The sequence below is a fragment of the Antechinus flavipes genome, chromosome 1 (assembly GCF_016432865.1).
Source record: "Antechinus flavipes isolate AdamAnt ecotype Samford, QLD, Australia chromosome 1, AdamAnt_v2, whole genome shotgun sequence".
Lineage (NCBI taxonomy): Eukaryota > Metazoa > Chordata > Mammalia > Dasyuromorphia > Dasyuridae > Antechinus > Antechinus flavipes.
Window position 1 is genome coordinate 312584158 of NC_067398.1, and position 1153433 is coordinate 313737590.

General features: G+C 39.1%; 18 protein-coding genes, 4 long non-coding RNA genes and 1 pseudogene across 46 annotated transcripts; 16 read left to right on the forward strand and 7 right to left on the reverse strand.

Moving 5' to 3' along the window:
- Positions 1-7293: 7293 nt before the first annotated feature.
- Positions 7294-9133, forward strand: CCL19 (C-C motif chemokine ligand 19). Its single transcript, XM_051965604.1, has 4 exons — positions 7294-7445; positions 8121-8247; positions 8516-8603; positions 8805-9133. The coding sequence occupies exons 1-4, from the start codon at positions 7394-7396 to the stop codon at positions 8823-8825; spliced, it is 288 nt and encodes a 95-aa protein (XP_051821564.1). The 5' UTR covers positions 7294-7393; the 3' UTR covers positions 8826-9133.
- Positions 9134-24672: 15539 nt separating this feature from the next.
- On the reverse strand, positions 24673-34570 carry LOC127540821 (uncharacterized). 2 transcript variants are annotated; one of them, XR_007948291.1, is made up of 4 exons: positions 34472-34570; positions 29275-29332; positions 26972-27190; positions 24673-25031 (listed from the first exon to the last, which is right to left on the reverse strand). It is a non-coding gene; the product is annotated as an uncharacterized LOC127540821 (long non-coding RNA). The 2 variants fall into 2 exon arrangements; XR_007948293.1 differs by lacking the exon at positions 26972-27190.
- LOC127540798 (uncharacterized) lies at positions 34339-39903 on the forward strand. Of its 4 annotated transcripts, none has more exons than XM_051965685.1 (4): positions 34339-34722; positions 37865-37933; positions 38151-38210; positions 38472-39903. In XM_051965685.1, exons 2-4 carry the CDS (start codon positions 37887-37889, stop codon positions 38659-38661), a joined length of 297 nt encoding a protein of 98 aa, XP_051821645.1. In that variant the 5' UTR covers positions 34339-34722; positions 37865-37886; the 3' UTR covers positions 38662-39903. The 4 variants fall into 4 exon arrangements, with proteins under 4 accessions (XP_051821645.1, XP_051821630.1, XP_051821637.1 ...); XM_051965670.1 differs by lacking the exon at positions 34339-34722 and adding an exon at positions 34757-34864; XM_051965677.1 differs by lacking the exon at positions 34339-34722 and adding an exon at positions 34878-37772.
- A 1142-nt stretch (positions 39904-41045) lies between these two features.
- On the forward strand, positions 41046-42302 carry CCL27 (C-C motif chemokine ligand 27). The gene is made up of 3 exons (XM_051965652.1): positions 41046-41530; positions 41738-41870; positions 41973-42302. Exons 1-3 carry the CDS (start codon positions 41464-41466, stop codon positions 42067-42069), a joined length of 297 nt encoding a protein of 98 aa, XP_051821612.1. The 5' UTR covers positions 41046-41463; the 3' UTR covers positions 42070-42302.
- A 140-nt stretch (positions 42303-42442) lies between these two features.
- IL11RA (interleukin 11 receptor subunit alpha) lies at positions 42443-54630 on the reverse strand. Of its 4 annotated transcripts, none has more exons than XM_051965617.1 (13): positions 54512-54630; positions 51382-51481; positions 51104-51164; positions 50649-50827; positions 50427-50541; positions 50211-50243; positions 49909-50075; positions 45896-46059; positions 44735-44876; positions 44472-44615; positions 44243-44339; positions 43861-43943; positions 42443-43535 (listed from the first exon to the last, which is right to left on the reverse strand). In XM_051965617.1, the coding sequence occupies exons 2-13, from the start codon at positions 51479-51481 to the stop codon at positions 43396-43398; spliced, it is 1425 nt and encodes a 474-aa protein (XP_051821577.1). In that variant the 5' UTR covers positions 54512-54630; the 3' UTR covers positions 42443-43395. The 4 variants fall into 4 exon arrangements, with proteins under 4 accessions (XP_051821577.1, XP_051821592.1, XP_051821585.1 ...); XM_051965632.1 differs by having other exon boundaries at positions 42443-43023; positions 54512-54629; XM_051965625.1 differs by lacking the exon at positions 54512-54630 and adding an exon at positions 52709-52795.
- A 1813-nt stretch (positions 54631-56443) lies between these two features.
- GALT (galactose-1-phosphate uridylyltransferase) lies at positions 56444-90402 on the reverse strand. 4 transcript variants are annotated; one of them, XM_051965712.1, is made up of 12 exons: positions 61562-61802; positions 61265-61304; positions 61017-61186; positions 60503-60578; positions 60346-60394; positions 60029-60158; positions 59503-59559; positions 59047-59169; positions 58585-58717; positions 57741-57824; positions 56766-56920; positions 56444-56641 (listed from the first exon to the last, which is right to left on the reverse strand). In XM_051965712.1, exons 1-12 carry the CDS (start codon positions 61748-61750, stop codon positions 56576-56578), a joined length of 1272 nt encoding a protein of 423 aa, XP_051821672.1. In that variant the 5' UTR covers positions 61751-61802; the 3' UTR covers positions 56444-56575. The 4 variants fall into 4 exon arrangements, with proteins under 4 accessions (XP_051821672.1, XP_051821694.1, XP_051821680.1 ...); XM_051965734.1 differs by lacking the exons at positions 61265-61304; positions 61562-61802 and adding an exon at positions 90240-90402; XM_051965720.1 differs by lacking the exon at positions 61265-61304 and having other exon boundaries at positions 61562-61728.
- On the reverse strand, positions 70740-74767 carry LOC127540847 (HAUS augmin-like complex subunit 4; annotated as a pseudogene).
- On the forward strand, positions 90319-94852 carry SIGMAR1 (sigma non-opioid intracellular receptor 1). 2 transcript variants are annotated; one of them, XM_051965760.1, is made up of 4 exons: positions 90319-90676; positions 92181-92381; positions 92632-92724; positions 92927-94852. In XM_051965760.1, exons 1-4 carry the CDS (start codon positions 90526-90528, stop codon positions 93151-93153), a joined length of 672 nt encoding a protein of 223 aa, XP_051821720.1. In that variant the 5' UTR covers positions 90319-90525; the 3' UTR covers positions 93154-94852. The 2 variants fall into 2 exon arrangements, with proteins under 2 accessions (XP_051821720.1, XP_051821728.1); XM_051965768.1 differs by lacking the exon at positions 90319-90676 and having other exon boundaries at positions 92283-92334.
- A 12423-nt stretch (positions 94853-107275) lies between these two features.
- Positions 107276-117631, forward strand: ARID3C (AT-rich interaction domain 3C). The gene is made up of 8 exons (XM_051965780.1): positions 107276-107754; positions 108677-109084; positions 110568-110640; positions 112510-112693; positions 112851-113113; positions 114902-115093; positions 115406-115495; positions 116933-117631. The coding sequence occupies exons 1-8, from the start codon at positions 107716-107718 to the stop codon at positions 117055-117057; spliced, it is 1374 nt and encodes a 457-aa protein (XP_051821740.1). The 5' UTR covers positions 107276-107715; the 3' UTR covers positions 117058-117631.
- Positions 117632-127540: 9909 nt separating this feature from the next.
- Positions 127541-345186, forward strand: DCTN3 (dynactin subunit 3). 2 transcript variants are annotated; one of them, XM_051965823.1, is made up of 7 exons: positions 127541-127693; positions 131614-131698; positions 140878-140964; positions 143149-143232; positions 144986-145044; positions 145889-145948; positions 345124-345186. In XM_051965823.1, the coding sequence occupies exons 1-7, from the start codon at positions 127598-127600 to the stop codon at positions 345169-345171; spliced, it is 519 nt and encodes a 172-aa protein (XP_051821783.1). In that variant the 5' UTR covers positions 127541-127597; the 3' UTR covers positions 345172-345186. The 2 variants fall into 2 exon arrangements, with proteins under 2 accessions (XP_051821783.1, XP_051821772.1); XM_051965812.1 differs by lacking the exon at positions 345124-345186 and adding an exon at positions 146644-147250 and having other exon boundaries at positions 127560-127693.
- Positions 164036-167523, forward strand: RPP25L (ribonuclease P/MRP subunit p25 like). 2 transcript variants are annotated; one of them, XM_051965834.1, is made up of 2 exons: positions 164036-164315; positions 166593-167523. In XM_051965834.1, the coding sequence occupies exon 2, from the start codon at positions 166619-166621 to the stop codon at positions 167162-167164; it is 546 nt and encodes a 181-aa protein (XP_051821794.1). In that variant the 5' UTR covers positions 164036-164315; positions 166593-166618; the 3' UTR covers positions 167165-167523. The 2 variants fall into 2 exon arrangements, with proteins under 2 accessions (XP_051821794.1, XP_051821804.1); XM_051965844.1 differs by lacking the exon at positions 164036-164315 and adding an exon at positions 164923-165090.
- On the forward strand, positions 207416-303057 carry CNTFR (ciliary neurotrophic factor receptor). Of its 2 annotated transcripts, XM_051965792.1 has the most exons (10): positions 207416-207612; positions 222328-222451; positions 251480-251561; positions 268016-268246; positions 286665-286782; positions 287067-287233; positions 289542-289705; positions 300281-300461; positions 301281-301449; positions 301997-303057. In XM_051965792.1, coding segments are annotated over exons 3-10 (1113 nt in total). In that variant the 5' UTR covers positions 207416-207612; positions 222328-222451; the 3' UTR covers positions 301998-303057. The 2 variants fall into 2 exon arrangements, with proteins under 2 accessions (XP_051821752.1, XP_051821760.1); XM_051965800.1 differs by lacking the exon at positions 222328-222451 and having other exon boundaries at positions 207438-207612.
- Positions 345187-351436: 6250 nt separating the features above from the next.
- DNAI1 (dynein axonemal intermediate chain 1) lies at positions 351437-630479 on the reverse strand. The gene is made up of 20 exons (XM_051965884.1): positions 630101-630479; positions 578288-578326; positions 566232-566330; positions 553798-553878; positions 523907-524030; positions 523410-523558; positions 518980-519108; positions 517521-517580; positions 514191-514325; positions 504699-504783; positions 479547-479664; positions 476018-476061; positions 419779-420026; positions 394829-394918; positions 388756-388843; positions 378663-378742; positions 373881-374029; positions 373554-373653; positions 371370-371555; positions 351437-351778 (listed from the first exon to the last, which is right to left on the reverse strand). Exons 1-20 carry the CDS (start codon positions 630128-630130, stop codon positions 351686-351688), a joined length of 2127 nt encoding a protein of 708 aa, XP_051821844.1. The 5' UTR covers positions 630131-630479; the 3' UTR covers positions 351437-351685.
- Positions 435298-438342, forward strand: LOC127540996 (uncharacterized). The gene is made up of 2 exons (XR_007948334.1): positions 435298-436966; positions 437300-438342. It is a non-coding gene; the product is annotated as an uncharacterized LOC127540996 (long non-coding RNA).
- Positions 553294-556352, forward strand: LOC127541000 (uncharacterized). The gene is made up of 2 exons (XR_007948335.1): positions 553294-553405; positions 556077-556352. It is a non-coding gene; the product is annotated as an uncharacterized LOC127541000 (long non-coding RNA).
- A 269-nt stretch (positions 630480-630748) lies between the features above and the next one.
- On the forward strand, positions 630749-733277 carry FAM219A (family with sequence similarity 219 member A). 3 transcript variants are annotated; one of them, XM_051965986.1, is made up of 6 exons: positions 630749-631115; positions 714281-714380; positions 727225-727327; positions 727803-727883; positions 731571-731625; positions 732178-733277. In XM_051965986.1, exons 1-6 carry the CDS (start codon positions 631056-631058, stop codon positions 732331-732333), a joined length of 555 nt encoding a protein of 184 aa, XP_051821946.1. In that variant the 5' UTR covers positions 630749-631055; the 3' UTR covers positions 732334-733277. The 3 variants fall into 3 exon arrangements, with proteins under 3 accessions (XP_051821946.1, XP_051821953.1, XP_051821936.1); XM_051965993.1 differs by having other exon boundaries at positions 630749-631082; positions 732175-733277; XM_051965976.1 differs by having other exon boundaries at positions 630751-631115; positions 732175-733277.
- A 4745-nt stretch (positions 733278-738022) lies between these two features.
- C1H9orf24 (chromosome 1 C9orf24 homolog) lies at positions 738023-786634 on the forward strand. Of its 4 annotated transcripts, none has more exons than XM_051965959.1 (7): positions 738023-738302; positions 779605-779752; positions 781567-781679; positions 783473-783548; positions 783916-784115; positions 785872-785967; positions 786474-786634. In XM_051965959.1, the coding sequence occupies exons 1-6, from the start codon at positions 738168-738170 to the stop codon at positions 785950-785952; spliced, it is 753 nt and encodes a 250-aa protein (XP_051821919.1). In that variant the 5' UTR covers positions 738023-738167; the 3' UTR covers positions 785953-785967; positions 786474-786634. The 4 variants fall into 4 exon arrangements, with proteins under 4 accessions (XP_051821919.1, XP_051821928.1, XP_051821910.1 ...); XM_051965968.1 differs by having other exon boundaries at positions 781570-781679; XM_051965950.1 differs by having other exon boundaries at positions 781570-781679; positions 783916-783982.
- Positions 786635-790008: 3374 nt separating this feature from the next.
- On the forward strand, positions 790009-806781 carry MYORG (myogenesis regulating glycosidase (putative)). The gene is made up of 2 exons (XM_051965867.1): positions 790009-790104; positions 799296-806781. Exon 2 carries the CDS (start codon positions 799386-799388, stop codon positions 801519-801521), a length of 2136 nt encoding a protein of 711 aa, XP_051821827.1. The 5' UTR covers positions 790009-790104; positions 799296-799385; the 3' UTR covers positions 801522-806781.
- Positions 806782-822821: 16040 nt separating this feature from the next.
- LOC127540936 (uncharacterized) lies at positions 822822-838703 on the forward strand. The gene is made up of 5 exons (XM_051965927.1): positions 822822-823078; positions 827708-828166; positions 832723-832866; positions 836837-836927; positions 838211-838703. Exons 1-5 carry the CDS (start codon positions 823024-823026, stop codon positions 838419-838421), a joined length of 960 nt encoding a protein of 319 aa, XP_051821887.1. The 5' UTR covers positions 822822-823023; the 3' UTR covers positions 838422-838703.
- A 3401-nt stretch (positions 838704-842104) lies between these two features.
- Positions 842105-864761, reverse strand: NUDT2 (nudix hydrolase 2). Its single transcript, XM_051966007.1, has 3 exons — positions 864554-864761; positions 849046-849179; positions 842105-842678 (listed from the first exon to the last, which is right to left on the reverse strand). The coding sequence occupies exons 2-3, from the start codon at positions 849170-849172 to the stop codon at positions 842359-842361; spliced, it is 447 nt and encodes a 148-aa protein (XP_051821967.1). The 5' UTR covers positions 849173-849179; positions 864554-864761; the 3' UTR covers positions 842105-842358.
- Positions 864762-890274: 25513 nt separating this feature from the next.
- Positions 890275-943578, forward strand: KIF24 (kinesin family member 24). The gene is made up of 12 exons (XM_051965854.1): positions 890275-890884; positions 894259-894448; positions 899635-899732; positions 901686-901901; positions 905873-905960; positions 927677-927798; positions 929027-929132; positions 930086-930157; positions 931040-931149; positions 934063-936435; positions 939977-940070; positions 942672-943578. Exons 1-12 carry the CDS (start codon positions 890292-890294, stop codon positions 942810-942812), a joined length of 4203 nt encoding a protein of 1400 aa, XP_051821814.1. The 5' UTR covers positions 890275-890291; the 3' UTR covers positions 942813-943578.
- A 6965-nt stretch (positions 943579-950543) lies between these two features.
- Positions 950544-1055504, reverse strand: UBAP1 (ubiquitin associated protein 1). Of its 4 annotated transcripts, none has more exons than XM_051965904.1 (7): positions 1055424-1055504; positions 973045-973085; positions 966068-966192; positions 958214-959140; positions 953587-953784; positions 952603-952704; positions 950544-951869 (listed from the first exon to the last, which is right to left on the reverse strand). In XM_051965904.1, exons 2-7 carry the CDS (start codon positions 973076-973078, stop codon positions 951729-951731), a joined length of 1527 nt encoding a protein of 508 aa, XP_051821864.1. In that variant the 5' UTR covers positions 973079-973085; positions 1055424-1055504; the 3' UTR covers positions 950544-951728. The 4 variants fall into 4 exon arrangements, with proteins under 4 accessions (XP_051821864.1, XP_051821857.1, XP_051821874.1 ...); XM_051965897.1 differs by lacking the exon at positions 1055424-1055504 and adding an exon at positions 1004315-1004492; XM_051965914.1 differs by lacking the exons at positions 966068-966192; positions 1055424-1055504 and adding an exon at positions 1004315-1004567.
- LOC127540985 (uncharacterized) lies at positions 1031287-1079451 on the forward strand. 3 transcript variants are annotated; one of them, XR_007948332.1, is made up of 4 exons: positions 1031287-1031492; positions 1072698-1072867; positions 1077648-1078170; positions 1079209-1079451. It is a non-coding gene; the product is annotated as an uncharacterized LOC127540985 (long non-coding RNA). The 3 variants fall into 3 exon arrangements; XR_007948331.1 differs by lacking the exon at positions 1031287-1031492 and adding an exon at positions 1057114-1057222; XR_007948333.1 differs by lacking the exon at positions 1031287-1031492 and adding an exon at positions 1059977-1059995.
- Positions 1079452-1153433: the final 73982 nt, after the last annotated feature.

Consider the following 1153433-nt stretch of genomic DNA (forward strand, 5'->3'; position numbering starts at 1 on the left):
TACTATGAGGATTCTATGAGGAACATCATAGCTAAATTCTGAAACCCCCAGATCAAGGAGAAAATTCAAATTTGATGGGATCACAATTAGAATCACATAAACCCCAGATGTGGTTACATTAAAAAAAAACCAAAGACTGTACATCTGAGAATACTATAATGGAAGAGTAAAAGAACTAGAGTTGTGGCTGAAAATATTGTAACCAAAAAAGTTACCAGATAATCCAAATGAAAAACAAAAGAATAGTCAATGAATTGTCAGGCTTTCAGAATTTTATTGCAAAAAGGCATGAACTTATAAAAATTTGACATATAAAATCCAAGAGAAATATCAGGTAAGCATAAGGACTAAATTCAAGAGACTGAATAAGGAGACAAACTGTTTATGCTTTATATGTAGAAATGTCTAGATTTTCATTAGTAAGTGGGTAGCTCAAAAGAAAGAATGGGGCAGAGCTAAGTATGATTTGAATCTAAAAAGCAAAATCATGTAGGAAAAAGTAAAAATAGTAATTAGGTTATATGAATGAGGTATGAGAGCAAGAATTGACACAGAGGAATTAGATGGGAGAGGAGGCTGATAGCTCTGGGATCTTGTTCACATAAACATGAGTTAAAGAAGAAACAATACACACAGACACACATCTAGAGAGGAATAAAAGTCTTCTAAATTTATTTAGAGATAAGAGAAGGAGAGAATAGGATAAGGGAGGTTATAGAATGTGTGTAGATTAGTGGGAATTATTCAGAAGGAGGAAAAGGGTGGGAGGAAAGGGTGAGGGTAAGAGGATAAAGGAGGGATCCTTAGATGGGGGCGGTAGGTTAAATAATAGCAAGGGGAGATAGCAGGTAAAGTAAAATAAATGGAGGAATCATCAGGGATCGGAAACAAGAATACACACAAACAATAATAATGATCAGAAGTGAAATTTATTAGAAATAAACATAGGGGAGTAATCGTTGATGTCTGACAAAAGTAAAGTTATAATAGATTCAATCAAAAGAGAAAAATACTACACTATATGTCAGTCATATTGATAATGTTTTAGACTGTTTGAAACAACTAGATAATATAAGGTTGAAATATGGCTGTGTTGAGATAATGAGTTGGTAGATTTTGAAGAATATGGACCTAATAAAGATGTTATCCACCTTCAGAGAACATGACATAGTATAAACAAGCATCGTACAACCTTACATAGATACATATGAACGTATATGTGTATGTACAGCTATGATTATAGATATCTATGTATATGTACGTGTATATGCATATGTATATGTATATATATGTATGTATATAAACATATGTATGTGTATTCATAAATATATCTGTGCTTAACTTGTAGCCTGCTTGAAGGTGGTGGAAGGGTAGGGAAGGAAAGAGGAAAAAAATAAAGTAAAAAATACACAGCAGAGAATAAAAAACTTACAAGGAAGCAAAGAAAAGGTAAACAGTTCTGAGTATAATATGTAGCATTTATTGCTTTCTTGAAATGGAAATTTATTGTTTCATGTTTTGAATCATCTTGTGTTCTGCTGTGCACATGACAAATTTTTTCCATTTTGTTTTTAATTTTAAAAAATGCATTTCTTAAAAATAAAAATATTTTCACCAAAAAAAAAGAAAAGAAAGAAAATATGTCAGATCTATGCTTTAGAAAAATCACCTTGGCAGTTGAGCGGATGAGGATGGATTATAGAGAGGAGACACTTAAACTGAAACAGGGACTGCCAGGTAAGAGGTATGGAGGTCTTGAACCAGGGTGGTGGCATTATGAACAGAGAAAAGGGGACACAAAAGAAAAATGTTCAAAAAGCAGAATGGAAAAGATTTGTCTCTGAAGTGTACATCTTGTTTTACATAAGTACTTCTCTCCAGTGTCTTGGTATGGCCCCGATCTCCTGAAAGACAGAGGTAACAGGTGCAGTGAAAAGGAGGGAGTCAGAGAACCTGTTGCTTAATTCTAGTGTAACCTTAGCCAAATCACTTGTGCTCCAGGAACCGCCATATTTCCAACTAGACTATCAGAATGTTGGACTAAATGGCCCATAAGGCTCATTCCAGTTCCTAATGTATGGTCCCACTGATTATTCTCCCCGATTTCTCTTTTTTATCCCCTTTTAAAGCCTAAGTCCATGAACATGGCTCAGTTGTGCAACAGGATAATAAATGCTTTAGATCTTGCCTAGGGGTTCAAGTCTTAGCAAGGAAAAAGAGGGAAAGAGTTCTTGGGAGCATATATGAGCACATGGAGTAGTAGGAGTTGCTGTTGTTGTCATTTGGTAGTGGTGGTAGTAGAAATAGCAATCAGTCCTGGCAGTAGTAAGTAGCAACAAGTAATATTTGTTAATAGTTATAGTTACAAAGAAAGGAAAGGGACCTGTATGTGCCAAAATGTTTGTGGCAGCCCTGTTTGTAGTGGCTAGAAGCTGGAAAATGAAAGGATGTCCATCAATTGGAGAATGGTTGGGTAAATTGTGGTATATGAATGTTATGGAATATTATTGTTCTGTAAGAAATGACCAGCAGGATGAATACAGAGAGGACTGGCGAGACTTACATGAACTGATGCTGAGTGAAATGAGCAGAACCAGGAGATCATTATATACCTCAACAACGATACTGTTTGAGGATGTATTCTGATGGAAGTGGTTCTCTTCGATAAAGAGAGCCTTAATTGATCAAAGATGGACAGAAGCAGCTACATCCAGAGAAAGAACACTGGGAAATGAATATAAACTGCTTGCATTTTTGTTTTTCTTCCCGGGTTATTTATACCTTCTGAATTCAATTCTTTCTGTGCAACAAGAAAACTGTTCGGTTCTGCACACATATATTGTATCTAGGATATACTGCAACCCATTCAACATGTAAAGGACTGCTTGCCATCTGGGGAAAGGGGTGGAGGGAGGGAGGGGAAAAATCGGAACAGAAGTGAATGCAAGGGATAATGCTGTAAAAAATTTTAAAATTACCCTGGCCAAAAAAAAAAAAAATAGTTGTAGTTATGGTCGTAGAGGTAGTAATTGTTAGTAGTAGCAGTTAGTAGTAGTGGTATGGGTTGTGGTGGTCATCATCATAATAGTGTTAGTAGTTGTTAGTGGTAGTAATCATCGTCATTGTTGTTGTGATAAAAGTAATTAGCAGTGGTAATAGTAATTAGCAGTAGATAGTAGCAGTTGTAGTAGACATCATTTAGTAGATAGTATTCGTAGTAGTTAATAGTAGTAGCTGTGGTAATACTAGTAATTAGTAATAAAATTACTAATAAATTAGTAATAAAGTACTAAAAAATTAGTAATAAAAAATACTAGTGATAATAGTCATAATAGCTAGTGGTAGTAGAGGTAGTAATAGTTGTTCATAGCAGTTACTAGTTCGTAATAATGGTGGTTATGTTAGTCAACATCATAGTGGTTAATATCAGTGATAAAAATTAGTAATAGCCATAGCAATCATCCTTATAGTAGTTATTAGTGGTAGTAGTAGTTAGCTGTGGTTGTTGGTAGTGGTAGGTAGTATTAGTGATAGTAGAGCTTGTAGTTAGTAGTAATAATGGTTAGTAGTGGTGATGGTGACTGTGGTAGTCATCATTATACTAGTGGTAGTAGTGATGATGGTGGTGGTAATAGTAGTAGTAAGTAGTAGTAGTAGTTGTTAGTGGTAACAGCTAGCAGTAATGCTGATAGTGGTGGTTGTGATATAATCATGGTAGTAATAGTTGTGGTAATAGTAGTAGTAGTAATAATTAGTAGTGGTGGTAGTAGTAAAGTTGTAATAACTAGTAGCTAGTAGTAGTGATGGTGGTAGTAGTAATAGTAGTAAAATAACCATCATTGTAGTTGGTAGTAATGATAGTAGTAGTAGTAGTAGTAGTAGTAGTAGTAGTGTCAGGTGAGGAGGAGTGGTGGTAGTAGTAGTAATTGTTAGTGATAGTAATTAGTAGTCATAATAGTTGTTTTGTTGTTAGTAATAGTTGTGGCAGTCATTATTAGTATAGTAATTAGTGTTGGTAGTAATAGGTGGTGGTGATAGTAGTAGCAATTGTTAGTGGTAGTAGTTAGTAGTAGTATAGTGGTGGTCGTGATAGTCATGGTAGTAATAATAGTCATGGTGATAGTAGTAGTAAATAGTAATAATTAGTAGTGGTGGTAGTAGTAGTAGAGTTGTAATACCTAGTGATAGTGATGGTATGTTGCTTCTTGCAGCTTTGTCCTTTGCTTCTGCCTCTGCTTTCTTCAGCCTCCAAAGCCAGCACCAAGTTGAATCTGTCTTGCCTCTGAGAGAGGGCTTCTGGCTCTCAATCTCCCAGAGTGCTCCTCTCCAACCCCAGTCAATGTTCTGAAGTATAACTCCTCACTCGGAGAGGGCTTCTGGCTGAACTCACTTGACGCTCCGCTCTCAATCTAAATTCAGCTGAACTCTTGGCTAGTAGCTTCTTCTGACTTGACTCTCCCCTCTCCATGTAATTCAGCTGAATTCTCTTCACTGGGCCTCTGCTTTCTTCTTACATATCAGAGAGAAGGATTAGGGGTTTTCTCCCATAGTGCTCTCTGGTCCTAAGAGCTTCAAGGGAGGTGTGAATTCGGATATCTCATACTAAACCCTGAAATCTCCCAAATGTGTGAACTCCAATGAGTAAAGGTATGAACACAAGCATTGTATCAATTACATTGAGTTAACACTAGGATTCTAACAATGGTGGTAGTAGTAAGTAGTAGCAAAATCACCATCACTGTAGTAATGATAGTAGTAATAGTGTCAGGTGAGGAAGAGTAGTAGTAGGTAGTAGTAGTTGTTAGTGGTAGTAGTTAGTAGCCATAGTTTGTTGTTAGTAATAATTGTGATAGTTGTTATTGTAGTAATTAGTGTTGATAGTAATAGGCAGTGGTGCTAGTGATAGTAAGTAGTACTAGTTGTGGTAGTAGTTAGTAATAGTATAGTGGTGATTGTGATACTTATGGTAGTAGTAATAGTCATGATAGTGGTGGTGGTAAGAGTAGTAAATAGTAATAATTAGCAGTGGTAGTAGTAGTAGTAGAGTTGTAATGGCTAGTAGTAGTAGTAGTAGTGGTAGTGGTAGTAGTAGTAGTTGTAGTAGAGTTGTAATAGCTAGTAGTAGTAGTAGTGGTGGTGGTGGTAGTGGTAGTGGTAGTAGTAGTAGAGTTGTAATAGCTAGTAGTAGTAATAGTAGTGGTAGTGGTAGTAGTTGTAGTAGAGTTGTAATAGCTAGTAGTGGTAGTAGTAGTAGTGGTAGTGGTAGTAGTAGTAGAGTTGTAATAGCTAGTAGTAATGATAGGTTAGTATAAATAGTAAAATAACCATCATTGTAGTTGGAAGTAATGGTAATAGTAGTAGTGTCAATGAGGAGGAGTGGTAGTAGTTGTAGCAGCAGCAGCAGTAGCAGCTAGCATTTATACAATAGCTTAAGTTTAAAGCACCTTACATTTAAGCTTCAAGGAGTCCCATTAAGGTAGATATTATCATTGTCCCCATTTTACTGGCTTCCTTCAAATCCCATTTTAGCAGGGATCTCTTCTACAAGGATCCTTTCCTGATTCTTCCTTCATTTTTGTGCCTTCCCTCTGTTGATTATCTCCAATTTATCCTGAATGTAGTTTGTCTGTATCTAGTTGTTTGCATCCCCATTAGACTGTGAGCTCTCTGAGGGGAGGAACTATCTTTTGCCTTTGTCTTTCTAGCCTGGCACTTTATAATAGTTTATTAACTGACTAAGACTGGGAGAGGTTAAGTAACTTGCCTAGAGTTATAGGGCTTGAAGATATCTAAGGCCTTCCTCAGCCCAACTCCTATGCTCGCTCTAATGTGCCACCTAAGGTAGGTAGGAAAAAGGAAATAAAGGCACCTGTCATTGTAGGATTGGGGTCTTTTTTATCCCACTAGGAAAAAGAGGAGGGCTCCAGAAGTAGTTGGAAGGAGATGTTCCCTCTGTATCCCTATTGTATATAGATGAGAGAAGGAGTAAGGGTCTCCTCTTCCTGGGTTGGAGGAGAGAGATCTCTTACCAAGGCCTATCTCTCTCCCCTTTTAGGCTTCCTCAAATCTTTGTGATATCACACTTCTATAAAGCTGGCCAGACCCTCCACAACCAAAATTCCCCTCCTGATTCCCAGGATGGGGACTGAAGAAGGGGGGCTTCCGATCTGTATTTCTCCCCCTTTTCCCAAATGATGCTCCACTTGACCCAGTAGGCAATTGATAAGTCATGAGAGTGGGGAGTGGAGGAAGAGGTAAATTAAGAGAGTGGAATGGGGTCAGTGACAACTCTGGCCAAAATGATGTTCCTGAAACAATCTCCTTTTCCCCTATGAACGGCCAAATAAACACCATTCCAGAAAAGCCACAAATAGGCTAATTTACCCTAAAAATGTGGGAACAAAATGTGATGGGGTGTTAGAGGTTTTAAAAAAAAAGGATTGTATTGAGTTCTGCTTTATTCCAAAGGAGGGAACCTAATGATGGTAGAAGCAGCCTCCATGTAAGCCAGATCCAGGAGGATCTGTGCTTTTCCCTTCACTCCTCCCTTCCCTTTCCAGTTCAGTCATTAGGGAGTGAAAGAGATATGAAGAGCTGGCTAGGGGGTCCCCCTTACTCCCTCATATTCGCATGGGGCCTAGAACAATATAGCCAAAAGATAAATCGAATTTGAAAAGACAAACCAAATCCTTCAACACTTATTTCTATCAAGTAACCAGTGGTACTAACCCGATTCATTCAATCCTGATCCTCCCCAAAATGAATCCCTACCCTTCACTTCTCAAGTTGGGTTCCCAGCTTTGACCCTATAGCCCCTATCAGCATTACCTTCAGTCTTGACTCCTAAACCCTGCTCCTCTGATCCCTCAATTTTGCTCTCCAAAGCTGGTTCTTTCAAATGTGATTCCCCCACAATGGGGGGATCTTTCCAAACCTGGTCCTTACATGCCATCAGAAAGGATAGTACAAATGTCCCCCCCAACAGAACTGATAGAATTGTCACACTTCCATGGGGAATAATGAAAAAGAAAATGACTATGAAGACAGACTGCTCACCCCCAATGAAGGGGGGAGAAGACAAAGGAGGGAAATTATGCCGTTAGACAAAGTCCAGATTTCCTAAGAGTGGGAGCTCAGCCCAGTGGAGGGGCAATGCCAGAGGCACAAGTGGGGATGAGAGACCATGGGAAAGAGCAGGGGGGGGCACCACAAGGGAGATGGTGGGGGCGGGGATTTCTGGACACGAAAAAACGAAAGTCTACACTGGGACATAAATAGAAGAAGAGGTCTCAAAACTCACACTCACACTCAGGCTCACACACACGCTGCTGGCAGTCTCTTGGTGCTACTCTGTAATCCAATCGACTGCTGGGAAATCTGCTCAGAACAAACCATGAGACCCCTCCTGCTCCTCAGCCTGCTCCTTCTCTGCCTCACCGACCCAGGTAAGGGAGTAGAGTCTCTCTTTCTGTCAAACCTGAGAATAAATGGACAGAGACACCAGGGAATATATAGCTGTCTGTAAATCTGACCCTGCTTCTGATTGTGTCGGGTGAAGATTTCATTGTGTGGATGCGATTATGTCCATATGAGATATAGAATCATCGATTTGGAAGTGAAAAGAGCTTTAGGGATCCTTTAATCCATTCTTCTTATTTTACAGATAGAGAAAGTGAGGTATAGAGACTTAAAAAAAAAAAAAAGGAACGTATGCATGTCCTACTGTGGGCAGGAGTGTGTTTTTGTCTGTGGGGTCTGACTGTGTGACTGTACAGCTTTCCATGCGTCGGTAGGTGGGTCTCAGTGCTTAAGCCCATCTTTCCTTGCCTCTCTCGGAGTGTCAGTGGGCACAGTTGTTTTCGGATGTTCACCCCAAGTTTTCCTCGAAGTTTGGTCTATTGATTCTCAACAATTAGAGTGTCCTGGGACCGGGATGACGGCTCTTGCGGGAAATCGCAGGGGGGGAAAGAGCATTCGGGTTCCTAGCCTCCTCTTGGCTCCTCTCCGGAGCGGATTGCTCTGGGGTATTGGCTGAGTGGCTCTGCATCCTTGCGAGACAGAGATCAGAGCACCCCAGTCCTCCCCCTCTGACTCCCCGCCCCTCCGAATCCCTCCCGCAGCTTGGAGCGGTACCAATGATGCAGAAGACTGCTGTCTGTCTGTCACCAAACTCATCATCCCCCGCCACATCGTGTGTGCCTACCGCCGGCTCAGCCCAGAGAACGGCTGCCGATTATCCGCAGTAGTGTGAGTGAGGGGTAGCCGACTTCCTTCTCCCCCCCCCCCTCCATCCCCTTCTCTCCAGAGCCCCATTCGCTTCCACATCCGATGCCAAAAGAATTCCTTGCTCAAGACCAGCTCCCCTTCTTCCAGGAAGTCTTCACCCACTCCGACCTCTTGCAATTCCGACTTCTATCTCCGCTTTGGTTTCCGGCTTTGTCCCTACACCTAACCCTTGTCTTCAGACAGTCAACTAAAAGGGAATTCTCACTTTCCTCCAAACTCTGACTTCTAGGTTCACTACACAGAAAGGTCATCAGCTCTGTGCTCCCCCTGACCGGCCCTGGGTGAAACGGCTCATCAAGAAACTTGATAATCCCCAGGTAAGCACCTTCCCATCCAGCTCTCTATCCTAGTCCCACCTGTCCCCAAATTCAATCTTCGCCCTTCTTCCAATAGCCCTCAAGTTTCTTCCCTTCAGAAACGTCAAGTGATCCTCAGGGACCTCCACTGACCTCTGGTCACTCCTCCAGTGACTTTCAAAGACGCCCAGTAACTTCCGATCATTTTTCCTCTTCCTTTAGTACAACCCCAACTGCAGTTAGTTTAGGCACAGGAGGAGAAGAGGAAAGAGTCTGGACATCAGGATGGAAGTATTTGATCCAGCAGCCAGTTTGGGAAGAGCTCATGATGCCCCAGGACGGATGAGGAAAGAGAACCAGGAAATCTAGCCCTTGGCTCCAGCCTGGAATTGAGATGGGGTTGCTGGTGGGGTGGGGAGGGGGAGGCAGAGAATAATTTTTGAGGTGTGAGCTTGACTGTGAGTGTGAGTATAATACAGGCACTGGGGCAGTTAATATGAAGTCTGATGCTGGAAGTGGAACAATTTTAAATAAATCACTTTTGCCCTCCGTCTGTCTGTCAGTGTGTTTGTCCTGTAGGTTAAGGTGGAGTGCGAATAAATATTCATCAACCAGTTTTCTAGGAAAAGCTGGACACATTTTTATGTTTAATATACATTATTTATTACTCCATCGCTTTCTTAAATCTAGATGATCAACAGAACAATAAATCGAGGCCTGATTTGAATTTCTGATTTCTAAGATATAAATGCTCATACTGAAAATTTATGACTTTCCCAAGCCAGCATCAGTTGGCTGTAGCATACTCTTGGGTGGGGAAAGGCATAAGGTACAAGAAGAAAGAGGAACGTAAATAGATGTAGCTGAAGAGGAAAGTGAAGAGCCAGTTTAAAGAGAAAGAATCAGTGAAAAATTCTTATTTTTTCCTTTTACCCTGATATTCCTTATTTTGTAGTAAAATAATTTCTGGCACTACTGACACACTCAGCAAATGGGTCCAGTAAAGTATCACTTACCTGAGAACCAGGCAAATCTTTGAGGAGACAAACTTGGGGGGGTAGCCCTTAAAAATATCTATAGTTCAACCTCATCACCAGAGCAAAGTCTGGAAAACCAATCTAGAGTGATCTTATTTTCTCATTGACCAAGGCAGCTAAGAGATAGCTTTATTCTGAAGTGAGGATAGAATCAAGGGGATCAGGAAGCCAGATAGAAATGGATCTGGGAATAGACAGAGGTTTCCAGAACTAAGAAGTCTCTATGTGACACTTCTTTCCAAGTCAGCATGTCAATTAATCCATGTGCATTTTTACTAATTATATGTAAAAACAATTTTTAACATTGATTTTTTTTAAATTTTAAGTTCCAAATTCTCTACCCTTTTTCTTTGCATGTATTGCATTTATTTGCTTTACCTTGCACCAGACAAAGAAAAATTAAATAAGTCTTTAGAAAAATTAAATGTCTTTGCCTCAAAGAACTTATATTCTATAAGGCAATGGATTTTAACTTTTTTTGTGAACCATTAAACCCCTTTGGCAGTGTGGATGCCTTCTCAGGATACTGTGTTTAGAGACAAAATAAAATATGAAAGATTATAAGAGAAATCAAGACTAATTGAAATTAAGATATATTTTTTTTCTCATTTCTAAATTCCTGAATCTCCCAAAATGTAATTCTGAGGGATCTGGAAAGCCCCAGATTAAGAACTCCTGCTTTGAGGAAGATGACACATACACTTAAAACTTTTTGTTTTTCAGTCTTTTTCAGTTATGTCTGACTTTTTGTATCCTTTCCTAGGGTTTTCTTGGCAAAAATATTGGAGTGCTTTACCATTTCTTTCAAAAGATCATTTTATTAAAAAAAAAAAAAGATCATTTTACAGACAAGAAAATGAGGCAAACAGAGCTAAGTGACTTGTACTTGTTCGAGTGTCTAAGGATTGAACACTTAAGTGTCTGAGGTGTGTAGCCTGTATAAGGATTACACAGCTAGTAAATGTCTGAGGCTGGATCCTGACCTCAGGCCAAGAATTCTATCCACCACATATATGTGCCACTTAACTGCCCATACTTTAAAAAATAGCCATAAATACAAGGTAATTTTGGTGGAAGGGTTAGGAAAAACATCAAGTAGAGCAGTGGTGGGGGACATCCAGTCTGCTTATTATAAAAGGCTTGCAAAATCACTTGGTCTGGCCCTTCCAAGGCAACTACAAGTAATGATAAACTGAAAGTTAAGTACAATGACATAGTTTTTAAGTTGATGATTTTATATGGCCTGCAAATAATATAAATATCCAAATGGCCTTTGGCAGAAAAAAAAAAAAGTTCCCCACCCCTAATGCAGAGATTTGAAGAAGGAAATTAAAAACTCAGGAAGGAAACTAAAACTCAGAAAAGGTGGAGGTATAAATGTAATGCACTTCAGGTATGGGAGACAGCCCGTGCAGAAGTGTAGTGATGAGGGATGGAGTAGCATGCATGAGAGGAAAGGAAAGAAGGCCAGCTTGACTATAATGTGAAGTACCTGAAGGAAAGTCATACATAATCAGGCTGTTAAGGTAGATTGGAGCTATGTTGTTAAGGGTATCAAATGTCCAACAAGGGAATTTGTATTTATTCCTATAGGTAATAGAGAATCAGAGGAGTTTATTGAGTATGAAAGTGATATAATTGGACTTGTGCTTTAGGAAGAGAAACTCTATAACCATGTAGTATATCTGAAATTAGCTGTTTGCTATATCAGTTTTCCCTTTTACCCTGAGATTCCTTATTTTATCATCTCTTGCACTATCCTTATCAGCAACTGGGTTGAGTAAAACCCTTTAGTGGCTTTGTTTAGTGGGCAAAGCATCAAAAAACCTGAGTTTAAGTTTCAGCTCTAATATTGACTTGGAATCTGGCATATGAGCTTGGAAAAGTCATTTAAACTCTCTAAGCCTCAGTTTTCTTCATCTGCAAAATTAATGATTAATTAATTTTAATTAAATCAATGAACATTAGACTACCTAATTCTCAGCTTTGTTGGTTGGGTTTTGTTCCTTTGTTTTACAAAGAAATTATTGTAAAACACTATAGAAGTATGAGTCACTGGAGAAACTCACAATTAAAAGAGTTCAAATCCAGCCTCCAATGCTTATTATGTTACCCTAGTCAAATTGCTTAATAAAAAGATATTAAATCTCAGTTTCCTCATCTCTAAGACTAAGGTAACAATAGTACCTACTTCCCAAGCTTGTTATAATTCATTCTAATAGACATGTCTCTGACTGTTTATCTGATGTATAGCCCCAAACTTACAATTTTTAAGAAAATTGTTGTAGTCAAATAAAGTTAGATCTAAACAATTGATAGAATATCAGGTGCTTGTGGGTAGGCTGAGTTAATATGATAAAAATGATAATTCTACTTAATTAATCTACTTATTCAATGCCATACCAATCAAATTGTCAAGAAATTACTTTATAGAGTTAGAAAAAATAACAAATTCACCTGGAAGAACAAAAGGCCAAGAATTTCAAGGGAATTAGTGAAAAAAATTGCAAAGGAAAGTAGACTAGCTATACCAGACCTATAAACAAAGTGATGGTCATCAAAACCATCTGGTAGTGGCTAAGAAATAGAATGGAATAGGTTAGGTTCACAACACACAATATTCAATGATGATAATAATCTAGTGTTTGATAAACCCAAAACTCCAACTTCTGGGATAAGAATTCACTATCTGACAAAATTGCTGGGAAAACTAGAAAACATGGCAAAAACTAGGCATTGTCCAACATGTAATACCGTATACCAAGATAAGGTCAAAATGGGTTCATGATTTAGACAAAGAATAATATTGTAAGCAAATGAGGAAAAAAAGGGATAGTTTACCTCAGATCTGTGGAGTAGGAAGAAATTTATGGCCAAACAAGAGCTACAGAACATTATGAAATGCAAAACAGATAGTTTTGATTACATTAAATTAAAAAGGTTTTGTACAAACAAAACAAATGCAGCCAAGACTAGAAGAGAAGCAAAAAGCAGGGGAAAAAATTTTTATGTCCAGTGTTTCTGATAAAAGCCTCATTTTTTAAATGACTCAAATTCATAAGAATACAAGCCATTTTCCCCCAATTGATAAATGATCAAAGGATATGAACAATTTTCAGATGATAAAATTAAAATCATTGGAGAAATGCAAATTAAGACAACTCTGAGGTACCATTTCACATCTGTCCTATTGACTAATTTGAGACAGAAAAAATAATGATAAATTTTGGAGGGGATGTAGGAAAAATGGACTAATGCATTATTGGTGGAGTTATGAATTGATCCAACCATTCTGGAGAGCAATCTGGAATTATGCCCCAAAGGTTATCAAACTGTGCATATCCTTTGATTCAGCAGTGTCTCTACTAGATCTATATTCCAAAGAGATTATAAAAAAGGAATAGGACCCACATGTGCAAAAATATTTGTAGCAGCCCTTTTTGTAGTGGTTAAGGAACTGGAAATTTAGTGGATTGCAATCAGCTGAGGAATGGCTGAATAAGCTATGGTATATGAATTTGTGGAAGGTTATTGTTCTATAAGAAAGAAGATTGTTGTATCTCCTATTTTAAGAAGTGACCCAGCTTGCTTCTGAATTGAGTTAGCTCCTAATTCTTCAGACTCCTGCCAGGAGGGGAAGCAGGAGATAGAAGGCAGAGGCTAATCACTCTCCTCTTCTCAGAGAAAGTATTATCTAGAATTATATGTATATGTTTCCTTAAATGTTATTAGTTTAGGGGAGATGAGTTATCTCTCTAAGAAGTGAGGATGGCTGACATGGGCACTTCCTAAAATGGAAGTTCCAAAGATAGTTTTCTTTTATACTTCACAGAAAATGCAAAAAATACAAAGGACTCATAGGTGCCTGTGAACAAAAAACACAGACCTAGCATATTTGATTCCTCCCCACAAGATAAAAAACACTTTGTGGGACTGATGAACAAATTATTTTCATTTGCTTCTACATGAAAACTGGCCAACTCGCAATAATGATCTCACAGCAACAATAGGAATAGCAACAAGAATAATAATGAGATCCCTTTCCCATCCAGCTATATTGTTAGATTTTTAGTTGCATGGCAATCATTTGTAAAAGACATTCTTCTTTTTCCAAGAAGCGCAGTGCCAGGGAAATCTTCCTAAGGGGATGAGTTTGCTTTTATTGACCCTGAAAAAAAACAGGAAGTCAAATGTCTAAATTATGGAACTAGGGAGCTCTCCAGTTTTGGGACTGCCTGTGTGGTGCTGCTTAGGAAAGCTTCCTTTTCCAGTTATGAGACTAGATTCTGCTATTATTTAACCTATGAAATTCAGAATTCTCCCCACCCCAACACTTACTGTTGAGGCTTAGGAACATGTATAAGAAATGTCTACCTAAAAAAAAAGGGGGAAATGTGTATGTATACATGTGTGTATAGACATATACACATGTACATATATGCATTTGTATACAAATATGTCAGAGCATATGGTAGAATTGTGTATACATACACAACACATATCACAATACATTTATGTGTATATATATATATATATATATGTGTATGTGATGCAGTCACATATATGCACATATTTAACACTGCTATATGCTTCTATTGTATCACTACTGATTTTTCTAGAAGGGGAAAGAGGATGAAAAGAAGAGAGAAATCCCCTCTTTCCATATCTTTTGCTACATTCCAGAAGGCACAAGATAAAATGAAAAGAGGGAAGGCTATGGAGAGAGACAGAGAGTCAGAGACAGAGACAAGGAGAGAGACAGATATGGAGAGTGACAAAGAAACACACAGAGAGACAGAGAGATACAGAGAAGGAGAGTGAGAAAGACACAGATAAAAAGAGAGAGTGCCTGCCTATGGGGATGAGCTTGCTTTTATTGACCCTGAAAAAGAATAGACAATCATTACTTTTCTATATCACAATGGTCCAGACCTGGTAATCTCATCCAATGACTTGGGAAAATTGATCAGGGACTGCCCTCATCCACCACTTATATAGGTTAGATTTCAGAAGAAACTTCCTAAAAATTAGAAGTATCCAAAAATGAAATGGGCTGCCTTGGAAGATTGTGAGTTCTCCTTCACCAGAGGTTTTCAAGCAGAGTCAGCATGATTATTTCTCAGGTATATTAAATCACTGAGGATTCCAATTCCAGTATGAACTAGATGATATGACTACCAAGATTTCTTCCAATCCTAAAATTCTGTAAAATCACAGAGCTGGGAAGTACTCCAGTACTACAATTCCAGTATATTTTCCTCCAAACCATCTTTATAGACCACGGCCTCTCAAGAAACAGGATGACCCAATGGGAAGAGCAGAATGAAGGTGAATACTGGAAGGAAATCAATAAAATGAAGCATGTATACAGGAGGGAAAATCAGGCTAGCAAGGAGACCCAAAGTTAACAGAACTGTCAAAGATGTACTAAAATGGTTGAGCAATCACCTTTTAGAATAGACTTATTTTACTTGGCTCCAGGAGGCAGAATTAGGAATAATAAATTGAAGTTGCAGGGAGAGAGGTTTCAAGAAGGTGTAAAGAAAACCTTACAAACAGACAGTTGCCCTGGAAGTCTTCAGATGGAGTCTGGATGACACTATTTTTCAGGAATGTTATAGAAAAGATTTCTATTTGGTTAACGGTTCAAGTAAATGGCCTCTGAACTTTTAGCTCTGGCATCCTGTGAATTGGGCAGATTCCCATTAAAAGAGTTTGGACTTGTGATGGAGCCGTCTGCATCCAGAGAGAGGACTATGGGGACTAAATTTGAATCACAACATAGTATTTTCACCTTTTGGTCATTTGCTTGCTTTTTTTCCTTTCTCGTTTTTTCGTTTTTGATCTGATTTTTCTTGTACAGGACGATAAATGAGGAAAGAAGTATAGAAGAATTGTGCATGTTTAACATATATTGAATTACTTGCCATCTAGAGAAGGGAGTGGGAGAAAGGGAGGGAGAAAAAATTCAGAACACAAGATTTTTGCAAGGGTGAACATTGAAAACTATCTATGCATATATTTTGAAAATAAAAAGCTAAAAATGAGTTTGAACAGAAAGGGAAGAGAAGAGAAAATGAAAGTACAGGGGAAAAAAACAGGAAAACCAAAGACTTTACAAATACTATCTCATTCTATCCTCCCAACAACCTTCATTTTACAGATGTGGAAACTGAGGCAGATGGACATTAAGTGACTTGCTTAATATAAGTAATTGAAATAAGTTAATATCTGAGATAAGATTTGAACTCAGGGCAAACTAGGTCAGGAGTTAGCTGACCTCGGAGGAACATAAGAATGATATAAGGAAGAGTATAAAGGGAACTGGCCAGAAGGATTCTAAATATTTAGCTTAATCTCTTCATTTTGTAGTTGAGGAAATAAGTCCCAGAATGTAAGAAAAAACTTCCCCAGTGGTCAGATACTGAAATAGAAGCAAAGCTGGGACCAGAACCCAGAACCCCAAGTCCCACATCATTTTTTCTAATCTCTTCTTTCTTTAAAAGAGGAAATTGAGATCCCTTCTCCCCTCAAAAGTTGTGATTTTCCTAAATTCATTCAGAGCAAATTAGCAGCGGAAGTGGAAATAAGTTGCTCTCCTGAACCCTTATCTCTAGTTCTTTTCTTTACCATGTGTCATATTTCCTATACTAAATAGAAATACATCTCCCTGTAATTTCCCCACATTGAGTCTAGTGTCTACTCCTGAAAAATAATTCAAATCCTTTCCCATCCTGATAGCTCTCTTCTGGATGTTAACTAGTACTTGGTCAAGTGATTAGGCCAAGGGCCAATAATCTCACTGCCCTAGAGTATTGTGTTCAGTTCTGGACACCTTATTTTAAAAGGGTCATTGGCAAATTGGAATCCCTCCAGAAGGCAACCCCAATGTTATCTACTTTATAAGAACACAGTAAAGGCTGAAGGAGAAAAGAATTAGAAGAGAACTGATAGTTGTTTTCAAATAGCCAAAAGATTGTTTTGTTGAAATGAAGTGGATTTGGGCCCTAAGTGAAAAAAATTTCTTTTAATAATTAGAGTTGAGTTAGAACAAATGGAAATGGATTTGGTTTTAATTAAGTCAGATTCTAAGAAGACCTTTGGGGGTGGGTAGTATTGGAATCCTATCCCTGAATGACTCTACAATTCACTGAGCCAGAAATGGAAAGTCCCTGAACCCTGTTCCTCCACTGCTATCCCAAATCTCTGAAGCAGGTATGTGATGGGAGCTGGGAACCCCAAATGATCCATAAAGATCAAATATCACTAGTTGGGAGGTGGAAAAAGGAAGGGGAAGGGCCTGGCGTCAGAAACCTCTGGACTGTGACCAGAAAAACAAAAACTGATGTAAGGGAGGAGCCCCAGGTCCTGCTCTCATCTTCCAGATCCAAATGATTCTGACTGGCCACAACAGGCACTCAATCAATCATCCTGGATAAACACTTCTCTCTTATTTTACTCATTTCTGAGGAGAGCTCCACAGTCCTTCTGGTCACCCAAGTTCTCATGGTGTTTGGTATTGTCCTTAACTTTTCCCTCTCCCTAAGTCCATTAGTTCAATCAATTGCCAGATCTTGTCATTTAATACCCTCCTAATGGATATCCTTAATTCATCTCTCAGACAGCTTAAAAAAATGATTTTCCTAAAGCACAAGTCTGAGTGTATCCCTTCTTAATTCAACAAATATTAATTAATGACTCTCTATTTGTTACCTTTACAACATTCAGATAAAAGCTCCTTGATTTAGATTCTAAAGCCCTTCCCAGATGGCCTTGTCCCTAAGCCAGGAAGCCCCTTTCCCCTCCCTCTTGCATTGAGAGCCCCATTAGACTAAGGCCAAAAACTGTCTTTTCCTTTCTTTTCATTCCAATATTTAGTACAATGCCTTGAACACAGTGAGCACTTAATAAATGCTTGTGGACTTGGCTCCCACCATTTTAGAATCCCTTATTTCACTTAAAATTCAGCTTTTCTCTACAAAAATTGGAACATCTAGGTGACACCCTAGTGCCCAGAATATTGGTCCTGGAAAACTCATTTTCCTGAGTTCAAATATGACCTCAGGAACTTACTACCTGTGTGACTCTGGGCAAGTCACTTAACTCTGCTTCAGTTTCCTGTAAAATGGAGAACAAAATGGCAAACCACCCCAATATCTTTGCCAAGAAAACCTCAATAGGATCACAAAAAAAATTGGACAGAACTAAACCGCAAAAACTATTTTTATTTTGGATAGATAGGTGAATATCTTCCTTAAATTACATTTGTAAACTCCTTGAAGATGAGGATTGTTTCATTTTTACCTTTCAGCACCTAGTACACAATGGTTGGTGCATAGTAGGTATAAAATGCTTGTTTATTGGTCAAACACTACAACTACCACCACTATTAGAAATAACATCCAAAAGAGAGCCTTAATTGATCAAAGATGGACAGAAGCAGCTACACCCAGAGAAAGAACACTGGGAAAAGAATATAAACTGCTTGCATTTTTGTTTTTCTTCCCGGGTTATTTATACCTTCTGAATTCAATTCTCCCTGTGCAACAAGAAAACTGTTCGGTTCTGCACACATATATTGTATCTAGGATATACTGCAACCCATTCAACATGTAAAGGACTGCTTGCCATCTGGGGGAAGGGGTGGAGGGAGGGAGGGGAAAAATTGGAACAGAAGTGAATGCAAGGGATAATGCTGTAAAAAATTACCCTGGTATGGGTTCTATCAATAAAAAGTTATTTAAAAAAATAACATCCATCTTTTCCATCCAATCATTCAATTTTGCAACCTCAATATTATCCTCAACTCCTCAATTACTTGTTTACCATAGTTACATTCTGTTGGTGTCTTGACATTTCTACCTTTCAAATGTTACCTTCTCTTTATTCACAAAAGTATTGCCTTTATCCAGGTCCTTATCATCTTTTGACTACACTAGACTATTACAAAAGTAATCTTTTTTAAAAATTAGTATTTTATTTTAAATTCAGAATTCTCTCCTATCTCCTCCATCCATTGAGAAAGCAAGAAAAATAAAAGTCATTACAAATATGTATAGTCAAGTAAAATAAATTGCCTCATACATTGTTGTTTAGTAATCTTCAACCTTGTCCAACTTTTTATGATCCCATTTGAGTTTTTTTTGGCAAAGAAAGAGCTCTTTGCCATTTCCTTCTCCAGCACATCCCACGATCACACATGTAATAAGTATCTGAGGCCAGATTTGAATTCAGGAAGATGAGTCTTCTGGATTCCAGTCCCTGCACTCTATCCATTGCACTAAATCTCCTATTTCTCTCTCTCTTTCTCTCTCTCTCTCTCGCTCTTCTCTCTTTCACTCTCCTCTCTTGCTCTCTCTCTCTTTTTCTCTCTCTCTCTCCCCTCTCTCCCTCTCTCTCTCTTTCATTTCCCCCCCTTTCTCTCTTCTCCCTCTCTCTTTCTTACTTCTCTCTGTATATGTCTACATGCATATACACACACAAATATATATACATATATACATACACATATATTCTATCTACACTGAGTCTATTAGCTCTCTGTATGTAGGCCGATAGCATGTTTTAGTACGAGCTTTTGGAACTATGGTTGGTTCCATTGTGTGCCTGTGAAGATATCCTAAGTCTTTCAAAGTTGCTTGTCTTAATAGAATTGTTGCTAAGTAAATTATTTTCTTGGTTCTGCCCATTTCCTTTTGTTTCAGTCCATAAAAGTCTTCCCAAGACACAATAACCTCCTATCACATTCATATACCATAACTAGTTGGTTACAAAATGGGTACAAAAGCTTTCCAACTGGTGTCCTTCCCTCAAATGTCTCCCTACTCCAAAATTCATCCTCCTCATGTGGCTGTAAAGTGATTTTCCAAAATTTCAGATCATCCCATCCCCCTATACATACACACACTCATACACATTGTTCCCTATTACCTCCAAGATCAAATATAAAAATCCTTTATTTGGCATTTAAAACCTTTCATTACCTGGCTTGTTCTATCTTTCCAGTCTTCTTACACTTTTCTGTCTCCCATAAACTTTCCCATCCTTATCTATTTGCTGTACCTCACACAAGGCACTCCATTTCTGGAACCCAGTCCTTCACACTGGCTATCCCCCAGTCAGCCTCTGGGTCCAATGACAAGACACAGAACAGGACAACTGGAGATGGCCCTGGATGTGGCTTGACCTGGGACCTTTTGTTGGCCAGTCAATGAGAGCCAGAGTGCTTTGGGTTTAAGTCATGGTCTTCAAGAAAGAAATCTAGCCAAGATATCTTGGGAGATTTTAGCAATCAAAATGTACATTCCTTTGAGCAGAGCACCCACAGATAAAAGCATGATACTTTCCTTCCTTCTTGCTTTCAGTGATGGCAATAGGAGAGACAGGACAGAATTATTGAAAGTCACATTGACTCAGTGACCCCGTTTTGGGGAAAGCCACACTAAGCCTGCAGCTTCTTATACAGCTTGCTCTTTGTCTTTGTCACTACCTGCACTACCTGTGGGAGTAAGGGGTGTTCAGGGAGAACTAGCCCCTCCGGTGTGAGGGTTGGCTAATCGCTTCTCAGGATGCTCATCCACCTTTGGTGTCCACCTTCACCCAGCTCATATGGCTGGCTGGCTCTGAGAAGCTGTCGCACACCCAGTGGTCATACTCCAGTAAACCTTCTCCACAGACGAGCTAAACCAGGTTGAGTTATGATAACCAATGGGCTTCAAAACTTCAAACCTCATATCAACTGAGGGGAGTTCTGTCCAAGCACATGAGGTTTTCTGAGGCAGAAAGAGCGGATGAGAATAATTTGTTCCAACAGGCATGAAATTGGCAGCAGCAGGAGTTACTTAGAGCTTGGTCAGACATCAAAGGTTCCAAGGTCATTGCCAGTCATTTTTTCTTTAGCCTTGCCACTGGACCTTCTTGAGTTGGAAGAAAGAGTGAGATTGATAACTTTTTGCAAGTCTACCCACTTAAATCTAATTCATATACAAGTCAAGACATCATCCCATGATGTCACTGGTCCTCTTTGAAATGAAGAACAAACAACAACCCCTACCTGCAAATTGTCACGTACTTGCTATCTTTGGGAGGAACTGAGATGCAGGGGTCCAACCTCTTTTGCTGATAGTGACCTATCTGAATTGTATAACTCATTACAAAAGTTATCAATAAAAAGGTGGTCCCCACTTTTAAGCCATTGCTGATCTCCAGTGATGTACCAGTCAACTTGTTTTAATTCTCTTTGTCCTTTGTCTTTAATGCCCTTTGTCTCTTTGCCTCCTTAATCAGGGTAAAAAAAAAAAAAAAAACCTAAAAGAGTTTTCTTTTCAATAGCCAGTTTGGGGCCTTAGTCTAATGGAGTTACCCATGCAAGAGGAGAGGGGGAAAGGGCTTCCTGGTTTAGGGAACTACCCAAGCAGCAAGGCCATCTGGGAAGGGCTTTAGAATCCAAACCAAGGAGCTTATATTTGAATCTAAAGGTAACAAATGGAGAGCCATTAGAATTTGTTGAATTAAGAAGCGATATACTCAGACCTGTATTTTAGGAAAATCAATTTTTTAGCTATCTGAAAGTTGAATCAAGGATACCCATTAGGCGGGTATTAAATGACAATTTTCAATAGTCAGGAGACCCAGTTCTAGTCTCAGGAGAGGGAGACTGGATTTCTAAAGTCCCTTATTGCTCTAATTCCTGTAATTAGATAATCTCTGATGAGGACTGGAAGAACTGTGTAGAAATAATTACAGAATTATTAGTGGTAATAGAAGTAATAGTGTTGCTGATAAGGACTGGAAGGATTGCGGTACTCTTGTCAGAAATAAGTGTAGAAGTAGCAGTGAATTTCCACTCATATGAAAGGGTGTTCCAAATTATTATTGATCAGAGAAATGCAAATTAAGACAACTCTGAGATACCACTACATGCCTGTCAGATTTGCTAAGATGACAAGAAAAAATAGTGATGAATGTTGGAGGGGATGCGGGAAAATGGGACACTGATGCATTGTTGGTGGAGTTGTGAACGAATCCAACCATTCTGGAGAGCAATCTGGAATTATGCCCAAAAAGTTATCAAACTGTGCATACCCTTTGATCCAGCAGTGGGGCTTATACCCCAAAGAGATACTAAAGAAGAGAAAGAGACTGGTATGTGCCAAAATGTTTGTGGCAGCCCTCTTTGTAGTGGCTAGAAACTGGAAATTGAATGGATGTCCATTAACAGAGAATGGTTGGGTAAATTGTGGTATATGAATGTTATGGAATATTATTGTTCTGTAAGAAATGACCAGCAGGATGAATACAGAGAGGACTGGTGAGACTTACATGAACTGATGCTGAGTGAAATGAGCAGAACCAGGAGACCATTATATACCTCAACAACGATACTGTTTGAGGATGTATTCTGATGGAAGTGGATCTCTTTGATAAAGAGAGCTAATTCAGTTTCAATTGATCAAGGATGGACAGAAGCAGCTATAACCAAAGAAAGAACACTGGGAGATGAATGTAAACTTCATTTTTGTTTTCTTCCCGGGTTATTTTTACCTTCTGAATCCAATTCTTCCTATTCAACAAGAGAACTGTTTGGTTCTGCACACATATATTGTATCTAGGATATATTGTGACATATTTAACATGTATAGGACTGCTTGCCATCTCGGGGAGGGGGTGGAGGGAGGGAAGGGAAAAAATTGGAACAGAAGTGAGTGCAAGGAGTAATGTAAAAAATTACCGTGGCATGAGTTCTATCAATAAAAAGTTATAATAAAAAATTTTTTTTCAAAAAAAAACAAAAAAGAAGTAGCAATGATATGTTCAGGATGATTGTCCCTTCCATGTATTCATTCAACCTGTATGACCTAAATAAAATCACTTAGTCTTAGTATATCTGGTCATTATGTAAGATTATTAATTGCAGAGCAGGGTGAACATGAAAATCTCTTTATTTCCCACTATTTCTAAGTCCTTCTCTAAGCTGCAGAGGAATTGTCAGTATGCATTTATAATTCTCTTATGCTCAATCTTCTATCACCACATCAAAATATCTCCATTGTCTCTCTGTCTTAACTCCACAAAGAGTAGATCTGGAGCTAGTATAGAAATTCCATTCTCCTCCAAAGAACACAGGAGTTTTAAGAGACTTAGTTCAGGGGCCCCACTGGGAGATAAAAGGTGTGTGTGGAGAGAGATCAATGTCAGTGTTCAAATGCCGGGCATTGAGAAGGGAAGGAATGTGCTGAGAGAACTTCTTTCAAGACCAGGATCCATGTCTGTGTTAGTCAATTTGTGTGTGAAGTGGGAGGGAGGAGGGCAAAAAAAGCATGGTTTTTTCCTGCTTGACTGAACAGAATTCTTCTCCTCTTCCCCTCTGCCCCTCCCCAAACCCATCATCTGTCAGACACATGTCAAGACATTCCTGCCTTACACACCATTACTCCATCTAGCCTAGTTGGGGAGTTTCTGAAAGGAATATGTTAGGGAAGCCAAGATCTAGAAGGGGCAAGGTCTGAGTTAAAATTCAGTTGACATTGTGATGTAATTTAAGAATACTAGATTGGGACTCAGAAGACTTGGAGTCTTCTACCAGTCATTCCAAGTCATTTTCTTCTTCCATATCTGTTTCCTTAAGTGTATATAATCTATAAACAACAAATTATTGAAACTAGATTTCGTGAGAGGTGGGAGGAAAGATCTGAAAAATTATATTCATGCTCAGAAAGGTCTCAAAAATTATGTTCATGTTCCCCATGCAGGAGAATATCAGAATTTGACTCATATTGCTTCCACCTAGGTTTCCACTAGGAAAATCCAGATTTGGCACATGATCTAAGACCTTAGAAAATACCAGTTCCACAAAGACCATATGTAGCAAATAACAAATAAACCCACTCATCCAAGCCAACAGCAAACAGAAATCAGAAAAGGAATACAGATGAGCATATATACCAAACAATACAGAGAGTGAATGAGCTCTCTCCCTGGGAGTAAGAGAGTCCTAGATCTCATCCATCAGAAAATTCCCTAGTATCTGGGGATAGGGACATTATGAGGGTTTTGGCTCCTTTACATGTCAGTTTTTCTGAGTCTTTCTCTCTTCTCAGGGACCTCTAATATACGTGGAACTATGTGTCCTCTGTTTCAAAAATTAAAATCTAAAATATCTCTTTTTTCAGGCTCTCAACAAGTCTAACAAGTCTTCCTTTGTGCAGATTGGGTCATTGAATAATAAAATTCTAGTTATGAGAAAAGTGTGCTAATGGGCTTTGAGCAGAGAGTTACATTCATCCTATCATGTTTGGAACTCGGGGATAAAAGAGTCAAACTTCTTTTTCTCCCCTCATTCCCACCAGAACAGTCTGCATAATTTAGTTATCTTTTCCAAATCTCAGGAATTATAGGCATGACATTCCCTGAAATCTGGAAAATTCACATAAAAAAATGTTTGGCTGCCTTTTGTATCACAAAGGTCTAATTTTTTTTCCCCTTTATTTGGGGGATGTTACAGTACCTTTTTGCAAAATATGGATTGTTGTTATATAATACTATACATACATTTCTGAGGTTCTAAAGTTTTTCTGTCTCATCTATTGGTCTTTTCATGTCATCTGCAACTTCCAACTTCCTTAAAACACCATCAAAATTCCCATTTAATTTCTCTGTGATAGAGATATCAAAATCTTGATGGGTAAAGTCAAGATGTGGAAAAGATAACTGTATAAGATCAGTGAAGAGTTGGCTTCTCTATATGTAGCTATCATTTAGTCTAAGAATTCCTTACTAGATCCAGGAACTAGGAAATATCCAGAAACCTCTCTTTAGGAGACTTGATAAAGGAACTCTTCTATGTCCAAGAGGATCCATAGTCCCAGAATTTTTCTCTTTGTTCAGAAACTCCTCCATAACTTATAACTCCCTCCTCCACTATTGCTTTAGTTTGAATTCCTTAACTCTCTTGGTTTAGCCTGGGAATTTTTCATTCTCTTCTGAGTCCTCTATTTGCTATTGTCTCTTGACCTCCATACTCTCCTTTCTTAAGAGAGAAGGAGGCTGTCACATGATTTATTGATAACACTTTATTCTTTGAAAGAGATACTTGATCAACTAGAGGCTTCCAAGGAACTGGAGTCATCTCCAGTTTTCTTTTGTCAGTCATAATTTTCTCTAGGTCAGCTGTATTATTACCCATGACTCAATCAATAATCCTTAACTGTGTGCCATTGCTCCAATGGGCATCCAGGGCAAGGAGTTAACTTTGATTAAGAGCTAACCTTATCAAGAGAATTTCAGAGGAAGGTCTTGAGTGGGTCAAATTCAGTGATCTCCAAGGTCCCTTCCAGCTCCAGCTTCAATCTTTTCATATCTAAAGTGAGGGGTTGAAGCAATTGATCTTAAAGATTGTTTCTAGTTTTACCACCTAAAAAAAAGAAAACAAAACTTAGACATTTTATGGTTTTTGGAATCCTGGATTGCTTTACCTCTAAGGAGAAACTGAGTCCAGAGCAGAGTCTCACTAAGGCAGAGGAAAACATCCACATCGTTATTCCTGGCAAGTTCCACCCAGCCCCTTTTTCTGGCCTCCTCAAAAACATCTGGAAACCCCAAAAGCATTACAGAACTCTGGAAGTGATAGTGTAAGAAAAGAGTGGAACTTGCATAATGGGGGTTTTCCTATTTGGGATCTGTCTCTTTGTTTTACATCTGTCTCTGCTTCTACTTTCAGAGATAAAGGGGACTCTCTGGATAGAAGATTAAATAGTTTGTTATACCTAAAGAATAAGAGCTGGTGTTAGAATCATCATATTTCGTTTGTTTATCAATAATGCAAAAGATGGAGTGTGCAGAGAGACATCTCAAAGTCTGTAAGCAGAGGACATAAACTGTAGACAGCTCTCTCAAGGAAAAGACTTCAGAACTTTGCCCAGAAAAATGATCAGTCATGACTTCAGAAAGCTAGTGATGAAATATGTTTCCTGCCTCTCGGCAGAGAGGTTATGGATTGAACTAGAGGAGTAGAATGTGGCATACATCTTCAGACATGGTTCAAATGATTTGTTTTTCTTGACTATAATTTCTTTTAATTTGTTACAAGGGAAGATTTCTTTGGGAGGGCTTCAGGGGAAGGAATACATATTTTAAAAGAAAAGAACAGAACATCAGTAAAACCATACAAATGACAGAAGAAAAAAGTTTCAAAAGAAGACACAAACAAGAAGAGTAATAATTTTTTTTACTGCTCTATTCACTTTAATTTTAAAACCAGACTTATGTTACTAGTGTGTGGAGCTTTTTGTACTAATGTAAAATGATGTCTTCTCTCTAATTTAGTGTCTTAGAGAATTATCTTGAGTGCTGAGAGATTAAATGGCTTGCCCAGAGTCACATTGCTAATATCTGGCAAAGGAGGAACTTGCATACAAGACTTCCTAATCCTGACGGCAGCTCTCTATTCATTAAGTTGCAAAAAAATCAAACAATACATCTGTCTGAGATGCTTTTTTTTGCTCTTTGTATATTGAAATGTTAGTTTGTTTGTTTTTATTTAACATTTGCCCCGATTATATGAAAAATTTTTAACATTTTTTAAAATGTTGAACTTCCAAATTCTCTCTTCCCTTCCCCCTTCAAGAAATCATACAATTTGACAGTGATTGGTATATGTGCAGTCACAACAAAAACCATTTCCATGTTAGTCATGTTGTGAAAGAAAACAAGGATTCTCCCTCCAAAAAATATAAATTTTTTTTAAAGTATACTTCAAACTGCATTCAAACTTCATTAGTTCTTTCTCTGGATATAGATAACATTTTCATCATGAATCCTTTGGAATTGTCTTGGATCACTGTATTGCTGAAAACAGCTAAGTCATTTATAGTTGATCATCGTACAATGTTGCTGTTGCTATAATACAATGTTCTGGTTCTACTGTTTCACTTTGCATCAACCCATGTAAGTCTTTCCAGGTTTTTTCTTAAAGCATCCTGCTCATCATTTCTTATAACACAGTAATAATCCATTACAATCATACACCACAAGTTGTTCAGCCACTACCCAATTGATGGACATCTCTCAATTTCAAATTCTTTGCCCTCACTAAAAAAACTGCTATAAATATTTTTGTACACACGGGTCCTTTTTCCTTTTTGTTTTTTAGTGTTTGATGATGACTTAAATTCACGATAAAAAAAAAATTACACTCTCTTGAGGCTCAGCAAATAGAGAATCATTCCAAGGAAATTCTGCTCTGAAGAAATTTTTCCTAATTCTGAGATCATTAGGGGCAGATGGCAGATACCCTTAAATGTGTCTGTGAGTTGAGGAGCTGAGGGTCGCAGGGAAATAATTTAGTACTCTCACCTAAGAATGGAAGTTGTAAGCTCTCAGTAAAGGATGGGTCCTGGAAATTAACATGGGCTGTTCCTGGTGACTCAGGATGCTGTCAGAGTGCTGGAGGACCATCAAGAAGGCCTCTTACTCTGCTTTTCTGTGATTCTGTGATGATGGGCTCCTAGTCTTGGTTCCTCACTAACCATGGGCAAGTTCTTTTACAACTTCTTGGGGCCATAATTTCTTTATCTATAAAATGAGGAGGTTAAGAGAATTTACCAAAGTTTAGAGTTAGAAGAGACTCAACAGCCATTGGGTAGAATATGAGAGAAAAAGAATTCCCTTAATGACATATAATGACTAATAGTCATCCACACTTTTTTGAAGAGATTATTTCATTCTTTGTACTTATATCCTTAGCATATAGGACAAGACAGAACCTGAAACATTCTAAGTAACTAATAAATATGTGTTTATTGATTGGAGCACCTATTACCTCTAAAAGCAGCCCATCCCACTTTAGAATAGTTTTTTTTTTTTTTTAAGTTAACTGGAGGAGAGAAAAGGACAAATGTGCAAAAATGTTTGTTGCAGCTCTTTTTGTGGTAGCAAAGAATTAGAAAATAAGTAGATGCTCATCAGTTGGGGAATGGCTGAATAAGTTATGTTATATGAAAGCAATGAAATATTATTGTTCTATCAAAAATGATGAATAACAGCAATGAGATGAACCAAATCAGTTCCAATGGAGCAGTATTGAACTGAACCAGCTACACCCAGCTAAAGAACTCTGGGAGATGACTAAGAACCATTACATTGAATCCCCAATCTCTATATTTTTGCCCGCCTTCAATTTTTATTTCCTTCACAGGCTAATTGTACAATATTTCAGAGTCTGACTCTTTTTGTACAGCAAAATAATGGTTTGGACATGTATACTTATTTTGTATTTAATTTATACTTTAATATATTTAAGATGTATTGGTCATCCTGCCATCCAGGGGAGGGGTGGGTGGGGAGAGAGGGGAAAAATTGGAATAAAAGGTTTGGCAATTGTCAATGCTGTAAAATTATCCATGCATATAACTTGTAAATAAAAAGCTATTAACATTTTTTAAAGTGATGAATAAGCTGATTTTAGAAAGACCTGGAAAGTTACACAAATTGATGCTGATGAATCAAGCAGTACCAGGAATACATTGTACATAGTATCAGCAAGATTGTGCAATGATCAACTATGAAAGACTTGATTCTTCTCAGAGGTTCAGTGATCCAAGGCAATCCCAATAAACTTTGGATGGAAAATGCCATCTCAATCCAGAGAGAGAACTATGGAGACTGAATGTAAATCAACACATGCTGTGTTCATTTTTTTCTTTTTCTGTTTTTTCTCTTGTGGTTTTTCTTTTTTGTTCTGATTTTTCTCTCCCCACATAACTCATAAAGAAATGTGTATTTAAAAAATTAATGCATTTATATAACAGAAAAAAATAATATTTTTTTAAAAAGGTAATTGGGGTGGAGACAGCTAGATAGCATAGTGGATAGAGTACTGGCCTTGAAGTCAGGAGAACCCGAGTTCAAATCCAGAATCAGACACTTCATACTTCCTAGCTATGTGACCCTGGGGAAGTCACTTATCCCAATTGCCTCAGGAAAAAAAAAAAATAATAAAGGTAATCAGGATTAAATAACTTGCCCAGGGTCACATTCAAACTGAATTCAAGATATCCTGTCTCCAATACTGGTGCTCTATCCACTGTACTACCTAGCTGAATAGTTCTAATGGTTAGGGAGATTTTTTTCATATCAAACTTAAATTTTCCTATCTACAATGCTTTATGAGGCCAAACTAAATATATCTAGTCCATCTTTTAAGCAACAGCCCTCCAAATATTTAGAGATATAAATCATGTCCCTCCTGTATCTTCTCCAAGTTATATATCTCAGTTATTTCAACTAATTATTCACTCTTCATTCACTTAGCATTTATTAAAAGCTTGTTAAGCACAATGCAAGATCCTGATAATACAAGGACAAATATGAAATATTCTCTATTGTTAAACTTCTTATATTCTATTAAAGGAGAGGGGATGGGAGAGGGAGAGGATATGCCTGAACATGAGGCACTTCATTATGCTGGTTGGTTTAACTCGAAGCTCACCAGCTTTTCAATTTTCTTCCTAAAACATGGCACCAAGTTCTGAACATAATTATTTCATTTGTGGTCTGAGCAGTACAGGGGTTAACAGCACCTAAATCAACAAACAATAAAATGAGAATTGGTTCTGGAGTCCTCGAAGATGGGTTTTTTTCTTTACACTGTTACTTACCACCTACTTGACCTAATTGAACCAGTCACTCCATTTCTCTGGGCTTCAGTTTCTCCATCTGTAAAAGAGGCAGTCGGATTAGATGTGCCCTTTCAGCTCTAAATCTTATGATCTATAAACATCCTGTCTTTGTCATCCAGTTTGGGATCATCTATAAACTTAATAAAATCTCTACAAAATTAATAAAAATATAAAACAGCACCAAAATAAGTGCTGAGTGCTCTGCTGGAACCTTCCTTCATGCTGACATCAAACCTCTAAGAACAATCCTTTGGATATATCCATTAAATTAATTCTAAATCCATCCAATTGTGCTATAATCTAGTCCACCAACTCTCCATTTTTCTAGAAAAGTTGTTATCAGTGCTTCTCTAAAATTTAGATAAATTGTATCTATAGTTTTATTTTGATACACATGTAGCCTGAGTCCCAAAGCCCATTGATATGGGACTCTCCTCTCAGTGGGGAAGACCAAAGCCCCAATTCTGCTTGAGGGTCAGGGCAGAGTTAATGAGAATAGGAGGGAAGCTGCTCTTCTGAAGGGAAAATAAGATTCTAGGAATAAGCTGATATGAGAGAAGCTGGTAATCTCTATACTCTCCCTATCTTCAGAGTTTATTATGCTAGAGACTTTGGGATTTTCTTCTTAGGTGAAATCTGAGGTGTTCTCTTTTAATTGACTGGAGTTACCTTGCTCCTGATGGGAGAGCTTCTTTACTCTGAATTAACTAATATGTATTCTCCTATGTATATGTTTTCTGATTTCTGTTTTGCTATGGAATTTGATAAATGAGTTTTATTGCTAATTTCTATGTCTGTTTATTGTGGAATTGATATTTGGTAGAACAGAAATCAAATCTTAAATAGAAATCTTGGATTTCTGCTTCCCCCATTAATAAAATGGTGATTGGAAGTTAGCTTGAACCTGAAAATCATGTTCCCTAGACCAAAGCTTCTTAAACTTTGGGTTGTGATCCTATATATGATTATGTAACTGGATTGGGGGGGGTCACAAAATTATGTTTATTATCAGTAAATGTTTGATTTGTATATATATTTCATATACCTATATATGGTCTCTATATATCTGGTCTAGGGCAGAGATTCTTAAACTTTTTCTACTCATGATTGCTTTTCACCTGAGAAATGTTTACATGACTTAGATATGTAAATATATACAAATATACAAAATATATTTGAATACTAATATATAAATTAAACATTTACTGATAATAAATCATAATTTTGTGACCCCAGTTGAGTTATGAGATTCCATATGGGTTTGAGACCCACAGTTGAAAAAGTCAAGTCCATAGACTAAAATATACAAGGAGAATATAAATATAATTCTAGTCCAATATTCCCTCTTTCTGAAGAAAACAAAGTGACCAAGCCTTTTACCTCAATCACCTGCTTCCCCCCTCCTAGCAGGAATTCATTTTCTTTGGAGAAAAATGGAAGGAAAGGTTAGAGATGTCTATTCTACCTGCCTTCAAGCCACATACTCTTATCCTCATGTTATATGTGGGGAACATTTTTAGTACAATGAGGACAATTTTAGTAATCATGTCAAATAATAAGATTAGTTTGGCATGTTTTGTTTCATTTTTTGAGACAGTCAGGGTTAAGTAACTTACCAAAGGGTCCACACAAGTATCTGAGGTCAAATTTGAACTCAGATCCTTTTGATTCCAGGGCCCAAGCTCCATTAGCTGTGATGCATAGGTGCCCCTAGCATAATCTGTTCTTGATGAAATCATGCTGGCTATTTGTGATCACTACTTCTTCTAGTTAACCTGCAAAATCTTCTCTTTAACAATATTATTTTATATGTTTAGAAGAATTATGCATATTTAAACTATGCTGGAGTGCTTGCTGTCTTGGGGAGAAGGGAGAATGTTGAAAACTATCCTTGCATGTATTTGGAAAAATAAAATATTATTGATTAAAAAAAACAATATATTTTAGAATTTTATCATAAGTCTAAGACAAGTTTACTAGCTTATAGTTTGCTGATTCCACTTCCTTTTATGAGACTGGGACATTTCCCCTTCAACAGTCTTATAGTACCATTTCTCTTACAATTTTTCAAAAACCATTATATCAGCCATCACACATCCACTAAATGTTTCAGGATTCTAGCTGGTGATTTACTTGGGGCCAGATCACTTTAGTTCATCAAAGGGAGTGAGATGCTCCATTAACCGTTTTGCTGTCCTTAACTTTCTTCATCAACTCCAACTCATTCTGAGTTTTTGAACTGTGGACACTAGCCTTATATATCAAACTTTTATATTCATCATTTATTACTAGTCTTTGCTTCTAAGTTTCTGTCTTTGTAAAATCAAAGTTGACTAATCAGTTTCTTGTACATCTACATCAACCTATTTTGACAGCTCCCTTTCCCCCCCCTTCATCATTTGACATTTCTCTTGGCATCTTTAGAATTTCATTCTTGAAAGTTTTCCCAACTCCTTGGGCTAATTTCCTTTATTGGATTCTACCTATATTTCCTCTGAACCCTTTAAAAATCTACTCTCCTAAAATCTGATATTCATGTCACATTAAATTTGATTTCCTCTCTCCTTTTCAAGCACAAATTCTAAGATGAAATTGTTGCTTCTTCTGAAGATTCCCATCCTTTCCCTTCCAACAACTAGTTTCTTCCTGTTGATGGGAATCAGATGCAGAATAAAATTCCCCTTCTTGGTTCCTTTGTGTTCTGGAGAAAATTATAATTAAAGCAAGTCAACACCTCATCAGTTGTACTGCTCTGGGTAGAGATATGCTCTAGCAGATGTCTGAATGATTGCAATTCCCTTATCACTTCTATGTTATGCCTCTATGCCAGGCTTGTAATCTGTTTCTCAAAATCATTTTTTTTCTCAGGTTATTCGAGGATCCTGAGGTATACTATGAAGGTAATATTACTTTTATATTTGCTTCTATAGCGCTTCAGCCAAATGCTTGTTATTTTTCTTGTTGTTCCCAGATTTCCTCAAGTGATTGTTATCATCTTAATAATACTTCCCACACCCTCTCATTACCCATACTGGTTATTTTGAGTTTTTTGTCAGGCATATCATTCCAGAGCCATATTCCTGTCTGTGTCTCATTCCATCAAGCCTCGGTGATATTTAGGAGGCAAATTTGCCTCCTTGTATTAGAATCTTGCTTATTGCCTACAATTTTGCATTTTTAAACAAACATCTAAGACCATGATTTATGCAAGTGTCCTTTCTTAGATTTTGTCTTTTGTGAACATTGATTTCTCCTGCCATTCTTCTTCCTACATTATAGCTACTCTCTCTGACATTTAGTTTAGTAGATAAATATAGGCACTTTTTCTCCCCCTCTCTTCCTGTTCAGCTTAGAGACTTTTTGATTTGATTTGCAAGACACCAGGAAAATATTTTTAACATCCACTATTGGGTATTTTGGAGAGTAGGTTAGAATTAGACACTTCCAGAGGTCCCTTTCAACTCTGACATCCTGTGATCTATGACTCTATGAGATAAACACAGCCCACATCCCTTTTGGATACTGAGAATCTCAACCCAGAATTAACTCTTACTGAGACATATCCATAGTAAAGTCCTTAGAAGGGCAGACACAGGATACATTTTCACAAATGTGGGAGCTAACAAGATCAGAAACAATGACAGCATGCAGGGGATAGAGGGGAGGCTTAGGCTTTCCCCCTCGAATTCTGGACACTAGGTTTGCTTTTGAAGCTGAAAGAATGGAATTCAAGGTCCAATATCAGTCCAGTAGGAATAACTATTTCATATCCTTGGGATAGGAAGAGAAGAGAGGAGAGGAAAGGAAGAGAGGGGAGGCGAGAGAGAGAGAGAGAGAGAGAGAGAGAGAGAGAGAGAGAGAGAGAGAGAGAGAGAGAGAGGAAGGGAGAGAGGAAAAGAAAGGGGAAAGAGAAGTCTAAGGAGAGGAAGGGGAAACTGGATTGGAAACAAACAGAAGTGGATGATTTGGAGAAATGCAGGTATACAGGATCCCTGATGGATAAATCTGGGAAGAGTTAAGGTATACTCCTGCCCGATAAAGAAAAGCATCAGGAAGGGGAATTTCGCCCTCTCTCAAATTGTAACTAGTTCCATCTTAACTAGAATCTAATACTATATTTCAGGAAAGATCTGCTCACTAGGTGGGCAGCATGGAGACTATGAATTCTTTTCGTTTTCTCTGTCTATCTCATTCTCGATCCCTCTCCTCTTTTCTCATTTGTCTCCCTGTCTGCACCTTGTTCTGTCTGAGCTTGTTCTCTGTTTTTCTGGATTGAGGTAAGAGAGATTCCAGAATAACCAACAGCCCCTCCCTTAGCCTCCTATTTTAGAACAAGTACTTTCCGTTCCTCCAGTCTCTTCCATCTTCTTGCCCTGCTCCTGTCCAATGTTTTTCATTAACTCTAATCTTTCCAATGTCCTGCTTTAAGGAACCCAAAAGTCCCTCTGGCTTGGAGAGCCACTCTCTGAAATGTGCTTCTTTGGGGAATCTATCACTACTTCTTCTTGGCTAACAGCTGATGGGCAGTGCTTTTTGTGGGAAGAGAAGGGAAATCTGGTGGGGAATTTGAGGAGATTGAAAGTGGAAGTGGAGTGGAGATAGATGTCAGAGGGTAAAGGGAAAGGGGAAAACACCGAGGGGATGACTTCATCCCTTATAGAGATCTCTTGGAAGTACTATAAAGAGAAAGTGGAAGATTTGGACAGCTAGAGGTGTGATTAAAGAGGGACCACAGAAGGAAGAAGCAGCTTCACCCTTTCTTCAGTTCAAATACCCAAATGAGTCTAATCGATTTGGAAATGCCCTCCAAAGAAAAACTGTAACCCATCCATACCTACTTATCCTCTGTAACTTTTATCCACAACTATCCACAAACTAGAGTCCACCCAAAATGGATTTGGAATCACTCAAGAACTTAAAATATCCCTAAGTACCATGACAGCCGGGAAGGGGGAGGTGACTGAGGGAGGAGAAGCAGGGACAGGGAGATTACACGTGATGCTAGCAGAATTCCTGCGTGGGTCCTTTTCCCGACTCTGACAAAAAAAAAAAAAAAAAAAAAAAAAAAACCTTTCCCTCTCCCCCTTGCATTGGCTCTTTGGGTATCCTGCATCCTCCCTAAGGCTAAGGGCCTGAGCCTTCCTTACACTGCTGAGACCAAGAGAGGGAGTCTTACTTCTTGGCTCTAACTCTGCTTGATCCCCGGGGCATCTTGTCCCCTAATTGGGAGATTTCTGCTGCTTGGAACCACTGCTCCTCCATGCCTTCTGTCGAATAGCACCTCCTCCTTCTCCTCCTTCCCCACCTCCAGTGCCGGCAGGAAGTCGGAGTGACACACACGCCCGAGCACTCCTGTCCCTCCGAGACGCAGCGGGCACTGCTTTGGAAGCCCAGGCTCGCCCACGTGGGAACGGAGACCCACCCGGGGTGAGTGTCAGGCAGGCTCCGCCCTCTCCGCTAGCCAGCCAGCCCCTATGACGTTGCCGTCACCGTGTAACGGTCTCTAGGGCGAAACCAGGGAGGGAGGGAGCTCAGGCTGCTGCGCAGGTCCTCAGGCCCCTCCTCCCAGGTGACTCCCCACCTCCCCCATCCCTACCTTCACCCTCTAGCCCGAGCTTCACGTTCGTCACCCCTCTCATACCTCTCCCTCCTAATCCTCCGATCATCCCTATTCAATGTTTATCTCCCATTTTCCTTGTCACTGCTCATCCTCATTCCCATTCCTTCGCTGCTCATCTCCCATCATCCCTCTCGCTTCCCATCCTTCCGATCACCCCCATTCATCCACCGTCCCCCACTCACTACTCAAACTCCTCTCTCCCCTCGCTTGCATCCCGTCTTTCCCACACTTCATACCCCGTCACTCATTTTTAAAATTCTCCCTTTTCTTATCTTCCCCATCCCCTTCGCTTAGCTTTCCCCTTGATCTTCATCCCCCAACCCCCTAACATTCACATCATCCCATACTCCATTCTATTTTATTCCTTATTTTCTCATCGCCTTCTCATCATCATCCCCATTCCCCTCATTCCTAACCTTCCCCTTCTTCCTTCAATACCGAAATCCCCTCACTCAACATTCAAATTGTCCCATCCCCCACCCGCTTCACTTCTCATCTTCACTCCACTTCCTCATTCTTTCTCTCTTCATTTCTGTTTCTCACTTCTTATCCCCTTTATTCCTAATCCTCCCATCTCCTTTTATAACTCCCCATCTTCCATCAACCCCCTCATTCCTCATCCCCTATTTCCCCCCTGGTTTCTTCACTCTTTACCTCTCAATATCCCTCTTTATACTCCTTGTTCTTCATCTCTACTATCCCTCTCACTTATCCATTATTCACCTCATTTATTCTATCCCTCACTCATCCCCGACTCATTCTCCTTCATCCTCCAATCCTTATCTTTTCATTTCCCCTCCTAACCACCCATAACTCCCATTTCTTCAATCCCAATTTCTCACTCCAAACCATCTCATTATCACCTCTTCTTATCCCAATTCCCTCACTTCTCATTTATCACCTTCATTTCTTGTTCCTCAACTCCAACCGCTTTCATTTTTCATTCCCTACCACCCCACCCAGCTCAATCTCATTACTCCACTTTCTGTCTCTTCTCTCCCATCTTTTTCACTCCTCACATTCCCTTACCCTCATCTCCCAGCTGCACTCTCTTCTATCCCTTACTCCATTCCCTTACCCTTTTCAGTCCCTATCCTCTTCATTCACCCTATAGCCTAAACTTCTTCACTTTACTCTTTCATTAATTCACCCCTGTATTCATCTTTTTATTCCCCCTTCTCCCTCACCCTTCTTCATCCTTCCACCACAATCCTATTTTTTTTCATACTGGCTACTCCTTCAGTCCTCTTCCTTTTATTCTAAATTTCTTCCCTTTACTCTTTCATTCATTCACCCCTGTATTCATCTTTTTATTCCCCCTTCTCCCTCACCCTTCTTCATCCTTCCACCACAATCCTATTTTTTTCATACTGGCTACTCCCTCAGTCCTCTTCCTTTTATTCTAAATTTCTTCCCTTTACTCTTTCATTCATTCACCCCTGTATTCATCTTTTTTATTCCCCCTCTCCCTCACCCTTCTTCATCCTTCCACCATAATCCTATTTTTTTTTTCATACTGGCTACTCCCTCAGTCCTCTTCCTTTTATTCTAAATTTCTTCCCTTTACTCTTTCATTCATTCACCCCTGTATTCATCTTTTTTATTCCCCCTCTCCCTCACCCTTCTTCATCCTTCCACAACAATCCTATTTTTTTCATGCTGGCTACTCCCTCAGTCCTCTTCCTTTCATTGCCCTTTAGGACCCTTCTTATCCAACACTCACTCTTGCTCCATCCATCTTAATTGCTTACCATCCTCCTTATCCCCCCCATTTTTCCACTCTCCTCCCCCCCACTCCCCACTTCCTCATTCCATATCCTTTCACTTGGGTCCATCTCTTTCCATACCATTTAATTCCCTCCTATTCCATCATTCACCTCGTCCTTTCACAACCTTTTCTTTCATTCCCTGCTTTTCCCTTTATCTACTTCATCATATTCCCCGGTTCCTATTCCTCTCAGCATTTCTGTCTTCATCCCTCTCTATCTCTCCGTTCCAACCCTGTATACTATACCTCATCGTGATTTCTTTACTGCCCATCCTCCTCTCCTCATTGCTTTTTATCCCCAACCACTTTTTTCTTGGCTCCTGCCCTTTCATTGTCTCTCACTATTTGGATTTTCATTATCTTTCAGACTCCATCTTTTGGTTACCCTTAACTTTTCTTCACTTTCAGACCCTAACCTCTAGAAATCACTCATTCCATGGCCTCTTTGCCTCAATCCATTTTCCCTCACTGTTCTATCCGGGGTTATTCCTTCTCTAACCCTCCCTGACTAACCCCTCATATTAATTTCTCTTTTTCTCATTTGTCCCTTATCCCTAACTCCTTGTTCATCTGTTTAAGCCCTTCAATGTCCCTCAGCCTTCACATTCTGTCAACAGCCCTCATCCCTTTACCTGCCTTTCCCAATGCTCCTCATCTTCTCTCTCCCTCTCCATCAGACCCCATCCCCTGAATGTCTCCCAGCCTAATCCTTTCCCTGTCCATCAACCCCTCTCCTCACTACCTCACAGTCCTCTCTTCTCATAGGACGATGTTCCTGAGGGGGATTTGGGGTGCTGGTGGGAAGAGCGCAGTCCTGGCAAGGATCTCTCCTTGAGACTACAGTTACATACGCTCCTTCACCCAGGCTTAGCTCCTTGGAACCACCTATAACAGCTTCCTCTCGCCCTGGGCACCTCCTCTCTTCGGGGCCTCTCTGTTTTGCCTAATTGAGCTCCCGTCTGAGGAGGGAGGTGGGGAGGTGCCGGTGGGGCCCCGACAGAGGACCCTCCTCCTCTTCTACTTTCAGGAGAACTGCTGTTGGACCTTGGTGAAGTGTGGGACGCAGTAAGGGCCTGATTCACAGAAAAGGCAGGGGAGGGGAAGGGAAGAAGAAATGGGTGAGGGATGCTAGGGACCTTGAGACCTCCAAAGGCCCCATCCAACGATATCCACCTCCTTAGGATTACGGCTGGAGCCGAGGACATGCCGGGGTTGAAGAGATACGAAGTGGCGCTGGAGGCAGAAGAGGAGTGAGTTGGGGATACCGGGCAAACGGGCGGAGGCGGCGGGGAGGACTAAGAGTGGGGAGAGAGGGGCTTGGGAAATAAAAGAGGGGCAGGTGTGCGACCAAGTGATGAGAAATGGCAGGAGGCATGATGTGGACCCCTTCTCCGGCAGGGTCGAGAGGCTGGGCCTTCCCACCCCTCCCCCATCCCTTCCTCTCCCCACTTGGTTTCCCTTTTTTAGGATCTATTGGGGCTGTTTTTACTTCTTCCCTTGGTTGCGGATGTGGCGGAGGGAAAAGAGGTGAGGTGCAACTGGAAAGTCTGAAAAGAATCCGAGGGGGTGGGGGGCCCGGGGGTGGGGATTCCCCGGGTGGCAGGCCGGCTACACCTCTGGAGTGGCTGCGCTGCCTCACCTTCCCCCAAGATTCAGAGCCCGCTGGGGTGGGGACAGAGGGAGGAGGGCTGGCTGTGGCCTGCGCCCCGCCCCTCGCTCCCTCACTAGCCCGCCCCTAGTCCCCCTCCTGTCCAGGCCGCTGGAGCCTTGCCGGTGAACCCTCCACAGCGCAGCACCCCCCCAGAGGCAGAAGCTGGAGCCCCTTCCCCGCCTAGTGAGCTGCCTGTCCAGGGGCTTGGGCCCCCACCCCTCCAGGCGAAGCAGTCCCCGCCGTCCGGCAGTTCCGCCCCGGGGGAACCAGCAAGCATCAGTCTATCCGGCCGGGGCCCAGCCGCTCCCCAGCAGTGCCGTGGAGTAAAGGATTTAACCCGGATCCTGACTCTGCCAGCCAGTCTCTGCCGCTGCCGCTGTTGGGTGGGGGGAGGGAAGAGGAAGGGAACCACCATGAGTGCGGACTGGGTTTGGTGCTTACGTTTTCCGTACCCCAAGGGGAAAGCCGTGGGATTGGGAAGATCGTTACCCTTCTTTCTACACTCTTCTCCTCATTCGAGCTGCAGCAGTCCCCTCTTCCCCCCAAATCAATATCATTGACCTCATCAGGGACTTCTCATCAGTATCAGGAATTCCCCCTCTAAGGGGCTATCAATAAATATCACCGATCGCCCTCATCAGTGATCCCCAATTAGTACCAGCGGCCCTTCAGTGACACTCGTCAGGAACACCCCATCTATGAGCAAGCGTCAGGGACTTCTATTACCAAATAACCAATGTCATGGAATCCCTGAGGGAGGAAGTTTTTTTGGCCTCCGTTTCATCAATAAAACGAGGGGTTTAAAATAGACGGTCTTTATAAGGACCCTTCCAGTTCTAAATCCTATAATTCTATCAAGTGTGGGGGGGTGAAACACATCTACAACTGACCGGTGCCACACATTTCTATTCATTCTCTAGCCCCGGTTATTGGCAACTTGCAACTACTACCAGCAATGACCACAAGGAGCAAACCAACCTTTTTTCTACTCAGTTCCTGGAAAACTATTTTGGTTTAAAGTTTTTTTCGACCATTACTAAGAAGCTAAAGTAAAAACAGATGAACACAGTCGAAGTACACAAAACTTCCTTACAAAATACATGGTTCTTAATTGTTCAAATTTGAATCCAGACTACTTTGAAATCCAGGTTTCTGTGCTAAATGAAGATCTTAACCCACCCCAAGGTGCAGGTGCACTAGCCTACTTTAGTTACCTATTACCCCCATCCAATGCCCTACACAGCTAGTCTTTAAACTACCCAGACATAAACAGAATTGAAAGGAACCTTAGCTACCTTAACACATGAATTCATTCCTGACATTATCGTCTGTTTAATCAACGCAATAGATGGGAAATAACAGGAGGAAATATATTTCACTTACTTAAAAACTAATTGTTAGGGATTTATTGAGCTAAAATCTAACTTTAACTTTCATCCATTTGTCCTAGTTTTGCCTGCTGCTACAGGGTTTCTAATTCCACAGACCCTCAACCCCTTTTAAGCTCTTAAAATGTTTCCCTCACTTTTATCTTTTCCAAATTAAATATTGGCAAGTCTTTCAACCATTCCTCATTAGAAGTGGATGAGTTGTACTTGAGCTCCTGAGCCATAGATTTTTGTCGTCATGGAAGGTCGTGACTGGGGTCAGGTTGGGGATCCAAAGCCCTTTTAGGAACCTCTTATCTCCTCGTTCAAACGGACACATTCCGGAGACATGACAAGGAAAGAAACTGGGCATTTTCCTAAGGTGGGCGGTGCCTCTGAGACTAACCTAGTATCAATTTAACTTTTATCTCTTCTCACCCACCCACTTTGCTTCATCAAGAAATGAGGAATATTCTCCCCTTCCCACTCAGGTGTCCCCAGGATGTCAAGCCAAAAGCTCCAATGGCTTAGATCCCTGATGCCCTTGCCCTGATTCCAGAAAAGGGCCCAAATCAAATTCACTCAAAAATTATCTCAATCAAAATCATTATCATCCATCACCTCCCTTATATCTCACAGTCTTCCAAATTGGGGAATTTAGAGAGCAAGTTCAGTTAGCTTTCCACATTTTAAGGAAAAACAAGAGGGACACTCTATTGGAGTAGGGTTGGCGCTTTGGGATAAAGCAGGACTGTCCTATTCAATCCTCCAGAAAATCATCTTTGAGGCAGCATTCTATAGTCTGTTTCCTATTTCCATCATCTGTGGGAAAAGGAGGGAATTGGCTCAAATTTATGTTTGCAAATTACTATGATAAATCACTTTTTCCTGATAAGAGGAACAGGCTGGGACAAGAAATAAAGGGTGGGGGAAGAATCTGCCAGATCTTCTATCAACTTCAGTTTGCATTCACAAACATCAGCTGTTTCCCATACAGAGCCGCCTCTCATAAGGGCTCATGAATACAAGAGTATTTCAAGTGACTGGTACTTTATGTGACTAATGTGATTCTGAATGCATGGAGGGGTATCATAGTGTGATCATGAGTGTGTCACAGCTTATCATTATGGCTGTAAGAATTTCCATGTTTGCCCCCTTCTCACCATTGCATATCCTCCCATCGGAATAAAGAGAACAAGGGAAATTCAGCAATCTGGGAAGAAGCTGGAAGTAGTTTGGGGAGAGGGAGGGATTTTTGTCCAGAAAACTATTTAGCAACAGGCCCAGGACTAAGAGGCCTCTGGAGTTCTAGCCCTAGGCTTCAAGTACACAGAGGGACATGGAGATGGGGAACTCAAGGTAGAAATATAAACTACTGGAGGACCCATACTGTATAGAAACAGGACAGTGCTGTCCAAAAGTCGCTATCATCCAACGGCATTTACCTTGAACGAACCTGCTAACAGGCGACTAATCAGGCTGTTTGGCCACTGAACAATAAAGAACCTGAGACCCACTTGCCCTGATTCATCTGCTGCCCGAGGGCTCCATTCCCCACTCCATCACAGAAGGGGTGATAATTAGGGAAAGAAACAGAACTTCCACACAGACCCAAAGAGGGTGGAGCTTCCAAGAATGCCTTCATTCAGATCTCAGGTGGAGGGGAACTCCACCCCCCCAAACCTGCCCCAATTAAAAAGCGGGGCCCCAGAGAGCACATTTTCAGAGGTTCCACACACAGCCTAAACTCACTAGAAGCAACATGAAGGGAATGGAAATAACCCTAAGCCTAATCCTGTTGCTACTGCTCAACTTCAGCCCCAGGAGAGGTGAGATTCAAAAGGGGGATCTGAAACTATTGGGAGGGTAGCGGAACTCTTGGATGGGTGGTGGGGTGGTGTCTGTTAGGCTGCCAAGGCTGCTAGCTGGCGTCTCCTAGATTGTAGGAAGAGGCCCCTCAAACGCTTGGGGAGGGATGAGAGGACACAATCCTCTAAGATCACTCTGAGCGCCCGTTCTTCCTCTACTTCCCTTAGCACTACCCCTACCGCCCAGCATCTCATGCTGCACCCAAGTCTATCAAAAGAATCTTCCCATTAAACTCCTTCGGAATGTCAACCGGGTGGATCTACAAGAAGCCAATGGCGACTGTCATATAAAGGCTTATGTGTGAGTCCACTTGACCCCCAGCTTCCCTCTAAGACTCCTCACTCAGTTCCTCCCATGCCCTTCTCTTGCTCTCCCAACTAATCCCTTATCCTGTCCCCTCAGGCTGCACCGAAAACACGGATCACCTGTTTGTGTTCACCCAAAGAACCCGTCTCTAGCTCGGTGGTTGTCCCGAAACAGGATGCTACAGAAGTCATAAGCCCAGGCTCTGCCCAACTGCCTGACCCCCACCCCCCACCCTCCCGTTTCATCCAGTCTCCTGTAAGTCTGATACCTTGCAGTTCAGGTCTTTTTCCTCAAAAACCCAATCCCATATGTTGGCTGACCCACTGGGGGTGAGATGGCAGTCGTTTCCTTAGAGGTGGGGAGACAGCAAATGAACCTGGGGCTGAGCTCTGCACTGTCTTCCCCTAATAAAGATGAGTTAATAAAGATGAGCCTCTGGTAGCGCCAGACATTTAAGGAAACAGGGGTGAGCAGGAGAGGAAAAAAATCTAGGAAATAACTTCAGGGGGCAACGGCACCTTCGGGCTTTCTTTCCTTCTCTTTCAGAAGAGGTTATGCCCAGGGAATGACAAAGAACACCTAATTCCCTTTATTCACACAGATACATGGCAGCAAATATTCTCTCCTCCTCCAAGCTTCCTCTCCCACCAACATCCAGCGCTCACACACAGGAGGCTTACACAGGTCCATGTCCCAGCAACCACAGGTACACGTAGTCTTCAGAAAGCCCGTGTTAGCCACCTGGCTCCTCCCCAGAGTCCTACACACAGACACACAGACACACACGGGTATTTCCCACATGGGCCCAGAAACTTCACCACCCTCATGTGTGGGGTCCTGCATGGCCCCAGATGTTTAAGAGGGAAGTCTGTTCCTCTTGCAGAGCCCGCGGGGTAGAGTGTGAAAGGGGGGGTATTGCAAGAGCCCCATATGACTAAGGAGTTGTTCACCACCCACTGAATAGCAAGTATGAGGGATACAGGGAGTCCCACAAAAATGGACCCCAAACAAGAGCCCCTCAAGACGGTGAAGTTGGAGGGGAGTCAACAGTCCTTCCAGAAACTCCGGCTGCCCTTCCACACTGGTGCTGACTGTAAGATCCTACTAGGGATGAGATTCTCCAAAGCTCACTACTGGACCTAAGCCACTGTAAGGAAGCAGAAAAGGAAAGTAAATTGAGGGAGGGTCTCTGGAGGTACCCCTGCACTCCCTGGCCACATTCCCAGAGGAACCCATCTTAAAAGTTCCTGAGGAAGATTCCCCTTAGAAGAGACAGGGAGCCCCGTATTTTTCTTCTTCCACCTTTCACCTTCAGGTCCCCTAGGTCTCTCTTGCTCCTAGCCTTCCCTCTGCCCCCTGCACACTCTGCTTGAACTAGCCTCAGAACGGAGAATGCCTTTTTCTATTCATCCTCATTTACCCACCAATTCCCACTGACCTTCATTTCTCCAGCTTCTGACAACCTGAACCATGCACTGGCTCCTAATTACCCACAGTCCCGTCTTGTCCCCTGTGCAGTTCAGTCCCAAGGAGTTCCGGCCCCGGCGTTGGGGGAACCTGGGGCGGAACTCGTGCGCGGTCCGTGCGCGGAGGGGCCCCGGGCGGCGGCACAGAACTCCACCCGGGCTTGTCTGATCGCAGCAGCCTCGGGGCCCCTCTCTCCCCCGGAGAACAGCGAGAATGTGGAGCCTGATTAGAAGCTGAGGGGAAGGGGATGGGCCGGGGGGGGGGGGGGGCGGGAGGGGGGGACGGGACCGGAGCTCTGGCTGGGAAAGGGCCAGAGGGCAGGGATGGGCCCAGTGAGATTTCCCAGAAGGATTAGAACTCAGACCTCAGGGCCTAAATCTTCCCTTGATATGGTGATAAAGGTGTGATAAGGGAGGTGAGTCACGGCCCCCCGGAGAGCTGGGCGGTGACTCGCGGGGGCTGGCCGGGCGGGAGGGGGAGGCTCCCTCAGCTTTCCACCCTTCCCCGCGGCACTCACCAGGCATGGTCTTCACCGGCACCATGGGAGCCAAGAATCCAGGCTTGGGGGCAGCCCCTTTCCTGTGGCCTCTCAGCCTTAGCCTGTGGTGAGCACAGAGCGGACCAGCTTTCCCCTGAGCCCCCGAGGTGGCTGCGTCAGCGGGGGCCGGGGGTCTCGGCCGCCTCCCCCAGGACCCGAGGGGACCCTCTCCAGAGCCCATCACTTGATTACAGAGAGCCAAGAACCTGGGGTCCCTGTCCCCAGAGCCAGTGCTCTTCCACCTGCGGCATTAACCAAGGCCCTGGGAGGGGCGGGGGAGGGTCGCGGGGAGCCGGGGCAGAGAGGCCGTCTGCGGGGGTCCGGCGCAGGGGATGAGCGCTGACAGGCCCGGAGCACTCACCAGAGCAGGAGCGCCAGGGCGCCGGCAGCCAGGCCCACAAAAGAGAAGACTCCCAGAGACGTCACCACGGCCACCTGCTCCAGGGGGTCCCCGGGCTCTGCACGGGGAGGGAAGCTGCATGAGGGGCAGTTTGGCCCCCCTCCTCAGCGGCGGAGTCCCGGGGATGGGGCAGTCACCGAGCCGTCCGCTGCCTCTGTCCCCGGGGGGGGTTGCCGGCCGGGCCACTCACCCATGAGTGGCTGAGAGTTGGGCTGCAGAGAAGGCCTGGGGAGAGCATGTCTGCCTGGCTCCTTCTCAGTCTGCGCCTGCGCCTGCGTCGCGGTCTCCGAAGGCCTCTCGCTGGGTCTGGCGCTGGGGCCAAAGGCAGCCGGGGCTGAGAGAGCGGGAGCAGCTTATGAGGGGCAGGGTCGGCGAGCAGGGAGCCAGGCCCTACGCGGGGCTGCCCTCCAGGCCTCCTGGGGCAGGGCCGGGCCTTCCCACACTTCCCCTCACCAGGACTCGGGGTCCCCCAGGCCTCCTTGCTCCAGTCGCTCCAAGTGCCAGCGTCGAGGAAGTCTCGGGCACTGACGCGCACCACGTGGGGCAGCCCGGCCACGGCGTCCGTGATCACCTCCTCCAGCCCAGCTGGCTCCACCTGCGGGGTCACAGGGAGGGACCTGGGGGCATGGGGTTCTTTGGCAGGGGCATTCCGTGAGGGGGAGGAGACTGTGCCGCACTAAGGGCTGACTGACGGAGGGTCCCTGGAATGTCTACAAATTGCACTGAGACTGGATGAACGGGGATGGGGGATGTGGGACGTGGGTGCGGGATGGCCAAGCCTTCCCCGTGGATGCTTTCCCCTCCTCTCCTGCTTCCAGCATCACGGGGGAGTGAAAATCGGGGCAAAAGGCCCCCACACAGAATGGTAGGGAGCGAAGGCCCAGGGCTCTGGGATGGTCCCGAATAGTTCACCCAGGGCCCCAACATGGCTGGCTGAGCCGCCCGTGTCCAAACCTGAAAGTAACTCAGAAGCTGGACAGATCAGAAGTCACACATGTTAGTGCTGGGAGGACTGAAGACCATGTGTGTCAGAGGGTCCTCTGTGGAGTCTGCCCCCCCATTATACAGAAGGGGAAAGTGATTCCCAGAGATAAGCGATTGGTCCAAGAAAACAGGAGATTCCTGGCCAAGCTCAGATCCCACAAGGCAATCTTCTAGCTCTTAATCAACCTGCAAGCTCACTCCAGGAGTCATTCTAGGCTGGGCTGGAGGCGGATAGGATAGGTACTTGGTCTTGACTTGCCTAGCCAACTTTTTTTAAACTCAGTAGCAGGAGAAAGCCATAGTCTACTTGTTAATTCCAAAAGAGGGGAGCAACCACAGAGAACAGGGGGATGGAGACCAGATGAAGTGGGACGTCTATGGATGCTAGCATCCCCCCCCCCCTCCATCCTGGACAGGATGTCACCGCCCACCCAGGAACAGCCCAAGAGAAGAGGCTGAGCCCACAGGGACAGGAGGTTCGGATCTAAGGAAGAGGCCCTGAGCCACAGGGACTCCAGATCCGAGCGCGCTTATCTTGGGGAAAAGACCTGTGTCTCTGCCTGCACTCCATTCCATCCCCAGGCCCCTTACCACGGAACGGAGCAAATCCTTACCCACTTCTTCCCTTACCATGGACCAGGTCAGGTGGCCCACCGGGCGGTACTGCAGTCGGAACTTGAGCAGAAAGTGGGGTTGGAGGGGCCAGGAGTTTGGGTAGGTCCAGCTGACCAGCAGGCGTCGAGGAGCCCCAGGGATCGGTTCCACTCGAAGTCCCTGCGGGGGGTCTGGCCTTACTGTAAACGGGAAGGGGGAGTGGGTTCAGGGTCAGAAGGGAGGAAGAAGCTCCTGCTTGCTGCCCCTGAGTCTGGGTCAGAGACAGAGGAGAGGGGGGGAAGCTGGGGTTGAGGTAGCAGGTCATACCAAGGAGCATGCGGAGAGAGGGTGAGCTGCTGTAATCAGCGGTCGGGATGGAGAGCTCAGCTTGTGTGCAGAAGGGTCCGTAATTAGAGCCCTGCCACACGAAGTCGTTTAGGGAATAACTCTCTACTTTGCTGAGAACTATCCATAACAGGGGTCCATGTGTGTGTGTATAAAAGTGCGTACGTGTGTTACTGATGCCGTTTTGCTATGTATTTAATATTTCATGTCCTGAAGTGAGCAGACTGGATGTCCCCAGGGCTTTGTCCCCCCTCTCTTCTCCCTTTGGACTTCATTTGGGGAATCAGTTCCCATGAAGTCAGCCTCTAAGCTGATGATTCTTAGATCTTAGATAGACAGCTCTCCTGAGGTACAGGCTGACATCTCAAACCTGGTTTCATGTAAAACTCTACATGCCCCAAATCGAAGCCGCCTTTGCCTCCAAGCCCTCCCCTTTTGCCGACTTCTCTGTGATTGCCCAGGGTAACATTATGCCTAGGCTCACACCCAGGTGTCACCCTGACCCTCATTCTCTCACCTCCTCGCATCCCACCAGTTGTCGTCTCACAGAATCATCTCCACAGCCCCTTTCTCTCTTCCAAAGGCCTGGCTCAGGCCATCATCACCTCACACCTGCGTCACACTTCACACTAATGGCCTGCTGGTGAGTCCCTCTGCCTCAAGCCTCTCCCCACGATAGTCCGGCTTCCATTAGTTGTCAAAAGTGATCTTCCCTAAGTGCCGGTCTGACCATCTCACACACCCCATTTTTTGGATAAAACCAGCGGATTTCTTGTATTTTCAGAGTCAAATGACTTTTAAAGCCATTCAGAATTTGACCCTTTCCTTTCTTCTTCCCCTTTATCCCCCCATTCTGTAATCAGTGACATCTTGCTGTCTCTCACACATAATACACCATTTCCCTTCTGTAAAACCTTTCCCAGCCCTCCTTTATCTTAGTGCCTTCCCTTTGAGGGAAGTTTCCCTCAGTTCCCCAGTTTACCCTTAAATCTTGTTCTTACATAGTTACTTGTAAGTTTTCCTCATTCCTCATTAGACTGTGAGCTCCTTAAGAGCAAAGACTATTTTTTGCCTCTTTTTATAACCCAGTATTTAGCACAGTGCCTGGCACAAGTGTGTGCTTAATGAATTTTTGTTGACATGAAATGTGCTTCAAACTTTAATGGATCCACTATTTTCATTCGTACGAGCACTTCACGTACCAACAAAGATTTCAAACCCTCAAAATGCCTTAGGAGATGAGAAATCCCCCACTTGATCCTCATAAGTTGTGACAAAAAAAGTTACTTTGACTAACATTTGGTAATGAACTTGATAGAATTAGCAAGACTGGTCCTCCAGTAACAAATCCACAGAGGACCACTGCCCCATGCTTGAAGCCTCTCCTTCTTGGTAAGAGCTGCCAAAGTTCCAACTCCACCAACAGCCTTTGGGAATCTGGGTTCTCCTCGACAATGAAAAGTCTCAGAAAAGTACTTTAATGGAGGGAGTCACGTAATATAGGAATGTAATTAAGGGATTTGGGGAAGAATCTCACCTCCCTCCACTGGATCTGTATCTCAGGGAAAGGAAGAAAGAAATCCTGAGGGAGCTGATAGACTCCCTCACTCACTGGGTTCAGGAACTGGGCCAGTGGGAAGCATGAGTTTTGAGTCAGAACTGGATTCAAATTTTAGTTGTATTGTTTACTAGCTCTGTGGGCAAACTCCATAGTTCTCTGGGCCTGTTTCTTTTGTGGAAAACAGGAGAATGGGATTAGATAGACTATTTAGTGCCTTCTGGCTCTGTCCAGGATCCTCTGCTATTCACCATCAGTGTCCTGTAGATGAGTGAACTAGAAGCTAAAACAGTTTTGTGGGGGGTCCCAAAGCCAGCATGAGCTATGAAAGAGGAAGAGGCAGGAACAAAGATGCTTCCTCCTTGGAGGGAATGAGGGGGGGAGGAGAGGGGGAAGGGAGGGCGCTTCCATTTGCAAACACCATTTTTCTCACACTAAAATTAATTAAACTTGCATTTGTGTCCTGACTTTCCTGTCTCTAGGCCGCTCTGTATGGCTCTGGCCAACCACAGGTTAGAGGCCGGTTCTGGTCTGGTTGACAGAAATAATATTTGTGAAGCACTTAGCACAGTGCTTGGCACATGGCAGGCTCTTAAATGCTTTTTCTTTCCTTCTTTCTCCAGGAATAAGACAGGACCGAGCGTGATCAGGGAAGCTAGAGCAGAGGCAAAGCTGAGCTGGGAGCTGGGGGCAGGGGAGAAGAAGGCTCACCCAGAGGGTGGACTGGAGAGTAGCCTCTGGAGGGCTTTGGCAGCTACATGCAGTGGGGGAATGGGGCACGTGGGCTAACCCCAGACCTGGAGTTAGCAGGACCCTCAGGCTGGGCTCCCAGCTACAACTACGGTCACACACCCTCCTCCTCTGCAAAGTGACCTCTGTATTACAGGGCTGAGGAAGCCCCGTTTAAATGAGTTATTCTGTAACAGAGGATCACAACGCCCGGACCACGGCAGGCACTTAAATGCTTGTTTCTTTCCTTCCTTCTCCAGAAAAGATGGGAGGGCCTCCTCCCACCGGTGGTCAGGAATAACAGGATCAAACCCCGTCGTCCATAACTCAACCCGATGGGGTTAGATTTCAGTCACTTTCATTTCTTCCTTCCCCTTGAACCTTCCACCCTGAAAGGGCTCAAGAAGAGGAAGGATCTGACTACAGGACTTGGGGGCACAGACAGCGATCTAGTGAGTGTCCCAGTGTGGGCCCCTTGAGCAGGGAGAAGGGGGGGACCAAAATCAGCCAGTCACACCCAGAGCTAGGGAGCGGGTTCCCTCCAGGATCACTCCTGTGAAGGGCGGGAAGGTTCAGCATCCCTAAGGGGTCAGAATTTTGACATTATGTGCTGATGGAGTGAGTGGGAAAGGAATCAGTGACTAAGGGGTCATAGGGCTAATATGGAGGTCACTGGAGACGTAATCAAAAACATCCTGCGCTGGTAGGGTCAGTTTTTGCAAAGAGCAGTGCCAGGAATCCCTTATTAGTTTGCTTTGAGACAATCACGATTAAGTGACTCGGCTTAGGGTCACACGGCCAGTCAGTATCTGGGGCTGGATTTGGATTCCCATCCTGCTGATTCCAGGCCCCTGCACTACAGGACTGGGCTACCCAGCTCAGGGGTCCCTTGCGATGTGCTGATATAGTCTCCGTGGGGATGACCGAGTGAGTGTGGTGCAATGCTTGTCTTTTTATGGGGATGCTATTGAGGAGGTCATTCACAGACCCACTGGGTGGGGAGGGAAGGGGGATGTTCAGGGGGCTCCCAGTAGGAGCAAACGTAGAAGATCCTAGGGGATCACGGGCAGGGAGCTTTGGGGGATGATAGGGTGAGACAGCTAGATGTCACAGGGGATAGAATGCGAGTTTCGGAGTTAGGAAAACCTGAATCCAAAAGGCATCTGACCTCAGGAAGCCTCTCCGCTGTAACTCAATAGTTTCTCGGGCTTGGGTCTGCTTCGAATTTGTGACTCTGTAAGGCTCTGTTTTGGGGAGAGTCGCACGGGGTCACTCTGTGTCACAAGAGTCCCTAGGACTCGTGGCTGTGAGGGCAGCGGGTACAACATTACTGTCTCGGGGAGGGGCTGGGATTCACGAATGTTCCGGGCCCTGGGCCCCGGCCCAGCGGTTTGGTGTCCCGGCGGGGCTTACTCACAGATGCTCTGCATGCTCACATCCAGCAGGCGGGCACTGGCTCCCAGGGGGTTCACCTCTGTCACATTGATCCGGTACTGGCTCCAGAACTCGGAGCCGTGGACCACACACCGGGTGGCCCCAGGAAGTTCCAGAGAGCACGGCCGGGGATCGGCAGACAGCGCTGGCCTGGACGTGGGGGAGGGCACAGCGGGCGTCAGGACTGCCCCCCAAGCCTAGCACGGGCCCCACACAAGGACTGAGCTCAGCCTCTAACCACCCCATCCCCCTGCCCAGGGACAAGGCAGGATCGGGGCTCCTTACCTTCCTCTTTCTGTTCCAAGGATGATTTTCTTTCTGTGGCAGGAGGAAGGAGAGGGGAAGCCTGGGTTATAGCGCTGGGCTGCGGGGGAAGGCGAATTCCCCCCGCTGGCGTTCTCCTACCTAGAAACACTTCATAAAGAGGGCCCGGGGCAGTGTGTCCATCCCCAATTTCCCCTTCTCCCCACATCCCATGTGCCCCTCCTGCTCCTCACACACCTGTAGGAGGCAACGTATCGCGTGGGGAGCCCGGTGACCCGGCTGGGACTCCAAGAGCAGGAGAAATTCTCATAGTCGGAAGCCCGGCAGGAAACCATGGGACGAGCCGGGGGGTCTGTGGAGACGAGACAGGAGCTGGGGGCTGCCAGGAAGGGCAAGGCCCCAGGGCACTCCTGCATCCTCCGGAGCGTTCCCCCCCTCCGCCCCCCAAACGCCACTCACAGCCCAGCTGCAGCGTCACAGAGCCTCCGGCCCCCCCATCCTGGGCCTGGCAGATGTAGGTGCCCTCGTCTTTGTTCTCTGCCTGCTCCAGGACCAGTTCCTGCCGTCCCAGCCCTAACTCCGACCTCGCCGTCCCCAGGAGCGCGCGGCCATCGGCCCGATGCCAGGAAATCGGGGTCCTGAGGATGCAAGGGGCGGGTGGAGGGGGAGCGAAGACAAGCGGGACGAGGTTGGAAAAGGAGCAGGCAACAAAATGTACTATACTAAGTAAAATGTATCAAATGCCTACTGTGCACTGGGCTATTCTGAGTGCTGGGCAAAGGGTGAGAGTCAAGAGCAAAAGTCAGTTTTCCTTTCCCCTCACCCCAAGCCCTCAGCCTGACTCCCTATCCCCCTCCCAAATCCCCTGGAGATGAAAAGTCACGAAGGAGGTGGGGAACGAGGCGGGCACTTACCCGGGGCTCGCTCCTGGACACAAGAGCACAACGGTCTCTCCAAGCTGCCCGTAGTGGACACCTGGGGATGGGGTCGGTATGAGAAGAGAGCCCCCCCACGCTGGCTCCCGGCACTTCCCCCCATTCCCTCCCACATCAGGGCATGGTGGTGGTAGGCAGGGTCCCAGCCCTTACGTTAGAGGGGCCCACGGCTAAGGAACCCAGTGGGAGGGGAAGGGTCCAGACGCATCCTGAGTCATCAGGACTCGGGGGCTGCGGTCCGTGCCGGGCTTTCTCACCTGGGGGACCCCAAGCCTCAGGGCCAGCAGAAGAGACAGGCACTAGGGCTGCAGCCACAATCACCAGGACCCTGCCCAGGCCGGAGCAACTGCTGCTCATCTGGCAAAAGAGCAGAGTGCAAGGTCACCCCAAGGGAAGGAGCTCTCTGGACCCCAGACTTCTCTGAACACCCCCCTTGCAGGAGTACTATTTCCTCCTGGGCACCGTTTCTCCCTCCTTTCTCCTTCCCAGGGATCTTTATCCTTCCAGGAGGGAAATCAAGGCACGAAGTAGAAAACTTTCATTCTCTGGGGCAGGGGGCGGGTTTCCCCCAGGGACCAGCACACATACAATGACAGGAACCCAGACAATATATCCACAAAAATGCCCACACGCACACTTCCTACTCATACTCCCACCGCCGCTCACGCAGGGAGCCAGACCAGCACACACAGAGTCCCGCCCCTCCTGCCCCCACCCCAGCCCCCAGGAGCCCCACTTCTGGGCCGGGAGCCCAGGACAAAAGCTGGAGGCGTTGGGGTCCGTGCCAGACCCCCGCCTCCTCCTGACAACCCTTGGCACTGGGGCTAGCTCAGAATGCTGGCCCTGCGAAGGCAGCTCCCCCATCGCACTCGGGCTTGGCCCAGCTCCCCGTTAACCCCTTTCCTCTAGCCGTCTGACCCGGAAGATAGCCAGACTCATTTAGGAAGACGTGGATAAATGTGAACCCTCGAACCTAAGAGACGGCTCTCTCTGGGAAACAGTCTGGAGGCCCAACCATCCACCACCATCACCTCACCCCCAGTGCCTCCTGGGATGGCTCGGAGTATCGGGATGTGGCCGTATTTTGACCCCCCGTCCCACCCCCTCATCCTCTCCCCTCTGGGCCGAGAAGGCTGAGAGAGCCCGGCTCTAAGCAGTGGCTGGGCCACCCAGTCCCTCTCTCGGGACCTCACTCCTAGGAAGAGGCTCAGGGCGAGGGAGGGGAGACGTAGGGGAAGTCAAGGACTAATGAGATCCAGATGCCCAGCAGCTGCCGAGGCCCGAGACAAAAGGAGGTCGGGGACCCAGGAGGGGATGAAACACCTTAAGGAAGGAGGAGGGAAGCACGGGGCTGGGACATGCAGAAGGAAAGAGTGTGACAGAGAGGAGTGGGGAGGAGACGGAGCAGGAGGACTTCATGGAAAAGCCAGCCTCAGATCCGAGGCGCTGCGTGCAGGTATCTGGAGACACACGTCTGTGTGGTGATTTGACTGTATGTATGGGGACAAAGAAGTGAGTGGATGGAGTGAGTGATAGGACTTCCATCACTTGTGACCCTCACCCCTGTGCTTTGTTCTCCCCTACCTTAATTCCTGCAGTTCTCTGTCTCCATGATCCTTCCTCCTCCCTCCAGCCCGAAGCCAGCTCCAGCTCTGCTTGTGTTCTCTGCTCTGAGCTCTGAGCTCTGGGAGTTCAAGGCAGCCCCCCTCTCCCCACTTCCCCTTGCCTGGCTCCTCCAATTCCCACCCCCTTCTCCCCCCACCATTCCCTGGCAGAATGTGGCTGCCCCTCAGCCAGGCCCCCTTCCTCCCCCTTCCCCTACCCCCAGCCCTAGGGGTAAGGCCCGAGCTAAGGAATGGGCCTCTTCCACAGTCCCACAGATGGAAAGGAGGCCTCGGGTCTACCCATTTCCCTGTGTCCCACCACTCAAACAGGGGCCTGGGAGGAACCTAGTAGGGGATTATGGAAGTTTTGTGCATGCCCAGGTGGGCGGGTTCGTTTGTGTAACTGCATGCGTGTGCCCTGTGTGTGTGAGAGGCAGAAGGGGGGATGTAACACGTATCGCCCTTCCCCCCAAGAACCCAACCTTTAACTGGGATGCTGGGTGGTCACCCCTGAGTTTGGAGAGGGCAGAACAGAGACCTGCACAAATGAAACCCCGTAAGACTCACACTCACACAAATTCACAAAGCGCGCAAAGAAAGGCAGGTACAGACAAGACACCAATACAGATGTGGGTGCACAGAAACAGATGCAGACATTCATAGATACCCTGGCACTCACTGCAAACAACAGAGAAACAACTAGATAAGCGCGTTAGATAGATGTGCCCTTCCTCAGACACTGCATAGGCATAATCAACATTTTTATGCAGACAGAGAGACGAAAAGAAACAAACTCCCCCCCACACACTTTCTTCTCGCCATTTCTCCAGCTCCACCAGATGTTTCCCCACAACTGGGCAGGGCTTCTCCCCAGAGGGTGAGAGGGAAGGGGGAAGGTCTTGAGGCCGGGGATAGAGAATGGAGAGCTCTAGCATTTGGCTGATACATCTCCCCCTAAACCCTCCCCCAGGAAACTCTGGCAACTTGTAGTCCCGCCCTCCCTCCAAACCCCTCTTCAGGCCCCTCAAAACTCTGGCTCAAGCCCTTCTCCCTCCCCTCACACTTCTCTCCACCTTTCCAATCCCCAACTCCCTTCCTTCTCCCTCCCCAGTTTACTCTTCCCTAGTTTCTTGCCCCCCTACCTCTACCCCCGTCTCCTGGTGTCTGTCTCCCTTACTGTTCTCCATTTTTCTTTATTCTCTCTCGTCTCCCTTCCCCTCCCATTAGGTTTCCCTCATCCCCTCTCTCCCTACTCGCAGAAAGCAGAAGGGGTATGGGGGTGTGTGTGGAGTGAGGGGATCCAACTTCGGGAAATGTCCTTGGCACATCTGGACTCACGCACACCCACACAATTCCCCCCGCGCTGGCACACTCTCAAGCATCTACGCATAAGTTACTGAGCAGTCTCCGACAGTTCCCTCCACCCCAAACGCACACACACAAAGTTGGGGTACCAGGCTTCCCGCCTTCCCCAACACTAACAAAGTCCTCTCGCCTCCCCCCAAGTATCTCAAATTCGTAAACCCCTCTCGGAATCGGACACAAGAGAAAAGAGAGCGAGAAGAGACATCCGCATAAAGGGACCGAGCTCAAAGAGGGCCTGGGATTTAAGGGTGGCCGGGGAGACCGGCATGCATTGTAACTCCCAATCCAAGCTCGCCACCCTGGGCTGGGGAGACACACCCGGGTTCTGGCCCCGGAGAAGGAACAGCAGCACAGCTGAGCCTTGGGGACGGCTGCGTTCACACCGCCGCCCCCTCCCGCCCACCGGTCGGGTCCTCACCTTACGCGGCCGCCGCCGCCGCCTGCCCGCCCGCTCCCTCCTCCGCTACACAGCCTCCGGCCCCCCGCCCTCGAGGGCAGAGCGGGGCCGGCTCTTGCCCTCTGGTCCCGGCGGAGTTAGGGAATGGGGGTAAGGGGGTGGGTTCTGAGGCCCATTGGAGTCCTGCACTGCCAATCACCGGCCACCGCCCAGGCCCCCACCCCTGCCCGGACACTTCCTGTCCCGCCAGCGGGAGGGGCAGCAAGTTTAAGGGAGGGCGGGAGTCTAGGAAGGGGGCTGCCGAAGGAGTGCTCAGAATGTGAGTGAGGGTCACTTAGGGTTGGAAAACCAAGGTTTCAAACTGAGAAAACCTCAGCGATAATTGTAACTCCGGAGGTGCTGCCCTGCAAAGGTTCAGGGCTGGTTCTCCTGGATCTTCGCCAGAAGACATGTCCCCTAATTAGGGAATACGGGAAAGTCCCCATCCTTTCCCCGCACCCAGCTACCCCAATAAGATGCTAGATTAATCCACCTTTGAAAAATGCCGTAGACTGCTGATAAGATGAAACGGCAACGGGTAATTGATGGAAGGGTTTGGGGGAGAAGTTAAGCCCGTTACTTGCATTTAGATAACGAAGCATTGAAGGCCCTTCAAGTCTTAAGTAGGGTTAAAAGGGCAACTTGAATAAGGTTCCTTCCAATTTTACTGGCTCCAGAGGTCCAAACTCTTAAGGAAAGTGCTTAAGACCCTCCCCTCCAAAACCTTAACTTTTCATGACATTCCTGCCATTTCCCCTACTCTCTTCACTTTATGGTATAATATTCGGAATGGGGAACCTTCAAGAGAAGTGAGGCAAACTGGGGCAGGAGGGTAACGATCCTAAAATCCATCCTTGAATGGCAAGAGACGTTATGGACTCTAGATAGCAAATCTAGGATTTTCTGTGCTCTGGATCCCTTTGGCAATTTGGTGCTTTCGGATCTTTTTTTGTCTCCATTGAAGGAAATGCCAAATGTAACTTAAAGATTAGTGAAAATAAGTAAATTTCCCCTCTTCCAAGTTCAGACCCCCTGAAGTCTTTCCAGACCCCAGATTAAGAAGCCTTGATTTAGCACAAGGGATTCATTTTACACAAGGAAACCAAGAACTAGAGTGAAATTCCTTTCCCAAAGTTTTGAGTTCTTGAGTTGGCTACTGAAGCAGAGCCAGGACTCAAGACTTGGAATGGGTCCATAGTATAGTGGAAATAACGATGTACCAGAAATCACACTATTTACAGCTAAAACAGACCTTTAAAGATAATCTCTTCCTTGTCGCGGACTCCCCTCCCCACCCCCACTTTACATGAGCAGAAAACAGCCCTGGTCTTCCACTCCAGGTCACAGAGCTGCTAAGAAGTGGGGCTAGGATTCAGACCCAGCTCCCAAGCCAAGCCCCACCCTGCCCACAAATCAGGAGTATGGGCCTTGGACTGGACATTTGTGTAAACGAACACTAATATTTCCGGTTTTCCATTCCACATCAGGTTGTCTGTCCTAAAAATTCAGTGAAGTTAGTGTGAAAGCGGTCTGTAAAGTTCTTTACCCGTCTGGAATCCTTCCCCACACTGGCCCCCCACTCCCCCATTCCAGGAAGGCTGCTACAGACTCATAACTGATCACTGTATCAGTGTGCCTACAGCACGAGGGAGGGCGAAGGCGGGCCATGTGAACACCCTTGTGGAGTGTCTGCCAGCAGAGAGGCACCGCCGCCGGCTTGTCTGGGCCCCCTCCCTGAAGGGCTGATACAGGGCCAGACTTTGGCAGAACTTGGCTCCAGCCTGGCTAGGGTTTGACTACTATCCACAGGAGCCTCAGGGAGGCTGGCCCCCAAGACACAGGGCTCCCCTCAACTCCTTAGACCAGAGGCAAGGGGAAACAGTCTTCCTCCTCCCCTCTAAGCAGCTACTGAAGCCAGGAACAAAAGATTTATTTGCAATTCAAGACCCTCCTCCACCTATAAGGGGGTTGAAGTGAATTGGGGATGGGGATGTAGAGAGCAGCTTGGAACTTTCCTAACCCCGGCTTCCTTCACAGGGCTGCATGTCAAGACGAGTCTTTCTGTCGAAGCTTATAATGATCTTCTGGAAGTGCCCTCAATCGCTCGGCCGCCTGGGGAGAAGGAATAAAAACTGGAAGAAGGGGCAGAAGCTCTGAAGACCCTTTCCCGTACCCTTGACATCCCCGACCCTTGAGGTGATGAAAACCTATTAAACCTATTAAATACTGGGCTGACCTGCTCTGGAGTCAAATCCCTCTGAGCCTGGGCCAGCATTTCATAACCAACCATGAACTTGCGGATGGTGGCCGATCGAAGTAGTGGTGGATAGTAGTGGGCATGGAGCTGCCAGTGGTCACAGTCAGCCTCAGCGTTGGCCCCAGTAGGGGCACCTGGGAAGGGAGGGAAATAGAAGATTAGGGGCTCATTCTCTCCTGAACAGTTAACAGTACACTTTGTGTAGCACATAAGTAAATAGTGTCTACTCCCAGGACTTATGTGAACTAGTGCAGAATGAAGCAGACCCTGCAGAACAACATACACCGTACAAATAGAAAAAACAAAAAACAATTATGACTAAAGCTCAACACTAGAGAAGCAAAAAACTGTACCTTCTCTTTGAGAGGGGAAGGTCTATAGGTATGGAGTATAATATATAGTCCAACTCAGTTCATGTGTTGGTTTTTTACTAAATGAACCTTTCTCTTTCAAATTATTATATGAAACGACTTGTTGGGATATATTCTGAAATAAGGGTAATGTAAAAGAGAAAACCATAAGTATTTTAAAGTCATTTTTTGTTATTGTTTGTTTTTTTTAAACATGCTCTGCCTTCAACAGGTCTCCATGAAAAATAGTACTGTTTTCCAAAACATGTTTTAAAAAGTTAAGTTTCATCTCAGACTAAACTTCTGTTCTGTCCTACCCAGTAGGTAGACTGTAGGACAGCATTATGGGAAATGTAGTGAGATCATGCTATAAACGTCTTATCCAGAGACCTCAGCTCCCAGCATGTCCGGTTCCCAACAATTCAGCCGGGCCTAGGTGAGACCACAACTCCCAGAATGCTTTACATTATTAATAGGATAATTTAGCAAGGCTTGATGGGAAATGTGGTTTTTTCTTGGGCAAAACTAAAAAGACACATCAGGTCTGAGTTCTCTCTTGGATTCAGGTGCCCCAACTGCTCCTATAGTGGGGAATGAGCCTCACCATGCCAGCCCATGGAGTATGGGAAGGATGTCTCAAATAGGTTATCATATTTGATCAGGAGCTTCTTCATGATGCAGGCCAAATCTGGAAGAGAGCTGCTGTTATCATCTGAGAATTCAGTACCTAGATGTGCAGAGACTACAACTGCAATTTTAGAAACCAGGACATTTAAAATTCATGAGTTCACTCTTCCTGCTCTGCTCATCTTATCCTTGCCTAAAAGACAGGATCCCATCTCACAAAGCTAGAGTTCTATTATAATTTTTTTATTATCTTCGTGACTCTAATTTGGGATTTTCTTGTCAAAGATAATGGAATCGTTTGCCATTTCCTTCTTCAGATCATTTTATAGAGGGGGAAACTGAGGCACACATGTTAAGTGACTTGCCTAGAGTCCCACAGCTAGCAGATGCCCAAGACCTGAATTGAACTCAAAAGATAAAGTCTTAGTGACTCCAGGCCTGGCACTATCCACTGTGCATCTGGTTACCTAGCTACAATGCTACCACCTCCTTTTTGATGTTCAGTCATGTTTGACTAACTCCCTAGACCACACCGTCCATAGGGTTTTTCTTGACAAAGCTACTGGAGAAGAGTTCCATTTCCTTCTCCAGTGGATTAAGACAATTTAGATGAGAGTTACACAGCTAGTAAGTGTTTGAAGTCAAATTTAACTCAGGTCTTTCTGTCTCCAGGCCCAGATCTCTAGCTATTGAACCATCCAGCTGCCCTACCACCTCCCCCTATTCCCCTCCAAATAACCAAAGGGACTGGGAGAAAGTCCAGATAAACTGACAAGAGGGAATAATAGCAGGACCCATCTGAGGAAGGTAAGTCTTCTCACCATCCCGCTCCACAGAGTTCAACTCTGGGAGCCTCTTCACATGTCTCCGTGGCAGCAACAGTGTCTGGAAAGGCCAGACAGCCCAGAAGGGCACTAGCACCAGCCAATGTTCACTTTCTAGAACCACTCGCTCCTGGGGACAGGGAGAGAAGGAGATGGGATCCTTAGAAACTGGAAAAGAAAAGTTGGTGTCTTAGAATGCTAGGAATAGAGATTTAAGCGTTAAGGGATAGGAGCTTCTGGAAAACCTGGAATTGTCCCTTCCTCTTCGCATCCCTGCTCTCCCTTGCTTAGTCTTCCTGGCATCAGTGTCTTCTGGGAGAAATGAGATGGGAGGGGAGAGGAAATTACAGGAGATAATCCTAGCAGTTAGGCTTAATTTCTGATAGGGGGTGGAAGGTATGTCCTAAATGCTTGTGGGTAAGGGGTGCACTCAGATAATCTCAAGTACTCTAAGGTTACCTTTCTCTCTGCTTCCTGACGTCCATATTCCAAAAGCATAGGGCCTCCATGCTGCTTCCTATAGGTCCGTTGGCTTTGTTCCTCTCGACGGGCCACATCTGGCAAGAAGTTGCTAGCCCACACCTGAAAAGAACCCGCATCCAATTCCCATAGTCTATTACAACCATTCTCCCCCCATCCTTCCTCTCCAGAAAGCTATAGCCCAGAAATCCAGAAATCTCTGTATCCATGCCCTATCCTTATTATTGGAGAAGTAAAATAAAAAAAATTTTTAAATAGAGTTAAGAGTGTACTAAGAGATAAGCGGAGTGGATAAAACAAACCATCAAGTATTTAATAAGCAAATGCAATGTGCCAAGCACTTTGCCAGGGTCCGAGATACAAAAAACCAACAAAACCATCTCAACTTCAAGGAGCTTACATTCTAACTAAGGACAATGAATATAAGAAATTTACCTGACAGTGGGGATGAGGGTTGGAACAACCCATCATGGCTCCTTTGTTCTCAAAGATCTAGGGATGAAGTAAAAGTTTATCAGCCATTGGATCACAAAGACAGTAATTTGCACATCATTATTAGAAGGAACCTCAGAGACCATCTAGTTCAGAAAGTGGTCATCTAGCTACAGTGAAGACTCCCCAATTGGGGAGACTCTACTACTTCCCAAAGTAATCTAATCTACTTTTGAGCAACTTCTAATCGGGAGTTTTTCCATATATCAAACCTTAAGGTACTTTTCTGAAACATCTACATACTTCTACTTTTGAATTCTGCAATCTACTAAAACAAGTTCAAAATTACTTATTCTAAATTACAACCCTTCAAATAATTAGATGTAGTTTCCACGTTCTCCACAAGGACAGAAGTAGTCCCAACCCAATCCTAATCTGCAACGTAAGACATCCGTAATCTAATCTCCCAAGAATAGATCCCACCCTCCTTTCTCTTGGGGCTACGATAAGTAATGATGACCTTACTGACCTGGACCCAAGGGTACTGAGAACCCAACTCCTCCGTGACTGAGGCCCATGTATCAATGACAGCTCGAATCTCAGGGATAGACATGAGCGGCAGTGTGATATCAGACCAGGGATGGAAACACAGGACCTTACTAATAGGATGGAGGTAGATGACATAGGGCCTTACTTGGGAGAAGGAAGAGCCCACAATGTATAGGAAGAAGGGGAGACTCAGACTTAAGGGGCTTAAAAAAACCATCCTGGAGAAAAGGCTTCAGGACATCCTCCTCCCAAGCACATCCCAATACAGAAGATTTTAAGGACTGTCTAAATCATTACCAAACTCCTTGGGCAGCTTCAGCTCGGAACAGTGGGTGATCACTGGGTCCTGGTGAGGGTATAATAGTGGAAGGTATAAGTCTGAGAGGGAAAAATTACCTCTAGTCAAAATTTCCCCAATCCCCATTTTCCAGAGGAGGCAGAATCTCTTGTTTACCAGGAGCGGGCGCATCAGGCTGCAGGGCAGGGAAGTCATTATTGAACAGGAAGGTGCCCTTGTAGTTGGGGTTCACCTGCAGGGAAGAGAATAAGCATTTATCTAACACCTATAGTGTGCCAGGCACTGCAGTAAGTACTTAACAAATACTATCTCATTTGATCCTCACAACACCCCTGGGATGTAGGAGCTATTATTCTCCATTTTACAGATGGGAGAACTAAGGCAGACATTAAATGACTTGCCTAGGGTCACACTGTTAGTAAGTGTCTGAGTCTGGACTCCTGGCTCAGCTGCGCTAATTCACTAGGTGGGGGACGATCAGAGAGCTCTTATTCTCCCCAATCTCAAAGCTACCACGGGGGTTCTGAAAGAAGGGATCGAGCTGTGAAGGGGAGGAAGGAAGGGGCAGGAGAGAAGCAAGGACATTTAAGAAAGGGCCTAGGTAGGTATGGAGTAGAGATTAAAGGGAAGGAGGACAAGCCGCCCAAGGAGGAGGGAAGAGCCAGGTTACCTCGCCATTGGCTCGAACTGCCCCGGGGCAGAGGGGGTTCTTGGGGTCATGCCGAGGTATGGCATCGGTGGGGAGGGGGTCCACCTGCCCCTGCCAGGGGCGCTTCATTCGGTGAGCCGACACCAGCACCCACTCATCCTGCAGCGGGTTGTATCGGATGTGCTGATGCTCTGGGGCAGAGGAAAAAAATCAGTCAGAAACAACTCCTTCTCCAGGAAGCCCTCCCGGATTGACTTCCCCCATAGTACCCAACGTGTTGTCCTGGCCAGGGTCCACTTCAACGAGAGACTGGGGGAAGGGGGAGAGAGAGTGTGTTGCCGACCTCCCTCAGCTCGGGTGCACACTCCCCCTCCCCCCACGCCGCCCTCGTCCCCATCCCTGGGGGCGGGGCTCTGCTGGTTTCCCTTCAGGGCCCCATGGACTTGGAACTTGGAGAGCGCGAGAGGGGCCCGGGGGACTCCGGGCTGACGGAGGGCGGTGGCGGAACGCCAGCCTCCAGCAGCTTCTGCCCCGGGACCAGCCTCAGGCCGCAGCTCCGCCCCTACCGCTCGCCTGGAACGCCACCGCCTCCGGCTGCGGCTGCTGCTCCTCATGCTTCCCGCTCGGCCCCTCGTTCGCCGCCATTCTACCACACAGCCGCCGGACCTCAGCAGCCCATTCTGACTGGAGACCCCGAGAGCCGCACTCGTGCCTGCCTCCGGACCTCGGCCTGGCCCCGCCCCCTCTCGGCCCATTGGCCCCGCGCCAACACGTGACGGCTCCCCCAGACGCTCCCGATTGGACCTTGCCTAGACGCAGGCTCTCACTCACTCAATTAAATCCCATTTAGCCAATACAACTTTAAGGGCGCTGGGCTGGGATTTAGAGGGAAGACAGGTGTCCTGGAGAAAGCCGTGGTGCTCCTCTAGTCCTAGGCCTCTGTCTAAGAGGAGGCAGAGGCAAAGGAAGACGTCTCGTGTAGACAAAAAGATTTACCGGGCTACCCTTTGTAACCACAATGCACTCTTTTCTCCCCATCCCCCAGTGTTTCCTTTTCTTTTTTAGTTCAGAGTGTTTATTGCAAGACTTTAATGCAGGTTTTCCTGGAAGCACAGCCCTTGTGTGCAGTGACGTTTTCTTTGTAAAGGAAACACTTAGCACAAAGCCAGGCACATTATTGTGGTTGTTGACTGACTGGTTGGAGATTATGATCTAATAAAGCATTGTTATTCAGTTGATTTCGATCACATCGGACTCTTCCTGACCGTGTGGGGTTTTCTTTGCAAAGATAGGGGAGTGAGTTGCCATTTCCTTCTCCAGCTCCTTTTACAGATGGTAGATAGTCTGTAAAACTGGAAGTCAAGAAGCTATTCTAAGGTAATGGCTGACTCTGTACTTATAATTCTGTGTTAAAGGTGAGGTTCAGAACTCAGATTTTCCTCCCTCCAGGCCCAGCACTCAATCTTCTACACTCATTTTGGTGACACTAGTAAGAGTAAAGGTGGAAAGAAATGGATAGATTTGATAAGATAAACAAAAGTTTTCTGCTATGAGCAATAAACATAATGTCAGTATTCAAGGGGTCCCAGTGGATCAGTCACAAGCAGACACCCACTTACAGCAGATAATTAATATTGTCTCAGAAACACCAAAGGATTTTTTTTTTTTTTTCAAAAAGCAGCCCTTTTTGTATGTGTATAAAATTTTATCTAAGACATGTCCAGGCCCAAGGAAGAAAGGGATTTTACCTATACAATGCCTATATGTGAAAAACCTTATCAATTTTTCTGTTTTTCCCCAATTCTCCTGTTTTTCTTACTCTCCCATCTCTATATAAATCCTAGTTTCTGGTAGGTGACTTTTTCCCTTATGAAAGGTCCACTGAGTACATAAAATTCAAATAGGATAAATATTGTTACTTGATTTGGAGGTGATCTGAGCCTGAATTCTTTCAGAGACATCATTAAGACCTCCCTGAACCTCAACTGGTTCAATAGATTTTGCCAAGATAGCCTCAATTGGATTTGAAAACTGATTGGTGATTAATGGATTAATGGAAAGAGAAAAGTTAAATACAAAGCCTAAGTAACTCAATATTGTAGTACTACCAATAGAAATGGGCAGTTAAGTGCCATAGAACACTGAGCTTGGAAACAGGGAGTCTCATCTTTCAGAGTTCAAATCTAGCCTCAAACACTTGTCTAGGAGATAACCCTAGACAAGTCACTTAAAACTGTTTGACTCAGTTTCCTCATCTGTAAAAAGAACTGGAAAAGAAAATGGCAAACCCATTCCAGTATCTTTTCCAAGAAAACTTCAATTGAGCTCATGAAGATTTGAAGACAATTAAACAAATGAATAAAATAAAGGATTTAAGGAAAATGCAGGCTTCAAAAAGATGATAAACTCAAATTTGGACATTTTGAGTTATAGTTACTAGTGAGATAGCCAGGTAGACATATTCTTCGAGAAAAGGTCTGCAGGAAGTAGAAATAGAAATTTGGGAGTTGTCTATTAGGATTTTTAACTGAAACCATGGAATAATTGAGCTAAGGCAGAGATTATTTAAGAGAATACTGAAAAAGACCAAGAAGAGAACTTCTGGAAGTCAATGGAATTAGAGCATCTTTTCAATACAACAAAATTTAAGAATATTATAAAGAATATATGGCTACTAAACAGTATTACCTCCTAATGAGAGTTCTAGCTTGAGGGAGGTTGGGACATCCATGGAACAACTTTAATGTTCCAGCTCTACTCAGCCCACCTTATTTCTCTCCCTTTTCCTCAGAGAGAACCTTGGAATTTCTGCCTTAGGACATTCCTCAACCAGGGAATGACTAGAATGCAATCTTTTTTCTAGATCATTCAAGAACTTAGGGTTAAATATGGTCTCATTTGGTCAATAAGGAAAACTTATGCCACAGTTCTCTTTTATTGTCCTGACTCAGTTTTCCTAATTATCCTGACCCAGTCCTGCCTTGGTTTCCCTGCTTCTCAGTTCTGCAAAACCTCCCCTCCCTCTTTATCAGAATATTTGATAAGGATAAGAGATCTTTTGTTTTAGAACATCAGAATGCCTCTCCCCATCCCAAACTATCAAGATGTCTCTCCCCATCTCCAGAGTGCCTCCCCCCATTATGTCATCTTATCTCCAGTGGCTCACCCCACCCTGTCAGAGTCCTGTTCCCACTCTCAGCACTCTGACTCCGCCCCTGCCTCAGTCTACCCTCTGTGTCTGAGCCATGTGTATATATGTCATTGAGAGCTCATATTGTTGGCTGGATTCTTGGAGACGATAGTCTCATTTAACCTTGGGACCAAATCACGGATCCATTTGGTCCCAGTAAATCTCTCCATTTAATAAATTATTAAGTACTCTCTAATCTCTATCTTGCCTCAGTTTCTCCGGCATTACAACACAAGCCTCATTCCCCGAAAACTAAAGTAAAAGCTTCAGTTTAAAGTTAAAGAACTTCATAGACAAGAAAGTTGAGGCTTATAAAGGGAAACTCTCTTGCCTAGCCAAGGTCAAGTTATTAGTTCATCTCAGGTCCAGTCTCAAACTCAAGTCAGGATCTCTTCTTATACACCTTTGCAAAGGGGGTTAAAAAAATAAAAGACATGGAATCTTGGAGTCACAGGGAGAGAAAAGTGCATGAAACTTATCTGTTCTTCTCCCCTAACCTCATTCCAGCCCTACCCTTTCCAAACTGTCCACAATACAGAATTCAAGGTTATAACTGAACATATGTTTACTTGATCTTTGTCCACAACTCTCCCCACTGCGGAGGCCCTGGGGCCCAAGTTAGGATTGATAGGGGTCATCTGACGAGGAAGCCACTGACTGTTTTTAGGGGACTGCTAAATGGGGTATTCTCCCCATTGTTGATTTCTCACAACCATACTAGGCTCTAAGTCTCTAATCTCTAGGAGAGAGCATCTTGGAGTGGATAGGGTTTCAAGTAAGAAAACAGGACTCAAATCTCACAGTGGCCAATGACTAACTGTATGACCTTGGGGCACTTTAAAACTCAGTTTGCTTATCTCTAAAATGAGTGGGGGTTAGATTTGATGACTTTAAAAGTTCCTTCTATTCTGGGGACAGGAGAGAGGAAGAGGTAAAAGAAAGTCACTTACCAGCTATGTAATCTTGGATAAGTCGATTAACCCCTATTTGCCTCAATTTCCTTATCTGTGAAATAATTTATTGTAAAATATAGTATTTATATGGTACACTAAGTTTTACAAAGCACTTTGCAAATATGATCTTATTTGAACCTCCAGGAATCCTGGAAGATGGGTACTATTATCCCTATTTTATTGATGAGGAAATTGAGGCATTAAAATGGGGATAATAATAGCACTTGCCTCATAGGGATGTTGTGAAGACCCAATGTGAAGTCTTTTGTGTGAAACTAAGACAGTTAATGATTTTTACTAGCCACCTTGATTTGCTCAAGCCCCCTACTATCCAAAGCAGACCAGACTGACTTGGGAATCACAATCAGCCAGGCAGTGACAAACTGAGCATTCTTTGAGCTGGGCATATCAGAAATTCTTTGCAGTGTTGGATCACTAAACTCAGAATTCCTCTTGCTGTGCTACAAAACCAATGCAGACTGGTTCATGTCTACCCCCAGCTGATACAGAGCCACAATAGACCCGAAAAACAGTCCAGCCCAGGGATAACCTACATACCTGCCTTCTTAGGAGGAATAAACCCACAGAGAAGATCTAACTCTGTCTTTCTTAGATAGCACTCTGAAAAAAGTTGACATTTGCAAACCTAAAAGTACTACATAAATCTTATTTTCATAAGAACTGGAGACCTTTCTGTGAGGTTCTAATAAGTAAGCAAGGTCTTCAGATTTACCTGAGTAATTTTATGGTTGGTCAGTCAGGAATTCGATGAGAGAGAAGAGGGAAGGAGGGAGGGAGAAAGAAAGGAAGAGGGAGAGGGAGACAGAGAAAGAGAAGGAAGGGAGGGAGAGACAGAGAAACAGATGCAGAAAGACACACAGAGAGAGACAGAGAGGAAAGAAGGCAGGTGGAGAGAAAGAGAGACAAATAGATACACAAAGAAAGAGAGACAGAGAGGGAAGGAAGGAAGAAGAGAGACAGAGACAGAGGGTGGGAGGGAGAGAGGGAAAGAGGAAGAGAGAGACCCAGATCTCACCAAAAGGGGAAATTCCCTGAAGTCTCTAGTGCAGTAAACTGGGGATAGAGACATGGTAGTGACTGCCATCTCCTCTCATGTTGTCTTCTTTCTAGATTCCTTTTCTCCCTTCATTGACTTCAAGAAAGCATGCCATCGTGTATCTTCTCTCTTAAACCTGGAAGCCAGCAGAACACAAAGAGACTGAAGAGAGGGGATCTCTCTTCTTTTCCCCTCTCAACAACTCTGCCTGGGCCTTTAGGTTCAGATCAATAAATAGAAAGTCTCATACCAATGGCTTTTGGGGTTTAGATTACATATCATTAAAAGCAACATTCCCATGCTGAACTTGGACTGAATTATATTTTAATTAAATTGAATTAAAAGAATTTAGTTGTTTCTAGTTATTTCATGGTGATCAATAGTGATCAAATAGTCTAGCAAAGGGTTCAAGTGACACATTATTATATAGTCAATATAACATATTTTTATTATTATGTAATATATGGCTGGACATGGTAAGACTATTTGCTGTCCAGGAACCAGTCAAGCTAAGAAGTACGGAAAGGATCTTTACTAAAAAGACTAGCCTTTAGGTGATGAATTCTTTGGGTACCATATCAAAATAAGAAAAGAAAATGCAAAACGACTTTTGGTCCTATATCAGCCTCTTTCTCCAGTAGAAATGATGGCAAAATGGCATAAAGGAATATTACAAATTAAATTTAAAATTGCAGTTTTTAGAATGTCAGTAGAATTTTAAATTAATCATTTAAGTTTGGTGCTCTAAGCTCCTTGTGCAATGATCAATAAGTCGATATATTATTGGAAGAATTAAATCATACAAACCTTGATATTTTCACCATGAATAAAGAGAGAAAGCCTTATAAGGAAGTTATAACTACGGGTCAGGACACTTCACAGGTTCTTGTTGGAAAGGCAAATAAAGGAACCAGTTGGAGGGCCAAAAATATGGTTTAGAATCAAGAAACTACAAAGGATAAAGGCATGGAGAATCACAACTTAAGGAAGTAATCAATCAGGAAATCACTGAACAAGTTGAGTATACAAATCAGTATGATGGCATTACAGGCTACATCCTCTAGTTTGAAAGCAACTAATGGGCACCTTCTTATAGGATGTAAACATGCTTACTATAAGGTAAGTATCCTGAATATGAGGATAAAGTGAGGCTGGTGACTTTGCACACCTCACTCTTACTTAAACCAAAAACTCACTTAAACTCACTTGTGTATAATGGAATGACCTTTCTGATGTCATAGTCTCCTAGTGAAGGAAAGTCAAATCACAATCTCTTTGAGTAGAGTTGTCCCACTGGGACCCCAACAAAACTGGTCTGTTGGGTAACACAGTTTCTTCCTTCCTTCCTTCTTTCCTTCCTTCCTTCCTTCCTTCCTTCCTTCCTTCCTTCCTTCCTTCCTTCCTTCCTTCCTTCCTTCTTTTCTTTGTTTCTTTTTTATGGGCTACATTTACTATCAAGTCTTAAAGCTAAATCAAAAAAAAACAACAATAGCTAAAACAACAAGCCCCAATTAGTTATTATTTGGGTCCTGATTGCCTCAGAGTGAATATAAATAGCAATTATTTCTGCTTTGGGCAGAAACCCTAAGGATCTTTTCTTCCCAAATCAAATTTTTTCTGCCTCATTACTTAACTTAATCTTAATACTGATTTGGGCACTGCCTTGGTCAAACTAAGACCTGGTAAGGATTTTAGTTTAAAAAGGTCAAGGTTTCCCACTGCCTCCAGGGCCATCTCCAATCTTCTTGCCATCCAAATAGTTCCGGATGAAAAAGACTCTGGTGAATTTACATAAATCTCCCTCATTTAAATCCAATTTACTTACATGTCATGGCAACACCCCTCTGATGTGAGGATCTTCTAGAACAAAGACAAACAACAATCCTGAATATAAGTATATGCTTACCAGTGTCACACTGAATTTCAAAGACATCATCTGCCTCATGATGACTACTAGCTAAGAGAGGGATAACTTCCCTCTCTGTGGTTCCTCTCTAATTCTTGGACTTTCTTTCCATCTTTCCATCTTCAAAAGAGAGTCCAGAGCCCAACAGATCAGTTCCTTATTCCGAGGGGCAAGGATGGTGCTCAAAGCCAAGGCTCAGAGTAGCACAGGAAGCTTGGGACAGCACTCCTTTTATCCCAGGAGCAGAGTTCAACAATAAAAGTTACAAAAGAAGAAATACCAAAAAAAAAAAAAAAAAAGAAAGAAAGAAAGAAAGAAGAAAGAAAGAAAGAAAGAAGAAAGAAAGAAAGAAAGAAAGAAAGAAAGAAAGAAAGAAAGAAAGAAAGAAAAGAAAAGAAATAAAATGAGTAAGAAACAGAAAAGAACCTTAACCACAGAAGGCTACTATGGTGACAGGGAAGATCCAAAATACCAACTCAAACAAGGACAAAATGAATTGATCTCAAGACCAAAGCGACTTCTAGGAAGTGCTCATAAAAGGCTTTAAAAGGCAAATAAAAGAGGTAGAAGAAAAAATGAGGTATGCAAAAGAGAGTCAACAGATTAGAAAAGAAAGGCAATTCCTTAAAAAACACAATAGGCCAAATTTTGCAAAAAATCCACGTTGAAAAATAAAATTAATCAAATGGGAAAAGAGATACAAAAGCTAATTGAAGAAAATCATATTAAAAACTAGAATGGGGCAAATGGAAGCTAATGACTCTATTAAACATCAAGAATCAGTCATTCAAACTAAGAAGAATGAAAAAATGGAAGAAAATGTAAAATATTTTATTAGAAAAACAGCTGATCTGGAAAACAGATCAGGATAGACAGTTTTAAAATTATTGGTCTATCTGAAGGCTATGACCAAAAAAAAAAAAGAACCCAGAGAGCATTCATCAAGGAAAACTGCTCTGATATATTAGAACTAGAGCAGAAATAATCATTGAAAGAAACTTATTTATCACTTCTGGAAAGACATCCCACAAAGAAACCTCAAGGAACATTGTGGTAAAACTCCAAAACTATAATCTTAAAGAAAAAATGCTGCAATTTTCCAGACAAAACCAATTTAAGTATCAAGGAGCAATGGTCAGGATTATCCAGGATCTGACAGCATGTGTATTAAAGGATCAGAGGGCCTGGAATACCATATTCTGAAAGACAAAAGACCTGGGATTACAAGCAAAAATTAACTACCCAATGAGATAATATCCTTTTTCAGGGAAGGAAATGGATCGCCAATGAAGCAAGAGAATTTCAATCAAATGATCATGCTTTTTTTAATTGAAAAAACCAGAACTAAACAGAAAATTTTATCTTCAAACACAGAATTCAAGAGAAGCATAGAAAGGTAAAACAGGAGGAAAATATATATTATTTAAAGATTAAACTGTTTATATCCCTAGATGGGAAAAAGATATCTGTAACTCTTGATATCTTGTAATTTATTAGGGCATTTAAGGGGGCATCACAAGGACAGAGGGTGTGGTTACGAATGGATTTTGACATGAAGATATCTAAGAAAAAGACATTAAGAGGTAGAAAAAAGATTGTTTTGGGAGTAGAGGAAAGGGGAGGTATAATGGGACAAATCAGATCACATGAAGAAGCACAAAAGACCTATTACAATAGAGGGAAAGAAAGGAAGGGGATAAGCATTTTTTGAAGTTTAATTTCATCAGTTTTGGCTCAAAGAAGGAATAACTTAATTATTCATTAGATATAGAAATTTATCTTACCCTATAAAGAAGAAGGAGGAGAAAGGAGTAAGAAAAGGAGAGAGGATGAAAGAAGGTAGGGTAGTAGAAGGTGGAGTGGGCTAAAAACATAGCACTACTAAGGAGGGACAGGCTGAAAACAGAAAACAAAAGAAAATAGGATGAATGAAAATACAGAGCTGGTAATCATAACTGTGAATGTGAATGGGATGAACTCTCCTAGAAAATGGAAGCAAATAGCAGCATGGATTAGCAAATAGACTCCTACAATATGTTGTTTACAAGAAACATAATTGAAACAGAGATACACACAGAGTAAGGGTAAAAGGCTGGAGGAGAATTTATTATGTTTCAGCTGAAACAAAAAGAAATTATTAAATATTTACTCTGGGCAAAGCATTGTGCTAACTATTGAAGATGCAAATAAAAAAGTGAGACAGTCCCTGCTCTCAAGGAGCTCATATTCTTTTTGTTGTTGTTGTTTTAAACCATATCATCTTTTTGTTTAGGAAAAAATGGACAAAAAGATGTGCAAATTATTCCTAGAGAGGAAACAGAAAAGTGCAGGTTATTGTAAGCACAGGATATAAATTCTGATCTTAGATAAAGCAAAAGAAAAGCTAGTTCTAATTAAAAGAGATAAGGAAGAAAACTACTTCTTGTTAAAGGGTACCATAAACAACAAAGTAGTAATGATAGTAAATGTATATGCACCAAGTAGTAGAGCATACAAATTCCTAGAGAAGATAGTAAACCAATTATAGAAAGAAATAGACAGCAAAACTGTATTAATGGGGTGCTTCAACCTTCCCCTTCCAGCATTAGACAAATCTAACCAAAAAATAAACAAGAAAGAAAACTAGAGAGGTTATGAATCCTGAGGTGTTGGAATCTTTATGATTGATCTGATCTTATAAAATGTTTTGGGCCAGAACTTGAAACAGATATACATGGTATAAATAAATCCATCAATATGGGAGGCATTACACTTAATTTACATAAGCACATAGCAATATAATACCGACTACTAGTAATGTAACAAATAATATGAATCAACATGAAAATTTAAGTACTGCAATAGTTTCATCAGCAATTTTTCATCTCAAGGAATCCAATGATTCTTGCTGGTTTTTCAAGAACTAAAACAGTCTCATCTTATGTTAGGAAATCCAATGATTCCTGAAGATTTTTAAAAGTTCTTTTAACAGTCTCATTATCAGCCATGCTCTTTCAATGTCAGATGTTTCTTAAATCAAATTTAGTTCTCTATACTGAGGTATAAAGATGGGGACCTTGGACCCATGTACAGTTTTCTCTTCATCCCTAGGGACAATAGATAGCAATTTGCAGCAGAAGTATATGGCAGTCATAGATTTGTGCTCCAATTGGAACTGAGAAGGAAGTTCAAGGACATTATTCCTGGATCCCAGTCTCTAATATAAAGGTGATAGGAGGGAGGAAAAGGATTTTGAATTCCCAAATTAGTGAAATCTTGCAATTTGTCTTCTAGCCAGAGAAGGAAAATTTTCTGGGCAGTGTTACCTTAAGGATAGCTCCAAGTCTGAAAGTTCCTGAGTCCAGGTATCTACCAAGAAACCAAGAGAAGAACACCACATCTACAAAGAGAAAAGTATTTTCTGATAGGGGACAGTTAGGTAGTGAAGTAGATAGAGTATGAGGCTTATTGTCTTCTTGACTCATTTTCTTGAATTCAAATCTGGCCTTAGCCAATTACTAGCTGTATGACCCTGGACAAATCACTTAACCTTGTTTGACTCAGTTTCTCATCTGTAAAATGAGCTGGAGAAGGAAAGGAAACCCCAAATGATTTCAGGAAGTCAGACACAACTAAAAAAAGACTCAACAACTGACCCGTCCACCAGGTCATCAAAGTGTGGCTCCTGAGGTGGACATTTGTCTGTAAGGCTAGGCCTGAAAAGGGATGGGGTTAGAAATGAGGAGGGAGACAAGTTGGGGTGGAACAAAGTCTCAGTTTAATGAATGAAGAGGGTCTAGTTAAATACATTTCTGAATGGGGGGTAGCAATGTAAAGAATGTCACACCAGATGTGTGGCAGACATCCTGGAGCCTAATTGTTATCTTCTTCCTGGGCTGATAAAGCCAATTTCCTGGGACACACATCATCTTGTCTCAGGAGTTTAGGATGTATAGTTTGTTTATGATAAGGTTTTAGCTTCAGAATTTATGTGCAGGCAATTACATTCTTCTTTAGCTCTTTGATTCCAAGGACATGGTCTCTGGCAAACAACAACAAAATTAATTTTCTGATAGAATGAATGAAGCATTTATTAATATTTACTCTGTGCAAAGCATTGTACTAAACACTGAAGATGCAAATAAAAAAGTGAGACAGTCCCTGCTCTCAAGGAGCTCATATTCTTTTGTTGTTCTTTTAAACGATATTATCATTTTGTTTAGGAAAGTATTGGACAAAAAGATGAGCAAATCTGTTCCTAGGGAGGAATCAAAAGAAGTCAGGTTATTGTAAGCACAGGACCTAAAATAGGAAATTGTCCGATTCAGTAGAGATCTTACTATATAAGTGGTATCTCTGCATTCCTTGCTTTGAGGGAATGCTTGTTTAGGAGAAACAAGACAGAAAGAATATGTGGTGCTAAGGCAGAAGGATCCTGGTCCTTGGTTTCAGCAAAACTCGATGGTGAGACTTATCAAGCTCCTACAGAGTCCAGCACTTGTTCTAGCCTTACTAAGGCAATGAATTTCTACGTTTTCAGCTATGTAAGTATCTGACAAAAGCAGTAGTTCCTTCATTCTTAGCTTCAGAGTTATGGCACAACAATTGCTCTCCAAGTACTGAACATTAATCTGATCCAGCGGGTGTAATTAGCTAGTGTTTCTGAAAAAGTCTCCTGTAACAGTGTAAGTTAATGGAGGAGCAACCAAGAACAGGGGAAACTGTTTTTCAAGTCTCACTGTCTGTTCCTTCTGCTGCTTCTTGCTCCTCATTTGTCAGCACATTTGCCAGCTGCCATACATTTGCTGTTTTTGGTGTGTCACTATCAGAATCTGAACTGGATCATGATGACAGAGCAGAGGGAAACACTTCTTCTTAAGTTGTTGCTCAATTTTTGGCTGGAGATATCCCCTCATTCTCATAAAATCCTCTGAAGGGGGCATCAGTTTCAACAAGTCTGACTTCTCCAGGCCCAGCAAAGGTGTCATTGCTTTCTCTCAGCTTAGATCCAACTCAAGTCAGTTCAGTCACAAGTAACCTTTGTTACTTATTCTCTGGGGTCAGATCTGTGCAAAAAGCAGCATGGCTAGAATCAGAAATTCTGAACACTTGCATGGAAAATGCTTGTAGACTACTATGTAAAACATACAACATAGATCTGAGCAATGCCTCAATTTGCTTCTCTGCAAAGATGGTACTTAAATCATTCTCATGCATATATTGAGAAAAACAGCAGGAACTTCTAAATCACTATTGATTAGAGAAATGCCAGTTAAAACAATTCTGAGGTACCACTTCACACCTATTAGATTGGCTAAGATGAAAGAAAAGGAAAATGATAAATGTTGGAGGGGATGTGGGAAATTAGAATATTAATGCATTGTTGGTGGAGTTGTGAACTAATCTAACCATTCTAAAGAGCAATTTGGAATAATGCCTAAAAGACTGTCAAACTGCATACCTTTCGAATCCAGCAATACCACTACTAGGTCTATATCCCATAGAGATCATTAAAAAAAAAAAAAAAAGGGAAAAAAGGCCTCATATTTAAAAATGTGTATAAGCAGCTCTTTGTGGTGAGAAGGAATTGGAAATCAAGGGGACATTCATCAATTAGGGAATGGCTGAACAAATTGTGGTATATGAATGGAATGAAATACTATTGTTCTAAAAGAAATGATGAGCCAGTGAAGTTCAAAACAAATAAATAAATTAAAAAAAAACCTTGGAAAGACTTACATGAACTGATGCTGAGTGAAATGAGCAGAACCAAGAGAATAGTGTGCATAGTAACAGCAAGATTGTGAGATGCTCAACTTTGATAGATTTAGCTCTTCTCAGAAATACAATGATCTAAGACAATTACAAAAGACTTATAAAAGAAAATTCTATCTGCATTCAGAGAAAGAACTATTTTTTCTTGTGATTTCTCTCTTTTTTTCTGATTCTTCTTTTATAACATGGCTAATATGGAAATATATTTAGTATGATTGTACATGTATAATCTATATGACATTGCTTGACATCTATGGAGAGGGGAGGGGAGGGAGTGAGGAAGAAAAAATGGAAATCAAAATCTTATAAAATAAGTATTAAAACTATATTTGCTATATAATTAGAAAAAATAAAATGATATTAAGTGGGGGTAAACGACATTAGCTAAAGTATGGATTCTGCAAGAGATGTTCTTTAGTTAGATTATAGGGTAGCAGCTGTTTGCTGCATACTTGCCAGAATAATTCCATACCCTCTCCAAAAAGGGAGAACTCTCCTGAAGTTATCTCTTCCTTGAGACTTACACTTCTGAAGCAAAATCCTGTGGCCCTCCTTAAACAACAAATGGGCTTGGTTCTGGGTGAGTGACTCCCCCAAAACCTTCCTGAGTCTTCCCATGTCTATGCAGGACCAGAACTGTTCTTCTGGACCCTGAGGAGGCAAGGTAAGTCAGACAAGGGAAGGCCACTCCCACTGCCCTACCACAGAATGCCTATAGAACTTGAGAGCAGAAGCATGAGTCATCTATGCCCAAGGTGAGAAATCCCTAGGGACCCAACATATACAGAAGAGTTTAGCTGCAAGTAAGATAGAAAAACCCTCTTCTTTTTGTTATGGTAAAACAGATGATAACAAACTCTTCTTAAATATCATTATTTAACGCCACTCTTCCCAGGGTTTTTGGGTTTAGGATCTTGGGGTTTGACCGGCCTGACATTTGCGGACTCTTATTTCTCCTTCTAGGTGCTTTGATGCTTCATCTAAGCCGGCTTGTCCCCCATATAGGTGGCAGTTGGTTAGAAATTAATGGTAGCTGGTTAGCAGTTGCTGCTAGTGGAGATGAAGAAGATGGGTCCTTTCTCCATAGTGCTTTCTCACCTCAATGCTGGCTGCAGAGGCAGACGGGGAACACTACTCTTCTCAAGGCTCTTGGTTTCAGGATCTGGAGCTGTTTCCATCAGGGTCTGAGGGAAGATGGTGACCAAGGTGGTAGTGGTTTATTTAGAGAAAGAAGAGGAGAGTCCACATGTTTCCTATACAGTGCACCCCTTGAAAAAAGCAAAGGCAATAATTTTTTTTATCCAAATATATTTATTATTATTTTTTATAGCTTTTTATTTACAAGATATATGCATGGATAATTTTTCAGCATTGACAATTGCAAAACCTTTTGTTCCAATTTTTCCCCACCTTTCCCCACTCCCTTCCTCAGATGGCAGGTTGACCAATATATGTTAAAAATGTTATAAGTTAAATGCAATATATGTATACATATCCATATAGTTATTTTGTTGCACAAGAAGAATCGGACTTTGAAATCGTGTACAATTAGCCTGTGAAGGAAATCAAAAATGCAGGCGGACAAAAATAGAGGGACTGGGAATTCTATGTAGTGGTTCATAGTCATCTCCCATAATTCTTTCGCTGGGTGTAGCTGGTTCAATTCATTACTGCTCTATTGGAACTGATTTGTTTCATCTAATTGTTGAAGAGGGCCACGTCCATCAGAATTGATCATCATATAGTATTGTTATTGAAGTATATAATGATCTCCTGGTCCTGCTCATTTCACTCAGCATCAGTTCATGTAAGTCTCTCCAGGCCTTTCTGAAATCATCCTGCTGGTCATTTCTTACAGAACAAAAATATTCCATAACATTCATATACCACAATTTATTCAGCCATTCTCCAACTGATGGGTATCCACTCAGTTTCTAGTTTCTGGCCACTACAAAAAGGGCATACTTAAAGTGTCTCCTCCCTGCTATTCTCCTAAGGACATACTTAAAGTCTCCTCCTTGCCATCCTCCTAAGGACATACTTAAAGTCTCCTCCCTGCCATCCTCCTAAGGACATACTTAAAGTCTCCTCTCTGTTATCTCCCAAGGGCATACTTAAGCCCCCTTCTTGTTATCTTCCCTATTTCGACCAAATATGGGCAACTGTGTACTTATTGGTCAAGTTCAATTTCTTGGGGTCAGTGGTGGGAGGGGGAATTTGCGTTAGGGATTAAAAGCATAGACCCTGCCCCCTACAGTGCTTCCTCCCTTCGATTGTCTGCTTGATGGGTGGGACGCCCGATTCTTGGGAGAAGGTATAATAAATTTTGCTTTGCTTCTAGAGATCTATCCAGTCTTTTTTATTAATGGTTTCTGACCCACACATGCTGAATCCCAGGCTATGCTTATATCATGACTACTTTTTCCAAGGAAAGAAGTAAGAAACTCTAGAATAGTTGAATATTATTCACCAAAATTAAACTGACTTGATTTTCACAAATACAAATTGGCAACTGGGAGTCACCTGTCTGCATACATTCAGACCATCAACTTATTATATATAGGAAAGATCAGATTAAACACCAAATTAGAAAAAAAAAAAAAAAGACTAAGAATGAAAAGAAAATATGGAACACAGTTAAAATAATTCCAAGCCAACCTACTTAGAGAAAGTATTGATACTGAAAAATGTGAAGTAGATAAAGGAATAGACATAAAGGTGGACTATCACTATTTTCTATGGATATTTAACTAATATAAAACAAGAATCACACTATAAGACCAAAAGATTTTAGGAATCTACTTAGAGTAGAAATTAACCTTATTCTCAAACTCCACATTCTTCTTTTGCCATTTTCATAATCTTCACTGAATATTGAATGCCAAGGCAAGGCACAGAGTCTCCTGACTTTGTTGGCTGCTGAATCTGCTTGGTTGATTGGACACAGATGTCTAGGCCTAAAAATGGATGATAACAGTTAAGTGAGAAGAAGTCATGCCTTGCATATGGATGCTATAAAAAGACAGTGATTTGTGATATTTCATGCCATGTGTTAGGATATAGGGCAGAAAGAAAAAGAGGCATGAAGGAAAGATTCCTTCATAACATTCACTATTGGAGAAACTATGGAGAGGGGTGACTGAGGACAATTCCATTAGGCTATTTGGGGGATCTAGACTACACCACTGGCATATGGTTATTTGTAATGCTGAAGGAGATCAACTTTGGTGTGGAAAAAGCGGAGTTATGATAAGGGGATAGAGTGTAAATCGGAGGGTGCATTATGCAAGGAATTGTGTATTACTGTGCATGAGAAGACACAAAAGTAGCATGGCAATGTTATTTGCATTGGGTGTCCTTCAAATCATCAGAACTCCATATGGCCTATGTCATTGCAGGGACAAGTGGAAATGGCAACTTGGAGGTCAAATCTTGATTAGGATTGCTTATCTGAATCATACCTTGTTTCTTGTTCCCATCCCAAGGCCTGGTAATGACCAAGTCAGCAGAGGTCATTTGTGTAAGGATGGTGATCAGCAAAGCCTCTAATCAACTATCCCCACTACCTAGCAGTTACATCAATGAACCTATGAAGATAGCTTCATTTTTTTCTGTCATGTTAGATGGATTGGTACTTAGCCAGAGGGAGTAAATTTAGGTCTGGAAAGCTCTTCTCAGCTTCCTAGCATCCCTGGCTTCCTTCAGTCCTCAGCTAACATCTCATCTTCTGCAAAAAGCTTTTCCCAGTTCTTCTTAATTATAGTGCTTTCCCTTTTTTATATATACATAGTTGTTTGCATATTGTCTACCTGTTAGGGTATGAATCCTTTGAGAACAGGATCTGTTGTTTTTATGTTTTTAACCTTTCTTTATATCCCTAGTACTTAGTAATGCTAGTCCACTGACTGAGAATCACAATTCAACAAGATCTAGTACAGAAAAACCTACTTAGTATCAACTTACCTTTGGAGGAGCTTGTGATCATAAGAGTGATCATTTTCTGAGGACAATGGGAAACAATTTTTTGGGTACAAGACCAAATCAGTTTTTGATTTTTGTTGTTGTTGTTTAGCTATTTTCAATTGTATCAGACCCTTTGTGGGCTTTTCTTGGCAGAGTTACTGGAGTGGTTTGTAATTTCCTTCTCCATCTTCCAGATGAGGAAACTGAGGCAAATAGGATTAAATGGCTTGCCCATGGTTATACAGCTAAGTGTCTGAAGCCAAATTTGAACTCGGGAACAATGAAACTCAGGACTAATTCCAGGCCCATTGATTTATCCACTGCACTGTATAGCTAAGACATTAGGCTTGAACGGCTTCTCTTAGGAAACTGGGAGGGAATGCACTCAACAACCCACAGTCTTTATAGAAAGATAATGACAGGGGTGGGGGGAAGGAGGGGAAAAATTGGAACAAAAGGTTTGGCAATTGTCAATGCTGTAAAATTACCCATGCATATAACTTGTAAATAAAAAGCTATAATAAATTTAAAAAGAAAGAAAGAAAGAAAGATAATGACTATAGCTTGGAAGTAATATTGTAGCACAGGGAAAAACCTCCAGATATAGCATCAGATGAGACCAGGGTCTAAATCCTGACTCTGCCATTCACGACCTATGTGACTTTGAACAATTCATTTTTATTATCTAGACTCTGTTTTCCTCATCTGTAAAACAGGAAAGTTGAACTAGAAGATGCTCAAGTTTCCCTTCAATTCAAATCTAAATTTAAGTTCAAATCTAAATCTAAATAAAACAAATCTAAATGTGATGTTCCAAGGGAATAGTTAGCTCTTGTTTATATAGTGCTCTAAGATTTGCAAAATTCATTATATGCATTAACTGATTTAATCCTCACAACAATCCTGTGAGTCAGGTATTTTTATTTTTGCTCATTTTAAAAGATGAAGAAAAATCAGATAGATTTAATGATTCTCTTAAAAATCACTTAGCTAGCAGAATTTGAACCTCTGTTTTCTTGATTCAGCATTCAATCCTGTATTCACTACACCCTGTTGGCAGGGAACCATCAGTATTTTGAGGTAAAGTTCCATTTAATGTTTGGTTACCCACATTCAGTGTCTGGTTGCCCACATAGGGCGCGTTGAAACCACAGCTGCAGTTTCAGTGTTGGACAGGGAAAGAAATCCATGGTTCAGTACACAAATGAGTTTCGACAGCTAAGAGCCATTTGGGGGCAAAGAGAAGGCAGTCTTTATGGAGATGGTAAAGAAAGATTTGAGAAGTTCCAATAGACTTGTAATGGAGAGAGCCGTCTGCAACCAGGGAGATGACTATGGAGACTGAATATGGATTACAACATAGTTTTTTCACCTTTGTTGTTGTTGCTGTATGTTTGCTTGTTTTTTTTCTCTCATTTTTCCCCTTTTAATCTGAATTTTCTTGTGCAGCATGATAAATGTGCAAATATTTTTAGAAGAATAGAAAAATCTATATTGGATAACTTACTGTCTAGGAGAAAGAGGAAGGAGGGAGGAAGGGAAAAAAACTTGGAACACAAGGTTTTGCAAGGGTGGATGTTGAAAACTATCTTTGTATGTATTTTGAAAAATAAAAAGCTATTATTAAAAAAAAGAAAGAAAGAAAGGTTTGAGCTGGGATTTTCAAGATCATTTGACAGGGGACTTTGTTACTAGCCAGCCAGTCAGACTAATGGATTTGCTCAGCCAATTCAATGAAAGATCAGAATGCTAGGTCAGGAAATGAGCATGGGATAAAAAGGACTGGGGTGCTGATGAATACAAACCAAGCCATAAGCCCATAGCTGGAAGATGGCTGGTAAGAGCTGGCTTCTTAGGCTTGGTGATCTGAGACACATCACTCCTTAGATTGTGAGTCTGGAGCCATTTATCCTTTTAAGGGAAGCTTATGGGTAGTTCAGAAGTACAAAGCATGGGAAGCAACAGACATTAGAGGACTCAGTATAGCCACTAATGAAGAACAGAGACCTAGTTCTCTAGGAATAAATCGTGTTGGGACCACCCAAGTCCATGTTTCCATTGTAGAGGTCTTAGTCAAGGGCCCAGTGGTGCAAACACTACTACCCCCTGCTCAGTGAAGAGCTGAGCAATGTCCCTCCCCTCCCGGGATCTGTTTGTGATTCTGCTGAGTCAGACACTCCATACTGTTGAGGTTCAAAAGGAGACCCCAAGAGATTGGGGTCACAGACTGGTGTCATGAGGTGTATCAAAAGAATTTGCAGGCTTGAACCCATTTTCAAGTTAAGGGGCAAAATTTGTTGTAATTATAACATCAATTGAAGCAGGCAAAGTTCCAAAAGGATTTAGCAAAGAACCAGCTTCAAGAAGACAAATTTATAAGAAAGGACCAAGAGATTGGGTTCTTCACTGATTTGCTAATTTTATGACCCAGAAGTAGAACTGAGCAGTGATCTATTCACTATTATTTCCAGAACTTAGTTATGACTGACCAGCAGTTTATCTATCTCTTTGTAGGATTACTCTAAGGCCTGAAGACTTTAGAATCTTTGACAAACTGATTGTTAGATAATAATAGCACTCCAAGGTCAGGGTACCACAGTATCACTTCTATATTTCCGTAAAGTCTAGGGAAAGAAATATGTAACTATCATTGACAGATATTGTTAGAACAATAGCACTCTAAGGTCAGGAGAGGATCACTAAGGAGAGCCTTAGAAGCTGCATACCCCTTTCAATACCATCAAATGAGAGGAAGATCTGAAAATTATTAAAATGTGGCCTTGAAGATGGAAAAAAACTGCCCAGCATTCTTTCTAAATTGAACTTAATCTGTCCCTAAACTAAGTCTTTAACTTTTTAAAATTACTATTTACTACAAGATTGGATAAAAGTTTAATCCATCAACCAATCAATCAATCCACAAGTACTTGTTAAGCTCCTACTGTCATTGTGGGAATAAGAGGGACATCCCTTCTGCTAGGAGACTCAAGTCCAAATGAAAAAGAATTCATGAACCCTGAAATCTGTGGCAAAAAGGAAGTTTTATTTTTCTTTAAGAATAACAAATGGCCTTAGATTATCTCCTTGCCTCAAGCAGAGGTGCCCTGGTCAACACCTCTTGTTGTATGTACATTAACAACTCAAGGGAAGTCGAGCTTTGCACTGAGAGAATCTTAGAAAAGGTTGGCTGGATGCAAGACATTCATGAGAAACTCTTTACATCCTCTACCCCAGTCTTCCTCTGGGTAAGGTTCCTGGCTATAGTCTCAACTAACCCCTCTACTAACTCCACTCCTAATTATTATTTTTTTACTCATATTCGGCCCCTGCATTTTCAAACTGCTCATGAGATTTGTTTCCTCTAGGCTTCAAGCTGTGAATTTTCAACTGCTCCTTCAGCTTGGAGATCATGGGACTACTGACGGGTTCACACAATATCTCTTAGATGCCACTGCTGCTATCTTCAGAGCTTATAATTTCCCTCCTGGCAGGAACCCCCATCAACTTAGGGACATCTCTATGACCCTTGCCAGGTTGAAGCAGTTACAGAAGAGACCCTCATCCCTTTACCCCAAATGAATTTGAGGGAACTGCTTGAGGGGGAAAATGATGTAAATTGTGTCCTCCTTGGCTTTTTGGGGGAGCAATGGAAAAAAAAAAAAAACTCTGAGAAACTCTCCTGGGAGAGGCCTGCTTCAGGAAATCAAGATAAATGGTTTCATTTTGTTATTTTGGTGGGATTAGCTGCACTCTTTATTGAGCTGAAAATTAGTCCAGGACCACTCCTAGTAATGGGTGGCTTAAGAACCTTTCCCAAACTAAACTTATTATCTTTCTCTCCAAAATGCATCCATCTTCCAAAACTCACTATTTCTATTGGAGGTGCAACTATCATTCCATGTTCCCAGGCCTATAAAATCAGTATTATCCTCAAGTCCTCAGTTGCAGTAGCCAAATCTTGTTTCTGCCTCTGCAACGACTCTTGTGACAGATACTTTTCCTCTATTCATACAGCCTGGATCTGATAATCTGCTCAAATTGTCCCTAGCCCCTAGGCCAGGATTTGGCCATAAAACAGAGACCTGTTATCACACTCTTTACAAATCTCCTCATTAAGGAAGGATTTGTCTACTAAGAAAATTCTTTCTTAGTGAAAAATAAAACTTTTTATAAGAAAGTTTTTGCCACAGATATTGGGGCTTGAGAATTCTTTTGCATTTGGACCTGTGTTTCCGAGCAGAGGGGATCACTCCCCCTTATTCCCACACCTCAACACTACTATGTATTAGGCACTTTCAGAGACGCTAGAGATCCAAGAACAAAGAATGAAACAATCTCTACATTCAAGGCTAAATGGGAAACAAGAACATGTATATATATATACACACACATATATATATATGTATATATATAGAGAATAATATATAATAATAATAATAATGAGAAATACATAATATGAAGTTAATAAATATACCTATGTGCAAAACAGTTAATTATAAAATATTTACAAGTTTGAAGAGGATAATCATAATTGGGGGGGGTGGGATCCAGACAGTAGAACATGATGTTTGAGATGTGTCTCAAAGAAAGAAAGGACATTTTGAAGGTTAGGTAAGGAGTCAGTTCCTTCCAGGCATGTGAGCCAAACAGAGCAAAGGCATAGAGATGGGAAATTAATTGTAATGTGTGAGGAACAGAGAGAAGGCCAGTAGGTTGGGATTGAAGCATATGGGAGGAAAAGTAATGTCCAATAAAGTTAGAAAGATAAGTTGAGGCCAGGTTGGGAAGGGCCTTAAAAGCTAAACAGAGGAGTTTTTATTTTATCCTAAAGGCATTAAGAAACCACTGGAGTTAAGGAGTAGATAAGTGATACACCAGATTTTCAGGTATGGAAAATTGCTTTGGCAACACTATGTATGAAGGCATAAAATGAGAAGGGATTTGAGGCAGGAAGAGTAATTAGGCAGCTGTTGCAAGAATGTAAGAGAGAGGTGATGAGCTAAGGAGGTGGCTGTATGAATAGAGGAAAAATATCTGTCGCAAGAGTTGTTGCAGAGACAGAAACAAGATTTGGCTACTGCAACTGAGGACTTGAGGATAATACTGATTTTATAAGCCTGGGGACATGGAGTGATAGTTGCACCTCCAATAGAAATAGTGAGTTTTGGAAGATGGATGTTTTTTGGAGAAAAAGATAATAAGTTCAGTTTTGGAAAGGTTCTTAAGCCACCCATTTTGAAATATCCAAAAGGTAATTTGGCAATATAGGACTGAAACTTAGCCTAGAACCTAGACTGGATACACACACACACACACACACACACACACACGCATGCATACATAGCTATGTATGTGTTTATATAGAGTTGCTAGTTAAATCCATAGGAACTGATGAGGTTACCCAAAGACAGAATGGATAACAGGAGGACAGAGGATTGAGGAGCATTTCTGATGATACTCTGCTCTTCCCTCCCTCACTGAGTCTCAGGAGTTTGGATAGAGACAGACAGAAAGATGAATAAACAGTCAGAAAAGAGGCAAGATCTTTAGATGTGAGTACTAAATTGGATGCTTCTTTTTTTTTTTCTGTTTTGCCCTGGAAACATCTTCCTCTTCATTATGTAGTTTAGGAGCTGGCTTTATAGCTTGAGGACAGTTCTATAAGGGTTGCCACAAGTTAAGACTTCATCTGCTGGTAGCTGAGACACTTTGAAGCCAGTTCGGCAGAGATCCTGATCAGGCCCCAAGAACAAAGACTTAAGTGGCTGAGAGGACCAGCAGCTAGCTACTTTGACCCCTGTCTGGCTGCTGAGCTGGATACGGTCTGAGACCTCTGACTCCCACTCCAGCTATCCCCCCCACCACCACCACCCCCACACCTTCCTGAAGTACCCTAAATATCTAGAGGGTAAACAGGAGTATGGGAGATTGGAGACGATGGGGCTCTTAGGGGAGCTCAATAGTTTTCCCTAAATTTTGATCATGACAAATAAACCATGTGGCTATCATATGTTGATTGCCTATGCTCTGTGACAATGGAGATCATTAAAAGCAGACATTTTAGATGTGAGATGAATGTAGTTATTGATTTTCTATTTTTTGAAAAATGTTTTTAATCAGTATTTTGCTTCATCCCTTAGCCCAAATTCTCAATTCAGCCAAGGGTATATTTTAACTTGTCTAGCTGCTTAGGGCCCCCTGCTGTGGGAAGTTCTTTCTTGCACCAGGGAGATCTCTTCAGGACGGCCTGACTGGGGGCTTGCACATAGCATCACCTGGTGGGCAACGCAGAAATTGCACTCCATTGATGGATAACCTAGGATCAAGCCAGCATAAAAGCTGATTGGGGATATTTTTACATTGCTGTTGGCCTCCATGTTGTATCTGTTTCTGGGAAGAAAAGAGAACAGAAGCACTATTTACAAATGTTCACTTTGATCAGTTAGTTCCATTGCATGGATTACTTAAGATACTCACAAAATGCCTGCTTGGGACAGCTGTGAGATCAGATCCAGTTCAGGGCTTCTCTCTTATCTGAATCATAACCACTGAGGATTTTTCAGGCTGAATAGCCTACGTGTGGCAGTACTGGCCATTTGTAACTTGGAGAACCTCTCAGCATAAAATAAGTTCTCAGCCTTTCTAGTGCCTTTCTAAACTTGTTCTCAGTTTTTAAACTTTGGCTCTCCAACTCAGTTCTGACTTCTTGCCCAACCTTCTAGATGAATTCCATGTCTGAATTGCTCTCTTTGGTTGCCCACCAGCTTTTGGTGTAATTCTTTGAATCTCATTCTAGAGAATACTCTTTCTTAAGGGCCCTAGAAATTGCTGCTTACATCTGGCATTTTTGCCACAAATCACCTCCCACTCTAGGTGACACGGACTACTTGGGAATCAATATCAGATATCTGTTGCACCTTTAGATGAAGATGTTCAGTTTCTCTGGGCCCTAATTTCCTCATCTGTAAAATGGGGAGGGGGCGATGACTAGATGATTTCTAAGGTTCCTTCTGGCTCTACCTCTAAATTATCTTTCCTCCTTCTTCTGACACATTAATTGGACTCCTCACTGAAAAATTAGTAAAGTGTAATTCTACTCCTTGAGATCAAGGGCTAGCTCTATTTTGTATATATATCCCCAATGCCTAATACAGCACAGTCCTTTCAGTTGTGTCCAATTTCTCATGACCCCAGTTGGGGATCTTCTTGGCAAAAAATACTGGAGTGGTTTGCCATTTCCTTCTCCAGCTCATTTTACAGATGAAGAAACTGAGGCAAACAGAGTTAAATGATTTGTCCAAGGCCACACAGCTAGTAAGTATCTGAGGTCAGATTTGAATTCAGGGCTTCCTGACTCTGGGCTCACCATTCTATCCATTACACTATCTAGTTGCTACATACTGCAGTAGGTGCTTAATAAATGCTTATTGATTGATCTGAATCCTCTTTCTCAGTAATATGTGCTGCTTCTTAAGTGCAGAATCTATTTTGTTTTTGCCTTGTTTGTAGGGGTGTTCAGCCTTTGTTTGGGTTTGGTATACCCAGCACCTAATTTGATGCCTTTCATACAGTGGGGACTTAATTAGTGTTGAATTAAATTGGATTTCTATTCTTTCTTCTGCCAAACCTCCCTTCCCACAATCCAGATCACAAGGGTACATTTGGAAGAGGGGATGATGAACCTACAAAGGAAAGACTATACAAATTCAGAAATAGGATATAAACTAATTAGAAATACACAAAAATCTCAGTTTTTGTTTTTAATGACACCTAAACTTTGGACATTTTATTGAACTTTATCCAGTCTCTGGATCTAACTTTAGTCATTAGTCTGTCTATATCTCATATGGACTCCAAAGAAAATGGCCCCAAAGTATTTTCCACCAATTTAGGATTCACCTCCCTAAATGAATGGGAACCAGATCATTGTTCTGCTTGACAAGGTCAAGTTCTCTTCATTATCAAGGATAGTATTTTGATGCTTCAACCATTCAGGTTTAGCTAACTAATATTTTACCTACTTCCAAAAGAAGAGAGGGTACATAGAGTTCTATAAAAGAACCTATCATTCAAGTTTTCCCCATTACCTCAGAAAACAGAATTGCTCCTTCATATGTTTCAAGAGAACATAAGAACAAAACCAATCCCTCACAAATTATGAGAACTGTAATTAGGATGCGTCAACAGGATACCCAAATTAAAAGGAGCATGCTCCTCTTCTCTCTTCTTCTAGAGCTCTCCAGGGACCTTTATCCCCAACGTTGTTCTTACTGTATCCCAAGATCAAGAGAAATAACTGCTAATTTGCCTCTCCTTCATTTCTGTCCCCTGTATTATTCTCTACTTCCCATTTCACCTCCTCCTGAGAATCATTGTCTGTACTACTACTACTTGTCTTCAAAGCACAAATGAATTATAGACTCCCAAATTTTGAAAAGACCTTAAAATGATCTACTTCTCTCAATACCCAAATTGTAACTGAAAGGATAGTAATATTACTATCTTCACCATAAATAGGGAAGACTGGAGGTTTAGGGGCAAAGATAATGAATTTCATTTTGAAAATATTCAGTTTGCGTTGCCTACTGAATAATCAGAGAAATTATTTAACACGCATCTGATAATGAATGACTGAAATTCAGGAAAGAGGTTAGGGCTAGATAGATTTGGAAGTCATTTGCAAAAAGATAATTCTAGGACAAGCCTACTATATGAAAACTCCAAGAAAAAAAGAATAGAGGAAAAAAGAGAAGAAGACCCAGAGCAGAATCCCAGAGAATACTCCATGCTAGATCAGCAAAACATGAATGGATGTTGAGCCAAGAAGCTGAGGACTGGTCATAGAGGTAGGAGGAGAACACAGAGAGAACAATCATAGAAGCCAAAAGGAGGACAGTGTGTCCAGAAAAAGGGGATGAAGAATGGGAGGATGAGGGTAGATCAGCAGTATGGAAAAGTCCCTGAGCCTGAGAACTGAGAAAAGACGATTGGATTTAGCAGTTAAAGAATGATTAGTTACCTCAGAGTTTACCTGAGTCTCAATAGGCTGATGAAGTTGGAAAACAGATTAAGAGATTAGAAAGTAGAGACGGGAAACAAAGAATTCTTTCTAGGAATTCTGTAGTGAGAGGAAAGAGACACAGAATAAAAGTTTGAAGAAAGATGGCAAGAACAAATAAGAATTGTATTTTTTTAAAGGATAGATTAAATCTGCGAATGATTGTAGACAGTAGAGAAGGAACTAGTACAAAGGAAGAAATTGGAAAGAGAGAGAAATTCCTTTGAGAGAGAATGATGGCCAAAGAATAACTGAAGCCTAGAGAAGATGGAGAAATATTGCATCGAGGGCACAGAGATCAGAAATCAGAAATCAGAGGGGGTTGGCCTGAGCAAGAAGGAGGGTTTCCTTTTTTTGGAAACAGGCAAAAAGCAGGAATGAATAGGTGAAGATTTAGAGGGGTTTCCAGGTATGGGATAAAGGAAAAAAGGAGGCTCATAACAGATAGCTTCTATTTTCTCAGTAAAACAGGAGGTGAGAATATCTGTTGAGAGAGCAAAGAACAAATTTGGGGGAACTAAGGGAAAAAAAAGAGAAAAGTAACTTGGATTCTAAATGATTGTAATTCCATGTCATTCAGATTTAAATTGGATATTTGGGATAATCAGTTATGCAAATATCCCTAAATTTCCATTCAGGGAATTCTCTCTCAATAAATCTGGAACCAAACAGAATTCCAGGATCAAACAGGGACCAGTTGGTAATGAAAATAACAAGGAAAAATGTCCCTTTCTCTCTCAGATTCCCACTGACAATCAAGTTAAGAACTATTTATTAAGCATCTATTATGTGCCAGGTACTGTGCTACCTGCCAGCTGGGAAGGACACTTTTCCTGGATGACTCATATACTCAGGATTGAGACCCAGCTCTCTCCAATAGATTGTTAATGATTTTTGAATTTTTTGTTTGTTTGTTTGATTTGCCTTGTTATTGTTTCTACTATGCCTTCAGAACTACTTGCTGTTCCTTTGCCAAGCAGCTGTTGAAAGAAGTTCTCTGCTGAGAAGTTCTCTATAAATATCTTTTAATTTTTTTTTAAACTTTGTATTACTAGAAAATGTTTTACACTTGAGTGAAGTGAGCAGAACTAGGAGAATATTGTACACAGTAACAGCAAAATAATGTGATGATCAACTATGATAGACTCAGCTCTTTCAGCAAGTCAGTAATTCAAGTTGGAGTAGAAAATGCTATCTGCACCCAGAGAGAAAACTATGGGGATACTGAATATGGATCCAGTACAGTATTTTCATCTTTTTGTTTGTTTGTTTTTTCTTTCTCAAGTTTTTATTTTCCTTTTTGGTCTGATTTTTCTTATACAATATGACAATATGGAAATATGTTTAAAAGAATTATACATGTTTAACCTATATCAACTTGCTTGCTATCTTGGGGAGAGAGGAAATAAGGGAAGAAGGGAGAAAAATTGGAATAAAAATTTTTTACAAAAATGAATGTTGGAAACTATCTTCATCTGTATTTGGAAAAATTAAATGTATTGAAGAAAACAATTTTTTTAAAGCTTTATAAATACAATTATTTATTTGGCTGTGGCGTCTTCTTTAAAGAAACTGGACTTCTTCAAAGTTCTTGAAATTGCTTTGTGCAATAACTTTTGTGAATTACAATAGACTTGGAAGGAAACTGCCAATCATATCCAGAAAAAGAATTATGAAGATTAAATGTGGATCGAAGCATAGTATTTTCATCTTTTTGTTTCTTTCTCGTGATTTTTTTTCCCTTTTGGTCTGATTTTTCTTGTATAATATGACATATATGGTAATATATTTAAAAGGATGGCATATTTTTAACCTATTATCAGATTGGGTGCTGTCTTGAGAGGGAAGGTGAAGAAGGGAGAAAAATTTTGAACACAAAGTTTTACAAAAATAATGTTGAAAATTATTTTTACATGTATTTAGAGAAATAAAATACTATGGGGGGGGGGGAAACTTGTGAGACTACTTTATAAACAAACCCAGGGCTAACCCATCTTTAGCTATTACATTAGTTAAGTACTGCTATAGCCTTAAAAACTTATTTGGTTTTTTTCTTTTAAGACTAGTCTTTCTTTGTCCAAAAAGTTGTCTATTCCTTAGTTATGGCCCATCTATCTGCCTGGCATCTTTTCCTTGTCCTGAGCCTTCTTTGAAAACTTTCCTTCCTTTTGCTCCTCATTCTATAAACTGGAAACATCTACGCTTGGAACAATCTAAGCTTAGACCTCCATATTTTCTGTCCAAATTCTCCAAAATGGGAACCTTTTCACAATTTCCCATATATCTCTGACAGAATCCTTCATAACACCCAGGATATCTGGGAACTGCTCTGACTCCAGAATTTCCTTAGATGCCCCAAAACATTGTGAATCTCTTTTTACCACAGCCTGATAGCACATTTCTGGTTACTTTCCTTCCCTGGCCTGATTGGAAAGTTTGTCCTTACTGCATGCGGTGTGAAGGAAAATGTGCAAACCTGGTTGTGAGGTCTTGACTCCTGCTGAAAAGGTGGGTGCTAGGTCAATGAACTACCTTAATATCTTTCCCTTATTGACTGCCTCCTGTTCCCCTGAACGTCGCTAGTTAAGCCTCCTTCTTTTGGAAGTCTTCACCTAAACACATAAAAAATGAGGATTTAATGCTCTAAATACCGACTTGCTCATCTAATTCTATTGTAAAAGTCCTTTTTTGGTCCCATGAAGAAACTCTTACAGGTCTACAGTCACATGTACTAGCATATAAGAGGGTGCTACAATCAAGATTCCACCCCCCACCCCCCACCCCCACCCTCACCCCCAATTGCATTTATTCCCCTAGGCTCCCTTGATATTTAGTTTCTATTACCCGGTCAGCTAATACTATTGCCATAAAAACCACACTGAAACTTTCACAGACCTCAAGAGAGGTCATTAGCAGCATGAAAGGGTACAGTGTAGCTGATCTCCTTTGCCTTATCGCCCTGCTTGGAAGGGTGGAAACAAACGCTCACGGGAGCGAGATAAAGAATGATTCAAAGAATGAGTTTTGCTACGCACAAATGAATGTAGATAATAGGAATCAGTGACGTGGCGGGACTTCCTCCCGAACTTCAGTGGGAAGGCTGAGAATAGGGAAGCTTCAAGACTGCAGAGCGGAAGACTACTATAAAGCAGAATGGACAGGGGTTCAAGTATAGATTAGACTAGAAAAAACGGACGCCTACATTTTCTGTTTTGTCTCCGCCCCCGAGCGTCGTACACGCCCCTCACTCGAGGTTCCCAGCCATTTAGCTCCCCTTCCCTCCCCCGTCTCCAGAATGGGCCAATCCGAGGAGGCGGGGCCTTGAGGATCCGCCCTTGACCAATTGGTGGAAAGTGGACGTACCATAGCGTGAGACAACGGCAGTAGTGGGAGCGGGCTGACGTTGGCTGAGCTCCCGGGCAGGTGGAGGCGGTGCGCGCTGCGGTGACCCGGCGTGGTTGCTTTTCCAACCCTGCCCCCACCCCTTATCCCGAGGTCCCGCGGCTTCCCGCGTGCGCGCGCGCGTGCGCGGTATCTAGCCTATCCTAGCCCGGCCCCCGACTCGCGCTGCCCAAAGCCGCTTCCTCCCCTAGACGCCCCCCTCCTTCTCCCGGAGCTCTCTCCGTTCCCCCGTCCCGGAACCGCCGGGATGCAGTGGACGAGGAGTTCGCGTGCCCTGCGAGTGGCCGTGGTGCTGGCCGTCGCGGCGGTGCTGGTGCAGGGCATCCGCATCTGGCTGGACTCCAAGCGCTTCGTCTTCCAGCGCGAGGAGATCGCGCAGCTGGCGCGCCAGTACGCCGGTAAGTGCGGGCGGGGACGCGAGGCGGGGTGCCCCGGAGAGGGCACCCTGCACCCAGATTGGGGCGGGTGGGAAAGAGCCAGGAGAGTGCTTGCAAAGTGAGGGCACCACTCGGCCCCGCTGAGACTTCCCCTCCCAGGAACGCGAGTGTTAATGTGAGGATCAGAGAGGAGCAGCAGCCCCCTTGTGCACCTGGGGTGTGTGTACCGCTGGGGGAGGCTTGGGCTTGGAAAAGGGAGCCACGTGTGTCCTGCGAGGTCAGGCGTCCCTTCCCCATCCCCCACTTCACCCCACGGGGTGCCTCGTTTTGGGGGGAGGAGTTTGTGCCCCTTTGGCTTCTTGGTGTAAGTGTTGTGGGGAAGGTCGGGGCGCCAACATTTTAACAGGTCAGAGGATTCAGAGGTTGGAGAGGATCTAAGGGACCATTTAGTCCATACTTAGCCCTTCTTTTACAGATAGAGTAAACTGAGGCCTTGAGATGCAGTGATTTGCCCAAGGTCACCGAGGGATGCTAGAACTGATGTGGTAGCAGAAACCAGGTCTTTTGACAGCTAGATAACGCAGGACTGAGTGGAAGGAAGAGCTGAGTTCGAATCCTGCTTTGTGATCCAGGGCACTTCATTTAACTAATTTGTAAAATGAGAAAGTTGGAACCCATAGTTAAGTATTTTCTGACGTTATATCTGTGATACTACAGTGTCCTTCATCCCTAATTCCCTGTTGTGTTTCACTATACAAATCAACCAATACACATTGATTTGGCACCTGCAGTGTGCCAGACTCTAAGCTAATGAATGATGCTTATATGTCACTTCAAGTCCCTATGTGTAGGAAGAAACGGCTAACATCCATGATATACATGGTGGTCAGGTATTGGAAAGGTGGAAGCCCTCCTATGGGCCAGGCACTGTTATTTATATGTTGTCTCAGGGAGATAAGTGATATTTGTGCCTATTTACAAATGGGGAACCTGAGGCAGGCAGAAGTTGAATAATTTGTCTAGGATCATTTCGGCCCAATACTGACCTGAAGTGAGAGAGGAGGAAGATCAGCTGGATGTGCATTTTAAGTATCTGAGGCAAGATTTGAAATTTTCCTGATCTTAGTGCACACTCTTTATCTACTTTACCACTTAGCTTTTAGGGTTATATAAAGGATCCAGTAATAATGGGTTCTTAACACAGGGACCTTGAACTTGTTGTTTTTTTGTTTTTTTACATTTTATTAACTGGCTTTATATATAATTGGCTTTCTTTGTAGTCCCTGTTTTATTCTGTACATTTAAAAATATTTGGAGGAGTCTATAAGGGGTATGTGTGTGTGTGTAGGCGCACTAGAAGAAAAAGGGTATTTGAGTTGGATATAAGAGGTGACCGGGTCCCTTTCTGCCCTCCCTAGTCCCCCATCAGGACAAGTTAGATTCTGGGATGGGGGGATCTGAGTCTGACATTTGGGAGTGTGGGGCTAGCCAAACCCCTAACCTTTTAATCCCTAACCCACCGTAGGCCTTGACCATGAGCTGGCTTTCTCTCGCCTCATCGTGGAGCTCCGGCGGCTGCACCCAGGCCACATCCTGGCAGATGAGGACCTTCAGTGGGTGTTTGTGAATGCCGGCGGGTGGATGGGCTCCATGTGCCTCCTGCACGCCTCACTCTCCGAGTACGTGCTGCTCTTCGGCACAGCCATCGACACTGGGGGCCACTCTGGTCAGTTTGGACCTTGGATAGGGGAGGAGGGGGCTGGACACAGAGGGCTAGGGGAGGGAGGCCACAAGCTATCAGGAGTTGCTGCGATGGTTAACCTGGGAGGGCAGGAGGAATGGTGGATCCTGCCCTCTGCCCAGATCCGTTGTTTCCAGGGGGTGGGGGGCTATGTTACCCCACTCCTTCCCTTCCTCTCCTCCCTTCCCTGTGCCAGGCAAATGCACATCCAGCTGATCTTCTCCTCTCACTTCAGGTCGGTATTGGGCTGAAATCTCAGACACGGTCATCTCTGGAACCTTCCGCCAGTGGAGGGAAGGGACAACCAAGAGTGAAGTTTACTACCCAGGTGTGTGAGGGCCAGCGGGATCAGCTGTGATTGCTGGAGAAGGCAATCTGCTTTGGGTTGGAGATGATTAAGAGGAAAAGGCTCTGGAGGTTAGGATGGGAAGGTGGTGGGGAAGGTCAGTGGTTATGACTTCAGGGGAGCACTCTCTCCCACCTTTCTGTCTTCCCTCTCCCCTTCACTTTCCTGTGCTCTTCACCTCCAGGAGACACCATTGTTCACGGGCCCGGGGAGGCCACAGCGGTGCAGTGGGGGGCTGGCACGTGGATGGTGGAGTACGGCCGGGGCTTCATCCCTTCCACCTTGGGCTTTGCACTGGCCGACACATTCTTCAGCACCCAGGACTTCCTCACACTATTCTACACTCTGCGGGTCTATGCCCGGGCACTGTGTCTGGAGCTCACCACCTACCTCTCCAGCCAGGGACATTGACCTCCCCCCGCCCATTGACACCCCTTTCCCTGCCCACACTAATGAGGGTAGCCTGAGTCTGTGAGATTGAGAAGGTCAGACTCTCAGGAACACAGAGACAGGCCAGACTCAGCGGGGCTGTGCTCGGGCACACACCGAAACGCAGGGATATAGACGTAGCATAGGAAGTTCGGTCTGAGATGACCCTAAATCTATTCCCCGGGCAGCAGTTTGGGGGGATAGTGGAGGTGTCGTTCCCAAGTGTGCCCTAGCCCCCAGTGTGGAACTGTGATACCTCCCATACTCTCCCTCACCAGACGCCTTATATGTCTAGTTCCCTGTCCTGGCTATGCAAAGGGGACCAGTGGCCTGTTCTCTGCCCCACCCTACCAATCTTTCCCCTCCCCTAGTATCACATCTCCTACCCTCCGGGTAGGTGCTGCCAATCATATGTCTTTCCTCATATCCTACTCCAGACTCCCCCCAACCCCTTTTTCTTTTCAGAGCCCTTAAGGGGATGGGATCCCAAAGTGCTAACCCTTGAGACATTGATCTGTCTCCCAGGCTATTTGACTGACGGGGGAGGGGAAGGCAGAGATGGGGTTGAGCCTTCTCATCAAAGACTCCATTCCTATTGGATGCTTCACAGGGCAATCCTCACCTCCAGGGCTCTGTATTGGAGGCATATCAATCGGCAGGTCTCTACTAGATGCACTCTAATCTTTATGCCCAGCCCAGCATGGAGAAAGAAAGGAGCTCACAGGCAGGTTATGAAACTACAACTCACCAGGACAGTGAAGAACTGATTGATTGATTGCAAAATCTCAACTACAGGATGAATAAAAGTTCAGAGAACCCTAGAACTCTAAGGGACCTTGGAAATACAATTCCCATAATCTCTTTGTCCACAGGGAAACCAAAGGTTGAGAACTAGTTATTTGCCCATTTAAATATATATACCAAACTATAGTTACACATGTAGTCATGTGGTTCAGGCTTAAAACAGCATTAAAAAGGGTAATTCATTATGGACTTGGAAAACAGAGGTGGGGCTCCAGGAGCTGTTGGCCACCTCCCTCATCCCTTTCCTCCTGCAAAAAAAAAAGTTGGGAAGAATATGTTGTCCTGTATCCCTTTACAGATGGGAAAAGGAGTGGTGAAATCCAGTTCAAGTAGTATTAATGCCAAACCTTTATCCAGTGCTTAAAGACTTGCAAAATGCTTTCCTCTGTAGTCCAGTCAGGTAAGATTTTTGGGACACCTTGCACTATCTATTTTTCAGATGAAATGGGTTCAGATATGAAATGACTATCTTTGGGCACCCAGCTAATAAGTTTCCACCTCTTTACTGAGATCCCAATCCAGGTCTTCTGACTCAGAGTCTGGTGCTGTGTTTGAATCCCCCCCTTTTAGCTACGAGGCTTCTCTTTGGCTCTACCCACCCAATTCCTTTGAACAATTTGGCTTCTTCCTCCAATCATCAGGAAATAAGGAATCCTAGTTTCTCTTTGGACCTGGTCTCTCTGGGCCACCACCTGAGGATGGTAGAGTGCAGTCTTTTCCTTTAAGACTCCTAGGGATTCAAAGGTCCTTGGCTTCAGCTGTTACTTGAAGGAAGGTGGTCTCAGAGGCCCTCTCAGACCCTTTATGAAGTAGCTTCTTCCCAAAATCCCTCTCTGTTGCTGTCCATCTCTGTCTCAATAAATATTTCTTGAATATCTCTTTTTGTCTCTTTATCCTGGGGAAAGCAGTTATGGTGAGCTGGAGTAAGCAATGAGTTGACAGCCCTAAAACCTCTAGTCCTGCCTTCAGGCTGTTGGCCCAACTTTAGCAGTCCTTTCAACCCTAAGAGTTTTGACTGTTGTTGAATCTTTGTTTTTGAAAAAGACCAATACATCATGAGGATGATGTCTAGACTTGCACATGAATTAAACTTCAGTGAGGCAGAATTAAAAGTTGTCAGACTCATTCTTCCAGTTATTGAAGCAACCCCAAATTATATTCCTACAGACAGCAACCACATGTAAGGATACGGTGTCCCAGGTCAAGAGGCTTTAGTTGTGTATGGTTGCAAAGGAAGCAGAACACACATTTCTCACCCCTCCTTTTCCCTAGCCTTCTCCAAGAGACTTTGATACCTGCTAGGGAATTTTTTTCAGAGCTAGTTCTGAGAGCAAGCCCTCAGTTTGCTCAAAGAGAGGTGTGTCATTGCTCCCAAGGATACCTCCAATGTGAAAGTGCTTTGATTTCTCTCATCCCTCCCTCCCCTTTTTCATCCCTCCCCCCACTCTGGGCAAAGCCTGGATGGCATTTCCAACCATGGTCTGTAGCGACAATCTGGCCATGAGGTGGCAGTGTACACCTCTAAGAGGGTGGGCCTTTTGTCCCACTACCCATGCTGGTAAACTAATCACATTTCCCATTGACCATCTCTATTGCGGTTCTGACAAATGTTCTACATGAATACTTTCATCTCACCAAAAGTAATCTTATTTCATTTTCAGATAGGAGTTAAGCCTTAATGAGTAGAAATCTGGATCCCTGCAACTTTTTTTATTAGATTGTAAACTTTGTGCTTTCACTAGACACCTTAAAATCCTTAACAGATGTAATGTTCCACTCATACCCTTTCTTCTGATTCAACATCATCCTTTACAAAAATCTCCTTTGGTCATAATCGAGTTCATCATTATCTGGGTTACATTTAATGCAATGGGAAGAATAGTTGATGTGCATTCAGTAGCAGAGGGCTTTGAGTACCTGGTTGAGCTATGTGGTATTTATCTCATAATCAGTAGGGAGACGGGTTCTTGAGCAGAAAACAAACACAAAATAGAATTATATATTAGAACTATTAGTGACAGCTCAAACCATTTAGTCCACATACCTCATGTGAGATCGAGTGGAAGTTAACTAGTTTGTCTAATCTTAACAGCTAGCTGGTTGGTAGCAAGGCCAGTATTAGAACCCTGATCTCCTGACACTATAGGACAGTTAAGGTGCACAAAGAACAGTGCTAGGCCCAAAGTCAAGAAGACTCGTCTTGGTTTTGAATCTGGCCTCAAATACTTAACTAGTAGTGTGACCTAGGCAAGTCACTTCACCCTCTTTACCTCAGTTTCCTTATCTGTAAAATGAACTAGAGAAGAAAATGTTAAATCACTCCAATATCTTAACCAAGAAAACCCAGAGAGGGTCACCAAGAATCAGACATTAGTAAACTAAATGAATAACTGATTCTACTCTTTGTTTTGGGACTAACGTGTGGTTTTAGGAAGATCAGTCTGATAAGGACGTATAGGATGCACAGAAGTGAAGACCTTTTCAGAGCCTATATTGCAATAGCCCAAAACACATAATATTGGCTTAAACCTAGTGCTAATCCTGGAAGAATAGATTCTCTGAGGGTAGACTCTACAGAATTTGGTCAGCAACAAAAGAATCACACAGTGTCTGACACACTGAGTAATCAATACTTGTTGACTGTGGCACCTCATAGATCCAGAGACTGGGTGACTGGGAGAATGATGGTATCATTAACAAAAACTTTTATGTCAGAAGATAAAACTGGCTTTCAAGGTAGATGTTTGGATCCATTCCATTGAGGTTGGGCTGCTGGGTGAGAACTGAAGCTATGGGAGTGAGTTGACTTTCAGCATGTCCCCTTCTCAGTAGGTGAGTCACAGTGTCAAACAATGTCTGGGCACTAACTCAAGTGCACTAGCTAATCCTGGGATTTTGAACTAGATTATCTCTAAATACTTTTCAGCTCAGACGCATTATAGTTTGTGTTCCAAGGGCCCTCCCACCTCTGAGTTCTATCATCCTGTCACTTGAGAGACACAGTGGATGGGGGGGGATTGGATTTTGAGTTCAAAAAGCCTGTATTCAAATACTGATTCATACACTTCCTGCCTATGCAATCCTGAGCAAGACATTTAATTTCTATGTGTCTCAGTTTCTTCATGTCTAAAATGAGAAGGTTGGATCCTCAGGTCACTTTCAGCTGTATCTCCTGTAGGAGAATGTAGGAGAAGATGGAATAATGTGTAGCACTCACGTAGAGGTGACCCATGGCTCTAGACGGAGTAAGACCCTGCTGGAAAAGCCTGGGGAAACGGCTTTGGAGCTTTCTGGTTGTGTTCCTGTGTGTTCTCCTTTCACCCATAGCTTATCTCACAGAAGGCCATATAATTCCCTGAGTACAGTGCAAGCTGATTGCATGGGACTCCCACTCTTCCAATCCCTGCTCTAAACCTGAGACTGCCCAGTAGGGAGAGGGACCAGAACTTTCAGGCAGACTGGAGCCCTGGGCTCAGTGAAACTTGCAGGGCCTGATTTGAGCTCACCAACCAGTTTCATGGCTGGCCCATTCGATTTTTGAATATCAGAGAAATTAATTTATTCCAGATTCATTTTTCATTGGTTTCTCTCCCTTCTCCAAGGTGACTAAATACAAACACATTCACATACACACATATGAACTAAAAAGACTTTAGGATTTGTTTTATAACTGAGGAAAAGAAACAGTCTCAAATACTTGTAGTGACTTGTCCTAGATCCTATAAGCGCCTTCGTCTCACAGATGAGACTAAAAGCACAGATGAAGTCTCCTGACTCTCAGTTTAGTTTCCACTGACTGCACCCTGCAGTTCTAGCATCGGCTTAGACTCAGACCTGTATGACTGACTCTTGAACAGACTTGAGCCTAATTTTCCTCAAATAGGCCTAGAATGAGACTTGCCTTCCTAAGTCCAAATCTGACCTCAGACACTTACTAGCTGTGTGATCCTGGGTGAGTCACTTAATCCTGTTTGCCTCAGTTACTTCACCTATGAAATGACCTGTAGAAAGAAATGGCAAATCACTATAATATCTTTGCCAACAAAACTCCAAATGGGATCATGAAGAGTTGGACATGACTGAAACATAACTGTCCAACAACTGGGACCCCCTCGCTTTACCTAATATGGATTGTCCAAGAATGACTCTAAGCCAACATGAATACCATACCTGCTACCAATGTGGTGAGTGAAATGTGGATATGAAGTCTTCCACACCCCATATCCCAACTGAGTGGGACTGAGTGAGGAAAATGGCCTGGTTTGGTTTAAAGGTATTGGTTCAGTTGTCCAACACAGGGCACATAAATGTTTTGATTGCTTGCTTTATTGAATGAGGTAGGCTTCTTCAAGCTAATGAATAGCATAAAGACACAAGACAGAATAGAAAATCAGAGAAGAGAAAAAAATGGATAAAGACCTAAGGAGATTTTTCTTTCTTTTTTGAAATTTTTATTAAAGCTTTTTAACATCAACCCTTGCAAAACCTTGTGTTCAAAATTTTCCTTTCCTTCCCCACCTTTTGATGGTAGGTAATCCAATACATGTTAAATATGTTAAATCCATTATATATATATATATATATTTTTTTTTTTAATAACTTTTTATTGACAGAACCTATGCCAGGGTAATTTTTTACATTACCCCTTGCACTCACTTCTGTTCCAGTTTTTTCCCTTCCCTCCCTCCACCCCCTCCCCCAGATGGCAAGCAGTCCTATACATGTTAAATATGTCACAGTATATCCTAGATACAATATATGTGTACAGAACCGAACAGTTCTCTTGTTGCACAGGGAGAATTGGATTCAGAAGGCATAAATAACCTGGGAAGAAAAACAAAAATGCAAGCAATTTATATTCATTTCCCAGTGTTCTTTCTTTGGGTGTAGCTGCTTCTGTCCATCCTTGATCAATTGAAACTGAATTCTGCTGGTCATTCCTTACAGAACAATAATATTCCATAACATTCATATACCACAATTTACTCAACCATTCTCCAATTGATGGGCATCCATTAATTTTCCAGCTTCTAGCCACTACAAACAAGGCTGCCACAAACATTTTGGCACATACAGGTCCCTTTCCCTTCTTTAGTATCTCTTTGGGGTATAAGCCCAGTAGAAACACTGCTGGATCAAAGGGTATGCACAGTTTGATAACTTTTTGAGCATAGTTCCAAATCACTCTCCAGAATGGCTGGATGTGTTCACAATTCCACCAATGTTATCAGGGTCCCTGTTTTCCCACATCCCCTCCAATATTCCGCATTATCTTTCCCTGTCATTCTAGCCAATCTGACAGGTATGTAGTGGTATCTCAGAGTTGTCTTAATTTGCATTTCTCTGATTAATAATGATTTGGAGCATATTTTCATATGGCTATAAATAGTTTTAATTTCTTTGTCTGAGAATTGCCTGTTCATATCCTTTGGCCATTTATCAATTGGACAATGGCTTGATTTCTTATAAATTAGAGTCAATTCTCTATATATTTTGGAAATGAGGCCTTTATCAGAACCTTTGACTGTAAAAATGTTTTCCCAATTTATTGTTTCCCTTCTAATCTTGTCTGCATTAGTTTTGTTTGTACAAAAACTTTTCAATTTGATATAATCAAAATTTTCTATTTTGTGGTCAATAGTGATCTCTAGTTCTTCTTTGGTCATAAATTCCTTCCTCTTCCACAGGTCTGAGAGGTAAACTATCCTATGCTCTTCCAATTTATTTATAATCTCATTCTTTATGTCTAGTCATGAACCCATTTTGACCTTATCTTGGAACAGTGTTAAGTGTGAGTCAATGCCTAGTTTCTGCCATACTAATTTCCAATTTTCCCAGCAATTTTTGTCAAATAATTCATTCTTATCCCCAAAACTGGGGTCTTTGGGTTTGTTAAACACTAGATTATTAAAGTTATTGGCTGTTTTGTCCTTTGAACCTAACCTATTCCATTTATCGACTAGTCTTAAATCCATTATATGCATACATATTTATATAGTTATCTTGATGCACAAGAAAAATCAGACCAAAAAGGGAAAAAAACTGAGGAAAAAAAATGCATTTGCAGTTGCTTTGTTTTTACAGCAAACAACAACAAAAAGAGTGAGAATACTTATCTTGTGGTCCACACTCAGTTTCCATGGTCTTCTCTCTGGGTGTAGATGGCTCTCTTCATCACTGAACAGTTGGAACTGGTTTGAATCATCTCATTGCTGAAGAGAGCCACATCCATCAGAATTGATCCTCATATAATTTTGTTGCCGTGCATAATGATCTCCTAGTTCTGCTCCCTTCACTTAGCATCAGTTCATATAAGTCTCTCCAGGCCTCTCTGAAATCATCCTGCTGATCATTTATTATAGAATGATAATATTCCATAACATTCATATACTATCACTTATTCAGCCATTCTCCAACTGATGGGCATCCACTAAGTTTGCAGTTTCTTGCCACTACAAAAAGGACTGCCACAAACATTTTGCACATGTGGGTCCCTTTCCCCTTAAGGAGATTTTCTGAGAAAAATTCATGGGTTTTCAGTGTTATGGTAAGCAAGGCAAGGAACTCTGCGACCAGAGTATGATCCAGTCAGTACCATTCTACCAATAAGACTCCATGTGAGAAAAGAGCAAGAGGAGTAACCGAGCAGAAAGAAAGTCATTTTAGGTGGATAAAATAGTAAAGAAGGAAAGCAGGAAAAAAATGAGTAGGTGGACAAAAGACTGGATAATGTTGGGTCTAACTTATTAAGATGTCAAATCCTTCCCTTTAATAAATGGAAAATTAAAGTGTAAGATTCCATATGCTTTTCATAGTAATCAGTTAGATTGTTTTACCGAACTATTTTTTAAAGAATTGTACATTATAAGAAGGGGATCTAATTAGGGAGTTTGCTAAGGTCTTGTGATGTGCTAAAATCAAAATTTATTCATTTTTTTAAAAAAGGAAATGAATATACTATGTTCGGGGTAGAGGGAAAGAATTTTGGCTAAAATAGAAGGTTTGAGTTGGGGAGCAAGCAAGGTAAGAATGAAAAAGAAACTTGGGCTAGACCTTAGAGTCACAAGACTTCTTATTCAGAGTTCCATAGACACCCCTCCAAGAGGATTGTGGAAAGATTTCAGGGAGATCTATAAACTTGAATAGGGAAAAAAATTCATTTTTATTTTCACTAACAGCTAACTGAAATTTAGTAGTTCTCCAATTGTTTAAAAACTTTATTCTGAGATTGGGTTCATAAATTTTATCAAAATTCCAAAGGAGATCCATGATACACACTCCTGTTCTAGGAGTTTGGGGTTGGAGTAGAAAGCAATGAGAAAAACATTGAAGCTTTCATTACAATCCAATCTTTAATTTGGTATTTTGCACAAATTTATTGGAGCTAGATGCTGGGGGAGTTAACAAAGTTCAATGAGAAATGGTCCCAACTTTTAGAGAATATACAATCTTATAGCAGAATAAATCGAATGTGAATAAAATTGTGTAAATTAGGATTGGAAGATATCTTAGAAATTATCTAGATCAGGAATTTTAAACCTTTTTTGGATCATGGGCCCCTTTGGTAGTCTGCTAAAGTCTCATAAATTCCTTTCTCAAAAGAAGAATTTTCAAAAATTTATAAGGGCATACTAAGTTTCAGATAAGGAGTAGTAAAAATTAGGATGGAACGTTTTTTCTAATGCAAATTCATAGGTCCCTTGAAAACTATCCATGGATCCTAAAGCCCAGGTTAAGAATAGACTATAAGGATAGCTAGATAGTGAAGTGAATAGAGATTGGCCCTTGAGTCAGGAGGACCTGAGCTCAAATATGGCCTCAGATACTTAACACTTACTAGTTGTATGATTCTGGGCTAGTCACTTAATCCTAATTGCCTCTCAAAACAAAACAAAAAAAAGAACAGACAGCAAATCCCCACACACTTTCCAAATGTACAAGGTATATCCAGGAGAATCCTGGTAAGAGCCTCTAAATTTTTCTTTTATCCTTAAAGTGTGAAAGTTACCTTTGATAAGATTAATTTATTGTTTTCATTTATTAAAAATTTTTCAAGCATGTATTATCTCTCCTGCAGCTACAGCATCACACCCCCATTATGGAACATCTTTTCAAATGCTCAAATTAAGTATTGGCAATTTAGAAAAATAAATTCCCACATTAACTTTTTCCAAAGACACACTTCTCATTTTGAATTTTAAATCCACTTCTCTGGCAGAAGGTGAAAAGTGTGATTTGACTTATTTGACTTATGTTAATTCCTTATTAATAAGGTTAACATGGATGGTAATCCTTTGTTATCTCAGAAGGATCTCTCTCTGTCTCTCTGGCTCTCTCTTTGTCTCTTTCTCTCTGTCTCTGTCTGTCTTTCTGTGTCTGTCTCTTTCTCTCTCTCTTTCTGTCTCTCTCTGTCTCTGTCTCTCTCTCTGTCTCTCTCTGTCTCTGTCTCTCTCACTGTCTGTCTTGTCTCTGTTTCTGTCTCGCTCCTTTTCTCTTTCTCTCTCTGTCTCTCTCCTCTGTCTCTGTCTCTCTGTCTGTCTCTGTCTCTCTCCCTCTCCTTTTCTCTCTCCTTTTCTCTCTCTCTCTCTCTCTCTCCTCTCTCTCTCTCTCTCTCTCTCTTCTCTCTCTCTCTCTCTCTCTTCTCTCTCTCTCTCTGTCTCTCTCTGTCTCTCTCTCTCTGTCTCTCTCTCTCTCTCTCTCTCTCTCTCTCTCTCTCTCTCTCTCTCTCTCCCCCTTTCTGTTGCTGCTGACAAGATTCTTGCCAGAATCCTTCTTAATAGGCTGACCCTTCACCTGAAAGATGGTTATCTACCTAAGAGCTAGTGTGGCTTCAGAAAGGGCTGAGGAGTGATTGATATGATGTTTACTGCCTGACAACTCTAGGAGAAATGCCAGGAGCAATTTTTAGAGATCCATACACAATGCTTGTAGATCTGACCAAGGCTTTTGATACTATCAGTCTCAAGGGGTAATGGAAAATTATGTCAAAATTTGGTTGCCTGGAAAAGTTCATCAGTATTGTACATCAATTTCACAAAAGCATATTTGCCAGGATTCTGGATAATGGGCCATACTCTCATGCTTTGCCAGTCACCAATGGAGGGAAACAAGGCTGTGTGCTTATTCCCATGCTTTTTAGCACGTTTGATCCATGTTGTCAAATGTCTTTAATGAGAATAAACACAGCATCAAGGTCAGTTACCGCATGAATGGCAAATTCTTCAACTTGAAAAGGCTACAAGCCAAGACTAAAGTGGAGGGCATGTTGGTGCATGATTTTTTGCTTGCAGGTAAGTGCACTCAATGTAGCCTCTGAGTTGAGATGCAACAAAGTATGGATCAATTCTGCTGCTCATGCTAATTTTGATCTAACAATTAACACCAAGAAAACAAGTAAGATGCTCACATTGTCCATATGTGGAACCCATTGGTTAGAATAACTGGAGAAACTTTGAATGCTGTAGATAAATTCACTTACCTTGGTAATATACTTTCCAGGAACATATGTATTGATAATGAGATAGACACAAGCATTGCCAGAGCTAGCTTATTAATATTTGAAAGGCTCTGAAGCAAAGGTAGGAGAGAAGAGGTATTTGATTGACTGCCTAACTCAAGTTCTATAAAGCTATTGCGCCAATCTCATTGTTGTTTGTCTATGAAACCTGGGCAGTATACCAACACCTTTCCAGGAAACTGAATCACTTTTATTTGAATTGTCTAAGGAAGATCTGCAGATAACCTGGCAGGATAAGATATAATACCTTCCTCAAACTAAACTGCCAAGTATTGAAACTCTACTGCACCAACAGCACAACTCCGTTAGGCTGGCTCTGTTGTTTGAACGCCAAACATGCCCTTGCCAAAAAGACTATTTTAAGGAGAACTCACACAGGGCGAGCCCTCACATAGTAGTCAGAAAAAGTGATACAAGGACACTCTCAAGGAATCTTAATTTTGGAACTGATGGTGCAACATGGGAGACACTGGCACAGGACCATCCAGCACAATATGCCCTCATCAGAGAAGGTGCCATGCTCTATGAGCAAAGCAGCTAAAAAAAGACATGAGATGTGCAAATTTAAAGAATCCACCTCAGATGTTTACATGGACTATTTATGCCCAACCTAGAGTAGAGCATTCTGAGCTTGTATTGTCTGATCAGCCACAGTTGGACACACTAACTTGACTCAATCATAGTGATATCACTTTGGGCCTTTTAGAGAACAAAGGACAATGCCCAATGAAAACTTTGACAAGGGATGAAATGGTCTAGTCTTGGGTATCAATAAATAATATTTACCATGATGATGAGGTTTACTTAATATCTTACTACTATAGAAATTAAAATTTGAGATTTTCTAAAAATCTTGAAGGCATATAGTTCCTTGGTGGGACTTACTGGAGAGACTGGCTGCTTGATTTCCCATTGGTGAGGATAGCATCCAGTACTGTAAGTCCAGAGACAAATAATACAGAATCCCTGAGGGAGGAAGGACTCAACCTGAGTGAGAATAAGAACTACTTTTGCTCTCTATGGGCTTATTTGTGAGTGTTAGGTGGGATAAAACTTGTCATATTCAATATCCTTTTGCCTGCATATTTGATTTTTTTCTGTAGATGAGAACTAAGTTCCTGGGTGGAAACATGAAGCAAAAGAAAAAAAAAAAAAGGAAGCATTCCATAGAAGAATGAAGGGAGACTTTTTCGAGAAGATAACATTTGAACTGGGCTAAATTTAAAGCATTCAAAAATGAAAAGGGGGAAGGAAAACAATCTATGCACAGTGATGTCATGAACAAGCATGGAGAAGAGAGCAGAAAGAGAATAGTGTAGTTTTGATGAAGTTATAATATGAGATAAGAGGGTTATGCTAGTTTATGTAAGTCCTTGAGGCAGAGGACTTGGAAATTTTAATTGGTTGGCAGAAAGAGACTACTGAAGAATTTCAAACAAGGAATAACATGATCAAATGTGTATGTCTGTGTGTGTGTATATATATATATGGAAAATTAGCATGGCAGAAGTAGAAAGCATATATTGCTCTAGAAAGAGTAGAAATGGAAAGTTGGTTTTTGAAGAGGAGAATAAAATGATCAGTCATTTATTAGGAAGGCTAATTTGGTATAGAATAGTATGGGGGGGAAGAGACTGAAAGCTAGAAAGATCAGCTAGAAGGCTATTTCAATATTCTAAGTATGAAATGATGGGGACCTATGCTAATTGGATAGTGGACAATACAAACAAGTGAGGAATCAAACAATTACATAGGAAAAATGGAGAAGATTAGGAAATAACAGATATAAGGACCATTCCTAATTGATTAAGTCATCAAAGAATATGCATATGCAGTCCGAAGGTAAAAACCCAATTTTAAAAACAAATTTTTCTCATTTTTTTGGTCCTTTGCTTTTATATCACATTTCCTCTCAAATATATCCCAGCTCTCTTCCCTACCCAGTAAGTAATCTTTATAAAATAGAATTTTGAAAGAAATAGGAAATAAAAAGGATTTCCAAAAAAATCAATACATTCACCCTGTCTGACAAGTATACAATAGTCCTCTAATCCCTCAGTCCCCCAATTCTTGAGCCAAAGGAGTGGATGATTTTTCCTAACTCTTTCTTAGGGCCATGCTTAGTATAATAATCACACATCAAAAGAACACCCATGATTAATATTTTTTTTAGCATATTCAATCAAAAAAAATTAAATAAACTTCAAATTTTATCATTTTTCTTCTGGGAAAAAAGATATGATTCTGTATTTTGTTTTATAATGAGCTATGAGCAATATGAGTTAATGGCATGATATGGTGATTGAGGAACCTAATTAAATTGAAATATTTAGTTCCAAGTACTATATTTTAAGAAGGATGTCATTTTGGATCTCTAGCTGGAAAACTAAAAGAAAGTGACTATGAAGGCAAGGCCTTTGAATTCATGCCATATGAGAACTAATCAAAAACCTGGAGATGTTTAGTATGAAGAAGATTTAAAGGGAACATGATAGTCTTCAGATATTTGAATGCCTGTTATATGGAAAAAAAAATTAAGCTTGTTCTGGTTGGTCTCGGAGCAAGAAAGGGGTAGAAGGTTCAAAGAGGTAAATTTAGATTTTTATATAAGGGAAATCATTCTAACAAATGGAATGGACTACCTTCAGAGATAGTGTGTTCTCTTTCACCAGAAGTCTTCAAACAAATGATGTATGACTATATATTGGAATCCTTAGGAAGAATTAGCTTGGACTGAATGCTCCTGAATCTGTGGTTTTATATAATGCAGGGGTGGAATGGAGGAAAGATAGGGCATGGCAATGTCCTACAGGAGTCAGAAATGATTCCTAGGGTTAGCACTTGAGAGAAATGAGAGAATGGTGGTGCCATTGTCAAAAATAAGGGGAAAAATAGCCTGTTTGGGAGGAATATGATGAGGTGATCTGTGGACCTATTGAACTTGAATTGCCATTTCAATATGCAGGTAGAGATAAGTAACAGACAATTGGAAATGCCTATCTGGATCTTTAGGGAGAGGTTGGAGTTGAAAATTCAGATTCAGGAGTCACGTAGTCAGTAGATAAGTTTTCCACATGTGTTTCATAATTGTGGGAAATGGAGATTTTTACTTTTGTCTCAATACATTATGGTGTTTTCATCTATGCAGATAAAGGAAAATGGAAAGCTAATATCTGAGTAATTCATATCCAGACTAGCTGAGAGAAAACTGTTTTGGTTTGGTGGAAATCAGGATTAGAATGTCTGCATTTATATTGGGTTCCTTGGCTATCTCTGCCTCTGTCCTAGGTCTCTGTCCATCTTCATTCCAGTGTCAGGAGGAATGATTCCCAGCTTTGCGGCAGGACAGCTGCAGTGATCATGATCAAGGAGGGGGTATATGAATGTGTGTTTGTCTCTGTGTACCCTAGCGTATACCTGTGAATTGTGTGCTTGTGTTGAATTTGTGTCTGGATCTGTGTCCTGGTATAGAAATGTGTGAGTGTGTTGCTTTGAGAGAAGGTGGGGAAATATTCCTGGATTTAGGGGAAATATGCACATAGTTATTTTACTCAGTGGTACCCACGCATTATTGTTACAATGTCACACATCATTTTACTGGAACTCTCAAGGGGAACATATTTCCATTCTTATAATGTTACCTACATCTATAGTGTCACCTATCTCCGAGAGAATGTCTCCGTACCACTCCCACTCCCAACACACACACACACACACACACACACACACACAATCTGAAGGCATCCCACCAATACTACATACACATCTCTCCCGGTCTCTGCAGAGCGAATGGCCGCCCTAGGGACCTGCTGCCTGCGGACACTTGTTGCCAGAAAAGAGAGGAGGAAAAGCTGAGGGCAGAAAGGAGCCAGATATCGAAAGAGAGAGGGAGAACGGGAGAGAGAAGGCGAGAGAGCGAGAGCGCGACAGCCCGCACAGCATCCGCTCCGCCCTACCGCCCCAAGGGAGACCCGGACGCCTGGGTCCCGGGACAGCGCCACCCGCCCGCCCCTCCCTGCCGCTGTTGTTCCTCTGACCCGGCTCCGGTGGCCAAAGAGACAGAGAGAAAGGAGACGAAGAAAGGATAGGGACTGAGGCTAGAAAGAGGGAGGGAGGGAGCCGGACAGAGGGACCGGGGCAGAGAGGATCGGGACGGAGAACGTGAACCAGCGCCTGCAGACGGGAGCAGCAGGAGCCGGAGTGGGGAGCCGGGTGGCGAAAGCATGGTGGAGAACCTGGAGACAGCCGCCCGCAGCGCGCTGGTGAGTCCGGGGTTTGGGAAGATCAGGGTCCTGGGGCAGGAGGGCTAGTGGGAGATGCTCCAAGTCTGAGGTGGAGGGTAGAAGGACTGCAGGAACCAGTGTCCGAAGTATGCAACGTGACCAGTTTCAGAGGTGGTGATCAGTGGGAAAAGATCAGTGTCCAGAGTGACTAGAGTTTGGATGCTTGAGGTGTCCAATTTCTTGGATGACCAGTTACTACCGACCAGGAAATTTCCGTATCTATCATCTTCCGGTCTTCCCCAAAGCCTCCTGCGCTTTTCACTTTTTCTTTATGAGATTTTTCCAGCGGTCTCTGGACCTACCATTTTCCCCGTTTTTTTCTCTTGACTGTCTCTCTCCCTCATCCATCTCCCATTTCTATTTCTGACCCTATCTCTGTTTCTATCCCCATTTCTAAATCTCTGTCTCTTTCTATTCTTGTCTCTGTCTCTGTCCCTCTGATCTCTGTCCCTTTCTCTGTTTCCTCAGTTTCATAGCCTCTGAAGTGATTCTTTCAAGCTTCTTTCTCTCTTAATATTTCTATCTATTTATTTGTTGCTATTTTCTTTTCTTTTATTCTTTCCTTTTCCCATTGTCCCCTCAGACCCTGGGAATTGGAATACTAGGGGAAGGGGTTAGGATGTGTACATGTGTGTATGGGAGTTTAATCTGAGAGTGATTCTTTGACTGCTCTGTGAAAGAGGGTCTGGGGTTGACAGGGATAACCTGATGGGGGAGGGGGAGGCGATAAGGAGTCAAAGAGTTGAGGGTCAGGAAAATTGTCAAAGTTAGAGAAGAGGCTAAATTGGAAGACTCTTTGGAAAATTGGGAAGGGGGAAAGTCTGGCCTAGGGTAGGGTATCACTAAGAGCACCTATTGATTTTCCCAATCCCACAACACTCCTTCTGTTGTGCTCCTGCAGGCAGCCCTTTCCCCGATGCCCCGCCCTATTCCTGGAGCCCCCCCTGGGGGTGGGTTGCGGCTGGAAGCTGTGATGGAGACCCTACAGAGGCAGCAGGCAGCCAGATTAGCTCAAGGTGGGATTCGACCCCCATTTCCTCTTTCAATACCCCCATCCTTACCTCCCCAACGATCCCATCCAGTGGGTGTCAGGGCCCAGCAGTCTCCTGAAGAGGGGACTCTGGGGGGTACTGAAGAGGGTGAAAATGAAGAGGAAGATGAGGAAGAAGAAGAAGAGGAGGAAGAGGAGGCTAGGCCTCAAGGGCAACCTCCCCAGCCCAGCCCAGGACCAGGCCTATCTGTGTCCCCCCCCATCCAGTCTTCTGGCCCTCAGCATCACGAATGGACTTATGAGGAACAATTTAAACAGGTAGGAGGTCCGAGCCCAGAAATCTAGGTTCACACTTTCCCACTCCACCCCCATCTCCAATCTGTTCTACTTTCTTTCTAGTACAGGGACAGGTAGGTAGAATACCAGTTAAGAGAACTTGACCTTCAATTCCCATCTAACCCCACCTGACCCCTTTCTAGGCCTTATTACCCAATCCTCTCTTCCCTTCTGAAAGCTGATGTCCCAGGAAGAAGTAGCCGCTGGGGCCCCAATGCCCCTATCCCCCATACCCCACTCCCTGGGGCTCTGCAGAAGAGAAATAAAGAGAGTTAGAGACAGATAGAGTAAAACAAACATTCAGAGACAAGAGAAATGCAGAAGCAAGGGGTCCAAAGATCTTGAGAGAAATCTCTGGTGGACATGGGGGGAGGGTCCAGTATGCTATAGAAGATGCCAGATGAGATGGTGGGGGGAGGGTTCTCATTGTCCACTCTCCATCCTTTTCTCCTCCCAGCTTAGACTCTGAGCACTTCCCTCTCCCCCCACCATATGTCACGTCCCATTACCCCCTTACCTGACAGTGAGGGATGGGGGTTGGAGGATTGGGAATGGGATAGAGTGGCTCTAAGGATTCCTCTGGTTTATACTAGCGCGGAGAAACGGAAGGTAGATAGTTTATTAATGTGAAGGAAAGTGTTTGGGAGGGGGCTACTTTGGGATTACAGAGTTTTTATTATTATTTATATTAATCCGATTATTATTCAGAAGTTGTTATTTTCTGAATGTGAAACAAAGACTAAATTTTGAGTGTTACTCAGGGATTATTAATTCTGGTAATTACTCAGGGGCTTTTTTTTAATGTTCCCCTTTTAATGATCACTACTGTTCCCCTTTATTGCCCCTCTTCAGCAGGCATAATCTAAGTATGGCAGAACTATAGAGTCGAACCTTTGATAGCTAATGACATGGCCCAATCGGAGACTCACATGATGGGATGGGGTGGGGTGGGAGGCAGTTTTAAACCTGGCTGGCCAACTGGTATTTGACTGGCTGGAGTTCACAAGAGGATTGCTCCTTAACCAATCACCAAGAAGAGATCAGATTGAGGTTAAAGATAATGTATCGCAAGGATTGGGACCCAGGCTCTGACCTTATCCTCAATTGTCCTCTGCCGGGGAAGTACCCTTTCCTTCAGGACAGCTTCCCATTGATTGACCACGACTCTGTCCACTCCTTGTCTGTGTGGGAGCTCCCCGTGGCAGAAATGATTCCACGGTCCCAGCCAACCTCAAATTAGGACTGAAGAGGGTGAAAATGACATGTTTCACTAATCCATTTCGAATGCACTTCATATCGCAGAGACCCTTATTCTCGGCCCCGTTCTAAAAACATCATCCCTGTGGGCTGAAGTTTCTGCAGATGGGGCCTGGGGAAATTGTTCTGCCGTAGGGAAAGGGAGGGGGAGGGAGGGAAGGTGTTGATGGGGTTTAGGTGGTAAATACACCTTCTTCCCCACCCCCAGCTGTATGAGCTCGACGCAGACCCCAAGAGGAAAGAATTCCTGGATGACCTGTTCAGCTTCATGCAGAAGAGGGGTGAGGGGCGGTATGGGAAAAATGTAACGGGGGGCGGGGTCTGGGGGCCCAAAATACGCTGGTTGAGAAACAAACCCCTACTTCTCCCGCAAGTGTCCCAGACCCAAACCCTCATAGGTTAGTCCCTATCCTCAAGAGAGTGGCTTAGACCTGGAGGAGTTGTGAGATTCGGACCCTCCGGACAAATAGAGGAGGGGGGATGGGGATACCTCAATAATATCTTTAACCTCTGACCTACCACGATTAATTAGCCCCTCCCTTTCTCCCAAGGGAATTAATTAGCAACGGAGATGCTGGCAGGTTAATGAGTCTTCAATCGATGACGCTCACCCCGGGGAGGGGTCATTGGGGTGGGAGGAAACTTACTGGACCACAGTCTGGAGCTGGGGTTAGGACTCCTGGATCCTTTGCTCGGGGTTTCTTCGAATTCAGTCCCCTCATTGCCAAGAGAAGAGGTTCCTCCTTCCTCCCACCCCAGGGCAAACTTTGGATATGGATTGACACTGCAGACCTTTCCTGAAGTTAGATAACTGAAAGGACTTTCCTAGAGGTGAGGATGAGGCAGGGAGATTAGGAAAATGAAGAAAGCTAGGATATCCTTTCCCTGGGGATCTCAAAAGTCTAGAGCGAAGAGCTAGACTTGGCGAGGGGAACCCAGCTTGCTGAGCACGTTGGGTGGCCTGTCCATCATTTCCCCCCTTCACTCCCCAGATTCATGGGCCCAGAGTCTGAGTCATTATCTCTTTCTCCAAAGCTAATTAACTCCCTCCCCATCGCAACCTGATAAGGCCACTAATTAACTTGCCTCTGCCCCCCTCCTTTTGTGCCGCTCTAGTGCTCCCAGAAAGACCTACGGAGTTCCCGCCCCATCTGTTAGCCCCTGCCTCTCCCCAAAACTTCTGACCCCCACAAGCAGTTCCCATTTTGTCTCTAGCGGTTCCCCTCCCTTCCCCCACGGCCTTAGTCCCTGGATTTAAACTCCCTTCTCCAGTTTCCCCACCCCAGACCTTCTCCCCCATAGTTAGTTAGATATGGAAGAAGGGTAGAGAATGGGAGGATGCTCCTGCCCACCTCCTACCCCCACCCCCCAATCCAGAGATGCTAAGGAAAATGGGGAGCTGGGAGGAGGAGAAAAGAGAGGAGGGGGAGAATCCCAAGGGGCCGATAATTTCCCCCCATTAATCAGGCCTGCGGCTAATTGTTCGGGCACAAAGGGTCTGGCGGTGGGAATGGGATCGGTAAAAATCAGCGCAAATTAACTGGGGCCCATCGCTCAGCTTCGACAGAACCCTTTGTCACGGGCCAGGCGGGGGCGGGAGCGGGAGCGGGGGCGGCAGGATAGGATTCGAAAACCCCCAACCTCTGCAAGCTAGAGAAGAGAATGGCTAGAAGCCTCCTAGGCAGTTCCCCTCCTTTGCCCCAGCCCCTTATAGAGACCCCCGGGGAGATGTTCTTTTATGTTTTATGTTTCTTTTATATTCCCCCACCTCCCCGCCATTACTGGATAAGGGTAGACCTTAACTGTTGTCTCTCCTGGGTCTGACCTGCTGCAGAAATTCTTGTCCCTGTTGATGGCCTTTGTGAGGATCCCGGTGTCTGCCACCAATCCTTCCCCGTACCGGTTATGACCCACCCTATGCCATCCTGCCTCCTGTGTACCCTTCCTCCCCTGCACCCCCACTGTCCTGCCGACCCTCTGTTCCCCTGGAGACCGTCGTCTCCCCTAGTTCCCGAGGAGACCATGTCTTTGCTGCCATCCCAGAAACTCGGTGTCCTACACGTCCCAAGTGATCAGACTCCCGTGTCCTCTGTCCCGCCTTGCTGACCCTCGTTCTCCGCTCCCTATTATCCCGGTGTTCTCCTTCCTAGGCACCCCAGTGAACCGCATCCCGATCATGGCTAAGCAGGTTCTGGATCTCTACGTCCTGTACCGGCTGGTGACGGAGAAGGGGGGGCTGGTGGAGGTCATCAACCGGAAGGTGTGGCGGGAGGTGACTCGGGGCCTGAGCCTGCCCACGTCCATCACCTCGGCCGCCTTCACGCTGCGCACCCAGTGAGCTAGGGGAGGGAGGTGAAGGGCTATGCCCAAGGGAAAGGGAATGAGACAGGGCTTGGGGAGCATGGGGGACAGATCTCGGGGCACTCGGATTTGAGGGGGAGAGCTCAGATTTGAGGCATCCCAGGGGATGCAATCCACCCCTGCCCTACAGGTATATGAAGTATCTCTACCCCTACGAGTGTGAGACTCGGGCGCTCAGCTCTCCAGGGGAACTCCAGGCGGCCATCGACAGTAACAGGCGAGAGGGCCGGCGCCAGACTTACGGGACTACCCCGATCTTCAGCTTCCCCGCAGCGGGGCCGCCTCCTCCTCGGGGGACCCTAGCTACCACGTCAGCAGCTCCAGGTCTGCCGGCTCTCGCCTGCGCCCAACTTGGTCACAGCCACGGGCATGGCCACGCTCCCATTAAGAAAGGTGTGGGCAGGGGTGACTGGGGCTGTGGACGGGATGGGAAAGGGAGATGAGAGGGGACAAATGAAGAGGGCAGAGAGAGATCCGGCAAAGTTTGAAGCTACAGAGCAGGGGGCGGGGAAATGAATGTTGAGATAGGTGTTTGGCAGGAGCTAGTGCTCTAGGGAAGCCGCCCCTTATCGGAAAGGTGCAGAATCTTGAGATGTGACTCCTTTGTATGCTAATTTGTTGATATTAAAATAAGCTAAAATTCTGCAGTTCTCCACACTCGATCACTGGCCCATGCTGGATTCCAGATTGCTCAAAGCTCAGGAAAGCAAAGAACTACACTGAGAATAAGGACAGATCCCTGGGCCGCATTCCCCCCTTCCTCCTCCCCCCCCCCCCCCTTTTTAAACGAGAGGGCTGGACTAGATGATTCTTTCATCTTCCAGTTCTGGAACTGAATTCCCTTGACCCCAGATATCTTCGTTGACATCTCTATTCATTTCCCCACCTAACCTCATTCTTCAGATTAGACAAGCTTTAGAAGAGGCAAGGTAAAGAGAACTATGGAGGAGGGAAAGGGAAAGGGAAAAAATGGGATTTAGGAGTTTAGATACAGAGAACCACAGATCGAGATCGTTTAATCTACACCTCTCGTTTTTAAATTTTTAAATTTGTATTGATTGTCTTTTTATGTCCTCCCTTTCTTCTTTCCCTCCCCCACCCAATGAGCCATAACAAGGAGGAAAAAGCATCTCAGCAAAACTAACCAATATATTGACAATTTGGCAGTATTTACAGTGTTCTACCCATTGTCCATCTCCATTCACTTCAAAGAAAGGGGAGATAATGCACATTCACAAGAATAAAACTTTTTCAGGACTAGGATTGGTCATAATTTCATAACATTCAGTTTTTTTTGGTGGTTGTTGCTCTTTCCATTCACATCAGTCAAAATTATGTTTTCTTTTATTCTATTACTTTATACTTTATATCAGGTCATGTTACTTTTTGTGCTTCTTTCTGGTCTAGTCTACATAATAATTTCTTATAAAATAGTAATATCCCACATTTATGTGCCATAATTTATGCAATCATTTTCTAGTTGATGGGCATCTACTTTGTTTCTGGTTCTTTGTTATTACAAAAAAAAAGATTGCTCTAATTATGTGTGTATGGAGACTATTTTTGACTTCCTTAGCTTAAGTGCCTAACAGTGGAATCAAAGAGTATGGCTAACTCTTTCTTGTTAAAAAAAAAAAAAAGATTCAATTCAATTCAGTTAGCATTTATTAAGTATCTAAATACTGTAAGTACTGTATTTGGTATAGAGATGGTTGCTGCTCTCTAGATATTTATATTCTACAGACTGAAAAGAGAGAATAGATGACATTAATACAATGCTTTAAAATGTATGGATTTATATATTTTACATATTTCAAATATGTTATTTACATGTATACATATATAAGCTTTGATAAATTAAACTGCACTAAGGCTTTTGGAACATATATTTTACATACACACACATTATCTCATTTAATTCTTTTCAACTACCCTGTAATTTTGGTACTACAGATATTATGATTCCCATTTTACAAATTAGGAAACGGAGACTCTGAAAGATTAAATTATTTGCCCATGGATATACTGAGGCCCAGAGAGGCAAAATTATTTCACTAAAATTAAGCAAGTAGCAAATCTGATTGGAGTCATTTCCATAAATACTACTCTTCCCAGAAGGAACACTGGGTCCAATTTAAGAGGTCTGAGCCTCAATGTCAATGCTCCTTCTTGCCTATTCAGAGGAGGGCTCAGGGCCTGCCCCAGCAGTGGCTATACCACGAATTTCATTACCAATGGCCCTGGGTACTATGAGAGAAAAAATAGGTCCAGAGGAACCACCTGAGAAAAAGGCTGTGCTGATGGGACCTATGGATCCTCCCCGTCCAACCTTGCCTCCCAATATCCTTCCCAGAAGCAAGTCTTCTGTCAGAGGTAAGGGAGATATAGTGTCCCATGGTGAGATCTGAGAGATCTAAGGGATATGTGATCAATAGTGAGAGCAGTGGGGGCAATTTGGAAGATAAAGTGGTATATTAGGCTTGGGCTAATTAAGGGGATAGTGAGGTTACAGGATCCAAGAAGAAGTATTGGATAAGAGAATGGAATAAAGGGATGTGAGACCAGTTTAGAAGTTTAGAATATCTCCTCTGTATGGGATTTACTTATGGCTTACTTTTGGATCCAGTATCTTATACCTTCCCACCCTCCCACTAAATGTCTTTCCCTCTCTTCTTTTCTGGACAGAAGAGCCACTGGAGGTGCCCCTTAACATGGCAGGCAATGGCATCAGCAGCATCAACATGGCCCTAGAGATCAATGGCATTGTCTACACTGGTATGGAGGCCAGGATTTAGTTATACTGGCATGGGGGTTCAGAAATATGTAGTATAGAAGTCTGGAAACCTCACTCTTATGAAAATTGGAGTGTCTACAAATGAAATGGAAATCAGATAGCATTTACATTGGTAAATGGGTCATGGATTTGTGTTATACCAGACATCAACACTGGCAGACATTTGACAAAATCTCTCATGATGTCCTTTTGGATGAGATAGGGAAATATAGACTGGGAGATAGTAGAATTAGCTAGTTTAAAGATCAGATCCAAAGAGTATTGATTAATGGATCCATGTAAACCTAGAGGGAGGTCTCTTTCTTTAGTTCTATTCTGTTTCACATTTTTACCCATCACTTGGATGAAGACATAGAATGCCATGCTTGTGAAATCTGAACATCACATGGAGATATAGTAGGTACACTAATTGTCAGAATTTGGATAAAAAATATTCTGAACAAGTCAAGTCTAAAAAGATTACATTTAAAAGGAATATATGTAAATTGTGTAATTTTTTAAAAAATCAAATGCATAAGAACAGGATAGTACACATTCATGACAACTGTCTGGACAACAGTCCATATGGGAAAAAAAGGACCTAGTGAAGATTAGTTGAAAACAAATTTTTACTGAAAATCATCAGTGCATTGTGACAGTTATAAAAGCTAACATAATCTTGGTCTGAATGCTGTATATAATGCCCAGAGTCACAGTGACTAGAAAACTTTAGTACTCCAATGTTTTAGGCTACCCTTGAAGAAGTGTGTTCAGTTCTGGGAGTCATATTTTATAAGACATTGTTGATCTGTAGGGACATCCAGAGGAAAGCAGCCAGGATAATGAGGTTTGGGAATCATATCCTATGAGTGATAGTTGAGGAAGCTAAGATTCTGTGTGTCTATGGTATAACCAAGGACTTCTCTGGCATGAATTTTAAGGGATCTACATTTGTACAGGTTATTTACACTGGTATGAAGAATAGGGGGTACCAATTCTAGTATAAGGGATATTCCCATTGCTATGGATAGCCAGGGAGCATCTACACTATTTGGAGAAAGAGGAGGAAATTTGGGTGATAGCATGGCTCAGGTCATCAAAGGAATTCATCTGCTGCTGCAAGGCAGAGCATGTTTGTACTAGCACTAGATGCCAGGGGAGACATGAACCTCTATTTATATTGGTATAGAGTCATGGAACATTGATGTTGCCCAGGTCAGGTTGCCTAACACTGGCATCAGGAACTAAAGTTATCCCTAAAAGGATACCCTATATTGTTTTAATGTTTCTTATTATTCTATCAAAAATGAGGGATGAGGAGTCTGTACTAGGAAATGGAAGAAATCTAGAATTCCAGGAAAGCAGGGGTGGAGACATTTGGAGAAAGGTCACACTAACTCATTGCACTTCCTTTCTTCTCTCTATGTCAACAAATTTAGGAGTCCTCTTTGCCCGTCGACCACCTACACTGGGCTCATCCAACAACAACAACAGGAATTCTCAGGGTCCAACAAGTCCTGGACCTAATACCCCTCCTGGTCCCCTCTCCAGCACCTCACCTTGAGACTTCATACTCAAGAACTGGATCCCCCAGCTATGTCCTGATCATTGGAGGGGAGGGCAAACCCCTTTTATTGTCTTTCAATCCCCTCCCCAATGTGGGTACCCCCATGCATAGGGGAAAAGGAAAAAAAAAACCTCATTCTCCCATTTCCAGCTGAGGTCCCTTCTCTATTCCCTATACCAAATTACATTCCAACCCCCATTATGGACTTTGAAGCCAAATGTTTTGCTGCGATATAATGTCTACCTCATTATAATGGGGGTAATGCTCCTGACCCCTGTTCCATCTGCACCTATCTAGCCAAAGAATCGATCTTCCCCACTCCCCGGAGTTTCATGTATACCAAAGAGTCCAGATGTGTCTTTGAGCTTGATCTTAGATCTTGCCTCAGTTTCAGTCCTCCTATTGTCACCCTCTCCCATCCTTAGCAAGCCCCTACCAACTCTAATCACACATTTAGATTTTCCTATCCCATCTGAGCTCCTTTTCAGGCCCAGGCTTGTTTTGGAGGGTCAGAACCTAGGGAGGCTCAGGGGAGGATTCCATTTTAAGGTCAGCATGATCGGACAATAAATTTGCTGCCCTTGCTGCTCTAAGTATGAATTGTACTCTCCTCATTTCTGGCCCTTGGAATGAGAATTGCATAGAAATCCAACCAACATACAGAGACAGACATAGGGACGTGGAGATCATTGCACAGAAACTGATTCAAAGGCTCAGACTGCATTTAAGAGACAGCTTAAGGTGGATGAAACTGCTCCAATAGGAATTGGGTGAGGAGTCTGCTCTGATCTAATCTTGGTCCAGGCCACGAGAATATCCTCTGGATGGAAGCAGGAGAGAAAATAGGATAAAAGAAGAGTGCAGGGTAGTCCCAGGCTTGGAGGTAGAAAGAAAAGAAAAAGGGAGGGAATGTGTTCAGAGAACAGTGGGAAAGAAAGGAAGAGTAGTAAAGATTAGGGGCCAGAGAAGAGGGGGAGGGAAGGAGAACAGAAATTGAAGAGATTTGGATTAAGGCCAGACAGAGTGGAGGAGCTGATACATAGATGCCTTGATGATAGAGAGATCAATGGATCAGTGGATCAATGGATCCATGGATTACCAATAGGGAAAAGGCCAATGGGATGGACCTAGAGATCTAACACCTGCGACTGGGGGGGCATCTTTATCTGCTCCTGAGGTTTCCTTGTGGTAGGCTCTCTGGTCTTAAAATTCTTCTGTTCCTAAGGCTTGAAATTTCTGGTCTCAGAACTGACAGGGAAGGCCTTTGGGGTTCCCCACTTCTACCACATGGATGCCCAGTCTGGCTTTGTCAGGGGACTTCAAATATTTGTGTCTCTCTCACCCTCCAGCTTCTGTATGTTCCTCCCTCCTCCTAGCTCTCTAGATCTTTCTCCTGTTGTCCCCAAAGGAGTTCCAGTGCCTCCCTTCTTTCTCCCTCTAACCCATTTAGACTTGGTAATTGTGACTGGGACTGTGTTTGTTTCCAAGAAAAGTTGGGCAACCCCTTCCCACTCCCACCCTGCAGTCCACAAAACTCTCTTTTGTGAGGGATTGGCAATTGAGACTTTGCTCACTCCCTTTAGGAAACCACTTTCCCTACTTCCTTAATGTCCCCATCTCTCCCTAACTGTCCACATCTTCGAAAATCCATCCTGCAGCCTTGTCACCATTCTGTACCATAAGGGTTAGAGAATGGAGGGCTCCACTTAGAACTCATTCCTAATCTTCTCCTGTGTCTAGGTGTATACCACAGCGCAGAACGCCTGAATCTGCTAAATTGCCCTCCACCTTGGCCCCCCCACCCCCAGCCTCAGCTTTGAATTATCTCCAAAAACAGAGGAACAAAGCACTAGACTACTTTGCATGCAAAAGCCCTTCCTCCGCATATCCCACTCCTTAAGCCACTAGAGCCTTCATCCAGATTCTAGGCTTTCTCTTCGTAACTGCTAACACAGAGCTCCAAAACACATGACAATTCCAAACAACAAAAAAATCAGAATAGATAAACTTGGGTGTAGGAAAAGTCAGGAAACTTTCATCTCCACTGAGAAGGTCAGGCTTTGGCAGAAGCAGAAGGGATTAATTCTAGATGTAAGGAAAAATCAGCGGTGAGTGAATTGTTTTATTTTTGTTCTAGACTTTTTCAAAGTACATGGAACTCCAGGTAGGAAAACTCCCTTAATATGCAAATCAGCGGTTCCTTTGTCACTTAGTTCTCCTGGGGGCACTGAGAGACTTCGATGACTTGGTCAGGGACCAGTATGATTATAGAAGTAAAATATTAACCCAGAACTTCCTGACTTTCAGCTCGGCTATCTCAATGCCCTGCTGCACCTCAGAAATTTTAATTCATACATTGTTAGCGCCGCGAAAGACTTTAGAGAGCCAAACCCTTAATTTTACAAATTAGGAATCAGAGACACTGAGAAGTGAAGTGACCACTACCACATGTTTAGGCAATGAGATATCCAGAGCAATCGGCCTCTTTGCTCAGTCTTCCCTCTCTCCTTCTGGTCAAGGACCTCCCCCCCCTCCCCCGCTCCGTGTGCCGTTTTGCAGGAGGGGCTCTCTGGTCCCACGCCTTGCGTGGGAATGCAAGAGCATCTGGGCCGCCGGGACTTCCCATGGCAGCAGCATCTACAGTGCAAAACAGCATCGATCCCTTTAACCCCCCTCCCTCCACTCCCACAGCTGCACCAGCCGCGAAACCGCAGCTCTGGCCAAAAGCCAATTCTCATTAAGTCAGGCCGGGTGGCGTGAGGGCGGCAGCCGATCTCTGTCCCAGCCGCTAATCCTCGCTCAGAGCTTCCTCAATTCTTTCCCTCCATCATCTCCCCTCCACTTTTCCTCTCTTTCCACCTTTCTACTTTGTCTCTTGCTGCTCTCTGATTCACCCAAAGCTTACCGTAAACTCATTTCTCACAAAGTATTCCCATTCTTAATAATCTCCCTACCTCTAAGATCCCTAGTCAGCATCTCTGCCCTTCCCAGAGCTCAGTTCTATAATCCTGTCCATTTCTTATTCCTTGTGTCTGACTTCTCCATCAGAAGAAGGCCTCCTGAAGCCAGCTATTCTGTATTCCTCAGAAAATTTGCATTTTCTCTAGGTTGGGAGGTGTTTCCCCTTTCATCTCTCAGTTATATGGAGGAAGCTTAAAGTGGGGGAAATAATACAGAAGATACCTTGGATGTCTCCCTTCACAAAGCCATCTCTCCATCACTATAGGGCAGACACAGACACAGTGAGCTTTTCTACCATTTGCAACTGATATTATTTCCTTTTCTTAAAGCTTAGCATCCCTGAAACTTTCATTTATAAATTTCTCAAGGAATTTTGAAGTGACTCTCAGGAGACAAGGATGTGAATGAAGAAGTGATGTCTGGGAGATTATGATAAGGGGCTATCTGACATCAGTAAACAGCAACCAGGAAGTCTGATCTTTGGGACTTTCTGAGAATTTTCTTAAGACTAAAACTTCCTTGGGCTGCAGTCTCCATCTGTAGGCTACATTTCATACATATTGGCAGTCCCAGGGGAAGGGAAGAGAAAGAAGAGAAAGCAAACTGGGTTGTGGAGGCAAGGAAAACAAGGGGCTGTGTATTTGAGGAAAGGCAGCTGTACTTTCTCCTCCCATCTTTGTGTAGATCCAGGCTTGGGGGTTAAGAAGATGCAGAGAAAAGTAATCTAGGTGAAGATTACCTATAAACAGTAAATCATTGCCCTCAGGGAGTTGATAACTGGCACCAGCACCAGCAGGACAGGTTAGATTAGGAAATCTAAGAGAGTTTCCATTCTATCTTTACTCTAAACTCTATTCCTTCTACAATGTTCTCGAGAATCCTCTACTTAAACATCTTGAAAGGTAGGGTGAGTTCATTATGAAAGCAGCTCATTCCATTATTGAAAAAGTTTTAATTGTTAGGAATTTCATTATATTGAATTAGGAACTACCTCTTCGTAATTTCCACATACTATTTCTCTATTTCATTATTTTTATTTCTTATTACCACTATCATTACTAATACCACCACCACCACCACCACCACCACTACTACCACTACTCCTACTCCTACTACTCCTATTATTCCTCCTCCTCCTCCTTCATTATTCTACCCTTGGAGTACAAGCAAAATAAATAATTCTTCTTTCATACTTTCACATATTTAAAGATTAAAATTACTTGTCCATTAAATCTTCTCGAGAATAAAGTTTTTCAATCATTCTTGGTATAACTTGGTTTTGAGTCTCCTTACCATCTTCCATATGGATAGCTTGTCTATACCTTTCTTAAAATGCATCACTCAGAACAGAACACTATGATAATAATAATCAATATTTCTATAGTGCCTATTATTTGCTGGGTACTTTGTAAATATATCTCATTAGATCCTCACAATAACCTTGGCAGATAAGTGATATTTTTATCCTCATCTTACAGATAAGGAAACTAAGGTAAATAGAGGATAAATGATTTGCCGTGAGTCACCCAGCTAATAAGTGTCTAGGGCTGGATTTGAACTGAATCTTAAAGATCATCCAATCTAGCCCATACTACATAGGAACCACTGTATATCTTTGACAAGTGGTTATATAGGTTCTACTTTGAAGCCATCTAATGAAAGGAAAGCAATTGTCTCCCAAGGAAGCCTATTCTATTTAGGGACAGACCTAATTGTTAGTAAATTTTTCCTTATGCTGAAAATCAAATTGGCCTTCCTAAAAGGAGGTGCCTATAAATTAATACATTCCTGTAGCTGTGTTCTGGCCGGTAAAGAGTACAATTGGATTCAAAGCCAAGATATGCTGGATAATACAGTTGAAGACTGTTAGGTTTTGGGGGGAGCTGCCATTTGGAACACTTGTTCTGACACAAAAAAATCCTGATTCAAATCCTACCTTTGATGATTTAATCCTTTGTCATGTTTAATTAATTACTTAATCTCTCTGAGTTTATGTATCCTCTTTTGTAAAATGAGAAAGAGACCAAGACTAGAATCAGAAGCTGGCAAACCTTGGCCCAAGGGCCAAATCCAGCTCACTCATGTACAAAAGTAAATTAAAAATTAAAATAATTTTTAAAATGTAAAAACCTCTTTTAGCTTAACATTGTACCCAGACAGATAATGGGATGAATCTGGCCCTCAGGTTATAGTATTTAGTCCTCTTCATTTGATGGCCTTTGGGATTTTATTCGACTTCTAGCTATATGATCCCATGATACACTATTGACTCATATTCAGTTTGTAGGCTTCTAAAGCCCCAGAGCTTGATCACATGACCTGTTGAATCATACATACCTTCTCCTCTTTTATTTGTGCAGTTAATTTTTGTAGTTTTGTCTATTTATTCCTATTACATTACATCTAGGTCATTGTTTTAGACAGTCAAGACAATTATGGATACTGATCTAGGTCATTGTTTTAGACAGTCAAGACATTATGGATACTGATATTGTCATTCAATATATTTATTATAGGCTATCTCTCTTAGCTTCTTGTCTTGCACAAATTTGACAATGATACCATCTATGATTTCATCCCACATCATCTATTATTTCACTTGGTATTGGTTAAAAGGGCAGCTAGATGGTGCAGTGAAAAGAGTTCTGGGCTTAAAGCCAGTAAGACTCATCTTCCTAAATTCAAATCCAGCCTCAGATACTAGCTGTGTGATCTTAGGCAAGTCACTTAACCCTGTTTGCTTCAGTTTTCTCATTTATAAAATGAGCTGAAGAAGGAAATGGCAAACTATTTCAGTAACTTTACTTAAAAAAAAATGGGACAGGAAGAATTGGACTTGACTGAAAAATGACCAATTATCATCATCATTGATTAAAAGTATTTAATTGCACAAAACCCTTATAGTTTTTTGATGTACTCTACTAGAGAATAACTATTTTTTGGGTCAGGTCATTCAACCAGTCCAGATTCTTCCAAATTGTACTACCACCTACTCTGACCAAGCTAATGATACTGTAAAAAACAAAACAAACAAAACACCCAAATAGAACATGAATGCATGCTTGCACAACCACTTCTTGATGAAGTCTTTCTGGCTCTTAGTAATTACTGCTTCTTTTTTTAATTTCTCACAAATCACCCCTTTATAAGATGTTATAAGATTTTTTCCAGGAATTGCAATCAAGTTCAACTGTTTAAGGACTCCATCTATCCTCTTCTTTTTCTTCTTCTTTTTTTAAAAACTGGAACATTTGCTCATATCATACTTCATTTTCCACTTGCTCATTGCTTGGTTTCAACTCCACAAACATCCCTTCTCTCCCAAAGTAAGCTCATTACCTGACATCTTTTCATCTTGCAGATTGACTCAGTTTTGATACTTCTTTTTGTTACCCTCAATTGCCTCTCCTCTTTGATTGGAGGACTGAAGAGCAGATGTATAAACTCCTCCCAAAGCCTTCCTTTACCAAGGGCTCAGGATTTCTTCATTTTCCTTTATCTCTCTGCTTGGTTTTCATTCCAGGAATGGTCATGCTCTCTGTCTCAGGTTATCCTCTAAAACTTTTCTTTCCTTTCAGCTTCCCTTAGTGTGAAATCTTCCCTCATTAGTTTGTAAATTCCTTGAGAGCCAGATTTTTTCTTTTTTATCTCCAGTGCTTAATATTGTGCTTGACACTTAGTAGGATTTTAATAAATGTTTATTGATTACATCCAGGTTTTCAGCTCCTTCCCCATCCCAAGATCAGACATTGCAGACAATGGCTCCAATTCGTTCTCAACTCCCAATAAATTCATTATTAATGAATGAATGAAAAAAAGGTGCTATTCTGGGATGTAATTTCTCTGGGCCTAGTGATCACACTGATCCATGTCTAAACCGATAAGATCCCTAGGACGGGGTCTATAGTGGCTCATTTACAAACCCAGGAGCTGACCCATTCACAATTAGAGCTTTCCGCATTAAGTAGTACTAGGGGTGCAGAGGGGAGAGGTCTTTACCTTGCAATCCCGGTGGAGCTGGTGTTGATCCAGACTAGATGAGGGCGATCACTCAGCAGTGGGATTGTTTTATTATCAATCAAAAGCATTTGCTAACTGCGCCAGACATTGATATACAAGGGATGAAACAAGCCTTATTCTCAAGGATCTTACATTCTCATGAAGGACTTTGCAGGCAGCTCCCCCGGCGGACATGACAAAGCAATGATATGATGATGATTACAGGAAATGGCTCCCCAATTTTTTTTAGGGTCGACTCAGGTTGGAGTTTATTGGGAAAAGGTGTAGTTGAACCAAGGGATCGGGGCTGAGCTAGAGTGGGAAGGGCTGAGAGGAGAGTCAGGGCTGAGTCAAGGTCGGGGAGAGGTGTGAAAGGGGCTGAGTCTTGCAGGGTTCCGGGAAACTATTGGGGAAAAGCCCCCTCCCCCATGGTGGGTACTTCCAAAATTTGTAAGGATTGTCTTGGAGATTGTTAAGTGAGAAAGGATTAGCCAAGACTCTAGACTGACTAGGTGCAGAATGGAGACTTCAGAGATACTAATTTATTTTTATTTATTTTTTATTTTTTAGATCTTCAACACATTTATTCATTTAGTAAAAAAGCAAAAGAAAAAATAACAATAATTACAATTAATAACACCACCCAATTACCATATATTAAAGCAAATTCTGCAATAACAAATGCAACATAATTCATCCAAAAACCTAGGTGACATTCAATTTTGAGTTAGAGTTAACTTAAAACATAACTCAATTTCACTTTCTTTTTATTTATTTATTTAAATAATAGCTTTTTATTGACAAAACATATGCATGGGTAATTTTTCAACATTGACCCTTGCAAAAACTTCTGTTCCAACTTTTCCCCTCCTTCCTTCAACTCCATTCCCTATATGGCAGGTAGTCCCATACATGTTAAATATGTTAAAGTACATGTTACATACAATGTATGTATATATATTTATACAATTATCTTGCTACAAAAGAAAAATTGGATTTAGAAAGAAGGTAAAAAATAACCTGAGAAGAAAAACAAAAATGTAAGCAAACAATAATAGAGTGTAAATGCTATGTTGTGGTCCACAATTATTTCCCAGTGTTCTTTCACTGGGTGTAGCTGGTTCTGTTCATTACTGATCAATTGGAACTGATTTGGATCCTCTCATTGTTGAAGACAGACACTTCCATCAGAATACATCCTCATACAGTATCTTTGTTGAAGTGTATAATGATCTCCTGGTCCTGCTCATTTCACTTACCAGTTCATGTAAGTCTCGCCAAGCCTCTTTGTATTCATCCTGCTGGTCATTTCTTACAGAACAATAATATTCCATACACAACAATAATACAGAACTCAATCATTCTCCAATTGATGGGCATCCATTCAATTTCCAGTTTCCAACCACTACAAAAAGGGCTGCCACAAATATTTTTGTACATGTGGGTCCCTTTCCCTTCCTTAATATCTCTTTGGGGTATAAGCCCAGTAGTAACACTGTTGGATCAAAGGGTATGCACAATTTGACAACTTTTTGAGCATAGTTCCAAATTGCTCTCCAAAATGACTGGATCCCTTCACAATTCCACCAACAATGCATCACTGTCCCAGTTTCCTCACGTCCCCTCCAACATTCCTCATTATCTTTTCCTGTCATCTTAGCCAATCTGACAGGTGTGTAGTAGTACCTCAGAATTGTCTTAATTTGCATTTCTCTGATCAACAATGATTTGGAACACCTTTTCATATGGATAGAAATAGTTTCAATTTCGTCATCTGAAAATTATCTTTTCATATCCTTTGGCTATTTATCAATTGGAGAATGGCTTGATTTCTTATAAAATTGAGTCAATTCTCTCTATATTTTGGAAATGAAACCTTTATCAGAATCTTTAGCTGTAAAAATATTTTCCCAGTTTATTGCTTCTCTTCTAATCATTGTCTGCATTAGTTTTGTTTATACAAAAGCTTTTTAACGATATAATCAAAATTTTCTTTTTTGTGATCAATAATGATGTCTAGTTCTTCTTTGGTCACAAGTTCCTTTCTCCTCAACGTGTTTGAGAGGTAAACTATCCTATGTTCCTCTAATTTATTTTTAATCTCATTCTTTATGCCTAGATCATTTTGAACTTATCTTGGTGTACAGGTGTTAAGTGTGGGCCAATGCCTAGTTTCTATCATACTAATTTCCAATTTTCCCAGCAGTTTTTGTCAAACAGTGAATTCTTATCCCAAAAGTTGAGTCTTTGGGTTTGTCAAACATTAGATTGCTATAGTTATAGCTATATATAGTTATAGTTAATTTGTAATAAGTCTTTTATTTTCAAATACATACAAAGATAGTTTTCAACATTCACCCTGTGCACAATCTTGTATTCCAAATTTTTCTTCCTTCTTCCTCCTACCCCATTTCCCTAAATAGCAAATAATCTAAAACAGGTTAAACATTTGCACTTCTTCTGTACATATTTCCACATATATCATGCTGTACATGTGTACACACACACACACACACACACACACACCAGATCAAAAAGGAAAAAACGAGAAAAAAAGCAAATAAACAACCAAAAAAAAGGTAAAAATTCTATGTTGTGATTCACATTCAGTCCCTGTGGTCCTCTTTCTGGATGCAGATGGCTCTTTCCATCGCAAGTCTATTGGAACTGGCCTTGAAAAAACCAAATCCATCACAGTTAATTATCACATGATGTTGTTGCCACTGTGTACAATGTTCTCCTGGTTCTACTCATCTCACTTAGCATCAGTTCTTTTTAAGTCTCTCCAGGCCTCTCTGAAATCATCCTATGGATCATTTGTTACAGAATGTTATAGAATATTCCATAACATTCCTATACCATGACTTATTCAGCCGTTCTTCATCCCAGTTCCTTGCCACTAAAAAAGGGCTATTACAAACATTTATACACATGTGGGTACTTTCATGATCTTTTTTCACGATCTTTTTGGGATACAGGCCCAGTAGACACACTGGATCAAAGAACTTGCACAATTTGATAACCCTTTGGGCAGAGTTCCAAGTTGCTCTCCAGAATGGCTGGAGATCAGTTCACAACTCTGCAACAATGTATTAGTGTCTGTTTTCCCACATCCCCTCCAGCATTTATTTTTTATCTTTTCCTGTCATCTTAGCCGATATGAGAGAAGTGTAGTGGTAAGAGATACCCATTTTCTTTCTTTCTTTCTTTTTTTAATATTTTATTTTATTTTATTTTATTTAATAATAACTTTATATTGACAGAATCCATGCCAGGGTAATTTTTTTTACAGAGATACCCATTTTCAAGAAAAACAGTTAGCAAAAAGTGGACAGTTAATTGTAGCTACACCTAGACGAGGGCCGAAGTTGGTTGCCTAGGTAACTAGGCAGTCTGGCGCATTCACAAAGCCTCTCCCCGACCACTTCTGGTACAAGAGGCGGGACTAAAGTCGCAGCTGGTGAATTTCGTTTCGTCACTTCCTTCGCAAGTAGGCTCCTCGCACTTGGATTGGGTACTCCCTTCCAATCAGCCGGATGTCCCGCCTCCTGAGTGTATCCTGGTTCTGGCTGAAGCGATGGCGGCTCTGACAGAAGTGCAGCGGTTACAGGCCCGGTTAGAGGAGCTGGAACGCTGGGTGTACGGGGCGGGCGGGGCGCGCAATTCGCGGAAGGTGAGCAGGCCGAGAGTCGACGCTCCGGCCACAAATCCAGAATTCTCCTTTGCGTGGGTCTTTCTCAGGCTCATCTTCCCCGGGCTGTGACTAACCCCGTCCCTTTTCCACTCCATGACTCTCCCTCTCCCAGTGACTACCTGGTGATCACCCTGTCCGAATGTGTCCTCCCCCAAGTGACTCTTCCGTGATGTGACACCACCCCACAAGTACTGCCTGCTGACCTCCCCTCCCCCAGTGATTGTTGTGACACCCGCCGCCACCACCGGGTGACCACTAGCTGACCGCCCTTTCCCTTCCCCCTGTAGCTAGCCCGGAGGACCCTCGTGCCTTCTCCTTGACCCTCACTTCTGGCATCCCGTGAATTCCCACTGACCCCTTTGTCACCCTTAGTGACCACCCCGTGAAACTTTCATATTACACTGATCCCCTCGTGTTGTGACCGTCTGTGATTTCTCTTCGCTGCTTCCCTAATGACTTTCACCCAGAGTGACAGGCCTGGTCACCCCTCACTCTTCTCTGCCTTGGGGATTCTTAGACAGGATATTTCCACCACCTTAGACTTCTTATTGGTAACCCCCAGTAATACTCCCCACTATGAGGCTTCACTGATTTCCTGTTGTGTGATTTTCAGTGAATTTTCCCCAAAGATGTCTCTTCACTGATACCCCCATAGTGACTTAAGGTGACTTCCCTGTCTGACACTTGGCTGCCCCTCCATCTCAGGGATTTTCCACTGTATGACACCCTCTTTCCCCTCCCAAAAATGTAGGACTCTTTATTGATACTAGTTTTCTGACCTAACTTCTTAGTTCCACTGGAATTTACTTCCCCACTGTGGAAGCTTCACACAGTTTACCACCTCACCTCATTAAATAACATCCAATGATGGTCCCTCATTCTGTGATCCTGTGACCCTTACTCATTTTGACTCTCATTCACAACCCTTCCCCTATTTCACCCTTAGTGAGTCCTCCTAGTCCCTCTGGTGACTATTTCCTACTGACCCTTCCCTGAATATTCCCTTTCCTGAGTGACTAACCTGTGTGTGTTGTTCTCCTCGGATAAACTGCAGAATCATTTATTTTGTTAGCCTTCTCCAGCATCCCCTCCTGTCACGGAATATCTACTCCCAAACACACGACATCTACCTCCCATTTCTTTCTGCACCATAGTGTGAGTCTGTGATCACCTCTCTTCACTGTGTGTGAAACATTGACAGATCATCTCAATGTGGTTCATCAGCCCTTCTAGGAAAATGGTTGTTTTGCTGCAATGCCCAAGGCCATCAACCCTGATCTGACCCTCCTTCTTGGATAGTCTTGGTCCTATAGCTAATTAAGCAGCTTAGTTATGAACTGCCTTTTACTTTTAAGGACTTTTAAGTGGTTCAGTGAATAGAGCACTGAACTTGGAGTCAGGAAGACCTGAGCTCAAATGTGGCCTCAGACACTTAAAACTGTGCGAGCCTGGGCAACTCACTTAACTCTGTTTGCCTTAGTTTCACCATCTATGAAATGAAAAGAAAATGGCAAACCACAAGTGTCTTTGCCAGGAAAATCCCAAATGGGGTCAGAGTCAGACTTCCCTGAAAAACCAGTGAACAATCTCTAATCTCAGTTTTCCCCTGTGTTCTGTGTCTTCCCCGTTATCTCTTTGAGACAGGGATCTGGGTTGGATGATAGAATTAGATAGGATACCTCATTATACAGAACTGTATTCTCCATTTCCTGCTTGTTATATTCTTTGTAACCTCTGAGTCCTTAGCTATTTGAAATGATCTGAAACTGTAGCAGGAAGGATTTTCTTTATAAACAAACAAGGCTTCTCTTTAAACAGGGGATGAAACACCAAAATAAATGATGAACCTTGATTCTGTTTTTCCCTAATAAATCGGTGAGTTAGAATTCCCAGTTACTTTGGGCTAAATTAGGAACAAAAGTACCCTCCGACAAGGTGGCAATGTATGAAATAACCCTCTATAATTATTTTGGGGCATAGTTGACCATTTTCAGCCCAATCTCCTGATGGTGCCTTCCTCCTCTCCTGAGAAAGACCATGACTTAAAAACTAGCAAAATTCCAAAGGAGATCTTCAGCCAATGGACTTCTCAGATTTATCAGTTCTATTATTTATCATACAACTCAGATAAGAAATTGGGAATAAGGAGACTCTTCTAGATTAAAATGCTAATTTTTTTTGGTTTAAACACATTTCACATTCCAGATGCTGTGCTTGGCACTGGTAGCACAAAGATGTATGACACTATCTCAGTTTCTGAAGCTAATAGGCTGAATGGCAGACAAATTAGATTTTAGGCACATCTATGATCTTTCATACAGATTTCACATGTGTCGATTCATACTTTTTTATTCTGTTGTTATTCCAGATCTTTTTGTAAATCTCTAAAAGATCTACCCAATGTGCTGGATTTCCTCCTTTGGTTCTTTTAATTTCTTTAGGATTTTATCACAATATTTGAGTTATCTGGTATTTCTTATTTCAGTGTATGAATATGTCACTTCCTTTTCCTGTAATACATGGGGACTTACACAAAACATATGATGTTATATTGTAAAGATAAGAAAATGGAGGACTAAAGAATTAAACTGACTTGAATAAACTCACACAGATAGTAAGCAGCAGAAATTAGATTCATATGCAAGATGCTCTGATTCATCTAGTGCTCTTTCCTCTGCATCATAACTGGGAAGATTATTGGTATCAAAGAGATGAGCTTTTATGATGACCCAGGAAAAATTCAATAAAAATTCAGAATCATGATAGCAAAATGTGAGAAGGTGCTATATAACTGTCACATGAATTGTTTTGATAATGAATGTTCTCTCCAGGGAAGGAGAGTATCAACTTGGCTGGGATGTTTTGAGCTGGGTCTTGAAAAAATGAGTAAAATGTAAATCTTTAGACAGGAATAAAATGGGGGTGGAGAGAAATCATCATTTTAGTCAGATATAACTATATTATCTCTAGTTGTAGAGGTTATAATTGTAGAGGTTGTGAAGCTCACCTTCCTTTCCCAAGATGAATCCTCTTGATTTGGGTGTCATCTCTTAAGCAAGTGCCATTGTTTTCCCTGTATTTGGTGGTGGAACTGCAGGAGACAGACTAGACTATGGGGCTGCACTAGTTTTTATATGATTCTGCATACTTATCATGGAATCAGATTTCATCAACAGGCTTTTCTGTCTGTTCTGAACTAGTGGATAGGGAATAGAATTGTCTGACTAGTTTATGTTTTAACTTTCTACTTCAGCTTCTGTCTCTTCACCCACTTCTCATTCATTAGACTAAGATCTTTTAATTAAATTTCTAGGCAAAAGAGTATGAACTAACATACAATTTTTACAAATGCACTATAGTTTTAATTTGATTCCAGTAAAAGTTTCTAAAGCAATCAATTCCCATTCTCACATTATATTTCTCACCACTACCTACAAACTTTTTTCTCAGACAATTTATTTACACCAAGCACCAACTCTAGGCCCAGCACCAGGCTCAGTTACTCTGTAAGGGAGAAAAAGTTGCTCACATTCTGCTTTGAGAGACTAGCCCAACATTAGAGAAGCAATTAGAAAATAGTTACAAGACAGCATAAAATACAGGAAACTATAGAAGATTTAAAATTAGTATATAGCAATGGGGTGATCTTTTGATATAGTGGGTAGCCTATGCTAATGTTGAAGATTGAGTAGACCAAGTGATGCGTGAAGGATTTGAGGGTGTCATAGGGGAGGGACAGATTGATAGACAAGTTTAGGGATTTGGTAAAAATATCTTTTATATTATTATATTTATATTTATAGTCCTGGCTCTATTGATCAACTGCTTCTGTTAACCTATTTTTATTTTTCTCTCCCTCTCTCTCTTTCTCTCTCTCTTACTCTTCTTCCCTTCCCTAGGTAGCTGATGGCTTGGTTAAAGTACAGGTGGCTTTGGGGAACATTTCCAGCAAAAGAGAGAGGGTTAAAGTCCTGTTTAAAAAGAGTAAGTTCTTCTATAACTAGTGTTTTTGAACTGCTAGAGTTTCTGGAGGTGTAAAAGAGAGTGATTCCTGCTTCCTTACAAGACCAGGGTGGGTAGGCTAATCATTTTGGGGTAAGCTTTGACTTGTTCGGATGCTGTCCAGATATGATGATGTTTAACTATGAACATGCAATGGTTTGTTATTCCAACTGTAATTCATTAGTATATTGGTAAGAGGTAACCCACCTGAATTATCAGTGATCAGAACTGTAGTCAGATCCTCTCACCTTGGTGTGGTGATGAAGAGAGAGTGAGGGAGGGAGAGAGAGAAAAAGCTGGAAATGGAGAGGGAAATACTCCAATACTGGAAAGAGGACTTTGGGTTATTCTTCATGTAGAGTTGAAATAAAAGAAAAAAAAAAAAACTGGCTCTAAGGCATCCTATAAACTGTTCCATTCAAGCCAATCTGTGGGTAGACTAATTAAGTTAATTAAAATATGATTTATACTAATCCATTTTGATGGACTTTAATTTTCTCTTAAAATAAATATTGATATTTTTTTTGCTAGGGGTAATAGTTATCCCTAGTATCTTTTCTCTCTCCCAGACAGCCATTCCATATAACAAATAGTATTTTTAAGACAAAAAAGAAAAAGGAAGAAGAGGAAAAAAATATCATAACTGATTATTGAAAAAGTCTAAAAACATGAACAATATTAGAGGCAGCTAGGTAGCTCAGTGCCAGCCTCGGTTTTCTTATCTATAAAATGGGGATAATAATAGCATCTGTCTCCCAAGATTATTATGAGGATCAGTTGAGGAAGAAAGGAAAGGAGAGTGGCAGGAAAAGGACTGTGAGCCCATGCAGGGTAGAGGCCAACAAACAGTTCAAGGACACATTGAGGCCAGGGAGGTTTGGCCATAACATGACAGGGAAGGGGAAAAAGAGATAAACATGGGTTCAGACAGGAAAAAATGAAGAATATGAGGCCAACAAAAAAAAAAAAGGCATGGACAGACAGAAGACAGACATATGGGGGTCTAGCAGGTGGGCAGAGTGGGGCAAAGGTCTCCTTTCTTTATCTCTGAGATCTCTAGCCAAGCCTCCAGTCTGAAAGCAGTGTCTCTTCTGCTTTCACTTGGAGGTTTTTGTTTTTTTTGGTGAGGTAGTGAAGGAGGTGGGAGATGGAAAAGTGGTGAACCAAGGGGCAGAAGCAAAAGACACTGAACAGCAAAGTTAACATATATATATTAGAGTTTATAATATATATTAACATATAATATTTACTATATATAATATAAATTATATATTTAGATTTCTTTTAGAATTCTTTATATAACATATGTTAACATACCAGTCATTCTGATCTATATATCTTGTCACTGGATGCAGATGGCTGTGGAAGAGAGAGTGAGGCTGGTGACACAGCCCTCTCACTTAAATCACATTCACTTATATATCTTGGCATTACTTTCCTGTAGTCCTGGTCCTCTTCTAGAAGGAAGGGCAAAGACAAACTACAATATGTTTGCATATGTAAATCTAGTACTGTTTTTAAGTGCTTATTACCTCTCCCTCTCTCAATATTATAACATATGGACCTTCTATTTGCATGAAGCAATGGGCTGGGAGGTATCCTCTCATATCTCCTTTATTTAGTTATGATTTACCTTTATAATTTTGTTACATTCAATTTTGATTTGTGTATGTGTGTGGGGGGTTTCATTTACATTGTCATAGTTATTTTCTTGGCTCCATTTTACTCTGGATCAAATTCATGTAAATCTTCATCAAATATATAATTTTTTTTTTACACAACAATAGTATTCCATTATATTCATGTTTAGTCATTTCCTAAAAGATGTGTATTTGCTTTTTTTTCTCCTCCCAAAAGTGCTGCTGTAAATATTTTGTTATATATGGGGATTTTCTTCCTATTGATGGCTTCCTTGGAATATAGACTCCAATAATGGAGTCTCTGATTCAAAGGATATGTATATTTTAGTCACTTTATTTGCAGAATTTCAAATTGTTTTCTGAAATAATTATACCATTTTATAATTACATAGCAAATATTTGTGTTCCCATCATTCTGTAACCTCTCCAAAATTGACTGTTGTCTTTTTTGGGGTCATCTTTGCCAACTTGCAGAGTGTGAAATGAAACCTCAGTGGATGTTTTGATTCCCACTTGTCTTATTTGTAATTTGGAGCATTCTTTGATGTGGTTTTGAATTCTTTGCAATTTTTTCTTTTGAGAAGTAGTTGTTCATATCCTTTGACCATTCTTCTATTGGGGAATAGTATATTAGTCATATACATGTAAATATATGTACCTATTTATTAATATTTATATGTCTTAGATATTAAACCTATCTCAGAGAAATTTTATACAAAATTTTTTTTTCCCATTTGATCATTTCCTTTTTTATCTTGGGTGCACAAATTTTGTCTAGACAATAGCTTTGCAATTTTATGTAATCAAAGTTATCTTTTATCTTTTGTAATTGTCTCTATCTCTTGTTTGGTAAATAATACTTCTAATTTTAAAAATAATATCTTTAATATTATAATCATGTATCCATTTAGAATGCATTGTTGAATATGGTATGAGGTATCTAAGCCAAATTTCTGCCACAATGTTTTCCAGTTTTCCCAGTAATTTTTATTTAAAAAGGAGTTTTTTCCTCAGTAGTTTTTAATTTCCACTTTATCTAACACTTGGTTATTGAATTCCCTTGTTTCTGATTCCCCTTTGTCTTTTCCATTGATCTTTTGTTGTTTTTTTAAACCAATACCAGATAGATTTGATGATTGTAGTTATCTTAGTAAGTTCCTTTTGAAAAACTCTTAATTTTGTCTAGGTTCAACTAGGAAAAAGTGAGTTTTTCTACAGCCCAGAATTTAAAAAAGGCAACTGTGTGCCTATGAATTTGTCACGTGATAAAAGGTAATGAGCACCCAGATCAATTCCAGACACGAGGTAGAATTTACACAATTGGGATAAAATAAAGTGGGACTTTAGATGAGATAGGACTAAGACTAGCTGTCGACACTACAGCATCTTCCTGCCTTGACATCTCATCACAGTCAGTAATCTGCTTGTGGAATGAAGGAATTTAAGTCCCTGCTCCATGATGAGAATCAGGCAGTTTCCTGACGGACAGAAAGTGGCTAGATATATCTCTGAGTCTCTAAACTTCGGATGGCTCTTACAAGGAGGAACTGCATTAGACTTCATAATGAATTTTTTTGTTTTGTTTTCTGCACCCCATTTCATTATGGTATAGGTTAGAACTAAAGCAGACCAATTATGGATGCACATTAGAAATTTGTGGAGAAACTTATGATGTTTAGATTATGATTTTTAGCATTGGGAATTGTTTCTGGAAAAGCAGAACTGGCCTCTATTCTGAACGTTTCAACATATATATTTCAATAACATCCATTTCCAGGTTTCCCCTCATTCTCATTGGCCTGTGAAAATTGCATTCTTTCCACTAGCAGTTACTGTAAGGAACCTGGTTCTCCCTATATTCAGAGTATAGAAAACTTCATCACTATGAATCAAACACATGCTTCCTTAAAAATATAGAGTTTACCAAAAATCCAATGCTGTTGTGGAAAGATCATTTCAGTTCAACAAGTATTTATTGAGTTGTTCAAAATATAATTCCTAAAATGAGATCTCTTTGAAAGTAGAAAAACATAAGTATATAGTGTTTACTAATACTGATTATCAGTATCTCTCAGATTTTATACATTAAATTTTGGAAGAAAGTGCAAACTTTCTTCAAACTGATGTGTTAAAAAATTTCCATGTGCAACCCATTGTGCTAGGTTGATTCATTGATAGATATTAAAAATGCAAAGATGAAAGAAAATATAAATCCTTCCTATAAAGGAGTTTGTTATGTAGTATGGAAAAACAAGATATATACATATATTTCAGTACAAAACAAGAATGCGATCAATGTAGTGGAAGAGTACAGGCAAAATAATTATGAAAATTATAATATTCCAAGTGTTCCTGTCCTTCATGTGATAGCTACTCGATTGTGTGTTATCCTGACTATGACTCCTCTTTACTTGAATTTTTTTTTGGCTGCTTGAAATAATCTTCCTTTGACCTTGGAATTCTGGATTTTAGCTATACTGTATTTGGGATTCTTTCTTTTGGATTTTCAGGAAATGACCAGTGGATTCCTTCTATTTTGACTTTGCCTTTTGGTTCTAAGGCAATTTTTCCCTTTATAATTTCTTGAAATATGATATCCAGGAACTTTTTTTAAAAAATCCTGACTTTCAGGTAATATAGTGATCCTTAAATAAGCCTTTCTTTTCCTCATTGATTTCTGTATTTTACAACCTTATTATTTCTTAATGTTTTGTGGAATTATTAATGTCTAGTTATTCATTTGCTAAGCTTGTTCCAAGCTGTTGGAACATATCTTTTCATATGTTTCTTCATTTGATATCATTTTGCTTGCCTTCTCAGTGGGCAGGGAAGAGGTGAGAGAGAGAATTTAGAACTTAAAATTTAAAAAGAAAAGAATGCTATAAACAAATTATAAAATTTATTTAAACAAAGAAATTAGGGATTGGATTGGGTTTTGGAAAGAAGATGATTTCAGTTTTAAATTTGTTGAGTTTCAACTTTATTTGGTAGGTAGTTGGAAATATAGATCTGGAGCACGGGAAGATTTCAGGCTGGAAATACAGGTTAGGGAGTCATTTGCATAAGGGTAATAATTGATGTAATTCAAATGGATATGATTATCAAGGAAGGTAATACAGATAGGGTCAAGGATAGCATATTTGGGAATACCAGCATTTATGAAATAGGAGAAAGATGAATCTACAAAGAAGACATTAAAGAAACAGCAATCAGAGAGATAAAAGAATGGGAGTCCAGTGTTATAAAAGCTGAGGAGAGAGAATATAAGTCAAGTGCTACAGAGAGGTCAAAGAAGATAAAGATGGGGGATGAGGGAGTGGAAAGCCATTGAATTTGATTAGAAAAAACTGACAATGCTCAACTATTTTTGTTGGTGTCTAATATTAGAATTATTTCATCTAATTTCTTTAGGGTTCTAGTAGATGACTGAACTACTGAACTGTTCTCTTCAGGATGGTCCTTTGACTGGGGGCCATTTCTTTTTCCTTCAATGAGAAGTCTCCATTTTTTTTTTTTTTTAGCCCCTTAACTTTTAAAATTCTGAATTAACGAGTAAGAAAAAGAGATTCTTTTTAAAAATAAGCATTTCTTTATGCAAAGTGAAATACATATAGAAGATTATATATGAAGCCACAAGATTCTACTTGACAGTACTTAACTTTAAACAAAAATGTTTATAATAAATTTAGCCCATTAGTTTTGTATATCTTGTTTATCCTTTGAATTTTGTTTTGTATTCCTTTGTACATTGTTAGAAATGTTTCACTGGCCCTCCTCTTTCCCCTCCCCCCCTTATTTTGGCATCAGTACTGTTATATCCCACGTTCCCTACCTCCCCAATTAAGAACAGGAAAAAAAGATGATCCTTGTATCAAATAAAGAATAATAATTTTTTTAAAATCCATACAGTGGCCAAATCCAAAAACATATTGTTTCCTTCAGTATCTTGAATGCAGCATATTTTGTCATGGATCTTCTGAAGATGTGGTTGGTGAGCTTTTTGGGCAGATTTCTAAAATTTTTTTGCTTTTTTAAAAAAATAAATTTTATTGATATCTTTTGTTTATACATTGTCTAAATTCCCCCACCTCTATTCCACATAATTGTTCCCAAAAAAACCCATTTGCACCAGGGAATCCAATTAAAAAATATAGTAAACAATTACTTTCACCCCAGAACTGTACAAAATGTCAGCTTGCAACCAATAGACCGTAGGAAAAAGGGAGAAATGTTTATAGAGTATTTACCATATGCCAGGCATTGTGCTAAGCAGTTTGTCAGATATTACTTATTTTGTTCTTACAACAATCTTATGAAGTGGGTACTATTATTATCCTTGTTTTGCAGTTGAGAAAACTGACAAACAGGGTAAGTGACTTGAGGCTGGATTTGAACTCAGGACCTTCTAAATTTCTACCCAGTGCTTGGTCTACTGTGCCACCAGCTGCCTCAGAGAGGAGTCAGAAAAAGGAAGTCCTTGCAAGTTTTCATGTCCAGAGAAGCATCTGTAGAGAGCTTCTTTGAGAATGCCTCAGGGTAGTTAGCCCCAAAATAGACCAATGTAGATCAAAAACCAGCTACTCATTACTGTCACAGTTTTCAGACCAGGTCAAGGAATCTGAAGACTCTTGTATCTTGTCCTGGGATGCCAGAGAGTTTCCTGAAGAACTAGTCCTCTAAATCTCAAATGTCAGAGGAGACCCAACTCCTCTGGAGTGGAGTGGAGGTTAACACTAAAACTCAGAGAGAGATCAAACAGAGCCAACCATCTCATCCAAAAGTACAGCAAGGGGAGGAGCCTGGACCTGGCACAGTCCCAATTAAGAAACTAAAGTTGGAAAAATAAATAAAAGAGAAAGCATTGACCAATATCACAATTTATTGAAAATCTAGTGATTATCCAAAAGGAGAGAATAACTCCATAACAACTATTATAGTTGTTCTTAACAGCTACAAGGAGAAACTCAAAGGAAAAAAAAAGGATTTTGCAAAGTCAAGTGAGCAGAACCAGGATAGTTTTGTATACAGTAACCGCAATGTTATAAGAAGGATCCACTCTAAAAGACTTGACTACTCTGATCAAGACAGTGATTCAACACAGTTTTAGAGGACACATTATTAAAAATGTTATCCACCTCCAAAAAGTGAACTGATGAACTCTTAAGTGCAGATTGAAACAAATTTATTTTACTTGGTTTATTTTTCTTGTGTTTATTTTCTTTTGCAACATGGCTAATACGGAAATATGTTTTGCATGGCTTCATGTGTAATTATCACACTGCTTACCTTCTCAAGGTTTGGGGGAAGGGTGGAAGGGAGGAAGAGAATTTCAAACAAAAATATTTAAATGGTAAATTTTTTTACATTAAAAAATTTTTAATGGTACAATTTTAAAATATTTAATGAAATAAATTTTTTTTTCAAAAATACTAGAAAGCCTAGGAATAAATGAACTTTAAAAAAGACAAAAATGAGTTTTTCACAAAGACTATATTAATACTTAGAAGATATAAAAAGCTCTGGAGGAAGAGTTTGGATGATTATGTAGCTTAGAAGTGAAAGTGTTAAATGTTACCTAAGAAATGGATTTCTTGAAAACCAGAATAAACTAAACAGGAATCAGCTATTCCATGAAACAGAATCAGTAGAACAAAATCAAAAGATTGAAAAAATAGAAAACAGTGTAAGATAGCTACTATCAATGTATGTAAAGATATCTGGTTCACAATATGTCATAGCCAGAATCCAGAGCTCCCATGTTCTCCCACTCCCAAAATGATGCCAGCATTCAGGAAGAAAGAGTTCAAATATCTAGAAACCACAGTCAGAATCAGCAGAAGATTTTAGATTACAGTATTTGAAAGGCAGTCTTAAAACCAAAACTAATTTACCATGTAAAGTTAAGGAAAATTTTACAAGGATAACACATATACATATATGTATTTGATGGAATAAATGGCATATTTGATGTAAAGAGTTGAATTAAGTAGTAATTTTTGAAATACAAAAACAAGAATCCAGAAAATCCTGGAAAGGTAAATATATTTCATCAAGTTCAAGCAACTATATGATGACAGACTAACATTCTAATAAAAGGAAATGAAAAAAGGGTTCCTTCAGAACCTTAATGTTTTCATAGAGATATTTAAGGAGTTAAATGAGAAATTGTGGATTGTTTCTTTTCTGAGGATTAAAAGAGAAGGAAAAAGAAATATACTAGTATTAAAAAAAAGATGGTGAAACTTGCTCTTTCTCATAATTGAGGTGTATGAAAAGAGTACTAAATGTAGAGAAAAGAGTCCTGGAAGAGGACATCTGATGAACCTTACTCTTGATCCCAACTGGACAGAATTTGGTATAAAAATACATCAAATTCAACAAGATATAATAGGGATAGATGGGGATGAGGAAGGATAATACCAGAGAGAACAACCTTAATTCTGAAAGGGAAAGGGGGATAGAAAAAAAACAAAGAAATAGACTCTAAAGGAGTCCTCTGAAGACAGTTGGACAATAGTTAATTAGAGTGGCATTGAGTTATTAATTATTTAAGAAGTAAGCAGAACCAGGAAAATGATTTGCATAAGGATAGCAACACTAAAGAAAAAACTTAGAAAAACTTGAGAATTATTATTTAAAAATTATAGACCATATCTTCAAATAATCTATAATGAAGCATGTTAACCACCTGACTGACCTAGAACATCCTGTGCAGAAACTAGCATTTCTTGATATGACTATTGTGTAGGTTCCTTTTGTTTGATTACTCTTGTTTTACATTTTTTTTTCTTTTAGTTTTAAATTGGATTAAGAAAGAAAGTTAGTAATTGTGATGCTTTGAAAAGAAGATGACTGGTTTTTTATGCAAAGAAGGAAACAAATTCAGAAAAAAGTATAAACAAGCAGGATCATTTTTAAAGTATCATAGAATTTATTATATATTTTTTCTTTAAAAACAAGTGTGAAATGGAGACTAACAGTTTCATATGACATCTTTTTTTGTGTTCTGTGTATATGGAAATGCTTTTTGCTGTTTTGAGTCCAGCATAATTTTTTTTGAATCAAATGAATTTGTGGCTAGATTTTAGTTAAGCTTGTGTTAAAAGGCTATGGTCTTTTAAATTTTCTATATGTGATTTTTGGATGGATTTTGTTTTCAAATATATTTTATTAATAATTTTTTTAAAATTAAACACTTCAGCTTTATTTTAGCTGAAACTAAGATGAAAAGTGATTTTTCCCCCCCATCCATTTTGGTCAGTATAACCAGGGGAAGCAGTGTTTCAGTGGTCTTAATATGGTAGTAGTGATAATGTATATAACATTTATTAAGCCCCTGGATTTGGGACTGAGGACAGGACATTGGAAGCTAAGAAAAATAGAGATCTCATTTATCTTACAATAAGATTATAACCCCACAAATTAAATTGTTGCTCCCTCTTCTTAAATGACAACTTTATAACATTTCTTGAGTTGTTGATTTTTTTTCTTCTGTTCCCTTTTTTTCTTTTGATTACTTAGTTGAAGACCTGATAAAATACCTGGATCCTGAGTACATCGATCGTATTACTGTTCCTAATGCTGCCAAATTGCAATTCATCTTAGCAGGTAAACATGTAGTGAGCTTTCCCTATTAAGCATCACAAGTGAATTCTATATCCGTCTAATTGCTGGACCTGAAGAAACTGACTTAATTCATGGTTTAATTTCTTCTCAGCTAGCATTGAAAGGCCCAGTCCAATCTAGACCATCAGCCATTACCAAAATGATTTGGAATTCCCCTTGGCGTCCTCAGATTGAGAAGGGGCTACAAATTCTCCGGGGCAAAGAAGATAGGCCTAATCTATGAATTCTTGTCCTCATGGCAGCCATTGTAACTAGCAGGGTCAAATTCAAAGTCAGTCAGAAGACAGATCTGTTAAAGTTCTTATATGGGCTAATGAATGTCTTGAGATCAATCTTCTCTTTTGGGTGTGCTCATTCAGTAGCCCCTCAGGATTTTCACCCCAAAGTTATCCTTTGTTTGCTGGGCCTCACTCAAGTGAGGAAAGAGAGCCTGAGGGAAAGGCTTGACATGAAATTGAATTTGGAGGTGGAGTGATTTGAGAGAATTATTGGAAATTGTAAAGAGTCTCATTTTTAAGTTCTTTTATCTTACAGTAAAAGTAGAGGACCATGAACTTGATGATTGAAGTGAACCAATAAGAATTTATTTGAACACATACTGTGTATCTAGCTTTGTGTTTATTATATGAAATAATAGAGATGTGGTCCTTAATTTTCAAGAAGTGTAGTGCAGAACATAAGACATACATAAAATGAGTATGGCACTGTTCCTGATCCCCAAAGGATACTGAGTATGAGGGGTCAGGAAAAGGGGAGAAGTCAGTGTGGCCGGTAGTCTATAAACAATTTCAAAATTCTGTTGATGCTTCCACTGGAATATTCCACTGGAATATGCTTTCCTGCCTTCCCATTTCCAGTGCTAAAATCCTAGTCCAAGCTTAATCATCTCATGCTTTTGAATTACTGCATCTTCAGTCCCTTCTAGTCTCTCTCATATCTATTCCATATATTCTCCAGAATGAGCTTCCTAAAAATACTTCTGTCATACCACTGCATTGCTCAAAAACCTTTGTCTACTGATAAAGTAGAGGGCCACTGGGCCCTCTTATCACGGAGTCTCACCCTGCTAATCTGGAATTTCTTTGTCCTTTTTACCTATTTAAATCCTATATATGTTCTTTAGGGCACAACTCAAGACTTTCTTTCCTCTAGAAACCTTTCCTATCTTCTTCCTCAGAAGTTGTATAACACTTACATATCTATACCACACATTACTCCCTTGTATTGTTCATCAGATTTGCATGTGTCTTTGTCTCCTAAACTAGACTTGGTGTAGTAGATAGAGTGCTGGGCCTGGGGTCAGGAAAACCTGAGTTCAGAATCATCTTCAGAAATTTACTAGCTAGCTGTATGATCCTGGGCAAGTCATTTAACCACTGCTTCCTCAGTTTCCTCATTGGTAAAATGGAGAAATAACATCTCACATCCCAGGGTTATTGTGAGAGTCAAATGAGATAATAATTATAAAGCACTTTACAAGCCTTAAAGGACTATATAAATGTTAGTATTATTGTATGTCTTTATATTACTCCAATGCCTTGCATTATTATATGAGAAAACATTTGTTGCTTGAGTTGAATGCATGAAGGAAGAGATGGAACTGAACTGTATCTTGCAGAGTGGGTAAGATATGGATTGGTAGGGGGAGATAAGAGGGCATTTTCACTTAGGAGATTAGGGGAAAACAATGTGAATCACTGCTTTAGGTGGCAAGTTATGCATCATGAAAATGTGTATAACATTAGGGGCTAGGTAGAATCTGGAGCAAGAGTTGTTAATCTTTTTTGTGTGTGTGTGTGTCAAAGACCATTTTGGTAGCCTAGGAAAGCCTGTACACCCTCTCTCTGAATAATGTTTTTAAATAATTGAAGGAAATATTCTTTTTAGTGAAAGGTTACTGAAAATAAAGATTTGTCTATATTTCCCCATCCAAGTCCATGGACCCCCAAAATCTATCCCAGAATCCCTGATGTTGGAGCAGTAGAGATCCCACAAAACCAAGGTAGGAGGAAGTTACCAGAGTTAGCTCAGGTGGACCTTGTTATCTTTGAATGTCTTATTTTCTCACTCTACACACATATATTTGAAGATGGATTATAGGGGCAAGAGGTATCTATCATCTGAGGTCTTGATCTCTACTTCATTGTTTTGTTCCTTTCCTCTCAGAGGAGCAGTTTATTCTCTCCCAAGTGGCACTCCTGGAGCAGGTGGAGGCTCTGGCTCCCCTTCTGGACAGCTCTCACATCAAAGGTAACTCCAAGACCCCATCCCCTGGGAAAATCCATTGCAGCTCTTGCTTTCCTCCTTGGGAAGCTACAGAAATGGCTATACTGGCTAGATTATGGCATTCTGCCTTGTAATTCTCTGCAACTTTTGTCCAGGTTGGGAGTGGTAGAGTGATATAGACATGGGAAGGGCCTTGAATCTGACTCAGTCAGCATAGGTGACTCAACTTTTAGCACCTCCAGCCTCTACATTTGAGTTCCTATTATATAGAAACTGCCACTGCCTAGATCAATATCTAGATACACATGGAATATTCCCTCCTGGTTTGGGACTGTGATTGAAAATCTATATGTGCTTATGACCCCTTTTTGGGGTCCATCTCCAGCGGTTCTAGGATGAGGGCTTCCTATAAAACCACAGTTCTCTGCTCTGTCCCTTTTTTTCATTGAGCCACTTAGATTAATCCATATCTCTTTATTTGGATGTCATTTTCCCCATATACAGAAAGAAAATCAGAATTCCTGAAAGCTAGCATTGTCCAATTTCATGTTGTCCATTACCCTATTTTTAATGAGGAAAATAGATTCTATAATCTCTTTTATTGTAGGCCTTATTGTCATTGGTTGTAGAAAATTTTTTTCACATATAATTTGAGTTCCCCTATGTGGTGGGGGAAAAAAAAAGGCAGAATCTACCTGTAAGAAGAAGGGGGGTGGTTTACATGTGTGTAAAGTTATTTTTTTATTATCCTTAGCACTAGATGTTGGCTGACTCTGCAGTGGTATTGCTACATGTCACTAAAAGACACTGAAAGCTTGAGTTTATATCTCAGAGGAGCTGAATCTTCCTGCTTTCCATTCTAGTCCTTACTGCTTGGCTTTGGTGGGGCCAGTGCCCCAGGGATGGGGCAGCAATCAGAAGGTTCATCCCTGCCTCTGTTAGGTCTTAGACGCTCCTTTGAGGGAGGGAGAATTCCTTCTGCATACTGACAGCAGCCTCTGCCTCTGCAGAGTTGGGTGGAGGGAGCAGGGCGAATGACAGACCTAGGCTTTAATTGAATCCAGATATCTATCTTGTCCTTCTTTAGGAGTTTTCTCTATACCTCCTCAATGCTGGCTACTGGAAGTCCTTGTTTCTCTGCCATAAGCTGCTGCTGATGCTCAGAATGATGAATTTCTGGGAGGCTTGCTTAGGGACTTAGCACATATTAGTGGCTTGGTCCTGGGCTCAGGCAGTGAGCTGTTTGTCTGTAGGCAAACTGGACTCTGCCTGGGAAGGAAAGAAAGGGATAGATCATAGTAACATGCCAACATTTCTATAAAACCCTTTGTCCTTGCTCTGTACGCAGGCCATAGGGGTAATCAGCCTCTGGAAAGAATAGAAAAGCTGGCTTGGGACACTTCTGAATCTTTGCTTGGCTCCTTTGCTCATTCCTTCTGTTCTCCAGTACTCCATGATTCCATGATTGGAATCAGACCTAATCTCCTTTTTCCATGCTGCCCTTCCAGGGGTAAAAGAGAGGCAGAAAGTGGCCGGGCAGCTTTCTTGCCCTGGGAACCTTCAGCATCAGCCCCCCTGCCCCACACTCCCACAGAGCCCTTCCTCCATCCATAGTTGCCAGGCAATCAATAGAAACTATCGTTTGTTTAGTTTAGAGACTCAATACTTTAATCCCAGCCGAAGACCTAATAGACTATTGAGTATTCCCCAGAGTATTTAAAAAAAAAAAAAAAAGACAACACATCAAATAATAGGCTTGTGCTTGTGTGAATTTCAGCTGTTCCCAAGCATGCTGCCCGGCTGCAGGCCCTGTCACAGATCCACATCCAGCAGCAGGTAGGGGTATGGTGTCCGGATTTGGGGAGTGGGAGGCAGGGAGGGAGGAGAGAGCAGTGGTGGAAGGAAAAGGCAGTCCCCCTTCTCCTCTGCATTTATGTAAACCAAAGAAAGGTCAGGAATATGCATCTGTCCCTCAGTTCATCTTGTCCTGGCTTTTCTCTCTCCCTTTTTCCCAGAGATCCAAGGAGAAATCAACTTACAGAATTTTTCAGTTGAGGAAACATGCTTAGAGTGGTATGTGGCTTGCCTAAAGTCACAATAAGTAACAGAAATAAAACTAGAACTCCAGTCTTTTGACTCAATCAACCCTTCTTCACAGTGACTGTTGGGGAGGGGGTAAAATAATCCCAAATGAGAAAACTATTGCTCCTGCTCTGATCTCCTTGCCCTGAACTCTCTCCATTAGTGATCCAGTCCTGTCTGTCCTAATTTCTCCTAGTTCAGGCATTCCGTTGGGGAAACAAGAATGGGACATAAGTGGGTCCTAAGTATGTCCAACCTGTCTTCCTAATCTAGTTACTGCCAAACTAACCGAGGGCTCCAAGACATGCACCCAGCCTCTCTCATCTGTCTGCCAGGGACCTGATAGTTTCCAGTAACAAATCATTAGTCTCTTGACTTAAGCATTTGCACAACTTTTTCAGCCCCCTTTTAAATTGTCACCTCTATCTGCCCTACTGAGAGAACTTCTGGAGTTGAGCAGCAGTTCAGCACAATAGCAAGAGAGAAGAAACAAAGAGAGCTGGAGATACCAAAGTTGCTGTTATAACTTTGAACAGTGCTAGCTTAGGAAACTCCACCCCTGTCACCAGATAGCTTCTGCTTCATTCTCTTATTTCAGGATCAGTGTGAGGAAGTCACTGAAGCGACCAAGGCCCTCCTAGAAGAGTACAACAAGATGGTATCCTTTCACCTCAGTGTGGTTCCCCTGCTTCTCAGAATGGCCAAGTCTACTCCCTTGTCTTCTTGCTTCTCCTTCACTGGGTCCTCTCCCTCCCTTTCTCACCCTTCTACCCCCAAATCCTCTGTCTCCCTGGAGGAGGTTGGGAAGCTTTTCTTGAGTGTTACATATGTTTATAGAATGGGATGGCCAGAGATATTGAGAACATTTGAATTTACTGATGAATGAAATGTCAGAATTGAAAAGGATTTTCCAGTTTTAGAGAATGATGTAAATAAGAGTGGCAAATGAGAAAACTGAGGACATGTTCAAAGAGTAGTAAATAGTCCTACACAGTTGGAATGGAAGGCCCTCATAGATATAGGAGTAATGAGGTTGGAAAGTTTGATTGGGGTTAGAGCATAAAGAACTTAACTGATAAGCTGAATAGATTGGACTCAGTCCAAGGTACAGTGAAGAATCCCTGGAGTGGAGAATGACCTGATAAAGGTAGAATGTTCAGAAGGCTAACCCAAATAACCCTGGGCTCTTTGCTTGTACCTTCCTCTTGTCTGCCCATGTCGGCAGACAAGTTCGGTTTGTTGCTTATTCGGTTCGGTTTGGTTAAAATTCCCCTGCAAATAGATATGTGAAATGCCCATTGACCATATACCATGGGCACCATGGTTATTCTCATCCTTAACTCCACTTTCAAGACCATTCTCCTCTCCAAGCAATTTGTCCAATGGGATGAACTATTGTCCCAGCTGGAGGCAGCAAAACAAGTAAAACCAGCAACAGAGTGAGGGAAGGCATTTGTTGGATGACTCCCTTCCTAGAACATGTTCCCTACTCAGGGTCCTCTGTTTCCCTGTATTTAATGTTTCGGTCATTCATCCAGGTGGATGTGACCCACCTATCCTGTCTCTCCCCACCCCCTCCCACTTCCAGCTTTATATCTTCTCCTTCAGTGTGGATTGACCATGTTTTTATTAGAGTTTGGGAGAAGGAACTTAAGGGGTTACTATTCTTTAGTCAGCTCCAGTTTGAAAGTAGGAGAAGAATGTCTGGCAGTCCTTGTCTTTCACTTACTATAGCTGGAAGTTCTAGGAGGTGCGGGGGGAGGGAGGGAGGAGTAGGGGATCAGAAGTCAAGGTGACTTGCAGAGATACAGGCCTTGTCTCTGGAAAGCAGAGTTCCTTTTTTCTTCTGTATTGCTATTTTCCCCTACACTCAAGTTACCCCATAACTTATGTCACACAATAAAAATCCAAACTATTGTCCTTATTACTGTAATAATAAAGAACTAACACAGAAAACAAATTGTAAATGATTGTGATATCCTAATGGGGAGTGGGGGAGATGGGATTGGATGAGGGATGGATTGAGTTTCTGCTCCTTCCTATGATTCAGAGTTTTCTCTTGAAGTGCTTCGACATTCAATAAATATTTGTTAGGCACCTATTGTGTGCTGGCTCCAATAAACAACCCGTACTATGTTGCATAAGGGTACAGAAAGGTACAAAGCAAAGGGCTTCAGGAAATCCAAGGGAGTTTATTATTGACCAGGGAGATAAAGAAAGCCTCCTTAGATGAAGTAGCAGTTATTTGTCCTTCATTCTCCCTTCTTAAAAGAAATTTTAGTAACAGCTTTTTATTTTCTTTTTTTCTTTTTTCTTTTTTTAAATTTAATTTTATTTAATAATAACTTTGTATTGACAGAATCCATGCCAGGATAATTTTTACACAGCATTATCCCTTGCAATCACTTATGTTTCGTTTTTTTCCCTCCCTCCCTCCTTCCCCCCCCCCCCCCAAGATGGCAAGCAGTCCTATATATGTTAAATATGTTGCAGTATATCCTAGATACAATACACATTTGCAGAACCGAACAGTTCTCCCGCTGCACAGGGAGAATTGGATTCAGAAGGTAAAAATAACTCAGGAAGAAAATCAAAAAATCAAATAGTTCACATTCATTTCCCAGTATTCCTTCTTTGGGTGTAGCTGTTTCTGTCCATCATTTATCCAATGAAACTCAGTTAAGTCTCTTTGTCAGAGAAATCCACTTCCATCAGAATACATCCTCATACAATATCGTTGTCGAAGTGTATAATGATCTCCTGGTTCTGCTCATTTCACTTAGCATCAGTTCATGTAAGTCTCGCCAGTCCTCTCTGTATTCATCCTGCTGGTCATTTCTTACAGAACAATAATATTCCATAACATTCATATACCATAGTTTACCCAGCCATTCTCCAATTGATGGGCATCCATTCATTTTCCAGTTTCTAGCCACTACAAACAGGGCTGCTACAAACATTTTGGCACATACAGGTCCCTTTCCCTTTTTTAGTATCTCTTTGGGGTATAAGCCCAATAGAAACACTGCTGGATCAAAGGGTATGCACAGTTTGATAACTTTTTGGGCATAATTCCAGATTGCTCTCCAGAATGGCTGGATTCGTTCACAACTCCACCAACAATGCATTAGTGTCCCTGTTTTCCCGCATCCCCTCCAACATTCATCATTATTTTTTCCTGTCATCTTAGCCAATCTGACAGGTGTGTAGTGATATCTCAGAGTTGTCTTAATTTGCATTTCTCTGATCAATAGTGATTTGGAACACTCTTTCATGTGAGTGGTAATAGTTTCAATTTCTTCATCTGAAAATTGTTCATATCCTTTGACCATTTATCAATTGGAGAATGGCTTGCTTTTTTATAAATTTGAGTCAGTTCTCTATATATTTAACAGCTTTTTATTTTCAAAATACATGCAAAGATAGTTTTCAACGTTCACCCTTGCAAAATCTTATGTTCCACAGTTTTCTTCCGTGCCCCCCACTCCTCTCCCCTAGACAGAAAGTAATCCAATATTGGTTAAAGATGTGTAATTCTTACATACATATTTCCACATTTATCATGCTACACAAGAAAAAAATGAGAAAGAAGAAAAAAAGCAAACAACAAAAAAAGTGAAAATCCTATGTTGTGATCCATGCTCAGTCTTCAAAATCCTCTCTCTTGGTGCAGATGACTTTCTCCATCACAAGTCTGTTGGAATTGACCTGAATCACCTCATTGTTGAAGAGACCATCACAGGTTGTCCATCACAGGTGATCATCACATAATCTTGTTGCTGTATACCATGTTCTCTTGGTCCTGCTCACTTCACTTAGCATCAGTTCATATAAATCTCTCCAGGCCTCAAAGAAATCATCCTGCTGGTCGTTTCTTATAGAACAAAATATTCTATTATATTCATATACTATAACTCATTCAGACATTCCCCAAGTCTAGGCATCCACTCAGTTTCCAGTTCTTTGCCTCTATAAAAGAGATGCTACAAACATTTTTGTAGACATGGGTTCTTTTCCCTTTTTATGATCTCTTTGGGTTAAAGAACCAGTTTCATTCTCTTTAAAAGGACCATGACATCAGGGAAGTGATGTCTTGACATGAAAGTAAATTGGACATCATTGGAGGAAGGCTGCGCAGAGCTACCAGTCATCTTGGTCCAGTGGCAAGACATAGGTCAGGACAATTGGAAAAAGCCCTAGATTCAGTGGGAGACCTTGGTCTTTTTAAGCTAAGGTCTTTAACAGCTCTTAATTTGAGGCAACACTCAGTGATCAAGGTGAGGTAAGATTTGAGGAGAAAAATAGCCTCTTACCAGTTGTTTTCAGTCAATGGGAGTCAGAGTGATTTGGATTTAAGGCATGGTCCTTAAGAAAGCTGGTAAACCCCAAGATAGCTTAGGTTTCAGCAATCAAAAATATTTTTTTTTCACATTCCTCTGGGTAGAGCACCAGGAGGTAAGGGTATGATACCCTATGTAGAAAGGGAAAAAGAAAAGAAGAAAATAGAGAAGGAAGGAAAGAAAAAGGGAGGGAGGGAGAAAGAAAGAGAGAGAAAGAAGAAGGAAGGGAGAGAGAAATGTGTTGCCAATTGGTCATTGTTTGGCCCCTGATTGACTCAGTATGAATGTAAATAGCAATTGTTTCAATTTTGGCCAGAAACCTTGAGACCTTTCCTTACTGGAATGGATTTTGTTTTCTTGACTAGGTAAAAGAAGCAGGCCATTCTTTGCCTCTGATCTTACCCGTCCTTGATCATTGAATGGGTGTTGCTTCAGTCAAACTGAGATCTCTAAAAGACCAAGGTTTCCCACTGCATCTAGAGCCATCTCGTCATCCTAAACATTATCTTGCCACTGTTCCTATATGGCTCTGGAGGAGAAATGAGGCTGTGGCTGCACAGCCCATGCTCACTTATGTCCAACTTACTTGCATGTCACGGCATCAGCTCCCTAATGTTATGTCCTCTTCCAGAACTAAGAACAACCACTGTGAGTACTGCTGATGAGATCGTGTGTTACTAGGTGGGGTTGGCAGAGGCAACCTGGTACTGATAAGTACTCCCTGTGGAGTGGGCCTTATTATACTCAATCAGAAAGCCAAGTTATGAGGTTAAACTCCTGAGGTTGAATTTCCCCTATAAATCTACTTACTGCCTGCACATCTTTGAATCCTTTTTGGATTAGGGGACAGGACATTTTGTCTCATGCTGTCTCTACACCCCATACTTTCCCCTTGCCTCATGGTGATTTTCTCTCATAGCTAGCTCTTTTAGGGTCCTAAACTCCTATGGATTTGGCCTTTCAGTTAATGTCATACTCCCACCTCATGGTACATTCCCTTTCTTCTGGTTAATTGTGAGTTTCACTGAGGAACTTTCTTTTCCATTATTAATTGTTAAAACCTTTCCTTGTAAATAATATGCGCTCCTAATATTATTTCATATTGACCAGTCCTGATGTCTATTTTACCCCTTCATTCTGTCTATAATTAATTACCTTTAGGAAAAGGCTTTTATGAATTCTTCACATGTGAATTGCTGCTAAACACCACCATTTGGTGCCAATTGCTGTTCCCAACCTCATCACTGCTGCCGTACTAGGGACCCAGTTGGGCTGGTCAGTTGGTGTTGGCCAAAGGAATATTCAGTGGTACCTCGGTACTCATCAGTGACTGATTCCAGAAAGCACAATGGATGACATACAAGAATAAAATTTTCTCGTAAGGAGCACGCCTCCAGTCTTCAGTCTAGCCATCCCTCCGTGCCCAATTCCCAAAGAAACAAGTGGGGCTTCCAGCAGCAGAGAAGCAGGCCGGCCCAGCCAGGCTTTTTCCTTCTTAACTCAACTCACTTTCTGAGAGGAACTGCAGCTTTTACACTCTCACCTCACCCCACTCAAGCTTCCTTAGCAGGGAGGGGGCAGACGCAGAGACGAAACCATGTTCCCTCACTTCCCTCTGCTATCCCCAACTCTGGCTGCAGCCCAGGCTGCCAGCACCCCTGTGGCCTCTGCCTGCCCTCCCACTGCCGCTCCTGCTGGGCCCGGCAGCTGCTCTGTGCCCTTCCAATAGTCCTGCTTGGGGAGTGCGGAGACTATACACTGCAGCCACATGGTCCTGTAGGAACTGCCTCAATCTGCCTGCCTTATGCGCACAGCCTTAGTATCCGGGATTCCCACCTGACAGTCAGGTACTGGCTATACCCATGCCTTCACTGGGGATGCTGCCCGTGGCTAGGGACAGTAGCATCACATTGGGGGCTGGGCAACACATCTGGCCAGTCACATCTCTCCTACTCAACCAAGTGCACCAAGGTCTGACAATCATCAACCGCTGAAGCATTTTTTTCTTTGCTTCGAATACCAACTTTGTGGGGTTTTAAAGCAGACAATTACTGAGGTAACATTGTGTATGTGTGTATATATATATATACATACATACATTTTTTTTTTGGATTGCTGAAACCACCTAAGATATTTTGGGGTTGCCAATTATATTTCTTGCTTAAGGACCAAGTCATAACCCAAATCACTTTGGCTTTAACTGATTGGCTAACAATAAGTCCTAGATCAAGTCCCACTTGGTTATTATTTGGGCCCTGATTGGTTTACACTAAATGTAAATAACACCTGTGTCTGATTTAGCCAAAAGTCCAGTGGGTCTTACCCTGCCTGATAAAAGATATGTAGGGATTCAAAAGATATATAAATGGAAGTACAGTATTTCAGACTTAGGAAACAGTATGAGCAAAGACATTGAGATGAGAGAGTGAAGAGCCTGATATGTTAAGCTGGGGGAGAGGGTTGAGAGGCACTAGGCAGTTTGGAGCAGTCAAAGAGGAGAGAATTCTAAGTTAAAGCTAGAAAGGTAAGAAAGAAAGAAAAGGTATCACATTTTGAAGGGCCTCGAATGCATAATAAATTCAAACTGTACTTGATAGACAACTGAGGAGTCCTTGAAGATTCCTGAGCAGAAGAATAACAATAAATCTGTAAAATTATTCTGGCAGTGATATTAATGATCAGGATAGAAGTGATACTAGAGAGTACTATTAGATTATTGCCATATTCTAAGTAGATGGTAATAAGATCTTATATTATTGTAGTAGTCATAAGAGATATGGGCTTGGAGTTTTATAAGGATGGTGGTCCTTAAGGTCCATAAGGAATGGAAGGTGGTTAAATTGCTCTGGTGTCGTTAGGGAACTAATACCCCAGGTGGTAAGATGCTGCACTTCAGAATGAACCCTATCAAAACAGACAGATGAGATGTAGGAAGGAATTGTGAAGTGTTCTCGTGTAGGTGCCAGTAGTTGGAAATCCCCAGGGAAGAATAATTATTTGGTTTTTGCCCTTTGACCTGAATGCCAGAAAAGCAGCTGAATGATGTTTATTTAGGGGAAGAATAACCTCATTGAGAAGCATGTTCCTTCTGTTTTCCTTCCAACTTTTCTCTCTACCATTATCCAAAGTAATAATCAAACAATAATAATAACTAGTATTTACATAATACCCATTATGTGCTAGATATTGTACTAAGTACTTCACAAAAATTATCTCATTGGATCCTCACAACAACCTTGGAAGGTAGATCCTATAGTTATATCTGTTTTACAGGTTCAGAAACTTATGTAGACAAAGGTTAAATGACGACTTGTCCCGAGTCACACAGCTGGGAAGTGTCTAAAGATGGATTTGAACTAGGGTTTTTCTGACTTCTGGCCCAGCACTCTCTTCATTGCAAAACTTAGCTACAATCTAAAGCTGCCCTGTTACTGTTCAGTCAACAGCCCTACTTGTATTCTTTGAGATTTGGTCAGACTTTCCTTTTTCTGAACCTCAGTTTTTTTCCTTCTTTACAGGAAAAGCATATAGCCAACATACATTGAAGTCATCCCTTGTACCCAGTCCTACATATTATCTCAATGGATAACAAACAGCATTTACATTCATAGGGTTGTTGTGAGAATGTGGGAAAAGATGTATGTAAAACACCTTGCAAAGTTTGAGTGCTATATAAAAGCCAGCTATTATTTATTATTATCATTAGTAGTAATATTATATATTTTTCATATACCCATTTTACAAATGAGGAAACTATCAAAGAAGTGAAGTGACTTTGCAGAGTAAGTAGCAGAAGGGATTAGACCTCAGGTCTTATAATTCGAAGTCTAATACTTTTGCTATTACACACCTCTCTGACCAGGTCTTGAGCCTCTGACTCACCCAAGTACTGTGAGATCAGAAGAAGGAGAGAGACCCAGGATCCCCTAGTTTTTTTGGAGGTCAAGGGAGAAGAGGAACATATCTAGTCTTAAACATCTTATCTGTTTAGTCTCTCTAAAGGCCAGAAATGAGAAGAGAGGAGAAAACCTTATAAACCTTATTTACCTAATTGGAGTAGCAGTGTGTGTGTGTGTGTGTGTGTGTGTGTGTGTGTGTGTGTGTGTGTGTGTGTAGAAATAGGATAGATAGCTTTGGAGAACTTCTAGGCCATTCACATGTGCGATGGTAGAATAAAAAGGACAAAGGCAAATGAAAAAGAGAGGAAAGAACTCTAGCAGTGATTTTCTGCATCCCCTAGTGTCCCAGTCAGACAACATGACTTTATTGACATTGTGTCTTTATTGACAATGTGGCTTTATTGACACCATGACTGAGAAACAAAATGACTTCAACAATCCAACCACAAAAAGCGATTTTTTTTCTCCATAGCTTTATGCTGTGTGCCTAGCAAGGTGCTGGGGATTGGGGGGAGCGACAAGACAGGACAGAGCAAGACAAACTGCAGAGGAACATATACTGTTGGAAAACTCAGTCTGGTTAGAGATAAATGCTATTTGAGATAATTAGCTATACCTATCAGAATGTGTGTGTGTGTGTGTGTGTGTGTGTGTGTGTGTGTGGTGAAGCCAGAGGAGCTGACAGCTCCTACAGGAGCTCAGAATAGAGTTATTTAATCTATGACCTTGAATTCTCAAGTCAAAATTCATTTTCATTTATTTGAATTTAGGAGACATACAGTGACCAATGAAATCATCAGTCCAATCCATATTGACCATATTATCACTTTTGGTGGCAAGAAACATGAAAAATTAACCAGCCCTGCCCTCTCCTGCTAAACTGGCCTTCTAAAATTTCCTTGTTAATCAAGTCACCCTTACAGTCTATAACCTGCAGTGTTTTCTCACTGCCCACATGGTACACTTCAAAATCTTTGGGATGGCATTCAAGGCCCTCCAAACAATGGTTCCAGGCCCCCTTTCCAGCTTTCTCATTGTCCACTTCTGTTCTAGCCAAGCTTGATTACTAGCCATTTCCTGACTATATATTCTCCTGTCTCTTTCCCTTGATACATTGTCCCACCTCTTTTTATAAGCTTTTAGGTATATTTTAGACTTATGTTTTCTATCCTCATCTGCCTCTGCCCATTCAAACACTATCCATACTTCAAATGCTACCTACATTGTGGGGCCTCACCCGTCACTCAAGTCAGAATTAGTATCTCCTTCCACTGATGAAAATTTCCTGTTACGCACAGCACAGTGAGCATTTATACAATTGTCCTTTCTAAGAATAAGCTTCCCAAGATCTAGCCTTATATTGCCTCATATATCTTTGATCAGGAACAATCCTGGAGAATAAAGCCTCTATTAGCTGTTTCTATATGGGTCTGGATAGAGTACTGGGTCTTTAATCAGGCAGGCTCCTCTTCTTGAGTTCAAATCTAGCCTCAGACACTAGCTGTGTGACCCTGGGCAAGTCACTTAAGCCTACTGTCTTGGTTTCTTCATCTGTCAAAGGAACTAGAGATGGATATTGCAAAGCACGCTGGTGTTTTTACCAATAAAAACCCCAAATTGGGTCACAAAGAACTGAAATGACTAAATAACAACAAAACCAAATCATTATAGAATAACTGATTTGGTTCTTACCTCAGGAATCTCCCACTATTAAATGCTGGGAAAAATAAAGCTTGCCAGATCTTGAAGAAGAAAATAATTTTTGCCCTTAGGGAGCACCCAGGTTAATTGGGGGAAAGAAGAAAGACAAAATATAGTTTGAGAAAGACAAACAGAAATATTAAACTGAGTTTAATAATAGTAGCTAACATTTACTATGTTTATTATTTGCCATGCAGAGTGCTAAGAGCTTTACAATTATTATCTCATTTGAGCCTCATAACAATCTTGGTTGTTATAGGTTCTATTATTATCCCCATTTTACAGATGAGAAAACTGAGACAACAGATCATATATGACTTGTTTAGGGTCACACAGCAAGGGAGTATCTGAGGTTAGATTTGAACTCAGGTCTTCCTGGCTCCAAGCCTGGCAATATTATCTGATTTTATCTTTATGTATCTGGCATGGATAAGATTGTAATTAAATCAGATTAAGAAAGACAAGCCAAGAGACTTCTAGAATTAATGAAAAACTAGTGATCTGGGTCCCACAGGACTAAGTAGGCTGAGACTACAGTGGAAATCTGGACTATTTAATTTTTTAAAAGTAATTCTAACAAATTAGCAAATCTAGCAATTCTAACAATCAATCAAAATATAGAATAAATCATTTTCAATTCAGTTTTGTTTATTAAATACCTATAATGTTTCAGACACCGTGGAATATCTAGAGAACATAAAGAGACAAACAAAACAGGAACCCTCAAGGAAAATACATCCTATACGGGAATTGGGTGGATGGATGGTTGGAGACAGTACATGATATATACACAGATAAATAAACTTGAAATGCTTTAGAGAAGAGAAACAGGAAGACTTTCTGGGAAAGAACAGGTACTTTGAATTGAACCTTGAAGATAGCTAGGGATTTTAAGAAGCAGAGGTGAGAAAGGAGATGAAGGGGAAGAAGTAGTGGTAGAATTCTAAATATGTTTATTATCTGATAACTCTAGGAAAACCTCAAGAAGCAAAATGAAGATCTGCATATAACATTTGTAGATCTGACAAGACCTTTGATACTGTCAATCATGAGGGCTTTTGGAAAATTATGTCAAAATTTGGTCCACAGAAGTTCATCAGCATAGTACGTCATTTTCATGATAGCACACTTGCCCAGGTTCTGGACAATGGACAATGCTCCCGAGCTTTCCTGGTCACTGATGGAGTGAAACAAGGCCGTGTTCTTGCTCCCATGCTTTTTATTTTCAGCCTTGTTGTCAAACTTCAATAAGGACAAATATGGCATCAAAGTCAGCTATTGTATTGATGGTAAATTCTTCAGCTGGAAAAGGCTACAAGCCAAACTAAAGTGGAAGGAGTGTTGGTGCAGGATTTTTTGTTTGCAGATGATTGTGCACTCATTGCAGCCTCCGAACTGAGGCGCAACAAAGTATGGACCAATTCTCTGCACCTTGTGCTAATTTTGGCCTAACAACACCAAGAAAACACAGGTCCTCCATCACTACACATCCATATGTGCAACCATTGGTTACAACAACTGGAGAAGCCATGAAGCCTGTGAATAAGTCCTCTTACCTTGGCAGTAGATTTTGTAGGAATGTCCACATTGATAATGAGATTGATACACACATTGCCAAAGCCAGCTCAGTGTTTGGGAGGCTCTGAAGCAAAGTGTAGGAGAAGAATTAGACTGGCTACCAAAACTGAAAGTATATAGAGCTATTATGCCAACCTCATTGTTGTCTGCCTGTGAAATCTAGACAGTCTACACCGCATGCCAGGAAATTGAATTGCTTCATTGAATTGTCTTAGGAAGATTCTGAAGATCACCTGTCAGGATAAGGTACCAGACACTGAGGTCCTTCCAACTAAACTGCCAAATACCCAACTCTTCTGAAGAGAGCACAACTCCATTGGGCTGGCCACATTGTTCAAATGCCAAATGTACACTTGCCAAAAAATAGTATTTTATGGAGAACTCACACAGGGCAAGCATTCATCACAAAATTGTCAGAAAAAGCAATACAAGGACATTCTTAAGGTCTCTTTTAAGAACTTTAGAATTGATTATATGACACGGGAGACACTGGCACAGGACTGCCCATCATGGCACCCTCATCAGAGAAGATGCTGTACTCTGGGTGCAAAGCAGAACCAAATTAGCCAAAAGAAACACAAGATACACAAAATTTGAGAAGATACCCCTAAAGTTCATATGGACTATTTGTGTTCGACCTGTGGCAGAGCACTCTGATCTCTGAGGATCAGTTTGATTAGCCATAATCAAACGCACTGTAACTCAACTCTAAAAGTCATATCATTTTGGTTTTCTTCAAGAACAAAGGACAACAACCAACCAACCAACCAAATCTAGATACAGGTCAGCTTGTGCAAAGGCAAGGAGCTGAAGATAAAATGTTTTATATATACAGGGAGGACCAAGTTGGCAGATCTGGGAAGATTATGTAGACTGGATGTGGGGGAATGATATAAAATCTGTCTGGGAAAAATAGGTTGGAGTCAGATTGTAAAGGGGCTTTAAAGTCTAAAGTGAAGGACTCTGCTATCTTTCCAGTAACTTTCTTATATCTTTCTTTATTTTTTGATTACATAATTGGAATTAGGTGACTTTCCCAGGATCACACAGCTACTAAGTATGAAGTGTCTGAGGGTGTATTTGAACTCAGGTCATCCTAACTTCTGGATCAGTATGCTATCTACCGTGCCATCTATCTGCCTCTTCCTTATGTCTTTCTATATTTCTTTCATTCTTCATATTTTTTCAGTTTCAGTTTTCACAGGATTATAGTTTTCCATTATTTTAGAGACAGAGAGCCATGAAGCTTCTTGAGCAAGGCATATGACTTAAACTTTATTTTTTGATTTTTCCAGGTTACATGTTAAAAAAAAAAAACAACTTTTTTTTTTTGGTCATATGTGTACATTCTTTATGAATCATGTTGGGAGCGAAAAATCAGAATAAAAGGGAAAAGCTGAGAGAAAAAAAAAGCCAGAAGAAAAAAAATGATTATAGCATGTGTTGATTTATACTCTATGTCTGTAATTCTCTGGATGCAGATGGTGTTTTCCATCCAAAGTCTATTGTGATTACTTCGGATCACTGAACCATTGAGAAGAACCAAGTCTTTTATAGTTGATCATCAACCAATCTTACTGTTACTGTGTACAATATATTCCTGGTTCTGCTTGTTTCACTCAGCATCAGTTCATGTAAATCTTTCCAGGCCTTTCTAAAATCAGCTTGTTCATCATTTTTTATAGAACAATAATATTCCATTACTTTTATATACCGTAACTTATTCAGCCATTTCCTGGGCATATACTTATTTTCCAATTCTTTGACACCACCAAAAAAAACCCAAACCTGCTACAAACATTTTTGCACATATGGGTCCTTTTTCCTCTTTTATGATTTCTTTGAGATACAGACCCTGGAGTGGCACTGCTGTTATCAAAGAGTATACACAGTTTTATAGCCTTTTGGGCATAATTCCAAATTGCTCTCCAGAATGATTGGATAATTTCACAATTCCATCAACAATGCATTAGTATCCCAGTTTTCTCACATATCCTCCAACATTTATCATCATCTTTTCCTGTCATCTTAGCCAATCTGATAGGTGTGAAGTGGTCCCTCAGAGTTGTTTTAATTTGCATTTCTCTAATCAATAATGATTAGAGCATTTTTTCAAATGACCATAGATAATTTTAATTTCTTCATCTGAAAATTGTCTGTTCATATTCTTTGACTATTTATCAATTGGGGAATGACTTGTATTCTTATGAATTTGACCCAGTTCTTTATATATTTTAGAAATGAGGCCTTTATAGTGGTTCAGTGATCTGAAACAATTCCAATAGACTTTGAACAAAAAATTACATCCACATCCAGAAAAAGATCTAAGAAGACTGAATATGAATCAACACATACTATGTTCATGTCTTTTTTCTGTTTTTTAAAAATCTTTCCCATGGTTTTTCCCTTTGCTCTGATTTTTTTTCTCCCAACATGATTCATAAAGCAATGTGTATTAAAACTAAACTTACTACCCTCCCCCCCCCCAAAAAAAAAAAAAACAAAAAAACAAAGAAAAAGAAATGAGGCCTTTATCAGAAACATTGGCTGTACAAAATAACGGTTTGGTCATATATACTTATTATGTATCTAATTTATACTTTAATATACTTAACATTTACTGGTCATCCTGCCATCTAGGGGATGGGGTGGGGGGAAGGAGGAGAAAAATTGGAACAAAAGGTTTGGCAATCGTCAACGCTGTAAAATTACCCATACATATAACTTGTAAATAAAAAGCTATTAGAAAAAAACAAAAAAATAAAAATAAAAGACTGGGGCAGGAAAAAAAAAAAAAAAAAAAAAGAAACACTGGCTGTAAACATTTTCCCCCAGCTTTGTGCTTCCCTCCTAATCTTGGCTGCCTTGATTTTGTTTGTGCAAAAACTTTTTAATTTAATGTAATCAAAGTTGTCCAGTTTGCATTTCTTAATGTTCTCTAATTCTTCTTTGGCCACTAATTCTTCCCTTCTCCAAAGATTTGATAGGTAAACTATCCCTTGAGCAAGGCTAATGAAATAGTCAGCCCTATGCTTAAGGGTAAACAATTTGACCAGTTCGTGGAAGATGGCTTGGAAAAGGGAGACACTGGAAACTGGAAGGCTATTATAATGATATATATGATGGTGATGATAACTTAAAACTGAGTGGTGGTCATTTGAGTGGAGAGAAGGCAATGTATATGAGAGAAATGAGGGTAGAATCAAGAAGACCTGACCATCAAGTGGTATAAGGGAAATAGAGGGAGATAACTTTTGAGGTTGCAAACCTGGTTACTAGAAGGATAGTGATGGTACCACTAATGACAATAGGAGAGTCTGGAGGAGAATGGGTGTAGGGGGAAGATTACTTCCATTTTGGACATACTGAATTTTAAATATCTATGAAACAGGAATTTTTTTTGGGGGGGGGGAGTCTAGCACTTAGGAAAGAGTTAAGGGCTGAATTTTCAGACTTTGGAATGAATGTGTAGATTTTCTCCCACTGAAATGTGATATTTGAGTGCATGGGAGTAGAATGAATGAAAAGCATTTAATAATTACTTACTATTTGCTAACGGGTATGCTCCAAGAATGAGTATTGAATGAATGAATGGAAAACATTAAGGACTTACTATGTGCCAAGCACTGTGCTCCAAAAATGATTGATTGAATGAAAAGCATTTATCAAGTACTTGCTATTTGCTAAACACTATACGCCAAGAATGACTGAATGATTGAATGAAAAGCATACTCAAGTACTTGCTATTTGTTATACTCCAAGAATGATTGAATAATTGCTAAAATGAAAAGCATTTATTAAGTGCTTGCTATGTGCCAAGCACTGTGATAAGTGCTGATTCAAATGTAAAGGTAAGACAGTCCCTGCCTTATTCTAATGGGCAAGAATAATAGACAAGGAAGGAACTTAGAATGTGGGAAGTCCAATACACAGTGAGGGGAGCAATACAGTACATTAACACACTTCTCTCATAGTAACAGTAATTTGATTATGGTTCTCAGAGAAAGAAGTGGAAAAGGTAAGGAGAAGGAACTTCCGAATGCTTTAGTATCCAAAAGAAATGGCCAGGGTGAAGATGGAGTTTCTCCTAGGCCTTGCCTCTGATGATCTGATTTGGAGAGTAGAGAAATTGGAGCAGAGATGTTAAGAGAAAACTTGGGTGTGGGTGGAAAAAGAAAGAGAAGAAGGTTTAGGACAAAGACTTAGGGTGATAATCCAGCAACCAGGAGGAGAACCAGGAGGAAAACCAGGAGAGAGAGCTGTCCAGAGAACTCAGCACTGAGAGAGGATCCAGGAAGAAGATGCTGTCAAACAGTATAGAAAAATCATGAAGGCTAAGAATTGTGAAAAGACCCTTGGATTTAGCAATTAAAAGATGTTTGGGGACATTGGAAAGAACAGGTTCAGTTACATAATAGGCTTTGAAGTCATTGCAAGGGGATGAAAAGGAAATAGTGAGGAAGTGAAGACAATGAGTAGAGAGAGCTATTTAAAAAATTAAGTTTTAAAATTATTAAGTTTGGTTGTGAGCTGATTAGCTTGAGGAGATAGCAGATTCAGATAAAAAATTTTTGGTTTTTATGAATGGGGATTATATGAGCATGTTTGTAAACAACAGAGATAAAGCTACTAGAACAAAAAGATTAGAGATTACATGTCCCCAAAGTCTTAATGCAATCAAAAGTATAAATGCTATAAGCTTACAAAAACATTTGAAAGGCTAAATATTTAAAATTTTAAAATACTGATTTTTAAAAATAAATTGAACTTTTTATCAATTGCTGCTCACTGATTGAAAGGAATGCATTTGAAATCTACACCGAAAGATCATAGAAAGAACGAGATTTTGATGTAAATATGTCAATTGTGACATCATCCTCATTAGAAAAAATCCAATGGAGATAGATTTGATGATTGAATTAGGCAAGCATGAGGACCTCCCTCTGCTCCTGATCCAAGAGCCTAAGAATGTCATCTAGAAACTCTCACATGCAATGCATAATGACAAGATATCTGAATTTGTTAAAATGAAAATGAAAAAACATTATTCAAAATTCCCAAAACTAAAATCAAAAGAAATAAACTTTCAATTGATTTTTTTGTCACTTCTGAAGTTATTAAAACTTAAAAGTGCACTAAGACTTTGGGGACATCTTTTTAAATAAACTTAAAAATAATGATATTTTATTTGCTTTTGTGACTCTTTTCCACCTCTCACATGTCTACATATTTATCAAATGATACTTATATTTTTAAAAATAGTGTGTATATTGTATTAATTCTGCTATCCTTCTTTGCGTAACTTTTCACATTTTTTGCATTTTATTTCTATTACTTGAAAAGATTAGTTTTTCTTTTACTCCCAAATCCTTTGTGTTATACATTATTTCAAGGTTTTTAAATTATAAATTTTAAAAGAAACTATAAATATTTTTGTAGGCATATATATATACATATACATAATATAATGTAATATGTGGATAGGTAGGTTTTATAGATATATATATATATATATATATATATATGTTTCTCTTTTAATATCATCCGAGGATATAATGTTTGAGCTAGCTTTCTGGAGGACCTCAGGACCAACCTTAATCTTGCAAGAGGCAAGAGAGCCACCAAGAGAATGGTCAAAAATGGAATGTCCCATTTCCAGTCCTTCTCAGCCCTTAAAAACATCACTATACTAAGTCCTAAGTATATGTGTATTAAAGAACCATCATTTCATCAATTCCACTGAGTTGACACCTTTCTTGTTTCAAATATACTTCTGCAAAGTTCCAGCTCTCTACACAAGGATATAGTCCTGTCAGTGATCAACTGGATCAAAGGCAGGAAGAGTTCTCACAAATTCCTCTATGAAATTTTGTACCAATTCATACAAAACAACAAGCCTGTTTCCCCACTGATCCACTAACATTTACTTTGAATCTTTTTTATATTTGTATACTTTGATAGATGTGGATTAAATTGTTTTAATCTGGTTGAATCAGGGCACTGGAAAGAACACTATTTAAAAGTCAAGAAAGCTAGATACAAATCGTGGCTCCACTATTTGTTATCTCTGTAACAAATTAAATTTCTGGGCTTCAGTTTCCTCTTCTGTATAGTATAAGGATTGGACTAGGTGATTTATCCAGGTGTCAGTCTTTGATCTGTGAATGTTCTAGAATAGAAACAGCCCTTCCCAGTAACCTGGAATTAGGCACTCCTCTTTTACCCTCAATAGGTGAGCCTCACCCCCCTCCTCAGCTAGTGGGCCACAGGGTGGGCTCAAAGGCTACTGAAAGCTCCAGTGTCCATTCTCGGGGTGTCTTAATTCGTGTAGAACTTCCCAGCTTGAGCAGTGCTAACAAGGCATCATTTCAGAGAGGCAGGCATGGAGCTAAGAGCCCGAGAGACAGGGGACTGGTGGTTGCAATGGGTTATTGGGGAGCAGGGTAATGGGGGTGAGTCACCAGCTATCCTCTACCCATCTTCTCCCCTCCTCTCCTTAGTCAATCAGGCTCCAAACGAGCCTGGGAGACCAAGAGCTAGTGACCTCTCTTCTCTGGCCTTCAGTTCTCTTCAAGTAGAATAATTGTGGTGTAGACATAGGGACTCAACCTGGAATCTCTGGACTTTTTTCAATATGTTAATAATTGGATGTTTCCTTTGTAATCTTCCGTATTTTATACAATAAAAAACAATTTTCTCAGAAGTTGTTCATGGCTCTGCCAAAAGGCTCAATGAAGAAAAAAGGGTTAAAGAGATATAGAAATGGCCCTAGAGCCCTGAAGCCACAAGTTCAAGTCCTATCTCCTGGAAGCCCCAACCTCTCCGAGCTCCTCGGAACTGTAAGAAGGGGATGAACTGCATTGGTGGAGGGAGCTTCCTTCCCCGGGAGTTTCCTCCTTCTCCACACAAGTCAAAAACATTTATTAAGCGCCTAATATGTGCTCAGCACTAATAGCATTGAATGGTCCCATAAAAAAGGCCAGTGTGTCTTTCTCGGGGGCCTCTGAGGCCTTGGGTCAGGGTCAGGTCGAGGTTCGGTTTAGGGGGGACTGGCAGCTGGGAGTGCGCGCCCCTGTGAGTGCGATAGCTGATGTTTTGTCGCCACCTGGCGGCCACACAGAGGACTCTGCCGTTAACGCCGGGAGGAGAGAGGGCAGAAGGGCACAGGCCCTTTCCTCCTGGCCACAGAGCTCCTCCCCCGGCCTCACGCCACGCCTACGCTCGGGCCTCAGTTACATTCTCTCCTTGCAGGGAAGGATTTAGAGAGGATAAGGGGAAGACAAAGTTATCTCCACCCCAATCTCCGCAGCCTCTCCCCTTCCTTCAGCTGAGGCGGCGAGACCACACGCTTCCAGGGGCGTGCCCTCCATCGATGGGTATGGCGTCCGCGCGCCCGCCCCGCCCCTCCCCTCGCGCGTCGCCGTGCCGCTGTACGCGCGCCCGCTCCGTCGCTCAGCCATCTTGATTCCCCTGCGTGAGAGGTCCCTGACGGCAGGAGGAGGCGGAGGTGAGGGCTGGCCTAGGATTGGGGGGGTACGGGAGTGGGCGGGCAGCCTCAGAACCCCCGCGCGGACTGATTCTTGGAGATTCCGGCCCGAGAAAGGCACCTGAATAGGAACATTTAGCGATCCCAAGCCGGAAGAAAGTGGGCCTAGAGCCGAAGACGCTTAGAGATCCCGGGGGTGGTGGGGAGAAAGAGCGCTTGTTAAGAGCTCTCGAGGGGCCCGGCGGGAGGGTGGACCGGAGAGCTTGGCCGTACTCCTAGGACCGTTACGGATGGCCGGAGAGGAGTGCTGGGGTCGGAACGCGTAGGGGGGAGAGAGGAAGGAAGAGCGCGGATAATCCGCAGGTGGGCGCGGGGAGCAAGAGCGGGAGCATTTGGGGATCAGGTCCTCTCACCGAGCTTTGCACTTCAGACACGTGGAGGCTTCCGCCCGCGGGGCAGGGAGAGGGAGCTGTAAGCCAGGGTTTCCTTGTTGAGGCTTCTCGAAGTGAGGTGCCATTTGAGCCGGGCTTTGAACTATAGGACAGACTTAGAAAGTGGGAGTCGGGGGCAGAGGTAGAGTGGGGTGGGGGGAGAGGATCAAGAGGAAGGGCAGCTCTAGCAGTTAGGCGAGAACATCGTGAGCAAAGGCTTGGCTGAGAGTTGGGGATGCACTCAACTTTTCGGGAGCCTGAGATTAGCGCTGGCGAGGATCCCAGCCACATCTTCATTGGCCAGCACAGTGGTTAGAGCCCTGGTTCCAGAAACAGGAGGCTCTGTACTCTGTGACTCTGGTTAGGTAACTTTCCCTTTGTCTCTGTTTTCTCATCTGTAAAATGGGGATAATAATAGTACCCACCTCCCAGAGTGTTGTAAGGATGAAATCAGATAATAATTTGTAAAGCCCCTGGTACATGATGGGTCACTTTATAAGAGCTTATTTTCTTCATTTTGCAGATGAAGAAACCGAGGTTACATTAATTAAACTACTTTCTCTGGGGTCATAGAGATGACAGGTGGCAAGGTTGTGATTCAAACTTAAAGAGTCTCTGACTCTAGATTCAGTTTGTGTTGGGAGTGGAGTTAGAAAGTAGGTTTGGGATTGCAGCAGAGAGGGCCTCAATAACCAGGTTGAGAGATTTGGATAAATTTTTAGACATTTTAATCAGTGGGAAAACTTACCTTTTTTTTTTTAATAAGTAAATTGAAATACATACTATATAAAAAGTATTTTAGGAGCTTTATTCATTTAGAAATGATTCTTTTGGTAATAGTCCACATTTCTTTATTTTTTTCCACCTTTTGCGTTTATATTACCTACATTCACAGTATTTCCCCTCCCCTCAAAGAGACTTATCTCTTAGAACAGAGAATTTTAAAAAAGAACAGTTCTATAATCTACATGTTTAAAAAAAAAAAAAAAAGCTCTATATCCACATATTTAAGAAAAAAAAAAGAAAACTGACCATTGTATAAAGCGCTCTACTCTCATATTCCCCCTTCTCTGCAGAAAGGGGAAAGGTGCCTTATTTTATCTCTGTCTCTGAGCTTGGTCCTACTTCTTATATGGCTTTAAGATGCTCACTTCAACTCTGTGAGAGTGGTTGTGTAAATATGTTCCTATTTTGCAGATGAGAAAATTGAATCTCAAGCAGATTATGACTTCATCCATGGTCACAAAATCTACCTCACAAAATTTTTTGAAGTAAATTAGAGATATATTTTCCTGGTTTAAAAAAAAAGGGGAGGAGTTAACCTTACATTATTTTAAAATTCCTTTTTAAAAAGTGTTTTTCTTTGGTTTTGTTTAAATAATAGCATTTATATAGGGCTGTAAAGTTTTCAGGGTGTTATATTAATCATATGTTATCCTATTTGATTCTTACAATAGGATGAGGCAGGTGCTATTATCATCCTGCTTTACAGAGAGGAAACTAAAATCCAGATAGATTAAGTGACTTGCCCAGGGTCATACAACTAGTAAGTGTATAAGTTAGGATCGCCGGACTCCAAGTCCAGTATTCTATCATACCTGCTGCCTGTCTATCTAGAGAATTTTAAGCAGCCCCTACCTCTAACTTTACAAGTTCTATAGAAGGCAGTGACATCCTTTGTTAGCCTTTGGTTAAGTCAGTGGACTTCTTTAGAAAGATCCTGGACTAGAGGGAGACATTGTCTCTTTCTTCACAGATACCCAGTTCTTGTGGGGAGAGAGCCCTTGATTTGGGGATACTCTTTTCTGAAACTGGGGTGTGGTGGACTTGGCCCTTGAGTACTATGCACTCACCTCTCCCTCTTTAGGCACAGTGAAGGCCCCTGGACCAGCCATGGAGAATTACCAGAAGGCAAGCTCTGTAGAGAAACCCCTGGTCCCCCCAGTTCCAGGTCTGCCTCCAGATACCTTGGAAATGCGGGTCCGGGATGGCAGCAAGATCCGAAATCTCCTGGGCTTTGCATTGGGCCGGCTGGAAAGCGAATCCACCCGGCGAATAGTGTTCATTGGTGCAGGCCGTGCCACAGGCAAAGCTGTGACCTGTGCAGAGATCCTGAAGCGCCGCCTGCCTGGCCTGCACCAGCTCACCAAACTGCACTTCCAGCAGACAGAGGATGCCTGGGTCCCTCTAGTGCCTGAGGCTGGTCTGGACCCACTTACTGTACGCCGACATGTGCCAGCTGTCTGGCTTCTCCTCAGCAAGGACCCCTTGGACCCCAACGAGGGTGGCTACCAGCCTCCAGGTGCTCCTCCTGGTCTGGGACAGCCTTTACCCCGAACCCCCCCACATACTCCTCAGCCCAAGAGGCGACCTCGGGCCTCAGGGCACTGGCAGGGAGGTGGAGGTGGGGTGCGAGGAGAGACCCCCAGGAGGCCCTGACTTCATGAGGAAGTTGGAGTTGGGAGCAGATTCTGAGGTACTCCCCAGAATTGGTGGAACAATACTGAAGCCCCATCGCTGCTTTTTCTGTTTGATTCAGTGACTCTGGTCTCTGGTCACACTGAACACAAACTGTTCCCACAGGTGGAAATGAGCACAGGATGCAGAACAGACATGTTGATGGCTGCTCTGAGGTGCTCTGTGTTTGGTCAAAGAAATACTCTGCCCTTTCTCCCTCAAGAATGTTACCACCAGTTTTTCAGTCTCTTGCCACTATTAGATTCTTTGGATTGTAATGATAAGATTATTTTCCCCAGGAAAGGAAAGGAGGAGTTGGGAATAAAGTTCCATTTGCATTATTTATGAAACCCTTCTCTGTTCCCAGGGGTGTGTGTGTGTGTGTGTGTGTGTGTGTGTGTGTGTGTGTGGTATGTGTAAAAAACACAGGATACTGCCCCTATACCTATTCCCTTAAAAGAACCAAAATCACACAGGAAACTATGGTTGTATGATAAAAGAGTGTGTCTGGGACTACTTGAATATTGAGAGATCAGTGGTGCCAGGATTGGGTAGAACCAGTTTCAGGGGGACAGTGAAGTTTGAATTGGTTCTGGGAAGAGTAGGAGGACTTCAGCAGGCTCAGAGGGTTAAAAAGTGTGGGCCAAAGAGGAAGAGGTGAAAATCAGTGGAAGATCTAGCTACAAGTACTGAGCTCAGGCTGTTCAGATTAGAGGATACATATAGAACAAAAAATAAAGCCTGTGAGAAATAAGGTTAGAAAGGTGAGTTTGGGGCTTTTGCTACTGTGAAGGATTTTGAATGTCAAAAGAGTTTGAACTGTTCTGTAGGCAATGGGGATTCATTGGAAACTCATGGGCAGATTTGAGAAGATGAAAGCTGGGACCCAATTCTTTGAGCATTTTGTGGACCTGGGTTCTGAGATGGGGGGGAGGGAGTGGGTTCTGAAAGTAGAGCTGGACTGTATGTGGTATAGTACAAAATGATTGTTAGGATTTTCAAATCTCACTTCTAATGTTTATTATCTGTATGACCTTGGACTATCCAGCTTTCCTGGGCCTCTACTTCTCATCTGTAAAATAAATAGATTGGAATACATAGCCTCTTGAGGCTTCTTCCAGCTCAAAATCTGGTTCTATGATCAGAAATTGGCATTTCAAAATTTGAGCCAGGTGCAATGCAAACAGCATAATTATATCTCAATCCCAGGGCTGGAGCAGGCAAAGCCTGACTGGTTGTTCTGAATTTGGCCACATGGTGGCAGCTCTGTCTAGGTGTGGTGCAGTTTCCACTTAATTAATCCATCAGCTATTAAGCACTTGTCTGCTGTCCAGACCCCTGTACTAAAGAAATCCTGTGCGGTTGAACGGAGAAATGGGAAGACAACCTTCCTGTCCCCCGAGATGTTGGTTTAGGAATGCAAAATTTCTAGGACCAATGAGAAAATAAGGTCTAAATTGATCCTGGGAGAAGATGATGATGATGTGTATACATGTTCCAGGATGAGAATATATGCTACTGACCCAAGTGATAGGTGGGGGAGTGGAGAAGGCTGACATGGTCATTCTGGGCTACAGCACTCCTGGAAGACTACTTCAAGGGCAAGTAACTTGACCTGGGCAGTGAAAGAAATGAATCGATTAGACTAACTTCCTTTTCTACATGTGTAGTATTCCTGTAGTATTCTCTGGTGTAATCTCTTGCACTGTCCTGTCCCTGCCTCTTGGCTCTTCTCCCTCCCCTGGTTTGGGCTACCTTGAGGAGTGGGGCGGACTAGGCTCCCTGCCAACCCTTCCTATTGCTTTCCGTGGTGCTGAAATCCACAGCCCACTCCAGGGACTGTCTGTCCTCAAGCCTGGATCTTTTCCTTATTCTTGAGACAGGGAAATGGAATCTAAGTAAGTTAGTTTGCTGATAGAGACACACCTCCTATCAAGAAGGAGGGAAAGAAGGCTAGGACCTGGTCTGGAGGGGCTGGAAAGTGGTCATGAATTTCTTGCTACAGTGTCTGTGGGACATTTCTTAAGAAAATGTGACTGGGTCCCGGAAGTTATACAGATGCAAATATATGCAAAGCAAGTGCTGCCCACTTTGTTGCTATGGCAACAGGAGCAGCAAGCAGTTCTTACTACCACTCCCACCCCGGAGAAACTGACTTGGGCAAAGAGGGGCTGGAAACTCCCTAGAGTCTTGTTTACCTGTAAGACAGTTGGAATGGTGGTACTGAAAATAGATCTACCTGGTCATCTGGCCAGCAGACTTTGCTTGGGATGACAGTTGTGACTGAGGGGTTGGGTGTGAGGAGCATAAGGGATGTGTTCTTGGATTTGGCTGTCTAATGGGAAGGAGGAAGTCTCCTATCTGTCATTGCCTGCTGGGAAGCCCAACCTTCTCCACAGCTGCCCACATGTTCCAAATTTTTCCGCTCCCCACCCCCCTTTTACAATAATGTTTATCATCTTGCAGAATTCCCTTAGTGGACACCAAATTACTAAGGTACCCCACTTCCAAGCCTTGCCATGTATTCTGTCCCAGTGTTTCTAAGCTCTCTTTGGAGGAGGTTATTTTGCTAGCTGTCAGAGACATATTGAAGTATGAAGAGAGGAAACTATAACGGGACTTTTCTCTCTTTTCCTACAGATTTCATCCTGTTCTAGACCCTTAGGATATGCCTTCAGGGAAAGGTGTGGGTAAGGGAAAGTGTTGGTATTATTGGGATTGTAGGGGGACAGGATTTGAGTATGGATTGGAAATTGCAGGAATCTCCAGGAAATGGGCATATGAGCTACAAATGGCTCGTTTTAGAGAGAGGTGCCCCTTCCCAACATCCTTGAACAATGTCTTGTACCCATTTACTATTTGGTCTAATTCAAACTTCCCATCCAAGGCTCATGTATTCCTAGCATAATAATATATAGTACCTTGAGATTTGCAAATTGCTTTGCATATATCTTGATTTATACTCACAACCCTGGGAGGTAGGTGCTATATTATTTTTATTTTGCAGATAAGCAAACTGAAGTAGAAGTTAAAGACAGCTTTACCCAGCTGCTAAGTGTCTGAGGCAGGATTTGAACTCTTTTGTCTTCCTGACTCCAGGCCCAGATGCCGTCCACTCTGCCATCTAGTTACCTCATGAATCCTCACAACAACTCTTCTGAATTCCTTCTAAGCCACTCTAAGCACTTCTGAGTCATTTTAAAGGATTTTTTGGGAGTGAAATTTAATTGGATCTTTTCTCTCCCTTGTCCCATATGAAGATCTTATCCCTTTGCTTTTGAAGTCTCCCATGAAGAGAGAAGCCACAAGGCTGCCTTTCTCTCTTTTCATTGATAAGGAACTTTTTTCTTCTGTCTAGCCTTAGTCACTCCTCTTGTAAATTTTATCTGCTATTTTTGCCATGTAGAAAAAAGGTTGAAAGAACAGTCTGGTCTTCAAGGTGACAGTGTGTCTCCTTCCTATTCCCCTTGTGTTATTATAGCATCAGGACAGAAAGCTTTGTGTGAGAGAGAGAAAAGTTGTTTTAGCAAAATAAGGCAGCCATTCTCTTTCCTCAATCTGGAAATTCTAATCCCTGATTCCTCACTCAGTGATTTTTCTTGGCTAATCTCAGGACAAGAGATGGGACTATTTGGAACTGAGTTTTGCACAGAGTGGAGAGTAAAGGGGTAGAGGCACTTAATGGATCATCCCATAAACTTGCTTCCAGATTGTCTTAACTCCTCCCTTCCAGACTTTGGGAAGCCTAGACTGTGGAGGGTCTGGCCCAGTCCCAAGGAATGGAGGTGTTTGTAGCCAGTTAGGACAGGTCTCCCTCCCACCTTCTCCCTACTCCAACTCCCTCAGGAGAAAAAAGCTTGTTCCTGGGAACCGAGATGTTCCCATAGTAGATATATGTTATATGTCCTTTCACTGTTGGGAAGTACTTCCAATGTCTAGCCTTTCAATAATAACCTTTTCTAAGAGTCTTCTGCTTAACTAATTTGACTCCAGAGCCTCTGGGAACAAGAAAACTGTTCCTTACTGAAGTTCATTCACAGTAAAGTGGGGGATGACATGTGTCTTCCTTGCCTTCTCCCCTCTTTTCCTGTTCATTGTCCCCATTCCTATGATCCTTTCCCTTTCTCAAATTATTTGGTTACTGAACTGAAGATGCTTTACAAAGTCATTTGAGTCTTGTAACCTTGTGAGATAGATGCTATTATCTTTTTTTAAAAATATATTTTATTTTATTTTATAATAACTTTATATTGACAGAATCCATGCCAGGGTAATTTTTTTTTTTTTTACAACATTATCCCTTGCACTCGCTTCTGTTCCGATTTTTCTCCACCTTCCCTCCACCCCCTCCCCTAGATGGCAAGCAGTCCTATATATGTTAGATACATTGATGCTATTATCTTTATAGTGTGAAACAGGCAGAGTTTAAGTGACTTGTGTAGGATCACACAGCTAATAAGTATCTGAAGCTGGACTTCTTCCTGACTACAGGCCAGTGCTCTGTCCACTGTATTATCTAACTGCCTCTAATAGTCTATAATAGAATGCCTTGAATGCTAATAGGTGCCTAATAAATATTTGGCAAACTGTTACCTATTTCTTTCATCCACTTCCCTTTGTATTATCTATTTCCATGGGCACTGGCTCATAAGAATAACATTTTATAAGGCATATAAGAAGACACAAATTGAAAGATAATACTCCAGGATCATTAGAAATGTATATAAAGGAAGCCTATCTCAGACTAGGTGATACATTTCTTCCTAAATCATCCATTCTCTTTCTGTTTCTGCTATTGACTTTCACTTTTTCTCACCTTTAGGAATGTGTTCTTAAACTTCTGCCAGACTTATCCTCATATATATGTCTGATTATGCTACTCCTTTGCTCAGAAGTCTTTAGTGGCATCCTATTGAAAGTTAAGTGGATATAAAGCATGCTGCAAAACTTCAAATGCTACATAAGCATCAGTCACATTTTTTTGGAAGAAATCCCCAAGATCTGTTATTTTATAGGTCATTCTTAGTATGGAAATGCCCTACGAAGCAACGTTTCTATAAAGAGCCTTAGAAAGTTGCCTAGGGAACAGAGATTTGCTCATGATGACCCAGCCTTTGTGTATTAAAAGGCAGGACCTGAAAGTAAATCTTCCTGTCTCCAAGACCAGCCCTCTGGCAGTGATAACAGGTGTTATCTCATTAGGTGTAATTTCTGTGGGAAATGATGGTCAGAGATGCAAAGATGCAGCATCTTCTGTGTGGAACCAGATGTTAGCTATATAAAAGAAGTTAGAAAGAGGTGATTTTGTTAAGGATGTAATGGGAGATCCAGGAAACACAAGGACTGAGTAAAGATAGGACTGAGGTAGAAAAGCGTAGAGATCAGAAGGGTAACAATTGAGTTCAAGTGAGTCATCTCTTTGTTGCTAAAATGGCTCTCAAGTTTGAAGGCAGTATTAACTCACAGAATCTTAGAAGGCAGCTAGTCCAGCTCAGATCTGAGCATGGATCCCTTCTACCACATCCTCAAAAGTGACAATTCAGCTTTTGCTTGAAGACCCCATTACTTCCATAGACAGTCCATTCTACTTTGGACAGCTCTAATTATTAGGAAGATATTTTTGAGTAAATCTAAATTTGTTTCTGTTCACCTGGAACTTAATACTAATAGTTCTTAACTGAGGATCAAACATCCCTCATTCTCATCCCTCTTCTAAGAAAGGGGACTTTATTTACTTTATGTCAGTTATATCTCTCATCAGTCTTGTCCAGTCTAAGCATTAACAGTACCTTCAATCAGTATTCACTGTCTGCTTTGAGCCCTTTGCCATCATCTTTGTCCTCCCCTAAATACTCCTGCTTATCAATACCCTTTCTAAAAGATATTTCCACAATATTCCTCAAGTGGGGTATGACTAAGGCAGAGTACAGAAGGATTATGATCTTAGTCCTGGACAGTATGCTTCTGAATGCAAACTAAAATGGAATTAACTTTCTTGGCTGTTATATCAATGTTGACTCAGACAGCTTAACCCACTTTTGTCCTTTAATCCCGCCCCCCTCTCTTTTCCAAACTTTTTCAGACCAAATTATTTCTTTCTATACCTTCCTGTCTTGTGAAGTCAGTTTTTCTAAATCCAAGTGTAAGAGGCTGCATTTGTCCTGATTAAATTTCATCTTATTACATCCAGCCCAACATTCTAGCCCGTTGAGATATTTTTGGATCCTGACTCAGTACCCTGAAATGTAGTACATCTGGGTTTGGTGACTGGAGCTTATCAAGTGCAGCTAGGTTCTTTCTACTATCTCCCTAATTGTCTTGGATTTTGTCATGGAAAACAATTTAGAGTACAAGTTAATAAAAACAACAATAAAAACTCCAACTTAATGCTGCTCATAGTTGTGAGCCATGGCATGGAAAAGCATTGGCTGAGTACCTGGAAAGAAGGTCTTTGTGGAGCAAGTGGGCCTCTAAATGCAACTGTTTTCTCACTTGGATTTTTCACTCATTTCTCATGCCTGCTGTATACTTCTATGCACAGCAGGCAAAGAGTTATACTAGGCTCTCAAATGATTTGCCACTGGTCTTAGGAACAGTTTGTTTTTTAGAAGAGGGGACAGAGATTTCTTAATCTGCTGGTCTATAGTTGGCTTTGGGGTCCAAGACAGGGTGGACTTTGTTTGTCTTTGACAAGCCTTGCGCAATTGCTGGAGAAAGGGAAAATGAAAAAAGGAAAGGTTTTTTTTTTTTTTTTATATTATTATTGCCTTTTTAAATTGAAATGGAAACTTATTCTAAAATGGCCTTCACGTATATCAAGAAAGGGAATAGGTTTCCTCTTTTCTCTCTGAATTTCGGCTATGTATTGTATGTGTTAGCCATTTTATTCCTCCTCTCAAAGACTGTTTTTAGCAGAGAAAACAGAAGCAAAGTAAAAATTGAGTAGCTCTGCTTTGTCTCCATCACTGTTATCATCCCAGGTTTTTTTCAGAAGCAGTCCTGTCTGTTCTTTAATGCTCTTCTCTCCCACTCATCCCCCATATAATTTTTTAAAAATTGCTTTTCTTTTTACTCTCTTCACTCCCCTCTTCTCTTTCCCTCTTTCTCATTACTTCTCTCACCTCCTTTCCTACCCTTCCCATTTGTTTCCTTTCTTTGTCTTCCCTCCCCTTCCTTTTTCTTCCCTTTCTTTCTCTTGTCGTCTTATCCTGTCTCACTAGAAGTACAATAACCACTGATGGACTTAATTCCAATCCTGAGAATTACAGAAGTTTTAACGTGTTTTTTTTTTTTTTTTTTTTTTTTTTGTGTGTGATCGGGGCAATTGGCCCATCCATAGGCATTATCTGCTCCTAGAAGATCATCATTATTAGTACAAATACCCTTGAGGACATGGAAATTCAGATTATAATGATCAAGGTAGAGGTACTATGGTTTTTGAACCACTATGATGATACCAAGTAAAAGTGATTTCTCCCTCTTCAAACTCTTCTTAGCCCTTCCCCCTAAGTCTCTTATAGCACTTCTATGCATACTTATTTGCATATATATCCTTATCCTATTAAATTGCATGCTCTTTAAAAAAAGGGTCTATCATATTTATCTTTGCATCCATGGTACTTTTTAATCAAACAAGACACAGAAGCCCATTACACAAGATAAAATAGATAACTTTTAGTACTTGGAACTGTAAAACTTCTGCATGGACCAAACTAATGCATCTAGGATAAGAAGAGAAGTGGTCAAATGGGAGAAAATCTTTCTGTCAAATTTCTCCAATAGATAAATGGTTAAAGGATATTAACAACTAGTTCTCAAAAAAAAAAAAAAAAAAAAAAAAAGCAAAGAATTCACAGCCATATGAAAGAATGTTCCAAATCCAGAATTAGCCAGATAAAAGAAACACAAACCTTTAGGTTTCACCTCATACTCTACAAATTGGCAAAAATTATTTTAAAAAAAATTGTAACCATCAGTGTTGGAGATATGCATGCTAATGCATTGTTGGTGAGACTGTGAAGTGGTACAACTCTTTTTGGAAAGCAGTTTGGAATTATGCAAATAAACTGCCTTTTACCTTTTGAATCAGAGACTCTGTTAATGGACAACCCCATGGAAACCCTTTATAAGAAGACAGTTTCCTTGTATTCTGAAACATTTATGGCAGCATCTACAATGCCTTGTATATTGTAAGTATTTAATAATTGTTTAATGGAATTGAAAAGGAATCCTCTCCAAATTTCCAACTGAGTCTACTGAATCCAAGACTAGTCAGTTTAGTTATTCAAAGGGATTCCTCAAAGCTATCTTGAGCTATTCCTCAAAAGGCTCTGGGAATGTGTTCCATTTTCAGCCAGCCAATTCCAAGCTCTCCTAATTCAGTAAGACAATTCTCTTCTTCCACAAACTGTTCTTCCAATTTTCCTATTACTTTGCCATCTTTGCCAACACCCAGGTTCCCAACTTCAATGTCAACCTGAATCATCTTGTCATTTCTGCCTTTGTAATGTTTCTTACATATATCCTCTTTTCTCCATCTATATTATCACCATTCTACTTCAGTCTTCTATTGCCTCTTGTCTAGAATACTATAATTATTTTCTACCTTATCTCCCTTTCTCAAAGCCGTTATCCACTCTCCTCCAGCTTCCAATCAGCTGTCAAAGTTATTTCTCTAAAATGTCTGACTCTGCTAACTTCATCTCTCCCTACCTCCATGAATCCTAGTGGCTCCCTTTTACTTCCAAGATCAAATACAGAATCCTCTGGTTTTTAAAGTTCTTCATTACTTGCCTCCTTGCTACATTTCCTTTTTTGTTGTTTTTTTTTTTTTTGCTACATTTCCATTCTTCTAATACTTCTAATACATTCCTCTTCTGCATACATTCTAAAATTTCATTTCTATTAACTTTGAATACTACACTTCATCTTCCATTTCCACTGGCTGTCCTTTGCCGAATTTTTTTCAAAACTCGGATCAAATCCCAGCTTCAGAAGAAAGCCTGTTCCAGTCTCCCAGGCTGCTAATACCTTTCCCTTTCCTCTTCAGACTAACTTCATCTAATGCGCACTTTTTACATGTTGAATCCCTCACCAGAATATGGTTGCCTGGAGACATGGATGGATAGGGGGTTTTTTGGTTGACTTTTATAGTTAAATACTTCACTAACATATTACTATTTCCTTACCTCTAAAATCTGCCTTTTGCATTCTAAGATTCCACAAAGTAGGAGGGGTGAGCAAGTAATTTCTGGGGCTGAGACCAACTTCTCCCCTGCTTCCTCCCTCCCCATTCCCTCTTACTGAAGCTTAAATTCAGACTACGATTTAGAGCCAGACACAGTTTAAACCCAAGTTGCGACTTGGGCTCAGACCCAGCCACAAAGCCAGGCTTGTGTTCAGGGTTAAGCTCAGATCAAATCAGGTTTAGGCCTTGTCTCATACCTAGGCTCAGTCTCAGACATCACCTCAGACTCAGGTTGGGGATCCAGCTCAGTCTCAAACAAGTTTTGGCTCAATCTAGCTCCAGGTTGGATTCAGTGGAAAATTGAATTCCAAACTCAGGCTCAGGTTTAGATTAAGGGTGCAGGATCAGGTGTGTGAGCAGACCCAAACTCAGACTCCAACTTGATCTTGGCCTCCAACTCAGGCTGAGGTTCAGCCTTAAACTAGGAAAAGACCCAGTTGATGGTTAAAAGTGAAACTTGGCTTTGGTTTGAGGCCCAGGCTGAGCCTCAGGATTTTATCCAGTCCCAGATTTTGATTTATGCTTAGACTTGAATTTAGGCTCAGACTCTGAGCCAGGCACACACACGTACCCAGCACCTCCTGTGGCAGCCCATTCCATTTGGGAATAGCTTTAATTGTTTAAAAATGTTGTTTTGTTCTGAAATTAAACACCACTTAAGCAAAATGAATGTTTCATATACAAAATAGGACAGAAAAAAGAAGATTGTAGATGAAACTGTGAATCTCTGTTACATACAGCTAGCTTTTTCTTTTAAGTATATAATAAATTCAACATGTAACTGAAAGTTGTCTCTCTCCATCTGGCTTTCTTATGGTTCTCTGTACATTAAAAAAATGCTTCAATGACCTTTTCTTTTCATTTTTTTTTCTTATTTTGGCAACTCTATCATGTCTCTCGTTTATTCTTATCTTCCTTTCCCTGAAATGAGAAAAATAAATAAAAACAAAAGCCTTGTAACAACTATGCGTAGTCAACTAAAACAGTTCCCCAATTGGGTTGTGCCCACTCTATACTCCCCTACTACCTTTCTGTCAGGAGTTAGGTAGCATATTCTTTGCAAATCTGATTTGTCATTGCATTGATCAGAATTCTTAAATTTACAACTTTTTTTTTCCCTTGTGGTATTATTAAGTAAATTATTCTCTCAGTTCTGGTCATTTAATTCTGCATCAATTCATAAAATCTTCCCAGGTTTTTCTAAAATGGTCCTTTTTGTTATTTCTTAGGATTTTATAGTATTTCATTGCATTCATAAATAAAATCATAATTTGTTCAACCATTTCCTAGTTGATAAGCCTCCCTTTTAGTTTCCAGTACTTTGCCATAATAAAAAATTTATATAAATATTTTTGTACAAATGGATCTTTTCTTTTTTTTTTTCTTCAGGAGGAAGGGGATAATAGGCTTAGTAGTGATACTGAAGGATCAAAGGGAATGTATAGTTAAGTGTCTTTTTTTTTTTTTTTTGGATATAGTTCCAAAATGGCTGTACCAATTCATTACCTCCACCAACAGTTCATTAATGTGTCTGTCTTCTCACAATTGTCATTTTGTCACAATTGTCATTTTCACTAGTCTGATAGTTATGGGGTGGAACCTGATAGTTGATTTAATTTGCATTTATCTAATTATTAAAGATTTGAAAATTTTTTTCATTCAGTCATTGATACATAGCCCTAATTGTCAGTAAGCTTTTCCATGTGTCATATTTAAATTTTCTTCTTTGCAACTTATGCCCATTTTCTCATTTTGGAATCAGTGTCTAGATCTTAAAGAAACTTCCAAGAATGACATGAATCAGTAAATAGGAAAACAATAGATCTTTTTATTTGGCACACTTAAGGGAAGATTTTATTAGGCAAACAGGCAAGTCAGTACTTCTCTGTGACCCAGGCAATTCTCTTAAGACTAGAAATCCCCTTATAGGAGGTTCTTCATGTTGGTAAAATCATCAGTCCAATCCAAAGAGTAATGTGCTTGACCAATAGAACCCCATCTTCAGAGAATGTGCAGCAAGATCTTCCTACAGCTGGTCTGATACAGAAAGGTGTGATATAATTGAGAGGCACTGCCCCATTCTTTGGAACATGCACAAATATCCTGTGAGTAATTCTGGTCATGTAACCAAATGGGCAGTGGATGAACTTTTGATCTTCTCCTGACTGGGATGCTTTCAAAAGGTACTAAATGGACAGAGTGAGTTGCTTCCTCTTTGCTCTTGGCCATGTTCAATGATGAGTTAAGGACAGTTTCAAGCTCTAGCTGTGGGAAAGAGGCCTCAGGCCTTTGTCTACTTACCAGGCCATTGCCAAGTTGCTTCTGTTTCAATCATATATAATCTGTTTGCTTTTGAGTGAAGCAGTGTTGAAGGTTTCCACTACCTTGTGAGCTTCAAAAAGTTGGATTAGTGATGGACATGTCTGAGAGCTAGAGTCTACATCAGAATTGGAGGGAGGCTGAGTGCTGGTGAGGCAACTGCCAAAACCCAGAAGAGTGAATGGCTTTTTTGACCCATCACATCATGGTGGCAGGGGTGTGTACTCATTTATCCATGCCATATTTGAAAAATGAGCTTGATTAGATGTTTTGAAGAAAGTTTTATGTTTGAATCATTCTCCCCAGAGCAGGAGGTGGTACAGAGCACAACTTAAAACTGTGGGTCACAACCTCCTATGGGCGTGGTGGGGGGAGATATTTGGCAATAATAGAAGGTTTCTGAATTCAGTGACCAAAAATTAATTCAAAATCAAAGGTGTGATGAATCTAAGGTGTTTCTGGCAGTGCTTGCCTGTGTTGCATCATACTATTTCACTGCAGCTTTGGTTCTGACTACACAACATGCACACTTTGCACTATACTTGCATGAACACTGCCAGTAACTCCTCAGCTCAGAATTACATATTACAAAATTACAGTATAAAAATTTGGGGGGTGAAAAGGGGTTGAGAGTAGAAAAAGCTTAACAAGCCCTGATATAGAGGAGAGTGTTGGGGGGAAATGCTTTGTAACTTATTGTTATTTCTAGAGGGTAAATATCCTTTCTAAAAACTAATTGATGTCAATAAATTAAATAAAACTGGGGCACTAATAATTGGTGATTGATACTGGGCAAAACATTCTAGAATAGGGATTCCAGGGAATTAGAGAAAAATCATCCCCACCTTCTCAAGGCTCACCCTAGGACTCTGGGAGAATGCTATATCCTTACTCAGATCTATTTCATCATTGTGAGTTGGGATAAGGACAGTCAATTTATAAAGGCTACAAAAGGGGGAAAAAAGTGATAATTTGGCTTAATATGGAGAGAGAGGGGCAAGAGCAACAGAGGAAGAGAACTTGGGCAGTATACCTCCCTTTCACCTCCAACTGGTATCTAAACTGACATCTCCAGATAGGCTAGGGAAAGGCAGAGTTTATATAATGAAGAATGTTGTCAGGAAGCCTTGGGCTCCTTGGACTTCAGTCTTTGCCAGGAAGGAGCAATTCACTATGGTCTCTCAAAGGGCTGCTCCCCAGATTTGTCACCTCATTATTCCAAGTTTTCATGAATCCACCTTTGTTCTGTGTATTCAGGGAATATGAAGATAGTGTTTTGTAGTGGGGTAGTAGTAGTAGACCTTGCCCAGAAAGGTCTGATTTGTTTCTTTGCCTTTAATGTCATAGACCGGGAAATGCCAATTCCTTGGGAAACTGCATGTTTCTAACCTGGAAGGTTCTGGACAGAAAGAGTTTCTATAAGAGGTCTGTGTGTCTGTTGGGGGAGAATCCCAGAGAAGCTGAAAGACAGAAGGAAAGGAGTACAACACAGGAGGAAAAAGCATGGGGACATAGGTGTTTTGTAAGATAAAGACTAAGAGCCTCAAACCATGGAGTTTTTTTGCCGTGTCACTCATAGTTCTGCTCTCTAGGACCAGATAAAATTAGTTTATCCCATTATCCTATGTAACAGTCCATCAGATACTTGAATATTATCAAATATGTGAACACAATCCTTCAACCACTTTGAGAAGTTTGTCTTTTTCAAACTAAACATCTTCAGTGTCTCTGAATGAGCCTCATATAGCATAAATTCAAGGCCCTTCACCATCCTGATTGTCTTCCCCTGAACTCTCTTCTGCTTATCAGTGTTCTTCCTAAAATGTGACTCTCCAAAATTGAATGCAGTACTCTATATGTGTTCTGGCCAGGGCAGGGGACAGTGGGATGATGACCTCCCTAGCTCTGGATAATGGGGCCTCTCAGTGAGCATGAAGAAAGAATTAACTTGCTTTCTTGGCTGCCATATCATGCTGTTGATTCATAGTGAGCTTACAGCCCACTAAAACCCCCAGAGCCTTTTCAGACAAATGCCTGTCCAGCCACACCTTTCCCATTTTATAATTGTGAAACTGACTTTTTTTTAACTCAAGTGTAAGATTATATCGCTTACATCTCATCTTGTTAGATTCAGCCCAACATTCTGACAACTGCAATTTTAATAAGCATGTTATCTCTCCCTTTAGTCACTGTTAATGATGTTAAAAACAACTAAAGGTAGTCTGGCATGGTAGATAGAAAGCTAGTCTCAAGAGTCAGGAAGATCCAGGTTCAAGGTCTGACTCTAACACACATGTGTGACTCTGAGCAAGTCATTTTGGGAGTTCTGTGAGACGAGCATCAGAGAAAGGATGCTGATATCTGCACTGATACAGATACACTTTACTGGAGATCTCTTTCCAAACTCACATGGAATCATTAACGACTTTAGTTGGGGATGGGAAGTGGAATGTCCAGAGCATTCACCCATTTCTATTTCTACCTAACTGTGCCATTGCCCAGACCATTTCACTCCATCTTGTCTACATCAGTTGTTTGATAGATGTTATCAAACCATGTGGTACCTGGATAAATTGTTTTTTACAGCATTCCTCCATAATGCCTAAAACTGTGGTTTAGGAGTGGCAATCAAAAAAACAAATGAAGTTTTTCCGTTCCTTAAAAGGGGGGGGGGGGAAGATTTATTTTTTGTTTTTATAACACATTATATATCTGTTATTTCCAGATATACCCATCCCCCCAAATGAAGACTCCCTTGTGACAAAGAAAAATAATTAAGTTAAACTAGCTGCCAGAGGGATCACATTTGACAGCATATGCATTGCTTGCAACTATAATCACCTATTTCTCTCTTGAAAGGAGGCAGTTAGTTCCTCATCTCTTTCCAGCGTGAGGATTGGTTATCACATTTGTTTGGACTCATTTGAATAGTGTTTTTTTTTTTGTTTTTTTTTTTTTTAATATCATTGCCATAGCGCAGGGCTTCCCATGGTGCAGGCCTTCTATGGATTGGGTCTAATCTTGGGGGCTAATACCTAGAGGATCATTTTTTCTCTTTGGCTCATTATTTCCACAAGAAATTTCCCCCAAGGAAAAAAATCTCCTAATATAGTAGTTGTAAAACTTGTGTCTGGGTTCCCCATGTCTGGGTAAAAGGGGTCCCAAATTCCCATCTCAGTATTCAAAATATTGCATGCAAATTAAGTGTGGGACAGTCTCCTTGTCACCCTAGAGAAAATAGTCAATACTCATAAAACACATGGACTCACAGGAGAACAGAGCAGATATGGAGACACAAAACATCCAGACAGTCCACCAATTCCCTTCAGAAGCCCTGGGGTTGCTATTGGATATCCCAGCCACATTCTGGGAGGTCCCTTTCCCCTGGAGTTCTACAGAATCTTCCCAAGACACATAAAACTACACTGTGGTTTGTTGTTGTTTATTCTCTGTTCTTGAAGAGGATCATGATCTCAGGGAGTAATGCCATGACATGCAAGTTGGATTTAAATGAGGGAGGGCTGAGCAAGGTCACCTGCCTCACTTTCTCCTTTAGAGCTTTCTGGGTCCAGTGGCCAGATATAGAACAGGACAAATGGAAATGGTCCTGACCTTTTTAAACTGAAGTCTTTATCAGGTCTCAGTTTGACTAGGCTGTACCCATTCAGTGATTAAGACTAGGTAAGGAATGAAGCAGAGAATCTCCTCTTTCACCTAGTCAAAAAAAATCTAAATAAACGTTCTCCCTAGAAGACAAGTTTTGTTTGGAGGGGCTGCTGAACAAGAGATATCTCTCCATTTGTGGCTTACTGACTTTGTTCTGTTGCTTCTTTTTCCCCCAAAGAGTGTGCCCTGTCAGGAAATTTCTCTCTAGAAGGCCTAGTTCTCAGATTCTCAAATTTGAATGTGCCCAAATTTCGATTACCTATGAGGCATGGCCCTTCTTGGGCGAGAAGGCTAGATTCTGGGGTCATTGTGCCATATGGATTTGGGGTTCATGAACATTGTTCACAAACTCCCTCTTTGATATGGATGTCTGCATTTCTCATGTTTCTGCTGGGAAAGTCCCAGTCTATCTCTGACATGTGCTTCTGCTGAAAGTCACCTCAGCTGTTCCTGGAAGGCGAAGCTGTTGTGAGCACAGTCTCCCCAGTTCTTCCTTTGGCACAAGGTGTTATGCTCCACTCTGGTGTACCTTCTTTTTTTTTCCTGAGACATTTGGGGTTAAGTGACTTGTCCAGGATTACACAGTCTAAAGTACCTTCTTTAAGTGAAGGGTGAAAGAGAGAACTGGCCTGTGAGTCATTTTTTCTCCCAAAGAGGAGGTTTGGATGAGTGCCTCCCCTCATTTTAAAGATCAGAAAACCGGACCCAGCACAGGTGGTGAGTGTCAGAGCCAGCATCTGAACCCAGTTTCTCTAACCCCATAGTGGTGCTTCCACTCCCCCCCTCCTGCCCCCCATATCATACTGCTGCTCACGTTTAGACTCAGACTCAGACTCAGATTGTTGATAAGACTCAGGCTCCTGCTCATGCCCAGGCCCAGGCTCAAGCTCAGACCAGACTTGGGGTCTGGCTCGTGCCCAGAGATCGGGGGCCTCAGGAAAAGAACCTGTCCAGCTGGTTTGTCTCCTTGCCAGGTGGTCCCAGCAGAACAAACCTCATAACTGGGAGTGTATGTGTGTGGGAGGGGAAGAAGAAAAGGAGACCATGTTACCGAGCAGTCTGGCTGGGTCCCTTCACATTCTGCCACTAAGTTCTTCCTTATGCTTAACCTCCGTCCCTCCTCCTGTGGCAGTTCATTCTCCCCAATTCTTTGTCTAGTTTAAGTGAAAAATGCCTTCAAGAGGAGTCTCCAAACTTCCTATCTCAAGGGATGGAAATGGATTTAATGACTTACTAGATCAGTCCTGAAATTCCAAGATCTGTTTTCTTGCTGGGATGATGGTGAGAGTGAGAAAAGTGTTCCAGTGATTGATGGTATTGTTCAAGATCAGAAATTGTAGCATAAAGGACTGAAGGAGGGAGGAAGGATCTCCCAAGTTTTCTGAATTGTGCTGAGGGAATTTAGAGGACACTAGGGACAGGAGGTAGTTAGTTGATGGGTTTTCTGTCAGCCCAGTGGTTTTGAGGAGAAATGTCACTATGAGGTTCTAGATCTGACACCTCCTCCGTGAAGCCCACCGGTACTGGCAGCAGAGAATGACTAGAGAACAGGCCTGTTTGGACCTTGAAGTCTGGGGCCTACTATGATGTCACTTATATAGCACATTTCAGCTTTGCCTTTGTACAAGCTGTGCCCCATGTCTGGAGAGCTTGCTCGCTTCTTCAAAGCTCAGCCCTAGTGGCATCTCCTACCTCAGGTCTTTCTGATGTTTTCAGTTACCAATGACCTTCCCTCCCTCAAATTACTTTCTATTTTCTATTGACTTAGTCATATAAATGGCTCCCCACCTTGTTTATAACTCCCCATCCCTGGGTTTTGTCTTTGCATTCCTAATGTTTAACACTTCTTTTTAAAAATCTAGATTTATAATTTTATGGGTATAGGGAGGTCTCAGGTGAGAAGATACCCTTCTAGCAATACAAATCAGCAATTGTTTTAGTCTTAGAGGGTTTTATTTATAGTCTTAGAGGGTTACCTGGGACACCAAGAGATGATTTGTGTGTGTCAGAGTAATGATCTGAACCCACTGAAGTCACTTCTCCATGGCACACAGTAGGCACTTAATAAATGCTTGAAGAATTAATAGATAATATTTACTGGGGTAGGAGAGCAAAGGGAAGGCCTTCCAGGAGCAGAGAAGGCTGAGGGAGGATCTTTTCTTTCCTGCCCTTTCTTACCCCCTTCCCCTCCTCCCCTCCGCCTTCCCCCCTCCCCCCCTCCCCACACACACTGTGACAAGTCTGGGCTCTCACCAGGGACTCTATCCCCTCAATCCCAGGAGTCCCTATTATGTCCTTCTTTCCCCCAGTCACCAGTCCCCTTCTAGCCCTTCCTCTAGCCCCTCCCCCTCAATCCCAGCTGCCCCAGGAAGGGGCCATAGAAATGGAAATTCCTCCCTTCAGGATTGTGATTAATATACTCTCCCAGCCCCAGCCTTATCTCCTGCCTTTTGTGCTTTTGATTTTTAATTAAAAACTTCCCTGGACTCCAGAGAATGGATTCTTCTCCCTCCTGCTTTCCTCCCCCACTCTTCCCTACAGCTACAGTCAGGGACCCCTCCCATCCCCCAAACTTTGGCTCTGCCCCAGTGTCAGACTGAGCTGAGGGTCCCAGATTGAGATGGAAATAGACACAGGCACGAGGAAGACTAAAAGAAATCAAGACTGAAACAGAGGTGTCTTGGCTGGTGATAGGAGGAAAACTTGGGGCATCAAGGCATTCTTCTCTCCCAGGGACCTCGAGTACATCCCATTCATTCCCCTGTTCTGAAATAACCAGCTGTGTGTCTCTCTGTACATTCCATCCCCTCCCCCCCAACACACACAATCACACAAACACTATTGTATGCTTTGAGACCTAGGGGAAGGCAATTTCCTAGCCTCCATCACTATCCTAGATCTAGTGCCTTCTCTTGATCTTGTCAGGAAGACTTTCCTCCTTTCTAATCTTGAGGCCCAGCTCACAGTACAGCAGGAGGGACTGAGTTTAGATTTTAGGAACAAATTACCAACCATTAGTTTGGTGGGGAGTGGATGCTGCTGGTACAGAGAATTGGAAAAAAAAATTGGAAAGGTAGTTTGCTTTTCTGGGGATCTAAAGGCACAAGAGAGCTTTGGTGAGGGAGGAAAAGTTGGGGGTGCTGTTGGTTCTTAGTCCCTCCTGGGGAAAGAGAAAGAAAGGGGGTGTCTAAAGGGGCAAGCAACCTTGGACTGATGAAGGATTGGAGTGTGTGTGGGGGTAACAGAGCTGTCAGCAATAGGGAGGATGGGAGGGAGAGGAAAACCAGGAGCCAGTCCCTTGAGGACAGGGGGAGTGAGGGGGGCCGGCCAGGAGCCAAGGTTATGGTTTCTAATGTCTCAGTCCTGGTTTCAATTATTCCCCCCAAATCTCCCTCTGGATCCCCCCCATCTAGCTCCTCCCCCATCTCAGTCAGATGGAGGTTCTTTCTCTCTCCCGTGCTTTGAGATCTTCAAGAAGAGGAGGCTCCCTCATTCTCCTACACTTTTCCCTTCTCTTTTCTTTCTTCATGAAAGTATTTCCTATAGTCTAACCTTTATCTTTTCTATTATAGCATGTGGGGCAAAGGGGGGAATTGGAAGAAAGCAGAAAGGAGGAGGAGGAGGAAGAGAATGAAGGGGAAAAAAAGGGGATTGAGGAAAGGGTGGGAAGATGTGCAATGAAAGACTCATTTGGCTACTAATCTCTTATAGTTGACTTCACAGGGCGCTCTATGAGCCTTGTCAGCTGGAGGTAGGGGGAACAGAGTTCACTGGGAATCTGGGGAAATTTCAAGAATTATGGAAAGAATGGAGAAATTCTTCCAGAAAATGAATCCAGTGCATACTGACTGTTCTTGGCTCTACCCTGTTCCCTTTCTCCTTTCTCCAGATTTCTAGGCTACCAGAACATCATCACTTCTACCCTTCATCTCCCTGCCCCAAGGACCCATGGATATGAGTGTGCTGGGATTTCCAATAAGCCCATAGCCTGAACTCTTTTAGGAGAAAAGAACTGAAGAACTTCAGGGTTGGTCTCATTGATTTTTAGACATCCTCATTATAGATACTAGGAATAGAAATTAGGACATTACCTTCCTTTCTCTGGCTTGTGAGGGGGAAGTGGAAAAGAGACATTTAGTCCATGAGAAACCCCTGTCTATGAGAGGGTCCAATCTGCTTCTAGGATGTAGGGTTATAGATGTAGAGCTGGGAGGACCAAATGAAAGGCCCTGCAGATGAACCACAGATTAATGGAATGAACAGCATTGGAGAGAGGTTCAGTACCTTAAGATCAAGGTTGTTGAGAAGAGAAGTAGGAAATTGGGAAGATATTGTTATTAAATGTCAGCTCTCTGAAAATGAGTTCAGAACTGAGTAGTTGGGCCAAGATCTACCCAACATATCCTACTCTTAGATCAACAATTGATCAACAAGTATTTATTAATCACTTTCTGTATTCCAGGCACTGTGCTAGGTCATTCACAAACTGCAAGGGGTTTACTTTCTACAAGAAAAAATTACCTACAAAATAAATAAGGCTCTTGATACAGAGCATAGAGCACTGAGCCTGGAGTGAGGAAGACCTGAGTTCAAATTACATCTCAAAAACTTAATAGCTGTGTGATTCTGGGCATGTCACTCCATATCTCTCAGTCTCAGTTTTGTCATATGTAAAATAGGAATGATAATAGTGCCTGCTTCCCTGGATGCTTGAGAGGATAGAACAAGATGACATGCAAAGAACTTTGCAAAATCTTAAGGCATTACACAAATAACAGCTATTGTTATTAAGTACATGAAATGAAATTCACAATGAACAATTAAAATTATAATGGTTGGGCCCCAATGAAGGGATATGTGAATTCATCTCCCTACTCTTCTTTGTAAAGGGATGAAAATGCTAGACATGGTAAAACTTTTGAAAACTTTTTAGCTAACTTCATTTTCTATCATCAGCTTTGCTTGTTTTTGATTGCAGGGTACATCCTGCTCCCCAGTGCATCCTGACCTCCTCTTCAGCTCCCTGTTATGTGTTATTTTCCCCCATTGGGTTGTAAACTCCTTGAGGGCAGAGATTTTCAATCATTTTCTTATCTGTATTTCCAGTGCTTAGCACTGTGGTTGGCACATGGTAGTCATTTAATTAATGCTTATTGACTTGAATTGGTTTATGTATTGTTTAGTTTTGCTGAATTGGTTGCTTTTTTTTTCTCTTTTACAAGTAATGACTACTTGGCAGGGAGCAGGGGAGGGATATATTGAGAAATGAAAGTGCTTTAAAAATGAAAAAATGCCAATAACAAACTTAAAAATCAAAATGATTTAAGATAATTTTGGGAGAGAAGCACTAGGAGCTTGGAGGTATAGAAAAAAGCCTCTTGTAAAACATGTCGCAAGCTATGCTTTGAAGAAAAATAGGGTTTCTAAAAGGCAGAGGTGAGGAGACAGTAGAACCCAGGATGGGAGGTATTCTATACAAAGACATGGACAAGAGAGAGAAAGTTTTGTGTGTGAATAATAATAACATTAGCTGGGTTGCACCAAAGAGTTCATGGAAAGAAATAATGTATAAGGTTGAAAAGATAGGTTAGAACAAGGTCACAAAGAGATTGATATGGGAAACAGAAAAGTCTATATTGGATTCTGGATATTATAGGGAACCAGTGAAATTCTTTGTAAAGGGGAATGACTTGGTCAGAGCTGTGCTTTTGGCATATGTGCAGCTGTGTGAAAGAAGGAATGGAGAAGAAGACTGGAAGCAGAGAAACTAATTAGGAAGCTATTGCGACAATTCAGAATAGTCTAGGCAAGAGGTGAAGACATTCTGAACCAGGCCATGTGAAAAGAGAAAAAGTGACAGATGTGGGATGTTTTAGAGATAGAACTGACAACACTTGGCAACTGAATGTAAGGTAAGTGAGAGTGAGAATGAAACTGAAATTTGGAACTAGGGTGACCAGAAGGATTATTGTACCCTTAACAGATATAGGAAAGTTTGGAAAGGACCAGATTTTTGAAAGGAAAAAAATGAGTTCTTTGGACTTGTTGAGTCAGAGATGCTCCCAGAGCATATAGCTCAAAATATTCAACTGACAATTGGAATTTCCAGATCAAAACTTAGGAGAGAGACTAGCTATATAAGAACCAGGTACCATTTGTGTAAAGATGATGATTATATACATGTAAATTGATGACATCACTAAGACAGTGTAGAGAGAAAAGAAAGGAGATCCAGAACAGTGATATTCACAAGTAGGAACTAAAGTATGAATGAAGAGTCATCAAAAAACAGGACAGTAGCTGGCTCATAAAATGCATATAACAAATGCCTGTTAATTGAAGAGGACTAAGATAAAACCATTAGGCAGCTAAATGGTAGGTAGATAGAGTACTGGGCCTATAGTTGGGAAGAGGTGAGTTCAAATCTAGCCCCAAATACTAACCATGTAATCCTGGGCAAATCCTTTCTATTTGTCTCAGTTTCCTCAATTGTATAATGGAGATAACAACAGCAACTTCTTTGCAGGGTTGTTGTGATGTGAAATGAAATATTTATAAAGTGCTTAATTCAGTGTCTGGCATGTAGTAGGCATTATATAAATACTCAGTAACTTTTCCCTTACCCCTAGGAGGACAAGCAAGAGAATGGAAAGAATATCCAAGAAGAGAAAATGAGTCTCCAGTATCAAACGCTGCAGAGAGTTTAAGAGAGATGGGTATTGAGAAAATGCTATTGGATTTGGCAACTAAGAAATCATTGGTAACTTTGGAGAAAGTAGCTTCATCTGAGTACTAGAGGTAAAAGAGTTTCTAAAATGATCATAGGGTCATATGATTATAACTCTAGTGACAGAGGGGAACTCAGAGACTCTTTTGTCCTTTGCTCTCAAAGCAGAGAATGACAGGAAAGGGAGCAAAGGCAAGGAGACTGAACTTCTCTTTGGGCTTGACTGTGAAGAATGGCAGGGTTAAATGAAGATTTTTTTTTTAAGGGTAGGAATTTTTTGGACATGTTTTTAGGTATCAGGGAAGGAGTCACTAGGAATGAAAAATGAAAGGTTAGAGAAAGGAGAGAAATGATTTTGGGGACAATCTGCTGGAGGAAATTTGAAAAGAATAGGATCCAGGTTACATGTCGAAGATTGGGCTTGAGAAGGACCATTTCTTCATCAGATCCCTGATGAAATCAAAAGGGAATTGGGGAGGGGATGATATCAAAGGATTTGGGTAGATAGAGAAGGGGAGAAGAGGGAGTTTACAGCAAATAGCTTCTTTGTTTTCAGTAGAGCTCCTCTGCTGAGAGGGTGGAATGAGGTTTGGAATAGAACTATGGCTGTGAGGAATAAGAGAACCATTTAGGGAGGAATAAAAAGACTGCCTTGTTGAAATGAGGGCTATGTTAAGTTTAGAGAACACATTTATAGGGAACTTAGTATAGTTTTGATTATTTGACTTTTTTTTTTTTTTTAGCATAGTTCATTAAGACAGGGTAAAACAGAGATGGAAAGAGGTAAGAGGAACAAGAAGAAAAGGAAAAAAGGACGGGGGAAAGAGAAGGGATAGTATCTCTTTTGGAGCCTCCAAAACTCTCAAAATTTTTCACTTGCTGCCTTGTTTTCTCATTATTACTCATCCCTCAAACCTTTGCAATCTGTCACTAATGAAATTATCATCTAGGGTCACCAATGATGGCTTAATGACCAATGCCAGGTACTCAATCTTCATTCTCCTTTCACATTGACACTGTTATCCATCTTCTCCTTCTGGATACCATCTTTTCTTCCTCAGTTTCCATGACACCTACCTTACCTGCTTTTTTTCTTCCTCCTCATTCTAATCCATTCTCCACTTAGAAAGAAAATGATTTACCTAGAGCACTTGCTTAACTTTGTAACATCTCCCCACCACCACTGCAGTAAACTTTAATGGCTCCCTATTACATTCATAATCAAACAGAAAATCATCTGTTTGACATTTTAAACCTTCAGATCCTGGACTCTCTTTCCATTCCAGTTTTCTTAACACTTCATTCCCCTCCATGCACTTTGCAATTTATTTTTCTTCCTTTCTGTTCCTCACCCATGATACCCTATCTCCCTTGCCCTGTCTATTTCTCCTATTCTCCCTCCTCCTCTCCAAGTGCACATCTTATTGGCTTCCACTCAAGATTCAGTTCAGACCCCAGCCTCTGTAGATCTTTTCTAGTCCCCCTCTGCTCCCAGTGTCTTTCCACTGAGGGTACCTTCCATTTATACTTTTCAGATCTTGTATGCCTTCTCTTGGAAGACCCTATATTGGTCTTTCCTGATAATCTCTGCCATTCTACAGGGTAAAGTTTACACCTTCCTATCCCCACCCCCAGCTGGTTTTGCCCTATTTGAAAACATTCCGACTTAGACCAGTGGTTCAGAGCCTCATTACTTCTGCCCTGAACTATGACTTTATCCTCCTAATTGGAACTCCTGACTCCATAATGGAAGTCTCTCCTCCTACACACTGATACCAAGATGCTGAACATTTGGCACTGAGCTAGCATAGGGGCCTTGTTATCTTTTCTTTCATTGGAGTTTTGTCTCCTCAGCCAGATTGTGATCTGCCTGAGGGCAGGGACAGGGCTTGCTTCTCAGCCTCTCCCACTACTGGCCCACACAGGCCTTGGAACACTTAAGGAGGTCCAAAAAACCAAAACAAAACAACAAACAACGGAAAAAAAAAAAAAAAAAAAAAAAAACCTAGTTAAGAAAGTATAGAACAGTAGAAGGAATTGGCCTGGAGTCAGGAGGCATGGGGTCAATGCCTAATTCACTCATCCTCCCTGATCATCCTCATCCTCACCTAAGAAAATGACAGGAATTGGAGTTTCCTCCCAGTTCTCACATTCTATGCTTCTTGGGATGAGCCAGAAAAAAAGAAAAAGAACTGAAAGAGATGAAAAAATAAGATATTTATTGAGCTCTTATTATATGGGGAAGGTAGAGAACTTATTACAATGGGGTGTTAAGTAAAAGCACATTGGGTTTCTTTCTAGGCAGGAAGACCTGGATTTGAGCTTATGCTCTTGCCATTTGCATGAAGTTATATGTTTAAGGAAATGAGTTACTCATTCATCTAATATTTTATTTTTTTCAGTTTCATGTAAAACAATTTTTTAGCATTTGTTTTCAAAACTTTGAGTTCCAGATTCGCTTTTCTTTTTCTTCCTCCCTCCCATAAAGAAATCCCATGTGAAGTTATTGCATGAAGTTATAATCTCTCTGCCTTCAGTTTCTTAATCTGTAAAATTGGGGAGGGGGCTGGATTCTATGATCTAAAGTCCCTTCCAGGTCTGAAATTCTATCAATATGATTTTCGTTTTATGAGAGAAGTAATCTGCCCTTATCTGACAGGGGGCTACTCTTGGAGTCAGTAAGATCTGAGTTGCCTTTGACACATACTAGTGGTGTGATTGGGAAGGCAAGTCACTTAATCTCTCAAGATCCCTGGCAACTGGCTAAGGGTTCCAGTTATAAGGGAGCTTTTTGCCTTGGTGGAAGGCGTTCTCTATAATCATTATTCCTAATAGTGATGAAACTAGAGATCTAGATTCAATCAGTCAGTAAGCATTTATTAAGCCCCTACAGTGTGCTGAGGTGCTGTGCTAAATCCTAGAAATTAGAGGAAAAGAAGAAGACAAAAGACAGGTCCTGCTCTGAAGGACCTGGCAGTCCTAATGGGGGACTCTGAAAATAATTAAGTACAAACAAGTTGTGTATAAGCTGAATTTGAGATAACCCACAAAGGAAAGGTACTAGAATTAAGGAGGATGGGGAAAGATTTCTTGTAGAGATTGGAATTTTTAGTTGGATTAGATTTTTTTAAGTCTATATAAAAGATTAAATATCTATCTGTGTCTGGCTATCCCTCCCTTTCCTAGTCTTTCTCTGCTTCATTCAGCTGTAGTCCTTTTCCTTTCCTTCCTTCCCTCTTTCGTCTTTTTCCCTCTTTCCTTCTTCCCTCCCTCCTCTCCCCTCCCCCTTTCTTTTCTCCCCTTCCTCTCCTCTTCTTCCCTCTCTCTCCTTCCAAACCTCTTCTTTTTGGATGGGTGGGTGGTTCTGCCTGCCTGTTCTGTATTCCCCTCAGCCCCCTTCCCCCTTCCTGTCTCGGGAACGTTGACGAGGCTGTTCCCAGGAGAATCCGGGCTAGTCTATGGGGAAGGAGCGCTGGGCCAATTGTTCACGTGCTAATCTGCGCTTGGATCTCCAGCCAACCTCGGCTTCCTTTGTCCAGGCCGGCGGCCGGCTCCCGCTTTCCGACTTCCTCTCGCCGCCCTCCTCCCCATCACTGTACCCTTCTGCCTCCCTGGAGGAGGCGTCAGCACGAGGCTGGCTTGGGGAGCGCGGGAGCCGCTTCGGGTGAAGGGCGAGTGAAGGTCGCAGCTTCGCTTCCCGGGGAAGCTCGAGTGTCAGCTCTAAAGAGATGTGGTTTGGAACGGGGAGGGAGCGTCCTCCTCTCCTCCACCCTAGCTCTCTAGGCCTCAGTCCTGGAGACTGTTCTTTGCTGCAGATTCAAAGTCACAGAGGAACTTGGAGATTCATAATCAGGCCTCTATTCTTGCCAATGAGGAAACTCAGGCTCATAGGGTTGGTAAGTGCAAGGGATTTGCCCAAAGTCACAGAACTAACGTCAGAATCAGGTTTTTGGATCCCAGCTCTTCTGACTCCAGGCCTCTTTCATCGCATGGAAGCTCTTCCACTCTACTACTAATTGAACTGCTTCTTCTGAATCCTGGATCTTCTCTACCTACAGTAAAAATACAGAATCAGAGCCCTGGGGATTCAGGCCATTCTTGCTTTCTTCCCCTCATCAGGCCTCCCCCTACCAACACAAACATATTGTGCAAGGGAAACTTCCTGCCAACATCGAAGAGGAGGGGAGCATCCTTCTGGATGATTCCTGACCCAATCATCACCTATGTTTATTAGGATCCAAGAATGTCAAGTTGGGAGAAAGGAGAATCAAGATTATATAATTTAGACCCTTCATATACCAGGTGAGGAAATGGAGACTCCCACAGATAAAATGGTACCTACTTTCCATAGGAAATCTTTCTTGATCTTCCTCGTTAGTAACACTGTCTCCCTCCTGAAATTATCTTTACATATTTATTTCTTTGTATTTCCCTCCTCTAATAAAATGTAAATTCTCTGAGGGCAATAACTATTGTTCCTTTCTGACTTTGTGTTTCAGGTACCTAGCACAGTTTAGCTTTACCCATGTTAGGCCTTTAATAAACATGTATTACATTAAATTGAATTAAATTGACTACATTGTACAGATAGTGAGATCTCTATCCATGATTGGTCATTCATTCCTGCTTCAAATTCCATCCTAGCCATTTGTATGACTTTGACCTAGCCACTAAAGGATTCTCCTGTGCTTGGTTTCCTAGTCTCATGCTGTCTTTTAGAAATCCTTCACATTTATATAATTAAATATTTAGACATGATCCTGATCAAATATCACTTTTTTTTAAACAAGTGAAGAAATTGAATTTTAGAGTAGGAAAGTTATTTTTCCCAAGGTCACAAACTAGTAAGTTGAAAAGCTAAGACTGAACCTATGTTCTCTGATTCTTGTGCTCTTTGACCTCTGATTACTCCTAAGAAGAGCACCTAAAGATTAGGAGCAATCCAGATATTGAAAACAGAAGATGTCAAGCTGATCCAGTCCTCCTGTCCCCCTCCTTCTCTCTCCTCTTCTTTCTATCTCCTAAAGTTCTACAGTATGAAATTTGCTTCTGTGATTTTTGAGGCAAGCACTGGGGTCTTTGGGGATCCTGTTTGAAACCCTGGAAAACCATTTCCTTTATATCCTTTCCCCTTTGTGTTGAGGTCACCCTATGCTACAAAGGCAGCTAGGTAGTGCCTCAGATAGTCCTAGAGTCTGGAAGACTCGTTTCCCTAAATTCACATCTGGCCTAAGGCACTATCTGTGTGACCTTGGATAAGTCACTTAGCCCTCTCTACTTCAGTTTCCTCATCTGTGAAATGAGCTGCAGAAAGAAATGGCAATCCATTCCCCAAATGGGGTCACGAAAAGTAGGACCCAAATGAAATGACTGAATAACAACTCACTCTACAAAGGGAAGAGAACTGATATCTATCTACCTGGGATGTGAAAATGGGGATTATGTGTTCCACAATCCCCATTATTTTCCCCTCCCCCCACTTTTTTTGGAATGGTGAATGTGACAAACTTCAATGTTTCATGATGGAACAAATCAAATTCCAGTTTAGCTACTGAGTAATAACTGACATTAAAGTACCTTAAGGATGTCAATTACTTTGTATGTGTTTTCATTTGATCCCTTGTGATAATCTTGTGAGGCTGATGTTACCATTTTCAATCCATTTTGTAAATAAGGAAACAGAATCAGTAAGGTTTATTGACTTGGCCATGGTCACACAGTTTAGTAATAATCAGAGGTAGGGTTTGAATGTTCATTTTACTCATGTTAAGTTTGGTGCTCTAGGCATTGTACCACATTGTCTTGATTCTGGTGTGAATATAGACTTCAGTTGCAAACCAATCCAACCATTCTGCATTTATTAAATATCTATATGCAAAACTTAATTCTAGACACTGGTGATCAGAAAGAGAAAACAAAGAACTTTCTGTCTTCAAAGGACTTCCATTCTCTGAGAAAAATACAAAATCTCCCTAGTATATTTGTACATACAAGACTATTTGGGAAGGGAGAGAGTACTGTCACCTAAGAAGGTTTCCTGTAGGAGTTGGTCTATGAGTTGCACCTTGAAGGAAGCCAGGGATTTTCACAGGTTGAAATGTGGAAGAATGTGTTCTAGGCACAGGGGCAGCCTCTACAAAAACACAGAGATGGAAAATGAGTTGCCAAGTTCAGAGAAAAGCAAGCAGACTAGTTTGGCTGGAATACAGCTTGAGTTAAGGATGATGAAGTGAAGTAAACCTGGAAAGTTAGGCTGGAACCAGCTTGTAAAGGACTTTTGATGCCAATCTGAGCTCATTTCTTTCAGAGTTTGGTTTCCTCATCTGGAAAATGAAGAAGTTGGATTAAATGATCTCCAACGTCCATCCCTGTTGTCCAGGCCAGGAAATCCCTGACTGGTGCAGGCTCATTGTTCATTAAATTATTTTAATTATTTTAGTGTAAGTCCATAACTTGAGACCCCAAGGAAAAAGATTTCAGCACAGGGCTCTCATAGGCAATATTTGGATCTGAAGGGAAGGTTTCTTGAGCCATCAGGATAGAATCTGGAAGAGATATTGATGGTGTACATACACCCTTGTTTGAATAATGAATGATCACTGACTCTATTTAGTGATTAAGGTCTTGGTTCCTGGTAAAGAATCTGCAGTCATGTCCATTCCTTTTTTGAGGTGTTGTGAGACCTTGTGGTCAGCTCTCCCTGTACCCTCTCAAAATCCTTCTCCTTTGACTAGTCCAGCACTCACAGGGTTAACCATGCCTTTGCTGAGGGATCACAGGATACTGGATTTAAAATTGAAGAGCACCTTCAAGGTCACTTCATTCAACCTTCTTATTTTGCTGATGAAGAACTGAGGCTCAGAGAAATTCTAGTGTGGGTTCAGTTTTGCTACCTTTATGACTTTAGACAAGTTACCTAAATTCTCTGAACCTTGCTTTCCTCATATGTAAAAGGACAGAGCTGGAACATGATCACTAAGGCTCTTTATAGATCTATGATCTTAACTGTCACCAAAATCTTGCATGATCTCTGGCAAGTGACCTTTGCCCCTTGGAGCCTCAGTTGTCTCATCTGGAAAACTAAAGGATCAGATTAGCTGATCTCTCAGGTCCCTTCCAGCTCAGAGCTTGAGTTCCATGTCCCTGATCCTCAGCCCTAGGGTGGGGTCGGGGGAAGGGTGGGGAGAGAAGGTATGGGGGAGGGTCAAGCCTTGGCCAGAGAATGTGGAAAATGTGATTAATAATTAAAACAGCATCCAGGGGGAAAAATCAGGAAAACAACAACAAGGAGATGGGATCCTTGTCTGGAGAGGAGAGTATGTGCCCAGAGCCAGGGCTTCTCTGGCCCTTTCTGGGAATCGGCCACACTAAGTGGGTATTTTTAGCCAAAAGCAAAAAACAAAACAAAACAAAACAAAAAAGTTAAAAAAAAAAAAAAAACCTACCCCCCCCCAACCTCAAATAATCATTTATGGAAAAACAAAAAAAAAATATCCTCAATCATATTTATTTCCCCTGAGTGGAAGGGGAGGAGAACAGAGGGGAGGGTGTTCCATTAACTGTCCCCCCAACAATTCTTAGCCTGTAGAAGAGCTTGGAGAGTAGATGGGATGGGGTGGGGATAGGGAAGGATTAGGTTCAAATTGAAATGTTTTGTTCATTAAAAGAAAAAGCAAGGGAAAGAAATTTCCCTTCTCCCTGGCCCAGAAACAGCTTCAACCCAGAGCACTGAAGTTTGTTGTAAAAAATTGAGCTTCAGCTGGGATAATGAGGGTGAAGAGAGGAGGATGTGGAGACAGAGACTCAAGAAGCTAATTTCAAGAACCAAGGGAATGACATCTCCCAGAAGGGTCTTTCCTCTCTCACCTCTTACAAAGAGCCCAGGCTTTGAAATCAGGACTTCCTCACTATTACTACCTGTGTGACACTGGGAAAATCACAGTCTTTTTATTCTGATAAAATGGAATTAGATTAATAGTTTCTAATGTCACTTCCAAATCTAAATTAATGATCTTGTGTCTAAACTCCTAGTCAAAAGTCTTTTGATCCCTATTCTCCCACTCCCCACATAAGAACCACCCTGGACTGTTAATCAATTGATTTGGTAAGGGACCCAATGTCTGTCCTGTCATTCAATCCTAAAGGACCTAGTCTATGGTCAGATTGATGGCAGTATATCCCAGAGAATGACAATGATAGCGCCCAGCCCTTAGGGAAGAGAAGGGAAAATGCTCCAAGTAAATCCCCTTCCCCAGAACTTCTTGAACTGTATTGCCCATCCCTTCCCAAGAGACTCCATGGCTTTGAATGATTTGATTAGGGCAGAGGACTATGAAATGCCACCAGGATATAGTGGTTGTTATTGCTGTGTTATTATTATTGAGAATAATGTTATTATTATTATTAATCTTTGTACTTCCTCTAGCAGAGTGACCTGCACACAGTAGGCACTTACATATTTGCTGAATTGATTTTGCCATGGGGCATCAGTGAGTAGAGAGAGTAGAGTTGAGGCTGAATGGAGTGGAGGATGTTAGGTGGAAAATTATAAATATTGGGGGAGTCTTGATTGGAAAGTATTCTGGATAAAGGGACCAGAAATAGGAAGATATTCTGGTGTGGGTAAGGACTCCAGAGTTTTGGAGAAAGAGGGTGGAAAGCTGTAGAAAAAGTCCCAGTTGGAGTCTGGGGTCAAAGCTAGGGACAGGAGGACCCTGGACAGGGGAGAATCCCAAAGGGGTGGGACATCCACTTTTGGCTTGGGCTCTAGGGCTGAATCGGATCGAGTTTCTCGGCGCCTGGAGGCTCGAAGAGGCCATCCTGTTCCCTGATGGAGTCCAAGCTGCCCCAGGCCCTGGCACTGTAAGAGGCCGTTTATGTAACTAGCTGAGCTCCAGGCGCCTGCCCGCCGGCCTGGACCCTGCTGTGTATGTGTGTGACTGCTGGTGTGTGAATGTATGAATGTTTGTGGGTGAGATTGCTTGGGGGCTACAATGTATACCGAATTGTATCAGTGAATGTGAGAGTGGCTTTCTGGGGGGGGAGGAGGGAGGGGGAGTGGGAGCTTTGCTCCTATGCTTTTTTCACTTTTGCCACTTGTAAGGTTGTATGTGTTTGTATCTCTCTGTGTTAACTATGTTATTATGTTCATTGACTAGAGGTTTTTAACCTGTGAAATTATTTAGTATATATTTGTGTATCCTGTATATGTGTGCAACAGTGTTCACTATTGGACCATGAGAAATCAAGGTCAACTCTGATCAATTCCCAGCACCTGATGTCAACAGTTGAATTAAAGAACAAAAGAAATTGTGATTGGTACATCTACTTTTCCTCTTTCCCCTTCTATCAAAAGAGAAGACCGAACTGAAACGTTGACCTCTGAAAATTTCTGGGAAGACCCTGGGGATAAGGATTAGTTAGACCAACAAAGAACAGAAGAGGAGAAAAATAACTGACATATTAGCAGGAGAGACTGAGATTAAACTTCAAGACAGTGAGGGACAGAACAGGCCCAGAAAGGAAGGCTAGCAGGCCTTATAAAATATGACACTAAGGTACTTGAAAGGAACTTTAGAAACCATTTGATTCACTTCATCACTTTACAGCTAGGGAAACTGAGGCCTGGAATGCTGAAATGACCTGTACAAACCCACACTAAGTCATCAATAGAATCTGAGCCTAGAAAGTTTCCTTGGCACAGGGTAGTCAAATGTTTTTGTTTGCTTGCTTTATTTAGTATAGCCCTCTTTCCAGTATACAGTGCTGTTTGTCATCATCAGGGGATTCTCTGGAAAGTAAAGGGGCTCCTTTTATGGCCGGGGGAAGGGTCTATGTTACCTAAAGGCAGAGACCTGAATGTGATGTACTTTATAATATATATCTCTGTGGAGGGAAGGTCTTTGAATCACAAATTAGTGGAGCTTTTATCTTTTCCTTTCTCTTTCTATGAGTGCTTACAATAGCAATTTCAGGGAAATTTCTGTATTTTCATCCAAGAATATGCCCTGCCAGTCTTGATCTGGGAATTAGCCCCAGGCCTGCAGGGTAGGTGAAAGGGTAAGGATGGAATGAGTCCTGCTGCTGTCCTCTTCACCATTCTGCCCAGATGTTCTATGTTTGGTTCATTTGAACCATGGGAAAGGTTGCAATGGTGGCAGTGTGCTGAGGCAACCCCAGTGGCAGTTTCAGCCAGAGAATTCAAGGTTGTCTATTAATACCTCTCTCTGCACTCTTTAATTCATAAGGTTTAAAGCTCACACAGGGAAATTAAATGTAAAATAATTCCTTCTGAAACCTACAGGGCTTGTTTTCTCACATAAAGCTTGGCTGGTCCTCCTAAACACAGACACATATAACACACACACACACACACACACACACACACTCAGAGCTAAGTCACTCAGAGACTATTCTGACTTGGGCAAATGGGAGGAATCAGAGGAAACAGTGTCCTTTTCCCCGTCCTTGGGAAGATTGGAGAGGGAGACATAACCCATTCCTTGGGGAGTTCCAGTCTCATGGGGAAGAAAAAGCTCCAAGTCTGGGGAATCTTCTGTCTGAGGGAGGAGACAGAGCCTATTCTTTGGGCGGCCACCAGAACAAAAGCACAGAAAGAGGTGACTTGAGTACAGGGGTGCTTAAGTCCCGGTGTCTATTTCTGTCTGTGTCTGATTATTTGATTTCTAGGTCTGCCTAATTTTATCTCTTCTTCCGTAAGAGACACCCTTGCCCCATCTCCCCCGCCCCTCCAGACACATATGCGCGCGCGCGCACACACACACACACACACACACACACACACACACACACACACTCACTCTTCTTCAGTGAAGCTCCGGAGAAAGAACCCTTCAAAAGGGCCTCTCCTGTTCGGACTTCCACCCGCCCTTTCTCATCTCCCTCCCCCCAAACAGTCCTCCCCAACACCAGCTCTGTCCGGACGCTGTCCCAGCATAGGCCGGCAGGTGTCGCTGTGGCCCGGGGAATGCCCATCCAGGCTCCAGCTGGAGAAGAAGGGAAGGAATGGGGTCTCGTGGACTGGAGTTCTGGCTCCGCCCTCATGCTTGGGCTGAGCTGGGTCGGACCCGGGCCGGTCCAGGGGAGTAAGGATTTCTGCCCCCAACCATTTAGTCTAGATCATCCCGAAGCCTGGGATCGCGAAGAGGCTCTCCTAATGGCCCCAGGTTTACGGCTTCTGCCCTTCCCGCGGGGATTGGGGCTGGGGACCTGCCTGTGCATGTGTACGTATGAATGCGTGTGCGTGTGTGTGTGTGTGTGTGTGTGTGTGTGTGTGCATTTGTGAGGAGAGAGTCCCTGGGAGCCAGAAAAGCCGGGGCTGCCGAGAAGACTGGAGGCGATAATGAGAGGAGTTAGGGAAAGACAAGGGACTGATGGCAAGGGGACGTCAGACTCCCCCGGGTTAATTGGTCTCCATCCAGGTGGAGTATCCTCGGGGCCGTGAAAGACACGAGAGGAATTGGCACAGACGCTTCCTCCGCCTTCCATCCCCGCCCAAGGAATCACAGTAACAGACACAGGGACACTGGGACACTTCCAGTGGTACATTCAGACAGATACCGACCCCCATCTCCATCCCCACTATCCTATGTCAATCGATCCTATCACAGACACAAACGGACATAAAGACAGTTACGGACATACGTTCACAGACAGCAGCCCCTTCCCTTATAGGCTCACATGGACACACGGACAACACTGTACATTCTCCTGGTTCGGTCTCTATGGCAACTCCTTCCTCTGCCACACGCAGATTGGGGCTTAGCATCGTGTCCCTCCCCTCTCCTTCCTCCCCCCCCCCCCCATCACTGTAGATAAAGAGGATGGGCAAGCAGGGAGTAGGTGCTGGGAAAGACCGCGGGACATAAGGGGGCAGAGTCTTTCCAGGCGGCAGCCGCCAGCGTCTTTACTCTTAGTAGTGGGGAAAGAAGAGATATGATTGATTTTCCGGTAGGAAATTGGAGATGGAAATGGGGTTCTTTAACTCACCAAGTTCTTTCCAACCTTGTGAAAGTAAAGAGATTCCTAGGTCCCCTGACTAAAACCCATATCTGATGATTTCATAAGGTATAACCTACAAGACAGATAAACCACCCATGGGTACTGGAGAGTGGACTGCACCTGAAAGATACTTTGAACTCCACAGGAAAGAAAGGAAAAAAAGTGCGGACACTCACGGTTCACAGATAGAATCTTATCCATCCTGCTTTTCTGTCTTAGCCTCCTTCTAAGCTGTAAACTCTAAGAAGGCAGGAAACAATGTTTTCTGTAAACTTCTCTCTTCCAGTGCCTAGCATGGTGTTCTGCACACAGAAGGAGCTTAATAAATATTGCTTTGTTGACTTACACACAGTTTTCCATTCTGTGCATTTCTCTCTCACTTCCATAGGAATATTCATGGATATTCCTTCTGGCCTATAGTTATATACTGACCTATGCTTCCTGGAATGTTTTACAAATGAGTATGCTCCTAAATCCACAATCACAGCTCATTTATCCCTAAGGATGCCCTAAAGTTAACTCAGATATATGAACACATATGCTAATACATATGTATACATAGAATTATGTATACATATGTAGACATAGAAAGTTTGGGGGTATTGGCCTTGGTCTGTAGCTTGAGAAACCCTCAAGATTCCTTTGAGTTGTTGCTTCTTGACACAGACTGTGGATACGCCACATAACACTCAGACGCAATGCACTGAGATACACATGCACACAATCAGAGAAACACACACACACACACACACACACACACACACACACACAGCATACACACTCCTCCCTCCTTCGGAATCTCTCAGAAGCTGTGTGTGGGGCCAGCTCTAGTGCAAATTCCTGCCCCTCAGACCCTTTCATGTCCACCCACCCCCCTTCCTCCCACATTTCCTGTGCTGAGAAACCCTTCTCTGGAATGTCTGTGAGCAGCATCCCCCATACTCTCTCTTTTTACCTCCTTCCTCACCCCCATCCTTCTTTCCTTTTTACCCCCACCTTGTTCACTTCTTATCTTATAGTAAGGACACCTGGGTTTTTAATCTAGCTCTGCCAATGAAACTTTGGGTCATCTTAGCCAAGCCAGTGAAGCAACAGTACAGCATTTGCCAAGGTCCCTTAGGTTCTTTTGTTTCTACTTAAGATCTAGTTAAGGAGGCACAATTTCTACATAGGAGACAATTAAAGGGAAATTATGTGTTAAGCTGTATGTGGTAATAATAAGATGCTACCACTGTGATGAGTACTTTATGAGTATTATGTCATTTGATCCTTTTAACAACCCTGGAAGGTAGGTGCTATTATTCCTGTTTTACAGATGAAGAAACGGAGACAAAGAGGCAAGTCACTTGTTCTGGGTCACAAAGTTAGTAAGTGTCTAAGGCTAAATTTGCCAGTAGTTACTTTATAGAGCTGAAGTAGTCTGGGAAAGCTTCATGGAGGAGGCAGGATGAATTGGGGCTTGAAGGATGGATGAGGCCAAAAAAGAGGGACCTGTGGAAAGGATTAAGCTTGGAGCCTTCTGGATACATTTCAGAGCCTGCTCCATTGAAGGGTTTATGTTGAATGGCAGTGGTTAGATAAACTTTGAATATTCACAGAAAGTCTTTAATGCTCATTTAGGGAGTTTAGACATAAGTGAATATAAAGTTAAGTAATGATTGGAAATGTTTGACCATAGGATTTCTGAATTCATGGGAACCTTGGAAATTAGTCTATCCTTTTCAATTTACAGACAGATGATCTTGCCCAAAGTTACAATGCTAGCTATTAGAACAAATAGGACTACAACTCAGGTCTCTTGACTCCTAGGTCAGTTCTCTTTTTGTAGGACTATAGTGTTTTCCAACAAATTAGTGGGTTAGTTTAGTTTAATTAAACAGATATTAAGTATATATTGTACTCCACTGAGCACATTGAAACAGTTAAAATGGAAAGAATGAACCTTAGAGATTTTCATAGTCTTTCTGAATACCCAATTTCCTTATCTGCAGAAGAGAGACAATCGTTATTTCCACTTTCCCACCACTAAAATTACTGATGAAGAGGGGCTCAGGAGAATCAAGGGCTCATCCAAACTACTATGACATTTTTATGCTTGGTCTCCTTCCCCTTTCTCCCCCTCCCCCCCCCCCCCACTCCACATTCTTATATGACCCAGGTCTTTCCCAACATTTTGTCACTGGAGACCTGGAAGTAAATGGTGTTGGAAACTTTTTCATGAAGAGGATATAAATTAGCTATTGTCTAGAAAATCTGATTTCTGAGTATCATCTGTTAAATTACTGCTGATTTCTGGGCTTTATGTCTTGACCATCTCTACATATACTTGGGGGAATATCAAGAGAAAATAGATGTGAAATATCCATGAAAGTGTCTCCCTTCAGACTAGGGGCTTCCTAAGACAGCACCAAATCTGTTTCTTTTTTCCCCCTTCTTTCCTTCCTTCCTTCCTTCCTTCCTTCCTTCCTTCCTTCCTTCCTTCCTTCCTTCCTTCCTTCCTTCCTTCCTTCCTTCCTCCCCTCCCTCCCTCCCTCCCTTCCTTTCTTCTCTCTCCTTCACCTCTTCTCTTCTTCCTCCTCCCCCTCCTTCCCTTCCTCCCCTCCCTTCCTCCCTTCCCTTCCTCCTCTCCCCCTCTCTCTCTCTCTCCCTCCCTCTCTTCCCTCTCTCCTCTCCTCCTTTCCCCCCCTCTCTCCCTCCCCTCCTCCAGCTGACCTCTCCCATCAAAATCTAGGTTTCTAGTAAAGTAGAGGTTTGAGAAAAAACTATTATAAAGGAACCACTCACTTTATAGCTCCTGCAATAAGAGAAGGATTGGGGTAAAAAAAAATGCAAACTTCTTCCCCATCAATCCCAAATTTGGTCCTGTGGTATAATCTGACATCATTTTGCAATGTCTGTGTGGAGTCCTGGGGGTTGGAGAGTGAGGGGTAGGTTTCATCTACCCAGGATTTTTGGTAGAGATACTTAGATGGTTCTGTATTCACATCTAAGTGTTTGAATGGGCACTCCTACCCTTCATTCTGGAAAAGTTCACTAAAAACTCATTCGTACTTTCATCTAATGTGCACAACTCCTGCCCAAGTTTTCAAGGAAAAATTCTACCAGGTGCTCCATCTAATGTGTTGAGGGTTTTTCTCTAGATCTCTTGAAATTGTGAAGGTAACAATAGAACTCAGAGAATGCTTATTGGTTCATGTCCCAGTTTACCTCTTTTCCTGGTCATACATTTCTTTGCTAATATTCTATTTTAGACTATTTCCTTTGGTGCAATTCTTTGTTGATAAATATGCTATAACCTCACATACACTATGCATTTTCTTATTGCTCTCTGGATAACTCTGCCTAGAATACAGAAGGAGAAACTGAGGTCAGGAGCTGTGACAAAGCATTAGCTGAAGGTTCCTGCTTTCAGCAGGATGAGAATCAAGTCTGGCACATGGAACACAGAGAAAGTTAAAAACAGCCTCATGTCCTGGAAGTTTGTTCCCAGAAATACTGGTGAGGACATGAAGTCCCCATCCCTGCTCCAACTCCTTCCAAACCACTGGGGAAGGAGGAGGAGCAACTCTCTGGATGAGGGTGGGAAACCCTAAAGTCCTCTGAGGCTGCTTCTTTTTCATCTCTACTTGGCAGGTAAGAATATAATTGTGAGGAGGAAGAGGAAAGGGGGAGATTATAGATATAGAATGATGCAGGCATGGGTGTTCGAAGAGATGGAAGAGAGTATTAAGTGAAGAAAATGAAAAGATTTGAAAATGAGAATAGATGGGGAGATGGAGGAGTGGAGATTTGGAGGATGAGGCTTGTAAAGATGAGAATACGAAAGGAAATAGGGAGTAGATCCAAGACAGTAAAGATTTTTCTTCATTAAAACCCAGATCCCATGCTTCCATGTCCTCAAAGATTCAGCCAGCAGAATATAACCTCTGAATATACCCAAATGCTGCATTTATGAACTATGTGTCTATTATGTGCATATTAATCTAACTGAATCTGGAGATACTACTCACCAGGTTGCCCAAAAGGGAGTAAAATTTTCAGTCATAGCAAATTAAAGAGAAGAGCTAATCAGTTGTAGAAGGTTTGCCTTCTGCTTAAAGGTGGGAATTGTTATAGGTCCTGAAAATACTGAGGCAAAGTAATGTTTTAAACACTCACTCCGTGTTATTACCTATAGATGGGGATGAACCTTCTTTGGAATGCATGCAACTTGACTTATCAGGCAGGATTTTCTAGCATTAAAATTTGTACTTAAAAAAATTATGCTAAATGTGTCCCTCATTGCACCCTAGGAGACTGCCTACTTTGCCAGAGTTCTGGCACTGATGAAGATACATGAGATATGGAGGAAATTGAGACGAGGGAATGGTGGTGGAGGGGGCTGTGAAATGGAATAATGGAATGGGAGACATAGGGGGATGAGGGAGGGGATAGAGACGAGAGAGTTTGAAGTGATCCGAGGATACTAAGAAGGAGCAATGGGGTACAATCTTTTCCTTCGTAGGTTCTCTTGATAAAGGGGGGAGGGGAGAAGGAATGGAAGAGGAAGAAGAAAGGCAATAAGGAGGAGACCAAAGGAGGGGGTGGGAGCTTTAGTTTAGGCGTTCTCAGCTCACCCCTAGTCCCAAACTAGTCCAAAAAGGTGCTCCCCCTTGTCCTGGCATTGATATGCAAATACTTCGTTTCCAGCTAAGAGTCTAACGTTGGGCAGCCGCGTTTGAATAAGAAAGGAAGCTATCTGAAAGCTCTGTCTTGACTGGGGAGGGCTCTCGGCCCGGCCTAGCACACTGCACCCTTGGACTCCCCAGTCCACGTCCCAACCCAGGTCCATGAAGCCAGCCAATTCCTGCTCCGATCTCTTCTTCCCAGACAATCCTAGGAGCCGGTAGCAAACGGTGAGAAAACCTCATTTCCTTTTTCCAGGTTCTGTCCCCAAGCTCCAGCCCCACGGTCATCAGGGCGGGTCCAGGAATCCGGGAGAAGGAAAAGAAGCTTGAAGCACAGTGCGAGCACGTGGTCCAGGTGTCCCGACGCCGAGCCAGCCCGGTGCTTAGAGGGGGCACCTGGGAGCGCAGCAGAACGGAAGGGTTGAAAGGGCTCAAGGAGCCTTTGTGATCTTCTCCTTCAAGTATCTCGTTTTCCAGCGAAGGCAGCTTAAGGTCCGCGGCCGTTGGCGTCTGTGTATGTAACATGGACGTTCCTGTTTGAAAGGAACTTGTGACTGTGAGACCGTGTTTGTGTATGTGTAAGGGAGGGAGCTGTGTGTGCATAAGAAGGAGTCTCGTTTCAGATCCAGTATGAGCAAAGATTTTTCTGCACCCCATGCAAGGTTTGAAATTTGAATGACCTTTATGTTAGTCTCTCCCCCCATTCTCTTCACTGTACCAGATGTAACTTGACAAATTACTTTCCACGGAGAACGTTATTATTAAATGTTACCATTAAAATGTGCTTCCATTTGAAAAAAAAAATTCAAAATGACCACCTTTTCCATCTTTTGAGTGTTGTGCTCTAGGTATCTGTCTTAAGTTGCCTAATCCTCCTTTTCTGAGTGTATGCAGTGTGAGAGGCTCACACTGTGTGAGAGAAAGCCTGGAAGCCGGTACTTGCACATAGTAGGTGCTTAATACATATATTGAATGTGTGCTAAAGACATAGAGCATGAGTGCTGACAGTGAGAGAGAACAGGAGAGAGAGAGAGAGAGCCAGAGAGAGTGTGTGAGTGTGTGCGAGAGCCAGGGAGCCTGTGTGAGTGTATGAGAGAGCGCGCCAGGGAGAGCATGTGTGAGTGTGTGTCGGAGAGAGCCAGGGAGCGTGTGTGAGTGTGTGTGTATGTGTGTGTATGAGAGACAGCGCGAGAGCACTAGAAGGGGCCAGGGAGTGTATGTGTGCGTGTGTGTTAGGAAGAACAAGCAAACGGGACAGAGAAATCACGAGCTAGTCTGGGAGTGCGCGAGTGTGCGTGACCGTGTGTGCCCGCGCGTGGGTGCTCGGGTGCTCGGGGCCTGAGCCCCGGCACCTTCGGCTGCGGCGGCAGCGGCGACGGCGGTCCCGGAGCCGCATTTCTGGAAACACTTGCAGGGGGGGCCCGGCGCGCGGCCGGCTGAGCTAATAGCTGGCGCGCGGGCCCTGGCGGAGCGGGCGGGCGGGCGGCGAGCGCTCCCTGGTCACATGGGCGAGGGGAGGGAGGGGGGCCGGGCGGGGGGAGTTTAAAGAAGCTTAAAACCCGAGGAGCCGGTGCAGAGCGGGCGGGAGGGCGGCGGCGGTGCTGGCAGCAGCGGCAGCAGCCCCAGTGGCGGCGCGCGAGGAGCCGGGCTCCGGGGAACGGGATCCAGGGAGGAGCGCGCTCGGGAGCGGGCGGCGAGGGCAGCCCCAGTGCCCGGCTCTGGGGCGGAGAGCAGCCAAGGGAGGCGGCGGCTGCAGCGGCGGCGACGCAGAGGTTAGAGCGCGGTGAGTGTCGGACCGTGTGGCCCCCGCCCGGCCCGGGCCCCTGGCTTAGGGGTGGGTGGGATTCGCAGGCGGCCGGGCGGCTGGCGGCCAGACTGGCTGACGGCTGGCAACACTTCATCGCAGAGCTGGTTGGGTGCGGCCCGGGGCGCTGGGGGCTGTCGGGCACGCGTGGGGTTCCGGGCCCCCAGAAGGGGGGGATCTGAGCCCCTCAGCATGACAAGGGCGGGAGGGGCGAGGAAAGTTCAAGGGAAACTTTGCTCGAAAACTCCGACGGGGGGCCGAGTGAACGGATTGGGGGGGTTCAAGAGGAGAAACCCCTCCTGTGCCCCCCAAACCATGGCCCCCGGAGCGGGAGCGGGAGCGAGAGGGAGGGGGAAAGAGAGCGAGCTAGCGAGCTAGCCAGGGTGTGGTGGCCGGGCCGAGCAGCGCCGGACAATTGGCCTGGGGGTTTGGGGTAAGGGGGGACGGGGATGGGACGGGACCAGCAATCAGAGCTGTTCTCTCATCCTCCCTTCCCCCCTTCACTCCCTTCCCCCCCCATTTCAGGCGCTAGACTTGTAGGATACCCACGGGTACCTCCCCTCCCCTCCGCTTTCCCTCTCTCCCAACCCCGCGCCTTCTCTTCTCCCTCCGCTGCTCCCCACCCCTAACCCCCCTTTCAGTTAGCTGAGCCCTAGGATTTGGGAAAATCTCTGAGGATGGGGGAAAATGTATGCTGAGGGGGCCAAGAAGAGAAGCGGGCAGAGGGTCGCTGTGACCCCGGCCCTAGGCGGGGAGGGGGAGGGGCGAGTTAGTGGGCAGGGGGAGGGCTTCTTGCCCCTCGGGAAGATTTAAATCGGGACATCAAAGTCCTCGGGGGGTGAGAGTATGTTTTTGTGCTTGCCTATGTCGATATCTCCTTGTGTGTATTTGTGTGTGTGTGTGTGTGTGTGTGTGTGTGTGTGTGTGTGTGTGTGGCAGAGGGGAGGTCAGAGGACGGACAGCTCTCTCTGTGTCTCGCTCCTCTTAGCTCCCTCGGTCTCTCCCCCCAGTAGCTCCGGGCGGGCTGTTTCACGCCTTGTTGAAGATTCAGGATTTCTTTCTCTTTCTGTTTCCGTCTCTGTCTCGGTCTTTTTCTCTCCCATTTTATAAGAGAATGTTGTCTGTGTGAGGGGGATGGGGCTTAATATGCAATCGACCCCTCCCTCCCTGCAGATCCTATACTTTATTCTCGGGGAAGGCCAAGGTAGGGGATGAAAAATTCAGGAATCTTCTACTCTCTCCATCTAGAATTGGGTATGGGAAACGATTGCCCCATCTCAGCCCCCTACACCCCTACCCCCAACTTAGAGATCCTGGCAATGGTAGGAACTTCTTCCACCTACCATGAAATGGGGGGGGGGGGGAAGGCGGCTCACGCTTACATGACTGAACGATAGCATTCACACTTGGAAACACTCAGACATTAGAGCTTGGATGCTGGAGCTCACACTTGGATACCTTCATGTATTTGGTCACTAGAACTCACACTTACAGTTGGACACTTAAATACTCACTTTCTGCTGTTGAGATTCAGGGCCCAATTCCCTCCAGGGGAATGGTAGGATAGGAGTGGGAATAGGAATGTTTGAGAACCCCACCACCACTTTCCTTCTAGCTGGGTAATTCAGTTTTCAGCAACTTCCCATTTGGAATCTAATCTATGAGGGAGAACACAGAAGGATCTCTGACCTTTTTGATTTTTCCCTTTGGAGAAGTTTCTGGACTCTTGGGAAGCAAACACTCAGATTTATTTGTACATACATGTGTGGTTTTCCCCCCAGTTCTGATTCCCCTCTCATTTGAGGAGGGTGTCAGATTGAGAATGGGGAAATGGCAATATGGCCTGGGAAGTTTTAACACATTTGAGTCTTGGGAGGAGTGACCTCATATACAGCACTAACTTCTGTTACTCAGAGTTTCTTTTCCAAAAAACATTTCTCATGATGGAGGTGGGAAGCAGACTGGGATGGACCCGGGGAGAGGTGTTGGGGGGAATTGAAACCAGAGGATTTAAGCTTATTTGGGAAATACAATCAGATTTCCTACAAGCTTGTCAAGAGCAATTTGGTCTGTGGGCTGCTATACTCTTGACTAGAAGCCAGGATTCTTGGGTCCCAACTCTCTCAGGAGAGGAGATATTTAGGATATCTTTAACTCCAACTTTTCTTCTGCTTCTGGAAAGGGTTTTGGAAGGGAAGTATGTTCATCTTTCCTACTACCTTTCCAGGGAGAGACCTCTTTTCTTTATCTTTCTCTGGTTCTGGTCAGTGTGTCTGTCCCCATTGCACAGACTCTCCTCTTGAAGATAAGCCTCAATTTCTGCAAAGAAAAAATTTTGTCACTCACCAACACTGCATTTGTTCTGACTCCTATGAATCCTTAAAGAATACCTCTGTTCTCCAGTTGTGAGGACCCTTATATGTAGGTAGGTAACATGGTTTGGGTGGCAGAGGATGATGGGTTGTGAACATTGTGTCTAATTTTAATAGGGCTATTTTGTTATTCTCATTGTGATATTGCTGGCTTGTATGTGATAATTCTGTTATTGAATAGAGTAAACCACTGGTCTCCTGAAAATAACCAATATCTAGTGAATCCAGTGATAGCTGGCTGTAGGGTGAAATATGCTTTATTTATACATGGGATCTTTCTCACTGCCTCCACTTATCCACCCCTTTCTAGGAACAGGGTCTGGGGGCTGAGGAGGGGAAAGAAACTCAAGTTGCCCATCTCCCAGTCCATCTCTACTGTTATGTCGTCCCAGCTCCCAGGCCCCCCTCCCCATTGAGAGTTGAAGTGTAAATGAATCGGAAACATATGGATCATATTTTCTTTGAAATGCAGATGGGGCTGGGGGAGGATGGGGATGGACCATGTGTGCCTGGTTGGGGGGAATCCCGGAGAAGGGGGCTAATATTGCCCCCTCCAGCTGAAAGGCTTGCAGGGGGGAGGGGGAACTGAATGAATTTCACCTTTTCTAATTCTTAGGTTTCTTTACCTCTGACCTCTCCTGTTTCTATGTCTCGTGTGTGTATGTGTATGTGTGTGTGTGTGTGTGTGTGTGTGTGTGTGTGTGTGTGTGTTGGGTGACTGTTAGCTGTGTAAATATTATACTTAAAGCCCCAGTGCATACTCCTCAGCCCTTTAGCTTCTCACCTTCCAGTGGTAGGGGAGTTTTTAAGTGGGAGAATTTAAGAAGAGAGTGGATTAGAGACATGCAGAGGGGAAGGCAGGGCAGGTCAGTTCATTTGTTTAGGTACAGATGTCAGGAGTCAGGAGCCTTAGAACCCAGGGTTAGTTCTAGAGTGACCAAGACTTCAGAAAGGCTAGTTTTCAAGGGATGAGTTATTATTGAGGAGTAATATCAGAATGTAGGAAGGGAATGCTGAAGCCAGTCCAGTGATGATTCTGGCAGAAGGCGGGGAGACAGAGAATATTGTGTTTTTGTCTTGTCTAGTAAATTTGTGGGGCGAGGTTCCACTCCGACATGCCATCTCTTTGACCCCCCTGTTTTAGGGCCATCATACAGATTAAGGAGACAGTTTGAGATGGCTTTTCTTTTTCTCCTACGAAAAATATCTAGTATTGCTGAAGGAAGGTAAGGGGAAATCCTGGGGATATAAAATGAAATGGGACTCTGGAGTATGGAATATAGAGTTGAACTTTTAGGAAGAAAGAGTGTGTGTATGTGTGTGCGCACGTGTGCTTGTGCATGCACATCTATATGTATTGTATGTGTATAATTATGCATGTATATATGTATGTGATGCTGTAGAGGGGATCATACTTTGGGAGAAAAGTGGGTCATATTAAAGTTTTGAAGATAGAAGAGATATTATATTAGGTATCTTACTTGTGTTTCTGGAGGCGGGGAGGAAGAGATAAGGAATGGATAAGAAATGGATATTATATAATGATGTCAAACCCATGTGGGATAAAGAGAAAAAAAAATGTGACGATAAACAATGTCTGATCTGAGTTGAAATTTTCCCAAAGTGAAAAATAGGAAGAAAGGTCATAGCCCAGATGCCAGCAACTCTCCTAGCTCTCTCAGCTCTGCACTAGTAAGCTTGTTGGGACTTTAGGCTGCAGGTTTCGAATGCAGTTTTCTTTGCATAGTGTATATATGTGGGGCTGAATTTGAGGAGGATTGGAAGGGAGGAGCAAGTTTTCTTCTGTAAAGGCTCAGGTAACCTTCAAAGGGAAAAGATAGCTAGATCTGGCTAGAGATGCCAGGAAGCTAACTTGGGGTGCTGGTGTAGTGTGGTTTGAGAAGGTCTCTTTTATCTCAGGAATATCTTCCTGAAGTATCCTGGAAAAGCAGGGTGTTCTGGGGAAATAGTACTAGCTTTGGAGTCAGAAGCCCTGGATCTGTTTCCTGATTGTGCCATTTACTACCTATGTTTTGGGTTTTGTCACTTAGCTTGTTTGGGCCTCCATTTCCTCAGGTTTAAGAGGGTTGGCCTAGGTTCTTTCTTACTCTAAACCCTATGATCTCTAGACTATTTTTTAGATGGATTTACATTGTGAGGTAAGCAAAATGATGGAATCTTCTTGTGGTATAAAAGAACATGGAATTTGAGTTATAAAACCCGGATTGAATTTGAATTCTGCCACTTACTAGATAATGTGAGTTTTCAGATTTTTGGTTTCCTCTTCTGTAAAATAGGGATAATTGTTATATTAACTCTCTCACAAGGGCTGTTGTAAGAATCAAATGAAATATCAATTATTTGATAAAGTGCTATAGGATTGTAAATTGTTTTTTCTTATTATTTTAGAAAAATAATTCTCATCTTTTTGATGGAGTACAGATAAAAATGGCCTTGAGTCCCTGTCTTGCTATTATTCTCCTATATTTAATGTTTTGAAGACTAATGCATGTTGAATAAAATAGTTGCTTCTTTTAGCTAAATGAGCAGCTAAATGGGTACAGCCAATAGAATGCCTGGCCTGGAGTGAGGAATACTCATCTTCCTGAGTTCTAAACTGGCCTCAGACCCTTAGTAGCTGTGTGACCCTGCAGAAGTCATTTTAACCCTGTTTGCCTCAGTTTCCTTATTTGTGAAGTGAGGTGGAGAAGGAGCTCGCAAACTACTTTAGACACAACTGAAACGGGCAAACACAAAGAAATGTAACTAAGTAGAAGTATTGAGCTATAAATTTTTCTTCTGTCGGCTTACGCAAAGCATATTCAGGACAAGTTCAGATGAAAACTGGATTATAAGCATGATGTGTGCTTCATTTTCCACCCCCACCCTTCACCCAATGTCTTTGACTAGGTCTCTGCCATCATATTTGGAATGGGAACATCAAATAAAAACATTCTTAATTTTTTATGAGTTAATATCCTGTCTGGATATTTTTGGGGAAAAATGTTATTGTTATCCATCATGATCATGATCATTACTTGTACAGAATTAGGCGGTCAGGGGAAAGGACTCAGCTTCTGAATCTGTTCTGGCCTAGATGAGATAGAGATTGGGCTAGAGTTCTTAGTAACAAAGTGAAGGAAACAGGATAGGAGAAAGTAAAGAAGCCTAGTCTGGGCTTGTCCTCATTCATTCTGGAGGAGATTACTATGAGTCCTGGGCCCATTCCTCAGAAGCCATTCAAAGATCATAGATCACCTGTCCCATTTCTTCCACACTGTACTCCCCCCCCCCTTTTTTTTTTTTTTTCTGTTTCTGTGTCTCAGCACTTTAGTGAGACTTTCTTTTTGTCCTTGTGTCTCATCTCTGGGTATTTTTTGAGTGTGGTGGCTTTTCCCCATCTCTTTTTTCTTAGTATGTGTCTGTGTTTGTCTCTCTGTTCCTACAAGGCCATAAACTCCTCAAGGACAGGGATTGTTATATCTATATTTATAACTGTGTCCATTTCTTTGTCTTTGTTTTTCTATCTCTTTGTGGTTTTCCATCTATCAATTCTTGTTTCAGTGGGGGTGAGGGACAGAGAAAAAGGAATAAACATTTATATAGTACCTATTGTGTGCCACTCACTGTGCTAAAATCTTATTTGATAAAGAGAATTTTTTGTTGGTCTAGTATTTTGTGACTTTATCTCTAAGTAGGTCTCTATGTATATGTGTCTCTCTATGCCTGCGCATGTGACTTTCTCTGTATATCTGTAGATGTAACTATATCTATATCTATAACTGTAACTGTATCTATATCTGTATCTGTATCTATAACTGTATCTGTATCGATATCTATATCTGTATCTGTATCTATCTCTATCTCTATCTCTCTGCCTCCTTATCCATATCTGTATGTCTGTCTACACTTGTCTGTGTTTCTGTCTATATTTGTCTTTGCGTCTGTGTTTCTGTCTCTCTGCTCATTTGTCTCTGGGTCTGTGTACATTCCTGAAACTGTGTTAGTGTTTGTGACTCTATCAGCATCTGCCTGTGTCTCTCTCTCTATGTGTCTATCTTTGGTTTTGTCTCTTTGTTGCTTTCTGTTTGTGATCTTATCTTTGACTGTTTTCTGTTTTTCTCTGTATTGATGTCTATGTGTATCTCCATCTGACTGTGTCTAAGTATCCTTTTCTATCACTATCTTTGGGATATCTCTGTCTCTATATCTGTTTCATTGCCTATGTCTCTGTATGGATATGTCTTCATCTGACTCTGTCCCCTTGTCTATGTCTGGATTTCTGGGGCTGTCTGTCTTTCTCTGTGTCTGTCCTTATCTCTGTGTGACTGTGCATCTGCCTGATTCTGTCTATCAGTGTCTTGGTCTTTGTGTTTGTTCCTGTCTCTGTGTCTATGTCTGTGTCTGTGTCCCCCGAGGGCTTTGTCTGTGGGTCTCTCTGTCTCGATTTGTGTCTCTCAGTGTGTTTGTGTATAGAGCAGTGTCTGGTTCTGTCTGTAACTGTCTTTCTGGCTGTCTTCTTTCTATGTGTGTCTGTCTGTGTTTTGTCTGTGTGACTGTATCTGTCTGTGTCTTTAGCTGGTTCCGTCTGGGTGATAATGTGGCTATTTATATCTGTGAGTGGCTCAATCTCTGCCTTCTTTTCTGTAGGTCCTATGCCGTTTATATGTGTCTCTGTGTCTTTTCATTTGTCTGGGTCTCTATCTTTTCTGTGTTTTTGTTTCCTCTTTTCTGTCTGTCTGTCTATTCATATCTGACTGTAACTGCCTATGTCCCTGCTCCTGTTTCTCAGTGTGTCTGTCTTTCTCTGTGATTGTGTCTTTAAGTCTGTGTCTCCTTTTCTGTCTGTGTCTGTGTCTATCTGGCTCTTTTTCTGTCTAGGTGTTTATCTGTCTGTGTCTGTCCAGGTCTTCATTTTTTTTCTGTGCCTTTAACTTGGTATGTCTCTCTGTGTGTACCTCTGCACATACTCCTGGGTCTGGCTATATCTAGCTCTCTATGACCCGACTGTCTTTATCTGTGCTTGCCTGTGTCTGTGCCTATTTCTCTGTTTGTCTTTTTACTTTCTGTCTGTGTCTGTGTCGCTTTAGTTCTCTGTTTTATGTGTATTTCTATGCATTTCTATGTGGCTTTGGCTCTGGCACTATCTGTACTTTTGTGTTTGTCTATCTGGCTCTGTATGTCTATGTGTCTGTGTCCATGTCTGTTTTGTTTCCCATCGTCTCTTAGGAGCTCCCTATTGGTCTGTTGCTCTGCCTGTGTGTTGTGGTTATTAATATCTGACTGAGAAAGATGTTTTTTTTTAAATTCTAAAATACCCTGTTTGGCTTGGCTCCCTAGGGCCATGAGACTACCTGATTTCCCTGGCCCTAAAGTCCTGTTTGATAGAAAGAGAGGATATTCTCATAAGGATATCCATTTTGGATGGATGAAATATTTTCTAATCTCCTTCTATCCTGACCCCTCCAACCCCTTTTTCTTATATCCCATCTCTGTGTATAACTATACAATTGCTATCCAAGAACCCTTTTTCAGGTTCCCCTAGATATTCCCATTAGCATTCACATCCTTTTTGCCCACACCCTTCTCTATTTAGATTCCCTCATGATGCACCACTAGTTCCTGCCCCTTGTCTTTATGGGGGTAATACTTTCCATTTCCCTGTTTACCTCAGTCTTAGCAGATTACACATCTTTGCCTTGAGCTACATTTGAGATAAATTGCTTAGTGGGATGTATTTGTGCCCCTTTCCTTCCTCTCTGTCCTCGGATACTCTCTATCATTCTCTACCAACCTATGTCCCTCACCTCATACATGACTTGGCTTTGCTCTTCTCCCACTCTCAGACACCAAGAAATCTCTGCTTGACTCCAGTATAGCCTGGTCACTTAGATGCTAAGCCTCTCTTCAGAAACTTTGAGATTTTTTTTCTGGATTGTATTTTTTTGATCATCCCTGGGGATTGGGGAGGCTAAATGCTTTGAAAAATAACACCCACAACTCCACTTCCAATGGATTGAAGTGGTTAAGAGGCCACCCAGCCTGGAGGAAAGAGGTTGCATTGAAAAAAAAAAACTGAGGTCTCGATAGGCCCTGCAAATCATCTCTCTGTGACCTTGAGTGAATAATAATCGACAGTAATATTGACATCATATTTATATAATGCTTTAAATTTTGACAGGTACTTCTTGACAACAAAAACCTTGTGAGGTGTATGGATAGTGAAAATATTATCTTTGTACTACTACTGAAGAAACAGGCTTGAAGAGATTAAATGTCTTGTTCAGGCTCACATAGCTAGTTAGTATCAGCAGTCTAACTCGTACTTCCTGACTACAAGTTTAAGAAGAGTTTCCCTTATTTGAGCCCTGTCTATCTAATTGGTGAGGTAGGATATAGGAACAAGATAGGAAAGAGAAGGATGGGAGAGATAACCTAGATTAGACTAGAATTGACCTAGAGGACTGAGGAAAAAGTTGGGGCTGAGTATTGAGAATAGGGGGTTGGGATTGGGGAGGGATGTGGGGCCAGGAGTTTGGGAAAAGACTTACTGGCATTGCTCCCCAGGCTCTGACGTCAATGGTTTTCCAAATAATGGAATCAATATTGGGGAGGGGAGTTGGGGGGGGGCAAGCCGCCAGCCAGGCCACAGCGATTAGAAACAGATCAGGCTGCAGCCCCCACAGCTGATTCTGATAGATTCTCCGAGGACTGGGGAAGCAGTGGCAGTGGTTGAAGGGTAAGAGGGTTGGAGCCTTGGGGGGCTGTTGTGGGGGATGGAGGAATCCCACATTTTACTTAAAAAATGAGGAGGGGTGAGGGCAGATGGAGGGAGGTGGTATCCAGAGACAGAGGAGAAACCGTAGGAGTGGGGGGATATCTCTGGTTGAATCAGTTAGCCTTCTCTATGAGTTCCTGTCTATATGTGTTTATTTCTCTGCTTTTCAGTATGCTTTGAGTATTCTGGGGCTTGTAGTAGAAATAAAGAGATGGGGAGATGATTGGCTCATTGTTTAAGAGGGGACATGGCTTCCTCTCTTGGAGTTCTTTCATCTAGTAGAAAAAAAAAGACCAATACCCTTATTTGAGTAAGGGAGAGAGAGTCTTCTCTCTTAGGGAACTTTGAGATGGAGTGGGGAGTTACTTGAGGCACAGGGAGAGGGGGAGGAGAGAAAGGGTGTGTACAACATTGAACTTGTAGTAATAGGACCTGAGTTCAAATTTTAGTTCTGCACTTAGTAACCCATATGACTTGGGGCCAGTCATTGGACCTTCCTGGGTCTCAGTTTCTCCAACTGTCAATAGAAATAGTTCATTTTAAATTCATTCTATGATCTTAAGTGGATTCAGGGTAGAGAGAGCAATGAGGTCAGTAGAGGGAATCTTTCTGGAAAAGGGGTGTGATGCCTGAATTTCTCATATGGATTTTTCTTTTCAGGAGTTCTTTTTTCTTGTATCCCTGGCCCTGATATTGCTCTTAGGAATTCCTGAAGAACAGAACTGCATAGACTCCGGAATGGAAAGGAATAAGTCAATTGCTGACCTCCTCTGTGGATTAATTTAACTTTCTGTGCAATGGAGTTTATATACAGGAAATACAGGGAACTGGAAGCACTTCTTTGGGTTAGGGTGATGGGTTTCCAGAAATTATTGGGTGAAGATCTTTTTAAGGGCCTCAGGGCTGATAAAATCATCCACAACCCCAGGTGCAAGAGTTGGAGTGGGAATATGTGCTGTGTTGTAAGCAGGACCAAGATTCGATCCTCCTTCTGACACTTATCTGCTGTGTTACATTTTTCAAGTGGGACTTTTATCTCATGTTTCTTTTAAATGGGCAACTGAAAGTAGACAGCGGAAGCAACATCTCAACAGTCCTGGGAGTAGGCAACAGAGACATAGGGTGGAAAATGGGCCAGGGGAAGAGGGCTGGGGCCTGGCTCCAGTGGTCCTGGTTTCTCAGTTGCATAAAATAGACAGTCTTCTGTAGTTCTTCCTAAGGGAGCTTAGCCTTGTTAGCCAGAGATAAATGGCCAATGCGGTGTGAATTACTCCTCAGGCTCTCCAGGGAATCCCCTAGCCTCTCCATCTCCTTCCATTTAACAAGGAAAGGATGGTAGAGTAAGACAGTAGTATGGGCAGCTTGACTTCTAAAGGGCCTTTTCTTGTATTCCTTTGAGGAGTGTGCTTGAGAGGATACAACAGTGACCTCAGCTGTCCATCAAAAGAGGTACCATGTCTTTCCTTGGATTCAAGACCCTTGTTATCCCATCAGATCCTTGGCTCCTCCTCTCCTAACTCATTCTGTCCCCAGTGGTCAGTAACAGAGCTGCCTGTTAGTGGTTATAATTGATCCTGGGGTGTGATCTCTAGAGCATGATTTCAAAGTTTAGAGGATTGAAGATATAAAAATGTACAAAGACTACAATCTCACTCCCCCAACCCCCTCTCCACCTATTGCCAACATGTAGGACTCAATTTAGACAGAATGCAGTGGTTATGTCTCTCCCCTTAGGTTCTAGGGTTTTCCAAGGACAGAGTCTGTGCCTCCATTCCCTCAACGGAGGAAGTGGGCTGGGAAGTACTATCTTGAGAGCTTGGGATTCAGGGCCATATCTCTTCTCTAAAACACAGGGACTCACTGAATCCTAATGATTGTGAGTATTCGGAGAGAGGTTTCCGAAGGACATTTGGCAGAGGCTCATTTGGGAGGTTTGGGGCATCCAAGGGGGTATAGGGGGTATGGTTAGGCAGTGTCTGACAGCAAACAGGAAGGAGGGCTGTGGAAGCTGCCTGTAATTATGGAACATTTATTATTAATCAGATGAAATTGCTGGAAGCAGCTGGTGTAATGTGCATACTGATGGAGGCTCCTGTGGGCTCTAGGCCCTACTCCCCCTCCTCATACTCTTTCCCCTCCCCATCATCTTCTTCCTAATCCCCCCTCACCCTCCCAGGAACACTGTTGAGCCTCTCTTGTTCTTTTATCTCCTGCAAAGGATGGATCCAGGTCTGTGTACCTGATCATATATTTCTTCACTTCTGGGTTTCTCTTCAGGGCCATGTGCCCTTTTGAATGTGTCTTATTGCTTGTATGTCAGTGTTGACATACGAGTTTGTACTTTTCTCTGTCTCTGTTTTGCTTCTGAGTTTGTCTCTGGGTGCTGGTCTCTCTCTTAGTTTTCCCCTCGAGCTGACTGGCCCAGAGCTGAGCCAGGCACTCCTATCCCTTTCCTAGTTCTCAGGGTCACATCTGGATTTGAGTTGTAGCCAGGGCTCTGGCATCAGATTAGGTCTCAGACTGTGCTGGCATGAATCCAGGACAAATGGACCATGATGGACTGACTGACTGACTGACAAGAGAGACTGAAAGGGACACTTAATCTGATGAGGGGAGGGGGGCTAGAGACAGCCTTCCTCTTTTAATGGGAAAGGGGAGAGTTGGCTCTGGCCATCAGGGAGGTCCCAGGTTAATAAATGATATTCATCCTTTGCTCTGGGGGTGCCCCTGGTCTGAAGGAGGGGGTAAATGTGGCATGAGACATCAGACTCTGGAGAAAAATTGAGATAACTGCATCAGTGTTGACTCACGCTCAGTGTTCATGAAATCAATATGCCCAGACTGAGAGAACCTAAATTTACCCAATTGTCCGAATTCCTGAAAAGTATGTGTCCCTGGAATCTAGTGGTTGGTGGCTCATGGGAATTACTATTTAAAGGGGAGACTTCATTTAATGGGAGCCCACCTGCCCTCCCTCACCCCTCAGAGGAGTTAGTTTGCATTAGTCTACACAGGTTTTTCTTAGGATTGGAACACACATCATTCATTCACTCGGTCAATTAAAGTTTATTTTGAGAGCTACCAAGTACTCAGTGTGGGATGAACTGTGGGAAGAGAGAGACAGGAGAAGGTCTGCTTAGGAAAACAAATCCCACCTCTGTCCAGATAGTAGAAGCAAAAGAGGCAGTGGAGAGTCCCGAGTTGGGAAGTCAGGAACCTTACATTCCTGTTGTTATTATTAACTAGGCATGTTGCTTTACCTGTCTGAGCCTCAGTTGTCTCCTCTATAAAATGGGGATTCAAAAGACTAACTCTTCTTCACATTGTTGTTAAGATGGAATGAGGCTGCGGAGTTAAAAAAAGGCTTTCAGAGTTATAAAGCTCTACGAGAGTACAAGGAGAATATTGTAGTATGTAAAACACTCCAAGGCCTCATATGGTAAGTGCCTAGTGAGTGGATTCTATATCTGGAGGTGAAGATACCTTATAATAACACTGGATAAGACTAAACCCACTCCTGATTGGCCTAGAGCCACCGGGGAGGAGTGAGCTGTGGCCGGTACCAGAGGGGATGACCTTCTGTAAGCCAACCCCTGATTCTCATTCACTGGCTGCTGCTTCTCCCACCTCTGCAGGGAAGGGAGGGGAAAGAGTCCTTTTGTTAAATCTGCCAAACAATCACTTAGACCTAGAAATCAATCCAAGGGAGTGTAGCAGGACCTGGGAAGTGTGAATGAGCAGCTCTTGGCTAATCAGGGTAATGGAGGCCAGACTCCCCATCCCCCATCTCGTCCAAGTGGGGGGAATCAGCAAATAGCTCCAGGGGCTCCAAGCCCCTCCCCATCTACTTTCTTACCTCCCTACCCTCTCTGATGTTCTCTATCTCCTATTACATCTTGGTCTTTCCCATATAGCCTATCATTAGATACCAGGTATAGGGAACAATTTTCTCCCTTCCCTCATGCACAAATAATACCTCTCCTTCTCCCCTTCCATCCTAGGATGCAACTGCCCTGCTCCATACTCCATCCTTAGTGAATTTTTACAATCGAGAATTCACCTTCTGCCAGGCTAGATTTTGAAGGTGATTGGTGGCTGTTCTTTAAGACTAGAAGAACTTCCCAGAAAAGCCACATTCCTAATGGTCTTAGAAGGGGGAGATCCAGGGGCAAGGAATACAGTCATCAAGAGACAGAAGTAGTTTGAGGAGTTCCTTGGGCCTCCTTCCATTTCCAGTGCAGTAGGAGGAGAGAGCTTTGGTTGATGGTGATGGGGGAACAGTGACAGACAGCCCCCATAAGTCTGGTCCCATATTTCAGGCTCTGACACCTGCCACTGGGATAGATGAGATCTCCCTAGCACTCTAGTTCTGTCATTGTTCCCCATCACTTTGTAAATGAAAGAGAGGGGCTCTCTCTCTCTCTCTCCTTCCCTCTGTCCCTCCCTCCCTCCCTCTCTTTCCTTACTTCTCTCCCTTCTTCCCTCCCTCCCTCCCTCCCTCTCTTTCCTTACTTCTCTCCCTTCTTCCCTCCCTCCCTCCCTCTCTTTCCTTCCCTCCCTCCCTCCCTTTCTTTCCTTCCTTCCTCCCACCTCCTCCTCCTCCTCCTTCTCCTCCTCCTCCTCCTTCTCCTCCTTTTCCTCCTCCTCCTCCTCCTCCTTCTTTTCCTCTCTCTCTTTCTCTCTCTCTCTCTGTCTCTGTCTCTCCAGGAACCATTAAGAATGAGATTCTGGAGAGACAGATAAATGCAGAGTAACACAAACATAAATACTTGAAAGCTCTCAATAGTGGCAGATAGAAATTTCGTGTTTTTCTATGAAAGAAGTCAATTAGAGAACCATCTCTAACGCTTCTTTGTCTTGTCCTGATCCTCCTTATCCCCACCCTGGCTCCCAGTCTTGCTTCATGCCCTCCTCTTCCAGGCAGTCTTCCATAGTGATCCCTCCCACATCCTTATCCCAATTCCCACCCCCAGCATTGATGCATACAGTTTTCTCATTATTTCTATGGATATTTTGACTGTCAATGCAAACTGGGCGGGCAGTCTTCTAAGAGTTCTTCATATATGCATGTCTCATGTGTGATTTTGTGTGGGGAAGAGGTTAGATAGATTGACTTTTATCCATGCTGCACCTCTGTACAGCTGGGAGAAGCTATAGTATGAGCTCTAGAAATCCACATTGCAGTCCCTTTTCTGTCCCAGGCTTTACTTTATCTCCTTGCATCTTAAAAAAGTGTTGAGTCTCCTGAGCTGAATGAGTGAATGGAAAATGGTTCTTATCTCTTGATGAGGTGTTGCCTCCTGCTGATTGCCCCCTGGAGTAGAAGGTGTACCTAATTTAGAAAACTCAGACTGGGTTTTCATCCTAGCAGAGGTATGGATAAAATCCCTTGGACAAAATGACCAAGAACAAAATTCCTTTCATTCTCCAAACCTGTTTCCTCCTATTTAAGATGGGAATAGCACTATTTATATCACCTACTTTAAAGGACCACTGTGAGAAGAGTGCTCCACAGACTCTCACCTGTGCCCTCTGCACTTTCAGAATCCGTCACCGTTTATCCTCTGCCTTGAGGATCCTGGAGGTGGGAAGAGAGAAGCTTGGAGTCCAGAAGTGCAGGGATCCCCAGGAAGTTGATGATCCTCCGTGTATCAGCAGTGGCAGAGAGGTAGGGGGAGCAACTGATCTGGGGACTAAGGTGGGCACCCACAGGAGGGCAAGGATACCTATAATTAAGGAACAGAAAATCTTTTCTCAGGGACATAGCCCATTCCTTTGAGGAATGAACACAGTGAGGGGTGGCTGCTTGGCTGTCTGGACCCTGTGGGTGGGAGCTGACAGTTTCCAGTTTTGGTTTGCTTCCTGACAAAAGGAAGCAGAAAGACCTGCGATCAAGCCTTGGTTCCTCATTAGCTCTATTACCTTGGGTGAACCATTTAAATTCTGAGTTTCGCTTTCCTTATCAGTAAAATGAGAATGACAACAACTGTTCTATGTATCTTGAAAGAATATAATGATTAAATGGGGGGAAAAAGTATATATTTACTTTGTAACCTTAAAACACCATAGAAACGTCAGCTATTATTATCCTCTCAACAATCCTGGGAAATAGGTATCATTAATACCCCCCTTTAACAAATGGGGAAGCTGAAGCACACAGATACCTTTCCCAGAGCCACACAGCTTTTTGGTGTCTGAGACAGGATTTGAATTTAGTTCTTTTGACTTTTGTTCCAGAGCGCTAACTCCTGCGCCGCCTAGCCGTCGGGGCTGGTCATTGTTGGTTAAGTAACTTCCTTGTCCTATGACCACATACAGTTTTTTAGATAGCAGAGAGGAGGGGAGGTACAGACTCTGTCTATTTGGAATGTTTTGGGGTTGTTGGGGCCGAGACAGTAGCTGGCTGTCATGTTTTGGGTAAATGAATGACATAATATCTGACAATAAAATTTGGAAAGACTTCCTGGAGGAAGGGCAAAGCAGATAGATGTTTGGGTGTAGTTTGGACAGAAAGTGAACGTGTGTGTGTGTGTGTGTGTGTGTGTGTGTGTGTGTGTGTGTGTGTTTGGGGGGAAAAAGGCTGGGTTATAACATTTCCCTGCCCATGCTGTAATCATGTTTGACTTCCTGGAGGAGGGACACAATAGCTATCTCTGACAAATTACCCCCATCTCTTCATCACCCTCCCTCTCCCCTCACCCTCCAGTAAACACCTAGGAAGGGGTGGGGCTTGCTCTCTTGATTGACACATGCCCCCTCTCTGGTCCTGGGAGGCTGTGGGAGCTTGTCTTATTTCAGAGTCCTGAGCTGATGGAGCGGAACGGCCTATTGTCCAGGGAATCCAGTCTCCACTTGGTCTTTTTTTCTTGGCTCCCACAAAGGACCGGGGGCCAGGCCAGGGCGGGGGCCTGGGGGCCAGGCCAGGGGACAGGTCCAGTGCTTTTCATCTCAAATCCCAAACAGACTTGGCATTTTCTTTTGCTCAGGGGGTGGGGGTTGGATGGGGTGAGCTACAGGGTCTCCTACCCTTTAGTGGAGGGGTTAGCTGTCAGGGATGGGGGTAGAGGGGGGGAGTGATGGTAGTCCTCAATCTGTGAGGCCTGAGGACTGAAGGTTCCTGGGGGAATGAAAACAGTAAAGGCTCTGTGTGTGGAGGGGTGGGGAGTATTGAGTATGGACATAGAAAGATCTGAGGGGGAGGTACTTAGGGAATGCCTTAGGGATAAACTACTTGGGAGCCAGGTTCAGGGCTTATGGATGAAAATTTGTGGAACCTAAAGGGCTGAGAGGGACAATATAATTATCCAAAAATTTCTGAAAGATCTCTAGAGGTACCAGTAAGTCTTCTAACCCAAAAACAGATCTAAGGGGAGCTAACTGGCATTGTAGCAAGATGGACAGAGTTTAGGTAACCAATAGCCTAGGGTAAGATCTTCTCTGGAGAGCTTAGAATACAAGAATATATTTTTTAAAAATTGGTTGATAGCAGGGTGGGGACCAGCTGGTCGTAAGGGCTTGGGATGACTTCAGATTTCCCAGAGGGTCAGCAGGTGGTCCCTACTGTTCCCTAGGGACACCGTAGGCATAGGAAAAGACTAATACTATGGGCTAGCAGGATTTTTTTTTATTCTTTCTGAATTCTAATTAGGAAAATCTCTCCTCTCCTTTCCCCACCCCACCCCCCTTTCTATACCCATTGCTTCCTTTGTTCTCCTTCCTACTTTTGATAATGCTCAGTGCTCAAACTAGTTTGAAAAATGATGGGATAATAGATGATGTGTGTGGTTTTGCCATGTTGAATTTAGGAGGGCTTCCTGGTGTAGGATACTCCTGGGGATTTTTTGGTTTAAGTAAATTTACCAAGAACTGAGTCAGGAAACAGAATATGAGAATCCATTGTATACTTGTACAGAGGATCCTGGGATGGATGGAATGATTGGGGTAGAAAGCCACATTATAGACAGTTGGGAAAACCCTGGCTCTGACTATGCCTTTGGACCATGTCTTCTGAACTGGACCCTGCCTCAGGTCCTGGGGAGGGGGAGGGAATGGAAAGGGAGAGGAGTTCCAATCCCTTGTCTTCTTCAAATGCATTAGCTGAGAGAAAGAGGGATAGGTAGAAGAAGGCAGACAGACAGATGAAAGGGATATGGAAAGACATGGAGAGACACGGGAGGAAGATTTACAAGGAGGGAGTATAGTCATCATATTTTTCTTCTGCCTGGACACTTTAATGCCACAAAATATCATAAATGACAGGATATTGAGCTCAGGAGTGTGAGGGATGGAAGCCTAGAGTGACAGAAAGGGGAAGCTGGGGATAGAGCAGTCAGGATCTGATGAGGAGATAAGGGAAGGGGGAGGCAAGTTGGGGTTCTGGGTCTGAAGAGGGAGACAGGGCCTCTGCCCTGGGGGTGTTCTCACTGAGACAGACATGCTGATGGAAGGGGAGAGGACATATAAGACAGCTGAGGAATGACCCTAAAACAAATACATGGACATAAAAGAATAAATATTTACATTGACTAGGGGGGAGAGGGAAGTGCATTTGTGGGTTAGTGGGTGGGAGGGGTGAAGAATGGAAAAGGGGGAGTTAGAGGAGTTAACTGTTTAGGCTGGACAGTAAATCTTTGCCTTTTATTTTGAGTAATCCAGGAAGGCTAGATAGTAAATGTGAGTTAGATGACATGTGGACCTGGGCAGAAGAACTATGGGTGTGGGTGGGTTTGTGAAATGGCCAGGGCTTTGAAGTGGAAGGGAAGCTAACCTAGTAAAGAAGGAGGAAGCCTCTCTAAGGCTCGGATCCCCTTCCTCCACTCCTGGCACAATTCCCCATCCTCCCAGGGGTGAGGGACCTCTGTTGTCAGAAGAAAGCCAGGGGGACTGGGAGGTGGCCTAGAGAAGAGTGGAAAACTGAGGGGGCAGAAAACAGATTGGGCTTCACTATAGAAAAAGAGTAAAGAATAGAAGAAAGACTTTTCCCCTACAGATTTCAAAATGGGGGAGAGAGCCTGTATGTAGGGATGCCCAAAGGGAGGGACATGGGGGAGCTTGACTGACCTAAATTATACCCACTTCTTAGCGCCGCCCCCCTCCCACCCCCCCAGTCATGAACTTCAAACTAGATGGGAGAATGGGGGTGGGGAACTCTGGAGATTGTCAGTTCTAAAGAGCTAACAAATGAAGTAGCTTCTGTTCCTTCCTTCTGGGAGGGGGACGAGGGGACACGAGATCTGATCTCTCTTCTTAGTCTTGGCCATCTCTTGGCCATCCTGCCGAGAGGGAGTTGGGGGGGAGGGAAGCAGAGGAACCTCTGTCCTGGACCAAGAGACTTGGCTACAGCCCACTACCTCCCCCGCTTTTTTTTTTTTTAATCTTTTTAATTTAACAAAGTGGATGAAAAACTGTTTTTGGAAAAAAAAGATTTCTTGTCTCTGCTTCTGGCGTTCTAGCTGAACTTCTCTGTGCCTTTCCTTTGGTCTCTGTTCTGTCTCTCCCTTTCCCTGATTCTCCCCCCTCACTGTCAGCCCCTGTGTCTGTTGGTCTTTGTGTCTTTCCCTTTCCTGTCTCTCTGTCCTCTGTCTCTGTCTCCTTGCATCTCTTTGTCACTCTCCCAGTATCTCTGTTTCTCTTTCCCTTGCCTGTGTACTCCCCTAGTTACCCCCCCCCCCAAACTCCTGCACTAAATGGGTCTATTTAAAACGCCTGTCGTGGCTGCCAAGTCAGAAAAGCGTCTCCTGATAGAGAGCATTAAACCTTCAGCGGGAGCGGGAGCAGGATTGATCGGAGCCGCAAATGGGAGCGTCTTAACCCCATTAATCAGGCAGGGCTTAACTCCCCCCCCTACCTCCGCCAGCCCCTTCTCAGAACTAAAAGCCCCTGAAATATTTATCACCCCTCCCTCTCAGTCCTCTCCCCCCTCAGCTCCTTCCACAACAGCCCCTTCCCCTTCAACCCCCCTCACCCCCAGGATAGAGAAAAGGGGGAGGAGGCAGGATGGGGGAGAATGGCTGGGCCCCTATGCTACTCCACTGTTGGTCTTTGCCCATGTGTGTACCCTTGTGTGTTTGCACACATGTGTGAGTGCACATGTGTAAGTGTCTCTGACTTCCCACGCCCTCTGTGCCGGCCCACTTGGGCAGCGATGATAGAAACCAGGCCTGCCTCCTGTCCCCTTCTTACCCCCCCCCCCATTTCCCCTCCCCCCTGAAATCCCTGCTGCTCCAGACAGCTTGGAAAAAAAATTATGCAGAATAGAGTGGAAAGAACCTGGAACTGGAGCCAGGAGATGTGGGTTCTAGCCTTGGCTCAGACACAAATTGACTGTGACCTTGAACAAATTCACTTCCTCTCTTTAGGCCTCAGTTTCCTTTCCTGAAAAATGAGAAGTTGGACAGTTTTATCCTTAATACAATTGTCCTCTCCAGCTCTAATGTTCTTTGGTTCTGTGATTAGAAGAGATCACATGGGGTGTATAGAGGGGGGAAGATACTGCTGTTTTCTCCTACTCCCTCCCCTCCCCCAGCCCAGTCCCTAGCCCCCCACCACATCGTTGGAGATCTCACTGGTCACTAGTTCAGATGTGCCACATTGTCCCCTCACTTCCCCCCCATAACCCCTGTGGTGGGGGGTGGGGACCAAGGCAAGCAGAGATTCGGATCCTCTGTGTGGTGGCCTCCGGGGACAGCAATAGAAGAAGCAGGGGATGCACACAACCATCTTAGAAGGTCTTCCCTATCCCTGGATAAGATTCCTAGTTTGGGCCAGAGTTGTTGGATCTCGACTCTTTCCCCCCACTCCAGCTCTTCAGCAGCAGGATGGTAGGAGATCCATAGGGTCTCTCTAGGCTTCCTTCTCCTACCTCCCCCACCATCCTCTCTCCCCCTCCCCCCCAGCATCAAGTGCCACATCTCCTCCTGACTCAGACAATTAGATTCAAATGATGACCTCACTGCACAGCGTCTCTCCCCAGCCCGCTCCTCCGTCTCTCTCCTCCTCTCTGTCTCTCTCCTTCCCTATCTCTCTGTGCCTCTCCCTGTCTCTCCGTCTCCCTGTCCCTATCCCCTTCCCTTTCCCCCTTCCCCAAGTGTCAGAGGGGGCAGATACACTGGGGAGGCCAGGCCGACAGACGGGGGAATCTACTCAGGGACCCAGGTCAGTGGCTTAAGCAGGGGGATGAGGAATGGTGGTCTGGGGATGTGGGGATTGGGGGTGGGGTGGGGAAAGACCTCAGCCTCTGGGTCCCGAGTCTCTGCTTTTCTGATTCGGTGGGGGCTGCTTTGGAGCTACTGATCTAGGACCTGTCAGACCCACGTGTGTCTGTCGGGGCTCCCCCCAAGGGGCCCCCTCCATTCCATTCACCACCTCCCCTGCTACTTCTCCTCCCACTCCTCTCCACTCTCTTCCCAGCTATCAGACCGACTCCTTCGCCTTCATCTTCTTTCTGTTCTTTTCTCTGCCCACCTCCTTTCTAAGGTCCTTCTGCCCTTCCTGTTTCAAACTGTCTCTACCTCTGTCTCTCTGGGTGACTTTGAAGCTCTCTCCTCTTCTATTGTGCATTCCCAGCCTTATGTTGGGGGAACACCCTAGGATCTGATCATTCCCAGGGCCTATTGGTTCCCCATTGATGGGACATATTTATTTTCCTGAAGGGAGGGGGATTTCTCATTCTCTCTGTAAAGAAACAGAGAAGTTGGGGTGTGGGGGAGAGGCTAGGTCCTGAGAGGGTACAGTGTCTCAGAGAAGAGGGGATGTTCATATCTCTGAATGGCCATGTAGGCTGTTCTGCCCCTCTGATTGGGGTTGGTGGCTGTCTGCCCCTTTTTGAGGGGAAGGTCTTCCATTTCTTATGACAAGAAGGTATCTCTAATCTCTTGAAGGAAAGGGTGTGTCTTTGTGAATAGAAGGGGTTATATCTGTTTCTCTGTGTTTTTTGAGGCATAGAAGCTTGAGGCCTTTTTTTGGGAATGATGTCCAGGGGAAAGTCTTTGTTTGGAGGTGGATAGTGAAGTTTCAGGTAGAAAAAGTGATATCCTCAGAGCTGTTTCTGTCTAGGTTTGCCTTGGTTCTTGATACCCAGTTCTATTGGGTCCCACTTCCCAACTTCCCTTGGCCCCCGATTGCCTAGTTTCCTGTAGAACCCTGATAATTAGTTTCTTTTCAGTCCCCCATGCCCGGTTTTCACTGGCCAATGACAGCCAGGGTCAGCTTCCTTGGCAGGTAAATTGAGCATCAAGGAATTCTCACTTATAGCATTAACTTTGACTCCTGCAAAGAAAAAGTGATTCTGTGGGTGCTAACAGTGTGGCCAATTGTTCTTTGAGTTTTTGCAATGTTGCTCCTGTACCCCAAGCCAGGATTCTAATCCAGTTGAGATGGAGACACACGTCCCTAGATCCTGGGGAGGAATGCCTGACTGAAGATGATTAGGACTTGTATCTCTTACTGATGAGTCACTCCTGGAGGACTTCCTGGAGGAGCTGGCTCTGGGAAAGTCCTTCCAGGTGCTCTGGGGTTATCTTCTTTTCCCTCTCTTTCCACTCTACTCACTAATTCTTTATTAGCCAGCAAATTAATTAGGAGAAGCAGAAGTACTCTTCCTCCTCCCCACCACCTCCAGCTTGTCTCCAGGCTTCCCGCCCAAATGGGCTCTGCCCAGCAGCTCCTTGGGGCCCCTGAGGCTCAGGCTGACGTTGGTGGGAGCCTCTCCCCACATTGGCTTTTCTCTGACAGGCGATGACAATGCTTTGGCACCACATCAGCTCTTCCTTCCAGGAGCAGGGCAGGCTCTGAGGCTTGTCTTCCCCCTTCTTCCCTTCCTCCTCCCTTCCTCCTTCTTACCCTCTCCTTAATCTTTGACTACCTTTTCACTCTCATCCTTCTCTTCCTCTGTGCTCCTACTCCCTTCTGGCTCTTCTCTTTGCTCCTTCTTCTTTCCTTTCTTTCAAGATCCTCTACCCTTTCTCCTACTCTTTTCTTTTCTTCTTTCACTTCTTTCTTTTCTATTCTTTTCCTTCCTCCATCCTCTTTTACCCCCGCTCTTCTCACTGACTGCCCATTTTTCCTGGGCACTCTTCTGAAGACCATGGGCACAGAGAGTTTCGGCAGATATCCTGAGGTCACACAGCAGGCAGAGTTGGAAGCAGCTCACTGATCACCCTGTCGTCCCTGGGGTATTATGAATGATTTTTTTTGCAGGAAGAGGTATGGAAGACTCTAATCCTTCCAGTTCTGACTGTGGAGGGGGTGGGGAGGAGAGAGGGGGGGGGAGGGACCGAAAAAGAGAGAGACACACACAGAGAAAGAGAGAGAGAAACACACAGAGACAGAGAAAGGCAGAGAGGGGGGAGAGAAAGGGAGGGAGAAAGAGAGAAAGGGAGGGAGGAAGAGGCGGAAGGAGAGAGATGGGGGTGGGGTTGGTTGGAGAGAGTGTGGATGTGGTTAGTGAAGAAGAATAGGGGGAGATGATTTTGTCATTTCACAGCTCCTGCTGCTCTCAGATCCTAGAGCCTGGAGTAGTCAGCATCATCTCCTGGTTCCCCTCACAGCAAGAGTCCTTCCCTCCCCCCCCCCCCACCTCCATGTTCTCTGTGGTTCCCTCCTGTTATTGCTTGGATCTCAGTGACAAGCATCTCGGTGGGAGATACTCTCACCACAGACCAGCTGGGGAGGTCCTCTACCCCCCTTCTCTGCTGCAGAGACTGTGCATGGGGGTAGCTATCACAGCTCTGATTGGCAAATTGGATCTAGTTCTCTACTACAGTTCACAGTGGCAGACCCCCATGGCCAAAAGGCTGTCAAGCAGGGAGAAGGTAGAGGACTTGGGAGCTAAAGTAGGGACTATCTTGATTTTTGAGGATGGTTGTTATTTTTCAAACTGCATCTTCTCTATCTCTGCTCCACCCCCTAGTGACTCTGGTACCATGCTTCCTTCCCTGCCACACCCCCTTTTCCAGCCCCTGCCTGATGTGCCAGGACCAAGGGGCCCCCAGTGCTTCTCAGTGTTTTACCCCCTATATTCTCCGCCACCCCCTGTCTCCTGGTGTCATAAACCAGGAGCCTAAACACACACATGGGCACCCACTGGATGAACAGGCCCCCTTGCCAGGGGCATCTCCTTTCTCTCTCATTGATCCCTCCCAAGTCAGAAGCCTCATTTTGAGGCTCCCACCCCCTCTCGACTATGTCCATGTTCCCCACTGAGAACTCCCTGGCTTAAATTGAGCCATTTTTGTGGCAACAAAGATTCCTTCCAACCATTACTGTGGGGAGGCTTCCCTTTGGGTCTGGAGGCATTGCTGTGCATCTTTCCCCCACAGTGAAACAAGGACTAGATTTAGTCAGGGAATTCTAGTTCAAACAACAGCTCTATTAATTGCTAGCTGTGTGACCTTGGACAAATTGTAGAACTTTTCTGAGCCTCAGTTTATTCATCTGTGAAAGGGCTAGACTGGATGGCTTCTGGGTTCCTTTCAGATCTAAATTTGTGCTGTCTGACTTGACAGGAGGAGCAATTGAAGGTATCGGGGATGGCATCAGCATGGGCTTGATTAATAAGGCAGTGATAAGTTTCTTTCCATCTCCTCAATCCCTGAGGCACCAGGAAGAAACCAAGATGACCTGCATTTGTGAATGAAAGAGACCACCTGAGAGAGTATGAGATGGTATTTGAGAGACAGTGTATCTTTGTGGGACTGACTGTGTTTGTGTTTGTGTTACTGTATGTATGCCTGTGTGTCAGGCTATTACTTTGTAACTGTTCTGTGTGCACACTTGGGCCAGCTTGTGCATTTGTGTGAATGTAGTGTTTACCCAACAAGAACAGATTGCTCTATCTTCCCTGCTGTTTTTGGAGGAAGAATGAAGGAGAATAAGGGATGATTCTCTCTTCAGCCCAGCTCTAGTTTTTACTGGAAGCATGTGTATGTACAGGCTCTGAGAGTCATGCATGTATGTTGAGGAATGGGCATCAGGACAAGTGGTCATTCTGACCCGATCATTCCATCGCCTGGGCCTTCTAGTCTTGCCCCTCATTGCAGAAAGTTCTTCTTTGTGTCTAACTCTAGCCTTTTTCACTATAGATACAAGCACATTCCTCACAATCCCCCTCCCCACTTTCCTGAAGTTAGGTATTATAGATGCTATGGGGATGGGGAGGAAGCGTACCAATATCACTTTTACATGTGCTTGTGTTTCTTAGGGGTGATGTCAAGGGTTAATAGTACTGTAATCTAGGTACTCTGACCAGGGACTCCTCAAAAGGTACATGGAGACACATAACAGGAGAACCATCATACTGGGGCCATTGAATCACTCAAAATCCTAAAAGAGAATTAGAAAGAGCATCTAATCTGGTCCCGGTGGACCTTTTCTACTAACTACCATGTAGGAGTGGTGAGTTCTCTCTTGTACAGAAAGAGACCGCCTCCCCCACTTCTCCCCCACACCTACAAACACACATCCAACCTCCCCTCACTTTCTTGTTCCTGTTACCCTTTCCCATTTTCAAAAAAATCCTTCAAAAAACCTTCGGCCTCTTCCACTAAAGCATGATCACCATGTGCTTACATTGGACCTATTCCCTAAACCTTGCTTAACAATACTACAAATAAGCAGTATTGAGTATCAGATTAATTAGTTTGGGAAGGTTTTCAGGAGGAGGGGAGTTCTAGACTGGGTTCTGTAAAATGATGAGAAAGAGCCCTTTTAACACAGTGAGCAAGTTGCTTTTGTTCAGAGGAGCCAAGTGGGTGGATCAGGGCTCTGCTGGATTTTCTTGGGTTGGGGAAAAAAGGGGTATGCTGCCCTTGTGAGGAGAGAAGGTGGGAGCAGGGGCAGGGCTTGCTACACATGCTTTCTATTCCTTGGTACAGGAAGAATAGATGAGATATTGATGCCATCTACTTATCTGCAGGAAGCTTCCCTCCCTGAAAATATGTGAACTCAAACCAAAAGAACCCCACAAGGGGTGGGGGAAGCAGAGACAAGTCTGCTGCCTTATGAGTATATGGTTAGACATAATGTTCTAGGAAGCTTTGGGGATGAAGGCTTGAGGTGAAGAATCCAGGGTGCTGCTGAAAGAGGCTGAGGCATCAAGGCCCTAAGTGATCAGTGTGGACTAAGCAAAACGCTCGCTGCACTCGGGGTATGTATGGCATGTTATAGACCAGGACAGGGCATGTATACACATGTTAAAATATACATGTGATCATATTTATACAAGATGTACTTGCAAGCTTCAAGGAGCTGGGACAGCCAACACAGAAAATGGGAAATAAAATCTGTAAGGTAACTTTCATGCATACATAGGCACAGCAAGAGATAGACCCACACCCCTCCCTTATCTTCCATTTGCAGATAGTGTGTGTTTCACCATGTGCATACTAGTCCCCACATCTCTTTTCCTTCCATGCTGGTCATATGAGCCCCCCATACACATCTAGAGAACACGCCCGCCACACGTGCACTAGGGTATGCACACACTGATCTCATGCTCCCACAGTGCAGGAGACTGGGGTGGGGGGGAGCCGTTGAGCACTCAGAGCCCCAGCTACTGCCAAAATCTAGAGGAATCTTGTCTCTTCTCCCCCCCCCCCCCACCTCCTCCTCCTTCTTGCTCCAGCCGGAGGTCACAGCAGCAGGTGCTGATATCTCCCCCCACCGGCCTCTTTTTCCACAGCTTCATCCAAAGACCTTCGGCCTGGGACCTGCTCTTTCCCTTTCCTCCCTTTATCCCTTGTTCCTTAACCCAGGAACCCCATCTGTCCTGTTCTCTCACACTCTCTCCTCCTTTTCTTTCCCCTCTTTTCTCCTGTTCTGACTCCTTTTCTCTTCTGGGTTCTCTTCTCATTTCTCTCTCTCATTTAGCTCTAGGGGAAATGAAAGGCTGAGGAATGGGGGCCAGGAAGGAAAGGGGAAAGGAAGTAGACTTGACTTGGACCACTGGATGCTACCCTAGGGCCTGACCTGGGAGTTGGAGGAAAGTCTAATAAATTTATTTATCCTGAGGTGTGAGATGGAATAAAGAATCTTTTTGAGGTACCAGAAGAGCAATCCTCTACTCAAAAAGAAAAAAATTCTAATGCTAGAATTTCAGGGAGGCATTATAATAGCCTATTGGAAATGGTACTTCTGGGTGAGAGACCTTCTCTATGTTCTGTACCTTATACTAGATGTTCTGCTTGCCTTATTAAAGCATTTAGAGGGAGGCTGAAGGGAAGAAGAGAGGGTGAAAATACAGAAATACCCACCAGGAAACTGGCTTTTCAGGGTTCCAGAGATATGGAGAAAGACAGAGACCTAGGGGCTAAAGATAGGGACTGAGAGGCAGAAATGAAAAAAGGAAGTTATACAGAGACAGAAACATACACACACACACACACACACACACACACACACAGAGAGAGAGAGAGAGAGAGAGAGAGAGAGAGAGAGAGAGAGAGAGATCTACATTCACAGGGAAAAAGACAGAGACCTGGATAGGAATTGGACCACTGACCCGTGTCCGCCCCCCTCTCCCCTGTGGGGGGCCGGGCTGGGGCCAGCTGCCAGCCAGGCCAAGTCTCCTTCCCCTTTGCTGGACCCCTCCCCTCCACTACCCCCCCCCACTGACCTGCTTTGCTTCCCTCCCCCCACCGCCCACGCTGTCCAGAGCCAGTGGGCGGGATTTGGGGGGCCTCCCTGGGCCCCCCTCTCCCTCCTCCTGATCCCATCCTTGTCCTCCTGCTGCCTTCCCTCTCTACCGCCTCCACCACCTCCCTGCCTTCCTTCCTTCCTTCCTTCCAGCTGTCTCCACCTCTGTTTCTCTTTCTTACTTTTTCTATTTTTCAACTTCTATCTCAGGCTTTCTCTGTCTCCATCTTAGAGTGTTTGCTTTTTTTCTCTGTCTGTGTCCCTGTACTTCTACCTTTCTGGGTCCCAGTCTCTTTTGTCTCTTTGCTTCCTGTCATTCTTCTAGTCTAATTCTCTTGGTCCCTGTCCTTCTATTTTTCTGTCTTGCTTCAAGCCTGTGGACCTGTTGTCATGCCTGAGACAAACTGTGCTGTGCTCTCTGTCCTGTTGTCTCCTTATGTTTGTTTTGAATGTTACCTCCAAGGCCAGGGGCCAGGGGCCACCATCAGATGTGGGGGGTCATTTCTCTCAAACAAAGAGAGTCTTTCCTAGAAGCCCATCCTGGCCTCTTTTACCCTTTTCCAGCCCGAGAAAGGATTGAGGGAGGTGACAGGTCCTGGAAAGGTCATTTTATGTATCCTCTTGGCTCTGGAAGCAGATCTTCCTTCAATTAGTTCCTTGCACTTAATAATGGGTAAGAAGAATCCATGGTACCTTTGTTCTTCCCTCCCTCCCTTCCTTTCACCCCATCCACAGGCTATATATCTTTCATGTATCTTAACCATATATAATACGTGGGGTTGCTTTGTCTTTGGGATTGCTGAATAAACATGGACCTTTTCTCTCTTCAAAGCAGCTACAGTTCCTTCCTACAGAAAGTGGTCAGAGTAACTGAACCCAACTACCTGAAGCAGGGCAGGGGATCCCCTTTTCTTCAATAAGTTTGATCAGGAAATAGCTAGAGAAAGAAATACTTACTAAAAGTCCAGAATGGAGGTAGGAGGAGAGCAAGGGTAGATGGAGTTGCATATTGAGGGGAAAACCTTTGTAATTTTGACCTGTTTGTCCTGAAATCAAAAGGCATGATGCAGTCTTTGTGTTCCATAGGGAAGATTTGGAAACAATGTTTTCCTGTAATTTGTATGATTTAACTTGATCCTTAAACAACAACCAAAAGAATCTAAGAAAATTTATTAAGTACCTTTCTCGTGCAGGGCACAGTGCTAGGATTAAAGGAGATAGAAATTTTAAATAAAACTCATTCCTTCTCTTCATGAGGTACAGTCCAGTGATCTGGCAGGATGGGGAGAAGAGATAAATACAGATAACAACAGTGTATAACATTCATATACCACAATTTACCCAGCCATTCTCCAGTTGATGGGCATCCATTCAATTTCCAGTTTCTAGACACTACAAACAGGGCTGCCACAAACATTTTGGCACATACAGGTCCCTTTCCCTTCTTTAGTATCTCTTTGACGTATAACCCCAGGAGTACCACTGCTGGATCAAAGAGTATGCACAGTTTGATAACTTTTTGGGCATAATTCCAGATTGCTCTCCAGAATGGTTGGATTCGTTCACAACTCCACCAACAATGCATCAGTGTCCCAGTTTTCCCGCATCCCCTCCAACATTCATCATTATTTTTTCCTGTCATCTTAGCCAATCTGACAGGTGTGTAGTGGTATCTCAGAGTTGTCTTAATTTGCATTTCTCTGATCAATAGTGATTTGGAACACTCTTTCATATGAGTGGTAATAGTTTCAATTTCATCATCTGAAAATTGTCTGAACAACAGTGTATATTACTAATATGTGAAGTATGATGGATAAGTGTTTTGTGATAAGGGACGCAGGAAAAACTTTTTGGAGGAATAGGCACTTGAGATGGGTTTTAAAGAACAGGTAAGAATTTACCAGGATAAATGCTTTTTGGCATAAAGATTGGATTGAATGAAGGCACAGACTCTCAAGGTCGAAGGGTATATTAGGAATAGAATCAGAGTATAGACAAGATAAAGAAGAGGCTGCATGTTGTAATGGTTTTGAAGGAATGTAGCTTTGATCTCCCAACTCTAAATCTGTGATATGATTCTAAACAAGTCTCTACAAATCTTAGTTTCTTCATTTATAAAGTGATAGGATTATAGGCATCTTTCTAAATCAAAATTGTGCTCCCATATCTCCCATGTGCCATGAAAAGTGAAATTTTTTGGTATTAAAAAAAGAAAGTCCCTCAGTTGTTACTTTGAATACTGCACATTAGCTACATTGGTCTCAGCTCTATTTCTTTGCAGGGGGAAAGCCGACCACACAGAAAGTGAGGGGAAATGAGAATTCAAGAGTAGAAAGAATGGCAGAAAGATAGGTGATGAAGCAGGAGATTGATTGAAAGAGAGAAAGATGGGAAGGGAAATTTTGAGAGATTACTAAGGAGCAATAAGTCAGGAAGAGAGATTAGGAGAGAGGCAAAGACAGAAAGACCAGAAAGAAGCTGTGATTCTCAAAGTATGCCCTAGCCTTTTGTCCAGGTCAGAAAGAATATAGTTTCTAATGACACATAGAGGTAAACACTTACATTCGCATAAGAAAAACATACATATACATATACTTTCAGAAGCACACTTAGGCCCCCTTCCCTTTTTTCTAATCAAAGGAAGTAAAACTCCCTGCCTCTCTGTGTCAGTGGTCTCCCATCTTCAAATTGCTTCTCTGGGCAGAATGATTGCAGCCCCAGGCAAGGGACAGTGGGAGCCAAGAGACATTAGACACACTTACACCATCTGTCAAAGTTCTTGCCTCCTGTGAACAAGCCTGAAATGCTGGCAGCCAATAGCTTCATTGTAGTCTTTTAGAAAAGAGACAACTTTCTCTCTCTCTCTCTCTCTCTCTCTCTCTCTCTCTCTCTCTCTCTCTCTCTCTCTCTCTCTTCTCTCTCTCTCTCTCTCTCTCTCTCTCTCTCTCTCTCTCTCTCTCTCTCTCACACACACACACACTCACACACACACACACACACACACACACACACACACACACACACAGAATCTTCTCCCTCTAGGAAGCCTCTCCAGACTGACCCCTGTGCTTGTTCCTTGACCCTGAGCACCATAACACCATTGGCTTTTATTACTATGTCTATTGTGCTAGTCCCTCCATGTGTCCTGTTTCTCTTCTGAGAAACATAGTCCTGGCACCTAGGGGTTCTGTGTCACTTCCCAGCTTAGCCTGCTTATGGTTTCTTCTTCCTGGCCTCCTTTTTCCTTCTGCCTCTGGAGAGAGGAATAGGACCCACTCTGAGCAGTATCAACTCTTCTTGGCTGTGCTGAGGGCCAGGCAGTTACAGGGACATCTTGCTGTCCCTCTTTTCTTTGGTCTCTCTGCCCATTTGTCTTCCAGTTAGGCTGAAATTTGGGAGATATGTGTGTGAGAGAGAAAGAGACAGAGACAGAAAGAGAGAGAAAGAAGGGAGGGGGGAGACAGAGAAAAGGAGAGAATCAGTGACAGAGACAGAGACAAAGGGAGACACACACACAGAGAGGGACACACATACACGCACACACACAGTCAGTCACTTTGTGGTGTGCTGAGCTCCAGGGAGGTGAGGTTGGGAATTTACCCAGATCTTTGATCTTAACCTAAACTACTGGAATTAAGAAATCCTAATTATGAGTGTGTATGGGATAGTGTATACCCATGTATATTTATGTGAGTGTTCTGGCCACAATTTTATTTCTAATATTTCATACTAACAGACACTTCCAGTCTCTAATCATTTTCACCTTACTGGTACTCCTCTGGTCAGAAGTGGACACCCTCATTCCTGGGATGGCTAGAGAAGGAGGTAATATGATCTAATAAAAAGATCACTGTCAATGGAATAGGAGAGCAGGGATTCAAATCTTTTTCCTGCTACTTATAGCCTTTGTAACCATACGCTACTCACAACTTCTTTGGGTTTCCTCATCTTTAAAATGAGGGGGTGGGACCAGATGATCTCTCAGGTCTCTTTTAGCTTTAATTTCTATGGACTAAGCCACTCTCCTGGGGCTTGGGAAAGCTATGTGTTAGGGTCAGGCCCAGGGAAAAGAAATAGGTTCTCAATTCTTTGCTCCTGGGTGTGCCTTGCCTGGGTGGCCCAGCCCAGCCCTGCTTAGTGGAGAATCTTCTCCCCTTATCATAGAATGGGTGGGGTATGGGCTTGGAAAATTCCTGGAAAAAATACTTCAATGGTTAGCCTGTTGGTCAAATTGGAAAGATCCGTGGACTTGGCCAGAAGAAAGGGCAGGATATGGGTTCAGATTCTGTGTTCATAGAGAACCTGTGAGTTCAAAGACAAGTGGAATAAATAAGGTGGTCCTAGGTAGAGGGGGGCTCTGTAATGAAGATTTGACTGAAAGAGAACCAGGAAAGAAAATTCTTTTTTTCTTTCTTTCTTTCTTTTTTTTTTTTTTCTGCTGAGGCAGTTGGGGTTAAGTGACTTGCCCAGGGTCACACAGCTAGGACGTGTTAAGTGTCTGAGGTCAGATTTGAACTCAGGTCCTTCTGACTTCAGGATTGATGCTCTATCCACTGTGCCATCAAGCTGCCCCGGGAATTATTTCTAAGAGCAGGAGAGAACTGAAGATTTTGTCTTTCTGTCTCTTTCTCTCTACTCTCTCTTTCCTTTTTTCTCCTCTTTCCTCTTTTTCTTCTCCTTCCTTCCTCCCTTTCTCTCTCTCTTTCTCTGTATCTCTGTCTCTATCTCTTTCTCTGTCTCTGTCTCTCTTCATCTCTCTCTGTTTATCTCTGCCTGTTTGTCTTTGTCTCTGTCTCTCTGTCTCTATCTATCTCTGACTCTGTCTTCCTCTGTCTCTTTCTATCTCTGTCTCTCTTTCTTTCTGTCTCTTTCTTCTTCCCTCTCCCCCTCCCTCCCTCTCTCCTTTTTTCCAGTCTATCAAGCATTTCTTTAATGCCTACTATGAGCCAGGTATTATGCTAAACTGAAGCTATAAAAGGAATAGTGATAAAGATAAAAATTGTCATTTCATTGGTATGAAGACACTCTCTCTCTCTCCCAATTCAGGTTGGCACCTTCTCTTCAGGTTATTCTTAGAAGGTTGACCAGAGCATTCTGAAGCTAAATGACCTTCCCAGGATCACACAGCTTATATTTGTCATAGGTAGGACTTGAACCAGGTCTTCCTTGATTCACAGGCAACTAGGTTGCATAGTGGGCAGAGTGCTGGACTTGCACTCAGGAAGACCTAATTTAGTATTGTGCATGATCCTGGGCAAGTCACTTAACCTGTTTTATCATCTGCAAAATAGTGACAATAATAGCACTTTCCTCTCAGGGTTCTTGTGAGGATCAAATGAGAAAACTTATGTAAAGTACTTTGCAAACCTATATAAATGCTAGGCATCATTATTATTAATTATTATTGGCTCAGATGCTAGCTCTCTATCAACTAAGCCACAAAGTCAAGAGAAAGACAATCCCTGCCTGCAAGAACAAGCAGCCTATGTGTAGATCCTATAGGTATATGTAGATGTGTACAAAATAGACACCAAGTAATTTAGGTGGGGTGGGAGACATTAATAAACGGGGCCCTAGGAAAATCTTATTCAGAAGGTGACTCTTGAAGGAGAGCAGGGATTCCAAGCGGCCAAAGTGGGGAGGGGGAGCCTTTCAGCCATGTGATACCAGGCAGTTCTGTCGGGGAGGCTGGACCATGGGTAATAAAGCTGCAAAGGTAGGACAAGGCCAGCTTGGGAAGAACTGCAAATGTCAAGCAAAGGAGTTTATATTTAACCAGAGCCTCGCTTCTGCAGAGGAGAGGAGCCTAAAGGCTTTCTGCAGGATGAAGCTTGGCAAGAGTTTGGGGATTGTTTCTGGGTTCAGGAAGTTTCCTTGTGGTCAATGGCCACGGTAGAGCCCAGAGAGATAGGGGCAAGGGCTAGCAATGCCTTCTTTTTCCTGAAGTGCACTGAGATCCAAATGCTATCACCTTTCTCTTACAACTGTCTCTCCCGAAAACTCACTGGAGGGCTACCATGGGAGACCCCAAATGTGAGACTCTTTTGGAATATACAACTATTCTTACAAAAAACAAAACAAAAAAAAACAAAAAAAAAACAACTGTCTCTCCCCCTTGTTTCCCAACCCCCTCCCTTTAATGTCTGAGGAAATATGCCAGTTTTGCTGAGTGGATCTCTCCCCCTCCCCTCTAGGTCAGATGAAACTTTTCCTTTTATCCCACCCCAAATGGTAGGATTCTTGTCTCCTGTATAAGCAATCATGAACTTCTTCCTTGGCTGCCCTCTTGGATGGAGCAGTGTGGCCTTTTGTGAACCTCCTAGAATGTGGTACAACATGAAGTTCCCAGCCTCAGTTTCTCTGAGATTGCCACCATGCAACCCTTCCATTTTTAGTTACCCAAGTTCAGAAATAGCACCAAAGGAAGGGGAGTTTAACCTCGAGTGAGACTTAAAGGAAGGAAGAGGGAATTGACTGTTTAGTTCCAGTTCCCTTATGACTTCTGTCTGGTGTAACTGGAAAAACCTTGCGAGACCATTGGGCTCATCCTCCTGCCTCCTGGCATGATTGTACTCTGAGTATCCCATGGGAAGGAAAGCACAAATGGAGGAGCAGGGCCCCACAGAAGGTACCCTTCTCCCCTCCTTCTTCCCTCCCTCCTATTAGACCTGGCTCTAGGCTGGAGCAGCCATCGATATTCCCTCTGCTCCCTCCTGAGGAAGGAGGGGGTAGTCTGGGCTCCTGGAATATGACAGCTTCAGCCTGAGCCGGAGATGGATTGCATGGGGGAGGGAGCCAGGGCATTGCATCATTCCCCTCCTTTCCATGGGGCAGAGAGGGGGGTGGGTGGACAATGACATGGTAGTGGTAGTGATGTGCATTAAGGTTATCCTGGAAGCAGTGAGGACCTCTCCCCTCCGTGTTCCCCTGCCCCATCCCATACTGCCATATTCTGAACCAGGAATGGGGTCAGCTCCTTTTTGGATATGGGCAAATAAGAACTATTGTGGTCCTCACTGCACCAATCATCCTCTGCAATGTAGCCACATATGACTGTTTATAGAGAAGGAGTCCATGTATTCATTTGCAATTGTATTATGTCTCTGAATATATTTTTCTTCATGTGCATACATCTGTCCCTTCTCTGCTATACACTGACCAAAAAGGAGGAAGAAATGGAGGTGGGAAAGTTGATGCCCTTAGATTGTGCTGTAATTGTTTAGTTGTATCCGATTCTTCACGATCCCATTTGGCGTTTTCTTGGCAAATCTGGAAAGATTTGCCATTTCCTTCTCCAGATGAGGAAACTGAGGTAGACAGGGTTAGTTGATTTATCTAGGATCATATAAATATCTGAGTCTGGATTTGAACTCAGATCTTCCTGATTTTGGGCTGTAGGACAGATAGGGAATATAGAGAATAGAATACCAGGCATAGATCCAGAAACACTTCCCCCAAAATATTTAGGAAGATGAATCTTCCTGACTCTGTCTGGTATTCTATCTACTTCACCAACTAGCTGCCCTAGGGCCTGCAGTCACAGAGACCTGAGTTCAAATCTGGCCTCAGACATTTACTAGCTGTGTGACCCTGGGCAAGTCACAACTCTTTCTGACTCAGTTTTCTCATCTGTAAGATGGGAGAAGGAAATGGCAAATCTGTCCAGTATCTTTGCCAAGAAAACCCCAAAACGGGGTCTTGAAGAGTTGGATATGACTAAAACAGTTAAACAACAACAGAAAGTGTGACATCATCCTGGATGTTAATTTGTATCCAGTCTGATGTGGAGGTAGGTGATGTCCCTGCATCATTGATAGAAAGCTGAACGTGGAACCTGGGACTGATGAAGGGAGAAGGAGCTGAGTTGTCCCTCAGGACACAGCCACAGGGTTCTTTCTAATCTACAGACTCTTCTCCAGCATATCTAGTCCCAATTCTCCATTCTTGGGAATTATCCACATTCCCCCAGGAATCCCAGCAGTTTCCCCCCATCACCTTCTATGGTACCCATTGCCTTCCTGAAATCCCAACTGCAGCCAAAAAAGAATTAGTGAGGAGGAAGGGGAGGGAAGGAAGTGCTAAAACCCACCCTCAGAAATATTCTAGCTCCAGGGGAAAACTAAGGGGTTAGCACTGGAAGGGACCCTGTGTAAAGATCACAGAGGAGAAATCTGAGGGCCAGAGATAGAGAGTGACTGGTTCCAGACCAAGAAACCTGGATCCTCTGACACACAATTTGGAATTCTTTACACCCCATTCCACTTTATGGGAGGGTTTTGTCCTTAGCAGCTTTCTGAACTCAGCCTTGGAGAACATCTTCTTTTTTAGGACTTGGTAGTGGCTGTCAACTAGCTAAGCAATTTGTGTCAAGCACTAGTTTGAATTATCCCCCATTATTAATAACCAGACTGTTTTCCCAACCTTATAAATTACTCCCCTTCTCAAGTACTGGTCCAGCCTGACTGTCCTTAGTGGTATTCCTTACATGGGATATCCCTATGCCTCCTCCTGCACTCCTAGAAGATACTCTTTCTTCACCTGTGCCCCTGCCTTCATTTTCTTCAAGTCTCATCTTCAATTATACCTCCTCCATGAAGCTTTACCTGATTCTCCCCAGTTGCTAGATTATTCCTCCCTCATATTACTCTGTGTTTATTTTGTATAGTTTTCTTTGTGTAACTGTTGTTTCTCTTGTTAGAATTTAAATGCTTTTTGTTTTTATTTTTTAATCTCCAGGGTCTAACACAATGCCTGGTAAATAGTAGGCATTTAATAAATGCTTATTGATTGATTAATTACCCACCATGTTATCAACTCTTGAAGCATTTTTCTTTTTGGCATATCTGTTGTTGGGAGAGTTACTGGATTTTTGTCTTTGTAATTTTGTGTTATCTGTTGTTTTAAATCACTCCCATGTAGCCAATTGCATGCTAAACCTAGGCCGTCTGAAATTTTCTTCCTCTTGGGCTTGCACACTATTGGGCCTCTGTTTTGAGTTTCCTCTTCAGTCTGTAATGATTATCCAAGCCCATTGTGCTGCTCAAAGGGCTTGAAGTTCAAGGAGACTGGTAGGTCTCCACTGGTAGGTGGAATGGACTAAGAAACCAAATAGGAGGAGGTCTGGGAAGAATGGGCAAAGAGCAGAACTTGAAAGGAAGCACTGGAGTTGAGATTCACCTAAGTGGGATAGAGAGTATGGGAAGCAGATAGTGTCTAATTCTGAGGCTGAGGTCTACTGATAGAGATTAGATGGAGGAAGGGACCCAGCTCCTGAGAGAGAAAGGAGGATGCAAAGATACAGTCAAATTTGAGAGAGGCACAAAAGGAGAAGGCTAACCGACAGTGAAATGGAATTGTGTCAGAAGTGAAAGTGTCCTCTGTGTGTGTTCCCTCTTTAAAACATCTGAACATCTGAAGTAAGATATGATGGAGCAAGAAGGGGAGAGTGAGGAAACAGGTTTTAGGGAAGGAAATGGGGATGGAGTGTTGGGGTGCTGATCCATGTTCAGTAGCTGGGGAAGGGCAGCCTTTCCTGGTCTTTAGTCTTAACAGTAGGGAAGAGAGACAGCCTGACAGAGCAGCAGAAAGACTACTTCCTGGCCTGAGAAATCCCTTTCTGTAGAATATAGGGGATGGCCAGATAATTCTTAATAGTCTCTTCTGAATATGCCTTAAATCGGTCTTCCTACCAGGATTCCCTTTCCCAGTTCTCAAAAGAGACAAGAGATTTGGTTAGGAGATTTACAGAGCAGTTATGAGAGTGAGGACTGGCCTGAAATGTCTTTGAAGCTCTCACTCCACTCCAGCGGTAGGGAAGAAAGGTATCCGAGGTGAATAAGTTTTAAGTAGAGGCCAAACTTTGGTCCCTGTCTACCTACTCCAGCTTCCTTGTTCTGAGAGGCAGAAAATGAACCAGAAGACCAATCCACCCTATGAAGCAAGTGACTTGCTTTTGGCTTCCTTCTTTCCCCTCCTTCCCCTGTCTTCACCTCCATCTCTGTTTCTATATTCAATCTTTCTCTCTCCTATATAAATATATAATTTCCTTTTAGAACTTGTTTCATTTTCTTTTTCAGATTCCCTTTCTCCTCAGTATCTCTTTGTCTTTTTTCCCCCCCCTCTCCTCAGTCTCTATCTCTTTTTATTTCTGTTTGTGTGGCTATTTTAAAAATATATATATTTACTTATTTCTCTTAGTAGTTAGGCTCTGTTTCTCTTACCTTCCTCAGTATCTCTATCTCAGTTTCTCTTTTTCTGGTTATCTTTGTGTGTATCTGTCTGTCTCTCTCCCTCCTTTCCTCCTTTTTCCCCCTCTCTCTTTCTCTTCCTCCCTCCCCCTCCTTTTCCTCCTCCTTCTCTTCCTCTTCTTCCTCCATCTTCTCCTTCTCCTCTTCTTCCTCCATCTTCTCCTCCTCTTCCTCCTCCTCTTTCTCCTCTTCCTCCTTCTTCTTCATTTGTCTCTGTCTCTCTGTGTGTCTCTCTATGTCTTTATCTCTGTCTCCCCTCTTAAGCCTTTGGGCTGGTGATCCTCTGACCCATTAAAAATTAATGATCCCCTTCTGCACTCTCTCTTCTTTCCATTTCCCTGAGACTGGCAGTTCTCTTGGCTGTCTGACCCCTATCCCTTATGCTGTAAGCATCACTTCTTCTTTGCTTAGGCTTCTTAGATAGAGCTGTGTTGGCAAGGGACGACTAGGAAGCTTGTTATTACAGGTCCTCCATACCAGAATCTCAAAGTCTTTGGTCAGTCTCAGTGTGAAACCCTCACTTTCTTAACCTGCTGCACTGCACTGAGGCAGCAAGTGTGTATGTGTGTAAGTGTGTGAGTATATATTTTGTGTGTGTGTGTGTGTATATATATGTGTTATGAGAGTGATATGCAGAGGACTTCACTAACTTCATTGCCTGATTAGAGGAGTCTGAGTCTGGGGAGGTGTGAGATTGAGGTAGACAGAGATCCCATGTTGGCCACCTAGTCTCAGGCTTGGCAGAAGACTTCTGTTTTTGGAGGAGGGGGGAATTGTAGCTTCTGAAATGAATTGGGGGCAGGGGGGAGAGACAGTACTTCTGTGTCTCTATATTTGCCTATGTCTGTGGTCCCCCCCCCTCCCCAAGCTTGGGGGGGTGCTCTTATAGTAACTAATCAGGGTGATGGAAGCACCACCCTTCTCTAAAGCCCCCCTTAACTTGTGTGTGCGTGCGTGAATGCGTGCCAGGGCTACACTAATGGATGGTCTGACTGATCCTGATGGAGGGAGGGAGGGTGAAGGAGGGGATATTTCTCCCCTCCCTGAGGATTTTAATGGGGCTGTCAGAAAGAGACAAATACATGAAGAGGGAGAGAAAGGGAAGAAATGGGGGGGATGGGAAGAGAGACAGAGATGAAGAGACAGATACATAGAGAAGGAGAAGAAGCCGTATGGGCAGCAAGGGGGTGGGCAGGGGAGGCTTCCACATCCAGACAAGGCTTCCTTCCATTCTTCCTTTATCCTTCCCTCCCAGTGAAGATCAGCTCAGTTCCTGTAGATCTACCCTGAGGACATTATAGCTGCATTCCCCCCTCCCCATCCAGTGACCCCCACAGAGAATTTCAGACAGTGACGCTGTCCCCCTCAGCCTTCTCCTCCTCAGGCCCCACCACCCCAGCTCTGTGGCTACTCCCTCCCACCCTTTTGGGCTCTCTGCCAGGCTGGGGAACGTGCCAAGTGGCTGGCACTGGGACAGATCATCTCTCTGGCAATGGGAATGGCAGTGGAGGGGGGTGGGATGAAGGGGGAAGGGCCCAAAACTAAGTTCCCCTCCCAGAGACCACCTCTTCAGTCCTTTTGACCTTGTTGGAGTATCCATACCTCTGCATGGGCAGAACCTGGCTAGACTGGTTAGGGTGGGGGGGAGGTAGGAGTGAAGAAGTTGGAATGTATGTATCTTTGTGTACTTGTCTCCCTTCTCTCCCAGTCTTAGTATCTTTAGTCCTTCTTTTCCTGTGTATGGGCATTTCTCTCTTGATGAGTATGTTTTTTAAGGGATAATGGGAAATCAACTTATTCAGATTATTCTTTTCTCTCTCCTCACTAGGAATAATGGGGAGGTGGCTTTCGTATCACAGGCAAGAGTAGAACATTCTAATTGTGTCTGTGAGACCACCCTTTCCTCCCCTGGCAAAAAGCCAAGCCCATATGAAAACTTGAATAAATAGGGCTGAGCCACTGGGGGTGGGGGGAGGGGAGGTGCCATAGTCTTTCCAGACTTCATATCCTGAGCCCTTGATCACAGAGCATGTCTCCCTCTAAGAGTAGTTGCCAATGCATATCCAGTTTGAGGTGGGGTATGGTTTTACTTGTCTGCTCCAAGGAAAGTTGGGTTCTTGGCTCTGAGTTTCAATCCTACCTCCCCTCCTTCTTTTGGACTCTATTTCTTGGTCTGTGAAATGGGTGGGCAAGCCACAGATGTTGAGATTTTCCAAGTACCACATGCCCATATTCCTATCTTCCTCCCCCCTTTACTCCTCTCCTGTTCCTCTTGGACTCTATCTGGGAGCAACCCTATCACCTTTTTCCATTGCTGAAGTTTTCCTTCTTCTGAGTGAGCTCATGACTGGATATTTTTGAAAGTTCTTTTATATTGATCCTGTCCCATTCATTTTACTGCATGATTTGGGTTCTGTGAGCACTAAAATGGGGGGGAGGGAACAAGCATTCTATTAAAGTACCTACTGTGTATCAGGTACTAATTAGTAGAGCACTAAGTGCTCTTAACTGTGACCCTCTTAACAGTGTTGTGAAGTAAGTGTTATTAGTGTCCCCATTCCTCAGCTTGGGAGGCAGGCAATTCAGTGAAATGACTTGTTCAGGGACATATTCAGTGTCTGAGGGTGGATTTGAATTCAAATCTTCCTAACTTCGGCCCAGTGCTCTATCTCCTGAACCACCTAGTTTTCTGAAGGATTCAGCAGAGACCAGAGTAATTTGGGCTTGTTTTTATGAGTATGACTTTTTTTGAGTTACCTCAGTATGGGGCTCCCACAAAGACAAGAGCCTTTATCTTCTGAATGGACACTCTGAGATTGAGGAAGGAAATTTGGAGAGGTATAGACATGCTAATGGAAAAAACTGGAGGCAGGGGAATGCTGTCATGACCTGGTGGCCAAATATTCCTAGAAAGAGGGACAGGTTCCTGATATTTGCTCACATATTTTGGTGTCAGAACTAAGTTGCTATTCCTGCCTTCTTGCGCCAAGCTCAGTCAACAAGGACCCTCCCCCTTCTCCTTCCCCTCCAGCTCCCCATTCAATGCCATTAGCATGCAGACCCCACCTCAGCCCTATCATTCCTGGAACAGATGGCTTTGCTTGGCTGAGTGCCCTAGACTTGGGAGATGGCTCTGGGCTTGGGAGATGGTTGGGAGGGGGAGGTGATCTGTGCCCCCCATACAACTAGGGTGGGGGGAGGGATCAAAGGGATGATGGGGTGGAAGCAACACCAGATGGCCCTGGCCACAGGAACTCGGCTAGAGAAGACTCCCAGTTAGCCAAATTCATGGGGAAGTGTAGTGGTATGGATAATAAAAAATGGAATAATCCATTCAGGGACTATATCTTTTAAATAATATGTGCACCTTTACTGAGGCTGAGACTGAAATAAGGAGATGGTGTGGAGACATAGATTGATGACTGAAAGTAAAAGGAGATTCCCAAGGGGAACACTTAGAACAGAAGAGTAGCTGAGGGCCAAGGAATAGCAGAATCAGGAGGAGTAGTTGAAGGTGTTCGAGAAGAATAGCAAGACTTAGGGAAACAGCTTGTGTTGGGGTAGCTGAGGCCAGAGGAATAGCTAAGACGAGAGGAGCATCTGATCCTGTATTGCCTCCCTTGAGAGTTGGCATAATGGATTAGATTGGGATAAAGTGGAGAAAGGAGAGCATTGAGAAGCCTCTAAATGTAACTTTTCCGGAGGATCCTTCAAGGACAGAACTTGAGCTTGGAGAATGGCCAGAAGGGGAAAGATGGGGAAAAATACAGGGAGGAACATACGAGAGAAAAGCAGAAGGAGGATGGTGACCTGGAGAGGTCACAAAACTGAGAGTTAGAGTCTCGGTGTTCCAGTTCCAATAGTCAGAAACAAACTACGTGACCTTATGGAAAGTCATTTCCTTTCCTCAAGTCATGAGGCCCCTCATCTATAAAGTGTTGAGGTCGAAGTAGACTATCTTAACCCTTTTCTAAAGGCTCTTCCTCTGATGCTAATCCTTACTTCCACTTCTATGACTCATAGGGAAGGGGGAGAGAGAGAGAAAGAGAAAGAGATAGGGGGAAAGAAGGAGAGAGAGAAAGAAGGCAGGAAGAAAAGGAAGGGGAAAGGAGAGTGAAAGAAAGGGAGAATAGAAAGGAAAGGGAGAAGGGAGAAGGAAGAAAGAAATGAGAGGAGACCTAGAAATAGAAGGAAAAATGAAAATAAGAGGCTGAGATAGAGACACATCATTACATTGTGACCATAGCCTGTCTGCTATCATCTTACCCTACTTCCCTCCTCCCCAAATTCCCCCTTAGGGGTTGCTGTGATCAAGTTGACAGGGTGTTTAAAAGAGATTAAAGGAATTTTTCTTGACAGGTTAGAATGAGTGATTGGGAAGCGGGTGGTGGAGGGGTAACTAAGACTGAGAGGAAGGAAACTATGAAGGTAAGAAAGAATAGAGGAATCAGAATTAGTTTGCTTTCTTCTGTGTTGTTAGCTGCCTCATTACTTCTTCAAACCCTCTCTCCAAATCCTTCTCTTCCTCCCGGCCTTCTGACCTCCATCCACTCTGTACTCCTCTATCTTTCAGTTTCTGATATCTATAGCTCTCTTCTTTTGTCAATCAATGCCCTGTGCATTCAGCACCTCACTCTCAGGGATCCCTGAGCATGGGGCTATGCTTTCTTTACATTCAGCAGGATATTTTTCAAGGAGAAGACTTACCATGTTTCTTTCTTTCTCTTTGCTTACAGTGCCCACACATGGGCACATAGATGGAGTATTCAGAAAAGTGGATGTGGGTTTTGAATTGGTTGCTATAAGAGAGCAAGTAGAATTGGGGAAGTATAGTTAGAATGAAAATAGAAGCAAGCATAGAATACTACTGGCCCCTTAGCCTTTATTCCTCCTGCCCTACCCCAAACCCTAGGGGTGAGGTTTAAAAAAAAAATTATGGAGGTCGGTTGCTGCCCTTATCACTATTATTTAGAGAGAAGTTTGGGCCAGTCTGGAACTGGATCATAGCATTGTTATGAACTGCTTGGGGATCCTCCACCCCCCAGTTTAGAGGACATCCTTTCTTCAGCATCTTCGATTTTTGGAAACAGCCAGGGCCATTGCTGCTAAGAATAGCAACAGATTTGTCTAAACAAACACGGTCATCTCCAAGTGATATCATGGCTGGAGGAAGGCTCCCAGTCTGGTGATGGGGGGTGTTGGTCAGTTTGGCCAACAGTCCCCTCCACACCCCACACCCCCATTTTCCCCTAAGCTCTGTCTTCCTGATGAGATAGCAGGGTTGGGAAGAAGCCTGGCTGGATGGGAATCAGACAAGAGATAGATCTGGTCAGTGATGAGGGTGGGGTTATTTTTCCTTCCCTACATCCAGCCAGATCATCCCGCCCCACCATCTCCAGCCTAGCCCATGCAAGGTCTTTGTACCTCTGTGAAAGGAAAGCAAGATCTCACTGGATATGGGGTAGGAAGCTAGAGCCTGGGGAGGATAAATAGGAAATGTGAGTAAGGAAAGGTGAACCTGGGGAAAAATGGGACTGTACATATAAAGACCAAGATAGGGTACAAATGAGGCTGGGGAGAGTTAGAAGAGGTTTGAGGAACTGAGTAAGGCTGATCTCATGGAAGAATCTGGGAACCTTGGAAGTTTGGAAAGGGGGTTTATGTTTTTGGGGAGGCAGAAGAGTTTGGGGTTATGGAAGCCTCTGATAGCATAGAAGAGCTGGTGCAGAGTGTAAGGGGACTGCAGAAGCATTGAGGAGGGGAAAAGACTGACTTTGGGGGCTGTAGTTATCTGCTCAGGGCTAGGGCCAAGGCTAGCACATGGATCTCTTCAACTACAGCTTGTAAAAGTTTCCCTCGTAGGACACGGCACGCTTCAGCCAGGCAGAGTTGGGGCGTGGGGGGGACAGGAACTGTTTTGTTGGGGGGGCAGCACTAAATTGGGAGAGAAAGCAGCTCCACACCCTAGAGGTCATCCTACTAAAGAGAGCTGTGTGTGTGTGTGTGTGTGTGTATATGTGTGTGTGTGTGTATTTATGCTTAAGTCTTAATCTATCCATAAGCATGAATTGTGTCACGGGCTATGTCTGTCTGTATGTATCTATGTATATCTGGGGGGAATGCCAGGTTATGGCCATTTGCCAGGCTGGGTAGGAGGAGCCAGGATAGTGATTCAAGTGAGGTTTGTGGATGTCATGGGTCATGAGTTTGATGCAGAGAAAAGAAGTTAAATTTTATTCTAGAGAGGGGATGAAAATACCACATAGTTAAAAAAAGAACAGACAAGCATCCAGTGCAGCAGCCAAAGAAGAAGGGACAGGCAGAAAATGGGTGTTCTATAAATCAGCTGGGACCAATTCTTGGGCTTGAAATTGAGTAGGTCATCACTAGTGACACAACAAGGTTATGAGCACGGTTCCACAAACAGAGGCTAATTGCCTTCCATCCCAGTCTCATCTTGCATGTCCTGACTTTGGGTGATCAAGGTTTCTGCTGGTATGTGAAAAGACTCAAGTGTCCCCTCACAACTGCCTCAGATTTAGTAATCAGCTAGTTTTACTAGGCTGGCCTGAAAATGTATATTGTATATTTCCTTGTATTTTTGACTGGGGGAGTTATTGGTGGTGATGGGGTAAGTGTTGGAGATGATGGGGGGCTGGAGTAATTGTTGGGATGGATGATTTGGAATCAGTAAGGGGAGTATCATTGGGAATAGTTGGGTTGTGGGTAAGGGGGTCTTCTCATGAGTTCTCTGGGATTGATGTTCCCCCTTTCCTGGTCTCCCCTCCCTCTCCCCACTCTTCCCTGTCTCCTGCCAGATGGCCACTCCTGTTCTGTGGGCCTGCTTCGTGGTTCTTGCCGCAGGGGTCGTGGCGTATGCCCAGAGACACAGCCAGCAAGGTGAGTGACTCAGATTTCCAGAGCCCCACACCCGGTCACAAACTGATACGTATCGGCGTGCTACATTTACATCTTCAGGTGCACATTTTGATAGAAGGATACACTTCTAATACTGACACATAATCAAACATGAAGAACACATCTTGTCTCTTTCTTCCTGTACATCCCTGGTTTGGCTTTCCATGGATCTGTGTTGGGATAACTTGGCTTTGGCTCAGGAAGAATGAAGGATATCTCCTGAGCCTGAGCTGGGAGCCAGGACTCAGCTGGAGTGACTCAGGTTAGACTGTGAGGAGGACTTTGCCCCAGTTCCCCCAAGTCTGTGCTCTCAGGTAGGAAATGGAAGACAGAATCATTTCAAGAAAACCGATTTATAGTCCAGCCAACATTTTGCATAATCCAGACTCCTACTTTGACATCATCCAGCCAGGAATCATTGCCTAATTATGTGTCTAGCTCCATCCTAGGCACTCTTTAAAAGACATGCTCTCTGCCCTTAGAGACCTTGCTATGTGGAAAAGACATAGCCTTCAGCCTCTTTCACAGAATCTGTATTCTTAATTTTGGGAATAGCTGGTGTCTCGTTGCCATGGTGACACTGGCTTCACCTGTCATCATAGCGAATAGATAAACAAACAAATGTATAAATGCCATTTGATTCTGGTGTCCTTGAGGCTCCCTCCTCTTCTCAGTTCCCCAAACTCTCCCTCCCCTCCTGGCTCGGACCGAAGACATGCTTCCCCTCCCCTATACCTCATGTTCTCCTAACACCTGTTCCCAATTCCTCTTTGTGTTCTCCTTGGTTCTATGCTAATTGCTAATTCACAACGCTCCCCCCCCTTTAACTCCCTCCCTCCTTTTTACTCCTGCAGCTGCTTCTGAGGAAAGAAAGAGAAAAAGAAATCATTACAGCAGGAAGGAGTGAAGCTAGATTATAAAAAGGCTTGCTGATAGGAAGAATCGGGACAGGAGACATGTTTTCTCTCTATTATTGGGTATCTTTTTCCTTCAGCTAGTTTTCTCCTCATACTAGAAGACTAGAAAGGTGAGAAGGGAAGGCTAAGTTAGGAAGGGCTAAGTTAGGAAGGGCTTGGAACACAAAACAGAGAATTTTGCATTTGATCCTGGAAGTAATAAGGAGTAACTGGAATGTATTAAGTAAGTGCGGTAACGTGGTCTGGCCTGTGTTTTAGGAAGCTCCTTTTTGGGATTGAACAGAGGATGGATGATAGTGAGAAGAGACTTCTCCCCCACTACCTGGCTTCCCTTATGCTTGATGCCTAGTTTTCTTTCTCACAGAGAAACTCATTATCTTTTCCCCTAAACTGTTTCTGCCTCCTAACTTCCCTATACTATAGAGTACCACCATCCTCCTATTCCCCCAGGCTGGAAAATTAGGTGTTATCTTCCACACTGCACTTCCTGCCATATCCAAAGCCTATGGCTTTCACCTTTGCAACATCTCTCTAATACACCCCCCTTCTTTTCTCTGACACTGCCACCAGCTTGCTGCAGGCTCTTATCGCTCATGCTTGAACCACATGCTGGTGGATCCACTTGCTTCAAGTCTCTTCTCACTCTCATCCATCCTCCATACAATCCCAAGAGATTTTCCTAAAGCACAGGCCAGACCATGTTACCCCACTTACTTAATACATTCCAGTAGCTCCTTATCTAGGATCAAATGCAAAATTCTTTGGTATTCCAAGCCCTTCTTAATTTAGTCCTCCTTTCCCACCTTTCTAGTCTTATGTTTTATACCCTTCCATTCTTTTTGATTTAGTGACAATGGCATCCTTGCTCTGTCACACAAGATATCCCATCTCCTAACCCCCAGTAGAGAGAAGACTATTTGAGAATTCATCTTTAGAGGATCATAGGATCTTTGCTTCTCATCAAGTTATGGATAAGTTATGGGCAAGCTCAGCCTCTAAGATTAGATGTTCAACTGCTTCTTCAGGGGTCAGGGGAGCTCTGGGAAAGGTCCTAGAGTAGGAGGAGGGGCCAGGAATGTGCTGGCTTCAGGGAAAATACAGAGGCCTTCTGGCCCATGGAGTCTCCCTGGGAAAATTATCTCCTCAACTAGACCCAGCTAGAATTTTTTTTCCCCCTGTCTCTGTTCCTTTCATGACTTTTAGAGACTGAGTCTGAACATGATACACTATCCATTATATCATATACCATTTACCTGGGGGGCTGAGTTCTAAATCCCCGGTGGGGGAGGGAGGTTTTGTTAAAGAGAAAGGTGTATCAAAATCTGAGAGGACTTGGGCAGTGGAATTCCTGCTTCATCCTATATATAGGAAGTTAGTTCAACACCTCCCTCTTTGTTTTTCAGCTAAGGAAATTGAGGGTATTTATTACCAAACCTGGGACTCCAAATCAAGTCTACGTCTCCTGACTTCACTTTAATTCAGTTTTCTTTCTTCAATACCAAACTGTTTATACCACCTTCCACCTCCTTCCCCATTTAATAATGATCTTTTGAAGATGAGAAGACAAAGTCAATCACACTTTGGACCCATGGAAGAGGTGTTTCAAGGGTCTCTTGGTCCATGGGGGAGGTTCCTGCTGTAGTGGCTTCTATGGAGGGAATGAGAGTGTTAATTAGATTTTTCAGGCTGAGCAGCATTGACTTCATTTTCTGCTCAATAAACTTGTTCCTGGGATCACTCTGACTAGGGAGGTTTGGTGATTGAAGCTTGATCTGGCCATGGCTCCTTACATCCCACAAATTGCCCCTCTGGCAGAAAGCAGCCCTTTGGAATAACAGAAAGGAAAACTATCTCCCTAGAAAAAAAAGCAGAAATTTCAGGAGGACTTCAAATACTTGAAGAGCCCTTAAATGCCTTGTCATGTAAAATAGGCAAGGCAACAAGCATTTATTAAGTTCTTGCTATGTGCCAATCATAGTGCTACAGGGTGGAGATGTAAATACAAGCAAAAAAAAAGTGTCCTGCCCTCATAGGAACTTACAGTCAAAATGGGTGAAGGAAGACAGCCTATCAAAGGGAACTGAAGAGTTGGGGGTGGATCGTGGTAGCAGCACAGCTGAGATTAGAATGAAGCATGGCCAGCTTGAGCCCATTCCCAGGGAAGTTCCAGGGTGAGATGGCAGCTGAGTATCAGAGTTCAGAAAGTCAGAAACAGAGCCAGGAGGGGAATGAAGGTTGGCCAGCCTGGGCTTCTCACCAAGATGGAAGCCTTGGGAGAAACTCACCATTGGGAGAAAGGAGTCAACTTGGCAGAAGGATGTTCTGGGGAGAGGAAGCCCCAGGTGCCGAGGGAAGGAAGAGGGAATAGACTTGCTCTGCTTGGTCCTGGAGAGCAGAACTGGGGAAACAGGGGGATGTTCCTAGGATGCAAATTTGAACTCAGAATGTAGATCTCTCCTAACAAGTAGATTCTCCCAAAATAGTATAGCAGAAATATCAAGACAGTAGGAACTTCTCTACCCCATAGTCACACAACCATAGATTTAGGGCTGGAAAGACTCAGAGACCCTCTAGAGCAGGAGTCCTCAAACTATGGCCGCGGCCAGATGCGGCAGCTGAGGACGATTATCCCACTCACCCAGGGCTATGAAGTTTCTTTATTTAAAGGCCCACAAAACAAAGTTTTTGTTTTTACTATAGTCCGGCCCTCCAACAGTCTGAGGGACAGTGAACTGGCCCCCTATTTAAAAAGTTTGAGGACCCCTGCTCTAGAGCAACTCTCCTCTCCCACTTCTATCCCTCATTTTGCAGGTGAGAAACTTTCCAGGAAAGTTAAGCAGTTTACCAGGTGGTAAGTGATAGAGGTGATATTTGAACCTAGGTCCTCTAACTTTAGGAACCTAGGATCTAGGTCCTAGATACTATGCCTCTATCTCTGGGCATTTTCTCTGGCTCTCCCTCATGCCTGGAATGCTCCTTTCCTTATTTCTGCCTCCTGGATTTCCTCGCTGCCTTCAAGTCCCAACTAAAATCTCATCCCCTATTAGAAGTCTTTTCTAACTCTTTTAAAAAAAAATTTATTTAGCATTTTATTTTTCCAGTTACATGTAAAAACAAATTTTAACATTCATTTTTAAAACTTTGAGTTACAAATTCTCTCCCTTTCTTTCCATGGCTCAGAGGGCACCTCCATTCTTCTAGTTCCCCAGGCACCCAATCTGAGTGTCATCCTTGGTACCTCACTACCTCTCACCCCTCATATCCAATCTGTAGTCTATAAATTTCACCTTTGCAACATCTTTCCAATACATCCCCTCGTCTCTTCTGACACTGTTACCACCACGGTGCAGGACCTCACTGCTTCACAGCTTGGCTGCTGGTGGGCTACTGTCCTTAAATTGCTTCTCACTCCAATTCATCCTCATCAGGCATTTTTCCTAAAGTACAAGTCACCTTGAGCCTCCCCCCACTCCCACCCCTGCTCCATTCAATAAACTTCAGTGGCTTCTTATCACTTGCAGGATCAAACAGAAAAGCTTCTGGTGTTCAAAGGCCTTAATAACCTAGTTCCTACCCCTACTTTCACTTTTCTAGTCTTCTTACACCTTACTCCCTTCCACACATTCTTTGATCTAGTGCTACTGGCTTCCTTGCCATACCTCGATTGAGATACTATGCCTCTATCTCTGGGCATTTTCTCTGGCTCTCCCTCATGCCTGGAATGCTCCTTTCCTTATTTCTGCCTCCTGGATTTCCTCACTTCCTTCAAATCCCAACTAAGATCTCATCCCCTATTAGAAGTCTTTTCTAACTCTTTTTTAAAAAAATTTATTTAGCATTTTATTTTTCCAGTTACATGTAAAAACAAATTTTAACATTCATTTTTAAAACTTTGAGTTACAAATTCTCTCCCTTTCTTTCTCCCCACCCCACCCACATTTGAGAAAGCAAACAATTTGCTATATATTATACATGTGTAATCATGAAAAACATTTCCATATTACTTAGAAAAGTTGTAAAAGAAAACATAGAAAAAAGAAAAGTAAGAAAGCATGCTTCAAATATTTAGAAACAATCCATTCTTTCCCTGGAGATGGATCACATTTTTCATCATTAAGTCCTAAAGTGTTATCTTGGATCATTGTTTTAATTAGAAATAGCTAAGTTGTTCACAGCTGATTATATTTTGTACACAGTACATTTCACTTTGCATCAGCTCATGTAAGTCCTTCTAGATTTTTCTGAGAGGATCTTGCTCATCATTTCTTTTTTTTTTTATTATAATAACTTTTTATTGACAGAACCCATGCCAGGGTAATTTTTTACAACATTATCCTTTGCACTCACTTCTGTTTCGATTTTTCCCCTCCCTCCCTCCACCCCCTCCCCTAGATGGCAAGCAATCCTTTACATGTTAAATAGGTTACAGTATATCCTAGATACAATATATGTGTGCAGAACCTAACAGTTCTCTTGTTGCACAGGGAGAATTGGATTCAGAAGGTAAAAATAACCTGGGAAGAAAAAGAAAAACATAAACAGTTTACATTCATTTCCCAGTGTTCTTTCTTTGGGTGTAGTTGCTTCTGTCCATCATTTATCAATTGAAACTGAGTTAGATCTCTTTGTCAAAGAAATCCACTTCCATCAGAATACATCCTCATACAGTATCATTGTTGAAGTATATAGTGATCTCCTGGTTCTGCTCATTTCACTTAGCATCAGTTCATCTAAGTCTCTCCAAGCCTTTCTGTATTCATCCTGCTGGTCATTTCTTATAGAACAATAATATTTCATAACATTCATATACCACAATTTACCCAACCATTCTCCAATTGATGGGCATCCATTCATTTTCCAGTTTCTAGCCAATACAAACAGGGCCGCCATAAACATTTTGGCACATACAGGTCCTTTTTCCTTTTTTAGTATCTCTTTGGGGTATAAGCCCAGTAGTATCACTGCTGGATCAAAGGATATGCACAGTTTGATAACTTTTTGGGCATAATTCCAGATTGCTCTCCAGAATGGTTGGATTCGTTCACAACTCCACCAACAATGCATCACTGTCCCAGTTTTCCCGCATCCCCTCCAACATTCATCATTATTTTTTCCTGTCATCTTAGCCAATCTGACAGGTGTGTAGTGATATCTCAGAGTTGTCTTAATTTGCATTTCTCTGATCAATAGTGATTTGGAACACTCTTTCATATGAGTGGAAATAGTTTCAATTTCATCATCTGAAAATTGCCTGTTCATATCCTTTGACCATTAATCAATTGGAGAATGGCTTGATTTCTTATAAATTAGAGTCAATTCTCTATATATTTTGGAAATGAAGTCTTTATCAGAACCTTTAACTATGAAGATGTTTTCCCAGTTTGTTGCTTCCCTTCTAATCTTGTTTGCATTAGTTTTGTTCTAACTCTTCTTAATTCCAATGCCTTCCCTCCCTAATTTCCTATTTATCCTGTACATGGCATGTTTGCATATATTTTTTGGTTGCCTCCATTACTCTGTGATCTCCTTGAGGGCAGGGACTATCTGTTGCCTCTTTTTGTTTTCCCAGCGCTGAACCCAGTACCTGGCACATAGCAAGCCCTTAATAAGTGCTTCGTGACTGACTTATTCTTTCTACAGAATCAAAGGCTGAGAAGTACTTGATGGGGATGCATTAAAGCAGGAGTTCTGAACCCTTTATGTGTCCTGGACTCCTGAGCCTAAAAGTTCCTTCTCACAATAATTTCTTTAAATATACAAATAAACTACATGGCTTTACAAAGAGAATCAATTATATTCAAATATATATAAAATATTTATTTATTTAATAATATTAGTTTTTATTTTTCAAATTACACGCAAAGATAGTTTTCAATATCCACCCTCGAAAAATTTTATATTCCAATTTTTTCTCCCTCCCTTCCCATCTCCCCCTTCCCCTAGACAGCAAGTAATCCAGTATAGATAGGTCAAACATGTGCAGTTTATGTAAACATATTTCCACATTTATCATGCTGCACAAGAAAAATCAGATCAAAAAGGGGAAAACTTGAGAGAAAAAAACAAGCAAACAACAATAAAAGGTGAAAATCCTATGCTGTGATCCACGTTCAATCTCCATAATCTTCTCTCTGTATTTGGATGGCTCATTCCCTTACAAGTCTATTGGAATTGGCTCTTATCAAAATATGTTAACCCCAGATTGAGAGTGTAGGAAATTCATGGTTATTTTAAGGTATAGGTGGGGTGGCTAGCTAGCTGACATGATACACAGAACTCTGGATTTGAATCCTTCATCAAATGATTACTCCTATGTAACACTGTTGCTGAACTTGCCTGAAACTCAGTTCCTCTTTGATTAAATGCAGATAGCTGCACTTAATTATATAACTATATAGCATGGTAGCACTCAGCTCATAGGGTTGGTGTGAGACTCAGAAGAGATAATATATGCAAGTACTTTGCAAACCTTAAAGTGTTATATAAATGGTAGTTATTATGAAGTCTGATATTAGTGGAAAAAACTAAATTGTCTCCTAAAGTTCCTTCCAGGTGGAATTCTTTGGAGCTTTCCAAGATTGTGTGATTGTACAGTTGCAGCTTTAATGTAGAATTTAGGGAGGGAAGGAACCTTAGCCATCAGGTAGTCCAATCTTTCTCGCTTTATGGGTGACAAGCAAAGTGTAGATGGCAAAGCCAGAGTTCAAATTCAGGCTGTTGTTTTTGAAATTCAGGGCTCTTTTCATTGGGTCTTTCGACTCTGCTGTCTCTCATGAGTCTCTATCTGAGTAGAAAGGAGAGGGAACATAGCTGGGGAAGAAAGATGTAGGAATGGTTATAAATCCAGGTGCAGCTGAATGGAATTGTGGCCCCCTGCTCTAGAGGCCAGACCCAGAGAGGCATGTGAGTGTGATGTCAGACAGGGAGTTTTGAGTGAAGCAGTAGCCTGTGTGAAGCAGGTGGAAGGAGACAAGCATACTATTCCGTTTCCTGGAGCTTTTCCTTCAGTCACTTTTTACCTCCTGCCCTCCCCAGGGACCTAAGTGTGCCCTCATTCTGCCCTCTTTGCTTCCCATCCTGGATGCTCAACACTGATGACGTGAGTTACTGTCCCCAAGGTAATGATTTTTTCCCCCTCTAACTTCTGGTTCTGCTGCCCCAATGATGTCCTCAGGGATGCTCTTTGTACCAAAGCAGGTGCAGGGAGAAGTGGGAGAGAGACAGCTCTGAAAACAGAGAGTGGGACAAAGGAGGGACAGAGGGAGAGAGCTGGCTGTGGGTGATGGGAAAAAGCAGAAAGGAGGGAGACAAACATAATGGTATACCCGGAAAAAAAATCATTAAGTTTGGAGTGAATGATAACCTTAGCTTTTCATCTGTGAAGTGAAGGTTTTGGGTTACCTTTATTTATGTCTTAACACCTGAACTTCAGTTCTCACTTTGTATATGGCTATGTGTAACCTTGAATAAATCATTTAACTTTTCATAATGTCAAAAAAAGGAATTAGATAATTTTTGTAATTCCAATTCTTAGGCCTATGAGAGAAGGCAGAGATACAAAAGAGAACTTTCTGGAAAGGGAGAGAGCTAGGGAGGAGAGAGAAAGAAAAAAGAGACAGATTAAGAGGGAGATGGAGAGGTCTTTCTCTTCACCCTGTGCTAGTGGGGTAGAGGTCTGGTTTTCTCTTCCCCACTTCCTCCTTCTGGGCTCCAGCTGATTTACCAAAAATATCCTGTGCTTCTGGGCTGACTGGTAGCTATGTAAATGTATTTGTGACTGTGTTGGTCTATGCTATGACTGTGGGTGTAACTGTATGCATTTCTGAGGATAGGTGATGGGAGAGATTTCAAAGGAGGGAACTGGCAGGTAATTGTGTGTGCTACAGGGGTGTGTGTGAACCTGGATCTGCTATATTTTGTGTTTGTATTTCTTTGTATCTGAAGACCAAGATATTTTGTCTTTTAACTGGGGACTTTTTCAAGGCTGTCACTCCCTTCTTAACAGGGAGAGTGTATTTCCTGGGTTGTGACCAGCTAGCTCTTCCTTTCAGATCAGAATTTATCTCAGAGTTTGTATCTGAAAACCCTCTAGATTAGGAGGTTTTCTGAGCTATTGCCCCAACCCCTTTTTCCCATAGCATGGAACCCTGAGGAGGGGGTGGCAGGTGGTGCTGAGAGTCAGGTGAGATGGATGGGCTGTTGCTGAAAAGTGATGACGGCCAGTGGCTGGGGAGGCCCACAGAGGCCTCAATTCATTTCCGCAGGCAGCCCAGGGGATGGATCAGAAATCCAGATTGAACCCTGGGCCCCCTAACTTCTCTGCTCCTCCACTATGCTTTAAACTCCTTGGCCTGCCTGCCCAGCCTCCTCCCCCATACCTTGGGCCTTAGGCACCTAGGCTCTCCCTCTGATATCCCCTCCATAATCTCCCTAATCCCATCACAGTTTTCCTCACCCAATCCCAAGGGTTGGGCAATTATAGACAGAAGAGTTAGAACTAATAAGGACCAATCTCTTCATCTCTCCACTAGGCACAAAAGTCTTGGACATAGAACCTTAGTGCTGCAAAGTCATTTTCCTTTGACTTCTACCTTTCTTTAACAGATAACAGATAAGGAAACTGAGATATAAGGGGGTGAAGAGACTTGTGTAAGGGGGCAGTGAATCTTTGTAGAACCAGAACTGATACCCACATTTTTTTTTCGGAAAAAAGTGTGGAATAGGGTCAAAAGCAAATGGAGTTCTTTAGAATTCCATTCCCCTATAGCCAGACCCTTAAACTCAGAGTTGGGCTAAACTTCTTCTAGAATCTATAAGGATATCTCTTCCCTCTTCTCCCCATCATTGTAGGTGTAGCGTGTTCCCACCTGAATATTCTAAAGGATAGTTCAAGGGGTGGAAAAGTGGATAGGAATAGAGCTAGAAATGGGGCAGGCATTGTGTGTTTTTTGGATGATGAACTTGGATGAATTGGTGTTTTTAGTATTATCCTAGGAGGTGATGCTGAGTATCTACAGGATAGATCTCCTTAAGTTCTAGTCTAAAGAGCTCCAGAAGCCATACTTATTTACTCTATTTATTTAGTTATTTACACACTATTTGACCCCATAGAAGATGTTCTTCTTTGAAGAACAATGGGACCAAGTCACTACGATCTCTCCTTGAAGCATTCTCTTCCTCTGAAGTCCCCCTTCAGAGTGGCTACTCTGAGATGGGCCACATCTTCTCCCCCAAAGATTGGAAGTTCCTTGTAGATAAGGGTATTTTTTTTTCCCCTTTCAAAAGAAACATAAGACAAAGAGAAGGACTTCTTCTTGGACAGGAAAGTCAAGAGTGATCCCTCTTTTGGGTAGTAGGAGAATAGCTCTGCCTTTCTTTCTTCTTTCTTCCCATAGGTACATAGAGCCACATTGATTAGGAACCGAGTGTTCATTCCAGCTCAGCCGTTCCGGATATGTTCTCCCCTCCCTGATGGGTTGGAATGTGACTCTTTGTATTCCATATTCACAATCTGTATTCAAGTGTCATCTTGACTATTTGAGTCCATGTGTAATATAGTGATGTGTGAGCTGGTCTTCATGGTGAGACTCACTGTAGTTCTCTCTGTAGACTCTGGTGTAACTACGTGAATAGTATGACTATTAGTGTGATTCTGACCACAGCCATGGGAGGCTGTGTGTGTGACTGCATGTATAATTGTATGTGGCCACCGCTGTTTCCAGTGAAATTGTGTATGCTGTCCTCCAAATATCCCCTTCCTCTCCTTGTTCCCTTTGTTTTTATGACCTCATCTTCTCTGTCCCACTCACCCCCTCCCCATCTATCAATCTTTTCACAAATGATTCTTTTAAAGGCTTTGTCACAATGTCAAGGCCAAGAACTCTGTACCCTTTCTAATCCACTGTGCCCCTAGCCCTCATTGTCTCCCCACCGATGTCATTTTCACTGACACCCAATTCCCCAATACTCTTTCCCTTGCCTCACGTATCCCCCCCACGGCAATCCCATGGTTTCCTACTGTTACCACCCTCCTTATTTCCTTGCTGTGTCTCTACCTCAATGTCCCCAGTGACAATTTGACTCCTTTGCGAACATCCAACCTCTACCTCCAAATTCACTCCCCCATCTTTAACTTTGTAGTGTGTGTATGTGTGTGTGTGTGTGTGTGTGTGTGTGTGCACTGCATTGTGTGCCTTTTTCCATGTTGATTTAATTTCAAAAATGGAAAAAGAATTTGCAAAGAGATATGGGGAAAAGACAGGGTTGGGTGGAAATATTAAGGAACTGGATAAAGGATCTATCCTCCCAAATATAATTTTGATACTTTTTCTTTACTATTGTATCATTTTCATTCTGATGGTTAATGTGTAATCTCACTGCCATTGTGGTGTGAATATTTCTTGTTACAGTTACTCTTTTGCCTCTGTGTTACTGTGTCATCATTGTCATTGCTTCTATGTTTTTGTCTTGTTGGGTCATTGTTGGATTGTACTGTTTGAATGTTATGGCATTATTTCACTGTGATTTTCTTTTAATGACTTACTGACTCAGTGGTCTCACTAGACGGTCAGTTCTTACGTCTCCTTCTCATGCAGCTGGATGGACCGGAGATGCTGCCTGGGCCCCAAGAGGTCTCTGGGGGGGCAGGGAAGGGGGGTCCTTTGGAACGTTTCCTTAAAGTTCCAGATTCTGGAAATAGAATTCCAAGGAGCTGGAGTCGGGTCTCCTGCCCAGCCCTGATGGAGGGTGAGAATCCAAGGTGGGGCCAGCATTCTAAACTGGGGAGGGAGAAGCCGAGATCTAAGCCTCTCGTCATTGGATCTCTGAAGAGGAGAGGAGAGATGGTGGGGGCCAAGGAGAGTTTCACATCTGTGTTTCAGGCTGGCTTCCTGGGGCCTATTCCACCCCATCCATCCTGTCCCTGCCATTCATCTGTCTTGTCTACCTCCCAGGGAAAGGAGTCAGAGGGGGATGGGAGAAATAGAATGGTTGAACCTTGGGTGTAAAGACCAATAGGTAGGTGGGGGAAACTGCTCTTTCTTACTGGCCATATCTTGTCCCCCCCTCTCCAAACTTTTTCTTTCTTTAACTACAGACAGGAACTCAATCTCACAAAATCAGAGAATGTAGTGTTAGAAGGGATTTTAAAGGTACTATATAGCTCAACTCCTGATTTTTATATATGAGATGTGGAGGCTCAGAAATATAAAGTGTTTTTTTTTTTCTCTCAAGGTCACACAAGGATATATATCAGTGCTAGAATTTGAACAAGAGGTTCTTACTTTGAATTCTGTTGCTCTTTCCTATCCTACTTTCCAGGTAGTCAAATCAGTGTCTTATTAATCCAAAGACATGGGAAGAAGGGGAGAGGAACAAGCATTTATTAAGTGTTTGTTATGTGTCAGGCACTGTACCTAAGCCCTTTGCAAATATTATCTCATCATGGGGGAATGGAAGAGAGGGGAAAGTATTTATTAAATGCCTGCTATGTGCCAAGTATTGTGCTAAGTACTTCATACATTTTATCTCTTTTGATCCTCACAACAACTCTGGGAAGTAGATGCTATTACCCTACTTTACAATTGAGGGAACTGGGGTAAGGGTTGCTCAGAGTCACACAGCTATAAGTGCCTAAGTCCAAATTTGAATTCAGGTCTTTCTGACTCCAGGCCTAATGCTCTCTATCTACTTTGCTACTAGCTGTGTAGGTCTGATATCAAAAGTCAGATCTATCAACAACAGGGGGAAGCACAACCCACATCCCCATCTCCCCACATTGAGGTTCTGTGGACATTATAGGGGAATTTGTTGGAATTTAGCAAGCCAGAATTTCCCTAGAGGTTAGATGAAAGTATCTTTTTAAAGACCAAAGTATGGGAACCACGTTCCCACCCTACCCCATTCTTTTTGAGTTCTAAATGAGAGGAACTGAGGGGGAAGTGGGTAATAATTGGAGAGAGGATTCGTTAATATGATCAGAGTTTAGATACAAGGTCCTGTGACCTGACTGAAGGGATGGGGCTCCCATCCCTCCAATCCTCTGAAGGATGGGAGGCCCTTCATTAACAAGTGTAATTAAGACTCTTTGAGGATAGACTAGGCCTGGCCTTAATTGGCTTGTTAACAGGAATCCCCCCAGACTCAGCAGGTCTGCTCTCCTGACGGAGAAATAATTAGCAGGAATGTTAATAAGAAATCTTCAGAGGCTTAGGCTTTAGGTACAGCCACCTAATCACCCAACAGCTATTGATTGGGGTGATTTTGCTATTTATCCATCTGTCTCTGTGAGGGAAGTGTCCATCTGTCTTTTACTTCATTCTGTGTGAAGGTAGGATGATGTGTGTGTGTGTGTGTGTGTGTGTGTGTGTGTGCATACTCCGTTCATTCCCCCATCTATTTATCTGTGCAGCTTATTGGGCAGGATTTCTGCGTTCCTCTAGGAGTGGATGAAATTTTTGGTAGGGTAAGATTTTTGTTACTTTCTCTGGACAAATTGGTCTCTTGCCTTCTTTTCTATCCCCTATATTTACTCTTTCCTGCTGTGGCATAAATAACCCAAGGTGTAGGAAGGAGCAATTGGGAATTCAGTCTCTGGAGAGACTATTTCATTTTTTTCCCCAATAGTATTTTATTTTTCTAAATTCATGTAAAGATAGTTTTTAAGATACATTTTTAAAAAAAACTTCGGTTTCTAAATTCTTCTCCCTCTCTCCTCTCCTTGCTTCCCCCCTTTCCAAGACAGCAAGCAATCTGATACAGGTTAAATATGTGCAATGTGTTTTAAAACGTATTTCCTTATTTGTCATATTGTGCAAGAAAAATCAGACCAAAAGAGGAAAAAAAGCACAAGAAAGAAAAAACCAAACAAACAAAAAGATGAAAACACTATGCTTCAATCCACATTCATTTGGAGAGACTATGTCAAATACAAGTAGTAACAACCACCCCCATCTGTCCTGCTGTCCTCTCTGAGACCAGAAAAACTTTCTCAGTCTAACTTCCATCTTTCCTGCTGTGACCTGAGATTATTTCTTTGGGAAAGGGATACATATAGGCATCCTTGTGCAAGTGGCGGGAAGATGACTGCTCTTTGTGAAAGTTAATGCCACAGAACACACAAGTATGTGAGGAAGTGTGATACATGAATGTGAGGGGATGATTTATATTAAGAATTTCATTGAATGCTGGAAAGCACATTGAGCAGAGTTGCATGTAATGGGGTGCTTTGATACTACCTAGCAGGGGACTCAAAGGAGGGATGTTGGCTTGATCAACTAGTGCCTCTCTATCTACCTACCACCTACCCCCATTCCCTGGATTTATGGTAGGGTGATAGAGTTGTCTGGAGAGCCAAACAAACAGGCTTGTGTCTGTTATTACTCCTCCACCCTTTTCCTGACCCTTTCCAGTAGGTAAAGCACTGGTTTCTATGGGGAAGAAATAGTCTAACTTCTTCCCTTCCTCCCATTTATGAACCTTTGTTGCAGTGGAACAAGGCCCCTCACTATTCTGTCTCAGCTTTGCTGCTGCCTGTGGCTCTGCGTGTTCCATCCCCACCCTCCTCTGTGACAGTCCACCTCCCAGATGTCTGAAACCCACCTGTTCAACTGCTTACTGACCACTGACACAGACCACTCTAGTCTATGCTGATCACCCCCATTTCTGGTGCCCCTCCACTGGGAATCCTACCCACATACTCATCTTTGAGCACATATTGTTTTGGATCTCCATGAATCTCATCTTTCTAACCGGGTCTTGAACTTTCCAAAGGCACGACTCATGTTGATTTCTTCTCGGGCACCTATCCCCACAGTGCAGCCAGCATGGGGCAAGGCACACTTACCCCATAGTAACATACTTAGTAGACAGTGACTTTCATTCCATTCTCCTAATTTGGGGAGAGCCATTTGGAAGCTTGTGGTATGGGGACACTTTGGGCTGAGGGAATTTAGACTTGTTCACTTTACCAATTATCTATTATTGAAAAATAAGATCAGAGGAAGTATGAAGAAGTAGATAGAAGCTAGATTCTTAAAAAGAGGTTGTCATGCTTTGATCTTGGGCAGATGGCATGAGACCTCCCCTCCCCTATTCTCAATTGTGTCTCTCTCCCTTTTACCCTCTCCATGACATTCTTTCTCATTCTCTAATCTTTTCTGCTTTTTCTTTGTTTTCCTCCCACCTTTCTCTCTGCTCTGTCTCTCCACCTTTCTTTAGCACTCCCCAATTTCCCTTGTTAGTCTGTCTCTCTTCCTCCCACTGTCTCCCCCTTCTCTCTCTCTTCCCCTCCTCCCCTTGTTCTCTTCCCCTTCCCCCTCCTCCCTCTCTCTCTTCCCCCCTCCCTCCCTTCCTCTCTCTCTGACAGGTGCTCCCTCGTCCTTCAGCTCAGTCACGCCTTGGTTGCTCAGGGCTGGGGGAGGAGGAGGGTGTTGGTTTTGGCTCTGACAGGCCCCTCTCCTGGGGCAGGTGAGCTGACAGGCCTGAGTGCCTTCTCTCTTCTCTTCAACCCTGCCTGGCCAGGGTTCGATTCCCAATGCCAGGTGACAGCTGCACAATAATCCGTCTCTAGGCCCCAATTGTTCTGCCCATATTGTACTGCCTGCTGCTGCTGCTGTCTGGGCCTTTCTCCATGTTCAAGGTTGGGGAGGGGGTTAGAACATGGAAGAATAGTTTGCAGGCTGACAGAAAGGAGAATGGGCATGGCGATGAGTCTGCTGAGAGCACGGGGATATTGGGAACATGGAAGTTTTGAGGACACAGGTATGAAGATAACAGGGAATCATATACTGGAGACTGGGTCAGAACCAGAACTTATCTGGAGTCTCCTGTGTCCTGGAGAGGAGAATAACTGGGCTTCAGTTGTGTGTGTTTGTGTATGTGTATTTGTATCTGAGTCCGAGGATATACACTTAACTCTTTCTTCCTTATCAGGCTATGAATTTCTGGGACTTTCTTGTTGTTCTGTCCCTAGATGTCTTTCTGAAATAAACTCTATAAAGCAGGAGGCTGGAAAATAAAAGGCAGTTGTCACATTGATTTTGAAGTTGGGATCAGAGTTAGTCAATGTTAACAGCCTAGTAAGAGTCAATGACAAGTTTGGGGTAGGCTCAAGATAACATCTATCTGGGACTAGGGACAGCATCTGGGTTAATTGACTTCACTGTCTGGTTTGGGGTCATTATTAAGGTTAGGATCGATCAAAGGAGGAAAAATTCAGGTTTACATTTCTCGGATACTAGGTTCCCTGAGAACAAAGGAGGAGGTCCATTGGTAAAATCTTTTAAACCAAGAAATTGAATTATTGGCATATTAGTGATTGTTCCTGAGACCAAGGTACACAGTCAAAAGCCTTATATACACAACAAACATCTAGATTTTCACAGACATGGGGTAGGGCAAGGGAGATAACGAAAGATGGGAAGATTAAGAGAAAATAGGGCTCAGTTTGGGGAGGGGTGTTAAAACTGTCTTTCACAAGACTGAGATGTCTGGGATGACCTGTTACCTGTCTCTTTCCAGATACTCATGTGCTGTACGAACGCCTGGGTTCAGACGTGACCCTTCCTTGTGGAACAGCAGCCTGGGACACAGCAGTCACCTGGAGGGTCAACGGGACAGACCTGGAGGCTGCTCACTTGAATGGCTCCCAGTTGGTCCTTGAAGGCCTGGACCTTAGCCACAGTGGTCACTACGCCTGCTACCAGGGTTCTTCCTGGCACCTGCGCTATCAGGCCCTGCTACATGTCGGCAGTGAGTTCACGGCCCTTAATTCTGACCCTGATCTATGGTCAGCCATGATCCAAATGAATAGGATAAGGAGTAACTGAGACAGGCAATTTCCTCACTCCTTGAGTCCATTTTCTGGCTCGTGGAAGGGTGACAGTGCCTTTTGACTCTTAACTGTGTTGTACACGGGCAGTGACTAAGATCTTAAAATGAAAGAGTTGGAGTAGGTGATTTGAAATCCCTTCTAACTCTCTGCCAGAATCCAGTCATCTTTACCTCAACTCTGGTTGTTTCTTCATTGACTTCCTGATTTTCTCCTGTAAGAGAGGTCAGAGTGGAGAACAACCATAATACAAAAATATCTTTCCCTGGGATATTTTGGGAACAATCACCAATTCTCCCCTTGAGTCAATATGACAGCCACTCCCAAATAAGTGATCTCTGCCTTTAGATAATTGGGAGTTGACTCACTAATATGAAGGGGGCAGGAATTTCTCTAGATTTCTCATGGTAGTGGGGGCAATACAATCTTGTGTGAGAGTTTGAGGGAGATGGTGGAAGGAGTGTCAGAGATTTGAGAGAAAAATCCTGGCAGCAGCTTCTATAAACAGTAATTAAGATGAAACATAGGTAATCTGAGAAATATTCCCTGGGGTGAGAGTGTGGGAGTGGTGAGGTCCTTCTGTGTATATGTAGGAAAGGGGGATTGTATGCTCTTCTGTGTGACTATGCATGTCTTTGTGTGAATGTGATGTGATTATATAACTGTATGATTGTCTGAGTGTGATTGTGTGTGATCATGTCTGTGTGATGATTGTGTTTATGTCTTTGTGTGATTGTGAGCATGTAGGTTATATGCTTTTAAACCTAGGGAACTCTGGGGAGAGGCTTAAAGGTAGGAGACAGGACTTAGGAAGCCAGCAGGGCCATTGACCACACAGATACACTGATAAAGGCTGAGCTAATGGGACTGGGGTTGCTCAGGCCTAATCAGACAAGGGCATTGGAGCAGAAATAAATGTAATTGCCTGTAGTTTAATGTAATTCAGAGTCAAGCTTCCCCTTCACCCCCACCCACCGTTATAACTGGCTACAGCTTCCAGGGGAGAAACATGAGTCTATATCCCTTCCCTGCTGCCCCTTCCTACTCTCTTCAATTAGGGACTTTTCTCCCTGCAGATACTTGCTCAAGTCACTGACCCCAGTCTCAAGTCCTTGTCCTTTCCCTGTCTGAAAAACGGACACATTTCTCACCAGATTCTGGCATTAGAACAGCTGGAAGGGGTGGGCAATCAAGTGAGTTTTCTGAGAAGCTAGTGGAGTGTGGTGAAAACTGAGGAGAATTTTGAGATCAGGCGAATGCCTAATGTCTTAGGAACCATTGGATTGATAGAAAGAAGAGTGTTTGAATGAAGGAGAGTAGGAAAATTAGGGCTCTTGACTTTTGACTCTGTCTTTGTCTTTGCCTGTCTGACACACACACACAAACCCCAAGTGAAAAGATGGAATTTTTCTTCTGAAAAATGGAGTATATGTGTATGTATGAGTGAGAACTGGACAGTCAGCTAGTTCTGCCCGACCGCTGAGAGGTAGTATGGACTAGAGGATAAAGCTGGCACTAGAAAAATTATAGTTCACCTCTAATAAATATTGACTATAAAGCTGGATAAAATGCTTAAGTCCTTGCTTAGCATATTATCTGGTACATAGTAGTCACTTAATGTTTATTGACTAACATTTAAAGTCTATTGCCTTAGGCAATTTGATAAGATGGTAAGTTGCAGAAAATGTGTTGTTTTCCATTGAAAGAAAGTTGTTTTTGTTTTCTTTCTCTTTTTTTCCCTTCCTTCCTTTCTTTCTTAAACTGGGAGTTTTCTATACCATTCGATTGTGAATTCCTTGAGGGTAGGAACTGTCTTTTTTTCCCCCCCATCCTTAGCACTTAGCACTTAGCACAGTACCTGGCACATAATAGGCTAATAAATGTTTATTGATTGATGACACAAGTGAAATATATGACCAGTGCAAAACTAAAAAAAACAAAACAAAAAAAAAACTTTTTTGAAGAGCTTGTCCAAAGAAGAGAAAGTAAAGAAAGTTGCTATACTGACAGACACCTGGAGGCAGGGATATCAGTTTTCTTTTTCAAGTCATATCTACAGAGTGTGGGAGAGCCTGTAATTTCTTCCTGGAGGAACTCCCAGTATGGAAACTCTTCTCAGCTATAATTTGGCCACTCATCTTTCTAATCTTGAGTATTGCCTGGGGCTCATTATTGAGCATCTCCTCTCTGGAAGGCTTTGTGCTACATAGAATAAAGAGACAATAAACATAGTCCCTGCTTTTGTTGAGCTCATCATCTAGTTAGACATAAAATATACACAGAAAACAGAGAATGGCACTTGGTGATCAAAAGTCAGAGTGGGTGGCTTAAATTCTAGTTCTATAATGAATTAAAAAGGGGGAGAGGAGGTCAGTGTGAGCTGGAAGAGTTGGGGAGGACTTTTTGAAGAAGGTTGGACCTGCCCAGGAATGAGGGATGAGTAAGATTTAGACAAACTGGGAGGGGACCTTGTGTGTGTGGTTTTTGGTGGGGGAAATAGACTGAGGGAAGGCATAGATGAGAAATGTGCCCAGGATGAGGGCGGGGAGGAAAAGGAATCCAGGGCATCAAGTAATCCCATTTACCAGCAATGGGAGCTACAGCTGACAAGATAGGTTTGGGTCCATTTATGAAGCCCTTGAATACTAGGAGAAAGAGTTTGGCTTTTGTTCATTAGATGATAGGGAAGTACCTCATGTTTCTAAGCAGGGACCTTAAAGTGATCAAAGAACTATATGAGAAAGCATTAATCTGGCAGTGATAGTTGAGCAGGACCTCTGCCTTTATTGGAACAGAGAAATCTCAGCTGAGGAAATTAACTTTACCAATTCAGGTTGGCACTTTCTCTTCAACTTATAGCATTGGTACATTGCCTGAGGAATTAAGAAGTTAAGTGAGCTGTCCAAGGTCATACCAGCAGGATATTAGAGGCAGGGTTTGAACTCAGCTATTTCTGGCTCTAAGGCCATTTCTGGTCATTATGAAACAGCTGTCTCCACATTGGGTTAGAGAGAGAGAGAGAGAGCAATATCTGTAACTTGGATTTTTGCAAATCATTGTTTATTGACTTGCGCAGCACTGGAGTTCTCCAGGCAGAGGTTACATGAAGCTGTTGTTCCTGAGGATGTCACAGAGAAGATTCCTATTTAAGCTTGGGCTAAGTGACTTCCAGAGTTCCTTCCAATACTAAGATTCTGTGAGTCTACGACATCACTGAGGGAAGCAGTGATTCAGGACCTGAGAACCAAACCAAATGAAGGAAACCTTCATTTGGGAGCTTGATGAAGAAGAGGAGACTCTCAGAGAGGCTCCTAGAAGCCAAGGGAGGCAAAGATGTTTGTGTTAAAACTGGCTCCTCGGGATGCAATCACTTCAGGAGATGGAGCAGGCACAGGTAGGAAGAGAGCCAGGTGAGTTCAGAGTCAAGGTGAGGAAGGAACCAAGAGTCAGTAATGCTGTGATTGGGCCAAATAGACTGGTGAATTTGATGATTAGAAGGTCGCTAGGAGTGACTTTGGAAAAATCAGTCTCAGTAGAGAGGTGAGGACTGGAGCCAGACTGTAAGAGATTGGGGAGTGAAATATATAGATCTATGTGGAAAGTTAGAAGTAGGAGGATATTATTTTAAAGGAAGGTGCTTTAGATAGGCAAGATCCTGAGCATATATGTAGATGAGATTTTAATATACAGAGAGGGAGAGTTTGAATAGGTTGGGACAAGAATATAGAGATAAAAAAACAGTAGATTTGTTTAGTACTAAGCACTCATGGAACCATGTTGGGAATAGCTGAGTGGGGTCAATCAGTGAAGCTCTCTGGGAAGAGGTAAAGACCACATTTTGAAGGAGAGGGCATGGACATGGGGGATCCAAGGGGAAAAGGTGCGATATTCCAGGTTAAAGAGAAATGTGAACAAAAGTTGGAAGGCAAGTGGTGGGTGGAGAATTGAGGGAATCTGACTGGTTCAAGTGGATGGTGGATACTGGGAAACAGTGGCAGATAAGACTGCAGAGGTAGTTTGGGGCCAACTTATGGAAGTCCTGGAATGCCAGGCTGAGGATTTTGGCCTTTATCCCCAGGGCCAGGTCTTGGAGCCAGGGAGTGCAGAGAAGAAGCTTGTTTGGGGAAGTGGGGCCTTGATGGGGGGGGGGGGGAGCGTTGTGTTTAGCTGGCAGGGTTATTCTGCCTGGGGGCCAGGCTGGAAACAGTGGGTGTTTGGAGAGTTTTAGTGGCTGTGGGCTTTCCCTCACACGCCCCCCCCAACCCCTTCCCCGCTAGGACATTCGTGCTGTGGGCTCCCATCCCTGGCCTGCTGGCGAGATGAAAGGAAAAAACATGCGGTTTGGTGGGAAAGGACATGGAAAAACAACTGAATTAGGAGCAAAACAAACAAACCCCTCCAGGGAGCTACACACACACACTCACGAGTGCACACATGCACACACACATACATGTGGTCACAAGCAGACCTTGTTACTTGCTCATGGAAAGAATTCCACACTGACACAGGTATCAGCCCCGTACACGGGTTCTGGACACAGGCCTGGGCCCCCACACTTACACACAGACAGCAGGGCGTGTTAACGGCCCCATACAAGTACGCCTGAGTGTGAGCACGGACGCTCACACGCATACCCCCAGGCAGACAGACTCTTCATGTACTGACAGACATACCCCTGAACATATCTCTGGGGTCATACGCTGTCTCACAACTAGCCCACGCAGTCCTGCCTTTCTTGCACACATTTGCACTACTGCACACAAACCTTCCACACTGACACTCTCAAACTCTCACGCTTGCCTTCTTTCCCTCATCGCTCCCCCCTCTCTCGCCTGGGAGGGGGGCCTCTACTCCTCAGCTGGACTCCAGCTGCACAAGAGTGGCTCCTTTTCTTCCCTTTCTTTGTTTTTCTTTCCTCCTTTCCCTTGGAGAAACCTGGTCCCTGTCAGAGAGGAAACCCAAGCCCTGTTCCCAGCCCTGGGGCCCCAGGGCCAGACAGCTTGCCGGCCATCCCCTCCTCCCCGTGGCAGGCCCACCCTTTCTCCCCACTACCCTCCTCTGCTTGGCCACGGACACGTTGTCCCCAGCTTCAAGAAGCCCCATTTGAGAGGGAAGGTGTGAGCCCCCCAGCCCTGGATGTCTTGGGTCTTTCCTAGCTAAGTTGCACTGATTGGTGAATCTCCTCACCCCACGTAACATTGGCCTAGAGTCCTGGGTCAGCCTGGGTCACCAAGAACAGATTAATCTTGTTCTGCTTGACTCCACAGGGCAAAACTAAAGTAGAATAGGCAGAGGTTTCAGAGAAATAGAATTTAGCTCTATATAAAGAAAAACTTCTTAACAGAGCAGTCCCAAAGTAGAATGAGCTACCTTAGGGGATAAGTGAGGGGAGCCAGAAGACTTTAAGCAGAGGTGAAGGTAGAGAGGGTAGAAAGTGACCTCTGAAGTTGAGCAAAAAACAGCTGTTGCCTGCTGAGGACCCCCAGACCCTGACCAATACAAGAGGAAGGAAGAATATTGGTAGCTCTTCAGACTATCTGAGCTTCCCCGTGTTCCACTACCCCCAAGGTCTTAGAACCCAGCCCCTATTCCAAGCCCCCTTCTTTTTGAGAGATGGGGAGGGGATTCTGTGACTTGATGTTGGAGACCTAAAGATTAGGTTCCTTTGCTCCATTTCCCCTGACCTTAGACTAAATTTCAGTTGAACCTTGGTGGAGGCTGGTCCAAGGGAGTTGCTGGAGAGTGAGAACTGAAGAGAGAAAGAGTGTGTGTGTGTGTGTGTGTGTGTGTGTGTGTGTGTGTGTGTGTGTGTTTGGAATGGGGGGTCGTGCTTTTATGTAATACAAGAGGAGTGTTTGGAATCACCTCTGTTATCTGCTTTGTGAATTATGTTCCCGAGTATGTGGTGGGGAGGGGGGAGGGCAGAGAATAAAAAAAAGAGTTAAGGACTCCCTCAGGGTGTCTTTCCCTGGAACTTTACCCTCAGTCCAGATTGAACTTCCAGTTCCATAAGCATATGTTCTGAGGGTCTATTAGCAGCCTCACCTCAGACCTACCCTTCTGAGATTACAATCCCCTCAGAAAATTCTGTTCTTCCTCCCCTGTCCAGATAGTAATGATTTTGATCCTCCATGTTTTTTTTAAAAAAGTTTTTGTTTTGTTTTTGTTTTTTAATCCTTGATCATACTCTTATTTTTCTTTAAGTATAGACTAGAGAACTACTTCTCACTACCTGATGGCTGTCTAAGCTCCCCTTCCCACGCAGCTATTCAACAGGGTCTATCAGTATGTATGTGTATATATATATATATTTATATATACATTTCTAGGGATAAAAAGACTATTTTTAGATTTCAGAGCATCTATTGGTAAAGACTGACACAAATCTGGGAAGAAAAGTATGGAGTCTCAGTTGACTTAGCTGCTCCAAAACTGCCAGAGGAAGGATGGGGACTCTCCTGGGTCCTCTAGGATTTGAACAGTCCAATCTTTAGGAAGTTTCTGTCTGAGGTGGGAAGACAGTCCCATTCTGGGGTGTAGCAGCCCTATCTATGAGAGAAGCAGTATGGTAGAGTGGAGAGTGTATTTGATTTGGGTCCAGGAAGAGCTGTAATGGTGGATAGAACACTGGACCTGTGCTTTTCAAACTAGGTGGCTGTCATTTAATCCCTCTTAGTCTCAGTTTCCATACCCATAAAATATGGATAATAACACTGCTACCTGTCTCAGTGGGCTATTATCAGTTCTGAAATGAAGTGATGTGTGTAAAGCACTTTGGAGACTTTGAAAGACTAGACACATCAGTTATTATTATACGAGGTAAAATCACAGTCCTACCCTTGGAGAGCCATTGGCCCTAAGGGTAGACCATGGTCCCTCCCTTTTCTGACGGACTTTAAATGGAGATATTCCGACTCCTAGGTAGAGTTGGGGAGAGGCTGAAGGCCTCCCTGATCCTGCTCCCTCCATGTCCTTTTTTTATCCTCCTTGCTGTTGCTGTCTTGGAACCTCTTCGAAGCTTCTCCCCCTTCCCTTTCCGCCTCCCTCCCCAGCCCTGCCGGGATGTACAAAGCTAGGCTCCTCATCCCAACCTCCCCGGAAGGAATTTCCTTTCTGACTGGGGCCCTTGCCAGTGCTGGCCACTTTGTCCTCTTCCCCTAGGCCCTCACATGTGGAATCACTCCCTCTGCCCCACCCAAAGCTCTTATAACCATACTTCCTGTGTCCTCCCTCCCCCTCTTCCTCACCCCAGGTCTTCTTGACCCTATCCCTGTGTCCCCCCAAGTCTTCTTGAGATTCTTCATAATTTATTCTTTCCCCAAATCTTGTTCCAAATGGCGTCTGACTGCATGAAATCCAAATTCAGGAAGGAAAGAGCATGGAACTAGAAGCTTCCTAGTTTCCTCTGAAGTCTTTGAGGGCTTCCTGGAGGGGGTGAGAATTACAGTTGTATAGTCACTTTTTCTTGAGACTAATGGCAAAATGTTGAACTGTTTTGTGACTGAGTCATCTCAGTCTCATAGGATTGCAGTTTTAGAGCTGGAAGAAACCTGAGGGATCACTTATTCTATTCCCTCCATTTGACAGCAGAGGGAACTGAGTCTGAGGGATGAATGAGATTTGCCTCTAGCCACAGCTGGGTTTCAAACCTAGGACTTCCAGTTCTAGCCCAGAATTCTTTCCATCATCCAGGACACCTGAGGCTGGCCAGCAGAGCGTGTTTGGTTCTTGCTGAAGTTTTTCTTCCCCACTTCCTCTCTCCTGCTCTACTCTGTCTGTTTGTGCCACATTTCATTAGGTGTCCTGTGAAATGGGTGGGGAGCAAAAAGAAATAATACAGCCTCTATTAATTTCCCTCTCTCATATAAGGAACCCAGGTGAGCAAAGGGTGCCTAAGTCCACAGCCCATCTCATTTGGAGAGTTGGACTTATTACAGGGCGATTTCCTCTTTCTGGATTTCTTGTCCCAAGAAGATGGGACAAGGAGAAGTTGTCCCTGGAAGAAAATCTTGGATGTTTAGGTACTGTACAACGCAGTTCACTGTGAACTACTATCCCCTCCCCCCTCCACCAGTGCTTGGGTGTCCGGGACTCAGGCTGCCAACCCCCCCACCCCCCATCCTACCTCCGCCCCTTGCGTCCCTGCCATGGGTAACTTGACCCCTGGCACATGGCCTGGCATTCCTTCATCCACATGAAAGGGAAAACTCCCAGCCTCACCAACTCACTCCTCTCTGATGTGACACCCCTCCCCCTATGCCCTCAGGATCTCAGGGCCTGGAGTGACCTCCATGGGTCATCCTTTTCTGCCCACTGTCCTCGGTTACCCAGAGGGGTTCATTCTCCCACAGGTGATCCAGGACTCCAGATTTCATAGTTCCTGGGAAATCTTTATTGATTCCCGCTTTGTATTTTTCCTGCTGCAGGGTCAGACCTGAGGACCCTATATGCATGCACATATATATGTGAGTGTATGTATTATAAATGTGTATATATATATGTATATATATACACACATACATACATACTGACAGACCCATAGACCTCTGCATACACTCATGTGCACACAGACATTCACACCTACTTCCTAAGGACAGACACATGTTTAGACATCTGGATACATGCACAAGCACACAGATACACGCTTTGCCTTAGCTCAGAGTATTGCTTCCCCTCCCCAACTCCTGTTTATTAGGTAGGTAGTACCTCTGGAGATGTTCTGGGACTCAGACTGTTGGCTAGAAAGCCCTTAGAGATCAGTGGAGCCGCCTCCACCCAAGGCACCCAAATAGTCTGGTCTCTAGGAGCCCGTCTCCCCTGTCTGTGGGGGAGGCAAGGGCTCTGGGAAGATAAATCTGGAGGAGGCCCTGAGGGGAGATCTTGAGTGGACCAGCGTTAAGGAAGGGGGAACTAAGATTAGAAAGCAAGAAAGAATTCTTCAGAGATGTGTGGGGTCAGGGAGGGGGAGAATGGAGAGTGCAATTAGGGAGGCAAGGGTGTCCTTCTTTGGGACTCTCAAAGTCAGACTGGTAGGAGAGGGCTGGGGGAGCTGGCCAGAATTAACTCCATCTGTCAGCAATCATTCTCTGCCCCCCCTCCTCCCACTAATCCCTCAATTCTCTGATTCTCCAGTTCACACCCTCAGCTCCTAGGATATTTGTGAGGTACATCACCCTGCCAGGTCATCTGATATAGCCTCTTGCAACCATCTCTCTTCTTCCCTCTCTCCCTCCTCTCTCCCTCTCTCTCTACCTCCCTTCTTCCTTACCATATTCCTTTTCCCAAAGGGCTGGGGTCCCTGGGTCCCCTCATGTCCCCCTCCTCATTCCCTCAGTAGTACCTGGAAGCCTCTCTCCTAGCCCTATTTCCCAGGTTGGTTGTGAGATGCTTGCAAAGTGCTTTGCTGGATGCACTCACAGCATAACCAGAAAAGGAGAACTCATCCTATCTCTGTCAATAGCTGTCAATGGGCTTCAGAGGGGATTCTTCCACCTGACCATTTGTGATTCCTCAACCCCAAACAGTGAAACTTTAATAGAATTTCGGGCACCTCGACAGGTGGTTAAGGAGAAACATTTTTAGGTTGGGAGTAGATATTCCTAGCATTCTTCATGTCATATTTTGCAGGTAGCTACGTTTCCTGTTGTTATGTAGGACCGTGCTGCATAATGACTTGCACAGACAGAAACATGTGCTGCTCTACCTGTGCATGCTCATATGCACCTAGTCATGCCGTGCTATTAGTTGCACACACACATAGAAACATGCAGGTACATGCATGCAAAGGGCATCCCCAAAGTCTTAGATTGGTTCACTCCGTGTATATTACATTGGTACATTTGTGTGCACATAGAATAAGAGAAAGAGGAGGGAAATGAATGCATGTATTCGGTGTTCCATTATATACAGACACGACCATACACATGTAATGTTCAGATAATGCTCTTACACATGTGGACTCATGCAAATATACACAGCGTCTGTTACACGGGGCTCAGAGTACCCCGGAGCAACATCCCTGTGTGATGGAGGAGGAACAGACATAAATTTCCAGTCTGAGAGATTTCCTAGGGAATTTGGGGGATGATGGGAGGGTGTGGTCTGTCCTGTTTCCTTTTTTCTGAGTTTTTCCAAGAGTGATGATCCCCCTCTGGATCCCTCAACCATAAATCCCTACCAGACCTCCATTCTCCTACCAGAGCCCCAACATGTGGTGGGGTTGGGCAATGTTTGTGATGGAGCAGAGGAGAAGAGAGGAGAGGAGGGGCAGGGAGTCGTTTCTTCTCTTTCTGGAAGCCCTTCCTGACTGCTCCTACTCCCAATACCGCCATCTCATACTCTGTCCTGTAATCAGCTCCCCTTACTTACCACTTACCAACATGGATGGCACATGGACACTTGTTCTTACTGCTCTTAATCTGCCTTTACCCAAATCCCTCTCAGCTCACTCCTCTAAACGTGGATAGTAGGAACCATCTTTCACTTGTTATCACCTTTGTAGGTCTTCCCCCTATTTACTCATGTATTCCTAAAACACTTCTCCCAGGGTATATCCTTTCTCTCTTCCTGTCTCTAACCCTAGCCCCTTGATTGGGAAGTCCCTTTTGCCTTTCTATCCCTTTTGCAACTGAGTTAGTTTGATTAAAGAGAATGGATGAAAGACCTTTTAGGACAACCCCCCCCCTTCTCCACCCATTGTATTCCTTCCTTCTCTGACTCCCAGTGGGGAGAGGGAGCCTGGGCAGAGAGGGCTTTGCTTACAACCCTTTTCCATGCAGCCCTATCTTTCCTTTGCTCTGGAAAATGTGGCCGGGTTGCTGACAGACAGCACATGTGGCCGGACGTTTGTAACCGATTCCCGGCCCCAGGGACTTGGGTGGAGGAGGTGGGGAGCGATGGGGGCCAGGGACAGGGAAGGAGAATTGCCCCCTAAAGTTCACAGATTAGGGGCACATATACTTTCCCTTTTATTCACATTGTTATTTATTCCTGCTGTGGTGAAATTAGGAAGAAATAAGCATGAAGGTTTGAGGCTAGATATTAGGAAGAACTTAATTACGAGGTGTGTGTGTGGGGAGAAGGGTAATGGTGGTATCAAGAGTTTTTGGTGTCCCATCTCCTCTTCTCTATTTTTTAAAAGAGCTTTTTAGAATTACCATCAAGACCTTTGGAACTCTTACATCTAACAACCCCTCAAAATTGGCAGTTGACCATAGGGACAACTTTTGGTTGAAGAACCTAAAAGAAAAAACAAGAGAGTGAGAGAGAAATAATGAATATATATATATGTGTATATATGTGTGTAATTGGGATAGTAGAGACTGCCTTTTTCCCTGAAAATCTATAGTTCAGGTGCACAGCAGGTGTGTAATACATGTTTGCTGAATGAATGAGTGTACATGATTCAGGTAAACTTCATTTAGCACATTGGAGATATATCTACATATTATATTTGCAAGACATTTTTCACATGCCACATTATATATGTGTCTATATAGACATGCACATACAATAAAATGTTTATAGGCTGTAGGTTAAGAACCGCTGCACTTGAGAAAAATCAAAGGTTCCTTCCAGCTTTGACAGTCTGGGATTCTAAGAGGGGACTTTTTCCCTGTAGGTACAGAAGGAATAAGGGACAATAAACTGTAGTTGGAGTGGTTAGGAACCAATATTGCCTGTCTTGGTGCAGAAGGGTGGTGATCGTGGCAGTGATAGTGGAGTGGCAGAGGAAATGAGACCCCTTAAAGAGAGAGAGAAACAAGTTTCCCCCCAGAAACCCTCTACCTCTTTTTCCTCTTTAAGGCCCTCCTAGAGAAAAACTCTTTAGGCTGATATGCCTGGGTCCCTTTACCTGTTCCATTCTAGCTCACATTCCAACATCTTCACTGACCATCTCCATCTTCCTTTGAATCTCAGTGTCCCTGACTTGCATATGATTTCTCCTTCCAGGGACCAGATCCTATTCTTTTAGATTCCCTGGAATCTACTACTCTCTGCCCCTGTTTTCTATCTTCTCTCTCCCCTAGGGCTTAGCCATGGTGGGCCTCAGGCTTTGGGGGATTTGGGATAGACCATAAGTCCTATAGCTAGGCCAGATGTTTGTTCCCTGTCCAGGAATCAAAGGCCAGGGGTCACTGGTTCCCTGTGAGGTGGCTAATGAGGTAACAAGGGGGCCCGTGTTCCCAGGGGAGGCAGGAGTTAAGTTTATTAGCCCCTGGAATCCAATTAATCTTCAAGGGTATGAATCTTTTGGAAGGGGCGGAGTGGGAGAGAGGGGTGTGGCTGAGCTGGGTGCAGTAGGCTAGCAGATGTTTACAACTGGTCAGACCTACTGCTGTTCTGATTCAGACCCCTTGGTCTGGTCTAGTCACACTTAATCATCAGCTATAGGAGGGATGGTGGTTAGATTGTGAAAGTGTCCTTTGCAGGTAATAGAAGCCAACCTAAAAGAATGAATTAAGTTACAAGAAAGGGAAAGAGAACCTTTTTTATTATTGTTGTTCAGTCATATCTGATTTTTCATGAACCCATTTGGGGTTTTCTAGGCAGAGATACAGGACTGATTTGCCATTTCTTTCTCCTGCTCATTTGGCAGATGAGGAAACTGAGGCAATCATGATTAAATGACTTACCTGGGGTTATGTAGCTACTAAATATCTTTGGTCAGATTTGGACTCAGGAAGACCGGTCTTCCTGACTCTGGCTTGGAACCCGTATTCACTGTTCCACCTGACTGCCCCAAAGAGAACCTAAGGAGGGTAAATATGGGGTGGATAGACTGATCTCTGGTGGCTCCTGAGATAATGGATGAGATAGTTCCTAGGAATTGCCACTTCTGATGGTGTCATCATGACTAACACCAGTCTCATCCCAGTCTGTTAATCTAGGATGTTTAAAAAACCTACAGAATGAGGGGAAGGCAGGAATTCAGGGCCGAGAATTAGGGACTAAGTCTGGAAAGTCAGGGAGCCTGGGTGATAGGATTTTATCTCTCTCCTCTCTCTTTCTCCCCCTCTCCATCTTTTCCTCCTTCCCTTTCTTCCTCTCTCCTCCCCACTTTTCTCTCCCTCTCTCCCCTTCTCTCCCTATCACCCTCTATTCCTCTGTCTCCTTCCCTTTCTCCCTTCCTCTCTCTCCTTCCTTCCCTCTCTTCTTCTTCCTCCCTCTTTCTTTCTCTCCTCTTTTACCCTCCTCTCTCCCTGTCTCTTTTCCATTTCTGCCTCTTCTCTCTTCCTCTATAACTGACTTTGAGTCACCCCTCCTCCCACCCCACCCCCACATTCTTGGTTCTTTAATGTGTACAAATCTGTTTCTGCCTATTTATATCCTTTGGCCTGGGTCTCTCTTGATCACTCTCTCATTGCTTCTTTCTGCCTTGTTTCGTCCCTTGTGTTTTTTTTTTGTCTATTTGTAGCTCCAGTTTTTCTCTCCAAGTATCTGCTTATTTCTCTTCCTAGGTCCCTGTCATTTTCTGAGTCTTGGATGGGTATCTTTCTCACTGTTTACCTCTATTTCTCTGTTTTTTTCTCATGGGCTTTCCTTCCCCTAGGCAGGATCTGCCCAGGGAAAAGAAGACAACAGGATGATTCCTGTAGTCTTTTTCTATCATACAATTCTCCCTACCTTTCTTCTAGCCATCCCTTTTTCTAAATCTTTCTAAATCTTTGAGGTCCAGCTCAGATTCCAGCTCCTTCAGGAAGCCTTCCTCGACTGTTGGAGCCACATGGCTCTCTCCCTTCTCTGGCCTCCTCAGTTACTTAGCATCTGAGCCACACACTCTCTGTCCTTGATCACACACTGTCCTGTTTTATTCTCTAATGACTTCCTGCACCTGAATCTCCTCTTCAGACTGTGAGCTCCCCAGGGTTAGGGATGGAGGCTGCTTTTTCTTTTCCCTATGAGCAGAGCCCAACCCAAGGGCTTCAGTACAAATCCTTCAGTAGGAAACTGAGGCCCAGAATGGGGGGGGGGGGCGGGACTTGCCAGAAGTCATTCAAAACTGCTGAATTTTGTTCATGCAAAACTAGGCTGTAGATGGAATTTCTACATCACCCGGCAGCCAGGAGGAAGTGATGGTAGAGCTAGGGGCATTATATTGGGGTATCAGTCTAATAATTGGGGGTGGGGTGGAGGTAAGAGTAGGCTGGAACCCAGGGAACACGGAAAATAGCAAACAGAAAAAAAAAAATCAGAGCAATAGGGCTTGGCTTTTGCTTTTGCTCTTGATCTCTGTCTTTCTCTGTTTCTCTCTTTTCTTCTCCATCTCTCTTCTCTTCTCTTCTTTTCTCTTCTCTTCTCTTCTCTTCTCTTCTCTTCTCTTCTCTTCTCTTCTCTTCTCTTCTCTTCTCTTCTCTTCTCTTCTCTTCTCTTCTCTTCTCTTCTCTTCTCTCTGTGTGTGTGTGTGTGTGTCTGTCTGTCTCTCTGTCTGTCTCTGAGGCTCAGAAAATGTAAGACCTTTTCAGGAGACCAAGGCAGATTTAGAATCAACATTCTTGCCTGGACCTGCCTCCCCCAGGAAGCCCTCCTGGGTTGTTTCCAAGACTCTCCTCTGGCTTCAGGCCCCACTTCTAGCCCCTGATGATTGATTAACTGGTAGGAAGAGTAGAGGGGCCAGGGTATCCACCCCCACCCCCCAGGGACCCACCCCAACCCCTTAGCAGCTGCCGCAGTTGTTTCATTTAGCAGGTGAACAGAGAGGAGCTTCCCCTGTGCCGGGTTTGTTGTTTTTCTTTAATTAAACATCTGGAGTTTCTGGCCAGGCTCTGGGATGCTTCATGGACCCTTTGCTGACAGGTTCCCCCTCCCTCTGAACTCCCCTCCTATAGACAGGGTCTTCCTTTCCTCCCTTTCTGCCCTGGAGGAGCCCTTGGTCTGAGGAGGGAATATCTAACTCCTGCCCTTGGGGAGTCCCTATTTTGGGGAGTTGGGAAACTCAGGCCCCCACCTTCAAGTAGCCTGTGGTCTGGGGTGGAGAGGAAGACCGTTCCTTCTCTTAAAGAGCCCCAGATCTTGGGGTTGGGAGGCAGACACGGTTTTCTCCATGAAGGAGTTGTCTGAGGGAGCTACAGAGCCTTACCCTGGGGGAACCTTGGGTGTTAGGGGAGAGATCTGGTTTCCTCTCTCTTAAGGAGCCCTTAATTTGAGTGGGGAGGAGATCTGGGCTGGGTCGTAGTCAGGATGTGCATATAAATAATCTCCAGGCCTTCACGGGGTGAGTTGAGGGGGATGGAGATGGAGCTGCAGAGGCTCTGTAGAGGTCACCTTCTTCAGCATTTCCTGTGAGGGCTGTGTGGTACAGTGCCAATACCCCCAAGTATGGAATCAAAGGACCTATGTCCTAATCGCAGCTTGGCTGCTAACTACCTGTGTCACCTTGGCAAGTTTTTTCCTTGCTCTGAGCCTCAGTTTCCTACGGAGAAATTGTGCTGGATATTTCCAAAGGTTTCTTCCGCCTCAGAATCCTATAATCTTATGACTGAAGGTGAGGAGGAATGGGGGCAGGGAAGGGACTGCACTCTCGTCCCCATCCCTCCTTGGCTGTCTTCGCTTCCCTCTGTTTCTGTCCCTCCGTCTGTCTTTCTGGCGGTCTCTGTCACTGTCTCCTCCCCCACAGCTGGGGGCTTGGCTAAACTCCAGTAACCCCATTAAGGAGGCCTCTGCCCTATTCCCTCCCCCCTCTCCCCAATCGATACAGCCGGTTCCCTTTCCGGCTTTACCCATGCATAGTGGAGCTGTCTCTGGGGAGAGGGGGTGTGTATGGAACTAGAGGAAAGGCACAACCAATTGGCCTCAGGGTGGGCACCCCCCATGAGCCGAGTACCTGGTTCCTCCTGTAAGGAAAGTTCCCATTCCCCTTCCCAGCATGGAACAGTTATGCATCAAGAGAGCTGAACACTGAAAATAACTGTGCATCAGGATTAGCGTGGATCTCTATCTGTGTAGCTAGTGAGATAGCACTATGGGGTCATAAATTTAGAGTTGAGAGGAACCTAACCTAGTTAGAAGCTAACTTGTCCAGCCAATTTATTTTACAGATGTGCAGACCAAGGCTCAGGGGGGTTGATTTGTTCAGGATCACAAAGTTAGTAAGTTTCAGAGTCAGGATTTGAACCCATCTTTCTGAGTTCCTATCCAGTACTCTAGCTACCATATCCCATTGCATTATTATGACTAGATTTTAAGTATGTGTTGGAAATAGATGTGTATTGGGATAGGAATGTATGACCATGGAAATGTATCTTGATACAAGGACAATGAGCAGAGAAATAAGCCTTGTCAGGGATAGGTTTTAGAAAGGTTCTAGGATCTGCAAAGATCCATATGAGCTATTTATCCCACTACTTCTGAGCAGTGTGAAGGAGGTGACTTCTCCTCCCTTTTACAAATCAGCAGCTCACTTGTTGGTTCTCCCAGCGTTCACTTACGACCCATTTGAAGACCAGTGCCCGGTCTGAAGGGGTGCTTTCGAGACTCATTTTGGCTAGGGGTTTGGGGATGGCTCTTGGCTCGTCAGGGGCTGGAGGAGAGAAGCTCCTTTGGAGTTCCTGGCTTTTCTCTCTTTTCTGACCCTGAATCAGACATCGTCTCCAACCAGTGGATTGTCTCTCATGATTTGTCCAGTAGCTGTTGATTCAAAGGATAGATAGGAAGAAAGAAGGCGTCCTACCCCTCCCCACTCACCTTACTTCTACCTTTGCTCTGTGTCTCAGTTTCCCTCCCTCACTTTCATCTTTATAATGAGGATAGCTGACATTTATATAGTGCTCTTTACATAATTAGCTCATCTGATTCTCAACAGCCCTTTGAGATAGGTATTATAGTAGTTTTATTATCCCCATTTTACTAATGAGGAAAATGAGGCTTAGAGAAATTAAATTCCTTGCCTAGGGTGGTATAACTGGTAAGTATTAGATGATTCAAACTCAGGGCTCTCCATCCAACCTCTCTTTTTGATTCCTTTTTTTTCTTCTCTCTTCTCTTTTTGCTGAGGCAATTGGGGTTAAGTGACTTGCTCAAGGTCACACAGCTGGGAAGTGTTAAGTGTCTGAGATCAGATTTGAACTCAGGTCCTCCTGACTTTAGGCTGGGGCTGTATCCATTGCGCCACCGAGCTGCCCCTTCCCTCTATTTTTGATAGAAAGCATACTAATAAAGGATTAAGGAAATGAGAGGTAGACGACAGCATAGAAAAGAACTGGGGTTCTCAGTGGACTCCAAGCCTGTTGTGAGCCAACTCTATGGCCAAAAAAGCTCATTCAGTCTGAGAATGCAAAAATACCCTCATGATGTTTAGGATAAGGTCAGACACATTTGGTTCCATATTTTAGGAAGGACATTGGCAAATTGGAATGTTCCAATAGGGAAATTGAGGTCCTGAAAGGAATGTTTGAAGAAGTGAGGGTTCTTAGGAGGTACACTTGTGTGATGATCTTGGTTGTCTGCTGAGCCGAAGCTTCCTGGAACTCGGCTCCCTCGTCGGCGAAATCGGGGAAGCTGGACTCCACGTCCTCTGAGTTCCCCTTCAACAAAGTCTGGAAGCCAGAGGGTAACCCTGTGATTTGACGTGTAGCACAGTGCTTGGCACCCAAAGAGAGCTTTAAAAATGCCTTTTCATTCATTTATCATGACTACACGTTTTCAGGGGGGAGTTGGATGGCTGCTTGTCTGGGATTTTTTCAGAGAAGCTCCTGTTGGATGGAACAGTCTCTGTGACCACTTCTGACTGAACACCTGGGATTCTGAGCATTGGACCAGGAGTTAGGGGTTCTGGTGCTTGGTTCTGTCACTTAATAGCTGTGTGACTCATTGGGTCTCAGTTTCCTCCTCTGTAAAAGGGGGAGAATAACCACACCTGCCTTGTTTATCTTACGGGATGTTGTTAGGGTCAGAGGAGAATATGTGTTTGATGGTGCATTGAAAAGTCTAAAAAGTACAGTATGGATGCCCCAAAGGCGAGGCAAGATCATTGACAATGCACCGGGAAGCAGGGTGGCCACTGGGGATGCAGGCAAGCACTGAGGACGGGAGGAAGGAGTGCATGGAGGCTGCAGAGACCAAGGAGCCGTTTGAAATGGGGTCTCTTTGGGAATGCCGGTTCTTCCCTCCTCTCCTCCCCCCCACTTTATTGTGGGTCCGGACACTGCTGCCACCTTGTGGCCACTTGAGTGTGGTCACTATAGAGAAATGGGTGCTGGGTGCGGGGAGAGCTGTAAGCCTCCATAGAAGCAGGGGTGTGGCAACAAGTCCCAGCATCCTCGCAGGGAGGAGGATGAGCGGCTACCTCAGGTGGATGCTGAAGGTCCGTCCCCCTCCCCCCTTTCCTTCTCTTCCCCTCAGTGCCTCCCCGAGAGCCTGTTCTCACCTGCCGCTCCAACAACTACCCCAAGGGATTCTACTGCAGCTGGCACTTGCCCGCACCCACGTTTATACCCAACACCTTCAATGTGACAGTTCTGTAAGTCGCCGCGCCTCCCATTCCCGGGAGCCAGCCTGTGAGGATGAGGGTGGGAGTGGAGGGTCGGGAGCTGGGCTCGGGGGTTTGTCCGGGAAGGCTTCCTGGAGGAGAAAGCCGAGGGTTTCTGCCTGAGAAGAAGGGGGGAGGCGTGAGGGTCCCTGAGAAACAGAGAACCTTTGTCCCCGAGGGTTTCTGCCTGAGAAGAAGGGAGGGAGAGCCGTGAGGGTCCCTGAGGAACTTTTCCGCCTCCTCTTTTTCTCCTTCTCCCCCTTCTCCTTGGGTAGACACGGCTCCAAACTGTTAGGCTGCGAGAAGGACCCGGCCCCCAAGAACCGGTGTCACATCCGATACACACACCTCTTCTCCACGGTCAAATATAAAGTCACGCTGACGGTTACCAACGCCCTGGGCCACAACTCCACCGCCATCACCTTCGACGAGTTCACTATAGGTAAGGGGGAAGCTCGGGGACAAAGACTCATTCTGGAAATTAATCTGCTCCCAAGAGTTACTGGGAGCTCCTGTGCTTATAAGCAGTGGGATCGGTCAGAATCGAGTCTTTGCTGCAGGGGAGTCTTGAACTGGCTTCTGAGAGCGACAGACGCTCGACAGGATAGAGAAACGTGTTGGTTTGATTTGAGACATAAACGTCTGTCTTACCATGAGCTCACACGTGCCTTCTATACTTAGACTCCTTGGTGGGGAAGCTGGTGGCTTCTCTAGCTTTCCCCAGTTTGAGTTGCCTTAATTTCCCAAAGGCAGGTAATTAACTGCCCATTATCTCCTTTAGCTGGTGAAATCATTACTTCCATCATTAACAGCCTCCTGCTCCAACACACTCAATAAACACCAGTGCCCTCTGGAACAGCCACCCACCAGGTTTTTCTTGAGAATAGAGAGGACCACGATTGAGCTCCCTCTCTGAAAGCACCAGTTGAACAAAGCTTGGAAATGAGGCTATCTGGGTCCTGTCATAAAGTAATCCTCCTTCTGTTTGTGTCTCATCTATCATTAAAGGAGGGCTCCCACCGGGGGAACCTCCCAGGATGCACTTCAGGAAGTCCTCCTTGTGAGGAACCCAGCCTGACTGCCAAGATCCTCTCTGTGTTCCTTTAGGGATTCTCTAAACTTCAGAACCCTGGACCTGTCCTCATCCCAAGGAGCACCCAGATTACACTCCTTCATTGTCCCTATATTTGATTTGTCAGCTGGTTCCACCAGAGTTTTCTGGGGACTGTTCCCCATTCCCAGGGTTGAGGATCTCCACCGAAGGGCTATTCCACAGGTTTTCCCCCATACTCCCTGGCAAAGGAGAGATATGACTGGGGCGTGGGGGTGATGGACTGTGCCTTCATTTACCTGGTCTGGATTTCTCAGTAACCCAGTGAAAACTGGACTTGCAGCAGATGCCAGACACATCTCCTCTCAGACTGGGTGAGTGGGTATGCAGAAGGGCAGAAGCCACATCTCCCCTCAAATTGGGGGGATCCTTGGAGGTAAAAGCCATGTCTTCATTCAGATGACCCATTAAGGTTTTCGGGTGTGTTGCTGATGAACTGCCCTAGTAAAGATGACCAGTTCTCAAGCTCTCACTCCTACAGATGTTCAAAATTGTCTTATGCTCTCTCCTCTGCTGACCTCAAGGAGCTGCTGCTATATCCTTTCGAGAATCCTGAACCTGACTGTATTGGGGGTGGGAGGAAGAGTGGAGGTGCTGGATGAAGGCAGAGACCAGGGCTATTATGCAGAACAGCTGCAGCCCCCGCCCCCAACCCCAGCCCCTTCCACCCAACTTAATGGCTTCCTTAAGTTTCGGGTGATGAATGAGGTGTCAGAGCAAGAGACAGGGCTGGGATAGGCGCCTCTCCTACCCCTCCCTGGCCTCCTCACTCCAGACCTCCTCTGTCTCCCCTGGGCTCCCCTCCCCCATCCTGTCTTGTCCCTCCCAGATCCCCCTCCTTAGCCTCCTCCTATCCTGACCCTAATGCACCCCCACCCCTTCCGAACTGTCCCATTCCTTCCATAGGTCTTCCCTTTATCCCAGTCCCCTTTCTTCCGCACTCAGACCAGTCTCTTCCAGCCATCCTTCTGCCTTCTTCCCTGTGGATGCTAGGGCTTTCACTTTTCCCTCAGCCTCCTCCCGGTTTGTGTATCCCCACCCAGGGCTCTGTGAGGCTCCCTTCATCCATCCCTATCCTCTTACTACCTCTTGGTCTTCTGGCCTGTCCTCCCCTCTTCAGACCCTTTCTCTTTTCAACCTTCCTCACTCTTTGATCTTTTCTCTTTCCCAATCTGCTCTCGGCCTCATCCCATCCAATTACCTCGCGGACCAGAGATCCCTCTGATTTAGCCCCTGAACTCTCAAATCCTGGCATCAGGCCTAGAGTCAGAACCCATTTTAAGGCAAAATAGACCTCGGTCCTTGGCCACCTTGATGGTCCGAGGCCAGACGGACAGTCACCCTAGGGACTGTGGAAGGGATTAAAGACCACAGGTGATATTCTTTGGGTTATTTTACAAAGGCCTGATGGGGGTAAAATCCCCATTCCCTCCCCTCGCCAAGTCTGATGCCGACTTAGTAGTATATTCTTTAGAGTGGGAAGGTGTAGGTGCCGTCCTGCCTGGCCAATGGGTAAGACCTGTGAAGACTGGTGGGGCTGAGTAACTTCCCTGGAGTGGGAACTGGCGGTAACAGTGAGGATGGGGATGATGGACAAAGTTGATGATGATGTCAGCAGGAGTTTTTTTCCCCCAATCAGTGAAACCAGATCCTCCAGAGAACGTTGTGGCCCGGCCTGTACCGAGCAGCCCTCGGCGACTAGAGGTGACCTGGCAGACGCCCTCTTCCTGGCCCGATCCGGAATCATTCCCTCTCAAGTTCTTCCTCCGATACCGGCCGCTGATCCTTGACCAGTGGCAACATGTAAGTCTAGCTCTACCCTTGGGGGCAGCTCGGTGGCAGCTTGTGAAAGCACAGCTATTCCGGAGGAACACAGAGCTGCCTGCTTCCAGAAGACAAATCTTCACAGGGCCTGGAGGCTTCTATGGCTTCTTTTCAGGAACCCATATTGTTAAGGTCTTTCCAAGCCCATAACCCCTCATTGTAATTTTATTATGGTTTCTTTTTTCTCTCCTTCTATGGGAAAGACATGAAATGAGGAGAGGGAGAGACATTTCTTTGAAAGGAAGAGAAACTGAGGAAGGGAGGTCAAGCTCCTAGCGAGGCTAGAACTCAGATCCCTGTTGCCCATTATTTAACTCGTTTCTTGTTCCTTCCCAGACTGAGTAGTTTATGGGACAAAGGATGAGAACTAGGAACTGATTAACCTTCTTTCTCTTCAATCTTAACCTCACTCTCTTTAAAAAAAAGGGGGGGAGAAGAGGTATTAACTTGCTTCTTTCTTTTTGTTGCCATGGAAGGGAGAACAGCAGGGTTAGTGGGGACCACCCTAAGACTGGGATCCAGGACCCCAGGGTCCTAATCCTTGTCCCATCAGTAACTCTTTGTGTAATCTTCAATGATACATTTCCTTTTCCTGGGCCTCTGTTTCTTTATCTGTAAAATGAAGAGATTGAATTTAAGTGATCTCTTAGGTTCCTTCCAGCTCATACATTCAGTGACTCAAAAACAGTCAACAAATATTTGCAGAGCACTTCCTGTGTGCCTAGCCCTGGGCCTGGCTGGGCTGTGAAGGAGACAGGAGAAGGAATAGATACAGGCCTTTAGGAGGTCATTGTCTGGTTGGGGAGATGACTTACACACACGAGACAATTAGAAGTCAACTCAAGAAAGTATGTGATAACTAGAAACTGCAGCTTTGGCTGTAGGAAGGGCAATTGGTTGAGGTCAAGGAGGTGAGACAGGAGCTGAGACCTGAAAAGTTGGCAGAATTCTGATCGGAGGAAGAGAGATGAGGAAGATGGGGGTCCCAGGTAGGGGGAGCTGAGTGAGCAAAAACAAGAGTGATGTGTGTGTGTGTGTGTGTGTGTGTGTGTGTGTTGGGGGTAGATCTGGTTGGGGGGAGAGGGGCTGTTCAAATGTGTGGTGGGGGTGGGAAGTGGCCCAGGGTAGGGGGGGTCAGGGGGAAGCAGGACAGCTGTGCTCTGAATTTTCTGGCTACCACCCGGGCCGCTGGGACGTGCGCTCAGCCGTGCCTTGCTGTGTCCAGGCTGAATGCGCCGCCCTCCCTTTTCCCCAATCCAAGGAATATAGCCTGCAATTCACATCATTTCGGGGCAAATGCACATCTGTATTTCTTTTGACATCATATCCAGTCCTGAGGAAACAGAGAACAGAGAAAACACACACACACACATACACACTCACACACACACACACACACACACACGACACAAGAGAGAAGAAAGACGTTCTTCCCTAATCCCCTATTCCTGGGGAAAAAGGGAATCGTTTTTCCATATTTTTATCCTGGGAAGCACTCACTCAGATGGAAAGGAATTTAAGTGGGTTGGAGCAAAGGATCCATCACACCCTGAGATCCTGAGTGCAAATTTTACTCTAGACATTTCTAGGCTATTCAGCTTTCCCTTCCTAGCCCCCACTTTTATAGAATCCTCCATTTGAGGGAGAAATATCCTTTTATTTGAAGAATTCTTAATTCAAGGAAAAGACAAAATCTAGTCTTTGGAGAACCCCTGGTCTAAAGCCTATTCTTGGGTCAGATGCTCCTTATCTGGAGGAAGTGATAAGATTACAACCTTCTGGGAGTCTTTCCTTTCAGGGGAAGAATCAGTTCTCAACCTGGGAAGATCCTGTCCTGATATAGGAGAAATAACCCTGGCTCATGTTGTCCTGCCTTGCAAATCCTGGGTTTACATGTGGACTTATTGTTCAAAGCCCCCCAATTTGACAGGGAAGAAAGATATCTATGAACTAAGACTTAGAAATCCTTAGAAAATATGAATCGGACAAATTTATTTTTAGCTGCATTAGACTGTGTATAACAGGGTGACCCGAGGGGGCTCAGATGAATTTGGAGAGGGAGAAGGAAATTTCTATCTGTGGTTGGAGGGTGGTACTTTAATGGTGTAAGGAAGAGGGCAGGATGAACCTATGAGAACAGTCGGTGATAGGGATGAGAGGATTTCAAGGTGGTGGAGAGGAAGAAATAAATACTTTTGATTCCCCATATAAGCCTTTATATAGATAGATGACCTAGGAAAAATATTCCTCAGGAGAACAGTATAGGATTGGTAGAGTTGTTGGGAGGGTAGGGATGGGAAAAGGCTGCTAAAAGAAGTTGCCAAAGTTAGGGATTTGGGATCCCCATTGGTATGTTTAGAATACAAGTATGTATAGTGTCTCTGTGTGTGTGTGTGTAGGATCCATAGGACATGATCAAAGCATGGGGATAACACAAGTGGGGAGCATACATAGCAGGTATGGTTTATCTATGAGATGTACTCATGATATGAAAGATATATTAAGGGTATGTATAAAGAGGCTGTGATGGAGAGAGGCTGTGAACATGTCACAGGCTGTCTGCTAGAAGGGCCTTAAGTCATAGTAGGCTCTTATGAAGGGGACAAGATCATTCAAGACAATTTAACATTTATTTATTAAACAACTATTGTGTGTCAATATACTATGCTAGACTCTGGTAATATAAAACCCAAAGCCAAATGTTAGCCCACAAGGAGCATAAATTCTACTGGGTAAAAGCAACATGTACACAAATAAGTAAATACAAAATAAAAAATTAATTTTGGGGAGGATGGTGTATGTGTGTGTGTGTGTGTATGTAACTAGATATGGACTCTTCTAAGAGGTGGAAAATTGAGTTGAGCCTTTAAAGGGACTAGGCTTTCTAAGAGACTGAGCTAAGGAGGGAGAACGTTCCAAGAATGGGAAACAGCTTGTACAAAGATATGGAGAGCTTGAATGTCATGTACTGTGAAGTGAGAGTAGCTTGTCCAGAATGTGGATTTGGTGAGGGGCAATGGTGTGAAAACAGAGGCAGATTGGGAAGGGTTCCCAATGCTGGGCAGATGACTTTGTGTTTGTATCCTAGAGACCAGAGGGCATTGCTGAAATTCCTTGGGCAAGAGAGTGGCAAAGTTACACCTATGGCTTAGGCACATCCAACTGGCAGCTGTGTGGTGATGGAGAGAGAAAATAGTTAGGAGGCTGTGGCAGTCGTCTAGGTAACGAGGATAACTGTTGTGTGAGTGCATGAAAAAGTGCAGATAAATGGTCCTGACTTGTCAGTGGCAGGCCCTGGTTTCTGAACTGTATCCATCTGAGACACCCACATTTCTTTGTGATCCCCTTTGAGACTCATGGTAGAAGCTTATGTGACAACTGGGACGATCTATAGCTAGAATCCATGGTCAGGCTTGAGCAGGGGTGAGGGGCTGGGAGGAGCTGTCAGTCCCTAGCTAGGATTGATGATCTCTTTGTGGGCAGGTTTTGGACTCAGTCTGGAGCTGTGACTCGAGGACAGTCAGTCAGTGGCTAGGATTAGGGATTAGCCTATGCCTGGGATCAAGTGCTAGTCTGGGATCAGAGTTAGGGGACAGTCATCTTGAATGGGTCATTTATGCTCATGCAAAGTCCGGGCTAGGGCTTGAGTACAGGGATGCTTGCGTCCCATTGGAACCTTGCTATGATTTAATTTATTCCATTCTATCTCTGAGTCTCATCTAGTCCAACCTCTTTATTCTATAGATAAAGAAACCAAGGTTTGGTTGGTGCTGGAAGCATTTTAGTCATGGCAGACTGATAAAAGGGGGACAGGATCATTAAAATCAATTCAACATTTATTTATAAAGCACCTCCTTGGGCCAGACATTATGCTAGGTCTGAGGCTATAAAACCCCAAACCAGAATTCCTTGCCCTCAAAAGGCTTTTATTCTATTTACTATAAACATCATGTTCACAAATAATGCAAAGTAATTTGGGGTAGGGACTTGTTGGGGTTCACCCCCTACCTTTCCTCTTTTAATGGTTCCCAGCTCCCTGAAGCCCCCCAAAAGGCCCATCCTCTCAGGCTCCGTTCTCCCTGACGCCCCAGAACATGGGTGTTCAGACCTGGACCCCCATCCCAGCTGGGCCCTTCCTTTTCTTTCCCTTTGGCTGGGGGCCTGTGCTCTGTCTCCTCAACAGAGAGCACCGCCCGCCGGCTATCCCCTCGCTCCTCTGGCTTTTAAGTATGTAACTCGATCCTGGGGCCCTCCTCAGTCCCCCCACCCCCAGGTTTACGGCCAGTCTGGCTAACTCACTCAGATGTTCCCCTAATGGAGTCCTCGCCTGGCAGGCCGCCGTCCCCTAATGCATCGCTAATAATCTGGTTCTGGTTTCATGATCCCCCCCCCACCTCCCCACCCGTTAACGAGCTACAGACGGGCGGCCACCGAGTGCAGGCACACGGAATGGACACGCACACACTCAATGGTGTCCACATGCGCTGCACACATACAGGCAGAGGGGCTCTGGCTCGCATGTGTGCACACGCGCTGCACAGAGCTGGGATTGTGTCATGATGTCCGAGAGATACCCAGAGCAGCACACCGGGCTGGTGCACATGCATGCCCCGGTAGTAAGTCTGCATGGGAAATGTGAACTAGCTGCATAGCTGTGGACGTACACGGATAAGAACATGGGCTGGTCAGATTAATGCTTATATGCATGTGCCCGATTTATTTTACAGAAGGGTCTCTCCAAAGAGATGAGTGTTCCATTGTCCAGAATAGAGATGCCAGATCAGTTTTGTTCTACATGTGGTCCCTAAATGATCCCCATCCAGCTCCCCACCCCCAGACAAGATGGCACGTCTCCAAATAGAATTTCCACTGAGCCTAACCTTCAGTAACTCCTTTTCCCAAATTTGAGCTGTTTTGCTTTCTTTTCCTTTATTTCTCTTCAATCTATATAGCTCCTGACCCCCACAAACTCCACTGCAGCCTCTGGTTTTCTATCATATTGGGTTCTCTCCAGGATTGTTTTCATCCCTTTCTCCAATAATTAGGTCTTCTTCCATTCTTGCTTAGGACCTGGATGGAGAGAGATAAGAAAGAAGAGAAAAAGGAAGGAAGAAAGTCTTTATTAAGGGCTTACTATGCACCATAGTCTGTGCTGTGCTATATAAATATTTATATTTATTTAATTTTTTATTAATATTTATTATTTATATATATGATAATATTTATATATTTCATTTGAATAGGTGCTATTATTATTCTCATTTTACACTTGCAGATAGAGGTTAGATGATTTGTTTAAGATCATACAGTTATAAATGTCTGCAGCAGCATTTGAACTCAATTTCCCAACTCCATTGTATCACCTAGCTGCCTCTATAGGCAGGATACATTGTTCACATGCTCCCTTGCTTCTCTGGATGATCACTGGTCCATTTCTGATTGGCCTATGGGAAAGCATCAAGAAGTGAGTAAGGTGTAAAAAGGAAGGGTAGAGGAAGCAGAGGGACGCAAAGTCAGCAGGGATAGCCTCTGAACTGAAGGTAAAACTCAGCCCTGTTCTTGGGAAAGTCCCTTGGATTGTGGCAGGGAATGGGCACTGAACCAGAGCTCTCCCTTCCCATCTCCCGTCTCCATTCCTATGATCAGAGCTCTCCAGAGCAATCCTGCTCCACTTGCTACTCCAAAAGGGAGAGTGAGCTCATGTTGGTAACAGGTCTGAGACCCGGACACTTTCATCCCTGAGAGCCGGGAAAGATGAAGCTTTGAAGGGAGGGCACCTCTCAGAAGAGAGAGGCCTTTTAAAGATGGCAGGAGAGTGGAGGCTTCTGGTGGGTCTCAGCTTTCTATGCTAGCCCAGCACACTAATCTTTTTGGTCCTCAGTTATGTTCTTGGGCGAGGGAAGCTGTACATGAAGAGGAGGTTGGAGCCCCTTCTTTGGTTTTGCCATCCTCCTTTCTCTCTCCTTCTGCAAAGGGAACTGAATAACTGGCCACCTCACTAATAACTCTGATCCCTTTCCTATGATTGGGAATATATGTTTAGAGACCTCTCAGATGTGCAGGAGTTTCTGAGTTTGGAGAAGTACTCAGAGTCTCCCACTTAATCATAGGATTATAACGCCTGTTTTGAAAACTTAACCCTATTACAGGATCATAGAATCTTAGAGCTAAAAGACATTAGATAGTACTGATCTAATCCCCTCATTTTTCAGAGATCATGTAAATCTGCAGCCAGGGTGAAGGTCATCCATGGGGGTAAGTGATAGAGCTGGGATTCCACTCTGGGTTCTTATACATTTCAGGGTATGTTAGAGATAAAAGGGATTTCAGCCCTTTCTACAGTGAAATCTCCACAGCTCCTCCAGTGCATGGTAGAAATGATATTGGAGCGCCTAAAAAGATGTGCAGTTCTCATCAGATTTGGAGAGAAAGATGATGTGATTAGTTTGGGACACATTGAACTTGCTTAAGGGTCAGAGCCAGAAATCTAAAGTAGGAGTAATAGAAAGAGGAGAGGGAGACAAGTGCTCTACCTCTTGAGTCAATAAGGCACATTTCTCATACTAGAGATTGAGAGTCATCTTCTATAATGTGGATTTTGTAAAGCATATTGCAAAATGTTTTCCTGGAGGTTGGATGGGTGAATATTTTGAGAATAGTATATAATAAATTCCACCTAGATGGCCTCCATTTCCGAGTCCCCTTATGTTTCTGATAGTCTATGGTTCTGTGAGCTCAGGGGAAATCCCCAACTCAAAAATGAGAGCTTTTTTTTTTTCTCCCTTGTGTTACATTGTCTCAAGAGTGACTGATCTTTCTGAATTTGGGGTTAGGACTTTCTTCTGTGAACAGAGAAATATGGTGAGAGATATTCCTAAATTCTGGACAAAAAGTGGGAGAGATATCTTGCTATATCATCTGAATTCTTTGGGCCAGGCAATGACCCCACACAGGCACATATTAGAAATTCTCACACATTTAGTACAAATGAGATATATGTCTCGTGCATGCTTGAGTGCACAAGCACATCCTCATATCCACACATAGATACAAAAACACAGGTTCATCATCCAATTATGCTTAGACTCCAAATCATATTGTATGAGAAACAGTTGAGGAAACTAGAAGAAAGAAGATTTGGGGAGGGAAATAATAATTATGTTCAAATATTTGAAGGGCTGACCATACAAAAGTACAAATTCTCTTTTCTTTCTTTCTTTTTTTTTCTTTTCTTTTCTTCTTCTCCTTTTTTTTTTTTTTTTATTTTGCTTGGCCCTAGAGGACAAAATTATCAACTATGAATGAACATTACAGAGGCAAGTTTCAGCTCAATATAACAATCAGAGTGATTTTAAAAAAATGTCTGTGTGAAAGAGTAATCTCCCTGCCCTGCAGTGACTAAAGCAATTCATTTCAATTGTATAAGCACTGGGTGCTAGCCAGACAAAGATTAAAATGAAACAGCCCTTGCACTCAAGGAGTTTTTGTTCTCTTTAGGCAATTAGGTGGTACCAGAGTTGGAGTCATTAAGACCTGAATTCAATTCTAGCCTCAGACACAAACTTTATGATCCCAGGCAAGTCACCTAATCTCTGTTTGCCTCCATTTCCTCAACTGTAAATAGGGAAAAGAATTAGTTCCTATCTGCCAGAATTGTTGTGAAGATCAAGTGAATATTTGTAAACTGCCTGGCACAGAATAGACACCTTATAAATATGCTTATTCTCACTTTTCCCTGTGAGGAAGTGATAAAATGTGCATAGACCAGCCAAAACCAAAATAAATGAATAACAAAGTAATTTTAAGTTGAGGTGAGACAGAGTACAGCACTGACAAATGAGGAAATCAGGAAAAAGACCTAAGCTGAGCCTTGAAGGAAAACTAGAGTTCTGAGGGATAAAGGTGGGCAACGAGATCATTCCATCCCCAGGGACAGACTATGAAAAAGCATAGGGTGGGAGGAATGTATACTGAAGGACTTTCCTCCAGAAGAAGGAGCAGAAGTTGAATTAGATGGCTACCAAAGTTCCTTCTAACTCGGAGCCTTTGGTATTCTCTGTAGATCCTTACCATTCCTCAGACCATGTGATAAAAGATTGGGTCAGAGGAAGGGCCCAACGCTCCACACCCACCCTATGCTTTTTCATAGTCTGTCCCAGGGGATGGAATGATCTCATTGCCCACCTCTATCCCTCGGAACCTCTAGTTTTCTTTCAAGGCTCAGTTTAGGTATTTTTCCTGATTTCTAAGTCTTCCCCCACTACATTCCATGCTTTACCCAGCTGCCGGAGAGATTTCTCTAAAACAAAGATCTGGTGTCACATCACTCACACACACCCTGCCCCTCTCAGTTTGCCCCCAATTGCCTTGAGGATCAAATATATAAACCTCTTATTTGCACTTTAACACCCTTTACAATCTGGTACCTTCCTATCTTTATGGCTTTCTTACATTTTATACCCCTCCTTTTAATGTATGATCCGATGACACTAGCCATTGTCATCTCCTCCTCCTTCTCCTCCTCTTCCACGACAGACTATCTTTTGATTCCAGCTGTTTTCCCTGGCTGTCCCCTATGCCTAGCATGCTTTCCCTTGTCACCTCTTGATTCTCCTGATTTCCTCAAAATTCAGCTCCTATCCCAAAGGCATTTCCCACCTCCCACCACTGCTAGTGCTTCTGAGATTGCCTTCTGTTGATTCTATATGTATTGTGTATGTGCATAGATGTTTCTGTGTTGAATTCCCCATTAGATAGATAGTGAATGAACTTTTTTGAGGGCAGGGAGAGACTGTTCTCTGTGCTCCCACTGTTTAGCCCAGTATCTGGTACATATAGTAAGTACTTAAGAAATGCTTGTTGATGGTGATGATTATGATGAAAGACAGAGAAAGGTACCAGGAACGATAGGAAGCCACTCCTGAGCTCTGAACATCAACCTGTCCTACCAAGACAGGCTGATTCCTCTTGGGATCTGCCCCAAGTGATGTTTGATCAGAAAGTCAGTTAAGAAACATTATTTACTGTGTTAAGCGATGGAGGTGTGAAGGAAGGTTCATAGTCTTTCCCTTTCTGGTAGAATTCTAGCATGTACAGAGATCTAAACATTGGGTCAAGTGTGTGAGTTGAGGTAGGGCAGAGGAAGGAATCTCCTTATCTTCCTCCTTCCCTTTCCTGCCCTCCTAAACACTGCTGTAAACTTATTCTGAAGACTTCTTGGCAAATGTAGCCAGAGTCCTGAAGCAGGGCTACAGCCAGGGAAAGGGGAGGGAAGGCAGTGGCTGGCCAAGTGCAGGGACTTGGACCCAGCTTCCTCTGTCCCTTCTTGTTTATGAGCCTCTTTATAGCCATCCCTTCGGCAGGTTAATGAGGAAGTAAGTGGTGCTGAGATGAAGCAGAAAGGGACCTGGGATGGGTGGGGGCTGGGCAGGGGGATGGTTAGTGGGTGGTGGTAGTCCCACCCTTCCCCCACAAAGCAGCCAGATTCTGCTCCCGCCAAAGGTTCCCTTGTAAATGGCCCCCCTCGGTGGCGCTAATGGCTGTAAAGGTCTGTAATGAGAGACGATGGGGGCTTTGGGTGGCCAGAGAGGAAACTCTGGTAAGGGCCGGCGTCCGGCCGGGCACAGTAGGCCATAAAATTAACAGGCTGTAAAAAGGGAAAGGGCATGGAGATAGAGGGAGGCAGCTGGTGACAGGGAGGGGAGTGGACGGAGAGACGATGGAGGGGAACATCTGGGAGGTCCCATAAGAAGGTGACCCAGAGGAGCCAGTGAGTGCCTAGTTCAGATCCTTAGAGGGTGGTCTTGGAGGCCTCTCCAAGGATTCTGAGTTGTGTACTTTCAGTAGTGGGGATTCTCATTCATTCTCCTTTATGATTCAAAGCATTTGGGAGACTCAAGTGGGGTTTACAGTGGGGCATTGGGAGTCACGTTATTATTGGGATTAGGTGGAGGCATAGGGGGAGGGTTCCATTTCCTTTCCATAAAGCCAGGATAAAAAGATTGGGGGAAAGTCATAGGTTGGGATTGAGGGTTTGTTGTGGGGAAATGGAGAGGGGATCAGCTGGGTCCTCTGGTATAAAAGGAGACTGGGTGGGTGGGGTGGCTCTGGGAAGACTAAAGTATAAAGAATTGGAAAGTGTTGGGAAATGGAAAAGGATCTGTGGCAGGGACAGGAGTTTATATATATGAATATGTATAAAATCTAGAAAAGTCAAGATACAAGGGCAAATGGAATGTCACCAGATGTGCTGGATCTGGGCTCAGGAAGACTTGGGTTAGAGTCCCATGGCAGACATACACTAACTCTGAACCCAATTTCCACATCTGCAAAATAAAGTGACTGTGACTAGAGAACACTCCTGCCCTCAGAATACTCAAAATACCCCTCAGTTTACCTGATCTCTTAGACTTCCCTTTCCATATAGGTATTTGTTTTTTCTTCTTCTCCTTGAGAGCAGGGATTGTTTTATTCCTGAGTCTGTGGTCTCATGGCGCAGAATAGTACCTGGAACACAGTAGGGATGTCACGAACACTTCCCCTTGCTTTCCTCAGGTGGAGCTGTCGGATGGTACCACGCACACCATCACTGATGCATATGCTGGCAAGGAGTACATCATCCAGGTAGCTGCTAAGGACAATGAGATTGGGACATGGAGTGACTGGAGTGTGGCCGCCCACGCCACACCTTGGACTGAGGAGCCCAGATACCTTACGACGGAGGCTCAGGCTCCAGGTTAGAATCCTGGAGTTGTTCCCCACCCCTGTGCCATCCTCAGTCCCCACTGTACTCAGGCTGAGGCTTTCTCCCATCTCCAACTCTGTCCCATCCATTTTGGTCTGCCTTCCTCTTTCCTACTTAACAGCAAAATCTCCTTCCTTCTCTTCTCCTCCAAATACCCCCAGCTCCATCTATCTCAGTAAACACCTCATTCTTTCATTGTCCCCTTAGGCGCTCTTAGTATCTATTATTTCTTTGTCTCTGTCTGTCTATCCAGCCTTCTACCCGTCTTCAGGATCTATATACTGCTCTTGGAATCAGATTTCTTGGATTTGAGGTTCGATTCCACTAGTTACCATCTGGACCATTCTGGTCAAGTCATTGAACATCTCTAAATCCCAATGATCTTATCTGTGAAATGGGGAGGATTATATACCATTTACCTTCCTGTGCTTTTATTTTTGTAAAATTTGAAGCATCATATAAATGCAAGCTGTTACCACTTTCTGTTTTCTCTATCCCTATGTTCCTCTATACACATCACTGGTGTGAAAACTCAATTTTCTCCTGATAGTGCTTATCTCATTCAACACGCTTTGTCAGTAAACTGTCCTTACTACTCCCCATCCTGCCTTGTCTGTATCCGAGAGGGATCTGATCTCCAGGGTTTCTATATCAGGGTGTGGGGAGAATGAGGGAAAACGGCCTTTACTATAAAAACAGATAGACTTTTGTACTTCTTTTCTTACTCTAACTATTCTGAAGATTTTATGGGGATCTCTCCCCAGCCTCATATAGCCCCCAGACCCTCTGAGTTTTTTCCCTTCCCCCCAGAGACCACCACCACCACCACCACATCCTTCGTCCCCCCTCCCACCACGAAGATCTGTGATCCTGGAGAGGTTGGGGATGGTGTGGGATCCTCAACCAGTCTCCTGCTGACTGTGACCGTGACCGTGACTGTGACAGTGACCACCATAGCAGCCACTGGCCTCTTTATTTAGTGAGTCTGGATGGGTGAAGCACACAGGGGACTGGAGGGAAATGAGGGGCACCATGGTAATAGAGGAGAAGCAACCAGGCCTGGGGTGGGTGGGTGGGTACAGTAAGAGTTCTCCAGGGAAATATTAGCGGAGAGTGAAGTTGGGACCCTGAAGTGAGAGAAGCTAGGGGCCAGATCAGGTCACAGGGAATTAGAGGCTGTTTAGCTTATTTCCATGCTTTTCATAATAAAATATACTACACGAAGATCATATGCAAATAAACTTTACTCTTTTTAATGAACAGCTGGGGCCTTGTGCTGAGCACCCAAAGGAACAGTCCTGGGTAGGGGGAGGAAGCTGTAGAAAAGAGAGATGTACCCACCTTATGGAGAAGGGGACGCTGAGGATCTGAGCAGCCTGAAATGCTGGGCATAGACCCTGAAGCTCAGTGCCCTGAGGAAGGACCACAGGCCCTCGGGGCTAGGGCAAGGCAGGGCAGAGAGAAAGTTGGGATCTGCAAAGCTGGACTAAGCCCTGCTAACCACCTCCCTTCTTTTCTTTTCCCAGAGTCCCTCTGCATTCCTGTGGAAGAAAATGTTGAAAACAGAAATGAACAACAACAACAACAAAAGGCTCACACACACACACACAAAAAATCACACACACATACACACACACACACACACATGCACACACACACACACATACACACACACTCAAAACAAAAAACAAAAAAGGAAAAAAAAAACCAAAACGAACAAAAAAAAGATACCGTTGGGATTCTTGTTTTTCTATTTTGCACACGGTCAGGAGGACGTTTCACATTGTCTCCAGCTTCACTTTGTAGAGACAACCCTGGCCCCTGACTCCCCTCCTTCAGCCTCCTGTCCCCAGTCTTTACTCCCAGCTACCTGATACCTTTCTCCCCTCCTGCGGCCCTGCAGCCCTCTAGCTCTGGTTTTCTGCCTCCTCTCCAGCCCTCAGGTTGTGTCCCTGAGTTCCTGGTCACTCCCTGGCCTCCCAACCTTTCTCCCCAGCCTTCCCCCTTCCTCTGTGGGAGGCCCCCACATCTCTGAGAGGGGATAAACTACTTAAGAGGAGACCTCCCCTCCCTCCCCTGTAGGCAAGAGAGAGAACCATACAGCTAACCCACCCACCAAAGACATAGCCCTTCTCCCTCATCTGGGCCACCTCCTCCAGCCCCCTCCTCACCGGGGGCCCCAGAGGACTTGGGTAGGGGGTAAGGGGGCCTCAGTACCCCCTAATGCCAGCAACTTTCCCCATACCTCTGGCCCAAGTGCCCCCTCTTGCTCGGGTTTCTTCTACTGTCTCCTTCAGGGCATTTGCCCTGGTTGGATTAGAAGTTCCTAAGAACTCGTCCATTCTCCCTCCAGTTACAAATTCCCATACCACATGCTTTTTCAGTCTCCCCAGGCCCAGGGCTTCCCAACTCCTGTTTTGTATGGCCCTCCCTCACCTTGCCCCTTCCCAAAGTATTTAATGCCCCATTCATCCTAGTCAAACCCAGTGGTAACTTGCTGTATTTGAATTTTTTATAGATGTATATATACAGGGGAGGGGGGTGGGGAAGGGAAGAAGGGTTCTCATTAAACGTCACCATTTCATGAGTTACTGAGAGCAGACCAGTTATTGGGGAGTGGGGGAGGGTAGGGGGTTTTAATCAGAGAGTGCAGCTAGAATTTTTTTGTCACAGGGAAATGGGCATATGGACAAAAAAATAAGCGTAGGGATAATTTCTCAGTACCATTTCTCTGGAGAGGCAACTGTAAACAATGTTTCCTCTCAGGGACTGTGATGAGATTGGCCATATTTAACTTACTTATCAGCAACCTGAAGACAGAGGGGCTACAGATACAAATTCAATATGGATTAAGTCTCTGTGTGAAGCACTCTACTCGGTCCTGGGAATACAATGACAAAAATGATATAGTCTCTGCCCTCATAAAGCTTATAACATTCCACTGACGTGATATGTATACAGAGGAATATATTTCAAGGGAATCAGTGATGGAAGCAATGGAGAAATCCTACAAGTGCTGCAGGAATATTTGTTGGAGAAAATCCTTGAAGCTAGGGAGATGTATGTAGGCTTCCTAGAGGAGCTGACCCCTGAGCTGAGCCATGAAGCATTAAAATTCTTAATGGTAGAAACGAAAGAGGAACCTCTTCTAGACATAGCCAGTATGAATACACTGAGGAAAGAAAGACGGTTTTTAGAGGGAGTTTGGCTGAAATTGAGAGTGAACTGGAGTAAGGCTCCCCCTGTGACATGTGAAATAATGGTAGGTGGGAACTAGACTGTAAAGGACCTTTTTTGTCTCAGGGTCAATAGAGAGCCAGGGAAGCTTTTTGAGCAAAGGAGTGACTTGACAAGACTGGTATTTTGGGAAAATTAAAATTGTGTTTGTGAAGAATGGGTTAGAGGTGAACTTGGAGGCCAATTATTTTAACCATCAAGACCTGAGGTCGTAGAGGCTTGAATGAGACTGAGGGCAGTATAAGTGGAGGGATAAAATTTGATGGGAGAAATATGGACAGACCTTGGCAACTGAATGGATGGAGGAGGTGAGGGAGAAAGGAGTCAGAGATAATTCCAAATTTTTAAGCTGAATGACAAGATAGTGATATCCTCAACAAAAATAAGGAAGTTTGGTGAAAGGATAAATTTAGGGAAGATGATGAATGATTTTGGATATGTTAAAGTGCCTTTTGGATTGTTATCATATCTCCATTCTCAAAGAGGATAGTGAGGTCTTGATTTGGAAGTGAATTAGGTTTAAGTGAGCCAGAGCTGTGCAAAGCCTTCCTCTTCTCCAGTCGTTGAAGTACAGTGGCAAGATATAGGTCAGAATGACTGGCAATGGCCCAATCTTTGGGATATCAAGAGGGAGATAATTAGTGGTAGTTATTGGTGGTGGAGGACTAGATTTGTGTCGAGATATAAGGGTTTTATATATATCTATATATCTATAGTTTCATATATACATATACATATATGTTGGAGTCCTCTGTGGAGAGTGAATTGAACCCATTGAAGCTGATGAGATCATCAAGGGAGAGAATAGAGAAAAAAAGAGGACTTAGGATAGAGCCTTGGGAGATACATATGGTTAAGGGGGTAAGTGAGGGATTCAAGGTTGGGGGGGAAAAGTGCCTTGTTGATTTGTTTCACTTCAGAGGGAAGACTGAAGGAAGGAAAGTAGGGACAGACATCTCCATCTCGGTATATGGCATGAAGCTTTTTCAAGGAGAGAAATACCCAGGGACAGAGTAAACTGCAGGAAGAGCTGCTGCTAACACAAGGAGACAAATGGCAGATTTTGTCCGTCAATAAGGATTTATTAAGTACTTACAATGTGCCAGGCACTGTGCTAAGTGATGGGGATACAAAGTAAGGCAAAAATCAATGCACTCAAGTGTGGATAAAAATGAATACAAATTTCTCTTATAGAAGGATAGGCATTCAGTTATGTTCCAAGACTGAGGCTCAATAGAAGGAAGGGCTTCCTGATAATTAGCACTGTCCCCAAGTGAAATAGACAGATGGTATTGAGGAATGGATTCCAATTCCCTGGGATGGGATGACCAAAACTGGTCATGGATGATCAAACAATTGAGGGAGGAAATTATTGCCCAGGTACAAGATGGATGAGATCAGAGGTGTCTGACCAGTCACTCACAACACTCCTGAGTATGGCCTAAGCCAGATTAAAATGTGATTGGGGAATATTTAACAAAATAAATAAAAAATACAATAAAACATAGATAGCATTACATTTTAAAGCTTAGTCAATATGTAGCCTATAGGGATTCATTTGTACAGATAAGTAGCCTGTTTCTATTTTGAATTTAACATTATTGGCCTAGATGTCCATGAGGTCCCTTCCAACTCTGAGAGGCTCTGTAATCTAGGACAAGGCCTTGGATGGGTTGTGGGAGTGGGATGGGTTGGGGAGGGGCAGCATACATAGACTGTTCTCTGGAGAAATGGGCTCCATGAGTTGCTGTGGCCAGAATGCTAATAAAAATCCTGGATATTGCCATGAATCTATAAAAATGACTTACATTTATATAGTACTCTAAGATGTACAAAACCCTTCATAAATATTTCATTTGAATTTTAAAACAACCTCAAGAAGGAGATAGTAAAACCATTAAGATCTCAGAGGTTATGGGTTCAAATTTGACTGTTGATACTACCCATGTGGCTTTGGAAAAGGCTCTTAAACTTTAGTAAAATGAGAGAATTGGACACATGAAGTCCCCTTTTAACTCTCATTTTATGTTCCTGTGATCCACTTAACAGATAAGGAAGCCAAAACTCTAGAGAGAGAGAGAGTTATTTTTCTAAGGTCACAGAGCATAGCTAAATATAGTTGATCCTGGGCGTTTTCAGTCAATACCCTACATAGAGCAGTACCAATCACCTAGGTTATTTCCAGATATTCCTTTGGGCTTGTGTCCAGTCCTATGGCCGGCTGAACTTTATGGGATGTCAGGAAGAGAAGGAAAAGGCACCGACCAGCCTTGCTCTTGGAGAATTTATAGCCTAGTTCACATCACACACACACACACACACAGATGAAGGAAGCCCTAGGACAAAAGTGCAAGGCTAGTATTTTAAGGGCTGAAAGAGACCAGTGGATAGGAAAGTCAGGGGAAGTTTCCATTTTGGGACTTGAGATTTTGATGGGTCAGGATTTGGGGAATGGGTCAGAGTGCTAAGTTAAGGAACTGAGGCAAACATGTTCAAGTGGGAATGTAAAGTTTAGGCTTTATTTGGGAGGCAAGGAGGAGTCCAGTCTGAGGGTATGAGCAGATAAGTGGTGAAAGGTGGAACCAGATTGTTGAAAGTCTTGTCAATCTAAGGAATTGGACTTTAGTTTGTAGGCAGTGGGAGCCATGGAAGACTTTTGAGTAGAAGAAGAAGTGTGCTTTATGAAGATCAGCAGCCATTTACTGAAAGTAAAAGAGACTGGTTAGGAAGCTGTTCAGTAGTCCTGGCAGGAAGAAATGAGAGCCTACACTGGAGTGTGAGTAGTGAGAACAGAGAACAATAGAGGTAGATCTTGAGAGAAGACTTAGTACTTGATAAAATTGAGGGGTAAAGGAGAGGGAAAAGTCAAGGATGAGGGAAGAATTAAATATGATTCCAAGGTGTTGACTGACAGGTGTTACCATCAGTAAGAATAGGAAGTTGGGTACAGAGTTTGGGAGACTCAGGTGAGAACTTTATTTCAGATGTGCTATGTCTCTGTTTCTATTGAGTTTTTGCTGTTGCCTAAGGAGAATCTCCCTGATTATAGGAGAGGTCAGACCAGATGATAGTTTAGGGTACAAGGGTGAGTGGGGGAATTCAGAAAGGTTTGGACAGCTTAACTTCAGGCCTGGGAACCCCATAATGGACCAGGTCAGTGTTTCACAGCTCCTCTCTCACTGTTGACTTAAAAGAAAGGTAAGGAGCTTTGAGAAACTGGCAGCAAAAAGCACTGCCCAACAGCAAGGTGAATGGGGAACACTGGGGAAAAAAGATCTGATGAGCCCAAGGTAGTTAAATAGGGTGGAGGGAATACAGAAAATTCAATTTAGCAGATTATTTCCAACTACTCTTGGGTTTTCAAGTCAGTCCATAAACCTATGTGCTTCCGATTGTTTTTGAACAACTTTTTGATTGTTTTGAAGGCTTTTTACTTTGTTTTACTTAATTTACTTAGATGCTTTTTAAATTTGGAAGAAACACAGACACAGATGGGCCTATGGACACAGAATGAATGAATGGATGAGCAATTATTTAGTGCCTACCATATACTAATTATTATGCTAAGTGGGGGGATACAAAAATACAAAGCCACACACACCCTTCCTTCAAGGAGCTTTCATTCTGGTGGGAGAGGTAACACAAAATGAAAAGATGGCCAAGGAGGACATATTGGTGCAGAAAGCTACAGGAATGGTGAGTGGGGACATTGGGGATTTAGATCGACATACTCCATATAGGAACAGCGGCAAGATAGATTTGTTTAGAGATTAATGGTTCCAGAACTGGGGGTCCTTAAGAAAATGGTGTGTATGTTATACCAAGGCTGTTGGCAAGGCTATAAAGAAAATGATTGTAAAGTAGTGGGTGAAGTGAAAAGTAATGAAGGTAGTTTTCTGGGAAACATGGTCTGGGAAAGGCAGTCATCAATCAGAACAGCCTGGTGGCCCGAGGGCGGACACCTGCACTCACATATAGGCACATAAAGTTGTGCTCTGCTGAGCAGCAATGGACACAGTTACAAAATGGAGCTGGTTGGATCTACTACAAATTTAAGTCATGTGATCTCAACTGAACCCTCATATCTGTACCCCAAACATTTTCTATCCCAATGCCCACACTTTTCAAAAATTCAACTTTCTCTTCTTTTAGAAAATCAATAAGCATTTATTATATGCCTATTATATGCCAGGTACTGTATTAAATGCTATGGATATAAATACAAATTTAAAAAAAAAGTTAAGTTACTTTCACCAATTCCTCCCCAATCTCCATCAGTAAGATTTCATTTTATCCTTCATTAAAAACAAACTTGAACTCTCTATATCACTCTCAGATCTTCCCTCTTGCTCGAGTTTCAGAGGATAAGATAGTCTTTTTTGCCAATACCAACTGCTCTTTTTGAGCTCTTGACCTTCCTATCTCCTCTAATAGTTTGACCCTTCCTTCATCCCACTCTTCCTAAATTTTCCACCTTTTTATTTTCCACCAGCTTCTCTCCTTTTACCTACAAACATACCCAAATGTCCTCTATCTTTAAAAAGCTTCACTTTACCCTATCAATCTTTAACTGTCATCCTAAAACCGTTTCACTCCACAAAAAGCTGCCCTATACTCACTGTCTCCACTTACTGACTTCTGGTTTGTAATTTGGCTCTCTATCTCATCACTCAACTGAAAATGCTCTCTCAAAGTCACCTGGTGACTGCCTAATTGCCAGACCGATAGCCTTTCCTTCATCCCTATCCTCTCTGCACCTTTTGACATCCCCATCCATCCTCTTCTAAATGTTCCTTCTTCCCTGGGTTTTTGTAACACTAATCTCTTCTTGTTCCCCTCCTACCTGTCAGCCACTCTAGAGATGCCTTGATTGGATTATCACCGAGGTCAGCCCACAGGATTATGTCTCAGGCTCTCTTCTCTTCTTCCCAGACGATCTTATGGGCTCTCATGGGGTTCTGCTATCATGTTCATGCTGAAGATTCCCTCATCCATGTATCCTGTCTAGTCTGTCTCCTGAGCTTCTTCACCTGGATATTTCAAAAACAGAACTCTGCCATTCTACCTCTGTTCCCATCTCCCTTATTTCTGTTGAGGGAATAGGGACAGAATTCCCTCTGTCCCTTTTTTCTTCCCACTCACCCTGACTTGCAAACTAAAGTCATCTTTGCTTCTTTCCTCTCCCTCCCCTGATATACATCTGGTCAGTTTCCAAGTCTTGCCAACCCCATTTCCACCATATCTCACCTCTGTGTCCTCTCTACTCACATAGCCAACTTCCTCCTCCCTCCTCATTCAGCCTCTTATCACTTTTCACCTGGGCTAATTGGTCTCTCTGCCTCAATTTTCTTCCCTCTCTAATCCATCCTCCAACACAAATTGCCAAATTTATAGCCCTTAAGCACAGGTCCGACCATGTCATTCCCTTGTTCAGGAAGCTCTTGCGACTCCCATTTGCTCTTAGGATAAAATGCCAATTTCTCTGTTTGGCACCGATAACTCTTCTCAGTCTGGTTTCTGGCTTCCCAGGATCATTGCCCATTATTGTCCTTCACAATTAAATTGTGAGTCCTTGGAACAGGAACTAGGTCTTTGTTTTGCCTTTGAATCCTCAGCACTTAGTACAATACTCAGTATTTAGTAATCCTAAGTGCTCACTTACTAGACATTTAACAAATATTTGTTGATTGATCGTTATTATTTATGTTCCAGTTAAACTTACCTACTTCATAGTCTCTGTCTATTTAGACCACCAGTCAATAAACAGATACTTATTAATAATTAATAAATTTATTCATGATAAATAAATGAATAAATATTAAGCTCCTATTATGTTCCTGGCATTATGCTAACCTCTGAGAATATAAAGACGCACAAAAGACAAGTCCCAAGTTCCTGCCTTCAAAGAGCTCACAATCCAATGAAGGAGGTAACAGTAAACTATATACAAAAAAGATATGTACAAGATAAATAGGTCAGGTAGGTGGTGCAGTGGATGAAGTGTCAAACCTGGAATCAGGAAGACTCATTTTCCTGAATGTGGCTGTTACTTAGTGGGAAAGTCACTCAACCTTGCCTTAATTTCCTCATCTGTAAAATGAGCTGGAGAAGAAAATGGCAAACTGTTCCAGTATCTCTGCCAAGAAAATCTCAAATGGGGACACAGAGTGAGACATGACTGAAAAATGATCAAACAATAACAACAGAATAAATAGGAAATAACTAACAGTGGGCAGAAATAATCAACCACATACAACCAAAGATAGCATCCCATTTCTAACTGTTTTTACATAAGCTATCTCCCATGTCTGGGAGCACTTCTTCACTTCTGCTTGTAGAAGTCTTAGCTCCTTCTAGGTTCAGTTAGAGGGCCTCTTCTTTCAGGAAGTCTATCCTGATGCTCCTAGCTGTTCATGTTTTCCTTCTCTATGATCTCCCCCCACTACCTCACCTATAATCAAATTTAACTTTCCTTCTTTTCTACCTATTTGTTATTTTCCCAATAGAATACAACTCTTCAAAAACAAGGGCTATTTCATTTTCATTTTGGTCTATCCCCAGTCTCTCCTTAGGACAGTGCTGCTTCATAAATTTGTTTAATGAGTGAAAAGAAATATAAACATGAAAGTACATGCTGGCATCAACATGCAATCACAGACTAAGACATAAACACACACAAATGCATCTGAATACAAGACTTCGTATTCAGTCTTTTTTTCAGTGATGTATGACTCATCATGACCCTATTTAGAGTTTTCTTGGCAAAAATACTGGAGTGGTTTGATCTGTTTCCTTCTCTAGTTCATTTTACAAATAAGGAAACTGAGGCAAATAGGGTTGTGACTTGCTGAGGACGACATAGCTTAATGTCTAAGACTGGATTTGAACTCAAGTCTTCCTGGCTCAGTGTTCTCTTCACTACACCAATGAGTCGACATACAGAAGTCCACAAAGCTACAAATTCTAGCCCTAATACACAGATGCAGCACCTCAGTGCTTAGCTTAGTGCTTGGAATATAGTGGGTACTTAACAAATGTTTACTGACTGACTGACTGAGCCTTGCCTCCAGATGCCCCTCTAGGGAGGAAACATGATATAGTAGAGACAATATTGGATTTAAAGTAAAAAACACAACCACAACACAAAAAAGTCAATTCTAGTCCCAGCTCTGCCATTTGCTATCTGTGTGATTGGGAGGGGGAGGAAAGAGAAGTTTTTTTTTCCCCCATGAAACTGTTTATCCTTTGTTAAAATGAGAGTGTTGGTTCCTTTCAGCTCTAAATCTATGATCCTATGGGTCTAATCCTAATTAGAACTAATTAGGTTGAAAATAGACTAAACTAGAAGTAGTGAATTCCAAGCCATTATAGGTCAGATGATAACCTGTTAGGGATATAAAAGAGATTTTTGTTCAGCAACCATTTGGACTAGATCATCAAGGAGATGATTCCAATCATGAGCTTCTATGTGACTTGTCTAAGACCATACATACAGCTAATAAGTGGCAAAACTGAAAGTAGAAATCTGGGCTTTTAACTCTTAGTGTGGTGTTCTTTCTACCACAAGCAAGCCCAGTGGGGATCAGAATAGAGTCAAGAATTCATCTTCAAGTAGGAATAAAGGTAGCTGGTGAGGAGAGGTGAGCAATCAGCATTAGTTTATGAAAGTGTAGGCACTGGTACAAAGGAAATGAAATCTGAAGTCAGAGGACCATAAGTCAAATCTCACTTTGTCATCTTCACCTGACAATTTTTCTGGACCTCGGCTTTCTCCACTGCAAAATGAGGGGATGAAGTTGGACTGGATGGCTTCTTCCAATTCTAAATCTATTTCTGAACCATTAAGGTTTGAGAATGGGCTGGAAATTGGAGATAGAGTTTGGGTTTGACCTTGGATTAAGGGATAGGGATGGTAGACCTAAAAGGGCAACATATCAATCAAGCAATAAACATTTATTAAGTCCCCATAACATTCCAGGAACTATGGTAAACACCATGAATTTAATTAGTATACTCTAATGCAAGCATCTGGTTGTGTATATGGAGGGTATTCAAATGACCCCTTAGGAGTTAATGTTGCAGTAGTACCCAACACCTACTTAGCTCTTAGGTCCCTTAAACTCACATCAAGATCATTAGCCTCTACAATAATTATCAAGGGAGTTTAATATGTTCATTTGCCCATCAGATGGTGCTATGTTTGACACCAGGCCAGTGGTCCTACTACTATCTCTCTGACACATGTTCTCTAAATATATCTCTGCAAATTATCAGTCTAGCTAACCATACAATTTCAAAAATTGTACTTCAAAAAAAAGGAAGAAACTCTCATTGACTAGGTCCTGAATTCCAGTTCAGAAATGATACAAAATTATTTCTATGGATTATAAGAAAAGGCAACCTAGAGTTCCAGGGACCTCACATTCTTGCAAATGAGAAATCTTAATCCAACCCTATATATTGAGGCAGTCAACTTTCTGTAGCTACATGGTTTGTTAAATGGATTGTAGAGGTTAATCTTACATTGGTTCCCTTCTCTCCCTGGTTCAGGGTCTCATTCCTTCTTATCTAGACTGATTGGTCTTCCTCCCTCAATTCTCTCCTCTCCCTAATCTGTCCTCCCCATCCTGTTAAATTGACTTAAAGTATAGCTTTAACAAAATTGTGAAGAAAACCCTCAAGAGTTCCAAGTCACCATAGGTCAGATGATAACCTGTCAGGGATATAAATGGTCTCATTCCCTCTCACCTGAACTGATGGGTCTTCCTGCTTCAATTCTCTCCTTTCTCTAATCCATTCTCTACATGCTGCCAGATTGATAGACTCAAAGTAAAGGTTTAGCAAAATTGCACCTTAAGAACCTCATAATGTGATTCACCCAGTCTCTCAAGTTTCCTCCTATCAGACTCCCCAGTTGAGATGCTGGAGGCATGGTTACGAAGCATTTGCATCTTACCTGGTAATGCAGAAAATTAAGGGAGGAATATTTATGTAGGAGACACACTCAAAGCCAACTCTGTAAGTAAGGAGAAATTGAGACAGATCAAAGAGTTCTTGCCTGACCAGAAGGAATCACAGCAGCAGCCAGTCTCCTCCTGATCTTGTCTCGTAGCTGCTTGTGTTTCTGGTTTTGAGATTGGTTTGGTACCCCACTGCAGCACAGGCCTCTGGGTAACTTCTGTCATTGATGAGCTCTTCTGGAAGTTCTCAATCCCAAGGGCAAAATGGCGAATGGCACCATCTCTCCCAAGGGCAAAGAAATTGGATGCCCACATTTAGAACGCATCTCTCTCCTCTTAGAAAAAGGTTCCCTGCCCTAGAGCAAGCATATGCTCCCTGGCTCCCAGTGTGTATGTGGTTGGGACTGGGGAGGGAACATGGCAATCACTGTCAGAACTCTCTGCCAGTCCCTTTGCTCTCTGTCCTCAAATTATCATCACCCCAGGCCCTGAGGTAAAATAATAATTAAGAACAGATAAGGAGGGCACAGATGGGCACTAGTTACAAGGCATATCCTTAATTCTAGAAAATACCCTTCTCAAAGCCATATAGGTATTTATTTTATGATAAGTCAAGTCATGTGTTTTCCAGGGAAATCTCAGAACCTTGGGTGGGCCCTGATTTTTCCAACTTTGCTCATGATACACAAGCCAGGACCCAGCTCTGGTTCCATTTAAGGGTAGATTTAAGTTTAGGGTTACTGTTTAGGCTCAATTTTGGGGCCAGGCTAAGGCTGAACCCAACACTATCTATTCATGAATAAGCGCCTCAAACCTACTTCCTGCTACCTCTCTCCTTCCCTGGCTAAGTGTCCTGTTCACAGACAGCAGGCCCCTGACATTTATTAATGTTCCTTTACCATAGAGAACATCTGGCAATTAATTATGCACTAATTAGGGATTCAAAGTCCCTAACAGGAAAACTGATTTATGGGCCCAGGGACCAGGAGAGTGGGGGGTGGGAATAGAGTATTTCCAGGGAACTGCTAAGCCAGACGCACTTAACCTTTTCTGTGTTATGGACCCCTTAGGCAGTCTGGCAAAGCATTTGGACCCCTTCTCACAATAATACTTTTTAAGTGCATAAAATAAAATACATAAGATTAGAAAAGAAGCCAAAAGTAAGTGAAAATAAAGATTGAATTTTTTTCTCTTCTAAATTCATGGAACTCCAGGTTAGGAATACTTGTTTTAAAACAATGATCTCAAACATTTTAGTCTGCTTATTATATTGTTAAGGTATTAAGGGCTCACCAAAGAGCCTTCATGTGGGTTATATCTATTGATGTTTACCATATTTGGAATTTAAATGTCTTGGTATTATTGTAATCGTGTTATATATATATGTTATATATAATATATATTATATAATATGCATATAACAATATATTATATATAATATGGTATGTATATATTATGTATTATAATTATAAAAAAGTTTTAATCCCATACCTTCCAGGATTGTTATGAGAATCAAATAAGATAATCTTTATAAAGCACATAGTCCAGTGCCTGGCACAAAGTAGATGTTTAATAAATGCCTGGCATGTAACAAGTGCTTAATAAATGTTGATTCTCTTACTCCCCCATCAGTGTACAAGTGAAAAGGAACAGACAGATAATTACCATCTCTCAAAATGTTAGCATCTTTTTGGTCATTTTAAAACCAGAGAAGCCTCGAGTTAAAAGGCGTCTTCATAGTTGCTTAATTTTAGTGACCCCACCTGCCCTTTGCAGCAATGCTCCCTGAAAGTCAGTCATCCAACCTGTGCTTAAATACCCTTAATAACAAAAAACTTAGCGGCTGCTCATAAGGTAGCCCAATCCCTTGGATGGCTAGCAAGCCTTTTCTTACATCAAGCTAAAATCCATAAGACCTCCATTGTCTGGTCCTGGTTTATGCACCAGAGTTACACAAATCAAGGTAAACCCTCCCGTATATGGGGGAGACCACTTTTGCTTAGTGATCCTCTGGGATGCTGGGATGTGGTAGAAAATCCATTGAATATGAAGTGAGAGGGCTTGAATTGGCATCTCTTACTTCGATTCTTTCCAGGATAGTCATTTCTCCTTAGTTTCCTTGTGAAAATGGAGTGGCTGGGCTGGACAAATATATGATCTGAAATCTTCTCTTCTCAAAGTTTGAAAATCCACAGTTCCCTCAGCTATTCATCTTACAAGATAGATTCACCAATCCCTTTGCCTTCCCTGAGCTGCCTCATGCTTTGTTGGTGCCCTCAAAGACAGCACCCAATACTCCAGATGTGGTCCGAGCAGGAGAGAGGCCAGCCTTATTATCATCTCCCTCAGTCTGACCCCTCACTTGTATTAATGGAGTCCATAGCTTATTGTTTCCATCAGTTTAATTTTTTCCTTTTCTATCTTTTCTGATCTTTCCTCTTCTGGAAGATGGAGGGAGGGATGATTCCACTGGGTGAACAGTCTCTGGATCTCCCCTAAATACGAGTCTGTCCACTTGGTGTTCTGAAGTCCCTGGTCAGTCCCCCAGCCCACCCATAGTTCAGTGGTAATAGTAATCTGGCCTCAATTAGTGTGACATGGGAAAGCAATTAGGGTATCAGAGGCTTTAAGTAGGGAATGGGGAGCAGCGCCAATCTCTAATGAAGCATATTCGCTGAGCCATGATGAGCCAGCCAGCTATCCCAGAGAAGGGGGTCACAATAGGGAAACTGGACAACTGCCCCTAAGATTCCCTAAAACAAGGGATGGGGGGAGCCCAGATCATCAGATTTAGAGCTAGAAGTGAACTTGGAAACCATCAAGTTTGACCCCTGCATTTTATAGAGGAGGAAACTGAGGCACGGTGAGGTTATGTGAGTAGTTTGGGATCACACAGTTAACAGGTATGTAGGATTTGAACCGTGTTTCCAGGATTCTAAGTCCGGTGCCTTATCTGCTACCCCACACTGCCTCCTGGAGGGGGGAGTGGATAGAATTGGATCCAGGGCATGTACCCTGAACCCCAAATGAGACCACTAACCCTAAACATGCTTCTCACGTCCTGATGATCATCCTGGACAACCACGGCAGACAGAACATGTGTGTTTGTGTGTGTAGCAATCAGGATTACGAGACTTGCCTAAGTTCACACAACTAGTTAAGTGTCCAATAGCTGGATTTGAACTTTTGCCTGCAGGGCTTCTGCTTTATCCACTGCACCACCTAGCCGTCCCCGCAGAGAGAATATTAAAGACAAAAAGGACCTTGGAGCCCCATCTCAAAACCACTGAATATTCTGTGCAAGGCAGCTTGGCACAGTAGACTGATTGCTGGCTACAAGTCAGGGAGAGCTGGACTCAAATCCTGCTTCTGACAACTATTGAATGTGTGATCAATACTCAACTGCTCGGTGCCCCCAAGGCAGCTCGCTAAGACCAGAAGTTGCAAAACAGTTACTGATATCAATCTGGAAGGAGCTTACTCCAGACAGTTTCTTATACTAGTGGAATCATCCATAAGTCATGGGCTAAGCACTGTGTTAGATTGTGGGGGTGACTGCAAAGCGAGGATGATGTGGATTCTGCTCTCAAGGAGATTTTCATCTAACAGAAAGCGTATATGAGTAATCAAAAATCAATGATATGAAGGAAAGCTTGTGAGGTCAATGCCAAGAAGAAAGGAAAGAAACAAGCATTTATTAAATGCCCATGTTGTGCCAGGATCCAAGTTAAGCTTTTTACAAATATTATTTCATTTGATTTTCACAACAATCCTGTGAGGTAGCTGCTTATTATTATTATTCCCATTTCATAGATGAGAAAACTGAGGCAGACAGAAGTCAAATGACTTGCCCAGGTATATACTCTGTATTCCCCAGTCCTCAGCCTAGCTCCTGAAATACAGTAGGTGATTAATAAATGTCTGTTGACTGTATGATATAAGTTGAAACTGGATTTGAACTCAGGTTTTCCTGACCCAATGCTACCCACAGTTCTATCTAGCTTCTTCAGAGAGGAGTGTGTGTGTGTGTGTGTGTGTGTGTGTGTGTGTGTGTGTGTGTGTGTGAATGCTGGGAGAAAGATAGTTACAGAAGACTTTATGGAAGAAGCGACATTTCAGTATGACTATGTCGTATCTCAGAAAGGAAGGGCTTCAAGGGAAGAAGGTTTGGAAAGAAGAAAAGAGCACATACAGTGGCAGCCATATTAGACTGAGATATTGGTAAAGTACTTAGCATACTAACTGGCATAGAGTAGAGCTTATTAATAAATTCTAGGTTCTTTCCCTTTCCCCCTTTCAGCGTTTTTCCTTCACACTGCTTCTTTCTTTTAGATGAATGTTTGAATATGGACTCGCAAGGTTTGACCCTTATGCAGTGGTATGCTGGTAAATGTTTAACAACTGTCTCTCTGAAAAAATTTTTTTAAGGAGGATACATTTTAAATTCTATTCTCCATTATTAACAGTTTATCCATCATTTTTGTAAGTCTGGACAATCAAGAAAACACTAATTCAAGCCCTGATTTATAGCATTTGGCAATTTCTGAGGTGTACATACTCTTACTGAAAATTTAACAATCATCTCTAGAGAGCTGGTTAGAGCTGGTTCCAGCATACCTCTGCCCAAATATCCTCTAAATTATAACTCCTTCCCTTTTTCCAAAGATGATTGCACAAAATTATTAGAAAGATCCTTTTTGCCTCTGAGATTCTTTGATTTTATACCTTTTGAGCACAGTCAGGTATGGTGTTGGGGAAAGGGCTTCTTTTCCCCAGGATTCCTTTTTTTGCCTCTTGCCAAAGATAGATCACTATATCCAGCCCATGTCTGTATGGCTGATAGATGGAGCTAGAGATGTGGGGGGGAATGGCAGATGTGGAAGCTGGATACCCTAAATAACCATGAGTCAGGGCATGGGGAGAAGAGGAAAGAAAACAAGCATTTATAAAGCACTAACTGTATATCAGGCATTGTGCTAAGTACTTTACAAATATTCTTTCATTTGATAATGAGAATGGAAACTACAAGTGACCCCCAGCCTTTTCTGACTATTTGTATATTTGCTTTTTTGTCCACCTGATTGTCTCTCTCTCTCTGTCTTTCTGATTGTCTATATTGTTATTTGTCTCTGTCTATCCTCCCTCCTAACCCAACTTTTACCAAAAAAACAGGATGTGTGTGTGTGTGTGTGTGTGTGTGTGTGTGTATGTGTGTGTATGGGGGGGAGTATGGTGTGGGTCCATGATAATTAACATACTACGTAAACCCTGAACTGTCTACTTCATATGATAGCATATAATGCAAGATATAATGCAATGTCACTCTAATGAAACATGAACCATAATGAGCCAGCCAGCTATGCCAGAGAAGGAGGTCACAATAGGGAAACTGAGCAATTGCCTCCAAGGTCTCCTGAAATATTGAGGGACAATGGGGCCCAGAACCTCAGATTTAGAGCTAGAAGAGACCTTAGAGACCACCAAGTTCAATTCCTGCATTTTATAGAGGAGGAAAGTGAGGCATAGTGAGGTTATGTGAAAATTAAAATCCATTAACCTGGAGCCAGGAGGAGATGTGTGAGTGAATAGTTGGAAAGAGGAAGGAAAGAGAAGAAGGGAGGGAGAAAGATAAAGAGAAAAAGTAGAAGCCCCAAAGGTCTATTGCTAAAAATAATGTCCTCCTCCCTGTATATCATCATATAATACTAACATTTATGAAGACCTGACTGTGTGTGATCAACTGAGAGAAAATGCAAAATTTGAAGCAAACATGATTCCTGCCCTAATAGAATTTGCCATGGGACTGGTGAAAATTTTTTGGGGAAGGAGCATGTAATAAAACACTTACAGCTAATGCCTAGGGTATGGTAGAAAGTGCCCTGGCCCTGCAATCAGAAGACCCAGGTTCAAATTCCTCCTCTGCTGTTTACTACCTGTGTGTTTTTGGTCAACTCATTTGACTTCCTTATGCCTCAATTTCCTCATCTGTAAAATCAGGGAGTCAAATTAGTCTCTGAGATTCCTTCTAAATCTATGAATCTATGATACACATTAGTGCACAGTTAGCATAGGGGAGAAATACAGAACAATATGAGAGAGGACTGACAAGGAAGATCAAATCAGGGAAGGGTTCAATGAGGAGGTGGCATTTGAGTTGGGTCAAAAGATAGGAATTCAACCTGTTGTGGAAGGGGCAAAAAAGCTAATATGAATAATATACCCTGCAATTTAGGCTTAAGTCTTTCAGGAACAATTTTATGTAACTTAAGTGAAATTAGAATTTTTATTTATTTTCATTTCTTTACAAATTTAGTATTGGTTATTTATTAAATTATATCATTATTCTATATTCAAATCATTTCTACCTTGGAAAAAAAAGAGAAATGTCTAACCTTCTCTCATGTCCACCGATATGATCTTCTGCTCCAAGATGATTTTAAGTAATATTCACAGAAATCTCCAAGAAGAAAATCAGAAAATATTTAAAATATAGATTGAGTTAATATTTCAGAATTGTGGAATAACCATTCCATTCTTACTGAACCTCTCCTAGAGGAATCAATCTATTTCTTTTAGAGGGAGAGAAAATAGAGTTTGTGATTTGTGTCATAGAGACAGTGGTTTCAAGGATGGGAAAGGGAATAATCTTACTTGGACAAATGTTAAGGTTGGTCATCCCTGTGAATCCATTTCCCTAAGAAAGGTCTTAGTTTTTGTTCTATTTACTTTCATAAAGGGGGAAAGTCTAGAAAGGGTTTTAGACTGGGATGACATAATTTCTTAATATTTCCAAAAAAAAACCTCAAAGGAAGAGTTTAGTATGTTTTTGTACAGTGAAGGAGGTTATTTCAAGGCAGAGGGTATAGTCCAGATAAAAGAATGAAGATAGTGAAGGGAAAGTGCTATGTAAAGTCAGAGGGGAAAAGTCATTATTGATTTATGAAAATCAGGGGAAAGTTTCTGGAGAAGCTGGAATTTTAGTTGAGCTTGAAAGATGCTAGGAAGGACTTCAACAGGGAAAGAGAAGAGAAGGCATTCTAGGAATTAGAAACAGCCTGAGCCAAAGTATGGCAGCTGGGAAGTATGGCCATATACAGGATACAGAAAGGACTTTCTAGGTCAAGGTTTATATGAGTATCCAGGATCTCAGATTGCTGCGACTCACTAATCTCCCCACTTAACTGGAAAAGAACAGGATCTTTTTGGGCAAGATGAATGAAAGACCAGGTCTATGTGCTCATCCACCTGATGATAGGACAGGAGAGAATAGTCTTTCAGTGGGAAACAAGGAGGACAGCTAACTGGATAAAGCACAATTCCTGGAGTCAGGAAGAATTCAAATCTGACATCAGATGCTTATTAGATGTGTGACCCTCGGCAAGTCCTTTATTTTCAAAATGAGGAAATGTCCTTCTATTATTCTATTATAGAGAAAGAGTGGATTAAAAAAGAGAGATGGTTGGGCTGAGCCTGATCCCCTAAAATCCTCCTCTTCTCTCCAGTGCCCACTGTAGCGTCTCCCTTCCTTTTCTCCCTATCTATGGTCTTCCTCATCTCTTCCTGACTCACTCTGCTTACTGTAAGCCCCAATCTTTTCTCCTATGGATCTCTCCCCACTTTTCTCCTCCCAGAGTCCATCAATCACCAAACACTTCCTACAATCTGCTTGTTCCCAGCAGCTGCCTGAGAAATTGGGGTGAGTGGGTAGTAAAGAGGAAGCAGGGTAGGCAAAGATTGGGGAGGTTTAATAGCCTCTCTCTCCCTTCAAGCAATGAAGAGTAGAAAGAACCTAGGATTTCAGGATGCCTAACTAGAGCTACATAGGTATATCTCAATGGGAAGAGACCTGGATGTCCAATTGGAGGGGAAGGGGCAGGGGGGAAGGAGGTTAGAGGGAGGAATCAGCAGGGACACTTTTCAAGGAGATTCAATAGGATGGCTCATTGTAAAGAGAGGAATCATTTTCCCTTCTTCCCTCCTCTATTCTCCCCTCCCCCCTGGAATGATGGGAGCAAGAGCACAAGAAACTCCAGATGTAGGAAATTGGAGCTTGAGAGTAGGGTCTGGGGTCACAGCAAGATGATTATCCTTCTGGTGTCCCCAGCAGGTTAAGTCGCAGGATATGGTGTGCCCAGATTCAAACCTTTGCTAATTCTCCCACTTCTGGTAACAGGAAATTATAGGAACCTAAAGCATTGGAAAGAACCTTCAAATTTATCTGGTCCAAACCCTTCATTTTACAGATGAGAAAACTGAGGCACAGAAAGGTTAAACTACATGACCAGTCACACAAGGCTAGGAATTGAACCCATCACAGAAAAGTCCCTCCAGGGAGATCTCGGTTCTTAGTTTCGTTCTATGGGGAGCAGGCATTGTCTTGTATCTAGTGGCTCCACTTGAACTTATCCCTGCTTGGAAGTCTTTTGGGATGTGGGTTAGACTTAAGGAATCAGGGGATTGTTGAAGCAGTAGATAGGCTGGAAGTTAGGATTAAGTGCTAGAGTTAAGTGCCAAATTAAGAACTGGTGGGGAAGAGATTGGGAGACCTGCATAGACAGAACTAGGGATGACCATTACTAGTCTACCCATAGAAGATGGGGTGCAAGGAGCAGAGGATAGAGGGAGATCTGGAGAGAAGTAAGGTCCTCTCTTCTCTGGGCTTTGGTTTTCTCTTTGACAAGACGAGATGTTCAAATGACATAATCTCTGACACCCTTCTTAGCTCTAGTATTCTAAGATCTGATCCGGCAGTTAGAGGTAAGGAGCCCAAGATAGCAGAACAGACCCCCTTCTCCTATTTGGAATTCATCCTAATTGGCGACAAGGGATGAATAAATTAAAATTTAAGTCCACGGTCTGAAGCCTTTCTCAAGGACCTTTTCATTGGCCTTTTACTGTGGCATTCTGCCACCTTCTCCCACTTCTCAGCCTCATCTTGAGCCTTCCTTCCTATCAAGGCTGCTGGCCATGACTTACCCATATTATTGAAAGAATTAGCATGTGTGGGAGAGAAAGGGGAATCCCACTTGGTTACTGCTGTTGTTGCCCTTTCAGCAATAGAACACTTTCCTTGACCCTTGTGTTGCACACCATGATTTTGAAATGTTTGATCATTCACCTAGACCAATAGGTGGGGTAATGGAGTCTCTCTCAAGATTTGAATTTGAATTTTGCCTCACTTGATAGCTATGGGACCCCAGGCAAGTAACTTAACCTTTCTCAGCCTCAGTTTTCTCATCTGTGAAATGGAGGAACCACAGGGCTTTTCTGAGGATCAGATGAGATAGTGTATGTAAAACTGCAAATCTTAAAGAGCTACATAATTTCTAGTTGTTATTGTTATTAATTATTCACCATGTACTGACTTCAGATCGGGGGCTCCCTAATGGTGGGACTCTCCTGGGGCATGTTACATTCACCTTATCTTTAAACCCATGCCCAATCAGAGCTGGGTCTGAAGGTTGGGGACTTTTCCTTTTACTTCTAAGATGAAGCAGAGAGGGAAATCTCGACAGGACCCTTTGCAGTTGGACAGACTCCAGCTAAAGGACAGAAGGCAGCTCAAAACAATTAGCTCTTTCAGAAACTTCCCACCCCCAAACACACATACATACATACACACACACACACACACACACACCTGTTCCCTCCATCCCATCAACCTGTTCCCCCCCCCCCCAAATCTTTCCCCCATCATAAGAATATCTGCTATGACTTTCTTTCTCCAGTATCTCCCTGCCCCATTTTATTGAAGCATCCTGGACTGGGATAGGAAGAAGGAAGGATTTCCCCCTCCCCCTCTCTTCCTTTCCTCTCCCTTCCCCCCTGTCCCCTAGTTAATGAAGTCAGGGGAGCTTGGACAGAATTACAGACTATGATATATGGCCCCCTGGGGTAGGGGCCATGTGGAGAGAGGCTGTGCTCTGTCATATCACTAACACCTCTTAGCATATGCTGGGAGGGCCAGGGAGAGGAATCGAGTCAATGGATCCAGACTGATCTCGACTCCCCTTGTAGCCAAGCCTCTGCCAGGCTGGGCTCTCAGGGAGAGCGAAAAGCAACCTCATCCTTGCCCTAGAGTTCTCACACTGTGGTTGGGGAGACAGACCTGCAGAGCGCACCAACAGCTGGAGTCGTCCAGAGGAGCTCAGCAGCTGGGTGGGATCTTGGAGGCTGTCTGCTTCAATGTTTTCCACTTTACAGATGAGGAAACTGAGGCCCAGGGAAGCTAATTGGCTTGCCTAAGGTCCAACAGACATTAAGCATCAGAGGTGGTATTTCAGCTCTAGAATCAGCACTCTTCAGAGAAGTCAATAAGCATTTATTAATTCCTCACTGTGTGCCAAGCACTGTGTTACTCCTTCGGACTATAGAAACAAAGAATGAAAGGAAGACAGTATTTATCCTTAAAATTATATTTAAACTGGGAGGCGGGGAATTAGCCGAAAAGATAGAGAAGAAGAGGGAGTAAAAAGGGGATGAGGGTACCCAAGAGGGACTTGTACAAAGTTCAGCAAAATCAGGAATACAGCCTGAAGAGGAATTAAGACATAGCTGACCTGTGGGCACCCTTCTTAAAAATAGAGGTTCTGAGGAACGAGCCAATCAGAGGAAGAGTTCATAGGGAATGAGGGTAGTTACAACTTCAAAGTGGAGATTGGAGTGAGTTTGTGGGTGAAGAGGTTCTTGGAGGCCTCAGAGAGAAAGTCTGAGACTAATCAATCAATAAACCGTTATTAAGCATCAACTATGTGCCAGGCACTGATGTCAAATTCTAGAGATACAAAAAGAGTCAAAAAGTGGTCCCTGTCCTCAGGGACTTCACAATCTAACTTGGGAGACAACAAATAAACAATTTCCTAAAGAAAATGGGATTTTAGCTGGAACTTACAGGAAGTCAGGGAAGCCAAGAAGTAGAGATGAAGGGGTGCTATCTGGAGAAGAATGAATGACTATAGGCTAGAGTGGGGTCTCTTAAACTTTTCTCATTCATGACCCCTTTTTGGCGTGAAATTTTTACACAACCTTGGGTGTATAGATATAAAATAGATATGCAGATTATATACATTTATTGATAATAAATCATAAAGAAATTTATTTTAAAGTAATTCTTTGGTATACATATTTACCATTTATTTACCATTTATTAAAGATAAAAGTAAATTTGCATACTAAAGAATATATGTGCTTCTTTATTTTTACATAAAGAATTAAATCTTGGCAGAATGTTTGATACCTTTTACTGTTGACAAATTTTTGGCAACCCCCACTTTCAGTCATGGCCCCATATGAGATCTCAACTTACAATTTAAGACACTTTGGGGTAGAAAAGTAAAGGAAAGCTTGCTGGGAAGGGTAGGACCAGGGCTGGGCTCTCAGTGGCAGGTAGGATTTGGGTAGGCAAAGAATAGGGAAGAGGCCATTCAAACATTTGAAAGACTATCAAATTGAAGTGAGATTAGATTTATTCTCCCCGAGTCTAAAGAGAACTAAATTGGGTGGAAGTGATTGGGAGGCAGATTTCAGTTGAATGTAACAACCACAATAGCTTTGTGTTCTTGGGTTCAAATTCTGCTTAGAATTCTTACCAGTTGTGTATCCTTGGGCCAATGTGTTTCACTTTTTACATCTGTGAAATAGGGACAATAATAAAAGCACCAAACTTATAGCATTGCTGTGAGGATCATATGACATAATGTATATATTGCTTTGCAAATCAACCTTAAGTTCTATAGAAATTCTAGTTATTAAGATCATTAATAAAGAAACACTTTTTAACAATTAGAATTGAATAGGGAGATTTGAGGTAATGAGTTTTCTGTTCCTGGCAGTATACAAGCAAAGGTTGGATGCTATTGGTGAATAAGGTATTTCTGCATAAGCTAGGGGATAAATTAGACAGGGCCTTCAAAGTCACTTCTAATTCTGTGATTCATGCAAAGCAGAGTAAACAGCAGGAATAAACTTGGCAAGTGTGAAGGCAATAACTGAGGGTTAGATACCCAAAAGACTTATTAGGAGTTGGTCCAAAGACTCCCAAGGGTAGCAGATGAAGAACAGTTAGCTTGAATCTTTTTTATGGCTCAAGGACTCCCACGATAGGGGTATGAAAACCTGGTGACAAGACTAAGGGGTGACAGGTTTTGGAAGAGGGTACAGGCTTCTCCAAACATTTACAAAAGCTAAAATTTTAAAATAATAGCTTTTTATTTTCAAAACACATGCAGAGATGGTTTTCAACATTCATTTTTGCAAAACCTTGTGTTCCAAAATTTTCTCTCTCCCTTCTCCGCATTCCCCTCCCCTAGAGAGCAAGCAATTCAATGTAGGTCAAACATGTGCAATATTCTAAATATATTTCCACATTTATCATGCTATACAAGAACAATCAGGTCAAAAAGGAAAAAAGTGAGAAAGAAAAAAAAGCAAGCAAACAACAAAAAAATGAAAATGTTATGTTGTGATCTACATTCAGTCCCCATCTCTCTGGATCCATCACAAATCTATTAGAACTGCTTTGAATCACCTCATTGCTGAAAAGAGCTAAGCCCATCAGAGTTGATCATCACATAATCTTGTTGCCATTTACGATGTTCTCTGATTCTACTTACTTCACTTAGTATCAGTTCATATAACTCTCTTCAGACTTTAGAAATTATCCTGTTGATCTTTTATTATAGAACAACAATATTCATATTCATGTTATATTCGAATACCATAAAGATATATGAATGAAAAAAATTATTCAGCCTTTCTCCAACTCATAGGCATCCACTCATTTTCCAGTTTGTTGCCACTAGGGCTGCTACAAACATTTTTGCACATGTGGGCCCCTTTCCCCCTTTTTATTATCTCCACAAAGGCTAATATTAAAAGGAAAATGTCTCTGTGTAAAGACTATCCCCATTTTTCCTACAACACATTCACTAATGACTTATTAGGGGCTAAGAATGATTTAGTAATCACTTTATAAACATTCCTTGAATTTAGCCCAATGCTGGCAAACGACTTCTGGGGTTTGAGTATTTAGGTACCTGGGAGATATTTTTTTTAAAAGTTTAAGTTAGAAATGATCCTTTTCCTCAAGGAGCTAATCTTCTGGTAGGACTAGAATCATAAATATTTATACTGCACATCACTACAGAAATGTATTTAGAAAGTTACAAAATGAAATGTGATGTTAGACTCCAGAGGGGCAGGTTGCTGTTGAGGGCCTAAGAGATTAGGGAATCTTCCTGTAAGATGTCATTTTGGTTAGAATAAATAAATAGGAAAGAAAAAAGTCTAGCCCTCAAGCCCCAAAATACCCCCAGGGAAGTATCAATCTTTATATTCCTTTGGACAGAGGGCTCACATGTAAGGGTATGACCCCATGTGCAGAGGAAGGAGTTGTCATGACCCAGATCTTGCCACTGGACTCTAATGACTTTGGAGGAGAGAATGAGGTTGGTGACTTGATACAGCTCTACCCCACTTAAATCCAATTCCTATGCAAGTCAAAACACCCCTGCCCCCCATGTCATTGGTGCTCTTTAGAACGAACAATAATCATTTTGGTTAGTTGGGAATTTAAGAGACCAAGAAGGGAAGAGAAAACAATTTTGTAAAGCACTCACCAGTGATCCTGAGAGGACTAGAAGTATAGGGTGTATGGAAGGGGGGGTAGGTATGAGGGTTATAAGGTTGAGAATCTAAAAGGAGACCTCTAGATGCCTTATGTCATCCACTTTTTTCTCCACTCTTTCCACCTCACTTGAGCTCTTCAAGGCATTGTGTGTGTGTGTGTGTGTGTGTGTGTGTGTGTGTGTGTGTGTGTGACAGAGAGAGAGGGAAGGGAGTTGAGGGGGAGACCAAGGAAATGGGAGTCAACTCTTTTCATCTCATCCAATCCCCTTATCCCCATCAAGTCTGAAGGCCCTACTAAACTCTGTAAATTGAGGATTCTATTTATCTCCTACACTATGTTGATATTACTGCTATTACCTCAGCCCTCCACATCCCTTTCCAGCCTCCCTAGCCTCAGCTTTGAAAGGGACAAGAGCAAAGGGTAGAAGCCCAACAAGGCAAATTAATATAGCTTGATGTAAAGGAAAATGAAAAAAAATAACCTTCATTTTGTTGTTCAGTCATGTCCAACTTTTCGTGACCCCATTTGGACTTACTCTTGGCCAGAGTACTATAGTGGTTTGCTATTTCCTTCTCCAGCTCATTTTACAGATGATGAAACTGAGCAAACAGGGTTAAGAAACTTGCCTGGAGTTATACAGACAGTAAGATAAATCTTCCTGAATCTAGAATTGACACTCTATCCACTGCTCCACCTAGCTGCCTTCTTAATAATTGTTGTTCATCCTTCCTTCTTAAACAGGGCTACTAAAATCAGGAGGGCTTGCATATGAACTGGATTTAAATAAGGCAGGGCTGTATTAAGTCATCAGCCCCAATCTCTCCTGCAGAATCATTCAGAGTCCAGTGGAAAGACAGATCAGAACCACTGGTGATGGCCCCCTCTTAACTAATCGTTAATTGAGCTCTCCAAAAGTAAGATGAGATTCTTCTTTCTGGAGGTATTCAAATGGAGACTTGAGGACCACTTGTCAGATATAACATATAGGAGATACCTTTTCAGGAATGGAAATGATAAATTTTTTCTTGAGGCAATTGGGATTAAGTGACTTGCCCAGGGTCACATAAAATTTTTTTAGTAATTTTTTTCAGGAATAATAAATTACCTTGGAGGCCTCTTCTAATGCTAAGATTCTGTGATTCCTTCTTCCCTCCCCTGGAACCTTATACACTTAGCTTGAATTATAAATTTTTGAACTAGAAGGGATCTTTTGTTTTGGGTTTGTGTGTGTGTGTGTGTGTGTGTGTGTGTGTGTGTTGTGTGCGCGCACGTACATTTATGAGAGAGAGAGAGAGAGAGAAGAGAGAGAGAGATTTGGGGTTGAGACTTACTTACATAGATAGGAAAGTTTAAGTATCTGAGGTCACATTTGTACCCAGATCCTCCTAACTTCAGGGCCTATTCTGCCTATCTAGCTGCCCCTAGAAGGGATCTTAAGAGGGCACCTAGTCTAACCCTCTCATTTTATTAATGAAACTGAAGCATAGAAGCGTGGAATGACTTAGCTGTGGTCACCCCTGATCAATGGAATTAGTGTTAGAGCTGAGACTAGAACCCAGTTCTCTTGACTTCCAGAATAGTGTTCCACATTTTATCCCAGCAATGCTATAAGGAATTTGAGAGAGGGCGGGTGGGTGAGGGTTTGTATTCTGGTGCCTTAAAACTATAGAAAAAAGTGGGTTGAAATTTTGGGAAGAAGGCAGGGATCTCTAGGCTTTTATTTTTCTAACCTCTCAGAACTATGACTAATTTTTTCAACCCACTCCCAACTCTTTATCCCTAGGGAATTCCACTGGAGCAAATTTATCTTGACCCTGAATTATGATAGCTATCAAATATGAATAAAACAGAGAGTGGAGGGGCTTTAGTTAGATCATTAGTTAGGGGTGGTCTTGGTAAAACTAGGGAGGGCCCAATTAGAGTCTTTCCTCATGCCCAGGTCCATCTAGACTCACAGACTGAGAGAGACAGATAGACAGAGAGACAGAGATAGACAGAAACAGAGAGAAGAGAGATATACACTGAGAGACAGAGTCAAACAGATACACACAAACACACATAGGGACAAAAGGAGACAAAAGAAACAGAAAAACAGAGAAAGAGACAGAATGAGACAGAGAGAAACAGACAGAAAGATAGAGACAGAGAAACATGTATAGAGAAAGAGACAATGAGACAGAGAGAAACAGAGACAGAAATAGACAGAGACACAGAGAGAAAGAGAGATTCAGAAAGATTACAAAGTAGTTTTGTAGACAAGATTTCCATAGTCAGTATCATAAGACAGCTGGTAAAGAGGAACATTGTAGATCTTTATTAGAATCTGAGCCCTTCCCTGACTCTGAGGAGTCTGGTCCTGAACCAGATAATAGGTCCTTCCAAACAGATACAGAGACTCAGTTCCAGCCCATGTCCTTCCTGGGGCCTGGCTCGTGATTTCTACCAAGAACAATCCGTGGGGTAGACAAGATCCCCATAACTCTCAGTGGGCAGACCTGCAGAAAGCATAGAGGCTGGAGGAGAACAATCTGAGAGCTGGTAGGAAGAATAGGGAAAGAGATACTGGGACCGCAGGAAAAGGGATAGAAAAGAAAAGAGGGACAAAGGAAATTATAAAACCATAAGACTTATCCTAGAGGGATCTGGAGAATCTGTGGAGGGGTAGGAAAGGAACTGAGAACAACAGGTAAAGCGAATAGAGCTCTGAGTTGGGAATGGTGGGAAGAGAGATGATGCAGAAGACTCCGTTTCTTTGATCAGAGTTTAGAGGTCTCTGAGTTGAGTTGGGAGTAGCTAGAGTTCTGACCTGTTTTGTGGAGATCTGGTCTTCCTAGAGGACTCCAAAATGTGCATATTGGGCTGGGAAAAGTAGAGATTTCTGTGGGTTGGACAATGGGAGAAGAGGCAGAGAAAGAGCCTGTAGGGCTCTGGAATATGGGGATTAGATTTTTTTTTTTGGCTTGGATTTATTGGGGGAAGCCAGGATTAACAGGTGGAGATTATAAGGAGATTCTGAGAAGCTTCTAAAGAAGAACTTCCTAAAAATTAGAGTTGTCCAAAAGTGGGTGTAGTGAGTTCCCTGTCACTGCAGATATCCAAGAAGAGACAGACTGATCATCTGCTTGGAAGATTGCAGACAGAATTGGAAAACTGGTTGAAATGATATTTGATGTTCCTACTAATTTTTCAGGTTCGTCATGTTGTGGCTCTGAGGTTTTGGTCTTGGCAAGGATTTCAGAACAGTGGCCACCAGGGGGCAGGCCAGGCTTGTGGGAGATCCATGGGCCAGAATGGGCAGAGGGTGCAGAGGGCAGGTCAGTTCTGAGAGTGAGTGTGCGCTCCTTCGAGATTTTGTTTGCCTTTATGATTCTATTATGAGGTTAAATGACTTGTCCAAGGTCACACAGTCACAGTCATAGACACAAACCCACAGAGTCACCCATACATATTGCATAAATCCAAGGCATGGCTGTCCAGTTTTAGATTAATTTTATCATAAATCATATTTTTATAACTGTATTTGGGAAGGGGACATTACAAGGGAGGGAGAGAAGGCACAAGGATTTATATAGCTCCTACTCTGCACTAACTGCTTTATTATTTCATCTGATCCTTACAATAATCCTGTAAGGTAGGCTCTATTATTATCCCCATTTTTTTGTTTACAATTGAATAAACTGAGGCAGAGAGGTTAAATGACCTGCCCAAGTCTAAATCCAGACCTCACTCTATCCACTGTACCCATCAATAGGGAATGTTACATTCACTTTTAGATAACTTCACTATGTTACTACTTTACTTAATTGTTTTACTTTGTTGCTATGTTACTAAATTGTTTTACTTTGTTCTAAGAGATCTTTCACACTCTGGGGGTCTTCTTGTAACTGTTTACAATGTAAATACAAAATATGGAAGGCATATGCTGTGTTGTTGAGTCACAGTGCTTTGAGATCCTATTTGGGTTTTTTTTTTGGGGGGGGCATTTCTTTCTCCAGCTCATTTTATAGATGAGGGAACTGAGGTAAAGGGGTTAAGTGACTTGCTCAAGATAAGCATCTGAGGATGGATTTGAATTCAGGAAGATGACTTTCTGTCTCCAGGCTTGGCACTCTATCCACCTCAACCCCAAGCTTCTGACCATGTGACATTAACCATCAGATATATATATATACATTTTTTTTTAAGAGCTCTTTCATTTGAATCTAACTACAAGCAGGTAAGATACAAAGAGCCGGCTTTGTTATCACTGCTCTACAAGTAAGGGTATTGAGTTTTAGAATCCACCACACAGCTCAGAAGTAGCAATGTCAGCACTAGAACCCCTGATTTCTGACTTCTGGTTTGAGGTTCTTTTAAGATCATTTTGCCTCTGACTTGTGACTGTGTGGCTGTGTATGTGGATATCTCTTTCTTTATGTGTCTGTGTTATTTGTCTATGTCTATGTATATGTGTGTATCTGTGTGTGCATCTATGTATCTGTGTTTGTGTGAGACTGTCTTTGCATCTCTGTATATATAACTGCATTTGTCTGTATGTGTGCTTTCTCTGTGTCTATGTATATCTATGTCTATGTGTATCTCTGTGTCTGTGTCTGCATTTCTGTTTTCTGTGTCTATGTGTGTGTTTGTGTCTCTGTGTGTCTGTATATATGTCTCTGTGTGTATGTGTCTCTGCACATATTTCTGTGTCTATGTGCGTCTGCATTTATATGTATCTATGTCTGAATACGTGTGTGTCTGCATTTGTATATGTCTATGTGTGTGTATTTGTGTCCATATATCTCTCTGTATGCATCTGTGTCTATGTTTGTGTGTGTATGTGATTGCACATGTGTGATGTTGGGCATTTACTCTCTTAAGGCCTTAGGTTTCTCATATATAAAATGCTTGTTGGACAGGATGCTTCCAAAAGTCTGTTCCATCTTTAATGGTCTTTGAGCCATTGAACCCACAGTACTGTTTGTCACAGCAGAGGAATTGAACACACCAGTCTTTGGCCCTTGTGGATGTCACAGACTAATGGGGAGGATCTTTTAAGATCACCCTTATATAAGTGTAATGGGGCATGAAACCAGAGCAAAGGAGAGTTCCAAGTGCCCCAAGAAAATCCAAGGAGGGAAGGAGAGATTATATTAAGGCAGGAGATGTGGGGAAGGTTTCATGGAGAAGTGACATCTAAGCTGGGGTTTGAAGAAAAAGCATGTCAGCAGATGGAAATGTGGAGGGAGTACACATTCCAGGCATGGGGATAATTTTGGTAAAGGAACAAAGTAACCTCACTCGGGAGGAAGCAGAGTAGTATGAAGTGAGAGAGCGTGAAATAAATCTGGAATGGTTTTTAGAGTCAGATACTGGAGATTCTTCAAGTCTACACTCATAGCCAGAGGTAGTAGGGAGCCTTGGAAAGTTTTGGAGTATGGGAGTGACCTATAGATTAGGAAAGTTATTTTTGTGGTTAAGTGAAGGGTAGGTTAGAGAGCAGGATTGGAGAGACTGGAGGCAAAGGGACCAATTAGGAGTTTATTGCAAAAATAGTTTACAAAAAGCATCCTCTGCAGTTGAAGGTTAACAAGCTCAGCTCATTCTTGTACTGGCCCCAGGTGTGTAGTAGCTCGCGTTTCCCTCAGTTAGATTTGCTTTCACACTCATTAATTTTATTATTGATAACACTGGGGGATAAGGGCAGGAAGGGAATGACCTCTAGGATTTGCATTTTGTACAAAACCTTTCTCCAAGGGTAGCTATAATTGACTGGAAGGAGTAGCTGCAGGGTTCCTTTAATAAGAAGAAGCAAAGAGCCCGGTTCACTGTGGGGGGAGGAGGGAAGAGGGCAATCCTCCCGATCTCTGACCTCAGGGTCCCTTATTATTCAGCCCTCTTTGCTCTTCGGGCACTTCCTTGCAAAAGGCAGTTAGCCATACTGGCTGAAATTGGTGTCGGTCTCACATTGGTCTTCATTCCTTTGCCCTCCTCTCACTCTGGTCCTCTGGCTTTCTATGGAAGCTAAAGCCCCGTATAGAGGTCAGGAACAAGGTGTCATTGAGAGTTGCTTTTCTGATGACTTTAGCTCTGGGATCAGTCATCCTGATTTAAAGCTGACACAGGTTAAAAAGATCTAGCCTTGGGACTGGCTGATCTTGGTCAGCTTCCCAAGGGCACTGACTCTTACTTGGAACTGTTCCATGGGACCTTGCCCTTAGTTCCAGTACTTTCATCTTTCACTAATTTTAAACATTCCTCTCTCACTGAGCTTAATCTGATCCTCCTGACCTTAGTGATCTCACAGCTTGCTTGGCTCCCTGGGGTCAGAGATCTGCTGCCTTTGCTGCCTGTTGCCTTTTCCTTTCCCCTGCCTCTTCCCCAACCCCCAACTGGGATTAGAAACTCTGGTGATATCTGTTCCCTTTTTGCCTTCTTATCACTATCTACCACAAAATCCAGACCATAAGAGTTCATTTTTTCAGGCTTACTAACCAGTAATTGGAAGAAAATGTGAGCAAAACGTGCCCAGTTTCAGAAACTAAGCTTTCTGACCTAATACTAACTTAAGTTCCCAAGCCTAATTTAGCTGTCATGATCTCCTTTAGGCTGGGGTCCCACTCTGTAGCATCCAATTCTCACCCTGGATATCCTCAGGACAGGTACTATTAGACAATTCCTGTTTCAGTGTGGATTGGACTAAATGATTCCTTCCAGCACCGAGATTATATGATTGGGCCTGTGGAAGGGAATGTGGGGGTCTTAAGAAAATTTGGCAACGGTGAAAGGTATCGAATATCCCGCCAAGATTTAATTCTTTATATAAAAATAAATGAACACATTCATCCTATTAGTATGAAAATTTGTTTTCGTCTTTAATACACAGTAAAATTATATATATACCAAAGAATTTTTTAAAATAAATTTCTTTATGATTTATGATCAGTAAATGTTTGACTTGTACACTCATTTTGAATATCTATACATCTGAGGCCTGGTAAAAATTCCTCTGGTGAAAAGAGATTGTGAGAGGAAAAAGTTTGAGGCTCTGCCCTTGATCACCCCCAAATTTATTTAGGATTCAGAGCCTGGAGCACTGTGGTTTAGGTCATTTATCCATTCTGTAATCCCAGGCTTGCTTGCTGTCCACCAACTAGGAAGACTCCTCCTAGAGGTGGCAGTTAGGAGCTATTCCTACCACATTCCTGCCTAATCCCTGGTTTTGTGACTTCTTCTACCAATTAAGGGAGATATATTCCCAGCTCTTCAAAAATAAAATACAGCAGTAGCAGCAGCAGCAGTAGTAATAATAACAATAATAGCTAGCATTCATATAGTACTTTACATTTTACAAAGTAATTTACAAATATTATTGCACTTGATCCTTGATTACTTAATTAATGCTATTATTATTATTATCTCCTTTTACAGATGAGGAAACTGAGGCCCAGAGAGGTTAAATCACTTAACCAGAGTCATACGGTTAGTAAATATCTGAGGCAAGATTCAAACTCAGGTCTTCCTGATTCCTAGTGCTTATCTTTTGTGCCACCTAAGGGCTCATATCATACAAAATGATTCAAGCATAAGATTATCTATTACCATTCTCTTTCTTTTTCTTCATTCATTCAATATTTATTGAATATATATTATATACAGATAACTTCTGATGTTTATATAGCACTTTCTAGTTAACAGAGAGCTATAAATATTTATTTTATCTTAGCTATAACTATTAACCAATAACCAAGTATTTATTAAGTGACATGAGATGCTTGAGGGAAATGTTAATGGGAAGTGTCCAAAAGGCAGTTGGTGATGTAAGGCTGAATCTCAGGAGAGACACGTGGACTAGGTCCAAAGGTCTGGGAATCGATTTCATACAGATGATAATTGATCCCACGGGAGCTAATTGAGATCCTCAAATGAAACTGTGTAGAAGGGCAGGGGCTTAGAGCAGAGTCTTGAGGGACATCCATATTTATTGGGATGAATATCTAGCAAAGAAAATGGGAAAAGAAGGAGGAGATGAGAGAAAGAGAGAGCGAGAGCGAGAGAGAGAGAGAGAGAGAGAGAGAGAGAGAGAGAGAGAGAGAGAGAGAGAGAGAGAGAGAGAGAGAATGAGCAGTATCATAAAAACCCAGAGAGGAGAGAGTATCCAGGAGATGGTTAGTCAATAGTGCAAGAAGCAGCAGAGAAGCTGAAGAGAGACCATTATTCTTACCAGTACTGTGAAACACAGGAATTAATCAGCCCATTTGATAGATGATTACACTGAGGCTCTAAAAGGTTAAGTCCTTCAGAAGTTAACTTCATTTCCTTTTTTTTTGGGGGGGGGGAGATAGGGTAAATCAATTGATAGAGCAGAGGAATATAATAATAAAGATGACAACTAAAGTTAATATCGCACTTTAATATTTGTAATAAAGTATTATTTGTCCTTCATTTTTTGAAGAGGACCATGACATCATAGGGTGATGTCATGACTTGCTTATGAATTAGATTTAAGTGAGGCAGAGTTGAATTAAAGTCCAGCCCTACTCTTTCCTCCAAATGTGTGGAAGTTTAGTGGCAGGACAAAAGTTTGGATAACTGGTGATGACTCAGGATAAGCATCCTTGATATCTAACCAAGTTCTAAGCACTCCAGAGCCCCACTTCAGCTGCTTTCATGGCCATTGGAACAAATTGTTCTCAACCACCCATTCTGTTAGGGAAAGTCTTCACATGTCCCTAACTTACCAACAGATTTATGGTGCATTGATCACCCTCAACTTGGTTTAGTCCACCTGCCAAGATGACACATTAGGGTGTAGCTGTTGCACATACTCGTTTCTTGGAACTTCAGGTGAGAGCTGAGTGCCAGGTAGGCATCAAAGGTATTTGGACAGCCTTGAGAAGGGCTTGTCTTGCACCAGAGGTGCTAGTTTTCCTTGAACACTCATAAATATTCCTTCATTTGATCATCATCAGGATAATGTGAGCTAAGTACTACAGGTAGCATTGCCTACTCTTTGAGAGAAGAAAAGGAAGTCCAGAGAGCTCATGTACCCACAATCATTTAACTAGCAAATGTTAGAAGTAGAATTTGAACCCAGGTCCCACCTGTCTCCAATTTTAACACTCTTTCCAAATGCTACAAAGATAGCTTATTTATATTTCAGTCAATCATTTAACAGAGTCTCTAATGCTATCTTCATGAACAGTAAACTGTTAGTCAACTGGTCCTAAAGAGTGGAGATATTGACTTGGTGTCAGTTGGGTAGGCAGTCTCATAATATAATAGAGTTTCATCCATGACCCTCTGCTCCTTCACATTATGCTTATTAATTGTAGATGATGAAAGGATGGCTAACATGGTGGATTGCAGTTGGACCATACAAGAAGGTCCTGGCAGTCTTGAATAATGGAAAGATAGAATTTAGTTGAGAAAAATGTAAAGTCAATGGTCAACAATTGGCTTCTCAAGTATAAATTGGTAGAGGCATAGCTAATCAATAGTTGGTGTGGAAAAAGAGCTGCAAGTTTTAGTGGAGCAAAAGTTAACAGTTTGACACAGCAGCACAACCAGCTAATGTGGAATTGAGAGGCAGAGAAGGTACATCAAGAATGAGGGCAAAAATTAAAATATATAGAGAATTGACTCTAATTTATAAGAAATCAAGCCATTCTCCAATTGATAAATGGTCAAAGGATATGAACAGACAATTCTCAGATGAAGAAATTGAAACAATTATAGCCATATGAAAAGATGCTCCAAGTCATTATTGATCAGTGAAATGCAAATTAAGATAACTCTGAGATACCACTACATACCTGTCAGATTGGCTAGAATGACAGGGAAAGATAATGCGCAATGTTGGAGGGATGTGGGAAAACAGGGACACTGATACATTGTTGGTGGAATTGTGAACATATCCAGCCATTCTGGAGAGCAATTTGGAACTAGATTCAAAAAGTTATCAAAATGTGCATACCCTTTGATCCAGCATTGTTCCTACTGGGCTTATACCCCAAAGAGATACTAAAGAAGGGAAAGGGACCCACATGTGCAAGAATGTTTGTGGCAACCCTCTTTGTAGTGGCCAGAAACTGGGAACTGAGTGGATGCCCATCAATTGGAGAATGGCTGAATAAATTGTGGTATACGAATATTATGGAATATTATTGTTCTGTAAGAAATGACCAGAAGGATGATTTCAGAAAGGCCTGGAGAGACTTACATGAACTAATGCTAAGTGAAATGAGCAGGACCAGGAGATCATTACACACTTCAACAACAATACTATATGATGATCAATTCTGATGGACATGGCCATCTTCAGCAATGAGATGAAACAAATCAATTCCAATAGAACAATAATGAATTGAACCAGCTACACCCAGCGAAAGAGCTCAGGGAAATGAGTGTGAACCACTACATAGAATTCCCAATCCCTCTACCTTTGTCCTCCTCCTGCATTTTTGATTTCCTTCACAGGCTAATTGCACACTATTTCAAAGTCTGATTCTTTTTGTACAGCAAATAACTGTGTGGACATGTATACATATATTGTATATAACTTATACTTTAACATACTTAACAGGTATTGGTCAAGCTGCTATCTGGGAGAAGGGGTGGGAGGAAGGAGGGGAAAAGTTGGAACAAAAGGTTTTGCAATTGTCAATGCTGAAAAATTACCCATGCATATATCTTGTAAATAAAAAGCTATAATAATAATAAAAAAAGAATGAGCGCAGTGAGGGGGAGGTAGGTGGTATAGCTCTGAGGTCAGGAGGACCTAAATTCAAATCCAACTCAGATACTTACTAGTTGTGTGATCCCTGGCAGTCACTTAACCCTGATTGCCTCTTCCAAAACAAACAAAAAGAATAAGGGCAGTGAGAGTCTTGTTGTACTCTGCTCTGTGCTTCCAGTATTATGTCTATTTCCTGGGCACCACATTCTAGAAAGAAAAGTAACAGGTTCAAGACTGCTCAGAAGATGGTTTCTAGGACTGTGAGGGGACAAAAACTTTACAAGAAGAGGTCAAAGGAACTGGGAATGTTTAATATGGAAATGAGAAGAATGAGGGAGAATGCTGTGATATATATCTTCAATGATTTGAAAGGCTGTCATGTAGAACAGAAACAGGAGGCAGACTTAGGAGCCATGTGTGGAAGATGCAGAGGCAGATTTCAACTGAAAAGAAAGAAAAATTTCCTAATCGTTATAGCTGTCCAAAAAGAGAATGGAAGCAGAGGAGTTTCCCTTTTCTTGAAGTTTTAAAGAGAAATCCAGATGAGCACTTATCAAGGCTGATTCTTGACAAGTTATTTTTTTTTTCTTTTTCTTTTCGGAGGCAATTGGAGATAAGTTATTTGCCCAGGTCATACAGTTAGAAAGTATCTGAGGCTGGATTTGAATTTAGATCCTCCAGATTCCAGAGCTAGTGCTCTATTCACTGTGCTACCCAGCTGCCTCTCTGCTATCATTTCTATGTAGTTGACCTCAGATTTCTATATATCCATCTCCAATTTCTCTCCTGAACTCCAATCCCATATCATTGACTGCTTTTCCAACATTTCCCACATTTTCCACTGGATGTCTCTGAGGCATCTTAAACCCAGCATGCTTAAAACAGACCTCATCATCTATCAAACCATTCTGTCATTCAAATTTCTCTGTTTCTGTTAGGGGAACCAGTATCCTTCTAGTCACATCTAGGAGTCATTCTCAGTTTGTCTCTTTTACTCTCCTCTCCTTCTCCCCCACCCCTCATCTAATCAGTTGTCCAGTCTTGTAGAGTCTATGTCCTCAACTTCTCTCACCTATATTCCTTTCTTTTTACTCACAAGGCTCCAGACTAGTTCTTTAAGGCTAGTTTCTTTCAGAAAAGTTATCTTTTCTCACGTGAATTACTAAAACAACTTCTTTTAATCTCCTAGCTTTCAGCTCATCCTTCTCCACTCCATCCTCCCCACTTGCCAAATTGATGGTCCTAAAGCACAAATATTAGACACTCCAGAAACTTCAGTGGCTCCCTATTGCTTCCACTATAAACTTCTGGCATTTAAAATCCTCAATCCAGCCCACCATCCCCTACTTATTCTAATTTACCCTTCTTTGTGGTCTTAAAGTGTCCCCCTTTCCCACAATGCACTCCTTTCTCACCTTAAAGGAGAACAACTTCCTTTAAGGTTCTATTCAATTACTACTTCCTACATTCAATTGTCATCTCTATTGTTCTACTTTGTATATATTTCATTTTGGTCTTTGTGCTTGCTCTCTATAATAGAATCAACATTCCTTGAGAGCCAAGATGGTTTTGTTCTTTTCCTTGTGAACACAGTACCCAACACACTGGTATGTAGTAGGTGTTTAATGAATGCTTAGTGAATATTAAATATTGTAAAAGGAATTTTTGTTCAGGTAGAGATCAGATTACCAGACCTCTGTCAGTCCCTGATTTTCTGACTCTCCCTAGGTCACACAGGTAATGAGTGTCTGAACCATGAATCAAATTTAGAAATTTCAACTTTAAACCTACTCTACTTTTCTTTTATGCTGGTTTACTTGACTAATGTGCGATGGAAAAAAAAAAAAAAAGAAAACAGACTACCTGCCCATGGTCCACTTGCAGTCTAGGAGACGAGGTAATGTTCTCACTCAATCAGTCATGATACAAGACATGATGAGAGCTATGACAGAGAGAAAAGAAGTATTAAGAGAATTCAGAGGAAGGAGACAGCCCATTGAGGAGAGCATCAATGACATCATCATGCAGGAAATGAAATTTATTCTGCCTTGGAGGATGAAGGGAATTTCCAGAGATGGAGATGGAAGAGAAAGGCATGCTGGAGAGAAGGAACATTATGAGCAATCCTGGAGGGATGGGGAGATGTATGCCATGCTCTGGAAACAGTGAGTAAGACAGATGGGCTAAGACTCAGCATGTGAGAAGGAGGGTTGGACAGAAGAGTTAGTTGGGCTTAGGCCGCGGAGGGCTTCAAATGCTAGGCCAAGGAGATAAGCAACGGTAATAAACCACTGACTTTTTGAGTGAGGAAGTGATTAAGAACTGGGCTTTAGGAACATTCATCTGGAAGCAGTGTAGGGGATATATTAGAGAGGGGAGAGGCTGGAAGCAAAGAGACCAATTAGGAAGCTATTATAGTAGGACAGACAATAAACTCTGAACTTGGATTATTTCAGTGAAAGCAGAGATAAATTACTGAGGACAGGATTTGATAAGTGATTTGGAATTGGGGAATGAGAGGCAGGATGATGAGTCTGAAATTCAGGGCTGGGTTACATGGGAAATGGTGGGGACATTAACAGAGAGAGACTGGGGAAAGGATTGAGTCTTTTAGGAAGGATGCAAGTTCATTTTGGAGCATGCTAACTTTAAGGTGGGAGTGGTGGGAAATCCAGATGATGCCCATAAAAATTGGAAATTGGTCTAGAGCTTGGGGACATATAGATTTAGAGCCACAGATGACTCCAAAGAGAGATGAAAGTTGGAGCCATAGGAATATTACCTGGGAGAATATGGAGAGAGAATATGGAAGGATCAGAAAATAAGATACCAGTATAAGAGGCAAAGGGAGAGGATGTTCAGTCAGACTAGCAGGAACATATTCCCTAAAATCAATGTCACAGACCATAATGAAGGGAAAGAATTTCTAGTAGGGTTACAATTATCAAATGTTTTATAGCAAGGTAAAGAAAAAGAATGGACGGAGAAGAGGCATTTGGGTCAGTGGTAGCCTTAAAGATAGATCAGAGGTGGAAGGAAGCCAGATTCCAAGTGGCTAAGAGGAAAACAGGTGGTGAAAAAGCAGATATAGAGATTTTGTTCTTTTCCAGAAAGTTTGTCAGAGAAAGTGAGACAAGAAATAGAATGATAGCTTAAGGGGTTGTTGGTATCATTTGTCCTTTGTTCTGGAAGAGGACTATGACGTCAGGAAAGTGATACATGACTTGCAAATGAATTGGATTTTAAGTGAGGATGGGCTGTGCAAAGTCACCAGCTTCATTTTTTCCTTAAGAGCCATCTGGGTCCAGTAGATATAGATCAGGATGACTGGAGATGGCTTAAGGGGTAAGCAGAGCTGGGGAGGATTTTTTTTTTTTTTTTTAACTGAAGACAGGAAAGATTTGACTAAGGGTACAAACTACTTCCTCTCTTTCCCCCTCTGTTTCTTTGATTCTTTCTTTCCTTCCTGGCTCAGCACCCTACCCTACCCCCCCACCCCCAATTCTGCCCTGATTCTTTCTTTCTGTGGTCAGGGCTCTTTGTCCCTCACACAAAGCCCTTCTGTGTGGGCTCAAACAACAGGTCTGATCTCATGCTCCTCGGGTTTCCCCAGCCCTGGGCAAAGCTCCCTTAGCTTTGGACTGAGATAGAGCTGGGACTGGTTCCTAAGTCTTGGCTTGGCTGACAGACTGAGTACTTGAGGTTGAGCTCTTGAGAACAGTGTTAAGAGATGCCTTTATTTAAGGGGAAGGAGAAAGATGAGGCACCAGCAAAGGAGGCAGAGGAAAATGATTAGACAGGAGGGAGACAGCCTATTGGAGAGCACTGTCACTTTGAGAAAATGTTCCTGTTTCCCAGGAAGACTTTGATCTTAGTTTAGGTCTATTTGAGGCATATGCTGGAGACAGCTTCTATCAACTTGGAAGAGCCAATTGTCAAATTTTCATATTTATACTTCGGAAAACAGCAAAAGCTAAAAACTAGGGCTTGATTTCTTTTGTTGATTGTAATGGTTTCCTGATTAGAATAGTCTTCCTGGATATGGGAAAATGGGACACTAATGCATTGTTGGTGGAGTTGTGAATTGATCTAGCCACTCTCTCTAGAGAGCAATTTGGAGCTATGCCCAATGATCAACTGTTCAAACCTTTTGATCCAACAGTGTCACTACTGGGTCTGTATCCCAAAGCGATCATAGAAAAGGGGAAATGACCCACCTGTGCAAAAATGTTAACAGCCCTTTTTGTGGTGGCAAGAATTGGAAATTGAGTGGATGTTCATCAGCTGGGGAATGGCTAAATATGTTACAGTATATGAATGAATATTATTATTCTATAGGAAATATTCTATGGGAAATGAGCAGGCTGATTTCAGAAAAGCCGGGAAAGACTTAGATGAACCAATGCTGAGTGAAGTGAGCAGAACCACGAAAACAGAGTGCACAGTAACACAAGATTGTGTCATGATCAACTATGATAAGACTTAGTTCTCAGAAATACAGTGATCCAAGACAATTCCAATAAACTTGGGATGCAAAATGCCGTCTGCATCCAGAGAAAGAATTTTGGAGACTGAATGTGAATTGAAGCACACTATTTTTTGCCTTTTTTGTTTGTTTTTTTTCTTTCTTATAGATTTTCTTTTTTGTTCTGATTTATCCTTCTCAGCAAAACTAATATGGAGATGAAAATGATTGTATATGTATAATCTATATCAAATTGCTTGCTATAGGGGAGGGAAAAGAGAAAGGGAGAAAAAAATTTGGAACTTAGAATCTTACAAAAATAAATATTAAAATTATCTTTATATGTAATTGTAAATATAAAATACTATTAAGTAAAAAAAAAATTGTCTCCTGTTTTCTAGTCTCTTCCACTTCTAATATATTCTTATGGTGTCTCGACTATCAACTAAATTAATTTTCTTATAATATAGTTCTGATTACTGAGTAACTTTCAATTGTTCCCTCACAGAATCACAGAATATTAGGTCCGGAAGTAGCCTTGAAGATGATCTTATCATTTTATGTTTGAGGAAACTATAGTCCAAGTGCCTTGCTTTAGTGATAGAATCAAGATAATTGTTAAGCCTCTTGACTTTAAATCTAGCAAGTGTTCTACCTGTTACAGTATCAATACAAACTGTTTAGCCTGGTTTAATACCTTTCATGATCTGACTTCAATTTACATGTCCATGATTCCTCTCACATACCCTCTGCCCCAGTCACCTCTATCTCTTCATGCTCATTCCTACTTTGTTCACATTACATAATCACACAAACCCAGAGTCACTCATGCAAATTATCACAAATCCTTACTCAACCCCAACTCATTCAAATAAGTCCAAGTTCTACCTGTCTTCAAATTCCATTTCCCTTAAGTCTTGCCTTGAAGCCTTCCTTGTACCCCCTAGTTTTCAATTTGTTTCCTCTTTTTTGAATTCTAGTACAGTGTGGGGAACTCCCTATGTAGAAATGCTCTTCACTGATGAAGTTTAGAAACTTCTATTCACATTATAATCTTCAAGAGTTCCAGAAGGCACTAAGAAATTAAATGACTAATCTATGTAAATAGCCTGTATGTATCAGAAGGAAAACTTGAATTCTAGCACTTCTTCAGAGTCTTGCAGCACCCTTTGAATTAGCATAATTCAGAGTCTTGCAGTACCCTTTGAATTAGCATAAGTCACTTAATAAATATTTATTTACCAAATCCCAGAATAGGAGTGGAACTCGAAGATCATCTGATACAATCCATACACCAACAAGAACCTCCCTTAGAATAGATTTGAAAAATAATCCTCTAGTTTCTGCTTGAATGGGATGGGGAACTCAGAGCAAACTATTTCACTCAGTTCTGATTGTTAGGAAGCTTTTCCATCTCTGCCAATTCCACTTGCTGTCCCAAGTTTCACCTTCTGGGGCCAAAGAAAACAAGTTTAGTCTAGGGTCTATATGGGAGTACTGCTTTCATTGGTGTCTTTGGAATGTTGACCATGGCTAATGGAGGAATGAAAAGAAGGAACACAGCTGACTTGTCTATTTCTTCTAGTGTAATAGTGTACTAGTGCCTTGGGAAATAGTGAGTTCCATCCAAATGAAAGTCTGATTATATATTTACCATTCCCTACCACCCCAACCACAATATGGTCTAGTCAAATTGGCCAACTTCATCTTTCCTCTCTCATCTCTTTGCCTTTGTATGGACTGGCCCCATATCTAGAATAATCTTCCATCTTTCACCTACCTCTTGTAACCCTTATTCAGTTTCTTTCTTACTGTTAAATAATTAAGGATCATAGTAAATGATTGAGGCTGTATTTGGTCCTCATGATTCTAGGGCTGGGGATCTATGAATCTTGTCACCTAACTGCTCCTCTTACTCAGCTTCTTTCAAGGCTTATTCATCTCCTTTAAAGCACTTTTCCTAATTCTCCAAATTGTGAATGTCTACCTTTTGTTTGTTTATTGTGTTTGGTTATATCCTTTACAAGCATATTTTGTATGTATTTATTGTATTTGTTTATATCCTTCACAAGCATATGTTGTATGTTTTATTTATCTGTGAGCATGTAATTATATGTAAATTCCTTGAGAGCAAGTGATGTTTAATTTTTTGTGTTTTTATTCTCAGTGCTTAGCACAAAACCTTCTGAAGAATAAATGCAATCTTAATAAATGCTTCTTGGTTATCATCTTCCTTGTTCTGCACACTTGACTTTCTAAGATGACATCATCTGTCATCTGTTGATTCCTATTTCACTTTCATTTTGAAGAATCCCTGTTTTCCTTTGCCACAGTGTAGGTGCCACCTTCTGTTGGAGGATTTTATCAATCTTTCTTCAAATATTAGTGCTTGGTGCCCTTGAAATAACTTTTTTAAAATTCAATTTTTATTTTCAATTCTGAATTCTCTCCTCTCTCCCCCTCCCACTGAGGAATCAAGAAAAATAAAATCTCTTGCATACATAGTCTAGAAAAACAAATTCCTACATTGGTCATGTGAAAAAAGAGATTTTAATCTGCACTTTGAATCCATCAACTTTTTTCTGGAAGTAGATAAGATGTTTCATCATGAATCTTTTGAAATTGTGATTAAATATTATATGATATGATTGTAATGCCGGAGAAACTGAGGCAGGAGAGAGATTAGAGAGTTTTTAATATTTTATTGATAGGAGAGTAAGATTGACTGGACAGGACTCTCGTCTCAGATTATCCAGTCAGACAGAGATAAGTATACTGGGACCAAGGAATCCATATTGGTCCCAGGGCTGGAGGACCCAAAGAATCCATCGTCCAGCATACAGCTGCCAGACGCCATTCTCCAGCAATGAATGGAGGAACCCCAACTTCTTAAATACCTTTTTGGAGACAAAGAAGAGAAAGGGAGGGAAAGTTTTTATCAGGGAGGGGAAGCCATAAAACCCTAAAAAATCCGGAGACAAAGAAGTAAAGATATCGTGGGTTATCTTGGAATATTCTAAAGGAATATTGTAAATCCATAAAAGAGTCAGGAGATCTACTCTTTTATCTTGCTAATTTATAAGAGACTGAGACAGAACAGCTAAGGAAACTGAGACAGGGAAAGTCAGGACAGTTAAAGAGAATTGTGGCATAACATGATAAGAATTCTTAAATCCATCAAATGACTTTGTAGTTCCTTATACACACACACACACACACACACACAATCTCATAAACATTATATAAAAATATTGTATTTTTCACTCTTCCATTCCCTCTCTTACCTCCCCCAGTAAAACATAAGCTTCTTGAAATCAACGTGGTTTTATTTTTGTTTTTTGTAGCTTTGTAGCACTTAGCACAGTCTGGAATGCAGTAGGAGTTCAATAAATATTTGTCAAATTTATTTTAATTAAATGTTTTCTTATTGGCGTGGTCTTCCACTATATCTCCAGATCATTTTCACATAAATTGCTATTTAGCCAGGTCTCCCCTATATCCTGTACTTATCCAACTGATTTTTTTTTTTTTTTGCTTAAATATAGGACTTTACATTTATTTCAGTTAAATTTTATCTCATTAAATTTAGCAAATCATTTTTGTCTGTCAAGATGTTTTTGAATCCATTCTTTGTAATCCAAATTTTAACTATTCTCCTCAGGTACCATCTCTGCCTTAATTCAAATCTTAGCTGAGATGTAACTGTCTCAAGATCAAGCTCAAGAACAGATGCCTGGAGCCCTTCATTAGAGATCTTTCTCTCCAAGACACTGATCCATTAATCACTTCCTTGGGTCTTCCATCATTCAACCAGTACTGACTTTTATCTATCATCACCTAGCTCATCTCTATCTTCTCCACAAGTATATCTTGAAAGGTTTTTATTAAACACCTTGTTGAAATCTACATGAATCATTTTATGGCATTTCCTTAATTTACCAGTTCTAAAGAGGAAATGAAGTTAATTTGGTGTGATTTATTCCAGATAAACCCTTGCTGGTTCTAATGCTCACTGGCCCCCTTTTAAAGAATATAGGAATCACTCCTTTAATAATAAGCTTTAGAATTTTTTTTTACACCAGGAATTGAAGTCTAGCTCACTGGTTTGTATGTCATATAATCTATTTTTTAAAAATTAGGATATTTTTCTGTCTTCAGAACTATTGCATTTCTATTCTCCACAATTTTTCAAAGATTACTAAGAGTAGCTTAACAAAGCTAGTTATTTCATTCCCCACAAGGACCTTGCTCCTTGAACTCAGTGAGTGGGATGATGTACTCGATATCTAGGGTTTCAGTTCCCATTATTTTGTTCTATCTTTCCCTAGCCATGGACCAGATTTATTGCTATAGAACAAAGAAGTAAAATAAAAATTGAGTAATATTGTTTTCTCTTCATGTTCTGTTATTATTGTCCCATCTAGGTTTCAAGAAAAAAGACATAATAATGTATTATTGGTGAAGTTGTGAATTTGTCCAGCTGTTCTGAAAAATAATTTATAATTCTGTCCCCAAAGTCACTGAACTGGGACCCAGCAATACCATTACTAGAGCTATATCCCAAAAAGATCAAATAAAGAATAAAAAGAACCATATGTTCAAAATTACTTATGGTAACTATTTATGTAGTAGCAAAGAAATGAAACTAAAGGGGTGCTCATCAACTGGAAAATGGCTGTTTATGGTATATGTATATAGATATAAGTATATAGATATTAGCTAAATGTTATTGTACCATAAGAAATGATAAAAGAGCACAATTTAGAAGACTTGTATGAATTGATGCAAAGTAAAGTAACCAGAACCAGGATAACAATTTACATAACAACAATATTGTAAAGAAAAATAAAGATTTGAAAGATTTAAGAACCTTTAGCAATGCAATCACCACCCCACAATTCCAGCAGATCAGTGATGAAGCATGCAACTATCTCCCGACAATAACAAGAGAGATTTAAGATGCTGAATAAGATATAAGCTTTTGAACACAGTCAGTGTGGGAATTTGCTTTCCTTCACTGTGCATACCTGTCACAAAGTTTTGTTTTCATTTTTCTCTTTTTCAGCTGGATAGGAATAAAAAAGGTGAGCGTTGACAGATACAATAAACGGTGAAAGGTTCATTGAAGTATTTTTTTTTTTTTTAATAATTGGAAGAAAACAGAAAGTCAGAAGGGCAAGAAGGACAGCTTTGAAAGTAATGTTTTGAATTTATCATGTTATACACAATATTCTCAATTTCATGCACAATCCTCTTTTCTATTCTACTATGTGTATGGAAATACCCATTTTATTTGTTGATAAGTTCAGAATACAAAAAAATTAACAACAAAACAGTGGATAGAAAATGTTTTAAAAAGCAAAACAAAATTACCATTACCCTATCTCCCTCAAAGCAGCCTTCCTATTTCTTCTTCGATCCTCTTCTTAGCCCAAAATGGCAATAAATTAACCCCTTTTTGTTGCCTTAATATTTCTTGAGATTTAGGGTGACAAAATGAATAGAAATCTAGTGTCATAGCTAGAAAGAATAGGATTCAAGTTCTGCCTTTGGCATGGAATAGCTTTGTGACTCCAAAAAAATCACTTCTCTCAGGACATTAGTCAATTCTCTTAAGTAAACTTAAACTTGTTGCTGACTTAGTGGAAGAAGTAGCTTCTTCCCAATGAAACTATACTAATGAAACAAGTTCAGTTCCTGTCTTGACAACATCTGCTCACTCTGGACTTTTTGGTATTCCTGATTCTCACGACCATGTTCATCCTCAATTATTTGTTCTTTTCCATCTTCTATAAAATTGGTTGCTAAATTTAAGTCAGTCACTGAATTTCCAGTGAAGTTATATGAATTTTATTAGAAAATTCCCCTCTTTTAATAATTGGAATCATTTATGCCGTCATCATTTTTGTTCCTGAAAATTTCCCATTTTCCTCAGGCCATTTGCCTGCATAATCTTAAACCACTGGACTTTTACTTGCCCTTTCTTTGGACATTTAAAAATCCACTTCCTAGATTTAGAGTATGTCAGACTATGTTCTTTAGCTATCTTGAACTTTAACTTTCCCCCAAGGTTCTTGCCATTTCCCCCCTTCCCCCGACTGCTTCTTCCTTATTAAACCGAATTAATTTGTAATTGAACTCCCACAGCCTGGAGTGTACACTACACATTCTAGCTCTTGAATGTATTTCTCTTGTTTCTTTCTCCCCGAGTGGCAATTCCAAAAAGACTATGGTTCCCTGACCTCAGGGATTTTATCTCCTCTCTTCCCCAAAGGGGATTCGGCTCATGCTTGTTTCATGGAGTTGATTCCTCCTCCCGGTGGGAGGTTGGGACCCAGGAGGCAGAGGTCTGTAGGGAAACAGCAAAGTCGTGTCCCAGCCCATCCCCCAGACTTTTTTCAGCTGTGAGAGTGTGGGCCCAGAGCCCCTCCGATGCGAAGCAGAGCCTAGAATGAGCTTCCCGCAGGAGAAGGTACTTCCGAGCCCCTCCTGACTCCGCTCCATCATTCATCCCTCCCCCGCCCTCCCGAGCCTAGTCCCCAGCGCAGCGCTCCCGACCCCAGCCGAGGGGGGCGGGGCTCAGGTAGGGCGGGCGGGAGACGGGGGGCTTCGGGGGCGGCCTCCCGCCCCTGAGCTTGGCCAATGGGGATGGCCCCCTGTGCGGCCCAGCCAATGGCGAGGCTGCGGCGGCAGCGGCGGCGCGCGCGCGCGCGCGCGTGGGGGGCTGTTACCCGGCTCCAGCGCCCGGGCCGGGCCGGGCCAGGCAGCTGGGGGCGGGGCTGATTGCTGTTTTGCTGCCGCCGGAGCCGCAGCCGTGGCCGGAGCCCGAGCCTCAGCGGTCTCGCTCGCCGGCCCCGGGCTCCGGGCTCCGGGCGGCGCGGCGTGACGGAGGCTCCGCGGGAGGGAGTCCGGGTCGGAGCAGCCTCCCGCGAGGCGAGGCCCCGGAGCGTGCCGCGCCCGGACTCGCAACCGGAGGAGGACGAGCCGCCGCCCGGCGGGCCCCCGCGGCGGCCCCGGAGCAGCGCATCCCTGGAGCCCCGGCCCCTGCCGCATTCCGGACCCAGGTACCAGCCCCGCCCGCACGCTCCCCACGCTGACCCCTGCAAAGTTTCCTCGCGTGGGTCTGCGTGCGCCCCGCCGTGGGCCGCCCCTCCGGCCGTCACCCCCACTCCCCACGTCCGCCTCCTCCTGCCGGCCTGGGCAAAGGCTTAAGGGGGGCTGGAGTCCTAGGGAGGATGCGGAGGTAGGACCCGCCGGATGGGCATCTGGATGTTTTATTTCCCAACCGCGGGGGGAGGGAGCTCGATCCCGTAGCTATGTCACTGGGCCCGAGCCCCCCACCGCCATCCCCACCCGTGTCAGATGAAGGGTCCCTCGGGGTTGGGAGTGGACTAGGAGAAAAGGAAGTAGGAGGGGGTGGGGGGTGAAGGAGTGGGAGGGTACTTGGGAGCAGACCACCTTGGAGAAGCAAGTACCCATTTCTGCCCTTCCCTCCCCTGGGGCCCCCAGGCCATAGATTATATATAGCACCTGACCTCGATCTCTCTGAGGTCAGTGCTTTTCCCTCTTTTATTCCTGGGAGCTGCCCTCCTCTAGCCCCTTAAGTGCTTTGGCCTCTGCTTCCCTCCCTGTACTACCCAACCCTCCCCCCAAGTTCAGAGATGGCTATATGCCCGTACATAACCGTGCACAGGTATAAGGAGCCTACTCTTTGGGAAAGACTTTCTCTGCTTTCTTTTCCTACCTGTTTCCTCCTCCCAGTCTTCCTAAACTGAATTGAAGTAGGAGTGTTGGGAACTCTGGAGGAGAGGGTCCTGGAAGAGTGGGTGTAAATCTCTGACTTGTTCTCTCCTATAAATACATCTTAGATGTCCATGCAAGATGATTTTCTCATTTTCAGTCCAGTCTCTTTGATGTCTTACTCTACTCCCCCTGGAAGTCTAGGGAAGGAGACCCATCCCCTGGGAGAAGCTTGGCAGGAATACCACTCCTCTATCCCCATCCCCCAATTCAGTAGCCTGGATTACTAAAGCTGGGGGAAGGGAAAGAAAGGGAAACTGGTGGTAGCCCAGCAAGATAGAAAGGACCTCAGGATGGGAAAATTGATTATAGTCCTTTATCCCAGAAGTAGAATCACTTCTATTATCAGTTGCCCGCTTCTACGGCCTACTTGTAGCCTCAGCACCATGAGTGGGCTAAGATATGAGACAGATATAGGGGCCCAAGCTCTGGCTCTAGACTCTGTGGTCTGTCCCTGGTCTGATGCAGGAGCAACCTTTTTGCTTTCAGAGAACCCGTGGTCTAAGTTAGGGCTGGGTTCCCCATAACCCTTTAGATTGCTGCTGGATGCTGGAGAAGCAGCGATGAGGGTCAGATAACTCCTGTATCTCCACACTCAGTTGTGAATTATGAATTTACAAATTTGCTTCTCTATCAACTTTCCAAAACATTTTATGATAGAATTTTTAAGATTCATATCTAGAAATAACAGAGAGATCATCTGGTCCCACCTCACTTGATAAAGGATTAAATTGTGGTCCACATAGGAAAAATAACTTTGCACAAGATTACATAGTAACAGAACTGAAGACCTCTGTCCTGTACTTTGGAAACTTAGCTGAGAAAAGGGTCGCTCTCAGGCAAAAGTGTATCCTTCCATGTTGCTCTCCTCAGAGGGTATGTATACTTCCCCCACTGTGGCAGAAAGAAGGAAGGGGACTAATGAGTCTTACAGGGGAAACATTCCTCACCCCGATCCCAGTCCACGGGTCTCCTTGGCTAATAAGATTTCTATTTTGCCTCCAGACCCGAGCCGAGGTGAAAGCTTCTCAGCAGGGCAGGAGCAGTGAGTGGGACCTCCGCCGTGGGACGGCACTTCTCTGCTTCCTGGATACCTGGGTTCCCGTTGCCTTGGGCCCTCTTCTCAGTGTCTTTCCTTCCAAATCCCCCAGGGATGGGCTGGGGCCCAGGGGTTGAGCTGCCCATGGTGGCATGTGGGGGGTGAAGGGAAGCCCTGTCCTGCGATGGGGGCGGGACTCTCCACTGGGGCCATCATCGCCATCTCCTTCAACGGTGTTGCTGCCCTCTTGCTTCTGCTGCTCTGTACCATTGTGTGCCGGGCCTGCCGGGTGCACCCAGTGTGTGCTGGTGCTGAGAAGTTGCCCACACCCCAGCAGCCCCAGCAGCCCCAGCAGTCCCAGCAATCTCAGCAGTCTCAGCAGTCCCAACAACTTCAGCAGCCTCAGCCTAGGCACGAGGGCAGCCATCTACTGCAGCCCTGACATCTGACATCCTGGGATCACCTAACCGGCCCAGACTGCCAAGTCCCCATGGAAGAAGGATCCCATGGACCTAGAAGGACAAGGGGAGAGGAGGGACCTCCCTCTTCACTCACTCTGTCTCCCATGAGCCATGGACTGGCCTCTGGGAGACCAAGGACACCCTCTACTTCTCTTCTCCCATGTCTGTTCCCCTCATGGGGCTGATGCTTCCAGGGTTGGGGCCTGAGTGAGCCTGTCTTCTATGAAAGGTGGGAGAAATGGAGGGGACTGGGGTGAGGCCGTCTGCCCTCTGGAACAGGAGCTGGCCAGATCAGACAGAGCTGGCCCCTTGGGAATGGGTGGGACAGAAGCCAGGTTATTCCCTACTGGGGAGAATGGAAGCTCTTGAGAATTACTTCTGGGTTCTGAAGCTGGTGGGGCCTCTCCGAAGCTCCTGGCACTATGGTTCAAGGGGCAGGGGAATTGTGCCATCCTACCCCAGACCAGATCATGAGTGGGTGGGCAGACCAGCCTGGGCAAAGCCATTGCAATAACCCAGGCTGGTGCATCTGTGCCCTCTCCCAGGATTCCACTGCTGTTTTTACTGAATAATAAACTGCATTGTGGTTCAGCTGTCTCTTACACTGTTTTGTCTGGGAAGGGCAAAGAGCCCTGAAACTAGGTAGGTGAATTCTGAGACTTGTTTGTCTAGGAAGGTGTTGAGGGTCACCTTTTATATTTCTATATGGGAGGGGGTAATTACATCTGCAAGGATCTCTTGTTCCTTCAGTAAGAGAACGAGACCACTGACATTGAGAGCATGGTTGTGGAGTTGGGAAATGCAAGTCTTAATATTTGAGGAGACTAAAACATACTTAGGGGACAAAATTGAGATAATCTGGAGGTTAGGTCAGGAGATGGGGGTGCTGCTATCTGGGGACAGATTCGATCAGGTCTTCACTTCCTTTACGAGGTTCAACAGTTTGTCCAGTTTGGCAATCTCTACTGCTGGGCCTTTCTTCACCTCCTGTCCCTTCTTCTCCTGTAATAAATCACACAGAGGGGTGAAGAGGTGAGGGGATGGCTAAGAAAGGGGAAGTGATAAAAGACATCTGGATTCTCTATTTCCTCTTGCATCTCCATCTAAATTGAGCCCCCGAAACTGAGGCCACAAGGATGGCTTGAAACTGTCATTCATTCATTTTTTCTATCTGTACTGAGGTAGCCTACGTATGGGAAAGATGGGGCAGGAGTGACAGCCCTTAGGGACTTTATAGCTTATTTGGTTACAGCTTCTAAATGACTGAAAAAATAGTTTTTAAGAATGGAGGATTAGCATTTTGGGGATTTTGAGTACACAATTACTCTTCCTCTGACTGAAAAAATAAAACATCCCTTGGAAGCAGCCCAGGGAAGACAGAGAAGGGAAGTCTGAGTTACTTCTCCACCAAATAACTTCCTTAGGAAGAGGACATCACAGTCCACTGACGTGACCTGTCTCCTGGGAGGATAAAATCAGTATCCCACATTTCTATAAGTTTACAAAGCACTTTTCACATATCATCCTTGTGATTTTACATCTGAGAAAACTGGGACTTGAGTTGTGATTTGCTCAGCTTTACACAGTTTGGGTCAGAACCAGGATTTGAGTCCCATTCTTTTGACTGCAAGACTGAGAAGCTGAATGGCTCCTAAACAAGGCCTACAGGAAATAACACTGAGGGCATTTTGACAGCCCATTGAGACCCAACATGAAAGGACCACCAGGTGACTGCTGAGTTCTACTATTAAACCATGGAGGTTTATGGAAAAAGGTGTTAATAGCTAAAGAGCATTCCTGGCCCCTTGCCAGACACTAAATGGTCAGGGTATAGGAACCCAAGTGTGTCACTGGGAGGAAGAGGGTATTATTGAGACACGACTTGTTTCAGGGGCAGCCTGGGGAATAGACCTCATCCCTGGATTGTGAATAACTTGGAATTAAAGAGAATCCAAACATTTTGGGAAACAGTAAGAGGAGAGTCCTGTAAAAACATGCCTGATTAGATTCCTTCTAACCAGAGATCCCTTCAGCTGAATATGCTGTAGAGGGTCTCCCTGACTAGACTAGATGGTTTCTCACTTTTTTTTCTTCCCATGTGGAGACTCTGTGAGTTCCTTTTTTCCTCAGAAGAATCCCCAGGGATGAGTGGAGTCTGGACCGAATCCTTCTCGCATGAGAAAGGAACTCCTGTTATTGGCAGAGATAGGATGGCTAGAGATACTTTACTGCAAAGAGAGGAAGGCAAGACAAGTGGGACAGTGGAGATAGGCCAGCCTCCCATGCCATGGAGGTGGAGAGGTCAGAGTGGCTGGTTTGATGGATAAAACACTAAACATGGAGGCAGGAATGTATTAGAGTCTTAGCTCTGTGGTTTATTATTTTGTCCTTGGACTGATGCATGTATTCTTCTGAAGCTAGAGTCTTGAAGAAAACTAGGTGTTGTTGGGCAAGAGATGGTGGGTGGGGGAAGATGGGCTTCTTGGATCCTTCCTTAGAGAGAGCTAGATGCCTGACCAGGGATGGAGGGCCCAATGGGACCACATAATGATTCATTTTTACAATAGTATCAACAAGCATCTATTACGTGTAAGATATTATGGTAGGTGCCAGAGATAGAAAGATATACCTGTTTATAAATAAATAGGGCCATCCCAGGTAATGTGTGGCAGAGGGCCTGAAATATGGAGAATGCTGGAAATGATATGGCTATTATTGGCTATTTGTTGGCTATTGTTTAGTTGTGTCCAGCTCCTGGTGATGCCATCCAGGTTTCTTGGAAAAGATATTGTAGTAGTTTGCCATTTCCTTCTTCAGCTCATATTACAGATAGGGAAAACTGAAGTAATCGGGTTAGGTGACTTGCCCAGGGTCACAAAGCTAGGACGGGTCTGAGGCTTTCCTCTTAACTGCCCTTCTGGTCTATAATTCTATCCTTTAGAGGTTGAAGCCTTTGGATTAAGCATTGTTATATCCAAGTGTTAGAAGATGTTCTCATCTAGCTCCAGGGTAGAGGTCAAGATAATTCCTACCTTTCTCTGCTCGGGATACCTATCAAGTGGCATGAGATGTTTAGTCTGTAGAAAATGTAGACAATGTGATAGTTTCACATACTTGAAAAGGCTGTCATATGGAAAGGCAAAACTAGAATTAGCAGATGGAAGTCACAGGGAGGAAGATTTGGACTCAGTGTGAGGGAGAACCATTTAATAATTACAGCTATTTTCAGTGGAAGATTCATGAGGAATTTCCAATGAGAATGGAGATTTTAAGCAGAAGTTGGATGATTATCTGTCGAGGATTTTGTACCAATAATTTCGTAAGAAAAAATCATGTATCTTTTTTTTTGTTTGTTTGGTTTTGACCATAAAGCTGCCGACATTTTCCTATTTGTGGGAAAAAACAATCCTGAAATAGTCATTTATATGCTAACTTACATATCCCTTATAAATGCAAAGTCTTTTAGGATCATCAGTTCATTTATTCTTACAATGAGCTTGAGAAGTCAGTGGAGTCGTTGGCTTGGAGAGTGAAAATTTTATTATCCCTAGTTTACAAACTGTGGCTCGGAAAGTTAAGTGAGTTATCCAAGTAAGTAGCAGAGCTGGGAGTTGTGCTGAGCATCATACGGCTTCAGCATTGTAAGAGACCTCAGAGATCGATCGGGCTAGGCCCACCCCTCATTCGGCAGATGTTTTTACATTCCAGTACTGCTTTTCCCCCTCCTCCATTGGTTCTCATGGAAAGGATTCTTGTGTGTGGGGAGGTGCAGATTGGGTTACGGACTAAGGTCTTCTCCTAATTCTAAGATAATGTGATTTTTGCCATTCGATGTGGATGTTATGTTCCTTGCAAGAAGCTATATAATGAATTGTTTTTCTTGTTGCCATTCAGTCTTGGTGAACCTGTGGACCCTACTGTCCATGGTGGTTTCTTGGCAAAGATATTGGAATGGTTTGGCCTTTCCTTCTCCTGTGGATTAAGGCAGACAGAGGTTGAGGGACTTGCCCAGACTTACACAGCTAGTGAGCATCCAAGGCTGGATTTGACTCAGATATGTTCCTGAATCCAGGCCCAGTACACGATCCACTGAGCAATCTACCTGCCTCCAAGACAAATTCAGGCTAACTGACTTATCCAAGGTCATACTATTAGTAAGTGTCTGGGACTGGGTTTGCATTTATGTCTTTTTGACTTCTGGCCCATCACGCTATCCACTGCACTACCTAGCTGCCTCCATATAATGAATGAATACTTAAAAGATTTTAGTGCCTGGCTGGAGTCAGGAAAATCTGAGTTCAAATCCAGCTTCAGACACTTATTAGTGACCCTGGGCAAGACAAATTTATTTGCCTCACTTCCCTTAAGTGTAAAATAGGAAGAGTACTAGAAAAATTTTTGTGAAGATCAAATATGTTAATATTTATGAAGTGCTTAGCATAGAGTTTGGTACATAATCATGCTTAATAAATGCTTACTTTTGTCCTTCCCTAAGTTTAGAAGTTTCTAGGGATATACCACATAAAAGGCACATCCTATGACAGGACTACTGCTCTGTAGCTATTTTTATAGCAATTCTACAAGAGAGATATTTTGGAGAGTTCCTTTTAAAAGGTCTGGGAGACCTGGTAATTGTATTTGTAGTTTTTCTATCATAGAACAAAGTACTTTGATAACTGTCAACAAAGTGTCAAGTAGAGGAACTTTAAAGGCCAACTTTACTAGTCAGCTCTGGAGCAGCTCCTGTTGTATCTTAGAATACACTGCGGACGTAAGAGAGAATAAGAGAGGAATGTTGGTTGGTTGCTTTACTTAAAAATATTGACATATTTATTTTTGTGTCACTTATATTTCTCAGTATACTCCTTCTCCCCCTCCTGAAGAGCTATCCCTTATTACAAAGAATAAAAGAATGAAGGAAGGTGGAAGCCAGCTAGGCAAAACTAATCAATACATCAACCAAGTTTGACATTAAATGTAGTTTTCCATACCTGCACAACCCCCCCTTGCAGAAAAGAGAGACACATTCTCATAGCTCTTTTCTAAAGGCCAGGATTAGTCATTTTAATTTCATGCCATCCAGTTTCATTTGTTCTACTGTTGTTGTTTTCATTTACACTGTTGAAATATTTACTTTACTTTTCATCAGTTCATCTAAAGCTTTCCATGATTCTCTGTATTTTGGCATAGTCACTGTTCTTATCTCACAGTATTCTGTTACCTTCTATTACCTTCGTGCACACCTTTTTTTTTTTTTTTTTTTATTTTTTTTTAATTTTTTTTTAAACCCAGTTAATGCATATCTAATTTATTTCCAGTTCTTTACTACTATGGAACATGCTCTTATTGATATTTTGGCATACAGAGGATCTATCTTTTTAAAATTTAAATTATTGTCCTTCTTGGGATATATGTCTAACAGTGAAACCTTGTAGTCAAAGAATATAAAGATTTTGGTCATTTTCTTAGCAAAAATCCAAATTGATCTCCAAAATGGTCAAACCAAATCACAGCTTCACCAAAAATGTATGAGTATGCCTGTCTTTCCCCGAACCCTTCCAATACTGACTCCTCCCATCTTTGATAATTTGCTGGATAGGAAGTGAAATTGCATATTTAAATTTGTTTCTCTTATTAGTCATTAAGAATATTCTTTCACATGCTTGTTAGCAGTTTGGAATTAATCTTTTTGAGAACTGTATGTTCCTATGTTTTGACCATTTATCTTGGGTTTTTAGTCTTATTCATGTGTCAGTTCTCTAATCTTGACTGTCAGACCCTTATCAGAGATCATAGTTGATCAGAGATAATAAGAGTTGAAAAGGCTCTTAGGGGCCATTTTGTCCAACTCTCTCCCTTTTTACAGATGAGGAGACTGAGGCAAGGTAATACTGGTGAAGTAATTTGTTCAGAGTAACAAAGATATTAAGCTATTAAGGATTAGAGGTAGTATTTGAACCTCTGCTTCTGGAGCAAGTGCATCACCCTTTTCTTCATTTGGTTACTTTATTTCTTATCCTACTAGTGTTAATTTTGCGCACAAGTTCTTCAAGTAATAATAAGTATTTCAAAAATGCTTATTGATTGTTTGAGATGTTTCTGTGGGAGAAAGTTTCTTCACTCCTCTCCAAGTAGTCATCACTATCACCACCAACTCTAATACAAGACAACAACAAACATTTACTAAGATCTGATTGGTAGAAGGCTTCTGTGCACTTTTACTAGTTACAGAGAAATATTGTGAGAGAAGAAAACATATATTCAGCTTCCACAGAGAGCTTTTTTAAAAGAAGCCTCAGGAGGTATCAGATGTGGAAGGGCAAAGTGGTGAGCAATGAAAAACACTTTTTAACCTTCCTTTTAATACATACATTTTTAATCCCAAGAAATACCACTGCCTCTGGCACAGAATCAAACTTCAGTATTACGTATTCAGTATTATTTAGCTTCAGTAGAAAGAACACTGGATTTGGGATCAAGGGCAACACTGGAATGCTGAACCTCAAGACAGAGGACTTGAATTCAAATATCAGTTCTGCCAATTACCATTTGTGTGACCTCAATTAAGTCTCTTAATCTCACAGAGCCTCGGTTTCCTCACCTGTAAAATGAGAGGGTTGTTCTAGAGTAGGTCTTCTTAACCTTTTTCCACTTGTGATTCCTTTTCACCTGAGAAAATTTTATATAATCCTGGTATGTAGGTATGTAAAATAGGTATATAATTCAAACATTGATTGATAATAAATCATAGTTTTGCAATGCCCACAGTTTAAGAAGCTGGGCTCTACATGACTGCTATTTTTATATTTTCGTAATAATAAGAGTTGGACTAAATGATTTTGAATTCTTCAGAGTCTAAATCACAAAATAACCATATTTCTAAATTGGAACAGCCTTCAGTGCTTTTCTAGTTTTGTCCATATCTGAAAGATAGAGGTCACACAGTGGGGACCAGATCTCCCAACTACAAATTTAACATGGTTTCCATGCTTTTCTTTTATTTGAAAATGGATGTCACATTCCACTAAGTTTCTTCTTCATCTGAATCACCTTCAGTTCCTTCAACTGCTCTTCATGTGATAAGATTTCAAGATCTCTCAGTATGCCAGTCCCCTTCTTTTTAAATTCCAACTAAAGAGCCCCAAATTCTAGATCCTCAGTAACTTGTAATCATTCCTCATACCAGACTGTTTACTCAACAAAAAATGCAGTTTCTTTTTTGGAATATTGTATAGAGCTTAAGGGCCTATTCCAGATTCACAAGTGGTCATAGTGATGCTGATAAAGGGAACCCAAGAGGTGCTAAGAACTGAGCTGGTCATGGGTTCATGGAATTGGACATTTGTAACTTATGCCCCACCTCCAGATTCCTCTATTATTACTGTTAACATTTTATATTTACATGTTTTTTCTTAGTTTTCTTTTTTTTTTTTAAATAAAGCACTTTCTTCACAAATTTATGAGACAGGTAATACAAGCATTATTAAGCATGATTATTATTAAAATTAACTTGCAGATGTGGAAATTGATGCCCAGGGAGTTGCAATAATTCACGTTTAATAAATGTCAGAATTTCAAGTAGAAATCAGACCACCAACTTTTTTTTTCCCTGAGGCAATTGGGGTTAAGTGACTTGCCTAGGATCATACTGCTAGAAGTGTTAAGTGGCTTGACACCAGATTTAAACTCAAGTCCTCCTGACTTCAGGGCTGGTGCTCAATCTATTGCACCATCTAGCTGCTCCCAGACCACCAAATTTTTTATGCCACAGAATACAATATTTCCTTCCTCTTTTGCTACAGAATGCAAACCACTTGGCAAGTCACTCATTCAATCATTTTTTCATTCAGCAAATGTTCATCAAACATCTATTGTGTGTAGAACATTGAACTACAAAGTTTAGATAAGACCCCTTTCATTCATGAAACTCACACTCTAGAATCTACAGAATTTAGATTTAGTTCTGCAGGTCTAGAATCCAGATCCTTGGACTCTACAACTGATGAAGAGGTATCACCAAACACATAATTATAAGCCTAATATTACATGGTAAATGTCTGAGATATGTATATGAGAGAGATGTCTATGTGAGAGTTGAGGTAGAAGATTGGTATCTTTTGGGAAAGAGGTAGAAAAGCTTCCTGGAGGATGTGGTATTTGCATTAAGATTTTAAGAATTCAGAGCAGGAAGAAGGGTATCCAAGGCATAAGGAAAGAGATTAGTAGAATTATGGAATTAAGAAAGTTCAAGGCACAATTGGGAGATTACCAGGGAGGTAATAGATGCTTATCAGACTAGTTGGGGATCTTAGTTTCAGCTCTGACTTTAAGAAGATCATTGAGAAGCTGCAGAGTGCCCAGGGAAAAGTAATCAGGAGAATGAAGGCCTTTGAAATCCTGCCATGCTGGGCTGGTTGAAGGAACTGGGAATGTTCAACTTGGGGAGAAAAATTAGTGCAAATAGGTATATAATTATTTGAAGGGTTGTTACCTAGAAGAGGAAGCATAACTCAATTCTGTATAGTGCTGAAGTGTAGAACATAGAGCGACAAAAGAAATGGATTAAGCTTTGTATAAAGAAACACTTCCTAGTAATTTGAACTGTCCCCAAATGGAATGGGTCACCTTAGGGGTGAAGAGTTTTCCTATCTCTTGAGATGATCAAGCAAAGGTTGGCTGTCCACTTGTAGGATATGTTGAGGTGGGGAGGGAGAGAGAGGATCCTCATTTAACTGGGAGTTGGAAAAGATGCTCCCTTAAGTCTTTTCCCACTCTGAAATTCTGTGGATCTGGGCAGAGGGCTTGTCCAAATGATTGGAACACAAAATTTGTTGAGGAAAATAAAATGAGTCCCACATTTAGGGCTCCAGACCTTAGTGTAAATATGTTCTATTTGGAAAGAAAGGGGAGATTTGTAGAGTCACTGTGTTTCTTATCTTCATGGGAAGCCCCTTGGCTGTGGGAAAGGCAAAGAAGGAGCAGATGTTTATTCTCTTTTGGAGGAGATGTGATTCAGACATATGAGATGATGAGAAAACAGAACAGAGTGGAGAACTCATTTTGGTCTCAATAGTGGGCTACCTAGCCCCCTTGGTTCCCCTTGATGACAGAAGGCACAGGGAGGACAGGAGGCTGTACATGCTGCCTTGAGCTTTGGCTCAAGCTGTTTTCTACCTCCTCAACCTGGCAACTGAAAATCTACTTCCTTTTTTCTTCCCCTTCTGCCTTATAAAACAACATAGTACTGTGGGAAAATGTGCTAGATTGGAGGTAATGTATCTGAGTTTGAATCCTGAGTTTGTCACCTAAGATATGACCCAGGGGTAAGTGTTTAATGTCTCTGGTAGTTGGATGAAATGGCTCTCAAAGTTCCTTTTAGCTCTAAATCGATGTCCCCAAGTACTCCATCCTGGTCAGGGAAGGAGAGATTCAAGTCATTTAGATCACTAAATCATTGTAGGGGAAAGGGACAAGGTGGAGGAGAAGGAAGAAGGCGGAGGGCCTCTGAGGAGGAGTGGCTTTCAGTTGCTCCATTATGATGTATTTTGGAGCTTTTTTTTTGCCTGCATACAAGGTCTGTTAGACCAGCTTTGAACCTGCATGACCAGCTGTTTCTTTTCTCACCTGGAGAATCATTCTGTGTTTATTCATTTGTCTGTCTGTCCTTATAAAGCAGACACCTTGTTATCTGTGACCAAACCTGTCAAGCAGACCTCAGGCCCCACTCAGAGTCTATGGGAATGTTGGTCTGGCCCAACTACCCCCACATCCATGTGCCACCTGTACCCGCTGATTGCCCTGGCGCCTGCCCTGGCCCTGCATGCCACTGGCTTATTTCCTTGCCCCGTGCTGGGAATAACTGGCACCTCCCCAGCTCTACTGCCGTTACTTCCTTTCCCCAGATGCCACCTGGGGTGGCTGGGCCCTCTGCCCCACCTCCTGGCACAGCCTGTACTGACAGCCACCCCCGCCCTGACATAAACCTCCCCTTCCCCTGGCATCAATTCTTCCTGTGCCCATGTATGTCCTGGCATTAATTCCTCACCATCTGGGCTTGATACTATGGGGAGGTATAGTCAGTCCATGGGAGACCAGTGAGGGGCAGAGATTGTTAACTTGCCTTTTAGCTAATGTGACCCAGAGCCAAATGGAACTAGGCTGTATGCAGGATGGGTCCCTGGGGGCAAAAGTACATGTAACTAACTATGGAGCTCAGTTTGCCCTTAAATTTCAACTTATTGCCTGGGAAATCTTGTTGCATAGTGCTGATTCTGAGTTGATAGGTACTTGCACTGTATTTTTTTTTTTTTTTTGAACCAGAAATGGAAGTACATGGTCTGATAAAGGATATGACTTTTACAAGCCTCATTAACAGCAGTTTTCTTGAAATTGGAACTACTTTGGGAATAAAAAGGTCATGTTGCACCTATCAGTGAGAGGAAGTATGGTATAATGGTCACAGCGTGGACTTGTTCAGTTATTTAGTTGTGTTTGACTCCTTGTGACCCTTTTTGAGGTTTTCTTGACAGAAATGCTGGAGTCATTTGCCATTTCCTTTTCCAGTTCATTTTCTAGATGAAGAAACTGAGGAAAAATTAAATTACTTGCCCAGAGCCACACATCTGTAAGCATTGGAGGCCAGATTTGAACTCAGGAAGATGAATCTTCCTGACTCTAGAGCCAGCAGTCTTTTAGCTGTGCTATCTTGCTGCCCCTGACACAGTCAGAGGATCTTTATTCAAATCTAAGTTCTGCCGCTTAATGCTAGTCCAGATTTCTATAATGTACACAAATTCACAAAATACTTTCATTACAATAGTCTTGTGAAGTAAGTAGCATGACTTTATTATTTCGATTTTACAGATAAGGAAACAGGCTCAGTGATTTGATTCTGGATCATATAATAAGTTCCAGAACCAGAGTTTTGCAACCATGTCTCTCTTGAATGCAGATCTAACACTTTTTTCCTTTAAAAATATTTTTTCAATTTTATTTTCAACTTTTATTTTCTCTCTTGCTTCCCCCTCCATTTAAAAAAATTTAAAAAATAAAAATCTTCAAAACAAATTCATATTGGTTCTCTCAAAAAAGTTCCATTCTGCACCTCAGGTGTATCCCATCTCTGCTGGGGGTGGGTAGCATTTGAACAATTTTCACTATTCCACTTTGATGAACTTAATATATGCTTGACCATGGAAAACTCACCATTTCTTGGAATCTATTTTCTCAAGTCAGCTTCAAATCCTAACTCTGACACATGCTGTAACCATAGGCAAGTAACTTAATCTTTCCGTTCCCCAGGCAACTCTCTATGACTTATCAATTGTAGTACAGGCCCCAGTCTGTATTGGGAGAGAGAGTTCCTTATGCAAATTAATCATGGGTCTTCTCCAAAATGAAAGGAAAATCCAGATGATTTCCGAGCATCTATCTAGCTTAAAATCTTAGGATCCTAGGAAATGTGCTGAAAGCTGAGAAAGAGACAAGGCATGGGTAGCAGGGAACTTGACACAGGAAGGGGGACCTAGGATATTTATCCCTTTATCTGCCAGTGAGCCGAGAGCCAGAAGAAGCCAGTAACCAGGAAGCTCAGAGGGAAAAGAACCCAAACAGGAAGGTCAAGAAGAACCTGCTATTTTAAGATCAAAAAGGAGGTTGGTCACAAGCTGGCAAATGGCAGGAGAGAATGGCATGTGGCAGGGCCAAAAGCTAGGATGAGAATCGAGGAAGAGACAAAGTGCTGCTTGTCCACCTGAAAGCAAGGATGCCAGGGGGCAAAGCCTGGGTGTCTGGGCAAAGAGCAAAGCCTAGTGCCAAGCTGAAGTCGGGATTTGTTGGCCTAGGCCAAAGACAGAATGATCAGGGAAAGAAACCAGGCTGTGGTGTCAGGAGCTGCCTGGCTCCTTATTCTCCCTCTGCCAGCCAGGCATTTCCACTTGTCTTAACCTATGAAATGAGCCAACTCTATTCTGTGCCAAGCATATGGGCCAGCCAAAGCACCTCTGTCCAAACTTGTTTACACTGAAAGCAGCTCAGGCCTTGAGCATGGAGCCTATATGGTGGGCTCTTGGTTTGGGAATCTTCAGGTCAGAATCAGGTTCTACTCTTACCACTGGGCCTTTGAGCCTGTTACCCATAGATCTCCTTTCCAGATTCTGATTTTCCCTCTTCCCCAGATTTTCTGCTTTGAATCCCTGAGATTTGCTCCTCTATCTTGTGTTTGTGAGAGATTTCAAGTTGAAAGAGGACTTGGAGATCATTTAAGCCGACTGTTATTCCTGCTGTCTGACTTCCTAAACTCTGGAGCTGCCTGGATCTTCAGTAATTTTGGACTCTTTCTTCCCTTAGCAGATTAGTACAGATCAGCTCTCTACCATTTTGGCTCAAATATTTTCTTTTTTTCCCCCTTGAACAATAGCTTTTTATTTTCAAAATAAACATGCAAAGATATTTTATAACATGCAAAGATATTCTTCAACATTCACCTTCGCAAAACCTTGTGTTTCAAATTTTTCTCTCTCCCATCTCCTAATCCCCTTCCCCTAGACAGCAGGTAATGCAATAAAACTTGCAGTTTTTCTATACATATTTCCACATTTATCATGCTGCACAAGAAAAATCATCATACTTTCTAGTTTTCTCCATTCTGCTCCTCAAATGACTGTCCCACTAAGTCTATCTGAAATCTTAGTCCTACCCCTTTGCCATTCAGGACCTGGCATCATATTCTGGGATAGAATGAGCCAAACATATTCAGAGCTAAGCATCTGGGTCAACCAGAACATCTCTGGTCAGATTTCATTAGGGCCCAGAGAAACCTGAAACTTGGCCTTTATGGAAACTTCCTTTTTGTTCCTTGGGATATTTTTTGAAGGGGAAATGGCTTGTGTCTATTTTTTTAAGTCAAGTGCCTTTTTTATAGCTCAGTAGGTAGTCTTTGTGGCAAGTTTGGTTTTTGACCCGGGAAAAGGAAAGAAACAAGAAATGGAAGGATAAGAGGAAGAAAGAAAGAAGGAAGAAAGGAATAAGGGAGGAAAGAAGCAAGGAAGGGAGGGAGAGAGGAAGGGAAGAAGGGGAGAAGGAGGAAGGAAGGGAGAGATGAAGGGAAGAAGGAAAGGAAGCAAGGAAAGAAGAGAGAGAAGGAAGTAAAGGAAGCAAGGGAGGGAGGAAGGAAGCAAACAATTATTTACTAAGTGCCTGCTGACACATGCCAGCACTGTGCTAAGCACTTCATAAATATTAGCTCATTTAGTGGGGTTGAGAGTGGAGGCCATGGGTCATGATTTTCTGGCCTGTCAGAGTAAGAGAGAATGAGCTTTACCACTTCCACTCACCACAAGTGGCGGTAAGGTACAAATGGAAACAGCAAACTCAAATCTTAGAAATTAGAATATCAAGGTAGAATCTGAGCCGACACCCAGAGAAAGGATTCTAAACCCAAGTCCCACCCTCTGTGGGAGAAACTGAAACTAGGCAGGGAAACAAGGGCTCTGTATTAGTACTGGAAATTTAGGGGATGCTGAAAACACCGTCCCAAGCCAAAAAGCCCTTCCCTTTTTGCATGTCACATCCCCATGCAGGTACTTCCCCATCAAACCCCAACTCATTCCCAGCAGCTTAGAAATCTCACAGAGACCCAAGGACATTTGTTTTCCTCAGGGAAGTTGATCCCATTCCCCTCTTCCTGCTCCCAGTTGTCCAAGGTGTGGAACTTGGCTAGTTACTGATCTGTACCTCAGGAGTGGCTGGCACTGGCCTGCTGGCTGGCCCTGTTAAAGACTGAGAGCATGTTGGCTTTTGGCCACCATAGGATGATCTATTTACCCAAAATGTCCACTCTCAGCCACAGTGCCCCAGCCCAAGCCATGGGGCTTGTCTTAGAGCTTGAAGGCCACTTCCAATTCCTAGCTAGACCCTGACCTTGCAGTGAGATAACCTAACCAAGGCCATGCCATTTTGGGTGGGTAGTTTTAATTGAGCTCCTTTCTTCCCATCAGGCAGCTTTCTGGGCAGCTCCTCCTGGTTCTATAGCCAAACCATCTCTCTGGAGATACAGAGAACAAAGAATGCTTATTCCCTTTTCTCCCTTACTGGAGCTGTAGAGACAAGCCCAAGTTTCCTTAGCTTTCCTCCTCCTGCCAGCCTTGCATGGTGCTTTCTCCTTCACATTCCTTTTAAGCCTAAAGCTGACCAGTTCTTTTCTTTCCTGGTCTTTGCTCTAGTGCAGAAGATGGAAAATGGGATCTTTGCTCCTATTGCCTTTTTTTTTTTTTTTTTTTTTTTTTTAGGGAGGGAAGGTTCATCTCTAAGCCCACTTGAGCTCCTGCTCCTTCCCCCTATCCCAGGAGGTAGGGGTAATAAGGAGAAGGACCAATGGATAGTGTTTTAAAAGAATATGTAATAAAGGAAGCCTCCATACACCCAGCTCTCAGATATTCAGCTTCCTAGCTTCCCACCTACTCAGATACTCACATAGCCAATTCCCCACACTCTCAGAAAACTAGAGGTCCCCTCCCCCAGGGAAGACAGAAAGGAGCCAGGCTGGATCCGGGCCAGGATTGGCCTGGGATAAAATCTCTAATTCTTCTCTGCCTATAGTCAGACATAACCTGCCTTCTGCTTTCTCTCCCAGAAGTCAATGTGAATGGCCAAAGGGGGAACATTCAGTAACCACAAATAACAGGAATCTCTGGGATGACCCCTCCCATTTTTGTCCTTTCTTTTCCTCAGCCTAAACTAGAAATCAAGTTCCGAGCCGTGTGCAAAGTACATGCTCAGTAAATATTTGTGCAACTAAATGAATGGATACCAGCAGCAGCTCTCGGAGTACACATTTTCTCTGCTTTCTCCCCACTGCCTAATGCCCCCAGAAGATGTGTAGGTCTTCCTAGAGAAAGTCCTTCAGAAGCTAGCCCTCTAGTAGCCTCATTAGGATACATAGGCAGCATGATCTGGCCTTGGGTTAGGGAGCCAAGAAGAGAATGTTTCTGACTGTAATTTTTCTGAGACTCAGTGCTTTGGTCAAGGTTTTGACATCCCAAGCTGCTGGCTTTCACTGGCCTAGACAGCTCAACATTTTCCCTGAACGTTGTACTTGTAATCAGAGGAGGTGGGTGTGAATCCTGATTTGGACATTTACTACAACTATGTCTGTAGACAAAGTCATCTAAGTTCTTTGGGCTCCACTTTAAAATGAGAGGGGTTGGATTCAAAAGTCCCTAAGGTCCTTTCTAGGGCTTCTATCCTATGAAAATCCTTGGCCTCTGCCCTGTCCTCCCTCAGGTTTGAGGTACTGATGCAATGGAACCTTCTCTTTTTCTTATTCTGCTCTTTATAATCAATCACTTTAGTTTACTACACTGGCAGACAATGTGGTGTGTAGGGAGCCTGCTGGGTTTGGAGTTGGGAGACAAGGGTCTACATACTACTTAAACATCTGACCTGAAACAGGTTGTCTCACTGCAGCCTCCATTTTCTCATTGTTAAATGGGGTTGATCGTGTTGACACTCCCTATCTCATTGTGGGGGAAATGCTTTGTGAACCATCCCATGCCTTAGAATCAAGAACAACTTTTTGGGGGGTATCAAAAAATGGTGAAAAAAAGAAAGTCATTGGAGAAGGATTAAACAAATTGTGATACATTAATATAGCGGAATAGTATGCTGTGATAAAGAATATGAAAAATTCAGAAAAGCGGGGAGGAGTAATGAACTGATAAGATGTGATCTAAGAAAACAATATACACAATAATGATGCAAATGAAAGAACAAAAAACAATCTGAAGGCTTTGTAATTAAGTTATCTAAAGCTTAGTACTGGAGAAGGGTTGACAAAACATATTTTCCTCCTTCTTTACAGAAGTGGAGGGTTATGAGTGTAGAAATTTTTCTCTTGGATACTGTTGATATATTGGTTGTTTTTTGCCGAACTGCTTTTCCCCCCTCTTTTTTATTTGTTACAAGGGATGGCTCAGTGAGTAGGGGAGGAAAGAGAGCTATAATTGGAAATGAAAGTGATATAAAAATAAAAGTTATCTACAAAAATTTCAAAAAGAAAATGTGAGCTATTCTTAATCACCCCATAGAAGCTGAATGCCTAGATTTGCCATAGCAGACCCATCTAGATATTAGATAGCCATGTCCCCTGTTCTTGGTTGGGAAGAAAAAGGGAGGGGTTATCTAAAGAACTTTGGGGGTAAACTTGGTATTGTACTGAATAATTCTTTTTTTTTTTCTAGCTAGGGGAACAACTAATATCTTTTGAATTATTTTCTACTTCTCTTCACTTATGAGAAAGCAATTAGCTAATGATTTAAGGAAGTATGGAGGAGAGGCATCAAAATCCTAGTTATAATCATGACATTTCCTGATTGGCTGAAAGTCAGTCTGGAATTATGAACCACTGAGCCATTTTGGTTCAAAGAAACTAGGTATAGGAATCCTAAATCTTCAAATCTGTGGGAGTGATTCTGAGTTCAGGATAGTGGGCTCCACTCATGGGGAATCATGGGACCAAGCAAGGCCCAGAGAACTTTATGGAAAAATTTTATAAGTCTGGATAATGCCCAATCTGTACTGAAGAGGGCTTCTCTCTTCCTTCCACCCCATTTTCAACTGCCTGCAATTTCATTCTTGCTATTTATGTATGCTATTCTTCCTCTCTCATTCCAAAAAAAAAAAAAAAAAAAAAAAAAGTTTTGGCCTGGAATGTGTGGTGTCAAGAATAAGGAGAGGGAAAAAAAAGCGTGGGTACTAAGACCAGGTGCTAAGTTACAGTGGCGATGGTGGAAGAAGGGGGAGGCATATATAGTCAATGATTGGAATTCATAGGACTGAAGCCAGAGAACCAAGTCAGTTCTGAATGATAAAAAGGAAGCTGGCATCCTGAGCAAGGGAAAACATTCAGCAAAGACCGGAGCTTGGAAAATCCATAGGCCAAGGACAAGGGTCCTTTCTGAGAAGGTGCTGACCTTTCAGAAAGTTGTCGTGGTCAGCCACATTTTTGGCTGCTTTTTAACTGCTCAGGAGGAAACCCCTTCAGGAAGAAAAGGATCATTTCAGATATGGCAAAGCAAATTCTAGGAAATGGACCAATTGCTTTCCAAAAAGCCAACTTTCATTTCCTGAACTCTTTCTTTAGGGGTAAGGGTGACTCCTAAAGACCACCACTGACCACAAGGGTTCCTTTGTCCCTGACAAAGGCAGGTTGGAGAGCTCAGAAGGTATTGTCAAGGATTCAGCTGTCTTTGACCTTTATGACAATCACTTTTGCCCAACTCTTTTGTATAGGACTGGGGTTTAGGACTGCAGGTGGCTTTCAGCACCTCAAGCATGATACTTTCTTGGAGACCCATGGAATGCTTGGGAACACAAGGAACTAGGTTCCCTGGCACCATAATATCCTCATGTGTGGGGCTTTCTTGCTTTCCTCCCTTTTTACATATTTCCCTATAAAACTAAACCATGAACACCAGTTTAGAAACACCCTGGAGAGGCTGGGCTCTATCTTCTTATATAAGCTGCCCACAGGCAATCCCAAAAGAAAGGCTGATGTTGTCTTTAGGGTTAAGGTAGCCTCAGCTACCTCTCTGCTTTCACAGCTCAATGGCCTTGCTTTCCCAGTTCTGGTCATGTGAGCCAGTGCCTCTAGCTCAGATCTTTGGGACCTACTAATCATTTCCTTTCTTTGGGTATATTTGTAGGTCCATTTTGGGGGAAGGCATGCTGCTTCACTGTATTTGCCATTTTGCAATCTCCTCCTGGCTCAGCCAGATCCTTTCAAGTATATAAGGTTGGGAACTGTTCTCTGTTCACTTGATGGGAAGCCATTATTCCAGGCCTGGGCTCCAGGAGGTCTCTGGTCCCATTGATGGCTATGTCCCCTAGTTAGGGCTCCCCCCTTGCTTTAGCAAGACCAAATGCATTCCTTTCTGCATCCCCAGGAGAGTTAGCCCAGCCGCCAGGAACGCGCCCTCATTAAGCGGCAACGGAAACAGGATTTCTCAGGCAGACACATTTTCACAGCCTCCTAAAACTCAGTGCAAATTAATTAAGAACATATTTTATCAGCTACAAGATTCATCTCCAAGTACAACTAACTTCTGAAACAAGGCCCAGAGCTCAAAGCTGGGCTATATACACTGCTCCTGCTTACTATGGCACGTTTAGCCAATTAAACCCCCTCTCTTTCATGCCTCCTTTATTCTGTGGTATTTATAGCCACCCCAACGATGGCATTAGCAGTAATTACAGGCCAGGCGCTGATTCTCCATCTTGGGCCCATTGTCTCTACTTTGACCATTATTACTAAGTTGGCAAGAACAGCCATCCATGGAAACGTGCACCCCGTATTAATAAGTGTGAGTACCCAGGCAGCTGGGTACACTGGGAGGTAGGGTGAGGATATGAGATTGAGGGAGCAAGCATAGTAGGAGACCATCCTGCTCCCATTATTAATCCTATAATTTCTATTCCTGGTTAGATAGGACCCTCTTCCTGACTAGACCCCACTCATGGCACCAGCCCTAGTTTCTATTCTCTGGAAAGTCAGTTCACCTGTGAAGGGCCCCCCGAATGCTTGGGTGTCCTGGTAGTATGTGCTAGAAGAAAGAACAATGGATTTGGATTCTGAAGACCTGGGTTGGAGTCAGGGCCTTGTCACTAACTGGCTATGGGACCCTGCGCAGGTAATTTTTACAAAGTAATCTCAGCCATACAGGATCTGTGATTCTGGACTCCTGAGATCTTGGGAAGCCTAGTTGCAGGGCAGGTTATTGTGTCTTATGCAGTACATAGATAACAGTCCCTATTTGTAATCCCACAGCTCTGAAATTCTCTATGAAACTAGATTGAAAGAGAAAGGCCTTGGTATCAGCTCAGTGGCCCTGGACATTGCTTTGTGGGAGCACTGAATCAGCCAATCCTTTCCCTTGCCTGCCTCTCAGTCAGGCCCACCCAGCCCATAACTCAGCCCAAGCTCATCAGGAGCTCACCCTGGAAATGGAACACCCCTTTGAGCTGGGTTTACCTGGCCTGGGATGGACTCTGGATTCTGGGTTGGGCTGGGTTGCACACTTGGAACTGGTTCTGGGCTGGGATCTGCCCTGTGCACTATGACTGGGGTAGACTCTGGACTCTGGGCAAGTCCTAACCGTATTATAGCTAGTGACCTGAATAGAGGGAGAAGACTCAACAGAGCAGAGGAGGCATGCAGTGTTAGTGAGGGAAAGCCATTGTTCTCATGGCTGATTTTACTTCTCTTTCCACATCCTGCTTCCCAGTGCTGAGAAAAACCCCTATCCCACCTTGCCTCTGATCTCACCTTCCCAAAGCAAGCAAAAGATAATGGACCAATCCTTTCTGCCATGGAAATCTTATCCATTCCTCTACCTCTAGGTAGATATAACCAAATCTCCTCTAGCCTCCATGTCTTTCTAGAATCACAAATTAGAATCTCTATTAGGTATCTCCTACTGGATGTCCCATAAATCATCCAAAACCAAGATGTCACAAACCAAGGACACCATCTTCCTCTCAAACCTTCTACTTTCTCCTGATTCAGCCAAGGGCAGCTCAGTGTTCTTTCTCCTTCATCACCCTGGCCAGAGAGCATGTGGGTGATCTGTTTCTCAAAGTGTCCATGGTCAAATGGTGAGAAGCTATGGATCTCCATGGGTGAAAATTTGTGGCATAAAGAGTAGCCATAAGTCCAAGTGCAGGCTACCCCCCCATTGTTCTTCCCATTGCTAATCTCCTGTACTTCCTCTCCATGGTAGAGCAAAATTTGGCTATGCACCTCTTGGTCTTCATGAACTTCCTTGCTTAATTCCTATAATCCTCTTCCTGTCTCCCGAACTGTGCTAACTATGGGTGTTCCCTTGACAGCCCCTCAAAACTTCTTTTGGCTCCCAAACATATCACATTCCTCTGCCTCCTAATGTTTTTACTTTTGTTTCCAAAGTTATTTCTCCCTCTGGCCTCAGATAGGGAAAACTTTCTTTTGAAAGAAAGGAAGGAAGGAAAGAAGGAAGAACGTGCTATCTATACATGAACCATTCCCGCAAATGGTTGATTTTCAGATTTGTGATATGTATAAATTATAATGCACTCATTTTTTCATGTAGTATTAAATATGGGCTTTCTCCTTCTTCTTCCTTCCCTCTCTCCGCTCCCCCCCTCCCCGTCTCTCTGTCTCTTTCTTTCTCTGTCTCTTTACCTGACTTTGTCTCTCTGCTTCTGACTTTGTCTCTTTCTCTATCTGTATGTCTCTGTCTCTCTGCCTTTGACTTTGTCTTGTGCTTTCTGTCTCTCTCTGTCTCTGTCTCTCTCTCTGTCTCTACCTGCCTCTCTCTTTCTCTGGCCTTCTCACTATCTCTCCCCAGAGAACTCCCTTGAGGATCACTGTCTGGTTCCACTTGCCTAGGATGGTCTATGATTGACTGAAGTAAATATCCAGAGGCTGTTGAGACTAACTCAGTTCTCTCAGAATTTTCTCCAGAAACCCCTGCCTGTTTCCCAAATGTTTGGCATTTTCTGGAGTCCAACTGGCTTCTCTCCTGGTGAAGGAGTTTACAATCTAGGCCAATGTGCCTACCTTGGGCATCTTGCGCAGATTGGGTGAGAGTTTGAGGCATGTAATCTGACCACGATCATCCCCGACAATAATGATAGGGTGGATAGCATTGAATTGCACATGGGTAATTTTATTTTTCTTCTTTGCCACTACTGGCTGGTTGCAGATTGACTCATATTTGTTGATGACCAGGTCGAACACGTGGGCCTGGAAGGAGGAAACATTGAAAGATGTGTTTTTGATAATAAAAAACCAACAAACCAGATCAACCATCAGAATCATGAGGTAATAGTAACTGGTGTGTAAATAAAGGTATGGCTCAGGCAAAGGGATGCTTTGGGTGACAGGACCATGAACAGCAAGGATCTGTTTCATAGAACATTGTCAGGGGGCCTTAGAATTCATTTCGTCCAAGCCCCTCTTTTTTCTAAACTGTGGCCTAGACAAAATGATTTGTTTATGATCACACAGAAAATTAGTGCCCTATCCAGGATTAGAATTGGCCTCCATATAAATTCTCTTTTAAACCCAGAGTAATTCATTTGGACAAAGCCCTAATGGAGGGACTGCCCATCAGAGGCTTCTATTGCCATGTAGTAAACACTAAAAAGATCTAAATCCATTCGATTAGGGCTTCTTAGCTTGACATTCACAGGCATCTAAGAGGTCTCTGGATAGATTTCAGGGAGTCTTTGAACTTAGATGAGAAAAAAAATTAAAAATAAATCAACACAACACCTTTATTTGGTGCAATGGAAGGAGCATTTGCTCTGGAGTTAAGGATCCAGCCTCAATTCTTGCCTCTGATGTTTACTACCTGTGAGATCTTAGGCAAGTCACAGCTTCTTGGGGCCCCACTTTCCTCATCTTTAAAATAAGGGGGGGAGTGAAACAGATGTTCTCCCAAGTACTTTCCAGTTCTGGGTACCTCTGTGAGAAACATCCTTATGGATGTTCAGAAACATCCTTATAATCAGTATGCTCTGGTATCCAAAATCTCACCATGAAAACTTTATTTTCTTTGGATTAAGGAATCACTATGTTTAGACAATTCCCTCTGAATAGGGCTGAGTTGGGTTCAATCCAATGTGAGATATCTTCCTAAACACTTTGCTATCTAGGAGATCACTGGGTATCCCAGGACAAGTGGGAAGTCCCCCAGAGACAGGCTTTGACTTAAGAATGTTTCTGTGGGCCAGTTCCTCTCCCACTCTGGGCCTGGGAATGATTGCCAACCACCAGTTACTTGCTGCTCAACCTCTTGAGAGGCAGGAGGGTGTTGGGCTTTTGGATCTGCCCTTTTCTCTTGTCTGGGCTCTCCTGCAAGATGAGAGCTTTGGAATGGATGATCTCTAAGGTTCCTTTTACCCCTGAATCCTGTGAGGTATGAGATGCCACCTTCGGATGCTGCCCTGCCAAAGGAGGGGGGCTTTGGGCATTGAGCAGCACAGGAGAGGAGCCAAGAAGATCAAGGATGGAGCCGAGTATGGTCATTCAGAGCCCCTCAGCACAGGCCATTTAGTGCCCCTCCAGTCTCCTTCCTTGCACATACACTCACTTCGAGCTCACTACAGCTGCCAAATCTTAGCTTATGGTGTTCTTGGAATATTTCCTTTTTTCTCTCTCCATTCCCTTCCCCCCAACTTGGCTTGGCCAGATCTCCAAACTGCAGGTGTTTTTCCTACTCCAGACCTTAGGGACCATCAGGGCTCCTTTGACAGAACTCTTTGCCCTCCTCTCAGCTGGAATCAAGAGACTCCCAAGTTCGGCTATGGACTTAGATCAATCAAAACTAATGGGGTGAAGGATTGGGAGAGGTTACCCTGGAAGTGTTCAGGTTAAATCGTCTGCTTGGAGAGAGCTCACCATACATTCATGCATTCATTCATACATTAGTCATTAAGTGCTTATTTAATACTTGTAATGTGCTCCAGTGTACACTAAGTGTTGGGGATTCAAAGAAAGGCAAAAAATGGTCCCTGCCCTCAAGGAGCTTACTTTCTAATGAAGAAGATGACCTACAAAAAACTAGGTATCAGTATTCAACATAAATAGGAGGCAATTTCAGAAGCTTAATCAGGGCCAGAACGGACTCGTGCATTGCCAAATCCTTCCCTACCCTACTATCTGAAGCTCCAGACCTTGCCACCTGACCTCAGCCTGACAAAAGTTAACTTAGATGGGGTGTGGTGACAAGTCTCTTACCTTCCCATCAGTGGTGACTGCAGCAAAAACCGTAGAGGAATAGGGGGCCCAAGCCACATCACCCACAGCAGAATTCAAGTCATAGACGAACATGGGTTTCCTGGAACAATGGGACAATAAAGCAGAGGGAGAAATAAGTCAGAAAATAGCAACTGAATGCCTTTTTTGGTGGGGCTTGGGTCCCATCCCTGAGAAGATGATCCTTAAGCTGCTTCTTGGCCCCCCTCCAAGTCTTATTTGGTATTTGATTCTCAGGTTATTTCCCCTCTCCCATCTTCCCCCCTTCCCTCACTTGATAATATGGTCCCAGAATTCCTTTTCCCTCACTTGATGGTATGGTCCCAGATTTTCACTGTCCAGTCTGAGCTGCAGGATATAAAGACTTTGGAGTGGTATGGATTCCAGGTCACTGCGTCCACTGCCATATTGTGGGCCTCAAACATGTCAAGGAATTGGCTGGAGTAGGTTTTGGAGCACTATGGTGTAATCAGAGATCAGCAGTCACTCTTCTCTTCAAGGTAGAGGCAGCTAGGTAGGCTTGGAATCAGGACCCAAGCTTAATTAATCCTATCCTAAACACATACCAGCTGTGTGATCATGAGCAAGCCTTTTAACTTCTCTATGCCTCAATTTTCTCAATTGCAAAACGAGGGTAGTGGATTTGAGGGCCTCTAGATAAACTGATAGTGCTGTGACTGTGAAGGAGTTGGAACCTTATCTGATCTATCTTGTCATTTGCTAGGGCAGAGAGTCAGAATGTGATCTAGGGCATTCTCCTCCCAGGCTAATCTCCCTTTCACAGCTTCCCTGTATCTGTAAAAGCAAATGATGCTTCCTGGACAATAAATAAACAAATGAATGAGTAAAAAAAAAAAAAAAAAAAAAGAAATCTCTCTTGTGGAGGAGACAGAGATTAAGAATATTCCTGAAATTCAGACCAGAAAAAAATAGTTGAAGTCATTTGTTCCCTCTATCACTGTAGGAGAGGCAGAGTAAAGGCTCTTCAAGATCAGGGGCATATTAGGGCCCCTCCCAGCTGACAGGTAGAGGGAGAAACATAGATCCCATGGGAAAAGAGGAACAAAAGAGTGCTTAATTTGTTTCTCTGGAAAGGAGATCTCTAGTTAGTATGCCTAGGTTTGATCTGTCCTTGACCCTGTTAACAGAGTCTATTTAGCATTTCTACCCATCATTTAGATGAAAGCGGAATTGGTGGGCTTAGAGTGTCTGACAATTAGACAAAGCTGAGAAGAACTAACACATCTGATGGAGTCAGGATTCCCCTCCCCCCCCAAAAAAAAATCCTGAAAGGTTAGGATAGATTGGATCTCGTAAAATGAAATTTAATAGAGATCCACATAGAATCCTTTATTTTCCTTTAAAAAAGATTAACAAATCATCTGAACAAGCATGATAGGAGACATAGCTAAATTATAGTTCATGTTGAAAAGTTCTGGAAACTTAAGTAGAAAATAGGAACCATTAGTGTATAGTTCCCAGCATATCATAGATGCTTAATAAATGCTAGTTGACTGAATTGCTTACCATACTAGCCAACCAAATGTGATCTTTTCTTAAAATTGTTTTATTTTGTTTTCTGATCTATATTCTCTCCCTGTCCTTAAGGGTAGGGATTATCTTTTCTTTTTTTTTTTTTTTTTTTTTTAAAGATCTGTGTTTGTAGCCCTAGAACTTAGCACAGTGCCTGGCATATACTATGTCCCTTAATAAATGCTTGTTACCTGTCATTTAGAAGAGGATGACCAGAATGGTGAGAAGATTGGAGAATAAAGATCGATTAAAGAAATCAAAGTGGTTAGAGTGCTAATTCTGGAGTCGGGAGGACCTGAATGTGACCTCAGACATTTACTAGTTGTGTGACCCTGGACGAGTCATTTACTTTCAACTGCCTCCCCCTCAAAACAAGTAAAAAAGAAACTGAGGATGTCTAGTTCATAGAAGAGAAGGTTATTTGGAGAGAGGTATGATAATTGTCTTCCTGTATTTGATAGATTGTTATAAGAAAGAAGGGTTGGGCTTTCTTGTTTTGCTTGCAGAGGATAGAACTAGGAGGAAATGGTAGAAGTTATAGAAGCATATTTCCATTCTATATAAGGAAAAATTTTCAAATAATTTGTATTCTCCAAAGGTTCATCACTACAGTTTTTCTAACAGGGACTGAATTACTACTTGTCATTGATGTTGAAGACAGGCTTCCTTTCAGGCAAAGGTTGGACTAGATAACATCTGAGGTTCCTTTTAGCTCTGGAAAATTTTGTGATCTTGTCACTCCTCAGTGCCAGGGAGATGGGGCCTACTGTCTACCTTAAAATAACATGGAGAAAGAAGCCTACCCCCATCTGAGAAGCACACAAGATTAAGACAGATCAGAATGAAATCTTCAAACCCAGAAGCTTGCAAGGCCTTAGACTCCAATCATGGAGAAAACCAACAAAGTGCTAAGTTTTCCTGAAGCCAGGAACTGGATTAGAAGGATATTCTAACAATGCCAAGGGACGCATCCATAAGGTTAGGATAGGGCTATGAAGTGAGAACACTGACTTTGGAGCCCAGGCACAAATAACTTTTCCTTCCAGAGGCAGAATCTAAAGCCAAAGTACAAACCCTGGGGCCAAAGGAAAACAAGTGTTTGTTTTAGACCCAGATGAGGACTAATAAAAATAATTAATGATGTAATAACTTCTATTATTACATTTGTTATATTATTTATATATAATCTATACATATATATTACATTTATGTAGCATTCTCCATGTGCCAGGCGCTATGCTAATAATAAACACTTTATAATTATTATCTCATATGATCTTTACAACAGCCCTGGGAAGTGGGTGCTGTTGTTGTCCCTATTTCACAGATGAGGAAATTGAGGTAGCCAAAGATGAATTTACTTGCTCAGGGTCACACAGCTAGCTAGTGAGGCCAGATTTGAGCTTCCCAGATTCCCAGCAGGCTGCCATGTAAGATAAATCCATGACCACAAGTCAGCCTTGTGCTTCTAAAATACACATGGTTTGGGGGGCAGCATGGGGAGGGGGAAGGAAGGGAGTTTTCCCCGTGTACTCACCGGACTCGCTGATGATTGTTCACACTCTGTTAGAACCACAACCCAACTTCCCCTGGAGCCCAAGAAAGATGTGGTTGGGTGCTTCCATTTTCCTTTTGCCCCACATCTCCCAGGCAAAGATCACAAGGGTGGTCTCAGTGGCAAAGGGTCACAGTCAGACCAGGAAAGACTGGGAGAAACGAGCTATGAGTGGGGTAGCCCCATGGTCCACATATGAGGAGTTAGCAAAAGGTTCTTATCTTGGGTCTCAGACATTACCTACCCCTTCCTCGTCTTCTCCATCATCCCCCTCCCCAGTTCTTTGACAAGAGAAAATGGTCATTGGAAATAGAAGAAAGAGGGTTGGCAGCTGAGAATTCAAGCCTGTCAAGGTTAGACCCCTTTAATACCCAAATGTGCTTGGAAGATTCACTTTGGGCCTCAGTTTCCTTATCTGTAAAACAAGGGGAATTGAATGAAAGCTACTATTGTTGTTCTATGTAATGCTGTTTTCTGTCCATTCACATTAGAGTGTTAGTGATTAGTAATATTGTGAGTCCAGGAGGTTTTGCATCTCAGGTGCTGAGATTTCATGCACAGTAACAGGTTGGAGTGAGCGGTGGATGGGGCTAGCTTTCTGGTCCCACCAGCACATTAGCTTTCCTGGGCCTTCTCTCAAGCTTCGCTATAAGACTATTTGGTCCTCAGGGGCCAGGTCCTGGCAGCCCTGGCCAAGGCCGTCTTGTTCTGTTCCTCAGTCAGGGCCCTCCCCTCTTCCTGCCACCACACTTGCATACCAAGCAGATCCTTGATCCCTGGCAAAGGGGTGGCCTGGGCTTGCTGCTTCATAAGAATGCAGAGAGCCCTGTGGGTAATTAAGATAATGATTTAGTTGGCTTCAGAAATGCTAATAGCAGAGCACTCTTCTGTTTTCAGAAATTGTTCTGGGCTAAAAATTAGCGAGTTACCATGTTGCTGGGGCGGGGGAAGCAAGGGGGGAGCGGCTAGCGGAGTGGGAAGGGAAGGAGGAGGATGGTTGTTAATCTTTGGTCCAAATAAAATGTTTTCAGAAATATAATGAATTGGTAGAAAGCCGTAGAGGCCCTACGAGGCCCAGCTCTGATCCTTTTTCTTCTATGAAGTTGTTTTTCTGTTGTTTATATATTTATTTTGGGGGGAACTTGGTGAGGCCCTCCCTACCTCCACCTCCCACTCCAAAGTGAGCACCCCTCTCCCTGAACCTTTCCTGCACATAGGATCATGACACGATTGGTCACACACTGCTCAAGGTTTGTGAATCTTGTCCCCCAAACCTGACTAACAACTCCTTAGGGAATGAAGATACTTCTCTAGTTCCCTTCTAACCCCACCCTTCCCCACTCCCCTCAGCATTGGGCTGGGCACCCAATAGTTGTTCATACAGGCTCATTGTTGGACTGAAATCAGCTCCCAGAAGTTGGACCCTGGGTTCCTAATGGAAAAATGTTTAAGTCCTTCCACACTCTCCCTTCCATTTAAACAGGTCCTTTCAGGAAGGTGGGGACCGCCCCTCCCACCCACTCCTTGGGAAACCTGTGACAAACTGGATTTCATTAATGAAGGCATCTGTTTTATGTCAGCTCTTGGATCTGCCCATTTTTCTATCTATCTTGCCTGTCTCCCTAGGGCCTTTGGCTTCCTGAGGGTGGGCCTGGGGCTGTTTAACTTTGGCTAGGGGCTTAGAGAGGAGGGATCATAGGATTTGGAGCTGGAAGAGATCTCCAAGATCAGTGCAACCTCCTCATTTTACAGATGGGGGAAATGGAGACCCAACTAATTTGTCCAAGACCTCTGATCCCAAATACAGATCTGTTGTAGAGTAGGAAGAGGCCAGTGGAAGGGGGACAATAGGGACAGAGAAGGACAAAACGTGTCAGCCCCTCCCTCCTTTACTCCCTTCATCTCCAGAGCCTGAGACCCGAGGCTCTGAGCAGAGGGAACAAGGCCTAGAGGCTTGGCCCTGCACTGATGGTTGGGGTTTCGGATGGCCAGAGTTGTCTTACTTTGTAGATTTTACCCTCCTCAGTGCCCACGAGAAACAAGTAGTCAATCTGTTTGTGGAAATCAAAAGCGGTCCCACAGCCTAGAAGGGAAATGAGAGTGATTAACGCTTTGGGATCCTATCATCTGAGTCAGTTGTCAGTCTGAGCCAAGAGCTAATCAAGAACAGCCCTCTGCCCTCAGCCCCAGTGGCTCTGGCCTTCCATGGGTCCCTACTATGTTCAAAGAAAGCATGGAGAGTAGGCAGGTAGAAGGTGAACAAGGGAAAGCATGGGGAACGAGGGACAAGGCCCTGATGCTCTGCCCACAGTGATGGGCTCACCTAGCTGCCGGCTCTGGGATGGCCTCTCTAGGCAATTTCCCTCTCCACCAGGACCCGCAGGCTCCACGGGCACCCACCTCTTCTGCAGTACTGGGTTCTGCCAGGAGCACTGTGTTTTGCGAACAGGGCTCTGCAAACAATGGCTGTAATCACAAAATTCAGGATGGCTACTTCATGAGGAACACGAGTTCCATTAGTCTGTGTAACCATACATACCATATGCCTGCAGTGCCAAGGAGAGCAGATGTGGTAATTCCCATTCTGGTCCATCCTTTTGTCTTTTCAGTATAAACCCAACCTCTTCAGCTTAGTTTTTAAGACCATTTCCAATTCTTTCCTTTCCTGAATTCTTTCCCCAGTTCAGACAAAATCTCCTTGATCATGCATGTACCCCTGCCTGCCTCAGTAACAGAATATATAGAATCTCAAAACTGGCAGGGATATTAGAGATTATGAAGCCCAAACTTGAAAACTTTTTTTTGAGTCTCAAAAAGGCTCATCTAAGGCCATATAATTGGACGTGCCAGAGGACCTGGTTAGAGGCAGAACCAGGATGAAGTAGAATCCTTATCTCCTCATTCGCAAGTTGGTGTTCCCAGTATTTAAACTAGATTTTTGTCTACTTCCTCTCTTTTTTACTTATTTGGCATATAAATTAATGCCAATTTATTTATTTGGCTCTTTCCTATGATAGAATGTAAGCTTCTTGAGGGGAATGACTTTTATGATCAGAACAACTTACAAGCAAGCAGGAGTTGGAGCCAGGAAGGAAGGAATGTCCCATAATAGAAAAAGAAAAAAAAATTAGACTTCTTCTCTGGCATGAAGAGACAGCCAAGATTTTTCATGTGGATTTTCCAGATCACAGGGGCCTAAGCCCTGCAATGTGGAAAGGGTAACTGTATATCAAAAATGGATCTCATTGTCTTTGCTCCTAAAATTCGTCCTCCAAACTTACCTATTCCTATTGAGAGTACCACCATTCTCCTAGCCTGTCAGTCTTAAAATCCTGCAGTCACTGCTGATTCCTTCCTCTCCTTCACTCAATATCTAATCCAATCCAATTTGGCAAGTTTTGTGGTTCCTTCCTCCACAGTGTCATTCACATCTGTTGCCTTCTCCCCACTCTCCCAGCTGTCATCCTCATCTCCTCTTGTCCGGACTACCATAATAGCCTCTTCTAATTATTCTCTCCGATTCCAGTCACCACACTCTGCAATCTATCCTCCACACACCAGCCAGAATCATTTTCCTGAGACACAAGACTGACCATATCATTCCCTTGCTTAAAGATCTCCAGTGGTTCCTCATCGGTTCTAGGATAAAGCAAAAGCTCTTCAGCCTGCCACTTAAAGCTTGCCACCATCTGGCTCCCAATACCTTTCCAAATCTTAATTTTATGCTACTCCCCTTCATGGACTGGATGTTCCAGTCAAACCTGATGACTGGCTATTCATGAGCATCATCTTTTATAGCCAGGCAGTTGCACCAATCATGTCCTGTGGCTGGAAGGCACCATCTCGGACTCTTAGAATTCCCGTATTCCTTCCAGATTTAGTTCAGGCACCATGCCCTCCATGAAACTTTCCCCAAACCTGCCAGTTGTCAGTTTTTGCTCCCACCTCAATTTACCTTCTACCACATTTATTTAGGGGTGAGTCATATCTCTCCAAGAATAAAAAGGCTCCTTGAGGACAGGGACTGTCTTTGTATCCTCAGCACCGAGCACAGGGGGACTAGGGCCTCAGGATAGGACCTGGAAAGGGACTATATTAGTATTGCTGTTGTTCTCTCTGTGACTCCATTTAGGATCCTGGCAAAGAGGAGGGAGTGGTTTGCTATTTCTTTCTCTAGTTCATTAGATGGATGAGGAAATGGGGGTAAACAGGATTAAGTGGCTTGACCAGGATCACACTGTTAGGAAATATCTGAGGCTGTGTTTGAACCCAGGAAGAGGAATCTGCCTGACTCTAGGCCCAGCAGCACCTTATTGGCCTCTGTGTTATCTGTGAAACTCCCAATGAGTTAACTTATAACATTCTCATCAACAACTTATCTACCTACACCCTGTAATTTTAGAGAAACACCTAGAACCACACATTCAGTATGTGTCAGAGGCAGGACTTAAGCCAGGTGTTCCTGGCTTTGAGACCAGCTCTATATATACTTTGCCATACTGCCGGTGCTGTGTACATAGTAGGCACTTGATAAATGTGGAATTAAATTGGATATCCGTGGCTCTGGTGATATTATCTCCAAAGCCCAGAGGTTGCTGGGATCGAGAGATTATGGAAATCCTAATGAGGGACATATGGGAAGGGGAAGGAAATTAACTATGAACTTTATATAATCAAAGGGCCTCAATTTTGGAAGGGATCTCAAAGGACATTTAATATAATCCAGGCCTGAACAGGAATCAAGTGGGCCTATAGCCTTTTTCTTGAAAAATCCACTAATGATCAAGACATCTCACTTACTCTGGGAGAGCTCTAGTTAGGAAATTTTCCCTTATATTTGCAATTCAAAACTTGTCTCTCTTCAATTTCTACCAACAGCTCCTAATTTTGCTATTTGGAGCCAAACAAAATAAATCTAATTCTTCTTTGACATGAGAGTTTTTCCTAAGTCTTCTTTCTTTTCACTTGAAAGTGCTTTCTTTGACTCTTTTCTCATGTGAACATTATAACCATTCTATGAAGTTTTGGGGTTTGGGGCATTATCTCCATTTTACAATGGTTTGTAGTTAAGTGACTTGTCAATAGTCAAAAAGTTAGTAAATATAAGGATCAGAATTTGAACTCAGATCTTACAGGCTTCAAGTCTCTCATGCTAGCAACAAGGCACAATGCCTTTCCTAATTTTTGTATGGTATTGCCTTGAATGTCCTCACTGTCCTTATTATGTTTCCAATAAAACCACTACTCCATGGGAAAGGATTTACTTTCTGAAATCTGCTTCTGACTATTCTCAATTTTCAGGATATTTCTACATCAGTAGTTATCATATTTCTTGATAGCTCCTTCATAAATGGTGAAAGTTAGAAAGAATAGTTTTCGTTAACCTATCAGCAATGTGTCACTTTTCTAACATAGCATTACCAAAGTCAGTGTTTAAATTTAAATTGCATTTTTGATATCTGAATAATTTCTTTGAGAAAACTTTATAAATCTCTCTGCCTGGGCAATTTCCTCATATATATAGTGAGTGTGGACATCCCTGATCACACACTGTCCTATATTATTCTGTTTCATACCTCTGAATGCTGTCTTTCCAACCTATGAGCTCTTAGTGGATAGGATCTGGATTTTTTTCCTTTCCTTCCCTTCTTCCTTCCTTCCCTCTTTTTCCTTTTTTTCTTTTTCTCCTTCCTTCTTTCTTCCCTCTCTCCCTTTCTCCCTCCCTCCCTTCCTTCCTTCTTTCCTTCCTTCCTTCCTCTTCTTCCTTTTCTCTTCTTTCTTCCTTCTCTCCCTCCTTCCTTCCCTCCCCCTTTTCTTCCTTCCATTTTTTATCCCTCTCTCTTTTCTTCCTTCCTTTCTCTTCTCCCCCCAGTGCCAGACACTCAGAGACTGTGCTCAGTTATTGCATGTATTCTGTTCCCCTAAAATGAATTTTAATCTGAAGCCCTGTTCAAGGCAGACAATTCCCCAAACTGTAGGTACAGGTAAAAGACTAAAAACTAAAAGTAGACTATTCAGGCAAGAAGGTTCATTATCACAGCAACTAACAAGCAAGCAGGATCAGAGCCAGGAAGAAAGGAGTGCCCAACACCTGGAAGCACACGGCACAATGGGGTAGTATCAGGATGTGGGGGTTAAAAACAAACAAATGCGTTATAAATTTTGGCAACAGTTCTAGAAACCAGAGGTCCAAATAGGTTTGAGCTTATGTAGAGAGATTGGTGTCCAATTCTAATTTGCTCATTGTGATAACGATTCCTTTTGAATGTTGTTGACAGTTTCAGTCTAATTCTCTAGTTCCAATGTTCTCTAGTGCTTCTGAATGAGCTTCAGCTATGGACAGCTCTTGGCCACTTACAGGAAAACAGTTGAGTTTGTATGGGGTGGATAAGTGTAGGCTTGATAACTCAATGTTCAGCCTCCAAGATAAGATTAAAAGCTTGGCCCTTGGGAACTCACTAGAGGGACTCCTCCATCCTCTTCAAAAATGATGAACAATAATAACAGAGTGGAGAAATTCTAGATTGAGTATGGCAAGCTTTAGACTTGGTTGGAGTGTTGAACTCCTCAGGAAGGGAAGAAATAATACTCTTAACAACTAGAGTGAATTTTAATCTGAACAGTCTGATTTTACCTCCAAGTCAGTAATCCTGTGAAGCCCTTTAAGACATGGGACTGCACCAACGGAGGTTATTTCAAAATCCAAACACAAGGCTAGACAATCCTGATTCAAGCATTGCTACAAACCTAACCTTTGTTTTTATGGGGGAATTTTCAGTTTTAGTCTCTAAAGAGACACATCCCTAAGTACTTGGGTCTGTATAGCTCCCTTATGAGGGAGATTTCAAATCACATTTCAAGAACCAAGCCATGGTCACTGACATTGCAGATTGATCTAAGACTCCTAGCAAGAACCTGCAGGTGGAAGCTAGAGGACTGGAATTCCAGTATTGTCTCTGGAGTTTTGTGAACTTATAATGATCTCTTTGTGAAAAGAGGAACTCAGAAATTCTCAGAACTTGTGCTGAAAGTGATAAGGCAGGATACTGAGCCATTTGCTTTCAGGAACATTCAATTCCTTGTGCATTGGAGAAGATTAGAGCTCCAAGAGAAATTCATTCTGGGGAGAAACTAGGTCCATAGATTTTAGTTCTGTGCAGCTTAGGGAATGTCCCAATTTATCCTTGACTTGGACTTCCAGGACTTGTTTGAAGTTTTTCTCAGCTTTCACAATTTGTTAAACTCATCTCACAGAGAGGAACCAGATTCCAGAAGCCCAACCTTCATCTTCCAGAGTTACTGCAAATGCCCCTTGACACCATGCAGGAAAGCTTGGGGTGAGCTTTGTGTTTCTCTACCTGCCCCCCATTCCAACAAGTTATTGGGCTTACTCCCACTGATGCTACTACTAGTAGTACCACCTAAGGGATGTAATTCAGAAAGGCATACTAATCAAGGCATATTTTGAATTAAATGCTTAGCATGACCATAGGATTGAGAAAACTGACAATTCAGGTAGGACTAGAATAAAAAGCCTATATTTAGGTCTATATGTATAGACTGGTACATACCTGCTGCAAGAACCATGGATCCCACCTGGGTCTGAAACCTCATAGAAGTTTGGGAGTGATTTGCTCTATTAACTTTGGCCTAGTATATATTCTCCCTATGACAAAGGCATCTATCCAATTTAACCTCCTCTTCTAATTGATGCCATATGAAATCATTACTTTTAGGTACAAACTCCTTTCCCTTAATATTTATTTTTAGTAATGTATCTTCCCAGTGCCTATTTTTCACTTTTCATCTCTCCCATAGTACCCTCTGGAATACCTGTATTCCACTGTCAATACATTCCATTTGTTTCTTTATCTTATATTTCATATTTCCTCCTGAAAACTAGTTTTCCCCAGAATTTATGATGACTCCCCATACCTCTCATTCACCCTTTTTGTCCAGTTGGTCACCCAGCTCTCACCTATGGCTCCAAGAAGCTGTACATGCAGCAGCTATGCTGGGGTAAACCATTTCAGTGGATGGGCTGAATAAAATTGAGGGTAAACAACAGACCTCCTGCTCATTAGTGAGTTGGGTGGATGTCCACCTCGAGCATGTGGAGATTTCCCCTGGCAAAACACGCATATGAGAACAATGTTCTCCCTGCCACAAAAGTGTCTGAAAGCAGCATTGTGGACCACTGTGGAGTTTGGTCAGACATCTAAGATGCCGATTTATTCCACTGCATTTCCGGCCAATGCAGTCATCCTGACTTTTGTCTTGTCGCTGGACTTCAAATGACTCTAGATGAGGGAGTAAGGCTGATAACTGTGCAACTCTGCCTCATTTAAATCCAATTCACATGCAAGTCATTATCCCATAATGCCATTGGTTTTGGAAAATGAATAATAAACTGCCACCTGATATAAATATCTCTTCTCCACTCTGTATCAAATTAGTATAGTGTACTAATAATAGTACTAGTACTATTTAGTATACTGTACTAATAATATACTCTTAGTATATATTATCCAAGGGAAATAGTATCAAATGATTTGCAGTTCTTTTTATCTTTCTATGAGCTCTGAGCTCCCAAACAGAGACTCTCACCTTTTTGGGGAGGGGGATGTTACTCTCTCAGTTGCTTCTGTTATTCCCTCAGTTGTTTCTTCCAATTGTATTCCCCATAGTTAATACTCCACTAGCAACTGCTAGTCATTACCACTACTTATAAAAAGTACACATTTAAAACAAGACAAGTAAACTCCTATTTCACAGTCTCATATAATAAAGGTTGGAAAGGAGGTATAGGATTACAATCTTGGGGCATATAGTCTGTGGGGTTTCAGTGGCACGTGTTCTCCCTGGTTACCTTATGCTCAGTCAGCCCAAACTGTCTCATCCCACAGTCCTGGCCCCCTTTTTGTGGTAGCAGTCTTTGCCTATAATACTCTTTTTCAGATGGGTATGGCTTTTTACAGCTATTTCTCCAACATCATATTCATCTCATTGGAAGCTGAGTTTCTCTGCCTCTTCAACTCAGTGAACTGACTTCTCTGGGTCACCGAGTCGTGACCTATCATTCATCATCCTATCTCACTATTTCCTTTATGATTCATTCAGAGCTAATTTGTACCTCCCTGGCAGATCATGGTGTTATCATGCTTCTATCGGGTCCTGCACTTTCACAGAGCATATCTCCACACTTATATTGTTGTTACTGTGTGCTCTGTTTTTCTGGTGGTGGTTGTTGTTGTTGTTGTTGTTTTGGCTTACATTATTTTATAAATTTCTTTCTAAAATTTTTTTGTATTTCTCAATGTATTTCTCAAAAAAAATCATCTCAATTGCAATATAATATTCTATTACATGAATGTAGTAATTTATTTAACCATTCCCCCTGGACATTTGGGCTGCTTCTCTTTTTTATAATTACAATGAATGCTGCTTTGAAAATTTGGATAACTCTTTTACTTATTCTACTCTCTCATCTACTGGTTTGTATAACACTATTTTCTCTAGTTTTCTTCCTAATTTTTTTGACTCTCCTTTTCAATCTTCTTTGCTGGTTCCTCTTCTTCCTATCCCTCAAGACTCTGGTCTCAGTCATTTTCTCTTCTTCACATCCTCTCTTTATCTACTGTCATGACTTCAATTACTACCTCCACTTCAAATTTCTATTTCCAGTTCCACTCTTAAACCTTTCTACTATCTGTCTCCACTTGAATGTCCCACTGATATCCCAAACTCAATGTGGTCAAAACTGGACTCATTATCTTACTTCCCAAACTTGCATTCTCTCCAAACTTCCCTATTTCTGTTGAAATCCTCCCATTTACATGGGCTTGGAAACTCTTCTCACTTTAATGCCTTCCTTCTTCCTTGATCCTCTGATTCCACCAAATGTGTCTCTAAAAAATCTCTATTCTGTATACATTCCTTTATGTTTACACTAAGTTTAGCTCCCCATCAGCTCTCCGTCTGGCTATTATTATAATAGGCTTGTCTCCCTCATATTTTCCCCATTCTTCATACCAGTGGGATCAAACTCAAATAGAAAAGGGGACCACTAAAATCTTACAGAAGTATCCCTGTCACTCATATTGACTTAGAAAAACCTCACATTAACATTGTGTTCTATTGCATTTTATTTCTTAATTTGGTTAAATATTCCCCCCTTACATTTTAATCTAGTTCAGTCCCTACTTGTTGCTGGTCATAATGTGGCCATTTGATTACATTTGATACTCTACTGTATCCCACTTCCAAAATCATTTTCCTAATGCATATTATACTGTATTTATATTAATGTATAGTCTATAATGTGTATACTATGTATATACTATGTATATACTATAATGTATAGTAATGTATAATATATATTTATATATAATGTAGAGTATAAATTAATGTATTTATATTAATGTATGCTAACACACACACACACACACACACACACACACACCCAAAAACCCTTCAGGAGCTCCCTACTGGTCACTTAATAAAGTACAGACTCATAAGCCTGACATTTAAAACCTCTGTCATCTGGTTCCAGCTCCCTTCCATAGCCACATCTTCAGGACTCTGTGTATTTTATGCCCTGGCCAAACTGGATTATTCACTGTTCTGTGATTTTATCCTGCCCTCTCCTGCATAGAGTGGTTTCTTCTAAACTCCTACTGACAACTTTTTCTTCCCTCAGGGTCCAAATTTAGCACTACCTCCTGCACTCATAGAATTTCTTAATCCTCCTAGATGGAGATTATTCCTCCCTCCTTGAATTACTCAGGTCATCCAAGTCTGACTTACTTTGCCAGTTTAATCATTTTCTAACTTGTATTATAGTTATTCATGTCTAGGGCTCATCCCTCCCCAACTAGATTGTAAATTTCTTGAGATGATGGTTCAAAAAGTAACGTATGAGGAAGTTGGAAAGGTAGTTTGGGACTGAGTTGTAAAGGACTCTGAACGTGTGACTGGGTTTCTGCTACCTACAAATGAACCTCTGTAACCCATATTCTCTTCTATGAAGATCTATACCTGTTATCTATCATTGGCTTGTTACCAACTGCCCATCTGTCCACACCTCTGCTTCTGGCCTGCTTCTGGACCTTTCCTAATTATCTGCCCTATTTCTGATTAAGGGGCACTTCTAAAGAGTCTCCAGGTCCTGGGGGTCTGATTTATACCACCATTAGACCAAGCCATGGTTCATTTAATCATTTAACGAACATTAAGTGCTTTACCATGTTTATAGCCCTGAGGATACAAAAAACAATAATGAAACAGGAACCTGTCCTCAAGGAGTTTTCACTCTGGGAGACTCTTCCCCACAATGAGCAGTCCCAGCAGCCATGTACTCCTCCCAGGCCAATAGTAAGGATTGTCCCCCAGGCTCCATGTTTCTGTGGAGGGACAAACTTCACAAATCAGTCACAGGCCCAGGAGCTAGGTTCATCTTGGCCTGACCTTGGAACCAGACCATCTTTTACTGGCTTCATTCAGTTTGGCTGTCTTCCTCCATGACATTATTGCCTGACATGAGCAGAGGTTGTCCTGATTTTTCTAAGAAGTGTGTTTGTAATGAGTTTCTGCATAAAAAATCCATTTTTACCCATTTTTCCCAGTTAAAGGAAACTTTGGTTTAAAAGTTTCTTGCTTCCCCTGGCACTAAGCAGAGTACCTAGCACATAGTAGGTGCTTAATAAATCTTAGTTGAATGACTCACCTTGGCCAAGATCCTTGACCTCTCTAGGTCTTATTGTTTCCCAATCCTAGAGTTATTCATTCCCTCTGGCCCCAACCCCTGATACCCAATACCCCCTGGGGGGAGACAAACTACTAACATCTGCCTATGTTCCAGGTGCCCAGGGATATAGGATAGTTGGGAATGCAGGAAGAAGGAGTTGCTACAAGGACATAATGAAGGTTCAGGATCTCAGCCACAGAGGGAAGAGAGGCTCATTAGAGACTGCCCTGCTGCCTCATGGCCTTAGGCCTTATGGACAGAGGCCCTGCAGCTATAAACTGAGGGTGAGAGGAGTAAATAGTGCAGTTTGAGGCAAAGTCAATATGTCTGTGGCTGGTAAGGGCTCTTACCCACTGTGTACACATTCAGTTCCTCTGGACCTACAGTCGTTGTGCCCTCCACTTTTAGCTTGATGATGTCTGTGTGCATCAGCTCATTCTGTGGGCAGAAAAGATGGAGGTGTCATTACCTATTCTGGGCTCCAGTGGGTAGTGTTCCTATTATTATGATGGCTCAGGGAAGATGGACCTGGGGATCCTTGCTTCTAAAGAAGTAGGGAAGAGCTTGCTATTCTCAAGAACTTCAGTCTGAGAGCAATGATTCTCAAACTTGTTATTCTCAAGACTCCTTTATGCTTTAAAAATTATTAGGCATTTGTGTCTACCAATATTTACTGTATCAGAAAAATTTAAATGTCTTATATTATTATAAAAATAAGCTTTGACTTTGAAGACTCTCTGGAAAAGGTGCTTGGGAACCTTCAAATCCTGAGGATCTTGGAACGTAGTTTGAGAACCACTGGCTTTAAGAGAGGTGCCTCATGAACAATTTCAGTTTTTATGTAGGATAAATCTTGAATGGTGGAAGCCTGGCCTCTAGAATATATATGGTACACTAGGTAGTCAGAGCAAAGAAGAGCTTCCTTATCTCCCTCCTCCATTCTTTTCTTTCTAAGTCTCCCCCTTTCTTTTCTTTTCTTTTTCACTTTTTTTTTTCAAGATTATACACATACATTCATTTTTGACTGATTTCCATATGAATCATGTTGGGAGAGAAAAATTAAACAAAAGGAAAAAACCATGAGAAGGAAAAAAGAGTGAATACAATATGCTTCTCTTTGCATTCAATCTCTCTCTGGAAATGGATGGCATTTTCCACCCAAAGTTTATTAGGATTGCTTTGGATCACTGAAATGCCAAGAAGAGCTAAATCTATCACAGTTGCTCATCACATAATCTTGTTATTGCTACATACAATGTTTTCCTGGTTCTTCTCACTTCACTTAGCATCACTTTCTGTAAGTCTTTCCAGGCTTTTGTGAAGTCAGCCTGCTAATAATTTCTTATAAAACAATAGTATTCCATTACGTTAATATACCATTAACTTATTCAGCTGATGAGCATTCACTCAATTTCCAGTACTTGCCACTACAAAAAGTGCTACTATAAACATTTTTGCACATGTAGGTCCTTTTTTATTATCTATTTGGGATACAGACCTAGTAGAGACACAACTTGATTCAAAGAGTATGCATAGTTTGGGCATAGTTCCAAATTGCTGTACAGAATACTTGAATCAGTTCACAATACTACCAATAATGCATTGTGTTACAGTTTTCTCACATCCCCTTCAATATTTATCATCTTTTTCTGTCATCTTAGTCAATTTAATAGGTGTGAGAGGTACTTCAGAGTTGTTTTAATTTGTATCTCTAATCATTTAGAGCATTTTTTTTTATATAACTTTGGATGGCTTTAATTTGAAGCCTGGAAATTGTTTGTTCATCTCCTTTGGCCATCTATCAATTGGAGAATGGCTTGTATTCTCACAGATTTGATTCAGTTCTATATATATTTGAGAAATGAGGCCTTTTTCAGAAACATTGGCTGTAAAAATTATTTCTCAGCTTTTTGCTTCCTTTCTAATCTTGATTGCATTGGTTTTGACAAGGGGAGCCTAAAACTGAAGGGGGACCCCAAAACTCTCTGAAAACTCATTCAAGGAGAAAGTCTCCTTGAACCCTGCCTCTGTGAGACCCACCCCAAGGAACCAAGATAAAGTGATTTATCTTGATGGGACTAGCTGAAGTAATCTCATTTAGCTGGACATCTGGATTTCTATTGACCCCTATTTTTGGCTCAAAACTATTCCCAGTAAATGGTCTCATCTAGGCCCGGGGGCAGTGACAGCACTGAGAGAATCTCATTCTATTGAAACTTTTTTCTCAGATTTCCTTATAAAAATGCCAACTTTGGGTTCAGTCCTTGCAGAGGACTTAACATGCCATGCCATGCATAGCAGCAACCTCTGCCCACTGAGATGATATTCTCTTTCAGCATTACCCTCTCTTTATCTCACTCACCTATTTCCCTAACTAGACTTTATATCTCTCTGTCAGGATCTCTCTACTAGAAACTTTACTTCTCTGCTAGGATTTTGCCACTAAGGAATTCAGTCTTTCTATTCATGCATACCAAAAGCTGACTTCCAATACCAATAATAAACTTGTTTTTGCCAGTTTAGCTTTTCAGGTTCGTAAATTCATTTACAAAGGACCTCTGCGCCGCCAGAAGGGGGTTTCCAAAACTCCCTACCACTGCACTGGATCCAAAGGGAATTTAGGGGAGCCTAAACTTCTTCATTTGGTTCCCTGAACCCTGAACCTGATACTAACCTCATCATTTAACTCCCTGACCACCAGAAACTCTAATCTCATCATTTTGGTTCCCTGAATCTAATCTCCTCAGTTTTGTTTGTTCAAACTTTTTTAATGTAATCAAAACTATCCATTTTGCCTTTCATAACTATTTCTTGTTTGGTCATAAATTCTTCCCTTCTCCAAAGATCTGACAGGTAAACTGTCCCTTGTTCTCCTAATTTGTTTATGGTATCATTCCTTACGCCTAAATCATATATTCATTTTGACCCTATTGCATATGATATGAGAAATTTGGCCTATGCCTACTTTCTGACATACTCGTTTCCAGTTTTCCCTCCAACTTTTTGTCAAATAGGGAGTTCTTATCCCAGAAGCTAGGGTCTTTGAGTTTATCAAACAGTGGATTCCTATTGTCATTGACTATTGTGTTTTGTATACTAACTTATTTCACCAATTGACTGCTAAGGCCTTTGATGACTGCCTCTTTATAATGCAGTTTTATGTCTGGTCCTGCTAGGTCCCCTTTCTTTGTAGATTTTTTCCATCAATTCCCCTGATATTCTTATGAATCTCCCCTTTCTATAACCCCAGGGCTATTCTTGGCCTTCTGCTACACTAATAGGCCACCAGCAGTGAGCCAAGGACTCTATTTAACTGAGATGTGAAACTACTTCTCTAAGCCCCACTGGTCAGCAAGTTTAACTGGGAAATTTTACTAGGAAATTAATGTTAATTTGAGAATCAAAGAAGACAGGCGCATAGGTAAGATAATGTTCTGGTCTGGATGATCTATGGACACTCAGCTTTTGCCCTTACCTGATGTTGCCTGCATCACCTCTCTGGCAGCATCCTCTGCCCCTTTCCAAGAAATTGGTTTCCTGGTTCTGTTTGTGGGGGTGCTCCCCTCTGCCTCCAGACCAGGCAGTACTTCTCTCTTCAGTATCCTCCCACTTGAAGGAAAAGAGTTCCCCTGGGGAACATCCCCAGGATGCTTCTCTCACAGGCCCTTTAACCTCTCCTGGAGTTCTCTATGATGCTGACCCTAACCTATTTTTTCCTGTCCTTTTCCACCAGTCTGGTACATGCACCAGCTGGTTGCAAAGACCTGTTTTACCCTTTGATGGAGTTTTGCTTATTTATCTATTATTCAGAGATGACTAACACACCCTCCGCTCAGTGCCTGGGTAAAAACCATACAAGCTGACTTCTAGTTCTCACTTTCATAATGTCATTTAAGACACAGCTATGTCTTATTACCTTGGAGGCAGGCACTATAGGCCTCCCTTTTCTAGGGACAGAAACTGAGAACTGGAACAGTTACATAATTTGCCCAAAGTCATGTAACTGATATCAGAGGTGAGATTCTAACCTGGATCTTCCTTCCTGTTTCAGAGAATTGGCCATCTTGAATCCAATGTCCTTGTCTTATCATACTCTTTAACAGTATTTTAAATGCATTAAGAGTGACTGACTTTAACTAATTCCCAGCAAGGAAAAAGTTTGTCACCTGCTAAAAATAAGAACTTGGGCAAGTAAGCCTTTTAGATCTTAGTTCATTTATAAAATGAGAAGATTGGTTTGGATCTGAGATTCTTAATCTAAGAAAAGATTTTGGGAGGGGGGTTCTGAAAACATGAATGGTGTAAAAATTCCAATTTAATTTTTAAACTAAATTTTAAATGAAATCTAAGATTTTCTTCATAGTCTTAATTAGACTTCCAAAGAGTAAAAGAATACAAAAACAGGTTAACAAACCTTAATCTAGATAATTTCAAAGGCCTCTTTCAACTCTAAACTTAGATTGAGCAGAAATCTATCTCCTCCTACTTAGCTTTGACACAATAGTGTTCTTAATTATTCTGTGTGGGTCTTATCTCCCCAACCAGACAGTGACACACTTTTCTCCCACCCTGCCCCCCAATCTCCCTACTTCTGGGAGTCTACTTTGTCATAGACCATGGATGGTATACAGGACCTGGGTGACAGGGTAGTAGTGGAGCCTAGAGGGGTGCTCCTTGCTGGGGACAGGGCTGAAGTGATGAGGTAGGATCGGGCTTAGGGTTTGAAACCAGGGCTGAGGGCCAGTCCTGAGAAACTCTGGCTGGAGTAAGGGTACAATTGGTGAATCCCATCTCAAGTTCATGTCCCAAGACTGGGTATTTCTAATCAAACCCCACACATCCTTCAGGGTCTTGCTTATTCTCCCTTTCTAGGAAGCCTTTTCTGCTATCTCCAGGCCTTCTTTGCTTCCTGAACACATACTGTCTGTGTGTTCTGAGAATACATCCCATCGATGGGAACTCGATTCCATCACAGAATCACAGCATCTCAGATGGAAGGGACCTCAGAGGCCACGCAGTTAGACCTGTGTCTTTGCATTTTTTAGCACATACTGGAAAAAGTGGTCCTCCAGGCTCCAGTGATAGGGAACTCACTGCCTAATGAGTCAGCTTATGGTATTTTTGGAGAGCTCTAATGTTTAGGAAGTTCCTCCTAATGTTGATCTGTCTTCTCCTTAGCTCTGACCCTCTCTCAAGTTACTCCACATGAGTCTTATCTCCCCAGCCAGATTGGGCCGCCCCTCCCCTTCCCTCACCCCAGCTGCATTAGTCCCTTCTCCTTGTCTTTCTGCCTAGCATCACCCCAGCGCAGGGGCTCAAGAGAATGCTGGTTGCCCTAAACCGAGTTGACTCTCAGAGACACCCAGACTGTTCAGCGAAGGATTAGCCCTCTGATACTGTCTTTGCTGCACAGGAAGGCACCTGGATTTCCCTTGTTGTAATTCTTTAAAACTCAGTTCAAATGCTCCCTCCTCTGTGAACACTCTCTCTCTCTGTCTCTGTCTCTTTCTTTCTCTGTGTTTTTCACTCCCACGGTTTAAAACAATCTTTCCTTCATCAGTCCTTGAATAGCAGTTTGTTCTGGTAAAATGTACTTATTCTGTTCTATTTTGTACAGGGTTTTTTGTGTATAAATCCTATCTTTTCACTAGGTTATGAAGGTGATGGTAGGGGCTAGTCTTATTAAATATTTGGATCTTTTCTGCACATAGGAGGGATCTAAATGGTAGTTGTTGAATTTCATTGCATTGAATTATTTCTGGAAGAGAAAGCTCACTCATTAGCAACTATTGGAGTGGTTGACATTAGCCCACTGGCTCCCAGTGCTTGGGAAGGCAGAACTCCAAGGGACTGAACTAAGAAAATCAGGATTGATGTCTAAAGACTAGTTTGTAGTGAGAGCCCGTAGAAAGACTCCTTCTATATGTGATGTAACCAAGGTTTCTAAATGTTCTTGGGCAGACCTGGCCCATGGCAAGACAGAAAGAATATCCAGTTTGATCTCCACCATTCCCTAGCACTCTCTCATTCCTATAAAAACCTGGGGGGAAAGGTAAAGGAGAGGCAGGATGCAGGGAGAGGAGTAAAGAGGGCAGATAAGTGTTTCTTTTTGTTCTCTTCCAAGGAGGCTCAAGTTTTCAGGGGAAACTGAATTCTGTCCAGGCCCAGCTCAGTTCCTAGGATCACAGACTGAGAGCTGAAAGGAACCTTAAAGGATGAGTCCAGTTTCCTTGCTGGATGGGAGGAAACTGAGGCACAGAGAGATTATGTGATCTGCTCAAGAGGCATTGGAACCCAAAGTTTCCTGATTCTAAGTCTAGAGCTCCATCCAGCATGCTCGGAGCTGTCTCTCCCCACATTGGGGTTGGAGATGGATAAACAAAGGCAAGAGGCTGGAGTCCCCGGGGGCTGGGGGATAATTACCTTCACCAGAGTCCAGGATACAATCCTTCCATCAGATGACACTGAGAAGAAGTTCAGATTGTTGTCCATGTCGTCCTTCTGCCACCTGACCTGAAATAATACCAATTAATGTGCTAATGGGGACTTGAATGGATCGGTGAGCTGGGACTCTCGCATCCAGGAGCCCGCTAATCTTACCATGAAGTTAATTTCCTGTGATTAGACAGATTTGTACTTGGAGCAAGTACTACAAACCACAACCAGGGCAAGTGTTATGACAGGCATCCTTGTGCAAGGAGATAAGAGTTCTGGATCTAATGTCAGGAGGATCTGAGTTCAAATCTAGGCTCTGACATTTACTAGCTATGTTTCCTCATCTGTAAAATGAGCTGAAGAAAGAAATGGCTCCACTGCAGATGTAACTGAAATGACTGGACAACAAAGCCAGCGTGTAAAGGCTGAAATAGCCCAAGCTTCTGGACTGCTGTTTCTAAACTGCTAGAGGGCCTTTTGTGAACAGTTCAATTTAACAACTATTTTAAAAGAGCATATTATGTGTCAGGTACTGTGCTAGACCATCGGGACAAATGACAAATCCAAACCTTCCAATGAGAAAAAAAAGCTATCTGGGAGGCAGAGATCCTGGACATCCAAAGGCACCAGCTGCTCTGACTAAACATTCTCAGGAGCTGCGTGCTGAGCTTCATTGTTTCTATGATGCCAAAGAACTGCAAGAGAGCTCCAATTGCAGAGGCTTGAGGAAGAGCTTTCTGGGTCAGGTCTCACCCACAGCCTGGCCAGCTTTCTAACCTTGAGTCCTCCTGCTTTCCTGGTCTCCTCACTCTTCAGGCTCCCCACTTTCCCATCCTTGAAGATTCCCAGACTGTCTGTATAGAAGGCACTTTCCAGAAATGAGAGTCTGGGCACTGGTCTCCACCACAGAATGGGTGGGGATATACAGGCAATGAAATGTATTCATGAAAGGCATATGGGGTAGAGGAAGCTGGTTAGAGGGAACGTGGGGTCTTCTTTCATGGAGATTAGGAATAGCCTAAGCATGTGCTGCTGGTGGAAATAAGGAGTTTTTTTTTTTTTTAATTAGGTTTTCTGGCCTAACCCCTCTGAGGAAGTAAACAGAGAAAGGAAAGGAATGATCTTTTTGTTAACTGTGCTAAGTACTTTACAAATATATTGCATTTGATCCTGACAGATAGTTGCTAGGATCCCTATTTTAAAGTTGAAGATGTTGAGGCAGTCAGAAGTTAAGTGACTTCCCTAGGATGAAAACTAGTAGCAAATTTTATGGTAGTGAAGTAGCAGAAACAAAGTGGGAGGAATAGCTGGACAAATTGTACTTGGATATAATAAAATATGATTGTACCTCATAATGCAATGGAAAGACTTGGGATGATAGAACTGAATTCATATAATTCATGTGTATGGATATGTTTTTTAATATATACATAAATATATATATACATAAATATATATATACACACCTACATACATACACATTTATAAACACATATATTTGGTATAAATATATATATATGATATACAGCTATATATGGTACATTGCACAAATTTACATGCACGTACATACATGCACACAACTATAGTGTATTGTCCACATGCATACAAATGCACGTGTGTGCATATATAAATCCATGTGGCAGTCATATATGTGCATGTACACACATGTGCATAGCAATAGGCATAGCAATATACACGTGCAGGTGTGCATGCATTGCATGTGTATCTATACACAATGCATATGTACATATATGCATTGTGTATATATGTATCTGTACATGTGTGTATATTGCATATATCATGCATATGCATAGTGTGTGTGCTTATGTGTGTGTGTGTGTGTGTATATATATATATATGCATATATATATGTATGTATATCTTCTAATAGTGGGACTCTGGGCCAATATGAACATTTTAACTATTTAAAAAAAGCAAATTGCTTTCCAACATGGTTAAATCAACACACAACTCAAGCTACAGTGTATTAGTATGACTGCTGTTTCATAGCCCTTCCACCACTTACTATTTCCATCTTTTGTCATCTTTGTCAATATCCTTGATGTAAGGCAAAACCTCCAAATCATTTTCTATGTGTATTTATCATTAATGATTTGGAATTGTCTTTCATGTGGCTGTTAATTGTTTTCAGTTTTGAGAAATGAATGAATATCCTGTGACTACTTATCCATTGTATTTTCCCTTGACCTTACAAATTTTTGTTCATTCCCTATATAGTTTGGCTATTAGACTTTTATCAGGGTTTATAACAAAAACTTCCCTCTCCCTCAGTGTACTTGCTATTTATCATTTTTCAGTTATGTCTGAGTCTTTTGGGGTTTTCTTGGCAAAGATATTGGAGTTGTTTGCCATTTTCTTCACCCTCAATGTATACTTTTCTTCTAATTCTAGCTCTGATGATTTTGTTCATCCTAAAGTTTCTAAATTTTATGTAATCAAAATTGTCTATCTTTTGGGATCACTTTTTTTTTTGTTTGTTTTGAAACATTATCTAGATTGTGAAGCTTCCTTCCTTCCATTTTTCTCTAACTTCATATTTAAGTTAAGGATCCATTGGGAACTTTTTATAAGGTATGGTATAAGATCGTGGTCAAATTTTTAAAAACCAAATTGCAAACTGCTTCCACTTTTTCTAGCAGTTCCTTGTACCACTTCTGGGTATTTGTAATTTTGTGATTTTCAATTTTTCACTTATTGCATGTAAACTACCCTCTGGGACCAAGAAGAATTGAGTATAATTTCCCAAACACTTGAAGGACGGCTCCTCAAATATTTGTAAACAACTATCTTCTCTTCCTCATGTTTAAAATCTTCCCTTCATGCAAACTTTTCCTCAACTGGCCTGAAATCAAGGTTTTTCACTAACTGGGTTGTTCTCCTTTGGATGATCTCCAGCTTATTCATGTTTTTCCTAAAAATGTGGCTACTGGAACTGATCAAGATGCTCCATATGTGGTCTGAACAGGGGAGAGTTCAATGGGACTTATCACCTCCTAGTGCTAGACACTGTAACTGTCTTAACACAACCTAAAATTGTTATCAACCTCCTTCTTTCCTATTATACTGTGTTAACTCCTATTGAATCTGCAGTCCACTAAGATTCTCCAGATCTTTTTTATATGAATTGTCCCACCCTTTATTTTAGCTTGTGAAGTGAATTTTTAAAATCCACATGTAAGATGTTTTATTTGTCCCTTTGTTCTAAAGTACTTGTCAAGATCATAATGGTCCTGACTTTATGCTTCAAGGTGCTAGCTGTCCCTCCCAGATTTGTTATCTATACTTTTATCTAAATCATTGCAAAAATGTTAGCAGACACAAGGATAAGCACAGATTCGTGACATTCTCCACCAAAGACCTCCTTCTAAGTTGCCATTGAATCATTAAGAGGAAATGGAATAATCATTTATTAAATGCTTTAATTGCATTTTGGGTACTGTGTTAAGCATTTTTCAAATATTCTTTCATTTTATCTTCACAATAATCCTTCAAGATAGGTGCTGTTATCCTCTTTACAGAGGAGGAAACTGAGGCAAATAGGGTTAAGTGACTTGTTGCCAGGATCATACAGCTAGGAAGTGTCTGAAGCTGGATTTGAACTCAGATCTTCCCAATTCCAAGCCCAGCACTTTAGCCATTGTGCCAGCTGCCTCTATTAAGGAGTCTCCTTTGAGTCTAACCTAATCGTACTGTCCTCTAGGTTAACTATCTTCCTCTTTTCTACAAGAACACCAGGACTTTGTCAAATGCTTCCTGGAATAAAGGTAAGCTATACTAACAGAATTTCCTCCAGTTTGGTGGGGAGAGAGAGAGGGGGGCAGATACAGAGAAGGGGGGGAGGGAAAAAGGCAGGGACAAGGAGGGAAAGAGAGGGAAGGAAGAAGGAGGGAGGAGGAGGGAGAAAGAGAGAAAAAAAGAAAGAGGGAGGAAGGAAGGAAGAAAGAGAGGGAGGAAGGAAGGAAGGAAAAAAGAAAGAAAAAAATGAAAAAAGGAAAGAAGGGAAGGAGGGACAGAGGGAAGAAGGGAGGAAAATTAAGAAAGGAAGGAAGGAAGAAAGGGAGGAAGAAAGAAAGAAAGCAAGAAAGGAAGGAAGGAAAGAAGAGAGGGAGGGAAGGAGGAAAGAAGGAAGAAAGAAAGCAAGAAAGGAAGGAAGAGAAGAAGAGAGGGAGGGAAGGAAGGAGAAAGAAAGGAGGGAAGAAGAAGGAAAGAAGAAAGAAAACTGGCAGCATGGAAAATGGGATAGAGTGCTGGAATGCAGAGACTGGAAGACCTAAACCTTACCTCCGATGCCTATTAGCTGTGTAACCATAGACATATCATTTAACTCCTCTGAGCCTCAGTCTCCTCATCTGCAAAATGGGGGTATCACCTGTAGCATCATTCTGACAGTGCTACTGTGAATATCAAATGAGATTCTGCATGTCATGCACTTTGGGACCTTTAAAGCACTACATGAAGATCAGTAGCCAGATGATGAAGACTTGTTCTTGAGAAAACCAGGCTGGATCTTTGTGGCCGAGGCTTTATATGTTCACAATGCATCCCCTTACTAATGAAATCTAGAATTCTGCCAGGAATTGGAGTCAAGCTCAGCGACCTTGAGTCTACAGACTCCATTCACTTCCCTTCTTGGAAAATTGGGACCATATTTTCCCGTCTCCACTCCTTTGGTGCCTTTCCTATTTGTCCAACCTTTCAGGGATCACTAACAGCGGCTTAGGCAATCACAGCTGCCAGTTTCTAAAGCATGCCATTTATCTAGGCTTGGTGACTCGAGCTTCCCTCTGGGCAGCTAGCGCTTTTTTTTTTTTGTTACTATTGCCCTACTTGTATTGCTAGTCACTCCCTATTAGTCACTTGTTATATCCTGTACAGTTGCAAGGTCATTCTCCTTGGCAGAGAAAAAAAGTAAAATAAGAATTACGAAGCTCTTTCTTTTTTACATTGTTGATTATCATCATTCTATCCTTCCTCAATCTTTCTTTGATCTTCCTTCTCTTTTTCCCAAACTCAAACCATCCTTTCTGCTCTCCTTAGCTTCTGAATCAGCCTCTTGTTCTGAGTTTATCACCACTGACATTATTCCTAAAGGATCTTGCCACAATTTTGCATTCTTCTTTTACAGTCTTCCTTACTTCCATCTACTGCACTTATTTTTTAAAATATCTAAATTGATTAGTAAGTTCCCTGAGCATAGAAAGGAATGCTCTCCTGTCTCTATTCCAGCTACTGACCTGTTTGACTTTAAGTCCCAACTAAGTCAATACAAAGTTATTATTAAATAAAATAAAATTTAAATTAAAAAAAAGTCCCAACTAAATTCCACTTTCTACAGAAAGTTCTCCTAATCCTTCTTAATTCCAGTGACTCGCAACTCTTAGTTCTTATTTACCATACATTAAACTATTTTTTTTTTCCTGTAATTTCAGTCATGTCCAACTCTGTGTGACCTCATTTGGGATTTTCTTGGCAAAGATCCTGGAGGGGTTTGCCATTTTCTTCTCCAGCTTATTTTATAGATAAGGAAACTGAGGCAAACAGGGTTAAGTGACTTTCCCAGGGTCATACAGCCAGTAAATGTTTGAAGTCAGATTTGAACTCAGGAAGATGAGTCTCCCTGAATCCAGGTCCTATCAATAATGCCACCTATCTGCCCCTAAGCATATAACATATAGCTTTGTTTGTAAATTGTCTCTACTATAGACTGTAAGCTTTTGGAGGGCAGGAACTATCTTTTGCCTCTTTTTGTATCCCCAGTGCTTAGCACAAAGTCTGGCACTTAATAATGATTTCTCCTCTCTTCATGTCTTTGTACTCATTTTCCCTTCTTTTTAATCATTAACTTTCTGGAATTCTTTGTTTGCTTTAAGGTTCAACTCAAGTACCACCTATTTCCGGAACTGTTAGAGCCTCTCCCTTCTTCCTTGTTTTTGCATTATGCATGTCTTGTATATATTGTTTCCCCTATTAGAAAGTAAGCTCCTTGAGAACAGACACTGCTTGGTTTTTCTCTTTACATCCCTATTACTTAGCACTGGAATATAGCAGGTGCTTAATAATTTCTTGCTTACTGATTGACTGATTAAACAACTACCTCTTTTCTTGCTCTTTCTCTTTGGATTTACAGTATTCCATTCCATTCCTCTTAATCACTCTCTATTGGACTGAATTTCCCTCTAGAAGTTTTACTATGTGGCATTCTCCCTAGCCTTTGAATCCTGAAATATGCTCTCCCCAGATCTAGGGCATGTCAGACTTTGATCAACCTTCTCTTCCCTCGATCACAAATTCTAAGTTTGGGTGGTCACTTTTGCTCAGACTTTCATTTCCATTCCACCAGTTGATAGAAAGTAGATCTGGAATAGTATTTGCTTTGTTATTGCTTTTCTTTCTTTTGAAGGCTGAAATTATTATTAAGGCAAGTTAGGCAATTATCAGCTTTTGGAAGGGAGAAAGCACCATTGATACCTGGATAATTGAAGTATCTCCCCACAATGTGTAATGTTATATTCTAATGCTGAGCTTGTGATCTTTCTTACCACCTCCTCATCCATTTTGTCTTTTTGTCCCAGTGATCTATACCCTAATACGGTATTAGTTCTATTTCAGCCTTGATCTTTGCCCTAATATTCTTCACCATGCTCTATCCTGCTTACTCATCTTCCTGGATTTATTCACATTTAAAAAAATTTTTAAAATAATAATAGCTTTTTTTTCTTTTCAGTATGCATGCAAAGATAGTTTTCAATATTCACTCTTGCAAAACCTTGTGTTCCAAATTTTTCTTCTTCCTTCCCCACCTCTTACTTTCCCTAAATAGCAAGTAATCCAATATAGATTAAGTATGTGCAATTCTTCTAAATATCAAAGGGGAAAAAATGAGAAAGAAAAAACAAACAAGCAATAACAACAACAACAAAGATGAAAACTATGCTGTGATCCACATTCATTTCCCATAGTCCTCAACCTGGATGTGGCTGGCTTTCTCCATCACAAGTCTATTGGAATTGGCCTAAATCACTTTATTGTTGAAAAGAGCCACATCCATCACAGTTGATCATCACATAATCTTGTTGCTGTGTATGATGTTCTCTTGGTTCTACTCACTTCACTTAACATCAGTTCATGTAAATCTCTTCAGGCCTTTCTGAAATCATCCTGCTGGTCATTTCTTACAAAATGATAATATTCCATCATATTCATATACCACAATTTATTCAGCCATTCCCCAGTTGATGGGCATCCACTGTTTCCAGTTCCTCATCATTACAAAAAGGGCTGCCACATTTTTGCACATGACTTCACATTTTTAATATTCAACATTATTCCACTTTCTTCTACTATTTACCTATTCTGGTCCTTTTAAATTTTATCTCTCAGAGGAAGAATTGGGTTCAAATCCCACTTAATACCTGTGTGATCTCATACATATCGTTCAACCCCTTCGTGCTTTAGTTTACTCATCTATAAAATGAGATAATAATAGCTACATCTAAGGATTAGAATAAAGATCAAATGAAGTAACATTTGTAAAACACTTTGCAATCCTAAAAGCAATATATAAATGATACTGAGCAGCTACGTGGTGCAGTGGATTGAACATTGAGCCAAAAGTGTACAAATCCAGCCTCAGGTACTTACTAGCTATGTGACCCTGGGCAAAGCACCTAACCCTGTTTGCCTCAGTTCCTGCATCTGTAAAATGAGTTGGAGAAGAAAATGGCAAACCACGCTAGTATCTCTGCCAAGAAAAACCCAAATGGTGTGATGAAGAGTCAAGCACCACTGAAAACAAGTAAACATCAGGAATAAAATGGTAGCTATTCTTGCATTTGTTTTCTGTAAATACTTGGTTCTTTTTCCTGCTATTCCTCCTCCGTTGTAGCTTGGGCTTGGTGCATAGACATGGGTTATGTTCTCTAGGCTCCTCTAGTTGTCTCAAACAGACATGGTTTCTAGGCCTTTCACCTTCTAGCTATCCTCTACATGGAGAACTCCAGTTTGTTCATGTTCTAAAACCTGAACCTAATATTCCAAATACGCGCTGACTGAGGCACAGGACAAATGGCAGTTTGGGACACTGGGTGTTTGGTTAGTTTTAGACCATGGTTGCATTTTGGGGAGGGGCTGCCACATTAAGAGTTGACTTATATTGAGAATGTGTTCAGTTAAAATCCCCAGGCTGTTACACAAGCCTGCTCTGAGGAGCACCTTGTACCCACAAGACTGGTATGGTTGGCCTTGGACCTCCTGCCTGAGTCGCCCTCTCTCTAAGCCCACCAGGAAGGTTTGGGGAAGGTTAGCTTAAGGGCCAAGGAGGCCCAAGGAGGCTCAAGGAGGCCCAAGGAGGGCCAGATCTTTCTCAGATGAACAGCCCCATCAGCTTTGTTGTGGTGTTGCTCCCTTAGTTCCCTGCCCTAGGGGACATTGAGCCATATCTCCCAGGATACTGATGCTGCCTCATTGCTCTGTTCAACCTGGTCCAGTTATTCAACTCAGAGTTTTGTTTCTTATTTTATTGACAAAAGGCCCAATATAAGGAAATTATCCCAACTGACTAGGGATGAATACTCTCCCTAGGCTTCTCCTATTTCAACTTCCTAACTCTCTCCTTCCTCTCTTATTTCTTTCTTTCCTCTTTCTTCTCTCAAATCTTTTCCTCCCCTCCCTATTTTCTCTTCTTTTCTCTTATTCCCCCCTTCTCTTCTTCTTCCTTCCCTCTTTCTCTCCTTCCTCCTTCTTTGCCTTTCCTTTTTCCTTCTTTCTCCATTTATTCTCTCCCTCTTCCTTTCTGTTCCCCCTACCTTCTCCCCCTTTCCTCTCTGCTGACGCCTTCCTTTGTTGTTGTTTGCCCGTCTCACTCCTGTCACCCTTCCCTTTCATCTTGTGTCACTTTTGGGGTGTGACTGGATATTTTGGGCCTGAGTTCACGGAAACAGACTAATGAATGGGGAATTAGACAAACCACATTTAAAAGTGACAAAATGAATCTTCTGTCCAGCCTGCCTTTTTTCCTCTCTACCAAGACATTTCTTGGGTTCCCCCCCCCCTTTCAACATCTTTTTTGCTATGCAATCTTCCTAACTCCTGAACCCACAGGCAGCTAGCCTTCCTCCCCTCCTCTTTGTTTCATTCCCCATCAGAAGGTATGTCTAGGCCGAGATCCACTTGCTTTCAGAAGACAGGACCATTGGTTTAAATACAGGGTAAGCTAGTTGACATGCCAGCTGGACTGCCTAAATTCATGCAGGAAACTAGAGAAAGCAAAGTGTCTTTTATATTCTTGAGTCAATTAGGCTCTCATTGAAAATGCAAAGAGTTACTTCTTTATCATACCTTAAAGAGACCACTTCTCCTGATCCTTTAAAAATTTAGACCTGAAGAATGGCTGGAATATCTTCTCAAGGGGACTAATAAAAGGTCACAAACCTCCTTCTCTTTCATAAGAAATGCTTTTCTTCCCCAAGCATCTTGCAGGGTTGCACTGATTCAGGGACAACAAAGTATGAGCCACTTTTTCTCTAGAAAGACTAGGTCTAAGCCCTCTCCTGGGTAACTGGGAAATTTCCTAATCTACTAAATGAGGATAACAATACTTGCCCTGTTTTTATCACAGAGTTGTGAGGAGCAGAACAGATAATAGTTAAGAGAAGATTCTGAAATGTGCAAAGTACCATATAGATAAGGAGGAAGACATAATAAACATTCTTAATTATTAAGATGCTTCTTCTAAAACATGTCTGGACAGAAAGCATGATACAAGGAACGTTTTACATTATCTCTGTAGTGGAGATGGGTTGCCCTGAGCTTACAGCACTCTCTGGCCCAATTCCCCTTGTAGGTTTGGAGACATGGAGGATACAGTTATTTGTCCTGAGCTGATTGTCATATAATGGAAATTTGTAGCTGGGGCCTCCCTCAGTGCCTATCACAAACAGGAGATCCTTGAGGGTGGACCAAGAAAGAAGGACTAATGTATATATCTAAAATTTAGTGAAGAAGGAATTATTAAAGGTACCAATGACTCGTGCAAAGGAACAAGGCAAACCTAGTTTATTTCTCACATCTTTTGGAAGAATCTTGATTCTAAGAACTTACAGAATGGCAGTGGCCGAATCATCTTTAGAAAGAAGGGTAGATTAAGTGGGAGAGGGGAAAGGTTTGGAGAAGTTCAGCAAAAAGATGAAAGAAGGGAAAGGGAAATTAGAAGAAGAGAAGGGGAAGAGGAATGAGAGAAAGTTGAGAAAGCAGAGGTTGAAGAGTAGGAGACCAGATGTATAAAGCAAAAGGGAGAATAAATAATAGTAATGGCCAAGTAGAATTGTACTGTCTTTATTTCTGAATGTGCTATCTACCAGGTGTTAACATGCAACTACCCCAGCCTAGGAAATATAACCCAGAGACAGAGCATAGTGGAGTAGATAGGGCATACATCAGAAAGACTTGAATTCAAATTTTGCCTCTTGATACCTACCAGCTGTATGACCATGGGTAAGTCATTTAACTTTGCTTTAGTTTCTTCATCTGTAAAATGGAGAGTTTGGACCTGATAGATTTCTAAGTCCTTTCTGGCTCTGAGTCTATGATTCTATGACTGAATGATCTTTAAGGTCCCTTTCAATTCTAAATCCCATGAGAGTATTCACTTTGCAACACGACAACAACAAATTAAGACTATTCTTAGGTCAGCAGTCAGATAAGAAAAGGAAGTGGGGAAGATATTGTTGAAAGAAAAGCATTTTCCATTTGGATGGACACATTTCAAGACAGCTTTGACCCTAGTTTGTCTGCTCAGTAACACAGAGAATTGGGAAAAGGGAGTATTATACATTCAGAGAGTGTGAAGTTAAGACCTGGGGTGAAGAAACCACTTTATATCTCTATTTTAAAACCTTGCTGTGCTCTGTTTAAATGTATCTGCTTTTTCTTTTCTTTCTTTTTTTTTTTTAAAGAGTTATATTCTATGGAATGGGACACAGGCTCTTTAAAAGGGGACGGGCGGTGCCAGAGGCCAGGCTGTTAAGTTGCAGGGGAGCTACTAAGAGAAGTGTTTAATGAGCAAGCTTAAACACGGAATGGAAATTTTATTTCACAGAACACTTAGCAACTAGATACCTGATTTGGGGATGGGGAGTGAGCTCAGGGTGGGGAGGGAGCTTTAAGGAACTCAGAAGCTGGTTGGCAAGAAAATGGGTGGCTAGGGAAAGCAGTCAGTCAGAAGCATTAAGTTCAGGAGAGGCTCATGAAATTACTGGATTACAATGCTATGTGACTGCTCCTTTATCTCTTTGTTATGAGATGGCAATAAAAGGGATCACATAGCACAGGAATGAAACCAGGTTCCAGTTCTAGAAGGCCAAACAAAGCCACCCCTCTCCCTCTCCTTCTCCCTGTTCTTCCCTCCCTCTTTTCCTCCTTCTACCCCCTTCTCTTTTCTCCCTTCTTTTCCTCTCTCCCTCTCTCTCTCTCCCTCCTTCTTCCCCCTCCTTTCCCCTCCCTTCCTCCCTCCTCCTGTTATTAGCTTAACAGCTTAAGCAAAATGAATAGATTTTTGATTGTGAGAAAGGAAAATCAAAGGCTGGAAGGAAGCTCTTGGCAAAGGTTTCCCATTATAAACGGGCCAAAAGTACCAGAGCCATGGACAAGGCTCCATTTCCAGGGAATAACTCCTGGTTTAAAAAGGCTCAGGATGAAGCTGAAGGGTTCTTTCTTAATCTTGAAGGGAAAACCAGGGTTGGATTAAGCAGTAGTTAAAAATCACTGAAGATTAGTGAGGAAAGGACTGGATCTTGTGTCATCTATTGCAGTATAGGGATGAATAATTGAAGTTGTTATGGTTAGCCATTTTTAACAAAGTTGTATTTTTGTTCTTCAGAATTTAAAGAGGTAGAAGAGTGTGTCTCTGTCTCCTAGTTAAAAGCACTTTCCTGAAACCTAGCATATCTGGACCAAGAGACTAAAGCTTCAAAGCCTAGTCATAAATGTGGTCGCAGCTACCAGAATTAGAGGCTGAGAGTTTAGGAGGAAATTGAAACTGCAGGAGTCCTGGCCTTTCACACCTAAATTTGCTGTAGCCTGTGGTATCAAACTGAAGCTCTAGATTTATTCAAGGCAGCTTCAATATTGGGAGAATCTCTCACAGCCTCTGAATTTCTTTTTGTCTCTGTCTCTCAGTTTTTCCTCTCTTTGGTGGAGAAGGCTTATATCCCCATCCAGAATCTCTATAGCCCATTTTCTAGGTCTTTTTTTTAAAAAAGGGAAAAAATGTCCCTTAGTTCTCATGAAAGTACATAGTGTAACAATACAAGAAACACAAGATCATATAACCTAACAAAAATATATTAAAACTTGAAGCACTTGCATCCAGAGTCTATACATAGCCAAGACAACGTTCCTTCCATTTCTGATAGGTTTCTACTTTCCATGGATGCCTATAGAGTCCTCTAGACCCACAACACTATCCTGTGGTTGAGGGTTCCTTCTATAAAGAAAAAAAGTCCTTCCAGCCTTGAGACAGTCAGCCTAAAGAGGCTCTGATGAGCACCTTGTTCTTGGCATCTATACCATTGCCTCTAGACTCTCCAGACCTGGCTGATCCCTCCAAAAGGGGAATGAACTCAATATTGCTAGAGAGACAAGCAACATTTCCTAGGGAACTATCCAGACTTCATGACTGGGTTGCAACTCCCCTAAAGAGAAGAATGAATTCAGGGTTGATAAATTCATGCCTGGATGGTAAAAAGCAAAAGTTCAGGTTTGCTTGTCCATACTGTGATCTAGTCCCTTGGCTCCAGCTTCTGCTTTCTTCTGCAATGGTCCTGGGAGGCTTGGTCCAGGAACTCCTGCTCTGGAGGTTTCTCTGCCAGCAGCTCCTTCATTCTTGTCACCATTCCCATAACTTCCCAAGAGCTTATGGAGATAGGGCCCTGCCTGGGTATGCAGGCTTTCTCTTCCCTCTCAGGGATCTGACCCCAACCTCCACATGTAGTCCTTCTGTTCTGTGTGCTCTGGCTCTTTTTCCAATAGCACCCTGTCTCTGTTCTCTCCTTTAAAGGCCAAGTTCAAGGAATCAATCAATCATCCTGAAAAGTGCATTAATGAGGGTATTTGTACTTTGTGTACCAGGAAACGTTCTCAATATGGGAACAAAGACTTCACATCTAAGTGGCAGTGAGGATCCAGGATTGGGACTGCAGCCGCACTCCCTGCACTATAATATATGAGGAAAAACACATTTCAGATAATTCAGAGTTCATTCAGAGCCAATCCAACATTCTTGGAAACAGATGCCAGAAGCTTGTATGAAGGAGGAGCATGGAAAAAGAGAGAGGAGACAGTTTTGGGGGCCCTCCTTAGCAGAGGTTTCTTTTTCATCACTCTCCCACCAGTCTTGTCCCTTCACATTCTGAACCTACTAATAACATGAGGTGTTAAAGAAAGCTTCTTGCCTCTAGGCAGTTAGTCTTAGGTCCTGTCCCTCACTCATCCTAGAGAAAGAAGAGGAAGGTACCCTGGAGAGGAGAGGGGGAATCTGCTAAATCAAGGGTTAATATCTATGTCATATGACCTTACCCCTGAGAATACTAAGAATAGATTCCCACATCTTGTGGTATGATTTAGAAAGATAACAATTCAAATCTGACTCTCCCTGAAAGGTGGCCACTTTCAGTCTGTGATATGAAGTGAGGAGCACTTTTGTCTAAGAAAGTGCCTGAAAATCTACTGTTAGAACTTCATTTCTTTGGGTTATTCATTATACTTTTCTGTCTCTTCTTTTAGGATATAAATCCTACTAACATTTTGGGAAGGGAAAAATCAACCAGTTCTTAATACCTGTATATGAATTTATCAGTGAACAAATCAAATACTCGAAGAATATTTATTAAGCACTTCACGTGCCAGGTATTGGATTTATAAAGACAAAATTGATACAACCCTGTTGTATCTTAAGAAGCTTACATTCAAAAAGGGAAGACGATATGTAGATAAATAGGTATGTATAAAATATAACGTATATAAGACCAGATAAATTAATTTGGAAGGGAGAGGGGCTTAGCATTTGGGGGTTAGGAAATGCTTCGTGCACAAGGTGGTACTTCAGCTGAGTCTTGCAGCAAATAAGAACTTGAAGAGGCAGAATCAAGAGATAATACATTGAAGGCACCAGACACATCCAGAGCAAAGAGTGGGAGATGGAGCAGTATATGAGCTACATCTTCTTGCAAGAAGGTAATTTTGTAGAAAGGGGAGTGATACATAATAAGGGAAGGGAAGGTAGGAGCCAGTTTGTGAAGGGCTTGAGAAGTCAAACAGAAGATTTTATAGATGAATTTATGGGCTAGGAAAGTGCCATGGTCTTACTTTCTCTTCTATTTTCCCAAGAAGCTTTGTGGAAGACAAGTTAGAAAGAGAACAGACTTAAGACACAGATGCCAATTAGGAAGCCACTGCAGTTTTCCAGGCAGGTGGGTGATTGGGGCCTGAACTTAAGTGGTGTTTGTGTGAATAAGGAGATGTTATGGAAGTAGAAATGACAATATTTGGCAACTGATTGGTTCTGAGGGATGAGGGATAGTAGGGTTGAGGATAATTCTAAGATTTATAACCTGGATGAGTAGAGTGATGGTCCTCTCAACAGAAAGGAAGAAGTTCAGAAGGAGAGAGAATTGCTTGTTTCAAACGTTGAGAGCTTGAGATATCTTGAGAATATCTGTTTGAAATATCCAAAAGGCACCCATCCAAAAAATGGGTGACTGGAGCTCAGAAGAAAGACTAGGTCTGGATGTGTAGATCTGAGAGCATCAGCAAAGACATAATAATGAAACCCAGTGGGATCTGTCTAGGTCATCAGATGAAATAGTATATAGAGAAAAGAGAACAGTGGCCCTGAACATCCTGGGAAAGGAAGAGAGAGAACGGGGCACTCATTAATTAAGGGGACTGATAGCGATGATAAAACAGCAAAGATAACTATGTGGTCAGACAAGCAGGAAAAGATGTGAAGGTGACTACCTGTGCTGAAAGAAGAGATTCATTCACTCAGGAGCTTCCTCTCCTAATCAAGTCACAGATCCATCGAGAGGAGACATGATAGTTTGGCAGTATAGTAGGCAGGCTTAATGAAGGTTACTTGAGCAAGGAGGATGCTTTGATGTTCTTGAATATAGCAAAGAAGGAACAAATCACTAGACTGAAGGAGTACAGAAATGAGATTAGACATAATCTAATATTAGAGATATTAGATTATATAGGAATGGATGGAAAATCAGAAAAATGGGATGATTGTGGGAGTATTCTGCTGGGGAAGATAGAATGAGATCAAGGATACACGTAGAGGAGTTGGCTTGGTTGAAAAGGGCCACCTTTTCAACAAAAATTTGTGGTAAAGGTAGAGTGAATGGGGGATAATGTCAAGCTCACAAATGAATGGTCTGTATTTTCTCAGTAGAGTATGAAACCAGCAGATTTCTCCACTGAAAAAGTTGGAAAAGCTGGTACCATGGGAGATTTGAGGAGAGAAGGAAATGTTTGGAATGGGCTCTGAGAGGAGTGAAAGAAAAGCAATTTGGAAGGAATAAAAGGAGCATCTTGCATCTGAGGTCTCAGCTGAGGTCTTTCAAGGACTTTCCTGACATGAAGGAGGGGAACATTAAGAAAATTAAGGGCATTGTGGAGAGGAGAAGTAAGGCTATGAGGGGGGAAAATGTGGAGATGAAGGCATAAAGGAATTCCTAAGACCTATTTACTGATGGCATCAAAACCCACGTTAGACCTATTTTCCAAATTCTTGAACTAGAAATGATATGTGACTCTATTGGGTAGTAAACACAGCCTAAAAGTTCTTGAGGTGACCCAAACCTTCAATTCTTCTGCAGAAAAATATTCCAGTGACCAAGGTCTTTCAGAGTGGGGTGCTAGAGAGCTGACTTGAGGGCTTCCTCTCTCCTCTAGACCTTCTTTTGGCAAAAGATCAGTGTTCTACAGTGGACAAGGTCATCTATGCTTGGGACTCCTGACTATGCATTTTGAGAGCCAAATATATCGTGCCAAGTGAAGAAGGTTAGATACATGAATCCCAGGGATTCAAGTCAGTCCTGAGAATGAATCCATAGGAAGCACAGGATATCAAACTCTGAAAAATTAGCAACAATATGCTCTTGTCAAGGATCCTAGGGTTTGAATGGGAACCCTAATAAGTTTATGCCTTTGGGAGATGTTTTGAGAGAGAAAATGTCCTAAGCTGCAAAACAGATTCAGTTCTCTAAGTGACTAAGTGTGAATGACAAGGGTAGTATCAAATGACCTAAGGTCTCTACCAGTGGAACAAATAGGGATGCTCCCTAGACACGACTCAAAAGGTTGATGTGTGAAGAAGGCAAGGCCAGGACCCAAAGCTAAGACTTTAAACAAAGACTAAGTATGTTTTCTGGCTTCATTTTGGAGTCTAAATATAAATGGGTAGGGAGAAAAGGTCAGTGTGGGAAAATGGGAGAATTGCTCCATTCTGGCCAGAGGCAATGAGTGAATCTGGGCAATGTCATAATAATAAGAGAGAACATTTGTATAATAATTTAAGGTTTACAAAGCACTTGGAATATCTCATTTGTCCTCACTTAACCCTGTGAGGTAGGTCACTATTTTTCAGATGGGAAATTGAGACTGATAGAAGTTAAGGGACATAGCTCAAGTCACATAGCTAGTAAATGTGAAGCAGGATCTGGACCAGGATATTCTCAATTTCAAAGCCATTCATCTATCCACTTCACGATCTCACTGCTTTCGTAGGCCCAAACTCTTGGTAAGGTAACATGATTTACTTCTTTGGAGTAAACTGAGAAGCAGAATATATAGCTCTGTGTCACTGAAGAAATCGTGATCATGACACTTAGCTTCAGGGGGTTTGCTAAGAGCCCACCCAGTGTGATGGGTCGCTGGCAAGAAGGGGACACCCTGTTTCACTGTAGTGCCCTGTACATAGTAGGCCTTCATCACTGTTTGCTGATCCAACTGGAGTCTCCGATTCTTTTTCATCTTCCAGAGGCACCCCCTCCATTAAAAGGCAGAGGCCAAGGGGAAGGAGAACTTCATTTGCTATTATCAGCTATTAATCCCCTGGCAGGGATTAGTTTGACAGCCAGGTGAAAGGAGAGTCAGTACTGGAGGGTGGGACACAGATGCACGCGTGTGTTGGCGCCGGATGGGGGGGCACTCAGTGGGGATGGTCCGAGGCAGGATGCCAGAGACAACTCTGAAGGGGAGACAACAGGGCTCTTTAAATGCCACAATGCAGTTAGCCCTCTCCTCTGGGAGGGGTCTGTCTCCCTGGGAAAACAGGAGGAACTTTCTCTCTCCGGCACTTTCAGCCTGGACTAGCCCGCATCCTGGCCTGAGTCCTGGGGGAAAGCCAAGTAAACTTGTTATGTCTTCTCCATGTCGGATTTCTCCGCCTTGGTGATCTGTCATTCGATGCTCTCTACCAGATTTGGAAAACAAGAAGCTAATGGGATACACACAGACTGGAACCCAGGGAGGGATGATGGATGATCCCAGGCCTTCCCAGCCAGGCTGCCTCTGCTGTGATGTGACTGGCTCTGGCAGCAATGTTTCGTGGACTTGGGCTCTGGCCCTGTGACTCTGGAATGGTCATTGGGACCTTTGGGGCCCCACTGGGAAAGAGGAGGCTTGGATTCAGATTCCTTAGAGGTCCCTGAATCTTCCCCGCCCCCTGCCGCTGCCTAGAGATGCTGGCACTGTTCCCCCTCCCAAACCTCCCAGCCCTGAAGTCCCACATGGTAGGCCCTCTCCCATTCTCAGTCCCTCCTGCCTGTGCCTTTCTGGAGCAGAGCCAACAGGCTTGGGAAAGGGGCCTGCAATGTGGGCAATAAAGCCCTCTTACCTCGGGACCCATTTGTTCTGGAGTCTCCCCTGAGGCTTTAAGGCATTTTGTATCTCTTATCCCACTTTTGGGGAATCACCCTCCCAGTTAGGGAAAGGGTCCTCAGGGGCCCTGCTTGCATAATGGAGCCTCATGGGGTTTGTTCTCTATCTCCATAGTAGGGATAGAGAAGGTGGCGTATTGTTTTATGTGACTGGAAGGCAATTTGCTCCAGTTTCCATTAATTAAAAAGAGCACCTTGGTTCAATGCCTGTGCCAGACCCAGACCTCTCAATAGTTTTTAATTCTGGATATTGTTCAGGAGCCAAATGATCAGGCAGAAAGCTTCATGGAACTCGAGCCAGGATAGGGAGATGGATTGGGCCTCTGATTTCACTGGAAATTCCCTCTACTGATGCAGGTAGCTACCATTTCTGTCTACTAGTGGGTTTTAGGAGTTGGCTAGAACACTGAGAGGTTGACTTATTTAGAGTCACAGAGCCAGAATGAAGCAGAAGCAGGAACGATCCTGGTTCTTTCTGGCTTTGACAACAGTTTTCTCCCTATGAAGCTTAAGTGGTGAGCTCAAGCTAGAGCTGGGGTGAATTTGGGGTAAGAAGCTCAGAATCTCAGCATTTGAAGGGACCACAGTGGCTGTTCATGAAGTCCAACCCATACTCCAAAAGAATTGAAGTTTTACTTGAAGACTTTCACGGGGAAGAATTCTGTTGCCTGCAAAGGCTGCCCCCTCCACTTTTGGGCTGCTCTAGCTTTAAGGTAAGAAGGAAGTTTTCCCTGATATCAAGCCTAAATCTGCTTTATGGCATCTTCCATCCATTACCCCTGCAGGTAGTTCCTGGGGTTGAGGTGCTGGGGAGTTTGTGGGTGACATTCTATGAGGATTGTAGATCTCAGACTGAGTTGTAGCTTCTTAGTTGCTCTGGAAGCAGTGGGATCTAATGAAATAAATGTTGGCAGGGAATTAAGAGAAAAGTTTCCACCTCTGACACCCCTTAGCTTTGTGATACTGGGAAAGTTATAATAATTTGTCCTTAATTTCCTCATTTGTAAAATGGGTATAAGAATAGAACTTACCTCATCAAATTAAATAAAATGAGCTTTGCAAACTTTAAACACTAGAAATGTTGGATCTTCTTATTTATATTCAATCAAAGAATAGAGTTGAAAAGGACCTTACAAGTTTACTTCACCTTCCTATCCCATGCAGACAAGAATCACTACTTATAATATTCCCAGCAGATGCCATTGAGTCACTCCTTGAATCCTTCAAATGATGGTGAGCTTCTTACTTATATCATAATTCTCTCTCCCAGTCTCACTTTTCCTAACTGTAAAATGGATACACAGTCCCATTTCTCTGACCTACCTCACAGACTATTTTGACTACCAGGTGAAATCATGAAATCACTTTGAAAAGGAAATTCAGCCACCAGTGCTGTGAGATACTTGGGAGACACAACTTCCCAGTTCATCCCTCCAGCCCTTGATGTACCTGGAGATATCATACAATCTCTTTTCACCTCTGGGAAAGAGGAATGATTTCCCAATCAGGAAAATTCTTTCCCACTCTCCTCCTCGGCTTGCTTTGAGGCAAGCCCTTGCTTGAGTCTCATAAGCCTCAGGAAGGCTGACTATTATAGCCGACTCTGCCCTCTCTTCCCTCCAAACTCCAACAACGCTCCATGTTTGAGTCCCTCACTGGCAGCTGACAGACAGAATCTCACTGTTCTCTACTGCATATTGCCTTTTTTCTCTATTAAGACAATGAAGGCCTCCCTCAGCTTCTCCTTCGTCTTCCCCAAAGTCCTGCCCAGCACAGGGATCAATACACCAGGAGATTGAGGGAAGACTTAGAGAGTTAGATTTGAAGGGATGGTACCTTGGATTTCTCCTGCTTTTACTTTCTTAGTACCCAAAGAAGGTCAGAAACTGGAAATGATTTAGGGCAAAGTCTGAAGCTTTCTGTTTTGCCTTGTAAGCCTGAAATAGCAGAGATGCTCTCTACCCATAGAAAGCCCCTAGGAGTAGACTCTTCGTCTTCCATCAGCACAGAGATCCAGGGACAAAAAAGGCCAACAGGACACGACATTCCATTCTGTCAGACTGTTCTCAGCATGATTGAAAGCAGTAGCTTTGACTTTTAAGAGTCTGGATCCCTTTACTTCATAGGATGGCTGGTCATGGGAAGGAGAGAAAGAGAAAGAGATTGAGAGGGAAAAATAAAGGCATGAATGAAGGGTAGAAGTCAGGTCATTATTTTCCAATTTGTATAGGAATGAATGACTGTGGTCTAACTTCCTGTGGTCCACTCTGTGGGATAAGTGAGCAGAGAGCATGGAAGGAAGGCTCATTAATGCTATAGATCTGCCAGGAGGTCCCTTAGGATACAGTGGGAAAAGCGAAATGATGCTGTGTGGAGCCCCTGCATTAGCCACAGCTACCTTCGAGCCAATCTTGCTATATCAAAGGAACAGCCCCACATTCTAAACCAATTAAATGGTTTTAATGGTATAAATGATAAAATTCTGTATTACTGGGATGGACCTTAGAAAGGGTCTCCAGGACAAGAGCTCCCCAACCTAGCCGTGTATTCCAGTAATTACAACATTTTCACTCAACAAACCATCTCAGATCTGAGAGTGCTTCTGATTCTTCCAGAATTCTTGTGAGGACAATAGAACAGGTAGGAGCATAGGAGCACAGAATCTGAGAGTGGGAAACAGTACCAGAGGCCAAGGAATCTCTAGAAAAATCCCTCCTTGTACAGGAAGCCTTCTCCAGTTCCTCCTGAGGCAGTGTCTTCTCTATGCTAATTATTTCCTACATAAAGCTTGCTTTGTATTTATTTGTTTGCATGTTATCTCACCCATTAGATTATAGGCTCCTTCAGAGCAGGGGTTATATTTTGCTCTTTTTGTATCCCAGGTGCTTTATATAGGGCTTGGCACATGATAGGGACTTAATGAATACTTGCTAATTATTAATGCCAGGATCCTTTCTACAACATTTCTGGCAGATGGGCCATCTCCTGTGACAGGGAGCTCAGTAATTTACATGGCAGCTCTTTCCATTGTTGGGCAGCTCTAATTATTAGAGCGTCCTCCCTAAATCCAGCAAATTTAATCCATCTTCTACAGAAAAATCCTTTAGCTATTTGAAGAAGACGATCATATCCTTTCTATTTCTACCCTAACCAAATTCCTCCCCAACAAATTTTCTCTTTCAGGCTCAAATTTCTAATTCTATTAACCCAGCCTTATAGGATAGAGTTTGAAAATGCTTTTTAAAGGCCTAATAATATACAGCTAACATTTACATAGCACATTAAAGTTTGTAAAGCAATTTACATATATTATCTCATTTTATCCTTCACTGGCCTGGTCACTTTCCTCTGGACATGTTTTATGTAGTGGAAAAATTATATGCCTCTACAGTTAGGGACAGAAGGACCCAGGATGTAATCCTGAATCATTAGCTTTGTCACTTAATTTAGGCAAGTCACTTAACTTCTCATTTCCCAAATCTGTAAAATGGGAATAATACTATTTATACTATCTAACTCACAGAATTGCTGTGGGGAAAATGCTTTATAAAGCTTAACATTTAATAGCTAATAATAACAACTAACATTTACATGGTGCTTTAAGGAGTACAAAGAACATTATACACATTCTCTCATTTTAGCCTTATAGCAATTCTGAGAGGCAGGCACTATTATTATTATTCTCATTTTACAGATAAGGAAACTGAAGTACAAGAGGTAAAGTAACTTGCCTTGCCCAAGATCACAGTTAGCAAATGTCTTCTTGTGCTCTCTCTGCTACTATGCCACTTGGTTTAAAACGAATAAGGACTGCTCTTCAATACATAGGAGCTCCAATGAGTCTGTGTTCACACTGGAAAGCGTTAGAATGTGAAAATGTAAAGGCAAAATTGAACTGTTTTTGTAACAAGTTGAGAGCAGGTCTTTATTTGGTAAGAGATAGCTTGCTGTGGTCAGGAGACTTGAATTCTGCCTCAGCCAAGTAATGGCTAACTGATCATGGACAAGTTAGTGAACTTTATAGAGTCATTATTTCCTGATCTGTAAAGTTACATTTGCACTTTCTACCTCAGAGAATTATTGTGAGGAAAGTGCTTTATAATCCTTAATTTGTTTTGTTGACTAGTTGTGTCTAACTCTTCATGACCCCATTTGAGGTTTGTTTTTTTGTAATGATACTGCTGTGATTTGTCATATATCTGTATTTAAACTCCTAAAAAGAGATGGAGAATCTAGATACTGGAAAAGTAAAAAACAAAACAAAACAAAACAAAAACAACCATTAGGGAATGGGTAGAGGGGGGATAGGGTAGGGAGTCTTGATATTTCTACAATGGCCAAAAATAGTTAGATGAAATAAGCATTCATCAGAGAGAAAAAGGGCTGAACTTTGTAATCTGAGCTTCTTTAAAATCCCAGCACTCTTTTCTCCTCCTGCTTAGGTCATTCCTTTCACTGATTTCCCCATCTGTCTCAGACACACAGAGGTCATACTCAGATTCATTCCCTGATCCACTGCTTCATCCAGAGCTACTTGAAGACACACATAAGAAGAGGGGGAATAGTAGTATAATTGATATACCTTTGCTTTGACAGTCTACTGGTTCCCAAGTCCTTTGCTCACAGTTGGACCAGGAATCTTGGTCCAGTTCCTTTCTCTGGTACTTACCTGTAGCCTATTTTATTCTCTTCTTATAAGATATAGAACTATAAAGGACTGCAGAGACCTCTTGGTTCACACTTTTCATTTATGGATAAAGAAAATGAGGTTCAGAGAGGTGAGGATTTGTCCATAGTTGGCAGAGTTGGGATTTAAACTGGTCCTTGACCTCTGAATCTGGTGCTCCAGCTAAAGGAGTTCCTGGCAGGCTAAACTCCATTAAGTAAGCAAACCGTTTTAAAGGGATTATTTTATGAGAACTATCAAAAACATGGACTATGGGGGAAATTTGTAGCTTAGGATAAACATACAAATGACTCAAATAATGAAAATAACCTCAGTAGTAATCCTAAAAATCACACAAGTAGTAAACCACAGAGTCAATGTTCAAATCTACATCCCTTGATTACAAATTTAGTTGTTTTTTCCCAAACATCACTCTTGTTCCTTCCTTCCCTTCCCCTTCCATTCCATTTCCATGGTTTTTTGTCCAGCGAGGACAGTCCTTTGAAGGAGAGACCAGGTTTTTAAAACCTTATTTTACCTCCTTCTATCTCATAACAGGAATATCCACTGCCCTCTGCTTCTTTGGCAGCCCCTGAGAAAGCAAAGGCCCAGCTGGAGTACCTTAAGGGTCTGGACAAAATGAAGAAAAACTGCATCTGCTACTGGAAAGTATTCCTTATTATATGTCACTAGATAAGGTTAATTTAGCTAATGTTTCTCTAAAGGTTTTGCATGAGAGGTTATGTTAAGATATTAAATTCTTTTCAGTTTGATGACCGTGAGATGATGAAATATTACTCTATGAGATATGTGTAAGGGAGGAAGGATGTGATTTCTCTGACCCAACTCAGTTGATATAGTCACACAGATGAGGTAATGAGGTGTTAACACCTTTATGAGGTGCAAACACCTCTCTGGTTGAGGCTGAGAAGGAACAAAGAGATTGAGCAAACAAATTAGCCACTCCTTTGGGTGTTTTAAATAACTAAACCCTGAATAGTTCCAGGGAATTACAACCCAGAATGAATTTAGGGAATAAGACCTAGAAAAAGGGAAGATTTCTTTACTGCCTGCTCTACACCAGGTCTAGCACCTACTTGCTCAGAGAAAGACAGCTCATCCAGAATTTTTAAAGTTTATGGTTTGAGTTCAAGGAATGTTTAAGGGAGATGATGTACACACTCCTGACAAACACAGATAGAGAGAGGCAATCACTTAGAAGGAAGGATTAGATTTGAGGAATGGGACCCCTGGCAGCACAGAAGAGAGCTGATACATATTTAAGAGAGAAAGCTAGCCCTGGAAATTATGAGTTGAATTGTGGAGTACCTCCTGGGAATCCAGAAGAGCATTCATAGAGCAGAGACATCACATCCAATGGGAAAAGTGGGAGGATGCTATACAGAGAGAGATTTCTAGATCCTGAAGTACCAGAAGTTGAGAGCTGCCTTTGCTACATGTGTATCCTACCTCTATGGCTCAGTACTACTAAGCTCTACTTTAGATCTCACTTTTCACATAAACGCTGAATGTACATATGGGAGAGTCACTTCTGATCCGAGGGAGATGGTTTGCAGTGTTTCCCCCTGTTTTAATAAATCCTTTTGGTAAGAGCTAATCGTGTCTTCTTGAGTTATAGTTTTGGTAGTAGCCACATATAAAGCTACCCTTGCATCCAAAGTGGCAGTCACTCCCTGGGAACCCCACTCCCACATATGAGAATAAATAAATTAAGGGAATATCCCATCTGGGAGGTGCTATGTATACAACCCTTATTCTAGACCAGTTAGTTGAGGGATCCATGAATGAACCTGCTTTTCCACTTGTCATTTCTGACAAAAGAGCCCAGACCAGGTCAAAACAAAAACAGAGGTTACTAGGAATCTATGGGGCTTGCCTCTATGGACACAACTCAGGGGTCCCTCCATTAGGGTTCTGAAGAAACTGTCAAGAGAAAATCCACAAAGAATGCTGAGGTCATTAGCTCACACTGAAGACTTGGGAAATTGGTTCCTCTGGATAAAAGTCATTAAAACCAAATGGAGAGGAAGGAATACTTTGCACTGAATTTTATCAACAGGTCAGCTGCTGCACAGCCATTATGATCCAGATAAATCTCTCGAGTCTTTTCTCAATGGCTCACCTATGGGTGGGCAGTGGGAAAAAGTGAGAGATCTACAAAGACAGGATCTACAAAGACAGGTGCCCCAGCCTTCCCCTGCTCAAGCCTGCCCATTTGCCTGATCCTAGCTGGACTCCTAGTTTATGCTCCCTCCTCCAGCTACCCTTTCACTTAAGTCTCTAAAGCTTACCTGCCACACAGGCTCTGAGTGTTTTCCTAAGGTGGCTGAGCTCTTGTAGGACGGCTGTGAATGGGGCTTCTTGAGATTGTAGATGGCCACGTTGCCGTCATAGTAGCCCACGGCCACCAGATAAGGGTGCTCCACGTGCATGTCCAGGCACATGATACCACTCTCGCTGCTGAAGATATACTCTGGGAAGCTGGGGTTCTTCAGGGTGTACAGGAGCAACATGCCCCGGTTTTGCTTCATGAAGTCATCTAGGCCAAGAAAGCAGGATTTAGAAACTGATGGAAGGAAAGGGTTTCTCCAGAGGAAGGGAGAGATAGCAGGGCAGAGAGCCCTGAACTGGGGGTCAGGAGGCCTGAGGGCTAGTGCTGCTTTTGCCAAACCTCGAGCTGTGACCTTTTCCTGGGCCACAGTTTGACCAGCTGTTAAAAGGAGATGCAGTTGCCCCACCTATCTCCTAGGGCTTGAATAAGAGATTGGAAATGAAAATGCCCTGAGAGGCTAAAGAAGCCTACCCCCAGCTAGGTGGTACAAGGGATAGATTGCCAGGCCAGGAAGACTCATCTTCTTGAGTTCAAATCTGACCTCAGACACTTACTGGCTGCATGACTGGGCAAGTCATAAACTCTGTGGGCCTCAGTTTCCTCATCTGTAAAATGAGCTGGAGAAGGAAGTGGACAACCACTCCAGTTATCTCTGCCAAGATAACTCCAAATGGGATCATGAAGAGTCTGACACCCCTGAAATGACTAACTAATAACAATTACTACCTAGAAGAGGTAATTATTAGGGTGGTGGCAGGGATTAGGTATATTTGAGGGTCATCTTTAACCCTTCCCAAGTACTGCACAGAGACTGCCAGATACAGCACTCTGGATTTAGAGAAATTGTGAGGGTACCTCTGTGTTTATGTGTGTAGATTCTATTCTTATGCTTTTAGATAGTGAAAGGAGATTGTAGGATTTATACCCCTGGGGTTACACTGACTTTACTAACCCTACAGGCCCAGGAGCCTGTGGCTTTAAATTATTTTTGGGATACTAATATTTATTCCCATTTCTTTTACTTGTTTTTTTTTTTTTTTAAGATATTAGTAAATGCACTAAACAAGAAACAATATTTCTTTCAGACAAAGACTTAATCTGTAATTGTATTTCCTCTTCTTATAAGTCTTCAGTACTCTAAAGATATATCCAGCTGAGGAGAGCCACCAAGTCTGGGCCAGCTTAGAATCAAAAGCAGAAAGTCTTAACTCAAGTCGTCTTTTTGTCCTCAGCAGACACATGTGGCACCCGCCCAATTTTAGAGAGTTTCTAATCTAGTTGAGGGGAATGGACAAGTATACAAATAACCACAATACAAAGCAGAATGTAATAAGTGATACAAGAAAGGGATAAAGTGTTTCATGAGAACTGAAGCAGGAATAATGGCATTTGTTGAGGATAGGAAGTGGGGGAAGGGTAGAGCTAGAACCAAAGAAGACTCTACTGAGGTCTTTAATAATGGGTGGGATTAGGTGGGTGGATATGAATTCAGACAGCTGAGTAGTGTAGTAGAACATTGGATCTGGAGTCCCTGTGGAGTTCAAATACACTCTCAGATACTGTGTAACCCTAATCAAACCATTTAAACTCTGTTTACCTCAGTTTTCTCATCTGTAAAATAGTACCTACCTCCAAGGGTTTTTGTGAGAATGAGACTATATCTGTAAGGCACTCTAGAAAGCTTAAAGTGTTATGTAATTAATGTTATTATCTATTATTATTTTTACATATGGTGGAAAAAGCATTTCAGGTGAAGAGAACACAAATATAAATAAAGATGCAGGAAAGCATGGCATATATTTGGGGAACAGTGAGAAGTCCAACATAACTTGAGCTAAGCCACACCAAATCATTGTTCCAGAGCATGTTAGAGACATAACATTATGTCTTTAATTGTATTTGGAGAAAGTGTGTGTGTGTGTGTGTGTGTATTTGGGGAGGGGACAAATTACATGCTTATGCTATAAGAAAATGAAGCTCAGAATAGAATGAGTATGATTTTTGCATTTATAGGCTAGCCTTGGAACATTAAGAAAAGCAGTAGAATACAGCTAAAAATGACCTTCAATGACAAGCTACTTAGTTTGGATTTTATTCATTGGCAACAGGGCCTGCTGAAGGTTTGCTTGTTTGTTTTTAAATAGGGAGATGATAGAATCAAAACTTTGCTTTAAGAAGATTAATCTGGCAGCAGTGCATGGAATAGATTGAAAGGGGAGACACTGGGAAATGGCAAGATCAGTTTAGAGATTATTGCAATACTACAGGTAAAAGACAGAGAGAACCAGAACAAAGAACAAAATTAGAAATGGAGAAGAACAGATGAATTGAGTTATATAGTAGAATTGACTATTATAGAGGGTAACCTTCCCACTCACATGTTGAATTCTAGACACTCTTTTAGAATAGAAAAATCTACAAGCATTATTCTTCTGACACAAAATGATTCAGAAAGCTACCAATATTTCTTTCCAATACTCCTTTGAAATGATTTCTTTTTAAAAAATAAATTAGATTGATATCTTTTTTACATCCCCACAATTTTTATGACTAAAATTTCCCCATAATCCTTTTTTCTTCCTTCCAAGAAAGCTATCTCAATGACAATATTTTTAAAGAAAAAGAAAAAGAGAAAATCAGTATAACTGATCAATAAATTAAAAACCCTTGAAAACATATGTAATGCATCATATCCATGGACCTCCCAATCTACAAATGAATCTTCTCATATCTTTAACAAAGTATACTTTTATATCTTTTCTTGGAATCATGCTTGTTCTTTGAAATTTTGTAACATTAGCTATTATGGTCATTCCATTTACATTGTTGTAGTTATTGTATATAATAATTTCTCAGTTCTGCTTTGCATCAGATTGTGTAAATATTTCCATACTTTTCTATATTCCTCACATTTGTCATTTCTTACAGCACAGTAATATTCCATGACACCCACATTATGTTTAGCTATTCCCCAGTTGGGATCCACTTTATTACTAATTCTATTTCTTTATTTCTAATTTCTAATTGCCATATGACAAAAAGTGTTGCTACAGATATCTTGGTGTGTATAAAGACTTTCTTTTTATCATTGACCCCCTTCAGGCATAATCTTAATACTGGAATCTCTGGATCAAAGAGTAAAATAATCTTTTAATTCTTCTGCTAACTATGCAGTGAAAGCATTAGATAAGAATCCTGTCTTTAGCACCTGCTAATCGCCCTTTTAACAAGGAAAATATTCCCTCAACAGGGAACTCATCAGGATAATGGAAAAAGAAAAAGGGAGCTTGAGCAGCATCACAGAATAGAGGCAAACAGACACAGGAGGGTTGTCAGAGGGCATTCTGAGTACTAGAAATTTCAAATCTTGGATTCGTTAGTGGAGGATTACTGCCTTGAGTGTCTAAGTTCTCCAAGTAGGGCAAACCTGAGGCAGCAGGTGGCTCTGCAGCCATGCTAACAACCAGCAGGTGTGCAGACAGGTGGGGTGCGCTCAGATGGGGGTGTCACAAGGCTGGCAGTCCACCAAATGAAGCAGATATTTTAAAACAAAGTTCAACTTGGGACTTGCACAGTTTTGGGAAAGATAAAGCAGCGGCAAGGTTTGGGGAGAGTCAACATGGTGGACATCAGCAGTGGGCATTCTGAGGCAAGGGGGTGAAATCCGAGTCAGTTAACTGCAGATGATTAACAGACTGCTCCAAGAGGTCTCTTCTCTTTGAAGACCCTTGGACTGAGAAAGGCAAGGAACTGGGTGAAGGTACACTCCTTCTCAGGAGGAGTTTCAAGAGAGCCAGAAGCAAGGTTTTTACCCTAGATCTTAAAGATTTAAAAGTACCTTTTGGAAATACAATGTATGAATATTCCTGGTATGAAACCAGATACTCTTTTTAAGTGACTGTGGTGGGTCATAGATTAATAACTGCTGTAGTCATATTGGTCAAAGTATTGGCTATATTCCACTCCAGGGGTGCTATCTCTCTAGGCAAAAATCTGGTTTGTATAAAACCTGAGGGTGTCCTATAATTGGATGAGTGTGTGTGTGTATACACACGTGTTTTTTTTCCTTTCAAAGAGCTCTCTTTGTAAAAGTGCAAATTACATTCAGATAAATATAGTAATTACTCATATAATAATTGTAATAGTGAATTAAAATCTTTGTCACATTAATGAATTAATAAAGAATTTCTGTCTTATGTAACTGAAAGAGCATCATGGGATCCTAGAATGTTATAAATTATCCAAGTTTCTCATTTTGGTGCTGAATTTAATGAGGCCTTTGCAAAGAGCTGAAGGGACTTGTCCAAGATCATACAGGCAGAGGACAGCAGAACAAGGCTAGCTTATGATACTATTGAAACAAACAAGTAACTGTGGAAGGAAATTAAACTTCTAATTTTTTTTTTCTAAAGTGAGCCAGAATACTAGGTCCATATGAATATATCCTTTGTATTTGTTTAAAAGTTGTCTATGAAAAGCCTCAGATGTCAAGAAATAAAGGCTGAAGAATGCACCAATGGAGACATCCCCACCCAGTGAAGGCCCTTTCCAATTTGGGACAAAAGGAGTTGTGAGATAATTAAGGAAAAGCCACCATTGAGTTCAAGATTTGATCTCTCCAGCCCAGTCTGAGACCAATCAAAAGCTTGAAGTACCAGAAAAGACAAAAGTTTCAGAGGGGGTTGATTGCTGATGAATAATTGGGAGAACATTTCTAAGAGAAAACATGGAAACTTAAAGCAAAACCAGTCAGAATATTTAAAAATAATAATATTGGGTAGCAGTTATATAGCAAAACATTTTACCCATAAGATCTTATTTGATCCTCACAAGCGCCCAGGGAGATAGGTGCTATTATCATTCCCATTTTACAGATGAGGAAACTGAGGCAAACAAGTTACATGATTTCCCCAAGGTCAGCCTGATGATAAATGTCTGAGGTAGAATTGAACTCAGGGCTTCCTGATTTCAGACTCACTCACTGCAACTCTTAGCTGCTGTGTGTGTGGAGAAAAGGATTCCTGGAAATGAGGTTTTTGAAGGATTCTACCATAATTGCAACAGAAGCTCCTATGTGCTTTGCAATTCCTGTGTTTCCCTGCGGAGCAGAAGGGTTTGGCTTCCCCTGTGAGAGGCCACCCATCTGGTAACTCTGCACCGAGTACAGACGTATGAATGCGAGCACAATGACTTTGTGTGAGTGAGCGTGTGTGCACGCGCACGTGGTGGGGCCGGCCCTGAATGTGTGTAGGTGTACATTAAAACTGCTGGGAAGCCAAAGGCTCTCAGTAAATCTCTGTGAAAATTCTAGCTCCGCGTCTGTTGGTGATTTGTCCTAATCTCTCCCTCCTCAGCCCTGTCTCTTTAGTAGCAGGGTCCAACTTGGGGGCACTCTGATTCTACATGACCTAATGCCTGGCATCAGAAATGTACAATCAGAAGAGGGAGGCCTCCGTGAATTATACCTCTTGGCAGCCGTGGCAGATCGAGGCGAGGCGAGGCGAGCCAAGCCAAGCCAAGTCAACCAGGATGGGCCACCCCCAACTCACAAACAGGCCCTATTCCAAAAGCTAATTTGTAAATCCATTGCTTGGAACCTCGAATGTATTTTCCCATAGAAACAATGTTATAAACGATGCTTACATTTCCAAGCCATCTTAGAAAGGTCCATTTAACCCATAATGTAGCTGAATTATGGCATTAATTCCACTCAGAGCTTCAGCCAGAGTGGGAGAATGGTGCTTTGACAAAGAGTGCTGGGTTGCTAGGGGGAATATGCTTCTCCTCTCCCATCCAGATCGCGGCCCCTCCAGGCCTCGTATTCCTAGCCTGTCTCTGTGGTGAGGCTGCCTTCGATCCCTCAGCCACGGAGCTTTCCCCCAGTAGAGCTTTATAACATTTAAGCTATCCCCTCTACTTGTCTCAGTATTGCTGGCTAGGGCTCTGCTGACACTAGCCAGAATTAAGTCTTGGGGGTGGGGGGGAAGCTAATTGGAAAAGCCACTTTTCCTGGATGCAGAACTGACACATAAAAAAATTCAAATGGGGAATAGTCTGAGTATTTCCTTTATATTTGATCCTTTTCTGTATACTGTTTTTCTCCTACATCCTGCTACCTTTCCCCACAGGTAACCAGTGCCTTCAATGCTATCTCTATAAAACCAAACATTAAGCTCCTCACGACTTCTGTCATCCAATCAAATCTCCCATTCATTTTAGTAGCCTGTTAGAATGAAGGCAATACGATGGAACTGATTTACACTAAAGTGGGAAGAACCGACTGATAAGACCTAACTTATTAGAACTAGTTACATTTTTTCAAAGAGAAAACCTTGTTGAGCCAAATTATCTCCTAGCTTCTGGAATTTCAGGCAGTATTGCAAAATGAAATGGACAGTCCAGGGAGTAGAATGGACAACAAAAAAGGAAGCCATTCCTATCTTCCTCTCTCTCCAGCCTCATCTCTATCCCCACTGTCAGACTCTTTTAATTGTTCCTGTTTTTCAATTTCTTCCCTTTCTCTAGTTCTGAACATAAAAGTCCTCTGAAGTTCAAGGTTTTGTTTTTCTATCCTGACTCAAATGTCATGCTCTATCTGAAGCTTTCCCAGGCCCCTCTAGGCAGAAGTCAGTTCTCTTTTCTATGTTCTCCCCTGGAATCTACTTTGTAACACTCATCTGATACATATCACTTATTGCTTTGTACTATACTATTGAGTCTCTGTTGTTACCTTCTCTTCCCTTCCTTCCTCTTCCCCCTATTAAAGTGTAAGTTCTTTGAAGGCAGAAAAAAGGGCCGTAGTCATCTTTGTATCTCTTAGGGGCAGTGAGCTCAGTGTTTAATACATAGTAAGTACTCCTTGAATGGAATGCAGCAGCAGCATTAGGCATTCCGTATAGGGAGGGAAGGATGAGTGTGTTTAAAAGCCATTTGTAAGAGAAGTGTTTCTAAGTCTGAGCCCATGGATGTTGGCTGAATGCCTTCCGTGCTCCCAGCCCTTCGCTAGATTATGCGGGAGAAAGGAGGAGAAGGCAGGGTAGTCCCTACCCTTGAGGAATTAATTCTCTGGTTAAAGAAAGCATGTGGGAAGTCAGGAAAAGGAGGGATCAAAATGGTTGGGAATTGCTGGAGAATTGTCTAGAGGAGCTGGAGTAGATGAATTTCGTTCTGCTCGGGATCTATTATTAGACAAAGGTGCTGGTCTATAGGGGTGATCTGAATTTCCCCTAAGGCCAGAGTGCCCCAAGTGATGAAGACTGTCAACTGAGGTTTCCACCTGGATTAGTAATGAAGTTGGAGACAACTGTAACTAAGACCTCTGTCTTGAGATCGAGTCTACCTGCTCTGTTAGAGATACAAGCTACCTACTATGTGTCGTGATGGTAAGGTGCTCAGAACGCTCTGTGCCCCCAGATTTCTCCTGAATGGCCCAGCAGGGTTCTTAGATTCTGCCATTAGAGAAGAACTTGCCACAGTAGAAATGCAAATCCCCTGGGGAACCGTAATAAAGACATTTCTACTCCAGAGTAAATGAGTCTATTGGAGTCCCTTGAAAAGTGGATTTGGAAGGAGGGAAGGTAAAAGCCAAGGGGAGATGTTGGGGGAAGGGAAGAAGAGAAAGGGCAAAGGCAGGTCAAGTTGACAGTCAACAGGGCTCCCCGTGGGAGGCTGGAAGGTTAATTTAGAGCCGAAGCTCAGCTCCACTTAAGCAGCCCAGAGGCTGCACCAGGCAGTGCATAAAAGTACCATCCGCTTCTTCCCCTGGGGCCCAAAGCAATTTGAAGCCTCCCCTGACGGAAGCCTGCATTGCAAAGTCTGGGCCCTGGAGGGCCGGGAGCATTGATTGGCCACTTTGAAAAATAGAGCAGAGAAGTGCTTTATGGTTTCTCTTCCTCCCGTGGCCTGGGGCTGCCCTGCCTTTCACCCACCCAGCTCTAAAAGGCGAGGTATTATTAATCAGGAGCAGCTGGGAAGACCATTTCTGGGTCAGTTCCAGGAAGCCCTGGCCGGACTCCTCCCCGATGGAAAATACAGGATTCCATCACAGAAACAGACGTCCCCTTTGGGCGCAGGCCGAAGGAGAACTGCTCTGGGGCTCCAGGACCGTTGTTTGTGTTGAGGCTTCCTTGTGTGAACGTATGGGTGCCCGACAGAAAGGGACAGCAGTGGCAGGTCCTTAGCTGGAGACTGAGGGAAGGGGGGCCCCTGCCCTGCTCTATAGAGCTGGGGCTGCTTCCTCCCTCCGGCATCTAGACTGCGAACTGCTCTTGCCAAAAACCTTTCAGGGCCTAATGGCGCTGCCAGGAGGTCTTGGAGGCTACCAAGAGCTGATGCCTTTTGGCTTTCTGTACATCCAAGTGGGAGAGCTGCAGTCAGGGATGGATCCACTTGCTGCTCCTCTGTAGTGCTGAGGATGGTGACTGAGTGATTATCTCAGGGCTCATACCTCTCTGACAACTTCCGGGGGGAATCTCAGGGCAGCTCAGCACCCACCTACCTCAGCCCTCCAACGTCCGGCCTCCCCGGCAGCTTGCCAGGGACATCCGAGCCACTGTGTCCCGGCCCTTGTGCTGAGGTGGCAGCTTTTGCCAGACACTTTTCTCCCTCTTGAGGACTACTCCAGGGGGAATCTACTGGGTCTGACCACTTTTCTTGTCTATGGGCAAGGGACAGAGGGGGAGAGGGAAGGGAGACGGGACGGACCAAGAGGAAGGGGAAGGTCTGCTGAGAAAGGACCATCAGGGAATGGCTTCATGTTTAATTGACTCGATCCCCGAAAGAGCCCTTAAGGGGCAGGAAGGTCAGGAGATGGGAGGCAGGTGGGAAGCCTGGTTTCCTTCTTAGAATTTCAATTCTCTTATCTATAAAAGAAGATTGGCCATTTTTCTTTCCTAAGAGAAAGAGCCTCTAGTTCAACTAGAGGCTCTTTCTCTTAGGAAAGAAAAATAAAATCTATACTTTTTTAGACTCTTTTTCAATGATACTCTTCTTATCCTCACTACTCAGAGGAAGGGAGGAAGCTGTAGGAGAGGGTAGCATCAGTGCTAAACCAATAGATATCCTATATCTGAGTTCCGGTTCTAGCTCTCACACGGCTTTTTTCCCCTCACCCAGAAATCTCTGCCTTACTTTGCCAGTCTGTGGAAAAGCCATCTCCCTGCACCTGGGCCGCTTGCTGACCAAGGCAGCAGTTCCCACAAGGCATTCTGTCTTTGCTCAGTCTTTTCTTCAGCATTCTTGTCGTATGCTTCCTTGAAGATGGCTAGTACACTCCAGGGCATAGACTCATAAATTGTTACAATTGGAAGGAACCTTAGAAATAATTTTAATACATCTTCTCAGGAAACTGAGGCCCAAAGCTGACTCATGATAGTAGATCAGAAAAAGGCCTGCATTAGGAATGAGAAAACCTGGGTCTAAAATCTGGCTCACATGCCTGTATCAGCTGGGGCAAATCCCCGAACCTCTTTGAATTTCGATTTCCACATTTGTAAGATGACAAGGTTGAACTAGATGATCTCTAAGTTACTTTTTAGTTTTAAATCCTATGATCCTATATAAACAATACATGATCTGAGGATATGGCAAAGACATTCCTAGAAAAGGAGAAAGAAAACTGACCAGTAAGTATAGCATGAGATTCAGAGACTAGGGCCCTGAGAATTAGATATTTATTCCCTGAATTACTGCTTGTGAAGTGGGATTGAAATTCAGGGTCAGAAAGCAGCATATCAGAAAGCCCAGGTTTCCTAATTCTTCTTCATCACAATCCCCCCCCCCCAAAAAAAAAAAAAAAAAAACACCCTTTCTACACATGCTCTGTCCCAGCTGGCAAAGCAGACCCTGGCCGAGTGAGCTGGGAACTGGGGATGAGATGTCGTGTAAACATTGTGCAAGTGTTTGGTCACTGGGCGCCGTGGAGAGGGGAGAACTGCCAGAGCTTTAGAGAGGCCAGCACACGTGGCTTCCATGTCCTTAAATGTTACACAGTGCCTGTCCTCCTTATTCACCCTCGACACCCAGGGTCCCTCCTGGGAACTGAGGATCAAGCTCCCTTTTCTCCTCTCCCCTTGGGAACCCATGTGGCTCCTACATGGAGACAATATCAAGTCTGGGGTTAAGTCCTGGGACCCTCCCCAAATCCCTGGAGCTCGACCAAATACCAATCAAGAATGATTGATTCCAGATGACTGGTGCCAGACCCAGCCGGGCGGCCACTGGACTCACAGACAGGACAACAGATGGTCCCAACACCTCACTGCAAGGATCCCCAAGAACAGAGAGCATCCAACTCTTCCAACAGGGGTGGAGGGAGAGCAGGACCCAGACAGAATGGAATTAGGAAATGTGAACCTATGGTCACTTTGAGAAGGCAGAGGATAAAGTTGGATAAAGAGATAAAGAATGCCTGATACTCTAGGGGGCAGGAATGGGGGAAAGGAACACACTCTTTTGTAATCCAGCGCATTCCTGAAAATAGCTCCTAATACACAAGATACTGAGCTAATCTCCACCTACTCCAAGGTATTTGCCAGGAATTCCTTCCCTTGAACCACTTATGAGTGAGATCTCTGTGTATAATTAAGAATCAAAGCCACACAACAGAAAGGGAAATGAATTCAAGCCAGTGACAAGTCTGTAATGCTGCAGGAGTGGTTGTTATGGCTGTGTAATCTGTCAGAAAATCATTTTGTGGTGGGGTTGTTTTTGGCTGGAAATACCTTCTAATCTCCTGTGTTCCTGTCCCCGGCTGGGGAAAGGGAGCTGGCTGCCAAAGAAGGAAAACTTTCTTCGGCTTATGTATCACCGTGGAGCTCAGCTCAGCCCAGTTCAGCCGGGCCTTGCAGCTTCCCGTTCTCAGCCTGGAGGCCTGAGGGCCCTGTGGACTCTCTCTGGATGGAGTGGAGCTCTCAGCTGCAAAGGAGATCTGGCTGAGTAGCCAGAGAATGACATGAAACCCAGAATTCTATTTCCAGCTTATTCTGGGGGCCTGAGGGTCAATCAGTTACCATTTCAGGGTCCCAATTCCTCTAGCTGAAAGACAATACAATGCCTAGCTCTCTGTTTATTGGCTAAAGTTCCAAAGAGAGAGGGGGTCGCAGGCTGGCCAGATAACTTCATGAAGATACCGACAATGACCGCGGAATACACAAGAAGATCTTATCCTGTCAGAGCACCTTAAAGTTTGCAAAGAGCTTTCCTCATAAAGGCCCCAGAGCTGAGTAGAATAAGTAGTATTTTAATTCTGTTTTGTTTGTTTTTTTTTAAAGTGGGTAAATTGAAATTCAGCACTTGTGATCCCAAGGTCATAAAACATATCAGTGGAGGGGCAAGGTTAGATGTTCTTCTACATTCTTTCCATAAGAATTCTCCTCCCCACCAAGTAACAGAAATTCTATCCATTCCCAATGTTTTATACAGATTCTAGGACAGCCAAGATCAGAACCAAGGGAGAGAAGAGAGAATATGCATAATGGGAGGGATATCACTGTGGGGTTTCTCATGGTCATAAATCTCTTTCTATTCCATCTTACCTCTTCAAATCTCTCTCCCACCTCCTGTGGTGCCTGCCTAACTTGAAATCCTTACATTAGAGCCATTTCTACAGATTAGAGAACATCTTGAGAAAGGTATTTTCCAGAAAGCCCCTGTGAAAAATGTAGATTGTATGGGAGCACAAGTGACTCCTTAGCCCCTCCATGCGAATAGTGCAATGAGTCAATGGTAGAGGGGAGTCCTTTCTGAACCCCAATTTCTCCAAATTTAAAGCAGACATAAGACTAGTGGTACTGAATTCTTCAGAGGGTTGCTGTGAAGCACAGATGAAAATTTATGTATGGAGAGCATTGCCATCCATATTTGCACAGCAAATTGTGACTTTGCAAGACAGAGTCAGAGACTCATGGGATCATGGAAAGGACCTTTAAGGTCTTTTGGTCTGACCCTCTGTTATCCAGAGCTTAGGTGACTTGCCCAGAGTCCTACAGGCATGTGTCAGAAGCAGAAGAGACTCCAGGTCTGCCTAGCTTCCAGATCAGCACTATATCTACTACCCCATGGAGATGGATTTCAGATGGAAGGCAGAAGGAGGGGGTGGGAGTGACATGGGGAGGGGGAGCAACACAGAAGGCTAACCTATACAGGCTAAATTGAGGAGCTGTCATGGGGAACTCTAAGTAAGTTCAGAGTCAAGTAAACAAAGGTTCCTAGTGGTTTTGTTGAGCCCTAGGAATGGCATGGCAGGGCAAATGTTCTTCCCTTTTTATTTTTGCCTCCTCCCCCTTCCTATTACTCTTTTCTTTTCAATTCTGTCTAGCATTCAGCGTTCACATACCTTCTCCTACTCCCACCACTACAGCCCTCATACAAAGCTGATTATGAGAAAACGAACATTTGGGAGAGAGATTGTGGAACAGTAGACAAGACAGAGTAATAACCATAACCTATAGTGATAATCCCAATTTACATTGAGTACTAATTTACTTTAGTGCTTTACACAATCCTACACAAGTGGGATGCATTACTGTCTTGTTCTGAAGAAGCTCTTTCCAAAAGTATAATTTCTATAATCAAAGAAACAATGCTACCAGATGGACCCTACAGCAAGTACAAAATGGATACCACACCCAGGCTTGGCAATGAAAAGGTGGTAGAAAGAGCCCCGGAATCTGGAGTCAGGAGCGCTGAGTCAATTGGAGGCTTGATTGTGTGATCTTGGTTATGTCCCTTCTTCTCTGGGACTTGATCTATAAAATTGGGAGGTTGGACTAGATAATTTTTGGGATCCGCTCTTCACCTCTCTATACTTTATACTCTTTATATGCCAGGGGAGAAATAAAAGAGAAATTAACCAGATTATCATAATAGTCCAGAAGTGAAGTGATGAGGGCTTGTACCAGGGCAGAGGCTACATGAGTAGGAAGACGAGGCTATAATTGAGGAATGTCATGAAGGCAGAAGATGATAGCAGACTGGATAGAGAGTGCATGTGAAGAGTTGAGGACGACATTTATGTTGGAAACTTGAGAACCTGGAAAATGGCATGCTCTCTATGGTACAGTAATGGGAAATTTGGGATGAAAGTAAGGTTTTTGGGAGAAAATAATGAGTTCTGCTATAATCATGTTGAGGTTCAGGCACCAGTGAATGGTACATTCCTTTTTCCATTGCTGAAAACACAACTCAGAATTTCCAGAAATATAATGTACTTATTGATATATGTGCGTACATATATGTATATACATAGTTACATATTCTTATACAATCTACTTCACAAGTATTTGTGATTCTTGGGGAATTAGAGTATAGATTGCAATAACTGTTAACTATTCTGAATCAATGTTAATTTGCTACACATTTATTGTTGTTGTTAATGATAGCAGCTATAATTAATTATGATAACAGTTCCCATTTCAATTGGTCAATAAATCAAATAAACATTCATTAAGGACCTGCTAGGTAACAGTTGCTGTGCTAGGCACTAGAGAAATAAATATTTTTGTATATTTATGTTTATAAATATGTTATTTAGTGTAAAATATATTTGTATCATTTATTATACATATATTTTATAAATATTCACATTAATGTTTTACCTTCCATTGAAGTTCTATTTATTTCAGCGCCTCATCATTGTATGGGGGGGCAGGATACTGAATTCCCACAGGATCTGTTACTAATCAGTCAGATCTTACCAAGTTATAGTCTTTGAATATATTCTGGTAATCGAATGAAAGAACTAATGCAGCTTAGTTTGAGAAAGCACATCACCAGAAGGTTAGCCACAAGATGTTGAATTTCTTTTTCATTCATTCATTCCTTCTTTTGTGTGTGTGTGTCTGTCTATAGCAACTCATAAAAACAGATTACTAAGAGAATCTGTGTCAGTAGAGGATGGGTCAAATTGATGAAATCCTGAATTCTCAGGGTAAATGTATGTTTTGCAAAGCACTTTTCCAGAACTATCCTGTCAGGTAAATAATGCAAGTACTATTATCCCCAGTCAAAGATGAGGAAGGTGATGTCCAGGAAAGCTAAGTGATTTGTTTGCCTAGTCATATAACTCTTTAGTGGGACAGCTGAAAGTAGAATCCAAATCACCTGAACCCTAACCCAGTATCCTTTCCATCAACTGAGTGGTGTTTCCACCATTTGTAAATCAGAGTCTGTTGTCCAATGAGGCAATGAGTGAAGGAGTATGAATGGAGGACAGAACTCTGAATTCATGAGTCACAAAAATTCTGCGGACTTCACCTGCCACTTCAAACATCAGATCCTTCTTTGGCTCTTAAATATCTTAAGAGATCTCATCTGCAAACTCTTGCTGTGGCCTATGGGTAGGACTTAGTTAATGATGTTGGGATTGACAGGAGCTATTATGATTGAAAAAATGTTTCACTATTGTATTGAATCTTCTTTTCTTTCTGATGAACAGACAGTGGTCCTTTTCAGCTCCTGACTCATCTTCCAAGACCATTCAGCCCTCTAACTGCCCTAATAGGCATAGTTAATTCGCCGATTTCTTAGAGTATACAGTCTCAAAGCTGGGCTGGCAGTTCTACCTGCACTGAACAAAAACTAAGCTAGGGAAGAAGTTAAAGTTAATTTACTTTCAATTCTACCTAAACAACAACGCGCTTTCTACACTGCCACCAAGTGGGGAAGGTTTATCTTCAGCTTAAAGTCCTTGTCTGACCACTAAGCTCTGACCTGGCAAAGGGACTTACAAAATATAGCAACTGCCAGCCAATACACTGACATTAAAGTACTTATACCAGATAAACTCTCTAAATGTACCGTACGTGATGGCCTTTTAAAAACCAAGGCCTGCACTGAATTACTGTTATCTAGATTTCTAACATTCACAAACAGACCCTTCATAGTCCTCAAGCCAGAACAGATCTTAATCTCTCTAATAAGTAAAAGAAAGGGAGACATGTTTATTTTTTTAATCTGTAATTCAGGGGGAATATTTGGCAACCTTTTTTTTTCTTTCTTGCAATGCCATAGGCCTATTGAGCATATGAGACTAAAAGCAGAAATTATACTCTCAAATTGAGAGTAAGAAAGCAGAGAAATTTCACCCATTTTTGGTACTTTTCAACTCCAGTTTCACTGTAACTTGATCACCCTGACCTACAGATGGCACAGAAGTTGGGATCAATAACCAATAACCAATAACCAAATCTTTCAGTCAAAAACAGAAAAAAAATGAGATTTTAATGTTGTCTTTCCTAAGAACTAACAAAACATTCCATTAGAAAGACAGGGCACATTACTTCCTAATCTTTGGTTGAAAGAAATGTTGTTTCAGGGTTTTTTCCCTCATGTTTTGATCTCTGGAAGCTTTAACTATCTAGAGGATTAATCTATTATCTTCCAATGTGATGGAGCAGGATTTTTCCCTCAGCACAATTTTTAGTCAACTACAGAAGTTTTTCTCAAGGATAGTTTTGGGTCGAATTCTGCCCCAGTGTAATAAGGACAATGTAGTCTATATGCATGGCCAGGCTTCTAAGAAAGTAGAATAAGCAATCACCTTCAATGGTCCCAAATTTTGATTCTATAAAGCCCCAAAATATGTTGTGAACCTCCAGGGAAATTTAAAATATTATTCATAGTATTCTTCACAATTATTTACTACATAAGGCAGCATTAATTTTGTGTGTGTGTGCCTACTCCTTGGATCATTAATATAGATTAAATCAGTAAGTGGGAACTACTATTCAAATAGCCTTTCATAGCTACTCCAACCCATACCAACCTCTCTACTCATCTAAATACCTACTTAAGAGGATTCATTTTAATAATATTCTTTTAGGATTGGATCATTCACCATCCCAGACTTTTCGTAATAGACTTTTCTACTATGCTCCTATATAGTTCTTTGTCTTCTTTGTGTATCTGATTTAGTTAAATAAACATTAAGCACCTTTGATATGAAAAGCACAATTCGAAAGATAGGGAGAGGGGGAGGTTCTTAATAGACTTGTCTACCTAACAAGAATGTGAGCTTCTCATTCATGTCTCCTTTTTTCGTTTCCTCTAAATAGGGAGGCCCAGAACAGGGATTAGCACATGGGGAAGTTCAGTACAGATATAAATCTTATAAAAGCCACTAGTCCGTACAGAGGATATTTGGTCAGGCTAGAGGGGACAATAAAATGGGATTTAGTATGTTCTTATCAACAAGAATCATCCTCATCAAGCCTAACTGAAGATAATTGCTATTAAATAAGGGTCTGACCCAAATCCAAGATAGTACATGTGGTTCTTCCTAGGAGCCTGAGGTTCTCCCAACTTAAAGTCTCCAGGAAATGGAGAAGAAAGGAAATTGAGCATCTCTGGGACTTCTCGGACTTCTCCACCATGCTCATTATTGGGAGACTCTCATGAGCTAGAAAGATCTTATTAGCCCAGGTATTCCACCTCATCCTTACCCTTTTGTACCTCTGATTGGACATTTGAACCCCAAAATCTCCATTTAAGGAAAGAGCCCAGGTCAGGTCATTGTCTCATTTTTCACTTGATTATACTAGGTTGGGATTTCTCTGCTTTTTTTTTTTTTTTTAACCATGCCCCTATGTCTAATACCTGAACCCTTTTCAGCTTCCTTCTGTTTATTGTCTTCTCCCATTGAACTGCAAATTTCTCGAGGGCAAGAATTGTCTTTCTCTCCCCAGTCCCATATTTTTATTCCCAGTGGCTAGCACAGTCCCTGGCATATAGTAGGCATTTAATAAATATTCACGGACTGGCATAAAGATTCCTCCCATCCCCTTCCAGCAGTAGGGATTACCTTAAAATATGCTCTAGGGCTAGGGATAAACAGTCCTTCCATAGGAGAGCCTGACCAAGGGAGCTACAGTGGGAAAGTACTTCCAGGGACTAGTGGGTTGGGCTCTGGGAAACATAAGTATTCATCTGTTATACAGATACTTTCAGCTGCTTCTGACTCTTCCTGACCCCATTCGGGGTTTTCTTGGCAAAGATATTGGACTGATTTGCAGTTCCCTTTTCCAGCTCCTTTTACAGGCAGAAGAAACGAAGGCCGAGTTAAGTGACTGGTCCAGGGCCACACCGCCAGATTTGAACTCTCCCGACTGCGAGTCCAGCATTCTATGCACTCTGGTGCTGCCTCGTTTCATGTAAGTATTCAAAAGCTTAGTAACGGGACAACAGCAGCACATTGTAAAGACTAGTCAATTTCACAGCAATCGCTATAATCACCAGCCTCTTCCCACCTTTAACTATAAATCCTCTCCTTAACGATGTTCCTTTGGTCCTAACCAATGGAGAAAGTCAATAGAGTGGTTAATTAGATACACCCTCCAAGTCCCAAGTCTTTCAGTGGAAATAGTAACGGTTTTTTAAAGCCTAGCGCAGAAGCTACTGGACTTCTACAGGGTTTCCAACTTCTCTGATATAGTAACTATTTTTATGCATCTCATTTCTCCTACTAAACTGGAAATTTCTTGCAGGCAGGAATTCTATTTTATCCATTCTATGCTGTATACACCATCGAACCCAGCACATGACCTTGAGATCAGCAAATGCCTGCTTGCTGAATAAATAAAAAAGCTGCACCCAAGAAGATGGTAAAGTGGTGCCAGACACTAAAAACAAAGAACACAGCTCACCATGAGGATGCTCACAGCTAAGGCCAACTCCTGGGTTTCAGAGGGCTTATATCTTCTGGACCAGGATCTACTTCCAATTTTAATTCTCCGAATTTAGCCACTAACTTAGAGTGTATTGCAAAATCACTTCATTTTTGATTTTATGGACTTCAGTGTTTCATTCTGTATGATAAATAGGTTGGTAGGGCTGGATGACTTCCCAGGTCCCTGCTAGCTCTTATAATATGCTATGATCTTATCATCCTAAACTATGCTATTCATGCATTCTGTTTTTCTTAAAACAATGGAAGCTGACTGACAGTGTATGAAATTCTCAGATCCTCTGATCTTTCCATTTCTGTTCCACCTCCAACTTTCTGCTCTGTCTGAATCCTCACCAAGAAACCAAATCATCTTATGGAAAGAAGATCCATCCATCCTTTCTTTCCAGTTCCCAGTTTACTGGCCCATGCTGGGGCTTCTCAAGGCAACAGATGGTGGTGTTAACATTAATATCTGGGTGGCCTTTTAGGCTGTCAGTTAGTTACTAGAAGTGGAAAAGGCTTGGGATGTCCCATACACACTTTTTAACCAACGCCCCTGTCAGCATATAACCAGACTAGGAGAGAGAGCTTCCCCTTGTCTGGCTAGGGGAAGATACTAAGAAGGGAAGCTGTTCATTGCTACACAGCTGGATGCCCTGGGGGTGATGGAAATGGGGGGGTGGGGTTGGAATCTGTCATATTAGTGTTGCCTCAGCATAAGGCAGTGCCTGTACATTTGACTGCCCTGAAAGACGGGACAGGAGATTAGACAGAACGTGATATTTTTCCATCTGTGACTAATGTGTTTGCTGCTAGTTAATGCCAATTGCTTTACGATAAAGTCACATTTCTTGCTTAACATTTCCTGCTTTCTGGTACTTTTATTTACTAGCTCTTGTTTCTCAGTAAAAACTTCATACTTTTTATTTTTGCCAGTTCTCAATTGCCACATCAACACAAGCACCAAAAAACTGACTCCAAATACAAGGTTCTCAGAAGAGCCAATTTGCAGTTTTCTAGGGATTGAGTCTTGGAGCATTATGGGTATGAGGTGTGTGTGTGTGTGTGTGTGATGGGGGAGAAATGAATGCTTATTCATATACGGGGGAGTAGAATAAAGGGAAAATTAAAAAACCCAATCCATATTGCTAATTGTAACTTTGGCAGAGATTTCATGAAGAAAGTTGCAATCACTGACTAAATTATGGTTTTGGATTATTATCAGATTTCAATTTTTTATGACCTCTTGAACTAATTAAGAATTGTTTGAATTAAGTTTCTTTAGGGAATTAACTCCTCAAACTCTTAAATCTTATAGAATCTAGAATTCAAGGACTTTAGAAGTTATGTAGGTCATTTTCCTAGTATAAGAACCTTCTTCATAACAATTGCTGGGCAGCACAGTGGATAGTTCAAATCTAGCCTCAGATACCTACTAACTCTGTGACGTTGAACAAGTCACTTAACCTTTCTCATCCTTAGTTTCCTCATGTGTAAAATACGTGTAACAATAACACCCACCTCTCAGGATTGTTGTGAGGGTTAAATGAGATTATATTTGTAAAGTGCTTTGCAAATTTTAAAGTCCTATATAAAGGCTAGCTTTAAACATTCTTTCACATATGCTTAATAGAATTATACATGTTTAACCTATATTGGATTACTTGCTGTCTAGGGGAAGGGGTAGTGGAAGGGAGGGAGGAAAATTTGAAACACAAGGTTTTGTAAGGGTGAATGTTAAAAATTATGTTTGCATATATTTTGAAAATAAAAAGCTATTATTAAAATTTTTTTTACAGGTAGATGGTCATACAACTTGTGTTCAAATATTTCCAGAAAAGAAAATTCATTTCATTGTTGGACAGTTCTAATTAGTAGGAAGTTCTTCCTAATAGTGAACTATTATTTGCCTCAGTATCATCTTAGTTCTTTTCTCTGAATATATACACAGTCTATTTCCTCTACTTATGACAGTCTAAGATGTTTGAAAATAGCTTTAATGTTTCTTCTTAGTCTTCTTTTCTCTAAGCTAAACAAGCCTTGTTCCCCAGCAGTTATTCATAGAACTGTTTCCATATCCTGGTTGTTTTCTTCTGAATGCATTCTCATTTGTCTTAAATGATCTAAAGTGCAAGGCTTCCATAAGTTCTATAAAATAACCAATCAGTCCAGTCAACTTCAGTCCAACAGTACTTACAGAGTCCCACAAGGGTAACCAAGGATACACTACTATCATAGGAATCCCAGAAGAGAGCATAGATATTGGCCAGGGATGAGTTTAATTGTGGCAAAAAGAATAGAAAGGGAGAGAAAATACCCAAATCAAGGACCAGGAGATTCAGCTTAATGAGGAAGGAAAAAGAGATTAATCTGACAAAGCCAGATGGGCTAGTCTGAGGCATAAATAGAGGTGATCTGAGTCCAAGAATGCAATAGGATGAGACTAGGGCTATGATAAAGATAGCTAGTTAATTAAAACAGGAATATGCAAAGAGAGAAGCCAGGTAGCAAGTCAGAGGCCACATTAAGACATAAAAGCAATCTTTAGGTGGAAGCTTAGTTCCTTAGAGAATTGGGACCCCAGCCCATAAGGGGAGCTCAACCTGTGCTGGGAATAGGACTTGAGAGATTAAACAGGTGACTGTTTCTTGAGAGTCTGGGAAACCTTAGGGAAAGCATAGTCTGGATCGAGCAAGGGAGCGTGAAGAAAGAGATAATCCAGACTTCTTGGGGAAGTTGGGAGAAGAGGCTCAGGGCTAGGAACCATCCAGCTTTGGGAACTGGACAGCAGCCACCGGACACGAGGGGTCTCTGAACTGGACACAGCTGGATTTTGTCTCCTTCATAGTACCCTATGACATTCCTTGGATTGAGCCTGTGCCTTATCCATACCCATGCCAGAAAAATATTGTGTTGTATCAGGACACCTGGCTCAAAAGGGTGTGGTTGTCAGTGATTCATGTCAAGAAGGGAGATGGGAGAGAAGGGAGAATGGTTGTTTCTGGTTCAGAGACCCAAAGAAAAGGATGAAAATATTGTGTTTTTTAATACCATGAAAAGTAGAGTGCAATGTTAATCATCTGTGTTATGCTATATTAATCATTTGTAAGAGTTCCCTATATGACCTTATAGGGCCCCTGGATGTGTAATACTGCAGATTAGTTTGTGACAGCTGCTTCCTCTTCTCTGTTTTACTCCCTCTATTGATGGGTTAAGATTTGAGCTTCAAAACACTATAATTCAAATGACAATGTGCAGAAGGACTGGGGTGAGCCGATTTTTATACTCAGCAATGGAGCCAGGGGGGCCTCAACTGACCCAGGACCAGTAATTATTCACTAGAGTCTCTCACTGATACACACAGATTAATAGAGACCCAGAGAATTTTACTCTCCTCGTTACATGGAAGAAACCAGATGATCACTAAGGTCACTTCCATCTCTAAAACCATTATAATACAACATATACCTACTCTAGACCAGTGGCTTTAATCCTGCATACAGGGGATAGATACTGCAAACATGCAAGGGCCAACTACCAACCACTTCAAGGACAAGGTTCATCAGCAGGCTAGGTCCTATAATGCCATGGGTCATTTGCAACTCTCAACTTAAATTGAAGAAAACTTTCAGCTGAAAGTGATTTGATGTCACTTATAACCAGAAAATGGTAGGACTCCCTCACTGTGTCCTATAGACCATACAGTATGTAATAGCCTCTGTCTCTCACAACTAGCAATACTTATGATATTGGAGTGCTTTGTTAACTTGTCACACATCAAAACCCCTAGGGGCTCAGCCAAGTCAGCACTCTGGACAGCTGCCAGCCCACTGCTGCTCATGGTGTCTCTGGACATGTGAAAAAATAACTGGCTGGAGTACTTGGCTGAGTTGGGAAGGGGGGGGGTGCCAAAGTGATGTGAAACAGGTCTGTTCTGGCCTGGAAACAGCTACATGTTCTTTTAGCCTCAGTGAGTCGCATGATCCTAAACAGTCAATGCCTACTATAATAAATGCTTTATCTCATTAGAAACTAAGAGCATCACATCTAGCCACATGGCATATGGAAACATTCTTTCAAAATCGTGCAAAGACTTTCCAGTTTGTCCCTTATTGAAGCTTGGAAAATAGGTCCTAAATCCTAGGTTAGAAAAGAGGACAAGAAGCCTCATTTCACTTGAAAAGGAGAACCAATTTTAAGTTCTTGCCAGAGTATTTTTCCCACTCACTACCCCTTTCACCCGAGAAATTTTCATGTGACCTATGGTAAATAGATATATAAAATAGGTATACAAATCAAACACTTACTGATAATAAATCATAATTATGATTTATGTGACTTCCACATTCAGTTATGAGATCCCATATGCAGTTGTGCACAGTTTAAGAAGCTGAGGACTAGAGTATTTAGGATCTGCCTAAAAAATTTGAAATATGAGGGGTTAAATCCTAGCTTGGGCATTCATAAACTGGGATAATTATTTATTTTCTTAGACCCTCAATTTCTTTATTTGCAATATGTGGGTTTGGGCTAAATCAAGACTTCTTAATATGGAGTCTGTGAACTTAAAAAAAACTGTTACTGATTTTACTTTTATTTTATATCACATACTTTCCCCACTGTACCTCTTCCTCTCCATCCTGGAGTGTCATCTATCCTTCATAGCAAAGAATTGAAAAAAAGAGACAAAAAATTTCAGCAAAATTAATAATAACATTAAAAAATGGACATTATCTGCATTATTTCATACCTACCCATGAATTTTTTAAAAATTTTGACAACTGTTTCAGTATAACTGGCTTTCTTGGTAATCCTACATATTTTATGCATTTAAAAATATTATTCTGGAGTAGCTAGATGGTACAGTGGTTAGAGCACCAGTCCTGAAGTCAGGAGGACCTGTGTTCAAATGTGACCTCAGATACTTAATACTTCCTAGCTGTGTGGCCCTGGGCAAATCACTTAGAACTTAGGCAAATCTCAGGTAATTAGGTTCCTTCAACTAACAATTCACAATTATGATTAGAAATAGAAAGATTTCCGGATGTTTCCCTCTACTTATTTATGATTATACCGACTTGAACTTGTTCTTCTACTCCAAATATCTTTTCATTTTCTGTTTCTAGATGTGGTAGATATAGGGAAGTATGACTGAGGAGGATTGTGAATGCATGTTTGCTGGTCAGATCACAAGTCAACTGAGACCTCCAATCTCAGAGAAGAAGTAGCTCTTGGGTCAAAGGTCCTTTCCACTCATGCCTCTCCCAGATGCTCAATATTTCTTAATTAATTTTCCTAACTATTAAGCTTCTCATGAGACAAGTATTTCTCCTTCCTACAATAAGTGTTTTCACCAAGAATTTCATAGTTTATCAGTTTCCAAGTTTTATGTTTCCTGTATTCAAATTGGTAAGTAAATACAAATAAAATTCTTTGCACCTATCTACCTAAATATAATTAATATCCCTACCATTCTCCCTGTTGTCCTACTTTCTTCTGATTCGTGTCATTCCATACGTCCCTATCTCCATCTATCAATAGTTCCCAGTCAAAATCTTATATAACCATTAAAAATGTGTCTCCAACTAGCATATTACAAAATATTTTGTTTAGTAGCTGTTTAGTTCTCAGCAGAGGCTTTTCCCATAAACATTTCAGGAGTAATATTTTCTTCTTTCTTTCATTCTTTCCCTCCTTCCCTCTTTTTCTCTTTTCCTTGATTCTGTATAATCCTTAAGGCAGAGATTTTTACCTGGGGTCCATGAGCTTGTTTACAAATACAGATACACACAGTGTGAACACATATATGTATGTATGCATGTATATGTATGCATACATGTATACAAAGATAGATATTTTCATAATTGAATTTTAATGTCATCAGTTTACTTTTTAACCTTATGTATTTTATTTCTTGCATTTAAAATCACTAGTCTGAGGAGTCCATAGCAGACTGCCAAAGGTAGTGAATCTTGCCTTCAGTGACCTGAGGGAAGAGTCTTTGAGGACATTTCCAGAGGGGTATTGGGGCACTTGTCCTCTCTGGACCTCATTTGCATCATATAAATTGAGGAAGTTATCCTTATTGATCTCTAAGGTACCTTTTAACTATAAATTTAGGGTTCTGTGACAAGCAGGTATAAATGGAAGATCATTCCTAGAAAACAGAGAACTTCTCCTCCTCATTCATGAGAGCAATGGCAAATCATTTGTCATCCAGGGAGTCTGGACACTCAGCCCACTGATCATACTCAGGGCACTTGAAGATAATACAATATTTAGAGAGGCCATGGGGGAGAGATTGTATGGCAGAAAGCCCATGTTAGGAAAGGCTAACACTACAGTGTTTTTAGCTGAGCCTCTCTTCCTTTTTGATTTCCACCTCTCTCAATTCTAGGCTAGCCTGATGAAGCCATCAGCACCACCACCATACCCATCCCCCTCCAGGTACCCTGAGCTCCTCCCTACACAGACCAACGAATTTTGTTTTCACTCACCGTAATGAAGATGCAGTGTCATATGCTATAGTGAAAAGAACACCAGCTTTAAGCTAGGGTTTTTAAGCACTGCCAGAAAAAATGAAATATTACCCACATTCTCCAGAGAGGAAATGACAAGAAGCACAACACCCTGTGGATATTTAGGGGGCTAAATAAGATGGACCTTTAGAAACAAAGGACTTAGGTTTGGATTTCAGCTCTGCTGTTTGTGACATTCAACAAATCATGTAATTTATCAAAGTCTCTATTTCTTCTCTACAATGAAAGGATTGAACTTGATGACCCAAAGGTCCCTTCATTTAATTCAGAAGATATTTATTATGTTCAAGGCAATATTCTAAGATATATATATTCTAAGAGAGCTATATATATTTACTGTTAGATTCTACAGTCAAGAATCTTAGATTTTATTGGAAATGGGAGATGGGAGAAGGATACAATGCATACAGAGAGAGGTAATAATTTAAGGTAAGATTAGGGGTTATGGAGCCAACGAAGCACCATAAAGTGATTTAAGAAAACTTTATGGGGGAGAGAACAATTTCAGCTGGGAGACAAAGTTTTCATGGAGGTGGTGACAAATGAATTAAGTCTTAAAGGAAGAGAAGGATTCTGACAGGTGGGTTTAAAAGTGAGTGTGTATTCAAGTGAGTTTATACAAGTGAGAGATCACTTGTAAGGTGTGGAGGGAGATTCCACGTCAGATAGTTTGAGGAATATAAATAAGAGTGTACAAACAGGAAAATAGGCCATCCTCAAACAGGATGGTAAGTACCAATGCTTTCTGTCCTGAATGGAACAAGCATTAGGAAGCTGGCCAAAGCTTCATTAGTAGAAAGAAGATGAACAATGTAAGTCTGCAAGAAGTTCCAGCCATAATTCCTCCAGCTGGCTCATGGAGGTTCTTAAGGGCTTTTATTTGTACACTTGTCCTCCTTGGGCATTGCCAGCAAATGAAATATCACCCATCCATATTCTCCAGAGAGAAAAAGACAGAAGCAGCTTATTACCCAGTGGATATTTTGGGGGCTTAATAATGTATTTTCCCTTTGCCCTTTAGGTCATCTGAAATTGTGATTATTTTGAGGTTATGGTATTCCATGACTAACTGCCATATAACAACACAGAGAAAATAATAGTGTCAAACAGATGGGCTTTTAGCAGCCTGAAATCAGTAAAAGTGTTTTGCAATTCCCCCAAAGCAATCTAGCCCTATCTTCTCTTTTTATTCAATTGTTGGTCCAGCTGTTATCTGTCTGCAGCATTCATTCATTCACTTGAAAAACCTTTATTTAGTAGTTTCTATGTGTAAGGCACCATGCAAAGTATGGGAAGGATATTAGTAAGAACGTTTTGGTAGAAGAGACATCTACTAGATCCTTGCCACATAGGCTATACTAGTTTTCCCTTAAACTATTACTGAGACTTCCTTGATCCAGGAGAAGATTCATATCATTGATATGGCATCCTATTTGCCCAAGTATATGTCCTTAGTTATCGAGGGTTTTCCATGCTTCATGCTTTTCTGCTCAGGCACACCACCATGGCATATTCAGAGGAACTATGAAAAACTGAATCAGTGCTATATACTTAAATACCTTTTCCATACCATTAAGCAAATCTTTTAGTAAATGTCAAATAGTCTACAACAGGATTGCCAAATATGTGGCCCACAAAACTACTAATGCCTCCTAAACTAGATTACAATCTAGTTCTTATATAATTTTAATATATTGATACATTAATTTTATTTATTTTAATAATAGCATTTCATTTTTCAAAATATATACAAAGATAGTTTTCAATACTTTCCCTTGCAAAACCTTATATTCCAAATTTTTCTCCCTCCCTTCCCACTTCCCCACTTCCCCAGACAGCAAATAATCTAATAGATAAAACATGTGCAGTTTACCTAAACATATTTCCATATTTATCATGCTGCACAAGAAAAATCAGACCAAAATGGAAAAAATGAGAAAGAAAAAACCAACCAAGCAAACAACAAAAAGGGTGAAAATACTATATGGTACTTCATGTTCAGTCCGCATAATCCTCTCTGGATACAGATAGCTCTTTCTGATACATTAATTTAAAGAGAAATATTTAAATATATGTAGCTTTCTAAGTAATAGGCAAGACTATAGGAATGCTTATGTATGGCTTAGAATTCCCTATTTCTATTTGAGTTTGACACCATTGATATATATGTATCATTTCAATGAGTCACTGACACCAGAAAGGTCAGTTATGTCACATGCACATAAATAACAAAAATAGAGTATAGTATGACTGATAATTATAATAATATAATAAGTATGATAGTACAATGAAATGCTATGAGTTTGGATGATGTCTGGGATTATCAGAGATTTTATGGATCATACTAGTTCTCATGTGGGCTATGCCCCTATTTCTAATTTATTTAATATTTCAGAAACCCAAAGTTCAGGGAAAGAAATTTATAATTTTCCTGCTGCTTATCAGCATAACCTGATGATAGTCTTTACTTTACTAAGGCTTAATCCAGGGCCAGGGAGGGAGAGCTTCCCTGATGTTCAGTTGGACAAAATTTCCACCACATTGCCATCTTTCTATCTGGACTTCTTATTTTCTCTATCTGTGGCTGGTTTTCAAGAAGAGTGTCTCACTCCTTCAAACATTTGCTAAAGGATTACAAAGTTTTTATTCTTTTGCCTGACAAGAACAGCCAGCTCCATGGCTCTTACCAATCTTTTGGAGATTTTTTGAGAAGTAGCCCAGGGTAATTTACATAACACAGACCAGCTGCCTCTGACGAAGATGGCAGATGGAAAGGCAAATGAAGAGAAAGCAAGAGTGCATCTCCAATTACCAGGACTCAATGAGAAGTATTAATTGCAGAGGAAGAATACTTCTCAGGTACTGGGGAAAGAAGGAGGCAAATGGGACTGACTTACTATGCACAAAATGGAAAACAGATTTAAGTGGTCTAAGAAGGAGGCATTCCCCCAAGCACATGATAGAACATTTATTTAGGAAAGTAGTACAGTGTTGCCTGAATATACCACTGAATGTTTCAGATGCTAGGAAGGGGCAGAATTGCAGAAATCAGAAAAAAGATAACAAAAAGCAATGCTACATGCTAAATTTTGAGAGGCAGTGACTGCCTATAGCATTCTGAACTATTAATTCCAGTGCTATTAGGAACTGAGGTCCATGAAGCTGAGCATAGAGGACAGAAATAGGTCTATTAGGAACTAATGGAAGCAAGACAAAAGAAGAATTGTGGCTCTGTCCCTTGCTGAGGCAATGTCCAGAGTAGCATTTTCAATCATGAAGATTGTATACCTCTCTAGGAAGTGGTCCCACTTTGGTTTGCGGTAGAGGGCTGGAACTCTGAAAAGGTGTACTTGAATCCAGAATAGTAGAGCATTTAAGGATAAGTACCTATCCAATGTGAGATAATGGTTCTATAAACATATACTTAGATGATATGGTGATGTGATAGCTCTCCTCACAAATGTGGTGAAGTAATCATAGGGAAGGATTGGAGGGCCGAGGGAGAGAGTCAGTCTCTCTGTTGCAATGCGCTCAGCAGGAAAGACTTCAGGCTCCAGATTCCAGAGTCCAGGATCCATCTTAGACAAGCCACGTGGCCGCTTGCATGCCTCCTTCACTTCTCCCACTAAAGACCAAGGACTTTGACTGATCCTGACTCTGACTGATCCTGAGGCCCTCCAGAGAGCTAGTCCAGACTTTATAGTTTAAAGCTCTTGATTTTCTTGGGTAGATATTTTTAATCTATGTGTTCATGGATAGAATTTGGGATTGGGCAAACTCAGACAGGAAAAAGTCACACTTTCATTTAATATAATGATTTCATTTTAATTTGTATTTTATACATTTAAAATTTTAATTTGTATTTTATACATTTAAAAATATTGTTTTACAATGGGGCCCATAGTATTACCAGGCTGCCCAAAGAATCCACAATATAAAAGGGTTTAGAATCCCTGCTCTGAGAACTCAGATATGAGGCCTTTCTATATTTATTAAATTAAAAATAAAATGGTACGTTTTGAGATTTATGGCCTTGAATATAAAAGGAGCTGTTGGCTATCCTTGGGAAAGTGCCAAATATTTTCATTTCCATGTCCTACTAGATGAGAGCATGAACCAGAGAAGTAAGAGGATTCAAAAGTGCACCCAGGTACTTCATATTAGGAAGCAGTATCTGACACCAAGTTTAGAGATTTAACATTCAAGTATGGGAAGCAGCATGATATTATAGAAATAGTACTGGCCCTAAAGTCTGAGTACCTGGGATCAAACCTTGCCTCTGATGCTAACAATTTTACTACTGTCTGATCTTGAATTTAACTTCTGTAGGCCTCAGTTCCCTCATCTGTAAAATGAGAGGACTGACAGCCTCTTCACTTGTAGGTGACCTCTTGTCCCACTCAGAAGGGGCAAAAATCAACTCTGTTTTCACAAGGACTGACACATGTTTCTACCTTTACGTTTGTATTCTTAACAAGAGGGCCATCAGAGACAACTGACATTCCTTGACATTGTGTCTTGGCTGAACAGGGGTGGGGAGGACACTCAACCATTGCCCATGTGCAGACCATGTTCTGTGATAAACACTAACTCCTTTCCTGGCTGACTGTTCCCTGCTCAATAGGCCTGCAATGCTTAGGATTCTCTCCTCCTAAAGACTTTCAAATGCTATGGGAGTTCCTTGGTGGAGAGGTCTCTCAGAATGCTATGGTGTAAGGCAGGTGCCTCTATTACCTTTTTCTTTCTTGGGCCCCAGAGACTGGTCTACCTTATGCACATTTTGCTGCCAGCATTTGCTGTTTCTAAACAGTTTCTCTCTTTGGACCCCTGCAGGACATTAACCACCTTGCCCAGCTTCTCCTGTCATTTCTTCTCTCTCCTTTTCTCTCTGAATCAGCTGCAGCTTTGTGAGGTATTCTAAGGCTTTTCATGAAATCTGAGTTAGAATGCAATTCACAAGTCATCTAGTCCCTTTCTGCTAGCGACAATTGAAAACACATTAAAAATAACAAATAAGGGAATGATTGCAGAAATTCCAGAAGTCTTAAAAGTGTCAGTGGAAGGCCTCTTTCCTCCGTTAAAATGTAAACAGAGCCCAGCACTGGTTTTTATCGGATTTTTTTCTGGGTCCTTATGAATTCTACCCACCTCCATTAACTATACATCTCCTTCCAACGCTGGGATTCAGTTCCTCTGTCCTTTTCCTCTTCTTTCTCTTTTCCTTTCCTTTTTCCTCTCCTCTCTTCTCTTCTCTTCTCCTTTTCTCTCTTCTTTTCTCCTTCCTTTTCCTTTCCTTTCCTTCCTTTCTTTTTAAAGTGAAAGACAACATCCTATGCTCTGCTCCCTGCTCCATGTTTTTTTCCATGTTCCTTTGCAATAGGCTCTTTTGGAAAGGACAAAATCACAGACAGTTGAGATTTCAGAGTTTTTAGATATCCAAAGTACTGAAGATTTAATTGTACTTCAGAGGAAATACCAGATGTATTACATATTTTTCAGGCAGCTTTCTTCAAGAAAGCTTTCTTCTTATCCTAGAGGACCCTTATGACTTCTTCCTTTTGTCTTTTCTGTGAAATGACACTGCCCTATGGAGTGGCTGGTAATGAAACATGGGAGGGGGACCACATTACTCAGCCAATCTTACTATAGAGGATAGAATTGGTAATATGAACTGGTAGGCTTGTTCACTCATTTCACTCATAAATCAGTCATAAGTAACCTTGCCATAGTAGAAGGAGCAATGATCTGGGAGTCAGGGGATCTGGGCTCTATGGCTAACTCTTGTGATATTTAGCAAATCACTTAAATTCTTTGGGCCTTGGTTGCCTCATGTGATAAATGAGGGGGTCAGATTAAATTATATTTTAGGTCCTTCTCAGTTTTGCAATTCTAGGAGAATTTCTGCTGTGTGAATGAACTGAGAGCCAGAGGCATCACTCAAACTAGAAATGGAAGTTAGGAAGCAATTCTAAAGAGAATGTGCCATTTTCAAACAGAAAGAAAAGAAAGACTGCTTTTGGCTGATGAAAGAAGATAATGTCTACTAGTGAGACTGTAAGTAAAGATGGCATTCCCCATGGAAGTCACAGAGGCCCTTAGGAGGCCTTTGAGGAAAAGAGTTTCAATAATAGCTTGGGACAGTGATGTAGATGAGCACATCGACTCCTTTGGGTAAAGGTACTAGACTAATCAAAGGCAAGGAATATGGAATAATGCCGAGCACACAGGGCTACTGATTAAGGAAAGGAACCATTAACAAGTCCCCCACCTCTCAAATTGTCAGCCAAGTTAATCTCTGGCAAGACATAAGGTTGGATCAGATTACAGTCCTTTGCCAATTTTGTTGTCATGTAAGTGTTCTCTCAGTTTCTTAGACCATTTTATTAATGAAAAACTCTCACTGTAGACTGACTTTCACTAGATGATGCAGAAAGCTGATGGTATGCCAGAGAGTCTGGAAGTGACGATGAATTCACTGTGGGAGTTGGGTAATTGAAACTGAAGATGGTCGATCCCCTCTAATGTGGACAGATGGGATGGAGAAAAAACAAGCATGGTGTCAGTGTGCCCCTAGTGTTTGGGTGCGGTAATGGCACCAATCACGACAAGGTCAGGAGCCCAGGTACTGGTAACAGATGCTCTAGCCCTTTCCTCCTGGGACCTGTCATCACAATTCACCTCACTATAAACCCATCCTGCCAAACTCCATGACAGGAGGCTCTGGCTTCCTCCCTTCTGAGCTCCTGGGTGGAGGTGACTGTGGAGTGACTCTTAGAGTGGTGGGCTAAGGGTTATCAGTGCCCCCTACTATCTGTCAGCAGCCAATACCTTTGCCACCAGAAGGTAATTGGGAGGAAAGCTGGCTTTATTCAGGGAATGGGCAAGGCTTCTCTTTCTGGCTGTTCTTAGCAACTCATGGCCTCCTACCTTGGACATCTGTGTGGCACTTATTTTCTTTCTCACAGAATTTACATTTCCCAGTATTCTTGTCTCATACAAACAATAAAGAAAAACCAGAGTCCTCCAATCTAGAAGGCTTTTTTTCTGATACTGAATTGGCAGTTTCTGTTCCACCCAGGAAGATGGAGGGCATTGTAATAAAGATGAGACAGGGAATAAAGAAGGTGGAGGACCTCTTCTGGGGGTCACCTTGACTTTTGTCTTCTTCCTCCCATTTGTTATGCTCACTGTCACTAAGTCCTGTTGTAGGAGCCTGTTGAAATCTCTGATTTTCTCAAAAAGTGCTCAGAAAGTAGAACTCTGCTGCCTCCTCTGTTTCTAAATTTCCAGATCACTGCTAAGAAAGGAGCTGTTATATCTACAGCATTTTCACTGCATGAACACACACAGATGCAGACATATTCTCCTTTCCTTCCCTCTCTTTCTTCCTCCTTCCCCCGCCTTTCCCCATTGACACTGTGATTAGTCTGAAGAAGGCAGGTCACTGCAGACAACTGGATCCAGGCAATTGGTAAACTTATGAAACACTGGCTGTTAGTGGCTGGAAAGAACGTATCAGTTCTCCTTTCCCAGGAACATCTCCACAATAGGCCGTGGTGAGAAAGGGGAGTGAGTTTCTTATGGGAACCTCCTGCTGAGAACAAATAGTGTATTATTTGGTTTGCCAAAGTTGGCTTAAGAAGTGTGTGTTCAGCTACCATGCAATCATAGAGGAATTCATATCTGTTCTATATGGGCACTATACAAGAGAATTACAAGAATGTTGGCTAAGCACTCAGGAAATACGGATCAGACAAGGAAATGTTACACCTGTCCTTGCCAGAAGGGAAAGCCATGTACTGGGTGAATGCTGCCAAGTCAGCTTTGCTGTCCTGGGATTCCTGGCTGGATTCTGAATCTGCCTGGGTCCTGAGAAACTCCAGCAGCCTGAGGACAGCCTGGGGTAAGGTTTGGGAGGTGGTGAGAGAGCACATCAGGCCAACAAGCTACTCTGGGACCGGGCCTTGGCTTGGTGCTCCAAGAAGATGTTATCCTTGCTCTAGACACATGTATGTGTGTGGATATGTATATGAAACATTTCATTTTATTTTTTGCATAGGCTTGGTCCTGTTTTTATGAATATAGCTAGGCCAACTAGAAATCAGCAGCTGCAACCCTGAATGAATAGCATCTGTCCTTTGGCTAAAAGACTCCAGCCATGGGTCCCTCTGCTGCACCCTCCAAGGGATAGTGGTTTCTGTGGCTGCTGGGTAATGGTTTTCTCTTAACCATTGCTGCTCCAGTCTACCCCACCCATCTCCCTGAGGCCCAGAATGCAGTGGGAGAGTGGACTGCCCACTGGGGGGGGGCGGGAGTCAGTGAGCTTTCTTTCCTAAGCCCCAGGATTCTCAGATGTGGTTTGTGAGCTGGGCTTGGCTACTCTACTTGTCCACAGTGGAGCATTTTGTGGGCATGGGGTTAGAGTGAGGTAGGGAAGGCAAAGGAGAGCGGAGATGGAAGGCAGAGCTCTGAGAGTCTGACAGGTATGGAAAAGGAGGGTTTATTTTTTTTGTTTTTGTTTTTGTTTGTTTTTTTGTCTTTCCATCAATAGGATGAATGAGGAGATAAGAAAAAAACTCAACATGTTGAAGGCAGGAAGGTTAGAGAAGACCAGAGTATGCAAGGGAACCGACAAAGAGTAAGGTATGTAGGGTGGTAATATGTAGTTTAGGCCTCTCCTGCTCCAGAGACTTTCCAGGACAATTATTACCAAAAAGAACACCTGAATCCCTTGTGTCTGCCGGACTGCAATATAACTGTCTTTGTGACAGGTGGTCTGGACCTGAGGTGTCAAGTCAGAGGAGGTGACACAAAGCAGCTGAATCCACTACTTGAATTGGAGTCCTGGTGCTTAGGCCCGAAATCCTGTGTCCTCTTAATAACTGTAGGTGAAAGACATGTTTTTCCTTAGGAAAAATGGTCAGCTTAAAATCACAGGGGAAAGGAAGGGTGAGAAAGAATAATAAAATGTGTGGAAAGTCAGAGGATAGCTCCCCACATTGTTAGACATTCAGCCAGGCCTGGTCTTGTAAGTGGAGAAAGTAACCAACACATCCTTACTCTCTTTCCCAGCTGTCTAAAATCTGCTAACAGGGGGCAAAACTATTCATAATCAGAGATGAGCTCTAAAACAGCTCAGGAGAATATAACATTAGTGATTTGCATTTACTAAACTTCATGCCCTACCGATACATATATAAGACGTTGTTCTGGACTAAGAATTTGGATAGAGGGAGATTGAATGGTCCTTCTACCCCACTTCTAAATACCTGCTGTATGCAAAGAACCTGGTCCACTAAGATCCTCAACAGCCAAACCATTTTCTTAACAGCTCATCATGTTCTCCTGTGTTTAGAAATATAGTTTTCTTATAGATTAATGCCACCAGTCACAACGGTGAAGGTATCCAGCTGCTAACAATTTTAGGGAAGCTGAAAGTTGGATTGACTTCATTAGGCCAGGCAAAAGCCAAACAATTCAAGCACTATACAGTAAGTTGAATTGTGGGTCTTGGACCCTTATTAGCACACTGGTATCAAACTCAGAGTCCTAGTATCAGTTCTGCCTGACCTTTGAACCTTTTTTTTTCTCACTCCTTGGACCATCATCCTGGTACCAATTCCTAGTCATTGCTTTTTGCCTGTGACCCTTCAACTCAGTACTCTGTACTCACAGTTATGAATGTTAGTTATTTACTTGACCCACCCAGGGCTCCTACCAGAATGAATCTGTGCAAAAACCTGTGGCTTTTTTTAAACTTCCTATCCCACAGAGACTTTAAGAAGTATCATGGGGGGCTCTTAGCCTCAAACCAGAGCAAATCCCATTCCTCATCCTTGTGTAGAGGTAGGAGGAGAAACACACACCAAAAAAAAAAAAATTAAAATTGGAAGTCATTCCTGTGGCTTCTCATCCTTTAGTGGAAGCTGTGAGTGGCAAATCTCCTGTCTAACAGTATTATGAAGTGTTTACCACACACAAAATTTCACTATAATCCAGCCCATTGAAGTCAGGAAATTGAGATGATCTGAGAGAGGCTATTTCTTATTCATCTTTGTATTCCCTATGGTGCCAGCACAGAAGCTTACATATGTAGGTGTTCAAACATTTGTTTGTTGAATTTAACTAAATTAGTGTTTTGAAATTCACATCTGCTAACTGGGAGGTAACTGTCTGCTCATTAGTGTCTGGCTACCACAGAGGAGTTATAAGACAAGAACCTGGGAGGCTTGTGGTCCCAACTTCATTCTATCTGCTCAAACACAGCTTAACAGTGCTCCCCATCTTTCTTGTACCCTTTGTCCCACATCTGCATTAGGGACTTCAAATTTCTCTCCTTTTTATCCCTTCCCCCTTTCTCTGTCCCTGTTCATCATTGTCTTGGATTAGATTCAGAAGAAACAGGATGTGATTTTTATCATCAACTAGATAGGATCAACTAGAAGTCAGGAGCCATGGTACCACTTAGCAGCCCTGTAATCTTGGGAAAGTCATTTTACCCAAATATAAAAGGTCACATACAAAAATTGATCACAGAATGCAATACCTTTTAGACCTACATTTAAGGGGAGTATTGTTAACCAAGCAAGAGGCAGAAAAGATTAAAAAGATAAATCAGAAAGTTGTGATGACATAAACTTTTAAAGTGATTGCATGAGTGAAATTAAAAAAAAATTTGCACATCCTGATTCACAGCTGCCAATGTGATTTTCTTAAAGCACAGATGTGATCATGTCACATCTCTTTTTAACAAACTTCAGGGGCTCCCTAGTACATTTAGGATAAGACAGAAACTCTCTTGACATTTAAATCTCTTTACAATCTGGATTTTTCCTATCTTTTCAGTATTTTCACATATATGTTATTATTTTTTCAGTCATGTCTGACCCTTTGTGACTTCAATTTGGGTTTTCTTATCAAAGATCCTGCAGTGGTTTGCCATTTGCTTTTCCAGCTCATTTTATAGATGAGTTTAACTGAGGTAAACAGGGTTAAGTCACTTGATCAGGGTCAGACAACTGATAGTCTGAGGCCAGATTTGAACTCAGGAAGATGACTCTTGTTGTCTCAGGCCAGGTGCTCTGCCCACTGCAACACCAAACTTCTCTTTTCCCACATTATTCTTCCTTGCACTTTGTGATCCAGTTTTAGTGATCTTCATGGTTGATACTACATCTCTTGCCTTGTCGACTTCACGCAGGCTGTCTCACATGTCTGGAATGCATTTTTTTCTTGTCTCTGCTTCAAGGGATCTCTGAGTCCTTTCAAGTCATCTTTTACATGAAACCTTTTCTGATCCTTTCTGATACTGCTGCTCTCCTTCAACAAGCAAGATTGTTCATTTTGTCATATGTATATACTTATATACCTTCATATTGTCTCTCTCACTAGAATGTTAGCTCCTAAAGGCAGGGCCTGTTTCTTTTATATCTTTGTACCCCATGAATTTAGCAAAACTTATTGACAGATAAGGAATTGGTCCAACCATTCTGGAAAACAACTTGGAATCCCATTAAGAAAAATCCTTAAATTTCATATCACTTCACCTCATAATCTACTACTGAGTATAGACTCCAAAGGGATTAATGCTGTAAAGAAAGATCCTCTGCATAACAAAAAAATTCATAGCAGAACTCCTTATGGTAGCAAAATAACAACTATAAAACCCAGACTAACAACTAAAAAAGTAAACAACTAAAACAGCATCTATAAAATGAGCTGGAGAAGGAAATGGCAAACTACTCCAGTATCTTTGCCAAGAAAACCCCAGCTGGGTCATGAAGAGTTAGACACACTGAAACAACAACAGATACTCCCATCATTTTTAGAACCTTTTAACATTATTTTTATAGAAATAGAAAATGGAAATGAAATGGGGACCTATAAATGGGGGAATGGCTGGACAAACTGTGATGCATGCAGTAGTGTGCTGGTAAATGTTTTGGACAACTCTCCAAAAAGGGGAAAGCAATATTTACAACACATTTTTTAATTTAACCTGCACTGTTAACATTTTCTCCATCTCTTTCTTAGGTCTAGACAATCAGCTCTAATTTCATAGCATTTGCTGATTCTGCTTTCTGAGATGTCAAAGCACTGGGTATTTAAGATTAGGCCTAGATCCATAACACTTGTGGGTGTGGGAATATAATGGAATATTGTTGCATTGTAAGAAGTGACAACTATGAAGATTCAGAAAAATACAGGATGATTTCTATGAATGATTTGGAATTAAGAAAGGAGAGCTGAGAGCATAATATACATACAGACTACAATAACATAAATGAAACAGCATGAGCAAGTTGATGATAAAATAGCTCTGTCTACTCTCCATAGAGAAGTAAGGGACTACAGATGTAAAACAGACTTTGAGGCATAATCACTCTGTTCGTTGATTTTCTTTGACATAAGACAGGGCTCAATTGAGATGAGATGGCATAGCAGGGGAAAGGGTTAAAGGGAAATGACTGGTATAAAACCAAAAGGTATCAATAAAACAAATGCAAAAAATAACTACCTTCTGAGAGCTCAAATTTCTAATCTGTAAAGAGATGAAGAGGTTGGAAGGATTTAGACTAGCTTATCCTTAAATTTCCTTTTTGCTCAATTGTATACTTCGTTTCTCTTTAAAATTCATACAAAGCCTTTTCCCAGTAGCCTGTATCATATTCCAAAAGAACAGGAAAACAAAATAAATTTAAACCATTACAAAGTCAAAGGCCTATTTCTTTGACACATTTTACGATAGTTCATGATAAGCACTGCTTCCAAATATAGTTGCTCTCAAAAAAATATAGACATGCCCAACATTGTTCATTAATTCTCTGAATCATATTACTTGAAATTATGTTATAGGTGGCAGTTAATTCCAATGGAAGTATGTTACAGATGGCTAGTTAGCCAAATGGTAATTAAAATGGGCATTTGAAACGTAAGTTGGAATTGTATTCTAATCCATTTGCTGATTGAAGCAAAATTATGCAGGATATGCCTGTAGTCAAAGACTTAACTTCAAGAGCTCTTCAGCAATATACTGATTTTAAAAATATCATTTGAATAGTTTAATTTTTGTCATTCAATAAGTCATCCTGCATTCTTCCCTTCTGAACTTAATTCTGTTTTGAATATACCATCAGTATAATTTAACAAGATCCCTTTGAATTCTATTACTGAATTCTTTTCCTCTTTTTCTAAAATATAATCAATGACAGTTAAACAGTAACAAACATCCTCTCAATTCCCACTTCCATATCTCTAGTAAAAACATGCGCTGATCACAGTGTTGGCACTAGTTTCAGCAGGGCACCCTTCAAGACAGTTATCCATGTTGGATAATGAGACATGGAAAACAATCGTGTTTGACTTTCATACTAGCTGAACTCCTGTCTGATCCAAATCCAGGAGGGAAGGGTAAAAGAGGTTATTGAAATACTAAACTGAACACTTATTTACCTTTCATGCTAAACTTTGTATTTTCTCAAGTGTCCAACAGTGCTCCAATCACAGTAGACCTTTTACTAATGCTTTTAAAATGTTGTTAGCTCCTGTTTTCCTCCAAGGGACTGGAGAAAGCTTAATTGGTGACTTCTCTCTGGGATCTCATACTCCTAGAGGTGGTTGGGAATTGAGGTTAAATGATTCTTGACTGTTTCTTGACTGATTATGACTTAAGCTGACCATTCTGTAATTGGGTCCCTTGAGTCCACTATAACAGAAAACAAAACTTTCTTCATACACTTGGAAAACAATATATGGTGACCTCAAGGTCCTGGCTATGAATTCATCCACAGTAGAACCAGTTTCCTAAAAGTAGATGGGTACATTATTGGCTGGCTTAACATTGTATCTGTCAGAGATAACACTGGCCTAAGCAGACTAGGCTAGGAGTTTGGGACCAGAAGACTTAAGGTAAGGGTTAAGGAATGATAATAAGGAACCTACTGATAAGATGTTTCAATCTGAAAAATGCACAGAAACCAGAAATTTGGCCAAAACAATGGAAAATCCAGCAAGCAGACACGATGCCCTAGAGGCTAAGAGAACTTGAAAACAAGTCAGAACCTGCTTTAGACAAGAAACCTGTCATATTTTAGATGCAATTACAAAAGACTAGTTTTCCAAGGTGCAACTGGCTCAGGTCTTAGAGGGCAAGGTTTTCACGGTTGGCAACTCATCACACCTCAGAGCTGCTGACAGGGTAGTCACCATCAGTATAAAACTGACATCCTTGTCAGGCTCAGGTAGGAGATTCCTAGTTTTGGTTCTCCTTCAAGTGCTGGACTGGTCTTTTTAACCTAATAGTCATAAATGGCTAATCTGTGTTTTTGCAAGTCTATTAAATTAAGTCTCCTGCAACTTGGAATAAGTACCACTCCCACAGTTTAAGGGCCTAAAAGAAATCAGGTGACTACTTAAATGAACAAAAAGCCTAGACAGCATGTGCAAAATCAAGCTCAATGTGCCGTTTCCATTCTAGTCTATAAACTGGTTTCCTTGGGCCTCTGTGGAGGGAATAGGGGAGTCAGTATATGTCTGCCCTCGATTACCAGATCTGAATGAACTCTATCCCAGAGAACTGAAAGGATTGGCAGATGTGATTGCAGTACTGATGTCCATGACCTTCTAATGATCTCACAGAATGAGATAGGTGTTGTGGGACTGGAGAGGGGAAAATGTTCTGATTTTCCAGCAAGGGAATAGTTTGGAGTCTACAAAGTCTATGAAAGAAGATTTCACTCCAGTTCTCAGCAAAATCCCAGAATACATTATTAAGGGGGATGATGTGTGAGCATTTGGGGAAGCAGTAATCACTACAAGCCAGTTGAGCTTCATCAAGAATAGGTCATGCCAGACTAACCTCATTTCCCTTTTTGACAGGGCATGCTTGACAAATTTTTAGATGAGCTTGGAGGCATAGCTAATATATTACATGACAAAGTTGTGCTCCAAAAAAGAACTGGTTAAGTTAAAATAATGGGCCAAATTAAAGAGGATGAAAAATTTGATGATAATAATAGTGAACATTTATATAGTACTTTAAGGTTTGCAAAGTACTATATGAACTTTATCTCATTTTATCCTCATAACAACTCTTTTATTCCCATTTTCCAGATAAGGAAACTGAAGCTTAAAACAGCTAAGTGACTTGCTCCATTTTATAGAGCTAGCAAATGTTTTAATGGAGGATTTGAATTCAGATCTTTCCCAGTTCCAAATTCTGTACTCTATATACTGTCACCTGCCTACAGAAATAGTGTTTACACTGTCTCTAGTGAATAGTTTACACGATAGAATTACAGCGCTGTTATGAGTATTAAATAAAATAATACATGTAAAGTGCTTTACAGATCTACTATATATATATATATATGTATATAAATTTATACTATATAAATGCTAACTATTACTACTACTACTACTGTTTATCATCCTGTCTAATTTTGGCCTATCCATTTCTTTCTGGATAAAGATAAATGGAAAGTCAACTTCCTTAATTAAATGATGAGGGAGGTGAAAAGGAAATCAATTAGTTTTGATTACTTTGATTTATTTTTTGTTTGATCATAGGAGTAAACTCATTTCTTTAGGAAAAACTAGCTCTAACAGCTAAGCTAGAGTAATAACATAGTCTTGTCTAGTTTATTAATAGATTTAGTGAATAGATTTGTAGCTATATTTTATCATTTAGTAGTAATAATTTAGAAGAATAAAAAAACACAAGATTATAAGCTTTAAAAAAAAAGACTATTTTCATTTCTAACAGAAAGGGGGGAGGAGTTGACCAAAGGCTGTTCCCCTTTCTGATAGCTGGACAAAGGCTAGCCAGAGGTTAAACTCCTCTATCCAACCTGAGTGGATAAGCCTCCCTTTTTTTCTTCAGCTAGAGTCTAAGTTGATTAATGGAATTTTCTAAGGAAGATGCAATATGACTGCTAACTACAGACTACAAGGTCTTCTCTCCCAGTATGTTTTCTAAATACAAAAGGTATCCTACCACCTGGAAGGCAAAGACTTCTGGGGAAGGATAAGAAAGCCTAGGAGAAGCTAACTACTCAGGGGACCTGCCTGGTCAGATTGAATTATGTTTAAAATAGTTTCTGTCATATTTATTTTTAATTCCCCTTCTCTGTTATAAAAATCAGTTCTGTAAATCACCCTGGGTTTCTGATATCTAAAGAGTCAGGTGATTTGACTTGATATTGACTTGCTAGATTTGCAAATTAAATCACAGATAGCTCTGTTACTTTGTCCTCAGTTTTCTTTTTATTTCAGAAATTTAGCTTTAACAGAGATCTGACTAGACAACAGATGAGAAAGATTATTATGTCTTAGTGAACTGCAAGCAAGAGATAGAAAATGATCCTAGATTGTCTTGAGAGGCAATGAGGGGGATAATGGGTCAGCTGACATGCCTTGGTTAGGACATATCTGGAATGCTGCATTCAGTTCCAGGCACTGCATTTTAGAAAAGACATGGGCAAGATGGAGGACAACCAAAATGGCAGTAAGTCCCAAGATCCTGACACAGGGTGATCATTTAAAGGAATGGGGGAAACTGAAGAGAAGACTTAAAGAGGATAAAGAATATTGAACCAGAATTGAAAGTCACCATAAGAGGTCATTTAGTAAGTGATGTCAGAATTCAAATACAGGCCTTTAAGAAATTTAGTAAATGATGTCAGAATTCAAACACAGGCCTTTAAGTCACTGAGTAGAATTGTTTTCATTTTATCGATGATGAAAGTAAAACTTAAGAGATTTAAATAAGTGATTTACCCAAGATCACACAGTTAGTGACAGAACCAGGATTTGAACCCAGATGCTGTCTCCAAATCCAATGCTCCTTCCACTAGGACATGATGACTTTCTCTGTGTGGAACAGGAATTGTATTTGTTCTTACAGCTTAAGAATAGTGATTGGAAGCAGCAGTAAGGCAGATGTTGGCTTAGGGTGAAAGAAGGAATTCCTAATAGCTAGAACATCCAAAAAACATGATGGGCTGCCCCAGGAGCTAGTGAATGGATTTCTTATTGCTGGAAGCTGGATGACTGATCACCTGTTGGAGATGTGGTAGAAGGTGACCTTGGCCAGGTACAGGTTGGACTGGATGGCTGCACAACTTTCAGCTCTTAATGCCGTATTAATACTTTGCAGAGCACATTTCATATTTTTTAGGCTTGCCAAATGAGGAAGAGGGAAAGAAGCCTCAGAGGGAGATGCTGGGTAGTAGAAAGAGTACTGGATTCAACCAGGAGGCCTGGGTTCAAATCTTGACTCCACTATGTGATCTTGAATGTGATTATGTCTCAGTTTCCTCTTCTCCAAAAAGGGGTTATTATGTACACTGCCTAATTCACAGGAAGGCTGTGAAGAAAGTGCTCTGTGAACCTTAGAGTGCTGTGGGTAGGTGAAATTTTTTTGAATACTTCACCAACATGGTTGGAAAGTTGATTAAAGTTTTAGTTGGTCTGGGGTTAGCCAGGCAAGCATATACATACTGTGTGGATAAAAAATTATTTTGAAATGCTCTCAGAGGAATTCTTTCACTTAAAGAAATCCTTAGCTCACCACAAGGCCCACAAAAGCCACAGGGGGTAGCATGGGAGGTGGTCCCCTCAGCTGTCTGAGAGGAACTTGACAAACTACATGCAGCAACATCCATTTAGCTGTATTCAGTGGTCATAGCCTGAAGAGGGAAAGGTGCTCTTTGCAATTAGGGTAAATCCTTTTCCAGTGATTCACTAAAAGCTTTGGAACAAATCACAGCCAGGTAGATCAACAAGTGCAGTTAAGTGATGAAGTTTTACTTTGGCTGAGGCTTTCTTCACCTCCAGTCACATCAGACCATAGGAAAAAATTTCCAATTGTTAGGATTGAGAAACTGTGTAATAAATGTAAGTCTGGGAGACTCCTGAGCCTTCTTTCCCTGGGGCTGTTGTGCTGCCAGATGGGTTTGGAAGCAAACTTGTCTGAAGGCAAGCCCAGAGACAGTGACCCTGGGTTGGGAGAATTCTAGCTATCACTTCTTTAGCTATCCAAGCTCCTGGCCTTCAGTCACTGTAATAGAATTGCCCTCCACATTGACTTGAGTAGAATAGTGCCATGTTGCTTGAGACACAGTATTTGGCCTGGATTTCCACAACCCCTGGAAGCAGAGGGGATGGAATGGCGCCTTCCTGCTTGACATGTGGTGTCATGCCTGGACTTCCACAACCCCTAGAGGCAGGAGCTATGGAATGGAGCTATCTTGCTTAACGTGGGGTGTCAGACCTCGCTTCCACAGCCCCTGCAGGCAGAATCCCTCTCCCAGATTGCACAAGTTTTCTGTGCCACTGATCAGCCCTATTCCTAAGACTGGTGGTGAAAGGGCACTTCTGATTGGGAATAGTCTGCTGGCATTTGAGAAAGTCACTATAAAGTTGTCAGAGTACTAGGTCATGATACTTAGTTACTGCTGTGCTGCTGGGCCTGCATGTACCAATTCAATTAGGTGTCTGATTTTAAGTAATATTGGAAACAACAGCATGCCCCTTGGAGACAGAATACATATTTGTATGTATTTAATTTGATTTAGGGAAAATGAAGCAAACATTTGAGAACTTAAATGACTAAACAGTAATTAAACTAACAACTAGAATGAACCTGCCCTCCAATCAAGTTAGTACATTGCACTTTATGGACTGTATTTACTAATAGATCTGACAACATAATTAGTACTGTAAATTTTACACGGCCTGCAACTCAGTGAATGATATACTTTGCATAGGGAAGGCAGGATGCAATGAGGTGGATTAATTTTCATTTTCAGTAAATGTAATTAACATTACTTAATTAGTGAAGCTGACAAATCATTGGGAAAGATTTAAATCTTTCCAAATGCACAATTCTCCAGAGGAGGAGAAGATGGTGGACAATGCATGGTAGTAACCTCTGTGCTGTCTTATGAGTGTCTGCTCTGTTCTCACAGAAAGGAAACAGGCTGTGGTTATTAGAAGACTTTCCCAGTGACCTGGAGGGGTAAAACCTTTGATAAAGGGAAGTGGCACTTGGGCTTGGAGTTTGAGGGGGGTGAGCTTTTGCTTTTGGAAAGTCCATGGTCATTCAGGGATTATATGCTTAGCTCCCTAAGAGGTTTCACATTCAATCTTGCCAAAACAGTGGGAACTTGTGCCTTAAGATGCTAAACTCAATTGCATTGAGACTTCACCCATATAGAAGCTGCCCTTTTATACCCCTGCAATCTGATTCATATGCGACCTCCTTTTATACTATTATAGTAGAACCATGGGAATATCGGATCTGGAAGCATTCTAGGGAGCATTAGTTCAGTATTTTCCCACCCAAATTGTGTGGGAGACTGGTAAAGATCTTTAAATGCTCTACTATGGACTGCCCCATCTTGTATGATCTCAGCAGGGCAGCAATCAGGTTTGTCCAGGGACTTGGAGGTACAGGATACAGGAAAAATGGGAAGGAAGAACCAGGTATTTTTTTAAGTTTACAGGTTTTAATGGGTTAAAAATCATTGTCAGTAGAACTAAAAGGGGCTTCAGAGGCCATCTAATTCAACTTTCTCATTTGACAAATGAGAAAAATGAAGCCTAAAGAATAACTTGTCCAAGACCACCCAAGGAGGGTCAGAGATGAAATCTGAACCAAAAGCTTCTGACTTGGTGAGCTGCTGCCATTCCATTCATCAAGAAGAACCACCACTCTTCCCAGTGCACCACACAACCTATGTTGTAAAAGAATGGGGAAAATGTACTACAACTAGTAATTTGTAAATACTAATGTAATGCTTCCTTTTCCCCCTCTAATTTTACGTAGAAGGAAATTTCCATGAGGAGAGGGGAAGTGACTTGATTTAAGGTTCCCCTATCAGTAAATGGCAGAGCTCAGATTCTAACCCATGTTTCCCGATTTCTAATTTAGTCTGTTTGTACTTATATAGGTTCAGCTTGTCTCTTCCAACAGAATTCAACCTTCTTGAGAGTAGGGAATGACTCATTCATTTAGAGATTTGCATCTTCAGCACCTAGCACAGTGTCTGGCACAAAAGAGATACCATAAACATAAGGGCTTGTTGATGGATTGAGCCAAAGTGCCCAGAAGGCATGACGACCAGAAGCCTTCAGTACATAGAGAGCTTTCATTCTAATGGAACAAAGATGAACATAGTCCTCTTCCATGGAAATTCTTGTTTCATTTCTCCCTCTCCCAAGGCCCCCTTCTTCCACCAATAACGGGGCGGGGGGTGTGGTGGAGTGAGGGACTCGCCATGGCGATGCCAATGGGAACCCATGCTTTTGCAGAACTTGCCAAGAAGGTGTCAGCTCCCTGAGAAGTAGGCCCCTGGAACAGGGAGCCTTTAAGCTCTGGCTTATTCACTGAGCACTAAAACAACAATCAGAGGGATGATGGGGCCCAAAAATAGGCTGCTCGTTTTTCACATATTCAACTCACAGGCAAAACTCAAGTCAATCTGATTCTTCCTCTAGGACATCTTTAAGTCTGGTTGCTTTCTTAATGTCTTTTGGGAGAAAAATTTCATTCTTTCATTTTCTCTTTCTCACTATCTACCAAGCTAGGCTTTTCTTTTTTTCTTTTTTTCTTCCTTCCTTCCTTCCTTCCATCCTTCCTTCCTTCCTTCCTTCCTTCCTTCCTTCCTTCCTTCCTTCCTTCCTTCCTTCCTTCCTTCCTTCCTTCCTTCCTTCCTTCTTCCTTCCATCCATCCTTTCTTCCTTCCTTACTTCCTCCCTCTCTCCCCACACCCTCTCTTCTCTCTCTCTTCCTCCCCCACCTCTTTCTCTTTCACAGTGGGCTATGCTCCTCTTTTCTCATTCCCTTTTCCTCCCTATTCTATTCTTTCTGCCCTTTCCAAGTTTCTTCTATATTAGTCTTCTGGTTGCCATCCCCTTTCTCACTCAAGCTAGTGAAGAGTTTCCTTCATTGCTTACGACTGCTATGAAATTGAAACAAAGACAAAAAGAAAATGGAGATAGGCTACCCTCAATAGAGAGCCCCCAGTGTTAGGTAGAAAAATATCCAGAAATATAAAATATAAAAATGTTTAGAAGAAAGATGAGAAAGAAAAATGATGATGGAAACTTTGTGTTTCCAGAGTTCAAATTATAAGGAGGCAATTATCAAAATCATAGTGGAGGTGAGAGGGGAGACAGGAAGAGGAGAAGGAAGAAAGGGAAAAACAAGGGACAGAGAGACAGAAAGATAGGGAAAGACAGAAAGAAAGACACAGAGGGGAGGGGAAGGAAGAATTAGAATAAGGATTTCAGAATTTAGACTTAAAAGCAAAATGAACTTGTGTTGGACATGATCAAGATTATAGGATATCGGAGAAGGGATCATTATTCAATAAAATTTGTTGAAAAAATTGGATGGCAGTATGATTTTGAAAAATAGTTTTTTCTACACAATATTCCATGAGAAATAAGAGTAGGTTCAATCAAACAATAAACAAGCAATTAATATCTACTATGTGTCAGGCACTGTGTTAACAGTGGGAGTACAAAAATAAAAATCAAAGAGTTCTTGATCCTTAGGAGCTTACATTCTATTGAAGGAGGAGGAAAGAGACAAAGTCAAACATCTCAATAGTTTTAAAGCTAGAAAAAGTGGGAAGAAAAAAGACTATCTTCAATTAGGTGACATAATAGATATGGCACTGGGTTTAGAGTCAGGAAGACCTGAGTTCAAATACGACCTCTGACACTTACTAGCTGTATGTTTTTAGGCAAGTCATTAAATCTTTCTCAGCCTTGGTTGTTTCATCTGTAAAATAGGGATTATAATAACAGCATTGGCTCTCTCACAAAGATAAATTAAGATAACCTTTACAAGGCTACATGAATGTTGGGTATTATTATTGTTATTACTTCAGTTGTGGAGATAAAGATTTTATGTTATCAAATGATTATTTATTTGCAAAGGATTAAAGTTGAGATTCATCCAGAGAATAAAGTAGAAATATATACCTATGCATAGATCATCTGTAATATATGAACTGCTCATCAGAAGCAATGTAAGGTACTGGCAAAGTGTTATTTAAAAGAAATTATTATGTCATGGGCCAATCATCTAATGAGTTCAAGGGGTAGGGATAGAAGGGGGGGGTATGACATGACAGAGGCGGCAACCCATGAGGATCCACTGGGGCCCATAGAAGGTGAGAAGATATAGGAAATCATTTCCTCAACCCATGAGGAGACAACATATAACTTTGTGGAGGATGGATGGAAGGGACCGGATGATGTTCACAAGGGAAGAAAAGGAAAACTCTCAGGATCACCACATTTCAGAGTTGGAAGGGAGCTTGATGGCCACCTACTCTAACTCATGCTCTAAAAGAGTCCCCTCTATAACATCTCTGACAAATGATCATCCAACCTTTGCTGACTGACCTTCAAGGAGGGAGAAACCACTATTTTCTGAGGTTTCTTATTCCACATTCAGGTCAGTTTAAACATTAAGTTTTCCCCTGTACCTCAGGATTTAACAAATGCTTGCTGATTATCAGCCTAAATCTGTCTCTCTATAATGCTATAATTTTGCTCCTAATTACTAACTTTTAGGAACAAACAGAATAAACTTAATTGTTCTTCCATATAATAGGCAGCCCTTCAATACTTGAATCTAATTATCATGTTTCTCCCAAGTCTTTTTTTCTCCAGACTAAGCATTCCAGTTGCTTCAAAATATTCTCATATGGTATAAGCTTGAGGGCCTTCACCATCTTGACTGCCCTTCTTCCACTGGGTGTTTTGCAAATGGTCAATATCTTCCTAAAATGTGGCGCCTAGAACTAAACCCACTATCCCAAAGATCATTTGATAAGGTTTATAATATAGCAAGATTCTCATTTCAGATTTCTGAAAATTCTGACTCTCAGCACAGCCCAAGATCACATTGGGTACTCTGGCTGCCAATAGTACATTGATTAGTCATTTCTTGAGTGACCTGTATGCCAAAGCCCCTAGATCTTTTTCAGATGAATTTCTAACTATGCCTCTGCCAACATGTAATTGTGAAGTTGATTTTCTGGACCAAAGCATAGGATATTAATTGTCCCTATAAATTTCATCTTCAGCTCAACGGTATAGCTTCTCAGAATATATTTCGATCTTTACTATGTCATCTAATATTCTAGCTGTCCCTTTAGTTATGTGTCACCTGCAAATTTAATAAGGAAAAAGATAATTTGCCTTTAAGTAATTGATAAAAATGCTCCCTAGCATGGGACCAAGCACAGATCCCCTGGAGACCTTCTTCCAAATTGATGTCAAATTACAAATGGCTAGTTTTGGGGTTCAATCATCTAATCAGTTCTGCATCCATCTAATTATACTACCCATTTCCCCCCCACAAGAACAAAATAAACTATCAAATACTTTGCTAAAATCTAGGCCTACTTTATGTAAACTTTAGTTAAATCTTCTGGTTTATTAACCATGTCAAAAAAGGAAATGAGATTAACTTGCTATTTTTTCTGAAACTCCAATAATTCTTTGTGATCCATTCTCTGGATGTTCATTTAACCATGCCTTTTAAAAATATGTTTTAGAGTAGTTCTTAACTTTTTTGTGTTACTTGCCTTTTTGGCAGTTTGGTGAAGCCTATTTTCAGGATATAGGATATATATATCTATGTATGTATACATATATATATATACACACATACATACATATATTTATACATAAAATACACAGAATTATAAAGGAAACTAAAGTATACTGAAATAGGTTTTTGTTTTTTGTTTGTCTTTTTGCTGAGGCAATTGGGGTTAAGTGACTTGCTTGGGTCACACAAATAAAGACACGTTAAGTGACTGAAGTCGAATTTGTACTCGGGTCCTTCTGACTTCACGGCTGGTCCTCTATCCACTGCGCCACCTAGCTGCCCCCCGAAATAATTTTTAAAAGTATAAAAAGACAATCTTACAGGTCCCAAAGTTAAGAACCCCTATTATAAAATGCTTCCAAGAATCCAATAAAAGTTCCCTGACCTACAGTTTGAAGATTTTCTTTCTCTTTTCTATTTTGAAAATGGGGAAATAATTTGCCCTTCTCCAGAAAAAAAAAAGACCTCATTTGTCCTCCATCATCTTTCACATACCATTGATGATGGGTTAGAAGTTATCTCCATCTACTCTTTTAGGACCCAAATATATTATTGGCCAGGGCTGGGTGACCTGAATGGGCTAGGTGAGCTCTTACTCTGTTCTTTCTTGCCAAAAGTCATTCTCCTTAGCAGAGAAAATAGAAGCTAAATAGGAATTAATCAATTCTACCTTCTCTCTCATCAGCTGTCATTGTCCTATATACTCTGAGCAACTGCTTTAGTCCTATCTTGAATCTCTTCCCAAGACAAAAGGGTCAGCCATAGTCCACAGAGTATTGGCCTGGAGTCAGGAAGACCTTCCTTCTCATCCAGCATCATATACTTCCCAGCTGTATGAACTTGGGCAAGTCATTTAACCATTGTCTGCCTCAGTTTCTTCAAGTATAAAATGGGAATGATAATAACATCTGCCTCCCAGGATTGCTGTGAGGATCAAATAAAGCAATAGTTGTAAAACACTTAGCACAGTGTCTGGCACAAAGTAGATAGTTAATGCTTGTTCCCTTTCCCTTCTCAATGTAAATAAATAAATATTTTGCCATTTAAAATCTCAGCTCATTCTCAGCATATTGTACCACACTTCTGTATTCATCTTGTTACCTTTCCTTGCTTCTATCTTGTGTACATGTATTTTAAATATTTAAGTTACTTCCCCAATTCCTTGCGCAACCACATTGGTCTTTACAGATGATGCCCCTTTTCCATCATAAAAATTATTTCTCTTTGTATCTTCAGAATGGGTTCACATCTTACCGAGAACTGAAACTGTACATTACTTCCTGGATTTCACCACCTCCCTTCTAAACATGAGCCTATTTTCTGACCATATGCATTCTACTAGGACTTGGTCTTCTCTCCATAGTCCCCATCTCTGATGGATAATCTTTTGTCTCACTTTGCCAGGGCCTAGGTCTCCATACCACTTCTTATGCATCTCTTCTATCTTCTTACTTTCCAGTTGTGCCACTAACCCCCCACCATTTTATGTTGGTTTGACACAGTGCCTAGCATATAGTAAGCACTTAATGTCCTTCCTTTTTCTCTTTTTTCTTCCTTCCTTTCTTTTTCTCTTTCTTTGTCTGTCTATCTGTCTATCTATCTAACTCCTTAGTTGACTTTTAGTTCATGGGATCTGATTTATCCTTTCTTTGAACCCATCTGTAGGAGACCTTTCCTGATTCATCCAGTTATTAAGCCTTCTCTAAAATTGATTTCCATTTATTTTATCTGTATCTTGTATGTATCTATTTATATACATGTTGTCTTCTTTGACACTCCCATTAGACTGTAAGCTCTTTGAGGATAAGGATTGTTTTTGTTCTTTTTTGTACCCTCCCCCATATCTAACAATACCTGGCACATAGTTTCTAATAAATATTATTTGACTTACTACTCTCCTAAAATGTAGAATATATGTCAAACAACATCTAGCTTTCCTCTCTTTCATAACAAAAGGAGTAACCATTTTCCCTCTAAGTTCCCATAATTTTCACCCTTGAAGCCAATTGGTAAGCAAATAAAGGGGATGAACTCATAAGGCAAGACAATAATTATTAATTATTTTGTGTCTGGCAGAGAAAGTTTCAGCAGATGTCTGGATAAATGAAGAACCCTACTACTATCATATTATATCTTTGTGATATGATTCCTGAACTCATCCATTGTTTCTAAGTGACAATGACAAAAATCATTTCTCTTTTACTCCAATTCGTTCAAATGCTTTCCATTTTGCCTCTTCCCTTTTGGTTCCTAGATTTCCTCATAAAAGCTTATTTTCTTAAAATATAATGCAATCCCTACTCTTTGTGTGACCTACTTCTTTTGAACAGAATACATCTGCCAAGACCCAAGTCACTCCACTCACCAAACTCCAGCCATGTTGATGTCAAATTTCCCTCCTGGAATTAGGACCTTTAGTTCCTTCTGTTTATTATGCATTGGCATAAGAGATATTTATGGTTGTAGGTTTAACTACCACCTTCTTTTTCTTGAACTTTATCTCATTGAGCTTCATAGTGTTTCCAATGACACTATTTTTCCTACCTTGTACCTATCTTTCTGTAGTGTATAGCTTGTTGAATATATGTAGGAAGTTTTCTCCTTTCTTTCCATTCAGTTGAAAGTTCTTTTCATTACATTTATAAGACTCCAGGCAAATATTTTCTTACCAGCCTTTGTTAAATGCAAACCATTCCTGGCCAACAGTTTGTCATGTCTATATTTTAAGTTATGGCCCCAAAATCCAAATCCCATTCTCAGACACCATTTTCTTCACCAGCTGTTCCCTTCTGAAAAAATTTCTCTCTTGTATTCCTTACCCTCAGTGGATAACAGTGATGAAAACACCACTGTGTCCCTGTGGTCTTTAGTTTATTGCCCAAGGATATGTAATCTTTGGCAATGATTTCTAGGTTCCTTCTGGAAGTATCATCCACACTCATATGAATCACCAGAAGTGGGTAGTACTCAAAGTGTGGATGGGTTGCAATCTGCACCACTGGAATAAGTGGCATTTTAATGAGATCATGGGGTTATTCAAATATTGGATTGTTGAAGTATTAAATAAGTGAGAGAAAAATCATTGGGGACAAAATAGATGGGTTTGTTATATTAAAAGTTTACAAGATAAAATGTGGTGTTCCAAAAAGAAAATGAAAAAGACTGGAACAAATCTATCTAATGAATCTATAAGAATTGAAAGAAATTTACAAGGGTAATATTCATTATGGAGAGACAGGGTACAATAGAAAATGTCCTATACTTGGGATCAGGCCAAACATGGGTTCAAATTCCATCTCTACCATTTCCTAGGTGTGTGGTTGTGGACAAGGCCCAATATCTTCAGTCTCTTTTTTTCTTTCTCATTTGTAAACTGGAAATAACAGAACTTATCCCAACAGGTTATAATGAGAGTAAAAGTAGTAAACACTTCTCAGTTCTTTGAAATCTAGCTTCCAACCTCTTCCCGCAACTGAAACTGCTTCCTCCAAAGTTACCCATACTCTTTTAACTGCCCATTCTGATAATTTATTTGCTCAGTTCTCATTCTTCTTGCTTTGTTTGCTGTAACTGACACTGTTGCACCCTTTTCTCTGCATAGTCTCCCTGCTCTCAGTTTGTGATTCTTCTCTCTACTGGTTCTTTTTCTACTTGTCTGATCACTTCTCAGTCTTCTTTGCTGCTTTATCATCCATATCACACTCTTAAATGGTGGCTTTTCCCTAAGGCTCTGTCCTAGATCTTTTCCTGCTTATACTTTAATGGCAACTTCATGAGCTTCAATGAGTTTAGTTATCACTCTCTATTAAGGGACAGGTCAATTCTCCGAGAGCCTCCACAGTTCTGGATCATAGCATCTGAAGGAGTTGCAGGGCAGCCTTTGCTCACACAGGTGTTGCAGACTGGGAATGAGATAAATTGGAGGCAGAGGGAAAAAGAGAGAGGTCAGATAATGCAAAGGCCTCTCAGTCAGAGAGGTCAGAAAATAGCCCCTACTTCTCAGTCTCCTTGTATCATCCTCTCACAAGAGGAGATCCATTCTGCAGGTCTGGATTGGATCTCCAGCAGCCACTGTCAGGTGGTTCCTGTATGCCAACAACTCTTCCTCTCAAAATATCTTGTATTTAATTATTTTGTATTTATTCTCTTCTTTTAGAAAATGATTCGACTACTCATAACTACTATTATATTTATTCTGTAAAGACTTATATATGTACTTATGGTCTCCACAAGATTGTAAGTTCTAGGAGAGTAGAGATTATTTCATTCATCATATTTATATCCCTGCTGCACAATGCTTGGCACATAATAGGCACACAGTTAATGATTCTTGATTACTTCCCAAATCTTAAAGCATTACATGTAAATATAAATATACATATGTACATATATATGTGTGTATATACACATATATTACACACACATATATAATAAAGCATATATTGTTCTTTTTCAGATAATTGTTCATCTAAATTTCATCCATTACTTTTGTCTGGGCATTATCATTCAATAGATAAATGGTTAATGATATAAACAGATATGGAAAAAAGAAACACAATTTGCTAATTATCATTGAAAATTGTTCAGATGTCTAATGATCTTAGAAATATATATTAAGACAATGGTGAGATATAATCTCGTAGACAACAAATTGATATAATTAAAAATAACAAAACTCAGTGATGTTCAAATATCATGAAAACAGATATCTTATCACACAACTGAAACTGTGATGTATTAAAATCTTTTTAGGTAGCAGTTTGGCAATAAAAGTACAAGGTCAGGGAAGGTTGTAGATAAATTTGCTTAGATTTTAGCAAAGTTATTTGGGAAAGTATCTTATTTTATTCTTGTGGAAAAGATGGAAGAGCTATGGATTAGATGATAATACAATAACTGGATTCAGAATTGGTTGAATAGCTGGACTCAGAATAGTCATGAAGAGTTCAATGCCAGTTTGGAAGGAGGTATCTAGTAGAGTGCTTCAGGTTTTGTGCTATTTAACATTTTTATCAATGAGACAGATAAAGGCATGATGGCACACTTATCAAAACTGAAGATGCCTTAAAGCTGGAAACAATAAATAGCTCACTCACTCGATCATCGCTCAATGATACAGGATCTAAAAAGATCATGACAAGTAAGACTATTCCACTAGGTTTAATCAGATGAAATTCAAAAGGAATAAATGTAAAGTCTTATACTTGGGTTAAAATAATCATCTTCTCAAGTACAAGGTAGGGAGAACATGTTTAAATGACCGTTTATCTGAAAAAAGATTAGAGGGTTTTAGTATGTCGCAAGTTCAAAGAAGAAGCAGTAGTATGATGTGGCGAGTAAAAAGGCTAATGTGCTCTTGGGATGCATTAAAAGAGATGCAACTTTAAGGAATAAAGTGATGGTCCCTTCATACTCTATTCTTGTCAAATTGTATCTAGAGTATGGTACCAAAATTTAGGAAGTCATTGCTCATCTGGAGTGTCCAGATGACAGAAACCAGGATAGCAAGGAGCCTTAAATTCATATGACATGACAGTCAATTAAAGGCATTGGATATGTTTAGATCGGAGAAGAGAAGACTCAGAGGGTATGTGATAGTTCTGTTTGAGAACTTGAAGAGTTCTCAAGTGGAGAGTGGACTAAGACTTTTTTTCCATCTGGTCCCAGAGAGCAGAATTCCTAATAGGACTGTCTCCAGAGAGAACGGGCCACTTTAGCAACACATCTCTATACACTGGAGATATTCAGGCAGAGGGTAGATAACTATTTGTCATTTGACACTATATTAAAATAGAGATTCCTTTTAAAGAATGAATTTGAAAGAAATGGCTGAGGTCTATTCCAACTCTCTGTTGGGCAAATCTATGAAAACTTATATCCTTTAATCTGGGTGATCCCACCTTACTCTACTTAAATATATTATGATACAACTAAAGCTACAACACATATATTCACAACAGCTTTATGTGTAATAAGGAAAAAATGAAAATAGTATATCTGTCCAACAGTTGAAGAATTAGGGATGTGATAAATTATAATCTATCAATGTAATGGAATATTATTATATCATAAAAATGGCAAATATGAGGAAAACAAAGAAATGTAGGACAGCATACAAATGCTGAGAAAATAGAATCAGAATACCACACACACTGCATAAAAATAACCTAGCAAATAATATAAGTACATAGAAAAGTTCTTAGAAGTGTACACAAAATCAAATAAGATTATTTTGTAGAAGGCTTTGTATCTACATGTAATATTCCTCTTAACTAAGTGAAGGTAGCCTAGATTTTATGGCATTATGGGTGCTTCCATTTAGATTTTATTTCTTTTTTTGTTGGTTTTAAAGTTCACAATAAAATATGATTTTGTTTTTTTAAAAGAATAAAGGTTGTAGATAATAACTACATTGGACCATAATCACAGCAGTGATGCTAATAATGAGTATTATCTTCCTAATTTTCTTTGAGAAATGCACATGACTTTAGACTTTGCAGAGAATTATCACTAGAATTTGTCATTTGATCAAACTTGGACAATGTTTGAGTTAAAATACAGAACACAGAGTTAGATCCAACCTTAGATCAGCAAATACATTTCCTCCTCTTCAAAGATAATAGAAACTATATGATCTCAATAAGTATCAGGTTCTCATTGATGAGAAAAATAAAAACCAGACCTTAAACAGCTTGAAGCCCTAAGGGAATCTGAGCCAAACAGCACATTTCTGAGTCTTAGTGGTCACCATAGTACCCTATCTGCCCCTTTTATGAGAAAAAAAAGCCTTTTCTGTTCAAAGAATCTCGTACTCTATTCCAGAAAACAAAAGAAAACACACATTAACATTTTGGCACCAATGCTATCATACAGTGTGAATAATTCTTATACAGGAAGGGAGTACTTCATGTAGAAACCATTTCTCAATGAGATGACCAATGACATGAAATGGGAAGGAGATCTGAGCTAGTTGAGCTCAAAGGGGTGGAAGTTTGCCTTTATAGATGGAGAGAAGTGAGGAAAATGACTGAGCAGTGGCCTGAATCTCCAAAGACTTTGGCCTGGATGTAGGATTTTTTAGAAAAGATCCCTAAACTTAAAATCTTAGAGCTAGACAAGATTTTTTCTAGGACATATTTATCACCTAAGCAGTCATCTAGCTATTGCTTAAAGACTCTTCTCATCTCTCTTCTCATCCATACTCTCATCTACATCAAAACATATGCTTTTATTATAAAATGCAGTGATCAAAAGATGTTGCTGGGGCTCGCATAAAATCAAATACACACAGATTTAAGGAAGTCTGAGTAGAGAAAACTTCTGAGAGTAATATAGATAACATATTCCACTTATGGATGAATCTAATTGTTAGGAAGTTTCTCTTTATATGAAGCCTAAATCTGCGGGGCCAAACAGAATAAGACTAATTCCTCTTTCACTTGACAACTGTCATATCTATGTGAATATGACTACCATGTTCTCCCTAAACTCTTCTCCAAGTTCCTTCGTTTTTTTTTTTTGTTTTGTTTTGTTTTGTTTTGGTAATTGAGATTGCGTGATTTGCCTAGAGTCACATATCTATTAAGTGTCTGAAGTCAGATTTGAATTCGGTACTTCCTGACTCCAGGGATAGCATTTTATCCATTGAACCACTTAGATATGTTGCAGTATATCCTAGATACAATATATGTTTTCAGAACCGAACAGTTCTCTTGTTGCACAGGGAGAATTGGATTCAGAAGGTAAAAATAACCAGGGAAGAAAAACAAAGATGCAGATAGTTCACATTCGTTTCCCAGTGTTCTTTCTTTGGGTGTAGCTGCTTCTGTCCATCATTTATCAATTGAAACTCAGTTAGGTCTCTTTGTCAAAGAAGTCCACTTCCATCAGAATACATCCTCATATAATATCGTTGTCGAAGTGTATAATGATCTCCTGGTTCTGCTCATTTCAATTAGCATCAGTTCATGTAAGTCTCGCAAAGCCTCTCTGTATTCATCCTACTGGTCATTTCTTACAGAACAATAATATTCCATGACATTCATATACCACAATTCACCCAGCCATTCTCCAATTGATGGGCAGGTCATCAAACTTTTTAAATAGGGGGCCAGTTCACTGTCCCTCAGACTGTTGGAGGGCTGGACTATAGTAAAAACAAAAACTTTGTTTTGTGGGCCTTAAATAAAGAAACTTCATAGCCCTGGGTGAGGGGGATAAACTTCCTCAGTTGCTGCCTCTGGCCCGCCGTAGTTTGCCCCTGGCCTAGAGAATAGGTCTGTGCTAACCATTCAAAGGAGGCTGGGAATCTTAGGGTAGTTTAACTGGGGTGCTTTAAATGTAAAGATAAATTGTAACTTACAAGAGCCATGTCCCACTGCAAACAGATCCTTATATTTTGGATTCCTGTAAAAAGATGTAATACAAAAGAAAAAAAGTCAGATCCATTTAAAAAATTTAAAAAATTGAATCATATTCAGAACTTAGGTGATTAAATCCTGTTCCAAAGTAAAACTGATCCAAATTTATAAGGAAAATACTCAGGTTCTAGGGGGCAAGTAAAGAAAGGCTATTCACAAAAAAAGAAACCCAAAGAGTAAACATTTGAAAAATGTTCAGCTTTATTAATAATTTTTAAAAGTACATTCAAGTACCAGAACTTCACATCTCTTAATTAATTTAAACAATGTTGGTGGGGTTGTGGAGACTAGTTAGATCCATAAATGTGCTTGGGGACAGTGCTGGTAGAGTTGAAAGTCAGTGCTATCTTTATAGATTTGACTAATAAGTGTCATCAAACCATACAAACCCTTTGACACATTAACTCTATTACTGGAGAAAAATCTCAAGAAAAAAAGAAAAGGAAACTTATTTGCATATGTCTGTGCAACATTGTGAATTTATAGCAGTATTATATAGAAAAGCAAAAAAAACTAGAAACAATATAAAGGCTTAGTAGTTGGGGTATGACAAAGCATGCTATATTATATAAATCCCTGTAATATTATATTGTTACAAATAATGGAAACCACAAAAATGGAACTATTTATATTACATATAATTAAATTACATAAAGTAAAAATGTAGATAGTAATACTGTAGACATACTGACAAACCATATAAATTATGTATGCATGTAAATGTATGTAAAATATGGTCACAAAAATATAAGTGTTTTAGAATGATTGATAAGTTGCTATTGATACTATATGTGTGTTTAGATTTACATTTTGTCGCAAAATTGATTAAATATAAAATAAACAGGGGAAAATGCATCTAAGTGAATGTTGTCCAGTAATGGAATCAAATATTAAAACTAAGTCATTTTATTTTTCTGAACCTCAATGTCCTTATCTAAAAATGGGAACAACACTACATGGGGTTGTGGTGAGGAAATTAAACTTTAAAGCAGTATATAAATGTGAGCCAATAACTGACAGAGTGGTCTCTGGGTAGAAATAAAGTCAGTAGAAAACTGCCAAGTACTAACCATTTTCAATGAAAAATAAACTTTATTTACCCTTCAGGGCTTCCTTTTTTATTGGAATGGAACCTAGAAACCAGGGAGTCAACTTACCCTCTAGGTCAATAGTTATCTGAGAAAACACACTATGCAACACCAAGCTAGGTAGCAAATTGGGGTAGATTGAAGAGAGCACTTTCTAAATTCTTACAATCTGAGTGGGAATTGTTTCTCCTTTTTGAAGACTTTTTTTTTTTTCAAATAGCTTTTACTTCCCCTCCTTCGTGATGAATCTTAAGTGAGTCTCTAAATTTACATATTTCATGCTTCTTCCTAGTCTCTGAACTTACATCTTATGTTCAGAGTTTTGCCCTAAGTGAAATATTCAAATCTGGAGCTGAAAATAGCCAAGATGCTGCCACTTGAATCAGAAGGCATTAGGAGTCTAAAGACAGAACAGAATAAAATGTCTGATTCTCTCCCCATTCTATGGGTGAGTAAGCCCAAGTGTGAATGGACTTGTATACCACCCTCCCCAAACACGCCCAAACATTTGAAGACACTAACATATTCATAAGATTGTTAGAGGGCAGTAAGATAGGACTACTAATTTGACTCCTATTCTCATTTATTGAAGCCATAACTATAGTCCAAGTCCCTATCCCCAGCCCTGACTAATAGGGTCATCAGAGGATGAACTATCCCATAAAAGCTACCTCTCATCAGCTTGTTATATAGCTACCGAGGACATTCTCCTTCCTCACCCCATTGATGTCTAGTAAGAGTCCCACATCGGTTAAGAAGATATTGCCCTTTCACTGGATACCAATGTTGAAATTATTTTGGGGTATGTGTAATATTCTCTATCACAGAAAATCTGAGCCTGTTCTAATTAAGTAAAGGTACTGCTGACAACTAGAAAATTTCATCCAGAGGACCAAGCCTACTGAGCAGCCCCAAGTCTGTGAACATAAAAGCCCCCAGTCAGACTTCAGCTTCTGACAGTCAATTTTCTCCCAAAGAGCTATCCAAGGTACTAACAAGTTTCAGTCCATCTCATCTTTGACCCAAAGCTTCTGACTCTAGGTGCCCTAAATTAAAAGTTATTCTTCTTGATTTTTGGTGCCCTTGCTTGCCCTGGACCATGCTTAATTTGACTTCACTTATATTTTACCCTACCTTTGCCCCAAATCAGCTACTCAATACCCTGGTGTGTTTCCAAAATCATTAGGATATAACCACTCACTTGAATTCTTTTCCCTTCCCTGTGTTTCATTCTCTTGGAATTCTCTTCTCTTGGACCAACTGTGTCTCATTTCCTCTCCTCCCTATTTTCCAGGTAAATGATTGCAAATCATGTCCTTATCCTTTGCTGCAAAAATGCAAGGCACTTCAAATATTGCTACATGCCTGAGCCTGGTCCTTCTTCACTAATGATTAAAAATCTTTATGGCCCTCTGGAAACTGACTTTCTAGTTTATTTTATTCATAACATCAGTGCTTTCCTGTCTTAGAAAACCTTTCTAACTCTAGCTCTTGTGCATGGAATGGGTATCAAAAGCTAATAGGAGAGAGTGTATGCTGCTGCAGCAGAAAAAGGCCAGGATTGAAAGTTAGGAGACTATAGTTTTAGGGTCTACATGAAATACCCATATGATCTTGGGTAAGCTTACTCGATCTCTCTAGGTCTCAGTTACTTTTCCTCTATATGAGGTTATTATGCTGTTAGGTCCCTTCTAATTTGAATATTCTATGACAAAGAGTGGCCTGATGCTTCAGATGGCACAGTGGATACAGTAACAAGCCTGGTGTCTGGAAGATATCACTAAGATCAAATCTGACTTCAGTCATCTACTATCTGGGTGACCCTGAGCAAATCACTTTATTTCTGCCTGCCTCAGTTTCCTCAACTGTAAAATAAGATAATAAAAGCACTTTCCTTCAAAGATTTTTGTGAGGTTGAAATGAGATAATATTTGTAAGCCACTCAGAACACTACCTGGCACACAGTGGGTGCTTAATAAATGGTTGCTCCTTTCTCCTTCCCTCCTTCTGATCCTCATCCCATGACTGAGCCAACAATATTCATCAGTAACTGGCCATTAGAGACTGTCCTAAAAGACAGATCTTGCGGCTTCAACCTCTTATTAAGGTTTTAAAAGAATTAAATAAAAGGATATTACTCCAGGGAAGAAGTTAAAATAGGCTGCGAGTGAGATAATAACGACCCTCATTTGTTCTCCTTCATTTACATTATTTTTCTAGGTGGAAGGCTGCATTTGCACAAAGACAAGCGTCCAACACATACTTCCATGCCTGGACTGTTCTCTATGGTAACGTGGGATTGCCATTTCATACCTCCCCGGGCTTAAAGAAACAGGCGTTCTTGGAGCCCGGAACACTTTGGAGGTGCAACCCAAACACTTACCAGCAGAGGGCTGTCACGGCCAGGCGCTTTGCCTTATCATATGTGAACTTCCAGAGAGGGAGCAAAGTGCCCTCCTGGTCCCGATATTCATCAGCTGCATCTTCATAATACTTAAAATCTTAAAAAAATAAAAAAATAAATTTAAAGCCATAAGACTCATCTATTTTTCTAGGAAATACAACCATAGATAAATCACACAGACAAATGTAATAAAATGGCCATTTAGACCTGTAGAATCATTATGAAATAACTTGTTTTCAATGTTGTCTGACCCAAATCTATATTTCATACCTAGTTCATATCAGTTCCTATGAAATCTTAGACACTCTTTCTGTAGCTTTATGAGGGCATTGAGTATGTTTCAGAGATCAGACTGGAAAGGTTAGGAAGGCACCAAACTGTGAGGGTTCTTGTGAACACTAGGCAAAAGGATCTTTACTTCGAAGGCCATGGCAACCAATGACCACTTATGGGCAGAAAAATGGCATGACAATCTCTGTGCATGAGTATGCTAGCAGATGGTATGAAGGATGAACTTGGGGAAGGGAGAAAATAGATACAGGAAGATCCTTAGGAGATGGAGAAATTGACATGTGAGAACTAAGGAGTAAAAGGCCAGGTTTTAAAGGGAAAGTCATCTTGAAAAATCTGGGCAAGCTAAATGACCTTACACAAGTTACTTCCACTAAAGGAAGAGGTTGATCTAGACTATCATTCCCCAAATCAATTTGTCCCCAAACTATCTTTGATATTGAAACATCATGATAAAACCTATAAATGTTAATCTGGCAAAAAGAGTCTTGACAAATGAAATATTCCTTAGACAAAGAGGACTTGGAATATTTCAAAGATACTAAGTCTATTTTAAACCTCCAAAAATTGTCAAGCAAGTATCAAATGTATAATTTATATGCACAATTTCAAATTTAATATTTTAGCAAGAAGATATCATTAGCATGAACATTTTCTCATGGAACTCCTATTTAATTGCTTGGAACACCCTGGCAGGATACAGAACAACATAGTCTGGGAAATAGGCTGGATGATTTCAAAAGATACTTTAATTCTAAAATTTTATCATTCTATGATTGATATTTTAATAAAAAATTTCAGAATTTTGCTACATTATAGTTTTTTATTATACTTCAGAGCCATCTTTTTTTTAACTTATAGGAGAATCTGATTTTATAATGACAATTGGTAGTAAAGTAGTTTTCATTACACATAAATTTACTTTATGGGCAATTTTTTTCTACCACATCTACTCCTTAGATGATGTTCTATCTGTACTGATTTGGAAATCTACAAATGAAACCTGCAGTCATAGTTTTCAAGGAGATCCTTGTGATGGGGTATGAGGGTACAGAGGCACTGAACCCCCAAATATATTGAGGTTTCAGGATTTTCCCTGTATGGTCCACCAAATATATTGAGAAAGTACAAAATGTCACAAGATATCTCAAAAGAATTTGTAATCTAATATCATTTCCAAATCAAGAGGCAAAGATTTTATTATTATGCCATTGACTGGCTGGCTAAATTCTAAAAAGGAGTTAGCATTAACAAAGAGAAAGACTAGGGCTAAATTCCCTAGTGGAATTCATAATTAACTTGAGGGAAGATACCATAACAAGGAGGGAGATGCCATTAGGCATGGTAAATTCTTAATATGGTAGGAGGTTCCTAATAAACCCACAAAGGATTGGGGGATTACACCATTGACTCGTGGGCTATCCTTAAAAGGAATTAGTATCCTGAAAGGAGTTAGCTGGGGATTGAGGTACGGATAGATTCTTTTATAGAAGAGAAATAAACTTGGGGGTTGGCATCATAACTTGATTTTCTGATTGGATACAGTAACTGTGAGGTCATGATAATTGTAAGGAATAAATGCAAGGAATTTGACAAGAAATTCAACAGTCCCTCCATACTTGTCCTAGGGAATAGCTGTGGAAATTCAACTAGATAGGGTCCATTGCAACAAAGGCTCACTTAAATTCAGTAAAAGTCTTCTCCTGTCAATGCCCATCCCAATGACCCATCTGGGAAGCTAGCAGGGACATGGCTTTTTGTTGAATCTTATTCATCCTATCACTTGGAGAAATGAAATGGTTTTTATACCTGGGCTTCTAGGATGTGGTCATTATCACCCCATTTCTCTCAGGACTGGTTTTTTTGGGGATTTTTTACTGAACAAGAACTGCGAGGGCCCCACCAAAATGGCTAATAAGGTAGGACAAATCATCTAACTTCTTTCTCTTCCCAAATTCTCTCCCTGATAAAATCACTGGAATATATCTGGTTTGACCAGGGCCAAAATCAGAGAAGTACAAAATGAAAAATAAGCTATTATTTGTCTAAGACACAAGTGCTTAGAAGAAGACATGATTCCATTAAGGAAGATATGGGTACTCTGGAAAGAGGTCAGAAACTTCAGAATAGTGATGGTGGGAGTTGGAGAGGAATGTGCAAGAGCTTGGGACTTTTGAGAAAATTTATGAGATCAGAAAGAAATAATTATCCTAATTAAAATCATTTATATTTTATACATAGAAAAGTCTGTGTAATACAGTGCTGAGTGCTTTGCACATATTAACCTATTTGAGCTTCATAACAATCCTGGAAAGTAGGTGACATAAGTATTATTATCTCCATATTATAACTAAAGGAGCTAAAGCTCAGAGAAGGTAAAATATGTGGCCTGAGGCTACAGAGCCATGGATATGGGATTACAATTCTCAGGTCTTTTCTAAATTGGATTCTTTCTATAAATATCGAGTTGATAGGAACAGTGTAGAGTGAGAGGACACTGTAGTTCAGAGATTCATTGGGCAGAGTTCAAGAATGTTGGAAAAATAGGGCTCAAGGTGCTGTAAGTTTTACCATGAAACTGAAGGGTCATTTGCCACCCAGCTAGAAGGGAAGGAATCAAGCATCCATATGCCAGGTACTATGTTGAAGACTGGGTTTGCAAATACAAGCAAAGACAGTCCCTGCCCTCAAGGAGCTTACATTCTATGCAAGGGCCTTGTAGGCTGTATAATATAGTGGCACAAGGACTGGACTTACTTTCCCAGTAGCTTATTGAGTGATCTTGGGAAAATCATCTATCATATAAGGGCATCAGAGCAGATGATATCTAAGGGCCTCTACTATGATCTTAAGAAGGATCTTGAGAAGAAGGAAATAAAGATGACATAGCATAGGGACCAAGAGAACAGGTGACAGGTGGATGAGATGTAAGGGTGCTGAACCAACAAAATATATTGGGGTTCTAGGACTCCTATATGGGCCACCAAATGTTGAGGTTTGAAGTGCTAAACTCCAAAAGTATATTGGGGTCAGTGTTGCAAGGTGTCTCAAAAGAATTTATAGGCTTAGACCTTCTCCATATCAAGAGACAAATGATTCTACTAAGAATGGGCTAAACTCATAAGGGTTGGAAAGGAGTTTTGGCAATTAACAAGTTCCCTAGAGGAACTCAGAATTAACCAGGGGGAGAAGCCATTGAGGAGGACACCATTAGGGCTTGGCAAGCTCCTAATGAACCTTCCACTTTATAAGGATGGCTAACCATAAAAAGGATTTGGGGAATTAGCTATAACAAGGAGAAAAATGCTATAAAGTAGGATTATGCCATTGACTGACAGGCTAATCCTAAAAAGAAGGCAGGATCCTAATAGATGTTAGCCAGGAAATTACAGTGGACTAAGTCATTTTATAAGGGAAATATAATTTGGAGGAGGGGAGGAGAGTTGGCATCTATCTTGACTTTCTGATTGGATACAGTAACTATGGGGGTTATGATGATTTTGTCAATGCAAAGTATTCTGACAAGGAACAAAAAGCCTATTTAAGAACTAAAGACCCACTTAAACCCAGAAGATCCTATCTGTACTCCTTTCTGCTTGCCTCAGGGAGTAGCTAGGCTTTCAGATAGTTTACTGTAATCCAGGCTTTCTCCAGATGGCACTTCCAGCTATCTTGTTCTAATCAAAGATCTGGGGTTCCACCCTCATCAGCTACAAGAGTCGGCTGATATGGGGGAAAGGCTCAGAAGAGAGTTTAGCTATGTATTCAATTACAATCACTTAGCAAACATAAAACTTCTGTGTCCTAGAGCTGGCTAGGGGATTTGGAAAATTTAAATAAAACATGGTCTCTCCTCTCCTAGAGTTTTGCATACAGTACAAAATAATTAAAATATATGATACATAATAAATAAATTAGAAGGGGTATCAAAAAATGAAACATAATATCCAAGGTGGGGGGGGGGGGAGCTATTTTAATGGAGCACCAAGATGACAATATTTGAATCAGGCTCTTAAGGATAGGCAGAAATTCAAAAGGCAAAAAGAGGGAAGGAAGACATTGCAGAGATTGAGAACTCTACAAGCAAAGGCCTGGGATGGAAAGGCCTAAGGTGTTTAGGCGGCACAAATAAAAGTCCATTTTACCAGGGCATCAATATGTTTAGATCATCAGCCTAGCAAGGTTAGAGAGGCACCAGATTGTGAAAGTTCTTGTGAATACCAGACATAAGGGTGCAAATTTTATCCCAAGGCAATGGGAACCACTGACCATATCTGAGCCAGAGAAGCATGACAATTTCTATGCATGAGTGAGATTATGTTGGCAGGTGGTGTGAAGGATGGATTGGGGCAGGGGAGAAAATAGGTGCAAAATGACCTATCCAGAGACCAAATTACCTGAGGCTATGCCCCCTACAACTGATTTTATTTGTATTCATTCTGCCATCTCCCAAATTCCCCTCAAGCTGTAATAACAGTAACTGATAATTATGCCTTGCTTTAACAGCAGGAGCCAGGGAAAGAGCACCCCAAAACAGAGGCCTTAATTTCTATGTCAAAGTGTGTCTATCACTTCTCTTTCCCAATCCAAACACTAGGTCATAGCAGCAGAGAGTTACCCCAAACAACCCGGGAACTATCTGGGAATTTTGAGAGAATGACTCCTTACTATATGTCAAGAGGGGAGGAAAGATCCTGTAGAGTGGACAGGTATTAGGAAGCCAGGTGTTAGCAGTCAGGGATGCTGCTCTAATATTCATATATGTGTGTACATATGTATAAACACATATAAAGTGTCTATTATATACAAACATATGACATATGTGATGACATGTGTATATGTGTACACACACACATGATATATAATATGTAAATGTAACTCCAGCCAAGTTAGATTAGTTTAGTTTTCTCTAGTTTGTGATAACTCATTTTTTTTAATTGAAGCTTTTTATTTTCAAAATATATGCAAGGATAATTTTTCACCACTGACCCTTGGCAAAACCTTATGTTCCAATTCCCCCCCCTTCTTTCCACTCCCTCTCCTATTATAGCAAGTAATCCAATATATGTTAAACATGGTAAAACTATGTGTAAATCCAATATAGGCATAAATATTTATATAATTATGCTGTACAAGAATCAGATCAAAAAGGAAACAAAATGAGAAAGAAAAGAAAATTCAAGCAAACAACAAAAAGCGAGAAAATGCTATGTTGTGGTCCACATTCAGTTCCCACAGTCCTCTCTCTGGGTGTAGATGGTTCTTATCTTCACAAGGTCATTGGAATTGGCCTGAATTGTCTTATTGTTGAGAAGAGCTACATCCATCAGAATTGATCATCATATAATCTTATTGTTGCCACAATGATCTCTTGGTTCTGCTCATTTCACTTAGCATAAGTTCATGTAACTCTCTCCAGGCCTTTCTGTAATCATCCTACTGAATGTTTCTTATAGAACAATAATATTCCATAACATTCATATACCATAACATATTGTCATTCTTCAACTGATGAGCATCCACTCAGTTTCCAGTTTCTTGCCACTACAAAAAGGGTTGCCATAAACATTTTTGTATGTGTGAGTCCTTTTCCCTTCTTTAAGGTCTCTTTGGACTTAACATTTCCTATATGTATGACCCTGAGCAAAGCACTTAACCCCAATTGCCTCAGCAAAAAAAAAAAAAAAAAATCTATCTATATATCTGTATACACACACACACAATATATATATATATATATATACACACACACACACAATACACACACACACACACTATATATATATATATAGTGTGTGTGTGTGTATTGTGTGTGTGTGTGTTTTGTGTGTGTGTATATCCTTATATGAGGGATATAAGATCAGTAGTAACACTGCTGGATCAAAGATATGCAAGTTTGATAATTGTTTGAGCATAGTTCCAAACTGCTTTCTAAAATGGATGGATCCATTCCCAATTCCACCAACAATGTATTAGTGTCCCAGTTTTCTCACATCCCCTCCAACATTTGTCATTATCTTTTCCTGTCATCTTGGTCAATCTGAGAGCTATGTAGTGGTACCTCAGAGTTATCTTAATTTGAATTTCTCTGATTAATAATGATTTAGAGCAGGTGGTAACTCATTAGACATTACAATTTAACATCCTTTTTATCTTGCAGATAATCTGAACTCTTATTATTTGCTATCATTTGCATATAAATATTCTTGTCTCATAATCTGTCCCTCCAAAGTCTGATAAACTATATGTGTTCTCTCTCTCTCTCTCTCTCTCTCTCTCTCTCTCTCTCTCTCTGTGCCCATGATTTCTCAATGACCAATTTTAGTTTTGTGATTGTATTTGCAAGTCTTTTCATTATTCTGGGATAATAATAATAATTTCTCTAACTTTGGAGATCTGAACCCATTCAAAATAACTCCATGTTCTCTTTCTGCTCTTTTAAGCTTCAATATTCTTTTAACCAAATTTACTTAAATGATTTTTTTAGTCTACAGATCACTCTCTTTGACAGAGAAAACAGAAGCAAAATTGAACCTGAACAGTTATTATTCTTCTTGCTGTCATCTTTTTTAACATACCACCCTCCAAACAGGAACACTATTTCTCATTCACTGTTCTCTAGATATAACTAAAATATTTCCTTTTTTTGTCTTCTGCCTATTTTGAAACTTCCATTCATTCTGCACTTTATCCTTCCTGATATCATTGTTATAAATTCATGCTCCTTTTTAGTATTTATCCTTGGTTAGGTATTATTCTTGTTTCTTGTAGATATTCTTTTAAAATCTCAGCAAAGTTCTCTGTGCAATCATATTTCTCTCTCTTTCTTCCTTTTAAGTCATTTGGCCTAGTTTTTTCTCTGAATATTTAAAAATTGTTTTCCTAAAGTCAAGCATACACACATGTATAACTATGCCTAGCTTTATTATTATCACTTTCTTATAAGTTTCCTATAATTCCTACATCACCAACCAAATTTTTCCTGTTCATTAACAGCACCTCTCATTGTTTCTTCTATCTTCTATGCAATAAAACTAGCAAAAACATGTTAAGGACTTAATAGCCATTCTGCTTTAAGTAGAATGAGATTTTTAGCCTAATTAGTTGAAATCCCCCATCATTACTGTATTTTCCCTTTGTGTATTTTATAATGTATATTAGAAAAACATCATCCTGAAAAATGCTATCCGTTTCTAGAGTGAAACCTGTTGAACTGAATGAGTGTAAACTGAAGCATATTTTCTTTTACTTTTTTTTTTTTTTTTTTTTTTTTACTTTTCTTTCTGTCTTTTATAACATGGCTAATATAGAAAAGTTTTGCTTGACTTCATATGTATGATGGGTACCATATTTCTTGTCTTCTCAAGGAAGGGGGAAGAACAGGAGGAAGAGAAATTAGAACTGAAAACTTTTAAAAATTAAATATAAATAAAATTGAAAAATAATATTTTAATTTGTTGTTATTATATTTCTAAATAATAGTAAAGTCACTTCTAAATACTACCTTTATGATTTTAGTCCTTCCCATAAACTCAATTATTTTCAAGAAAACCTCTTTTACGTGTCCAAAAGTTATCTTAAATAATTATAATTAATTACATTAAATATAACAATATTAAAATAATTCAAGAAAAGCATAACTTTTATCCTCAGAATATATGGTCTGTTACATTCCTGTAAGTGTGTATGCATCCCATGTTTGACAACATTCTCCCTTCAAGAAGTCGACATGTTTAGTGCACAAAAGCTCAGCTTAAAAAGATATGCTATAGCATATATAGAATGTATTGAAATTGCCAATTAATTGTCAGTTTTTTGACTTGGCGCATATTCGGGGCCAGGGTCACTGGATTAATTCTTATTATTGGTTGATTCGGGCTCTTATGTCTTTATCTCATCTCTTTTCTGTCTCCTTTCCTCAAAAGTGATACATTTCTTCTCTGATACATATTCTGGCTTGATACCCACTATAATGCCCCACACTGATGGGGACTTCTTTACCAATTACTGTTCTTTCTTTGTCCATTACTGTTCTCTCACTCCCATCTGCTTGCTGCTCTGAACAATGTACACTTTGCTGTTCTAGCCCTATTATTGTTGTGATTGTTACTTCTCCAGGATCAATTCTCTTTCACTCTTTTTTATGTTTATGGGAATATTCTCCATTATGCTTCTGTCCCAAGGTTCAAGAATTTCCATAAACAGTCCTTTTTGACATAGAACACGGCTTCTCTACCATCAGTTAGGCTTTTTTGGAATAAGGCATGCCCTTTCCATTGACATGGTATACCCATGAGATGAAAGACAATGAGTCATATTGGAAAGAACACTGGAGTTCAAGTCAAGAGACCTGAGTCTTATATCATTTGTTAAACTATATTCTCTGCAGTGATACATAAGACAGCCAAGGTCATAAATATTTGCTGCTAACTTTCTCCCCTGTTAATGTCACTTGTGGATAACTGGGTATGTCCTCTTCAATGCTATTCCATATTATACATATTAATTTCCACACCATCTGGTTTTACTGGTTTATCTCCCCATTTTTCTGCCTTCTCGTTCATTCCCATTGAAAACCTTCTTAATTAGGCCCTACTAAATGTGTTCTTTCCAACTTTTATGAAACATACTCTGTTCCTTGCCAGCAGTTCATTGTCCTAGCATAAATCATGGTCCATAAAATTAGATCCTGTTCTTTTATGCCATCTTTATAACCATTTATTTCTCATATCTTCCTTTCTTTTCCAAAGTCAAGCAGTAAAAAAAGAGAGAGAACATACCACCTGTGCTCTCCATGTCTTAATTTCCAGGATTTAAAAGTCAACAGAGATTCCGTTTTCCTTCTAACTCTAACACTTGGCTACCTAAAATTTTTTTTAAATAGGTGTCCTATTAAATAATCCTAAGAGCTATATGTAGAAGCAAGTGTATGTTAGCAAATATGAAGTGAGGAAATGCCTTATCTTAATGTCTTATCTCAGGATTTAAAGAAAACAGTCGAGACTAATCCAGAAATTCAAGACAGCAGTCCGGAAAGGCTAAAATTTGTAAAATATAGGAGACAAAATTCGTAGCTTATAGGACTATTAGCTAGCTGTATGACCATGGGAGTGACCATGATGCAGTCTTAGAGGCTTCTGAGTTCTAGAGCACTAAGTCCAAAGGAAGGAATGGCCTAGGATCTGCACAAAACAAGTATGGAGGAGAAAGTGGCTTAATGAATACTAGTATTTGGTCAATTCTTAACCAATAGTAAAGTCATTTCCAAATACTAAGTTTGGAGTTATTCCCAAAGATTCATTCCACCTCCAAATACAGAGAATACTTGGAGAAAGAACTGTTTCAAGAACACCTCTATTAGGTACCCAAAAATTCTCTTAAAGAAAATTTTCCTATCATTGGCATATTTCCCTCAAATATCCCAATTCCCATTTCTTCAACCTACTAATCTCCTATAACCTACTCCTCCACTCATTATATTTAAGAACTCTACATTTTATGTGGTTATAATTTTTCTCTTTACATCTCTGCCTTTGCCTTATTCCTTTCAGAGCTACTCTTTGCCCTTAGTAAAACATCCACCTTCTCTCTTAGTTCTACCTTAAACCATAAGCATTGCTCTGGCTACATTCTTTTCACTTCCTAATCTCAACCCAGATCAACTTTTCACTATCCAACTACTCTCCAATTTCATGCTCCCTTGCCTTATTGCCAATTGTTCCTTGCTGAACTCCAGCCCTAGATTATTCCAACCATCTGCCTCCTTTGGTCCTACTCTTATCTGACCTCACGGTATGTGTGTGACTCTGGACAAGTCACTTCATTTTGTTTGCCTCAGTTTCCTTATCTGCAAGATGAGTGGGAGAAGGAAATGGCCAACCGCTTCAGTGTCTCTAACAAGAAAACCTCAAATAGAATCATGGAGAGTAAGACACAACTGAAATGACTGGACAACTACAATAAGACACCTCCAGCCCCTAAATCTAAAAACCCTAAAGATTATTATCTCTGGTATAAAATATAAACTCTCCAGTTTGATACAGTCAAGCTCTTCACATCTTGACTACTAATCTTTACAATCTTATAATATGTTATTTCTCTCTGTATTTTATATAGCTTAACCTTACAGGTCTACTTATCAATTAAAGCCTTTCTCACAAACAAAATCTCATCTCCTGTTTCCATATCTTTACACTAGCTGCCCCTAATGTATGGAATATTTTCCCACCCTAATTTCTGACTCTTCAAATTTCTTCCTTAAAGACTCAGCTCAAGTGTTAACTTCTATAGGAAGCCTTTCCCATTCTTCCCAGCTGATAGTGCCTTTCTTTTTAAGGCTGCCTTTCACTTAAATTTATCTTGTAAGTTCCAATTTACATATGTCCTATCTCCCCTGTTGGCATGTCACCTCCTTGAGAGCATGGACTCATTTTTCATTTTTCCTTGTAATAATCTCTAGCACTTATCATAGAGCCTGAAACATAGTTTTTATTAAATGCTTCGATTGATGTTACCTGGGATTTCTTGATCGCATTAGCAAATTGTTGCCTGAGTCAAAAGAGATGGGTACATTTGACTTGGAGTAAGATTGGCAGAAGATGATAGAGCTGGGAATGTGGTCCTAATGGAACTGAAATAATATAAAAATACTAGGTCAAAGCTTAAAGCAATGTACCTAGAAGGGGAGATAGAAGAGATAAGTCTCACTGAATCTCAGATGAGATAATCTCAAAGATTATCTAGGTCTGGAGTGCTTTACTTGGAGTCCATTAGCCTTTTTTTTTTTTTAATGGAATAACTTATTTCAAGATAATTGGTTTCCTTTGTAATAACATGTATTTTATTTTATGCAATTAAAAACAGTATTCTGGAAAAGGATCCATAAACTTCATCAGACTATGAAAGGAGTCTGTGACACACACAAAAAAGATTAAGAATCCCTGACCTAGTCTAATTCATGCTTGCACATACCAAACAAGTGAATATCCACTTTCTACCTAAATATATACAAAGATGGGAAGCTCATTACCTGTTAAATCTGCTCATTCCACTTATGGACAGATATGTTGGTTAAGAAATTTTTAATGTATCTAGTCAAAATCTGCCTCTGCAGATTAATCCTCATTTCTAGTTTTGCAAATCTTCTTTCTACATAACATTTGAATTACCTGAATATAAATTGAATTACCTGAAAATAAATAAATATTCTGTTCTCCAAAGTAAATATTTTCAGTTCCTTCAAATGCTGTTAAATGGTATGGTTTCAAGTTCCCTCACCATACTGGTCTCTTCTCTGGATATACTCCATACTCATCCGTGTTCTTCCTGAAAAGTGGGACTTGAAGCTAACCACAATATTCTTTTTTAAAATTTCTAATAGCTTTTTATTTACAAGATATACACATGGGTAATTTTACAGCTTTGACAATTGCCAACCTTTTGTTCCAATTTTTCCCCTCCTTCCCCCCACCCCGTCCCCTAGATGGCATAACCACAATATTCTTAATGGGGTCTGAATATAGAAAATTAACCCAGAGCAATCATTTCTCATTTGGGGCATTTGTCTTCTATTTCTAGATCATAAAATTACTTTAATCTGATTGGCTGCCATATCACTCCATTGAATCATATTGGACTTAAACTCTATAACAACATTCCCCCCCCACCTTCCTTCCTCTCCAATCTCTCAGATCTTTTTCTCGTGACTTATTATCTATTCATAGCCCCCTCTTGTTCAGCTGATTTTAAAAAACCCACCCACCATTGAGCAGAGTAGATGAAAGGACAGATTATTCCTTGGACCCTCAGTACAAACCTACTTCTAAGTTTACATTGATTTTTTTAATCATTATTCTTTGGGTCTCATCAATTAGTCATTAAAAAAATCTTTATTCATGTGGTCATTCACAAACTCTTGTCAATTGCCTACTGTGTACAAAGCACTTTCATAAAACAAAACTTAGAGAGTACAGGACTATTAGCTAGCTGTATGACCATGGGAATGCCCATGATGCAAAGATTGCTTTCAAGGAGCTAACAGATTGAGTAGTGGCAAGGAACACACATACCTATACCTATGAATCTAGGGAGAGTAAAATAAATACACAGAACCAAATGTTGGCAAGATGTTATGAGGAATCTGAGTCCAATATATGTGGGGGGGGGGAGGAAGAAGGGTTGGAAAAAAGCTTCATAAAAGAGATGACATTTGAGTTGGACCTGGAAGGGAATTTGAAAAAAAAAATTTATTTTTTTATTTTTTTGCTGAGGCAGTTGGGGTTAAGTGACTTGCCAGGGTCACACAACTTGGAAGTGTTAAATATCTGAGGTCAGATTTGAACTCGGGTTCTCCTGACTTCAGGGCTGGTGCTCTATCCACTGCGCCAGCAAGCTGCCCCTGAATTTGGAACTTTTAACAGATAGAGATGATTTCCATTCCTGCACAGGTCTACCATGTGACTAGAGGCCAGCTCATTCTCCTCTCGGTCCCCCCAAGCTATAATGTTCCCTCTCTTCTCCACTTACCTAACCCCTTCCTGTACTTCTCATATCTTGCTTCCTCTATAAAGCCTTCCCCGAATACTCCAGCCTCCCTCCCCCCTCCCGCCCTTGTTATCAGCATCACCCTCCTACAGATCAACTTCCTACAGCATTTACTATCTAAAACACAGTCCGTGGCACCCACACATTATCTTGTACTGTTTTATGTCCTGTGTGTTAGTTTCATCTCCCTAAAGAAATAGTTAAATTCCACATATGGTTAAGCTTTTTTTCCCCTCCATTTCCACAACAAAGGGACAGACATTCAATATATACTTGCTGAATAGAAGAGAGACACATTTTTGCTTTCTCTGTCTCTCTCACCTATAAAATATCACACATCAGGGTGTAACTAAGTTCCAGAGTGAGAAGAACTCAGAAATGCAAAGAAAAAAAGACAGGCTGATTGATTACAGTGAGGTGTTGGCCTTGAATCATGTCAGAAATCCTGAAGCATGACTGCACTTTGCAAATTACCACATTAAGAAAAGGAGGATAATTTCTAGTACTTCTATTTTCTCCTTTTTATAATTACAATCCTCTAAGAAAAAGTTATTCAATTAAACAAAATTAAACTTTAAAGAAATTCGATGTGACTTGTTTTCTTTTAAATGAAGATGGCTCACTGATACCCATTTTTTCCCCCGCTGACATTAATTAGGATTTGAGTCCTTCACTGGGGTGATTGCAATGACTGGGTTTCAGGAAGTTGGGCTGTGTGGATAACTAATTCATTAATAACTGCTTTTAAATTTTGTAATTCTGAAAAGTATTCAAGGTCATTTATCAGTCTGAATTTTAAAGAGGGGTTCTGTTTGGCTACTTTCCCCAGAAATCTTGTTTTTTTGCTCTCCCAGGAATGAATGATGAACATGAAAGTATCAAGGGGGTGGCTACAGTTGTGAAAAAATAATGAGCAATATGTTAACTGATGAGAACATAATCAGTAACTGAGGTGCTGCTGAATATGGAAAGGTTGATAATAGACTACATAAAGGAAAATTGCCAGGAATTCCTGAGTTTGGGAGCTGGATCTATAGGATCTTGTCATGTCATGTTCCTTATTAGCTCTGAGTCTGGGTTTTGATGCAAGAGTTCTCAACGTGGGGTCTGTGAACTTGTCCATTTTTTAAAAACTATTTTGATAACTATTTTTTTTAATTTAATTTTATTTAATAATAACTTTGTATTGACAGAATCCATGCCAGGATAATTTTTACACAACATTATCCCTTGCAATCACTTATGTTTCGTTTTTTCCCCTCCCTCCCTCCTCCCCCCCCCCCCAAGATGGCAAGCAGTCCTATATATGTTAAATATGTTGCAGTATATCCTAGATACAATACATATTTGCAGAACCGAACAGTTCTCCCGCTGCACAGGGAGAATTGGATTCAGAAGGTAAAAATGACTCGGGAAGAAAATCAAAAATCAAATAGTTCACATTCATTTCCCAGTATTCCTTCTTTGGGTGTAGCTGTTTCTGTCCATCATTTATCCAATGAAACTCAGTTAAGTCTCTTTGTCAGAGAAATCCACTTCCATCAGAATACATCCTCATACAATATCGTTGTCGAAGTGTATAATGATCTCCTGGTTCTGCTCATCTCATTTAGCATCAGTCCATGTAGGTCTCTCCAAGCCTCTCTGTATTCATCCTGCTGGTCATTCCTTACAGAGCAATAATATTCCATAACATTCATATACCACAATTTACCCAGCCATTCTCCAATTGATGGGCATCCATTCATTTTCCAGTTTCTAGCCACTACAAACAGGGCTGCTACAAACATTTTGGCACATACAGGTCCCTTTCCCTTTTTTAGTATCTCTTTGGGATATAAGCCCAATAGAAACACTGCTGGATCAAAGGGTATGCACAGTTTGATAACTTTTTGGGCATAATTCCAGATTGCTCTCCAGAATGGTTGGATTCGTTCACAACTCCACCAACAATGCATCAGTGTCCCCGTTTTCCCGCATCCCCTCCAACATTCATCATTATTTTTTCCTGTCATCTTAGCCAATCTGACAGGTGTGTAGTGATATCTCAGAGTTGTCTTAATTTGCATTTCTCTGATCAATAGTGATTTGGAACACTCTTTCATGTGAGTGGTAATAGTTTCAATTTCTTCATCTGAAAATTGTCTGTTCATATCCTTTGACCATTTATCAATTGGAGAATGGCTTGATTTTTTATAAATTTGAGTCAGTTCTCTATATATTTTGGAAATGAGGCCTTTATCAGAACCTTTAATTGTAAAGATGTTTTCCCAGTTTGTTGCTTCCCTACTAATCTTGTTTGCATTCTTTCTGTTTGTACAAAGGCTTTTTAATTTGATATAATCAAAATTTTTTATTTTGTGATCGGTAATGGTCTCTAGTTCATCTTTGGTCACAAATTTATTTCTCCTCCACAAGTCTGAGAGATAAACTATCCTATGTTCCTCTAATTTATTTATAATCTCGTTCTTTATGCCTAGGTCATGGACCCATTTTGATCTTATCTTGGTATGTGGTGTTAAGTGTGGGTCCTTGCCTAATTTCTGCCATACTAATTTCCAGTTATCCCAGCAGTTTTTATCAAATAATGAAATCTTATCCCAAAATTTAGAATCTTTGGGTTTGTCAAACACTAGATTGCTATAGTTGACTATTCTGTCTTGTGAACCTAACCTTTTCCACTGATCAACTAATCTATTTCTAAGCCAATACCAAATGGTTTTGGTGACTGCTGCTTTATAATATAATTTTAGATCAGGTACAGCTAGACCATCTTCATTTGATTTTTTTTCATTAATTCCCTTGAGATTCTCGACTTTTTATTGTTCCATATGAATTTTGTTGTTATTTTTTCTAAATCATTAAAATATTTTCTTGGAAGTCTGATTGGTATAGCACTAAATAAATAGATTAGTTTAGGGAGTATTGTCATCTTTATTATATTCGCTCAGCCTATCCAAGAGCACTTAATATTTTTCCAATTATTTAAGTCTGACTTTATTTGTGTGAAAACTTTTTTGTAATTTTGCTCATATAATTCCTGACTTTCCTTTGGTAGGTAGGTTCCCAAATATTTTATGCTATCAACAGTTATTTTGAATGGAATTTCTCTTTGTATCTCTTGCTCTTGGATTTTGTTGGTGGTGTATAAGAATGCTGAGGATTTATGGGGATTTATTTTGTATCCTGCTACTTTGCTAAAATTATGAATTATTTCTAATAGCTTTTTAGTAGAATCTCTGGGGTTTTCTAGGTATACCATCATATCATCTGCAAAGAGTGATAGTTTGGTTTCCTCATTGCCTACTCTAATTCCTTTAATCTCTTTCTCGACTCTTATTGCAGAGGCTAGTGTTTCTAATACAATATTGAATAATAATGGTGATAGTGGGCAACCTTGCTTCACTCCAGATCTTACTGGGAAAGGTTCCAGTTTTTCCCCATTGCATATGATGCTTACTGAAGGTTTAAAATATATGCTCCTAACTATTTTAAGGAAAAGTCCTTTTATTCCTATGCTCTCAAGTGTTTTTATTAGGAATGGCTGTTGGATTTTATCAAATGCTTTTTCTGCATCTATTGAGATGATCATATGGTTTTTGTTTGGTTGGTTGTTGATATAGTCAATTATGTTAATAGTTTTCCTAATATTGAACCAGCCCTGCATTCCTGGTATAAATCCTACTTGGTCATAGTGTATTATCCTGGGGATGATTTTCTGTAATCTTTTTGCTAATATTTTATTTAAGATTTTAGCATCAATATTCATTAGGGAGATTGGTCTATAATTTTCTTTCTCTGTTTTCAGCCTACCTGGTTTAGGTATCAGTACCATATCTGTGTCATAAAAGGAGTTTGGTAGGACTCCTTCAATCCCTACTTCTTCAAATAGTTTATTTAGCATTGGAGTTAATTGATCTTTAAATGTTTGATAGAATTCAGATGTAAATCCATCTGGTCCTGGGGTTTTTTTCTTAGGGAGTTGATTGATAGTTTGTTCTATTTCTTTTTCTGAGATAGGAGTGTTTAGGATATTTACTTCTTCCTCTGTTAGTTTAGGCAAGTTATATTTTTGGAGGTATTCTTCTATTTCATTTAAGTTGTCGAATTTATTGGCGTAAAGTTGGGCAAAGTAACTCCTAATTATTGCTCTAATTTCCTCTTTGTTAGTGGTGAGTTCTCCCTTTTCATTTTTAAGACTAACAATTTGATTTTCCTCTTTCCTTTTTTAAATCAGATTTACTAAGGGTTTGTCTATTTTGTTGGTTTTTTCATAGAACCAACTCTTAGTTTTATTAATTAATTCAATAGTTTTTTTACTTTCAATTTTATTGATCTCTCCTTTTATTTTTTGAATTTCAAGTTTAGTGTTTGATTGGGGGTTTTTAATTTGTTCCTTTTCTAGCATTTTTAGTTGCAAGCCCAATTCATTGACCTTCTCTTTCTCTATTTTATACAAATAGGCCTCTAGAGATATGAGATTTCCCCTTATTACCGCTTTGGCTGCATCCCATACATTTTGGTATGATGTCTCATTATTATCGTTTTCTTGGATGAAGTTATTAATTATGTCTATAATTTGCTGTTTCACCCAATCATTCTTTAGTATGAGATTATTTAGTTTCCAATTATTTTTTGGTCTACTTTCCTGTGGCTTTTTATTGAATGTAATTTTCAATGCATCATGGTCTGAAAAGGATACATTCACTATTTCTGCCTTACTGCATTTGAGTTTGAGGTTTTTATGTCCTAATATATGGTCAATTTTTGTATAAGTTCCATGAACTGCTGAAAAGAAGGTGTACTCCTTTCTGTCCCCATTACATTTTCTCCAGAGATCTATCATATCTAATTTTTCTAGTATTCTATTTATCTCTTTGACTTCTTTCTTATTTATTTTGTGGTTTGATTTATCTAATTCTGAGAATGCAAGGTTGAGATCTCCCACTATTATAGTTTTACTTTCTATTTCTTCTTGCAGCTCTCTTAATTTCTCTTTTAAGAATTTAGATGCTACACTACTTGGTGCATATATGTTTAATATAGATACTGCTTCATTATTCATTCTACCCTTTAGCAAGATATAGTGCCCTTCCTTATCTCTTTTAATTAGATCAATTTTTGCTTTAGCTTGATCTGAGATCAGGATGGCTACCCCTGCTTTTTTGGCTTCACCTGAAGCATAGTAGGTTTTGCTCCAACCTTTTACCTTTAACCTGCATGTATCACCCCACTTCAGGTGTGTTTCCTGTAAACAACATATTGTAGGATTCTAGCTTTTAATCCATTCTGCTAACCGCTTCCTCTTTATAGAGGAGTTTACCCCGTTCACATTTATGTTTAAAATGACCAATTCTGTATTACTTGCCATCTTGTTAACCCCGGTTTATGCTTTTCTCCCTTCTTACTCCCTTCCCCCCCTTCCCAGTATTAAGCTTGTGAGCACCACTTGCTTCTCACAGCCCTCCCTTTTTTAGTATCTCTCCCCCCTTAGAGTTCCCCCCTCTAACTTACCCCTTTCCCTCCCAGTTACCGTATTCCCTTCCACTTAGCTTATTCCTTCCCTTTTCACTTTTCCCTTCTCACTTTTCAATGAGGTGGGAGAAGTTTCACCATAGATTGAATATGTCTAAAATTCTTCTCTTAATGCCAATTCTGAAAGCAGTAAAATACTCACTGTATTCATCCCTCTCCATTCTTTCTCTCAGATATACTAGGTTTTCTTTGCCTCTTCATGAAATATAGTACCCCCACTTTCCCTTTTTTCTGGTACAATGTCCTTTCCACATCTAGTTTCTAGAACAAGGTATACATGTATTCTTTATACATCTTTATAGCTGAAATATAGTTCCCAAGATTAATCTTTACCTTTTTAGATTTCTCTTGAGTTCTGTGCTTGTAGATCAAATTTTTTGTTAAGTTCTGGCTTTTTCATCAGAAATAGATGAAATTCGCTTACTTTGTTGAATGACCATCTTCTTCCCTGGAAAAAGATGCTCAATCTCGCTGGGTAAGTTATTTTTGGTTGCATACCAAGTTCCTTAGCCTTTCGGAATATTATATTCCAGGCCCTTCGATCCTTTAATGTGGATGCTGCCAGATCTTGGGTGATCCTTATTGTGGCTCCTTGATACTTGAATTGGGTTTTTCTAGATGCTTGCAGTATTTTTTCCTTCGCCTGAGGGTTCTGGCATTTGGCCACTATATTCCTTGGTGTTTTGATTTTAGGATCCCTTTCAGTAGGGGATCGATGAATTCTTTCAATGTCTATTTTACCTTCTGTTTCTATGACTTCTGGGCAGTTCTCTTTGATAATTTCCTGGAAAATAGTGTCCAGGCTCTTTTTTTCATCATACTTTTCTGGAAGTCCGATGATTCTCAGGTTGTCTCTCCTGGATCTGTTTTCCAGGTCTGTTGTCTTCCCCAGAAGGTATTTCACATTCTTTTCCATTGTTTGATTTTTTTGGATTTGCTTGACTGATTCTTCTTGTCTCCTCGAGTCATTCAATTCCAATTGTTCGACCCTGATTTTCAGTGAGGAATTTTCTTCACTCACTTTTTTAAGATCTTTTTCTAATTGTCCAATTGAGTTCTTTTGTTCTGTGGAATTTTTTTCCATTTCGCCAATTTTCCAGTTCACCAATCCTATTTTTCAAGGATTTGGTTTCTTTATCCACTCTCTCTTTAACTGACTTCTCCAGGCTCTTTTGCCAAGCCTCCCTCTCCTTTTGCAAAGCCTCCCTCTCCTTTTGCCAAGCCTCCTTCTCCTTTTGCAAAGCCTCCCTCTTCTTTTCCCATTTTTCTTCTAGCTCCCTTGTGAGAGCCTTTTTAATTTCCTCCATGAGATTCATCTGTGCTGAGGAACATATGATCTCCTCCTTTGGGGATTCACCTGGGGACTGTTTGTTTTTAGTCTCCTCAGGATTTGGAGTCTGCTCTTTATCTGTATAGAAGCTGTCAAGGGTTAAATTCTTTTTCAGTTTCTTGCTCATTCTGTCTAATAATCAAAGACAAACTATCAAAGAAACAGAAGAAAAAAAACCCTTGAATGGAGGCTGCTTTCTTTGGGGGAGGGGCAGGGTAGTCGTGAGGCACGGGTCCTACTGTGCTATGGCGCCTGCGCTCTGAGATCCGAGCGCTCTGAGACACTGTGGGGGAGGGGTGGCCAGGTCCCGAGAGACTCCAGCTGTTTGGGGTTGTATTCTTCACCCTCGGTGTTTTTAGCTTCTCTGCTGGGCTGGGCTGCTGACTTGCTGCCGGAGCAAAGTATCTATCCTGTAGCAAAGCTCTCCCCTCAGAGACGGCTGCGATCACGCCCCACCCCCTCTCCGCTCTACTCGGCTCTGAGCTGCTATCTGTGCTCTCGCTGCAGCTGCTGCCCGCAGACTGCTTCCGATCTAAATACGGTCCCTGCCCTCGCGCAAAAACAGACCTTTCTTGATGAGTCTCAAGGATGGTTTCTCTTGGTAAGTAATTGTATGTTTTTTTTCAGTCGAGCATTAATTCAGAGGCATGAAATGAAATGGATAGTGAGAGAAACACACGGAGGTTACACAGCAGTGTGTTTCCTCTCCACCATCTTGGCCGGAAGTTTGATAACTATTTTTCAATAATCATTTGTTTCCTCTGTAGTCCCTTATATTTTCTTTTATGCATTTAAAAACATCTTAGGAAGGGGTCCAGAGGCTTTACCAGACTGTAAGATATCCAGTATACACACACACACACACACACACACACACACACACACACACACACATACACACAATTCAGTGGCCAGCACCCCGAACAACAACCAGGGTAAAAGAATAAAAAACACAGAATGACAGAGTGAGCCCCTGCAGTCTGGTAGGAGGCTTACTTTGCATAACCATCATCATTACTATAATTATGATTCTAATATATCACTTTAAGGTAGCCAATGAGCTTTATATATGTTATTTCATTTGAGTAGACAGCAACATGCTGGACCTGGGATCAGGAAGCTCTCATTTCAAATCTCATCTCTGATACTTACTGATCAAAAGTGTGCAAGTCAGGAGACCTAACATTAAATATCTTTATATATAAAATAGAAATAATAATATTAATAGTATCTACCACACAGGATTGTTGTATTGCTCAAATGAAATAATTTTTGTAAAGTGCTTTGCAAAAATTAAAGTGTCTTATGTCAGTTATACTATTATTTTATTATTAAACTCTTTCTCTCACACAGACACAAAGACACTCCCCCCCCCCACCATACATTTATGAACTATTGTTGCCTCAGCCTGACAATAATGTAGCAGCATTCAAAGCTGTATAAAACATCTGCTCTTTCTCTAAATAAGGTAAGGATGGAGCTTCTAATGTGATGAATTTCAGCCATATTCCTGCACCCTGCACCTGATGCTGACATTTGATCCCTACCCTCTTCTTTAATGTTTTCACCCAGAATCTCCAAGTTGGGGAGAGACTACAGACGTGATCTCATCCAATCTGAACCTGAACATGAATTCTCCCTAGAACTACCTAATGTCAGGCTGCTTATACATCCTCAACATGAAGAATTCCAGTATTATTAGAAAACTCAATTTCATCCTTCTTTTGAATATCTTTAATTATGAGGGAGTTTCCCTAACATCAAGTCCACATTTCTTTCTCTGTAACTTCCCCTTGGTTCTGCCCTCTAACAGTAATTAAGATTCATATGATAGTTCAAGGTTTCAGAGTGCTTTCCTCAGAACAGCCTTATAAGGAGATAACAATGCATAAAACACTGGCCTGGAGTCAAGAAGATTCATCTCCCTGAACTCAAATCTGACCTCAGATATGTACTAGCTATATGACCCTCCCTGGTAAGTCATTTTAATCTTGTGTGCCTCAGTTTCCATCTATAAAATAAGCTGGAGAAGGAAATGGCAAACCACTCTAGTATCTCTGCAAAAAAAAAAATGGGGTCACAAAAACCTCAACTGAAAAGTGACTAAATGATAACAATAAAAACATAAATATTTCTCTCATTTCATAGGTGAGGAAATTAAGATGCTAAGTTAAGAGACTTGTGGGTGATCATACAATTGCTAAGTCCAGTACTCTGTCTATTATGCAATATTGTTTCTCAAATCAGATCTATATATCAGAAACCTTGTAAGATATCTTGGAGTTTAAGGGGTAGATTTTTTTTTCCTTCTTTTTTTCTTATGGACAATGCCTTAAAACCAAATCACTGCCTCTCATCGATTGGCTAACAATAGGTCCAGGCCAAGCCATACTTGGTCACCGTTTGGGCCCAGATTGGCTCCAAGTGAATATAAATAGCAATTGTTTCTGTTTGGGCCATCAATGCTGAGAGTCTTCCCCTCCAGATTGATTTGTTCTTTGAGTAGGTAAAAGAGGACATTCTTTGCCTCATTTCTTATCCAGCCTTAGTTACTGATTGGGCATTACCTCACTCAAACTGAGACCTGGAAAAGACTTCAGCTTAAAAATGCCAATGTCTTCTACAACACCTAGGGCCATCCCTAGCTCCTAATTTTAATTTGGCCACTGGACCCAGATGGCTCTGGAGGGGACCTTGCCCAGCCCTCCCTCATTTCAACCCAATTCACTTGCATGTCTTGGTATTACCTCAATTCTCTTGGATAACAAAGGACAAACAATAATAATTTTTTTTAAGATACCTAGATTAGATACCTAAAGACCTTTCTCTTCTTTACTCTCCCATCCCCTGCCCAAATCTTTTCTTCTTGAGGCTAAATATTCCCAGCTCCTTTTCCTAATCCTAATATATTATTGTCTCCAGATATCTCACTCTCTTGGTCACTTTCCTTTTAATATTTAGTTTGTAAATGTCCTTTTTAAAACGTGAATTGAACAAAATTAATATCTGAATTTAAAATAATGAGCAATTTGTTAACTGAAAATATAATCAATAAGTAATATTAAGGGAAATTATGAAAAAATAGGGATAAAGAGGGAACAGCACTTCTAGACCTCACTCTATATTAAGTAGCAGTCATCAAAACCATCTGGGGCTAGTTAGAGAAGATTAGGAAACAATAGAACTCCACAGAGTATCATATTCCATAATATATTCTAACTGGATACACATTCTTAATATTAAAGATCTTTAAAAAATTAGAAGAAAAAATAGATCATATAGCTTTCACAGCTATGGGTAGGAGATGTATTCATAATCAAACTAAAGATAAAAGCAATGATCAAAGATAAATAAATAACTTTGATTATTTGAAATCTTTCACACAGACAAAACTAATACACTTAGGTGGGGGAATGGGAAAAATTTTCATATCAAATTTCTCTAATAATTTCTCTTTTTGATATTTCATATCAAATTTCTCTAATAATATTGATACAAAGTATATATATACATATATAAATATATTATATGTACATATGTATAGGTATATGTATAAATATATATCTCCAATACTCATTCTCCATTAGATAGTCAACAAATGGTTCTCAGAAGAATTGCAAAATATTCACAACCACATGATATTAAGAAAATTGCAAATCAAAACAATCCTAAAATTTAATCTTACACCCTGAAATTGACAAAAATGACCAAAAAAAACCCAGCATTTAATGTTGGAAGGATTATATGAGAGACCCACTAATATACATTGCTGGTGGAGCTGTGAAGTAGTATAGCACTTTTGGAAAGCAGTTTTGAAATATGCAGATAAAGTGTCCAAAATGTCTGAATTCTTTGAACCAGAGACTCTATTAGTAAGTTTATACCCCAAGGAAGCCATCAATAAGAAGAAAGTTCCCATCCATTGCAAAATATTTGTAACAGTATGTTTTAAAAATTGGAAACAAAATAGATGTACATCAATCAGGGAATGGCAAAACAAATTATAGGATACAATATAACATAGTATTATTGTGCTGTAAGAAATGATGTGTATGATAAATGCAAAGAAGCATCAATATGAACTGATGCAAAAACGAAATAAGCCAAGCCAAGAAACCACATATACTGAAACTACAACAATGTAAATGGAAAGAATTAGACACTAAAAAATCAAAAGTAAGTGTAACAAAAATCTAATGGTCAAGCAGGACTTGAATGAATAGATATAGGAATACCTCCAACCTATCTGTTGATAGAGGTGGGAAATCACAGGTGTTCAACATTGCATGTTTTCAGACTTTCTCAATGTATTGGTCTGTTATCCAACTTTTTTCCTCTAAAAAATAATCTTTGGAGCAGCTAGGTAGTGGATAGAGCACCAGCCCTGAAGTCAGGAGGACCTGAGTTCAAATCTGACCTCAGACATTTAATACTTCCTAGATGTATGACTCTAAGCAAGTCACTTAATCCCAGTTGCCTCAGAGAAAAAAATACTCTTTGTTATATGGAATGGCTTCCTGGAAGTCAGAGGAAGGGATGCATGAGATGACTATGATAGTGCAAAGAAAAAGAAAATATCATCAAAAACTTATTTAAATTAATAATTAAATAATTACTGAGTTATTTAATAACTAAGTAGTTGCTGAAGCTAGAGAGGCTTACAATAGCAACATCCTGGAGGAACAGTCCTAAGATTTCTCAATTCACCATTTCTGAAATGTGCTTCAAGGTTTCTATTTTTTACTATGCTTCAGGATTTCTCCAACCATTCCACTATATGATCTTTCTGCTTCCACTGGCCAAACATCACTGTTCGTACACGTTATGTTCATGCTTCTCTTCAAGTCTCTGCTCATGATAGTCGTCTGGTACACCAATGATATCCAGATACAGAAGATCTGGATAGTGAGACAGTAAACCATGACTTACTATCTGTGTAACTTTTGGAAGGTCATTCAATTTCCCTAGGTCTCAGTTTTCTTATCTATAAAATGAGAAGGCTGGACTAGGTGATCTTTGAAGTTCCTTCCATTTCCAAGTCTAAGATCCAATGAGCTTTATTCTTTTATTGACCAAGTAAATCTTTCAAGATTTAGTAATATCTTCCCTAATTACTCTAACTGCATCTATCCTTCTCTTCTCTGAAACCCTATGATTTTCTCATCAGTACTACTCATGTTGACATCTACAATTATATCTTCCTATATAATTTTTCTCTATATCAATATCTGTCTATTTCTCTCTCTCTTTCTTGCTTCTCAGTTACAAAGATATCATAAACTCTTGAGGGCTGGTGCTGTGTCTTCCTTTTCCTTACTTTACAATGTCTAACATGGGCCAATTACCCAGAAAGTACTCAGTATTTATTTGCTGACATGAAATGTGAGTATTCCTAAAAATAAGAGCTATACGCTCTGCAATGAGTACCATACCCTGGGCAATATCATCATACGTGTTCTGATTGACCATTCGTTCCACTATTTTGGCTGCTTGGGTCACCTTGGTTATGTCATCACTCTGTAAGAAAGAAAAACAAATAACAGATAGCATTAGTAAGGGGATATCTTATTATTACATTATTATTCATAATAATTTCTAAACATTTTCCTCTTGGAACATGAAATTGGGATTAGGCTCAACTAGTACCATTCAGATCAATAGCATTAGGCTGGAAGTGATCATAGTTTCAGCATTACTTACTTTCCCAGTTCTGCTGTGTGTAATCTCTAAAGCAGTTGGGATCATAACCTGGACCAAGAAACATTTAGGAAAGGATCCTCACACTGTGTAGTCTATAGGTAAGAAGAGGATACTTAAGACTAAAGAATTGTTAACTGGGTGCTTTTTTTAAACAGCATAGTCTCAATTGATCTCTTTCCTGCACTCGCTTTCACCAAATGCCCTCTCTTACTACTTTGTCCACTAACTCATCAAATGCCCTTCTCATTACCAACTATAATTCAGTTGCCACATATACCAGCTCCCTTTCAACTCTCTGACACCTCTGAATATTCTTGTTAAAGTTCATATACCCTTTCATCTTGGCAGTAGCAAGAACACCCAAAGGCAATCAATGAGTCTGTCAATATCTATTAAGTGCCTACTACAAACAAGTACAAGAAATAAAATGATCTCTCCTTACAATGAACTTACATTCTAATGGGAAGATAATAAATACATCTACATATATACACAATATAAAGTTAATAAATGAACACATACATACACAAGTAGTTAAATATGAAGTCGTTTAGGAGAGGAGATTGAACTAGCAGTTGGGGGCATCAGAAAGACTTCATGTAGAAGACAGTTTTTGAGCAAAATCTTAAAGAAAGACGAGATTCCATGAAGTAGACATAAGGAAGGAATATATTCAGGAATGGGAAGCAGTCAGTACAAAGGCATAGAGATGAGCAATAAGAATATCATAGAAGGAACATAAAGAGAGAAAGGGAGAGACAGACAGACAGAGAAAGAGAGACAGAGACAGAAAGAGACAGAGAGATAAAGATAGAAATATCAGTATTGATAGAGAAAAGTCATATGGAAAGAAATAATTATAAATGTCAAAATGAGTGTTGCTGATGACAAACAATAATATAGAAATTCAGAGAAGGGAAAGATAAATGTAGCTAGAGTAATTGGAGGAGATTTTTGACTGGATCACAAAATAGGGAGAAGGAAAATGATGCACAGTAAGGCTGGAGAGATAGGGTAGAGCCAGGTTGTCTAATGCTTTAAAAGTTAGACAATTCATAATTTATCCTAAAGCTGAGTAGGAATTGGTTGAGTAGGGGAGCGACATGGTCAGAGCAGCCTCTCCTCTGATCTATATGGCATCATTTAAGCTTCCTTCTGTATCCCAGATCCATAGCACCCCAGAACTGTTTTTACTGAACTGAATCAGTCAGATGCTTAGAGCCATTTAGTCCAATGCTCTATGAATTGGAGCCTTAATCTCACATATTTTATAGCCTTCCATCTTTAGCTTGTAATTCAAAAGCATTATACAAGCATTAGAATTATATTATAAAAGCAAGGATACAAGAGGATTGTCTACAGCTGAGACATACACATGGGAGAAAAGGGAAGTGGTCAGAAAGAGATGGCAGGTTTTGATATTTTTCACCACTGGCATTCTGTGGAGTGCTAAGACAGATCTAAAAAGAAACATTTCCATCCTCTAGGGCTAGCTTAGAATTCACTCTCTCCATGAAAAGATATCTGTCTCCTCCTTTCTCATATTCTTATAGCATTTTAATTTAGCATTTAATTATATATTATCTTGTAATGTTTTCTACTTTCCTCTTTGTATATTTTCTTTATGCTTTCTTTCCAGTTAGAAGATAAACAGATCATAAGTTACTCTGAAGCTGAGTAGAAATTGGTTGAGTAGGGGAATGATAAAACAGGGAATGTGCCTTTTCTGCTTCTTCTCTAACAACCATTCATAGGATGGAGTAAATATAGAAGTCAAAGTTGAAGGAGACGCAGAGCAGTCTGTTCCAGTGGAAATTGGGAAGTTTTGACAGATTCAAAAGGGGGGGGGGGAGAAGGAAGAAGGAAGAAGGAAGAAGAAATGATAATTTTCATACTAGGTTTCCAGGAAGAAGGAAGAAGAAGGAAGAAGAAGGAAGAAGAAGGAAGAAGAAGAAGGAAGAAGAAGGAGAAGAAGAAGGAAGAAGAAGGAGAAGAAGAAGAAGAAGAAGAAGAAGAAGAAGAAGAAGAAGAAGAAGAAGAAGAAGAAGAGCATTTAAGAAATGAGTTATTTTGCAAATATTATGAAATGGGACTTTTTGATAAGTCGTATATAACAATAGTTCCTTCAGGAAAGTCCTTATCCAGTGTTTCACTATGGCATGAAGGTAACCCTGGAGTTCTGAAATTGAAGATCTACTAAGGTCATATGATTAAGCTGGAATGGGAAAAGGAAGGGAAGGGAATAAGCATTTATTAAGTGCTTTTTAAAGTATTGGGCACTATTAAATGCTGTATAGATATGATCTCAGTTGCAGGATTCTTCATCCACGTCTGGTGTCAGATTATATCTCATTCACCCAGAGATCAGCTGTGCCAACTACAGAGAAGCTCTTCACTAGAAGGTTGTCCATTAAATGATAAATGTCATTTCATTAAAGTAGTGGCTCTTTCCCCGTTTTGTGTCCTGGATCTCTTTCAGTCTGGTAAAGTCTATGGACCCTTTTTCAAAATGTTTTTAAATACACAAAATAAAATTCATAGGCTTACAAAATATAAATTCAATCTTATATCATGATTATGTGCACCAGAAATTTCCAACTTTTAATTTATGCTATCAATTTCTGATTATTTTAATGTAAGTCATGAAATTCTCTTTTTTAGTTTTTTAAGTCATGAAATTCTCATAAAATTTGTTTTCTTTTCTCTATGCTTCTGAACAAGGATAAAAGGGGCTTTTTCTATTAAGAGATTCCTAGATCATAGATGATAGATGACCACCAGTCTGCCAACTAGCATTTTTACAAAGCACCTATTATGTGCTAGGCTCAGTGCTGATTGGCTGGTGTCACTTTTTTTTTTAATCCCTGGATACTTTCCAATAAGAGAAAGCGGTCACAACATGAAGCAGTCCTCTTGTTACCACATGATCAAGACCCCTTCTCCTGAAACACTAATGGTCAGCTAAGAGAAGACTTCTTTGAAAAGATTGTTTCAAAATTTCCTTGAATAAGTATTTCAGAGTTTCCCATGGCTAGGACAACTTGGAAATCAAACTCCCTTTCACCTTCCAAATTGGCACAAATAATTTAGTTGCTTTTGCAAAATCTCATCTACCCATAGATGGTGCAGTGGATAGAGCACCAGCCCTGAAGTCAGGAGGACCTGAGTTAAAATCTGGCCTCAGACATTTAACACTTCCTGGCTGTGTGACCCTGAGCAAGTAACTTAATCCCAATTGCTGCAGCAAAAAAAAAAAAAAAAATCTCTTCTACCCAGGTCTAATTTCCCTTGTTGTGACTGAAATATTGTACATGGGCTACCCTATTTCCTTGGGCAAAAACCTCTCAATAAAGACTTTATTTCTCCCTCCCACCCCCCAGGACAGGAAGATGACATTTCTCAAATTTAAGATTATATATAAATATATATATGTGTGTATATAAATGCATATACACATATATATTTCTTTAAAAGAATTTTATACTACTTTTAGAGAGAGAGAAGGTATTGAACTTCCCAAGAGAGAAGTTCAATATAGAGAGCCATCTACAAACAGGTGGATGAGAAAGCTACATACAGAGTGAAATTATGAACCATTAAAATCCTTTTGCTCTCAAATCTCTCTCATCCAGAAATTTCCCTTGCTGTCCCCATTTGATCTCTATTCTTTGCGTTAAGGCATAATTAACTTATTAAAATCCAAATCCTCTTAGGAAGGTTAAAATGGGAAGCAACCCCAAATTATTAACATTTGAATGGTTATCATATCACAACTGCAAAAGAAACATTGATAGAAGAAGACAAGGACATAGAATATAGTGGTCTTGAATTCTGTGTAACTGGGAGACAATAGAAGAACACTAGACACTCATAGGCTGCAGTTGAAAGGAAGTCCAGGAAATTGAGAAGTGGGAAGGTGCTAAGAGTAACAGTTCATATACTTCACATTTTGCTGAAGTTTACGCCTCCTTCTAAACCTAGAGAATGGAAGGCCTGAAAGGCAAGACCAAGCCAAGTGAAAGGTAGAGGCAGAGAGAAGAGGTACGATACTGATCACATCTGTATATCCACCCATGCCTCAATTGGAAAAGGATAGAGTCTGATCGAATATAAAAAGACTAATGGAACTGTTGATTCCTAACTCTTGGACAACAAGTTAGCTTATGTTTGATAGAAGGATACTCAGACACCACCCCACCTATATTGGGTAGTTTGCCATTTAAAAAACCTGTGAGATGAGAATTTTCATACTAGGTTTCCTGCCAAAAGTAAATAAAGTCCATTATATGTTGCTTTGAAAATGAATGTTTTGAATATACTACTAATAGAAACCATTCTTTTTGGTAGAAGGTACCAGAGTGTAGATTGGGAAACAACTGCTTTGTCAAACAAAAAATATAAGAAAAAAGAAAATAAATGTCTTGATTTTGTTGTAATAAAAGTTTCAGTATTTATCTTCTTTTTTTCAGCGACAATTGGGGTTAAGTGACTTCCCAGATTCACACAGCCAGAAAGTGTTAAGTGTCTGAGAGCAGATTTGAACTCAGGTCCTCCTGACTTCAGGGTGGTATTCTATCCACTATACCAACTAATTGTCCCCAGTATTTATCTTTTAATGATAAACCATTCCAATTAAAATGGCACTTGGTTAATTGTTTCCTTTCTCAGATGGATTTTTAAAATAAACACTGATCAATTATTGGTCACATTTAAGGTATTCTAAAGAATACAAAGATATATAAATTACAGCAATTACCCCCAAAGAAACAGTCTGAAGACACAATATGAATATAGTGTAACTGGCAGGTACCATAAGGGAGACTGATGAAGACCACAAGAGAGGATGTATGTGATATGGCAAACTCAATACTTCTGAGTCTGAACTCCTCACCGTCCCCCTCACTCCCCTTCCCTGACCCCCTCTTTCATGTTCCTATTTCTCTTGCTGGCACCACCATTCTTAGCCAGCTACCAATTAGGCTTGAGTCATCTTTGCCTCTTTCCTTTCCTTTAGCCCCCTGCTAGCTAAGCAGTTGCCAAGTCCTGTTGATTCTATCTTGGCAATATTATTTGTATCCATCACATTACTCCTTTCCATTCACACTGCCAAAACAGCTAGTTCAGGCTATAATTACCTATCACCTGGTCTATTGTAATAGTTTCCAAACTAATTCCTCTGCTTCCAGATTTTCCCCATGAATCGAATAGGATGTCCAATAGACATTTTAAACTCAACGTGTTCAAAATGGAACTTATTCTTTCTCTCCCAAATTCTACCCCTCCTCCTACCATCCTCCTAGTTCCTCAGGATTTCAATAGAGGTATCATCTTCAACTCTTTTCCACTGCTCATCCCCCATATATAATTTGTTGCTGTCAGTTTTTTCTTTGTAATATGTCTTGAATATATTCCTTTTTGTCCTCCAACACTGCCATACCTCTGGTAAAATCCCATGCCTAGACTTATTGTAATAGCCTTCTTGTGGGTCTCCTATCTCAAATCCATTCCTACTCCAAACCCATCCTCTATTCAGTCATTAAAGGGATTTCCCTAAAACAGGTCTGACCACTCCACTCCCCTACGCAATAAAATCCAGTGCCTCCCTAATTACCTCCAAAATCAAATGCCAAATGTTGTTTGGTGTTCAAAGCCCTTTATAATCTAGCATCCTCCTATCTTTCTAATCTTCTTACACCTAAGCTAAACAAAGGAAAATACTAAATTTGAAGGCCACAATTCCAAAATGTTAAGTCCATTTTGGGTTTGGGTTCTATTCCTTAGCAAAAAGTCACCACTGATGATTCTGGGGAAGACAATCAAAAAGGTATTTTTTGTATACCATTCTGAATAGATGCAAGTTGTAAGTCCTGCCAAATCCTGTACCTGAATGATTCTGATCATTCCAGCATGTATAATCATTCCAGAGAGAATGTTAATGCTTAAGGAACCAATTATTCCCCTTTCAAATCTTCCATGAAACAGGTGCCCATGGTCTCTTAGCTGAATCTATTAACTGCATCCATGCAGGAAATGATCTCTTGCATCTGGGTTTGATGCACTAGTCCCTTCCCTCTTATTCTATAGTTGGTAATGATAAAAAAAAAAAAAGAAATGAATTTACAGATAAAACATGTGTTCCTGACTATCTTTTCCCACAAACCTCTGCAAGTCCTGAAGTCTATGTTCTAATGTTAGAAGGTTGGTATATGGTCATTCAGTCCTCATTTATTTGAGTAACATCTCTCTCCCTAAAGGCCTGTATTGTGATGCAGAAAGGATCAGTACCCATTTTTGGTCCCAAGGCATTTCTGTAAGCTGAGGAATGGAGCGGATCACTGTAACATAGATTATATATTCCCAATAGGGATGAAGTGATCTTTGGGAGTTGTGTTCCTGGTTATCAATTTAACTTCAAGTAAATGATTTTTTAAAAAATCATAATCAGAAAAGCAAACACATGGTTACATAATAAAAATTCTTCTTCGAATCCTATGAAGTAGGCAAAAAAGGACTGAATAAAGTGATTAGGCAAGAGGTCCTAAAATACTCTAAAATGAATATAACAAATTCTTTGCTATAGCATTAATTTCACCTAAAATTAATATGCTGTTATAATCAAATTGAAATGCTTAACTAACAATAGTAATTTTGTTTGCCTTCTGGAAATTGATGAAATCTTCTGAGCAATATTATTTTTTATTCAATAAATTTCCCTTTTGCAGAAGAATCATTTTATATATATATATGTAAACATACATACATGTATTTGTAAACATATGTGTTTATATGTATATGTGTGTGTGCATCTTCACTTAATTGTAACCTTCTTGGGGAAGAAGGAATGGGAAAAAAAATAAAAAGTGCACAGCAGAGAACAAAAGAAAACCAATCAGGAAACAAAGAGAAGATGGATGGCTCTGAACACAATGTGTACTATTTATTATATAAGCTTTCCTGAAATGGAAATTTATTGCTTTATAGTTTGAATCTTCTCTTATGTTCTGCTGTGCATATGACAATGTTCTTTTTTTTCCTTTTCCTATTTTATATTTAAGTTTAAAATAAATAAAAAATTTTAAAAGAATCATTCAAAAGCATTCCATTAACCTAGGTGCTCAACAATATTTCTAGGTGTTGATAATAGTGGCAGTGTTTGTTGCACTGAAGAGTATTTTTCTAAGTAAGGAGACCCAACATTTCTTTTCTTGACCTTGCTCCTATATCAGTTTATTGAAAACTACACTGCTCATCAGCAGATCAAATAAAGGCTGTCAAGAAACAGGTAAGTGCTGTTAAGTCTCTTTGTTGATGGCTATCTGAGCACTTTACTTTTCATTGGGAAGCCAGAAACACAATTACCAGGTCATTAGCCCAGACTTTCTGAAAGGAGCTCAGTCACAAAGATCGCCAAAAACAACTGCAGCTTTCTATGTCCCAGTCATCAAGAGAAGAATGTATAGCTGGATGATTAGTTAGCAATGAATAAGTAGAAAAGAGAATTTAAATAAGAGATGGCAAGAACCCATCTTAAAGCCCCAAATCACCCCCATTAGCTCTCTTAATATATTCCAAATCTCTCCCAAACACTCAGAAATCAACAATAAATAAACTGAAAATGAAGGCCATCAATAAAGGCTATTGAGAAAGCTTCAATATCACAGTAAATGTTACCACAACAGGCAGACAGCAGCTATTAGGCTGACTGGTCTCCAAATGCAGAGAAAAGGGGTCTTAGATACAACAAGGACTATGACAATCCCCTACATACAACTGAACTTTGAGTCTTTAATCAAGGAGTATTTATTAAGCACCTACTATATGCCAGACAATGTGCTAGGCACTAGAGCTTCACTGAAATATATGCAACTTGGTTTTCCACAAATTAAACTGAACAAAATATTAAATTATCTGGAATTAAACATGCAAATTTATAAAATGTGTCCTTCATTGCCTTCCTTACTTTAGGGGAGTCTCTACTTACTCCTGGCTTTGGGTACAGGGTCTCTGGGCGACTCCAATGGGATTGATTGCTCTGTTCTGCTCTCTTGTTCCCCAAAATTCTAAATCCCTGCTGGCCCCAATACTTGTCCCCTTCTAATGGAACTCTGGGGTACGTATACACTGGGGTAGAACACTGGGGTAAGTATACAAGTCTCTCTGTGGCTTTCTTCATGGAAGGGCATTTTAAAAAGTATTGCTAATCTTATTTCCAATACTTTTCCTTTAGTAAAATGTATTCAAAAACTCATGAGAGATTATGATGTTCCATCCCTAAAGATTTAAAGGAAGTTAGGATCCTGCCTTGAGCCTTAGTCCTTGAGTAGACCACAGTCAGTCTCTAGGGCCAGGCCATCAGCTGCTACTCTCAAAGTCCATGAGGTAGATTTAGTTTTCTATTGCAAGGCTCTTTCCTTTTTCTCTTCTTACAAACCTCAGGCCCTGAGCCAGCTTGGCTACCTGTGTTAAGCTTCTGGGCCCTTTGTTCTAGCATCTACCTCCCTTTTCCTATTCTTCCTCCAGTGGCTAAACAATTCAGATTAAAGGGTACATTTCTGAGGGTTTATTCAATAAGGAAAAACCAGTTGGGTCCACAGAGTGGGCCTAAAACAGGTTGTTGCTTATCCTTTGTTCTCGAAGAGACATCATGGAGGTGATGCCATGACATGCAAGTGAATTGGATTTGAGTAACAGAGGGCTGGGCAAGGTCACCTGCCTCAGTTTCCCCTCTGGAGCCCTCTGGGTCCAAGGGCAGGGAATAGATCAGGACAACTGGAGATAACTCTGAATGCCGTGGAAGACCTTGGCCTTTTTAAACTTAGGTCTTCAACAGGTCTCAGTTTAACTGAGGCTGCACCAATTTGGTGATTAAGGTTAGGTAGCAATTGAGGCAAAGAATCTCCTCTTTCACCTAGTCCAAAAAAAAAAAAAAATCTAAATGAATAAATAAATAAATAAATAAATCTGAGAAAGACCCTCAGGGTTTCTGATCAAAGCAGAACTGACTGCTATTTACATTCAATCTGAGTCAATCAGGACCCAAATGATCACCAATGGAGGCTTGGTCTAGGACCCAGGGGGCCAATGATAATCAGATTAGTTTGGTTGATTGTTTTGTCTGTGACTGTCCAAGTATCTCCTTTTTGGGCATTGTTGAACGAAAGAAGAAAAAGACAAAGTGAAAAGCATCAAGAAAAGATGGAAGGATCTGAGTCCTGCCACAGCACCTGGGATTCCATGGATGTCTTCTTCCTCTCCTTCATCTTCCCAACTTTTTTAGCCACTGGACCTTTCCCCTTCTCCTTCTCCTTGTTCTTTTCTTGCTTCTCCAGCTCTTCCATGTATGCATCATAGATCTCCCACTGAACAAGATGGAAGGAAGAAAGAAATTACACTTAGAGCAAAATGTAATTTTAAAATAACCTCAGAACTGGGACTCCCTCATTAAGTGAGCCAAGTGCCATTTAGTACCATTCAGCTGGAGCCAGGCACTGACCACTTTTAAACCACCTGGTCCCATCAGTAGGTAACAAGAAATGGCATAAATTATCTCATAGTAGTAAAACATTTTTTTTAAAGCTCTCATTCTCTTTGGTAATTTATAGGACTCTGAATGTGATAATTTAAAAATAAAAATCCTTTCCTGAGAGGAATCAAACAGACACTCCTAGCTTGGCCTTCTTGGTCTGTGTTAGAAAATTCTATTACTAACTATATTTTTCATCAAGGCCCCTAAAACTCAGATCTAAAAGTGGGGTGGGAGAAAAAGGAAATAAATTAGAAAGGAGGTCAGTGTCATTAGATAGAACAATGGCTTTGGAGTCACAATATACAATTTCAAATCCTTGTTCTGTTGCCTTTACCTCAATGTGATCTTGGCCAATCACTTCTTACTGAACCTCAGTTTTCTTCAGCTGTAATAATAAGAGTATTTAAAGAGTACTTTAAAGATTTTTAGCCTTGCAACAACCCTAAGAAATGCTATTTCACCTCCATTTTACAGATGAGGAAACTGAGGGAGAGGTGAAGTGACTTCCAGACACGAGGTCTTCCTAGCATCCATAAGATGAGGAGATTGGACTAGACCATTTTTAGGTTCCCTTGCAGTTCTAACAATTCTGTGTGTCATCAAATGGTATGTATATCACAGACTAGCAGGGCCATCCTTGCAGATGATGGTAAATGATGAAACATGCAGCTCAAGAGCTAGTGAGTTTCTCTGCAGTGATAACCCAATATTGGTTATCTGCTACAAGAACAACACAGGCTGGGGACACTGCATGGAACAGCAGCAGCAGCAAATCACAGATTATTTTCATGGAAGTCTCTATTGTTTGGGAGGCCAGACTCTTGATTTCCTGCAGCCCTTCTGAATTTATGTTGCCTTTGTAATTATTCTGACTCTCTCTTCCCTAAAAGCCCTGGTAGGAAAAGTTAGGGAGAGGGAGAGAAAAGAGGAAGGGAATACAGTACTTCTGAGGACAGAAGGGTTAGGGTCACAACTTTATTCATTTATTTATCTATTCATATGTTGATCTTTCAGGTATTTATCTATGCATTCGTTCATTTACTTATATATTGGTTGGTTTGTGTGGTCTGTCTGTCTGTCTACCTACCTACATAGGAGAGTGGATCTTTTGATCTTACCTTAGGCTAAAGTGCAGTGGTTCTTCATAGACTCATTTCTTATTCTAATATCCTCAAAGCCCTAACCTTTGTTTCCAATCTGGGCTGATTTTCACCTACTTAGGTCTTCTTATCAATGCTGAATTGCGTGGTGAAGCCCAGAGACAGAGCCCACATCAGCTCAGAGCTACCAGGCTTAAGCTCAGTATTATAGTGAGCCAGGGTCACAAGGGATCAGCTAAAGAGATAAAAATGAGTGACTCTGTATAGCATTCTACAGCTTTGCTGTACATTCTCTCCTTTGATATTTACAATAAAGTGAAATAGGACTATTGGAGCTACTGTATTTATTTTACAGATGAGGAAACTGAAGTTTAGAAAGGTCAAATGAGTTGCCCATGGCTACACAGCAAGTAAGCTTTGAAGGCAAGACTCAAATTTGAGTCTCTCCTCATTCTAATTTTAGGTTTTTAAAATATATATTATTATTATTATTATTGATTTTATCATTGGTGGAAAAATGGGAAGGATGAGGCAAGTTTAAAAGATGTACAATTTTGGAGATCTCTAACCCCAAAGAATTAATAAGCCATTACCAGATATACTTCCTTTTAATTCAGTTCTTTCTCTGGCATATATATTTTCATGTGACGCTATTGTTGAGTTCTGTCCGACTCTGACCCCATGGACCATACATAGCATGCTGGATCTTCCTATCCTTCACTATCTCCTGAAGTCTGTCCAAGCTTATCTTCATTGTTTCTATGACACTTTCTATCCATCTCATCTTCTGCTATCTCCTTTTCTTTATCTTTTAGTTTTATATGTATTCATTAACAATAATCTTTAAAATTTCATTTCTTTTTTTGGGAAAGAACTGTTTTGAACCAGCAAAAGGATCTGAGAAATCAGCTTTCTGAGCTAAACTCTCCCCACCATCGTACATCTAATCTCAAATCCTCATTTTGATGTCCTTTTCTGAAATCCTACTCCCTACATTTTAAAAATATTGACTACCAGCCAAAGTGACTTGGAATCAAATCCAAATGAAAGCCATCTTTAGTGCCAAGCTCCTTATGAATCCTCCTTGTGAAGACATTTGGGGTTGCTTTAGTTCTAGTCTCTAAGACCTCCTAAGGTTATCTGCCACTCCCATCACCCGGAGATAAACATTACCCAAATGCCTAGTGAAATAAGTATGGAGATGAGCCAGGATAATACTTTGGTTTCATTTTGCAAAGGAAGAAAAAAAATTACCACTCTGCAGAAACTGCCATAAAGACAAACAGAAGGCTCAAAGATGTCTTGCTTGCACTTTTTCTAAATGTATTCATCTAAAACCTAAGTTATGGTTTGATTTATTGAGCAATTTGGTTCTCAGAATCTTTCCATCATCTCATTACCAGAAAAACCTTCTTCAGCCCAGGAGAGATCAGCACATTACCCAGGACTTCAATTACATCCTCTGATCTCTAGTTAAGACATAATCAAGAGCAATGCTTTTCAGTGTAATTTTTTCCAAGCCAACCTCAGGGCTTATGATAGTAATGTAATTGAATAAATTCATATACATAAATGAATTTTTACATTTCCTTAAATACTATGGCACCATGTGCAAACTGGAATCTGGAACAGCAAAATGAATCCTAAGAGTGATTTAAATATCAGAGCATCCAGAAAACACATTAGTGTCACTGAAAAGGCAGAAGGGATTACAGCCTGAGCTCACTGGGTTTGCAGTACTTTTAAAAATACCAAGAGGGCTGTGGTTATCCCCCAGGTCACAAAATGTGAAATAGGGATAGAGGATGGTAAAATGATTTTTATATTAGAGTAGGGAATAGTGGAGAGACATTTGATTCCTAGGCCATTTTATATTAATTCAGACTTACTCCATCCTTTGGACTGTAAGTTGGCCAAAGGGGGTTTACCTGATTAGCTGTAGCAGAGAAGTTTGCTCTAGGGGGAGGTTCCATTTGACACTCTCGGGCCTAGAGGGAAAAAAATGATAGGAAATACACTTGAAATCCTTAAAAACTTGGAACATTTTTGGAAAAAATAGAGCACTGTCTGGGCTTAATTAGAATAGCAAATTAATATATAAATTCATGGAAAATAATGGCTGGATAAGACAGAGAAGAACTAGCATGGATTTTTTCAGTTCAGGTTTCTAAATTTTCTTCTACCTCTAAGATCGAAACTTGGATAGTTCAAAAAAAAGGTATAATCTAAAAAGCAGGTTGAAAGAAGCACAACATGGCATTCTTCAACAAGGAATATGCTCAGGGCCAAATAGTATAAATTCCCAGGAAATCAAATGATGAGACAGAGTCTTGAAGGACTGCCCCAAGTCTAAATTCAAAAGGCAAAGCCTCCTAAATCAGGGACATCGCACATAGAGCCAGCTGTCCTTATGTGGCCACAACCTTCCCAAGTATATTCTGAACTAACTGAAAATGTACTTGGAAAATTTTTAATAGAATAAATAAAAATAAAACAAAATAAAGAAAACACTCTATTTTAAAACCAAGTCAATATTTGGCCTGAAATTGTACAGATTATTGGCACCGGTTTCTATGTGAATTTGATACTACTGACCTTAGATTGTCTTAGGATGACCTCTGCTCTGTTTCAGGAATCCATATGGGGTAACTTGGTGCTCTTAGCATTCAAATAACCCCACTGCAACAGTGTGATTTCCTTCAAAGTAGCAGTCATTACACTATTTTCTTACTGATTTTCCTGCTTCTACTCTCTCTGACTTCATTTTGTATATCACTGCTTGATTAATCTTCCTAAAAACCTCAGTTTTCACACAGCATTTCCAAGTTCAAAACCCTTCAGTAGTTCCCCATATCTACAAAATAAAGTTAAAATTCTTTTAACTAACATGCAAAAAATTCTATAATCAGGACCCTACATCAACCATTTTATTTTCCATTATCTCTCACCATAAATCAACTCAAGTCTCATGGGCTCCTGTTCTTTGTAAATCTTAAAGTGTAATAGAAACGTTATTATTATTACAAATAACCTGAACACCTATAGCATTTGTTGTTCGAAGCATTCATTTTACACTTTGAATTGTTAGATGCATCTCTTCATTGATGCTTCCAGTTTTCCCATGATATTTTAAGCTCCTGGAGGTCAAGTAAGCTTATTATGGATTTCTATATCCCTATAGCTTTTTCTGCCCTAAATACCTTGTACCTATTAGGAGTTTAGGAAATAATTATCATTGGAGATGATAATGCTGAGAATGATGATGATAACCAGACTATTCCTCCTGGAATGTTGGAACTTAGATTTAACAATATATCCCTGGGAATACCCAGAGAGGGAATTTTTCAAAGAAGATAAGTTGGGATATAGGTTAATGAGGTGCCATACCCGTAAAGGATTGTTGAAGGTCTGAGATGCTCTTTCACTAAAATTAAACTTGTTGGTGAGTTTCCGTTCCGTTGGCTTTCTAGGGATAAAAATGTCTTCTTCTATTTCTGCTTCTGCTGCTCCAGGTGTCTGCAAATGTACAAAACAATTGACCTTAAACTTAGAATCACTTTAATTGTGTTTGTTCTTGAAAGACAACTGAACTTTAGTCTAATGGAGATTGGGAAAGGAACAAAGGAAACATGGAATAGATTTCACAGAATCTTGGCCAAAAAGTGCTTCTGATGCACTCCTCACAACATCCCCCAGGAATAAGTGATTGGTTTTGCCTTGATACCCTCTAATGATAGAGAACCTAATCTCTCCTGAGGCAGCCCATTTCATTTTTAGCTCTAATTATTAGGAATTTGTTTTCTCTTTACATCAAACCTAAATCAACCTCTACAGATTTTACTCACTGATTCTATAGTGTGGAGACAAGAAGAATAAATCTGATTTTTCCATCTGACAGTCCTCATAAAGCACAGCCTTTTGGACTTTCATCAAAATGGCCAACCTTTCCTAGATCTTCTCTAGAAATTCTCCTCTAAATAATTTCCTCTAGATATTCAATGTCCTTAAAATGTGGGTGGATGGAAGAAATGACAATAAGAGGAAGATTCCAAAATAGTTTGTTTCCCAAATTCAGATCCTTCTAACCAGCAAATAAATAGAATAAGGAATGAGGAGTAGGGAAGGGAGGAAAGAAGGAAATTTGTTTCTGGGATGAAAAAGTCAGCAGCATTTAAATAAAGAATCTTTATTCTGTATATCATAACACCAACAAATCAGTCATATAGATCTCATTTGCAGATTTCCAAAGTGTGCTTTCCTCACAACCATAATGTGACACAGGTAATATATGTGGCATTATCTCCATTTTAAAATTAAGAAACTGAGCGGTCAAATGACTGACCTATCATTATACAATCAGTACTAGTATCACTTTGGAGATTTATACCTAAATAAGAATTCTAATAGACCACTGCTGAAGTTTTAGATTTGTTATTGTTCTTATTGTTCATTCTTTATTCTCAAAGGGAACCAATGACATCACAAGGATGATGTCTTGATTTGCTTGTGAATTAGATTTAAGTGAGAGCTATGCAAAATCATCAACCTCATTCTTTTAATACTCAGTCATCAAAATCCAGGGGAAAACAAAAATCAAGACAACTGGTTATGGCCCAGAATACAGTGGGTGAGTGACCTTTAATTAAATTAAGATCTTTTTATTAAGGTCTTTCCCTGGTCTCAGTTGCTCTGAGATAACATCCATTCATTGATTTAAAGGCTAGATAAGAAATGAGAAAAAAAAATGGTCTCATTTATCATTATAAAACTATAATCTGGGAGGGGGAGACCCTTGGATTCTCTGGTCAGTGCAGAACCCAACTCCGATTTACCTTTATTCTAAGCCATCAATCCTAAATAATGAGCTACAAAGGCTTGAATTGAGGGCTGTTTGGCCATTTAATGAGAGACAAAGTAGTATGGGTTTAAAGGCTAGCCAAGTAGCTCCATTTGAAACATAATAAGCTTTTTTTAAAGCCTGTTTTTTCAGAGCTATAATTCAAGAAGTCACAAATGAAAACTACACAAGACCAAAAAAAATAATTAAATTGTCCCAGCTTTTTGAAAAGGAAAATAACAAATATTAATAAAAATAAAAATAGAATCACCTTGAGGTTGAAACTCACCAAAGTAGCAAAACAATCTGGAATCACAAAATTATATACACTGGCTCAAGGGATTGCTTATCATTGTTTTCTCTTTGTTATTGGTAAATAGTCCATATTGTTATATTTTTGCTTGGCCTTGTTTACGTCTAGTACCATACTTCATGCTCTATCACTTTCATTTCTTTCTCCAGAAGGTCTCTAGGGGAGGAATTGAGTTGATTCGGCTTCTCATTTGAAATTCTGACATGATACACACGTGATCAGTTTAGTGGGGTCTCCTCTGGGAAGACAGCCCAAGGAGTATCTCAGCTCTCCCTCTTTTTATGCACATTCCCCAGCTTTTCCTACTGTGACTTCTTTTCATTTACAAAGCAGCCCTTCCAGTTGGTGGGTGATTGAAGGCAGTGATAGAAAAAAAAATTTAAAGGAGAATAAAAGAGCTAAGTTCAGGAAACCTCAGCTTTTCAAATTCTCAGTACCAAAGTCTTTAGTCTGAGGCTTAAAATCAGGAGCTCTTAACCAGAGCCCACTAACTTATTTTATGTTTATATACATATATCTATAATAAAATGTTTGCATACATACTTATACACATATAGTATTCTACATGTATATATAGACATGTATATATGACATGATCAAATACATGTATACAAGATCAAATACATGTCTAACGTGGCTTTTATATCTGTGTAGGACAGAGGCTAAATCCTCTCACCCAATCTGACTATTCAGAAGCATCTTCAGATACAAACAGGAAGCATTTATTCAGTCTTTGCAAGGACACCAGCTGAGCAACCCAGCATGGTGTGTGACCCTGGGCCAGAAACAGAGAGTGAATTATATAGCAGAAGACTTGGGTTCATTGGATGGATTGAACAAGAAGTAACCATTGACCAATGATCAGCAATAGAGGACATGTGACTTCCTGAAGCTTAGGCCGAGGGTCTGACCCACTCCATCTCATAGACTTTTTGAGAAATCTTCACCTGGTCCTATTCATACCTACACATATACATACACATATATAACAAGTTCAAGGATATACAAAACACATACACACGTGTATTAATAAGTATATTTCTCATTTTAAACTTATTTCACTTAATATAATCTATTTTGTTCCCCCTCCTACTTTCTTCTCAAAAAAATTTTTTTTGAGGGGGAGAGTAACAAATATGCATAGACAAGCAAAATAAATTTCTTCATTAGCCTTTATGTCAATGTGTATCTTGAGGCTCCTGACTCTGACAGGAGAAAGGTAGAATGTTTCAGCACCAGTCCTCTGGAATTATAGTTGGTTGTTGCTAATAACCATATTTTAATAACAGTGGTTTCCTTTGTAATCCCATGTATTTCATTTATGCATTTAAAAACATTATCCTAAGGAAGGGTCGGTCCATTGTCCTCCACATTGCTGAAAAGGTTCATGATACACAAAAAGATAAAAAAAACTTCTGTTTTAAATACATCCTTCATAAGAATTCTTATTGCACTATGCTTGCACCTCTCTGGAGACACTTTTCACCTTCTATTTTGTTTCAGTGATTTGTATATATGTCTTATCTTTTCTAATGTCTATAAGCCTTATAGTTCCTTCTTCATTAAATCATTTTGTCCCTCTAGCATGATGTCTCACTCCACACTATCAACATCCAGTAAATGTTACCTGAGTAAGACTGGGGGTGGGGGGGTGGGAAGAGGTAGATATTTTTGGTCAGAGAAACTCTTGAATTATAGTTTCCTAGATCATAAGAGGTTCTCAATTTGTTTCAGCAGAGGGAATATCCAGCCTGACAAAATCCCAGATCTTTTAATAAGGAATTTATTTAGCACATTTATCTTTTATAGACACAGTAATTATGTGTTGCATGTAAAACTGGTCTTGTAATGCCTGTCTCATATCTTGCTGGGGAGCCTCCAAAATGTAATGTCGGAGAAACTGAGGCAAGATTGAGATTAAAGAGGTTTTAATATTTTATTTGGGTTTCTGAGAGGAGAAATTTTCTGGGATCAAAAGATCCATTTTGGTCCCAGGGTTGATGTCTTAAAGCATTCGGTGTCAGCATTGAATAGGAGATTCCAATGGATTACATATGTGGCTCTAAGTGATCAGGGAAGACAAAGGCAAACTCTGGTGAGCAGGGAATTGGACCATCATTCCAGTTCTAAGTGGGGGGGGGGGGAGGGAGAGGACATTAAATTCTGATAAACTGGGAGTGAAGGAGGAAGTCAGTAGAGACAGAAGACTGGAATTTTAGAGTATGTAGGCATGTCTCTCAGTAACTCATCTGCAATTTATGGCTCTATGGAATGCTAATGGCCAGGGGTCCCAGACCTAATTATCTCAGTCCTAATGGTTAGGAGTGGGGGTTGCAACCAAGAAGATTGAGGCAGAACAATTCAAGGAACTGAGGCAGAACAATTTAGAGAAACTGAGGCAGATCCATAAAAAGAGACTGTGACACAACAGTCTTAGATATAATCAAATTATCAAATTAATTTCTTTTCCACTTTACAGGATTTTTCCCAAGAAAATCAGTGTGTTTTAAATCAGGTTCTAGGTCTGTCACTAATTATCTAGGAAACCTTAGATAAGGCACTTCTTTTCCCCAGGTGTCCTCATCTATAAATTGAGTTGGTTGAGCTTGACAGCTGCCCATCTCACCCTCTCTCCAACATTTCTGGTTCTGGGGTCAAATAGTTTACCGGAATTTCTGCGTGGCTTCCTGCTTCCTTCGCTTCTCCACCTTCACCACCTTCTTCACCTTCACCTTCTCCACCTTCCTCACCTTCCTCACCTTCCTCACCTTCCTCACCTTCTTCTGCAGGCTGCACCTCTATAGCCTCCTGAGAACCTTTTTTAAAAAAAGAAGGAAAAGACAAATGGTTGAATTCTACCCATTGGAGAAGCCTTGAGATTCCTCAATGTCAAGCCTTTCTACAAATTCATGCCTGTAGGAACAGTTGATGAATTGCTGTTTCCATTAGAACTATCAAAGCCCAGCCCTGAAAGTTTGGGTACTTTTCATTTGAGAGATGGCATGGGACTGCAGGCTCCCAACAATCAGCTGCTTCCATTTTGCCATCATAGCTGAAGACAGTGTCAAGATTTTCCACCAGCTCCCATGTTTCCAGATGAGAGTTGTTAAAGAACAGGAAACCTATGATTTTCACAGCTGTCTCCAGGTTAACAAGACACTTACTTGCCATTTCTGCTCGGTAATTTTGTCGTCTGCCTTCATCTGAGTCTTTGAGGATCATGTTCCCAACCAAGCTGAAGTGGACTGCTAGTTGGCCTACAAAACTTATAGGTTTAAATGTCCCTTCCTATGGAGAGAGAAAAGAGTTAGAGCAGCAGATTCAATATTTTGGGGAGTGGGGAGGGAGAGAATTGAGTCCATATTCCTTTCCCAAAGCAAATACAGCAAAACTTCAATTAATCAGAAAATGCCTTTAATAATGTTTGATACCCAAGGATATATGGTCTCACTCACAAAGAACAGGTGACAGATCAGTGATCCATGCTAGTGCTGGGGTTACAAGTATAATTTTTAAAAACCCTCTAACCACAAGGAATTTACATTCTAATACTAGAGACAATAAGAATATATATGATATATACATAGCATAAATAACAAGTAAATAAATTTTCAAATATATTCAAAGTTGTTAGGTACAAAGTAGTTACTAGCTTTTGAGGAATAAGAGAAAACTTCCCATACAGAGAAGGTGGTACTTGAGTTATGCCTTGAAGAAAGAAGACTCTTAAGATTGAGGGATGTAGAGAAGGAAGGAAGGAATTCCAGGAATAGGAAATTATCAATGTAAAGGCATGGAGATGGGAGGTGAAGAGTCATATGTGAAAAACTGAGAGAAGCCAAGTTTAGCTGGATCTCAGAGTACAGGAGAGATAGTAATGTTCGGTCAAGTTGGAAAAATAGATTGAGACCAAGTTATGAAGGACTTTAGCAGCTAAAAAGAAGGAGTTACATTTGATTCTAAATCCAATAGGAAATCATTGGAGATTGCTAAGTAGGAAAATGATATGGTCAGATCTGCACTTAAAGAAAATCAGTTGGATAGGATTTTGAGGATAAATGATGCAGGGAGGGACTTGAGGCAGGAAAACCAAGGCTCACTGAAATCATCTAAGTAAGAGGTGACAAGTACCTAAACTATGATGACAATTATGTAAGTGAAGGGAAGAGACTGAAAAAGAGATGTACATTATACACAGCAACAACAAAATTATACGATAATCAATTCTGATGGATGTGACTCTTTCCAACAATGAGGTGACTGAGGCCATTTCCAGTGATCTTGTGATGAAGAGAGCCACCTATACCAGAGAAGGTCTGTGGGAACTGAGTATGGATCACAACATAGCATTCTCACTCTTTTTGTTGTTGTTTGCTTGCATTTTGTTTTCTCATTTTTATCCTTTTTGATCTGATTTTTCTTGTGCAGCAAGATAATTGTATCAATATGTATACATATATTGGATTTAACATATATTTTAACATGTTTAACATATATTGCATTATTTGCCATCTAGGGGAAGGAGGGGAAAATTTGGAACACAAGGTTTTGCAAAGGGCAGTGTTATTCATGCATATGTTTTGAAAATAAAAAAAAGAAAAAGATATATAAAGATAAGAAGCAGTAAGATTTGGCAACTGATGGGATATGTGGAGCGAGGAAGAGTCAAGATTTGGTAATAATGCAAAGGTCCTGAACCCAAGAGACTAAATACCCATAGTGTCTTAGAGAAAAAAAAAGGGAAATTTGAAAGAAGGGTAGATTTGGCAGCAAAGTAAAATGGAGTGGAGAATGAATTCTGTTTTAGGTATAATGAATTTTAAATGTCTCCAGAATGTCCAGTATAAAATGTCCAATAAGCATCTAATAATATAGGACTGAAGTTTTTGAGAGAAAATGAGGATACATACATACATAGACCTGGACTTTACCAGCACAGAAATGACAATTAACTCATAGGAATTGATAAGGTCATTTAGAGAAAAAAAAAAAAAAAGAGTATGAACTAGATTAAACTCTTAGGGAATACCTATAGTTAGTGGTACCATCCCTGATGATTAATGCAAAGTAAAAGTAAACTATGGCTGCAGCCTTAGATATTTTGCTAATATCCTTGATACCTATTGTGGACTAGATGGCAGAGAGAATAAAGCATTATTGGTCTCAATATGATTATGATCAAGTACAACTTCAGACTCTTGTTCTAGCTGTGTGGCCCTAGGCAAGTCACTTAATGCCTCAATGCTTCTGTTTTCTCACCAGTAAAATGAGGGTAATAATATCAGTTACCTCTCAGGATATTCCTCTTAATGGTGGTTGTGGATATAAAATGCAATAATATTTATGAAGTGCTCTCAAACTTTAAAACGGTATATAAATGCTAACTATTATTGGCTTTTGTCATTGTTCAGTCTTTTCTTCAGTCATTTCTGATTTACTGTGACCACATTTGGGTTTTCTTGGCAAAGATACTACTGGAGTGGTTTGCCATTTCTTTTTCCAGATCATTGTACAGATGAAAAAACTGAGGCAAACAGAACTAAATGATTTCCCAGAGACATACAACTAATAAGTGTTTGAAACTGGATCTGAGCTCATGAAAATGAGTCTTCCTGATTCCTGACTCCAAGCCCAGTGCTTTATTTAATAAGCAAAGATAACATTTGTTTCTATGTCAAGATATTTGAGAAGAAATACCAAAGATATCTAAAAGAAATGCCAGTAGCAATTGGTTCAGCTTATTCAACAAACTAAGTAAAAGAAAGCCCATAATTCAGTTAAACCACGGATAGATTAATTTTACTCAAGAAATGGGACAGTTTGACCTTTATTGCAACTACCACTAATATAGCAATTGTTGACATTTTCAGAGTACTTTTTTGGTTACAGAATGCCTTCACATCTATTATAGCATTTGGTCTCCCAACAACCATGTGAGAAAATAGGCTTTTCTGGGTTCTTCCCATTCTAAATGATGATGATGATGATAACTGGTATTCATATGCAACTTTATCTACATTATTTTAATTGATTCTCAACATAACACTTCTTTTAAAAAAAAGTTTAATATTTTCACAAGTTACATTAAAAGTTTTTTATATTTGTTTTAAAAACTTTTCTCCCTTATCCCCCGCCTCCACCCCCACTAAGAAACCACATGTGAAACTATGCAAAACATTTCCATAAAAGTCATGTTATGAAAGGAAACATAGATCTCCCACTCTAATCAAAAAAACCTTCAAGGAAAATAAAGTGGGGAGACAGACAAACAGACAATGATAGAGAAACACAGAGGGAGGGAGTATGCTTTAATTTGCATTCAGTCACAATCAGTTTCTTCTCTAGGTATGGATAGGATTTTTCATCATAAGTCCTTCAGAATAGTGATAGATCATCACACTGTTGAGAATAGCAAAGTCATTTACAGCACGCATTTCACAGCTGGTCATCTTAGAACATTGCTATTACTTTGTATATAGTACATTTCACTTTGAGTTCATAAAGGACTTTTCAGATTGTTGTTGTTTTTTTCTGAGAGCATCCTGCTCATCAATCCCTCAAAACAGTAATATTTCATGACAATCACACGCCACAATTTATTCAGCCATTCTCCAATTGATGGACATCTCAATTTCCAATTTTATTGCCCTAAGAAGATAGCTGCTGCAAATATTTCTATATATATAGGTTCTTTTTCTTTTTAAAAAATTATCTTTTGGTATTCATGCCAATAATTAGTGTTGTTGGGTCAAAGAATATACATTTCAACATATTGCTTGAGGTAAGTAAATATTATTATTCTCATTTTCTAAATGAAAAAATTAAGATTTCACACAGGTCATTGAATAAGTGATGGAATCAGGAACAAAGACAAGTCTTTGCATTATGTTGCATTGCCTCTCATTCAAAAGATTTTCAATCCCAGTGAATTCCTCCAAAAAACTGTTGCCTAGAAAACAATTCAAATACTGTAAAAAAAGAAAACATATTTGTTCAAGTTTTATTCAATGTAAGATTTTAAACCTAGGATCTGTACCATGAAGAATCATTTTTAGGTTTTTTACTAAGAGCAGCCCAAGGAGAAGATGCTCAAGTAGAATTTATTGTTAATAAATTGAGCAGTGATGAGAGCTATTGTTGAAAGAGAGGTTAAAAAAAAAAAAAAAGAATGTGCATGTGAAGAGTTAAGGTAGGATTTTCACTAAGTTAATTTTCTGATCCTGATTACACTTTCAAATGCAAATCAACTGCTACCCAACTAGAAAGGAACAATATCCCTGGTAGAAATATTTTAGTATCAAGCAAGCAGAGAAAAAAATAACTATATCAAGCCACGATATTTATGTGGCCTTCTAGCTAATTATAACAGTCAAATGGCTGCTAAAATCATAAAATATCAAAAAAAATATGACATCAATGACTAATCCTGTGTATATGGCTCCCAAATCTATGTTTTGACCTCTTCTTAGCTTCAGGTGTGCATTTCTAGCATCTCTTCATCTTTACCCATGAATCCCATTGGTGCCTCCAAGCTCAATATGACTAAAATTAAACTTTTTTTTGGGGGGGGGGTTGTTCCAAAAATGTCTTCTCTATTTGACTTCTCGGTTTATGTTTATGACACCACCATTCTCCTGATCATTCAGCTTCTACCCTTATCTCCTTCAATTTTTGCTTATCAGGTTTTTCTTTCCCTGAGAAGGAATATTAAGATTATCAATGGTTTTTTTTTTTTGAGCTAGAAAGAACCTTAGCAATCATCAGAATAATTTCTTTAATCAATGAGAATAAGGTTAAGTGAATTGCCTAAGTTCACCCAAGTTAGTACAGAGGCATGCTAAAAATGATCTCTCATGATTTCTAAGACTGTACTTTTGCCACTAGTCAGAAACCCCAGGGAAATTCTGATAGCAAAACATCCATATTTTACTTTATATTTCAGAGCAAAACTTCAGTCAGTCTCAGTCTCAATGTCCACTTTGTTTAGGAGAGTCATCTTAAGTCATACCTAAGTAACTCAGAAGAAGGGTACTTTTTCCCCTTAGCTTGAAATTAGCCAAATTCTGTGTTGCTTTTTCAACTGTGATTTGGCCTTGGGAAGTCCCTTCTTGGCCCATGAAAGTAAGAATTACTGTCCCCCAAAATAGTCAAAGAAATTTAAATAGTTTGAATAGAAGGGGGATCCCAATTATGTTAGGATAATCCATCTCACTCTCATTAAATATATGGCAATGATTCCAGACAATTAAACCTCACAGAGCCTCAGAAAAGGACCAGATTCTATGCAAGGATGCCGATATGATGTGCTGACATGCCTAAAAAGCCCCAGATTCATCTGGATGAGGCAAGAGTCCCTTTGGCCTATTAAATAAGAACACCATTTGAAAAAGCCAACAGGAATGTGGGGGCTACAACTCCATTTTATGTTTGTCATCTTTCCTGGAATCATTTCCAATAAATTGACTCCCCAATGACAGGATGGGAACTCTTTCCTAATCCACAAATACATCACTGATCTTTTTGTTTATACTCTATTACAGATAGTCCCATAAGACTATAGTCATATTTGGTATAGGCTACCATTCAAGTAATTGCCCGCTTTTAAATGATCTGAGATCACAGCTTTCCACAGATATTAGACCTTTAAGTTGAGCCATTCTTCAAGTAGGAAATCAGTTATGTAAGAGCTAATTGGACAAACATTACCAATCACTTAAAAAAAATCTGTGGCCCCCATATGCAGTCCAGGCAAAGCAATACTGGAGCAGGCTACCTAGTAACATCACCCTCCCCAGCCTTCCTCTCTGGCTGCATGGTTTCTTTATGCTCTCTGGTCTTTTTGTCTTTGATGTTCACAGTAAGTAGTCTTATCACTCAGCGCAGTGCAGAGACATACAGAAAAGGGAAGTATAGGGGAAAGAAGGACAGGGTGCACTGAAAGTGGACACCAAAATGGGATATTAATGGCAGAAGGGGAAGGGATACATCAGCTCTCTGAACCCAATGGCTCAGGGACCCATAAAGGAATAAAAAGCTTGTGGTCCTTAGAGGAAGGGGTGAGATGGAGGCTCAGTGATCATGAAGGCTTATAGAGAACCAAAAGGCTTCTATTCTTTATATTGACTCACAGATCATTACTAAGTCTTTCAAAACGGTCTCTTCCTCACCTTGCTGAACCAAAGACATCTGACCTAATCCAGAGCTGGTGGAAACCTCTACTATACCCTAATGACTACCAATCACCTTGAAACGGGGTAGAAAGTATGTGGGCTGGTGGGCAAGAAGGGGTAGAATGATCAAGTAGCTAATCTAAAGTAGCTGAGCTAAACAAATATAGTGGAAAGTCTAGTGAAAAAGGATTATTGGTTTCTGGTGGAATAAATGAACACTGAGACCAGCAATTGAAATAGTCTGATATACATTATGAATTATTTGAAAAAAATTGAATATAAACAATATAAAAAATAAACAAAATAAGTTAACAAATAAGCAAACAAATAATCAGTTTGGGTATCCAACAGATCTGAATTCTCATCCTATTTACAAGGTATCTGAAAGAAAACAGAGCTCTGGGAATCCTGTATCTTAGATGCAGGCTTCCTAAAATTGGCCTTAGTCCTGGACCTTACTCCCCCCGAAGTTAGATCTTAAGTGTGGAAGGCTGATGGAGTATGGAAATTGTCAGGAGGACGTCCATACAACATTAAGAACCAATCCTTCCTGCTACTCCACCAATTTCAAATTACTCCCCCCCCATTACAAATCCCTTTATGAAATGTAAATAAACAATATCATGAATAAACAAGGAACTGGGTATTGTTTTTTGTTTTTTTTTTTTTAATTTTTATTTAATAATTACTTTATATTGACAGAATCCATGCCAGGGTAATTTTTTTCAACATTATCCCTTGACTTCCGGCCAAGATGGCGGAGAGGAAATACACTTCTGTGTAATCTCCGTGTTTTTCTCTCACTATTCATTTCATTTCATGCCTCTGAATTAATGCTCGACTGAAAAAAAACCATACAATTACTTACCAAGAGAAACCATCCTTGAGACTCGTCAAGAAAGGTCTGTTTTTGCGCGAGGGCGGGGACGGTATTTGGAAGCAGTCTGCGGGCAGCAGCAGCTGCAACCAGAGCACAGATAGCAGCTCAGAACCGGGTGGAGCGGAGAGGGGGTAGGACGCGATCGCAGCCGTCTCTGCGGCGAGAGCTTTGCTATAGGAGCAAGTCAGCAGCCCAGCAGAGAAGCTAAAAACACCGGGGGTGAAGAATACAATCCCAAACAGCTGGAGTTTCTCGGGACCTGGCCACCCCTCCCCCACAGTGTCTTAGCCCGCTCGGATCTCAGAGCGCTCGGAACTCAGTGCGCAGGCGCCATAGCACAGTAGGACCTGTGCCTCACGAATACCCTGCCCCTCCCCCAAAGAAAGCAGCCTCCATTCAAGGGGTTTTTTTTCCTTCTGTTTCTTTGATAGTTTGTCTTTGATAAATAGACAGAATGAGCAAGAAACTGAAAAAGAATTTAACCCTGGACAGCTTTTATACAGATAAAGAGCAGACTCCAAACCCTGAGGAGACTAAAAACAAACAGTCCCCAGGTGAATCCCCGAAGGAGGAGACTTTATGTCCCTCAGCACAGATGAATCTCATGGAGGAAATTAAAAAGGCTCTCACAAGGGAGCTAGAAGAAAAATGGGAAAAGGAGAGGGAGGCTCTGCAAAAGGAGAGGGAGGCTTGGCAAAAGAGCCTGGAGAAGTCAGTTAAAGAGAGAGTGGATAAAGAAACCAAATCCTTGAAAAATAGGATTAGTGAACTGGAAACAGAAAACAGCTCTCTAAAAAACAAAATTGGCGAAATGGAAAAAAATTCCACAGAACAAAAGAACTCAATTGGACAATTAGAAAAAGATCTTAAAAAAGTGAGTGAAGAAAATACCTCACTGAAAATCAGGGTCGAACAATTGGAATTGAATGACTCGAGGAGACAAGAAGAATCAGTTAAGCAAATCCAAAAAAATCAAACAATGGAAAAGGATGTGAAATACCTTCTGGGGAAGACAACAGACCTGGAAAACAGATCCAGGAGAGACAACCTGAGAATCATCGGACTTCCAGAAAAGTATGATGAAAAAAAAAGCCTGAACACTATCTTCCAGGAAATTATCAAAGAGAACTGCCCAGAAGTCATAGAAACAGAAGGTAAAATAGACATTGAAAGAATTCATCGATCCCCTACTGAAAGGGATCCTAAAATCAAAACACCAAGGAATATAGTGGCCAAATGCCAGAACCCTCAGGCAAAGGAAAAAATACTGCAAGCGGCTAGAAAAACCCAATTCAAGTATCAAGGAGCCACAATAAGGATCACCCAGGATCTGGCAGCATCCACATTAAAGGATCGAAGGGCCTGGAATATGATATTCCGAAAGGCTAAGGAACTTGGTATGCAACCAAAAATAACTTACCCAGCGAGATTGAGCATCTTTTTCCAGGGAAGAAGATGGACATTCAACGAAATAAGCGAATTTCATCTATTTCTGATGAAAAAGCCAGAACTTAACAAAAAATTTGATCTACAAGCACAGAACTCAAGAGAAATCTAAAAAGGTAAAGATTAATCTTGGGAACTATATTTCGGCTGTAAAGATGTATAAAGAATACATGTATACCTTGTTCTAGAAACTAGTTGTGGAAAGGACATTGTACTAGAAAAAAGGGAAAGTGGGGGTACTACATTTCATGAAGAGGCAAAGAAAACCTAGTATATCTGAGAGAAAGAATGGAGAGGAATGAAAATAGTGAGTATTTTACTGCTTTCAGAATTGGCATTAAGAGAAGAATTTTAGACATATTCAATCTATGGTGAAACTTCTCCCACCTCATTGAAAAGTGAGAAGGGAAAAGTGAAAAAGGAAGGAATAAGCTAAGTGGAAGGGAATACGGTAACTGGGAGGGAAAGGGGCAAGTTGGGGGGGGGAACTCTAAGGGGGGGAGGGATACTGAAAAAGGGAGGGCTGTGAGAAGCAAGGGGAGCTCACAAGCTTAATACTGGGAAGGGGGGTAAGGGAGGGGGTAAGGGAGTAAGAAGGGAGAAAAGCATAAACCGGGGTTAACAAGATGGCAAGTAATACAGAATTGGTCATTTTAACCATAAATGTGAACGGGGTAAACTCCTCTATAAAGAGGAAGCGGTTAGCAGAATGGATTAAAAGCCAGAATCCTACAATATGTTGTATACAGGAAACACACCTGAAGCGGGGTAATACATGCAGGTTAAAGGTAAAAGGTTGGAGCAAAATCTACTATGCTTCAGGTGAAGCCAAAAAAGCAGGGGTAGCCATCCTGATCTCAGATCAAGCTAAAGCAAAAATTGATCTAATCAAAAGAGATAAGGAAGGGCACTATATCTTGCTAAAGGGTAGAATGAATAATGAAGAAGTATCTATATTAAATATATATGCACCAAGTAGTGTAGCATCTAAATTCCTAAAAGAGAAATTAAGAGAGCTGCAAGAAGAAATAGACAGTAAAACTATAATAGTGGGAGATCTCAACCTTGCACTCTCAGAATTAGATAAATCAAACCACAAAATAAATAAGAAAGAAGTCAAAGAGATAAATAGAATACTAGAAAAATTAGATATGATAGATCTCTGGAGAAAATGTAATGGGGACAGAAAGGAGTACACCTTCTTTTCAGCAGTTCATGGAACTTATACAAAAATTGATCATATATTAGGACATAAAAACCTCAAACTCAAATGCAGTAAGGCAGAAATAGTGAATGCATCCTTTTCAGACCATGATGCATTGAAAATTACATTCAATAAAAAGCCACAGGAAAGTAGACCAAAAAATAATTGGAAACTAAATAATCTCATACTAAAGAATGATTGGGTGAAACAGCAAATTATAGACATAATTAATAACTTCATCCAAGAAAATGATAATAATGAGACATCATACCAAAATGTATGGGATGCAGCCAAAGCGGTAATAAGGGGAAATCTCATATCTCTAGAGGCCTATTTGTATAAAATAGAGAAAGAGAAGGTCAATGAATTGGGCTTGCAACTAAAAATGCTAGAAAAGGAACAAATTAAAAACCCCCAATCAAACACTAAACTTGAAATTCAAAAAATAAAAGGAGAGATCAATAAAATTGAAAGTAAAAAAACTATTGAATTGATTAATAAAACTAAGAGTTGGTTCTATGAAAAAACCAACAAAATAGACAAACCCTTAGTAAATCTGATTAAAAAAAGGAAAGAGGAAAATCAAATTGTTAGTCTTAAAAATGAAAAGGGAGAACTCACCACTAACGAAGAGGAAATTAGAGCAATAATTAGGAGTTACTTTGCCCAACTTTACGCCAATAAATTCGACAACTTAAATGAAATAGAAGAATACCTCCAAAAATATAGCTTACCTAAACTAACAGAGGAAGAAGTAAATATCCTAAACACTCCTATCTCAGAAAAAGAAATAGAACAAACTATCAATCAACTCCCTAAGAAAAAAACCCCAGGACCAGATGGATTTACATCTGAATTCTATCAAACATTTAAAGATCAATTAACTCCAATGCTAAATAAACTATTTGAAGAAGTAGGGATTGAAGGAGTCCTACCAAACTCCTTTTATGACACAGATATGGTACTGATACCTAAACCAGGTAGGCTGAAAACAGAGAAAGAAAATTATAGACCAATCTCCCTAATGAATATTGATGCTAAAATCTTAAATAAAATATTAGCAAAAAGATTACAGAAAATCATCCCCAGGATAATACACTATGACCAAGTAGGATTTATACCAGGAATGCAGGGCTGGTTCAATATTAGGAAAACTATTAACATAATTGACTATATCAACAACCAACCAAACAAAAACCATATGATCATTTCAATAGATGCAGAAAAAGCATTTGATAAAATCCAACAGCCATTCCTAATAAAAACACTTGAGAGCATAGGAATAAAAGGACTTTTCCTTAAAATAGTTAGGAGCATATATTTTAAACCTTCAGTAAGCATCATATGCAATGGGGAAAAACTGGAACCTTTCCCGGTAAGATCTGGAGTGAAGCAAGGTTGCCCACTATCACCATTATTATTCAATATTGTATTAGAAACACTGGCCTCTGCAATAAGAGTCGAGAAAGAGATTAAAGGAATTAGAGTAGGCAATGAGGAAACCAAACTATCACTCTTTGCAGATGATATGATGGTATACCTAGAAAACCCCAGAGATTCTACTAAAAAGCTATTAGAAATAATTCACAATTTTAGCAAAGTAGCAGGATACAAAATAAATCCCCATAAATCCTCAGCATTCTTATACACCACCAACAAAATCCAAGAGCAAGAGATACAAAGAGAAATTCCATTCAAAATAACTGTTGATAGCATAAAATATTTGGGAATCTACCTACCAAAGGAAAGTCAGGAATTATATGAGCAAAATTACAAAAAAGTTTTCACACAAATAAAGTCAGACTTAAATAATTGGAAAAATATTAAGTGCTCTTGGATAGGCCGAGCAAATATAATAAAGATGACAATACTCCCTAAACTAATCTATTTATTTAGTGCTATACCAATCAGACTTCCAAGAAAATATTTTAATGATTTAGAAAAAATAACAACAAAATTCATATGGAACAATAAAAAGTCGAGAATCTCAAGGGAATTAATGAAAAAAAAATCAAATGAAGGTGGTCTAGCTGTACCTGATCTAAAATTATATTATAAAGCAGCAGTCACCAAAACCATCTGGTATTGGCTTAGAAATAGATTAGTTGATCAGTGGAAAAGGTTAGGTTCACAAGACAGAATAGTCAACTATAGCAATCTAGTGTTTGACAAACCCAAAGATTCTAAATTTTGGGATAAGATTTCATTATTTGATAAAAACTGCTGGGATAACTGGAAATTAGTATGGCAGAAATTAGGCAAGGACCCACACTTAACACCACATACCAAGATAAGATCAAAATGGGTCCATGACCTAGGCATAAAGAACGAGATTATAAATAAATTAGAAGAACATAGGATAGTTTATCTCTCAGACTTGTGGAGGAGAAAGAAATTTGTGACCAAAGATGAACTAGAGACCATTACCAATCACAAAATAGAAAATTTTGATTATATCAAATTAAAAAGCCTTTGTACAAACAGAACGAATGCAAACAAGATTAGTAGGGAAGTAACTAACTGGGAAAACATCTTTACAATTAAAGGTTCTGATAAAGGCCTCATTTCCAAAATATATAGAGAACTGACTCAAATTTATAAAAAATCAAGCCATTCTCCAATTGATAAATGGTCAAAGGATATGAACAGACAATTTTCAGATGAAGAAATTGAAACTATTACCACTCACATGAAAGAGTGTTCCAAATCACTATTGATCAGAGAAATGCAAATTAAGACAACTCTGAGATATCACTACACTCCTGTCAGATTGGCTAAGATGACAGGAAAAAACAATGATGAATGTTGGAGGGGATGCGGGAAAACGGGGACATTGATGCATTGTTGGTGGAGTTGTGAACGAATCCAGCCATTCTGGAGAGCGATCTGGAATTATGCCCAAAAAGTTATCAAACTGTGCATACCCTTTGATCCAACAGTGTTTCTATTGGGCTTATACCCCAAAGAGATACTAAAAAAGGGAAGGGGACCTGTATGTGCCAAAATGTTTGTAGCAGCCCTGTTTGTAGTGGCTAGAAACTGGAAAATGAATGGATGCCCATCAATTGGAGAATGGCTGGGTAAATTGTGGTATATGAACGTTATGGAATATTATTGCTCTGTAAGGAATGACCAGCAGGATGAATACAGAGAGGCTTGGAGAGACCTACATGGACTGATGCTAAGTGAGATGAGCAGAACCAGGAGATCATTATACACTTCGACAATGATATTATATGAGGATGTATTCTGATGGAAGTGGATTTCTCTGACAAAGAGACTTAACTGAGTTTCATTGGAGAAATGATGGACAGAAACAGCTACACCCAAAGAAGGAATACTGGGAAAGGAATGTGAACTATTTGCAATTTTGATTTTCTTCCCGAGTTATTTTTACCTTCTGAATCCAATTCTCCCTGTGCAACAAGAGAACTGTTTGGTTCTGCAAATATGTATTGTATCTAGGATATACTGCAACATGTTTAGCATATATAGGACTGCTTGCCATCCTGGGGGGGGGGGGGGGAGGAGGGAGGGGAAAAAACGAAACATAAGTGATTGCAAGGGATAATGTCGTGTAGAAATTATCCTGGCATGGATTCTGTCAATGCGAAGTTATTATTAAATAAAATAAAATTTATTATAAAAAAAAAAAAAAAAAAAAAATGAAAAGGGAGAACTCACCACTAACGAAGAGGAAATTAGAGCAATAATTAGGAGTTACTTTGCCCAACTTTACGCCAATAAATTCGACAACCTAAATGAAATAGAAGAATACCTCCAAAAATATAGCTTACCTAAACTAACAGAGGAAGAAGTAAATATCCTAAACACTCCTATCTCAGAAAAAGAAATAGAACAAACTATCAATCAACTCCCTAAGAAAAAAACCCCAGGACCAGATGGATTTACATCTGAATTCTATCAAACATTTAAAGATCAATTAACTCCAATGCTAAATAAACTATTTGAAGAAGTAGGGATTGAAGGAGTCCTACCAAACTCCTTTTATGACACAGATATGGTACTGATACCTAAACCAGGTAGGCTGAAAACAGAGAAAGAAAATTATAGACCAATCTCCCTAATGAATATTGATGCTAAAATCTTAAATAAAATATTAGCAAAAAGATTACAGAAAATCATCCCCAGGATAATACACTATGACCAAGTAGGATTTATACCAGGAATGCAGGGCTGGTTCAATATTAGGAAAACTATTAACATAATTGACTATATCAACAACCAACCAAACAAAAACCATATGATCATTTCAATAGATGCAGAAAAAGCATTTGATAAAATCCAACAGCCATTCCTAATAAAAACACTTGAGAGCATAGGAATAAAAGGACTTTTCCTTAAAATAGTTAGGAGCATATATTTTAAACCTTCAGTAAGCATCATATGCAATGGGGAAAAACTGGAACCTTTCCCGGTAAGATCTGGAGTGAAGCAAGGTTGCCCACTATCACCATTATTATTCAATATTGTATTAGAAACACTGGCCTCTGCAATAAGAGTCGAGAAAGAGATTAAAGGAATTAGAGTAGGCAATGAGGAAACCAAACTATCACTCTTTGCAGATGATATGATGGTATACCTAGAGAACCCCAGAGATTCTACTAAAAAGCTATTAGAAATAATTCATAATTTTAGCAAAGTAGCAGGATACAAAATAAATCCCATAAATCCTCAGCATTCTTATACACCACCAACAAAATCCAAGAGCAAGAGATACAAAGAGAAATTCCATTCAAAATAACTGTTGATAGCATAAAATATTTGGGAATCTACCTACCAAAGGAAAGTCAGGAATTATATGAGCAAAATTACAAAAAAGTTTTTACACAAATAAAGTCAGACTTAAATAATTGGAAAAATATTAAGTGCTCTTGGATAGGCCGAGCAAATATAATAAAGATGACAATACTCCCTAAACTAATCTATTTATTTAGTGCTATACCAATCAGACTTCCAAGAAAATATTTTAATGATTTAGAAAAAATAACAACAAAATTCATATGGAACAATAAAAAGTCGAGAATCTCAAGGGAATTAATGAAAAAAAAATCAAATGAAGGTGGTCTAGCTGTACCTGATCTAAAATTATATTATAAAGCAGCAGTCACCAAAACCATCTGGTATTGGCTTAGAAATAGATTAGTTGATCAGTGGAAAAGGTTAGGTTCACAAGACAGAATAGTCAACTATAGCAATCTTGTGTTTGACAAACCCAAAGAGTCTAAATTTTGGGATAAGATTTCATTATTTGATAAAAACTGCTGGGATAACTGGAAATTAGTATGGCAGAAATTAGGCAAGGACCCACACTTAACACCACATACCAAGATAAGATCAAAATGGGTCCATGACCTAGGCATAAAGAACGAGATTATAAATAAATTAGAGGAACATAGGATAGTTTATCTCTCAGACTTGTGGAGGAGAAAGAAATTTGTGACCAAAGATGATCTAGAGACCATTACCAATCACAAAATAGAAAATTTTGATTATATCAAATTAAAAAGCCTTTGTACAAACAGAACGAATGCAAACAAGATTAGTAGGGAAGTAACTAACTGGGAAAACATCTTTACAATTAAAGGTTCTGATAAAGGCCTCATTTCCAAAATATATAGAGAACTGACTCAAATTTATAAAAAATCAAGCCATTCTCCAATTGATAAATGGTCAAAGGATATGAACAGACAATTTTCAGATGAAGAAATTGAAACTATTACCACTCACATGAAAGAGTGTTCCAAATCACTATTGATCAGAGAAATGCAAATTAAGACAACTCTGAGATATCACTACACTCCTGTCAGATTGGCTAAGATGACAGGAAAAAACAATGATGAATGTTGGAGGGGATGCGGGAAAACGGGGACATTGATGCATTGTTGGTGGAGTTGTGAACGAATCCAGCCATTCTGGAGAGCGATCTGGAATTATGCCCAAAAAGTTATCAAACTGTGCATACCCTTTGATCCAGCAGTGTTTCTATTGGGCTTATACCCCAAAGAGATACTAAAAAAGGGAAGGGGACCTGTATGTGCCAAAATGTTTGTAGCAGCCCTGTTTGTAGTGGCTAGAAACTGGAAAATGAATGGATGCCATCAATTGGAGAATGGCTGGGTAAATTGTGGTATATGAATGTTATGGAATATTATTGCTCTGTAAGGAATGACCAGCAGGATGAATACAGAGAGGCTTGGAGAGACCTACATGGACTGATGCTAAGTGAGATGAGCAGAACCAGGAGATCATTATACACTTCGACAACGATATTGTATGAGGATGTATTCTGATGGAAGTGGATTTCTCTGACAAAGAGACTTAACTGAGTTTCATTGGAGAAATGATGGACAGAAACAGCTACACCCAAAGAAGGAATACTGGGAAATGAATGTAAACTATTTGCATTTTTGATTTTCTTCCCGAGTTATTTTTACCTTCTGAATCCAATTCTCCCTGTGCAACAAGAGAACTGTTAGGTTCTGCAAATATGTATTGTATCTAGGATATACTGCAACATGTTTAGCATATATAGGACTGCTTGCCATCCTGGGGGGGGGGAGGAGGGAGGGAGGGGAAAAAAACGAAACATAAGTGATTGCAAGGGATAATGTCGTGTAGAAATTATCCTGGCATGGATTCTGTCAATGCGAAGTTATTATTAAATAAAATAAAATTTATTATAAAAAAAAAAAAAAAAAAAACATTATCCCTTGCAGTCATTTCTGTTCCGATTTTTCCCCCTCCTCCCTCCAACCCCTCCCCTAGATGGCAAGCAGTCCTATATATGTTGGATATGTTGCAGTATATCCTAGATACAATATATGTTTGCAGAACCGAACAGTTCTCTTGTTGCACAGGAAGAATTGGATTCAGAAGGTATAAATAACCCGGGAAGAAAAACAAAAATGCAGATAGTTCACATTCGTTTCCCAGTGTTCTTTCTTTGGGTGTAGCTGCTTCTGTCCGTCATTTATCAATTGAAACTCAGGTCTCTTTGTCAAAGAAATCCACTTCCATCAAAATATGTCCTCATACAATATCGTTGTCGAAGTGTATAATGATCTCCTAGTTCTGCTCATTTCACTTAGCATCAGTTCATGTAAGTCTTGCCAGTCCTCTCTGTATTCATCCTGCTGGTCATTTCTTACAGAACAATAATATTCTGGGTATTGTTTTTAAGGCACTCATCTGAAATTCATGCAGATAACATTTTTTTGAAGCATTGTAAAGAGCTGACAAACTGCATCTTGATATAGTTTCCATTTGCTAATAGTGGTAGCCAGATGGAATCCCACTTTTACTCATTGGGAATGATGCATGATGCATGAATGATGCATTCAGTTTCTCTGTGAAAAAGGGCAACTTTGGGTGCCAGGCTTCTTCATTATTATTAATTTGTACTCTGAAATAAGAGCTTAAAATGAAAACCTTGCAGATAACCACACAATTCACCTTAACTTGTTCTTACTTTATCTAAAAGAAAGGCTACAACTCAGGGTCTCTGTAAATGTGCTGGATAGTAATTGGATTTCTTGCCAAAGTCAGGAATCTGTCTTCCTGACTGAAGTTGATAATAATATTTCTAATAGCTGACATTTATATAGCGCTTTAAGGTTTGCAAAGTGCTTTACATAAATTATCTCATTTGATGGAGTCAGTGTTGTAGTATGTGAAGAGGATATGACTAACTAATCTGATCAATGTGCTAAGATTTGTCTCTCTGTGGAAGAGTCCAAAACATTGACCAACATTGGGCGTGAGCCAAGCTGCCTGGCTCCAGGGGTCAGGTATTTTCTAGCTCAGCTTCCGCTCTATTGAAGTCTTATTAATGGGCCAATTTGCCATCCTACTGTGTTAATAGCTTTAGAAGGTTTCCAGGAAAGTTTCATAGGAAAAGAAAGCATTTTCTATTACATCATCCTGTTACTTTAAGCTAGAGAATGAAGGGGTAAGGGATGATTGCTTTCCCCTCCCCTTTTAAATACTTATCTTTGGATGGTTCTGTTTTTTTTTTTTCCTTAAGAACATGAACAATGTTAGGTTATAAATCTTAATAAGATAATCTTAGATAAGATGTTTATATACTGCTATTCAGACTTACATTTCTAAATGGTTTCTAGAAATAATGCAATAAGAGAATGCTTGGGTAAATAAATTTCATTACAATTTCCACAGATGAAGGAGGAGCAATATAGAACTCTTAAATGAAAGGCATGGTGCTTTTCTGCCACCAGGGGACATTTCCATGTTCACAAAAGGAAAATTCAGTGCCTCGTTTGCATGTATGAATTCTCTTTTTTTTCCCCCTATGAAACATTATTATTTCTCCTATGAAACAAAAGCTGTTCTCCAATTCTATTCATTTTATAAGATTTGCCTTACTGGTATTATAAGTTTATATGTGGATGGGCTGCTAGCATTGGGAAAAGAGAGGGGAGAATTAGCATTAATTAATTGGTTACTATTACTTTGCTACTAGATACAGACGTCAGACTTATTTATGTCCTTATATGCTTTGGGTTCGAAATACTTATTAGCCCTGTATGGTTGTAAGTAAACTGATTGGAACTCACAGAGAGGTGAACCAGAAATAAGACAGTTTCAGATGAGACCTGTGACCATCTTCCTGGTGGGTGAAGTCAAAACAAAAGTTATATCAACCTTTTAGAAAAATGTTCCTCAAGACTGAACCTGTTCCATCTATATAAAACTACTATAAAATTAGTTCTGTTCTAACTGGGATTTAAAAAGTTAAACAATGATGTCTCTACTATAAAAAGAAGTAGATTTCCCTGCATCTATATTTTCTTCCCTTTTGTTGGAGCTAGAAACTAAAATTTTCTTAAGGCAGCTGGAGCTTCTTAGTTAAGGAGCTATCCCAACTGTCTGGCTACTTGGTCATCCTTCAAAACACATCATTGTGATAGCCCAGGAATCCTTACAGCGAAAGGGAGAATCTCTGGGTTAACAACTTTAATTTATACAGCTTTCCTCACAACAATATCTTGAGGAGATAGTGCAAGTACTGTTGTAGGTATTTTACAAAATAAAGAAACTGAGGCAGCAAGTTGTTTACAACCACAGAGTAAGCATCAGAGCTAAGATTTGAATACAGGTCTCCCGATTCCACACTGCCTGCTGGTGAGACAGATGATCTACATGATTTAGGCAGCATAGCGTAGAAGACAGAGTGCTGGTCTTTGAGCAAGGAAGACATGAGTTAGAATCTTACCTTAAACACTTTCTACCTGTGTTATCCTACACAAATCACTTAGTTGCCTTAGGCCTGTTATCTCCATCTGATCCATGTACCTATGAAAGCTTATTCTCTCCCAAACCTTGTTCTGGTACTTTGGGACTTCAATATATTTGTTGATGTCACCTCAAGAATTCTAACCTCCATGTTCATTCTCCTTGACTCCTATGACCTAGACTTTCACAGCCTATCCCAATCACTCACAAGAATGTTCATACCCCTTGTCTTTTTTGTCACTTACACGAGTGCCTCTTTCTTGATTCTGAGCTCAGAAATTTCCCTCTAATTCTATCTTTTCTCTTTCTTCTTCCTCAATCTTCCTAAGTTCAACAAAACTTGTTGTACTTCTACCCCTTCCTATTTTTTCTAGTGCATTAGACTAATTTTCCTTTTTTTTTTTTTTTTTTAACATATTTTACCTGTTAAATATTGCTTTCTAGTTTCCAACTTGTCCCCTTTTATGATGATCACTTTTTTTTGGAGGGGTGGCAATCGGCATTAGGTGATTTGTCACATAGCTAGTGAGAGTCTGAAGCTGAATTTGAACTCAGGTCCTCCTGACTCCAAGGCTGGTACTCTACACACTGCATCACCTCACTGCCTCTAATACCGTTCTTTGTGTCCTACCAATCCTCAACCTTTCACTAATAATATCTGGCTTGAAGTCTTAAGAAATGTAGTACACGTTATCTCATTTAATCCTCATAACAGCCTTGTAAGACAGGTGCTATTATCTCCATTGTACATATGAGGAAACTGAGGCAGGAAGGTTAAGTGACTTGCCCAGAATGACACAGCTAACAAGCATATAGGACAGAATTAGAACTCAGGTCCTCCTGACTTCTTCCCAAGTACTTTATCCAATAGACCTAGCTACTTTTACAAATGTATATCATTTAACATCAATTAGGACTCCATTATTAGAGAGGAATAGTTTTATTCTTCTTTGGCCATCTTTTCTTGTATTTTCTCAGTGGCTGGTCCAAACCCACCTTTAGTTCTTCAAGGTCTAATGTGTCCTCCATCCCAGCCTATCTCAACAGATGTTCTTGCTTCTGGGAAATAAAGGCCATTCAAGAGGAGCTCCTGGTCCTCCCACATTTCATGTCTCAAAACTCCTTCCATATTTTCTCCTTTTTTTTCTTCTTGTAAGGAAAAAAATAGTCTTTCTTCTTTCTAAAACCAAATTTTCTATCTGTGTCCTTAATCTCATCTCCAGCTATTTTCTCTAAAACCTTATGGTATCAAAGCACATGTTCTGTGGCACCATATGCTCCTTTTTCCAAACTTTCATTAACTACTGGATCTTTCCCCCCTGCCTAGAAGGATACTTAGGTCTTCCCAATTTTAAAGAAAGGAAGGAAGATACTTGATTTGCCATCCCCCAAGGCTATCATTTCATATCTCATCTCCCTTTTGCCACCAAATTCCCAGGAAAAAGATTGTCCAAATGAGTTCCTTTTCTTTCTCTTTTCTTCTTATCTAATTTTTTATTCCGCCATTCCATGAAATAATACTCTCCAATCTAAGAAGCCTAACTGCTAAATCCTGTGGCCTTTTTCTTGGTCCTCATCTTTGACCACTTTGTAGTTTTTGAACAAACCTTCTTCCTGAATGCTCTCTTTCCTTTTGGCTCTGTGATACTATTTCTCCTTGTTGTCTTCTATCTAGTTGTTTTTTTCTTAGTCTCCTGGATTACCATCTATTGCCTCTTTCCTTAGCCCAGGGGACCATTTTTGGTCCTTATATCCTCCCCTTGCATAGAATCTCTTGGGGAGTTCTCAGCACCTGTCTATGCAAATGAATCTCAAATCTATAAGTGCTCTATTAATCTTGCTCCTGAATTCCAGTCCCACTCCATCTGCCCAGAGACAGGTCCATAATAATGTCCCATGAGCATCTCAAACTCAGAATGATCAAAGCAGGATTGTTTTCTTCCATAAATCTTCTTTAAGCTTTCCTTTACTCTTGTGTACTCCACCACCCTGCTAGTCGTCCAGGTCCATAACCTCAGCTTGTGACTTCATTTTCCTTTGTCCCACCATTGTTGCTGTTTAGTCATTTCAATCATGTCCACTCTTTGTGACCCCATTTGAGATTTTCTTGGCAAAGAAGCTGGAATAATTTACCATTTTCTTCTTCAACTAATTTTACAGATGAGGAAACTGAGGTAAATAGGTGAAGTGATTTGCTCAGGGTCACACAGCCAGTTAAGTGTCTGAGGTCAGATTTGAACTCAGGAAGATGAGTCTTCCTGACTTCAGATCCAGCAGTGCACTGTGGCGCCACCTAGCTGCCTTTTTGTTACTCCATGTATCACAATTTACACCTTCCCTAATCAGGGGGAATCTGCTCTGTATCCATTTCTTTGCTACCGCAAAAAAAAAATAATGTATAAATATTTCAGCGTATCTGGCATTTTTCTTTTTGTCTGTCAAAGACAAACCTCAAGATATATGTCCAGAAGGGAGATTTCTGGGTCAGAAGTTATGGACATTTTAGTAAAATATTTAAAGCAATTCCAAAATTGCTTCCCAGAATGCTAATATTTCCATTTAAGAAAAGAAGAAACTAAGAGAAGTAAAATGTGCTGCCCAAAGCCATTTAGGTGGCAAATGGATGAACTAAGATTTGAAACTCAATCTTCTGACTCCTCCATACACACTGTTTCATGATCAGTACTCTTTTTATATATATATATATATATAATTAATTAATTTTTAAATTATCAACTTACCAACAAACATAAACATTTTGGCTTTTTTGAAAATATATTTTGAAACCTGAATGCTTTAAATCACCAATCATTTTGTACTACAATCCCTGCTGGTTCACAATGAGTTCATTTGCTCTAAATAACTTTGAGCTTGCAATTTGTAAGTACATCTAAACCAAATGGGATATCTGGGTGTTAACAGTCTGACCATCATGTTACAGGAAATTCTGTTATAATGAAGGCTATGAAAACAAAATTTCTTTAATAGCTATACTGACATAACCCAACTGATCACTAGCTTCTTTCTGCACTACTTATAAAGTAGGGAAACTCTTCTAAAACATCTTAATCTTCTCCTTGCCTTAGTAAGCAGGGTTTGAAGAAAATAATGGAATCTTTCTTTGACGATTCAGCATCTTATAGTTTCTGAGGGTCATCTTGTCTGAGCATTGCTTGCTATTGTTGACTATTGTGAATATTCAGGTAGAAGACAGATTAGGCAACTCTCTACTCTGCTCTTAATTTTGTAACCTGTTTCTTCCAGAATTGGCTTGTCCATCAGCCATTCTCTCTCTCTCTCTCTCTCTCTCTCTCTCTCTCTCTCTCTCTCTCTCACATCTTCCAATTCTCCCCAGCTACTGGCTCCCTTTACTCTGCCTATAGTCATGTTTTTGTTGCTCTTATTTTTCAATACTTTTCTCTGATACTAAAATCCTTCCAACCTATTGTCCTTGTCATGTAAATTGGATTGAAATAAGCCTCATGGAGCATACAAGATGATTCAGGAGCCTGCAAAAGTAGCATACACACTGATCTCCTAGGGAACAAATGTAGAATGATGCTGAAAGGCTTGGTGCTTTAAGATAACATAGCTAACTTTAGGCACTGTTATGATTAAAGAATGGGGGTGGGGAGAGACTATATCGAAAAGAATTGCTTAATCTCCCAAGAAGAAACACCCTCATAGTAGACTTTAAAAGGAGAAATTCTGCCCTCTAGTTTTCTCCTTTCCTGTATGTGAAGCTTGTGTGATATTTAGCTCTTCATCTGTGCTTTTCCTGGGAGGGAGACTTTCCCTTGGAGGGATGGAATTCTGATACCATCAATAACCCTATTGATACTTTTTCTTCCTTAGCTTTCATGAAATTGCTCTCCTCACTGTTTCCTTACCGATCTGACTGCTCCTTCTCTCTTTTTCTTCTATTTTTCTTCTGCCCCTTAAGTGTAAGTGTTCATCAAAGCTCATCTTAGATCTTTTTACATTCTTTTCCTCTCTCTTTCCTTGGTATTCCTCATCACCTCTGTATTAATGACTCTCAAATCTACACAACCAGTCCTAATCTTTACCCTAATTTCCAATCCTATATCTCTAAATGCCTGGGTATGATCTTTGTGGTAAAAGTAGATATAGATTAGTTTTTCTTTAAAAGAAATTTTATTTAGCCATAGTAGGGAAAGTATATGTTATTAATGAACTCGATTGTAAATTCCCAACTTCTTTGTTGGTCTACTGATGAGTCTGAGGGAAGAGTCGCTACTCCCTAACTAAAACTTCTTGTTAACAGTTAGATAGTCTACAAATGTTTCATTTCATTCCAGTATTGAACTTTTTTTTTTAATTTTTATTTAATAATTAATTTATATTGACACTCGTTTCTGTTCCAATTTTTTTTCCCTCTCTCCCTCCACCCCCTCCCCTAGATGGCAAGCAGTCCTTTATATGTTGGATATGTTGCAGTATATCCTAGATACAATATATGTTTGCAGAACCGAACAGTTCTCTTGTTGCATAGGGAGAATTGGATTCAGAAGGTATAAATAACCCTGGAAGAAAAACAAAAATGCAGATAGTTCACATTCGTTTCCCAGTGTTCTTTTTTTGGGTGTAGCTGCTTTTGTCCGTCATTTATCAATTGAAACTCAGGTCTCTTTGTCAAAGAAATCCACTTCCATCAAAATATGTCCTCATACAATATCGTTGTCGAAGTGTATAATGATCTCCTGGTTCTGCTCATTTCACTTAGCATCAGCTCATGTAAGTCTCGCCAGTCCTCTCTGTATTCATCCTGCTGGTCATTTCTTACAGAACAATAATATTCCATAACATTCATATACCACAATTTACCCAGCCATTCTCCAATTGATGGGCATCCATTCATTTTCCAGTTTCTAACCACTACAAACAGGGCTGCTACAAACATTTTGGCACATACAGGTCCCTTTCCCTTCTTTAGTATTTCTTTGGGATATAAGCCCAATAGAAACACTGCTGGATCAAAGGGTATGCACAATTTGATAACTTTTTGGGCATAATTCCAGATTGCTCTCCAGAATGGTTGGATTCGTTCACAACTCCACCAACAATGCAATAGTGTCCCAGTTTTCCTGCATCCCCTCCAACATTCATCATTATTTTTTCCTGTCATCTTAGCCAATCTGACAGGTGTGTAGTGGTATCTCAGAGTTGTCTTAATTTGCATTTCTCTGATCAATAATGATTTGGAACACTCTTTCATATGAGTGGTAATAGTTTCAATTTCATCCTCTGAAAATTGTCTGTTCATATCCTTTGACCATTTATCAATTGGAGAATGGCTTGATTTCTTATAAATTTGAGTCAGTTCTCTATATATTTTGGAAATGAGGCCTTTATCAGAACCTTTAACTGTGGAAGTGTTTTCCCAGTTTGTTGCTTCCCTTCTAATCTTGTTTGCATTAGTTTTATTTGTACAGAGGCTTTTTAATTTGATGTAATCAAAATTTTCTATTTTGTGATCAGTAATAGTCTCTAGTTCATCTTTGGTCACAAATTTCTTTCTCCTCCACAAGTCTGAGAGATAAACTATTCTATGTTCCTCTAATTTATTTATAATCTTGTTCTTTATGCCTAGGTCATAGACCCATTTTGATCTTATCTTGGTATATGGTGTTAAGTGTGGGTCCATGCCTAATTTCTGCCATACTAATTTCCAATTATCCCAGCAGTTTTTATCAAATAATGAATTCTTTTCCCAGAAGTTAGGGTCTTTGGGTTTGTCAAACACTAGATTGCTATAATTGACTATTCTGTCTTGTGAACCTAGCCTTTTCCACTAATCCACTAATCTATTTCTTAGCCAATACCAAATGGTTTTGGTGACTGCTGCTTTATAATATAATTTTAGATCAGGTACAGCTAGGCCACCTTCATTTGATTTTTTTTTCATCAATTCCCTTGAGATTCTTGACTTTTTATTGTTCCATATGAATTTTGTTGTTATTTTTTCTAGATCATTAAAATATTTTCTTGGAAGTCTGATTGGTATAGCACTAAATAAATAGATTAGTTTAGGGAGTATTGTCATCTTTATTATGTTCGCTCGGCTGATCCAAGAGCACTTAATATTTTTCCAATTATTTAAGTCTGACTTTATTTGTGTGGAGACTTTTTTATAATTTTGCTTATATAATTCCTGACTTTCCTTTGGTAGATAGATTCCCAAATATTTTATGGTATCAACAGTTATTCTGAATGGAATTTCTCTTTGTATCTCTTGCTGTTGGGTTTTGTTGGTGATGTATAAAAATGCTGAGGATTTATGGGGATTTATTTTGTAGCCAGCTACTTTGCTAAAATTATGAATTATTTCCAATAGCTTTTTAGTAGAATCTCTGGGGTTCTCTAGGTATACCATCATATCATCTGCAAAGAGTGATAGTTTGGTTTCCTCATTGCCTACTCTAATTCCTTTAATTTCTTTCTCGACTCTTATTGCCGAGGCTAGTGTTTCTAATACGATATTAAATAATAATGGTGATAGTGGGCAACCTTGCTTCACTCCAGATCTTACTGGGAAAGGTTCCAGTTTTTCCCCATTGCATATGATGCTTACTGATGGTTTTAAATATATGCTCCTGACTATTTTAAGGAAAAGTCCATTTATTCCTATGCTCTCAAGTGTTTTTATTAGGAATGGATGTTGGATTTTATCAAATGCTTTTTCTGCATCTATTGAGATGATCATATGGTTTTTGTTTGTTTGGTTATTGATATAGTCAATTATGCTAATAGTTTTCCTAATATTGAACCAGCCCTGCATTCCTGGTATAAATCCTACTTGGTCATAGTGTATTATCCTGGTGATGATTTTCTGTAATCTTTTTGCTAATATTTTATTTAAGATTTTAGCATCAATATTCATTAGGGAGATTGGTCTATAATTTTCTTTCTCTGTTTTCAGCCTACCTGGTTTAGGTATCAGTACCATATCTGTGTCATAAAAGGAGTTTGGTAGGACTCCTTCAATCCCTATTTTTTCAAATAGTTTATATAACATTGGAGTTAATTGTTCTTTAAATGTTTGGTAGAATTCACATGTAAATCCATCTGGTCCTGGGGATTTTTTCTTAGGGAGTTGATTGATAGTTTGTTCTATTTCTTTTTCTGAGATGGGACTGTTTAGGATGTTTACTTCTTCCTCTGTTAGTTTGGGCAAGCTATATTTTTGGAGGTATTTTTCTATTTCATTTAAGTTGTCGAATTTATTGGCATAAAGTTGGGCAAAGTAACTCCTAATTATTGCTCTAATTTCCTCTTCGTTAGTGGTGAGTTCTCCCTTTTCATTTTTAAGACTAACAATTTGATTTTCCTCTTTCCTTTTTTTAATCAGATTTACTAAGGGTTTGTCTATTTTGTTGGTCCAGTATTGAACTTTAACTAATAGATCAAGGTATACTTCCTAGTAACAGTAGTATATTTCTAAGTCAACATATCAAAAACTGAATTAATCAACTTCTCAAACCTGCCCTTCTCTCAACATCTACATTTCTGCTGAAGGCACCACAGTTCTCCCAATCATTCAATCTAGAAATCTCATCTATCTCTGATAGATGACCTTTTTTTCTCATCCTATCATCAAATATAGTCAACTTAACTTCCATAATATTAGCATTTTAAAATCTATTGGCTCCTTTCCACTTGCACTGTAATGCTAGGTCAAGCCCTTGCTATCTCTTATTTTTATTATTTCAATAGACTCCTAACTGACATTCTCCTCTCTTCCCTCCAATGTGTTCTTCACACAATTGTCAAAATAATCTTCCTAATTTGTGGGGTCACACCATGTCATCACTTTACTCAAAGATCTCTATATTTCTCCAAGAAGGAATTTCTATGTGGCTTGTCCCCCCAACATGGATATTATGGTCTGGACAATAATCTATCAACTTGGTTTTGCATGTGTGGATAGTTAAAGGGTTATGGATTTCATTTAAGAGACTCTGCAATAGCCTGAGGCTTGATGACATCAGCACATCATCCACAAACAGAAGCCTTTAGATCAATATCCATAAGGAGCATTTCTTTGACTGAATTTAAATTGGGCATTGGGCATCTTCCATGACAGTGGCAAGCATGTCTGACAAGGATAGCTGCCCATTTTGTAGCTCCCTTGATAGTAAAGATTAATTATTAATGATGGTCACCCTATTAGGAATTTTGGATGATTCTGACAAATGCACAGGAGATAACTTATAGGGCTCAGAGAATCTCAGACACTGCATTTTGCTCTACCATATCAAGTATTTTTTAAGTAAATCAATCAACAAGCATCTAATATGTATTTGCTATATATCAGACACTATGGATACAAAGATAGAAAGAAAATAGTCCCTAACCTGAAGGAACTTATTCCTTACTAGGGGAAGGTGCATGCACCTGGATAAGTCAATACAAAAAGACATGCAAAATGAGTACAAAAGAATTCCAGGTGGTCTTAACAAGGAGAGAAGATCAGGAAAACTTTCTTGAAGGACATGGTGACACTTGAGCTAAAACTTGAAGGGATCTATGGGATTCCCAGAGATGGAGATGAGAAACTAATGTTGAATGAAACAGGCAGAATAGACAGTGTGTGAGGGTGATCAGACTCCGCACAAAGGCTGGACCCTCACTGGGGAGCATTAACAGTCTTTAATCAAACTGTCTTTATCAGCTGTGAATCTCCATACCTCAACATCTCATATAAGGATGATGCCATCAACGATGAAACAAAATCCTTATCAGTTTATATAGTGAGGACAGTTATCAGGACCATACCCGAGCATCCCAATTGTATTAGAATCTAAATAATTTTAGTACAACATACGTATACAGGAAGCATAACAGTAATAAGAACCAGCATTTATATAGAGTTTTGGGATTTACAAAATGTCTTATACATATGATTTCATTTGATCCTCACAACTTTGTGAGAATGATGCCATTATCTCCTTTTTATGGATGAGAAAACCATCTGAGTGAGGTTAAATGATGCGGTCAGGGACATATAGCTGGGACATATCTATGGTGGGATTTGAACCCTAAAGTCTCCATCCCTTATGTTATTTAGTTGCACACAAATACACACACACAAACACACACACAGTATACAGATATAATGTATATGTAAAATATATTATGTAACTATAATGTAGTTAATATACATACAAATATATAATGTATACATAATGTACATACAAAAATATGTGTATAAATATACATATAAAATATATATAAATATAATTTATATATAATATGTAAAATTGTACATACTATATATAGTGTGTGCAGCTAGGTAATAATCTATATACATGTATATAGACACACATGCATAGGCACACACATATATGTGAAGTTGGTAGCAGAGTGGATAGAGAGCCATCTTTGAGTCAAATGTATGCATGTGTATGTATAAAGTAGATTGTGAGGTACATATTTATGCCTACTTATACCAACATATCAAGTATGTTTACACACACACGAATAAATTTTTTACAATAATTCCTAAATAGGAAATTCCTATGAGTCCTGAGAATGGTGAAGGAAACATAGTATAGCAGTAGCACTGGCCTAGCAGCTGGCGCTCCAGGCCATAGTTTTAGATTTGAGGGGCACTGTCCATGTCACAGTGGACAGATTGCTGGACCTGAAGTCAGAAAGGCTCAGGTTTGAATCCCAGGCCCAGGTTTGAATCTGATACTTACTAAACCATTTGACTATAGGAAAGTCTCTTAATCTTATTGATCTTAGCTTCCATAATTATCAAATGAAGAAAATCCTTATACTTGTTAGACCTGCCTTACAGGGCTACTGGGAGACTCAAATGAGATAACACATGTAAAGCATTTTGTAGAAAAGGTACTATATAATAATGTTAATGGTCACCATCATCATCATCATCATCATCAATTCTTTTTTTTTCTTTTGATCTCTGAACCCTCCCAAGATATCTTGGGATTTACTGGCTAGATTTCTTTCTTAAGGTCCAGATCTTAAACCAAAACCAATCTGATTCTCATTGATAGGCCAACAAAAGGTCCCAGGCTAAGCCCAGTTTGGTCACTGTTTATATGGAGAACTCACAGAGGGCAAGCACTCACAAGGTAGTCAAAAAAGGTGATACAAGGACACTCTCAGGGTCTCTTTTAAGAACTTTAGCATTGATTGTATGACATGGAAGACACTGGCATGGGACTACCCACCATAGTGCACCCTCAGTAGAGAAGGTGCTGTACTCTATGAGCAAAACAGAATTGAATTGTCTCAGAAGAAATGTGAAATGTACAAAGTTAGAGAAGCCATCCCGAATGTTCACAAGGACTTTTTGTGTCCAACCTGTGGGCAGAGCACTCTGAGTTCAGATTGGTCTGATCAGCCACAGTAGGACATGCTGCAACTCAACTCTAACATAGTGATGTCATTTTGGTCCCAACCAGCTAATTGATTCAGAATTAATGTAAACAGCAGTCATTTCTGCTTTGGCCAGAAACCCTGAGGATCTTCCCCTCCCAGATTTATTGATTTAGATTTTTTTTTTGACTAGGTGAAAGAGGAGATTCTTTTCTTCAATTATTATCTTAGCCTTAATTACTGAATGGGTATGATCTCAGTCAAACTGAGACCTGTTGAAGATTTTAGTTTGGCCACAAACCAGATGAATGGCTTATAGGTAAGTCATGCAATTTCTCATTGTTTTCATCTATAAAATTAGTTGATTCCAGCTTCCTTTTTGCTCTAAAATTCTATAAGTCTATAAGTGATCTCCTCCAATTTCACTACAGTATAAATTTGTTGCTGGAAAAAGATGAAGAGAAATTCCTAAAATTCTTCAACACAAGACTGCAAGGAAAATTAATATTGAAAAAAAAAGAAAAATGAAAGCAAATTCCTAGTAAAATCTCAAGATCTTAACATTACAAGGTTTAAAGAGTTTTTGAAATCCAATATATCTTTCTGCTCTACGAAATTATCATGCACTGGAACCAGTCCCCTTTGACATAAACTGCAAACAGACATTCTCGGACACCTGGGGTTTTGGATGACAGGCCAAGGGACACTTACTTTAAAGTTGAATCTGATGATATTTTGAGGAGCATGTGGGTTATTGGCTGTCAGGATACGAGTGAATTCTTCTTTTAACTCCTATGGGATAGAAATACAGAGAAAGACATTAATAAAAAACATGCTCCATGCAGAGGGCTGGCCTAAGTCCCGTGAAAAACCAGCAAACTTCTCACACAGTTCCACAAACACAGATGACATTACACCCTATGTTTCCGATCAGCCACTTCTGGGGACCACATTTCTAAAGAGCTGGAGGGCAGCACTAGGCAGGGCCAAGGTTAATGAAAGTCAGGCCAGGGATCATATTAGCTACCAACTGTTTTCACTCTTTTGCTGAGAAAACACACACACACACACACACACACACACACACACACACACACACCCCAAATCTGCAAGAAAAAACCTGTGTGTGAGCCAAGAAGACTCCCTTTCCCAGCGGCTCTACTTCTCGTGTTAGCAAAGCCTCATTCCTGTCATGCTTCCCAGATTTTGTGTGCTTTGTGCAAAATTCAGTGCTCAAAGGAAGCTTCCCCTGGGACAGAATGGATTCCTAATGTATGTGTCCAGACTACAGTTTGGCTATCCCTTCAACACCCAGAATAATACAAACCACTTCTTAGTGGCACAGAGGGGCAGTGTGACTCACGGGGAAGAACAAAGACTGAAGTCAAGAGAGAAGCGCTTAGTGCCTGCTTGGGTACTAACTCATTCTGTATTCTTGGGCAAGTTACTTACTTTCTTTGATCTTGGTTTCCCTATCTTTCAAAATAAAAGAATAGACCAAACCAGAATTTTCTAAACCATGTTCAGCAAAAGATATTCTAGAAAATGTAAATTCATTTTCATGAGAAAGATTTGATACTAGTGATATTTTTTATCAGAATATTAAATATAAAAATTACATGTCAAAAATCTTTATTAAATGGGACTTTTTCCAAATATGAAAACAGACTGAATTTCCTCTATTTTGTTATAAAATTTTCCCATTTATCATTTATCATAGGAGTATACCATATCCCTACCTTTCACCATGACCATGGTGATTAATATTTATAGACTGTCAATATATGTCAACTCCCAATGGGTGTCAAAATTCATTTGAGACATACTGGGCTAAATCATCTCTGTTTCCTTTCAACTCTTCCATTCTATGACCCTGTGGTTAAAACAAATAGGTCAAAATATATCATCAGTGCCTAATTAACTTATCTAAAAGAATCTAGGTTGACTATCTCTATATAGGCAAAATAAAATGCTATTTTAAAAATTTACTGTATTTGCTAATCTTTGTGAAAAGATTTCATGCCATAGAAGGCATACATACAAACTTACTTTAAAATAATCTATTGGAAATTGCATATTTAAGTGTGATGCTACCTTCAAACTAGATTATTTACTTCATTGAAACTGACATTACTCAAACTGTATCTAGATTTCATCCTTGGTAATTGCCTTCAGATCCTGCAACCCTTTCCTCTGACTGTCCTCAGTAGTAACAAATCTTCATCTGTTGCTCTGAATATGTAAGCAATTAAAAGTCATCTGAAGACAAACCTAATGACTAAGGTGAGGATTCTGGGTCAAACACAAGGTGTGAGTATACAAAGAAATGATGTTCATTTTCTTGTGAGGCTTGGCTAGTGTGTTTAAAGTGGAAAACACTCATGTAAATGCATGCTTGTTTAAATTTGTTCTCAATACTTTTGATTCATTTCATGATATAACACTCAAAATCCCCCACTGTTTTAAATTTCTATCATTTAAATAAGTGTGGCAATATTTTTGGCATACCTAAAAATATATTATTGAAGATATTAAGACAGATATAACATCTGACACAAGAGAGCCAATAACTTTGGGTCTTCGTATGTTGATTTTGAGCCAATGTGTATTTACTATTCTATTATTATAAGTGCCTGATTTCTGCTTCATAGAAGTCACCTAAAATACCATCCTTAAGAGATGGCCAAGCACCGTGCACCAATAGCCATTTAGACTAAATTCTCTTGCTCTTTTTCTTGCCAATATAAATTTTTTAAGATTCATTGGGCCAAACCCCCTTTTAATTATGTCATTTAAAACTGGTTTTTCTTTTTGCTTCATATTGACATAAGAACACCAATGCTATTTTAAAAGATATGCAATTTCACTTCTACTAATGCATACTTCCTCTATTGCTTAATAGATGGTCTTTATGTGTTGCTATGTCCTAAACAATTCATCATCTAGTAGTTCACTACATTCTGGTAATGAGTCTCTTTGAACTTCTCTAGGCTGACCCTTGAATGACAGACACAAAGACTGGACTGATGCAAAAAGCCATTCCATATTGTTAGAAGTTTATGCTCTGTGTCACAGCCTCCAGATCTGAGCATCACCTTTTCTTTACAGTGAAAACTGAAGTGGAACTTGAAGGAAGAAAGAACCTGGCAACTTAATATTTAAATTGCCTGGAACTCAGTAGAGGATTAATATTTGCTTGTTAAATAACTCTGGATGTGATTTATTTGACTATGTACATTTATTAAAAGGTATTTTTGTGGTTGTTATTTTTCTTGTTTTTCTCCAGTAGTGATGAGTGGTAAGAAGGAAGAAAAAGAAATGCTTAGTAATTGAAAAAAATTTAATAAAAATATTTGCTAATTTATTGAACAGAATATTTAAGCAGAAAAAATTGCCCAATATTAAAGCAACCTAGAAGTTAGCTTTTATTAGGCTCTTAAGAAAAGTTCCCAATACTAAAAAGTAAAATAAGAGGTTATCTATATGGGGTGATTCTTGAAGAACCAAACGGTTCCCCTTGCCTTTTGATGTAGTCTACTGATACCTAAGATGTGAGGAGGTTAAAGATAGAAAGAAAGAATTATAATAAAATATTGATAACAGACCACTCTGTGATAACAAAGAATTGGAAACAAAATAGAGAGTAGCTAAATAAATTATGGTATATTCATTTAATGATCTGCTTCTTCACTGGACATAATGTAAAGAATTCAGGAAAGTATGGGAAAACTTGTATGAACTGATGAAGTAAAGTAAGCAAAACCAACAAAAATACTACATTATCAGCCAAAATAGCAATTGCCTAAATGGGGAGATAGACTTCCTAGCTCCAATATACTTATACCAGTTAAATCCTGAACTTCAAATCACACCAAATAATGATCAAGAAATCCAACAAAAAATTATATTATGTGACTTCTTCTACCATATAACTATAGAATTAGCCAGAAACCCATGTGTAATAAAAGAGTTGGTCCCTCTAGCAAAGTTAATATCAATGCAAATTAGAAGCAAGGCACATATAGAGTTGGCCACGCTATATGTAAAGAGACAGCATAAGAGAAGATTCTTTTGACCAAGCCCCAGGTAGTCAAAAAGATTACACGGTGAGGACCTTTTAGAAATTCCTGGTAGTAGCAAGATAAAGGGCTGTGGCCAAGCAAGTTCCACGAAGCTCCAGCCAGGATACCCTGCAGGCACATTCTAGCCCAAGATGTCAGAAAACGCCCTGAAGATACAACACTCTGAACCACTAAGATCCAAGAGGACCTAATGCTTGGAAATAGAGGTCACTATAACCCGATATGAGATCAAGCCAGAAGTATGGAATAGAGGCAGGTCCTAGCACAAAGTCCCAATTCAGGAACTAAAGCAGGAGAGAGGAGTAAATTAAAGAAAACACTAACCAATACTACAAAAATATTTCAAGTCTAGAGATTCCCAGAAAGAATAATTCAACTAAATTTAATTAAAATGAAAATAATGGATTTTCCATAGGGACTACATAAATATAAAGAATATAAAGCAAGAGATCAATAAAATAAAAGCTACAAAGAAATTAAAATAATTAGTGGAAACTATTTCTAGTCATGTGAAAAGGTGCTCCAAATCACTATTGATCAGAGAAATGCAAATTAAGACAACTCTGAGATACCACTACACATCTCTCAGATTGGCTAAGATAATACCCAAATCTATTAGAACCAGAAGGCAAGGTAAAGATAGAATCTATTGATCATCTCCTAAGAGAAATCCTAAAAGAAAAAGTCTCAGAAATTCATAACCAAAATCTAGATCATTCACTGCTAAAGAAAAAAATACCTACAGCAAGCATTCAGAACAAAGCAATTCAATTAAAGAATTATGGTTGGGCTCCCACAAGACCTACAAATTTCTGCTAAAAACTGGAAATCTTAGAATACAATATATCAAAAAGCAAAGGTTATAAGCTTACCACCAAAAACAAAAAATCCCCTCACCTTGTAAAACTGAATATAATTCTACAGGGATATAAATGGATCTTAATAGAATAAGTATTTTAAGCATTCATTTTAAACATTACTGGTGAAAAGACTGAGCTAGATAAGAACTTTTAAATACAAACACAAGAATCCAGAGAAATTTATAAAAGTCAATCAATAAGTATTTATTGATTTCTATGTACCAGGCACTGTGCTAAATCCTGGGGACATAAAGAAAAGGCAAAAGACAGCCTCTCCTCTCAAGGAATTTACAGTCTAATGGGCAAGAAAACATGAAAATTACTACTATATACAAACAAGATATAAACAGAATACATTGAACATAATTAATAGAGGAAGGCATCAACATTAAGGAGGATTAGGAAAAGTTTCTTGTAGAAATGAAATTTTAACTGGAACTTGATGAAAGCCAGTAGGTAATTTCAGGTAAGGCACTGGGGATTGGAAGGAAGGTGGGACTAAAAAAATCCTGATGCAGAAGGTAGAATTTGTGTGAAGTCTTTTTTCCCCCCTGACTTTAATGATAGATTTTTATTTTCAAAATACATGCAAAGATAGTTTTCAACATTCACCCTTGAAAAACCTTTGTTCCAAATTTTTTCCCTCCCTTTCCCTCGCTCCTACCCTTGGACACCAAGTAATCCAATATATGTTAAACATGTGCAATTCTATACATATTTCCACAATTATCATGCTGCACAAGAAAAATCAGATTAAAAAAGGGGGAAAGGGAGAAAAAAAAAAGAAGGAAGCAAATAACAAAAAAGGTGAAAATAATATGTTGTGATCCACCTTCAGTCCCCTCAGTCCTCATCCTGGATGCAGATGGTTCTCTCCATCACCAGACTACTGAAACTGGCCTGAATCACCTCATTGTTGAAAAAAGCCATGTCCATCAGAGCTGATCATCACATAATCTTGTTATTGCCGTGTTCAGTGTTCTCTTGGTTCTACTCACTTCATTCAGCATCAGTTCATGTAAGTCTCTCCAGGCCTCTCTGAAATCATCATGCTGATCGTTTCTTATAGAACAATAATATTCCATAACATTCATAAACCATAACTTATTCAGCCATTCCCCAACTGATGGGCCTCCTGAGTTAAGTTCTGAAGAGACTGGGAAGAACATTCAGGGAATAAGGAACAATCAGTGAAAATGCACAGACCCTGGAGATGGAGTATCTTGTGTAAGACAGAGGCCAGTGTCACTAGATCAAAGAGTATATATAGGGAAACAGGGTATAAGAACATTAGAAAGGGCTTTGAATGACAGAGGATTTTTCATCTGATCCTGGAGGTGATAGGGAGCTATGGAGTTTACCTAATAAGGGAGAGGGAGGTGACATATTAATTTTCCTAAAGTACAGCTCTGATCATAACAGCTGAGTGGAAGATAGATGAGAGTTAGAGAAGAGATTTTAGGAAGGGAGAAAAATCAGAAGACTACTTCACTGGTCCAGGAATGACAGCAGAAGAGCCTACACAGCAGGGCAGTATCAAAGGAGATGGACGATGCAAAGGTAGGAACAATTGGAAGGAGCCATATTAGGATGGGATCAGAGGTAAACATCAAAAGTTGGGGCTCCGCCATATGAAGAATTCACAAGAGCCATTCTCTTTAACAAAAGGTAGATTTATTTAGGAGAAGAGGTTACAGATGAAATAAAGAGATACAATAGACACCAGGAATGGTATACATGAATCAGATTTGGGAGACCATATAGTTAGCAAGGAGAGGGATTTTAACAATTAACAAAGGAAAAAACAAGTTCCACAATTAACCCTGGAGAAAGGAAATATGCCATTAGGTGGGAATAAGCCCTTAACTGGCAAGTTAAATCTATAGGAGAGTTTAGCACCCTAAAAGAATTATTTAGCTGTAACAAGGAGAAAGACACCATAGGAATGAAGAAAATAGGAAGAAACATATCAAAAGGCAGAATGTCCTGGCAGGCTAACCCAAAAGGGATTCTGCAAAGATGGCATGGGCCATGAACAGATTTATGGAAGAAATTTAACTGTGGGAGTTTGCCATAAAGCTGAGCTAATCTCCATCAATGCCCTTCCCTGCTTGCCTCAGGGAGTAATTTTATTAGTACTTCAGGCTCTCTCTGTCAACTCCACTTAGTTACTCAGAACTTCATCATAGATGCTGTAAAGATCCCCATTTTAGGGAGGAGGAAACTGAGGCATACAGATATTGAGAACTTGCTGAGAATCAAATAGCTAGAAAGTACTAGGACCGGATTTGACCTCAGTTTTCCTGATGGGAAAGAAGATATGAGTGTTCCTTCAGAACTTAACATCTTCAAAAAAGTTAAGGAAGGAAAAGCAGAGGTTCTAGGAGTGGATTGGTTTTATTTTGTAGGGAACAGAAAAAAGAGTAGAAGAATGTACACATGTAGATAGGAGGAAGTGAGACTTGCTATTTTGATAATTAGAGTATATAAGAAGTATAGTAACATTGTAAAAGAGATAGGAGGATTGGGCATGAAAAAACTTCATTCATTTGAAATAGATGAAGGAAAGGTAAATAATCATCAGAGTTTAATGTAGAAAATCATCAGACATAACAGAAAAACAGGCTGAAGTGTGGAAGGATGGGTTTGAAGAAAACTAGAATGTAAGGATTGTCCTTATCAATTGTGGGATGATTGAAGAAATCAGCATATGAATGCAGTAGAATATTATTATACCATAAGAAATGAGAAAACAGACTTCAGAGAATTCTGAATAACATCAACGATGCAAAGTAAACAATTGACAGGTAAGGTCCCTATTAGAGACAAAAAGAATCTCCTGAAGTAGTGACAACGTATTTGAATTTGTGCTATTTGATGTTATAATTATGTAAAAATTAGTAATTGGTTCCAACCCACTGGAAATATGCATATACATGGAAATATGAGTACAAGCAACCATGACCAACCATGTCTCCAGAAGACTTTCAGTGAAGTATTTCACCCACCTCCAGAGAGATGAGGGGCATGAAAGGCAGTGACATACATTTTTAGACATGGCCACTATGTGGATTCAATTTGCTTGACTATGCTTAGTTGATTATAAAGACACACACTTTTTCCTCTCCCTCTTTGTCTCTCCTTTCCCCTCTCCCTCCCTACTCCCTCCATTTCCCCCTCCATCTCCTCCTCCCTCTGCCTCCCTCTGTCTTTCCCTCTCTCCCTCTCTCTCCTTCCTTTCCTTCCTTCTCCTCTCCTTCCCTCCTTCTCTCCCTCCCTGCCTCCCTTCTCTTCTTCCTTCCCTCCCTGCCTCCCTTCTCTTTTTCCTTCCCTTCTTCCTTCCCTCCCCCCCTCTCCTTCCCTCTTCCTCTCTCTCGCCTTCCCTTCCCCTCTCTCTCTCTCTCCTTCCCTTCCTCCCCACCTCCCTCTCTGCCTCCCTCTTTCTTTCTCCCTCCCTCTAATTGGGAGGTGACTGCAGTAAGAGGAGTTAACAATAATGACACCCTTCTATACCCCCATACCTTACCCCCAAAAAGGAGGTGGTCCTCCATTTTCAAATCATAGAAGAGAACACAAGGAGACACAATCAGAATAATTTTGAAAGTGATGTATATAATCATGAAGAGGTAAAATAGGCATCAAGAATGGTAAATAGAAATAATTTGTGAGAGCAACAGATTGTAAAATAATATTATATAAAAATAGTATGATAGAGATTCAGTTATAATTTAGTCAACTGGAAGAAATCAAGTCCGGCATTCACCACAAGTTACAAAGAGTTGCTATTTATTATGTGAATAGTACATAGAAGTTAGCAAGGAAAGTGGTTTTAACAATTACCAAGAGGAATGACAGGTTTTCTAGTGGAACTCACAATTAACCAGGAGGAAAAAGATGTTAAAGAGAAGACACAATGAAGTGAAAAAGGCATCCCATGGCCAACTATTCCTGAAAAGGGGTTATCAAGGATCTACATCATGAGGAGATCTTTTATAGGGGAAATATAATCTTAGGGGTTTCACATCATAACTTGGAAAGTCTCAGGAGAAATGAGAAATAAAGAGAGGAACAAGGATGTATAGTGAGGTGTTGAGACTGCCTTAAAAGATAGTCTGGGAAACCTTGGTCTCATCAAGATTGAAGTACTAATAATAAAAAGCCAGATGAGCTCCAGCCTCTCATCATTCTATGCTTAACAAGATAGTCTGGGAAGTTCCCAAAAAGTTGTTATGCTAACTAGACAGTCTTGGAAAACTTGAGTTCTCAGGATAGGCATTTTTTAGCATTTCCTAACAAGAGGAGAGAATAAGCTATTTTCAGAATTCATATCAATTGTATAAGGTTTTTAAACAGCAAGTGCTATGAAATTTATAGTTTCATGTAGAATCCTATTTTTGTTTTCTGACATATATATGTGTACATACATACATACACATATACATACATACATACATATATACACACATATGCTTTTTTTTCTAAGTGCTTAAGTTCACAACGTTAAAAAAAGAAAGTACCACTCAATGATCATCAGAATGTAAATAGAAGGAAAAAATGAAGTTGCAATTATAATGACCAAGCTTGGCTCTAGAAAAGAGATAAAAAAATATAATTAATTTTCTTTATTGCAGAAATGGGAGATATTGCATATACACTGTGAGCTTCTTTTTTCCCCTCTCTTTAATTGTTTTTTTTAGTATAAGGGAAAGCTTTTTGGATAAGGGAAGGATATATTCAGAAACAAATGTGGTATAGAAACAAAAAAAATAACTAAAACAATTAAAATGAACTAAGGTTCTCTTGCCTCTGAAATTCCTTTCCTACCTACATTGGAGAAATTCTTTGAGTTTAGGACAAATCTTTCAATCCATTGCCCGAGTAAAGAGAGGGGCTTGGACCAGATGATCTTAAATATCCTTTCTAGCTCCCATGATATATGCAACTTATTGGTGTGCCTTTGTGGTAGTCCATATAGCAATTAAGAGACTTTCTTAGGCAAGTTACACCATATACTCAGACCAAAGATAGATTTACTAGCATCCATGCCTGATCAAGAAGTAATAGGAAATATTTCTTTGGAACAATTAATGGGAGGCACTTTTTCTTGCATCCTATCTTATAGCAAAAATTGGTTTTCATATTCTAACTTATTTATATATATTTTCTATTCTGAAATTGGTTTTTACTTTTCATTATGTCTCCATTTCATTATATCCTTATTAATAGGGTTTATACGGTTAAACAGCTATTATATAGTAAGCTTCCAAATTCCACTGTTTCACTTTCTGGACTACTTTTCTCACTCACTGCCAATCACTTTCCTATCTTGGAAAAAACCTTCTCCCTGAGGCCTATTTTCCTAATTGGTGATTCTCTAGCCTGAACCATCATTTCTCGAGTGCCTCTAGCCAGACATATGTTACTCCTAACTAAGCTTGCTCTGGAGACTTCTCTATTTCCCCACTAGCCATATCCCTACTCCGGAGATCAAATAAGAGAATATTCGTAAAGCACTCAGCATAATGCCAGTATATAGTAGGCATTATATAAATATTATATATAAATAATTATATATATTATACATAATATATAATATGCATATATTATATATAAATATTATATATAAATATTCTCTTCACTCCACCCAAAGAAACCTCTGTCCTAAGACACACTCTTGGGGTTAGTACTTCCCTCCTTGCCCTCCCTTTCTAGAGTCTCTTTTTATGCTGTCTTTTCCCACTAGAATGTAAGAAACTTGAAAGTAGGAGTTTCATTGTTTATATATATTCCCAGCACTTATCATAGGGTCTGGCAAGTATTACGTGTTCAATCAATGCTCTATTTATCTAATCATAAATAGTCTGTTATTCAACAATAAAGTAAGATGCCTTGATTTAGCCCATCTGGCCAACCATAACTCAAGGGGGGAAGAACTCACCTCTCCTACACACAGATCAGTATGGGAAACTTCTTTTAGAATGGCACATCACTGTCACAAGTGATCTAAAGTTTGTCTGACACTTCCTCTAGTGGGTTGAATTAGCAATATGTAACAAAGTATAAGGTGTGGTAGATTATCCTATGCAACCTTTGACTCAAAAAACAGCAGTTATACTGATGTGTTTCAGGTTCAAGATGGTGAGATTAATGTAGGCACCAAAGCGGGGGTTCAGTCACATGAAGAGTTCACGATGGCCATTCTCTTTGGCAAAAGTTAGATTTATTTAGGGGAAGAGGTGGCAGACAAAATCAGGAATAGCAAATATGAAATATTGTTGGGAGAGCTTATAGTTAGCCAGGAAAGGGGGTTTTAATAATTAACAATGAAAAAGACAACTTTCAGGCTAACTCTGTATAGTTTAGCACCCTAAAAAAGTTATTTATTTATAACAAAAGAGAGAGACACCACAAAGAATAGAAAAGATGGGAAGAAAAATGCCGTGAGGCAGAATGTCCTGGCATGCTAACCCAAAAGGGATTATGTGAAGAAGGTATAGACCATGGACAGATTAATGGGGGAAAATTAAACCTTGGGGGATTGACATCATAAACTTGGATTTCTGACAGAACACAGTAAGGTGGGGCTACCCAAGACCTCCATGGGCCTGCAAGGCTCAGCTGATCCCCATTAGTGCCTTCCCCTGCTTGCCTTAGGGAGTAATTTTATCAGTCTTTCTCTGCCAACTCCCCCAGTAACCCAGGATCTCATCCACACCGCCTACTCTACAAATCAAACATCTTACAGCTGATGCAGCTCAAATACCTGTGTATCATTTTTTTTTTTTTTACTATTTCTGCCCAATTCTGGTGGTGAATGCTCAAGACAGTCCCTTTTCCCCAGTCCTTGGAAGTACATGGTGATCTGGACTGAAATTGACTTAAAATGCTAATTCCTCCAGAGAACACAATGACTTAGAGCGCCACATTCTGCCCTGAAAGAAAGCTTGGATATAATGGGGAGATGGAGACAACAGGGAGATAAAAGGCATGTTGTCTGTCATGAAGAAGGAAATGGGGGGCAACTAAGAGAGCATGAAGGGGGACCCAAAGTTCACACTCTTTCCCTTTGCAGGGGAAAGCAAGATTTAACTGATAGAGTGCTCCAAATCCTGTCTCAGATACTTACTAACTATATGCCCGTGGGGTAAGAGATCTAATATGACTGGGATTCACTTTCCTCATATGTCAAATTAGGGGGCTGGACTCAATGTCCATCCCTAAATCAATGATCCTATGATGCCATTTGTGAAGTCCTGAAGGACCAAATAACCAGGACCATAGGACTATAGATTAACTAGAGCTAGGAGACCTCAGCAGTCATCACCATCCATCTATATCTATAGATAAGGAAAAGGAGGCCCAGAGGAATTTTACTTCCTATCTATGTGATTCTGTTTAAGTCACTGCACCTTGGTTTTCTACATATTAGCCCTTTTTTAAGGCCTCCAGTATATTTATACACTTCCCTGGGAAACTGGCTGGGTACAAGGTCTGTCAGATGAAAAATCTGCTCTTATACCAAATTAGCAACAGGCCTAGAAAAAGAAAAACATTTAGTGTGGCAAAAGCCATCAGAGAATCTGGCTGAAGTATCTACCATTTGACAATGAAACAACAGGGATTCTACTATCATCTCTATTGGGTGATCACCAAAAAACAAATGGTGATCCAAAACCCACCTAGTGACACCAGTATATAAACTTCATTAGCTTTAGTGTCCTGGAATGTCCTACTGTGGAAGCTAAAGGAAAACTATTCTCTTTTTAAACATGCATGTATAGGAAAAGTGGGCATCTTCTTTTGTGCTATAATCCTTTGGTCATATGAATAGAAGTACTCAACTTTCCACTGCAAAGAAAATAAATGCCTTCCCAGTAGGGATAGAGATCTATCTAGGGTCATCTGGGTGGTACAATGAATAGCGCCCTGAGCCTGGAGTCCTGAAGACTCATCTTCTCGAGTTGAAATCTGGCCTCAGACGTTTATTAGCTGTGTGGCCCTGATTAAGTCACTTTACCCTGTTTGCCTCAGTTGTCTCAATTATAAAATGAGTTGAAAAAGAAAATAGTAAACTACTCTAGCCTCTTTGCTAAGAAAACCCCAAATGGGATCATAAAGAGTTGGATACGATTGAACAACAAGGAATAAAAAACATAATGAAAGGGGTCGAAGAGGCTGGAATTTAAGACACAAATTTACTCACCGCTTCAGTCAGCTCCAACTGGTCTGGGGGTTTGATCAGCGTCTTGGCCTGAGCCCAATCATCTGTTCCTTCTCCCACATCTGGGCCAGCATCTTCATCCTGCACAAAAAAAGATAGGTTAGTTAACTAAAGTGCATAACTGAGATCTTGAATTCTACTTCTTCCAGAAATCATTCATTCTAAGGTAAGTGCTCAGACTGGCCAGTCTTGGTTGAACCAGCTCAGAAAGGGCAAAATTTGTCTTTAAGCACATTGCTTTCACAAAACCTCCCAGGGACCGCATTTTCATCACTTTGTTTTTACTACTTAGGGTTCAAAAGCTAAATTTCCTTGGCCATGTTCTCTTGTTTCAAAATGAGCTTATAAACTGCTAACATGTTATTATAACAAAGCAGTTCATGTCTATGCTCTAATTGCCCGAGGCACCACAAATGACATTTAATTACTCTTTTTTTTTTTTTTTTTGGTGTTAAAATTATTGTTACATAAGTTTCTAATCAGAATCTTTTCAAACACATTTAGATTGAGTAATGCTATTTGGGGCATGGGTTGTTAGACGTTCTCTCCCAGAACATTTTACACCCTAAAAGAAACAAACATCCAAGATTTGCTGCCCTCTGGCAGAGCTCATAGTATAAGTAGGTTAAACATCAAAATATATCATGTTCATTCAACTATAGAAAACAGATTGCTGCAGTGATGGATCGAAACTTCCCTGCCTGATATAGTTGCCTTTGATTAAAAAAAACCAAACCTCTGATTAAAAAGCTTAAGGGTTCATGGCATTTTCTGCCTTAAAGTTAAGTACGGTGATGATTTGCACTTAATTCAGACTGTTTTTTAATTACAATTTTGTGAAATCTGCTATATATGCCTTGGGAAAATAGTTATATTCTTGGGTCCAAAAAGCAAATGCTATTTCTACAATGAAATAATGATGATGATGATGATTGATGATGATGATGATGATGATGATGATAATTACAAAGTACATTAACATATATTATCTCATTTATTATCTCAATAAACCTGTGAAGCAGATGTTATTATTATCCCCATTTACTGAAGAGGAAATTCGAGGCAGGAAGAGATTAAATGACTTGTCCAGAGTCTTATAAGGCCACATTTAAATGCAGGTATTTCTGACTCCAAGTCTAGTAGTCCAGATACTTTATCTTAACAGTGGATGAAGTGTGGAGAGATAAAAAATAGCATATCTCTTTTCTGATCTATGTGCATCACAGACCTGTTGAAAGACTTATAAAGATTTTTTGTTGTCAAGTTTAAATTTTGAATTTTTATTTTAAGAATTGGAAATTATGGGATTGTTCATTAATTGGGGAATGGTTGAACAAGTCGTAGTATATAATTATGATAGAATACTATGATGCTAAAGAAATGATGAGCAATATGTTTTCAGAAATACCTGGGAAGACTTATATGAACTGATATAAAATGACGTGAACAGAACCAGGAAAACATTGTACAATGATCAATTATAAATGACTCAGCTATTATGAGCAATGGTCCAAACAATTTCAGAGGAGTAATGATTTTTTTTAAAAATGCTATCCACCTCCAGAGAGAGATCTGATGTAGCTGAAGTACAAATAAAAACATACTTTTTTTAATTTTAAGAAAGTGATATTTATTCTGTAGTGGCAATTATTAGTTCATCATAAGCAGAATTGAAATCAAGTATGGATTTTCATCTCTAGAATTCTGCAGAGTTTGAATCCTATGGTGTTGAGAAATATTGCTTTCCTTTTACATAGCAAGATGAAAGGATGACAAAATGATGAAGTAAGAATCCTCTGCTAAGAGACATCAACCTTGGGTTTAAACATGCCTGCCCTCTTCCCTGTCAACTGCATAATCTTCAACAGTTACTTAAGCTCTCTGGGCCTCAGTTATTCCAATTGTAAAATGGGGAGACATCACCTAGATGGACCAGATAATCTCTTGAGGTCCCTTTCAATTCTAAGATCTATGACTCTATAAGAAAGAGGATTATAAGGATATTTTTGTTAATAATTCTCAATTGTGAACAATAGTCTATAATCAAAGAAAATTCTCTGAATAAGTTGTTTCCCTGATGATTGAGTTATTAACCCTATTATCTGATGGTCTACCAGAGGTTATGAAAGTTTTGAAGCAAATACAATAAACTTCATTTTGAAACTATTGTGTTCCATTTGTTTTAAAAGTTCAAAAGATATAAAAGGCTAAGACCAAATTAGGGTTAGATTTCTATGCCTGTTATTTTCCTCATATGTCATCTCCCTTTTATATCAAAAGCTTCCCTCAGCATAGACTATGACATTGTTCATTTAAACCTAAAGTGTTCCTTTAAGTCACTGTATTCTTTCTCCTGAAGGAATAAGCATTTTGAACCTGTCAGTCCAAATTACTATACACTTTCAAGGTAAATTAATTAGTAAACCCTCTCTCCCACTTCCTATATTCTCTTTCTCATAAATTGGCTTTGTATTTATTTTGAATATATTTATTTACATGTTGATAGAAGAATGTAAGTTCCTTGAGGGAAGAGATTGCTTCATTTTTGCCTTTGTATCCCCAGTGCATAATGACAGACACAAAGCAGAAACTTAATTGATATTTGTTCATCATTAAGACATCTCTAGTATTAGATGCAAAACATCTGACATAAACTTCCAGTTTCAAAAGCTAGTGAGTTGGATGAGTGATACCTGGTTACCTAGGGAACAATATTCTCATGAAAGGAAATGGTGCCAATTTGAAGGGAAAAAAATCAGCAAGGTCATAATGAAATTACCTCTTGTTGAATTCCTGAGAGGGTAGGAGTAAGGAGATGTTAATATTACTCCGTAACCATGAATTTTTAAATCTATAATTATTAAGAAAGAGGAGGAGGTTTTTGTTGGTGGTGGCTTTTTGGGAATCTAATCTCAAAAAGGTGAAACCCAAGTATGAGTCTGGACCCCATTAACCTAGCATGGGGAAATGATAAGATCCTCTGGTTAAAAACAAGCAAAGAACCAATATTTATTAAGTTCTTGCTATGTGTGAGGCATTCCTGTTGAGCACTGAAGATAAAAAGGCAAAAACAGTTGTCTGCACTCAAGGAAATCACAGCTGAAGATAGGAAACATCTAAGCAGCTATGTACAAAAAGGTCATTAAATCAAGCAATTATTAGTAACTTTGGAGAGAACAATTTCAGTTGAATGATGAGGTCAGAAGCCATATTGCAAAGAGTTAAGAAGAAAGTAAGCAGAAATGAAGTAGAGTTACCTATTATAGTTATCCTTCTCAAAGACTTTAGCCACAAAAAGGAGGAAAGATAGAACAACTACTTCTAGGTATGGATGGATTTTTTTTAAGGATGAAGAAGAAATGGACATGTTTGTAGGCAGTAAACAGGGAGAGATTAAAAAGAAAGATTGAGAAAGCAGGAATGACAGAAGAGGCAATCTGCTGGAAAGCACAGGATCATTTGTGCCTATAGAAGAGTTTGCCTTGGCAAAGAAAAAAGTCTGCCTTTTTGTGTAAAACAGGGGCAAAGGAGGAGACAGTATCAGAAGGCATCTGAGTGATATGAAATGAGGCACAGGAGACAACAGGGAGTTATTTCAGAATGGCATCAATTTTTTCCATTGAAATGTGAGGGAAAGTTCTCAGCTAAAAGGATAAGGGTGAGCTGTGAGAGGTTTGAGGAGAGAGGGAAAAATTTGGAAAGACTCTGTGGTGAGTGGGATAGTGATTCAATTAAGGAGGCAAAAAAGCATTACCTTGCCACAATAAAGGACTAGTTGATTTTGTAAAAGATAAACTTGTGGACCTAGTTAGTACCATTCTATGATTTTTCTCCAGCTCTGATAAGCAGCATGAGAATAAGACTGAAAGTAAAGGATGTGGGAGTCATTCAATGATGGAGTTTGCCTAGGCTGATTAGTGATAGATAAAGGAACAAAGGACTTGAGCATAAATAAGAGTTGAATTCATTTACCAAGGGATCAAGAGGAAGGAGGCAGGAAAATATAGCTAGTCTTGAGTTGATGGGAAAAAATCTGATTGCTAAAAGAATTGGAGATGATGGTGAAAATGAAGGATTCAAGTCAAAAGTCCAAGGAAAAGATGGGATGATAAAAAAATTATGATCAAATAAAGAAATTTCAGAGATCAGAAACATAAAACACTTGTGGGTGAAGTCAAAATCAAGGCTATGACCATTGCTGTATAGTTGGGGTGGAATGGAAGAGTAATCAGTAAATTAAAGAAATAGGAAGTTAGCATGTTTGAGGAAATGATATGTTTGAGCGTAGGTATCTATATGTATGTAGAGCATGGATTGGACATGAAAGACTTAAACAGTCGCTGAACTCATTAAGGAAGGAAAGAGTAGTTGGGTGGGAAGGTCAGTAAATATGGAGAAATAAGGGGAATTTAACTGATGTTCTAGCCCATGAAGCCTGGAGATCATGTAAGACCAAAGTGCAAGAAACAATTTAATCATGAAGGAATCAGTCAGCCAAGATTATGGCTGTTATAATTTGCTTCAGAAACATTAGTCAAAACAAACAAACAAAAAAAGGATAAGTGTAAATGGGGAAATAAGCTTCTAGTAGGCCAGAATATAAAAGTCTCCAAAAGTTGGGTTAACAGTAATTGGACAAAAGTTAAAGTTTTTCAGGCCCAGTTAGGGAGGAGTCCCTCTCACCTATCAATGGAGAAAGTAGGGGAAATGTTCTCAGGTCCAGAAACCAGCAGTCTAAGTCAAGGTATTCCATGACAATTATTAAACTGGAGGAAGCACTTGTCTCAGTGTCTAGCCTACCATACTTACAACTAAACAGTTGAAGGAACAGATTCTGGGGAACTTAAATATAGCTTCAGAAACCAAATACAGAGGAATATAAACTGAAATGAACTGAACTGAATATAAAGAAAAAAAAACAAGTGGAAAGTAGGCAGAATGAAGGAAGGACTTAAGAAAATTGAAGGCCTGGTGCCTTATAAATTAGTGCTTATGACCAAGATTAAATCAAAAAAATAGTTTATCTATCATTGTGTCCTGTTTATCTTTTCTCTTCCAATGAGAAAGCCTTAAGTAGACAGTAAGTTCCAGGAAGACAGAGACTTTCTTTTGCTTTTCATTATATCCCTAGGACTTGGCACAATGCCTGGCATATAGCTGGTGCTTAATAAATGTTTACTGAACTGAAGTTCTGCTTCAGACACATATCGGCTGAATGACCACAGAAAAAGTCATTTAACCTTTCAGTGCCTCAGGAAATGCTTCAAGAAGACTAGTTGCTAAGTTGCATCCATGTTTCCACAGTATAATGGAACCATAAGTACTTATAAATCACTTTGTGTAATATCTAAGAGGATGGTATTTTAGAAGAAGAGGAGATAAGAAAAGAAAATAAGCTGTATCCTTGGGGTTAGACTAAATGGCCTCTTATGTCATTTACAGATCTATAATCTTTTCATGTGTTTATATGGGAATGGAAAGAGAGAGGAAGTAAAGGTACATAGAACCCAATAGTTCATACAAGTAAATTGTGTTTTGGTTTGATTATGTAAAAACAGGCCTAGCATCACGAGCTTGGATGGTGTCATGGTTATTAATTGTCCTTTTCTAAGTTCAAACCAAGAGCTTTGCTCTATCATTTCTACATCATCATATCATCTATCTACATCTACATACATCTATCATATCCTACAAGAAGAATTAGCATGGCCATTAGCTCATTTGAGGATCAGGAACTTGCAAAAAGGTTTTTCTTCACAAGAACTGAACAATGATTAGATCTAGCAGCAAGAAATGAGTAAAGCTTTCTCTTTTTTTTTTTTTACCTCCTGAAAGATTCGGGGATGAGGGACTGCAAGGACACCTCTGAAGACAGACTTATTAGAAGAATTGGAATTAGTAGATAAAGGTTTAAATAGTCTTATTCACTTTAAGTGAGAAAACCATAAAATAAATCCGGTATTGAGTAAGGCACTATTGTTATTGTTTGTACTTCATACTTGAAGAGGACTAATGATATGACAATATTGATGTCAAAGTATATTGTGTTCAACTATGGCTTTTTAGTCCTTTACAAGCTCAAAAGGCTCTACCATAGATTGGGCATAAAGAGCCCAATGGAACATTTGGCAGAGATGTTTCTAGATTTATACATTTCACATTTCCTTTGTCCAACAAAACTGAACAACAAAAATTGAAGTGCTGTTGAAAACAGTTAATTACCGAAAAATGAACCATCAGTTTCTGTCTAGGTGTGATACTTCTTTAAGGCATACTTCCAAGCCTATTTCTCTTAAGGTAAAATATAAATATAAGTAGCATTTAATCAATGATTGAAAAAGGGGACTAACCACAAAGCACTTATGTATCTAATCACCTCTGTCCTTGTAGTGGCAGGGACCCAAATTATAGGCATAAAAAAGAAAAAGGTATAGTTTGCAGATTCAACTTTTCTCAATTATACTAAATGTTACAAAGCTCCATCTTTTCAATCATCTGCTGTCTTAATTCAGGTTGGCTTAAAGGGATTTAAGATTGTTATTTTCATGATATAATTTGGTTGAGAAATCCCACAGAGTTAGGATACATTAGAAAGAAAAATACTAACTTGGTTACAAAGTGTTTTTCTCAAAACAACCGTGGGACATAATGTATTATGTTCCCATTTCACAGAGGAAGTTGAAGGAAAAATTGGTTCAGTGACTTTCCTGATTGCATAGCTTTGGAGCTGAGGCTCAAATCAGATTCTTCTGACTTTTTGATCTTCAAGTTGTACCATGACAGAAGGTAAATGGGGAAGGGAAAGAGGGAATTTTAGACCTAGTTTGTAATGGAGAAAGCATGTCAGCATCACTTAAGACAGAGGGAAAAGTAATCAGGGGCAAGTATTACTGCCCCATGGTGAAAACCAGAACCAAAATATGGAGAGAAAGAAGATATACAGAATATGTATATATATGTATGTACACACACACATATGGAACTATGTGAGAATGATGATGCCAAAATAAAAGATTAGGTCAGCTTCCCTAATGGGAAAACTTACCCTGGATTCTATCTATGACACAGAACACTCTCCAGGAGCTCCAAATGCTACATTTTTTTCTTTTTGGATTTTTCACCATGGCACACAAGAAATGTAAGTATCTGGTTTTTAACAAATCTGTTTTCAAGTCTCTCTGGAAAGTTTTTATTCTTCCCAGTTGGCAAGTCATAAAAAGTCAAAATTATTTACAGAGTTTAGTTCCTTTTATGATGAATAGCTCTAGTCCAGACTATACATACAGCCTAAGGGTATAGACCCTGGATTGGCTGAGACTAGAGGTATCTTAACGTAAGATGGAAGAAGGGAGGGAGGGAGAACAACAGGGGGCTGGAGAAAGAGAGGGCCTCTGGGCAGGAATTGTGAATATGACTAAGAAAAAAAAGAAGAAAGAAAAACAAAAGCAGAGTTTATGGAACTTGGACTAGGCTAGAGAACCAAAGGAAAAAGGTAGCTCAAAGGACATCCAAGGAGAGTCTATAACTAACAGAAGTGTCTATTAGTTATGGAAAGAATTTAGGGGTTGCAACAGAAAAGTCAGTTTTATGTTTTCACATTGGCTGCTAAAATTAAGCTGTGATATATTCACAAACACCCCCCAATTTGGGGACAAGAGAAAACTTAGGAAATATGTTAGTTGTATTCAAATATCAGAAGTGTTACCATATGGAAGAGAGCCTAAAATTATTCTGTATTGCCCCAAAGGTCAGAACTAGGAAGAATGGGTACATGTTATAGAAAAGCAAATTTTGTATCAATATAAAGTAGAACTTTCTTAAAATTAGGAAAGTTCAACCATGAAATAGTTGTGTGATGAAGAGACTTCTCCATCTCTAGAAGTATTCAAGCAGAAGCCAAATGTTGACTTTGGAGTTAGAGGTTTGGGGTTCAGATCCTGACTAAAAGTTGTATAATTTTGGGCAAATCCTTGAACTATTCTGGCTCTAGATCTCCTCACACAACCACACCTAAACCCCACCATTTCCAGACTATTCTGCTCCAACAAGGTATACACTAAAAACCTGAACAGTAGCATAGGACACCAGCCTGGGCTGTGATTGGTGAGCTTTCTTCTAGCCTTCACTTCTAATTTCTATTTCCAAAATATGCTACAGTATAAATATATAGCTGGCAGATTGTAAGCTTAACTCAAAGTTTTCTCCATCTGAAAAATGAGATGATCTCTTTTTACATTTACATTGCTTAATCTTAAATTCATTTAGAATAGTCTTTTTTTTTTTTAGTTTTAACTTTTTGAGAGAGTCAGAATAGTACACTGTAAACATTATTGGATTTAGAATTTGAAAAATCTGTATTCAAATCTTGCCTCCAACATTTATAATATGACCAGAGACAAATGAATTAATATTTCTAAGCTTCACTTTCTTTTATCTATAAAATGGGGATCACTGAGTTGTGGTAGAGATTAAATTAGATAATAGATTTGTTTGCAAAATATGTTTTAAACTTTAAATTTCTGCAAGTGCTTTGAAAGGTGATGAATTTCCTGTTATTATCAGCTCTAAGACTCTTTAGGTCATAACAAAATAAACACTGAACTCTACATAACAGGCTGTAGTAGGAGGTGAAGAGAATGTTAGCAAAGATTACATGGTGCTTTAAATTTGCAAAACATTATACTTTATCATATTTGAACCTTTCAACAATCTGGTATAGTAAGCATTGTAGGATTTTGGGTGGTAGAGGGATAATGAAGAAAGATATATTTTGTCCTGACCAAAAATTTAATTGGTGTAGAGAACTCCTAGAGAGGAAATTCTTTATCTGACTGGCAACTATTCTGCAACTTAGACTTAAGGAAGTTATCTGGTACTTATGATGAAAAATGTTATCCCTTCCCAGATAAAGAACTGATGGAGAATGAATATATATCAAAACACTTTTTTTTTTACTCTATTTTTCTTAAGGTTTGGGTCTTGTTTTGTTTTGTGGTGGGGTTTTTTTGGGGGTGTTTTTTTTGGTCTATGTTTTCTTATTCAACATGACTGATAGGGAAATATGTTTTGCATGACTACACATATATAGCCTATATCAAATTGCTGGCCTTCTCAATGGGGGAGGAGGGGTGAGGAAAGAAAGAGAAAATTTGGAACTCAAAAGTTTAAAAACAAATGTTAAAAATGGATTTTTACACTTATATGGAGGGAAAATAAAGTACTAAATCATTACTGAAAAAAAATTACCTGAAGCATCATGATATTAAGATCTAGTAAGGTTACATAGCTAGTAAGCAATGGTGATTTTAATCCAATAGGCTATGATTAGCCCATTAATCATTAGGTTATTAACTAACCTAATCATTAGAGGTAGGACATGGAACAGGAATGAGACTAAACTGTAGGAAGGAGGTAAAGTTGGAACTACACTTTGATCCCTTGGGTGCTAGCAACATAAGGGACTAGAAGCAATTGTGGGGAGATTTCTCTTTGAAACTCTTGCTCAAATTGTTCTTCTTTTCTCAAAGGTCTCTTTTCTTTGGTGTTGACTAAATTTTTTTTTTCCAGTATAAGCCCATCTCTAATGCATCCACACCCCATCCCCACAGTACTTCTCTAAGCCAGGCCTTCACAATCCTACATCTGCACTACAGTGATGGTATCACCATTGGTCTCCCTTCCTCTAGTCTCTTTTACTTTTCAGTTATCCTACAACTGACCCCCCCAAAAAAACCCCACAGCTCTTCTCCAGTCCTCAAAACTTTTAGTGACATTACTGTTTACAAAATAAAGTCCTTAAATCTGAACATGCATTCAAAAGCCTCAATGATCTGGTTGCAACCCATTTCATCCAATTTCCCCACCACTTTCATACAGGTCCCATGTGCCCTGTATGATCTAGAAAAGTTACCCTTACACAAAATCTGGTATTTTGTTGCCACTACATTTGCATATTTGGGAAATAATCTTCCAACAATTCTATGTATCCCTGAAGGCCTTGCTGAAATATTACAACTTAGTGACCTTGTCTAACTACAATTCTCTCTTCTCCTTATTTCTTAGTTTATAATTTTTACAAGATTAATCATCTACTTCACTGAACAATAAAATATACAGATATCTTTGCTGATATCTTATATATGGATATCTTATTTCCCTTACTAGATCATACACTCCTTGAAGTATTATACTATTTTACTCATTTTTTTAACCTTCCCACAGCACCTAGAGCTGTGCCTTATGCCTAGTAGACAACAAAGTTTTGTGGAATGAATGCACTTATTTACCTTTTTAAATAGATTGTAACTGTCACTTTCAGGAAAACCGATAAAATGCAAGTCATTTGTTGAACTTTAATTCCCCTAGAGAGTCAAGTCATTGCCAAATGTCAACACTTCTAAGTTACCTAAATTTTAATTTTTAAAAGGCTAATAAAATTATGAATTTTATATTAATCTATGAAAACCCCCAAATTATAGGAAACCCAAAGGATCACAGAGAGATTTATGGTGAGCATAAAGAAGCTGCAGGATATTACCATTTCTTGAATGTGACTTACATTATAATAGTGACAAGAAAAGATATCATCTGGAAAAGATGCTATTAGAATAGGATTTAGGCCAGGCATGTAAAGAAAGGGAACAGGCCAAGTCCTACACCACTTCTCATGGAGTATTATAACAACAACAACACAACTAAATAACTTAAATGAAAGCTATATAGTATATTAAGTAAATTCTCTTTGGAGAGACAAGAAAATATCATAGTGGGTTCTTAAATGCACTATTGGAATAAGTTTCCAAACCAATCAATGAACCCAGTGAAGTATAATGATATTCTTAGTCTTGTGCTTTTAGTTCAGATTTGTGAGTTCATTGTGGTAGAGAATTCTCTAGTAAGAAAATTCTCTCTAACATCGATGATCAATACCCATTCTGCAACTTCTAGCCTTGGAGCCATCTGGGTAACCAAGAAGCTGTAACCGACACTGGGTCACAAAATCTATATCAGAGGCAGAATTTGAACCCATCTCCCTGACTTTGAGATATGCTGTTTATCTATTGCATCATGCTGCTCTTCATAGACTTTCTTTTTTTTCCCCCTGAGGCAATTGGGGTTAAGTGACTTGCCCAGGGTCACCCAGTAGGAAGTGTTAAGTGTATCTGAGGTCAAATTTGAACTCAGGTCCTCCTGACTTCAGGGCTGGTGCTCTCTCCACTGCAACACCTAACTGGCCCTCAGATTTTTGTAGTGATGACAATCCCTCTTAGTACCTGATTCTCTAGTGCAAGTAGATGATTACATCAGAAGCACTTAAACAGGCAATTTTTGTGCATGTTTCCTTCCTCATTATTTTCTAGGCCGCTGGTCAGCAACCCCTTAATGCTGGGAAGTGCCCCTCATTGCGGGGCTCACCAGTGTGGATCAAAGATGCCTTTGTTTCTTTATATTCCATAGGTGCACTCAATGGCAGTGTATATTGAAACTACAAGGAGAAGCATCCCTATGCTTTGGGACTCAAGCCCTCTTTCATTTGTGGTGACAATGACACCTTTAAGCAGCTAGAGTCCTCTCCTTAAGGATTCAAGAGCACTAAGAACTTCTATATTCACTGGCATAGGCATGTCAGGCTCTGAAGATTTTAAGAGACTGGTTTGCTCTCATAGTGTCCAGTAGCCTCTAGGAAGGTGGAGCCTATTCATTATTCATTCATCCAATAGCTCCAGACCAAAATTTCTTCTATTGATCTAATAAGAGCCCCATCATTCTACAGGTATATGCGATGGTTTACTTTGTATTAAGAAAATCAGATCATGCACACCAGTTTATTTTTTTCAAATTCATAATTTAACTTAAATGTACTTTAATTTTAAATTCCATTTTTAGCTTTCAATTTGCCCATTTATTTCCCTTCTTAATTGAAAACTATGAGAATTCTTTCTCAATAAATTACAGTACAAATAGTAATATACTTTCCCTTTCCCAGATGGAAATTTTCTTAAACCTTACAAAAATTCTGCCAAAAAGCCATTACTTACTCTTTTTCTGGTTGTCCTGGTAGTTGGTTGTGTGCCACTCTAAAGAAAGAACAGAAACAGAAAATGAGTTGACCTAAGCATGGTAATGTTGAAAATGATATTATTATGCTTGGGCCCTGAGGCTTTTTAGACAAAGCACATACCACTTTTTAAAAATCACATAAAACAATTCCCTAAGAGATTACACATGCTTTTGACTTCAGCCAAAGAGGGTGCTTTATTTGAAGGCCATCTGTTCCAGGTTTGCCCAATTGACACAGGGAGACCAATCCGGAAGATTAGTGTCAGGTGTTTTGCATTTTCAACTTAATTCAATTCAACAGGATGTGTTAAGCCACTAGTATGTGTTCAGTTCTGGGACAGAGGAGGAGCAAATGTGGGCTTTGACAAGGTCTCTCCTCTCAAGGAGATTATAATCTTGTTGAAGTGATAAAACTTTATTCACATAAAAATCCATAATTTGCAAAGGGAAAAAGGATCAATGAAAGAAGTAAAAATGAGCTGAAAGATAGCAGAATTTGGGTTGGTAGAGAGAAAGGTAGTAGGCAACTCAAGGAGAAAAAATAGCATTGCCAGAAGCTTAAAGACATGAATAAACATGACATGTTCTGGGGACAGTGGAGGAGTCCTGTCTGGCTTTAGTAGAAAGGTATCTCCAGGTAATATTGGGGAGGGATAATAATATTTTAGATTTAAAACTGGACAGGACTCAAGAGGCACTGTAGATTTGTCAAATCCATGGCTAAGAGCAGCCCAAATGAGATAAAAATGTAATTGGGAAATATTTAACAAAACCAAGTACAACAAAGCACAGTCAATATATGGTCCATGGGAATTCTTATATATGAATTAGAGATTCTCATTTTTATTGGAGTTTGACACCACTGGTCTAGTCCAGTCTCTTTCCTTTAGACCTGAGACAACCAAGAGGAATTAGGAGTCTTGCCTAACTTTGCACAAGTAGTAAGTGGCAGAGGCAAGGTTCAAATTCAGGGACTCTACTCTATATCCCGTGATCTTTATGTGGAAAGAGGAAACTGCAATGGAAAGAGGAAAGATAAGTCTTATCTACATAGTCATTTTTTTTAAAGTGAAAATGATGAGTTACAGGAAATTTGACAAGAAGGAAAAATTAACTTAAAAAAAAAAATGTTGGCCACTGGAACACCTTGTCTTCTCTACCTAGTGTGCCTGATGTATTGATATGAGTGAGCTCCTCAAACAATTCTGGATGGTATAGCTTATAATTTGGAAGTTTTTAACAGCAAAATTAAGTCATTTACATTGGTAAGCAAAAAGCATTGTTATAAAAAAACTATTAAGTATAATTTTTCCACAATTCTTTTTGTCTATTTTGAGGCCTGATATATTATTAGTCACCATTAGTTCATAATTGCAGGCAGAAATCTAGATTTCCAGCATAATCCAGTAAATTTATCACATTTGGCTAAAAGACCTACCACTTTACAGTGGTGTAGATGAAAGGTTGACTATAATGTAATAGGATTTTGCACTGCCTATAATCAGTGTGCAGCAGAAACAATGAATCATTTGGTTAGTCCAGTGAAAAAAGAATACCTTGTTGTAGGTTATAGTAAGACAGAATATTAAATGGGACATCAGAAGGAGCTAAGTCTAATCACAGATAATTGGGTGACTTTGTGCAAGTTATTTCATTTGAAGGAACTAAATAAATTCTAAGGTTCCTTCTAGGTCTCTAACATTCTATAATTCTATAAACTTCAGCATTATTTGTGTATTAATTATCTATTTTGTGCTTTTGTTGACTCGAGTCTGTTTTGCCCCATCTTTTTTTATGGTCTCAGGCTATCTATCACCTGCCTTAGATGGACAATAGGGGAAGTAACATTAATCTAAGTAAGAAGAAACATAATATGTGTAAGGAGGCTGGATCTACAAAGACATCACATAGTATACTCCAAAGTCAAATATACATGCTATCTGACTTAGAGACAGCAGAATGTAGTAGGCTGGAAGTCAGAAGACTTGGATTCTACTGCTGGTTTCACCATTAATACTTTAGGGGACTTTGAGAGAATGACTTCATCTCCCAGAATCTGAAGGTCACCATATATAAAATAAAGGGATATTGTTTTCTGCCCTTGATTATGTAAACGCCAATATTCCAGTGGATCTGTGATTTAATCCATTTGAGCCTCCCTTCCCAAGGATTACAAGACGAGGCATGCCTGCCCATCCTGTACAACTATTCATATTGTTTCACATGTTCTTGGTTTCCTCAGTACCAAATATGCAAAGACCCTTCATTAGAAAGGCCAAAGTGCACCCCGGGCTATCAGCAGTAATCTTGATTTTTGTCTTGTCAATAGATTTCAATGGCTCTGGAGGAAAAAGTGAGGCTGATGGCTCTGAGCAACTCTGCCTCACTAAAATCCAATTTATGCACAAGTCATGATGTCATTGGTCTTCTTCAAGGAAGAACAGAACAAAACAAAAATCTGGGCTGTCTATTGATTATTACTTGCTTTAACTAAGTGAACAACTAATCTTTTTTTTTCCATAAATTTCCTTGATAGCATGCTTTACACTGCTTCTCCTTTCATTTGTTCATTCGACAAGTATTTATTAAACTCCTACCATGTACCTAGCATAGTCCTAAGCTCTGGGGACAGGCCCCCATCCTTTACATTCCTTTATGGGGGAAACCACATAAGTAAAGTAAACAGAAAACATATACCAAGTAATAATTAAGGGAAGACACTAGCAATTGGAGAAAATCAGTAGAGGCTTTCAGCAGAAGTGACACTTGAACCAAGGTTGAAGGAAATTTGGGTTTCTAGAAGGTGAAGTTAAGGAATGAGTGCATTTCAGGAATTTGGGTCATCTGTTTCAACGGTGATTAGATGGGAGGTGGAATGTCACAGTTGGGGAACAGCAAATAAATTTACCTGGAACAAAGAGTGTGTGAAGATGAACAATATGTAATAAACCCGTGACCCTGTGATGGTAGTCTGGAGGCAGACTGCGAAGCGCTTTGAATGTCCCAAAGAATAGTTTGTATTTTACCCTAAAGAAACTATCAGATCCGGGTTTTAGAAAGATCAGTTTGGCAACTGCACATAGGCCGAATTGGAGAGAGAAATAGATGAGAAGCAGGGAGACCAATTAGGAGTCTATTATAGAAGTCTAGGCAAGAGGAGATGAGAGCCTTATTTGAGACTATCACTCTTTTTGCTTGTATTTGTATTCACAGTGCTTACAACAATGGCTGGCACACAGTAAGCATTTAAGACATGCTTGTTCACTTATCTTGACATGGAATGAAAAGAAGAGAATGGAGGTGAGAGATAATTACTGTTGTTCAGTTGTTTCATTTATGTCAGGTTCTTCATGACCCCATTTGGGGTTTTCTTGAAGTGATTTGCCATTTCCTTCTCTAGCTCATTTTACAGGTGAGAAAACTGAGGCAAAGAGAATCAAGTTTCTTGCCCAGGGTCATCCAGTTAGTTAAGTGTCTGAGGCCAAATTTGAATTCAGGAAGATCAGCCTTCCTGACTCTAAGCCAGGCACTCTATCCACTGTACCTCTTTTCTGCCCAAATAAAAACAGATAGCTGAATATTGATCCCATAAAAAAATAGATCCCACAAATTGACTTAGAAAACTACAAATAAATGCTGTGTTGCATTTTGGGGTGGACCATGAGCCCCAGCTTGATATCTCAGTGTTAGTATATTCTATTTAACTAGAGTATAACCTCTCTCTAATAAACACTATGGCGTAACCCTTTCTATTAGATAACATCAACCAGGCAGAGTTTTCCCAATCTAAGAATAGGACTTATTTTTCAACCACTTTCTCTGGAGGAAAATTTTTAAAAAAGATTTATGTTAACGATAACAATCTAATAGGGTTTAGATATTCTTTCAGTTCCGTTGTTCTTCATGACCTTGTTTGGAGTTTGCTTGGCAGAGATACTGGAATGATTTGATATTTCTTCCTCCAGTCCATTTTACAAATAAGGAAACTGAGGCAAAAGGGTAAAGGGACTTTCCCAGAGTCACACAGCTAATAAGTATCTGAGATATGATATTTTTATCCATTCCTAAAAATCTCTCTCCTTAGCTGCCAATGAATTAGAACCAGAATAAATGGCAAGGCTAAGGGGACAAGGTCAGTGTTCTTCAGTCACCCATCCCACATTCCTAGCTTTATTACATATAACCAGGAGATACACTGATAAATGTTTAACAACTGCTCTCAAAAAAATTATATGTGACATACTTTTAACTTTTAGCTATATTAACATTTTCTCACTTTATAATATGGATGGTCAATAAAACAAACAAAAAAAAGCAAACCCCTGTTTGTAGTATCTGTCAATTTCTGAGGTGTAAATGCAGACAGCAAAAATTTAATATTTAGCCTATACAAGCCTGCTCCATCGTATCACTGTATATCATTCAGTAAATTGTGATCTAGTAGCCAAGACAGTTGTGGGATATTTCAGAAACCTATCTATTCCCTTCTATTAACCTTGATCCCCTTGATATGTGTGAAGATTATTCTCATAAAAATGTTATATGGATAAAGTAGGCATTTGGTTCAGGAGTTGTTAATGTTTAATTGGTTCCCTTTTTTGTAATCATATCTGATATTTTTTCCACATCCCTAATATCTTTCTCTCCTTTAGATACTTTGGAAAACAATTCCTCAGTGCCATGAAAATTGTGTCATCTCCAAGACAGATCTCCTCTGTGCATCCCTGGATCTAGTTCAGCTGCTTTACATATCTTAGTTCTCATTGATGCAATTCCCACTTCCTCTAAAAGCATATCTGAGACTGTGGTGGTTCCACTGTTCCTGGTGGCAAAAACAATTTGTTATAAAAATATTTACAGATATTTTCTATCTTTCATCTGTTTATTGTCATTTCAGTTTCATCCTTAAATGCACTCAGAATCATTGTTTAGTTCATCTCTCAAGTTGCTTTCTTTAAACTTGTCTTCTCCAATAATTCTCAGTGTTTTGTGGGTACTATTGCTCATAATCTTCCAAGTGCTCCTCTGTAAGATTTCACAGACAACTTTTTATTTTAAACCAGCATTGTCTTTAGTTATTTATCTTTCTGCTTCTCAGGATTTTTGTGTTTTTGTTTTTATTCTTTAGGTCTCCTTGACATGTTGATAGATTTGTATTCAGTATGTTTTTGAAAATTTGTTATAATCAGAAGTTATGTCCTTTTTGTATGTATTCATTTCAGGAGAAGGGGAAATAATGTATTTAAATAGGTAAGGCTAGAATTGTTTTAACTGCACATCATCCTACCCCCACCCCCCCTCAGTTTTATTCCTTTTTCTAGCTCTTATTAATTTTGATCAATATTCTAACAAGCATTTGGCCTGGTTGTAGAGACAGTTGATTCAAAAATAAATCCAATATCAGTAATATAATCTCCTGTCAATTAAAATATAATTGATCTTATTTTTGTGATGCCATTCAAAGCTGTCCATTTCTAGTGCCTTCCGATTTTTTCTTGAATAAAATGTTCATTTTATATATAGAGGTGAGGTTTCTATGTAGTCTGCTAAGTCTGGTTTTTCTCATTCTTTATTCCTGAAACATATTTTACAACATTTTTTGCTATCCTCATTTGTTCTGTTATTGCACTGAAATTACCAAGTACCAAAGTATTTCACTGATTCAATTTAAAGGAACTTAGCAAGTTCTTCATAGAATTTTTCTATGCCTTTTACACTGCACAACAAGTTGATGTTCAAGTTAAAATATATTTTTTTTGTTTTTGCTGAGGCAATTGGGGTTAAGTGACTTGCCCACGGTCACACAGCTAGGAAGTGTTATGTGTCTGAGACTAGATTTGAACTCAGGTCCTCCTGACTTCCGGGCTAGTGCTCTCTCCACTGCACCACCTAGTGCATATATAAAAATATAAAAATATATTTTTAAAAATCTCATTAAATAACATTTCTTGTCATCACACAACTTTTAAGTAAACAGGTTTCTGTGATTTATTTATTCAACAAACATTGACATTTTGCTAAGGTTTTGCCCATAAATGGGATTGTAAGGGAGGGTATTTAAGGTGGAGGAAATAGCCTGAAAGTATCTCTTGGAAAGGTCCTCAAGGGTCATCTGATCAAACAACAACAACAACAACAACAATCAAAAAAAAAAGAAGAAGAAGAAGAAGAAGAAGAAGAAGAAGAAGAAGAAGAAGAAGAATTTCTTTTACAATGTAATAGCGCACAGCTCACATTTATATAGCACTGACCATGTGCTAAGCACTTTACAATTATTATCTCATTTGATCCTCTCTTCAATCCTTGGAGGTAAATGCTATTAAGATCTGTGATCATTCAGCCTTTACTTGATAAGTAAGAACTAACTCCTTTCTAGGGCATTCCAGTGCACTTTTAAATTCATACTTCTAATTGTTAGGACATTTTCCCTTACATCAAACTTTGATCTTTCTCTTTGCAACTTGACTTACTGATTTTAGTTTAACCCTCTCAGGTCAAAATCTAATTTCTCTTTTAAACAAATAGCCCTTCAAATACATAGATAGTTGATTTGGGCAGGATCATTATCTCTTTATCTCTTTATACAAAGTGTGGCTGTCATTTGTTTGAGTACATCTTGCAGAGTATAAACAAGTTACCTGATCAATCTGACAAAGAAAAAGGATGAGACCCATGTTTTACCTTTAATTGAAGAAATTTTCCTAACCATAGCCTTGAGCTGGGGTTTGTAAAGGGAGCAAAGGAATGTCCTAGCTTTCAAACAAGTAGGGTTGAGCATACTGATGGCTGGACCCTAAAAAAGTGACTAGGTCTTGACACATCACATTTTGGCGCCCAACGTGGGGTCCAAACCCACGACCCTGAGATTAAGAGTCTCATGCTCTACCGACTGAGCTAGCCGGTAAATGTGATGTTCTTGTTCTTCTTTAAAATAATATTATAGGATGATGGTTCTCTCTGGGGGAGAGGGTAGGTTTCTCGGGGAAGGTTTTTCTGGAGGCAACCTTAGTATCAGTTCGGATCAATAATTACCCCAAATGCAGCCAGCTGGTAAAAATACAAACGTTTATTTTCTCCTTCCAAAATAGCCTGGTTAGTTGAAGCCTCTCTCTCTGCTTGGTTCCAAGAGCTCTTGCTGTTTGTCCTTTGCTTCTGCCTCTGCTTTCTGAATTCACAAAGTTACAAAGTTTACTTTGAACTCCAATGAGTAAAGGTGTGAACACAAGCCTTGTATTAATTAGTTCTACTTAGTACCTTGTTTCAGGTTCTGGCCCAAAACATCTTCTTGTAAGATCAGATCAATAATCTATCAACTCTAATGAGTTAGCAGTTTGTAAAGATTCCAACACATAGCCATGTAGTACAAATGATATTCTCCAAAAAATCCCCACTATAACATCTAGATTCTATTTGAATTAACTGATCAATAGGAATTTATTAAGAGCTCACTATGACACAAAGATAAAAATGAAACAGTTTCTATTGGGACAGACAAAAGGTATATGTGCGCACATGTAGAGTTCTTCCTCTTTACCTTACTTCACAGAATTCCTTTCTTCCCTCAAGAATCAGTTTAATCACTACCTTTTTGTATGAAGCCTTTCCTTATTATCCTGTCAAGTGGTAGTATTCAAGACCTCTATTCATATTTTAAATAAAATCCACAAATAAATTTCATAAATTAAATGCATGAAATTCATATTTTAAGTAAAACATGAATAAAAATAGTTTAGGGGAGGTAGGGTACTCTAAGGAAAACCTTCATGTAAAAATGTAGTGATTGAGCTAATTCTTGAGGGAAGAAAGGAATTCTGTGAAGGAGAGGTAAGGAATGAGTACATATTAGGTATGGGGATGGCCACTATTCCAAAGCACAAAGATAGGAAGAAGGGAGTTTGTGAGAAACAGCAGAAAGAATATTTAGCTAGACCATCGATTATAGGAAAATGAAGTAATATATATTGAGGATAGAAAAGTAGTTTGAGGCTTGGTTGTAAAGGGCTTTAAGAGACAGAAGAGGTGGTTTTAGGGGGCAGTTTAGAGGTTATAAACTAACCATTGGGGTTTATCAAACAGGGGAGTGACTACTTTCCACCTTTATAATGGCAGCTGTGTGACTAAGGCTAGATGCTACATTGTTGGCCTTGGGGTCAGGAAGATTTGAGTTCAAATTCTGCCTTAGAGGCTTTTTGCTTGGGAAATTTACTTAATCTCCCTAAACCTTAGTGTCCTCATCCAAAAAATGGTGACAATACTAGAACCTGCTTCATAGGATCGTTATGAGAATCAAATGAGATATGTGTAAAGCGCTTTGCAAACTTTAAAACACTACATAAAAGCCAGCTTAACATTATGGGGGATAGACTGGAACAGGGAAAGACATGAGTCAGGAAGATCTATCAGAAATCTGAGAGAAAAGAAATATAGGCTTGAGCCATGGCCATGTTTGTATGAGTAAGGAGGAGGAGGACAGATGCCAGAGATTAATCAATCAATAAGCATTTATTAAACACCTACTATTATGTGATAAATTGAAGACTTCCAATTTCCAATGATCGAGAACACATAACCTCTTGAGTCAACCCATTTTGCTTTTGGAAAGCCCTAATTATTAGGGAGTTCCCACCTATACATCAAGCCTTAATTTTCCTCTGCAATTTCTATTTACTGTTCTTGGTTCTTTCCTCCGAGATTGATTCAAGTTTAACCTCTCTGCCTCTTGACTTCCCTTTATATATTTGGAATAGGCGCTTAATAAATGTTTATTGACTGGGAGGAGCCTGAAAATAGAAGTAGTGTGATTCAGAAAAAAGATTATCAAATCTGGATTCAAAAAATGTCTATTCAAATCATGATTCTGAATTTACTACCTTACCTGGTGACATTGGGCAAGTTAGTGAACTTCTCAGGATCTTAACTGTAAAATAAGAGTAACTACTTCCCAGGGTTGTTGTAAGGATCTAATGAGATAATATTTGTAAAAGTGCTAAGTACTGGGCCTACACATAGGCAGTGCTAAATGCTTCCTTCCTTCCTCCTTCTTTCCTTCCTCTTTTCCTTCCTTTCTCCTTTCCTTTCTCCTTTCCTTCTTTCCTTCCCTCCCTCCTTCCTTCCTTCCTTGTTCCCTCCTTCTCTTCTTCCTTCCTTGTTCCTTCCTTTGCTTCTCTACTTCTTTCCTTCCTTCCTTTCTTCCTTCCTTCCTTCTTTTCATGAGATGGTTGAATTTGATAACTTCCAAGGTCAGAGATTTTAAGTAGGAAAGTCTTGGAGATCATATAAGTGCTTTCCATTTAATTGGAGATAAATCCAGATTGTTCAGGATTTTGAACACCCTGGTGAAGAATTTAAACTTTATTCAGTAAATAATGGTAAGTCATTGACAGCTTTTCTGGATACTCGTCTAGTTTTTCTAGACATTCACTAGCCACCTAAATGTTCAGTAGCCCTGGCTCCTTCCATAGAAAGACTCAAGGATAGGAGTTGTAATTTGAGCTTAGATTTCTTTCACCTTAGTTAGCCAAGTCAGATCCTTATTTTATTTCATTGGCCTGTTTTACATTTATTATAGTGTGGCTTTTATAGCGTGTTAATTGAAATATTTCCAACTGCCAAAAACAATTATACTCAAACTGCTTGTCAATTATTTTATTGCCAGATAAATGTTTTTACGGACCTATTTATTGGGGGGGGGGGAAGGGGGGATGTGTGGAGGCGGGATGTGATGGTAACTAGATCTTGCTTTCTATTTAAAGTTGGCAGTTCAATTTTGAATTGGGCTTACACATGTTATATTGTACTCTGCAAAGCTGTTTTAAATTTTCTTGCTTAAATCACATTAAGTTAATGATCAGTGTGTTTTTTTTAAAAGGCAAAGTGAATTCAGTGGCTACTGCTATCAGATTTCAGAGAAGTATTCCCCATCAGAGACAGTCCTTGTGAGCTGTGAACTTAACTACCTTCATTACCAATAACAATTATAACATGGATATTGATCTGGGCGGCACTAAAGAATCTTGAAGTATATAACACAGAATTATAGGCTCTCAAGAGTTAGAAGGATCCTAGGAAAGCAATGTAAAAATTGTCTCCATAGTATCCTGAAAGAGCAGTCACTCAGCCTCTGCTGAATACTTTAAATGACAGGGAATTCATTATCATAACACTCCTCCTGACAGAATGGAGGACAGAAAGTATTTCATTTTTGTCTTTGTATATCCTGTGCCTAGTAGAGTGCCTGACATAGGGCAAGTGTTTAAGAAAATGTTTGTTAATTGTCTAAGCTTCAAGGAGTTCATCAGGACAATCTGGTCAAATTGGACAGTCTTCTGATCTCTGAAATGCCTCTTATATATGGATAGTTTTTTGGGAGAGGATGGAGGGGAATGATGTTTAGAGGAATTTTGCTTACATGAAAAAAAAAAGAATTCAATAACAACAACAAAAAAAGGTTAGGTACATTGTCCTTCGTTTTACAAGCTAATTCCCTGATGAAATTATATGTAACAGTGACTAAAAAAGTCAAACTGATCAACAGTCATTTTCTGCCTCTTCTTGCTATGTCAGTTGTCAGGCCTTGGAAATGTGTAGCTGTTTGTGTTGTTGACTACTAATAAAATAATGAAATGAAAAATGTAAGACAATGTCACAGTACTATAGTTAGGCTACTTTGATATAAGGGGAAATGCACTACAGAAGATGAAATCATAGGATTGTAAAGGTGGAAGGGACCAATTACATATAAAACTGGAGCTCAGAGGAATTAAAGATTCATCCAAGGTCTCAGGACCATCTGGCTCAACCTATTGCCCTTCATTTTACAGATGAGGAAATTAAGGCCCAGTGTTTTTAATTGTGTAACTGCACAGCTTGTTAGTGGCAGAATTGAGCCTAGAGGGACAGCACCAGCCCTGGAGATAGAAGGACCTGAGTAATAATAATAGTATAATCCAACCTTAAAAACTTAACACATATTAGCTGTATGACCCTGGATAAGTCACTTAACCCCAATTGCCTTACAAAAAAAAATTTAGTGGAGAATTGGGACTAGAATCTAGGTCTTTAGATCCCTACTCCCAGTGTTCCTTCTACCATACTAGGTGTATAGTAAAGTTGGTCTATGAATTTTTTTTAACAGTTTGATAACTTCATTTCATTATAATTAGTTTCCTTTGTAATCCTATATATTATTTACACATTAAAACATTATTTTGAGAGGGGATCTGGAGCTTCTTCAGACTGCATAATGACATTAAAAAAAAAAAAAAAGGTCAAGAATTCTTGGATTATACCAGAACATCTTACATTTGAGAGGAAATCATTTTAGCATAAATGACAGCATGGCAAAGCATTTAGAAAGTCAGTCTTAAAGTTAAGATCTGGGTTCAAGTCTCACAAATGATAAAAAATGGCTATGTAATTCTAGAGAAGCCATTTAATCTCTCAGTACTCCCTTTCTAAAGCAGCTAGGTGGCACAGTGGATACAGGCTGCGCCTGACGTCAGAAAGACTAAATTCAAATCCAACTTCAGATACTTATTAAACTGTGTGACTCTGGGCAAATCACTTATCCCTGTCTTCCTCAGTTTTCTCATCTGCTAAATGAGCTAAAGAAGGAAATGGCAGACACTTCATTATTTTTGCCAAGAAAATACCACAAGGGATCATGTAGAGACATAATTGAAAAAAGCTAAATAACAAAAACACTACAATGCAGAAAGCTAGGACTGGAGTCAGGAAGATCTGAGTTCAAATCTAGCTTCAGACTTTTGCTAGCTATATGATGCTGGGCAAGTCACTTAATCTCTGTATACCTCAGTTTCCTCAACTATCAAATGGAGAAATAATAGCATCTACTTGCCAGTTGTTGTTGTGAGGATCAGATGAAATAATATTTGTAACCTGTCACATAGTAAGTGCTTAACAAATTCTTATTCCCTTCTGTTCTTGCTGCCACTTTTTAGAAAAGGCATCAGATATTTAACATATTTAATATGAATTGGATTACCTGCCATCTAGGAGAGGTAGTGGGAGGTAGGAGAGGAAAATTTGGAACACAAGGTTTTGTAAGGGTCAATGCTGAAAAATTACCATGCATATGTTTTGTAAATAAAAAGTTTTAATAAAAAAGAAAAAGAAAAAGTATCCATTAAAAAAAAAACCCATCAGTAGGAAAGAGAACATCTAAGAGGATTAACCATGATGGTGAAAGAATTTGACTCCTTGCCATAGGCAGATCAACTAGATAAAGGAACTGTAGTTAAGCCAACACTAAATCCAGACTCTGCCCATTACTATAGCTCCTCTTGACCTTGTTGTAAATGTCTAACTTTGACCTTCCTCTTTTTCTCCTGCCTCTGGGACCCTTGTCCAGTGACTTGTCTATTCATTTCCTGATACTGACTGGATGAACTCTATCACTGAGTCTCACTGCTCCCACCCCTCTCTCCCCTCCTCAAGCACAGAAGGGTTCACTCAGCATTTTCACCAAACTTCTGTCTGGTCAGTAGAGGAATAGTAGATTTGAAGCTTCAAGTAATATCTCAGGTACCTTCTTTCAAGATACATGGTTATTTCTTTATCAGACAGGTACTGTGAGGCAAGGATAATCAAATAATAAAATATAATTGAATTTAAAGGCTATTAGTTTGAGGATGGAAGCATGTCAGAATCCTTACAAGAAGGTATGCCTTTCCTCAGATGTCCCCCCAAATAGTAGCAAGACAATAAAAATAATAGTAAATTGAAAATACATAGTAACATAAAATAATAATAGTTATTTATACTTGTTGAATTACCCATGCTATGATGAGCCATATAGAACATGAGACTAGAAACTTGAGTTCAGTCCTCAACTTAACTTCCTAATTATAGCCTTTTCATTGAAGTTGCATTAAACAGTATGTATTTGTTGAAGAAAAGAATACTTGCAGAACTAGGAAAGTGTGAGATAATTCCCCAAATTCCCACAAAACCATCCTGGACTATGGTCTAAGAAGCTGTGTTGAAGTCTTGGAGTTGAGTAATTTGGACAAATTTTGTCCCCAGGTAAATTGATCTGGGACCTAGTTGTGGACCCTTTGGGAAAGAATGTAAAACTGGTTTTTAGGAAATTGGCAGAGAGCTCCCTCCTGGGAACTTTCTTGCCAACTGTTAACCTCCCTATTAGGGGCTTTTATCTGTTTTTATCTTCCTGAATTACTTTTTCACCTTCTTGGGAATAGCTTTTACCTGAAGGTATTTGAATATATTCTTATTAAATGGATTATTGCTGGAACCTTCAGATTCCTTTGTACCAGATGCAAAATCTCAACTGGGATCGTATTCAGCTACCTTTGTGGTAAGAAGCAAATGAAATAATGTATGTGAAAGTGTTTTGAAAACTACAAAACACTATAGGGAATGATAAATATGAAGAATCAAAGAAATATAGAAAGATCTGTATTAAATGTTGCTGAACAAAGAAAGAGGAGTCAAAAGAATATAGTCATAGACTACAACTATGTAAATGAAGACAACTTTAAAGGACAACAAAATTCAGGTTAAATATAGGTGATGATTCTTTGTGTTGTTGAGTTGTTTAAATCATATTTGACTCTTCATGACCCCAATTTGGGTTTTTGGGGGCAAAGATATTTGAATGGTTTACCATTTCCTTCTCTAGCTCATTTTACAGATAAGGAAATGGGGCAAAAAGGGTCAAGTGATTTTCCATGAGTTATACAACTAGTAAGTTTCTAAGGCTGGATTTGAACTCCAAAGGAACATTCAGGAAGATGAATCTTCCTGATTCAGGCCAAGCTCTCTATCCACTTTGCCATTGTTTGGGACAAAAAGACCTACTCAATTTAACTACTCAGAGGTCACTCATAGAAAGCAGAATTATTTATTAGAATCTCGAGAAGCAGACACTATCCTGGTCTGTGAGCCAAATTCACAGCAGGAGAGAGCCACTCCCTTGAAAATGTTCACAGCTTTTATACATTTCAGACAAAGAACCCCCCAAATCTCACCTTCTATAGGTTGTGATTGGTTACATAAACCTTTATTCCCCTATTTGGTTCGTGGAATTCAGTGGAAGAGGTGATCTACAACTTTGGCCACATCATTCCTTCTTTGGACAATGGAATGCAGTTCAGGCCTTATCTAAAATCACGTGACTGGAGCCTATAGGCCTGATCTACTTTAGTTAACAGTCTCTGATCAATATGTGCTTAATCTGTAAGTTCTTCACCTTTCTACACGCCACCTAGCTAACCTGATTTCTTTTTAACCAATGGAAAAATACAAAAGTATATACAGTGACTCTTTTATGCTACTTAATTATTTCCAAGGAGCACATTTTTTAGTAATTGTATATTTATATTTAGCTCCTTTGCTAAAAACCAAATTTACTAATAAAAAAAATTATAACCCACTATCTAAATGTAAGTGTTAAGGTTAGGAAGACCAATGTCTCAAGGTGTCTCAAAAGAATTTGCAGGCTTGAACCCATTTCCTTGTCAAGCAGCAAAGTTTATTGTAATTGTAATGCCAATTACAAGTGGACTAAATTCCAAGAGAATTCAGCAGAGAAACAGAAGCAAGGTGACTTTTATCCAGCTTTCTATCATTGATATGCTAATTCTATGGCTCAGGAATGGTCTCCAGAATTTGGTTTTTATTGACCAGATTATCAGTCAGCAATGAATTGAAGACTGGTCTATTCAGAATAAGACAGCTTGTCAGAATTCCTAGTATGGTTATGGCTATTGGGGTGGGGCAAAGCCAGAGGATTTTGGAATAAGATTGCCAGAACAAAAGCCCTCCCTCCCCCCAAATTGCTGCTATATTTCCCTAGAAGCTATACTCCTTTATAAGGAATCATTGTAACTATACTACTCATGAATATGATAGCCAGAAGACATACAAATGCGGGGCAGAGTGCACCAATTAAGATGTCAAACAGGAACAGCATTCTTGTTCCCTTTATGCCATTTGATTTTAAAGAAGATTCGCTTACTAGACAATGGCTACTGATCTCTAGGGAAAACCAACAGACTTTGCTTCAGGACTTAACAGGAGAGAAACATAGTGAGAAGGTCAATATGAAGTAATGGAATTGAGACATTAAATTTTGAAGAATTGAGAAGTGTTTGGTGCTATTCTGGTTTCCAAAGCCATGTAACTAAGCCTTTGGGAAAGAGAATCAAGAGCGTTCTGTTTCCTGTGCTGTATCAATGGAAAGTCCGTGTTAGAACTATGGACTATGAGTTCAATCAACAAGCATTTATTAAGTGGCAAGAAAAATTGGGTATTGGGAAAATAAATATGAACACAAGAAATCCTCCTTTACTCGGATTCCAACTATAAACAAGGAGACCTAAGCTTTTAAGATAGCTCTTGTCCCAAAACTGGGAGTTGCTGGGGGAGGGATGGGGGAAGGGGGGGGGGAGGGAAGAAGGTAGATTTCAGATCCACAAGAATTTCTGCCTTTGGGCAGGACTGGGTATGAAATATGTGAATAATGCCCCTCTTTATTTAATTGTGTATTCTTTCCTTATTCCTTTGTTTATTTATTTAATCTGATCAAGTACTCAGGTAAGAGCTAACTGAAACTCACCAAAGGACAAGTTGAAGGGAGGAATTTTCTTAAGTAGAATGAAGATCAAGAGAAATTCTCTCATCAGGTTAACATCAACACACACAGATATTTGAAATTTGGAAGGATGACACTTCCCACAAAGGGGCAAATCAAGGAGTAAGTGGAAGCCATAGATTCTGAGAGCCAGAGAAGAAGGCACAAGGAAATTGGCAGTTACCCCGAAGTGCCCTCTGGTGGTGGGGGTGGTGTACAACCGGCAGAACTGAACCCCTGATCTGCAGTACCTGGCTTAGGGTCTTGACTGCTGAAGAGAACCAGGCAAGAATCCCTGAACCTCCACAGCGTAACATGGGGCTTTTGGAGATTAGGGGATATGGCAAGGGATGGTGGGGAAGGGTGAAGAACTTAGGAATCAGGAGCAGCTTCCAGTCCTACCTTGGACACTTACTGTGTGCCCTGTGGCAAGACACTTAACCTGTTTGCCATCGTTCCTTCAACTATGGAATGAGAAATAATGTGACCTACATTGCAGAGTTGTTGTGAAGATCAAATGAAATAACATCTGTAAAGTGCTTTGCAAATGTTAAAGCACTTCTATAAATGCCAGCTATTATAATATGTGTTGTGAATGAAGTGAGCTGGGAAAGCTGTCTCACAAAATGGAGAAACGTTCTAAAGACTGAGTGAAGGTTGGCTGTGCCCCAGAGCCAGGTTTCTTTCTCCAGAGATCACCATACAGCCCTTTTTTGGGGAGACTAAGTTGGGGTCACCTTGGCACTGAAACTCCCATAGAACGTAATTTAGTCATCCTAAAGATGTGGTTGAAAGCTTTTCCTCGTTTGTGACTTAGAATGTGAGATCATTTGTCCTGGCGAATCAGGGCAAAGACCCAGCCTATAGGAAATATTAGTCCAGGCCCAGATATAATTCCTGTCTGTTAACTGGGCCTGGCCTCTCCTGGCCTAACTTGTGGGAAGACCCCCTTTCTCCTGTTCTGCTTTTGCCTTGAGAAATCTCCTTCATTTATTTGATTTATTTGAGCCGGTGGTCATTTTCTCACAGTTTGAATTCCACCTTTAACACTTACTAGCTAGATGATTCTGGGAAAGTCACACAACCTCTCTGGGTCTTAGCTTCCTCATCTTTGAAGTGGCAGTTACAGTCCTTGTAGCATCTACCTTATAGGTTTGTAATGCAGATAATACTTGTACAATACTTTGCACATTGTGAAGCATTGTAGAAATGTTAGCTTTTATTTTATTAGCTATAAGGGACATGAGAGGTCATCATGCTATCATCCTCTTTTTGTAGATGAGGAAACTGAGATCCAAAGAGGCTGTACCTGGCCAAAGGTTACACAGCCAGTGAGTCAAAAAATGAGAGCTCAGTCTCACTCATCCTAGTCTGGTGGCTTCTAACTGCTCTATTATATTCTCTGTTGACCTGATGTAAAAACCTGAAACCTGTTTCAGCTAGGGGGCAAATAATGTAATAAGTCTCTATGTGAACATGTTTCAGTTGTGAAGAATGACAATAAAAAACTCACAACCGAAAATTCAACAAACATTAAGTTCCTGTTATATTCACCAAAGTTGGTTTTAGAGATGAAATGATAAAAAACAACACAATCCCTAACCTTTAAAAAAAATTGCATTTTAGCAAGGAAATGAGAGTGTATACAGAACTACATGTTGGAAAACAAATACATAGGAAAAGTAAAATCAAAATCACTTGACTAACTAGGAGTATGGGGTCACTTTGGGATAAGCTTTTCAGTCAGACCATTCAGTTTCAGGGAACCATTCAGTTTTTCATCAAAGGAGGAGAATTTTCATCAAAGGAGGTAGAGAGGTATAGAAAAAGTTCTTTCCAGGTATGTAGCCAGCATGAACAACACTGAGATTGGGGAACAGTGAGTGGTCTGGCCTGAAAAAAAGAAAAAAGCAGTAGAATGAAGTGAATTCTGGAAAGACAGAGAGGACAAAGAGATGTTGAAAGGGGAGAGATAATCAGCTGGATGGCTTAGAAAGAAGGGGGCAGGGAAGGCTGGATTTGAGAAGGTTTTGAACAAACTATCCATAAGGGTATGTGATAGGAAGTCAAAAGATGAATAGAAGAATTTGCACTGTAGTGAGGGCCCAACTGAGGTTAGAAAGCACAACTTTGTAGTGGACCTAGTTAAAGCTGTTTTGTGACTTCCTCTTCTGATGCTGGAGAGTTGGAGCTGAGAAATGGGACAGTGAGAATTATCCAAGGTCAAGGATTGACTTGCAGGGAGGGGACAAAGGAAAATTAAGGCAAGGGTTAGGGGAGGGTGAGATTCAAAGTGGAGAAAATTGTATCACTGAAATGCTATAATTGTAAAGGAATGAGAAGTGAAGCCAGGGGTGATGGCCCAGAAGGGAGAAGAATAAAGGGATTAGAGATGAATGGATACATCCTATTAAATTGTGGTGTTTAAATTCCATAACTCTGATACTTAAAAGACTCCAAACTGTAATTATTCCCCTAATGTTTGTGATAGTTGGATATATGTTCTTAGCAGTGGGTCAGTCACACAGACTCTCACTGAGGAACTCAGGCTGGTATTCTTGAAACACAAATTTCAGAATTGGTGTAGTATAATTTAATTGTTTCTGAAACAATAGGCACTTTGGTATATGCAGAACCACAGGCTATAAAACATCAAATCCTGAGCCTCTTCACATTGTTTGGCATTTCATTTTTCTCTTTCTTTTAAATTGATAAGCATATTCCCATTAAGCTGAGCTTTAAAACTGAATGCCTTACCAATTTCAATTTCTGCATTCTTTTAAAAGGCCAAATGTACTTAAATCCTAAAAGAAATAATAATTAGCACCCAAATCTAGCTATATTAACTGTGTTCCAAACCTCATAGTTCTGGCATATATTTCCAAATTCTAGATTCAAACATGTTTACATTGCAGGGTTTCCTGTCTACCCCCAGCTTCATCCTTCATCCCTTTGTGTTCTACCACAAGCTCCAAAATGATAAGACCAACAAAATGTAAGAGCAAGACATATAGTTGGAAAACACAAAATGTCTTTCTAAAAATAGAGTTGGAGATGAAATAACTAATCTCTAAATAATAATGCTTCTAAGACAAAGATCATAGTTTCATCAGAATGTGTCGGAATGTGAATTCTTACACTTCAGTAAGATAGTTGGCTACCTTTCTTTGAAAGATGAAGGAACCATCTATCTTTTCCATAAATTTCTTACTAAATTCTAATACACCTTGCTGAATATACAAGTGCACTTCACTTATTAAACATTTACTCTGTGCCAGACACTGTGCTAGGTACTGGAAATGCAAACAAAGGCAAACGAGACTCTGCTCTGAAGCAGATCATAGTCTAAAGAGAGAGACAACTTGCAAACAACTATATGCAAACAGACTATAGACAGGATAAATTGGAGATAATCAACAGAGGGAAGGCACCAGATTTTTGAGAGACTGAGAGATTGTCTTATAGAAAGTGAGATATTAGCTGGAACTTGAAGGAACCCAAGGAAACCAGTTAAATGGAATTAAAGGAAAGCATTCCAGGCATGAAGGATAGTCAGAGAAAAAGCTCAGAATCCAGAAACAGATTTTCTTTGAGGAACAACCAGAAGGTCAGTCAAAATCTGTTTCTCTCTTAATGTTTGTCTTAAATGTTTGTGAATTGAGTCACACTGTATCTAGGCCACTGGGACCCTTGGTTTCAACAGCCCTTCATCAATCAGCTTCACATGATAACTAGCACTGACATATACTGGATATATGTTCTTAGCAGTGGTTCAGTCACATACTCTTTCACTTAGGAATAGGCTGGTATTCTTCAGCATTACAAATTTCAAAATTGGTGTAGTATAATTTAATCTTACTACATGCCAGATATTGTCCTAAGCACTTTCCAAATATCTCATTTGACCCTCACAACCCTAAATAGCAGGTGCTATTGTTATCTTTATTTTACAGATGAAGGAAGAGGTTAAGTGACTTGGCTATGCTCACAGCACTACAACATATCTGAGGCTGAAAGTTGGACTCGGGTCTTCCTGACTCCTGCTTCACTTAGCTGCCCCACTCACCATTTATTTGCACTGTGCTCAACTTGAAGGTGCTGAAGGGATGAGGCAGTGGGGGTCTCAGTAGTCTCAGAAGTTTATCACAAACGATTATGTTTACATTGAAAAGAGAGTTTTGTGTGTTATGGGAAAGACAAGAGACTGAAAACTCCAGAGCAACTGAACTTCCAGCTTGAGTTTGGAGCATAGTTGGGGGTCCCTCCATCTCGGGCCAGAAGTAACACCAGATCAAGATGGCTGAAGAAACACTTTAGAGACAGGTAGGGAGAGTTCAGAGCAGCTTCCAGCCTCAGATCTGGCCTATGAAGTAACCAGCAAAGCTTTGTCTGGCTATTGGCTAGGAGAAGGCAGGAAAGCAAGTGAAGGGGAGTGGTGATGGTTGCTCTGTTATTTTTAATCCTGTCCAACTCTTTGTGATCTCATTTGGGTTTTCTGGCAGAGATACAGAAGTGGTTTGCCATTTCCTTCTCCAATTTATTTTGCAGAGGAGGAAACTAAAGCAAACAGGGGTAAGTGACTAGCTCAGGATCATACATCTGGGAAGCTTGTGAGGCCAGAAGATAAGTCTTCCTGACACTAGCCCTGCTCCATTCACTGCATCCCTAGTGCCCAGTGAGTAGTTAGTGAAAGTCAATACTAGTCTAGTCAGAAATAGAAAACAAAATGGAGACTGTCCAATACCTTCTTGCCTTTGAGACCAAAGTACGGAGGTGAATGATTGAGATTTCAAAATGTCCAGGAGCAGCTCTGCTGTTCAGAAATTTTAAAATCTGCATTCTGTTCATTTCAATGTTTCATAATTAAAAATATATCCTATATATGAACAACCAATCTTTTTTTTTAGTCATATGATATAGGGGAAAAAAACTCAGTATGATGTCAAAGGAATGGGGGCTGAACCATGAGAGGCCTATGAGTTATTATAGCTATTCATATCCCTAGACTGAAACTTAGTCTGAAGCACTAAAAGGAAAGGCTTGCACTTGTAGTACCCAGGTCATTTCTATCCACCTATGTGCAAAAAGATTTAGGATTAACAATAACTAGGTCCCACTCATGCCTGTGCAGTTTACTCAAGCTGGTAGCTAAGGGCTTGGACTGCCATCTGGTGGTTTATTGATCTATAGCACCCTGAATAGCTAATCCAGAAATTTTGATAGTCTCTCAACAAATATTTATTAAGGTCTACTATAGAAGTCTTCCCTCTTTACATAAACTCTGAAGTAAATGATTTTGTAATATATGCCATCAGTTCCAAATTTATCTGATTTTAAAGTCAGAATTTTCATATCCAGGTTTCCAATAATTTTTGCCATGTCTGACTCTTCATGACCCCATTTGAGGTTTTCTTGGCAAGGATGCTGGAGTGCTTTTCCATTTCCTTCTCCAGCCTATTTTACAGATGAGGAAACTGAGGCAAACAGGGTGAAGTGACTTGCCCAGGGTCACTTATCTTGGAAGTGTTTAGGGCCAGAACGGAACTCAGGAAGAAGAATCTTCTTAACTTCAGGCCTGGTACTCATCCACTAAGATGAGCTATTCTAATATCCAGATATAAGATTTAAGAAAACTCAATATACAAAATTAAAATTGAGAAAGTCATAAAATGAGCAGAATGACTGAATAAGTCATAGAATAAATAGAACTAGAAAGTCATAGACTGATGGTCAGAGCTAGAGATCATCTAAGCCAGCTTCCTAGTTTACCATGTAAAAACTGATACTTAAGAGAACTAGGGTGACAACTTACAGAACAATCTAATTATTGTAGAGAGGGATACTTTATAAAGGGATTCTTTATAAAAGAAGATTCCCAATGGCAAATCACTTGACCTGCTTGGGGTATAGTTTCCACATAGGTCACACAGAATTATAAAGCTGGAAGAGGCCCTTAGATATTGTATAGTCTAGCTTCTCAGTGGGTATGAAGAAACAAAGGACTTTATCTGTAAATGAGGAGGTTGTGTTACAAGATCTTTTAAGTTCCTTCCAAATATATCAGTCTGTGAAAAATTAAGATTTATGAGAAATGTCTAAGCACTTCTTTTTCTTAAAGACAAATACACATGTGTATATTTGTATATGTACATGTGTATATATATTGTATGTAGACACATGTATATAACACACACATACATACATACACACACACACACACACATCCCTTTATCATTTTATCTTGAATTTAGGTTCCTTGAGAGCAGAGAATGTTGAACAATGTCCTTGTTCCCTCAGTGTCTAGCATGGTAACTGACACATGAAACAGATAATAAAGGCTTGTTGATTTATTGATCTATCTTAAAATTGGGCATTTTCCAAATACTAACACAGATACTAGATTTTCATTCATCATAAAAGTATACTAGTTTTCTTCCTTATACATCTCCTAGCTGCACAGCTTCCTTGTTCCTCATACTAACAGCTCCACATGACATACAGCTACCTCAGAGCTTTCTAGCAGAGGAAAAGAAAGCAGTTAATAAAATTCCTTCCCCCTCTGCATTGATCATTCTTTTATTTTTTAATATGTTTTTCAAATTTTGAACTTAAGCACCCTGATAAATGATTATTTCCATACACTAAAAAAGAATACAAAGAGAAAATTGCAGATGTAACCATGATTTTCATCATGGTTATCATTGTTAAAGCCTGCAGTTATCATTGATAAAGCACTTTTAAGTTTTACAAAACACTTTATGTGTTATTTCACTTGATCCTTGTGAAACAGCTTTGTGGGGTAGGTGCTATACTATCCTAATTTTAAAAGTGAGGAAATTTATGACAAGTGATTTGCCCAGGATAACATAGCTAGTAAGAGTCTGAGACAGGATTTGAATTCAAGTCTCCCCAACTCCAAATCCAGAATTCCATCTACCAGGCTGCCAGATAGATACTTCTTGTTTGTGGTTCCTTCTTAACTTTTTCCTATTATTTTTGGTGCATTTTTAAAAAATGGTTCAGTGGTCTTTTTTTCTTAACATCATTATCAATTACCACAGTATCCCCCTACTTTCCTTTAAAAACAGGGAAAAACTTTTGTAATAAATAAACAGGCAAGCAAACATATTAATGCACCCATAGGCCCTTGTTTTTTTTTAATTTAACTCAATGTCCTTTGAAGACATTGGCATTCATATTGAAGGGAGTGAACCCTGAAACTAGATTTGGGTCTCAGACTCTGAAAAGTCTGGGGAAAAGCATACTTTCCCAGACAAGCCTTTTCCAAGTTAAGTGACATTCAATTGGAGATCTTGGTCTGATAATCAGCTCAAACTGCTCCCCAGTCCCCAGGCCAAAATTTACTCATAAAATAGGTTTCTGTGTACACACTCAGCAAATTTCCTCACTAGGGATTTGCCTGTTTATAGAGTTTCTTAGTGAACAATAAAACTTCCTTTTTGCCATTAATTTGGGGGTTCAAGAATTCTTTTTCATTTGTCTCGGAACAGAGGGGATCTTTCTCCCTCATTCCTACACCTCAACAATATTTGACTTATTTCTTCTCTTGCATTATATTATTATTACTACATCATCATATAGTCCTTCCAGTTGCTCACATTTATCTTTCTAGTTTTCTCTGGACACTTGTGTTTGTAGTTCAAATTCCCTGCTGATATTTTCATTAGGAATGTTTGAAAGTTATCTATTCTATTATAAATCATTTCCCTCCCCACTGTAGGAGTATATTCAGATTTGTGGTAAATTATTTTTGTTTGCAAGCAATCTTTTGACTTTTAGAATACTGTATTGTAGTCTCTTCTCTTGTTCAGAATAAAAGTTGTTAGATCTTGAGTGATCCTGACTGTAATTCCTTAATACATGAACTCTACTTTCCAGATGCTTGAAGTACTTTTTCCTCAACTTGAAAGCACTGGATTTTGACTATGACCATTTCTGGAACTTTTCCTTTGAGTGTTTTCTTACAGGAAGTCATTAGTGGATTATCTCTATTTTAACCTTCAAATTCTAATAAATCTGAGCATTTGCCATTTATGATTTCTTAAAGTACAGCATCCATGCTTTTTTTTAAAACTCATAGTTTTTAGGGAATCTAGTGATTCTTAAATTATCTTTCCTTTACCTACTTTCCAGGTCAAAAAAATTTTTATTACATTGCATTTTCTTCTTTTCTCTCCAATCTTTTAATTTTGCCCTAATATTTCTGCTTGATCTAATCTAATTTTCAGGGACTCTTATTACCTAGGTAAGCTTCACAATTTTCTGTGCTAAGCTATTTATTCTTCTTACAATTCTTTCCTCTGAGACTTTTATTTCTTTTTTTATATCCCTTGCTTCATTTATCCTAGGGATTCATAGAGTCCTGAAAAATCCATTTTTTTTCTTTGAATATCTGCTTGCAGGTCATTCTCTTCTTCTAGATTGGCTTTTGGAACACCTCTGAACTACAATGATTTCTTTATGGTGGTGGGTGCCTTCTTTGGTTTATTCATCTCTATAGCCTTAGTTCTTGAATAATGGCTTCATTATAGAGTTAGGTGCTACCCTCAGTTGTGTTTTTGGATGGGGAAGTCAGCTGGGCTCGGGCTTAAAGGAGGTCATTTAGGTTCCTGTCCTACCTTCTCCCTCCCAACCTTAAAACTCTACTGGATCTTTGGGTTCAAAGCACTGAGTCTTCAGAGCTTTGTATGGCATCTCAGGACAGAGTACTAGGGATCTTGCCTGTATCCCAGACCTCCTGAGTCTCACTGTCATGGCCCTGCTTGTTGCTTCTGTTATCTGTGGCTTCCAAGGTCCGTTGTGAGATTTCTAGGGGGGCCTCCCCTCTTTTTGCCTCTGGATGAAGAGCCAAGAGCCGAGCAGGCTGAGTGTGTTTCTGGCTCTTTCTGGCTGTACTGGGAGTCTGTTAAGTTTATTTCAGTTACATTAACACTGGCTGTGCTGATGGCCCCATTTCCTATTGCCCAGGGGCTTCTGGCTGACTTTTTGTAATGTTCTGAGGTGGAAGAAGTCAGTTACTATAGTTTCTCATTGAATTTCTTGATTGTTAGTTCTGGTACAGCTAATAACATTTTGAACCAATAAGGGGAAATTCTATTTCTGGAAATGATTCTCACTAAATGGTTGTCGGAGTAAAAACAATGGGAAACTTGGGTGGAAGTGATGATTCCATTCTAGGATTTGTGATAGTGAAGGAAAAGAAATCTGGGCATAATCAGATGTGAATCCAAAATTTAAGGAAAACAGATTTTAAAGTGTGAGGAATGCTAAGGCTTAGAATGAGATGAAACTGCCTTTTTTTTCTGCAAAAAGAGAGTGGCCTTAAAATGAAAATAACAGAAAAAAATATGAGTAATGGAGAATTTAGGCCCAAAATAAGTAAGAAAAGAATAAGAAAGTACTTTGCTGCCTTTGATAAATTCAAATCATGTAGCCCAGATGAACACACTTGGATCCTGATAGAAGTGGTAGAGATGATTGCTCAGGTCACTCAGTGATCTATATAAGATCGTGGAAAACTGGAGGGGCATCATAAGATTGGCAAAGAGCAAAGTCCCAATTTTCAAAAAAGAAAAGAGTGATCAGATTTTACAACTATATAGGCCAGTTAACTTCAACTCCTGGGAAAATTCTAGAATAGATCATTAATATTTTACTAATAGCTAACATTCAGATTAACGAACATTTATTCAGAAAGGGAATCAATGATTACAAAAACCCATCATGACTTCATCAACAACAAGCCATGACAAGTTAACTTATTTTCCCTTTTTTTTTTTTGAGGATTATTAAACTAATAGATAAGAAGAATGCTATGGATATAGTTTACCTAGATCTCAGCTAACTTTTGATAAAGTTATCTCATGTGAATATGGAAAGAAATGGATTATGTAATAATCCAACTGGAGAGTTGAACTTAAAAGAATTCAATATTAGTGCAGCAGGAGGTCTCCAGAGTAGACAAGGTTACTTAATCCAAGATCCTCGTTTTAAAAGATGAAGAAACAACCACAGACCCAGATAAATTGTGATTTTCCCAGTCATAGAGATGGCAAATTTGGATTTGAACCTGGACCCTGTGACTCCATATCCCATACTCTTCCTATTATATCCCATGTCCTCTCAAAGTACCCTTTTAAATTTCTAATCACCTTCTAGTTTCCTATATTCTATTAAACATGTTAACTGCACCCACAGTTGTATGAGCCTAGGACTTCATGAAATCCTTTCACTAAAAACTTCCTCCTCACTTGATAGCAGCCAGCTGTGCCCAGGGAGCAAAGAGCCTCCTCATTCTGCTAAATTCATTCTAACCTTCAACACAGAGAATTTCTCATCTGCCTTTCTCTGTACAAAGCACAAAGGACTATAATTTCATTTGGAGAAATACCAACCAAACTAGCAGACTGCCGAAAGAAAAGGGGGAAAGGAGCACTTTGGGGAACAAGGCAAAGCAGCTGTTGAAAGGCAGTGTGGTTGGTGTTTTAGGAAAACAGTTTTGTAATCTCCTGCAAGCTCTCCTTTGTGAATGTCAGCTATTTCCATAGTAAATGATTGTTAGAAACACAGTACATGGTAGTACTTCATGGAGACCAAACTAAGGGAAGGGAAAATCTAGCTTTTTTGTCTTTTTTTTTTTTAAACAATATGAACCCCTTAGGAATGCCCATTTATAAGCTATTTGCCAATAAGGTTGGAAATTTTCTTTTTTGAAAACACTGAAAGGAAAATTTTAGTTATTTGACATGCCAAACATAGTTTAGTGTATCTCTAAACCAATGGGCCATTTGTCAGACTTCAGAAAGTAACAGAATAAAGACATTTGTATTTGCTCAGAGACTTTTTCCCTAACAAGAATTTCTCTCCTGCTTTCTGGCAAATTTTCTCCCTTTCTTCATGGATTTGCTTGTTAAATCAGCACTGGAACAAAAGATCAGACCAGTTCAGCCATGGAACTTGGCCATCCTGGTCCACAATCAGCTTCGTTTCTCAGGAAAACAGGAATAATTATATTTCTCCCAGTTACAAAAAGATATCAATGTCAGAATTTACAAGGTTTCCACCATCTCTTCTAGCTTTAGATAAATATATGACTCAGACTGCTAAAAGAAATGTCAATCTACTGGCCTGTTATTATAGCTATAACAATGCTGCCTCAAATATGGATTGGCCCTGCGTATAATTAGATTTTGTCTTTGACTTTCCCATAGGAGAAGCAAAGTCAAACCTCATTTTGGTTCATTTCTCTCAAATTTCAGGAAACACTCTGGTTCACTTTGATACATTACTATTTCTACCATTGTTCCCTATTGTCTATACTTGGTCTTGCTTTGTCCTCTGAGTCCAACAGGAAGATTAGACTTCAGAATGATGCAATGTATTTCCTTCATATTACCTAAGTTTGCTTGCCTATTTGGTGCTATTTTCCCTCTACTCTATATCATCAGGTCAACATCCTCAGGGAATAGTATGATAGGAAAGAATAAATGCCTTACACAAATCCTTAAAAGTAAAAATGGCATACAATCAGAGCTAGATAAAGAGAATTAAGTCTCAGATAAGAGCAGATTGAAAAGCACATGAGCAGCACCATGAGCAGGGATGGGAAGGGAGGAGGACTAAGATATAAGAGATAGAAAATTTTACTCAAGCAACAAATTCCTTAAAAATTAGAATGAACCAAATAGAATCCAATGACTTTATGAGGCATCAAGAAATATTAAAACAAAGTCAAAGAAGGAGGAGGAGGAGATAATGAAGATAAAAAGATGAAGAAGATGATGATGATGTAAAATACCTCACAGAGAGAAAAAATGACCTGGAAAACAGAGAGGAAAAAAATTAAAAATCACTGGGATTATCTGAATGCTATGACCAAACAAAGGGTATAGATATTTTATCTCAAAAAAAAAAATCCAGATTTCTTAGACTCAGAGGGTACAGTGAAAATGGAAACAATCTACTAGTTACTCTCTGAATAAAACTCCAATGAAAATTAAAGCCAAAAGCCAAGTTTCCAGGTCAAAAAAAAAAAAAAGTATTGCATATAGATAGCTTGAAAGAATTCAAGTACTGAGGAGCCAAAATCAGGATCAAAAATGATTCAAGTGCTACTACTATAATAGTATTTTCCCAAATGAATGTAAAACAATTTTTATCATTCTTTATGTCAAATCTTGAGTTCTAAATTCTCTCCTTTCCAACCCCTCCCCATATTGGTAAGAAATTTTATATTAATTATACATGTGCAATAATATAAAAATATATATTTCTTCATTAGTCATAAAATGAAAGAAAACAACCCCCACAAAAAAATAAAGTGAAAAACAGCATGCTTTTATTTATATTCAAATTCCATCAGTTCTTTCTCTGAAGGAGAATAACATTTTTCATCATGTGTCCTTGAGGATTGTCTTGGATCAGTGTATTGCCGAGAGTAGCTAAGTTGTTCAAAGTGAAGCATCATACAATATTGCTATTACTATATATAATGCTCTCCTAATTCTACTTGCTTCACTATGCATCAGTTCATGTAAATTCAGGTTTTTCTGAAATCAACCTGCTTATCATTTCTTAGTGCAAAATAGTATTCCATAATAATTATATACTACAACGTGTTTGGCCAATGCCTAATTTATGAATATCCCCTCAATGTCCAATTCATTGATCACAAAAAGAGCTGCTATCAATAGTTTTGTACAAATATGTCCTTTTTCCTTTTTTTCTCTTTTTGTTCTTTTTAGGATACAGATCTAACAGTGGTACTGTTAGGTCAAAAGATATGCATAGTTTTATAGCCATTTGGTCATAGTTCCAAATTGTACTGCAGCATGGTTGGATCAGTTCACAATTTCACCAACAATGCATTAGTGACCCAATTTTCTCACATCCTCTCCAACGTGTATAATTTTTATTTTCTGTCACATTAGCCAATTTGATAAGTGAGGTAGTACCTCGGAGTTTTTTAAATATAAATTTCTCTCATCAATAGTGATTTAGAGTATTTTTTTAAATATGACTGTAAATAACTTTGATTTCTTCTTCTGAAAGCTGCCTGTTCATATCCTTTGACCATCGACTGGGGAATGACATGTCCCTCCCCCCCCCCCCCCCGAGGCAATTGGGGTAAAGTGACTTGCTCAAGGTCACACAGCTAGGAAATGTTAAGTGCCTGAGGTCACATTTGAACTCAGGTCCTCCTGACTTCAGGGACTGTTCTCTATCCACTGCACATTTAGCTACTCCTGACATGTATTCTTATAAATTTTATTCAGTTCTCTACATTTGAGAAATTAGGCCTTTATTCAAGATACTTGCTATAATTTTTTTTTTCCTCAGTTTTCTACTTTCCTTCTAATCTTGGCTACATTGTAGGTTTTTTTGTATAAAAAAACTTTTAAAATTTAATGTAACCAGAATTATCCATTTTGTATTTCATAATGCACTCTATTTTGTTTAGTCATAAATTCTTCCCTCATCCATAGAACTCACAGGCAAACTCTTCCGTACTCCAAATTAATTTGTCCATGGTATCACCCTTTTTATGTCTAAACCATGTATCCATTTTGATTTTATCTTGATATATGGCATGAGATATTTGTCTATACCTAGTTTCTGCCAAACTATTTACCAATAGTGAATAGTCAAATAGTGAGTTCGTGCTCCAAAAGCTTGAATCTTTGGGATTACCAAACATTTACTTTGGTTATGTATTATATACCTAATTTATTTTACTAATCCCTCACTTCATTTCTTAGCCTATACCAGATTGTTTTGATCACTAATACTTTAAAATTCAATTTAAGATCTAGTATAGCTAGGTCACCTTCCTTCACATTATTTTTTAAAACTCTTTTGGTATTTTTTATCTTCTTCTTCCAGGTGTCTTTAGTTACGATTTCTTCTACCTCTATAAAATAATTTGTTGGTGTTTTGACTGGTACAGCATTTAATAAGTAAATGAATTTAGGTAGAATTTTCATTTTTATTATATTGGTTTGGCCTACGCATGAGCAATTAATGTTTTTCCAATTGTTTAGATCTGACTTCATTTGTGTGGAAAATGTTTTGTAATTCTCTTCATATAGTTCCTAGGTTTGTGTTGGCAGGTAGATTCCCAAATATTTTTTAAATTGTGTACTGTTAATTGGAATTTCCCTATTTCTTGCTCTATGTCTTGCTCCTGGACTTTTTTGATATATAGAAGTACTGTTAATTTATGTGGGTTTATTTTATAGCTTGCAACTCTGCTAAAGTTGTTAATTATTTCAATTAATGTTTTAGTTGATTCTCTAGGATTCTCTGAGTACACTATTATATCATCTGCCAAGATTGTCCTCATTGCCTATTCTCATTCCTTCAATTTATTTTTTTTCTCTTATTGCTATGGTAAATATTTCCAGAACAATATTGAATAATAGTGGTGATAATGGGCAACCTTGCTTCATCCCTCATCTTACCGGGAAGTGTTCAGGCTTATCCTCTTTATGGAAAATCCTGCAGAGGGTTTTAGATATTTCTTATCATATTAAGGAAAGCTCAATTTATTTTTCTGTTTTTTAATATTTTTTAAATAAGAAGAGATTTTTTTTTTTTTTGCTGAGGCGATTGGGATTAAGTGACTTGCCCAGGGTCATACAGCCATATTGTATTTTGTCAAAAGCTTTTGATGCATCTACTGAATTAATCATATGATTTCTGTTGGAGCTGTTATTGAAATGTTCAATTATGCTAATAGTTTTCTAATATTGAACCAGCTTTGCATCCCTGGTATAGATCTCATCTGGTCATAGTATATGAGTTTTATGCTACATTGCTGTTCTCTCCCTGGTAGTATTTTATTTAAAATTGTTCTTCAAATATCTGGTAGAATTCACTATCTGCTCTAGGTATTTTTTCTTCGCAGATTTTTGATGGATTGTTCAGTTTCTTTTTCTAAGATGAGGTTATTTAAATATCCTATTTCCCTGTTAATCTGTTATTTATATTTTTGTAAATATTCATCTATTTCACTTACATTAAAGAATAAATGATAATAAAAGGATGGGAACAGTTAGTTCCCAAGGGAAAAAAAGCCAAAATATCCAATAGCCATATGAAAAAATGCTTATCACCAAGAATTAGAGAATTACAAATTAAGACAACTCTTGAAGTTCTATTTCATATCTATCAGAGTGGCAAAGTTGATTTTTAAAAAAAGGAAAACGGCAAATGTTGGAGGAGCTATGAGAAAAGCAAGCATATTGATATACTGTGAAGTGGTACAGACATTCTGGAGAGGAATTTGGAACTATGCCCCCAAAGTTATTAAGCTATTAATACAATTCAACAGAGTACAGGGTATTAAATTGTTCATATTCTTTGACCCAGCAAATTACATATCATCCAGACCATTACTAGATCTATGCCCCAAAGAAATCCTTTATGTACAAAAATAGTTATAGCAGCTTTTTTATAGTAGCAAAGAACTGGAAACTCATGGGATGTTCATTATATGGAGAATGATTAAACAAATTATGTTATAACAAAGTAATAGAATACTAATATGTTGTAAGAAATGAAAAAAAAGTCCATTTCAAGGAAATTTGGGAGAGTTATATGAACTGATACACTGTGAAGTGAGCAGAACTAGAAGAACTATTTATGATATAGGACCAATATTGTAAAAAAAAAAAAAAAAAAAAAAAAAAAAAAAGGAAAAAAAAGGTTTTTAAAGACTTAAGAGTTCTGATCAATGCAATGATCAACCATAATTCCACAGGACCAATGACACCCATTTACTGATAAAAAAGTAATGGGATAATATACAGAAAAAGACACATATTTTTGGACTTCACCAACATGGGAATTGACTTTGCTTAATTATAGTCCTTTGCTGGATCCTCCTCTAGATCATACCCTGTGACCATAGGCATCCCTCAAAGTTCTGACAAGGCTTCTTCCCATTATACTACCTGATAGTCTCATGTGCTCCCTGGATTCAGTCATTTCTACAGTGAAAATTCTCAGATCCACCTTTCTCATCCCCATCTCTCAGCTGACCTCAATTTCAGACCTTTCAGACATGTTGGAAGGGATGTCCAATAGACATCTTAACAAAGAACTCATTATCTTTATCCCTAAACCTTCCTCTTCTCCTACCTTCTCTGTCACTAAAGAAGGCAATGCCATCGTTCTAGTCCCTCAGATTTACAACCTAGAAGTCACCCTGGACTCTTTACTCTTTTTCACTCACCATATCTAAGCCATTGCCAATTTCACGTTCAGAACATCTCTTGAATCAGTCTACCTCAAGTCTCTCCTCACTCCAATATATTCAGGTACTAATGTAATTTTTCTAAAAAACAAGTGTTATTATATGTTGTCCTCTACTCAATAAACTCAAGTAGCTCTCTATTACCTTTAGGTGCAAGTATGAAATACTCTGTTTGGTATTCAGATAATCTAGTCCCCTCCTATCTTTACAATCTTCTTAAATCTTACTTCCCAAACCTATTCTTGGCCTCCTGGCTGTTCCACAAACAAAACACTTTCATCTCTTGACTCTGGGAATTTTCTCTGACTTTCCTCTATGCCTAAAATGTTCTCCCTCCTCCATTCTGACTGCTTACCTCACTGGATTTCTTCAGTCCCAACTAAATCCCACCTCCTAGAGGAAACCCTCACTAAATTCTTCTAATTCTAGTACCTTCCCTCTATTATTTCCTATTTATCCTGCATAGTTTACTTTGTAAATAAATATTTGCTTCTATATAAATATTTGTCCTCTCCCCCCACCTCCTTTCAGATTATAAGTTCATTAAGGGCAGAAATTGTCTTTTATCTCCTTTTTTCCATTTTTTATCCCATCAGTTAGCACAATGCTAACATATAGTAGACATTTAATTTAATGTTTTATTTTTTCAATGGAAGGGAGAAAAAGCCAATGCTTGATAATTTTTAAAAATTTATTTAATTTAAAATAACAAAGATTGGTCAATGGTGTTAAATATTGAAGAAATATAGAGGAGAAAGACTAAGAAGAATCCACTGGATAGTACTGTGCTGTAAAAAATTACCAAAAAAAAAATGTACCATGCCTAACCATAAACAATTATTGTGGTGACAAGGAAGATCAAAACATACAACTCAGAAGAAGATAACAAAGTCAAAGTTCCTGCATTCAAAGCCTCCAAGAAAAATAAGAATTGGTGTCAGGCTTTGGAAGAGCTCAAAAGGTATTTTGAAAATTGAGTAAGATAGAGGAAAAATTAGGAAAAGAATTGAGAGTAGTGCAAAAGGAAATTAAAAAAGGCTAATGCAGAGAAGAATGTCTTAAAAAGCCAAAGTGGCCAACTGGGAAAGGCATACAAAAACTCATTGAGGAAAACAATTCCTTAAAAATTAAAATTGAGCAAATGGAAGCTAATGACTTTATGAGAAATCAAGCTACAATAAAGCAAAACTAAAAAAAAAAAAGAAAAGAAAAGAAAAGAAAACAAAATATAAAAAATGTGAAATAGCTCATTGGAAAAACAACTGACCTGGAAAATAGATCCAGGAGAGATAATTTAAAAATTATTGGTCTGTCTGAAAGTCATGATCAAAAAAAGTATCTGAACATCATCCTTCAAGAAATTATCAAGGAAAACTGTCCTGATATTTTGGAACCAGATAGTAAAATAGAAATTGATAGAATCCATCGATCATCTCCTGAAAGAGATCCCAAAATGAAAACTTCCAGGTATATTATAATCAAATTCCAGAACTCCCAGGTCAAGGAGAATATACTGCAAGCATTCAGAAATAAATAATTCAAGTATAGTGGAGCCATAATCAGGATAATACAAGATTTAGCAGCTTCTACATTAAAGGAACAGAGGGCTTGGAATATATGTTCTGGAGAGCAATGGAGCTATAATTACAATCTAGAGTCACTTATCCAGCAAAATTGAGTATAATCCTTCAGAAGAAAAATACAAAATTCAATGAAATAAAGGATTTTCAAGCATTTGTGATGAAAAGAGCCAAATGGATTATTTGATTTTCAAATACAGGACCCAGGGACTTAATAAGGCTTACCTGTTTACATTCCTACATGGGAGGATGATACTTGTAACTTACTAGAACGTTCTCAATATTAAAACAGAAGGCATATAGATGGACATAAGGCATGGGTACCAGTTGAATATGAAGGGATATTATCTTTTTAAAAAGAAATTAAAGGGTGAAAGAGGAATGTACTGGAAGAAAGGGGAAAGGAGAAATGGAATGGTGTAAATTATATGCCATAAAAAGAGGCAAGAAAAAGCTTTTACAGTGAAGGGGAAGAGTGGGAGGAGAAGGGGAGTGAGGAAATCTTTTTTTCATCGGCATTGGCTCAAAGAAGAAATAAAATAGACACTCAACAGGGTTTTAAAATCTTTCTTACTCTACAAGAAGATATGAAGAGAATGGGATCCAGATAGAGGAAAGGGTGACAAAGGAGAGGACATATTTGATGAGTGATCAAGCAAAACACTTGAGGGGAGAGGGTAAAAGGAGAGAGAGAATAGAATAAATGAGGGAAATGTAATTAGCTATTGTAGAGGGCCACAGATAATGGGGGAACTCTAAGTAAGGTATAAGACCCTTCAGCCCAGAGGGAACTAGCTGACAATGTCTTGGGTTCAGATCCCCATCTCCCTTTGGAGTATCTCACCCTTCCTGAAAAGTCAAGGGGAGGCATGACCACCTGTGTTCTACTGGAAGCAAAGGATACTTATAGTAAAAAGGCATTTACATATCAATAACAGGATGCTTATAGTTAGCACTTGCCAGTGTACTATGGTGATATAATGGTACTATAGTTAGCACATGCTCATCATGCTGTAATGATGTAATTGTACTAAGGTTTTTAGGGGCTTACAGGACTTGAAATAAATGGACTCCATCTTTGACCATCCTAGTGGGTCTCTGCCTTCATCACTCTTCTACTAAGACCAAGGACTAGGGCTAATTCTGAGATCCTCCAGAGAGCTAGTTTGGATGATACATTTTGACACCCCAGTGTGGGGGTTCTAGAAAGCATACTACAAGCAACAGTAATTATAATAAGTTTGAAAAAAAAATAAGATCCATGCCCCAATTGATAAATGATCAAAAGATATGATCTATGAACAAAGGACCATAAATTCATGTATATCCTTTGACCTAACAATATCACTACTAGATAGGAATCCCCAAAAAAAAAAATTTTAAAAAGGAAAAGGACCTTTATGTACAAAAATATTCAAAGCAGCTCTCTTCTCAGAGAAAAACAAAAAGGAAATTGAGGGGATGCCCATCAATTGAGGAATGGTTGAATAAATTGTAATTATGATGAAATTCTTGTTCTATGAGAAATGATGAGCCGTGTGCTCTCTGAAAAACTTGCAAAGTCCTCCATGAACTCAAGCAAATTAAAATATACTGTGTACAAAGTAATAGCAGTGTTCTGAGATGGTCATCTGTAAATGACTTTATTATTCTCAATCAGTACAATGATCTACAATTACTCTGAAGGACTTATGAAAAATCCTATCCATACCCAGAGAAGGAACTATATCTGAATACAGATTAAAGTATTCTCTCTCTCTTTAACTTTTTTTTTTGGGGGGGAGAGTTTTTTTAAGGGTGCGTGATCTATGTTTTCTTTCACAACATGACTTTTATGAAAATGTTTTGTATAACTTTGCATTCTTAATAGGCATTGGGGTGGGGAAATAAGGGAGAGAATCTGGAACTCAAAAGTTTTAAAAACAAATAAAAATGTTTTAAATGTAATAAAAATATTAAATAAAGTTTTAAAACAATTAACAAAAAAATTGGTTTTAGAGAACAGGGAAGACTTGTATGAATGGATACATAGTGAAGTAAGCAGAGCTGGAACAGTACATATGATAAGAAAACATTATAAAAACAAATTTGATAGATTACTCTTATAAATGCAATAACTAATCAGGTTTTGAAGATTGATGAACTATGCTATTCATCTGCTGACAAAGGTAATGGATTCAAGATACAGAATAAGACACATACCGTTTACATGGATAACATTGGATTTTGCTTGACTATCAGTATTTGATAAAAGGTTTTTGTCTTTTAAATGGGGGAGGGAGAGAGAAAATAAATTGTTAATTGAAAAATGAAATTAAAAATAAAAAAGGAAATGAGTTATGAATGAAAGAATTGTTGTTTACCAGTGAGGCAGGCACCCACTGTGCCCTGCACTTTGCTATATAAGGATGCTGAGAAGGATGAAAAGTAAAGTGAGTCTCCAGTGTTGAGATTACTAGGGTGGGAACAGTGGAAAGTCACAAGGAAAGGGATTTGTATTGTTGATCATAGGGTTATGATTATAAAAGGAGGTAACAAATCAGAAATGATGGCGAAGAAAATGTGAAAGATGGCAGGATTATGTATTTATGTAATTACATGATAGAAACTTCAAAGAAAGAAAGGTTATTGGTTGATCCTATCATCATATAAACATAATATAAACTCGTTTTTGTCTCCATATTTTGAAAAACTGGGAGTTGCTTTAACTTTTTTTTTTTTTGCTGAGGCAATTGGTGTTAAGTGACTTGCCCAGCTAGGAAGTGTTAAGTATATCAGGTCAGATGAGGCTGATGCTCTATCCACTGTACCACCTCGCTACCCTCACTTTAACCTTTCAATGTCCCAAGCAATTCTCTTTTAAAGACTCAGTAAGAATATTCTCTACAGAATGAAATTACAGATCTTCATCATTCTCCATCCCCATCTGGCACAGTGTCTTGTATATATAGGTGCTTAATAAATATTTACTGAACCAAAAGGTGGCAGTGTGTCTCCAAGGGAATATTCTGTGAATATTCATTAAGTACATGTTTTCTATTGAGCATTGTGCTAAGTCCTAGAGAGACAAAGGTAGGGAGCAAAACAATGTCCCTAAACTGGGGAAATGTACAATCCAGTGGGCAAAAGTCTTGTGTGTGGGAGAAACATACTATAGAACACCCATGGAAATATATGCAAATGGATATTGATGGCAGTAAGAATCCCAAAATTCAAGAGTTAGAAGGGACCTCAGATGTCATTTAGTTCAACATCCCTGACAAGTGATGGCCTAAGCTTCTGTTTGTATACCTCCAAGGATGGGGAGCTTGCTTCTTCTTGAGACAGCTCATTCAACTTTTGAACAGCGCTAATTGGTAGGAAGTTTTTCCTGATATTAAAGCTAAATTTTTCTTTTTATTTATTTCATGCAGTTTCCACTCATTTATTCTTGGCTCTGTATTCTGAGGTTAAATGGAACAAAGCTAGTCCTTCTTTCACATAGTTACTCTTCAAAAATTTGAAAATAGTTATCATGTCTTCCCTAAATCTTCTCTTCTGCAGACTAAATATCCCTAATTCCTTCAACATATCTCCTAAGACATGGACTCAAGACAAAGAAAGAGAAACATACATTAGGAAAGGTATCAAGGGATATAGTGTGAGGAAGGGAGCAAAAAAGGGAGAAGCCAAATTTCAAATAATGTGAGAAGACAGAAAGAGTGCAAGTAAAAAGAAGAGATTAAAGTTGTAACAGTTTGTTCATAATAAAGAAGTTTATAAAAGGTCAGAGACTAGAAAACTACTGCAGATTTCTGAGTTTATGATATCAATGTGTCATCAGAAGGGGATAGAAAATAGAAAATATTATCTAAGCCTTCAAGTAAAATAATGAAGTTTAGCATACCTAGAATTTCATGTATAGTTCTTATCACTGCAATACAGGAAAGATAATAGATTTTGAGAAGGTGCAGAGAATGACAACTAAAATGTACATAAGGGATTTAATTCAATAAACATTTATCAAACATTTATTACTATGTTCAAGGCACTGTAGATTAAAAAAAAAAATCAAACAGTTCCTGCCCTCAAAGAGCTTACATTTTACTGAGGAACTGAAGAAAGAAAAGCATCAACTATTGTAATGGAATTGAAACTCTTGAGTCAATCAATGCATTGAGGTCAGGACAGCTGAGCACTTGAGGCTAACTACCGATTTGACAATACTCTATGGGCATATGCTTGGAAAATGGCCCTTCCTACTATCCTGTGCTGGCTCAATGATTGGTGTATACAAAGGATTGTAGGAGGGACTAGGAGGTGGAGTAAGACTAGCCAGAGTCACTTTGGCAGTAGACGAGGAAGGAGAAGATCGTGGAGATTCTGCTTCTATCTAATTCAATCTTACCTCTAAAGACCAAGAATAAAGACCAAGAACTTTTGCTTATCCTGACTCTGGCTGATTCTAAGGTATCCAGGATGCCAGAGTGGTCATCACATTTGGCACCCCAGTGAGGGGCAAGGACCCTACTTTCACTGAAGAAGTCTCTGGTGACCAGGAAATTGGGTGAGTATTTTAATAGACAAACAGAGAACTTACTTTGTTAAGAGCTAAACTAGTAACCTTTTCTAGCTACAATGGGGCAGATATTGGGAAAAGATTCTCCTCCAATCCCAGCCCCACCCTCCCACCCCCACTCCAAAGGAGATCTGCAGGAAGCCTACTCAGACTGATAAAGAGACAAGGCTTATTTATGACTTGGGAGCAGATTGATAGATTCCTGGATACATTAGAATATATGTCCCTTGGTTATTAAAGGAAGAAGAGATAAGCCTAAATAATTGGAAACTTGTAGGAGATCAATTATGTGAATATTATAATGATAATGGTTCTGAGTCGATTTCCAAAGAAATACTACATATATACAACATAATACAATTGGCCTTAAAAAAACCCTGCAAGTTATAGAAAAAAGAAAAGTTTTCAGAACAACCAGATGAGGAAGTGTGAGGAAAATGAGGAGGACAAAGGAGAGATTGAAAGCGACAGATATCTCCAGAGGGCATGGGGAGTTAAGTGAGGATGAAGGGCATGGTGAAGGGCATGGTGAAGGGCATGGTGATTCTTGCTCTCACAAAGCAGCTTCAACCCCACCTAAATGGGAACTGGTTCTTGACATGCCCCCATCAATTTCACCTTCCGGGATGGAGGGGGGAGGAGTAGTGTGAGGGGCAGTGACACCACCAGCACCTCCCCCCAGAAATCACCCCCTCCTGTGACTAGATTGCAAAAGGCAGTACTTAAAGTCATAGAAGAAGGGCAGGATTTAGCTAATTTGTAACTGGAAATGTATCCTGTGATTCAACAGTTTACCTTTTCAGGTCAAGAAAGTAGAAAATACGCTCCTTTTGATATAGAAATCCTCAAAGACCTGAAAAAGGCTTGCACTCTTTATGGGGCTACATCAGCTTATGTTAAGATGTTATTACAGTCTAGAATATACTGTAACCTATTTAACATGTATAGGACTGCTTGCCACCTGGGGGAGGGGGTGGAGGGAGGAATGGGAAAAATCGGAACAGAAGTGAGTGCAAGGAATAATATTGTAAAAAATTACCCAGGCATGGGTTCTGTCAATAAAAAGTTATTAAAAAAAAAAGATGTTATTAAAGAATTAGGCTTATGAAGTCTTATCCCCTAGGGACTGGAAATCTATAGCAAGGACATGCTTAGAACCTGGATAAAATTTGTGGCTTTTGAATATAGTGAGCTCTGTAGGATATAAGTCCAGCAAAATAGTCATAGTGAAGTTAATTCTCCAATCACCTCCAATCCAGTGACCAACTAACAGGTGTAGGTTCTTATGCAGAAATTTCAGTACAGATTAATTACCCCTTAGCAGCATATGATCAAGTTGCTGCTACTGCTATCAAAGCATGAGCTTCTCTCCCCAATAAAAATGACAAGGGTGAAGCCTTCACAAAAATTGCACAAGGGCCAAATGAACCCTTTGCTGATTTTGTGGGACCCTTGCAGACAACTGTCACACGAACTAATGGTGAAAATGAAGTAACAGACATTATGATAAGACAACTTGATAAAGAAAATGCTAATGAGGAGAAGAATTATACTAGGACTATGCAAGGATGCTCCTTTTGATGAGATCATAAGATGTTGTGCCACAGTGGGCACAAATACCTTTTATAGCCAGGTTATAATGCAGACTTCCCAAGATCCAAACATAGGAAGACAGGGTCCCTTTTGGCAAGGGACTTCCAGAGAGACTCATCAATGCTTTCAATGTGGTAAAGTAGGGCATCTGAAAGCTCAATGTTGGCATAGAGACAGAGTGAGAAAACAGGGTGGAAGAATAAGAGCTAAAACCCCATTTCCAAAATGCAACAGAGGCTTCCATTGGGCCTCAGAATGTAGACTGATTCAGAGAAATGGGATGAAGGGCGCAGCCCCAGGGCACAAGACAAAAAATACTTGGGCATGATGGCAGCCAATGCTACACCCAGAGATTGCCTAGAAGTCCAGTACCCAGACATGATCAATCAGTCAGAAAGCCATCTGATGGGAGAAAGGGATGATCATTGGGGAGAATAGAGTTGTATGCAGCTGGGACAACTGAGATACCCCCTGGAGAAGTGAAATCGTTCTTCCCTTCCCTCCAGGCACAGTAGACTTGACCATTTTACCTCTTAAGAGTACATAAAAAACAGTGTCTATCTATACACTGATGTGGAAAACTGGGGAATGTATAGATAATATCCTAGTCACTAAGATAGGTAGACAATGTGTGACTTATCAACCAGGAGAAGTAGTAGAATCAGGTTTACTGATACAGACTCCTAATAAGCAATCTGGTGATAGTCGCTCAGATTCTGACTCCAAGCAACAAAATCCAGGAATATACATCCAGTAGCTGTGACAGCTAAGTGACCTATGCTTGCTATCTATATAAATGGCATACCATTAAAAGGATTGGTAGACACTGGTGCAGATTGTACAGTCATTAGAGGTGCCAATTGGCCCAATCCATTAAATATAACCAGACTATTACATAATTGGCAATGGATTCTTGAAGAAAAGGTTTCTAAAGTTCTCTTAAAGGGACAACTATCTTTACAGATGCATCCAAACATAATATTTGTGCTGTATGCTCTCATGACTTAACTATAAAGAGAGCAGTCAGTCCACTCAGCAGAATGAATTGTATGCAATCATTCTAGCTCTTATTACCCAAGAGATATAAACATAACATCTGATTCAGCCTATTCAGTAGATGTGGTGCAAAGAATTGTCACAGCCCAAATAAAATTTATAGCCTCTAATATATATCAGCTCTTTAAGGAAATTCAAGAGCAACTGAGAAAGTATCCAGGTAAGATTTATATCTTGCATGTCCACTCTCATAGTGGACTTCCAGGTCCTATTTTTGATGGTAATTCAACGGCAGATAGCTTTCTAACTATGTTGGCCAATACTCCTTTATTTTGGGAAGCTCAAGAATCTCATTTTAAATATCATCAGGCTGCTTGAGCTTTATATTTACAATTTGGAATAACAAGAGAGGAAGCTAGGAGCATAGTAAAAGCCTGTACAGCTTGCCTTCCTTCCTACGCTCCTACACTGCTTCCAGGGAAGGACCCTCGTGGTCTGAGACCCAATGAAATTTGGCAAATGGATGTGACCCATTATAAATCTTTTGGTCATCTGTCTTTTATACATCTTGTGGTAGACACCTTTTCAGGATTCACTTTTGCAATACCAGCAGCAAAAGAGACAGCCCAAGTGGTCACTGAATTCTTTATACAAGCATTTGCAATTATGGGTGTGCCACAAGCAATAAAAACAGATAATGGACCTGCATATACTTCTAAACATTTTGCACACTTTTGTGCACAGTATAAGATTTTACACACCACTGGCATACCCTTTAATCCTCAATGATAGGCAGTAGTAGAAAGGAGAAAGGAGACATGAAGATACTCCTCCAAAGACAAAAGAAAAGGGGAGCCACAGGTAATTCTAGAGAACTTCTAAATCTAGCTCTTTATACTATTAACTTCTTGATTTTTGACAAAGATGCGCTGGTTCCGGCAGACAGGTTTTATAACCCACCGGAAGATCAGTGTCCAGTGCGAGCAGCTCCACTATCTATCGAAAATCACCAGGTGATGTGGAGAGACCCAGAAAGTGGTGAATGGAAGGGACCAGATAGATTAATTGCTTGGGGGAGAGGGTTTGCTTGTATCTCTACAAATGGAGAAGGAATCAGATGGGTGCCAATGAGCTGTATTCACCTTGTCCCTTGGAGAAAGATGGAGCAGACCCTTGAAACGAAAGAGAAGATCCAAGAAACATCGGGTGGTTCCGTCGCTGACTGTTCCCACCACTGAAAGAGCCTGGCAGTTATGGCATTTGACTCATGGACATCAAAAATTGTTGATCTTCAAAACCCTCAGGAATCATTGGATTCTCTGGGACATGCTAAGAGTGTTGTAAGACTTGAAATATATCAGGAATCAATGGAATCCCTGAGACATGATAAGACTGTTGTAGGACTTGAAAACCCTCAGGAATCACTGGATTCTCTGAGACATGGTATGACTGGGGAATTCCAAGGACTTAGAGAAGATTGTAAGTGTCCTTGGTCAAGTTACACCTGTACTATATCTAATAAGGCCTGAATTTTATCACTAGCTAAGGGCCACTGTTCCATCCACACTGGTGTATCAGTTTTCCATTGGACAGGAACAGGTGAAAGTGTTGGCAGGCCTTCAACAGTAACCCTATCTAAAAAACCGAAGTACTCATTTTTAACCCTAATTGTTGTAAAACGTCTCTTCCCCACAGATTGATGGGGATTTTTTCAACTATAAAAAGGGTAAAAACTCCTGTTTCACCTTCAAATATCCATCTCAAAGGCGTAGTACTAAATTTAGCTGCTATTGATCCCCCTATGGCAGACATGTAGGTGTCTGCCTTAATCTTTGGCTAGTGACTGGGCCAGTTGGTACCTCTAATGACTGTACGATCTGCACCTGTGTCTACCAGTCCTTTAATTGCATGCCATTTATGTAGATAGTGAGCATAGGTTGGTCAGCTGTCATAGGTGCTGTCCAGTATATTCCTGGATTTTGTTGGTTGGAATCAGAATCTGGGCAACTATCACCAGATTGCTTATTAGGAGTCTGTATCCATAAACCTGATATGCTACTACTTCTCCTGGGTGATAAGTCACACATTGTCTACCTGTATTAGTGACTGGGATATTATCTACACATTCCCCAGTTTCCCACATCAGTGTATAGATAGACACTATTTTGTATGTACTCTCAGGAGGTAAAATGGTCATGCCTACTGTGCCTGGAGGCAAGGGACCCATAGACTGGAGAGGAACAGATTTCACTTCTCCAGGGGACATCTCAGTTGTCCCAGCTGCTTACAACTCTATTTGTTGTGAAAAAAGAAATCTGGAAAATGGAGAATGTTGACTGATTTAAGAAAAATAAATGAACAGATGGAAACTATGGGAACTTTTCAGCCTGGACTTCCATCTCCTACTCAATTGACTAGAGAATGGCCTCTTTGGGTAATAGACATTAAGGATTGTTTCCATTCTATCCCTCTGGAAAAGGAGGATAGGAAAAGATTTGCCTTTTCAGTGCCCAGCGTTAACTTAGCTGAGCCTTATAAAATATATGAATGGACAGTTTTGCCACAGGGAATGAAAAACAGCCCTACTATATGTCAAATGTATGTTGCTGCTGCTCTTACTCCAGTAAGAAAAGCATTTCCAAAAGTAATGTTATTACATTGTATGGATGATATATTGGGATGTGCACCTGAGGAAGAAATGTTAGAAGCATGTCTACAAAAGACCATAGAAACACTAAGGAATTATAAATTGTACATAGCTCCAGAAAAAAATTCAAAGACATGCTCCTTTTCAATATTTAGGATATGAAGTATACCCTAAGGTGCTTATAGTACAAAAACTGTCCTTTAGAACAGAGAAGCTAAACACCTTAAATGATTTTCAGAAATTGATAGGAGATATCCAATGGATGAGACCAGTGTTAGGCTTGACTACCTATCAATTGCAACCGTTATATGATATTTAAGGGGAGACAGTGCTTTAAACTCACCATGCCAGACTCCTAATAAGCAATTTGGTGATAGTTGCCCATGACTCCAAGCAACAAAATTCAGGAATATACTGGATAGCAGCTGTGACAGCTGACTGACCTATGCTCACTACCTATATAAATGGCATACCATTAGAAGGACTGGTAGATACTGGTGCAGATTGTACAGTCATTAGAGGTGCCAACTGACCCAGTCCATTAAAGATAACCAGACTATTACATAATTGGCGATGGATTCTTGAAGAAAATGTTTCTAAAGTTCCTCTTAAAGGACCAACTATCTTTACAGATGCATCCAAACATAATATTTGTGTTGTATACTCTCGTGACTTAACTATAAAGAGAGTAGTCAGAACTCCTTTTCAGTCCACTCAGCAGAATTAATTGTATACAATCATTCTAGCTCTTACTTATTATCCAGGAGATATAAATATAATATCTGATTCAGCCTATTCAGTAGATGTGGTACAAAGAATTGCCACAGCCCAAATAAAATTTGTAGCCTCTAATATATATCAGCTCTTTAAGGAACTTTAAGAGCAAATGAGAAAGCATCCAGGTAAGATTTATATCTTGCATGTCCACTCTCATAGTGGACTTCCAGGTCCTATTTTTGATGGTAATTCAAAAGCAAATAGCCTTCTAACTATGTTGGCCAATACTCCTTTATTTTGGGAAGCCCAAGAATCTCATTTTAAATATCATCAGACTGCTCGAGCTTTACGTTTACAATTTGGAATAACAAGAGAGGAAGCTAGGAGCATAGTAAAAGCCTGTACAGCTTGCCTTCCTTTCCACGCTCCTACACTGCCTCCAGGGAAGAACCCTCATGGTTTGAGACCTAATGAAATTTGGCAAATGGATGTGACCCATTATAAATCTTTTGGTCGTCTTTTATCCATGTTGTGGTAGACACTTTTTCAGGATTCACTTTTGCAATACCAGCAGCAAAAGAGATAGCCCAAGTGGTCACTGAATTCTTTATACAAGCATTTGCAATTATGGGTGTGCCACAAGCAATAAAAACAGAAAGTGGCCTGCATATACTTCTAAACATTTTGCACACTTTTGTGCACAGTGTAAGATTTTACACACCACTGGCCATACCTTTTAATCCTCAAGGACAGGCAATAGTAGAGAGGAGAAAGAGAGACATTAAGATGCTCCTCCAAAGACAAAAGAAAAGGGGAGCCACAGGTAATTCTAGAGAACTTCTAAATCTAGCTCTTTATACTATTAACTTCTTGATTTTTGACAAAGATGCGCTGGTTCCGGCAGACAGGTTTTATAACCCACCGGAAGATCAGTGTCCAATGCGAGCAGCTCCACTATCTATCGAAAATCACCAGGTGATGTGGAGAGACCCAGAAAGTGTTGAATGGAAGGGACCAGATAGATTAACTTCTTGGGGGAAGAGGGTTTGCTTGTATCTCCACAGGTGGAGAAGGAATCAGATGGGTACCAATGAGCCGTATTCACTTTGTCCATTGAAGAGAGACAAAGGCATAGGAATAAATGGACTTTTCCTTAAAAGTCAGGAGCATATATTTAAAACCACCAGTAAGCATCATATGCAATGGGGAAAAACTGGAACCTTTCCCAGTAAGATCTGGAGTGAAGCAAGGTTGCCCATTATCACCATTATTATTTAATATCGTATTAGAAACACTAGCCTCGGCAATAAGAGTCGAGAAAGATATTAAAGGAATTAGATTAGGCAATGAGGAAACCAAACTATCACTCTTTGCAGATGATATGATGGTATACCTAGAGAACCCCAGAGATTCTTCTAAAAAGCTATTAGAAATAATTCATAATTTTAGCGAAGTAGCTGGCTACAAAATAAATCCCCATAAATCCTCAGCATTTTTATACATCACCAACAAAACCCAACAGCAAGAGATAGAAAGAGAAATTCCATTCAGAATAACTGTTGATACCATAAAATATTTGGGAATCTATCTACCAAAGGAAAGTCAGGAATTATATGAGCAAAATTATAAAAAAAGTCTCCACACAAATAAAGTCAGACTTAAATAATTGGAAAAATATTAAGTGCTCTTGGATCAGCCAAGCGAACATAATAAAGATGACAATACTCCCTAAACTAATCTATTTATTTAGTGCTATACCAATCAGACTTCCAAGAAAATATTTTAATGATCTAGAAAAAATAACAACAAAATTCATATGGAACAATAAAAAATCGAGAATCTCAAGGGAATTAATGAAAAAAAAAATCAAATGAAGGTGGTCTAGCTGTACCTGATCTAAAATTATATTATAAAGCAGCAGTCACCAAAACCATTTGGTATTGGCTAAGAAATAGATTAGTGGATCAGTGGAAAAGGTTAGGTTCACAAGACAGAATAGTCAACTATAGCAATCTAGTGTTTGACAAACCCAAAGACCCTAACTTCTGGGATAAGAATTCATTATTTGATTAAAAACTGCTGGGATAATTGAAAATTAGTATGGCAGAAATTAGGCATGGACCCACACTTAACACCATATACCAAGATAAGATCTAAATGGGTCCATGACCTAGGCATAAAGAACGAGATTATAAATAAATTAGAGGAACATAGGATAGTTTATCTCTCAGACTTGTGGAGGAGAAAGAAATTTGTGACTAAAGATGAACTAGAGACCATTACTGATCACAAAATAGAAAATTTTGATTACATCAAATTAAAAAGCCTTTGTACAAATAAAACTAATGCAAACAAGATTAGAAGGGAAGCAACAAACTGGGAAAACATCTTCACAGTTAAAGGTTCTGATAAAGGCCTCATTTCCAAAATATATAGAGAACTGACTCAAATTTATAAGAAATCAAGCCATTCTCCAATTGATAAATGGTCAAAGGATATGAACAGACAATTTTCAGAGGATGAAATTGAAACTATTACCACTCATATGAAAGAGTGTTCCAAATCATTATTGATCAGAGAAATGCAAATTAAGACAACTCTAAGATACCACTACACACCTATCAGATTGGCTAAGGTGACAGGAAAAAATAATGATGAATGTTGGAGGGGATGCGGGAAAACTGGGACACTGATGCATTGTTGGTGGAGTTGTGAATGAATCCAACCATTCTGGAGAGCAATCTGGAATTATGCCCCAAAAGTTATCAAATTGTGCATACCCTTTGATCCAGTAGTGTTTCTATTGGGCTTATATCCCAAAGAAATACTAAAGAAGGGAAAGGGACCTGTATGTGCCAAAATGTTTGTAGCAGCCCTGTTTGTAGTGGCTAGAAACTGAAAATTGAATGGATGCCCATCAATTGGAGAATGGCTGGGTAAATTGTGGTATATGAATGTTATGGAATATTATTGTTCTGTAAGAAATGACCAGCAGGATGAATACAGAGAGGACTGGCGAGACTTACATGAACTGATGCTAAGTGAAATGAGCAGAACCAGGAGATCATTATATATTTCGACAATGATATTGTATAAGGACATATTTTGATGGAAGTGGATTTCTTTGACAAAGAGACCTAACTGAGTTTCAATTGATAAATGATGGACAGAAGCAGCTACACCCAAAGAAATAACACTGGGAAACGAATGTGAACTATCTGCATTTTTGTTTTTCTTCCCGGGTTATTTTTACCTTCTGAATCCAATTCTCCCTGTGCAACAAGAGAACTGTTCGGTTCTGCAAACATATATTGTATCTAGGATATACTGCAACATATTTAACATATATAAAACTACTTGCCATCTAGGGGAGAGGGTGGAGGGAGGGAGGGGAAAAATCGGAACAGAAACGAATGCAAGGGATAATGTTGTAAAAAAAATTACCCTGGCATGGATTCTGTCAATATAAAGTAATTATTAAATAAAAATTTTTAAAAAAAAGAAGAGAGACAGAGCAGACCCTTGAAACGAAGGAAACCACCCAAGAAACATTGGGTGGTTCAGTTGCTGACTGTGCCCATCACTGAATGAGCATGGCAGTTATGGCATTTGACTCATGGACATCAAAAATTGTTGGACTTCAAAACTCTCAGGAATCATTGGATTTTCTGAGACATGATAAGACTGTTGCAGGACTTGAAAACCCTCAGGAATCATTGGATTTTCTGAGAAATGATAAGACTGTTGCAGGACTGCAAAACCCTCAGGAATCACTGGATTCTCTGAGACATAATAAGATTGTTGCAGGACTTCAAAACCCTCAGGAATCATTGGATTCTCTGAGACATGATAAGACTGTTGTAGGACTTTAAAATCCTCAGGAATCATTGGATTTTCTGAGAAATGATAAAACTGTTGCAGAACTTCAAAATCTGCTGGAATCAATGGATTCCCTAACACAAAAAAAGACTGTTAGAGAACTTCAAAAACTTGTGGGGATCATTGGATTCCCTAACACATGAAGAAATGGACAACAGATTGGTTTTAGACTATCTCTTGGCTACTGAAGAAGGTGTATATGTGACTGTTGTTTACATACCCTCCTTCTAGGACTTCTGGAAATCTTTTTACTATGTTGATCCATATTGTTTGTTAATCACTACTTGCATGTACAATTCATGTTTGTTGCACCACATTGAGCCTGCACTGGTTGTGGGGAGAGTCATCACTAATAGCCTATGTGATATTGCTATGAGTTTGTGTAATACCTCCCATGCTGATGGGTTTATGCATACCTGTTTCTAATAAGATCCTTCAGCTCAGAAACCCGCTAGCAATTCCCATTCCCCTTTGATGCTTTTCATCTCCCTTCCTGAGATGTCAAGGAGAGTGATCACCTCCTTTTTGGTGTTTTTACCTCCTATTCTGAGAAATCAGGAAGGGTATGATCACCTCCTTTTTGGGTTCTCACCTCCCTGAGAAGTTAGGAATGGCGTGACCACCTGTGTTCCAAAACAAAAGAAAGCGAGAGATGTAATGGCCTTGAAACTCTTGAGTCAATGCACTGAGGTCAGGACAGCTGAGCACTTGAGGCTAACTACCGATTGGACAATACTCTATGGGTATATGCTTGGAAAATGGCCCTTTCCACTATCCTGTGCTGGCTTGATGATTGGTATATACAAAGGATTGTAGGAGGGATTAGGGGGTGGAGTAAGACTAGCTAGAGTCACTTTGGGGGTAGATGAGATAGAAGGAAGTCGAGCATATTTTGCTTCCATCTAATTCAATCCTACCTCTAAAAACCAAGAATAAAAACCAAGGACTTTTGCTTATCCTGATTCTGGCTGATTCTAAGGTATCCAGGGTGCTAACGTGATCATCACAAACTATATAAATATAGAATTTCCTGTTGAAATTCTTTGATCTATTTCTAAGGTTTCTCATTTCTAATACTGATAAAAATGCTTTTATCTATAATCCTTTTCTTCACAATTATCTGAGAGTTTGATGTCTTAAATTTCTTCTCTTTACTATGTTCTCAAGTTCCATAATTTTTCCTCTACATTTCTTCCAAAAACTTCTCCAGTTGGGTAATTTTCTGATCTGCTTTTTTTACTTCCACTTTTTTTCTGCTAGTGTAGGCTACAATAAAAAATTTTAAAAAATTTTAAAACCTGCTTTTTATTGAATCTAGCATATTGTGTATATTCTCCAAAGGTGTTTCCAAATTTTTTAGTTTCAACATTTTGCCCCGAGATTCTTTTCACTTCACTCTTTATTTCCAGAACTTTTTCTTTTCTTTTTTTTTGTAACTTTTTTTTCCCATTTAATTCCTTCACTATCTCCATCAGCTCCATTGAGAATGTAAAAATGCCCAGACCTCATCAAAATGGCCATGCAAGAAGAGTGACATGGATGTTCATACCACTGGGATGGGCTAAAAGTTACCAAGTATAATCTTTTTGCTGAAACATAAGACCACCAGACTGAACAATCTGCCATGAAACTGTATCCTGAAATCCTCTAGACCTTGCTATCTGACTTTCTGCTACACTTCCAAAATCCCTGGGCCTTGTTATTTAATCTGCAACTTTAGTCTTTTCTACTGTTTCTCCTAATTAGAGTATAAGATCCTTGAGAGCAGGAACTGTCTCATTTTTTTTCTATTTATATCTCTATCATTTAGCATGACATTTGGCAAGTAGTTACTTATCAGTAAATGTTTCATTTATTTTATTATATCTGGAGAAGATTCTAGCTTTCTGATACAACTGAATTTCTATATATTTTCCTGCATATTTTATTATATATTATATAAGTATGCTATATATATCTATATATTTTTCTTGTATTTTTTCTTTCTTTCTTTTAACCCATTTGACCCCATTATTTTGGGGTTCTTCTTAAGTTTGGCTATTGCATAACTGACTTTAAAATTTTTCTTTTGAGCCTATAAAGTAGTTTTTTTCCTTAGAATTTATAATGCTATTCAAGAATGAGGACTTTGAAGCTGGCTCTCTCATAACTTCTTATGGCGCCATCTTCACAGAAGAGCTATAACATGGAAGAGGGATTAGACTTCTGCTTGTCTCAGAAGGCAGAATAAAGTAAAAGTTACAAAAAAGGCAAATTTAAGATAAATATGAGGGGAAAGTTCTTAACAAATTTTTCCAAAAGTCAAATGGGCTACTACAGGATGTAGCAGATTCTTAGTCACCGGATATCTCAAGCAATGCCTGTACAACCATTTCTCAGGGATGTCTTATTCAAGATTGGGTCACCCAAAATATATTCTGTGGCCCCTTTACAACTCTAAGATTCTATGATTCTGAAGCCCTTTTATGACTGAGACCATAGATACTAAGAGGAAGCAGGATCAATAGTTATAAAATCATGTGCCACCTAAATAAAACTATTCATCAAACTCACAAATTCTAGTATGAAAGATAACCTTTTTGAAATTTGAGATGAATGTTAAAACAATATCATCGTTATTTTAAAAATTATTATAACTCAAATTTATATAGTGCTTTAGTTTTTAGAACATTATATATATATATATATTTCCCCATCTATGCTACTTTACATAAAATTACAGAATTCATTAGATTAAGCTATGGGATAAAAAGCAATATGACACATTTTAAAATGGATTGGATAAAAAGGAATCATTTAGGCTATCATTCATATAAGAATATCGAGCACATAACTATCACACTAATTCTTCAGAATACTGCTCAATGCTCAAAGCAACACAACATTAGTTTAATTGGATTATGGCTCTGACCCAATAGGGTAATTCCTAGAACTCCCATAAAATAGGACAAAAGATGACTCAGTAATTTATTTGAGAGGCACAGAGTGAGCTTTTTTTTTACTGAGTAGACACTCATTTTGGAAGACAGTTGGAAGTGTTAGAAAAAAGGAAAAGAGACTCAGGAAAAGTGGAATATGGATAATTAGGAGGTATGGGAATAGAGAGAGTCATTTTAAGGATTCATGTTGCCGATGGAGGATGAAGTAACTTGGAGGAGATAAATCAAAATGAAAGATCAGGTCGGGGGTCATTTGTCAGGGTTCTTCAGCCACTAAATTAATATGCCGGAGAAAATGGACGGACTCGGTTGTCAAAGATGCAGTTGTAAACGACATTGTTATGCAGTTAGAATTGCCGCTCCCTTTTATGTGTTCTCTGTCCAAAGTCCTAAGCATCTTACATTAAAGTCTAACCCGCAAGATTTTCCCCAAGAACACAAACACCACAAGGGACAACAAATATAATAGACAATTTTTTTTATAAGCCTGTTTTATCAGGAGGTCTCACTTAACTTCTATCAACACTGTCAGCTGTAAAGCCACAGCGTACGGGCCATTTGCTCAGAGGTGTGGACACTTAAAAAAAAAAAAAAAAAAAAAAAAAAAGCTGCTTACAGCTCGGCAGCTCTGATTTCCCCATTTAATGAGGCTGTTACTATTACAGATTTTCCTAGGAAGCTTCCTCTGATTTCTATTACCCACATCCTTTCATCTCCCATAGCACTTACAGTTTGTACCGATTTAATACTTAATAAAATTACATCATGCGTCTCTCTAAATAGCTAATCAGGGGCAAAAGCATCAAGGGTAATATCTCCACCTAGAGAAGTGCTGGTAGGCACTCGATTTCTTGATGAGCGACTCTGGTAAGGCAGCCAAAGGTCAGTGGAGTGACTGGTCAGAGGAGTGACTGGTCAGAGGTCTTAGGGAAGGCTCAGTTCAGAAACAGAAATGAAGGGAAGAAATATCAGAACTGATGAGAGGAGCTTTACCAATCTACGGGGCGCAGTTTTCGGGGCCATCACGGTCGTAACAAGTCGCTCCTGGAAGCTTAAGATTCCGACTTAAACCCCACTTTACTGCGGGCAGGAAGTGTACAACCGTTACCCGGGCGATGCACCGGAAGCCTTGCGACCCCCTCCTACTCTCTTCGAAGCATGCCCGTCACGTGACCGTTCATGTTTGGGGGGGTGGGTTTCGTTGCTGCAGTTGCGTTTTTTTTCCTTCTCTTTTTCTTCTTTTTCCCATTTGTTTTTCGCTGGTGTAGGAAAAGAAAGCTCCATGGTGGACTGGATTCTGACGCCGTTACCTTGGCAACGGACCCGAAGCCCGGGCGCAGGCGCATCTCGTTGCACCGAAGCGGTCATCCACGGGCATCCTCCTCCTCCCCCCTCCCATCTTGAGGAGAGAGGTGGAAATCATCTGGGGGCGGGGAGCCTGAAGCCCCGCCTCCTTTATGAATAATATCGAGTTGAGGCGGCCCCCTCTTAGGCTCCTGAATCAGCGGAGGCGGGAAAGAGGCGGTGGGGTGCTGCCTCCTTCATGAATTATGCGGCCCGGTGGGGCGGGCGGTGTCCCGGACCCGGAAGTGGAGTTGCCGAGTCACCGCAGTGGTTGAGCTGGCTGACAGGAGGCGAGCTGGGGCGGGGAGCGGGCGCGGCGGAGGCAGCCAGCAGGAGCGGGCGCGGGGGATGAGGCTGCGGCCGGGCACGACGGCTCCTCTCGCTGCCCTGTGAGGAGGCCTCGAGGCCCTCCCTCTCTGCTCACGCTTGCGGCGGGCCGGCCTCGCCTTCTTCCTCCCCTCCTCCATCTCTCCATCCCATCTTTCCTCCCGCACTCCTTCGCCCGGCCACCCGGCCGCGCCTTTCCTCTCTTGCTCGCCTGCACCGGGGGAGCTGCGCCGCCGCCCACGCTCCGGTACCCCTCCCTCCCCATCCCTCCGGCACCATGATGGAGGAGATCGACCGGTTCCAGGTGCCCACGGCGCACTCGGAGATGCAGCCGCTGGTGAGGGAGGGCGGGCAGCATCCAAGCGGAGGCTGCTTGGGTGGGAGACTCGCGGGGGTTGCGGGGGCAAGGTGTGCCAGGCTACCCCCACCGTCCGGCGACGGAGGTGTTGGGGGCTAAGCCGGACAGAGGGAGCAGAGGCGAGGCATGCACCAGACTGATGAGAGGGAGCATCTCCGGAGATGCTCGGGGGAGGAGACAGGTTAGGGACTGCGTGGGGATCGGGAAAAGGGGAAGGGAGTTCAGAGCTCCGCGTGGAGGAGTAGGTAGCTGCTGGAAGGAGGAAGAAGCGGATCAAGGCTGGGGAAACGATGAGGCCCTTTGTAGGGGGTGGGGGTGGAAGAACTGAAGCAGGAGGTAGGAGATGGCTTCGACCGGGGAAGACACGAGGAGACACGAAGAACTGAAGGGATGGGAGAAGCCAAAAAAGAACGATCCCCGCAGCGGGAAGCAGTGCGGGCAACTAGGAATGGGGAGTTAGAGAGATGGGGGCTGGGGGGGGAGAGGATTAGGGGGGAGGGGAGTCTGAACCAGACTGAGCATCGGGAGGGGAGTGGGAGGTAGCAGGAGGTGGGATGGGAAGGAAGCTTGGCTGGGTGGCGAACACCAATTCCAGGGGTGGGTATTGCTGGGAAGGGGAGACGTGGGGGAGGTGGGAATGAGGAAAGTAAGTGTCCCTAGAATGAAACTGAAGATATCAGCCTCCCCCAAAACCCATTCTAGTAACTGAAGGTAGGAGATAGAGGTAGGAGATAGGGGACGACAGGGGCACGAGCCCAGGAGGCAAATGAAGGGATTGCTGATGAAGATGGAATGGAGATGTACGAGGAGAAGTGCAGCAAACTGTGAAGGCTGAGACCTGGGGACCCGAGAATGGGATCACAAGGCTGTGGTATCCAGTGTATTGGAAGGCTTGGGCTCTTAGATGATGATGAAGCTGCAAAATTGACTTAAGTTTTATGTCCTGGCCAGAACTGATTAAAGCCAAGGACCTCATATTCCCTGGAAAGTCGGTCTGGGAAAGGTGGTAGTACAGAAACCTTTACTGTTACTACAAAAACCCCAGGCATTTATCAGCACTCCACAAATCATCCTGCAAACAGTCTACCAATTTAAGCCCCTGTGTCGGTGAGAGAATGATGTAATCACTCCCATCGCCCTTGTGTTGGGAATGGGAAAGTAGAAAGGAATACACATACAGGGTATCTGAACCTGGGAATATTTGGGGTGGGGTGGGAGAATGGAAGAGGTTGTCTTCTATACTGGACCATATTAAGTAACAGACTTGCTACATATACAACTCTTTCTGGAATGGGGTCCAAAGTGGGATCTAAAAGTGTTACAAGAGGTGGAAGAGAATGAAATAAGGGTTCAGATTTGGTTCTAACTTGGGAGCCTTTTGTCAGAGTTGGTTGGTTTCTCCTTTGGAGGAGTATGTGGGTAAGGTGGGAGACATCAGGAATCTTGCCCTCAGAAATGTGATTAGAAACTGAAGAGTGTCCTAGAGATTCATGTAGAGGGATTTGTGTGTTCTCTAATTGTAAATATATATGGAAGAGGTTTAGTTTGATTCTACTCTGAAGGTGATCTCTGAAAACCCTTAATCTGCAAATTCTGTTTCTTCCTCCCATTACATATATTGCCCAGAAGCTACAAGGCATACTTCCTCTTCTCCAAGCTTGGGAACTTAAGTATCAAACTTAGTTGGTTTTAGAGCAAATAATCTATAGATTACAGCTTCTTAAACAATTCCACCAGACCAGTGTCTGAAAACCTTTAGAAGTTGGTGGAAAATGGGTCACTTTAATGACTCTGATTGTCTCCATCTGATTATAATATTTTAGAAGAGGAATTAAAGGGAGAAAGCACTGAGTTTGAAAGAGGTAACACTGAAAGAGGTAACAGAGAAGAGAGAGAAAGGAGTTGGATGATTTCTCTTGTTTAGATGGGAAGGAAACTTGAGTTTCCTTGACATGAGGAATAATGTGAATATATTAATTCTTTGGCTCTCTTTTTTAAGCCTTTCATAGCTACCTGGAATTATAAGTCAATATATTTGGATGGCTCCTGAGCTCTTGGTTTGGTATTTTGTGTTGATGATTGTTTATGCTTTGGATAGTAGTGGGATAGTTGGTGGGTCCTTAGCTGTTTATGAGTTATATAGTAATGGGTTGTAGACTGTCTATATTTACTACTTGCAGACACTGAGCATTTTAATGGAAATGTCTTGGCTCTCCTGTGCTTCCTTGAGTCCCTTTAGTCTGCTATAGGTATAATCTGCAAGGAAATGCTTTGCTGTGATTCAATGATGGTTTTAGATTAGAGCCTTTTAATGGAATCACAACTCTAGAATTCATACATAAATAGCACAGTTATAATTTCTCATAACAGGAAACATAGCAATTAGTCTGTTGTTCTCTCTGACTTGATCCCCAGCCACCAATTTAAAGAGAGCTAAGCACCTACACTCTCTCCCTCCAACCTTCACAGAAACTTGTGCATTGGGAATCAAGAGAGTATAGTTCAGTCTTTCTCTAAGAAAGGAGCTCATTGTTTCCTGGAAACCCAAGCCAATCATATACCTTCATCTTCAGACATTAAACTCAGAACATAAGGAAATAGAAATTGGATCCTGAAAAAAGTTCAAAGAAGTGAAATGAAGGCTAAAGGAGTATTAGACAGGAATGAAAATGGCTACTAGGTAGAACAGAGAGGTCCACTGATCTATCCCTTCCTATCTCTGAACTTTTGGTACCCTAGCTATGAACTGAAAATCATTCAAATCCTTCACACCAAACCTCTAACACCTACAATTGTTTTGGGAATTTGAGAGTCCTCCTCTCCCCTAAACGGCTTAGAACTTGCAGAGAACAGAGTAAGTTATCACTATTTGACGTTCTAAGGATGTGGTAGTCTAGGATTTGGTAGGGAGCAGTGTACATTGTTGTTGGCCTCTCTATGTTACCAGTCAGGTTCTCAACTCAGGATCTTTGGATTACCCTTATCATTTCACTTCTATAGCAGCAGCTAATCAAATTACTTAAATACTCATAACTTCCCTGAGGTGGTAGTGTAAAAATAGTATTCCTTAGTTAGAAGTCTGATAAGCTTGTGAGTTGGAGGGAGAAGGGGAACAGGGGAGAAAACAATTTCAATTTTTTGCATAAAGAAGAATTTTAAGCTTTAAAAGAGGGGAACACTGTAGCTAGAAAAGAAAATGTTTCCAAAGTGCTAATTTAAGCATTGATAGTAGGAAGAGATCATGGCCCTGCTACGGTTATGTGTGAAATTAGGCTAGTTATAGGTTTAGGAATGGAGTTTGCTTATTTTCTGTTGCTTATCAATTTTTCCCAAGTCTGACTATACTGGTTTTCTCTTACCCTAACCAGGCTGAGGCTCCTTCCCTGGGACCTATAAAATTAGGCTCCTTTCATCTCCCTTTATCTTTTGAAAATGAAATGAAATGAAATTAATTCCCTGAACTCTACTAATATCTGCCTTCTGTATAATCATAAGTGTATTCCAAGACTGAGAATTCTCCTGAGAATATTTAGGGGGTAAGGGAATTTTGTGTATATAACAATGTTATTCTCTGAGCCTAAGGTCATGTTACTGCCACTGCTACTATGATTTAAGAAAGTAATTCCAGCTGCCAGATCCGTCAATTACATTGGATTCAAGCTGTTGTCTTTACTGAACAGCCAAGACAGGTAGATTGTTACCTGTTTCAAGAACTGTCTACTCTGCTTAGGTGGTACAGCATAACTTTTTTAATTGCATCTGAGAAAGGAGAGGAAAAGATTTGTTTTAAAAAGAAAAATAGAGTTTTTAAGTATGTCATTCATGTCATGCTTCCTGATGTTTTCAACAGGAACATAAAAAATTTATAGGATCTCTAGGTGCCTAAGTCAATTGCTAGTTTGTGTTCCCATGGAAAGCCAAAGTAAATTTCTTTTAGAATCAAGAATAACCTTTTTGAAGATAGCAGAGGAATGGATTCTAATTGTTAAGATGATAGTTTTAGAATTAGCCTTAGGAAGAAGTTATGACACTCTTATTGCCCATGAAAGCAATTCCCAAGAGAATCTGTAGCCTCTTTTGCAGCCATTAACATGGATTTAGAAGTTAGGAATTTTAAAAAATGATGTGTTTTTTTTGACATTTTGATTCCTTCATGTATGTGAGTTGGGGTAAAAAATTAGTGATCCTTGCTGATTCCTGGTGAGTCAGAGATGTATGTATCTTATAGGTAGTTTGTGCCCAGTCACTTAAGTAGCAGAGGGAATGTAACAGTGACAACAAATTCATATACCAGTGAAAATCAGCCCACATGTCAACTTTGGCACATATGTCTTATATTGCCAATACTTAATCAGATATATCTCTGGTTGATCTGGATTAGTTACAGAGCAGTGACTAGACCTTTTAACGATCCCATCAAGGCGCAAAATTACAAGTTTTAGTGGTTTAATTATTTTGGATGTGATTTCCTACTTCTCATGACTGTGCTTTATTCATGATATTTGTTAAATTGGCTGGGCTGGGTATCCTGTGCCCACTCAGATTCAAGAGTGGGTTTGCCTGCGGTCATTTATCCCCTCAAGGATTTTTGGTAACTATTTTTCCCCTGGAGTTTCTCAGGTACTCTTTAATCATATGGAGGATATTCATTTGGAAGGAGGCAGGTGTTTTCATCTGCTTGAAGCTGCTTTCTCTTCATTAGGGGAGATTTGGGAACCATAGTAATTCATAGTACTGTTCTCTACTGGCACTGAGGCAGAAGGTTGCTAGTGTTTGGGCTCACCCTCAAACAACTTCTTTTCTTCCAGCACCTTTGATAATTTTAAGTGAAATTTGTTCAAGCTACAGAAAGGCAGAAAAGATCCATGATGGTTTTTTCCTGCAGCATTTTGATTAGGGAGGGAAATGCTGTGACGATTGAGATGCTACTCTGTGTTGCAATGTCTACCTTGATCTGCCCCTTTGCCTTTCTCCTGTCAACTAGGCCAGAATCAGCCTTTAATCTGTGAGTGGCTGGAGCTGCACAAAACAGGATAAATACAGGAGAATCAGAAATCAAACAGAAATTTAATTTCAAAATGAGAGAAACACTTGTAAGCAAGAACACTTGTAGAGCCCCACTCTAGTGGAGTGCTTTAGCATGGGGAGATTTCAATACTTTTACCAATAGCTACACAGTGAACTGTAGTCCTGATAATGAGAAGTGACACCAATAGTGCAACAAGTTTGATTCATAACAGGGCTTCATGACAAGAAACAATTCTGGAATTTTGCTGTGACTGAGATCATCCAGAGAGTAAGTGCAAAGGATTGTTGTTATGCCAATTCAGGGCACAGCCTGCTTGCTGAGCTTTAGCTCTGGGAAATGGGTGTCTCCTAATATCTTGACACTCTTATCTCCATTGGCCTCCAAAAGAAAATTGCTGGAGGAAGAGATGTGGAGGAAGGGCGTGGACTCCCAAGTCCCAGGTCACTGCTTCCCATCCGGAAATATTGGACCATTGGAGCTGAAGGAAGGAAATGACTGGACTTGGCCTCTGCTAGGTGTTCTGAGCTAAAGTTCATAATCTCGGTTTTAGCTGTAGGAATGGAAAAGGAACCTCAGAACTGAGGTATTCTACCAGAAACATTGGAGCAGTGATAGAGCCCTGGACCAGAGTGGGGAGATCTGAGTTAAAAATTTAGCTTCACGATCTGGAACTATGCCCCAAAAGTTATCAAACTGTGCATACCCTTTGATCCAGCAGTGTTACTTCTGGGCTTATATCCCAAAGAAATACTAAAGAAGGGAAAGGGACCTGTATGTGCCATAATGTTTGTGGCAGCCCTGTTTGTAGTGGCTAGAAACTGGAAATTGAATGGATGCCCATCAATTGGAGAATGGCTGGGTAAATTGTGGTATATGAATGTTATGGAATATTATTGTTCTGTAAGGAATGACCAGCAGGATGAATACAGAGAGGCTTGGCGAGACTTACATGAACTGGTGCTAAGTGAAATGAGCAGAACCAGGAGATCATTATACACTTCAGCATCGATATTGTATGAGGATGTATTCTGATGGAAGTGGATTTCTTTGACAAAGAGACCTAACTCAGTTTCAGTTGATAAATAATGGACAGAAGCAGCTATATCCAAAGAAAGAATACTGGGAAATGAATGTGGACTATTTGCATTTTTGTTTTTCTTCCCGGGTTATTTTTACCTTCTGAATCCAATTTTCCCTGTGCAACAAGAGAACTGTTCGGTTCTGGAAACATATATTGTATCTAGGATATACTGCAACATATTTAAGATATATAGGACTGCTTGCCATCTAGGGGAGGGGGTGGAGGGAGGGAGGGGAAAAATCGGAACAGAAGCGAGTGCAGGGGATAATGTTGTAAAAAAAATTACCCTGGCATGGATTCTGTCAAAAAGTTATTATAAAATAAAAAATAAATAAAAAGTACAGATTTAAAAAAAAAAAGCTTCAAACACTGAACAAGACACTTACATTCTATCTGCTTTAGTTTCTTCAACTTTGAAATGGGAAAAATAATAGCACTTACTTCCTAGGATTATATGGATTAAATGAGATATCTGTAAAAACAAAACAAAAACAGCACAAAATCTAGAACATGTAGATGCTTCATAAGTAACTTGTTCTGTTATAGAGCAGAGAATTCTGTAAATACCAAGACTGGATGATGATGATTATGGATTATGTGGTATACTTATCCCCAGAATTGATGAAACAAGTTCAAGAGCAGGTTTATTTAGAGATAATCTACTCCAACCCTTATATTTTACAAAGAAGGAAATTGAGACCCAGAGAAAGGCATTAACTTGAATTTGGATGCATAGTCACTTGATGGCAAAACCAGATCTTCTGGCTCTAAGTAGTGGCCTTTTTTGGCAAAAGGGGATCAAATAATTATGATTCTTAGGCATAATTTGGAGAATTACCATGATTTCCATCATTATAGCGATGAAAATAGAAACTCATATTTAATACTACATTACAATTTACAAAATGCCTTCCTCACAAGAGCCCTTCCTCACAGGTAATCATAACATTATTGTTTCCATTTTGTAGAGAAGGAAACTGATTTCTTACACTTTGTGGTTAAATGACACAGTTTTATTCCCTGAACAAACATAATAAATAGACTATTAGTGTTGGACTCATGTTCCACATAAATTATAAACTCTTCATGAAGATATGGGAAGGAAATGAATAACATCTGAATAAGATGAGAAAGCCTGGACAAATTGCAGTCTGTACTTATTGAAAAAGCACCTATACTATGAAACTTTGAACTTTTGAAGTATTGAACTTCCTACAAATGTTAGTTCAAGTTTAAATGTACAATTATCCCTACTAAAAGGAAAACAGGAAAACTTACTTGGAGCTAAAAGCTTCCCCTCTAACACATTTATGCATTGATACTAGTACCTTTACAAGACACCTGTACCTATTGTCTTGCCTTAGTTTTCCAGTGTAATTTTTCCTTCTGTTTTATGTTTAATTTTTAAGTCTGTCCCTTATGAGTTACCTTTGCTTCAATATCCTGTAGATCATTAGTGTTTCTTAAAATGCAGTGCCTTAAACACTGTATTATAGATAAAGCTTGACCATTGCAGACTAAAGAATTTGTCTAACTTGATCTGGATATCATACTTCTTTTAATGCAGGCAAAGATTGCATGGACAAAAATCACCACTGAAAAAACATACATGGGTTGCTAGCTGCTACAGTGTATTGTGTATGGTCAGATTATGGATCCTCAGAAATATCAAAGAGTTTATTTAGCATTTTTAGTAAACATGGTTGTTTAAATAAGTTTGTCACATGAAAATAGGGTTACTCCTCATGTTACTTGAGTAATATAAGTATAGGCAAAATAAATGGGAAATAATCCTAGAAGAAAGACACTGAAACTATAGAGCAACCAGGAAAGGCTTCTTGAGGAAGTGGAATTTTGGCTGAGGCTTGCAGGAAGCTAGGTAAGGAAGGAAAGAATTCCAGACATGGGATATACAATGAAAAATACATGGAATTGAGACATGAAGTATTTCATACACAGAATAGCAAGAAAGCTCATATCATTGAATCAGAGTTTATGGGAAGAGAGAAGGTAAGGTATAAGGTTGGGAAGGTAAGAAGGAACAAAGTTATGAAGGACTTTAAAGGCCAAATAGGATTTTCAGTTTGAACCTGAAGAAAATAGGGGGCCACTGGAGTTTGTTGAATTGAGGGAAGGGTGACATAGAATTGTACTTTAGGAAGGTCACTTTGGTAGCTAAGTGGCAGATGACTTGAGGCAGGGTTACCAACCAGGTTATTTCAATGGTTCAAATGTAGGGTGTTGAGGATCTGTACTAGGGTAATGATAGTGCCTTAGAAGAGAGAGTATACAAAGAGTGATGCAAAGATATAATCAATATCTTGATTATATCAACAGATTTGGTGTATGGAAGGAATAGAATGGTTGGAGAGAGATACAGAATATAATGATACCTAGGGTGGGTAACCAAAAGGATGGTAGGGAGGACGGTTTGGGGAGCAGAGAGGGAAAATGAGTCATTTTTAGACAAGTTGAAAATGTCTGTAGGAAATCCAATTCCAGATGTATAATAGGCAAAGATGTGTGACTAGAATTTGAGACTGGATAAATAAGTCTGAGAGATGTTAATTGAATACATCAGAGCTGATGCTATCATTAGGAAATAGTATAGAGATAGAAGTTAGTATAATCTGGATGGAGATCCTTTGAAGGAGAAGATTGGCTAGATATCAAGGGACCCAAGGGAAAGCATTATTACTGAAACCTAGAGAGAAAAGCAGATCAAGGAGAAGCAGAGCCAGTATTTGAATCTGACTATAGAAAGAGCATGTTTTGAACACTAGACTTAGGGTCAGAGTATGTGAATTTTCCTACTCAGGTGTTTGTCAATGCTCTTTCCATTGGAAGTATGCTGGATTGGCAGAAACCTAGGTTTCAAATTAGTAACTCTGCTGTTTATTCTGCAAGAAACTTTCCCCAGACTTCGTTAATTCTACTGCCTTCCTTCTAAAACGATCTCCAGGTTTTTTTGTATTTATCTTGATTGTACATAGTTTTTGCATGTATTTCATTTATAAACTATGCACTTCTAAGGAGGTACTTTTAAACATCTCTCCATTGTGTAGCACAGTAATTAGTAAATAGTAAGTGATTAATAAATGTCTGTTGACCTGTGTGACCTTAGAAGCAAGTCAACTTTAATCTCTCTGAGCCTTAGTTTCCTTGTCTGTAAAATGGGGAAAATATCACTCACCAGAATTATTGTGAAGAACAAATGAGATAATTCTGAGCACTGATAAGTGTCAGATAAATGTTTGCTATTGTAGTTCAGTATTAATTCTAGGTTTGAAGAAGCAGTGAGGAATAGTGGGAAAGTCCTGGAAATAGAGTCAGGAAAGATGGATTCAAAGCTTTTCTCTACCAAATCACTTCTCTCTGCCTTGATTTCCTCATCCATAAAATGGAAATAATCCCTAGCATGCTTAGGGATTATGTTATTAGGGATGTTAAGTTCAAATGAGATGACATTTAATTAAGTTTTAAAAGGCTATTCAGGATGTCCCAAAAGTCTTAGTGCTGTTTTAAGCCCTAAAAATGCACTAGGACACCATTTAAAATGTCAGCTATTTTTAAGACTTAAGAGAACACAAAAGTAAGTGATCCAGTTTCTAATCTTGTTGGGAGGACTTCAAAACAGAGGGAAAATATGAAATGCCAAAATGTCAGACATAAAACAGTGATCATGAAGGAGCATCTGAGAGAACTCGAGTGGGAGGGAGTTGGAGAGTAGGCAGAAGTTTTGGGGATAGGCATCAGGAAGGAAGTAGAATTAAGCCTTGAAGGATAAATGGAAGCAATTTGGGAGAAGAGAACATTCCAGAGAGAGAGCGTGCACAACTTAAGACCCTGGATGAAGAGTTAGAAGTTCTTGGACTATCCAGGCCAACTCCTCGTGTGACTTTTCAGAGTCAAGAATATTTTTCCACTGCTTTATCCTCAATAGCTTGAATGTCTTCATCTCTACTTCATAGAATCCATAGATTTCTTTAAAGTTCAGGTACAACCTTCTATAGCCCTTTACTGACTTTTCCCATTTCTCCCTTGCTGCCTCTCTTCCCCCATTGTTAATGATCTCTATTTGTTGAAATTACTTTATACATATTTTGTATTTTTCTTTAGGGTTTTTGGGGGGAGGTATTTTTTTCTCTTTTTTCCTCCCATTTCTCTTCTCCCTTCTTCCACTGAATTATTTCATTTTTGTCTTTGTATTCCTAGTACTTGGCATGGTATCTTGCCCATGGTAGATACATAATTTGTTGAATGTTTGACCTGAAAGATGGGAAAGAGTAAAAATGGAATATATTGTGCTAGACAAATATGGAACAGAGGACTGGATATATAAACTAATTGGTTCATGAAGAGTTCCCTGATGAAAGATTTATTCTAGAGTGCCTAGTAATTCACTGGTAGAACTGGGAAGTGAGTGCAGGTCTCATCTTGAGATGTTGCAAATCTGTTTCTCTAGAGCTCTTTCACTTTGTAGCACTATACAAGTTTTTGAGGGTGATGAAGATAGGCAAGACATGTGAAGGCCCAGTCAGTCCCACTTTAGCAGCAAAAATGATGACTGTGCTCTCCAGCTTTGTTGTAAGGATGAAGAAAACTATTAATAGAGTAGGGATCTTTAATATTTAATTAGCAAAATTCCCATCTCTGCTAATGACAAGGCTCCTGCACACGTCTTTTAACATTGAGCAACTAGCTCACATCCTTACAGAGATGAGAAAACATCTGGTACTCTAAGAAAGCTTAATGCCAGTGTAGTGTGTCCTGGTTCTCATATACCAGTAACATGTTTGCTTAATGTTTTCCTCACAAAGGCAAAAATCAAATGCTATTGAACTGGGGGCAGGTACTGTTGTTTAGTGCAGGAGCTGCCAGCTATAAAGCAGAATTGGACAGATTCATAAACCCTTGCAAATTAATATGCAGATTGCATCACCTGGTAAGAGGGAATTGCTGCTTATGCTATTACACCGACAAAATCATGAAGCCTACTTGAGAGAATTCTTAAGATTGCTGATGCTCCCATTCGATGGTTTGTTGCCTACTGGCCTTTTGTGTGTTTGAGCATTGCCTGAGTAAAGAATGTGACCAGTCCAGAAGGTTAATGGAAATGCTAGAAGAGATACACAGTTATTATGGATGTGATGAGGGTTTGAAAGAGAAAATGAGGAATATAAAAGAAGGAGATCGATGATATATAGACTGCCCAAATGTAACAAAGCAGCAAAAAATACCACTCACAAACCAGGTTTAGCATATTTGTCAGTCACAGCCCCATAATCCACTAAATCCACTTACACTATTAGCTTTTTTCAAAGCTTTCGGTGACCAGTTCTGAATTTTTGAATATTGGTTTTAAGATTTGTCACAGAAGCCACATGGATGGATTTCAGATATATGAAGATTTGAAAAATGCTCACGCTGGAAGTGATCCAAGCCTTGTTTTCCTGGAATTCAACTGACTAGGCAGAGCAAAGTCAGAGGTGAGATAGCAAAAATGGAGGAAAAGTTTTGACTTACTTTAGAATCCCTAAGGTCTCCACAGAGCTTTGTCACAGTCTGGATGGAGGACTTCAGGGCCTCAGTTTTCCCATATGTAGGTGGAATAAAAAATTTTCATCTTTGTGGCAAGGTCTAAAGGTATCTGTAAGATGCTCTGAAGACATTAAGTGGCAATCAAGGGTTTTTTGGGAGGAGGGGGTGTCAATCAGAGTAAAGTGACTTACATTGGGTTACACAGCTAAGGTGTGTCAAGGGTCTGAAGCCAAATATGAGCTCAGATCCTCCTGTCTACAGGGCCAGTGCTCTATCCATAGGTGATTCTTAATAATACATTTAAGACCATAGAAATAACAGCAGTGCCCTGTAAAATTTAAGATTTTTGAAGGACAGAGGACTATTGTGCCTTGTATTTTACATAAACTGTCCACAAATAGAAAAGGACAAGAGGAAAGCCTTGGAAAGAATTCGATTGACTTTTGCTTCTGTAGAATACTTCTTGTTGATAGTTATGACTTTCCATCTCCACTTGTGCACAAGTCTCTTTGGAAAAGCACATTTTTACTACTGCTTCTTTATGTTCAATATCTAGCATTTCACTAGAACCTCAGAGGATTCTGAGACCTAAAACACATTCTCTGGGTGGGCCTTCCTGGTGGCTTTTTTTCTGAATTTTTAAAGGTACCAGCTGAGGAATAGTAGGTCTATGAGTTTTGCTTAGGGAGATTCCTAGGCTTTCTCTGTTTATTGAAAGTATCTATTACATAGACCTTCCTCATTTTCAACCTCTTAATTATCCCTTCTGATTAGTGACTTGTCTTCTTCATCTTTGTTTTGTTTTGTTTTTTCTCATTTAGGAAACATTGCAGAACTACTGTTTGAAATTTTAGGAGATAGACAAGGTACAGCCCTTCTCCACAAGGAGCTTCAAATCTGCAATATAAGGCAGATATGTTAATGAGACATAGTAGATATGTCCCATCTAAAGTAGTTAGATCCCAAAGGAGGGAGAGAACACTTTAATTTGGAGCACTCGGAAAGATTTTGTGAAGGTGCCCTCAGCTGCCACTCTGAGGAAATAGTCTGTACAGTACATAAATAGGAACACTTAAATACCCAATATGTAAATAGAAATTAATGCTAACTCTCCAAAGACCAAGTAAAACTTCTAGCAGATTAATCTCTGTGTTCTGGTTCAAGAGCTTCTCTTTTCCCATAATTGTAGTGTGAACTCTGCTCCTAGTTGTGTCTAAAAAGCTATGTGTTGCTTAGGGTTATTTCTGTTTCAGTATTTCCAGGCATTTCCTGACTCTGGAAAACGGCTCATGGAAAAATACTGTGTTGGCAAAGGCCTCAGTTCTTGTCACTCATAAGATTCACCACATCTAACTTACAGGGCCTCTTGACTCATGTGGCTGGCCTTTGGTTGTTTTGCCTTTTACTTATTTATTTTGGTTTATATGGTAATTTATGGATCATAGCAACTTATCTAGTTTGCCATTGAAATTGCCAATCTTCTTTCTTGTTCTGCTGTTTGTAGTAAACACCATAGCAAACAGTTCAGGAAGGAAGTTGTTCTCTCAGGCAGGTCTAATATCACAAGAGTATTTGCAAAGAGCTTGCTTCTTTCACTTTGGGGACAATAAGAATAAGTTGGTCTCCCTCCCCCCCTCCCAATTCCTCTAGTGTTCGCCCTCCTAAAATTTGTTTCCTAGTTGTGTAAAATTGCTGAGAGTTCAGCATTATAATTAGAGCCAGGAGATGCTTGATGCTTGATGCTGTTAGGGAGTCATTTTTCCATATTGCATTTGATAAATGTGATAAAATTTCAGGTTGTCAGTAGACTCTATTGGCTAAACCAAGGTCACAGGGATGGGATGGAAATGGTCAAGGTCATAGAATTCTTTAGCCCAAAGTTTGAATTCTAGGGATGATTTATATTGAAACCTCTAGTAACTAGGCTGCAAGCTGGTCCAGTAGAGTGACTGAATCAAGGAAACCTGCTGAATTACAGTACACCAGGATGCCAGAGTGATACTGCTGGGCTTGTGACTTAGCTTCTGTTGTTTTGATTATGTGGGCTTTTTAGACAGACATTTGTTATCTTTTGCTTGAACCTTAGTCTTAGTGAACCATTCTCCCTCTAAGTTGGTTGCATCCTACTTAGCCTGTGTCTCAGGAAGCCAGGGAAGGTGGAGAATTGGTGAGCTTAAATTAGAACCAGTATTGACAAATTAGAACACAGTGCACTGACTTGCTATTAACACTTCCCTTATTCTTCATCCTAGGGGTTTAAAATGGGAATTGTAGAGCCTGGCTCCTTTGCTTCTGGATATCTTAAGATTTTTTTACCTTAGAACTTTGAATGCCATTCTAAGAGGAGCATCTTATAAGGAAATAATTATGTTTAACTTTGAACTTGAGTTTTTTTAAAATTTACCTGGAAATGTTTAATGATTTGGACAATATTTCAGGAAATGTTATTAAGCCTCTATCATTTTCAGAGTATTATTATAGTAGGAGATAGAGTTTAAATAAGATATAAACTCTACCTACAGGAAACTTGGTTTTAACAGGGAGTTATCATACATATATAAATAAATTTCATAAAATGACATTATACATATAGGATCAGACTCAAGAAAGGCTTCTTGAAGATTACAGCATTTGAATTGGGATTTTTAAAAAAATTAAATAGGAATTCAATTGTAGATTGAAAGGTAGGAGTTGGGGTTGGAGAAATGAGAAATATTGCATACAAAGGTAGAGGTAGGGAAACAGGGGACATGAGTAATCTGGTCTGACTGGAACATAGAAGAAAATAAGAGTTAAGGTTGGCAAGGTAGGATAATGCCAGGTTCAGGCTTTGAATGCCAGGCTTAATAGTTTAAACTTTGATAGCATAGATTTAGAATTGAAGGGTCATCTAAGCCAACTTCCTTATTCTACAAATGATTTGCTTAAGGTTATACAAGGTAGTTAATGGCAAGGCCAAAATTTGAACCTAGACCTAAGGGATAGTAGGGGAGATAAAGAGTCAAGGGAAGGGCATTTTTTTTTTTTTTTTTTTTTAAGGATTGGAAGGACAGGAAGGGGCCACAGGAAAAGAAAGTAAAAATAAGTGACCTAAGGGATTATTGCTGAAACAAAATCCTGGGAGAAAGAGTAGAAATTAGTATACTGGAGAGATCACTGAGTTTGGAATCAAAGGACCTGGATTAAGAATACGAGACAGGGGAAGGGAAGGGAGGGAGAGACACAGAATCAAAGAGAGAGACAGAGAGGAGGATAACTTCTGTTTCCCAGGGTGGTTTTGTAAGGATAAAATGAAATTATATCTATAGAGTACTTTTCTTTCTTTTTTTTTCTGATATAAATTTTTTATTTTATTTAATAATAACTTTATATTGACAGAATCCATGCCAGGGTAATTTTTTACAACATTATCCCTTGCACTCACTTCTGTTTCGATTTTTCTCCTCCCTCCCTCCACTCCCTTCCCTAGATGGCAAGCAGTAAAGGTAAAATAACCCGGGAAGAAAATCAAAAATACAAATAGTTCATATACGTTTCCCATTGTTCTTTCTTTGGGTGTAGCTGCTTCTGTCCATCATTTATCCATTGAAACTCAGTTAGGTCTCTTTGTCAAAGAAATCCACTTCCATCAGAATACTTCCTCATACAATATCGTTGTTGAAGTGTATAATGATCTCTTGGTTCTGCTCATTTCACTTAGCATCAGTTCATGTAAGTCTCTCCAAGCCTCTCTGTATTCATCCTGCTGGTCATTCCTTACAGAACAATAATATTCCATAACATTCATATACCACAATTTATCCAGCCATTCTCCAATTGATGGGCATCCATTCATTTTCCAGTTTCTAGCCACTACAAACAGGGCTGCCACGAACATTTTGGCACATACAGGTCCCTTTCCCCTCTTTAGTATCTCTTTGGGGTATAAGCCCAGTAGTAGCACTGCTGGATCAAAGGGTATGCACAGTTTGATAACTTTTTGGGCATAATTCCAGATTGCTCTCCAGAATGGTTGGATTCGTTCACAACTCCACCAACAATGCATCAGTGTCCCAGTTTTCCCGCATCCCCTCCAACATTCATCATTATTTTTTCCTGTCATCTTAGCCAATCTGACAGGTGTGTAGTGGTATCTCAGAGTTGTCTTAATTTGCATTTCTCTGATCAATAGTGATTTGGAATACTCTTTCATATGAGTGGTAATAGTTTCAATTTCATCATCTGAAAATTGTCTGTTCATATCCTTTGACCATTTATCAGTTGGAGAATGGCTTGATTATAGAGTACTTTTCAAAATGGGAAGTACCATGTAAATATGCTATCATCATTATTATTGTTTTTCTTACTATAACTCTTAGAATCCCAAACTTCCTTCAAAATTCTACTTTAGTCTTTCAACTGCTATTCTACTAAATGCAAATTGTTGTTGTTCAGTCAGTTTAGTCATGCCTAACTTTCTGTGAGCCCATTTAGTTTTTTCTTGGCAAGATACTGGAGTGGTTTTCCATTTCCTTCTCCAGCTCATTTGACAGATGAGGAAATTAAGGCAAACGGAGTGAAGTGATTTTGCTCAGGTCACACAGCTAAGAAGGCCAGATTTGAATTTAGAAAGAGGAGTCTTTCTGACTCTAGGGTTGGCACTCTGAATATTTGTATATAGTATTTCCCCTATAGAATATAAGCTCCTTGAAACTAGGGATCATTTAATTTTTGTCCTTATATCCCCAGTACCTAGAATAGTTTTTGGTATACAGTGAATTCTGGATAAATACTTGTGGGAAAATTGTACAAGGAAAAGAATGCCAGATGATCTGGATTTAAGTCACTTAGCCTCTTTGGGTCTTATTTTCCTCACTGGTAAAATGAAAGGATTGGACTAGGTGATTTTTATGCTCCTTTTAAACTCAAAATCTGTGATCCTGTGTAGTTGATAAGTCATATGGAGTAGGTTTTTTTAAAATAACTTTTTATTGATAGAACCCATGCCAGGGTAATTTTTTACAGCATTATCCCTTGCAATCACTTCTGTTCCGATTTTTCCCCTCCCTCCCTCCATCCTCTCCCCTAGATGGTAAGCAGTCCTTCACATGTTGAATAGGTTACAGTATATCCTAGATATATAATATATGTGTGCAGAACCGAACAGTTTTCTTGTTGCACAGGGAGAATTGAATTCAAAAGGTATAAATAACCCTGGAAGAAAAACAAAAATGCAAGCAGTTTATATTCATTTCCCAGTGTTCTTTCTTTGGGTATAGATGCTTCTGTCCATCTTTGATCAATTAAAGCTCTCTTTATCAAAGAGATCCACTTCCATCAGAATATATCCTCAAACAGTATCGTTGTTGAGGTATATAATGATCTCCTGGTTCTGCTCATTTCACTTAGCATCAGTTCATGTAAGTCTCGCCAGTCTTCTCTGTATTCATCCTGCTGGTCATTCCTTACAGAACAATAATATTCCATAACATTCATATACCACAATTTACTCAACCATTCTTCAATTGATGGGCATCCTTTCATTTTCCAGCTTCTAGCCACTACAAACAGGGCTGCCACAAACATTTTGGCACATACAGGTCCCTTTCCTTTCTTTAGTATTTCTTTGGGGTATAAGCCCAGTAGAAACACTGCTGGATCAAAGAGTATATACAGTTTGATAACTTTTTGAGCATAGTTCCAAACTGCTCTCCAGAATGGCTGGATGTGTTCACAATTCCACCAACATTGTATCAGTGTCTCTGTTTTCCCACATCCCCTCCAACATTCCACATTATTTTTCCCTGTCATTCTAGCCAATCTGACAGGTGTGTAGTGTTATCTCAGAGTTGTCTTAATTTGCATTTCTTTGATTTTTTTTCAATCTATAAACTTTTATTAAACACCCACTGTATACCATACACTTTACTAAATTCAAGAGATTCAAAACAAAGGCAAAATCCATTTCCTGATCAAGGAGATCAGTCCAATTGAGAAGACAACAAACAAACAACTATGAACAAACATAATTTGTATTAGAAATCAGAGAAATGTATTGACTAGAACATGTTGGAACCTGGACTAAAATCTGCCTTCTAAATCTTTTTTTTTAATTTTTATTTAATAATAATTATATTGACAGAATCCATGCCAGGGTAATTTTTTTTTACAACATTATCCCTTGCACTCGTTTCTGTTCCGATTTTTCCCCTCCCTCCCTCTACCCCCTCCCCTAGATGGCAAGCAGTCCTATATATGTTGGATATGTTGCAGTATATCCTAGATACAATATATGTTTGCAGAACCGAACAGTTCTCTTGTTGCACAGGGAGAATTGGATTCAGAAGGTATAAATAACCTGGGAAGAAAAACAAAAATGCAAATAGTTCACATTTGTTTCCCAGTGTTCTTTCTTTGGGTGTAGCTGCTTCTGTCCATCATTTGTCAATTGAAACTCAGGTCTCTTTGTCAAAGAAATCCACTTCCATCAAAATATGTCCTCATACAATATCGTTGTCGAAGTGTATAATGATCTCCTGGTTCTGCTCATTTCACTTAGCATCAGTTCATGTAAGTCTCGTCAGTCCTCTCTGTATTCATCCTGCTGGTCATTTCTTACAGAACAATAATATTCCATAACATTCATATACCACAATTTACCCAGCCATTCTCCAATTGATGGGCATCCATTCATTTTCCAGTTTCTAGCTGCTACAAACAGGGCTGCCACAAACATTTTGGCACATACAGGTCCCTTTCCCTTCTTTAGTATTTCTTTGGGATATAAGCCCAATAGAAATACTGCTAGATCAAAGGGTATGCACAATTTGATAACTTTTTGGGCATAATTCCAGATTGCTCTCCAGAATGGTTGGATTCGTTCACAACTCCACCAACAATGCATTAGTGTCCCAGTTTTCCCGCATCCCCTCCAACATTCATCATTATTTTTTCCTGTCATCTTAGCCAATCTGACAGGTGTGTAGTGGTATCTCAGAGTTGTCTTAATTTGCATTTCTCTGATCAATAATGATTTGGAACATTCTTTCATATGAGTGGTAATAGTTTCAATTTCATCATCTGAAAATTGTCTGTTCATATCCTTTGACCATTTATCTGCATTTCTCTGATTAATAATGATTTGGAGCATATTTTCATATGTCTATAAATAGTTTCAATTTCTTCGTCTGAGAATTGTCTGTTCATATCCTTTGACCATTTATCAATTGGAGAATGGTTTGATTTCTTATAGATTAGAGTCAATTCTCTATATATTTTGGAAATGAGGCCTTTATCAGAACCTTTGATTGTAAAAATGTTTTCCCAGTTTATTGTTATGGAGTAGGTTTTTAAAAAAAAATCAGTTGTATTTTATTTTTCCAAATACATATAAAGATTTCAACATTAATTTTGGTAAGACTTTTGTGTTACAAATTTTTCTCCCTCTCTTACCTTCCCCCCCTCTCCAAGACAGCAAGCAATCTGATATAGGTTAAATATGTATTCTTTTAAACATATTTCCTTTGCTCTTATCGTACAGGATTAAGGTGCAGTTGGGATCACAGGATTGAAGGAAAAAGTTGGAACAAGCCCTGTGGAGAATGAGAGAAGTCAATAGGAATAGTGCTGAGCAGCAGTAAGGCCTAACTGAGGTTAAGCACTATAAATTTGTAGTGGATAAAGTCAGCTCTGAAAATATAATTTTTCTATTACTATTATTTCTAAGTGTTGTTTAGTACTTCGTAGACCTACAACACAGGCAAAAGGAATTATTAATTGCCTAAGAGTTTTTAATTAGAACTTATTCCTCTTTGTGCTTGACTACTTTTCTATCTACTTAAAGCCTACCTTGGCCAATAGTTGTTTCTAGTTTGAGCAGCTGAGACTTGCTCTGTGGTTGTATCTGCTTCTCTCATGGAGAAGTCAAGACATTGGAGGATGAGAGTGGGAAGAAGCTTTATCCTAGACCATATTCCATCTGTCTTTAAATTCTTTTTTTTTTTTTGCACACTTCAGAATAGTTAGAGATGCTTCTCAGAGTTAAAGAAACTCATGGTTAGTATATCTTTACACTTAACTATAATGCCATTATTGATGGGATGGAAAAGAAAGGGGAAAAGATCAAATAATAGAAGACCAATTTTTAGCATCAAACTCAAATTATAATATTAACACTACTATATATATGTATATATATATTCATATTATCACCAATGCTTGCAATAGCCACTCTACCAAATATTTTGTCCACATTACTTATAAGTTAGATTTATGCTTTTTATCATCGTGCTTAGACTTTGTTTGCCTGTAACATTACTAGCCTGCCATCATTTTTATCACTTAAATACATAATTTTTCCCTTGCTATGTTTTCTCTTTTCAGCAGAAAGAGAAAGACTTAGAGTGTGGTCCAACAGTGGCTAGAATTGGACAATCAGCTGAGTCAGCACTTCCAGACTTCTAGCTATTGTGCCATGAACTTTTATTGGAATGAACTGATTAGTTTCTGGGATTGGAGTCAGGGCTGCTTTCCTTATGTCTGGCATGTGAATAGGATTGTAAGAGATGCTCTGCCTCAGTTTTGCTATTAAAGCAGGGAGAGTAGGAGAAAAGGAATATGGTAAAAAGGATAGAGACAATAGTCTCCAGCTCAAATTGCTTCCTGTTTAATGGAAGGATCCACTGTATAGATGTGAAAGAACAGAGAGTCTGATTTCAACCCTTGGCAGGCATCTCCTGAGTGATTCTTCCTCCATTTTTCAGGTATTCTTTCACTGAGCATCAGGCCATTATTTCTGAAACAACTGGTTCAGGCAGGCCCCATGAGTCTGGTCTTCTGGGTCAACCAGAACTTGACTAAATAATAGGATGACAGGAAAGAAAGGCATTTGAAGGAGATGAGACTTTTGACTTTTTTCTGAGCTTTCTCTGATTGTTAGGAGATGTTATGAAACTGCTAAATACTAGGTGTTAGGAATCCAATTCTCCCCTATCTCTTTTCTCTGTCTGGTTATACTGAGGTGCCTCTGAGGACTGGAAGCATAGTTGTATATTTCTTTGTTATACTTATTCTTAAAAGTATTATCTTCCCTGTCATTGGGTGTTTTCATGGATTACTCCAGTTTCTGTTGTCCTTATTTTTCAGGTGCTACTCCCTTTTTTTCTTCTTGTTCTTTTGTCCAATAGGTTGGTGTCTCTTTGGAGAAAGACAGATACAGATCATATATGGTTCACAACTCTCTTTTGTTCTTCATTGAAAGTATGAAACATTACTTTTTTGTATCTCCAGTGTATCCACAGTGCCTGACATATAATAGATACTTAATAAATGCTTGTTGGTTGCTTCTGCCTCCTCCAGGGACAGGGATTTGTCCCTCTTTGCAGACAATTAAAGCCACATAGTTTGATAGTGTTAAGCCACAGGCACTATACATTATGAAAAAAATTTTTATTATGTACTCGTATAGTAATATTGGTTCTCACCATGTTATATGTCCTTTTCATAGTGTTATGGAAATCCAAAGACCTGTTTCTGTTCCAGAGAGATCGTTAACATGCTGTGGAACCTTGAGAAAGTCACTTAAATTTGGGGAGCAAGGAGAGTCTCGGTTTCTGTGACTGTAGAATGAGGATAATAATCCTGTTTATCTCACAGGATTACTAGAAATGTTAGAGAAGAGTAAATATGAAGACAACATGTAACATTACACAAATATCAATGATCTATTTCTCTGAATCTGATTTAGATTATAATTTTTTAGATGATGAACCTAATTGAGTTCTTTTGCCTGAAGTCAGGCAGAGTGTGTGGCTATTAGATAGGTGGGTTTGGGGCTGTGTAAAGAGTATCAAAAACCACAAGAATTGAGAACAGTTTCTGTGACTTTGAACACTTCACTTGTCTAGGCTATGTTTTCCTTCTCTATGAAGTGAAAAGGTTGCACTAGATGGTTTCTGAAGTTTTTTTCCAGGTATAAAATAAAACGTGTCTGCATGATAGTTTGTGATGGTGATAGGAATGCTACAAATCATGAAAAGAAAACCTGCAAATCAGGTTTGAATAAATAAACACCCCCTCTGTCCCATATATGCCCATTGAGTCATTCTAACCTGGCAAGATCTGGCCTGAGAAGAAATTATAGAAGGGAAATAAAATTTGAAACCTTGTATCTCAGGCTAGTGATTCTGAATCTGGAGTCCATAAACTCTTTTTAAAAATATATATATTGAAAACTATTTCTCAATAGAATGTTTCCTTTTTAATCTTATGTTTCTTTTAAATATTATCCTTTTAAAAACATTCCGAGATGGGGTCCATAGCTTCAGCAGACTACAAAGGGATCATATGACATAAAAAAGATAAGAATTCTAAACTAGATCCTCTTCTCCCACAAAAATCCCTCAATGGTGTGGTCTGGAATTACTATAAAAAATCAGGAACCAGAAAAATGGAATATATGTCTGATTTATAAATTTCATGTAACTTATATCATTGTGGGCTTTTGGTCTTGCTACTTGGTGTTATTTCCCAGGATTATATAACCTCTCTTGATTTTGCTAGTTTAGATTGGTAATTGGAGTCTTAGAGTAAAATATTCTCTGATAGCATATGGTAGACAGATGAGGAGATGAAATGATTTGACTGCCCAGAGGATAGAACTAGGAGTAGGATACTTCCTGAAAGAACTGAGGTAGGCTGAGTAGATAAACTAGGTTTTTTGTAGACTAAGGATGTATGAGGCACCTGACAACAATTGGTGCAATTGCCATGGTCCTTCTAGGGAATAGAATTGGCAAGGGGAGGAGGGGGGAGTTGTCTTTTCTCCCATTCTTCCTTAAAGTAGAGAAAAGAAATTATCCTAGCCAGGAAAAAGAGCAACTTTCATAAGTGTGTCCTACCCAGCCTCTAGTATAATAAAGTCAGAACAATATTCTGCGCAGATTGTAATAAGATGAGTTTTTCCAAGAAGCTATGCCTGCTGTATTTGGTCAGTCTAAGACTGTCTTAGGTTTTGATTTATAATTGTTTTTAATTAAAATTTAAAATGTTGGAGTGAAAAGAACACATGGAAATGGTCTAATCAAATCACTCATTTAAAAATTTTTTTATTTTAGCTTTTTATTTACAAAACATATGCATAGGTAATTTTTCAACACTGACCCTTGCAAAACCTTCTGTTCCTACTTTTCCCCTCCTCCCTCTTTCCTAGATGGCAAGTAGTCTAATACATGTTAAACATTTTAAAGTATATGTTAAATCTAATATATGTAAACATATTTATACAGTTATCTTGCTGCAAAAGAAAAATCAGATCTGGAAAGAAAAAAAAAAACCTGAGAAGGAAAAAAATTGCAAGCAAACAATAACACAAAGAGTGGAAATGCTATATTGTAGTCCACACTCATTTCCCATAATTCTCTCTCTGGATGTAGCTTATTTCTTCTTTACTGAACAATTGGAACTGTTTTGAATCATCTCATTGTTGAAGAGAGCCACATCTATCAGAGTTGATTATCGTATAATCTTGTTGTTGCTGTGTATAATTTCCTGGTTCTGCTTATTTCACTTAGCATCAATTCATGTAAATCTCTTCAGGCCTCCCTGGTCCTATACTGGTCATATTTTACAAAACAATAATATTCCATAACATTCATATACCACAATTTATTCAACCATTCTCCAATTGATGGACATCCCCTCAGTTTCCAATTTCTTGCCCCTACAAAAAGGGCTGCCACATTTTTGCACATGTAGGTCCCTTTCCCTTTAAGATCTCTTTGGGATATAAGTCCAGTAGTAACACTGCTGGATCAAAGGGTATGCACAGTTTGATAACTTTTTGAGCACAGTTCCAAATTGCTCTCCAGAATGGTTGGATTTGTTCACAGTTCCACCAACAATGTATCAGTGTCCCAGTTTTCCCACATCACCTCCAACATTCAGCATTATCTTTTCCTGTCATCTTAGCCAATCTGAGAGGTATGTAGTAGTATCTCAAAATTGTCTTAATTTGCTTTTCTCTAATAGTGATTTGGAGCACCTTTTCATATGAGTAAAAATAGTTTCAATTTCTTTGACTGAAAATTGTTCATATCCTTTGACCATTTATCAATTAGAGAATGGCTTGATTTCTTATAAATTTGACTCAATTCTCTCTATATTTTAGAAGTGAGGCCTTTATCAGAAACTTTGAATATTAAAATGTTTTCCCAGTTTATTGCTTCCCTTCTAATCTTGTCTGCATTAGTTTTGTTTGTACAAAAACTTTTTAACTTAATATAATCAAAATTATCTATTTTATGAACAATAATGATCTCTAGTTCTTCTTTTGTCACAAACTTCCTCCTCCACAGATCTGAGAGGTAAACTATCTATGTTGTTCTAACTTATTTATAATATTCTTCATGTCTAGATCATAAACTCATTTTGACCTTATCTTGGTATATGGTGTTAGATGTGGGTCAGTGTCTTGTTTTTGCCATACTAGTTAACAATTTTCCCAGCAGTTTTTGTCAAATAGTGAATTCTTATCCCAAAAGCTGGAGTCTTTGGGTTTGTGAAATACTAGTTTGCTATAGTTATTGATTATTTTGTCCTGTGAACCTAACCTGTTCCACTGATCAATCTATTTCTTAACAGTACCAAATGGTTTTCATGACTGCTACTTTATAATACAGTTTTAGATCTAGTATAGTTAGGCCACCTTCATTTGATTTTTTTCATTAATTCCCTTGAAATACTTGACCTTTTGTTCTTCCAGATGCATTTTGTTATTTTTTCTAGGTCAGTAAAATAGTTTCTTGGGAGTTTTGTATAGCACTAAATAAATAGATTAGTTTAGGTAGTATTGTCATCTTTATTATATTCACTTGACTTATCCAAGAGCACTTGATATTTTTCCATTTGGGTAGATCTGACTTTATTTTTATGGAAAATGTTTTGTTGTTTTGCTCATATAGTTCTTGACTTTCCCTTGGCAGGTAGATTCCCAAATATTTTATACTATCAATAGTTATTTTAAATGGAATTTCTCTTTGTATCTCTTGCTGTTGGATTTTGTTAATGATGTATAAAAATGCTAATGAATTGGATTTATTTTGTATCCTGCAACTTTTCTAAAGTTGTGGATTATTTCTAATAGCTTTTTAGTTAATTCTCTAGGGCTCTCTAAGTATACTATCATGTCATCTGCAAAGAGTGATAATTTGCAAACCACTCATTTTTATATGTGAACAAAGTGAAGTCCAAAAAACATTAATTGACTTGCGAGATCACACAAGTAGTAAGAATGGGGACTTGAATACTGGTCATCTTATTCTAATTGCAGTGATTTCCCTACTTCTCCAAAAGACCATTTAATTAAACCCATTTTAAGATGAAGATATCAAAGCCTGGAGAAACTAATTCCTCCAGTCTCTTAGTAATTCTTTAAATTTTGTTTTATGAGCAAACTGAGGAACTGAAATGACCTATCCTGGCCTTCAAATCTCCCCCTATTGGTGTACTCTAAAATTAAATCTTGGAAGGTTAAATAACTGTAGCTCATTCATATACATACATGCATGTACTCCTTATTGCATTATTGTTTCATTTAGTAGTCTCTTTAATATTGCATAGCCAGAGAGCAAAGTATGGGGTTTGTTTTTGATTTTAGAGATAATCATTGTTTAAGTGACTTGCCTAGGGTCACACAGCTAGTATGTGTCTGAAATCAGATTTGAACTCAGGTCATCCAGACTCCAGGGCTAGTGTTCTATCTTCTATGCCACCTAACTGCCTCCACACACACCTTTTTGGCCAAGTGTGAATAAAAGATAGAATTCAGAGAACTAAAAATTTATGTTGAAGAGTTGGTAGTAATAAAATAGTTTACTTATTTCTTAGTGTACCCCATTTATCAGTTCCTACAAGCCTTTTCTCCCCATCTCCATACTTACTGAATATATATTTTTAAATCAGTCATTTGACAATTATTGAGCCATTACTCTGTGTAAGACATTGAAAGATACAATCTTTGCCTTCAGGGTGTTTATATTCACACTGGGGAAACAAAACCTAAGCATGGTGAAAAACCACTCATAAGCAGAAGATAAGAAGCAATAGTTCTATATAACAACATCAACAGTGGTACAAAGGCAATACTTCTTAAATTGACAGAAAGGAATAATGTTGGTGAATATATGGATGAGCATTTATTAAATGCTTACTATGTAAAGCACTGTGCTGAGTGCTAGGGATACAAATGGAAAAGCAATATGATCCCTGCTATCATGTTACATATAGGGGTCTTCAGCTGTAAGTCAGAGGGAAAGGTCTCATGGTCTTTGGAGAGCAATGTCCTTGAATACAAGGTTTAAGAGTTCAACCTCTATTCTGTAACTAATGAAGGAAGCAGTGAAATTTCCCAAAGAAGGGAGTAATGTGAAATCAGTGGTGTCTTGGGAAAACTAATATATAGCAATAGTCTCCGTAGAATGGGGTGGAGTAGTGACAAGAGACAAGAAGACTAGATAATTGAAACAGTATTCAAGTATGTTTTTGGTAGTAGGAGAGGAAAAGCTTGGATAGATTCAAGAGACTACAAAAGGAAATCATGGTTGGTTAGATTTGGCTGCAGGAGAAAAAAGGGAATAATCAAAAGATGATTCATTATGACTAAGAAAATGAATGATAGTTTAAAAGGGGGAATTAGGAAGGGAGCTGGATTTGAGGTGAATATGAAGTATTCGATTTTAATATATTGAATTTGAAGTGAGCATCAGCACTTGTCGTGGATGAAAATGGTCCAGCAGGTAGTTAGAAATGTAGGTTTGAAATATAGGAGAGTAAATGAGGATACAGATTTGGAAGTCATCTACAATGAGATGATAGCAGAATCTCTGAAATTAGCTGGGCAGTCACAGGACAAGTGAGTAATAAAATAACAAAGGGTCCAGAAGTAAACCTTGGGGAGGATCTGGAAATAGGGAATGAGAGAAGAAAGACCATTGAAGTAAGAAGAGAAAAAAAGGAGGAAGATTGGATGGCAGTGTACAAAAAGGTAATTTAGGAGAAATTCCAAGAAGAGGCATTGCTGAGAGGTTAAAGATAAATAAGAATGAGAAAAGGCCATTGGATTTGGTGATTAGGAGGTCATTGGTGACCTATCAGATTCCAGTGTCAATCTCAATCGCGTTGAAGCCAAATTGGAAGAGCTTAAGATCAAGTGAGCAGAGACCTCTCTTGAGATTTGATAGTGATTAAAGATAGGGAAAGGAAATAAATGGATGATAGAGAAATGGCAGAGTTAAGGGAAAAAAGTATTTTAAAGCTATGAGAGGTCTGTATGTGTTTTGTAGTCACAAGGAAAGAATCCAGTGGAAAGAAATTTGAAGATATCAAGGTAGAGTACAATAGATAACATCAAAGTCCTGAAAGCAGCAGGAGAAAATGAGATTAAGATGACAGGTAGAGATATTAATTCTGGAAAACTTAGAGGAAACCTTTTCATCTGAGACAAAATCCATCTTGCTATTCAGTCCTGAAAGTTCTGGGTTAAATGCTGCTGTTCCTCCTCATATATGCTAGAATGCAGGATCCCTTTCTGTTGCTTCTAACTGAGCTGCTGCCCATTGTTGTAATAGTTTAGAGGAGGGAAGGAATGGAAGAATGCTGGTTTTATAACTTGTGTCTCCTAGGTATCTTAGCTTTTAAAAAGCTTTAAACTGATAAGTTTAATGCCATTTGCAAAATTCCTATAAAACTTACTTTAACAGTGGTGATGACTCTTGTTCAGGTACAGGCAGAGGACAATCCAATCACTCTTATGCAGCGGGACTAGTTCTGCAGTACAAATAGGGAGGAAAACCTGGTCTTTGTCTAAACAGTTGCAGTTGAGGCATGAATTGGTTGATTAAGAAGGTACTATATTAAAAATTAGGAAGAATCCATGGGAACATTCATTAGGGTCAGTGAATTAGCTCCATCCTTGCCCCTTATGACCCTGCCTCATTAAAATATTTGTCAAGAAGTCAGCCAGAGCAGGTAGCACATATTACACATATAGTCAAAATCAAATAGTGAGCCAAATGTCTGAAGTAGATTGGTTAAGGAGACCTGAACTTTAGAATAAGGCAAGAAGCTAACATGGCACTTAGGGCTAAGACATAGGGCAGGGCAGGCAAGATACAAGCCAGTACAGTGTGTCATGGCAAGCAAAGACTATGAGTCAAAAAGCACAGAAATCAGATTCTCTATTTAAGTGTGCCGACAGGAAGTCCAGGACCCTGGATAGCTCCCTGGGGGATTATTTGCTCAGACTGTCTAGAGTCAGTCTTCAAGCTTTTATCAGAGCCTCCTGGCTTATTTAGTTATCTCATATCCTATTCTACAAATCTCTGGATTTTAAAGGGGCCTGCCAACTTTTATTCAGGCTTTTTTTCTATGGAAAGTTGTATTCATTACCCAAGAGATTTCTGTGTGTTTTTCATCAAAATGTTCTCTGATGATCAGTCATGTCGATCAGAGAACTCATCTTCCTCAGTGGATAGTTTATCTTCTGGAAAGCATTTGTCTCTTAGAACAGGAATATTGATATTCTTTGCACTTTCCCCAACGGCTCTGCATTTTACAGACCTGCATTTAACCCTTTCATAATCCTGAGAGAAGAGGGCAGGAGGTAGGCAGAAGGAGGTTTTATTCTTATGAACAAATGGGGACCTGAGACCTAGACAGGGAATTGATGGACCCTCATCTGATGAAAGTCTGAAATGATGAAATTACTATTTTCTTGGGTGACTTTAGATGAATTGCATTCAGTCTTCTCTTCCTTGATGCTCACTAGCTTATCACTCCAATTTGGTTTGGTTTAATCTGAAGATTCCCTAATGCCTTAGCCCTACCTAAATCAGCCTATGGATGGAAAAAAGTCAAGTGTAGAACTTTAGGATTAATTACTGATATCTAGATCAGGGATTACATGGGTAGATTTCAGTGGGTCTGTGAATTTGAATAGGAAAAAATTTAATCTTTTTCACTAATCTCTAATTGAAATTTAATATTTTCTTTAATTATGAATGCAGACAACAAACAGTATTTGGAGATGGGGTCTAAAGGTTTTACCAGATTACCAAAAGTGTCCATGATGAAAAGATTAAGACTTATGAGACAGACAGAGAACCAAAGATAGAGAGATATTGATTTGTTGGGTCATAGGGTGAGAGGCATTCCTAAAAGTCTTCTTTCTCCTTTCCTCCCAGTTGTAATTGACTCAAAAATATCTCTGTAGGGCGGATTTGTAGAGGAAGGCCATTGGTATATGAGAGAGAAGGGGTTTGTTCGTCCAAGAAGCAAACTAGTAAATTATTATAAATTTGAATCATGTCTGTCATTTCACTTTTTGACCTTGTTTTTAGCACAGCTATCTTAGAGTATAACTGTGAATTATTTTTTGATAAGTAAGAGAGGGTTGTAAATTCCCTAGTATATTTATTTGATCTTTCCCTGTGGTTTTCCTTTTAACTATCCCCATAGTGTTTCCTTACCACCCTGCTATGGAGGAAGAGTATTAAGTAAGCAATCTCTGCTCTCCTCTCTTCCTATATTCTCCAGTAACCAAGTGAACTAAGTGACGATGTTTCAACATAAAAAAGAGGTGGGTATTAGTGGTGTTTGGGAGTGGGATTCAGCTCCCTAAAATCTTGCTTCATGCTATGGCTGAACTCCTTTCCTGGGTTTGTCTTCATTTGCTGTGTTCCTTTACAAATATCTCACTTTCGTGAGCCATCAGAAGTTCTGAGAACTTTGATCAAAAGGAATTGTCTGAGTCCATGTTGGCATACCCCTGAGGAACCTGAGAAGTAGGCCCTGAGGCAGTAGTAAAGCCTTTTCCTGTCCTAGCACATCTAATTTCCTTCATAGCAAGTGATGAGCTGCCAACTTAAGTAGGAACCCAGCAGAGAAGCTTTGATTGGGCCAGAGGAGTCATGAAGGAAGAAAATAGAGAGTTACCTACTATAATGGGCTAGACTTTCCTGTGTTTTAAATACAAAAATTGAGAGCGGGGTAACTAATTGATTAGAGCACTTGTGGGTCCCCCCATGTATTGATGGACAGAAACTTCTAGAGACATTAATGAGTCTATGAAGGTAGATGATGAGTCCAGGTAACTCTTTGGTAATAGTTGTGGGGATGTTACATTTTTCAAGGGACTTTGAGTAGAAGTGGGACAGCTACATTTAGTTCTGACTCTCTACCTGATCTTCTAGTCTTTAAAAGAATAGATTTCCTGATATCTAGGATTTAAGTGGCTGAGAAATTGATACTGTAGGCTGCAGCATTTGCTCTTGGAACAATGTGACAAAGATAGGAGAAGTAAAGAGAAGACCTTAACATCAGCAAGTATAGATTAAGCATCCACTATCTGCTAGTAGGTGTTGAAAGAGAATGAAATAATCCCTACTGACAAGAAGCTTGCCGAGAAATCACACACACACATGTGCACGTGCATGCTTAATAGATAGATAGATAGTATAAAGTGAATAATTACAAGTATGTAGTATGGTATATATGGCAGTTAAATACATATGTGATATATATACTATAGTGTATTGAGTGTGTGTGTGTGTGTGTATACAGTATATGTATGTGCTAAATTAAATACAAGGTAACGTGGGAGGGCAAGTACTGGGGCTTTAGAGGGTGAGGAATGGTTTTGTGAAGAAGATGGTATTTGAACTGTATCTTAAAGGAAGAGAGATTCTTTGAAGTGAAGATAAAGAGGGAGTACATTTCCAGGTATGTGGGACAGCCAGTACAAAAACATAGAGATGGAAGATGGATCATCATGTATGAGTAATAGAGGAGTTTCCCTAACAAAGGGAGGGGAGATATAAAGAAATATTTGTGGCTTTATTTTTAATGAAAAATTATGCATTTTTATCACTTTTTCATATTTGTGTAGCAGATATATCCAGGAGGACCTGATCAAAGTTAAAGAATCAATAAAGTTGTCTTTCTATACAAGTTATAAATGTCCCATTGATTCCACATTTGTGGCTCTCTCTTGCATTGATGATTTCCCTTTGATGATATGAACATTCTTAGCTGGGGTATTTTATTGGTCTGCTGACAATTAAGGATGATTGATTAGTAGTTCGGAGCACTTCGGCTAGTGCTCTGAGGAGGAAGAATGAGAGACATGGAAGGAGCTGAGAAACAAAAGTAGGAGAGGGACTGGATATAGAGATTAGACTTAGTTCCCTGAAGAAATCTATAAATACTCAAAGCAACCACCAGGAGAAAAGGCCTTAAGAATGGTAGCAGGGGAGTATTAGGGAAATCCTGAACAATATAGAATCCTGGATCAGGCCTTTTGGAGAAAGAAGGATAAACTCCAGGACTGTTTAGTAGCCAGAGCCAAATCTCAGCAAGGGATTGATCCAGATCCACAATATGAAAGGACAAACCTAGACCTTGCCTTTCACTAGTAATATGTGTTATATGAACTGTGCAGACTTAGGACAATGGCGTTGAATTTGTAAAGATTCCTATAAAATCTAAAGATTTTATGTGAGAGTTTCAAGTTTAAGGCAGCTTTATAAGTCTGGGGGACTACCTAGGTCCCTGTGGAAAATGAAGACTCATTGAAAAGTAAAAGAGAGTTCTTTTGACTCTTCTTTGCTCTGGATGCAAGTCTTTCCTATTTTGAGTTTTTGTAAAGTAAAATTAAGTCTATTTTTTATATGATATAAAGTGCTTATATGAGAGCTTAGCATGTTTTCAAGGGAAACCTTGGATTAGGGTGTGATCCAATGTGAGATATCTTCAAGTTTAAACCTAATCTTTGTAAATTCAGAACTTTAACTTTTGGTCACAAGTTATATTTGAATAAATATATCATTGGTGATTACTAAAACTCAGTCCATTGATGTATTTCTTTTTGCTTGAAAAGAGACATTTATTTTTTTTCTCTTTCAATTGTATTAGATATTCAGTAGCAATTGTTATAGCTCCAAATCCTTGCAAAATTGAATAAAATCCTTAGCCTTCACAAAGATAAATAAGGCTTTACTTGGGGGATGAAATCAGATGTCTTAGAAAGGAGGATCTTTAACTATGATTGACTTAACTCTTAGCAATACAGTTATTCAAGACAATTCCAGTAGCCTAGGAATGGAAAATGTCATCTGCATCCAGAGAAAGAACTCTGGAGTTTGAATGTGGATCAAAACATCCTATTTTCACCTCTTTGTTTTCTTTTATTTATTCCTTCTTGTGGTTTTTCTTTTTTTCCATTTTTCTTTCTCACCATGACTAATATGAAAATATGTTGAAAACAACTGTACATGTATAAACAGACTCCTTGGCTGTCTTGGGAAAGGGAAAGATAAAGGAGGGAGGGAGGGAGAAAAAAATTTGGAACTCAAATCTTACAAAAATAAATGTTAAAAACTATATAATTGGAAAAATAAAATACTATTAAAATTTAAAAGTAGGATCTGAATTGTTATGGTCATGTCAGCAGAACCAGAAGAGTATTTTATCTCTAAACTACAGTTTAGTAAACTTTTAAAGCATAAGTAATCAAAGTCAAAGCAATTTGTGATGGTAATGACCAATGTTGGCCATAGAGAAGAAATGCAGAAATGTATCTTTATTCCTTTGATATCCCATATTCTGTCAGATAGAGTGATATTACTGTTTTCCTTTTTTTTTCTTTTTCTTTTTTGAAAACAAAAAGGCTTACTGGATAGGGACAAGAAATATATCCAGAAATGATTATGATATCTTTCAAGTACCAATAAAACTCAAAATTTTTTAAAATTTAAGGTTGGACCTATAAATTCTAATTTCAGTTTTGTCCCAATTTTATTTTGTGAATATTGGCAAATCATTTCACTCTTCTGCCTCTGATTTTTTACTTCTGACCAAGCATTAAATTTCATGGAACATTGTTAGCAATACTTAGTATCACTTTGAAGAAGATTAGAATGGGAAGAAGACAGACACTGATCTCTCTAATATCCTAGAAATCATAGTTGCCTGTGGTGATTTGTGAAGTCTGAGTTAGCTTCCTGTTGACCTCAAGATCAGCCAGAGTCAGAATAAGCAAAAGTCTTTGGTCTTGAGGGGGAGAAGTGAAGGGGATCGCTCATGCTCTTCACCAATTGACCTCCCTACTCCTCATCCACTGCCAAAGTGACCCTGGCTTGTCTTACTCTACCCGCTAGTCCCTCCTACAATTATCTGTATACACCAAAAGATCAATCCAGCACAGAATAGTGGGAAGGGCCATTTTTCCAAGTATATGCTAATAGAGTATTGTCCAATAGGTAATTAGCCTTAGGTGCTTACTGCACCTATTCAGTGTTTCAGCCCTTTACAGTGATTAAGTGTGACTCTGTCAGGAGAAAGCTAAGAGGATCTCTCAATGTTTTTTTTCTAGAGATTTTTATTCTGTGATTCCAGTGATTATACCAGGAAGGAGTAAGAGTACCTAGCCACCTTTGATGACTTGAAATCACCAGATACATAATTCAACTGGTTCTGAATGGTTAGATAAGATTGTTGAGTCACTGTTAATGATTGTTGAAATATCAAGAATATAAGGTACAGCAGAATTAAGAAGATGGCAGACTTTAGAGAGAGGGGGTGGAGAGAGAGAGAGACAGACAGACAACACTACTATATGACACTAAGCTAAACGTCAACTCCTGGCAAAAATTTTGGTCATTTTCTAAAAGGGATTATCAGTGAACATTTAGAAAAAGAAGAAAACCACAGAGAGCCAACATGACTTCATTAAGAATTGTTAATGTCAGACTAACTTCATTTCCTTTTTTTGAAAGGATTGCCAGAATGACAGATCAGAGGAATCTGTAGACATATTGTGCTAAAATATTAGCTAAACATTTTTACAGAATTTCATGTAATTTGTATGGAGAGGAAGGAGAGGTATGGACTAAATGATACATACAGTTAGGTCAACTAAAAATTGGTTGAATGGCTAGACCTAAAGGTTAGTCATGAATGGTTCTATGCTAATTGAAAAGAAGTTTGTAGTAGAATGCCCACATATTAATGTTTGACTCTGAGATACTAACATTTTTATTAATTTTCTGTAAAAAAGCATAGAGGGTGGAAAAGGTAGTATGGTATAATATAAAGAACTCTGGATTTGGAATCAAAAGAGATCTGGGTTTGAATCCTACTTCTGTCACTAAATGTATGACTTGGGGGGGGGGGATCCCCTGACCTCTCTGAGTCCATTTCTTCATCTATACAATGGAGGTAGAAATACTATCCGTATTCTACTTACTAATAATATCTATACTACTGACTTCAGGATATGTGAGGATCAAATAAAATAATTAACATAAAGTATTTTGCAATCTTAAAGCAATATATGTGCATGTATGTATTTGTGGGACACACACACACACACACACACACACACACACACAAGATTTGCAAATGGCAAAATTCTGGGAAGGATAACAAACATATTGGATGACAGCCCAGATCTAAAAAAGATCCAAACCAGAATGTTGGACTGAATCAAATCATATAAAATTTAAACCAACTTCACAAAGTCAAGATGGAAGAAAATTAATGTTAGTGCTTGATCTGAAAAAATATTTGAATTTATTAATGGGTCATAAATTCAGTATAAGTCAACAGTGTGGAATGGCACTCAAAGAAGTTAATTTGGTTTTACATTGTATTAAAGAAAGATATTATGTCCAGGATTATGGAAAGAATAGTTCTAAGAATAGTTCTGCCAGATAGATTTTATCTGGAGTATTGTATTCAGTTTTAGACAAGAGTGTAATCCCTCTTTTACCTGACAGCCTTTGCAGTCTTTGAAGATAACTTTATATCCCAGCCCCCCTGTCTGCCTATCTTCCTTACCCTACCCTTATTCTGGCAAAACAGCCCTAATTTCATCAATTGAAGCTTATATTTAATTATCTTGAGATCCTTCACCATCCTGCCTTCTAGATACTCTCCAGCTTATCAGTATCTTTTTTTCATCAAGCATTTCTTCTCTCATGCATTTTTAATCTTTCCCTCCCCACCAGCTTCTTCAGTTCTGACTATAAATATGCTTAAATGACTTTAATCTTTAAAAAAAAACAAAAACCTTTTCTTTGACCTTTATAACCCAATTCAGCTGCAATCCTATTTCACTTCTCCATTTCATTGCTTAAACGCTATAAAACTCCACTTTCTCACTACCTGTTCTCTCCTCAGCTTTTTTCATTCTGCCTCCACCCCTCCACTGAGACACCTGTTTCATAGGTCACCAGTGAAGAGGTCTAGAGTTGGCAGGAGCCACCCATAGCCACTAAAATACAGTGGACTAGGAATATTATGTTGAAGATGTAAAGAAGAAAATTTAGCCTTGGATCTAAGGCCAAAGTAGTATGAGCTACCTCAAGAGATAAAGGACTTCTCACTTGAAGGTCTTCAAACTACAACTGGAGAATCATTGAATACATGGGTTACAAGTGTTTTAAAGGTTATTCTTGTTCAGGATATGTGTTGAACTAGAATACTTTTTGAGCTTTAAGGTTATGTGACTTTTTGTGATATATCTAGCTGTATTCCCTTTGTTATTACCTTGTTAATTTTCAAAGCAATAAGGAATACAAGAGGAAAATACAGGTATCCCTTACTTTGTAGAAAGGAGAAATAAAACACAAAAAGGGAAGCTCATTATAAGACACACAACTGCCAAACTAGAATGAAGACCTAGGCATCCTTATTCCAGGTGGGCTTTGTTTGCCAGAAGCCTTCTTTTTTTTTTAATTGATTTATTTTTTTAAAAAAAATTTATTATAGCTTTTTATTTACAAGATATATGCATGAGTAATTTTTCAAAACTGATCCTTGCAAAACCCTCTGTTCCAACTTTTCCCCTCCTTCCCCCCACCCCCTTCTTTAGATGGCAAGTAGACCAATACATGTTAAATATGTTAAAGTATATGTTAAGTACAATATATGTATATATATATCCATACAGCTATTTTGCTGTACAAGAAAAATCGGACTTTGAAATAATGTACAATTAACCCGAGAAGGAAATCAAAAATGCAAGAAGACAAAAACAGAGGGACTGGAAATACTATGTTGTGGTTCACACTCATTTCCCAGACTTCTTTCACTGGGTGTAGCTGGTTCTCTTTATTATTGAACAAATGGAATTGGTTTGGTTCATCTCATTGTTGAAGAGAGCCACATCCATCAGAATTGATCATCATATAGTACTGTTGTTGAAGTATATAATCTCCTGGTCTTGCTCATTTCACTCAGCAGCAGTTCATGTAAGTCTCTCCAGGCCTTTCTGAAATCATCCTGCTGGTCATTTCTTACAGAACAATAATATCCCATAATATTTATATATCACAATTTATTTAGCCATTCTCCAATTCATGGGCACCCATTCAATTTCCAGTTTCTAGCCACTACAAAGATGGCTGCCACAAACATTTTGGCACATACATTTCCCTTTCCCTTCTTTAAGATCTCTTTCGGATATAAGCCCAGTAGTAACACTGCTGGATCAAAGGGTACACACACTTTGATAACTTTTTGAGCATAGTTCCAAATAACTCTCCAGAATAGCTAAATGTATCCACAATTCCACCAACAGTGTATCAGTGTCCCAGTTTTCCCACATCCCCTTCCAACATTCAGCATTATCTTTTCCTGTCATCCTCACCAATCTGAGAGGTGTGTAGTAGTATTTCAGAGTTGTCTTAATTTGCATTTTTCTGATTAATAATTACTTGAAGCATCTTTTCATATAGCTAAAAATAATTTCCATTTCTTCATCTGAAAATTGTCTGTTCATATCCTTTGATCATTTATCAATTGGATAATGGTTTGATTTCTTATAAATTAGAGTCAATTCTCTATATATTTTGGAAATGAGGCCTTTATCAGAATCTTTGACTGTAAAAATGTTTTCCCAGTTTATTGCTTCCCTTCTAATATTGTCTGCATTAGTTTTATTTGTACAAAAGCTTTTTAATTTGATATAATCAAAATTTTCTATTTTGTGATCAATAATGATCTCTAGTTTTTCTTTGGTCACAAATTCCCTCCTCCTCCATATGTCTGAGAGATAAACTATCCTATGTTTTCCTAATTTATAATCTCATTCTTTATGCCTAGATCATGAACCCATTTTGACCTTATCTTGGTGTATGGTATTAAGTGTGGGTCAATGTCTAGTTTCTGCCATGCTAATTTCCAATTTTCCCACCAGTTTTTGTCAGATAGTGAATTCTTATCCCAAAAGTTGGGATCTTTGGGTTTGTCAAACACTAGATTATTTTTTTGTCCTGTGAAACTAACCTATTCCACTAATCAACTAGTCTATTTCTTAACCAAGACCAAATGGTTTTGGTGACCACTGCTTTATAACATAGTTTTAGATCAGGTATAGCTAGGCCACCTTCATTTGATTTTTTTTTTTCATTTTTTTTATTAGTTTCCATGAAAGTCTTGACTTTTTTTCCTTCCAAATGAATTTTGTTGTTATTTTTTCTAGGTCATTAAAATAGTTTTTTGGGAGTCTGATTGGTATAGCATTAATAAATAGATTAAGTAGTATTGTCATTTTCATTATATTCACTCAACCAATCCAAGAACACTTAATATTTTTCCAATTGGTTAGATCTGACTTTTTTTGTGTGGAAAGTTTTTTGTAGTTTTGCTCATATAGCTCCCAACAGGGGCCTTCTTTTTCAAGGACAAGACCTATTATTTTAAAAAGATCTTAGTTTTTATCTTTTTTATCCATTTGACTAACACACAGGTCGCTCCCCTACTTTGTGTGTTGTTTTCCCTTTCTTGGCAGGCACATTACATTGATAGGTTGTCAGCATTGAGGCAAGAACTACTTCCTTTGCACAGGAAAAGAATCAGAGTAAACTTTCTCTGTGATTTCAACAAGCAGATCATCTAGTAGTTTAGAATAAGTTAGAAGTCAGGCCAGAAACCAGATAAAATGTCCACAAGGGTTTAGCTTTCACCATTTGATTATGTGTGTGTTCCATGCTAGTTGCTGAGCCTGATCTGTGGCTCTCCAGGGAGGCCATGTTGGCTTAGCCAGTAATACCCAAGAACAGTTGGTACATGATGTTTCCATAGTAAAATTACTTCTTTGAGTAAGTATGACTTTCAGCTAGGAATTCAGCTAGGATGAACTATGGGGCCAAAGAGTACTCAGGAACTCCTCGATCAAACTCAAATGTTCAAACTCCAGGTAAGCTGTTAGCTCTGAAGCCAGGTCTTTAGAAGTGAATGAGGACTCAGGTGGACAGGAAGCTTTCAGATCCCTAAAACTCTAGAACCTAAGTGGAATCTCATTCCCAAAGTGAATGCCCATATCTGTCTTATCTCTTCCCAGAGACTCTATCCCTGTGGTTTCTGAGCCCTTAGAATGAGCCCTCATGTCATTGAACCAGCTGCTGTGTCTGAGAGTTAGAGGGGACTTGTTTTCATACATTTACTTAGCTATGTGGTACTGGGCAAGGCATTTAACCTCTATTATTTCCAGTTTCATCTTGTGGAAAATGGGGATGATGATAATAGGACCTACTTATCATGAGGCTCGGATGAGATAACATATGTAATATACTTTGCAAATGATAAAGAGTTATATAATTGCTGTTATTACTTTTAAGTTCCCTTCAAATGTTCTATGGTCTACTTTTTTTGGTATTAAAAATTGTTTGTTATACATGACAAAACTTATTTCTGTGTTTAGATGGCTCCTCTGGGAATTCTCATACCACCCAGAGATAAACATGTCATCTTTCAGGATCTGATATTCAGAAACTAAATTATATTAGAAGGTCTGGTGAAATAGCACCATTGCTTGCTTCTATACTACAATTCTCCAGGCTTCACATGAATGATAATCAGAATAGAAAAGATTTTAGCTTCAGGTACAGATAATCTGCAGCTGACTGGCTGAGTTTGAAATAGAATGGTAAGGATGCCCTTAGCATATATTTATTAGGAAAGAGAATGAATTCAGAGCTCTACCATTAGACTAGTTTTAGGTCTTGCCATCTTAGTTCAGTTTTTCATCTCTCAACAAGTTGTTTCATCTGCCTGAAATGAGAAAGTTTCTACCTAAACCCTTAACATTAGAAAGGGGTACCTGACATTTAAGAATCATTCATTGAAGGCAAAAGTAGAGGGACCTTGTCCCATTTGTTGGTAGATTTTGAATTGAACCAAAGTACTTACTTTAAAGAATCTAAAGTTACCTACGTATGCATAAACTGGATTTTTTCCCCAAATAATAACTCTGCTTAGCCATTCTTTGCCTTTCTGACTATTGTAAAGATAAATATGAAGTATGTGGAATGTAGTGAAATAAAGTGTTCCCCTGCCAATAACCACAGTGTGGGGTAATAGTACAGGTAGAAGAAAAGGGATTTTTTATTTCTTTTTTTTTTTAAAGAAACATTCCTTTTCAGTAACTTTGTGCTTTCCTGAAACCCAAAACTCATTAGATTATCTGAAATTTATTAAATAGCATTACATTCATTCAGCTCTGGCAGCATTTCCACTTCTTCAGTGAACATAAAGATAAATGTGTTCAACAACAAATTCTGACTCCTCCCTCTTCAAGAGGTATTTTTTTTCCAGAGTGCAATGAATACCTGAAAGATACCTATTTCTTTTTTCTTAGAAATCATCTTCAACTTTTACTACAACCTAATTTTCTCATCTGGTAAGGATGTGCGTGTTTGTGCGTGTGTGTGTACGTGCACACATGTATGGTTAGTGTTTTTTTCCTATACCTTGTTTATCATTACCATGGTCTACAATTTGAATCTGGGAGGAAAGAGTACTTCCTTCCATAATAATTGCAAGTCATTTAACTTCGTTGTGCCTCAGATTTTCCATCTCTGTTCTGAACACATGTAGCAGATTCAATAGCTTCAAGTGGTCATAGATTTTTACTTCAAAAGTTTTTTTTTCAAAAATGCATTCTTAACATTTTTTTAAAAATCAAAAATAATTAAGACCACTTAGAATATAGTACCAAATTTGATCCTCCATATTGGAATTCCAGATCCTCAGATGAGAAACGTGATTCATGTTCTTTTTAAAAAAAGAAAGAACTTTTTGACACACGTTATTTCCCCCTCTCTGTCCTGAAATGACAAGTTATATCTTAGTCACCTAACTCCAGCAAATGGGGTTCAGTGTCTTTACTTCTGGCCATAGCCTAGAGAAACTCACATGTTTTGATATTTGGAATAGGACAAACTGTGAAAGGCCTTTGAGGAATTCAACAAATATTGAGTACCTACTCTGTGTACAGCTCCTTGAAGAACTACAGAATAAGGCACAGATGCAACTGAGAGAAAATCTAAGTTGATGCTAAATATTACCAGACCAAAAGTCAAGCTGTATTTTGGTCTTTTTTCCTCCAAATATACTGCATTGAAGGATGGGAACTTCTCACTTACAGAACCTGACTGTGCCTTTTGTACTCCTGTTCTGCTGATCCTGTATCCTAATTTTACATGCTTACTCTTTTCCTTTACAGTCTTCTGCTGAATTCTTTTGGGCAGTCATTATTTTCATGGCTCACATCTTTATACACTTAAAAAAAGTCTTTTGTTTCATAATGTATTTTTACCTAAAGATCTTTAAGCCCATTACAGACTGTAATCTTAATTACTTCCATTATGGTTGATTCTATCAAGGGACATACCTAACAAAGAGGGGGTCAGAAACCATTCAGAAGGAGGATCTAATCAGTCCTCAAATATCATAGTATCCCTGATCAGAAAAAAAAAAAAAAAAGTAGTGTTGGTTTTGTACTTAGCTTTCCCAAGGGCAACTAGATGGTGCTGTGAATAGAACACTAGACCTGTAGTCAGGAGGATCTGAATTCAAATGTGGCCTCAGACACTTAATACTAGCTATGTGACCCTGGGCAAGTTACTTAACCCTAATTGTCTCATCAAAAAAAACAAAGTTTCCTAAGTGTGTAAATATCATAAGATCATAAATACATGGATGGAAATGATCTTAGAAACTATTGAGTCCACATCCTTCAGTTTAAATAAAAGGAAACTGAAGCCCGGGAGGTTACATGACCTGTCTAAGATCATATAGATAGTAAGGATCAAAGTAGGTTTTAAAGTTGAGTCCTCTGACAAGAACTAATGTTCTTTCCTACTGCTAATAATTAGCAGATTTACATATACATATGTATCTATAGAATAGGAATTATGTAAGGAAAGGAATATGCATATTCTTGTATTTTTTGTGTATATGCATGTCCATATATATGTATATATATATATATATATATAGCATACACATTGTACATAATTTATGTAGTATGTACACATACTATCCAAAATTTTTGTTTTCAATTTATGTGTACTTTGTTTAGAGTTAAGCTGCTACAGCAAATCTTATTCCTTGAAAAATATCAATGCATGTCTAGTTAGATTATTGAACATACATTCTCCTAAAGAATAATAACTAGAAAGAAAAACTTGATATTTTCCCCTCAAAGATAAAATATTTAAAACATCCTGTGGATACAGCTGCCCGTCAGTGTCTGAGTTCAGCACCACCCCCTTTACCTTTCCCCACCTGAATTCTGTTGATGAAAGTTCCTCTATAAATACTATGGATTGGTGGTGTTTATTCCCTACAATGGAAACTACATCCTTCAAACACATATAGTAGTAGAAGGAATCAAAGAAACCCTCATCTCTTGAAGGGCCAATTAAATATCTGAGCTTCATCTTTGACAGAGAAAACCCTTTCTAATTTTTTTGAATTTTATTTTCTCACTAACTTCTTTTTTGTATTATACTTTAATAAAGCCAAGCTTGATTGTTTTTGTTTGTTTTTTAAAAAGAAGGGATGTGGTTTAGGACAAAGACAGGAAGTTAGCAGATCTGAATTTGAATCTGATCTATTAAAGGACTTTGTTTCCCTTTTTAGTTTTAGTTTTACTTATAAATGAAGGAGCTGGCCTAGAATTGGAAAAGACTAGAAATTCAGATGATATCTATATTCTAAAATGATAGAAGTAGAATAAACTGAAAAGATTTAATGGTAATGCTGTAGCCTTTATTGTACTACCTAATGATTATTTTTCCCCTTCTTGCCCATTTAATAGTCTTTCATTTTCCCCTGCCTATCCCCTCATCATCTAAGTTTTATTAAATTTTCTCTCCAATTTTCTAACATTTGTATTTATGCCACTTACTTTTTTTCCAATTAAATGTAAAGATAATTTTCAACATTTATTTTTTGTAAGATTTTGAATTCTAAATTTTCTCCCTCTCCCTTCCTTAAGACATAAAGCAGTCTGATATAAGTTATACATGTACATTCATTTTGGACATATTTCCATATTGGTTATGTTGTGCAAGAAAAATCAGAACAAAAAATCATGAGAAAGAAAAAGCAGACCAAAAAATGCTTTGATCTGGATTCAGTCTCTAAAGTTCTTTCTCTGGATATGGATTTTCTATCCCAAGTCTATTGGCAATGTCTTAGATCACCATATTGCTAAGAAAAGTCTATCATAGTTGATTATCACACAATCTTGTTGTTACTGTGTACAATATTCTCCTGGTTCTGCTCACTTCACTCAGCAACAGTCCATGTAAGTATTTCCAGGCTTTTCTGAAATCAACCTCCTTATTATTTCTTATGGAATAATAATATTCCATTAAATTCATATACCATAATTTATTCAGCCATTCCCCATTTGACGAGTGTCCACTCAGTTTCCCACCCCTTGCCACCACAAAAAGAAAGAGCTACTACAAACATTTTTACATATATGGGTCCTTTCCCCTCTTTTATGATTTCTTGGAAATACCCAGTAATGACATTGCTGAATCAAAAAGTATTGTGCCATTTTCAATCTTTGGAACCCTTCAGGTTAATCTTGTGTTCCTCTTGCCCTTCTTTACAAAGCTTTCTCTCCATGAGTGGTGATAATAGAATTGCTTCCCTTATCCCCTATTTTTGTACAACCCCTTCCAACATTCCCAAAGGGGACCAGCACTGAAATGAAGATAGTATGAATGCTTATTCCTGAGCAAGGCTCTTGTTTTGGGGTTATAGTATCAGAGCCTGTGTTCCTGTATGTCTTATGTATCTGTCTCAATTATTATTTACTGTTCATCATAAATTTCCAGAGAACTGGAGCTACAACCTTTATTTTGCTATGTTCCATGCCCAAGTTTATAGAGATTTTAAGATTGAATCTGGAAAGAGATCTTCAAAAGTATCTAGTTGACATATCTAATTTTTAAGATGAGGAAACTGCACCCTAGAAAAGTGTTATAGCTAGTAAGTTGCAGTCAAAACTCAAGCCCTGATCTTCTGACTGAATCCAGTGTGCTTTCTTTCTATAAGCAATCAACCAACACTTTTTTATATAGATATGTATACATATACCTATATATCTGCAGCATGGAAGGAAGGAAAGACACCGTTAAGTGTACCTGGGAGACTGATGAACTCCCATTAACAGTACACTTCTTAGTTCCAGGTACAAAAACAGAAAAATCATCATAAAGGCTGAATTAGACATTACTGTGGTAAGTAGCTTTCTTGGAGGGAAGAGCAGTCTTTTGCCAATGTCATCTTACAAAGAGAGGGGCAAAATCAAAGGAATTTTGTAATTAACTTGTTAAAATTCCTATTTCTGAAGATTTGGTGACCATAACCTCCAGATGAATCTGCCCATTAAGGATTTATCCTCAATAAAGTTGTGAAAATACTAGAGATACTTCTTCATATGCTGGCTACTATTTTCCATGTCCCAGACCTTTGTCTGCCTCTGAACTCTATTAATATTTTATTGTCCTGTACTTTATCAGTTTAAATCCTTACTCTAGGATAGCTAATAGTGAGACATAATAGGTTAATAAGTTCAACTAATTCATAGTAGTATAAAGTGACCTTCAGCACTAGAAAGCTATTTTGGGATAAGCCCCACCAACAAAATGTCTTTGTTCTCCTAGGGCCAGTAGAATGACTATTTAGTGGTCATGAATTCTTTTGCCTTGGAAATTCATGAAACAAAATGACAAAATTGACTAGTCAAAGTCTTGTAATACAGTGCCTTCTTTGAGTTAAAATTTATGTCTCCATAACACCTTTAAGGAATTAATTCTGAATATAAATTTTAGTCACATTGGCAAATCAAGGGAAGAGATATTTGGGGACAGAGGAGTCTTTTAGAACCTCCCAAATCATACTTCACAACTTGGCTGCTAGCACCACCTAAGGCAAATGCTAACCCCATTTGCCATTTTTTAAAAACTCTCTCTAGAAAGAAAGTTAAATTTGAGCTCAACTTCATCAGGACAGAAGTGAAGCATCTCTTTGTCCCTCCCCCAGATTTCTTCATTTTCCCTTCTCCTAAACTTAATGCTGTCAGAAGAATTCATCTTTTTCCCATAGAAATGCAGAGATCTAAGGGAATAGTATCCCTATTCCTGTAACTTAGATTACACATGTGGAAAATAACTCTTCCAAGGGAACACCTTCCAGAAAATAAGTTAACATTCAGTAAGATAGATAAAGGACTCAGAACTGCTGTTCCTCAGCTAAAAGCAAAGAAATGATGTTGAGAGCATGACTATGCTTTCTAATAGCACATTACAGGGAGTGGTATACTCGGGGACAATCAAACATTGGCTAAAATGTTTGATGATATAAGAGAGTTTTAAGTATAGAGCCAGCATTACAAAAGCCTGATCCCACCAGAGTCAAAGGTTTTATCAGATACTTCTGTCTCAACAGGAAAGGCTAAGGACAGAACGAGAGGAGAAAGTGTTCTGAGCATAAATTTGATCAACTTTATGATTCTGTCAAAGTTTAGTTTGGGGCACTAGCAATGAAGGTAGTGGTAGTATTCTGGTACTCCCCAAACTAAAAAGGCTATTTACTACATGTTTCTTGTTCTTACTAGAAAGATTTACTAATTTGATCCACTGATTTTTTCAGCACTTCCTGTCTATTAGCCTCTGTGCAGCTGTTTTAGCAGATAAATTTCAGCCACTGGCCTCAGCGATGCTAGAAAATCCAGAAACAAGGCTGAACTGCGTATCTTCTCTGTGGATTGTATTTGTTTCCCTGTAGCAGTTCAGTGACCATGCACAGCACAGTGATCACATCGATTAAATCTGCAATATTCATAAGCATAAGTATCAGAGAGGAAAAGCAGATGCTTCTAGTTTGAAGAAATCACTGGGAATGAGAAATGCCCGGAGGAAATCTGACAAGAATTAGATGGAGTTTAGGAAGCTGAGTAGAGATTAGCAAGATTATTAATAAACACCCAGAAGAGATAGAAACTAAAACTCATCATAAGGAACTTGTGGTATTCTTACATCCTGTAAAAAAACAAAATAAAACTTTCTAAGATGACCTAAACAATGACAGCCACAAGTCTCTTTCTCTACTGCAATGCAGCTATTTCCAGGGCGAGGCACAGAAACCACTGAACATAAAGCAGAAAACCACTACAGCCAGGGGAAAAGAAGAATCATATATTCTTATAACACTGTGTTTGGGGAAATGTGCCAGGCATGAAATTCAGAAGGAAGTGGTTTGGGGATTTCCTCTTACCTCTTTGCCTTCTGTGGACCAGAGTATGATAAAATCAAAGAATTTTAAAGTTGGATGAGACTAGTCCAATCCTTGTATTTTACAGATGAGACAATGATGTTCAGGAAAGGAGACAAACTTCATCAGTCATTTAGATAATTAATGGTAGAATTAGGACTCCTTGTCTCTACCAACAGCTACCCATTCATTACCCCATGGTGCCCCTATATTTAGAACAAATTATAACTAATGGTTTGTATTCTGGTTTATCATTTTAGTGTTTAATTATTGCTTTGTAAACAGCTGGACTTGCATATAATGGGATGCCTGGTCCTATGTATCAGAAAATAGGGAAAGAAATAAGAAGAATGCCATCATTGAGGGATTCTAGTCTCAGCTAAGTGATTAGCCCATCAAAAGGACTTTGATCAAGTCCATTTCCCTTCCTGAACACCATTGTCCTCATCTGTAAAATACAGGATTGGACTAGTCACAATTCACTCCAACATCTGAAAAGAGGACAATATATAAGGAATATAGAAAAGAAGACTATATTCTCAAGGTTATAGTTCTCCAGAAGTCCTTGAGTGGTGACTTCAGGAGATATCATGAGCCAAATTCAGTCTTTTCTGAATTGTGCCTTTATGTTACATCACAGCAGGCTGGAAAACAAGCATCATGGGTATGTAGCAAATATTAGGGAGGAGAAAGCAAGACATGACAAGAGGGACCAAGGCTTAGGGCCTGGTCCAAGGCAGTAGATTCATAAAGCAGTCCATAGTGTCATGTATGAAGTTAGCATTATATTTGCACTTTTCCAATGAGTTGAACAAAGCAGAAATGTCTTAGAGTCCCTGCAACATGGGCCCCAACGTAAACCTGGCTGGGGAAGATAGGATTGACAGGCTCTTGTTTTGAAGGTTGATGAAGACAAGACAGAATCAAGGAAAGCTTAATCTGGCTCCTAAATTAGGAGCCCTAGCCTGTGGTGGCACAACAAGCAACGTGGTCAGGGAGGTGAAGCCCTTCTAGTACCATAATATTAATGGCACATATTTACAGAGGGTATCGTGGTCTCCTGAGGATTTGCCCACAACAACTCTTTAAGGCCGATAATATATATGTTACAAACTTTATTTTATAGATGAGGAGATGGAAGTTCTGAGATTCATGTGACTTGCCCAAAAGCACAGTGGGCAAAGGTCATTGAATAAAGAGAAGCCACGGTGTGTCCTAGGGTTTATTCCTGGAGGCCCAGGGTAGGTAGAGTAGGGGCTAGCTCAGTCTTGGCATAGGTGTGCAAATGCTCTTAAAAGGGGTGTGGACCTATATTTCCCATTCAGGACATGAATAAAGCACAGTTTCCCCAAATGCTAAGGAATCAGTTGACTCTTTGTCCTGGGAACTTGAGAATAAACATGACTAAATAGCCAGTACTGTGTTTAGCAAAGAAATGTGTTATATAGAAATGTCAGGTAAGACAATGTGGACAGGAAGTTGGTCTTTAGTTAGCATTAAGAAGAGAAATGTATTCCCAACAATGGCCTACAGTGGACCTTAGCTTCATTGAAGCCAAGCATGAAGAAAATACAAAAATTAGCCATGTATTAAGTGAGAAGGGAGTGAGTGTGAGTCATGTCAGCTGCTACAGGCACTGATGATGAGCACTGAGAAGGGACCATGACAATGAGGTAAGTGGGAAGGCCTTTGAGGCTTCCCTGTACATTGGCTTCTAGGAGTTAGCCTCTTTCCTTGCCTCCAAATAGCCTAGTTGGTGTCATCTATACTTTCCCAGAAACTGGATCATAGAAATCTAGTGTTAGAAGATATAGGTCATCTGCTCCAACCTCACATTTAATCACAATTACAGCTCCATAGTGCTTTAAAGCTTGCAAAGTGCTTTATATTCATTATTTCATTGGTTCTCATGACATCCTTTGATGAAGGTATTTTTAGGTGAGTTCCTTCTGTGACTTTATTGGCTTAGGGAATTATTAGTGAATAAAATACCATCTCTCCATTCAGACTTAGAGCCTGTCTACAGTTTAGGCTTAGCGCATTGCCCATGGCACTCAGAAATCAAGTGCCTTGCTCAGGGTCACAAAGCCAGAATATGTTACAGGTGGGATTTCAGCCAGGATCTTCTGAACCCCATGGCCAATTCTCCATTTGCTGCCTCTTAGGAGGCAAGGGTTAATCTAGGAAATCATCCTACTGACATCTCGGGTGATCAAACAACTTCTCTTTCAATACTTGGTACAGCAGACAGCACATTGGTTCTAAATTCAACTTTGACCTCTGGAACTTACTACTTGTATGACCATGTAAGACAAGCCATCTTATCTCCTTGGGGCTCAGTCTCTTCCTCTCTAACAATATAAAAGTTGAGCTCAGTGACCTTAGGTGTCTTCCACTTCTAGATTTGTGATTATCTATAATCCTAGGAACTTCTAGCTGTGAAATACTATTGCTTGGCTGAACAGCTCTTAGTGGTTAAATGGTGCAGGGGACTGAATGCTGACATTGAATCAGGAAGACTCATCTTTTAGAATTCAGATCTAGTCTCAGACAGCTGTGTGATTCTGGGCAAGTCACTTCACCATGTTTGCCTCAGTTTCCTCATCTGTAAATGAGCTGGAGAAGAAAATGACAAGCTACCCCAGTATCTTTGCCAAGAAAACTCCAAATGGGGTCACAAAGAGTTGGATGTGACTGAACAACAAAAACAAAATAAATTTTAGATATTTATCCAAGATCTTTTATCTCCTTTTTTTCTGTTCCCATTTCTACCACTCTAGTTTATTCTACATGCTGGTTTTTCAGATATATAAAAATACCTGTCAAGTCTCTCCTCTCACCTCCCTTCTTTTTTAATGTAAATATCCATAACTCTTTCAACCTTTCTTCACATAATATGATTTCAAATTCCTTTACTATCCTAGTCAACTGGATCCAGTCCAGAATTTCAATAGGGGACCTGTGGGTTGGCAGAAGAAAAGAGAAGCATTTACTGTGTGTCTTGGCACCATGCATTTGATTCTCACCTTAACCTTGGGAGGTAGATACAACTATGATCTCCATTTTACAGATGAGAAAACTGAGTCACACAGAAATGAAATGTCTTGCCCAGAGTCACAAAAATAGTAAACATTTGAGCTTGGATTTGAATCCAGATCCTTCTGACTCTAGGCCCAGCTCACTATCTCCTCTGCCTCGTCTTTCCAGAGAGGTGGATTGGCGAGAATAACTCAGAATTTAAGATGCTAACAGAGAACAGCAGATAATTCACCAAATCATAGATTATGATCTAGAAAGGACTTGAGAGGTTATCTAATCTAATTCCTCCATTTTGCCAATTAAGACACCAAGTCTCTGAGAGATTGTAATTTGTCCAGGGGCATATAAATAGTAAGTAGCAAAACTTGGATTTGAACTTAGACCATCTGATTCTAGAACCAGTGATCTGTCCACTACATCATGGTAAATGTGTTTTTTTTTCCTTTTATTTGCTGTTTCATCTTTATAGTAAAAATAAAAACTTTGTTTTGTGGGCCTTTAAATAAATAAACTTTATAGCCCTGGGTGAGGGGGTAATCATCCTCAGCTGCCACATCTGGCCCGCGGGCTGTAGTTTGAGGACCCCTGCTGTAGAGTAAGATTCTTCTATAAAAGGCAAACTATATACCAAACCCATAGAACTAGAAATCAGACTTTCTTAGTCTGTGGCCCATCTCACAATTGTTAGATAGTTGAAGGATACTCAGAAGGTAAGGCAACAGTGAAATGAGAGCATGAAAGATCTTTACCTTTACCAGAAAAGGTATTTCAGTATAAATGTAAACAGTTGTCAAAACTGTGTCTTCCTTTTTCGACTCATTTAAGCCACTGTTGTATTGGTTAACACCATCGAGATCAATAGCTATAATTTTCCTCTCTTTCTTTTCTGAACAGATGTGAACTTCATTCTATGGGAGGCCAGGGTTTATCCTTCTCTAGGGATTGGGTGGTGATGGTGAGAGTGACAGCTGGTTTCTCTTAGGAGCAATACCCAAGAAGTCAGTAGCTACTGCTGGTGATTGCCATGAGCTCGATTCTCAGATTTTGACACATAGTCAGCTGTTTCCTCTCTCTGGGTTCATCTAATGACCTGGTTTCCTGTCTGGTTTGCTTTGTTTCCTGTCTGGTTTGTGAAGTATACAATTAGTCAGTTGTGGCTTCCCCTGGACCTGATGCTATCTGCCTGCCTGTCTGCCTGCCCAGTTATCTATACACCTCTGAGGATGCCCAAATGGATAGATGGATGCCAAAAAATCATTTGGTGTGTCAAAAAATTGAGCCCAAGTCTCATTAGGTTTGCAGGTCCAGTTGGTCTCTGTTGTTTAACATGGGAATAAAGCCAATAGCACAGTGTTCTTGCATTGTTTTCATTTGTTTCTTTTTCCTGCTTTCACCCTCTATTGGAGCCATTTGGCTTGAAGTCTCTGGAGGCCTGAGATTTGGATCTTAACCTTCCTCCTTGTTAGGTCCTGAATCTTCCTGGCTCTTTACTTATAGGCATATAAGTCTCATTCTCTGATTCAGCTGAAGGCCTGGAAAATCCCATCACTGAATTGATTTTATAGTAGATCCTATCTGCTTCTTGCAGGATTTCAGAACTAGACTGGGTTTTTAATTGAGCTGGAAGTGAGTCCTAAATTATTGGCATGCTTTTGTGCTTTTGTATCCTATAGAAACTGTGAGCTAAAGCAAGACTCCAACAAGTTTGGCCTTGGGAAAGGAATAATCTCCTGGATAAACTGTTTTAATCCATGATTTGGTATAGATCTGCCTGAAGGTAGGAGAAGGTATTAGATAACTCTCTATGACCTTACCATCACAAATGTCAGTGAAAAAAAATAGCTTCTAGAGAATAATGTGATAGTTTCTTTTTTATTCTTGGTAAACTCTTAAGTTCCTGTATCTTCATTCTTGAGACTTGGTATAGGTGCTAATCCAAGGTAAGTTGTTGATCTATTATCCACAAGTTACTATCTTCGAACAATTAGCAAGTGAAAACTTGATTCCAAAGATGAGAGAAGAAAATGCAGAAGTGGAGAAACTTCACATATATTGTCAGGTTCTATTGATGTGTTGATTAGTTTTGCCAAACTGCCCCCCCCCCTTTCTTTTCATTTCATTTTATTTCTTTTATTATTTTTAAGTACAAATGGCTGCTTGCTTGGAAGAAAGAGAAAGGATATATTCAGAAATGAAGATGATATGTAAAAGCAAAGACATTCTGTTTTTTATAATCAGATCAGTGAATATATGTTGTTGATAATGCTCTTCTTCTTCTTCTTCTTCATCTGTTTCATTGAAGATTGTTGTCTTTTTAAAGGATTGCTAGCATATTGACCAAAATAGTAATTTGAGAAATAAGTTGAAAATTGTTGCCAGGCTGAATGTTTGGGGAAAATTGTTTATGACCCTTTTGGCCTCCAGAAGATTTTTAATGAGAACTATTAAATGGCCTTTAATTTGTTTGCAATATATGTAAACCTGAAAGGGGCTTTCCATATTGAAAACAAAGCAGTCGTTTTAGCCCTGTTAAAGAGAGCCTGTTTCTTGATTTTGACATCCTGTTCTGTACTTTTCATATTCTAGTTTTATGTAATCCATGCTTTGGGACTCAAGATTTGCTTCCATCTTCATTCCTGCCAGGCTTATTTAGGATGCTAAAGGTCAGTGCTCTGATGATAGGGAAACAGTTTCCTCTGAGTGGTCTAATCTCTCGTTTGATGTTTACTTATTTGATGTTTATTCACTTGACTACCTCCCCATGCTGCTTTTAGTGCCTCCTGCCAACCTAGTCTCAGTCTTCAACCTGGTTACAATCCCCAACCCCAGCCCCAGCTCACCAACCGGATTCAGGGGCTCTTGCTGAGATGAGCTTCACAGTATCTGGCTTTATTTATTTGGTATTTAACCTTATTCTTTTTTTTAATAAAGCTCCATTGAGGATTGAGAAGTCTGGAAGAGGGTGATAGCAACTGGCAGACATTAAGCTCAGCCCTTGGATTTTATGGTGCCTCTGCAGATAACAGGGAATGCTTATCTGCTTTTTTTCCTTTCTGGCCACCCTCTTCCCTCCTCTCCCCACTCTTATCTTTTTTTTTTATTTTTTTCCTGAGGATTTTAATCATATAGCCCACAGAACCTTGTTCTAGAGAATGCTTTTCTTTCATTGAACTCAGAGCATCCTTACACTGCTGTTTCCCTTGTCTTTCTCACAAACCCAGAAAAGAAGCGAACAGCGGGATGGGCCATCTCTGTGATCTAGTGAGTGGGGATGGGCTTATAAACCACAACTCTGTGATATATGTAAAACACTTTTTAAATGTAAAATACAATAGATTATAATTATCTATTATAATAACAATAATCACCATGTCTTCCCTTTGCTATATCATAAGTCTGGAAGCAACAGGAAAGGATGGCTTTGTCATCCTATAGCTCTCCAATTCAGCTCTATATAAATTCATCATCTTTGTTTCTTTCCAAAAAGTCAAGACCCTAGTCTGGTTTTGGTTATATACCATTGAGTGAGAAAAGTTTCTGATTGGTTGGCCTTTGAATGTGGGATTCCAAAAATACATACTGAATTGAATTCAGTCAGAATAATTGAAACCCTGAGATTCTTCTGAGTTTTGTCCTTTGTGTAATTCAGATCACTAGTGCTTAGCTACCTGGCCTCTGACAGTAAAGTGACTGGGACACAGCACACAAATTTCTAATTCTAGACCCAAAGTAGAACTTGCTAGACTTTTTAGCCCATCAAATTCATCCCAGCAACAATACCTGCCTCATATCTATATACAAATTCTCCATCTTATCATGTTGACACATTCCAACATAATGTTGGAGTACTACAATTAAATCCAAGTCAAGGGTTTCCACTGGTTCTAATAGAGGGGCATGGACAGAAGGGATTATAGATTTGCATTCAGCTGCCAATAGGTGGGTGGGTGGTATACCTGCCCAAATTGAATATATGTTTAAACACTTAAAATTCATTGAAAGGCTTCCTAAGAGATTTCACTTATCATCAGGCTCCAGAGATTTATCCAAAGGATTAGACCTTCAGGGAAACAGAACATGATTTGGCAATATCAAGGTTTTTTCTAGAAAAACCCTTTCTTTAGCTTTTCACAGAGAAGAGCCCTGTGTGCAACCTTGTAGGGCTTTTTGTTGAAAACCTGGTTTTATTTGGTATAGAGCATTTGGTCAATGTCATGTTCCCATGAAGGATTTGCTAGTTCTTCCCAGCCATCCCCACATGTAATAATGTCACTCAATTTGTATGAATACTATACATTTCTTTTTTAAAATTTTAATAATAGCTTTTTATTTTCAAGATACATGCAAAGGTTGTTTTCAGCATTCACCCTTGCAAAACCTTATGTTCCAAATTTTTCTCCTTCCCTTCTCCCCATCCCTCTTTTCTAGACAGCAAGCAATCCAGTAAGGTCAAACATGTGCAATTCTTCTAAACTTATTTCCATTTTTTCCACATTTCCACATTTATCATATCACACAAGAAATATCAGATCAAAAAGGAAAAACAAGCAAGCAAACAACAACCAAGGTAAAAATACTATGTTGTAATCCATGTTTAGTCCTCATAGTTTTCTTTCTGGATGTTGATGGCTTTCTCCATCATAAGTCTTAGAATTAGCCTGAGTCACCTTATTGATGAAAAGAGCCAAGTCCATCACATGATTTTATTGTTGTTGTGTACATTCTCTTGGTTCTGCTCACTTCACTTAGCATCTGTTCATGTAAGGCTCTCCAGGCCTATCTGAAATCATCCTGCTGATCGTTTCTTATAGAAGAATAATATTCCATAATACTCATATACCATAACTTATTCATTCATTCTCCAACTGATGGCTTGCTTTCCAATTCCTTGCTACTACAAAAAGAGCTGCCACAAACATTTTTGCACATGTGGGTCCTTTTCCCTTTTTTGTGATCTCTTTGGGATAGAGACCCAGTAGAGACACTGCTAGATCAAAGAGCATGCACAATTTAATAACTCTTTGGGCATGATTCCAAATTGTTCTCCAGAATGGTTGGATCAATTCATAATTTCATAAACTTTTATACCCATTATCTCATTTGATTCTCATAACAATTCTGTGTGGTAGACAGCACAGGTATTATTATCTTTATTTCACAAATGAAGAAACTGGGAATCAGAGGAAAAATAACTGATGCATGAATTTGCCAGGACAGATTAAAATACACACAAATATACAATAAACCTTCCAAATTTCTACAAATTAAAAATCTTTAAATATGTAGTATGTTCTCCTTTTGCTATTGTCATTTGTTTTTACATGGTTTGTCATTGAGCTTTCAAGTTTTTTAAGGATTCTATTTAATTCTTTGTAATGAAATGATATTTTTAGTAAATTGCGTTTTAATTATATCTTTGACAAATAGCCCACTTTTTTCACAATTTTGGTCTTGATTGTTGCTCATAGAATTTCATTTAAATTTAATTCAGACCAATTGTCAGGCCACTAAAACATGTTTGGGTTTTTTTCCATCTCTTCAATAAGTTTTTTAATCTCATGAGTTGTATGGCATAGTACATAGTCATGTTGTAGATTTCATCTCCATTTAGGAATTCTCTAATTCCAGAATGGTTCTGCTTCTCAGTATAGCTGGCTTTTTTCCCAAGATCATCATTCCCTCAACAGGCCAAGATTTTTCAGACCCCTTAAAAGTAAAAAAGTTCCCCAAATATTTTTTGCATGGATGTTTTATAGTCTAAAAAAGATGCCTGATATGACAGACTCCCCTGGACTGTTTTGGTATGGTCTTGAATAAAAAAGTGAGCTTAATGGATAAAAATTATCTTTTTCCAATCTTCATCACTATCATCTTTGTTTTGTCTTGAGCATAACAAGTGTTTTTCTTCTTAACAATGGTTACCAGGGCATTTTTTTTGGTTAGTCTTCTCAGTGTTCTTCCACCTTCAAGAAGTCTATGCCACATTGAAATAGCATTATTTACAGACCCATACGGCTGCCAGATCCTTCTCAAGGCTTTTACTTGTTTTCTGAGAATTAAGTTGAGTTTTAACAATAGTTTTTCGGTTCTTATTTTTATTTTTTGACCACATTTTCTATATCATTTCAATGAGACTGATCCTCTTCCATTGCATGCTTGAATGATCCTTGAAATATTCAATTTTCTCATGGATAGTCACTGTAATAGCTATAATAGTCACTGAAATGTGCTCTTTAAGAGCTACATCTTTTGCACCTTTCCTTGAAGCAATATTAATTTTTTAAAAACACAAAAGAAGAGAGCAGTGAAGCTTATACTCAAAGGAAAGACAATTAATTAAAGGTATGGAAACCAGCTTAATTTAGTTTTATGTAGTAAAAATCTGTTGTTCTAAGCCCAATCAGTGTCAGAATCACATAGGCATGATCATCATGATGATAAAATGGATGTCAGATTTTTCATTTGTCCCAAGTAATTCACATATCATCATATTAAATGATAGTACTCAAACCCAGTTCTTTAGTGATCTTTCCATCATACCATACTCCCCTTTATCCAGGCAAGAGCTAGTCCAGAGTGGCAGAAGAGTAGGATCCCAGACAACCCCTTCTCCTCCTCAGAATTTGAATATTTGGTACCATTGCCATAACTACTCTCTATTATGTGTTATCTGTGAGTTTAGTTTTAGAGGCTAATTGATTCTATTAGGTATCATTTTTGTAACTACTAATAAGGAAATTATCTTTGTAAATCCCCATATTATAAAATTGACTGACATAGCAAAAAGTGCCTCTAAATGCTTCTAAATTCTTGAAGAAGACCAAAATGATATCACTATGTTAGAGTCAAGTCACTGTGTGTCCGACTGTGGCTGATCAGAACAGTCTGAACTCAGAATGCTCTGCCACAGGTCAGGTACAATTAGTTCCTATGAACATTTGGGGTGAATCCTCTGATTTTGCACATCTCGCATTTCTTCTAAGCTAATTCAATTCTACTTTGCTCATAGAGCACAGCACCTTCTCTGATAAGGGTGTGCCATGCTGGACAGTCCTGTGCCAGTCTCTCCCATGTCATACAATCAATTCCAAAGTTTTTAAGAGGGACCTTGAGAGTATCCTTGTATCACTACATGAGTACTAATGCTGGGGTTATGCTCTTGTTCATATATTGAGCTTTGTTTCCTTCTTCATTCCCTTTCTCAGGCTAAGAAATCCCAAAGGAGACCTAAGGGACCATAGAAATGATCTATGCCCCCTACTTCCTTGTCTAGCCCTTTCTTCTTACCTCCACTTACCTTTTTATAACCTCTGCCCCTATTTTCCAACATTTATCCCCTTTGCTAGATTTCTATCCCCTTTCATTCTTAGAGAAATCTACAAAATGCTATTTGAGGTAGGACATTTCTTTTCCTACCATTTCTTTTTTACCATAATAGAGGAAATAATAGAGAAAAGTAAGCATTTTAAGGATCTTTTGCAGCCTTCATTTATAGGAAGAAAAAATTCCCCAGGCTCCAAAGAGAGTTGAAAGATATCTCCAGGTCTTCCTTTCCCTCTGAGGGAAAGCAATGTTGGAGGCCATAGGAAATGGGTCAGCCATACCAGCAATTTACTGTATTACAGTAGAAACAGTAATGGGACAGCTAGATGGCACAATGGACAGAGCTCTGAGCCTAGAGTCAAGATTGAATTCCTGAGTTTGGATTTACTATTAGCTATGGGACCTTTTTTTGCCTTAGTTTCCTCATTTTTAAAATGAACTGGAAAAAGAAATAATCACTCTATTATCTTTGCTGAGAAAAGCCCCAAAGGAGTCACAAAGAGTCATATTTGGCTAAAAATAGAAGCAATAGTGGATTTGGAATCTGAGGACCTGGGTTTAAATCTCAGCTCAGCCACTTACTAGCTTATCACCCTTCTGGCCTTCAATTTCCTCATCTATAAAACAAGAAGACTTGAACTATATGACTCCTGTTGTCCCTTTTTAATTCCAAATCTATGGTCCTTCGAAAATTGACATCTTACTTAAAGTAAAATCTTTTCCCCACTTTGCTGCCTGCTTTTCTCTGTTTACCTTAGAGATCCCATTCATTTGATAATTTCCTAGAAACCACTACCCATTTTTTCCCCACATAACCTGTTTCAGGACTTCTGTTCACAGAGTAAAGACAATAAAATATCTTTCATCCTCAAAGCATTTTTATACCAAATGTTCTGGGCCTTCAGCAATCCATTATGAAAATGAGTTAACTCAGGATTTGGGATCTAGATTAAAATATAACCTTGGACAAGTCAACGAGAACAACAATAATGTAAGAAGAATATGACTTGCATTTACATAGCACTTTAAAATTCACAAAGCAATTTACAAATATTAACTCATTTTCATCCTCATAACCCTCTGGGAAGTAGGTACTATTATGATCCTTATTTTATAAATGAGGAAGCTAAGGTAGATTGAAGTCAAGTTACTTACCCAGCATCACATGGCTAGTAAATATTTAAAGCTGAATTTGAACTCAGATCTTCTTGACTCTAGGACAGATATTTTATCTACTTTCCCACCTTGCTGCCTCCAATAAAAGCATTTACATAGCACTTTAAGATTTACAAAGCACTCTATAAATATTACCTCATTTGAACTTTACAACATTCCTGGGAGGTAGGTGCTATGAGGAAACATATGAGGCAGACAGACAGAGGTTAAGTGACTTGTCCAGTGTCATCCAACTAGGAAGTATCTGGGTCAAGATGTGAACTCAGGTCTTCCTGACTCCAGATCCAGGGTTTAATCTAACCACTCAGGTACCTCTTCAACTCCCCAGGCCTTAATAAATTGAGGATATTGCATTAAATGGCCCTGAAGTCCCTTCCTGCTCTTGTTCTGTAAGCCTGTAAAATCTGTATTCCCCTGAAGGACAAATTAAGATAACTGCATTACTAAAGAATTCCTCACAGAGATCCCTAAAATATATTTCTCTTAGGCATTTAAAATAAAAAATAAATAAAAACTGTGTATACTGTTTCTGAAAATATACAGTGACGTCCACCTGCAACCCATCTGGTTCCAGTCTGGCAATTGCAGACACTCTTTTTCCACAAAGTTGGCTTCATCAGCAGGCAGGCCCTCCCAGGCCTTTGTCAGTATTATTTTTGTAACCGAGGGGATTGTTTGTTTCCCAGCCTGCCTTAGACCAGCACAAAATGTTGTTGGGACAGCACACCTAGGGGCTGGGGAGAAAAAGAGATGAATGAAATTCTTCCTTATATTCACTAAATCACTACAGCCTATTGTATATTAAGGACCAAATCTAGATTATTTTATGTGTGTGTATGCTATTTTTTTTTCAATTCCGTTCTCTGTTTACCATTCCCGTCTTTATATTGTTATGAATCATAATTTAGTCTGCCCCTGGCTTTACTTACCCTTACTTTCCTGGTCTCTCAGTCTCTAAAGAGACATAATTTTTTCAACAGAACATAAACATGAAGTGATTTGGAATCCTTAGGGAAAACAGGCTAAATGGATGCAATGCCTTATCAACTCTGAGTGACTTCTATTTCCTTCCTAAGTCAATATCTTACTGTCATAGCTTTAGAGCTAGAGGTGGTGGGTGGTCTTAGAGACTGTCAAGTCCAGTTCTCTTCCCTCCCTGCCCATCCCACATTTTACTGCTAAAGAAATGGAGAAATTAACTGATTTGATTTGCTAAGGTCAGTTAGATATTGTCAGACTTGGGATTTGAACTCTGATTACTTGATTCATCATGTTTTCCCCTGTGCTATACTGTCTTGTATATTGTTCTTAAGTGTTATTTCAAACCAAGTATGGTTGAATTCATGAATCCAGATGGAGACAATTTTCTGGACTAAGGTCAGAAATATACCTGCACCCTATTCCCCCAGAACATCAAGGCAAAGGATACCCTTTTGGGAAAGTAACACAAATCTAAGCTAACCAACCAGGCAAGTAGGGAGATTCTACACATTATTAAAAAATACTTCCATTTACAGATGCATTCATTGGGATCCTCTTTCAACTACTATCTAAATTTTTCTGTACCCAAATCCTTTAACTTATAACTTTTGAGGAACATCTTTCCAAAGTGAGGCATATCTGTGTAATGTAGATACTTGCTTATTAATCCTTATATTCCTATACTCAGAGAAATGCTGTTATAAAAGTTTGATGAACACCTGGGCTGGATAAATTTGGAGTTTCAGGCTGACCACTGAAGAATGACTCACCTTCCCTCCACTTCCATCAGTTCAGACCTGGTTGCTATTTGAGACTGATCCATTCCTCCCACACTCAGCCTGATGTCTTAGTATATTGCCAGAGCACAAGACCAGAACATGAAGTTTCTGTGGAGGAGAATGGTGATACTGCTGGGCAGGAACTTTAGCTACCAAGAGGCTGCAGAGAAGTAGTCTTATAATAGTATAGCAAAGCAAAAATGTGCTGCCCTTTTGTCCTATGATGGAACCTAAGTGGGGCTTTCTCTATAGCTAGAAAGAAACCTATTCTTGATCGTTTAGACACTAGTGAATATGTGAATATGCCACCCAGATATGAAACCAAGAATCTAGGATCTAAAAACAGTTTTGTAGATAGCCTTTTATTACCCATCCATTGTAAGCAATGACATGTGTCACATGAGTACTTGGTCTTTCTTGGCTATCTGGAGATAATGGATCAAAGGAAATAGGAGGGAGGGGAAGAGGTTAGGGAGAGCTCAGCGCTCTTTACAAAAAAGACTTTGGTAGATAGATTCCAAAGGAAAGTCAGGAATTATATGAGCAAAATTATAAAAAAGTCTCCACACAAATAAAGTCAGACTTAAATAATTGGAAAAATATTAAGTGCTCTTGGATCGGCCGAGCGAACATAATAAAGATGACAATACTCCCTAAACTAATCTATTTATTTAGTGCTATACCAGTCAGACTTCCAAGAAAATATTTTAATGATCTAGAAAAAATAACAACAAAATTCATATGGAACAATAAAAAGTCAAGAATTTCAAGGGAATTAATGAAAAAAAAAATCAAATGAAGGTGGCCTAGCTGTACCTGATCTAAAATTATATTATAAAGCAGCAGTCACCAAAACCATTTGGTATTGGCTAAGAAATAGATTAGTGGATCAGGGAAAAGGTTAGGTTCACAAGACAGAATAGTCAACTATAGCAATCTAGTGTTTGACAAACCCAAAGACCCTAACTTCTGGGGAAAGAATTCATTATTTGATAAAAACTGCTGGGATAATTGAAAATTAGTATGGCAGAAATTAGGCATGGACCCACACTTAACACCATATACCAAGATAAGATCAAAATGGGTCCATGACCTAGGCATAAAGAACGAGATTATAAATAAATTAGAGGAACATAGAATAGTTTATCTCTCAGACTTGTGGAGGAGAAAGAAATTTGTGACCAAAGATGAACTAGAGACCATTATTGATCACAAAATAGAAAATTTTGATTACAGCAAATTAAAAGGCCTTTGTACAAACAAAACTAATGCAAACAAGATTAGAAGGGAAGCAACAAACTGGGAAAACATCTTCACAGTTAAAGGTTCTGATAAAGGCCTCATTTCCAAAATATATAGAGAACTGACTCAAATTTATAAGAAATCAAGCCATTCTCCAATTGATAAATGGTCAAAGGATATGAACAGACAATTTTCAGAGGATGAAATTGAAACTATTACCACTCATATGAAAGAGTGTTCCAAATCATTATTGATCAGAGAAATGCAAATTAAGACAACTCTGAGATACCACTACACACCTGTCAGATTGGCTAAAATGACAGGAAAAAATAATGATGAATGTTGGAGGGGATGCGGGAAAACTGGGACACTGATGCATTGTTGGTGGAGTTGTGAACGAATCCAACCATTCTGGAGAGCAATCTGGAATTATGCCCAAAAAATTATCAAATTGTGCATACCCTTTGATCCAGCAGTGTTTCTATTGGGCTTATATCCCAAAGAAATACTAAAGAAGGGAAAGGGACCTGTATGTGCCAAAATATTTGTAGCAGCCCTATTTGTAGTGGCTAGAAACTGGAAAATGAATGGATGCCCATCAATTGGAGAATGGCTGGCTAAATTGTGGTATATGAATGTTATGGAATATTATTGTTCTGTAAGAAATGACCAGCAGGATGAATACAGAGAGGACTGGCGAGACTTACATGAACTGATGCTAAGTGAAATGAGCAGAACCAGGAGATCATTATACACTTCGACAACGATATTGTATGAGGACATATTTTGATGGAAGTGGATTTCTTTGACAAAGAGACCTAACTGAGTTTCAATTGATAAATGACGGACAAAAGCAGCTACACCCAAAGAAAGAACACTGGGAAACGAATGTGAACTATCTGCATTTTTGTTTTTCTTCCCGGGTTATTTATACCTTCCGAATCCAATTCTCCCTATGCAACAAGAGAACTGTTCGGTTCTGCAAACATATATTGTATCTAGGATATACTGCAACATATCCAACATATAAAGGACTGCTTGCCATCTAGGGGAGGGGGTGGAGGGAGGGAGGGGAAAAAAATCGGAACAGAAACGAGTGCAAGGGATAATGTTGTAAAAAAAAATTACCCTGGCATGGATTCTGTCAATATAAAGTAATTATTAAATAAAAATTAAAAAAAAAAGACTTTGAATTTGGCTTCCTAAGGTTGGCCTGGCAGTTTCTTTTACCCCTTCAGCCAAGGGCCAAACAGGAGTGTTTGATAGCTAATAAAGACTTGTTATCTCTTAACTACATCTCTCTTCATCTGAGAAGTCTTCATTGTAGCTCCAAGGGGATGGAAAAGCCACAGTGTGGTTGACATGAAGTAGTTGTAGACAAAGAGAACCCAGTCTTTTTATTAATTTCATATTGATTCCCAAGAGAACACTTTAACGGCTATTTTAGATCTTTCTTTATAACATTCCCAAGTCCCTCTTTGTCTCCTCCTCCCAAGGGATGATGACTTCACTTCTTCTCTGAGGAAATGGAGTCCATCAGCCATACTCCCCTATTCATCTTCATTCTTCTAGTAACACATCTCTTGTCTCTATGAAAAGAGGTTGGATCTCACTTCCTTTGGAGTTTTAGGCTTTATACTTGTCCCTTTCAACCTCCACTGACTCTTTCCCTTCTAACAAAAAGTGATCAACTTTCTTCTTTAAAAATCCTTTTACTTAGTCCTGCTTCCTTAATTGCCAAATTTCTTAACTACCTCTCCTTCTTTAATTCTTCCATCTGGATTTTATTTTCTTCACTATTATTAAATTGTCCCCTGTAAAGTCACCAGTGATCTCTATGTTGCCAAACCCACTGGCCTTTTCTGTGTTTTTTCCTTTCGTCTTTGAAACCCTTTCTTTCTTTGACGTCTGTGGCATTGTATTATATCGCTTCTCCTCCTTTCTCTATTTCTTTGCCTCTGTCTATGATTGATATATCACTAGCTTTCCCCATTTCCTAATAATGGTTCATCTCCTGGTTTCATCCTTTAGCTAAGTGCTTTCTACAATTTATGCCTTGAAAAGATGATCCATTCTAAAAGTTTCACCTATTCCCTTTATTTTGATGGCTCATAAAGAGCACTAAACTAGAAATCAAAATATCTAGACATTAATATTCTGCCACATACTAGCTCTTTAACTTTAGTCAAGTTATTTAACCTCAGTGAGCCTCACTTTCCTTATCTGTAAAGTAGGATGTCAAGTTGATAGATTCTTTCAGAGCCACTAGCATAGCCCTCAAGGACCAAGTACAACTTTTAGTGAAGGTTTAATGAAAATTAATAAAAATTAATTTTATCATTCTTTTGCTATTGCTTTCTATTTCTTATCATATATAAACTCCACTGACTACATTGTGAGGTCCTAATAACATATCTCCACCTTGATTACACTACTTTATGTTCCATTCCCCATTATGCATATTCTGTTCTTATTAGGGTCTTTTTGTTATCCCATATGTAATGCATGCTCAGTACCCCCACTCTTCCTCTTGTGCCCCCTTCCATGACTTTGTACGTATTGTTCAACTTAACAAGCATTGATTAAATACTTGTATATAGGACAATGTACCAGAATCTTGGTACAAACAGAACAGTTCTTGACTTAAGGAGCTTACATTCTACCAAGTAGAGTTTAATTATCATTACATTTAATCATATATATTACATATGATTCCTAGACCTCTGCATCCAGCCTCTCTTTACCCTGAGTTTCAATACCATATCACCTATTGTCTATTATTCATTTCAAACTAAATGTCATGGAGACTTCTCAAACATAATGTGTACAAAAATGAAACTCATATTTTTCCCTAAAACCCATCCCTTTCCAAACTTCCCCATTCTTTAGGAGCACCACCATTCTAAGTTCATAATTTTGCTGTTATCTTCAATTCTCCTTTCTTACTCTACCAGTCAATTTGCCAAATCATACCATTTATACCTCCACATCTCTTACATATGATTGCTTCTTTCTACCCCAATATAGTCATTTTGGTCCTCTTTGAGAACAAAGGACAACAGCTACCTCATCCAGGCCCTTCTTTTTTCTCCATGTTAGTCCCATCTTCCACACTGCTGCCAAAGTGATTTTCTTTAAGGACAGTTCTGACCATGTCCCTCCTCAATAAATGCAAGTTGCTTTCTATTGCTTTTGGAATCAAATTATAAACTCCTCCGTTTAGCTTTTAAAGCCTTTCACAGCCTCTTCCCAACCCATTTTTTCAGATTCAGTGGATATCACTCACCCTCTCAAATCTGCATTCTAATCAAGCTGGTCTCTCTGTTTCTCATACACAACACTCTGTTTCCCTTCCATGAGCATTTGCATTGGCTGTCTCCAAGGTCCGCAGTGCATTGTGTTCTCACTTCTGCCTCATGGAATCCATTTCTTCAAGACGAAGCTCAAGTATCACCTAGATAAAGATTTTCTGCTATTGCCAAGCTATTTCTCAAGCTATTTTGTATTTAAATGATTTCTATTTATTCTTTTTAGATTTATTCTGTATGTATCTATATGTGTCCTCTTGTATTCCTCTCTTCCTCTCAAGGATAGTTTCTTTCACTGTATTTATATCTTCAGGACCAATAATAATAGGTGTTTAATAACTGATGGATTGGAGGTAGGACTGAGCAATGAAGGAAGTTTAGGGATTCCAAGAGGCAGTGTTGAGGGGGAGAACATTCCAGATATAAGAGACAGTTTGTGAAGAGAAATGGAGATGGAGTGTTCTGTCCAGAGAACAATAACCTCCCCACTGCAGATGTGAAGTCCAAAAACAGGCTGGAGCCAAACGATGAAGAGTTTTAAATTCTAAACAGGTGGTTTGCTTGACTGGGTACACGTGTACACAGAAAAGTAAATGCAAAATAATTGGGGTAGGGATGAGCTGGAAAAACCATGTAGTAATTTTTCAGACCATTTCACCTGTTCTGACTTCACTTCTCTGCATCTCTGTTCTTGAGATTTGGGAGTTATGAGCTGACTGTCTTGACAAAGGTGTTCCTCCCTCTCAATTGGGAGCTACCCAAGCTTTTGGAACAGGTGAGTGATCTGGTTGGGCTTGAACTAATTTTTTTGCTGAAGTAACTGGGGTAAAATGACTTGCTCAGGGTCACACAGTTAGGAAATGTTAAGTGTTAAGTGTCTGAGGCCAGATTTGAACTCAGGTACTCCTGACTTCTAGGCTGGTGCTCCATCCACTTTACCAACTAGCTGCTCCCAGGTTTTAGGAAGATTATTATGGCAATTATTTAGTGTAGTGTAGTGTTCTTTATTAGTTTTCTGGAGGTCTTGGAGCAGCTTTCCTTTCATTTGAGTAATCATCACAAGAATAGCCAGATGTTAAAAGTCCAAATTTTTTATTATCTCCTTCACAGTCTAGTTTCCTTGCCTGAGGCCCGGGCTAGCTTTTTTAAAGGCCTTCTGGAATCTTGGTTTCAGTGGAGAATCTAAGGAGGAGAGCCCTGCCACCAAAGTGGTGTGAGATGGGATGGACGAATCTGGCTCTGGGTCCCAGCTTATATGCTGTACACTGAGTATAAACCAATCATTATATCACTAAGAAACCATTATTTGTTGTAAGATTAAATCAATCATACTGAACTTAGAGAATTATTACTCACTATGCTAAACTAGATAATCATTTCTCATCAATTCCACTGACTTAACACCTTGTAAGAATCCTTGTTTCAAATACAAAGTTCTGGCCCATAACAATTTAGAGTGGAATAGACACTAGAAGCTAGCCTCCAAATAAGAGGCCATTAGCCAGGCAAGAGATAATGAGGATGTAAACTAGGATAATGGTTATGTGAGTAAAGATAAGGGGGCAGATGAGAGAGATGATATGAGGTAGAATTGAAGTATCTTGACAATTGAATGGGGAATAGGGAGAAGAAAGTGTTAATGATGACTTTGAAGTTGTTAGCCAAGAGGATTGGAATGGTGGTATTCTTGATAAGAAAGATAAAAACGTTTGGGAGAAAGAGTGAGATTGGGGGGAAATAACGAGTTGTTTCAAACATGTTGAGTTTGAGGTATCTATGGGACATCCAGTTAGAGATATCTAGCAGAAAATCAGGAGAAAGATGAGGGCTTTATACATAGATTTGGGATTCACTTGTATAGTGATCCATTGAAGCTGCAAACTGAAGAGATCACTGACAGGATAGAGAAAGAAAAGAAAGCAGCTTTGGGTGATATGTACTCTAGGGCAACCCTCTTTAGATCGAAGACATGCTTACTGATCCCTAAAGGAGACTGGAGCATGGTCAAATACATAAGAGAACTAGGAGAATCATGAAAACCTAGGGATGAGAGAATATTCAGCTAGAAGGGGTGGTTAACCATATCAAAAGTTGTAGGGAAATCAAGAACTATGCTGATTGAGAAAAAAATAGTCATTGGATCTAGCAATTAAGAAATCTACCACTGAGCCATTGAAAACCTTGAAGGAAGCCATTTTAGTTGAGTGGTTGGGTCAAAAACCAGATTGCAAGGGATCAGGAAGTCAGAGGAATGGAAGAGGAAGCAATCACTGCAAGAGACTTCCTTCTTATTTAGTCTTTAACTGTAAAAAGGAAGAGAAATAAAGGAAGGCAGTTTGAGTGAAAGTATTTTTGGTTTTTAAGAGATCTAAGCATATTTAAGGAAAGCAGGGAAAGAGCCAGTGGTTAAAGAGAATTTGAAAATTAAAGGAGATTGCAAACTTTTGGAGGGATCTCAAGAGAAGAGAACCAAGATTATGAATAGAGAGACTGACACTTGAAAAATGCCAACTCTTCATTCAGAGGCTTAAGAAGAAGAAAATAGGCAATGATACCTCAAATTTGGTGATTTTGAGATTTAGAATTGGGGAAGACAGGATCACCACATGGCTCCTATTGTCTTGGTAAAGTAGAACGAACCACACACACACACCCCTCTGCTGGGGCAAGGTTGTGTTGGCAGAATGTAGAAAAAAGAGGTTTGGAGCTGCCAACTTGAGGAGTACAAGAGATTCAATCAGGAAAGAATAAAAAGATCTCTCTCTCTACAGCTGTGAGGATCCAGTTGAGATTAGATAACAAATTCATGGATCCAGCTGTCACAGTTGTGTGACTAATAGCATTCTTCAGCAGCAAAAAGTAGATGATAGGTATAATTCAGGGCTGGGGTTTGGCAAGGGAAGCATGATGATAATATAGGAACAAGGAGGCAAGAAGAGTATAAGATAGAACTGGTTAACTCCGGAGACAAGATTTCAAACAGAGGAATGTGAGATCAGAGCTGGGGTAATGAACTAGGGAAGCCTAGAGGGTTGTGGGCAGAGAGAGAGAGAGGACAGAAGGATAGGAGAGTGAAGTCAGAGAAAAAATTCAGGATTCTGGGTCTTAGAGGGTTGGTAATAATGAGATCAAGAATATGTTCTTAATTTGTACAGTATTCAAAATACCCATTTTATTACATAATTTTATAAAATAGTCTATTCACCATGGTTTCCTGTGGCTAATCTTATTTCCCTACATAGATTGTAAGTACTTTTTGAGCAAAAACTGTTTTATGTAATCCTAGCATAGGGCCTCTCTGAGCATAGCACAAGTTTTGTCCGTATAATAGGTGAGCAATACATTTTTAGTTGTTTATAAGTCATTGTCAGTTGAGTCCAACTCTTCATGACCCTTTTGGGGGTTTTCTTGAGAAAGATAGGAGTGATTTGCCATTTCCTTCTCCATCGCATTTTACAGATAAAAAAACTGAGGGAAAAGTTAAATATCTTGTCCAGAGTGACAGTTTCTGGCCAGATTTGAAGCCAGGAAAATGAGTCTTCTTGACTTCAGGCCTGGTGCTCCTGGAGTCCACTGCCTTATCTACCTATCTGTGAGTGATATATACTTGTTGGTTAATCCATGAAACTTTTAATTAGCTTATTTTTCCTTCATCTAGACTGTACTTTGTCTATAGCCCCTTGTTGACTAGAGCCCTTTGTTGACTAGGCAGTACATGAAGCTATCAAAAGCAAAACTCTGAACAAGGGGAGAATACTACCTTCCTCTGCCTCAGTGTCTCAGGAAGAAAAAGAATTCTACAGCTAATTCTTGAGACTCCAGCAATAGCAGGCTGTTGTCTGGCCTTTGTCCCAAAGCTCTCAGGTGGGTAAAATCTTGGGAAAATATAAGAATACCAGAAATCCCAGCCAGATAGCCATTAGTGTAGCCCACTGCAAAGTCAAGGGTCAAAGCCTGAGGCTTCCAAATGAATCAACTCATTTTCTAAAACTGTCCCTTGTGGTCCCTGTCCCTGCTAGAAGTATGATAATGGTCCCACAGGGCTTGCTTATTGGACATGGTAGAATATGTCCCTTTGGTTTAGAGTAAGTGCATATACTCATTGAAAGGTCTCAAGAAATGGCTGGTTTAAGTCCTGGCTGCATTGCAAAGACAGAAGGAAATGGGTTTGATATTTGTGTTATAGTTCTAGCTCCCTCAGAAGGTTCCTAGGGTACAAAGGTCTCCCATCTATAGGGCTGTTGCTGAAACGGTCAAACCTGCATCAGTATCCAAACCTCATGACATATTGCTGCCCAAGAAAACCCCTAATATGTTGTCCTGTCCTACAGGACTGGTGAAACTGAGATATTCCTTATGGAAAGCTCTGGGAGGATGAGTCAGCTGGTCCAGAGAAGTGAGGTGGATCTCATAGTGAGACAGGATTAAAACCTAGCTTTCCTAAATCTCAGTCCAGTGTACAGGGTTTCTCAATAGCTAGGCAACGTAGTTCATAGCATGCCAGAAATGTAGTCAAGGAGATCCAATTTCAAATCCTGCTTCACATATTTACTGTTCATGTGACACTGGACAAATCACTAATTCCTCTGTGCCTCAGTTTCCTCTTTTGTAAAATAAGGATAATAATAGATTCTACCTCCCAGGGTTCTTGTGGATATGTCACATATGCAAAGCTCTTTCTACATCTTAAAATGAAGCTATCAATATCCCTAAGGCCTGCACTATGCTAACCCTCAGGTAAACCTCAGTAGGTGAGTAGAATTGTGAGAGCAGAAGTAGTACAGGTTCTTGATTGCAAATAGGAGAGTTCTATGTGAAACTATGTTAGGACTTAAATGGTCCCTGTCTCTCTTTGTACTCTTTCCTTCTTCTGGGTAGTCTCCTTCATGCCTCCCTGAGCATACTCTTTCCCTGGCTATTTATTCCCAGTGTCCCTTCCTCTTTGACCCTTCTTCTCCCTATCTAGTTATCTCTTTCAATCAGCCTAGAGCTTAGGGATTAGGGTTAAAGGCAGCATTGCTTAATATCAGCAAAGATTCGGGATTGCACCTATATTGTCTGGTAAGCCAGTCCTAGAAGGCATAAAGCTGCCAACTCTTTTGTTTGGCATGAGGGTTTGTTCAGTGACATACAGTCAGCAGAATCAGCCAGACAGGAAGTAAAGACCAACCTTGGATTTTACTGCATGTACACAGACATGCATAAATCCTCACACAATCATAGTCTCTTTGAGAGTGCCTCAGCCAACTTCCAAGAAGTCTTTCTAGGCCCTACCCATCCTCTTCTGTCCCTTTCACTACTCAAAGCCAGAGCCCTGAGAATATGCTAACTCTCAGGCTCGTCTAGCATTGGAGAGTGGAGCAAGTAAGAAAAAGATCTTGGTATACTGTTGCAGACAAAGGGAACCTGCTCTAGGAAACTGAACTTGGTCCAATGCCATGACGGTCTATCTACACAGAGGAAAGACATATGTACTAGGGCCCATGGGGAAGGAAAAGAAGAGGGAAATCCCCTTCTACTCCTTTAAAGATTGGAGGCTTCCCATTCTCCAATTGATAAATCGTCAAAGGATATGAACAGACAATTTTCAGATGATGAAATTGAAACTATTACCATTCATATGAAAGAGTGTTCCAAATCACTATTGATCAGAGAAATGCAAATTAAGACAACTCTGAGATACCACTACCCACCTGTCAGATTGGCTAAGATGACAGGAAAAAATAATGATGAATGTTGGAGGGGATGCGGGAAAACGGGGACACTGATACATTGTTGGTGGAGTTGTGAATGAATCCAACCATTCTGGAGAGCAATATGGAATTATGCCCAAAAAGTTATCAAACTGTGCATACCCTTTGATCCAGCAGTGCTACTAGTGGACTTATACCCCAAAGAGATACTAAAGAAGAGAAAGGGACCTGTATGTGCCAAAATATTTGTGGCAGCCCAGTTTGTAGTGGCTAGAAACTGGAAAATGAATGGATGCCCATCAATTGGAGAATGGCTGGCTAAATTGTGGTATATGAATGTTATGGAATATTATTGTTCTGTAAGGAATGACCAGCAGGATGAATACAGAGAGGCTTGGAGAGACGTACATGAACTGATGCTAAGTGAAATGAGCAGAACCAGGAGATCATTATACACTTCGACAATGATGTTGTATGAGGATGTATTCTGATGCAAGTGGATTTCTTTGACAAAGAGACCTAACTGAGTTTCAATGGATAAATGATGGACAGAAGCAGCTACACCAAAGAAAGAACACTGGGAAACGAATATGAACTATTTGCATTTTTGATTTTCTTCCCGAGTTATTTTTACCTTCTGAATCCAATTCTCCCTGTGCAACAAGAGAACTGTTCGGTTCTGCAAACATATATTGTATCTAGGATATACTGCAACATATCTAACATATATAGGACTGCTTGCCATCTAGGGAAGGGAGTGGAGGGAGGGAGGAGAAAAATCGAAACAGAAGCAAGTGCAAGGGATAATGTTGTAAAAAATTACCCTGGCATGGATTCTGTCAATATAAAGTTATTATTAAATAAAATAAAATTTAAAAAAAAGATTGGAAGCTTCCATATTTCCCTTTGGAATGAATACTTTCCATCCCTTTTACCTATAGTTTTCCATGTTCTAGTCAACTTCCCACCTACTTCCTCCCAGATGTTGGTTTTTTAGGAACATCCTTCAATTTCCCTCACTTTGAATCCCACCTAGAAATAGTAGCCATATATGAAGGGTTGGGGAGTCTGTGTCAGGCTTACAATTCTTTCCATCAGATACAAATGCCTGTGCCTGTTGCTGAAGCTGTAAAAGGCTGAGGTAACCAATTGCTCTTGTATCTAGGGTCTTGGAGGAGTTACTCTCAAAATGAATACCAATATGTCAGAAACCTTCATCTATCTGATCTCTCCAAAACAGTTCCTGAGGATCAGTGGCCTCAGGTTCCTCAAACACTTCTATCCCTGACAAGATTTTCTTAAAATATGACAAAAAAGAAATAAGAACTGGTCTCTAGGATATCTTAAAGCCTGGGGTTTTGTTCCCTCTGGCCTTTGGAACTAAAAAAGTAGAGCTAGGAGCTAGCCTTGGGCTATGTGCTTCTTTCCCTTGAGGGAAAGCAGTTCCTATTCCCTGGAAACATAATCAATCTATCAGTTAACTAGTAATAGCTGATCATCTGCTATGAATGTAGAAAGCTCATTCTTATGCTTTTGGGAGTCCAAGTATCATAGCCTTTGTCCTCAAGGAATTTCTCTTGGGAAGGCAAGACTTAACCAGTTTTGGATGTCAGGCCACTGGTTAGTGGCTGACGAGGAGTTTTAAGCTTTACATTTGTGTCAGTGGCCCTTTGGAAATACCAGGGGAAAATGGGTAGATGCTCTGGGAGAGGGGCCTTCTTGAGAAAAGAGGCTAAGTTGGGAATGGCTATAATTGTGTGAGGAGGCGGAAGGAGCAAGAACAATTGGAATAATTTTTAGCAGGGGGTGATGTGTGGGGGCTGAGGACAGAGGCAAGATAGGTAATGGGGAACAAATTAGAGGAAGATGAGCAGTTGCTGGGGCAGCCTGTGTTGCTGACACCCTAACTGAAAAAATCTCAGGGTAAAAAGGGTACTCTGAGGTCATTGAGCTAAGAATGAGGTTCTTACCTGGTTATGGACTCAAGAAAGCTATAGTTGCAAATCTGAGACTGGAATGTTTGCCCCTAGTCCATTTGAGCATTCTGATTAAAGCGTTCTCTTTTGTATCAAGGTTACTCTTTTGTATCAAGGACTCCTTTAGCAGATTGGTGATGTCTATGGACTCCTAGGAATACTGCTTTTAAATGATTAAAGGAAATAACAGATTTCAGCTAAAGATTAGTGAAAAGAAAGATATAATTTTTTCCATCCACATTCACAAGATCCCCTAAAATGTATTTTCTTGGACCTCTCAGAGATTTACATATACCCAATTAACTCCTGCTGTGATCCCTAAGGATCCCAAGAAATACGCCCTGTTCTCAGTAAAATTAGAATGGTCATCCCTTGTCACCAGGGACCCTTTGAGTCCTTCCAAGATGTGTCCAGTGGAAAGAAATCTTCTGATAATTGCATTAATGGAACTATTCACTTTACTCTCTCACCATCTTCTTTGCTACTAATATATGGGACAGGAAAGGCTCAGTTCTCTTCTCCGTCTTCCCCCCTACTCTCCTCACCCTTCCACCATGCCTTCTGAGTCCTACAGACCACCCAGCTTGGTTCTCCATAGTAAGCTTCTTTCTCTTTGTCCTTACCATGCAAAGAGTCCCCCTTAGAAGGGGCAACATGGAGCTTCTTATAGTTTCAGAGTACTATTCTCTTACTATACTGAAGCCTAGACCTCTGTCTTTCACTGTTGCATCCTGCCCAGCCTCTACAGACAATTCTCATCAGTATGTTCCTTTTCCACTGAACTGAAGAACATGGCTATCTTAAGACTGACCTTAATTCCTATCGAATTAGAATTGATACTTTGGGAACCAAGCAGAAATCCCTGGTACCTTCCCCTAGAGATCTCCTACCATTTTGAAACTGAGCCTTCTAAGCACCTCTTTTGTTATTATCAGATACACATCTCTCCATCTTTTCAACAAGAATAACATGAAAAATTTTATTACATGTTTAACAATGTTGGATATACGTTAGGTGTTTAATAAATGATTATTGACTGAAGAAAAAAAAATTGATACTTTTACATTTTTTACATGGGTTTCCCATTGACAACTTGACTTCATGCAAGGTATTTAGATTCTCATTTAGACATGAGTCTGTTCTGTTCCCAGATCTGACCCAATTAACCTCTTGGCATCAGCTTCCACATCTAGACAAAGAAGATATAATTCCTCTCATTAAAAATGACAACCAGTAAGACAATACTGATTCAGTCCATGATCTCTCCAGTTCAGTCCCTTGTCTGATGGAAATACCAAGAAAGTTTAAGGGAGACTGCTAATTCTCTGTGATATTAATGTTTAAAAGTGAGAGATGAACCTTAAGATTTCTAAACTTCTACTCTGTGCCTCACAATTAAGTAGTAAAAATTATATTCCCACAAGAGGCAGTTTGACATAATGACTGGTATATTGGATCTGGAGCCAGGAGAATAAGTTTGAATCCTGCCTAAGACACTATCTAACTGTGGGCAAGACCCTTAATTCCTTTGAGCCTCAGTTTCCTCATCTAGAAAACAAAGATATATGGTACCCTAACTCTTGGAGATATTATAAGGAAAACTCTTTGTAAACCTTAATGCCTTCTAAATGAATCATTATTGTAGGAGTATTGTAAAGCGGCAGCTAGATGGTGCAGTAGATAAGAGTACTAGCCCTCAAGTCAGGAAGGACCTGAGGCCTCACACTTAACACTTTCTAGCTGTGTGATCCTGTGTCACTTAATCCCAATTGCCTTACCAATAAAATAAAATAAAATCAGCTTTTGTTCACCATTTAAAAAAGGACTTTAGATAACATCCAGTAAAACCCCTATGATTATTTTGAATTCTCTCTATAATCACACCTTTGCAAAGTGCATCAAGTTTCTTCTTGAATGCTGAAAAGCAGAAAACTCACTCTTATGAAGACATTCTTATATTGGAAAATACTTTTGTATATTTTATAAGAAAAATCTGCCTCCTTAAAGCTTTTATCCATCAGTACTAGTTTTGGTGCTCCTTCACCATTTTTATATCCTAAGCACTTGGTGCCTGGTGTGAGGTGTACTAAGGGCTTGTTTGTTGACTGACTAAAATGCATTTTCTTGTCAGTGCCCTCCTAAAATGTGATACAGTGCAATGGTCGGACCACTTAGGAGTGTTTTCTATACTGACCTATCATGTGTCTCTGTTTTGGGTGTTACTTTGGGCTCCCCAAATGAACATAAAATGAGACTATTTTAAATCAATCCTGAAATTACCATATTCAAGCTTTATGAACTGTTTTTCTCACTTCATATCTCAAGCATCAAAAAGACAAGGATTGCTAGGCAGAGTCTAGACCAGTTCACTTAGTTACTCAGGCAAGATTTGAAGAATCAGAGAATTATCTGAAGTCAAAGCAGATTAGTGACAATAGACACAGTAGGTGTCAGGAGACACTGGGGTTCTGGAGTCAGGAGAATCTGGGTTCAAATTTGGCTTCAGATACTTACTAGCTGAGTGACCCAGAACTAGTCATTTCACCCTAGGCAAGCCTCAGTTTCTTCACCTGTAAAATGAGCTGGAGAAGGAAATGGCAAACCACTCCAGTAACTTTGCCAAGAAAACCTCAAATGGAATAAAAAATATTCTTTGTCAATGCTCTATGAGTCAATCTGATTTTAGAGCAGGAAGTATTTTCCCTCTGGCCTCCTTTATATTTTCTTTTTGACCCTGAAAGTTCAGACTTTTCAGGGAGGCATTTGCAAATTGAGAGGAAGTCGGAGGATTACAGATGAACCTGATTCTGGCCAAACAAGGACATATGAGCTAGGATGAAAAGGATCCCCTTGGTCACTTAACCCTGTTTGCCTCAGTTTCTTCATCTGTAAAATGAACTGGAGAAGGAAATGGCAAATCACTACAGTATCATTGCCAAAAACACCCCACATGGGGTCACAAAAAGTCATACTGATTGAAGCAACTGAACAGCAATGCCAGACTCTTTATAAAAATTCTTATTCCCATCCTTCCCCTCTAGTCACACCATTTGTAGATTTCTCCTTTTAGACTCTAAGATGTAATCAACCCCAGAGTTTAACCTTACCAACCTCCCAGTTGGAATATTCTGGGATTCAGGAACAAATCCAAGTATATCTTATTCATGCCTTGTCTGATTTTATAAACTTTGATCCTGTCACCTTTCAAGCTTCATCTTGAAGACTGAAGAGTCCTAATTATATTAGTCTGTCCTTCCTTGGTAACTTCTCCATCATTCATTCCTTCAATCCTCTTGATTATTTTAATTGCCCTTCTTGGGACCTTCTCCAATTTTATTATGTCAAGCCTTGACATACAGTGATCATGAATTGGTATTCCTGGAAATAGTAAATGATGAAGAGAGGGGAGGCAGCAACTTAGACATTGTTCCTTGATTTACACAAGGGAAAAAAAATCGCTTTCATTCTGTCTTTGGTCCCATTTCTTCCAATGGCCAACCTTTGATCTTTGACTGCAGTGGGCCATTGGACCAGTGTATTCAGGGAACAGATATGTCCTTTTTTCTGGATCAATACTGATAACTTAGAACTCATTACCTTTTAATAATCATTTGGGTTTATTTTTTAATCCGTTACCTTATAATTTACCACACAGAAGCATCCTACAGGTCTACAAGTCTATCCCTTCTCAGCTTGGCTTCTTGCTATATAAAAAGGTTGTGTCACCAACAGAACTGGAAATTTCACTTTGCAATCCCTCTTTCAGATCAATAAGGAATTACTTAATAATTATGTGATGTGTGTGTGTATATATAAAATAAAAAAATAATATTGGTCTTAGTACCAATCTCTAGGCATTCCTGAAATAAATGTTTTCCACCCAGAAAAGTCCTTTTTATCCCTGTTCTTTTTTTCCTGTTGTACCTCTTTCCAAATCCATTATCAGAATAAATACAAGAAGCAGTGTGTTGGAATGGGGAAACACTGAACTGGTGGTTCATTCCACTTCTGGTCTTAATCTGCCACTTTATTTCTCTGGTTCTCTATTTTCTGGGGGAAATTCTTAATTTCTTCTTAGATATGAAGTTCGACAATTATAAGAACATATTTAAAAGTGCACTTCCTTCAGAGGTGGGGTATTTGAGAAATTCAGGCATCTAGAACCCTGAGAATGTGCCATTTTAATATTATTACATTAATTTGATATACCATGCTCCCCAGCACATGTGCCTTATATGTCATGGTTAGCCTAACAGGTTCCTCCCATCTTCAGATCACAGTACTGTAAAGAAAGTCTGCTTAGTCTACTGTCAGAATTTTTATGCCTTAATTTTTCTTTTCTTTGTAATGGGAATGGGAATGGCTAGACCTCTCCCCACAGTCCCTCTGAATGGGCTCACTAACCACTAAACACTAGTAGGTTGTCAGCTTGGATATCTCCACCTAAGCTTCCTGCAATAGTCTTTACTTTAAGCCAATGCTGGAGAAGTCATATGTGAAGTATATGGTGTGGGTTCATGAGAGCAAAGAAGTTTGCTTAGAATCTTTTGCTTCTTTTTGGAGACTTCACTTGTGCTTTCCAGGCTTGATACTCATGACTGCTATTTTCTTTGGAAAATTCAGTTTTGACAAAGCTTTCTCATCTCCCATCAGGGAACTGGGGTGAAGGAAATAAGAGTTCTCACACTACTTTGGATTGGAAAGGCTCAGATACCACAACCCAGGCTTAGTTGATGGCATGGCACATTAGACCCCAGCAGGATTAGCCAGGACCAGAAAATCACAGTTTTCTTACCTATAAACTGAAATGTGGTACAGGGATGTTAGAGAATATAGTTAGATAACTTAGGTAGCACACTTTGTAAACCATAAAGTGCTAAATAAATGTTAGCTATCATTATGTAACAATCTAATGCAATAAACATTTACAAAGTATCTATCATGTATAAAAAACTATCTAAGGGACTGAAAATAAAAAGATGAAAATAAAGTCCCTGCCTTCCAGGAACATACATTCTGTTGAGGTTTACAACATGTAAACAGATGTGTGTGTCTGTGTGTGTCTGTGTGTGCATGCAAGCATATATGTATGCTAAATTCTGGGAATAGCAATAAGATCACTTTGATTAAAATATAGATTCTGAGTGGTAATGGTGACAAGCCTACTAGAAAGTTATTCAGGAGCCAAATTGCAAAGGGCTTCAAATGTCATGAAGATTGTATTTTATCCAAGAGAAAATAGGGAGGTATTGAAGTTCTTCAGTAAAAGAATGATTGTAGATATTTTGGCATCTTTGTGGAGAGTAGGTGGGTAAAAAGGGGAGAAGTTAGAAACTGAGAGTCAAATTAGGATTTCAGGCTGGGCGGGAGTGTGGAAATGGTTACAAAGAAATCTTGTAGAAGTAGAATCAACTGAGAGAATAGTGTCATGAAAACCAGGGAGAAAGGTCTATATAGAAGGAGTGTATAGTTAGAAATTTCAGATGCTGAAGAGATTAAGGATTAATACATGCTGAGTTATTCCTTTCCCCAGGTTGGAAACGCTGCTCCTGCTATTTAGTCCACAAGCCCTTTGCTTTCTGGGAATCAGAACTAGAGCCACCCTTTTGCTCATCAGTAGAAAGGTCAGGCCATCTCCTGCTTCAGGCAACTTCACCTCTCTGATGGGCAGTGCCAATTATTTGAAGCCATAGTTATATAATATGTAATGGTCCATAGGACCATTGAAAAGGGGGATGTAATTCTATCCCATGCTCAGGCTTCAGAGTGAGGCCTGAATGATCCTTTATGGCTCCAGGTATACATAGCTTAAAGGAAGGCTGATACTGGGAACAGACACATCTTTCTAAATTCACCTGGAGTCAGAATTCATGTTCTCTCTCTCCTCTTCCTCTTTTTAAACTCTCTTCCTTTACTGTCTTAGTATAGTCTGAACTACTCCATGCATGCAAGAGTTGAGTATGGGGGGAGAAGGAGAAAGAAGTGAGGTCCATCAGGCTCCTGCTAGGAGGCTTAATCTGAGAAGTGCCTTTGCCACTCATTGGAAGATAAGCAGCTTAAATCAAGCCCCATCAGGTGCTCTCCCTGGCCTAGTCTTCTCTACATTAGGGATGCAACAGGCACTGAGATGATAAATCAGCTGAGATGGAACTATAGGAAAATAGCACTTGCTTCAGATCTGACACTTCCCCGGGCTCTCCTGGAAGCAGAGGAAGGGAAGAAGGATTGGCATATTGCTTTTAAACAAAGTGAACCAAACACTTATTGTATATTAAAATTGGGCATATGGAAATTAGGACCGTGGATGACCAATTGGAGCTCCTTTCCAGAAAAACTGTAATTCTCCACAGAGGTGCTGGCCATACTCAGTGTGAGCAAGCTCTGATCTTTCCTGTGTTTTCTAGCTGGAATACCTTAAGGACAACAGAATAGCTACTCACATCCTATTCCTCACTACAGCAGGGATGGTGATCAGGGTTGCCTAACTAAACCATGGCAGAGTCGTGAAATAAAGAGGAAGAATTAAATTTCTGAGATCTGTAGGGGTTCTCATCACATTTTCAGGGAGCACTTGGGACTGAATTCTTCAACCTGGCAAAACTACAGCTGTGTCAGGTTCCACTGGGAGCACTATGTTCCACATGCAGGAAGGGACAGGCACTTGGCTTGATCCAAGCCCAGCCAATTTTAGTCAGTCCTTTGCTTCAGGAGGCCTCCAGGACCTCTGCACCTACCAGCAGCACTGGGTTCTGGGCCTGAGCTTTCAACCTCACTCCAAAGGGCAACCTAAAACATGTCAAACCAACCCTCTCCTACCTATGTCCACCCTGTCCTCTGTGTTTACCCAGCAGCTGCATCTCTTCTAATTCAAAAGACCTTTTTCTTCTGCCCTTTTTTATCTCTTCCTTGTCCATATCTCACAGCTGATATTTCTTCAACATTCTGCTCTCTAATTGCCAAGCAATGTTTTTGTCTGGGTCTGTGCCACTAATAGTTTCAACATGTATTAGCTCTCCCCCACATACCTCAGAATGTCTTCTTGTCTATGTTTTAGAAATGGCAACTCAGCCCAAGCTGGCAGCTCTGCCCATTCTAGTCTACTACCTCCCTACTAAGTATATTCTCCCTCCTTTCCCTCCTATTCATCACTCTTAGGGGACAGACAAAATGGTTCTGATATTTGCCATATGAACACCTGGTCCTCTCTTGCTCTTCAGCCTTGCCAAGCTAAAGAACTTCTTTGACACTGGAACACTGCAGAAAAAGAAAAGGGAGAGTTGGCAAGCAACAACTTTAAGCCATAGGAGTTCTCTCATTTACTTCAGGTCCCTCTCCTCCCTGGTGTTTGAGAATCAATCAAGCCAAATTAACTGACCCAGCCCACTATTAAGCTCTGTGCCCTGTGCCTCTCTGCTGAAAAGAAGACAAAGAAGCAGATTGGGATCCTTCTCTAGGGACCTCTCAGTGACTGTGAAGGAAAACAGCCCAAGAACAATAAAGAACAGCTTAGCATCAAGGGCAAGAGTGTATGGTTCAGACTCATAAGGGCCAGAGGATGCTGGAGAAGGGCTACCTCAGTATATGCTGATGGTGAAAAAGGCTTACTTCTTCAACATATTGGTCAGTTTCTTTTTTTTCTCCTTTAACAAACATACTTGTTTCCCACCTTCTTATTTCAGATAATGGGACTGTTTTCCTACCTCATTGAATCCTCAGATACAGTGGGCCTAGTATTGAGGTCATTATGGATCTTGGATCTGTGGGAGACCATCCTTTGCAATGTAGGCCAGCCCAGACTTCTGTCTGACCAGTTCTGTGAAGCATGGGCAGAGAAGGGAGCTGCCTGAATAGTTGAATGTGAAAAGGCATTGAGGTCTCCCCATTGGCCTACCAGATTGCCTGAAATTTTCCTTTAGAACTTAAATGTTTATTCTCCTGAGATGGATGGATGGCACATGAAGGCCTGATCTGTCATTAACTTCTGAATGAATTAGTTTTTCATATAAAGTCCTCCTGATAGCTGGACAAGAGCGGAGTTTAATAGAGGAGAAAACTGGTTTAGATTGTAGTCATAGTTTTAAGCTTTTTAAGTATAGTGACCCATTTTTAACATAAATAAATTTTATAGACTTCCACATGATTGAGGAAAATGCATAATGATTTAAAAAAAAAAACCTTTGAATTCAGTAATGATTTTAAATCAACCTGAATTTTATTAATCATCACAACATCTAATTAAATTTTTAAAAATAGGAAGGCATGTTTGAGATCTAATTTTAGTGTTTAATGTTTAGGAGGTATGCTTGCTTATTTATGTATTTACATAAGAAGTTGAAAAACCTTTGTAATAACTCCAGTAGGAACCACTGGTTGGGATGGATAAAGGATAAAGCACTGTCTTTGAAGGTGAGGCTGGTTAATGAAGAACAAATGAAGACATTATTTGCCAGGGAAGAGGAGCTGGGACTGATACTGGGACAACAGATATTAAGACAGACATTGTCAGCTTCCCAGTTTCGGTGACAGTTTTTTTCCAGAGCTATAGAGAATTCTATAGTCTGAGTATAGAAATGCCTTTGAGGTTCAGAGACTACCATAACAGTTAATTATCATCCCTCACAAGTTCTTCTTCAAGCCATTATTTCTATCCTAGGCATCTATTCTTCCTTGAGCTTAGTTTAACAGAAATGAAACAGATTCCAATGTCCATATGACTAGAGTTTGTGGAGCTGTACCCTCATTTCTAGTCCCCCCTCCTCAGTCCTTCCACTACAATACTTTGCCTTCCCCATTTTCTCTATTGGTGGTAGACCATAGGGGAAATTGACCATGATAATAGTGATACAGGTTAGAAATCATTCTCCTCAAAGAATCTTTTAAGTTCCCTTCTTTTCCTAAGTTCTGTAGTCTATGACAACACTTTGAGGTATGTAACACAAGTAGTAGTATTCTCATTTTGCAAATGAGGATGCTACTAAATTTCTTTTATGACACAGATCTGGTGCTGATACCTAAGCCAGCAAGGGCCAAAACAGAGAAAGAAAATTGTAGATGAATTTCCCTAATTAATATTAATGTAAATAGCAAAGAGATTACAGCAATTTATCAGCAAGATGAGATAGTATGACCAAGTAGGATTTATAAAAGAATGCAGGGTTGGTTCAATATCAGGAAAACTATCAGCATAATTGACCATATCAATAACCAAACTAACAGAAATCATATGATTATCTCAATAGATGCAGAAAAAGCATTTGACAAAATACACCACCCGTTCCTAATTTAAAAAAATGTTCTAGAGAACATAGAAATAATTGGAATTTTATTTAAAATGTTAAGTAACATCAACCTAAAACTAACAGCAAGAATGGGGATAAGTTAAAGGTATTCCCAATAAGATCAGGGTTGCCCATTATCACCACTATTATTCAATATTGTATTAGAAATGTTAGCTTTAGCAATAAGAGAAGAAAAAGAAATTGAAGGAATTAGAGTAGATAATGAGGAAATAAAACTATTACTCTTTGCAGATGATAAGATGACATATTTAAAGAATCAAGAAAAAAAACTGATAGAAAAAATGAAGATTGCAGAATATAAAATAAATCCACATAAATTATGGCATTGCTATATGTTACCAACAAAGCCTAGCAGCAAGAAATAGAAAGAGAAATCCCATGTAAAGTAACTGTAGATAATATAAAATATTTGGGAGTTTATCTGCCAAGACAAAGCCAGGAACTATATGAACACAATTGCAAAACACTTTTCACATAAAGTTAGATCTAAATAATTGAAAGAAGATCAAGTACTCATGAGTAGGCAGAGCTAATATAATAAAAATGACAATTCTAATCTATTATTAATAATTATTATAATCTAGTATTCAGTGCCATACCAATCAAACTGCCAAATTATTTTGTAGAGGTTAAAAAAAATAAGAATTCATTTGGAAGAATAAAAGCTTAAGAATTTCAAGGGAATTAATGAAAAAAAATGCAAAGGAAGGTGGCCTACCTGTACCAGATCTAAAAATATATTCTAAAGCAGTGATCATCAAAACCATTTAGTAGTGGCTAAGAAGTGGCTGACTAAATTATGGTATAGGAATGTTATGGAATATTGTTGTTCTGTAAGAAATGATCAGCAGGTTGATTTCAGAAAGAGCTGGAGAGATTTACATGAACCAATGCTGAGTGAAATGAGCAGGACCAGGAGATCATTATATACTTCAACAACAATAATATATGATGATCAGTTCTGATGAACGTGTCTCTCTTCAACAATGAGATGAACCAAATCAGTTCCAATAGTGCAGTAATGAATAGAACCAGCTACACCCAGTGAAAGAACTCTGGGAAATGAGCGTGAACCACTACATAGAATTCCCAATCCCTCTATTTTTGTCTGCCTGCATTTTTTGATTTCCTTCACAGGTTAATTTTACACTATTTCAAAGTCTGATTCTTCTTGTACAGCAAAATAACTGTATGGACATATATACATATATTGTATTTAATATATACTTTAACATATTTAACATGTATTAGTCTACCTGCCATCTCGGGGAGGGGGTGGGGAGGAGGGAAAAAATTGAAACAAAAGCTTTTGCAATTGTCAATACTGAAAAATTACCCATGCATATATCTTGTAAATAAAAAACTATAATAATAAAAAAAAGAAATCCTGTTCAAAAAGCACCCCTTTTGAAGTATTGTTAATTCCAATAAGAGATCCAGGCTGATAAGACTCTAAGCCTGGGAATCTGGGCTGTCCCAGCCCCAGATCTGACCTGCTGAGGCTGTCCCAGCTTCCACCAAGACACCCAATATAACAGCCTTCCTTCAATGAAGGTCTTTTGCAGATAAACCTAGATAGCTCACTCAGCTGTCAGGACCTTCTGTCCACTGAGAACTGTATTCGCAGTGCAAAATTCCATTTTCCCAAAAATCTGTACCTATAGAAGTCAGTCTCTTGGTAAACTGATTTTTATCCAACAATAAACTTTTCATTTTGCAACTAATAATTCAGAAATGAGCAAATTCTTTCACTCCTAAAACCTGCAACCGATTAAAAGGGTAATCTAGCAACTCTCTTATTGTCACTAACCTCCAGACCACCAGGAATCTAGACCACTCAAACTGCATCAAAGGGAAAATTTCCTGGAGAGTATTTTGTGACATGAAAAAAAGATGGAAAGATTGGGATGATGTGAACTTCAGGGAGTACTAGTTGGGGAGTAATTGTGACAAACTAAATAGGTGAACATTAATTTAGGAGGAAGGTCCATTGGGATGGGCCATACTGGCTTTAGATCTTTGGTTTAACACCTTCATCTCAGAGTTCAGGAATCAGTTGTATTTTGGTGTGCTTGTAGTAGCAGCCTGGGGTTTGCATCTGCTCAATAGGAAAACTAAGGCATTAGAGATGGAGTAGGAGGAGAAGCCAGCTCCCTTTGCTCTCTGGCCCCACTTTTTTCCTGTGAATTGGAGCAAAGCCTTGGTTGCCCCTGCAACTGTTTAAAGTGCTCACAGTTAATGCACCAGACAGGCTAGACAATGAAGTATTTGCTTCCATCCTCTTGTGCCTGTCAATATCCCTCTGGCTCTAAGAAGGAATTAATTGGGAGAACCAAACCCTGGGCTGTGCTGCTGGCCAAAATTCTGTCTGGGCTAAGAAGGCAGTCTGGGAAGTAGCCTGGGGCCCCAGCCACTTGCAGAAGACCTTGAAGCTGTCATTTGTGTCATTGGCTTTAGGGGACCAGAAAATTGAGAGTGGAAAAGGTGCATAATAAAGTATGGCCCTGAGTTAACACACAGAAGAAATGGATATCTGCAAAATAGGAGTGTCCTTTAACTAGACAGGTTCTGAGGGGCTCTCTTCTACTTTATCCCCCAAACCCTGCTAATCAGGGTCTAGATGTATGCTCAGGAAGAATAACCACTCCCTCTCTTTCCTTTCCATCCTACCCTTTCTCTCATACCCTATATTCACAATAAGAGAAAAATCTAAATTAGGCATTTATATAATATTAATATATTGATAATAAAATTAATATGTTAATAATAATAGGGAGATTTAGGTGGGCTTGAATAATTGAATAAGGTTTAATAAGGAAGATGGGAATTGAGTTGGGCCTTGAAACATTTGTAGAACATAGTATGATTAATGGGGCCCAGACTGTCTCCTGCACTGAAGTTAGGAAAAAGGTTGGGGGGAGGGAAGTGGCAAGTAGGGAAGAGACATATCACAGTCTCCATCAAGCTTTCCCTCAAGGGATTCTGAGTCAGAAAGGGAAATCAGTATATCAAAGTCCTTTCATTTGGCTCTTAGTGATTTCTTCCCAACTGTTTTCTCTCCCCAGGATCCAGCAGCTGCATCCATCTCAGATGGAGACTGTGATGCCCGAGAAGGCGAGACTGTAGCCATGAATTACAAACCATCCCCACTCCAAGTGAAATTGGGTGAGTTTTCTCCTATGACCCTGGCATATATGTCCCCATAGGCAATATTGTCAAAGAGTCTTCTTACCGGGGAAAGATGGACAACTCAGCACCAGAATCCTGGTATCTTGGAGTTGATCTATAAAGATTACCTTGTTACCATTTCTCTCTTTTATTATTAAGAGTCCTTCCTTTCTTTCTGGGGAGGATCAGTCTTCTAGGAGCAAAAGATGGATAAGGAAGGAATTTGAGGATTCTCTTTTCTTTGGATAAAATGGCAAGTGTTTGGGTAGGAAATACAGTGGTATTCATTCTGTCTCCAAAATAATAAGGTAAGTAGGATTTAGGCAACCAGAAGTGAGGTAAGATGAAATTGAAACAAAGACAGGGAGAAAACAAATTGTAAGGCCCTCTCAAGGAGAAGTAGTCTATCCTGTCTAGAGTAGAGTATATATTACAGATAATCTCTATAGATAAAAACAGATTCCAAATTATAGGCCACACTTATGACTAGAATATAGGCAATGTAAGAGTAAATCATAGGAATTTTAAGGCTAGGATAATAGAATTTAAAGACAAAAAGTACCTTGGAATTATATTCTAGAGTTCCCTAATCTTACATACGAGGGAACCAAAGTTCAGAGAGCATAAATGACTCTCCCATGGTCACATACCAGAAAATCACAGAGCCAGGATTTGAAAGTCAGGTTCTGTGACTCAGGTGAAGAGTCAGATCATAAAAAGCCTCAGATACCAGGAAAAGGAGGCTAGGCTTGATTCTCTAATTACTGAAGAACCACTGAAGATTTCTGAGCAAAACTATATTGTGATAGAATTTTTAGGAAGATGGACCTGATTATGTGAGATGGATTGTTTGGAGCACAGAGATGTCCACAAGATGATCTTGAAAAGCCATTCTCCAATTGATAAATGGTCAAAGGATATGAACAGACAATTTTCAGATGATGAAATTGAAACTATTACTACTCATATGAAAGTGTTCCAAATCATTATTGATCAGAGAAATGCAAATTAAGACATCTCTGAGATGCCACTACACACCTGTCAGATTGGCTAAGATGACAGGAAAATATAACAATGAATGTTGGACGGGATGCGGGAAAACTAGGACACTGATGCATTGTTGGTGGAGTTGTGAATAAATCCAACCATTCTGGAGAGCAGTCTGGAATTATGCCCAAAAAGTTATCAAACTGTGCATACCTTTTGATCCAGCAGTGTTATTTCTGGGCTTATATCCCAAAAAAAATACTAAAGAAGGGAAAGGGACCTGTATGTGCCAAAATGTTTGTGGCAGCCCTGTTTGTAGTGGCTAGAAACTGGAAATTGAATGGATTCCCATCAGTTGGAGAATGGCTGGGTAAATTGTGGTATATGAATATTATGGAATATTATTGTTCTGTAAGAAATGACCAGCAGGATGAATATAGAGAGGACTGGCGAGACTTACATGAACTGATGCTGAGTGAAATGAGCAGAACCAGGAGATCATTATACACTTCAACAACGATACTGTATGAGGATGTATTCTGATGGAAGTGGATTTCTTTGACAAAGAGACCTAACTCTGTTTCAATTGATAAATGATGGACAGAAGCAGCTACACCCAAAGAAAGAACACTGGGAAATGAACATAAACTTATTTGCATTTTTGTTTTTCTTACCGGGTTACTTTTACTTTCTGAATCTGATTGATTCTCCCTGTGCAACAAGAGAACTGTTCGGTTCTGCAAACATATATTGTATCTAGGATATACTGCAACATATTTAACATGTATAGGACTGCTTGCCATCTAGGGGAGGGTTTGGAGGGAGGGAGGGGAAAAATCAGAACAGAAGCGAGTGCAAGGGATAATGTAAAAAAAAATTACCCTGGCATGGGTTCTGTCAATAAAAAGTTATTATTAAAAAAAAAAAAAAAAAAAAAAGATGATCTTGAAAGCTTATCTCACTCACCACCTTGTACAGGAAGCCTCACCAGCTTCTCCACACTGTTTTTTTCTTCCTCAGATTATTTGATATTTACATATTTGTGTACTATAGAATATAAGCTCCTTGAGGACAAAGACTATTTTGTCTTTACATCCCCAGTATCCCATATAATGGCTTGTCCAAGTTAGACACTTGATGAATGTTTATGCTTAAATACGTACTAACTGTATGCCCCTGGGCAAGTCACTTACCCCTGTTTGCCTCAGTCTCTTCATTTGTAAAATGAACTGGAGAAGGAAATGGCAAACCCCTCTAGTATCTTTGTAAGAAAACACCAAATGAGGTCATGAAGGATCAGACTCAGTTGAAAATGACTAAACAATTAAAATTTTTTGAATTGGGGAAAAAAGGCAGGAAGCTATTGCCAAAGCTTTAGAATGGGGTTTTAAGGGTCTAGGCTAGATCAATGCAGCTGAAATTAAAGGGAGGTGCTACATGGAAGGGAAATTGTGAAAGGTATATTTTCCCCTTGGGCATTTGCATCTTAGGATTTTCTTGGCATCATAGTGCCCATAGCACCTGGGAGTAGAGAGAGAAGGGGTGATAGGGAAGGGAAGGTATGTGAGGTTCAGCCATCTCTGGGAAGAGGGACAGCTTGATATCTTTCAAGATACAAAGTACTTCATGGCTGAGGAGTGAGCTGCCCCCGCTCATCCCGATAACTAGCCCTGCAGCAGAGAGATGGCTGTTCCAGCTGAGTATCAGTGCAGCACATTCAGTCTATGCTGGGCTTCTTAGCAGCTCTGAGCCACATGCTTTCGTCCGATTTCTTTCTCTCTCTCTCTCTCTTTCTCTCTCTCTCTCTCTCTCTCTTCTCTCTCTCTCTCTCTCTCTCTCTCTCTCTCTCTCTCTCTCTCTCTTCTCTCTCTCTCTCTCCCCTCTCCTCTCTTTCCCCTCTCTTCTCACTTCTCCTCTCTGCCCTTTCCCCTCTCTCTTTTCACTTCTCCCCTCTCCCCTCTCCCCTTTTCTCTCTTCTCTCTCCCCTCTCTCTCTTTTTCTCTTCCCTTTTCCCTTCTCCCCTCTTCCCTCTCCCCTCTCTCTCTTTTTCTCTCTCTCCTCTCTTCTCTCTCATCTGTAACTCTCTCATCTGAACTCTCTCTCTCTCATCTATAACACACTCTTTCTCTCTCATCTGTAACTCTTTCTCTCTCATCTATAACTCTTTTTCTTTCATCTATAGCTCACTCTTCTCTCTTTTTCTCTTCTCTTTCTCTCTCATCTGTAACACTCTCTTTTTCTCTCTCTCATCTGTAACTCTATTTCTCATCTATAACACACTCTCTTTCTCTCATCTGTAACTCACTCTCTTTTTCTCTCTCTCATCTGTAACTCTCTTTCTCATCTATAACACACTCTCTTTCTCTCTCATCTGTAACTTTCTCTCATCTGTAATTTTTCTTTCTCATCTGTAATTTCTCTCTCTTTCATCTATAATTTTTTCTCTCATCTATAACTCTCTTCTCTCTTTTTTCTCTCTCATCTGTAACTCTTTCTCTCATCTGTAACTCTTTCTTTCATCTGTAACTCTCACATCTATAATTCTCTCTCTCTGTCTCTGTCTTTCTCTCTCTCTCATCTGTAAAATGAGGATGTTGGACTGAATGATCTCTAAGGTCCTTTCTAGCCCTAAAATGCTAGGAACCAAAAAGATCAAAAATCCCTATTTTCTCTCTACCTAACGCTTCAGGCTTCCTACTTTCCCAGTCTGGCATGTTAGGTCCTATCCCTTTCCCATTCCTTCTTCTTCTTTATTGCGTTAAGCCCTTCCTCTGCCGCCCTTCCCCCCCCCCCCCCCCCCCCATCCATCTGTGCTACCAAGAGGAAGCTTCTGCAGTAAGAAATAGAATCTGGAGTCTGATGGGGGAGCCAAGCCCCTCGATCAATACCATTAGTATCTCCTTCTCTGCTCAGCTTCCTGCAGTGGCTTATCCCCCCACCGTCTGTCTCCCCCAGCCCCTCCTTCTGTCCTGCTGCTCCTCGGCCTGGCTCCTCCAGCTGGGATTCATGCTAATTAGGTGAAGCAGCTGTTGTTTCTCTGCTGAAACTGGCAGGAGGGTGGGGGTGGGGCAAGGCAGTTGGTCAGAGTGGAGTTATATGGAGTAGCCCCTGGGGCTCTTCTCTGCTCTAGCCTTCTCTTACCTTGTTGGTCCCTGGCCTTTCTATGTGACAAAGGAGGATGGACTCTGGAGCTCTGGGGGAAGAGTACTGAGCATGGGGTTCCCTGCCCTTGGTCACTCAGGCTCTGGTCCATAAAAGATTAGAAGCATTGCCCCTCCACCTCCCCTTCCCCCAGAATTCCTTACTCTAGGAAGTCCTCCCCACCCCACCCAGGAGGAAGCCTCAAGGTTCACTAGAAAGCAAGTGACATCTAGAGTCTGGGATCTGTATTCAGATTCTGACTCTAACACTTGGCAGCCCTCAGCTTAGTCTGGGCAAGTCACTTCACATCTCTAGCCCTCAGTTTGTAAAATGAGAGGACTGTACTTGACCTCTCAGGCTATGACCTTGTGGTGTCTGAGGAGCCCTTCACACAGCTGAGCCATTCTAAACCGTAGGCTGTGACCAGAGCTCCTTCTGCCTAGTAAGGGACTCGATCTCCACCCCCCTCCCAGTGCTCCTCTCTTTCAGGAACCACCTTCCCTCTCAATGCCTGCTTGTCTCACCATCTCTTTTCTGGCCAGAGCATTTGGTGCCATAAAGGATCGAGCCCTCAGCCTTGGACTTCATCACCATTGACTCCTCGGAAGTCTTGAGATGGGCCTTTCCTTTGGCCACAGGGCTCTCTCCTTCCAGTTAACCTCTTGTCTCTCTATTCCCTGGCTTAAAACGCTGTCTTCTTGACTTCCATTGAACCTCCTTGACATCTCAGCACATCCAGTCTCTCATGTCTCCTATCTCTCGAGCTACCGGAGCCAACAGACCTAGATTCCCTAATACAAACAGCTTTTACTTTCTCTTCCCATTTTTCTCCCTGTCTACCACATACTGCAGACCACAAGAGTAGGATTTCCTAGAGTTTATCTGCAAGGGAAAGGAAAATAAAAAAAACAAGAATACACCAGGGCAGGCTAACTAGAAAACTTTAAGGAAAAAAAAAAAGTCCCTTAATCTCCAATTTGAAGTAACTTAAATTTCTAAACTGTATTAACTACCTGAAATCCCCTGAAATAATTTAGTCCATCTTAATATTTTAATGGTCTGTGGCCTCCTAGCTCCCAAATAAGATTGGCATCTTTTGCCTCGGAAAAAGCAACGCCAGTTTGGGAATTTTCCCACCTGGATGCATTGACTCAAGCATTTCCTCACATCCTACACTCCTGGGATCATTGTTGTCCAAACAGGAAGCCCAATTACTAGGCAAATTTTTGTCACTCTTCCCATATTAATACGGTTTCCCTTAGCCAAAGTACCCTCTCCTTTAGGAGAAAAATATTATTTGGGGCAAATGAAAGGCAAATAGTGTTTCTAATACCTAAAAAAATCAGTTATATTACACAGGTCATAGGACTTAAGAGCTAAGAGATCAGAATAGGTCAACAGTTTCTTTTTATAAAGCACAAAGCTGGGCTCAGAGAAGTTAAAGGGAGTAATTGCCCCTGGTTGCCTCCCAGAGTTCATAAAAGATAGTCCCTTTTCTTAATTGTTCCATTCTCAAGTAAACTGCTTCTTCAGAAGTATCTGTCCTTATTCTGAGTCTGCTTCTGCCCAAATATGTCTCCTCCCAGAACGCCTGTTGCCAGTTTGTTTCATCTCCTGCTTTCCTCTAAACTGATGAATCTTGGCACAGAGACAACAGTTACCCCAAGACCTCTACCCCTTCCCCTTGATCTGCCACTCCCAGGATTCCCTCTAAAGTTTCCTTGTACCTCTTCCTCAATGTCTCTCCAATATACTTCCTGTAAACGGCCTGCAGGTCAGCACCAGGGAGGACTCTTTGCTGAAAAGCTTTCTTCCCATTTCTGATCTTCCCTAATCTAGTGTCTAAGTGGAGAGACCCTTGCTAAGTCACTTAACTTCAACCTCAATTTCCTCAATTGAAAAATGGAGATAATCACAGCATTTGCTTTTCAGGATCATTTGAGATATTTGTAAAGCATGTTTGGTCCTTTCCCTGCCTACCTCTCCCCTCTCCCCACTCATGACTCCATTAATTCATTTCCTAGGACTACAATATCCCTGTTCCTTTCCCTCAGTCTCCACACTCATTCAGAGTCCTCTCAAGTTCTCATAACCAGGACAGTAGGCCAGTCCTTTCTCTCCCTTTCCAATGAATCCTCAGAACAGGACTCTACATGCTCCACAGAGCTGGCCACATTCAAAGACAGTGGTTGGGGGAAGGGGCTAAGAGGTGTCCTTATACCAACCACCACTGATGGGCCCAAAGGCAGCCGAGTTACATGGGATTTCCTGGTGTAGCTTTCTGGGAAGTAGCTGTGTCAAGCAGGGTCTCTAAGGCAAGTGAAAAAGGAAGCTATAGGGAAGAAATGATGGAGGGAACTTGAAAAAGATTAGCAGAGGAAAGAACCCTGAAAACTGGTCAAGACAGATGCTTGGAGCTGAGAAGTAGAGGGAAGGCTTACACAGGAGCATCCAAAGGCTGCCATTCTCCAATCAAGCCTGGCTGCTTCACTCTGGCCTCAGAAAAGGCGTAGGTAGAGAAATGCCTTATGATTGGCAGAAATACCTTGTCTCTGGAGGGGCTACCTTCCTGTTCTCCTGGAGGGTGGGATTTGATGGGCTGGCCCTAATATAAGCCCTGCTTCTCATAGAGAGATTGTAGGAGAACCCTCAGATGTGAGTCAGAAATATCTCTCTGATATTCCTCAGTTAGTCAATCAGCAAGCACTTAAATGTCAAGGACTGTGCTAAACCCAGGGGATATTTTTAAAATAAAAAAAATAAAAAAAAAATAAAACAATATTCCCTGATCTCAAGTTTACATTCTAATTAATATATAGCCCTGTGAGTCTATGCCATACTATGGCATTACCTCAGGATCTGGATTTGAGGCTTCAGGTTAGGCAAGAATGATTGAGCCTCTGAGGAGATGGGGGGAGGGGGGGAGAGGGGAGGGGTTGGAACTGTGGGTTTCTACATTGGAACTCTCCTGGCTGTGATTGCCATCTAGTGTTCCTGTTGGAGATTACAGGACAGCAACCTAAGCTGGCAGGGACTCCCCCAGAATTCCCCACAATTGCCTGAGCTCAGAGCTCTTTCTTGGTTGTTAGGAGGGGCGAGGTCTGGATGACCTTGGCAAAATCATAAAGGAATAAAGTCTGCCTTTGCCTTAGGCTTTTCCTTTCTATGACTTGTCCACCTGCTTGGCAACTTAATCTTCCCAGTGGCTTTTCTGTCTTTTCTTCCTCCTTCCTCACTTCCTTTCTCTCTCTCTCTCCAACTTTCTTCATCTCTCACCATCCCTCCATCTCACCATTTTTTTCTCTTTCTCCTCTTCCCTCTCTCTCCCTCCTTCCTCTCTTTATCTGTCTGTCTGTCTCTTCTCTCTCTCTCCTCCCCTTCTCCCCCTTTCTTCCCCCTGCTCTCCTACCAGGCACATTGGAAAGAATATTGTTCTTGGAATCAAGAAGAGCTGGCTTCCAATCTTGCCTGAGACACTGAGAAAGTCCCTGAGAAAATCTCTTCACATCTCTCATTCTTACTCATCTGTAAAATTAGAGAATTGGACTCAATTGTCCTCTAAGATTCCTTCCAGTTATAACTGTAATCCTTTTTTTTTTCCAGGAGTTTTAAATCTGCTTTATTTTTTTAATAACTTTTTATTGGTAGAATTTTTTACAGCATTATCCCTTGCATTCACTTCTGTTCTGATTTTTCCCCTCCCTCCATCCCCTCCCCCAGATGGCAAGCAGTCCTTTACATGTTGAATAGGTTACAGTATATCCTAGATACAATATATGTGTGCAGAACCGAACAGTTTTCTTGTTGCATAGGGAGAATTGAGTTCAGAAGGTATAAATAACCCGGGAAGAAAAACAAAAATGCAAGCAGTTTATATTCATTTCCCAGTGTTCTTTCTTTGGATATAGCTGCTTCTGTCCATCTTTGATCAATTGAAACTGAATTAGCTCTCTTTATTGAAGAGATCCACTTCCATCAGAATACATCTTCAAACAGTATCATTGTTGAGGTATATAATGATCTCCTGGTTCTGCTCATTTCACTTAGCATCAGTTCATGTAAGTCTCGCCAGTCCTCTCTGTATTCATCCCGCTGGTCATTCCTTACAGAACAATAATATTCCATAACGTTCATATACCACAATTTACTCAACCATTCTCCAATTGATGGGCATCTATTTATTTTCCAGCTTATAGCCACTACAAACAGGGCTGCCAGAAACATTTTGGCACATACAGGTCCCTTTCCCTTCTTCAGTATCTCTTTGGGATATGAGCCCAGTAGTAACACTGCTGGATCAAAGGGTATGCACAATTTGATAACTTTTTGAGCATAGTTCCAAATTGCTCTCCAGAATGGCTGGAGGTATTCACAATTCCACCAACAGTGTATCAGGGTCCCTGTTTTCCCACATCCCCTCCAACATTCCACATTATCTTTCCCTGTCACTCTAGCCAATCTTGACAGGTGTGTAGTGGTATCTCAGAGTTGTCTTAATTTGCATTTCTCTGATTAATAATGATTTGGAGCATCTTTTCATATGTCTATAAATAGTTTCAATTTCTTCGTCTGAGAATTGTCTGTTCATATCCTTTGACCATTTATCAATTGGAGAATGGTTTGATTTCTTATAAATTAGAGTCAATTCTCTATATATTTTGGAAATGAGGCCTTTATCAGCACCTTTGATTGTAAAAATGTTTTCCCAGTTTATTGTTTCCCTTCTAATCCTGTCTGCATTTGTTTTGTCTAACTGTAATCCTATGAACACTACTGTCATAGAACTTGATTTGATATCAAGGTTTTATTCCTTAAAATAAACGCTAATCCCTATTTTCCTTTTCTTGTGAGATTTGGCACTTTAATTCTTATCTCTAACTATGCAAGCCTCCTGCTATAAAAAGCAGATCCTATATATATAGGACCTGCTTTCTATATTTTGGGGAAGAAGGGAGGGTCTTCCTTTGGCGTCTGAAATTCCAATTAACAATGACTCCAGATGTGAAAGAACTCAGCACATATCTGGGTTATGATGTATTGAACAGGTAGAGGGAAGAACAAATTGGGCCCTCACAGGAATGAAACAGGTATTTTTTGGATCCAAGAGAGTGAATTCAGTCCAATCCTTAACAGGACTGTTTTCTCTGGGTCTTCCCATATCTCTAAATGATAATAATTATGATTATGGGAATTAGCTATTATTATTATTAACAATAATAATAGGAAGCATTTCCATAGCAGTTAAAGATCTTCAAAGCACTTTACATATGTTATCTATCTCCTTTGATACTCAGAATAGCCTTGTGAAATAGAATTTTTTTTCCCATTTTACAGGTAAGGAAACTGAGGGTGAAAAAGGTTAAATAAAGTAGATAGGGTGCTGAACTTGGAGTTATAAATGGAGTATATTGCTGCCAATAGTCATACCAAAGAAATGATTTATTTATAAAGATCTGTAAAGGATATTTAAAACCCCCAAATATCATATTTTTTTAATCTGTTTAATTTAGAATTGAATTTCAAATACCTCAAGTTTCCATTTTCCTCCAAAGAAGACCAAATGTGTGTGACTCTGACTTTGCTCATGAAATCATAAGATTTACAGCTGCAGGGGACCCTGGAGTCTGTCTAGTCTAGCTCTGCTGCTCATGACAGACTTAGGATGCAGATCCATCTCCCTCTCTCAGACACAGCAGCTGCTGTTCAGAGCACTTCCAGGAGTTAGGAGAAGAAGGAGGCCTTTGGGGACAGCCATTACCTTCCTGGATCAGAGCTGGTCTCACTCTAGCCATGAATAAGAAGGTTCAATTTCATTTCCATCAGCTTCCCGAAAAGCTGACCCCAAGAGTAGTGATTTGTTTCTGCAGCAGCCCAAGCTTCCTTCCCAGGAGACCATCTACAAATTCAGTTGGCAAGAAAATCTTTTTTATTTGAGAACTGTTCATTAGACAGAAAAAATAGGTAGTCAACACCTGATGGAACCAGGTAGAAGATAAAATGAGAGAAGGGGAAATGTAATGTTCCCCCCACCCCACGGCTAGCACCTTCTAGGCTGGGCAGCTCCCCCATCCCATTGGGAGGGTATATTCCCTACCCCTAAACTCACCACCACCACTGATAGGATTTTGGGAGCATTCCCAAAGTATTTTTACAGGCATGGTTGAGACCCAAAATCATCTATTCGAACCTTCAACACAAATCAACTAAGGGATTACTGGTTTCCTTCCCCTCCACTCTAAGATGCACACCATTACCATACTAAGTTTCTGACAGCCTAGCTTTCATTACATTACATTACATTCAAGAATCTGGAATGGCTCCCTGTTGCCTCCTGCATCATGTCTAAGCTAATTCAAGGCCCATCACAATCTAACCCCACTCCATCTCTCTAATCTTATTTCCTACCACGCATTCATTCTCTAGGCTGATCTTATCAATGTCCCCAACATTGTTCCATATGCATGAGTTTTATGTCTTCAATCTGATTATAAAAAAAACCCAAAGAACAAGGATTTTTATTGATCCTTTTCTGTCCTTTTTCTATCATAGCCCAACCAATTTTCTGAATGTGAAATTTTAAGTTTACTTAGGGGGGTGGGGTAAAAGAGGAAAGGGGCTGCAGCACAGAAAAGGGAAGCAACTCATCATGATTAGCAAGACCGTGAGAGCAGAGGCATGGAAGAGGGGCAATCATCTGCCACCCCTTACATGTCAATAGGATGGTCCACTCTCCCATACATTCTGCCACTCACCATACTACTTGCCTGATAGGGTAAGACCATGGCAAAATGGTGATGTTTGTAAAGGTTGGGTTTCCTTCCTTCAGAAAACCTCTTCCAACCAAGGCATTATTCTTCCATTCCTTTTCTCAACACCTTACGCTCAATTGACTGATTAATTAGTTAATCCTTACTAAGGCACTGATGACTGATAATGATTTAAAGTTTGGCTCCTTTCTGTTATAGCTGTATTAGGGAACTTGGATCTCATGGCATACAGTGGAGGAGAAATTTAGGTTTGGGAGATCTTTTCTGTATCCTTTCATCTTACTCTATAGACAGCTGCCTCCTTCCATATGTAGAGCCCCAGTATAGCCTATGAAGCTATTTCAGAGTTCATAGATTTCCTTTTCAGTAGAGAGGATTACAAAGATATAAAAGGCAGGGAGAAAGATGGTAAACCTCCTTTCTTGTAGAACCTTTAGAAAAATCATTCAAATTCTTGGGGCCTCAGTTTCCTCATCTGTGAAATGAGAGGATTGGATATGACTCATGGCCTAAATCCCTGATCCTCTGATTTTCTATCCATCATGTACTTGGCTTCTAGAGGGCTCTTTCACCCTTTTTATTATTGGATTGCTGGTTTTCTTGTCCTGGTAGGGATGAGGGGAGAAAAGAGAGGAGATAATCTAAATACACTCCCCCACATCTCAAGAAGTAGCTCGAAAAATTTAGAAAGGTATCTGGTTAGTGCCAGTTGAATGACCAGGAAAAAAACTCCTGCAGGAAAATTTGATCTGCCCCTGGAGACATTACTCCATCTTCCTTCCCACTTGCCTTTCATTTCAATACATTTGGGCCATCTCCTCAGATCTTGGCCTATACCCCACACTTCCACATCCATTCAGAGGCAGGGAGACCCCAGGCTACATAGACTTTGCCTTTGGGGTGAGGTAATTGAGATTATGGATCATCTCCCAGAGCATAAATCCCAGGGACCAGGGTAACACATAGGTCAATGTATTGGTCTAAGTCTGATAGTTTATTTGTAAACAGAGTAGTCTTATCTGACTCCAAGTTCTAGAAACAAGACATCAAAAAAAAAAAAAATCAGAGAAAAAGAAAAGGTTTTATCATAGGAAAAGCAGAACAAGACTGGGTGAAATTCAGTGGCTGAGATTGAACTAGATAGAAACAGATTGGAATTGGGAGGAGAGAAGACATAAGATAGAGAACTGCCTTCAGCAGCTGGCCAGAGGCCTCCAAGCCTCAAGAGATTTTAAAATTCTGGAGAACAATATGGAACTATGTCCAAAGGACTATCAAACTATGCATAGCCTTTAATCCAATAGTGTCTCTACTGGGCCTTTATCTCAAAGATATTATAAAAGATTTTTTAAAATTTGGCTCTACTGAGCTGAGTGCAGCTTAGTTGGAGCCAAGTTATTTCTCCTTTTTAGGCCCCACTTTTCTCATGTGTCAGAATGACAGGCTTGAACTAGATGGTCCCTAAGGTCCTTCCTAACTCTTTTGTTCTATTTATGAGTATATCAGAAGCCATCAAAAAAGGATAAATTGATTCTTGCTAGCTCAGAAGGAAAATACTTCTGTGCCTAGAGTGATCCAGGCTGTCACTACAATTAACATGAACGCAGAATTGCTAACCAGTTGACAGACGAAAACAGAGACCTGAACTCCAAAGAGATCTGGGAAACTCAGGAGTAGGGGATGAAAATAGCAGGTTGGAGAAAGGGGCTTAGTTGACGTTCTTAGGGTTTCAATCAGGCCCTATAACTCAGCTGATTTAAGAAAGCAGATGGTGTGAGTTTCCTTTTCATTAGACAATCTGGTGTTAAAGACCCTTCAGAGTGGGAGAGAAGGACAAGAAAAGCATCTCTCATCAGTCTAGGCTGCCATTTTCTACCTGTTGTTGGGAGTCAGGATGCCTTGAGGCCACCAGCCTTATCCTCATAATAATGGTGTTCCTTTTGCAGAGAAACAGCGAGAGCTTGCTCGAAAAGGTTCCTTGAAAAATGGCAACATGGGCAGTCCAGTCAACCAGCAGCCCAAGAAGAACAATGTCATGGCCCGAACAAGGTAAAGGCTTTTTTCTTCTCTGTCCCTACTTCTGTCATTGAGATCACCTTAATTGACAGAGTTTCTTTTGCATCATTATTCATCTAGAAAAGGGGTCTGAGATCTGATGAAAAGGATAGCAAGCAGGCAATGGTCCTGAGAGGGGTTTGGGGACAGTGATTCCTCCTGGGTTCAGGCTTAGCCGGACAGTCAGATCTTATGTTGACTTGACCAAGAAGCAAAGCTTTCTGTCCTTGATTTGTGTCCCATCCTCCTTGTTAACCTGACACAAGGCCTTCTTTTGGTACCTGTGCTCCTGTTGTATTCAAGACTACCTGGCACAGACCACTATGTCCAGGCTTTACTATATCAATTATTCCCTTTGGAATGAAAAGGAAAGCTTAGGCCTCCCTAGCATAATTACCAGGACAGGCAAAAAAGGGAAAGGGCCTGCCATGATCAGCTAAACATGATCCCTCTGTTCTGTTATATGCAGGCTGGTTGTTCCTAACAAGGGATACTCTTCACTTGATCAGAGTCCAGATGAGAAGCCATTGGTGGCCCTTGACACTGACAGGTATGGAGGCGTGGGACAGAGGATGGACCTGAACCCAAAATAAATAAAGTTGGGTGTGTATGTGTGCATGCGTGAGAGAGAGAGGGGGGAAGCTCTAGATGGGAAGAAATAAGCTCTTTCAGCTATCTAGAACCAACTTTCTAATCTTCTCTGATTGTGGACTCACCTTGGTCTTGGGATTTAATTCAGAAAATTTTTATTAAGTGTTTATGCTTTAGGCTCTGGGGAATCAGCATGTCCCCTGAGCTACTGTTATACCCCGTACTCTGCAGTCATCTTGGTCCCAAAAGTTTCCCTTGGAGCCAGGCCTCCTGGATAAGAAAGGTGCTTTCTTACCTAGCTTCTAAAAATATCTTCTTGGGTATTAAGTCCTTTACTGTTGACCTTGCTTACCTCTGCTCCTTCTGGAGATTTCTGGCTTCAGGCCTTGGAATTCCTACCATTACTCATAATTTCCTTCATAAGGAAAGCGCTATCTAGTCCCAGGATTTTTCCCCTGGACTTCAGGCGACCATGTACTAACTTTGTAGTCACTTCCCTTCTTTCTCCCAGAATAGGATTCAGGGCCAGACAGTATTACCTTCATCTCATTATGATGAGAGAAACCATCTGCTTGTAGTTATCAGCCCTGGGAGAGAAAGGATGATGACAGAAACAGAAGAAGGGCTCTGGACTTCCTGTCTATCAGGGAAAGTGCAAGACCCAACTCTATATAAACCTGGATGGAAGAACAGCCACAATCAAATACAGACTAGTTGTTCTGTGATTTATTCACTTCATCTGAAGCATGTCACCAATGGTTATTCAGGCTATTTCTGCTTGTCTATGAAGCAAAGTTGTTTGTCTACCACTACATGACACTACACTAAATGAAGGGGATTGGACTAGATGGCCTCTTGTAGGATTGCAATAAGATCCTATATGTAAAGCACTGTGTTGAATGACAGCTGTTTTTATTGGACAACAGAAATGATTAACAAATCCTAAGCTCTAAAGCTTCATGCTTTCCAGGTTCAAGCTAACTATTTCCTTCTTCCTCACTTTTCCATGTTCTGACACATAACTCAGTGACTACTTCATCCCCAAGGAAAAGGAATGTCCTTCTTGTTATACAGTGCTAAAACTGAACACTCTATTGCCTAAAACCTGATTTTCTAAAAGTTTCTATTAAATTTGACACAATGGTAGCAACATTACCCTACTATTTGAAAATTAGAAAGGACTAGGGCACAAAAAGAAGTAGGGCATACTCAGACAAATCTAAATAGATTCCTATTTAGAAATCATATAATCTAATCACCTAACTTCATGATTTTTCCCTAGAATCCTACAAGTACAGTTTTGCAATAGCAAAATATTTTACATTAACATTAATAAGAGTAAATGATTTCAAGCAATGGTAAGAGAACCTGCTCATGAGTCACATTGTCACTTTAAAAAATATATATTTTATTTTTTTCCAGTTTTGTGTAAAAACAATTTTAACATTCATGTTTTAAAATTTTGAGTTCCAAATTCCCTCTCTTCCTCTCCCTCCCTTTCATTGTGAAGGCAGACAATTTTATATGTTATACATGTTTAATTATTTTTATATTAAATCCAATATATGTATTATCTTTCTGCACAAGAAAACTCAGATCAAGAAGGAAAAAAGAAACCTGAGGGAAAAAAAAACACAAGCAAACAACAACAGAAAAAGTGAAAATGCTAATACATGCTTAATTATACAAAACATTTCTATATTAGTGATACTGTGAAAGAAAATAGACAAAAACCATGCACACAAAAAGTAAAAATTAGTATGCTATGACCTGCATTCAGACTCTTTATCAGTTCTTTTTCTGGAGGTAGATAGCATTTTTCATCATTAATTCCCTTGGACTTATTTTGGATTTTTGTATTGCTGAGAATAGTTAAGTCATTCACATTCAGTTAATCATCATACAGTATTGCTGTTACTGTGTACAATATTCTGATTCTGCTTCATTTTCTATCAATTCATGTAAGACTTGCCAGTTTTTTCTGAAACCATCATGTTCATCATTTCTTATAATACCATAGTTTTCCATCATAATTATATACTACAACTGTTCTTTATGGTCTTTTGGACATAATTCCAAATTGGATAGTTGGATCACCTCATAACTCCAACAGCTGTACATTAGTGTCCTAGGTTTTCCCATATCTCCTCCAATACTTATCATTTTTCTTTTGTCATATTCACATTGTCCTTTGAGAAGCAACACTGAAGGCATTCACTCTTCATAAATGCTTTCTTTTTCATCCATTCATTCATTCATCTGGATAAAAAGGGATGAAGGAGAAATGGGTACCAGATCTTTTTTTTCCCTGTATCTCTAATATTTGTATATCCTTAGGCATGTCATCACCTCTCTTAGTACCTTACCTTTCTATCTGTAAAAAGAAACAGTAAATTTAGGACAAAATTTGCCCTATCTATTCTTAGAATGACCTAGGTGCATTAACTTGGAAGATTCCCCTCACTGGAATCTCTAGGCTACTTGAAGGAAATTCCCAGAGTTCAGTTTCCATGTAAGAAAACAGTGGAAAGGAAGGCCTTGCCTAGAAAACTAGAAAGGAGTAGGGCACAAAGGACATTAAGATGGAGAAACAGGCAACCGTGGTAATGTTAGTACTATAATGTTGAATAGAAACAGGTCTTGCTTTTGTTCTATTATTTGTTCTGGTTTGTTTTTACCTAAGCTTTGCTTAATATTTTTTCCAATTACATATCAAAATTGTTTTCAGCATTCAACTTTGTAAAATTCTGAGCTAAAATTCCAGTCTCAAAATCTCGTAAAAATTAATGCTAAAAATTGTCTTGACTTGTAACTGGGTAGAAAATAAAATTCTGTTTAAAAAAAAAGAAAAAAAGGGAAACTTAGATTAACACCAATAAAGGGAAGGAGATTGGAAAAAGGAGTTTAAAAAAAACCAACACCACTAGTCCTTTTTGGAGAGTATAATTGAATAGACTAACAAAATGAGCTTAAGAGACAGTACTAAGGCATTGGTTTAATGGGGGTGGTTTGGAAAAAGGGAGGCCAGATGGTTTGCTTTTCTTACCTACCTCTCATCCTCTTCCCAAATTCTCCCCCTCCCCCTAGGCCTCAAGGAAAGGATTATTCATAAGATCACAGATAGGATTTTAAGGGTTTCAATTTGGAGGGGATATTTGGGATTTTCCAAACCAACTCCCTTTTACAGATGAGGAAACTGAGGCCTAGATAGGAAAAAGGAAAATCACAGAGGTCAGTGTGTTATAGTTGAAAGGACACTGAATTTGGAGAGAAGTGACTGGCTTCAGACTCTGGGTCTGCTACTTACCATTTCTCTTCACTTTTCTAAGCCTCTGTAAAATGAAACTGTATTTGTTTCTTTCCAGCTCTGAATCTGAACTGAGACTTGGTAGTTTCAGACTTCAAAACCAGTATTCTTCTCATTAAATAATCCAGCTTCTCTAAAACTATTCCTATTGAAGAGGGAGGTAGGCTTTGGCAGTGAGAGCCCAAATGAATTGCAGGGGTGACCCATTAAGTAGTAGAAAGACATCTGAAGCCCTGGTTCAGGAGTGTTTAATCCTCACACCTCCCCCAAAGAAGTGAGGCTGAGGACCCAGGCTCTCAAAATCGCCAGTGACCTTTTCCTTCTTATCTTCGTTGACAGTGATGATGACTTTGACATGTCCAGATATTCCTCCTCGGGCTATTCCTCAGCAGAGGTGAGTCATGGGAACATCTGGAGGTTTTCATTACAAAGACTTGTACCTGGCCCTGGCCGTCAGTCCTGCAATGGGCTGAGAAATCAGAAGGAAGGATTGTCCATTGGGGAAAAGGGTTGGGACACCAAGTACTGCATCTGTTCCTTAAGGCTAAAAATAGTGGATTAGAGACTGAGAAACAGGATTACAACCTGGAAGGTCTGTGATGGAGTGTCTGAGACATAGGAGTGGAACCAAGATGTAGGAATAGAATATGTGAAATAAGATGCCAGTCTAAGAGATAGGAGTAGAATCTTAAAAGATAGGACTGTGGAAATGGGGGTGAGGGGAAGTGGGTAAAAGATAAGGGAGTATTTAGGAAATAGAAACAGAATTTGGAAGGAAGAGGCTGAGGCCTCAGAGATAGGGATGGGACCTAGGAAATTGGAGATGGGTTTTATATGGTGGAAGATGGAGCCTAGGGGTTTCCAGGGCTAGCTAGGACACTAAGCCTGCTTGCCCCTCACCATGATTTACACCAGGTTTGACTTCTCTCCCCTTTGCCTACAGCAGATCAACCAAGACTTGAACATCCAGCTGCTGAAGGATGGTTACCGATTAGATGAGATCCCTGATGACGAGGACCTCGATCTCATCCCTCCCAAATCTGTGAACCCCACCTGCATGTGCTGCCAGGCTACTTCCTCTACTGCCTGCCACATCCAGTAACGGCCAGCACAGGCCAGGAAGGGGCAGAGCGGGGAGGCGGCACATCTGGTGTCCATTCCCACCCTTGTTCCCATTCTGGGCCCTGATTCTGGCCTTAGCCACTGGCCAACTTCTTAACAGCCATTGCTTCCTCCTATGGTAGGACGTGTACCTCTGTGTTCATGAAGCCGGGAGAAACCAAAATGAGATTTCATGGGGGGTTGGGGGGAGGGGGGAGGGTGGTAGGGACTCTTTGTTCATTGATTTGTTTAAAGGGGACTCAGCCAGCTTCTCCTTCTCCCCAGAACCACCACACCTCCATTGTCTTCCCAACCCTGACTGTCTCCGATAGACAGACTGGCCAAAAGTCTGGAGAGAGCAGGAGTGGGAGATGGAGGAGAGATACCAGGGGTAAGTGAGGCCTGAAGGGGGACTGAAAAGGGAAGTAGCCTGGAGCTCTGGCCTCCAGAGGACCGGGGCTAAGTCAATCTGTGTTTCATTCAAAAGAGAGTTCTCCCAGATTGTCCTCAGGCCAAACCGTGATCCAGTGTGATTTCCCAGGATGCTCAGGCTCAAAGCTTTCTCTCAGGGGTCCTTGGAGATTGCCCTGTGATGATCTGCTACAGAAATATAACACCTGGCATCTGAAGGACATCCCAGAGACTTCTGGAATGGCTCAAGGCAGCCAGCTCCTGGGCTCCTCAGTCTATCTGGCCTGACTTGCCCTGACTCAGCCTCATGATGTGAATGATGAGAACTTGTTATCTTTCCTGGCCCTGGCTTGTCCTACTCCTGCCTTCTGACCTGCACACTGATTTTTACATTTTTTTTCAATGTTTAGTCTCCATCTCTCCTCCCTTTCTGGTCCATCCAACTCTGGCACAGTTTCTTGGCTTCATTTCCCATCATTTTTCCAGGAGATATGAGAATAAAGGGGAGACATCCCATCTCTACAACCTGGGGAAGAGCTTCCTCTCTTGCTCTCATCCTGTCTCTTTCTTTTCCCCTTTCTGTGACCATCTGTCTGGTTTTTCCTCTTCCTGTCTCTCATAAGGAGGGAAAAGGGAGCAGCAGTATACATGGGATCAAGACCAAGGTAGAAATGAAGATAAACTCTTGTCTGCCTATTTCTGTGGATGCCCTTGTTGGTTAGTGGGTGGTGAATAGAGAGTACTTCCTCTGGCCCAGCCCTCCCAACTTCTCCCCACACCTCTGCCCCTGAGCCTCTGGGGAGCCAGAAGCAGGGAAGGACAGGGAGTTACTGTCAGCCCCCTTCTCTGGTCTGTGGTTAGCCAGAGTTGGGCCTCCCTGGGCCTCCCTGCCTCGCTTGCCCTGAGCTTCCACCTTTCCCTACAGTCTAGGATGTCCTTTGAGTCTGCAGTCCCGGGACTGTCTCTCCACCTGCTCTCCCCTCCCCACACAACTAGCTTCCTTCCCAATGTCACTCATGCATGGGCTGCACTTGCTGCTTGGGAAGTCACCATCTTTGTCCACGTCCTCCCCTTCATGAGGCTTAGAGGTGGTTCCATAGAATAGGCATCTTCAGGGAAGTGTGTGTGTGTGTGTGTGTGTGTGTGTGTGTGTGTGTGTGTATGTGTGTGTCTGTCTATCAGTTTATGTCCTTGGGCATAGCAGTAGTATGTGTCTGTGTGTATCAGGTTGTGTGTGTGTGATATGTCTGTAGAAGTGTGTGCAGAATATGTTCATGCACATTTGTTCTACTGCTAGTGTTGCTGTTTGGCTTAGAAGAGTCAGAGTGGGAGGAAGACTCTTCTCACAGCACCACGAAGAGCAAAAATCTCCTGGGCCCCTCTTCCTGAGAGTCATGGTGCTGAATGTGTCCCCCTTAGGAGGGAAGGAGAGAACATGATCCCAACTGCCAAAGGATACTCTTAGTGTCAGGATGGGCAGTGACCTCAAAGGGTGATCTATGTACAAGGGAAACTGTTTCCTTGCTGGCACTTACCTAGCTCTCTAGAGCTCTGCAATTGGTAAAACAGAAACCATTTGGGAAAAAAGGAGGTCCAGAGGATCTCTTCCTCTAGAACAGGAAGGTGGAAGAACCCCCAGAGGTGGAAGAAGCAGGATCAAAGTGGACCGGTCCAAGCAAAGTTTAGGTCTCCTCTGTCCCAACCTGGGATAGGCCAGCTTTGAAAAGTTGATTTGTGAAATGGTGAACATCCTCAGGACCCTCCATGGGCATATCCTCTCCCTGCCTCCCCTCTAACCTGTCTTTGTGTGCCAGCCTCCTCTTTGTGTGGGATTGGGGGTCTAGAGTGCAATTATAGACTAGCCGTGGATTTCTCAAGCCTAATTACCCAAGGGAAGAGACTTCGCCTTGTCCTGTCCTCCTCAGTCCTTCATCTGGTCCCCCATACAGGTGTAGTCACTCATTCGTGAACCAGCACTCCCCCTTACATAGGTACATACACACATGTGTATATGCACAGGCATGTATGTATGCCTGTACATGTGTTTGTAGATGTGTGTACATATACACAATCACTCAGTGTCCAAGCACCATTTAATGTCCTCGGAGAGGCCAGGGGTTGCCCTGAGAAGGTGGAGAGTCCCCCACTACTGTTTGCTGGCTCCTCAGGAACACCCACCTGGCCCGTAAGTGGGCAGCTCCCGTCCGCCTTCAGGGATCACCCCCACCTAGCATAAGGCACAGGATGTCCAGAGGAGTAGCGCCTGTGGGAAGTGAGGGACCCAACCACCACAAGCAGGTCTGCACATCACTGGGGCAGAAACAAGACTGGCCCTGAGGCTCCCATCCGAGGGTGTGCCAGGTTTATCCCTGTCTTCCATTCATGTGCAAGAAATCCTCTGACTCCAGAAACAGCTGTCTCCCCAGACCCTAAACCCTGTGCTACCTTGTTTCAACTACCAAAACTTGCGCTTTTCCCCTAGCCCCTTCTCTACAGTCAGGCCCCATGAGCCCACCTCTCTCCATCTTAGGTGGCCCCTGTAACTTCACTTTGACTAGAAACTGGACCATCACCAAAGTCAGTCCAGTTTAGTCTCTTAGAATGGAAACCGGATGCCCATGTTCTAATGTGGGTTTGACTAATGAGCTTTGTACTTGCCCTCCCTGGGTCCCTGTAGGATAAAGAGAAGGAGTAGAGGAAATGAAAGTTTTTGTAGAGGTGGTGGTGGTACCTTATCTCACTACTGAAAGCCAAGGTGTTCTTCCTCTCTGTCTGGCCTAGGGCTGGGGGAGAAAAGAAGGGAATGGGCAGAGGGGGTGGGCAAAAGCCTTCCAGACTTCTTCATGGGGTTTGGAAAAATCAGGCTTTCTGTGTAACCCCCCCTCCCAGATATGACCCCTTTCTGCAGTCACGGCCCCCTTCATCCCTCTGACCCTGCCCATGTAGGTACTTGCCTTAACCTTGCTGGTCCCCAGCCTCTGGCCCTCAACCCAGTCCTCATGACTGTGGGTTCTCTTCCTTTGGAGTGTCAGTTACTCTGCATTAATTTATTTTAAAGGTGTGTTTTTTGGAGACATGAGACATGTATAATATTTTTTTAACATTTCCATCGCAGTATTTATCATTGTTCCTGGTTGTGTGTCGTGTAACACAATTAATGATATTAAAAAGCATAATATGAACAAGCCTGCCCCGTTGGCTCCCTCATTGGTGAGGGGTGGGAGTGGGGGAAGCTGGCAAAATGTGGGTGGTTCACTGGATACCTGGTTCTAGATTCTTGTGGCTCAGGACAAGACCTCAGTCTTGCAAGGATCCTTGAGTATCCTTGGCCAGCCACCAAAATCCATAACTTCAATCCAACTTCACATTGAGGGAGGTAGAAGGGAAGAAAGCAGCCACTTTTAGAATGTGTCAGGTACTATGCCATCCTCACAACTCCTCTGGGATGTAGGCATTATTATTATCTCCATTTTACAGAAGAGGAAACTAGGACAGAGGGTAAGCTATTTGCCCAGGATCATACAGCTTGTCAGCATCTAAGGCTGGATTTCAACTCAGGTCTTCATGACACCATCCCAATGATTTATCCACTACACCACCCAGCTGCCTCTATAAAGAGCCAGCCTTTTTTTTTAAAAATGTTTTTTCCCTTTTTATTTACAAGACATATGCGTGAGTAATTTTTCAACATTGACTTTCCCAAAGCCTTCTGTTCAAAATATTCCCCTCTTTCCCCCCCACCTCCTCCCCTAGATGGCAGGTAATCTAATACATGTTAAATATGTTAAATCCAATATGTGTATCTATATTTATATGGTCATCTTGCTGCACAAGAAAAAATCAGATCAAGAAGGAAGAAAAAACAGAAAGAAAATTAAATGTAAACAAACAACAACAGAAAGAGTGAAAACGCTATGCTGTGATCCACACTCAGTCCCCATAATCCTCTCTCTGAGTGTAGATGGCTCTCTTCATCACTGAACAATTGGAACTGGTTTGAATCATCTCATTGTTAAAGAGAACCACGTATATCAGAATTGATTGTCTTGTTGTTGCCATGTATCATCTCCTGATTCTGCTCATTTCACTCAGCATCAGTTCATGCAAGTCTCTCCAGGCCTTTCTGAAATCATCCTGCTGGTCATTTCTTTCAGAACAATAATATTCCATAACATTCATATACCACAATTTACCCAGCCATTCTCCAATTGATGGGCATCCTTTCAGTTTCCAGTTTCTTGCCACTACAAAGAGGGCTGCCACAAACATTTTTGCATATGTGGTCCCTTTCCAGGAGCTAGCCTTTTTAAGTCAATGTACATTTATTAACCATCTTCAATACACCTCCGAATTAGTGAAAGGGGAGGAGGGGGTAAGGGCTAAATCTCTGATTTCATGGTATAAAAAACCTTCAATAAGAAAACATACTCTACCAATACAAATTAGCAAAAATTTTACATCTTTATTTAGTTTTAAAGAGGTACATCTGCCCAGCATCCTGAAGCAATATCATAGTCTTTAGAACTGAAAGAGACTTAATCCGAGTGGATCTGGCTCTAAGACAGGCCCTCTGGTCATCATCACATAAGCCCAGCCCTTCATTTCTCCCCTCCTTCATTTTCCTAGAAAATTGTCCCACCAGCAGTCAGGAAAGCTCTTCACGGACCCCCTTCTAGATAATCCCAATGGTCCCCACAAAGGGAAAGCTTCCTTAAGCTCAGGAAGCTCACTACCTTTCTGGCCAGGTCCAGGTTCAGGCTTTGTCCTTCAGAAGCCGAAGAACAAGCATACCCATCTAACCTCTCCGTGCATCTTAGAGCTACAGCTCTGTCATTTAATTGTATTCCTCATTCAGAAAATGGGGAGAGGGGAAAAGCAGACACTGTCTCTTCACCTTGGAGACCTGGAGTCTTCATGAAGGAGCAGAGGGAACCAGAGGAAGATTGAGGAGAGGGGAGAGAAATGTTGATCTAGAGACAGTGATAGGACAATGAACCTTAGAGCCGAGAACACCTTAGTTCAAAGCCTGTCAGATACTTACCAGCCCTGTGACTTCAGACAAGTCACTTATCCTTCCAGCCTCAGTTTCCCCATCTAAAAGTGAAATGATGGGACTCCATGGTCCCTCAAGTCCCTTGCAGCTCCAATCTATGACCTCCTGGGACACATCTGTTAACCCTAATGAGGAAGGAGGGAGCTGCTCTGCAATGATGTCACAATAGATAACTCTGGGATCAGTGGGTTGCAGGGTGGGGGATGGGGGAAGGTGGGGGTCTGGGTGGGGGGCAAGCTGGGAAATGGATCACAGCAGCCCAGCAAGACCTCTAGGCAAGTGGTGCAGGATCCTTGGGAACAGGGTGCTTCCAGATGCTCAGCCAGAGTTTCTGGAAGTTCTGCCCACTAAGGTGATGTCTAGATTCCACCATGTTCCTCTTTGCCCATAAGACCAAGACTCCTTTAAGTACCTATGCTGATTCCTATAGACACCCAGCTACCATCAAGCAGGATTATAAGGACCCCCCGCTGTGGGCGTGGGAAGAGAACAAGTTTATAACCAAGGTGAGTAGATGGATAAAAGGTGTGGGGAGCGAAGGAGAGAAACAGGAGGATGGAAAGGAGAGATGGTGAGATCTCACGAGAGCCATTTGGGTAAGGATGTGATGGTAGAAGTGGGTCTGTGTGTATGTGTATATGTCAGTGACTGGGCATGGGATACAAAATTTGCTGCTTGTGTAACACTGTGTATGTCTCTGGAGTTGGAGGGTATCTCTGAGGTCTCTTTCAACTCCAAGAATCTATGGTTCTATAATGTATATTTTGTGTGTGTGTGGTCATGGATGCATGTTTTTGTGTGTCTTTAGGTAAAAGTGTGCATATTTGGGGAAGACCTTTCTGTATAAAATCAATCACCCGCTCATGTTTGAGAAAAATGGGACTTCACCTGGACAATCAGCAGCAGGGTGGGTGGGGATGGAGGGAGGCTATTTGAGGCAACCCGCTGAGGAGGTAGCCCAAGGTACCCATGAGATTTCAATTTGTCCATCTCTGACCTATAGGGATAAAATTGTCTCTCTGGAATTAGATGAAAGGGCAGAGATTTAGAACTGCCCCTTTCCTTTTCTCTCTTTAATATTGTGCTGCATCACATTTTCAAATGACATCTTTGATTTAAATTGATCCTGCAGGTTAATCCAGGCAGGAATTATCTCTCCTTAGAATGAAAGTAGAAAGTAGAATGAAACTGAGGAGTAAAATGGGTTTTTTCCATGGTTACATAGAATAGTGGAAAATAGATTAGGTTAGATTAGAAACCAGGTATTTGCTCATCTCCATTTCTCCCACACACTGCCCTGGGTAATGACTCCAGAAGGGTTCAGGGTGGGAAGCTGCAATGTGTACTCTGAAATCAGAGGTACAGATTTCTGTCCTCACACAGGAATCATTCCAAAGACTGAGTCACCACCAAATCACCACCATGATTTCTGAGATAGGTGTTTCTGTTATTCGTATCAATAAAGGGGAATGAGACTTGGATCAGAGACTGATTTTGTTTGTCTTTGTTCCCCAACAAAACTGCCCTCCTTGTTCTACCTGCCTGAGATGGCTATTAGTTTTGAGCATATGGACATAGAAATAAATACTAGCCTGGGATTCAGTCCTGGTCATGGATAATCCACTGTATCAAATTACAATGTAATTATAATTTAAAAATAAAAAATTAAATAAATTAAATTTAAAAAGAAGAAAAAAAGAAAATTACATATTAAAAAAAAAGTTACAATGTAATTACAGAATTCTGGTCATCTGTCTGTCATTCCATCCAGAGGGCCCATATTATAGACAAACAACTAGCTTGTAAACAAGTTACATATTTCTTTCCTACTGCTATCTTAGGGGGGGTCAATTTGTCAATGTCCCTGATGGTCGTGGGTCAACCCATCACCCAAATAAAGCAGGTTATGCTCCTCTTCTTTTTTTTCTTTTGTGCTTTCTCATTCCAGCAATTCTTCATTCCCTACTGTTAAATTCTTTCCAATATTTACCTTCATTCCCTTTTGCTCTGTCCCTGAGGGAAGAAAAGTCATGCATGAACTATAAAATGACAAGCTTGAAAGGATTAACTGAATCTACAACTTGTCTAGAAGTTTCTGAACCTTGATGAGGAAATTCAGGATACAAAGAGAGCAGGTAGAAGGTACCAAGAAGGGAAATACTGGCCCAATAGAGGCCTGGTTCAAAGATCAAGGAGCATCAGTGTAGGAGGATTTCCTATCTTCTTGACGGAGCAGTAACAGAATGAGAAAGAAACCAAGCCTTCTCCTCTCTAGGAGCCCCCTCTGAGAATGAGAGATGATCAGCCAATAGAAGAGGTAGTGTGGTAAGAGGGAAAGGGCCTTGGAACCCTATATCTCGTGTGGGAATCCTAGCTCTTTCATTTCCCACCTTTGCTATCTTGGGTATCTCTGGACTTGTTTCTTCCTCTGTCAGATGGGGAATGGTGGGAATTGAAAGGGTGAGAAGGGAACGTCAACTCTAAATATCGTCAGTTCTTTTTACTTGATTTGTTTGTTAATAATGGAAGATGGAATAGGGTTGGGGAGGAGGGAACAGTATTGGACAATGATACTCGTATTTTTAAAAGCATATTAAAAACTAAAATAAAATGAGGGATTTAGACGAGATCAGTGATTTTCAGCTTTTTCAAATATGAGAACTCTCTTTGAATAGAAGCACAAAAAATTCACAAGTTTACATATGATAGGAGTTGAATTTTAATACCTTTTGAATGAGAAAAAATACATAATGATAAAAAGCTAGTATGAATTCCATAATACTTTCTAAATAAGTGCATATTAGTCACAAAAGCATCTACTTACATTTGAAAATAGCACGTTACATGATATTAATGTATAGAAGTTATTTTTTCTTGTTCTTAGATTTGAATATAGATTCAAAGACTCATTATAACAACTGAAGGGCTCATGATCCGTCAGTCAGGACCCATCAGAGAAACTGAGAGTAATAAAATCATAGGCCCTGCCAGCTCTGGATCCGGTGTTCTTATGCTTGTACTTAAATACCCATTTTACAAAGACCATTAGACTTACCCTTAACCCTTAAAATGGTCTAGCCCTGCCTTCATGGAGCTCATAAGTAGATGAGACAAGATTCTAAAGAACAATGGCAGTCAATGTAAGATTAGATCCAGGTTCAGGGAATAGAGAGTGAAATCTCTAATGGCTACATCACCAAGGGCTAGGATAAAACCGCTCAGAAAATTTCCTGAGTATTGAAGGACTGGGGTAGATAACGTTAGGGAGAGAGAAGTGGAGGGAAGGTAGCATTATAAGTAGAGGGAAATGATGTGAACAATGATGAAAACTTAAAGAAGCAAGGCTTTGAGACAGGATGGACCTGGTGAAGCAAGAGCTTCATAGATAAGGAATAATGGGAGATTTGAAACTAAACCATGAAGGTCCTGAAGGGAGGAGTAGGACGCCTATGGATGACTTAGAACTGCAAGGAAATTTGAAAATCATCTAGTCCAACAGCCTCATTTTATAGATGTGTGTAAACTGAGGCTAACCTAGCTCTTCTAAGAAATACAATGATCTATGATGATTCCAAAAGATTCCTGATGGAAAATGTTATCCACATCCAGAGAAAGAACTTGGATATATATTAGAAATGTCTATACATATGTGTATGGGACAGTGATCCTTACCCAAATTAAAATCACAGAGACACTCTCAGGGTAAAAACAAGTAAAAAAAAGAAATTTATTACAATCTCATGAGAAAGAGCATCTCCCAACAGACAAGGTATCAGCTGCAAAACACAAGATCAAATAGGTCCTGAACACAGAAGTCCCCATCTCCCCCTTACACCTTTTCTTCTATTGTCTGGAGGAGTTCAGACTTACACCCTAAACACAGAAGTCTATCCCAGAAACAAAAGAATATTAGTAAATAACACACTCTTAATTTAAATTTCTCTAGAGAACTGCAATACAAACAGATATTCTTGAATGAGAGAATTCTGTTACCTGAATTCCCAAAGCCATTATTGCCTTTAAAAGAAGTGCTTAAATACTAATTAAGAGGTGTGTGAAGGGGAAACAGGAGGAGAAATATTCATCCAAGACAATCAAACAGCTGCAGCTTTTTAGCTATAGCTCAACTTGTTATTGCAAAGTCTCAAGTCACAATTAGTCATATTCCCATAAGAGGTCTTCACTCAGTTTATCTCATACAGTATGTGTGTATGCATGTATGTGTATACATAGTTGCACACCTGTGTATATGTGAATATATTACATAAATACACATAAGTATGTATGTATGTATATTTATATACACATCTATGTGTGTTGTGTATATATATATCCTGTATCTTAGAAACCATCATCTAGCACTTTAGTCACTTATATGTACATGTGTTTGTATGTCCTGTATCTTAGGACTCGTATCTAACACCCATCAGTTATATTTCTATTAAGTTTTACTGAATCTATGCTTATATCTGCCAGTAGAGGGAGTAAGAAGGACAAGGGCAAAGATTTAGGGAGACATAATGGCTACCTTTTTATTAGGATTGTTCAGTGCATAAAAAAAGATTAGATTTGTTTTACTTGGTTCCAAAAAGACAGAACTAGGACCATTTTTTTAGCAATGAAACTTTGTTTTTTCTCAATATAAGGGGAAAAAATGCATAATAGTTAAAGCTACAAGAAAAGGGTTGCCTTGGGTAGATAGGGGGTAGTAAATGAATTTCCTGTTGTTAAATCATGCTAAGGTCCTTCTAACGGTCAGCTCTAAAATTTGATAATGTTACGCTTCTATGCTTTATAAAATAAATTACTAATCTTAGTAACTCAATAATTAATCTTAAAATGTTAGTGCTGGGTGGGATTTTATTTCTTTAAAGTATTTCATTTTTTTCCAATTACATGTAAAGACAATTTTTAGCATCCACTTTTTGAAAGACTTTGCATTCCAAATATTTTTCCTCCCTCCTCAAGATGACAAGCAATCTGATATAGGCTACACATATGCCATCATGTAAAACATATTTTCACATTAGTCACATTGTGAAAGCAATAGAAAAAAGAAAACAAAAACAAAAACAAAAAAATGAAAATAGTCGATTTTAATCTGCATTCAGACTCCATAGTTCTTTCTCTGGATGTGGGTAGCATTTTCCATCATGAAACTTTTGGAATTATCTTAGATCATTGTATTTCTGAGAAGAGCTAGGTCAGTCATAGTTGATCTGGATGAGACTTTAAATTATTATCTCTAAACCAATAACTTTATTTTACAAATGAGGAAACTAAGGGCCCATAATGGTGAAATTATTTGATCAAGGTCACTTCCAGTTAGTGGTAGAATAGAAAGTAATGCCAGAATGTCCTGAGTAGGGGGTTCTTTCTAGCTCTTATCATTCTATGATTTTTTGATTTTGTTCGATATAGGACAAAATATAATGACATACCAATACGTTACATGTAATACCTAACAAGTTAAGATGTTATTCACTGTTTTTAATCTATCCTATTTTCCCTAAGACAAAAGAAAGGTAGGGAAAGGCCCCACTATTTTTCTTCTGATTCCATCTCCAGCCAAGGCTGGGAAGCAGGCCACTTAATGTGTTAATCCAAAAGGGGCAGTCTTAAAATGGAGGTCTGCTAATAAGAGGCAATGTTTTCACTTATTCAGGCTACAAGGCAAAAAATTATTGACTCCCTCTGGTCACCCAGACGTGCTAACTGTCTACACAACCTCCCTCATAGTATGAACTCTCTCAGAACTTATAGTTCTGGATGCCTTGATGGAGAGTTCTCATTGCAAGATTCAGTTCCCTAAGGAACCCTGTCTGTCCCTCTAGCATTTGGGGATATGCAAGATTTTATTCTTCTTTCTCCATATTATAAATATCTTATCTGTCCTTCTCATGAGTCAGAAAAATTGCTGCAACTGTTATAGGGTAGGTATGTATGATCTTTTGTCTACCATCAATGGAAAGATCCCCAAAACGGAAACCCAATGTTTTAATTATTAGGAGCCAATTCTACATTAACTGAACTGTTGTTGGTGAGTCTGTGGACTGGGACGAAATTTAATTCTCAATCAAGTTGATTCCCAAGTTCCCGTCTGAAGCATTACCCACATGTACCAATAGAGGGAAAAAGACAAAGATGTAACAGTCATTACAATGGAAGTCAAACATAGGTTTGAATACTGTTTCCTAATCATGTTACCTCAAGCAAATTTACCTGTTTAAAACCTCAGTTCCTTTATATGAAAAATTATAACTTTTTGCAAACTATTCATTTAAAAGCTTTTCATGGGTAGGTATATATGCTTGATAAATTGACACATTATCTGTAAGAAAAAAAAATCTTACCAAGATCTCCACTGATTGATAAATGCAGGAAAGATTCATTTTACATTCTTGCAAGAATGGTATACCCCAATCCTGTATTATAGGAACACATTTACAGAGGCCACGTCAAGCCTTTTTATAAGGTTTAATTATCCCTACTTCCCCCTTCAGGATCCTGATTGGTCAGAACCTTTTCCAGGTTACCATTCTCCCTTATAAGGTATGTTATACCCAATTTTAAGCAAAATGTGACCAGGGAAGTTCTTCCTTTGGTTCTTTAGGCTTGTGTTGTTGGGCAAGTCTCTACTCTCCCAATCTTTAGTTGTCCAAGAGGCAAATCTCCCCTTCCTTTTCACATAGCTGAACTTACATTCTTATAGAGAAAAAGTTCAGAGGGTTCCTGTTCAAATCTAAAACCTCCATCCCTGATTATTCTTGGATATTCTTGTGAGTTTCAATTTTCTAATTTAATTTCTCCAACTTAATTTTCATAACTGTGGAAACCAAATGTCCATTCATTTCTCACTGTCCAATAATGTCATTTGAATTTTCTTTCCATTTAAAGGTGTCTTTGTTTCTGTAGTTTTTGTAGTTGTGTATATTATTCTTTTGGTTCTACTTTATTCATTTAAATCTTCCTACATTGCTTTAAATTCTTCAAAAATCCCATTACATATACTCATATAATCTGGCCTCAGTCTTAGAGCACATAGTTTACTTTCAAATTTTTGCCATTTCAAATAGTATAGCTGTGAATGTTTCTTTCAGAGAAGTCTTTTCTTGCTGTCAATAACCTCCTTTTGATATTATCTCAATAGTAGTGTTGCGGTTTAGAAGGAGACTCCAAGAGGCTGGGGTCTCAGACAGGCATCATGAGGTATCAAATCAAGAGGCAAAATTTATTGTAATTATAATGCTAATTGAAGTGGGCTAACTTCCAAAAGGATTTTAGCAAAGAACCATGAACAAGAAGTCAAATTTATAGGAAAAGCCAGAGAGATCTGGTTCTTCATGTCACTGCTATGCTAATTTTATGACCCAGAGGTAGAACTGAAGAGTGGTCTGGTATCATCCTACCATTTGTCTCAGAAACTTGATTATCACTGTCCAGCAGATTATCTGTCTGACAATCAGCAATGTTTGTAGGACTATCTTAGGGCCTGAAGACTTTAGAATCATTGACAGATTATTAGAATAACAGCACTCTAAGATCAGAGGACTTTGGGATTACTGCTATATTTCTCTTAGAAACTGTACTCCCTTCATTAGGATAAACACTTTTGAAACTTTCCTTGCATAATTCCCAATTGTTTTTCGAAGTATTGGGACCAGCAATACCAATTTTCCTGAATCTCTGTTCTGCCAATCTGGTCAAGATTCTGCTCTCAGGAGGGATAAAACAGCATAGAAGAAACCTGCCTCCTTAAAGATGGGAGAAAAAAATTGACAACCAGAGTTTCCAATAAAGACCTTATTTCTAAAATAATTAAAGAACTGAGTCAAATTTATAAGAATATGAGTCATTCCTCAAATGATAAATGATTAAAGGATATGAACAGATATCTGAAAAAAAGTTCATTTTTCAGATGAAGAAATTAAGACCATCTATAGTCATATTAAAAAATGCTCTAAATTACTATTGATTAGAGAAATGCAAATTAAAACAACTTTGAGATACTAAATTACACCTCTCAGATTGTCTAAAATGACAGGAAAAGATAATGATAAATATTGGAGAGGATGTGGGAAAAACTGGTACATTAATGCATTGTTGGTAGAGTTGTGAAATAATCTTAAGGGAAAAAACCATATGTGCAAAAATGTTTGTGGGAGCTCTTTTTTTGGTAGCAAAGATGGCTGAATAAGTTATGGTAAGTGAAAGTAATGAAATATTATTGTTCTATGAAAAAATGATAAATAGGCTGATTTTAGAAAGGCCTGGAAAGATGTACATGAACTGATGCTGAGCAAAACAAGTAGTGTGATGATCAACTATGACAAACTTGGTTCTTCTCAGCAATTCAGTGATCCAAGGTAATCTCAATAAACTCTGTATGGAAAATGCTATCCACATCAGGAAAGAGAACTACAGAGATTGAATATAAATCAATAAATACTATGGTTGTTCAATTTTTTTTTCTTTTTCTCCTTTTTTATCCCCTCTCCCTTTTGTTTTTTCCCTTTTGTTATGATTTTTCTCTCCTAACATGATTCATAAGGAAATATGTAAAAAAATATATGTATAACATATATAACCAAAAAAAAGTTTGCTTTTTTTTACATGTAATTGGGGAAAAGAATTACATGTAATTAAAAAAAAGAAACCTGCCTTCCATAAAAGTTCAGGAAGTCAAGAGTTTTTCACAAGTGCAGCAAATTGCCAGAAACAGAATACCCCCTCTCAGTGCTTTTAAATATATCAATCATAAATAGATCAGTTAAGAATAAAAGTAAGGTTGTGAGAATGTCTTTGGTGTCAGGGACTAAAGTCATCAGATTCATCAGTCATTCTAGTTTTTTTTTTTTAATCTCCATTTCCCCTTCTTTTTTCTGGGGGAAGGATGCCTAGTTTTTCTAGACTATCGCTTGTCAACATTGAATTTTTCTGTCCTTGCCAATTTCATGTGTGTGACATGATACTTAAGAGTTGGTTTTATTTAAGTTGCAGTGATTATTTGCAATTTGGGGCATTTTTTTAAATGACTGTTGAAAGTTTGTATTTCTTCTTTTGATTTATAGCATTTGATTGGGAAATAGTTTTTGATCTTATAGATTTGATTCAATTTCCAATAGATTTTGCATTATGCACTTTTTTCAAAGAAGGGTATGTAAAGATCTTTTTCCTAGTCTTTATCTTTTTTTCTGAGTCTAGCTGCTTTAATTTGATTTGTCTAAAAGCTTTCTGTTTCTTTAATAATTATCTGTTTTGTCTTTTGTAATATTTCCTTAGTATTATCATGAAAACCCAGAGAAGAGTATTCATGAAAAGATAGCCAACAGTGTCAAATAATGAGGACTGGGAAAGGTCTTTGGATGTGGCAATTATAGAATCCCAGACAACCTTGGAAAGAGTGATTTTCTGACAGTGATGAAGTCAGAAGCCAGGTTGAAAGGGATGAGAAGTGAATGAGAAAAAAGGAAGCATAAACAACTTTTTCTAGAAGTTTAGCTGTGAAAAGGAGGAGAGATTAAGACTATGGTTTGAGGGAATGGTAGGATCAAGGGTGGGATTTTTTTAAGGATGGAAGAAAAATGAGCATGTTTGTAGATTAACATAGAAAGATCCAATGGATAAGTAAAAATTGAAGATTAAAGAAATATGAGTGGATGGATAATTGCTGGAAAAGATGGGAGGGGACAAGATTAAGGATAGAGGAGATAGCCTTATTTAGAACATCACCTCTTCATCAAAGTCTGTAATAAAGAAGAGACTAGGAGATGATGACAAGGGATTTTGAGACTAGGAAGGGAGAAAAGAAGTTGGAATATCATGTCAAGAGGATGAAACCATAACTTTGCTTTCCCCAGAAGAAGACATATATACCAGGGATATTTATAGAAGAAAAATATAAAGCATCCCCTCATTTGTATTATTATGCTTCTAAAGAGAGCAAAGAGATGGACTCAACATAGCGAGTAGTAAGCCATTCAAGAGAAAGTTGTTACTTTTTCTGCAATCACCATCCACATTTTGGAGTCAGTCTGGACTTTTTCCTCAGAAAATGCCTCTGAGGTCTCTGGCAATCCTGAATTTTAGAGTTCCAGGAAATCACTGGGCAAGCTCACTCTACCTATCCCCTACATTTCATCCAGACTTTTCCATAAGTCCTATGAACCTCTGTTAGCATGTTTCCCATTCAGAAAGTTACAGGCAGACTTCACCCTACAGGTAGGAAACTACTAGTTCCAGTCCGTGGAGACCCAAGAGAGGAGGAGAAGGGAGAGAAAAGGGAGTGCAATAGGAGTAGTGGGAGGGGCTGAGGTGGAGAGGGTGCAGAAAAAGGGAGAGGAGGAGGGAAGGGGGGAAATGAAGAGAAAAGGGAAAGGATGGGAGGGACAGAAAGAGAGAGGGCAAAGGAGAAGAAAGGCAGGAAAGGGAATGGAAAGAAGGAAGAGGGGAAGAATCAAGAAAAGGGGGGAGAAGGGAGTACAGAGAGAAGGAAGGCAGACACATGCAAGTGTACCACATTACTAATTTTTAAATTTTTACCAGAGTTTCAAGATCTTTAGAATGGTCCAATGTGGTTCATCACAATGGTTGATTCATTCTACCTGGCTCCCTACCCTTCCCAACTTTCATTTACTTTGGAATCGTGACAAAAATGAAGAGGAAAATATTTATGGATTGCCACAGATACGGACTGTTTTTAATTTTCCCTCCATTTGGAGCTTGTTCTCTTTTCTTCTTTTGATCAGCATCAGATACTTTTTTATTGCCTGCTTTTAATAGCCCCTCTCTCCACTAATAAGATATACAAACATGCTTCCTTACCTCCCGTGCAAACACAAATAAAGTTTGTATTGTCACTTTTATAAGTTCTGGGAATCTTTTAGCCCAACTCCCATTTGCCTTTAGGAGGCCAGTGTCCCCAGAGTAAAGTCTATTCCATCTCTCCCTCAGGGGAGTATCCCTAGAAGTGTCTCTGAGGACTCAGGTGTCTTTTTCTAATGCTACTGGAACAAGCCCCAATTCCTATGTATTCTTCCCAATGTTAATAGTATTTAATAACAGTATTTCTCTTAATATCGCCGATATTCTCCTGTCAATAGAATTTTACAATATTGATCTCTAAACTGTGAATAGCTGGAGCCACACAAAGCAGGCCTAGAGACAGGTTTTTGGAGATAAAATAGAGATTTAATTAATCATTCTCAGAGTGAGGAATGCATTTTGCAAACTAGAAACTCTCCTGGAAAGGAGAAACCTTCCTTGCTGCAGAAAAGGCAGAGATAAATGGCAAGGGAGGGGGAAGGTAGATTATAATACAATCATTTTCAGGGCCTGGGTGCTTTTCCATGACACGAAATGCAGGACAATATGGGTATTTCAAGTCCTGTGGGAACAATTTATGAATGATTGGGGATTATTACTTGGTGAGGGATAGAGAACAGAATTCTGTGAACATACACAGGAGAGCATTGTCAAGAATTGATTGATCATTTCAATCTGCCCTGTGGGACTCTGACTCCCAAGGCAAAATTTGTTGGGAAAATGGTAGCTCTGAAAAATCTAAATTATTGCCATATTCCTTACACATATCATATCAATATGAAAAGATAATTTCCTTCACACTCCATAGTCACTCCAATATCATTTAATCAATTAGCACCAAATATCTTTTTACAAAGAGAAATTGATCAAGATATAGCAAAAACAGTAGTTAAAAAATATTTCCCACACACCTATCTGGGAATATACTTTCTTCTTACCTTCTTAACCCTGGGGAAAGTGGGCTCAACCTTAAAATAGCTGCTACAATGCGAACTCACCCCCACCAAATTAATTTCTGAAGACAGTATACCAAGTTGCTCTTGCCTCCCTCTCAGATGTCCTTTGATATCTACTGCTAGGGAGGGCTCCAGGCTCCTCCGAATCCAAAGGTTTATATAGCATGTTTTTCAAACTAACTGGACAGGAAATAGGATCATATAGTCGATGAAGTATTCTCAGTTCCAGCTTAGCCAATCAATCTTCTTCATATGGCAAACAGACCAGAAACAATACACAGTTATCTCTTCCACGTTGTGACTTTCCCTGTTGCAGTTATGATATATCAAGGGTTGGCATAAGAAATTAAATGGGAATTTGGGGAGAGTTTTGCAGAAGCTAGAGATGATATTTAAAGGCCAGCAAACAACACAGTTAAAAAAAAAACCCAACCCAGAGATGCATAAAAATGTATGGATAGTACTGTATAAAATCAACATGTTTTATCTGTTAATGTCATAATAATTCAGACTTCTCTGACACAAAGGAAAGGCCCAAAAATTTTAAGTGGTTTTTCCAGATTGGGGGGAAGGGCAGCCACACTCCTAACCCCTGTAATGTGGAAGAGATAACTGTACTCCAAAATCCACATGGATATTACATCAAGCAGATCCCACTAAATGCTCCTGAGGATTGGGCTTGGCCAGTCCCCTCCTTACATCATATTGTAACAATCCAATCTTAATCACCCCTTTCCTTCCAGTCTCTAAAGAAAGAGCCAGGATTCTATTTTTATTGATACAATCTTTTTTTTCCCCTTTTAATATTTTTTTGTTTACTCTTCCCCACATATCCTGCCCCCACCACATACACCCTAACCATAATTAATTAGTAAGATAATAGAATTATCCAAAGTAAGGAGATAGGTAAGAGAGCATTGCCTACCTGCCCTTGAAAAATTCAAATCATCAGACCTAAATGAACTGCATCCTCAGGGAACAGAAAGAATAACAGATGTGATTGCTGAGCTTCTAAAGTCAGTGATATTTAAGTGATTAGGAGAAGGGAGGGAAGTATTTCAGGACTGGTTTCATTTGTGTCTGCATCCTCAGCATTTAGCATAGTTCTGCTTAATATAATAGGTACTTAATAAATGTTTGTTGATTGATTGGAACAAGACAAATATCACTTTTTTTTTTAATGGGATAGGAAGAAATCTGCAAACTTCCCACACTACTGGCCCAGACTGATCTCTATGTTCCTCATGTAGCATTTACTCAGTTCAAAGTCCTTGTATGGGCCCCCCCACTGTAGTTACAGTGCAGGCACTGTAGTTACGTTTCCTTTAGAATAGTTAACTTCCTTTAAGACTCGGCTCAAGAACCATTTGATGTACACGAAATTTTTTGAACCCCTCAAATTCTAGTCTTTACTCCCTAATTCCTTTTTAGTTTTCCTGTGTATATTTATTCTGCGCATGCTTTAAAATATATACCTTGTCTTTCCCAATAGAATATAAATTTCTTGAGAAATAGGGATTGCTGCTGCTGCTTTCTTCTTCCTCCTCTTCTTTCTTTTCTTCCTCCTCTTCTTTCTTTTCTTCCTCCTCTTTTTTCTTCTTCTTCCTTTTCCTATTCTTCCTATTTCTCCTTCTCTTTTTCTTCTTCATCATATTCTTTATATTTCTATCTCCAGGATAATAAATATCCAGCATATAACAAATAAAATTAAAGAGATAGTTCACATCTAGGACAAAAAAAATTGGTGTCCATAACAAGTCAGTTCATTTTTTGTTGTTATTGCTCAATCATGTTCAATCTTAACTTAGGTTCAATATTAACTTCACAAGTATATGGGAGTGGAGCGAAAAGGACACATGATTATGGAGAAGATTGAAAAAATTGAAGATTTAGGAGACTATCAAGTCAATATGAATCAACAAAGTCACAAGGAGCAAAGAAAATAATGAATCCCAACTATAAACAAATTCTTAGATTGACTCACTAAGTTTTGTCCTCGAACTCTGCTGCTATGTTTTTAAAGGTCTTAGGTTTTCCAGTTTTTCACTTAGTTTTCTTTGTTCCGCTCTGCCTGAGTCATCCTATTCCTCAGAGAGTCCACTCTGTGTTGAGATTTTTTTCTCCATACTTTCTATTTTGTCATTTCTCATATGCATCTTCTAGAATTCTTCAGTGATTTCATTCCAAATATTATATATTCCAGATCTTCTTTATATCACAGAATGTAATTTTCTAAGCCAAATTGGAGGTTTTGGCAATATGTCCATTCTCTCTTATATAGTTAAAATTGTTATTGCAAATCTATTTTTTCCTTTCGGAGATTTCTCCTCATTTTTTTATCCTCTTAATATGTATTCATTGTAGGTGGTCCAAGCCCACTTTTTTCTTATTCATTTCTTCATTCATTCTGGTAGTTTGCCTACAAAGCTTCTCCTATCAGGATTGGGGTTTGTTTTTGTTTGTTTCCCCCTTTTTGTTGCTCTTTTGTTTTTATCTGATACATTAATTGTTATTTTGAGATCGAGTGAACAGAGTACTATTCCTGGAATCATGGGGACTGGAGTTCAAATATGACCTCAGACATTTACAAGCTGTATGATCTTAGGGAAGTCACAACTCTTATCTATATCAGTTTCCCCAACTGTAAAAAGGGAATAATAATAGCATCTACCTCCCAGAGTTATTGTGAGAATCAAATGAGATATTTATAAAGAACTTTGCCCAGTGTCTGGCACATATTAAATATTTAATGAATACTTGTTCCCTTCCTTTTCCCCCTTGCTGGAAGGTCCTGTAAGTCATTTTAATAAGGTTTTTACTTTTTTGTGCTTGTATGGAAATATACCCCAAAATATGGATAATAATCTACATTATTAACTTGCCTCTTGTGCTAGACTTTGGTAGCTAAACTGATGAACTCCAGATCTGGAATCCTTCATATCACTATTGAAGAATTAGCTCAGTATTAAGAGTATTTTCTGCATTTTTCTGGTTCAGCAAATAAAAGTTTTATACTTGTGGTTGTAAAGAGAAAATTAAAGTGTAGACACTCAATCAAGGCTCATAGCCACTCAAGCTAAGTGGGGTTGATCAATTAAGTCTTATAACTGGATTGAGAAGACAAAAAAATAAATTGGGGATAGTACAGACTTGAAGACAATTTGAGAGTACTACAGCTTTAGAAATTTAGGAAAGTACAAATTTAGGAGACCATTGATGGTTGCATTAACAGGACCATTAACATTGACCAGAATGTCCAGGAAACAAGTACAGAGAGTTAAGGCAGGTACCCTTCATCATTTTGCTTGGAGATGACATACTTTCCCCAGAAAACTCATTGTTTTGCCTGGAAGAAATTCATAGTTTCTTCTTCATACTAGCAATACTTTATCTGCCCATAGATCTGTGCATGATTATCAAATACACAAAAGAAGGCCTTGCTTCCTGATTTCACATTGCCAATCACCTTCTCCATAAACGCTGAGACACAGATATCCCCTGACCAAGACAGATTCTTCTCTCCTCCTGCTTTCCTAGAGACAAAGCAGTCTCACATCTGATGCTGTGTCTCAAATTCTGCTTTGTGTCTCTCCCTCTGTGGAAGGTTTTATGGCTTCCAAATTGAGAGGGGGGAACCACCAAGATATTGACAAGATAACTAAAATATAAAATATTCCATGAAGTGCAAAATAAATTTGTATGTAAAGTCGTAGAATCATCAGTTTTAAAACAGAAAAAGAAGCCCAAAAGTCAAATACTTCAGGAATTTTTCATCTGGGGTCTGTGAAATTATATAAATATGTAACTATTTCAATTGAATTGATACTCTTTATAATCCTATGTGTTTCATTTTATATATCTAAAAGCTATTGTAAGAATGATTGCTTGGTTTCCACGGATTGCCAAAGAGTTCCAGGATACTCAAAAGTTCCAGGATACTCAAAAAGCTAAGAATCCTTATCTAGTTCAAATATCTCCCTCCCCTTTTCTCCTATCTATTTTACAAATAAAAAACAGATCTGTAGAGCAATAGGTCTGTCTGAAGATCAAGGAAGATTTTGTGAAGCAAATGGCATATGTGTTAGGGAAAGTAAGACCATGAATTCATCAAAGAAAGAACAGAAGGGAAGGATATTCTTTTTTTCCCCCTGAAGTAATTGGGGTTAAGTGAGTTGCCCAGGGTCACACAGCCAGGAAGTAGTAAGTGTCTGAGGTCATATTTGAACTCAGGTCCTCCTGACTTTAGGGCTGGTGCTCTATCCACTGTCACTTAGATGTCCCGAGGGAGGGATATTCTTTTATTATTATTATTATTATTATTACTATAACTTTTTATTGACAGAACATATGCATGGGTAATTTTTTACAACATTATCCCTTGCACTCACTTTTGTCCCAACTTTTCCCTTCCCTCCCTCCACCCTCTCCCCTAGATGACAGTCAGTGTTATACATGTTAAATATGTTAAATTATATCCTAGATACAATATATGTGTGCAGAACCGTACAGTTCTCTTGTTGCTCAGGAAGAATTGGATTCAGAAGGTATAAATAACCCAGGAAGAAAAACAAAAATGCAAATAGTCCACATTCATTATTTCCCAGTGTTCCTTCTCTGGGTGTAGCTGCTTCTGTCCATCACTGATCAGTTGGAACTGAAATGGATCCTCCCTTTGTCGAAGAGATCCACTTCCATCAGAATATATCCTCATACAGTATTGTTGTTGCTGTGTATAATGATCTCCTGGTTCTGCTCATTTCATTTAGCATCAGTTCATGTAAGTCCCTCCAAGCCTCTCTGTATTCATCCTGCTGGTCAAATATTCCATGATATTCATATACCACAATTTACCCAGCCATTCTCCAATTGATGGGCATCCATTCATTTTCCAGTTTCTAGCCACTACAAAGAGGGCTGCCACAAACATTTTTGCACATCTTTGGGATATAAGCCTAGTAGAAACACTGCTGGATCAAAGGGTATGCACAGTTTGATAACTTTTTGGGCATAGTTCCAAATTGCTCTCCAGAATGGTTGAATTCGTTCACAACTCCACCAACAATGCATCAGTGTCCCAGTTTTCCCACATCGAGGGAAGGATATTTTAAGCAAATATGCAAAAGCATTGTAGGAGAAAAGTCCAGGTTGTCTTTGAGGGACTGAGGGACTTTTTAAAAAAATAATTACACTTTTGCAAGAAAACAGAATCTATGAGACATAATGTCAAATAAAGTTGGAGAAAGAAAGGTGGTCCTAAAAAGTAAAGGGATTTAAACATTAGGCAAAATATTTGTTAATCAATCAATTCCATCAATCAATAATCATTTATTAAGCAACTATTATGTTCTAAGCACTGCACAAACTTCTAGGAATATAAAAAGAAACAAAAGATAGTCCATTCCCTGCCCTCAAGGAGCTTATAATCAAAAGGGAGGATACAAAATGCCAATAACTATATACAAAGCAACTGGGAAATGATTAGCAGAGGAAAGGTGCTAAGAATTAAAAGGGGTTGGAGAAAGTGTCCTATAAAAGATAGGATGTTAGTTGGGATTTAAAGAAAGCCCAAGGATGTCGTTAGTTAGGAAGCTATAGAGAACTAATTTAGATGCTTCCCTCTATGGATTCTCTAGGAGACCTCATCCATTTTGGCGGGTAAAATTCCTTTCTGACTGAGGCTACATTGACCTTTCCTAAGTCATAGTTCTGGTCCCAGTTATCATTTTTTCTTCTTCCATGAATGATAGAATTTGCTTTAACAAAGGCTGCTATGGGAGGATGATGAAAAAAAGCATCCACAGAGAGGACCTTCAAGTTAGGAAGATGTTGGTCTAAGTCTTGCCTCTAACATAAAGGAGCCTGAGAATCTGGAGGATCGGCAAATGACAGTCACAATTTTGAAGGAATAAATCTGGATGACTCATATTTTTAAAAATTATTTATGGGAGTTATTCAGATGATACAGGTCCAGTGGGAAAGGAATTACCTCTTATTTCTTCAGCAATAGAATGGCACTAAGACTTCTGTAAAATGTTAAACCTCAGGAGAAGGAAAAAAAGATATTATGTTCTTATAGGTTCCTGTGAGATCTTTTGATATTTTTGTTTTCCATGGGAAGAAATAAAGGTTATCTTGTATCAGATATATATTGCTAGCTTGAATACTTGCATAAGAACTATACTAAAACTACTTCTGAAAAGTTAGACATAAAGCAAATTCAGAAATGTTAGGAGCAAAATGAACCAAATTTTAGAATTTCTGGGGGAAGGAATGAGCTAGAAAGAATGACTCGTGAGAAGCCTCCAAGATTAAATCCAATCCATGTAAAGTTAGAATTTGAGATTGTAAACCACAAGTAGCATCATTATGTCAAACAAACAAACAAAAACAAAAAACAAATCTTCAGCCTTAAAAAGAAAATCCTGAATCTTTTTTTTAAAGAGTCAGAAACTTGGGACAGGAAGGCATATAATAAATGTCAGGAAGGCATATAATAAATGTGAGCACTAGGACTTCAGGGCCACTTGGTATCAAGAGCCCCTGCTATACAGGTGGCCTTCTAGGATAAATTTTTAACTACATACTTATCATGGTGAAGGCATTAATTTGACATGTTAATGGTAGTTTTTAGAGTTCTCTGTTCTCTAATTCTTTGTGTTGTCTTTGTACAAGCAAGAGATTCCTTGTTTCAGTTTTTCTTCAACAGCAGAAGAAAGTGTGTGTGTGAGAGAGAGAGAGACAGACAGACAGACGAAAGAAGAAGAGGGAGAAAGAAAGAGAGAGAGAGAGAGGGGGGGGGGGGAGGGAGGGAGGGAGGGAGGGAGGAGGGAGGGAGAAGAGAGAGTGAACAGGAAGCTTGCTAAGGTCCACATAATACTCTGAGATGGTCTATTTCTAATCAAAAGAGATTAAATTTCTTCCACTAAAGTGTCTGAGGCTCAGAGATGGTGTAGAAAATTAATTTGTGTCTAATACTAAAGCTTAGCCATTAAATATTGCCATTTTCCAGCCCAGTCTCCTATCATTGACTACTGACAGAAATTATTTACATCAAGGGGCTGTGCAAATGCTTTTCTTCAAAACATTTTAAAACCACAAATAAAATAACCATCTTTAAGACAGATGTACAGTTGTTTCTGTAGAGTCAGGCTGAGGGATATGGACTTTATATCATAGGCAATGGAGGGGCCATTGACATGCAATTGAGCAGATTTATGTGATCAGCCTTCTGCATTAGAAAGATTGATCTGACATCAAGGGGGGACATGCTGGTAAAGAAGAGACTGAAAACTTAGAGACCAGTTAGAAAGTGACTGCATTTGATAGAGAAAACATAAATGAGAGATTCTAGATTGGAGTTAAAGAGTTTTCGTTCTAATTCTGTCTTTGCTGGGTATACCTGGGTACATGGTTCTAGTAGTAGCTGGGATTTATGTAGGGCTTTAACATTTGCAAAGTGCTTTGAATGTATCATATCATTTGTGACTCACAATAACCATGTGTAGATATGGCAGATATTATTATCCCCAACATATTGAAGAAAAAACTTGAGACCCAGAGAAATTAGACTAATGTGCCCACGTCCACATAGCTAAAGTAAGAACTGTGATTCAAGTCCAGGTATTCTTGACTCCTAAGTCCAGCACCACATCTCTCTCTATAAAGTGTAAAAATAGTTATAAAATGAGGAGATTTGACTAAATTATCTCTAAGGCTCCTTCCAGCTTACTAAGAGAGAGACCCAAAGAAAAAGAATGAGGGAGAGGTCACCTGACTTGGTGGAAAGAGCACAAATATGATCAAAGAATTTGGGTTTTAATCCTGGCCCAGTTACTTGCTACTCATATGACCTTAGACAAGTAATTTCCTGTTGGGAAGAAAGAAATTGCAATATATTAGAAAGAACATTTGACTCTCAGGCCAGAGGTTCAAATCCTAACCCTGACAATCATGTGATCTTAATCAAATAACTTAACTTTTCTCAATTAGGAAATTGGACTAAAATGGCCAACTGAGATTGAGGTCCCTACTAGCTCTATATCTACAAATCTCCAAAATATTTTGGGCCTCAATTCCCTCATCTGTAAAATTATGATCTCTAAAAGCTCTTCTAGTAGTTGTTTTTAAAATATAAATTTTATCATTTTTATATCACCTAGACTTCCTACTGCATCCCTATTCTTTCTCCTCTCTTCCCAGAAAGCCATTTCTTTATAACAAAGAATTTCTTAACAAAAGAGAAAAATTACAGCAAAACTCTCTCTCTCTCTCTCTCTCAAAAAAAAAAAAAAACTTAAATTATTTGCAGTGTTCTGTACTTAGGGACTTCCTTAAATACTTCTGCATAAAAAAGGGAGGGTGAAGCATCCTCTCTTATCTTTTTTCTGGGGCCAAACCTATCCTAATTTCACAACATTCATTTTCTATTTCTTTGTGATAGCTTTTTTCCATTAGCATGATTGTAGTAAAGGCATTGTGTAGTTTAAAGCTAAGTTTATTTTTGTATTCTGAACGTAAAATCCTACCCATCTCACCCCACCGCACCTCCAAAAAAACACATTTTTATATGCATAGCAGAAAGCTAAAGGAAGGATAGCTATGAAACCATAAATCTCTAATTCATACCTCTTGCCTTTTTAAAGTGTACAACAAAATCCATGTTATTTTCAAGTTGCCCTGCTTGTCGCTCTTTCATCTTCAACTTCCTTCTATTCTCTTTGGGCGTTTAAAAAAATATTTCAGTAGCCTGATTCTTTTTCAGCACTATTATTAGCCATCCCTCTCTTTCCCCCATGCATCCACATAGACACAACTCAAAGTCCAGGACAGCTAACCACAGACATGCACGAGCAGTTGCTGCTGTACACAATGCAGCCATCCTCAAACTGGTAGAAATCTATCAAAAGACTTAAAAGATGAAGTATATTAATGTGAAGTCCATTATTTCTCAATCTACTTGCAAACTTGCCATTGTTGGTGATGAAGAATTGAATCTTTATTAAAGCAATTGCTGGTGGCAGGCTTACAAACATGTTTAGTTTTCCAGCTAACAATTTTAGCATTTAAATAATCTTAAACTATATTTTAGTGTGACTGTGGCTTCACGGAAGCTACTAATTTCTGAAGTTGATGGTTTTGATTGCACTGACTTTTAAAAAATGTTTAAGTTTTACTTGTCTGAAGTTTTAGTAGTGAACATTGGGTTCTGTACAGATTTTTATTTCCACTCTGGTAGATAAGTTAAATAGGGCAAACTAGGTATTGCAGTAGACAAATCCAGAGCAAGTCACTTAACTCTGTAAAGCTGGAGTTAGGAAGACCTGAGTTCAAATCCAGAGCAAATCACTTAACACTATGTTTACATCAATTTCTTCATTTGTAAAATGAGAAGGAAATGGCAAATCATTTAAGTAACTTTTCCAAGAAAACCCCAAGTGGGATCATAGAGTCTGATGTGATTGAGACAACTAAAAATCCACAATTTGCTTACTTTGTTAAGTAAAATAGTAAAATAAAGTTAAGTAAAATAAAGGCAAACAAACAAAGTTAATAAATATGGTCAAGTAAAAAAATCCAGTGTCCATCTTCAAAAATGTATGTCTCTCTCTTAACCTAGGATCCATCACTTCTCTGTCAGAAGGTGGATAATGCTTCATTGTTAGTCCTTTGGAGACATGGTTCATCACTGTATTTATTAAGCTCTTAATTGAGTCTTCCAAAATTAATTTCTTTACAATGTTATTGTTCTTGTGTAAATTTTCTCCTGATCTTGCTCTCTTTTATTCAGTATTCTCTGAAATCATCTTTCACCATTTCTCATAGAGCAACCATATTGCATTACATTCACATGCAGTCACAATTTATTCAATCATTCTCCATTTAATGGGCCACCTCCTTAGTTTCTAGTTAGAGTCTTTTCTTTTAATTCCCCCCCCACCCCCGCCGCTTTGTGATCAAGAAGTTATTATTGCTTTCAAATATTATGTTCCACCACCCTGATTGGTTCTTGCTTTTAATCATCAGGGTCCCTGTCCTTACTCATTTTTCTGTTTATATACATCAATACAAAACTATTTGTTGTATGCTCAATCTTTCCTGTCCATTTTAAATAAGAGTGAATTCCATCTAATGCCCACTCCTCCCAACCTTTCCTCCATCTTTTTATACTGTCTTTATAACAGCTAAGAGAAACAGCAAATTCCATCTTTTTCCTTTCTACAAATGGTGTATTATTTTTTACCCTTCTGTTCCCCTCCCCCATAAAATTCTCCAAAGTAAGCCAATTTAACACTCCTATCACCCATCCTCTCTTGTTTTTCTTACCACTTTAATACATTTTGAAGATATTAAGGTATTGAAGAGACACTTGTTTCTTCTTTTCCTGGTAGAACATTAACATTATCATATTTCTCCAAGTTTTGTTCAACTTTAATTTACTGTTCTAAGCTATCTTTGACTCTGTGTTTAAAGCTCTGGTCTTTTTATCAGAAAAGTTTGAAAGTCTTCTGTTCCATTAAAGATTTGGAACTTTAATTTGGAACTCAGCTTTGCAGAGTTAATTTTTTTTTTATTATAAGCCTGCATTTATTGCCTTTTGGTATATTGTATTCCAAGATTCTTCTCATTTAGAATAGAAGCTGTGAGGTCTTGTGTGATCTTGATTGTGTTTCCTTGGTTTTTTTTTTTTGTTGTTGTTGTTGTTTGTTTGTTTGTTTCTCTAGTTTCTACAATTCCAGGGGTCCTCAAACTTTTTAAATAGGAGGCCAGTTCACTGTCCCTCAGACTGTTGGAGGGCCGGACTATAGTAAAAACAAAAACTTTGTTTTGTGGGCCTTTAAATAAAGAAACTTCATAGCCCTAGGTGAGGGGGATAAACATCCTCAACTGCCGCATCTGGCCCACGGGCCGTAGTTTGAGGACCCCTGAAACTATCATCTGAATTATGGCTATCATGTTACCTGGGTTTTATTAGCTTGGGTCTTCTTCAAATTATCCAGGGACTTTTAACTTAACAAAACCACAAAGATATTGAGTAAACTTATGATAAAAAGATTCCTTTCAACTCCTACCATTTCCCTGGATATTAGATAATTCGATCCTAAAGTAAAAATGAATAGAATTAGGTGGGAAAGAAATATGGTAAGAGAGGCCTGGGCTTTAGAACCAAGGCAAATTGCCTGAATGTGAAACTGGGCAAGAACTTCACCTCTCAGTATCTAAGACTACAAGTTGCAAAATACTTGCTAAACTCAGAAAAGAAATTTCTTTTACCAAGATCTCCCTACACTGATGAAATCAGTGAAAATTCAAATAAAAATAAATTCCAGTTAGGACTGGTGGAGATGATACCTTTATTCCATGTCCACCATCAACCCAAACTACACCCTCTCTATACTCTGGCCCAAGTAAAAAATTTTCTTTTGTTGTACCAGGTATGTACATTCTAATGATCCTCATTATAAATCAAGCAATCATATTTTCACAGCTTCCAGCTCTCAATGAGTCAACCACGATTTTAGGCTGCTTAGGGTCTCCACAACTGACAGATTAGGTAGGAAAAGTACAGTGTCTAGATTCAGCTCTCCACAGGTATATCTGAGTTTCTTAATCCTCCAGAAGGTACCAGAAGACTATTTTGCATCCAAATCACTCTTCATATTCTCTCCATTTGAATCATGTCTACTTCTAGTAGTCTATCTGCAACTCAGCAACAAACCTTTTTTCTTGGAGTCTGATTGACTAACTCCTTGTCCTTTTACAGGGACTCAGATAAAATTCCCTACAAGCAAGCAGTAGTTGTGATGCATTGTTAAGCAGGTCTCCGACCATTCTCTGGTGTTCTTTTGTAGATTAATAAATTGCTCAATGTTTCAACTTTGTGATATGAGATAGCATTCCATCATTTCCATAATCCAATGGATTTTTCTCCTTATTCATGCTTTTTAATCTCTCTCCAGTATTTGACACTGTCAATCACCCATATTCCTGGCTAATCTCTCTTTTTTTTCTCTCTCTAAAAAAATCTTTTAGTTTGTATTATTATTAAATTTTTATTGTATCTTATAAATTTATTATTAAAATAATAGTATAGATAAAGGAACAAAGGGAAAAACAGAGGAGAGTAGGGAGAAAAGGGGAAGAAGAAAGGGAAGGAAGAAAAAGAGAAGGAAAAAAGAAAAGGGGGAAGTGAGGAAATGAGAGCATAGAAGAAAGAAGGAGGGGAGAGGAAAGGAAAGGAGAGGATCTATATGTCATATAACTATAATCTAATAAAAAAACTTCTCATAGGCTATGTCCAAAAATATATTTTTATCCTGTGTATTAATCACTCTGTCATGTGGTAAGCTAAGCTACTTTTCTTCATCAGGCAGCTGGAATCATAATTTGTCATTTCATTAATCAGAATTATTAAGTATTTTAGAATTGTTTGTCTTTACATTATAGGTATTATAAGATAAATTGTTTTTCTGGTTCTGCTCACTTCACTCTGCATCAATTGATACAGTCTGCATCAATTTACATAAATCTTCCCAGGTTTGGATGGGAAAAAGCTATCTACAATAGTATGTTGTATCATGTCATATATAACAATATAATAGTATTCTATTACAATTGTATAGCATAAATTTTTTGGCCCTTTCCTTGATGGATATTCCTTTAGTTTCCAGTTCTTTGTCACTACAAAAAAGAATTGATATTAATATTTTGTATATATAGGAACTTTGCCTTCTCATGAGATTTCTTTGGGACTATAGGCCTAGTGATTGTATTGCTGGATCAAAATTCAGATTAGTAACTTTGGGGGCATAATTCCAAATTGCTTTCCATAATGGCTGGAACAATTCACAGTTCTACCAAGTGTATCAGTATGTCCATTTTCTCACAGCTTTTGTAATGTTTGTCATTTTCTTTTTTCCATCAGCTTTGACAATCTGATAAGTGTGAAATAGAATCTGAGATGCTTTAAATTTTCATTTCTCTAATTATGACAGATTTGGAGTATTTTCAGAACTGCCTGCTTGTATCCTTAGATCACTTATCAAGCTCTATTCATATAAATTTAAATTAATTTCTCATACATCTTGAAAATGAAAACTTTATCAGAGAAAATTACTCAAAATTGTTTTCAAATATTACCTATTGAATTTGTACAAAATCTTTGTGAGTTTATGTAATCAAAAAGGTCTATTTTATCTTCTACAATTCTCTTTTGTCCCTTGTATGGTCATGAATTTTCCCTTTATAAATAGATTTAAAAGTTTTTGTTCTAATTTTTTAAAAGAGGTGGTGGTCAAAAGCAAAATCCTAGGGAGAAGGGAAAGGGTGAAAGAGAGGGAAAAATATAACTTGGAGGAAAATAGGATAGTGGGAAATAGTTAGTCATTTTAATGGTGATTGTGAATGTGATGAATTCTCCCATAAAATGTAAGTGAACATCAGAACAGATTAAAAACCAGAATTCTGCAAAAATGTTGTTTACAAAAAACACATCTGAAGCAGAGAGATATACAGAGTAAAAGTAAAAGGCTAGAGCAGAATCTATTATACTTTAGCTGAAATAAAGAAAAAAAAGCAAGGGTAAGTCAAGGAACTATATGAGCAAAACTACAAAACACTTTCCACACAAATAAGGTCAAATCTAAGCAAATGGAAAAATATCAAGTGCTCTTGGACAGGTCGAGCAAATATAATAAAGATGACAATACCCCTTAAACTAATCTATTTATTTAGTGCTATACCAATTAAACTCATAAGAAAATAGAAAAAACAACAAAAAAATTCATCTGGAAGAACAAAAAAGGTCAAAAATTTCAAAGGAATCCCTGAAGAGAAAAGCAAATGAAAGTGGCCTAGCTGTACCAGAACTAAAACTATATTATCAAGCAGCAGTCCTTAAAACCATTTGGTACTGGCTAAGAAATAGAGAAGTTGATCAGTGGAATAGGTTAGGTTCACAGGACAAAATAGTCAATCACTATAGCAATCTAGTGTTTGACAAACCTAAAGACCCCAGCTTTCTGGATAAGAATTCACTATTTGACAAAAACTGCTGGGAAAATTGGAAACTAAAATGGCAGAAACTAGGCATAGACCCATACCTAACACCATATACTAAGGTAAGGTCAAAATGGGTTCATGATCTAGACATAAAGAATGATATTATAAACAAATTAGAAGAACATAGGAGGAGGATCTGTGGAAGAGAAAGGAATTTGTGACCAAAGAAGAACTAAAGACCATTACTGATCACAAAATAGATAATTTTTTTAAAATTTTATTTTATTTAATAATAACTTTATATTGACAGAACCCATGCCAGGGTGATTTTTTACAACATTATCCCTTGTACTCGCTTCTGTTCCAATTTTTCCCCTCCCTTCCTCCACCCCCTCCCCTAGATAGCAAGCAGTCCTATAGATGTTAGATATGTTGCAGTATATCCTAGATACAATATATGTTTGCAGAACCGAACAGTTCTCTTGTTGCACAGGGAGAATCAGATTCAGAAAAAATAACCCGGGAAGAAAATCAAAAACACAAACAGTTTACATTCATTTCCCAGTGTTCTTTTTTTGGGTGTAGCTGCTTCTGTCCATCATTTATCAATTGGAACTCAGTTAGGTCTCTTTGTCAAAGAAATCCACTTCCATCAGAATACATCCTCATACAGTATCGTTGTTGAAGTGTATAATGATCTCCTGGTTCTGCTCACTCAGCATCAGTTCATGTAAGTCTCGCCAGTCCTCTCTGTATTCATCCTGCTGGTCATTTCTTACAGAGCAATAATATTCCACAACATTCATATACCACAATTTACCCAGCCATTCTCCAATTGATGGGCATCCATTCATTTTCCAGTTTCTAGCCACTACAAACAGGGCTGCCACGAACATTTTGGCACATACAGGTCCCTTTCCCTTCTTTAGTATCTCTTTGGGGTATAAGCCCAGTAGTAACACTGCTGGATCAAAGGATATGTACAGTTTGATAACTTTTTGGGCATAATTCCAGATTGCTCTCCAGAATAGTTGGATTTGTTCACAACTCCACCAACAATGTATCAGTGTCCCTGTTTTCCCACATCCCCTCCAACATTCATCATTATTTTTTCCTGTCATCTTAGCCAATCTGACAGGTGTGTAGTGGTATCTCAGAGTTGTCTTAATTTGCATTTCTCTGATCAATAGTGATTTGGAACACTCTTTCATATGAGTGGTAATAGTTTCAATTTCATCATCTGAAAATTGTCTATTCATATCCTTTGACCAACAAAATAGATAATTTTGATTATGTTAAGTTAAAAGGGTTTTGTACAAACAAAACTAATGCAGACAAGATTAGAAGGGAAGCAATAAACTGGGAAAACACTTTTACATCCAAAGTATCTGATAAAGGCCTCATTTCTAAAATATACAGAGTATTGACTCAAATTTATAATAGTTCACGCCATTCTCCAATTGATAAATGGTCAAAAATATATGAACAGACAATTTCCAGGTGAAGAAATTAAAACTATATGTAGTCATATGAAAAGGTGCTCCAACTCACTATTGGTCAGAGAAATGCAAATTAAGACAACTCTGAGATACTACTACATACCTCTCAGATTGGCTAGGATGAAAGGAAAAGATGAGGAATGTTGGAAGGGATGTGGGAAAACTGGGACACTGATACATTGTTGGTGAAACTGTGAATAGATCCAAGCATTCTGGAGAGTAATTTGGAACTATGCTCAAAAGTTATCACACTGTGCATACCCTTTCAACCAGCAGTGTTTTTACTGAGCTTATATCCCAAAGAGATCTTAAAAGAGGGAAAGGAACCCACATGTGCAAAAATGTTTGTAGCAGCCCTCTTTGTAGTGGCAAGAAAATGGAAACTGAGTGGAATATCCATCAATTGGAGAATGGCTGAATAAATTATGGTACATGAATGCTATGAAATACTATTGTTCTGTAAGAAACGACCAGCAGAATGATTTCAGAGAGGCCTGGAGAGACTTATATGAACTGATGCTAAGTTAAATGAGCAGAACTAGATCATTATACACAGTAACAACAAGATTAGATGACAATCAATTCTGATGGATGTGGCTCTCCTCAACAATGAGATGATTCAAATCAGTTCCATTTGTTCAAAACTTATGAGATGAAATCAAAGCAGTTCTTAAGGGAAAATTTATCTCTCTAGATATGTATATGAATAAAATAGAGAAAAGAGAGGATTAATGAAGTGAGCATGCTACAAAACAAAAGGCTAGAAAAAGAACAAATTAAACTCCCCCAATTAAATACCAATTTAGAAATTTTGAAAATCAAAGAAGGGATTAATAAAATTGAAAGAAAACTATTGAACTAATAAACAAACCTAAGAGTTGATTGTACAAAAAAAAAAAATAGATAAACTTTTGGTTAATTTGACAAGAAAAAAGAAAGAAGAGAACCAAAATTACCTTTATCAAAAATTAAAAAAATAAAGTTACCGCCAATGAAGAGGAAATTAAAACAATAATTAAGAGCTATTTGTCCAATTGTATGGCAATAAGTCTGATAATCTAAGTGAAATGGATGAATACTTACAAAAATATAGCTGGCCTAGATTAATAGGTGAGGGAATAAATTATGACACAGATATGATGTTAATACCTAAACCAGGAAGGGTCAAAACAGAGAAAATAAATTATAGACCAAATTTGCCTGATGATGCAAAAAATTTTCATAAAATCAAAGGATAAATTAATAAAATTGAAAGTAGGAAAACTATTGAATTAATTCATAAAATTAAGAGTTGGTTTTAGGAAAAAAAACAAAATACTTGATTAATTTGATTAGAAAAAGGAAAGAAGAAAACCAAATTATCAATATCAAAAATGAAAAGAGTGCACTTAGCATCAATGAAGAAGAAATAAAGCAATAATTAGGATCTCTTTTGCCCAGCTGTATGCTAACAAATCTGACAATCTAATTGAAATAGATGAATATTTATGAAAATATAGATTGTCCAGATTAACAGAAAAGGAAATAAATTATTTAAATAACCCCATTTTAGAAAAAGAAATTGAACAAGCTATTAATGAACTCCCTAAAAAAAATCTCCAGAGGCAGGTGGATTTATAAGTGAATTACATCAAACATTTAAAGAACAATTAATTCCAATATTATATAAACTTAAGCAAAGGAGTCTTACCAAATTAGTTTTTTGACACAACCACACTGCTGATACCTCAACCAGGAAAAGCCAAAACAAAGAAAGAAAATTATAGACCAATCTCCCTAATGAATACTGATGCAAACATTTTATTTTATTTTATTTTTGTTTCCAACCCTTTATCTTTTTTTATAATAGCCTTTCATTCAACATTCACCTTTGTAAAACCTTGTATTCCAAATTTTTCTCTTTTTTCCCCCTCCCATTCCCTAAACAATACAACATAAATTAAATGTGCAATTTTTTAAAACAACAATTTATACTCACATCCTCACATGTCCCCCCTAATTGCCCTAATAAAAGATATAATTCTCAAGATTTGAAATATCATTTTCCCATCTAGGGAGGTAAACAGTTTAACCTTTTTAAATAATAGTTGTTTTTTCTTTCCTGGTTGCCTTTCTATGCTTCTCTTAAGTCTTGTGATTGAAGATCAAATTTTCTTTTTAATTTTGGTCTTTTCAATAGAAATGATTGAAAGTCCCTTACTTCATTGAAAATCTATCTCCTCCCCTGAAAGATGATTCTCTGTCTTGCTGGATAGTTGATTCTTGGTTGTAATCCAAGGTCTGCTTTCTGGAATATGGTATTCTAGGCCTTCTGATCCTTTATTGTAGAAGCTGCAGATCCTGGGTTTTCCTAACTGTGGTTCCTTGATACTTGAATTTTTTCTGGCAGCTTGCAGTATGCTTTTCTTAAATTATAATTCAGAGTTTTGGAACAATGTTTCTTGGAATTTTCCTTGTGAGATCTCTTTCCAGAGGTGATCAAGGGATTCTTTCAAGGACTATTTTGTCCTCTGATTCTACTATATCAGGGCAGTTTTTCTTGATGATCTTTTGAAGACTGCTATCCAGGCTCTTTTTTTCATCATGGCTTTCAGGTAGACCAATGATTTTTAAATTGGTCTTCCTGGATCTATTTTCTAGATTAGCTATTTTTCCAATGAGGTATTTTACATTTCATTCCAGTTTTTCATTCTTTTTAGTTTGTTTGATTCATAGTTATTAGCTTCCGTTGGCCCAGTTCTAGCTTTTAATGTACAATTTTCTTCAGTTAACTTTCAGAAACTCTTTTTCCATTTGATTAATTCTACTTTTCAAGGGGGTATTTTCTTCAGTGTACTTTTTTTTGCATTTGATAAATTGGGGTTTTTTAAAGGAATTGTTTTCTTTAGCCAAATTTTGTTCTTTCTTTTCCCGACTCTTTCATACACTTAATTTATTTTCCCAATTTTTCTTCTATCTCTCTTACTTGCCTTTTAAAATCCTTTATGAGCACTTCCAAGAAGCCTCTTTGGCCTCAAGACCAATTCATATCAACAATTTGGATCTGCCCATGTAGGTATTTTGTCCTCTTCTGAGTAGTGTTTGATTTTCCCTGTCATTATAGTAGCTCTCTATGGTTAATGTTCTTTTCTGTTTCTCGATGATTTTCTTTCCTTCTCTTTTATTTTCTCTTTTGCGTCCTTTATGGTTGAACTCTGCTCCTGTGATACAGAGAGTGCTATTCCAAGCTTCTTTGTGAAACTCTGGGTCTTGGTTTTGAACAGGGGAGCCCTTGTGTTTGGTGTCTTGTTCACAGCAAAAGGTAACCCTTCCTACTCTCTCCAGGCAACAGCCTGGTTTCCAGGGCTGGCAAATTGTCTTCTGAAAAGGGACTGGAGACTGTCCTGCTAGTCTGCCCTCTCACTGAGCCAGGAGGGTCTCAATTGTTGATCTGCTGTGATTAAAACTCACTGGCTTTCCTGGGTACCATCTGAGCTGGGCAGAACACCCCAGTGAGACTGATCTTTCTTGAAGTCCTTCTAATCTACATTGAATTGAAGAGTAGTTTCATTTCATCAGACTCTGTTCAGAGGCTTAGTTTCATGTGATTTTTGAGGAAAACTGGAAAAGCTCGAGCAGCTTCTTGGCTTCACTCCACCATTTTGGTTCCTCAATTTAGATTTTAAAAGAATTTTTACAAAAAGTGGAAAACAGAGTAAAGTACCAAAGAATGAGTACAAAAGTATGACCTGGCCTTTAAGAATGAATAACAGGGGCAGTTAGTGGTGCCAGTGGATAAAGCACCAACCCTAAAGTCAGGAGGACATGAGTTCAAATCTGGTCTCAGACACTTAACATTTCATCGCTGGGTGACCCTGGGCAAGTCACTTAACCCCAATTGCCTCAGCAAAAAAAAAAAAAAGGTAAAAAAAAATGAATGAATAACATTCAGAATTAACTGGAGAAAAAAAAAGGGAGGAGTTTTCATTTGGGAAAAATGAGAGGAAAAGTACCATTGTTTGGGGTGAACAGAACAATGTTAATTAACAACAGAAAGAAAGCAGAACTGTTAGGTTATGATTGTTTCTCTGTTTTCTCTGTGAAGGAGAATGCCTGGAAAAGGCTGAACAAACAAAAGGGGGAGTAGTAAGGAATTAATATCCAAGATAATTAAGGAAATAGTAACAGAATCACCTATCTGCCCAAATGAACAACATTCTCAAGTACTGAAAGAACTGATGAATGTTACACTGAACAGTAATTGAAAGTTAAAACATAAAGTTAACCTTTCTACATCTTGGGGATTAGTGATGAAGGCATCTCCTTGATCCAAAAAAATCCATATAAAATTTTTGATCCTCCCTTCATAGTAAAGAAGTCTAACTTTTTCTTCTTTTTTCTTTTATAGGTTGTTTAACAGTACCTTATTATAAAATTTGGTTACATATTTACTCAGCCTCTGTGTCATCCACTGGCCTTTGCATGTCATCTGCAACTTCGTCAAAACTCCCACAAAATTCCCATTTTATTTCTTAGGATATAAGATATATCCTGTGATATATCAAAACTGTGATGGAAGAAGTCACAATGGAGAAAGTATAACTGTAATGAAAAAATGGTAGAGGTATTGCAGGTCTGAAAAAGTGGGAATGTAACCATTTTTAAAAAAAAATTTTAAAAATGAAATTTCTGGGACAGCATGCTTGACTCCAGTTCCTGAGGGAAATCTAGTATGTATTCAACCAGTCAATACTCAACAATTTATTAAGCCATAGGTTATATGCCCCAATTGCCTCAGACAATTATATGGGTTATATGCAAAGATAAAAATAGAATAGTTCCATTCCTTGAGCTTACCTACATTCAATGGCAGGAAGACAGGTTAAGTGAATACCTAGAAAAGGAAGGCAGTGGTCACAAAATCCAGTGGTTTCAAGAAAAAAAAATGTCAACTACATCAAATTGCTTACTATCTTAAGTAGAGATGAAGGGGAAGATGAGAAAGGGAAAGAAAAAATTTGGAACTCAAAAAAAATGTTTAAATGAATGTTAAAAATTGTCTTTACATATTAACTACCATGTAAAAGAGCACTCTAAATCACTAATAATAAGAAAGATAATAATATTAAGAGAAATACAAATCAAAAAAATCTTATAGTTTTTATCATTTATTCAACAAATTAGCAAAGAAGATCAAAATGGCAATACTTAATGTTGGAAGATCAATGGAGAGACAGGAACATTAAAAGTCTAGCAGAGAACTATAAATTTGTTTAATCATCCAGAAAGGAATTTTGAACTATGTATGCCTTTAAAAATGGCTAATTCTTTGACCTAGAGATCCTACTTTTAGGCTTATATTTGAAAAGAGGTCAATACATAAGGATGTAGTAGTAAGATGCTTAGTAGATGCCCACTGGTTATAGAGTGGTTAAATATAGTGCATTAACGTAATGGAGTGTGACTGCAGAAATGATGACTAATGAAGAATTTGGAAAATCATGGTATGATTTATATAAACTGATAGAGAGCGAAATCAGCAGAACCAAAAAAAAAAAAGCACAATGACTTTTGTCATTAGTGTTGTTCAATCATTTCAGTCATGTCTGACTCTGTGACCCCATTTGGAGTTTTCTTGGCAAAAATTCTGGACTGGTTTGTCATTTCCTTATCCAGCTCATTTTACAGATGGGGAAACTGAGGCAAATAGGAGTAAGTGACTTGACCAGAGTCACACAGCTAATAAGTATCTGAGGCCAAATTTGAACTCAGTTATCCTGACTCCAAGTCTGGTACTCTATCTTCCATGTCACCTTACTGTCTACAATCATCTAAATGAAATAGGAGAAAATAATAGCCTGGAAACTGAATGCCATATAAGTGTAATGACTAAGCTGGTGTCTGAGGAAAAGATGAAAATGTATACCACCTTCTTCTTTTTTCAAAAGTGGAGAACTATGGGCATGAAAAATTACATATGCTGTCAGACTCGGTTGATGTGCTGGTTAATTTTATTGAATTGCTTTTTTCTCTCTTTTTCTTTAGTACAAAAGTTAACACTGGAGAAAGGAGAAATTCTATATTTGCAAATGAAAGATGATATAAAACCCAAAAGTTATTAAAATTAAAAAGAAGAAAAAATAGGTCATGTTAGATTGACTTTTTTTTTATCATATTACTTAATTGTATATTGATGGGTTGATTTTGCCCTTCATACTCGAAGATGACCAAAAAGGACAACTCTCTATTAGGGTCAAAGTATAATGTGTTTAACTGTGACTGATCAAACCAATATGAGCTCAGAAGGCTCTACCAGAGGTCAGACAAAAATTGCCCATATGAACCTTTGCAGTGGAGGTATCTCTAAATTTGCACGTCACATTTCTTTTGAGCTACTGAAATTCTGCTTTACTCATAAAGCACAAAGCCTTGTTATAAAAGGGGAACTGTGAATATAGTATTCTTAGATTGGAGCAAGGTGTTTAATAAAAAAAAATCTTAATTTCTTTTGTGGAAAAGATGCAGAGATGTATGGGAAGGGTAGTGTAGACCAAACCCTCTTAAACTGTGGGTCACAACCTATCTGGAGTCATATAACTGAGTGTGGGGATCAATGAAAAAATTGGCAACAGTAAAAGATATCTGAACACAACGACCCAAAATTAATTCAAAAGCAAATGACTCTGAGGTGTTTCTGGCAGCTCTTGACCATCTTGTATTCTGCCACTTCACTATAGCCTCGGTTCTGAACACAACATGCACACTTTATAATGTACATGTATGAACACTGCCAGAAACACTTCAGCTTACATTTGAGACAGGGTTGCATAAAAATTTATCAGGTGAAAAGGGGTCACAAGAGGGAAAAGTTTAAGAAGCCTTGATGTAAACAATAGGTACACTTAGATTAATTTTGGAATAAAAGGATGGATTCAAAGACTAGTCCTTAATACTCCCACGTCAAGCTAGAAAGAAGTTCTCAGAAGAGTGCTCCATGTATCTATGTTTGACCTTCTACTATTTAATTTTCATTGTATATTTTGTTACATAATTCTCATTTCCAAATATATCCCTTCTAACAAGTATTCCTTTCTAACAAAAAAAAAGCAAAAAATAAAAATAAAGAAAGAAAAGGGGTAAAAACTAAACCAAAAACTTAGCATGCTCATCAGATTTGCAGATGATATAAAATGGGGAGGGATAACCAATATACTAAATGTCAAAGTCAAGATACAAAATACAAAATAGAAAATTCTTAACAGTCAAGAACTTAAGAGATGAACAAAATGAAATTTAATAGGGATATGTAAGCTCATAACTGGATTCAAGAAATCATCTTCACAAGTAAAACATAGAATAAAACTGCTTTTTTAATTTTAAATTTGACAAACACCAAATAAAATAGACATTTCCATATAGAACATAAAAAATGCAAATATACACCTTGCAATTTTAGAAAATTTAATAAATTCAACATGTAACTTTCAAGCCTATGCTCTTTTATATTGATTCTTTCTGGCCTTCTGTTCTCCTTTCTGTATATTGAGAGAGAGGGATGCTTTATAATCCTGTTTTCTTTTTTATTTCCCTTATCCCTATTCTCATCTCCCCCCTGTTATTCCCAATTGGGAAAAAAAGAAGAAGAAAGCTCTTATAATAAATATGCATTGTCAAGCAAAAACAATTTCCTATATTAACAATGTCTGAAAATGCATGTCTTAGTCTTCATCTTAAGCCTATCATCATTTGCTTGTTCACAATATTATTGTAAGAATTTTTCTCTAATTTTTCTCACTTCTGTCTTTATCAGTTTATATGAGTCTTTCAGGTTTCTCTGAAATCATCTATTTCATAATCTATTATAGCACTATAGTTTTCTATAGAAACAGCTTTGCAGTTTTAATAGACTACATGCTAAGTACAAATCAAGTGTATTATATGGCAGCCCAGAAAAACTAATGTGATCTCAGTCTACATAAAGGGAGACATAGATTCCGGGAAGAGAGAGATATGATAGCACCTCTGCACTCTAACTAGGTCAGACCACATCTGGGACATTGCATTCAATTACTTGCACCACATCTTAGAAAGAACATGAATAAAGTAAAAAGTGTCAATGGAGAACAAGTGGAATGCTGAAGCAATTCAAGTTGACACTTTGTAAGAGTTAGTTAAAAGAATTGTAGATGTTTAGTCTGCATAAAAAACCACTGAGGAAATACTTTTCTTCAAATATTTGAAAGGCTAACTTATGGAAGAAAGAGCACTAGAATTGTTCAGGTTACCCCAGAAGGTAGAACTCAGAATAATAAGTTGTAAAATAGGTAGATTTAGGCTTGAGGTCAGGAAAAGCTTATAACTGACAAAATTATTAATCAACTAACTATTTGGGGACTATGGAGAAATTACATAAGGATTGGTTAAGTTCATATCTTGTAGAAAGAGAGACTCCTTGAATTTTACTTCATTAAGGAAAAGAAAAACCACAAAAGAGACCAGGAGGCTCTATTGTGAGACATTAGTAGTTTATTAAGAAGCAAATAGGAGAAGAAGCTATAGGAAGAGATGGACAGAAGTTGCAGGAAAGTAGCTTAGCAGGTGGAAACAAAAGACAAAAGGCTTTGAGCAGAGACAATTGACTCTAGCTTCTTTGCCTAGGAACTTGCTGATTAGAAGAGAAATATTTTTGCTGATTGACTGGAGAAAGGTTGAAACAACTCCTGGATGCTTGTTAGAAGAGAACAAAATTCTGGTACTGTGTGAAGAACTAGTGAGGTTTATTGCTATCTCATGTTATCTACAGGCTGAAAGGCAATCTTTTAGAGAGATACCTCTCTGACTAGAGAGAGGGGGGAAAGGCAGTCTTTCTATATCTGTCGTCTTGTATGCTATATTTTTGTTTTGAGAAGAGGATTGGAGCTAATAGGATAAAGCAGAATTCTTTGACATTTACAGATCTAAGGAGTTGGCAATTCTCTGGCTTATGGCAGCTGCTTGACACTATAATGGTGTAATACTTTCTCAGCACCCTGATAAGAGTGGCTGTGAATTAAAAAAGCTTGTTACTGCTTCATAGATAGAAGAGGATTGCCTTCGCCCATCAGAGATGTGTCAAGGACTTGAAGGGAAGCAACTAGCAGAGGAGCAGCTTTGTGTCTAAAAGATTGTTCCTGAAGGGACCAAGAACTTCAAGACTTGTAGTCCAGAATTTTGTGTTGCTCTGGGTACATAGATTCTGCACTATGTATCTCCCTGCTAGATTTCTATAAATGTGTACTCATTCTCTCTTCCAAACACAGTGTACATTTGTGGGAAAATGCAACACAGTTTTATGGGTGGATAATATTTTTCATTATTCCTGTTTTTGTCTTCCTTTGAGTAAAATCCATTATTGTTTCTGTTTTTGTTTTCCATTGAGCAAGTATTATGATTGCTCTTGCTTTTGCCTTATAATTAAGTAAATATATATTTTTAATTTTTATATTTGAGTGAATGGTGTCATGGTGTCTGATTTTGTACAAATGGGAATCATACCAATGGGGACTCAGGTGCTACAGTGGTGAATAGTGATCATATATTAAGAACATGTCCATTTATTTCTATAATTTTCATGGTTTTTAAAACAAAAATGATTATTTAATTTTTCAAAAGCTTTTTTAACATCTATTAATATAATTAGATGGCTATTATTTCTGTAATTAATGGGTCTATACTTTTCCTTATATTGAACCAACATTTCTGGCACAAATATAATCTAGTTATAGGATGCTTCATTTAAATATATTGTTGAAGATTCTTTGGTAATATCTTTTTTTATACTGATACTTATTAGATATAGATTTTATATATTTTGATATATATCAATTTTACATTGATACTTATTAGATATAGATTTCTATATATTAGTTTTTTATTTCTTTTTCTGTGCCATTTCTCTTTGATTTAGAAATCAAGACCATCTTTGTGACATAGAAGGAGTTTGAAAAATACATTCTTTTCCTATTTTTGCAAATAGTTTATGTAATATTAGAATCAATTGTTTTTTGAATATTTGATACAATGTTCTTGTAAATTCCCCTAGCTCCAGATTTTTCATCCTGTAAGAGCTCATTTGTAACTTAATTACTTTTCTAAAATTGTATTAAATTCTCTATTTTTATTTTCCTAATCTGAATATTTTATATTTTTGTAAATATTCATTTATTTCTTCATCTAAGTAATCAGTTTTGTTGGCATATATTTGAGCAAAATAATTTCAGAACATTATTCTTAATCTTTTCATTTATGAATTTTCCTTTTTCTTTTTTGATACTGATCATGTTTTTCCTCTATCTTTTGAAGAATCAGAGTATTTGTTTATCTATTTCATTAGATTTTTTTTAAAGCATCCTAGTTCTATCTGTCAATCCAGTTTTCTTTCAATTTTGTTAATCTTTTCTTTGATTTTCAGAATTTCTCTTTTGTCATTTACTTTTAGGGTTTTTTGACTCATTACTGTCCTTGTATTTTTTTTTAATGGCAATGCTCAAAGGGCATTCAACTTTTTCAAACTTTTGTTGATGAAATTGTTTAGTGATATACATTTCCCTCCTAAGGACTTCTTTGATCACATCTAAGCTAATAATTTTCCTTCCAGATTTTTTGGGCAAAATAATTTCAGATAGTTTTCTTAATTTTCTTTTCACTTGTGAATTTTACTTTTTCTTTTTTGACATTGATTGTCTGTATTTCCTCTATCTTTTGAAGAATTTGTTAGTGTCCTTATATTTTTTTAGTGGCAATTCTCAATTAACATTCTACTTTTTCAAATTTTTGTTGATGAAATTGTTTAGTGATATACATTTCCCCCCTAAGAACATGTATGTATTTTTATCTCTTTTTTATTTTCCCCAGTTACATGTAAAAACATTTTTTGGTTATATATGTACATTCACTTTTAACATATTTTCCTCTTATTCATGTTGGGAGAGAAAAAAAATATGAACAAAAGGGAAAAAACATGAGAGAGAAAAAAAAGAAACAAAAGAAAATGAAAAGAAAAAAGTGAACATAGCATGTGATGATTTACATTTAATTTTCATAGTTTTCTCTCTGGTAGCTATTTTGACAATGCTGTTTCAATACATGTAGTTTGGGGTTTTTTTAATCCTATATCTTTTTTGTTCATTTAAAAACATTTTTCTGAGAAAAAGGGTTTTATAAGTTTCATCAGATTGTCAAAGGGGAGTTCATGACACACTCAAAAAAATTTTTTTTAAATTCTTCTACAGCTTTTCTTTCATTATAATTAATTTCATTTCTTCCAAGTATTCTTATAGTCCTTGTAGCAATCTATTTTCTTCTTTCAGGCTTTGCTCATATTTGTTGTATATTGTTCTCCTCTTTAGGGTTTTCCCAGACCCATTACATTTTTCACAGTATTTGGTAACTTATTTTGTTCACTCCTACCTTTAGCCTCAATTTTTGACTTTTCGTTTGGGGCCAGGACCAGGTTCCAGCCCTCCCACACCCTTGACAAGGTGGTGAGGTTTTGTTGGTTCTGCTCTAATTCTCCTGGTTACTGGCTTCCACTCTGTGTGTCTGGACTCAGAAGGCTGGCAAGCTTCAGTTGCTAGTCAGCGTTGCTAGTCAGGTAGAATGTTTTGTAGCTAATGTTTTAATAGTATAATCTTCATAAATACCTTTGCTTTATAAGAGCTAATTGTTTCTATGTCAATGAAAGCACACAAATGGCTCATGAACTATAGAGTGTTAAAGCATTACCTTTTAGAACCCAATGAAGCAGTCATCCCTTTGAGGCCCCAATCTTTGGAGTCAGTGAGTTACACTCATGGGGAGTGCTATGCACAAATTGTCAAAGGTAGGGCACTTGAAACTTCCTAACCACTACATATACAATTTTCTGAATTAGAATTTAGTTATTCCTGCATCCTGATCTGTGCAAACTTCGGGGCTTTCTTGTGGATATTCTACTTGTCCTCCCAAATAGCTAGAATTAACCAGGAATATCTAAAAAATTTTGATTATATTGCTTCACTGACAACCTTTCCTATGGTTAGAGTCTCTTCTGTTGACAGTGAATGGCTTGCTTGAAGACTGTCTCTTGGGGGTCTCCTCATATCTCCTGTAGATCATTCTTCCTTTTTTGTTTGTGAATATTAATTTGATTAGCAGGGTTTCTTTCAGGCTGTGTGACAGCTTCTATGAATTTTTGGTTTAATCTTTCATTGTTAGTTATTCCATATTCTTTCTCCTTTGTCTAAAGTTTTGATATATGGATTATACAATCGAGTCATCACTGACTCTGCTCTCCAATGTGCAATGGAAAGAAGGCTGAATTTGGAAGCTCCAGATCTGAATTTCAATCCTAGCTCTGAAACTTGGGTGAATCATAACCTCTCCATGCTTAAGACTTTCTCCTCAATCAAATAATGGGAATTGATTGAATGTCCTTGAAGATCCCCTTCAGCTCAAGTTCTATGATCCTTCCATTGTATGCTATCAACCAAAGAGTTTTGTATATAATGCCATTTCATCAATATACTATTGGATTGTATTGGTTTAAAAAAAAGAGAGATGGGATAAAGATTTAGTCCTTAGAACATGAGTAGATATATTCTTCCTAATCAGTGATAGAGAAATATCCTCTGCCTGCCTTCAGTTGAACACAAGAACTTTAAGAAGCTACTTTCTAAAATGCTTTAAATAACTATTGATTAGAAAAATGCATATTAGGACGACTCTGAGAATACCATCTCATACTTTTCAGATTGGCTAAAATGACAGGAAAAGAAAACAAAAAATGTTGGAGGGGATGTGGAGGAACTGGGACACTAATATATTGGTGGAGTTGTGAACTGATCCAGCCATTTTCAAGAACAAAATGTCCAAGGAAAAAAGTTCTCACTCTCTGCTCTAGTGACTGCTATTTTCCCATAGATTGCAGTTGTTACAATCAACAACTTTGAGATTCAGCTTGTGTGACAGCCTCATGTCACTGGTCACCTATCTGGTTACTTCCATCTCAGAAAACTCATTCACCTTAAATCAAAAAATAATACTTACAAAAGAAACAGAGGTGTCGTGTTTGGGAACATGTGGAGACTGGGTGGAAGATAGAACCCTGTGCTCCTCCCCAACCTGGCAGCTCCCAGCAGTTATCCTCCCTTGATAGCCAATTAGAAAGAGAAAGTGATGTCACCTGCTTGAACTTTTGTTAATATATATATATATGTATGTATATATCAGTGTTTGTATTTTTTTTAATTAAAAAAAAAGGAAAGAGGGCCCAGTTCAGGTTCTGCTTTCAAAGCTCCCAAATCACTCTGATTCAGGGATAGGGGAGACATCAGCCACCACAGAGTCCAGAGGGCTGGGTACCAGAGAGAATATACTGTGCCTGGTAACTGATCCCAACTGCTTCTTCCTCGTTCACTTAAAGCTCAGTGTTCTTTTTGAGAAACTCAAAGACTCTGCCCACAAAACCTTGTGGATAATGTAGTATCTCAGCTGGAAAAAACAAGCAGGCTCCCCAGTCACAGGACTGTTTGCACCTACATTATTACTTTTTTTCCTTAATTCTCAGTTGTTGTTGTGTTCAGTTGTGACCCCTTTGGGGCTTTACTTGGCAAATACTGGAATGGTTTACCAATTCCTTCTCCAGATCATTTGACAGAGGAGGAAACTGAGGCAAACACAGATAAGTGACTTTCCTGGAGTCACACAGCTAGGAAATATCTGAAGTTGGATTTGAACTCAGGATTTGATTCCAAGCCCAGTGATCTATCCACTATAGCAACTATAGCTGTCCCTAAATACAATACTCCAGATGTAGTCTGAACTGGGGCAGAGGAGGGCAGCGTAGGACTATTATCTCTCATTTCTGGCACTAGGTTTCTATTTCTGTTATGTCACACTGCTGATTCAGATGCAACAATTCATTAAAACTCTCAGGTGTTTGGGGTTTTTTCCACATGAATTCTTTATCTTAAATTAGGCCTCTCATCCCATATTTGTGCAGCTGAGTTTTTGAACTCATATGTAGGACTTAGTGTATATCTCTAATAAATTCTACTTTCTTACTTCCAATTACTCATTCCAGTGTGTTAGGATGTTTAGAGCTACTAAGTTTACTGAACAATATGTTGACTGTCTCTAATGCTGCAGGAGGGTAAGTTGGAGGAGAGAATACTGAGGAGAGAAGTTTGAGGTTACTATAATGATCCATTTGCAGAAGGAAGAAGTTGGGGTACTAGAAGGAGCCATGTGTGAGGAGGATATTGGGGGAAAGGATACTTCAGAGAATTGAATGGAAGACAGTGCAAAATTAGGAAGGGAATGATAAGAGAGAGGATGACAACTTGGACAGGAGGAAACACTAAAGGGAGACAGTTGAGCTCAAGATGTGACACTGGGACTTTGGCTTTATCTTTGATCTGAGAATTGATTTTCCTGCTCCTTCATGTGGATCAGACAGTCTCTGCTTTGAGGTGTAAGACCCCTTATTCATATATGTGTTATTTCTTCCCCTCTCTTCCCTTAACAATGTCCAGGGCCTCAGAAAACCAATGGTGGAGTGCCATGTCGATCAGCAATCTTTGGAAAAAGTGGTGAAGAATGCTGTAGAGGATTATACCCACAAGCCTCCTGTGACTGGAAAGCCCTATTTACCACAAAAGTATTGGATTCCTGAAGCTGAAGGTACATTTGACTCTTGCCCTTGTAACCTACCTGGTTTGATTAGAGGGAGATCAGTATGAACCACAGGAAAGATTTCATGAAAGAAAATTTGAGCAAGAACCTGGACTGTCCAATAGGGATTGGCTAGGTAAAGAGAGAAAAAGAGAAAAAAGTTATTGGCCACCGGGGGGTGGAGGGGTGAGGGTGTGGGGTCTTTGGTCATATTTACAATGACCTAATCATCAAATTCAGAGGCCTTTTTCCTTGACTTCTCTATGACATCTAATGCTATTAATGCTTCATTCCTGAAACATCCCTCCCTTGAGTTCTGTGATATCGAATCCTTCTAGTTCTCATCCTGCTCATAACCACTGCTTCTCTTGTGTTCTTTTCTGGCTTCTCTCCACTCTCTCATTTTATTTTTCTGCTTACTTTATTAATATATTAATAATAATTTATAATTTACTATTTACCTTGTTAATATAGTCATGCCCCAAGACTTTGTCTTCATTTATCTCCTGTTTTTCTTCTTTAGTCCTCTATCTTGGTCAACACATATAATGTCTTAGCTTTGCTTATCAGAATCTATATGGATGACTCCTGAATTTATTTTTTCATCCTTATTTCTCCTAAACATGTCTAATGAGTACATGGACATCCTACATGGATATCACCTGGATGTCTCACTGGTCTCCTAGTTCAATATAGTCATCTTTTTCCTTTCTGGTTTCCTTGGTTTTTTTCCTTCCTTGGTTTTGTAAAGACACCAAGATTTGTTCATTCATTAAAATCCACAATCTTCCCTATCTCTCACTACCAGCTTCCCTTTCCCATATCCAAGAGTTTCCAAGTTCTGCTAACTTTTCTCTTATGATTTAAAGAAAGTGTCATATATATAGGGGCCCCTCAATTTCAGAATGAAGAGTTTTAATCTATCCTAGGTACAACAGGAAATAATTTTAGACAGGCAGTAATCAGAGTGAAATGCTTTTGGAAGATTACTTTGGGAGCCCTATATAAGATGGTCAGAAAAGGGAGAAAGGAGGGGAGATAAGTTGCAGGGATATTCATTAGGAGGCTCTTGCAATAGTCTCAGGAAGAATGGAAAAGAAAAGGAAATCCAGAGACTTTTAAAAGAAGAGTTCACAAGACTTAGTGACTGATAGGGTCAGATGAAATAATGGGATATGGATTGTGGGAAGTGGGATATGAGAAATATATGGTGGATGAAATAATGGGATATGGATTGTGGGAAGTGGGATATGGGAAATATGGTGGATGGTGGGATAGAGGATGGGATGGGATGGGATGGGATGGGATGGGATGGGATGGGATGTTAAAGGGATCATAGCATAAAAAAGAAGCAGAAATAATTGAGTTTTTTTGAGCTTGGGGAATTTGAAAAGTACGGTGGTGGGGAGGAGGGGAGGGGAGGTAAAATGATTAGAATCTAGACAGAGAACCTAACCACTTGTGGGAGCTGGGGAGAGGAGGAATTGGATAAGGTTTGGCTTTGGGACTGGACAATGTTCTAGGTCCAAAAAGGTCCCTGAAAAAAATATATATTCTGAGACAAAGATATCTAAATTCTGTGTGTCCTCTTGTTTGGGGTGTTTGTGACACCCCAAAATAAAATCTTGTCCTGATCCCTCCTCACACCTGGAAAGAACTACTAAATGCCTGGCCTGAGAGGTTGTAGTTATTTATGGTTGACTCCCAACCAGGAAAGAACAAAGGAGGGAGGCCTATTTTTGAGGTTGGAGTCCTGATTAGTGGTGAGCAAATGAGAATGACATGTTTTCTATCTCTCCTCATCCCTATTCATCATGACCTAGCAGAGAAATACAAACCAAACTTTATTAGTGGAGACAGGTATGCAACGGGGAAGACAGGACCATACAATGCAGGTTGGAACAAATATCCTACCTGCCTTCCAAGACTTCCAAAGGTACCTCTTCACTTGGCACAGCATGGGCAAGTATGGGGGTGGGAAGAGGGTGGGTTGGAGGGTTTGAGCAGGTAATATTTCCCTTCTCTTTCTCACTTGGGTGGTCTCTGCCTAATCCTAGCATCATGCGTAAAACACCCCCATTACAGCTTTTTCTTTTTTGGGGTTGCATGTTGCCTCCTCTCCAGGCTCCCCTAAAGTAGAAATCATGAAATGCTAGTACTCATATCATCGCCATTTTTTGTCAATGCATCTAGGGATGGCTGTCCAAGTCAATGTTCTAAGTTCTATGAAAAATATGGAAAAGTTGGATAGGACACTGTCGCTGCCCTCAAAGAATTCAGAGTCTAGTTGGAAAAGATAAAAAACAAAACAAAACAAAACAAAAAAACCTTTCAAAGTTAACTAATAATACTAGGAATGTTTTTAGTGCTAAATGAGGAGATAACAAATATCAATGGCATTTGAATTTCAAAGGGGGAAAGAGATTACCAAGAGCATGATGGAGGTTGTAGGCTATAGGAAGAGTTGGTATTTAATCTGGCACTTGAATGCATGGGAAGTCAGTGGGCAAGGCTGAGAAGCAGACTGGTCAACCAAGCATTGACACTTGAGTTTCCTCTTCAGTGAAGTTCACGTTCAGATGGTGGGAACAAATGATGTGTACATGTTGTTCATATTGATGGATAGTGCTTCTGAGGACAGAAATGGTTTCATTTTTGTTGAATCCATACCATAACTCCTGTCATGTAGAAGACAACTAATGTTTTATTGTGGGTTCTAGTGTCAGACCATGTTGGGGGAACAAGGATGGCATGGATATTCAAGAGGAGGAATTGTGCAGAGAATTTACCTTAAGTAGTCCACTCAATTCTGAAAAGCACCTTGAGCATCTTTAGTAATCTTTTCCTAAGTGACCTGATTTGGGGATGGGAATATTGAGAGTTATTTGGATAGGGAAGGAGTATGTACCTGGAGGCAGAGAGTGACCCTGGGCAGGCCTGGTCAGTGCCCTTCCTACTTCCTGAGGACCTTAGCCCCTGTCACTGCCTGAAACCCAGAGGCCCCTCCCTCCCTGTGCCTTCTACAATGCAAGTGGAATGATGCAATGTCCTACTATGCTATCTCTGGCAGTGAGGAGATTTGGGGCCATCGACAAGCCAGGTAGGGTTATTATGAAAGAGAGACAGAGACAGAGAGAGAGAGAGAAAGAGAGAAAGAGAGAGAGAAAGAGACAGAGACAGAGAGAGAGAGAGAGAGAGAGAGAGAGAGAGAGAGAGAGAGAGAGAGAGGAGATTCTTTGAGATGGGCTTTGCTCTAGGAGGATACAAATGAAAAATGGATCCATATTCCAAAATCGCTCACTGAGAATGTTGAAGGAGATGAAACAGGACAGAGAACACTTGTTCTCAGGGGAATTCTAAGAGAAAAGGTCAGGGAGGAAGGAAGTATGTCCCACCATTAAGCTTATTCTTATGAAGGACCCATCTCCAACACAGCCCAGTGGAATTAGGGCAGGAAATGGGCCAGGATATAATTACCTAAGAGGAAGAAGACAAAGAGAATGAAGGAGAAAGGTGAGGAAGGAAAGAGATACGAGGAGAAAGAGGATGGGAGATGTTTCTAGGCAACTAAGTGAACACACAGAGAGATGGGAGCTGGGGCAGGGCGAGGGGTGGAGGACAGAATGGTCAGAGGGACTGCCTGGGCTATAGGAAGTGGGAATCACATTTGGGTCCTGGCCTTTCAATATTTTTTCCTATGGAGTCTGAAACAGCTTTTCTTTCCTTTAGGAAAGTGGGATGGAACCAGTGACTCCTGGAACCCCTGTGGATGGTCCCCCTAAATCTGAGCACTTCAACAATTATGGTAATTGTCCGTGTGTATGGGTGTGAAGGCATGGATGGGCTGGGGAGGTTCTGGAGATATGAAGAGGTTATATAACTCCCTCCTCCCTTCTCCTTCCCTGTTTGTCTCCCTGACTGTTGCTGTAACTCTCCTTTTTGTGACCTGTATTTTATCTCTCTTAATGCTGTGTGTCCCTGTCTCTTGTCCCCTTTTTCCTTTCCCCCTATTTCTGGGCCCCACTGTCCCTGTCTTTCACTACATCAATCTCCCTCCACATCCCCATGTTTCTGCCCACCCCTTTCTGTGTCTGTATTCTCTCCTTGCATTATCTGTGGGTCTGTCCTCTCTCCTATTTCTCTCTTGCATGTGGCTCTCTGTGTCCCGGCAGAGCGAGAGGTGATGGTCAACATGCTGAATTCGCTGACCAGGAAGCAGCTGCCGTCCATCCAGCCAAGGTACATCGTACCTGGCCGTTTGCCATTCCAGGGATATGACAGCCCCTGCACAGGCCGCCATTACTGCCTTCGAGGCATGGAGCTCTATGTCACAGAGGCGCCCATCAAGGAGTGCCATCTGACCCAACTGACTGTAAGGTTCAAAGAGATCCTCTGGAAATACCCTGCAGTGGTGATCACTGTAGAGGAAATTCAGTGTCCTCATATGGAGGAAAATTTGGAGGGTGGCGAGCAAATTTAGCATTGCCTTAGAACTAAGAGGTGGGGGGATAAGATGGGCTTGCACAGAGAGAGAGAAGATGGCATCGGGGGCCTTCCAACACCCTCAACCATCTGTCCCTCTCTTCCTCATGCTTAGCTCAGACCAATCCTATTTGCTCTGGGAGGCCCAGCTTTGCCTTTTCAATCCAGCCCCAGGACATCTTAGTTCCCCCCCAGAGTCTGGAAGAAGGAGAGGGTACAGCCATGAAGAGCTTCCAGCCTGGCTACCTTCCTCTCTCCCTAGCAATCTTTCTCTAACTTTTAACAAATTGATATCCCTGGGCTTGTAGAGGGTCTGGAATAAAGCACATCCTTAGCCCTTAATGAAAGCCCCTTCCTGGGGTAAGATCCTGGGGAACTGGAAGACTCCAGAGAGACCCTGAACCTGAGATCTAGCCCCACTTCTAGAACTGACTTGTGACTGCAGGAAACATGGTGTTATGGAAACAACATGAGATGACCAGTCCCAGCTTTTCTCCTGATCTGAGTGATATTTGGGAAAATCATCTAATTTCCCTGGGTCTTACCCCGTTCCCTCATTTGTAAAATGGAGCATCAGGTTACTTTGGTTTCTTAGCTTCCTTCCAATCTAAATTCTATGGTCCTATATGAAAGTCCCTGAAATGGAAAGGATAGCCACAATTCTTCCAGCCTGTAGAGATAGGTGTGGGGAAGAAACAATGAGGGTCATAATTCCTTACAACTATTTTTTACTTTATAATTTACAAAGCATTTCCATTCATATTCTCATATTGAATTCTCACCATAACCTTGGAAAGTGGTCAGGGCAGGGATTGAATTCTCACCATAACCCTGGAAAGTGGTCAGGGCAGGGAATGGTTATTCCAATTTTACAAATAAACAGGTTCAGAGAGGGGAAGGAATTTGTCCAAATTCACACATCATCAGTAATAGTCCAGATCTTCTGACCACTAAAAATGGTGGTCCCACTAAAAGAGCAGCTTCATAACTAAGCCGTTAACTTAGCTGTATAACTTCAGGTGGATTTCTCCTCTCTGAATCTCTTTTTTTCCCTCACTTGTCAAATAAGGAATTTAGATTAAATCATTCCTAAAGGTCTTTTTCCAGACCTGCATTTCATGATCCCAAAAGCCAGAGGAATCTGGTTTCCCTGCAGTATAACGATACAGGCCCCAGGTTGGAGAACACCACCCCACAGAAACCACTGCGACATTTGATCCACACTGTTTTAATTTCTGGGGCTTTCTGAGTTATCTTGACCTGTGCTGTAGGAAAGACAAAGAAAGAATAGACATAACCTTTGTCTTTGAGAGAGGGAGTTCAGTGTCTGGTCAGGAAGATAATCTGGGATAAAGAAAAATATAAAGTCATTTGTAATAAATGTTAGAAGAAAAATGCCCTATATGATCAATGGAAAGGGAGAGAACAGTGTAACTTGGAAAGTCAAGGGAGGCTTCTTGAAAGTGGACCTTGAGCTGAGCATCAAAGGAGACAGGTAGGATTTGGATAATCAAACAGGTACAGAAGTCAACAAGAATCAAGAGTTTACTCACTTTGGTCTGCACAAACCTGCATTTGAGGAGAAGGAACTGGAAAATGGTACTCCAGCTGCCTAACCTGAAGGCCCTTTTCCTTTTCCCTTACAGGAATATAAGGAGTATACCACCCCTCAACCACAGGCCCGGAATGAAATGCATGATTTCAAACCTCCCTCCGCGACTGTATGACTTTGCAAATGTTAAGTAAGTGCACCCGACCCCCTTGGTGGGTGGGCCTTCCCTCCCCTACCTCTCTTTGGAGGTGTCTCCCTCAGCTTCGTGCTTTTTTTGGTTAGGAACATTTTATATCTAACCTTGGGAGGAGACACCATTGTCTTAATAGGTGTGGGTCAAGGCCCCTAGCTTTGAGACAAGCTTCTAGGGGAATGGGATTCTGAGGATACAGGCTTAAGACCTCAAAGCTGAATCATGATTAGAGCTGGGGATAATTGGATGTAGAAGCTTGAGAATGTGGGCTGAAATCAGGAAATATCCTATCTCCTCTTCTCACTGTGTCCCTCTAGGTCTCAATATCTAGGTCTCAGAATGGAATGTAGGGCAGGTTAAATCATTGACTAGAGCTCAGAGGCCCAGACTTTTCCCACCATAAATATGAACCCGGGGTTAAGGGGTTCTAGAGGCCATTTGTGTGAAAGCCAGATCATCTTTTTGGATGGGATGGCTGATCCAATTTCCTCTCACTACTGCAGGTGGAACAGCAGTCACTTCAAGTTTATCGGAGGACCCCAGAGAAATCATTTTGTCATCCATCCTGAGTTTATGTCAGAAAACTGCTCTGTCTACCGCTCTTGCCAAGCTATGATCAGGGCTAAAGATGAGGTGGTTAAATAAACCAAATTCCATCCCCCCACTGTCTCTGGATCTATCTCTTCTTTGGAGCCCCTTATTCCACCCTCCCCTAAATCCCTCCTTCCCCTGAGAAATTCCAGTCACATCTCCAAGATACTTGTGAAGGGGATCGGTCAATCCCCCAAATCGGGGCCAGAGAAGGGTGGAAAGCAGCTAATACTGGCTCACCCAGTCCAACTGTGTGACCTCAATCCAGTTCCACTCAGCAAAAGTGTTAAGCACCTACTCTCCCTTGGGCATCAAGGTGGTTCAATGAATTGAGCATAGGGTCTAGGGTTCACTTCAAATCTGGCCTCAAGACACTTCCAAGGCAAGGCACTTAACTCCTTTTGAGTCAGTTCCTCATCTGTAAAATGGGGATATACTGGAGAAGGAAATAGCAAAACATTCCAGTATATTTGCTAAGAAAACCCCCTGGAACAAGGTCCATGGGGTCCCCACATGGTCTTTGGAGACTAATGGACTTTTGCTTCTTGGCTGCTGTCCTCCAAAATCATCTCATACTTTCTTACACCCTAGCTTTCCCATACAAATTTGTCCAGTCCAAGAACTTTACCTTCCTCTCTCCATCCCCTTCCATCATGGCATAGACCTGGGACCGGGACCAGGAGGATCATGCAGTAAACCAAAACTGTAGGAGGCCACACAAGGAATAGGAAGAGGGCACTGGGAAGGCTGAGGGTGAGTTACTTTAGTGTGCTTTCCAGGGACCCAAAAGGCTTTTTTTTAATCCACCTATCAACAAATATCTGAGAGCTAACTATGAGCAAAGCACCATGGGATCATAGGAAGAGACTTTAGAGGTTAAGAAAGCCTCAGGTCCAAGGAGTGAAGTTAGTTGCTGAAAGATGTCCCACAGATCTTCATTGACTGAGGCAGAATTTAAATCCCAGGTCCTCTGATTTCAAATTTAATACTCTTTCCATTATAGCAAGTTTTTGTGCTTACATGCTGTTCCATGAAGATGAAAATCCAATCTTCCTCCTACTTCAAGGCTTGACTTCTTCCAATCTAGGTTCTCTTCCATCATGGTTCTCCCTAGTTTCCTTCAAATGACCCCACCCCGGTCCAGTATCCTCTCAATGCAGTACTCAGCAGTCCCACTATGATCACAGTCTAGCATCCCTGGTGCCCTGTCTCATTAAGCTCAAAGATGCTTCTGGCTCCCCTCCAAGGATCTATGAAGTAAACAAGAAAGGATGAATTCAGCATAGGGACTATGGCCCAGAAATCTTTCCTTAATACAGATTCTGTAATCTAGCCTATCAAAAGGCATCTATCCCTCCCCCAAAGAAAGTTGTGACTTTTGGGGGGGAGGGAAGGCGAGGAGAAGCAGAAACTATCTCCATTCTGCATGTTTTTGTGTCTCTCAAAGACATGGGCAGCTAGGTGGCACAATGGATAATGAAATGCCAGGCTCGAATCAGGAAGATCAATCAGCCTCAGACACTTGACTAGTTCTGTGACCCTGTTTAGATCAGTTTCCTTATCTGTAAAATGAGCCTGAGAAGGAAATGGCAAACCACGTCAGCAACTTTGCCAAGAAAATCCCAAATGGGCATGACGAGTCAGACACAAGGGAACACAATATTGTACTGTCTTATTTTGATGTCCTCCCTACACCAGCCCCTGTTAAGAGCCTCCTGGACACAGGAGAGTGGGGAAGGAATAGCTGGGAGACACTCGAATCCATCCCAGCTCATACTATCTCTTCTTAAAATAGGCAAAATGACTCACATGGTCTCCCAGCCAGGACATAAGCAATGCTATAAATAATCCTAAGGTTGGTGGAAGAAAAGGGGAGCCCAGGTTGGTCATAGGTTGGAGAAGGAGATTCTAAACATAGTACCACAGAATGTCAGGGTTAGAAAGGAGGCAAAAGATCCTCTGCTACAGGCCCTTTTGGTAGACAAGGTCACGGTCAATTAGTGGCAGAGGTCTTCAAACCATCATTGAGATTAGGAAGATGCACCATCTGAGTCTTTCTGGAAAACAGAGGAACAGTTACTAGGGGAAAAAAAGAGACTTCATATATTTTTGGGGGGAGAAGGTCTGGGTCCTTAAAGAAAAGGGCTTGACTCAGTTTTGTTAATTCAACAAGCTGATCCCCAACAACTTTGGGAAGGGGAAGAAGTCGTCCCTCCCCCCCCCCCCCATACCTAGACACTTTTTTTTTTTTTTTTTGCTGAGGCAATTGGGGTTAACTTCTTTTTTTTTTTTTTTTTTTTTTTTTTTTTTTTTGCTGAGGCAATTGGGGTTAAGTGACTTGCCCAGAGTCACACAGCTAGGAAGGTGTTAAGTGTCTGAGACCAGATTTGGACTCAGGTCCTCCTGACTTCAGGGCTGGTGCTCTATCCACTGCGCCACCTAGCTGCCCCATACCTAGACACTCTTAACTGAAGCTTCTACAGTAGAATGCCAGGTTTTGAACTAATGATGAAAATCAGGAAAAAAAGTTACCTGTCCTCTGCTTGGCCCCCCACCCCCCACTTCTCACCAAATGTCTACAACCAAAAACTTTGGTTCCTTCTCCCTCTCGCACCCTAACCTCCAGCAGTGAATCTCTTAAGAATCCTTGACCTGGCGTCCCTGAAACCTATTTTGTTGTTTTTTAAACATTTCAACACCGCATATAAAATTCAACATAATTGATTTCCTTTGCAATCTTATGCATTTTACATATTTAAAACTAGGAGGGCGTATTTATCATAACCAGACTGCCATGGGGTCTAGAACACAGGTTAAAACTCAAGCTCTAAAACTACATTTTCCAGTAAGGGGATGGGGAAGGGTCTTCCCAAATCGTGCTCCGGCAGCACTACCCGGAATGGGGAGAAAAGCCGGCCAGGGGAAGGGGCAGTAGCTGCAAGAGCTGCAGAGGACTGTGAGGGAGAAAAGGAAGTATCAAGGTTTGGGCTGTTAAGAGGTGAGAAAGGGCGGAATTCTCCAGAATTAGGGGAACAGCAGGGGCGGAGTTCAGAAAGGGAGGAGGGAGGAGTTATAAGTGGAGAAGAGGCGGGATTCTCGGAGTGGTGGGACCTCCGGAGAAGAGTTGGGGGAGGTGAAACGGGACGGAATTTTCGGGGTTAGGTCGCCAGAGAAGAGGTGTGCTGCAAAAGTGGGCGCCGGAACCCCCTGGGAACACCCGCGGGGCCGGACCGAGGGAGCTGCTTTCGGGGCGATGGGCTTCGCCGGGGCGGGGCGGAGCTCCGGGACCGGGGGCTGGAGGAGGAGCAGGAGCAGGATGGGGGCGGGTCTCCCTAGTGACTCTGGGTAGGGCTTCCCCCCGGGCTGGAGGACTCCCTGGGACCCTCTGTGTGCCCAGGAGGCCGCCCGTGGGCTGCAGAGGCGCCGTAAACAAGCTCCGAGCCGACGCGCGGACTGCGGCTGGCCTCTGCTTAGGAGCAAGCTCTGGCCGCCCCCGCGGGCCCTTGGCCGGGGTCCGAGAGCAGTCCGGCTGGGGAGAAGTCCGTAAGTGCTCCCTCTTCCTGGGCGAAGGTCGGCAGTATATGGGGGACGGGGGCCGCTGAGGTCCGGAGCCAGCTTTTTTGCTGGAGAGCAGTTTGCGAGGGAATGCTGTCGTTAATCGGGGTGGGGACGCCCCTGGGGAGAGAACACGAGTGGGAGATAGGGAATTGCTTTGGGAGGGTTCGAGGGGAGGCACACGGCATTGGAGAGGAGGGATCCCCCTGGGATCTCGGAGCTGAGCTGTGTAACCTATTACTTCTGACTTTAACCCTGAACCCCACTCCACCCCACCCCTATCCCTAAAACCCAGTCCAGGTCCTGGGCTCCAGCCAAATCTGACCGAGGGCATGGGACCCACTAAAGAATTCTCCTCCCCGATTCGAGTACGTGGGTTCCGGGGGTGAGGGTGTTGGAGACGAGGGGAAAGCGAGGTGCAGGGACTCCGGGCACCCCGAGCCTCGCCTTTAGGATGAGTCAGTCGGGCTTGGCCGCCGGCTGGGTTTGGGGGTGGATAAGGGAGCCCCTCGGCCTCGCGCCCTCTCGGTCAGCCACTGGCTCTGAAACGTGAGTTTCCCAGAACTCTCCAATCTTTGGGAAGAGGGGGAGGAGTCCCAGGCAGAGAAATGGGACACCTGTGTAATGGAAACACCTCTGGGCTGTCCGGAGATGTTGGTTTGGTCCCAGCTTTGCCTGTTATCAGCTGGGTGACCCTAAGAAGGAGGACCTTAGGAGAAGGCTGGACCCCACGACTTCTATAGTTCCTTTAACTTCCAAGGCTACGCCCAACTCAGACTAGAGAGCCGCATGTACTCTTTTGGGCCAATAGGGTTGCTGTTGGATGAATGAAATTACTCTCGGGTGGACTGGGGCCGGGAGCTGGTTGAACGGAGAATTTGGGTGAGAAGCCACGGCGGGAAGGCCCTTGGGAGGAAGGGGGAGCTGTGAGGCTCTCCCAGGGTGGGGGCTGGGACTCTGGGTCCAGGCCAGTTGTTCTCCGCCATCCGATCCAAGCTGCATTTGGCACTCTCCCGCACGGCACTGAGGTCTGGGCTGGCGATCAAGTTGCTTTTGAGTGGGACTCTGGTAAATAGCGAAGGGTAGAAAGCGGGGGGGAGAAACCCGGGAGCCACCAGGGCAAAGCACCAAGGCTTGTGGGAGGGACACTGGCACTTCCCCTCAGACTTGGAAGAGAGGGAGGTCCAGGACAAATGCATAGCAGACACAGCATCCCTTCCCAGGATAAATGAGTGTCCCACAGCCAGACAGTAGGGGAGACCGCGCTGATTACAGGGTGGTGTTCTGGTGAATCTGGGGCTATCAGTAACCACAGAAGGACTTCCAGCCAGGCGGAAGAACAGCTGCCAGCTCCTTCCAGAAATCATCCCCTCCCCTAGTGTAGCTTGGGCTTGGATTTTAAGCCACTCCTTTCCAGCAGCTGCCCAGACTGGCAGCAGCTTGAACACGACTGATCTAGATAATTCTTCCGTCCACCTACACAGGAAAGTGCAATGACATCTCTCCAATAAATATGCTTCTCAACTTGTAAACACTATAAAGTTTCTGTCCTTGTCTGATGGGTCTCGTTGTTGTCTTCATTAGTGAAGCTCTTTCATGTCCTCATGTTCCCTAGGGTGTGAATATTCTATGCCCCATTACAGAATCTCAGAAGAAAACTCACTACATACAGTGGGCTTGAACATTTATATTGATAAGGAGCTCTCTACTTAACTCACACTGTCCAGGCTGTTTGGGGACAGGTCTAATTATGAGTTTTGAAGTGTTTTTGTTTGTTTGTTTGTCTACTTCCCTGGAATTCTACCCACTATCTAGTTTTGCCCTCTGGGACGTAAAAAAACTCCATTCATTTAACAGACCTCCATACTGTTCTAAATGTGGGTGAAGTAGAAGACAATTCTCCTTTGAGGAGCTCAATCTAGCGGAAGAAACAAGGTATAACAAAGATGTGATCAAAATCAAGAAGACTGAATTTTGTTCAACATAAAAAAAAAAAAAAGCCTATTAATTAGAACTATCCAAAACCAGAAAAATCTACTTTGGACACAGTGAGTTCATATTAAATTGAATTGGAAAAAAGACTTGGGTGCTGATAAGTATTTTGATAGATTCTTCTCTGACTTCTTCCACAGTCCAATATTACTTTTCCCAGGCTATGCTGGGGATGGGGAACTGGGAAAAGGGAAACCGAACTAAGAACAAATTACCTTTTCTCCTGCTTGAGACATCAAATAGTGTGAATTTTAGAAATTCTTGTCTTCCTTAAAAAATAAAAGATAAGGATTTCCCTATGAAAGGAAGCTTTATATTGAAGCTTGATAACCCCGTCAGAGCTATTTTGAGGGAAATCCTATTCAAGTATGGTAGGACTAGATGACTTTAAAAAAAAAAAAAGATTTTCATCTACATCTTTTGTTGATTGTATCACCTAGATATTCCCCCATATGTCTTCCTATCTCAAAGAGCCATACCTTATAATAAAGAATTTTTTTGAGAAGAAAAAAATTTGGTAAAACCAATAAATAAAAAATTTCATGGTATATATAATATAGCATCTCTTTGGGCCCTTCTTTGCAAATGAATTGAGAGGACCAGCTAACTTTTAAAGTCCTTTTAACTTTGAAGATTCTTTTATTGGAGGGGGAGGATAGAGAGGGAGAAGAGAAAGGGAACAGTTCATAAGTGCTCAAGAAAAAAAATCAGTGAGCTGGAGATGTTCCCTGTCAGCTCAGAACATTGGTTCTCAAAGTACCATCCAGAGAGCCCTGCAGGGCTATGACATCAATACTATTTTCATAATAATACTAAGATATCTTAATTGCTGATGTGGTAATCAATAGATATAACTGACATAAACAGAAGCTTTGGGGGTGGGGTCATCTTAATCAGTAGTAGGAATTGGTCCTGAGACCAAAAGGTTTCAGAACCTGTGGCTCAGAATATCCCTGAGAAAAGATTCATTTCCTCTCTGCTGTTTACTTCCTTTCTTCCTTCACAACATACTTAGTATAAGACCCTTTACACAAAAAATAGAATACTGGGAAGTGGGACCAGGATCCTCCTGGTGGCTTGGAAAGTAGGTGGGATTAAGTGAGGATGGGCCTTTGAACTATTATAGACTACCAGAAAGGTCATAATATGCTGTGGGCTTTGGGCAGGATTACAGAGGTTCCAAGAGGCTTCAAAAATTAGCAGATCAGGTATTTCTGGTTATCTTATCAGAGTTTGGATTATCTTGCTAAGACTCATTATTGCCAAAAGAAAGATGGCTTTTTAACTTTTAAAATTTTATATTCTGCCTCTTTTTCCCCTCCCCCCCACCCAATACATGTACACACAAGATTGACTGGAAGGAGATTTCCTGGGGATTTGTGGAGATTGCTAAGGGGTCTGAGATCTGTGGAAAGATCTCCCTCTGTACCTATCTTATTTTAGACCAAAACAAGATGAGCAAAGGGACTGAAAGTCATTCCAGATCAACCTGGACTAAAATTTAGAACTGGAATAACCAGGTCAAAAAGTGAAGGGGTGGGTTCAAACCATAGCTCTCAAGACAGTAAAGTTTCAGAGTTAAGTTTGCAACTTTAGAGAACCCAATTTACTTTTGCTTGGAGCTGGAAGTGATGGAGGCAAAAGCTTAGATGACTGAATTAAAAATACAGTTTTGTAACTGGCACTGTTTCTCAGATGTGTTTTTTCTGGGAATGGAAAAAGTAAATACAGCTTGGTGACTTATCTCCTTCCTCTCCACCTTAGCTCCACTCTGTCCCTGATTAGAAGTTTGGTAATAGGGAATTAGAGACAAATCCAGAGCAAGTTAATGTTTGTCCATGGATCTTTTTGTGTATTCTTGCTTGTCATGTGGCTGCCTATGTCAAAGTTCCCTTGCCAGTCCTAGAATTCTGTGATTCTACATGTCTGGTTCTATGTGTGAATCTCAGTGAGGGGGGGGATAAGCAGAGGAAAAGGAGAGGAGTCTTGATGGTGATGGTGATTATGATGAAGATGATGGTGCAATTAAATAGCAAGTAAAGGTTTGAAAATTGTCATGGCTTTAAGTAGCCATTTTTTCATCCCTGGACAAATGGCACAAAATATTCATTCAAATCAACTTTTATTATTTTTTTTGTAATTATGCTTATTTATTAAATGTTTTAAATTTTTATTTATTTACAAAGCATATGCATGGATAATTTTTCCCAACATTGACCCTTGCAAAACCTTTTGTTCCAGATTTTCCCCTCCTTCCTCTCACTCCTTCCCCGAGGTGGCAGGTAGTCCAATACATGTTAAATATTCTGAAATATATGTTAAATCCTATACACACACACACACACACACACACACACACACACACACATATTTACACAGTTATCTTGCTGCACAAGAAAAATCAGATCAAGAAGGAAGGAAAAGAAAAACTGAGAAAGAAAACAAAATGCAAGCAAATAATCTGAGTGAAAATGCTATGTTTTGGTCCACACTCTGTTCCCACGGTTCTCCCTGGGTATAGATGGCTCTCTTCATCACTGAACAAGTGGAACTGGTTTGAATCATCTCAATATTGAAGAGAGCCATGTCCATCAGAATTATATGAATTGATCATATAATCTTGTTGTTATCATGTAATGATCTCCTAGTTCTGCTCATTTCACTCAGCATCAGTTCATGTAAGTCTCTCCAAGCCTCTCTGAAATCTTCCTGCTGGTCATTTCTTACAGAACAATAATATTCCATAATATTCATAAAGATGAATTTAATTTGTTCAGCCATTCTCCAAGTGATGAGCATTCAGTTTCCAGTTTCTTGCCACTATAAAAAAGGCTGCCACATTTTTGCACGTGTGGGTCCCTTTTCCTCCTTTAAGATCTCTTTGGGATATAAGCCCAGTAGAAACACTGTTAGATCAAAGGGTGTGAACAGTTTGATAACTTTTTAAGCATAGTTCTGAATTGTTCTCCAGAATGGTTGGATCTGTTCACAGTTCCAACAATGTATCAGTGTCCCAGTTTTCCTACATCCCCTCCAACATGTGTCATTATCTTTTCCTATCATCTTAGTCAATCTGACAGGTATATAGGGGTGTCTCAGAGTTGTCTTAATTTGCATTTCTATGATCAATAGTGATTTGAAGCACCTTTTCATGTGGTTACAAATAGTTTCAATTTTTTCATCTGAAAATTGTCTGTCCATATCCTTTGACCATTTATCAATTGGAGAATGGCTTGATTTCTTATAAATTTGAGTCAATTCTCCATATATTTTAGAAATGAGGCCTTTATCAGATCCTTGGGATATAAAAATGTTTTCCCAGTTTATTTCTTTCTTTCTATTCTTGTTTGCATTATTTTGTTTGTACAAAAACTTTTTAACTTGATATAATAAAAATTATCTATTTTGTGATCAGTAATGATCTCTCATTCTTCTTTGGTCACAATGACACTAGGAGGTGATATCTTGACTTGCAAGTGAATTGGTTTTAAGTAAGGCAGGGCTGTGCAAAGTCATCAACTTTACTCTCTCCTCCAATCATGAGAGTCCAATAGCAAGACATATGTGAGGATAACTGAAGATGTCCCCAAATGCAATGAGAGACCTTGCCCCTCCCTTTTTTTATAATTTTTTATTTACAAGATATATGCATGGGTAATTTTTCAGCATTGACAATTGCAAAACCTTTTGTTCCAACTTTTCCCCTCTCCCCAGATGGCAGGTTGACCAATACATGTTAAATATGTTAAAGTATAAGTCAAATACAATATATGTATACATGTTCAAACAATTATTTTGCTGTACAAAAAGAATCAGACTTTGAAATAGTGTACAATTAGCCTGTGAAGGAAATCAAAAATGCACATGGACAAAAATAGAGGGATTGGGAATTTTAGGTAGTGGTTCATAGTCATCTCCCAGAGTTCTTTCACTGCGTGTAGCTGGTTCAGTTCATTACTGCTCTATTGGAACTGATTTGGTTCATCTCATTGTTGAAGAAAGGGCCATGTCCATCAGAACTGATCATCATATACTATTGTTGTTGAAGTATATAATGATCTTCTGGTCCTGCTCATTCACTCAACTAGTTCATGTAGGTCTCTCCAGGCCTTTCTGAAATCATCCTTCTGGTTATTTCTTACAGAACAATAATATTCCATAATATTCATATACCACAATTTATTCAACCATTCTCCAATTGATGGGCATCCACTCAATTTCCAGTTTCTGGCCACTACAAAAAGGGCTGCCACAAATATTCTTGCACATGCAGGTCCCTTTCCCTTCTTTAAAATCTCTTTGGGATATAAGCCCAGTGGTATCACTGCTGGATCAAAGGGTATGCACCGTTTGATAACTTTTTGAGCATAGTTCCAAATTGCTTTCCAGAATGGCTGGATGTGTTCACAATTCTACCAACCATGTATTGGTGTCCCAATTTTCATACATCCCCTCCAACATTCTGCATTATCTTTCCCTGTCATTCTAGCCTATCTGACAGGTGTGTAGTGGTGTCTCATAGTTGTCTTAATTTACATTTCTATGATCAATAGTAATTTGAAGCATTTTTCATGTGGCTACAAATAGTTTGAATTTCTTCATCTGAAAATTGTCTGTTCATATCCTTTGATCATTTATCAATTGGAGAATGGCTTGATTTCTTATAAATTTGAGTCATTTCTCCATATATTTTAGAAATGAGGCCTTTATCAGATCCTTTGGATGTAAAAATGTTTTCCCAATTTATTGCTTTCTTTCTATTCTTGTTTGCATTAGTTTTGTTTGTACAAAACTTTTTAACTTGATATAATAAAAATTATCTATTTTGTGATCAGTAATGATCTCTCATTCTTCTTTGGTCACAATGACATTAGGAGGTGATATCTTGACTTACAAATGAATTGGTTTTAAGTGAGGCAGGGCTGTGCAAAGTCATCAACTTCACTCTCTTCTCCAATCATGAGAGTCCAATAGCAAGACATATGTGAGGATAACTGAAGATGTCCCCAAATGCAGTGGGAGACCTTGCTCTTTTTAAGCCAAGATCTTTCCCAGTTCTTAGTTTGTCTGAGGTATGTAATGGGAATAGGGGAAAAAGAGAGACCTGGTGTGGTCATACCTGGGATTGAAGCTAGTCTGAGAAAGATCTCCCATGAGGTTCTACCCTCAAGAAAGAAAAAGAAATCATCTCATAACGTTCTGTTTAAAGAAATTAGTATCTTTTTTCGATATGCTTGCCTTTTTAAATGTCTTCATTCTTCCCTTTCACTATGGCCTTGGAATACTATTCCCAAGGCAAAGCACTTACCTTTTCTCCAGCAAAACCATCAACATACATTTATGGAGAACTTGTTATGAGCCAGGCTCTGTAGGAGAATATAGAGAAGGATGAACAATTGTTTGAAGTGCTATAAGTGGGAAAATAAGACTTAAGGGTGAAAAGTTCCCAAACAATCCAAGGTGGTAGTGTGTGGTAAGTGCCAAGTAAATAACAATCAATAGGAGGAGGTAGTTCATTTTGGACTAGAGTAGAGGAAGCTAGTTAGAGGAAGTGGTGCTTTAGGTGGGTCCTAAAAGGTTGAACAAGGAGAACATTTCAGGAAATTATTATGACATGTTTAAGGGGGGAGAGAAGACCAATAGTGGGTTCATTAAAAGGAAGCACTGAGAACTGAAGCTGGATAGAGGTAGGTTAGATTTAAAACTATTCTGAAGGTAGGTTAAGAAGTTGAGACTTTATCTTGTGCTAAGTGAAATGAGCAGAACCAGGAAATCATTATATACCTCAACAACGATACTGTTTGAGAATGTGTTCTGATGGAAGTGGATCTCTTCGATAAAGAGAGCTAATTCAGTTTAAATTAATCAAGGATGGACAGAAGCAGCTACACTCAAAGAAAGAATACTGGGAAATGAATATAAACTGCTTGCATTTCTGTTTTTCTTCTCGGGTTATTTATACCTTGTGAATCCAATTCTCCCTGTACAATAAGAGAACTGTTTGGTTCTGCACACACATATATTGTATCTAGGATATACTGTAACCTATTTAACACATAAAGGACTGCTTGCCGTCTGGGGGAGGGGAAAAATTGGAACAGAATGCAAGGGATAATGCTGTAAAAAATTACCCTGGCATGGGTTCTGTCAATAAAAAGTTTTTAAAAAAATTAAAACAAGAGACTTTATCTTGGTGGTCACTAAGGTGCCTTTGGAAATCTTGAGCAAAAGTCGGGGCTTTCCATTAAAAAAGTCAGTTTGCCTGCCATATTTGGAATGAATTAGAGGGAGACACGACAAAAAAGTTGGGACAATAGTTAAGAGTCTGTTATATAATCGAGGCAAAGGCTAAATGACTAAATTATGGTAGTAGTCAGAAAGGAGGAAAAGAGAAGAATGGGAAAGACTTGGGAAAGTAGCTAGAAAATATAAGCCAACAAAGTTATAGATTCTTGGAGTATGAAATAGTACAGAACTTTTCCCTAGGATATTGTAATTTAGAAGGCATTGATAATGCTTGCACTCCTTCAGCAGAAAAGTACAATTGAACTGCACATTTAGTTTTCAAGAATCTTTAGTTAAAAATAGAAAATTATCAGATGGTTCCACAACCCAGATGATTGCCTCTCTGGCCCACCTTGCTACTTCCCCTGGTGGCTTCCCTAGCAGTGATCTAAGGTCTTTTCCTCTGTGTGATTTTGTGTCTTAAGGATATAAGGATCTTGACAATTTACTCTCCTGTCTGCAATTAAGTTTGTCTTACTGCTTGCCATATCCCAGGATCGATGGTTATGTTTTCTGATTTGAAGTTGTTGGGAGGAATTCCCTTTATAAAGAAATGAGTTTTTATTAAGCATTTACCAGCTTCTAATCACAAAATTGCCCTTAAGGATATTACATTCTTATTAGAATAAATAGTACTTAATAAATAATAATAAATAGTCTTAAAATACTAGATATCATCTTCATTTTTGGAATATTGGAAGTGGTTTATCCAACATCTTCCCTGTTTCATGTCCCACATTCTGTACTGTCAAAAAAAATCTGCTTGATGGATATCATGCTGTCAAATATATATTTTTGGAGGTCAAGGACAGAAGGATGTGGAGAGGGAGGTGAAGGAAAGGATTATAGGAGTTTAAAAGTAACATAAAGAACTAAACCCTGTCTCTTTCCCCCTTTTTCAGGCGCTGGTTCTTCAGGCCTCAGTGGATCTGGTTATATAATCCTATGGGGAAAGTAGTAGCCTTCCCCTTCCTTACCCAGCCTGAGGGGTTATGACCCAGGATCCCCAAAAAGGGAGACATCGAAGGGGGAAGAAAACTGAGCAGAATTCTCAGGCTGCTGCCAGAGCTGCCACAACCATGTATACCTTTCTCCCTGACAACTTTTCCCCGACCAAGGTCAAGCCATCCAAAGAACTAAAACCCATGGTGGGATCTATAGTGCTGGGGCTCCTGCTGGTCTTAGCAGCCGTGGTTGCTTGGTGCTACTATAGCACATCTCTCCGGAAGGCCGAGCGCCTTCGGGCTGAGCTATTGGAACTCCGGACAGGCGGCTTCTCCATCCGGAACCAGCAGGGAGAGCAAGTTTTCCGGCTGGCCTTCAGCTCCGGGGCTTTGGACCTGGAGTCCTGCGCCCGAGAGGGGGATGTCTTAAGTTGCTCCCGCTCCACCGGAGGCCCCCTCAATTTCTTCATCCAGACGGTGCGACCCAAGGACACCGTCATGTGCTACCGGGTTCGCTGGGAGGAACTGGCTCCCACCCCTTCGGTGGAGCACACCATGTTCCTGGGCGACGTGCACTGGTATGGGGGTGCGGAGATGCGGACCCAGCACTGGCCCATCCAGCTAGCGGGCCTCCAGGAGCCCCAGCCCTTTGTGACCAGTGACGTGTACTCATCTCGGGCTGCCTTTGGGGGTATTCTTGAGCGTTACTGGCTGTCGTCCAAAGCAGTGGCCATCAAGGTCAATGACTCGGTGCCCTTCCACCTGGGCTGGAATGCCACTGGGCGCTCTCTCCTGTTGCAGGCCCGCTACCATGACACATCCTACAAGCCGCCCACGGGCCGTGAGCCCCTGCCTGAACTCAGTTACCGGGTTTGTGTGGGTTCTGATGTGACGTCAATTCATAAGTACATGGTGCGGCGTTACTTTAATAAGCCGTCCAAAGTGCCCGCCCGAGAAGCCTTTCGCGACCCCATCTGGTCCACGTGGGCCCTCTACGGGAGAGCAGTGGACCAGGATAAGGTCCTGCGCTTTGCTGAGAAGATCCGCAAGTACGGCTTCAACTGCAGCTACTTGGAAATTGATGACATGTACATGCCGGCCTACGGGGACTTCACCTTCGATGAAACCAAGTTCCCCAACGCCACAGAGATGTTCAGGAAGCTGCAGGAGGCTGGTTTGAGGGTCACCCTCTGGGTGCACCCCTTTGTCAACTACAATTCGTCCAGCTTTGGTGAAGGAGTGGAGCGGGGGCTTTTTGTGCGGGAGCCCACCGGCCGGCTGCCAGCGCTGGTGCGCTGGTGGAACGGCATCGGGGCTGTCTTGGATTTCACCAACCCGGCCGCCCGGGAGTGGTTCCAGGGGCACCTCCGGAGACTCCGCACGCAGTACTCCATCTCCTCCTTCAAGTTCGATGCTGGCGAAGTGAGCTATCTGCCCCGGGACTTTAGCACCTTCCGCCCCCTGTCGGATCCCAACCTCTGGAGCCGGCGCTACACCGAGATGGCGCTTCCTTTCTTCTCATTGGCTGAGGTGCGTGTGGGCTACCAATCCCAGAACATCTCTTGTTTCTTCCGCCTGATCGACCGGGACTCGGTGTGGGGCCACGAGCTGGGGCTGCGCTCCTTGATCCCGGCCGTGCTGACCATCAGTATGCTGGGTTACCCCTTCATCCTGCCTGACCTCATAGGTGGCAATGCCGTTCCGGGGCATACAGCTGGCGAGGGTGGCAGGAACACCGGAATCCCAGAGCGTGAGCTCTACGTGCGCTGGCTGGAGGTGGCGGCCTTCATGCCCGCCATGCAGTTCTCCATCCCGCCCTGGCTCTATGACCAGGAGGTGGTGGAGATAGCGCGCAAGTTTGCAGCCTTGAGGGCCGAGCTGGTTGCCCCCCTGCTCCTGGAGCTGGCCGGAGAGGTCACCGACACGGGCGATCCCATAGTTCGGCCTCTCTGGTGGATTGCCCCCGGAGATGAAGCAGCCCATCGAGTGGATTCTCAGTTCCTCATCGGGGACACGCTGCTTGTGGCACCTGTGCTGGAACCGGGCAAGCAGGAGCGTGATGTGTACCTGCCTGCGGGGAAGTGGCGCAGCTATAAGGGAGAGCTCTTTGTCAAGGCACCCATCCTGCTCACAGACTACCCTGTGGATCTGGACGAAGTGGCTTATTTTACCTGGGTGTCCTAACCCTGCTTTTTCTAGAAATTTCATTGCTCAGAGACCTTAACATCAGAACCTTGTTTCCCCTTTCCTTCCCCTAACCTCTTAAAGAGCCTATCTTAGAGACATCCTGGCTCTAACCCCAGATGCTTCACCACCATCTCCCATTCCAAAACTGTTCCTAACTCCATCCTCGAGCCCAGACTGTGATGAATTTTACTCCAAACCTTCCCTTCACCAAAGCCTTGCCTCTGGATTCGATTCCTTCTTTCCCCAGTCACACCTCCCTTAGAGCCATTAACTTTCCTCATCTATCCACTAGCTCCATCTCCATATCATTCTTTCCCAAAAAACTTTGGAGTAGGGCCCTTGGTTCTAATCTATCACCGAGCTCTCTTTTAAGCTCCCCCACTTCAATCTTTTTGGGTATTTCTGGCCCCCCTCAAATAAGATTTCTCTGAAATCTTTTAGGACACGTATCTACCCTTATTCCTCTGAGACTGGGAACAAAGGAAGGGGAAGGTCAGTCATAGTCTCACTTTCTAGCCTTCCCTACCCAAGAGAAAGCCATATGAAATTCTTTCCACACTTATAGTCTGTATTCTCATAACTCATGCTAAGAACCTCCTCCCAGGATGCACTGCTTCTATCTCGGAAGATCTTATCTTCCATTGCATTCTGGGACTTGTAGTCTCCTTAGGTAGAGAGGCAAGAATAAACCCATTAAGTACCATAGACAGTTAGAACTGAAAGGAAACTTAGTGGTCATCTGGTTTGGGAGATTTAAAAAAAAAAAAAGGCAGGAATCCTTTGGAAGGGGAGGAGGTAAAGTGAGAAGATTGAAATTAGGATAGGGAGTAAAACCCTATTTTTGTCTCCCAAGGGGACGTGGGTTTTGTGGTTTCAACCTCCTCATACTCCTTCCATTTCCCCGCTTTCCCCTTTTTTTTTATTGAACCATTTAATTCTCCTCATGAGCCACACATACATGTGGCCCCAAATCAAAATAGGATAGCAGGGGGTCAACGATCCCCTTCTTCTCCCCTGACTTAGCTCTTCTTTGCACATGGTTGGTCATTAAAAGCACAAAAATGAAATCTGCCTGGATTGAGAAGGGAATGTTTCCTACCCCTCCTCACCTTCTATTTAGTCTCCACTTCCCTGTTTCTCATCTGGGAGTTTCCTTCTCAGAACAAACTTGGATGGGGAAGTAGAATTGAGCTATAGGACTTGTAAGGTGACCTGTCCTGATTCCTTTTCCATTAATGAATTCCAGCTTCCATCACTTCCAATTCTGGCAGTATTTCTCATCTTTTCCTCCCTTGATACAAGTATCTCTGCCCACAAATTACTACAGATAGTGGAATAAATTTTAATGGTCATCTATTTTGAGAGAATTTTTAAAATTTAGGAAAGTAAAGAACGGGGAACAAATGGGGTCAGAAGATTGAAGTTAGGGTAGGGAATAAAACCCTCTTTCTGACTTCCAAAGTGATATGGACTTTGTGATCCCAGTCTTTCCCTCATACCCTTGTCCCTCTATAAGAAAGAACATTAAATCTTAGGTTCAGTTATATTCTTGTAACCATGACATGGAACACCTTGTCCATCAAGCCGGCTCCTACATTTGATCATGATTCTTACTATTATCCCTCTGGGAACTGAGCCTTAATGGGAGTAAATGAATTGGAAATCTCTGAAATTCTGAAACTGGCTCCTGGTTATCCTTGCCTGAAAAGATACACTGAAATCCCTTCTCTTTGAGAGTGGAGGAATAAGTAAGATCTAAGTGTATACTCTTCCTGGCCCTGGCCTTAGTCCTCCTTCCCTTTCCCTTTCCTGACTCCAGATTAGAAAAAGGAAGAGGTGGCTGCACACAGACTATCAGGAGCCCTTGGGGCCAGAGTCTCCTCAGGCCATATCATATTAACTGGGCATGGAACTATGAAGGCTATGGTCTTTACCTATATTGTACCCCAGAGAGTAGGCAAGCAAAGAGAGAGTACAGAATAGATCATATGTTCTAATGCTGCACTGACACCCCCCCTCCAAGACCTATCTGTTCAGCACTGCTTTATTCAGACACACCGATAGGTCAGGGATGCCTTATAGTGAGAATTGCCTCATGTGAATGTAAGTGACTGCGTGTGTACACACGTGACTTAATCTCTATGTCTATGTCCATACCTGTCTCTCTATCCATGTGGCTTTGGATATGAATGTCTATGGGGCTAGGTATCTCTGTGTGATTGCCCATGAGTCTCTCTTTTTAATGTGGCCAGGTGTATATATTTGACAAACTAGTTCTGTGTAGTGATTGTCTCCTTATGTGACTAGGTGCATGTGTGAATGGCTCTGTGTAACTATTTTGTGGCTGTGTATCTCTGCACGAGAACAAATGTCTGCAGTAGGGACTAGATGTGTGTGTTAGACTGATTCCTGGGATGGACCATGTGTCTGCATGTATGAGACTGTATATGTGAAAGGGTTGGGGGTTTGGGGAGGGGGTCCTGGATATCTCTATGTGAATGTGCATGTGACTGGGTATTTGCTTGCATGTTAATGTGTGTGTGAGAGAAGAGTGTAGCTATTTGGGTGAGAGGATGGGGATGTCCATGGTTATGTATCTGGATGACTGTGAATGTATTTGTGGCTGGATATGTATATACATGTGTGAAAGAATCTCTCTGAATGTGTATGAGTGGTTGAGCATCTGTATGTCTATGTGACTCTATGGCCATGTATGTTCGTGTGTGAGAAACCGGCTGGGTAGTTTTGTGTGTCTGTAGCTGAGTTTCTATACCTATAGTAATATTTTCCATGTATATGAATCTTTCTGTGTATATGTTTGAATATCTTTCTCTTTGACTACTGCGTATGTATATTTAGTTTTGTCTTTGTGCATGTATGGCAATACATGTGTATATATGTCCATGAGTGATTGCATCAGCCAGTCAACACACATTTACTAAACCTTTGCTATATTCCAGGCTAAGGATGCAAAGGAAAGCAAAAAAGAATCCCTTTTTTCAAAGAGCTCCTACTTTTTTTTTAATTTTATTTTTTCAATTAACAAGCATTTATTATTTTTTTTCTTTTCCACTTCCCCAGTTCTCACTGACAGGAAACAAAAAGAAAAAACCTTTATGACAAGTATGTATAGTCAAGTAAACCAAATTTTCCATTGACCATGTCTAAAGATGGATATTTCATTTTGCATCTTGATTCCATCACTTCTGCCAAGAGGTGGCTAATACACTTTAGCTTTGTTTCTTTGGACTCATGGATTTTTATTTCACTTTTCAGTTCTAAAGTCTTTCGGAGTTCTTCTGCTTAATGTTATTTTGTAGATTACTGTTCTAATTCTGCTCATTTCTCTGCATGTGATCATACAGTTTTCCCAGTTTTTAAAAAAACTTTCCATTTCTTCAGGTACAATAATATCCCATTGTTCATATGTCATAATTTCTTTAGAGATTCTCTAATAGGTACACAACTCCTTAGTTTCCAGGCATTGTTTTTTGCTGCTTTTGGAAAGAGCTGCTATAGATATTTTTGTACATATGCTTCCTTTCTTATTGATCTCTTTAGGGTATATCTATAATAATGGTGTAACTAGGTCAATGGTACACACAATTTATTGACTCTGGGGTAGCTAGATGGTGCAGTGGCTAGAGCACTAGCCCTGAAAGCAGGAAGACCTGAGTTCAAATCTGGGTTAGACACTTAACACGTCCTGGCTGTGTGACCCTGGGTGAGTCACTTATCCCCAGTGGCCCCACTTAAAAAAAAAAAAAAAAAAACAACCACCACCAGTTTAATGACTCTTTGAGCATCGTTTCAAATTGCTTTCCAGGATGGCTGGACCAATTTATCCCTCTACATATAACATATTAGTGTTCTGTTGTCATTTTCCACTTTTGTCATCTTTGTCAGTCCAATTGGTGTGAAGTGGAACTGGAGTTATTTTCATCTTCACTTCTCTAATTCTCAGTTATTTGGAGCATTTTTTATGGTGGTTTATAGTTTGCATAAAATAAAATAATATTTTAAAGCACTTAGCACAGTGTCAGGCATAAAGGCACTATATACATTTTAATTCTTTTGAATGCCTGTTCGTATCCTTTAATCACTTATCTATTAGAGAATGGTTCTTGTTTTTATAACTTTGAATCAGTAAGGAGTTCGCATTCTAAAAAGGGAGATAACATGAAAATAATTAGGTAAATGGAAGGCAATTTCAGAAGAAGAAGCCCCAGCAGTTGGTAAGACCAGGAAACACTGCCTGAAAAAGATGAGAGTTGAGGAAAGAGAATAAGCTTCTGCTATGTGTCAGACACTGTGCTAAGTGCTTTACAGGTACAATCTCCTTTACAAATATTCTCACAATAGCTCTGCAGTATAGTTGCTATTATTATCCCTACTTTACAGGTGGAAGCTGAGGATGAGTGATTTGCTCAGAATCTCACAGCTAGTATGTGTCTAAGACTGAATTTGATCCAAGGTCTCCCTGATTTGAAGTACAGCCTCTATCCACTGCATTACCCTGACACTTCAAGGAATCCAAGAAAACAAGGTGGAGTTGAGAAAGGAGAGGATTCCAGGGAGATAAGCCAGTGAAAAGACACAATCCATTGTGTATTTACAAGTAACGTAAAATGTGAAAAGACTGGTTTAAAGACTTTTCAGTGTCAAAAAAAGAACTTTATATTTGATCCTGGAGGTACTTTTGTATCTTTGTATGTGACATATTATATGTCTTTATAAGGCTTTGTGTTTCTGTGAGCCTGCGATGGTGCTTTGTGTGTGTGCGTGAGAGAGAGACAGAGACTGGGAAGGTTTTCGTATCTCTATGTATTCTATATGCTACATATTTCTGTGTATGTGTGAGGGAGAGACACAGAATGTGTTTTCCTATTTGTATGTCTGTGGCTACATATTTTTCTCTGTATGACTAAGAATGTTTTCATGTCTTTGTATTGTTATACATCTGTGGTATGTGTTTCCTATCTCTTTGTATCTCTGTATGGTTTCATGTTACATATTTCTCTCTGTGTGTATGTATATAAATAGATCTCCTATTTGTAGTTGTATACTCCCTACATTTTTGGAATAAATGTAACTTCTCCATGGTGCTCCTTTCCACTAATCACAGGCCCTGAAAGAGAAAGAATTTTCCTTTAGGGGTCTGATTGGATCTGTGGTTGGGGAGGTTAATGGGGAAAGGGAGGGAAGGGGTTCACAGGCTATGTTGTAGCTTGGGTTTGAAATAAATTGCCCTTTTAGAGCTTGTTGTCTCCTACTTCCTCTGTCTCAGTACAGAATTGGCCTGATCTGTGAAGCTGCTAGAATGGGAAAGTTGTTTAGTTTTGAGTAACAATATTGTTACTCAATTCAGTTTGATCGAACAGTTGATGATGAACAGCAAGCATAATGAATACTTACTGAGGGAGATAGAAACTGAGATGAGACATAATCCCTATCATCTAGGAATTCAAGAATTTGACAGTCTTGGGGAGATATGAATATGTTGTTCAGTCATTTTTCAGTTATGTATGACTGGATTTTTCTTGGCAAAGATCCTGGAGGTGTTTGCCACTTCCTTCTCCAGCCCATTTTACAAATGAGGAAACTGAGGGATTAAGTGATTTGTCATTCAGCTAGTAAGTATCTGAGGCAGGATTCAAGCTCATGAAGATGAGCTTTTTTGACTCAGTACTAGTATTCTGCGTACTGAGCTACCTAATTGTCCTATGATAATATATGAGAAAGGTTAATTTGATTTTAGACAGTGTATAAGATTGCACAGTAGCTAGAACTATGGGTCTGGAGTCAGAAAGACCAGAATTTAAATTTGATCTTGGATACTAGCTGTGTGACCCTGGGCAAGTCATTTTCTGCTGCATGCATTTAAAAAAAATAGGAAGAGAATAGCAAATCACTAGTATCTTTGTCAAGAAAATGTCATGGACAATTGATCCACAGGGTCATGAAAAGTCAGATATGGCTGAACAAAAAGAAAGAGTAATCATTGTTTGATGAGAGGAACATGTTTTGTTTTTAGAGGGGAGTAGAGGCAAAGGGACAGGTGTGAGGCAAAGTAGTGGGGGGGAGAGGGGAGAGGAGTTATGCAGAAGATGAGATTTGACTAGACAGAGGCAGAGTATGAACAAAGAAGGAACCAACGGACATTTTATTCACTAGGAACAATGATGATATGACCTGAGTAGGATGCAGAACCATGAATTAAAACTAAAAAATGAAATAACAGTACTGCCTATGCTCAGTTCCTCTATAACACCTTAAAACAGCAAGAAGTGAGTGTGCTTAAATTAATATAAAAAATATCAACAAAAATGGGGGCAGGAAGGAAGAAAAGAAATCCTCACAAAGGGAAGCTCTTGGAAAAATTAACAGAGACCAAAATAAAACATAATCCAAAAAAAATGACCTAATACAAAGAATAAATACAATGGGGTCAAAGTAAATGAGGACTTGAACAAAATAAACAAGACCTAGAAACAAATTAACAGAAGAATTCAATAAACCAAGAACAAAAACAACTAGGGGAAGGAAGCATTTTATCCTTGGCAAGGACTACTAGGAAAATTAGTAGCTTTGCAAAAAATATGTTTAAGTCAGCATGTGTCCCCAAAATCCCCCAAAAGATGTGGAGCCTAAATGTAAAAGATGACATTATAAAGAAAAAAATCAGAGAAGTATAGGAGGCATCTTCCACAAATATGTCTAAAGAAAAATTAACAACCAAATGAGGAACAGGGAGATTTCACACATAAATAGATAATTTCATTTACATTCAATTATAAAACAGGCAAACAATCGATGTAGGTCTAATGAGAAAAGCAGTCAAATGAGGAAAGGAAGTCCCTGGATTAAACATATGTTGGATATTCAAGATATGTAGGGTATTGTTGAAAATATGTAAAGCTAGGAATAATTCCTCAGTAATAAAGACCAAAACAAAATAAGATGTGCAAACTATGTACAACCCTATTAAAACCAAATCCTTCAAATCAATAAAATTAAATACAAATTAAGGCCACTTTAAGGTTTTATTTCACATTCATCAAATTGGAGGGGCTATAAAGAAGACTGGGGAATCAATACAGTATTGATAGAACTGTAAATTTGGTCTAACTAATCTAGAAAAGATTTGGAATTATGGGAGGAAAATTACTAAACTTTTCATACCTTTTGACCTAACAGCATAATTCAAAGGTATGTGCCCTAAGGCAGTTTAAAGACCCCATATATAACAAAATATGGTAGCAAAAAAAAAAAAAAAAAACAAAAAACCAAAGCCCTGAAAATATATCAAGTGTCCGTAATTTGGGGAACAGTTGAATTATGGGATAGAATGTAATATTATCATGTTATAATAATCCAAAGAAAGAATTCAAGGGACCCTGGTAAGATTTGTATGAGTTAAGAAAGCAAAGAAGGCAAAACCAACATATATAACTTACCATAAAAAAGAAGTGAAAACATTAAGAAATATCTGAATTGGGATTAAATACAATGACCAATATTTGTTTCAGGGGACTAAAGATGGATTGCATATCTCTTCTCCAGAGAGAGATTGTAAACTACAGGTGTGGAATGTTGCCTATGCTGTCAGATATAGTTGCTGTGATGGCTTATTATTTTTTTTTTCCAAAGGAGGGTTCCATTGGAGTTTATTAGAAATTGACAGTGTTTAAAATACAGGACATGACCATAATAAAATATTGAGAAAATTCTTAGTGTTGTGCCACAGTTCCCTTTTATTGTCCTGACTCAGTTTCTTTTCTGCCCCCCCTTTCCTGCCCATTAGAACTGAGATAATTAGGGCTGTGGAAATCTAACATTCCAGAAGATAAGACTCCAGATGTCCTATCTCAGATACCTAATTGGTATCCTCTAAGTTCAGACTTCCTGGCTCCTAACTCCTCCTAAGTCATCAAGAATTTATGGTCCTACCCCCAACCTATCAGAACCAGATTGATGGTCCCTGCCTTCAGATTCCCAATCACCAGAGTTTGGACTCCACTCCCCTGCCTTTTTTATCTACCTGAGCTAAGAGTTATAAATATATCATTGAGAACTCACATTCAATGCTGGATGCTCTGGACATCAACCTTGGGGGCATCATGCCCCCAGCACAATCTCTCCCTCTCTGAAATTCAAATAAAATATTAAAAACTCTCTAATCTCTATCTTGCCTCAGTTTCTCCAGCATTACATTAGTAAATAAAAAGGAGAAATTCCTAGAAGAAAGAAATAATACTAAAATAATAATATTGAAAACTGATAATAAAATATCCATCAAAGATATTTAGATGCTTAATAAAATAATTAGAGAAAACGCTAAGGCGAAATAGTTGAGTTCTTAAATAAGAATTTGAAAGGACAAGAAAGCTGACAATTTGGAGCATAAGGCAGAAAAATCTAAATAAGTCAGCAATATTGCTAACAATACTAAAATGCAGAAATGGAACAGCAAGTGTTAGAGCTAAATTAAAAACAAAACTGAAAGAATACTAATTTAAAAAAAGAAAGAAAGAAAGAATACTAATTATCTACAAAGCAAAATAACTGATCAAAACACAGTCAAACAAATTAGAATCTTTGACCTCCCAGCAACATAATGAAACAAAAGGCCTAACTACCGTATTTCAGAAAATCATACTAGAAGATTTTCAAGAAGTACTGGAAATTAGAGACAAAATCCAGATAGAATTCAGATGACAGCGTTAGAAAGGAGTTCTAATTTTAGCTTACCAAGAAACTCAGTCTCCAAGTTCCAGTTTTGGTATCAAAGAATTCATCTCGAATACACCCCACAGTAGGCAATTCATAGAACGAGCAACACCAAGGAGAATCATACAGTACAATTATAAGTGAAAGAAACTGCCAGATGCCAGCACAAACTGATATAAACTGAAAAGAAAGCCAGCTTGCACTCTCAAAATAACTTGTCTTGCAAAAATTGCATATACTCCTTCATAAGAAAATATGGATTTTCAATAAGGCTCTTTAATAAAGAAAAAAAGCTTTACTGATGTCTGTTATTTTTATATCACATAATGTAGCAAATAATCCCTATGCTATATAAACAATTCCAAAAATTGTGAGTCACCCTACCAAATTCCAGATATAAAATGTCTATATAAACACTATTTGGTCCTCTTTTCTAAAGTACTATATCCTGGGGTAGCTAGTTAGTGCAGTGGATAGAGCACCAGCCCTGAAATCAGGAAGACCTGAATTCAAATGTGACCTCAGACACTTAACTCTTCCTAGCTGTGTGACCTTGGGCAAGTCACTTAACCCCAATTGCCTCAGCAAAAAAAAATATATATATATATATATATATATATATATATATATATATATATATATATATATATATAATATACTTCCTTGTAACAAAGAAAGGCAATTAAGCAAAGATAACTGAAAAGGTAGCTACATTTGAGAATGTACTGCAATCTGCTCTTATAGGTCCCCCACTTCTTTGCCAAGAAATGGAGGTATGTTCCCTTTGTTCTCTGGGAACAGGATTGATCTGTCACAATTACTGAGAGCTCAACTTCCTTTTTCATGTTCCTTTTATTTACTTGATAGTGATCATGTTCTTTTCATCATTGTTCCTGAAAAAAACAAAGATGGAGAAGGCCTTTCACATTCAAATTAAGTAAGCAAAGTAAGAAAATAATTCTAATGATGGGGACAAATAGGAAGAGACCAATATGGATACACAGATAGCAACCAACTTAGATTTTTTTTTTAAGATATGAACCTGAAGCAAGGGTAAATAATAGAAATTGAACATAAAAGCATTGCATGATCTATAAGAATAGTGTAAGGAGTGCTAAGGAACAACTAAGGACAACCAAAAAGGGATGTTTGGGGGTTTTTAACTATGTTGGGGGAAAGCAGAGTATCAAAGAAGGGACAGGTGGGTGGGACAATAATATCTGACAATAAGAGAAGGGGCCAGAATGGCTCAATTCTTATTTTGCTTCTAGTTCCTCTACCAAGAACAACTTTTAGATGAGAAAAGTCATGAAAAAATGATTACTCACTAAAAAGAGTGAGAGTACTCTCATGCCTTTCATGAGTTCAGGTCACTTAGCCCAGATGAACTACTTTCTTAGATTCTGAAAGAACTTTTGGATGGGATTGCTGAGATACTTTTGGTGATAACTGAAAGATCATGGAGAATGATCACAAATGTCTCGATATCGCCCCCACCCCCAAAAGGAATAGAATAGAATGTGCAAACTGTTGCCAGTGATCTTGATTTCAAATCTTGGTGAATTCTAGAATGTGTTATTAAAAAGATGGTTAATAAACAACTAGAAGAGGAAGCAATGATCATAAATAGTTGTTATGGCTTCATCAATAAGAGGTCATACTGGACTAACTTTATTTTCTTTTATAACTCATAGCTCAAAGTATATTTTGCATAAGATTCTCCTTGGTGGAATATTTGTGATGAAAGAATTCTAGAAATGTAACTATGTAATATAGGACTAGAAATGCTGGCTATAATAATGAAAAGAAAAAGAAATTAAGCATAAGCAAAAAAAAAAAAAGCAGGCAAGATGAGCTCTATTGGCAGTTAAATAATTATATTAAAAATCAACAATCTTTAATAAAGTAGACGATACAGAACAAATCAGCAAATATAATGAATAGTTCTGTTTTACTAATAAAAAGCCAAGAAATTCTATTTAAAATAATAAAATGCTAAATGTCTAAGAGTTATGATAGACATATATATGTATAAAACTTAAGTCTTCACAGAAGTAAAGGAAAATAAATGGAAGAATATTTAATATTTGGTTGCCATAGGTTGTATAGTCCCAATTAATCTCCATATTTAATGCAATGTCAATCAAATTGACCAAGAGAATATTTTATAGAATTGGGCAAAATAATAAGAAAATTCATATGAAGGAAGAAAGGATCAAGAATAACAAGAGAAATTTTCAAGACAATTAACATTAATAGATTTGGCATTATCAGCTACCAAACTACATTACAAAATGGAAAACTGATCAATTAAATACCTGCTGTTGAAGCAGATACATAAACTAATTTAGTGTTTTATAAATGCAAGAATACAAATTACTAGGTCAGGGACAATTTATTTACTACTTGGAAACTGCTTGGAAAATTATAAAACTGTTTGACAGACAATAGTCTTAGACCACACAACTAAGTAAATTCCAAATAAATAATCAAAATATTTTAAAATATTTACCATACAATTAAAAAAGGATAAGAAGTCATATCTTTCACAACTGTATAGGAAAAAGATTAATAAACACATATGGCATAGAAATTTAAAAGACAAAATAAATGATTTCAATTATATAAAATTAGAATCTTCAGATTCTGCACAAATAAAATCAGTATAATTAGAATTAGCAGAAAATATATGGATTAAAAAAATCTTTGCATCTCTAATAAAGTTTCATATCACAATCTTTATAAAACTGACACTTATCTATAAGACTTAGAACCATTCCTTCCATATCTACAAGGTCAAAAAGTATAATTTTCTAAAGACATTCAAGCTTTCAACAACTAACTTGAAAAGTGTTCACAATCATTAATAAGCAGAGAAATATAAATTAAAACAACTCTGAGAAATCATATCCCATAACCACAATATTAGCAAAGTTGCTGAAATTTTTAAAAAATGCTATTGAAATGTCTATGACCTTTCCTTAGGATGGAACTGTGAATTGGGCTAAACTTTCTTGATTGGAATTAAGCAAAAATACACACACACACACACACACACACACACACACACACAAAATTCATACTTTTTGGCTCAGAGATTCCATCATTGGGTTTATATTTTCAAGGAGGCTAATGACAATATCATATCATATGTACAAAAATAATCATAATAGCATTATATGTAAAAATGAAAAGAACAAAACAGATGACCTATGAGTAAATATGTTTGATGAAAGACTATTGCTCTGGAAGAAATGATGCATGGGGAGGATGAATGAAGTTTAACAGATTAGAATGATGTCTAAGAAAAGAGATGGAATAACAATTTATTATTTAGCCATGATTCAAGAGCGTAGTGCAATTAAAAAAAAAAAAAAGCCAGATTTGCAGTCATCTGGGTTTAAATCTCAGTTTTATAAGGTTGTACCTTGGATAACCATTTCACTTCGATAGGTGCATTTCCTCATATTATATCACTCCTGAAGCACCCCTTCTAAAATATGACCCATACCCAAATAGCAACCCTAAATTCAAGTTACTCCATGAGTCAAACTTATGCACATTATGCAATATGTTTATTTTTTCTTTAGTCAATCAAAAGACATATTTAGTTCATAATGATGTTACATAGTTGCCAAATTTGCGGTAGAACACTTGCTGGGAAAACTCCCTTCTGGATATTCCACTGGATTACAGTGGTCTCAGTGATGATTCCATTGTATCCTGGTTCCCATAAATTGCTCTGCTTGTCCTGGGTTCCCATAATCTCTACTGGTTCTTTGTAGTTCCTAGTGTTTTTTTTTGTTTTTTTTTTTTAACAGCATTTTACTCTGCTAGTCTGTCAAGCTTTCTTTCCTGCCACCATTTTCTGGGCTTAGTTCTTTACCATCTATGTAATTTTATTTTTAGTCTGCTAAGGTGTAGTGACTAACATCTCTGTCTGATAAAGTCTGGCTGGCAGGTCTTTAATCACAGCCACTAATAAAAATAATAGCTAACGAAAGCTGGACAGAATGTTGTTGGGCTAATATTTGTTATTGTTGAATCACGTCCAATTCTATATGATCCATGGATTTTTGCTTGTGAGGTTTTTTTTTGACAAAGATACTGCCATATTTTTCTCCATTGTGTCACTATTTTACAGTTGAGGAACTAAGGAAAATAGGGGTTAAGTGATTTGCCCAGGATCACATAGCTAGTAAATGGGATCGAATTTGAACTCAAATTGTTCCTAAATTTAAGTCCAGTGATCTATCCACAATCTCACCTAGTTGCTCAAATTAAGATTAGATCTTTAAAAAAAAAATTCCAACTCTGTTTGAAGATCCAAATCTTCTGTTACACTTTACCATCTAATTTTAAGCTAAATGATTTGTTTTGGGCTATAGCACTGGCTATTTGGGGCATTCCTCGGATCTTTTCTGGATTATCAAGCAATTGTATTTGAGCCAAAACAAGAGATAAACTAGAGAAAGAAGGTTAATGCTTCAACCTTGTCTCAACCACAGTCCTATTTTTCTTGGTCATAGATATCTATCATCAACAAAGCCTGGCTGTATTTTGGCCAGCAGAAAAATCTCACTTGACTGAGATTCACATAAAATGAGGTGGTTGAGTTAGATGATTTCTAAATTCCCTTTCAACTCTAAACCAATAAACAAATGATGCAGAGAGAAGCCAAAAAAATAATATACACAATGTTTACAAAATCATAAACAAAGCCAATTCTAAAAAGCAGCAAAACTCAGGTCAATTAGGTGAAGAATGTTGGTAACAAAGTATTTAAGTGAAAGCTTATATTCTTTTTGCTTTTAACAATCGGTATCAAGTTATATAACTTAAAGCACACAACCTTCCCTCCTCTTCCCCCCAAAATAGAAAATGACAGGTATTTTCAGTTGGATAACTCTTTTAGGAGGTTTTGCTTAACTGTTATAGAAATGCACTTTGGTACTGGTGGAGATACAGAGTTCTCTGGGGATTTGTTAGTGTCTGTTGTAACAAAAAGAAATGTATTTTTTTTAAATGAGTAAGTGATAGAAATGATTTTTTACTGTCAGAAAGGCTTTTAGCTCTTCTGAAATACAATTTCCTCATCTATAAAATGGTGATAATAATACCTGTCCTGTCTCCCTAACAGGCTGGTTGTGAAGAAAGTATTTTGTAAATTTTCAAGTGCTACATAAATGTGATCTATTATTAAAGGAAGGCTTAGGCCAGATGGACATTCATTCCCTTCCTTCTTCTTTATCTTCCCTCTTCACGGTCTACTCTTAGAAATTTCATTCATGCTATAGTAACTTACCGGCAGGACCAAGGAATATCCTTTCATTTCTTTGGCTTAAAATTTTAATTTCTATTACTATGCAAAGCTCCAATGGGAGAATTTCCAGTGTCAGGAAATAGGTAGCTAATAAATTGGAGCTTTTCTGGTGGCCTTGAAATCACATCACCTGGCTTGCCATCTACTTTATCTAAGTGTAAGGCTGGCTCAAACTAATAGAAATAGAGATGCAGAGAAAGAAAGTGATTCTGCATCAAGACAAATGGGAAATAAATGGATCCTGGCACAGTAATGTACCCTTTGGCACAGATAAATGCACTGGCATGCATAGGCAAGTGGACAGTGAGGGTAGAAGAAGGAAATTGCCTTATCCAACTCTCTCATACAGATGCAGAGATATATGTGAAGGAATATAATCTCAGTAAATATGTGCATGCATATAAATGTACATTTACTAAATGTGTATCGGCAGCAACCTCTGTGTATCCATATATACACATGTATATAGTACATAGTACATGTACACATGTATGCTTACATATGAAAGCTGTGTGCTAACAGATGTGTGTACATATATGCAAGTGTGCTGCACATACATGTAAAGCATACACACTGATACACACAAAGACATCCGTTCTCCAAGGCTGAACAAAGCCATCCTTTAAAGTGTGGGGTAATGGGTGGAGGTGGCTTCCTGGTCTTTGAAGTTTGCCTGGGGTTTGGGTTGGGCTGCCTTGTAGAAGAAGGGCCTGCTTGGTGGACAGGAGGTCACAGTCTGGGATTCGCTTCTTTTTTAACCCTTTCAGAGCTTCAGAGTGTCATGGTAGAAATACTCTAAAACTACATTTTGTGCCCTATCTGCTTTCCTGAAAATAATATCTCTAGGGGATCAAAGAGTCAGTCTAAGAGTTAGAGGGGATTAAGGATCACTGAGCATTTTCCAGGGCAAATTTTACCTTCCAGATGAGAAAATTGAATCCTAGAGAAAGAAAGTGATTTAGAATCTAGTTCTCCTGATTCCCAACTAGTTGGGTTCTTTCCATTAGACAGCTATTTCTCCTTGAACCCCGTTGATCTCTCCTTTGTACCTTTTCCCTTCCTTGGGAGGAAACATGGATTTAATCCTTATCTATAGCCTCTGCTTTCCTGCAACTACCACTATTCTCTTCAGTTTAGATAACAAGAGTCTGGAGCCCTATACTTACTATCTCTTCCAATTCATGACTTTGGGGATCTGAACTTCTGGGGTCTGGGGAAGGAAAGTGAATAGTACCTCATAGTTTAGTCACAAAGATAAGGCACATATGGATCAGAAAAGAATACAGGACAACCTATAATCAAAGGAGAATTTCTCAGACTTTCTCAGATTAGAGTTCAGAGATGGGAGAGAATCATGTGAGCTAGAAGAGGTCCACATAAGCTTCATAGAGGAGATGGGAGTTAAAGATGGCCTTAAAGGATGGGTAGAGCTTGGATGTAGAAGGGGAATGAGAATGCAGAATAACGAGGTGTAACTTGGCTTTTCATGGTAGTCAAAGCAGTGACAATTTGTCATTCACAATAGGGAGCCTGTGTTCACAGAACCAGGTACAAATCAAAGCATATTATTTTTACTTTTTTGTTGTTATTTCTTCTTTCCCATGATTTTCCCCTTTTATTCTGATTCTTCTTTCACAACATGACTAATGTAGAAATATGTTTAATATTATTGTCCTTATATAACCTATATAAGATTTTGATTTCCATTTTTCCCTCCCACCTCCTTTCCAAGACAGCAAGTAATCTAATGTCTTGGAAAGGAGGTGGGAGGGAAAGATGGAAATCAAAATCTTATAAAAGTAAATGTTGAAAACTATATATAATTGGCGAAAATGCTATTAAGTGGAAAAAGAAAAAAAAAAGTGAAGTGAGCAGAACCAGCAGAGCACACAGTGAAAGCAGTGAGTAGGATGAAGAATTGTGAATGACTTAGCTATTCTCAGCAATACAATAATCCAAAACAATCCCAAAGGACTCATGATGAAAAATGCTATCCATCTCCAGAGAAAGAACTGATGTTGTCTGAATACAGATTGAAGCATACTATTTTTCTCTTCTTTCCTTCCTTCCTTCTTCCTTTCTCCCTCCCTCCCTCCCTTCGTTTCTTCCTTCCTTCCTCCTTCCCTCTCTCCCTCCCTTTTTCCCTTCTTCCTTCCTTCCTTATTTTTTCTTCCATCTTGCCTTCCTTTCATCTTTTCTTCCTTCAATTTTTTATTCCTTCCTTTTTTCTTTCCTTTTTTCCTTCCTTCCTTCCTTTATTAATCTTCATGTATAAATTGTCTAATATAGAAATGTTTTACATGACGTCACATGTACAACCTATATTAGATTGCTTACTGTCTCAGGGAAGAAGGGATGGAATATGGCACTCAAAACTAAAAAAAAAACAACAACAACAACAACAAATGTTAAAAAAAAATTGCAGGAGAAAAAGGGACCCACATGTGCTAAAATGTTGTGGCAGCCCTTTTTGTAGTGGCTAGAAAATGGAAACTGAGTGGATGCCCATTAGTTGGAGAAAAAGTTATGGTATATGAATGTTTTGAAATATTATTGTTCTATAAAAAACAATCAGCAGGATGATTTTAGAGAGGCCTGGGGAGATTTACATGACCTGATGCTAAGTGAAAGAAGCAGAACCAGGAGATCATTGTACACAGCAACAAGAAGATTATATGAAGATCAATTCTGATGGACATGGCTCTTTCCAACAATGAGATGATTCAGGTCAGTTCCAGTAATCTTGTTTTGAACCATCTACACCCTGAGAGAGAACTATGGGAACTGAGTGTGGACCACAACATAGCATTTTCACTCTCTTTGTTGTTGTTTGCTTACATTTTGTTTTCTTTCTCAGTTTATTTTTTCCTCCTCAATCCAATTTTTCTTGTGCAACAAGATATAAATATGTATACATATATTGGATTTAACATATATTGGATTACTTGCCATCTAGAAGAGGGGGTAGGGGAAGGAGGGGAAATTTTAGAACATAAGGTTTTGTAAGGGTCAATGTTGAAAAATTATCCATGCATGTGTTTGGTAAATAAAAAGCATTAATGAAAAAAATAATAAAATTTTTACATGTAATTGGCTAAAGAAAATATTATTTTTTAAAAGTACAGTGCTACATGAAGGGTGACACAGAAAACAAAGATTAGAGGTCAGAATGTTCATATGAATGTGAAAGGAGGAATCATCTGTCTCTGACTTGGTCCAGAGAAGAAGGTGAATTATGAAGGAGGATGAAGAAACAGCCTCTCTTAACCCTTCTACCCCATCTCCTCTCAAACCCAGAACCGGAGGATACAATCTTGTTCTTAATTCCAGACCCCAGAGCTAGAGCTGCCCACCCAAAGTGGGCCCAATCATACCAATCTGTCATGGCGCCCTCACTTTGTACAACTGTGCCCTCATTCCTTTATGGAGTCATTCATTGACTTAATTTTCAGAGATATCTTGGTGTACTTGGAAGGACACTGAAATGAGTAGGCAGGAGATCTGGGTCAAGGCTTTGTTAGCTGTGTGACCTTAGGCCTGAATCTCTCCAGGGAGAATTGAGCAAGATGATTTTGAAATCCCTTCCAGTTCTAATATGCTAAGATTTCTACTATGCACAAAGCCCTGTGAAGGATATAAAGATGAGAGGAACACAATACCTGTCTTTCCAGAACTGAAAGTCTAAAATATGGTTCAATCCAGGGAGTAGCGTAGACAGAGCAAATGTTTGTAGAGGTATTCAGTTTTAAGTAACCAGAAGTCTTTGTTTCTAATATAGTTATTAATCACTGCTCTTTGTATTCAACAGCTACATAGGACAAGGGACATATCCAATTTATAGAAAAGAAAGGTGAGATATAAAGAGTCTGAGTGACTTGCCCAAAGTCACACAGAAAGAGGCAATTAGGAGAATGCTGGGTTTGAAATCGGGGGACCTGATTTGAATCCTAGATCTGCCACTTACATAGGTGTGACTTCCTAGTTACTATCCCTCTATGACTCTGTTATATAATGAGACTAGACTAATATTCCTTCCAACTCTAAATCTATGATCTTAAATTGAATAATAGAATTGTACTGACAATCTGATCCTCTTAGCCTACTTTATGGCTTTAAAAGTTTTTTATTTAGATTGTACATGTATAACCTATATCAGACTTCTTGCTGCCTTGGGCAGGGAGGAGGGAAAGAAGCAAAAGAGAAAAAAGATTGGAATTCAAAATCTTTTATTTGTTTGTTTTTTAAAATAATAATAACTTTTTTATTTTTCCAAATACATGCAAAGATAGTTTTCAACATTCACTCTTGCAAAACCTTGTATTCCAAATTTTTCTTCCTCCTTTCCCCCACCCCCTCCTCTAGACAAGCAAGTAATCTAATGTAGGTGAAGCATATGCAATTCTTATAAACATATTTATCATTTATCATGTTGCACAAGAAAAATCAGATCAAAAAGAAAAAAAGAAAAAGAAAAAAAAACAAGTAAGCAAATAAATAACAACAATAAAAAGGGTAAAAATACCATGTTGAAATACACATTCAGTCCCCATAGCCCTCTCTCTAGATGCAGATGGCTCTCTCCATTACAAGTCTATTGTGTCCATCAGAACTAATCTTTGCATAATCTTCTTGTTGCCGTGTATCAAGTTCTTCTGGTTCTTATCATTTTACTTAGCATCATTTCATGTAAATCTCCCCAAGCCTTTCTGAAATCAGCCTGCTCATCATTGGAAATTCAAAAATCTTACAAAAATAAATGTTGAAAACCATCTTAATTCCTTCCTTCTTTGTAATTCCACTGTAATTGGAAAAATAAAATACTGTTGAAAAACATTATTTTAAAAATGTGGGGGTAAGCCGAGGAATCAATTTTGTAAAGCAATCAAGCCTTTAGCTTATCTTTGATAAATCTAGTGAGAATGTATAAGTGTAAGTAATGCCAAGGGTGAAAGTTAGTCTTGAAGGGGTTAAAAGTCAGAAACCCTGGGTACGAATCCTGATGCTATTTTTTATCAATGTGACCTTAGTTATTTAAGTCACTCCATCTCTCTGAGTTTCCATTCCTTAATTTATAAGATTAAGAGACTACCTGACCTCTTGGTCAAGTTATGATTTTCCAATTGATTCCCTTATAATTAAACCCACGGAAACATCCTGGCAGGAGACCACGAGGTGGTGCTAGAGAGTCATAGCATTGAGATGACCCCTGAAGTCACCTTAATCATAAATAACTATTTCCTAATGATCTGCTGAGGGGAGGACCCTGGGCTGGACACTGTGAGGGAAGGCCGAGGGGTACAATAGCCCGCCCTGTAGAACTGAAACCCACCCAAGATGTTTGGAAGAATTGGTTATCTAAGAAGAACTGCCCACGTTTAACATGTATTGGATTGTTTGCCATCTAGGAGGGGTGGGGAGGAAGGGAAGGAGAAGAATAAATTTGGTACTCACAGTCCTGCCCCCAAGGAGCCCACAATCTAATGGGGGGGAGGGGAGAGACAGCACAAAAGCAGAAAGGAAGAGGAGAAATTAGGGAAGATGAGGGAGACAGGATGGGAGGGAAGCCCAAGGGTACTTGGCCCGAGATACCCCTTGTGTGTTGAAACTGAAACCAGGGAGAGAAGCACCTGCAGAGTGCAGTGAGTCAAAGTTCTTCATCAGGGAAGGCTGGGAGGAGTTTAGTTCTCTGCCCTCTGGTCCGAGTGGGGAGGAGGCTCTGAGGGAGCTGGGTGTTGGTCAAGGCTTGGTTTAGCAGCCTGACGATGAGATTAGAGATGAAGGGCTCCGTCTGGATAGGGCGCGTTGTTCAGTGGAGCTAAAACCAGGCAGAGCAGCAGAGAGAGAAGGAATCCTCTTCCCAAGAGCCTCTGACCATCCAGACAAGGGGGGCATCTAGCTCCCCCTGGAAGGTCTCCAATTCAGTGACCTCACTTCCTTCCCACCCCCACGCCAGACCCATTCCATTGTTGAACAGTTTTCATTACTAAGTAGTTTTTCTTTATGTTGAGCTGAAATCTGCTTCTTTGTAACCGTTTTTTCCTTAGGCTTGTAGATTTAAAACTGGAAGGGACCTTAGAAGCTATCTAGCCCAACTACTCCTTTTTTACAAGTGAGGCAACTGAGGCACACAGAAGTTAAGTTATTTGCCCAAGATCACTCAGCGTCAGAGGCAAAATTCGAATCCAGATTCTCTCACTTTCATGGAGAGGGCTCTTCTCAATATACTTCACTGCTTCCTTTCAACCTGTCATTTCTAGTATTTTTATTACATAATGATACCTCTTAACTTCTCTGGGCCTTGGTTTCCCAATCTGTGAAATGTTGAGTATAAACTATCCTACCCCAACTTTTCCCACTCTGGAAGTGCAGGAAGGGAGAGACTGGGGAGAGAGAGACAGTGGCCCAAGGCCCGGACCCTCAGCATTCTCTAGGATTTCGGATAAGGGAGAAGAAGTATGCACCCTAATGGCAGAAGTGTGGTGAAAGAACTTTGAAACTTCTGAAATAAAATCATTAAAGAGCTAATGAATATGGGGGCAGCAATATGGCACAGTGGGTAGAGCATTGCCCCGGAGTCAGGAGGATCTAAGTTCAATGCTACCTCTGACACTCAATACTTACTAACTGTGTAACCCTGGGCAAGTCACTTAACCTGAAATGAGAGAGACAGACAGACAGACTGAGACAGAGAGAAACAGAGAGAGAAAGAGAGAGTTATAGATGAGAGAGACAGAGAGAGACAGAAAGAGACAGAGACAGAGAGACAGAGACAGACAGAGAGGAGAGAGAAACATCTTTTTCAGCCTTTCTCCTCTTCCCTCTTTTCTCTATCTTTCCTTTTTTCTTCCACCTCCTTTCCCCCCTTCTCCCCTCTCTCCTTTTTTACCTTCCTTTCTTCTTCTTCCTCCCCCTTCTTGTTCTATCTTCCCTTTTCTTCCTCCTCTTCCTTTTCTCTTTCTATCCTTTTCTGCTTTTACCTCCCTGTTTCCTCTTCCTCCTTCTTTCTCTATCCTTCCTTTCTTCCTCCTCCTTCTTTCCCCCTTCTCTTCTCTATCCTCTTCTGCTTTTTCCTTTCTTCTTTCCTTCCTCTTCCCTTCCCCTTTACTTTCTTTCCCTTCTCACTCATCTTCTTTGATTTCCTTGTCTTGCTCATCTTCTTCCTTCTTCCCTCTTCCCTCTACTCTTTTCCTCTCTTCCTCTCACTGTCCCCTGACTCCTCCCTTATCCGGTCCCCCAGGCTTCCTCCCAGCTCTAGCCCCCTCCTTAAACATTTTCCTCTCCTCCCTCTCCTGTCAGTTTCTGAACTAGTTCAACTAGCTACAGCCCTAGCTCCCTGACACCTAGCTCCCCGTTCTCCCCTCCCATCTCAGGCTTTCTCCAGAGTGGGAGGGGAGCATCTGGAGAGGGGGGCATTCCCCCCCAATCTTCCTTCCCCTTCTCAATTCGATGGAGTGGCCTCTACCCCAGATGACCTGGGTGGGATTCTTCATCGGGTTCTTGGGTGAGTCTGGTCTCTTCCCTTGGAGTGAGAGAACATAGGGATGGGGATGAGAAGGGAATATTTGGGAAAGACCCCTAGAAGTCTCTGAGGACATTTAGACCCTCAGTAGTTCCCTTTATTATTTGGGGTGGGGTGGGGGACTGACAAGGCCTGAAGGGGAGGGGAAAAAAGGGCTCCTGATGTCTAAATTCTCAAGGTCATTGAAGAGAAACTTTTGTGGTATAGTGTGATTCCCATTGAAGTCTGGGTGTGTATATGGGGGAATCTGAAGGGACAACTTGAGAAGAATAGGGCAGGAAATGGAGGGAGGTCTTCATGTGGGAGACTGTTTATTCTAGGAGAAAACAACCAAGGCTTGAACCCCTGGACCCTTGCCTGGCTTCCAGGGAGATGTAATCTGAGAACTATCCCTTACTTTCCTATTCTGCAGAATGGTCTGGGATTTCTATGGGCAGTGCAATGAGTTCTAATTCAGACAATGGAACAGTGTCCAGAGTTCTTGGGCCCTATGGCCTTGTGACTCGAGGGCAATGCCCAGCTTAGCTTCCACTTCCATCAGTGTGATCACTCCTGGACTGTGCTGTCTTAAGCCTCTGAAGACTGATAGATTCTATGCCCAGTTTATTACCATCCCCCAGCCCTTTTCCTAATGTGGGGCCAACTATTCCAGAATCTTACCCCTTTTAGGACGAAGGGGAAAAAATCCCTAGTCTGAGATCCGAGATTCCTAGGTCCAGATAGCTTTTCTATTCTCAGTCATAACTGTCATTGGGATCCACAAGGGAGATCTCTAGTTTGGGGGTGAGATGACCTACTTTAAAATTCAGGATCTGCTGCTTTCAATCTGTGGAAGTTGACTAGTAATTTAATGTCTCTGGTTCTCAGTTTCTTCATTAAAATGCAAAATGATATGGTAAGACTAGATGATCTCAAAGGTCTGTTCCTGCTCTAATCAATGATTTTTTGACATCCCATTCCCTCTTTCTTGTCTTTGCTATTCACTCACTGTCCTGCCCAACTCCTGAATTAATCATCTTTTTGATTTACTATTTAACAGGTTCTTTACTCTGTCAAGCCAGTATGAGTGGGAGGGGCAGGAATTTCTTTTAGAAAAAAAAAATTATATCTTTTTTTTTGGTCTTTTCCCCAATGTTTCCCTCCCCCCCACCCCCATCTCTTTCTACTTTCATCAAATTCTCCCTTAGAACAAAGAAATACCAGGGCCTGACAAAAATCTCAGCACTAACCAGAAATCTTTTGCTGACTCCTTCACTGACCACTAACTTGACCTTTGGCTGAAGCCATGAACCAAAATTGTAGGCAATTCAAATTTCAAATTTCAAATCCTATCCACTCTCCCTCTACAAGTCTCTTGCACCTGGCCTCTTTCTACTTTCACTACAACACTCCTATTTTATTCCTTCCTAATCTTTCCCTTAGACTAGCAGTAATAGCCTCCCAATAGGTCTACCTGTTTCCCTTCTCTCCTACCCACCCAATTAGAGGGAGTAATTTGCCTACAGCAGGGTTCTGTCACTCGCCCCTTCACTTAAAACCCAACTAGGTTGTATAATGCATGGGTCTGGAGTCAGAAAGACCTGCATTTAAATCTGGTCTCAGACACTTACTAGCAGTGTGATCCTGGGCAAGTTATTAACCCTGTTTGCCTCAGTTCCCTTTATCTGTAAAATGTCCTGAAGAAGGAAATGATAGATGACAAATCCATGAAGTCATGAAAACTCATGAAGAGTCGGATATGACTGAAAAACAACTGAACAAAACAACTTAAGATGTTCCTTATCAGGTAGTATTTTTTACCTGTCTCCTTTTGCAGAAATGACTCCTTACTCAAAATCGACAGGTCAATACCAATGTCAGTCAGAGAATCCAGGTGTCTGCTTCCAAAGGGTAGGAGCAAATCTATGGTCATGGGGACTGGGTATTCACATGGGAAACGTGGGAAGGAAGAATGGAATGGAGATTCCAAGTTGTTTTCTCTGTCAATCCCAGCTTAACTAAATAGGCAAAACATGTATTTATTTATTATATTCCAGATATTATATTGAATGCTGGAGATGTAAACAAAACAAGGACAGTTTTTACTCTCAAGGAGTTTTCATACTAATAAGTTAGCAAAGATAACAATTGCTAACATTTATATAGTGCTTTAAAGTTAGAAAAGTGCTTTTCTTGTATTGTTTCATTTAGTTTTCTCAAACAACCCTGGGAAGTAGGTGCTATTATTATATTATTATATCTTAGATATTATTTAGATATATATATATTAGATATTATTATATCTATTTTCAGATGAGGAAACTGAGGCAGAGAAGTTAAGGGATTTGCCTAAGATCACACACTTCGCATATGTGTAAAGGCAGATAGTATTTGAACTCACGTCCTTTTGACTACAGGTAAAACTCTACCCACTGTGCAATTTAGTTGCTGAAGCCTCAATTCACTTTGGACATTCTACAAGTTTTTTTTTTTTTTTTCCCAATTAGGCACTTCCAGAACCAGACTCTAGATTAATTATAACACACCTGTAGCATAGACACGGAAACTCACAGCCAAACATACACATGTATACTGACAGACAGATGTGGACAAAGGCATGTGGATTCAGCACAGAGTACATATGCACCCATAGCCACACAAATACCCATATTCCCACATACTCTGTGGCCAAACATACACTTGTTCGTGCACACATTTGCTCTCTCCTCCACTTCACTCACACACACACACTCTGCTCTTGTAAAGGGAGTCTGAAGGAAACATTTAAACCTTCCCCCAAGAGAACAGCTGCACAAACCATTCCCAGCAAGATTTCCGCTTAAATATCAGCAGGAGAGGGAAAATCCAATGGAAACGCAAGCTGTTCTCTTTCCTGCTATTGTCCAGGCATTTGCTCCCCATTCCTGGCCCTCATATCCCATCCCCAGGCTCCTCTCTGTCCTCAGGGAACTGACCTATTTTTAACTGTAGTGCTGGCAGGACCCTATGTGTCCCCTCTGATTTCGTTCTCCTCCCCAGCACTTAGACTGGAGAGCTCTGGAGTTTCCTTTTATGGTCTCTCTCTCCTGGAAAGCAAGGCTGTGAGTGTGTGTGTCTATGCTGTGCTTTGCAAATGTGTGTTTGTGACTACTACAGTATACATGTTGATCAATCAATCAATAAGCATTTATTAAACACTTACTATGGACCAGACACTGTGGTAAGTGCTAGGGATTCAAGGAAAGGTGAAACAATCTCTACCCTCAGTGAGCTTACATTCAAATGGAGGAGACAAGAAAATGAATAGGGACAAATAAAATCCAAATAGAATAAATGAAAGATAGCAAAGCGGGGAGAGAGAGGTAAAAAAAGAGAGAGATGGACCAAGAATGGCAGGGAGAAGATGACATTTAAGATGAATTTAAAAGAAAATCACGGATTCTAATATGTGAAGTTACAGAAAGGGGCATTGCAAGCATAGGGGGAAGCCAGCAAAAAAAGCACAGAGAAGAGATGGAATCCAGTGTGCAAGGAACACGATGTATGTAAATTTGTGTCTGAGCACAGGAGCTAATGTATGCAAACACCTCCATCCTTGTGTGTGTGTGTGCACGCCTCTGTGTGTGTGTCTGTATGCAAAGAGTTCTGTATGTTTTTAATTGAAAAAGAGACCTCAAGAGAGAGATATATTCTGGCTACAGTCCAGAAAGGAGACCAGAAAAACTGAGCAATTGGTTCTGGAAGACAGAAGAGAAAGAGATCTGAGCATGCTGGGTCTTAAAGGACAAGCTTTGGAAAGTTTGAGGAGAACAGAGAGACCATTATAGTGAGAGCCAAGGTATTGGAAGGATGTATGAATATCTATGGAGGAGACAGTGAGGAGACAGAGGGTCCACATTAGGGAAGGGGGCAGGTAAGTTTGGACAAAGAAGTACCTCTATGGGCATGTAGTGGATAACATGCCTGTGTCCCTCTGTTAAGAAGAAGGAGGAGGAGGAGGAGGAGGAAGAGGATAAAATTTATATAATGCTTTAAAGTTTACAAGACACTTTACAAATATTATCTCATCTTATCTTCACAACAACACCGTCAGGCAGATGATTTTATTATTTCCCTTTGACAGATGAGAAAACTCAGGAAGTCATAGGTTAAGTGATTTAGCCAGGGTCACACAGTAAGTATTAAGGACAAGATTTGAACTCAGGTTTTCCTGATTCCAGGTCCTGCGCTCTATTCACTGCATCACCAAATTGCCTAGATCATAATAGATATCATTATCAACAACCCCTTATGGAGTAAAGAGCCCTGTGTTCTGAGTATTGGGACACACAGAGATGAATAAGACGGGGTCCTTTTCCTTACCATGCATCAGATCTAGTCAAGGAAACTCGTATCAATGAGCAAGTGTTATGTGGATTTTCTAGGAGATCTGAGAAAGAAAAATAAGTCATTCTGGACTGGACAGAGTCAGGAAGGAAGTAGAATTTGAATCAGACCTTAAACTTTACAAAGATACACCAAGACCTCAGGGTCATCGGTCCATCTATGTATTTATCACACCCCCTCCCATATTTTAGGTCTATCTTACCAAATATTAATAGACCTCCCCTTTTTCTCCTTCTTCATCTGCAGGTTCCTGTGCCAAGGCCTTTCTGATCCATAACCCTGGGCTGGATGCCTGCCTACAGGTGGACCCCCAGGGTGGGGAGCAGATCTCCCTGGTCACTTGCCACCTTGACGCTGAGCCCCAGCAGTGGGGCTGGGACCCAGTCAGTCGAGCCCTTTTTAGTCTGCATGTCCCCGGGTGCCTTGCCATAGGGGAGGCTCGGGAGTTTGCTGTGGCCCAACTGAGCCACTGTGGGGGCCCCCTGCACCAGACTTGGGGCTGCTCCCGTAAGGGGCACTTGAGCCTGCAGGGCCTCGGTCTCCACCTCCACGGACGGCTTAATGCTCAGGAGATCTTTGTTCTCCGTCGGAAGGACAAGTTCAGTCGTTGGAAGGCGGTGCCCGGAATGGCCAACGTCTGCTCTGAGACTCCCGGGCCAGGCATTGGGGACCAGCGTCGTGACCAGGAGCCCATCACAGCCAAAGGTGAGAGCTGGGATAAGGACTGCCTCACAGACACGCTCTTGGACGTGTGGTGAGGTAGCAAGCACATCCTTCTAGGGCAGGGGACATAAGAGAATGGGAATTTCACTGTTTGCCAAGCAGGTTGCTAAGGGCTGGGAATACAAAAGGACAAAAGCCAGTCTCTGATCTCAGGACTGTCACAGCCTAATAGGGAAGATGACATGTAGACAACTATGTATGAATAAGATTTCTTCAAGATTAATGGGAGAGAGGCAGCAGAAGAAAGCATTGGAATTAAAGGGGATTGGAAAAGGCTTCCTGTGCATGTGGGATTTTATTTGGGGCTTGAAGGAAGCCAGAAAAGTCTTTCAAGCTATGAGGAAGGAGAGAATCCCAAACATCCGAGCTTTGTCTCTGTCCCTAACCATCCGAGTGACCTTGGGCATACAGAGTCCTCACTTGAAGCTTCAGCTATTTCCTCTGTAAAATAAAATAAGAATACTTACACTATCCACCCCATAGAGAGCATTCTATAAAAGTAAAGAATTATTCGATTTATGAGAGTGGGTCTGGCTCTCTGCAAGAAAGGAGCAGGGTAGCTGATTATATTGTGTGATCTGAAGGACACTAGGAAACCTTCCCTACTCTCTAATAAACCTTCAACCAGCTGTTACTATGCTTTGAAATTCTAACGCTTCATTTCTCTGTGTCTTGGGGCACTTTGCTGCTTCAGAGCTCCTCATTTAAATGTGGTTATCTCTGAAATGAAGAACACTTTTTAAAAATTGATATATTTTGCTTTTATATCCCCTCTAATTCTCAAATTCTGTGATTTCTTTCCAAATTTTTCCCCTCCTTTCAGTACCTGAAATTATTCCTTGTAACAAAAAATAAGAAAAAAAAAAGCTCAACAAAACTATTTTATTTATAATCTGAAACAAATAGTATTTATGTAATCTAGTTCCCCATCTTCTGAAAGGAAGGGAGGGAAGTATATTTTCTCAAGTCTTTTCCAGGGCCAAACTTCTTGTCATGAAATTTTCCTTTTGGCAGAATGGATAAAGCACTGGACCTGCCCTCAGGAAAACCTGCGTTCCAATCCCATCTCAGAAACATACAAGCTGTGTGACTCTAGTGACACAACTTCTCTGACCCTCATCTATAAAATGAGAATTATAATATCACTTAGCTCACAGGGTTGTTGTGAAGGCCAAATGGAATTTTTTTAATAGATGGACCATTGAATTAAGCATGGGTGATTCGCATGTAGGTTGTATATATAGGTAGATCTGGAATGATCTACCCCACTTTTACTTTGTGAAGAGCTGGAGGCAGTCATGAATGGGCAAGCATGACTTGCTCTGTTTTCAAGAGGGGTGTTGTGCTAAAATTAAATCAAAATAAAAAATAAAATATCATCTGACATTTGCAATGCAAAGGACATGCAAGTGAATTGCTTTTTTTTTTTTTTTTTTAGTGGTGGGGGAGAGAAGGTGTTTAGGATAAAAACCATTTTCTCCAGTCATTCTCAGGTATGAGAGGGAGTAGTTCTGCCCCAGACCTGGAGAATAACAGTTAGCTTAACCTCAGCCAGTTTATTTTCCCTCCCACAAAACCATTATCAGCCCAGATATAGTCATGAATAGTGAGTGATGTTAATCAAAGAAAATAAAATCATAATCAGAAGAGTTTTTCAGATAGGTTTGGTGCTAGAATACACATGTCGGGGGCTCCATGATCCAGAAGCAAAGTGAAAACTTGGTTCTATCAGAAAATGACCTCACCAAAGCTTATTCTTAACCGTGATGGAGGTAGGAGGTGGTGCAGATGTAGGAATCAAGGACATATTGAAGTATCAGCATCTCTCCCCATATTTCTGGCTCTGGGGTGGGGGAGGAGCCTCCCATTCACCATTAAAAGTCCATGCCTTCTCCTGTCTCCCTTCTCATCTTTCTCCATTTCTCTTCTCTGGAGACTGGAACCATGACACTGACATGGTGGGTGATGATGGGTTTTATGAACCTCAGCCCAAGATAGCAGTGAAGAAGGAAATTCTAGATTCCTAGTGGATCAATTCTGGGATAAGGAGCAGGTAGAGATAGAATCTGATGAAAAGGTGATGCTTCCTTAGAATATGTACCCTTCAAGGTCTAGTAGCCTAGGTATGAGCAATACAGAGGGTCCAGCACAACCCACTCACTCCACTTCCTGCATGAAAAAAAAGAGCACTTTATTATATCCAGTCAATCAAAAAACATTTGCTGAATGTTTGCTATGTTCCAGGCGCATCCCAAGTGCTGGGGATACAACGAAAGGCAAAAATGTATCACCTAGACTCAGGGAGCTTCTGTTATGATTCAGGAAACAACATGCAAATAACTAGCTACAAATAACATGGACAAAATAGATGGAAGGTGACCTCAGAGGAAAGGCACTAGCAGCTGATAGTGATGAGGTTCAGCAGAAATGATGATGGAGTTTGGTAGCAATTCCCGTTTCAAAATTCGAGACACAAGGCTCAAGGCACATGTGAAGAATTCCCAATGGCTTTCCCTTTGCCTAAAGGTACCTTTATTTAAAAGAAGAGGTTCCCGACAAAATAAAGAGGTAAAATAGACACCAAGAGTGGCAAATATGAAATAGATTTGGAACAGCTTATAGTTAGCAAGAAAAAGGGTTTTAACAATTAACCATGAAAAAGATAAGTTCCTAGTGCAACTTACAATTAACCAGGAGAAAGGGAATACACCATGAAGTGAGATTATGCTGTTGACTTGCAGGCTAAATCCATAGAGGAATTTAGAACCTTAAAAGAGTTGATTAGTTATAATAAGAAGAAAGACAGCTTATGGCTAGCAAGAAAAAGGGTTTTAACAATTAACAATGGAAAAGACAAATTCCTAGACAATTAACCAGGAGAAAGGGAATATACCATGAAATAAGATTATGCCATTGACTAGCAGGCTAAATCCATAGAGTTTAGCACCTTAAAAGAGTTGGTTAGCTATAATAAGGAGAAAGACACCAATGAGACATGGGAGAGGAAGCTAGAGAAAAGACACTATGAAGCAGAATGTCAGAAGCGGACTAACCCAAAAGGAATTCAGCAAAGATGCCATGGACATAAGTTATAGGGGAAATTTAACTTCGGGGATTTGACACATCAAAACTTGGCTTTCTGATTGGATACAGTAAGGGGGGCTTTCCAAAAGACCTCTATAGGGGTGGGGCTTTAAGGCAGAGCTGATCCCCATCTGTACCCTTCCCTGTTTGCCTTAGGTAGTATTATAATCTTATCAGGACTTCAGACTTTCTCTGCCAACCCCACCTAGTTACTCTAGGACCTCATCAAAAGACTGGGAAAGGTCTCCTGCAGATGGCTGGATTTGAGCTGAGTCTTGAAGGAAACTAAGGGATAGAGGTCAGAAGGAAGAGCATTCCAGGAAGTGCTGGCAGCAAAATTTCCAAGCAACCTGGGAACGAGAAAGCCATGACACTGGCAAGTCATCTTTGAATAGGATTTTCCCTTGGAGAGGGAACACTTCAGGGACACCCCAGCCCTCTGGAGACAGGGATCTGGCTAATTCTGGAAGGGAGAAATTTTTCTCCAATCATTGTAGCTGATCTCTGACTGTATAAGAGCTGAATAAAATGGTGTTGTTCATCACTGCATTCCCAATGTCCAGCTTTTTTTGGACAGTTCAAATCTATGGCTTAATCAGTATAGGAAAGCCCTGAAGTAGTAAGTCTCTTACTGATGCAGATGAGTAATTCATAGCCTTAGCCAGAATATGGAATGTCTTAAATGGCAAGGTTGCAACCTTGCATTTTAACCTACAGCAATAGAAAGCCAAAAAAGATCTTTGAGCAGGGAATTAATATGGTCATCCCTAGGTTTTAGGAGGAGAATTTTTAGCAATATTGTGTATTTGAAAGGGAAGACTGCAGGCTGAGAGAATAGTGATCAGAAGCTATTACCATAGTCCAGGCAAAAGGCAATATAAATAAGTGAGAAGGGGACCTGCACAAAATGTTTAGTGGAAGTTTGAATGAACTCTGAAATCTGATTGAATGTGAAGAAGTTAGTAATAACTAAAGTTTTGACTCTGGATTGGATGTGAAGAAATTAGTAATAACTAAGGTTTTGAGTTATGGAAGCTGGGAGGAGGGATGGTTTTCTTTTTTTGTTCAGGAGAGTGAAGAAGTTGAGTTCAATCTTGGATATGTTGAATTTGGGTGTCCTGGGGGGATACCCAGGATTTCATCAGGAAGCTGCAGAATGGGGGTTGAAGCACAGATAAGAGACCAGTAATGGATATGTAGCCATTTGCAAAGAAGTAATCTTTGAATCCATGGGAGAAGGTGAGGTCTCAAAATAAGATGGATGGGAAAATGAGCCGGGGGAGGAGGGAAGATTGGGGGAGTGGTACCTACCACCATTATAAAGATACTGGGAAGAGCAGAGCCCCAAAGGAAACCTAAAATTCCCTGCAAGAGGTGTTTTGGATTCTGTGATTCTACATGTCTATGGGAATAAAGTGATAATTTCCACTGCTCATACCTGTCTCCTTCCCCAGCTGAAACCACTGTTTCTCTGGAGCGAAATGAGGAGGACCTGTCTTCGAAGCTCTCTGTAGGAACAGCCAACGTCACTCCCACTAGCAACTTCACCCATACACCTTCCCCAACTTGGGTGGAGGGAGCTCTGGTGGCAGAGAAAGGTGAGTATTTCTGTTTCCACATCCCATCCACAACCGGGATTGCAAGTAGTTTGTGTGAGTTTGGAACCTTTGTAGGATAAATTTATTACATTCTGAATCATTGTATCCTGGGTGTGTCCAACTGGGGATACATCCTAACCTTCCCTGGGACATGCAGTTTCCTCCTTCCTTCCTAAAGCATGAATTCAGGATGTCAGATCTGGTACACAGCGATTACAAGTCCATAGTGCTGAGATGCTGAAAGGGAAGACAGATTAAATTCCCATAGAGACCAGTAAATATCACAGAGATAAAAACAAACAGAACTTTTGTTCTGCCAGTCCCAAATGGCAAGCAAGCATTTCTATAAGTATGTGATTTTCTATATGTCTGCATATGACATTTGCCAAAATGTTAAATGTTTTCTTTGTCAAGAAGTTGTTTATTTCCTCCTGAGCCTTAGGATCTATTTTTCCAGGGGGCTGCCATGGGTGATGACTTCTGAGGGGAGAGCAAATAGTGTTCTCTTCAAGCTCTGCTCTTTGGGGGACACTTCATGGCTTACAAAGGAGGGTAAGGGAGGCGGCAAGCAGCTTATAACTAAAAATGTAGCTGCTGGGGCCCCCTTAGACATTATCTGTTTTACTCGGTGGAAAGGACCAGGCGCTGTCCATCAAACAAACAAACCTATTGTACATCCTTACCCACTGGTGGGTGTGTCTGCACCCCACCTAACACCAGAGGGCACTTTGTGAGACCCCTTCAAGCTCCTTGTTTCTCAGGGAGCTGGTGCCTCTTTCCCCTGGGTTCTTTTTTGGTGAGCCATTACATTACATTACATAGTCTACTTACTCTAAAGGTTGGCTCAGGATTCTTAGTTCAGCCACTATCCAATGCACTCATTCCATTTGATACCTCACTGACTCTGATTCATTGATTCACTTACAAAGCTTGTATAAAACATTAATCAGAATGAATGAGGAATGAATAAGCTAGGTATTCTTAATTCAACCAGCATGAATATCTCCCTCCAGCCCATGAACCTTCCTGATACTCAAATAAAAAATTCCAGAACTTACTTTCCCCTCCCATCTGCTCCCATGGGAAGCTACCAAGGCCTCTACCAAGGACTTTTTTCCTTGGATAAAAATGTTCCAGAGCACCAGGGGCCTGGCTCTTGGGGTGACTCATGAACTCGGGGAACTTCTGGTCTAATTGATACAGTACAGGTTTTACAGACAGATTCTATGTGGCACTGATCTATAATATGGGTGATCCCTGCATCTCTGTAAGCAGTTGCTCCTTGCTATTCTGAAGCTTTGCTCAGCTTCTGCAGTGTGTCTCTTCACCCTCCCTCCTCCCCCCACCCTCCAATTCTATATAAATCTGGGCCAATCTATATAATATGGCCACATTTGTGCCAACATGGATGTGGTCCAACAATCAATAAATCAACAAGCATTTATTAAGCCCTGTACTATGTGCCAGGCATTGTACTAAGCACTGGGGATACAAATACAAAGAAAGAAATAATCTCTACTCTTAAAGAGTTTATATTCTAACAGGAAGGAGCAATTGGTATGGTTTAATTCTGTCTTTGTCTCTTTCACCTTAAGAACTCTTCATCATGGGTTTTTTTTAACTCTTCCTTTAAACCTCCCTTTTGGGTCTTCTAATCACCTTGTTTCTGTGTCATATTATTTATCATTTGATAAAAATACATTGGGAAGCATAGCCACACTCCCAATAAAATTATAATTGCCATCACTGTGTAGTTCTCCCTCATCCCTGGCTACCCCACCCTCTTGTAACTCCCACAAGCTTCTTAGTATCCCTTGGAATACACCCTCCCCCGGTACTATTTCTACCTCCCCATTTGCTCCTAATGTTTTACTCTTGGTTCTGCAAGGCTGTATCTGATGGACATTTTGATCAGATTTCATTTGCTTAAAATTGTTTGGTCTGGAGAGTGGAAACCTGCCCAGTGTGATGCCCTTCCTTTCTTCCCTCCCTCTTTCCTTCCTTCCCTTCTTTCTTCCTTTTTTATTCCTTCCTTCCTTCCTTCACTCCTTCCTTCCTTGCTCCTTTCCTTCGTTTTTCCTTCCTTCCTTCCTTCCTTCTTCCTTCCTTCTTCCTTCTTCCTTCCTTCCTTCCTTCCTTCCTTCCTTCCTTCCTTCCTTCCTTCCTTCCTTCCTCCCTTCCTTTCTTCCTTCCTCCCTTCCTTCTTTCCTTTCTTCCTCCCTGCCTTTCTTCCTTCCTTCTTCCTTCCTTCCCTCATTTCTTCCTTCCTTCCTTCCCTCCTTGAACATTGATTCCCCAGCCTTGGGAAGGTGCTTACAAGATTGGGTAGTTCCCAGACTCCTGCATTTTAAGCTCCTACTCTTCCACAAAGGTGGCACCCCAGCATCAAATTTGCCTCTGTCCATAGAGAAGTGGACCCTTTTAGGTTTTTGTAGAAAATAGAAAGAGCACTGACTTTGGGGTCAGATTATCTGAGTTCAAATGATACTTTTTTCATTTACTCCTCCTTTGATGTGGGCTTCAATTACTTTTTCTGGAGTTCTGTTTCATCATCTACAAAATGAGGGGATTGAACTAGATAGCCTCTGTGGTGCCTTCCTGTGATTAGTGAACCTATGATCTCTTTCTGAATGAGAATTTGATCATTTTTTTTTGTTGTGTCTAATTCTTCCTGCCCCTATCAGGGCTTTTTTTGACAAAAATATTGGAGTGGTTTGTCATTTGCTCATTCAGTTCATTTTACAAATGAGGAAACTGAGGCAAACAGGGTTAACTGACTTGTCCAGGATAACCCAGCTAGTTAGTGTCTGAGGTAGAATTTGAACTCCAGGGATTGGGCTCAATCTACTATAATATCTAGTAGTTTGCTAGAAAAATTGTGGTGTGATTGTGAAAATATTAGAAACATCATTTTCCACTTTCCGTACTGATTTACTTATTTGAAAATAAAGAATTTGGCTTAGACTGCTAAGGTCCCTTCCTGAAATCAGAAGACCTGAATTTAAATCCAACCAAAGACATTTACTAGTGTGTGAGCCTGAGCAAGGTACTTAACCTCTGTTTGTCTTAATCCACTGGAGAAATGGCAAACCACTTCATTATCTTTGCCAAGAAAACTCTGTGGACAGTATGGGCCACAGGATCACAAAGACTCAAATGCGACTGAAAGACTGAACAATAAAAGCAGCAACAAAGTCCCTTCCAGGTTTAAATCTCTAATCCTCCAAGTCTTTATGACTACAGACTTGAGAGAAAATCTCTACTAGCAAAGAGGTGACTCTCTTTTTATTCTTTCTGATCTTGGAGAGTGGATGATGGCCCTGAAAGGAAAGGCCTAGCCTATGTGAGTGGATGAGGATTACTTTCCAGGTGCAGCAAACCTGCACAATGATCCTCCATCCCTATGCTTTTCTGTGCTCTGCTAGAAGATTGCTATTGTAGTTAGTAGCTGGGCTTGTTCTTTCTTGGTGTGGGAGAAAGCTTTGCTGATGTGAAGGGGAGAAGTGAATGGGAGTTCCCTCCCCCCCATCCCTAAACTTCTTTCCAACTGATGGGTCCAGTTCCTGAGAATTCCACTATTAGAATGTTGTCCTGTGGGATGAGGGCATTATCCTTTAAAGTGCAGCTACAAATCCCCTGGGAGGATGGATACATTAAGTCATTATTTATCATTACTGTGTGAATTTAAAACAAGTTTCTTATTTCTTCCAATTTCATTGTGAATGTTGAGAGCAAGGACTGATGGGATGAGGGGATGATCCCATCAGAACCCAGAGGCAGTGAATATTGGTGATGCTGGGATTGTAAGGAAATGGACTCTGGGTCACCACAAGGGGAAAGGAGGCATTTCAAAAGATGATGGAGACAATGGAATACTTTTCTATCCTTGTAATGTTGCCATGGGTCATCTCTGGGGTGGGAAGGTTCTTCCACTGTTCCCCAGTATTTGTTAAGAGGCCTCCAATTTCAGGGAAAAACTGGAAAACAGCTATGATGATCCTGAGCCCATTAGCAGTTGTCCTGGGAGTCATCATCCTCATCCTCAATATCTGTTACAACAGGTAAGTGTTTTCAATGCAGTTTGCACCCTTCTTCACTCAACATAGCACATTGTGAACTAATTCATTTTATTGCTCTGGGGCTTGATTTCCTCATTAGTAAAATGAGAGGATTTAGCTAAATTATCAAGTCCATTTTAGCATCAAATTAGTTAGGCATTCCCTCCCATAGAGCAGTACCCTGAAGCACCCCACACTGGGCGTTATGGAGGGTGAGCCTGGAAAGAGCACTGTAAGTGAGGAAGCATGAAGGACCTGGATAGTTGATGGACATTTGGATTTGAGTGTACAAGAGCAGGAAGCAGGCCCAAGGCCAGAGACAGCAGCTTCTTTGGAAAGGATAAACTCTTCTGCAATCCATCTTTGAGACTTTCCAAAGCAATAGGGTTCCAGCTGCAGCTGAAAAGTCAGGGAGACATAGCCTGGGGGCCTCTTTAGTCTGGAGGCTGCTCCTACTCTCAGAAAAATCATGACCCAAAAAATAGCTCAGGTTCACATGATATCTTAGGGTTGAGAAGGCTTTTACACCATCTAATTGTATGTATTCATCAATTCTTCCAGGTAAATGCTATAGATATTTTAATCTCCATTTTATAGATGAGGAAATAAGCTTAGAAAATTTAGGTGACTTTCTCAGGAAACAAAGTATTGCAGGATGAAGTGCTGGGCCTAGAATCAGGAAGATCTGAGTTCAAATTCTGATTCATTTACTTGCTATGTGACCTAAACAAGTCACTTAACCCCTCTCAGCTTCAGTTTTCTCATCTGTTGAAATGGGTACTAATTAGCCTCTACCTCCCAGAATTGTGAGGATGAAATATGTGCAAAAATATTTGCAAACCTTAAAGAACTAATTAAGTATTTATATACTTATATATACTGTATAACTATTATTATCTCAAAGCCACAAAGTCTGTATGGATACAAGTTAGATTTTTAACCCAGGCCTGAACGTCCATTTCTCCTGATTTCCCACTATACCACATGGCTTTCTCCGAATATAACTTCCTACAAACTTCTATTACTCTAGGTCAGGATGAATGCCTTAAGGAGAGGAGAAGCCAGAAACCCTGGGTTAAAATCTTGACTCTATCAATTAGTAGTTATGCACCTTGGGCAAGCCATTAAATTATTCTAGGACTCAGTTTCTTGATCTGTAAAATGAGAGAAAATGGGTAGAATTAGACAACAGCGTCTTAAGTATATATCAGCAACAGTTCTATGACACATGTAGTCTTTGGCAGAGATGAATAATCAATTTTGTTTGTTCTCTTCTCTACCTGCAGGAAAAAGAAAAAGAAAGCTCTAGAAAACTATTCCCAGAGTGGTCCAAGGGCCACGTTACTACCTAAGGGGGAGCTATCGCTAGGCCAAGGAAGCCCAGGAACTCCTGATTTACCCATCTCCTTTGCCCCACCCCTACAGCATGGGGAGATACTCATTGAATGGAAAGATGGCAGTATTACCCCCCTCTTTGTCAGCCCGTCATCTGAATGATTAATCCAACCTGCATCTTTCAAGGGCCTGCTTTGTGCCTAGTCCTGTCCTGCAATGAGGGAGAGAAAGAGAAGGCACAAGTCTTGGAGTTTATTAGATCTGTGCCTCCAACCTAGACCTGGTCCTCCTCCTGGGAGATAAGAGAAATCAAAGACTCAAGTTTATTAGACCTAATAATCTTAGACTCGGTTCTTTCCTCTGGAAATTTCTTTGTATATATATTTTGTAATTTTTTTATGTACATGTATTTTTCTCCAAAAGAATATAAGCTCTTTGGGGACAGATGCTGTTTCTTTTGTTAAACTAATTTCTTTTTATTGAAACATTGTACTTTTATTTCCAAAAATATTTCTCCCTACTTTCCTTCCTAGCAAGCCATTCCTTATAAAATTTTAAAATTTAAAAAAAAGTTCAGAAACCTAGCCAACATATCTAAAATATCTAGGATTATATACAATATTTGCAATTCCTCTACCTCAGGACAAACCTAATTCCAATTTTTAAAAAAAATATTCATTCTCTCACCTTCTAAAATTTTTGGCATATCAGCTGCTAGTTTAATTCTTGTTGCAATGGATTACAATTCAGTCAACTTCCCACGAGACTCATTTCATGACACATTATGACCAATCAATGCAGGACACATGTAGCATGGCAGTGGAAAAAACAGAGCTTGGAGTTAGCAAGTCCTGGGTCCAAGTCCCACATTATACTTATTTGCTATGATCTTGAACAAGTCACAACCTCTCTGACGCTAATTTTTTAAGGGACTCTATATTTTGTGTGAACTTAACACTAGTTTCTTATATCTTTTCCAATTTCATTGTGAGTGTTGGAAGTAAGGACTGATGAAGGGATGATCCCATCAGAATCCAGAGACAGTGAATATTCGTGATTCTGGGATTTTAAGGCAGTGGATTCTGGGTTACCACAAGGGGGAATGGGGCATCTCAAGGGATTATGAAGGGAGTCAAAGGAATACTTGCCATCCTTGCAGCTGTGATTCTAGGATGCACTATTTAAGTCTCATTGCTTTCACCTATAAAATAAAGCAGCTGGGCTAAATGATCTGGTAAACTCTCTTTTGGTTTTAAAATTTCCCGAATAACTCTCCCTCAAAAAGGTGGATGAGTATATTGTCCAAAAAATTGGGAGGGTGATGGGAGACAGTATCTTGGGTCTGTCCAGAATGGCTCCTTAAGTTTCTTTCTTGCAACGGAAGAAAAATATGAGTGAGCAATTTCATCTTTTTGCTGAAAAGATGACTCAACATTCATTTAAAATAATGCCATGATTACTGGACGTTCTTAGAGCACTGTGACTTCGAGCAGTATTTTCCTTGTCTAGAATATTTAAGTATAGTTTGCTTTCATTTATCACAAGGAAGAAAGGAAGATGTCAACTTTCTCCTTCTTTGAATGAATGAAAAACATGAATTAAATATATCTTATGTGCCAGGCCATACATTAACCTTCAGGAATGCAAATACAAATGGCAATAATATCCCTGCCCTCAAAGAGTTTATAAGAAAACACATATGGATAAATGGTGGTCTTTGGTCAGAGAAATTACAGGGATAAAGATGACTGGGAAGTAAGATGATGGGTCAATCAGGATCTTGGGTGGGAGTTGAAGTCTAAGCAAGTTGTTTATCACAGAGCAACCAGTTAATAATGAATTTCCTAATTTCCTGGGATCTCAAATGGGGACATTTGTTAAGCAATCAATGAACTCAGCCTGAGCCAAAATTGGGACAAAGATAAAAATCTGTTTTGGTTTTCTCTTACCTCCCTAATCTAGGACAACTCATTTCCCAAGCCATTCAATTTCTATTAAAACTCCTCCCTGCCTACCTCTTCCCTCTCCTATCATGTTGACTGTCAATTCATCCCCAAGTAAAGTATTAAAAAATGATAAATGCTTAAGTTGTTCCCTTTCACAAAGATTATCTGTATATTGAAGAGTCCAGATGACCAAAACATCTTGAAGACTCAAAAGGATAAAGAACAGAATTTCAGGTTCTGTGAAAGGTAATAGGAAAAGGGATGTATTTCTAGCATTCCTTCCACCAAAGCACACCAGGGCCTCAGTTTTATCTACAAAATGAAGGGATTATATGAGGTGCTCTCTAACCTCCAATTCAGATCTCACTTTTGTGATTCTATTCATTCTACAATTAAGGCCACTCTGACCTAAGCAGCTACTTGTTTATTCACTCAGACACAAAGGAATTTGTAAACATAATGCATATTTCCCAGGAACAAGAAAGTGGACATTTAAGCCATGACTAGTATCAGGTTGGATACCATTTGAGGAGTTATGAAAACACTACTGCATTGTTGGTGGAATTGTGAAATCATCCAACCATCCTGGAGAGCAATCTGGAATGCCCCAAGTGCTTTAAAACTGTGCATACCCTTTGACCCAGTAGTGTCATTACTAGGCCAGTATCCCAAGGAAATCATAGAGGAGGGAAAAGGACCCACATGTGCAAAAATGTTTGTAGCAACTCTTTTTGTGACAGCAAAGAATTGGAGATTGAGGGCATGCCCATCAGTTGGGGAATGGCTGAAAAAGATGTGATACATGAAGGTAATGGAACATTATTGTTCAATAAAAAATGAACAAGCTGATTATAGAAAGGCTTGGAAAAATTTACATGAGCTGATGCTGAGTGAAACTAGTAGAACACAGTAACAGCAAGAATGTGCGATTATCAAATATAAAAAGACTTGGATCTTCTCATTGGTTCAGTGATCCAAAGCAATCCCAATAGACTAGACAGAAAATGCCAACTACATCCAGAAAAATAACTAAGGAGATTGAATGTAAATAAATACATGCTATTTTCACTTCTTTTTTCTGTTTTTTTTTTCCCTCCCATAGTTTTTCCCCCTTTGTTCTGATTTTTCTTTCTCAACATGTTTCATAAATGTGCGTTAAAAATAAAAAAATTAAAAAAGACAATGTCCCACACTCAAGATTCTAGTTTGCTCATATTAATTTTCAGAGTAATGAATGTTACTAGTAATTACAGAGTAATTAGAGTAATGAATGATTACTAGTGGCCAAAAATACAATAGGGACCAAGGCTGATCTAAAGCATCTAAATTTTTGTCCTGATTGACTTATTTTTCCTTCTTGCTCTGTGACCAATGGGTCTTGAACCTGATAATATAGGTGTAGTTGTCTTCATTGCACCTCATTCCATCCCCACACAAAGTATTTCTTCAATAACAAGTGTGATAAATTCTCTATTAAAACCCAGAAGACAATGATTTCTATGCATGTGAAAATCTGTTGTATTTCTTGGTACTTTCCTTGGGGGTAGAAGACAGAACATTCTTAGAGACAAAGAAGCTGCCTTTCACTTGTGCTCCAAGGAATTGAACTTGGAGATCAGAGAATAGAAAGACATCCTAGGATACCTGATCAGAACTCTACAGACTAAGCCCAGACCTCTGGGTTGTGGCTCTTCTAAGGCCAAGATTTGACCCACTGGGTTCAGGACTCCTGCAGTGTGGGTGGAGGACCTGATGGGAGAATATTTAAGATCTCATAGCCTGGTGCTTTCTACTGTAGTCAAATCTAAGAACTTAGGAAAATTCTGTACTCATAACATGGGCTAATAAACTCTAAATGTTGAAAAATAAAATTTTAATTCTTAAAAAAAGAATATCAGCTGAGCTTCTGACAATTTATTTTGCAGATAGATGAGCACAGAGATTTGGCTTTATATATTTCCATATCACTCTTTCATTTCAACAACAAAGATGCCTGCTTTGATTTCAAAGCCTGATTTCATTGGTTGCTTCGGGTGCCTCGTACTGTGGGACTGGATAATCTAACCAAGGAGAAGGCTGATCACAGAAGAAACACCTGAGAACTTCAGGAGACTGAATCTTGAGTGTCTCAAAAGCCTTTCCCTTTCTTGGGGTCAAGATGTGTTGGAACAGAGAAACTGGTGCCCTTCTCTGAGGGTTTTCACCATATCCTTAAACTGAGCCAGGTTGCAGGCCTCTTCTAGGTTTAGCCAGCGGTAAGCCTGGTGCTCCCCGGGGTTCAACCGAATCTCCACATTGTAGTCCTTCACCTCGGCCAGCCAGTAGATAACTGTTTTGGGCTTGCTGTTGGCTACGTAGTTCAGCTCACTCTTGAATCCTTCAATGATATTCAGCTGGCTGGAATCCAGGCCAGATTCCTCCTGGGTCTCTCTAAAAGCTGTTTGTAAGTCATTCTCTCCTGGGTCCACATGACCTGGTGAGAGAAGAGAAAGAAGAAGTTAAAAATCTCAAATGGATTCCAAGTGAGGCATTTCCTAGTTCAGTTATTTTATGAGGGATGGCACTGCCACCTTTGTAGTTTATGAGAATAACAGCTCACACTGATAAGACACATTCGACTTTACAAAAAATTTGCCCCAAAACAACCTTGTGAGTTACAGTCCAAACATTCAAAATCAGATTTCCATGCTCTTTCCACTACTCTTTCCATAGAAATCTTTATGTGCTTTATTTAAATTGAATTGAAAGGACACTGGACTAGAAGATAGGTACCAATTCTGTTTCTAAATCACTTCTTAACTCTTACTTAACTTCTATGGGCCTGAATTTCCATATATGTAAAGGAGGATAAAGTTTTAAAAGGTCTTTTGGGGGTTAAATTCTAGGACTCTTCACAATAATAGACTGAGGAGAGCAGCATACATCATATTCTCATTTTACACAATAAAAAGAGTTTAGATTGCCCAAAGTGGGCTTGCCCAAGCTCCCACTGTTAATAAAGAGCAAAACGAGTTGAAGCCATGGTCTGCTGACCCAAGGCCATCTTTCTCTCATCAGCCTCTTTTGATGGGGAAAGGGCAAGTAAGGCTAATATTTAGGACTAATGTTCAGCTCTTTCCCCACTATATGACATTGCATTTTAATAGAGATGAGGTATTTCTTGACTAAAACATATCTAAGATTAAAACCCACATTAAATCAAGAATGAAGTTCAGGGAAGTTCAGCCACTAACAAGTACGTCTCTCTTCCAAGCCACTCCTGCCAACTGTTTCCTGATGATTCTATCTACAACTTTCTGTATCTGGGAAGCAATAAGTGGATAGCCAGGAGTACAGACCATACTTTCAACTGAGGTTTGGAACAGAGTGTTTTTCATTCTAGTTCTGCTGCTCAGAGAAAGAATGAGACAGTTCCCATAATCCTTTAGGACAACAACAATGTGATTGTTACCTCTTCTGAACTGCTACTGACTTTGTACTTGTCGGTGGCACTGATCACACCCTGCCTTATATTACAGCTGTGCCCTCTTATCTCAAAATTATTCTGTAAACTCTTTGAGGACAAGTACTATGATTTCCCCATTTCTGTATCTCCTCCACACAGCTTAGCAGAGGGTCTTGGAATGTGTTAGCCATCGAAGAAAAGTCTATTGAATCAACCGAACCAAAATGTTTCTCAGGCACAATCATCATCCTCACTGTTTTGAGTCCCCAATAAATAAAAATCACTTTTTCTCTGGAGAGCTAGATGTGTTTTTCAAACAACTTCCAGTCTCTACTTTGCAGAGAGGCCCTGAGGAGTTAAGTAATTTACCTTTGGTCCATGGGGAAATGCTGTTGGTAGTGACAACAGATACTGGTAGTCCTGTGGCCAAGAGCTAAGCCTGAAACAATGGGCTATGCCCATGATGATGACAGCTCTAAAGCAAGTACCAAAAGCATTTTCTAACTTACTTCTCCTGGGAAAATTTAGATTTAGTTTTCCCAGGGAAAATTCTTGTGGGAATGAAGGCTGTAGCTAAGTTCAGCAGGACCTAAGAAAAACCATTAGCAAGCAGAGAACTGAGGGAGGCTGCCAATAACAGTGGCCTTTTGGAGATGGAGGGCTCTTTCATAGACCAAAATCCTTCACACCTGTTTGCCCCATGGAAAAAACCATCGCATCTAGAGAGAAAACTATGGAGATTGAATATGCATCAAAGCACAGTATTTTCACTTTTTTTCTCATGTTTTTTTTTTTTTCCCCTTTTTGGTCTGATTTTTCTTGCAAAGCATGACAAATGTGAAAATATACTTAAAAAGAACTGCACATATTTAACCTACATCAGATTACTTTGCTGTCTTGGGGAGGAAGGGTGAAAAATTTGGATCACAAAGTCTTACAAAAGCAAATGTTGAAAATTATTTTTACATATATTTAGAAAATGAAATACTATTGAAAAAAAAAAATTTCCCCCTTCCACCCCATATCCACTCATGTCTCAAGTTGGGAGAGGCTCCAATGGGGAATGGCTCCAATCAGGTATCCTTGGAAGAATGGAATAATGCCTACCAGCTGCCATATCTAAACCATGCACAATTCCCTCATGCACAGTCAGCAGTACTTCCAAGTCCAAAAGCCCAGGGAAGCTTCTGAGGATTTCTGGAGAATGCACATGGAAACAAGCTACAGCTGACTCCAGAGTCTCCTAACAGAAGATTGGACACATCTAGCTTCCCAGCTCTCTGGAGCCTCTTCTGATCACCCTATGGAGAAGTTCACCTAAGAAGTCATCATCCAAAAAATGCCCCTGAACTGGCTGCATCTAGCAAATTCTCTTTGAAGAACTGTGTACTCAGAACCAGGAATTAGTGGATTCAGGTTCTATCTTGAACACAGTCTAGCTGTGTAATATTAACAAGGTACTTAAATTCTCAGATCTCTAAGCCAAAGGTGTCAAATATGGTCCCTCAGCATTCCAGACTATAATCTGAACTAAACTGAAATGTAATTGTTTTGTTCAGTCACTTCAGGGTTTTCTTGGCAAAGACACTAGAATGGTATGCCACTTTCTCCACTAAATTTTATAGCTGCAGAAATGGGGACAAAAATGGGTTAGTGAATTGTCCAGGATCACATAATTAAGAAGCATCTGAGGTCACATGAAAACTCAGGTCTTCCCGACTCAAAGACTGGCACTCTAGCCATTGTGCCACCTAGCTGCTCTAAAATATAATTAGGAAAGATTAAATGAAATAAAAACACAACAAAATAATATTGCATTTTAAAACAAAATCATTTTCAAAAGAGTAAAAACGTGAAACAAATTCATAGTTTTATAGGGAAGCCTGTTTTATATGAATATGAAAAAATTTTTTGTTTTTATGTATTTAAGAAGTTCAAAACAAATTGGAAAAATAGCTGTAGGTGGTACTATACTTGGGAATATGCTTATCAGAACAAACTCAAGAACAACATTAATTATAAAACACTTTTTATGCAAATAAAGTCAGACTTAAATAAAAAAAAAATCAAGACATGGTCAGCAGGGATCCTTCAGTGTGGATTAGTGACCCTCATTTCTATGAGAATTTGACATTTATTGCTATAGACAATTCTTTAGGACTAGTGTTGTAGATAAAGTGCAGATCTGTATTGGTAAGGGGAGTTTCCTCATCTTATCAATAAAATCACAGGTGCAGGTCCTGTACTCACCATTCAAATTAAGTCATCCAGTTATAAGCCTTCCCAATAGGACCCAATAGTAATGGCTTACATTTACATTGCATTTTATGGTTATAAAAGCACTTTGCATGCATCATCTCATTTGATCCTCCCAATAGCCCTATGAGACATGTAATGTAATAATTATTACTCTTGTTTCATAGATAAAAGAAGCCTGTGCTCTGTGACTTACTCAATCACACAGAGGAACCAGGGCCTGCTGCTCAAGCCTAGGTTCTCTTACTGCTGATCCAAAGTTCTTCCCCTAAACCATTTTTTTTTTTTAAAAACACGAGTCACTTCCTTCCTTTAACAACCCTTTTTTAGAGGGGGACTCTGATCTCCTTTTGAAGATTCAGAATAGCCTCTATACTAACCTCTTCCTGGCAATGTGCCATTCCTGGCTGATATGATTACTGGTTAACGTTTTCTGGATGGATGAAGTACTAAGCTTTTCAGTAGTTCAACTGTAGAGCACTTTGGGAAATTTGTAAAAAAGCCACTATACGTTATTACTTAAGAGGTCCCAAAGGCAAGTTATGGCATTTTCATTTATATATGGACTAAGTTGGTTTTGGGGATATTCTACTTTGAAAACTTTCTTCCATCTCCTTTTTTGTAGCTCATTATCCTGCAAAGTATTCTAGAGGTTATTTAAATTATATTTGTTTGCTGTTCTCTCTTCTTCAAACTAGTTTTTTTTTTTTTTTTTTGCTTGATTTACAAACACTAGTTCATTCTTCATTGCCTCCAGACTTTCTACACTGCTCTCTTTTTGTTGTGTAGCCAGGCCCTCTGTACCTTTCCATCCTGGTTTCTAGGCCTCAAATGTCTGCACCATGTCTCATAATTCACAGAATCACAGACTTTTCTAGCGGGAGAGGCCCTTGAAGATCACATAGTCCAACATTTCCATTTTAAACAAGAGGAGACAGAGGTTTAGGGAACTGAAGGAACTGGTCAAGATTACTGAGTTAGTGGCAGAAGCAGGATTACATCCCAGGTTTACCTATTCCTAGTATGCCTAGTTCTATATGCCACAACTTTCACTAGTTTTTCCATTACCCAGAGCTGGCTCCGCTTTAAGTGATTCTTTTCATTCACACTATGGTGGTCACTGCTCTCCTATTGATGCTCATTCAAATCCTCCCCCATTTCTCTGTATTCTTCACTTTTATCCTCTTGTTGTATAATAACATTCCATTAGTGATACAACAATATTCACTTTCATTTAGTCTGTTTCCTCATCTGCAAAATGAGGATTTTGAACTATAAGATTCTAAGGTGTCTTTTGATTCTGGAATAAGTTCATTATTCTTTTAAATAACTCCTGACCACTCTTTTCTTCTATGAAGTTTTAAGGCTCAATGATCACTCTTTTCTAGGAACTATGTTGACCCCAGCTATATATTCTAATGGAAAGATCACTGAACTGGGTTCTGATCTCCACTCCACTACTTCCTATCTGAGTGGTAACAGGTAAATTGTTTCATTCATCTAATTACATAGGAGTCTGACTACTTATGTCCGTCATCTCTATAAAGGAGGGGTTCCAGAGAGCCCTCTTGAGGATAAAATGAGATCATATACACAAGATGCTTTGTAAGAGGCAAAGGACTATATACCAGTTATGATGAGAATTTGAATTATTACAGACAGACCACCCAATTTTCAGCCCTCTGAATAATTAAGCCCAATTGTAGCAGAACCAACTCTCCTGCTCATACTCAGTCCTAAATCTGGTATGATTTGGTCAGGTTAATACTCAGCTATTTCTGCTCAAAATTAAAAAAAAAAATTGTGGATGCTTTTATCTTTATAGCGCATCTACTTCAATTCTTCCTTCAGATGGAACCCTGCTTGTGACAAAGAATAATTATTAAGCAAAAGCATTTGAAACATTCATCCCATCTAATAAAGCATATAATGTTTTGTTCTAGTATCTTTTTGTCTTTTCTGTGAAGAAGGGTAGTATGTTCTATTATCTATTCTCCAAGTCCCTCATTGGTTTTTCAATTTTGTATTTTTTGCTTAATATTAAATAACTTAAATTCAGGGAATAAAAAATTCCCAAAGTCTCCTCTGACAATCCCTCACTACAACCAGTGCTTCCAACAAGAGATCCTAAATAAATCTGACAATGAGACTAATTACCCTCAAGTCCACCATACTTTATCTCTGTACTCTGCTCTTAACATAAATTAGCTCAGAAGCTCCCACAGTGTCTGTATTTTTACATAGTTTTCTGAACAGTTCAAGTGGCAAAGTCAAGAGAACATTATCAAAATTTTTACAGAATCCTAGAATGTTATTGCTGGAAAGGATCTTGGAGATGAGCTAGTCCAATCTCCTCATTAATTAGATGAGCAAACTGAGGCCCAGAGAAATGAAACATTTTGCCCAAGTTCACACAGCTGGAAAATGCCAAATCTAGGACAACAAAGTTCTCATCCTAACTCACCCTCAATCCAAACCCAGTACTTCCCCCCACCCTCCACTATTCCACACTAATCAACAACCACGCAAAGCAGTCTGCCAGTACTAGACAAAACATGTGAAATAGATCCAGTCCCTGTCCCAGAGGAGATAATAGTTGGATTCTATTTTCATCTCTGCCACTGGCTGAGGAAAACAACATGAATGTTCACTTGGCATTTTCTGACTTCAGTATGTCCATCTGAAAAATACTGAAGGCAAATCTACCCTCACCTCCCTCTTCATTCTCTGTCTCCTTTCAGAGGACTGGAGAGAGGATTCATAGGATTCTTTGTGTTTCTAATTTTCCAAGGAATTATAGTTATCCCTTCCATATTGTAGGGATTGTAGGTACAATCTGGAAAATTCATATAAAAATTTTTGGCTTTCTTTTCATACCAGAGAAGAAGTTTGAATTATTATGGTATTAAAACATAAAATATGTTGATATTATACAATATTATACATATATTTTATACATTTCTGAGTTTCTAAACTTTTTCTGAGTTATCTTCTGGTCTTTATATAGCTTTCACAAAACTCCCCCCAAATTCCCATTTAATTTCTTATGCCAACCCACAAAATCTAAAGCTATAATAGAGAAAATTGTGATGTGGAAGGGATAACTATAGTTAATTCTTATTAACGTCCCATACTACACCTTTAGGAGGAGTCCAGTGATGTGTTCCATATGATGTCTGTAGCAGGAGAAACTCAATAGCACTGTTGTCCACTTTGGGAATACGAGGTCTTCGGAAAATGATAAAACCACATGCTCTTAAAGACATGATCCACCTAGAAGTGTAATAAAAAAGAAGTGGATGGGGAAGGCACAGAAAGAGGAGAAAATCTTTTTTGGGAGGGGAGAGAGGAATACTTGTATTCACTGCCATCATTTGGTTAATATCTAATATACAGACTTCACATGTATAATCTATTGCTTTCTCAAAGGGGGAGGAAGAGAATGTGGAACTCAAAATTTTTAAAAAGTAAGGTATATGATATATGTAAACAGAAAGAGATATAAATATGAAATTTTACTTGGGGAAAAAAAATGCCTCTTTTGCAGTATAGGATTCAATTAACTATTTATTAAAGGCCTACTGTATGTTAGCCAAAAATCAAAATAATCAAAAAAGTTTACATTCTACTTAAAGCACATACAATCATAAATAAATACAAAACAAAAAAGAGATACAAAGTAATTTGAGGACAGGGAAAACAACTGGGGATAAAGGCAAATGATGAGAAACTAAACACAAGGAAAAATTCTGTTCTTGACTGTCTCTCAGAATTAATTCCTACCTAACCATTCCTGATCTCAGCTTTTCTCATCATAATATATTAAAAGCTGATACTCTTTCATCAAGTGACTTGAAAATTTTAGCTGAATGGCCCTTTAAAAAACACAGGATAGGGACTGAATTGGCAAGACATTTAATACAGTATTGTGCTCCTATCTAAAGTTACAGTTTCTCCAGCCAACAACCTCAAATCCTGATGAAAAAGGAGACATATAATATGATTAATACTATTTCTTTTCGTTTACAGGGGTAATTAATAGAAAAGTGAAATGAGTCTACATTTGGAAGTCAGGAGACTAGGTTCTAGTGATATAGTGGAAAGAGGTGGAATTAATAAACTGGAATTTGTTTATTTACTAGCTGCATGACTATGGGCAGGTCTGGGCTTCACTTCATTTCTAAAATGCAGATAATTCTTACAGTAAATACCTCTTATGTTGTTGGGAGGGAAGGGTAAAAGCTTCACAGAAATCAGCTTTTATTATTCTTGTGTCTGCCCCTGCAACTAGTTGTGGGAACTTGGGATGCTACCTCCCTGTTCTGGGCTTAAGCTTCATCTAGAAAATGAGGATGTTAAATTTATAAGACTTACAGTGCAAACATGATCCTATCTCTGATTTCAAAAGCATGGACCTTTCCTCTTGGGGATCTAGCCTCAATATAAGCTTCTCATTTCTTAGATTTCAGGGCTGAAGAGCTCAGGTTGAAATAAGCTTAAATATTTAAAATATGGGTGATGAATACAGGAGAGTCAGTAAGAGGCCAGTGAAAGCAAACCTCTAATTAGAATTTAGATCACTCTTGATGGCAGTAAACAGGTCTCTGATTTCTCTAGCATAAGAAGAAGGATGCAGTCCAACAAGTCTAAATTAGAACGGAAGCTATAGACTATGACTCAGGATGCTTTCAAAGAAAAATCTTCTATAAACTCCTTGCCCAAAGGGTCATACCTTTCATAGATTCTAGGATCACAGGATCATAAGAAAAGGACTTTGGAGGTCATCTAATTCAACTATTTCATTTTATAGATAAGGAAATCATGTCTGAAACCATCCAGAAGATAAATAGTAAATAAAGATTGTTGCCCAGAAGTTCCATTTCTGCACCATAACAGTAAAATGGGGATAAAAGTGTTGTGAAAACTAAAAGGAAAAATCCCAAGAATATAGTTGCTAAAGTGAACTTTTTTATTTGCCAGGACGCTGCATTCAGATCATCTGTGAACAATCTCAACTCAATTTTACTCTAAAGCTTGTTTTCTATAGAAAAACAACAAAATCAAAGAAAATGCTTTGTCTATTCAGATTGCTAACACTAATGATGCACAAGAACACAGGGGAGCACAAGAACACAGAAAAACAAACTCAGTTAAGAAACATCTGCTTTAAAAAGATATAAATGATGTATGGTAGATAGAGACAATTAACTGGAGCTGATGAGACATCTACATAAACAATATATGTGATACAGACAATTAAATGTAGCAAAGAATTATCTATTGAAACAGGATAAAAGGTTCAGAATACTTCTTTTGATGTGCATTGTTATAAAGCATGTTTACTCAGAAAACTACAGGAGTCCTGTGCAATTACTTAAAACCATGATATAGTTATTTAGGTTCAAAGGACATTGGGAATGAAAATTATAGTCATTCTATCATATCTCATCATCAAATCTAAACTCATCCCATGTTCTCTCTGCTCATAAACTATAAATAAACCTACAGGCTCATATACCTAGATGAGTCCTTTTGAAGACAACTAATTTAAAAGAGTAGTTTAAAATAAATTTGCTCAAAGTTTGGTAGGGCTAGGACTGGAATCTGGATAATCCGATTCCCAATCCAGGCCTCATACTACTGTCTTCATATTAAGTCTTTCTCATAAATGGTACTCCCCAAACAGAGAATCAGAATAAATATGTGAAAGGTGTAAAGAGAAATAAGAAAATACTTATAAGGGAGAAAAGTTTTCACAGAATGTCAAAAGAAACTTTAGAAGTCATCCAAAGTAGGCCATGAAATGATCTCTGAGGGAGAGAAAGGAAAGATTTTTTTTTTTTTGAGTTAGAAGCTATAGACTGGAAAAGTCTGTTGATGGCGATATAAAGATAGGAGAAGATTCTGAACTCCCAATGACCCAGGCAATGCAGATAAGCAGGATGGCTAACCCCCGACTGTGGGCAGGAGAGATAAAATGAGATGCACAAAGTTCTATAACCTTGCCTGGAAATATTTGCTGCTAGAACAAGTATCATGAAATATGCTTTAAAATCAGCTCTTGGAGCAGACACCCACCTCTCTGCACACCAGAAACTTTGAGGCCTATATGAGAATGGAAGGTTGAAGAGAGCAAGAAAGAAGTCTTAGGGGGAGAGTGGGAAATACTATTTGATAGCTATTTAAACTAATTATTCATAAACTTATCTGCATTGTTTTCTACACTGCAGAAGGAATAGAAGCAAGATCAATGGCCTTTAAATTGCTCAGAAACAAAGGCCCAGTCATCCAATCCCAGTCAGAGTTTTGCAAATGATAGGCAATAGAATATCAGCAGAGTTCTTGAAGGTGACTTATTAAATAAAGCTGTAAAGATTAGTGGGAATCAGGATTACAAAGGAGCTTAAATATAAGAATTTAGAAAACCTGGGTCTCTTCTCATTTCCAATCTCAGGATAGCATGTTGTCTACTCCAGGAAACTAAGGCTTTTGTTGGTTTTTGACTAAGACTTGAATGTGACTTTCCTGAATCTCCAAGAATGTTTTGATACCTTGCAGCACAAACAAGCCTTATTTCCAGGTTTGCAAATTCAGGAAGATTGTTTTCTAAAGAAAAGGTCCTGAGGACTTTTGTTAAAAATTGCTGGAAAAAAAATGGAAAGTAGTTTAACAGAAATTAAGTATAGACCAAGATCTCATAACTCTCATGCCATCTCATGACATGACATGAGGAAATTATAGGAGCAGGAAATTACCTTTCAGACTTAGGGATAGAGAAAGAGTTCATGACTCATAAGTAATAGAGAGGATCAAAAAAGGTAAAATGGATAATTTTGATCATAAAAAAATTAAAAACTTTTGCTCAAACAAAACTAATGCCATTAAAATTAGAAAAGAAACTGGTGACTGGGAAAGAAATCTTTGTATCAGGTTTTAGATAAAGGTCTTCTATCCAAGATATTTAAGGGAAGAATTCATATTTATAATATTAAGAATCATACCCCAATAAATAGACAAAGGATATCAATAAGTAATTTTTAGAGAAAGATCTCTAAGCAATCAATGGTCACATGAATAAATGCTCTGAATTACCAATCATTAGAGAAATGCAAATTAAAGGAACTCTTGGGTGCCACATCATACTCAGATTGTAGCAAAGATGGCAAGAGGAAATAAAAAATGCTGTCAAGGCTCTGTAAAAAAAGGCACATCAAAGCACTGTTGGCATTCTAGCCATTCTAGAAAGTATTCTGCATCTATGCTCAAAAGTTACTAAATTGGGCCTCAGATACTTAACACTTCCTAGCTGTGTGACTTTGAGCAAGTCACTTAATCCCAATTGCCTCAGCAAAACAAAAAATAAAAAAAAAAACCCCAAAGTTACTAAATTGGGTATATGCCATTTGACACAGCAATATTTCTATTAGAACTATGAAATGGATAGTTTTAGAGGAAACTGAGGAGACCATTAGGAAATGATGTAAGCAACTATGAGAATAATTATACAATAACAAAATTATAAAGGAAAAACAACTTTGGAAAACTTCAGAATTTTGATGACTGCAATGACAGATGACAAGTCCAGAAGATTCAAGATGAAACATGCCAGCTGCCTCAGAGAAGTAATGAACTTAAATTGTAGAATGAGATATTTTTGTCCATGGCCAATGTGTGAATTTGTTTGTCTGGATTTGTTATGAGGATCTCTCTCTTATCCTCCCCTCCTGCCTCCTTTATCCTTTCATTGTTCAATGAAGACAGTAGGAAAGTGAAATATTAAATACTTATAAAAAAATTTTTTTTAAGGTTTTGGGGAAATGTGAATCATCCGTAACTAAATAAAAGGCTCCTAAAAATCTTTAATGATCATAGAAAATGTAAAACAGGTAAAACTTAAGATATTATTTTGTATCCACTAAATTGACAATAATGAGAAAATTAAATTTTGAGGAATAAGGCTTAAATTTTGGGAGTGTAGACGAGGAAGATTTGAAAATTATGAAAAGAGCTGTGGTATTCAAAATAGGTACCTCAATTTCAACAACAAAATGTTTGTTTATAACAAAAAATGTTTCAAATTCATTGATTTATTTGTGAGTTTTAATTTTTTTAAATTGAGGAATTCCTGATGTGGAAATGCCTTCTGACAATGGAGATTAGCAATATATAAATTATAGTCTTCTAGAGCTGCCTGGGACACGGGGAGGTGGAGACATCTATGGAGAGTGTAATAAAGGGAGAATTTGAATCTCGGTTTTCTTGACTTCAAGATTGACTTGCTCTCCAGTGTAACCATTTGCCTGGGTTGATGAAATCATGAGTCTGGACATGTTATTAAAAAAAATGAAAACTGATACTTTTTATTATTAACATACTAGATATTGTCTAACAAATAAATACTCAAAGAAAATTCTTTTCTATTCATTCCCTGTACATTCAGGAAAACAGTTGAGTCACAGATAACAATAGAGTAAAACTGCAATTGATACACAATTCCTTCCAATTTTTTAGTTCCAAGTTTTTAATTTAGTTTTAGTTCTAATAGTTTAGTTATTGCTTACAAAATGGATATGTGCTTTAACTTTAATTGCCTGGCCAGTATTGTATACTGAATTTACACTATGATTGATTTCAGTCATTGTGAGTACATGCTTTTCTTTACCTTATGACTTAATACAAGATCTTCTCTGAATTATTCCCATTTAGAATTTCTTACAATGAATTCCATTTTATTTATACACCATAAATTTATTCGGCTATTTCCTGATTGTAGAGAACATATTTTTTCCTTGCTTTCCATTATAGCAAATAATGGTCCCATGAATATTTTTGCACAATATGGGTTTTCTTAATGGTAACTTCCCTGGGGTATAAATCCAAGAAGTAGAATCTTTGGATCAAAAGATATGAATAATTTAATAAGTTTTTTGGTATAATTTCAAATTATTTTTCAGAAGACTTCAACAATTCACAGTATCTCTGGCTGTGAAGTGTTAGGGTAACTTCTAACAATCCCTCCAACTTTGAATTTGATAAATTTGATGTTTTTAAGATAGCTTGGTTTTAATTTGTTCAATTTTTAAAAAGTATTCATGCTTTTTCTTTCCCAACTAAAGGGTCAAAATTTTTCATAGAAAGACAGCCATTAATTAATTAGAGATATGTATTCCTCTTAAATTTATGTAAAAACACAGAAAGCATTTTGGGGCCTTTAGGGAGAAACCCAGTGAATTTCTAGACAATTCCATTTACATAAAAGTCAAAGCTATTTTTATTTGAGAATGTGTTTTTCTGAGGAAACTAGAGTTGAATCTGCTGCAGAGACCCCAAGTACAACTTGCTTTCACACTTTATCTCAATATAGGTTCACACCTCTGGATGTTTCAAGGCCCCAAATCAAATATGCAAAAAATGCCCAAGCAAGGATTAAGTAGGAGCTTATGCCAGTAAGACCAGCATTTTTAAAACGCAGTTCTCTATTCCAGAATATATTTTTTCCCCTCCATTAAAATTAAGGTTTTTAGAGTAGAGGTTTCAGAGTACTGATTTGGGAGTGATATTGGAAGGAATGGAATAGAGAGTTTTAGGCTACCTTCGTGAGTTTCATTCCAATTGGTCCCAAATTAATCTAACCCTTCAAATATATAGGAATACAAAATTCAATCAGAAATGAATTTCAAGCAAGCTCATTCCTTAAAAGCTACAGCAGTATTCTATGCTAAAAGCTGAATCCTCCTTTCATTTCAAGTGTTATTCCATTTGCCCAAGAAAAGTCAGAAGCACAATAAAAGTTAGATAATGATTTAATCATCTAGCAGAGAAGCCAGCACAAAGTCCTCCGTGGCTATAGATCTCCTAGGCATGGTCCCGACTGACCAATAGCTAAGACAGGACAAGAAAGTAATGTTTTAAAACCATTATCATATCCTTATCAGCCATTGTACTCAGATACTGTACTAATGCCTGGGAAGATTATTAACATTATTTGGGGAATTTTGACATAATTTGACAAAATTATGGTGTGACAAATCCACATTTCTTGCCCTTTTCTGGGAAACAATAAATGGAACAAGTTTAAATTCTGACATTGCAAGTCAGAATTTCAAAGTACTCCTTCCCTATGGGAACCACCAAGTTCATTCTTGTCAGTCAAGATCTTCATGCTATACTCTGGGACCACCAAGTGTTATGCATACAGCTTGGCTGGTTGCTATACACCATCCCTTCTGTCCTTAGATACAAACTGCTTTAATGACCTAACATGGGAATTTACCTTACTGCCTTAGAGAAAGTCTGATCCAGCAATTTACACTGCAGTGCTTTTGTCAAAACTAACAGCTGTATAATTTCTTTCCTCCAAGTTCCTAGTCCACAAAGCATAGCCAGGTGAGAATAAGTAGCTACCCCTCTATTAGAAAATTAATTCACATAGATCCCTAGGCAAATCTCTTTGATTACAGATTGCAGAGAAGGTGCCATTCTTTACTGGCAGAGTAAATTTTACCTGGAAAGCTTCTTACACCAGTGGGAAAAAAAAATCACAACACCTGTAACCCAGCTACTTAATTCTTATTTCTACAAATGTAAGTTGAGGAAAGAAAGCTATTTGAAAATGGATATATGTAAATAGTTTCAGCACAAAAACAAAATTGGAGAAAGTAAATCTTTCGTGTGTTATCGTCATTTTCTGTATTGACTTTTCAAACTCTGTTCTCAGAGAAACCAAGCATATAAAACATTTTGTTATCTGGCTGATAAAATAAACATCACCTGTACATGGGTATGAATAAGCAAATATAGTATAGGCCAATAGGAGAGAAGCTGAAACTGGGCAGGAAACATTTTCAGCAAAATCCACTAATTATGAAACAAGAGTGCCACCTACTGTGCCATTTTGGAAACCAAAAATAGATCATGATTGAACAGAATTTATCCAATCTAATTCACTTGTTTTACAGAGGAAGAAACTGAGGCTTCTAAACTAAGATTAAGTGGTTTGCCCCATGAATGTGTAAATTGGTGACAGAGCTGGGGCGAGAATGCAAGCATTCTAATTCCTATTCCAAGTTTCTGTTTTCCTTATATTCTCCTACCTCCAATAAAGCTTTGCCTAAGGAAAAACAACAGGAAGGATCATTTAATAGGCAGCAAACCCAAAGTTGGGGGAATGTTTAGTGTATAAATAATTCTTAAAGGGAGATCTAAACTCTTCCTTGTCTCCTTATCTTGGATTTTCTCTTCACAGCTTTATTTTTTTTTTTCTCTCCATATTTGGTGTTTTTGTTGTTCCCTTCCTTTCACTCTCTATATACACACTGAACTAAATATTTTCTTTTTTTTTTTTTTTTTTTTTTTTTTTTTTTTTTTTTTTAGTATGAATATACACTATATTTATTGATTAAATTATCTGTCTTATATGAGCGAGGTTCATGACAATTACATATAACAATTACAATAGAAACATTGAAGATTACTGATTATGGATCATCATAGCATATATAATAATGAAAAAATGTGAAACATTGTGGGAATTACCAAAATATGACAGAAATATGAATAACACAAGTTATTAGAAAAATGGCACCAATAAACTTACTTGACACAGGGTTACTACAAAGCTTCAATTTATAAACAATGTAACATCTGTGGAGTATAATAAAGCAAAGTATAATAAAATGAGATATGCTTATAGATGGTGAAGTTCTCTGAATACTCCTGTTTCTAAATAAAAATGCATCAACCCTTCAGGAGCTTATTATGTGCCAGACACTATGCTAAACACTTTATAATTATTTTCCCATTTAATCTTGACAGCCATCCTGGGAGGTAGGTATTATTATTATCCCCATTTTACTTTTTTTTTTTTTTTTTTAATTTTTTATTTAATAATTGCATTATATTGACACTCATTTCTGTTCCGATTTTTTTTTCCCCTCCCTCCCTCCACCCCTCCCCTAGATGGCAAGCAGTCCTTTATATGTTGGATATGTTGCAGTATATCCTAGACTAAATATTTTCTAACATAAAAATTATTTATTTCTTAAAATGAGTTCTAGAATTATAGATTGTTAAAGATGGAAGGAGCTTTACAGATTATCTAAATACTCTTGCTTTACAAATTGGCCCAGTAAGAGGAGATTATTTGTAGCAGTTACTTAGTAGCAGAAGCTGTATTAGAACTCAAGTTTCTTGAATGTCACAGGGATCCTCAGATGAAGATGCATAAGTAGCTATCTTTACACAGGTAGGTATTTTGAAAACTCTATTTCAAAAGTTATCAAATTTTAAACAATGACAGCAAGGCAGCATAGTGGATACAATGATAGGCCTAGAGTCAGAAAAACCTGTGTTCAATTGGCCTTACATCAAATTTAGTCAGTCAATGTCTACCTTACTTTTCTCCTCTGTACAACAGATTTAATAGCATTTACGTCAGTGATGAGGTGTGGTAATGAATCAGTGAGGTTCCTTTTGCTCAAAGATGCCAGTTCATGAGTTCAGAAGCGAAAAGAATTTGCTAAATCCCAGAAGCTAAGGCAAAGAGGCTGCTTTATTGTTTAAGAAAAACACCAAGAGGCATTCTTTTAGTGGGCATATCTTTCTCAATGGAGATTTGCAAAGAATCATTTTTAGAAGACCTATTTTATGTGTAAATCTAGGGGAAGAAATTTGATAATTCTCAATTGAATGTGAAATCTTGCCTGGGATTGTAACTTTCCAACAAGATTAAAAGGAGCTTGATTTGTTCTTGAATGGCACAGCTTATCACACTCTGAGAGGATGTGAAACCATTTAGAGCTATAGATCAAAAGGGAACATGGTTTTTGTGATTTTACATACTTTTACAGAGCTCACTCAGGTCATACAGAGTTCACCCATGGCAAGAGGACTGAGAAGATAAAATGTGAACATATCTGTAAAGTGCTGTGCAAACTTTAAAGCTTTTTATAAATGAGTTATTATTAACTAATATTTTCAATAATTTGTTTCCTTTATACTCCTATGCATGTAATGCCAGAGAAACTGAGGCAAGATAGAGATTAGAGAGTTTTTAATATTTTATTAGTTGGAGAGTTTAATTGATTGAGTGGACAGGACTCTCGTCTCAAAGTATCCAGTAGCAAATGTGAGAATCCCAGGTTTTTATATAGGACTCTAGAAACAAAGGAAGAAAAGAGCAGGAAGTTTCAGGACCATTTGGTTCTAAGCAGTTTGGGGGGAAAACTTGGAAGCCAGAGTTAGGATGTCTGAATAAACAGAAGTAAAGGTTTCAATGAGGTATCTGGGAATGTTTAGAGGGGGTAGTGCCATAAACTTTTTTTTTTTTTTTTTAGCCGCAGAAGATTTTTTTTTAATTTAATTTAATTTTATAATAACTTTATATTGACAGAATCCATGCCAGGGTAATTTTTTAACAACATTATCCCTTGCACTCACTTCTGTTCCGATTTTTCCCCTCTCTCCCTTCACCCCCTCCCCTAGATAGATAACATATATATGTTAGATATGTTGCAATATATCCTAGATACAATGTATGTTTGCAGAACCGAACAGTTCTCTTGTTGCACAGGGAGAATTGGATTCAGAAGGTAAAAATAACCTGGGAAGAGGAACAAAAATGCAAATAGTTCACATTAATTTCCCAGTATTCCTTCTTTGGGTGTAACTGCTTCTGTCCATCATTTATCAATTGAAACTCAGGTCTCTTTGTCAAAGAAATCCACTTCCATCAGAATACATCCTCATACAGTACCGTTGTTGAAGTGTATAATGATCTCCTGGTCCTGTTTATTTCACTTAGCATCAGTTCATGTAAGTCTCTTCAAGCCTCTCTGTATTCATCCTGCTGGTCATTTTTTACAGAACAATAATATTCCATAACATTCATACACCACAATTTACCCAGCCATTCTCCAATTGATGGGCATCCATTCATTTTCCAGCTTCTAGCCACTACAAACAGGGCTGCCACAAACATCTTGGCACATACAGGTCCCTTTCCCTTCTTTAGTATCTCTTTGGGGTATAAGCCCAGTAGTAGCACTGCTGGATCAAAGGGTATGCACAGTTTGATAACTTTTTGGGCATAATTCCAGATTGCTCTCCAGAATGGTTGGATTCGTTCACAACTCCACCAACAATGCATCAGTGTCCCAGTTTTCCCGCATCCCCCCCAACATTCATCATTATTTTTTCCTGTCATCTTAGCCAATCTGACAGGTGTGTAGTGGTATCTCAGAGTTGTCTTAATTTGCATTTCTCTGATCAATAGTGATTTGGAACACTCTTTCATATGAGTGGTAATAGTTTCAATTTCATCATCTGAAAATTGTCTGTTCATATCCTTTGACCATTTATCAATTGGAGAATGGCTTGATTTCTTATAAATTTGAGTCAGTTCTTTATATATTTTGGAAATGAGGCCTTTATCAGAACCTTTAACTGCGAAGATGTTTTCCCAGTTTGTTGCTTCCCTTCTAATCTTGTTTGCATTAGTTTTGTTTGTACGAAGGCTTTTTAATTTGATATAATCAAAATTTTCTATTTTGTGATCAGTAATGGTCTCATGCCATAAACTCTTGATGACAGGAGTTAGGAGCCAGGAAGTCTGAACTCCTATGTATCTCACAATAACAATTTATAACCTTAGAGCAAGTGGCCCTCAGTCTTAATGAACCAGAGAGGGGTTTTGCAACTAAGGGGATTGAGGAAGAATAGTTAAGGAAACTGAGGCAGAACCAATTAAGGAAACTGAGTCAGGACAATTAAAGAGAACTGTGGCACAACACACACTTTATTTTATGCATTTCAAGACATTATTCTGAGAAAGGGTCCATACCCTTCACCAGATTGTCAAAGGTAAACACAAAGAACATTAAGAACTCTTGGTTTACAATGCTTCTTTTCATATGCCAGGCTATTCCCTCTACTTTCTCACCATTCATTCTTTCAATTCTTCACAATTTGACTTTATCTCTAATATTTTTACTGAGATTATTTTCTTAAATATCAGTGATCTTCTAATCAAGAAATCCATTCTTCCCCCCACTTCTCAACCTCTTGGGCTTCTCTAGTTTATTTGATCAACTCTTTTTTCTATATATTTTCTTCTCCTTTGAGCTCTGCCTTCTTGATACTGTACTATTTTTGTCTCTTTTCCTACTCTTTAACAACCTTCTCTTCACTAGCATTTCATCTTTGTCCTTGAGTATTCCCAAGAGGTTTTTTTGTTTATCTCTCTGCTCCTTCCTACAGCAACCTCATACAACCCCAACAATTTTGAGTGTTACCATTACTCAGGTGACTCCCAAATGCTCTTAAGGCTACAGCCTTAACTTTCCCTCCCCTCCTAAACTCTAGACCTGCATCTCTAATTACCAATTTAAAAAAATATTCCATTAGGATTTCAAACTTGATATATTTCAAAAGAACCCTATTAATCTCCTTCCTTAATTATAGTACCATCGTTCACTCCATCTTTTATGTTTGTAACCTTGATCCTGTGCAGAGAATATGGTCATAATCAATGCTCTGCTCAAAAATCTTAAATTTTTTATTGCTTACTAAGCTTCAAACTATTGCCTGGTCTTCCAGGCTGTTAACTTTGGAGCTCCTTAGGTTTCCAGCTTTATCTCTTATTATTCCTTTTCAGGGATCCTCAAACTTTTTAAATAGGGGGCCAGTTCACTGTCCCTCAGACTGTTGGAGGGCCCGACTATAGTAAAAACAAAAATTTTGTTTCATGGGCCTTTAAATAAAGAAACTTCATAGCCCTGGGTGAGGGGGATAAACGTCCTCAGCTGCCGCATCTGGCCCATGAGCCGTAGTTTGAGGACCCCTGCCTTAGATGGTCAACATTCCAACCAATTTTGTACTTCTAGTTATTATCTGTGCTTGTAGAACTTAGTTCTCACTTTTCCCCATTCCAGGGGAATTCTTCTTGTCTACTGAATTTGTCTCAAAATCCTACTCAAATACTAGCTCTTCTATGCTAATTTCCCCAGTAGGTAATAATCTTTCTTTACACCTCACAAAGCACTTTCTTTATTCTTCTCTAAAGCACTTACAATTTACTGACAGTGAGACATTGTTACCCTCAAAATAGTAAAGGAATGAAAGAAAAACCTCCAGTTTATGGGTGGATCCTTTATGGATAAGAACTGCATGATAAGGTATAAAGATGTCTTAAATCTGTAGATGAAATTACAATATCCATCAAAGTGTAGGAAATACATATATATATATATATATATATATATCACTATACCTACATATATTTATACTTATCTCTCATATCCTCTACTGTATGTGTTTATCTATCCAATAGCTTCTTAATGTGTTGTAAAATTCAGAACAAGGATTTTTTTTTTTTTTTGGGGGGGGGGGGAGGTTTTATCAAAGCTTTTTAAAAAAAAAATTAAAATCCTTTCTCAGTAGTCAGGAAAAGTTATTTTCTGGTGGTGATAGCATTTGAACTAAGACTTAAGGATAGGCAAGACTTCAACAGGTCGATAATCTGTTCAAAAAACAATGTTGAACTTAATAATGTTCAACATACCTTAAATGTGGATATCTTTCTCTTCTCTTCTAAAGTCTCTATTTTCATGGTTTCAAAGATCATTTCTAAGAGAAAACTCTCAAATATTTTATTTTCAATTTCAACATTTTTTCCAGAATTCCATACTTATATTTCCAGTAATTTGCTGCTTCTACAGAACTTCAAACTCAAGCTATTGTAACATAATACCTTTCCTTATAAACCTGCATCCTCAATTCTCTAGTAACAATGCCATTGCCAAGGGGAGCCCCGAAACCCTCTCTTACTCTTTCTTAGACTTGTGGGGGGAAGCTTGGGAATGCCTTCAGAAAAGCTCTCCCCTGAGAAACCTGGGGAGATTCCCTGGGGAATCAAAATAAAGTGGTTTCAGTCTGTTATCTGGGTAAGACTAGTTGAGCCCAGGACCACTGCTACTTAGCCCAAGCTGGAGATTTCTATCCAACACTATTGAGTTGGAGATTAGCCCAGTGACACTCATTCAATTCCAAGATTCTCTGTTCTGATTCCAGCTCAAACTGCTCCCAGTCCCCACCAAGAACTGCCCATAAAACAAGCTTTCTTCAGCTCAATCCTTCGCAGAGGACTTAACATGCCATGCCAAGGAACCTCTCTCCCCTCTTGCTGTAACTCTCTGGCCGCTGAAATGACATTCTCTTTTAGTGTTATTCCCGCTTTATCTCTCTCACCTATTTCCCTAACAAGATCTTATTCACCTCTCTTCAGGATTTCTCTGCTAGAGGATTTCCCTGCTAGATCTTTAATAATAAACTTCTTTTGCCAGTTTAACTTTTTGGGTTCATAAATTCATTTACAAAGGACCTGTGTACCGACCAGAAGGGGGTTCCCACAACTCCCTGCCCTAAGGACTCCTAACCTCAACGCCCAACACAATAATCATTAGTAGTCAAATTCTATTGTTTTTAATGTAGCAACTTCTCTAGCACCCAGCCTCACCTCTCCAATCTCCTTTCTCAATCAAATCTGTGTTTAGACTTTCATTTCTGCCCACCTTAATAATTATAGCCACTTTTTACCCACTCTTCCTTCCTCTATTGTATACCTTGTCCATTAGAGGCTTCAGTTTTGTCTGTGGCACTAGAGATTACACTATTCCTCCACTCAAAAAACGTTAAGAAGCTCCCTATTGCCTTCCAAAATGTAAACTCCTATTCCTAGCATTTGAAGCTCTCCACAATTTAGCTCCAACTGGTCTCAAATACTTTCCCAAATTCCATATTCATCCTAATTGGATTTTTCTCTTTCAATGGCCCAAACCTTTTGCACAAACCATTTTCCTTCACTGATAGCTCCTGAAATTCTTCCCTTTTTCCCCCAAAGTCCAGCTTGGTACCGCCTTCATTAAGTCTTCCCTAAATTCTGCGGACCCTTACCACCAGCCAAAAAGTAGCATCTCTCTGCTCAAAATTCACAGTCCTCCCTTTGGATCTATCGTCACTGCATTTTTCTCATTCTCTGGTACTAGTTATTGGCGTTTTCGTTCCCGCCTTTCCCCCAACTTCTCATTAAATTACAATATACTTCAAAGAAGGGATATAGAACTCTCACATTACTAGCCCCTACTAAGTGAATTGGAAAGGACATTCCTGGGACAACAGAAGCCAAAGTTCCCTCAAGTGGTCCACCGAAGTTAGTCGGACCAGAGGTGAAGGTGGGGTAAAAGCATTAGGCCGGTGCAAGGTGCGATTTTTTTTTTTTTTTTGTAAATAATGCTTTCCATCCCTTGACATCGGGGAACTAGAATCCCAGCCATTCATTCAATTAGCCATGATTAAAATGAGGAAAACCAGTGCAAGGCGCTGAGCACACCAAAAACCAAAAAAAGGTAAATAGTTCCTTCCCTCAAGGAATTTATACCCTATTAAAGAGAAACAACGTGAACACACGTTAGTAAATTACAAAATACAACGTATATAGTATCTACTCCATTCTCCACCTCTTTAGGCTGAATGACTCCTCAATGCCTGTTTTCTCTTTGGATCGTAGTTAATTAAGCTTTTACTTTACGAAAATGTCTGGAACTTAATCTGGATCTCAAGGCTTAATACCCCGGCGGCCTCCAACAACCTACCTTCAGCAACAGCGGGCGTAGGGAGGAACTTGATGGGAAACTGGCACTTCCTCTACCAATCAATAAGCTCCGCTGAGAGGCAGAAAGCCCAATGGACTTTGCCACTGTCTCTTCTCGTCTGCGGCACATAGCTATCGCGAGATTTTTTTCACCTACTGGAAGAAAGAAAAAGAAGTTATAGCTTCAGGGTTCGCCGAGAATTGTCTCTATCCCACCCACTGTTTCCTGTAGCTCCTGATTGGTCTTAAGAACAAGGAGGGTGGGGCGACTCAGCCCTCTCCCTCCCTCCTCCTCTTCCCAGGGTTCCCATTGGCGGGTTTCCGGGGCTGCCCGGCGCGCGCGGGAGTCGGCGCGGCGTTCGAACCGGCGCTTGGCGATGTTGCCATGGGGACGCGGCTTAACCTTCTCCGTGGGTCGGTTTGTTGACGTACCGCTGGGTCACTAGGGGCAGTGCCCTGGGGTGTCGGAGCAGGAAAAGTCCATGGTTCGGATGCCTCAGTAAGTAAGAGAGGGGAATAGCTTTCTCGAAGTGGGAAGGCGCGGCGAGAGTCGAGGGTTGATGGGGATCCGGAAGACGCTCAAGGGAATAGGGGGCTGAGGTTGGGGATGGAGGAAGCCTCGCGGGGCTCCGGAGGAGGGAGGGAGATGAGATGAGAGGAGCGCGTGCTGCGGCAGGAAGGGTGGGCTTCGAGGCGGCGGCATGACCTCAGGTGTGGGACAGCATTCTAGGTTCCCCCGTGGGCAGCTAGAGCAGGAATAGAGTTGGCATTTAGGCCTCTTTCTCAGAACTTTTATAAAGTAGACATTTGTTTCGAAGTACTTTCCTCTTCTTTCTTTACTTGTAGCCGTTCCCCTCCAGCAGTCAGTCATTCAGTATTAAGCGCCTACTGTGTGCCAGGAGAGTTGCTAAGCTCTGGAGATACACAAAAGGTAAAAGACAGTCCCTGCTCTTTTGCTGCCCATTGGCTATCCATAGCCCCACACATTGAAAGAATCCCCTCCCAAGCCCGACGTTTCCTAGGGGCATTGAGAGTCCAAAAATTAGACCGTTCCCTTTCCCTCTAATCAAAACACCTTTCAGTAATCAGTTTCAGCTAGACCTTAGAGAGAGATCAAAGCAGGAGACTCAGTCTCTTTACACTTGTAAAGGATATGAAACTTGTTGCCTAAACATTTAAATTGCTTGGACAAGTCTGGATAAATTGATGTATCTGCAAATTTGTGACAACTTACTAAAGTAAATTATGCCACTCTTATCAGTGAATGAATTAATGAATCAAAAAGCATTAATAAAATAACTGTGTGCAAATCAATGGGCCAAGCACTAGGGATACAAATAGAAAACAGACTCCTTGATCTGAAGGAACTCACATTGTAATGAGACTAAAAAAAAGTAATAGCTAATATTTATATGGCACTTACTATGTGCTAGAGACAGTATGCTAAGTGCTTTATATATTATCTTATTTATTTGATTCTCACAACCATCTTTGGAGGGAGGCTGTTATCCCCATTTTATATATAGCTGGAGAAACTGAAGCAAGGAGGTTAAATGACTTTCCCAATGACTGAGATTTTAAAAGTATCTGGGGTTGAATTTGAACTTAAGTCTTATGGATTTAAATCAAGGCTCTCAATCCACTGCACCATTTATTGCCCCAATGAATGGGAGAGATATATTTTCAGCTGCTGGTTAGGAAAAAAGGCTCCATGATCCTTTGAGTACAGGAACAATGCAGAAAATAATGTGTCTTCTTTAGTGCCATTTCCACTGATCCAATCGTTGGGTTTTGATATTGAACCATTTGACAAGTGCTAAAGATTTGATGATAAAAACTTTCTCTTTTGGGCCTTCAATAGCTATAGTTGCTGAACAGGTAAAGAAGGGGTTATAGCATATGCAGAACAATTGCCCAGATTGTATTTCACAAGGAATCTAACGTTTAGTCTTCATGCAAGAAAAACTTAACAATTAGAAATTTCCAGATATGAATTGGGCGGTCTCAAGAGATCAAAGAATCATAGGATCATAGATTACAAGATGAAAAGAACTTTGGAAGTCATCTTGTCCAATCCCTTCATTTTATAGATAAGGCAACTGAAGCCAGAGAGGTGGAATGATAATGGATCTCGTCTTTAGAATATTTACAAGTCTTCATGTGTTTGGAGTTATTGCAAAGGGAATTCCTGAATGGTCATGACTTCTGAAATTCTTCTAACTCTTATTCTGCAAATATTTGAGGTTATAGAGGAAAACTATTATCCCAGGGAACATGCCTTTTTTCTACTGTTAGAAACAGAATATTCACTGTGTGATTAGTCTAAGCTAAGAGGGCAATTATTACTCTCAAGATAGATAGTAGGAGACTTGTAACAAGCCTGCTGGTCCTGAGGCCCTGGCATCAGGAATATAAATAATTGATTCCACTGTGTATAATGCATGATTTGCTTTCATATTAAGATGATGTCATTGTTGGAGTTATGATTCACATATATAGATAGACCTGAAGAATCTCAAAACTGATCTTTCCTTGCCATGTCAGTGTGAAGATTGCATCTTTGGTTTGATCATTGCAGCCTAATCATTGTGGTAGAGACTTTACATGTGGCTTGTTGTCTTCACTTAAAATAAGATTGCCGTATATTGAAATTCTGTAGGTTTAGTAAGTCTGATATTGTTGTTTCTTAGCTGTCCATAGCTTACATCACAGCAGAGGCTATTTAAAGCCTCTTAAATTAAATATTTTAATGTGTGTGTTGCCAATAGTGTTCTTCTCTCAGCTTATATAGTATTTCAATGCCTATGTGAAAATCAAGCTGAATGGTGCCTTGCAGGGAAGAGATCACTTCAGTGATAATGGACTAACTGTTTTTCAGGGCCTCATCAGTTAGTGATTTTGCTAAGCTTTGTAAGGCATTATTTACAAGTCACACTGATAAGGATGCTTAAAAAGTCTGTATGTAATTTTGTCTCAGACTCAATATATTTTGGGCACTGCTACAGACCTTCAGCTTCATCTGCAATTATCAGGTAGGCACCATCCCAAAAAGCCTGGGATATATATAAGCCTTGTTTTTTTCTGTTTTTTAATCAGTATATCACAATCTTAGGTTATTCGAGTTAATTCACTGCTACCTTAAAAATATATATATATTAGGGCAGCTAAGTGGAGCAGTGCATAGAGCACCAGCTCTGAAATCAGAAAGACCTGAGTTCAAATGTGATATCAGAGATTTAACACTTCCTAGCTGTGTGACCCTGGGCAAATCATTTAATTCCAATTGCCTCACCCCCCCAAAAAAAATATTACTGATAAACATCATTCAGCTGTTTATGGTATTTCCTTGGAAAGAACTAATATGAGAACTTGGTAATTTTCAGGTTTATCAGTGTCCTAACTGGCTTGACAAAGAGTTCATAATTCAAATGGAATGAGTATTCAATAAATTATGAGCAAATGATCTCCTATTTCTTAATTTTAAGTGGTTGTAGACCAATCTCCCTAATGAATATTGATGCTAAAATCTTAAATAAAATATTAGCAAAAAGATTACAGAAAATCATCCCCAGGATAATACACTATGACCAAGTAGGATTTATACCAGGAATGCAGGGCTGGTTCAATATTAGGAAATCTATTAGCATAATTGACTATATCAATCACCAAACAAACAAAACCATATGATCATCTCAATAGATGCAGAAAAGCATTTGATAAAATCCAACATCCATTCCTAATAAAAACACTTGAGAGCATAGGAATAAATGGACTTTTTCTTAAAATAGTCAGGAGCATATATTTAAAATCTTCAGTAAGCATCATATGCAATGGGGAAAAACTGGAACCTTTCCCAATAAGATCTGGAGTGAAGCAAGGTTGCCCACTATCACCATTATTATTCAATATTAGAAACACTAGCCTCTGCAATAAGAGTCGAGAAAGAGATTAAAGGAATTAGAGTAGGCAATGAGGAAACCAAACTATCACTCTTTGCAGATGATATGATGGTATACCTAGAAAACCCCAGAGATTCTACTAAAAAGCTATTAGAAATAATTCATAATTTTAGCAAAGTAGCTGGATACAAAATAAATCCCCAGAAATCCTCAGCATTTTTATACATCACCAACAAAATCCAACAGCAAGAGATACAAAGAGAAATTCCATTCAAAATAACTGTTGATAGCATAAAATATTTGGGACTCTATCTACCAAAGGAAAGTCAGGAATTATATGAGCAAAAGTACAAAAAACTTTCCACACAAATAAAGTCAGACTTAAATAATTGGAAAAATATTAAGTGCTCTTGGATAGGCCGAGCGAACATAATAAAGATGACAGTACTCCTTAAACTAATCTATTTATTTAGTGCTATACCAATCAGACTTCCAAGAAAATATTTTAATGATCTAGAAAAAATAACAACAAAATTCATATGGAACAATAAAAAGTCAAGAATCTCAAGGGAATTAATGAAAAAAAAAATCAAATGAAGGTGGCCTAGCTGTACCTGATCTAAAATTATATTATAAAGCAGCAGTCACCAAAACCATTTGGTATTGGCTAAGAAATAGATTAGTTGATCAGTGGAAAAGGTTAGATTCACAAGACAGAGTAGTCAACTATAGCAATCTAGTGTTTGACAAACCCAAAGCCCCTAACTTCTGGGAAAAGAATTCATTATTTGATAAAAACTGCTGGGATAATTGGAAATTAGTATGGCAGAAATTAGGCATGGACCCACACTTAACACCATATACCAAGATAAGATCAAAATGGTTCCATGACCTAGGCATAAAGAACGAGATTATAAATAAATTAGAGGAACATAGAATAGTTTATCTCTCAGACTTGTGGAGGAGAAAGAAATTTGTGACCAAAGATGAACTAGAGACCATTACTGATCACAAAATAGAAAATTTTGATTACATCAAATTAAAAAGCCTTTGTACAAACAAAACTAATGCAAACAAGATTAGAAGGGAAGCAACAAACTGGGAAAACATCTTCACAGTTAAAGGTTCTGATAAAGGCCTCATTTCCAAAATATATAGAGAACTGACTCTAATTTATAAGAAATCAAGCCATTCTCCAATTGATAAATGGTCAAAGGATATGAACAGACAATTTTCAGATGATGAAATTGAAACTATTACCACTCATATGAAAGAGTGTTCCAAATCATTATTGATCAGAGAAATGCAAATTAAGACAACTCTGAAATACCACTACACACCTGTCAGATTGGCTAAGATGACAGGAAAAAATAATGATGAATGTTGGGGGGGATGCGGGAAAACTGGGACACTGATGCATTGTTGGTGGAGTTGTGAACGAATCCAACCATTCTAGAGAGCAATCTGGAATTATGCCCAAAAAGTTATCAAACTATGCATACCCTTTGATCCAGCAGTGCTACTACTGGGCTTATACCCCAAAGAGATACTAAAGAAGGGAAAGGGACCTGTATGTGCCAAAATGTTTGTGGCGGCCCTGTTTGCAGTGGCTAGAAACTGGAAATTGAATGGATGCCCATCAATTGGAGAATGGCTGGGTAAATTGTGGTATATGAATGTTATGGAATATTATTGTTCTGTAAGAAATGACCAGCAGGATGAATACAGAGAGGACTGGCGAGACTTACATGAACTGATGCTAATTGAAATGAGCAGAACCAGGAGCTCATTATCCACTTCGACAACGATATTATATGAGGATGTATTCTGATGGAAGTGGATTTCTTTGACAAAGAGACCTAAGTTTCAATTGATAAATGATGGATAGAAGCAGCTACACCCAAAGAAAGAATACTGGGAAACGAATATGAACTATTTGCATTTTTGATTTTCTTCCTGAGTTATTTTTACCTTTTGAATCCAATTCTCCCTGTGCAACAAGAGAACTGTTTGGTTCTGCAAACATATATTGTATCTAGGATATACTGCAACATATTTAACATATATAGGACTGCTTGCCATCTAGGGGAGGGAGTAGAGGGAGGGAGGGGAAAAATCAGAACAGAAGCAAGTGCAAGGAATAGTGTTGTAAAAAAAAAATTACCCTGGCATGGACTCTGTCAATATAAAGTTATTATAAAATAAAATAAAATATTAAAAAAAAAGTGGTTGTAAAACTCGAGTTCTCTTTTGGCTCTAGATCTTGTGAACTTATGGAGTGGTTGATTTAATTTCCTAGAACCTCAGTTTTCATCTATACATTCAATATGTACAACATAGGAAAAATGTTAGGTTAACAGGTCTCTGAGGTTTTGCCAATTATGATCTATAATCCTCTGACTCTGATTATGTTTCTGGTTTATTGAATTGAAAGAGATTTCAGAAGAATAAACAAACAGCTGGATCCTTGTTGTATTCTTGGCAAATGCAGGCTTGTCATTTCACCAATGTGGGGAACTCCAAAACAGATTGGCATTTTGTTTGTAACTTAGATTCTTAACATTAAGAAATATTGACTTGATTATGGTCAAATGGTTTTCCTAGCCCTTCATTTACACTGTCACCCTGAGTCTCAGAAGTTAATTTCAATCTTATTATACTAATTATTTAATTTTGGTTACTTATTTTATATGTGTTTTATTTTATTTATATTATTTATTTTAATTACTTATGGGCAATGTTAGGATACTATAGTTTTTGTTAACAATTTTCAAATTATCAGACAGTCTCTTAGGATCTTCTAAAATTTCTCTGGGCAACTAAATTTGCTTGTTATAGTTATAAGAGCAAAATGCTTTTAAGAATTTGATAAATTGAAAGCGGAATAGTGTAATGACTTGGGTTCAAATCCCAACTTGGAAAACTACTTAACTGTGATTGAGCAAGTCTGTCTTATTTGTAAAATGGGGAGAGTAATGCTTCTATCTATCATATGGAGTGGTTATGAAAATTAAATAAAGTGATATGTGTAGTAACATGTTGAAAACTATAAAACACATCATATCTGCCACCTTCCTTGATTGATGTCCACGTCATTTCTTTTCCCATTTTCCTCCTAGCCATCATCTAATCATTTGCTTTGCTGGATCATTCTCTATCTCTTGCCTCTTATATGTGAATATCTCCTGGACTCTGTCCTGGGCTATCTTTTTCCCCTTTAACTCCTCTTTTCTGATGATCTCATCTGTTCTCATAGGTTTAATTATCTAATATGGACACATGATTCTCAAGTCTATATACAGTATATGTGTCTTATCTTTTTTTCTGACCTCTAATCCTTCATCACTCACTGCCTCTTAGTGAATCTCATCAACTTCTCCAACCTAATATACATAAAATGCATCTACTAAACCCACTCCTCCAAACTGCCTTGTGTCTCCTGAGACACAAGTACTTTCATTAACCTAGGTTTTCAAATTGTAGTTAGCCTTGACTCTCCCATTTTTCTCACATCCTGTACCAAAATCATATGTCAAATCTTGTCAGTTTTTTCTCTACAACAACACCATTGCACCTGTCTCCTTTCTTCTCTTTATATTTGCTACCTTACTTCAAGCCCTTATCACCTTTTACTGGGATTGTTGCAATGACCTCCTAATTAGTTTCTCTATTCCAGTCTTTCCTTTCTCCTATCCATTCTCCACAGAATTCTCAAAATATTCTTCACTACAGTTCCAGGCCATTTTGCTGCTCTACTTAAGAAGCTTTAGTAGTTCCCTGTTGCCTCTGGGTTAAAAAACAAACTCTCAGCTTAAAATTTGAAGGACTTTTGAATGATGTTGCCAGTGTAGAAAAATAATAATTTTTAAAATTTTTTATGAAAGCTTTTTGTTTTTCAAAACATAATGCATGGACAATTCTTCAACATTAGCCCTTGCAAAACCTTGTGTTCCAATTCCCCCCTCCTTCCTTCACCCCCTCTCTTAGATGGCAAGTAGTCCAATATATGTTAAACATGGTAGAAATATAAGTTAAATCCAACATATGCATACATATATAAATATCTTGCTGCACAAGAAAATTCAAATCAAAACAGAAAAATGAGAAGCAAAATAAAATGCAAGCAAACAACAACAAAAAGAATGAAAATACTATGTGGTGAACCACACACTCAATTGCCATAGGTCTCTCTCTCTCTGGATGTAGATGGCTCTCCTCATCACTACATCATTGGAACTGGTTTGAATCATCTCATTGTTGAAAAAAGCCACATCCATCAGAATTGATCATCCTATAATCTTGTTGTTGCTCCTGGTTCTGCTCATTTCACTTAGCATCAGTTCATGTAAGTCTCTCCGAGCCTCTCTGAAACTATTATGCTGATTGTTTTTTACAAAATAATAATATTCCATGACATTTATATACCATAACTTAAAAAGCCATTCTCCAATTCAATTCCAGTTTCTTGCCATACAAAAAGTGCGGTTATAAACATTTTTGCAGCTATGGGTCCCTTTCCTTCCTTTAAGATCTCTTTGGGATATAGGCCCAGTGGAAACACTGCAGGATCAAAGGGTATGCACAGTTTGATAATTCTTTGGGCATAATTCCAAATTGCTTTCCAAAATGGTTGGATCCATTCGTAGTTCTACCAACAATGTATTAGTGTCCCAGTTTTCCCACATCCCCTCCAACATTAGTCATTATCTTTTCCTGTCATCTTAGCCTCTTAATAGTGGTATCTCAGACCTGTCTTAATTTGCATTTCTCTGATCAATAGTGATTTAGAGCACTTTTTTTCATATAACTAGAAATAGTTTCAATGAAGAATGGATTTTTTAAGGTTGTATTTGTATATTCATCTACACGCTTACATTTAGTTCTTAAAGGCTAAAATTAGTGGCCCCTTGTTTTGGAACTATGTCCCCAAGATAATGAAAAAATATTTAGCCATGTTTAATATTATTTTACATGTATATATATTGTTATTATTATATTAATATTATATAAACTTTTTTTGTTTCTTCATCTGTAGGATGAAGGGATAATTTCTGATTAATCTGGCTTCATACCTCATCATTCAAATGAAATTCCTCTCTGCTGATACCACTGATCTTTAATCAACAAGTGTAATAGCTTTTTCTCTATCCTCATTCTTCTCAACCTCTCAATTGCTTTGGACAATGCGTCTCTGAATTCCCCTTGATACTTTTAGGTTGTCATAATACTGCTCTATCATGGTTCTCTGCCATCTCTCTGATCACTCCTTAGTCTCCTTTGCTGGATTTTTATCCAGATCATGGGTGTTCCCCAAGCCTTTGTTCTATGCCCTCTTCTCTTCTACATTTTGCTAATCATTCTCATCAGCTTCAATGGATTCAGTTATCTCTATTTGTCTCAGATCTACTGATCAGACCCTAACTTCTCGCCTTATCTCCAGTCTCACATCTTCAAATTCTAATGGGACATCCAAATGTCCCATAGACATTTTAAACTTAACATGTCCAAAACTGAACTTACCATCTTTCCCACAAAGCCCTTCATATATTTTTCTCTATTACTATGGAGGCCACTATTATTTTCTCATTCATCTGAGCTCCCAACCTAGGTATCATGAGCTCTTCATTCTCACGCTTTCCTGCTTCCGTATCCAATCTGTTTCAGTATCTCATATACTCTACCTTTTCTCCTATGATACTGATACCACCCTGGTGCAAGGCCTATTTCAATAGCCTAATGGTTATTCTCCCTGCTTCAAATCTCTTCCTTCTATAGTCTATCCTCTACTCAGCTATCAAATTGATCTTCCTAAAGCATATTATTCCCCATTCATTCTACTTAAATTCTCCCATATTTCCTCCAGAATTAAATGTAATAAGTCTTTTGTTTGACATTCAAAGCCTTTCATAGACTGGTCCTCTCCAATCATCTTACATCCTACTTACCTCCACAATATACCGTCTAATGACACTGGTCTCCTTCCTGTTTCTTGTAAATTTTCTTACTCCTCATTCCTGCCTCCTGGCTTTTCTGGTTTTATTTAAGTCCCAGCCAAATTCCCACCTTCTGTCTTAATTCTTCACTTTGTTACTATCTCCAATTTATCTTGTATATATCTTGTGCTTTTCTTTGTATCCCCAAATCTTAGCACAAACCCTGATGCATCATAGGTGCTTAATAAATGTTTGTTTTTTTTAACTGATATGGTAATATAAGAACTTAGGTAGGGCAAAGCTTTAAAAATGTTCATTGCTTTCTAGAGGAAAACTTTCAAGAGGAAAGTTCTTTAAAATACTTCTACTGATATGAATATGCTATTTTCTAAGAAATGTCATTGAAGTAATGAATTGAAACTATTTTGAGTTATGTTTCATTGCTTGAATAAGAACTATAAAATTGATTTGAAATATAATTTTTCTAAATAAAAGGCAGAAAATATATATGTTTTGGAATCATAGATCTTAGAGGGGAAAAAAAAGAACTTTTTTATTTCTCTGGACTGTTCCTTCATTTTACAGATGAACAACAGAAGCCCAGAAGCAGGGGATTGCTTATGTGGTCACCCAATTAGTTACTGAGTCAGGGACCAAAACTTAGGTCTCCATTTGCTTTCTGTTACATCAAGAGGGAAAATACTCTGTTAATACAAGATAATAATGACCTGTCAATGAAAGCTTCATACAGAATTAATTATAATTGTTTTGGGAAAGAGATAGAATAACACTAGATAGAGGGGAGGGATAAAGAGCTTCTGACCAAAACGCAATCCTGTTCTGGAGAAACAAGTCAAAAATATATTTTTCTATTTAAAGATATAGTAAGTTCTGCTCTATTTTGATATAGCAGAGCTCCAAATACATTTATTTTATATAATTTCTTTTATAATTTTTATTATCTGGAAAGCAGAAATCTAATTTCCTCATGGTTTGACTAATTAATTAAGGTAAAGAAAAAATTTGAGATAAGTGATTGTAAATACATTTTAAATTACCTTATCAATTTCAAAATAAAACAGCCTTTCAAAGATGCTTTGGGGATATAACTTTACAAGCAAAATTCAGACAAGGAATATAATTTCATTTAATGATTATTATCAAAATTTTAAATCTACACGTATTCATGAGAACTCAGCTACATATTGAGTATTTACAGAATCTTCCCAGCTGTTGCCTTAGGCAGTTGTCTAGTATCAGTTGTCTTTTTTATTGAGTTAATATCCTATAAATAGAATTATTATATTTGAGATATTTGTTATATTTGAGATAAAGAACTAATTCCTTCATGAAGAAGAATTGATTTGTAAGACATATTCCTTACCTTTTCATCTGTCACAAATTGACTAAAATTCATATTTATTCCTGGTTAATGGACAGTAACTCCTAATACAAAATCTGATTTTTTAAAAATAAGTTTTTTATTGCTATTTTTTGTTTTTATATCTCAAAATTTCTCCCTGTATCCCCACCTCATATTCCTTTTTGAGGCATCCTAAATGACCAATAATTATTTTAAAGGAGAAAAGAAAAAGAGGAGGGAAAAATCTGCAAAATTGATCAATGCCCCTTCCATCCCTCTCATTCACCTGTTCCCCCAAAAAACCCACTCCAACCTGAAAGTATATTTAATGCATCCACTTCTATAGACCACCTTATCTCTGCAAAGAAGTTAGGAGAGTTGTTTTCTCATATTTCTTCTTCAGGATTAACCTTATTTTTTTAATATTGCAACATTCATTTTTATTTGTTTTGTGGTGGTGATTTTTTTATATTTACCCTATTGTAGTAATTGCATACGCTATTTTCTTTAGCTGTACATCACTTTTCATGCATCAATCATCAATTCATGCAAATCTTTCCATACTTTTTTGTTTTCATCATATGCAGCACAGTAATATATATGCCACAATTTATTTAGCCATTCCCAAATTGATGAGCATCTACTTTGTTTTCAGTTTTTTGCTACTGCAAACAATGCTTTTATAAATATTTGAGCAGAAATGGAGCTTTTTTTGTCAGTGACCTCCTTGGAGTATATACTTAGTAATACAGTTTCTTGAACAAAGGTCTGGATATTGAGCCATTTTATTTGCATATCCAAATTGCTTTTCTGAATGGTGTTAATTCTCATTATTACTATGCCTATCTTTCCCACCAGCATTGACTGTTTCTGTCTTTTGTTGTCTTTACCAACTTACTGGTTGTGAGGTAAAACCTCATTTTTTTCTTATGTTAGTAATTTGGAGCTTCTCTTCTGGGTTGTTGTTTCCAAGTTTTCTTCTGAGAACAGTTCATAGCCTTTTATCATTTTTCTGTTGTAGAAGGGTTTTTGTTTTTAGGTATTTATTTTAGTTATCTATTTATCTTGTTTACCAAACTCTTATCTGAGAACCTTAATACAAATATTTTTTCCTATTTGATGGCTTCTTATCATAAATGAGTTATTTTTGTTTGTATAGAAGCTTTTCAATTCATCCACTTTATTTTTTGTAAGTGCCTCTATCCCTTGTTTATTTAAAATTATATCTCCTACCCCTAATTATAAAATATATATGATTTGCTTATCTTCTAATATATTTTGCTGGTATGATCTTTAATATTTGGGTCACAAATCCATTTTGAATTTATATGTAATATGGCATAACTTGTTGGTCTGAGCCTAATTTCTGTTAGTCTACTTTTCAGTTTTCCCCACAGTTATCATCAAACAGTGAGTTCTTTCCTTGTGCAGTTTATGTTTTTGAACTGAGCTATTGAATTCCATGATTTTTAATCCCCCTTGCCTAGTTGGTTCATTATTTTTAACTGATATGAAATAGTTTTGATGTCTGCTGCTGTATAAAACAATTTAAGATCAGGATGTGCTATTCTCCTTCATTCCTATCTTTTCATTATTTTCTTTGATATCCTAGAATTCAAGAATTTCCTAACTTTTTGTAGTATGAACTGGTGAGGCCCTTCTCAGAATAATGTTTTTACTTATATGTGTAAAATAAAATGCATAAGATTACAAAATAAATAAATTAGATTGAGATAAAGCTGTAATTTTTTCCCCCATTCAACTTTGCCAAACCCCTGAAATCTATCCACAGACCAGATCCAGGTTAAAAACTCTTGTTCTGAATCTTTTCTTCCAGCAAATGTATTTATTTAGTCCTCTTCATCATTTGCACTGCAAAACTTTTTAAATAATGCTTTATTATAAAGGGCTGACCTTCTGAGCAGATGCACTTGGATAACCAAGCACTTAAGGCTAATTACTTATTGGACAATACTCTATTAGCATTTGCTTGGAAAATGGCCCACCCCACCATTCTGTGCCTGCTCCATCTGTTGGTGTATAGAGAGATTGGGAGGAGGGAGTGGAGGGGGAAGTAAGAAAGCAGAGTGACTCCTGGCCATATTCATGTGGCCATTCCTCTCATGTCCACAAAGAATAAAGATCAAGGACTTTTGCTTATCCTGACTCCAGCTGATTCTAAAGTATCCAGGGTACTAACGGGGTCATCACACTTTATATTTTTCAAAACACATGCAAAGATATCTCAAAATTCATCCCCTCAAAACTCCTCCCTCCTTGCTCCCACCCCTTCCCTTAGCTAGCAAGCAATCCAACACATGACTCAAAGTCTCCTCAGGACAAAATCATGAGAGGAAGAACTAGAGGAGCATGAAAATGATGATGAGGTACATACAGTTTATCCAAGACTCATAACTTCAGGAGGATTCAGTATAAACATCACTGTAGTTCAGAATTGAAAGGACCTACAATCTCATCTAAAAACTGGAATCCTTTTTCCCAACCATATTAGTAGGACCCCTTAGCCAGTAAATAGTGGAAGAACCAAACCAGTGATCTATCTGTCTCTCTCCTGTGCAGAACAACTCAGAGAAATGTACATGGATGATTAACTACTTTGATATGAACATAAAACTCTTTCCCTTGATACCCAATCTCAAAACAATAGCACCAGGAGACAGGACGCTTCCCAGAGAAATTTTTTAAAAAGCCACACTGTGTGAAGTTGAGTGAGGCCTACAGTTCCACTGTTCCTTCTTCCATTGGGCTGAGGAAAGGAGTCTGGCAATTATACACTGGTAATAAAGCCTTCACGAATAGAAAAGGTGGTGGTGGTGGTGGTAGCACCCAAACCAAAGCCTCAGGTATTTATTTCCATACATATTTCCACATTTATCATGCTTGGCAAAACTTTAACTTAACTTTGGTAGTATTGTCATTTTTATTATATTGGCACAGTCTAGTCATGAGCCCTGAATATAGCACTCCAACTATTTAAATTGTTTTTCGTTTCTTTAAAGGACACTTTGTAATTGAATCCATACTACTTTTTAGGCAGATTGACTCCCAAGCATTTTTATACCTTTTGTAGTTATTTTGAATAGGTTGTACTTTTATTACCACTTGAACTCTGTTATACATAGAAATGCTGTTGATTTTGGAGCCTTCAACTTTATTTCCTATTTGCCTCTTTTCCTCTTTAATCAAATCTGACGTTTAAAAAAAAAAAAACTGGTCATGATTATGTATCAGACATGTATTTGTGCTTATTTATGGAGGCTAGCTTACTCTTCAAAATAAAAATATACTCTTTGTTCTAGTCAGAAGAAGTAAAACAAATCAACAAGCATTTGTTAAGCATTTACTATGTTTGAGACATACTGGAGAAAGACAAAAATGAAGCAGCCCCTGTCTTGAAGGAATACACATTTAATGGTTGAGGCAACATGTCCACATATAAATCTTTGCAGAAGATATATAACATGACAATGAGGTATGTGATATAATGACAATAATAGTAGACTTGAGTCAGCACATCTGGGCTCCTGCCCCAGCACTTCCCACTTGCTAACTTTTTTTTTTTTTTTTTTAGTGTGGAAAAGAAAAACTAGTTTATTATTGATACACAAAAATACTTTATGGTGGATTCAAAAGCACAAAATATATTAAGCACATTACAATTAGCAATATCTTTTATCTAAAACATTAATGGTTAAAATATATTTAGGGAACCTTTCCATAATTATATTTGAAATGTTTGGAGTAAAAAATAAAAATGTTGGTGAACTTAAAAAAGGAAACCATTTAACATGTTTTGCCCTGCTAAGTTAATTAGTTTTAAATTAATGAATAATAAATACAGTGAGGTTTTAAGAGTCTTTATATTTCTGAATCAGTTCTGTTACTATGAAGTTGGAAAAAAACCTGCTTCCTTTTGGTATTTTCTTTAAGAATACCATTGGTATGTGAATAATCATTTTCTTTTTTTTCTCTTTAAATTTTGAATTGTCTAACTCTTTAAGTCAAGGGAAGTGCTAATTCTGTATTTTAGCTTACATTTTTATTGTGCTTTCTTGTTTCCTTGATTTTGTTCTAAGTCCAGTGCTTTTTCTATGATACAACAAGGTGGTTAGTCATTGGCTTTGTAACTTTTGGCAAGTTAACTTAACTTTTGGGGGGCCTCAGTTCCTTATTTTGTAAAATGAGGGCTTTCTTCTCTCTATTTATTCTCTTTGCCTTGAACAGGTTTCTTCTTTCATTCCACATTTTGTTTCCATTCATTGCTGACCACTTGTTTTGTACATCGATAATTTTTTTAACATCATAAGATTTTAGAGTTGAACATCAACTTAGGAAAAATCTGCTGAAGGTGCCCTTCCTTGAGCTTTCTATCTAAGAACCCTAATGTATCATGTTTCTTTTATTCCTCTAAGACTGTATTAGGAGCCTTCTAATAGCAAAATCTTTTAAATTCAGAATCAGCTCTGTTTACAAGAGAAGCATGTTTTAAAAGTACATTGTGGATGATCTGTTTCAAGACTTGTTCAAAGACAATTCTTAGATGAAGAAATTGAAACTATTTCTAGCCATATGACAAGATTCTCCAAGTCATTATTAATCAGAGTAATTCAAATTAAGACAACACTGAGATACCACTACACACCTGTCAGATTGGCTAGAATGATAGGGAAAGATAATGCGGAATGTTGGAGGGGATGTGGGAAAACAGGGATACTAATACATTGTTGGCGGAATTGTGAATACAGCCAGCCATTCTGGAGAGCAATTTGGAACTATGCTCAAAAAGTTATCAAACGGTGCATACCCTTTGATCCAGCAATGTTTCTACTGGGCTTATACCCCAAAGAAATACTAAAGAAGGGAAAGGGACCTGTGTGTGCCAAAATGTTTGTGGCAGCCCTGTTTGTAGTGGCTAGAAACTGGAAAATGAATGGATGCCCATCAATTGGAGAATGACTAAGTAAATTGTGGTATATGAATGTTATGGAATATTATTGTTCTGTAAGAAATGACCAACAGGATGAATACAGAGAAGCTTGGCGAGACTTACATGAACTGATGCTAAGTGAAATGAGCAGAACCAGTAGATCATTATATACCTCAACAACAGATACATATATTCTGATGGAAGTGGATTTCTTCAACGAAGAGAAGATCTAACTCAGTTTCAGTTGATCAAGGATGGACAGAAGCAGCTACACCCAAAGAAAGAACACTGGGAAATGAATGTAAACTGTTTGCATTTTTGTTTTTCTTCCCAGGTTATTTTTACCTTCTGAATCCAATTCTTCCTGTGCAACAAGAGAACTGTTCGGTTCTGCACACATATATTGTATCTAGGATATACTGTGACATATTTAACATGTATAGAACTGCTTGCCATCTGGGGGAGGGGGTGAAGGAAGGGGAAAAGTCAGAACAGAAGTGAGTGCAAGGGATAATGTTGTAAAAAAATTACCCAGGCATGGGTTCTGTCAATAAAAAGTTATTAAAAAAAAAAAAAAAAGACTTGTTCAGGTTACAGTTTATTCAACTATGAGCCTTTCTTGTTGAATAATCTCTGCTTTAGATGTATACTTTTCCATAATTAACTATTATGTTAAAACAAAACTTGGGATATTTAGTACAAAAGAAGTATGAAAAAGTTATAAGCATAACAAGTTTGAATTACTAGTGTTGTAATAAGTAAAAATGCTACATTATCTTTCTCTTTACATTAGAACGCATTAAAACTAAATAGATTTTAAAAGAGAAAATTTAAAAGTACCTGCCCTCTTAAATGAAAAAGCTGGTGATCAATCAGCAACCATTTATTAAGTGTTTTCTATGTTCAGGCACCATGTTCTAAGTGCTAAGAATGCCAAAAAATATATATATTAGCCTTCCTTTTAAAGGAGCTTACACTCTGATGGCAGACGAGAATAGGCATAGATAAAGAGGGGAGTGTTCTAGGCTTGGAAGACAGTTCAGGGAACAATGTGGAGATAGAGCCAGAGCACATTATGTGTGAAAGAACAACACACAAATAGGAATACAATTTTAAATGACACCTGATGAGGTCTGCTCTACATAAAAAACTAATGGACTCAAGAGAGTGGATTGAACCATATTTATCCCTCTTTCCATCCCTCTCTTCCTTCCTCTTTTCTTTTGCTGGACTTGACTAAAGTAGGAATTTGTTTTGTGTGATTATATACATAGACTTTTTCTTGCCTTCTCAAGTGGGATGGGGAGAGAGGAGCATTTGGAACTGAAAATAAAATTGAATTTAAAAAAAGAATGGAAATATCCAGTCCTAATGATGAAATGTCCAAGTGATGAGTTTTAACTGCAAAACAGGGATTTTTATTTAAACCTAGAAGTAATAGGGAACTTCTGGAGTTAATTGAGTAAATGGGTAACTTAGACCAGAAAAATCAACTTTTGCAGCTGAATGGAGGATGGAGTGGGAACTAACATCAGGCAGGGGACCAATTAGGAGACTATTGTTGTAATCTCAGCTCAGCTCATATTTGTCTCTTAAAATGTGTGTTCCTGAATGGTTGTGTATAAATCTATTGTTTTTCCTCTTAAGTGTCTTTGGAATTTCTGAGATGATTGCAGCTGAGATGTAGAGCAAGAAGGGCTCTTGGTAGTCATCAAGTCCAACACCTCATATAAATATACTTCTGCCTTTTCCTACCTCTCCTCAAGTTACATAACTGTTAAAAACTTGAATAAAGGAACCATTTAAAAAGTGAAAAAAACTTTCATAAATGCAAATAATTACCTCTTAATTCATATTTCAAAATTTTTTCAGGTGGGGAATCTGATTTAAAATAGCTAACTATATAGTAGGAAATAAACTAAGAAATGACAGACAAGTGGTTGAAATATCAGGGAAATCTGGCAGTGATCAAGAAGCCAAAGTCCAGAGAAGCACATAGTTTGCTAGACAGTTAGCACAACATATAGTGTGAGTATGAGGCCTAGAGTTCAAGGGCAAGACTCCAGTCTCCAGGGATAAGAACAATGTAGGGTCTTGATATTTGGGGAACTGGCATACTGTTAGGGAATTAAGACAGGGATTTATTTGATAGGATCATAGATTTAGTGAAGGATAGATTTAGATTTAGATTTAGGATAGCATAAATTTAGAAGTGGAAGGCATCTTAGAATTTATGTAGTTCAACCTCCTTATTTTATAGAAAAGGAAACTCAGATCCATAGAAGCTATTTCACTTGCTCATCGTTGCTTAAGAGCCAGAATCTGAACCCATTTTCTCTTAAATCTTAATTCAGTGCAGTTTTCACAATAGGTACTACCTTTGGGAATTAGAGTAAATATTAAAATCCAAAGGAAAAAGGTAGAACTTTGTTAGTAAAAGACTAGAGTCACTATTAGTCAATTAAAAAAAAATAATAATACCTGCCCTGAGTGAATTTACTATCTAATGAGGGAAGACAAAACATGAAAGGAAGAGGGGGAAGATCTTGTTAAAGAAGTTCCAAAGGGGTATGAAAAATGAGGAGATGTCCTTCCTTAAATGGAAAACTGGAGTTCATGGCACCAGCCTTCCGTCAGACACAGAGAGTAGAGAAGAGGTGATGATATCTTACTGGATGAAGAAGTTATACAATAATGAGTCAGAATGGGTGTAGCAGTAAGAATGGCTTGATTCTGATCTTCCCAGTTTATAAATTCTAGATTCTTCTATTTTCTCGTCCCCAGGACCTAGACTGTCCCCAAATCTAGAAGAGAATTAAGACTATCAATTCTGGCAATTTGAAGGATGCAGGAGTAGGGTACCACATTGGCCATTATATTCTGGCAGATTAAGGAAATGCTATAGATGTATTTTAATTAAATTTTAGTGAAGGATTTGACAGTCTTTTATAATATTCTGGACAAGATAGAGAAATGTGAATTAAACATGAATATACCATTAGTGGATTCAGAACTGGTAGAATGATTAGACCTAAAGAATAATTATTTATGGTTAGATATTAGATAGGAAGGCAGGTCCCTAGTGGAATTCCTCAAGGATCTTTGCTTGGTCATGTATAAATTAACAGCTGTATTTGAATAGATGGCATGTTTATTATAGTCCATATGTAGGTAGAAGGAAAACCTAGCATGTTGCTTGACAGAATCCCCCAAAACATCTTTGTCTAGAATGTTTGAAGGTAATAAAATAGAATTTAATAATCCTTTTTTAAAAATCTGTTTCACAGTTGTAAGATGTGGAAAAGTATGGCTAGACAACTAAATGAGATAAAAGATTTAATGGACTACAAGCTCAATATGAATTAGTTGTGTAGCCCAAGAAAATAATGCCACTTTAGCCAGCATTAAAATTTCATTTTTTGGATAAACTTTTAAGATTTTTTTCCAGCTCATAAGAGCTGTAAATTTTCTGAAAGTTACTGGTTTCTTATATTTTCAAAGGCTGACTCTTAAGTGTTAAAGAATTCCTTCCTTTCACCAGCAGATGTCATTTAAGTCAATGATAAAACTCTGGAAAACCTGTTATAATAATGATTGTAAGATTTCTTTCGAAAACCTGAAAAAGAAAGTTATCCTCCAGAAATTAGATAAAATAAAGAAATTTCAATCTCTCTTTCTCTCTCTCTCCTTCTTTCTTCTTCCCTCTCTTCTTCATTCTTTCCCTTCCTCCCTTCCCATCTCTCTCTTTCTCTCTTTGTCTCTCTGTTTCTGTCTCTCTCTCTCTCTCTGGCTCAGGCTCTCTCTGTGTTTCTTGTCTCTGTCTTTCTCTCTCTCTCTGTCTCTCTTTGGAAATAGATCTGTGGGCTCATGTTTATGGGAATATCTTAGATGAGGAAACTCCTACCAAGCAGGTTAATACTTTGTATGCAACTCATAATCTCAGATAATTACCCAGAGCACTGAGAAATTAAGTGAATTGCTTAAAGTCACATGGCCAACATATGTCAAAGGTAGGATTTGAACACAATTCTTTCTGACTCAGAAGCCAGTCAGTCCTCTTTTCATTATATCATATAGCCTCTAAAAATCTTATTGTAAAACCATGGATTTGAGCCTTTGCTTAAGTCTGATTTTGGTTTAATTCTGCCTTGTGACTGTGTACTTGGATCTATGATCTCATTCATAAGAATTGGTTCCATTTGTTTTCACATCTTTTACTATTCCTTATTTTTCTCTAAATCTTAGAGAATCCACCCAGTATACTATATGTCTTTTTAAAATTATTATTATTTTAACTTCTTTCTCTTTTTTATTAAAGCTTTTTATTTATAAAACATATGTATGGGTAATTTTTCCAACATTGACCCTTGCAAAACCTTTTGTTCCAAATTTTTCCCTCTTTCACCCCACCCTCTTCCCTAGCTGGCAGGTAGTCTAATACATGTTAAATATGTTAAAATACATGTTAAATCCAATATACGTATATATATTTATACAGTTATCTTTTTGTACAAGAAAAATCAGATCAAGAAGGAAGAAAAAAAAACTGAGAAAGAAAACAAAATGCAAGCAAATAACAAAAGAGTGAGAATGCTATGTTGGGTTCCATACTCTTTTCCCACGGTTCTCTCTCTGGGTGTAGATAGCTTTCTTCGTCACTGCACAAGTGGAACTGGTTTGAATCATTTCAGTGTTGAAGAGAACCATGTCCGTCAGAATTGATCACCATATAGTCTTGTTGTTGCCATGTATGTACTACATGCCTGATAGATGTCTATTTTGTCTTAGTCTCGATCTATTACTCTACCTCTCTTTTTGGTCATACATGTCGGTTCTTCAAACAAGTCCGCATTATCTGGTATACATGTTGGATAAAATGTTTCCATCATATGTGTTGCCATCTGCCATCTTCTCAACATCTCCCATATATTCTCATATTATAACATATTTTATATTGTCATCTATCTTCTAATATGTTTATCAAGTTTCTAATACCTACTAGCCTGTAACTTTTTTTTTAATCTAAATTTTTAATCCAGCTGTTAGAACATCAGTATAAAACACTTGTCTGAGGATACCTAACTTGGTTTTTACCAGTTTTATTAGAAGTAGCAGTTGTGAGAGGTATGATGATAGAAAATGATTTGAAATTTATCATAATTCAAAAATCTGAGTAAACTCTTTAGTTTTTACATAAAGTTTCACAATATTGTATTTACCCCTTAAGTCCATTCTACCTTTCTGTATTACCAGAGTTGAATTGCAGCCAGCTGGGTGTCATTCAAGACCCTGTTTTTTACTCATTCTAACAGCTGAGACCATGTTGTTTCTGAGTTTGTCATTAAAAAAAAAAAAAAAAAAAAAAACCAAAAACCTCTCTGCATACTTGTGACATTGAATTCTGCATGTGGAATTATTTTATAGGCCCTCACTCATAGTCTTGACTATTAAAATAGCCTTCCACCTGGTCTTCTGGTCTCTAGCATGTGTCCCTTCCATTCCACCTTTCCACTCCTTCCAGAAGTAGTCTAATATATTGCTTTGATCATTCCTCTATTAAAAATTGTCAGTAGCTCCTCTTTGCTTATGACATAAAGTATAAATTCCTCATTTTGTTGATTAAAGCCTTCCATAATCTGTCTCCAGTGGAATTAACAGCATTAGCTCATACTACTTTTTCAATGTTTTACATTCTAGCCAAATGGAATTCTTCTCTTTTCCTGGTCTTCTCCTGCTCTCTTTTATCTCTGGGACTTTGTTCATAGAATGGCCTAACTCTGACCATATCCCCCCATCTGTACCTTTAAAGACCCAGTCTTGAGGCTGAAGACCTTTATCTCCTCTCAGCTCCCACCAGTTAGAGTGATTTTTTTCCCCTTGAAATTTTTATTATATTTTCCCAGACTCCTTTTTTGCATGTAATTAATTATTTTCCCTTGCTATTTTGACGTTATTGAATAGTTTGCCACTTGCATAGTTTTTTTCTTCTCCGTTATAAGTAAATTTTTAGAGAGCAAGTTTTGTTTCATAACTTTTGTTGTGGTGGTTGTTGTTCAGACATGATTTCATTGATTAGGGGAGCTCTGAGTAAAGAAAAACTTTACCAATGCAGATCTGTAGTTCTCTGCAGAATGTCAGTAAGTTGCCTGAAACCAACAGGAGGTTGAATGGTATGGCCAAGATCATCCAATCAGTACGTGAATAAAGTTGCATTTGAACCTAGGTTTTCTTGACAGTGAGGCCAGCTCTCCATTCTCTGAGGCCAAGGCTGCTTTTTTCATAACTAGTTTTGAACCCCCAAAGCTTAACACAGGAACTTGAAATACAGTAGATATTTAATAAATGGTTGAATTCATGATTAATATAATAATATATATTGCACGATTGAACCTATAACCTATATCAAATTGTTTAATGTCTCAAGGAGAGAGGAGGTAAGAGAATAAGAGAGAAAATTTGAACTTCAAAATTAAAAAAAAAAGAATTCAAAATTGTCTTTAACATGTAACTGTGAAAATAAAATATTATTTAAAAATAAATTGTTAAATTAAATTGGAATTCTGCTCATCAAAAAACTTTCTTGGTATCACTAATCTACTGAATGTTTTCAAACTGAGTTTTTGTATTGATAAGCTGTAGAGTAGTTTTTTTCCCCAGGGCTAGCTGGTGGCTGAGCTGGTCAGGACATTTCCTGGTCCCTGAAATGAGTTTCGGATACTTCTTATTGTAGCTCAGCCATTTTTGAATTTTCCATTATTGGATGAAATGGGTTAGTAGCCACTGCAGATTTAACCTGAGCTATTCCTTACTTTCAGGCTGGGACTGAAAGTTTTAATGATTTTTTTTTCTTTCAGATCTATTTAGCTGGTTTAGTCTTGTCTGTTTTAAATAAGTTAAATTGAAATATATCTGCTTGTAATGGAAATACATGGGAGTTGTGGCGGAATAGTCTCAGTTGAGTTCTCTGTATTGGCAACTGTTCATCTCAGGATTTATATTTGTGTTAACTTCTTAGTGTTTAAGTATATATGTATTAAACAAGGAGCAAGGACAACACTGGTAGTTCTTATTAATTCATTATATTATACTAATATATTATTAATTGTATTATATTAATTCATTATAATGCACCTGGTAGTTCTAGCCTAAAAGTACAAATGTAACTAAGCTGTAAGCTATACAAATTATTTTGCCACACATTGTATTGTAGTGGAAAAAAATATTTTTGTTGACCATTTTCATGGCTTTTTTTTGGTGGTGGTGGTCGGGGGAGGAATGTTACTTGTAGTATATCTTCTTTGCAGAAACTGGGTGGCCTTGCTGTTGCTAGCACATGCCAGTATGTTCGGTCATCAACAGTTGTTTCCCAGTTGTCAGTAACTATATTGGATCACTCTGAGCCAATTTTTGTCATACCTTAAAAGTATGACTGACCCTCCTATGTCTATCTATTCTACTTTAACTTTCCATTTAAAAAAAATTCCATATTCAGCTGTCCCTTTTTCTTGGATGACCTGTCAACATGATGACTACTCTTCCTTAATGTGGCTTTATTATTAATCACTGACTCATCCTAGGCACAGATGAAATTAGTAAAATTTGTCCAGTAATTAAATAGTAATACCAGCCTTTTGCTGGTGAAAACAAATCATACTCTTACTAGTGCTTTTGAATTTTGTTTTCCATCTTAGCAAAATATTTTAAAGATTCTGAGAACTGAACCACGTATGGTAGTGCATTCCTATCTTTATTGTTTGAGAGACTGAGGCTGGTGGATTACCTGAACTGCACGATGGCTAAAGCTGATCTGGTGTCTACAGTGTCAAGTACCTATATGGTGCTCTCTGGGAGCATTAGAAGGAGCAAACTGAACCAAGCTAGAAACAAGCAGGTTTTGCTGATCAAAATTAGGATTCCAGTCTGGGAGAGAGAAAAAGATTCAGAAATTTCATATAGGTGTTTTGTTTGTTTTTTTCTCATTTGATCATTTTCTTTCTTATCCCATTTACATTTATTTTGTCTATGCTGAAGTTTTTCATGTGATCAATTCTCTCTCTCGTTTTCTTGTTTGATTAAGACAATATCTCCTATCCATAATTGGGAGAGATGTGTGATCTTTAACATTAAGCTAGCATATCCATTTAAAATGTATTATGGAATATAGTGTAAAGTGCTCTAAGCCTAATGTCTGTCAGAATGCTTTCCAGTTCCAGTCCTTTGAACCTAACCTATTCCATTGATCAACTAGTCTATTTCTTAGCCAATGCCAGATGGTTTTAGTAACTGCTGCTTTATAATATAATTTTAGATCTGGTACAGCTAGGCCACCTTCATTTGATTTTTTTTTTCATTAATTCCCTTGAAATTCTTGACCTTTTGTTTTTCCATATGAACTTTGTTGTTATTTTTTCTAGTTCATCAAAGTAGTTTTTTGGGAGTCTGATTGGTATAGCACTAAATAAATAGATTAATTTAGGTAGTATGGTCATCTTTATTATATTTGCTCGCCCAATCCAGGAGCATTTAATATTTTTCCAGTTGGTTAGATCAGACTTAATTTGTGTGGAAAGTGTTTTGTAGTTTTGCTCATAAAGTTTCTGATTTTCCCTTGGCAGATATATTCCTAAATATTTTATACAATCAGTAGTTACTTTAAATGGAATTTCTTTTTGTAACTCTAACTGTTGGGTTTTGTTAGTGATATATAAGAATACTGATGACTTATGTGGGTTTATTTTGTATCCTCAGCCTTGCTAGGTTGAAAGAGGTCTGTCATTTGGCCATCAGGTAATGGTAGAAGTTAGTGGGATATAACATTTAGAAGTTCTACTAGAGTATGAAAAGGTAGTGATCTACATAGTTGTAGGAAGTAGCTGATGAAATCACAGATGCTTTGATGTATTAAAGAAGTACTAGGCACTGATGCTTAGTTGGTGAATATTAGTTAAGAGATTCTAGTTCCATGGATGAAAAATACATTTTTTTTAAATAGAAGTTAATTTAGAGATTATCTACTTCAGTGCCTCTGCATATACAGAATCCCTTCTACAGCATCCACAAAATATTTGAGTTAAAAAAGAAATTCACTTGTTTTCTACTATTTAATTCTGTTCTCTATTTTAAAAGAGTTCTTATCCCTTTGTCCATTAATCAGGGGAAACAGTTGGACCACATGCCTTGACATTCAGTTGAACATCTAAAATTAGGCATGTTACATTCAGTTGCTGAGGGGGCTGTTTCAGTACTTCATGGCATTCATTGGATAGAACTTGCTAGTGCAAGTATTCAGAAACAAGTAAGTGACTTCTGACTATGTACATGTCTTTGTGTGTATGTATCCCCATGCATGTATAATTAAATACTGCAAAATAGCAAATTTTTGTTCACAAATTCTGTTTGCTCTGCAAATCATCTGTGTGCAATGTACAGTTTGACAGGCTATTTCACAAGAATTGTATCTATTGAAATCTTGGGAGGGTATAATATATTCTTTGTAAGTATGTGTAACATTTGTTATTGTTAAACAGTGTTGAGTACACTATGTCTAATGTGGTCGGTTTTCTTTCTCCACAGTTAAAATCTATCAATCTACAATAATGGCATCATGTTTGTTTGACTGTCTTTGTGAGGTAGAACTTGGAAAATATTACCCTCATTTTGCTGCCTTTGGCCTTCAGAAAATAGATGAATTAGCTAAAGTCACAATGAAAGACTACTCCAAATTGGGAATCCACAATATGAATGACCGTAAGCGCCTCTTCCAGCTCATTAAAATCATTCAAATTATGCAGGAAGAAGATAAAATCACTAACACCCAGCAAGATATTCCAACAAGTAACCTCCGTGTCTCTCCTCAAGGGGCCAGATCAGGACCTCGAAGGCAACTGTGCTTTGATGCTTTTGTTGACAAAAAAGACCAAACTGCTGAGGATTTTGCATTTGACACATGTAGTCTCTCAGACTTCTATTCAGCTGAAGACATTTTGCCAGGTGATACTCAGTATAATAAAAAAACAAGAACTCCTGGGGCTGCAGGTGCTGATATGGGTGTGCAAACAGAAACAAACAGTACAACTTTGTTTTCATCAAATAACATTTCTTCACTATTAGGGGATATTGAAGTCCCTACCATACAAAGAGTCACTCACATGTCTGGATATAATTATGGAGTCCCCCATTCTTATGTCAGGTAATCATTCATTTTGATTTATTTTTCTTTGGGTTAGTTAAAGACAAGCACAGTACTTTAAGAATTTAAGAAAGATAATATTCTCTAAGCAAAGTCCAGTATTTTGCAAATTTTAATGTAGTATGGAAATGTAAAAGGTTTGTTATTAATTTCCTGTAAATGATGTAATTTAGAAATGAAGCAACAAATAAGTGTATTGATAAAAATAAAAATCTCTGTGAGAAGAAAGCATTCATAAAATATTGGGATTTTCCAGATCAGTGAAAATGTTATTATGTAGTGACTAGCTAGAAGGTACAAAGTATAAGTTGCATTCAATGGTGTTCTGATAAATGTTTAAAAATTGACTCTCCAAATACAGAGGACATAAAACTTTTTAGTTTAAACTATTGTTAACATTTTGTTCATTGCTTTCTTAAGTCTAACATCCCACAAGACAATTAAAACAATCAAATCCTGATTGTAGCATTTGCTGATTTCCACGATGTAACTACTCACACTGGAAATTTAACAATTAGCTCTGAAGCCTACACAAGCTGGCAGCAGCACACCCTTGACTCTCTTTCTATTAAGCTTTTCTCATTCTTGACTTAGGGCTTTCTCTGTTCAGTGAAGCACAACCCAAATATGATTTTCCACAAAGGGCATGAGATGAACATAAAGAGTTAACTAGGGACTTTGTACAATGGAAGGGTCAGTCAGTAGACTGATACAGAACAGTTTTTCTTAGACTATCATGTTTTAAAGTGCCATATGGTATTAAGGACTTGTAAAAATAAATACCTAATAATATTAATTTAAACTAAATTAGTTCTTTGTATAATCCTGCAACACCTAATCCTGATTGAAGGTACCCAGAGCCTATTCCAGTCTTGGGTGAAAAGCCATTGTTAGTAAGTGCAAAGAATGTAGTTGTTTTTATGAAGTGTATGATTTGAATATGTCCTTTTCACATTTGCTTAAAGTTAAAATTTAAAAATAAAGTCTTTAGGGGTATCACATGAAACAGTAACAATCATTTCCCCCCCTTAGTAATATCATAGAAAATACGTTCTAAAAATCACTTTTTTAGAAATAATATTTTATTTTTTTCCAGTTACATGTAAAACCAATTTTCAATATTCATTTAAGAAAAATTTTAAGTTCCAAATTGTCTCTCTTCCTCTTTCATCTCTTTCCTTCTTAAGACAGTAAACAGTTACATATAGTTTATACATGTTCAGTCATACAATTGATTGCCATATTTGTTATGTTGTAAAAGAAGACAGACCCAAAAGAAAAAAAAAACATAAAAAAATATGGAATGCTTTGATCTACATTCAGACTTCATCAGTACTTTTTCCGGAGATGGATAGCATTTTTCATCATGAGTCCTTTGGATTTATTACAAATCATTGTATTGCTAAGAAGAGCTAAGTTGTTCACAATTCATCTAAGTCTTTCCCGATTTTTCTGAAATCATCCTGGTCATAATTTCTTATAACACAGTAATATTCCATACAAACCATATACCACAACTTGTTAAGCCATTTCCCAATTGGTGGGCATCCCCTCAATGTCTAGTTCTTTGCCACTACAAAAAGAGCTGCTATAACTATTTTTGTACAAATAGGTCCCTTCTCCTTTTTGGGGGATCTCTTTGGGATATAGACTCAGTAGTGATATTGTTGGCCCAAAAAGTTCTAGAGCCCTTTGAGCACAGTTCCAAATGGCTCTCCAGAATAGTTGGAATAGTTCTCAACTCCACTAACAATGCATTTGTGTTCCAGTTTTCCCACATCCCATCCTGTTTTATTTTTTTATTTTTCTGTCATGTTAGCCAATCTGGTGAATGTGAGATATAGTACCTCAGGTTGTTTTAATTTAAATAGAGATTTCTTTTAAAATGAACTTCAGTACAAAAGTAAATTAGTCCATAGTTTTACCCTTGTTTTTCACAAGTTATCCTTTTTTTTTGTTTATGCTTATTATTAAAGGTAGGAGTAATAAATTGGTGGATTGAACTAAATTGCTGATAGAACTAGAAAGTTGTATTTAATTACAATGTAGAACCAATTAATGGAAGAAGATGGGATCAATTAGGAAATTTCCTTAAAAACCTAAAATTGGGGCTATTGATTTAGCAAATAAGTATGGCAATGGAAAAACTTACATGAACTGATGCTGAGTAAAGCAAACCGAACCAGGAAAACATCATATACAACAACAGCAAGATCGTATATGATCAAATATGATACACTTAATTCTTCTCAGTAGTTCAATGATCCAGGGCAGTTCCAATACACTTGGAGTGGAAGATGCCATTTGCATCTAGAGAGAGAATTATGGAGACTGAATGCAAATCAAAGGATACTGTTTTCACCTTTTTTTTTTCCCTCTTCTGGTTTTTTTTTTTTTTTTCTCATGGTTTTTCCCTTTTGTTCTGATTTTTCTCTCCAAACATGACTCATGGAAGTGTGTAAAAATTAAATGGATATGTGTGACCAAAAAAAAAAAATAAATTATGACAAATGCTGTGTAATAGAAAAAGAAAGAAGACAGGAAGAAGCGTGATCTAGTGTGCTACAAAATGAATCAAAAAAGAACATTTAAGGTGACACAAAGGGACATAAAATTGACTTTCTGTTCTCAATTCAACAGGTTTGGACTTTATGTGAAAAAAGAATTAGAAAAGTAGTCAGTAAAAGAGTAAATTCATGGGAATAATTGGATAATGAGGGTGATAAAATATAAATTGAACCTTTTAAAAGTTGGGGTTGCAAAAAGACTTTTCACCAGATTCAAAAGACTAATCAGAATGAATTGTGTTAAACCTGAAGAAAGAATATCCACAATCAAAAGCTTTTCAGAAAGAATTCTATCTCTAATTCCCTAAATTCAGAATCTTTTATCTTAAGTAAGATCTTAATTGCTAAGAGATTTAGAAACTAAATGGTAAAAAAAATTTTCAGTAGAAGTAATTTCTCAGAAATTACACCACAATCATAAGAATGGGTGATAGATAACATTTAAAAACTTAGTTTAAAACAGAAACAAAAGCAGTTTTCACTTTTATGATAATTTCTCAATTTTTGCACTTCTATAAAGTAACAGGTACTGAAATCTTACTGCAGTTTTAAGCTTTAATACTTATTAAAGCTTAAAACTATACTAAGATCTTTAGACACCCTGTACTTAGAGATAGCATTCTTTATCATCATCATAACTGCCAATCCATCATTCTTAAAAGTGTGCAAGATGATAAAATAGAACTGGTTGCTACTAATGGGACCATTTAATAATAATAATGCCAGATTTACCCTTAAGTATACATTTGAGTTAACTTCAACCTTTTCTTTTCTTTTTAATGAAAATCATTTAAAAACTTGTTTCAGAGAGAATATCTCAGAGAAGGATAATGTTTGGACAGAAACTGAGAAAATTAGAGTATGTGTACGGAAACGCCCTCTAGCTTTGAGGGAAGAACGGCGTGGAGAAATTAATATTATTACTGTAGAAGATAAAGAAACTTTACTTGTCTATGAAAAGAAAGAGGCAGTTGACCTTACCCAGTATATTCTACAGGTATGATAATACCTTTTAAATTCTCAACTAATTTACATGTATGTTGTAAAGAATGGTACCTTTGATCTTTTTATTACAGTATCTTAGAATCTTTGAAAGAGACTTGAGAGATCCAACTTCCTATCCAATGGAAGAATAGCCTTCACATCCTCCCTGAAAGATAGGTCTCCTTTTACATACATACATACACACACATATATATTTATTAATGGACATACATATGTCCATTAATAAGTATCACAAATCACAATATCATAAAATAGCAAGTTTTGTTTTGAGACTTTAGTTCTTAGAAAATTCTTTCTTGCTACTTAGAATGTCTAATCTCTCTTCCATATATCACATTTAAAAGTCCTCCTTGTTTCCCACCCCCATAAGACTTTCTTTTTTTTTTTTTTTTTTTCAGGCTAAAAGTAGCAGCCTGTGAGTTTTGGTTCAGGTTCAGTTTGTATCAGACTTTGAAAAAATCAGTCTCTCTATGCCTTTTTTTTTCCCCTGAGGCAATTGGGGTTAAGTGACTTGTCCAGGGTCACAGCTAGGAAATGTTAAGTGGGATCAATTTTGAATTTGGTCCTCCTGACTTCAGGGCTGGTGCTCTATCCATTGCGCCACCTAGCTGCCACCTAAATTCTTTTTTACAAGCAAAATGAAAATAGTAATATAACAAACTAGAGGAATATCTTGTGGGTCATGTCAACAAGCATTTATTAAATACCTACTATGTGTCTGGCATTGTGCTTAGCTCTGGGAATACAAATAAAGGCAAGAAACAATCTCTTGTCCTCAAGGACTTCAGAATCTAATGGGAGAGGTGATATGAAAACAATTCAAAACAAACAAGATCCAGACAGGATAAATTGGGGATACGCAACACAGGGAAGGCACTAGCATTAAGGAGGATTGGTCAAGGCTTTCTGTAGAAGGTAGCATTTTAACTGGAATTTTAAACCAGGAAATCCAGGAGGAAGAAAATGCTAAGCATGGCAGGTAGGCAATAAGAAGCAGAGTCACAGGTGGATTATTTTTTGCAAGGAGCAGCAAAGAGCCTAGTATCACTGGATTGTAGAGTATGTTGGGGATGAGTATACTAAAAGAGGGCTGGAAAAATAGGAGGAGGTCAGGCCGTGAAAGGTTTTAAATGCTAAACCAAGAATTTTTGGATTTGTTCCTGGAGGTAATATGGAGATGTTATAGTTGATTGATGGGGATGACATAATCAGTAAGATGCTTTAGGAAGATCAGTTTGACAACTTAGTGGGGATAGAGTCATAGAGATCAACCAGCAGGCTATTGCAGTAGTCCAGCCCTGAGATGGTAAGAACCTACACCAGGGTGGAGGCACTGTCAGAGGAGAGAAGGAATATTGTAAGAGATGTTATGAAAGCAAAATTAACAGGCCTTCACAACAGATTAGATGTAGGGAATGGGGGATAGTGAAAATGAGGCGCTAATGACATCTAAGCTGGAGCATTGGAAAAATGGTGGTGTCCTCCAGAATAATAGGAAAGATAGAAAATTGGGAGGTGGAGTGATTTAGAGAGGAAAGATATAAATTTAGTTTTGAACACATTGAGTTTAAAATGGCTATGAGATAATCACTTGAATATATCCAGTGGAGGTTTGGAGATGTGAGACTAGAGATCAGGAGAGAATTTAGACCTAATTAAGTAGATCTGAGAATGATAGTTGAAGAGAAAAATAGCTAAATCCATGGTCACTGAGGAGATCATATGAAAGATTTCATGCCCAACACAAATATTTTAAATAAATCACTTGAGATGGAGTGGAGAAAGAAAGCATTTCTTGCCAAAATTATCTTAAAGCTAATCAAAAGGTAAAATCCTCACAGTTTATTGGCACTTGCTTCTAGTTACCCAGAGCCTTTTCAGATAAAGAAGGTGGTGTAGGAGTACTTTTACATTATTGAGCAATACATAACAAAGACACAGGATGTTAATATAATCTTTCACAATTTGCCTTCTCCCCTCCCAACTCCTTATACTTTCACATACTCACCCCTTCCCCACCCTTGGTATTTTTTCCAAGCTCTTCCTTATTGACCTAAGAATCAGTTCTCTGTTATTTGAAAATTGACTACATTTTATTTACATAGTTTTCTTCACACTTAAACTTTTTTTGGTCATACTTTTCTTTACCCATTGGTAAATTGGGTAAAGTTCCATTGGGAACTGAGATTTCTATTCTTTTTTTCTCATCTTAATTATAAAAATTGGACATTTCTATTTTGTCCAAAGAAAGTAATTGGTTTTGTGTGCACAAAATTATTACTTGATATCTGCATGACCAATTATGCTTCAGTTGCACTACTTGTTTTGAAGATGACTGGAACAATTAAACGAATTTTGCCACTTTACTATAACTGTAGGCATAAATACAGCATTACCATCATCTGTAGACTTCTGTAGAAGGCTGAGTGACTTCAGATGATGCCATTCTTTACTTGAAATAATTCTCTCACTTTGCTTTTGTGTTTTTCTTTCTCCCAAGCACTATAACATTATTTCTTCATGTTCACAATTATTGTCAGTATTTATTGAATACCTACAGTTGTCACAGTGTTATACTTTATACCACCGTAGTTTAGAATTCTCAACTGTCAGGGAATACTGAGTTTTCTTTGCTTTTTGTTTCTTGAAAAGGAAAGCAAAAAGGAGAGGCACGGGAAGAATTTTAATTCTGAACAGGTGTTTATTGAATGAACAAAGTATTAAAAATCAATCTTTTTTGTGTTTTATTTTTATCCTCACTTGTTTAAAAAAGTAAATGCAACTATTTAGAGTAAGCCAATTTTCTTAGTGATTGCAAATACTGTTCATTTCAGTCTACATTAGATTGTATGCATGTACTATTTTGCTTATTTTTAAATTTCACTGTGCTCTGACATCATTATCAGATATCAGAGGCTAAAGTACAGTTAAAAGTTTGCCTTAACCTGATTTCTCAATTTTTACATTTCATCAGAGGAAATAATTATGAAAATTTCATTTATGTTTATTCTTTTAATTAGTGATTCCTAATATGTTAGCTTCATAACTTCCTGGTCATTCATATATAAGAAGGCAGAAAAAAGTTCCATGCTCTCAGAAAAAGGAGAGAGTGAGTTATTTCTAAATTTCCATACTTATTATTCAGTTTTTTGCCTTTGATTTTCCTGAGTTTTCAGATTTCCTTTTCATTTTTTGATCTCATGAATAAAGTAATTTATTGATGTTTTTATGATTAGCATTATTTTATTATTTAATTTTATGAAGTTAATTTACATAAAAACAAGTTTCCATAAATAATCAGTTACCATCTTTGCTTTAGGTATCAAGGTATCAATAATTGTTTTAAAATAATAAAAAGTTCACAACTTGCCTTATTTTATCTAGAGTTCTCATCTAACCTTTTTACAAATGTGATACATTTCTTTATAATTGCAAAATACACCTTTTCACTCCAAATTTTCTCTCTGTCTTCATTTAACAAATTTCAGTTCCACTGTAACACTCTTTTAAAGAACTATATATAAAAAAGAGAATAAAATCTTGAGCAAAAATTTATGAGGCAGGGCCTAGCCTTCTGGTGATGAGCCTTTCTGCATTTACTTAGTCTGGTGCTTAGAAAACAGACATTTTCTAGCTAGATGCAAACCTTCCAACCTTTTCAGCTTGACAATTGACCAGTACTTACATTCCTCCAGAATAGCATTTGAAAACACAGGATTTCCATACCAAAGTGAGACCCTGAAGAATGAGCCTTACTCTAGTGTATAATTGGATTTCCACCCCCACCCTCCTGACAATAACAGGTCTCCAAAATTGAAAGGGACCTCAGAAACTATCTCATCCAATCTGTAACTGAGCAGGAATTATTATTACTATTAATTGTCATTATCATAATAATAATCATAATAATGCATTTCTATAGTAAAGATTTACAAAGCACTTTACAGATATGATTTTACTTGATCATCACAATAATCCTGGAAGATAGGTGCTATTATTACAACATCTATTTTACAGTTGTGGAAACTGAAGCAAATAGATTAAAGTGACTTACTCTGAGTAATAAGTTCTGAAATAGTATTTGAACACAGGACTTGCTAAGTTAAGCATTGTGTCTACTGCATCACCTAGCTGTCCCTCTACCACATACTTGACAAATAAGCTTCAGAGTTTTCTTTGAAACCTCAAGTTAGGGGAAACCCACTATCTCCTGATTATCAGAGCATGTTTCTTTATGTTAAACTTTAATTTGCTTCTTTGCTATTTCCTTTCCAAGCCCACCCACATTGCAAATGCAGTGGTGCATTTGTAATTGTTGGCTTTCTGAAGTCTGGAGACTTGTAAGTATCTATCCTTGGAAGCATCAGGGAATATCCTTTTCTTCCAGTGCTCAACGAAAACAAATAAATAAATAATAATGGAATAAAATGCTGCTGTCTGAACAATGTACAGGAAATAAAATTATTCTTTTTTGGAAATTTTTCATGCCCAGTTTGTAATGCTTTTTCTCATCACTTAAGCACCCATATATAATCTATATATCCATTGTACCTTTTAAAATTTGTCTGAAAATTCATCATCTTCCATGAAGTCTTCTTTCTCTGCTCTAATCACTTCTCTGGTCTCAGATCATTTGGAGTTTCTTGACCTTATTTTTGGAGGGGGAATAAAAGGGTTGCTAACATTGTTGGGCACACCCAACAATAACAATTTTTACTACTGGCTTAACTTGTTAATTGACAACATGTTCCAGAGGTTTAGGGTTAAGGTTTAAGGTTAGGTGTTAAAATGTTTAGGGTTTGATGCTTACGTAATATAAACTGGGATCTTCTCCAAGAACCCCAGTTCATCACAGCTTTACTATGGAAATATATAGCCCCAAAGAATTAAGATTCTCTGCCTGGGACCCTCTGGGAAATTTTAGTTACACTGGTGCTCAAACAGTTTTGTCAGGAACAAAAATCAACTTTTTTTTTTTCCTCGTTAAAAATACACAGATTAATTGCTATCGTATATAAGCAATGAAGCTGAAAAAAAGAATATTCACCTTATGGTTTCTAATTACTTATCCTGTCTGGGTTAATTATCATTATTGTAAGCTAAAACGTCATTTTATTGGTTAAGTTGAAGAAAATCCACCATATTTGTTTTCCTATAAAAATAAAATTTATTTTTCAGCATGTTTTTTATTTTGATGAAGTCTTTGGTGAGACATGCACCAATCAAGATGTTTATATGAAGACCACTCACCCACTCATTCAGCATATTTTTAAAGGGTAGGATAGTCCTTTGTTTTTCTTTCCTTTTTACATATAATTTTTCTAAATGAATCCTATTTGTATTTTTCATACTGAATGAAATATAAATTAGGAATTGTCTATCTACTGTATTTTAATTTAATGATTATTTAAATTAAGCTATGTGGGAAAATGTAATATCAATATTTATAAGACTAAGTACCCAGTAATTTGCATTGTTGCTCATGCATGAGCGATCTTGATTCTCTGTACAATAGGAAAATATTGGTTGTTTTAAAGAACATAATTTATCAGACTGCTGAAAATTTAAAGTTTTAACACCTGGTTGCATTTAATCTGATATTTTCATAGTTAGGAGTATGTATCCTTGTGGTAGTTGAAGTTTAAATTTCCATAATCAGATATTGAGTATTCATGATGCACAAATTGAGATTGCTCAATAAATGCAATAATAATGCTTAAAAATTTATTGAAATCACAAATAGACAAAAGTTTTATATATATAGTTTTTCAGTTCTGTATTTCTTATCTTACAGTTCTCAAGAGGCAGGAGAATTTAGGCAGATGAATTAATAAAATGAGTTGGAATTATTTAAATTGTATTATACTTATTAGTATGGAATTAGGCACTGCTATTGTGGTAGGATAGAGAGAACTACTGTAAGTCAGGCTTATTTTGGAGAGCATAAAAAAGATCTCCTTCATAACCATATATAAAAAAGATAAATAAGTTTATATCTTAAAACAATTCTGAATTCTTTGTGGACATTAACCTAAAAAAACTTCTTTGTTCTCCTTTTGACACTATCTTTCCTTCATAACTTGACTTTTGTCTTCCATACACTTTTATTGTTTCTTCCCCTGCGTATTTTCAAATCTTATAACTGTACTTCTGACACCATAGCAAAATTAATATATTAAGTGTCTGTTTACAGAGCATCATACTAGATACTATTGGGGGGATAAAAGACGTGATCCTTATCCTTAAAACATCTAGTCTTAAATACAGTGTAGTGAAAAGAGCACTAGACATACAGTCAGAAGACCAGGGATGTAATGTTTGTTTTGTCACTTATTAGGTGTATAGTTTTAGAAATCTCTTCTCTCAGCTCCAATTTTCCCATCTGTAAAATGGGGATAATAACATACACCCTTACCATCTCAAGGTTGTTGTGAAGAAAATGTTTTGTATAGCGGAAATTGCCATTTTACTTTTTCATATTTTTATAATTGCTTTCTTGAGCCTTCTTCCCTAGCTTCAGGTTGATTTTCATCTTCTTTCCTTTGCTGCAAGTAAGCACTGTGTATAATTTATGCAAGAGCTCATATTACCTATCAACTCTAAATTTCCCTGCTTGACATTTTAAACCTTTTGTAATTTTGCCCGAGCCTAATTATCTAATCTTATTTTCCATTACTTCTGACATGAACAGTAAGACCTATTTCTTTATTATATGTCATGTTTATTCTTATCTCTCAGGCCCTGATTCATGTTCCAATTTTGCCTTTTTTTCCCATCATTTCAAATTCTTCCAATCAAGTCATTCTTTCTCCATGGAATCTTCCCCAGATGTTGTAGTTCATATTAAACTATAATTATTGAAAGGTATTATCATTTTGATTACTTCATTTTAGTTATACTCATTTCTTGTGTTAATCTTATGCCCCCTAAACAGATTAATCTGTTCAGGGCAAAGGCCATATCTTTTTTTAATATCTTTTTCTATATACACAATACCTAACTGGGCCCATGACAGAAGCTCAATAAACGTGTGTTGGTTGGTTGGTTGGTTGAGTCAAATTCTTGTTCCTCTCTTCTGTTATCCTTTTAAAAGTATCTGTTCTGTAAGTAAATCTGGTTTATGAACTCATACGCCTAGCTCATTTTTTGTTATTTATATGCAAGTTAGTAGTCTAATTATATACATAAGTGAGTCAAATTCATATACTTATTACTGATTCTTTTCACAGAGGAAATGCCACTTGCTTTGCATATGGACAGACAGGGGCTGGAAAGACTTATACCATGATAGGAACTCATCAAAACCCAGGACTCTATGCTCTTGCTGCTGACGACATCTTTAAGCAAATAGACCAAGCCCAGCCAAAGAGAGACCTCTCTGTGTGGATTAGTTTTTATGAGATCTACTGTGGACAACTTTATGATCTTCTAAATGGAAGGAAAAGGTACCTAATACAGCTATGAAACATTAAACTTAAATTAAAGTTTGTTATTACTACTTTGGGTAAGAATTCCAGTCATATTTTGGGGGGGGGGAAATGTGGCATTGTTGGGGCAGCTGGGTAGCGCAATGGAGAGAGCATCAGTCCTGAAGTCAGGAGGACCTGAATTCAAATTTGACCTCAGACACTTAACACTTCCTAGCTGTGTGACCCTGGACAAGTCACTTAACCCCAACCACCTTGAGGGAGGGGGAAGGAAGTGTCATTGTGTAGGGGTGCTGTTCTTTGGTGGAAATATCAATATTCTAAGTTTCCTTTTGCCTTGGAAACAATGGGCACTCAATATATGTATGTTGAATGGAATGGAGTAATGAAACGTTGAGTTTAAAAACAAAAGACTTGAGTTTAAGATCCTGACTGTGCCACTGACCAACTTGTGACCTTAGTTAAGTCACTTATGCTTTTAGGCCTTTGTTCCTTCATCTATAAAATGTAGGATCAAAGTAGAACTAGAAGATATCTAAAAAAGGTTTCTGCTCCAGGAGTTAAAGTAAATAATTTAAAAAAAAATTATTCATTTTGAACTTAAATACAAAAAAGACAAAAAAAATCTTTCCATTTACATAGCACAATACAAAGAAATGGATTTCACACCATTTCTCATTGCTTACTTAAAAAAAAAAAACCTAATAAATGTTACACATCATTTTCAAAACAACTCTTTTTCTGTGCTTCCTTCTGAGTTTTCTTTTGTTCTCTAATTTGTACTTTTTTCCCTCCATCTCTCCATTCCACAGTAGAGTAGGCCACCATTAAACACAGATATATACATATGTGTGTGTGTGTGTATGAAACTATACTGTACATACTTCAGTTTATGAGTTCTCTCTCTGGAACTGGATCGTATTTTCTTTCATCCATCCTCTGTGGTTGATTTGAATATTTGTGATAATAGTAACTTAGTCATTCACAGTTGTTTTTCAAACAGTATTGCTGTTACTATATACAACATTCTCTTGTTTCTACTCTTTTCACTTTTTATTATTTCCTGTGCCTTTCCATGTTTTTCCAAAATCAACCAGCTCATCATTTTTTTAGATCATAGTAGTATTCCATCACAATCATATACCACAACTTGATTAGCCATTCCCAAGTGATTGGTATCACCACAATTTCCAGTTCTTTGCCACTACAAAGAGAGCTACTAAAAATATTTTTAAACATATCAGTTCTTGGGAAACAGACCTAATAGTGGTATTGCTGGATCAAAGGATATAAGCAATTTAATAACACATTGGGCATAATTTCAGATTGCTCTCCAAAATAGTTGGATCAGTTCACGATTCTAACAACAGTGTATCGATGTTCCAGTTTTTCCACATTGGAATATATTCTCATCTTTAAAGTCTTTTTTAATTTGTAAAAGATCCTTTGATCCTAATCTAATCTATTTTATGAAAGTGGATCAGCTACAGTTTCTAACTTGATCTGATCTGAAAACCACACAAGTTAATCTGTTACACATTGTTTCATTATTTTTCATTTTTTCATCATTTAAGAACTTTTACATTAAGGACTTTGTCCATTCTCCTGATCATCAAGGTAATTTCAGGAAGCCAGAATTTTTTATCTCTTCCTCTTTGATCCAAAAGCCTATTATATTATAAATACTTAAAAAGTTTATTTTCCTCTGTTTTCTTCATTTTTCTCTCAGAAAGCTTCAAATATACCTAATGAAATGCTTTTTTTTTTTTTAAGTTGTTTCAAAATATTCTGTAAAAAATATATACTGGCATTTATTCTCAGAAGGTTTAATTTTTAAACAATCATGGATCTGACAACATACTTTCATGATTGATTATAAATTTTTCCAAGAAGTAATATGTTATAATTTCTTATACTTTTTGACCTAGTCACATTTACTCTGTAGTAATTATGCTATATGGCTAATAAAAACTGTACATTCTAGTTGAAAAATTTTGATGCTGCTACCGTATCAGTATTATTTTTATGATACAGTGGAAAGAATATTTAGGATTTAAAGTCAAAAACACTGAAAAACCACAGTTTGAGTACTTGCTTGATTTTTAGCTGTAAGATTTAGAAAAAAAGTATTTTTCTAGATTTTAACTCTGATATAAATGACAAAAGATCCTTTTAAAGGCACTTTTACATCTGATCACAGAGACAAAATTATGTTCTCTGACCATTTACATTGTTGGGTAGAAGATTAACTCAAGAAATACTGATTAATTTATAGTTGGAAAATGACATGTTTACTTATTTCCAGGTTCCTGCCTATTCCAAACATCTTTACAGATGCTTACATTGGTACTTGTCTTATGGAGTAATTCTAAATATTTCATTTATTTGATATTATTTCATGAAAAGTATTTTCTGCTTTCTTATCTTATGGATTTACCTTAAATTACTCTAGAATTATGTATATTTGCTTTTGAGAGAGGATTTTAGCTTGCAGAAGATTGTGGAAAACATGTTTCCATCTGATTGATTATGTGATCTTCTTAGAGGAATTTTTAGAGATCTTTTACATTTCTCATCTGTTGTCCTCTTATTTTCTTCCTTAAATACTCTCAAAATAATCTGTTTTAGTTGGCTCTCTTATTAATTTTGTATAAATCTGCTTTTCTCTTATTACTTTATGTTTTATAAAACAGTATTCATAGATTATTTTCCATTATCTTTCTCCATAATCTTTTAGAACAGGTATTTTAATCAGTCTTGCCTTTGGCTATCTTGTCTTTCTGTTTGGTGAACATTTGCTGATTGTTAGGATTCCTAAACTCTTTTGGACTATTAGTAGTTGCAGCTGATTTACTAAACTTCCTTAGGAAATGGTGATAATCTGTACCAATATCAATTCTTTTATCTACTTATAATTTTTCACTGTGAACAGATGGTTTAAATAGGTCAGGTTGGCATTTCTTTGAGTGACATATCTTCTCATTTTTATTTTAATTTATTTTTTAATAGACTAAGTCTCTCTATCTCACCCAGGCTGAAAGTATAGGGCTATTCATAGGCTTGATCTTACTACTGACCAACATGGGTACTTTATTTTCTTCCATTTCTGATTTGGGCTGATTTGTCCCTCTTTAGCTGACCTTGCAAGTCCCCTACTGTTGGGGTCTCACTTTATTAATGCCTAAGTTAACATGGAATCTGACTGGCATAACTGCCAAACTCAGGAGATCCTTAGGATCTAAAGCAATTGGGAATATAGACATGTACCACCAGATCTCACTTAACTGATTTTAATCTAGATGTCCACTGAGATCCTTTCAACTATTTTCATGAAGGTTTAGTACTGTAGAAATAAAACTATCAAGATATATTTTATAGGACTGGGACAGTGGGGGAAGTAGCTTTGAAATGCAGTTTTTTTTTGAAGTGTTCAAAAATACTGAAGGACTTTGCCAACATAATTATTCAATTTATTTTTAAATTGTTAGAAGTATAAAACTTATCTCCTTTAAAAAATTTTTATCATTTCTCTTCAAGCTTTCAAATAGTCCCTTAATTTTAGTAGAAGACTTTAAATCTACTACTACTAACCTTACTTTTTTAAAAAAAGAAATGTTGAAACTAGATGTAGGTAGGTTAGGAATTATAGATTCTATAGATTCACGTGGTTTAGATTTTGAAAAGGTATTTCTAAATTTAATTTAAATTGTTTTGTGGTACTATTATTAGCCTTGATAAATTTCTTTTTGACAGATTTTTTTTTAAACATCAATTTCCTTTTAACAGATTTTTTTTTTTTAAATCTGCAATGTAAATAAGAGATGGTCTTTTTTCCTTCTGGTTTAACAATACTGGTTTAGCTTTATATTCTAAATATAGGTAATAATTTTCTGGTTCTCATTTTTATGTGACTTTGAAACATAGAACCTGGTAGGTGTTTCTTGTTGCCTTTAGTTAGATCTTCATTAACATTGTTCTTGCTCCTACAGACTTTTTGCAAGAGAAGATAGTAAACATGTTGTACAGATAGTGGGACTCCAAGAACTTCCAGTGGATAGTGTGGATCTACTTTTAGAGGTAAGCCTTATTTGCCATTTCAGCACTGCTACTTTTAACTGTTAAGTGTTTAAAGAATTAGAAATATTCACTTTACTAGTTAACTTAAAGGTTTTGGATTTAAGCAAAGTAAAAAGAAAAATTTAAGTGAATTTTTTTATTTGCAAAGAAAAATATTAATCTCTTACAAGATTCCTCATTTTTTGGTACTGCTTATTTTGTATAATACTTTGGAAGCTGAGTGGGTTCAGAATATTCTGTCATTGGAGTTGAAAGAAGCTTTTCCCTACAGCCTCTAAAGATTAATTTTAAAGAATGTTTCAACACACTTTCCTGTCAGAATAATTTTATCCACAACCATACTTATTAAACTTTCTTCTTATGGACATTCCATATCTCAAGGAGATTCTCTAAAGAAACTTTTTTAGCAATCATTTCTAGAATGCTGAAAAGTCATGATGTTATCTTATCTGCTTGGAGTAGGTAAGTACCATTATACAGGTTAATCTATAGAGGACTACTCTAAAAGGAAAGTTCTTCCACAAACTAGTGCCTGTCAACCTTTCCAGTTTTATCTTTTATTGTTTTTACTCCAGAAAAGCTATTCTATATCTTTCTTTCCAACAAAGTCTGTGCATTGCTGATCCAATACTATACCATTTTGTTATTGTTGATTATTGTGTATATATCTTATTTTTACTTTTTATTAATATCTTTCATTTTTATGTTTCCTTCACTTCAGAATGCATCCTTTCTCCTTGTGCCATGCTATATAATAAAAACAGAAGTGGGAAAAAAATAAAAGGAGTAAAACCAATGTAATCAATTGAGTCTTAACAGTATGTGCAATATTCAATATCCATACTTCTTTCTCTTCCCTTCTGTGAAAAAGAGAAAGGTGTATTTTTTTTACCTCCTCTTCAAGACATACCTATTCACTACAGTTGAATTTTTTTATATATCTCATCTCTATCTCATCATACTCCTGATTAGATTAAAGTCTTTTAGATAACAAGAGACCATAGATAACCTTCCCAGTCCTCTAGCATAAGGTCTCTTTCAATGGAAGTTTGCCTAGAAGAAAATTTTGTAAATTAACTTTGTTTGAGACTGAATCTATGTTTCTCATTCTGGCAGGAAGTACAGGGGCCATTCATGAACCTGATTCTTCTTCTGATTGTCAGAGAAGCTTTATCTGCTTTTATTCTCAACTACTCAGGTTGAGTAGTTCCTTAGGCCTTTCCTTAGGCATTCCCCTTACTCTTTGGGGCTACTAGTATAAGTGAAAATATTCAACTTATCCCATTGCATCTCAGAATTCTCAAGCTTGAATGTTCCAAGCTTTGAATTCTCAAGCAAGGATGGATCTATTGATCCATCACCATCAGCCTCCTTCAGTAGCTACTGATATATACCACTATGTCTGGCCAAAGCTACTTATTTATTTTTTAAGGATTATATTTGAGCTAGTAGGTGTGAAGATTTCTAAGGGAAGGAGTCATTTAAAAATTTTTTATGTCGCTTTAAAAAAATAATAAATCTCCCAATTTGAGAGTCAGGTCTGGAAATTGATCAGGTAGAGTAATTTTGTTATAGGTATTTAATTTTCTCCATATCTTTGAATTGAATACAAGAGATATAATTTTTCAAATTCATCATGGGTATTGGGATTTTCTTGTGGTATAATTGTTTGCCTTTTGAGTCTTGTAAGCTAAAACCTGAAGAAAGCATTTAAATTTGGCCAGTTTTCAAAATCCCTATTATTGGCTGAAAAGCAGTCATCTGGCAATTGCAAAGGTACGTGCTGTATCATAACCACATCTGTCTTGCAGTGATCCCTCTGAGGCCTGAGTTGCTACCAAACTGCCCAACTGGAAAATTCATATGCCTTTGGAGGATTCAGATGGCTCTAGGGGGGAAGAACAAAACAAAACATTTCAAGTGGGTGGAAGAGTTTCAACATAGACAAATCTCTAGAGAAATAATCTTTAAAAGTTTGAAGTCAGTGAGGAGAAGCCAGAAGAAGGATCTATCACCTCATATTATTATTCCCTGTACATCCTTTCCATATCCTCATTTTTTCCTGTTGCCTAGGAACTTTTACGGAGTGGTACATTCTCTGTCATTTTGGTAGAAGACTTCAGGTGAAAAGAATGAATTTCCAATTCTTTTCCTAGGCTAAAAGCCATAAGAGTGGAACAAGTGTGAAAATTTATTCAAGAAGATTTTTTAGTAATCTGTTTTCCTTGGTATATAGGCATGACCTTTATTATCCCAGAACATTTTTCCTAAGAGGAGGAATAAGAATATCTTTTATGATTTATATTGAAATAATACTTTAAAGAGGATATTTACTATTAACTAATATCCATTTCCCAATAGATGAATGGTCAAAGAATATGTACAAATAGCTCTCAAAATAACTGCCAAATATTCACAGCTGAATGAAAAAATGCTTCAAATCACTAATAGGAGAAATGCAAATCAAAACACCTTGCATATTGGCAAAAATGAGAAAAAATTAGTAACAGTCTATGTTGGAGGCATTGTGTAAGAGAAAGGTACAATTACATATTCTGGTGAAGCTGTGAAATGGTATAACTATTTTCAAAGCAATTTAAAATTATGCAACTAAAGTACTAAAATGTCCATATCCTTTGAACCAGATTCTCTGTTACTGGGCATATACTAAGGAAGCCACTGATAAGAAAAAGGTCCTTATGTACTCCAAATTATTTATGAGCATTTTTTTGATACTTGAGAATTGGAAACAAAGTAGATGTCCATCTGTTAAAAAATAGCTAAACAAATTGTCGTGCATGAATGTAATGGAATATCACTGTGCTTTAAGAAATGACGCATGTGGTAAATACAGAGAAACATGAAAAGATATGTATGAAATATTGCAGGATGAAGTAAACGGGTGAGAAAACAAAATGTACATACAGCAACTGCAACAATTCAAACCAAAAAAATCAAAAGTAAATGTGTCAAAATCGTAAAGTTCTAGTAGGTCTAGAATAAGAGAGAGGAGAAAACACTTCTTACTTATCTCTTCATGGAAGTGGAATGTCCACAGGTATTACAATATTGTATATGTTATTGAACTTTTTCAGTGTATTCATCAATTATAATAACATAATAGTTATTGACTTTTTTTTTCCTCTCAAAAAATACTGTTTATTATTTGGAATGACTTTCTCAGAGGGGAAAGATATACAAGATATTGTGGTGATATAAGAAATGGAAAGTATCGATAAAAACTTATTTTAAAAAATTCATGATATACAAAGTACACTACTTCAGAGACATTTTTCTTAAGTATTCATATTCTTTTTTGGTATATGAGTTAGAGTACAACAGGAAATAACATATATTCCATAGAAATTAGCATTGTTTTATATTTATTCATCTAAGTATTTTTTTTCTATTTTATTCTTTTAAATAGATTTTTATTGATGTCTTGTTTTTATATCACCTAGATTTCTCTCTGAATCTCTACCCTCTTCTTAGAAATCCATCCCCTGAAATAAAGTTGTGTTGTTTGGTGGTTCTTGTTGTGTTGTGTTTGTTTTTTTTTTTTTTTTTTAATTAAGAAAAAGAAGATAAAATTCAGCAAAACCAATCAATACATTGAAAATACCTAACATTACATGCAGTATTCCTTAAATATAGACTTCCCACTTCTGCAGAGGAGTGGGAGGAAGTGCCTTCTCACATCTTTGGGGCCAAACTTGTTTTTTATAATTTTGCAACATTGGCTTTCTTTTTTACTTTTAAATTTTTATTGTCATAAATTGTTTTTATATTCCTAAAATTTCATCCAGTATTCCTTGCCTTCCTTCCAAGAACCACCTTGTAAAAAACAATATTTTTTAAAGAAAAAAAATGAAAAAGAAGAAATCAATAAAAACAATATATCAAAAAGATCTAAAATTATATTCAGTCTTCCACATCTGTAGATCTTCTACTTCAGCAATGGAGTGTATTGGTATCTTCTCATTTTTTCTCCTTTGAGGCCATACTGGATTTTTATAATTTGGTGGCATTCATTTCTATGGTTTTGTTATTGTTGTTATTTCCTTTTATATTATTATTCCAAGCTTTATATAATATATATTATTTATTTATTATATATTATATATATTATTTTCTTAATTCTGTTTACTTCATTCTGTATCAATTCATGTAAGTCTTTCCTACTTTTCTGTATTCATTATAGTCATCATTTCATACAGCTTAATAAGTTTATTATTAACTCATGTATCACAAGTTGTTTAGGCATTCCTCAGTTCACAGGCATCCATTTTCTTTCCAATTCTTTACTACTCAAAAAATACCCAAAGTATTGCTTACAAAATACTGCTACAAATACTTTGGTATTTATAAAGTCTTTCATTTTGTCAGTGACCTCCTGGAAGATATTTGAGGTGCTTTATTTGCATAATTCTGAGTTATCTTTCAGAATGGTTGTACTAATTCATAGCTTCATCTATCATCTGATCTTGGTTTCTCCTCTGAAGGTTTTATGGCCCATAAGCCCTACTTATTTAGGAGAATCATTCACAGTTATTTAGCTTGGCTCGCTATACTTTAAAAGAGGTGCTCTCATAATAGAAATGTCAAATAATCCATATTGAACTGACAGATTTCTAAAAATGGCAAACTCATAAGTAATCTGTGGGACTGTCTACTTTCTTCTCCTTTCTGTCCTCCTGTTTAGGAAATTGCATAGCCTATGAATCCAGTCTCATCACAAATCACTGTTCTACCAGTTCCTTAGTAGTTGGAATTTTCTTCATCCTTCCACAGCCTAGGAAGATAAGTGAACCCCTTCTTCTTAGGGATTTCATACTAGGTACTATCATGCCACAAGATTGTTAAAGTGAACGATTGGAAAACTTGAATGAAAAAGGCAAAAATGTTAAATCAATATACAAAATGCTTCAATGCATTTCTGTGATATGAATAGAAAGATTATTTGTAAAAAGTTAGAAAAGTTAAGAGAAATTATATATTTAAATCTACTTCGCCGTCCACATTTTCTATAAAAATTCCGAGTCATGTCCTAATATTTCAAGAGATAAGACAGAACTGCCCAGGTCCAAGACCAAGGTACTCTTGGTCAGACTGTTGATGTTAATTGTCATAACTCTAGAGCACTTGAAGGTTTTTTAAGTGCTTTATATAACTTAACTAATTAGATTTTCTTCACTTTCTTGTGTGAAACCCTTATTTAGCTTTATTAGCCCTTCTTTACAGATGTAAAAACAGGCTCAGAAGAGTGAGATGACTGGTCTATAATGACAAATAAGAATAGTTGTAAGCATAACAGCGTTGATAGAGCTCTTTAATGTTTACTAAGCACTTTACATAGATTATTTTATCCTCCCAACAACCCTGAAAAGTAGATGCTATCGGCAGCGGCAGCTAGGTGGTGCAGTAGATAGATTACCAACCTGGAAGTCAGGATGACCTGAGTTCAAATGTGGCCTCAGATTAACTTAACACTTCCTGGCTGTGTGATCCTGGGCAAGTCACTTAACCCCAATTGCCTCAGCAAAAAAAAAAAAAAAAAAAAAATGCTATTATCCTCATTATACAGATAAGGAAACTGAGGCAAGCAGAGGTTAAGTGATTAGGAGGGTCCAGCACTTTCTATTGTAGCACACTGTCTCAACTCTCAACACTTAAGAATTAGGTTAAAACTAGGTTAAAAGCTATAAAGCTAATTAGGGTCACTATAGTCAATAAAGCAGAAACAACTACCTGACTTAGATATTAAGTTCAAGAACTTATTGTGTCATGCCGTCACATATCTGTAGGCCCCACTGTACTATCTAGTTCATAGAAACCTTAGCTAGTGAAGTCAAAATAGAATCTCAGGCAGGAATCCCTCATAAAAGCAAAGAAAAAGCTTAAAATTCCTCTCCAAAACTTCTTCTCTCTTTATAACACATGAAACATGCCAATGTCATCCTATTCAGCCCCACTTATATCATTTGACTTAGTTTTGGAGTTCACAAAGTTTTTGGTTAACAGAAGACATTATCAGATTTTCCTGTCTACTTTACCGTACCACTGAGCAACAGATGTCCTATAAAGGCATAGTTTTTTGATTACCCAAAAGACCCTCCAAAAAAATCAGATAATTCACATTCAAGATTTATGTATTCTACTTAAATTTATTTAAGAATACCTGGAATTACAATCAACCATAAATTGTGAAGCTAAGAACATAGCTGCTCATTTTCCTAGTGCTTCCCTAAGTGACAGATACTCTTATCTAGCTTTTTTGGGTAGTTGAGTCCTATGCCAGCTGATGATCTAGTCCCCAAAAGCATGATGTTTGGGGTGATTTTAGAAAGGCCTAGAGACACTTATATAAACTGATGCTTTGTGAAGTCAGTAAAACCAAGAGAACATTGTACATAACAACAACAAGATTATGTGACAATCTATTCTGAGAGATGTAACTCTTTTCTAAAGCAAGATGATTCAGGCCAGTTCCAATAGTCTTATGATGGAGAGAGTCATCTGCACCCAGAAAGAGACGATGGGAACTGAGTATGGATCACAATGTGGTGTTTTAAATTTTTTTATTTGTTTACTTTTTTTTTCTCATTTTCCTCTTTTTGATCTGATTTTTTTGTGCAGAATGATAGTTGTGGAAGTATGTGTAGAGGAATTTGCTTTCTGGGGGAATCAGAGAGAAGGGAGGGGGAAAAAAAACAGTTTGGAGCATGGGGTTTTGTAAGGGTAAATCAACGTTGAAGATTATCTGTGCATGTTTTGAAAATGAAGGGCTTTAAAAAAAGTATAATGTTTGGACCTAGTTCGTAGACTAGCAGAAACACAATCATTTCCCAACTCTGTTTATACATAAAACAATTCTAATCTTTAGTGGGTAATGATAGATATTCCAACAATTTTCTTTCTTTCCCAGGTAATTGAAAGTTTCCCATCATTCCTGGGCTCATTTCCCTTGTTAAATTTTAATTTCAAGGATTCCACTTAACTTTCAAACAATTCCTAATAATAAATATAATCCATGACTTCAAATGTGTATAAATGTCCAGAGTTTCAACACAAGCAAAATGAACTGCAGATCCTAATATAAGGAGACAAATTTGGTCTACTAGGTATCACTGAAGTTTGAGAAGAGTAAACTCACAAGTGGAATATGCCTTTGATATATATACCTTTTTTCAAAATAAACAGGATAGGTAACATCTTTGGAAGGAAAAATAGAATTGATTTTTGTCATCAGAGTATACTGTAAAGCATTTGAACAGAAAGAAGATATGGATGAGTCTGGGAAACAGATCCTGACACAAAAGTATGTCTTTGAGAGGGCATTGCATATATCTTGATATTTCCAAGAGCTCTCATTTCTATAAGTGGAATAGCTAAGCCAGTAATTCCTTGACTTGCCCTAATGGTAATTTCATCCTTCAGAATTTGGAAGAGCCAACAAGGGGAATTCTATTATGAAACTATATCTTAGTACTAAGAAAGAATTGGTTGTTGGAATAGAAATTATTGGAACATTAACAGGAAGAAACCACTCCCTGCGAGAGTTTGAAACGAAAGCTGGGTAGAGTCGGGCATGTTTCCTAGATTTTTTGATAGAACACATTTCAAATATTTCAGAGGAAGAAGAGATAAGATATCATGGACTAAAATTCTTCAAGGGAAGTCAGCCCAGGAGAGATAAGAAATTAAAAAGAATGACAAGAAACCAAGAGAAATATTTTAAATAAGAAGGTAGAAATTATGTGATAAAGTTGATATAGATTCAGAGGTAATTCACAAGTCATTTTAGATCCTTAAAATATATTACAGAAAATGGAAGCAAGGGCAAGCCACAGAAATTGAATACAGAAATGTTGCATAGTATAAAAAGGCTATCATGATTGCTAAAGTTTAGAATGAGTTGATACAGTTAGGAAGACCAAGGAGAGCAAAATTTGCTTTTGTTTTTTTAAAGCTCATTGGGTAAAAGAGAAGTATCATAGAAAGGAAAGGATTGCTGCTTGGGCTGCAAATAATTGGCAATAAAGATAAGGTAGAACTGTTCAACTCTCAGGCTACTTTTATTTTTTCTCTGGCAAGGATCATTGGCCTTTGGAATGGAGAGGGCAGAACCAAAATGTCTTAAGAATAAATAAGGAGATAGTAATAACACTTTTTTTTGGATCACTTTTGATTTCATTTTTATTAGTAAAATGGTAATGTCTTTTTCTTCTTCTTTTTATTTATTTAATAGCTTTTTATTGACAGAACTCATGCCAGGGTAAATTTTTACATTATCCCTTGCACTCACTTCTGTTCCAATTTTTCCCCTCTCTCTCTTCCCCCCCCCCCAAGATGGCAATCAGTCCTATATATATTAAATATGTTGCAGTATATCCTAGATACAATATATGTATGCAGAACCGAACAGTTCTTTTGTTACACAGGGAGAATCTGATTCAGAAGGTAAAAATAACCCGGTAAGAAAAACAAAAATGCAAATAGTTTACATTCATTTCCCAGTGTTCTTTCTTTGGGTGTAGCTGCTTCTGTCCATCATTGATCAATTGAAATTGAGTTAGGTCTGTTTCTCAAAGAAATCCACTTCTATCAGAATACATCTTCATACAGTATCGTTGTTGAGGTATATAACGATCTCCTGGTTCTGCTACATTTCACTTAGCATCAGTTCATGTAAGTCTCTCCAAGCCTTTCTGTATTCATCCTGCTGGTCATCTCTTACAGAACAATAATATTCCATAACATTCATATACCACAATTTACTCAACCATTCTCCAATTGATGGGCATCCATTCAATTTCCAGTTTCTAGCCACTACAAACAAGGCTGCCCCAAATATTTTGGCACAAAAAGGTCCCTTTCCCTTCTTTAGTATTTTTTTGGGATATAAGCCCAGAAATAACACTGCTGGATCAAAGGGTATGCACAGTTTGATAACTTTTTGGGCATAATTCCAGATTGCTCTCCAGAATGGTTGGATTTGTTCACAACTGCACCAACAATGCATCAGTGTCCCAGTTTTCCCACATCCCCTCCAACATTCATCATTATTTTTTCCTGTCATCTTAGCCAGTCTGACAGGTATGTGGTGGTATCTCAGAGATGTCTTAATTTGCATTTCTCTGATCAATAATGATTTGGAACACTCTTTCATATGAGTGGTAATAGTTTCAGTTTCATCATCTGAAAATTGTCTGTTCATATCCTTTGACCACTTATCAATTGGGGAATAGCTTGATTTCTTATAAATTAGAGTCAATTCTCTATATATTTTGGAAATGAGGCCTTTATCAGAACCTTTAACTGCGAAGATGTTTTCCCAGTTTTGTTGGAATCCTTACTAACTGCTAACTAATTAAAGTTGATCTAATCTTACAAGAAGATATTTTGGGCAGAACCTGAAACAAGGTACTAAGTAGAACTAATTAATACAAGGCTTGTGTTCACACCTTTACTCATTGGAGTTCAATGAGTTCACACCTCCCTTGAAGCTCTTTAGGCCAAAGAGCACTAGCATAAATAGAGCTTCAATGGGCCAGTCAAGGAAGTTCTTCAGAGTGAAGAAGCTACAAGTCGAGATTTCAGCGGAGTTACGCCAGAAGCCCTCTCTCTGAGGCAAGGCAGAATATTTTCCACTTGGCTGGCTGGTGGCAGAAGAAGTTCTTCAGAGTGAAGAAGCTACAAGTCGAGATTTCAGAGATTCATTCCATCTCTGTGCTTGTTGGAGGCAGAAGAAAGCAGAGGCAGAGGCTGAAGGACCAGACCTTTGGATTTGGCAACATTCGGAGGGAGCTCTTGGAACCAAGCAGAGAGATAGGCCTCTAAGCTAACTGGGCTATATTGGAGATAATAAAAGATCTGAACTTTTATCACCTGGCTGTGTTTTGAGAAGAAAAAGCTCACTACAATTTGGCGCCCGAACAGGGACCAATTCAGATCCATCTGAACTAGATCACCACACAGTTTGTTGCTTCCCTTCTAATCTTGTTTGCATTAGTTTTGTTTGTACAAAGGCTTTTTTATTTGATGTAATCAAAATTTTCTATTTTGTGATCAGTAATGGTCTCTAGTTCATCTTTGGTCACAAATTTCTTTCTCCTCCACAAGTCTGAGAGATAAACTATCCTATGTTCCTCTAATTTATTTATAATCTCATTCTTTATGCCTAAATCATGAACCCATTTTGATCTCGGTATACGGTGTTAAGTGTGGGTCCATGCCTAATTTATGCCATACTAATTTCCAGTTATCCCAGCAGTTTTTATCAAATAATGAATTCTTATCCCAAAAGTTAGGATCTTTGGGTTTGTCAAACACTAGATTGCTATAGTTGACTACTCTGTCTTGTGAACCTAACCTTTTCCACTGATCAACTAATCTATTTCTTAGCCAATACCAAATGGTTTTGGTGACTGCTGCTTTATAATATAATTTTAGATCAGGTACAGCTAGGCCACCTTCATTTGATTTTTTTTTCATTAATTCATTAATTAATTTTTTTAATTTAATAATAACTTTATATTGACAGAATCCATGCCAGGGTAATTTTTTTACAACATTATTCCTTGCACTTGTTTCTATTCCGATTTTTCCCCTCCCTCCCTCCACCCCCTCCCCTAGATGGCAAGCAGTCCTATATACGTTAGATATGTTGCAGTATATCCTAGATACAATATATGTTTGCAGAACCGAACAGTTCTCTTGTTGCACAGGGAGAATTGGATTCAGAAGGTAAAAATAACCCGGGAAGAAGAAGAAAAATGCAAATAGTTCACATTCATTTCCCAGTATTCCTTCTTTGGGTGTAGCTGCTTCTGTCTATCATTTATCAATTGAAACTGAGTTAGGTCTCTTTGTCAAGAAATCCACTTGCATCAGAATACATCCTCATACAATATCGTTGTTGAAGTGTATAATGATCTCCTGGTTCTGCTCATCTCACTTAGCATCAGTCCATGTAGGTCTCTCCAAGCCTCTCTGTATTCATCCTGTTGGTCATTTCTTACAGAACAATAATATTCCATAACATTCATATACCACAATTTAGCCAGCCATTCTCCAATTGATGGGCATCCATTCATTTTCCAGTTTCTAGCCACTACAAATAGGGCTGCCACAAACATTTTGGCACATACAGGTCCCTTTCCCTTCTTTAGTATTTCTTTGGGATATAAGCCCAATAGAAACACTGCTGGATCAAAGGGTATGCACAGTTTGATAACTTTTTGGGCATAATTCCAGATTGCTCTCCAGAATGGTTGGATTCGTTCACAACTCTACCAACAACTCAGTGTCCCAGTTTTCCCGTATCCCCTCCAATATTCATCATTATTTTTTCCTGTCATCTTAGCCAATCTGACAGGTGTGTAGTGGTATCTCAGAGTTGTCTTAATTTGCATTTCTCTGATCAATAATGATTTGGAACACTCTTTCATATGAGTGGTAATAGTTTCAATTTCATCATCTGAAAATTGTCTGTTCATATCCTTTGACTATTTATCAATTGGAGAATGGCTTGATTTCTTATAAATTAGAGTCAGTTCTCTATATATTTTGGAAATGAGGCCTTTATCAGAACCTTTAACTGTGAAGATGTTTTCCCAGTTTGTTGCTTCCCTTCTAATCTTGTTTGCATTAGTTTTGTTTGTACAAAGGCTTTTTAATTTGATGTAATCAAAATTTTCTATTTTGTGATCAGTAATGGTCTCTAGTTCATCTTTGGTCACAAATTTCTTTCTCCTCCACAAGTCTGAGAGATAAACTATCCTATGTTCCTCTAATTTATTTATAATCTCATTCTTTATGCCTAAATCATGAACCCATTTTGATCTTATCTTGGTATATGGTGTTAAGTGTGGGTCCATGCCTAGTTTCTGCCATACTAATTTCCAGTTATCCCAGCAGTTTTTATCAAATAATGAATTCTTATCCCAAAAGTTAGGATCTTTGGGTTTGTCAAACACTAGATTGCTATAGTTGACTATTCTGTTTTGTGAACCTAACCTTTTCCACTGATCAACTAATCTATTTTTTGCCAATACCAAATGGTTTTGGTGACTGCTGCTTTATAATATAATTTTAGATCAGGTACAGCTAGGCCACCTTCATTTGATTTTTTTTTTCATTAATTCCCTTGAGATTCTTGACTTTTTATTGTTCCATATGAATTTTGTTGTTATTTTTTCTAGATCATTAAAATATTTTCTTGGAAGTCTGATTGGTATAGCACTAAATAAATAGATTAGTTTAGGGAGTATTGTCATCTTTATTATATTCGCTTGGCCTAATATTTTTCCAATTATTTAAGTCTGACTTTATTTGTGTGGAGACTTTTTTGTAATTTTGCTCATATTATTCCTGACTTTCCTTTGGTAGATAGATTCCCAAATATTTTATGCTATCAACAGTTATCTGAATGGAATTTCTCTTTGTATCTCTTGCTATTGGGTTTTGTTGGTGATGTATAAAAATGCTGAGGATTTCTGGGGATTTATTTTGTATCCAGCTACTTTGCTAAAATTATGAATTATTTCTAATAGCTTTTTAGTAGAATCTCTGGGGTTCTCTAGGTATACCATCATATCATCTGCAAAGAGAGATAGTTTGGTTTCCTCACTGCCTACTCTAATTCCTTTAATATCTTTCTTGACTCTTATTGCAGAGGCTAGTGTTTCTAATACGATATTAAATAATAATGGTGATAGTGGGCAACCTTGCTTCACTCCAGATCTTACTGGGAAAGGTTCCAGTTTTTCCCCATTGCATATGATGCTTCCTGATGGTTTTAAGTATATGCTCTTGACTATTTTAAGGAAAAGTCCATTTATTCCTATGCTCTCAAGTGTTTTTATTAGGAATGGATGTTGGATTTTATCAAATGCTTTTTCTGCATCTATTGAGATGATCATATGGTTTTTGTTTGTTTGGTTATTGATATAGTCAATTATACTAATAGTTTTCCTAATATTGAACCATCCTTGCATTCCTGGTATGAATCCTACTTGGTCATAATGTATTATCCTGGGGATGATTTTCTGTAATCTTTTTGCTAGTATTTTATTTAAGATTTTAGCATCAATATTCATTAGGGAGATTGGTCTATAATTTTCTTTCTCTGTTTTTAGCCTACCTGGTTTAGATATCAGTACCATGTCTGTGTCGTAAAAGGAGTTTGGTAGGACACCTTCAATCCCTATTTTTTCAAATAGTTTATATAGCATTGGAGTTAATTGTTCTTTAAATGTTTGGTAGAATTCACATGTAAATCCATCTGGTCCTGGGGATTTTTTCTTAGGGAGTTGGTTAATAGCTTGTTCTATTTCTTTTTCTAAGATGGAATTGTTTATCCAATTTACTTCTTCCTCTTTTAATCTGCACAAGCTATATTTTTAAAGGTATTCTTCCATTTCATTTATCGAATTTATTGGCATAAAGTTGGGCAAAGTAACTCCACATTATTGCTCTAATTTCCTCTTCCTTAGTGGCAAGTTCAATAAAGCTTTTCTTAATGAATTCTTCTCAACTGGTCCCTGCAAAATTCATCCTTTTTTATTTGTTTATTCAGTCATTTTAGTCATGTCTTCTTCTTTATGAGTACATTTGGGATTTTCTTGGCAAAAATACTGAAGTGTTTTGCCATTTCCTTTTTCAGTTCATTTTACAAATGAGAATCTTAGGCAAACAGGGTTAAGGGACTTGCTCAGGGTCACTTGGCTAGAAAGTGTCTGAGGCTTTGAACTCAGGAAGAGGAGTCTTTCTAACTTCAGGTCTGAGACTCTATCTGCTGAGCCACCTAGCTTATCTTCTTCCTTAAGTACTGAAAAAAACTAATAGATGTGCTTCCTGAGCCACTGTCAATGATATCTAAAAGTTATTTGAAATTAGGAGAAGCATCAGAGAACTATAAAAGGACAAATGTTTTGATTTTCAAAAAAAGACAACAATAAAGCCTAAAAACTACCAACCATCAAACTTATTCTTAGCATAAACCTAGAATGCTTTCTTTATTTAGTAATATAGTTATTTTTATTTTCCCCAGTTACATATAAAAACTTTTTTTGTCATACATGTATATTCATTTTTTGCATATTTCCATATGAATCATGTTAGGAGAGAAAAATCAGAATAAAAGGGAAAAACTATGCAAAAAACAAAAGGTAAAAGTAATATATGTTGATCTACATTCTGTCTTCATAGTTTTCTCTCTGGATGCAGATGACATTTTCCACCCAAAATTTATTGGGATTGCCTTAGATTACTGAACTGCTGAGAAGAACCAAATCTGTCATAGTTGATGATTGTACAGTCTTGCTGTTACTGTATACAATGTTTTCTTGGTTCTGTTTGCTTCAGTTAGCAACAGTTCATATACATTTTTAATTTTTTTTTCTAAAATCAGTTTATAGAACTATAATATTCCATTACTTTAGTATACCATAACTTACTCAGCTATTCGCCAACTTCCAGTTCCTTGCCACTACAAAAAGAGCTACTAGAAATATTTTTGCACATGTGAGTCCTTTTCCTTCTTTTATGATTTCTTTGGAATACATACCCAGTAGTTATACTACTGGATAAAAATATGTACAATTTGATAGCTCTTTGGGCATAGTTCCAAATTGTTTTCCAGAATTGTTGGATCATTTCACAATTTTACTAATATTATATTAATGTCCTAGTCTTCCCACATTCCCTCCAACATTTATCATTAACTTTTCCTGTCATCTTAGCCAATCTGAGAAATGTGAGATGGTACCTTAGAGTTATTTTAATTTACATTTGTATAATCCAATAATGATTTGGAGCATTTTTTCATATGATTGTAGATGGTTTTAATTTCTTCATCTGAAAATTATCTGTCCATATCCTTTAACCTCTTATCAATTGGGGAATGACTTATATTCTTAGAAATTTGAGTCATTTCTCTATATTTTAGAAATGAGGCTTTTCTCAAAAATGCTGAGTATAAAAATTTTTCCTAGATTTCTGCTTCCTTTCTAATCTTGGTTACATTGGTTTTGTTTGTGCAAAAACTTTTTAAAGTTAATGTAATCAAAATTAACCATTTTGAATTTTATTATGTTTCCTAGTTCTTCTTTGACCATAAATTCTTCCCTTCTCAAAAGATCTGCTAGGTAAACTATCCCATGCTCTCCTAATTTGCTTATACTATCCCTCTTTATGCCTAAGTCATGTACCAATTTTAACTTTATTTGGGTATGAAATATGAGATGTAGATCTATGCCGAGTTTTTGACATATTATTTTCCGGTGTTGACAGCAATTTTTGTCAAACAGTGAGTTCTTACCCCAGAAGCTGGAGTCTTTAGGTTTATCAAACAATAGATTACTGTTGTTATTGATTATTGTGTCACGTGTGTCTATTCTACTGATCCACCATTCTGTTTCTTAGCAAAAACCATATGGGTTTGATGACTGCATAATAGCAGTAAAAGCCTATAATAGCATTTTTTAAATAAATTTTTATTGATAGAACCCATGCCAGGGTAATTTTTTACAGCATTATCCCTTGCATTCACTTCTGTTCCAATTTTTCCCCTCCATCCTTCCACCCCCTCCCCCAGATGGCAAGCAGTCCTTTACATGTTAAATAGGTTACAGTATATCCTAGATATAATATATGTGTGCAGAAAAACCTATAATAGCATTTTAGGTTTGGTACAGCTAGGCCACATCCTTTGCTTTTATTATTATTATTAATTCCTTTGATATTCTTGACTTTTTCTTTTTTTTTCAGATAAATTTTGTTATTTTTTTCTAACTCTATAAAATACGTTTTTAGTAGTTTAATTGGTATGGCACTAAATAAGCAGATTAAAGTTATTTTTCCAGTTGTTTACATCTGATTTTATTTGCATGAAAAATGTTTCATAATTGTGTTTGTATTTATCTTGCATTTATCTTGGGAGATAGATGCAAATATTTTATTTTGTCTTTAGTTATTTCAAATGAATTTCTCTTTCTATCTCTTGCTGCTGGGCTTTGTTGGTAATATACAGATATACTGATGATTTGTGTGGGTTTATTTTATTATATCCTGCAACTTTTCTAAAGTTGTTCATTGTTTCAAGTAGGTTTTTTGATGATTCTCTAAGTATAGCATCATGTTATCTGCAAAGAGTGATAGTTTTATGTCCTTGTTGTGCTACCTGGAGCTATTGGAATACACGGGAGCCATCTGACAATGGCTGCTGGAGATCCAACCCAGACCTGCAGAATGGATCTCCTTGTGTGAGAGGATAATACAAGGAGACTGAGAGGCAGTTGCTGTTCTCAGACCTCTCTAACAAGAGGCCTTTGCATTTTCTGACCTCTCTTCTCTTCCTTCTGCCTCCAATTTATCTCATTCCCAGTCGGCAACACCTGTGTCAGCAAAGGCTACCTTGAAACTCCTTCAGATGCTATGATCCACAGCAGTGGAGGCTTTTGGAGAATTGATCTGCCCTTAACATTTCGTCACTGCCTACTTTAATTCCTTCTATTTCTTTTTCTTTTCTTATTTTTAGAGCCCACATTTCTAGTGCAATATTGAACAATACTGGTGATAATATACACACTTGCTTCATTTTTTATCTTACTGAGAATGCAGATGTTGTTTATCATTTTAAGAAAAACTCCATTTATTCTTAGACTCTCTAGTTTTTTTTTTTTTTTTCCACTGAGGCAGTTGGAGTTAAGTAACTTGCCCAAGTTCATATAGCTTGGAAGCGTTAAGTGTCTGAGATCAGATTTGAACTCAGGGCTTCCTAACTTCAAGGCTGGTACTCTGTCCATTGCACCACCTAGCTGCCCCACTAGTTTGTTTGTTTGTTTGTTTGTTTTTAATAGGAATGGGTACTGTATTTTATCAAGCTTTTTCTATATCTATTGAGATTGTCATATGATTTCTGTTAGTTTTGTTATTGATATGGTCAATTATGCCAATTTTCCTTATGTTGAATCAGCCCAGCATTCCTGGTATAGATTCCATTTGTTCATAGTGTTTTATCCTGCTGATAAGTTGTAATCTCTTTACTAATATTTTATTAAAATTTTTTGCATCAATATTCATTAGGGACATTGATCTATAATTTTTTTTTCTCTGTTTTGGCTTTTCCTATTTTAGGTATCTGCACCATATTTGTGTCACAGAAATTTGGCAGGACTCGTTTGCCTATTTTTCCAAATAGTTTATATAATATTGTGTAAGGGTTAAAAAGCTTCTGGGAACAAGGAATGTGGCTCAAGGCATGTGGGAGGACCTGAGGGATGAGAGGTTCTGAGGCACAGGTGAGTCCTACGTGGAGGTGGGGCATAGCCCCAGGAGGCGGTGTCTGACCCCAGGTACCATGTCTCCCTCTTTAGTGCTCTCAAAGCCTAGCACGCCTCCCTCCTTCTTCTCGGGCCAATCCTGTTATGACCTGCCTGTCCTGGTTCCTAGAGGACCTCCCCTTCTCCCAGATCCTCAAGGGGGTATAAATATGTGCTATCTAAGAATAAAGTTTTCTTTCGCTTCACCCCTACCTACTGGTGGTTTGTCTCTAGAACAACACTGTTGATGAATGGGCATTAAGAGTAGCTCAAAGATACCACTACACACCTGTCAGATTGGCTAGAATGACAGGGAAAGATAATGCAAAATGTTGGAAGGGATGTGGGAAAACAGGGACACTAATACATGGTTGGTGGAATTGTGAACACATCCAGCCACTCGGGAGAGCAATTTGGAACTATGCTCAAAAAACCATTAAACTGTGCATACCCTTTGATCCAGCAGTGTTATTACTGGGCTTATATCCCAAAGAAATCTTAAAGGAGGGAAAGGGGCCTGCATGTGCAAGAATGTTTGTGGCAGCCCTTTTCATAGTGGCAAAGAATTGGAAAATGATTAGATGTCCTTCAGTTGAAGAATGGCTGAATAAATTGTGGTATATGAATATTATGGAATATTATTGTTCGGTAAGAAATGACCAGCAGGATAATTTCAGAAAGGCCTGGAGAGACTTACATGAAATGATGCTGAGTGAAATGAGTAGGGCCAGGAGATCATTATATACTTCAACAACAATACTATATGATGATCAATTCTGATGGACATGGCCATCTTCAGCAATGAAATGAACCAAATCAGTTCTAATGGAGCAGTAATGAACTGAACCAGCTACACCCAGCAAAAGAACTCTGGGAGATGACTAAGAACCATTACATTGAATTCCCAATCCCTATATTTTTGCCCGCCTTCATTTTTTGATTTCCTTCACAGGCTAATTGTACCCTATTTCAGAGTCCGATTCTTTTTGTTCAGCAATGGTTTGGACAGGTATACTTATTTTGTATTTAATTTATACTTTAATATATTTAACATTTGGCCATAACATTTAACAATTGGCCATCCTGCCGTCTAGGGGAGAAGGTGGGGGGAAGAAAGGGAAAAATTGGAACAAAAGGTTGGCAGTTGTCAATGCTGTAAAATTACCCATGCATATAACTTATAAATAAAAAGCTATTAAAAATTTAAAAAAAAAAGTAGCTCAAAGAGGAGCTACCAGGTTTAGAGTAGTCCATTAGGGACATAACAGTATTGGAATTAATTGTTCTTTAAATGTTTGGTAGAATTCACTTGTAAATCCATCTGGCCCTGGAGATTTTTTTCTTAGGGAGTTCATTGACAGCCTGTTCAATTTTTTTTTTTCTATAATAGAGTTATTTAAGTATTTTGTTTCCCTTTTGGTTAATCTGGGCAATTTAAATCTCTACAAATATTGATCTATTTCCATTAGATTTTTAGACATTGGCATACAGTTGGGCAAAATAGTTCCTAATCATTGGTTTAATTTCTTTTTCATTGGTGGTTAGTTTACCCTTTTCATTTTTGATGCTGGTAATTTGCTTTTTTTTTCTTTCCTTTTTCTAATCAAATTTACCAAAGGTTTATGTATTTTGTTGGTTTTTTCCCATAAAACCAACTCTTAGTTTTATTAATTAGCACAATAGTTTTCTTATTTTCAGTTTTATTAATCTCTCTTTTGATTTTCAGAAATTTCTAATTTGATTTTTAATTGAAGGTTTTTAATTTGTTCTTTTTTCTAGCTTTTTTAGTTTCATGCTTTGAACTTTTAGCTTCATATTCTTTGATATACTCTTTATTTTATTCATGTAACTCTTTAAAGATATAAAATTTCCCCTAAGAATTGCTTTGGCTACATCCCTTAAGTTTTAGTATGTTGTCTCATTTTCATTCTTTTGAATGAAATTGTTGGTTGTTTCTATGATTTATTATTTGACTCCCCTTATTCTTTAGAAGTAGATTATTTAATTTCCAATTAGTTTTTAGTCTATCTTTTCCTGGCCCTTTATTGAATATAATTTTTATTGCATTGTGATCTGAAAAAGATACTTATTTTTTTTGCTTTTCTGCATTTGATTGTGAGGTTTTTACGCCCTAAAACATGGTCAGTTTTTGTGTAGGTGCCATGTACCACTGAGTAAAAAAGGTATTCCTTTCTGTCCGTGTTCAGTTTTCTGCAAAGAGCTATCATATCTAAGTTTTCTAAGATTTTATTAACCTTTTTAATTTCTTATTTATTTTGTGGTTAGATTGATCTAATTCTAAGGGGGTGGGGAGGTTGAGATTCCCCACTAGTATTGTTTTGCTGTCTATTTGGCTTACTGGTAACTGGCTTAATTTCTTCTCTAAGAATTTGGATGCTGTACCACTTGGTGCATATATGTTGGTATCAGTGCCACTTCATTGTCTATAATACTCTTTCACAGGTTGTAGTATCCTTCCTTATCTCTTTTAAATAGATATATTTTTGCTTTTTCTTTGTCTGAGATCAGAATTGCTATCCCTGCTTCTTTTGCTTCAGTTGAATTATAATATATTCTGTTCCAGCCTTTTGCCCTTACTCTGTGTGTATCTTTGTTTCAAATGTGTTTCTTGTAAACAACATAGTTGCAGGATTCTGGTTTTTAATGTACTCTGAAGTCTACTTACATTTTATGGGAGAGTTCATCCCATTTATATTCACAATTATGATTACCAACAGTATATTTTCCTCTATCCTATTTTCTCCCCTATTGTGGTCATCTTCTTCTTTAGAATAATAATCGTTCTCTCTGGGAGAGAGCAGGTTTCTCAGGGAGGTTTTCTGGAGGCAGCCTTAGTATCAGTTCAGATCAATAATTACCCCAAATGCAGCCAGGTGATAAAAGTTCAGATCTTTTATTGTCTCCCTCCGAAAATCTCCAAATCCAAAGATTTGTCCTTCAGCCTCCAGCCAGCACAAAGGTGAATCTGTCTTGCTTCTGAGAAAGGACTTGTGGGCTTCCTCCCAGAGTGCTCCTCTCTGATCCCAGTCAATGCTCCAAAGTAACTGTCTTCCGGGAGAGAGCTTCTGGCTGAACTTACTTGACGCTCCCCTCTCAATCTAATTTCAGCTGAACTCCCTGACTGGGCTTGCTGAAGCTCTATTTATGCTCCTTCTTCAAGAGAGGGATTGTGGGATTTCTCCCAGAGTGCTCTCTGACCCTAAGAGCTCAGGGGAGGTGTGAATTCACAAAGTTACAAAGTTTACTTTGTGAAGCTCCCAAACTTGTGAACTCCAATGAGTACTTAAATACTTCTTGCTTATATGAGCTCTCTAAAGGTGTGAACACAAGCATTGTTTCTATTAGTTCTACTTAGTACCTTGTTTCAGGTTCTGGCCTAAAACATCTCCTTGTAAGATCAGATCAATGATACTGAACCATGCTAAATTAGATAATTATTGTCTCTAACAATTCTAATGACTTAACGGTTTGTAAAGATTCCAATACCCTATATATACTTTTTTTCCCCTCTTTCCACCCTTAATAATGTTTTGTTTCTGACCAACCCCTCCTTCAGTTTGCCCTCCTTGTTTTTGTGCCCTCCCTTTTTATCCAGCTACTTACTTTCATTTCCCCTTTCTCTTCCTGCTTCCCTGCAAGGTAAGATAAAATCATAAAAGGAATTAAATGCTTAATTGTAATATTCCATCAAAAACTACTTCTGCAATACTGAAAAGTAGCTTATTTGTTAGTGTGTATTTTTCTGAATCTACTGACTGTATTTAACATGGTTAACCATGCTTTCTCCTGAATACTCTCTCCTGATTCATCTCCTACCTGTTTAACCACTCTTTCTCAATCCCCTTTCGCTAGTTCATCATCTATATCCATGCCCCCTAATTGTAGATGTTCCCCAAACTTCTGTCCTGAAACTTCTTGTCACCTTTTATACTCTTATGGTAATCTCATCAACTTCCATAGCTTTGATCATCATGTATCTATGACACCAAGATTTATATTTCTAACTCCTTGAGGACTTGGTCATAGTGTATTATCCAGGGGATGATTTTCTATATAATCTCTTTGCTAATATTTTATTTAAGATTTTAGCATCAATATTCATTAGGGAGATTGGTCTAAAATTTTCTTTCTCTGTTTTCGTCCTACCTGGTTTAGGTATCAGTACCATGTCTGTGTCATAAAAGGAATTTGGTAGGAGTCCTTGAATGCTCAATATGTACCACAGTACATACCATGTAATAAGTGGTTAATAAATACTTGTTCATTGAAAGAGAGAGAGAGAGAATATGAGTAAATGTGTGTGTATTTGACTGGAGTAATATATTACATTGTATATTTATTCTTCATTTAAGATACTCTTTTATTTTTCAGGTTATTTTGAAGGGTGGCAAGGAACGTAGCACTGGTGCTACTGGAGTCAATTCAGATTCTTCCCGTTCCCATGCTATTATCCAAATTCAGATAAAAGATTCAGCCAAGAGAACCTTTGGAAGGTAAGATGGAAAATATTGAATGTGATGGGTTAAATCGTGAGTCTCATCAGAATGTCTCAGGAACAACCAAGTAGTCCAGCAATATGTCATTTTTTAGTTCAGAGTTGGATTTGTGTGTCTGTATAAATCCTGGGGGGAAATGTCACTTGGTAAGCACAAAATAGTAATCATGACCTTTTCCTGGCAAGCCCTAAACTAATAAACAACAGTTGCTTCTTACTATAAAAATATCAGTACAGGAAAAGCAAATACAGATTTAAGAGAATTGAAAGTCTTTCTCCCTTCTCCCCAATGTGCAAAAAATACATTATCTGAATGAAAAATTAAAACAGAGTACATTTTTTTTTCTGAGACAATTGGGGTTGTGACTTGTCTAGGGTCACACAGCTAGGAATTATTAAAGTCTGAATCTGGATTTGAACTCAGGTCTTCCTGACTTCAGGGCCAGTGCTCTATCCACTGCGCCACCTAGCTGCCCTTGGGAGCACATTTTTAATTGATTTTTTTAGGTTTTTAAACTAGTCAGCTTCTTATAATAATTGATGAGTTCAGCAAACATTTGAAGAATATAGCTGTTTATCTTTATTGCAAAATAATAGATAAAAGTCTATTTAAAGTTCCCAAAACTGTTACTTTTGAAGTGTCAGAAATACCTTATTTTATCCTGAAATGGTTCTTTTCCAATTGGGAGAGGAACAATCTATCTATTCTCAATTAGTTTTGCTTCTCTGAAATTAAATGTCTATTTTCATGGATACTGTTGCAATTCTGGGTTTTGTTGAGTTTTCTTTTATTGCATATGTATGTGTATGTGTATGCATATGCACCCAGGGGTATCAGTAGTAAATAATTATTCTCACAACTGATACCCCATTATGACTAGAACTCAATTTGCCTTGGTTCAGTCAAGAGGGAAGGAGGTCCAATATCTAATCTCTCCCCTGAGAACTGACTTCAGAATCAAGTGACTTGCTTTGTGATAATCTGACATGAAATACTGGTGTGATCAATTGTAGTGGGAATATAGCACTAGAATGCTGTCCCTGTGCCAGTGGTTTTTGGTATAATATGTTATTATGATGCCTCAGGGAAGGTATGAAACATTTTTCCTTTCTTGAGAAGGGAAAGTATTAAGGGTTATTGTGCTTTTAATATTACAGCATGTTGTCTGCTATCAAATTTAATAGGAAAACCCCAAGCTAAATAAATCCATTTTTTCCACCACTAGGATATCTTTCATTGATTTGGCTGGAAGTGAGAGAGCAGCTGATGCCAGAGATTCAGATAAACAAACAAAAATTGAAGGTGCAGAAATAAACCAGAGTCTTCTAGCTGTAAGTCTTTTATTTTTAGTGAAGAAAAATAATGTTCTTTGTGTGAATGCATGTATACACATGCATGTTTGTCCTTATGTCATATTGCTTTATTTTAAATCAACAGTAAAAATGGGACGTGCTCATCTCAGAGTGCCTCTGACTGATCAGGAAATTTCCTAACCAGCAATATTTTTTCAGAAGTGTGGTTGGAAATAGCAACACAGTTAAGACTTTATGCAGTCTTCCTAGTTGCTTCTGTATTCTAATTTCAATTCCTATCAAAGACCCTCAAGTCACAAAAAGATGAGTCAGGAAACTATTATTGATATACAAAGAATTATTTAACTAAATGCTAAATATGTTGATAAACAATAAATAATAAATGTCATAGAAATTCAAAGATGGAAGGACCAGAAAGTTCAGGGAAAGATTCACGAAGAATATGGAATTTCAGTCAAATGATATTGTTATTACCATTTTATGGATCAGAAAATGAAGCACATGATGACTAAGTGATTGGCCAAGTGACATAGTTGTAAGTAATGGAGCCGATACTCATTCATGTCTTCTCTTCCAATCTAGTATTTTTTTCCCTGTATCACATTTTATTTAAATCCATATCTTTATACATTAAGTATGTTTATCTTACACTCACATCTGTATCTCTCCTTTGGTGAATGGTAGGGAAGCCAAAACTTGTGTTATTTCTTCCAGTGGTACCCTCCTGAATTGTCACTTCTAACTTCCTCAGGCTTTAGGTAGGAGGGTTTAGTAATAGTATCCTCTGAATGCTTACTTCTGGCAGGACAATGTAGGTTATACAACTGAACAAGATCCTTCAGCCCTCTCTTCCTCAGAGTGGAGAGTCAATAGGTGCAGACAAAAACCTTCATTGGCACATTTAGCAAATCAGACTTCTCTACATTCCAACACCTAATAAATGTATTGCTTTTTTTCTCTCCTGCTGTTAGCTAAAAGAATGCATCCGTGCATTGGACCAGGAGCATGCTCATACTCCCTTCAGACAAAGCAAATTGACTCAGGTAAAATTCAGCTTTTCCTCTGTTTTTATAAAATAGAGAGCACACTATGCTAAGCATTATGGCAACTACAAAGATGAATGAGAACTCTATGTCTTCCAGGATCTTATTGTCTAGTAGTAGTACAAAAAGATATGAAAAAATAACTAGAGTAGAAGGAATGCGTCAGGATCCCCATTTCTGACAAATAAGAGTCACCATGATATACCAAAAAGAGTGCTACGGGCTTTATATACAAATTACAATATTAGCAGAGCCTGGCCCTGGATGATTCAATACTACTTTTTTTTTTTTTTTACTTTCAGTATCTTTATCTGTAAAATAAATATACTTGTACTACCTACTCTACAGAGCTGCTTCAAGTATGTGTTTCATAAACATTAAAGTGATAGAGAATTTAATGTCATTGTTTTTCTCATGTTTTCTTGTATTGTTTGTCCTGTCATATTCCCTGAAATATGATGTAACTCTTGATTTTGAAAGCCAGATGTAAATAATAAACCAGAGTCACACATAGTAGAGTTAGAGTTGACTTAAGAGGTCATCTAGTCATAAGAACTATGATGGAAAGGACTTTAGACTTCATCTAGTGTTCTCATTTTACAGAGGAGGTAATAAACCCAGAGAGAAGAAGCAATTAGATAAAAGCTATCTTGCTTAGTAGTGAAACTAGGGTGAGAAACCCAGGGCTTTTGACTCCTAGTACAAGTCTTTTCCTGACATATTATCCTACTGTTATACTGGTCCTATTGCTAACTACCAACTTTAATAAGTTACCTCCACACAGCATCTACATAGTAAAAATCTAGTGAATATGTGTTAACTGGCTAAAATTAGTTGACCTAAAATATTTGAGCATTCTCTTTTTTTTTTTTTTCTTGATAGGTACTGAAGGATTCTTTTATTGGTAATTCCAAAACCTGCATGATTGCCAATGTATCACCAAGCCACGTGGCTACAGAGCATACCTTGAACACATTACGTTATGCTGACAGGTGAGAAAAAGAGATTTCTCATGTATAAATAGTTTAATACCAGGGTACTCATATAATTTCAGACAGCTAGTTCTGTGACAGCAAATTATTGCTTTTGTAGGAGCTGTCCTGCTATTAGGAGAAAATTTAGTTGATCCTTGTTGAAGTTTTACAAATTTGGAAGAAATGAATGCAGGTTTGGGTCACTAGAGTTTGGCTCTGCCCTGCCCTTATATAGTCATATAACTCTTAATTAAGTCATTTTGCTTCTAGGCCTACTCTAACTTTGCTGGATGTTACTATGCAGAAGCATGCACCACTAATATGAGAGTCAGCAAGAAAATGAAAAAGGGAAGCATGTTCTTGATGTGTCTAAACAATTGTCTAGGATGGAAGAAACAGTGAGATAATAGGATTTTTATTCAGATATTTTGAGACAAAAAATACAGAGAATATCAGTGAAATAATTGAAGGGTGCAAAGCTAAGTCTATGCGAAGCCTGGGATGGGGGAGTTCCCCACACATGTGAACTTTTTTTGCATAGTGCTTGCCAAATGTTGCAGCTGAGAGTACATTGAGAGAAAATAACTCTCATGACAGCAGGAAAAATACGATTTAAATATGAACTTGCTGGCTATGAGAAATTGTATACGTGCAACCCTACGAAGAGTTAAACTGCTATGTTACAGGAGAAGTGTGCTCCATTGAGGACTTTTTTTTTTCTTTTTTTCTCCATTGGATGCTTGAGAATCATGTCCCTGTGACTGGATAGCTGTTTTTACAGCCAACAGAAAACATTTTTGTGAAACATTTTTTCCTTAAAGTCTGTGGTGTTTTAAATACTTAGGCATAAGAAACAAGTTTCTCTGAAGGCTTTCCATTTCCTACATTTTGTTTTTTATATATTAGGACACCAGCAATGCTGGGATAAGAATAGCAGCCACACTAGCCTTAGAAAGAAAGCCTTAAATTAATGCAAAATATTCTTTTTCAAAAAAGGTGATATCACCCCAGAGGCAAAATAGTTAGAACTTTAGGACAAGACAACTAATCTTTCTGCTTCAGTGATTGGTTTTTTCATCAGAAGTAACTGAAAATAAATAGTGCTCTCCAAATGATTACATTTTATATAAGACACCTATATAGTTGATTTTAATAATAATAATAATAATAGCTAACATTTATGTAGTGTTTTAAGGATTACAAAGTGCTATACATCCATTATTCTCATCTGATTTTCAGAACAACCTTGGGAAGTGGATATTGTTATTACCCCCATCTTATTGAGGATGAAACTGAGGCCCAAAGAGTAACTGAATTACTAGCCCGGGGTCATGTGGCTAAATCCTATCTCAGACAGGATTCAAACTCAGGTCTCCCAAATTAACCTTCCATCTACTACAGCAAACTATTTACGTGATCATTTATAAATTAATATATACTTGGGGATAGTTAGTATCCAAAGTCATTACTTCTTTTATGTGTTAAATTGGATCTATAAAAATATTTTTAAACCAGATGAAAAGATTGAAGGAATTTGGGGAATCCTTATTTATTTTTAAGTTTCCCAGTGATTAAATCTTTGATGATTTTTTGATATAACATTATTGTTAAATTGACTTAAAGTAATGTACTTTGTTAAGTGTATCAAAAGAGAATCCTTTCTTCAGCTAAGAAAATTGGATTAGTGAGATGGGTCATAATGTTTACTTGTGACCAGCTTTTAGCTGCTTTGTGCCCCATTATGTAGAATGTAGTGGAATTTAATTAAGTTTTGGTGAGCCCCACCATGGAGGGCAATGTAGTCAGACCTGTGAGAAGGTACTCCCCAAACGCTGCTCTGAAGCTTGGACCACTATACCTCCTCATCAGAAAGACACTTTAATTAAGTGCAAATAGAGGATAGTTTCTTGGTGTGGAAATCCCTGTAGATCTCTTCTAAATTTAGGATTCTTTAATTATATTCTCTGACCTCTACAAATAGGATTTTGTTTTGAGTTTTTTAATATAAACTCCAAAATACAGAGAGTTTTATAAGAAAAAATTTAAAACAACCTAAACTCATAGAAGCGCTTCCTAATTTACTCCTCTTCAGTCTGAAGTCTTCATTGTAGTATCAGACTATAACTTAGGATAGTTTCTGTTTCATCTTTTACACTTATTACTACTCAGATGTCTTGATAGATTTATATCTCCTGTCTTTTAGATGAAAGGAAAAACTCTCAACTAAGTAAAAAATAGCATATTACCTTCATTTAGAATTCTAAAAAATTTTGAAATAACATTGAAAATAAGCATTGCCCATTGTGATGTTTTACAACAGAAAAGACTTTCAGCCATTAAATCCTGGTTAAGTTATAAGTGTAGATTAATCCTGCTGTATAAAATTCCCTTGAGAACAGAAAAATTATTCTTCCCTTTCTGGAACAAGCTCAGTAGGTCCTGATTAATCTGAACAGTGTGACCCTGAAGAGGTCACATTATTCAAATAAGCACTTCATGTTTCCATTGTGTTGGAACTAATTACAATGTTTTATATCAGGGGTCCTTAAACTATGGCTGGCAGGCCAGATGCAGCAGCTGAGGACTTACTTAGAGCTTTTTTCTCTGTCTCTAATATACTAAGTAAATCCTTAGACTGGCTGCATCCTTCAGCCGTGTACCTCCAGGTATTGTTCCTAAGCTCTTCCACTCTACGGAATATTTTTCCTATTCTAACCTATTTTCAGAGGGATTTCAAAACTTCTTTTGTTCAAGTAAAGGCATTTTTCCCATGTTTTAACTTAACCCTGTTTTTTTCTTATTCAGTTTTGATGTGAGAAATAGGAACTTCCAAATTTTGCTGTATTGTTGGCATTTTTTAAATTGCAAGCTGTTGAAGAAAAATATAGACTATGAAAATAATACATTTTAACATAAAATGCTCACTTGCAGGGTGAAAGAACTGAAAAAAGGAATTAAATGCTGTACCCCAGTTACCAATCGAAATCGGTCATCTGGACATATGTCTCCAAAACGGATTCAGTGTTCACCTTCAGTGCTGGTAGCAGACAAGTGCTCTCCCAAAAAAGTGAAGTTAGGATTTCAGCAACCTCTCACTTCGGCCTTCAGCAGTACTCGAGCAAAGTGCTGTCCTTTAACCTTTCATTCAGCCAGTGTCCCTTTTTCTTCTACCCCCAAAGGCATGGGCAGAGGGAATGGCTCCAAAGGAAACTTTAATCATGTATGTGTCACCCCCAGTACTCCTCTTAAAGAATCTACAAAGGCAGGGTCTCCCACAAAGAAGAAGACAGAAGATTCTACATTGGGTTTTGAGAAGCTCTGTCCTAGCGGGGGCCTTGGGGGCACCTGTGTGCCAGGCAAGTGCAAAAAAACACGATTAGTGCAACCAGTGCAAAAGCAACTTGTGTCCCGAGGTGAATTCTCTTTTGGTGAGCCCCACCATGGGGGGCAATGTAGTCAGACCTGTGAGAAGGTACTCCCCAAACGCTGCTCTGAAGCTTGGACTACTATACCTCCTCATCAGAAAGACAGGGAAGCACATTTGCGGTTTTACCACCAGCAGTTTCAGCAACCACCTCTTCTTCAACAGAAGTTAAACTACCAGCCACTGGAACAGTTTTTATGCCAGTACAACTCCCAAGATATTAAAGTCCAACAAGATACATCTCCTTTACTTCCTTCTTACTCTCAAAACCAAGATATCACACAGCTGGAAGACCTAGATGACAGTGATTTCAGTGAAGATTCTTTTTCACCCATTTCTAACCAAAGGACAGCCAAGAGAAGAAACACTCAGAATTGTAGTGAACATTCATTTTTCCTTCATCAGAGAGAAGAACAAGGAACTGAGGATCAGAAAGCTGAAAATGAACAGAGTTTGTTTTTTAACTGCACAATAAATACTCAGGAGAATGATCTGAATGAAAATTGGGTTTTTACCAATAATCCAGCCAGTTTAGATACAGCAGAAGTAAATAAAAGGCACCACAACAATAAGATTCTTTCTGATTGGAGCATAGAAGATGACTCTACTTCTTCAGACTCCTCTCCAAGTGACAACATGGCAGAACAACCTTACTGCTCACAAGTTGATTTTATTCCTAATAGGAGAAGTAATCGAGCATTTGACCATACACATATCCCTTTCAAAGATGAGCCTCGGCTCCAAGCTGATGGCACTTCATCACCACCAGAAAAGGACACATCCACATTCTCAGTGTTAAACCTTGCAGATTATGAGTCTCCATATCAAAGAAATTCAGTCATCTTAGCACAGGAAGAAAGCAGCAATAGCAGCCAAACTCAGTTAACAAAACCCATCAAAAAAAGTAACTTGCCTGCTGAAGGAGACTTTTGTGAAAGATCAGGAGCATCAGCAGAATCAGCTTCCTCATCAGTGGCCCCTCTTACCATGTCTCTTCTTGAGAGCACAGACAGAGAAACTTCTAATAAACCCCTTCTTAATCAGATGCCAAAATCTCATCAGAGAAGAAAATGGGTACTGGAATTGAGTACACCAAATCCTGACAAGGAGATCAAAACTCCCAATACAACCAAAGATCTCACAGCAGAAAATACCAGTACGCTATTGGGTCTGGACAAACCAATATTGGCTTCTGATAGCAAGGCAGCTCTGCTGCTGTCTCTCCACTCAGAGGACCAGTGGTATTTGTCAGCCTGTGCTGCTACTGAGCCTGCTGGTGATCTCTCAAATCTGTCTTTGGCAGGGCTCTATCAGGGCTCAGTTAATGATCTGTCGATAAGTGAAGCCAGTGTAGAAGAGCTCTTGGAGAACAAAATGGGAACAATGGCCTTCAGAAACATAAAGTGTCAAGACTATGTAAACAGCAAGCATTATGATGCAGATACAGAAGAAACCAAGCTGAGCTGGGATTTGAGCTCCCCAGAAAAGCCCGACCCTAACAAGGGAAGTCCAGGAGCCATTGGGGAGTCAGTTTCTCCCATGGTTCCTGCAGATATGCCTGAAAAAGGGTTTTCAAGCACCCCAGAGGCTCTTACCAAAACCAGAAGCATTTGTTCTTCTGCCCAGGTCTTAGACCAACAGAACAAGCTCCAGAAATCTGAAAACCCAGTCAAATTGTCTTTTAGTACTGAGGAAATTAGGCAGCTAAAACATAGACTGATGCAGAGCATCTTTACCCAGACAGGCCTTCTTGGGGGACATGATAATCACAAGAATTCTTTGGCAAATCACACTTCAGAAAACCAATCTACCCTTGGTAGTCAAAGCAACACATTCCAGATTGTGAAAGAGAGGCATGAGGAAACCCTGAAACAAGCACAGTAAGTTCAGACCTCTTTTTCCTCACCTGCATTATCTAGACTTCTCTAGTTCTATCATCTGATACTTATTTCATCATCATTCACCTGATACTAATATTCATTAGCTGCTAAATTTTGCAGCTAGGAAGTGAATTAGAGAAAAGTATAATCTAAAGCCCAGCTTCTTAAACTGTGGGTCATGACCCAATATATGAAAGTCACAAAATTATGATTTGTTTTCAGTAAATGTTGGCATACCTGTTTTATACACCTATATACCCAGAATCACATAAACATTTCTCACATGAAAAGGTGTGGTGATGGAAAAAGTTTAAAAAGCACTGGTCTAAAGTGACCCACCTTAGAGAATCTCATCAGCTTCCCAGGGCTCAGTCATCCTTTCTGTGCAGGTGACTCCCGATATGTGTGTCCAGTCTTTGTCTCTTTCCTGAGCTCTGGTCCTGTGACATCAGCTGCCTCTTGGGCATCTCAAACTAGACATACCAGGGATGTCTCCAGGCCTAAAATGGAATTCTATTATTTTATCTTTCTTTTCTTCCTAACTTTTACTTTTGAGAATACTGTGATATTCCCAGGAGGCACCCAAATTCACAACCTTGTCATCCTCTCCTCATTTGTTACCCACTCCTCATATCACCAATTATCAAAGCTTGTCATTTCTACCTTCCCAACATCTCTGACATAGATTTCCTCTTCTTCACATACATAGTCCCCTCCTTCATACAGACCCTCATCACCTCTCTCCTCAACTACTGCAATAGTATCCCAGCCTTACTGGGTTCAGTCTATTTTCCATTTAACTGCCAAAGTAAGTTTTTTTTAAAGCAACAGACAGATCTGATTATGTTACCTCCCTAATTCAGTCAACTGGAGTGAATTCCTCTTTCCTTTAGGATTAGATATAAAATCCTTTGACATTTAAAGCCCTTCACATCCCAGTTCCTTCCACCAGGGCTTGCTCTTTGCTCAAAGTATTCTACTACAATCACCTCATAGTTTCCTGTTTATGTGCCTTTGCATTGGCTGCTCTTCACACCTAGAATGCTTATTTCACCTTCCCCTCCTACTTTACTGAACTTCCTTTGCAATTCAGCTAGTTTCACCCTCTGTGGGAGCTCTTTCTTAAATCTCACTGTTCTTAGTGCCTGTCCTCTAACCTTCGATTTTCTCTATGTATTTTTTTATGTATGTACATGGTTATTTTCATATCATCTCCTCCATTAAAATGTGAGCTTTTTGAAGGCAGGGACCAGTTTTGCCTTTCTTTCTCCAGCCTGGCACAAGTAAGTGCTTAATAAATGCCTGTTGACAGAAGAATATATCTTATAAGAAGGGCCTACATGGAAGTATAGTACTCTAGCATTAGAGAGACTGAGATGAATAGAGAGGGCAAGAGGATAGTTGTTTCTATAACTAAATACATTCACTTACGTGATTTAAGAAGTATTAGATGTGGTGAAACGATACTGATTCATTTATATAAACCCATTTTGCAAAATGTGTATTGTGTTACTCAGGAGTACAGGACACTTTCAGAGACACTTGACAAAATTTAAGCTAGAGACATTTGCCCATCACTATGGGATTTTTATAATAGTACATATTGAGCCCTTTACTGTAACAAGAGAAAAATGCCAAAGCAAAGCTAACCAGTATAGTAACCTTATTTTACAGTTCCCATTTTGCATAATACTAAAGTCTCCTGGAAGATATATTTCCTTGTCGGTTCTCTAGGACTGAGATTGTTCATTTTAAAACAATTTTATTTTAATTAACATGCATTCATTTTATCTCCCTTTTTAAAAAATCAGCCCCTCCCAGTTGGAAAAAAAAGAAAACTTAAGCCCTTATAACAAATATGCTCAATCAAACAAAACAGATTCCCACATTGGCCATGTCCAAGAATGTAGGTTTTGTCCAGCATCTTGGAGTAGGCAGCATGTTCCATCAAAGTACTCACAAACTAATGGGGGAGAGTCTATATAAGGTCTTGTGAATCTATATAAGGTCTAAAAATCATTTGCATAATCAGCTACAGATGATGATGAGCTGAAAGCTTGGTACAACAACCTTCCCTGCTTGAGTTCTATAAGTGGGTAATTTTATATGTCTCTGAATGATATTATCTCCAACTGGCCCTTGGCAGAAAAAAGATTCCCCATCCCTGATTTAGAACATAAGAATGAAATAAATCTGAAATATTGTGTATGCTTTAAAGTGTTGCATATATGCTTTAAAGTATGCATATCCATAAAGTACTGAAATGGTGAGTTTGGAACAGTAGGAAGGTCAAGTCTGACCTGTAGACTATTTTTTCTTGCCTGTTTCCTTTCTCTGTAAGAATAGTCTTCAGATGCCCATCAGTTGGAGAATGGCTGAATAAGTTATGGTATCTGAATGTTAATGGAATATTATTGTTCTATAAAAAATGATCAGCAGGATGATTTCAGAGAAGCCTGGAGAGACTCAGATGAACTGATGCTAAGTAAAATGAGCAAAATCAGGAGATTGTTGTACATGACAACAAGATTATATGATGATTAGTTCTGATGGATGTGGCTCTTTTCAACAATGAGATAATTCAGGCCAATTCCAATAATCTTGTGATGAAGAGAGCCATCTATACCCAGGGAGAGGACTGAGGGTGGATCAAAAATAGCATTTTCACTTTTTTTGGTGTTATTTGCTTGCATTTTGTTTTCTTTCTCATTTCTTTTCCTTTTTGATTTGATATTTCTTGTACAGCAAGACAATTATATAAATATGTATGCAAAAATTGGACTTAACATATTTTTATCACGTTTAACATAGATTACTTGCCATCTAGGGGAAGAATTGGGAGGAAGGAGGGAAAAATTGGAACACAAGGTTTTGCAAGAGTTAATGTTGAAAAATTATCCATGCATATGTTTTGAAAATAAAAATCTTTAATAAAACAGACAAATAAAAAATAATAGTCTCCAGGTCAAAGACTGACATTGCTAGGTAACCAAGATTGGCCACAATTCCTGTCAGCTTTGATCATGGGAGAAAAACACTAGATTGCCCTACTTCCCTAAATTCAGTCTGGCTTTGGGAACAATTTATATTTTCTCTGATAAAAGAGTAAAATAGTGGTTCCCAGACTGATGGCAACTCCAGAGCTTATTGCCCCATCAGCACATTTGGCCATAAGTTGCACTAGTGTTCATTGGGCTCACTGAGTGAAAAATTCTGAATTTTGTGGGAAAATTTATTGTGCCTAAGACTGTAAGGCAAGTCAAATAACAGGACTGAGTTTAGGGTCCCTGCCCCAAGGGAACTTGTGGTCTAATTGGAAAAACAGACATTCAAACTAGCACTGCAGGATAATTATGTGATGCAAGTACAAAATGAGTGGGCCAGTCACTGTGTTTTTGCCTCCCCTCCCCCAAAACTAGTCTGACTACCTGAGATGCCACCTAAGAAAACTGCCAGAGTAACCTGGAGAGGGGGAGTTTGGAGCACAAAGCTTCCTTCTCCTGAAAGGATTGAGGTAGTAGGAGTCCTTGTGCTTCCCCAGACAGGTTGTCATTCAAGCCCACCAGGAACAGCTGGACAAAATGGCAGAATTGGATTTCAAGGAGGAGAGTTTGATCAATCAGATGTCAGCAGCTGTAAGTATACCATGGAACAACCTCTGAAATTTGGGCCCATTAGCTTCAAGATGAAATTGGCATGAATTAATCTCCCAATTATGCCTTCATGCTGTGCAGGAGAATAATCATTGGCTGTCAAATGACTTGAGGAAATCTTAGCCCTATACGAGCCTTAAGACTTTTGAAATTTGTAAGTAGGATCTGAAGCTGAGGCTTCTCTCTTAGCTGATACAGATGCTTTGGTCATTCCACAGTCTTGGAACCAGGACAGATTTAGTATCTTCCCTCCTCCCAGACTCAGTCTTTGGGAAGCTTGGATTAGTCTCTGCAGGCTCAGAGTAGGCTCATCTCTCCCATGCTAGGCCAGAAAAAGACTAATGGCAGCTTGGTGATACCCGGGATGGAGTCAGGTAGTCCTGGCAAGTCACTAGAGAATTTTTATCATCTTTGGTCTCAACTGTAAAATGCAGGTGATGATAGCGCTTCCTTCACGGGACAGTTATGGTGACTAAATGAGATTATAAATTGCTTAGCACAGTGTCTGGTACTTAGGATCTATATAAATGCTGTGTATCATCATTTTTTCCTTTCTCCTTACTACTGTAGATCTGGTTGGTTCCAGAATTAAAATAGGCTGGTTTATTTTAGGGGAAACAGGCTCAAATACAATCCCCCAGTTAATGCTTTGGCATGTTTTTACTCCATAAGGATTCCTTATGGATCTCTTTTCTTTTTTTCCTTTGGGACCAAGCTTGACTTGGAGAGAAAGGAACAAAATGTCCTAAGGTTGTGAAGGGCTTAGCCAGCTCAGCTCCTTCCCTGCACCCACTGAGAATTCTTAATAACGTTTTGTGAGCCATCTGACTAGCCATGTGACTACTTTGTTCTGCCCCATCTCCTTCTCTGTAAGAATAATCTAATGGAAGAATAATTGAATTCAGAATCAAGAGAATTTCAGCCCTGTCCTGAAATAACCTAGGCGGGTCACTTCACCTATGTCGATCTCTTTCCTCACCTTTAAAAAGCAATTAATAATACTGAAATGACTTACCTAGATGAGTTATTGTGGGAAATAGTTTTTAAAGTGCAGTGTATTTAAGAGAAAGAAGTTGAGAGGTTGCTTCCTTTATGACTAGTACACAATTGAGTTAAGGGAAGACAGGGTAGAGTATACCCTTGTAGAAGAGGTGTCGGCTTTGTGGAGTAGCACCCTGCATCTCTGGAAAATGAATCCTCGTGCCCCATGATCCTAGCCTTCATGTGGACCATGCCATGTGGCAGTGATCTTTAAGATAATGCAACGGCTTTTTTTGTAGGGCATAAAATGTCTGTCGCTAAGTGAACAGTCCCACCCAAGATCAAGAAGATACTAGATGGAGATACTGGATGGTTGCTGTATATGAGTGAGCAGGACAACCAAAAGAGTTGGACACAGAGCATTTAGGGAAAAGAACTTTGTTATGAGAATTATGAACGTAGAAATATGAGGTGAACTCATCCTGTTTGTTAGTTTAAACAAGTCCCTGAGTCATGTTTCCCTCCATTAAGAAAAGATCACAGCTCTTTAGCAGCTGGTTTATCTCTTGAGGTGATTGAGAAAGGCAATGTGCATTAGACTATTCCAATGTAAGAGCACACTCAAAGCTCAGAACTGCTACCAAGCCTTCACTAGTTGTCACGGCTATGGTTAGTCTCTTTTCCCACAGTGGGCTCAGTAGTTCAGTGGATGCTAATCTTATTTATCACTGATTGCAGGGGCTAAGCAAATATACAAAAAAGTTGGCTATTGAAAAAAGGGGAGGAATGAAAATAGCTAAAGGTAGAAGAGAACCCATGTCTGATTTCACATTTTTCCTGTTGCTAACATAAAGGATCTGTATATCTCAACTCCTGTGGGACAAAATCTCAGCCAAGGTCACCAATCCACATTTAGATCAATTCACTTCATTCCTTTATGAGCTCCTATTTTCTGTCTAGGGCTAGACCGTGAGACAGTATGGGAGAAAATGTCTTCCCAGTCTGATTGAGGAAACAAAACATATTTCATAGAAACAATACAAGGCAGCATTTGATTAAACACCATTATACATAATTGGGAACAGGAATAATAGGATGAAATGGCAGAGGGCTGCAGCAATTAAGAAAAATGTTATGTTTGTTATAGTTTCAGTAAAGGAACTATATCCTGAAGTACGAATAGAATTGGAATATAAAGAGGGGAAAGCTTGAGTAAAGACCACATTGTAAATGAGCCTGCTAAAGGAGGCAGAAAGTCAGGGATGATAATCATGTGGAAAATAATAGTAAACACTTCTATAGCACTTCACAATTTGCCAAGAGGTAAGTGGGGAAGGGAGAGGGGAAAAGAAGGGAAGGAGGGTGAGTTATATGTAAAAGCTCCTTTGATTTTCACAACAACCTTCTGAGGTGGGTAATTGAAACTTTGTCACCATTTTACAGAGAAGGAAACCGAGCTCATAGAAGTTGTCCCAACACTAGAAATGGAAGAGTTGTTCTGCTCAGGGCTTTTTTCATGATGCCACGGAGAATCATTAAGAGATGTTTGGGAACACCTTTTTCCCATACTTCTCCATGGATTGTCCTTGTTTCTTCCCCTAGGATTTTGAAGACTTTGTGACCCAGCTGGATGAAATCATGGTCCTGAAATCCAAGTGTATCCAGAGCCTCCGAAGCCAACTGCAGTTCTACCTTGCTTGTTGCGGGCCTGAAGCTTCCCTAGAGAAAACGTCAGCCTCTTAGACTCGAGGGTCCTTTGGAGAGGTGGAGAGGGCTTTGGGGGTGGGGAAGGAATACCCCCGCATGCCTTGACCATGCCAACAACTTATTTCTATTCTGCTTCCTTTATGACTAGTACACAATTGAGTTAAGGGAAGACAGGGTAGAGTATACCCGTGTAGAAGAGGTGTCGGCTCTGTGGAGTAGCACCCTGCATCTCTGGCAAATGAATCCTCATGCCCAATGATCCTAGCCTTCATGTGGACATGCCATGTGGCAGTGATCTTTAAGATAATGCGACGGCTTTTTTTGTAGGACACAAAATGTCTGTCGCTAAGTGAACAGTCCCATCCAAGATGAAGAAGATACTAGATGGAGATGCTGGAAGGTTGCTGCATATGAGTGAACAGGACAACCAAAAGAGTTGGACACAGAGCATTTAGGGAAAAGAACTTTGTTATGAGTTGCTTGGTCAGCTGCACACTTCTTTTAGGAGAACAGAATTTGGTTCCAGGGTCTGATAATTAGCAAAAGCATAAGTGATATAAATTGTCTAGAATCTTCTGAGAAGCTTGGACTCTCAAGTGAAGGAGGAAGGTATACCATTAGTTGATGGTCCCTTTATTCCTTGGAGGTTTTGGCAAAATTGAAGAGTTCTCAGTCTAAGTCCAGATCCTCCTGAATTCCAGGGATTATAGAGACTAAGATTGATTTGAGTTTTTAAGTTGACTGTTTAGTGAGATCACATTAAATTTGATTTGTATTTAATAAAAGAGGTCTGATTTCCACACCTCATAGACCAACCTATTCTTTGTTCTTAAATGGAAGGCTATTTGTGACCTTGTGCTTTTTAGCAAGAACATGCTTGAGATATTTTGTGTTGTGACTTGCTTTGACCATCCTCTTCGTGAGGGTTTTGTGTGAAGAACAATGTATTGGTACGTAGTGCTTATTTCTGTTTGGAGTTTGCTTTCTTTCCAATTCAAAGACAGTGGTGATCGTTCTCTGTGCAAGTAGACTTGGTAACAGTGCACCCACTGTTGCCTTATATTTTTATAATGTATTCAATCAACTCTTTCTGATCTTTAGAAATGTTGTGAGTCATGTAGAGCAGAGATTGCAGCCCCCAATTTATAGATAAGGCAACGAGCCTGTTATCATTCAGTTAGTGAGCTGAAACCAGACCTTTTGCCTTCCACAGCTCACATTCTCTGGCTGTTAGTCCTGTGTGGAACAGAATTAGCTCTGACAGTCCCACTCCTCAGGACATAATACTTGTACTATATTCATTCTAATCTGGAAACCCTTTCTTAACTCATGTAAATTAGGGCAAGTCCTCAGTAGTCCAACACCTGCAGGTGTCATGCAAATTTCCTTGTTAACTGTATGACCACCAGCTAATCTCTTTAAGCCTAAAGTGATTTTGCACATGACTACCAGACAGAAATACTGACTTGGATCAGCAAAGCTTAAAAAATTATTTTGTTAAATTGAAGTTGGCAGCTGTCAAGTGAATAAGTCATTAGAGAATATTGTCATGGGAATGGTTTTCTATATGGTGGACACTATATAACTGATGCTCATGATTGTGGCCCAAGCAGCTCACATACTCTCTGCAAGATATTCCTTGGGGTTTATGGCCAAAACTGCTGTTTCTAAAATTACGAGGATTATACAGTTTTGCTGGGGACTCATTTCACTCCGGTCTCTTGTTTGGTCAAAGTAAGGGGAGCCTCTCTCATTGATAGAGCTTGTGATAACCTTCCATACCCCACAGAGACGACACCTCACTGGTCCTCCTTGCTTCATTTCAGGGCCCTATCCCCATCTGCTACAAATATATTTTCTGATCTGGTTAGGAATGTATCTTGGACTGTTGAAGGTAAAAGGGATAGTATTAGATAGCTTCTTGGCCACAGCTCTCATTTTATAGATGAGGCAGCATCCAAGGTGATCACACAGCTAGTTAGTGGCAGTCAGGATTTGAGCTTCAGTCCAATTCCCAGCTTGGTACCACTAGCCAGAATAAGTCACTCATCAAATTGGAAAAGCTTCAGCCAGATTTAATTCAGTAAATCTTTATTAAGTACATAACATTGGGAATACAAAGACAAAATTGAAACTACCCCTGCCCTTGAGGAGCTTACAGTCTACATAGGGATGAGGGGATAGATTATATATTGTACACAAATAAATATGAAGAATGTACAAAGTCATATAAAATAATTTCAGAAGGAAAGAATATTACCAACTTTGGGATATCAGGAAAGTCTTGGTGTAGGAGGTTATACCTGAGCTGTGCTTTGAAGAAAGCTAAGGATTCTAGGAAGCAGATGGGGAGGGAGAGGGAAACTTTCTTGGATATGAGACCATTTCCACAACGGTGTGGAGGCTGTCCAGGGAAAAGCAAGAGAGCACGTCAGTTTAGAACAGTTTAGGATATAAAAAGAAAGGGTATGATTGTGGAGAGCTCTAAATGCCAGGATGGAACAGAGGATCCAGAGGTGGAATGGACTTTAAAGTTCTAGGCCAACCCCCTCATTTCATATATGAGGAACCTGAGACCAGATCTATAAATCTGTCTAACATTACATGATGGACCTAGCAGTTCAATTCCACTCTAGTGATTCCAAATCCAGTGTGCTTGACCCACTGCATCACTAAGTTTGTATTTTTTTTTTCCTTTTTAAAATGCTGATAAGAGCCGCTTACAGGTCTAGATCTCACTGTTTGTTGACCTAGAAGCTTCAACATGCTCCTTTTCCTGCCTGACCTGATTCACCCCCACTTAGGGATCCTTTGGCATATTCTTCCTGGTGCTCTCCTTGCTCCCAAGGGCTCACCATATTGGTTGGAATTAGTATGAACAATCATTTAGCTCAGCTCAGTTCAGACCTCTCAAAGCTCAAAGTCCCACCAAGAGGGGTTACGCTATTAGACCCTTTCTTTCTTCAGAGGTTTTGGGGAATCCGAAGAGTTGGCAGCTCGGGCCCAGACCCCTTGTAATCCCCAGGAGCTGGGATTATAAGTGTGGGCTACCACATCAAGGTAAAGGCAGAAAGGGGGAGCCATTCTTGATTTTTGAATAGAGAAGTTACACAGTCAAATATTTTAGGAATATTAGTTTGGCAGCTGTACACAGGATAGATTGAAGATGGGCTGAAGGCAGACATCAGAAGAATTCAAGTAAGAGCTGATGACCAACAAAGGCTGGAGATGAATATAAGAGATGCTGTGATGGGAGAGATGACAAATTTTGGCAACTAGATATGTGAATATCTAACCTTTTTATCTCTCCTAACTTCCTATACCAAGTTACCCATTGCTAAACATCTCCACCTAGGTGTCCCAACGGTGTCTAATGCATCATACCCAAAACACAATTCATTTTTTTCCCAAAACTCATGCCATCTCCAAACTCACCTTTTTTACTGAGAAAAGGAGCACTATCCTGTCAGTATCCAGGTTCACAACCTGAAATTTCAAACAATTTGTCTCCTTACTGAGTTCTCCCTTCCTTCCCCTCCCCCTGGTCCAATCTGTTGTCAGGTCTCCTTGATCTTGCTTCCACAGCGTTCCAAAAGTTGTCTCTTTCTCGATACAAGTCTGTGGTAGGTCTTCACCTCTTCACTAGTCTCAGACAAGAGACAAAGCCTCAAAGACTGCCTACTGTGGGGAAATGATGTTGGCAAGGAGTCTTGAAAGGTCAACAAGTTAATAAAAGCAGAAAAAAGCATCAAGGAAGCTTGAGGTAAAAGTGTATCCAAGACATGATGTTAATCAGCAGTGTCAAAAACTTCAGAGGTCAAGTACAGTGAGAATTGAGGGAGCTTTCAAAAAACATTGACTTTATTGGTAACCTTGGGCATAAAGTTTCATGGTAACATCAAAAAATTACTAAAAAGTGAAGAGGGACAGCTATATGGCGCAATGAATAGAGCACTGGAGGATCTGAGTTCAAATCCAGCCTTCACCTTTAACAATTCCTAGCTCTGTGACTCTGGCAAGTCACTTAACCTTAGGAGCTCAAGGAGAGTCAAGGCTAAAGAACAGCTCTATCAGAAACTGGAGCAAAGGAGAAGGAGGGATGAATTTGGATTGTGAGTTGTGCAGTGGGACAAAAAAGGAAGTCTGACCGTCTCTGCTCTCAGAAAAGTAGGTGATGTCTTCTGCTGACAGGAAAGGAAAGGAGGCAGTGTAGAAGTCTTAAGGATATATTTTCAGTAGCTCCTGTGGAAACTGATAGTGAATGAAATATAGTGCAAAGGCTGAAATCAGTGTATAAAGCATAAACACAAGTGAGTTAAAATAAGTTGGCAGTGAACCCCAGTCAGCACGGCCACGTGACTTATTTGTAGGCTCATTAGTAGCACAGATAAGAAAAGGAAAGGTGATACATTTGGGCATCATGTGGTGATGATGGGAAAGGAAGATAACATTCAGGATAGCTATTAGCATATAGCTGAATGGATTCACAGCAGAGAAAGGAAAGGAGACCAAAATGAGATGGATCACAACAACTCTGCAGCTTTCTTCTAAACACAAAATGTGTTTAGACGCAAGGTCGGTCTTTTCTATTGGTTCCCAGCATGCTCAGTGCTTTGTACATAGCATTCACTTTAAAAATGTTACATTCATTCATAATTAAATATTCAAGTGCCTAATACTTATAAGGCATTGTTTTAGGGTCTGCGGAATATTGTCCTTGCCTTCCCAGAGTTTACCTTCTCCTGGGAGTATATAATACATACACAGTTAACTATAATACAAAGAAAATTGAGAGAAACATGAACGACCAGGGAAAAGGGAAAGCTCCTTCTCCCCCCCCCCCCCCCAGGGTAATCCAGGACAGAAAGCCTCACCTATCATCGGAGCTGAAATTGAAGGTCAAGATTTCTGAGCGGCAGAGATAAAGAGGTAGAAACTGCACAAATAACTGCTTTTAAGACAAGAGCTGGAATATCAAGTTTATAGGCAAGCTAGTGATCCAGTTTGGCTGGACCTGAGTTTATGGAGAATAGTATAAACAATGTGAATGGGATAATAAACTCACCCATGAAATAGAAAGCAGAATGGATTAGACACCTGAATCCAATAATAGGTCGTTTACTGGAAACACAATTGAAACAGATGCAAAGGTAAAGGAATGGAACAGAATTTATCATGCTTCAAGATCTCAGAAAAGGCAATCGCAAAATAGACCTAATTAAGAAATCAAAACAAAAATTACAATTTGCTGAAAGATACCAAAGACAAAGTAGTATGAAATAAAGCTGGGAAAAGAAGTAGAAACCAGATTTTGAAGAACATGAGGTGCACTGCTCAGTAATAGGTTTTTTGTTGTGTCAGATCATTTTATAATGTGGAGGACAGATTGGAAAGATGAGCCTAGAGAATAGAAGGGCAATAGTCTAGGTCAATATTCTCTTAAATGCTAAGTCTAAAAGGTCTTTCCATCCTAATCCTTGCTTTTGTTCACTTCATCTGTGACTGCTCCTTCTTAGTCTTCCATAGTTCATCAAATATTTTAATCCCTGTCCTAGAACCGCACTATTTTCACTCCACACATTCTTGATGATGTCATCAACCCCCAACTAATACCTCTTTGGGACGCTTCCAGCTCTATCTATCCAGGCCATCTCTCTCCTAAGTTTCAGTCATTTTTCAACAATTGTCTGATGGATATTTCAAACTCACTATTCTTCCAATACCTCAAGCTTTTCATTTCTCTGTCTCTTATGTTCCTTTCAGTGAAATTGCAGTAACCTCCTAATATCCCACGTTTCTCTCTCAAAACTTTGGTCCATTCTGCTGACTGCTTCCAATGTAGTTTTTCTTTAAAAAAAAAAAAAAAAAGTTCAGATCTGATCCCCTATTCAACTATTAACAGTGACTTCTTGTTGCCTTTCTAAGCTAAAATAGAAACTGATTTACTACTTAAAGCCCTTTAGTCTTTATTGTTCAGTCATATCTGATTCAATTTGGGGTTTTCTTAACTAAGATACTCAAGTGGTGGCCATTTCCTTTTCCAGGTCACTTTAAACAGACAAGGGGTAAATGACTTGCTCAGGGTCATACAGATAGGAAGTATCTAAGACTGCATTTGAAACTTCCTGATTGTAGGCCCAGCACGATTTCCTCTCTCCTCTCACTGGACTCCTTCTGCATGAAATCTTTCTTGGCCTCCTTAGTGATCTCCCTTTCAAACCACTTTATATTCATTTACTTCATATTTATGTTAGCTTTACAATTGTGCTGTATTTTATGTGTACTTGTCTCCTTTGTTAGGATTTAAGTTTACTGTGGGGATGGGTTTTATTCTTTGCCAAGAGCAAAGTGCCAAAAAGGCACTTAATAGGTATTAAAGTGTAAACTGGAGTGGTGGGCTATGGGAGTGGAAGTGATTTTGTGAAGTTAGAAGCATAGTCCACAGGACTTTTAACTGATAGAATGTGGATGGGACAGTTCTAGAGAGGAAGAGTAGCGGATGACCTGAGGAGTCTGGGGAAGAATGACTGGTTGGTTGCATCTGAGATGCTCAAGACATTCAGGAAAGAATATACAACAGGCAAATAAGGAGTGAGGTTAGAACTATGTTTTGTGATGTCATCTGCATAGGTTATGCTGAATCCCTAGAATCTTTAATGAACAGGAACCCTCAGAGTCTTTGGGCACACAACTTAGAAATAACCAATTGCTAATTTGAGGCTCTCATTGCCCTAAAGATCTTCTGAGAGCTTATGCAGATAGAAGGGAATGGAGTGGACAGAAAGGAACAGGAGGCCTATGTTAGAGAAACCAAGTGAGAACCAACAAGAGTAAGAGATCAGTCAAAAGCTGCAGGGAGGTTAAGGATTGAGGAAAATAATTTTTACTTTGCTACTTAAGGTTATTGGTAATGTTGGAAAGATCATAGTTGATAATAGAAGGCAAGCGGTTGAGTAGTTGGGTTGTGATATCTAGGTTGTTACTGTCACAAGCAATACAGACAGACCTATATGTACGGCTGTCAGATATCCATTAGGATCTTCCTACTCAATTGTTTCTTGCCCAGTTTTCCCAATTAAAAAGTTTGAGTCTTCTGTTCCCTTTCTCCCTAAAGCAAAGATTCTTAACCTAGGATCCTTGAACTGTTTTTGTAAATAACTTTTTTTTTAAGTTATTATTCTGGGAAGAGATCCCTGTGTCTCACCAGATGGCTAAAGAAGTCCATGACACAAGAAAGGTTAACTTAGATGTAGAGCTTTCATTACTTTGAGGACAGCTGAAATTTCAGTCATGAAAATATTTTAATTTGGCCAAAAGATGCTGTGTGAAAAATGCCTACTTCTGTTCACCTGGAAAGAGGAGGGGAAAGCCATCCTCTGCTTCTCGAGTTAAATTTTGGAACTCTTTTTTGGGGGGAGGGAGGGAATAAGGAATGTGGGAGTGTTTAGGCAGAGTCCTCAGGTCAGTCACTTGCTGCTAAATAGCTACTCTCGATGTGATGTAAACTCCAGAGGGCAGCACCGGCTAGGCAGATTAAATAGGCAGATGGTTATGTTCTCTTCAAGGCTACCTTGCCCAAGAAAAGGACAATGTGCTAAAGCCTCCAGGGAAAGCACTTTCCCTTCTACAGTCGGAATGAGCAACTAAATCCTAGCTAAAGCGGAACCATCACATAAAATATGGGTAGGGTGAACAGACTCAAGGACACCATCAGGCCTACATGTAGAAGAGTATTCCCACCAGTCCAAGGAAACCATTCAACAGAAAACAAAATCTTTTAAACTTTTATTAGTAGTTTCTGAAGAATCAAAATAGTTAGCAAATTACTTTAGATTCATCAAGACTGTATTTTTTTGTATTTAGAGCTTTAACAATGTACAACATAATACAAAACAAACCAAAGAGACGGATTTCTATATTACTAGATGTTACCAAATATATCATTCTAAAGTAGTGAGTCTATTCCCCAAGAATGATGTGGAAAGTAAAACTGAAACAAAACTGTGAGCTAGGGCTGGGCTACTGGATTGTGGGCTCATTCCCCCAACCCCATTTGAAAGTGCTTGCAAAGAAATTCCTGTTTCACACTGAATATTAAAGTGTCAATTGAATAGTTTCTTGGGAAAAAAAGCCAGAGGAAGGTTGTCAAAGGCTGGAGTTAGATGCCCTGCTCCAATAAGGTCCAGGATTTAGCCAAGACCTGAGTGTGGGCAAGCTCAATGGCTGCCTGGCAGAAGGGGCAGAACAGAGCATTCTTCATGACTTTTAAAAATTTAGGAACCAGTGTTACACTAAGTTAGAATCTAACATGGAGTTCATTTGTAAGAAGGAAAAAAAAGTGAAATCAAATAAACATCCTAAAAACCCTTTCCATTGCTAGATAGATATGAATTTAGTTCCGCCAGTCTAACCGTGTGTTAGACTGTTTTGGTCAAACACATGACATTCAGAGCAGCACTGACTACCTCAGAGTCTCAGAGGGAATTCCAGAACACCCCTGTATTTATTTCCTGTTCATGGCAAGGGTGAAAACACACCAACAAAGTTTGGTCTTTAATATATGTACAGTCCCCCAGAAAAACCAGGGCCGAGCTGGGAAGGGCACTTCTCAAAATACAAATAAAATTAATTGGATGGGTAGAGTGGGGGCAGGGCGTAGAGGTCCCAACATTCATCGTGCTTTACCTTCCTCCTCCCCATTTCCACAGGGATCAGACTCTCACACAGATCAATGTGTGGTAGTAAGTCTCTATAAGGTACAGAAGTACTCTTCCGGTCCCCCTCCAACCCGAAACAACACAGCAAACCCAAAACAACGTTCTCTCCTCTTCCTTAAGGAGAATGTGAAGCCACTGGAGGGGAGGGGGCCTCCAGGGACTGGTGGGAATACTTGGGGCCTCCCAAAGGGAGAAATGCTCCGTGGCAGGGTGGAGGTGGGCTGGGGGCCTGTTCTCAGCTGGCTCCTGCCCGAGCCATGAGGTCTTCCAATGCATTGTCCTGGTCGTTGTTGTGTAATAATAAAACTTCCTTAATGTCTTTCAGTTCAAAGCCCATTTCCTTAAATTTGCTCATTAACTGAAGAAATTCTGTTGTCTGAAAGAGAAATGAAGAGGAAGGGGAAAGGGAAATGGTTTTTAAGAGCCCAATCAAAATAAAATTTAGAAGCGAATATTGAAGTCACTAGCATATTCTTTGGCTCCAGTCCAAGCAGGGGAGGTGAGGAAGGAATAGTCACCCAGTGCTACAGTTCATCTCCCTAACTCTTCCAATATCCCTCTGAAGCACTCCTATAACTTCTAGGCCTAAGGCATAATAACTCATATGTGACAGTCATGCCCTAGCAAAGCCCATAAACAGTTGCTTCTAGGACATCTCTCAGAGTACCTACATGGAGGTAAGCAGTTTTCCTCACTCAAACTCTAAAGCATCACCACCTCTCTATCACCCCCCAAAATCAACTAATTCTCCCTCCTTCCCATCTCAGTTAAAATCCATTAGCCAAGATCATTCTTCACTTTTTAGCCTTGGGAAGCCATAATTCTCAGGTCTGCCAGATAGAAACAAAAATACAAATTGCTTGCAGGGAGGGATTGATGTCTTACCTGTGCCCCTCTCAAGCACACTATTATTCCTTTAATAGATTTCATCTGCAACTGCTTCAAAACTGACTTAGAAGAGTTGGAAGGTCAAGACTTCAAGGAATTATGATTTAGACTAAATGAAATGAATTACAGAAAATTCCTAGTCCCTGGGCAGGCGCATCTAACACCTCTCTATTGGACTCTTATCCCTGCCCCAAATCCCATACATAAACCACCAGTCTCACCTTTTCCTCTGAACACTGGTACATTTCCAAAGCTTCTTCTACCAGAATGGGATCAAAGCCCTTTTCACAGAGCTGTCCATGTGCAAATAAATAGTCAAGAACCTAAGAAAAGCAACAAAGAGTCAATTCTCTACCTTGAAACAGGTCCTGAGATTCTACAATCATTTCATACAGCCTTCATAAAAACAACTAAATCCAGGCTTATGAGTTCCCCCACTCATTTCCCAAAAGATGTATAGGAGGAGTATGAGAACTCACTGAATACGTACACCTAACCAACATAAATCCAAAGACTAATCTTACTGGAGAAAAAACAATCTAGCCCTGCTTAATCACAACTGGAAACGTGAATCAGCCTATCATATGGTTTGTCATCTGAACATCTCCCTATAGGGATAATGCTCCTCATAGCTCACTGCATCTGGTAAGGCTTGCCATGGATAGGAGTTGCTGGTCCCTTCTGTCTTAAATAAGTTTGCTCTCTACTTGCCTTCTCCCACCTATGTTTTTCCCAAGCACTGGATTCTGGAATCAGAATGAACCTCTGGAGATAAAGATGTGGTTTTCACAACCAAGCAGAGTCTTCTACCAGCCTGCAGAAGACACTGCTATTAAAACGAATGTCTTTTCCCAATACTGCTACTGCCTCTTAATGGAATGTGGAGCTAGGCCAATGATTGGAGCAATAGGTATAAGGGTGAATGAAAATGGCTTGGCTTCAAAGTGCTCTTCCCATGTCCTGCCACAAATGTCAGAATCTCACTTGGAAATGATCGATAGTGGCCATTGAGCGAGAGATCACTTTAAAATAATTAGTGAATCTGTGGAACTGAGGATGAAGTGAAGAATCTGCAGTGACTAAAGGGGGAGAAGTTAACTCAGAAGTTAAGGAGCTCAGTTAACAAAGACCCTGCTCTCCAAATGGAGTTATAAGTATAATGCAACCCACCATCCTTCTCCCTTTCCTACCCTCTAACCTCTCACCTGCTCTATATTTTCTCCTTTCTTCTTCATGGCTTTCAAGACACAATCATATGAGTAGCCCATGTTGACCACTGTCTCCACACATTGCCGCTCACTGGGGGACAGTGCTTGCAGGTCCGAATAGGTTGCTGTACTTGAACCCTGGGGACAGCTGGGGGTGTTGGGCACTTGCGATGTCCTGACATTGTGAGGCGTGACCTGATGGTGAAGAAACATGCAGGGTTATGCTAAATAAGAGTAGAATCCTAAGTCATATAAACAACACTCTGGACAGAGAGAAAGACATAGAGGAGATCTAGTCTAGGAAAAGGGCTTTCCTCCATACTCTCAGCCCACAGTGCATGACCATGCATATAATTTTTAAAGAGCCTGCTCAGGGGAAAGGGCCAATCTGCAAAGTGAATTCCCACAAAAGAAGGAAACTGAGACAAAAAAGACGAGGCCAAAGTGGAAAAATTCAGTTTCAGACTGACATATATATCAGGTCCTATCCTCCAGGAGACTCTAAATGAGACAAAGTAATGGGGAAGAAACAATAGGATCTTTTTGGGCTTATTACACATGGCTTAGCCCATGACAAGTGAGACTCAGACTTTCCCAAAATGTAGTTTTTAAAAATTGTTACAATCAGCCAATTCCTACAGTCAAGCCAGCTAAGGCTATTTTTTGTTGACATTAATTTTATGACCAGCATTAATATCATTAGTGTTTGCTTCCTGTCATCCAAATATTTTGCAAGCTTCAGTGTGCTAAGGACCTACAGAGCTTTCAGGGAAAAAGGTCTCAGACCTTTTTCTGAGGTCTGAGACCCAGAGTAATTCAGAGCACAGGGCTTAGTTAGCCGGAACAAGGATTATTATGATTGAGAATTGGAAAGGCCTTAGTGGCCATTTAGGTCAACTTATACAGGAAAGAAATTCCTACTACAACATTTTCAATAAATGGCTATAAAAGCAATAAAAGTCTCTGGCTTGAAGACCTTGAAGGAGAGGATACCAGCACTATTCTTCACAATCTATTTTGCTTTTATGTACCTCCTCTGCTAACAAGTTTTTCAGATTTTTCCTGAAATTGGGGCTAAATTTGCCTTTTTGAGGTTTCTACCCACTGCTCCCGATTCTGCTCTCAGAGGCCAAAGAAAATAAATCTAGTCCCTTTGCCACACAGTCCTTCAACTATCATGCCCCTACCCAAGTCTTTTCTTCTGCAGGCTGAAACTCTCCACTTCTTTCTCTAGGGCAAGAGAGATACCAATCATCTTGGCTAAATTCCTACTTGCTCTTAAAACAACCTCTGTTCCAATTTGTACAGATGCAACTCCAGCTGAAGCTGAGACAAATCTCTCAGGACCAAGAATCCCAGTTTTTAAAGATGGGCATCCCATTAACTTGGTCACATAGACACTAAGCCACAAAGAACTGAGCAATGGAACAGGGGAATGAATAGAGTTCAATCTGGCAGGAATAGGAATATGAACGTTTAAAGGCAGTCCTTGGCAGGACTTGAAGATTCCCCCCCCCAAACAGCCAATATTTACTACTCTACCACCATTTGATTTATCCATGATTTTCATAGATACAATTCATTCCCTACCACCCACCTCCTCCCTCTGCAGTTGGGACAGGAAATAATTCCAGTTTATATTTACACAATGATTTAAGGTTTGCAAAATGCTTTTACAACATACTGAAACTGTCAAAGAGGACAACTGGTCATTGGAACAGCTTTTGAAGTTTTGAAGACCTAATCTGGTCTGACTGATAATGCAAAAACAACTATTTGATAATGATTTAGTGCGATTTATTATGTTTCTTTGCAAATAATTGAGCTACATGGAAGGAAGAGTCAAATGCAGCCAATGCTACCAAGAAGGACATTTTTCCACTACACAACACACTCCACCAACATCCTATGTCTCTGGTGATGATTCTTCCCCTTCACACATTTAGGGTCATTTTCACCCACACATGTGCCTTCTTAAAAGCCTCCTTCCTAGGACAACCTAATGTCTAACATAAACATACAAACCCCTGTACTAGCGTTTAAGAGGATCACCCTACATTGACCCTACTTTCTACCTAAATGGCTTTTCCCTCCCACTCCACCAAAAATAAATATAGATACACATATCGTTTTGAATTTTTATTCACTCCTTCAAATTAATTCAATAAATGCCTCCAAGAAATCAAAATTTTTTCCTAGAATAAGAGAAAAATTCCAGCAACACTTATCATAGGAATTTCTATGAAGGAGAAGAGATCACAGATAGCACATTATAAAGGGAAAAAATTTCTCAAAATATATTGGAAAAGGAGAGAAGGTTCCTCAGAAAGTACTCCTTTCACTTCTGATAGTAAAAACTGTGCTAAATGAGAACATAAATCTACATTTGAGGTCAAACTTAAATTTATTCTTTGTCAGTTGAGCCTTTGACTACCGATAACTGCATGTCTCCTATCATCCTGACAAGTCAAAAAGAAAATGGTTCACCTTTCATCTCATACTTTGCCTATTTCACCCTTCTTCCAACTTTCTCCATTTCTCTCTAAGGTACTATCATCTTCCAAGGCACTCAGGCTCACAATGATTTCTTTTATTCATATCATATATATCTAATCAGTATCATTTTTACCTCCCAATTTGTTTCTTTCTCATCTATCCTCTTCTCAAACAGGAAAGAACTACTATCTCTAGTTCAAGCCTTCTTGATTGGTAAACTTAAGTGTCTCACTGTTCTATTCTAATTCATCTTCCATCCATCTGCCAAAGTGATTTCCTAAAGTACAATCAATAGGCAGTTTATTAATCACCTATTTCATGTAAATATACTATGCCAAATAAATACAAACTAAACATAAAGGAATAAGAGGGCGTTAGAAGCTGAATGTTTCCAAAGTCTTCTTGGAGAAGATGGGACTTGGATTTTGAAGAAAAATGTGAATTCCAAAAAGTAGAAGTGACAAAGAAGAGACATTCAGTGCAAAGGCACTGTAGAGACAAGAAATTGGAAATACAAATAGAGGGGATGAAGGCATAAGAAGTCTAAAGACAAAAGAGTACCAGACTGTTAAAAGAGCTTTAAACACCAAATCTGGAAGTTTATATCTAAACCTAGAGGAGACATTGAGAAGTGGTGGTGCTTCAACCTTATCAGGCATGCCAAGTGCTTTATGAAGCCCATCTGGGGCTTTGTTGGCAGAGACACTGGTTTCCTTCTCCAAATCATTTTATAGCTGAGGAAACAGAGCAAAGTGACCTGTTCAGGGTTTGAGGGCAGATTTCAACTCAGGAAAATGAGTTGAGTTCAGACCCATCACACTATCCACTTGGCTGACTCTAGGGGCTTAATATACAGGTGTGAAAATCATTACACACACACACACACACACACACACACACACACACACACACACACACACAAGGACAAAGAATTTATAGTTAAAGTTAGGGAGCATGGCATGGATTAAAATCCAACAGATATTGAGACGAGGTAATCAGACAAACAGGAGGAAATGCATAAAGGTAGTGGTCAACAGCATCAAATGTGACAGACCAAAAAACTTAAAGGATATTATTCTGGATCATTTACAGATGATTGGAAACTTGAGAGAAAATATGCTTCAATTGATTGATTCCATCATAGCCAGAATTTGGAGGAGGGAGGGAGCGTAGGAAGGGAGTAAACAAAGTGGGAGCACTTTCTCAAAGGACTTTAGGTGAGAAAGGGAAGGAAAAATATAAGATGATAGCAAGTGGAAGCAACAGAACTAATAAGATTACTTGTGGATGGAGAAAAAAATATAGTCATGTTTATAGGCAAAGGATCAGTAAGAAAGGAAAATAATGAGCATCTGAAAGAGAGTAAGAATGATATTGAGAGAGGTTTGCTAAAAAAAGATAGGATGAAGGATCCACTTTGGCAATCTCTTCATTAGAAACTGAAGTAAAGACGTGAGGGGATGTGGAAGAAGTGAAAAGAGGTAAATAACCATCCCCACTCTATTCGAGAAATTCCAGGATTAAAATATTCTAATAAGAAATGCTCTAGGATTAAATATAAACTCCTGTGTCATTTGAAACTCTTTCCACATTTCTAGTTCAAAATTGAGACATCCACGTCTATTTAATGTCAAGATTTCTCAATTTAATATTTTCCCTCTTGATATTCTGTGGACAAGTTAGCCACACACAAAGATGCTTCTCAGATCAAATACAAACTCAATCTAGGCAAGATCCATAAATGAAGAAGATCATACTTGGATACAGCAAAAGAGGAAATGAACTGAATACACTGAAAAGTGCAGAAAATTTGGAAAGTAAATGTATGAAAAGGGAAAAAAATAATACATTAAAAAGCAAAGAAATTCTTGTCCTCACCAGAGCAATAAAATATACTACAAAAGCAGGCAACCTCAAATAACCTCAGTCTAAGAAAGAGGCCTAGCTCAGAAGGAAGATCATGGCCAACACAAAGAAAAGGAAGAAAAGAGGCCCAAGGGCTCTCATCCTCCCCATCACGCCCTGTTTTGAGTTCCTTCACCTTCACAGAAAAGGTGAAAGTGGGTCAGAAACGGTCATTCGGTGACCTTTTGGGGGCTCCAGCTTTAAAATAATCACAGTATCTTACCGTCAGCACTGTGTTTGGAGATGACGACTCTTCTGTACATACTGACAAAACAGACAAGGAAGGCAGCTGGGATGAGGGGGAGAGTGCTGGTGTCTCCTTGCCACTGTCCAAATTTAAAGCTGAAAGTCCCAGCCCAAGGTATCCATTGAGTTCACTAGCACTGCTCTGGGAGCAGGGCTTTAAGGAATTCAAGAAAGTGCCATTGCGGAGGCAGGTGGTGCTGTGGAAAGTGCTTGTGAGTTTTGCCGTCTTCTGTTCACTGTCATCCGAGTCAAGTTTGGGGAAGGAAAGAGACTTGATATTGCTCACAGCAGTGATAGGCGGAAGGGACATTTTGGAAGACAGTGACATCTTTTCACAATTACCTAATTGTGGTAAAGTGATAAAGCCGTTGGGTTTGTGAAGGGGCTTGAAATCCAATGCAGCCCTTTCCAGGGATGCCAAGACTTCCTGGTCCTGCAATACAGACCCAGACCCTCCTTTGGGTAAGTTATTGTCTAAGATCTGAGCCACAATAGGCCGAGTTGTACCAACGAGAATGTTTCTCAATTCTTCTTTCTCATCTATAGTTTTTAATTCCATGTTATCAAATGGGTCCTCTTCACATTCAAAGTCAGCAGGGTTGAAGTCTGCCTTCGTGTGGGGTGGGCTGAGAACCTTCTGTTTTATGGCACTGCTGCTGACACGGGTTGGGGTAAGAATATTATTGTGCTGTAAGCTGGCAAGGATGGGGTTAATGGGAGGTGGCATTGTGGTTGGGCAGTGTGTCTTTGAGAAGCCCATTTTGCTGTCACCCTCTGGACCACTCTTGGAATTCACTTTGGCTTCTGTTTCTTCAGCCTTTCGCTCAGCTTCCCATTGAGCTTCCTGGATTTTCTTAATGTCTTCTGCCCACTCAATTGTTTTTTTTTCCAAGGAAAAGTCATACTGCAAAACATAAAAAAAGGAAAACTCATTAAGCACATGAATGCTTTATGTATTTCATACTTTTTTTTAAGGAACTAAAATACTTTTTTTTTGAAAACTGATCACTTAAAAGGCAGATTATATAAAAGTATTTTATATTACTTGATCAAATAAATTTTACATTTCACTCCTTTGAGAAAATTTTATTATAAAGAAAATTAAAGAACTTCTCATTCTCATTATTATATACCACTAAATTGTTCTCATTGTTACCCAAAACTGCTCACAATGTCCCCTGAATGGAATGTACTCTACATTTCTTTATCTGTCCTTTGAAGCCTAGATCAGATACAAACCCTTTTCCATAATGCCTTCCAAAACACTCTTAGTTATAATCACCTCCTTCTCTGAAGTTAGTATCTATATTACTTGACACTTAGCAATGCAGCTTTATACTGTTAATCAATTTTCTGAATTCATAATCTAAGAATGGCTAAGGAACAGTGTTTGAATCCTCATTCAAATTTTAACTTCCTAAATGGTTTATCTTTGGGAAAGTCATGTAACCTCCTGTAAAATGAAGGGCCTGTAAGTCTTGTTCCTCCATCTACTACTTTAATATTCTCAAGAACACAGACCATATTTATTCGTATCCTTAACATCTTACAAATACTACATGCTAAACAAAATATTGTCTAGTGATGATACTAACCAGCTCAACTTTCAAAACTATGGATCTACCTTCACTTAAAAAAAGTATATAGAACAGAATTTACCAAACAAACCTGAAGGAAATTTCTTTTCATTAAAACTGGATTCATTTCAGGGTTCTTTTCAACATTAAGCTTCTTATATTTTAAATAATTTGGGTAACAAAGATTCAATTTACAAATTATTTTCCAAAAAACATTGTATAAGAGGTTTCTTGAGAATAAATAAAGTCTCCATGATAAATCATCAAGACTAAGCAAATAATTGTGCATGCTATTGCTTTCTTCAAGAGTAGGGGGAAAAAAAGAAGAGAAAGAGGATAATATAGCTTAAGGAAAAAGATTTAAAGGATAGTCTATTGGAAGACTGAAACAAAGGCCTGTAGTAATAAGTAACTCATATAGTTCCTATGCCTAATATATAAAATATCTTCTTGTGTGCTGATCTGGCCTTTCTCAGCAATTCGGTGATTAAAACAATTCCAATAGAAATGGCATGGAAAATGTCAAATGCATCCAGAGAAAACTATGGATTGAACTGTGGACTGAAGCATAATATTTTCAACTTTGTTTGCTTTTTCTTGTATTTTTTTTCCCCTTTTGGTCTGATTTTTCTTGTACAATATGACACATGTGGAAATATATTTTAAAGGATTGCACATGTTTAAACTATTCAGATTGCTTGCAAGACATCTTGGGGATCAATCCCTCTACTTCTGTCTGCCTGCATTTTTTATTTCCTTCACAGGCTAACTGTACACCATTTCAAAGTCCAATTCTTTTTATACGGCAAAATAACTGTATGGACATGTATACACATATTGTATTTAATTTATACTTTAACATATTTAACATGTATTGGTCAACCTGCCATCTGGAAAAGAGGGTGGAGGGGAAGGAAAGGAAAAGTTGGAACAAAAGGTTTTGCAATTGTCAATGCTGAAAAATTACCCATGAATATATTTTGTAAATAAAAAGCTATAATTAAAAAAAAAAAATGAGATATAAAGTTAAAAAAAAAAAAAAGATTATCTTGGGAAGGAGGGAGGCTTGATGGAAGAAAAATTTGGATAAAGTCTTCCAAAAACAAACGTCAAAAATTATATTTACATGTATTTAGAAAAGTAAACTACTACTGAGAGAAGAAGAGTAAGGAAAATAAAATATCATCTTGACTTTCTCAGATCTAAAGAAAGCTTGTACACAGATGAAAATTTTCTAAGATTTTCTAGAAATGTTCTATTTCTAACAACAATGTCTTTTGGGTTTGGGAGGAATTCTAAAACTAGAGCTGAAGAAATATATTTGGCTTTATATCTATACACGACCCCTATCTACTAATTAAAATTAGACTGAAATGTGGCATTCAAAAATTGAATATTTAAACATAATGACCTATTAATCCCAGAAACTAGGCTATCCAGGAAAATAAAAATTCTTCTTGGAAGCAATTTCAAATTATGCAAAGTGTCTGAAATGTTCATACCCTTTAACCCAGTAATTGTACTAGTAAGCTTAGGACATTGATAAAAACTCCTATGAACCAAAATGAGACAGCTACATGGAGCAGAGTGCACTGAGTGGCAAATATGGAATGAGGAACGCTCATCTTCCACAGTTCAACTCTGACCTGAGAGACTTCCCAATCATAACATTCTGGGCAAATGACAATGCTATTTGCCTCAGTTTCCTCATTTGTAAAATGATCAGGAGAAGGAAATGGAAAACTACTCCAATGTCTTTGCCAAGAAAACTTCAAATGGGGTATGAAGAGTTGGACATGACTAAACAAACACAGCACAGTATTTACAACAGTACTTTGTGAGATAGCAAAGAATTAGAAACAAAGTATATGCCCATCAAGTTGGGAATGGCTTAAGAAAAAATTGTAGTATGTGAATATAATGGAATATTAATTACTATGTTATAAGAATACAGAAATTATAGAAAAAGTGATATAGAATTAAGAAAAACAAAGTCAAGAAATCAATACGCACAAAATGACAATAAGTATAACTACAAAACAATCAAAAGTGAATGCTGCAGAATCACAAATAAGTAAGCATAGCTCTAAAGAAAAACTTTAAGATGACAATCATTCTATTCATTTGCAGGGGTGGGAGGTCCATTTAACATAAAATTTTCTGAGTTATGTGATGTGTTAATAAATTCTTTAAGAGTAATGAAAATGAGTGTGTGGGGGGGCTGGTATTTTTTAATTGTAAATAATTTAAATTTTAATTGATTTAATTATTAATTTTTGCTTTTTTTGCTGAGGCAATTGGATTGTGACTTGCCCACAGTCATGCAGCTAGAGAATGTTAAGTGTCTGAAACCAAATTGGAACTCAGGTCCTTCTGACTTTAGGGCTGGGGCTCTCTTCACTGCGTCACCTAGTGGCCCTTTAAATGTAAATTAAAAAAAAAAAAACAAAAAACTGATCCTCGATTTCTTAAAAAACATGACCTGTGACTTCATAAAAAACTTTTCCTAGGGGAAAGTCTCATCTCACAAAAGATCTAAAAAGAAAGAAAATATTTGCTAGGAAAATTACTGAATTACACCTTGCCATTTCAACATGCAACAAATATATGTCACAAATTTTAAACTACAAGTGGTAGCATAGCAGTGTCAAATTTTCAGAAGTCCAAAAGCAATTTTCAGAAATACCATTCCAAAAATGAATATCCCCAAAGTGTCTTGCTATGCATCATAAGCAGAGTACTTGTTTCCTTTAAAAGTAAAAAGTAAAAAATCTATCATTCTCCTCACCTCAGTTGGAAAGGAAATCAAAGATGGTAATCTGATTTCTATTCCTCTATCTCCTACAAACTCCAAACAGTAAAGAGAGAAAACACTACTTTTTCCTAAAAACAATTGAATACTGATCCTAAATCAATGAGAAAACTGAAGTGGATAATTAGGTAACATTCAAGCTTCAGGATGCAGCCCCTGAGAGTAGGCTGTTTCTGTTTTAATGGTTTTGTCTTTTCATATAGGAAGATAACATTACTGACCCATGATCATCAAGGGACATGGTTCTGAGGTGCTTTCCCTTTAGTGAGGATAAGTTGCACTGCTGTTTCCCTCTTGTTCCAGGCAGGGTAAGCTTACTGTCTGTAGCCAAAAAACAGAGTAAAACTAACTGGTGTATATATATAATATACATGAAATCAGTAATCATGTCCTCAATTAGCATCATTGTTTAATCCTATAAATTAACCTTTTTGGGGGGAGTGGGGGAGATAAAATGAAGCAAGCATTGCATCATGTACCTTAGCTTATGTACTTAACTTAGTACCCACAACTACTATATAAAGACTGAAAACCCAGCTTATTTTGTTCTCTTTCTCATTTTTTTCCTTTTTGATCTGATTTTTATTGTGTAGCATGATAATTGTGTAAATATGTATAGAAGAATTGCACATGTTTAACATATTGGATTACTTGCTGCCTAGGGGAGGGAAAAAGGTGGGAAAAAAATCTGAAACACAAGGTTTTGCAAAGGTGAATGTTGAAAAAAATGGTAAAAATGTATAATAATTGTGTGCACATAGACTGAAAAATTAGTGGATCATGCTTGTAACTTTCTTAAGTTATTTTAGTTAACAAAAATAACCGATTTTATGGTTGTATCTAACAAACATTTGTGGCTACTGCTGCTAACAAAATGGCTATGCACAATTTACTTTGTATATAAACAATAATTATTTAGTTATATGTTGTCTTCTTCAATGGAATATAAGCTCCTTGAGGGTTGGGACTGTTTTGACTGTAACCCCAACTCCTAGCACAGTACATGATACACATAAGTGAATAACAAAAATTGCTGACAAATGAATTTTCATTTTCATCTATAATCTTTATAAAATATTGCACAAGAGAAGATATCATTGAGGGAATCTTACAAGGTAAACCAAAACCTGTGCCTCAAAGAAGAGGAACCCCAAAAGAAGGGAAATGAGAACTGCTATCTGAGAAGTCACTGCTCAACTCTCAATGAAACCATTCACTTTTTAGACTTTATTTGTGAATAATGAAATGGAAAAAAAAAAAAAAGTGTCATGGTATTCAGATTAACAAATAAAGCTTCCTTATAATCAAGTTGTTTTCCAAAACAAATTAAACTTGCAGCACACAATCAGAAACATACTCTCTTTTGAAAATGAAAAGAAATAATTTAAGAAAAAGAAAGCATTTATGATGCTCAATATTATTAAACTTCTTAAAGTAGCTGTTTTTAAAACAGTCAAAAGCCTGCTAGAAAAGTTAACAGGAACATAGATTGAGGACTGCAAGGAACCTTAGAAGACACTTTAAATTCCACTCCTGCCTCATTTTTCATATAAAGAAATTTTGACCAAGAAATGAGGAAGTGAAATACTCAAGATGACACAGATGACTTGAAGCAAAGCTAGTATTTGATCCAAATAATAGGATTGTAGACCTAGAAGTAGAAGGGATCTCAGAGGCTATCTAATCCAGCTCCCTCATTTTACAGAGAAGGAAATCCAAAGTCAAGTTGATTATCCAAGAAGAAACAGGAAGATATGAGTTTTGAACACAGGAACTCAGATACTCGGATTCTAAGACCAATACTCTTTTCTGCCCACACTATGCAATTTAGACTCAATATCTCAGTGTTCTTCAAATAAACATTTTTATACTTTTATACCATCCTAAACTTCAATGGCCACAGGGCTGAGAGGTTTAATGCCTTCAACCACAATGCCTTCAACACAAAATAGGTCTATATACAGTATTTTAATCACGTAATACAAAAAAAGCAGGTCCTCACTCTTCTTAGTGAAAAATTTTATTTTTTTTTAGTGAAAGTTTTATTAATTTTTTTTAACTTAACTGTCAAATTCTGTACTAAGAGGATTCATTTGGATCCTTGTTCAAATACTTAGCATTGAGCCCAACGGCTTTCCATCCACACTGGCACTGTCTGCTCCACTGACATTAGTCTATCGTCTCACCTCTGGCATAGCCACAATTCTTATCCTCACTTCAGTATCTTTTTTAAATGTTTCTCATTCTTCCCATTCAAGGTTAAGATTGAATCCTCATCTCTGACTACAGATTCAGTTATCTAACCACTAGAGTACTATATGCACACAAACAATGATGATAGCACAAACATCAAAACTTGCCGCATACACCTCCCCCCCCAAAATAAATAGGAAAATCACTGGCTTACAAGTTAGAAGACTTGAATTTCAGTCCTAATTCTGTTACCTACTACCTCTATGACCTTAGACAAGTAATGCATCAATGATCTTTTTCATAAATATCTTCTCTGGAATTTGAAGGCTGAGACCAATCATAGGCACATATTTCTCAGTAGGATGACTAGTTCAGAATTTTAAGTCTAGGCTTTAAATAAAAATAATTTACACTTATATAACAAAGATTACAAATATATTTTCCTTTGTGAACTTCATAACTATCTTAGGAGAGGCTAAAGAAATATTATTACAAAAAATTTTGTGATATATGTTAAAATGTGTAAACATTTTTATACAATTCCCTTGTTGTACAAGAAAAAGCAGATCAAAAAGGAAAGAAAATGAATAAGGAAACAAAATGGAAGCGAACAACAAAAGAATGAAAATGTTATGTTGTAGTCCACACTCAGTTCCCACAGTCCTATCTCTGGGTATAGATGGTTCTCTTCATCATAAGATCAGTAGAACTGGCATCAATCATCTCATTACTGGAAAAAGTCATGTCCATCAGAACTGATCATAATATAGTATTGTTGTTAAAGTGTATGACGATCTCCTGGTTCTACTCATTTCACTTAACGTCAGTTCATGTATGTTTCTCCAGGCCTCTCTAAAATCATCCTCCTGACCATTTCTTATAGAACAATAATATTCCACAACATTCATATACCATAATTTATTCAGCCATTCTCCAACTGATGGGCATCCTTGAGTGAGAAATTAAACTACTGGCCACATATGGTGACATAACTCAGTGGCTAATCTAGGAACTTATTTTATTATTATGCACATTTGGATAAAGACATTGAACGACGTGAGAAATGTATACAGCCCCTCACATCAAGTCCAGTACATTCTTTTCCAAACTTGGAAAAATTACAAAGAATTTAACTGAAAGTTAGAAAGCACATATGAAAATGGCTGAGGTAGATCAAATTTTCCTTATTTTACCATATTAAAAATTTCAAATCTTAAAATCCAGAAAAATGTTACTAAGAAATACTTACTTGTATTTCCCTGACAGCTTGTAAACAATCAGGCAAGGAGAATCCAATAGGCAGACCAACTTTAGCTGGTGTTTTGAATTTGTCTCCTATCTTAAATGGGACATCATCAAGGTAACTGAAAGTCCCTGAAATGAAATAAAAACAAAACTTCTTTAGTTGTGGTCCCATATAAGTTAATTAAAAGCAAATTACCTCCATGCTATTTCAAGATTATTTGTTAGAAGAAGCTCAACCTCTATCCTTGACTAACTGCTCTTTTAATCCCTAAAGTCTAAAAAAAACAAGTGCCAAAGCTATTCTTAAAATCCCAAAGCATATCCATATCTAATCAATGAGGGAAGGAGGGGTAGAGGGGGGGGAAATTCATGTTAAATTGGTGGTGAATTCATAAAAGAAAATCCCCTGAAATACTATACCATTCTAGTTGACATCAAGTTTGTAAAAACATGCATAAGGAAAGGTACTGTTTTATTTCTAGTACAAATGTTGATTTTTACAAAATATATTTTTTATATTTCAAAACAAAGAGTTTTATCATTCCCCCCCACCTCCCCCACCTTTATTTGCCGAGGCAATGGGGGTTAAGTGACTTACCCATGGTCACACAGCCAGATTTGAATTCAGGTCCTTCTAACTCCAGGATTAGTGCTCTATTTATTGTTCCACCTCCCTGCCCCCTTCAACATTTATCCTTGCAGAACCATTACATTGAATTCCCAATCCCTATATTTTTGCCTGCCTGCATTTTTTTATTTCTTTCACAGGCTAAGTGTGCAATACTTCAGAGTCCGATTCTTTTTGTACAACAAAATAACGGTTTAATCATGTATACTTATTGTGTATCTAATATATACTTTAATATATTTAACATCTGATCATCCTGCCATCTGGGGAAGGGGGTAGGAAGGAAGAAGGGAAAAATTGGAACAAGAGGTTTGGAAATTGTCAATGCTGTAAAGTTACCCATACATATAACCTGTAAATAAAAAGCTATTTAAAAAAAAACAAACGAACAAATAAAAAGGAAAGAACATATGTCTTAAAAAAAAAAATTTACCCTTGCAACACCTTTGTGTTCCAAATTTCTCTCCATCCTTCCCCCATCTCCCCTCCCCCCTGGACAGTATATAATCTAATATAGGTTAAACATGTACAGTTTTTCTAAACATTTCCACATGTTGTGCAAAAAGAATCAGATCAAAAGGGGAAAAAAAATAAGAAAAATAAAAAGCAAGCAACAAAAAAGGTGAAAATACTATGCTGTGAATTACATTCAATCTCCATAGTTCTCTCTAGATGTGGATGGCTCTTTCCATTACAAGTTTATTGGAATTGCCTCGAATCACCTCCTTGTTGCAAAGAGCCAAGTCCATCTCAATCAATCAGTCTTCTTGCAAGGTACAATATTCTTTTAGTTCTACTTCACTTAGCATCAGTTCATGCAACTCTCCTGGCCTCTCTGAAATCATCCTGCTCATCACTTCTTATAGACATTAATATTCCATAACATTCACATACTACAATTTATTCAGCCATTCCCTAACTGAAGGGAACCCACTCACAATTTCCAGGTCCTTGCCACTACAAAAAAGGCTGCCATACACATTTTTGTGCATGTGGGTTCTTTTTATTTTTTATGATCTCTGGGGATACAGATCCAGTAGAAACACTGCTGAATCAAAGGGTATGTACAGTTTGATAGCCCTTTGGGCATAGTTCCAAACTGCTCTCCAGAATGGTTGAATCAGTTCACAATTCCACTAACAATGTATTAATGTATCAGTTTCCCTACATCCCCTCCAACATTTCTCATTATCTTTTTCTGTCATCTTAGCCAATCTGAAAGGTATGAAGTAGTACCTCAGCATTGTCTAAATTTGCATTTCTAATTAATAGTGATTTAGAAAATTTAGACCATTTTTTCATATGACTAGAAATGGCTTTAATTTCTTCATCTGAAAATTGTTCATCTCTTTGGACCCAAATGTAAATTTTTCAAAAGGCAAAGTTATAAGAAGGTAAAGACAAAATGAATAAATGTAAACTATTAGATGATTATTTCTCTGGGTTTTGTTTTTGTTCTTAGGACCTATAAGTTTAATGACAACATATTTTAAGTCCTGTCTTTCTTGTAGATGGTTCTATCTGACATGCTTCTTTCAAGGTCTAAACAATATTTTTGCTGAATATTATTTGCATTATCGCCTCATAAGAAATGAGCTGCTAAACAGAACTGAATAGAAGGAATAATGTATTCCCACATCTCGTATCTTATCTTCAAGTTCTAAACTATACCCCATAGCCATTTTTTTAAATTGGCCAGTGAAAGGTTTGCCTACTAACAACAAAAAAGTTTAATTACAGTAGCTGAAAAACATTTTCATTATCTGCTGCCATTAAGAAATTATTCAGGGGAAGCTAGGTGGCGCAGTGGATAGGTACCAGACCTGAAGTCAGGAGGACTTTAGTTCAAATCTTATCTCAGATACTAACACTTCCTAGCTGTGTAACCATAGGTAAGTCACTTAACCCCAATTGCTTCAGCAAAAAAAAAAAAAAATTATTCCAGTTAATCATAGAGACAGGAAGACCTACATATTTTAAGTTAAAATTTCTCTTATGGATCATTTTACTGACTGGCTACTTTCATAAACTAAATCATGGTTTTATTTTGCTGAAAAATATTCTGGTTATAGGCTGTTGGTAAAATGAGTTGTTCTCTTTGGTTGTTGGGGAGAGTAGAGAGGGAAGATGGTACAGAAAGTACTGAACAAGGAATAATTTCATTTCTTTTCCTCCTTGAATCTACCCACAATGAACCTATCCTACTTAAGAATCTTGGTATTTTTCTATTTAATGTGTGCAAGATGTTTTAATTAATTCTAATTTGCTAGGCTGAATGTTTGTTTGTTTTTTTATAACTTTTTTATTGATAGAACGCATGCCAGGGTAATTTTTTACAGCATTATCCCTTGCATTCACTTCTGTTCCAATTTTTCCCCTCCCTCCCGCCACCCCTTCCCCCAGATGGCAAGCAGTCCTTTACATTTTGAATGGGTTGCAGTATATCCTAGATACAATATATGTGTGCAGAACCAAACAGTTTTCTTGTTGCACAGGGAGAATTGAATTCAGAAGGTATAAATAACCCGGGAAGAAAAACAAAAATGAAAGCAGTTTATATTCATTTCCCAGTGTTCTTTTTCTGGGTGTAGCTGCTTCTGTCCATCTTTGATCAATTAAGGCTCTCTTTATCGAAGAGATCCACTTCCATCAGAATACATCCTCAAACAGTATCGTTGTTGAGGTATATAATGATCTCCTGGTTCTGCTCATTTCACTCAGCATCAGTTCATGTAAGTCTCTAGGCTGAATGTTTTAATTCATTTGCCAAGTCCATTAAGATTTCTAAACATTTAACACTGGCATTGGTACTGTGAGCCAATATTTTCCCAAAGTGAAATAATTTAGGATATAATTTAAATCAATATACAAAATGCTACAGAGGAAGTACAAAATTCTTGGGGATAACACCCCCCAAAAGAAGCAATCTAGCATCTCCTCCTGCTTAGTTGTGGTCTATAGTATTTTAGACAAGCCAGAGATGAATCAGATGAATCAGACTTATTTGAAATGAAACCAGGTGCCACTAGGCAAAATGATACAGTGAAGACACTCGATTTCTGGAACCAAAGCACTTAGTTTAAATAGTAACTCTGCTACCTACTTATTACTTAATTTAATCTTGAATAAAAGTTTTTCCTTCCAAATATAAGGTTCATATCCAAAGTTAAGTAGTTCTGTATTCTGAAGCAAATAAAAGAAATTAGTTGTATGACTGTGAGTATTTAGTCTCTCAGGTACAATTTTCCTATAAATAGATGTCACCTGCAAAGTACTGCATTTTGTACATATATGTAGCTTAGGTCATATACTATAAAAGCAATTGATTATCAATTTGAGAGGTCTTATACCTTCAACAGAATAAATGCTTTCTCCTTGTGCTCTTTAATACAGACTAAAACCAAGGACAATAGAGACTGACGTCTCAAAAACAACTATCAACAAAAGCTCAGTACAACACGTCAAATGAAAGTGAGTTTTCAATTACATAGAATTTTAAAAACTTAAATTTAGAATTCAGAGCACATTTCTCTCAAGCTATAAAAATGAATTTTAAGTCAATGCTAGTTTTATGGTAGTATCACAAGTAACTTAGTATTTATTCCAATCAGAAAGTGGCATTTGATATTTATTTCACCATTATAAATCTTTCTATTAACCTGAATATGTCACTGAAAGTCAATTTTATTAGGCCTACTACAATTATGCAAAGCTATTATGTACTTTATAGGCTTGAATCTCCAATATTAGCTAAAAACACAATTCCCCCTTCCAAATTTCACAAAAGTAGGAGCAGAAACTCCAAGAAGCCTGTGACAAAAATGTGGTTCTAAAAAGTAACTGTATTTTTAAAAAGGACCTGCCATCCTACATGTGCATGCTTTTGCTCTGCCTATATCCTATATGTAGTATGCAAGGAATCTATTTCCTTCATATTCCTACCTCATAAACTACTTCTTGCTTTAAAATGAATTATCATGTGCTGAGTGAAATGAGCAGAACCAGGAGATCATTATATATCTCAACAATGATAATGTTTGAGGATGTATTCTGATGGAAGTGGACCTCTTTGATAAAAAGAACCTTAATTGATCAAAGCTGGACAGAAGCAGCTACACCCAGAGAAAGAACACTGGAAATGAATATAAACTGCTTGCATTTATGTTTTTCCTCCCGGGTTATTTATACCTTCTGAATTCAATTCTCCCTGTGCAACAAGAAAACTGTTTGGTTCTGCACACATATACTGTATCTAGGATATACTGCAACCCATTCAACATGTAAAGGACTGCTTGCCATCTGGAGGAAGGGGTGGAGGGAGGGAGGGGAAAAATCGGAACAGAAATGAATGCAAGGGATAATGCTGTAAAAAAATTACCCTGGCATGCGTTCTATCAATAAAAAATTATTTAAAATAATAATAATAATAAAAAAATAAAATTAAAAAAAAATAAAATGAATTATCATGGACAGCTAGATGGCCCTGAAGTCAGGAGAAAATGAATTCCAATATGATCTCATATAGGTTCTTATCCTTTTTCCCACTATCTTTGGAAATATACAAATATAGAATACAAAATATAAAAACAAATATAGATCAAAAAAATCTTTCTTAATATTACACTGCCTCACAAAAAAAGGAAATGAAGTATCACTTTCTATATCTTTCTTGATTTCCCAACTGTTAACTTCCATCCTTCCTAATTATCTCATATTTAAATCTTCAGTATACTATATATACATAATATATGTACATTTATACACATACACACAACTTGTCTCCTTTGACAGAAGGCAAGATCCTTAAGAATATTGTTTTATTTTTTTTTTTAATCTGCATCCCCAGTGGCTACAGCACACGATGCTTAAGAAATGCTTGCTGATTAAATAATACTTAGAAAAAATTGCAAAGAAAATCTCACTTTGCCTCTCTAAATTGTTTACATAACAAAATAAAACCAGAATATGAATTACTTTCTCCTAAAACATTATACTTTCTATGAAATGAAAGCACCAGATTGTATAACTGCACTTCTATTGTTCTTGAGAAGTATGAAGTCAGTTTTAATATTTTCTAGATTATTCTCCCTAGCTCTTTACTCCTCTATATATATTGTTATATTATATCATTCATTATTACTCCTATTCTGGGTTGGGTTCAGCTATCCTAGCTAAGAAATCCAAAGGCAGTATGTATTGAAAGGCAGATATATCTATCATTCTCTCTCTAGGCTTAATTTAACATCTACTTTCCAATCTCACCATAGCAATTTATGGATGAAAATATAAAATGTATTCATTTTATAACTACTTATAGGAAACTTTATTCTCCTACAATCCAAGATAATAAAATTTTCATTATATTGCTTTCCAGATCCCAAGGCTTCCCTTTAATAGTTGTATAACTTTAAATATATATTTTACATCTCTTTGATCCCCAAATCCTTTTCTATAAAATGGGATTACTAATATTTACATTATGTACCTTATAGGCTTGTTATGAGGATCAATATATGTAAAGCTCTCTATAAGTCATAGAAGCTTTGAAGTTTTTCATCATCATTAGCCATATTTAAGTACACAATGGCAAAACAGTATTTGCTTAAAATACAAACTAACATACCTACATAATTTTTCTGACATTTATTTAGCATTAATCAGATTTAATCATTATTTATCATTAATTTCAGTTTAATTACCTTAGTATTTAATGTGTTAATTTAATGTATTAATTAAATCACTGGGGCTGTGAATTAGGAAAACCTGAGACATCTATCATTATTAATCCAGTCTCAGATATTTATTAACTATACGATCTGGGCAAGTTACTTGTCTCACCTTCTTCATCTGTGACATGGAAATAAGAGAACAGTACCTACCTCCTCAAAGGATTTTTTGTGAATATTAAATAATTGTAAAGTATTTAATAGTTATCTGACACATAGTAAGAATTATATTCATGTTAGTATGTTGTTATTTTGTTTTTATTTTGTTTGCCATACCAGAGGCAATTAAGAGATTTAATTAATTGTAAATCCAAAGTAAGGACAATGAATTATAGGTATCCAGTGTTTTTAGGAAGGGGAAAATATTTTACAGAATATACAGCACTTAAAAAAAAAAAAAAAAAAAAACTTAACTTTTGAATCTAAACCAAAGGCATTTACTTCCACTTCTTGGTAAGTTTCGCATACCAAATGTCCAAAGTAAATATAATCTAAGACATAAGATTTTTTAATGCTAATATATAAATTCCAATTTTTCAAAATAATTTAAAGAAAACTGAATTAAATTGAGCTGTACTGAATGATTAACAAAATCTAACCAACTCAAGACAGAAATATCCTACTTACCATGAAAATCTGAACCCGACTTCTTAGAAGCCATTTAGAATCTGAAAAACAATAATTAAGCATTTTTTACATACATTTATAAACACATTTTAATAGACATAATTTGTAAGAGGAATTACAACATAAAAAAGCAAATTTAAAGAAAAAAAGAAAGCAAACAGGAAAACAGGAAATAACTTCCAGTCAATAACAATCCCTGTTGTCAAGGGAGATAATATAACACAATCTATCCAACCAAATAATAATAATAATAATAATTCTTGTTAAGTATCTTGAAAGAAGGGTTTGCCTTGAGGAAGAGGAAGTTAGAGATCTTAACAGTCAAACTGCTGCAAAGACTTGGGAAGTTAGGTCTAAGGTTAAAAATCTACACTTTAAAAAAGGGATTTTTAAATTTAAAATATAGCAAGCAAATACATAGTACTTTCTGTTTAAAAGATACTTTGCATATTTGATCCTTTAAATAACCCTGTATTATTATTATCCCCATTTTAACAGATGAGGTAGTTGAGGCTGAGAGAAGTCATTTATAGTTAGTAAGTATCCAAGTTTGATTCCAAATCTGCAATAATAAAGAATCTGCAGAGCATGTGGTATTGCCAAATGGACAAATTGTCTATGGCCCTGAATATCTAAAAGGAAGATTTCATTTATTAGCATGATTTTTTTTAAAGCATAAGTTCCAGTTATTCATTTGGAATTAAAAAACTTAATTGTTGGGGGAGGGGAGATAGAAATAGAAGATCCTTAATATTTATTTTTTAAATGAGTTTATTAAAATGAAATTCTACAGCAGGAAAATACTGTCAAAATACTTAGCTGAGTAAGAATCTAGGTACTTTCAAACCCTGGAAGTAAGCAGGTACTAAGTTTCTTCCTCCATGTAGTAGTTCAGATTCACTAAAGACTGCTTTTTTTCTTACACCCAGTAATATAGCTTTAACTTACAAACCTGTTGAGGTCTCTCAGCTCTAAATCAATATGCCTTACCCTGAAACAATTCTATTTTTTTCAGGAAACATCTTTTCTGTTATTACAATTACAAACTGGAGACATACAGTTTAGTAAGAAATTTCTGCTTTAGTCTACTTTAGACTACTTTAGCCACAAACTTCAAAAACGGTGTTTCCTCAGCTTCAGAACAGTCCCATGTCCCTAGTGACTTTTCTCTGGAGCTTTAGCTCTATGACTTAAGAGTTGGAATAGATAAACATTACATAATTCACTTCTACCATTTTGGAAAAGTGAGAACAAAGGAGTTAAACCAAAGAGATAGGTAAAAGTAACAGAGTTAGGATAGGAATCCAGGTTTTCTGATTACAAATTCAATATTCTTAGCCTTAGCTGCTCACTCAATAAATAACCACTGTAGACTAAACTAAAGATTAATAAAGAGAGACTATATACAATTTTGCCTACATGGAAAGTAATGAAAACATAAAGACAAAATTCAACAGTCCTTGCCCTTGAGCATACATTCTCCTACAGAGCTACAACATATGTAAACGTAACGAACTGAATTTTTTTTTTAGTCTAGACCTAGTAATTTTATCAGTGATAAAGAAACTCTCCTGAATGATATAAATTTGCAACTCTTTTGAAACTTAAGTCTTAGAAAATTGCCTATGGTCCTGACAAGCAGTAACTTTCCTAGAGTCACAAAGCTGATATGAAACAAGGCCAGGCATTGAGTGCGAAGCTGTCCCCTCCAACCATTATCCCATGCTGCCTCTCATTTAACAGATACAGAGTAGTGCAGCATTATGAAAAGTGATGGGCCTGGGGGCATGACAGTACAAATCCTGGCCCAGATTAGTTATGTGGTTTTATCTACCTCATGTAACCCCACAGAACTTAAATCATAGATATATTGATATGCTTAGGCAGTAGGAGAACATCTGAGGGCACGTATCATCTTTATCTTCATCTTTGTATCCCCCTGCACCTTGCACAGAAGGTGACACACTGTAGATACTTCAGAATGTAAGAATTCCTTCTTTTGATCTAGAACATTTAAAATATTTCCCATCTTACATACACTAACAATCTGAAGCTATCACAGATTTCAGCCTATTCTTAAAGGTCATCTTGCCCAATCCTCTAACTTTACAGAGGAAGGCACTGAGACCCAGAGACAGAGACTTGCCCAATGTCACATAGAGACCAAGTGGCTGAGGCATAGAAAAATGTGGAAGAAATAAGATAAGTAAACCACAAAAACAATATAAACAATGACTATAATGTAAGAATGTATCTCTCCTTTTTGGTGGGGTGATTATAGAAATGGAACATAATATATATTGGACCTGACGATGCTGATTGTTTAAGTAACTATCTTCCTTATTACTCCTTTTTTATTCTTCAGAAAGAAAAGCATACATTGAGAAATAAATGATATCAATTTTTTAAAAACTAAGAGCAATAATGATTGGAGTGGCAAGCATCTGTAGGAAACAGAGAAAGATGAGATTAAGAACAAAAGTAGTGCGATAGGAAAATCTTAACTACTGTTGATCAATCAATAATTATCTATTAAGCACTTACCATTTATATTGGGCCCTGTACTAAGCAAAGGGGATACAAAGAAAGGCAAAAGATAGTTCCTGCTCTTGAAGATTATCAGTGATTCTTAATGTTCAAACAACTTGTATATGAACAAATTATATGTAAGATAAATTTGAACTGAGGGACAGGAGGAAGGCACTAGAATTAAAGAGTATTAAAGGTTTTCTGTGAAGGTTGGGGATTTTAGCTGAGATTTGAAGAAAATTAAGGAAGCCAGTAGGATGAAAGCAGAGCATTCCAAGTATGGGGAAGGAAGGGAACAGTCAACGAAAATGCCCACAAAAGAAAGTTGTATCTTATTCCAAGAAGAGTCAGGAGCCAGTGTTACTGACAGATGAAAACATGGGGGAAGGGAAATGTTAAAAGTATAAGAAAACTAAAAAAAAAGGAGAAGTGGCTAGTTATAAAGGGCTTTGAATTACAAGAAATTCTACATATGATACTAGGGTATAGGAAGTCATTATAGTTTATTGAGTTAGACAGTGACATGGTCAGACTTGAACTTTAGTAATCTAACTTTGATAGCTAAGTGGACTTATGGACTGTAGTAGAGAGAATTGTCAAAGGGGAGCTCAAAGTACTAACTTTAAATGCTAAAAACAAATTGGCCCAATTTTTACATTACTTTCCTTTCCAAATCTGTCCTTTTCTCCTGTCCAAACAATAATCCATCTCTTGTAATAAATAAATGGATTAAAAAATTCTAATCAACATACAATTCTGCCATTATAGGTCTCCATACTCAGAAAATCCCACCTCTAAAAGGACATTTATTTGTGTAATTGTAAATGAATCTTTGACTTGACCTTTCTTCCTTTGCTGCTTTATGTTCCACAGTCCCTTCTAACTTAGGTGTTCTATCCCACAATTTTTAGTCTATATTTTATAGTCTAACTTCATCAACTCCAAAGATTTATCATCTCTATGTCAATGACTCACAGATACATCTGTGCAGCCCTGGTCTATTCCCCAAGCTTCAGTCCAACAACTGCCCGGTGGTCATTTGAAACGCACCTAAAATTTAACTTATTATTTTTCCCCTTTTGTAAAAAACAAGAACCGAGAGAAACATTAAATTTGAAGAATTATTGTCAACTTTGGAGAGTAATTTCAATTGAGTGATGAGATCAGATGTTGAACTTCAAAACCAAACTTCAAAAAGGGTAACAAGTAATCAGAAGTGGTTGAAGAAGCACTGAGAGTAGACAACTTTTTCCCAGAATTTTATTTATGAACATGAGTTTAAGGATAGCAGGATCTAATATGGATTCTTATAGGCTGGTGAAGATTAAAAAAATGTTTATACAGAATAAACTCAGGAGAGGAAGGAAACATCAATCAACATGCATATATTAAGTTTACTATGTGGAAGACGCTGTGCTAAGCACTGGGACGGCAAGAAAAACCAGCCCAACATGAAGCACGCAAGAGAATAATCAAGGAAGGAATCACATGCCAAAAGGAAGTCTACACTTGTTCTGTCACTTTAAACAAGCAGAGCTTTTCAGCTGACCAATAGTATACTGAGTCCAGCAGTAATCTACTGTAGCTCAGACCTAAACTCAAGTTAGAAACTTAGTACAGCTCAGACCAAGGGAATGATAAGATTTTGCTGTGGATGAAACCACTTTAGGAATATGAAATGTTTACAGGTCCCTACCCGAGTTGTCCCTGAGAGCTTGGAGTAACACAATATTCAATAGTCCCCCCCAAAAGGAACTGAACCAGCACAGACATTCTCTCCAGAAATGTCCACAGTCTAAATCCTAGTATAAAATCCAAAATCAGAAAGTTGAAGAATGAACAATAATAATAATAATGATGATGATAATGGTAATAATCCCATCATAAAAGGCTATGATGGTAACAAGGAGACCCAAAATAAATCCAGAAAAACTCATGCATCTATAAATTAAATTTCAAAGGAAAGCAAACCAGTGTGCAAAAATTCAACTAGAAATCCCAAGATGAGCCAGTTTTAAAAAAAGGTTTTACCAATGAAATAAAAGCTCTAGATGGAAGAAAAAAAAGAGAGCTATGCATTCTCACTCTTTCTGCTGTTGTTTGCTTCCATTTTGTTTTCTTTCCCAGTTTTTTCCACTTCTTGATCCGTTTTTTCTTGTGCAGCAAGATAACTGTATAAATATGTATGCATATATTGGATTTAACATGTTTTAACACATTTAACATGTACTGGACTATTTGCCATCTAGGGAAGAGGGTGGGGAGGAGGGGATAATTTGGAACAGAAGGCTTTGCAAATGTCAATGCTGAAAAATTTCTTGTGCATGTTTTGTAAATAAAAAGCTTAAAAAAAAAAAGAAAGAAAGAAAGAAATGAGAGGTATAGAAGAAAATTTGGAGAGGTTAACAACAGCTAGGAACAAAAAGTATACATCCTTACCCAGTAACAAAATTCCTGAAAATAAAAACTGATCCAACAGTAGGAGCCAATAATTCCATGAGATGAGATTAAAACAGTCAAAAGAGTAGGAAAAAATAAAAAGCCTTATTCTACAGAACTGAATACCAGTCATCTCTGGAAACTTCAAAATGAAAACCACTGCTTCTCAGGGGAAAAAAAATTAATTGTATTATTTTTAATTTAAAAAAATGAATATGGAATCATCTCTGATACTGTCAAGTCCAACACTGATAAAATATTGTAATTGCATAAATTTTTTACTTAAGACTAAGGCATTACCTAAAAGATAGAATGGTGATAGAATTAAAACTATCTAAAATTCGATTTTTTTTAAGTTCCAAATATTGTAAGAAAAATACAACTTTAAATTCTGAAGTTTCACCTCCTGTGCAAACTAGCAAAAATGATAAAAGTTAGTACAGAATACAGAAAGTCAAAACACTGGAAAGGGATACAAATAAGCACACTGTTGCTAAAATTATGAACTGGTCAATCACTCTGAAAAATAACATGAAACCATTCAAGCAAAGATACTCAACTTTTGATACCTTTTTGATCCAGTGATTTTACTACTCCTATCCTTCCTTGCCAACAGTTCCTATTAAAGAAAAGACATTCCAGACTAACATATTCAGAACAGCACTTTTAAAATCTAATACCTTCTAGAGTTACAAAATAAGAGTACCTACAAAATACTATAAGTGGGATTTTAGTTGGGACTTGAAAGACCTAGAAGTGAACATGAGGAAAGGAGAGCATTTCATGCATGGGGAACAACCAGTAAAAAATGTCCAGTCTAGAGACGTATGGTCTTAATTGAGGGGCAACAAGGAGGTCCATATCACAGATTGCAAGGTACTCTCTGGAAGAAGACAACTAAGATGTAAAAAACTGGATAAGATAGGAAGGGGACAGGTTTTGTGAAAATTTTTAAACTTTCTCAGAGGTGAAAGGAGCCACTAGAGTAGTTTTAGTACAAAGATGATACAGGTAAACTTGTGCTTTAGAAAGATCAATTTGACAGCTAAATGGAAGATGAACTACAATGAAGATAAAATCTGGACACAGAGTACAACCTACTGAAATTTGTCTTAACAGAAAGAACCATAAAGAAAAATCAAAAGTGAAAGTTTCAAAATTATGAATGGGATTATCTCCAATTTGTCACACAATATAGCTTGTTTGTATATAGTTGTTTGGATGTGTTCCTACTCATGGTACTGTGTAAATCCTTTGAGAAAAATGGATATTTTTTTTTGCTCAGCAAAGTTCATATAACACAGTAAGAACTTATTAAGTGTTTGTACAATGACTGGTTTCAGAATCCTTCATTATGTATGGCTGCCCTTGCCAAAATAAACTACCTGCATATCAGCATATTTGGCTTACAATGTTTTTCCTATTTTATAAGGTTCAAGAATACAGTTTCTTAGACTAGTAGAATTTCAAATATCACCTGTGCAAGGATTTTTTCTGCTTGCTTTATGTATTGCTATTTCTTTCAACTCAGAAGCAAAATATCAATGCTTTGTGGAATGCCTATTGGTGTAAAAGCCCTAAAAAAAATTAAATTCCCTCAGAGCAGAGGCCAAAGAAACAATAAAAAAGAAAGAAGAAGGAGAAAAGGGAGAAAATAAGAATCCTTAACACTTCAATAGAAAAGATGAACCTATCTAATGAAATGGAGTTGAACTAAATTATGTCAAATGCTAAGCTGCTTGAAATAAATAAAAACAGATTTAGAAACCTCAGGTTATTTAATGTAAACCCTTCATTTTAGAGATGAGGGAAATGAAGCCCACGAGGTAAAGTAGCTTGTTCAATATTATAGAGCCAACAAATATTCTGTTAATAAACATTAAGCACCTACTACATATCAGGAACTGTACTAAGCACTGGAATAACTGACAAAGCCTCAAACCTGGGTCCTCTGACCTCAAATTTAGTGCTCTCTTCATATCATGAGGCATCTAAGAGATTATTTTAAATAATTCAACTGTCCAATGGGTTTTTCAATTGGTTATTTTCAAGAAAGGAACAAAAGAGTATACCCCACGTATATATGTGTATAAATACGTAAATATAGATTCACATGCAGAAAAAGCATTAAAAGAATAATTCAAGTTAAGAGCATAAAATTCAAAAGGGAAGAGTGTGTGTGAAGATGAAATCACAGTGCTCTAGGAAGAAGGCAATACTAGAAAACAAGAAGGAGCCAACCCTTCCTCCTCCAGGGGAAGAGAAGAATCCTCCAGAAAAAAATAGTATTACGATGAGCACAAAGGAGATGAAGGGCTTTTAGAAAAAATTTTTTGGTTTGTTTAAATTTTTCTTGTTTTTAATTTTTTTGAAGCTTTTAATTTTCAAAATATATGAAAGGATAATTTTTCAACAATGCAAAATCTTGTATTCCAATTATTCCTGCTCTTCCCCACACACCCCTCCCCTAGATGGCAAGTAATCCAACATATGTTAAACATAGTAAAAATATATGTAAATCCAACATAGGGGTACATATTTATATAATTTATACATATATAGTATATATATTTATATATTTTGCTGCACAAGAAAAAAAAAAGGAAAAAAAATCAGAAAGAAAATAAAATTCAAGCAAACAACAAAAGAAATGAAAATGCTGTGTTGTGATCCACATTCAGTTCCCACAGATCTCTCTCTGGGTGTAGATGGCTCTCATCTACACAAGATCAATGGAATTGCACTGAATCATTTCATTGTTGAAGAGAGCCCCATCCATCAGAATTTGATCATCGTATAATCTTTTTGTTGCCATGTCCTGGTTCTATTCGTTTCACTTAGCATCAGTTCATGTAAGTTTCTCCAAGCCTCTCTGAAATCATCCTGCTGATGGTTTCTTATAGTATAATATTCCATAACTAAATTTTTTCAATAGTGAATCTTGGAACAGATGGTGAAAAAAAGCACGGGACCTGGAATCAGGAGGACCTGAGTTTAAATCCTGCTTCAAAAACTTAGTACCTTGTGTGACCCTGGGCACTTATTCCCCAGTCCTCCCCACCAAAATGAATCCCACATGGTGAGACCCTTACATAAAGGGGCCACAGGAAATTTGACTTCAGTAGATTTATTAAGGAAAATGTATTTTCAGAAATTCAAATAGTTCTAAACACTGTCTTAAGCGCTGTCCCATGTAGACAGAAATTTTAGGTGCCTGGTGTCAAACCAATGTCTATGTTAGGTCCAACGTTATAGGGAGTTATGTGGGATGGGTTGGGTGACAAGACCCCCTTCCCAATCCAATTAACTAATCAGAGACATAAATCAGGTACAAAGAGAAAACATTTCTTTAATCACTGCAGGGAAAGACCCAGATACACATTTGGGAGCCATTCCAACTTAGCCATGTGCTCCTAGAACCTGACCTGCTTATGGCTTGTCCAGGATTTAAAAGCAGAAGACTCGAGCCTTCTCACTGGACGGACTAACAGGATGTAACCATCCTTGACCAATGATCACTAATGCTGGCTGCCTCCCACAGGTCAAGTCATTTCCTGCAACTTCCTGCATCTCCAGGTTCAAAGTTCATTCCTACAGAAACAAATGACTTCCCAAGGTCCAAAGTTCTGGGAACAGGGATCATGTGACAATGCTGAGAAATGCTTCATCCAATCAGTCCCATTCAGGGCTACATACTCTTCTAAAGTCAGATGAGATCACATGTGGGCCAAAGACCGCATGATGGAAACAAAAAACACAGACACTATGATATGTAGATGGATACAAAGGTGCCACAATTTTATGAACAGTGGGGACTCAAAATCAGGTTCCCAAAAGCCTAAAACTATGTTCTTTGCTCTGTACCATGCTGCTCTAGTACTCACAAGTACTGGAAATCAACAGTTTATTAAAAAAAAAAAAAAAAAAAAAAAAAAGACAGGTTACTGCAGAAGCCTGTAGAATGTTTTACAATTTTCAAGTACTTTCTAAAATCCAGAGCTAACCACAATGATCTTAATATGAAATGATGAAATACAATACAACATGCCATCTTTTAAAACACATAATGAGTCTATATATATATATATAAGCACTAACAATGTAAAATTATTTGAGTAATAAAGTGAAGTTAACTGAGAGGGAAAAAACCAATGTGAAAATCTGTGACAATTTTCTTCATGTATGCTGCGACCCGGAAGTATACTCCAAGTTCCTGACTCTGACTAAGGGTAAACATCTATTATTAGGAACAAACAATGATAAGCATGAACTACTACACATGAAAGAATGTTTGTTCTAAGTTATAAAAATACAAATCTTAAATGGAATCTGATAACTTTTAAAAGATAATAAAAATACTGTTATAGTAATATGGTACTACATAAAACCAGATCTATAGTCATATCAAAAAATGACAAGCATTTTTGTGAGAACAAAGTTAGAACCTAAAGAATAAGAGGGACAAAATCGTGGTGCTGCTGCAATGTGCTATGGGAAACTTCAGGGAAGTTATGTTTATTTTAGAGCCATGTTTACTTTTCAGCCAAATGATGTTCAAATGACAAGAACTAGAGAACTGGAGGTCACTGCTGGAGAACTATTCTAAACAATAACATGGAATCTTTCCACTTAAATTTTTGGTAAATCTCCTTACGTCCTTTTTCAATACAATACATACAATATTAGATCTCCATTTAAACTATTAATTGCTTTTGCAATCAATCTTTCTTGTCCCTTGTCTTTAAAATCACTTTTTTAAAACTTTAAAAATCAAATTTCATAAAACTTAATACATATACCCAACAGAGCATAGTTTACAAAATTATCCAATACTTCTAGAAAACATATCATCCAATTTCTAATCAGATGGTTTCTCCATCCAGAGTGCAAAGCAATTAGCATAAATTCCTTTTGTTCTCCAGAGGCCTTATCTAGGATAGCTCCATTCAAGCCATCGCTAAATTTAAACTACTTGAAAGTGCCAGTTTTTTTTTTAAGTTTAAAATCTCAAATAAGTTTTAACTAATTTCCAAATTTCTTAATTTAGCAGAGTTCTGAACCAAACAAAGTCACAAACAAGTGACAAACAGCACATAAAACATAGGGACATGATTATGCAGCCAAAAACACTAAACAAAAACATTTTAACACAGACTAGGGGCTATCTGGAAATTTTAGACCAGCCTTGAGAGAAATTGTCAGCTCCCTTCCAGAATCCAAACAGAGCTTTTTTTTTTCTTTTTTTCTTTTTCTTTTTTTTTTTTTTAAAGCCAGATGGTGTCTTTAAAAAAAGACAATCAGATTTATATTCTGGAATGCCCAGAGTTGTGCCAACTGGCACACAGAACTAGATGTGTCTTTAGACACCAGGCAGGGTCCCCTGCACCCAGAAGACCCTACTCCCAGAATTTATGCCCGTCAGCATTTCATAATTCTAGGAATCCAGATGCTAGCGTACAGACAAGAATAGTACCCCAAAAGGTACTCAGACAGACTAACTCTCTTTTGGCCAAAACGGGGGTGTCTATCATCAGGCTGTTGTGGCTGGAAATTGCTCTTTCACTGAGGCTCTGGTCAAAAAAAAAAAAAAAACCAGGGGGGGCCGACCTCTCTAGGCCAAGAATTCAGATCCTTAGCCATTACATAGGTCCAAGGCAGAGACCTGAAAGTCTCAGTAGGAAGCCTCCAAAATGTAATGCTGGAGAAACTGAGCAAGACAGAGATTAAAGAGTATTTAATAGTTTATTAAATGAAGAGATATACTAGGATCAAATGGATCCGTGGTTTGGTCCCAAGGCTGAATGAGTCTATCGTCTCCAAGAATTCAGCAAATATCTTGAATTCTCAAAGGCAGGGGCAGAGTCTGGGTGCTGAGAGCAGGAACAGGACTCTGACAGAGTGGGGTGAGCTACCGGAGATGAGATGACATAATCAGGGGGAGGCACCCCAGACATGGGGAGAGGCATCTTGCTAAGATGATATCCCATTCTGATATTCTAAAACAGAAGATCTTTTATCCTTATCAAATATTCTGATAAAGAGGGAGGGGAAGTTTTGCAGGATTGTACTTTTAATTGAGGCAGAGAAACAAAGTCAGGCCTTGGTCAGGATAATTAAAGAGACTGAGAACCGTAACATAACACTTTATGTTATAGAAGTGACCCAGAGTTATCAAAAATAGTACACAAAAACTGGATCTACCAAGCTTTAAAGGCTTAGGAAGACTAACCTAGCCAGACAGGCTTATCAGGAGATTATGTGGTCACAGAGAAGTGTGAATTTTGAGCCCAACAGCTTTCCCATTATGTAAAAGAAGAAATGAGTAAAGAGACAATTTAGTGCTATGGACTCCTCACATTTAATAAAGGGTACTTCTTATGCTTGTTAAAATAATAAAAAAAGTTATCCCACTAAATGCACTCTACATTCAAATGTTCAAATGTCTATTTGCCAAATTTTCAAGGTTAAAAAAAAAAAAAATCACAAAGTATTGTATTGTATTCTAAGTTCACACTCTTAAGTATTCACATGTAGATCAATCATTCAAGAGCATTCATTAAGCATCTATTGTGTGCCAGACACAGTCCTGGATACAGTAAATATCGAAACACAAATGAAAGGGTCCCTGCCCTCAAGGCAAATACATTCTATAAGGGGGGACAGGTGGGGGGGACACAAAACCACCATGATTGGGAGTAATTGGAAAGGTTTCCTGCAGAAGATTCTGAGAGGTAAATCTCCACATTCAAAATAAACAGTTTTTACTCATTTGAATTTATAAGAACAGCAATAACTTATATCCATGCAAATGCCAATCTAGACAATCATTTCTGATGTGAAAATAATTTCATAATTCATTTCCCTTCTCCCTCTTAGCCATTAAGACCAAAAGTTTAACAGAAAATAACTGTAAAATAATGCAATTAAGATAAAAAATTAAATAAGCTTTTTATTACTGATATTAAACTTAAATTTGTCAATAAGGCTCAAAAGCTTACATATACAACATGATTTAAAACATTAGGTTATGGAATGACTTACATGAACTGATGCTGAGTGAAATGGGCAGGAGCAGGAGATCGTTATATACTTCAACAACAATACTATATGATGATCAATTCTGATGGATATGGCCCTCTTCAACAATGAGGTGAACCAAATCAGTTCCAATGGAGCCGAAATGAATTGAACCAGCTACACCCAGCAAAAGAACTCCGGGAGATGACTATGAACCACTACGTAGAATTCCCAATCCCTCTATTTTTGTCCACCTGCATTTTTGATTTCCTTCACAGGCTAATTGTACACTGTTTCAAAGTCCGATAACAGAAAATTACTGTATGGACATGTATACATATATTGTATTTGACTTAAACTTTAACATACTTAATATGTATTGGGAGGTCAACCTGCCATCTGGGGAAGGGGATAGAGGTAAAGAGGGGAAAAGTTGGAACAAAAGGTTTTGCAACCTTCTTGAATGCTGAAAAATTACCCATGCATATATCTTGTAAATTAAAAGCTGTAATTAAAAAAAAAAAAAAAGCATTAGGCTAAAATAGTATTCTTACATGGAAAAGGAAATAAAAAGATATGACTTAGCAATTTGAGAACTGAGTCAGTACCTTCAGATAAAATCAGATAAAAATCAACATAACTGAGATTTGGGTGAACAGAGTATTATGAATTCAAGATAAGAGCTCTACACCTCTCTATGCTTTCCTACCTGTAAAATGGAGATAATAATGGTACTATCTACCTTACAAAGCCACAGGTTAAGTATCTAATGGGCTAAAGTGTAAATTCTAAATGTTATATAATAGCAGCCAACTTTTATGTATCTTAATATTGGCAAGCACTGTGCTAAACACTTTACAATTATTCTCTCATTTAAGCTTCCCAATAATAGGTGCTAACTATTATTATCCCCATTTTACAGATGAGAAAACAGACAAGAAGAGATTAAGCCCAGCATCACACATCTATTAAGTGTTTGAAGGCCAAATATGAACTTGGATATTACTGACTCCAAGTTCAGTGGCTCTATCAGTACAGCATTAGTTACTGCAAAGAAGGAAATATACAAAACTTATCACAAATACTAGATTTAATAAACTAAGTTATATGCCTGTATACTACAATATACTAATCATCTATAATCATATAAAGAAGGAAATATGATAAGCTGTCACATAAAATTATATTCATTATGATACAATATCAGGTTACCATGCAAAGACCTTGGCTTACTTTTTCATAGCTCTTTCTTTAAAGCCTTCTCTGATATCTCATTGTGTCACAGAGCTGAATCTAAGTCCCAAAGGCTGTCAATAAGGCAAAATTATGGTAAAGTCCTACCATCTTGGAAAGGAACCGGTCCAATAAAAATCTGAGTATCCGTCATTTGAGGACCAGCCTTAATACTGAAAAGTGATAAAATTTTCAGCCATATCTCTAAACAAAAATGAAACCAGAGGAGTTGCAATGTATTCTGGTGGAAAGGGTATTTTCACCAACAAAATCAAATTCTTTTAAGTAATGAAGTAAATAGATTTTATTTTTAAATATCAAAAGATAAAGGAATCATTTCAAAAGAATTTTTCTGCCCTCTGAAAGGCCCTTGAAGCTTTTTAGCAGATTCTGGGATATTCAAAGTTTTTTTTTTTTTTTTTTTTAACCTATGTACATAAACATACTTTTAAAATACTTATAAAATCATGGGATCATATATTTAAAGCTGGAAAGAATCTATGACTTTATTTTACAGAAGAAATTAAGGGACAGATAAGTGACTTGATCAAGGTCATAAAGTTTACTATACGCAGTGGTCAAGGTTATAAAATTACTTTACCATACACAGTGGGATTAACTACACATTTAGAATTGGGATGTGATTCTATATTTTGACTCCCAAGTCAGTAGTAGACAAAGACTATTTCCTACCTATCATTATAACCATTAGATTAACGTTCCTCAACTTAAAAAGTATGAAGCAGAAAGGAACACATAACATCTCATTTGCAATGCTATTTGGAGGAGAAATAAAATCAGACATGACCAAAAAATCTGCAGTGTTCTAATCCTAACAAAGAACACAGAATTTTAGAGCTAGAAAAACAGCAGCAGTCATCTAGTTCAACTCATTTTTAGATAGTTCTAAGTTTTTCTTGATATCAACCTTCAATTGGCCTTTTGGCAACTTCTCCCTAATTTATCCAGGCAGAACCAGATAAAGCTCAAATGAATGAGGCAATATAGAAATATATATTTTTCTTTGACCAAGATGACTTTCATTTTAATATAGCCCACACATGTCTTTGTGTTAACCAATCCAAATTGACTGACACTCTTCAGGAACACATTCTCTTCAAAGGATATATAAACTGTGACCCCACCACTATTAGGGGTCTTTGGTCTAAGAGGGCTAAATGATCATAACCTGATGACCTTATTTTTTTTTTAATTTAATTTTATTTAATAATAACTTTGTATTGACAGAATCCATGCCAGGATAATTTTTACACAGCATTATCCCTTGCAATCACTTATGTTTCGTTTTTTCCTCTCCCTCCCTCCTCCCCCCCCCCAAGATGGCAAGCAGTCCTATATATGTTAAATATGTAGCAGTATATCCTAGATACAATACATATTTGCAGAACCGAACAGTTCTCCCACTGCACAGGGAGAGTTGGATTCAGAAGGTAAAAATAACTCGGGAAGAAAATCAAAAATCAAATAGTTCACATTCATTTCCCAGTATTCCTTCTTTGGGTGTAGCTGTTTCTGTCCATCATTTATCCAATGAAACTCAGTTAAGTCTCTTTGTCAGAGAAATCCACTTCCATCAGAATACATCCTCATACAATATCGTTGTCGAAGTATATAATGATCTCCTGGTTCTGTTCATTTCACTTAGCATCAGTCCATGTAAGTCTCGCCAGCCCTCTCTGTATTCATCCTGCTGGTCATTCCTTACAGAGCAATAATATTCCATAACATTCATATACCACAATTTACCCAGCCATTCTCCAATTGATGGGCATCCATTCATTTTCCAGTTTCTAGCCACTACAAACAGGGCTGCTACAAACATTTTGGCACATACCGGTCCCTTTCCCTTTTTTAGTATCTCTTTGGGGTATAAGCCCAATAGAAACACTGCTGGATCAAAGGGTATGCACAGTTTGATAACTTTTTGGGCATAATTCCAGATTGCTCTCCAGAATGGCTGGATTCGTTCACAACTCCACCAACAATGACCTGATGACCTTATTAATAAAATTACCTTACCCAGAAAAATAAATTATAGGAAAAAAATAATCCCTCTTCACAAGTTTTCAAATGTTTGAAAACAACCATGTGCTCCTAAATCTTCCCTTCTCAATACTCAATAAAGAGTGACTAAAGGCACTTTACTATTCTCTTTACCCTCCTGTGAATGCTCTCCAACTTATCAATGTCCTCATTAAACCGTGGACCACAGAACTGAATATTATACTCCAGATATGGTCTGACTAGGGGGCAAAGCATGAAAGGCCCATCACCTCCTCATTCTTATAAATTAATCTTATTACAATCGAAGATCAATTTTCAAAAAACCTAATAGAGATGTATACTAAGCTGATACTCATTCCCCAGATAAAATTTAGAGAGAAATCATCTGACTGTAAAATTCAAAAGTTTAAAAACACAAGTGCAATTTTTCCTTTTTTGTAATATTACTGTGCAGTTTTTATAATTTAGAAAGCTCTATGGGGCACAAAGTAACATAGCTAATATCCATCAAAGTATAATTTGAATCCAGGTGGAGACTGGCTCTTCACACTGCCATTAGTTTCATTTAAATGAGAAACATTTCCATTTTAACTATTTCTTGAACTAGGTCACTAATTAAAATAACATAAAATTCTGTCTTGATGATTCTGCATAGCCTTGTCCATAATTCTTGATTAGATTTTTAGAACTGTATTAGTATTAGAAAAAAGCTGACATTAATCAAAACTACCACTTTCATATAATTATCATTCCAAATACCCTGACCTACATTGACTCCCCAAAAATTCCTCCTAAACTTGCCCATCTGAAATTAGTTTTTACCTTTTTTTCTTTCTTTCTTTCTTTTTTTTTTTTGCTGAGGAGGCAACTGGGATTAAGTGACTTGCCCAAGGTCACACAGCTAGGAAGTGTTCTGATACCAGATTTGAACTCATGTCCTCCTGACTTCCACTTCACCACCTAGCTGCCCTTACCTTTGCTTCTTTTCCAAATGATTTTACTTCTAATGTCTTAAGGCTACCATAGCTGTCATCAGTACTCTAATGTGGGAATTTATCTAAGAAAAATGGAAAAGTAATGGAAAAAGCAACAAAAAAGTACTTGATTCATATCTGTTATACTTCTCATTTCTTTCCCCGAAGAGTAGAATTTCTTCTCAAACATTGCTCCTACTTCATAATGCCGAGGATACATACTGTGAATACATACTGTCAGATATTCTCACCAATCAATTTAGTAACCTGGTTGTGACCACAATCTCATAATCCCACAATGTTTCCCTCTTTTTTCTCTTCTTTATCTCTTTGCCTTTAACCCTTTTTCTTCAAACTAAGTCCAATTAATCTACAATTAATGGGGGCAGCTAGGTGGCGCAGTGGATAGAGCACCAGCCCTGAAATCAGGAGGACCTGAGTTCAAATCTGGTCTCAGACACTGTCTAGCTGTGTGACCCTGGGCAAGTCACTTAACCCCAATTGCCTCAAAAAAAAAAAATACAATTAATGGGAAATTCAGCACATTACTTTTATTTCCTCAAATCATTTTACCAAAAAAAAAAAAAAAAAAAAAAAAGACAAAATACCAAAAAATCTAAAGACAGTACATCAGTCATATCTAAATCAACCAAATGTTAAGATCTTTCATAATCACAAAGAGTAGAGATCAATGATAAATGCTAGAGGGGATGTGGGACATTTATACACTGTGTATAGAATTGTGAACTAATCCAACCATTCTGGAAAGCCATTTGGAATTTCGGCCCAAGAGGAATAAATCTGTGAATGCATACTCTTTGATCCAGCAATACTACTACTAGGCTGTATCCCAAAAGACATCAAAATAAGGAGGAGGACTAATCTGTATAAAATATATTAGCTCTTTTTTTGTGATAGTAAAGATTAGAAATTGAGGAATAACCATCAATTGGGAAATAGCTGAACAAGTTGTGGTATGATTGTGAAGCAGTGCTACTTGAAAAACCAAAAAAACAAGTTGATTTCAGGAAAACCTGGAAAGATATGAACTGATGCAAAATATAGTGAGCAGAAACAGAAGAACATTGTATACAGTAACACTGTAAAATGACCAATTGTGAATGATTTAGCCATTCTCAGTCAATCAATGATCCAAGACAATTCCCAAGGACTCATGATGAAAAATGTTATTCACTTCTAGAGAAAGAACTAACAATCTGAATGCAGATCAAAAACTTTTAAACTTGCTTTATTTTTCTTGGATTTTGGTTTTGGGGGTCTGGTTTTTACTTTTTGTTTTTTTGATCTGTCTTCTTTTACATGTCCAATATAGAAATGTTTTATATAATTGCACATTGTATAACCTATATCAACTGTTTTACCATCTAAGGGAGAAGGGGAAGAAGAGAATTTGGAACTTTTTTTAAAGTTTTAAAAACTGGCAAAAATTGTTTCTACGTGTCATTAGGGGAAAAATAAAATATTTTTTAACAAGAGTGAAGATCCAGGCATTTTGAAGATAATTGTCTACTGGTATAAAGACTTAATTTTGAATTGTTTTTAACTTAGCTTAAAATAGCTTTAAACTTTAAGTGGCTTAAGAAGCCAAGACAATGTGCATATATTGTGTTCATATATTAATGTGCATGCTTTCACATTATAGTGTACCACCTAGAACTCTCATTTAAGAAGCAAAGTGGCACAACCAACCATTTGTAATAGATCTATGTAACATTCTATGCTTTTACCTTTCTCCCTACTCAATCTCCTCCTCTTCCCTCCCCCAACCTTAGAAAGAGGATAGAAGACTTTGGTCATCTAATCTCTAGAATCAAGATCTTTAATCTAAATTCTTTTGTTATTGTTTCTCTTAGTTCTACTTTCTTTACTTTGTATCACTTCATTTAAGTATTGGTCTTCTGAAATGATGGTGATTAGCCTTCTTCAAATTGTTTAAATTTATTTATTTAGATATTTCTAATTCTTTTTACTCTGCATCAATTTATACAAATTTCCCCAGATTTCTCTGAAACTGTCATTACTGTACAATATTATCTCAGTTTTCATATTGCCACCCAATTAATTGTCATTCTCTTAATTTCCGCTTCTTTAAGGAACACCTATAAATATTTTTATACTTTGGTCCTTTGATTTCTTTAGGTATAAGATTCATATTTATTATGTCACAGTTCAGTTCAATAATCAGTATTCCATCATATCCAAACACTCCATTTTGTACAGCTATTTATTTGTTCCCAAGTGAATAGACTGTACTGTCTAGCTTTGATACTGTGTTGGTATGAATATTTTGGAACATACAGAATATTTCTGTCATTTGACACACACTTCCCAAAATGCACAGTAATAGGATCTCTGAAACAAAAGATATAAACACTTTAAATTAAATAATTTCAATTTTTTTAAATTACTGAATTTAATTACAGAACATTTATCATTGTTCCACCAATAGAGAATTTGTTTATCTTCCTGTAGGGCCTACAACACTAATATCAATCTTTCGTTGTTTTGTTGTCGGGTGAAACTTGTGGAGCTACTTTCATTTATTCTTGTGGTAGTTAAGTTCCATTTCTTTTGGAGAAACTTCATATTCTTTATGGAGGAATAGCTATTGATTCTTATCTGTTAGTATCAACCCCCTATAGATCTTGCATAGAAGACTTAAATTTTGGGAGAGCAGATTTTTATCAGATATGATGCAGATTTTTCCCTGAGTTTTATGTGACATTTTATTTTTATTTCTTTTAAAAATTATTTTCTTTTTACATAACCTTCACTTTCCAATGTATTTTTCCCTCCTTAATCTGCTGATCCCATGTAACAAATGATTACTTTTCAAAAATGCTTCTGTTTTCTGTTCTATTATGGAAGTTTTAGTTCTAAATCCCTAACATATATATACACACACACCTATACACATATACATGTTACATATCTAATACATATATGTTTTATTTTGCCTTTTTCAATGTGAGTGGAAAATAAGAGAAATTAGTTTATTTATTAGAAAATTAATTAAATTTTAAAATATTACAATATATTCAGGTTGGGAAAGGGATATAAAATCTGCTTCTGAAGAAACCATTCTTCCTATTAAGAAATGAAAGAAGTGTTGTTATAATTCATATTCTTTACTTCAAAATGAAATACCCCAAACAGGTCCAATGTCATTTGACCCAATTACAATGTTAAAGAGGGTGCCAAATTTGAATGGAGAATATGAGATGAGAGGTACGGCAAATGAAAAAAGATTTAGAGGTACCAAACCAATACCAAGCATTTGCTTTAAAACTGATATCTATAGTTTAAATTTAATGTGAAGCAACTGGAGTCATCATAGAAGAAAAATTATATGATCAGAGAGATCTGTAAAAAATAAATCTTACTACTCTATATAGAATATGGATAGAGGCAAATGGGCAGAATGCTTAATTGGCCATGTATATATAGTCAAGTTGCAAGGCAGAGTCTAAACTAGGGCATAGCCTATCTTTTGCATTTCTCATCAAGCAGAACTTGGTGATGAATTGGATTGCCTAGGGGAGATAGGGAAAGGTAAAGGATGTGAAGAACATCCAAGGTTGACTTCAGATTTTTGAGCAGATAAAGGGTACCATATTGGGAATAGTTAGGAAAAGACAGTAAGTTGTAGGTGAAGATAAATCAGTCAACTAACATTTATTTATTAAACACTTACTAAATCAGGAATAGTGTTAGGTCCATAAAGAAAGGGGGAAAAAACAGTCCCCAGCCTCAAAGAAGTTCACATTCCAGAGAGACAACATGTAAATCAAAAGACATACAAGATGGAAGAGAAACTTCACATACTGGGGTTTCATGAACTTGAATGGAGAAAAAATGAGATCTTTATTTTCATTAATCTTGTAATTGAACAATCGTATTTCCTTCAATACTGGGAAAGAGCCCATACATTAGACTTCCATACATAAAAAGATTCAGATTGGAAGGAAATGTTGAGGGCTGATCAGGAGTGCAAAGGTACAGAAACAAAGTGTATGAAAAACAAGTTTGCTAATTCAGTTTGATATTAATTTTAGGTGACAGATTATGAGATAGATGCTATTAATATTATCCCCATTTTGCAGATTATCAACCTCCTTTTGTAGAGGCTGAGACAGGCTAAGTGACTTATGCAGAGCCACAAAGCCAAGTGTCTGGGCAGGATTTAATGTTTTCCTAAAATAAAAATAAAATGGTATGTGTTACTGGCAACTAGTTGTGATGACATTCCTGGATTCATTTTATAATGACTCAGCCTAAGATGTTAACAATTTTTAAATATAGTAAAAGTGATTTTTGATGTCCTTAAAATTTTTTTTCAGTTTCTTTTTTAATCAAGGACTAAGTATAGGATGAGAAATCACTGATGTCATAATAGAAAAGTTTAATTTTATTCCTTTACTATCTAAATCTCTGGACATCTATAGCTTCTGTCACTATTAAACAATTTTTTTTACAGTGTGGAATTTCAGGTTGTGGTCCTTACGTTTATTATGTATCCTTATACCTGCTGTAACAACATTGCTGTTGTAGTACATGCTCCTAAATGTCCATAATAAAGGTAAATTTACCTTTCTGTGCATTGAACATAGATTCACTTTATGCCTTTAAATAAGAGAAATTCCAAGCCACACTAAATAGAATGCTTAACTTGGGAGAAAGGAAAACGTGTTGGAATCCCATCTTTGCCAATTACTAGTCATGTATGATCTTGGGCAAACTATTTAATTCTGTGAACCTGTTTCTTCATTGGAAGGCAGCTTAATGAAGTTTCAACAACTCTGGATTTAGAGTCAGAGGACTTGGGTTATATTTAATCACTCTGCCCTGGTTTACTTATTTGTAAAATAAGGGGGTTGGACCAGAGTAGGGATTCTTAACTTTTTTTGTGCCATGGATCCCTCTGGAAGTCTGGAAAGGTCTAGGAAAGAATCCCTTGTCAAAATAATGTTTATAAAGATAAAAAATGCAAAGGATGATAAAGAAATCAATTACTGAAACATAATTATCAAGGTATATGAAAATTTTCAGATTTAAAATCTTTATACCTAGAGGATCTACAAAATACCAAGTCAGCTCTAAATCTGTAATCCCATAATCCTTGGCATAAACTTGCTTCTTAAAGAGAGATTGTATTTATACTGTTTTATTGTAGCACCTGGGATAATAGGACCCTGGCCTAAGCTTTTTATTTGATAATCTCATAATTACTCAAGATACAGAAGCTTTCAGAGATAATTGAGGAATACATGGGCTCACCATAAAATAATGAGATGGACTGCATAGTCCATGAATGGAAAATACAAACTGTAGTTTAACTGGCCTTCCTCTCCATTCCCATACTTGGAGAATATCTGAATCCAAATGTAACTACAATATAAGGATACATAATAATGTATGGAAAAAGTGAGTGTTGAATGAATGTAAATTACTATATCATTGCATAGATTCAAAGCTGGATGGAAACTTAAAGATTATCTCTTGCTAATAAAATTTTGAAGCAAAGTTCTTAGTGAAGCAAAACATGTTTTCATATGGTAGATAATTTAATTTTCATTTGAAAACTTATTTTGGAGTCACTTTTCTCTTGGGGAAACACATGGCATTTTAGAACTGGTAAGTACTTGTCATTCCCTAGATGAAGTATTTTTTATTCACATACTCTTTTTTTCCTACCAAGCAAATGATCTGTTAACATTTTCATGGAACCCCATAAAGATCCAACCCCATGGATCAGTTAGTTATCATGATCTTTCCAAAAATTTGCTGGGGAATTTCTATCATTAAGAAAAGGGCTTTCAGTGGAACACTGATTGAAAATAACTGTCTCCCCTCTCAGTGATTCCAAATCTTTCCACAAAAAGAGTGGGGGCCCTATTCCCTATCATCCATAGTTCTAGCCTACTGGGCTAATATGTGAGAAGAATGGAGTAGAATTAGAAGCAAGACTACTAATAAGTCATTATTCTCCAATCCCAAGCCTAATATTAGGGTCTTAATTTTTTTTAATTTAGTGCTTGTCATTAAAGTTAACAAAAAAGTAAAAATTTTAATAGTATTCTTCCAACAGACTTTTGATTAGGAATCATGGAATTTTAGAGTTTGAAGGAAATTTACTTAATTTAAACTCTTGCTAAATGAGGAAATAAAAGCCCAGGGAAAGTTAGTTGTGGAGCTGGGACCGAAATCAGTCCACTGCTCTTAACATTTTGCCAACATAGTTGAATTCACCAAGTCAATTTCAAAAATTTGGTAAGCTAGGTTCATGCTAGTTATAATTTGGAAGAAAAATGATGTTTTGCTCTTAAGACATAACGATGATTCCATTGTTGTTTTTTTTTTTTTTTTTTTTCTGAATCTTAATGCAAAGGTGTGAATGATAAAGATCACAGAGCCTACATTTTTGCTTATTTAAGATAAGGGAGGGTTTAATCTGGAGGAAGAGAAAGGTTAAAATGACCAGACAGAAGGCATCAATAACTATATTTTTTAAAGATTTTTGGTATTGGCTAGCAATGCTTCATTGTGAACAGAATTTGGATGAAAATTTGCCTTGTCAAGCTATTCTGTTTTCATTTTGCTGCAATTATGTACAGCATTTAAATTTCAGGTAAGATACCAACTATGATCTCAGCCATCAGTGAGTGAAAAAAATCATTTTAAAGAGGGGCTCACCTTCTTTCACTATCAACAACTGCTGAACAACTGCAGATTAACAAGAAATTAGGCATCAGCAAACACCACACCACCATTCCTGTTTCCAGTCCAGTCTTTAGAGCCATCATCTGGAAAACTCATTCCTGTGGAGAAGGAACCAGCCATTCCCACCAACTACCAACCAACTGCCACATAAAAGGTAAGCAAACCAGTCTAGCTGAGGGAGTACCCTAAGGGAGGTCAGGAAGCAGCACGTGCCAGACAAGTCAAATAACCACTTCTAAGATCTCAATGAAAACAGACCAGACCCAGAAGCCGAGAGCCCTAGCAATGGCAACCCTTTTTACCCAATGTCCTCAGACATCATCCTAAGTAGCAACTCCTATGAAGAGCAGTCTGCTCCTTCAGGTGCTATAAGGCACAACTAATCAGAAAAGAAAGTCTTTGGCACAGTCCAAATGGTTCAGCATCTGAAAACTGATGTGATGTTTATCAGAGGAAGTGATATTAAAGAAGTCATCTACATTTACTTTGATACTGTCCCATAAGGGCTTTTCCATGTGACTCAGAGCTGAAACTTTCCATATGTGTTGTTTTTCCCACTGAAATGTGAGCTCTTTGAGAGCAGGGACTTTGTTATTTTTCTATTTGTATCTTGTGCAATTAATACATATTAAGTGCTTAATATCTATCTGCCTGCTTGATTCATGCTCTTTCCCTCTCTGCCTTCCCTTCTCTCTCCTCCTCTCCTCCCCCCTCATAGATTTTATCTTTATACCTTCTCTTCTCTGACAGTGTCACCATTCTGGTGCAAACCTTCATAACTTCATGCCTGTATATTAGCCTGATTGATCTCCACAGTCCAACCCTTCTTCCATTCATTTATTGCAGTGATTTTTCCTAAAAAGCAAATCACATCCACTCAAACTCCAGTAGCTCCCTACTGCCTACAGAATACAAATAAAAAATGCCCTACCATTCAAAGCCCTCATAACCTAAATCCTTCCTATATTTCCAGTCTTACACCTTGTTCCTCACCACTTACTTTTAGAACCAGTGACACTGATCTACCTGCACCATAAACAAGATAATCCATCTCTGGGTTCCATCTGACTGTCTCCTCTCCCCCCACTCCACTCCCAATCCCTAGAAAACTCTTCCTTCCTCTGCTTTGATTCCTGACCTTGACTTCTTTCAAATTCCAACTAGAAGCCCATCTTTTATTGGAAGCCTTCCCCAAACCATCTTAAATGCCTTACTTCCATTAATTATTTTATATTTATTGTGTACATACCTTGCTTTGTATAAGTTTGTTTGCTTGCTTGCTTGTCTTCCTCATTAGATTGTAAACTAAAGAGATTGTCTGTAACCTCGATGCCTGGCACATAGCAGGTGAGTAAAAAATGTTTATTGATTGATCACTGTCTTCTACCCCTCTGAGAGGCAGAACCATAAACTCTAAAACCTCATTTAAGTATCGCTCAGCACAGACATCCCATTTCTTACTTGGCTACACTGTTTTGGGACTTCTCTGACTTCACTATGTCCCAGGTACCATCCCCTCTTTCTCACTTTACATATCTCTTTTGTGCATCTTCTCCCATTATATTGTAAGCTTTGAGGATAAGAACTGTTTTTCTTCTTCTAACCTGGTATCCACAGTGTTTTAGCAGAGTACCAGTCATACTGATGTCTCTTAAGAAATATTTATTGATTGACTTATTTCACATCCAAGTTCAAGGTTTTTAATAGTCACTTCAACTTTCTTACCTCTTACTCACTTTTCAACCTTAATATTTGAATTATTTTATCTTAGTGGACAGCTAGGATAGAGTCCCAGGCCTGGAGATAGACTCATCTCTGAGTTCAAATCTGGCCTCAGATATTTACTAGCTATGTAATTCTAGGTAAGTTACTTAACCCTGCTTGCTTCAGTTCCTCATTTGTAAAAAGAGCTGGAGAAGGAAATGGCAAACCACTCCAAAATCTTTGTCAAGAAAACTCCAAATGGAGTCAGAGAATTAGATATAACTGAAACAACACAATTCAAAAGTACTGAAGACCTTAAATTTTTATAAATGCTTTTGAAAAAATGAGTTATTTCTGAATATGCTCCCCAACCTCATCTAGCAATTCAATGATCTCTTAAATGCTAACTCCAAAAGTTCTTTTTCAATAATACTTTTACTTAACTCTCACTATATCTTGACTGTTAACAACTCCCTTTCAGACAGCATCTCCATCCTACAATTTTCTTAACTAAAAGTGGGGGCCTTCAATGAGTCTTTCCCAAATCCTCTGTCTTTCCACAGTGAGCATTAGCTTTAATCTCTTCAATTATCTCATATATGCACATAACCCCAAAATCTAAATGTCACAAATCTCTGAGCTCCACTACTGCAGTAACAAAAATGACTATTAGATATTTTTACAGGATTGTCAAATTCAGCAACAAGGGTACCATCATCTTTCAGGTAATCCAAATACACACTCCCAGATCAGAGACTCATTCCTCTCCTTTTCCTAGGCATATGCCTTATCAATTTTATTACTTCAACACCTCTTCTACCTATTATCTCCTTCTTGGCATTCAGGCCCTCAGTCACCATAATCTTGTCCAACTATTATGAAAGTCTCCCAATTAGTCTATCCTTCAGAGTTACCACAATATTTTTTCTATAGTACAGGTCTGATCATGTCACAACATTCACTAGCTCTTTAGATGCTAGGTGCAGTATACTTTTCTAGCCTTTTTTATATTAAACCCCTTTACATGCTCCTCAATCCAGCCAAACAACTAATTTACTTATTCATTTATATTCTCATTGTCTCCCCCTTCCCTCACCCACATCCCACTTCTTTACCTCTGGTTTCTTATATGCTTCCTCTAGGACTCAACTCTGACATGACTGCATAGAAGAGGCTTTCCTTGACTACCCCTCCTCAAAATTTTCTCTATGTATTTTACATATGCCTTACATTTGTTTCTTTGTAAACACAATGAATCTTCCCCGTAGAATTTAAGTGCTCTTAGGGCATAAAGTTATTATTTTTGTCATTGTAGCCACAGTACCAAGAACCCAGGGACAAGTTCCTAGTACATGGTAGGTATTTAATAAATGATTTGAACTGAGAAAGACTATCACGTAATAAAAGCAGCTATGAGTGACAAAATAGAAAAAATGATGGTAGAGAAATCCTATCGCCTAATGTATTTACTGCTGTATACAAATTACTTGTTTTCTTTTAAGTCTTATTTTCCTCAACTACATAAAATTGGGAGTATGCCTTTGTCTATCTTATCATAGCCAAAGATAATAATAAGGTAACAATGCTCTGCAAACTATAAAGCTCTATACAAATGTAAGGCATTACCATTGAGCACTACCCTTACACTAGAGTCTTATGGCTTTTTGAAGATGCTTTATGGTCACTGTATCACCTCTTCTATGTTCAAAGGAAGTGATATATTTTGATACTGCCCCATAAGGGCCTTTCCATGCGACTCAGAGCTGAAACTTTTATGTGTTGTTTTTCCCATTGGAATGCTAAACATTATGAAATATTTAGCAAAGCTACAAGTAACAATTCTAGTTTTCCTGGAACATAAATTAGGATTTTTTTTTTTTAAATATTTACAACCAACATTTAGTCACCACCTGGCCTAAATTTGATTCTGCAATATAGATGGAAAAAATTCTAGCTGCCATGAAAACTTTTGAAATCACTCATCCAGTAAAATAGCTTTAAATGCTGAATAGACATAGATATAAACATAAACACACACACACACACACAATTTGTTTTCTTTTAAAACAAGTTATTATGGTAGTGATTCAAATTCTGAGTTCTTAGCTCTCAGATTAACTATCATTTCAATTAAATAAAAAAAAAACATTGCTATCAGACAAAGAGCTGCAATTGAGGGTCTTAAAACTACTTTTTAATCTATAAATGTTTAAGGAACAGACTAACCTCAGAGCCAGGGATATGGATTCAAGTTTTACCTTTGACATTTACTGGCTATGTGACTCTAGGCAAGTGAAAATTTCTCAGAGCTCCACTGAAGTCAAACTCATAGAGTTCCAGATCCTTGTAGGCTGTATTTACTCAGAAAATCACAAATTTAATATTATCTTAGTTGTACTGCACTTCATTTTGTTAAGCTTTTCCCAATTACATTTTAATCTGGTATAGTAAGCAGAAACACCTCTCCTCTATGCTACTTCCTAAAACCCTAGCTATAATGTTCCGGCTAGCTTTCTGGAGGTTCTCCTGAAGGGCCTTGGTCTCAGCAGGATAGACATGAGAATGGACAAGAGTAAAGACAAAAATCTTTATTGTGTCCTACACAGTCAGTGTCGGTCATAGTCTCACCAAGTCTCATTCACCATTCTGACAGTCTGCCAGTTTCAACTAGTCTCTCCCACCCCAGTCTGACTTTGTCCCCAATTTAAATACCCTATTATAATTACATCATTACAGTATACCTAATATGTGTGAACTGGAGAATCATTACATCACCATACTAAGTATATGTAAACTAGAGAACCATTATCTCATCAATTCCACTAAGTTAACACCTTGTTTCAATTATACTTCCCCAGCGTTCCAGCTCTCTACATCTAAGCAGAGTCATTTAACCTTTTTCAGCCTGTTTTTTCAACTTTATAAAAATGGGAAGAATAGCAGCATTTACCTCATAGAGTTGTGGTAAGGATCAAACTTTCACTTTATAAACTTTAGTATTAAATAAATGCTAGCTATTATTATCACATATCATTAAGACTACTTGTAGAACTGCATGAATAAAAATTTCCTTCTCTGAAATTCCCTATAATACCAATGAAATCACAGATCTAGTCCTAATCCCTAAAATGATTTTTCAATAATCACTTTAGAAGCATGTTATTTCTGGAAAATATTTATTCTCCAGTATATTCAAAGCTGTGTCATGCAGAGCCCTGGTGTTCCACATACTACTGAGAGCTCTTTGAAAATAAAAAACGTCAATATAGCAATACTTTTCCTTCTAAAATATTAACTCTATAATCATGCACGTATCAAATATGAATTACACAAAGCGCTTTTCAAATATGAAAATAAGGTTTTTCATTTCTTCTAAAATGCTGTCAAGTATTAAGTATAAATTCTTGATTCATACTTAGAGATTCCATCAATATATCAAATCCTAACATTTTCTGTCAAATTTAATTGGGAAAATGCTGTTTTTAGACCAGTGGTCTAAAGTGGAAATTCAGGTCCTCTATGAGATTGTGGCTTTAATTCAGAGGCAGTGGTTAGGTAAATATACCACAACTTTTCAATCTTTTTCAAACTATACTCAACTGCCTCAGTGAAGAAGATAGTACTACTATCCTGATACCATTAGGGAAATTCCTTCCAATTCTATACCCAACTGCTGTTCCTCAGACCTCCTAGTTGTGACCAGCATCCCTCTGGAGGTTAGCTAACTGGCTCTTGATAGGTGGGTAAGAGTCCCACCTCCCCTCTTTTTATTTTCTTTGGAAAAAATTACACAGATGAGCAGGGATATGGATGGGTTTCAATTTGCAAAAAAAAATCCTTTTACATTATCTTTCCCCTCTCTTTCCAACTTCCCTGTTTCTGTCAAGAGTACTGACATCTTTTAATACAGGCTATCATCTTCAGTGTATCCTCAGTATCATATTCAATTTTTTACTCTTCCTCACTCCACATACTTAATCAGTGGACAAATTTAATCTGACTATTCACAGTAATATGTTTGGTCCTCATTACCTCAATAGAATTAGGATTGCCAAATGAAATATTTCATTTTTTTAGTTCATCCTGTTTGAATCTATCTTTGTATTAACTTTAGAATGTACATAACTATTAGTACAGTAGTATAATGTCAAAATGTATATATGTATTAGTACAATACTGTATATATAGTTTGTTTAAAAAAAAAAGTAAAAACAACATGATGTGAGTGTATGCTTAAATATTTTTATTAGGGATGGGATAAAAACAATTTGGAGATCATTATATTAATTCCTAACAGATCATTATATATCTGAATTTTCAGTAAATTTCAATAAATATTTTCAGACTCATTCAAAGTTATCATAGCAGTAAACCAAGAGTATTTTTATTGAATTATTATTATTTTATTATTATTTACAATTACTCTCAATTTAAAGTGAAACTAAAAAGGAACAATCTTATTTTTTTCCACAGACTATTCATTATATGTACAAAAGCTTAAAACACAATTTCTACCACTCTCAAATCCCCCATTTTCATACTCATATCCAAATTGTCCCATCACATCAAAGTACAATTTAGGATGGAGTATAAAACATTTTTCTATATTCAACTATAAATTATCATTTAGGAAACAAAAAGTTCATATTCAAAATGATTTCTCAAGTAATTCAAGCATGAAAGAAAGTAACTACTAAAAGTAATCAGGAAAACAAAATTTCTAATGCTCCATCTACAATCAGGTCCAGTGAGTAGAATTATCACTTTCTCATTGTAATGCTATATAGAAAGATGAAAATATACCATTAGGCTATCTAACCAATGAATGAAAATCTCCAAAGATCTTCATTAAACACTTTGCCTCAAAAATCAGAAGGATAAAACTAACAACAACAATAAAAACAAACACACACACACACACACACACACACACACACAAGAATACTGGCAACTATCAATCAAAGGACACGTTGAAGACAATTAATTTATATTATTCTTTTCAAGATAATCTATCCCAAAATCCAAAACTATGTATGTTGCCATGTTATCCTTCAAAACAAGGGTTAAAAATCAGAAAAATAATTCTGGCAAATAAAAAGGTCATGCTGAGGTAAGAAGTTCTGGACTAAACTCCCAGAAATTCAAGAAGCACTTGAATCCTTTTGTCATATTTAAATCTCTCTGCCCCACCTCCATTTGTCAAAAAGACCCAGTACATAGGCAAATCCCATGGATTTATATCAGATTTGTAAATCTAAAGTTTTAAGCTTTTAAAGGTTTCTAACCCTCTACCCTATAAGAGAAAAGGCAAAATCAACAAGTAATAACTTTGAAAACATCCCTATGCTTTTATGAGCACAGACTCCCGTACTTATAAAAATAGCTTTTAATTATAAAATACTACTTCATGACTTTTTTTAAGGAAATGAGTTATAGCTTAATGAGTTAACAGACATCTTTTAAATTCCGTGGGACACTTCATATTCTTTAGCTTTAAAATGACATATAATAGACATTTCCAATTAATCGGGTTGGGAGTTAACAATTTCAATTTACATAACCCCAAAGATAGTGACTACTGAAGACACTAACATCAATTTTAGCAAACTTATAGATACATATGACTTTTCCTTTATGACCAAATCTAAAGAGATAACAATGAAAAAAAAAAAAAATACCACCGAAGAGAGAAGTGGGGAGGGGAGAAGCAAAGTTTAGAAATGAGTGACAGAATAACAAAATTTAACATTTTTTTTCTAGTCCTGGTTTAACAAGTCCCAAGAGTTCCCCGAATTATCTTGCGGTTTCCAAAGTAAATTTTCAAAATCCTAAGACTTTTTTTATTTTTTAAAATAGATTTCTATACCTGGGCGATTTTTTAGGAAGTATCTCCCAAACAAGTGTGTAAAAACATCAGAAAGTTTAAGAATCAGTCCTACATGAAATGGAATCTGATCCACAACAGATTCTAAATTCTTTTTATCTCTTTTGGGGGAAAACTATTCTAAGTCACGAGACAGGCAGACATCGAGAGATAGATTATGATGTTAGGAAATAAACAATGGGGCAGATTATCACAAATCCTATCGTGAACTTGATGCCTCCTCCTCATTACAAGAGTCCAGGGCCCACCTAGTCTCAATTCCGGTTCCTCCGGCACATTCCTGGTTCCGCTCAGCTCAGCCCACCTTCCCTCCCACCTCTCTCCCAAGTCAGACCCCTCTACCCGACACTTGACCCCTAGCAATGTCTCCTCCCTTACCTCCCAACATGAAGGTTCCATCTTTCACCACAAACCCTTTCCCTGTGGCACCCTTTCCCTTCACCTGCTTCCCGCCTCCCTTCCTTCTCCTCCTCCCCCTCCACCCCCCACCCCCCCAGCCCCTATGCCCTCTCGAACCCCTCAAATCTCACCCGCGTAGCACAGAGGCCAGGAAGGGCCTGGAGTCCGCTCCTCTGTCCAAGCCGTAGGGAATAGCTCCGCTCACCCGCCCCTCAGCTCGTGCCCCTCACCCTGAGTCCCTCCGTCCTCCCTTCCCCTCCCCCCTCCCCAGCCCGGGTCGCTCTCCTCAGGAGAGTGGAGGCCCCAGAGCCCGATAGCCACTCACCCGAGCGCCGCCGCCGCAGTCGCCGCCGCCGAGGCTTGAAAAGTATCGCCGCCGGCCGGCCGGCCGAACGTTCCGGCTCGGTCCCTGCAGCCCTTACAGCAGACCCTAGGGAGAATGAGCGGCGCCGCCTCCGGCTCTGCCCTCCCCGGGCCCAGCCACCACCACCGCCGCCGCCGCCATATTGTGCGCTTCCTTCTCTCCTCCCTTCGCTCTCCTCCCCTCCAGCGGCCTTCGTCATCGCCCCGCGCTCCAGGACCTCCCCTAACCAATGGGAGGAGCTGACGATGACATAATCTCTCCCCTCCCTAGCCTGGGGCGTTGTGGGTAGACTGTAGGATTTATTGGAGCTGCTCGATAGTCTGATTCCACTTAAAAACATCAGTTCATCGCTCATAATGTGCGGTTCTATGCTAAATGCTGGAGGATGCAAAGTTAAATTAAAAAATATTTCCTATCTTCTAGAACTGTATAGTCTAGTAATATATACAAATGTCATGTGATACAAAGCAATGTAATAAATGCTAAAGAGTTTGTGAAGAATCCCATTTTGTGAACATACACACACATATATAACTGTGGGAAAAATATCTATACACACACACACACACACACACACACACACACACACACACACACACAGAGAGCTACCTGAAGGCTATCTCCATCTCCATTTCCACAAACTATCATCTTGGGGTTAGGTATACCTCAGTTCAAAGACCATCTCTGACAATAATCAGGTGATAAGGGGCGTTATTTTACTTATAAAGGATGGATGGATGGGGTATTAAGGGCTTACTGTTAAGTATTTTGAGCCTCCGTTTCCTTATTTTTGAAAAATGAAGAGGAATAACTTGATTAGAATGATATTGAAGAATCAAAAACATAGATATCAAACATGGATGAATCCACACGGCTGGGAATTAGGTGTAAATACGTTAGACTCGGCAACTTGCCCCAGAACATGAACAAATCAAAGACAGTGTGACATAGAGGAAAGATGTAGCACCAGAGTCGGAGGACCTGAGTTCAAGTCCTACCTATTACACTTCTACTATTACACTAAACACTTTATCTCCCTGTATCTGAGGTTCTTCATCTGAGCAATGGATTGGTTGTATTCACTGCCTTCAAGAGTCTCTTTCTTAAATCTAAATCTATGATATTATAGCCAGAAAATTGTCATATTTTTTAACGTTTCTTTGTTCTTAAAAAAAAAAAAAATTATCGTTTTTTTTGTTTCTTTGTCTCTTCTCCTTGACACTACTTCCATAGAATCCTCCCATATAATAAACATATTTAAACAAAACAAAACAATACGTTAATCATATCTGATAATACATATGCCTCCACATAGCTACCCCTCCAATCCACATTTCTCTGCAGGGAGAAAGTAAGTAGCTCGCTCACCTTTGGTCTTCTGGAGACAAGATCTTCAATCCATTTATAACTATGCTACCTGAGTAATCTTCCTAACAGTTGCTCTAATCACATCACTACTCAAACTTTTCAAAAACCCTATTGAAAACATGACATTTTTAACTGCTTTCCCTGGCATTTAAGACTTTCCACAACTTGCCTTACTCATATCATACCCCTTCTTATATTCAAACTGCCCCCTTCCAATCCTGTCCTCTCCAGTGTTAATGTTTTTGCTCATGAAATCCTCTGTTTAGAACAGACTCCTCCTTTTTACCATATTTCTATTTAAGTTCCTGCTTTGTCTCAAGGTGCAGCTCAGAAACCACTTCCTCCATGAAACTGTCCCTGAAATGCTCTCTTCCCCCAACACACACAGAAATAATCTTTCCTTCTGTAAATTTCTTATAGCATTTTGTGTGGCTCCATCTTGCCCTTAGTATAATCTACCTTGTGTCATTACTTATTTGTATTCATGTCATTTCTTTCATCCCATTAGATTTCAAGCTCATTCGTAACAAGGTCTCTCATTTTCTAAACTTTGCCTCTCAGTCATCCAGCATAGGAGCTGTTTACTAAATGGGCTAGGTTGTTTGTTTGGTTTTTTTTAGTTGAATTTCCTTATTCGGAAGATGAATTAGATGAGAGTAAAAACAGAAGTAGATATAAGCAAAGTAGTTAGTTGCCTAAGTTGAAACACAGAGAAATGGGAAACAAGTGTCACATCTGTCAGAAAATTTCACTCTTAGTAGCATAATTGTGAATTTAACTGTACGTAAGTAATTGTCGTTTTGTTATGTTTCCATAGCTGTATCTCTAAATGAAAAAAAAAAAAAAACAAAACAAAACCTCTTTTAAGGTATAGAATTTAACCATACTTTCATGGAAGAGATTAAGAGAAATTGTCATTTCTAAACCCTAGTCAAAGAGCTTTTTGTTCCAAACCACTCTCCAAGTTAAAGAGTAAAGAGTAAGTAACTGCAGTTAAAAGCATTCCAGTTATGCATGGTCAGAAGTTCCACACCTGCTGGAAATGAGAGATTAGTACATTTTTCATAGGCACAACTTCCTGCTTCTATTAACAAAGTAAGCAATAATTACAATTAACATGTGATTCACGGGTATCCAACAAATGTCAAAAGAACTGGAAGAAAGAGCTAGAATGTTATGTAGAACATTTGTGGAGAACTTTTGTGAGAACATGAATATTGGAGGAAGAGCCTAAATCTATTATATGATAGCATTATCAAATTTGATGATTCAAATTGTCTGGAAAACTGCCCTGATCAAACCCCCTTAAAAAGCCTTAATTCATTTTGTTCTTTCAGGTTTACAAAAACATTTTTCTCATATGAGTTAAACAGGTAAGTTTGTTTATTTTTGATCCAGACCTCTGATTTCTTGGTTTTAAGGAAGGAAACCTGGAGGCACTGTGAGGCACTTAAGTTCACCTGTTGCCTGGGATGCTCCTTCATCTAAATCTAAAGTTAGTAAAATTCATAAGTAAATAAATATTCAACTCAACTAATCCATTAACTGTGTTGAATTATATATGCAATGTTTTATATCCATAGTCTTCTATCTCTGAAAAAAAAAAAAAAGGGAGAGAGGTATATTTTCACAACTTTTCTTTTGGCCAAGCTTGGTCATTATAATAACTTTAAGCTCAGTTTCCTTTTTTTGTTGTTTCCATTCACAATTTACATTGTGCATGAGGCAATCCTTTGAGTTCACAGTGAGGCAGCCCCCTCAGAATTTTAAGTACAATTGAAAGGTTGGGGATGATTCTTCTCTAATGGTATCAACTCAAGCTCCACACCAGTGTGTTCTCTCTCCAAATGTTAGCTGCTAGTTCTTAGCTCCTCAGCTTCATTTAACCAATTAATATAAATTATCTTTGACAAAGATATAGCAAGAACAAAAACTCTCTTTCCCATTACTTAGAGGATATTGGACACCATACTAATTCAGAATCTGTGGAAAATTTCTCTCCACATCTATTGATATAAAGTCTTCCAAGGCTTATCTTAATTCTTCGTATAGATCTTTTATTAGGCTGCTGTAATCCAACCTAGATCTTCTGACTCCAAGACTTTATGGAGGCTGAGAATTTTACACAAATAAAAACCTCTTTCGAACTGCTTTGCTAAGTCCCTGTGATAAAAGAGGAACCCACTACTTTATGGATTCACAGATGGTTAGAATTAGACATAGCCTCAGAAATTTATATATTCAACTCCCACTACACTTTCATTCGGAGAAACTGAAGCCAGATAATTTGCAAGGACCTGAAGGAGATAGAATAAGAATCTGACCACAAATTTAGCCAATGTGTCTCTTTCCTGCTTGTAGGTGAAGGGGATTAGAGATGGTTAGATGAAATAGAAATTCAGCTCTTTTGCTGAACTTAAACTTTAAATCCTTGGAAATAAAGTTTTACTTAGTGACTGACTTGGGGAGCGTCTCATACCTTAGAATTTCTTCTGACCCCTAAATTTATATCTGATTTTACTTCCTAAGTTTATATCTAATTTTACTTCCTTAGGTTTAGTCATCATTTTTGCCTGTAATCTGAGGTTATTTTATATGAATATGCATATATACTTACATATCCTGTTTTCTCCAACAAATGAATGTCTCTCTTAGTAGTAAGGGTTATACTTTCTATCATATTTGTAGCTCCATGGAGCTCCCCATTGAACCACAAGAAAGCTCTTTGTGGCCTGAAAATGACTTTGCTTCATCTGATTTTTTTATTTTCTATCTTATCCTACTAGAATTTAAATCTTAATTATCAGTAATACAAGTAAATGTATTCTCCATTCCCAAATTCCCAAATTGTAAATTCTTTGAGGATTAGAATTTATCTTATTTATGTTTATATTTGCTGTCTTGCACAGTGCTTTCTACATAATAATAAATTAAGAAATATTTACTGAATGCATTGAATTGAATGCTGACCTATGTAAGGAAGGCCTCTCTCTTCATCCCAGTTTCCTACCTCTTAATCCAAATGATTTCTCAATCTGAAAGCCATTTCTGCAAGGGAATCAAGGACAAGTCACTAGAAATGCAGCAGCCAAGAACTTCCATCCTCTAAGAAGTGACATATACTTCTGAAGAATGAATCCCTGCAGAGTGACTCATGATGGGCTTGGCAGGATGAGGTCACCCACTGCCCCTGACTAACTCCTTTTCCTATACTCCTAGAACTCCCTTCATGCCAAAAAGGATAGTTTTCAACCCTGTGATAACTCTTCTGTTAAAGAAGCAATGTGGTATATATATATCTCCCCTCCCATAGCAGCAAACATGTCCAGTCCTCTGGGGATTCACTGGAAAAGACCACCATTGGCACTTGGAAACCAAGCAGCAATCAAATTTTAATTGAACACAGAAGGTCTGAAGACAAGAAGCACAGAAAAGCAGAGATAAGCAGCAAGAAGTGAGACAGAGATAGTGAGTGAGCATGGAAACAGGGGAAACAGAGGCAGAGTCTATCCACTTAATGATGGATTAAAACTGGGGGCACTAGGCAGCATGGAGCTGGTGGAGATGAAAGAATACTGGGGATCAGGAAGGGGTCAGACAGGAATTTGAGATATCATTTTTATAGGATTTAGGGGAGGAGACAGACCAATTCCTATATGTGCCACCTTGAGATAAGTTCATTAACATAGCCAAATCACTGGTTAAAACTTCAAAGTCTTAGCTCAGAATTAACAGTATTCTTTAAGGTTCTGATGCTCTAGAATTGTCGAGGTCTGGATTTTGTCAGGAATTTACATATCACAGGGCCAGAAACCTTGACAAGTAGAATCTAGATGAATTCCCTGATTCAGTGCACACTACGCAGATGTAAACTTAGCTAATATGTGACACAATTTATAAATTATGCTCCTTTGATCTATGGGACAGTTTATATATGACTTCCAGGCTCCTCTTTTCAATTTTATTTCCTGCTGTTGCTAGTTTATACTGGCTACTTATAAACTTGCTTATTACACTGACTAGAAGTAGGGACATGGAGGGAGAGGTGACCTGAGGGAGCAGAACAAGATACAATTTTAACATAAAGTGACTGCCTATATCTTCATTTACTCATTCAAATATTTGTAGATTTAAATTGTTGTAAATATAATTATTTATACTATAAAGAATGGATCTTTACTTTTAAGATATAGAGATGTATAACACATAGTTCTGCTGTCAGGAAATTCACAATCTTGATAGAGCGATTTGGAGGAGCAATATGTGAAAAGATATATTGAAATAACAACCTAGAATATAAAAACAATTCTGATTACGGACATAAGAAGTATAGGCAAAATAGTATGGGAGGAAATGAGAGATCCTTAGGGAGAGGAATCAGGGATGGCTTTGTGAATGAAGTAAGATCCAAATTAGGCCTTTAAGGATGAATAAGACCTGGGTAAGGAGGGGATAAAAGCATACCAAGCAGCAGAAATAACTTGAGCAAAGGAAAGTAAGTTAATCCAATTAAATCTAACTTTTTTAGGGGCAGGGACTATTTTTTTTTTTCTCTTCTCAGCAAGGCAATCAAAGTTAACTGCCTTGTTCAAGATCACACAGCTAGTGTCAAGTATCTGGGGTCAAATTTGAACCCAGGTCCTCCTGATTCTAGGACTAATACTCTGCCACTTTGCCACCTAGCTGCCCTGACTCTTATTTTCAGTCTTGTAATTTTTGGCACCTGTCATGGTTATTTAAGAGAATTTTGCTGAATTGAGTTAATTGTGTTAAACTAGAGAAATGATAAATCATTTCCTTTTGCTGAGCTTAGAGCGCTATGACCACTATGATTTCTGAAAACATACCTTCCTCACAAGATACATAGTACAGTGGAAACAATGCTATATTTGGAAGCTGAGAAACTGGGCTCTCATTCCAACTCTTTCAAGTCTGAAAAATCACTTCTGACAAATCTCTTGAGTTACAATTTCCTTATCTCTAAAATGAGGGAGTTAGACTAACTTATCTCTAAGGTTCCTCCCAGCCCTAATTCTATTACATTTTCTTGCTGTCCATTTCTTTCGACTCCTTGACCTGCCACAATACTATTTTCCCTTTCTACCTGGACAGAAATTCCAACAAAAGTAGCTACTTTGGCTTAAGGCATTATCTCCTGAAAAGTTCTCTCACACCAACACATTAATAAATAGTACCTTTTCATATTAACTCATTGCCATTTGGTAGTGCCAAAAGTGGATGTCTTGAGGGAAGGAATATTGGGCAGGTATGTATAGGCAGACAATTACGAAGGCAGGAAATTTCTGGAGAATGGTATGCTGCTGGAGAAGTTGCCCTAAGTGTTGTTTGTTCTTTTTTTCTGGAAGCTGACCGTGACACCTCAGGGAAGTGATAGATACCATGATATGCAAGTGGATTAGATTTAAGTGAAATAGGGCTGTGTCTTGCTTTTTCCTCCAGAGCCATCTGGCTCCAGTGGCTAGACATAGATCAGGGCGATTGGAGATGGCCCTGGATGCAGTGGGAGATCTTGGCCTTTTTAATCTAAAATTTTTAAGAGATCTAAGTTTAATAAATAATAGTGCGTGTGAGTGTGTGTGTGTATAGTGATAATAAAGGCACCAGAAGTGATAATACGGAGTAGAAATATGAAATAAATATGGCAGAGCATAATTGAAAAATATTATAAATGTAGTATAACAGAGATTCGGTTCACAACACAGAGCAACCGTGACAAAACATCCATCACAGGTAATAGAGATTTGTTGTTTTATTATGTAAATAGCGCACAAGCTCAAACAAACCACAGCTAAGCAAGGCAAAGTCATAGGTGATTGAGCAATTTGTTTTTGGGGGAAACATGCCTTTTATAGCTCAGAGGACACAGTGGAATAGGGGATTTAGGGAGTAAGGGAAAATACCAGGAAGGGATTTGATTATCTCAGAGGGAGATTGTGTTTTGAGATTTGGCATGCCCTTATTAGAGAAGATGCTGTGCTCTATGAGCAAAGAATTGAATTAGCTCAGAAGAAATGCTAGATATATAAAATTAGAGAATTCTCCCCATATGTTCATAGGGCCTGTTGTGTCTGACCTGTGGCAGAGCATTCCAAACTTGTATTTGTCTGATCAGCCACAATCAGATTCACTGTAACGCTAACATAATGATGTCATTTTGGTCTTCTTCAAGAACAAAGGATAACAACCATCCAAGGTATCTTAGAGAATATGAAGATTATTGCCAAAGAAAGAGTTCTCTTGCTTTCTTAATTTGTAGCAGGCTAGCCTTGTTATAAACATTTACTCTGTGCAGAATTCTGGATTACACCCTGAGAGAAAGGCAAAGAAAGGAAGATGTGATCCATGCCCTCAAGAAATGGATAATAAATAGGGTAGACGTTTACTTAAATATTCATAATCAAAAATATAATACTCTATTCACCCTTGTAGGACCTTGTGTTCCAAGTTTTTCTCCCTCCCTTTTCACCTCCACCCTCCCCTGGAGAGTAGGTGGGTTGAAAATGTACCATTCTTCTGGGCACGTTTCCACATTTATCATGCTGCTTTGCATGTATTGTAAAAAATAAAAAGCTATTACTATTAACAATTTTTTAAAACATATAATATGCTAGTTAAGGTTTGGCATTGCTCAAAAGGCATTGAATTTCAAATATAGAACTAAATAAATTCTGTTCTGCCACTTATTAAATATGTAATCTTAGACAAGAGAATTAATCATTCTGTGTCTCAGTTTCCAACATCTTTCAAATATAACTAAAACTCACATAATTATTATAAGGCTTAAATAGCATAATTTATATAAAGCACTTTGCAAAACTTTAAACACCGTATAAATGTTGACAATTATGACAGTAAATAGGCTTGTTATTTTCTGACTGACCCATGTGCTTCTGAGGTGCCTCCTTGTTGCTCTAGTATCCAAAGTAGTATTTGTATATGTAGACCTGTGACTTTTTCATGTATGCTGTCTCTCTTATTTGGATAGAGACTTCTGAGAGGGAAGGAGAAAAAATAAAAAAAGACATGGGGCAAGAGAAGAAGGTATGAACTTTGAATGGTAAATATTAGACCTTCATAACCACAGGTATGTGGAGAAAAACTAGCATCCTAAAATCTACTTGTATCCTCAGGACCACCATCCCCCAAAGATTGCTAAAATTAGATTCACCGGATACCATTTTCTCTTCAGTTGAGCTAAGATTTCATCTCCTTGTGATGTACCAAAGCCTTTCTAACTCTTGTATATTCTGCATGGCTTCCCCATTATTGTTTTGATAAATATGTTTGCTCAAGGTCAGGAGGACCTGAGTTCAAATCTAGTTTCAGATACTTCCTAGCTATATGACCCTGGGCAAGTCACTTATCCCCAATTGCCTCAGCAAAAATAATAAATAAATGAAGATAAATATGTTCATTCAATATCCATGATAGTTATTTGTGTGATTGTTGGGAGGGAGATGGAAATAAAGTAGATAAAATTAAACTAGCTATTGTTCTCCAGTTCTGAACTGAAACTACTTCCCTCAGCCTACTAGAATGATTAGGGAGGGTGACCTTTATCCTAAACAAAAGAAAAGAAAAAAAAAGAATCATTTCCCTCAACTTCAAAAACTGATGTGAAAATCATGGAATCCTAAGCCCAATTTCCTTCCTGAAGATGGAAGAAATGATGCAGGTGTGGTCCCTTTAAGAATTGATTATTCCTTTCTTTATGATTCCCAACCCCTCCTAGTTGATCAGTACAGGACTTTTTGATTCACAAATTCTGGTCCCTTTGAATTCCAATAGAAGATCCGGGCCTGTCCCAGCCCCACCCGGATCTGAGCCAACTTGGGACTCCACCCACAGGTCCCTCCAGTGGAATCTCTCATTATAAAAGAGTTAAGCTGGAATCCTCTCTTGGCAGAGGTTCTAAACATGCCAGCCTTATGCCTGGCATGCCAGGGATTTCTGTCCACTGAAATCCTGTTTCTGGTGCCCCCTTATCTCTACCTTCACCTATTTCCTTAACTATACTTTAACCTTACTTCCAAACCCCATAATAAACCTCTTTTATCAATTTAGCTTTTTGGGCCAATAAATTTCTTTATTGGGAACTCTTGTACTAGACTTCATTTAACTCTGTATCCTTACACTGAATCCAAAGGGGTTTCAGGGGAACTCCATTTGACTCCCTGTACCCCAAAATTGAGGTCACTAGACCTCAATTAAACCCTAATTTCATTTAGGTACCCCATATCTAAACCTCATCAGAATGATGTAATAGTCACTTAAGCATAGCCATCTTTCCCCACAAAAATGGAATTCCAATTTCCTTAAAGACATGAAATATTCCAGATCTATGTCCCAGGTCTTTGTTCCCTGGTTCATTTGAAAATAAGGGTCTCTAGGAATTGGATGACGGTTTAGTTTCTACAATTAGGAAAACTGAATTAGAGAAATACAGAAAATTGAAATTTTAACCAGAAAAATAAAATTGAAACCCAAGGGAACAAGGAAATAAAAGAATGTTATCAGGGTGGAGAATTAGAATAAGAATTAGAGAAGCACTTACACATGATGGTGGGGAGGAGGAGAGGGGGGATCTGATGAAAAGACCTAAGACTATCTCTTTTTTTTTTTGGCAAGAGTCAAGTTTTATACTGATCAATAGATGATGAAGCAATATTTCCTTTCTCTAGTTAGAGAGGTGGGAAACTAGAGGTTGAGAAAGTCCCATATCTTCTCAGACATAAGACCTAAGACTCTTGAAGGGAAATTAGACTCTTCAGATAAGATGGTACTCAGCCAGTAAAGAATCCTGAAGAATTGAATTTCCAAATAAAGTACTTGCTAAGGGAGGAGTAATGATGTATTCAGGAGAGGAGATTCATATTCACATGGGAGGATTATATCACTCCTTATAGATTGTGACTTCTGGTACTCAACCAGTGGGGTATTAGGAGAGAGATTTGCCATTCAGGTATTTAAAAAAAAAAAAAAAAAGAAAGTAAGAAAGGAAAAGGACAAGTATTGATTCCTTTTGGATTCCTATTCAATAAGACACTCACATCTACAGTTGTGAAACTTCGGGGAAAAAAAAAAAACTTCACCCCTCCCAATGCAATGGAGTTATTTCTCACAAATCGCCCTAGATACTTGAAATTGCTGATTATTTAGATCTTGATAACAATATTTACTATAAGATATGTGTATAAGTCATATATTCTCTGCCATAAATGACTCAGAACCCAGCAGCAAGAAAACAAGTTGTGTCAAGAATACTCAGGAAGTAAAAAAAAAAAAGTACTATAATTTTAAGAATGACCTTAATCCATCTCTGACCCTGGGCATACACTTAGAAGATGACTGTATTGCCTCTTTCACCAGATGTACTTTATTGTTTGTGGAGAAAAGGTTTGGGGAGAGTGCTCTTAGACAAAGCCTATTCCAATATCCAAATTTCAGTTTTAGCCACTATCCCAAATAGCCCGAGCAGTTCGACACATTTCTTACACTTTCTACAATCTTTTTGGCCATCCAGAGTTCAGTAGAGAACAACAGGCTTCCCTTCCACTCACTTCTTCCTCTCGGTCAGTTCTCCCCACCCAACCTGCTTTTCCAGGAACAGAGATACAACACATTTCCTCTGTGTCAGTGCCTAAGTCTATGACTAAGCAAACATAAACTTAAAAGACCAGATGGAGAAACCCCTTAGAAGATCCGTTTCCATTTTGGAAAATTCTCTTTGCAGTTTCCTATAAGAAGAGGCAAGGAGGATTCAGTGGCCACCAATGTAACTAGCACCAGCAGCTGCCATGACACTAGTTGAACACAGTGCATAGACTTGATTCCTTTGGAGTGAGTAGTGCTTAATAAACAGCACAGTTCCAGCTGCTCCATGTCAACAAGTCAACAAGTAATTATTAAGTGCCTTCTGTGTGCCAGAAAATATGTTATACTCTGGGGACACCAAAGAAAGGCAAAAATTCACAATCCAATGCGGGAGGCAGTAGGTAAACAATTATTTACAAACAAAATACAGAATAAATTGGTGTTAACCTTACAAGAAAGACATTAGTATTAAGGATGCTTGGGAAAGGGTTCTTGTAAAAGACAGGAGTTTACCAGAAGTTTGAAAGAAGTTAAGAAAATCGGAGGTTAGAGACCAGGAGGGAGAACATTCCAGATGTGGAAGACATTCAGTAAAAAAGCACAGCATTGGGACATGGAAGGATTTAGAGAAGTCACTACATCACATAGGTACAAATGATGAGGTGGGAGAATTGAGAGAAAGAGATCCCCTAACAGCAATGGGATCCTCTTAGCCGTGGCAGGCTTTGCAAAAGAATTCGCAAACCCCAGTGTTTGTAGCAGAGAATAGGGTTTATTCACACTAAGAAGCCAGCTTGCCAGGAAAACAGACTTCTTAGTGGGCAAGGAATATGGCAAAGGTAAGTTACACTGAGAAGAAAGTATCTTCAGCAGTGGGCAAGGTCCTGTAAGGATGGCTGCCGAGATAGGTTTGACCAACCCTTGGTTATATCCAGTAGACCTTAGGCTGGGTGCTGGGGAGCACCATGAGCCACTCAGTAGAGGACTATTGACTATGAGATCTCCAATTGAATGAGATCACTTAAATGGGGGGTTGAGCTACTGGGAGTCATTCTAGGGACTACTCTTCAATTCAAAGAAGGTGGTGATTCTGTCCCTGGCCAAGGATCTCCAATTGAAGGGGATTACTTTGAGGGCTTTCCTTATGGGTAAAAGAGTGTGCCCTCCCAGGGGAGAGCTTGAGACCCCGAATCACCCTTCTCACAGATTAAAGGGGACACAGTTTCAGGCCTCCCCTCAAAGGCTAAAGGGGACACAATTTACATCACTAGGGTGGTGACAGTGTCAGAAGAGAGAAGGGATGATGTTAATGGATATGGTGGGGAAAAGGTATAAGAAAATATGAGGAGTCCAGGGTGACATCTAGGGTTGGTGGTGCCCTCAATAGTCACGAGAAAAAAATGGAATTGTTATTTAATTCCAAATTATATTTTTATGTTTTATGATCTCCTCATTCAAGATTTCTATTAAGGTTATCTAAAAGTGTTTTGGGTGCACATAATCATGTTGGTATGCATAGGTTATCACACCAGTTTGTATATCTCTCATGGAGAAGGAAAAGGCAAACCACTCCATCATCTTTGTCAAGAAAATGTCAAATGGGATCACAAAGCTTCATATGACTGAAAAATGATTGAACAAAAAAGGAATTCAGAGGAGACTGGAAAGACATATATGAACATATATAATGTTGAGCAAAATAAATAGAAACAGGAGAATAATTTACACAATGATTTACAACAAGGGAAACAACTCTAAAGTCCTAAGAACTCTGATTTGTGCCATGGCCCATAACCCCAGAAGCCTGAAATTGAAGTGTGTTCCTCTTCTCTTCACAGAAGTGATGAACTAGTGTTGAAGACTATGCTTTGATGTACATTTTTAGACATGATCAATGGGTAGATTCATTTTGGGTAACTATGCTTATTTGTTATAAATGAAGTCTTTTATTGGTGGAGAAAGGGAGGAATTAATGGTATAAAAGCAGGGCTGGGAATAACAAAGAGAGAGAGAGAGAGAGAGACAGAGACAGAGACAGAGAAAGAGGCAGAGAGGAGGAAGAAAACAGAGAGAGAAAAAGAGAGAGAGGGAGGGAGGGAAGGAGAGAAAACAATGAAATATTTGAAAAATACATGAAACAAAAGGAAATTCAGAGGGAGACACAGAGAAGTAGACAAGTTTTGAATTTATTATACATACAGATATACACAAATATATATATGAAAATAACAGCAAACTATGTAAAAGAGATTCATGGTCTCACTTGCAATTCTCTTTATAGTTGGAAATTTGCATGTTTGTTGAAGTTCACCAAGTTTAGAATAACACAAAATTTAAATCCTGAAAAAATAAATTATTTAGGCCAAAGATTTTTTTTTTTAAATTTTTATTTAATAATTACTTTATATTGACAGAATCCATGCCAGGGTAATTTTTTTTTTACAACATTATCCTTTGCACTCATTTCTGTTCCAATTTTTTTCTCCTCCCTCCCTCCACCCCCTCCCCTAGATGGCAAGCAGTCCTTTATATGTTTGATATGTTGCAGTATATCCTAGATACAATATATGTTTGCAGAACCGAACAGTTCTCTTGTTGCATAGGGAGAATTGGATTCAGAAGGTATAAATAACCCGGGAAGAAAAACAAAAATGCAGATAGTTCACATTCATTTCCCAGTGTTCTTTCTTTGGGTGTAGCTGCTTTTGTCCGTCATTTATCAATTGAAACTCAGTTAGGTCTCTTTGTCAAAGAAATCCACTTCCATCAAAATGTGTCCTCATACAATATCGTTGTTGAAGTGTATAATGATCTCCTGGTTCTGCTCATTTCACTTAGCATCAGTTCATATAAGTCTCGCCAGTCCTCTCTGTATTCATCCTGCTGGTCATTTCTTACAGAACAATAATGTTCCATAACATTCATATACCACAATTTACCCAGCCATTCTCCGATTGATGGGCATCCATTCATTTTCCAGTTTCTAGCCACTACAAATAGGGCTTAGGCCAAAGATTTAATTTTTAAAATGTATCTGTATGACAATTTGAGTGAAGTAAGGTCCTCCTTTTAACTATTGTAATGTGAAACATGAAGTGTCTATCAAAACTAGGGCAGATATTCCAGGGTATCAAAAACCAGGGGGACTGGGGCAAAGTAAAAAACATATAATGGGTCAGATGGTAATGTTCAATGGTCAAAAAAGTAAGCAAAAGTTTCAAGAAAAAAGAAAGGGAACAAGTTTCTTCAAAAGGTAGAAGAGCATAGTCTGAAAAAACCAGCAAGATTTCCAAAATGCCAAGGAAATTGAAATGTAGGGGCTACGTCAAGTTTCCTGGTGATTTCAGAGACATGGCCAGTAAACCAATCTGAAGTAAGCAGAATTCAGGAACTGATTTTCCCCCTGACAAGCAATCAACATTTAAGTACTTATATTAGGCTAAGCACTATGCTAAGTGTTGGGATACAAAAAGGAGCTCATAATCTAATGCAGTCGACAAGCAAACAAAAATATAAAAAGTAAGATATATACAGGTTAAATTCATTGTTATTCATTCTTATTAGAGTATCAATGACTCTATTTGGGTTTTCTCAGGAAAGATATTGAATGAAGATTAACCAAACAGGGTTAAATGTAATGTCTTGCCCAGGGTCACAGAGCAAATAAATATCTGAGGACAGATTTGAACTCAGCAAGATGAGTGACATGGAAGTCGGTAGGTCTGGTTGAGGGGGGAGAGTAATGGGAAACTGCCAGCAAAGATGCTGGAGTTACTGAGATACCACTACACACCTGTCAGATTGGCAAGAGTGACAGGGAAAGACAATGCGGAATGTTGGAGGGGATGTGGGAAAACAGGGACACTGATACATTATTGGTGGAATTGTGAACACATCCAGCCATTCTGGAGAGCAATTTGGAACTATGCTCAAAAAGTTATCAAATTGTGCATACCCTTTGATCCAGTAGTGTTTCTACTGGGCTTATACCCCAAAGAGATACCAAAGAAGGGAAAGGGACCTGTATGTGCCAAAATGTTTGTGGCAGCCCTGTTTGTAGTGGCTAGAAGCTGGAAAATGAATGGATGCCCATCAATTGGAGAATGGTTGAGTAAATTGTGGTATATGAACATTATGGAATATTATTGTTCTGTAAGGAATGACCAGCAGGATGAATACAGAGAGGCTTGGAGAGACTTACATGAACTGACGCTAAGTGAAATGAGCAGAACCAGGAGATCATTATACACTTCGACAACGATACTGTTTGAGGATGTAGTCTGATGGAAGTGGATCTCTTTGATAAAGAGAGCTAATTCAGTTTCAATTGATCAAGGATGGACAGAAGCAGCTACACCCAAAGAAAGAACACTGGGAAATGAATATAAACTGCTTGCATTTTTGTTTTTCTTCACGGGTTATTTATACCTTCTGAATCCAATTCTCCCTGTGCAACAAGAAAACTGTTTGGTTCTGCACACGTATATTGTATCTAGGATATACTGTGACATATTTAACATGTAAAGGATTGCTTGCCATCTGGGGGAGGGGGTAGAAGGAGGGAGGGGGAAAATCAGAACAGAAGTGAGTGCAAGGGATAATGCTGTAAAAAATTACCCTGGCATGGATTCTGCCAATAAAAAGTTATTAAAAAAGAATATGCTGGAGTTAGAGAACTTTGATTGATGCTTAAAGACATGAGATGTTTATCTCATGAACTGATGCTAAGTGAAGTGAGTAGAATCAAGAAAACATTGTACACAGCAACAACAAGATTATGTGATGATCAACTCCGATTGACAGGGCTCTTTTCAACAGAGAGGTGATTCAGGCCAGTTGGTCTTGTGATGTACAGAGCCATCTAGAGAGAGGATAGTGGGGACTCCCTGTGTATGGATCACAGCACAGTATTTTCACTTTTGTTGTTGTTGTTTGCTTGCTTTTTGTTTTTTTTCTCAATTCTTTTTTCTTTTTGATCTGATTTTTCTTGTGCAGCATGATAAATATGGAAGTATGTATAAAAGAATTGAACGTGTTTAACATATATTGGATTATCTGCCATCTATGAGAAGGGACAAGGGCAAGGGAGGGAGAAAAAAAATTTGGAACACAAGGTTTTGTAAGGGTGACTGTTGAAAACTATGCATATATTTTGAAAATAAAAAGCTTAAAAAAAAGACTGGCTGTTTCAATGTTGCTCTATATATGTATATATAGATAAATGTATATGTGAGTGGATCTGTGGGTGGATGTGAATGCATATATATGATGTAAATTGAGATCTTTTGGGAGGAAATGAAGGGGGTGAACCCTGAAACTGTCCAAACTCTCCTCTGAAAGAGGTCCTCTCTCAGGGAAGCCAGTTAAGTGGTCTCACTCAGTTGGAGATCTTGGGCAGGGACATGGTCATACCCCCTATTGAGTTGAAGATTAGTCTGGAACCACTCCCAGTAGCTCAAACTCCCAAGATAGGTCATCTCTTTGCAATTGGAGATCTAGGCCTGGAGAGTTGTTGACATTGATTCAAACTCCAAGTTAAGTAATCTCATTCAATTTTGAATTGAATTGAAGCTTCAAGCTTCAGACAGCTAATAAAAGACAATTCTGAACCTGAATCTTCACAGAAATCCTAAATAGGACCTTGCCCACTGTTGAAGATATCTTTTTCTCACTGTAACCCACCTTTGCTATATTCCTTGCCCACTAAGAAATCTGTCTTCCTAGCAAGCTGTCTTCTCTTTGCCAATAAATCTTTTTTTACCATACAGATTTCCAGTTTGCGAATTCTTTCATATAGGTCCTGTGCCTCCAAGCAGAGAGGATCTCCCACCCCAATTCTTGCACCTCATCATTTGGTGGCCTAGTACGGGGATCCCTGAGAGCCTGACTGAGGCAAGTGCCTTTGTGCTAATGTTCTATTCTATAGCTAGCTCAAACCAAACTCCTAGGAAAGTTAAGATTGTCTGCAGCTCTCTCAGAAGAATTCTCTGTCTGGGGACGCCTACGCTGGAATTCCTGAGCCTTGACAAAATGTCCCCTTAATCAAGGAAGTTTTTGTCAAATTTCTCTCTCTAGGGATGCCTAAGAGAATGAGGAGCTATAGAATTAAAAAATCTGGGGCTTTGGAAGAATGGGACAGTTTACTTCCTCTGTTCCTAAAGATTCTCCTTTGGGCTGTCTCTTTAAAAACAGAGACAAATTCAGTTGAAAGATCTCAAAACAAAAAAACTCATTTACTTTTGCAATACTTCCTGACCTCAATATATTTCAGAAAACCAAGAAAAATGGCCCATTAATGGCTCAATTAACTACAGCACTATCCAGCAGCTTGATTTGTTTTGCTGAAGGCAAGGCAAGTGGACTGAAGTTCCCTATGTCCAAGCCTTTATGGCCTTATCTCAAAATTCTAAAATAAGACAGCATTACAGAATGCTGCCGGTAAGATTTACTGTTGGGGAACTGAAAGTAAATAATGACCTTCTAGATGACCCCCTCCTTTTCACTCAGTGGGGGCACAAGATCTTTCTTCTGCTCCCCACTGCAGTTTTTATCAGAAAGCCTGTAAATCCCGTCCAAAACCACACCTTTATCAAAAACAAGACCTTGGGTCTCACAATACCTGATCTCTCTCACCTCCTGAATCATATTCTGAGGCTACCCAGCCCCCACACCTCAGTCCTCCTTCAGGAAATGGGACCCCCCTTCTCCTCCTCAGGACCCTGATCCAGCCACATCTTCTACTCAGGACCCTGATCCAGCCACCCCTTCTAACCTCTGCCACCTGAGGGAAGTAGCAGGCTCTCGGGGAGGGACACTCAGAGTACAGGTGCCCTTCTCAATGTCAGATCTTTCCCAAATTAAGGAAAGACTGGGTCGCTATTCTGAGGACCTCCCCCCCCCTCCCCAAGTATATTGATGGGTTTAAAGCCATTGCCCTCCAATTCTTTCTTTCCTGGGGAGATGTTAATATCATTACCTCCTCCTGTTGTGCTATAGAGGAGAAAAAGAGAATCTGGGATCTGGCCCAAAAGTTTTGGGATGACATGGCTGCCGCCTCCTCTTCTGGCAGATACCCCTCGGGACTGTTGCTGGGCCTGTCTCAGACCCCGGGTGGAACTACCAGAAGGGGAGTATCGAGAGAGAGAAGAGAGATCACCTATCTTGGGAGTTTAAGTTACTGGGAGGGTTCCAGACTAATTTTCAACTCAATAGAGGGTGTGACCATGTCCCTGGCCAAGATCTCCAACCAAGTGAGACTACTTAACTGGCTTCCTGAAGGTGGGCTTCTTTCAGAGGAGAGTTTGGACAGTTTCAAGATTCACCCCCATTATTTCCCCTTAAAAGATCTCAGTTTACATCATATATGTGTGTGTGTATGTGTGTGTGTGTGTGTGTGTGTGTGTGTGTGTATACATATGTGTATGGCTATATCTATAGATGTATTTGTAAAAATATCTGTGCCTGCTTGGGGGAGGTGGGAGGGATGAAAGGGAAAAAAGAGAATAAAGTAAAAAAAAGTGCACAGCAGAAAACAAAAAACCTACAAGGAAGCAAAGAAAACATGGACACTCATGAATATAATTTCTTTTACTATTATAAAATCTTTCTTGAACTGGTAATTTATTGCTATATATTTGAATTCTCCCTGATGTTCCGCTGGGCACATGACAATGTTCTGTTTTGTTTAATTTTCCTTTTCTATTTTTTTAATTAAAAAATAAAAGTGCCTTCCAGCACTAGATCAATGATCCAATGTCGTTGAGGTACAAACTGAAAGAAAGATAATATCTGGCCAATATGGGGATTTTTCTTGGTTTTGTTCATTTGTTACAATGGAGGGATTTTTCGGTGTTCAGAAAGGAGGGAGGAGAATGGAGCTACTGATAAATGTGCTCCTCCCCTTCCCTCCCCCCCCAAAAAAAAGGAACAAAAGAGAATCAAGAAAACTTTGTTTAAAGCATAGAAGAAAACAGAAAGAAGTTCAGAGGGAGAAACCTACAATCAAGATAGCTTAGGAACTAAAGTGCTGAATTTATGGCTTAAAAAAAACTATTTACAATAGAGATTCATGTTTTTAATCTACAGATTTAAATATCTATAATCCTTTATATATGGAAAATACCAGGTTCACTGAGATTTGTAAAGTTCAGAATAACAAAAAATAATAATTAAAATGGGGGGGAGGGGCAAGGAGGAGTAATGGCCTCAAATATGTTAAAATAAATTGCTCAGGTCATATGACAAATAAAGGGCAAAGTGGTTCTCAAATCCAAGTCTTCTGCTTCTAATCTAATGCTCTTTCCAATAATACATCATACAATTTAATTCACTTCAACCCTTTAAACCTCTCTTTCCTCATCTCTAAAAATCTAGATGGAAGAAATGGATTAGGAGTTAGCAACAATTCCTATAACTTCTAGAGAAGCAGGGCAAAGTTGTGAAGGAGGGATGTCAATTATTAGAATGCCTGCTAGAGTACTCTTTCTGACAAAAATTAGAAAATTTTAGACATTTCTGTCTTACATAATTTCATCTTTCAGAAAGCAGAGGAAACTGATATGAACCCTCAACTAGCTTATTCTCAGGAATTGTTAAAATGAGAATCATAATCAGGTCAATCTCTCAGATTAGGAATTTTCAAGACTGCCTAGAATGATGAGAAACTGAACTCATCTGGCTTTTTCATTGTTAGTACTTCAACCTTCATTGGAACTTAGATTTCCCAGATTTATCTTTGGGATAATCTCAGCATCTCAATGCACACAAGTATAATTCCCTGGAACTGAAAAAAAAAAATTGAAATAACATTTTTAAAATTGGAAAAAGGTAAGGTGATTCCATAATTTAATTTTGAGTCAAAAGACCTGGATTAAAATACCAGCTATTATTTATTACTTTATGCCCTTGATCAAGTACCTTCATTTCTCTGGGTGTTTTCACAAATCAAGTCTAATGACCCTTCTAACTTTAAGTCTCTACTTCTATGATCAATGACATACAACTCTAAAAAAGTTGGCTAAAAATTCAAATGAAACTACCAATAATAAAATTATAATTATCCTGATAAAGAAGAAAAGATGAGGAGTTCCAGAGATTGTAACAGCAAACAGATGAGCTCAGCTTCTAAAAGTCTAAGAACAAAAGAAGAAATGAAGGTATCTAAGTGCAGACAGAAACCAAAGATGGTGTTCTTTAGTTGTATTGGGGATTTTTTTCAGTTGTATCTGACTTCATGACCCCATTTGAAATTTTCTTGGCAAAGATATTGGAGAAGTTTGTCATTTCCTTCTTGGGCTCTTTTTACATGAAGTAACAGTGTAGACAGGGTAAAGTGACTTACCCAGGGTCATACAGCTGGTTTTTGTGAAAGTGGTAGGTCCTATTTGAATAGTGTCAGAAAGGCTAAAACCTTCAATGAGCAGAAGCTTATGTAAAATGTTTTTAAAAGGGAGAAGGGCATCTTTTGTTGTTATTTTTTTTTAAACTTTGGAGACAAAAAGGAAAACAAGAGAGAGGTCTCCTTGTTTGGAGGGGATGAGATGGTATTAATAAAGAGAAAGTAAAATTACTCAGTGCCTATTTTGCTTTTGTTTTCTCAATAAAGGAGAATAATTTACACACTTGAAAAGTATAATTCAAAAATGAGTTTAAAAGGTATTAAAAGGCAAGACAAATGAGGAGATTGTGAAAAAAGTCCCTAGTTCCCATGAGTTATAGTCACATGGTCCATAAGAATTAAATACAAAGATATTAGCTCACACATTTTTCCTCATTTTTTTTAATTTGCAAATTAAGAAACATTTCTTTCCTCTACTCAATTATTTCCAGTTTAAAAGGAAAATAAAAGCCTTGTAACCAATATACATAGTTAAGCAAAGGAAATGCCTATATAATCCATGTTGAAAAATGTGTCTCATGTGTGAAACTGAAGCAGTTAATGATTTCTACTAACCACCTTGATTTGTTCAAGCTTTCCTATTATCCAGAACAGACCAGATGACTTCGAAATCAGAAGCAGGAGACAAAAAGCATTCTTTAAACTGGAACAATAGAAATTCCTTGCTGAATTTGTTTGCTGAACCCAGAACTACCCCCGGCTATGCTACAGAATCAACTCAGACTGGCTCATGTCAGATCCACATTCCAGTGACCTAATCTGATATGATCATGCTATGCCTCCTGCAAAACAGCCCAGACCAAAGATAATCTGCTAAAACCACTGAGTGCTTACCCCACCCCCCAACCTGGGATTTTTGCCTTTAATAATCCCTGCTGTGCAAGTCCACACTGAGCTCAGTTTTAACTGTGCTTCCATGTATATATATCAGCCTTATTAAGAGGAACAAACCCATAAATACAACTTAATTCTGTCTTTCTTAGACCAAACTCTGGAAAAGATGTTAACATGTGTCTTGAACCCATCACTTGTCTGTCATGAAGTAATAGAATCTTAACTGTTGCCAGACTCTACAAAAGGACCTTGAATCATATCTAGCTGCTATACCGTAAATCTTTCTCTAGAACAAAAGGATTTTTTCACATATATCCTATCTGAAATGTATCTAATCACATGGATTTTTCCCACGAGGTTGTCCAAAAATGTCTGAGATTGCCCAATTTCCCTGTTTTGTCCAAATCTCACTGTCTCTTCTCTATAACAATTCCTCGACTTACTCTACTGAGGTGCCCCTTTCCCTTAAGGAGTAGGCCCTTAGCATTTTACCCCTTACCCCAAGTAAATGTCCAAAAAAATGTCTATGTTTAATTTGGAAATAGTCAGATCCTGACTTCTTTCAGAGATGGCACCAAAACCCCAGCACCCCAACACCTTTAGTGGACTCCAACAGGAAGTGTGAAGCCACAGTTCAACATCAATCCATTGAAATTACTGTAGGTCATTGCATTGAGCAGAGTTTTTAAGCCTTTCAAAACTGTTTGTCTTTGTTGTTGTTTGTCCTTCTTTCTCCAAGATGGATCATGACATCAGGAAGGTGATACTGTGACATTCAAGTGAACTGGATTTAAGTGAGGGAGGGCTGTGCAAGATCATCTACCTCATCATCCCCTTCAGACCCCTCTGGCTCCAGTGGCCAGATATTGATCAGGACAACTGGAGATAACCTTCTTTACAATGTAGTTGACTATGTTTCCTCAACCAATCCAAATACTTCTCCCATATATTATTCTTCTTTATCCAATAATTTTTAAAGATTTCTCAAGCCTAGTCTAATGTCATTGAGTGATTAATTCATTAGGCCTTGCTCACATTTAGTTCATACTTTTGATTAATTGACGCAATAGAGGTATTCTTAAGCTACAGTTACATTGAGTTGGGTAGTATTGATTAATTGATTCAAAGAACCATGATCATATGCATTAATTTATGTCATTCTAAAACAAGTCAGATTTACATTCTTAGACAGACTTAGGTATAGTATCATTAACTTAATTGGGCAAGTAATTTAAACTCTTTGGGTCTCGGTTTCTTTATTTTCATTTTTAAAAATTGTGGTATTTCACTAGCAAAAATCTATCTTCTTTCCTTCTCTTCAAATTGAAATAGAAAAACAAAACTCTTGTAATTAATATGTAGAGCAAAAGAAATCCTTGAATTGCCATGTCACGAAAAAGTTTCAATCTCTATTCTTTCTTTTACCTCTCTATTAGGAGGTGAATAGAATTGATGGGGTGTGAGGGATATATCCCAAAATATGTTGGGGTCACAGACTGTATTATAAGGTGTCTCAAAAGAATTTATAGGCTTGGACGATTTCCAAATCAACAGACAACAATTTTATTATGCTTTCGGCAGTGGCTAAGTTCCAAAAGGGAGTTTAATGATTAATAAGGGAGAAAATACAGGCTATGTTCCCTAGAGGAACTCACAATTAACAAAGGTAAAGATACCACAACCAGGAGATGATGTCATAAGAGACCATAAGAATGGCTTAATGAACTAGCTATAACAAATAGTAGGATGTTTTAAGGCAGACAAAATTCCTAGAGAACTTGCTGCCATAAGGTGGGCAGTTCCTAATGAAGTTGCTATTGTGACTTTTAGTAAGCAAATCAAGTTCCTAATGAATTAGCCATTATGATACTTAGTTAAGTGCCTAAAAGGAGTTAGCAAAGAAGTAGGGTATCAATGAAAAATAACCTCAGGGGTTGTCATCTATAACTTGGCCTTCTGATTGGATTTAGTAACTCTGGGATCATTACTTGTCAATGCAAGGAACTGACAAGAAAATCAAGATGGCACACTGCAACACAAACCCACTTAAGGCTAATAAAAGGGCCCACTTAAGGACTAGATAATCCAAAGAGTAACTTGATCTCTAGTAATTCAGGAGCAGTAACTCTCCTGCTAATGCCCCTCCCTGTGGCCCACCTAACTACCAAGGATCTATATCAGAATGTTTTCTTGAATTCATCATTACACTGATCAAAGTTTCTAAGTCTTTCATAGTTTGATTTTGCAATATTATTGTCACTGTCTAAGATGTTATGACCAAAGAAGGACTAGAGAATATTATAAAATACAGAATGGATAATTTTGATTATATTAAATTTAAATTTTTTTGAACAAACAAAACCAATGCAGTCAATTTAGAAGGTACTGATAAAGGCCTCATTTCTAAAATGTAGAGAAAATTGACTCAAATTTATAAGAATATAAGCCATTCTCCAATTGCAAAATAGTCAAAGGATATGAAGACAATTTTTCAGATGAAGAAATTAAAGCCATTTCTAGTCATATTTTTAAAATGCTCTAAATCACTATTGATTAGATAAATACATATTAAGACAACTCTGAGATGCCCCCCTTCATATCTCTCAGATTAGCTAAAATGACAGGAAAAGATAATGATAAATTTTAGAGGAGATATGGGAAAACTGGGATACTGCTACATTGTTGGTGGAGTTGTGAACTCATCCAACCATTCTGGAGAACAATTTGAAACTATGCCCAAAGGACTATCAAATTCTACATACCCTTTGATCCATCAGTGTCTTTTTAATGGGTCTGTATTCCAAAGAGATCATAAAAAAGAGAAAAGGACCCATATGTGCAAAAATGTGTGTAGCAGCTCGTTTTGTAGTGGGCAAGGAGCTAGAAACTAAGGGGATGCCCATCATTTGGGAAATGGCTGAATTAATTATGATATATGAATTTAATCCTTACAAAGTGTTAAGTCATTAGCACTGATAGAGACAATAATTATCTAATTTAGCATGGTTCAGTATGTTATTATAAGTATAAGTAGTTATCATAAGACTCAAATACTATTAGCCAACTGGAAAGCACTCTTGGTTCAGAATGATAGAACTGCAGGTTCCCCTTAGGTTTAGAATTCCTACCCTAGTTATTCCTCTGAAGGATTCAGATGAGGAGGGAAGCTGGAATTGAGATTCTGCTCTGCTCATAGAATCTGAGACTCAACTGAACTTGCTTCTTACTAGGGACACAACTTCTCTTTACCCTGGGATACCCTCCTCTAAGCACAAGTCTCCTCCTTCTCAGACAGCTAGGATCTGGTTCCTGAAGTGGGTAAAGATAAACTCAGTTGCCACTTTGCACCTTTTTCTATATTCTATCCAAGTTGAGGCCCCTAAATCCTGGACCTGAGACTTTGCCTTGCCTTTGTAGACAGCCTTTCACTGTGCTGAAATGTCCTACACCAGTCTTAGCCCATCTCCAGTCCTCAGACCTTTCTGTCTTTCTATGCTGAACTAGGCAGGAAAAATTAAATATGTGCTTTTTTTTCCACTTGTATTTCTTAGTCACAATTTCACTTGGTACATTATCAAGATCTATGTAGACTGGTGATAAGGAGCTCTTCCTGCAACTCTAAAATCTTGACTTCTCTAATCAATAGCTCACAATAGCACTTTTGCAATTGATAAGTCTATTTTATTTTGTTTTTTATTTAAAAATTTGGAGGAATTAGAACTGAACACAATAATCACCAAGGCATAAGCTCAGACAAAAATTGAAAAAAAACTTGTTTTCTTGTTAACTTTATGTTTGGATGTTTGGGGTAGGGGGTCAGTGTATGTTCTATCCCTATTCAGAAATCAGGGATCTGAACCTTCCCACAAGATGGTTAATTTAAGGAATTTCTAAGAACTATGTTCAAGTATACTTCCAGAACTTCGCACAAGATAGTGGGTAAGACAATTTAAAAAACACCACTAGAGCCATCCCAGGTCCCTATAGAGCTATCTAGAATAGGAGATATGGATTAATGTATCAGACATTCTGATTTGATTTGCTGGGACAGTAAATTTTCAAAGGGGGAAAGTATAAGGAGGAACCAGAAGAATTCCCCAATCAATTCCATGATCATACATTTCTGGATATAGAGTGTGAGTCTATTAGATCTAATATCTCTTGACAATTTGTTAAGAAGACAAAGACAATGGCAGATCGGCATCTAATACCTATAGCTAAACCCAAGCTGATTAACTGTCTAGAACTCTTAAAGTAAGGATGGACTCTAGTCAGAGGAGCAACCTCTGGTGCAGTCTACAAAAGAACTAATAGTCATCAATAACAAAATATGGGTCCAACTCCAAATCTTTCCAATGCACCATGCTGCCTCTCCTCTCCCTAGGAAGCTGGGTCCAGGAACTTAGGGCTATAAATCCCTTTCCTTTCCCTAGAGAGCTGCATCCAGGAGTTCTTGATGCCCTCTTCTGCTTCAGATGCCTACCATTCTATGGCAACATGGCTCCAGGAAGAGGGAGGGACAGCTGGATGATTCAGCAGATACAGCTTGACCCTAGACTCAGGAGACCACGAGTTCAAATCTTACCTCAGACACTTATTAGCTGTGTGACCCCAGGCAAATCTTTTAACCCTAAAGTGAGTTGGAGAATGAAATGTCAAATTATTTTAGTATCTTTGCCAAGAAAATGCCAAATCAGGTCTTGGAGAGTCAGATAGGACTGAAAAAAATGATAACAACAAATGTTTACTTTAAATGACATGATTCAGTGGCTTATTCATTACAGTTAGTAGATATTGTATATTAGGATGGAGTAGAATCAATGTTTCTGAAGAGAGACAAATCCCGAGTCCTGAATATGAGAGTGGAAAGAAACTTTAGGGGCACATGGTTCAATTTCATATTTCTATATATGAGAACACTGTGAAGTTCAGAGAGAAAAAACGGGATTTGGTAAGCTCACACACCTAATAATTGATAGAATTGGAACTTGAAGTCCATTATTAATTGCCTTCAATTGCAGGGTTATTTTTAATAGACCACATTTCCTCAGAAGGCTCATGATGATAACTTAAACCAGAACTGAAGATGAGAAGTTGGGTAGATTGGCAAGAAGATTATCCAAAATTAGCAACTAACTGAATTAATGATAAAAGGACTTTGGGCTAATGGGGAATGACTTCAGCTTATTAGGAGTAAAGTTCTATTAGTATTTTAAAATTTATGTGATACAGGCATCTAAGTGGTGAGATGGATAGAGCATCTCACCTGGAAACAAGAGGACCTGTATTCAGTTCAGGCCATAGATTCTTATTAGCCATGTGATGCTGAGCAAATCACTAAATTCTGCCTCAAAAAAAATTTTTTTTTACTTGATTATGTGAGAGCTATTAAATTGAATGCCTTAAATCTCTGTTAGGACATCCAAATAGAATTCATATACAATAACCCTTGTGTCAAAGACTCTTAGAATATGAAGGGCTTCGTTGTAATTTGGAAGACTTTTTCTTACTTCTCTAGATTTTAGCCTTTATGTCCTAATGTAATGAAAATCACTTCCTCACATCTCTTAAGAATTCTCATTTCCCTTATAAGAATGCAGTATACAACTGTAGGTATTGAAGTCCTTGGAAACAAAATAGAATTCTTATAAATTCAACAGAACCATCTCCAAATGAACAATTCTATACCAAAGTTCTGTGTAAATTCCAATCATTTCCAATCCCCACAGAGGCAGGTTCAACAGTTCCCCTGTAGAGGATCTTTAGAGGGCTGTTCTCTGTTAATGGCTCATTACCCTTTGCCACTGGAATTGTGACTCCAGTGGTATAACTCCCTCTTCGGTTCCCAAGTACTTTCAGAAGTTGTTAGCTGGCTTTGCTCTCCCTTGTGGCTCATCTACAGTTGCCCCCAACAAGGGAACTCAGGTATGTCTCTCTCCTGCTTAACTCCATAGTTTTGTATTATTGTTCACTAAAGATCAAAAGGCACTCTTAGTCAGAACAAAAATTTTGTCATTGGATATAATATGACATTTAAAGCATTGGTTACTGAAATTACTCTTTTTTTTTAAAATAGCTTTTTACTTACAAGTTATATGCATGGGTAATTTTATAGCATTGACAATTGCCAAACCTTTTTTTCCAATTTTTCCCCTCCTTCCCCCACTTCCTCCCCTAGATGGCAGGATGACCAATACATGTTAAATATGTTAAAGTATAAGTTAAATATAATATATGTATACATGTCCAAACAGTTATTTTGCTGTGTAAAAAGAGTCAGACTTTGAAATATTGTACAATTAGCCTGTGAAGGAAATCAAAAATGCAGGCGGACAAAATTAGAGGGATTGGGAATTCAATGTAGTGGTTCATAGTCATCTCCCAGAGTTCTTTCGTTGGGTGAAGCTGGTTCAGTTCATTACTGCTCTATTGGAACTGATTTGGTTCATCTCATTGCTGAAGAGGGCCACGTCCATCAGAATTGATCATCATATAGTGTTCTTGTTGAAATATATAATGATCGCCTGGTCCTGCTCATTTCACTCAGCATCAGTTCCTGTAAGTCTCTCCAGCTCTTTCTGAAATTACCTTTTTAATATGATTGTCCAATCACTACTTGTGATAGCTTTTTAAAAAGTCTAGATAGTTGCCATTAATTTAATACTTTAGTATTTAGGAAACAACTTTATATATAATTTCTCATCAGAATCTCACAACCACTAGGTGAAGACATGCTATTTATTAACATAAAGATATTGTCCACTAAAGGTCAAAAGCTACTCTCTGTTAGTACAAAAATTTTATTTGTCATTGGATATAATCTATGGTATTTAAAACATTGGCTACTGAAATTACTCTTTTAAAAAGGGCTGCCCAATAGCTATTTCTGATAGCTTTTTTAAAAGTCTATAGATAGCTGCTATTAATTTAGTATTTTATTTAGTATTTAGGCAAAAACTTTATATATAGTTTCTCATCAAAATATCCCAACCATCAAATAAAGACATGCTAATTATTAATGTAAGGATATGAATATAAGAAGGAATTTGTAGATGGCAGGAAAGCAGGGCAAAAGTCTCCAGTTACCCCTTGTTCCTCCAATATGGCAAAGAAAATCTTCATAATCCTAGTACTAACCCCCAGGTAAATGATTTGTAGTTGGAAGAAATTAACTCGTCCCAAACCAAATGTAAAGATGACTTGGGGAGTTCCAATGAAGGGGGAATCAAGGTAATAAAAACAACAACAAAAAGATAGCTTTGATTTGAAGGATTTTTGCTTTTCAGATTGGATATAGGGGTTAGTCAGACTCACAGAAGTGCAAAAATCACTGTGGGGTTATGGCGTAGCTCAACAGAAAGAGCCTCAGATAAATATTCCCTGTAGTAAAGAAGCTGTAATTCAATGGAAAAGGAACAGATGGTGAAAGCAATCCAGTAGAGAAATAGTCAAACAGCAATTCATTAGAGAGGGAGCAGATTGAATTAGCAGTCCAGTGGAGATGCAGCCTAATAGCAATTCATCAGAGAAGCAGCAATCGTAGTTCAGTGGAAAGGTGGCAAATAATAGCTTTGGAGGCAGAGAGGTATTCCAGCTGCATCACCACATTACTAGTCTGAGCTATTCAGGCTGCAATTGTTCCCTCTACTATTAGCATTGTGGGAATCTGAGGGAGGGTGTGTCACTGAGTGTCAGGAAGAGTGGAGATTTGAGGCTGGGTGGGGATAGATGCAGCTTTGCTTGTTATTTCCCTTGCCATTTTTTAAAAAAATTAAATGCCTTTAACTGATGATCTCATATATGAAATCTGATTAGATATGCAAGAAAAGACACTGGAGGAAGGGAGGGAAACTTCAATATAGGAATTTTAAATAGATATTGATTCAAATAGTGCCTTGAAATTTAGTGTAACTTTCAGGGCCATGTTGAAGCAGACCTATCCCCACCCCCAGCCACCCAATAAGAAAAATAGTCAAAGGTTTGAGGCAGGATTTATGCCCAGGTCTATCCTGACTACAAGCCCTAGGAACTCTATCTTTCTTTCTTTTCTAGTCCAAAAAAGTCAGATTTATTTATTATTCCATTTCATACTATTTGACAAAAGACTTTTTAGATTTGGCTACTTTGGTTCTATGATTTTATTAGAAAAATACTTTCCACTGAAAGAGTTGAATATAGCTCCTTCACACATTCTCATTTTTTTAAAAATTTAATGATTTTGTTTAAAATTTTTATGTAAAGTTTTAAGTTCCAAATTTTTTTTCCTCCCTCTCCAAATATATAGGTTATACATATGCAATTATACTTAACATTTCTATATTAATTATGTAGTATAAGACGACTCAAATAAAAGAAAAAAAAGGAGAGAAAATATCATGTTCCAGTCTGTATTCAAATAATACATGTTCTTTCCCTGGATGCAGATAGTATGCTTTATCATTAACCCTTTGGAATTGTCTTAGATCATTGAATTGCTGAAAATAGCTGCTAAGTTATTCACAATTCTGCATCAAACAATATTGCTATTTCTCTGTACAATGTTCTCCTGGTTCTGTTCACTTCACAATGCATCAGTTCAAGTAAGTCTTTTCAAGTTTTTCTAGAATCATACTGCTTATCTTTTCTTATAACACAATAATAATCCGTTATAATCAGGTACTGCAGCTTGTTTAGCCATTCTCCAACTGATAGGCATCCCCTTAGCCATCACCCAAGAACTGCTAAAAATATCTTTATAAAAATAAGCCCTCCTCCTTACTTTTTTTTTTTGTATTTGAAATATAGATCTAGTAATAATATTCCTGGATCAAAGTGTATGCATCGTTTGATTGCCCTTTGGAATAGTTTCAAATTGTTCTCTATAATGGATGGATCAGTTCACAACTCAACCCACAGAACATCAGTATCCCAGTTTTACCACATCCCCTCTGATAGGTGTGAGGTGGTATGGTATCTCAGAGTTGTTTTAATTTGTATTTCTCTGGTCAATAGTGATTTAGAGCATTTTTCTTTTTGTCAATTTGTATCAATTTTCTGAGTATGAGATGAAAACTCAAAATTATTTTAATTTTTTGTTTTCTTATTTGTGATTTGGACTAATTTCATACCTAGTAGCTGATAATTTATAATTCTTTTGCAAACTTAATATCCTTTGTTTATTTATCTGTCAGTTATGACTTTCATCATATATTTAAGTTAGTTACCTATATATCTTGAATATCAGACTTTTATCAGAGATAATTTTTTTTCCCAGTGGGCCCTTTTCATATCTTAGCTGCATTAATTTGTTTTTGAAAAAAGCTTCTTAATCTTGTGTATTCAAAGTTATCTGTTTTCTTTTATTGACATCCTCTGTATGACTGGTTAAAAATTCTCTCAGGAAAAAATAATTTTACAGCAATTATCTCTAATAAAGTACTCACTTCTCAAATATAGAGAGAACTAAGAAAAAATTTTAATACTACAAGTCATTCTCCAATTGACAAATGGTCAAAGCATATAAACAGGCAATTTTTAGACAAAGAAATCAAAACTATCTATAATCATATGAAAAAATGCATATAGAAAAATGCAAATCAAACCAATTCTGAGGGTATCATCTTACACCTATCAGATCGGCTAATATGTCAGAAAAGGAAAATGATAAATGTTGGACAAGATGGAAGAAAACTGAAACATTAATGCATTATTGGTGGTAAATTGATCCAACCATTCTGGAGAGTAATTTGGACCTATGCCCAAAGGGCTTTAAAACTCTTCATATTCTTTGATCCAGCAACACTCCTACTATCCCAAAGAGATTTTTTTTAAAGGGAAAAGGCACTGTTTTCTACAATAGCAGCATTTTTTTTTTGGGGGGGGGGGTGTGGTAGCCATTGAGGGGATGTCCATTAATTGGAGAATGACAGAATAAGTTATGGTATATGATTGTGATGGAATATTAGTGTGTTATAAGAAATGACAAACATAATAATTTCAGAAAACCTAGTTTTACATGAACTGATACATAGTGAAGTGAGCAGAACCAGGAGAACATTGTACACAGTAACAGCAATATTATAAGATGAACACCTGTGAACGACAACTATTCTCAGCAGTACAACGATCCAAATCATTCTCAAAGGACTTATGTCAAGGAATGCAATCCACCTTCGGAGAAAGAATTGATGGTGCTGGAATACAGATTAAAGCATACTGTTTTTCACTTTCTTTCCTAATTTCATTTTTCTTTGATTCAAATTTTCTTCCACAAAATAACAAATATAGAAATATATATTACATGATTGTATGTATATAATCTGTATCAGATTTTTTATCATCTCAGGGAGAGGTAAAAGGAGGGAAGGATAGACTTTGGAACTCAAAATGTATTTTTTCCCCAAGGCTTAAAAAACTAACTTTTATTTTAAAATTTTAAATGTATTTTGTTTTCTCCCAATTACATATTAAAACAATTTTGAACATTTTTAATATTTTAAAAAACTCAAAATTTAACAAAACAATGAATGTTTTTACATGTAATTGGAGAGAACATTATTATTAATTTTTTTAAAGAAAGAATGGGGAATACAAAACAGGAACCTTAGTAAACAAATAGAAACCTTTCAATAAATATCTTCCAAAAATCTTTTTTTTCCTCCCAATCATACTTGTCAAAGATATCTTCTTGAGAGGAATAGGGACTTTTTCTTGGCTTGCATACTCATCAACTGATTCACTTCTTTGAGGAAAGAATGTTGTTTTTCTTGGCTCAAACTATTGTGGATGGGAACCAATGCTTTATACTGGGCCTATGAAAGAGAGCTGGGAATTTGGAGTTAAGAGATGTAGGCAATCAAAGAAATAACAGCAAAGTTGAGTCAACCTGAATTCGAGCAGGTAAAAGCCTATCTATTCATCCTGGGTCTCCTCTACCCAAGGGGAAACCTAAGGGCAACTTTGGAGAGTCTCAGAAACATTATAATAAACATTATAATTGAAACAAGCTCTCTTCTTACCTGAAGGATGACAGAGAGGTAGTTTCAGAATTCTCACCCATAAAGTTCTGGGAAAGGATAAAGTCACTTGTCCCATCCTCCACAAAATAGGGGAGATTTCTTGGACAATGTTGTGCTTTTGGATCTAGCCTCCTCTAAAAAAAGAAGAGGGCTATACTGGACAATGCTGAGCTCTTAGACTAGCTTCATTGGCACAAGATTTCCTAAATTTGTAGACTTAGCGTTTTGGATAGAGGAGAGGGGAATTCCTGTGTAATTCTAAATTCCTGGAGAGTTTAAGGATTAGTCTTCTACAAGGGGTGAGGTTGAGGGGGAATTTTGGATAGCGCCAGCCTGTTGGAAAAAAAGATGATTAAGCAATTCCAAGATTATTTTCTTTTGAAGGGAAATTCCAGATTTTTAGGGTAACTTTGTAAGGTTGGAGATCAGTAAAGGATACTAGGATGAAGGAGGAACTCACCAGGAATATGATTGTTTATCATTGATTCATAGAGCAAGAGCTGGAAGAGACCTCAGAGAATCTCTTGTCCAGTCTCTTCATTTTACACATAAGGAAACTGAAGAAAAAGTAAAATGACTTGCCCAAGATCATATAGATGGTAAACCTGTGTGGAAGGATGATGCCCTCAATAGAAATGGGAAAGTTTGAAGGAAAGATAAAATAATCAGTTCTGTTGGAATATATTGAATTTGATATGAATAAAATATGACTAGAAATGACCATTTATTGATTAGACATTTGCATCTATTCTTTATTGATTTTGGATATCAGAATTTTAACAAAAATATTTGCTGTAAAGATTTTTTTTAAATTATATAGTTTAGGGAAAGTTGGATGGCATGGTAGACAGCCTTGGGATAGCACTAGCCTTGGGGTATCAGGATGATGTGGGTTCAAATTTGGTTTCTGACTCAACACTCACTTGCTGTGTGACCCTAAATAAGTCGCTTAACCCTAATTGTTTTGCCAAAAAGAAGAAAATATATAGTTTATACCCTTATGTTTTCTTGTGTAACAGTAGTTTAAATAGACACCAAAGATGCCTGTGCCAGATAGGAAAAGACAAGATGGGAGAAAGGGAATATCACAATAGAAACCAGAAATAATAGGTAAAAAGTTGGGTGCCAGGAGATAAAATTTCACTAGAAAAAATTGCTTTCTTTCTTTCTTTCTTTCTTTCTTTCTTTCTTTTTTTTAAACACTTCAGTGGTGTCAGAGAAGAAAAAAAATATAAGATTTTCTATTGACCTCAAAGGGTGGTAGATGACTTCCATTTGCCATAGCTTGGTGGAATGTCCAATCTGACTCTCACATCCTTTTGCTCCTTGATCCTATTCCAGAGTATAACTTAGAGAGAAATCTCTTATACAAAAATCAAATATGGTTCATGTCGAGGTTCTCCCCAAAAGCGATTAATAGGATTTTTCTTAAAAAGTACTTTATGTACAAAGTAGCAGATATTAGATGTAAGACAGCAATTTATTTCCTTTACCATAAAGGAAATGCTTAAAATACAAGCATTATGGGTATACATTAACAAATATTAAAAACAAAAAAAATTATTAAAAACAAATTTTAAAAAAATGAGACAGTAACTCAATACCTCTAACTCATTCTCCTGCACAGCAAATATTCCCAGTGGATAAGTTGGACTGTTGAAAAGAGATTTCATATTCACCTTGGTTCTATATTGTCCAAGCAATTCACGAAGTTTCAATATTCTGGCCAGCCAGAAAATGTGCAAGCCTTTCAGCTCTAGCATTCTGATGATGATCATTTTCTCCTCCAAGAAGGTTGTAATTATAGTCTAATAGCCCCAAACGAGGAACTCTAGACCTCTTGAACTCATGAGGCAGCCACTAAATCTGGAAAAGCCCATCTCTTGTCATTGGGATCACTCTTCAGTGATCTGTGCTTGAGGAAACATAAATCATGAGAGGTAGTCATGGACTTGAGGTCCCATCTCAGATAAGTTAGCATATGTTGACTGCCAAATCATGTGTGCTTGTTACAAATCACCATAGCTGCTTGGTGAAAAAAAAAGGAAAGAAATCATCCTCTATGGGAGTTTTCATCTATATGTGTCCCTGAAGCAATGACCCCACCAAGAGAAAGGAGCGGAATTTTTTCACAACTCTTACGTTGTCCTTCCAATTAGAGTGCAAGCTCCTTAAATTCAGAGACTGCCTTCTCTGTGTGTGTGTGTGTGTGTGTGTGTGTGTGTGTGTATGTGTGTGTGTGTGTGTCTTTTAATTTTTTATATTTATGGTATATTTTTTTCCAATTACAAGTAAAGATGGTTTTCAACATTCATTTTTCTAAGATTTTGAGTTCTAATTGGTTTTTTTTTTTTCTCTCTCTCTCTTGCTTTCCTCCTCCCCAAGACAGCATGCAAATTGATGTCCATTATCCTTGTATACTCAATTTTTAACATATTTTCATATGAGTCATGTTGGGAAAGAAAAATCAGAACAAAAGGGAAAAACCACAAAACAACAATAACAAAATAGACAAAAGTCTCCATAGTTCTTTTTCTGAATGAGGATGGTGTTTTCTATCTAATCTATTGAAATTGTCTTGAATTACTGTATTGGTGAGAAGAACTAATTCTATCACAGTTGATCTTCACACAGTCTTGCTGTTGATGTGTACAGTGTTTTCCTTCAAACAGAGATATATTAACCAATACTTGATAAATGTTTATTAACTGACTTATTCTTTTTTTTTAAATAGCTTTTTATTTACAAGTTATATGCATGGGTAATTTTATAGCATTGACAATTGCCAACCTTTTGTTCCAATTTTTCCCTTCCTTCCCCCCACCCCCTCCCCTAGATGGCAGGTTAACCAATACATTTAACTGACTTACTCTTATACTCTATTGAGGGAACGATGTCTCCTTCAGCTGCTAATCAACTTTGAGAAAACTCCAGGATGTCATGGGGACACAAGGATCAGTCAGGAGCTGAGAGATCACGTGTCATTTAACAAGGCAGACCTATCCCGATGCATGGAGCCATGGGATGACCCCCTGAATATAAACATTGTAATATGAGGGGGAAAATTTGGAATACCTTTGAGGGTAAAACCAAGGAAGAATTAATGTGGACAAGTTTGAAAACTCTTTGATTAGAGAAAAAATTCTTCTGAGGAAGAAGTGTTGTGCAAGGAGAATTGGCTCAGTAATCAGACAATTTGGGTTTTAGTTCCTTCTGACCCTCACAAGCTATTTGAATATACACAAATCACTTGGTCTACTTGGGCTTCAGTTATTTTGTTTGTAAAAATAAGAAAGTATGACTGAATGACTTTTGATGATCTAGGATACTATATGCGTATAGAAGACTTATAGTCTCATTAAGCAGATTTATGTGTGTGCATACATGCACATTGGTTCTCCACAGTAAAAGAGAGTTCTCAATCTGCCAAATATAGTTTCATATCCTTTTTTTTCCCCTGAGGCAATTGGGGTTAAATGACTTGTCCAAGGTCACACAGCTAGGAAGTGTTGTGTCTGAGGTCAAATTTGAACTCAGGTCCTCCTGATTTCAGGGCTGGTGCTCTATCCACTGCACCACCTAGCTGCCCCTTTCATATCCTTTTTTCACTGACACATTTAACATAGAGTAGAACCTGGCATTTTTCAGAAAAAAAAATAATTATTTTTTGTAGCACAAATAATTTCTATTGAAATGAGAAAGGAAAAATGTAGCTCATGGCATTCACAATAAGAGTAATCATTCTTATGGATCCAGCTATACAGATGAGGGAAATGGAAAGGCAGACTAACTTCTATAAACTAGTTTCTGGCTTGTACTATCTCACCTGGTATTTTAGACATTATTCAATCCAACTTTGCTCAAAGACCTGCAGTAAGAAGGAACTCATTACTCCTTTAAGCAGTCCATTCCCACCTTGAGATAGCTCAAATTGTTTTCCTGACATCAAAATTAAATTTGCTTCTTTGCAAATGGGTGATTGATGGGCATCCCCCTCAATTTCCAATTCATTGCCACAACAAAAAGAGCTGCTATAAATATTTTTTGGGTAAAAATAGGTCTTTCCCTCTTTTCCTGCTTTTTAAAATCTCTTTGAGGTATAGACACAGTAGTGGTATTGCTGGATCAAAAAGTATGCACAATTTTATAGCCTGTTGGCCGTTTTAAAAAGCTATAAATGAGCAATGGCTCTTTATTAGTTGCTGTGACTATTGTACATTTAAAATAAGGATTATTAGGGAAGAGCCAGAAAGAATCCTTTGATTAATAGGCCAAAAAAGGAGAAGAGATGAATTCTATCTTCCTGTCTGTGAAGTATACCATGTGGAACTTTGCAAGCAGTCCCTTGGATTTCTAGCAAGAAGAGAGGACTTCTTTCTCATCATGTTGGCTATGAATATATATCTTGAGAATATGTACTTGTGTAGATGAGCCCAAGACTGGGCCTCGAGTCCAGACTTTTCTGTTTTGTATTTTCTTCTCTGAATATAGGTCACAAACAATGATTCTGAAAAATGGGCATTTGAAGATATCTTTAACCAGATGCTAACTGACCTAAAATACAGTCCAGAATCTGAACAGATTGTATCAATAAAGCAGATAATTTTTAAAAAATCATTATTTTACTAAATACAAATACTCAGGATATACATGTGCAGCATTCCAGGTCTCCTTTCAGAGGATATATTTTGATTAACAATAGTCATATAAATAATTAGATTAACAACAATAGTCATATAAATAGTTTCTCAACCTGAAGAACTATTCTCCTTTCTTTGCACCATTTTATATAAACTTCCCCTCAAAACAGATCTTAGTGAATTTAGTTCGTTCCCTCTTGGGAACCAGTGGCTCTATGACCAATGGCTACATTTAGGTTTTAAATCATTAAGGCCATGTAGCTTAATTATCCCCAATCAGGCCCAAGATATCTCCTCTAATTACCCATTTCTTAGAGGAAAAGATATAGATTAGCTGAAATTGCCAAGAGCATCCTACAACTGAAGGTTCTAGGAGAGGCAAAGTCATATATGGCTTGCCAGAATATACTCCAACTGTGGAGATAGGGGAGTCAATGATAGGTACAAGCCTAGCATTAAAGAGATCACAGGCTAGTATGTATGAGGAAGTTAATAAACAATTCAAACTATCCACGAGTGCCAAGTTCTGTTAATCAGTGACCAAACTCACAGAGGATCATCCAGGAAAAATGAAAGAAGTTCTGACCTATGGAGCCAGGTGCTCCCAATCATCCTAGGGCACATAATATGTACATTTGCAATATATGTTACATGTGGCATTTGACTTATGTTTGCTGTATACAGCTGTATTAAACGTTTTTGCTACATGTGATTTTATGTGATATTATACAATGTTAAACAAGTTGTTTTTTGCATATGATTTATGTATTTTGCTACCAAATGTAACTTTTGTCAGGTGGTACTAGGTGGTTTGCACTATATTGAGATTTGTGTCTTTGCTATTGATTATATGCAGTATATTTTATTCATCACATGCCTTAAGGCTAGAGTCATGTAATTCTAACATAAATGTCATGCCTGTGTAGTATTTAACTTGCCTCATCATCCTGACCTCTCTCTCTCCCATATCTCAGTATTTCATATACTTTTATTTCTTTTGTATTTTTATGGAGTAACTATCATTTAAAAATAATAATATTGGATTTTTCCAAATACCAGTAAAATTAGTTTTCAATATTCACCTTTGCAAAACTTTGTGTTCCAAATTTTTCTCCCTCTCCTTACTCCTTCCCCCTCTCCAAGATAGCAAGCAATCTGATATGGGTTCAACATGCATAATTCTCCTAAACATACTTCCATATTCCTGACCTTTCTAGCTCTTTGATACAGTGACGCTGGCCTCTTTGCTATTTTTCAAACAAGACCCTCCACCTTCCAGCTTTGAGCATTTTCACTTGCTTTTCCCCAAGCATGGAATCCTCTTCATCTCTCTTCCTAGCTCCCCTGATTCCCTTCCAGCTAAAATCCCACTTTCCTCAATCGCTCTAAATTCTAGTGTCTTCCTTTTGTTGAATCCCCAGTATTTAGGACAGTATACATAGTAAGTGCTTATTAAATGTATACTGACTGTGTAACTAACTGTATGTTGTATGTGCATTCTATGATACAGTTGAATGTTAACAATTTATGTTGAGAATTCTAGTACCAAGATGGCAGAGTGAGGAAGGACTCTTCGATAGTTCTCCCAAATTCCCCTTCAAGTAACTAGAAAACTACCTTGGAATTGATCTGTTGAGCTAATTGATCCAAGAAGCAGCTTGTCAGCTCAGCAAGAAAGGTCTGTCTCACTGGGGAGGAGAGAGGTCCAGCAGCAGCAGCCACAGCAGCAACCAGCCTCAGAGCAGAGGGCCTGCACCGGGCTTTGAGCCTAAGGCAATCCATCATCCCCACCCTGCCTCTGAGACAAGCACAGCAAGGTCCCATCCCAGTGACCTCTTGCCTGGTACAAGTCGCCAGGGAGGCCTTGACCCCATTGCTGACCAGTAATGAAGGGCCTAGCCCACAGTAAGACCCCATTCTGGGCCTAACAGCAGATAGGCCCTGTTTCCATAGCAACCTAGCAGCAGGCCCTATTCTTGGAGTAGGTCAGCAAGTAAACCCCACATCCAGGGGAGGCCAACAGGAAAAGCTCACCCCCAAGATGAGAAGACTGTCCTTCAGAGAAAGCAAGCAGTTAATCCCTAAAGCCTAGTGAAAGGCCACAGTAAGACCCAGAGCCCCAGCACAAAAAGCTTGGAACAGCGCAGGATCAGAGCCCAACTGTCACTTAAAAATACCAAGACTAAAAAAAAAAAAAAGAACAAAAACCAAAAAAAGAGCTTGATGATAGAAATTAAATTGGTGGTGATAGGGAGAATCAAAACACAAACTTAAAAGAGAACAATAGTGTCAAATGGCTATATATAAAACCTCAAAGAAAATGTAATTTGGTCTCAGATCCAAAAAGAAATCCTAAAGAGCTGAAAAATGATTTAAAAAAGCAAATTATAGATGAAAAATTGGGAAAAGAAATGAGAGTATTGGAAGAGAATCATAAAAACTAGTCAATAGCATGGGAAAAGATATATAACATTTTACTGAGGAAAATAACTAAAAATAGGTCAAGTGGCAAAGGAAGTACAAGAATTCACTGAAGAAAGTAATTCCTTAAAAATTAGAATTGAACAAGTAAAAACTAATGACTCTATGATATGATAAAACAAAAGAAAGAAATGAAGAAAGGAAGGAAGGAAGAAAGGAAGAAAAAGTAAAAATTCTTCAATAAACAACTGACTTGAAAAATAGATCCACTGAGCAGGCTGATTTCAGAAAACCCAGAAAGATTTATATGAACTGATGCTGAGTGAATCAAGCAGAACCAGGAGAACATTGTACATGGTAACAAGATTATGTGATAATCAACTGTGATGTATTTTACTTTTCTCTACAATGTGATGATTCAAGATAATTCCAGTAGGCTCAGGATGAAAAGGGCCATCTGAATTCAGAGATAAAGAATGATGGAGACTGAATGTAGATCAAAGCATAGTATTTTCCTTTTTGTTTTTTTTTTTTCTTGAGAGGTTTTTTTTTTCCCTTCTGTTCTGATTTTTCTTGTACAACATAACAAAGTTGGAAATATTAAAGGACTGCACATATTTAACCTATATCAGATTGCTTGCTGTCTTGAGGAGTGAGGTAAGGGAAGAAGGAAGAAAATATTTGGAACATTTTTGCAAAAATGAATGTTGAAAATTATATTTGCATCTGGAAAAATAAAATACTATTAAGAAAAAAATGTTAAAAATAAAATAATTGATACACTAAAAAAAAAAAAAAAGAATGAAAATAGATCCAGGAGACATACTATAAGAATTATTGAACTACCTGGAAAAACATGATTCAAAAGAAAAAAAAAAAAAAGGAAATATCTTTCAAGAAATTACCAGTGAAAAATTTCTTGATAAATTAGAACCAGAGGGCAAAATAGAAATTGAAAGGATATACCATTCACCACCTGAAAGAGATCCCAAAATGAAAACTGCTAGAAACATCATAACCAAATTTCAGAACTCACAGATCAAGGAGAAAGTAATCTAAGCAGCTGAAAAGAAACAATTCAAATTATCATGGAGCTACAATCAGGATTAGACAGGATTTGGCAGTTTCCACATTAAAGAATGGGAGGACTTGAAATATGATATACTAGAAGACAAAGGAGTTAGAATTATTATGCAAGAATCACCTACCCAGCAAAATTGAATATCTTTCAGGGGAAAAATGGAAATTTAACAAAATAGAGGATTTTGAAGCATTTCTAATAAAAGACCAGAGCTGAATAAAGAATTTGATCTTCATATATAAGATTTAAAGGAAACATAATAAGGTAAAAAAGAAACAAGAGAAAATGTAAGAAATTCATTAAGATTGAATTATTTATATTTCTATATGGTGAGATAATATTTGTTACTCTTTAAGAGTTATTACTATAAGAGCATTTAGAAGTAGTATATATAGACAAGAATTGAATATAAGATGATTTTAATGGGATGATAGCCCCAACCCCCAAAATTTCATTGGAAGGAAGGGAGAGATTGAATGAGGTAAATTATCTCACATAAAAGAGGCATGAAAAAGTTATTATAATAGAGGGAGTGGTGGACTAATCTTAAACCTCACTCTCATCAAAATTGGCTCAAAGAGGGAATATTATACAATCTCAGTTGGAAATAAAATCCATCTTACCCTATAAGGAAATATAAAGGAACAGGGATAATAGAAGAGGGAAGGCAACTAATAAAAAGGGAAGATGGTGATCAAAAGTAAGTAGCTTTTGAGGATAAGGAAGAGGGAGGTAAGAGGGGTGAATGTAATGAAGGAAAATACACAATTATCATAACTATAAATGTGAATGGGAGAACTCACCCATAAAGCAGAAGCAGAAAGCAGAATGCAAAAGAAGATAATCTAGCTATTCCAGATAGCAAGCTCAATTATAAAGCAATAATTATCAAAACAACCTAGTACTGGCTAAGAAATAGAATGATGAATCAGTGGAATAGATTAAATACAAATTATAATAAATGTCCATGGTTATCTAGTATATGATAAAACCAAAGAGCCAAGCTTTTGGAACAGAAGCTATTTGACAAAAACTGGTGCAGCAGAAACTAGGTATAGACCAACATCTCATATCATATATCAAGATAAGTTCAAAATAAGTATATGATTTACACATAAAGGGTGATACCATAAGCAAATTAAAAGAGCATGGAATAGTTTTATCTGTTAGATTTATGGATAGAAAGAATTTAGGACCAAAAAAGATATAGAGATTGGGAACTCCAAAAATGTAAAATAATTTTGATCATACAAAATTATGAAGTTTTTGCCCAAACAAAACCAATGCAGTCAAGATTATAAGAAAAGCAGAAAACTGGGAGGGGAGAGGGGGATTTTTTGGCCACAAATATCTCTGATAAAGGCCTCATTTCTCAAATACGTTTCACTGAGTCAGACTTAAAAAAATAAAAGTTCATTACCTAATTGACAGATGGTCAGATGATATGAATAAGTAGTTTTCAGACAAAAAAAGTCAAAGCTATCTATAAAAGTCAAGGAAAAATGCTTTAAATCACTATTGATCAAAGAAATGCAAATTAAAACAATTCTTACCTCACACCTATCAGAGTGACTATTAGGACAAAAAAGGAAAATGTTTTTGGGGATGTGATAAAACTGATACTATTCATAAAGTAAACTGATCTACCCATTCTGAATAATAATTTGGAACTATGTCCAGAGGGTTGTAGAATTCTGCATACTCTTTGAAGCAGTAGTACCATTGCTAGGTCTAGATCCCCAAATACATCCAAAAAAGCGGGGGGGGGGGGGGGGAGGGGGAGGAGGAGGGGGAACTTATTTATACAAAAATATTTATAGCAGCTCTTTGTGTGGTGGCTAAGAATTGGAAATCTAAAGGATGCTTATCAGTTGGGTATTGCTAAACAAGTTATGGTATATGATTGTAATGGAATATTATTGTTCTATAAGAAAACATGCAGAATGATTTCAGAAACACCTGGAGAGAGACTTACATGAACTGATACATTGTGAAGTAAACAGAAGTAGCAGAGTGAGGAACATAGTAACAGCAATATTGCTTGATGAAGAATTGCAAGTGACTTAGCCATTTTCAGCAATACAATGATCCAAGACATTCCCAAAGGACTAATGATGAAGCATACTGCCTTCAGAGAAAGAACTTAATATTGATTGAATACAGATTGAAATATGATATTTTTCCACTTGCATTTTTTCTTTTGAGTCTTGCACAAAATGACTAAACTATGAATGTTTATATCATTGCCTATGTATAACCTATATCTGATTGCTTACTGCCTGAAGGAAGGGGAGGTAAGGAAGGAGAGAAAAAAAAACAATTTATGTTGGGAAGGATTGTTTTAAGAGTTCCTATGTATTCAGATAATTGGAAAGTTTTTGGAAGAAAAATGTTGGAAGATTGAGGCACTGTGCGTGTTTTGGGAGAAGAGTGAGAGACAAAGACAAACAGAGACACAGACAGAGGGAGATAAAGAGTGATGGATACTTTGCATCTTTTCATATACATCTAATGTTGTGCTTTCTTGGCTTTAGCTTAGTTACCAATCCTCTCTGATGCATTTTATTAATCAAGGGAACAATAGAGTCTACATGTTGATCAAGCTTTATTTACTTAAGCTGGAAAGGGTTTTTTTTGTTGTTGTTGTTGTAAGAGTTATTTTATATATGTATATATGAAATATATTTACAAATGCACACAAACCTCTGGATGCTATGATTTTTGTGAGGTGTCTGATAATCCTATCCACTATCCTTCAGGTTATTCACAGAATTTCATAGCTGGAAAAAGTCTTAGAGATCTTCTAATCTAACTCTCTTGTTTGACAAATGAGGGAATTTGAGGTCCAGAAATAAGATGAATCTTTCCTGAAGTCACAAGAACAGTTAATGGCAGAAATCCACCTAGAATTCCAGGATGTGGTATCCCAAATTCCCAGAATCCTAGAATCCAAGGTACAGTATGTTCTTGCAATGTAGCACTCTAACCACTGCTGAGGAAAAGACAGTTTTATTGAGAGAGTAGCTCCTGTTTGGATAATGCCTAGCTATAGTTTAACATTGGAGATTAAAATAAGGAAGTACAAGGGTTGCCACCCTACACTCTATTGACAGAGACCCCCCCAAAATTTAGTTAGGCTGTGTACTGTTCTGAGCTCTAAATAATTTGATGCCTGAAGCAAAGAATCTGTATGTTCTAAGACTCAGAAAGGAATAGGAAAACCACTCACTGATTTTTTAAAATGTTTTTTTTTTCCTGAACTTAATGAACTGCCAACAAGATAAGCATTTTCATATACAAAACAAAACAGAAAAAGAGACTTGCACATGCAGCTGTGAATTTGCAGCTGGCAAAACTTGTTTCTGCTTTCCAGCATGTAACAAATTCATGATGTTCTTTTTAATCTGTTTCCTACTGATGATCTTTTTGTTCTCTTGTATTTTATTTCATTATAACTATGTTAAGGTAGCAACACATTATGGGGCTGATCACTGATTTAAAAAAAATGTTTCAATGACAATCTTAATTTTTTTTTCTTTTCATGTGGCAATCTTATCACTAGTTCTTGCCTTATCCCCCATTGAAAGAAAAACAAAAATCCTTCGTAACAAAACAAAATATGTGCTTATATGCATAGTCAAGTAAAACAAATACAAAAATCATTCAAATCTGAAAACATGTCTCATTTTGCATCTTGAGTCCATCAACTCTTTGTCAGGAAGTGGGTAGTATTGCTTATCATTGGTCCTCTGAAATTCCAATTGATCATTGTATTGATTAGAGATTTTTAAAATCTTTCAGAATTGTTTTTCTTTATACTTCTATTCCTCTTCTATTCAAGAAGTGAGGACTGTGGATATGGATGATTCATTGATTATTCTTTTTTTTCCTTTTTTTCAAAATTTAGGAAATTGTTGGCATCTGGTCACAATCTGGATGATCAGCCACTTAAGAATCCTTATCATCATAGTTTTCCCGTACCATGTTTTTGCTCATACCTTTCCTGTATTAAACCTTCCTACTTTCTCCCCTCCTTCTTTCCTCCCTTCCCTCCCCCCCATCATTCTATCTCCTTGTGTGGAATTAACTGAGTGAAGACACGCTCATGGGAATGTAGCCTTAAACTATAGCCTTAATTGTGACTTGAGATTTTATAATAACAAATAAAACTGTAGCTAAAAGTTACAGGTGTTTGTATCCTCCTGTTTCCCACCACCTCTTAATGAGGTCCTGCCAAATTCTGGGGAAGAGGACATTGCTTCTCCAGTACTACTATACCTGTCTTATGATGATATCCTTAAATCTAGCCTATCAGCAAAACAATCCTAATTTGTACCATCTGTTGATTTCCAAGGTATAAATATTCACATGAAAATTTAACAATTAATTGGTTTGAGCTGGTTTGAACTGGTTCCAGCATACCTTTGAATTGAGTTGAGGTCTGAATTAGAATCTTTTTTGTGTGAATACAAGTAAGTTATTTTTCACATTTCTGATTTACAGACTTAATAAAACTGCTACTTCTCTGGCAGAGCTATTATGAAGAAAAACTCTTTAGAAATCTTAAAGTACTCTGTAAATGTGCTCTATTATTACACAAAGCACTGAGGTTCAGGGTTGTAAGAGGCTATCATTCTCACATCTAATAAAAATTCTCTTGGGAGGGAAGGCAATAGAGGGAACAAGGCAGGTATAATAGTACTGGAGAAGTGATGTCCTGTCCCTCAGAATTTGGGTCATGTTTCTACAAGGGATAAAGACAAGAAGGCAAGCCCAAGGAGAGGAGGACCACTGCAATGGCACCCTGAGAGTGGTGACCCCACAGTGACTGTTGTTACATAGTGATATAGGCATGCATCTTAATCTGATGCATGGTGATCTGTTGTATGGTGGTTACTATGGGAAAGAGGTGTTTTTCACTCCAAATTAGTTTGTATTTGTAAAGCATTTAGCATGGTACTAAGTAGGAGCTATATATATAAAAGCATCTTTCTCTTTTCCCATATGAGCCCTAGGATATGGGCTTGACTATGCCATAGAATAAGATCATTATATATAATATTATAAAGCATTATCTATTTGTGCTTTAGTTTCTTTATCTGTAAAATGAGAAAGTTGAACTCAATGATCTCTAAAATCTCTTTCAGTTCTAAAACTATGAAACTTTGCTGCTTATTTTACAAACTGAGTTTGTAGTGAAACAAATGGGAAGAGCCTGGATCTGAAGCCAGAAAATAGGGTTCAAAGCCCAGCTGCACATTTGCTAATTGTGACTTTAGAAAAGTCACTTCTTGCTAGAACTATTTCTTTTTCTGTAGACTGAAGGGGATGATCAAGATCAGAAATTCTTAAGCTGGCATCTATGAACTTGTTTTCTTAATATTTTGATTACTGTATTTCAATACAATTTGCTTCCTTTAAGGTCCTATGTAATTTTTTATGCATTTGAAAACATTTCAAGAAGTGTCTTCATTAAACTGCTAAAGGGAGTTTAAATATTAATATTATTAAATATTAAAAATATTAAGAACCTCCTAGTTGATCATCTCTTATCTCTATGAATCTCTAATCCTATGACTTACGTCTGAGAGAAGGGAAATGATTTGCATAGATTCATAAAACTAATTGTGATATTCTTCTCTAAAATATAATCTTCTCTTGTTGGGGTTTCCTTGGGGTCTCTGGAGGCAGCCTTAGTTTCAGTTCAGTAATTACCCCAAATGCAGCCAGGGATTAAAGTCCAAATCCTTTATTGTCTCTTTCCAAGTCTTGTCTCCTTTCCTGGGGCCCAGTTAGTTTTCTTGGAGGTCTATCTCTCTCTCTGGTTCTGAGAGCTTAAGCTCCTGCTTGCCTTCTCTGGCTTCTGAATCTTCCAGACTTCCAAGGGTTTCTGCTTCAGCCTCCAGCCACAACAAAGGTGGAAGATGGAATGAATCTGTCTCAACCTCTGAGAGCTTCTAGTGCTCTTGTCCTTTGGCTTCTCTGCTTCTGCCAGCTTCTTGAGATCCTCCTGAATGTGTCTTGGTTTCTGTGGGGGAAGCAGGAGGACTGCTATCAGGGTCTCTGTTTTCCAGTTCTGATTCTGGTTGATCTTGTCCGAGCTTATATCCTCTCTCATCATAGGTGAATCTTGTGGAACTATAGTTAAGTACATGTATTGAACCAGAGAACTGTTAAGCATCATGCTAAATTAGATAACTATTGTCTCTATCAATTCCACTGACTTAGCACCTTGTTTTAAGTTCTGGCCCATAACAATTAATTAATTATGGGACATAGATTAGAATCTACATCTCCTGTCTCCCACTTGGAGCTAAGAGAAGGCATCCCAAACTTTGTTGTCAAGAAGGTTAAGCCCAGCCCATGGGTTGCTAGGCAGCTATATGGTATAGTAGACAGAGTGCTAAGTCTGGAGTCAGGAAAATATGTGTTCGAATCCAATCTCAATTACTTAATAGCTATGTGACTCTGGCCAAGTCATTTGATTTCTGTTTGCCTCAGTTTCCTCATTTGTAAATTGGGTATAATAATAGCACCTACCTGCCAGAATTGTTGCAAGGATCAAATGAGAAAATGATTGTTAAGTACTTAGGATGGTGTCTGGCATGTAGTAGCATTATATAAATATTATTTATTTTTAGAACATTTTATTAGCTAATTATTATTGTTAGCTAAAAGAGAATGAGGATGGAAGAGTTACCAAAATAGAAACCTATGGCATGACAAAAGTGAAATTCTTGGAATTACCATATATCTCCTGAGGAGATTCATTGATATTTAAGCCTTAGGAGGATTGTAGGGAAATAAGACTTAAGTTGGGCATCAGACCATCAGCAAAGGTCACCCCATGATATCTCAAAGGTCTAGAATCAGCTTAGAAAAGTATAAAGTAGGAACAGATTCTTCTGCTTTCTACCACCAATATCCTTTTCTTTCAGAGCTACTGACTGCCCAGCCCCTGAATGGCTCATCATCAAACACATACTTTGCCTTAAAGTTTCTCATAGTAATGTAGCCAGATCACAAAATTGGAGAATCTGAGAGCTGACATTTGTATACCTATTTTAAGTTTATAGAGCACTTTTTAATATATACTGCATTAGATTATCATAAAAATCCTTTTTTTTTCAACTAACAAGTATACCAATCTGTTATTCCCATTCTTCATCAAGCAAAAAAATTTTTAAAGCTTTCAATACATAGCTACATAGCCAAATAAAACAAATTTTCACATTAGCCACATTCTCACAAAATTGTACGTTTCTTTCTGCCTTTTTAATTTATCAACTGTCAGGAGGTGAGGGATGTGTTTCAATTTTATTCTTTGAGACTTATGGCTTGTCATTGTGGTACAGTGAGTACAATGTCCAGACGAATCAGTTTAAATTTGACCTCAGACTCTTAGTAATGGTGTGATCCTGGGCAAATCATTTAATCCTCTTTACCTCAGCTAGAGAAGTAAATGGCAAACCACACCAGTATATTTGCTAAGAAAATCCAAAATGACTCACCAAGAGTTACATATCAACTAAACAATAATCAGAATTCTAAAATCTTTTAAAGACATTTTTCTCTATAATATCATTTTGTTAATTGTTTTAGTTCTGCTCACTTCCCTCTGCATCAGTTCATTCAGTCTACTCCAAAGTATTTGAACTCAGGAAGGAATTCAGGCAAGCCCAGAACTCTTTATCTACTGATAGAACCGAGCTGTCCCAATAAAAAGGTGGTATTGTCTTCATTTCACAGAAAAGGAAACAGAAACTCAGTAATGTGAAATAAATGCTTGTTGATTGATTAAAGTAACTTAATAGGAGACAGTGTGGAACAGTGGGAAGAACCCTGGCTCTAAAATCAGAGGACTTGGGTTCAAATGCTACCTCTGACCCATATTACATGTGAAACCTTAGGAATGTCCTTTAACCTTCCCGGGCCTCAATTTCCTCATCTGTAGAATGAGGGAATTGGACTAGATGGCTTTTGAAGTCCCTCCCTCCCCAATTTTAGAATTATATCTTTCAGATGGTTATATAACTAGTAAGTATCAGAGGAAAGATTTGAACCAGATTTATCTGAGAATTTCTAGTTCAGTTATCTGGTTTTAAAAAAGAGAAAACCAGGGCCCAGAGAAGGAAAGTCATTTGTCCAAGGTCACTTATTTGGTAACCTGGTGGAGAGCATTTAAAACCCAAGCATTTGATTTAGCATGGTAATTAGCATTATCCCATGTTATCTTATGATCTATGAAGATCAGAGTGATTTATAACAAATCACAATATCTGGCGGAGCCCAAATCATAAAATCACAGAATTCAAAGCTGGAAGGCTCTTTTGTCTTCAAACACACCCAAGTCTATCTCATTCTTAAAAATCATTCCCTATTCATAAAAGAGGGAAAAGAATCCACATGTGCAAAAATATTTGTAGCAGCCCTTTATGCAATGGCAAAGAACTGGAAAGTGAATGGATGCCTTTCAGTTGGGGAATGGTTGAATTAGTTACAGTATATAAAGGTAATGCAATATTATTGTTCCATAAGAAATGTTGAGCAGGCTAATCTCAGAAAAGCCTGGAAAGACTTACATGAACTGATGCTAAGTGAAATAAGCAGAATCAAGAGAACACGGTACACAGTAAAAACAAGATTATGTGATGATCAACTGTGATGGACTTGAATTTTTTCAACAATATGGTGATGCCTATTTCAAAGTCCATTTCTTTTTGTGCAGCTAGATAACTGTATGGACATGTATACATATATTGTATTTAACATATGCTTTAACATATTTAACATGTATTGGTCAATCTGCCATCTGGGGGAGGGGGTGGGGAAGAGGGGAAAAATTGTAACAAAAGGTTTTGCAATTATCAATGCTGAAAAATTACCCATGCATATATCTTGTAAATAAAAAAAACATGGTTCAATCGACTTGAGATGGAAAATGTCCTTTGCGTCCAGAGAATTATGGAGACTGTGGATTGAAGCATAGTTATTTTTATTTTCTTTTTGTTTGTTCATTTGTTTTTTTCTTTCACATGCTTTTTTTTCCCTTTTGATCTAATTTTTCTTGCACAGCATAACAAATATGGAAATATGTTTAAAAGAATCGCACATATTTAACCTGTATCAGATTGCTTGCTGACTTGGGGAGAAGAAAAGGGAGGAGAGGAAGAAAAATTTGGAACACGGATTTTGCAAAGTGAATGATGTAAAAAACTTTTAAAAATCAATGTTGAAAACTATCTTTACATGTATTGGAAAAAAACAAAATACCATTAAGAAAAAAAGACAAAAAAATAAAAAAGAATCCTTCCCTTCACCCTACTTTGTTATCATGCTATATTTCTCCTATTTCAATCAAATTCCTTTAAAAAGCTGTCTATATTTGCTTACCCCTACCTTCCCTCAACTCTCATCCCTCAGCCCTGGTCAAATTCACCGATTATTTCTTAGTTGCCAGATCTTTTGGTGGTTTGTTTTTTTTTCTTTTTTCTGTGTGTTCATCCATCTTGAACTTTCTGCTTCATTTGACACTTATCAACCACTCCTCTATTTCTGGATACTCTCTTCTCTCTAAATTTTTGTGACACTAACTCATTCTTGATTTGCCTCCTACTGGTCTGCCCGGTTCTTTTTAGGTTTCTGTGCTGACTCAACCTCCCTCCGAAAATCCTTAATTATAAGTATTTCTGCAATTCTGTCTTAGGCTTTCTTCTCTTCTGGGCATTATCCTAGGCTCCTCACTCTTATTCCCCTATATTCAGTCAGTTGCCAAATCTTGCTGTTTTTGCTTTTATGGTGTACAAAAGGTACTCTGCCTTTCTCTATGCTTACAGAGTTACCCCTTAGTTGGTTTTCCTGCCTCATGTCTCTCCTCATAGTCTCTAGCTAATCCTATATACTGTTGTCAAAATGATTTTCTGTAAACTCAGATTTGACTTTATAATCCTTACTGAATTAACTCCAATGGAGTTCTATTAGTTCTAGGATCAAATATAAACTTTTCTATTTAGCTTTTATCATATCTTACCACCTGGTCCTCATTTATAGTTTAAAGCCTCATTGGAAATGTTTAAAACTCTCCCTCCAAGAAACTGTAATTAGCCAAAACTGACCTTTCTATCCCTCAAACACATCTCCTTTTCTGTCACCATATCTTTGCAATGGCCTTTTCCCCATGCTTGAAATGCTTTCCCTCTTTCCCTCTGCGTCCTTGAAGATGCAGCTCAAGCACCAGCATTTTGATAATCTCATCCAATTATTTATGCCCTCTATAACAAATTACTATCTATTTAGCCATTTTGCACAGATTTGTTTTTATTCACTCCATACTTAAGCTGTGTGCATATATGTATACATGTGTGTACTTACACAAATGTTTCCTCCATTATAATGTAAACTCCTTATAAATAAGGATTATTTCATTCATTGCACATGTATACCATGTATGTCTAGCATATAACAAATGGCTTAATATAGGATCATAGATTTTGTTTTGTTGAATAACATAGAGATAATGTGATCTGATTCTCTTTTTTTCCTCTTTCTTTTTCTCTTTCTTTCCTTCTCCCCTGCTTCCTGTCTGGCTCTGTCTCTCTCTGTGTGTCTATCTCTGTCTTTCTGTCTGTCTCTCTCCCTTCCCCCCTTCACACACAAGAGTTTTACAGATAAAAATACTGATACAAAGAGACATTGAATGATTTGTACAAGGTCATACAGTTATTAAGTAGCAGATGGGAGAGTCACTTCCAGGTCTTCTGACTTCCAATTCTGGAAATTCCATCACATTGCATTCCAATCTCATTTTATAGCGAAGGGAACAAAGCTCTAAAGAGAAGCAATTTGCGAAAGATCACACAAATGTTAAGTATAAATTTAAGGCTTGAATATAGATCTTCTGATTTTAAATTCAATGCTTTTTTCCACTATAAATCTGTGAATACTAGAGAAGTTCTCAAACATTCAAAGGAAAATATGATTTCTCCTCAATTCAGAAGTTCCCTCCAACAATATCAACATATCAGGCCACAGAAATTAATCTATAATGTTCAAAGATAAATGATTTGAAAAATTAATTCAATAACTTTACATATTTTACAGGGATACAGGGCACAGGTACAATACATTTTCATTTTATCTAGTGAGTAGTTAATTGTCCCACATTGAAATGGAAATAAATGAGATGGAAATCTTATTGATTGGGTATTAAAATATAAGAGACCAAAGAAAGCTTGCTTAATTGGGGTGGGGTAGGGAAAGAGAAATGGCATGTTTATTATAACTGAAAAACCCCCTTCTAGAAGGAAACAGCAAATCTCAGGCTACTAAATAGCACCATCTCGTGGCCAGAAAAGTGAACTCGGCCAATCTGGTTTTGTAATGCCAAATAGAATTGGGTCTAATATTTTTCTTATGGAAGTATGATGGGGGGGAGGGGGGAAGAGGAGAGAAGTGGGGGGTGGGGGGTGGAGGGGAGAAGTGGGATGATTAAATCGCATTGATATTTCACACTTTAAAATTATGATTTAAGGAAGGTTGTCTAGTCTAAATATTCTTCCTGAATGAAAAGTGGCAGTGTAATATTAGTAGGTTATCATTAATCTCTTTGGTGTACAAATCCTGTAGGGGTACTACTCAGTACCCCTACTATTATGTTATACCCTGCTATGTGTAGTACTTTTTAGTGGGAGAAGCACTATCATCACAATTATAGTGGCAAACACATATTGTCCACTTATTAAATACCTAGAGGTCTTTCTAAGATCAATTCTGAATGCCTCTACTTTCTCTAGGGAAATTATATATACATATAAAATAAGGCATTTGTTCAAGATTCCACAGATGGCTTTTTAAAGAAACCAGGCCATATAAATCCTCTTTGCTATATTTCAGGCAATGAAAATAATACTAATAACATACTTAATTGACATTTATTATAGTTAGCATGTTTGTTTTAAGTCAAACTTATTACATAGCAGAATGGTACATCTTTTGTACATATATACAATTTATAATACATTGTAGTCCCTTATGTAATTAACATGTATAGAATGTTTACAACCATTTTACAGAGTTTTAACATAATTTTACTACGCTAAATTGCTATAAAGGTTAATAGTCATATATTTGCTTTTATGGCATATTGTTGTTGCTAGTTAAAGTTAATTTAATGTCATATACCTGTGAGCAACATAAATTCCTCACACTCTCTCAGACTTGATCTCCTATAATCCCATTTCTCTTTCCCTTTCTTCTCTCCATAGAAATGTTCCTGGGGAGAATATGATTTTTTTTTTTTTTAAGTCAGCACCCTGGCCAGGGACAGTGGGGAAGCTGAGAATTGTGAGTTGAGTCAGCACTACTAGAAAGGACAGAGCTGAGTAGCTCACAGCTGAGTTTAATTATGAGAACATAATGGCTAAAGGGGGTGTGGGATAAGGAAGAGGGTATTTAACAGCTGGTAATTACCAGCTGCTATTGTGGAGGTTTGTAACAGCTGCAGTTTCTTACTCCTAGGTAAGTCTCTAGAGTTAAAGAAGGGTAAGGCTGCATAGTTGGGATACTTTTGAGATATTTCATTAGTTATGTCACCATTCTTCTTTAAGGATAATGACTTTGGGGAATGCAAACAGGAGAACTGAATCTGTATCTTTTCCCTTTCCTTCTCAATTTCTCCTACAGCTGTTATATAGTATTAAGGGCCCCGGAATTGGAGTCAGGAAGACTTGAGCTGAAATCCCATCATAGACACTACCTGTGTGATCTTGGGCAAATCAATGTAATCTCACTGTCCCTCAGTTTCCTCATATTATTATGATAAATAAGAATGATAAATGTGGAATCATCAGTCCAGAGTTTTACTTCTCCTTGTGTGTGCCCTTGGCATTTATTTCCTGCCTACAAGCAATCTCAGAACAGAACAGTAAAATAAGAGTTTGGACTCCATGGTCCCTTCTTATTCTAAATTTATGATACTATGATATCTCCATTGTGTGGGGTTCAGTCTTTTTGCATTAAGTAATTCCTAGAACTATGAAGACTGAATGTGGATCACAACATAGTATTTTCACCTTTCGTTGTTGTTTGCTTTTTTTCTTTCTCATTTTTCCTTTTTGATTTGATTTTTCTATGTGCAGAATGATAAATGTGGAAACATGTTTAGAAGAATTGCACATATTTAACCTATATTACTTGCTGTCTAGGGGAGGAGGGAGAGAAGAGGTTGGAATAAAAATTTGGAACACAAGGTTTTTCAAGGATGAATCCTGAAAATTATCCTGACATATATTTTGAAAAATAAAAAGCTATTATCAAAAAATAAAACAAATAGAATATTTTAAAAAAGTAATTCCTAGAAATCAGTACTGTCTAGGTTAATGTCCTATCTCTGTTGTACATTGGCTGTGTGATCCTGGGCATGTCATTTACTTAAACACTTTAGACAGTTCTTTAAGACTTTATGTTGCAGAGAAGATATTGATCTTCATTGACTGAGGATTCATCATCCAGGAACTCTTTACACCAGTTAAATCACATGTCCATTTCCTATTTCAGTAATTATGTAATTTTCCTGAGACAGTTTAAGACTGCATCCTTGGTGTAGCATCTGTCTGAAATGCTACCTTCATGAACCTCAGGAATGGTTTGAGTGCTAGCCTTAACATTCAAATCATCAACTTAGTGATGCACTTAACATTTGAACTCTAAATTTTTCTCCCTTCCCTCTAATCCCCTCTTCCTAAGACAGTAATTTATTTTATACACTTTATATATGTACAATAATGTAAATATATTTCCATATTTGTCATGTAGTAAAAAAAAAAAAGACCCTCTCATACACAAACTAAAATGGTATGCTTTGATCTAAATTCAAAATCAATCAATTCTTTCTCTGAATGTGGATAGCATTTTCCATTAGAAGTCTTTGTAATTGTCTTAAATCACTTATTGCTGAAAAGAGCTAAGTCATTCATAATTGATTATCAGAAAATGTTGCTGTTACTATGTATCATGTTCTCCTGTTTCTGCTCATATCACTTTGTGTCAGTTCACATAAGTCTTTCCATATTTTTCTGAAATCTTCCTGCTCATCATTTCTTATACAATAGTATTCCGTTGCATTCATATACTATAGGTTGGTCAGCCATTTCCCAACTGAGGGCTTCTCCTCAATTTCCAGTTCTTTGCCATATATAAATAAGCCTTTTCTGACTGTTCTACAAATTGAATCATCATTTAAAACACAGTTTCTAAGAGAACATATTGTGTTCTCTGTCCAAATAAGTGACTTAAAGAGTGGCTGATAAGATAATAGAAAGCAGGGGCGATGAGGAAGGGATTGCTACAGTTCCTAGGTAGAGTGACTATGAAAAAATTTCTGTCAATGATAAAATTTTTTTCAAGAAAACATTATCTGGATATTGAACTGGAAGACTGCAGCTCAAGAAAGTGGTTTGATAGAGAGATACAGATTTGAGATTTAATCACATGCAGATAATAACTGAAATCATTAGAGTGAATTGCATTGTGATGCCCCCTTCTTCCATATGAAGGATAGGGTTAGGGCCAAACAGGAACGAAGGCAAAATAGGAATTTGTAGTACTTGTCCCGTTTTAGGATTAAGTAGCTAAGAGTGCTTCTCAGTTTGAGATAAAGCAGATGATGTGTAAAAAACACAAAGCAAAGCTTGCAAGCAGCTTAAACAAACCACAGTAGAAGAAGGAAATATCAGACAATACTGTTCCATAAAGAATAGCTTTGGAAGTGTTGTCAAAGACACAGCTGCTAAACTATAACTTCCATGGAATTAGGATATCACAGCTTATCTAAATATTGTATTTTTCCCAGTTTCCAGCAGAATGTTCTGTTGAATGAATCTTTGTTGAATGAATGAATTGCCGACCTTGTGCCATAGATTCATCATCATTAAATCTTCCACAGTTCTCTATAACCCAGACTTTGGGAAGTTCAGCAGTGCATAAAGCTTTCCCTGGAGGACATATGAAACAGAACATAATGAAATTCTTGAGTTGTACTCTTTTACTACAAAGAAGTTTCACCTAGCCCCCTGTCTGTCTTGTCTTTCATGACAAGTCGATAACAGCAGTTTTTGTTGTTCAGTTATTTCATTCATGTCTAACTCTTCATGATTCCATTTGGGTTTTTCTTGGCAGTGATTTGCCATTTCTTTCTCCAATTCATTTTATAGATGAAGAAACTGAGATAGGATAAAGTCACTTATTCAGGGTAACACAGAAAGTGCCTGAGGCCAGATTTAAACTTAGGAAGGTAAGTCTTTCCTACTCTAGACCTGGCACTCTGTGCAATATAATGCCATCTAGCTATAATAGTCTTAACAATCAGTCCAGAGAAGTAAAACTCTCTGTGTGTGCTCTTGGCATTTATTTCCTGCCTACAAGCAATCTCAAGTGCAAGAGTAAGGCTAGATTCTAGAGCAACTATCCTCAAAACTTTTTGGTTTCAGGATCCTTTTACACCTTTAGAAATTATTAAGGACCCCTATAAGCTTTTGTTTTTGTGGGTTATAGGTATTGCTGTTACTCTATTAGAAAGTATAACTGATAAAAAATTTTAAATTTGTTCGTGTAAAATGATAAATTCATTACATATTTTTACTGAATTTAAATAAAATGTCCAAAACAAACAAAAAGGTGAGAAAATGGCATTGTTTTGCATATTTTTATATGATCTTTTTAAAGCTTGGCTTAATAGAAAAAAGAGGGATTCTGACATATGTTTTTGCATTCAGTCTGCAACTATATATTGGTTTGCTTTTACACTATGAAGAAAATCCAGCTTTATATAAACATGTAGTTGTAGTTGAATGAGTACTGTAGTAGGGAAGTAATGTCTTATGATATCATGAAAACAGTTATGACCTCACAGACTTCCTAAGAAGATGTTGGATTACCTCAGGAGTTCACAGACAATATTCTCAGACTGTTGTTCTAACTTCTAGATAGAATATTGTCAATAAGAATATGGAAATATGTTTAGAAAAACTGCACATTTTAACCTATGTCAGACTACTTGTTTTGGGGAGGGAAGGAGAGGAAGAAAAATTTGGAACACAAGGTTTTGCAAAGGTGAACGTTGAAAACTATCTTTGCATGTATTTGGAAAAGCAATAATTCACTCAACCTTTCCCCCAAACTGCTCGATTTTTTTCTTTATATATAGATATAGATATAGATATATAGTTGTTGTTGTTGTTGAGGCAATTGGGGGAAGTGTTAAGTATCTGAGGCCAGATTTGAACTCAGGTCCTTCTGACTTAAGAGCTGGTGCTCTATCCTCTGTGCTGTCCCCCAAATTCTTTTAAATATTGACCATGAACCAATTTTTGAGCATCAGAATACCTAAAAGACAGCAGAACATTTTCCAGCTGAAGGTGACTTAGAAGGTCAGCAAAAAAGGTCTGTGACAGGAGGGTGACAGTCCAGGTGCAAGCCTAGTGTATGCTGCACCAGCACAGCTCCAGCTCCAGCCCTAGCCCCAGCCCCAGCATTAGCAAAGGGGGACCTCTGAATTTGAATTGGTGGCAGCGCTACTGGCTTCTGGACCTTTCAGCCCGATGACACCAGGGAAGACTTGGATGGGCAGTGGAGGGATCTGTGGCAATGGAGTAGGAATCTGGCATGTGGTCCTATCGGAAGGCTGCTTCAGCGCAGCCCTAGCCACAGCCTTGGTCATGGTGGCAGCAAAGCAGAACTCTTTTGCTTTAGCACAGTAGATCTGCTTCAGTAAACAGTAAAACAGTAAACTGCTGCAACAGTAAAACAGCAACAGTTCCAAGGCAGAAAAAAATACTTGTAGTCAGTTCCCTAGAAGGATTTCTGAAAACATCTGCATAAACCCCCTGAAGTTTGGGACAGTGCATTCCCCACCCGAAACTGAGCCTTACTTTAACAAAGAGTTAAAAGCTGAGTAATATAGAAAAATGAACAGAAAACATAAAAGTTTCTAACCATTAAAAGTTATTATGGTGACAAGGAAGTCAAAACATACATTCAGAAGATGATAATAAAGTCAAAGATCCTATATCCAAAGCCTTATAAGAGATTTTGAAAAATCAAATAAGATAGAGGAAAAATTAGGAAAAAGGATTGAGAGTGGTGCAAAAGGAAACATAAGCAGCTAATGAGGAAAATGCCTTAAAAAGCAAAAGTAGTTGGGCGGAGCCAAGATAGCAGAGAGGACACACACATCTTCCTAGGCTCTCCTTTTCCCTCAATCAATTTTAATGAAATTCAGCCTTGGAATTAGAGCTTGACTGTCAGAACCCATGAATATTTGGAGTATAACACATTACCAACAGAAGATAATCTTGACATTCTCCAGAAAAGATCTGTTTTGCTCATGCGCAGAGATGGAATGGGGCTAGGCCAGGCACAGACCTCAGGCAGGCAGTGAGATCAAAGGAAACAGCTCATGCTGAGCAGATCTGAGAGGGGCAGGGTGTGGTCTCTGCTGACAGAAAATCTGCAGGGAAAACTTTGCCACAGTGTGAGCTACTTTGTCCTGGCAGCAAGCCAGTAAATCAGCAGAGAAGCTATAAACATAGAAGGTAAAGACTATAACTCCAAAATGCTAGAGTCTCTCTGGACCTGGCCACACCTACCCAGCACCCAGATTGACTCAGCATGATCCAGGCACAGCCACAGTAGTTGGTCCCAGTGCAGATACTGCCTTCCCACTGCTGCTGATTTCAGCACAACTGCTAATCCCAGGACAGCCAGTGTGTGCTGTCCTACTGCCGCTTCACTGCTACTTCCTGTTGTCTGTAGAGGCTTCTTGGAAATATCCCACTGTCCCCCATAAGCAAACCGTAGCTTTTCTTTCTTTTTTTTTTTCTTTTCTTAAAATGAGCAAAAAAGTTAACAGGCTCTAACTATTGATAGCTTCTATATGGAAAAAGAGAAGATTTCAAATCCTTAAGAGACTAAAAACAGTTTATCTCTAGATCCAAAGGTGGATATGATCTGCTCTCTACCACATAAGGCTCTCATAGAAGAAATTAAAAAGGATCTCAAAAGAGAGCTACAAGAAAAATGGGGAAAGGAAAGCTTTGCCAAAGGGTCAGGATAAGACATGTAACTCATTAAAAGATAGAGTAAAAAAAAGAAATCAACTCCCTAAAAGACAGAATTAGTGAATTGGAAAAGGTAAAGAATTCCAAGAAAAACAGAATTTGTAAATTGGAAAAAGAAAATAATTCTTTTTTAAAAAATGGCGAAATGGAAAAACCATAGAACAAAACAACTCATTTAAAAACTAAATTGGATAAATAACAAAAAGAAATTTAAAAAGTAAGTGAAGAAAATCATTCATTAAAAATCAGATTTGAACAAATGGAAATGAATGATTTGAGGAGACACCAAGAATCAGTCAAGCAAATCCAAAAAAAAAAAAAAATGAAAAAATAGGAAAAAAATGTTAAATACCTACTTGGGAAAACAACAGCCCTGGAAAATAGATCTAGGAGAGATAATCTAAGGATTACTGGACTCCCTGAAAATCATGATGAAAGAATTGCCCAGATGTTATAGAAACAGACGGTAAGATAGACATTGAAAGAATTCATTGATCATCTACTGAAAGAAATCCCAAAAATCAAAACTCCAAGAAATATTTTGGCTAAATTCCAGAACTATCAGACCAAGGGAAAAAAACTTCAAATACAGAGGAGCCACAATAATGATTACTCAGAATCTAGCAGCGTCCACATTAAAGGATCAAAGGGTCTGGAATCTGATATTCCAAAAGGCAAAAGAACTTGGTATGCAGCCAAGAATAATTTACCCAGCCAAACTGAGCATTTTCTTCAAGGGAAGAAGATGGACATTCAATGAAATAGGTGAATTCCATTTATTTCTAAAGGAAAAAATTGGAACGAAACAAAAAGTTTGACCTCCAAATATAGGACTCGAGAAACATAAAAAGATAAAAAGAAATCTTGGGAACTATATTTCTGTTGTGACTATACATAAAGCATATGTTATAATTTGGTTTTACTGTTACAATATAGAAAAGAATCTAGAGGTGGAAAGGAAAGTGTACCTGAAAAAGGAAACGTGGAGGTACTACATCTCACAAAGAGGCAAAAGAAACCTGTTATATCTGAGGGAAAGAAAGGTGGGGGATGAACATAGTATGAATCTCACTCTCATCAGAATTGGCTAAAAGAGAAAATATTAGACATACTCAATTTACAGAGAAACTTCTCCCAACTCATTGAAAAGTGGGAGGGAAAAAGTGAAAAGAGGCATAGGATAAAAAGAAGGGAATACAAAAATTGTAAAGGAAAGGTTTAAGAAAAGGGGAGGGATCCTAAAGAGGGAGGGCTGCATATGAAGCAAGTGGTGTTCATAAGTCTAATACTGAGGAGGGGGGGGATAAAAGGGGAGGAAAGATAAAAGCATAATTTGGGTATAATAAGATGGCAGAAAATACAGAATTATTAATTTAAATCATAAATGTGAATGGGGTAAAAGCAGAGGCAGATAGCAGACTGTATTAAAAGCCAGAATTCTACAATATATTGTTTGCCAGAAACAACACTTGAAGCAGGGTGATACATATGGAAAAAAGGTAAAAGGCTGGAGCAGAAACTACTATGCTTCAGATGAAGTGAAAAAAGCATGGGTAGAAACACTGCTGGATCAATGGGTATGCACAGTTTGATAACTTTCTGAGCTTAGTTCCAAATTGCTCTCCAGAATGGCTGGATGTATTCACAATTCCACCAACAGTGTATCAGTGTCCCTGTTTTTCCACATCCCCTCCAACATTCTGCCTTATCTTTCCCTATCATTCTAGCCAATCTGACAGGTATGTAGTGGTATCTCAGAGTTGTCTTAATTTGCATTTCTCTGATTAATAATGACTTGGAGCATCTTTTCATATGGCTAGAAATAGTTTCAATTTCTTCATCTGAAAATTGTCTGTTCATATCCTTTGATCCCTAATGAATATTGATGCAAAATTCTTAAAGTATTAGCAAAAAGATTACAGAAAATCATCTCCAGGCATGCAGGGCTAGTTCAATATTAGGAAAACTATTAGCATAATTGACTATCAATAACCAAACTAACAAAAACCATGTGACCATCTCAATTGATGCAGAAAAAGCATTTGATAAAATCCAACATCCATTCCTATTAAAAACACTTGAGAGTACAGGAATAAATGGACTTTTCCTTAAAATAGTCAGTAGCATCTATTTAAAACCATCAGTAAGCATCATATGTAATGGGGATAAACTAAAATCATTCCCAATAAGATCAGGCATGAAACAAGGTTTCCCACTATCATCATTACTATTCAATATTGTATTAGAAATGCTAGCTTTGGCAATAAAAGTTGAGAAAAAAGATTAAAGGAATTAGAGTAGGGAATGAGGAAACCAAATTATCACTCTTTGCAGATGATATGATGGTATATTTGGAGAACCCCAGAGAATTCTACTAAAAAGCTATTAGAAATAATCCACAATTTTAGCAAAGTTGCAAGATAAAAAATAAATCCATATAAATCATCAGCATTCTTATACATTCCTAACAAAATCCAACAGCAAGAAATACAAAAAGAAATTCCATTTAAAATAACTGTCGATAGTATAAAATTTGAGAATCTCCCTGCCAAGGGAAAGTCAGGAACTTTCAAAACTACTACAAAACAAAAACTTTGCTCAAAACTGAGCAAAACTACAAAATACTTTCCACATAAATAAAGATAGATCTAAACAATTGGAAAAATATTAAGTGCTTCTGGATAGGTCAAGCAAATTAAGATACTACCTAAACTAATTATTTTATTTTATTATTTTTAAAAATCTATTTATTGCTATACCAATCAGACTCCCAAGAAACTATTTTAATGACTTAGAAAAAATAACAACAAAATTCATCTGGAAGAACAAAAGGTCAAGAATTTCAAGGGAACTAATGAAAAAGAAAACCAAATGAAGGTGGCCTCGCTGTACCTGATCTAATATTTTATAAAGCAGCAGTCACCAAAACTACTTGGTATTGGCTAAGAAATAGACTAGTTGATCAGTGGGATAAATTAGGTTCACAGAACAAAATAGTCAATAACTATAGCAATCTAGTGTTTGACAAATCCAAAGACCCCAGCTTTTGGGATAAGAATTCATTATTTGTCAAAAAATTGCTGGGAAAATTGGAAATTAGTATGGCAAAAACTAGGTATTGACCCATACTTAACACCATACACCAAGATAAGATCAAAATGGGTCCACAGTCTAGGCATAAAGAATGAGAGTATAAATAAGTTAGAAGAACATAGAATAGTTTACCTCTCAGACCTGTGGAGGAGGAAGGAATTTGTAACCAATTATTGATCACAAAATATAAAATTTTGATTATATTAAGTTAAAAAGCTTTTGTACAAATAAAATGAATGCAGACAAGATTAGAAGGGAAGCAATAAACTGGGAAAACACTTTTACAGCTAAAGGTTCTAATAAAGGCCTCATCTCCTAAATATATAGAGGATTGACTCTTAATTTATAAGAAATCAAGCCATTCTCCAATTGATAAATGGTCAAAGAATATGAACAGATAATTTTCAGATGAAGAAATTGAAACTATTTCTAATCATATGATAAGGTATTCCAAATCATTATTGATCAGAGAAATGCAAATTAAGACAACTCTGAGATACCACTACACACCTCTCAGATTGACTAAGATGACAGGAAAAGATAATGATGAATGTTGGAGAGGATGCAGGAAAACTGAATCACTGATGCATTATTGGTGGAATTGTGAATGGATCCAACCATTCTGGAGAGCAATTTGGAACTATGCTCAAAAAGTTATCAAACTGTGCATACCCTTTGACCCAGCAGTGTTAATATTGGGCTTATATCCCAAAGAGATATTAAAGAAGGGAAAGGGACCCATATGTGCAAAAATATTTATGGCAGCCCTTTTTGTAGTGGCTAAAAACTGGAAATTGAATGGATGCTCATCAATTGGAGAATGGCTGAATAAATTGTCGCATATGAATGTTATGGAATATTATTGTTCTATAAGAAATGACCAGCCAGGTATTCATCAGCAGGATGAATAGAGAGGCTTCAAGAGACTTACATGAACTGATGCTGAGTGAAATGAGCAAAACCAGGAAATCATTATACATTTCAACAATAATACTATATAAGGATCAATTCTGATGGGCTTGACCCTCTTCAACAATAAGAGGATCCAAATCAGTTCCAATTGATTTGTTATGAACAGAACCAGCTACACCCAGCGAAAGAACACTGGGAAAATGAGTATGGACCACAACAAAACATTTCCATTATTTCTGTTACTGTTTGCCTGCATTTTTGTTTTTTCTTTTTAGGTTTTTTTATCCTCTTTCTAAATCCAATCTTTCTTGTTCAACAAGATCTAATTGTATAAATATGTACATATATATTGTATTTAACATCTTTAACATGAATGGGACTACCTGCTATCTAGGGGAGGGAGGTGGAGGGAAGGAGGGGAAAAGTTGCAACAGAAGTTTTTGCAAAGGTCATTGTTGAAAAATTACTCATGCATATGCTTTGCATATAAAAGCTATAATAAAAAATAAATAATTTTAAAAAATTTAAAAAAGCAAAAGTAGTCAATTGGGAAAAGAGGAACAAAAGTTCACTGAGGAAAATAATTTCTTAAAAATTAGAATTTAGCATATGGAAGCTAATGACCTTATGAAAAAATCAAGAAGCAATAAAGTAAAGCCAAAAAAATGAAAAAGTAGAGTCATATGTGAAATATTTCATTGGAAAAACAAGTGACCTGGAAAATAGTTCCAAAAGAGATAATTTTAAAACTATTGGTCTACTTGAAAATCATAATTTTAAAAAAGAGCCTAGACATCATCTTTCAAGAAATTATCAAGGAAAATTGTCCTGATATTCTAGAACAAGAGAGTAAAATATAAATTGAAAGACTCTACCGATCACCTTTTGAAAGAGATCCCAAAATGAAAATTCCCAGGAATATTATAGCCAAATTCTGGAACTTTCAGGTCAAGGAGAAAATATTGCAAGCATCTAGAAAGAAATAATTCAAGTATAGTGTAGCTACAGTCAGGATAACACAAGATTTAGTGGCTTCTACATTAAAGAACAGGAAGACTTAGAATATGGTATTCCAAATAGCAATGGAGCTAGGATTACAACCAAGAATCATCACCTCTCTAGTAAAACTGAATATATATTTCAGAAGAAAAGGTTGTCATTTCAATGAAAGGATTTTCAAACATTCATGATGAAAAGACTAGAGCTGAATTGGAAAATTTGATTTTCAAATATAGGACTCTGGAGAAGCATGAGGAGGTAATCAGGAAAGGGATAGCCTAAGGGACTTAATAAGATTTATCTGTTTACATTCCTACTACATGGAAGAATGATACTTGTAATTCAGAACTTTGTCATTATTATAGCAATTAGAAGGAAGTCTCTCTCTATGTATGTGTGTGTGTGTATACAGATGTGAGTTGAATATGAAGGGATAATATCTTTCTTAAAAATGATGAAATTAAGGGATAAAAGAGGAATGTTCCAGGAGAAAGGGAAAGAGAGACGAGGAATGGTGCAAGTTGTCTTCCATTAAAAAATAGGCAAGAAAGTTTATACAGTAGAGGGGAAGGAGAGAGGAAGGAAAGGGTGAGTGAGTGAACCTTACTTTCAGAATTGGCTCAAAGAGAAAGTAACATATAACTTAATATGGGTATAGAAATCCATTTTACCCTGCAGGAAAATAGGAATAGGAAGGGATGTGGAAAGGGGGAGAGGAAAGGGGGAAGAGGGTGACAAAAGACAAGGCATATTAGGAGAGGGAATAGTAACAAAACTTTTGAGGAGGGACAGGGTAAAAGAAGAGATAATAAATGGGGGAAATATAGTTAGCAACAGTAATTGTAACAAGAATTTTGAAGCAAGTTTCTCTGATAAGGCCTCATTTCTCAAACAGAGGGAACTGAGTCAGACTTATATAAAATAAAAAAAGAGCTATGTCCCAATAGATAAATGATCAAAAGATATAATCTATGCTCAAAGGGTTATAAATTCATACATATCCTTTGAACTTGCAACACCATTACTAGGCATGAATACCAAAAGCAGTAAAAAAAAAAAAAATGACCTATATATACAAAAAAATATAGCAACTCTCTCCTCAGGGCAAAATTTGGAAATTGAGGGGATGTCCTTTAATTGGGGAAGGCTTGCTCAATAAAATGTGGTATGTGTTTGTGACAGAATATTATTGTTTTATAGAAAATAATGAGAAAGGATGCTCTCAAAAAAAAAAAAAAAGACTGGAAAGTCCTCAATGAACTCAAGCAAAGTGAAATGTACTGTGTACAAAGTAATAGCAATATTCTGGGATGACCAGCTGTAAATGACTGCTATTCTCAACAGTACACTGATCCACAATTACTGTGAAGGACTTAGGATAAGAAATCTTATTCATTCCCAGCGAAGGAATTGATTGTGTCTGAATGCAGCTCTCTCTCTCTTTCTCTCTGAAAATTTTTTCTTGAAGGTTTTTACTTTCATTAGAATGGGAGATCTGTTTTCTTTTACAACTTTATTGTTGTAAACATGGAAATGTTTTGCATATCTTCACATGTGGTTTCTTAATTGTGAGTGGGAATAAGGGAGAGAACCGAGAACTCAAAAATTTTAAAAACAAATGTAAAGAATTATAAATATAACTGGGGAAATATTAAATAAATAAAAATAATTTTGTTCATACACAGAAAAAGAAAATATATACAAAAGTATTTATTTTGTTGTAGCAAAAAAACTAGAAAATAAGGAGATGTTTACAGGTTGGAAAATGGCCAAAAAATTTAAAATATTATATATGAAAATAAAATAAAATACTATTACATAAAAAAGAATATTGTCAACAACCATTGTTTGTTAGCTCCATTGTTTAGCTGTCCTCACTTTCTTAATCTGTCAAAAATAGGAAAGATAAAGGTTTGAGGATATTGCCAAGAAGAAAACTGAGTTACCTCACAGCTTTACCCCATGGTGTTATTTTTTTTAATGATAGGGGGACAAGATCACCACCTATACAATTCCTTATTTTATACAATATGTCTACTTTGCAGCTATAGAGGTCTTGGAATATATCTAGAGAGAAAGAATGAATGGAACACATACACACATATATATACATATAGCTACATACATACCCATTCTCTTTCTAGATAGTTTGTGTGTATAAATGTAGTGTATATGGCATTCATTCTTTCTATAGATATATATATTCCATTACTTTTCTCTCTTTCCTCCTCCTCTCTTTTTTTCTTGCTCTCATATATATGTATGTATATAAAAATTATATATATGTACGTATGTGTATATGTGTATATAGGCAACTAGATGGCATAGTAGATAGATTATTGGATCTGGAATCAGGAAGACCTGAGATCAAATGTTACTGCAGATATTTATGTGTGACCTTGGATAAGTCACTTAATCCTGTTTGCTTCAGTCTCCTCATCTGTAATGTGAGTTGGAGAGGGAATAGCACATTATTCTAGCATCTTTACCAAAAAACCCCCTCAAAATGAAGTCTTAAAGAGTCAGACATGACTGAAATAACTGAATAACAATAAAATGTATATGTATATGTGTGTATACATATAAATGTATATGATAAGATTTGCTTGATTTTGACAAGAATTGCTGAGAAAACTGAAAAGCAGTTTGGAAATTTAACTAACATCTTTTATTATATACCACAATGAACTCAAAATAGTTTTAAAAAACTCAAAACAATTTAAGTTCATGTCATTAAAAATTAAGATAGAATCAGATCCTGTAACTTTCAGCTTATTTTCTTTTAAAAAAATTTTTTTAATAATGGTTTTTTATTTTCAAAATACATGCAAAGATAGTTTTCAATATTCACCCCTTGCAAAACCCTGTGTTCCAAATATTTCTCCCTCCCTTCCCCCTACTCACCTCTCTTAGACAACAAATAATCCAATATATGTTAAAGTTGTGCAGTTCTTCTATACATATTTGCACATTTATCATGCTTTTAGGTTGCTTATATAGCTATGAATTGGGGGTGAATCCTTAACCAAACAAAGGTTAGAAGTGATTACAAATTGTAAAACAAATTATTTAAATCAGGGCTTCTTAAACTTTTCCCTCTTAGGACCTCATTTCACCCAAGAAATTTTATACAATCCTAGATATATAGGTATATAAAATAGATATACAAATCAAACATTTACTGATAATAAATCATAATTTCACAACTCCTGCATTCAGTTAAAAGACCCCATATGGGGTCACAACCCACAATTTATGAAGCTGAGAATTAGAACATAAAACTTAATGCATCTAGGATGATAAGTATCATCAGAGGACAAATCTAGAACTAAAAAAAAATTTAAAAGAAGTTTATTAAGTTGTTCTGCAGAGGAAGAGCTGAAAAAGAGATGACTCACTCACTCCCCTAAAGTCTGTAAATCTTCTGTTATGTAGAATTCAAAGTAACAAGGAAACTGCAACTGATTAACATGGAGACAGTTTCCAAATAAGACAAATAGGTTGCTTGAGATGTATAACAAGAAGAAAATCCTTCCATTCCTTGCATCAACATTCAGATTTCCTGGAAGATATTTGATCACTATAACCTGGAGTCATGAATTAAGCATTAAATATCATTTCTAAACAATAGATCTGGTCTGTTACTCATGCTGAGCTAGGTTTAAACAATGCAATGAAGTTTTCCCACTGAAGAAAGTCATTTGGGAAAAAAGTTATCAAATATTTGTGTTAAGGGTCCTATATTTGAGATACATAGGCAATAATTATATATAAAAGACCTAAAAATAATATGAATGAATAATTCTCCACAAAACCCTGCAAATTCCACAAGAAAAGGTGCTGTAAATCACTAATAATGGAAATGTAAACCAAAATAATTCTGAAGTTTTTATCTCATACCCAGCAAAACAAAGATAATAAGAGACAGGAATAGTAACTGTTAGGAACTTTGGAAAAATGAACACATAAATATACTGTTGTGGCTAGGAATTGGATCAGGTTGTTAAAGAGTTTTGAAAGCTAAATAGAAGAATTTATATTTTATTCTAAAGGCAATGGAAAGCACTTGAAGTTTATTGGGTAGGGAAGCCAGAGTTCATAATAGCCCAAATACTGTGATATGCAGAGATTTTTTTTTTCTCAGCTATTCTTTTTTTTTTTTTTTTCTATTTTTTTAAAACTTTTTATTGACAGAATCCATGCCAGGGTAATTTTTTACAGCATTATCCCTTGCACTCACTTCTGTTCCGATTTTTTTCCCTCCCTCCCTTTACCCCCTCCCCCAGATGGCAAGCAGTCCTTTATTTGTTAAATAGGTTACAGTATATCCTAGATACAATATATGTGTACAGAACCAAACAATTCTCTTGTTGCACAGGGAGAATTGGATTCAGAAGGTATTTTTCAGCTATTCTCTCCCAACACAGGTTATCTTGAAGAAAAGACAGGTTAAAACAACATCTTATTCTCTTGTGGGAAATTAACATTTTTCCTTGAGCAAAGAGATCCATGATCAATTCTAAGGCCATTATTTGAAGACTGATTTCTTAGGTAGGATAGACAAGACATGGTCCTAGAAAGCTCTTTGAAGCTGTAATCAGTATCTACAGAATAGCTATCTATAAGAATTCGGAGTGTTAGAAAGCTATTGATTGAAACACTATAATGTAGGTTAAACTTGACCAGGAATCATGAAATAAAAATAAAAGGAAAATCTGGTACAAAATCCAAAATTTGGTATGGGACAAAATTCAGATGACTAAATTAATCATCCAGAAGATTCTTGAATCTTTGATTTTTTCTCTTTTCATTTTCCTTTATTTCCTACGAATGAGTCCATAAGGGTCAAATTTGATTGATTTCTCTCCCCTTAGGAAGTAGGAAGTCATCTTTCAGCACAATGAATACCAATGGTGAAGAAAACTCATCCAGTATTACAGAAATAGAAGATAAAAAAGAGACAACAAAATCAGTAAATTCAGAAGATAATGGAGATGCCACACAGAATGTGGTGCTGACTAAGGAAAGTTCATTTTTCTGTCCGGTATGTACTTAAAACTCTTATCAAGGGGCATCAAATGATCTTCCTATTCTCAAGTGCGTCCAGCTTCTATGATAGTATATAGAAAAGTTGATGGGCTAGGTCTGCATGGTCTGTCACTGTGGTTACAGGCAGTAGACACCAAAATCAAACAAAATCAAACAGTCCCCACCCTCTAGGAACTCTCATTGTGGTCTGGGGGAACATGCACATACATACATATGAAAAATATATACAATCAATACGAGGTAATTGGTGTGATGGACAGAAAAGGAAGGCACCAAAAGCTAGGGAATATGAAAAAAATTCAAGTCAAGGGCAGCATTTATGATGAATCTTTTTTTTTTTAATTTTTTATTTAATAATTACTTTATATTGACACTTGGTTCTGTTCCGATTTTTTTTTTCCCTCCCTCCCTCCACCCACCCCCTCCCCTAGATGGCAAGCAGTCCTTTATATGTTGGATATGTTGCAGTATATCCTAGATACAATATATGTTTGCAGAACCGAACAGTTCTCTTGTTGCGTAGGGAGAATTGGATTCAGAAGGTATAAATAACCCGGGAAGAAAAACAAAAATGCAAATAGTTTACATTCGTTTCCCAGTGTTCTTTCTTTGGGTGTAGCTGCTTTTGTCCATCATTTATCAATTGAAACTCAGTTAGGTCTCTTTGTCAAAGAAATCCACTTCCATCAAAATATGTCCTCATACAATATCGTTGTCGAAGTGTATAATGATCTCCTGGTTCTGCTCATTTCACTTAGCATCAGTTCATGTAAGTCTCGCCAGTCCTCTCTGTATTCATCCTGCTGGTATTTATGATGAATCTTGAACAAAACTATAGGTGGAAGTGAAGGACCAAGGATGAGAGAGATTCAATGCAAAGTCACAAAAATAGGAAATGAAGGAAATTGGAGGAACAGTAATAACAGCAAATATAGTTTGTTCATAGAATGTGTGATATGGAATAGGAAAGGTAGTTTCCCAGCATACAAGGCAACTGCCTGGAATTAAATGTAGTTTATGTGAGCTATTATGATGACAACCAAAAGGGTCTGAAGTTAGAAATTAAATCTGAGACTTTATCTCGATTTACCAGTATTATTTAATCATATTCTCTTCCTCTTATGTCAAAGTCTACTTTATATTTTATTATATATATTCTATGCATATGTGTTGCATACAATTTACAGTTGTAAACATATCTTTTTCATCTTTTCCTAACCTAACACTATGTCTAGCATATACTAGATGTTTCATAAATGTTTATTGTTGAATGAATGGATCAATGAATGAGCTGAATCAGCTGACTCATTGTAATGCTAGAGAAACTGAGGCAAGACAGAGATTAGGGTTTTTAATATTTTACTAGTAGAAAATTTGAACTAGCAAAGCCGTACTAGCCATAGCCAGCAGGCTGTATCAGACTCTTGTCTTAAAGTATCCAGCAATCAATTCCAGAGACTTTTATAGGACTCCAACTATCAGGGAAACAAAGGCAAGGGTGGGGGGCAGAGTACTGGGTAAGTGGAAATTCCAGGAAGGACCATAACTCAGTTCTGACAAGTTGGGGGTAAGGAGGAAGGATTGTAAATTCTGATAAGGAGGTGGTCAAGCAGGAGTCAGGAAGTCTGAGCCAGAAGATGCTCAAGCATTTGAGATAAGCCATTTGGAGTTTTATGACTCTTTAGAATTTGAGAGTGGCCAGAGCTCTGCAGCCCTAATTATCTCAGTCCTAATAGCCAGGAAGGAAGGCTTGCCACCAGGGAAACTGAGGTAGAACAATTCAGGAAAACTGAGGTATTATGATTCAGGGAATCTGAAACATAACTCCTTTTTTAGATATAATGACATTTGCTGCAAAAATATGTTTATTTTTTTAAGGTTAATTTTTCCAGCAATGTAATATTTTGGAAAGGCAGAGATGTTGACAAGTTACTTGGATCCTCTCCTTAATTCCCATTAGGACTGCATTCAAGCTGCCCTATAAAAATAGCTTGACAGGAAGATCTGAGTTCATGATCTATCTTTGACACTTAAGTAAGCTGCCCTTCAGCACATTCTAATTATTGAATGCCTGGTAAATTACTAACTTTCTAAAAACTTCAGAAAACTCTCTAAGCCTCTAAACTGCAGAGAAGGAATCTACTTTCTTCACCCTAGATTCCACCGATCTAATCCCTAATTGGTGTCTGCTATTTTTCCCTCTTATCCTTTTGAAGTCTTGGGTTAAAACCCAAACAAAAGGTGATAATTTTCTTTCTATGTGTTAGTGATGAATTTTTCACAAATCTGAGCCTCTTGGTACATACTGATGCATCTATTAAGTACCAATTGTATGTAAAGCATTGTGTCACAGTGCTGAAGAGCAAAAAAAAAAAACCTCAATTAAGGCAAAGCAAGTTATGTTTGTGTTAAATCCTATTGGGTTTTGCAGTTGGCATATTGCTGGAGCATGTGGCCAAAGGCATCCTTTGCCAACAGCATTGGCACTCCATTCCCTATTATTTATCTCTGTGAATTAGTAAGTCTCTCTTAGAACTCATCTATTTGGATCTGGATTTGTTTTTTTCTTATCTGGATGCTCCTGATATTATAAAAGAATTATAGAATTTTAGAGTTAGAGGGACTTTAGGGTGGTCTATCTAGTTCAACTGAAACTCTGCATCTTGTATTTCATCTAATTCCACTTTTTAATTTTACATGGAAGGAAAATAAACAATGAAATGGATTATAGTACTATTATGCCCTGAATAAAATTATTATAGCCCCACCTCCCTTTTTCCTTGCCATTAGAACTGGGAGCATTTAGTCAAGAAAATCCTTGGCATGCCATTGAATCATACAATCCAGGTGCATGATCTCAATCCTTGCTAGGATAATTCCCCTCCATTTGAGTATTGTCCCTCATCTCACTGTCTCTTGCCCTCAACCTTCTCATCTTGATCCTTGTCTTGTCAGAATGAAGTTATGATCCTTTCATGGAATTATAGCAGTGTCCTCACCCTCTTTATCTTCCTTTGTTTCTGCCACAAGATTGTATACCCTAGTTAGCTCTAAAAGTTCTCTGCTTCAGTTGCTTAGGGCTGAATAATTTTTGAACATGAGTTTGATCAATCTGCTAGCCTAAACTCTCCACAATTAAAAAATTAAAAACCAATCTCTGTCTTGCCTCAGTTTCTCTGGCATTACAGCACTACTTGGGGTTCAGAGGAATAAATGAAGAGATGACTGGTCTTTTCTACTCATTTTATTCTTATCATTTTGAATAAAATGTGTAATTTCTATGTTATATGAACATCCGCCATAGGAAAGAAACAGCTCCAAGCATGAAATTTAAGTGTTCAAATGAAATTTATTTAGGGATATGCATATACATTTATACATAGTTGATTAAGACCTAAGGAGGGTTAAAGAACCTAAGAGGATCAATTTTTTGCCTTAAGCTGATTCTCTTCCATCTATTTTGAAAACTACCAGTAGTATCAGATCAACTCATGCATGAGCAAAAGGGAATTCCTGATTTTCTTTTTTATACAAGAAAGGTCCTATCGCCAATGTAAGTGTAAGCTATGTTTTCAGTTTCCCCAAAGTTCTAGGGCTGTAATAGGTGAGAAAGCAAGATATTACTGCTACCTTCCTCTAGGATCCTATACTTCAAGGTCTTTGAGCATTGTGATTTGGTTGCAGAGGAAAAGAAGGGAAAAAGATAGGAGAAAGAAAGTCTCATTCTCCTCCTAGCTGATATTGCAGATTTATGGGACCTGTTCACAAAAAAATATGAGAAGGGGTTCTGCTTTTGTGATTTTATCTGGACTCTGAGAAATAATAATTAATAAATTTCCCAGAGTCTTTAAGGTTCATCTATCTTCACAAATGATCTAAATACAAAGGTGTCATAGGGTTTTTGATGGCCTAAATTTCTGACTTGAGTCAACCTTCAAACTTTAAATGATAAGCATATTAAACAGGTTTAACATTAACTCAGGGGTTTTTGTTCAAATTTTTTTTTTTAACTCAGGCCTTATATGAAGCAAACTAATAAGCAATCACTATTATCTAGAATAGGTCCCATGAATTCCAAGGTTACAGCTGTGTTGGTAGTAAAACAAGAATCAGAATCCAGTTTTACTAATCCTTTATTCAGGATTTCTTTTGCTCCACCATTCTATTCTTTGATTTGCTTTAATTTTGTAAATATACTCTGGCTATCCCATCCCACCTCCCAAAAAAAATATTACTTCTATTTTCTCTTTTTTCCTCAATATTTTATTTTTACAAGTACATGTAAAGATAATTTTCAACATTTTTATTTTATTAATATTTTATTTTTCTAAATACATGCAAAGATAGTTTTCAGCATTCACCTTTGCAAAACCTTATGTTCCAAATTTCTCTCCTCTTCTTTCTCCCCACTCCACAATATAGCAAATAAACCAATATAGTCAACATTAATTTTTGATAGATTTTGAGTTCCAAATTTTTGTTTCTCCCTCTCTTCTCTCTCCTCTTCCCAAGAAAATATTCAGGAGAGCTTATACATGTACAATCATAACAAATTTTCTTATTTGCCATGTTTTAACACTTCTATTTTTATGGTCACTTGATATTTCATTTGCCTTAGGTTCTGTGTGCTTGCCACTCCATTTCATTTTCAGTACAGTTTTTCCAAGGGTCTCATATCTTCTCATTAAATCATTTCATTTTACCTGCTAGATTTCTTCTCTACTCTACTGTGTGCTACTCTAATGATACAAATGTTCTCTCATTTCTTTTTACAGCTCTCAAAATTGTTTTTTTCTGCTGACGCTTTGATAAAGGAAAACGAAAAATCCCATAACTTAAAAAAACATGAGATTTCCATTACAGAAGCAAAAAACTATCTTCTTCGAGTCTTAAACATCATATCACTAGAAACACTGGGTCAAGAAGAACCAGTAGAGCATACTCAGCCTGTTGTCTTAAAGAGCAAGAGTACTATTTGTGACCCAATAGGAATGATTAAAATCCTACGCCATAACTTATTATCAACACCCTCAGCAAGTGACAAGAGTGAAAAGAGCCCAAAGCCCCTCAAAGCATTTGCCCCCCTTAACAAATTCCCCTCTCCAATGCACATTTTTCCTTATGAGGTGCTTGCCCAGCATTGTCTTCCTTTCTTGGTACCTTTCATAATAAGAGATGATATTAGGAAGAAGAAGATTTTGTGCAGGATACTCCTTTTCAATATTGTCCCTCCCAAAGGGAAAGTCTTCAGACCACAAGGAAAAAGACAAAAACATTTTGAAAAATTGCGCCATTCAGGTGGGTAAATTACCATTATCATTACTGTAAGCATAACATAATGGATAGTACTAGATTGGAACCATATAAAATGGGAGATTTTAAAATATGGTGTTTGAAAATGTTAACCAACACAAGAAGGAGGCTTAGTTAACTAGTTTTCATTTATGACCATTCTGATTAAGAAAGGCTTTATTATTTGGCATCAAGTAAACCTTAGTAATCCATGGTATCCTGAAAGTTTTAGGGTAACTATTTGCTGCCCCAAGACTTTTAGGATGCCCTCTAGTAAAGCTATCAAATCCCATACCTTACTATACTATTAAGAAGGCATTTTCTAGTTTTAATAATCGATTCTGCCTACTCAAAAAGTGCATTATTCAAAGTCTTGTAAATCAATTTTATTAAGGTCACAACTTTTACATTGGTACTGCCTCTATATTTTCAGGTATTTTGAATGTTTCCTATTTATTTAATCTTTTTATTTTCTCCATCATCACCGCCTACCTCCCCACCCTAGGCTAATTCAAAATTCTTCTGCAATTATATATTACTAAAACAGTGAAAAGGGAATAAAAATAAGAGCCAAAATGTGTTAAGCTTCACTGAGACTTTACTGGATTTTCTTTTGTTTGGTTATCTAATTTCTTCTAGACCTTCTTTAGCACAAGATCATCCTTTAACCCATTAGCTAGTACTATAATATGATAGATGGGGAAAAGTTATTCTTTGATTCCATTTACTACCACTAAGATAGGTTGAATTGGATAAACATGCCTTCTAGAATTGATGGAATTCTTCTCTTGAACCATTCCTGCAATTCATAATAGTTAGCTTTTTAAAAAAAAAAAAACAAAATAATGATCATGCTTTAACAGTTAAGACCACCAAAATTTGAAAAACAAATCATCTAAAGAAAAAAATGGGTAAAAATATATTTTTATTAGAAAAAAAAATTCTTGCAGGAATTAGTGAAATGTGCATCTTGAAAGTTACTACTAGCTCCCAATTTGAAATCAGCAAATATAATTAATTCTCCCACAATTTGATTATTTTCAGAAAAACAATTTATGGATCTGAGAGACCTCCAACGGAAATACTATAAGGGCTTGTTGAAATGGAAAAAGAAACCTCTACCTACATTCAAGGAAATAATTCCTATTATTGAGAAGACATATGTACCTGAAATGCTCTCAATGGATTATAAAGTCAATCAGAAGTAATAATCCAAATGTACCATAAAGAGTGGGTTGTTTGTGTTAAGTAAAACCTTCCATTAAATAAAATGGTGCACATCTGTGATTATGATTTTGAGATAATTGAAGTTAAATAGATAATGAAGCAAATCATTCTGTCTTGGGAAGCCCACAATCTCTAAAGTGAAGAGTTACACTGAGTTTCACTAGTTTGGGACTAGAGTCAGGAAAATATCTTTGTTTTCCCCTAGTAAATTTATTTTTAATCCACATTGCTTTGTGAATCATGTTGGGAGAGAAAAACCAAAGCAAAAGGGAAAAACCATGGGGGAGATTTAAAAAAAAAAAAAGTGAACATAGTATGAGATGATTTACATTTAGTCTCCTTAGTTCTTTTTCTGGATGCTGATGGCATTTTCTGTCCAGAGTCTATTGGAATTGTTACAGATCACTGAACTACTTAGAAGAACCATCTTTTATAGTTGATCATCTCACATTCCTGCTGTTATTGTGTACAATGTATTCCTGGTTCTGCTTGTTTCACTCAGCATCAGTTCATGTAAATCTTTCCAGACATTTCTAAAATCAGTTTATTCATTATTTTTATAGAACAATGATATTCCATTACCTTTACATACCACAACTTGTCCAGCCATTCCCCAATTGATGGGCATCTATTCATTTTCCAATTCTTTGTTACTGCTACAAACATTTTTGCACATGTGGGTCCTTTTCCCTCCTTTAAGATTTCCTTGGGATACAGATCCAGTAATGACACTGCTGGCTCAAAGAGCATGAACAGTTTTATAGCCCTTTGGGCATAGTTAAAAATGGCTCTCCAGAATGGATGGATCATTTCACAACTCCACCAACAATGCATTAGCATCCCAGTTTTCCCACATCCCCTGCAACATTTATTATCTTAAGGATATATTTCTTGAGTTTAAATTTGGCCTCAGACACTAGTTGTGTGACTCTGGGCAAGTGACTTAACCCATTTGACCAAGTTTCTTCATGTAAAAAAAAATCATAATAGCCCTTATCTCTCAAGGTTGATGTGAGGATCAAATGAAATAAAATTTATAAAATATTTAGCAGTTTCTGGAACAAAAGATATAAATATATGCATTTATACATTATATTAGTTATTATTATTAGCTTCATCTATCTATACATACAGGCACATTCTCATTTCAGTAACTTGCCTTGGCATAGGACCTCAAAATCTGCAGTGGGAAATTTTTTCCACTAGTTTTTATTTCCTGATAACTGCTATATAAGAAGTAGTGGTGATTGTAGGGGACATCAGATTCAGCCTCTACCTTCTTTCTAGTTCCAGTCAATCAATAAACAAGTTCCTACTATGTGCCAGGCCCTACACTAAGGGCTGGGAATATACATAGAGGTAAAATACAGTTCCTGTCCTCAAGGAGCTCACAAGCTAATAAGACTGCTAAGAGCTCTACTTAAAATCTCTGTGATGGAGTGTGGTTTTTCTTAGTTTCACGAGGTTAACATATTTTTCCTGCCTTCTAAATACTTATTTCTGTGGCAATATTAAATGACACAACCCTGAAGTCAGGAGGAAGTGAGTTCAAATGTAGCCCTAGGTACTTAGTAGCTGTGTCCCTGGCAAGTCATTTAACCCTCTTTGCCTCAGTTTCCTTATCAGTAAAATGAGCTGGAGAAGAAAATGGCAAACCACTCCAGTATCTTTTCCAAGAAAAACTCCATATGGAATCATAGAGAGTTGGACACAAACTGAAAATGACTCAAAAACTACTGCTTTGAATAGTAGCAGTTGGAAACAATTTGTATTTGTATTGTCATCAGCCTTCACCCTTGTACAAGAGCACTGACTATATTTACCAACATCAGTAAAAGTTCGGAAAAACCAGTAATCTGATTATTCTCATCCCCCCTCCTCTCATCATATATATGTGGCATTCAATATGAACAAATTCTTCATCCACCGTAATTCAGTTTTTCTTCTTTTCTGGTCTAAATTATTGTAAAAGCTGAGTTAATTGACTTTTCTACCTTTCTTCCCTCTATTACCTCCTTCATATCCAAATCTCCTACATGGTGAGGAAGGGTGTAAGAGTATGGCACCCTTGCATCTGGAAAATCTGCATGAAATTTTCTTTGTCCTCTCCATATCAGAGAAATATGATTTTTTCTTTCTTTTTCTTTTATTGGATGTTTATAGTATCTTATTGTAAAATTGGGGTTGAGATTTCAGTCATACACTAATGCATTGTTGGTGGAGTTGTGAACTGATCCAATCATTCTGGAAAGCAATTTGGAACTGTGCCCAAAGGGCTATCAAACTCTGCATACTCTTTGATCCAGGAGAGTATCTAATGGGTCTATAACTGGAAACTGAGTGGATATCTATCAGTTAAGGAATAGTTGAATAGGTTATGGTATACAACTGTAATGGAATATTATTCTATATGAAATGACCAGCAGGATGAGTTCAGAAAGGCTTGGAGAGACTTACATGAACTGATATTGAACAGAACCAAGAGAACATTGAACATAGCAACAAGAAGATTATGTGATGATCAGGTTGGAATAGACGTGGCTCTTTTTAACAGTGAGGTGATTCAGGCCAATTCCAATAACTTGTGATCGTGAGAGCCATCTGCATCCAGAAAGTGGGGACTGAATGTGGATCACAACATAGTATTTTTTTTTTTTAATTTGCTTGCTTGATTTTTTTTCTTTCTCATTTTTTCCTTTTTGATCTGATTTTTCTTGTGCAATATGATAAATGTAGAAATACGTATAGAAGAATTGCATGTGTTTAACATATATTGAATTGCTTGCTATCTGGGAAGGTGGGGAAGGGAAGGAGAAAAAATTTGAAACACAAGGTTTTGCAAAGATGAATGTTGAAAATTATCTTTGTATATATTTTGAAAATAAAAAGTTATTAAATTTTTCTTTAAATTCAGTCATAGGCTCTGTATCATCTGCTGGTCTTTCTGCATTATCTGCAACTTCCACAAAATTCCTCCCAAATTCCCATTTAACTTCTTATACCAATCTGTGATATTACAAAACTCTGATGGGGAAAGTTGTGATATGGAAGGGATTACTAGATTGCCCCAGTAATCTTCCTAATGCTCTTCTCTAATCATTTCATTTTCTATCATAAAACCTTTAGTGGTTCCCCATTGTCTACTGAATCAAGTATAAACCATTAATTCTATAATCTAAAGTCTTCCACAATGGACTCCAATTCACTTATTTATTTCATGTAACCTCTCCTTTTTTGTATAACACATTCTGACTAGAATGGCTTGATCTGCTTTTCCTATTTTTGGCCTATTCTGTATCTTCCTCATACTGTTTCCCTATGTATGTGTCCTTAGGAAGTCACTTCTCATAGTCCCATGTTAAATGACAAGTCCTCCAAGAAAGCTTTCTCTGATCTTTTCAGGGGTGAGTGATTTCTTTATCTTCAAATTTCTCAGATCATATTGTTGAGGTTCAAATGGAGACCCCAAAAGGTTGGGGTCACAGACTGGTATTGCGAGGTAGCTCAAAAGAATTTACAAGTTTGAATCTACCTCCAAGTCAAGGGGCAAAATTTCTTGCAATTGTAATGCCAACTGAAGTGGGCTAAGTTCCAAAAGGATTTTTAGCAAAAAAAACCAGAAGAAAGAAGATAAATTCATAGGACAAAATTAGAGAGACCTCATGTTGCTTTTTTGCTAATTTTATGGCTTATGGGTAGGATTGAGGGATGGTCTATTCACTGTTATCTCAGGAACCTGGTCATCACTGACCAACAGATTATCTTTCTGACAGTCAGCAATGTTTGTAGAACTATCCTAAAGCCAGAAGACTTTAGAATCATTGATAGGCAGAATGTTAGAACAATAGCACTCTAAGGTGCTCAGGATTACTGCTATATCTTCCCTAAAGTCTAGAGGAAGAAATATATAACTATATTATTATATTCCTAAGACCAGGAGACTTTAAGATCATTGACAGATATTGTTAGAACAAAAGCACACTAGGATTGGGGGATCTCAGGATTACTGTGCTATATTTTCCCTAGAAACTGTATGCTATTAATATTTCCTATACTTCTCATGATAAATATGGAATATGTTTAGAAGAACTGAATATGTTTAACCTATATTAGAGGAGATAGGTGGGGAGAGAGGGAGAAAAGGTTTTGCAGGAATGAATATTGAAAACTATCTTTGCATGTATTGTAAAAAGTAAAAAGCTATATTAAAAATAAAATAAAATAGAAATGTAAGTTTCATAAGGGCAGAGACTGTTATAGCTCTTTCTTAGTAAAAAAATTATCACACAGTGAACCTTTTAAAAATATATATATATCTACTTTTATTTCCTCCTATTCCATATAAAAGCAATTTCAACATTTGTTTTTAAAACTTTGAGTTCCAAATTAATGTTTTCCCTCCCTCCCCACCCATCCATTATTAAGAAGGCAAGCAATTCCATACAGATTATACATGTGAAGTCATGCAAAATATTTCCATTACTGTGGTGATAGTGTAAAATAAAAACATAGCTAAAAAATTAAGAAAAATAAAGTGCATTTTATTTTATTTTTATAAATAACTAATACACTTTATCAATGCATTTATTTTATTTTTTCCCCTGAGGCAATTGGGGTCAAGTGACTTACCCAGTGTCACACAGCTAGGAAGTTTTTAAGTGTCTTAAGGCCATATTTGAACTCAGGTCCTCTTGACTTCAGGACTGGTGGTCTGTCCACTGAGCCATCTAGCTGGCCCAAGATTATTTTAAAAATATATTTTGATCTGTATTTAGACTCTACTAGTTCATTCTCTAGGTATGAAAAACATTTTCCTTAAAAGTTCTTCAGAGATTTTTTGGATCATTGTCATGCTGAAAAGAGCAAAGTCATTCAAGCTGATAACATTTCACTTTGCATTAGCTCATGTAATTCTTTCCAGGTTTTTTTCTAAAAGCATTCAGTTCATCATCATCATTACTTCTACTTCTTCTTCTCCTCCTCCTCCTCCTCCTCTTCCTCCTCCTCCTCTTCTTCCTCCTCCTCCTCCTCCTCCTCCTCTTCTTCCTTCTCCTCCTTCTTCTCCTCCTCCTTCTTCTTCTCCTTCTTCTTCTTCTTCCTTTCATTTTCAAAACATGTACATGGATAATTTTCAATATTCACTATTGCAAAACTTTACATAGTTGATCTTTAATAATTAATTGAATAATTAACCAGAATTAAAGCAAGTAACAAGATTCAAGTGGTGGCTATGGGTCCCAGAGACTTAAATGAAGTCCTTTCTCAACAACGTTACCTTTCCAGGTCCCAAGCCAGTTCCAGGAATATACAATGAAGCTGTCATGTTTCAGGGGGAGATATGTCAAAAAGGGAGGTGGGGGTTTATCCTTTGGAGTGACTCACTCAGCCAAGGTAGCTTTTTCATTTTATATCCTGTAATAAACAACTTTAACAAAAGGTCACAAAATCAAGAAAACCTCTTGGTCATATGTGGGACAACCACATTTATCAAATTAAAATCAGAGACTCTCAAGATAAAATGTAAAAAGGATTCATTACGATCTAGAGAAAAAGGGCAACTCCCAAAAGAAAGGAGTGGAAAGCACAAACTGAAAAACACAAGATTATATAGACCCCTACCCAGAAGTCCTCACCCCCTTCTATTTTTCCATTGACTAGGAGAGTCCAGGCTTACATTCTAATGCAGAAATCTATCCCAGAGAGACAAAGAATACTAGTCAATAACACACTCTTTTTACCATATTAGGCACTTAAATGCTAATGAAAAAGTCAGGGTGATGAGGGGGACAGGAGGGGAATGTAAATTTATCTAAGATAATCAAATACCTGCGCTTTTAGCTACAGCTCAACTTGTTATTGCAAAGTCTCAAGTCACAATTAGGATACAGGTTGAGGCTACATTCTTATGAGAGGGTCTTCACTTAATACCTTTCAATCCCTCCTCTAATTAACTTTTGCAGACCTTTCACACCTTTCTTGATACATTTCTTCAACGATCTCACCCTCAGTCGCCAATCCCTCTGGACCTGATTTGTCATTTCTTTTCTACTGGGATCCATCTTTGTCCTTTTAATACTCTAAGTCTCACTGGACTTCCCCCTCCAGGTTGTTCAATCTTCACAATCCTGACCAGTGATGTCTTTATAATCCTTATAATCCCACAGGAGAGGCAGACAAGGTGGTATTGATGAGGTGTGAGGAAGTAAAATCCCTGAGAAATCTTAAGGCTACCTGGCCTTGGGAATGCCACAAGTATTGCTGGCCAATCTGTTGGTCAGTAAGATGTAGAGCTCAATGATAGGAACTACCCCACCCCTACCACTCTTTAGTTATTCCTCTAATCCATAATATTAGCATGTCAAGCTAATCTTTGTTTCTTTTTCCTAAAAAATTATCTTCTTGCTTCTGCCTCTTTGCTAAAAACTCCTCTGGAGCTTTGGCTGACTCAACTGATGTCACAATTATTTCCCTGATTCTGCCTCTTTGCTAAACTCCTTTGGAACTTTAGTCTACTGTCATCTACTGTCAAGCAGCATAATAAATCTTTTGTCTCTTTAATTTGGAGACAAACTGGGTGTGTGAATTGTTTTGCCAAACCCACAACATCAAGTGGGGGACCCAAATCCTGTTGGGATGTCTTTCTCCTCAACAGAATATGATTCCACTTAAAGCAGGATCCAAAGAACCTGTTTCCACCAGCTGCCTCCAGACCAAGACCATCAAAAGATATTAATTAAATAGTGAAGACCAGATCTAAAATGAGAGATGGGCCAATTTTTGGATGTCTTTGGCAATTTCCTTCACTACATGTCCATTGTCATCAATTTTACAGCAAAAATTTAATTTCCCACAAATTTCACCTTCTTTAACCAACAAATTACTACCATTCTGTGCTTCTCTGGACTGAGTGACTGGGTCTGGTAGCAAATCCAGTGCCTTTGTTGTCTGGTTAGTAATTATTTAGACTATGACTGGAGTCTAACGAGCCTATTCAGCACACAAATTAGGGTTTTGTACCCCCAACTCCCATCTGGGGCAATCTATGACCTCAACCATTTTCATCCCTAATAATTAAAGTAGATAACTCTTCACAAATAAAAATGTCTATCTTGAAAGTCAGTAACAATAGAAATGCTAAAAGATATAGACAGGCATATGCATCTAGCAACAGATAGATGACTAGACCAAATACTCACATATTTATTTAGGACATAATGATCATATATTTTCAGATAGAAAACTCCTAGATCTTACATATTTGATTTGTGTTCATACATCTACTGACCATTTGCTCTGATTGTAGAAATATGCTCTAATAGGAAAAAGAAGGAACATGATTATAATAAAAAACTAGTCCTTCAAGCCTTAGCTTGAGAGCACATACATGACAGGATAAAGCATCCTTAGCTCAGTTTGACTTTAGGTAATTGTATGCAATAACAATTTCACCTTATAGCCAGACTTGGGATTAATCAGATGGGTTCTTAGTCAAAGGAACACCATTGGGAAACTGAGTCATAAGAAGCCTACCTTAAGTGGAAGCCAAGGTTGCCCTCCCAATTCTTGCCTAGATACTAACCTTCACCTGTAACAATTCAGGATCACATTCCTCTGAATAGCTTGTGGCATATTCTTTTCAGATGATGACTTGATGATCCATCAGACAATCATACCTGAATTCAAAACTCCAGATAATATCAGCTACAGTCTTAAGAGATTTCAACTCAAATAGTAAGTCTCATTAATCAAAGTTTCAAGTGAATTTAGCTCTCAAGGATCATATATCTTAAATATTGACTATAATCTTACATTGATAGTAGAGATTCAACCTAGAAAGTTCACAGTTTATTTTCATATCTAAGTAGATGGTCTTAAATTCAATATTATACAAATCATTTTACTTTAAGATGCTCAATAACCAATCTATATCAAAACATGCTCAGGTATTAACCATGTTCAAAGGGACAAAGACATAGATCATTGTTCTCAGAATCTTCCTAAACAATGGAAACAACTTTAAGATGACTTGATATGACCAACTAAAACTCACATAGAATATAGAAATGGATAGAACTGTCTTGATTTTGTATTAAAGAACCCTATCATAATTAACATTAATAATTCATAAAAAATGCCAATTCAACTTCCTCCATTTGAACAACACTAATATTATTAAAATTCCTCTAAGCACAATTATTCTCCCCTCCCACCAAAACATTCCCAATCACCTGGTGCAAAGTCATTTTTAGAAATTATAAATTGTCCTTAACCATCCATTCTTGAGGTTCCTCCACAGGTCTTTTAACCCTTGTGCTCTCAACCTCCAGAATAAAGTCTTGGTCATCTTGGAACTGCAAACTCCAAAGGTGTTGTCTGGGCCAGTAATCCTTGCTTCCTAAGGACTGAAAAGGATGAGGAGGATACTGCTTATATATAATTCCTTAAAAACTTAATTTTTTTTTTCAAAAAAGAGGGAATTTCCTTTCCCCCTCCAAATAAAGTAAATCAAACAGCATTTCCTATGGGGAAAGTCCCAGATCACTTCTGGGAACAATTCAAATTCTTTAACTACTATAGGCAAACATTTGGTCTAAGGCAATTTAGTCTCTAACATCAATTTTGTAATCTGTTTCTTTTCTTTTCTTTTGCTGAGGCAATTGGATTAAGTGCCTTACCCATGATCACAGAGCAGGAAGTGCTAAGTGTCTGAGACCAGATTTGAATCTGGGTCCTCCTATTGTGCCACAGTTCTCTTTTAATGTCCTAACCTAGTTTCCCTAATTGTCCTATTCAGTTACTCTGCCTCAGGTTATAACCATTCCCTCTTTAGTGTTTGATAGGATAAAGGTCTTATATCTTAGACCTTAGGCTATACTTATTCCCTCTTAATATTTAATGGGAGAAAGGTCTTTATCCATTTTAGACCTCATTAGCAAATCAGGAACCTCTCCGGTACCTCCCTCCATTATGTCATCCTAGGTGCCTGCCTCCATTATGTCATCCTCATCCTAGGTTCCTCTCCCCATTAGGTCATCCCCATACGGGTACCTCCCCCATTATGTCATTGGTCTTGTATAAAAGAATCTTGTACCCAACATCTGCTGCTGGATTCTTTGAGATGATAGTCTCATTCAGCCCTGGGACCAAACCATGGATCCATTTGATCCCAGTAAATCTCTCCATTTAATAAACTATTAAATTGTTCTCTAATCTCTGTTTTGCTCAGTTTCTCTGGCATTACACTCCTGACTTCAGGGCTGGTACTCTATCCATTGTACCACCTAGTTGCCCCATACTCTATTTCTTAAGAACCTGATTTATTATTTCCATTTTCCCTAATGAGGGCAGATACCCAGGTATATGGAATTGCCACTCAATTTGCAATCATCTCCTTTATTTCTTATAAAACCTTAGAAGTAAAGTATGTTCCATTATCAGAATCATTAGTCTCTACCCATCCATACTTAGGTACAATTTGTTCTGTGTTATTCCACTAACCCCTCTTAAGGCAGCAGACTTTAGGAGAAAGCTTCCACTCATTCTATCAAATGGTCCACTATAACTAGTAAATATCTCAGTTTTCCCACTGCTGTCCTTTCAGTAAAACCTAACTTGAATATTCTGGAGCCAGACTCCTTCCCTACAGGGAGACACTTCCTCAATCCCTTCTTATTTATCTTTAGATATGTTATACCCCTTTCAGATACAATTTGTTTTGCATTTACACTTATCCTTATATGCCAATTTTTCTTGCTTTTATTTCTTTGTTAAAGGTAGAAAATAAGACAAACCTTAAGATTCAGAATATAAATAATATCTAAATAACTTCAGACCAAATTTCACAAAATTTATACCACATATCCAGCAGGGCTGACAAAATTATTTTTTGTCATATAATTTTTACAAATTGCCCAGTATACAATTTAGAAAGCAACATAGTCATTTAATTAGGAGATACAAACATGTGACCTCTTTAGGTAAGTTACCAGAGAATTTTAATACCCAATTTTTTTTTTAACTTAAAATCAAATCAAATGCAAATTTAAACTTCTGGTAGCAATACTTCAATATTAATGTACACATATTTCTAAAATCTTATACCAGAATAAACAAGTTCACAATTTTAGCATGCACTAGTTAATAGTAATTACCTTATTGAAGACATTAGAGCACCAGCACAAACTTCAGAAGAATTCAGGCCAGCCAGGGATGTCAACCTAACTAGGACAGATTCCATAAGCCTCTCCAAGGAAAAGAAATATGGAAAATCCCCCAGAGGACAGGATTTTTGGTTTTATTTTGTTTGTTTGTTCGCAGTTTTTCTGTAAGCCTCGGGTTCAGACCCTCAGAAGGCTTTTAGTCATTGTGAGGGATGTAGAAGACCCTTACCCAAAATGACTACTCAGAGAGCACTCAGTAGAAAGCAGCAAAGTTATTTATTAATAAATTCTCATGAGAATGAGCAATTCCACTGCGAGGAGGGAAAGAGAGAAAGCTCGAAGTAGAAGGGCTAAAGATTTAGGAAAGATATACATTTTTATAGGTTTGGTTACAAAGGATTACATCATAGGTTGGGGAGTATTGAGAAATAGGTGCCCTCTCCCCTAAATGAATGTTAAACATTGGTGCCAAAGGCAGATTAGAACGGAATGCTTTGTTTCCCTGATTTCTGAGAGGAATCATCAGTCAGACCTTCAAACTTCAGATTACTGAGCATTTAATAATCTAAATATTGATAACACTGAACAAGGATAAATGTCATCATTTCTAGTTAAGAAAATATATCTAAAGTTTTAAGTAAATATTGGCTTGCACACACTGTACTTATGCAGATCATAGAGACATAGAAATAATAAAAAATCCAGAAAAAGAATTTAAACATTCCTGTAAATTCTTCACTTTATCTCTCTATTCCACACATCATGTAAATTAGGCCTATTATAGACCAACTTAAGTTAGTTGACAGAGAGACTGTATCAAGCAACTTAATGATTAGTCTCAAAACGCCCAGAATCTGCTAAAATGTTTTATCAGTTCTATAACTTTAACTATTTCTATAGACCCAAATTGGCCAGTTCTATGTCCACAGAAATATGTCAGTTTTTTTTTCCCTTTTTGATGTGGCAATTAAAAACTTTTCCTATCTCAGAATCCTCCCTCTCTTTAAGCTAAAAGTTATTTGCTTATGTCCAATTTTGTACAAAACAAGCATTTTAAAATCTCAAATAGCTAGATCTTTTCCTTTGTAATTCAGCTGACTTGAGAGAAACAAAGAAGACAAAACACACACACACACACACACACACACACAGCTTTTCTAAACCAATCAAGCTCCCATTCTCAGTTCCTCTTTGAAGTGGAGGAGAGGAGGGAAGGTCCAGAGCCACAGCCATAGGAGCTGGAGTATGGAGGCCATACAAATTGTCCCGAAGTCGGCAACCACAAGACTGCATAGTCACTCTCCTTCAGTATTAAAAGTTCCTTTGAATTTATACCCAGCCTTTGGGGGATGGACAGTTCTTCTAAATGAGGGGGAAGAGGACTCCTAACCAAATAAAACAACAGTATTTAATAATTTTTTTATTATTCTTTCCTGTAAATTTTGGTTCTTCATCCTAATTCTTCCTAAGTGGCTATCTTTCGGAATACTAGATAGGTTTTTAGAGCCAGATACCTTAGATCATCCTTTTCCTATGGTTCACAGTATGTTGTCCTTTTTAATGTAGGACTCACCCAATCGCATCAAAGGAAAATGGGAATACTTACAGATTAACTGCTTAAAGTTTCTCCCAATTTCAGTCACCCAAACTGCTCACCAGTTCTTCTCAAAGGGAAAGTATTTTTATAGACCCTAACCATTTAGAGTCTCTCCCCCCTCTCACCAGTTTCATGCCCTACCTAGATTGTGCACAATTTACCTGATTCCAAACTTTTCTCAGCTGGCTTGTCTCCTGAGATGAATTAATCCTTTGTTTTAGCTAGCCCAGTTACTTCCGGGTTTGTTGTTGTTGGTTTTTTTTTTTTTTTTTTTGCTTTCTCGAGTGTTTCTCTTTGGGAATTTACCTGATTGGAGCAGGAGTTCCTAAACCAAAATCCAAGCATCATCAGAGAACTCTCTGAAAGATGTTTTCCCAAGGATTCAGTACAGGAGAGAACCCTCAAGAACAGGAAATATCCCAGACAAGCCCCCCAAACTGTGTAGGGCAGCCACCCTTACCCAATTTAAAATCAGAGACTCTCAAGATAAAGAGCAAAAAAATGGATTTATTATGATCTCTGGAGAAAAGGCAACTCCCAACAGAGAGAAGTGCAAAACACAAGATTTTATAGACCCTAACTCAGAAGCCCACTCCCTTCTGACCTTTCCTCCCAATGAGTAGGGGAGGGTTTATATCCTAATTCAAAAATTTACTAGAATATTGGTCAACAACACATTCTTTACTGTATTAGATACTTAAATACTAATGAAAAGGTCTGGGGAATGCACAGGAGGAGAATGTAAGTTTATCTACCTGCAGTTTTTAGCTCAACTTGTTATTACAAAGTCTCAAGTCACAATTAGGGCATTGTTCAAGGCCACATTCTTATGGGAGATCTTCACTCAATTGATCACATTCAGTCATCAATCTCCCAAAATTTTTTGTTATAATACCTTCATCATCATGGATCATTCCAGAGCAAACAGCCATATTATGTAGGTGTGACAGGCACAAATCATTCCTGATTAAACAGTATTATATAATCTATAAAATGGACAGAAAGTCTTAACAATTTTACCATGAAGGGGAAATCACACTATACTTGGAAATACTTGTCACGATTCTAGAGGCTTTGAGATTGACAAGGAGAAAAACAGATAGAGACTGTATGGAGAAGAATGGAAATGCTCCAGCATCCTTCCTCTTACCTTAAGGAGTCAGCCATGTCTTGTATTGACTTGGTCAGACTTTTACTGACAAGCTAGCTTTCCTGCAAGGAAGGGCAAAGAGAGCGTACACAGAGGAGACATTTCCCCTGGCAGCTGTGCTGGCATAGGCAGACCTTGCAATGCTTCTTACAGCACAGGGACTTTGTGGGTCCTGCACCACAAACACAGAGCAGTTCTTGAGCTACTGAAACTATGTATATGGCTGGTGAGTCATCATTTTCTTCATTCTCTTCTGGGATAGATGTTCCTATTCCCTAAATGTTCTTTTTTTTTTTTCATTTTAATAGTATTTTATTTTTCCAATTACCTGTAAAGATATTTTTCAACATTCATTTTTTTAATTAAAGCTTTTTATTTTCAAAACATATGCATGGATAATTTTTCAACACTGACCCTTGCAAAACCTTGATTTCCAAATTTTCCCCTCCTTACCACCACCCCCTCTACTAGATGGCAAGTAATCCAATATATATTAAATATGAACATTCATTTCTTAAGTTTCTTTGCTTCTGTTTCTCTTTTGTTTCAAAGACTTTTTTTCCCCCTAAGATAAATGAGGTTACCTATTATACTGATTATCTATTCGTTTCATTCCTCAAATGTAACAGAAAAAAGATGTAGATGAGGAGTAGTTGGAAGAGGGACAAGGAGAGACAGATATAGAGAAAAAGAGAGATGGGAGAGCGAAGACAGAATTAGAGACAGATGGGAGATTGGGGAAAGATAGAGAGACAGAGAGAGAAAGAGACAGAGACAAAGAGAAGAGATAAAGGGAGATAGGAAGGGAGAGACAGACAGAGAGAGACAGAAAGAAATTTCACAATTATATTGTATATATTCATTAGTAAAATTTTCCTGTCTGGAGCTTCCCAAGTTTATAATGAGTAAAGTTAGAAACCAAAAGCTTAGCTAGCTTTACATGTTTGCCAAACCAGAGACAAATTAAATTGTTTGTTTTCAGAGTTACTGATGAGTCTGTTTATTCTCTTTTAATTTCAAGGTGACAGAAATTCATTTCTAAAGCTGCTATATTGAGGTCCCTTATCCTCCTGACACTCTTGAAAGCTATTCTTAGTCTTAACACTTGTGATTAAGTTCAAATAATGGTGGCAAAAATACATTGTCAGTTAACATCTTGGAAAATTCATCTCCATGCTCCACTCAGACACACACAATTTTTTTCTGTTGCTTTTTTAAAAAAATGAAATTGATTAACGTTAATAGCTGAATATTTCAATATGTAAAGAACATATTAGGGAATGTTCCATACATTTTTATAGAGATAATCTATCTCATCACTATTAAAACAATCAATTGATAAGCCTAATTGGAGCATTTACAAATTGTTTCTTTGCTACAGTTCCTAATTTACCATTCTACATTGTAGATGGTTATCAAGACCAAATAAGCTCTTTTTTTCCAGGGACATCTTTCTGCTCATGACTTTCTTTTGTTTTATTTGTTTTTGTGGGTTTAAGGACTGAAACTGCTCCACTAACTGCTACCTTCAATTTAGGTATTCATGGAAAGATGTCAGCTGCCTTTCAAATCTCACAGGAAAGTCCCATACCAGGCACAAGCTTGAGTAAGAGGTAATAAGCTCACAAATTTTGGCCAGGTGCAGTAAAGGAACCTCATCCAGCCCTCATTAAAAACTGGAAGAAAGAGGAAAGCTAAAGGAAAGAGATCTACCCCTCTAATATAATGAAGCCAAAGAAACTCAAATATTAGTTGCTGGATCTATATGATTTGAGGCAGCTAAATGACTCAATGGATACAGTAACAGATCTGGAGTTAGGAAGATCTCAGTTCAAATGGGATCTCAGATACTTAATAGTGTGTGACTCTTGAGTAAGTCAATTAATCCTTTTTGCCTCAGTTTCCTCATCTGTAAAAATGAGTTGGAGAAGGAAATGACAAATTACTCCAGTCTCTTTGCAAAGAAAACCTACAATGGTATCATGAAGAGTTGGATACAGTTGAAAGGATTGTACAACAACTACATAATTTCATATGAATTCTGATTTTCATCTGTATCAAGTTTGATCTTTTTATATGTACAATTCACTAATAAATAGAAAATAGGACTAATATAGACGATTACTAGAGTTTGGGTTTGGATATTAATAACTTCTGGAAGGTTCTCCAACCCAAATTTCACACAATCATAGTATTTAAAAATTGGAAGGGAACTCAGAGGCCATTCATTTATTATAACACATTTCTAAAAGGAACATCTACTACAACATACCCTACAAAAGAAGTATTCTTACAGGCTTCATATTTACTTAGAAAGTCACAAATTAACATTATCTATGTTTTATTGTATTTTTATCTAGTTAAATATTTTCCAATTGCATTTTAATCTGGGAGTAAACTAGGGAGTATTCTGGGTTAGGGCCTTAGCTGGGTTTGATACCTCTGTTTTACTTTAAAAAGTAAAAGAAGGAACTAATATTAAAGAGGATCAGGAAAGACTTCTTCCAGAAGGCTGAAGGAAGTCAGGGAAGCTGAATGAAGAGAGAATTTCAGACATAAAGAATTGCCAATGAAAATGCAAAATATATTCCAGTTTTGATAGCTTTAGGGATTTTCTTAGGAAATTCTTCTTTATATAGAGTGTAGACTTGCTGCCTCATCTTAATTATATTCTCCTCAACCAAACTGAAAAAGTCTAATTCTTTAGGCAGTTAGGGGGCACAGTGGATAGAGTGCCAGTCCTGAAGTCAGGAGAACCTCAGTTCAAATCCAGCCTCAGGCACTTATTGGTTGTGTGATCCTGGGCAAGTCACTTAATCTTGTTTACCTCAGTTTCCTCATCTGTAATATGAGCTGAGAAGGAAATGGCAAACCACTCAGGTATCTTTATCAAAAAAAACTTCAAATGTTTGAAGAGTTGGATTCAACCCAGTAGCAACAAAGCATTTATCTAGTAATTGGGGATGCATGTGTTTGTGTGTGTATTTGTGTATTTGCACTGAGATATAAAGACAAAAATAAAACTAATTCCTCCCTCAAGGAGCTTTCATTCTACTTCATAATTATAACCCTGGAATGGATCAGAGTCCTTTATTACACCTCCTATAACTTCCAGTTTCATATCAATGAAAAATGTAAAAACCATGCCATCAGAACAGGTTAAATTATGACTAATACTAATAATTTTAAAAGGCAGGAAATATACAATACCTTTTTATAAAAGTTCCATGAATTATGATTGTATTTTTTAAAATATATCTAACTTTCTGAAAAAGGGGTCCACATAAACTAAGATACAAGAAAGACTCAAAGCTCAAATTCTCAACACTGGTTTTCATCCCAACTCCACATCAGACTTTCCCTCCCTTCTCTTCTGAAGCCTTCTCCCCTAGAAGATCCCTTCACTTCTGCAGAAACATCACTTCCCAGAAGTGTGCATGACAGATCCCATGATCACTCATTCCCTCCTCTTTCTGGTTCCACTCATGATTTTTTAGACTTCTTCATTCCCTTTCTCTCCAACTCTACCTCCTTTTTAAGTCTATTTTTATGTTATTTTCTTCTATTAGAACTAAATCCTGGAAGGGATTTTTTGTTGTTGTTGTTTATATTTCTTTTCCCAGTGCTTAGCACATAGTGAGCATTTACTAAATGCTTGCTGATTTTGGTCAAGTTATGTTAGACTGTATTAGAAGATGGACCAAGGCACTTTCATTTTCTTCGACATGAATGCTATTATTGCTACTCACTCTCGATCCACTGGATTGAAATTACACTCAAATGCATTGAAGATGTCATAGCAAGCCATTGAAGAACTAGAAAGCATGAGGAAATGCAATATGGATAATTTTGATTATATTAAATTAAAAAGGTTTTGCACAAACAAAACCAATGCAGCCAAGATTACAAGGGAAACAGAAAGCTTTAAAAAAGAATTTTTAGTCAGTGTTTCTGATAAATGTCTCATTTCTAAAATATATAAAGAAATTATTCAAATTTATGAAATACAAGCCATCCTTCCAATTGATAAGTGGTCAAAGGATATGAACAATTTTCCGATGAAAAAATAAATACCATCAAACATATGAAAAAATGCTCCAAATCTTTATTGATTAGAAAAATTCAAACTCTGTGGTACCAACCTCCTCCCACCAGATTGGCTAAGATGACAGGAAAAGATAATGATAACTATTGGAGGAGGTGGGATACTAAAGTATTGTTGCTGGAGTTGTGAAATGATCCAACCACCCTGGAGAGCAATTTGGAATTATGCCCAAAGGGCTATAAAGCTGTATATCCTTTGATCCAGCAGCATCACTTTTGAGTCTGTATCCCAAAGAAGTCATAGAAGAAGGAAAAGGACCTACATGTGCAAAAATGTTTGTAGCAGCCCTTTTTGTAATGGCTAGGAACCAGAAACTGTTCCTAGTTTTTGCTCATCAGTTGGTGAATGGCTGAATAAACTATGGTATATGAAAGTAATGGAATATTATGGTTCTATAAAAATAATGAATAGGCTGGTTTTAAAAAAGCCTGGATAGATTTACATGAACTGATCTGAGTGAAGCAAACAGAACCAAGAAAACATTGCACACAGCAACAGCAGAATTGTGCAATGAACAACTATGAGAGACTTGGTTTTTCTCAGAGATTCAGTGATCCAAAGCCATCCCAATAAACTTTGGATGGAAAAAGCCATATCCAGAGAGAGAACTATGGAAACTGAACATAGACCAAAACATACTATTTTAGCCTTTTGTTTTTCTTGTGATTTTTCCCTTTTGTTCTGATTTTTCTCTCCCAACATGATTCATATGGAAATATGTAAAAATGAATGTGCATGTAAAAATGAATATATAAAAGAATTTTTACATGTAACTGGGGAAAATAAAAATAATAAAGGGGAAAAAAGAAAACACCATACATATATAGCATTTGAAAAATTACCAATGTGCCAATTTTGATTTTTCTTTTTTGAAATTTGTATCTGTCTGAAAAGTTTTATTAAAAATTAAAACTTTATCACACACATAATAAGAGAAAGATTAAGGATGCAAATGAAATTTATTTTTAAAAAAAGAATCTTGTAAAATTAGACATAATGCAAACTTGTCCTCAAATAAAAGCCAAGAAACAAACAAAAAACAAACCACCCTCTGGGACAATTAAAAAGTCACTATCTGAAAAATTGTCCTAGGGAAAAAAAGCATGCTTGTATTCATGCAGTTTCATGATGAAAGGTGGCACATTAACTCTGAATTAGAATTGTTTCTTAGGAAGATACAAGTTAGAGGGAATATAGCAATTAAAAAAAAAACTATTAATGTCAATTACTAGCCCAAGGGAAAAACTAATAATCTAATTACAAACAGTTTGGAGACTCAAATTAAAAGTTGGATTCTGGGTCTGAGATGAACTTATTATGTATGTCATTATAAGGACTGAGTGATAGTGAACCAGAACTTTATGATGAAAGTTTAATTAAATCTTTCAGAATGTAATCATTTGAACGTAGAAAGGGAGGCAATGAGTAAAGTTTTATATTTTAGAACATTAGTTCAAATCTTGCTTCTGACACTCATTATTTATTATTGTTATTTGTAAAATAGGCAGGCTGGATTAGGTTACTTTTAAAGGCCCTTCTAGCTCTAAAATGATGATTCTATAAACTAAAAATATTTAATGTAAATATTAGATAGGATTAAACTTTTTTTTTGTTCAGTATTATGATTTCATCTTTGTGGGTATCATGTGATGTGAAAACAACTAGTTCACAACTTGTGATCTTGGAGAATTACCTGAGGGCATGAGAAGTTAACTGGTTCTGCAGCTTGTCTTATCAGAGGTAGGACTCAAGTAGAGGTCTTCCTGATTCTCATGCTGGCTCTACTTACTATACCTCTCTACACAATGCTGCACTGTCTAAAGGAATTGTAAAATGTTGTGTAATGAATTTGTGGACACTGGGTTGTTTTTGTTTTCTTTACCAATGATATAAATTCCTCAAAACCTGAAGCTTGACTTGATAAATTTTTAAGAATTAACAATATTTTATTAACTCTTTCCAATTAGCTCTCATCAATTAATGTAAATTTATTTCAAAAAGTTATTGAGCCCATGCTGCATATAAAGCAGCATTTTGGGTACTTCATGGGACCGGAAACTGAATGGATGCCCATCAGTTGGGGAAGGCTGAATAAGTTATGATATTTGAATGTAATGGAATATTATTGTTCTATAAGAAATGATTAGGAGGATGATTTCAGAGAGACCTGGAGAGATTTACTGGTGCTGGTGCTATGTGAAGTGAGTAGAACCAAGAGACATTGTCCACAGAAACAAGATTATGTGATAATTCAACTGTAATGGACTTGGTTCTTGTCAACAGTGAGATGATTCAGGATCAATAGCTGGAGAGAGCCATCTGTATCCAGAGGGACGACTGTGGGATCTGAACGTGGATCACAGCATAATATTTTCACCATTTTTGTTATTGTTTGCTTGCTTTTTTTTCCTCATTTTTTCCTTTTTCATCTGATTTTTCTTGTGTAGCATGATAAATGTTGAAATGTTTAGAAGAATTGTACATATTTCATCTATATTGGATTGTTTTCCATCTAGAAGAGGAAAGTGGGGGATAGGGAGGGAGAAAATTTTGGAACACAAGATTTTGTAAGAATGAATATTGAAAACCAACTTTGCATGTATTTTGAAAATAAAAAAAACTGTTATCAAAATAAAAAATTTAAAAAGAAATTATCCTTGTCCAAAAGGAACTTAGAATTTAATGCCAAAGAAATATACAAATTATATTTATATATATATATATATATATATATATATAAAATTACTTCATCTATAACAACATATAAGAAAAGAATCCAAAAGTTTGGTAATATCCTCACAGAAGGAGATGAGTCCCCTATTCCAAAAATAGGGGATAATTATTAGCAAAGGTATGGAAAAATTTGAGTCACATATCCCTTTGTTGGTTATTTTATTATTGATATTCCTTTTGTATATGAGTTAGACTAAATGAATACTGAAGTTCCTGAAATGATCAAATTTAGTGATTGTGATATTCAGGAATAATGAAGAAAGCTAATTAATCTGATATGTAGATTAAATGTAGGGGAAAAGATGGATTAACAATATAGCACAATAAATATTACATGTAGAGTAGGGGCAGCTAAGCAGGGCATTGGATAGAGTGCTGGCCCTCGTGGCAGGAAGATCTGAGTTCAAATCCAGCCTCATTAATTTTCTAGCTGTATGACTCTGGGCAAGTCAATTAATTCTGTTTACTTTAGTTTCCTCATCTGTAAAATGAGTTGGAAAAGGAAATAGCAAACCACTCCAGTGTTTCTGCCAAGAAAATCCCAAGTGTTGATCACAGATGAAATAATTCAATAGCAAACTATATAAGATTCTGGGAGAAAAATAAAGTTTCAGCAATTTGGAGATCAATTTGACAAATATTTATTAGGGGCCTCCTATGAGCAAAGCATTGTACATTCATATGTTGTGGATACAAAAATTAAATTGGTCCTTTTCCACCTGGAGCTTTAATTCATATTAGACACCAAATGCAAAGAACTATAAAAATAACTATAATAAACGCTATTACACTGTAGGTGCTTTAGAAAAGGGCAACTCAATATCATACATGAAGTCCATGGGGAAAAGTTGTTATCAACCAGGCATATTAGATAAAGTTAGAAAAATAAGTTAAAGCCAGAGCACAGAAGGTACTGGATGCCAGGATAAGGAATTTGGACTTTATTTTCTTGGTAATGGGAAGTCATCAGAAAGCTTTTGAACAGAGGCGGGGGGTGTATGATAGGATCCATGGGTTGGGAAGGTTACTCAGGTGGTAATTAGGGCTTTTTATAACAATTTATTATTTTTTTCAATGAACAAATTTAAATTTTCTTCCCTTCCCCTCCTATCTCATCCCAAAGTGGGAAAAACCCTTCTAACAAATACATATAGTTAAACAAAACAAATTTCTACATTTATCAAGAAAATTTCATATTGAGTCCATCACCTCTTTGTTAGGGAGTAGGTAATGTTCATAATAAGTACTTAAAAATCATGGTTAATCATTTGATTGGTCAGAGATATTAAATCTTAAAATTGTTTCCTTTTACAATATTGTTGCTGTAATATAACTTGTTCTACAGGTTATCACTTCATTCTGCAATAGATCAAACAAGTTTTTATGAGTTATTTTGAAACCATACCATTTGTCATTTCTTTCAGCACAATAGTATTCCATTATATTCACATCCAATATGTTGTTCAGTGATTTCTCCATTGATGTTCATTCCCTTAGTTTCCAGTTCTTTGCCATCTGGTAATGATTTCTAACAGATGGAATTGGGGGATACTAGAGCAGGATGCCTATTAGAAAACTATTTCTATGGTTGAGGTGAGCGCTTATGAGGCTTGAAATAAAGTGGCAGCAGTGGGAGTACAAAAGTATGTGGAAGGTGGGGATCCATAGATGTAATGGATGATAGGTCTTGCCAACTGTTTGAAAGTGCAGCCTCAAAAGACAGAAAAATCAGACATGATTCTTAGATTTTAAGGCTATGTGACTGTGAAAATGGTGGTATCATCAAGAGAAATATGGACATCATGAGTCGCAACTGCTTTGAGGAGGAAAGATGAAGAATATAATTTGGGGAGCTACTAAGATTCAGAACTTGGTAGGACATCTAAGTGGCAATGTTGAGGTAGCAGGTGGAAATACTGGACTAGGGATTAAGGAAGGGGCCAAAGTTGAAATTTTCCAGTTGAGCTGAGAGTCAGAGTCACAGAACTAAGTAAAATATATCCAAGACTACAGAGAAAGAGAAGAGGATATTTGAAAGCCTCTGTGATGTCATGGAAAGAGTAACGAATTTGAAGTTAAAGTTACAGTAATTATAGATTCAAGTTTCAGTCTGGTCACTTGCTACATGTATCATCTTGGGCAAGTTATTATTCTTCCTTGAGCCTCAGTAAGTATCACCCAGCACAACAGGGTTCTTAGAGATGACCACCAAAATCTCCATGTTGGACTCTTCCTCCATACCTCCATCCCCTTTGTATATGACAATGTCCATTTCAGTAGAATAGAAGGCTAAATGTAGCTCTTCATATTGTCAGTTAGGAATAAAATAAATACATCAGTTGCATAAGCTCGAGCATTTTCTTCCAGGTGGTGAATCCCCACTAGACAATCTCCCTTTTGGTAAAGCAGATCAAAAATCAAGATCTTGGATTGTTTTTTTTTTTTTTCCTTCCAGCACCTCCCATAGAGGGTTAGGAGACATCTATCCCTAAGTTGCTCAAAATCTCCCAGAGGAAGATGTTCAGTGTTCAGTCAATTGGGAGTGATACAAGAATTCAGAATGCTTCAGCTGGTCTTTCTCTAGCATCCTCTGAATCCCCTTAAATCTGAGGATTGTCATTCCCACTCTACCCCCAACTTACTGATACAAATTGGAGATTAACTCCAGAAAGGATCCTACACTCAATTGGAGAAAGGGAGCATATTTTTTATTTCACTAGTAAAAGGAACTCTTACTAATGATAACTACTAGGGTTTTGCTCTGTGATGGCTGTCCTAGATTCAGGTGGTGGAATTTCAGCCCAGGAACAGAGTCATAGAAATGTTGTAGCCAGGACTGTAGACCAGATGTTGCTGTCAGCCCAGTAAGGAAGCTCTAAGAAGTCAGGGTGCTGGGACACAAGCCAAGTACTTAGTGGGGACTACAATATATAGGATTTGAACTAAACTGTGAGCCTCATCCTTTTTATCTCTCCAGAGACTAAGAGAGTACAGGGAGATTATATATATATATATCCACTCCCAATTGGCTAGCGGGGAGTATTTATTCTTGCTATAAAGTTTGTTCTTGCTTTAAAGTAATTATTTCTCTCAAAATTTTAAAAAATGAATGTTAAAAATCATCTTCCCATGTAATTGGGAAAACAATTTTTTAAATTTATTTTTTGTTTTTTCAATGGTATTTGATTTTTCCAAATACAGACAAAGATAGTTTTCAACATTCACTCCTGCAAAATCTTGTGTTCTAAATTTTTCTCCCTTCTCTCCCAAGACAGAAAACAAATAGGTTAAATATGTGCAATTCTCCTAAAAATATTTCCATATTCATCATACTATGTAAGAGAAAATCAGGTTAAAAAAGGAAAAAAAGAAAGAAAACAAAACAAACAAATAACAACAAAAAAGGTGAAAATAATGCTTTCATCCACATTCAGTCTCCATATGTCTCTCTCTGGATGTAGTGAAACAATTATTCTTAAAATAAAGTAAACATTCCCTTTTAAAAGCTAATCTACTGTTAAATGGAAATGGGATGCCAGGGAATCCTTAAAATAGAGGAAATGGAGGCTTGAGCCAATGACAGGGATACAAAGACACAGGGATACAGCTCCTTTAAAGGTACTGAAGAATCCTGGATGAGGAGTAAAACATAACATAATTAGGTTTCATGCAACAGGAAGCCAGAGTAGTCACTGTTACACCAAGATCAGGAAAAAATTAACACCATGAGACAGAGGCAGCCATATGCTCCCATAGGCTATGATCAAGTGGGAAATGTATCCTCTTATTATGTCCCCTTCCTCTTGGAAACTCTTGACTCTTGGAAACAATTTGAAGTAATCTTGCCTTGCTCATAGCCACAAAAGGAAAAAAGGAACAGGGACAACTGACTCTCTTGTGTACCATTCAGTTACAGCCCAGCAACTCAAGTCAAAAGTTATTTCAGCTCCACAGCTAATTCTTGTTATCATATAGTACCAACCCCTGAGACATAAGGGCTGGAATTGACTCCTACCTAGTTTCCACAAGATCATGTGGCCCGAAAATAGGCAGGGAATATTTGCATACACTTCAGAGACTGCTCCTTCATAGACCAGTCCACTCCCATTACATCTATATATCTGTTCTGAAATCTGAATTAGTATTATCCTTGCCTTCATAGAATCAGAGACTCAGAGCTGAAAGAGCCTTCAAAAGCCATCAAGTCCCACTCTTCTCACTTTATAGATGAAGAAACTTCAGGTATACAGAGCGATCAGATGACTTGCCCTGGACCACACAATTAATTATATGTCTGAGGGGGAATCTTTCTGATTCTTAATTCCAATGCCCTTCCCATTATCATAGACTACCCCTCAAAGTCACTGCCTTTGAGTTTGGCAGTCCCCCTCATTAACAGCTTTACATGTTTGGACTAAATCAGTTTGCTTGCTGTCTTGAGGAGGGAGAAGGAGGATGGAGAGAGAAAAACTTGGAACACAAAATTATAGAGGTGAATGTTGAAAATTATCTTTGCATGAATTTGGAAAAATAAAATACTGTTTAAAAAAGAAGTCATCTTTAATGATAGGCAAGCTCTGTCTTTTCCCTAGCAAGTAGTTGAAGCTGTATTGAATTTGTTTAATAATTCAAAGGTGTCTAACTCTTTGAAATTCCATTTGGGATGTTCTTGGCAAAGATACTGCATGGTTTACCATTTCCTTCTCCTGTGGATTAAGGCAAACAGGTAAGTGACATAGATAGTAAGTGTATGAGGTTGGATTTAAACTCAGTTGTTTTTTTTTTTCCTGAATCCAGGTCCAGTGCTCTGCCCAATAAGACATCTAGCTGCCTCTCTAAATTTACTGTTGCTCCTATAGTGGTGTATGGTGATTACTTCCTCTTTCTTTCTCTCTCTGTTTTCTTCTTTGGCCTCTTCTCCACTATTTTTCTAACTCTACATTTCCCTCTACAAGTCTTGTTGAGTGCATTGAGTACCTTGAAGAGAAAATGTCAAACAGTGAGCAAATAAATAAAAACCCAACCTATATGGGGTACTATTGAGTTTCCAAAGTGAGATGTTAGCACCATGCCATACAACTTTCCCAGGTTTGTATTTGTAAAGCTTTTCCCAAAACTTTTAGGCAAGATAATAGCATTGTTTTCAAAACCAGAAAACAGTCACACTGAGTGAGGTGCATCACTTGATATAACCAGATTTTGGGCAGTCTCAAACAAAGGAATTATAATTGAAAGATTTTTTTTCTTGTAAAAAGACAGAAATAATCCTGTTATATTTAGTTAAGAAATGAATAGTCTAATCTAGTTTTTCAACAGTTAGACCCAACTAGAGAAAGAGAAAGTTGTCCCTAATTATTCTGTAGAGGATAATAGTTTTTTAAAAAGTTTATGGAATTGTTCAAATTATCCTGTGCAATTTTTTTGAGTATGGAGAAATCAGTGAACAATAGTTTCTATTGTTCCTTTTGACACTATTCCACTGGTCAAATATTTTCTTTAAAGAGAGAAAAATCAAGCTGTGTGTGTCTAAAAGCCACATCTTTGACAATGAAGAGATCTTAAGAGTCAGAAAGTTTCATCTTGTTGGTAGTTCATTACAATCAATAAAAAGTTCTTTTAGCACTTACAGTATACTCAGAACTATAGCAATATATTACATTTATGTAGTACTTTAAGGTTTGTACAATTTCTTTGTATTCCCATAGCAATCATTAGATATGATTATGTCCATTTTACAAATGATTTCACAAAATTATTTATAAGTGATTTTACAAAAGTCAAAGTGATTGACTTGCCTGGGTTCATACTATGCTAAAGAGAATTCCTGTTCTCAAGGAATTGGCTTCCCATTGGGGTTGAGATAAATAAAATCAAAACCCAGTGAGAGATGTTTTTGGCTGATGATTAAAGTAATATAACATGATTGTGTAACCAATTTTCCACCCAACTTTTTAGGGACATTAGAATTCTACCTTTGTAGAGAATAGACTGGGTAATCACTCTCTCACAGAGAGTTTCACCTATCTTCAACAGGGTTATTGATTTTTGAATTATATCCATAATAGTAAAATATTTGAAATCTAGGAGTGTTATTTTGAGAGATTTGGGACATACCCCACTTTGCGTGGCTTCTGGTGATGGAGTGGATAACAAGTTCCTTTTAGACCTAGAGGGATAACAACTTAATCTTAGCTGGTTTAGCTTTCCCTCCCACAGAATGCTTATTACACAAAAGATAATCACAGATATTAAGCAAGCATATTTAGTGAAGAATGCCAGTAAAGGCTGTAATCAGAAAAGCCATACAAATTAGTTTAGGGAATAGAATACAAAAGAATTATAGGATTCTGTGACCTAGGAATTTTGTGAAATTAAATCTCAGTTCAGCTGGGGAGAGATTCACCCGATGACTCCATTTTTAGAAGCATCAGAAACTATAGGCACTGAAAATCAAGAGATGTGTTTGGATATTGACTTTTTCCCACAGAGCTTTTTGTAGCTCTTGTTGTTCATAATTCAAAGGCTGTATTGTGATTTTGGAAGATAGAGTGAGGCAGGTAACCTTGCCCAGCCTTCCTTCATTTAAATCCAACTCACTTGCATATCTTGTATCACTTCCCTGGTGTCATGGTCTTCCTGAAGAACAAAGGACAAACAATAACAAAACCACCACTACCACTATGTTTCTCAGGTGAGACTACAGTAGGACTGCATTATGTGGGTGAGCTGGGGTAATTTAAAGATATAGGAGGATAGATATCTGGAATGTGAAACTAACATTATTCACATCTATTGAATTTAATTCAATTCAAACAGCATTTAATGATGCTTATGTAGTGGTAGGTACTGGAGATACCAAGACAAAAATTAAATAGTCCCTATTCTCAAAAAGCTTATATTCTGACTGAGGCACACAAAATGCCCACAGATAATTAAATGCAAATATACACATAATATAAAATAATTTTGAGAGGGAGAGTAATACTTAAGTCAGATACAATGAGGATGAAAACAAACCAATTTCACTAGGATCACTAAGCTGTGTTAAAGAGACCTATAACCACAATGCTTGCCTAGCATTATGAATTGCCCAAGGCAGAGAATTTTCTTCTCTCCTCCCCTTGCTCACCATTTCCTTTTTATTTACATCTTCACATGAAAGGCTAAGCAAAAAAAAGATGGTAGTGAAATTTTGGGGATTTGAGGATGATTGCAAGGGAAATTCAGGAACCCTGATGAACTGAAAGGGGATAGAATAATCCATATTTCAAGATAATGGTCATGACTAAATCCATGATCCTATGATCTAAATCTGATGGTTTTAAAAAAAATTTAATAGTTTTTTATTTACAAGTTATATGCATGGATAAGTTTACAGCATTGACAATTGCCAAACCTTTTGTCCCAATTTTTCCCTTCCTTCCTCCCACCCCCTCTCCTAGATGGCAGGATGACCAACACATGTTAAATATATTAAAGTATAAATTAAATACAAAATAAGTATACATGACCAAACCATTATTTTGGTGTACAAAAAGAATCGGACTCTGAAATATTGTACAATTAGCCTGTAAAGGAATTCAAAAATACAGGCAGGCAAAAATATAGGGATTGGGAATTCAATTTAATGGTTCTTAGTCATCTCCCAGAGTTTTTTCACTGGGTGTAGCTGGTTCAGTTCATTACTGCTCCATTGGAACTGATTGATTCATCTCATTGCTGAAGTTGGCCAGGTCCATCAGAATTGATCATCATATAGTATTGTTGTTGAAGTATATAATGATCTCCTGGTCCTGCTCATTTCATTCAGCATCAGTTCATGTAAGTCTCTCCAGGCCTTTCTGAAATCATCCTATTGGTCATCTCTTACTGAACAATAATATTCCATAATAATCATATACCACAATTTATTCAGCCATTCTCCAATTGATGGGCATCTACTCAGTTTCCAGTTTCTGGCCACTACAAAGAGACCTGCCACAAACATTCTTGCACATACAGGTCCCTTTCCCTTCTTTAAGATCTCTTTGGGATATAAGCTCAGTAGTAACACTGCATGATCAAAGGGTAGGCACAGTTTGATAACTTTTTGAGCACAGTTTCAAATTGCTCTCCAGAATGGTTGGATGTATTCACAATTCCACCAACAATGTGTTAGTGTCCCTGTTTTCCCACATCCCCTCCAACATTCTGCATTATCTTTTCCTGTCCAGTCTGACAGATGTGTAGTAGTATCTCAGAGTTGTCTTAATTTGCATTTCTCTGATTAATAATGACTTGGAGCATCTTTTCATATGGCTAGAAATAGTTTCAATTTCTTCGTCTGAGAATGGTCTGTTCATATCCTTTGACCATTTATCAATTGGAGAATGGCTTGATTTCTTATAAATTAGAGTCAATTCTCTATATATTTTGGAAATGAGGCCTTTATCGGAACCTTTGACTATAAAAATGTTTTCCCAGTTTATTGCTTCCCTTCTAATCTTGTCTGCATTAGTTTTGTTTGTACAAAACCTTTTTAATTTGATATAATAAAAATTTAGAAATATTCTTTAATAGGAAATCTGAGACTCAGATTTCAGGTTGAAAAAAAAGTCAATGCTCCCAGGCCTACATGTTAATCAATATCAAGCTCAGATCTCCAATTGACTAGAAATCACTTTTAAGCTTCCTGAATGAGGATCTGGCTACCAATGCTGGGGGGAGGGAAGGAAGGAGGGGTGATTTGCCTTAGAAAAGGCCAGCTAGGAGGATATGCTTTCTCTCATAGACTCTCTAGAGATTAAGAGGTCAGGAATCAAAGAGGAGAGAATTTCAGAGATTTAATTTTACAGATCAAAAGGGGATTTTTTTTTTACAGGGTTTATACTGCATCATTACCACTTCCGTGAGATCCTTTGTGGAAAACACATAGGAACATTATTGTCAAATTTTAAAAGCCCCAGATTAAAGAGTAAATTTTGTAACCAAAAACAAAACAAAACAAAACAAAACAAAGCAAAAAACAACAATTCAAATACACCGGAGCTACCATTAGAATTTACAAGACTTATCAATAGCCACAATAAAAGATTACAGGTCCTGGAATCATATATACTGCCAGTCAAAGAACTAGACTTGTGGCCCAAAATATCCTATTCAGCAAAATTATCTATAATATTGAATGAGAAAAAAATGGATATTCAATGAACTCGTACATTTTCAGGACTTTCTATCAACCAAACCTAAACAATAGAAAACTTAACATATAAGAACTAATATCAAAGATCAATTTCAAGGAACCCCACATGGACAAATAGTTTTTGTTTTTGTTTTTTATATGGGAAATGTATAGCGTGTGTTTAATATTGACATCAACAATAAGTTAGCTCAAAAAAAAAAGATTGGGACAGACTTAGAATAAAATAGTAATTATGTCAACAAATGAGTTGCAGAGCAATAACAAAAAGACACAGAAGCATTATAGGTGGAAGGAGGGCTCATAGTTCTGAAAACCTACTCACATCAGGAATGGGTTAAATAGGCAACACAACATATATACTATGAAGGGTAAGCATCCTCCAAAATCTATAAAGAAATAAGAGAAGAAGGATGGGCAGACCAGAAAACAGAGAGTGTAGGAAGAAGTCAAGGGAGGGATCCATGATGGGGGGAGGCTAAGTAATAGCAAGGCAAGTTAGGAGCAGAATTAAAGCAAAAGGTCAGCAAGGATAGGAAAGATATGTGTGTATATGTGTATATATGTATATATCTACATATATGTGTGTGTGTGTGTATCTACACACACACACACACACATACACATCCTTTCTTAACTATAGCCTGTTTGGGAGTGGGAGGGGATGAAAGGGAAAAAAGAATAAAGTAAAAAAGATGAGCAACAGAGAACAAAAGAACAATTTACAAAGAAGATAGACACTCATGAATATAATTTCTTCTATTTATATATATGTGTGTGTATTTATACACACACACACACACACATACACACACACACACAAACTTTCTTGAATTGGTATTTGTTGTTATATATTTTGAATCCTCCCTGATATTCTGCTAGCCACCCAACAATGTTCTCTTTTATTTTGTAATGCCAGAGAAACTGAGGCAAGATAGAGATTAGAGAGTTTTTAAGATTTTGATTTCTGAGAAGGAGCGATTGTTCTGGGGGCATGCTGCCCCCAGGGCTGATGTCCAAAGCATGCAGCATTGAATGTGAATTCTCAATGGCATATATATTCTTGGCTGCAAGCTTGGGTCTAAGACAAAGAAGGGTGGAGTCCAAACTCTGGTGAGCAGGAATCTCCAGGCAGGGACCACAATTCGGTTCTGACAGGTTGAGGGGTAAGACCATAAATTCTAACAAACTGGGAGTTAAGGAGGTATCCAGCTTAGAGCCAGGAAGTCTGAAACTTACAATTATAAACAATGCCAATTAGGTATCTGAAATAGGACATCTGGAGTTTTATCTTCTGGAATGTCAGATCTCCACAGCCCTAATTATCTCAATTCTAATGGAAAGAAAAGGAAAATTGCAACCAGGGAAACTGAGGCAAAACAATTCAAGGAAACTGAGGCAGGACAATTTTGGGAAACTGAGTCAGAACAATTTAGGGAAACCGAATCAGGACAATAAAAGGGAACTGTGGCACAACAGTTTTGTTTCATTTTGTTTTGTGTTCCTTTTCTGTTTTTCTTTTTTCTGATTCTATTTCTTTAAATAAAATAAATTAAAAAAAAAACACAATTTTATTAGGAGATTATAGCACAATCATCTTTGAAACCAGTGAAGCTAGATTAATGTAACACATGTTCTGGAACTACTCTCACAACTTTCATTTGCACTGGTCCCCAAAAGAATGGATGTTATAACCCCTCAAAATACTAGGGTTAATACTGGGTGACTTTCTAGAGCTATAGCTTATGAGCCCCAACTAGAGTGTCTCATCCACTGATTATCAATAAACATAAATTAGCCAAAGAAACTCATTTTTTCCCAAGAAATATTTACTAACGTGGTATAGTAAGAACAATGAGCATAATATATTTTCCTAAGAATGCTGTACACAGTAACAGCAATATTGTAAAATTATCAACTGTGACTGACTTAGCTTTATTAGTAATACAATGATCCAAGACAACTGAAGAACTTATGATAAAAATGGTATACCTACTCAGAGAAAGAACTAGTGGAATCTGAATACAAATTGAAGAACATTTTTTTAAAACTTTCTTTTTTGGAGGTTTTTATTTTGGTTTATGTTTTCTTTCTTTTTTTTTAATTTAATTTTATTTAATAATAACTTTGTATTGACAGAATCCATGCCAGGATAATTTTTACACAGCATTATCCCTTGCAATCACTTATGTTTCGTTTTTTTCCCCTCCCTCCCTCCTCCCCCCCCCCCAAGATGGCAAGCAGTCCTATATATGTTAAATATGTAGCAGTATATCCTAGATACAATACACATTTGCAGAACCGAACAGTTCTCCCGCTGCACAGGGAGAATTGGATTCAGAAGGTAAAAATAACTCGGGAAGAAAATCAAAAATCAAATACTTCACATTCATTTCCCAGTATTCCTTCTTTGGGTGTAGCTGTTTCTGTCCATCATTTATCCAATGAAACTCAGTTAAGTCTCTTTGTCAGAGAAATCCACTTCCATCAGAATACATCCTCATACAATATCGTTGTCGAAGTGTATAATGATCTCCTGGTTCTGCTCATCTCACTTAGCATCAGTCCATGTAGGTCTCTCCAAGCCTCTCTGTATTCATCCTGCTGGTCATTCCTTACAGAGCAATAATATTCCATAACATTCATATACCACAATTTACCCAGCCATTCTCCAATTGATGGGCATCCATTCATTTTCCAGTTTCTAGCCACTACAAACAGGGCTGCTACAAACATTTTGGCACATACAGGTCCCTTTCCCTTCTTTAGTATCTCTTTGGGGTATAAGCCCAATAGAAACACTGCTGGATCAAAGGGTATGCACAGTTTGATAACTTTTTGGGCATAATTCCAGATTGCTCTCCAGAATGGCTGGATTCGTTCTCTGTTTTCTTTTACTACATAATATGGAAATACTTTTTGTATGACTACACATGTAGTATAAAATTGCTTACTTTCAGATTGGAAGTGGGATGGGGAGAGAGGGAGGGAGAAAATTTGGACTTCAATTTTTAAAATGAGTGTTGAAAATGTTTTTTTACATGTAATTAGGGAAAGAAAACACTCAATAGAAAAAACAAAAATAAATATTTCCCTAAAAATCTATGACACATTTCTCCAGTACATACAGAGTCCAAAACAAAAATTGTTAGAGAATTACATATGCCAAAGAAGTAACTTACAGCTGCTGATTGCCAGAATTTCTTTCATTCCCATTTATAGGAGTTCTCATGAAGTTCCTCTTAGATATTATATAGATTTCTGCTTCTTTTAAAATTCTGAAATTTTTGCTTGGTGTTATCTATCTAGTTTGTCCTCAGGTTCATGATGCAGATGCTTTTGGCAACCACTATTATTCCAGGGACAATTCTAAGACATCTATGAGAAGTTCAAATTCTTTTGTCCTTTTGAGGTTCACAAAGTCATCCTCTGGGCAAGGAGACCTGGGGGAGGAGATTCAGGGTCTCCCCACCCTCCACCCATCTCCTCTCAAGTAATTCTCTTTCAGGTGCTTGCCTGAGATTGGTTTCTTCCAGCTGAGTACCTTATTCCAAACTAACTTACTGTTTTAATCCAAACTTCACAAGCATGACTGAATCTTCAATCAACCCTAATTGACCTCATCTGTAGCATCATTTCATTACATCCAAAGGCTGGAAGTTTTTCGCTCCTTTCAAACTGATTGAGGAGTTTTCATACCTAATTTACTGCCTTTGATTGATAGATTTAATGGAGGGATTCTCACTGGTATAATTAGTTTAAGTAGAGTGGAGAGATTGATTGTTTCAATCAACACCTATCTTAGCATGCAAAAAGGGATAAAAGTGAAAAAGATCGTAATAAGAGCAGGAAGATACTTCAGAGGACATCCAACATAACTCTCACATTTCACAAGTGGGGAAACTTATTGTGGTTTCTCCTGTACCACTATGGCCTCATTATTACTGAGGGATGAGTGCCAGAGGAGGTTTTGGGAGAACCACAATTGCAGGCCCAGAATTTGCTGCAATCCCACCAAAGGGGTACAAAAATAAATATATTATGAGGGTCAGACTCATACAATTATTGACAGCAATGCTGCCCTGTCAGGCAGTTCGCAGATAAAGGAGAGTAAACTAGGGCCTGACCTCTGTTCGGCTTAAAGTGATCTGCAGACCATGCTTCTGGAATCCCAGCTAGGAAATTTCACTCAACTTCAGCATTCCAATCTCCTGGGCATTTGGAAATCTTGTTGGATCTTTCAAACTATGTCTTTATATCTTCTGAAGAAGACATTGTTCATTTCCCTCCCTGAAGTCTTAACTTCTCTTTCTTAACTTTCCCTTGAAGGGAAAGGGAAACTGTCCCCTTTACTGAAACTGTTCCCTTTAAGATTATCACTCTGAAACTGTGTTCCCTTTTGATTTGTGATCCCTTGGGAGTCTCCCCCCAGGTAAGTTATCTTTTGGGGATGCCAGAGCCTTTGATTCAATTAGAAATCCTGGTCAAAAAGCACCCCTTTGAAGTGGTGTTAATTCCAATAGGAGATCTGGGCCGGATACTGATAAGCATCCTGGCCTGGGAACCTTGGCTTTCTGAAGGCTCAAGACTCCTTTTAAAGGGCAGTTTCTAAACTCTCTCTTTGCAGAGACCTAAGTAGCCAGATAGGACCCTTCCCGCTGAGAAGGCATTCTCTTCTTAGTGCCAGACTGCATTTTCCTAATAGGACCTTGCCACTAAAGAAGTCAGTCTCTTAGCAGAACTGGCTTCCTGTCCAACAATAAACTTTCATTTCTGCCAATTAATAATTCAGGGTTTCATGAATTCTTTCATGAAGAGCCCGTGCCGACCAAACAACTCTCAGACTGCCACTAACTCATCAATGTCATCCATGAAATTGGGAGCCCCAGCCACCAGACTCTCAGTCACTCCAGCCCTTCCACCTTTACTCTGATAACTAGTTTTCCATTTTTTATATATTATATACCTATATATATATCTTATATAAGTTACATAATAGTTATGATTCAAGGGAGTGATTCACTCACCTTAACTGTCACATGGATACGTAAAAGGATTGAATGAGCCTAATTTAAAGATGGTTTTATTGGATTTATATCTTTATTTTATGTTCATTATTATATTCACATATGGCAAAAGCATGGGGTGTTGGTTTGATATGACCCCATAAAATCTCTGGTGAGGAGGAGATTCCATTTTCCATTAGCAGTTCTACTTGATTTTGATTCCTCCAAACATCCTTCCCCGGCACTCCCTTAAGCTGAACACCTGAAATCTCATCACCAAGCTGCTTGACTCAAGTTTTGATTTACCCTCAGTGTCCTCTTCTTTCTGACTGGATAGCTGAAGGGCAGACAATTAAACTTCTTCCCAGGCTTTCCTTTATGGTGGACTCACAAAGTTCCAGGTAACTCTATTTTCCATCAGCATCTCTGATTAACATATAATAGATGCTTTAAAAATGTTTATTGAATTGAATGGACTCTGTTCAATTGCTGAAGCTTCTAGGTAGTTCCCCCCCCCCAAAAAAAAATCCTCACATGGTGCACTTTGCAGCTTATTCAACTGCAATAAAGATTGAATTACTATGAGGAATGGTGGTGAGGTCACCACCACTATTGGAAATTATGTACATGATTCTTGAATTAAAATGTGAATTTGTATCTAATTGGATTAGATAAATTAACTAATTCAACCTACAGTTATTGTACTGTAATTATGGTACCTTGAAATATCAGTTTTCTGATTTCTTTTTTTTTAAACTAATCAGTGTGATCATATCCTAGGAGAAATCAGCTAAAGAATGATTTTAAGAATTGCTATTTCTCAGTTTTGCCAGTTATATAGAAGGTAAATTTTTATCCCTAGTGACAGGGAAAAAAATGCATTCAAGAAAATGATATGGTCCACTATAATGGAACACTGAATACTTGGAAGTAAGAGAACTGAATTTGATTGTCCAATTCCAACCCTAAAAAGCTAGATAATTTTGGGCAAATCACTTAACCCATTTTAAACCTTTGTTTTCTCAGCTATAAAATAGTTCTACCTACCTACCTCACAAAGTTGTGAGGAAAGCACTTAAATTATTATGTAAATCTGTGCTATCTCTATTATTACAAAGATGCCTCTTTCCTCTGCCTTGGACAGGTCTTCCCCTGGAAAGCTGGTTTTGGAATCAGGAGGGGTTTCAAATCCATCCTACAACATAAATTGACTTTCTGCAGTTTATTCTCCTCAGTGCCCAAGGCAGCTCCATACGCCTCTTCATTGCAGAGAAAGCACTTGCATTCAAGACATTCTTCACTGGGAACTTCCTATTTAGAGGAATTCACAGATTCAAAGAATGAAATAAAATAAAATAATGAGAATTATTTATATATGCATTGAAAACATTCTCTCTCTCTTTTTGGAAGCAATTGGGGTTAAGTGACTGGCCAAGGGTTACACGGCTAGTATCTGAGGTCAGGTCTTCCTGATGTGAGGAATTGTGTCATGTAGCTTCCCAAGAACATTTTTAATGAGGATTTTAGGAGGAAATAGCTAGTCTTTAATAAGTAATATTCCACAGCTAACAATATACTTATTATTACATTTGACTGAAAGATTTAGAGAATACAAGATTCCATTCTGCTTATTGTTTCAATCGTACCTTTTAACGGGAAAAAAGCATTAAAGTAACAAAGTAAAGTATTGCCTAAAGACTCTCTTCCAGTAAGATGTCTCCCATCTAAATATCAAAATACTTGATTTCTTGAAAACTGTAACAGTAGATATAACTTTGATTAACAACCCTCTAAGCATAAAAATGAGGCAAAACATACGACATCCTTATAGATAGAAGAAATTGAGTAGAGAATCCAAATGGAAAAACGATCCCTTCCAGATGCTCATGTTGCAGGATGATGTAATGTCAATCCTATGTCATGGCAAATCTTCCTAAAACAAATCTGTGACTCCTCAAAAGAGTTTGACTCAACTATTAACATAGGAAAAACCAAATGAATGAAAAATGTCTATGTATTACCCATTATATGATATGCAATTTGATAAAGAACCTGTCTACAATGGGGATGTATTTGAGACAGGTGGTATAAATAGATAGCAAGTCAGGCTCAGAATCAGACGAGAAATTCTTCTCTTAGCCCGAGTTGTGTTACCTTCAATAATAATTTAAACTACCATTTAGATAGTACCTACTATGTGCCAGATCTTTACAAATATTAACTCATTTTGTTCCTCACAACACACCTGTGAGGTAGGTGCTATTATTATCTCAATTTTACAGTTGAGGAAACTGAGGTAAATGGAGGTTAAGTACCTTCCCACAGTCACACAGCTCATAAACATCTGAGGCAGGATTTGAACTCAGGTTTTTCTAACTCTAAACTCAGTGTTCTGTACCACTTAGCAAAGTTACTTTAATGATCCCAAGTTTCTTCCAGAAACAAAGGATTATCTTTTAAAATTTGAATATTCTACTGGTGTTATTTTATTCTTACTTGTTATAGAACACTATAACATCCAAGGAAATCAAATACATATCACATAATGGGCAATGGAAAGGGACATGCTGAATGTGTGTATGTTATATGTATCTGTTGTAACTCATAATCAATAAGAAACTCCAAAGTAGAACTGAAGTAAAGAATGCCATCAGGGAAATATATATGATAAGGCTGCTGAATGACCTAGTGATTAAAACATTAGACTGGAGTCAGGAAACCTTGAGTTCAAATCCAGCCTTAGACATTAATTGTCCAACCTTGGCAAATCAGTTAAGCAATGTTTACCTTGCCTTCTCATTTGTAAAATCTGGATAATAATAGCATCTACCTCCTAAGGTTCTTGTGAGAATAAAAGGAGATAATATCAATAAAGTGCTTTGTAAACCTGTATCAATGTTCAGTATTATTATTAGTAGTATTATCATCATCAAAAAAAATAATAAGATGGGCTCTTTATGTGGTGAGAGTGAGGGATTATTGTGGTGGCTGGCCAAGTGCTCTCCTAATAAGTAGAAACTTATGTCACAATTATTTTTTTAATATTTTATTTTATTTTATTTAACAATAACTTTATATTGACAGAATCCATGCCAGGGTAATTTTTTTTTTACAACATTATCCCTTGCACTCATTTCTGTTTCAATTTTTCCCCTCCCTCCCTTCACCCCCTCCCCTAGATAGCAAGCAGTCCTATATATGTTAGATATGTTACAGTATATCCTAGATACAATATATGTTTGCAGAACCGAACAGTTCTCTTGTTGCACAGGGAGAATTGGATTCAGAAGGTATAAATAACCCGGGAAGAGAAACAAAAATGGATAATTCACATTTGTTTCCCAGTGTTCTTTCTTTGGGTGTAGCTGCTTCTGTCCATCATTTATCAATTGAAACTGAGTTAGGTCTTTTTGTCAAAGAAATCCACTTCCATCAGAATATATCCTCATACAGTATCATTGTTGAAGTTTATAATGATCTCCTGGTTCTGCTCATTTCACTTAGCATCAGTTCATGTAAGTCTCGCCAGTCCTCTCTGTATTCATCCTGCTGGTCATTCCTTACAGAACAATAATATTCCATAACATTCATATACCACAATTTACCCAGCCATTCTCCAATTGATGGGCATCCATTCATTTTCCAGTTTCTAGCCACTACAAACAGGGCTGCCACAAACATTTTGGCACATACAGGTCCCTTTCCTTTCTTTAGTATCTCTTTGGGATATAAGCCCAATAGAAACACTGCTGGATCAAAGGGTATGCACATTTTGATAACTTTTTGAGCATAGTTCCAGATTGCTCTCCAGAATGGTTGGATTCGTTCACAACTCCACCAACAATGCATCAGTGTCCCAGTTTTCCTGCATCCCCTCCAACATTCATCATTATTTTTTCCTGTCATCTTAGCCAATCTGACAGGTGTGTAGTGAAATCTCAGAGTTGTCTTAATTTGCATTTCTCTGATCAATAATGATTTGGAACACTCTTTCCTTATGTCACAATTAATAGGAAGGTATGGACAAGGGAGCCCAAGACTGATAAGCAAAGATGAGTCTCAACCTGAAATATTGGAAGAAATGCCTAAATCAATGAAATAATGGATCAATTTGAATATTTGAGTTAGGAAGATGGGGTAATGATTGCAATAGAAAGAGTATACAGTTAGGTGGTGCAGGGATAGAGCAGCAGCCCTGAAATCAGGAGGACCTGAGTTCAAATCTGGTCTCAGACACTTAATACTTCCTGGCTGTGTGACCCTGGGAAAGTCACTTAACCCCAACTGCCTCAGCAAAAAAAAAAAAAAAAAAAATACATGAGGGTAGCTGGGTGGTATAAGATAAAGCACCAACCATGGAGTCAAGAGGGTTTGAGTTCAAATCCAGCCTCAAACATTCAACATGAACTGTGTGACCCTGGGCAAGTCATTTAACCCTGATTGTCCTGTGAAGAAGAACGCACAATAGAAGCTTCTTGTGAATGGGATGTTTGATTTTTTTGTGTGTGTTGTTAGTGTTATTCCAAGGTAAGTACAATGCAAACTAAGTCCTCAATAAACGTTTGTTCATTTTTGGGGAAAGGGACAGGAATAAGCATTTATAAAGTGCCTACTGTATGCCAGGAATTATGCTAAAGGTCTATAAACATTACCACATCTTATTCTCACAAGTATCCAGATTTTATAGTTGAGAAACTGAAGCAGAGAGCGCTTACTCAGGGTTACACAGTGAGGGAGTGTCTGGGGTAGAATTTGAACTCAGATTTTCCTGACTCCAGAACTAGTGCCTATGCATTGCACACACCCCTACCCCCTCCTGCTGAATTGAATTGCCTAAGAAATGGGCCCTCAATGGACAAGAGATCCAGTTCTCAGCAAGCCACAACTTGGTCAGTGGATATCGACTCAAAATTCATCCAGAAATAGTCAGTTTCACTTTTAAATGATTCCTTGACTTTTGGATCCAAATGCGTCATAATTTCTCTTGTTTTTGGTGAGATCATTCTGATTCAGAAGAAAACATTCCAGTCTTTCATAAGTGGGACTGATTCTGAATCAACATGTCAGCCCTTCATGAATAAGGGGAATTATTGCTAATAGACTTGCCTTTCATTCTTGAATGACCTAAGCCTCTGTTGAGAGCCTTCCAGCTGACTTCAAATTGCTATTACCCCAATTAGTGTGAAATATTTGAATGTTTCAAATGAATCCATCATTTCTTCTCTCTTTTGTGGCCCAGGATTTGGGGAATTATTTAGGGCATGAGAAATACCTTTATTATGACAGTTGGTACTATTCACCACTTCCCTTACCTTTTTCTAAATATAATTTATCTTAAACTATTCTAGGATTTTCCCTTTTTAAAAATCTGTCTGAAGAAAGAAAACTTGTTATATTCCTCAATCTTTCCTTTTATATCTTTCTTCCTGTCTTCTCAAGTGTCTACTTACAATACTCCTCAAACACACTCTTTCTTCCTCACTTCCTTTCCTTCTGTCCCATCCTTAGCTATCAGGGATAGGATGAATGATTAAAAGAATTTACCCAGTCTAATTACCAAAAATATTTGGGGAAGTTCTTACTGAGAGGAAGAAAGATAGTCAAAAAGGAAAAAAAATGACCTGGGAGGGACCATTGCTCCTTTGCTGTGCTGGTCAGGCTTGTTAAACAAAAAAGTTGAAAATAGGTTGATTATGCTAAGTTATGTTTTAACCAAGTCATCTTCATCAAGGAATAAGTAAGCTGATAAAAAACCGGTTTGACTGGTATGATCCCAATCCCCAGGATGATGCATGGGAGATATGGCCCTAATCCCCAGGATGATTCATATATGCTAAGATACAAATGACCTAGAGACTAGGCAATACCCTCCCTTTCCAAACCATTTACTTACTATGGCACAGAATGAAGTTCCCTGTGTCTCTTTCCTCATTCCCTAATGAGGAGAACAACTCAGAAAATTTCATTGATCCACATTGCACTAACTACCTTGTCCCATGGATAAAGTGGGACTCCCTATTAGTTCTTTTTCTAAACGCTGCGTAAGTTTGAGTCCTGAGTGACTAGAAGCCCATACTGTGAGTGCATCTTGTTTTTATCTCTGAGTTAATATTTTATTCTTGGAGCTGGAATTGGCATATGTTATAACTAATATTGGCATTTTTGTAAGGTTTTTGAGCTCAAATTTTTTCTCCCTCTTTCCCTTATCTCTCCCCTCCCCAAGAGAGCAAGCAATTTGATACAGGTACAATCAATTTTTAACATACTTCCATATTAGTCATTTTGTGAAAGAAAAATCAGAACAAAAGGGAAAACCTCTGAGAAAGAAAAAGCAACCAGACAAAAAAGTGAAAAATAATAAGCTTAATTCACATTCTGTCTCCATAGTTTTCTCTCTGGATTCAGACGGCATTCTCTATCCCTATTTGAACTGTCTGGGATCAATATATTGATGAGAAGAGCCAGGTCTATCATAACTGACATAATCTTGCTGTTACTATGTATAATATTCTCGTCATTCTGCTCACTTCACTCAGCATCAGTTCACATAAGTCTCTCTAGACCTCTCTGAAATCATCCTGCTCATTATTTCTTATAGAACAATAATATCCCATTATATTCATATACCATAACTGATTCAGCCATTCTCCAGTTGATGGGCACCAACTTATTTTCCAGTTCCTTGTGATATTAGTATTTCTTTTCAACTATGGCTGTCATCTCTATACAACAGGGCTGTTCCTCCAGAACAGTCCTTTAACCTTTTGTTTTTCACTGTGGTAATATTCCATTTGAAGAGGAGAAAGCTCCATCAGCTAAAGAAAAATCCTAAACATAGTGATTTCATGTCCTTTTCTTTCTTTTTTTAATAGCATTTTATTTTCCCCCAACTACTTGTCAAGACAATTTTTAGCAATCATTTTGCAACATTTTGAATTCCAATTCTTTTCTTCCTCCTTCCCTTTTCACTCCTCTTCCTAAAATGGTAGACAATTTCATGTCCTCTTAATCACTTTGAAATTCAGTTTCCTAATCAGTAAAATGGTCATAGTAATGCCAGTAGAATGTACCTCACATGAGTTATTAAAAGAATCAAGTGAAATGATGTATATAGAAGCCTTCAGAAACTCTGAAATTCTAGATAAATGTCAGCTATTTCTAGTAGATTTCCTTAAAGAGAACTGAGAGAAACTGTTGGTTATTCACTTTTGCTTTTGTAGCCCATGAAACCAGAGTTGTGTCTTGAACACAGAAGACATTTGAGATACTTTTGCTGAACTGAATTGAAGAGACAGAGAGATTGCTTTCAAAAGGCACTACAGGAAGGGAATCCTTCCTCTGCAACACATGTTTCTAACAACACCAAATGTTGTTGAAACATATGCCCCTCATTTACTTCTGGAGTTTTTATTCTAGCTTAGTTTTAGCAGAAAATTCTGTGTATCCCAAGAAGACATTTGTCTCCCCACTGACATCATCTTCTTCATTTGCTGATTGCTACTTTATATTCCCCGACAAAGTGGAGACCTCACATGAATTGATTCATCAAAGAATTTCCATCGCTTTGCGCCAGGTCAAATTTTCTTGTGTGGAAAAACAAAATTACATTTTCTTGCAAACTAAACCTTAGGCACTGACATTTGCTGTGCTTATTTGTGCATTAAATACTTGCTAAGAGTAAAATTACCCATATGTGAAAGTTCAAACATCTAGGTCCTGTGTTTGGGTAAAAGTAGAAAATTAAATTAAAGGAATATTTATTCCATTTTAGAGGAATTGTTTTATTTGATGCTGGTAAAATTCCCTTTTTTTCCAGTCTGCTTTTTACCAAATTGCCAAATGACATTTTAAAAAATAAAACCCAAGTTCTTTAATATTAATCTTTTTAGGAGCAGCAGCATGGTACAATGGAGAGAAGAATAGTTTGGAGTCAGAAAACTAGGTTTGGAATGCCAGTCCTGATGCTGATTAGCTGTGTGATTGGGCAAAACCATTTAATCTCTCTGGGTTTAAGCTTCCTCATCTTTTTGCTCACTCATGCCAGTAACCATAGAAACTATAAAAAACCCTCAACTTCCAGGGAGCCCTCCATGCTTCTTTGCCTTGGATAACAGGTTGGTATCTTAAGTATTGAGGCTAGAAAAGAGATCTTTGATGGTGGTAAAATAGGAGAAGGGTAGTGTTGAACTGATCATTCTCTCTCTCTCTCTCTCTCTCTCTCTCTCTCTCTCTCTCTCTCTCTCTCTCTCTGAGGCAATTATGGAAAAATTGCCTAGGGTCATACAACTAGTAAGTGTCTGAGATCATATTTGAACCCAGGTCCTCCTCATTCCAGGGCTGATGCTCTATCCAATGAACCACCAAGCTGCCTCCATTTAATCTCTTAAATTCCCTTTCAGCACTATCATATGAACCATTAAAAAAAAAAAGATCTGAATGGTTCTATTTACTACCCTATTCTTAAAGCTCTATTTACAGTATTGGGACCTGACCATTTTAAATCTCTGTAATCTATAAAAGAGACTGTGTAATAACTTATTATCATTTCATGTCTTAACATATTGCCCCTCATGAATATCAGTTCTGCCACTTGGAAATGATCAGTCAAAAAAATTGATTTTTTTCTATTTTAGTCCATCTTATAAAGACCCTTTGCCCCGCCCCAAGAGAGTTAGTGCTGGATGTAACACCAACAACATCTTTATCCTGCCTTTATCAGTGTGAAGAGCTTCAATTTTGTAACTTGATTAATTTAGAAATTTTTGCTTTGGCTTTCTTGTAAGATTATGTGAGAATATATCATCCTCTGAGAGATGCTATTTTTGTCATTGTTGTTGTTCAATTCCATTCATACCTGACTCTTTGTGATCTTTGGAGTTTACCACTTCCTTCTCCAGCTCATTTTACAGATGAGGAAACCAAGACAAACAAGATTAAGTGACTTGTCCAGGATCACATAGCTAGTAAGAATCTGATGCCAGATTTGAACTCATCAAAATGAGTCTTACTGATTCCAGGTTCTATCTACTGTGGAATTTAGCTGCCCCTTACTCTTCTGTGGAGAATACATAAAACTCCCCCTTAATGCAAAATCTGTACTGAAAGCATTGTTCAACTGGGTTCTCAGGGTCTATTTCTCTTTATTGTCAGAGTTAACTGTTTAGAGTCAAAAGTCTGTTCTTTCTGATTCCTTTTTTGAGTGACTTCTTATCTGTGTCTACTTGTCTCTGGTGTACATCAAAAACTCTCAAACTCATGCTCCAACTATTGTACGGATTGTTTCTTTTTAAATAAGTAGCATGCTGGGGGAGCAGCTGGGTGGCTTAGTAGATAGAATACTGAGCCTGAAATTAGAGACTCATCTTCCTTTTTTAAAAAAAAAATAACTTTTTATTTTTCAAAATACATGCAAAGATGGTTTCATCATTCACCCTTATGTTCCAAATTTTTTCCCTTCCACCACCCCAGACAGCAAGCAATCCAACATAGGTTAAATTCGCAATTCTTCTAAACATATTTCCATATTTATCATACTGCACAAGAAAAATCAGATCAAAAGGAGGGGAAATGAGAAACTAAAAAAAAATAAGCAAACAATAACAAAAAAGGTAAAAATACTATGTTGTGATTCACATTCAGTCTGGATGGTTCTCTCTCTAGATGCATATGGCTCTGGAATAAGTCTACTGGAATTGATCTGAATCACCTCATTGTTTAAAAGAGCCATGTCTGTCAGAGTGGATCATCACATAATCTTGTCTTTGCCATGTAAAATTTTCTTTTGATTCTACTCACTTCACTTAGCGTCAATTCATGTGTCTCTCCAGGTCTTTCAGAAATCAGGCTTGCTGATTGTTTCTTATAGAACAATAATATTCCAAAACATTCATATACCATAACTTATTCAGCCATTCCCCAACTGATGGGCACCCACTCAGTTTCCAGTTCCTTGTCTCTATAAAAAAGGCTGCCACAAACATTTTTGTACATGTGGGTCCTTTCCCCCCCACTCTTTTTTTAATGATCTCTTTGGGATACAGACCCAGTATCCCACTGCTGGATCAAAGGGCATGAATAGTTTTATAGCCCTTTCGGCATAGTTCCAAATTGCTCTCCAGTTTGGATCAGTTCACAACTCTACCAACAATGTATTAATGTTCCAGTTTTCTCACAACCCCTCCAGCATTATCATTATCTTTTCCTATCATCTTAGCCAACCTGGGAGGTATAAAGTAGTATACTTGATCTTTCTAAATTAAAATCTGGCCTTAGTCACTTACTAGCTGTGTGACTCCGGGTAAGACACTTAAATTTATTTGCCTGGATTTCCTCATGTGTACAATGAGCTGGAGAAAGAAATGGCAAACCACTCCTATATCTTTGCTGAGAAAATTCCAAATAGAGTCTTGGAGAGTCCTATATTACTCAACAACAAAAGCTTTGATATCATGAACAATTTGGAGGTAGTATTGGGGGGAGTCTCACCTCTTCCACAAAAAATAATTCCTCTTTTGGACTGGAGTTCCTCTTCCCCTGACAGTCAGCACTTCTTTTGACTAGACCTTAGGCTTTCTATGAGTGTGTGGAGACTCAAATCCCCTTTCCCATCCCTTTATATTTGGCTTTGATTAGGCCATTCTGTTGTTCAGCTGTTTTTCAGTCATATCCGACTCGCAATTCTTGCTAATCCCATTTGGGGTTTTCTTGGCAAAGATATTAGAATGCTTTGCCATTTGCTTCTCCAGCTCATTTAACAGATGAGGAAACTGAGGCAATCAGAGTTAAGTGACTTGCCCAGGGTCACACAGGTAGACAATGTCTGAAGCTGAATGTGGTCTTCCTGACTCCAGGACCCTATGGCACCACCTAGCTGCCCTGAGGGCATTCTGTAATGCTTTATATTGCTTTGAAATACTCAAGATAATTCATTGTCTCTTGAGTTCCACTCCTGATTTTCTGGACTTTTTCTTCTATACCATAGCAGCCTTCTTACCCTGGAAGTTCAATCCACACTAACAGCCTCTTCCTCTGAATGGTTGGTTTTTCCAAGAACTTCCATTTTAAGAAAACTATCCAAGTCAACCATGTCTTCATTCCTCTCTGGGTTCAATTTCTGCCTTTCCAAACTTTCTCTAGCAAGCTCCCATGGAGTTTCTTCTCCTTCTACCTCCCACTCTCCAGCTTTTCAGCCTCCTTTTATACATTATTTTCCCCCGTTAGAATGAAAGCACCTTGAGGGCTGGGACTTTATTTATTCTTGGATTTGTGTTACCAGGACTTAGCTCAATGCATGGCGCACAGTAGGAGCTACAAATACTTATTCTATTCCCCCCTCTTCCATGGTGTTCGTGAGAATTTTTATAGTTATCATTGTAATATATCTATTAAAAACTTTCATTTATTCTTTCCAGTCTAGTCAGTGAGAGCCTTAACTGAAGCAGTTGGTCATGGGAGCAGCACAATCTGTCTGTCTCTACCAGCACAATCTAATTATTACTGCCTATCTTTAAGAATGGTTCTGGAATTGCACATATTTAATCTACACTGGATTGCTTGCTACCTAGGGGAAGGGGAAGTAAAAGAGGGAGGGAGAAAATTTTGGAAGACAAAGTTTTGCAGGGGTGAACTATCTTTGCATGTATTTTTTCAAATAAAAAAACTATTATTTTTAAAAAATAAAATAAAATCTGGGCCCCTAAGGAAAAAAAAAGAAAGAAAAGAAAAAAGAATGTTTCTAAAGGAAAGATACAAATTTAAATTCTAACCTTATAACCGATCTTGTTCTTAAAGAAACAGCAGATGGCACTGGGGAGCTAGATAGACTGAAATGTCAATTACTAAGTCAATAGATTTACTGAACAGACTCATACAATTTACCCTCCCTTCAAATGGACTAATTTTCCTTAACAGTCCACTCGCCTGCCAGAGTATGATTCTCTCTTTTCCAATAATTCAGTATCCTTCTCTTCACCAGGAGGCCTGGCTTGTTTTTCCAAACAAATGACCACTTTCACTGGAAAGTAAATTAACAATGCCTAAAGTTTGTTCCTATTGTGGCCTGAGGTACTTGCTTACCAGTTCCTGATTAAATGAAGTAACTTGGTTCCAGATTCTATACCAGTTCAAAAACCCAATCCTCCCATTTTGCCCAAATGCCCCCAAGCTCCCAGGCTGAGTTGGGGAAGATGTTAGGGAGAATCTGCCCCCTTACCCTTTCTCTGATAATTAAGCATTAAATAAGCAAAGGCTCAGGTACTTTCCTTAACAATTCTGTTACTCCATTTCACTGTCTATATTCTAGAACATACCTTCCTGCTTTGCCCTGCCCTGTCTCTCATTCTTCCCTAAAAGAATCCTAACTGCTTTTGCAATTTGGTATTTGGATAATTCTCACCTTCACTTATCTGAAGATCATTATGCTCTGATCCCTGGATATTTCTCTCTTTCAACCCATTTTTTCTTTTCTTTTCTTTCTTTCTTTCTTTCCTTTTCTTTCTTTCTTTCTTTCTTTCTTTCTTTTCTTTTCTTTCTTTCTTTCTTTCTTTCTTTCTTTCTTTCTTTCTTTCTTTCTTTCTTCCTTCCTTCCTTCCTTCCTTCCTTCCTTCCTTCCTTCCTTCCTTCCTTCCTTCCTTCCTTCCTTCCTTTTTGTGCTGAAGCAATTGAGTTAAGTGACTTGCCCAGGATCACACAGATAGGAAGAGTTAAGTGTCTGAGGCCAGATTTGAACTCAGGACCTCCTGACTTCAGGGTTGGTACTCTATCTAATGCATCACCTAGCTGCCCCCCATTCAGGGTTTTCTTGGCAAAAAATGGCTTGCCATTTCTTTCTCCAGCTCATTTTGTGTTTGAGAAAACTGAGACAGACAGGGTTAAATGACTTGCTCAGGGTCACATAGCTAGTAAGTATCTGAGACTAGATTTGAACCCAAGAATATTCTTTCTGATTCATTGCTGTAAGGTGTATGAGGAGTTAGATGTCCACAGATATTGTCAAAATAGGATAAAAGGAGGGATGAAGTATCTTGTTAGGATATTTCCAATCAATTTCCATGGGGATCAAGGAACTGGCTAACCAACAATGTTCCTGATAAAGGGACCCAAGCTTAAACTGGCCCAAAATGACTAGAGTAAATGACAAGATACAAGCCTTTTGATACATGGAATGGGCAAATAAAGAGAATTGTAAATTAGACCAATTGTAACTTTGATTGTAAACCCTATTTTATTTAATGCTTAATTATCAGAGAAAGGGTGAGGGGGCAGATTCTCCCTAACATCTTCCCTAACTCGATCTGGGAGCTTGGAGACATTTGGGCAAAATGGGAGGATTGGTTTTTTGAACTGTTACAGAATCTGGAACCCAGTTACTTGATATTCCTATTGTAAATAAGACCAATTGTAATTAATTCTGACTGTAAATCCAACCAATCTGAATCTTGAAGGGAGTGGTAAGGAACCCAAACTAATGATATAAAGCTTGCTCTTGATTCTGCTTTTGGTGTGTCCTCCTTGGGAGGACAACTGCTTCTCAAAAGAACCAAATAAAGAATTCTTCTTGCACTTTAAAAGAGCACTGATTTTAACACTACTCCTGGACTAGCTAGCAACTGGGAGCATTTCGTCCTCAGCTTATTCCTTGATCCTGCTATGTTCCACGGTGCCTTTGATAACAATTGTTCTGTCTACTGTAACACCTAGCTGCCCTGTATTTAACTACTTATTAATATTTTTTGCAAATTTATGTTGTATTTTTATATGTACTTGTTGTCTTCTCCCTTAGATTATAAAACTCTTGTGAATCAGAATTATTTCATTCTTTGAATTTTTATTCCTAGCACCTAAAGTATCACTGACTACCCTGATTCTCCCTGCCTGAAAAGCCAGAGATGTAATTTACCTCCTTCAGAGTTCTCCAGTATCCTTAAGGGGATTTGGGATGGTGGAATTTAATCTCTCTACCATTGAGTCCAACTCCAATGATTTGGATTGATGGTGTTCACCCAAGTGTAGGGCTGCTTTGTTATACCCCAGTTCCATTTAACCAATGATCTTTGGATTAGATTTTATAAAAAAAAATATTTACTTCAAAATAATCACAAACATGCAAACTTATTCCATAAGACTTGGGAATCATGATACATCTATTCTTCTTTCCCATATCACTTCACACTTTGAGGATGGGAGGCAGAAGAGGGCATTAGGTTCATTGCCTACTTCTGTTCCCTAAGAACATAGTCCCAGTTTTCAAGTCCAAATTCCAGGGACCCTGACTTCTTAGGGCTTCCCTGCCAGGCTGGCTGGTTGGATTCAAGATTCCCATTATATCTGCCCTTGAATTTGAGAAAGACAATGAAACAGAAAAAAAAATATCCCTGAGCCCATTTTTTAGAGCCAGTAAGACAAGAAGAGAGGTAAAGTTGTCACGTGCACTTCAGTTCATGGCATCTGCATTATAGATGAATTGTAATCTTCACCCTTCATCTTCACCTTTACTTGATCAGGAAAGATCCAGTGGGGAAAGAGAGCAATTGAATCAATCTTCCCAGTTTTAAAGAGACAGTCTGGTCTGGCTAAATAACCAATCAAAGAGCTATTCCACACTCACGGGATAGGGGAACTCAGGGAAGCAGGGCACTTCCATGTTAGGCAGTCTCGACATTCTGGAAGGACAAACCCCTTTATTCTAGCAGAGTGCCTGGCACATAGTAGGTGCTTAATAAATACTTATTGATTGAATAATTGGTAATAAAATACTTTTTCCTATGATATCTTACCAATGCCTAGAGCTCTGTTTTAGACTAAATTGTCTCTTTAGTCTTTAGAATGTTAGGCCCTGGATAGCAAGCCATACCTCCCCTCCCTTCCCCTTTTTCATTTGTGCAATTTGACTTGGAAAATTGAGTTTAAAAAGAAAACTTTAAACTTTGAGACCCAACTCCCCTTCACATACCATTGCGATACAATGAAGGATAGGGGGAAAAAAACAGTCTCCAGGTATTTGCCTCTCTGACTTCATCCCTGTCCAAAAACTACTCTGGGAATAGAATTATTGTTAAGGACAATTTCATGTCCTGCAATAATGCCCTCATTATAGTCTCTATCTATCCAAGAATGGTCCCACTCCCCTGTCTGATAGAGCCTGAGTTGCAATCTCCAAGTTGTAAAGGTCAAGTTCACTCCTCTTTCCCTGCTTTCTCTTTGAAATAAAGAAAACAACAGCTGCAAAACTAATTGCACTCTCGCTTCTGTATTTTGCTTGCTAAAAAACCTTATATAAATGGTGTGCCTCAGTTGCTCTGGACTGAATACTTTGGAAGTATATCCTCATTTCTGTCAGCTAGCTTAAACTCTCTACATTAAAGATTAAAAACAATCTCTTTTCACCTCAGTTTCTCTGGTATTACAAGACTTCATGAAGCTCTGACTCCACAATAATTTGGCCTCTCATCCTGAATTTATGTATTGGTTCCATCTTTGTTAGCAGATATTGGCTGAATTGAATTTAGCCAAAGAGATCTAAGGACCAATAGGAATTAGAAACTTTTCCTTGTTTTCATCAAGGGATCTCTTCATGATAGGTTAAGTGTCTTCCTGTGGCTGAACTCCTTTCCCAAGGAATGATAACAAAAATTACATGCTTTTACAACACTCTATTCCTCTCCTATCCCACAACCCTGCCCCAAATAATCAGGTACAGTCAACTCTCCACACTGTGCCTGAGACCTGTTATCTGCTCCTTTTCAGAATACAGTTTTATGTTAAAGATCTGAGTACTACCATTTAGGGAGAAATTCTGAGAATATGCCACAGATTCATGATCTCAGGATTAGTAGGGGGAAAAAGATTTCCTCACAAGTGGTTTGTCATTTAATTCTGGTTCTAATCATTGCCATAAATCTTATCTTTTCATCCCCTAGTACTATGTACCAGTGGGTGCCCAAGACAATTAATTCACTAGCCTGATTCATGTGCTACACTTGAGTCGTGCCCGACATCTCCTGCAGATGTTTGATAACTTTTTAGGTTTTATAGCTCTTTACCATGTGACCAAAATCTTCCCCTTCTCTCCTCTTCTATGGCAAACTACATAAATTATTATAAACTGTCTTGCAGAGCCAGAAAAAAAAAAAAAGGTATTTGCATATCTTTGGCAAGGTAGGAAAAATGGTTCCTTCCTACATTCAACAATCATGTCCCCATCCCTCACCCCCCACCCCCACCCCAGCCCTGCCATCCCCATAACCTCTTCATCCCCATAGCCTCTCCATGTTATTGCTGCTCATCTGATGCTTTTAGTCTTGAGTGTGACACATGTGTCACCAAATGACTATGTGTTATGGAGACTGGACTTTTCTGGCATCAAAAATACATGAATTAGTAAAAAGAAGAAATATTTAACAAGGAAACAAGTATTTCTTAAAGCACTTATTATGCGACACACAATGTGGTAAGTCCTTTACAATACTCTCTCATTTGATCCTGACAATACTCTGCTATTTTTATCCCCATTTTATAGTTGAGGAAACTGAGGCTGACAGAAGCCACATGACTTGCCCAAGATCATAAAGTTAAGAAATACCTGAGGCCGGATTTGAACTCAGATATTCCTGATTCTAAGCCTAGGACTTCATCTACTGCACCACTGGGCTAACTATTAAAAAGCATCTTTCTTTGTACCTATTACATGCTAGTTCCAAAGCAGAAGCTTATTTTACCTCCCCTTAGTCCCAGCTTTGCTGTTGCTTAATTGCTTTCTATATGTTAGTCTTATTTTCTCAACAAGACTACAAGTTCGGTGAGATTCCCCCATATGATCTTAGTTCTCTGCTCACTAGATGCTTTGAGTGTACAACAACTGGCTGATGATTCTTTAGGAAACATAATTCTCAACAATGCAACAATGTTGTTGCCTCTGGAGTCACTGTTCATTCATTGCCCTTTCCCTTCCAGCTCCCTTCCCCACCCAACTCTTCCTGCTCATTCTAACAGCCTGGATAGCCATTTCCTCAGTCCTTGCCCTCTGGAGAGCCCTGTCCATGAGCTCCATAATAGGATTCGGCTTCACAGGAGGCAATCTGCTCCAATCTCTTCAGTTAACCATTGCGGAGCCCAACTCTATACCAAGGAGATAAAGCACTGAACAGAGTTAGGAGAATCTAACCCCAAATCTCACTTCTGATCCTTACGATCCTTGATGTGGATTTGGGCAAATAACTCCTCATGAGTAAAATACAGTTGTCAAGAGCACTTATATCACAGGATTATTCACAGGATCATATAAGAAAATTTTTACAAAACAATCTGAAAGTATTATAGTATTAAATAAACGTTATTATTAAAAGGCAGTATGGCACGATAGATAAGTTGCTATGAAGTGCCATAATCTACAGAATGTTGGGTCTGGAAGTCAGGAAGACTCATGTTTCTGAGTTCAAATATGACCTCAGACACTTACAAGCTGTGTGATCCTGGGTGACTTATTTCTGTTTGACTCAGTTTCCTCATCTGTCAAATGAGCTAGAAATGGAAATAGTAAGCCATTCCAGTGTCTGCCAAGAAAACCCCAAATGTTCAGTTTAAAGCAACTGAAGAACAACATGGCAACATAGAGCACCAGCCAGTCTAAGAACTAGGAGGAACTGGGTTCAAATTCTAGACTTAAGAAAGTGAAGAAAAAAATGTTAATAATGTAGGTTAAACCTAAAAGTGTGTCAAGTGTACTTTTTTTTTGTCTCAGAGAGCTGGTTGTTAAATATTAATCAGCACACCTCTGCCTTTATCAGTAAAAGTATGATCCCAGTCTGTATACCTATTTAGTATTCATTAACATGGACTGTCTTTATAGCTCTCACATATCACAGCTTCAAGGGCATGGCTTAAGCCTAAAGAATGATATCAGGGTTTCCCTTCTACATCTTCCATTTAAGATCCCATTAGTGGAAAATGAATTAGATTCTGAAGGACTCATGATGAAAAATGCTATCCCCTCCAGAGAGAATTCTTTTGAACTCTTCAGTGCAAATTGAAATAAATTTTTTTCACTTTATTTTTCTTGTCTTTTTTTTTTTTTGCTAACATGACTATGTAGGAATATTCTGCATGATTTTACATATCAAATTGCTTTTACTATTTGTCTTATCAATAAAGGGGGAGAGGTTAGAGGCAGAATTTGGAACTCATTTTTAAAGAATGGATGCTAAAAAATAATAAATTTTTAAAAGAAAAGAAAATGAATTGGGGCTCTATAGCTTTGAAAGTTTTGCTCTTAGTTCCTGATGCTTGCCTACCAGTGGTAGGCATGTCCTCCTTACCATGAATTATTTAAATGCACGTTTGTCAGGTTTCCTGCAGTGCAACTAGACTGTGTTGAATATGAATAGATTGGGTTTTGTTATAAGAGATTCCTTTGGGAAGAAAGATTTACTTGAAGATGTACTGAGTGAGGGGTGGATAAAAGCTGCAAAAGACTAATTAAAAATGGCTTGTAGCAAACAGCTCAAGTTCTATGCTAGATACACACTGCTATCTCTTATTTCTTCAAGCTACATTTAGTGTTCCTAGTTCTCTAAAAAAACCTTTTTATTTGGAAGAAAATTGCTCCATTTTGCAATAAGGCCAAATCACTTTATCTATTATGACATGATATTTGGAGATAATATCTCGTTTCTTATGTGTTTATGTTGTTCATGGGTGTAGGATTTAATTAAATCTGAGGCTAGTAGAAAGAAAAACTCCATGAAACTTCTTTTTCCTTTTTCATCTTTCTTTCCTTTTTATTTGGTTATCTGATAGTTTGAAATGTTAGTAATGGGAATATAGATTCCTATTACAGGATTTTTTGTGTTATCTCTCCCTGTTATCATATATCAAAAACCTAATAATGGACATGTGATTGAGCCTTAGATTGACTTAGATTAGATTGAAATATAGCATTACCCTGGAAAGCTTTAGTTCTATGCATATTTCTGGCAGCCTATTTTCTGACAATTATGATGTGTGTCTTCAGATATCAGGTGATAGAGTTGGGAGATACTATGATGCTAATTCTTTGGAAGATGTCCTGAGCTACAAACAAGTAATTTTAAGTTTATCGGTAAAGTAGGATGAGCACAGACAGTCCCTGACTTACTGTCTGGCTTACCAACATCTCTTAAATACAAATGATTACTCAGGAATGGTTTCTCCACTGGCACTCCATATAAAATCAGTCCTCTACTCTTTCTCCTCCTCCTCTCATCTACAGATCTTATTGCTGCCCTCAAATTTCCCCTAACAGGTAGTGCATTTCCTATCCCCCTGCACAACCATCAGTGCATATTTGATGTTAACAGGGAGAATTGATGTTCTTTAGTATTAATCTATGCCTATTTTAAAAAATAATATTTTATAAATACTCAAATTAACAATACAAGACATTTGAAGAAATACTATCTGTATCCAAAGAAAGAATTGATAAACAGAAGTATGTACAGAATAATTGTACACATATATGCACATGCACATATACATAGACCCGCATCTATTTGTGTCTAATGATAGCCATCTCTAGGGTGGGAGGAAGGAAAGAAAAAAAAAGAAAAAACAAACTTCCATGAAAATTTTATTATATATTTTAAAAGAATGTTAGGTTGTACACAATATATTTACATTTTCACATACAATCATCTTTTTAAAAATTATACTGTTATGGAAATGCTTGTTTTATTCCAGAAATTAAAAATGAAATAAAATTTTAAAATTTTATTTTCCCTCAATTACATGTAAAAACAATTTTAACATATTTTAAAATTTTGAGTTCTAAATTTTGTCTTTCCCTCCCAAAGACGGCAAGCAATCCAATATAGATTATACATGTTATGCCTATTTTTTAAAGGATAAATAATATGGGGGGAAGGGAAGGAGAGGAAAATTTGCAACACAAGCCTATGCAGGAGTAAATTTATCCAAGCATATGCTTTGAAAATAAAATGCTTTAAAAAAAGGATAAATAACATAGAAAATAATGTGATAGACACCGACTTTGGAATGGTGAATATGAAATCTGAAGCACTGACTGAATTTAAATCCCAATACTACCACTGACTACCTATATTTACTACTGTTATCAAAGGACTCTGTGGAACTCAGCAGGACTGGGGAGTCAGCCCAGGACGAACTTCTGCTGCCCACTGTTTCCCCAATTGCAAGCTGGTCCAGTAGTGTTACAACTAGTGATTTTTGGAATTAGAGAAGACTCCCTTATTCAAGGATCTCATGAGAAGTGGGTACACTTATGCATGACACACATGGATGAGTACTTCCAGAAAGAGCAAGGGTCAGTTAGCCTCCTTTGTCAGGAACTTAGTTATCTAACCAGTTTCTTAACTCACAGGTGATTGGATATAGCTTCCTTCCTTCCTTCTTCCTTCCTTCCTTCCTTCCTTCCTTCCTTCCTTCCTTCCTTCCTTCTTCCTTCCTTCCTTCCTTCCTTCCTTCCTTCCTTCCTTCCTTCCTTCCTTCCTTCCTTCTTCCTTTCTTCCTTCCTTCCTCTCTCTCTGTGTGTCTCTCTCTCTCAGGCAATTGGGGTTAAGTGACTTGCCCAGGGTCACACAGCCAGGACATATTAAGGGTCTGAGGCCAGATTTGAACTCAGGTCCTCCTGACTTCAGGGCTAGTGCTCTATCTACTGCACCAGATATATATTAACAAGATATTTCACCTCCCTTCCCCTCCCTTATCCTGTTTTAATAATATCTGTGGAAACCCAACTCATACTTCTCACACTATTAAATATACCTGCCATATGTTACCTAGCATCTCTGATCAAGTTACTTAATTCCTCTGGGCCTCTGTCAGTCAGTCAATAAGCATTTGTTAAACACCTACTATGTGACAGATTGGGCAGGTAGGTGGTGCCATAGTACCTAGAGTGCTGGGTCTGGAATGAGGAAGACATTTTCTTGAGTTCAAATCTGACCCTGAACGAGTGACTTAATCCTGTTTGCCTCAGTTTCCTTATCTGTAAATGAATTAGAGAAGAAAAAGACTTGTAGTTAGGAAGACTCATCTTTGTGAGTTCAAATCCAACCTCAGATAATTATTAGCAATGTGACTCTGGGCAAATGACTTAATCCTGTTTGCATCAGTTTTTCATCTGTAAAATGAGCTGGAGAAGGAAATAGAAAAACCTCTCCAAAATCTTTGCCAAATAAACTTAAATGGGATCACAAAGAGTAGGGCTTGACTGAAAAATGACTTGAACAACCAATGTGACAAATCCTGGGGATGTTAAGAAAAGCAAAAGCCAATTCCTGTCCTCAAGGACCTCACAAACTAATAGGAGAGATAATAGGCAAACAACTATGAATAAACAAGCTTACAAGTCTTTGTGGAAAATTTATCTGTTTTGTCTTTGTCCCAGCTTGGATAAGAGAACAATAGAGTCTGTCTTGGAGATTCCTAGGCTTTCCCACTCTGGGAGCCACTAATGGGACTGTGAAGAATTTTAAACAATCAAACTAGGACAAACTTCAGTTTCTTCATTTGCAAAATAAGCCTGGAGGGAGGTGAAGGAGAGGGTCAGATTTGATGACCCCCAAGGCTCTTCTAAATTGAAAGCTTGTGATTTTAAGGATTATTATTATTTTTTTTTGAAATTCCACATTCTGAAGGATAGTGCCTGAAAAGAAGGCTGGTTTTTATTATTATAAAATGAAATGAAATCAAATGAAAATCGAAAGGATGACTGACTAAGTTGTCTTTGTATCCAGTGACAATGAGAATTATCACTTTTTATCTGAGACACCCAACAATGCCAGAAAATAAAGGTCAACAGCAGAACCATAAATCACATATTTAACAAAGCACTTTCTTCAGGCTAGACATGGCAAGCTTGCATCGGTATTGATTGCTGAGCTGTATAAGAAACCATTGCCTTTATGTAATCAATGCATGACAGCTTCAAAATCCCAATGCAACAAGCCATAAACTGCATCCTCCACATAGGTGTTTGCAGGTGAGGGGGATTCAGATGAAAAGTCATGCACGAGGCAGTAGCGCCTGGCGATGACACCCAAACACTCCAGCTTTTAGGAGGCCACTAGTGAGCTGTGGTTGTTATGGAGACAGTCAGTGTTCCCCATGAATGAACAGCTGCTCCAGAGCAGCCAATGCATAAGGAAAGGTTATTGGAGTCAGTGGGGGCAGCCCAGGATTTACACAAAGGCAGCCATACAGAATCCTCCTATGGTAGGGGATAGAGAACCAGGGAATGGGCTGGAATGGGGGTTGGGAAGGAGAGAGCTCTGTACTAAAATGTGCAAAAGAGTGGAAGATGGAAGAGATTGGCAGGGGTCCTCAAACTTTTTAAATAGGGGGCCAGTTCACTGTCCCTCAGACTGTTGGAGGGCCGGCCTATAATAAAAACAAAACCTTTGTTTTGTGGGTCTTTAAATAAAGAAACTTCATAGCCCTGGGTGAGAGGGATAATCGTCCTCAGCTGTCACATTTGGCCTGCAGGCCGTAGTTTGAGGACCCCTGAATTTTAAAGTCTATCTAGTCTACCAGTCCTTCAACTCCTTCATTTTATGGATTGGAAAACTGAGGCCTAGAGAAGTGAAATGACATTCAGTGTCACATTAAAGTAAGATGTTTATGCTAAAATATTTTTTTCTCTTCTCAAATGTGGCAAAACTTGTATGGATCACAAAAGTAATTTTTCTCCCTGTTGGTGACTGTATATACTGCTTTAACCCAAAATCTCTAAAGCAGCATCTTCTGAAGGTGCCCTCAAGGGAGCAGGTTCCAGAAGGAAACCCATTTTATATTGAGCCTAGACAATTTCAACAAGCAGAGTGTGACATTACCAACCACAGTGCAGCTTATTAATTATCCAAAGGATCCACCTTCTCATTAATCAAAAGATAACAGATTCCTTCCCTTTGTTTGGCTGCCTCTCACTATCCACTGATATCCATTATACAAAGCTGGAGCAATTCAAAACTTTTAAGTTCTGTCAGAAAGGAAGTCCCCCTCTCCTCACTCTACATCTACTGCTAAATTCCTTGACACTGCATCAGGGAATAGATCTTTACTATTCTCTACCCTTGTCATTCATTCATCCATCTATTCTTCAACTAATATCTATTGAGGACAGATAACAGAACATGTCCCACAATTTCTAATAGAGAGGTGATAGATTCAGGATGAGAATGATTTTGAACATGGCCAACACAGGAATGGTTTTGGTTAGCTACAGTATTTGTTATAAAGATTTTTTTTTCTTTGTTGTTGTTGGGTTTGGTTTTTGTTGTTGTTGTTCACTAGTGAGAATAACAGAAAAAAAATAATTAAAAGTATTTATTAGTACCAACTATGTGCAAGGCATTGGTGTTAGGGATTGAATAATATATAAGGTTGAATAGGTTCTTACTCTCTAGGAGCTTTCCAGATTTCACCAAAAATAAATGATTCTTTTTTCATTGTGGGCATATGTAAACACAGAGTATGATCACATGCTTTATTAACAAATGGGTGTATGCTATATATAGGATGCCAATAAAATAATAATTTGAGTCTGGCTGGAAATTCTGGGAACAGTTCCTTGTTATAAGGGTAAAAAAAAAAGTACCCACAGTTTTTTACACTAAGCAATATTTATACATGGATTTGGTTTGAACTCCTAAATGGTATTTTTGTTGCCTGAAATGCTAATTCATGACTCTGCATTGTTTGAAATGGAGGTGGTCTAGGGAGACCAAGCCTTATGTTATTCACAGGTATTTCCTGCTTGCTTCCAGTCCATGTGACAAAATGGAAATGTGTGTGTGGTGGTGGGGACAAACAGTGTGCTTCTGCTCATGTGGGACTGAGGTGCTGGAAACCTGTAATGATGAAGTCTTTTATTTGACTATAAGCTATAGAGACAAAGCTCTTGACTATAGGATTTCTGAGCCAGAATACAGTGTGCTGAGAGAGAAGAAGAAGAAGAAGAAGAAGAAAGAAGAAGAAGAGAAGAAGAAGAAGAAGAAGAAGAAGAAGAAGAAGAGAAGAAGAAGAAGAAGAAGAAGAAGAAGAAGAAGAAGAAGAAGAAGAAGAAGAAGAAGAAGAAGAAGAAGAAGAAGAAGAAGAAGAAGAAGAAGAAGAAGAGAAGAAGAAGAAGAAGAAGAAGAAGAAGAGAAGAAGAAGAAGAAGAAGAAGAAGAAGAAGAAGAAGAAGAAGAAGAAGAGAAGAAGAAGAAGAGAAGAAGAAGAAGAAGAAGAAGAAGAAGAAGAAGAAGAAGAAGGAAGAAGAAGAAGAAGGAAGAAGAAGAAGAAGAAGAAGAAGAAGAAGAAGAAGAAGAAGAAGAAGAAGAAGAAGAAGAAGAAGAAGAAGAAGAGAGGAGGTGGGGGGCGGAGAGGGAAGGAGAGAGGGAGGGAGAAAGAGATGGTTATTTCTCTTTCTACTTCTCAATTTAGAAGCTCAAGGTCCTCTTTGAGCTTTTCTCTGGGAGGAGGATAGGCAGTTGCCTTCTCCTATACCTAATCAATGGTGACCATGAACATATGGTTATCCTATATCTTTTGTATTTGTTTCTCTGAGCAAATGACTGAGGATTACCCTTGAGGCAAATGTATCCAGGCAGTGAGTGAGTGGTTTGGTGATCCATATATTCCCCCAGCAGTATCTTTGGCAGTCACAGAACAATGGTAACAGTAGCAGTTTCCACAAGAGACAATGATAGCCAATATTAGTGGAAATGCCTGTTGTGGATACAGAAAGACAGTTTGTAGGAAAAAGTGACAGCTATAGACTGTAGGAAAGGAAATGTTGACCTCTAGAGATTAGTAGAGAACTATACCTAAAGAGAACTTCATGAAGACTCCATTAATGGAGTGCGAGAAACACTGAGAAATTAGATTTCCACAGAATGTTGCAAGCTTCAAGGTAATGTAAGATACTAAGTATCACTGATCAATGGGTTTTTCAGAATGTTAGAAATTAAGGAAGGTTAAGTTTCTTCTTCTTTTTTTTTTTAATTTTTCTTTTTTTTTAATATTTTATTTTCCAGTTTCTAGCCACCACAAAAAGGGCTGCCACAAACATTTTGGCACATACAGGTCCCTTTCCCTTCTTTAGTATCTCTTTGGGGTATAAGCCCGGAAAGTTGTTTCTACAGAACAATTAAGTGTCAATCTCTCAAAAGTCTTGATTAAACAAGGAATTGTGGAGCTGGGAAGGCACAGGAAAACTCTCAGAAAGTCTTGTGATTTTGAGAGAACCCCAAGTTTAAGATAATAGTTGCTCTAGCTCAAACTGGGTGGAGTCAATGACCAGACCAGATCAAATCTCTACTGTTCTTGCTTGAAAGACTAATTGCATATTAACACACCTTGTAAGGAGGAATTTCTCACCATTTTTGAACATGGGATGTATGACAACAGAGGGGGAGACATGCTTACATATATTTGGGGGAAACATACAGTGAGCGTATCAGAAAGATTGTAATCTGGAAGAGAACAAATCAATTCATTCTCTGAAGGGAGGGGACTGCATCAAGCTAAAAAGTATAAAGCTTTTGTGGCTTCTGTGCTCAGTGCCCCCTCTTTCTGAAGAGGAGCAAAGTCTACTTTTAGACAGAAATGTTAAGATGATTCCTTAATATTCTTCTTAAATAAATTTTCCTTGATATCTGAATTTCAGTATCAAGTGTGTTTCTAACATGTAGAAAAGGACTTCCAGAAATAGGAATTGGGACTGTGTAACACCGTTCTCATACATTTGCTTTGCTATCATTGTACTTAATTTTAAACCCACTCTCCCCACAAACTCTGTAGGTATTTGTGGAAAGGTGTTTTTCAAGTTTTGGGAAAATAATTTATAACTAGTGTTCTTGCTATGCCATTTTAGAAAATGCCTTTTCTAAAAAGCTAACTGAATTCTAGGTATGATTTTTAAGAGGAGCACACCAGAAGGGGTTCATGAACTACAGTATTGTGAGGATAGCCACTCTCAGGGTTATCCTTAGAATCTAAAATAGTAGTTATCTCTCTGGGGAACCAACCTGCCAGTGCCAGAATGAGTTGAGAGAATGAGCCCAAAGGGAGTGCTATATTTGTACTTTATTACTTTTGCTATCCTTTATCCTTCAAATGAGGCTGGTCTTATGGATAATAGTAACAATTTTATTAAAAATTGTAGGGCTTGATTTCCTTCATAATACAGGTTCCCTGTAAGCTACTCAGAATTACAGCCTGGATATGCATTAATGTCCACTCAAAACTCAAAAGCCTTGTCCAATTTTAAATTTTATTTTATCAGCCAACCAAAGGACATGCTATTTCTGAGTAGAAGAAATTTATTCAAACTAAATATCAAAATAAGTGACTGGAAAATTCCCTATATACAAAGGGTTAGACTCTCCCATAGGTGACATATGGGATGAATGTGAATGACTAGAGTACATAAATGTTCAGAAAAGTTTATGAAGGAACATTTATGTAGAAAACTACATGTTTTGGGGATGATCATCAATTGGGAATGGCTGAGCAAATTGTGGTATATGACTTTGATGGAATACTACTGTGCTATAAGAAATGATGAGCTCAATTATTATGACCCAGGACTTGAAACAAAGCGCTAAGTCACTGGAATTGATAGAAATAATGCTTATGTACTTGATTAACACCTTTGGAGTTCATACCTTTGGGAGAGTTTACATATTGGTTCACACATTAGAGTTCACATCTTTAAGAGAGGATATATAAGAAGAAGCTCCCACAAGCCCACTAGAGACTTTTGATAGATTCAGAACCAGGATTCAGTCGGGAGATTCACAAGTCAGAAGGACAAGCCCACTAGAAGAGGATTCCACTAGAGGAGAAGCCCACTAGAGGAGGCAACACAGATTCATTCCATATTCCACCTTTGTGCTGGCTGGAGGCTTTGGATTTGGAGGAAGCTAAAGACTGAAGCTGGAAGAGACAAAGGACTAGCGGCAAGAGCTCTTGGAACCAAGGAGAGAAATAGGCCTCTAAGAAAGGTAACCAAGCTATTTTGAAGGAGACAATAAAGGATCTGGACTTTAACTCCTGGCTGCATTTGAAGTGATCATTACTTTGGACAGAAACTAAGACCACCTCTAGAAACCCCCCAAGAAATCTGCTCCCAGAGAATCATTTTATTTTAGAGAAGAGAACATTGAATTTTGGCAGACACAATCCTGATTTTAGTGGAAAAGGTTCCAATCCTGATTTTCAATGGAAAAGCCTCTGATCTTGATCCAGTGGAAAAGTCTCCTCGACCCAGAAATTAGGGTGAGGAACTTTGTTAAGGAACAAGCTAAAAAGTATAAAGCTTCTCTGGCTTCTGTGCCAGAACTTTGGCACAGAACAACAAGGAAACTTTGTTAAAGAGCTAAAGTAGAATTTCAGCTGAAATGGACAGATGTTTAGAAAACAGCCTTCTGTTTCTCTTCAAAGAAAATGCGTAGAGAGCATTGTCAAGGTTATGGAAAGCTAAGGTTTGATTATAATTTGGGAGCAGATCACTGAACTTTTAGAAACTGTACAGTACACATCTCCTTGGTTCTCTAAGGAAAAAGAATTGGATCCAGATGAGTGGAAATTAGTAGGAGAGCAACTAATGAATATTACAATTCCAATCCAAACACAATTTCCAAAAAAATAAGGTGATCATGCCTTCTCTGACTGCTCAAAAAAGAAGTGAAAACACTATAAAAAGGAGGTAGTCACATCCTCCCTGACTTCTCAGAAAGAGAGATGAAAACACCAAAGGAAATGGGAAATCAAATCAGATTAGTGGGTTTCTGAAGGAGCTCACTTGAAACAGGTATACATAAATCCATCAATATGGGAGGTATTCCACATAATTACATGAATTACACAAGCACATAGTAACACAAGCTAGTAGTGATGTAACAAATAACATGAATCATGAAGAATTATACATGTCTATAAGTCCTAGAAATAGTCCAAAAGGAATTATATGGGGACTAGACAAAGATGCTCCTTTAGAGGAGATCATAAGATGTTGTGCCACAGTGGACACAAATGCTTATTATACCCAGACTATGATGAACAGGGGAAGACAGGGTCCTTCTTGGCAAGGGACTTCTAGAGAAACTCATCGATGTTTTCAGTGTGGAAAACTAGGACATCTGAGAGTCCAGTGTAGATATAGAGATAGAATGAGAGAACAGGGTGAGAGAAGACCTAAAATACCATGTCCAAAATGCCACAAGGGCTTCCACTGGGCCTCAGAATGTAGATTGACCCAGGGAAATGAGAAGCAGGGCCCACCTCCAAGATATCATACAAAAGACAAGTGGGGCATGATGGCAGCTGAGTTTATATCCAAAGAGTCTTTAGAAGTTCAATACTCTGATCTGATCAATTAGCCGAAAAGTAATCACATGGCAGAAAGGGATTATATGATCAACCAACAGAAAAGCAATCAGATATAGAAAGGGATTACACCTGGGGAGAATACAGGCCTTTTAAACCAACAGGACAGTGTCCAGTGCAAATAGCTTCAATATAATTGCCAGGTAATGAGGAGAAATCCCCAAAGTGGAAACTAGAAGGGACTAGATAGGTTAACTGCCTGGGAGAGAGGGTTTGCTTATATTCCTACAGATGGAGAAGGAATCAGATGGGTGCCAATGAGCCGTATTCGCCTTGTCCATCAAAGAGAGACAGAAAAAGAGAAAAATCTGGAAACAAAGGAGAAGACCTAAGAATAAAATCTGCAGGAATCATTGGATTCCCTAACACAAGATAAGATTGTTGCAGGACTTGAAAACCAACAGGAATTATTAGATTCCTTGAGATGAAAAATTGTTGATAAAGACTGTTGCAGGACTTGAAAACCAGCAGGAATCATTGGATTCCTTGAGATGAAAATTTGTTGATGAGATTATTGTAGGATTTCAAAACTTGCAGGAATTATTGGATTCCTGGCACATGAACTAATGGACAATGGATTCCTTTTGGACTATTTCTAGGACTTATGGACACGTGTAATTCTTCATGATTCATGTTATTTGTTACATCACTACTAGCCTGTGTTACTATGTGCTTGTGTAATTTATGTAATTATGTGTAATACCTCCCATATTGATGGATTTATGTATACCTGTTTCAAGTGAGCTCCTTCAGAAACCCGCTAATCTGATTTGATTTCCCATTTCCTTTGGTGTTTTCATCTCTTTTCCTGATAAGTCAGGGATGGTGTGACCACCTCCTTTTTATGGTGTTTTCACTTCTTTTTTGAGCAGTAAGAAAGGCATGATCACCTCCTTTCTCTCCTTAAGAAGTCAGGGAGGTCATGACCACCTATGTTCTAAATCAAAAGAATGTGGGAGATGTTATGGGCCAGAACTTGAAACACGGTGCTAAGTCACTGGAATTGAAGAGACAACGCTTATGTACTTAGTTCACACATTAGAGTTCACACCTTTAAGAGAGTTCACACATTAGAGTTCACACCTTTAGAGAGCATATTTAAGGAGGAGCTCTCACAAGCTCACTAGAGACTTTGGGAGATTCACAAATCAGAAGCCCACTAGAGACTTTTGGGAGATTTACAAGTCAGGATTCACTCCAGAAAATTCACAAGTCAGAAGCTCACAAGCCCACTCTCAGAGGAGGAGTCAAGATTCATTCCTCCTTCCACCTTTGGGCTGGCTGGAGGCTTTGGATTCTGAGGGAGCTCTTGGAACCAAGGAGAGAGATAGGCCTCTAAGAAAGCTAACCAGGCTATTTTGGAAGAGAAAATAAAGGAGCTGAACTTTTAATAGCTGGCTGCATTTGAAGTAATTATTACTCAGAATTGAAAAGAAGGCTGCCTCCAGAAATTCCCCAAGAAACCTGCTCCCAGAGAACATTATATTTTTGAGAGAAGAACATTATATTCAATGATCTTTAAAAACATGAAAAGACTTGCCCCAAATAATGAAGAATGAAATGAGAGAACCAAGAAAACATTGTATGATGTTATTTTAACAGCAATATTATTTTAAAAAATTTTTGAGTGAATAAGTCATTTTGACTAAGTATACAAATTAATTATAAAGGACATAGTAAAAGTAATGTTTTTGGAGTGCTCGGATCAAATGATGAGATTTAGGAGAGCAATTGGCATCAAATATTGGCATTTGGTATCAAATTTTGGGGTTTAGTCCTATGACAAATCATAATGGCCATTCTCTTTGGCAAAAGGTAGGTTTATTTATGAAAAGAGATTACAGACAAAATGAAGAGGTACAACAGACACCAGGAATGGTAAATATGAAATAGATTTGAGAGAGCAATAGTTAGGAACCATGAGACATGGGGGAGGAGTGAGGAAAAAGACCCACCTGTGGTGGGCTAACCCAAAGGGATACAGCGAAAATGTCATGGGACATGAACAGATTTATAGAAGAAATTTAACCTTGAAGATATGACATGATTTGGCTTTCTAATTAGATAGAGTAAGGTGGAGTTACCCATAATCTTCACAAGTGGTGGGACTACAAGGTGGAGCTGGTCCCCACCAGTGCTTCCCTCAGGGAATAATTTTGTCAGTACTTCAGGCTTTCTATCACAACCCCACCTAGTTACCCAGGGCCTCATCATTTTCTCATTCTTTTAATTTGTAAAGAAATCTTTCAAAAAGTTGGGAGGAATCCTTAAACAGGAAAGGGTCTAGAAGACTGAGGCTGACATTTTAGAGACCAAATCCAGAGACACTAGATAAGTAATGTCCAGAATCTGGGAATCAAATATAATAGGGAAAGAGTATTACAGAGATGAATTGAAGCCAAAGTTTGCTGACACCACAGTGGTACAAAATTGATTATTAAGACACAATAGCAGATATTAGCACAGAGTCAGTTTGTTCTTTACTAGGGCCCTCTCAAATTCTGGGTAGTATTTTGTTGGATCCATTCATCCCATCAATTAGTTCCTCTCCAATAACTTCAGACCAAAGTCCTTTGGAATATGGGATCAGATCTCATCTTCTGAAACTACTTCCTGTTGGAAATAGGCATAGAACTGAGTCATTATAACGGATGCCAATTTAGAGGGGTGCTGAGCTTGAGGTGTGAGCCAGAAACTGACTGAAGCAATATCCAATAGCTTGAATCAGATCTCTGAAGCTGGCCAATGCCATTGTCTAGGCTGATCATTTGAAGGTGAATAGACCAAAACATAACAAATCTGAGCAAAAATCTAACAAGCAGAGGTTTGGACAGAAAATGACAGATTGAGGAAGTCTTCAATTGGAGATATTCCTTTTGTTAGTCTTCAGAGAAGGCTCATCTTACAGCCTGTAGTTTGGCTAAAATGTTATTTTCCACTTGTGGGAGCCCATGAGATTAGGCAGGAAGAACTGGAGAGAGACCAACCACCAAGACCGAGCACTTAGAGGCAGAACCCTCATTCTTAGGAGGTGTGGTTAAAGTGGATATGAACAATGTTCTTTACCTTCCCTGAAGATAGTGTGCCAAGCAGACTTTTGTATAGAGCTAGTTCGGCATCATCTCTTTCTATATAAACTAAAACATAGGAAAGAGGAGACCTTGCATTTAGTTGATAAAGAAAACCCTGAAGTAACAATTAAAAGGAGAGTGGTGAGTGAAGTCTTCAGAGATCTAGGTTTCTAAACATCTCTGCCAAAAAGCTATTTAAGAATAAAAGACTGGGATGATGATTAAAAGTGGGGTGCCATGTTGGAGTGACAAGCAAAAAGTGTAGGCAAGATCATCATAAAGGAGATTGCTTTGAGGGGCTGAAGTTATATTTAACCCAAAAGCAATTTTCAGAAAGGGGGATTCCACCAGACTAACAGAAGTGTTCACAAAACTCTTCCTTAACAGGTCTTAATTCATTCATTAGTTATGAAGCTCAATTTAACAATTACCTGTCAAGAAGCAGGGGCTTGAAATAGAAAGATCTGTCTACAAAGGACTGCTATAGCATAAACTGGGAGAGGCCATTATAGATTGGCCAACAGCTTTTTTTATGGCTGCATAACTTAATCTATGCATAGACACATAGTACAAGCAGATATTATTCCACATTAGCTTAAATAAAATTGGTTTTTTGCATGGATAAGTTACATCTTCTAAGAAGACTCCACTAAAATTCTCTACTTTAAGTTGCAGTGCATTAGAGTAGCAGCTGGGTCTCACAAACAAGTTTTATCAATAGCTAAATGCTCGATATCTAGTTATAGGCAGATGATTAGGACAGATATTTATCTTACCCAATGATTTACACATTTCAGATGAAAACCAGCAAGATCTTACATACTTACATTTTACCCATGGCTTTTAAGCTGATCCCTTGCTCTGAATATAGAAATGGTTCAGCATTACACAAATGATTTTGCTCTAAGATAAATAACCAACCTTGAGCTGTGACAGCCCATGTTCTTAATGTGATATGCACAACACTCCAATATTGTTTCTTGATTCCCAATAGAGCTGTTGGTCTTTCTGGTAATGCCAGTGGGCTGTGACTATTTTTCTGCAGAGTTGGAACTATTTGATGATCTGTTCTCTCTGCCATGTTGTTATTGATGGGTTGGTTCTCCACCCCCCCCTCTTTCCTTCCCTCCCCCCCCCCCCCCGCCATTTTCTCTTGTTTTTCCAGTAAATAGCTGTTTTTCTCTGCTACTCTTGTCTTCAATTGCTAGGAGGTCTCTTATTCCAAAGTTCAGAATTCTAGGGGCCATTTTAACTCTTTCATAATTTAGAGCCTAATTCATAAATTAGAGTCAATCAGCTAACTAGCTAGAGGCATTTTAGTTGGTGTGGTAAACTGAACTCTGATGCAACATGGCCTTGTTGAGGTCGAAGATACCCCAACAATATTAGGTTCCCAGATCAGTGTTGTGGGTATGGCAAAAGAATTTGTAAACTCAATTTGTCTCCAAGTTAAGGAACAAAGATTTATTACACTGTTAGCAAAGAATAAAAATCAAGAAAATAATTTTATAGGAAAGAGAAATAAAGATCAGGTTCAAGATACTGATGTGTGGGGCAGCTAGGTGGTGCAGTGGATAGAGCACCAGCCCTAAGTCAGGAGGACTTGAGTTCAAATCTAGTCTCAGACGCTTAACACTTCCTAGCTGTGTGACTCTGGGCAAGTCACTTAATCCCAATTGTCTCAGCAAGATACTTGATGTGCTAATTGTATGGCTTAGAGGTCTGACTGAGGAGTGGTAGGGATGGGGTTGAACCCATAATTGAATTCTATGGCTTTTTGAAGAATATTGAATAAAAGTGGAGCAGTTCCCATCATTGAGTTCTAAGGCTTACTAATTAACAGATTGTTCTTTGACCCCCAAGGTTTCTCAGAAATTGCTACATTCTCACACTTCATCAGCCTCTTTGTCTAAACTATTATTTGAGTTATGTTCATAAACTCCTTCTAACCCCTATCATATCTCTAGTTGCTAATCTGAGTGCCTATGAATTATCTTGGAGTTTCATTTAGTAGAATCATTAAAAAATAAGTGGAGTTGTGGTAAGGAGATTCCATCCAATCCTTTTTATGACTCTGGTCTACCTAAGGAGCAAGACAAGATGTTGGAAATTGGTGAAACTGGTGGTGGGGGGGGTTGTTTTGTTTTCTTCCTAGCGAAGAAATTGTTATACTGCTGATATGGAGACCTTTACCCTGCTTCCCCCACCACATACCAAATCACAGTACTTCCTACATAATAATGATATTTGTTAATTGAATTAAAATGAATAATAATGATAATTACCCTCCCCTTAAGTTCTACTTTACCATTCCATTATGGTGTGAATTTGCTTTTGAGTTTTCAAAGGCTATACCTGAAGAGTGAAAAGTCTGACCTGTTTTAGCAAACCAGAAAGGCTTCAAGTACCATCTCAGAAACAGCTGCCCATTGTCTAGGGATCCCAACAATTAAGTTCATATATGCTTATAACTAGGTTTGCCACAGCAACTCCCTGAAGCTATCTGTTGAATCAAAGAGGTTGTGATTAACTTAGTCATTCATTTGTTCTAGGACACACAAACATTCTAACTTGACTAGTCAATGATGATATAATTTTGATTCAAAGGACAACAATCAATCAAAACCTAGCACTTAGCACTGAACAGAGAAAGAGGAGTTTGAAAGTCATGATTCTGACTCTAATACTTACCAGCTATTTGGTCAGCCTCTCCAAATCTCTATTCCACTATCACTAAAGTGGGAAATAATATTTTCCCTGCATACTTTATAAGATTATTGGGAGGATCAACAGAAATACTAAATATGAAATCTACTGCCCTCTTATTCTGTTGTCTCTATTAATAACTTTCTTTTGATAATGAAGTGGAGAGAGAGGCACACACAAAGAGACAGGAGAAGGGAAAATAGAGGGGAGTGAAGAAAGAGAAAATGATGTAATATGATTTTGTGATCCTTTGATTTTAGGGGGACTTCTGTTCTAACAATAAACCAGGAATCCTAAATCTTCTGGCTTTGGAGTCTGCCTCAGGAACTTCCCACACTCCCAATCTAAGACAACAATCTGTCTGATTCTGAATAGACCACTCCTCAATTCATTGCTGATTGTCAGATAGATTCTGGCCTCAAGATAGACCCATGCATCAAACTCCTAAGACAAAAGTGATAATCTTTTCAGTAATAACCAAATTCTGGAGACCACTCCTGAGCTGTAGAATTAGCATGTCAATGATAGAAAGGTGGATAAATGTATGTCCTTGCTTCTCTTTCTTTACTGAATTCTCTTAGAATTCGGTCCCCTTGTAATAGTGTTACAATTACAATAAATTTTGCCCTTTGGCTAAGGAGATATATTAAAGCCTGCAAATTCTTGTGTGTGTGTATGTGTGTGTGTGTATGTTTGCTGAGGCAATTGGGGTTAAGTGACTTGCCCAGGGTCACACAGCTAGGAAGTGTTAAGTGCTTCAGGGCACCACCTAGCTGCCTCCAAGCCTGCAAATTCTTTTGAAACACCTTGTGACATTGGTCTATGACCCCAAACTTTTGGGATCCCCTTCCCAACCTCTACATTTGGTGGCTCATACATGGAGAGTCTGACCTGCCCTAGATTGATTCCTTCTTGTCAAGGTAAGCCCCCATTATTTTCTCCCACAGTCCTATTGTGGTACACCCCCAGCCACTGGGAGAAGACTTGTCTGGGTCATCATGAGCTCTACAGTTAGCAAGTTTAGCTTGAGTGGGGTCGCCCAGACTGGGAAATTCTTGCAATTTTCATCAAAGTTCCTAGGGATCCTTTACCACCCTCTCTCACCTTCTCTGGGACATCAAAGAAGACAGAAGTACCATAGGATAGTTTTTGGCAAAATTTTATGGCTTTTGGAAAAGATGGGACAATCCTCTTTCATGTCATTTTGTCTGTGTTTGCATTTCTGGGCAGGATGTCTGTGTCATGTTTGTTCTGAGCTAGATTTTGTTACCTGGAAAGATTTAAAATTTAAACAGCAAAGGGGAAAAAAACAAAAAAAACAAAAACCTCTATGCTGTAGTTAGAATACTGGGAACATTTCTTTAAAAGCCTAACTTTTTTTCTGTGGACTTCAACACTGGCCAACCTGGGAGCTACACAGAAAAGTTAGCTAATTAAAATAACATCTTTACAGATTCTCAAAAGTTGTGAGAGCAATACATCTTAGCAAATTCTTAAAATTTTGAATGCAATCATTAAAATGTTTGGCAATTAGTCATTTTAAGATTGCAAGAAAAATTCCTGAAAGTATTGGGAATAATTGCAGGCATTTACCCCATTCTGAAAGAAAAGATGAAGAAAAACAAAGAACAACTTTTTGCTAACCCTTCCTTGATTCCTATCTTGTCCAGAGTCCTCCTTCTGTTTCTTTGGGAAAGCACTCCAGAAGGTATTAAGGGACTCTCTCCACTCCACTGGAGTATATCTGAGTTTTATCTCAGTTGTGGGAATTGCTAGCAAGATCAATATAGCCCAAGTTTCTCTGTCTGCTAACTCTTCTCATCTCAGAACTGTAAGGAAATTCAAATTCTACCTCACCTACAGAAATAGGGGAAGCAAAACCGTGGGGACCACCCCACACCTTCTCAAACCAGTTATGGGGGAATGGAACTGTCAGGCTCCATGGCCAGCATTCCCTGAGCCCTGGAACCTGAAACTACCATTACCCCAGCTTTCAGCAGGTTCTAGCTAGGAACTGCCTGGGAAGAATTTGGGTACTCTGGCAGCACCTAGAAAGCCAGTCAGCCTCTGCATTTGGTAAGACCATCATTCTCTGTTTCAATTATAGGTATATATTAACTATGTAATTTATGACAAATTATTTTATCTCTGACCAGTTTTCCGATCTGTAAAAAGAAATAATAGTTGTGAAAAACACATGATTGTAAAAGTGCTTAGCATAAAACATACTATATGAATGTTAACTGCTTTAATGGATATAATTGCTTCATATTTGATAACTTTATGGGTTTTTTTCCCCCCAATGTAACCAACAGATAAATGATTTCTATATGTGTATAAAGTAATTTGGAAATTTATTTGAGATATGATAGCAATTAAAGCCCACTAAATGGATCTATTTGCACTGATAATGTTAACAGAAGAGTTTTAGAATTTTAGGAAAACAGAAAAGCAGTTTGTCACTACTTTTAAAACTCTAGTTATCTAGAATCAGACTTCTGAGGGCTCTGTCTTAACCCTTTTTCTGGCTCACAAAAGAGAAACTATTTTCAAAAACTTGGAAATAACCAAATTGCAATTTAGTTTGTCTAGAACATTTAATCAGAATCTAGAGAATCTTATTAATTAAAGTGAAGTGAATTTTAAAATCTGTTCAATCTCAATTTTAAAAATTGTCTTGTTTTTTCCCTAAAACAAAAGGGAAACTTTTTTTTTTTTTTATGGGAATAGAAACAACAGCTAAGACTATTTGGCTATTACTTAGGAAAATTTAAAAATTGTTAACTAAGTTATTTGGAGTTATTGTCATGTTAAACCTATCGGTTCACTCTGAGAGTGGAGGGAGGTGTCAAACAGCACAGCCTGCAAAAGCCCTAAGAATAAATTGGGGTGGGCAATTTAGCAAGCTCAGCCCCTTCTCTGGAGTCTCTGTCAGCTCTCCTTAATTTGTAAGCTTGCCAGTTTTCTTGAAACCATCGGGTTAAGCAGTCATGAGCCCTGAGAAATGTGCCTGTTTGGGATTTATAGTTTCTAAACAAGGAATGCATTCACTAAGAATCAATAAGCCTGTATAATGATTGATCCTTTGCACCAGGATGAGTTTAAACATAAAAAAACACATTAAACAAAATTTCTTATGGGTTTAAGTCCTGGTAAACTTTTAGGATAATGTATCTAACCCTAAGCCACAGTTGGTAGAATCTGCTATATGAGATAAAATCTCTCGGGACTGTAACTGATATTCTTTTGAGTTCTGAATTTGATTGCCTGATCATTAAGTCAGCAGCCCACCCTTCGAGAGAAAAATACCATGAATTACTCAGAGAATGGGTCTAGGTGAATGACTTATCTGGCCAAAACCTGGGAGGGCACAACCTGAGCCTCTGCTAAAGGCGGGATCCTTCTGACTCAGTTTCCCAGTTCTGTTTCTTGGTTTCCCACCTGATTGTTCCTGAGTCTGGCTATAAGGTGGAGTTATTACTGTATGATCAGCTGTCAAAAAGATCTAACTAAGGGTGTCCCTGCTTTTTCCTCTTATAGCAAATTTCTATTATCAGAGCAAATGGTCAGTAGAAGCCATGAGTTCAGTACAAGTATCCCAGGGGACAGTGTTATGGGCCAGAACTTGAAACAAGGTGCTAAGTCGATGGAATTGATAGAGACAATGATTATTTAGCCTCGTATTTAACAGTTCTCTAGTTCAGTACATGTACTTATGATTTACTATAGTTCTACAAGATTCACACTTTTGATAAGAGAGCATACATAAGCTAGGATTCAGTTAGGGAGATTCAGAAGCCAGAGAAGGCAGGCGGGAGCTCAAGCTCTTGGAACCAAGGCCAGACTGAAAGGCTCTCCAGAAAGCTGCCCAGCCCCAGGAAGGAGAGAATAAAGGATCTGGACTATAAGAAAGCTAACCGGATGGCAGGAAAAGAGACAAGACTTAGAAAGGATTTGGACTTTAATCCCTGGCTACTTGTGTGGTGATTACTGAACTGAAAGGAAGGCTGCCTCCAGAGACCCCAAGTAAACCCCAACAAGAGAACATTACATTTTAGAGAGAATATTACAGGGCACAATGGTTTTCTACCTTAGAACTTAAAGATGCTTTCCTTTGCATATCACTGCATAGACTCACAATTTCTTTTTGCCCTTGAAGGGGCAAATCCAGAGGAATGTAGCCCCCCCCCCTTCCAATGCACATAGGTTAGCAGCCCATCCTATAAGCTACTTGTCTGTAGCCATACAAACCCTATACTTCCAGTTTGCTCCTCGACCCATGAAGGGCAATTGTTGGGGTTCAAATGTTGGGTTCTTGTTCTTCTCAAAATATTATAAAAGTTCTCTCTGGGTGCCTTCCCTGGAATCAGGATTTTGTCAGTCCCTGTTCGGGCGCCAAAATGTGGTGAGCTTTTATCTCCAATATAGCCCGGTTAGCTTAGAGGCCTATCTCTCTGCTTGGTTCCAAGAGCTCCCTCCGAATGTCGCCAAATCCAAAGGTTTTGTCCTTCAGCCTCTGCCTCTGCTTTCTTCAGCCTCCAGCCAGCTCCACTCTTCATGTCATTCCGCTGAAATCTCAACTTGTAGCTTCTTCACTCTGAAGAACTTCTTCGACTGGCTCATTGAAGCTCTATTTATGCTCCTTCAAGAGAGGGATTGTGGGTTTTCTTCCATAGTGCTCTCTGGCCCAAAGAGCTTCAAGGGAGGTATGAACTCATTGAACTCCAATGAGTAAAGGTGTGAACACAAGCCTTGTATTAATTAGTTCTACTTAGTACCTTGTTTCAGGTTCTGCCCAAAACATCTTCTTGTAAGATTAGATCAACTCTAATTAGTTAGCAGTTTGTAAGGATTCCAACAGGCAATGAAGTTTTTTTCCCTAAAGGCCCACACAGTCTTATCAGTTTTTTTAAATCCTGGAAACTAAACTAATCTCTTGCTTGGCTTTAGCCCTACCCAAATGAAAGGTGGGACTAAGCCAGACCCCTTGCTTAATTCTCTTTTTTCTCCCCCTGAGACAATTGGGGTTAAGTGACTTGCCCAGGGTCACACAGCTAGAAAGTATTAAGTATCGAGGCCAGATTTGAACTCAGGTCCTCCTGACTTCAGGGCTGGTGCTCTATCCACTGCACCACCGAGCTGCCTCACCCTAGCTTACTTCTCAAAGAAACTTGGTGTCTTTGGGGGTGACCCTCCTGCCTTAGAGCCAGCTGCCTCAGGCCTTCTAACTGGGGAAGCCTCTAAGCTCACCCTGGCTCCCACTGGAGGTTCTAACCCTCCACCAGATTTGGAGCATTTTTGCCCTCACAGAGTTTTAGAATTGGGGAAAGGAATGAGAGTGAACGTCTATACTGACTCCCAATATGCTTTTCATATTTTGCATGTTCAAAGGGTTTTATGGAAAGAAAGGGGACTTTTGACAGCAAAAAGTTCTATTAAATATGCAAGGGAAACAGGCTTGCAGATTTAGCTGCCCAAGCTGCTGCCCATTTACCCCTGACCATGGCACCTTTACTTCCCCAGCTCGGAAGTAACCCTTTCTCCTTCCGGGTGGTTTCAAACACTTTCAGGCCAGCTTCTAATCCCAAAGACGAGCCATTGGGAACTTCTTTTGACCTGCCTAGCTCTTTGTAGAGGGACAATGGGCCAGATGTCACTCTCAAATAACGCAAAAAGTGGCAATTAGCTTTCCTTCCTTCCTTCCTTCCTTCCTTCCTTCCTTCCTTCCTTCCTTCCTTCCTTCCTTCCTTCCTTCCTTCCTTCCTTCCTTCCTTCCTTCCTTCCTTCCTTCCTTCCTTCCTTCCTTTCTTCCTTCCTTCCTTCCTTTCTCTTTCTTTGTTTCTTTGTTTCTTTCTTCCTTTCTTTCTCTCTTTCTTTCTCTCTTTCTCTCTCTCTCTCTCTTTGGTATTTATCCTAGGAAAAGAGGTTTGGATGAGAGGCATTCATGATAGCCT

Bases quoted from the DNA above. Each gene is read 5' to 3' on its own strand.
- CCL19 (XM_051965604.1), top strand. From the start codon at position 7,394: ATGAGACCCCTCCTGCTCCTCAGCCTGCTCCTTCTCTGCCTCACCGAC. The intron at 8,248-8,515 runs GTGAGTGAGGGG...TCTGACTTCTAG, and splicing joins TGCCGATTATCCGCAGTAGT to GTTCACTACACAGAAAGGTC. The intron at 8,604-8,804 runs GTAAGCACCTTC...CTCTTCCTTTAG, and splicing joins AGAAACTTGATAATCCCCAG to TACAACCCCAACTGCAGTTA.
- LOC127540798 (XM_051965685.1), top strand. From the start codon at position 37,887: ATGCCGGGGTTGAAGAGATACGAAGTGGCGCTGGAGGCAGAAGAGGA. The intron at 37,934-38,150 runs GTGAGTTGGGGA...TCCCTTTTTTAG, and splicing joins GCGCTGGAGGCAGAAGAGGA to GATCTATTGGGGCTGTTTTT. The intron at 38,211-38,471 runs GTGAGGTGCAAC...AACCCTCCACAG, and splicing joins ATGTGGCGGAGGGAAAAGAG to CGCAGCACCCCCCCAGAGGC.
- CCL27 (XM_051965652.1), top strand. From the start codon at position 41,464: ATGAAGGGAATGGAAATAACCCTAAGCCTAATCCTGTTGCTACTGCTC. The intron at 41,531-41,737 runs GTGAGATTCAAA...TACTTCCCTTAG, and splicing joins CAACTTCAGCCCCAGGAGAG to CACTACCCCTACCGCCCAGC. The intron at 41,871-41,972 runs GTGAGTCCACTT...CTGTCCCCTCAG, and splicing joins TGTCATATAAAGGCTTATGT to GCTGCACCGAAAACACGGAT.
- IL11RA (XM_051965617.1), bottom strand. From the start codon at position 51,481: ATGAGCAGCAGTTGCTCCGGCCTGGGCAGGGTCCTGGTGATTGTGGCT. The intron at 46,060-49,908 runs GTGAGTAAGCCC...TCCCGTTTACAG, and splicing joins TGTGAGCATGCAGAGCATCT to TAAGGCCAGACCCCCCGCAG. The intron at 43,944-44,242 runs GTGAGTGCTCCG...TGCTCACCACAG, and splicing joins GCCCTGGCGCTCCTGCTCTG to GCTAAGGCTGAGAGGCCACA.
- GALT (XM_051965712.1), bottom strand. From the start codon at position 61,750: ATGGGCCGAGAGGGGGCGGGGCCAGGCCGAGGTCCGGAGGCAGGCACG. The intron at 60,159-60,345 runs GTAATGATTTAG...CCATCCTATTAG, and splicing joins GAAGCTGCCCAAGGAGTTTG to TAAGGTCCTGTGTTTCCATC. The intron at 56,921-57,740 runs GTGAGGCTCATT...CTCCCTTCCCAG, and splicing joins ATACTCCATGGGCTGGCATG to GTGCCCCTACTGGGGCCAAC.
- SIGMAR1 (XM_051965760.1), top strand. From the start codon at position 90,526: ATGCAGTGGACGAGGAGTTCGCGTGCCCTGCGAGTGGCCGTGGTGCTG. The intron at 90,677-92,180 runs GTAAGTGCGGGC...AACCCACCGTAG, and splicing joins GCTGGCGCGCCAGTACGCCG to GCCTTGACCATGAGCTGGCT. The intron at 92,382-92,631 runs GTCAGTTTGGAC...CTCTCACTTCAG, and splicing joins CGACACTGGGGGCCACTCTG to GTCGGTATTGGGCTGAAATC.
- ARID3C (XM_051965780.1), top strand. From the start codon at position 107,716: ATGGTGGAGAACCTGGAGACAGCCGCCCGCAGCGCGCTG. The intron at 107,755-108,676 runs GTGAGTCCGGGG...GTGCTCCTGCAG, and splicing joins CAGCCGCCCGCAGCGCGCTG to GCAGCCCTTTCCCCGATGCC. The intron at 115,094-115,405 runs GTAAGGGAGATA...TTTTCTGGACAG, and splicing joins AAGCAAGTCTTCTGTCAGAG to AAGAGCCACTGGAGGTGCCC.
- DCTN3 (XM_051965812.1), top strand. From the start codon at position 127,598: ATGGCGGCTCTGACAGAAGTGCAGCGGTTACAGGCCCGGTTAGAGGAG. The intron at 127,694-131,613 runs GTGAGCAGGCCG...TCCCTTCCCTAG, and splicing joins GGGCGCGCAATTCGCGGAAG to GTAGCTGATGGCTTGGTTAA. The intron at 145,045-145,888 runs GTAGGGGTATGG...CTCTTATTTCAG, and splicing joins AGATCCACATCCAGCAGCAG to GATCAGTGTGAGGAAGTCAC.
- RPP25L (XM_051965834.1), top strand. From the start codon at position 166,619: ATGGAGAATTACCAGAAGGCAAGCTCTGTAGAGAAACCCCTGGTCCCC.
- CNTFR (XM_051965792.1), top strand. From the start codon at position 251,480: ATGGCCACTCCTGTTCTGTGGGCCTGCTTCGTGGTTCTTGCCGCAGGG. The intron at 289,706-300,280 runs GTAAGTCTAGCT...TGCTTTCCTCAG, and splicing joins TCCTTGACCAGTGGCAACAT to GTGGAGCTGTCGGATGGTAC. The intron at 300,462-301,280 runs GTTAGAATCCTG...CCTTCCCCCCAG, and splicing joins GACGGAGGCTCAGGCTCCAG to AGACCACCACCACCACCACC.
- DNAI1 (XM_051965884.1), bottom strand. From the start codon at position 630,130: ATGGCCCCGAAAACTGCGCCCCGTAGATTG. The intron at 524,031-553,797 runs GTAAGTGTCCCT...CTCTCTCCATAG, and splicing joins TCATCAGATTCAACTTTAAA to GAAGGGACATTTAAACCTAT. The intron at 476,062-479,546 runs GTAAGTGTTTGG...ATCTTTTTACAG, and splicing joins GCCGTGACAGCCCTCTGCTG to GAATCCAAAATATAAGGATC.
- FAM219A (XM_051965976.1), top strand. From the start codon at position 631,056: ATGATGGAGGAGATCGACCGGTTCCAGGTGCCCACGGCGCACTCGGAG. The intron at 631,116-714,280 runs GTGAGGGAGGGC...TTCTCTCCCCAG, and splicing joins ACTCGGAGATGCAGCCGCTG to GATCCAGCAGCTGCATCCAT. The intron at 727,328-727,802 runs GTAAAGGCTTTT...TGTTATATGCAG, and splicing joins AATGTCATGGCCCGAACAAG to GCTGGTTGTTCCTAACAAGG.
- C1H9orf24 (XM_051965942.1), top strand. From the start codon at position 738,168: ATGTTCCTCTTTGCCCATAAGACCAAGACTCCTTTAAGTACCTATGCT. The intron at 783,983-785,871 runs GTACATCGTACC...TTTCCCTTACAG, and splicing joins CTGCCGTCCATCCAGCCAAG to GAATATAAGGAGTATACCAC. The intron at 785,968-786,473 runs GTAAGTGCACCC...TCACTACTGCAG, and splicing joins TATGACTTTGCAAATGTTAA to GTGGAACAGCAGTCACTTCA.
- MYORG (XM_051965867.1), top strand. From the start codon at position 799,386: ATGACCCAGGATCCCCAAAAAGGGAGACATCGAAGGGGGAAGAAAACT.
- LOC127540936 (XM_051965927.1), top strand. From the start codon at position 823,024: ATGGAGTGGCCTCTACCCCAGATGACCTGGGTGGGATTCTTCATCGGG. The intron at 828,167-832,722 runs GTGAGAGCTGGG...CTCCTTCCCCAG, and splicing joins GGAGCCCATCACAGCCAAAG to CTGAAACCACTGTTTCTCTG. The intron at 836,928-838,210 runs GTAAGTGTTTTC...CTCTACCTGCAG, and splicing joins CTCAATATCTGTTACAACAG to GAAAAAGAAAAAGAAAGCTC.
- NUDT2 (XM_051966007.1), bottom strand. From the start codon at position 849,172: ATGTCTTTAAGAGCATGTGGTTTTATCATTTTCCGAAGACCTCGTATT. The intron at 842,679-849,045 runs GTGTAGTATGGG...TTCTCTCACCAG, and splicing joins TCACTGGACTCCTCCTAAAG to GTCATGTGGACCCAGGAGAG.
- KIF24 (XM_051965854.1), top strand. From the start codon at position 890,292: ATGGCATCATGTTTGTTTGACTGTCTTTGTGAGGTAGAACTTGGAAAA. The intron at 890,885-894,258 runs GTAATCATTCAT...AACTTGTTTCAG, and splicing joins GTCCCCCATTCTTATGTCAG to AGAGAATATCTCAGAGAAGG. The intron at 931,150-934,062 runs GTGAGAAAAAGA...GCTCACTTGCAG, and splicing joins ACATTACGTTATGCTGACAG to GGTGAAAGAACTGAAAAAAG.
- UBAP1 (XM_051965914.1), bottom strand. From the start codon at position 1,004,552: ATGACGAAGGCCGCTGGAGGGGAGGAGAGCGAAGGGAGGAGAGAAGGA. The intron at 953,785-958,213 runs GTAAGATACTGT...CTTCACCATCAG, and splicing joins CTCCAAACACAGTGCTGACG to GTCACGCCTCACAATGTCAG. The intron at 951,870-952,602 runs GTGAGACTGGTG...TTTCTCTTTCAG, and splicing joins ACCAGTGTTCAGAGGAAAAG to ACAACAGAATTTCTTCAGTT.